The sequence below is a fragment of the Chlorocebus sabaeus genome, chromosome 26 (assembly GCF_047675955.1).
Source record: "Chlorocebus sabaeus isolate Y175 chromosome 26, mChlSab1.0.hap1, whole genome shotgun sequence".
Taxonomy (NCBI): Eukaryota; Metazoa; Chordata; class Mammalia; order Primates; family Cercopithecidae; genus Chlorocebus; species Chlorocebus sabaeus.
In genome coordinates, this window is record NC_132929.1 from 46,898,818 (window position 1) to 48,044,306 (window position 1,145,489).

The 1,145,489-nt window shown below is 41.8% G+C and overlaps 6 protein-coding genes, 1 long non-coding RNA gene and 2 pseudogenes across 31 annotated transcripts; 4 read left to right on the forward strand and 5 right to left on the reverse strand.

Moving 5' to 3' along the window:
* Positions 1-14,790: 14,790 nt before the first annotated feature.
* THSD4 (thrombospondin type 1 domain containing 4) lies at positions 14,791-678,809 on the forward strand. Of its 2 annotated transcripts, XM_038010111.2 has the most exons (18): positions 14,791-15,023; positions 40,211-40,318; positions 53,784-53,853; positions 109,499-109,860; positions 135,739-136,186; positions 149,372-149,474; positions 305,462-305,598; positions 555,392-555,596; positions 627,599-627,774; positions 630,248-630,344; positions 634,883-635,158; positions 642,434-642,563; positions 644,163-644,367; positions 645,734-645,907; positions 655,208-655,381; positions 662,281-662,460; positions 666,609-666,753; positions 672,771-678,809. In XM_038010111.2, the coding sequence occupies exons 2-18, from the start codon at positions 40,290-40,292 to the stop codon at positions 672,911-672,913; spliced, it is 3,054 nt and encodes a 1,017-aa protein (XP_037866039.2). In that variant the 5' UTR covers positions 14,791-15,023; positions 40,211-40,289; the 3' UTR covers positions 672,914-678,809. The 2 variants fall into 2 exon arrangements, with proteins under 2 accessions (XP_037866039.2, XP_008014240.1); XM_008016049.3 differs by lacking the exons at positions 14,791-15,023; positions 40,211-40,318; positions 53,784-53,853; ... (2 more) ...; positions 149,372-149,474; positions 305,462-305,598 and adding an exon at positions 443,911-444,157.
* LOC119628075 (uncharacterized) lies at positions 63,470-79,965 on the reverse strand. Of its 2 annotated transcripts, none has more exons than XR_012091364.1 (4): positions 79,723-79,965; positions 76,370-76,420; positions 76,027-76,057; positions 63,470-63,850 (listed from the first exon to the last, which is right to left on the reverse strand). It is a non-coding gene; the product is annotated as an uncharacterized lncRNA (long non-coding RNA). The 2 variants fall into 2 exon arrangements; XR_012091363.1 differs by having other exon boundaries at positions 76,007-76,057.
* Positions 678,810-702,643: 23,834 nt separating the features above from the next.
* NR2E3 (nuclear receptor subfamily 2 group E member 3) lies at positions 702,644-709,674 on the forward strand. Of its 3 annotated transcripts, XM_008016047.3 has the most exons (8): positions 702,644-703,051; positions 703,655-703,781; positions 703,938-704,041; positions 704,132-704,353; positions 704,511-704,686; positions 705,573-705,819; positions 706,196-706,301; positions 708,893-709,674. In XM_008016047.3, the coding sequence occupies exons 1-8, from the start codon at positions 702,958-702,960 to the stop codon at positions 709,023-709,025; spliced, it is 1,209 nt and encodes a 402-aa protein (XP_008014238.1). In that variant the 5' UTR covers positions 702,644-702,957; the 3' UTR covers positions 709,026-709,674. The 3 variants fall into 3 exon arrangements, with proteins under 3 accessions (XP_008014238.1, XP_008014236.3, XP_072868381.1); XM_008016045.3 differs by lacking the exon at positions 702,644-703,051 and having other exon boundaries at positions 703,287-703,781; XM_073012280.1 differs by lacking the exons at positions 702,644-703,051; positions 706,196-706,301 and having other exon boundaries at positions 703,287-703,781; positions 708,893-709,035.
* Positions 709,675-713,604: 3,930 nt separating this feature from the next.
* Positions 713,605-1,022,093, reverse strand: MYO9A (myosin IXA). Of its 15 annotated transcripts, none has more exons than XM_038010115.2 (46): positions 1,021,351-1,021,802; positions 966,441-966,485; positions 961,103-961,136; positions 949,513-950,423; positions 935,804-935,898; positions 933,642-933,704; positions 927,141-927,240; positions 925,374-925,430; positions 916,342-916,439; positions 913,540-913,666; positions 905,819-905,908; positions 900,840-900,956; positions 897,477-897,611; positions 884,891-885,012; positions 875,218-875,359; positions 866,412-866,607; positions 853,045-853,164; positions 839,918-839,993; positions 836,401-836,544; positions 834,420-834,459; positions 817,522-817,644; positions 807,584-807,664; positions 806,583-806,693; positions 805,606-805,728; positions 803,869-804,018; positions 802,357-802,676; positions 800,149-801,720; positions 796,372-796,471; positions 795,660-795,875; positions 790,694-790,806; positions 786,371-786,513; positions 783,117-783,340; positions 782,504-782,620; positions 780,856-781,047; positions 778,288-778,335; positions 766,226-766,337; positions 763,507-763,568; positions 746,279-746,471; positions 744,051-744,179; positions 743,183-743,288; positions 741,983-742,114; positions 740,799-740,922; positions 739,371-739,424; positions 721,349-721,551; positions 719,124-719,266; positions 713,605-718,290 (listed from the first exon to the last, which is right to left on the reverse strand). In XM_038010115.2, the coding sequence occupies exons 4-46, from the start codon at positions 950,350-950,352 to the stop codon at positions 717,827-717,829; spliced, it is 7,917 nt and encodes a 2,638-aa protein (XP_037866043.2). In that variant the 5' UTR covers positions 950,353-950,423; positions 961,103-961,136; positions 966,441-966,485; positions 1,021,351-1,021,802; the 3' UTR covers positions 713,605-717,826. The 15 variants fall into 15 exon arrangements, with proteins under 15 accessions (XP_037866043.2, XP_072868379.1, XP_037866041.2 ...); XM_073012278.1 differs by lacking the exon at positions 961,103-961,136 and adding an exon at positions 972,041-972,143; XM_038010113.2 differs by lacking the exons at positions 961,103-961,136; positions 1,021,351-1,021,802 and adding an exon at positions 1,021,985-1,022,086.
* On the reverse strand, positions 943,675-945,544 carry LOC140710391 (eukaryotic translation initiation factor 5A-2 pseudogene; annotated as a pseudogene).
* LOC119628243 (U2 spliceosomal RNA) lies at positions 948,961-949,138 on the forward strand (annotated as a pseudogene).
* Positions 1,022,039-1,045,142, forward strand: SENP8 (SUMO peptidase family member, NEDD8 specific). Of its 2 annotated transcripts, XM_008016043.3 has the most exons (3): positions 1,022,053-1,022,144; positions 1,041,298-1,041,371; positions 1,041,524-1,045,142. In XM_008016043.3, exon 3 carries the CDS (start codon positions 1,041,560-1,041,562, stop codon positions 1,042,196-1,042,198), a length of 639 nt encoding a protein of 212 aa, XP_008014234.1. In that variant the 5' UTR covers positions 1,022,053-1,022,144; positions 1,041,298-1,041,371; positions 1,041,524-1,041,559; the 3' UTR covers positions 1,042,199-1,045,142. The 2 variants fall into 2 exon arrangements, with proteins under 2 accessions (XP_008014233.1, XP_008014234.1); XM_008016042.3 differs by lacking the exon at positions 1,041,298-1,041,371 and having other exon boundaries at positions 1,022,039-1,022,144.
* Positions 1,045,143-1,060,962: 15,820 nt separating this feature from the next.
* Positions 1,060,963-1,102,086, reverse strand: GRAMD2A (GRAM domain containing 2A). The gene is made up of 12 exons (XM_008016022.3): positions 1,101,998-1,102,086; positions 1,072,378-1,072,470; positions 1,071,476-1,071,533; positions 1,071,029-1,071,104; positions 1,070,285-1,070,388; positions 1,069,557-1,069,655; positions 1,069,195-1,069,266; positions 1,067,947-1,068,003; positions 1,065,863-1,066,007; positions 1,065,517-1,065,727; positions 1,064,518-1,064,622; positions 1,060,963-1,064,257 (listed from the first exon to the last, which is right to left on the reverse strand). Exons 1-12 carry the CDS (start codon positions 1,102,036-1,102,038, stop codon positions 1,064,254-1,064,256), a joined length of 1,065 nt encoding a protein of 354 aa, XP_008014213.3. The 5' UTR covers positions 1,102,039-1,102,086; the 3' UTR covers positions 1,060,963-1,064,253.
* A 1,226-nt stretch (positions 1,102,087-1,103,312) lies between these two features.
* Positions 1,103,313-1,136,385, reverse strand: PKM (pyruvate kinase M1/2). Of its 6 annotated transcripts, XM_073012281.1 has the most exons (12): positions 1,136,108-1,136,239; positions 1,125,925-1,126,041; positions 1,123,773-1,123,939; positions 1,122,237-1,122,328; positions 1,115,186-1,115,317; positions 1,114,504-1,114,690; positions 1,113,186-1,113,456; positions 1,111,694-1,111,844; positions 1,111,296-1,111,448; positions 1,107,030-1,107,196; positions 1,104,756-1,104,937; positions 1,103,313-1,104,045 (listed from the first exon to the last, which is right to left on the reverse strand). In XM_073012281.1, the coding sequence occupies exons 3-12, from the start codon at positions 1,123,924-1,123,926 to the stop codon at positions 1,103,939-1,103,941; spliced, it is 1,596 nt and encodes a 531-aa protein (XP_072868382.1). In that variant the 5' UTR covers positions 1,123,927-1,123,939; positions 1,125,925-1,126,041; positions 1,136,108-1,136,239; the 3' UTR covers positions 1,103,313-1,103,938. The 6 variants fall into 6 exon arrangements, with proteins under 6 accessions (XP_072868382.1, XP_037866047.1, XP_037866049.1 ...); XM_038010119.2 differs by lacking the exon at positions 1,125,925-1,126,041 and having other exon boundaries at positions 1,136,108-1,136,385; XM_038010121.2 differs by lacking the exons at positions 1,107,030-1,107,196; positions 1,125,925-1,126,041 and adding an exon at positions 1,107,599-1,107,765 and having other exon boundaries at positions 1,136,108-1,136,385.
* Positions 1,136,386-1,145,489: the final 9,104 nt, after the last annotated feature.

The following is a 1,145,489-nucleotide window of genomic DNA, read 5'->3' on the forward strand; positions in this document are numbered from 1 at the left end:
CATGACTCTAATTCCAGCACTTTGGGAGACTAAGGCAAATGGATCACTTGAGCCCAGGACTTTGAGACCAGCCTGGGAAACATGGCAAAACCCTGTCTCTACAAAAAAATACAAAAATAACCAGGCACGGTGGCATGCACACCTGTGGTCTCAGCTACTCTGGAGGCTGAGGTTGGAGAATCGCCTGAGCCTGGGAGGTTAAGGTTGCAGTGAGCCATGATCGCACCACTGCCCTTCATCCTGGGTGACACAGTGAGACACTGTCACACACACAAAAAATAAAGAAATAAATAAAAATAAAATAAAATGAAATTGATATGTTTGTACTTAGATCACCATTTTATCATATATTTTATGTTTGTTTCTTCTGATTTTCATTTTCCCTTTCCTACTTTTCTGAAATATTTGAATATTTTTGTCTTCTATTTTAATTGTCTATTGATATTTTTACTATATCTCTGTAAAAAAATTTTAGTAGATGTTCTGGAGATTACAGCATATGGTCTACTTATATTTTACAATTTCAAGTGGAGTACGGAAACCTTCTCACCATATAGGTACTTTTGGCATCCCCTCTTTATGTAGTCATCATGGTATTATGTACATAGTACATAGTATTATGTACTATGATGACTACATACGTTGAAGATTTCATCAGTCAGTGTTACAATTTGTGCTTTCACATATTTCAAAGAACTTAAATTCTATTATATTTTTCCAGGTATCTACCATTTCAGTTGCTCTTATTTCATTACAATTGTTAAGGTTTCCCTCTGATTTAATTTCCTTGTAGTCTGAAGAATTCTCCTTAGCATTTCTTATAGAAGAAGTCTGGTATCAAGGAATTTTCTTACTTTCTGTTTATCTGAGAATGTCCTTATTTCATTGTCATTCATGAAAGATGTGTCCACTGGATATGAGATTCTGGATTGATCGTTTTCTTTTTTATTTTATTTATTTATTTTTATTTTTTGAGACAGAGTCTCACTCTGTAGCTCAGGCTGGGGTGCAGTGGCATGATCTCAGCTCACTGCAACCTCCACCTCCCGGGCTCAAGTGATTCTTGTGCCTCAGACTCCCAAGTAGCTGGGACGACAGGTACATACCACCATGCCTGGCTAATTTTTTGTGTTTTAGTAGAGACGGGGTTTCACCATGTTGCCCAGGGTGGTCTCGAACTCCTGAGCTCAGGCGATCTGCCTGCCTTGGCCTCCCAAAGTGCTGGGATTACAGGCATAAGCCACTGTGCAGGGCCGATAGTTCTTTTCTTTCTGTATGTTAAAAACATTATTCTACTTCCCTCCAGGTTCCGTGGTTTCTGATGAGAAATGCACAGTCATTTAAATCATTATTTTTCTACCTGAAATGAGTCATTTATCTTTGGTTGCTTTCAGGGTATCTTCTTTATTTTAACAGTTTTCATAAGTTTGATTATAATGTGTGGATGTCTTTGATTTTATCCTGTTTGGGATTCACTGAGTTTCTTAAATCTCCATGTTCATGTCTTTTGTGAAATGCAATAAGTTTTTCCACCATTATTTCTTAAAATTTTTTTTTCCCATTCAACACCCTTTTTATTTTCCTTCTAGGAGTGTAATGACACAAATATTAAACATTTTGGTATTTTTTTCGCACAGGCCCCTAAGGTTCTGCTGGGTTTCTTTTTCAATTTTCTTTCCTTTGTTGTTCAGATTAGATAATTTCTATTGATCTATCTTTAAGTTAATTTTCATCTAGTGAATCTGAAATTTAAGTTAGTGTCTTTCTCTTTCTCTGTTCTAATATTTCCATTTGGTTTGCTTTTATATCTTCCTTTTTTTAAAAAAATTTTGAGACAGTTTTGCTTTTGTTGCCCAGGTTGGAGTACAATGGTGTGATCTTAAGAGGTTCTTCTGCCTCAGTCTCCTGAGTAGCTGGGATTACAAGTGCCTGCCACCATGCCCAGCTAATTTTTTGTATTTTTAGTGGAGACAGGGTTTCACTATGTTGCCTAGGCTGATCTCGAACTCCTGACCTCAGGTGATCTACTCGCCTTGGCCTCCCAAAGTGCTGGGATTACAGATGTGAGCCATTCCACCAGGTCTGTTTTTATATCTTCTTTTTTTCCCCCTGAGAATTTCTGTATTTTCATTTGTTTCAGGAGCACTTTCCCTTACTTTATGGAACATGGTTATAATTGCTGCTTTAAAAAATGTTTGATAATTCTAACATCTGTATCTTCTCAGGGTTAGTGTCTGTTGATTGTCTCGTTCCTTGTCAGTTGAGACTTTCATGGTTCTTCATATGCTGAGTAATTTGGGATTATATTCTGGACATTTTGAATATTACAGGACCCCAGGTCTGATTTAAATCCTAAAAAGAGGGTTTTTTTTTTTCTTCTGAAGCAGGAAATGAAACAGATTATATTATTTTTGCAAGTTCAAACCTGCCTCTTGGGCTGTGGTTTCAATATCATTTCTGATTTCAGAGTGCCGTGCTATTCAGATCAGTCCTGTGTGTGTGCCACCCAGTGGCCAGTCATGGGCCAGGATGGGGTCTACCTTGCAGTTTCAGTTCTGCAAACATGTGGTAGGGTGTTTAGGATCAGATCCATACATTTGCAGCCTGGAGGTGAGCCCAGGAGCTAAAACATAAGTTTGTGGGATTTCTGTCTTAAGCTCCCTACTCTCCATGATCTCCCCAACACCCTCTGGCTCCTTGGGGCCTCACTTTTTAGCCCTCCAGTGAGCAAGCTTGGGCTTCAGTTTCTCTGCTCTGCCACTCTTCCCATGACTGTTTCTGTGTTTGGGGTCAAGTGGCAGGAGGAGAGAAGGTGAAAAAAAAGGAAGAAAGATTTGCCACACACTCTTGTGAACACTGCTCCTCCAGTCAAACAGAATAATTCCCCTCTCTTGGAGTCTTAGATGACTGCCAAGCTCCACTCCCACCCCCTCAGCCCCTGCCACCAATACTGCTGCCACAATATTGCCTGTGAGCTGAGGCTGGAAAGAAGGAAAAAACTAATAAAAGCCAGGGGTTCCCATGCACCCCACTCTCTCTCTGACTCTTCAGAATCTCCTTTCTTGTTTTTTAGAGAGGTCTTCTCTTACAGCTCTTTCTGTCTTCCTCTGGTGCATACTTCCAGCTTTCTGGCTGCCTTTTAGTCTAGGCTGGCTGATACTGGAAGGGAAAAAAGGGCAAACTCACTACTGATTTAGTTGGACTTTGAATTCTCGTCTCCTTCCCAAAGCCACGTGCTATGATTTATGTTTCAGAACTCTCAGATAGCACCTCCATCCATTCTGTCCAGGATTTACAGTTACATTTAGTGTGTCCTTCCTTATTCCATCTTTTCTGGAATAAGGCTCTCCTTTTGCTTTTTAAATCATCAATCATTTGCTATGTGGAAAATGATATCTTCGTTTATATGTATGGCACTTACTGTCCCCCCCACCAAAGTTTAATAAAAAACAAAACTTATTGACTAGCAATAACTCTTTATTATATGGCCGGAAAGAATTAGGCAGTCTATCTGGAAAAAACAGACTGTTTCTCTTCGCTCACACAATACTTCTGACAGCAAACGTGTGTGGCTTCCCCCCCCCCCCCACACCAAGCAGTTCTCCAATTCTGCTGCCATCAGCTGCATGCCCTACAATTTAATTCGATTTTGACACTGTCTACCTGGAATTAAGCATCAGATCCCATGGGGTTAGGTCTCAGTCTCACAAGATTGCCCTGTTAATGGAAAAACCAAATTCTGAAAATGTTTTCAAGAGGTTTATTCTGAGCCAATATGAGCAACCATGGCCTAGAGAACAGTCTCAGTAGGTCCTGAGAAAGCGTGTCTGTGGCAGTCAGATTACAGTTTGGTTGTATACATTTTAGGGAGGCAGGAGTTATAGGCAAAGACATAAATTCATACATGGAAAGTATACATTTGTTTGGCCTGAAAAGGTAGGATATCTTGAAGAGAGAGCTTATAGGTTACAGGCAGATTCAGAGATTCTTTAATTTGCAATTGATTAAAGGAGTAGAGCTTTGTGTAAAAATCTGGAGTCAAAAGAAAAGTTAAGATAAGGAAGTATGTGAACCAATATTTGAGGTCAGAGTGACCCATAGGGGTGAGTGACTTAGCCCTTGTCCGGCATGGCCTTATGTCCTCTTTATAATTTGATATCTTATTGTCACAAGGAATCTGTTTTGTTAATCTTATGATCTGTATTTTAACATTAATGGTGGTCAGTTGTGCCTAAACTCCAAAAACGCGGGGATATATCACCTCCCTTCGTGTCATGCTGGGAATTCCATTTTTAAGGATTTTCTAGGGTCCCCGTAGCCAAGAGGGGGTCTGTTCAGCCAGTGAGGGGCTTAGGATTTTATTTTTAGTTTTCAGCCTCTACTTCAGATGTCAATCACAAGCCCAGGTCTCTAGTAGTTTTGACCAACCAGCTATAAATTGGGGTTCCCCCTACCCACCTCCTCAGGTTCAATACTTTGCTGGGATAGCTCACAGAACTCAGGCCATTTACTTGTTTATTATAAAGGATACATATGAAGACTTAGGTGAGGTCTAGAAGGGTCCCAAGCATAGGAGCTTTTGTCCCTCGGAATTGGGGTACCCCACTTTCCCAAAGTTTTTTATAGAATTTAATTTCCCCCCATCCCATTCCTGGAGGTCAGTGGGTAGGGCTGAAAGTTTCAACCTTCTAATTCCTTAGTTTTTCTGGTATCCAGTCCCATCCTGAGACTATCTGTGGTCCTACCTTAAATTACCTCTTTAGTATAAACTCAGGTGTGCTTCAAAGGGGCTCCTTAAAAATAAGAAAGGACACCCCATGACTGAGGAAATTCCAAGGGTTTTAGATTCTTTGTGCCAGGACCTGGGACAAAGACCAGATAAACTTCTTATTACACCACACTATCCTATTTTCTTTTCCTCTAAATTTCATCCTATTTTCTGAATCCACAATTGGAGGCATTCCACCCAAAGACGAATTCTCAAAAGAACAAATTCACACCAAGATTGAACCACAACCTCACCTGGCCCGCACAATGCCTTCAACTGTTTTTCTGGCTTGCATTTTCCCCTTTCATATTAATAGAGAAAAAAAGAGTATTCCAAGGCCATGAGCACTCTTGAGATGTTGAGCTGGAACGATTGGGAAGATGATAACTCTTCATCCAGATATGGAGTATGGAATAAGAAAGAGGGTTTGGGGGTGGGACAGGAAGTGATATGTTCTATCCATAACACATTGTGCTTGAAGCACCTGCCAAAATATCCAGGAAGTGGGAGCCTGGAGGTGAGGGTCAGAGGTCAGACTTGGGTGGCATAAAGAATGACTTGGAATAAATTGTTGTGGAAGGGCTACAGGAGAAAATTATCATGAGAGGACAGGGTATCTATTACAGTGAGAGAAGAGGGCCAGAGACCTCATGCACGGTGTGCTTAACCTTCACATTGCAAGGACTTCCCACCGTGATACAGGCCTCAGTTCTCCACGGCTGCTCTTCAAGACCACTCCCACTACTGTGCCTCCCCACCATTCCTCAATATTCTCCACTCCCAGAGCCTGATGAATTTCCCTAAGCTCCCACTTTCAGTACTCAGATTGGCCTTTATCTCAAGGCAGAACTGGTATTTGGGTCCCATGGCTGATCTGTTGGGGAGTTTTTTCAGATTTTCCTGATTCTGGCCCCTGGTGGAGAAAAATGATCTGGGGTAAAGTTGCAGCCTGCCTGACCCATGCAGGAATATTTATCCCTTACGTTGGGCCTACTAATCAGCACAATTATCTCTGAACACGAAAACAACAAGGCTTTCCGATCACTTTACCATTGCCAAGTTGTATTTACAAATGTCATCATATTTTATTGTGTCACCCATTATATCAGTCATGATATGCTAGGTTTTGCTGCAGTAGCAAACTCAAATCTCAGTGGGAGATTTGATGCTGTACATTCAATGAATGGTGCAGGTGCTTGTGGATCACAGTCCTCTGAGACCCAGGCTATCCGAGCATTCCACAACCCTAGCACCAGTGGGAAGGGACACGATGATTTGTACATTGAGTCTTAAGGCTACTACCAACTGAAAAAAATAAATAAATAAAACGAGAAGTCACATTCCATTTGCCACAGCAAGTCACATGGCCACATTTAACTTCAAAGGGAGGGGAAGTGAAATCTCGTCCCTGAAGGCGAATTGGTGAACTTCTGTCATGACTACCACAACCATGCCCTCTAAAATCATTATAGCCACAGGAGAGTTGAAAAACTCAGACTAGTAAGTCACTTTTCCAAGTCACACAGTCAGGAAGTTAGCAGAGCAAGGCTCCAAGCGCACATTTGTTTAACTCTAAAACCAAGGTGCCTTTCACAACCTGATGTGTTGTCTTCATGAAAATGTTATCCAGAAGAAAGGTCTTATTAGCTTCAAGGGAACTTCAGATGCTCACAAGTAAAAGTTTGACATATCCAATTGACTTAATCAATCAAAAAGAAACAATGTGTTCCTGTTTTCTTTCCTTTTGCAACAACCTGTTTTTAAAAAGAAAGAAAGAAAGAAAGAAAGAAGGAAAAGAAAGAAAGAAGGAAAGGAAGAAGGAAGGAAGGAGAAAAGAAAGAAAAAGAAAAGAAAGAAAGAAGAGAAGAGAAGAAAAGGAAAAAGAAAAGAAAGGAAAGAAAAAGAAAGCAAGCCTTTTGACCCACCCTTTGACCTACACCACAATATCTGAGCGCATGTCAGGGTGATTTGGTTTCCTTCTCATTGTGTGGTATTTTCCACTCACAGGACTGGGTCAGGAGAAGTTTGTATCTTAATCTACACACTTGTTCTTGCTCATGTTTGCCTCTGCTTGATCCCATACCCTTCATTCATCCTTTGGAATGTTCCCGTGACAACAGAAGAATGGCAATATAGCTAGCCAGACAAAAGGGACAGACCAAGAACAGACCAACTTCTCTCTGACTGAGGATGTTAACGGGGAAGACACAGGACACGAGAGTGTTCTCTCCCCATCTTCCCCCTTGAGAGAAGTCAGCAGTTAGTGAGTGTCAAGCCTGCTCTGCAGATGAGGAAACAGGCTCAGCAGGTTAAGTCACTGCTCAACATCATAAGGCTAGTACCCAGATAAAAACCAGCTGCTATTATTTTTTCCCAAATCACTGCTTCATTTTCTGTCCATTCCACCCTGCAACCTTCCATCTCTCCTCGTAGGAAACCTGTGCCTGAAGCATGCAGACAATGCAGGGCTCCTCTGCCTCCTCTGATGCCTTCCACCTCCACGTGGCCTGCTTGCTGGCAGATACAAGGATAGGTGCAGCTCTTTACAATGGAGGCATAGAGATGAGATGGCCACTGTAGGGCTCAGGCTGCTGGGAACTGGAGGTGGGAGCCGTCCCAGTACTATAGAAGAAATGCTTCTCAGCCCTCGAAACTCTCCCTGAACAAACCCGAGGTTCATAGAAGAGGAGTTCTGGCAAGAGGCTGAGTTCTGGAAAACAGCACCGATAGTAGCAGAGACTGGGGTCCACGTTGCTGGGCTAAGCTTTGGGACAAGCCCATGAGGGAGAACCCACAAGGCTTCTACTTTAACTCCAAAGAAGAAAAATAATAACCTGGTTAGATTAAATATGCTTTGAGCAAGGAAGATCCTTAGCTTTAATGTGTATGATATTTGGAATTCAAGATGTCCTAAGTAGTTTCCATGGCTATTTCTGACAGCCTGAAGCCCTTGGTTTTCTCCACCCATGGACTTCCGAGGGACAGGACAATGGGGAGGGGGCTCACTGGAATAGCTCAAGGCCCATCAGATGGGTTCTTATTTCTGATCGACAATATACTCATGGTGTGAATGTCTGCAACTCATTTTTTCCCCTAGGCCTCTGTTTTTTTATCTGAATAAGAGAAAATAGGACCTGGCTCAGGCCTGTAATCCCAGCACTTTGAGAGGCTGAGGCAGGCGGATCATGTGGTCAAGCAATGGAGACCATCCTGGCCAGCATGGTGAAACTCCATCTCGACTAAATAAATACAAAAATTAGCTGGGTGTGTGGCGTGTGCCTGTAGTCCCAGCTACTCAGGAGGCTGAGGCAGGAGGATTTCTTGAATGCAAGAGGCGGAGGTTCCAGTGAGCCAAGATCGTGCCACTGCATTCCAGCCTGGGCGACCGAGTGAGACTGTCTCAAAAACAAACAAACAAACAAACAAACAAAAAACCGAAAGAGAAAATACTCTCTTCTACCTCTAGAATTCTGAGATTTTAAATAGGGAAAGATGAACTTAGGAAGAAGCTGGCCCTGAACACTGATCCTGTAGCTTCTGGATAAACACCTAATACCAGAGGACTAGAGGAGCCATTTCAGGGTCACCCATTCAGGTGTTCTCTCATCCTACCCAAGTCAACAAACACAGCAGCTCTGTCAATGTCTTCATGGCTGAAGACACGGATCATGGCGAGTTTTGTCTGGAAGCCATGATGTGGCACTAGAGCTGCATGGTAATTCTCTGCATTACAGGGAATAAAAGAAGCGATTCCAAACGCAGCTTGAAAGTTGTAAAAAAGAAGTCACATACTTCTCTGAGTATGTCATCTTTTCCCAGATGGATCCAAAACGAGTCGCATAATTTTCCTGTTGCAGAGTTTCTGAGAGACGCGTGGATTTGAGAACTGGAAGGGGCTATACGAGGTGGTGTGAGCCTGTTCAATACTCTCCCAACAGGTACAATTAGGTTCTTGCCATTCCACGGGGGAGGTGACTGCAGTTCAAAGGTTGGTGACTTCTACGATGGGATGGCCAGAGAGTAATGGCAGTGTAGTGGTTGGGGGACCGACTGCTTTCTTTTATGACACCAAACTGCTGCTCAGAAGCAACAGTTTCCGCCATCACACACAGAGCGGTGAAAGGAAACATTAAAAAACAAAAACAAACAAACAAAACGGAATGTGGGGCCCAGGAACACTCTGGCAGCACTGTCTGGCGAGCCGTTACAACTGGCACATAGTAGGTGCTCTGTGTGCTGAAGAGAGGCAGGATGAAGATGAGTGAGGCAAGGCAAAGCCATGAACTTGGAGACCGTGTGACTTTGTCATTTGTAGTGCCCTGGTTTTATGCATAAGCCATATCTGGCCAGTGTTCACTGAATATGCCCTATCTCTGAGATTTTATAAAAATTAATTCATTCAACAAGAAAACCGGTTTGCTGAAGAAGGAAAATTGCCAACAACGCCAAGGTGACAGCAATTTCAAGCACAATGTAAGCTGATTAGCCTCAAACAGAGAAAATGCTTCCTGGCTGAGCTCTCCCACCCTGCTCCAGTTGTCTTGGAGATTTGCAGTCCTGGTCACAAGAGGTACCAGGCGGCAGTGTGAGCAATGGGTGAAGGACAGGACCTCATTATGAGAGTCTCCCAGGAAGGAAAAGGCAGACACAGGGCATTCTTTCAGAATGATGGATTTGCTTAAGTTTGCATTTATTTTTTTCATTACAAGAGAATTGTGGAATGATGCTTTTGCATTACCTTTTTAAAAAAATAACAAATGGGGTTTTTTTTTCCCCTCTCTGCCTCTGGAAAAACACAGATCTGATTACATCTGCCCCAGCTTAAACCCCCTTAGAGGCTTCCTCTTGCTCATTTGAAAATGACACAACTCATAAAAACGGCCGAAAGCATCACGGGCATTGAATAGAGTTGCATAGCACTGCTTTCTTAATTGTTAATAAAATGATGTACTTCCATATCAGCTGATCAACAGCCACTACGTCAAGCTGCCCCCTCCTTCTTCCACTCTGGGAACCCTGGGTCTCCCCAAGGCCTCCAGGACAGCAGCGGGCTCCACGGCCTGCTCCAGCCAGTGTCCTGTATCTGCTTTGATGGGACAGGCCCATGCCTTTGTGGCCATCAGGGGATGATTAACCAGGCCCAGCAGACTCTGTGCAGTCAGACCCCAGGCCGCCCCACCTTGCTTTGCTTCCCCACCTTCTCTCTCTTTTGTGGATTCTGAGGCCACACAGCTCTGCTCCTTCAGAGTGCCCTGCCTTCCTCAGGGCCTTTGCAAAGGTACTTCCTTCTGTCTAGAGCAGTCTTCCACACTGTCCCCTTTGACCTTGGGTGACTTTTCTCATCCTTCCTTTAGTCATTCATAGTTGGCTTCAATAAATAAAGGATAGACAGGCGAGTGACTGATCAGCCATGCTTGAGAGGAGAAGGCCCTGGCACATAGGCATATGCCATAGATCTCCATTGTCTAGGCCTAGTTAATCATCGCCAGGAGGAGAAAGGAAGGCTGTGGACTGGAGGCTGCTAGCCCCACCTTCTCCTTCTCTCTGCAAGTCCTAAGGAGAAGCAGCCTCAGATCCGGGTGATGCCTCTTGGCTGTGAGTATTATCATTTGCAAAGAGGAAAAGGGGAAATAATCTGAATATCTGGGATTCCAAAAGTTGTCTTGTACCAGGTAACAAGAACCTTCCTATCTCCTCTGAACAGATGTGGGGCGAGAAAGAGGATGAGAGCAAGAGTGAAGCAGAAAAGGGAAAGAGAAGGAGATAACCTGAAGTGTGGCCTGAAGACTCCCTGCCACTTCATGTGAATCCTTGACATTCCATCTGGAAACCATTTTGCTCATGTCCTCAGAGCTGTGGCTGCAGAATTTTCTCTTGCCCAGTTGTGGGTTACAGGTCAAGTAGAGAGTCAGCCCCAGGCAAGGGCACGGGAACTTAGACTGTAGGTCAGTATTCCAGAGTCCCTGGAGGAGGAAGAAAAAGGACTGGGTTAAGGAGGCACGCAGGGGAGGGAATCTACCCTGAGATTCTTAGAAACAGCTCAAAACAACAGCAAGCTGACCAGCTCTCGAAGTGTTTTGTTTTGTTTACCATGCATCCCTTATTTTCTTATTATTTGCTGGGCACAGGCTTGCCTGGACTTTACAGTCCACGTAAGTTTACAACCAGGAAAATGAAAGGAACAATTTTACAAGCATCGTAATGGATCCTGGTACCTCCTTCAGAGACTGAAATTAGGGGTTTGAATGTAGGTCCATTTTCATCCCACCTCCAAATACTAGCAACGGAGGGAATTATACAGGGGTTTCCTTCCCTGCTGGGACACAATTCTCTGAAGCACAGTTAGGATGAAAACACGAGTGTTTGTAAGAACTGAGAGCAGTGTTTTTCAAAGTGCAATTTTCAGGACTCTAGGCCCAATAGATGTTTCGCTGGTAAAAGGATTCCAGGTCAAATAAATTTGGGACACTCTGCATCATCTCTCCCCTCTCAGGCAATCTCAGTGCTTGTAAGTGAGAAGACTGTGTTCCCCATAAATTTCCCCACAAAGGGTCCGGCTGTCCCGCATTGCCTTCCTGTAATCTGTTCACACGTTGCTCTTATTCCAGTTCCACATGCCCTGAACTCCCAGGAAGTTGCTCTCAGCAGTGAGCCATTCGTTCCTCAGAGATCTGGGAGGCCTCACCATGTGCAGACGCTGTGCGCAGGCTGGGAACCACAGGAGAAATGGCTGAACGTTCTGTGGGTGTGGCTGTAGGCAGAGAGCGGATCAGTGAGGTGGGGCGGTGACAGTCTTCTATAGGATGTCATATGCATAATTTATCACCTTAACTAGGACAAGAGAATGAAGGGAAACACTATTAATAATTATAATAGGACAACAGGTGTAAGCTAGAGCTGTCTTACATAGACAGAACTGACACGTGACAGTTTCTTGTCTGTCCATTTAGGAGCTGCCTCCAGGGCCAATGGATAATAATCACAGGGCAAAAGGTTTCAGGTCAAAATTACAAGGGACTTTCTAACAAAGAGCCTCTAAAAACAATGTGGGCTAGTTTATGAGGTAGTGAGCAGTTCATCACATCAGATATGCAAAGGGGTGACCCACCCTCCAAGATGCTGTGTACAGATGACACTGACATGCCAGGCAGGCCCCCAGCCTGGGTAAGCACAGGTCAGCCTCTGACTGTGATCTGAAGCACCTATTCTTGGCTCTCTCTTTCGGTGAGGGTCAGCAAGATATTTTATACGCAAGGATCAAATTCTGCTCCTCTGATTCATACATAAGAGACACGTTTGGATAAAAGTAGAAATATAACAGGACTGAAAGATTAAACCTTGCTGTTTTAGCATACTTAATATTCACTGATGCTTACACATAATGTAAATATCTCTTTGTTTAAAATGAGTGTAGGCTGGTCTCTGTGGCTCACGCCTATAATCCCAGCACTTTGGGAGGCCGAGAACGGAGGATCACTTGAGCTCAGGAGTTTGAGACCAGCCTGGGTAACACAGCGAGCTCTCCTTTCTACTGAAAATAAAAAATGAAAAAAAAAAAAAAAAAATTAGCCAAGTGTGGTGGCGCACGCCTGTAGTCTCAGCTATGTGGGAGGCTGCAGTGAGAGGACTGCTTGAGCCCAGGAGATGGAGGCTGCAGTAAGCTGCAATCGTGCCACTGCACCCCAGCCTGGGTGACACAGTGAGACCCTCTCTCAAAATAAACAAACAAATAAAACAAGTATTATCTTGACTTTAAAGAAAGAGACTTTCCTGTGACATATAAGCAAAATATGGTCAAAACAATTTGACCAAAGTTGAAATGGACTGGAATCACTTCTGAGGAGCCAGCCTAGGTCTGTCGAATCAAGTTTGCTCACTAATAATCGTACTTGGGTTATGTAGGATGTTAACATTAGAGGAAGAGGGTGGGGGATATAAGGGGGTTTTTTGTACTATTTGTGAAATTTGTCTAAAATTATTTCAAAATTAAAAAATAAAAAAGCAAAAAAACAAAACCACATCCTTTGCTCCTAAGCCCTGTTTGCCCCAGACCTTATTCGATGAACTCACTCAATTGTTTAAGATTCAGCTCAGCCCAACATCCCAGATTCCGTGTCCTGAGGCAGGCACTCCTGTATGAGCTCCTAAATACTTCTACATATACCTACCACCTACTGGTATGGTTTTCTGGCTGTATTTCATCTTCTTCACCTTACGTGGAGTTTCTTTTAGAATGGAAAGTTTTCTTCCTTTCATCTTTGAATCCTAGCACCAAGGCCACACCAAGGCACTAAATACGTGTCTCAAATGAATTAGTAAATCTTTGAACAAATCTTATTAGTTTTGCTTTCTTTTTTAAAATTATGGTAAAATGTACATAACATAAAATTTCCATTTTAACCATTTTTAAGTGTACAATTCAGTGACATTAAGTACATTCTAAAGTTGTGTAGGTTTTTTTTAAAAAATCAATTCTAAATGGTGTAAACTGGCCAGTAGTTACTAGAGCTGTTAGATCGACTTAATTTGGACCCATGAGACTCGTGACACTCAGATTTAATCTAATCCCATTTACACCAGGTGCCTCCCATCAAAATTTGTTTGATAAAGTGTGGAATTGTTTCATCCCATTGGAACCAGCTCTTGAATAAGTCAGAACTGGCTCTGCCAGCCTCTGGGCCAGTAGTCGGCACTCAAAGTGGTGTTTCTTTCTTTGGCCTAATCTCTTGGGTTGCCACTTTCACTTTTGTTAATTTTTTTTTCTGGAGGACAATCTTCCCTGGGAGCTCCCTTCTGCTCCCACGAAGCACACTGCACCCAGCCCTGGTGCGGCCTGGCTCTGGGGCAGGGAGCTTGCATTCTGCCACCTCCTTCATTGTCCTCTCGGTACACCTGCACTTTCAAAACAACCCCTGCAGGCAAGCTTTAGAGGCAGCGATAAACAAACAGGCTGACTCAAATTTAGGGAAACGCCTGTACCTGGAGAGCCTCTTCAAATATTTGTCACCCCCTCCCTGCTCTGAGGGAAAGAAGAGACAGTTCCACACAGTCACTCTATTTCCTGCCTTCCCAGCTCTGAACACCTTGGCTCGAATGTAAAGAATTTGGCTCTGAATTAGGACTCAAGAAACAGGGTCCTAGTAATTTTCCCGCCATTAACTAACCGCATCTCTTTGGTCATGCCTTTTTGGGGGCAATAATTTCCCCATTCGTAAAACGAAGGTATCAAAGTTTGATTTTTATCATTATTAATGACAATAATAATAATAATTTTTTTTTTTTTTTTGCAGCAGGCATTTTTTTCCCCCAACAAAATATTACCCTGAATAAGACAAGAAAGAATCCCGAATGGCTCTGGCTGTCAGGGTGTGTGTGTCTCCTCCCCATGCTGTCTAACCCCAGTTGGAATTTGGAGGGCTCTTGTCCTTTTCCCTTGGCCTCAGAAGGAGCCCAGCGCGTCCTACCTTGCGTGGGAGTGTGTGTGTGACCAGGGCTCCTTCCTGCCCTTAGAGTCACCGCCCCCTTCTCGCACAGGTGTACAGCACCACTTGTCTCGCCCGCTACCCGCTTTGCCTCCGCCCCATCCTGATGCTGCCGGAATGGCTGTTCCAAATGGAAGGACGCCCACGTCCGTCCCGTGCCCCAGTCCTTCAACAGGTCCCCACAGACCTCAGGATAAGACGAAGGCGGAATTCAGGGCCTGGTCTCAACCGCCCTCTCCCTTTTCCTCTCACTTAGACAGCCCTGGCCAGCTGGGCCACTCTCCTGTCCACTGTCGCCCCCTCCCGCCTTCGTGGCCTCTGTCTAGACCGTGCTCCCTCCTACTGGGTGATGTCTCTTCCCCTGGGACCCAGGGACCATCCTGTTGTTGACCTCGGGGGTCTGCGGATGGGGGGCGGATGGGGTCCGGCCCTTCCCGCAGCAGCCGCCAGGGGGCGGCAGGAGCGGCTCCAGATGACAGCGGGAGGCCGCAAAGGGGGAGGGAGGAGGGACCGACGGAGCGTGGATCCCGCTCTTGGATCGCAAACTTCGAGCCAGAGCTCTCCGCGCGCTCCTGAACCGCTGGCCGCCCGCGCAGCCCGACGCGGAATCGGGGCACAGCGGGAGCCCGTACAGGGCGGGCGCGGGACGGCGGGGCGGCGGGGCGGCGGCGGCCGTCCATGCGGCGGCGCTCCGGGCTGCCCGGCGCCGGGAACCACGCGGGGGCGAGGCGAGGCGAGGCGGCCGCCGGTCGCTCCGGGACGCGGACCGCCAGGTGAGCAGAGCCACGCGCCCCGCGCCCCCTGCGCGCGGTCCGCGCCTCCCCGACACGGCTTCCGCTGCCCCGGCTCCGGCCCCAGCACTCTGGCCGGCGGGGCGGGCTGGCGCCGGCAACCCAGTGGGTGTGTCCGGGGCGCCGCGGGCTGCGCCGCTCCGGGCTCGGGGAGCCAGCGCGCGCCTGGTCCGTGCGGACGGCTGCGCCTCCTTCTCTGGTTCTCTTCCTTGCTGGGAGTCTTGCTCTGTGCTGGCGCCAGCACTCACCCCTCCACCCTCGACTCTAGGGACAGTCTTAAACTCTAGGGACTATCCACCTCAGTTGTCCCCGTGTCGGGGCCCCGTGCTTCCCGGGTCGAGTCGGAGGGGGACCGGCGAGTGCACACCCAGCCCGTGCGCCCCCCGCCTCAGCCTCGCCTCCCTCCCGCCTGGGGCGCGAGAGCCGGGCAAGTCTCGGTCAGCGCTCCTTGAGCCCTGGCCTGGGCCCCCGCATCTGTGTGTGTGTCTGTCTCAGCTTGGTTGCTGCAAACCAGCGAGCGCCCGGAGCCCGAGTGGATGAGTTGTTTCCGCCGACTTTGGACACTTCCTCAAGTGCAGACCAAGTACCTGCGGCCCCTTGGCGCACTTACAGAAGTAGTTTTTGCACAGCGAGCTCACCTTGGAGCTCTATAGATCTGGAAGTTAAGTTTTCTTTTTCTTTGAAATAACATCAGCCCTGACTTGGGAAGGGGATTTCAGGGTGTTCTCGGGCCCACCTAAGTGTCTGGAATTTGTGGTCTAATGAGTTTTTTAAGCAGTCCACACCCAGCACCGTGCCTCCCAGCCTCCTTTGCCGTCTCATTAAAAGTGCATGCTTGCTTCTCTTCCTGTCTCCTTTGCGACCTCTACCACGCTGCGCTTCGCCCTTTTCGGGCTATGAGTCTAAAACTTGGACGTGGATAGCGATCATTGGATGCCTGTTGGAATTTGGAAATAGAGAAATAGAGACCCGAGAGAGATGTAAGCAATCACCTTGTCCAACCCTCCATTCACAGCTGGGTGCACCCAGGACCCAGAACAGTCTAAAGATTTTTCAAGGATCACACGGCTTTTAAAATCTGCTTGTCTTCTATTTAATTGATATTGTTGAAGGTGATAGGGTAACTGGGCTTACTAGGGTCTTACTGGGTCTCAATATACAAAGAAGCAAACATTTTAAAAATGTGACTTAAATACGGAACTCCTCAATTCCTATAGATTTTCGTTGGCATCATAGTTGAATTCCTTTAGAAAACAAAATCCTAGCCCTGAAATTAATGTGAGGAAGCAGATGGGCGTCCTGGGACTTTCCTAGAAATCTCTGCAGTGCTGGAGCAGGGATTTCCCAGAGGTCTGGGCCTGGGAAATGAGTTTGGGTGAGCAGGATACTGGAGTCCCTTCTGAATACGCAACTGGGTTGGTCCCTTGTGGGGAGGCTGGCCAGTTGAACTCATGTGATCTCCTCTGTGCCCAGCACTGGGCAGGGCACCAGATTGGCATTACCTTCTTTTCAGTCTCTATGCCATGAGGAAATGTTTCTTACTGGCTGTTAGGGAAAGAAAAATACAGCTCAGAGTTTGGGAGGAAGATCGGGGGTGGGGAGATTTTTGACTTGGAGTTTGTTTTTGTTTTTGCCCGGAAAAACTTGTGGAGATTGCCATCAGTTACCCTACACAGAGGCTGTGTATTGCCTTCTTCTCCATCCCCCCACCACTTTTATCCTAATTGCTGGGAGTCTCAATGTTTAAATGTCCCCAACACTCCCATTCTGTCCCCCACATTTATAACTCTTTCATCGCAAAATCTCTTCCACATTCTTTTGTGATATCTGACGAATTATTTCCCTGTCTCCATTCCCACTGCCCCCACCTTCAACCATGTCCAAATTACAGTAATAATCTCCCCTCTTGACTCCCAGCCACGGGTTGCTTTCTTCATTTTAATCCATCTTCTTTCATGCTGACAGATTAATATTTCTAAAATTCTGATTTCACCACATCATTTCTCTCAAGAAATCACAATGGCTCCCCAGTATTCGCTTCTATTTAATTTTTCTCCAACAGATATTTCTGAGCATCTGCTACGTGCCAGGGACTGTTACTATGTGCTGGGACTTACGCTCTGAACAAGACAATATCATTGCCTTCAGGGAGTCCACAGGCTAGCAGATGATAAATAACCGCCCAGAGGAGAAAGGGGAGTAAAGAAATAACCGCAATACAAGGGGGATGTGCAAAACATCAAGGTGATGCGGATGAGGGAGAAATTGATTCTGCATGAGAGGAGCTAGGGCAGTTACCACTAGGCTTTGAAGCCTAAGGAGGAGTTCAGGGAGATGGGAAAGGCTGGTGGGGAGAGAGGACAGGCCAAGCAGAGGAAAGAGCTTGAGGAAAGGCTGAGAGATAGAAAAGTACTATATGGACATGGTTGAATCAAAGTTAATTTTCATCAGGGCATTTAAAATGTTTCCTAATCCCGGTCTACTTTATTGATCCAAGAGCCATCCCAACGCCTTCCTGCTTGAAGGCCATCCCTCCACTCACCCAGTTTCTTTATCATGGTCTTATCTGCCCTCCCCACACCTCCCATCCCCAGCTCAGAAATTCAGATTTCCTCTCTTCTGATCTAAATTTTGCCAGACAGTATATCCCACCCAGCCTTTCTTGCACAGACTCCTGTGTCTCTTCCCTGCTTTCTTTGCACCTGCTCTATGTTCAGCCTGGATGAGCCTCGCCTCCCCAGCCACTCAGAGGTTTCTCCTGAGCAGCCTCCTTGGGCCTCTCCAGGTCATGGAACACACTGTCCACATGTTAATGGCCCCAACACACTTGAAAGCACATGACTACTTTCCTGGGTTTGACCCCCCATCTCACTTTTCCCTTCTGTCTCCTTTCTGATTTTCCCACTTTTTCTCTTTCTTTGCGTGTGTATGCAGAATCGTGATGTTTAATTCTGCGCAGATGTAAAGGTTTCATGTGTATTTGCTGAATATCCTTGCTGTGAAAATGGATTTAAAATGTCATGCTGGGAGCTAACATATGATGCAGGCTGACACAAGCGGAGGAGGAGATTCAGGGGAAGCTCTGACTTTAGGCTGCTTTGCTGCCTCTGGCCCCCTCTTGGGATCCTCCAATTTTACTCCTCCTCCGCAGGACTGCTGTGCTGAGTCTGGGACACCCCTTCATCATCTGGGCCTATTTTGCTCTCTTTTCCTCCTACCATCAAAACTTACTTCTGTGCCCACAGCCTCGCTGGCTTGTTAGCCTCATTGGGGCCATGCTTAGTGAGCACTGGTGTGTGCGATGCTTGGGGCTTTCAGTGGTTTCTCTTTTAATCCTCCCAGCCACCTATAAGGGAGGCATCAGCATCTGCATTGTCCAGGAAGAAAATTGAGGCTTACTTGCCTGAGGTCAGCAGCTCAGGTTTGGAGCTGAAATCTTAAACCCAGCTCTCTAAGTCTGGTGTTCTTTCCACTATATCATTATTTCCTGAAACAGTTGTCCTGGGAACATCTGAATCAAAATTCAGATCTGGCGAAAGAAAAACAGAGGCTCCAGGGTGGAAGCAGGGCTCGAGAACTGGCATTTTTCGGGTTGCCTCAGGCGATTCTTCTGCACACCCGGGTTTGGAGACCACTGCCCTGGGCTTCCTTTACAATGTGGCTCTAGCGACAGGTGGTGGGTTAATATGCCACTTTATCCCAGGCAGCATGTTCCTTTTTGACAGAGGCCCTGACCTTGACTCTAAGGAGTGAGCAATGGAGAACTGTGGCCAAGGCCAGGAGGAGGGTCCTCTCCTTTGGCCTGAGGGGTATTTAGTTCAGTCCTGAAGGCCCAGCCCCCTCAGCCTACTTGAAGGCATGTAAGCCCACTCACCATCAGACTCCCTGTGAATTTCTTTTGGGGTCTGAGCGAGTGCCAAGTGAGAAAGGCCAGGATGGGTTTGTTCAAGAGCTCCAAGTTGCTTGGGTTGGGACTCCCCAAATAGCGCTGGACAGGCAAAGCCAGCCCCTTCCTCCCTGCAGGCACAGTGAGTTGAACCTTCTTTCCCAGAATGGGATCTGGCTGTTGACAGATCTCTTTCATTCAACAGGCCTTGCTCCACTCCCCACCCACCCAGCCTCAGTTTCCCCTTGTGTAACAGGAGGATGGCCAAAGTCTGGAGGGCTGGTGGGGGACCAGTGTGTGGGTATGCAGAGCTTAAGGCAGAGCCCTGTCACATAGCAGGCGCTCAGTGTCAGTTCTCGCCCCATTTCTTTACTCCGTGCCTGATCGGTGCTTGAGACAATTGGAGCTCAATATATCGCTGTAGGAAAAATGTATATAATCTCAGGCCCCCTCAGATCCAGGAGTTTGGGTCTGAACGGCATAGGGCTGAATGTTACAACTGTGTATTCAAACCCAGCAAATGAGCACTCCCAGCTGTGCAGTGATAATAATGAGTTATCCATCCAACATCCCTGCTCACCCCACTCCCCTTCCCCATCTTCCCTTTAGATTCCCCAAAGAAGAACCCAAGGAACAAGAGGCAGCAGTTCTGTGTATTGATGAGTTGTCTTGGGAAAGTGGTCTCTTTCTGTTTACCTCTTTTCCTGTCTACCCAGTCTTTCAGCTAAGTGTACTGCCCATGTTGTCTTCTCCTACCTGCCTTTCCAAAGCTGATCACTGAGGTGGCACCCCAGGCAGAGGTGCTGCTTATCCCTGCTTCTCTAGGGCGTGGTCCAAGGGCAGTGAGCCAGGCTCACAGTGCCACTGTGTTTTGTCCCAGGAGGGTAGCACTGGGCAGCCCACAACCAGGTGGGCAGCATGTGGCCTGCTCCACCCTCCCGGCCCTTGGGTAGCTGCCTAAGACCTGGCCAGCAGTGAGGACCAAAGCATTGAGTGATTAATGGGCGCCCCATCTAATCTCCTGCCAGGGGAAATGAAGGGCCAGCCATGGGCTGGGAGCTCGTCATGACCTGCTCCAGGTGGGCTTGGAATGCACCCAGCTCAGGATGGGGATTAAGGCTTGAAAGACAAGAGGAAATGAGATGTTAACCCTTTAGGCCTTGGCCCTCTGAGCCCCAGCAGGGAAATCGCAGGGGAATTATCTGCAGGCATCTGATGAAAGGGGGCATCAGCTTTGATTTATGGTGGGGATGCAGCCACGTGACTACAGGAGTGGGAGGGTGACAGCCATGTCTTTTACTTAACCATTTTTCTTAAAGGCAGAGTCAGGAGAGAGAAGAAGATTAATTTCCTATGAAAAAGGATAAACGGACTGCTGGGAGGCTGCCCTACCTGCTTCCTTCTTGGAAACCCTCCAATCGTATCAGCAAGTTACAAATTTGTAGTTGCCAGACATACTTTTCCCCCTGAAATGTGGCGTCTCTGATCACTTGTGATGTGTAGGAAGAGGAGCCCACCTCCTTTCCCAGGTCAGGCAGCAGCACGGTGGTGCTGAGGAGGAGAGCACTCTGGAGCCAGGTCCTGAGTTTGAGCCTTGGCTCTACCAAGTTTTGGGCCTTGAACAGGTTCCTTGGCCTCTGGGGCTGTAGTTTTTCCTCCTGGAAAATGCTCAAAAGTATCTCAGGCGTGTAGGAAAATGCCACTTGAATGTTAGCTGTCACTTCCCCCCCCCCCCCCCCCCCCCACTTTGGCTGAGTCCTGAGCCTGCATATCCTTTAGGAAGGACAGAAGCAACTTCTCTTCCAGGGCTCCAAGACTTGCTTTGGGTGAATTGGCGACTGACTCTTTGATTGATCTCCTTTGTTTGACCCCTGACCCTCACATGCCTTGGATTCTGTCTGGCTTGCTCCTCCCTTTGCTCCAGTTCCATGGTTTCCGGCTGCCCCTTTGATGACATTACCCTGCCCCTTGTCTCCTGCCTTCATGCTAGGTTGTCAGACTACTTGCGGGCTGGGCACTGACATCTGTTGTGTCCTCCGTGGTGCTGGCCAATTCTGCACTGGCTCTGCTCCTTGCTAGCTTTGCTGTGACCTGACAGTCCCTAGCCAAGTGGCTGAGGGTAGAGAATGCAGCTGTCTTGAGAGCAAAATCAGGAGCCGTGGAGGCCGTCTGGCCTGGATGCAAATCCCCACTCTGCTCTCTTTTCTGGTTTCTCTGCCCTCTCATTGCCTTGTTCTTGGTGGGGGATAATAATAGTTACACTTACCTAATGATTGACAGGAGGATCCAATCCAACCGTGCACATGAAGCCCCTTGGGAACTATGTAGGAGAGTTTATTGCTGGTTGTAAGGTGAGCCCTGAGGGTAGAGCTGTGTCTTCAAGTTTTGAAGTCTCATTACAGGGCGTGTAGTGACAGTATAGCCTTTAGTTTCATTTAGAGTCTTTTCCAGAGCAGAGAAGTACCCAGGACCTGCTTGACTTTAGTGATGTTTTAGTTGAGGCCCGAGATTTCATTCTGCTTGAAGTTCAGAGATCTTCTGGTCAGCTAAGCAGGGAGGAGCTGCCATTTACAGAACTCCGTGTCAGGTACTGGGATTTACCTGGCTTCTTTTATTTAATCCTCTCAACAACCTATGCGAACTAGACACTATTATTTCTACTCTACAGCTAGAAAACTGAGGCTCAGAGAGGCTAAGGAATGTTCACAGGCTCACACAGCAAGTAGACATCAGAGTGATGTTTGAATTTCAAGTCATCTGACTCCAAAACAAATGCTGGCGGTGGAGCCCGGGGCAGGAGCTATCAGGCCAGTTAGTGAGTACCTCAGGGAGGAAAGGTCTCTCCCTGCTCTCAGCCTCTCACAGGATGCTCTGTCTTCTTGGCCTCTTTCACAGGAGCACATGTATGCATAATGCCGCGCTGATATTGCTCTGCTTTCTCCTTGATATAGGCTTATATTTTAATTTAGCACATGCAGATTTGTCTTTTCCACTAATATGATTTTGTGTCAACATTTCCCACTTTCCACCTAAGCAGGGTTCCCATTTTGTAAAGCACAATGACGCTTTCCATCATTTTGCTCCATCGCGGTTTCCTTAGCCGTTCCTCACCCTCTGTCAGGGATCTAGGTTGTTTCTAGTTTCTCCCAATCTAAAAATTGGCACTACCAACATGAATGTTCAATTTGCTGATGTTTATTTATTTCTGATCTCATGTTCTGCTTTGGAAATACACTTCCCGGCCATGTGATGACCAGGTCAAAAGCAGGAACTGTAATAAGAGTGGTCCATGCTGCTCATGGGGTCTTCAGAGAAATTGCATCTGGGAGGCCCAGATGAGGGGGACCCAGAAACAGAACAGGTGCTTGTTTTCTGCCTACCCTTCCTTTCCTCACTAGTAACTGTTCTTTCCTGGGGCTCAGATTGGAGGAACTTGATACCTCACTCTTAGCAAGGGGTGTGAGAGGTACTGTTCAAGTGGTGACTTTCTGGGTTCCAGAGAGGGAAGTTATTTCAGTGTTCACAGAGGTCCCATGGAGTGGAAGGTCTTGGCAGCTTCTGAGATTGCGCTGCTGTGTGTTAGTGGTCCTGTGTGGGCATGGCTATGCAGTCATTCGCTCAGGCATCCAGTGCTTTCTGAGCCCCTACTGTACATCAGGTGGCAGCGTCATGCACTGCAAAGTGTGTGAATTCCAGACCTGACTCTGCGTGTGTGGCCTTGGGCAGCTTAATCTCTTTAAGCTTCAGTTTCCTCGTGTGTGAAATGGGCTAACAGTCTCTGTACATGCTGTAGGAGTTAGAGGAGAGAACATAGGTACGGTGTTTGCTCAAGCCTCCAATGCAATGAAGTGCCAACTCTTGTGCAGGTGAACACTAGAACTTCTTTCTTCTTACCGATGAAGAAGGTGTGTTCTTGCTTGGGGGTGTGAGAGGTGGGGAGTAATATGATACTTACAGCCTTAGCAGGGGGCAGGTGAGAGGAAAGTCACTGTGATAAACATGCCATAGAGAGGCTGGGGGACCCACACAGGCATCAGATTCAGATTGGCGGGAATTCAGAAAGATTTGGGGTGGGATCTGCCTCCCAAGAGGAGGAAACAAGGTTGGGGGAGAGGGAAGAAGGAGAAAGGAAGTAGAAGCCTGTTATGTTTGATGGGAGGGTTACATTCTTAAAGACCTCTCAGAGTTCAGATCTCTCGCAATTCAGACTTTCTCCCCTACAGAATAAATGTAGAGTGTGCATTTACTTGATATGGTCTCAAAACACAGAGCTTTGTGCTGTCGCTTCTCATATGGTCGCACTCTCTCTCACATTGCACAGTGGGCTCGCTCATAAGTTACCCACTCGGTGTCTCGTGATGCTTTTTTGGCTTTCTCATTTGCCAAGCTGGTGGTCGTGGCTGTTGCTGTTTTCATCATCATCATCATCATCGTCTCGATATGTTTTCAGTCTGACACCAGCACCACCATTTGACAGACTGTCTACATTGGGGGTCCGCACATTTTCTTGGAAAGGGCCAAACAATATTTTGACTTTGCAGATTGTGTGGTCTTTGTTGCAACTAATCAGCTTTGCCTTTTGAGCACGAAAGAAGCCATAGACAATAGATAAATGAATGGGCAGGACTGTGTTCCAGTAAAACTGATTTATGGGCACCGCAATTTTAATTTCATGTGATTTTTATTTGCCATAAAATGTTCTTCTCTTGATTTTTATTCAATCATTTGAAAATGTGGCAAAAACAGGCAGAGGGTCAGGTTTAACCTGTGGGCCAGAGTTTGTGGACCGCTTGTCTAGATGATTATAATATTTGAAAATTGTTTTAAATTGTAGGAAGAATGAATGTTGAAATATCCTGATAGTCAACAAAATCATTCATAGACATTCCAGTGCTCATAAGAATAAAGCTTAATTCACAAGTTCTATCAAAAGATTGGGATATTTATCAGCTTGAATGGTACCAACATAGGCAGTTACTTTAATACAATTTTAAATTATTTAGGTAGCTATTCTAGTGAATTAAAATTTTTAAATCATATTATTTCAAAATTTTGGCACCCAATGACCTTATTAATATTGTTATTGTCATTCTATTTCTTGATTTAAATTGTATACCCTGGCTAGGCATGGTGGCTCATGCCTGTAATTCTGGCACTTTGGGAGGCCAGGACGGGAAGATCGCTTGAGCCCAGGAGTTCAAGACCAGCCTGGGCAGCAAAGTAAGACCCCATCTCTACAAAACATCGAACTATTAGCCAGGCATGGTGGTGTGCACCTGTGGTCCCAGCTGGTGGTGTGCACCTGTGGTCCCAATTACATATATGGGAGGCTAAAGTAGGAGGATTACTTGAGCTCAAGAATTTTGAGGCTGCAGTGAGCCATGTTCATGCCACTGCAATCCAACCTGGGGGACAGAGTGAGTCCCAGCCAGAAAGAAGAGAAGAGAAGAGAAGAGAAGAGAAGAGAAGAGAAGAGAAGAGAAGAGGAAGGGGAAAGGGAGGGAGAAAGGAAGGCAAGGGAAAGGAAAGGAAAAGAAAAGAGAAAAGAGAAGAAAAGAAAAAATTTTGTACCCTACACTGGTTTATTATTGTGTACTCTCCTGGCGTCCAGCAGCTCTGCCTGACTCCCAGCAGCCTGCTGACTGGAGTTTGGAACTTGATTCTAGCTGGAATTTTTTTATTGTGAAAGGCAGGCGAGAGCATGGACGGAGCACCAAGGCTTGTGTCTGGCACACAGTGAATATGGAATAAACTTTTGCTCCCTCTTTTCCTTTTTCTTTCCTCCTCACTCAAAAGTTCTGTATATTTGGTCAGATCCAAAACATGCTGAGCCTCTTTGAAATTGTTACTTTGGTTCTTTCCACATGCAATAAAGTCACTAACCTTTTTAAATGGAAACAAAAACAAAGACTGTTAGAAAGCAGAGTTTCCCCTCCTGGGTCACCAGCTTTCCCTTACTGGAGAATAAGCAGTGCTGTGCTGAGACCGCGGCTGGCCGGCCAGGGCCAGAGGGAGGCCCCAGGTCCGAAGAAGGCGCCTCCAGCTGGGTGCAGACCCAGCTCTCCAGTTAGGAGGGGGTTGCCCGGCCTGCTGGCTGCTCCTGGGTGTATCTTGGTTTCAGAGATTCCAGCAGTAGGAAAGCCAGAACCTCTCCAGATGGAAGACCACCAGCCCCGAAGGTGACTGTGATGCTGTGGTTCTTGGCTCGGGAACATGTTTTTGCTGTGTATGTTGGATGGGAGACCCGTCCTAAGTAGACGTGTGTGTGTTGTTTAGGGGGTGGTGGCGCACAGCCACATGTGCTTTCTGGTCTGGGGTCTGGCAGGATGTGAAGGGAGGCAGCCGCTGTCCTTTGGCTTGTGAGATCTCTCATTATTCTGTTGGGCAGGGGGCTGGCATTCTTCCTGTGTGTTTCGTTTAGAAGCAAATGGTCTTGCAGCCAAAGGCATGGGCGTTGAGCCCCAGCTTTGTCATTAATTTCTTGTTTGATGTCCAGCAATCCATTTCCATCTCTAGGACACTAATTCTTAGTTCCTACTGGGGTGGTCAGAGGAGGCCTAATGGACACTTAGGACTCTTGCCACCACCCAGCAGTAACGAAGTCATGCATCGCTCTGAGCCTTCCTGCTGTGGTACCAGCACAGGCCACAGGAGGCTCTCCTTCCCCTCCAAGCCAGGGACATGTCAGTGGGGACCTGGTGGGGAGCTGGAACTCCCACTTCTACCCAGAAGCAATGATGACTCCCCTTTCCCTCTCTGGTGTTACTGGAGGCCAAGTGGGGAACCTGGCCTTCTATTCCCACGTGGCCATAATGACAGAGGCCCCCCTTCCTTGCCGGAGCAGTGTCAGAAGAAGCCAGGGAAAAGGGAAGGTTTAAATAAGATCTAGCACCTCATACCATAATACCTAAAATGTCCAGGTGTCAATGGAAAATCACTCATCACACTAAGAACCAGGAAGATCTCACACTGAATGAAAAAGACAATCAGTTGATGCCAGCACTGAGTTGACAGAGATGTGGGAATATCTGACAAAGACTTTGAAGTGGCCATCATAAAAATGCTTCAAGGGGCAATTATGACCACGCCTGAGACAAATAAATAAAATATAAATGAGAAGTCTCAGCAAAGAAATAGAAGAAGCAAATGGAAATTTTATTTTATTTTCAAAAAATTGTAAAACATTTTATTGTAGATTGACATTTATAACTGCATTATCTTTTGGGGTACATAATGCTATGATTTATGAATACAATGTGGAATAATGAAATCAACCTAACATATTCCTTACCTCAAATACTATTTTTTGTAGCGAGAATATCTGAAATTTACTCTTAGCAAGTTTGAAATGTACAAAATACTGTTATTAACTATTTTCACTACACTGTGCAATAGATCTCAAAAAGCGCTTATTCCTCCTAAGTTTCTCTACCCTTTGACCTTAACCTCACCATTCCACCCACCCTCCAGCCTCTGTAACCACCATTCTACTCTCTGCTTCTGTGAGTTTGATGTTTTAGATTCCACATATAAGTAAAAACATGTGATATTTGTCTTCTGTACCTGGCTTATTTCATTTAGCGTAACGTCCTGCAGATTCATCCATGTTGTAGCATGTAGAATTGTCTTCCTTTTTAAGGTTGAATAATGTCTCATCATATGCATAGGTATACCATGTTCATCTGTTGATGGACACATAGATTGATTCCATAACTTGGTTATTGTGAATAGTGCTGCATTGAACATGGGAGTGCAGATCTCTCTAGATCTCTCTTGACAAACTGATTTCAAATCTTTTGGGTAAATACCCAGAAGTGGGATTGCTGGATCATATGGTAACTCTACTTTTAGTTTTTTTGAGGAAGCTCTGTACACTTTTCCGTAATGGCTGTACTAATTTACATTCCCACCAATAGTATACGAGATTTTCTTTTTCTCCACATACTCACCAACACTTGATTTATTTTGTCTTTTTGATAATAACCATTCTGACAGGTGTGTGTGAGATGATAGCTCACTGTGGTTTAATTTGCATTTCCCTAAAGCTTAGCGATCTTGAGGATCTTTTGATATACCTGTGGGCTGTTTGCATATCTTTGTTTGAGAAATGTCTATTCAGGTCCTCTGCCCATTTTTTAATTGGGTTTTTTATTTTCTTACTGTTGAGTTGTTTGAGTTCCTTATATATTTTGGATATTAACCCCTTATCGGATGTTTGGCTTTCAAATATTTTCTCCCATTCTGTGGGTTGTCTCTTTACACTATTAGTTGTTTCCTTTGCTGTGCAGAAGCTTTTTAGTTTCATGTAATCCCATTTGTCTATTTTCGCCTGCACTTTTGGGGTTAAATACAAACAATTATTCCAGGCCAGTGACTTGTAGTATTTCTCCTATGTTTTCTTCTAGTAATTTTACAGTTTCTAACATTACATTTAAGTCTTTAATCCCAAATGGAAATTTTAGAATAGAAAAATATAATAACAAAAATAAAACTTAACTAATGGATTAAACAGCAGAATGGAGATGACAGGAAAGAACCAGTGGATTGGAAGATGTAACGACAAAATTTACCCAACCTGAGCAACAGAGATAAAAATAGACTGGGAAAAAAGGGGAAAAAAAAAAAGAATAGAGTCTCAGGGACCTGTAAGACTATAACATGTAACACCAGCACTTTGGGAGGCCGAGGTGGGTGGATCACCTGAGGTCAGGAGTTTGAGACCAGCTTGACCAACATGATGAAACCTCATCTCTACTGAAAATACAAAAATCAGCCAGGCATGGTGGCACATGTCTGTAATCCCAGCTACTTCGGAGGCTAAGGCAGGAGAATCACTTGAACTCGGGAGGCAGAGGTTGCCGTGAGCCAAGATCGTGCCACTGCACTCTGGCCTGGGTGACAGAGTGAAACTCTGCCTAAAAAAAAAAAAAAAAAAAAAAAAGGCTCTAACAAAAGATCTAACATTTTTGTCTTTGAAGACAAAGGAGGAGGAAAAAGAGTGGGATGAAAAACTACTCAATGAAATACCGGTTGAAAACTTCCCAAACTGAGCATAAGACCCAAACTTAGAGATTCAAGAAATTGAGCAAACCCTAAATAGAAAGAAAGTTATACCAAGACATATCATAGTCAAACTTTTGAAAACAAATTTGAAAAAGAAGAATAAAGGAGGGGGAATGAGTGTTCCCGGTTTTAAGACATTCATAGCTATAACAATGAAGACAGTGTTGTATTGGTGAGGGAAAGGCACGTAGATTAGTGGAATGCTATAGACGACCTGGAAATACACCCATCTGACTTTTGACAAAGGTGCATAGGGAAATCAGAGAACATTAACTGCAGTTATCTGGATGATGGTTTAGATGAGGCTGGTGGAGGACGGCATGGAGAAGAAAGAGGCTATCTGAGAGATAGTACAAAGGAAGACTTGAGAGTTGGCAAGAGAGTGGGTCCCAGAGGCCCAGGAAAGCTTGGAGAGTCATTTCCTGGAAGGACGGTGATGCCACCACTGAAGAAGGAGGGCTTGGCATGAGCTGGTGACGGCTCCTTTTATTCACCTTGGGCCATCAGCAGCAGGAGGAAACTCGAAGTACAGGGAAGCAGCCTGAATGAGCGTGCAGGTCTTGAGGTGTTGTGTTTTTGAGACCTTAGCATGCCATAATAAAGAGGTTGGAGTGTAAGAGTATTTCTCCAGAGTACATAGTTTGATAGTGAGGGTTGGTTCTTGTTGACATTTTTGTAGTTCTGGTTTGAGTCACAGGGAGAGCCAACAAGGAAGACAGAAGAGACAGGAAGAGAGCAGGTGTGCGGGGCATCATAGCCATTGATGGTAACGTTCAAGAAAAAGGGGATAGTGACAGCCTTTTCTATCTAATCCTAAATGCCCTTTACAGTCCTTCTTGACCTCTGGGTGACCCTTGACCTCCAAGGATGTATCTCTCTTGGTTTCCTTGAAAACATTTTCTAATTTATGTGATGACTGACTTTTTCACATTATCATAATCTTTTAATCATAGCACCTGATTTCAGCCTTACCTCATACTGGCCCATCACAGAATTGTGTCAAGAAAATCAGACTAATTTGCTAGGTTTCTCCCTCCTTCTGTAAGGATAGACAGAATTTTTCAGCACACATTGCACAGTGGTGATTGCTACAAATCATTGACTAGATTTCTATCGCTTAAAAAAATAATGACATAACTCAAACGTTGATGCGCAAGCCTCAAGAGCAGAGCAGGATGAGCCAAATCCTTTCCCTTGATATTCAGAAGCATCAAGGGCAGCATGTGTGGTTGGCTGATTTATAGTGGCTGAGGTACACTGAGTTGGGATGCGTTCTGGATGGGCAAATGCATGGGGGCACTAAGAAAATATCCTGGACTCAAGGGCAGAGCTGTCCCAGAGTGAATGGGGCAGAGCACAACCTCACAACCTCACACCCTACATCTTGCCTGGCCGGGGCCCAGGCTGCAGCCTGCGTGCTGTGTACCAGGTAAATGTGAACCCAAGCAACTCTCCTGAAAAGGTGCATTTGATGCAGTGTGTCAGGAGACTCAAGAGACAGTTTATTTTTATTTTGTTGAGACAGAGTCTTTCTCTGTTGACCAGACTTGAGTGCAGTGGCACAGTCTCGGTTCATTGCAGCCTTGAGCTCTCGGGCTCAGTCGATCCTCCAACCTCAGCCTCCCGAGTAGCTAAGACCACAGGCATGTGCCACCACACCCAGCTATTTTTTGTATTCTTTGTAGAGATGGAGTTTCGCCATGTTGTCCAGGCTGGTCTCGAACTCCTGAGCTCAAGTGATTCTCAACCGTGGCCTCCCAAAGTGCTGGGATTACAGCCATGAGCCACTGCGCCCGGCCCTGAGAGACAGTTTAATTTAGTGCTAAGACAAGCCATGACTCCGACAGTCAGATGAGCTTGCATTCAAATCATGCTGCTGCCACTTACTACCTGTGTGACTCTGAGTAGGCTTGTTGTTTCAGTGCTTGCAGCCTCAGTTTCCTTCTCTGTAAAATGGTGATAGAAATATACTTGCTTCATAGGGTTGTCTTTAATTAATGTTTAAAAAGCATTCAGCACAGCCTGTCACATATTCTACACTTAATAAATGTTAATTTTTTTTTTTGAGACGGAGTCTTGCTCTGTTGCCCAGGCTGGAGTGCAGTGGTGCAATCACGGCTCACTGCAAGCTCCATCTCCCATGTTCACGCCATTTTCCTGCCTCAGCCTCCCGAGTAGCTGGGACTACAGGCGCGGCCACCACGCCCGGCTAATTTTTTGTCTTTTTAGTAGAGACGGGGTTTCACCGTGTTAGCCAGGATGGTCTTTATCTCCTGACTTGGTGATCCACCCGCCTCGGCCTCCCAAAGTGCTTGGATTACAGGCCTGAGCCACTGTGCCTGGCCAATAAATGTTAACTTTTAAAATCTTTAGTCCTAGCTTTGCCTCTAAGTAGCTATGATACCTTGTACCAGTCATGTGGTTTCTTTACCTATCAGTTTATTCATCTTTGAATCATGATGACAAAATAATGACATTGGGGAGTTGGATTAGAATTGCCTAGTTTTTTTTATGTGTAGGTTTGCCTTATGAAGAGATGTCCAACAGAAAATCACAATGGAAATGATTGATTTGAATACATTAAATAAAAACATATTTATTTAATAATTATAAATAAAATTAGAGGATGAAAAGCAAATGAAAACAAGGTCCTAACTTGACAAAATAAGGGCTAACAACCTTAATGAAGAAAGAGCTCTTAAAAATAATTTCAAAACATGGCTGGGCATGATGGCTCATGCCTGTAATCCCAGCACATTGGGAGGCTAAGGCGGGTGGATCACAAGGTCAGGAGATCGAGACCATCCTGGCTAACATGTGAAACCCTGTCTCTACTAAAAAAAAAAATACAAAAAATTAACCAGGCGTGGTGGCACAAGCCTGTAGTCCCAGCTAATCAGGAGGCTGACACAGGAGAATGGCACGAACTCAGGAGGTGGAGGTTGCGGTGAGCCGCAATTGCGCCACTGCACTCCAGCCTGGGGGACAGAGCAAAACTCCATCTCAAAAAAAAGAAAAAAAAGAAAAAAAAATCATTTCAAACATTGTGAGCCCTACAGAAAAATAGGCAAAGGAGATTGTAAAAAATTCACAGAAGAGACAGTGTACATGGCTAATAAAAATGAAAATCGATTCCAACTTTAGCAATAATTGAAGGAGTACATGTTAAAATGACTTTTACCAATTTTTTCCCTACTGTGACAAACGTTGGCTAGTTGTTCACCAGAAGATTTCCTCCTGGGAATAGAGGTAGACTGTGTTTCCCACAATCCTTTCCAGGTAGGTATACTGCCATATGACTAAACTGGGTAATGGAATACCAGGGACAGTGATTTAAGTTACCTTAGTGAAGCTGCTAGCTCAGTCCTCTATGCCTTCTCTTTCCCCTTGTTTGGTCACTGGCTGGAAAGAACCCAGGTGAAGACGATGAGGCCCTTAGACGATGGTGGAATCACTCGATGGAAAAAGGGTCCCTGGATGCCTGCATGACTGTGTGAAGAAGAATGTTCTTGACAACCTGCATTAGATAGTGACTCGAGCAAAAATCCTTTTGTTGTGTTAAGCCATTGACATTTTGAGGGGGTTTGTGGCAGAGTTACCCTGCCCTAACTAACTACTTATCAAATTAGGAGAGATTACAATCATAGCATTATTGGCAAATGTGTTTATTTTATACACTACATGAGAGATTCTAGGTTGATACAATTCTTTTTGAAAAGGATTCATCGTGAAGGACCATAGTCATACCTTTTGGCTTAATGATTTCATTTTTTAGGAATTTATCCTAAGGAACAAGGAAGAGTAGCAAATAAGGGATTTTATACAAAGATGTTCATCATATATTCCAACAATAAGGGAACATTATTAGGTGTGTTATCGGGCATTCATAGGGTAGATTATTTTGCAGTGATTAGAAATGATTTTGAATATTACTAATGAGATGCTTATGATGCAAGATAAAAATAGAATCCAAAACTTTATGTGTGATTTTGTTTTGTAGAAATAGTATATGTAAAATATGCAGATGATACATATAAGCATTACGCATAGAAAAAATAAACAAGATCAAAAGGTTTAATGGTGAGTAACTTGGATTATTAGGTGATACAATTACAATGAGTAATTTTGGCTTTCCTCTTTATATTTTTCTGTAGTTTCAAACTTTCCTTAATAAATAGATTTCCTTAATAAATTTTATAGACAGATTTTTTTCCAAAAAATCTGCTTCATTCAGGGTTTCACTCAGCCCTGAATCCTCACCTTGTGAATGAATTTGGTATTTACTGTGTTCATTCTTTCAGTGTTAGTGCCCTTGTTACACCTTCCTTCCCCAACACAGTGTGTGTGTGTGTGTGTATGCTCATGCACAGATGTGCACAGGCGCTCACCAGAGTGGTAAGAGGCCATTTGTAGATAGTAGAACTGAGGCCTTGTATTGGAAAGCAGGGAGGAAGGCCTGAGCCCCCAGCTGCCTTTTTCTCCCCTGGCCACCTGCTTTTGGCCAAGGCAGCTGGAGAATATTGGTTTTTGGAATGAGATGGATCATCATCTTGGAGAAAGAGCAGCAAATCAGAAGAGCTGCAGCTCCCATGCAGAGCTCAGCCATGGTAGTCTGATGTTTTTTTCTTTGGTAACTACGACCCAGGGATTATAAACTGCTCTTGGCAGCGGATGCTGGGGAGAGGTTGAGTCTGAGAGTGGGGAAGGCTGGAGTGTGTCTAGGTGTCTTTGATTCCTAGGTAGGGTGGCCTGCATCTCATCACTGCTGTTTATTTGGGTGTTGTGGTCTTTAGGAGTGGGGTGGAGAATGTCATGTTAATTTCAGAAACAGTTAGCAGAAGAATGGAGTTGCTGTTTGGATCCTGGGCTGGGCAGTGGTGCCTCAGACAGGCAGCACAATCCTGCATGGAAGAGAAAGCCCCCACCTGAGTTTGAATGGAAGGCCTTTCTGTCACTGGGAACACCTACTGCACCCCAGGTGCTATTAACTAGACACCAGAAATATAACAAGTAAGTATTTGAGGAAGAGGTCCTTCGTTGTGAGGGAGGAAAGACAAGCCCAAATCATAATGATACGCTGTGACGATCCCTAGTTCTGCATCTGAGACTTGCACAGAAGCAAAGACATTTAACCAGGTTAAACAAGTGCTGTAAATCAAGCAACGAAGTCAGTCCTATCTGGGGAAGAAGAGCGCTCTTACTCCAAAGGTTTTTCCCCACTTTGATCTGCGTATCACGTCATCTGAAATTGAAAAAGCAACTTTATACAGAAGCAGGAACAAATGGCTCATTTATTTTAAATATCCTGCCCGCCTGATATTTCTGCCCTTGAATATTTTCTTTAGTTACCTGGGAAACGTTTTTTTAGGACTGAAAACAGATATAAACCACACCAATGTTAATGACCATGAAAATGATGCAATTTGCATTGAACTCCTTAACTAATCTGTGCGGATTACCTAATTTCTCCAGGTGAGGATGGAGCAGCAAGGTGCTTTCCTTAGTGAGTAACAAAACCCGCTGTAATGTGTTTGCTTGAAGGCTGCCAGGGAGTTTTAATAGACCTTCTCAAAGTTTAGTCCTAATCCAGATTCTGTGGGTTTTCACGCCGCTCCGGGCAGGCCAGCCAGTCTGCAGTGTGGGGGTTCCATGGGAAGAAATGAGTTCTGCAGCTGAGTTTGGCTATGGCAGGAACAAAAAGGACAGCCTCTGTGAGGTGGTAGGAGAAAGGACTGTGAGCCAAGGACATGTTAGGGGAACATTCCTCTGGCTGTCCTCACAGGCAGGGAGCAGCTGGAAATGTGACCGGGCCTGGGGATCCAAGGTCAGCGTCCCTGAATACCTCTGGCCTGGGGCAGGATTTCCTGAAAGGGCTGTGACAGTTGATGACCGCCACCAGAGAGCTCGGGAGGGTGGGACCTCCACAGAGGCAGTGTGCATCTGCAGTGGGTTAGCGCCTTCAGCGCCTTCATTCTCTCCCTAGGGCAGTCTAGACATTGGCTGAACACTGGCAAAAGCAGTGAGAGAGAAATCACACGGGGGCCCTGCTTTCTAAGAGGGAAAAGTCTATAAGAAACTCATGCCGTTCATTCTTCACCCATTCACCCATTCATTCATTCATTCATCCAACTGTGGATGAATGCCCGCCCTGTGTTGGCAGCATGTCTAATGGAAGGGCATTTGTAAAGAGGACTAAAAGAGTCCTTCACCTTTAAGAAACTTCCCATCCAGTGAGGGGCAAGTGTAAACAGGTATGTCTAGTATCTGTTAAGGAAGATGATCTCCTCTCTTTGAACTTCTAGACTCTGTCCTGTGCCTGTCATTGTCAGCTAGCAAGTCTGCCCACCATATTGTTTATGAGGATGATTTAAAGCCTATGCCTCCCTCCACTTTTCCTGCTTGCTGTGGATAATCTCCATTTAATCAGGGGGTAACTTGAAGAAATAAGAGCATCCCTTTTTCTGCCTCTTGCTTTTGGGCCATTCTTCTTGGCAGCCTTCTCCAGCCAAAGCTCTTTCTCCAATGTACTGAGTTTTCTCAGGTCGAGGTGGAGGGGACACTGTGCACGTGTTGTCCTGGGCCTGCCCCCACCTCCATGCAGTGTGGGGCAGCCTCGTCCCAATGCCTTCCTTGGCTTCCACCTCCACGCTTTGCCCCTTCTCCTCCTCCCCTGTTGGCTCCAAGGGCCTTGTTGGATCCCTGGTCCTGTCCTCTGTCATACACACTGGGCTCTTTCTCCAGTATGGGGTTTGTTCATTCCCCAGACACACAAGTCCCTTGGTTTTTTGTTTTAGTTTAGCTTTTTTTTTTTTTTTTTCTTTTTAAGACTCCAGAAGCTTTCCTGTCCACTCAACCAATCATCTTTCCTCAAACCCCGTTACTTATCCAGGTGCTGGTTCCCTGTGCCTGAGCTACCCTGGACCCGCTCTGTGGCCTCGGTTTGCTGTGAGGATTGTATAGCATGACTTACGTCCCATCTCAGGTGGGATGATCCAGTAAAAGCCAATTCCCGACTCTTTTCTCATCGTGCAAGAAAAAAGTGCTTTTATCCACCATCACCTAGAATGTCAGACTGGGGACAGTAAGGGCACCGCAAACAGAAGGTCAAGTTGTGTGAGGAGCGTTTGTGTAAATGTTGGCAGGAGAGGAGTGTGTGTTGGTGATGTTGGTACAGACAGGACAAGGCTCCAGTGGTGGAGGCTCCTGTCTTGTCCTGTCGGGACCCTCAGAGGCAGCTTTCCTGGGAAACAGGCAGGTTCTGAGAACTTGTCCTCACCGCATGTGACTGGGTGTTGGATTTGGGGTCTGGAGCTACTTCCTTCTAACATCTCTGGTCCTCATTCCTTGCCAGTGAGTCACTTCCCCTCCCCAGGGATGAGTGCTTTTGTTTGGGTAGTTGCTTTACGCTGTGGGAGTTCCAGAGGACAGTGTGTGTAGGAGGGAGGGAGGGAGGAAGGTGGAACTGGCGCCTGCAGTGGGGCCTTCCTGAACCCCGACTTGAGAGACTGAGCAGATCCTTGTCTTCTGAGGCATGGGTTCCTCCAGGAGGGGGTCCTCCAGGAGTTCTGGTCAGGCCCTGAGGTGAAGGGGCAGAAAAGATACTCAGAGGTGAGCCTGTGTGTAAGGGGTGGCAGAATGGTGTCACAGTTCAGGCAGCATGGCCTCCTTTCGGGTCAGGGAACCCTTTTCCACCCTTAGTTTGATGATCCTGGCCCTCTGTCTGACCCCGCTGTCCTGAGCCTTGGGCCTGTTGTGCCTCCCCCTGGTGTGTGGGGACGGCCACTTTGGCCTGAACCAAATTGGGTGACTTATTCAACCTTCCTGTAGGATCATTGTGGAAGGGAGAGAAGGTGGGGCCTCCATGCCCCAAGGAGCATATGTTCTAACAGAAACTAGATTGTTAGATTTTTTGTTCACTGTCAAGAAAGGTTATAAATCAACAGGAGCAAACCTCAAAAGGCGGACAGAGCTCTGCAGACAGCACGTGTGCTCAGCCCTCTCGGTGCACCCTTGCCAGACAGATATTTGGGAACCCTCACTCTTTCCAGGTCCCTCCCTGCTCCACAACCTATAATGGCTCTTTCTTGCCCATCTTGTCAACATTGGCCGGGCGCCACCTTTCAGGGCCTGAGATAACGTTTGGCTTTGCCTCGGCTTCTAGGTTTAATTCCCCACAATCACAGTTCTAGTCCTCCGCTGCCCTCTGGTCTTCCAGAATGAGGACTTTTAAACTTTTCTGGCTGGGAGCCACAGTAAGAAATACTTACCCTTATTATGCGTGATGAATGCAGGTATTTTTTTCCTCTTATCTTTCATTCTTTTTTACTTATTAAGAAATGCTGTTTGTGACCCGAGAAATTAATTTCATGGCAGACTCATGAGTGGTGACCCCCAGTTTGAAAAGCAGGGCTGATTTAACACAATACTAATCACGGAAGCTCAAGTGAGAGTCAAGAAGAGTGGCAGAGCTGGAAACTGCCAGTGCAAACTCATCAGCCATATCCTGAGGGAGAAGTGACCAATCAAATCCGATAAGAAGTTGGTCCAAAAACATACTAGAGCAGTGGCCTCCAATAATTTTTTCTGATTGCACTGATTATAAAATTTTTTGCCTCAGTAAAAAAATGTTTGAGCATACACCTTCAATATTTGTCTGTTTTTTTAGTTTGTTACTATCAGCAGTTTGGTTGCAAATCTGTTTTCAAAGGTTTTAATAATTTCAGATGTTTTTCCGGATGACATCTCATCAGATCTGTTCAGGCAGTCTCCCCACTCTGGAGACAACTGCTCTCCCCAAAACCTTCTTCCTTCTATATTGCCGTTCCTTTCCTGACATAACCACTGTATCAGTCTGTTCTCATACTGCTGTAAAGATCTACCCAAGACTGGGTCATTTATAAGTAAAGGAGATTTAATTGACTCATAGTTCTGCATGGCTGGGGAGGCCTCAGGAAACTTACAATCATGGTGGAAGGGGAAGCAGGCACATATTACATGGCGGCAGGTGAGAGAGAACAAGCAGCAAGAGCAGGGAAAACTACCTTATAAAACCATCAGATCTTGTGGGCCCTCACTCCCTATCACAAGAACAGCATGGGGGAAATTGCCCCCATGATCCAGTCACCTCCCACCTGGTCCCTCCCTTGGCATTTGGGGGTTATGGGGATTACAATTCGAGATAAGATTTGGGTGGAGACACAGAACCAAACCATGTCAACCACAAAAATCTTGATGTGCTCCTTCTGTCCCCCAGAAATCTGGAGGGTGTTGTCTTTGACACCTCTCTCTCTTGTCTCCTCAACCATTCACTTACTGTGTTCTGGAGACTTGACTGCCCAGTAGACAGTCAGCTCTTCCCACCTTCTTCTGTCACATTGCTTCCTTTTTCCTCCCACTCCTCACAAGAGCCTCCCTCTCCTGGGATGCTTCTCTCCCCTCTCCACAAGGCCAACTCCTACTCACTCCTCAAGCCCCCACATAGAGGCCACTGCCTCAGAGGGATCTTCTCTGATCACTGCCCAGGGCACTTTCTGAGGCACCTTGGACTTTGATGGCTTTTACTGCAATTTTATTTTTATACTTATTTATGGTTTAGTTTGTTTAAAGAGTGTAGTTCTCCAGCATCGAGGCTGTAATTTCTTGATGTGTATGTGTGTGTGTTCAGCACCCAGGCCATACAGTCTAGATAAATATTTAATATAACAACCCTATGAGGTAGTTACAAACAGTATCCCCCCCGCCATTTTACAGATGAAGAAAGGTTAATTGCCAAAGGTCAGCGGGTTAATAAATGTGAATGCTGGCCTCATACCCATTTCTTTCCAATTACAGTGTGCACACTTACCAACAATTCTAGATAGTTCATGTATTAACTCATTAGGCTAAGGCTTGAATTTAAGTCCCATCTACCTTGCTTATGCCAGACCATCCCTCTACAGCCATTCTCCTTCTTGTGCTAGTCTGAGTTGTACTTAGGATCTGAATGAACAGTTTACCCTGTGTTGTTCTGGATAATAACACCATCATTTTCCCCGCAGTCCATCTCCTGAACCATTCTTACAGCACTGGAGAGGACCTGAGCCTACCACCTATTGAGTAAATAATTACTGATTAGTTGATGGTTATCAGGGACTTGGCAAAGACTTCATTTTACTTCCAAGTTAAATCCCTTGACTTGGTGCAGACCTGTTCTGCAGCCAAGAGCAAGAAGACCGTACCTTCGATTCAAAAGCGTTTTAACTGTTCCAATTTGCACTTGTTGGCCTTCTTCCTGGTGAATCTCAGTGTAATTTCTGGCCGAGAGCCAAGAATTTAAGGGTCTTCAATACCAGGAGTAATTTCATGAGTTGCTGATGGCTAATTAGGGATGATTACAGTTAAGAGGCTTTCCTTTCTTAATAATCCCCAGAAAGGGCCTGTGGTAACTTAAAATCTTGATTCTTTTCCCCTGAGAATGGAATTGTCTGGTTCTCATGACTATCTTTTCATAAATCCTTGTCATTTATCTTCCCACCCACCTTTTCTGGTGAAAAGAAAGTCTGAAGTCCCTGGAAGAAACAAGAACATAATGATCTTAGAGAACTCCGCCTTTATTAGAAAGGATCCCTGGCCCACCTTGGAACCTTGCTTCATTTGTCTTTCCCTTCAAGGAGATGCAGCAGGAGAGGAGACTGGACCATGCTCTGTTTTATTCTCAAGTTTTATTACATTGCAACCAATCTGCCCATCCTGGGCTTTCTGATGCTATTTATAACTTGCCTTTGAAACTATTGGCTCTCTTGACAATTTTTAGAAATTGTGTTTAGTGAGGGCTTCTGAATGAAGTAGTATTTGTGGGCAAGAGGTTTTACTGTGACAACAGTAAAACTGTTTTCACTGTGACAACATATTTTAAGTGTTGCTTGACCTCTTCTTGCGTCACTGTATTAGTTCATTTTGCGTTGCTATAAAGGAATGCTTAAGACTGGGTAATTTATAGAAAGGTTTATTTGGCTCCCAATTCTGCAGGCTGTACAAGAAGCATGGTGCTGGCTGGCATCAGCTTCTGGTGAGGACCTCCGGAAGCTTTCAATCATGGTGGAGGAGGAAGGGCAGTCAGTGTGTCACATGGCAAGAGAGGGAGCGAGAGAGAAGGGAGAAGGTGCCACACTCTTTTTAGGCTCTTTTAAACAGTCAGATCTCACCCTAATAGAGCGAGAACTCACTCATTACCACAAGGAGGGCATCAGGGCATTCATGAGGGACCCACCTGCCTGACCAAACACCTCCATTGGGCCCCACCTCTAATACTGGAAATCAGTTTTCAGCATGAGATTGGAAGAGGACGAGTATCCAAACTCTCAGTATCATCAGAGCTACTATTTACTGACAGTGACCCTGCCCCAGCCACTGTCTAAGCATGTCACATGCGTCCCTTCATTTAATCTTTACAACGACCTGCAGGAATTCTTTAGACAGTATCTTTTAAATAAGTTTTATTGAGATATAATTCATTTCCCATACGTTTCACAATTTTGTGTACAATTCAATGGTTTTTAATATATTTGCAGGGTTGTACAACCATCACCACAATCTAATTTTGGAACATATTTGTTACTCCAGGAAGAAACACTGTACCCTCCCATGAACTCCTGCAACCCCCAATCTCTGGCAACCATGAATCTACTTTCTGTCCCTATAGATTTGCCTATTCTCGGTATTACCTATAAATGGAATTATATAATGCATGCTATTTTTGTATCTGGTTCTTTTCACTTAACATAATGTTTTCAAGGTTCATCCCCATTGTAGCATGTATGAGTACTTTATTTCTTTTTGTTGTTAGGCAATAGTTTTACTCAACTTGCAAAGACAGGGAAACCAAGACACATGAATGTGACATGACATCTGTGGTCAAATAGCTTGTAATAGATGGGGCTGGATTTCCAGCACTAGTGTGCCTAGCACCAGCTCCCCTATTAGCTCAGAGTCTGAGGTGATCGCTCTGATAGTAATTTACTGAACATCTTCTGTGGGTCAGGCACTGTGCTGGTTGTCTTGTAAACTTGTTACCTCATGTTCATATCTAATCGGATTTCAGTTGGGAAATCCTGGTAACCATCACTGGGCACTTTTGTTTTAGTATCTTCCATTTGCTCATTTCTGGTTTTGCTGACCCAGTTATGCTTCTAGAATCTTCCTAAGTAAATGTTGCTAAAAATAACATTGTTCATTTCTGTAGGACTTGAACGCCACTCCCAATTGCAGAAAATTGGCAGTGTCTCTGAAGAGCTCTTGCTTTTGCCTGGACCCTCAGCATCATGGTTTCCCATTTCATGGGGTCTCTCAGGTAAGTGAAGAACCTTTTTTTAAAAAAACAGGAGAATATGAAATTTGATATTTGCATTGTACTATGTTGTTTCTTAAAGTAAGTGACCTTAACGGACTGAAGCTGACCAATATTTTTGATACAATACGTCGACATGCGTAAAAGTTTGCTATTCAGAAGGGCCTTGGGAGTTGTGTGCTATGCTGAGTGGCTTGGGGTCGAAGTCAATCTACTGCCTTCTGGGAGACTTTTTCTAGGCTTCAAGAAATTTTTTTTAGGCCGGGCATGGTGGCTCACACCTGTAATGCCAGCATTTTGGGAGACTGAGGCAGGTGGATCACATGAGGTCAGGAGTTCAAGACCAGTCTAGCCAACGTGGTGAAACCCCATCTCTATTAAAAATACAAAATTAGCTGGGCATGGCGGTGGGCACCTGTAATTCCAGCTACTTGGGAGGCTGAGGCAGGAGAATCACTTGAACCCTGGAGGCGGGGTCAGATCAATGTATATTTATCATGGTTGCATAATAGAATTGTCTAAAGAACTTTTAAAAAATTGTTCTCTGGTTGCAACACCATAGATTTTTGATTGAATCTGGTATTTTAAAATGATGCTCCCTCTTGTCCCTTATGTGCAAAACATTTTTGACTTTCACCTGCATTTTAAAATTCAATCTTCATATCAACCATGTGTGGCAAGTTGAGTAAGTACTATTATCCCTTTTGTGTAGATCAGAAAACTAATGCTCAGAGAGCTTTCATCATGGCTGTTGCCTTCCTTTATGTGCAGAGTTAGAATAAGGGCTCTGAGCATTGGAACTGTAGTCCATGTTATTGAGGTTGTTTTCAAACTTTTTAAAAAGGTTGACAGAGCCTTTTAAAAATTCCTCCATCAAAATCCTATGCAAAATCTCAATATATAAAATAGACAATGACAGTATTTTATTAATATAAATGTACTTTATAAGTTTAAATTTATAATATTTATACATTATGAGATCAATGCATTAATTTTGATAAATACCAACATTTGAAGTCAGGATTTATGGTTGGCAGCTTAAATATCTGCCCTAGCATCTAGTTTATTTCGCAGCTGTTTTAGCTGCATAGCATTAAGAAAATGCAACCCATGCAGGTAAGTACTTGCAGTTGGTAACAATTCTGTGATGTAGCTCATCTTACTATTTTAGGATACTATTTAAATGAATTGATTGAGAATCTGGAATGAGGGGAAGGAAGAACGTTTTGTTTCAAAGTTGAATCATTACGGTATCTTGCAGTCTTTTTTTCCATAACTGTACATTAATCCCAAATGCCTAGAACTTACAACAGAAAGTAAAATGCTCTGTAATATATAACATATTATATATGATGGTGCCACAGGTGGTTGGCCAACCAGGGCTAGAGCATTTGCCAAGCAGATGCCCTTGGGCTAATGCCTGGCATTTAACTGAGTACGGTGCATGTGTGTGAGCTTCAGTATGTAGTTGCTTATATAATTTTACATGAGCAGACGTGTGTAGGCCTGCAGTCCAAATACCCGCAGAGAACTACAAACCTCTTCATCAATGACATATTCATATGCATGTCACATATGGTCAGAAAAGAAAGAAAAAGCTTCATTCTGAAGGCTGTATGATATTGAGCCATGAGGAGGACAGCCCATATTAATGTTTGGTGGTCTTTTCAGGATAGAAGTTGGCATCTAGTACAAATTAGCGTGTGTCCTTTTTTAAAACTGTAATTTTTTTTTTTTTTTTGAGACAGAGTCTTGCTCTGTCGCCCAGACTGGAGTGCAGTGGCGCGATCTCCGCTCACTGCAAGCTCCGCCTCCCGGGTTCACGCCATTCTCCTGCCTCAGCCTCCCGAGTAGCTGGGACTATGGTGACTGCCACCACGCCTGGCTACTTTTTTGTATTTAAAGCTATAGTTTAAAAAAGAGTTTAAAAGATATTTTAAGACATAAAATATGCATCTAGTTTGAGGAAATTCCAAAATACTGTTGTAAAACCACAGGGTGGTGAGAACCGCAGTTGGCCCACAGGGTCACTGTAGGACCACGGCATTTTAAGCACCAGGGCCCCATGTGGGACAAAGAAGTTGAGGTCACAGTCGGTTATTGAACTGGTTTGAAAAGGGCAAGCAGATTATGAAAGGTAGGTTCACCACGTGCTAAGCTCGTGTGAGTCTGGCTGTCATCAGAAAGGCCCCTAAAAGTGCTTGAGGACCCTCAAAAATGTGGCCACCCAGGCTGCACAGGCAGGGAGTTTCTTGGGAGGAAGTCCCTTCTGCAAAGTTTTTCCTTAATGTCTTGGATTGTTTTCTTTTTTTCTTTCTTTCTTTTTTTTTTTTTTTTTTTTTTTAAAGAGACAGGATTTTGCTTGTCACCCAGGCTGGAGTACAGTGGTGCAATCATAGCTCACTGTAACCTTGAACTTCTGGGCTCCGGCGATCCTCCACCTCTGCCTCCCAAGTATGAATAGCTATGTCCTGGAATTTTAATGAATGCCCCTGCAAACAGTTAGCCTCCTGTAATGATCTGAGCAGGGTGTGTGGTATGGAGGTCATCTCCCTTTGCGGGAGGCCTGGGGAACTCACCTCTAAACTGTGCATTATTTCAAGGAAATTGCCCACAAAAGAGAAATTAGCAGGATGGGAGTAGTTGAAAGCTAGATGCTACCCTTGTGGTGGAACTCTGGAAGCCTTGACAGGCCTCCAGCACGAGAGTCCTGCTGCAGGAATTGTTTGAACAGGGCTGCTCAGCAGGACATTTTGCCAAGAATTCTGCTGTCAGTACTAGAGAAAGAAAATGTGAATTACGAGGATGGCTGATTCTTTAGGAGATCTCAGCTTGAGATTTCCGTCAAATTCCCTTCTTCATAAACCAGGTGCACATCAACCATTTTGCATCCCTGTTTTTAGGGCCACGTAAATATATTTTTAAGAGAAAAAGAAGCAAAACTAGAGTGTCTTTTGTTTAAATGCTTTTCAGAATGTTATGGGGAAAAGGGCTATGGTTACTTTAAGAGTGAGAGGTCTTTGACAAAAGTGGTAGATGGGACGCACACACACACGTACACACATGTTAAGGGATTTTTAATATTTATCAAGGCAACTAAATGCATAAAGATCAATTGGAAAAGCTGGAGAATTTCTCAACCTAAAGAGAAAACAGGTTAAAATTAGGAATTAGCTGCCAAGAAAATCCCTGAAAGAACATTTAAGGGGAGTCACAACTCTGATACACAGAGACTTCATTTAAAAATCCCTCCCCCATTTTGCCAAGCCACAGAGAAACAGAAAAGCAGCTTCCTTCTCATTGAAGGAGACAGAATCCTTGGGCATTAACATCGCAAGAGTATCTCTGCCTTGCTCAGAGTGTATAGTAATAAAAAGAATCACAGTTAAACCTAGTAGCAGAAGAGGCACTAAGATTTTAACTCTCGATGGTTCTGGTTGGGGATTATCACTGAATCTTGGACAAGTTCTGGATGCCATGTAAAATTCAGGGCAATTGAAGTCCATGTGGACCAAAGGGTAGGCTAACCCTAGTTTAGGAATGTTTGTCATCTGTTAAAAATTAGAAAGGAAATGGTACTAAATGATACAGAATTATTTATGTTTCTTAAAGACTTATTCCAAATTATGCACCTTTTTTTTTTTTTTTTTTGGATGCACAATTACGTCTTTATGTGTTTGTTCAGTGAGTGATAGGAGTGAAACACAATTTTATCCCTAGAACAGTACAATAAATGCTGATGGCTACTTGACTTGGCCAACAAAATTTCTGGAGCCAGTCTGCTTGACCAAATGCTCTTCCTTTACTTCAAGGAGTGCTTTTGTAGGGTTGACATATTTTCTATTTCGAGTGAAAGTGAAGAAAAAACCAGAACTCTCAAATGCCAAACAAGTAGTGAAATTGGCAGGAAATAAAATTGATTTTGGTGATTTTTATTTTGAACAGTAGTTTTTGAAGAATTACAGATGTAATGAGAGTGATTACAAAGTTAGAAGGTGATTTTTATAGATCTTATGAGGGAGACTTCTGGATTATTTTAAGGGTTTTACAGGTTGATGGCCCTAGGTCAAGTGTCTGGTTTTAGTCTTCTGAAACTTAAAGTTTTTCTTTTCCTTGATACATCCTTCGGTAAAGTATTATTACTTTAATGCCTGTCAGCTACTGCACTTAGAAATACAACCAAAAGAGTTGAGGAAATGAGAAAGAGAAAGGTGGCTATTCTTAGGGGTAATTGAAAAAGATCCTGAATACAGAAAGGAAGAAAGGGGTTTTAAAAACATGTTTGTATGTGTGAGAAAGAGAATGTCCCAAGTAGTGATATTTCAGGTACAACTGATCATTGAAAACTGAAATTTCTCTCAGGGGTAAAGAAATATGTGATAATTGTGTGGGGTCATGGAGTCAATCAGTGTCCCTGTGCCAGTGATCAGGAAATGGGGAGAAAGAGGATGGGGAGGAGGGAGTGGAGGAAGGAGAGGGAAGGAGAAGGAGGAGGAGGAGGAGGAGGGGAAGAGGAGCACAAGGAAGGGAGGCCAGGCCTGGATCACAAGTATTAAACTTCATGGTATTAATAAGGCAGGCCAGAATTTGTGTAACTTACATCTAAACTACTACTTGGTTGATGCTTAATAAATATTTGTTGAAGAGTAAATGAATAAATTAATTACTACTTTTTATGTACAATAGATAAGGTTGAAATTTTCTCTTTCCTGACCAGGATGGTTAGCTAGTTAATTACAAAAGTAGGGTGAAGCATGGAAATCAAACAAATGACACACACACACCTTCGACAGTTTGCTTTTAACTTAAAACACATGTACATCCATTCACCAGTTTTTTGATTTGGGGCCATGGGCCTTTCTTTGCTCATGAACCCCTGATTGTCTTTCTTGCACAAACCACACCCATAAGCGTTATCTGAGGTTTCCATTTGGGTTTCTTTAAAGTGTAGTGAGAATTTAAAGACATTTGCAAAGCAGTCTGAGTACCAGAATGATTCTGGATTTTTATTATTTTTGCCCCTAATCATTTGCAGTTGTCTCATCCACACCTAATTTGCCAGTTTTTTTTTTTGTTTTTTTTTGTTTTTTTTTTTTTTATCTTGGCTGCTTGCCTTTATTGAATCTTTCCAAAGCAATTAACTTCATTTTTGTAGAAACAACTAACAAATGCTCTTTCTTCTTATACTTGCTTTCACGGGTTTGTGTACTATTTGAATACTTATGTCATTACAAAGCAATAGCAACTGGCATAAACAGGTGTGGGAACATGGTTGACACTATGTGAACACAGCACATCTCGGGGTGCAGGAGGGTACAAGTGTCCCAGGGAAGAATCTGCCAGAGTCTTGTCTGTGGGAAGCTTGGGAGGAGCCATCTGAGTGGTAGGCATAGAGGCTAGGAGGAAATAAAATAGATTTTTGGAGGGCTGCCCTGGCAAACCCCCATCTGTAAAATGACGGCAAGCATTCAGACAGTATTGATTTTTCTTTATGCCTGGCACAGGCCTGTACCTGGATCCTGTCCTCATCACTCACTCCTTGACTGTGGGATTTGCTAGAACATTCTGTACCCAAAAAGGTTCAGTGGAGTCAAGGTGTGATCACTGGGCTGCCAATTACCCATTCCTTACATCTCTAAGTGGATTTTTATGCCTTAGGGTTAACATTGACCCCTTCTCTTCCTGCCAGGGATTAGAACCAGTAATTCCAATTTATAGAAATCTGCTTTTTACCAGTGTCTTCCTTTTCCTAGCTCTTTGATTTTTCCAACAGGGAATTCTGGGATGAACTTAGAAAATATTTTCTTGATGAAAACTGTCACAGAGCAGCACTTTTTTTTTAATTTTTATTTTTTAGAGACAGGGTCTCTCTTTGTTACCCAGGCTGGAGTGCAGGCACAGTCATAGCTCACTGCCACCTCAAATACCTGGGCTCAAATGACCCTCCCACCTCAACCTCCTGAGTAGCTTAGACTACAGGTGCATGCCACCAGGCCCGGCTAACTTTAAAAACATTTTTTTTGTAGAGATGTGATCTCACCATCTTGTCCAGGCTGATCTTAAACTCCTGGACAGCAGCACTTTCTTTAGTAACTGGTATTTCCTCCCTCCTCTCTTTCTCCTTTTCTGCCTTCACTTTATTCTATCCTTCCATTCTGTTATTCACTTGATATTTATTAGTCTTGAGGATGAGTCAAGATTATGCAGATTGTTTTGCTTGCTGCAAAGGTGTATCAGAAACCATTTCTTCAAGAACCCTGCCATTGAGGAGGGAAATTTACCAAAGGGTGTTGTGTCTTTAAAAGCTGTGCTGTGTAGGCCAGCACAGTGGCTCACTGTAGTCCCAGAACTTTGGGAGGCTGAGGCAGGCAGTTCACTTGAGCCTGGGAGTTCAAGGCCAGGCTGGCAACATGATGAAACCGTGTCTCTACAGAAACAAACAAACAATTAACAGGGTGTGGTTGCATACACCTGTGGTCCCAGCTTTTCAGGAGGCTGATGTGGGAGGAACACTTGAGCCTGGGAGATCGAGGCTGTGGTGAGCTGTGATCTTGCCACTGCACTCAGCCTTGGTGACAGAGCAAGACTCTGTCTCAAAAAAAAAAAGGAAAGAAGGCTGTGCTGTGTTAGAATACCTCACATTGCCAGAGGTACTGCTCGAGAAAATACAAATGGCTACAAGACCTAAGAACCTGGAAACAAGTGATGAAAACCAATTTGCAGTTAGAATATGTGTCCTTAAGTCCACGCTCTATAATGGAAATATTTCACTCTGCACGAGCCAGGCAGGCCTTTTCCCGGGGCCTGTTGGTCTTGGTTTGGCTGCAGCTTGGTTATCTGAATGTTTCCAAGACCAAGGCAGATCCAGAGGGAGCCCAGTTAAGAGGACACAGGGTCACTGACAGTACAGTAAACAACACCTGATAGCAGGAAGGAGACAGCTAAATGCCAGCCAGATTCCAAAAGCCCTAAGGGTCTGAGGATCTCAAGCCCCAGGCTGCTGTACGCCTAAGACCAAAGACCGGCACCTTGGGCTGCACAAATTGATATTCACCTTGGTGCCTCTGAGCCATCTAAGAAAGGTTACTTAAGCTCAGATTAATTTGTGTAAGAAAACAGAGGAAATAAATAGAATGTATTTTTTTAAGTTTGGGATTTATGTGGTTAGCTTCATTTATTTTGAAATTTAGAATGTCCTCTGGTGGGACTGGATGAATGCAGCTTTATTGCATCCACCTAGTTTCTGATGATTCTTGCAAGCAGTGGCAGAAAATAAAGGAGCCCGTGAAGCCACCAGGCTTCCCCACCTCACGCAGAGTGGGGAAGAAGGTGGATGTAATCAAATGGCAAATGCTTGTTTTGTAAAAACGTGTTGTGTCCTAATGAGGCCCCGCGGCACAGTGGCTAAGAGTCCAGGCCAAGGGTCTGACCGCCGGTGTTAGAAATCAGGCTTTACCACTTAGTAGGTATGTGTGGCTCTTTGGCAAATGACTTAGTCTCTCTTTGCCTCAAATTCCTTACCTGCAAAATGGGTATAATATAAGTGTCTGATAGGATGGTTGTGAAGTACTACTTGTGAGCCCTGAGATCAATGGTAGCCATCAGCTCTTTGTTGGCTAATGTCATTGGTAACCCATCCCCCTTCCTTGCTGCCTTTACTCTTTTTTTTTTTTTTTTGAGACAGAGTCTCGCTCTGTCACCCAGGCTGGAGTGCAGTGGTGCGATCTCAGCTCACTGCAAGCTCTGCCTCCTGGGTTCACGCCATTCTCCTGCCTCAGCCTCCCGAGTAGCTGGGACTACAGGCGCTTAGCTGTTGTCAGAAGAAGGCAGAGGGCAGAGCTGAGCACAGTGAAAATGCATGCTTAGCAAATATTTTTGTTTTTCTGAGACGAAGTCTTGCTGTGTTGCCCAGGCTGGAGGGCAGTGGTGCAATCACGGCTCATTGCAACTTCCACCTCTCGGGTTCAAGCGATTCTCCTGCCTCAGCCTCATGAGTAGCTGGGATTACAGGCACACACCACCACGCCCAGCTAAATTTTGTATTTTTAGTAGAGATGGGGTTTCACTGTGTAGGTCAGGCTGGTCTCAAACTTGTGACCTCAAATGATCTGCCAGCCTCGGCCTCCCAAAGTGCTAGGATTACAGAGGTGGGCCGCCGTGCCCGGCCAGCAAACATTTGTTATCTCCAGAGTGCACTAGGCAGGATTTCACTTCAATGCTAAGATTTTGGCTCTCTTTTGCTAAGGTCGATATAATTTTATTAGTGATCTGGTTGCTCCCAAAATATCTCTTGGGTTGTATTAACTGAGGAAGAAAGGAAGTAGTTTTTTTTTCTTGTTTTGTTACTTGATATGCCCAAGTGGTGTTGTTCATTGAGGTAATTCGAGGTACACAGGGGCTGTGACAGTATCCACCCTCAGCGCAGCTGAGATGGTAGGGGGCATGAAGAGTGGGATTGGCCAAGGCAAATACAGAAGCCCAGAGCCCCAGTTCCATGATGTAAATCTTGTACCAAATTTCAGTGAGCATTATTTTCTACACGGGGAAATGAAATGATGGAGTGTTTAAAACCTAGAACAGCACTGGGTAGATGGCAGAACTTTTTTTTTTTTGGTTGGTGTGAAGTGTTAGGTTATTTCGACTGCAAGGTGAATCGGAAAGTCTTGGTAGGAATGTAGCTTCCCCCCGCCACTTGGAAAGGAGTGTGTGATTTGTTTGCCAAAGGCCCTGGTAGCCTTCAATCTGTCAAAACGTTGCAAGCTGGGAGCGGTTTGCCAAAGCAAACTATCAAAGTGAAATAACACACGAGTTGCACACACAGAGACACATGCATGCTCTCTCATTCTCCAAACATTAATTTTGAATTGGGTCAGGAGGAACAAGGATTTGGGCTAGATTGTTGGTGTTTTGAAAAGAGGTGGGCACAGCTACAGATACCAATTAGCTAAGTATGCGCAAGCGGGGTGAGGTATCCTAAAACAGAGTGTGCTGAGCAGGGGTGGGAAACTTTCAGCCCTTGGCAGAGTTTCCTCTGGCCCCTGGGGTTATATATTGCTGTGCCTGCTGTTATTGTAGCCCAAAGAATAATTGCCCCTCTGGGGGAATTTATTCTATTCCATTCAGAGCAGAGACCATTTAATATCTCAGATTTTACTGCAGAATGAATTTTGTTGGGTACCCCTATGCATTTTAGCTTCAATAGGGCCCAGTAAATGAAGAAAAGAAGCATTTGAACATCTAAATACAATTTGTTGCACTTTTGTAACAAGAGGCACCAGCGAACATTTTGCTGCCGTATCTTGTCACCTTCTAAGGATGGTTTTTCGGAGAGGGGTAACACAGAAATTCAAAAGCAGAACTGATTTTTATAAATCCCTCATAAAAGAAAATTGTAAAAGCTCCCGAAGTGGCTTTGGACATTTTTGAATATGTTAATTCACCGTATTTTCACTTAATCTTGAGATTTCAGGGGTCACCAAGATGGTGAAGCATCATTCTTTAATTCAGTGAATTAAGCTCCTGCTATATAGCAGCCACTCTGCTAGGTGCTGGGGAATAAAGTAGTGACAAAACAAACTCCCTGGTCTCATGGGGCTTACATTCCCTTGGCTAGAGAGAGAGAAATTTAAATAAAGACATAGTATGTGAGACAGTAAGTGCTATGGAGAAAAGGACTGGGCTGGGAGAGGGACCACTGTTTTTTGTAGGCTCAAGGAAGCCCTGTGCAGACAAGATCCTTTGGGCAGAGACCTTAAGAAGTGAGGGAATGAGTAGAATTGACCAGGCAACCTGGAATGCAGTTCCTCGGAGTCAGAGGAAAACCTAGATGTGATCTCCCTCCCTCTCCTGCCCCAGGTCCCCCGAATGCTATGGAAGTGCAACCTCAGATCAGTGATTATCCAAAACTGCTCCGTACAAATATGTGGCTACTGTGTGTGCCAAGAGCTTTGAGGCACTGAGGTGTAACACGTTTATGGAGCTGCTGTTTTTTTTTTTCTTTTAACAAAACCACACCAATCTGGTTTTCTTTTTAAATGAGTAAGCAGTGCCAGAATGTGTTACAAATGATTCACATTTGTAGGCCTGGGTTCATAATGTGCTTTCTTGCTCATTAACTCATTCGAGGTAGGAAGACAGGTTATATAATTCCCATTTTACAGATGAGGAAACTGAGGCATAGCGAGAGAAGGCGATTTGCCCTAAGTCATGCAGCCATGGAGCATGGACTTGTGAGTTGTGATGCACATATTCTTGGTTTAGAGGTCAAATTGGATCCAGTAGGGATACAGCTAGAAGATGACTATCCTTTTGCCACCACTGTCTGGGAACCCACTCTCTTTAATTCTCCTGCCCTATTGCTGGAAGACGTCTTGGGCAATATTTCCAGTGCATTATGTGTGTAATGAACAGGCTCATTTTCAAGTATTTAAAAGTCCAAAGAAAGTTGTGTGTGGTGGGAGTAAGAAGGAGAATCATTTTAGAAGTTATCCAGGACGTTGGTAACATCACCATCTAGACCTGAACCATTAGCTTCCTGTGTCCTGAATAGTACAGATCTGTGCATCTGCACTGGACAGGACAGACAGAGAATGTTTCCATCATTGTAGAAAACTCTATTGGACAGTGCTGCTCTAGATCCTCAGCAAGTTATAATTCAACTCTTTTATTCTTCTCCCCACTAATTTCATATTATTGTCCCAAATACATCCCTTGTTTGGAAGAATGTTGTTATAAATACAGTATATTAAAAGGAAAGTCTAGCCTGTGCACGGTGCTCATGCCTGTAATCCTAGCACTTTGAGAGGCCAAGGCGGGCGGATCACCTGAGGTCAGGAGTTCGAGACCAGCCTGGCCAACATGGTGAAACCCCATCTCCACTAAAAATATAAAAATTAGCCAGGCGTGGTGGTGCCGCCTGTAATTCCAGCTACTGGGGAGGCTGAGGCAGGAGAATCACTTGAGCCCGGGAGGCAGAGATTGCAGTGAGCCGAGATCAAGCCACTGCACTCCAGCCTGGGAGACAGAACGAGATTCTGTTTCAAAGAAAAAATAAAAATAAAAGGAAAGTGTAGTCAGATACAAACATTTTGATCTCTCATCCAGGTAAAAACTTCTTTTCTCCTCTAAGCTGGTCCTGTTGTAGCCTCAGACCCCTGTAGTAGGGAAGAGGGGGTTTGGTTGGTTCCTTCACACTCCTAGTTTCCTGCCCTGCCCACTTACTGTCATTGTGAATTCCTTCAGGGTGAGGCGCAGGAGAGGAGAGGAGAGGTAACCAGCAAAGAGGTTCCCAGTGGGACTGGTGTTCCTTGTAATCTGGTGCTGCTGTCCTTGGTTGCCAGATGTCCAAGTTCCAGATTCTCCTCTCTCGGGGCACTTTGGAGAATTTCCCCCTCACTAGGTTCTCCTGCTGCACCATGCCCTCGTGCAGGCTATGCAAATCTGCTGACTCCTTAAGGTCCACCTCCACCCTCCAGCGCCTGTACTCCATGGGTATAAGCTGCAAGCTTACTTTCTAGGAAACGTAGAAAGTAAAATCTTTCTGGTGAAAATCTTTGGTGAAGTCCTTTCCAGATAACCTAAGTTCCGTGTCTTTCCATGGTGCTAAAACAGCATCTCCTGCCCCTCCAGGCTCTAAAAATACAGACTGTTCTCACCTAGCCCTCTCTCCATTCTTCCCTCCTGGATACTCCAGCTAGGGTTTGGCCTTTAGATGTTTTTCAGAGGAGAATCAGGCACTAATCCTTGTACCCCCAGATACCAGGGCATCTGGATCAAGCTCTGAATGTTGTCCCTCTTGCTTGGCTTGGGGAAGAGCTCCACTTTTCCTTCCCCATAGGGGAGTGGAGGGGCTGTAGGCAGCTCTCCTGCATAGTTTTCAGGGAAATCCACACCCAACAAACTCCATCCTCCAGCCTCCTTGTGCATACAGGTGGGAGGTGAGTGAGGGGATGACGGGCACCCGCTTTGTCGTTCCTGAATAGGCAGTGCAGCTGCTCTCTTTGGAATGTGTGCATACTTAGTACCCATGTTCTCAGCTCTGGATCCTCAGCTGCAACTCCATGACTACAGCAAGAAGGATGCCTGCAACAGCATATTACAGACCATCTTCCCTGCTTCTCACCACATTGCACAGTCTCTAGCCAGTCTGTCCATGTCCGTTCTGTGTGGTCTGCTGGGTCACTTACTTACAAAACAGGAGCTGGGGTGGAATTTTGGATTCTTAGAAATGGTGGATGCTTCATCGAACTCCACAAGACCTAACACCCAGCTTCAGGCAGGTTTTCCTCATCTCTACCCTGACGTGGTGGTTTTTCTTGGTCTGGGGCAGTGTTTCACATCTCTCAGTTGTGTTGCAAGTCTCAAAAAGGTTGGGAACCACTATATTATTTAACTTAGGTTAAATACGGTTTGACAAATGGTCAAAAGATATAGTGGCCTCGTTGCAGGGATGCTTAAAATAATGACACTGACGATTTGAAATCATGAGACCTTGGGCATTTAAATTTATTGACAATACTTGTCTCGCCTTTGGTCCGAGGTTACGTTTCCAATCACATTCAGGTGGGACTTGGGGCAGGAGAGGGAGTGAAAGATCTAGGTTTTCCTCTGACTCAGAGGAGCTGCATTCCGGGTTGCCTGGTCAACTCTACTCCTTCCCTCACCTTCTTACTTACTAACCATGCCAATTGTTTTACCTCTGTCATATTCAATGATCCTCACAGAAGGTGAGAATGTTTGAGGCATGAAAATGCTAACTGACCCGAGATCACCCAGATGGGAATGATGGAGCTGGGATTCTAGCCTGGCTCCATGCCTTCTCCAGCACACCCTGCTGTCTCAGCCGGCTCCTATTTCCCCACCTCCTCTTTATTCGATGACATTCCCTAATCAGGGCTGGTGACAGTGAGGCTTAGCACAGCTAATCCCACCCATGGAGAACATATGTGACATCAAAAGGCTGGAAAGAGGCAGAGGAATGGTTCCCAGGAAAGCATGAGCTGTAAGGAGAGGAACTTCCCTGGCAGGCTCAAAGCCCACACGTTTCCCTGACCCTACCACCCATGAAGGACCGCATGTGGGCTGCACTAGCACTCCCTCTGCCAGGCACGGTGCATCCTCTTACTCAGTTCTCCCCTGAACCTCTGAGCCAGTTCCTGTTATTATCCCCGTTTTTCAGGGGAGGAGACTGAGACTTAGAGAGGTTAAAGCTCCGACCTAGAACACCCCTGCGGGTAAGCAGGAAGGCTGGGATGTGATCCCACACCTGCCCCATGCCGTGCCTTGCCACAGCACCATGCTGCCTCCCTCCTATGGGGCCGACACTTTGTGTCTTCACTGGGTCGTGTCCCAGGACCTGGGTTGGGCTGTTTCCCCTCATCCACTGATGAGATGGTGATGCTGCCTTCCACTGGGTGCTGTTGCCTGGAACATACTCACCATCTTGCCTGTTGCTATTTTCCCTTTTCAGTGTCCTGGGTTCCCTCCTGCTGCTTGGATTCCAGTTCGTGTGCCCACAGTCTTCCACTCAACACAGGAAGGTAAGCCATGGCCGTCCAGAGGTTTTCTTCTCTGCCCAAGAGGCTAGGGTCACTCTGGTCACTGCCCTGAACTTTGTTCTATTTGAAAGTGAGTCACCACTGATCCTGAAAGGAAGCACAATTTACAGAATATGGAGTGTACTATTCTGTTCTCGAATTGCTATAAAGAAATACCTGAGAGTGGGAAATTTACAAAGAGGTTTTATTGGCCCACAGTTCCACAGGCTGTACAGGAAGCATGATGCTGGCCATCTGCGTGGCTTCTGTGGAGGCCTCAGGAAGCTTACAATTATGGTGGAAGACAAAGTGGGAACAGCACTTCACATGGCTGGAGAAGAAGCAAGAGAGAGAACGGGGTGGTGCCATATACTTTTAAACAACCAGATCTCACGAGAACTCATTGTTGCCATGACTGCACCAAGGGGGACAGTGCTAAACCATGAGGAACCATCCCTATGATCCAATCACCTTCCACCAGGCCCCACCTCCAACATTGGAGATTACAATTTGACATGAGATTTGGGTGGGCACACAGATCCGAACCCTATCATGGAGCTTAAAATGTGAAGCTGATGCCTGGAGTCGGTCTCTGATTTGGGAGCAATGGCAGCTTTGCAACATGTGTTCGCTGCTCACTGACAGCTGAGAGGTCAGTGAGAGCACTCTACACAGGCATGGGCAGGGCTTAAGGAACCCACTTGGAAATGGAGGAGACCAGTATGGAGCTTTTACCCTCTCTTGGGGCACCTTCAAGGTCAAGGGCAGGGATAGAGCTGCAGCTGTAGCTGTGGCTGTTGCTATGCAAGAGAACCCCCTGACAGGGAGTCATGATCTTCAGTAGAGGGACACAGTCACTGCCAACTGATGGCCAGGTAGGGATGGAACTGCGAAATAAGAACCTCACCTTCTCTTTCCTCTCACCCCTCATTTCTTGTTGGTGACTCCCTTTGGCCAAACCAAGCAGAAGGCAGAAGATAAGAAGGCTTTGATGCAGTCCCCAAAGGCCAGCCTCCTGGGCCACAGGACTGGGTGGAGAAGGGTAGACAGCATCTAAAGGAGCAAATGGACAGTAATGCATACGCTTCCCTTCAGGCTTTGTGTGTTTTGCAGTAAATGAACCATCCACCATTGCCTGAATAAGCCTAATGCTGCCCTGCAACCGAGCAGGTCCTTGATCAACGTTTCCTTAGAAACAATGCATGACAGGACTCTTAGAAAGTCCGTAGAAGCCCTTTCTGCTACCTAGGAGCTCCTCCTGTCTACCTGGAATCAAATTCAGACTCCTGAGAAGAGATCAGTTATTTGTATCCAAGTGTGACCAAGTTGGTTGACTCCTTTCCTGAGAGAGGGTTTTCTTTTCTTTTTCTTTGTTTTTGAGGTGGAGTTTCGCTCTTGTCACCCAGGCCGGAGTGCAATGGCACGATCTTGGCTCACTGCAACCTCCGCCTCCCGAGTTCAAGTGATTCTTCTGCCTCATCCTCCCGAGTAGCTGAGATTACAGGCCTGAGCCACCACACCCAGCTGCTTTTTTTTTGTTTTAACAGTAGAGACGGGGTTTCACCATGTTGGCAGGCTAGTCTCGAACTCCTGACCTCAATCAGGTGATTGATCTACCCACCTCGGCCTCCCAAAGTGCTGGGATTATAGGCGTGAGCCACTGCACTGGCCTGAGAGAGGGTTTTCATAGGGGAAATTCAGGACAGAAGGGGGCCAAGAAAAAAGAGTATGCGCACATATTTGGCTAAACATGACCCTTCTTGGGAGCAGTTCTTCGTGTTTTTATCTGATTATAGTCTAATTTATTTTCTGTTTCGATCTGTTTTTCTGGACCAGGTATAAACCCCTACTGTACTGTATCTCCTACTAGGATGTCAGCTCCATGAAAGTAGGAACTTACTGGTCTTGTTCATGGCCCTATTCCCAGCTCCTAGAATAGAGCCTGGCATGTTGTAGGTGCTCAATAAAATCCTTGTTGAATGACTGACTGAATGGAAAACCTGGCCAAGGTCTAAGCATCATTTCATTGGATTCACCTGGAAATTTGCACCCCCCCCCCAACCCTGCTTACTCTGCTACATCATCTCTATTCATAATATCAGGACTCAGAAAGGACAACTGCCTACTTTTATTATGAAGTTATATTATTTATTAATGTTTAGAATTATCAGGTTTGTTAATCCTAACAGTTGAATCAATTTACTGTGTTCCTCTTGTTGTTGTTGCTCACATAGGCTATCATAACTGAAAATACCTTATACATGATCAATTTACTTTGCTGTCTCCTGTAATTTTTCAAGTTAACCTGAATGATATGTGAGTAACCTGAACAAAAGGTCCCCAAATAGGTATCACTCTCATCTTTCTTCAAGTGTTTGCTCTGAGAAATGGGGAAAAAAAGATTTATAAGTTATTTTATTATTAAAATTTTTTAATTGATGTAGTAATTGTACAGATTTATGTATACAATTTGGTGTTTCAATACATGTGTATTATATAATGATCAAATCAGGGTATTTAGCATTCTAGTCACCTCATGCATTTATCTTTTTTTTTTTTTTGTGGTGAGAACATTGAAAAGCCTCTCTTCTAGCAATTTTGTCATATATAATACCTTACCGTTAACCATCATCAAGCTACTGTGTAATAGAATACCAGAACTTACTCCCCCTGTCTTTGGTAACTTTGTACCCATTGACCAACCTCTCCCCACTCTCCCCTCTTTTCTTTCCCCTCTTCTCCTCAGTCTCTGGTAACCTCTGTTCTCCTTTCTGCCTCTATATCAACTCTTTTTTTTTTTTTCAGATTCCACATATGAGTGAGATCTGTGATATTTGTCTTTCTGTGTCCAGCTTATTTCACTTTAAACATAATAACCTCCAGGTCCATCCATGTTGTCCCAAATGAAAAGATTTCATTCTTTTTAGTGGCCAAATAATATTTCCATTGTGTATATATACACCACATTTTCTTTGCTGTTCATTTGTTGTTGGACACTTGGACTGAATCCATACTTTGGTTAATGTGAATAGTGCTGCAGTAAACATAGGGGCACAGATGTTTCTTGAACATTCTGATTTCATTTCCTTTGGATATATATGCAATAGTGGGATTGCTGGATCCTATGGTGGTTCTATTTTTAGTTTGTTAAGGAGCCTCCTAATGTTGTCTATGGTGGCTGTACTAATTTACAGTCCCACCAACAGTACGTAAGTATTCGTTTTCTTCCATGTCCTTACCAAACACTTGTTTTATCTTTTATCTTTATTTATTTATGTATTTTTTGATGGAGTCTTGCATGGCCTTTCCGGGCTGGAGTGCAGTGGCGCGATCTCAACTCACTGCAACCTCCGCCTTCTGGGCTCAAGTGATTGTCCTGCCTCAGCCTCCTGAGTGGCTGGGATTACAGGCATGTACCACCACATCTGGCCAATTTTGTATTTTTAGTAGAGACAGGGTTTCTCCATGTTGATCAGGCTGGTCTTGAACTCCTGACCTCAGGTGATCCACCCACCTCAGCCTTCCAAAGTGTTGGGATTACAGGCAGGAGCCACCGCACCTGGCCAACACTTGTTTTCTTTTGTCGTTTTGATAATAGCTGTTCTAACTGGAGGGAGGTGGTATCTCACTGTGGTTTTGATTTGCATTTCCCTGATGATTAGTGATGTTGAGCCTTTGAAAATATATTTTTTGGTCATTTGTATGTCTTCTTTTGATAAATGTCTATTCAGATCATTTGCCTATTTAATCAGATTGTTGATTTTGTTTTGCTTTGTTTTGTTTTTGATGTTGAGTTATTTAAGTTCCTTATATATTCCGGATATTAGCCCCTTGTCAGATGTATAGTTGCAAGTATTTTCTCCCATTCTGTACGTTGTCTTTTCAGTTTATTGTGGAAATTTACACCCCCTCACTTCACTGTTTCCATTGCTGTGCAGAAGCAAAGTTTGATGTCATTCCATTTGTTTATCTTTGCTTTTGTTTCCTGTGCTTTTGAGATCTTATTTCTAAAATCCTTGCTCAGTCCAGTGTCATAAAGCATTTCCCTTATGTTTTATTCTAGTAGTTTCATAATTTTGGGTTTTGTATTGAATCTTTAATCCATTTTTAGTTGGTCTTAGTAGGTAGGGGTCTAGTCTCTTCTTCTCAGGTGGATATCTAGTTTTCCCAGCATTATTTATTGAAGAGATTGTCTTTTCCTCAATATGTGTTCCTGGCAGCTTTGTTGAAAATCAGGTGGTGTGTGAATTCATTTCTGGCCTCTCTATTCTGTTCCATTGGCCTGTGTGTCTGTTTCATGCCAGTAGCATGCTGCTTTGGTTACTGCAGATGTGTAGTATATTTTGAAGTCAGGTAGTGTGATGCTTCTTTTTGCTCAGGATTACTGTGGCTATTTCGGGTCTTTTGTGGTTCCATATGAATTTTAGGATTATTTTTTCAATTTCTGTGAATAATGTCATTATTATTTTGATAAGAACTACATTAAATCTGTAAATTGCTTTGGCTTGCATGGCCATTTTAACAATATTAATTCTTCCAATCTATGAACATGGGATATTATTCCATTGTTTTTAAAGTTTTCAATGTAGAGATCTTTTACCTCCTTACTTAAGTTTATTCCTACGTATCTTATTTTAGTTTGTGTATACTATTATAATTGGAATAATTTTCTCGATTTCTTTTTCAGATAGTTTGTAGTTAGCATACGGAAATGCTACTGATTTTTGAATTTTGATTTTTTGTGTCCTCTGACTTTACTGAATTAATTAGTTCTAAGAGTTTTTTGGTAGAGTCTTTAGAGTTTTCTGTATGTAAGATTGTGTCATTGCAAACAGGGACAATATGATTTCCTTCTTTCCAATTTGGATGCCCTTTATTTTTTTCTCTTGCCTAATTACTCTGGCTAGGATTCCCTATGTTGATTAGGGTGGTGAAGGTGGACATCCTTACCTTGTTCCTGTTCTTAGAGGAAAAGGTGAAAGCTTTGCTCAGTATAATGTTAATATAATTTATACTATTCAGTATACATTATCCAGTATAATGTTAGCTGTGGCTTTGTCATATATGACCTTTATTGTGTTATGGTACATACCTTCTATACTTAATTTGTTGACGGTTATTATCATGAAGGAATGTTGAATTTTGTCAGTTGCTTTTTCTGCATCTTTTGAAATGATCATATGGTTTTTGTCTTTCTTTTTGTTCATGTGGTGTGTCACATGTATTGATTTACATATGTTGAATCATCCTTCCATCCCTGGGATGAATCTCACTTGATATTAGTGAATAATCTTTATAATATCCTATTGAATTCAGTTTGCTAGTGTGTTTTTGAGAATTTTTGCATCTATGTTCATCAGAAATATTGGCTTACAGTTTTCTTTTTTTGTTGTATCCTTGTCTAGTTTTGGGATCAGGATAATGCTGGTCTTGTAAAATGAACTTGGAAGTATTTCCCCTTCTTCAATTTTCTGGAATAGTTTGAAGAGAATTGGTGTTGGTTCTTCTTTAAATTGTTTGTAGAATAGAGCAGTGAAGCCATCTGGTCCTGGGTTTTATTTTGATTAAAGACATTTTATTACTGATTCAACTTCCTTACATGCTATCGATCTCTTCAGATTTCCTGTCTTTTCATAATTTAATCTTGGTAGGTTGTATATGTCCAGGAATTTATCCATTTCTTCTGTGTTCTTAAATTTATTGTATAGTTGTTCATAGTAGTCTTTTTCTGTTTATCAGTTGTCATGTCTCGTTTTTCATACCTGATTTTATTTATTTGAGTCTTTTCTCTTTTTTTCCCTTAGTTAGTGTACCTAAAGTTTGTCAATTTTGTTCGCCTTTTCAGAACACAAACTCTTTATTTTTTGATCTTTAATTTTTGTGTGTGTGTCTTTCATTCATTTCTACTCTGAGCTTTATTATTTCCTGCCTTCTACCAATTTTGGGTTTAGTTTTTGTTCTTGAAATTCATGGTTAAATTATTTATTCTTGTTTTTTGAAGTAGGAGTTACAGGAGGTAATGGGGAAAAGCACCAAAAAACCTATTAACCATTCTTGCTTGTCTGAAGGAATTTTTAAATTTCCCTTTTAATTTCTTCATTGACCTACTGGTTATTTAGAAGCATGTTGTTTAATGTTCATGTATTTGTAAGGTTTTCAAAGATTTTCTTGTTGATTTCTAGTTTTACTCCATGGTGGTGTGAAAAGATACATGTTACATTATCTTTTTAAATTTGTTAAGACTTGTTTTGTGGCCTGACATGTGATCTAACTGGGGAATGTTCCATGTGCAATTGAGAAGAATGTGTATTCTGCATCTCTTGGACGGAATGTTCTGTAATTATCTGTTAGGTCCATTTGGTCTATGATGCAGTCTAAGTCCAGCTTTTCTTTGTTGATTGTCTGTCTGGGTGATCTGTCTGTTGTTGAAAGTGGGGTGTTGAAGACTCCTTCTACCATTGTATTGCAGTCTATCTCTAATATTGATATAACAATATTTGCTTTATATATTTAGATGCTCCAGTGTTGGGTGCATACATATTTATAATTATATCCTCCTATTGAAGTGACCCCTTTATCATTATATAATGACCTTCTTTTTACAGTTTTGGATTTCAAGTCTATTTCATCTGATGTAAGAATGGCTGCTCCTGCTTGCCTTTGGTTTCCGTTTGCATGGAATATGTTTTTCTACCTCTTCACTTTCAGTCTGTGTTTGTCTTTAATGGCGAGGTGAATTTCTTTTAGGCACCATATAGTTGGATCTTGTTTTTTTTTAATCCATTCAGCCACTCTATTTTTTTAAATTAGAGCATTTAATCCATTTACACTCAAGGTTGTTATTGATAGGTAAGGTTTTCTGCCATTTCGTTAATTGTTTCCTGGTTATTTTGAAGATCCTTTGTTTCTTTCTTCCTTGCTTGTTTACATGTGTGGTTTAGTGGGTTTCTGTGGTGCTAAGCTTTGTTTCTTTTCTCATGTTTATTTGTGTATCTGTTGTAATTTCTTTCTTTGTGGTTACTATGGGAGTAGCATAAACAGTTATAATAGACTATTTCAAGCTTAAAACAACTTAACTTTAGTTGCATTAAAGTACTTTACATTTTTCCTTCACCCCAATTTGTGTTTTGGTTGCCTTAATTTACATCTATATCTTTTGTATGTTCCTCAGCCACTAATTGTAGTTGTTGATGTTTTTGACTGTTTTTGGCTTTAAACCTTCATACTAGAGAACTGAAAGATTTTCATAACACCATTACAGCACTAGGGTATTCAGAGTATGACTATGGATTTACCCAGACTGGTTTTGTATTTTCACATGTTTTCATGATGGTAATTATTGTCTTTCTGTTTCCAGCTATAGCAATTCCATAAGGATTTCTCGATGAATTCTCTCAGTTTTTGCTTGTCTGGGAAGACCTTTATTTCTTCTTCATTTCTGAAAAACAGCTTTGCTGGAAATAGTAGTCTTAGTTGGTTGACAGTTTATTCTTCTTTCGACACTTTGAATAGATCATTTCATTCTCTCCTGGCCTGCAAGGTTTCTGCTAAAAAAAAAAATCTGCTGGTAGTCTAATGGAGGTACTCTTACATGTAACTTATATGTAACTTGATGTTTTTCTCTTGAAGCTTTTAGAATTCTGTCTTTGACTTTTGGCAGTTTGTTTGTAATGTGCCTCAGAGAGGATTTTTGGGGGTTGAATCTCACTAAAGACATTTGACCTTCCTGAATATGGATGTCTACATCTCTCCCAAGACTTAGAGAGTATTGTTGTTTTGGTTAAATCGATTTCCTGTGCCTTTCTCTGTTTCTTCTCTTTCTGAAGTCCTATAATGCAAATATTTGTTCCTTTAATGGTGTCCCATAAGTCCCATGTGCTTTCTTTGTTCTTGTTAATTCTTATTTCTTTTTTCCCTTCCGACTGGGTTATTTCAAAAGGCTTGCTTTCAAGTTCAGAAATTCTTTCTTCTGCTTGATCTGGTCTGTTGTTGAAGCTCTTAATTGTATTTTTTAATTCATTCATTGAATTCATTAGCTCTAAGATTTATTTGGTTCTTTTTTATGTATCTGTCTCTTTATTGAATTTCTAATTCAGCTTATGAATTGTTTTCCTAATTTCATTGACTTGTTTTTCTGTATTCTTTTGTATCTTACTGAGTTTCCTTAAAATCATTATTTTGAATTGCTTTTTGGGCATTTCATAAATATCCTTTTCTTTGGGGTCAGTTAATGAAGACTCATTATGCTCCTTTAGGGGTACAATATTTCCTTGCTTTTTCATGTTTCTTGTATCCCTATGTTGATGTCTGTGCATCTAGTAAAACAGTCATTTTTGTAATTTTATGGATTAACTTTCGTAGGAAGAGCCTTTTCCCTGCAGATGGATCCTGAGGTGTTGGTCAGGAATGGTATGTTGACTTTGGTTCTGGGTGGATTCAGTAACATGGTCTCTGTACAGATTTTTCAACTGTGATCCTCATCTGTGGTGTCTGCAATTTTCTCAATGGCCTAGGCTGTAGGAATTTGTGATGCAGTGGTGCAGGTTTGCTGGCAGTAGGGGTGCCAGGTTGCTTGTCAGGCTAAGCACGTGTGGGTGTGGTGGGCCAGCAGGCTGTTTGGTGGGCTTTCCAGGAAGGTGGAGCCACTGCTGCACTGGCTGTTGAGTTGTGGTGTGGTGTGCTGCGTGGCTGCATGGGGCTCTTTCTGGGCCACCTCCAGTCAAGCTGTGAGGCCAAGGGTGTGTGGAGGGGGGCCTGAGTGGTTACGTGGTGCTTTCTCTGCAGGGAGAGGGAGGTGAGACATCTCTAGGCTAGCTATTGGACCAGAGGTGGCTGGGCAGCTGTGCCAGGATCTCACCAGTGGGTAGAGCCACTTTCAAGCTGGCTGTTATGATGGGTGTGAGAGCACATGAACTGGGTGACTTCACAGGGTTTCCCCACTGTGAAGGTTTGCTTGTTTCCCTGGGGAATAGGGTACCTGATGAATTCAGATGTTGTGGTCTTGGTTGTTCCTTTGGGCCTAGGCTCTGAGCAGCTGGCGTATTGGTGCTGCAGGCACCCTTATGAATGTAGTGGAATGACAGTGGAACCTCAGAGATGGAGGGGATTGGTGGCTACTGACCCTCAACACAAGATGCACTCCAGCAATGGGTCAAGTTTCAAGATGGCACCATGCTGTAGCAGGTTAGGTCATGGGGGTTGGAATGCCAAAGTGGTTCCTGTTCTGGGGCAATGCAGCCACATGAACTCCCAGTAACTCTCCACGCGGGTTTCTGGTCCTGTAAGTACCGGGAGACCCTTTTATAGCAATGACTGTTCCTGTCTGTGGAGGTGACGGGGCGAAGGATTCCAGCTTACTTTTTCCCCATGAGAAGAAGTTTCCCTGGCTCTGAGCTGATCCTGGTGGGGGATAGCATATGGCAGAGGGAGGATATCTCATTTCCCTGTCTGTGGTGCTATCCTGGGCTTCCATGCTCTATAGAAATTTTGTTGCTCCCCCGGTGCTTTCCAGTGTACTTCATCAGTAACTCCAGTCAAAGCATAGTTTATTTATTGTTTTGGTACCTTTTTGTGTCATGCAACTCTAGTTGGCCATCATGCTGACATCACTCTATAAGTTACTCTAGAATGTTTAATTTAAAAACTGAGCAAAAAGTATCACATCTTGGGATATGGTACCTCCTTGTCAAAGTAGCATTAAGAACTTTGTAGTAGAAAGATAGATTAAACCTTTTCCTCAGAATCATGTGGAGATTACTTTATATAGAGAACATACATTTTAGAATAGTTTTTGAATATAATAAATATGTGTACTTGTTATCTTGGCCACAAAGATCATTGCCATTCACTCAAGACAAGAAAGGATTCACTGCTTTCCTTGGTGGTGAGTTTCTTTTTGATGTTTTATCAGAGCTTTGTGGAACTGTGGCTATCATCCTGGTTATGTGCTCAAAAACTTGGCAGCAGAAGCAGTACTAGCAGTAGTAACATCCATTTTTTCCTGCAAGATGTGAAATGAGGAGATGCTTATTAAAACAGGAGTCAACATGTTTTTAAATAAAGGGTTGTTGTGAACATTTTAGACTTTCTGTGCTATCAAGTCTGTCACAATTCTTCAATTGTGCTTTTGCAGCACAAAGGCAGCCATAGACAATGTGTAAATGAATAAGCATGGCTGTGTTCCAATAAAACTTTATTTACAAAAACAGGTGGTGAGCCAGATTTGGCCCATGGGACACAGTTTGCCAACTCTTGCTCTAAAGTCAGGATAGAAAGGCGTTAACTGCAAGTATACATGTTTTGGAATTTGAAGTTGGAAATTTTCTGCTCCTGGGACTTTAAGAAACACAGAAGATTTTGGGAAAAAGTATTTTTTTCATCAAAGCATGAGACTTACGATTGTGATCAAATTGTTTTCATTACTTAGATAATCGTAATTGAATTTTTGCTGACCCATTGTTTTGTGGCAAAATCTACTTGCAGTCTTTAGCAGACAGCTGGGGCATAAAGAATTAGACAACCATTTATGGTAAATTCTTAAGAGACAACATTATTAATTTGTATACACTGTAGTTTAGTATGTATATGAAAACTGCTACTAAAAGACATCACTTTTTTTTCTCAGCACAATGGTGTGTCCAACTTTAGCATATGGAAGCATTTCTACAGTGTAAGTTATTCTGAGGAAAAGACATAATTTGTAAATGCTGTCAAGTAAACTATGCATTTCCACATGCTGCTTGGGTGACTTGATACATCTCTGCAAAAACTGTCCCATAACAGTGCAGGAAAAGAGGACCCTGGTGCAGAGTTTAAGTAGCTCTTTCCAGATGTTTCTGCCTAGAAGTCGTCCTCATGTTCCTGCAATATGAACAGTATCACAAAGAGCTGTTCAACTTCCATTCTTGGCAATTAATTAAAGATACTTGGCAAATGACTATATTTTTAAAACTTTCTGTGGCTTCATTTATGGATAAAGTGAAACCAAGAGTAAGAAAAAACTTGAGCAAGACTTTAATAAAACAATAAGTTATTAGTAAGGGAAAATATGTCCATTGTAGAATGCTTTAAAATTAATGAACTGTTCTACTGTCTGCCCAGCAGACACTCCACGAACAAGTTGTTTTACAAGTCATAATGTGTATGGTCAACATACTGTACGCAGAAAAGATTGTAAGACATTGTATTTTTTAGTTCCATATATTAAAAATCATACATACACTTTAATCACAACTGTTCAAACTTTTTTTGTTAACTTTTTAAATTAAAAATACTTATGTTTATTATAGAGAATTTAGAAACAATGAAAACTAGAGGAACTAAAATCTCATTGTCACGGCCACCAGCCAAGGGGAACTGCTTTTTTAAACTGTTATTTATAGAAACTCTAAGAGAACAGAGATACTGCAGAATGAAATAAGGGTGAGGTAAAATATTTGTCTTGCTAACCGATAAGCAAGTCACAATGCGAACAGCGGAGGACCTCGTGATGGGTTACAGGCACAATTAATGCAGTAGGATGTGCAACCAGTGACTTTAGATTGCCCCTTGACAATGTCTTGCAGTTGGATGTTGAACAGAAAGCCTATAGAAGGGAAAAGATTTCAGGTTACATAAAACTCAAATTATTGCTTCTATATTCAATAGGAAGAAAGGAAAAAACAGTAATGCACCTAGAGGAAAACATATGAGAATAGCTTCATAATTTCAGGTAGGCAAAGGTTCTTAAACAAGATACAAAAGTCAGTAACCAAAAAAAAAAAAAAAAAAAAAAAATCAGTAACCATAAAAGAATTGTACTACATTTGAGTTGAGGATGTTTAAAAATGGAAACACATCATAAAAAGGGTGAAAAGATAAACCATGGACAGGATAAAGACATTACAACAATATATTTGGTAAAAGATTTGTATTCAGAATATATAAAGAACCCCTACAGATCATTAAGAAAAAGTTAAGCCATTCAATTTGAATGGCTTAAACAGACAGTTCATATGAGGGGATATCCAAATAGCTGCTAAGCATATGAAAAGGTAGTCAATCAAAATCATTAGTCCTTAGGTAACTACAAATTAAAATCTCAGTGTGACACTATCAGAATGGCTGAAATGAAAAACACTACCAAGTGTTGGTGAGGATAGGGAGCAATTGGAACTTTCATACACTGCTGGTGGGAGTTTAAATGGTAAACCACTTTGAAAAACTGTCAGTGTATCTTAAAGCTAAACATTGGCCATGCTATAATCTGGCTACTGTATTCCTAGGTATTTAGCCAAGATAAATTTGGACATGTATCCACCAAAACACATGGATAACAGTATTCATAGTAATTTCATTTACAATAACTGCAAACTGGAAATAACCCAAAAGTCCGTCAATAAGAGAATGGAGAAATACATTATAGTATGTTTATACAAGAGAAAACCAAACAACAGTAAAGAGATAATAACTTGTTTCTAGCCAAGATAAAGCAGCAAGGATTGGATTTACCTTCTCACTTGAAACAACCAAAAATACCCAGATAACATATATGAAATAATGTTTTTCAAAACCTGGAACTTTAGACAACAAAAGATAGTTATCACTCAGAGATAGAAAATAAAGGAATTGAGTCATAAAATGTCCCCAGCTTACTGCCTTGGGAGTTTCCTAGTCTTGCTGCAGGGAGGGGTATGCTAGGCAGAACCTGTCAGACATCTTGAGTTAAGGAGATAGACTTAAGAGTCCAGCAAGATGGCTGGGCATGGTGGCTCAAGCCTGTAATCCCAGCATTTTGGAAGGCCAAGGCAGGCGGATCACCTGAGGTCAGGAGTTCAAGACCAGACTGGCCAACATGGTGAAACCCCATCTCTACCAAAAGTACAAATGTTAGCCAGGCATAATGATGAGTGCCTGTAATCCCAGCTACTCGGGAGGCTGAAGCGGGAGAATCTCTTGAACCCTGGAGGCAGAGGTTGCAGTCAACTGAGATCTCACCGGGCAACAGAGTGAGACTTTGTCTAGGAAAAAATAAAAAAAAGAGTCCAGCAAGACCAAGTGATGATGGTCTGCAGGACAGAGTACCAGAGAGGAGAGAACTACACAGACAGAAGACTATGGAGCTCTGCGGAGATCCTCCATAAGGATGCAGCATACGAGTGATCAGCACACACATTTGAGGAAACAATCTGAGGTTGAGGAAAGAATCTTCCAAGAGAATGAAAAAGAACAGTGCCCAACATTCATTCAGGACCAAGAACAGTGACTGTTCCCACTAGGCATACTTTAAAAACTCATAATCCAGGAGGCATTGAATAGAATGCTCAGGAAGCTTTCCCCTCAGTATTGGGGGAATAGTTAACCCTAGACTGTGTCCTACTCTGGATCTAATAAATTATAACATCTATACTGAAATGATTAATCTGTTTCTAAATAACTTAACTGTATCCTAGCACAAAGTATGGGAATATAAAAATATCCAGCACCCAACAAGGTACAATTCAAGATGTCTAGCATTTAGTCAAAGATTACCAGGCTTGCACAGAAGCAGAAAAATATTAACATTATTCCCCATAATGAGGAGAATAATCACTCAAATTAAAAGCAATTCAGAACTGGCACATATTTTAGAATATGGAAACAAAGATATTAAAAATTACTAAAACCATATTCCATATATTCATAAAGTTAAGTTGAAGCATGGAAGATATTAAAAAGACACCCAAATCTAACTTCTTGAGATGAAAATGACAAGATCTGAGATGAAAAATATACTGGATAGGATTAATGACAGATTAGACATTGCAGAAGAAAAAAACAAGTGAACTTGAAGATATTACAGCAGAAACTCTCCAAAGTGAAATATAAAAAGGAAAAATAGAATTCAAAAAAGATGAACAGAGCATCAGTGAACTCTGGGACTACTTCAGGTTGGCTAATATATGGGCAATTAGAGTACCAAAAGGAGAAGAGATAGGAGTGACAGAAAAAATATTTGAAAAAATAATAGAAAAGTTTCCAAACTTGATGAAAACTGTAAATCCAAGAATGTGAATAAACTCCAAGTATTAGAAACATGAAAAAAAAATGGCATCAAGTCACATCATAATCAAATCGCTCAAGACCACCGATACAGAAAAAAATTTTAAAAGCCCTTAGGAAAAATAGACATATTACATACATGGGAACAAAGTTAAGAATGACAGTAAATTCTCTGCCTCCTGTCATTCATGCAAGTGAAGCAACATCTTTAAAGTACTAAAAGAATAAAATTGTTAACCTAACATCTCATACCCAGCAAAAATATCTTTTAAAAATGAAGGTAAAATACATTTTCAGACATACAAATGCTACACTACACCTGCCCCATAGAATTGTTGAAGGAAGTTCTTTAGGCAGAAGGAAAATATCAGATGGAAATATGGATCTTCTCAAAGGAATAACTGCACCAAAAATGATAACTACATAGGTAACTATATTTTAAAAATTTCTCCTAAATTAAGCATCTTTTAAAGATTGACTCTTTAAATACAAATAATAGTCATCTGTTGTAGAGTTTATAATATATGTATAAGTAAATTATGTATGACAGTAATAGTATAAATGCCAGAAAAGGATAAATTAGGGAGGTGAAAAACTTGTACAATGAAAACTACAAAGCATTGCTAAAAGAAATTAAAGAAGTCATAAGTAGGTATAAAGACATGCCATGTTCATGAATTGGAAGACTATCATAAAAGGAAGTATGATATTATAAGGTTCTTATTATGATGCATGTAAAATGGTATCACGTTACTTGAAGGTATACTGTGATAAGTTAAAGATGTAAGTTTATAAACCGTAAAACAGCCATCAAAGTGACAAAATAAAGCATTTTAGCTTATATGCCAGAAATGAAATAAAATGGAATCCTAAAAATATTCAAATATCGCCTGTAATCCCAGCACTTTGGGAGGCTGAAGTGGGTGGATCACCTGAGGTCAGGTGTTCGAGACCAGCCTGGCCAACATAGCAAAACCCCATCTCTACTAAAAGTACAAAAATTAGCAGGGTGTGGTGGCACACGCCTGTAATCCCAGCTACTCAGTAGGCTGAGGCAAGGGAATTGCTTGAACCTGGGAGGCAGAGGTTGCAGTAAGCCAAGATCATGCCACTGCACTCCAGCCTGGGTGACAGAGTGAAACTCAGTCTCAAAAAAAAAAAAAATCAAAAAAAATCAAATAAATGGATAAATGTACGATGTTTATGGGTCAAGAAACTCAGTATTGTTATGATAACCATTCTCTTCAAATTGACCTATACATTTAACACAATTCCAATAAAATTCTTAGCAGACTTTTAATATAAATTGACAAACTGATTAAAAAAATTCTTATGAAAATGTAGAAGCCCTAGAATAGCCAAAACAAATTTTAAAAAGAAGAAGAAAATTGCAAGACTTGTACTCCGTAATCTATATATTATTAGCTCCAGTAATCAAGATAGCATATTACTGGTGTAAAGATAAGCAAATAGATAATGGAATAGAATAGAGCATGAAAATAGTCCTACACATATATATATGTGGACAATTGATTTTTTATAAATGAGAAAAGTAGTCTTTTTAACAAAAATGTGAACTTCAATCCATATCTTGTACAATATACAAAAACTAACTCAGACTTAACAACCTAAGAATAGAAGGAAATTACTCCAACATAATAAAGACCGTATAAGAAAAACCTACGGTGAACATCATACTCAATGGTGAAAGCAAGAACAAAATAAGGATGCCCACTTTTGCCACTTCTATTTAATACAGAACTGGAAGTTCTAGGAAAAGCAATTAGGCAAGAAAAAGAAATAAAAGGCTTCCAAATTGGAAATGAAGAAGGAATACTTTTTCTCTTCACAGATGATATGATCTTCTATGTAGAACCCTAAAATATCCACAAAGAGATTGTTAGAACTAATAAATGAATTCATCAAAGTAGCAGGATACAAGGTCAACATACAAAAATCAATTGCATTTCTATACACTAAAAAGATCAATCTGAAAAGCAAATCAAGTAAACAATTCTATTTACAATAGCATCAAAAGAATAAAGAACTTGGCAATTAACTTAATCAAGGAGGTGAAAAACTTGTACAATGAAAACTACAAAGCATTGCTGAAAGAAATTAAAGAAGACATAAATAAGTATAAAGACATCCCATGTTCATGAATTGGAAAACTTAATATTGTTAAGATATCAGTACTATGCAAAACAATCTATGGATTTAATGCAATTCCTATCAAAATCCCAAAATAGATAATGGAATAGAATAGAGCATAAAAATAGACCCATACACACACATACACATATATATATGGACAATTGATTTTTATACATATATATGGACAATTTTCTATTTGAAAGAAATAGAAAAAAGCCATTCTGAAATTTATATGGAGTCTCAAAGGACCCCAAATAGTCAAAATAATCTTGAAAAAATAACAAAGTTGGAGGACTCATACTTTCTGATTTCAAAACTTACTGCAGAGCTATAGTAATCAAAACAGTGTGACACTGGCATAAAGACAGACATGGAGATCAATGGAATAGAATAGAGAGCCCGGAATTAAACCCTAGAATATATGATCAAATGATTTTTGACAATGGTGCCAAGACCATTCAGTGGGAAAAGACATCATGTATAAAAATTAATTCAAAGTGAATCAAATATCTCAATGTAAAACCTGAAACTATAAAACTCTTAGAAGAAAACATAGAGCAAAATCTTCATGATATTGGTTTTGGCAATGATTTCTTGGATATGACACCAAAGGCACCAGGAACAAAAGAAAAATAGCCAACTAGACTTCATGAATATTAAAATTTTGTACCTCAAAAAGACACTATCCACAGAGTATAAAGGCAACCCACAGAATGGTAGAAAGTATTTGCAAATCATATAGCTGATAAGGGATTGATATCCAGAGTGTATAGAGAACTTCTAAAATTCAACAACAGCAAAGCAAACAGCATAATTCATAAATGAGCAAAGTACTTGAATAGACATTTCTCCAAAGAAGATATACAAATGGTCAATAAGCAAATAAAAAGATGTTCAGTGTTTAGGAGGGATGAGAGTAAGGGAAGAAATGAGGATTACCAACAGATACAAAAACTTTTGGGTGATGGATATGTGCGTTATCTGATTGTGGTGGTGCTTTCATGGGTGACTACATATGAGAAAACTTATCAAATTGTACACTTCCAATATGTATAATTGATTATGTGTCAATTATACCTCAATGAAGCTGTTTAAAATGAACTACTGATATGAGCAACAACCAAAATAATTTCAGAGCCATTATATTGGCAATAAGAAGCCAGATGCAAAAGTATGTACAGTATCACTCCACGTATATTTAGTTCAAGAATAGACAAAGATAGTTTTTGATGAAAATAAAATCAGAATATTGGATACTAACAGGGGATGAGGGTGGCTATTGAATAGTGAGGGGCATGAGGGAACCTTCCAGGGTGTTGGAAATATTCTAAATCTTGACCAGGGTGGGGAGTACATGGGTCTTAAAAGTATAAGAATTCATACATTTACAGTGAGCATACTTTATGAACTTTATGTATGTTATACCTCAATTTAAAAAAAAAAGAAGAGGAGGAAAAGGAGGAAGAAGACAATGCAGTGAATCAAATGCCAGTACTGAAATGGCAATAAAAGTCTCTGGAACAGCATGAGATTGCCCCTTGGGAGTGACCAGAAAACAAAGATGCTTTTTAAAGAATAGCATAAGGCGTACTCTCATTTGAGAGTGTCCAGCCCAGAACCCCTACAGAATTGGAAGCTGATTCTAAAGCAGACACTGTGTCTCTTCCAGCTGGTGTTTGTCAAGCCTTCTGTTTCTAATGGCATAAATATAACTGACTGCTGCTGAAAAATTAAGAGCATTTCTACTCATGAAAAAATAAAGAAATTGGAGTAAAAAGACCTTATTAAGAAAAGAATTTCAGTGTTCACTAATTCATGCTGCTCTAAATTTCTTGGATTCAAAGTCAACAGCAGAAAAAAATCTAACTTCTATTAAAAATGGAGCAATAAGCTTAAAACTTTGTGTCTGTGTTTGGAAAGCCCTTTACCATGTTGCAGAAGGAGAACATCTTCAGGCTTTTAGTTTGGGAATAATGGTACAGTCCTGGCATCTTAGCCTCTTCTTTGTTTAGGGCCAGGATTCCCCTTCAAATTTCTGACTTGTTTCTGAGTATGCTTGTACCCATGAGTTGGAGGCATAAAGTGGAACATAGAAGGAACATCTCTACCAATGCTTATGGCCTTCTCCACTGTGGACGGAGTCCCTCTTTGCCATCCCCAACTTTGGCTGACTTGACTTTAATTGGTATTTCATTCTCCCATCCTAGTGGTATCTACCAACTGTCTCCTGTGGAGGAGTCTTGGTCCTGGCCATCCTAGTGTTAACCTGGTGACAGGAAGACCAGAAAGAAGCCATAATGATTCCTCTTCCACCAAGGCAGATCTGCCTGACTCCTATTGTTAACTCTTGCCTCCTTCACATCCCTCCATCTCTAGATTGTGAAAGGAGTTGTTCCCTGGTGGGTGAGCTCCAAATCAAGAAATGAAATATGAGACCTAAAAAAATCTTGGGTGACAGATTCTGTTTGCAGAAGATGTTGAGAGACCATCAGAGGAAGCGGACACTGGGGATGATGTAAGCTGGAGACACGAGGAAAACTGGGGCTACCGGCACCCATTTTTTATGGCAAAAACGATACACATTGACTTTTGAGTATTCCTTCTCTATAACACCCCCTCTGCCCTGATTTCTTAAATAACTCTTTTTAGTATTTAATCACTACTAAGTTCAAAGGCAAAAAAACCTTAGTTTTTCTATATATGAATGTTTCTCTTGTTCTAGAGTTTGCCTGCTTCACAGAAACCTACACAATCTGAGAGTAAAAATTCCTTCCTTTGGAAGCTTGTCATTCAATTTATAGCAATATTGAAAAATAAATACATTATAAATTTGTTATTAGTGTCTGAACAAACTCTACTCTGATACCCATATCTTAAATGTGGTCTTCTTATAAATAAACCCAAGTTATACAGAGTAGATATTTTTGTGCATTTCAACCGTAACACAGTGACTTTAGGACTATAAATAGTTCTAAGAAAAAATGAGTATTTTATGTACTTTAATTTTTTTCTCAAAATTTCCATTCCCTCCCACACTTATACACACAAAACCCAAACCATAAAAAGGTGTTTTTTAAATAACTTCTAAATTCCCCACTATGTTATGTTTCCAGGCCAGATTACAGTTAAAACAAAGTTTTGACAGACAGAATAACTTATCACTTAGGCCACAAATCTTAGTCTTTGGGGAACAAAATGAATCATAGCACAGTCTTCTGGGCACTGTCTTTGTATGTTAGTGGTCTATCTTTTCCTCCCAGTGATGATGTGATCTGATTTTTGATGACGTAGGAATTTGGCAAGTGGAGCCTTCCCATGTCAGCTGTCTTCCTTCCCTACCAGGGATGCACACTCCTTGGTTAGTTTGGAGAAACAGAGCAGAAGTCAATGTCCTTTTGTTCCTAATTGTATTCTCTTTGTTTTTTTTTATACATTTGATGCATGCTTTTGCTTATAGCCATGTCCATTTACTTTTCCCCATTAACTCATCACACATGTATCAAGTGCCTACCATGTGAACCTGGACTCTGTATTAGTCTGTTTTCATGCTAATAATGAAGACATACCTGAGACTGGGTAATTTATAAAGGAAAGACGTTTGATTGACTCACAGTTCCACATGGTTGGGGAGGTCTCCCAATCATGGTGGAAGGCAAAGCAGGAGCAAAGGAATGCCTTACATGGCGGCAGGCAAGAGAGAGCTTGTGCAGGGGAAATCCCAATTGTAAAACCATCAGATCTTGTGAGACTTAATTCACTACCACGAGAACAGTATGGGGAAACCGCCCCATGATTCAGTTACCTCCCACTCAGTCCCTCCCACGACATGTGGAAATTATGAGAGCTACAGTTTAGGATGAGATTTGGATGGGGACACAGCGAAACCAGAGCAGATTCTGAAGCCAGATTTCCTGGTTAATACCTCAGTTCTGCTGCTTAGTAATTCTAAACCTTGGGCAAGGTCCAGTGCCTCAGTTTCCTCATCTGTAAAATGAGGGTGACAATAGTACCTATCACATAGGTTGTCTTGAGGATTGCATGAGTTACAGATAAGGGGTTTAGAATATTGTTTGACTCATAGTAAATACTATGTAGGTGGTGTTTTTACTGTTGTTGCTGCAACAAATGCCAGGCCATGGAATTTACCTTGTTGGCACATCAGTTTCCCTAAGACCAACCTCTTTAAAGCTGGGTACCCAAACATGTTTCTTCTCAAGGCACTTTCCTTCTAATGTCATGGGTACTGTCTACCCAGGCCTGATTTATCCACATCAGAGTTCCCCAGCCTTGAAACTGTTGGTTTTGTGGACCAGATAATTATTTCTTGTGGGATTGTCCTGTTAGAATGTTAGCAGCATCCATGATCTCTACCCAATAGATGCCAGTAAGAAACTCTTTCAGTTGTGACAAGCAAAAAATGTCCCAGACTTTGCAATATGTCCGTCTGTGGACAAAATTGCCTGCAGTTTTGAGAACCACCTATTTAAACTGGTAAATCCTCCTGCAGAGGCAGCACTGTGGCTGCCCCCTGCATTCTAAGGTGGCTGCTGGTTACATGTTGTCATCTTCTCTTCTCCCTGGGCTTGTTTTTGAAGCCTGGAATATTTCTCTTATTCTTGAGTTTGCCTGCTTCACAGAAACCCACACAATCTGAGAGTATGAAGAGTTTGAAGAGTCGTGTTAGATCTGCCTCTTGAACCATATGTTTGGAGGCACAGGGTCATTTCTGCTGTTATACTGAGGTCTCTGTAGTAGGAGGGGCTCCTCTTTAAAGTATTCTCCCCCTTCTCAATCTTGTGCTTTTCTGGAAAGAGGAAGAAAGCACATAGCCTTCTTCAGACTTCTGATTGCGGCTGCCCTTGAAGACAAGCCTCCCAGCCCTTGTAGCTTAAGGAATTTACTGCTTATCACTACGGAGAAGAAGCAGGTGTCCCAAAATCTCACACTTGGGAAATCTTGCTGTGTGAGATGGGGCAGTATGGTCCTTGGTCCAGGTTCTCCATGCCCCTTGCCCTTGTTAAGAGTGACACAGATGGTTAATGTTGATCGAATGCCACCATATCCCAGACCCTGGGCTAAGCACTTTATAAGGATTGGCCTGTTAATTTTTCACATTTGCCATCTAAGGCAGATATTTTTGTCGCAATTTCGTAGATGAGGAGACCTCAGCATAGAGACATTAAATCCACTGCTACCAAGCAGCAGAAGCATGGATTTAAACCCAGGCATCTGGCTGCAAAGTTCTGAACCCCAGTGATGCATATCCTCCCATCTGCTCACATGGCACCATCTCCCTTGGTCTCTAGAAAGTGGCGGCTTGCTCCTTGGACTGTCCCCTGTTTCTGCTCTAGTTAGATTTAGGCTCCTACATTCCATCCTGGTCATATACAACTGACCGTCATTAGATTACCCTCACGCTGACCTGAAATGTGATGGAAGTAGTTTCGTTTTGTTGTTTTGTTTTCATGGTAGTAATGTCACTGAGACTCATCCACTCTCCAAACCCTATTTTTTGGTTTTCCCTATGCTGAACACTAAACCCATTTCTTCCCTGCCTTTAGGCTGACCTTGAGCTTCTGCTGATAAGTCTCCTGTGAGGCGTAAACTGACCTTTTAAATTGCATTAAAACCTTTGAGCTAAACCCATTGGCCACAGAGTTTACGTTGCTGGCAGCAGGTTTCTTAACGCCTACATTTCCCTAAGACTAACCTCTTTAAAACTGTTAATTCTCTAAGCAAATAGTGGTCACTTTTAATACACGTTCAGCTCCTTCCCAGATACAGGATTCCATATAAGCCAAATATAAAGATCTTAGGGTGGAAAAAGATTATACCTAATTTAAAGGGCCTTTGCTGGAATTATATTGTATTGCATATTGTTCAAAATATGTTGGCACTGGAAAATGTGGTATCTTTTTCCTCCTGTGAGGTTGGTGGTTTATGCGAACAGGTTATGATTTGGACCCATAAATCCATGCATTACCTGACGTCTCTTTGGCCTACCTTGCTTTCGTTGTGCTGAAGCCACGTGGATCTGCTTTAATTTTTTTTTTTTTTTGAGATGGGGTCTTGCTCTGTCGCCCAGGCTGGAGTGCAGTGGCCGGATCTCGGCTCACTGCAAGCTCCGCCTCCCGGGTTTACGCCATTCTCCTGCCTCAGCCTCCCGAGTATTTGGGACTACAGGCGCCCGCCACCTCGCCCGGCTAGTTTTTTTGTATTTTTTTTTTTTGGTAGAGACGGGGTTTCACTGTGTTAGCCAGGATGGTCTCGATCTCCTGACCTCGTGATCCGCCCATCTCGACCTCCCAGAGTGCTGGGATTACAGGCTTGAGCCACCGCGCCCGGCCTGCTTTAATTTTCCACTTTCTATTACAACCGTGGCTTTGAGAGCATTGTCCTTAGAGTGAAAAAAATAACAACAGCATCTATAGAAAGCACTCAGAGAAAATGAAGGCCATAAAATGTCAAAGTACGAATGAATTTTGTAGAATCTTTGTCTGAGACTATTTCTGAGTAGCATCGAGAACATTCTGTTCTCTTCCTTTATTTTCTTCCTGTGCCTTTCACAGGGAGGACAGGTCACAGAGACACACAGACCCGCAGGAGGAGGGCTTATTGTTTAGTATGGATTTATTCGTTGATTCAAATAATGCAGGAGGTTTATCGAACACCTACTGTGTGCCAGGCACTGGAGATATGCTTCCCTCCATGGAAGAGCCCGGAGCCTAATGGGGAAGACAGGAATAAACGAGTGCAGTGCAATCAGGAGGTGCATTGCAATGGTTAAAGTCTGGCTAGAGTTTGGGATCACAGAACAGAGTGACGATGATGACAGTGACAACCAATGTTTATGAAACACTTTCTATATCCTGGGCACTGTGCTTTCTACACATTATCTATTTTTAAATCCTCAGAACAACTTTGTGTAGTAGAAGCTACTATTGTCCCCTTTATACAAAGGAAGAAATTGAGACTCAAAGAGAAGATTTCTAAGTTGAATCTTAAAAGCCAAGTCAGAATTATCCAGGGACAATTTAAAAAATCAATAAGATGCAATGCAGGGAAAAGAGGCATTATCCAGAGGGAAGAAGGAAGAGGCCATGATTCTGGGATGTGAAATAGCATATACGAAGACACGGAGCAAATGGATGAGATGACCTTTGTGTGCCAGGATGGCAGTGGGAGCCGGGGCAGCTGAACCTCATTAACACAACCTGGTCCTGCCCATGGTTCCGGGATTTCAACCGTGTGACCTGTTGTCGTGGAAGAGTAACCTGTGCTTCCCAACATCCGACTTCAGTTCTCCTTGCCCCTCAAGTGGCAGAGCCACTTAATTAGGTAATGTTCCCATGTGATTGGGGTGACTAATTCAACCTTGAAGTGGTTGTTCCGGTGACTCTGAGATTAAGCTCAACAGCTGGGCCTCTCTGGGAAAGTTGGCAGGGCTGGCAGGATCCACAGGGATGTTGAGTTCTTAGTCTCCCAAGCTGGACTTCAAGGGGCCTTGAACAAGTCACTTAACTTCTGTGACATTTGCTTTGTCCTGCAGATGCTCTGAAAGCAAAGACTATGTCTGGCTCAAGTCTGTATCCCCAGAACCTACCACAGAGCCTAGTACATGATAAACTGTAAAATGGGGATACCAGTATTATTGCAAGGCATTTCAGGTGATTAATGATATTTCCAATGAAAGCCTCTAAACTGCTCAGTGAAAGGTAAGGAATAAATAAATAGTCCCCTTTCTCAAGTTTCCATAATTGACTAGTCATCATTGATCTAAGTCTTTATATTTAGAGTTGGCAGATATTCGTTGTACTAGGAAAACCGTCTTGGCCCCTGCTTCATGCAATTTTAGTTTGCAGTGGGTGGGTACAAATGAGAGCAAACCAGAGGTAGAAGTTTTTTCCATACATAGGGCATGCCTAGTGGAAAAGCAGCCTTTTCAGCAGAGGAAGGCGGGTCGAATGTGCAGCAGGACAGAAAAGCCCAGAGCCCTGATTGTGCCCATTGTCCAATGACTGCTCCTTTGCAAGGGCTGATCCCTGACATTGAATGGCGGGAGGGTGATGACTGCATTGAAATATCTACTAATAGGCAAGGCCCTCCCTTCCTCCACACCCTTTCTCCTCCGTTAAAGACTTTCTGGAAAACAGAGCAAAAACAATGCGGCAACCCCAAGGGTTGATGAGAATTGCGTTCTCCCTGCAGCTTCTATTACCCTTGTGCCTTTGTCCCCATGATGTTGGTGAAGGGTATAGCTGTCAGGTGTCTCTCCTCCCTGGTGCAGGGTAATCTGGACTGATTGACTTGTCCATTGTCCTAACGTTGGAGCTAAAACAAAACAGGAAAAGCTGCTTGGTGAGGATGAAGAGGAACTTGGTGGCCAAATGCTGTTGCTTTCCAGGCATTGGACACAAGGCTCATTCTCTCTGAGAAACTTACATCCAAAGGCAGTGACTTTGAAAGGACTGTGGCTGTGGAATTAGAGACAGATGCGTAGCTGGCCATGAGTAGATATTAAATTGTATTAAACTATGCAAACTGCATTTCTCATGCAAGGCTTGTTTCAACCTTACATCAGCCCTTGAGCTGCATTTGCATTTCTATAGAGAACGAAATAAAAGCAGCATGTCACTTACTCATTTCTATTCATAACTGTGAGCTATTGTTCTAGCTCTCATCTACCCTACACAGCACTGCCAGATTAATCTTCCTAAACCTCCATCAACAGTGAATTTAGTTCCCAGCATTTCACTGTATCAACTCATGTTTATAAGGCCCAGGTGCTGAGAGGGATATAAACAGACTTAAGACGGGACTAATTTTAAGGTAACCAGACATCCTGCTTTGTCTGGGACAATCGTTGCTTATGCTTGTTATCCTGATACAATTATTAATAGTGCCTCTTTTCACTCTCAAAAGTGATCCTGATTACACAATGAATTACTAGGTCGCCCTACTCATGTCTGTCAAGTGTTCATAAGATAAAAGGGGTGGAAAGGATGAAGGTAAATACGGTAATTACAAAACAAGGTAGAGATTGGAGGCAGAGGAGTTAGGTGTTTGCAGAAGGAAGGGAGCCACTGGGGCTGAGAGTGATAGAAGAGGCTCATTTAGTTCTAGGACTTGGCCTTGGCTTCGAAGGATGAGGATGACTCAAAAAAGAGGGAGAGAGGCTGGCAAAGGTGTGGGAGCCGTGTGAGTTAAGGGTATATTCCATGGCTCTCAAAGGGTCACCTAGGTAGAGCTTCCTCTGGGAAGAGGAGAGTGGGAGCTGTGAGATGGGAGGGACAGATCTGGAAGACTTGAAAGGCAGGTGAGGAACTCGTGCTTTACCCTGGGGGCTGAAGGAAGCCATAGAGATACTGGCATGAAATAGCCAAGGTGAACAGGAGGATTCAACTGGTCCTGGCGTAGGACTGGGCATCCCACCACCAGCTGAAGACAGAGGATCTGACCTGCAGAAGCTGCCTCCAAACCATCACACCATGCTGCCTGCCCCTCTCCCATGGCCTGCTCAATTTCCTAGGTAAATTAAAAATTTTCACCCGTGACAGGGTGAGGCAAATGGATGTTCTGGTGTCCTGGTTTCCAGAAGCCTCCAGCCAAGAGTTGACATGAGCTTGCTCTTTTAACATCAGTTAAAATAATTATTGTAGCATGATTTCTGACAGGAACAAAACAAAAGGATACACTTACAGGAGCAGGCTGTGCAGTCAGGACATGCGTGATCCTTCAGAGGGCCTTCGGGGAGTGAGTGACTCACCACAGGGTGTTTATCTGCGCTCCATATGGGGAATCATCTTCTTCATAATTTGCTCAACTGGAATCAGAGCTAAGGCTCCATGTGCACAGCGGAGAGATTCATTTTGTCTTGTGCCTGCCTCTTCCTTCTTTCTTCCTTCCTTTTTTCTTTCTTTCAACTAGAATCATTGAGTACTCAACACGTGGACACACCCTAAGCCAGGTGCTCTCACTCCATGGTCGCCACAGCAACCCAGTCTTGTGAGATCAGAGCATCTTCATTTTGCAGATGGAGAAAATAAGCTTCTGAGAGGGTAGGGGAACTGCTGGAGGTGACCAGCTGTATGCATTGTTGAGCACCTTGCCAGGGTAATTATCATCAAGCAGGTCTCTGTGAATAGTTTGATTATTTCTAGTAATGCTATTGAGGAAATGAAACCAACAGAGAGCAATACTAGGTCAGTGATACTCAAGCCTGACTGTGCATTAGCACCATTTCAGCACTAGGTGCTTAAAAAATACATGTTTCTGGGCTCTGTCCCCAGAGGTTCTGTTTTAGTGGCTCCTGATGGAGCTTAAGAATCTGTGCATTGGCCGGGCGCGGTGGCTCAAGCCTGTAATCCCAGCACTTTGGGAGGCCGAGACGGGCGGATCACGAGGTCAGGAGATCGAGACCATCCTGGCTAACACAGTGAAACCCCGTCTCTACTAAAAAATACAAAAAACTAGCCGGGCGAGGTGGCGGGCGCCTGTAGTCCCAGCTACTCGGGAGGCTGAGGCAGGAGAATGGCGTAAATCCGGGAGGCGGAGCTTGCAGTGAGCTGAGATCTGGCCACTGCACTCCAGCCTGGGCCACAGAGTGAGACTCCGCCTCAAAAAAAAAAAAAAAAAAAAAAAAAAAAAAAAAAAAAAATCTGTGCATTGTTTTTTTTTAAGTCCACTAGAGTGATAGTTCTTCAACGATAGTATGTATCCATTATTGAAACAGATTCTGGGCTCCAGGCCGTGAGTGTCTGATTCAGGAGGTCTCCGGTGGGCCTGAGCATTGCATTCCATACTGCTGCTCTACAGAGGACACTCAGAACTGCTGCCGGAGAGGTTGCTAATGCTCATCCTGCCCACAAGCTGCTGGGGTGGAGGGCTCCTGGACTCTGCATGTTCAGATGGTTTGAGTCTATTCTGTGGAGGCCATGATAGGATTAGAGGAGCTAGACCCAGGGTGGCTACATATGAGCCATCCCCTCTTCCTCGAAAGCTGGGGTAGACATCATTCACTGACCACTGTGCTCTTTTTAACTGAGTCCTGGCTCAAGGTCCCTCTCATCTCTTTGTAGCCCGCCCATACCAATCAAATGGTGTTGGCTCACAAGCCAAACCTATTATTGTTTGCTAAGCTAGACTTTCTAACCGGCACTTCCAAAATCAGTCATTGAAAACTTCTGTTTGTTTGTGGCACGTGTGCCTTAAGTGTTCATGAGAGGGAACCCCTTGGGGAGTGGTTCTTGACCTTGGCTGCACATTGGAATCACCTAGTAAATTCAAAACAAAAAGAAAACCAGACTATTGGGCTCCCTTCCATGTTTGAGGTGGGGTCCAGCTGCTAGCAGCTTTATGAGCATCACAGGTGATTCTAAGGTATGGTTAGGATTGGCAGCTGTTGGACGGAGGGGGTTGCTAGAAGCTGTGCAAACTCTAAAACTAGTTGCTAACTCCTGTCCTCTCCCTGAAGATTCCCCTTGCAGAGCATCGCCTTCTCTTCTATGCACCTCTTTATTTTTCTGCCAAACAGAATAGAAAGGAGAAGCAGCCAAAGACCTGTTGACAACATTGTTGTCTCAGAGGCTTCCTGACAGGAGGCTGAAATGGGCGGCAGCCATTGTCCTAGAATAGCTGGAAAGGAGCCATGTTTCTAGAGCAGCTCCCAAAAAACTCGTCTCTAACAGCAGAAGGTGTCACTCCCCTCGCTTTCTTTACTTTTTGTGAATTTTGGAATGCAGAGGGTCCCATCGAGAGGAAACGTTTTCACACAGAGACTCCCCAACTCTCAGCCCCACGGTTTTCCTCTCTGCTCAGTGACTGGCCTCCCAAATTTAGACTCGCGCCCCCTTCACGGCTGCCACTCGTGCTTTACTGAATTGCTGTTTGTGGAAGTCACCAACACACCCTAAACAGCACTTCTTCTCTTTGTTCTCCCTGAACCATCTGACTCTGTTGATCACTCTCTCTGTTCCTGGGGACCTAATTTTTCTGCTTCCTCTCCATTCCTTCTCTGTGTCCTTTACTAACCTCTTTGCCTTCTCCTGCTCCTTAGTGGGAGCATTTCCCCAGGGCCACCATCTTTGTCCCATAGCACTTTTCTACACACCGTCCTTCCCCTGGGATCCCTTCCCCAGATCCATGGCACAGGTCTGACTGATGTTCTGAGTCCCGGTCTCCTAACAGTGTCTGTAGAACTTCTGGTCCCACCAAATTGGCCCTGTCTCTGGATTCCCTCATTTTCCTTCTGGGCACCAGTGTCTATGCTGATCTCCTAGACATGGGCTCTTGGATGCATTAAACTCTGTTATCCGGTTCATGTCTGGTTCGCCTTTCCTTTGTGCTGCCTCTCACATTGGCCATTCCTGCCTTTGCCCATCTGTTAATTATTTGCTGCATGCCAGGCATAGTGCTACGTACATCTGTTATTCCAGTTAAACTTCACGGCAACCTTATGAATCAGTGGACAGGATTATTATTATCCCTGTTTTGTCTCTGAGGAGACAGGCTTGGAGATGGATAGGAACCTTGACTGACTAGTGGTGGAACAGAAATTCAAGCTCATCCTGAGCCTCTGAGCTCTCACTCTTCAGTGCTGTACTCGGTTGCTACCTCCTTGCCGCTGCTCTCAGTGGCTTCCCAGCGCATAGGGAATAAAGACTTAGGCCCTTGGATCAGCACACAAGGCATTTCTAGATCTACCCTAGCCCACTGTTGCAATCTCATCTCCTTTTATCCTACCACGTCAGTCCCACATGAACCGGTTTACTCCCAGGTCTCAGGGTCTCTTCATTCTTTTCCTCCTCTACATTTTTGCCCAAATCCTTGGTGATATCTGATACACCAAGGGCAGCACCACCTCCTATGCTTCACCTTCTTCTTATTTATTTATTTATTTATATTTTTTGAGACAGAATCTCACTCTGTCACCTGGGCTGGAGTGTAGTGGCAGGATCTCAGCTCACTGCAACCTCCGCCTCCCGGGTTGAAGCAATTCTCCTGTCTCAGCCTCCTGAGTACCTGGGATTACAGGTGCCCACCACTAGGCCCAGCTAATTTTTTTTTTGTATTTGTAGTAGAGACGGGGTTTCACCATGTTGGCCAGGCTGGTCTCGAACTCCTGACCTCATGATTTGCCTGCCTCAGCCTCCCAAAATGCTGGGATTACAGGCGTGAGCCACCGTGCCCGGCCTTCTTGACTTTTCCAAACTGTCCAAATTCCAAAAGCCTTTTCTTTCAGTGTGTACTCTCTTGTGTTTTAAATTCCTTTGGTGGATTTTATTTTATTATATTTATTTATTTATTTATTGAGATGGAGCTCTGTCACCCAGGCTGGTGTGCAGTGGAGCCATCTCAGCTCGCTGCAATCGCCACCTCCCAGGTTCAAGTGATTCTCTTGCCTCAGGCACCCAAGTAGCTGGGATTACAGGCGCGTGCCACCATTCCCCAATAATTTTTATATTTTTAGTAGAGGCAGGGTTTCACCATGTTGGCCAGGCCGGTCTTGAACTCCTGGCCTCAAGTCCGCTTGCCTTGGCCTCCCTCCCAAAGTGTTGGGATTACAGGTGTGAACCACTGCACCTGGCTCCCTTGGTGAATTTTGAAGTGAACCTGTTCTCAACAGTTTTTTCAGGTATTTCAGCGTTATTCTCCTAGACGGGTTATAAACTCTTTAGGATGGGAACTACACTTATTTCGGTGTCCTGCAGTTCCTAGCATGCTTCCTTGCTAGAGCTGACCTTCCTAAGCTGACTTATTTTGACTTCATGCTCTTGTCTATGACAGCTGTCTGTCAATATGAATTGACAATATGTGTGCAGGACAATATGAATAAGGATGTGAGATGCTGCCCTACCCTCGGGGAGCTGTTCTGCTAAGGTGCCCAGATCTGCCAACAGCCCTCTGCAGCTGCTGTAATCTCTTGTTAGATTAGTTTTCCATCCTTCATGGGAATCGTTTTTCTTCCTACATTTCTGTTTTTAAAGTTTGCATAAAATGGAGACTTGGCTGCACACCAGGGAGGTTTAGGAGAGAAATGAGCGGTGGGACCTCCCCAGCCAAACCTGGCTGCAAACCGCTGACTGCACAGGAATACGAATGACTTCTAGTTGGATGGGCGGGGATCCTGGGGGATGCTCTTCATTCCTGCTTTTGATCAGGAGCTGGGCCAGCTTTGGAAATCTGAGTGTTGGCACAACCCTCAAATGGTCCTCCTGCTCTGTTATCGTCTGGGGTTTCTTACTGGGTGTCCACACTCAGAAAGGACCCCCCTTTCCTGTAAGCTTGCTTCTCACTGACTGGCACAGCATGATGATTAGGTGGTAGAGGTGTGGGCCATACGGAACTACGAGCATAATTTTCACAAGCACTTAAACGTGAACAGAACAAGATTAACAATAGTAACATGCATTACACTGAGACATGACGCACAGGGAAATACCTCTAGGTACCCTTGGGACAACTGTAATGATCATGACTTAGGATTTCCAGATTCTCCTGACTGCTTGGACTTGGTTCCAGGCCCAGGTCACAGAACCTTGGTTACCTAAAGGAAGAACGGCCAGGGTTGGTGATACGGTTTGGCAGGGTTGGTGATATGGTTTGGCCCCCACCCATATCTCATCCATAATTCCTACGTGTTGTGGGAGGGACCCGGTGGAGATAATTGAATCATTGTGGTGGTTCCCCCATACTGTTCTCATGGTAGTGAGTAAGTCTCGTGAGAGTCAATGGTTTGATAAGGGGCTTTGCCTTTCGCCTGGCTCTCACTTTCTCTTGCCTGCTGCCACGTAAGACATGCCTTTATCCTTCTGCCATGATTGTGAGGCCTCCCCAGCCACGTAGTACTGTGAGTTTGTTAAACCTCTTTTTCTTTATAAATTCCCAGTCTTGTGTATATCTTTATCAGCAGCTTGAAAAAGGACTAATACAGTTGGTGAGAATACAGAAGTACAGGCTATGTATGTTCTGTTTCTTTTCTCTAACAGGTGAGAGAAACAGACACCTCCATCTATTTGCACAAACTGAGATTGCTCTTCTTTCCACTGAGTAGATGTTGCCTCCTCCAGCTTGGCCCCGGCCACCTGCTACTGAGAAGCCCAGCTCACCCAAGTCCTTGTTACTAAGGGCACTGCAGAGGGGTCTGGAAATAGTCTGCCATTTCCACAATCAGGGTGGGGGCATGGATTTGGCCCCTCTGGGCACCTGTGGGAGTGTAAGGGTATAATTTTTCTACCGACCCCATCTCGTGTGGCCTGTTGCCCTGCTGGGCCCGGTTCCTATGTGTCACTCATTCTCTTACTAAAGCCAAGGCTTGACTCCGCATGCAGGCCCCATTTGGAAAGGCCCCTACAAATGCATTTAGATCCTACCAGTCCCATCTCCAAAGCAGCTTCTGGTTCATGGTATCCTTTAAGTGCCTCAAAAACCATGCATAACTCTGGTTTCTGGACACCAGGTGTTCCCGGTCTTCAGTGCACATTCACCTCGGTGGCTCCCACCTACACTGTTGGATTATAAGACACAGCCCATGGCTCTTCTGCAGAGGAATGAAAACTACATATAGTTATACCCTGTGGGATGTTACATCTGGAATTCCAGTTGGAGAAGCTGCTCTGGGAAAGCCCGCGGCCACCAGAGAAGCAGAAACAGGAATGAAGCACAGCCTGGCGTTCCGGAGCCCAGCACGGGGCTGGGACCATGTCTGTTGTAGTCCACCATGTGGAATGGGCCCTCCGCACTCTCATTAGGGGCTGTTTTTCCAAATCAGTAAATATTTATCCACTACTTTTATGGGCAAGGCCTCGTGTTAATTCGTTGTAGAGGGTAGAAAAGCAATAATGTTTGGGAAGGTACGTAACTGTACTCAGTCTACGGGAGACACTAAGAAGTATTAAAATCTATAGAGATGTATATGCATCCCTATATGGGATGTTTTCCGTCCCAAAATATAAAAAGAGTACGAACAAAATAAGTCAATCCTAGGAAGGGCAACTCTAGCATATATAACAAGACAATGAAGAAATGTTGAGTTTAGCAAAAGACAACCTCTCTTCTGGGATGCAGAGTGGTTTGGGATGGCAGAAATGGGAAGAGTCTAGTAGATGGAGCCAGGGAGGGAGGACAATTATCTGGTCACTAGAAGGGTGTAGTGGGAAGGTGAGAATGAATGAGGTTTTCTGACAATACCAAGTAGACCCCTCTAGGGTGCACAGAAGGAATTTGTGTTTGTAGATTGGAGGTAGGGGGTGGCCAGGGGAGGGCCAGTAACAACTCCAGTTAAAAAGGCAGGTTGAGTCCATACTAGAGAGACCTTAAATACCAGGTTAGGCAAGATAGACTTTATCCTTCTGGTACTGAGGATCCACTGAAGCCCTTTGAGCTAAGAGGGAGACACTGATAAAGGTGGTATTTTAGGAGGGTTTCTCTGGAGGTGTGTGTTGGGTGGATGGGGTAGGGGGAGAGACTGGTGGCAAGGAGACCACCTGGGAGTCATAATAATACTGGTGATAGCTATCAGTTATTGACCATCCCCTATGTTCAGGACACTGTACAATGTGATATCTGTCATATTCAATACCTGCAAGCTGAGTACACTTGACCAATGAGGAAACTAAGGCTTATTCATGTTGAATAGCCACTGTGTCCACCCATTTGTGTTGCTATACAAAATGCCTGAGACAGGGTAGTTTATAAAGAACAGAAACTTATTTCTTACAGTTCTGGGGGCTGAAAAGTCCAAGTTCCAGGTGCTGGCATCAGGTGAGGGCCTTCTTGCTGCATCCTCACATAGTGGAAAGCAGAAGGGCAAAAGGGCTGACTGCTGAGTCCTCACAGGGCAGAAGAGCAAGCCAGCTGAAGGTGGCAGAGCCTCTTTTATAAGGCCCTTAATCCCATTCATGAGGGAGGGATCTTCAAGGCCTAATCACCTCCTAGAGACCCCACTTCTTAATATTACCACATTGGCAGCACCTGAATTTTGAAGGAGGCACATTGAAACCATAGCAGCCACCCAGAGTCCCAGAGCTTATAAATCACAGAACAGGCATTTGAACTCGGGACTGCTTGCTTTCAAAGCCAGGCTACAGTAGGTAAAGTTTTCTGCTAAGCACTCTATGATCCAAATTAGGGAAATTATAATCAAATTGAAAAAGAGAGATTCTTGAAAGAATCCAGAAGACTTGATAACTGACCAGGTTGGAGGAGTGAAGGAGACAGAGAGAGAAAAAGAATGACTCCACTTTGTGGCCTTGGCTTTAGGGACAGTGGCAGTATTGCCACTAGACACCAAGTATCATCAGGAGGAGGTGCTCTTGAGTGGGTCAGATGAGAAGATAGTGAGATGAGTTTCAGAAATGTGGCAATCAAGATGGTGGCAGAAATGCCAGGCAGCTGTTGTCAATCATATTCTCTGGCTTATGTTCTAGACAAGCTGTGAGCATGGGCAAACAGGAACATGGGAAAGAGAAAGCTTCTGGTGTTAGGGGGAGATTCTAAATGAGGACTAGCAGCAGAAGCAAATGTCAGCGAGGCAGGGAGAGGAGGACGATGGCCTCATGGTGTGCGTGGCAGAAACCAGTGGAGGAGTTGGTTCCAGGTGGGTTGTCAAGACTGCCATACATTTCAGGGAAGTCAAGGCTAGGACTCCTGCATGAAGGTGGAAGGACTCATTCAACCCACTATGCATTCATTAGGTAGTTTCCATCTGCCTGGCCTTGTATTTGGGGCAAGAAAAAGAGAAAGATGAGTCTCTCTGCTCTTGAAAGTCCCAGGAAATCTTCTTAAAACAGACCTGGGTTGAAATGTGCCCTTCTGCTTAGTGCAAGAGAGCTATTCTCTGAGCTTCTGTTTCCTTTACAAACCTAATGAGACCTGCCCCACAGGGTTATCCTGGAAATCAGGGCTGATGCATGGCCAGCACTCAGCATAGTCCCTAGAGTGTGATAACTCGGTTATGCTTAGAACCCATAAGGACAAATAAGAGAGGAAAGGACTGTTTCTGGGGCCTTCCTACCAGATGCAGGGAAGCCTACCTTCCTTGGAAGTGGCCCTCTCCTCAATAGTTTGGGCATTTCAGTCCAACACCCTTGATTTCTGCTGCCTCATGTGGCTTTTCAGTACTAAAAAGAATCTCCTGTTTCTAGAACTCATGCCTTAAATGTGTTTTGAAGCCCAGATGTTCCAACAGTGCTCCCTTTCATTTTCATTTCCCAAGTTCAACGATCAGACCCCCTTCCACAAATTGGTAGAGCTCTCATTTGTCATCGTGGGAAAGCACCCAGTGTGCTTCCTGGCAGATGAGAGGGTCCCCAGAGTGCTCCAAGGCTTAGGACAGCAGAGTGAGTTCCACTGGCTGAGCTCGGTGCTCCATGGGCTTTGTGGATTGGCCTTTGTTCTCCATGGGCCACCAAGAAGAAGGTTGCACCTGCTGCCCCCACTGGACTGTCAGGTTCTGTGTTTCTCTGCCTGAGAGTCTCACTGAATACCTGCCACCTGTCTGCGCCCTGAATAGCCTTACTGGGCTCTGAGAAGTGAGCAAGTGGTTATAGGGTGCTGACCTTATGTGTATTTGGCACTCCTGGGTGACTGGGGTATGGCGATGGGGTTGATGCCACAAATGGAAAGGCTCTCAGAGGAATATATATGTGTGACTTAGAAGCTGGAGAATGCAGTCAGGGATGGTGGCTCAGGCTTGTAATCCCAACACTTTGGGAGGCCAAGGTGGGAGGATCACTTGAGCTCAGGAGTGTGCGACTAGCCTGGACAATATAGTGAGATCCTGTCTCTACAAAAAATAAAAATAAATAAATTGACCAGGCATGGTGCCATGAACCTATAGACTCAGCTACCTGGGAGGCTGAGGCTGGAGGATTGCTTGAGCCCAGAAGTTTGAGGCTGCAGTGAGCTATGATCACAGTTGTGCCATTGCACTCCAGCCTGGGCAGAGAGCAAGACACTGTCTTTAGAGAGAAAAAGGGCTGGAGAATGCAGTGGGGAAAAGAAATCAAAGCAGGAATGGGAAAAGCCAACAAGGTTGTTGCCAGCTGAGGCTGGCACAGAAGACTGTTCTGCCCAAACGCCACTTCCTTCACTTGTCTCTTCCCGGCAGACAGCTGTGTCCCCTTTCTTTGTAGTAAGCCTGTCTTAGGCCTATATCCAGGACACTGAGAATTCTTGCATATCAGGCTGGGAGGACCTTCAGGGGTCACCCGTTCCTCCCCTACTGTCTCCTTTTCCTAGGAACAGTTGCCTCAGTTCACCCAAATCACTATCTTGGTGTCATTTCAAGTGTAGCTTTGGCCTAGAGGGTGTTATGGGTCGGAAGGATGCTCAAATCCATGGTAAGGAGGTTGCTAATCTTTCATGGTCTACCTCCTCCTCCTGGCCAGGTATCCCTGGCATTCGGGAACCCCAGCTGACATATGTGGGCTCTAGATAGAGTTAACTCTTGTAGCCAGGCATGTGGGGACACTCCACCATCCACTAATAGGGATGACCTCTATGTCTTTGAATAAAACTTCCCCTATAACCCAATTATTGCAAGGACTCTGCTTCTACCATTTAATGAATCAGAATGACATTCCTTTTCATCCTACTTGGCCAGCCCTAGTCTGAGTATATTCACAATTTCACTTTATTAGTATCAAGTTTAGTCAACTGGCTTAAGAAGTTCTCTTAATAGTAGATTTCCTGGGAATCCCCTACTGTATATTTTATTAGTGACCTTATTTAAAAATAGCCTATGTCAACAGCCACTAGTGATGCACCAAGAAACAAACTGGCCTCCCTGGACTCTTTGCATGGATGCCACAGCACATTAGAGGCAGATCCAGGGATACCACTCGGGGTCCCCATGTGTCCTCCCACAATCCCATTCCCTTTGGACCTTTTCTTTTTGAATCTTTGCTCCCTATGATTTTGTGCCCCACCCCCTTCCTCCTTTAAGTTGCGATGGCCATGCTCTGGGGACTAGATTCTTTTGCTTTTCTCTTCTCTGCATGAGTCAGAACTGGGGCTCTGCAGAGAAGAAGGCTGAGAGGTGTCCAGGACATGCCTGGCTTATTGTAGAGTGGGTTTTCTCACCCGAGACACTGTTGATATTTTGGGCCAGGTAACTGTGTGTGTGTGTGTGTGTGTGTGTGGTGTGGTGTGGTGTGTGTGTGGTGTGTGAGTGGTGTGTGTGTGTGTGGTGTGTGTGTATGTGTGGCATATGAGTGGTGTGTGTGTGGTATGTGGTGTGTGTGGTGCGTGGTGTGTGTGGTGTGTGTATAGTGTGTGAGTGGTGTGTGTGGTGTATGTGTGGTGCATGTATGTGATGCATGTGTGGTGTGTGAGTGGTGTGTGTGTGGTGTGTGTGTGGTGTGTGTATGGCATGTCAGTGGTGTGTGTGTGGTGTAGTGTGTGTGGTGTGTGAGTGCTGTGTGTGTGGTGTGTGTGGTGTTTGTGTAGTGTGTGTGTGTGGGTTGTGGTGTGGTGCGTGGTGTGTGTATGGTGTGTGGGTGGTGTATGTGGTGCATGTGTGGTGTGTGTGTGTGATGCATGTGTGGGGGGTGTGTGTGTGTGGTGTGTGTGGTGTGTGAGTGGTGTGTGTGTGGTGTGTGTGTGGTGTGTGTGTATGGCGTGTCAGTGGTGTGTGTGTGGTGTAGTGTGTGTGTGGTGTGTGAGTGATGTGTGTGGTGTGTGTGGTGTTTGTGTAGTGTGTGTGGTGTGTGTGTGGTATGTGGTGTGTGTGGTGTGTGGTGTGTGTATGGTGTGTGGGTGGTGTGTGTGGTGCATGTGTGGTGCGTGTGTGTGATGCATGTGTGGTGTGTGTATGTGTGTGTGGTGTGTGTGTGGTGTGTGGATGGTGTGTGGATGGTGTATGTGGTGCATGTGTGGTATGTGTGTGTGATGCATGTGTGGTGTGTGTATGTGTGTGTGGTGTGTGGTATGTGTGGTGTGTGTGTGGTGCATGGGGGGGGTGTGTGTGGTGCATGTGATGTGTGTGTGTGTGTGTGTGTGTGTGCATATGGCAGGGTGTCTGAATTGTCTCATGTCTCCTGGTGGGCAAAATTGCCTCTGGTTGAGAACTGTTGTTCTAGAAGCAGCTGTAGTCATAGGTATTTCAGAGGCCTCTGCAGCCATCCCCAGGCTTCTCCTTCAGTCGGGAGTATCGGAGTGCTAGGGGTGGTGGAGGGCATTTTCCAGCGCTCCCTCCACATTCCTGAGTCCAGCACGCTTCCCTTTCATTTTTGTGACTCTTCTTTTAGCCAGAAACCACATCGCTTCTCACATGGGTCTGTTGTTCGCCGAGTCCTTGTTGTTCCAGACAGGCTGGTCTGCAGCTTCTCTGACTTTGCACAGTGTGTTGACTCGGGGGAGGGTGGTGGATGGAGCATGGGACATCCTGAGCTGCTGTCCTGGATTGGCTTCTCACTGGCGGTGTGGCTTAGAGTGCTTTGTCTGTAATGTTGGCACTGGATCCTGGTGAACTTTTCACGTTATCGGATGGTATTATGGCCGAGGACCCTGAAATGCCTGAAGCCTGCTTGTGGGATTATCAAAGGAAAAAGAATCTGAGAATAGTAGCAAATGAGAAACAAAGTCTGATGTGTCTTGTAATAATGCACTAGTTATGTTGCTGAGAGGTCTCGTGCTGATTATCAAGTGCTCAAAGCCGTTGTTCTGAATAATAGTTCTGAAAAAGTTTAAGTGTTTGAAAGTTTTATACTTGTAGTAACCAAATAATTTTTTTTCTCTAAGAATTTAATTAATAAATGCTTTTAGTGGCCACAAAGTATATTTTAGTAAACTTTGTAGGCCATGATCATCATAATCCATTGTTATAATCAATAAAGTATACAATTGAAATAAGATGTGGGGATGCACAGAGTGAAAATGCAATGCAGCTCCATCCACAACCATCAAGGGCAACAGATGTGTGAGATGCCATATGTTGGTGGCAAGCCCACAATGGAGCTGTGTCGTGTCTCGCGAGCAGCCGCCTTTCCCATGCCCCAAGCTGGCTTCCCTTTGCGAATTTCTTTGTGCCCTGTATCTATGTGATGGTGGCTGTGCTCACTTGTAATCATTCCCATTATACTGAGTTCACAGTATAAAGACTTATGCTGTGAATCAAATGCCTGGAAACACTATCTGGGTTGGCACCTAATGACCCCCAGTGCTGACTTCCATTAAAGTCAAGTGTCATATGTAGCTTGAACTTGAGGCCTAAATAGAGCCTTCTGTCTTCTTTAGGCCCAATGACCAACATTCCCAAGTGGCTGTTAAAAAAAAAAACAAAGAGATGGAGGACTCCATCATGTAGAATAAAGGGCCAGGAGGATGAGGGCTTTCATAATGGTACTTCTGCTCACCAATAAATGTGGTCTATTTGGCCACCTGGGATGCTAAACACATTAGCAGCTCTCCTATGGATCAAATGAGGATGATATTGATCTCACAGGCTCAGGGTGTGGATTAAATGACTTTATGAATGTACTCATGTAGAATTTTTACTATTAAACACACTGGATCTCAGGCCTCAGACAGCTAGAAAATCCAAAGTTACCTCCCATCTCTCCAAACTGGTACTGCCTGTAACGTGGCAGAATCGGCTTGCCCAAACAGTGCCTCCAAGGGCACCTTTGGTCTCCCATGTAATTGACTGTGAGCATTGGAAATAGCTGTGGTTTTTAATACAGTGATATTTCCTCTTCAGGGACTCCAGCCCCTCGTCTAGTTTCAACAACTGCTAGCTCAGTCCCAAGGCGTGGTTCTTGTTTCTTCCTTGTCTAATGGAGAGAGTGTTTGCATTTGCACAGGGTTTTCAATGAGCTGTAAGCTGTTGGCTCTGAGAGGGATTCTTGGCTCCGAGCCAGGGGGACTTGAAATGTTTAGGGAAGCCTAGGAGGGCTGCTGAGAGAGGCTCCTTTCTGCTGTACATATGGTTCATGTCGACATGGGCAGAAGGCAAGAGGAGCCCGCTTTGGTAGCACAGGCACTGCTGCAGTGCTCAGTTCTTTGCCAGAGCAAGGAATCTGGCCTGGGCAACTTCTCCTGTGAATATCCGGGGCCAGAAGATTCAGATCAAGCCAAAGATCTTTTAAGAGGGGCCCCTTTTTTTCGTGGCAGAAATAGTGGTGGGAGCTCCCAATTTGGCTGTTGGTGGTGGTCTGGACCGTAGAGTTCTCGAGATGGAAGTAATTTCCAGAGATTTTCTCTTTCAGGGGAGACCACACCTAAGCCATCCCTGAAAGACAGATCTGTTCAATCTGGAATTGCTCTGGGAAGGGGACTTTGCATCCCCCTCTTTGGTAACATCGTCTGTTTGTAATGATATGTGCCTTTGTCTTGTCGCCCGAATCTCTTTAGCTGAGGCCCGTTTACCTTTCTCTCTGTAGAACTGCTCTTTGTGGACTTGAAGGTCATTGTTTAGGGTGGCCATCTCTTGGCTACTTTCCTGTCTGCTAAATCATTTCAACTCTAGCACTTTTGGGTAGTGGCCAGGACAGTGCAGTGCTTCTCAAACATCTCCACCAAAATGCCCCGCCAGCAAAAGAGTGTGAATACATGCACCCATACACACACGTACACAGATGGCCTGGGGAAGCCCAAAGTGGCCTATTGAAGGCTCGGAATTTTCTTGAAGGCTACTATTTTATTTAAACATTCATCAAAATGTGACATCTGTTCCCAAAAGATAACTGGTTGTTCTAATTTTTAAAACAACGTTTTAAATTACTTATCATCAGGAAAAAAATTCAACTGTTTTCCCCCGTTTTGTAAAAAGCCCTTGAGGAATCTGATAACCTGGGAAGATGCCACATGCTTTCTTGGGGTACTGTCTGGCGCTTCTTGACATGCTGCTAGCAACCCCAGCTAGAGAAGCCTGGTTGTGGGGCGGGGCGGCATCTCTTGGTTTCTGGAGCAGGCCGAACTGAGTTTGAATTCTCGCGGCATTGCTTCCCCACAGCGTAACCGTCAGCAGATGACATGAGCTTCTCAGCTCTTCCCATCTGGCAGGGTGCATTCATTCAGCAACCACTGAGTACCTACTATGTGCCAGGTGCTGTTATAGGAGCTGGGCTAGGAAGGAATAGGACACACAAAGTTCCTCCACAGAATGAAGCATTTCTACTTCAGATGGGAGGAATGGACAATAAACAGGAAAGCAAATAAGAACATTTCAGACTGTAATGACTATGAGGAAAATGAAACACAGCAATGTGGTTGTGTGTGTGTGTACCCATACACGCTCACTAGGGTAGATGGTGTGGCCAGGGGAGGCCTCTTTGAAGACGTGATATGTGAATTCAGGTCTGATTGATAAAGCGGAGCCAACTGAGAGGATTAAATAAAGTAAGTTCAAAGTGCTGGCAATGTGGGAGGGGCTTAGCAGGCATTGCCTCTGTTTCTTCGAGAAGCAAAGAAATATTTAAACAAGGGGAAATCGATTTGATAGGTTGTTAGATGTGACTGGAAAGATCTCAAAAGGGCACCCATGGAATTCAACTGTGTGAATATTTTGGAAATAACACAGTCAGGGAATGTGTTTACATCCCAAATTGTGGCACCTCTTTCAGGGACGGCTACTCAGTGGTACACCTTTGTGAGAGGATTTTTCTGTTGAGTTAGCACCGGGGCCCTTGATACTTAGTATCTTTTCCTTTGTTGGAGAGGCCCAGGTATTTTGGTTTTTTACTCACCTGTTGCCATGACCTGCTCCCACAGAGCATGTAAATATCTTCACTTCCTTAACTGACTTATATCAGGTTTGCACTGTAGCCAGTTAAGTATATGGGAAGACTAACATCATTATTATCTCCTTAGGGAGGTATTGTTCTTTGCAAGACAGTACATTTTCTAAAATATGCCAGCTCCTTTTCTAACGTATTGTTCTTTTATACATAAAAATAAGAATAACTAAACCCTAAACTAACAAGCGTACAGGACTTTTTGGTCTACAAAGCCCTTTCATACTTAGTATTTGGAACTCACAGCAGCCTTAAGAATTAAGTACCAAGGCGCAGTGAGAGAAGAGTCTGAGCTTCACAATCAGCCAAACCTGGGTTCCAATCCTGATTCTGAGCCTCAGCTGTAATTTTTCAAAAATTAATACAGACAATAGGGATACTAAAAAGATCAGCAGTTGCCAGGGGTTGAGGCAAGGGAGGGATGAATAGACAGAGCAGAGAGGATTTTTAGGGTGGTGAAAAGGCTCTATAAGATATTACACTGATAGGTACATGTCATTACGCATTTGTCTAGACCCATAGAACGTGCTACACCAAGAGTCAACTCCATGTAATCTGTGGACTTCGGGTGATTATGATTTAGCAATATAGGTTCATCAATTGCAACAAATGTACCACTTTGGTGGAAGATACTGATAATGTGGGGAGGCTATGTATATATGGGGGCAGGGAGAATATGGGCTATCTTTGAACCTTCCTTTCAATTTTGCCGTGAACTTAAAACTGCTCTAAAAATAAAGTCTTTTAAAATTAAAAAAAACAAAAAAACAATGATTTATGACCTGAGGACCCATACCCGCTGGAGTCTTGAATATACCCCCCGGAGCATGTTCTTGGTGGTCTGGAACTTAAATTTGACTTTTTTTAAGTTTAGGATTTTCATTTGGATGATAACTCGAAAATGTTGATATGAGTCTGTTCTGGATAATCTGAGTGACAATTGATTGAGTACCTTGGTTTCAGTGAGAAAAGATTTTTGAATTTTGAATCCACAAAAGGGTTACCGATCTCCAAAGACTCCATCCCACGGAGATCATGGCATGTGCACCTTTCAGCTGTAATGTACGGGTTCTTTTGTGGCCCAGCTCACAATAGCTCATTAGCAATAAGTGTAGTGTTAAACATTAGTGAATTTTTTTTTGCATTAAGCAGCATTTTAAATTTTAGTCTTATGGATTGGCCCTTCAAAATAATGGATTGGTAATTTAAAACAAGTTCATTTTTCAAAAGAAAAAAATAAATGATGATCTGTCATGCTCAAATTCAAAAGAATCTGTCAATAAGTGAAACTTAAAAGACTTAAATACATCCTGCAATCATGCCCAACAATGTCTATTAACTGCCCATCCCATTAACCATCCATCCCATTAAATTCGTATTGTTAATTTGAATTTTTATTAGTTTTCAATTTTGTAGTTATTTCATTCATAAGTTGTTTTTAGTTTTATAGTTGGGTAAGAGCAAAATAGGTGTAAGGAATTTATACCTGATTTTGTTTCACAACTTGGGGTATGGGACACACAAAAACAGAAATTATAGTGAAATATAGTGTACTCACGATGGATGCCTAAAGGGCAGAGCCACTATCCTTACTTGGGAGTTGGGTAATCTGCAAAGAGGGTGTAAAATAGCATTTGGCAAGTCTCAAAGGAGAAGCAGGAATTTATCAGGTAAAGTAAGGTTGGGGGAGAAGGGGGGCTTTCGAGATCGTCCAAGGTACAGAGTGATGTAGAGGCTTGGTGTGGTTGAGTAAGAAGTTAAGAACAAGGATGTGCTGGTGGGGAGGCTGCAGGTGGAGGCCAAAGAAGGAAGGGCCTTGTAAACCTGGCTGGAGGCTGGAGTGGTCCTAGAGGTGGAGAGGAGCTCAGGAATGACGATGAACATGGAAATATGGGGAGGAGGGACTGGATGGGTAGAGATCAGGTAACAGCAGATTGGGAATGAGGACCAAACCATGGACTGTGGGCTGGAGAAAGTGGGACAGAGTCTGGAAATATTTCTGAGGTAGAACTGGCAGGGTTTTGTGTCCAATTGGAGGAGGGCAGTGGGAGATGGGACCACATCTGTATGGGCCAGAAGATTGAGAATTCATGATGGAGCAGGTGTTCATGTCCTTATTAGGTGACACATGGAGTAGGAAAAGCCCCTAGGTCACCCTGGTAGATATTTCAACCAGGTTTTTTGGAATGTAGATCCAGTGCTTGGAAGAGAGTTTGGGGGCTATCCGTGAATAGGGGAGACATCAGCATAAAGATCATTGCTCGTGCTACAATGTCTTTCCTGAAAGAAGGTTTGGATTAAAAAAGTGGAAAACCAAGAGTGGAACTCCAGCATTTGAGGGGAAGGTAGAGGAGGGGAAGCCAGCAAAGAGACAGACAGAAGTTTAGAAGAACCAGGACAATATGTGTCCTGAAAGTCAAGGAGAGAGAGCATTTCAACAAGCAGAGGATAGCTGGGGGTCAAATACTGAGTGGATTGCTTTGAAGAGACAGAACTGTTCTTTAGACTGTCAGCTTCTTGACATTTAGGCACATGGAGTGAGGAAAATAGTAGAGGCATCAGGTCACCAGCCAAGTGGCTGAACATGGCATGTGCTGCTAGGGAGAGGAGTTGTTTGATGTTTCACAAAGCAGGTGGGCAGGAGACCAAGCCATTGGGAAATTTGTCATTCGTTCATCCATGGGTTTATTCACCTGTCCCTCAAATATTTCCTGAGGGCCTGCCAGGTGACAGACTCTCTGTTAGAGAGAGTGGGTAGAACACAAAGATAAATAAGACATAATTCCTGCCCTGGGGAACTCACAGTGCTGGTGGGGAGATAGCTGTATACAAAGATAATGACAGTGCCAGGTGGTAAGTGCTATGGAGAAGGGTGTGTACTGGCCCTGGAGAATGGGAGAGAGACTGCTTGACTTGGATGGGAAAGGTATGCTCATAGGAAGAGGAGAAGAGAGAGCACTAGAGCTGAGAGAACAACCAGGTGAAGGTGGGCAGGGAGAGAGGGCGTGTCTTACGTCTTGCGTGGTGTGAGCATGGGGGGACAGTGATGAGTTGAAGCTGGAAAGGAAGACTGAGGCCAGATGGTGACAGGTTTAGGATGCCATGGCAAAGAGTAATTTTGGATTTCATCTTTTGGAGAGTGAGGACCCAAGAAACATTGGTAAGCAAGAGAGTAACACAATAGGGCTAGGTTTTAAGAAAATAGTTTTGGTGGCCAGACGTGATCATGCCTGTAATCTCAGCACTTTGGGATACCAAGGTGGGCAGATCGCTTGAGGTCAGGAGTTCAAGACCAGCCTGGCCAACATGATGAAACCCCGTCTCTACCAAAAATACACACAAAAAAATTAGCTGAGCATGATGGTGTGTGCCTGTAATCCCAGCTACTCAGGAGGCTGAGGCAGGAGAATCGCTTGAACGTTGAACTCAAGAGTCGAAGGTTGTAGTGAGCCGAGATTGTGCCACAGTGCTCCAGCCTGGGCGACAGAGCGAGACTCCGTCTTATAAAAAAATACCTTTGGTGTTACAGGGAAGCCTGAGTGGGTGAGGGAAAGGCTAAGGCAGGGAATCCGGGTAGCGTCAAATCTCAATCCATTTGCAGCCTCTTTCACTCAGCAGGTGTTTGTTGAACACTTGCTGCGTGCTCTGTTCTGTGCTGGATGCTGATGCTTTCCATGAAAATGCTTTCGGCTTGCCTTTGTTAAGCGGCCTGCTGATCTCAGGGGCTTCCTGGGGAGTGCTGAATATTGACCCAGATGCAGACAGCCATCACCAGGCAGACTGTTCTGCTGGAAGATTGCTGTTCCCCAAATGAGCCTCTGGGTCCAGAAGCCAGCACTCTTTATTTCATGCATTCCTCGTTATTTTGACTGTCCTAGTTGGCTGGGGTTGCACATAGCCACTTGCCGTGGAGAGCATGAGGCTAGCACAAAAAAAGCCACACCAGGCACTGCACAGAGACATCTGCTTCTGTTTCCTGAGTAACTGTGCAGCAACACAGGGCCGAATGGGTACAAGGCACATGCTCTGTGTTATTTTCTAGTTATAACGAAGTACAATTTCCATGTGGCTGGTGATGAAAGAGTCAGGTCAATTTCAGAAAGAAGAGTGTTTCCGATTATGCAGATCACATCCAAATGTTTACCTCATTGCATCTTAGTTTTGGCTGGGCCCTGCTTTTGAAGATCATGGAAATGCATCCGGGCCTCCTTTGCACTGCATTTAGGGAAGATCTGTACTCAGAGCCTCTTTGCTGGCAGTGGGGAGCCCTGGGTACAACCTGGGATTGCCTCTCCCTGTTGTGGTACTTGAAGCGAATCAATAAGTAGCAAGAAATGTAAGCGTGCTTCCAGCAAAAATCAGAGGCTGTTAGCAGTGGAAGAGACTCAGCCCTCATTAAGTCCAACCAGCTCATTTTACTGATAAGGAAACTGAGGTCCTGAGCCACAGACCAGCTGGCCTCAGATCACAAAGAGAGGGACAGCAGACTTGGGACCAGCCTGCAGGGTCCAGTCCAGAGCTTCCCACGAGTCCACCCTTTCCTCTTCTTTCATCTTTCTACATTTCCTGTTTGCTGTTATACCTCTTTTATTAAAAGTATACGGTATTTCCAGTGGAATCTGCTTAGTTTACATACCATGTGAGGGGCAGTTCTCAGTCCATGAATGTTTCCTTGTCTCATATGATAAACTCTGAGTTGGCCCCAACTTGAATGGCAGAAATAGAAGGCGTGGTTCAACATGCAGGAAATTTGAGGGTAATAAAATCATGTGGCTAGAGCATTTGGGGGCTAAGGAAGTAGCAGCCTATGGTACAAGTCCAAAGCCTGGAGGGTGAGCTCAGTTTAGCCCTTTCATCTTTGAGTCACACATAGGGATGTCCAGTGGCCAGTGATTCTCAAACCAGAGGATGCATTCAAATCACTGGGGAGATTATTTAAAATGCATATTCAGGGACTTGCCCCAGAGGTTCTTATTCACTAGGTTTGGTGTAGGAGCCAGGAATCTGCATTTCTCAAGTTATACGTCAGGTAGATTGTGTTGCAAATTACCCTGTGGCTCTTACCTTGAGAAGCATAGCACAGCAGTAGGAGAAATAGGACAGGGGCATGTCTGTGTGTTCAGAGTATACACTCAATAACATATATTTGGAGGAGTATTGCGGAGTTTGTGTGTCTGAGATCATTTACTGTGAGAATTTTCCAACTGGGAGGACACAGGTATTGAGAGAAAACCTTTGTGTAGAGCTGGAAAGTGCAGAACACCAGACTCAGAACTGCTTAGCTGCTGGGTGGCTGCATGTCAGTGGTGCTTTGCTCTGAGTGGTTCACATTTTCTCTAAAGCGTGGCTTTCTCATTCCTCATTTATCTTGGTTTCCCTTGGCCTCTACCCAGTCCTCCTTCGTTTTGGTTTTGTGCAAATACCTCATTTAACTGTTCCTGAAATGCATTTGTAAAACTCATTTACATAATAATTACTATTGGGGCAATTCTGATCCAATCATCAAGGCTAAATGTATTGTGCTCCCGTCTTCCATATTGTGAGGTTCTCACACTGATACTGCAGCTGCTGGCATTAACATGAATGCTGAAAGGTAAGATGTGGGGCCATTTGCAGTGTGTCGTGTCAGAGTCTAGATAGTTGATCAAGATGTAACATGAAATCGTCTGTCTCAGAGAAAACCACGGTGATAATCCAGAATTTAGATCTGGCTAGAGTCTGGAGATTCTTTTTTTTTTTTTTTTTTGAGATGGAGTTTTGCTCTTGTCGCCCAGGCCAGAGTGCAATGGCACAATCTCGGCTCACTGCAACCTCTCCTCCTCCCTTGAAATGTAAGATTTCACTGGTTTCTAATTCTCTTTCTACAAAATAAACCTCCCATCTGTTCTTCATAGAAAATGGGTCACATGCAAAGTCTGAAATTCTAAAGTCTCATGTAATGTCTAAAGTCTCCTCCTTCTGGTTCAAGCGATTCTCCTGCCTCAGCCTCCCAAGTAGCTGGGGTTACAAGTGTGTACCACCACGCCTGGCTAATTTTTGTATTTTTAGTAGAGACAGGGTTTCACCACGTTGGCCAGGCTAGTCTCGAACTCCTGACCTCAAGTGATCCACCAGACTCGGCCTCTCAAAGTGCTGGGATTACAGGCATGAGCCACGGTGCCCAGCCAAGTTTGGAGATTCTCTGTGAAGTGGTCCCACCTCCCTGAGCTCCTGCACAGGCCCCAGGTTGTCCTAGCTGAGCAGCCAGCTATACGTTCCTGCTTTCATTTGCTCTCAGGTTCCCAAAACTTTGTTCTCAGGGCTCAAACTCCAAGGTGTATTTTTGAAACGTTTGCTTTAGAGTGTTGACTTGGTTATGTGGCTAAAACTAAACCTACTTTTTCCAGTCTCTCTTAGAATGAGACTTTAGAATTTCAGACTTTGCATGTGACTCGTTTTCTATGAAGAACAGATGGGAGGTTTATTTTGTAGAAAGAGAATTAGAAACCATTGAAACCTTACATGATTTCACATTAGTACAGAAACCAAATCCATTGAAAACATTGAGAGCTGTTCCTGGTTATGAATTTACTGGTGGCAATGAGAAATTTCCAGGGTTTTCTGTGACAAGACTATCACCAACTCTTAGTTCACTCTGTGCTTCCCACTCTCCACAATCTGCTCCAAATCTTTCTCCATTTAATCTATTTATTTTTATTTATTGAGCAAGCAATATTGTAACCATGACTTAAATTTTTTAAATTACAAGGAAACTTACCCTGGGTCCAGCTTCAGTAACAGATCGTATGTTTTCATTTTTCCACATCCCCTTCCAGGCTCTGTTCCTATGCTACAGAATCTCTACATTACTATAATCATGGTGTCGTTATAAGTTTGTATTTGACATTTTTCAATTAATATTGTATTACAAGACTATTTCCATATTGCTCTGTATTGTTCATGTTTATGATGCTTTTTGGAGTCATTTGACCCTCATTTATTTGACCATCCTTATATTTTGGTCATTTATGTTCATTTCCCATAAAAAGGCTATGATGAAATGAACCCCATCCACAATTGCCCTGATAATTACCTCTTCTGTTCTCAAAGCTCGCCTGCTGTCTCTCCTGTGAGCCTCTGATTCACTTGGCCCCATCATGTTTCATGGAGACCATGGTTCTCTAGTTACTCTGGCTGTGGTCAATTACTGCTGCTAAATGACTCTTTCTGCCCTGGGCTCGCTTAATCATGAGGCTTCTGCCAAGTCCAGACCACCTCTCCCAGCCTTTGCTTGTTCCAGTAGCTGCTTTCTCTCCTCCAAGTCCTGTGCCCAAAGGCAGACCTCCAGTTCATTTCACATTATCTTGATTACCACATTTTATGTGTATATTATAATATTTGCAATCATTTAGATCAGGGGTCTTCAAACCCTGGGCTGTGGACCAGTACTGGGCTGCAACCTGTTAGGAACCCAGCCGCACAGCAGGAGGCGAGCGGTGGGCCAGCAGGCATTACCATCTGAGCTCCACCTCCTGTCACATCCACAGCAGCATTAGATTCTCATAGGAGCGCGAACCGTATTGTGAACTGCACATGTGAGGGATCTAGGTTGTACACTCCTTATGAAAATCTAATGTCTGATGATTTGAGATGGAACAGTTTCATCCTGAAACCATCCCTACACCCCCCCCACCACATCTGTGGAAAAATTGTCTTTCATGGAACTGGTTCCTGGTGCCAAAAAGTTTGGGGACCACTGATTTAGATATCATTTAGGGTTCTTTACTGCAAGCAACAGAAACTAACATAAGCAATAGGGAATTTACAATAATGAGTCTAGGAAGCAGGTGGGAAGTGAAGCACATCAGATAGCAATTGCACAGGATTGGTCTCAGCATAAACAGCGAGTTCAAAGGATTTGCTGCTGGAGCCAAGGACCCAAAGACATTTGGTCTGCTGGCCAATTTGCTGGAAATTCAAATTCCAGGGAGGAAGTGTCCATTGACCCACATTGCCTACCTTGGCTTTAGCTGGTAGGACCCCTGAATACATTCCCACCACATTTAATCCAATGTGGAGAGGTGACTAAAGACACAAGGAAAGGGGAATGCTGCCCCATATATACATCTTCCTATGGATATATATTTCTGCAAAGGTCCCTGCCTAACATTAACCAACACCTCCATAGAGCTGATCTCAAAATGTGGTCAGTTAGGGCATCCAGCTCCAAATCCAAAGTCTTTGGGGGGATTTCCGTTTCCCTCTAACACTGTCACAGTCTCTTGCACAGCCCAAGTTGAGTTAAATGGGAGGGGGACTACACTGCTTCTCTAACTTCTCTAGATGCTATTTCTTTTTTTTTTTTTTTTTTTTCGAGATAGAGTATTTCTCTGTCACCCAGGCTGGAGTGCAGTGGTGAAATCTCGACTCACAGCAGCCTCTGCCCTCTGGGCTCAAGAGATTCTCCTGCCTCACCCTCCTGAGTAGCTGGGATTACAGGCATCCACTACCATGCCCAGCTAATTTTTGTATTTTCAGTAGACATGGGGTTTCACCATGTTGGCCAGGCTGGTCACGAACTCCTGACCTCAAATGATCCACCCGCCTCAGCCTCCCAAAGTACTGGGATTACAGGTATGAGCTACCTCGCCAGGCCCCAGAAGTCATTTCTGTTTCCTGCTCCCTGGCTCATGCCCCATCATGACTATTTAGAGAGGCACCATAATATCAAGCAGTAGTTTTTAAATGAGGAGGGGTATATCAGATTTGGAGGATTTCATCCAAAATACATGGCCCCCTTAACCCCAGCCTCACCCCATGCAGGGCAGGTCATAATCTCTGGGGGGAAGGGTCACAGCATGGCATGTGTGCTTTGAACAAGCTCCTCTTCTGTTATGTTACCCTGACACCCACATCGCCCCCATCCTTTAAAACCTCCAGTGAAGCGGAGAGAGCACTGATTTGATTCTAGGGTTGGATCTGTGTCTTACACATTATAAAGCTTCTGAATGGTAATGTACATTCTCCCAACGAAGGGACAAAGTGGAGATTTCCTCTGTCCCTGCTGGGGGCCTGGGGGCATATTAGATGCCTTTCCTAGCTATTTTTCAAAGCCCACATCATCCACTAAACCACACAGTCATTCTGAACCTCCGTGACTACATCTGCAAAATGGAAATATACGTCCTTAAAATGAATCTTGTGAGTATCAGAGGGTTTGTGTTAAAGCAGTTAGGGCAGATAAGGGGTATTTTTGCTCGTCCACTGGGCTTCTTCTGTCTGTAATCCTCCAGCATATCTCTTCCCTTCCCTCAGTGGCAGACCTTACCTCTTTCATAGAAGGCTGAAGCCATCCAATGTGAACTTCATCCTCCACTCCTTTCCTTACACCAGCATGTTGTTTTCCATAATGGAAGATCTCTTTTGTTTGTTTTCTTTTTCTGATCATTTAAATAACTTTACCCTAGATTTTCTTAGGACCCACCAGTCTATGGGTGATATGGTTGTGTCCCCACCCAAATCTCATCTTGAATTGTAGGTCTCACAATTCCCATGTGTTGTGGGAGGGACCTGGTGGGAGGCAATTGAATCATGGGGCCGGTCTTTCCTGTGCTATTCTCGTGATAGTGAATAAGTTTCAATTTTCTTGTACAATTTTCTTCTCTTGTCTTCTCTTGTTGTTCTCTCTTGAGATGTGCTTTTCACGTGAACTTCCACCATGATCGTGGAACTGTGAGTCCAATAAACCTCTTTCTTTTGTGAACTGCCCAGTCTTGGGTATGTCTTTATTATCAGCATGAAAATGGATTAATACATTGAGTATAAAGTCATTCAAACACAATCATTCCAATTTTTGTGACCTTCTGTTCACATGTACACAGTGCAGAATCTTAGCCACCCCTAAGGTCACTGTAAGCCTTGCTGGAAATCACAGGAGGTATCCTGGGTGCTCATGAACTGTTATGAATTTTTTGAACTCTAGAAACAAACTCTAAGCCTCAGTTTTTCATCTGTAAAGGGAGATGATGATAGTTTCTTTAGGTGGGTGTTTTGAGATTAATTAGATAATATGTATAAAGTAATTAGCCTTTGGTTAGCCTGCATTCTGTTACTAAATAAATGGTTGTTATTGGTGTCACTGTCAAACGCCTACTAATAGGCCTTGCCAGCTGCTGCAAGGTGTTGATGTGATTCCCCAGGGCAACTGGCTAGTATAGGAAGTGGTGAGGGGTGGGTGAAGAGACACACGCATTCTGCCTTATCATTCCTACTGCCTTGTTTGGTGGGAAAAGATTTTCTAGTTGGGCTCTGTTAGTTGCCAAGGTCAGAAAACTACTCATATTAGATTGAATCATATGAAAGTATTAATCATATGAAATTGCATTTTTGTAGATCAAAAATAGTCAAATATCAGTGATTTTTTAATGTTTCAACTGAGCACTTAAAGAGTGATATCAACGAATAGGTTTATTCTCTTATACTGTCCTATTTCTTGTTTTGTTTTTTTCACAAAAACAGAGAACTGTCCATTTTAACAGATATAAATCTACCTCATCCTACCAGATAAATTACATTCCATTGTTTGGATAGATTTCATTTTAGCCAAGCTCCTATTCATGAATATTTAGGTTGCTTCCTTTTATTCATTGTTGTTCTTACAAAATATGATGCAATGTAAGTCTTTATGTGTGTGTATATATATATATATATAAAAAACTTTATACAGTATTTTTGAGTATATCTGTAAGATGAACTACTAAAAGTAGAGCTGCTGGTGAAAGAGTATGTGCATTGGAAATTGTGATAAGTATTGTAAAGTTCTCTCCCAAGAAGCTGCCCAGAGTTAGATTCTAATCAGCAGTAAACATTCTTGCCATGTCAGTATTGTCAAGCTTTATAACATTTGCCAATCTAATGGGTTTTAAATGGAATTTTGGTGCTTTATTTTGCATTATTTTCACTATGTGTGATGTTAAACAATTTTCATATGTTATTTATTTTCTCATTGTATATTAGCTTGAGCTGCTGTAACAAAAAATCATAGACTGGGTGCTTAAGCAACAGGAATTTATTTCTCATAGTTCTGGAGGCTGGGAAGTCCAAGATCAAGGTGTTGGGCGATTTGGTTTCCTGGTGAGGGTTCTCTTCCTGGCTTGCAGAGGGCTGCCTTCTCCCTTATTCTCACATAGTGGGGTGGGGAGTGGGCCTAAGAGAGACAGGGAGAAAACTGGTTTATCTTCCTCACTCTGGCTTCTTTTCTGCTTATAAGGACATGAATTCTATCATGGGGACTTACCCTCATGACCTCATCTAAATCTAATTACCTCCCAAAGGACCCACCTCCAAATACAATCATACTGAGGATTTGGGCTTCAGCAGATGAATGGTGGGGAGGGACACATTCAGTCCACAACACCTATGAACCACCTGTTCATACTCTTAGTTCCTGTCTCCACTGTGTTGTCTGTTTCTTATTGATTTGTTAGAATTATTTATAAATGAAGAAAACCAGCAGTTTAGGGTGCATTTTAGAACAGGTTTTCTGCATCGGTCTTCACATGTCAGTATGTTTTGGGGACGGGGCAGCACGCTGGCACATTAAAAGTTTCAAGGTTCAATTATTTTTGTCTTTTACCATGATTTATTATTTGGTTTTGCTGCCTGTCACTAACAGAGGTTCTGTTAGTTTGTCCTAATTTTAGGAATATTATGTCTCGAAACACTTGAAAGTTATCCCATCTTGCATCTTGCCTTACAGAAAACTCCTTGACTATCAGAACAGAAGAAGGGGAGAGAATCGTTAGGAGGATCAGGAAGGAGTGGAGGGAGCCTGGGAGGTCGATGCAACTAGCAGGCTAACATCTCAAGCCCTCATCCCCTCATTTTTTTCTTTGATTGGCTTTTTCTTTCTGTTTCTCCTCCTTCCTTCCTTTCTGTTTTTCTGTGTTTTTGTTTGTTTGCTTGTTTCTGGCTACATACTATAAAAATACAATTCTGGAGCATGTGGTTAGTTTCCCACCATGGGGACTCAAATGGAATTTCAAGTCACTCACTATAATTCGACTATAAATTAGAGAATTATTATGAATAGAATAGGACAGAGTGTGGTTTCATGTTTTCTTCCCCCGGGGACCTTGCCCAGTTTGGCAATAGGAACTAAATTAAGGGTGGGATTAGTTCTAGGAAGTGGATTTTGAGTATAGCTGCATGTCTAATCCAGCTATTATGGGCAGTGTCTTAGTTATCTGTGTTAATGAGAGATCAGGAGGCGGTGGATAACTGAAATCTCCAAATGTACCAGAAACATATTTCTGCCTTTGTTCATTTATCCCAATGATCCTTCCACTAGAACAATTATCAAAGTGGTTTTATTTCTACTCATTTTAACCGTCTGTTTTCTAGCAACAACATAGGCAAGGAGGCCACATGCAGCAGGGGGAAAAATGAATACTAGACCAGGAGTCGGGAGACAATTTTAGTCCTGTCTGTGCCCTGCACTAGCCTGAGACCAAGGACAAGTCATAAAGTCTCCTAGGTTCTCAGTTTCTTCCCTCTAAAAGAGCCATATAACATCAACCTCTCTGGGTGGCTAGGGGTGGTGAGGGGCCCTGGAAAGTGGAACTGGTGGTAGTGCTGCCTGTGCCGCAGAGCCGGGCCATTTACACATGTGCAGTCTGCGCAGCATGGGACACAGAGGAGGAGTGCGGCCCATGCCGGCCCATTTTCCTTCCTTGTTCTCCAAGTATAAGCACACTCCATTATTTTCCTAGGGCTCCCAGGATGAATTACCACAAACTGGATTGCTTAAAACACCAGACATTTACTCTCTTGAAATTCTGAAGATCAGCAGTTCAAAATCGGTGTCACTAGGGCCACGCTCCTTCCAAAGTTACTAGGGAGAGAATCCTTCCTTGCCTCTTCCAGCTTCTGGTGGCTCCAGGCATTCCTTGGCTTGTGGTTGCACCACTCCAATCTCTGCTTCAGGAGTCACACTGCCTTTGTGTCTGTGTCCATGTCTTCTCTTCCATGTCTTATAAGGGCACTTGTCATTGGATTTAGGGCCCACCTGGCTTACCCAGGATGATCTCTTCTTGAGATGAGCTATGTAATCTGGCACCGAGTAGGTGCGTGAACAATTACAGTTATGACTGTGACTCCTGTTTCCTCTTCTGAGGTCTTTTCAATTCTCCCCGCCCTCACCCTGCCCAGCCAGGACAGCTAGCCATTTCCAAGAGCCTACCACAATCTTGTACTGGCTGCATAGAGCTCATCTGCTGCTGGGTCTAAGCCACTTGTGTGGGCCTGTGGTGCGTTTCCCCTTGTCTTCTGGGCCTGGCTCAGTGCTGGCATACAGCTGGTGCTCAGAGTATGTCTGCGTAATGAATAAACTACAGTGTGCTTGCTCTTGGCATGGAGCCTGGCACAGTAGGTCTCTGAAATGACCAGTTAAATGAGGGTGTAGATCAGTCTTTGGATAGAGTTTTGAACCTTCTGACATTTTTCACCTCTTCCAAGTCACCATGGCAGCAGGGACATTATTATCATTACTAACAAATATTTGTTTAGTGCCAAGCTCTTTGCTATGCACATGGATGGCCTAACTTAAATCCCCTTACAGCTTACAAGATAGGTACTGGTACTATCCATCTTTAAAGCACAGTGAGCCTCAGAGAGATTCAGAAACTTCCCAGTCACACTGCCAGTGAGAGGTGAAGCCAGCTGGACTTCCTGGGTCGAGTGGGGACTTGGGGAACTTTTCTGTCTAGCTAGAGGATTGTAAACACACCAATTAGGGCTCTGTGTCTAGCTAAAGGATTGTAAATGCACCAAACAGCACTCTGTAAAAACGCACCCATCAGTGCTCTGTGTCTAGCTAGAGGATTGTATATGCACCAATCAGCACTCTGTAAAATGGTCCAATCAGCACCCTGTAAAATGGACCAATATGCAGGATGTGGGCGGGGACAAGTAAGGGAATAAAAGCTGGCCCCCTGCCCCCTCCAGCCAGCAGCGCAACTCGCTCAGCTTCTCTTGTATGCTGTGGAAGCTTTGTTCTTTCACTCGTCACAGAAATTCTTGCTGTAGCTCACTGTTGGAGTCTGTGCCACCTTTGAGAGCTGTAACACTCACAGCAAAGGTCCGCGGCTTCATTCTTGAAGTCAGCGAGACCAGGAACTCACCCAAAAGAAGAAAGTCCATGACACCACCTTTAAGAGCTGTAACACTCACTGTGAAGGTCTGCAGCTTCATTCTTTAAGTCAGTGAGACCACGAACCCACCAGAAGGAATAAACTCGGGACACACTAGGAAGTGTGGTGGCAGGGATGTGAACCATAGGCAGCCTGGCTCTAAAGCGGTGGCCTCTCAACCACTGTGTCCGGTTCCTTGCCGTTCCGTCAGGGAGACACAAGGCAGGAAGTCCGGTCCCTCTGGCGGGAATCCGGAAGATGAGTTGGAGCTTAAGGGGGACTTCTGAAACCGCATGAGAGGTGAGAGCACCATGCGCTTGGAGCTCTCCAAGGCCGTGACACCCAAAGCCAGGGCCGCATTATGGCTTTCGCGGGCCCTAGCCATTTTTGCCTTGGCGGAGCCCTCTTTCCTCCAACAACCAACTCTAAGCCAGGCTGGATTGTATTAATACTCATCTTTGAAACAGACTGTGCCTACTTGTGCCTGATGGATAAGTCGACCCTGCTCAAAGCCTTTTACGGGTGAAGAGAGAATTGGTGTTCTGGTGCCCTAACCCGCCTCTGTCTTCGCAGGTCCCGCAGCGGATGGCGGCGGAGGGCGCCCCAGAGGATGGCGGCGGCGGCGCCCCGGGAGTGTGGGGCTCCTGGGGCCCCTGGTCCGCCTGTTCGCGTAGCTGCAGCGGCGGCGTGATGGAGCAGACGCGGCCCTGCCTGCCCCGCTCCTACCGCCTGCGCGGCGGCCAGCGGCCTGGCACCCCCACGCGCGCCTTCGCGGACCACGTGGTGTCGGCCGTGCGCACGTCGGTGCCACTACACCGGAGCGGCGACAAGACGCCAGCCCTGGACGGCACGGACGCCAGCCGCCAGGGCCCCACCGTGCTGCGGGGCAGCAGGCACCCACAGCCTCAGGGCCGCGAAGTCACCGCGGACAGAAGGTACACGCACGCCCTTGCCTGTGCCCCTCCCCCGTCCCTGTCTCAGTTTCTGCCCCTGTCCCTGCCCCTGCCTCGGACGCTGCTCTGCACCACAGACAGTGCGGCTAATGCACTGCTTTGCCAGGTGGAAAGGAACTCTGGACTCCACGAAGCTCCTTTCACCTTTTGATTTATTTTGCAGCCTTGTAAAGCATTGAGGCCACTCCCACCTCACTCTGTGGTTCTGAATAATCTTCAAAGCGAGGCTAATTCTGAGAATGCCCTTACAAAGAATTTTAGGGAGGCCTTCTAGAGGGGTGAAAGCAGGAGGGGAGTGCTGTCCTGGTGCCGGGAAGGAGAGATCCTCAGGTTGTGTGGATTAGAGCCGAGGACACAAGACAAGAAGACGTGTATCTAACCCGAGAGCTGATATGAGTTGCCAATCCTAGGATAAGTTGAATGTTTGGAGTCTTAGAATGCTCCGAAGCTGTAGGCTTCCAGATTTTGTGAACTTTTCTAGTACGTTTCCCCCAAAGTTTTTTGAGTCAACACACTGTTTTGAGGATATGTCTAAGGACCTAAACTGTTTCAGAGTCCACAAAATGTAAACTCTAGAAATGGCATAGTGCCATCAAAATAGTGGTATAGTTCTAAGAAGCATAAATATGCCAAAGTAGGCGGTGCCTTGGGAAAGGTAGGGATATAGGTGCCGAGAAGAGCTTGTCAGTGAGTGAAGCAACAGATATTAACAGATCACTGCATTCATCCCGCAGTATTTGTTGGGTGTCTTAGTGCCCAGGTTCCTGATAGATCCTGGGGGAATATTAATGCAAAAACAGTAACAAGAAACAAACATGGACAAGAACAAAAAGTGTAAGATGTGCTCTCCGTGCTTAAGAAATGCATAATTCATTTGTCAAGCCCTGTTAATGTCCAGCCCTGATGAAATAGATGTTACACCTGAGGAATCAGAGGACCTAGAGCCAGTGGACAAACTTGAGTTTTGAAGGTAGTGCTGCTCACCCCCAGATCCCTGCAGTACTCATCCTTCTGTGGGTACCAGCTGAAGGGATGGAGAGCTGGATTTGGGTGGGGCCTGAGTGGGAAAGAGGCTTCTTGACAGCCTCTGTGGTTGAGAACCTAGAAGAGCTGCCTGAGGATCAGGCTGTTGTTGGCCACAGGCCTGTGCTGCAGGCATTGTGCCTGTGTGTTTTGGCAGCAGGAAATTTTTTTCTTCAAATGTATTGACGGGGGCCAGTTAAACTGTTTACTATGAAGTTCCTGCAAGTTTTTATCATGCTCTTGTGATTTGACAGTTACTGATGAAATAATCCAAATATTAGCCCGGGAGGCCTGTGCTGCCTACAAATGTCATGCTCCTCCCGGCTGATGAAAATCACATTTGCTTATATTCATCAGTCATTAGGTACTTGCATAGTATATTTGACCCCAAGGAGAAATGTCAGCATGTTTTTAGGATGGCTGTCTGCTCCACTCTCTGTTTCGGGTTTGAGGTTTGAGGCAGAGGCTGTTAGAGTTTAGATGTTGAAGAAATTGTTAGGTTGCTCTGCTAGGCAACAGGAAACTTAATTGGAGTCAGATAACAAATGAAACTATTCAACCTTCCACCAGATATTTATTAAACATCTACTATGTTGTAAGACCCTGGGACATACACAAAGGTGAATAAAAGCCAGGTTTTGGGACCTCATGGCTCTTACTGACAGGCTAGAGCAGTTGTTTGCAAAATTACTATTTTTTTTTTTTAAGCAGAAGAATCCTTTCTGCAAAATCAATCTTAGATGGAGGCTTAGTTTATGTAACAACACTCGTAAAATCTGAGTTGCTTTGGTTGAAGCCTCAGAGGTATAGAAACCTGGGGTCAAGATCCAATGGAACAGTGGTTTTCAACCTCGACTGACCGTTAGAATTTTTTTTCCAATCTTCTAGAAACCCTGACACCCACATCACACTCCAAACCAGCATCAGAATCTCTAGGGGCCACCCTCAGATGTTGGTATGATTCCATTCCAGCCAAGTTTGGGAAGCACTGGTCTGGATGAAGCTCTTTGGAGGCTCAAGTTTCCATGGGAAAGATTTTGGGAATCAAATATTGTCTAGCAGAATTTTCCAAGTTTAGTGAGCACGTATCAGAATCACTTGCCGTGGAGTGGGTGGCTTGTTAAAAAGAGTTGCCAAGTCTACGCCATCTCCCATGCCTAACGGGGGTTCTGATTTGTAGGTCAGTTATATGTCCTATGTATCTTCATTTTAAATGCTTCTGATAAGCCTAGAGTTTGAGAGCCACTACTTTAGAGGGTTGGAAAAGATGCGCATCTAGATGCCTTCAATATAAGGCAGTCTGATGAGATAGTAGTGACAAGGGCTCCCATGTTGAAGCATGCCTTCTGTGCAGGCATTCTTTCAAATGCATGACAACATTTACAGTTACACAACCCTGTGAGGCAGAAACTATTATTCACATTTTATAAACAATGAAACTGAGGCCGGGAGGAATGAAGTGACTTGCTCAAGATTACCACTTGAGAAGCAACAGCACTAGAATTCAAAAGAGGTCTGCCAGAGTCTGGCTCTAAAGTTGTTTTCACTGAAATGGGTATTCTGAAAAAGAAGCTACTGACTTCCAGCCGGTGTGTTCAGAAAAGGTGCTTGGAGGTTGGGCTGTCTGAGCCCTGTTTTGACAAATGGATAGGATTTAATAGTGAAGGCTTAGAATGAGCTGCATCTCTTCCTTGCAATGTTCAGCTCCTTTAACCAGGGTAATCTTCTTTGCATCTAATCCTAGGCATCACGTGAGTTCAAAAAAAAATTAGAAACCACAATCTGTATTCTTGGGGGGGGCTTACGCTTTGGTGGTAGAGAAGGTCAAACCCACAGAACACTGCCCACCCTGGGAGACAGTAGAGCTATGACCAGGGTTCAGGAAGAAGGAATCCTTGTGGAATGGAACAGTCAGGGAAGACTGCACAGAGCAGGTAGGATTTGAACCTGCCCTTGATGAATAAATATAATTTACTTAGCTGGAATATATCTGGAAACTTCTTGAGTCCACTTGCTTCTATACCAGGCGTTCGTCTCATTAAAACAAGCACATGCGTAGTATAAATCCTACTCTAAAAAGCCTCAAAATAAAGTCAGTCTTCATTGGAGCTCTCCCAAGGATTCAGAGCTTAGGAAAGTTAAACTTCTCTGAGCCTCAGAGGCTTCATCTTTCAAATGAGAGTAATAGTAATACCTATCTTGTGGGGTTGAGTAATTCAATGAAGTAATACATTCATATTGCCTGGCCCATAGTCGACACTCATCAAATACATTCATATTGCCTGGCCCATAGTGGGCGCTCATAGTGGACACTGTAACTCCCATTATGGGTCTGAAGACTGTTGCTAGATAGTGTGTTAGAGAGAGTTCCAGTTAGAACTCAAGTGCAGCAGAAGGGATCAGGTGAACTGGGGCCACTCAGGAAGATAGAGCCAGGAACTGAGCTCCCGTCCAGAGGGGCGGGACTCTAGGCAGCACAGACTGGGTGCAGCCAAGGCCCTAGTGTCTGTGCTCCCCCTTCTTAGTGTGGCTTGCTCAGAAAAATCCTCCACAAAGGGTGGCATTCCCCTGTGATGTAGTTAGGGCAATGGCAGAGGAGGTTCCAGGCTAGGGGTTCATTCTTCAGGTCTTGGCCAACAGATTCCATAATGGCACTCAACCAAGTCATCTTTCACCCCAGACCCAAGGCTGTGTCCCCATGATGGCTAAAGGGCAAGGGGCGAGTAGGGAAGTAGGGTGTTAGGTGAGTCCTGCAAAGCACGCCGCAATGTGGCAAGTCACACCTGCGAAACCAAAGATACTCCTTGGTAGGAGCAACTTCCCCTCAATTGCTGGAAATGGGTACCTGTAGACTAGAGGGTGCTGGAAGGAGCGCCTGTTACTATGGGACCCCCCTTCACCTTTTCTTCCTCCAATTTTATTGTGTTAAAATACAGATAACATAAAATAGACCATCTTAACTATTTTTTTTTTTTTTGAGACGGAGTCTCGCTCTGTTGCCCAGGCTGGAGTGCAGTGGCTGGATCTCAGCTCACTGCAAGCTCTGCCTCCTGGGTTTACGCCATTCTCCTGCCTCAGCCTCCCGAGTAGCTGGGACTACAGGAGCCCACCACCTCGCCCGGCTAGTTTTTTGTATTTTTTAGTAGAGACGGGGTTTCACCGTGTTAGCCAGGCTGGTCTCGATCTCCTGACCTCGTGATCCACCTGTCTCGGCCTCCCAGAGTGCTGGGATTACAGGCTTGAGCCACCGCGCCCAGCCCATCTTAACTATTTTTAAGCATACGGTTCAGTGACATTGACTATATTCATATTGTTATGCTACCATCACCACCATCCATTCACGGAACTCTTTAAAATCTTTCAAAACTGAAACTGTACCCATGAAACAGTAACTTCACATTCCTTCCTTCCCCCACCCCAGCCCTCAGCCAACCACCATTCTACTTTCTTCCACTATGATTTTGACTACTCTTAAGTATCTCGTGTATTTGTCTTTTTTGTGACTGGCTTATTTCACTCAACATAATGTCCTCAAAGTTTATTCCATATTGTAGCATATTCCTTTTTAGGGCTGAATAGTATTCCATTGCATGTATAGACCACATTTTGCTTATCCTTTCATCCATCAGTGGACCTTTAGGTTGCTTCCACATTTTAGGAATTGTGAATAACACTGCTACGAACATGAGCATTTTCAGTTCTTTTGGGTGGAAATTGGAAAGTGGAATTGCTGGATCAGAGGGTAATCATATTTTTAGATTTTTGAAGAACTGCCATACTGTTTTCTATAGCAGCTGCACTATTTTACCTTCCCACAACAGTGCACAAGGATTCCATCCTCACCAACACTTGTTTTCCATTTTTTTGATAGTGCCCATCCTAACAGGTGTGGGGTGGTATCTCACTGTAGTTTGGTTTGCATTTCCGTAATGATTAGTGATGTTGAACTTTTTTTTATGTACTTACTGGCTGTTTGTGTATCTTCTTTGGAAAAATGTCTGTTAAGTCCTTTGAAGACCTTCCCTTTTATAACACTGAAAGCAAGGTGGATTTCTTCCCATTCCCAAAATGTCTAGAGAAAATGGCATCCAGAAAGACGCCCTGTGGCCCAGAACCCAAGTACACAACCTAACAGAAATGCGTTGCAAATGTCTGTTGGTCAATATCACTCAGCTTCCGAAAAGACAAGATATGAGAGCAGTGCCCTCTCTTATTTGAGGACTTCAAGTGATTTTTTTCACCACTCTGATGCTAAAGAGCCTGATATCTGGCAGGCTTTCCTTCCCACTGGACTTGCTTACATTCGTCTACATTAGCCAGCTTTTCTGGTCATTCATCACACTCATTAACCAGCTGGCATCTGGGGAATGGGATATTCCATGGCGTTAATTCAGATTTTCAAATATGAATTTGGACTAGGTAGTGCCAGTTGACACTTTCTTCTCCTGGAGACAGTTGTGGGTGGCTGGGATATGAAAGCCTCGACTATGAAAATCATGACCCTGTTCCCACTGAGGGGAGTGTGTCATATCCTCAGGTGTTTGGGGGTAGAAAGAGGTTGAGGAGGGTGGGCTTCCCGGAACTTCCCAGAGGAGTTTCCTACGGAAGTTTTTCTGTAGAGCTGATTTCCTTTTGGGACGGAGTCTGGTGGGGCAAGGAAAACTCTTGTCCAGGCGTGCAGACCCACACTTCAAGAGCAGTTTGTGGCCAGCTCTCAATGACTGGGGCTTTGAAATACAGTGCTTTATTAGAATCTAGAAGAACAGGAGCTACACACCCTGAAAGGCTGTAAACTACAGGATAGTTATGAGTGCAGCTTCTGGAATTGACAGGTTTGGATGCTCCATCTGACCCTGCCACTTGCTGGCTGTGTATCCTGCCGAAGTTACTTAACTTTTCCTTAGTGGGAATATTAATACACCTACCTCATTGAGTTGCTGTGAGTTGGATAACTCATACCACATGCTTAGCACGGTGTCCCCTAAGTGCTCAGTAAAGGCGTCTCAATGCCTTCCACGTGCCAGATACATTGGCAGTTGTTTGACCTGCAGCATTTTATCTTGTCTTCATTACAACCCATGTGACAGATATGTAGTGTTCTCATTTATGGATGCCAAACTCAAGGGTCAGGGAGTAAGTATCTCCTTCAAGGTCATGCAGAAGGCAAGTGAGAGAGCACAAGCCTGTGTGACATCTTGCTCCTTTCAGACCTGCTTTTTTAGAAAGCCCTTTTCAAAGTAAAAGGTAACACTCATTAATTTAGCTAAGTTTGATAAACTAACACCTCTTTGAGATGGAAAATGAAATATTTCTCTAATTATTCCCAAAGTTTTTAATGTTATATTGGAACTCTGAAACTGGCTCCACTGTGAACTCCAGAAGCCCAGAGGAAACACTACCCGCTGTCGTTAGAAGCTGGCCCTGCAAAGTCTTCATTCACATAGTTGTTTGTTGTTAAGGCTGCCTCTGGATGTCAGGTCTTAATAGACATTGCCTTGTTTAAAGTTTTGTTTTCATTTGAATTCAGCCAATATTTTTGTGTGTTTGCTTTGGGCCAGGCACTGTGCTCAACACAGGACGGGTAGATAGGTGAAAGAGGTGTGGTTTTCCACAGCCTCCGTGTCTGATGAGGAAATAGCTCAGGTATGAGCACCTAAGGGAATGTGATGAGTGTTCTACCTGGGGGATGAGCCAAGGGCTGTGGGAGCAGCGAGGTGGGACTAATTCTTGGGGAACAAGGTCACTTCATGGTGGAGGGTACTTTCTTGAATGATCGGTTTGCATTTTTTAGGTGGAAAAGATAGGAAAGAGCTGGGAAAGGCTTGGTGTGGCTGGGGGATGACGTGGTTTGCTGACACAAAGTGGAGAAGAAGTGCTCCTTACCTTTGAGTGGCTCGTGCTGGTGGGGTGGAGCAGGAAGACAAGCAGACATTTACAAGTCAAGTACCCAGGGAGGAGAGGGGAAGACAATGGAGGACTGGGGAAGCCAGGGAAGGCTTTGGAGGAATAATTGAGCTGTGCTTTGAAAAGGAAAGATTTTAGCAGAGCCCAAGAATGAGGAGGGCCTTCCTGCAAAGAGCAAATGGTCAGGGTGGAGACCTGGAGGCGTGAGTGAGCATGTCGTGTTCATAAATGGTCTGGTGGGGCTGAAGCACAGGCTGTAAATGAGGGAGTGTCCAGGCGAGACTGGAGAAGTCCACAGGCTCCTTTCCAGAGAGGAACTTTAAAGCAGTCCTAAGGGGACTGAACACGAAATTCTCAGAGTAAGACAGTCCCTATAAACACGGATGGCCAACATTTTCTTCCGTGAGATGATGTATATAGTGTAAAGCCCATCTAAATTTCTCCTTAATGCCCTGTGCTTTTCAAACTGTTTGGCTGTGCCATCCACCACCCCGTCTCTGTCAATCCAGGAAGCCAGGGTTAATTGTCTGGGGGTTAAGGCTTGATGCTATAGTTTTGTAACAGGTGTATTAGTTTCCCATTAATGTTGGAAAACTCACTACACACTTAGTTGGTTAAAAAAAATACCACTTTATTCACTTACAGTTCTGGAAGTCAGAAGGCCGAAGTCAAGGTGCTAGCAGGACTGCATTCCTTCCGGGGACTTCAAGGAGAAACTGTGCCCTTCCCTTCTCCAGCTTTGAGAGGCTGCCTACATGCATTGGCTGGTGGCGTCTCCTCCCATTACTCTGATCTCTTGCTTCTGTAATCTCATCTCCTTCTCTGACTCTTCTCCTCCTACGTCCCACTTATAAGGAGGACCCTTGTGATTACACTGGGCCCACCCAGGTAATCCAGGATAACCCCCCATCACAAAATATTAAATAATCAACACAAAGTCCCATTACCATATAAGGTGACATTTACAAGTTCTGGGGGTTAGGATGTAGACATCTTTGGAAGGGAAAGGGGACGTTATTAGTCTACCATAATACTACTTACATTTTGGGGTCTTATGATTACTCAAGCAATAGGACAACTTCTGTGCCAGCAGGACCACCTGCCACTTTCCCCCATCCACTCTGGTTGTTGTTTATGGGAAAGTTAGTGATCCTGTTTCCCAGAAAAATGAAGAGGAAAAGCCATGCATCCCCACCCTACCCTTAAGCATTCCTCTTTAGAAGTGTTTATGAAGGACAGTGACAATAATGAAGTTAAAAATAGTAAATGCCCAAAGCAGCCAGTATAGAATAAAGAATTTTGTACCCCAAGTTCAGAGTTCAGTCCTCAGCTCTTATGAATGCTTTGATCCTGGACAAGTCACCTCATTTCTCTAGGCCTGAGTTTCTACATTCATAAAATAAAGAGGTCCTTATTCTAGTCATTAAAGGGTCTTGCTTTTTATTGATGCATTATTGAGACCAACTTCTGTTTTAAATGTTCCTGTCATCTTTTCTGCCACCCAGAGTAATGGGAAGAGAAGGTGACTAGGAAACGCAGCTCTCAAACACATTTTCTTTTTCTTTTTCTTTTTTGAGATAGAGTCTCGCTCTGTTGCCCAGGCGGGAGTGCAGTGGTACAGTCTTGGTTCACTGTAACCTCTGCCTCCTGGGTTCAAACGATTCTCCTGCCTCAGCCTCCTGAGTAGCTGGGACTACCAGTGCGCACCACCACACTCGGCAAATCTTTGTTTTTAGTAGGGACAGGGTTTCACCGTGTTGGCCAGGTTGGTCTCGAACTCCTGACCTCAAGTGATGTGCTTGTCTTGGCCTCCCAGAGTACTGGGATTACAGGCATGAGCTACTGTGCTGGGCCTCAAACACCTTTCCAAACATGCTTCTGAATGTGATGGTTTTTCTCCGTAGATGCACCGACATTGTACCTCTTCAAATCCCTCCATTCAGACATGAGTTTTTCTTAAAAGTGTTGTTCACACGTCTGTCCTCCTTTTGCTAGTCTCTTTTTGGACAGCCCCCTTCCATGGACGGGATCACTATTTCGTGCCTTGTAGAAACCCCTGGGCTGGGAATCATTAGACCCCACTTCCTGTCTCAGCTCCATCATCTGCTAACTGGGTGACCTATGGGAATCACAATGTAATCTATAAAATATGAAGAATTATATGTCCTCTGCCTACCACACAAGGCTTGTTGTGAGGGTCAAATGAGGTAATAGCTGTAAAAGTACTTCGAAAAACATAAGACACCATTCAAAAACAACATGGCTTGATTGTTTTATTACCATTGACTAGGTAATTTTTGGGATTTAGAGACGTGTGTCCCTTTCTGTAATTTGTTGTCTGTGTGTCCATGTTCATGTGTGTGCAGGAGCACGTGCGTGTGTGTTTGCATGTGCACACATGGATGTATGTGTGTGTGTTTGAAAGGTTCATTCGTTTTGAAACAGCTCAGCTTGCATCAGGCCTGGATCACAAGTTTTACCCACACATTCTCACCTCCCCTGGAAACTGTCCCTGGCTGCAGGTAGGAATCATTTGTTTTTTCAGCTCCTCCTTTCCTGTGCTTTGTTGGCGGCTACTTGCACTTCATCGGTAATAACTTTGGAGCAATATGTTGTTTCTTTCCTGGGGGCTCCTAGAGCTGACTGGGCCTCTTCATGATGCTGGATAGGAAAACTTGCTGTTAATTAAACTTCACAAAGCCACATGCCAATTTCCTGACCTTAAGTCGATACCCAGGGAGTCTTGTTACCTACAGGGGGGCAGAAACCACATAGCAAGAAGGGAAATCTTTGGCCTTATCTGTGTTTCTCCTTGGAAAACCTCCCTGGCCATCCTGGGTAGTCAGCAGAGAAAGCTGATGCAAGTGTTTGAAATGCAAACTCCTTGTTTTTGGCATTTTTCGTTTTCCTACTTCAAGGGAATTTTTTTTTTTTTTTTTTTTAACCTTCCAAAGCAGGAATAGCACTTAGTCCCTGAATTGTTTGACAAGAAGTTACCTGTTGATGTTAAGCAGATAAACGGTGTTCTAATATGCTTTGATTTCTAAATCAGAAACCTTAGCCCTTTTCAATAACAGAGTTTGTGGCAGAGCTAGGCCTGATGGTATGTACATTTCTGCCTGTAGGTTAGGAAGGATTGGAGCCAGATTTTAAGCTTGAGTTACTCTGATCTCAGACAAGGCTTCAAAGAGCCCTTGTTCATTTATTGTGGTATTTCATTAAGTGTCAGAAGTATTTCATTAGTTATCAGAACAAAGATCACATTCGCCATAAGAATGCTGCATTGAACTTTCTCCAAGGCCTTCAAAACTCCGGTTCCAGAAGAAAGATGCGATGCGCTATGGAAAAAGCCTGACTACAATTTGTGTGTCCCAGAACGGGGATCTCAGTTCTGCATCTGGAATCCACTAAGGCTTTCCTCCAGTGCACACCTGGTGCCTGTCTGCGATGCCGTCATATAAGGATGGGAGGAAGGAGTTTCCCGCATGTGGGGGTTACTGTCGTTTCCTTTGCTCATCCTACCTGCAGGAGCCTGCACGTGTTGTTGATTCAGTCATAGTAATCACAGCCATTTTTGCAGGACCTACTATGTGCCACATCATTGACATGTACTAGTTGAACCTCAGCCGCCTCCAGTTTACAGAGGACACTGAACTAAGGTAAAGAAGTCCCCAGCATCCTGCTCCAGGAAGGAACGGAATGGGATTTGAGTGCAGGGTTCCCTGACCGTAACATCCTTGCTCTTCTCATTGCCACCCCGAGCCCACAGTGTGGACACAGGTAATGTACGTGAGGTTTAGGGGACAGCTGCTGTGGTTGTCCTGTAATACACATGGTCTCCCTGTTGGTTCTCAGGATAAGGTGCTCACATCCCTCAAGGACTTTTTAGGTCCTCACTTGCTTGTCAATCCATAGCCCTTTTCTGGATGTGTAGTCCTTTTGTCTCATTTCTATTAATAGTAACAAGAGCAATGAGGGCTGATGTTTACCGATGGTTTCCTCTGTAGTAGGCTGAATAATTCCCTGCCCTCTCCCACTCAGTCCTCAAAGATAGCAGGTCCTAGTCCTGGAGCCTGTAAATCCTAACTTATTTGGAAAAAGGGTCTTTGCAGATGTGATTAAGTATCTTGAGATGGGGAGAGTATTCTGGATTATTCAGGTGAGTTCTATGTGCAATTATGAATGTCCTTATAAGAGACAAGCAGAGGGAGATGTAATATGTAGGCACACAAGGAGGAGGCCGATGTGAAGACAGAATAGAGAGAGACTTGAAGATGCAGCTCTTGAAGACTCTAATGATATAGCCACAGCCAAGGCATGCTGGCAGCCACCAGAAGCTGGAAGAGGCCGGGAAACAGATCCTCCCTTACAGCCTCTGAAAGGAGCACAGCCCTGCTGCCACCTTGATTTCAGCCTAGTGATGCTGATTTCAAACTTCTGGCCTCCAGAGCTGTAAAAGAATAGATTTCTGTTGTTTTAAATCACCAAGTTTGTGGTACCCTGTTACAGCAGCTACAGAAACTAGTGCACTGTAGGAGGCTCTGAGCTAAACCTCATAGGACCCTTATGCATAAACTATCTTTAGTGTGTCTTGTGTAACATGAGAAGAATTCTGTGCTTATAGCAACAATATGATGAGCTCTGGGTCCTAGAGCTAGTAGCTAGTAGGCTGCAGAGCAGGAATTTAGACCAGAGAACCTGGCTTTAAGGCCCAGCTTGTAACACAGAGTTATTCTGCCTTCCTGTTCCCAACTCCATTCTCGCCCTTATGCCAGGTCAGGCCTTGCCCTAGAGCCTTCCTTTCCCCACTTATGGTTTAGCTTCCAAGCACACAATGTATTTTATCTTCCCTCATGAATCTTTTTTCATGCAGAAGCATTTGGTTCTCCTATGGGCCACTTGGATCCAGTAGCAATTAATTAAGATTGCCCTTTTCCTCAGTGATTGGACCACAGTTCATTGTGGGCTACTGCTGAGAACGTTTCTTTTCTTGATTTGGGGGGAAACAATAATTTTTTCCCATTTACAGTAAGTCCTCACTTGAAATAGTCCATCCCTGTAATCCTCTATGAATGGGAATTTGGTATTTAAAAGCTGTGCTGTATTGCAATTGTTAAGCTCTTTAGAGGCTTGCCTTTATTCATTCAGTCACATTTGTTAATATCTGTTCACACAGACTTACTAGCTTGGACAGGTTCTTCAATGTCTCTTAGACTCAGTTTCCTCATCTGTAAAATAAAGTAATGGCCTACTTTGCTGTTTACAGTGTTGGTTAAATGGGATTACACACATAAGGCATTTAGCAGGTGTTTGATACAGCATAGCCATCTACATACAGAATGTATTATTTAAATACATTTGTCCCTGTGTCCAGTGGGGATTGATATTGATTCCAGGACTCCCCTGCAGATACCAAAATCTGAGGATGTACAAGCCCCTTTTATAAAATGGTGTAGTATTTGTATATAACCTACACACATCCTCCTATACTTTAAATCATTCCTCAATTATATATGATACTAATACAATGTAAATACTTTGTAAATAGTTGTGCTGTATTGTTTAGGGAATAATGACAAGAAAAGAGTCTGTGCATGTTCAATATTGAGGCAACCATCCATGTTTTTTCACAATATTTTTGATCCACAGTTGGTTGAATCCACAGATGCAGCACTCATTGATATGGCTGACTACACACTGTGCTAAGTATTTTTAGGGATGGGTAAACTCGAGTACAGCTCTCTCCTGGCTTTAATTAACTGAAGGTGACAGACTTGCACCTAAATAACTTCTAATGCAAGAAAGAAAGCTATGCCTCTTCTTATTATCATTATTGATAATTATGCTTGAGATGCTTCATACCTGTAATAAAGAAAGAAATAGAAGTGATATAGAGTAAGTGGGTACATAGGCAGTGATATAGAAATTCAGACTGGGAGAAACATCCAGAATATGAGAGAAATACCATTGCTTCCTCCACGAGCCTTTCACATAAAAGATGCTCAAGAAGTGTAGTTGTGGTATAATCATTATTGCTGTTGTATTAATGTATTCAGCAGAACTTACTGCTGAAAATAGTTCTTCAGGTTCCTTCAACCTGCTGGGGGTCAGCCTCTAGGGCAGAAGGCACTGTTTGACAGTCCCTGGGAGAGAGGGGATAGGAGCTCGCATTTGCTTAGCACCTGCTCTGGCCAGGCGCTGGGCCCCACAGGTAAACTCATTTGGTCTCCTCTAACCCCCGTAGTCCTGGAGGGCCACTCGATTACAACCCATACTAACAACAGGCATGACTCCTAAGAGAGTTTCTCTTAGTTACGTTGGAGAAATGAATGCATTTACTGTTCTTTCATGCAAAGCCGCCTCCGTACTCCTCAGTCCCATGTTTGGCTACCTGCCCCTGCAACAGTTCTCACATATCACATTGGAGGCTCTGTGTTTTTTACCTTCAGGGCAATGCAGCCGTCACGGTAACTACCATTTACAGAACTTCCACTGAGGGCCAAGCCCCATGCTAGGCCTAGGCGCTTTCCCTGAATCATTGTGTTTATCTGCACAGCAGCCAGGGGAGGCAGGCATTGTTTTCTCCACTTTGCTGCTGGAGACAGGGTGTGGAATGACTTGCCCACAGTGACACGGGTAATTAGTGGCTAATTTGGCCTGTCTGATGGAATACCTGGGCTCTTTCTACCATCCCATGTTACCACCTCTGTCCCTGTTGGTCTCGTACTCTCTTCACCTTCAGAGATGTCTTGCCCAGCACAAAATAGGGTAAGAAAATCATCTTTGCTCTGAGCTATCTAATATTCTCTCAGCCTTAGCTGGAAGCATCTCTCTCTTAAACTTCCACTGACTCATTTCTTACCTTTGTGCGAATCCAAAAAGAAGCCTCTTCCTCTGGTCAGGTTCATCTCCCTGCTGGGAGGACACACTGGATTTCAACTCCCAGTTGTCATTGTACAGTGAGTAATCTGCTCAACTGTAGGTGACATCCTTGCAGCCTCTCCACCATTGATTTCTGTGGCACTAAAATTGGTTCCCTTGAACACCCACTCACTTGTCCTTATTCCGCTCCTCTGGGCCCACACTGAATAAGGCACCTGAAGGTCAGTTCTGGAAACCCAGATCACTCTGATGCACAGCAGCACCCGTGAGCACTGTGGTTGGCTTGTTCTTCTGGAAACTTGGCTGATTTTCAAACACAATCCTAGAGGAAGAGAAGCCACCTGATGGCAGTATCTAGAGGTGCGAGTCTAAATCATCTCCTAGGGTCATTTCCCCCAGAAGGCCTGAGTCCTTTATTCTTAAGGTTGCTGCTCTGTATTATTTTGGCAGCTGGTGTTGGGGGACAGCCCCATGGAACTCACATCCTGGGAGGCTGATGGGTGGGTCACTGAGGATAGGGTCTTCTAGAGGCTTGACTTCCTGGTGCAAAAAAAGCCCTTTAACATCTCCGTGGCTCTAAAACCAGCTTTCTGCTTTCTCTGCCTAGGTGGCTTGCCTCTTGACTCCTGGAAGAGCTCCTGAATCCATCTGTGAAAAGACCTCCTTCTTTTCACTTTATTGGAACACATTTGTCATTCCTCCCTGTGGCCATATCTCCCATAAGCCTGTGGGCTCCTTCTTTCCTAAAGACTCAGAGCAAACCTGTCAGCTGATTCTCATGCTGGCCTTTAAACTCAGATCTTCAGCACATTGTGGGGAGCAGCAGCAGCAGATCTGGTCAAACCTGCAGCTAACGTATGTGACACTGTGTGCTGCACAGTAGGCGACCAGGGAAGCTTTCGTTTTCATCATCTTAATTTTTATTTCCCTAAGTGGTCAGAGTTTCACCTCTTATCTTCTGTAGACACCAGGTAATTTATTACCCAGAACAGCCCTGGCAGGAATTTCAGTCTTAGAACTTCTAAGAAGACATCTGCACTCAACCTAAACCATTTGCTCGCAGCCTCTTTGAACTTAGCACATGATATCCTTTCTCCCTTTGGCAGGTGATCCAGTGGAACAGGGCGGGTTTTAGGAAAACAGGGCTCTCTTTCCAGCTCGAGGCTGCACACTCCCTTCTGCCCAGCTGGCCTTGGCTCAAGCGGCTCCTTGGTGAACACACACGTTTCTGGTCCTCAGCTGCTGCTCCCTCCCATTTTTCCTCCCTTTAGTTTCAGCTCTCAGGTCGCTCTAGGTAGCCACTGGCTACTGATCTAATTTTCCTAGCTCCAACCTTTAATTCCCACCCAGATGTGTGGGGCTGCCTTGACTTCTTGCGTATGGAAACTCCTAGCCTTTTTGTCTTTATGAATTAATCCAAAGCAGTAGCCTTTATTGACCCATTCGTTAGAGATGCTGAGCAACGAGGCTCTGGACCCACCCATGTGTCACTTCAGCATACATTCTCGGGATGCCTCTATGTCAGACTCAGAGCTAGTCTCAGGGATCAGGCACACACCACTAAGAAACAGGGAGCGTAGCCCTGGAGAATGAAACTTCCTAGTACAGTGCTATTGTGGCAAAGGGGTGTGCAGACTGCCCCTGAGAGTACTAACAGTGGGGAAAGCACATGGGCGCTGGTGTTTATGTTGGGCCTGGAAGTACAGAAGTAGGTAGGGTAGGGTTCCAGGAGGGAGTCTTGCAGCACAAGAGCCCCGTGTGTTTGGGAAATGGTGAGTCATTAGTGATGGTTGGGAAATGCAGGGTTGTGGGCAGGATACAGGGGAGGGAGATGAAGACTGGAGTTGAATCTGGGAAGATAGACTGAAACCAGATGATGAAGGATGGAATGTGCTATCAAACCAAATGTGCCCTAAAACTGTCTAGGTTTGAACTTTATATTCTCGGCAGAAATGAGCCAGGTGGGTCTTTCAAATACAGAGTAATGACCAGGGCTGTGCTTAGAAAGACAAATCCAGTGGAGAGGGAAGTCAGAAGTGTGTGAGGTTCCTTACTTGGGTACCTGACAGGTGGGGATGTTGTTGGCCACACTAGGAATATGCACTGGGGTGTTTGTCATCACTGAAAAGATGAGACTAGATATCATGGAGTCATTGTTGTTCTTCCCACAGGCTATGAGATTCAAGCATATTCAGACTCTAAGAAGCTTCTGCCTTGGCATGAGCTTGATGCTGGTCTGTGCTGATCTAAAATCTTTCTGGGAGTATGTGACTTTTCTGTTCTTGATGGAGACAGTTCAGAGGAATATTTTGTCCCTGAGCTATTTCTGTCCCTCTGGTCTTTGGGGCTTACAGTGTATTTATAAGTGGGCATTTTATGTCCAAATTGAAATGTCTGCATGTTTAGGCATTAAGATTACTGATTTGGTTTCTCTTTTTGACACTGCTTACACAGCAGCATGAAAGGGTAAGAAATGACTAATGAGTCTGCTTCAACTCTACCTCACTGGGTCTGCTGCCCAGGGGAAATCATTGCCCAGAGTTTCCTTTTGATCAATTCAGAAATATATTCTGTATATATTTTGTACATTTTTTATATACTGTGTACATTTTTTCTTTAAAAAAAAAACCACATGCAAATGAAAGCATGTTTAGTGTCCTCAGCTTAGTATATTTACTGTCTTATTCTTTTTCACTTAACTATGTTTTTGAGATCTTTCTATATCAGTATATACACAGCTGCCTCATTCTTTTAAACAGCTTCATGGTACTCCAGTATCTGAATGCGCCATAATTGAACTAGCTCCTTATTTTCCTGTTTAAGGATACTTAGATTGTCTTTCAGATTTACAGTTTACAACCACCACTCAGGTATGCAGAGCACAATTTATTTTTCTATAACTAAATGTGGTTCATGAGCCTCTGCTTCTATTGCTGAAGGAAAACTTTGCCAATTCCAGGAGACTCAGATGCTCAGACACTCCGTGTTAAGCATGATCAATTCAGGGTTTATGTTCAACTCAGTTAGGACTCTCTCCTCTCCTCTTCCCAGGAGGTGTGACCTGGATCCCCAGGTGAGGGGCTCCTGTGCACGCTTGGCAAAGGAAGCAAGCTATCGGGCATGCTTCAAGCTTCACCTTCCACCCTTGCTGTGGCTGCTGCTGAAATATCTGCATATACCCTCCTTGCCTTCTGTCACCAAGGGCCACATACTCTGTGGAACCACAAAGGGGTGGCCCACCCACTTTCAGGTGGGCCCCTCCACCTTGACGCCTCCCTCCCACATCCTAGTCAGGTGCCATGTTGGACACTGGCTTCCCCATAAAGCATGCAAGTCCCTTCTGTTCTCAGGCCCCTAAACACTTCTGGGATTTCTATTGCTCCCCAGCCCAGGCCACTGCATTCTGTCCTAGTCTCTGAATACTGCCTTTTGGTTCCTCCCTCATCTGCCTGCTAGTCAAACTCTCCACTCGCCCAGGCTGGAGTGCAATGGTGTGATCTTGGCTCACTGCAACCTCCACTTCTCGATTCAAGCAATTCTTGTGCCTCAGCCACAGGCATATACCCACCACGCCCAGCTAGTTTTTGTATTTTTAGTAGAGATGGGGTTTCACCATGTTGGCCAGGCTGGTCTTGAACTCTTGACCTCAGGAGTTGAACTTTTGGCCTCCCAAAGTCCTGGTATTACAGGTATGAGCCACCACACCCAGCCTGCTAGTCAAACTCTTAATTTCCTTGGGTTCAGAAAGGTCATTCGAAGGTGATAACACTTCTTCATAATCTGTAGTATGAGCTCTACATCTGCCTGCTGTGCTCCAGACTTTGGGTCTTGACGGATAAAGCTCGGTTTTTCCGATTTAAAGAAACCTTTTCGCTGGGCATGGTGGCTCACACCTGTAATCCTAGCAGTTTGGGAGGCTGAGGCAGGTGAATCATGAGGTCAGGAGTTCGAGACCAGCCTGGACAACATGGTGAAACCCCATCTCTACTAAAAATACAAAAATTAGCTGTGTGTGGTGGCACGTGCCTGTAATCCCAGCTAATCAGGAGGCTGGGCAGGAGAACTGCATGTCCAGGGACCCGGGAGGTGGAGGTTGCGGTGAGCTGAGATCATACCATTGCACTGCAGCCTGGGCAACATGAGTGAAACTCTGTCTCAAAAAAAAAAAAAAAAAAGAAACCCTTTCTCTCTTCATTCTGATCTTTGACTCTTCCCTTCTCTGGAGCTATAATCTTCAGCCTCATTCTAGGAGAACTGTGTGGAAAGAAGGAATGACTGAAGTGCACTGGCCAGTTCCTCAGATCACCGTCCTGCTGTGGTTTCAGGTGTCCTGCCAGCTCTCCAGGGCTGCAGTGAGGATCCCCACACTCACGTCTCTGTGTGCTCTTACAAGCACTTGAGAAGGATAATTCCTAGGTATAATTTCTACCACCTAGTATTGTTTTAATGTCTATAAAAATCTTTTTAAAAGATACATGCGGTCATACTAAAGTATTTTGGCAAAAAGCATTTCACTTGATAGTCATTGGGAATTACATCTCCCTCCTCCTCCTCCTAGCTTAAAGTGCCAATGCTTTGTCTCAATGCCAGGAGAAATAGAGGAGTGTCTGTCCACATTTCGGAGGCTGGCACTGAGGCAGCCCTCAGATGCAGTACCTCCACATTTGTAACCAGGACCCTGTGATACTTAGTCTCCAGGAAATTTGCCCCAAAACTTTGCCTTGGGAGTTTAGCCTTGCTATATAGTAACAGTTCAAATGTAAATGTGGTCTAAAGGCTCTCTTTAAGCCACATGGACATTATTCATTAGACATAGTAAAATCCAGTAGTATCTTAGATTTTCTCCGCAGAATCTAGTACGGGGACTTAGATTCCCCGCTAACTTAACAGCTTTCTCCAACAATAAATAGTCTTTCATCTCATGAGCTTCCTTCCCATCTTCTCTATGGAAGAATTTATTTCTATTTATGTAGCAGCTCAACTTAGGTACCAAGATGCAAGTAATGCCACCTCGCTCTCTTTTTTTTTTTTTTTTTGGAGACTGGGTCTTGCTCTGTTTCCCAGGCTGGTGTGCAGTGGCATGATCTCAGCTCACTGCCACCTCCGCCTCTCAGTTCAAGCAAATCTTGTGCCTCAGCCTCCTGAGTAGCTGGGACCACAGGTGTGCACCCATCATGCCTGGCTAATTTTTTGTATTTTTAGTAGAGATGGGGTTTTGCCATGTTGGCCAGGCTGGTCTGGAACTCTGGAACTCCTGGCCTTAAGTGATCTGCCCGCCTCAGCCTCTGAAAGTGCTGGGATTACAGGTGTGAGCCACCATGCTGGCTGAAATGCCACTGCTCTTAATGCTATACAACTCAGGCCTCCAAGGTTAAGCAGCGCAAGGAGACTTTCCACGTGAGCAGGGGTGGCCAGCCTCATTTCCCATTTTTCGTGGAGTTCCACTTTCCCGTGGGGTTCTTGGGCTCCACTCCTCTGGTTCCTCGAGGGCAGTCCCTGGGGCTGCTGCTCTGTAGGGTGCTGTGGTCCATGTGGGGTTCATGTTAGCACAGCTGAGAGAGGCGGGGCTCCTCAAAGGAACTTGACTGGGCTCTAAGGGAAAGCAAGATGGAAATAAACATGGAGAGCCTAAGAAACACAAACAGCCTGGCTGTGGAGGGCAGGGCTGTCACTCTGCCCACTCCCCTCCGTCCTGGAAACTGAGAGGTAGGAAGCCCCCCTCTAGCTGCAGGCTGCTGACAGCTTTGCCTGGGTGGCTTTCCAGCTCTGACAGCTCTTGAGCTCTTAATTCTTCTCTCCTTTTGAAAATGAAGGCTGAGTCTCAGCCCCTGCTGGGTCCCCCTCCATTCTAAGGACCTGTCTCTTCTCTAGGTGTTTGATACCAGAAATGCTCTCACACAATAGATGAGACTTTTATTCCTACGTAGAAGGAGGTGGCGTTGTCCTCAGGGCTGTAATAATTTAACAGTCTTTTAATAAGATGTAATATTTCATATAACAGAAATTAAACAGGCACAATAATACTGAGGGGAGATTTTTCTCGCTTTGGCAATAGTGGTTTGAGCCATTCGTTTGTTATTTCAGCTTTTCTAGGGTCAGTTAACTGAGCACCTATTATGTGCTAGTTATTGTAGTAGGTTATAGGGATATAAGAAATAGGACATAGTCCCTGCCCTGAAGGAGCCTGCAGTCTGGTAAACTGAGGCAGGTATGCAAACAATAAGCATAATAAAAGATTGTGCCGTGACAGTTACATGAAGCCCAGTGGAAGGACAAAAGAGAAGGGCATCGATTCTTTGAAGGAGAGGGTTGGAGGGCGGTTTGGACCAGGAAAAACTTCATTGACGCCAAAATGCTTCAGCCGAGTCCTGAAGGGTAACTAGGTCATTATTTTGGGAAACGGTGCTGGAGAAAGCAGTTGAGGAGGAGGAAACAGCATAGGTCAAAGCATGGAGAATAAAGTCCCTTGGCCTATTGAGGAGCTGCAAGGAGTATGGTGTAGGTGGTCCATGCAGGGCCAGGGCTGACAAGAGATACCAAAGGAGCCAGGCTGTATAGGTTGAGTGGGTAAGCCAAGGAGTTTGGATGGAATGCAGAGGTAAGGGGTGAGTGGAAGAGCCAGCCGTCTTCAGGGGATGGTGGTACTTGGGAGTAAGACAGAGCAGTGGTTCTTGCTGTGGCCCACAGACCAAGAGCATCGGCATCACCTGAGAACTTGTTCAAAATGCAGATTCTCAGGCCCTGCCCTAGACCTCTTGAATTGGAGTTTTTGCAGGTGGGACTTAACAGTCTGTTGTAACAAGTCTTCTAGCTGAGTCTGATGCTTGTTCAAGTTTAAGGACTACTGAGACAGAGAATATGGGAGGAGCTGGAGGGCATCAGTTTTGTGGAGGAAAGATGGTCAGTTCAGACTTGAGTGTGTTGACTTTGAAGTGACACGTGGAGGTAGCAAAGTGGAGTCCCAGGACCCACTGCTTCGGCTTCACCTGGGAGCTTGTTACAAATGAACCAGAGGCCTACCCCAGACCCACTGAAGCAGAAGCTGGATTTTAATGAGACCCCCGGGTGACTTATGTGCACTTTTCAGGCTCTAGTCTGGAGGTTAGCTAGGCACATGGGGTTGATGCTCAGGAGAGGGATCTCGGCAGGAAACAGAAAGGTAGGAGTTGTCAGTTCCAGATGATGATTGCAGATAATACATCTCCAGGGTGAGTATGTAGGAAGGGAGACTGGATGGAGTGACTTTGTTTGAGTCATCACACTGACTGCTTAGCATTAACTTTGTGGAGCTATGGAAGATCACGCATGAGCCCTGGATGGCAGCCAGCCTGTTGTAAGGAAAGAATGCTGTTTGCAGCATTATCTCAACAACTATTAAAGCAACAGCAATTTTCCCAGACACCCATTGGATGAACTGGGCCTGGAACCTGGTCTTAGAACCCTTACTGTGCAATGCCATGTTCTTCTCATAGAACCCTACTTTATGGTGGGGTGGGGGCAGGGGGTGAGTTCCATTTACTTATGTTGTCAGGGCTGGAAATGTGAACAAGTAGAAAAAAAAAATCACACACGATGCTCAATAGGCGCTCATAGAAGTTGCTCAATAAAGGTTTGTTAAATATTGTTGAAACAAATGATTAAAAATTGCTTTCAGATTAAAAAAATGCCTTTCTATCAGTAACTTCAATTTGACTTTACGACATCCTTGTAAGTGAACACGCTTTCATTAAAAAAGCTTTATGGAGATATAACTTACATACCATAAAATTCATCATTTAAAAATACTATATAACTCAATAGTTTTGGTATATTTACAAGGTTGTGTGACCATCGTGACTATCTAATTGCAGAACAGTTCCATCATCCTAAAAAGACACTCCATCCCTTTGGCAGTCGCTCTCTTTTCCCCTCTCTCCCCAACCCCTGGAAACCACTCTCTTGTCTCTATGGATTTGCCTATTCTGGACTTTCTATAGAAATGGAATCATATGTGTCCGGCTTCTTTCACTTAGAATGTTTTGCAGGTTTATCTATGTTACAGTATATATCAGCACTTCACCTCTCCTATGGCTGAATAATAATCCACTCTATAGATATACCAATGTTTTATTTATCTATACATTAGTTGATAGGCATTTGGGTTGTTTCTGCAGTTTGCCTATTATGAATAAGGTAACTATGAACATTCATGTATAAGTTTATATATAAATGTATGTTTTCATTTTTCTTGGGCATATAGGACTGGAATTGCTTGGTCCTGTGGTAGCACTACATTTAGTATTTTGAGGAGCTTTCAGGTAGTTTTCCAAAGTGACTATGCCATTTTACCTTCCCACTAGGAATATATGAGGTTACCAATTTATCTTTCCCAACACACTATTATCTGTCTTTTTTGAGTATAGCTATCCTAGTGAATGTGAAATGGTCATACTCTCATTTTACAGGTAAGAAAACTGAAGGTGCCTTATTTGCCAAAGTTGGTAGAGCTATTAAACAGCCAAACTAGAGGTTTTCTTACGTAAAGGCAAATACTTGTATGATGCATACTCTGTGTGAAGCATTAGGTATTTTGCTCTAAAGTCATTTAATCTTTGCAACTATCTGTAACAAAGGTACTATTATTGTGTTTATTTGTAAGTGAACACAAGGCCAGAACTGGGCTTGGAGTGCAGCTAGAGAGGTTCTTAGGGTGCAACATTTAAGAAGACATTACTCTCAGGTTCCTACCAGCACTTCCACGACCCTAACTGTTATCTCTTTAAATATTGCGTCCTAGGTGCTTCACTGGCCTCATCATAATCCTGGTCCTGTTTGAAAAAAATGAGGCATACAAAGATTGGGTAACTTACCCGAAGTTTCCAAACTAGCAAGTAGCAGAGCTGGGATTCAAACCCCAGAAAGCTGGCCTCAGGGTCCATGTGGTGAACCACTAGCCTACACTGACTCCCACGTCTCTGGTCTGCAAACTGTGCCTTTTCCATTTCTTTCTCAAGGCATAACTTTCAGAAATTAGCCAGTGCTTTGACAAGTGGAGCACCCAAAGTAAAATCCCAGAGATGGGTGCTGGGGAGACCAAGCAGAACTACTCAGCAGCTCCCCCAGGCAGCTACCACATGTTTCTCCTGGAGGAGTTTACTGGCCACACAGATCCCATCGCCACATCTGTACTTATTATCACAGCTCTGCATAAATCTGCCCAGTTCTGTGGAGGCCCCCCTGCAAGCGGCCAGATGGACTCTGTCCTGTTGGAGAAGAGGCCATTCAGACCCATCAGGATTATTAGCTCTAACCAGCTGTAAGGAAAACAAACGTTCTCCTGGCCAAGCCAGAATGAATCCGCCACTTGTCCAAATGTTCTGAGTCAAATACTCAGAAATCAGATCTCTCATAAACACACCCGATTTGGTTGCTCATTCTCTTTGGTCTTTTAGAATTAACTGGTCATTTGCATTCGTTTCATCACCTTTCCAATGATGTTGCTGTGTCAGTGGGTTTTGAATGGTTCTCCAATTTAGGCAGAGCTTCCCACAAGGCAATATGAATACAAAAATATACATTGGTGCTTGTATATGTTACTCCCCTCAGGAGTGATGGCAGCCTTTGGGAAGATGCTTACACAAGTCATCAGCCAACAGCAGGTTGTTCTTCTGCTCCCCAAGAGGAAGCTCAAGTCAGTTTTGGTTCATCAGTGCTCACTGAGTGAGTTCCAGCAGGGCAGCCTGTCCCGGGCCAGCAGATCTTTTGTATCTACTTCCAGCTCAGAGGTTTTTGGTTTGAATTTCATTGCCATTTTTCCTTCATTAAAAACGATAATTTGCAGTGTTGAATTTTCACCCTTTTGTTTGGAATTTCTATGTTATTCTATGACTGATTATCAAAGCTGTGGGTCTGTGGACCAGCAGCATTGGCATCTCCCGGGAGCTTGTTGGAAATGCAGACTCTCAGGCCGCACCCTAGATGTCCTAGATCCAGAATTTGCGGCTTAACAAGATCCCAGGTGACGCCTGTGAACACTCAAGTTTGAGAAGTGCTATTCCACATGTCCATTTCTCTGTTACCTTTAGCTAGGGTCTCCATCCAGTACTTACTTTGAAGCTAGAATTTTTTGGTAGACTTTCAGATCTTAAAAAAACACACACATATGCAGAAATTCTTTCCTTTGCCTTTGCATGATGTAATTCATTTTACCTGGCCTGCCACAAGAAAGAAAAAGGCAAATTACATCCAAGTTTTATATATATGTGTATATATATACACACATACACATATATACACATATATATGACTAACTTAATTGCATCTCTTAAAGCCCCCATCATTAACAGAGTCCCAAGTGTTGCCAAGATTAATTGAGAAAGACCTAAATGCAAAATAAACACTGTGGCGTGGTTTAATTCTGTATCAGCTAAGAATGAAGGTGCAATTAGTAATAAAGATGTTAATAATTAGTTGTGGTCTATTAAATTTTATGTTCAGTGATTATGTGGAGAGTGAAGAAAGAATTTTCTCATGAGGGTAGAAATCAATGTTTCACCTTGATTGCTATTTTAATGTGCTTATTTTAATGGGGCCATCCTGTAGAAACCCTTGGGCACATTTCCAGTTTTACGTAAATGTAGAATTAATTATTATGGAAGCGTATAATTTTAGAGTTGGAGCGACCTTGGCGGTCATTTAATCCAGCTCAGTCATCTTAAAAGTAAGTAAGAGTTAGTTGACTTACTTAAGTCCTTCCACAGAGATTTGGAACCTGCGCTCCTCCACTCTAATGCCAGTGAAGGTGAAATCTTTTCTGATCCCTTCAGACAGAAGTGCTTTTTCTTGCCCCAGAATTTCCCAAAGCAACATTTATTGCATGACCTCTAAGGCGCTTACCCCACGCTGCATTGTGATCTAGTTGCTTTCAGCTGTAAGGTTGGGGTCTTGAAAACTAGGGTCTTGAAAACTATGGATGATTAATTTTTGAATAGTTGCACAATAAGTATACATGCAGTGGTGTTCTGGAGCTGGTTTTTACCTGCTCCCCAGAGGTCAATGTGTCTTTACATTGGTAGCTTGATATCAGCCATGTTGGAAGTATTTACACCATAGGAGTGGGCAAATGCTACAAATCAGGGCTTCTACCCTGTCCTGCCCATTCCCCCCGCCCCATCCCACCACAAGGCAGTGGGTCTTTACAAAAATCTAAAGATCTAAACCAGGCTTGTCCAACCCACAGCTCATGGGCCTCATGTGGCCCAGGATGGCTTTGAATGCAGCCCGACACAAATTCGTAAACTTTCTTGAAACATCATGAGATTTTTTTTGCAATATGTATTTTTAGCTCATCAGCTGTTGTTAGTGTATTTTTTGTGTGACCCAAGACAATTCTTCTTCTAAACCGATGTGAAGATGGCCATTTACCCATTGCTTAGCATGGGCTGCTTCAAGAGTGATGGAGGAGCCAAGTGTTTAATGCCCTTGAGTATTTTCAGGATTAAAGTCAGTGCAAGTGAGGCCTTAGGACTGCACTAGACTTTGGTTGCTTATCTAAGTTCCATTACCTAGAAGAGCTCTTTGAGTATGAATGGTGAAGGAAACAGGGTCTGAAATACCACAGTTAGTTGAATGAGCAAAAAGTACATTATTAGAAGAAAAAAAAAAAGGTGAACAGGAAAGTTACTGTGACTGAAATTGCAATCATATGTTTATACTTCTCCGAAAACCTTCAATGGCTCCAGGTGACCTACAAAAATGCCCAGACTCTTTACATAAAAATTACACGCTGACCATAGTTTACTGTTCTAATCTCATTTCCAGCCACTTGCATCATCAACTGTTCATCCTCTGTTGATTCCCTCTTTCATTCTACTTTCCAGCCTTTATGGAGACTCTGTTCCAGCTTCCACGATGGTCCCTTCTAAAATGTGCTCCCCCTACTTCCCAGGTCTACCATAGACCCTTTCCCAAGCTTCTGTTCCTACCTGGTCATCTCTACCATGGACCAGAGCTTCTGAGTTAACACGAAATTCATCCGACTCTGATCATTTCCTCTTGTCTATCTCTCTTTAGGAGCAGGACCCGCGGTCCCATCGGCCCTGGCAAGTACGGCTATGGTAAGGCCCCATATATCTTACCACTGCAGACAGACACTGCACACATGCCACAGAGGCTCCGGAGACAGAAGCCCTCATCCCGGCATTCCAGGTCCCAGGGGGCATCTTCTGCTAGGCATGGCTACAACTCACCAGCCCACCAGGTCCCCCAACATGGGCCTTTGTACCAAAGTGACAGTGGCCCTCGCTCTGGACTGCAGGCTGCAGAGGCCTCCATCTACCAGCTGCCTTTGACTCACGATCAAGGCTTCCCTGCAGCTTCAAGTCTCTTTCACAGCCCAGAAACAAGCAACAGCCACGGTGTGGGGACTCATGGGGCGACGCAGAGCTTCTCCCAGCCTGCCCGATCTACAGCAATCTCATGCATCGGGGCCTATCGGCAATACAAGCTGTGCAACACCAACGTGAGTACACACAACCTATACTGGGCCTGGAAACAGCTGCACCTCGTTTTTCTGTCATTTGGCACTAAGCATGGTGAAGACAGCAAGCATATAGTGTCTGGGCCATGTTAACACACCTTTTAATCTTCCTCCTTTCTCTTTTCTTTCCATGTATTCTCCCACATAGTTTTCCTTTTTTTAAAGTTATTGCTTTGGTAACTTATACACTGCTTCTTGAATTGCTTATTGACAATTGCTTAATGGTGGTATTAATTATTAATAGCTATTGCTGCAAAACAAACAACCCCCAAATTCTCAGTGACTCATGTTAACAATATTTATTCTTTGCTCAAGTGCAATATATAAGTTTCCCGGAAGTTCTCTGCTATTCCAGGTGTAAACACTAGGTATTGTAGCATAAAGAAGTCTGAGAGTGAAATTGTAAAGAGTCTTCCCTTCGGGGAAGAACTGGGACAACTGGGGTGATGGATGGTGCACAGAGGCCTCTGGGCAGCAGTAAGTTCCTAACCGGTGTGAAAGTATGTTGTTATTTTAAGGACTTGTATAGCTGTACTCATGCATATATATATATAGGTATACCCACTTTGGATATCAGTTCAATAAATATTTATTGATTTTATCTTCATGCATTTAAATAATATCTACCATTATAAAAAACTCATAAGCCAGGCCTTGTGCTCAGCACTTTTTTTGTTTTTTGTTTTTTTTTTTGAGATGGAGTCTTGCTCTATCACCCAGGCTGGAGTGCAGTGGCGCAGTCTTGTCTCACTGCAACCTCCGCCTCCCGGGTTCAAGTGATTTTCCTGCCTCAGCCTCCCGAATAGCTGGGACTACAGGTGTGTACCACTACACTCAGCTAATTTTTCTATTTTTTTCAGTAGAGATGGGGTTTCACTATGTTGGCCAGGATGGTCTTGATCTCTTTACTTTGTGATCTGCCCACCTCTGCCTCCCAAAGTGCTGGGATTACAGGTGTGAGCCACCGCACCTGGCCTGTGCTCAGCACTTTTTCTGCTTACTCCACTTAATCTCCTTCACCATGAGTTTGCTCTTCTTTTCATTTTATAGTTGCAAAGAGAGGTCAAATAACTTGCTGAAGATGCCACAGCTAGTGAGAAGTAGAACAAACTATCAATGTTAACTATATTTGATGACCAAAGGAATTTTTAAAAATATCAGTTTAAAGACTATGTATTAAAGAGAAATGAACGAGAGAATGTTAAGAGGTTAAATTTCTGAGTCGCGATATTTTTCATTAATAATTTAATCTGCCTTAATACTCTTGCTGGGTAACAGGACAGCTGTTCTATATTAGCTTCAATTTCCTCATTAAAAATATATTTCCTGCTATAGAGTCCATAGAAATGACTTAATTTGTGATCTTAATAATTTCATTGAATGCCTGGGTTGCTTTTTAGCTTATTCTTCCACTGTTGGACTTCAGGAATCATTAATTTTAAAAAGCAGTAATTTTTCTAAGGCCATTGCTGATCAGTCAACCAGTAAGTCTTCACTGAGCATCATTGCTTGTCTTGTAACAGAGTAGGTGTCATGGAGAATAACAGAGAAAAGTCGTGGTATCTACCTCCTAGCATTGCTTTGAGGATCAAATGAGGTGATGGTAGGAAAGTACTTTGTAAATCAAAAAGTAAAGTATTGCTTGGTTTCGTGGTCAGACATGCCCTTGTTCCTGAATATCTATTGCTGTTCTTTTAAAACAAAATGAACTCATTTATAATATAGAACACTTTCTCCCATTGACTAATATATCTCTTAATTTTGAAGACCAAGCAAACCATAGGGAGAAAGTAAAAGGGGGGGCATTTGGCATCCATGTGGAGCTGATGCCCGCTTAGCATTCCTTGCATTTAACTTCCTTTTGTAAAGCCTGCCCCTTTTGCCAGACCTGTGCTGCCAACAGCAGGGTTGTTCTCCCCATGTAGAAGCTGTGCTTCCCTGGGTGCTGGGGTAATGGCATCACTGAGGAGACTGAATGGCCAGGAATCCTAGAAACTTCTTGTGAGGTCATGGTGTCTTCCGGCATTTTGGAAGAAGGCAGAATAAAGCCCCCAACCCAAGCCAAAGAAGTACATGTTGACATGGGATTGTATAGGTGTAGTTCCCTTCTCTTCCCTGTGACATGTGCATAGTGTCCTCCCCAGTGCACCCCACTGTCCCAAGTCCACATCCTGCCTACCCTTATTGAGAGATGTTATTCCTTAGAGGTTCCATTATTGTGTATATTTTTTTCATAAGCCCATGGCTTCTTGTGACTTGGGCCACACCCCCATGATCTCTTTAAAATTCCCTCTGTCAGAGGTCCCCAAGACCATTCCTGGGTTTGATGATTTCCTAGGAGGACTCATAAGACTCAGCATATAGTCACACTCACAGTTACGACTTACTACAGCCAAAGGATTGAATAAACAAAGCAAAATCACTAAAGGAAAGGCACATAGTCCGAAGAGCATAGGAAACCAGGCATAAGCTTTCCAGAATCACAATGGAACCACACAGGACTTGCTTAATTCCTCTGCAATGACTTGTTACAACATGTAAAAGTTGTCTACCAGAGAAGCCCCCACTGTGCCCAGGGTTTTTACTGAGGCCTGGTCACATAGGCACCCTTTGCCTGCCACATATCAAAATTCCAGACTCCCAAAAAGAAACCAGGTATTTAGCATAAGCTATATTTAGGCACGGTGAGCCACTCCTATCATTTAGGGAGTGCTGAGAACTGCCCTGAGATTCAAGTTGCCAGATGCCAGCCATGGACCAGCCTTGCAAACAGGCCTTTCTAAGGGGAGTAGTCTCAGTTCAGCTATATTGCTTTTTTTATATACTCCCCAGATGGACCCATATGCCCCAGCATCTCAGCATCAGTGACCTCATGTAGACATTTCTTTGTCCTCCCTGATGTCCAGCATCAAGAGAGGACATGAATGCCCCAATTATGTAAGTATTCCTACTCATAGAGGAAAAGTTACACAGATGCCAAGCTTGTACACAGAGGAGCTGAGTTTCCTTGGGCAAGTCACTTAACACCCTGAGGACCATCTGTAAAGTGGGCTAATAATCCTTACCCTGTAGGGTTGATGTCAGGTTCAGACAAGATGGCATATAGAAGAGCTGGCATGGCAGCCACACATGGAAGGCATGGTGCTGACACATTGTTAGGAAATAAACGTGACTGGCATACCCCCCTTTAGGTAGGAATGAAATAAGGTCTCCCCATATCTGAACATCTTCCAGGTTCTCAGTGGTAACTGAAGAAATGCGTGCATGAAATGATCAGACTTGCTCAGAGTTGTCCTCAGTCCCGTGTTAGCTGTGATTGAGGCTCCTTTACCTTTACACGGTGACAAAACAAGATTGCCAAGAGACCCAACAATTCAGCTGTGATTTAGTTTCAGTGTTATCAGCCTTGGGTCATGGTGACTTTAAAGTGATAAGAGTGAAATTATAGATAACCAACTTCATGATAGTGAATTATTTACATCTTCCGAGGTGCACGTTTAATATTAAGACCTATCTTATGGTGTGATCTAGGAATTTTAAGCATTCCAGCATGTCTCTGAGATTGTTCAATTCATATAAGATTTCTGAATGTAGACTTTAAAGATAAGGAAATATTATTATTATTTTTTTGCCTACAATGTGTATGAGGAAGTTCAGGTGACACATCCTAGTACAGATGGAGAATCTATGGTCTTTTCCAGCACCAATCTCAAACATCAGCTAGTGCAACACTCTCCTTCAGCAGACTGTATGTGGTGGACTGTGGTGGATGCAAGACTCAATCTGGTCCAAAGTCTTCTTTTTTTTTTTTTTTTTGAGATAGAATCTCACTCTGTCGCCCAGGCTGGAGTGCAGTGGTGCAATCTCAGCTCACTACAACCTCCGCTTCCCGGGTTCAAGCCATTCTTCCACCTCACCCTCCCAAGTAGCTGGAATTACAGGCGCACACTGCCATACCCAGTTAATTTTTGTATTTTTAGTAGAGACAGGGTTTCACCATCTTGGCCAGGCTGGTGTCCAGCTCCTGACCTCAGGTGATCTGCCCACCTCGGCCTCCCAAAGTACTGTGATAACAGGCATGAACCACTGCACCCGGCCTTATTTTGTGTGTGTGTGTGTGTGTGTGTGTGTGTGTTTTGTTTTTTGTTTTTTGTGTTTTGAGACAGAGTCTCGCTCTGTTGCACAGGTTGGAATGCAGTGGCTCAAAGTCTTTTAAGTACTCCCAAGAGAAGGCTTTTGCTTGGAGTCCATAAGCATAACGTTGACGTTGATTGCGTGGGGTGAGGTGTTAGGCTATGGTTGGAGACACTGAGATGGGAGCAGACTCTTGCCTTATGCAGCTCGAGTCCAGTAAGAGGGATAGACTCATAAAAAGGCATTAACAGTGTAGATCATATGTGCCATTGCACATGCCACATAGGTCCTTTCAAATCCCCACACAGTGGAAATTAACTTGGCTTGGGTGGAGTTTGAGTGCGGATTATCCAGGCGAGGGAGGATGCTTTAGGAAGAGCAAGTGACAGGGGTCCTGGAGGCCCTTTGCAGTCCTGTAAGTGCTGAGAAGCAAGAAGGAGGCACTCAAGGACCTCTTGGTGGAATCAGATGTGTTTCTAGTGAGTGAAGACTTCACCTGCAAGTTTGTCTTCAGCAGTGAAGGGGCAACACAGGGCGGAAGCCATGATTAATCCGCAGCCCTGCACTTTCTCAATGAGGGCTAAAAGTAATAGGAACTCAGGGAACAGAGTGAACAGTTAAGTTCCTTCTTCATGGAAGCTCATTGAATTCCAAGACTTGATAGCTAGAGTTTTTATAGGGATTGCAACAGAGGAAGGAGAAATCAAACCTCAATTCCTCTGGTGCCTGAGGGGATGCAGTTAAAAAAAAAAACAGCCCTTTTCTGGCCAGGTTCAGTTGGGCTTAATTGGCTCATGCCTGTAATCCCAGCACTGTGAGAGGCCGTGGTGGAAGGATTGCTTGAGGCCAGAGGCCAGGAGTTCAAGATCAGCCTGGGGAACATAGTGAGACCTTATCTCTACAAAAAATTTAAAGAATAGCTGAGGTTTATGGTGTGTACCTGTGGTCCCAGTTACTCAGGAGGCTTGAGGCGGGAGGATTGTTTGAGCCCAGGAGTTGGAGGATGCATTGAACTAGGATCACACCACTGTACTCCAGCCTGGGGGGCAGAACAATATCTTGTCTCTAAAACAACAACAACGAAAATCCTTTCTGCCTTTGTCCTGGAGGCTTAGGTGTCTCTCTTCCCACTTTCTCTTACGTACTCCGAATTCGACACTTTCTCCTAGGCGCTCTGATGCAACATTTTCTCCCTGGAGAGGAGACCGATTGATACTCTGACCTCTTCTGGAGAAGGGAGGCTGTAGTGCAAGGCAGGGACAAAATTATGAGTTTTTAAGGGGCTTTGCTGTCAAAGGAGGCGTGATCCTGAGTTTAGACAGAGTGCACTTAACATTATGAGGAAGAAACTCCTGGGGCTAAAAGCAACTTATAGCAAACATGGATGTGATGAGTTCTGGTATCAATGACTCTCCAGTGAATTTCCCTGGGGTACGACTGGCTTTTGACAATGGATTTATCCATATGTAGTTGTTTCTGCCCCAAAGTAAGTGCAAATAAGGGGAAGATGTTGGCCAAATCTCAAATCTAGCTGGGTGTGCTCTCTGCAGGCAGATTCTAATTCTACTCCATCTCTAGTCTGATATTGAATGAAAGAGGAGCTAACAACTTTCTGACTGCAATTTTAAGCAAAAACTTAGTAAATGGGCCAAGTAAGAATCGAGTACAGTTCTGTAAGGTGTAAAGCTTGCCAGGAACCATGAGGCCAGTTACTGGATGGACAGACTGGGGGTTTCAACGCTAGTTTCTCTTATCATGAGCTTATCACTAGCCTGCTCATCTAGGAAATATGTGCAAGAATCAGTGCTTTTTGCAGCATTTTTCTTTCTGTCTTCTCAGACCATTTGGAATTTCCATAGAAAATTCTCTTAATTTTTCATATATATATTTATATACACACACACACTCTTATATGAATCACACACACGTATATTTAAACATGTATACATGTGTATACACACACCACACACACATATGTATACATAAACCTGTGTGTATATATATACACACACACACAAATATATATACACAAGAATTGTTAACAGTTGTCATTTTTCATGATTATAAAAAGTTGTACAAACAAAAGTAAGAAATATCAGAACAGCAAAGACATGTATATCCTAGTCTCTCCCTCAAGATGTAATCACAGCCAGTGATTTTTAACTTGTCGTTCTTATGTTTATTCTCTCTATAACTCGAAATGACATATTAATACCCCTACTTCTTGATATATCAACTTAAATTTTCTGCATCAACTCCTTATTCTGGAAGATGAAGAAATGACCCCCTTTCCTTCCACTCCTGCTGATCTACACTAGCCACATTTTTTATTTTAACTTATGTTTTTGGCTATATGTAGTATAGTAACAATTTTTATTTTCTTGATTTTTCAACATTAGGAAAAATCAGTTAACTCCTTCCTTTGCAAGATTAGAAATGTTGTGTCCAAACAATTCACTACATTCCTTTCCATGCATTATACATTTTTGTTTATGCATTTTTCTCGAGTTGGCCTGTAAGTCCCTGAGGGAGGCTTTTATGGCACATTCTTCTTTGTATCCTCATTACTGTCAACACCTGACACATGGAGTGCTGCAATGAATATTTGCCTTTGAATGGAATTTTACACCCTGCCTCAGCAGATAGCAGAGGGGACGGAAGCCAGTCTTATTAGTGTGATACCGGAAATAGCCACTAGGAAATGTGTGCTCCCTGGGAGAGTAAGCTGGTTTGGTTTTTGGTTTTGGTTTTGCTTGAGACAGGGTCTCACTGTGTTGTCCAGGTTGGAGTGCAGCGGCATGATCATAGCTCACTACAGCCTCAAACTCCTGGATTCAAACAGTCCTTCTGCCTCAGCCCACAGGCATGCACTACTATGCTCAGCTTATTTTTATTTTGTGTAGAGATGGGGTCTTGCTATGTTGCCCATGGTGGTCTTGAACTTCTGCACTCAAGCATGCTCCCAATTTAGCCTCAAAAAGTGCTCCCAATTTAGCCTCCAAAAGATCACAGGCATGGGCCACACCGCACCAGACTAACTTTTTTAACAAGTTTACATTTTGCCATGTGCTTCCTGATTCGTTAGGGAAAACGGAATTCTTTTTTAGGTCTTCTTACAGACATAGAGATATGTAAATAATATAAATAGGCAGTCATAAGTAAGCACTCTTGAGATAGGCCTAGATTTGAAGGGATCTCGGATATTTAAAAATCTAAGATTGGCCTGGGTGAATGACTGGGCTTAGTGTCACATTAACATCCTTTGGGGCTTTGATGTAGGTATTGAATGAGAGGGAAACACCTCTCCCTACGAGAACAGGAGAACATTATGAACTTCCCTTGGATGGAAAAAAAAAAAAAAGCGTTTGAGAATTAAGAAAATCTCAGATTACAGCAAAACAAAACAAACAAAAAACATCCAAAGCCTTTACCCAACTCTTCGGACAAACCAGTTAATTCCCTGACTGGAAAATGTCTGTGGTGGAAGGTGGCAAAGGTTTTTGTGAGGTTGAGTTTGTTCTGTGTAATTTGAGAAAGGAGATATTAAATATATTTGAAAAATGTGCAAGATAACTGGAGCTATTTCTCTATAGCTAGAAAACAAGCCCATTTTCCAGCTGTAGATGAGAAAGGAAGGAAGGGCATGTTTGCTCAGAACACATACTTTTCAGGCACGTACGGCTTCTGAAACTACTGGATTCTCCACAGTGGACATTTGGTGTCTCCACTTCAGCAGACATTTATTGAGCATTACAGAGAGCTGGAAACATTAATGTATTACCACTTAAAAATCCCCATAAAACCCCCTGGGGATTGGGGCCTGGAAGGTGGTACAGGGTTTGTTATTCAATTGTGGTAGTTTAGACTTTGAGAAGCTAAATGTTTTTCCCAAGGTCACACAGCCACTTTCTCATGACAGTGCAGGGACATTTTCTAGATTTATTTTTTTTTAAAGGTTTCATGACTGTGGTGACGTTAAATACATCACATGTTGCTATGGTAGCTGGTCTTTTGATTGAATTCATAGCAATGAAAAGGATAAAAAAATTGCGTATCTGACGCAGGCAGACTTCAAGGTCATGTTCCTTGGCACCGCTACATTGGAGATGATGCTGTTCATCTCCTGGGGAGATGACAGTAATTAATTACCAAAAGGTAAGTTTGTGATCACTGATGGTGGCCTCTCGAGCAGTGAAGTCGGGTACAGGCAGTTGTCATTTCAGATTAACCAGGGTCACTAGAAATGTAGCTGGAGTTTCCATAATACTATTTGTGACTCATAGCAACCCCAGGCAATTGTCTAGATGGAACTTTGGATAGGGCTCATACTGCTTTATAAGGAGTCAGCTAATCATATTAAAGTACATCTTTATTTCTCTTCCATTAAAAGTCCAGTGGAAACATCCCTCCCTCTTTTGGGTGGGAGTCATTTGAAGGGAGGTTATCTCCCAGGGGCATTACTTGGCTCTAAATCTCCAGACTTTGTTAGTCTCATCCTGAATGAGCCTGACCTCTATCTCCATGGCTTTTCCCCTGTCTCAGTTTTCTGGCCTGAAGATTGCGAGAATCTCTGCCCATGGAAAGGATCTGCTAGCTATCTGCAAGAAACCTGTCCCCAGGGCCAGTTCACAGTGTAATGTACAGACGATTACTGATAAGGTGAAGGTGACTCAGTCCATGACATCAGGAAACAACTAATTTAAAACCTAACAATTTAAAACCTAAGAAGGGGTAAAAGGATCTGTAACCTGGAAGTTTTAACTTCAGAGAGTCTGTTAAAATGAGAGGAGATCACATCCCGATAATAGTATGACAAGTACAAACAGATGTAATCTATAAAAGAGACATGAAACAGGATTTCCCAGGCCCTGCTTGGTTTTCCTCCTCACTCCACAGCTCCGTGCTCCTTGTAGCAGAGGCCAGCCACTTCACCAGGCCTTGGGGACTGATTCCAGCTTTTGCCTCTACCCCTAGCCTGACAATAGACAAGACACAGTTATGGCTCTCTTGTCTGAGGACCCATCACAAATTAACTTTATTGTCTACACAGTCAAGGAGGGCACCGTGGCATAGTGGTTACTGTGATGGCTTCCAGATGCAAAGTGTCAGGGTTCAAATCTTGATTTCACCACTTACAAGCCCTGTGACCTTATGCAGCTCATTTAACTTTTTGTTGCCTTGGGTTCCTCGTCTGTAAAATGGGTATAATAGTTATTGTGAGGATTAAATGAGCTGAATATATGTAAATCACATAGTGGAATGTCTAACATTTAATAAATGCTCAATAAAAGTTAGGTATCATCATCATCATCATCATCAGTATCATCAGTCCAGGCTTCTGCCTTCCTTGCCTATACCATAATGCTGCCTCAATAACCCGCTTCCACATCCGGGCCCAAGAAGCCTTGCATTTCTCTGGCCACATCCCTCTGCCCTCCAGGCTTGCAGTTTGCCTGGCGTCATGTGAGTCCTTGCTGGAGTCACACACAGGGCCATGCCCATCCACCAGAACACCTCGTTACCTCCTGCTGGGCTCAGCTGACTCCTGGCAACTGCAGGTGGATCTGCTGATCATTGTGGCTCTGATGCCACGTTAAGCTCTTCTGCCTTAGATAGGAACCGGGCTATGCTTAGATGTGAATGACTTAATGGTGACCAAGGGACAGGGTATCCTGAATGATCCACAGTAAGTTGGGTTGGCAGATGTGTACGGATGTGAGAGCACTGGGCATTAGTGGAGTATTAAGCCATACCCTAAACTGGGCATTAGTGGAGTATTAAGCCATACCTTAAACTGCAAGGACATGCAAAGCTAGCTAAGGGCTAGTGTATTTCGAAGAGCTCAATTCTGATACATTGTCACTTTTTTTTTTTTTTTTTTTTTTTTGAGACAGAGTCTTGCTTTGTCGCCCAGGCTAGAATGCAGAGGCACGATCTCAGCTCATTGCAACCTCTTCCTCACAGGTTTAAGTGATTCTTCTGCCTCAGCCTCCCGAGTAGCTGGAATCACAGGTGCATGCCACCACACCCAGCTAATTTTTTGTACTTTTAGTAGAGACAGGGTTACACTATGTTGGCAGGCTGATCTCAAACTCCAGACCTCAAGTGATCCGCCTGCCTCCGCCTCCCAAAGTGCTAAGGGATTACAGCCGTGAGCCACTGCGCCTGCCTGGCCAATTGTCACTTTTATTACATAACTATTACATATTTAATGCAGAAAAAATAAATAACACAAATAGACTAACAATTAATTATAGATTAACAACATCTATAACGTCACCTTCCAGAGATAACACTTTTAACCTCTCTGTGTATGCACACACACACTCCACACACATAATCCTTTTAACACTTATAACTTAATGGATTGTGGACTCCTTTCTCAGTCATGAAATAGACATTTGTGTTATCAAGTACTGAGCAATTCTAGATAATTCTGAATGTGCATTGGTTTGTGGTCTAGCCTCTTAGCCATTTTATTCATCGAGAGAAAGAGGTTAAGCAGACTGTCTAAGTCTTTGTAGTCTACAGCTTCCAGTTCTAGTAACTGCCACCAGGTTAATGAAGGGTGGCTTCTAGCTGGAGCCTTGTTGTGGAGCACCTTGGCTTTACTTAGGTGTAGTTATTTGAGGAACAGGACCTTCAGCCGCTTGTGCTGGTCTGTTTCTGTTATGAAGACCTGCAGCCCAGCAGCTGATTTCTAGTTCTGATTAGGGACAGAGTGGGCCATCAGCGCTCTGGGCTCTGCTTCTGTGTCACTGTGGAGCCTTTGGCAAGGCTTGCCACATCTCCAGGTCTCAGTGCCCTCCTCTGTAAATGAAAGGGTTTGGATTTGATTTTTTCTTTTGCTCTAGCACTCTGTAATTCTGTGTTAAGTAATTTGGAGTGGAGTGAGATGGGGCTTGGGCGTGGCTCTTCATCGCTGCTGCACAGGTTAGGATGCACAGGCTGCACCAGAATCACCCAAGGAGCACTTCAAGCATATATTCCTGGGCTCTTTTCCCCGCTCTCCTGCCAGAGTGAGGCTTGAGAATCTGCATTTTTAACAAACTCCTTAAGGTTTCTTTCTCGAAGCCGTACTTGGGGACTGCTACAGGGATGGTGGCCTCTCCAAGTCACCCAGCTGTTCACATCCTACTCGAACTTTGGCTCAGGCCAAAGGGCTGTGAAAAGCATCTTAGTTAACTCAAAACCCTTCATAGAGACAGCTGGTGTTGCTGGAAGCTTACATGGGCGCAGCTTCAGGGTTGCCAGCAGGTTGGCTTCCAGAGCCCTAGGAGACAGGCTTCCGTGGCCTGTCTGCCTCTCACTGATTGTCAGAGCTCAGCCCACCCTGCTTGTTCACGCTGCCTGTTTTTTCCTACCAGTTTCCATCATGTTCTGCTTTAGAGGGCTTCTTGCTCCATATGGTTCGGCTCAGACCGCAGCAGGGTAATGGCCACACTGCACGTTTGTACCAGCAGCCTCCCCAGCTGCGACTGTCCTTAATCAAGCAGGAGATGTTTACCCTCACACCTATTTTCAGTCCTTCCTCTGGTCCCTCATCTTCCAGGAAACCTAATATTTCTGATACATACAGTAGATTTCTCTACAAATCCTTGAAGACTTTGAACTATCCTATTAGCAATTTATTCCAGAGACTTCTTCTACACAGTACTGTTTGATGTTTCAGGGGCCAGGCTTCTTTTCCTTCTGATTATTCACACACACACACACTCTTATAGTTCAGGTTCAACAAAGCTAGATCATACTTTATCCACAATATGAATTAGAGATTCTGATCTTATTATTTTCTGTCTCATACTTATTTACTCTATACCACACTTTGCTCATATTTACCATTTATAAATGAGGAAGAAAAAAGCCAGAGGGAGCAGTGTGTTTTCCTTGAGTAGTCTAGTGCATCAGAATCACCTGGATAAACTTGATAAAATACAGATCTCTGGATTTCATCCCAGATTTACTGAATAATAATCCTTCATGGAGGGATCCAGAAGTTTGCATTTCCAAAAGGATCTCTGGGTGATTGTTTTGCACGCAGAAGGTCGGAAATTCCTGCTTTAGGCGGGACAGAATTTAAGCTAGAACTTAGAGAAGATGAGGAGGACAATGAGAGACAGCCTGGTGGCCACCAGGCTGCTTGCGTTTAAATCCAGGCCCCACACCTCACTGGCTGTGTGACTCCTCCATGCCTCAGTTTGCTCTCATGAAAAATCTGTAAAACTATGGTGTTTACCTCATTGGTTGTTATGAAGATTAAATGAGTTCATATGTGGAACATGTTTAAAGTAGTGCCTGGCAAAGGTAAGGGCTCTGAACATGTCTGCTGTGACTAGTATTCCGTGCAAGGGGAATGGCATGAACAAAGTCAAACAGAAGCAGATGGCCTCTTTGAGAGAATGGAGTAGACTGACTTGTCAGGAGTAGAAGGTTTAGATCAGTGGTTTTCAAATCACAGTGTGCAAAAAAATAATCTGGGGAGCTTGTTAAAAATTTCTTGCCCCTATAACGATTGAGTTGGCATACATGAAGCCTGGGGATCTGCATTTAAACTTTTTCATGCAGATTATGAGCAAATGATCAGAAACTCAGTAGTTTAGGTAGAAGAGGGCTGGTATTTAAAGTTGGAAAGGGGCCAGGCGCGATGGCTTATGCCTGTAATCCCAGCACTTTGGGAGGCCAAGGTGGGTGAATCACCTGAGGTCAGGATTTCAAGACCAGCCTGGCCAACATGGTGAAAGCCCATCTCTACAAAAAATACAAATATTAGCCAGGTATGGTGGTGGGTGCCTGTAATCCCAGCTACTTGGGAGGCTGAGGCAGGAGAATCACTTGAACCTGGGAGGTGGAGTTTGCAGTGAGTCGAGATTGGGCCACTGCACTCCAGCCTGGGCGACAAGAGCGCCCCCCAAAATAAATAAGAATAAAAATAAAAAATAAATGAAGTTGGAAAGGTATCCAGAGTTTGGAGATGTATCCTGGAGCTATGAACAGTATGGACACTAATTGCATATTTAATATCTGCTTTATTAGGTATGTCCAGAAAGCAGTAGAAGTATCCGGGAGGTACAGTGTGCATCCTACAACAACAAGCCATTCATGGGCCGGTTTTATGAGTGGGAACCATTTGCAGAAGGTAAGAATAGACCCACCTTGTCCATAGACGTTACTTTAGTCTATTTTCCATTCTTGCTGACTTCTGATTGATGTTGGAGGTATTGGTGTGATCCTGGCTGGGGTGTCAGTAGGGGACAAAGTGTGACTCCAGGGCAAAGAGAAGCCTGCACAGGTCTTTACCAAAGGTAGCAAAGCTCAGGTGACACCTGGACCATCTTCAGCATGAGTCAGATGGATGAGGCGTTGATGGAAACGAGTAACATCCAAGGATGGCAGGGTGAGGGGGACAGAACAGGGTTCAAGGAACCAGTTGGAGAAGAGGTTCAAACATAAGGTTGTGAGCCGTGAGTGCAGATGGAGTTTCCCTTTCCTTGGTTACTGCTACAAGGGCTGGTATGGGAGCTTAAGAGAACATGTGGGGTTGTACATTTGTATGTTTCTCACCTCTAGGGGGCCTCACATACTGATTCCAAAGATAATAGTAGGCAGGCATTGCCTGTGAGTCCAAGATCCCCGTCATTTCCAAGTGACAGAAGATCCAAAGTTGGTAGAGCAAGTTGATCCCACTCTGCATGCTGGAGTCACTTTTCTTTGTTGAAATTCAGATGATAACATGGCTTGTGGACTGAGAAGTATTAACATTCTGAGATATTTCTTCCCACTCGTGGAGAAAGTGGGCTCAGAAGAGGTGTTGGGTCAAGCAGAACTTGTAGGGGTTCTATGCTTACAGCCAAGTTGGCTGGAGAGGGAGTCCAGCTGCCTTCAGGGCCCAGTGGGAGAGCCCTGCACAGCCAGCCCTTCTCAGCCTCAGCCTGAGGCAGTGGCTGGGACAGCTAAGGTTGGCCAAGACCCAGAGTATGGAGCACTGCACTATGTCCAGGATCTGGAGAAATTGCCTTGGAAGAGAGATTGATAGTGAGTTGTGATGATTTCATTGCAGAATCAATGCCTGGGGAAGCCAAACTCTGCAAGGTGGTTCTATACTTGGGGAGGAGGGAAGTGGATTAGTATCTGACTGTTCTGAAATTGGATGCTAAATTGTGTAGCATTCTCAGCGACTCCATAGCTTCTGTTAGATTCTCAGAGTGGTCCCATGACCTCGAAATTGTTAAGAACTAACTTGACTAAAAAATTGAGACTATCAAATTCAAGCAGGAATGATATACAGAGGAAACATAGAAGTAGCTGAATGCAAATACATGGGATGGGGAACAGGGTGAAGCATGAGCAAAAGAAGGATGCCAAAGTGAAGTTTTGATTTGATTCTGTAAATAGAGCTTGGTTCTGACCTTTTTCATTTTTAAAAGCATTATGTTAAATTTAAGGTGTTGTCCTGATTTGAATCCTGAAACAGAAAAAGGGCATTGTTGGAAAACCTGGTGAAATAGGCATAAAGTGTATAGTTTAGTTAATAGCATTGTACCAGAGTTAATGTCTTAGTTTTTATGAATGGTTTGTTTTTTGTTTTTGTTTTGTTTTGAGATGGAGTCTTGTACTGTTGCCCAGGCTGGAGTGAGGTGGCATGATCTCAGTTCACTGCAACCTCCGCCTCCTGGGTTCAAGCGATTCTCCTGCCTTAGCCTCCTGAGTAGCTGGGATTACAGGTGTGCACCACTACGCCTGGCTAATTTTTGTATTTTTAGTAGAGATGGGGTCTTGCCATGTTGGCCAGGCTGGCCTCGAACTCCTGACCTCAAGTGATCCACCCACCTCAGCCTCCCAAAGTACTGGGATTACAGATATGAGCCACCGTACCCAGCCTATAAATGGTTTTGTAACATGTTAACATTAGGTGAAGCTGGGTAAAGGGTATACAGGAACTTTTGTACTATCTTTGTAACTTTCCTATAAATCTAAAATGATTTCAAAATAAAATTTATTAAAGGCATTGTACTCCCAATTATTTATGTCTTACATGCATTCTGGTGAAGACAAAGTGTAAAACTCACTTAATATGGGTGAGGAAGAATGCACTGGGTTAAATACTGCCCCTGCTCACCACCCAAATTAGTATTCTTCCTGGAACCTTAGAATGTGACCTATTTGGAAATAGAGTCAGTGCAGATGTCATCAGTTATGTTGAGTTCGTATTGGAGTACGGTGGGCTCTTAATCTAGAAAGACTGGTGTTCTGATAAGAAGAGGAGAAAGTTGGGAGGCCAAGGCGGGTGATCACCTGCGGTCGGGAGTTCGAGACCAGACTGACCAACATGGAGAATCCCTGTCTCTACTAAAAAATACAAAATTAGCTGGGTGTGGTGGCGCGTGCCCGTAATCCCAGCTACTCAGGAGGCTGAGGCAGGAGAATCACTTGAACCTGGGAAGCGGAGGTTGCGGTAAGCTGAGATCATGCCATTGCACTGCAGCCTGGGCAATAAGAGTGCAACTGTGTCTCAAAAACAAAACAAAACAAAACAAAAACAAAAAACAAAAAAAAGAACAAGAGGAGAAAGGACACAGACATACAGGGAGGATGCCAAGTGATGATGAAGACAGAGATTGGAGTGATGCTTCTACAAGGTAACACCAAGGATTGCTGGCAGCCAGCAAGAGCTAGGAAGAGACAAGGAAGCATTCTTGCCTAGAGCCTTCAAAGTGGGCATGGCCCTGCCAACACCGTAATTTTCGACTCCCAGCCTCTAGAACTGTGAGAATAAATTTCTCTTGTTTCCAGTCATCAAGTTTATGGTATTTTGTCATACAGCTCTAGGAAACTAATACAAAGAGGGAGGAACAAGGTTCTGGATTGATTGAGATCTACTCACTAGAGTAGATCCAGAAGTGAATTTGCTCCGACCAATAGTAGCAGATGCCTTAGAGAAGTGAGGCACGTATCCAAAGTGAGCAGCTGCCTCAACTGCCTCACAGATGTAGGTCTGTCCAGCGCAGTGGTTCTCAGCTCTCGTTGCTCATTAGAATCACTGAGGAGCCTCCTAGAAACACTGATGCCTAGACCCCTCCCCAGAGATTGTGATTTAATTGGTCTGGGGTGCAGCCTGGACATCAGGATTTTTTAAAGATCCCAGGTGATTCTTATGGATACCTGGGGTAGAGAACCTCTATCTAATCCAAGAGGGGATGACTCTAGCCTACCTCGAAGGACAGAATCATGGGTATTTGATACATCATGAAATACATTCTTGTGTCAGAACAACAATGCTTTTCAGTGAACATTTAGATAAGAAGTGACCCCGTCTTTTGTCTGAGCTGCACCCTTGCTTTATGGCTGGCTGTGGATAATAGCTGCTTTATTGTGATTACCTGGGGGGAAAGATGAATTCCACACTACACTGAGTAGTGTGCTTTCTGTTATTTCCCCAAGAGCAGAAGCTGCCATGCCAGACCTTTTCTGCATGGTCTGAGGTGGCCATCAGCCAGCTGTTGTTGTCTAAGACCTTGAGGTCTGGTGAGCTGCAGGTCTTATATTGATAGCCGTATGCAGACCACAAAGAAAACTTTGCTAATGTTTTCATGTATTACATGTGGATGCCTGCTATTGTCTGGCTCATGTATGAGTCTACTTTTTCTGTTATTTTTTCCCCTCTGATTTGTGCTAGACTTTAAGTATGAGACCTAAAAGAACTTGTTTTTTGAACATTTGATTTAACTGATTTTTTGGAAATTTTCAAACATAGGTAAAGTAGGGAGAATAGTATAATAGTGTGATAAGCTCCTATGTAGCCACTTAATTCCGTTAGTTATCAGCACATAACCAATCTTTTTCACAAATATTTCCATCCTCTCTCTCTTCCACCCAGATTATGGGAAACTACTTGAATTCACATTACAGAGCATTATTCATTGGTGGATATATTAATTGGAACTCTTGGTTGTAAGTGACAGAAACCCAAACTAAATACATTTTGATCAGAAAGGTATTTTGTTGGTCATGTTACTGGGAATTGCAAGAGGTGTCCTGGGATTCAGATATGGCTGCATTCAATGGAATCAGTAACATTAGGACCCTGCCTTTCTCATCTTTCTCCATTTCTAGGTTCTGTTTACTTCGTCTTGGGCAGGCGAGCAGGCTTACCATGGGTTTGAGCTTGCAATCATAGTGGGAGGGACTTTCTCACCTGGTCTTGTGGGCTGAACTGCACCCCCCAAAAAGATTTATTAAAGGTACCCCTAGGCCAGGTGCGGTGGCTCATGCCTATAATCCCAGCACTTTGGGAGGCCGAGGCGGGTTGATCGCCTGAGGTTGGGAGTTCATGACCAGCCTGAACAACATGGTGAAACCCCATCTCTACTAAAAATACAAAAAATTACCCGGGTGTGGTGGCGCATGCCTGTAATGAGCAAACCTCCATCTCAAAAACAGAAAGGGTCCCCCTGGTACCTGTGATGTAACCTTCTTTTGGAAAGAGGGTCTTTGCAGATCTAATTAAGATGTAAGTTTAGAAGAGGTCACAGTGGAGTAGAATAGGCCTTAATCCATTGTGACTGGGGACCCACACAGAGAACACCATGGGAAGACGCAGACGGGGAAGACAGCCCATGTGAAGGCGGAGGCAGGCACGGGAGTGATGCACCTATGAGCCAAGGAACACGAAGGATTGCCAGCACCTTCCAGAAACCAGGAAGATGCGTGGAAGGATCCTTCCTCCAGAGACTTTGGAGGGAGAGTGACTCTACCAACACACTGGTTTTGGATTTCTAGCCTCCAGAACTGTGAGAGAATACATTTCTCTTGTTTGTGTTCAACAGGACACCAACCAGTTTGTGTGATATGTTACATCAGTCCTAGGAAACTAATATACCTAGTGACTGTTCTAATCCCAGACAAACTGTACCATGGTCTTGTTTAGATCCTATTCCCATCCCTGGAACCTAGTTTGGGGGATGGAGTACTTGGGTTAGCACAGGTCATGTGACCAACCCTGTGGTGGAGGACCCACATCACATGAAGGGGAGATAGGGAAGTGGGGATTGAGACAGACAGGAAAACATTCTTCCACCAAAATCAGTGCATACTTCTTTACTGGAAGCCAGTGAGATGTTGAATCAACTAATTACCATCCTAATGTGGATTAATCAGCTATTCTTTACAAAGTGTTACTAGAAAATAATGTAGTCTTTTAAAATAGTCACTGACATTGATATTTTTCACATGCCTAGAAGGAGAGAGGAAGCCTATGGTCACTGAAGTTGAGTTTACTTTGGCTTTGTTTAAATAATTCTTTTTGCTGCTAAGATTGTTTTCTTGATTTTATCCTTCCTCCTCTTAAATGGCTCCCAGGCTGACCGGCAGGAGGAAGACACTGCTAATGTTTCTGCAGGGTGTTCATGCTTTACGGCTGGATTTTGCATTGGGCTCTTGGTTTTGTTTGGATGTCTACTGCTATTCACATGTGCCTACTTAGGGAAACAGCTGCACTCATTCAGTGCAATGCCACATAGAATAGTAAAAGCAGAGTATACTCTCTGATAAACACATTAATTTTACCAGATGTTCTTCTTAAGCCTTTAATTGCATTTCCTGGATTTGGTGACCTATCCTTAGATAATGCCTCCAGGAATTTTTCTCATAGCCCAGGACCTATTACTGTAAAGATGGCAAAAGTGGAATTAGGGTGCCTGTGCATCCCAGTTCACCCAGGACAGTGATAATTTATGCCTGTCGTCCCAGTCCCCTTTCACTCTCTGTCTTGGACAGCAAATATATATATCCATTCCACCTAGCATGGGCAGTTTCATAGGAAGCCACTTGTTTAGGTGCTGAGATTGGAGAAAATTCTACCTGTTTTCATGCCAAGGGTAATGGGGCTGGACACCATGAGACTAGAGTTTTGCTGGATTGCTATAGGCTGTAGGGCATCAGGTATCAGTGTTAATTCTTAAAACTGTTAGGGGGCAGCTTTATGTTTGGGTAGCTTGAGTGCACTGTGTGTCCCCGAGAGCTGAACTAAAGAGAGTGGCAATTGAAAAGCCAGAGGGGAGGCTGAGTCAGAAAGTGAAGGTCACCAACTGGTGACATGAACAGAGTGATTGTATCTGTCAGCAGTGGCTGGCTTGTGTTACAGTAACAAATAACCCCCAAATCCAAATGACTTAACGTGACAAAAGCTTGCCTCCTGTTCACCTTCCATGTGCAAGAATGGGTGTATTTTGCTTACCTGGGGACCCAGGCTGGTAGAAGCTGTATCTCAACTCATGCTTTCACTGAGGCAGGGAAAGGGAACAAGTGACCCAGGCTCAAGTTCTTTGTTTGTTTGTTTTCTAACTTTTATTTTAAGTTCAGGGGTACATGTGCGGGATGTGCAGGTTTATTACATAGGCAAATGTGTCCTGGGGGGTTGTCGTACAGATTATTTCATCACCCAGTTATTGAGCCTAGTATCCATTAGTTATTTTTCCTGATCTTCTCCCTCCTCCCAGTCTGTGTCCTCTGATAGGCTCCAGTGTGTGTTGTTCCCCTCTCTGTGTCCATGTGTTCTCCTCATTTAGCTCCCACTTATAAGTGAGAATATGCAGTATTTGGTTTTCTGTTCCTGAATTAGTTTGCTAGGGATAATGGCCTCCACCTCCATCTATGTCCCTGCAAAGGACATGATCTCAATCTTTTTTATGGCTGCATAGTATTCCATGGTGTATATATACATTTTCTTTATCAAGTTTATCATTGATGGGCATTTAGGTTGATTCGATGTCTTTGCTCTTGTGAGTAACACATGCATGTGTCTTTATAATAGAATGATTTTATTCCTTTGGGTGTATACGCAGAAATGGGATGGCTGGGCCGAATGGTATTTCTGTCTCTAGATCCTTGAGGAATTGCCGCACTGTCTTCCGCAATGGGTGAACTAATTTACACTCCCACCAGCAGTGTGTAAGTGTTCCTTTTTCTCCACAACCTTACCAGCATCTTCTTATTTTTGACTTAATAATAGCCAGCCATACAGACTCAGGTTCTTAAAACTTCAATTAGAATTGATCCACATTGTTTCTGCTCACATCTCATTGACCAAAGCAAGTCACGAATCACACCTAACTTCCAAGGAGGAAGGGATGTACCCTCCCACTATGTGCTCAAAGGAGGAGAAATGGAATATCTGTGGCTGGCCCTGGTGACTAGCAGGCAGGAAGCTCCAGTGAAATTGCTTGAATACCTTCCTCCTAAGTCCAGGTGACTTTTATTAGGTTGTTTGCAAGAAAAGTAGCTGTTGCTCCAGAGAATATTAAAGGTGCCACCACACAGTCTGATATCCACAGAGCCCTGAGCCACTTCAGTCAAGATCTACCCCTCGATTAAAGCTCTGAGGGGCCAAAGATGGAATGCTGGAGGCCAAGACCCCAGGCATGCTTTTGACTCCTCCACCAGTCCAGCAGTCTGCTCTAACACAGACACCATGGTGGGGCATGATGGGGCCGGGGGCACTGTCAGATAAAAACATAGACAATATTATCAGAACTATAATATATGAGGGAGGGAGGCTTATGACTAAGTGCCAGTGGGCCTGGAATTAGAGTGTTCACATTTTAATGAAGCCACTTTATTCATAGGCACTCTCATTCCTACAGCCCACCCCTGTGTATAGATAATCCATAATCACTGTGAACGTTCAGAGTGGAAGGGACAGACCTTAGGGAAATGAGAGGCAGTTTCTATTTCGCTAAGGAGTGGATCTGGGATGCCCCCAACAAGATCCATTCTCAGAGCTCTCTTGTACGTGCCAGGGGATACCTGGCAAGACTAGGCCATGTTTGCTTTGAGGATGAGCATATCATTGGGGACAAAGCCCAGAGGGCAACCTCTTTGTGAAAACAAAATGATGATTTTGCTCTTGTATATGTTGAGTCTGAATGAATGGTGGGACCCAACAGAAGGTTGGGGATGCAAGGTTCTGAAGTTTAGGGTGATATCGTAGGGTTGTAGACCCATACTTGCAGTCATCAGCCTTGGTGAGATTAGTAGATAAGACCTTCAAGAAAAAGTAGAATAACAAAATGGGTTTTACAAGGACTAGGAAATGACCTTTGGAGTATGTTACATTAAGGAAGCAGGGCAAAGAGTCTCAATCATTAAAGGACACTGAGAAGGTGATCCAGGTATAGGAGAGGCACCAAGGCATTATCATCCCATGTATCGTTTCTTATGTTAATAAAGCTTATTGTGGTATATAAAGTTCTGCTAATACACACAGCACAATGAATGCTATGGACTAAATGTTTATGTCTGTCTAAAATTCATATGTTAAAGCCCTAACTCCCAGCATCTTTGAAGATGGGGTCTCTAAGGAACTAATTAAGATTAAATGAGGTCTTAAGGGCAGGGCCCTGATCTGATAGGATTAGTGTTCTTATAAGAGGTGGCTGGCAAGATGGTCAAGTAGGAACAGCTCCGGTCTGCAGCTCCTAGCAAGATCAACGCAGTAGGCAAGTGATTTCTGCATTTCCAACTGAGGTACCTGGCTCATCACACAGGGACTGGTTAGACAGTGGGTGCAGCCCATGGAGGCTGAGCTGAAGCAGGGTGGGGTGCTACATCCCCCAGGAAGCACGAGGGGTTGGGGAACTCCCCTCGCCAGTCAAGGGAAGCCGTGAGGGACTGTGCCATGAGGAATGGTGCACTCCGGCCCAGATACTACACTTTTTCCATGGTCTTCACAACCTGCAGACCAGGAGATTCCCTCCGGTGCCTACACCACCAGGACCCAGGGTTTCAAGCACAAAACTGGGCAATCATTTGGGCAGACACCCAGCTAGCTGCAGGAGTTTTTTTTCATACTCCAGTGGCCCCTGGAATGCCAGTGAGACAAAACTGTTCACTCCCCTGGAAAGGGGGCTGAAGCCAGGGAGCCAAGTGGTCTAGCTCAGCAGATTCCACTGCCATGGAACTCAGCAAGCTAAGGTCCACTGGCTTGAAATTCTCACTGGTAGCACAGAAGTCTGAAGTTAACCTCAGATGCTTAAGCTTGGTGGTGGGAGAGGCATGTGCCATTACTGAGGCTTGAGTAGGCAGTTTTCCCCTCACAGTGTAAACAAAGCCACCGGGAAGTTGGAGCTGGACAGAGCCCACCGCAGCTCGGCAAAGTCACTGTAACCAGACTGCCTCTGTAGATTCCCCCTCACTGGGCAGGGTATCTCTGAAGGAAAGGTAACAGCCACATTCGAGGGCTTACAGACAAAATCCCCATCTGCCTGCGGCAGAGCACCTGGGAGAAGGGGCAGATGTGGGCGTGACTTCAGCAGATTTAAACATTCTTGCCTGCTGACTCTGAAGAGAGCAGCGGATGTGCCAGCACAGCGCTTGAGTTCTGGTAAGGGACAGACTGCCTCCTCAAGTGGGTCCCTGACCCCCCGTACCTCCTGACTGGAAGAAACCTCCCAGTGGGAGTCGACAGATACCTCATACAGGAGAGCGCCAGCTGGCATCTGGTGGAGTTCCCTTTGGGATAAAGCTTCCAGAGGAAGGAACAGGCAGCAATCTTTGCTGTTCTGCAGCCTCTGCTGGTGATACCTAGGTACATAGGATCTGGAGTGGACCTCCAACAAACTCCAGCAGACCTGCAGAAGAGGGGCCTGTTAGAAGGAAAACTAACAAACAAAAAGGAATAGCATCAACATCAACAAAAAGGACGTCCACGCAAAAACCACATCTAAAGGTTACCAACATCAAAGAACAAAGGTAGATAAATCCACAAAGATGAGGAAAAACCAGTGCAAAAAGGCTGAAAATTTCAAAAACCAGAACACCTCTTCGCCTCCAAAGGATCACAGCTCCTTGCCAGAAAGGGAACAAAACTGAATGGAGAATGAGTTTGACGAATTGACAAAAGTAGGCTTCAGAAGGTGGGTAATAAACCCCTCCAAGCTAAAGGAGCATGTTCTAATCCAATGCAAGGAAGCTAAGAACCTTGAAAAAAGGTTAGAGGAATTGCTAACTAGAATAACCAGTTTAGAGAAGAATATAAGTGACCTGATTGAGCCGAAAAACACAGCATGCGAACTTCATGAAGCATATACAAATATCAATAGCCGAATCAATCAAGCAGAAGAAAGGATGTCAGAGATTGAAGATCAACTTAATGAAATATAGCGTGAAGACAAGATTAGAGAAAAGAGAATGAAAAGGAATGAACAAAGGGTCTAAGAAATATAGGACTATATGAAAAGACCAAGCATACATTTGATTGGTGTACCTGAAAGTGACGGGAAGAATGGAATCAAGTTGGAAAACACTCTTCAGGATACTATCCAGGAGAACTTCCCCAATCTAGCAAGACAGGCCAACATTCAAATTCAGGAAATACAGAGAACACCACAAGATACTGCTCAAGAAGAGCAACCCCAAGACACTTAATCACCAGATTCACAAAGGTTGAAATGAAGGAAAAATGTTAAGGGCAGCTAGAGAAAGGTTGGATTACCCCCAAAGGGAAGCCCATCAGACTAACAGTGGATCTTTCTGCAGAAACCCTACAAGCCAGGAGAGAGTGGGGGCCAATATTCAACATTCTTAAAGAAAAGAATTTTCAACCCAGAATTTCATATCCAGCCAAACTAAGCTTCATAAGTGAAGAAGAAATGAAATCCTTTACAGACAAGCAAATGCTGAGTGATTTTGTCATCACCAGGCTTGCCTTACAGGAGCTCCTGAAGGAAGCACTAAATATGGAAAGGAAAAACCAGTAACAGCCACTGCAAAAACATACCAAATTGTAAAGACCATTGACACTATGAAGAAACTGCATCAACTAACGGACAAAATAACCAGCTAGCATCATGATGACAGGATCAAATTCACACACAACAATATTAACCTTAAATGTAAATGGACTAAATGCCCCAATTAAAAGACACAGATTGGCAAATTGGATAAAGAGTCAACACCCATCAGTGTGCTGTATTCAAGAGACCCATCTCATATGCAAAGACACACATGGGCTCAAAATAAAGGGATGGAGGAATATTTACCAAGCAAATGGAAAGCAAACAACAACAACAACAACAACAACAACAAAAATAAAACAGGGATTGCAATCCTAGTCTCTGATAAAACAGACTTTAAACCAGCAAAAATCAAAAAAGACAAGGGCATTACATAATGGTAAAGGGATCAATGCAACAAGAAAAGCTAACTAACCTAAATATATATGCACCCAATACAGGAGCACCCAGATTCATAAAACAGCTTCTTAGAGACATACAAAGAGACTTAGACTCCCACACAATAACAGTGGGAGACTTTAACAACCCACTGTCAATATTAGATCAACAAGAGAGAAAATTAACAAGGATATTCAGGACTTGAACTCAGCTCTGGAACAAGTGGACCTAATAGACATCTACAGAACTCTCCACCCCAAATCAACAGAATATACATTCTTCTCAGCACCACATCGGACCTATTTTAAAATTGACCACACAATTGGAAGTAAGGCACTCCTCAGCAAATGCAAAAGAATGGAAACCGTAACAAACCATCTCTCACACCACAGTGCAATCAAAATAGAACTCAGGATTAAGAAACTCACTCAAAACTGCACAACTACGTGGAAACTGAACAACCTTCTCCTGAATGACTACTGGGTAAATAACGAAATTAAGGCAGAAATAAAGAAGTTGTTTGAAACCAATGAGAACAAAGACACAACGTACCAGAATCTCTGGGACACAGCTAAAGCAGTGTTTACAGGGAAATTTATAGCACTAAATGCCCACAGCAGAAAGCAGGCAAGATCTAAAATTGATACCCTGACATCACAATTAAAAGAACTAGAGAAGCAATAGCAAACAAATTCAAAAGCTAGCGGAAGAGAAGAAATAACTAAGATCAGAGCAGAACTGAAGGAGATAGAGACACAAAAAACCCTTCAAAAAAATCAATGAATCCAGGAACTGGTTTTTTGAAAAGATTAATGAAATAGATAGGCAGCTAGCCAGACTAATAAAAAAAGAGAAGAATCAAACAGACACAATAAAAAAATATAAAGGGCAGATCACCACTGATCCCACAGAAATACAAACTACCATCAGAGAATACTATAAATACCTCTATGCAAATAAACTAGAAAATCTAGAAGAAATGGATAAATTCCTGGACACATACACCCTCCCAAGACTGAATCAGGAAGAAGTCAAATCCCTGAATATACCGATAACAAGATCTAAAATTGAGGCAGTAATTAATAGCCTACCAACCAAAAAAAGTCCAGGACCAGATGGATTCACAGCTGCATTCTACCAGAGGTACAAACAGGAGCTGGTACCATTCCTTCTGAAACTATTCCAAACAATAGAAAAAGAGGAACTCCTCCCTAACTTATTTTATGAGGCCAGCATCATTCTGATATCAAAACCTGGCAGAGACATAACAAAAAAAGAAAATTTCAGGCCAATAACCCTGATGAACATCAATGCGAAAATTCTCAATAAAATACTGGCAAACTGAATCCAGCAGCACATCAAAAAGCTTATCCATCACAATCAAGTTAACTTCATTCCTGGGATGCAAGGCTGGTTCAACATACACAAATCAATAAACATAATCCATCACATAAACAAAACCAATGACAAAAACCACGATTATCTCAACAGATGCAGAAAAGGCTTTTGATAAAAGTAAACACCCTTCATGCTAAAAACTCTCAATAAACTAGGTATTGATGGAACGTATCTCAAAATAATAAGAGCTATTTATGACAAATCCACAGCCAATATCATATTGAATGGGCAAAAGCTGGAAGCATTCCCTTTGAAAACCAGCACAAGACAAGAATGCCCTCTCTCACCACTCGTATTCAACACAGTATTGGAAGTTCTGGCCAGGGCAATTAGGCAAGAGAAAGAAATTAATGGTATTCATATAGGAAGAGAGGATGTCAAATTGTCTGTTTGCAGATGACGTGATTGTATATTTAGAAAACTCCATCGTCTCAGCCCAAAATCTTTTTTCTTTTTTCTTTTTTTTTCTTGCTCTGTTGCCCAGGCTGGAGTGCAGTGGCGCGATCTCGGCTCACTGCAAGCTCCGCCTCCCGGGTTCACACCATTCTCCTGCCTCAGCCTCCTGAGTAGCTGGGACTACAGCTAGCCACTGCGCCCGGCCAATTTTTTGTATTTTTAGTAGAGACGGGGTTTCACTGTGGTCTCAATCTCCTGACCTTGTGATCCGCCCGCCTTGGCCTCCCAAAGTGCTGGGATTACAGGCGTGAACCACCGTGCCTGGCTAGCCCAAAATCTTAAGCTGATAAGCAACTTCAGCAAAGTCTCAGGATACAAAATCAAAATCAATGTGCAAAAATCACAAGCATTCTTATACACCAGTAACAGACAAACAGAGAGCCAAATCCTGAGTGAACTCCCATTCACAATTGCTACAATGAGAATAAAATACCTAGTAATACAACTTTTAAGGGATGTGAAGGACCTCTTCAAGGAGAACTACAAACCTCTGCTCAAGGAAATAAGAGAGAACACAAACAAATTGAAAAACATTCCATGCTTATGGATAGGAAAAATCAATATTGTAAAAATGACCATACTGCCCAAAGTGATTTATAGATTCAATGCTATCCCCAGCAAACTACCGCTGACTTTCTTCACAGATTTGGAAAAAAAACACTTTAAATTTCTTATAAAACCCAAAAAGAGCCTGTATAGCCAAGACAATCTTAAGCAAAAAGAACAAAACTGGAGGCATCACACTACCTGACTTCAAACTATACTACAAGGCTATAGTAACCAAAACAGCATGGTATTGGTACCAAAACAGATATGTAGATGAACGGAACAGAACAGAGGCCTCAGAAATAATGCTACACATCCACAACCACCTGATCTTTGACAAATCTGACAAAAAAAAACAATGGGGAAAGGATTCCCTATTTAATGAATGCTGTTGAGAAAACTGGCTAGCCACATGCAGAAAACAGAAACTGAACCCCTTCCTTACATCTTATACAAAAATTAACTCAAGATGGATTAAAGACTTAAATATAAGACCTAAAACCATAAAAACCCTAGAAAAAAACCTAGGCAATACCATTCAGGATGTAGGCATGGGCAAAGACTTAATGACTAAAACACCAAAAGCAATGGCAACAAAAGCCAAAATAGACAAATGAGATCTATTTAAAGAGTTTCTGCACAGCAAAAGAAACTGTCGTCAGAGTGAACAGGCAACCTACAGAATGAGAGAGAAGTTTTGTGATTTATCTGTCTGACAAAGGTCTAATATCCAGAATCTACACGGAACTTAAACAAATTTATAAGAAAAAAACAATCCCATCAAAAAGTGGATGAAGAATATGAACACTTTTCAAAAGAAGACATTTATGTGACCACAAACATATTTTTAAAAAGCTCATCATCACTGGTTATTAGAGAAATACAAATCAAAACCACAATGCGATACCATCTCACGACAGAATGGTGATCATTAAAAAGTCAGGAAACAACAGATGCTGGCGATAATGTGGAGAAATAGGAATGCTTTTACACTGTTGGTGGGAGTGTAAATTAGTTCAACCATTGAACCATTGTGGACAACAGTGTGCCAATTCCTTAAGGATCTAGAACTAGATATACCGTTTGACCCAGCAATCCCATTTGGGGTATATACCCCAAGGATTATAAATCATTCTACTATAAAAACACACGCACATGCATGTTTATTGCAGCACTGTTCACAATAGCAAAGACTTGGAACCAACCCAAATGCCCATCACTGACAGACTAGATAAAGAAAATGTGGCACATATACACCATGGAATGATATGCAGCCATGAAAAAGGATGAGTCCATGTCCTTTACAGGGACATGGATGAAACTGGAAACCATCATTCTCAGCAAACTAACACAGGAACAGAAAACCAAACACTACATATTCTCACTCATAAGTGGGAGTTGAGCATATGGACACAGGGAGGGGAACGTCACACACTGGGGTCTGTTGGGTGGTGGGGGGCTAGGGGAGGGATAGCATTAGGGGAAATACCTAATGTAGATGACGGGTTGATGGGTGCAGCAAACCACCATGGCACGTATGTAACAAACCTGCATGTTCTGCATATGTATCCCAGAACTTAAAGTATTAAAAAAAAAAAAAAAAAAGGAACAGACACTGAATCTCTCTCTTTCTCTCTCTCTCTCTCTCTCTCTCTCTCTCTGAGAACACACAAAGAAGAGGTCACATGAACACACAACAAGGAGTTGGCCACCTAGAACCTAAGAGAAGAGGCCTCAAATTAAGCCTATCTTATCAGCACCTTTACTTTGGAATTCCAGCCTCCAGAACTACGAAAAATAAATTTCTGTTGTTTAAGCCACCCAGCCTGTAGTATTTTATTATGACAGCTCAAGCAAACTAAAGCAATGATGATAAATGAAATGACAAAAATCACTTACATTTATTGATCACTTACTATATTATAGGCACAGTATGAAGTGTTGACTCATTTAATCCTCACAATGACCCCATCAGGTGGTAACTAGTTTTTACCTTCATTTTACAGATACAACAAAGACCTAGACTAGTTAACTAACTTGCCCAAGGTCACCTAGCTAGTAAGTGATTGAGCCAGGTTCAAACTCCAAAGTATGGCTACAGGAATCTCTACTCATATGTATATGGAAGCCAAGAAAAGGGTTTCCGGAAGGAGAGGTAGTCAACACTGCTGAACATTGCAAGAGGTCAAGGGAAATAACTGAGAAAATAAGGATGGGCTGTTTGGAACCCTGCTGAAAGGGAAATAAAGAGAGTGGTCAGGTGGTCAGTGAGTATAGCCATCTCTTTTTTTTTTTTTTTTTAATGGCCATGTAGATGGCATATTAGGAGTGTATGCTACTTTAAGGAGAAGGGAAAAGTTTGTCTAGAATGGTAAAGGAATGAGGATGTTCTGTAGATGCGAGGATGTAGCTTGTAGCGAGGGAGTACAGATTTAATAGAATGATATTTCTGAACCTGTCCTATCCTAAAAGAAAAGATGCAAAGTGGGCATTTTTTCTTCCTGTAGAATGTGTATTGTTGCTTCTCTGCAAGCTTTTATAAAAAGCGTCTTCATCATTTAATAAAAATTAATTCATGCAAGAGAAATGAAAGTAATTGTATTGCTATAAAAAAACAATTTGCCCAAGAATGTTCACAGCACCTTTTTTCATATTAGCTTCAAACTGGAAACAACCCAAATATCCATCAACAGGAGACTGAATAAACAAATTGTGGTACATTCATACAATGGAGTATTACTCCAAAGTGAAAAAAGAACACACTACTGACACATATAAATTCCTGGATTAATCTCAAAAACCTTATGTTGAACAAAATAAGCTAAATACAAGAGCACATACTGTCTGATTCCATTTACATGGTGTTCTATAATAGGAAGAATTGGACTGTGGTAATAGAAATCAGAACAGTGTTTGCCTATGCAGGTGGGAGGAGTATTATAGCTGGAAAGGGCATGATAGAACCTTCTGGAATGATGGTAATGGTTTATGTCATGATTGACATTATATACACATGGGTGTATACAGTTATCAAAATCCATTGAACTGTATGCTTATGTCATTTTTATTGTGTGTAATATAAACTATATTTTAAAAACCTTACGGTTATCTTCCCCCTTCTCTCTTTCTCTCTCATTATCTCACTCTCTGCCTTTCATTCTCACTCTGTCTCTCCAATTCCTGAAGGAAACTTTTAGAGCGAGCCAGTATAAATGTCACATTGTAGAACTATTCTAAGTCCTTCTAGTTTCTCTCTTTTATTAGACTCAAAAATACATAGTATCAACTGTACAACTACTAGGAGAAAACATAGGAGAAACACTACAAGACATTGGTCTAGGGAATGATTTCTTGCATATGATGACCTCAAAAGCACAGACAAATGCAAAATAGACAAATGAGATTATATCAAACTAGAACGCTTCTGCATAGCAAAAGAAACAACGAATAGAGTGAACAGACAACCCACGGGATTGGGAGAAAATATTTACAAATCATACATCAGATCGGGGCTCAAATCCAAAATATGCAAGAAACTCAAACCACTCACTAGCAAGAAAACAACTCTTAAAAATGGGCAAAGGGACTGGGTGCAGTGGCTCACACCTGTAATCCCAGCACTTTGGGAAGCTGAGGCAGGCAGATCACGAGGTCAGAAATTGGAGACCAGCCTGGCCAACATAGTGAAACCCCATCACTACTAAAAATACAAACATTAGCCAGGTGTGGTGGCACACACCTGTAGTCCCAGCTACTCGGGAGGCTGAGGCAAGAGAATTGCTTGAACCCAGGAGGTGGAGATTGCAGTGAGCTGAGACCATGCCATTGCACTCCAGCCTGGGTGACAAAGTGAGACTCTGAGACTCCGTCTCAAAGAAAAGCGGGGGGATGGGAGTGGCAAAGGACCTGAAAAGATACTTCTCAAAAGAAGACATAAAACAGGCCAACAGATATATGTTAAAATGCTCAATACCACTAATCAGCAGGGAAATGCAAATTAAAACCACAATAAGCTATCATCTCATGCCTGTTAGAATGGCCATTAGAGAAAAGATGAAAGATGGTTAAGTGTTGGGAGGCCGAGGCAGGCAGATCACTTAAGGTCAGGAATTCATAGTTGCCACGTAGTGAAGCCCCGTCTCTACTAAAAACACAAAAAAATTAGCCAGGTGTGGTAGTGTGTGCCTGTAATCCTAGCTACTCAGGACGCTGAGGCAAGAGAATCACTTGAACCCGGGAGGCGGAGGTTGCAGTGAGCCAAGATCATGCCATTGCACTCCAGCCTGGGTGATCGAGTGAGACTCTGTCTCAAAAAGAAAAAAAAAAAGGAAAGAAAAATTGTAAGTGTTGGCAAGGATATGGAGAAAAGGGAACTTTTGTCTACAGATGGTGGGAATGTAAGTTAGAACAGCCATTTTGGAAAACAGCATGGAAGTTTCTCAGAAAAACTAAAAATGTAATTACCGTCATTCTGCAGTCCCACTTCTGGGTATATAGCCACAGGAATGTAAAGCAGTGTGTTGATGAGATGTCTCCACTTTCAGGTTCACTGCAGCATTATTCACATGCCAAGATATGGAAACAACCTAAGTGCCCATCGACAGATGAAAGGATTTAAACATGTGGTCTGTGTACATGAGAGAATACTATTCAGCCTGAGAGAAGAATGAAATTCTGTAATTTGTGACAACATGGGTGAACCTGGAGGGCGTTATGCTATGTGAAATAAACCAGGCACAGAAAGATGAGTATTAGATATGGAATGTAAAAATTTGAACTCAGAAGTAGAGAGTAGAATGACAGTTACCAGAGGCTAAGGAGGGTGGGAGTGGGTGGTGAAAAGTAAAATATTGGTCAAAGGGCACAACGTTTCAGTGTGATGGGAGGAATAAGTTTTGGTGATCTATTGCACAGCAAGGTGACTATAATTAATAATAATGTATATTTCAAAGTTGCTAAAAGAGTAGATTCTAAATGTTCTCACCACAAAGAAATAAGTATGAGGTGATGGATATGTTAATTCACCAGATTTTCTTATTTCACAATGTATACATGTATTGAAACCCCATAAATATATACAAATGTCAATCAAAATAAAATTTAAAAATATACAGTATCAGAGACTCATTTAGAATGATAGGGCTTTGCTGGGCGCAGGAATCCTCTAATAGGTCGGAATCCGAGGAAGCCAGCCAGACATCTGTGTTAGTTAACTTTCTTATTTTGCAAGCAACAGACACCAATTTTGGCTAAGTCAAACACAAAAGGATTTTATCAGGAGGATATCCAATAGCTCAGAGACCCAACAGGAAGTGTGGAGAAGTAGGCTTGGTAAAGGATAGAAACTGGGAAGCCTTGGGCTTCCAGGTGGACAGAACTGACAGTCTCATTAGTGTGCTGCTGCTGCAATGGAAAATTCCAGCAGGTTTCTCCATTGAAGAGTCAAAGTCCTGGTAACAAGGGTTGGATTGGCTTAGCTTAGGCCACATCCCACACCTTGGCCAAGGGGAGCTGGGACACCCTGAGTGACAGTCTCAGCAAAACTACACACAGAGGGGAGAAGTAATTTTCAAAGGAAATCTAGAAAGAAGGGAAAGATGGGATGGACGAAAATGGTTGGTGTCTGTGACTGAAACTCATGTCAGGGTAGCCGCCTGGCTTGTCAACTGTCATTTTGTTATTCAGCTGGTAGGGCTTCCTGACACCTTTGGGGGATTGTTGAAATTGAATGTAACACACAAATATCATTCTTTCCTCCTCCTTGTCGCGTTTGCATTTCTGAAGATTGTACAGACAAGACCTGTGTAGATCCCCTCTGATCCCAAATGTGATGCTGGTATAATTCAGGTTGACCAGTGTGTATTTACACAGGGGCATGGGCCACTGCATCATAAGGGGGTGTGACCTTAGGATGGGAGTGAGGAATGATTCTATTCCCTCCCCACTGATTCCTGTAATCCTGGTCGCTGGTCTAGCTCTCCTTCCACCACTGCTGCCAAGTGGGAGTGTATGTGTGAAATGTCTCTGGGACAGGCCTACTTCTCACACCCACACCATGTTTCTCTCTCTAGCTAAGGAGGAAGGAGAATGCAGGATGGGACAAATGGTTATCACCTGCCTCTGTAAGTCTTTCCACTGGAAAATGTAGGATATGAGAAAGGAAAGATTGTTTGAGGGAGAAAATTGCTTCTGTTCTAGGGTATTCTAGCAGGTGTAAATGATTTTTATAAAAGCAGTTTCTTTCCTGGCACTCGAACCCATTTCATTCTGGGTAGTTAGTAAAGAAAAGCCTCAGGGTGTATTTCAACATCTAATGAGCAGATTAAACTAAATAGGAATGATTTTAAGGACTTGAAACCAAGCATAGTGCTTAAACCCATTGCAAAATATTAAATAATGAGACCAGATCCTATTGTTTCTCTCTTCCAAGAACTCAGCTTTCTACAAAGACTGCCTTGCTCAGTCCTCATCATGTGGCCGGTTGGGGTGTCAGTATTCTAGTGTTCCTATTCAACAGATGCAGGAACAGAGACTCACAGGGGTAGGATGGTCTGCCCTGGGTCACAGAACAACAGAGAAGAATCAGAGTCACTGAGAAGTTACATAAGCACAGCCCACCAAGCTGAGAGCAGCGATTTGCCTGAGGGCCTGCAGAAGAATTTCTCCCTCCATCCATCCAAGCCATGACTGATTCATTTCCTTTAAAAACAAACAAATGTGTTTTTACATCAAGACTACTAAGACTTCTCCAGGAAATCCTGGGTCTCTGTCTTAATCTCTTGTAGCAGAGTTCTCTCACTCTCCGAGCAGAGGTCACGATGTTGTAAATTGGTAGGGACATGTCCTGAAGGAGTGGTTGGGACATTTTGTTGTACCTTGCATGGACCTTGAGGTATTAGTATCTGACCCGTATCAAGAAGTTTTCAGAGTTAGATTTACAGCTACAGTGTGATCAGTGAATATGCAACTTATATTTAAATTATAAATTCAGCCCATGCTTATATTTAAATTATAAATTCAGCCCATGCTTTACATATTTATCAGACATTCTCCCCCCACTGATACAGTCTGATTTGTCTTGGCTCTGTGTTCCCACCTAAATCTCATCTTGAGTTGTAGTTCCCATAAACCCCACCTGTCATGGGAGGGATCAGGTAGGGATAATTGAATCATGGGGGCAGTTTCACCTTGCTGCTGTTCTCATGATAATGAGTTAGTTCTCACGAGATCTATTGGTTTTATAAGGGGCTTTTCCCCCTTTTGCTTGGCATTTCACTGTGCTGCCACCACGTGAGGAAGGTTGTGTTTGCTTCCCCGTCCACCATGATTGTAAGTTTCCTGAGGTCTCCCCAGTCAATTAAACTTCTTTCCTTTGTAAATTACCCAGTCTAGGGTATGTCTTTATTAGCAGCATGAGAATGTACTAATACACTGTCCTTCCCCTAAAGCTGTTAAACAGCTACCATACCTGCCAGTCTCCATTTCTTAGAAATTTCTGTGAGAACATTCCATGAATCAGTGGGACTTGTTTACAAAAGGTTAAAAGAAAACTCACTTGTATATCTGTAGTCTGAGGTGGGAAGGTGCACCCCTCTTTCCTTTTATCTGGGTAAAATCTGCCTTGATTCTTATGATGCCACCGTCATAAGAATGAGTATTTATTGCCTAGCTATCCTCTGGAGCCATGTTGAGCACAATATCCAATGTGCCTCTTCAGATATTTTAATACAATCATCTCGTCACCCTGCATCTTCTTTTTGCCAGCCTGCTGAATGATTTTATTTCCTTAAACTGATTTCTATGCTTTGGGGCTTGCTGTTTATCATCCTGGCTGTTCCCTTTAGAGTGTGGTAAATGAGTCATAACACGCAGGTCTCCTCACCTGTGTGAGCTCTGATGTGCTGGGCTTGGAAACAAGGAATGTTATTGGAATTGATTAATGATGCCTTGCTTGAGCATGGGAAGGGGGAAATGGCTACATCTGTGCTGCCTCTTTGCCGTCTCTGTGGTGTTTCAATCTTTCCAATAATGGTTACATAGGTGCCAATCCTGCTAGTTGCTTGAAAATTTGAGATGAGTCTCTATTCTTTATTAAAGAAGATGAGCTTCATAAATGTTCACAATATTGCATTAGATTTAACTACAAATGCCTGTATGCATTTTTTAATGGTAGGGAATGATGCAAATAAATATGAACAGGTTATCGTACATTGTCTAAATGTATTCACGTTTAAAATGTAAGTAAAAAACAATATGTAGCTGAATTTTTCAAGAGATGACCTTAGGATGGCTGAAATTGTTGGGGGCTAGCCTGGTTTCCCAGAATAATCCTTTAAAGTAAGGATTCTCTCATTGGGGGCAGTGTATCCAGAAGTGCAGGAACTGAATCAAGGATAGTTTTAAAAACTGGATCATCCAATGGCTCTGTATTAAATAGGTTTAATTCTTTTTATTGCATTTCCTGTTTGCATCTGAGGCCGTATCCACTGCAGAATAATAAAATTGAGGTACTGGCAATTATTTGTATTTGAATTCTTCTTCTTCTTTTTTTTTGAAACGGAATTTCACTCTTGTCACCCAGGCTGGAGTGCAATGGTGTGATTTGGGCTCACTGCAACCTCTGCCTCCCGGGTTCAAGTGATTCTCCTGTCTCAGCCTCCTGAGTAGCTGGGATTACAGGTGCCCGCCACCACGCCCGGCTAATTTTTGTATTTTTAGTAGAGACAGGGTTTCACCATGTTGGCCAGGTTGGTCTCAAACTCTCGACCTCAGGTGATCCTCCCACCTCGGCCTCCCAAAGGGCTGGGATTACAGGTGTGAGCCACCGTGTCCGGCCTGTACCTGAATTATTCTGTTTCCAAACCCAGCTGCCTTCAGCCTAAACAGCGGCAAGCACTTATCATATCCTGAAGTCAAGAGACATAATTATCACACCTCTTAGCTGCAAACCTAGGCTTCACCATCAGTTAACTGTTTGAGGTCCTTTTACTTAGTAACCCAAATACTTAGGAATTGAGTATATATAGGGATATATTTTTCTTTAAGATTACTACTTGTGATGTGTATTATCCTGGAATAGAATGCTCTCATTCACAGCCATTTCTGTTTAAAGTGGGAGACATTTCTGGATTTTTGCTTTTCTCTTTCCTATTCTGTGACTGTCACTGCTCTATTGGAATCACTTTTGTCCCGGTGGTGTCCAGTGATCTTTGGATGGTCCACTGAAGGTAGATACCTCCCAGCCCTTTCTGTGCCAGGACTAAGATGGCACATACAGTGTTCTGTAGCTCCCCCTGGCCAAAGCAATAACTATCATCACTAACCACTTTGTATGATTCCTCCTGTATAGCAGCACCCTCCACTGGGTAGTGCTTAGTTTTTAATCTATAGTTTTTATTCTTTCTTTCGGATTGCCAAATAAAAACATACCACCACTACTGCCCCCCCACCCCTGCCCCTTGTGAGGAAAGCACTGTATAACTTTGTTGACAAATGTCTGCTTAGTTATGTTTAATGATTCAGAAATAAAACAGTGAGTAGTCCCACATTCTAGTTTCAAACTGAAGACCACTAGAAGCCAACAGAGTGTTTGTTTTTGTTTTGTTTTGCTGAGACAGGGTCTCACTCTGTCACCCAGGCTGGAGTGCAGTGGTACGATCATGGCTCATTGTAGGCTTGATCTCCCTGGGGTCAGTGATCCTCCCACCTCAGCCTCCCAAGTAGCTGGGAATACAGTCATACACTATACATTTTTGTACTTTTTATAGAGACAGGGTTTCGCCATGTTGCCCAGCTGGTATTGAACTCCTAGGCTCAAGCAATCCACCTGCCTCGACCTGCCCCAATAGAGATTTTTTAAATGTAGATGATTAATAACTCGTAGCTCTGGAGCTGTCAAGTTGCAACTCAAGATCGCTATTTAGTAATTAATAAGAAAAGTTGGGGGAAACAAAGTTCTACATTGTGCTCCGCTGATCCTTTTCTTTGAAACCTTACTGCAGATGCTATTTCTTTGCGGAGGCAAGGTGAGTAGTCTCTGATGGGGCAAGGAGTTCATTCGATTGTGCCAGCCTGAGATATGGCAGGTTAGAGGGGTGGAGAGAGCCAGGTATCACAGGGGGAAGAAATGCGAGGCAGACAAACCTTGTCACGAGTTTAGTGAGCCCAGAAGTCAACAAATGAGTAGGGGCAAGAAACTGGCAGGGCAGCCATAGATTTCATATGGTTATTGGATTAATTTATTTTTGCTTTAAAATTTTATCGAGTGAGCCATAATTTATTGGGCTGAGTTGAGATTTATCCAGGGGATTGATTTGAAGTTTGGATTCATCCCAGGAAACAGCTTTCATTTAAAGTCATGCTCCAGCAAATGATGTTGATTTTAAATGGAGCAGCCTATTAAAAATAGGTCAGATTTCAACAGGACAGTGGAACGTTTGGTTTGAGGAAACTTTGAGTACATCAGTAACTGTTATGAGATGTTCTGCTATGATCATGTGGCCTGCCTGTCATCAGGAAAGGGAGAAAATGGAGGGGAGGACTCTTACATTCCAGTCAATTCATGTAGCCTCTTGATGCCAAAAATGAGAAAGGGGAAGCGTATCAGATGTGTACAGCTCAAATTCCATTTGTACTTAAGGTTACGTAACAGCTCATCATGTAATAGGTTGGCCCGTGTCCAGTGAGCATGTAGATATTGGCGGCTTTGCGTGCTTAGTAGACCCCCATCAATCAGTGGTGATGCCTGGTCCTACACCCAGTTGCCATGTTTGTTTAAGCCGGCTTTGGGGGTTGTATAAATAGTGTTAGCAACCTGCTCTCCCACCCTTGGTGATAAATGGCACCTTTAAAAATCCTTTGGCACATTCTTAGGATGCGAAGGAGTAGAACTGGATCCATTGACACCTTTGGTGGTTATCAGCCTCCTTCTGTGTATGTTCTCGTGGCATCTCCAGGAGGGGAGTGTGGAGGGCGCCTGGGGCATCCGTACTGCCCTGGCTTCTTGGGCCTCTGCAGCCTCTGCCTGTCTGAATCAGCTAGTGGAGTGTCCTGCCTTGTGGAAACTGGCAAGGGCAGCACAGGGGCTCCCAAATGAAACTGTGACTCAGGACTGGACAAGCGAATTCGAGTTCACACAGAACGGAAAGGTGCACTTTTTCCCCTTAAAAAAAAAAAAAAAGATTGCTACAACCTGTTGGCATTGATTCATGCAGCCACTTTTTGTTTCTCTGTGCAAACAGTGGCCTTGGGGTAGCAGGAAGAGCAATGGGCAAAGGATACAACCCCAGGGCAACAGCCCTGGACTCTCTTGGACACGGTTGCATATCTAGAAAATTAAGAAATAACTTCCTCTCGTTGTGAAGTTCCAGCGAGATGCCATGTGTAAAGCACTTGTATCAGTGTTGGACGTTCCACTATTGGTGACTGAGTGCCTGCTGTATGCTTATCCTCCGAGAGCGAGTGGGTCTGGGCATGTGCAGATGTAGGGGAATGGTGTTCCAGGCAGAGGGAACCACAGTAGCAAAGGTGCTTGAGCAGAAAATACAGGTGTTGGGAAGCATCGACAAGTGCTTCCACTGGAGCAAAGAACTTATAAAGGGGAGCAGTGTAGGATAAGGTTGGCCTGGAAGTTTCGGGCCAGATTATAGAGGGCCTCAAATGGAGGCTAAGGAAACTGGACTGCCTTTTATAGGCAGTGAGGAGTTATTGGGGTTTGTAAGCAGGAGAGTAATATGATCAGAGCTGAGCTTCAGGAAAATTAATCTGGCAGCAAATCCTGCAAAACCTCTTTGGAGCAAAAGGGGTAAAAATAAATAATTTGAAAATTTGGCAGTCATGTTTTCAAATATGTTCTGAAATGTGTAAGCTATAATATGTATTTTGAAATGATAACGTCTTTCTTTTTTTGTTCCTGCACAGCAGCCAAATTCCTTGTTCATTCTTTCATTATTCTCTTTTCTTTTCCGCATTCCCTCCCTCCCTCTCTCTCATTTTTCCTGTGTTTCTGTTTCTTTCATTGTTTCTCTTGGTTTCAGCGTCTCTTCCTTTCTCACTCACCCAGTCCCTCCCTCACTCTTTGCCCTGTTCTGTCTGTCTTTCATGGTTAGTGGTATTTTCCGGGTGTATCTAAACCCAGCCAGGGATTGTGAGTTCCAGGACAGTCCTTCAGAAAGGTCCATCTGCTGGTTTTTGTGCCCAGTGTACCAGCTGTGAGTGGGCTGCATTACTGAAGGCTGTGAAATCACCCAAGTTTGATCTTTCAACTCTCATCATACAAAGTATTGGCATTTTGAATTTGTAGGCAAATCGTTGTAATTCATGGGGGCAATGTTTCTACAATTGAACTTTCTGGACTCATCACCAAAAGGTTCAGTCAACTTCTGTAACTTGTAGGTTAGCAAGTGGATTCTATAGATATGCCCCACGTCCCTGCCCAGGCAAACTTAATAAATGTGTTCAGACCTTAGGTGTTCATGGATTTAACTCACAGATCTATGATTCTTTGTGGGTTCTCCTGTGGGTTTGTGGCACAGAGTTGGGTTGAGGTATGAATTCGAGAAGTCTACTTTGCAAGATACATGTTATGGAGAAGAGTCATTTATCCTTATTGTTCTGCTCACTCGTGCATTTGTAACAGTGCTTGTTAATTAAAATATTGTGTCTGTGGAAAAACGGCCATCAGGTGAGAGCAACATTTGGTGAAATCTGAAAGTAGGGTTAACTTGTAGTGTATAGTATGAGGCTATGCACAGGAAAGTGCGTATGGCTCTCCATGGAAATGTGATTCAAGGGAAAGCTGGGAGCCTCTATACACATTCTTGTATTTGTGGATCTGGGAATTCGAGAAGGTTTCGGATGTATGCCTCAGGAATGTCAAGAGTCTGCTGTATATCCAAATTTACAAAACAGATAAATTATTGAATGACTATTCAGGTTGCAAAACGATTCTTCATTTTATTAAATATTTACTGCACATCTACCCTAGAGAAGTTCTTTAGTAAATATAGTACTTGATTTACAGAAATTCAGTGCATATGACTGTTTCAGGATATATACATTGTGGTAAGTGGGATCCTTTCTCCATAGCCTGAAGAAATTTTAAGATAATCTTTTCTCCATTTGATAGATGAGTTTGTATATATGAAAGGCACTTGTTCAGTAATTATAGTTTGATTTTTTACCATGAGGAATTTTGTATCCTGGATGACTAATTTTCAAAACTGTTTGATGAAAAAGTTTCCTATTTGTTGTGTTCGGCCATCAGCATGTTCACTGTCCTTTGGCTTTGGCTCACATAGAGTAACCATTAAAACCCTGACTGATGTTCACCTGCTCTGGAACCAAAGGTCTCAGATTCCCCGTTAGGGAAAGGAGGATAATAGTAGTATCGCCCCTCAAAGGTTTGGGAGAAGATTAAATGAAATAGTCCCTACACCTGACACCTGGTATGGGCTCAATAAATGTTAGCTGTTATTACTATTTACTGTTATTTTTCTAGTCCCAAAGATGAGGTCAGCTAACTTATGCTGAGTAATATTTTATTTCCAAAGAAGTGTTTTTTATTCAACTTTTCACATTTTGATTTTGTTCTCTCTGTGGACTATTATGCATTTTCCCAAATGAGGAATGTTTGGCATCTCAAACTGTGGCATCCAGCAGTCACAGGAAATGCTCCCTTATTTGGTGCTTGGATTAAAACTGTTTTAAAGGTTCATTGATTTATATCCCTGTCCAGCTGTACCATAACGTGATATAGTTGTAAGAAATATAATTTAAAAAGGGAAGAAACAGAAAGAAAGGAAAAAAGAAGACAAGGAGATATGTTAGTTGTTTATAAATGTGAGGTTGGTCCTGTAGCTGTCCCGGTCTTGTTTCTAGGAGTAGCCACTTGCTTGTCCAGCACTGCCTTGGTTCCGACATATTCTAGCTAAGCTCTACTCCTTGACTTTGACGGTCCACATAGGCTGACACCCACAGTTAACCCACACGTACTTTCCCACCATTCCACTTTACACTCAACCAAGCGCTTCACTGTGAACTTGCTCATGTAGTGACTCCCGCTAGGATTTCTGCCAGTGCTGTTCATTTACTCAGATTCTATCAAATCTTCAGGGTCCAACTCAAAGCTTACCAGATCCACGAAGGCATCCCTAACTACCTGATTCCTCACTGATTTCTTACTTATTCAACTTGTGTATCCTTTTCAGCCTGGGCCCTATAACAGAGTACCCTATTTTAATTAATTGTAGTCACAGTAATACTTACAAACATGCACATTAAGTTCTCTAGCCCCCAGAGGATTTTCTTGTATGTTATTTCTTTGACCTGTGAGGTGGGCAGGTCAGGTTTTTTTTTTTTTTTGATGGAGTCTTGCCCTGTCACCCAGGCTGGAGTGCAGTGGTATGATCTCGGCTCACTGCAACTTCCACCTTCCAGGTTCAAATGATTCTCCTGCCTCAGCCTCCCAAGTAGCTGGGACTACAGGTGCGTGCCACCACACCCGGCTAATTTTTTGTATTTTTAGTAGAGATGGGGTTTCACTGTGTTAGCCAGGATGGTCTCCATCTCCTGACCTCGTGATCCACCAGCCTCGACCTCCCAAAGTGCTGGGATTACAGGCGTGAGCCATCGCACCTGGCCAGGTCAGATCTTTGTAACTCTATTGTATACAGTTACTTGGTCAAGCTCATATGGCCAGCGAGACTAAACTTGAACACACCAAGTCTACCAGCCCTGTTGCTCACATATGGTTTTAGATCACTTGTTGTTTCATGAATGTTAATATTAGCTCCTTAAGTAGTCTGTAGTATTTTTGATGTTGAGAGAGATGTGTTTTACTTCAGAATCTGTTAATGGCATTTGACCCTGAACCTAGCTCATTAAAGACTTGGTGCTGAATAGTAGTAATGTTTATTGAATATTTACTATGTGCAGGCAGTGTGCTGGGCTTCTTTACAAGAAGCATCTTACACAGTCCTCAGAGCACTTCTGTAAGACAAAGGACATTATTAAGTTTAGGTTTAGGGAGGTGTAGCAACTTGCTAAGATAAGATAGATCCAGTAGCTAGTAAGCAGCTTTATCTCATCACAAAGATTGGTTATCATGGGAAATGTTTCGCCCTATTTTTAAAATTCGTATTTCTACATAGCTTACAAGTGGAAGGCATTGGGCTGCATTGCGGGGTTTGGGGGCAAGGGGAAGATCTGCTATGTTGAGATCTCAATGCCCATGGATGGTAAATGGAGACTCTGGTGGGGGAGGGAAACAGCTAGTCCTTTGTCCTGTTTGGATCCTTTACTTTAGAAAAGAGCAACCTTATGTATCTCCTGCCAGAATTTCACATTTTATGTCAGTACCATCATATTCTACTTAAACAAGAGGTACAATGCCTTTTCTCTTAAGTGCCCTTAGCTCCAGACTCGAATGAATGAGAACCCTGGAAATGTGACCCCAAGTAGTACAAAGAAAGGCTAGAGATGTCTACACGTTTTTATGAATGCATGTGGGGTTTTCTTTTTTTTTTTTTTTTTTTTTTTTTTTTTGAGACGGAGTCTCGCTCTGTCACCCAGGCTGGAGTGCAGTGGCCGGATCTCGGCTCACTGCAAGCTCCGCCTCCCGGGTTCCCGCCATTCTCCTGCCTCAGCCTCCCGAGTAGCTGGGACTACAGGCACCCGCCCCCTCGCCCGGCTAGTTTTTTGTATTTTTTAGTAGAGACGGGGTTTCACCGGGTTAGCCAGGATGGTCTCGATCTCCTGACCTCGTGATCCGCCCGTCTCGGCCTCCCAAAGTGCTGGGATTACAGGCTTGAGCCACCGCGCCCGGCCCTTTTTTTTTTTTTTTTTTTTTTTTGAGGCATGTGGGGTTTTCATTGTGCACAGGAATGTATGCCTGTTTGTCTTAATAGAAAAATGCTTTTATATTCCTTGCTATTGAGGAAAAAAGATAGGTTTTTGGATATTTTTTAAATTGGGTTGATGAAAAGAGTGCTAATGCTGCATTAAAATAAGTTCTGGGTCCAGGCAGCCTCTCGCTCTTTGTTGGTGTTATATATTGAGAACAGAAACTCATACACATAAGTGTTGGGACATTCCACCTAGGGAGATGCTCAGCATGTTGCCAAAGAAGTGGTTCCATGCTACATTTCCAGGAATAGGAATTACATATAGGAATTTCAGTACTTCTTCATGCTGAGAAGCCAGGTTACTTCTGTAATATCATGGACCCAAAGTGTTTCTAATTTTAGTAACAACAAAATTGTTGTTGCTCTTTATTTTGACCCATGTAAATAATTATCTTGTCTTCACATGTAAATAACCTAACTCAAAGACTTATAGACCTCTGGATCTGAGCTTTTCATGAAAAACTCTCAAACCTTTTCAGCTATGAAAGAAAAAAATGTCCTAAATAAGTCAATTTCTGAATAACAAAATAATTCATTGTATCCAGGTCTTTACCTTTGTGTTTTGAGAACATAAGTTTAAGAACACTAGTCATGATGTACCCAGTCCTTCCCCCTCCCGATAGCTAGTATTTGAGTGGATAATAAAGCAAGCTTTCCTAGGAGGCACTTTTTGTTGCAATGTTTCTACAAACTAATATTCAACCACTGTCCGCATTGACTTGTTTCTTTTTTAGCGTGTTTTGTTCTCTACTGAAGCTGTCGGTGCCTTCACCAGCCTCTGTCCAGGCTGCTATTCTCAATTTTAACCATCAGCTCTATATCTTCAGAGATGTAAACACCATTCTTATTATGAATGGAATGGAATAATAATACTTGATTAAACATTACTGTATCAAATAATTTATAGCTAAGCATTTTGCACACTAACAAGCCTTCACAAATCATATTATAAACAGAACAAGCGAAGATCATTAAATGGACACATCACTAATATAAAACCTCCCAGCCAACTGGAAAGTCCTGTTACTATTCCTTCACTTGTGTCTGTTGAGTAGTTTAAAATGTGTTGTTTGGTGGTATTACTGATTTTTGGCTTGGCTGTCTCTTTTTGCTCCAAACCAGGATAGTTTGTGTCTACATGACAGGACTTCACCAAATCCACCTTGTGGATTGAGCTTCACCTCCTAAAGTGTTGCTGAAACTAACTCCGAATAAAATTTCAAGCAACTAAGTACTTCACTAATTGTTTTCCAATGGATTGTTCCAAACCCCAGCTTTTCTCTTTTGTTAAAAAACGGCCGGGCGCAGTGGCTCACGCCTGTAGTCCCAGCACTTTGGGAGGCCGAGGCAGGTGGATCGCTAGGTCAGGAGTTCGAGACCAATCTGGCCAATATGGTGAAACCCTGTCTCTACTAAAAGTACAAAAATTAGCTGGGCATAGTGGCATGCGCCTGTAGTCCCAGCTACTCAAGAGACTGAGGCAGAAGAATTGCTTGAACCTGGGAGGCAGAGGTTGCAGTGAGCCGAAATCGCGCCACTGTACTCCAGCCTCGGTGACAGAGCAAGATTCTGTCTCAAAGAAAAAAAAGAAAAAAAAAAATTTAGTGATTTGTCTTTAAAAATGTGCATAGTTTCTTTATTAATATCATTGCAAAAAGTTTTTTTCATGCAGCTAATACTCAGGTTTTTTTCTACCAATTTTTTCAAAGTGAGGTTTCGGCACTTTTATATATCCACAGTGATAAACACTTTATTTGACGTATTTGTTCTACGCATCTTAGATTGTGACCAGTTTACTCTACGTTGGGTTTGGGGTCATGCTGTTACTGTTGTTTTTCCTATTACTGTTATTGTTATTTGTTACCAATTTTATTTTATTTTTAACTTTTAAGTTCAGGGATACATGTGCAGGATGTGCAGGTTTGTTCCATGGGTAAATGTATGTCATGGGGTTTTTTTGTACAGATTACTATATCACCCAGGTATTTAGCCTAGTATCCATTAGTTATTTTTCCTGATTCTCTTCCTCCTCCCACCCTCTGCCCTCCCATAGGCCCCAGTGTGTGGTGTTCCCCTCTATGTATCCATGTGTTCTCATCATTTAGCTCCCACTCATAAGTGAGAACATGCAGTATTTGGTTTTCTGTTCCTGTGTTAGTTTGCTAAAAATAATGGCCCACAGCTCCATCCATGGCCCTACAGAGGACATGATCTTGTTCTTTTTTATGGCTGCATAGTACTCCATGGTGTGTATGTGCCACATTTTCTTTATTCAGTCTATCCTTGATGGGCATTTGGGTTCCGTGACTTTGTTATTGTGAATAGTGCTGCAATGAACACATGCATGCATGTGTCTTTATAACAGAACAATTTACTTTCCTTTGGGTATATACCCAGTAATGAGATTGCTGGGTCAAATGGTATTTCTGACATTAGGTCTTTGAGGAATTGCCACACTGTCTTCCACAATGGTTGAACTAATTTATACTCCCCCAACAGTGTATAAGCATTCGGTTTTCTTCACAACCTCATCAGCATCTGTTATTTTTTGACGTTTTGGTAATAGCCATTCTGACTGGTGTGATATGGTATCTTATTGTGGCTTTGATTTATATTTCTCTGATCAGTGATGCTGAGCTTTTAAAAAATGTGCTTGTTATTGTCAATTTTATAGTAGGGAAATTTCACTATAACTTTTGCTGATGGGTTATTTTGAATTTTGCCTATTATCTTTCATATTTTGGTCGTGTATACCTCAAATTTTCAGTCTTTAACAAACAACATTCCTATGAGTAAACATATTCCTGTTTAAGAATAATGGTATTTGAGTCAAAGTCATAGTCACAAAGAAATTAATACTGAACAGTGTGACTTCCTGGAAAATATACTCAACACAATGAAATACTTAGAATGTAAAAGTACAGGAGTAGCCTTTTGGGTGGCTTAATATGGCAGTGTTAGATGCTTGTCTTTATGGAAGGAAATGGGAGAACGTTCATCATTTTAATCATTTAATCATGTTGTGTTAATACTTGATATTTAGAAAATTGTACTAGTGTCCAAGAAAAACTGAAAATAATCTTATTATCCCACAGTGTTTTTATATAATAAACCTACAGATCTAGACTTTTACCCATTGCTATATCTGTAATAAGCATTATGGAATAATACTGATGTTCTTCCATTCTTTGATATGCATGAGGATATTTTTAAATTTAAATGTTTATATCCAAAACAGTTTCAGACACTACCCGCAAAAAAAAAATCAAGCTTTACATGGTGAAGAGAATGAGGGATATGTTCCTGGGAAAAGCCCTTGGCTAGAAGGCTTAAAACCAGATAGAAACTTTAAAAATAGCCTTTTGTGAGGCAAATGTAACTTGGTGAAAATCATCTTACACAGTTTTGAAACTAGGATGAACCCCCCACCACCCAGGAGTCCAGGACCACTCTGTGGTCTGATGCCAGGAGGATGTACTTGCATATTGCAGATGCTTCGTATTTTGTTTTTGATGTTCTGAGCTGGTAGAGTTGGGTGCAGCTCTCCTTGGATTGATAAACCATGTTCCCAGATGTTGAATTCAAGAAAGAATTTTAAAGTCTTCTATGTTTAAAAATGATTTCTATGGCTGAGGTCTAATATACTCCCTCAAATCAATTTGGGAAATTTTTTTGAGAAGAAATTGAGTCTTTTTCATATTTGAGTAACTTTATAGACTATGCACAACATGCCCTGTAAATACAGATAGGCCACCTACAAAGTGCACTAGGTGATATTTTATACTGCAGATGTTCTAGTTTGCACCTGATGAAACATGTAAAATGCTTATTAAAAGAAATGAATTGTACAGTCCCACACAACCATTTGCTTGGTATTTACTAAATTTGATTCTGCCTTTAGATGATAAAAAGGAATCAGTCCACAGTAAACACTTAATGTGAAAAGAGATAAAGGCAAACTGGAAGCTTTCTTATCTTGTCATTTTGATCCATTTTTGAAAGAAAGCATCCTGACAGCAATGAGGAAATATCAGCTTGGAATTCATACCTATTTGATTTGGCAAATGTGAATAACTATTCTTTCAGAGGATCCAGGAAGTGAAAACATGGGCCAGCAACTGAAAAACCACCTTAGAGATTATCTGATTAACTCTCTCATTGTACATTTGGGGAAACCGACGCTCGGAGATGTCTAATGACCTTCTAGGAACAAGTGAGGGTGGGGGCTGAAAGTCAAAATAAATACCCCGACTTCTCTTACCAATCCATCTCCTGCTGGTCAAATCCAGCTGGAGGCCAAAGGGCAAGGGCTCCTTTCTTGGACATAGAATAGGACAAATAATGGCAGAGAAAAGATCCGGGAAGGCAGAGAACAATCAGCACAGTGATTACAGAATAAAAAGATCCTTTGGGAATGCAGTCATCTGTTTGTTCAGTAAATTTCCATATCTTACTGATCACAACAGCATCCACGTACATTTAAAATAGTGCCTATATGCATGTGTGATACTTGTTTACATAACAAGTGTGCTGACGTTTGGTGCAGTGTATGGGTTCAGGCTTCTCTGACAGCAATATCAGGACCTTCCAGGGATCCGTGGTCTTCTGCATGGGGGATTTCTGCAGAATGAAATAAAACACTCAATGGACAAATCCCCAACTGGAAGAGGTGTCTGTTTATTAGTACTGCTTTTTGAAAATAAAATCAACTCTATCTTTTAGGAAGATAGCTAAAATATCTTTTAAGAAGTTGCCAGAAGTTGGAATAAGGATTTTAATTATGGGCTAGACACTGTATGAGACATCTTTCCTGTGCTGCCCCAGGTCCTCTTGACTGTAATCAATTCAGGAGTCTTGGCTCAGTCACTGCGAAAACTGTCCTCATGTGGACAGACGCCACAGCTCCTAGCCTCATGTCTGCCACCTGGGGCTCCCTGTTGACTGAGGGGCAGGACTCCCAGGGCCCCATGGATGCTCAGGCATGTGCAACCAGGAGGGTTGGGAGGTGGCACCTCTGGGGTGAACATCCCACTGGTGGGAGATGGGAATTAGTAAAGTTCTTTTGCTTACCCCTCTCTGAACGGACTGTCTTGATGCTCCTTTATGATGGTCCCTCATGATCCCAGGCTCAGTTGCACTGGATGCCAAGCAGAGGTCAGCTGGGGAACATGCCCCATCCTGTTTTCTCTCCCTCTTTCCCTGCCACACTCTCCATTGCCCTCCTCCCCTGCCACACTCTCCATTGCCCTCCTCCCTGAATAAAGTAGTGGCTCTGCTTCAGGGAACCCAGGCTGAGATAGATACCAGGGCCTGCGTTTTGGGGGTTCTCTTTTGAGGTCCAGTTTTCAAAGGAACTGATTGGGCAACTGCAAAATGAGTATGTGAAGACATTAAGTAGACCAATTTGTAATTCGATTATTATAATTATCTGGATACCTCTTTGGCTCAAAAAACAAATGCCCATCTGTTTTAAGAACAAAGAATCATAGTGCGTAGAACCCTAACCTGCCTTCCTAGCCTCACCTGATGCCTTCTCAACCCTCATGTGGGGCTCATTCCTTTCCTTTATGACCTGCCAGGAACAAGGGAGGAATAGGAAAAGTCAAAATAAAAACCCTGGCTTCTCTTGCCATTTCATCTCCTGCTTGCCGCTAGCTTCCTTCTGACAAGGGAGACGTAACTGGGATTCGCTTTTCCATTTTCCTAGCTGGATGATCCATCCCTCCCTTACAATCCAGAATGAGAGGATGGCGCCAGGGCATGGGGGAGTATCCACGTGTGCTGATAACCTCCTCACCCACCCTTCTCCAGAGCAGATACATGTCACTCCCAAAGAACATTTCACAGTTCTTTATTTCCAGCAGTAGATGGAATTGGGAGAAGTGTATTGGAAGCTTTGCTTGGGATCCAGTTGCCTTAGTCCTCCCTACTTTGTCTTGTTACTACGTAGTGCTGGTGACCGTGGGCGACAGTGTATGAGACATGTCTGTAGCCTTAGGCCTAGTGCTGGCACAGCATGTCCTCTGTTCCTGGCTAAGTAGCTTCCAAGCTGGCTCTCCTGGAGGTTCTGCTAGCTGCCTGATGTCCTTTAAATATATTTTCCCCTGAAACCAGCTAGGGTGGGTTCTATTTACAACAGACCAAGAGAGCACTTTTTAAATCCTTGAATTTTATGCTAAGTCTCAGGCTTTCATTTGTTGTCATTTAGATTTTTTTCCCTCTGCTTGTCCTATTAGTGTCTTTTTGGGATCTCCATATCTATCAATGGATTGCTTGCATTGCTTTTAAAAACTACTGTTGTTTACAACGACATTCAACACTTGTAAAAGTTATTTGTTGCCAAGAGGAAACTAAATGCATTGTAATTAAATTTATTTCAGGCTTTGATTACTAAGAAGTGCAGAGATACATCATTCACTTATGCTTAATTTAAAAAGTATTTTGGTCATAATACATAAATTAGTTACCTTTGTAGTTTGCTTATAACCCATAAGACACTCAACTGGATAAAAAGCTGCTGGCTACAAATAAGTAACTTTGTCATCACGTGCTAAAGGTGGCTAATAGGTTTGTCCCTACTGCCAACTATAATCATCAACTGATTTTTAACGTGTAATCACATTGTAGTTGATGTCTGCAAACCTGGTTTCCTTTTTTCCTTTTTTTTTAGTTAACTTTTACTTATCGACACATGCATATAATTTAAAAGTCAAATAGCCCAAAAAGGCTTATAATGAAAAACAGTATTCCCCCAAATTCCATCCCACTCCCCAGAGGCAACTATCATAAGCTTCTTAAACTGTCTTCTGGCATTTTCCTTAATTTTTCTAGACAATGTGAATTATCCAGTTTGGATATTCCTTCTTGACTTCTTGTAAGGTAACTGTATTGAGCACTCCTATATCAACCACTCCCCCAGCCTCACTTCTGTACCCTAATCACCCCCATGTAGTTACAAATGAACTTTTAAATAGTTATTGTTTATATTATTATGACTATTGTGACTATTAAAAAATAATTCACTGCAGTTCTTTTGTATGTTATCACATATATCACTTTCTAAACATTTCTATGCATCTGTATTAGTCAGGGTTCTCCAGAGAAACAAAGCCAATAGTATGCATATATAGAAATAAGTTCATTATAAGGAACAGGCTTACATAGTTACGGAGGCTGAGAAGTCCCAAGATCTACTACATTTGGCAAGTTGGGGACCCAGGAGGGTCGATGGTGTAATTCCAGTCTGAAAGCCTGAAGTCTTGAGACTCAGGAAGAGCCAATAATTCAGTTCAAGTCTGAAGGCAGGAAGAGACAGAAATTCCAACACAAGCAATCAGGCAGGAGGAGTTCCCTCTTGCTTGAGGGAGGGTCAGCTTTTTTGTTCTATTCTGGCCTTCAACTGATTGGATGATGCCCACCTACCTTGAGGAGGGCCATCTGCTTTACTCAGTTTACCGATTCCAATGTTAATCTCATCCAAAAACACCCTCAAAGTCACACGTATTATTACCAGAATAATGCTTGACCAAATATCTGGGCACCCTATGACCCAGTGAAGTTGACACATAAAATTAATCAATGCAATATCTTTCTGACATCTATCCATTTTTCCGAGTACTCAGACACATAAAGTAACCTACCATTTGCATTTTGCTTTTTCTTGGAGGCCTCCTACCCTTAGTCTTCCACCCTCCCACTCCAATCTGGACGGGTTGTGTTCTAGGCTGGGCGCATAGCTAGCATTCTCTATTGTGGTGGCCCCTGTCTACCACATCCTTCTGCTTTCTTGGTTACTGGAAACACATCCTCTAATAGCTTCCTAAGGAAGGGTGCAAGGGAAGTATTGTTTTCACTTTTGCATATCTAAAATGTGTTGATTGTACCCCAGACTTGACTTATAATTAAACCAGTTTTGGAAATCGCTGTTGGAAATCATTTGTTTCTTAGAGTTCTGAAGGTATTCCACCATTGTCTTCCAGCATTCTACTTGTGATAAGACCAATGCCATTCTGATGCTCTTTGTTTTGTGTGTGATTGAATTTTGCCTCTGGATGCTTTTCAGGTCTTCTGTTGATTTCTGGCATTCCCATACTTCATGATGAGGTACCTTGGGGAGGGCCTTTGAACATCTGTTGTCTCCTATGCATCCCTTTCGATGAACCCTTTCAAGCTAGAGGTGCTTGTGTAGTTTCTTTCAATATCACTTTGATACTTTCCTTCTTTGTATGTTCTCTGTTCTTTATTTCTGGAATGCTGTTTTGGATAGCATCTCAAATTTCCTTGTCTTTCCTATTTTCTGTTGTTTTTATTTTTGGTTCTCTTTTCTGGGGCATTTGCTTGTCTGTCTTCTAAATTCTCTGCTGAACTCTTTAATTTTTATGACCATGTAATTTCCAAGACCTTTCTAGTTTCTGATTATTTCCTTCACATAGCATTCTGTTCTTGTTTCATGGATGCACTTTTTTAACATACTTTAATTAACATTCTTTAAGAATATAACAGGTTTTTTTTTTTTTTTTTTTTTTTTGGAGACAGAGTCTCGCTCTGTTGCCCAGGCTGGAGTACAGTGGCGCTATCTCAGCTTACTGCAAGCTCCGCCTCCCAGGTTCACGCCATTTCCTGCCTCAACCTCCCGAGTAGCTGGGACTACAGGCGCCCACCACCACGCCTGGCTGATGTTTTGTATTTTTAGTAGAGACGGGGTTTCACTGTGTTAGCCAGGATGGTCTCGCTCTCTTGACCTTGTGATCCACCCGCCTTGGCCTCCCAAAGTGCTGGGATTACAGATGTGAGCCACCACGCCTGGCCAAATATAACAGGATTTTCAGAGTTCTTTTTATTTTCCCTGCCTATTCCCCCTACCTCTAGGTTCTTTTCGTGTTTGTGTTAACCCTGCCTTTCTTGTCAGGGGCTCTCCCCAGACGGCTGTCAGCTTTTAGAGCATATCCATACTGGACAGGTCGAAAGTTCTGTGTGCACGTGCTGCAGATGCCCCGTGCCATGCAGCTCAGCATGCGTAGGTGGGGTAGTTGGTTGATGAACTTTTCTTTAGGAGAACAGATTTTGAGCTATCTTTTTTTATTAGAACCCTGCACACAACTGTCATTATGTAGATGTTTTTTCTCTGAGGTGGTTGGTTTTCTCCAGAGAAGAATCTTTGAATCTCCTACCTGGAGATGTGGACGTGTGGTTGGTGTTTTGGGTGCCCCTCGCCCTGAGCTCTGTTCACCAGGGTGCCTGTTTCCTGGGTCTGCAGCCCCTTCTCAGTTTCTCCAAAGAGTAAATCTCTCCCCTGCTTGGAGAGGAGCAGGGGGGTTACATAGTAGCCTGGCTGCGTAACATGGGCTTAGTAGCTCAGTTTTCCGTCATGAACTGGAGCCTCCTCTTTCATGGTTCCTGTGTCTCTGAGGGCTGGGCTGCTGGGGCATCTGTCAGTCCAGATGACTTTGTTCTCAAGTTTCCTCCACGGTGGATATGAATGTTTGCAACTTACACTCAATTACAATGCTTTCCTCTACTTTTCTCCAAGTTTGCTGAAATCTTTATTTGTGGATATCTCCTCTCTTTTTGCTTTGTCCTCATAGGTTAAAACGTTTTAAAATCTCTAACAGTAGGCAATTTAGTAGGGTTTTGGAAGCGAGAGGAGGTGAGATGGTCACTCTTCCATGTTTAACTGGAAGTGGAAAGTCTAGGCTTTCTCTTCAGGCCTGGGAGATGCACATGAAACAGTCCCTCCCAGGGGCTGCCTGGGGGGCGGGTCCCTGGAGGGTGTGAGGCCACCATGAATCCTGGGGCAGGGCACTTGCAGTACATGTGCTATGTGTTTGCTAGTATTGTTTTCGATGTTTGATCTCCTAGCCTTTGCTTTTCTTTGTATTTTTCCTGCTTTAGTCCATTTCCCTTCTAGCTCCTTCTGTTCTTATTTATCTTCTGCTGCTGCTTGGAGTTACATTTTTAGCAAGTCTATAACACCTCTCTGAACCTGAGGCTCTCAAGTTCATCTTTCTTTCTCCCAGCCTAAGCCTGTGCTGCTATCATGAGTGGCAAGCTTCTGTTTCTTCTGTCTTCTTGTCAGTCCCAAGTGCCCTTTTACAGAGAATGCCTGTTTTTCACTGTCTAGCTCAGTTACCAGAAGTCACTGTGAATGACACCCACAGGTCCCTCAGAGAAGTGAGATTTCTCTTGCAGCTGATAAAGCCAACAAAATGTGACCTAAGCAGGCAGAGTTGGATGGGTCCCTTCTTACCTTCGCCCTCTGCCACACTGACATTCTTATCTGATGGCACAGGCTGGGAGTTCAAGATCCACTTAGATGGGGTCCATTCAGGGGATACCAGTGTTCCCGTTTTTCCTTTTAAGAAAGTGTCTTGGCCTGAATGTTCCCCATCCGGACACAGGCTGCACGTCTCTGTGAGTGTCAAAGCTGCCATGACCATCTCAGTAACTTGCTCTTACTCCACAATGTCTGTATTCACTGCAGGGCTCTATGATTAGTCCGTAATGTAAAATGCCTGGCCCAAGACGTATGGCCTGAGTTTATCCAAGGCCCAAACAATTACCAAACATTCCTCTTAGATAGAAGACAGATTTCTTTCCCTTGGCAAAGATCTTCTACTAAGATATGTTACAGGATGTTTTACATTCTCTTGGTCTTATAATAACACCACGCCCAATCCAATATTTGATGTGTCGGTGGCCACTCGAAAAGTTGTTATTTTAAAAATACTTATTGTTCTCAGTCTGCAGTTCTCATAGCTGTAAAAAAAAAAAAAAAAAAAAAAAAAAAAAAAAAAAAAAAAAAAAGTCTTGTTTCCACCTTTCCAGAATTTTATGGCACCTGGGAACTGGGATCAAGTTGGAACTGGGTCCAAAATCAGGGTGGGTGACTGGTGCCTGCGTCAGGGAATGTGAGTGCCCCACAGGCTGGAAGGGATGCCCTGGTTGTAGCCTTAAGATAAACAGATTGGGCTGGACATCTGTGGTTTCAGATTAGGCAGGAAGGAAATCATCTCCTACCTGGATTACTCAATATCTTCCTTACTGGTCCTGCAGTGATCCTGGGAGGGTGATATGATCGGGTTTGTTTACAGATGGATGAACCAGATGAGTCCCTGGGAAGTGAAGTGACTGGCCCAGGATCACGATGAACTCTCAGGGCCAAGTTTGAACCCAGGCCTTCTGACTCCAAGCCTGTAGTCCTTTCACTGCCCCACAGCTGCTTCCTGAGCCCCTTTCCTGGTTCACTCAAGCAAAACAAACCAGCTTCCTGCAAGTTAAGGGGGAAAAGGGTTTAATGGGGACTGACTCATTGAGGTTGGCAGTCCCCTTTGGTTAATTTCATCAGGTCCTCTCCCAGCATTCCATTTCCTTTTGTGGAGACACAGATCAGAGGCAATCTGGCTCTGTATGAACTCACTTTGTGGCTCTGGGTGAATCATTTCCCTCTCTGGGTTTCAGGTTCCTCATTGCACAGTAAGTATATTGGAATTCATTGGTTCTCAAATCTACTGGAATGTCAGAATCACCTGGGGACCTTTTCTTTAAAAAAAAAAAAAAGGCCAGGCGTGGTGGCTCAAACCTGTAATCCCAGCACTTTGGGAGGCCAAGACGGGTGGATCACGAGGTCAGGAGATTGAGACCATCCTGGCCAACACGGTGAAACCCCGTCTCTACTAAAAAATACAAAAAACTAGCCCGGCGAGGTGGCGGGTGCCTGCAGTCCCAGCGACTCGGGAGGCTGAGGCAGGAGAATGGCGTGAACCCGGGAGGTGGAGGTTGCAGTGAGCTGAGATCCAGCAACTGCACTCCAGCCTGGGCGACAGAGCGAGACTACGTCTCAAAAAAACAAACAAACAAACAAACAAACAAAAACAGCTCTTTTGAGTCACATTTTACATATAATAAAGTTCACCCGTTTCAAATGTACAATGATTTTTAGTAAATTTACCAAGTTATGCAACTATCAGCATAAATCAGTAATAGAACATTTTTATCATGTCAGTAATATCCCCATCCATTCCCACTCCCTGCCGCAGGCAACAAGTAAGCTATGTACTTTCTGCCGCTGTAGATTTACCTCTTCTGGACATTTCATATAAATAGAATCATGCACTGTGTAGTCTCTTGCATCTGGCTTCTGTTACTTAATATAACATCCATGAGGTTCATTAATGCTGTAGCATGTATTGATAGCCTATTCCTTTCTATTGCTCAATATCAGTTGATGGATATTTGGTCCACTTGATGAATCATGAATGATGCTGCTTAGAACATTCATGGACACATTTTTGTGAGGGCATATTTTTTCATTTCTCTTGCATATATACCTAGACATGGAATTACTGGGTCAAATGGTAACTCTTATGTTTAACTTTTCAGAAAATACCCAAACTGTTCCCCAAAGTGGCCACACCATTTTACATTCCCACCAACAATAGATAAGGGTGACCCTCTGGGGAGCTTTTTAAAAATTCTCGTTTCTGGGCCCTGCCCACCTGAGGTCTGGCACGGGGTCCAGGAATCTGCATTTTATGAGCTCCCCGGGAAATTCAGATACATCTGGTTCATGGATGTGTGTTTCAGCCCACTAAGACCAGATGACCTCTGAAGCTTCCCTAAGGCCTGTTGTCTCCATTAGTCTGTACCTCTCGGGCAAGACGCACATTCCTGCCAAGCCTTTCTGGGTGTTTGTCTTTGGATCAGAGAATCCGTACGCGGAGCAGGGCTGAGGGAGTTGGCCAAGCAGCGTGCATAACTGTGCAACACCTGTCCTGCGTTATCCTCCACACTGGCCAAGGCTTTGCGTCCCTGGCTGCATGGACATAAAATTTTATCACAGGTTTTTATGTGTTATCACATTGTAAAAGTGCCATAAAATCAAGGGTCCAGTTTTCAGTGCATCTGCAAATGTCCTATTCCTTTAAGTTATAATCTTGGTGGCAGTCATTTTGGTACCTTGTTGAGAAGCCTCTTCCCAACCCTGCCATTTATTAGCTATAACTAGATTTTTAATTGCTCTGAGCTTCTGTTTTCTCATCTGCAAAATGAGATTAATAACATCGACCTCATGAAGTCTCTTGAAAGGATTAAATGAGATAACCTGTGAAATGCCACTATAATGGACCTCAATGCTCTTTGCTTTCTTTTTGCTCTTTCTGCCCTATCCCTGCTTCCATTATTGTATATCTTTTCATGCGCTTATTGCCCATTTATATGTCTTCTATTTTTAATGAGGTGAAATTCACATAGCACAATATTAGCCCATTTTCTTCACATCCTTGTTATTTTCTTTTTTTTTTGAATTGTAGCTATCCTAGTAGTGGGTGTGAAGTGGTATTCATTGTGGTTCTGATTTGCATTTCTTGAATGGCTAATGATGAGTTTCTTTTCATGTTTTCGTGTGCTTATTGGCCATTCATATATCTTATTTGGAGAAAAATATTTATTCAAGTCCTTTGCTCTCCTCTTCTTTTTTTTTTTTTTTTTTTTTTTTGAGACGGAGTCTCGCTCTGTAACCCAGGTTGGAGTGCAGTGGTGTAATCTCAGCTCACTGCAGCCTCCACCTCCCAAGTACAAGTGATTCTCCTGTCCCAGCCTCCTGAGTAGCTAGGATTACAGGCACGCTCCACCATGCCTGGCTAATTTTTGTATTTTTAGTAGAGACGGGGTTTCACCATGTTGGTCAAGCTGGTTTTGAACTCCTGACCTCGTGATCCACCTGCCTTGGCCTCCCAAAGTGCTGGGATTACAGGAGTGAGCCATCGTGCCTGGCCTTTTCCTCCTCTCCTTTTTAAAGACTGAAGGGTGGTCTCTCTATGTTGCCCAGGCTGGATTCCAGCTCCTGGACTTGAGCAGTCCTCCTACCTCAGCCTCTGGAGTAGCTGGGACTACAGCTGCACATGACTGCGCCTGCTCTTTTGCCCATTTTTACATTGGGTTGTCTTTTTGTTGTTGGGTTTTAAGAGATTTTTGTATGTTCTGGATACTAGAGCCTTATCAGATATATAATTTGCAAATATTTTCCCATTCTGCCATTCGTCTTCTCACTTTCTTGATAGAGTCCTTTGATGCATAAAAATTTTTATTTTGATAAAGTTTGATTTATCTGTTTTTTTCTTCTCGTTGCTTGTGTTTTTGGTGTCATATCTAAGAATTCATTGCCCAAATCTAAGGATGTCAAGATTTACCCTTGTGTTTTCTTCTAAGAGTTTTATAATTTTAGCACTTAAATTTAGGTCTTTGATTCATTTCGAGTTAATTTTTGTATATGGTGTAAGGTAGAGTTCTAACTTCATTACTTCATTCTTGTGGGGGTCTGTTCAGTTGTCCCAGCACCATTTGTTGAAGAGACTATGTCCCTTTGAATAGTCTTGGTACCCTTATCCAAAATCAACTGATCTTAGATGTAAGGATTTCTTTGGACTTTCAATTCTGTTTCATTAATCTATATGTCTGGCCTTATGATAACACTCCACTGTCTTCATTACTGTAGCTTTGTAGCACATTTTTTATCAGGAAGTATGTCTTCCAACTTTGTTCTTTTTAAAAGCCCTCTTCTGTTATTAACCAGCCATCCCACTGTTATTTTGCTACTAGACCAGAGTATCAGCTATGTATACTGTAAAATTAGCTACACATATCTGGTATCTCTATTCTTTTTCCACCAGATGAGGCTTTATTTCTTCTCTTCTAGTCTCCCCCTAGATATTTCCCTCCTTCAGTGAGACTGAGACTGACCCTGGGTATGTGCTGACTTTTCTTTTTTTTTTTTTTTTGGAGACAGTCTTGCTCTGTTGCCCAGGCTGGAGTGGAGTGGTGCGATCTCGGCTAACTGCAATCTCTGCCTCCTGGGTTCAAGCAATTCTCCTGCCTCAGCCTCCTGGGTAGCTGGGACTACAGGCACATGCCGCCATACCTGGTTATTTTTTGTATTTTAGTAGACACAGGGTTTTACTGTGTTGCCCAGGCTGGTCTCGAACTCCTCAGCTCGGTAAATCTTCCCTCCTCGGCCTCCCAAAATGCCAGGATTACAGGCGTGAGCCACTACACCCGACCCAGTGCTGACCTTTTATTTCAATCTCCTCGATGGCTAGAGAAGCAGAACCTTTGTTGTTGAGTCCGTGGTACACCCTCAGCACCTGCCTGGTGCTCTCAGGTTCTGCCCTGTTATTTCATGAGTCTCTAGTCTGAGTCGTCCTTTGTCGCACTGAGTTGGACAGGAGGAACAATAACCACAGAGGAGAATGACCATTAAAAGAGGAGGGAGTGAGGTAGCGTGACTGTTGATGGTACTCATCTAAATGTTTTACTATATTTTGAAGTTTTAAAACTTAAGCCATCTCGAAGTTTTAGTTTAAAATTCTTGGTTTCTTCATAGGAGTATGTTAAGAATTGTGGATGCTTCAATATTCTTCAACTATTTACTCCACACTGGTTAGAGAAGAAGCTGTGCTAGGTGAAAAGGGAGAAAGGAAGACCACTGGGGGCAGCCACTCCTCTGTTCTGGGTATTTCACCTCTGCTCTGAAACTTGCATGCTGCATTGACCAAAATAAAAACAATGTGCTTTGTGACAGCGTGCATGAATCTAGAGGACTTTATGCTAAGTGAAATAAGCCAGGCAGAAAAACACAAATACTGCATGATTTCACTTGTATGTGGAATGCAAAGAGTTGAGTTCATAGAAGCAGAGAGTAGAGAATGGTGGCTATAATGGGGAAAAGGGAGCTGTTAGTCAAAGGGTACAAAGTTTCAGTTAGAAGGAATAGGTTCTAGTGATCTATTGCACAGCATGATGACTACAATTAATAATAATGTGTATTTCAAAATTACTAAAAGAGCAGACTTCAATTGTCCTTATCACTAAGAAATGATAAGTATCTTAGGTGATGGGCATGTTAATTTGCCTGATTTAATCATTTTGCAATGTATACATGTGCCATAACACACATTGTACCCCGTAAAATTCATACATTTCTTATATGTCTATTAAAAATAACATTGGACTGGACGTGATAGCTCACGCTTGTAATCCCAGCAGCTTGGGAGGCCCAGGCAGGAGGATTGTTTGAGGCCAGGAGTTTCAGACCAGCCTGGGCATCATAATGAGACCCTGTCTCTATTAAAAAAAAAAAAAATTAGCCATGGGTGGTGGCAGGCATCTGTGGTCCCAGTGACTCAGGAGGCTGAGCTGAGAGAATTGCTTGAGCTCGGGGCTTCGAGGCTACAGTAAGCTATGACTGTGCCACTGCACTCCAGTGTGGACAACAGAGCAAGACCTTGCCTCTAAAAAATAAAACAAAAATAAAAAAAAATTCAATTTAAATTAAATATAAAATTAAATATATAATTAAATTAAATATAAATTAAATATAAAATTTTTAAAAAATTAAATATAAAATTAATTTTTTTAAAAAAAGAGAACAGTTTAACAATCACACCCCTTCACCAAGAAACAAGAAAATAATGTGCTTGAGGGGAACCCACCTTAGAAAGCAGAAAGCATTTTGGTGACCCTCTCCTGTCACTCAGGCATACCTCTGTGGTTGTCATGGCCACAGGCCCCCTTATCAGAGGACTTATAACCATCTGCAGAGCCCTCCTTGGAAGGAGTTCTGGAAAGTAGTATTTTCTCTCTCTGGTTAGGTTTTCCTGACGTTCAGGGGCTTTCAAAGCCACATAGGGACAGCCGGGAACTTGAGATGGTTTGATTGCTGATAGTGAGGGATTGGCTTGGTTGATGTTTTTGGATCAGATGCTGCATTTATAGAAGTTTCTCATCACTTTTCTCACTAAATTCCTCAGCACATATTCTAGGCAGGGTTCAGCTTTTTAAACTCTTATGAATCCTGCCCAAAATTATCCATGAAGATGCTATTGTATAAGAGTACAAACTACAGTAAAAATCTAGAGTGTATAATGTGTTCTTTTTGATTGCATTGTCTAGTTTAAACTCTCAGTGAAATGTCTGGCAGGAGAACATTATACGAGAACTTAAGTTCCAAATTAAGAAATGACAAGCAAGATAATAAAATAAATGCATTGTGTTGGCAAGTTCCAATAGAGCATCAAAGTGCCTTTGATAAACATCTTCCCGAGGAACCAACTCCCAGCTTCTGAAATCACAGCCAGGGGAATCTTTTTGCTGAGATTTTACCATTGTCCAAAGGAATATGGGTTTAATTAGATAATTTTCTTTTAGGACACAAGAATTTGCTAAAGTAGGTGTTGTCTGGACAGGTCCTGTTTTATTTAAAATAATCTGGGCCTTTGCTGCAGGACAAGGGAAATTTCTCTGCCCTACAGTAATTATTTTCTAATTGCCTAAATTTTTCTTTCATTAAAGGTTGGAAGGTTTTTCTGTTGTTGTTTGTTGTTCAGCAGAAATAGGGACTAAAAGCAAGAGAAAAAAATCAGCTCCAATTTCACCACTCAGAAATAACTTCCATTAATATTTTGTTCTACATATTATTTAGTTTTTTAAGAAAACCTATATATATAATGTTGTTTAATTTGTCTTTCTGCATTTAACAATATATTGTAAACAGCTTTTAGGCCAATAAAGACCTAGTCCATGATTTTTCACGGCTCCAAGTATCTCATTTAATGGATGGATCATAATATATTTTATTAATAATTATTTTATTAGTATGTTGCTATTTAAAACAATGTGCTAGTGACTGTCTTTGAACATATACCTTTGTGTTTTGGGGATAATCATTCTTTCCATCTTTGCTATTCTATTGGGTAAAAAATGAGATCCTAATTTTTTTTGAGCAACTTTGCATTTTCTGACTATTTATATTTCTCTTTTTGTGAATTTTTTTTTGCAAATTACAGTTTTTCTTTAGATTTCTATAGACCTTTTATTTACTCTTCATTTATTGGGGAGAAAAGTCTTGTTCTATTTAGACTCCTTTACCTTCTCAGAATTTTAGACCAGAGGTTCCCAAACATGACGGTACATCATGGATGCTTTTCCCTGGTCCTCTCAATTTCCTGGGAATCTTTAAAAACTCCTGGAGCCTGGCACCCAATTCCAGACAGTGGTTTAATTGGTATGGGGTGGGACCATTGCTCTACACTAGGCCAATCATTATGCATGCTTCCATACATTTATATTTTCTTCCAGTTTGTCCCATTGATATTATTTTCATGACTTTACTCGGAAATTTCTATCCATCCCTTATTCTGCTTTCTTTTCACTTCACATTACATCATAAGCAGTTTTCCAAATTGCTTCTTCATTTAATCACCATTTTAGGCCTGTGAAATGCTGTTTTGAGTGTCCCGACAATAATTTATATGAAACGCATCCTGTCAATAACATCCTGTTGATTTTATAAGGGAGGCAGCTGAGTGTAGTGGATACAAGCATTGACTCTGGTTTTAGACAGCCTGGATTTGACTTAGTATTTCTATGACTTTGACCTTGAGCAAGTTGCCTAACTTCTCTAGACCTCAGTTTCCTTATCTGTAAAATGGGGATGATAAAATAGTACCTACCTCTTAGGATAAATGATTGAATGTATGTAAATAATTTAGAACAATGACTGTCAGCAAGTGATCAATAAGTGTTAAAAAACACTTGTGAGAATAGCTCTGTATTATAAGATGTATTTTAAAACTGCCTATTACATTCCATTAATATGATTCCATTATAACTCTTTTGTGATATGTGTTAATATCTGCAAATCCTAGTTCCCCTTTAGTACTCTGCCTTTTCCGAGATTCTCCTAGCTGTTCTGGGCTGTCCTTTCTCCAGGTGAGCATTAAATTGATGCTTGTGTTTTCTTTTGAGAAATAATTTATTATCTTTTAAAAATAATTTTCTCTGGGCTACCTGGAGACCCCCTCTGGTAATGTGATTCAAGCTACAGTGCAGAGTTTCGAAGTTGAGTGTGTGCTTAGTTGTACTTATATCCTGCCTGTATACCTGCAAGGGAGATATCCTGTCTTCTGGCCAGTGGAACTTGTAGGGAGGAGAGGAAGCATCACTCAACCTTTGCAGTGCATCATGTTAGAAAGATGGGATGCCTTTTGAGCCCTTTAGTGTGGTGGGTTTCTGGGGGGCTGAACTCCACTGCCTGATGCCCACACTGGTCCACCACAGCAATTTCAGGGCCTTCTGATTTCTTGGTCAGACTGGAGGGTCTGCTTGTGGGAGCAAGCTTAGGGTTGGTTTATTTTGGGATCTCTTTCCAGAGACTGAGATTTGAAGTAGCATGCTCAAACCCAGAAACGCATTCCACATGTAAGAGTTGAGCTGCCAAGTGTCATTGGAAAGGGAAAACCCTTTCCCTGGCAGGGTTTTCCATCCTTGTTTGATCAGATTCCATGGGCTTGGGGCTAGACAGAGTTTCTCATCCCAGGTTGGAGAGCACACCAGAGGTGGCAAAGGGTTGGGGTAGGCAGAGCAAGGCTGAGACTCAAATAGAGAAGACCAGGTCTGATAAGCCCACCAGGGAAGGCCAGGGGATCACCAGAACCAAAGGGGCTGACGCAGGCACTGAGCCAGAACACACAGTTAGAAATGGCTGAGTCCAGGACACGGCAGAGCAGCAGGTCCCATCCCACAGGGAGGCTCTGGGCTGCTGCTCAGAGCAGGCCCCATTTCTGCCTTAGTGCATGAGATGTGGCCACATCACCTGCAAAAGAACCTCCTCACATCCGCCTACTTGGATTTTTCCACGCGGAATGGTTTTGTGGAGTGGGGGTGAGGGTTGGGATGTGGTGCTAGGGGGGTGAGCAGGGGAAGCAGGCAATGCAGATTTTTGGTTATGTCTCCACACACACTCCTGCCCATGCTTAGCCCAGTGGGAGCTTCCCTTCCTGGGGCCAGCAGGAAGTCCTTTTGGTTGGTGGTGCAGTGGCATGTCATGATCTGTCACCCCGCTTCAGTTGATAGATTATCAGCTGAACAACTGAATGGTACACACCTTCCCCCTTCTTCCAACACCATGGCCCCCAAGATGCTGCACCTCCTGGCTCCTCATTTAACCCTACAACCCCCTGCCACTCAACATTATGAAGAGGGCCCAGGAGGGTCTTGTAGTCATCCACACACTTCCTTGCAAATTCTTGGTTTGGTCCCCAGCAATGGCAGCTTGCATGTGGAGAAGGCTGCATGCAGCCTCAGGCCTGCACACCTCTGATATGAGGTCTGCTTTTATGAGTTGTTTGCATCACATAGCTCCTTGCCATGCTGTTGAATAAGCTTCTCAAGGTGAAACACTGGAAACCGTTTACACAAACTCCCCAAGTGGTTCTGGCAGCCAGCACAGAATGACTGTGCACAGACACACAGGCATCACTAGCTCTGGGCATCGTACAGTTCCCTGCTTCAGCCAGGGCAGGGGCTAACACTTCAGGTAGGGCCCACATGCACTCAGATTAAAGAGCTGCCTGGGCAGGAAGAGAGCAGTCAGCATGGGCTAAGTTTTTTACAGATCTCTGGCAGACAGTGTTGTCTGCTTTGGCTAAAGAGGGAATGGGGAGGCAAATGACAAATGGCCTCTAAAGTTGCAAAGAATAATGTGTTATGTGGAACTCAGACAAGCCAGTTCTATGGAGAAAGCAGTACACTGAAGATGAGATTCCTGCTTGTTTCTTTTTGTTTTTGGAGGAAAAGCCAGGGCTGTGGGCCTGACAGAAGTTGATATTTGGGTCTTGAATGTGTTATCTCTTCCAGAATCTTCCTTTTCCGGTTTTCCCAGCTTACTATTGATACCATTCACAGAAGTCGTGCATTCAGTGCTCTCTCTAGGTGGTAACTCTTATAAACTGGGCCTTATGCTGACATCTTGGGTCCTTGGGAGGATAATTTCCTGGTGCGCTGGATTAGTCATAGCCTATTGTAGTGACTCTGGCATGGTTACCTTGGGAACACCACCAGGCGAATATAGACCCTTTAACACTGGCTGGCCCTTGTGTCTCCAGACCCCTCCCAGGAGTTCCTCACACTAGGAACCTTGGGCTGCTCCACTTTGGGTCACAAGGACCCCTTTGCCTAGCTCAAAGCAGGCCTCTTTGGTTGCTTTTCCCTGGTTCACTCTGGCTATGACCTTCAGGATCAGAAGGCAAGAAGTCGAGAAGGACATGTCTCCAAGATCGAGCACTAAGAGCCACTGGGCAGAACTGACTGGACTTGTTCATTCCTGGCCTTTTTATGGGTAAGATGCCTCTAGCAGTGGTGGACATCTCATCCCGGATACCACCAGGAGGTGAACTTGCTCTGGGAGGCAAATTGAAAGGGCTGCACCATGCAAAGGGCAGGAACTCTCTCTTCTGTGTGAAACATGGCACAAGCTCTGCCCCATCTGGCTGTGACCAGCTAGGCCTTTGGTCAGGACTATCTGTGCTGCTCCTCACCAGATGAGGAATGAAGGAGAAAGAAGGAGTCTTGTGCTCCTTTCAGAGGTTGGACAGTGCCGTGACACTGTCCAAACTGTCTAGTTTCTCTAAGCCCTAAAGGCTTCTGCTTGGAGTTTAAGAGAGACATAATTTATTCTGAAGTTTGCCATGGAGAGAATAGCATCTCTATTCCAATGTAGTCATAATATACGATATTATCCTGCCTATTTAAAAATACGTTTGGTAGTAAAGTTTTCAGTCTTATTAAAATTTTAGCCCAAATTCTTTTCCTCCTTTCTTCTTCTTCCCTGGTCGGAAGATTCGGTCAGTATTTCCCCCAGGGGAAACGCAAGAACATTACCTAAGAACCTCGAAATTATTTTCAGAGAATTCAGATGCTGCTGATTTTGAAGATGCCTAAAGGAGTTTCCAATGTTCTCCAACCTTATCTATGGTAAAATACATTCCACGTAAGAGATTCCCTCCAACAAAAAGTAACCAAAATGCATATTTGCCCCATCTTAGATAATTATACTCCCTATCAGACTTGCAGATTTAGGCAAAAAGAGTGGTCAAATATAAAAGCTCATTAATCATCCTGGCATCATGAGCTCATATTGTTATGAAATAAATATGCTTACTAAATGGATCCAGATGCTCTCAAATACATGTTTCCAATAAAGACTATTTTTTGTTCTTGCTCAGGCAATAAACACAGAAGGCTTGTTTATAACACCTCTTTTCCGTGAATCACACCGGTCCGACCCATATTCTTTTCACCTCTTTCCCTGGCGAAAAGTGGGTACGTTTTCTGATGAGGATTCTGGGGAAAACCCTAATGAGGTAGGAGATGTTTCCCCATGACCCAGAGCTGATGGGTGATAGGAAAATGGAAATCACTTGGCTAATCGTGTACCAACGTGGAACAGACGTTTTTCTCTATTAATCTTCTTACCCAACACATCAAAGTACCAATTTCAATCCAAGACGGTACCAGTCCCCAGAGGACAGACTTGAGTCTTAGAGGACCCCCTGCAATCTGCTCTGTAAGGATGGAATGGTAGAAAGATGAAGGCGTATTCAATTATCATCAAGCCCCAGGTTCTTGATGTGGGTGAGCTGTCTTCCCAAGATCACCCCTGGGAGTTGGCTGCAGGGCTGGAAAGCAGAGGGGGCCCATTGGAGGGAGGATGGAGTTCATGGTGAGTTGAGGGCAGTGGTTAACATGGGGTTGGAGTCAGACACATGCAAGTTCCTATCCTGACTCTGCCACTTAATAGTTATGACCTTCAAAGGTATTCTACCTCTCTGAGTCCATTTTCTTTATTCCTTAACTCCAAGTTGCTGGGAGGATGAATGAGATTGTTATCGTAAACTGCCCACCACCTAAGATGCACTAAGATGTGGTAGCTCTTGTCACCCTTCCTAGAAAGGGTAGTCGGGATGGGGACTGATGCAGTCCAGGAGAAATGGATGAGTAGAGGGAAAGCTGTTTGCTCTTAATAGTGGAATGAGGCTCACATGTGTCACTAACCAAGGGGCCTGCCCTGCTGGGACAGGCCTCCCCTTGTAGCCCACTCCAAATCTATTGTCCTCGAGTTTCCACTCGCTGGAATCTCCAGCCTTCCAGATTTTCTGGGACCATCGTATGTGGCTGACCAGAGTGCACATTTTCCCTTTGATATTGGAGGAAGTGTGAAGATAACTTTTTCCCTCAAACGATTATATAGGAGCTTGAAGGCATTAAGATGAGAGATGGGGCAGGCACAGTGGTTCATGTTTGTAATCCCAGCACTTTGGGAGGCTGAGGTGGGCAGGAGTTCGAGACCAGCCTGGTCAACATGGCGAAACCTCTTCTCTACTAAAAATGCAAAAATTAGCCAGGCGTGGTGGCAGGCGCCTGTAATCCCAGCCACTTAGGAGGCTGAGGCAGGAGAATCACTTGAACCCAGGAGGTGGAAGTTGCAGTGAGCCAAGATTGTGCCACTGCACTCCAGCCTGGGTGATAAGAGCAAGACTCTGCCTCCAAAAAAAAAAAAAGAGGAATAGAATTATATATTTTTTGATGCCTTCTCTTATGGCCAGTATCTTACTAAACTATTTTATCTCATTTTCATCCTCATAATAACAGAGGTCACACCCAGATTCATCTTTCTTCAAAGCCTGTGCTCATTCCAGTACACTTCTTGCTTCTCAGTTATCTTTACTGAGAAATTAAGGTAAACAAAGCAGCACAAATGAAAACAGGGTTCAGAAAGGAAGCCTTTGTGTTTTATGAAGTATAGATGTCTAATCCACTAGATAAGCAATTTTCTCAACCCTGGTGTCTGTTAGAGCCATACATCTCTGAAATCCTGCTTGAAGGAGAATTCTGTGGCCAAATAAAGTCAGGAGTGCTGCATTTAATCTTACCATCTTGACAATGCATAGTGCAAATTATCATTTTAAAGGTTCTGAGAAGTCCTGCAGTTAAAAACAACCCCAAAACATAAAATTGCTTAACTTACTGTTTCCCAAACATAGACCCCTGTGTGATATGTGAAACACATATTAATATCCTTGTTGCACTTCTCCTTCACAGAGCATTCTTTAGAAGTACCAGTTTGAGGCCGGGCTTTACGCCTGTAATCCCAGCACTCTGGGAGGCTGAGGCGGGTGGATCACAAGGTCAGGAGATCGAGACCATCCTGGCTAACACGACGAAACCCTGTCTCTACTAAAAATGCAAAAAAAATTAGCCGGGCATGGTGGTAGATGCCTGTAGTCCCAGCTACTCAGGAGGCTGAGGCAGGAGAATGGCGTGAACCCGGGAGAGGGAGCTTGCGGTGAGCTGAGATCGCGCCACTGCACTCCAGCCTGGGCAACAGAGCGAGACTCTGTCTCAAAAAAAAAAAAAAACCAGTTTGAAGTACAAGCATAAATTTCTCAAATTTTAAGATTGGCATTAGGTTCCAGTCTAGGAGAATATTCAGGCACTCTCCCAGAATTTTCTCCCTTATCTTCTCTCCAGGTCTTGCTCTGCAGTCCTCTCTCAAGCCATACTCTTGGGGAAAATACTTTCCTTCCAGGCATTGGGACAAATTTGCCTCCCTCGTTCTTGGGTTTTCTTTGGAGCTCCAGCCTGTGAAGGTTGCTCTTCTTGACTGACACCCCTACTTTTCTGGCCTGTTGGTTGCTGAACACCTCCTCACTAGCCACTTGTTAAGGCTGGCTGAGTAAATATGCGCAGGTCCTCCGTGATGGGAACTTAGGTTGTCATCTAGCCCTAGTTATGACGGTGGCTGTGTGGCCTCTGTGTCACCACCATCTTCCCACATGTAGCTTGGTATTTTACCCACTTTCTACATCTGTGTGATTGATGTGTATGTTAAGTTCATTGGATGTGCCAGCATACTGAATTTTTAAGACCTATGTGTGTCAAGGGCCCTCAAGATCATCCTTAGGTTTGATGATTTGCTAAAAGGAAGCACAGTATGCAAAAATGCATTCAGGCCAGGCACGGTGGCTCACGCCTGTAATCCCAGCACTTTGGGAGACTGAGGCAGGTAGATCATGAGGCCAGGAGTTCAAGACCAGCCTGGTCAACATGGTGAAACCCAGTCTCTACTAAGAATACAAAAATTAGCTGGGCATGGTGGTGGGAGCTTGTAATCCCAGCAACTTGGGAGGCTGAGGCAGAGAATTGCTTGAACCTGGGAGGCAGAGGTTGCAGTGAGCAGAGATCACGCCACTGCACTCTCCAGCTTGGGCAACAGAGCAAGACTGCGTCTCAAAAACAAACAAACAATGCTTTCATACTCACACTTATGGTTTATTACAGTGAAAGGATATAAATAAAAATTAGCAAAGGGAGAAGGCATATGGAGCCAAGTCCAGGAGAAACCAGGCACAGGATTCTAGGGATCCCCTCCCAGTGGAGTTGCACAGGGATGTGCTTAATTCTCCCAGCAACAATATATGATGATACATGTGAAATTCTGCCCTCCAAGGAAGCATGCCAGAGCCTTGGTGTCCAGGGTTTTTATTGGGGCCAGTCATAGAGTTCATGCAGCACCTGTGTGACTGACCTCTAGTTTCTCCCAACCCAATCTCCTCTACCCCCACAGCAAAAACAGTTATTCACCCTGAATAGTGGGTGGTCTGTGTTCTCAGACATACAAAAACACTCTTACCAGGACAGTATTCCAAGGACCCAGAGGTTACCTCCCAGGAGCCTCCAAGGGTCAGTCCTTGAGGCAGGCCTTTCTGTGGAATATGCAAGGTTTGAGCATCACAGGCCTGCTGAGTTAGCTTTTTCTTAACCCTTTCCTGCCTACTCAGGCCTAACGTGTCCTTTTAAGTTGCTACTTTTCTTAGAATGATTGAATTCAAGTCAAATAACAGGTTCTTAGGCCGGGCGCGGTGGCTCAAGCCTGTAATCCCAGCACTTTGGGAGGCCGAGACGGGCGGATCACGAGGTCAGGAGATCGAGACCATCCTGGCTAACATGGTGAAAGCCCGTCTCTACTGAAAAAAATACGGGCGAGGTGGCGGGCGCCTGTAGTCCCAGCTACTTGGGAGGCTGTGGCAGGAGAATGGCGTAAACCCGGGAGGCGGAGCTTGCAGTGAGCTGAGATCTGGCCACTGTACTCCAGCCTGGGCGACAGAGCGAGACTCCGTCTCCAAAAAAAAAAATAACAGGTTCTTCACATTGATTCTTTTTCCTGCCAGGGTGCTTGTTGAAATATGGAAGACAATATTTGGGCTTGGTTTGAAATATCAGGAGAGCCCTGTCTCCTTCCTTGCTTTTTCTTTTCTTTTCTTTTCTTTATTTTTTACTGAGGTAAAATTCATAGAACATAACCGAGCCATTTTACGTTGTGCAGTTCAGTGGCCTTCCATGTGTTCGTATGGATCAGTTCTTCATTGTAATTGCCAAGTAATATTCCATGATATGGATATATCATTTTGTTTGTCCATTCATCTGTTTATGGACATGGGTTGTTTCCACTTTTTAGCTATTATGAATAATGCTGCTATGAATATTCATGGGCAAGTTATTGTGTGGCCTTGGGTATAGAGGAATTGCCTGGCCGTAGGATAACTCCACAGTTACCTTTTTGAAGAACTGCTAAATTGTTTTCCACAGCAGCTGCAGCATTTTCATTTCCACCAGCAACGTATGAGGGTTCCAAGTTTTCCACATTCTTGTCAACCTTTGTTATTGTCCATCTTTTTAACTCTAGTCATCCTAGTGGGGAGTGAAGTGGTTTCTCGTGCTTTTGTTTTTTAGAGACTCACTTGGTCGCCCAGGCTGGAGTGCAGTGGCGCTATCTCGGCTCACTGCAACTTCCACCTCCCAGGCTCAAGCAATTCTCCCACCTCAGCCTCCCGAGTAGCTGGGATTACAGATGCATGCCACCACGACCAGCTAAATTTTTGTATTTTCAGTAAAGATGGGGTTCACCATGTTGGCTAAGCTGGTCTTGAACTCCTGAGCTCAGGCAGTCCGCCTGTCTCAGTCTCCCAAAGTGCTAGGATTACAGGCATAAGACACCACACCCGGCCTGTTTTATTCTCAGTGACTAATGTTGAGCATCTTACTGACCATTTATATGTCCTCTTTGGAAAAATATCTATTCAAATCCTTTACCCACCTGTAAATTAGGTTGCTTGTCTTTTTATTATTAAGTTGTAAGCATTCTTTATATACCTGAATACTTACCAGATATGTACTTTGCAGATACTGTCTTCCAATTTGAGATTGTCTCTTCACTTTCTTAATAGTGTCCTTTTAAGCACAAAAGTTTTAAATTTTGATGAAGTCTAATTTACCCTTTTTTTTTTTTTTTTTGCTGCATATACATCTGGTATCGTATTTAAGAAACCATTACCTAGACTGAGGTCATAACGATTTACACTTAGGTTTCTTTCTGAGATTTATACTTTTAGATCCCTTACCCATTTTGATTTAATATTTGTAAATAGTGTGAGAAAGTGGTCCAACTTCATTCTTTTGCATGTGAATATCCAGTTGTCCAAGCACAATTTGTTGAAGAGACAATTTTTCCACCAATTGAATGATTTGGACACTCTTGTTGACCATATATGTATGGGCTTGTTTTCTGTTTCTTTCTTAGTAAAAAGATATACTTGACAGAGGAAGGTGTGGCATGCAGGCCATGTTACACAGAGAATATGGGCTGCCTGAAACAGCCCCAGTGCTGACCTCTGCTGCTTTCCTCCCTACCTCATGTACTCCAGATGGACACCCAGAATTGATGGCTCTCCATCTATACAGCTTGTCTTCACCCTGCAAATATGTATTATTCATACAACTCCTAAAAGGTTGGGGAAGGATGTCAGCTGGCATACCATAGAAAGCTATCAGTTGGATAATGCTAGCATCGCTATCATTTAGGTGGTTTTCAAACCGTGGTCCTTGGTACCCTGCCTCCTCTAATCCAAATACTTCTGCTTTTATTATTTTACCTACCTATCAATCTTTTAGCGTGATTTCATTTTAGAAATTCAACACAGACCTTATGCTATGGGACTAGGAGAGATCCATTAGAATCCAGTTTATCACTAAGTTGAAAGGATGCCTGGAACATATGTAAATGTCTCTGTGGGGGCCAAGGAAACTTCCCCTTTGCCTTCTGAAGGTTCACTGAGAAATCAGCTCACAAAAGCCAGATTAATTGGGGAAATGTGTACGTAGGAGCCTTCAGAACGAAGACCCAAAGATACAGGGAAAAGTGTCCATATTTTTAAAGTATCCATTTTTATGCTTAGGTTCAACAAAGTATAGACAGCCATGTAGAAACATGGTTGACAAAAATGATATAATCTAATGCTAATAGACTAAGGGGAAACTCAGCAGGGCCTGGCTGTCTAGGTTCTTCTTGGCTTCTCTAAGCTTGCATTCATTCCTTCCGAGTGTGGGTAGGACCCTCTCTGGAATGGAGTGGGGTTCTTATGACTGTCAAACAAGGTAGTGTTTATGGCCAGTTTTTACACAGAAAGCCATTGGGAAAGTTAGAGATATATTTTTAGGTTTTATGGTTGGCTTTGGGGAAAAGAGGTTCTGGTTTCTGTGACCCACCTGGGAGAAGAGGGATTCAGTTTCTCTGTCTAGCCTTGGTAGAGAATAGAGAAAAACCTTTTACTTCTGAGGTCTTTGTTTTGGGGTATTGTTTACTGAGCCCCAACATCTCCCCCACCATGTGCCCATGATTCCCTAGCTTATTGTGTCCGCTCAGATTTAGCTCAGTGTTAAGTAGCAGAGACCCAAAATAAAGTGACTTAAACATGACAGAAGTGGATTAAAGGTGGCTGTGCTCCACAGAGTCCTCAGGGCCTGGAGCCTTCCAATTTCTTACTCTTCTATCCCTTGGGTTTGGTCCTAATTTTAACATTCCAAGAGACCATCAAAGTTCCAGCCGTCATATTTCAATTTCATATGGATAGAGAATAAAAAGGGAGGACAATGAGCAAAGGACATAGACCTGCTGTTTGTTAACACAGATTTCCAGGAAATTGTCATAGGCCACCTCTACTTACAATGCACTGGCCAGAAATGCACCCCGGTGGCAACACCTAGCTTCAAGGAAGGCCTGGAAATGTCATCTTAGAAGGGGATAGCCATAAGCTCAGCTAAAAAGTCTATTGTTTTGGAAGATAATGGGTTTTGGAAGACATCCGACATTCTCTGGCATGGGTGCATCATTTGAACAGCTTTTAGAATCCAGCCTCTTCCAAGACATTCTTTGAACTAATTAGAAGAGTGATGTGCTCCCTGCCCCTCTTTGTCTGATCCTGGGGTTTCATAGTACAGTTGCTGCTTCACTTTCTAACTGTGCACTGAGCCTTGCCTTCCACTTCCACATGTCCTCTTTCTAGACTTACAGATGACAAACCTAGCATTATATGTTGATATGTTTCCCTTTTATCCGTGTGTATCATATAATAACATCTGTTTTCACCTCGGTAAAGGGCACCACCATCTACCCATTGCTCAAGCCAAATGCTCGGGAGTCATCCTGAAGAACAGCCTTTCTCTTGTCCCTCTTCAGTCCATCAGCAGATCCTGTCTTTTCTTCTTCCCATGCCCTATATCTGTCCTCCTCTTTCCATCTTCATGCTGTCACCCTAGTGTGTACCCCATTGTTTCCAGCTGGGCAGCTGCAGCCACCCTCGCACCTGGCCTCTGGCTTTTGCTCCTACTAACCCCTCCCAATAGCCCGTGCTCCACACAGCACCATAGGCAGTTATCTTTTGTGACACGTTCTACTGCAGACCCTCCGTGGCCTTCCTGTTGTGCTTCAGAAAAATCCAGAGTTCTCTTTGTTTCCCGGCCCTCTGTTATAGGGACTGAATAGTGTCCCCCTCAAATTCATGTTTAGCCCTAGATCCCAGTACCTCAGATTGTAACTGTATTTGGAGATACGATCTTTAAAGAGGTAATTGAGGCTGCCTGTAATCCCAGCTACTCGGGAGGCTGAGGCAGGAGAATCACTTGAACCTGGGAGGCAGAGCTTGCAATGAGCTGAGATCACACCGCTGCACTCCAGTCTGGGTTACAGAGCAAGACTCTGTCTCGAGGGAGAAAAAAAAAAAGGGTAATTGAGTTAAAATGAGGCTGTCAGGGTGGGTCTTAACCTAATCTGACTAGTGTCCTTTTAAGAAGAGGAGATTATGACATGCAGAGACACCAGGGCTGCATATGCACAGGGGGTCGACCATCTGTGAGCCGAGGAGAGGCCTTGAAGGAAACCACTCCTGCAGGCACCTTGATCTTGGACTTCCAGCCTCCAGAACTGAGAAAATAAATTTCTGTTATTTAAGCCACCCACTCTGTGATATTTCATTATGGCAACCCTAGAAAACTCATACAACCTGCCAAGCCACGCATGATCAGTTACCTCTGGCCTCATAACTTCCTCTGCCTTTTCTCACTCCACTCTAGCATGACTCTGGCTCCCTCTCCCCATTTCCCCACCACCCCACAGGGCCCTTGCACTTGCTCTTCGTGCTTCTGGGAATGTTCTGACCCCCAGATCTTCCTAGGGCTTCCTCCTTATTATTCAGGCCCCCCTTCTGATTGTCCCCTCCTGCAAGAGACCTTCACTGTCATACCTCACCACTCAAGTATCTGAAATTTTTGGAGTTGGTTTATTTATTCCCCTCGAATGAAAGCTCTGCGAGAGCAGGGACTTCCTCTATCTTGTTCACTGCCACATCTTCACTCGCTGGAACAGTGCCTGGCGTATAACAGCACTTAACGAATATTTCATTGGAATGAATAAGTAGATGTATGATAAAAATTAGGGTTTTTCCCTATGTATTTATTTATATCAGTATCATTTATTTATTGATATCAATATGGACCCATGGATATTTATTTTATACTTTAGGCTACAGTTCACTTCTACTTTATTGCTCAAATTATTCAAGCCTTAGTCACTGAATTGAGTTGGCCTCTGGTATCCCTTTGGCACAACCCCGTCATTCTGTGTGTGTACGTGCCTGTGCTCACATATGTGTGTGTGTGCATGTGTTTAGTACTTCCTTACTCTCTGGCACTATAAGAGGCTCCAGGTTCAACTTGGGTATTCCCTGCCCCAGTTATCAAATCAGCCATTTCTTCAAGGAGCTCTGGTACTTTTTTATTTTATTTTTTGATATTTTTGTTTTTGGGGAATCACACACACTGGAGCTTGTTGAGGGAGGGTCGGGGGAGAGCATTACGACAAATAGCTAATGCATGCTGGGCTTAATACCTAGGTGATGGGTTGATAGGTGCAGCAAACCACCATGGCACATGTTTACCTATGTAAAATTAGTTTTAATATATAGACTCTTTCAAAATCTTAAAAATACTGCTTTGAGGGAAGGAGAGAGTCTGCTTTTCATAAAAGTGTTTCTTAGGAGAGGCATGTCATTTGTTACTTTTTGATTTTTTCATACTTACCCCTCCCCCAAAGCAGCTGACCTGCTGGCTGTGGCCCGCGGGTTCCCTCCATCTCTGCAGGTTTGTACCAACTGGGGGCTCTCCGTAGCTTTCATGCTATTGCTGGTATCATTACTGGCATCAATTGTTCCTATTAGAATGAGGACTTAGGTAGTTAGAAAAAAACATGGCACGAGCTCCTAAAGCAGATTAAAGCCATCTTTTCAGTTAATTAGTTCCAATGCTCTGTACAGATGATGAGGCATAGGAAGGCTTTTATTGGAGGAATTCTTCTGTCCAGAGGGGCTTTGAACGCAAATGTGCTGAAAGTCTTGCGGCTTTTCTCAGTGGTTTGAGAATGTTTATCCTAAGAAGTGTTTCTGAGTGAGTTGGAAAAGATCGTTTTAGCCATATGATTATAGCCTTTTTTAAAGGTTTAATAACAGTTGCAGTTTATTGAGAAAGAGGTTGAATTGTACTTTGATTTTTTTCGTTTGATTTAGGCTGAAAGAACTTATCTGGAAACTTAGCCTAGTAATATCAATTTTGATAAGTTACTATAAGAAAATATTATATTTTTATTCTTTTTTTTTTTTTACTGGAGATGAAGTCTCACTCTGTCACCCAGGCTGGAGTGCAGTGGCGTGATCTCGGCTCACTACAACCTCCGACTCCTGGGTCTAAGCGATTCTCCTGCCTCAGCCTCCCGGGTAGCTGGGATTACAGGTGCGCACCACCACACCCAGCTAATTTTTGTATTTTTAGTGGAGATGGGGTTTCACCATGTTGGTCAGGCTGGTCTCGAACTCCTGACCTCTGATGGTCCATCTGTCTCGGCCTCCCAAAGTGCTGGGATTACAGGCATGAGCCACCCACCACGCCTGGCCATTTTTATTCTTTTGAAAGAGAAAAGTAGTTGTGCTTTCAGCCTCAGAGAAACCATGCCTACAACATAATCTTATTATTTGTATCACAAAGTTGTGATCCAAGTATCGCCACACCATGGGTTCAGTGTGCTGTAGTGCAGGTTAGATATTTTGAGTGCTAAATACACCTCTTGCAGCAGGTTTTAAATTTCTGCAATAGACTCAAATAAAGAGAACCATTACTTTAAAAATATTTCTATTTTAAACAAACATAACTTATTATGTCTTATTTTCAAAGACAGTAGAATATAAACTTAAACTTTCAAGTATTCTCATACTTTCACTCTCTTATCTAATTTAAAACAGTTTTCTAGGGATAATTTTTCTAAAGATTCAGGCTCTTAGTTAATTCAAGCTCCAGGGCTATTTTCCACCTGGGGTTCTCTGCCTCCTGCTCCCACTCCCCAGGATGACCTCTGCAATCAGGAGTATGTTGATGGCAGTGGTAACAGGGAGGACTATTAAGTACACTCTCTGCCCTCTGGGTCCTTGTTGGCATCCTAGAGGTGCCCTTTGTCCTCCCAGCATGTCCTGGGCTGCCTGCCTTCATCTCCTCGTCTCTGGCTGATATACCTGCATTCACCTGTGCTCTGGGCTGGCTCTAATTGTGCAGCTGGTGACCATCCCTGCCTTGGTTTTCAGCTAGTCTTGCCCAAAACCTGGACTTTTAATCATCCACAGACCCCCTTCACACTTTTATTATGAAACTGAGCCATGCATGAGCTCCTGGTTCACCTCTCTCTAGGCTGTGGGAAACCAGGGAGATATTTCAAAGCCTGCATGACACTCTGTCTTCTCTACTCCACCATGGCCACCTCTTGCTGATGTAGGGCACACAGGGGGTGGTCTTCTCCCAGAATTCCAAATGGGAAGCAAAGCACCCAGGATAGGAGGTCAGCTGTGTCCTCTGGTCAGTCGTCCAGGCTCTGCCTCCTTGAAACCAACAAATATATATATTTTATTTTATTTTGAACAAAGCCTGATTATTGTTACTGGGGGTTGGAGGGGGCAGGCTTTGTTTGCAGATAAGTCTCTAGACCAAGAATTTAGAAAACACTATTTTAAACTCCCAGGATTAGGAATGACTCCCTTGTTCAAAGTTGTTATCTGTCCTTGCTGTGAAGGAGGATGTAGATGCTTCAGTTTCAGGAGGTGGAGAGATTTGGGGAAGTAGGAACACAAGGAATAAAAATATATCAGATTGTATCTCACCACCACACACTCAAAAAAATTGTCCTTCTACATTCTTAGTAGTAGAATGTACTAATTAATAACAAATGACTGTGTGTGTGTGTATATATGTATGTGTATATATGTGTGTATATATATGTCTATATGTGTGTGTATATATGTGTGTGTATATATATGTGTGTGTATATATATAACCTCATCTTCAAAAGTGAATGTAGGATGACTTTCAAATTAGGAGTCAAGGTGAATGAGAAGTAAAATAGAAATTATAGAGGAAATCTTAGTAAGACTTTTGGGTTCAGTGGGTATGAGCAGAGTAAGGAGTTGGAGATAACTTCAGAGTTATCCCTGTTAGCCTGTATGGAAATCTGCTTGCAAAACAGGCTCTTGGCTATGACTGAAGTCACATACCACTTGATTAAGCTGAAACAGGCATTTATGTCTGTTGCCATTACTGCCCTCTCTTCTGGTCTTCATTCTCACATCTCTAACTTCTGCTAAACAGCCGCCTTTAATAGCTCAACTTTACTTCCAATTACGTACATCTAAACCTAAACCCATCTTTTCAAAACAAATAAACATTGACAAACCTTAACCCCCCTACTCCAACCAAGGGGTTACGTTAAGATGATACTGATGGGACATCTTCAGTCACCTATTTTACAGTCTTGAAGTTATCCCCAAGGCATTATGGTGATTGGTCCACTTTTGTGGAATTGGTAGGCCAAGCGCAAGTCTACCTTTATTTAGGGTGAGTGATACAAAACTGTCACTCTACAGAGGTCTAGGTGGCATTTTGGCTCCTTAAATATACTACACACCAACTTAGGCCCTAGGCCCATTGCTGCTAGGGAGGGGGACCTGTCGTGCTTCCAGGCCTGGCTTAGTGGCTGAAGGCCTAGATACAACTGAACCTGGGGCAAGCTTCCTCAGTTCTAGCAGCTGACCAGAGTGGGGCTCCCTGGACCTGGGGAAGGCTGGGCCCCCAACAAGCAACAGGATCTGGCTGGAAGATTAATGGCCCAAGCATCTCAGTGAAGTTCTGAGAACACAAATGTAATGGATATTAGGGCCGAAATCTGAGGACTGAGCCCATGTTGGGAAAATACCAACGTATTATACTTTGTAGTTGTCAGTGGGACCTAATAAACCATTATCAATGCTGTCATTTATATTTTCATGTGACACAAAATGAGCCATGGGAACTGCCTTTCAAGGTTCTTTAGAAAGTGCTTGGCAGAGCCCAAAGTTTTAAAAAGATTGGGTGGGATATAAATGTTTAGACAGATTAGATTGCCTAAGTGTTTGCTTTGTATAATAATAGTCTGAATAAAATGCAGAGGGAGAATTTTCAGAGCTGGATTTTGGTGTTTAAAATAGTCAACATACAAGCGACTAAGCCTCCACTCCCTTAATCTCTGAAACATATTTGTGATGGAGAGCATTAGAAGTGAGGAGTAGCCATAAAAGGAAAAAGGATGTTTTCTCCTATGAACCCATTTCTGTGTACACAGGATAGAATGTTTTTGAAGATGGTGTATTAGTCCATTCTCACCCTGCTAATAAAGACATACCCAAGGCTGGTAATTTGTAAAGAAAAAGTGGTTTAATGGACTTAGTTCCACATGGCTCGGGAGGCTTCACAGTCATGGCAGAAGGTGAAGGAGGAGCAAAGGCATGTCTCACATGGCGGCAGGCAAGAGAGCATGTGAGGGGGAACTGCCCTTTATAAAACCATCAAATCTCACGAGACTTATTCACTATCATGAGAACAGCAGGGGAAAAACACACCCCCATGATTCAGTTACCTTTCACTAGGTCCCTCCCATGATATATGGAAGTTATTACAATTCAAGGTGAGATTTGGATGGGGACAGAGAGCTAAACCATATCAGAAGGCAAAATGTACGCTTTGAGAAGTTTGTTTTTTCATATGATTCCAAGGAAGAGGCTGCCTGTATAGGGAGACAATGGGATAGTTGAGAATGGTCTGGTTTCAAATCCTGGATCCATTACTTAGTATTTACATTTGACAAATTGCTCAACCTCTTCCAGCTTTATTTTCCACATCTGTAAACATGGAGAAATTCAAAATACCTACCTTCATAGAATTCTCATGGCATTAAATGAGATACACTACCTAATGCAGTTGATTAGCAAATGCCTGGTATTTGGTCAGGGCTGAGTAAGTGTCAGTGTCCCTTGTGATCCTCACTGCTGTTTTATTAAGGGAGGAGGTGGTGAAGCTTAGAATTTATATGCCCAGGAGGATGGTGCTTCTTGCCCAACACCCACCTACCAGTGGCTTTTGAGGGGGCAGTAGGGAAGGGAAAAAGGATTCAGGGAGCATGGACTTACATGTTCCTAATCTGCTTGGTCCGCCTTTGGGGGAAGTTCATGAAGAACAGTCCCAGTTCCTTCCCAGGAGGCATGCCATGAGCCAGAGATAAGGCAGTGAATTTGGGAAGACAGAGATTCAAGACAACTGAGCCTCCAAAGTCACCACAGACTAGGACAGAGGCAGCATGGATGACCAGCAGAATGAAGGCCGAGGATGTCAGGGGTGGAGACAGACAGAGAGCCAGGGAGTGGCAGTAGGCATAGGATGGAGCATGGTTTGAAGTGGAGTTAGTTCAGTGTTTTCTACACCTGGGACCTTTGTTCCTTTACCACGCTAAGAGATGGAATCTTAGTGGGAAGGAGCCACTATTTGTCCTTTAGTCATTAAGTTCCTAGCCCAACATAAAGGCTCCTGGAATAAGTATCCTAATGGGAAAAGCTAAAGCCTCTTGGAGGAACTCAAGGTTTGGCCACAGTCATTGATGGGTCAAGAGTTGTTAAGGTGATTCAAACCAATACAAACCAGGGGCCTGTAGCTGAGGCTGGGACTCAGCCCATCAGCAATCAGAAGGGCCAGAATCACACTGGATCATTTCATTCTGAGTTGGAAATGACTGGAATGAAGATCCTAGGGGAAGCAGGAGCAATGAATCTAAGACTTAGAATAGAAGGAGCACAGACATCCAGGTTACCTGAAGAAGAGTTAGATGATGCCAAGTGTGAACCTGAGAGGCAGGAGGGCTGGGAAGGCAGAGTACAGCAATGGAGAGGACACTGAGCTGAGAGCCAGAGCCCTGGCCCTGGGTGTAGTACGATTCTCCTAGCTTGGGGTTTAGCTTTGGATAATTTGTTGTATTTCTCAGAGTTTCAGTTTCCTTATCTTCAAAATGGAGATGATCATGCCCTAGGTCATAATGTTGATTAATGGGAGAACTTGATTTAGAACCAGATCTCCTGGAAGTAACAATTTACGCTTGTGCTGGACATTGGTGCTTGCAACATACTTCTCTTAAGTGATCACATTTGATGACATTTGTTCCAGGCCTGTTTCCAGCACACCATGATCAGGACTGATCACCTTAGGACACTTCTGCTATGTCTAATCAAGGAAATTGATTGGACAACTACAATGTTGACATCAAACAAGGATTCTAAAATCTCTTTAAAATGTCCAAAAATCCATCTTGAAATCTTCAGCAAATACTCTTTTAAGTTAATTGCAGATAAATCCACTCTTCCTTAAAGTATTTAAGAAAATAGAACTCAGTGGTTTTCTTTGTTTTGATTCTGAATTGCCCTGTTGGTGGTGCTGCCCTGTTAAAAGTCAGTTAGGATGGCCCTGAATATGAGTTTTGCTAGGTTATTGATGACTGTTTATTTGGCCAACAAGTGTTAAAAACATGTGATGAAGCAAAGGTAAGCAAATTCTTTATTACAGGAGTTCTCAGAGCTCTTACTCTACTGACATGAATTATAAATCTTCAACAGGAGGGTATAGTAACTGGACTCCAGCAAAAGGATCATAGAACCGTTTTTAAATTGTTTGTTGTTGTTGTTGTTGTTGTTGTTGTTAGATCTCTTGGCACTAACATTCTTGAGAATATGCTTAGGAAAATGCTGACTCAGATTCATGTTGACTGAGCCCAGAGTCCACCGGGTCACCCCTAGGTGAACTTCTGGTTCCTAAAGTTGGACTGGATGAGTCCTCTTCCCCTATCAGGGTGAACTGTGTGAGGATCATTCTGCAGTCACTCATGATAACCACTTCACAGTTTAATGGTACAGTTCCATAATGCCTTACATTTTGTATAAGTTGTAAACTCATAAAACATCGTTGTATATTTGGAATGCACTAAAGACCACAAGTTAACCCAGACTAAAACAACCTCAAAGTTATTTGCAGTCTTCTGAACATCTCCATATTACAGCAACTCCCCTTCCCACAGGCAGGTCCATTTTCCGTTTTCCTTGGGGACACCAGCTTCCAGCAAGCTGAATTCTCCTTTGGATCACAAATTATTTCCTTCTCCTAAAGGTCCCAGATGTTACTAAGATTTAAAATGGGTTAGCTCACATTTTTGGCCTTTTCCTACAATGTAGCCCACCTTAGATTGGTAAAGAGACAGACAACACGTGGGAAAAAAAGATCTAAGTAGCCCAAGAAAGCCTGTTCCTGGAACGTGATCAAACTTTTTGCTCCATCCATATCTTTCCTCACAAAAGCTTTTTCAAAAATGTGGGACTCATACTGCTTGTCCCTTGATTTTAGTGGAACCAAGAAACCACATCAAATAACACTGAATCCTAGAATGAGAAAGTCATTCCTTTTTCAGTTCTCTTTCAACTCCAGACATCTTTTTTTCCAGCATCAAGAAAGGTGTTATGCTAGTTATGTCTTTAACAATTCTCAAATTGAGCTAGTCTTCAATTGTGTCTAGCTAGGATTTAATAACATTGTTTCATTTTCTTTTGTATTTATTTTACTATAACTTTTTATCCATGGAAAGTGATGTAGCTTTTCCGTGTTCCATGGCAAGATAAAATTTGTTTTGAAAATAAACGTTAAAACATTTAAACAAATAAGAGTATATTGGGACGATCAGAACTGCTGTCCTAACAGCTGCCTTGTAACCTTCTAAAGTTGACCCAAAACATATGATTCCCCGTTTTACAGATGTATCAGCTTACTCTAGCAGAAATGAAATGACTGCCTCAGTGATGTGCCAGTTATTTGACTGAGATAACCAGAGCTGGACCCAAGATCTTCTGCAGCTTCACATGCTCCCTCTGTAAAACTTTTGTATCAGGCCAGGCGTGGTGGCTCACGCCTGTAATCCCGGCACTTTGGGAGGCTGAGGCAGGTGAATCACCTGAGGTCAGAAGTTCAAGAACAGCCTAGCCAACATGGTGAAACCCCATCTCTACTAAAAATGCAAAAATTAGCTGGGCATGGTGGCAGGCGCCTGTAATTTCAGCTACTCAGGAGGCTGACAGGAGAATCTCTTGAACCTGGGAGACAGAGGTTGCAGTGAGCCAAGATGATGCCATTGCACTTCAGCCTGGGCAACAGAGTGAGTTTCCGTCTCCAAAAAAACAAAACAAAACAAAACAAAAAAGCTTTAGTATCAGCCTTCTCTTTTATTTATTTATTTGATTTTATTATTATTGTTTTTGACATGGAGTCTCACTCTGTTGCCCAGGCTGGAGTGCAGTGGCATGGTCTTGGCTCACTGCAAGCTCTGCCTCCTGGGTTCACGCCATTCTCCTGCCTCAGCCTCCCGAGTAGCTGACACTACAGGCGCCCGCCACCACGCCAGGCTAATTTTTTGTATTTTTAATAGAGATGGGGTTTCACCGTGTTAGCCAGGATGGTCTCGATCTCCTGACCTCGTGATCTGCCCACCTCAGCCTCCCAAAGTGCTGGGATTACAGGCGTGAGCCACCATGCCCACAACCTTCTCTTTTAAAACATAGGGTTAACAGAATCTTTTAAAATTGTTTTCCCCTCCCTGCAGCATTTTGAAATCATATTCCAAGAATAGAATTTATTTAATAACTAAGTTATTAAAATATTAAAAGCAGTTATGAATGTGAGAGTGCTGAAATAAATGTAATTGCATTCTTAAAATGCTATAACTTCAGACAGTTTTTTTTAAGTTAAAATATTTAACTGAAAAACAGCTGAAACAACTTAAGACCTATTAAAACAACAAATGGGCTAATGTGAGCAATATTTAAAAGAATCTTAAAATATTATAGTCAATTCAATATGGGCAAAAAATTTTACTTTCTTAAGACACTGAAAAGCAGCGAAAACAAATAAAAGCCAGAGTCAACAACCGCAAATATTAACAACAATCAAAGACCATTAGAACTAAAGGGCAAATGTAGAACTGAGTAAAATGATCACATAGACTTAAAAAAAAAAAGTGGGTCAAATTAAGTTGAAAACAAGCTTGGAGTACATTAAAATGCACCTAATAATGGTTTTTAAAAATTCATTGATGTTTATACAGTGTTATGGAATTTAACCTGGAAGGGATCAGTGACTTTTTAGGAACTTTGAGGAAATGTCACCTTGGTCTCCTGATTTGTACCTGCTGACTTGCTTGCTAGGAAACAGGATTACCATGAGTTGAAGTATCTGAGAGGCTAAGACTGTAGGTGGGCAAACCAGACAACACTCAACCCTTGCTGGAGGATATTTGGTTATTAAAACCATCCAGAAAAATGTGTCGGAAAAAAGTGAGGAAATTTAGTCCAAGGAATAGATCAGAAAAACTTACTGGGCCTGTTAAGTCTTTGTGACTTCCTTCTATTTTAAATTTTGTCTATTTCACCTGGTATGGGGTAACAGAATTCTAAAAACACAAATGTATTCATTGTCTATGACTGCATAACAAATTATTCTAAAACCTAGTGGCTTAAAAACAGCAATAAATATTTATTATCTTAAAACGTTTCTGTAGGTCAGGAATTGAGAAGTGGCTTGGCTGGGTGGTCCTGGTTCAGAGTCTGTCATGGTTCAGTTGCAGTCAGGTTGGCTGGCGCTGGAGGATGGACTTCCAAAGTGGCTCACTCCCTGTTGCTGGCTGTGGGCAGGAGGCCTTAGTTCCTCTCCACATGGGCCTCTCCACAGGGCTGCTTGAGTGTCCTCCTGACATGGTGACTGGCCTTCCTCAAGGCAGCCAATCAAAGAGGCCGGGTGGTGGCCAGGTATGGTGGCTTACACCTGTAATCCCAGCACCTAAAAGGCTTAGGTTGGGGGATTGCTTGAGCCCAGGAGTTCAAGACCAACCTGGGTAACGTGGCAAAACTCAGTCTTGACTAAAACTCCAAAAATTAGTTGGATGTGGTAACACACACCTGTAGTCCCAGCTACTCAGGAGGCTGAGGTGGGAGGATGAGGCTGCAGTGAGCCATGACTGTGCCAGTGCACTCAAGCCTGGTTGTTGGAGTGAGACCCTGTCTTTAAAAAAAAAAAAAAAAAAATCCTAGTCTCCTAATCCTTAACCTCATCTTGAAAGTTATGAAGTGCTTACTTCATCATTCTCTGTTTGTTACACAGACTAGTGCAGATTCAGTATGTGAGGAGACCGCCGAAAAGCATCGATACTAGAAGGCACCAATCGCTGGGGGCCGTTTCAGAAGCTGACTGCCACAACCAAAGATTAAAGGTCTTGAAGAGAACACAGAAATCTCATGTTTGCCTGTGGCCAGCCTTGCAGGGGGAAGCCTAGGAAATAGACACATGGTGGCAGCTTAGAAAAGGAGAAAGAAGGAGCTTAAGCCAGTGAGGCCAGCTGAAAAGAAGCTGGGATTGTTCAGAGAGCCAGTGAGGAGCTGAGGAGGAGCGTAGCAGGACAGAGTGAGAAGGGGGCAGGTAGAAAAGCCTGTTCCATTCACTCAGATTCCCTGAAAACTGGTTGAAGAGCTGCAGGCGGGTTTGGGCTCCAGGTAGGTCGTCTTGAGCTTAAAGCTGTGGGTGCCAGAGCGGATGGATCCTTATTAACTTGAGTGAGTGTCCCAAGCTGGCAGGACACAAGCTTATTGATAGGAAGAAAGATAAAGAATGAAGCAGCAAAAATCAAGGGCTGCCTATATATTCTTTTGGCAGAACACCAGAGTAATGCAATGATCTGACTCTTAGAAACACACACACAGAGTTGTTTTTCTCATAAGGAATGTATTTATGGTAGCAACTTTAGAGAATGCAGATAAGCAAGAAGAAAGTAAAAATAATCTGCAACCCCACTATTCAAAGAATGCTACTACAATTATGGTTTCCATGTTTTCCCGTGATATAAATGTATCATTCTGTGTGTGTGTGTGTGTGTGTTATTGTGTTTGTGTGCATGCATTTTACCAAAGTTGTGTTGTGCCTCTCTGTAACCTGCTTTTCTCATGCAGCACTCATCTTCAGCATCTGTCTCTGTCGTGAGTGATTCTACTATAGCAGTGTTTCCCAACCCTCTCTTCATTACTGCTCCCATAGGAGCCTTTTGAATACCACCATTAAATGTTAATACCGCAGGTATACTCTGTATCTGTTTATATACTGGGGTCCTTTGGAAGGCAGCAAATAATTGTGATAGCTGTTTTTTTTTTTTTAACCTCCCAAGAACAAATGTTTGGCCCTTTGACAATGCATGCACAATAGCACCATATACAGCTTTATAGTATTTCATTATATGAGTGTGCAATAATTTTTTAAAAATATTTTTCTTATTTCAATCGCTTTTGGAGTACAAGTAGTTTTTGGTTACATAGATGAATCATAGAGTGGTGAAGTCTGGGATTTGAGCCCACCTGTCACCTGAGTAGTATACATTGTACCCAATATGTACTTTTTAAATTCTTTGCTCTCTCTCCCATCCTCCCCATTTTGAGTCTTCATAGTTGATTATATCACTCTGTATGCCTTTGTGTACACATAGCATAGCATAGTGTAGTATTTGGTTTTCCATTCCTGAGTTACTTCACTTGGAATAATGGCCTCCAGCTCCATCCAAGTTGCTGCAAAGATATTATTTTGCTCCTTTTTTATTCCATGGTGTATATATACCACATTTTCTTTATCCAAACACTGGCCTATGAACACTTAGGTTGGTTCCATAGCTTTACTATCATGAATTGTGCTGCAATAAAACATACATGTGCAGGTGTCTTTTTGATATAATGACTTCTTTTCCTTTGGGTAGATACCCCTTAGTAGGATTGCTGGATGGAAGGGTAGATCTACTTTTAGTTATTTAAGCAATTTCCAGACTGTTTCCTGTAGAGGTTGTACTAATTTACATTCCCACCAGCTGTGTATAAGTGTTTCCTTTTCACCACATCCATGCCAACACCTATTGTTTTCTGACTTTTTAATGGCCATTCTTGCAGGAGTATGTAGGTATCTCATTGTGGTTTTAATTTGCATTTCCCTGATGATTAGTGATGTAGAGCATTTTTTCATGTTTGTTGGCCATTTGCATATCTTCTTGTGAGAAATATCTGTTCGTATAATTTGCTCTCAGTATATGATAATTTATATAACCAACCCTTTTTGCTGAAGATATGGGTTATATATAGATTTGACTTGTCATGCCCAATGTTGTAAGAAACTCCTCATACGTGTACAGTAATCATTTCTCTCATCCAGAAAAATGACTCTTATCTGTAACCTCCAGTATGCTATCCTCCTTTTCCTTCCATTGCAAGACCATTAGCTTTCTCTTTATTCCTCAGTTCAACAGTCCCTGAGTACTTACCCAGTGCCAACCAGTCATGAGGCTGGCACTGGTTATAGAGAGATGGCCGAGAAACTGATTTTGTCTGCATGTAGCGCTCACAGCCCAGTGGAAGGAAGGAGGTGAGTGTGGGGATGAAAAGGATGTGAGGAACCTGGATACCAGAAATGTCCAGTGAATGTTCTAAGGGAGTTCAAAAGTGGGACATGTCATAGTCCCAGTTCTCCCTGGAACTCAAGTCAGAGTACAAGGTTATATGATTTGTGATTATTGCAAACCTCAATTTCCACATTTGTACAATGGGCTGTTAATACTGACTGCTCAGGAATTTTTTTTTCAAACCTCTTGTGATTGGGGCTCAGCTATTGAAATGCCAAGCCCAGGTCAGAGATTAGTCAGAGGAAATGCTAAATTAGAGCCTATTTGACTTTTATGTATGATGCTAATTAAACAATAACAAAAAAAAATCTCCAAGAACTCTAGATAGTTTGTCCAGGGGACACCTATAGGTTATGACAACATCAAAACCAGAACCAAAAAAGTCCAAAGATTTTTACTGGGATCTTTTTTTCCTCACCCCTGAGTAATTCTAGTAATACGCATGTAAAATACATTATGGCAAATCTTCTAACAATTTCCACCTCTGTGATAAATGTTGCATTCTAGTAGAGCAAGAACATCTACTTAATAATTCCATATAACTATTCTGCAAAGCTACCGGGAGCAGAATTTAGTCAGTTGGGTACAGCATGAAGCAGATGGCGTGAGAGAAAGAAAGAAATGGTTTGAACCCAGACTCGGCCACTATTGCGACCTGGAACAAGTGATTTAACCCTCCAAGCTTTGGTTTCCTCATCCACAATGTGGAGATACAAAATGATATATACTCTACAGGGTAGTTGTGAGAGGTCAGTGAGTAAAATACATGTCAAAGGCTTAATGTCAGTAACAGTCAGAGTGTTACTGGTCCAGAGTGAATGCTCAAAAAATGGTGGGGGTGATGATGATAGTGGGGGTGATGATGATAGTGGGGGTGATGGTAATGGTGATGGTGGTGGTGGCCGGGCAGGGTGGCTCATGCCTGTAATCTCAGCACTTTGGGAGGCCAGGGCAGGTGGATCGCCTGAGGTCAGGAGTTTGAGACCAGCCTGGCCAACATGATGAAACCCCGTCTCTATTAAAAATACAAAAATCAGCTGGGTGTCATGGCGCGCACCTATAATCCCAGCTACTGAGGCTGAGGCAGGAGAATTGCTTGAACCTGGGAAGTGGAGGTTGCAGTGAGCCGAGATCATGCCACTGCACTCCAGCCTGGGTGACAGAGCAAGACTGCATCACAAAAAAAAAAAAAATGTGGTGGCGATGATTACTATGATTATGGTAGTAGTGGTGATGGTGGTGATAATGTTGGGATGATTATGATGATTATGATGATGGTGGTGGTGTTGGTGATGGTGATCATGGTGACGGTGATTGTAGTTGGTAGTGGTGGTAAGTGTTATGATTATGGTAGTGGTGATGGTGATGATGATTGTGATGGTGATAGTGGCTGTGGTGGTGATGGTGGTGATGGTGATAATGGTGGAATGATTATGATTATTGTGACGATGGTGGTGTTGGTGATGGTGATCATGGTGACGGTGATTGTAGTTGGTAGTGGTGGTAAGTGTTATGATTATGGTAGTGATGGTGGTGATGATGATTGTGATGGTGGTAGTGGCTGTGGTGGTGGTGGTGGTGATGGTGATAATGGTGGAATGATTATGATTATTATGATAATGGTGGTATTGGTGATGGTGATCATGGTGACGGTGATTGTAGTTGGTAGTGGTGGTGATGGAAAAGTGAAAAACTATAATGTTAATACGAATCAGGAGTGGTTTTCTGGTTGCGTTGCAGCTGAAGCTGAGATGCAGTGGCAGAGAAAGAGAATAATAATTTCTTTTTGGACAACATGAAGCTCATTCAGTAATCAACTAGATTAGAAAACAGTTTTGGGAGGCTGAAAGACCTAGAGCAGCATTTTGTCTCTAATCCTCACTGGATCTGTGATGTTGAATCTCAGTGAGCCTCAGTTGTCCGCCTATGAAATGGGACCTGGACCTTCCCCACAGGTTACAGTGATGATCCAAGGGGATAATATATGTGAAAGCAGCTGGTGGTGGACAGGCCCAATAAATGTTAGCTTTGTTCATAAATGAGATATTCAGTAAATAGGTTGAACAGGCTGTGTGTGGTGGCTTGCACCTGTGATCTCAGCACTTTTGGAGGCCGAGGTGGGAGTATCACTTTAGCCCAGGAGTTCCAGACCAGCCTGGGCAACAAAGCAAGACCATCTCTATAAAAAATAAAAAATAAAAAAATAGGCTGGGCACGATGGCTCACGCCTGTAATCCCAGCACTTTGGGAGGCCGAGGCAGGCCGAGGAGACCTCAATCACAAGGTCAAGAGATTGAGACCATCCTGGCCAACATGGTGAAACCCTGTCTCTACTAAAAATACAAAACTGGGCATGGTGTCACGCGCCTGTAGTCCAGGCTACTCTGGAGGCTGAGGCAGGAGAATCACTTGAATCCAGGAGGCGGAGGTTGCAATGAGCCAAGATCATATCACTGTACTCCAGCCTGGGAAACAGAGCAAGACTCTATCTCAAAAAAAAAAAAAAAAAAAAAAGGCTGGGTATGGTGGCACATGCTTGTTATCCCAGCTACTCAAGAGGCTGAAGCAGGAGGATCACTTGAGCCCAGGATTCCGAGGCTGTAGTGAGCTATGATTACACCACTGCACTGAAGCTTGGATGACAGAGTGAGACCGTGTCTCTAAAAAAAAAAAAACAAATACGGGCCAAGTGCGGTGGCCCACGCCTGTAATCCTAGCACTTCGGGAGGCCAAGGCGGGTGGATCACCTGAGGCTGGGAGTTCAAGACCAGCCTGGCCAACGTGGTAAAACCTTGTCTCTACTAAAATACAAAAATTAGCCAGGCATGATGGTGGGTGCCTGTAATCTCAGCTACTCAGGAGGCTGAGACTGGAGAATCGCTTGAACCTGGGAGACTGTGGTTGCAGTGAGCCAAGATCGCACTACTGCACTCCAGTCAGGCGGCTGAGCGAGACTCCGTCTCAAAAAAACAAAACAAAAAACCAGCTTGAACACTCCAACAGACCACTTTATTCCACTTCCTTGTTTTAGTTGTTCATGGTGACCTTTTCTCCCTGTGAAATACGTAAATTCCCGTAGTTGTGGAGGGGCTCACACTGTCCTGCCACCCACTCACTGTTTCAAACAGCTCCTGTCAGCTAAACCTTAGCCTTCTTCCACCAGGTTCTGGAACCTCCCTTGGGAGGCTTCCCTGACTGACCTGACCCACCTAGAACTTCCTTTCTTGGGATTCCCTGAACCACACACTTTATAAAACCAATTCACTAATGCTTTATTATGTTTTAATATATATAATGTTTATTTTATCTGTGAATGTTTCATTGTGTTGGTCTTGTCTTCCTAATAAGTTAAAGCTCTAAGAAGTCAAGAATTCTGTTTTATTTACTTTTTGAATGTCATTTCCTTTCTTTTAGAAATCCCCGTCCCCTTGTCGTCATCCCCCACCCGCTGCAGGAAAAAAAAAATTCTTTAAAGCACAATGCTGAATATATATGGCATTCAATAAATAAAGCTGTATTTGGATTTCTTTTTTATAAATCCTGATTTTTTTCTTGCCCCTTTTGCTTCCCCCTACTCCCCATATCATGTGCCTTCAAATATACACAAATACAACCTTTTGTATTTATATATAGTGACCCGCTTGTGAAAATAAATGTGTTACAATATGGGGCCTAGGACACATGATACCATTTGAGCCTCAGAATGTATTCATTCAGTCGGGTCTATGCAAAAATGGTGATTTTTCAATTAAACATACTGTAGCAATGATGGCCTCTTTCTGCACAAAGATACTAAGGTGAGGAATGGGACAAAAGTAGAACCACCCTCTTTCCTCCCTTACAATAGGCTGTGTCCTCCTTTCTCAAACGCTGGCTCAGAGGCGAGGCCTCTAGTTCACTGCTGCATTCTGCCGGGTGACTCTCTGGGTCATGGTCCCGGCTGGGACACCATATTTTCATGCTTCTTGTTTTTATTGTTCTTCTATTTCTTTTTCTTTTGAGTCCAATCTTCAATCAAGCCTTCTGTGTGAATGATGGTGGCCACTTGGGAATCTCCATCTGCCTTTTATTGTATGGCCATGCAGAACATTTTATCTAATTCCTAGAAGATACCGATTTCTGCATAGCTTGATGGGTAAAGAATGGAAAAGCACAATCTCACTTTATTTTGCTGGTGGCTTTGCCCTCCCTTTCCTACAAGCAGTCGTTCAGGCCTAATGATTCTATTCCTCCTAATTATTCATTTGTTCGTTTGGTCATTCATTCAGTCTGCCATTCAATATATATTTATCAAGCATCCACTATGTTCCAGGTGTGATTCCAGGCTTCAGAGATAGAACAGTGAATCAAACTGATAATGCCCCCCTCTCCAGGGGCCAGCATTCTAGCGAGAAAGAATGACTGACTGAATTGTTTCAGTTGGAACTTTTTTTAGACTCTGAACCTTGGAAAAAGTCCACTTTCCATGGGCTTACTAAATGTGCTGAATCAGACAGTTGGTACTGTTTACTAAAGATCAGGGTTCAACCAGCTTTGGCTCCATGACCCAGAACATTTGATTTTATGATTTACAAAATAAAAAGTTATGGCCCTCTGCAAATGTCCCATCTGATTTGCTCATTGTTTTCCTTAGAGGCAATGTGGTGGTGTGATAAAAACAAGACCAAGCTTTGCGGTTCAAGTGGCCTGTGCTTGCTGGGCCTCAGTTTCCTGATCTGTAAAATGAGGAGGTTGGATAAATGTAAGTTTCTGTCCAACTCTACAGTCTGATGGTTCTAGTACTACAAGATCAAGATCCTTTTCCTAAAGAGCCGTTTGTCTTATTTTAGCTTTAAGCTGAGCCAGGGCATCTGAGAAATACCAAGCCTCCGTTGTGATGTGTCGCCATGAAAACGTTGGCTGCCCTCCGGATGCAAGTCTGCTGGTGCTGTGCTGTGGCTCAGAGTTAAATTTAGATAAAAATCAGGAGCTAAAAATATTCCCAGCTTTCCTGACAGGTTGTATCCATCATCATGGGAGGAAAAACAAGGAACTGGCTGCCTGGCGACAGGGAGCGGGCCAGGCTGAGTGTGAGGTCAGGCCTCGGCTGGAATCTCACGGACTTGAAAGGACAGAGACGTTTCCTGGGATGTCTGCGGCAGAATGGGGGAGGCTTCAGCCTGAGGAAAGTTCAAGTTGGAGAGAAAGGTTGCCAGACCTTTGAGTGACCCACATTGCCTATAACTTCTAGAAGGTTCTTTTAGGGAAACCTGCTTAGAAATGAAACCCTGAAACATCCTTTGCTGCCTCCTTAACACTTTGCATTAGAGAGTTTCTTCAGCCAAAAGGCGAATGTCTGTAGAGTGGAAAGGAGAGGATGGAGTCGATGTTGTCCCCTGTGAGGTGTCATGTCTCAGGCAGTATGCTGGACATTCCTGAGATGCCAGCTCTGCTCAGGTGACTCGTGTGCCCTGCCCTTCTAAGCCTCGAATTACTCATCGTGAAATTGAGGTCAAGTCACTCACTCACAGACAGGGCTGTGGTAACAATAAAATGAAGGGTGCTTAGCACATTGAAAATCCTCAGGCAGTGTTCCATTATTGCTATGGGCTGGGCGTGGTGGCTCACGCCTATAATCCCAGCACTTTAGGAGGCCAAGGCAGGTGAATCGCTTGAGCCCAAGAGTTTGAGACCAGCCTGGGCAACATGGTGAAACTTCATCTCTACAAAAAAAAAAAAAATTAGCCAGGCATAGTGGCACGTGCCTGTAGTCCCAGCAACTAGGGAAGATGAATTGGGAGGATCACTTGAGCCTGGGAGGTCGAGGCTGCAGTGAGCTGTGATAGCGCCATTGCACGATCCAAACTGGGCCACAGAGCAAGACCTTGTCTCCAAAGGAAAAAAAAAAAAAAGACCACCATGATTGTTCTAGTATTGTTTACTGTTGTGCCCTCCTGGGCCAAATGAGGAGAGGTGGGAGCTGCCCTGGGTGTGCCTATGAGGAGGGCCTCATGGTCTTGTGGAGTCACTCAGACGTGCTTTCAACCTGAGCTCTCCCACTTCCTAGCTATAGGACCTTTGTTAAGTTCGCCTTTGAGTCTCAGTCCCCACTCCTCAGAAATGGGTATGACGTACTTTCTAAAGCTATTCTAAGAATGGCATGCAGTTGTCATTAATTAAAACACGTAGCACACAGTAGGCATTCAACAAACGTGGGGAATTGTGTGTTGTGGTGGTCAATAGAGGAAGCTCTCAAGTTACACTAACTCTGCTAAAATCCAGGCCAGGATTCTGATTCGTTGGGAAGCCTTGGGAAAGTTGCTTTGCCATTCTGAACTTCAGTTTCTTCTTCTGTAAAATGGAAGTAATAACAATAGTATCAGCTTTCTATAGTTACTGTGAGGATTAGATGACATAAGGCACGTAAATCCATTAGCAGTGCCTGGCATGCAGTAAACCCCTCAATAACTATTAGCGCTTTCCTTCCTGCCCCTCTCAGTTCTTCCAGGACCCAGTTGAAGAGAACAGTCCTGTGCTCTGTTCCTTCTGATGTACAGTACTCTTGTATAAACCCACTCATTTTTTCTCTCTCTGCCTCTGCTGCTGCTGTCACGGGTCCATCGCTCTGTTGGTTGCCAAGAGTAAGAGAGAGACTAGGTTGGTAAGTAATTTCAAATAAAACAGACACCAGTCTACACACAGAGCAGAGGTTTGAGTGACATGGACACTAACCCGTTTACCGGGTGCCATTGGTGATCTGGGCTTGTCAAGGAGGGAGGGAGGCTGTGCTAATCCCACCTGTGTGGCTCCCGGGTGTAGACAGAGCTTTGAGCTCCTTTCTCCTGCACTCCTCTCAGTGGCCTTTGGCTGGCAAAGCTGTTTGTCTCCCCTTCTAGTTTTCTGCTACAGCCATTTGGACAGTGTTGATTAGTTTTCCTGAGGTGCTGTTTGGGCGTCTCCCCAGCCACCTAGGTACAGAGGGAGCGTGTTTGGCTTGTAATGGTGACAGAGGGGCAGCTGCCCTTCCTCTTACTTTTTCTGGCCTTGAAAAAGCAGCTCTGAAATCTCCAACTGGGGTAGGCCAAGAAAATTTGGATGTGGATACACGAATGCCTGGTTTCATCTGAAGGTAGTCGGGTCTCAGGCGGCCAAGATCACTGGGAAGAAATGTGACTTTGCATTTGAAGTTCTCATTTGGGGAGACTTGGAGTTATCAGTCTCAGCTGGTTCCAGCCCAGAGCAGATTAACTTTTATGAAATGATTGTCTCCAAACACACTCACTAAATGCAAAAACCTGCTGTGGCTCCACAGGCACCATGGGGCGGGGTGAGCTGCAGAGCTTCACTCTAGCTGGGATTGCTCTGCAGTCTGGCTCCCAGAGCATGGTGGGCTGGGAGGAGGAACCCCTGATTTAGATGCTGAAAACCTAGGCTTTGGTCTTGGCCCACCACTAGTCAGTTGTTCGGACCTGGGGAAATGGGGAAAGGCATACCGCTTCACAGAGAACACCTCAGGGCCCGTCTCCAGGACTTTTTGTGGAGGGAATGGGAGGCCTCTGTGGCATTTTGATTCACAAATAGCTAATATTGAATTACAGTGCATTCCTTGCCAGCCCCTGCAACACTGTGCCCATTTTTTCTCTCTCTGCCTACTTGTCCCTTGAACTTCAGCTTTCTCATCTGTAATACAGACATGATAAAATTCTGTTTGTCACCATCTTCCAAGAAGCAGGCATCAAGACAGGACTGTACATTCCAGGATTTTATTAAAAGAAACAGGTTAGGAGAATGGTCAGATAGCAATGCAAGTCTGATCTCTACTGAAGGAAAGAGGAAGGGGCAGTTGTAGGGAAGGGTCCTAGATTGCCAAGGAGGGTCCACAATGCCTTCAGGGAGTCCTGCAGCCAAACTCAGCTGTCAGAGGAGTCCTGTGTCGCCCAGGAATAGGTTTGTCTCAGTACCCCTGCTGGGTTCCGCTATTGCCTCTGGAATCGGCCCATGAGAAGTGCAGTCTGGTGCCAACACAGCTACAGTGATGGATTTCAGAGCACAGCAGCTGGAGCCCTTGGTCAATTTCATTGCCTGTAGTGGGAGGTCTGCGAAGGGCATTCATTCTCATGGGCACCACAAATACCTACACGGTCAGATGACTACGAGGATAAGAGAGAAATGTAGGGTATGGTAAGTCTTATTTAAAGGATGAGGTATATGTGTACATAGGTATGTGTTTATATGTATATTCTTGGCTGTAAAATGCAGGAGTAACACCAGCCATGGAATCAGGAATCCTAGAAGGAGAAAAGGACTCTGCCCCTGGTCTTCAAATTTGCCCCTTGATTTAATCCTTCCCTTAACTCAGGGGAGTCAGGTGCCCAAGGTCACAAAGTTAGACTGCAGCATGCCTGGGATTTGAACCCCAGTTGAAGTCTTGTGACGTTAACATTTTATGGCCCGATTGCTGTCACAAGCTTAAGATAGGGAAATTTCACCCTGACAGCAGATGTCTCTCTCTCTTTTGCCATACCTAGAATTATGCCTGATATGCAGAGAGTACTTGCCAAATATTTGAGTGATGAATTCATTAACTGCAAGCTGAGCCCTTTAAACAAGCTTGTCCAACCCGCGTCCTGCGGGCCACATGTGGCTCAAGACGGAATGTAAATTTGTAAACTTTCTTAAAACATTGAGTTTTTTTTTTTTTTTTTTTTTTTTTTTTTTTTTTTAGCTCATCAGCTATTGTTAATGTTAGTGTATTTTATGTGTGGCCCCAGACAATTCTTCCAGTGTGGCCCAGGGAAGATCGGACACCTCTGCCTTTAAGCTTGGTATCTGTCTAGCTCACCCAGACTCCATTTGAGTATTCCCCCTCTTTAGGCCTCCCTAATAGTGCTATTCCTATGGGGAGACTGGGATGCTTGGGTGCGAAGGATATCTTCCCTTTTTGCTGCCCACGAGGTGGGGGCATAAAAAGCCACTTGTGCATTGTGGCTGGAAAAGTAGGTGCAATGCAAGCGTTAGCAGCTCAGCCCAAGAGTGTGAACTTCCTTTCTCTGGAGTCTCTAGGCTGAAAGGGTCTTGGGAGGGGCATTCTGAGTTTTGGCTTTCAGAGCAGGCATTGACGGGGGAAGAGGGGGAGTGGCAGAGCCAACCTAAAGCCCCCTTGCTACTGTCCTTGCAGTTGTTAAGCTCATTGTGATCATAGAGAATTGCCCATGGAGATTCCGAACAGATGTCTGTTCTAGTTTCCCATTTCTGATATGTGGGCCTCTTAGACTTTAGCTTTCTCACCCTCAACATACTTTAATTAGGCTGAGCCTTTGTTTTTTTCTTGGCCAAAAGCCTTGTCATTCTGGCATCTATAATTTTGGAGATTTGAGTGGCTGGCTACTGATAGAGTGCAGAAAGGCCGTGATCTTAGGGGACATTCCCTGGCATCAGCATGGGCATTTTTAATTTTTCCAAGAATCAGCCAGACTGAGGGTACAAATGGTTGTGACTGTCGTTAAGGACTTATTAAGTCTTGCTTCTCACTTTACTCAAGGCTATTTCCCACTCAATAAAGGCAACGATTGCATCAAACAACCAGTGTTTAAGGTAGTACCAAGCAGACAACAAACCTTTTTCTCTTACGGGGCTTAGTAGATGCTTATTGAAAAAATACGAACTTTCGTTGACAAGATAATGCTACAGAAAGTTGTGGCTTCTTTCTTCCCTTTCTCTACCTCCCTCTGGTCTTTATCCTCAAATAACATTTTCGGCTGTTTCTTTTAAATGAAATATGTGGAATTCAGAGATGAGTAAGACACAACCTCTGCCCTCAGGAAACTCACTGCCTCCCAGCCTGTTGTTTTAGTTTCGAGTTGAGTTGATGAAAGTATCTAAAGAAACAGTTTTTAAGGTTTAGGATTCACATATGGAGGACACTGTGATAAGATACACCCAGCAAACCAGAAGCCAGAACAGTATATCAGCAACCGTAGCAGTCATAAACTGAGAACTTATTTCATTCTTTTCCACAGAATAGCCAAGGCATATTTTTGTGGATCATTTTTCTTCATGACACATAACATGAAAAACAAGGGTAATCCCTTCTCACAAATGGGGAAACAGAGTTAAAGGACTTCTTCAAAATCCTAGCTTTGAAACCAATACTCGACTACCACAGAACCCTTTCTCTAAGAGGTGGACGTCGGCAGCTTTCTAGATGAACTGGTCACAGAAGAATTTGGGGATTCAGCGTGAGAGTGTATGTGAAGCCTTTGGTACATTTTCTGAGTGCTCACTAAACATCCAGTACAGTCAGCTCTCATTTTTATTATTTTTATCATTGTTCATGTCATTTTCTCATTCCCCAGCTCTGGCGGCAGTTGGTGCAAGGCTGTCACCCAGGATCCATGGAGAATCCACAAGGGCCAAATAATGCTGAAATTGGCATTGACCAAGGCTGCGGCCAACTACCAGCCCATCCAGGCAAATGACTCAGCTTGCCAGTGTCTGACCCAAGCCTAGGAGAAGAAACAAAACAGTCTCCCTCTCTCTAGTTCTTTGAAAGTAAGCCCTTAGCCTGATCTGTTTGTTGCAGGATAGACCTGTGGCCCTCATAGCGCTCAGAACTGTCAGCAGAACTTCTTCACTGGAAGAAGGAAGATGCACATCTTTCATGGAAGTTGTGCCGTCTATCTGGGACAAAGGGGGAATCTGTTACAAAATCTGCTTTTTGAAGCTGCACATTCAGAAACAGATTATGGCTAAGTGACACACTGGAACAGATGGGCCAGGGCTGTGCTGGATTTGAAAAAGGCCCTCCTTCCTGAGCAGAATTAATGGAGCTCAGGTCCGGGGAGGGTGAGCACACTCTTGGCAGGCAGCTGTCTTGTGTGACTTGTGCTGCACTCGTCTGTGAATCACGTTGGATCTGAGAAATGAGTCTTGAATCCTGGGTCATGTTAGCATCAGAATCATCTTCTATTAATTACATGAGACAATACATGTGAAGTACTTAGAGCAGTGCCTGGAACACAGCTCACGTTCAGGAAATGCAAATACTTGTCAGCATCAGCAACAACTTCTGCTTTTAGTTGAGGGCTCTTTTCTTAAATCAGTATTGTGGGCTTTGAGATGGTATTTCAAGGAAACAGAATTTCCTACTCTCTTTAGGACTTGAGCCAAGTACCCCCAACCTCCCTCCAACCCCTCCCAACAAAATGCACAGATTTTAATTTTTCTTTTCAGAATCTTTATCGCTTAGAACCTAGACTTCTAGAATGACAAATATATTTAATATAGTTTTACAGAGTTTGTTTGGACCCCTTTTTGAGGAGAATTCTGAGGCTGATTTCAGGCCCGGAGGAAAAGGATATAGTGATTGATTAGTGATGTCTTTCATGGGTGCGAGAGAAGGGTGGGGGGTATGTGTGCCATGCTTTTACCATCTCTAAACCAACTTCAAGGCCCAACTTCCTCGATGAAGATGAATGCAAGGCTTATTTCCAAAGATGATGCCACTCAGGAGAGCAGCTGAGACCTCAACAGCTGTTTATCTTTCCAGTCATGTTTCTGGTTTCTGGCTGTTTCTTTTAACAAGAGGTCAGGGACTGAGGGCTCCTCCACATCTGCAGGGAGTTTCCTGCAGAATTAGGATGTGTAAAATAAACCCACAATATCAAAGCCCCAAACAGATGCTGGAGATTATTTCGCACTTAAGGTCATCTTTCTTGTAGAAGGGCATAGGGGTGGGTTGTGGGGGAATGATGTGGAAGGCCAAACCTGAGGGGCTGGACTGCAGCAGAACACAGTCAATGAAAAATAAAATCTCAATCATTGGTGAGAGATCACGTTGGTGGATGGCCTTTCACATTGCAATCCATTAAGGAGAGGAAATACAGTGATGGAGGCCATCCCCTGCTCAGCCAATACATGTGAGGCATGTTCACACACTGTCTCCCTCTCCCCACAAAATGCTCAAGCTTCTAGAATGTTTTTAATCAAGTAAGGGATTTAGGGCAGTGTTTTTCAACATCTAGAATAAAAATAAATGTTACAGCCTTGGTCTGAGTCGTGAGGGCCCAATGATACAGGGAAGGAAGTGGTAGATAACGAATACATTAATACCCTTTATTATGAGTTTATAATATTTTGTTAAATCTGAAATTCAGTTGTCATTTAAACAGAAGCGATTCAAATTCAAGCTATAGAAAAGTTAAAATTTCTAATTAGCAATATTTAAAGCAAGGAATTTTATACTTTATCATTTTAACTGTTAAGGAAAAAAGGTAATCTGGGTGTGATTGTTTTTCTTAAGGTTGAAGATCAGTATCCAGAATGTTTGGAGTTATCACTGGTCATGAATTATATTCCACGTGAAACCATATCTGAGTTTGTTTTGAAGTACCACATGTTCAAAGAAATAACTCTCACTGAATTAGACTTTTTAAGAGACATAAAGCATTACATTTCTGTAAGTGGTGGTTTCCAAACCCAAATCTAAAAATTTATCATTTCTGTTCCTTAAAGTATCATTTTAATTTATGACTTATTTCCCCTTATTTGGCAATTCAGGTACAGTGTCTGAAGCAGTAAATGGATTTAACCCCAATCTAATTTTTCTGTAAGAAGTAGGAGAGAGTCTAAGAATGACATGCAACCCTGTCAAAATGAGCTAGACTTTCACACTTTCACCAGTGGAAAATGCTGTTCATTCATGTCAACGGAAGGTAACTTTGATCACATTTTAGTACATGCCTTAGGATGGCAAAGGGCAGTATTTGCAAGGCACAGTTTACTTGAGGGCCTTCCAATCCTTGGGCTAAATCAGAGAGAGAGAGAGAGAGAGACAGGGGAGAGGGAGTGTGTGCGTTCATGCACGTGCTTTGTTTTGGAGAGAAGTGAGAGGCGAGGAGGAAAGAGGACTGTAATGATGTAGTGACCGCCCTGGTCCTGGGCTAGACTGAGGAAGCCTGTGCATGTGGATGTATCTTAGTTGGGTACAACACTAACAACATGAAGTGGTCATTTTCCAACCCAAGAACTGTAAGGGGTGGTAGTGGCTGCAGCAGTCAGGCCGAGGTAGGGTCTGGAGTGGCCCCACCTGGACACACAACATGTGGCTGCATTCCAGTCCAGGGGGACCCAGAGTAGAACCAGGCCCGGTGCCCCTGTGGGAGCTAGGAATGAAAAGTGGGCAGAGCCCGAGGCAGTGGGAGGAAACCTGCCCCTGTAGGGCTTGGTGCTTCTTACTCAGTGTTTCAGCCCAGGAGAAAAACCACAAATACTTGCCTTGTGAGCCAAACCCTAGCTTAACAAGGATCAGCTAGTTAACATGTAAAAAGTTGTCCTAAATGGAAACTGGATAAACAGGTCTGACCTGATAAATAGCTAAATGTTTCCCAGTCAGAGATGGGATGAGAGAGGCCTTGGACATCCTGGCCCGCAGGTCATTCATTATGCAAATTCTTGTTGGGCTCTGGGAGGTTCTCAGGAACTTGGGCCCTGGGAGAGATGGCCCCTCAGCCAGGCTGGAAGATGAGGCTATGCCTGCAGACTTGAGGAGGGCCTTTGCGTACCCCAGGTGAACCTAGTAGAGGCTGAGGCCACAGGAGACGTTCCCAGCAGGCTTGAGTGAAGGTTAGGAAAGAGATTTCTGCATGCAGTGTGATGTAGGCAGAATGGGCAATTTGAAGGTCAAATGGGGCTCTCATTTATGAATGACTGTGGGCAACTTTCTGGTCTTTCTAGCCTCAGCCCCTTCCCTGTGTAAACTGGTGGAGCCGGTAAGTTCCTGGAAGGATTATGAAGAGTAATTAGGAAAATGTATGTAAAATGCCTAGTTGTACCTAGAAAAGAATTGTGCTTGTATTTTTCTTCCCTGTTCTATCATTAAACTGTTCCCCCAGCAATGCCCCCAAAATCTTATCTGCTTATTTATCTCTAAGAACTAGGTTCAAAATATGGGTTCAAACACTGAAGAATCAGAAGTTTGAGCTTTGAATCATGGAGTTTCCCTGATTAGCTGTGTGACCTTGAGCCAATCCCACAGTCTTGGCATCCCATGAAATGGGAGGATTCTCCAGGTGATGGCTCAGACCCCCCCAACCCCCAGCCCCACTCTGAGCTTCTTCCCGAACACTCAGCAGTAGGACAGGAGGATCTGAAAGCAAGGGGTCTGCTTCATGTAGCATGAAAAGCTCTTTGGACCTGAGTCTGAACACTTAATAGATTATCAGGGAGGTTCACATTGCTCCAGTTCATACTCGCGCGTGGATCCTAGAATCGGGCCATGAGGTAATGCCGAGAGTATGTGAACTGTTATAAATTAATGCACTGTTCTACTCTGCAGTGAGGTTCTTTCGGCTCTGATTTCTCCTTTTATGGTGTCTTTAGAGACAGGCAGGAGGTTAGGAGGTAGTTGAGGAGTTACAAACACACGTTTTCACTGCATCGGGGCTGGAGCTTAGCTTTTGTTTTTGAGTTAGTTCTGTTGTTTGGGTTTGGTTAATCTGTGCCTGAACATTGAGATTATTAGAAGGAAAAGATACCCTTAACTGGCCTCTTGCAGTAACAGACACTTGGTGGGAGGTAAGAGAAGGGGGAAATGGGACAAGGGAGAAAAGACCTTCCAACTCAACCCAACCGAGTAGACCTATGAAAGACTGAAATCTCCAGTTTGATGTAGCCAGAACTGAGGTCAGGGTCTGGCCATTGTCTGGAAACCAGAGTTGGAGTTCTGGGGCTGTCAGTGAAGAGCTGTCTGTCCTAAAGGTCACCTCTGTTCCTATAGAAGTAGGCGCCTGAGTGACCAGTGTTTACGGGATAAAAGCAGGCTCCTTGCAGGGCATCACACTGTGTCTTGCTCCAGCCACTGGCCATCTCTGCAGCCTCACCTCTTCTCAGGCCATTTTGTCCTGACCTCACCTGCCCCCAGATCTTTTTGTTAGCTTTGTGTTCTGTGCTTAAGATATCACTGCCTCTGGGCTCTTCATAGCATTTTAGCATTCTTAGTATGTTTTATCTCCATTAAACTTTTTCAATGTTCTATGCTGGGTTTTTTGCATTTTTTGCTTCTGTCTACCCAAACTGTTGCTTCTGCCTGGGCCTCCCTTTGATTGGTGTTTTTAATCCAGAAATACTCCTACTCATCCTTCCAAACCCCTTATTAAGTTTAATGACTCTTAGGGAATCTTTGCCGACCCTCTCAGATATTTAATTATCCCCTCCCCCCACCGTCACCTCTGTACTTTGCACAAATGTCCCATGAAACTGATCACAGTGCATTACTTTATATTTTTGTAATTGCCTTGTCACTAACAATATAACCTCATTAAAAATGAGAGCCATACATTATTTATTATAGATTAGGTATGGGGTGTAGTGTTTAAGAGATGGGTTGCCTCCATTGAAATCGCAGCACTACCTAGTGTGGTAGGAACTTCTCTACCATAACCTGAGGTAAGTTCTTAACCTCCCTGTGCCTCAGTTTCCTAATCTCTAAAATTGAAATAATAAAGTAGCTACCTCATAGGGATGTTATGAGGATTAAATGGTAAATATGTGTAAAGCAGATAAGTGCTCAGTAGGTCTTAACTCTTTTTTTTTTTTTTTTTTTTTGATGAGTCTCACTCTGTCACCCAGGCTAGAGTGCAGTGGCACTATGTCCGCTCACTGCAACCTCTGCCTCCTGGGTTCAAGCAATTCTCCTGCCTCAGCCTCCCGAGTAGCTGAAGTTACAGGCGCACACCACCATGCCCAGCTAATTTTTGTATTTTTAGTAGAGACGGGCTTTTGTCATGTTGTCCAGGCTGGTTTCGAACTCCTGACCTCAGGTGATCCACCTGCCTTGCCCTCCCAAAGTGTTGGGATTACAGACATGAGCCACTGCGCCTGGCCAAGTCTTAGTTATTCTTCGTGTTGATCTGAATTTCTAGGCTTCATTTACTGCATTTGGACCTTAACACTTTGTCAGTAGATGTTTGCAGATTGGGTTTGTACTGTGTGTCTCTCTGACTGGACCCTGTGCTTGCTCAGGCAGCGTGTGGGTACACCTGCTCATTGGCATACACTCTGGCTTCACATCTCGCCAGGATGGGTCTCTCATCCCCATTTCATAGATGAAGAACTTGAGGCTCAGAGAGGTTGAAGGACTTGTTGAAAGTCACTTTAAAGACCAGAATATGGTAGAAGTCCTGGAACTGAGTGGGAGCTTAGACCAGTGCTTCCAAAATGCCATCCACCCTGTAGCTTTAAGGCTCTGGCCTGTCAAACCAAATCCTTGAGGGATGAGCTGGACAAGCCAGGCTGTGTGGCCTGTTTCCCGTTGTGCTGGGAGCTCACCCACCCTCTGGAGCTCCCTTGCCGTGACTGCCTTCCACTTCCCAGGCTGTCTTTTGTAGGTCTATGTTTGGGCCTTAACGAGCATCCAGAGACTGTTTTTTTTCTTTTTCTGTTTTTCGTTTTGTTTTTGTTTTTGTTTTGAGACAGTTTCACTGTGTCATCCAGGCTGGAGTGCAGTGGCGCAATCTGCTCGCTGCGACCTCTGCCTCCTGCGTTCAAGCAATTCTCTTGCCTCAACCTCCTGAGTGGCTGAGATTATAGGTGCCCACCACCACACCTGGCTAATTTTTTTTTTTTTTTTTTTTTTTTTTTTTGAGACGGAGTCTCGCTCTGTCGCCCAGGCTGGAGTGCAGTGGCTGGATCTCAGCTCACTGCAAGCTCCGCCTCCCGGGTTTACGCCATTCTCCTGCCTCAGCCTGCTACTAGAGACAGGATTTTGTGATGTTAACCAGGGTAGTCTCAAACTCTTGAGCTCAGGTGATCCACCCGCCTCAGCCTCCCAAAACGCTGGGATTACAGGCGTGAGCCACCGTGCCAGGGCCCCAGAGATTTCTTTACATAAGTTTTCCCTGGGAGTTCACTTGTGAAAACGGGGTGGGAGAGTCTACACTGGTCCATAGAGTTCCTGAGGTAGATGTGCAGGTAAGGGTCTCCTCATTGTTTCCCAATGTGTTGCATTTCCTCTCTCCCATTTCTTTGTTCTTTTGTTGCCTTGCCTTTTCTTTTCTATCCTCTCTTTTTTCTCTCTTCCCTCTCTCTCCCCTTTCTTTTCTTCCCTTTTTCTCCTACCTCCCTCACAACCTTCTTTTCTTCCTTCCTTCCTTCCTTTCATTTGGTTTATTTCCACCTACTAGGTTTTTATTATTTCATCTAGAATAATGACCTTAATGCTCTAACGTTTTTTTTTTTTCTAAAAGTAGCTTGTGTTCAATATATAAAGTATTCAAACAATCCAATTGAAAGTCGAAAAGACAGTAAAAAATTACTCCACATCCCACCACAGAGGATTAACTCTTGTTAACAGTAGGTGAGGATAGCTGTCTTTAACAGTAGGTGGGGAGGGGTAGGATAAGTGGATTGAGCGGTGGACATGCAGATGCAGAAACCGATACATCCTTTGATTGATTGACTGAAACACTTTTTCATAAAAAAAAAAAAAGCGGGGACAGTTAGGTGTTACTTAATAACATCTACTAAATCCCATGTATTTCCTGGAGTTTAAAAATAACATAGCTGATGAGGTTTTAAAATATGCTTTGGGAATCTGGAACAGAGAGAGTTTGTGTTCCAGAGACTGCCACGGGAAGTGCACAGTACTCGTGGTGCACATGATGCATAGAAGCAAGAAATGGGGGCCTGTGCTGGGCTTGCGCCCTTGGTCCTCTGCCTGCAGACACTTGGAGAGCCTGAAGTCAGAGGACAGCCTGAAAAGAGGAGAGAAGAAACAACAGAGGTGCAGTCTCAGCGTGGGAGTCCCTCCCTCCTCTGACCCCCGCCTTGAGCTGACTCATGCAGGTTAATAGCTTTCACTCTGGGTTTCCTTGCCTCCTCCCCGCCGCCTGCCCCGCAATGTTTCCTTCTGCCCCTGCCCTGGTGTGCTCTGGCAGGCACAGACTCTGCAGAGGCTGCACAGTGGCCCTTGGGGACATTCCGTGGCTGCAGCCACTTTGGCTACTCTGACATGTTCGTCCTTGTTCTCCAGGCAGCCGTGTTGGAGGGGATGCCACTTCCACCATGGACGGTGCCTGAAGCAGCCCTCCCCACCCCACAGCACCTGATGGGGGCCCTTGGATACCAACTAGATGTCTTCTTTCTTGTGGCGAATTCTCTTTTGAGGCCGTTTGTGCCAGGCACACCCAGATCCTCAGAGACAGTCAACAAGTGTTGAGCTTCAGAAGATCTTTGAGTTCCCTGTTTGTGCCCGAGTTTTTCTGCTCTCTTCCTCCCCACTGGTCCATCTTGTGTACAGAAGGGTCTTAAGAGACAACCTTTGCCATATGCTAAAAGGTTCCATTTTACCCATATGCCAGGGCCTTTGTGCTTACTGGGCGTATGTTATCAGAGCTGGGAGAGAAAAATCATTTCTTCTCTAGACAAACAAAGTCCACCCCTAAATGATCTGCCTTGACCAAGCCAGTGGCTCATGCCTGTAATCCCAACATTTTGGGAGGAAGAGGCGGAGGATCTCTTAAAGCCAGGAGTTCAAGACCAGCCTGGATGATATAGCGAGGCCCTATCTCTAGTAGGTAGGTAGGTCGGTAGGTAGGTCAGTAGGTAGGTAGGTAGATAGATGGATATATTATATAGAGATAGATGGATATGTTAGATGAATTAGATAGATTAGATAGACCCTGTCTCTATTGATTGATAGATAAAAAATAGCCTGCTTTGCCCACTGTATTAGTTTCCAGGGGATGCCATAACAGATGACTATAAACTTAGTGGTTTAAAACAACAGAAACTATTTTCTAACCATTTCAGAGGGAAGAAGTCCAAAGTCAAGGTGTCATCAGGGTTGGCTTCTTCTGGAGACTCTAAGGGTGAATCTTTCCTTTCCTCTTCCAGCTTCTGGTGGCACCCAGCAATCACTGTCCTTCCTTGACTTTTAGGCACGTCGCTCAAGCCTCTGCCTTTGTCTTCACGTGACCTTCTGCTCTGTGTGTTTCTGTTACTGAAATATCCCTGTGCTTTTCTCTTATAAGGACACCTATTATTGGATTTAGGGCCGGCCTAAATCTAGGATAATCTCATCTCAGGAATTTTTTTTTTTTTTTTTTTTTTTTGAGGCAGGGTGTTGCTCTGTTACCCAGGTTGGAGTGCAGTGGCAAAATGGCTCACTGCGGCCTCAGTGTCCCAGGCTCAGATGATCCTCCTACCTCAGCCTCCCGAGTAGCTAGGACTACAGGCACGCACCACCACATCCAGCTAATTTTTTATATTTTGTGTAGAGAGAGGGTCTCGCCATGTTGCCCAGGCTGGTCTTAAACTCCTGGGCTCAAGCAGTCAGCCTACCTCAACCTCCCAAAGTGATGGGGGTTGGGGGTTACAAGCGTGAGCCACTGTACCCAGCCAGGATTCTTAATAACATCTGCAAAGATTCTAATTCCAAATAAGGTGTTATGTGCAGATTCCAGGGTCAGGATTTGGGCGCATTTTTGGGAGAAGGAGAGCACCATTCAGCTTACCACTTCCATTTTATGGAGCATTGACAACCACTCCAAACATGTTTCATCTGCCTCAGGGAGCATACATGCAGGGGGCTGGCTGGATGCCTGCTCCATAGACCTCACATCCTTTATCCTTTGTGTTCTCCACAGTACTCAGCACTGAAACTGAGCATATCTTTGCTTCATGCCAAACATGCTAATTTAGGAAAAATAATAAATTGGGTAAAAATGTCTCTGGGCTCAAGGTAAGGGCATTCTTTCATAATCAGGAAAAAAAAATGTAGAAGCACCAAGTTGTATCATGAGCATTCACAAAGATTTCTTGTGCCTACTTCCATGGATGTACAAGGTCTACTCAACAAATGTAGCCTTGGCAAACTAGCATCTTTGGGGCCGTGGGAAGGATTTTGAAAATGGTGTGCTCTCCATGTCTGTGTCTCAGGTCCAGCTCGTGAGATCTGCCAAGGTGGGAGATGCCGTTTAAGTATGATGGCAGAAAAGTGAGCCAAGAATTCTGAGTATGTGAGTGGTCATGTGGGAGACGGGTAGCAAGCAGTGTGTGGGTTACATGGGGCAAAAGAGTCACAGAGAAAATCAAGAGACAAAGTCCAAAAGGAAACTGTTCTCAGGGTTCTTCGTCTTTATCCTTGGTCCTTTCTTGGTGTAGCCTGAGTCTGTGACATTGGCTGTAATTATATATGTGATTTCTTGTTTCTGTATGGTGTGTTTTTGTTCTGTTTCAATATGCAAGTGGTGGGGGGGGGGGTGGAGGGGGTAGGGGGCAAAGGGAAGGATTGATTGTGAATAAGGAGGAGTTGTATACTAGTAGCCTGCCAGATAGAAAGGGCTTTTCAAGTGCCAGCAGCTCCCATCCTGGGCCAGAGGGTGTGTAGGAGGGAGTCTGATACCAGGGCAAGGTAGGGCCAAAGGCATCCCGGGCTGCCTATGAGAGGAGAGTGCTGACCTCTGTGATTGGCCCCTTTCTTCAAACAGAGCTGGTGCTGTCTGAAAGCAGATTAAGATTTTTTTTAACTTAAACAATTTGGATTTGGTAATAAATCACACATAACAAGAAATCTGGAGGTAGCCAGTCTGAGGGCTTGCTAATTTAGCAGCTCAACAATGGCAGATCTCTGGGATGGCTTTCAGTGGCTTTTCCCTATTTGCAAAATGATTGTGACAGCTCCAGGCCTCAGCTTTGATGGGTAAATGTCTATGTCTGGTGGAAAGGAAGCACTTTTCCTTTAGGTAGTTGATACTAGAGAAGAACATCTTTCTAAGATGTCCCTAAAGACGTTCCCTTAGAGTACCTTGGCCAGAATAAGCGAACGTAGTTCTTTAGGGGTTATTTTTTAAAATTATTTTACTTTGAAACAGTCTCAAACTTTTATAGTTAAAGCCCTGCACCAAGAGTTTTTTCGTTTTCGGACTTATTTGACAGTAAGTTGCCAATGTGATACATTGCCACTCCCCCAGATTTCCTGTAAACAAAAAAATTCTCATAACCACAAAGCAACCATCAGAATCAGGACATTCATGTTGATGTATTGCTACCACCCAGTCCCCAAACATCATTCCAGTTTCACCAGTTGTCCTTAGTATCCCGATAATGTTCTTAGAGTGGAAGGATCTGATTCAGAATCACACACTGTATTTAGTTGTCACATGCCTTTGGCCTCCTTCAGCCTGGAAGTATTTCTTATTCCCTTTTTAACTTTCATGACTTGATCTTGACATGTTTGAAGAATATAAACCATTATTAGATAGCGTGGCCCTCAGTTTGGGTTTGTCCAGTGTTTCCTCATGATTAGATTCAGTCGATGAATTTTTGGCAGGAAAATCACGGAAGTGATGGGGTATTCTTATTGTTTCCTATCAGGTGATACAACTTGTCCATTTGCTCCTTTATTCAGCCATTTATTTGTATCAGCATGGACACATGGATTTCCCTTCTACTCAATGGGTTTTGAGCTGTTACCATTATTATTTACTTGGAAGCTCTAATTGCCCCATGTTTAGCTAGTGAGAGCCACTTTGGTCTGGCTTCAGTGTCTTGTTTGATACATCTCCATCACTCTTTGAGCACTTCTTCACTTCCAGGTATGACAAGATGTTCCAAGCTTGTATTGTATTTTTCCAGACCCAGTCCTGGAATCAGCCATTTTTCCAAGGAGCCCTGGTCCATTTTTTTGGAGAATAGTATTTACAAGCCAAAATCTGGGCAATAAATTACCTGTTGCTCTTGTGGTGTTGCTGCTCCTAGATCCTTTCAGTCACAGAGCTGGGCAATACATCTTATGTATATATGCACATATTTATTATGTGTGTATTAATTTATGTATTCATCTATATATTAAAAATTGTCAGTTCACACACGTCTCAAATTCCAATATAGCGATAGCGTCGTAAGTTTCGTTTTCATTTTCTTTTTTCTTTTTCTTTTTTTTTTTTTTTGAGACGGAGTCTCACTCTGTTGCCCAGGCTGGAGTACAATGGTGCAGTCTCAGCTCACTGCAACCTCTGCCTTCAAGGAGTTCAACGGGTTCAAGCAATTCTCCTGCTTCCGCTTCCCGAGTAGCTGAGATTACAGGCACCTGCCACCACGCCTGGCTAATTTTTGTATTTTTAGTAGAGACGGGGTTTCACCGTGCTGGCCAGGCTTGTCTCGAACTCCTGACCTCAGATGATTGCCTGCCTCAGTGTCCCAAAGTGCTGGGAATGCAGGTGTGAGCCACCGTGCCCGGCTCATTCTCATTTTCTCTCTTTCTGTAGTTGTAACTCTCTTCTCTGGCCATGAGAAATCTAGATTCCATTATCTTTTATATTTTTACTATGTACTCCATCACCCTGAATGTAATCAATTTCACATCACCACTGTCCCCCTGCCCTATGTAGATGCCCAGTTAGCACCATATCACCCTCCCCCATACGTGGATGCCATCTCCCTGCACTAGGGCTCTGACACCTTGCCCTGGGTCACCCCATATGGACATCTCCCTTGCTTGGCTGCTGAACACACACTTGTAAAGGCAAGGAGTTTGACTTTATCATGGTCTCCACTTTCTATCTATATACATTTATTCATTCAAGCCTTTCTGCCTTACTTGACTGATACCTTTAGTGTCCCATCGATTACCCTTCTTTTGGCAGGAATCCTCCTGGTCCTCTTTCAACTTGGGGCAGGTACAGGGGCTGCCATGGGATTTTCATATACCTGTGCTGTCCAATGTGCTAGCCAGTAGTCCCATATCAAAATTTAAAATTCAGTTTCTCACTTCTGCTAGCTGTGTTTTTAGTGCTCAATAGCCACATATGACTAGTGGCTACCATGTTGGACAGTGTAGTTATAGAACATTTCCATCATCACAGAAAGTTCTTATTCTCCTAACTTAACATTGATCCTTCCCTGACTTCAACTTAATTTTTCAGTGTTCAGATGATCAGCTGGACCATCCAAACACTCAGCAGTCCTTCATGCTAACTAGCCTGTCTCCATACCCACATAGTAACAATTTCACTAATCTCACCCCCTGCATACTCATTCCCAATACCAATGGGTCTATTGCTGTTGCCCCAGACCATCCATAATACATGATCTGCAAATGGAACAGAGTGTTTGAAACTCAGACTATTTTGTAAAATCTTGGACATGTAGTTGCGATAAAATGAGAGTAGTCAAACTCCTGCTTGTCTGAGCTTTTTAAATGCTTGTTTTTGGCCGGGCACGGTGGCTCTCGCCTGTAATCCCAGCACTTTGGGAGGCTTGAGACGGGCGGATCACAAGGTCAGGAGATTGAGACCATCCTGGCTAACACGGTGAAACCCCGTCTCTACTAAAAAAAAAACTAGCCAGGCGAGGTAGCGGGCGCCTGTAGTCCCAGCTACTCGGGAGGCTGAGGCAGGAGAATGGCGTGAACCCGGGAGGCGGAGCTTGCAGTGAGCTGAGATCCCGCCACTGCACTCCAGCCTGGGCGACAGAGCGAGACTCCATCACCAAAAAAAAAAAAAAAAAAAAAAAAGAAATGCTTGTTTTCAGGTCATCCCTGGGAATCTCAATTCCAGGTTGTCTTTTCAGCTCCTCAATACCCAACCCTTTTGTAGAGCCTCCTCCTCCAGACCATGTTTTCAAACTTTAGTGTGCAGAAGAACCACTGAAAACTGTTGTTAGAATGTGGGTTCTGATTCAGTAGGTCCATATGAACCTGTGATTCTGCATTTTAATGAACCTCAGTTGATGCTGTCATTGCTGCTCTGAGGACCATGCCAGCAGGCCCTGAATGTCTGTGATGTTGAAGCTCAGAATTGTCAACACTCCCCCAGCTTTTCCTTTGTCCTCCCTCAGAACACCTGCTCACCATGACCTGTATACATCCAGGTGAGTGTTGGCTTTCAACAGAGATACCTTGTGAGTCGGTACTCTGGCAATGCCACCACTCCAGAAAACAGCTCAGAGCTTAGCTTTTAGTTGTATTCAGAGCCAGACTGAGCTATAGAAGAGACAACTCTGTTTTATAGTCACACCTAATCTAATGGCTGTTGTAACCTTTGATTAAAACTTATGCTTCCCAATACAAATTTTTGCTCCAGATTTGGTTCCAAAGGATACAACTGTTAGCAAAACCAAAATTTACCTGCTAAAGGATGAACACCTATTACCACTGAGCTATTTAAAAGGAATGTGTCACTTGCTGTGTAACTGCATTCTAACAAGGAGTTACATAAATGTTTTGAGACAGCAGCATCTTTGGAGTAAGTGCCAAGCCTCCAGAGGAACCCTGCTAAAGGGAAGCAGTGCTGTCATTTGGATATACAGGTTCTTGCATTTTTGTTATGAAATCTACTCTCTTTTAAAGTTACTCTTGTATCGTAATCTCTAGTTATCCATTCTGTATTTCAGACATAAATTCTCTTTTTCTGGGCCATGCTTCCTATCTGTGTACACAAGTCCACCCCATCTTCCAATATTTTGCCACGTGGAGTGGTAGGAAAACCACGACATAGGAGCAAGCTGACCCAGCTTCAAATCCCATTTCAATTCTTAGCAGTGAGATCATAGACAAATTTCTTAACTTCTCTGACCTTCAGCATTCTAATTAAAAACAAGGCTACTCTGAGTTACAGGGATTAAAGTAGATATATTGTATACAAAGGAGGGTAAATCGGATACAGAAGTGGCCAGCCCAGAAAAGCACTGAAAATTGTTGTTTCCCTTTCTTATTTTTTTCTCTTTAGTATTAGTTACTTCTTTGCTTAATTCATTCCTTCTTCATTCACATGCGTACATTTGCACAATGTAGAAAACAAAGATGACAGGAGCCTGTTCACTTCTCCCCATGCTAGTCCATCTCCCTCTGCCCCTATCAACATGTCTTGAAGGTGTGGCCAGTGGGCGCTTGCATCACCTTTCTGTCTAGCTAGCACCTGTCAGTGACCCCTGACCCCTGAGCACACGCCCTTAGCCTTGAGAAGCCTGTATTTTCCCTGCTGGGCTCACCTCTGGGAGGTAGCATTCCCATCATCTCTTCACTGGATGGCCCTCTCACAGGTGAAAGTGGGCGACACCCAGCAGTAGCCAAAGACCGCTGTAGGAAGAGCAAGATTGCTGAGTTAGTTTTTGATTTTCTTTTGCTTTCATGTGTTTTGGAGAAATGGGATGAGGTTGCGTGTGCTTAGGTTTGAGTTTGGGATGGGATAGCGGTCCTCACTCTTAGAGGCAGCAGGGGTTTGTAAGGGTAGCAGAGATTCAGTGTGGTCCCAGGGAAGGGGGAGCTGAAACACAGCTGGTCTCAGGAAGGAGGTGGAGGGCGAGAGGGAAAGACGGGGATGGCCCATTTCAGCAGAAGCAAAGGTTTCCAGTCCATTAATTTTAACGTAATGCAAATCGGTTTATGGAAGTGCTGACATGCTGTTATTTAAAAAGCATGAGTAGCATGATAATTAAATCTCCATCTATATTTTATTCTAGCACATTTATAGTGTATCCTTGCTCAGCTGGGGTGATAGATTTCCAGCCTTATAATTATATAAACTGCAAATTACTAAAAAAAAAAAAAAAAAAGTGAATGTTCATGCCAAAAACAAGGTGGGATATATTAATGTAAACTTCATTAAGTTGAACTCAGCTTTGTCCTTGAGTTTGACCACATTCACTCACTAAAAATATCTCAAAGTTATACTTTTCAGCATATAACAAGAAGGGGTATTGGTGTCTGTTTAATGTTCGTTTTTGGCACCTTCACTTTGAAGCACACATTCCTGGTGGGGAGCCCTAGAATTTAGTCATTCCCTGCTGAGCAGAGAAGTGGAACAGGAATGAACCCTTCACTGGGAATCAGGACCCCTGAGTTCTGCACCTGGGGCTGCCAGTGACCGCTTAAGTGACCTCCCCTCTGGCTCTCTGGCACATAAGGAACCAAGGTGTTGCAACTCCTAAAAGTGACTATTTTTTGACTTGAACTTTTATTTTTCTTTCTTCTTCATCGCTTAAGATAAAAATCTCCCAACATAGCCCTTTATAAAACTCTGAAGTTTAATTTCCTTAATTTGAAAGAAATTCAGCTAGAAAGAATGGCCAACAAGCTTGAGCTGTCTATGGAAGTTTAGGAGGACGACGCAGAGGAGAGGAGGGGAGGTGAATTGAGGCCTTGGGGAAGGGCACATGAAAAAATAACAGAGCTGAGAACAAGGGTGTGCCATCACCAGATTAGGGACGTCTTCTGTGTGCAAGTGTATCATTCCAGGCAAACCACGTGGCCACACTTCCACACTTTTTATTGTATTAAGCTTGTTCATAACTCTTCTAAGAAACCTCACTGGCAGTGTCTGTTTTATTACCTTTAAGCTGACATGATAACATGAGACCACTCAGGTCCCTGTGTTCAAGGTGCATAGTCAGACAAGTCTGTCAACACGCTCTGGTGGGAACAGCTTTGCATCAGTTGGGGCACCGATGATCTCTGTTTGGGAATTGCTTTCCAAGGCCAGCTGTGGTCCTGGGGTATCAGGTCAGTGGCTGGGGAGCTGCCCTGGGGAGTAGCAGAAGTCCATCTGCGTTCTGTGGGAAAACAGCCTCTGCACCAGAATTAAACATTGCATGGTAAATCAATCACAGGCCGTGAGCACTGCAAGAGGTTTTGGAGATCATCTGCTGTAAGCCCGTCTTTTGTAGAGCAGAGGCCCAAACCTAGCTAGTGAGGGGCAGGACCAATCTGATACCTGGTGCTGAGCTGAGCTTTCTGCATTTCTCACCATAATATGCCATATATCATGATTACAAAAGGAAAAGAAAAATCCCTTCTTTAGGGAAACTATACATACAGAAAAGACACATGTACTACAGACCCTTAACCAACATTTCTTCTGTTGATTGATTTTACCCTGTTTTTTCCTCTCAAATTATGGATTTCATCAGGCCTTCCGCCTTGCTGCATCTCCTAGCCATCTGCTTTTGAGTTTCTTCTTGTACACAAACTAAGCAAATCTTTTATAACCTCAAAATATCAAAATGCTTCTCACATGTGCTCTTTGCTTACATTATCTGTGGCAAGACTTACGAGCTCTAGGACACAGCAATCTCCATTGTCTAATTGTGACTGTCACCAATGAATGGAGATGGTATTTGCATGGCCTCTCTGCTGGGCTGGTGATGGTTCTCTATGGCTAGATTGGACTGAAAACAATGTGGAAACAAGTTTCCTTTCTGCAACACTTCTCCCAACTTCGTCCGTGCCTTTGCTTTTTATCTCCCTACCCGCTTCCTGGGGCCATATAGATTCAGAAGTCAATTACCAAGTAATGGTAATGTGTTTACCCTTGTCTGCATTTAGGAAACCCACTACCTTCTGTCATTTGGCTTTACTAGGCACACTTTGCCTGCCCTGGTCTCTTTGACACTCCTTGATACACTTGTGTAAAAGCCCCTCTGAAGAACCATGTCAACCCCGTACTCTCACATCTGTCCTTTTTGGCTTCCAAAGTGAGCTTTGTAATTAAACAAAAGAAAAGATTGCCATGTCAGTTTATTTTTGGCAGATTCGTGATTCTATCAGAGTGGATGCTTTCCTGTCCTCTTTGTCCTCTTTGTCTTTTAACATCCTTTCCCAACCAGGAACATGCTGAATGTTCATTTGGAAAGACTGAAGCTTCCAGGACCGTCACTTCTGGTGTTACTATTACGTGCAGTCCTCAGCCAGGTTAAGGTTTGATGATGGGTCCACAAGGCAAACTTCTGGCTGAAGACACATGACCAGAGTTTATCCAAAGCCCTGATGGTTGCCAACCATTCTTCCTGAGAAGCAGACATGTTTCTTTCCCTGGCCAACAACTTTGTATGGAGATAAATTACAGGATGTTTCCCACGGTCATGGCCCTGTAACCAAGTAGCAGGCATTACTGTGTATGCTGAAAGTGTTATGAGTGGAGTTAAAAAGTATGGGTCTTTAAAAAACAGGTAAATTGGGAAATGGTAGAACTTTACTAAAGCTTCTAGACACCCTAGGACTTAGAAAGGATGGGCTGATATAGTTGAGTTCATTTCAAATTTTAATTTTATTGAGAGTCTATGTTGTCAGTTAGGGGTACAAATTTTAGACATATGGGTCCCATTCTCAAAGAGCTCAGAGATACCAGGGGAAAAGAAATGAATAATTATAACACAATGTCCTATGTGCTATGATTGAGGCTTATCCATATTACTTTTATGAGCCCTGATGAAAGAAAAATGAATTCCAACCAGAGTCTCTGGAGGGACTAGAGGAAAGCTTAACATTTAAGCTGAGTCTTAATGGAATTGTCCATAGGGACATGGGTGGAAGGGCATTCTAGGAGAAGGGAGCATCATGAGCAATGGCTCAGAAGCCCAAAAGTTCTGGGAAGTGCTGCGTCATCCTTGAGACTGGTCCAGAGGTTGGGTAGGTGTGAGGATTGGGAGAGGAGGCTATAAAGGCTTTCCAAGGACCTTGCAGGCGATAACTCACATTCGTTCAACACTATCTCATGTACCAGACACTTTTCCGAGCACTCTATACATGAGGCTTCATATAGTGATCATGCATCCCAGTCAGACTCTTCTGACATCAACAGACGTTAACATGTGAAGCAGAAGCAATGTGCCACACTTTAAGCCTACTTTATTTTCACCCAGGGATGTCACTCCGAGAACAGCAGTGTGGGATGAGGAACATATAATCTGTATGTGATACAACATCTTTAGCTGGTTTGGGCCAAATGTAATTGTTTGATAAATAAGCCATGTTGATAAAAATTGTGTCCACTCTTTCTTAGCAAACACTTAAATCTGATTGCAAAACAAACCATAATGTGATTCAGTTTTCAGTTTGCTTACTAGAGCAAGTCAGAGCAGATGAGAAAGAACACCTAAACTGTGGTTTCCTTTAAAGTACTTCAAAGGTGTTTTCTGAGTCTTTATGTGATAAATTCTTACATCTGAGGTCCCTGACCCAGAAGGAGTCATTGATGAGCTTCTAGGGATCCAGGACACCCTTTTTATTGTATACAAAATGTTTTCTCTGTGAACACATTCCCATGTGCAGCTTTTCTGGAGAAGGCCCATGCTTTTATACAATTCTCAACAGAGTCGGTTAGCCCAAAGAAAGAGGAGCCAGGATTTATAGTTTATCTATAGAATGCACTGTCCCAACTATTTCAATGCCAGGATGATAAAATCCCAGCTTGTTTGCATGGGAGGCATGGACTTAAGAATCAAACTTGGTGTTCAAATGCTGCCTCTGCCATTTGCTGTTTATGTGACCTCTCAGCTTTAGTTCCCTCTTCTTTAAATGTGGCAAGTAATATGGGAACAGATAAGATTACTACACGTATGAGTAAAGAGAGCAGATGAGATTGCCAGGTGATTGAGGAAGGAAGACACTGAAGATAGAACCCTGAGGAACATCAGAATTTCAGGGGCTGTCTGGAAAAGGGGCCACCTGGATGTGATGGCTCATGCCCGTAATCCCAGCTACCCAGGAGGCCAAGGTGGGAGGATTGCTTGAGCCTAAGAGTTCCAGACCAGCCTAGGCAACAGACCTCATCTCTAAAAAAGGTTAAAAAATTTAGCCAGGCGTAGTAGCGTATACCTGTAGTCCCCACTATTGGGAAGCTGAGGCAGGAGGATCACTTGAGTCTAGGAGGTTGAGGCTGCAGTGAGCCATAATCATGCCACTGCACTCCACCTGATTGAGACCCTGTCTTTATGTAAAGAAAAGAAAAGGGGACTGATGAAGGAGACTAAGGGGAGAGGCCAGGGAGCTCCGATAAAAACCAGAAGGGAAAAGTGTCCAGAAGAGAGAGTGGTAAGCAGCGGGGATCAGAGTGACTTTAGACTGATCTACCTAGGTAAGGAATGAGAAGCCATCTTTGTTTTTTCATTGTCAACCCAGGTGGAGACTTTTCCAAATTGTGGCTAAGGAAGTATCTCATGAACTGAAAAGACTCCTCCTTTATTAGTTCAACATAAATTTTTTAAATGCCCTGTATGTGCCAAATAAAGCCATTGAAGGAGCTTGGTTCATGAGGTCTCACCTTTAAACACTTTGGGCTCTAACATTATTTCTAGCCCTGCAGTTGCTAACAAGCATAGAATTACCCAATCAGAAAATAGATAGGCCTGCTGTGTGGCTTTGGGCAGGCCACATGACCTCTTCGGGTTTCAGCGTGAGGACTAGATTATCTTAAGTTTCCCCTAGTCCAGATAAGTCCTAAATCACTGCCCAGACAAGATGCAGGCTGAGAGTGGTGGCCAATAAATGCCTTCCATATGCAAAACTCTGGTTATGCTTCGAACATTCATTTTGTATGATGTCCCTCTGGTAAACTTCACACTCCTCTTGTTCTTCCTTGAATTTCCTGTGCCTGTACTTATGTTTAGTGAATGGACAAATCTATTGCATCTGAGGATTATCCCTCCCAACCCCAGGGAATCCTGTTGTTTTAACATGGAAGCATTACAAATGTTTTGTAAAACAAAAATAACATTTGCCGAATGCTGACCGTGAGTCAAGCCCTATGTTAGAGTCTTTCATATCCACGACGTTGTTTGGGCTGAAAGTCCTCTTTCTGGAGATTTCTATGTACTGCAGATCAAATCATGTTTCAAATAAAGGTTTTCCTGGAGCAAAACCACATGCAATAAAAGACTGATATAACATGCTTATTACATAAGGTGAGTGTTAATCCTGGCCTGCTTACACCCAGCTCACCAAGGAGCTCTTCTTTATTTGAAATTGGCTTCCAAACCTGACGCCTTTCTGAGCAAGACATGCTTTCCTCCAGCTAGTTTGAAGGCTGTGTGTCTCGTATGTGTGTGTGCATGCATGTGTATGTGTGTGAATACAGACACTTGCTCCAAAGAGAGGCTCCAAAAGAACGTCTCTCAGTTTATTGCATTTCCCTATCTACCCAGGAAGTTGCTGCTTGTTTTCAAGACAAGTGTGGGCCTGTAGCCTTGAGTATTACTGGATTGTGTGTTGTTCAGTGGTGCCTAGAGGAAGGATAATGATGAAAAGAGGACTGTCCTGGGTGCTGGTCAGTTAGGAGAGGAAAGAGGCTGCAGGTTCAGCCCCTGCTCAGCGGAGAACATGCTCTTGAGCAGTCAGGCTGGGTCTGTGGAGAGCTGAATTAATGGATGGAAGAGGCCCAAAGAGGGTGCTGCTGGCTTGACTGAGTTTGAATCAGCAGGACCCAGGGTCAGGGAGGAAGTTTTTTCTTCACAGGTAAAAAAATTGAGTCTTAGAGTAACCCTTTTCCAAGTGTTCTAATTTAGGTTTTTCGTGTTGTGTTGTGTTGTATTGTGTTGTGTTGTATTGTGTTGTGTTGTGTTGTATTGTATTGTATTGTATTTTTGAGACAGAGTCTCACTCTTGCCCAGCCTGGAGGGCAGTGGCATGATCTTGGCTCACTGCAACCTCTGCCTCCTGGGTTTCAGCGATTCTCCTGCCTCAACCTCCTGAGTAGCTGGGACTACAGGCGTGCATCACCACACCTGGCTAATTTTTGTATTTTTAGTAGAGATGGGGTTTCACCATGTTGCCCAAGCTGGTCTCAAACTCCTGACCACAAGTGATCAGCCCAACTCAGTCTCCCAAAGTGCTGAGCTTACAGGGGTGAGCCACTGTGCCTGGCCCTAATTTACTTTCTTCTAATTAGTCTAATGAGTTTCTTCTCCAGAAGATTCTAATTAGTTTATTCTCCCACTGAGTTGATGGCTACTCTCTGCACATTGTTGCTTCTGGGGCCTGAAGCCCTTCCAGGAGCACCTAGCCTGAGGTGGCCATGCAGTCACTCCCTGTCTAGTTCCCCTGTGCTCTCACACTTATTACATACTTATTACAGTCTAACATGGAAGGAGGTCATTTTTTCTTGTTAATTTATTGCCTTTCTTCAGCCTCAGTGGAATGGAAGCTCTTTGAGGACTGGGACCTATTGACCTCTTCCTCCACTGTATCCCCAGAGCCTAAAAAAAATACTTGGTACATAGTAGGTGCTAAATCAAAATTTGTTGAATGAGTGAACAGAAGAATGGAGAGAAGGAAGGAAAGGGAGAAAAGGAAGGGAGGAAAGGGAAAGAGAGAGAGTGAAGGAAGGCAGGGAGGGAGGAGGCTTTAGCAGGGGTACTAACTCTTTTATGAAGCAACTGGGGCTGAGGAGACCAGAATCCTCAGGGCTCATGCAGGGCACTGCCCTCTCTTACGGTGGTCCATCTACTCCCTGGAGCCCCACAGCCCTGCCTTAGGTCACATGGGGGTCTTTCGTAGCTGGGAGCCTGGATCTGCTCTTTTCTCCCTCCCCCAACTTTCTTCCCATTCACAGCCCCTTCTCTACAGGTAATTTTATACCTAGAGCACCAGTAGCACTGTGTACCAGGAAGACACCAGGGGACAACGCACAAGGTGGTCACTGAGTCCAGCCCAGGGGGCAGCAGAGAGAGACCATGGTTGTGCACATCAAAAGTGTGAGAGATGACATTGGCCTTGTGGATTTGGGGTAAGAAGAGCATATCTATGTCAGTGCTCCCAGCATTAGTAGGTGCACAGGGCATGGCAGCTGCTCCACTTGTGCCCTGTGACTTGTGGGCCAAGAAAACTACTTCCAGGCACGCCCTAGGTGATGGAGAGAGTGCAAAGGAATGTCCTTCTACCTCCTGCCTTCTTGCCTTGCATCCTAGCTGGCCCTGTGGCTTCTGATAGTCTTTAGATTTGGTGACCAGTGCATGAACAGGTAGCCGACTGTAGGACATCTGCACTGCAGGGACTCTAAACTTGGTTGTGAGAGGGTGTCATTTTCTGCGCTAGACCCCATCACCGGAGTGTTGCTGAGAGGGCTGGGCTGGGAGGCCTTCGTTTCCTTGGCCACCACTCCTGTCCCTGGTGGGAGCTGACAGGCTCACTCTGCAGTGTGTATTTCAGCAAGTCCACCCAGTGGGACTCCCTGCAGACTGGCTTCTCTGAGAGGGCGTGGGCTGCAGCAGTCAAGAGCTGTGGGTGCAGCTGCCAGGTTTCGAGAAAGTATTTGAGGCATTGGGGAGGCTGTGCAGAGCCCCACGCCCTTGCTCCCTTTCCCCTCCTCGATCTCCCGCCTGCAGTTTTAATAAGGGCGGGGCCTGGATTAAGTGTCTTGGGCAGAATCCAGCAACCGGAGTCCTTTCTGGCAGAGGAAGGGGAGTGCACATCAGGATCACATTCCAGATGCAGGGACGGAGATTTGGGAAGGATAAAGGAAAGAGAGTGAGAAAATTAAATGTGGCGAGAAATGGATTTTCCCCTTCTGCTGTCTGAAAATAATTGAGTTATATTATTTTGTAAAATAATCTGTTTTGAGGTTTTTCTTGTTTCCCTTCACACTACCAACTGCCTTACTTATTCAAAGAGGGGGGGAAAGCGTTCATGCTGGCCTTGTGCTGCAGCGATTCCTACCAAATACCTCAGACTTGGGTGAGGTTCTAAGAGGTGGCTTTGCTGGCTGTGAAGATTGTGGGACTCAGCTATGGACATGAGAACTGGAGGCCCAGCCTCCTTGGGAAGGGGTGACCAGATCCCATTTTCAGGTCTTAGCTAGCTTCTCCCTCTTTTCCAGACAAGTGCCCATAGCACGGTCTTCCTGACCTTCCCCTTCTCTGGGTTTTCAAGGGCTTCATCACATTTGGCTGGAGAGCCTCAAAGGTGTCTGTCTCACCCCGGGATATGGTGTCAGCCTCCCTCCCCTCCTTCCAAATTGTTCCTTAAAATTCTGTCCTGGCCTCTTGTTTTGGTGGTTTAATGGAGAGTTCCCATATCAGGGTTTCCCATATGGTAAAATCTCTGTATAATCAGTCCAGGGACTATTTAGTGACTGTTAGTGACTGTACTTTAATTGTGGAGTGTCATAAGAGAGGACTTGCGGCAGCCATCCAACAGAAATTCCATCAGATGGGTGTCCATTTAGAATCATTTGATAGGACTGACCTATCCTCACAGCGTGACAGACAGGAACAAGCGTGAGGCTTTCGAGAGCTTCAGCTCTGGGGCCAGATTTCATAAATTTGTATTCTGGCTGAGTCACTTATCAACAGCATGGCCTTGGACAAAGACTTCACTTCCCTGTGCATGGGTTTCCCCATCTGTAAAATGGAAGCAAAAATAGGATTTACCTCTGGTTGCTGTGAGAATTAACTGAAATAATACATGTAAAATGCGTAAAATAGTGCCTGCTCAATTAGTATCACTTAACATCATCAGCACCGCTCTCATCATCTTTCTTTACTATCTGGGTGGCCCAGTGCAAGTGACTTAGTGTCTCTGAACCTTGGCTTCCTTCTGTGTAAAATGGGGATGATACTAATGGGGCTTGCCAAGAAGATTAAGAGAAAGAATGTGAAGGCACTCAGCTTAGGGCCTGACACCCAGTGGAAATAGCAAAAATGAGTTCCCCTGTCCCTCCCCAGCACGCCCTGCCTAAGCATAGCCCAACCTTACAGCTATTTAGATAGAGGATTCATTTTACCATAGCGAAGCTGGCTGTGTAATGGCAAGGATAATCCTTGTTACTAATTTTAATTTGGTACAAGTTAATGTAATCCTCAGTCTAAAGAGTCAACACCTTTTCCCACCCTCCAGTCCTCCCCTTTGCACCTTCTCTTCTGCTATGAATTACTCAGACAGTCACAGGAACCTTGTACACACCCAGGACAGTGCGAGGAGGCGTAGGGGCACAGAGGATGTGTAAGGCACTCTTTTTGTGGTCAGGCTTAACGTGCTTAAAACTCTTTTCGGACCCCCATTGCATCATTCGAATCACTGTCCTCTTACTAATCTTGAGTTATCTTTGATTCTGCCTCTATTGATATATACCTTCTATTTAGTAAAAACATTACCTATGTTATCTCATTGGTTTTCACAGTAACCCTGGCAGGTAGGAGCTATATTCATACCATTTTACAGATGAACAAACTGAGGCTTAGTGAGGTTAAGAGCCTTGTGGCCAGGTGTGGTGGCTCACGCCTGTAATCCCAGCACTTTGGGAGGGCAAGGGGGTTAGATTGCTTGAGTTCAAGAGTTTGAGAACAGCCTGGGCAACATGAGGAAACCCCATCTCTACCAAAAATATGAAAAACTAGCCAGGTGTGGTGGTGTGCATCTGTAGTCTCAGCTACTCAGAAGGCTGAGGTGAGAGGATGGCTTGGGCCCGGGAGGCAGAGGTTGCAGTGAGTCAAGATCTTGCCACTGCACTCCAGCCTGAGATCGTGCCACTTTACTCAAGCCTGGGCGACAGAGCAAGACTCTGTCTCAAAAACAAACAAACAAAAAAACAATAAAACAAAAAAAAAAAAAGAAGGAAAGATGTGAGGATTCATCTTCTGTCCTTCCCACTTTGTTATCTTGTGTCTGCTGCTTCCTCTGTGTTTTGGCTGTCTATTGCTGTATAACAGACCACCCCAAAACTGAGTAGCTTAAAGAACAGTTTATTATCTCTCATGGTTCTGGGGGTTGACTGCACTCAGCTGGGAGATTCCTGCTTGGTCTTTTCTGCAGCTGTATTCAGATGGTGGCTGAGGCTGGATTCATCTGAAGGCTTCTTCGCGCACTTATCTGGCACGTGGGGAAGAGCTGGGGGCTGATGGAGAATTTCTCCCTTCCCATGTGAGGAAGCCCATGTTGTGTTGGCTTCCTTACAACATGGTGGTCTTAGAGTAGTCAAATTTCCTACATGGCAGCCAACTTTTCCCAGAACAAGCATTCTAAAAGATCCAGTTGGAAGCTGCAGTGTTTCTTATGACCTATTTAGAATCTCAGGTCTTCACTTCCAGCACATTTTATTGGTCAAGAAAGTTACTAAGGCCAGTCCAGATTCAACAGGATGGGTTATTAGGCTCTATCTCTTTATATGAGAAGCAGCATATGCATACAGTGAGGGAAGAAATTGATGGTGGCCATCCTTATATGATAAAGACCCAGAAATATTTTTGCCTAAAAACAATCCCTTTTAGCCATTCTAGTCTACTACTGCCACCTTAGTAGGGTCCAATTCTGTTGTGCATCGTTTTTGGTTCACTACGGTACTCGGACTCTCTCCCCAGCATCTAATCCAATTGTGTATTTTGCTAGCGTATGACTCCTCCTCAGATGCCTTTTTCATCCACGGTTCATGTATTCATAGATCCAAGAAGGGCTTTAGACATTATCTAATCTCACTTTCTCACTTTACACGGGAGCATTTTCAAAATCATGTGATTAATGTTTAATAGAGTTTCAGGTCAGTCAGCACATAAGCTGCCTTCCTTCAGCCAGAAGCATAAACAGAAAGAAGACCCTGAAGAGCCTATTGTTTAACAGGGGAGATGGATATCTTAGAGATAATTTTAATGGAAGTTTGCATGTGATCCCATTGAAGCATAGTAGAGAGGTATATCATACAATTTGGGTTTCAGGGAAGATTTCTTGGAGAATGTGACACTTGAGCTGAATCACCAAGTATATAGAGAAGAGTTATTTAGGCAAAGAAAAGTGGATCGAGGGAGTGTCCCGAAAGAAAAAGGTGAAGAGGTGAGCAGGCAAGGGTGGCACGTGCTGTCTGGTGTTTGTAAAGCATGGAGGGCCCTGGGTATCCTACTGAGGGACCTGGGCTTGATTCTGTAGGTAATGGGGAGCCACTGATGGAGAAGACCATCCATGTATTTTAACATTTATTGGGAAAGAGCTTAAAAGTGACTATTAGCTGACCTACTTCTCTGTGCCCAGATTCTGTCGTGACCATGTCACTTTGGATGGATTTTAAAGTGCTACCTCCCAAAAAAGGCCAATCACCCAAAAGAAAAGAGAACAAAAATACTTGACATACGGTTCTTAAAGGTGCAGATACAAATGACTTGACTGTATGAAAAGATGCTCAGCCTTATTCGTTATGAGGAAAATGGAACTTAAAGCTATTGTCACCTCAGAGTGGCGAAGATCAAAAATGCTAATATCACCTGTGATCGTTGAGGATGTGGGCTTCCTCATACATTTCCGATGGAAGTGTAATTTGGGGAACTTCTCTGTGGAAAGCAATTTGGTAATATCTATCAAAATTATAAATGCACTTTTTTTTTGACCTAGCAATTCTACCTTTTACCTACAACTATTTCACTATTTGGAGGAAGAAATAAATGCACATGATCATCCACTGTGGCCTTGTTTGTCATCACATAAGATTGGAAACAGTATCAATGCTATGGGAGAAAAAACGGGTCAAATTATATTTCATCCATACAAAGGAGTGCTACGAAATCCTGAAAACAGAAAATGAGACTTTCTGTGTGTGCTGATCTGGACGAGTCACCAAAACAAAGTGTTGAGTGAACATCAAAAATGTGTAAAAAGAGGCAGACAAATATATATATATATATATATATTTGGTCAAATATGCATTAAATATATCTGGAAGGAAACACAAGAAATTTATATTATTCAAGATAATGAGTGGAACTGGATGTAGTGGTTCATGCCTATAATCCCAGCACTTTGGGAGGCCAAGGCAGGTAGATCACTTGAGGGCAGGGAATTTGAGACCAGCCTGGCCAACATCGCAAAACCCTGTCTCTACTAAAAATACAAAATAATTAGCTGGGCATGGTGGTGCATGCCTGTAATCCCAGGTACTCGGGACGCTGAGGCAGGAGAATCACTTGAACCTGGGAGGCGGAGATTACAGTGAGCCAAGATGGTGCCACTGCACTCCAGCCTGGGCGACAGAGCGAGACTAGGTCTCAAAAAAATAATAATAATCATGAGTGGCTGGGGTACAGAAGTAGGAGGAGAATCTCATTGTTTATTCCTTTGTACCTTTTGAATTTTGAACCATATGCATCATAGTTTTCAGAAATAAGAATGAGACAAAACAAAGGCAAGATTGTAAAACAAATAAATCATTACCACTACGAGCTTCTTTTGATCTGGGGTAGAATAAATATTCTATGAATTGCCTTTCATTTTACAGTCAATTGAGAGAGAAAAGCCTAGCCTCATCTTCCTAGATTAAAGACTGTGAAAATAAAATTAGAAGCAAATATGACAAAATGACAAAATGTTAAAGTGAGTTAAGGTAAGCACATACATCGATCATACCGCTTTTTAGTATTCTTGAACTATTTTGCAATAAAAAAGAAAAATTGCAATTAATAATTAATTTCCATGCATGGCCCTGGTGCTATGCTCCGGAGTTACTGCCAACAGTGAGTTCCGTTTTCCTCCGCACACAGCATTCCCATTCTAAATTCATCCTGCCCCTCCCTCCACGCGTATAGAGATCCACTTTATTTCATTGTTTTGTATTCTTGTCTATGTATACTCACTGCTTCCCTTCACCAAGTTATCAATGCTGTAAAGCAGGGATGTCTAATCTTTTGGCTTCCCTGGGCCACATTGGAAGAAGAATTGTGAATTAGTAAAATACGCTAACACGAATATTAGCTGATGAGCTTAAAAAAAATCTCTTAATGTTTTAAGAAAGCTCGTGAATTTGTGTTGGGCCACATTCAAAGCCATCCTGGGCTGCGTGTGGCCTGCGGGCGGCAGGTGGACAAGCTTGCTCTAAAGGGTACAGAGTGTGTCTAATTCAGAAGTCGGCAAACTTCTGTAAATGGCCAGCTAGTGAATATTTTAGACTGTAGGCCAGTCTCTGTCACAACTACCCAATTCTGCTGTGGTCGCACAAAAGCAGCCATAGATAGTACATAAGTGAATGGATGTGGCTGCATTGCAATAAAAATTTAAAAAAAACAAAGTAGTAAACCAGATTGGGCCCAAGGGCCATAGTTTGCCAACCTTGGTCTAATTAGCTGTTATATTCCCTTTTTGCTTTCTCACCGTCTCACCTTTCCCTATCTTTCCCTAGAAGTCTGCTCACTGCTTCTTTTGTGTGTGTGTGTGTGTGTGTGTGTGTGTGTGTACACATGTGTGTTGGTGATCCCTGGGCAGGGGAGACCTGAAAAGGGAAGGAATGAGCATACTGCATTTCTAGAATAGAGTAACCCAGGCTGACTTGCAAGTGTCTCAGGCAGCGGTGGAAAATGTTAAAGAATATTAAGAACAAAAAGTGAAATCATGACTCCTTTTCAAAGACAAAATGAACATGTGTCAAAGATTTTATTTAACTCATTAATTAATGAGGGAACCAGTATGATGTTATAACTGGTTCAGAGGAGAGAACAGACACATATAGAGGCCATCAGGAATGCGGAAAGGAATTTGCTAAGGAAAATTGGCCTCTTGGGGACCAGGCAAGGTTTCCATTTGCATCTCTGCTGACAAAATTCATTTGCATTACTATCAGTTTTCTACAATTTATAGAGTTGTAAAGTAACTCAGTTAAAGTAATGAAAGATGCAGACCTATAAAATGAGATGGTGCAGAAAGGGTTTCTTGAACAATGCCTCATTATTCCCCAGAAAAGATATTCAGAAATCTTTTCTTTACTCCTTTCCAAATTGTTCCTAATTTCGTCTGATAGAAATAGTATTCATTAAAATCGTGTTACTCTAGGCGATAGAAGATGGTTGAACTCCAGACAGGAGGTTTTCTGATAGAGCCTGTGGAATACAAGGTGAAAAGAGATGCATTTACCAGAAGTAACCTAGATGAAGGCTGAGGTTTGGCCAGTGGATGTGGGGTGGGGTGGACAATTTCAGAAGCTGTTACAGAAAAGGCAGCATGATGACATGGAATCACATGGGATGGGAGTCAGCAATCCTGCCTGGGAGCCCCAGCCTGCTACACATCATTCATGCGACACTGGGCAAGTCTGGACAAGTTTGCTCCTCTGTAGTTGGGCAGTAAGATGAACTGCCTCAGAGGCCATTATATTAAATGAGAAGGCACATATTTAATTACTTAGCACTTTGCCTGGTAATAGCTGTTTATAATGCAGATTAATTTCCCGCCTTATCTGGGACACTTGCTAGACATTAGCTATGTGCCCTTGAGCAAGTTACTTCAGCTCTCTTTGTCACACGCCTGCCTGTGAAGAGACCACCAAACAGGCTTTGTGTGAGCAATAAAGATTTTTAATCACCTAGGAGCAGGCGGGCTGAGTCCAAAAAGAGTCAGTGAAGGAAGATAAGGGTGGGGCCGTTTTATAGGATTTGGGTAGGTAAAGGAAAATTACAGTCAAAGGGGGTTGTTCTCTGGCGGGCAGGGGTGGGGGTCACAAGGGGCTCAGTGGGGGAGCTTTATGAGCCAGGATGAGCCAGGAAAAGGAATTTCACAAGGTAATGTCATCAGTTAAGGCAGAAACAGGCCATTTGCACTTCTTTTGTGGTGGGATGTCATCAGTTAAGGCAGCAACCAGCCATCTGGATGTGTATGTGCAGGTCACAGGGGATGTGATGGCTTAGCTTTGGCTCAGAGGCCTGACACTCTTTACCTGTTCAAAGGTGGAAAATGATATCTCCCTCACAGAGTAACTAAAGAAAAAACTACCAGGTAGTGGTTCTAGCAAATACTAGTTTTCCCTTAGGGATTCAAGAAGGCTTTATAGAAGAGCTGATCTGTGTGTCAATTCCTAATGGATGAACAGATGCTTTGTACATCAACGTTTCCACATCTCATATTTCGAATCGTTAGTATGCACATAGTTTAGTTTTATTTTATTTCGTCACCTATTCCTATTCTTGAAACACTCATGTTTTCTTTTTAGCATTTGCATAGCGCTGAGCTTTAAAGCATGTCTTGGTAAGGGACACACATTGTGGTCAAAGTAAATGGGAAACAGTATGAAATTGCTGGCAGCTGATTGTGGGGTGGGTTAGAAATGGAACTTGTATGCATGTGAATTAATGGTTTTTTAAAGCTCTGTTAAATTGCAGTTTTTTGAGACAGCCCTAATCACAAATATTTTGACCCATTGCTTCCACCTAAACTATAAAATATTCTAAGAATTCTATTGTTTTGGCACCTAAACTGCATCTCCTAGAGTTTCTCTTTTCCAGAAATGATACAAAAATCATTTATCAGACTCTTGGAAATGATACTCACTTTACTTGTAGTTCATGAAAATATATCCCCCCCTTTTGTGTGTCTGTGTGTGTGTGTGTGTGTGTATGAGAGAGAGAGAGAGAGAGAGAGTGAGTGAGAGACCGAAGAGAAGAGAGAGGGCAAGCCAATAATCCATGTGATTGGGTGTGTAGTGACTAAAGGACTTTGCATGAGGATTTCCAGGTGAAGTAAAGAAAACTGTAGGTACTGACTTTCTCAGCTTGCCTTATGGTTGTCAGTCTCTACCCTTCCTGTCACTGTTGCTGATGTAACCATAACAAAGCCACCAAAATGGTGGCCCAGGCATGACTCCAGAGTAGGAGCCTAACCCCAGGGTGCCCCTCCACTCCATCCTTCTACTCTGTCTTTCTGCCTGCTTGGGATGCTCTCATGTATTTCCCTGTCTCCTGGTCAGCCTTAAACAGCACAATCTGCTGACACTTTATAAAAATATAGGGGGGTGGTGTGGGGGACAAGGAAGAGGTTTTATGAAATGAAAGGAGGTCTGTTCTGTTCTCTTGCTTGCTTGGGAGGCCTTATGGTATCACAGCATCCCGAAGTGGGTTCTGTTTGGATTGGATTTGGATTGTTAAGTGCAGCTTGCCAACTGATGGGATGTAACTACAAGCAACTTTCCTCCCTCTCTCTTTCATTGTCCCTTTAAAAGTAATTTAGTAGGAGAAGTTCTTTCACTGTTCTTGATTGAAAACTCAGGTAGTCTCATGACTTTTTTGATCACTCTCAAGTCATCAAGACTCCTAGGACCACTGGAAGTTGCCAACACGGTCATAGTCGCAATTCAGTTGCTAAAAGTATCCATCCAGCCTGTGTAATGATCAAAACTTGCTTTAAAGTTAAATTACCACTCCCCTTTCTAAACTAGAACTTGTCTCAGGTGAGAAGAGGTGGAGGTTCCTTCTTGCTGTCCTTTCCCACATCCTCCCTCATACTGGTATCCAAGATTTTTCACTCTGCTGGGTATACAGAGGGAAGAAGAGCTGCTGCTGCTTGATGAGTACCATTGTGATGGCTCCACTGCGTTGACCTGGAAGGTCTTTAGAGGTGACTTCTTCTCTCATGGGCTCTTTTGAGGGTTCTTCTGAGGCTCCTACTGGGAACATTAAACTATATTTCCCCTGACAACACATGCTGCATTTTCCTCTGGCTGTTTTTCCCAATGGCCCACTCTATCTGGGCCCTCTCAGTTAGGGTCACTTTCTCACAGAATCCTCTGAGGTGGGATTTCAAATCAATGCAGTCTGGCTCTCTCCCCAGTCTGCCTTCTCTTCAGCCTATGAAAAACACTCCCACATTATTTGCTCTGATCATCTCCAAGAGAACAGTACTCAACAGGCACCTCTCCTTTGCTCATACCACTGGACACCCAATCTTTTAGATTTCCAGGTGGGAATTAGACCCAGTACCCTGTGTCCCAACAATCATAGGGAGACCAAATCGAACCCTCTAATGGTCTCAGTGAAGCTCCTTTCTTATACTGTGAAGGAGAGGACCCTGACCCTTCTCCTTGGCAGAGGGAAATGCCAACACTTTCCAAAGAGGTCCTCTTTCAAGCTCCATTTTCTCAAAACATATTCCATCCTCAGTGTGAACAAGGGATTCAAGAGTCATTAATGAGTTTTGGCTCATCAACTTTGAAATTTTTGTATAGCAGTCCTTCAAAATGTAGCTTCCACTTTTTTCAGGACACAGGAATTATAACACCCAGTTACACAAGATTGGCCTTGATGCTGTCATCACATTTGTTGAACAATTGCTTCATGCTAGGCTCTCTTTCTTGTTATCTCTTTTCATTCTTGCAACAACCTCCTTTTAGAAGAAAATCGAGAAACTTTAAGACTTTTCTAAGAATATTCAGATAGCATTAGGGTTGGGGTTGGGAACAGTTTGTCTAAATAGTTCATAATTTCAGTCTTAACTGCCTCTTTAATCAAAAAGTTGTTTAGAAGAATATCTGTAACTTGCAAGTGGATGGATTAAAAATAATTCCTATTAATTTCTAGTTTTATTGCTTTTGGGGTCAGAAATATAGCCCTGAATAAGTTTGAACTTTTAAAATGTAGTGAATTTTGTATTATGGCCTAATACACAGGCAGTTTTAGTGGCTGTTTCATAAGTCTTTGGAAAGACTGTGTTATTTGCTTTCTTTATTGGGTGCAGAGTTCTCTGGCTTTCTCCTAACTTGAACTTTCGTGGCTCCTACTGTAGGATCTAATATATAGGTTATGCCAGTGGCTGAAACAAAGACATTTTGGCGGTGCTTATGACTCAAATAGCAAATCATCATTGAAACACATTGACATACCTCAAACCCAACTATATTTTTGGGATCTTTTGTGGATCCATAAGATCTAGTGGTGAAGCTTTCCTTCAGCTTCTGAAAGACAACTTCGAATGGTGAGTCAGGAAACTTGAGTTCTTGGCCCTACTCTGCCACTGACTTGCTCCTGGCCAAATTGCCTCTCCATGAACTACAAGGGTCCAGGCAGACGTTGTCAAAGTCCATTCTGCTTCCCAAATCTGTGACTCTTTGTGGTGGGTCTCTGGCTTTTCATCCTGAAGGTCACAGGCAGTTCACGAAAGACAGTGTTCCCGTTGAGAGTGAGTGAGTGTTTCTTGGAGAAAGCATTATATACACGTGGATGCTGCATGCTGGTCCCTGAGAATTAAAAATCATTACTTTAAAAATTCTGAAACTGCTGGTCTGCAATCAGTTGTAAAGTCACTGGGACAATCCTTCCCTCGGGATGTTATGTGAACACTGGACTGAATTCAACTACAAACTAGGTCAAGAGGGTAGACCTGGAATAATATGCAAAATACTGGCTTGTATTTTCTTGTGTGGAACAGCTGAGCATGGGCTGGGTGATGTGTGTCCTCTTCCAAAGTGATGCAAACACGTATTTCTAGTGCTCAGCACTGCGGTCCTTCAGCCCCAATGTCCTTGACTGTGGAGTGGTAGAAACTCTCAAATGGGGGATGCAGAGGGAAGTGTACCTTCCTTTGCAAAGCACTCAGTTCATTTCTTCAATTCAAATGTACCATGAAATCAATATCTTCATTATTTCATTCATTTCTCATCTGTCAAGCACTCAGTATACATCAGGCTGTGCTATCTTCTGGGGAGACAGCTGGATAAGAGAGAGATGAGCAAGTGAGTATCTGTTACTTCTTATCCCACCTAAAGTGGGGCATTCTACATATGAATAATTGGATGCAATAAGAAGGGGATGTGGTAAGAAAATATTCATCTACGTATCCAAATGAGAAAGTGGTGGTTCTAGGGGAAGGAGTGAAGTTCTACCAGTTCCACTGTCAGAAAGGCTGCCTCTACATCATCAGAGCTCTGGGCCTCCCTCTAGCTTCTTCAGAGACTACATTGAGGAATGAAACTTGAGGGTGAGCAATGGCCCTGACCTTCAGACTTTGAATTCTAGGAAAGAAGTTGCTTGCAGGAATGACCTCAGCCTAATCACTTGAAATTAAGACAGCAAGGGAAAACGCCCAATTTCTGTTTATAAACGTGCAAAACAATTTGCTAGACAAGGCTATTACTCAAGCCAGAGACTATTCACAGATGGTGGCTTGGGCTGGGAGTAGACACAGCGACTAGGACAACAGACCATTAATCACCATGCACAGATATGCTGCTTGGTAGAAGTGAGCCTCCCAGGCTAAGAAAGGGTGTACTGTAGGGGCTTAATGTGGAATCACCTGTCCTGTGGGTATTTAGAGAAATCCTTACAGCCACAGAAATCCCCAGAGGCTCACGGAGGGATTTCAGACAAATCCACATCTCCTCACACTCCTCTTTCCCCATTTCCCCAACCTTCCTAAATGTAGAACAATTCCAGGATGTTGCAAATGTATGCATTCACTTAATGAATAAAAACTGCATGTCTGCTAGGGACCGAGCACCACGAGGACTGTGTACACTACAGATGATCTTTCAATCCAAGTATGTTACAGTGTACATGGAGAGATGAGGCAGAGTATGTGCATGTGGATACATATGTGTGCAAAAGGGAAATAGCCCAAGACAGTGATGTTTCCTCTCCCTCTTCCTGACAACTTCTCTCCATCTTCATATCAACCTCAATGGTGCCTTCCTCTGAGCAGCCTTTTCTGACCTTCCAAGACTGAGCTGGATGCTGTGGTTCTGTGTTCTCACTGCTGCCTGTACTCTCCCCTCCCATCACTTTCACATAGAATTGTAATTGCCTGTTCAGTTGTTTGGATCATTCTTCCCCAACCCCCTACTGTGTCTCTTTTGGGAGCAGGGACGTTGCCTGCCTATGTTACTCCTGGCACAATACATGTTTGTTGACAGATTCCACAAGCAGTATTGATGATGTCCTCTGTGAGTGGAGATGGAAGGGGTCATTTGAAGCCCAGGAGAAAGGATTCCAGCCAGCCCTGAAAGATAAGAAGAGAGAAGATATGGTTTTATCTAGTGCAGTGGTTCTCCAAGTGCAGTCCCTGGACCAACAGCAGCAGCATCACCTAGGAACTTGTTAGAAATGCAAATTTGGGCCTTACTCCCAAATTTGCTTTCACATTCCATTGCATTCCACACCTACTAAATCAGAGGCTCTGGAGGAGGACCCTGGCAATCTGGGTTTTAATAAGCCCTCCAGGTGATTATGATGAACTTCAAAGTTTGAGAACAACTGACCTAGCACTTTTCTACTATGACTCTGTATTATTTATCACTGAGACCAATGTACTGTCACATACCGACTTGGCCCTACCTGCGACTTTGGGATTATGCATAACAAATGGAATTCGTGTCCTGCTACTTTCAGTTGATTGAAGGCAAGAGTTCTTATGCAAGAGATTCTGGGCCAGGCACAGTGGCTCACGCCTGTAATCCCAGCACTTTGGGAGGCCAAGGCGGGCGGATCACGAGGTCAGGAGATCGAGACCATCCTGATGAACACGGTGAAACCCCCTCTCTACTAAAAAAATACAAAAAATTAGCCGGGTGTGGCAGCAGTCGCCTGTAGTCCCAACTCCTCAGGAGACTGAGGCAGGAGAATGGCGTGAACCCGGGAGGGGGAGCTTGCAGTGAGTCAAGATCACGCCACTGTACTCTAGCAAGACTCCGTCTTGGAAAAAAAAAAGATTCTGAGACCGAGACCGTGACCGTGCCCAAGGTGAAAGAGTGCCACAATTGATTAGTAATGTCTGTCATGGGTGCAGGAGGAGGAGTACTCTTGTCCTTTGCTTACACCTCTTGCATGTGCTGTCTCTGACTGGAGCCAATCCTGAATGTATGCAGGACAAGATGAAGGCAGTGCTGAGGTCTGAGGGCCTGGCTGCAGGCTCTCTTCTGACCTTCATGCTCTGAATTTTTAGGACCCAGCTTCCTTCCTTATGCTTTAGGCGTCCTGTTTCTTGACACTGTTCTTACCATGATTGAGTCTCCCGCACCAGTCCCGTACTCACCTCCTTCATACCACCACTCTTCTGGTTCTTGATTGATAGTCTTCCCTGTCACTGTTTGACCAGGCCACCAACCCTTGTTCTGACTTGCAACCTTTTTCTGGCCATTCTTAAGCCCTTCTTCTGTGGCTGGGTCAGATCATTTGAATCTCCCCTGGGACACACATAATTCTGATCTGCCCTGAGAAAAACAAATCTTTTCCCCTTGTTCCCATTTGCAAACTCTTTGCCCAAACCAGGCCAACTTATGTTCACAGACTGCTAGTCTCTGCTATCTCCTCAACCTGCGCCAGTTATCCAAGAAAGGGATCCCAGGTGATAGGACCAGTATAAGCAAAGGCATGAGGTCAGAATATGAAAAATATGAGTAGGTCTGTAAGTAGATCAGTCTGGCTGGGTTAAGAACTCATGCTGAGACATACTGGATTTGAAACATTAGCAAACAATTGGTAAGATCAGATTTTGAGGGTCTTAATCCCCCAGCTCCAGAGGTTACACTTCATACCCTAGGAGGGAGCTACCAAAGGCTCTGGGTTGGGGAAGGTGGTGACACCTTAAGGAGATGCTGTTCGAATACTCAGCTAGCAGATGTGTGCAGGGTGATGTGCAGGAAGGGACCAAAAGGAGGTGGCCACAGTTATCCAGGCCTGATGTGGCACTGATTGTGGGAAGAGGAAAGAAATGGACATATGAAAGGAATTCTGGAGACACTCCCGGGAGGGAATCAGTGGGGCAGGATGGCTGATTTCATGAAGGGGGTAAGGGACAGAGAAGAGTCAAGGTGACTGGAGTTAACAACAACCCTGACACAAAGAGGGACATCCAGTGGGGAAGAACAGATGTGAGAGGAAGTTGAGGACTTGAAATGAACAATAAATGGGTTTGAAGTGAAAGCAGGGAATCCTGGTGGAATGCTTAGCAGGTGAATGGAAATTCAGGACCACAGGCAGTATGTAGGCTAGGATGAACAGGAATATGGGTGTTCCCCATCCTAGGAGACAGCAGGAAAGGGGAGAGGGGAGAAAGGAGCTGTGGACTTTGAGGCATGATCCTTGGGGCATGTCTGCATTGAGGTGGAGGAAAAAGTAGAATCAGGGAAGGAACAACCCCAGGGGAAGGGAACCAGGGGGCTGCAGTGACAGGGATGCAAAGGGACAAGAGAACATTGAGGAGAAGGTAGTCATCTGCAGTGTTCGTGCTACAGGGAGGATAAGGAGAAAGAGGGCAGATGTGATGAGGCATGCCTGTGGGTTTAGAGACAACACCCGGGGTGCAGTAGGCCATTCGGTGTCAGGGTAGGTATTTGGGACCTAAGCTAACCATGTATCTCCAGGGAAACTCTTTTGCTGACAAGGTTGCAGGCCATCCTGGGCCTGAGAACTTTGTGATACACAGAAGTCATTCTTTAAAGTCCTATTCTTTCTTACTTGTGATCACACTCTTGCCTGTCATGCGCCATGTGCGTCCGTGTAAAGAGACCACCAAACAGGCTTTGTGTGAGCAATAAAGCTTTTTAATCACCTGGGTGCAGGTGGGCTGAGTCCGAAAAGAGAGTCAGTGAAGGGAGATAAGGGTGGGGCCGTTTTATAGGATTTGGGTAGGTAAAGGAAAATTACAGTCAAAGGGGAGTTCTCTGTCGGGCAGGAGTGGGGGTCACAAGGTGCTCAGTGGGGGAGCTTTTTGAGCCAGGATGAGCCAGGAAAAGGAATTTCACAAGATAATGTCATCGCTTAAGGCAAGGACCTGCCATTTTCACTTCTTTTGTGGTGGAATGTCATCAGTTAAGGCGGGGCAGGGCATTTGCACTTCTTTTGTGATTTTTCAGTTACTTCAGGTCATCTGGGCATATACGTGCAAGTCACAGGGGATGTGATGGCTTGGCTTGGGCTCAGAGGCCTGACATTGCCCTCTTCTCTATTCTCAGACATATCCACGATACTCACACTCTCACCTGTTTTCATCAGTGACGCTTCTGAAAGCCAACCTGAAAACAGCAGAATGTAAATTGTCCTGCCATTTTCCACCTACTTATAGGCTTAGTTGTTCAAGGCTAGCTACTGAGATGTCGGGAAGAAATTATCTGCCTTGTATAGTTGTTCAGGTTGTGCACTGCACAGGGTACTTCATCTAAGGGGATAGCATTTACATTGTAGATATATTTTATTTGGGTTTTTTTCATATTTTAACTATTCTAAAGATGAGTGATGTGTATATTTATTAGAACAACTTTCTGGCAGGTAACAGTAAAGTGACTTTTTCTAATAATATCAATACATTATGACAATTTTCTGTTGGGTTGAAATAAAGATGCTGAGAAAGGGATGCCTTCACTATCCTTGTAAAGGCATGATGAAGGTGGCCTGAAGAGCTGCCACCAGATGAATGAAGAGTCAAGGCTTTGGTGAGTAGATGGTTAGCCAGCTTCTCTCCAGATGTGGACCATCAGAATGGGTGCTGGTTGATTCATTCTAATTGAACAATCAATTACAAAACACTTGTTGTGTGAGAAGACCTCTGTCTAGGCTATAAGGATGAGAAAGACATCATCCTTCATCCTCGAGGAATCCATCATCCTCGAGGAATTCAGAATTTCAATGGGAACACAGGTAGGAAAACAATGTAATGCAATAATTGCATATATGAAGTACCAGGGGATGCTTCGTCCTGCCACTGTTCCACTCCATTATGCTTTAGTTTTTTTTTAGTGGAATAAGCTTAAATATTATCCATAATTTTTAATCTTTTATGATTGTGAGTCACTGCTTAATAAACCTAATTCTTTCTTCTAGGTATGAGAAGGCAAAGTTGTTGTTGTCATTACTGTTTTTTGTTATTTTATTTTTTTGAGACAGGGTCTTACTCTGTTGCCCAGGCTGCAATACAGTGGTGTGCCCATGGCTTACTGCAGCCTCGAACTCCTGGGCTTGAAGGATCCTCCTGCCTCAGCCTCTTGAGTACCTGGGACTACAGTTGCATGCCACCATGCTGGGCTAATCTTTTTATTTTATGTAGAGACAGGGTCTCACTGTGTTGCCTAGGCTGGTCTTGAACTCCTGGGCTCAAGCAGTCCTCCTGTGTCGGCCTCCCAGAGTGCTGAGATTATAGGCAAGAGCCAGAGGGTAACTTGTTTTAAGCCAGTTGTTGAGATCAAAAGCTTTTTAAGGCTTCTGCTTCAGGATTAGGCAGCACTGGTGTGTGTGGGTGGGGAGGGTTTCTTCAGCTTTTCTCATTGTTAAAGTACATCTTAGCTGTCAGTTACAGAGAACAAGGAAAGGTCATCCTACCCATCTTTTCAGTTCTAAGGGGATTCTGGTTCTCTTGGGTTTACATGGCTACTGTTTTCTTATAGTCAGCTGTCAGCTGTTCTCATATCTAGCTTGTCCTTCACCAGCCCTCCATTCCTAAGAGAAGGACAGTTTTCCTTCCAACCTCTGACTCCATTAAGTTTGTAGTTTATGAGAAATTACTGAAGCAAATGGCTTCTTTACACATGTGTGTGTTTACTCTCTGACCTTTGTTTAAAAAAAAAAAAAAAAAAAAAACTTCAGACAAATTAAATTTAACAGAATTTAATTGAACGATTCACAAATGGAGTAGCCCTTGGAACCAGAACAGATTCAGAAAGACCAGGGCTGCTATATGGCTGAATAATATTTACAGACACAAAAAGGGAAGTGAAATACAGAAAACAGAAGTGAGGTACAGAGAAAGCTGGATTGGTTAAAGCTTGGAGTTTGCCTTACAGCCCCCTGTGATTAACTGAAGGTTGGCTGCTGTGATCGGCTGAGACTCAGCTATTTATTACAAAGGCAAATTCCAAAGTTAGGCTTTCATTTTTGTTTACGTACTAAGTTGGTTGCAGTTATGTAAGGACTAAAGTATGCAAGTACAGAGGCTTTCTCAAGCCAAATTTAGTTGAATTTAACAATTCCCTTCTTCTTTTGGTCAGCCTCTGACCAAATTTTGAGAGACTGATCAAAACTTTGGGCATTGGTGCCACTCTCTGTCATCATCATAAAAGGACTTATTTGGCCTCAGTGCAGAAGTCATAACTCTTATTTGGTCACAGTATGGAATTCACAAGTCACAGTGTCATGTCATCAGTTGAATAATTTTTTATGTTCTTGCTAATCTAGTCAAAATGCAACCATTCAATGCTCAGTGAATGGCTGCATACAAACATTTAAGACTTGAGAGGGTACAACACACCCAAAAGATGACTGTGATGGACTATCAAGAGAACAGTATCAAAAGACCAAAGTACACTCCTTAACAAGAAACCCTAACAAACCAATCTAAATCAAACAAACCAAACTTCTGGAAATTGAGGCAGTTCAATAATAGCTAGGTCTAACTGATCACAGCCCCTGTTTTGGTTTTGATGGCAATCAAGGGACCCTATCTTGTTGCAAAATAGTCTGACTCAAAGAGATATCCATCTTGGTAGTTAGCCTGGCAACACATGTCATAGCAATCTGGAGACGCAGTAGAAGAAACACAGATTGGAAACTTTGAAAAGCCAAGCTTGCCATCCACCACTTAGGATGCCTCTAAACCAACTGTTAGCTGCTTCCATAAACATATTAATATTATGCGTTCCTTTCCCTTTCTTTTATGGGAAAGGAACGCATAATATGTTTATTGTCATCCCATTGAGGGTGGCAATTTAATGTAGTCCCTCTGTAAATGTTCAAATGACCCATCAGATAGTGAAAATGCACCACCTAAAGTTTTGATTGTCTTCCTAGGATTAAGGACTTGACAAGCCAAACATTGGTTATAGACCATTTTAGCAAGCTTAGAATAGTCACCACACTAATATTTTTCATAGTTTATATCATTTTGCCTACTGCTTGATGAGTTACAGAGTGCAGAACTTGTAATAATGGAAACTTTAAGGACTCAGGAAAGACCCCAGGGCCTCCATGAGTCCACGCTTAACACTGAATTTGCATCTTTTTAAATATCAATTTTGTTTTTCCAGTTTAGGTTCTCAGTACCATTTATTAAATAGATTGTCATAGGTAATTTGATTTGGATGAATCTTATAGAGGTCATTCAAATTGCATATCTTAATAATTTTAGTATTGGCTGACTTAACATAAAAACCTGCCAAAACATTTCCTTGGTGTTAATATTTAATTAAGTTTTGCTCTGCTTGATGTTGGGCTAGCAGTTTTATAAAGACAGTCAGTTTCTTCCTAAGCATTCTGGGAATTATTACCATTCCAGTGGAATTATCTTAAGGTTATCAGAAACCTGTACTTGTCAGAGTCCTTTCCGTCCTTTCCATGAACCTCCTTGGACACAAAGCACTTTTGGATTATGAATACTTAACTGTGGATGACAAAAGACTTAACATGTCCATGTTAAAAATCTAATGAGAGTTCATTATAACCAGCAATTGAAAAGAAAACTTGGTGATTTCTGTGGCATAGAACATTTTAACATAACCAAAATTATTACTGCTGCTATATTAGATTTTTATTAATCCCATACATTTTATGGAACACTCATATTAATATCATATCCATAAAAGTAATTTAAATGTTAAACATTATTTCTTATTTGACAGTGCTTCCCATGTAGTTAACATATCAAATAAGTCTACTCAGTTTAATGTCTCTTTTTTTAAAAGGTGAGAGATACATCCTTGATTTTCCAGCGGCCCTACTGAGAAGTCACAAAGTTAATTCAAGATCAAAAAGAATTAATTTAGATTTGATTTTGGGAAGTTTGTCAAAAATGTCAAAAAGCTTAAAACACTTAAATATGACCTTGGTTACGTATTTAATCAAGATGACAGTAAGATATTTTAGGGACAAATACAGAAGGTTACATAGTTGTAGGAAACATCTTAACTTTTAATAGAGAAGACTTGGTTTTCTTTGGTAATCAAAGACCTAAGAAGGACAACATGAAGGACAGGAAACTATTTTGGTAAAACATAGAATTTTTGTTTTCTAGGCCAAATACCTAAAAGGTAAAGAAAAACTTTTCACAATTTCCTATTAAGAGCAGAAGCCAATATTCCAAGAAAACCTTGTTCTTTTAACAGAGAGGACCAAATGCTAGTTTTGCATCAGTGTACTTTTGATATTAACACTCAATTTTAGAAAAACTTATACATAATTTCCTTCTAATTTTAGCCAACTTGATCACATATAAAATTCCTTTTATAATATGCATCTTTCACAAACTTTCCACAACTTCTTATCCATTTAGTTTTATCCAGTCATTCTTTTCTTTCTTCATTCCTTCTGAAACCACTTCCAAACTAGACAAAACTACTCTTTTCAGATATAACATATCCTCATGCTTTTCTTATAACTTTTCTCACCAAAAACGCATCTTGCTTTCCCTGTTTCCCTTATTATATCTAGTTTTAATGACCACATATTAATTAGAATTTTAAACTATTAACCTTAATTTCTCATGGAATAAATAATTTTGAACTGAGATGATACAATTTTATAATTTTTAGAAATGTATTTTCTCATCGCACACAATTTTTTATGTTTCCTAATAGACCCAAATTTATTTAGCTTCTCTATACTGTATAAAAAAATGTGGAAGTATATATACTGTAAACCTATGTCTAGCAATTAATGTTCCAGTATTTTAACTTACTTAGACATTTAATAAGTATCTATTACTTAATTTAACATGATTTTAAGACATTAAGTTACTGGAAGATAATTTTGAAACAATGAATTTTGAAACAAGTTTATCCCATCCTAACAAGGGGTTGGGGTTGAGTCAAGGGACCCTTTCCCCCATCATTTTTTTTTTAATTAACCTGTTGGATTATTGCCCTAAGCAATTTTTAAGTTGCTTATTGTAATTTCTGTATTCCTACTTTTTCAATTTCTCCAAATTGCTGTAAATAGAGCAAACTGGTTTTGGACCTTGTAATTTTGGGGGACCAGCAAGGGTCCCTCTCGTCTGTCCAGCATTTGGTAGATTTGGCCTTTGTTTTAACCTCGGAAGTCTGTTTGACTTATCCTCTTTTTTCTTTTTTCTTTTTCTTTCTTTTTTTTTGAGACGGAGTCTCACTCTATTGGCAGGCTGGAGTGCAGTGGCACGATCTCGGCTCACTGCAACCTCCGCCTCCCGGACTCAAGCAATTCTGCCTCAGCCTCCCAAGTAGCTGGGACTACAGGTGAGTGCCATCACGCCTGGTTAATTTTTGTATTTTCTGTAGAGACGGGGTTTCAGCATGTTGGCCAGGAAGGTCTCGATCTCTTGACCTCGTGATCTGCCCACCTCAGCCTCCCAAAGTGCTGGGATTATAGGGGTGAACCACCGTGCCCGGCCTTATCCTCTTTTTTCATAACCGTCTAATGATTTTTTTTCCCTTAAGTTGCATTTCCAAAGTGATGGCTTAAGCAAAGCTAGGTAGAACATTTATATCTCAAAGGCATGTAGCTGAGACTTCAGGCTTAAATACCATCATTTGCCCAAATCAAGAAAGAAGGGCATACTTTAAGGCCTAGTTAAGGCAAAATGTCCACTGTGATATTGGGATATATTGTGATGAAGATTTAAACCAGTGTCTTTTCCATTTTGAGAGTTTCAAATGACTGGGTCCTTCCTCTGTTCCTGGTATAGAGGCTGACAACCTTACAAATGTAGATTTTTTTTAATAGATGTAAATTTCTTTTACAAAAGGTTTTCAAAATAGCCAGCTAAATACCAGAAAAGTGTACAGTCGGCCCTCTGTATCTGCTTCCGCATTCATGGATTCCACTAACCATGGATCGAAAACATTCAGGAAGAAAAAACAGTATAAAATATAACAATACAATCATAAAGAGTCATACAAATAAAAATACAGGATAACAATCATTTACGTAACATTCACATTGTATTAGGTATTATAAGTAATGTAGAAATGATTTAAAGTATACAAGAGGATGTGCGTGGTTTATATAATATGCCATTTTACATAGGAGACTTGATCATCTGCAGATTTTATATCTGCAGGAAGTCCTGAACTAATCCCCTGTGGATATTGAGGAATGACTGTATTTTGGAGCCCAATGTAGTTCAATAGGTGGTCTTCACGACTTAGCTTCTGTTTCTTAGCTAAAATTACTGAGTTCAGGGCAGAGCTCATTAACAAACAGGGCAAAGAAACTATTTTGTGTGCCTGGATTCAGCATGGATAGCACTGAAAAAGATGAAGGCTTCTTTTATCTGAAGGTCTACCTCTTATAAACACTTTATCCAGCTTTCTTTCTGCCTTCTGGATGAGGTAGTAGCTAAGCCAAATGGTTAGCAGATTCAGTTTTTCTTTCAATTAGTTGCTTCAGTTTTTTTTTGTTTTTTGTTTTTTGTTTTTTTGTTTTTTTTTGCCTTTTGTAAATAGTCTTTTAAAAGAGGCAATAAAATTTTTGAAACCTTCTTAGAAGCATTTGCACATCAGTAGGCTTCCCAGGTGAGCGTAGTTCTGGAGCCCACATTTTAAAATGCACTTCTTAAAGTGCAGTGCTGTTCATTTGGAACCATCCACATAATGGCACTGTAAATTTAAATTATCTTTAGTAAGACTTTGCCTTTCAGGGCCTAATACTAATACATGTAAAAGTAGACATGACAAGAAAGTGGAGTACTCAATCCTTCCAAAGTTAAGGATCCCATTTTTACGTTGAATGTTGGCCTTGGCCGTCAGATCTCCTTAACCAACTTAGCCAGTGATTTTTCTTTACCTAAATGCAAGAAAAAGAAATGATGAGGATAGGACACAAAATCCCTGCAAATTTCTGAAAGCTGGAGTTTGCATCCCCTGCAGTAATTGCCATTTACTGCCAGTTTCCGTTTGATTCTGTCAGACATCTGAGGCCTCTAGCTGGATCCAATCCAGTTAATTATTGGATCCAGTCCAATCCTGGATCCAGTCCAGTTGCTTTCGTGACTTCTGAACCCAATTCAGTTTAAAAAAAAAACTGCTCATATAAACTAGGAGTGCTATAGACACAACTCTATGGAGTTCAGAACTCGAGAGAAAAACTAACCCATGACCTCCAGTTACAAACAAGAGAGCAGTGAGCACACTGGGCTCCACGGATACCTCACCTGGTTGCCTGGTGTTCCTGGGAGTCGTTGGAGTCTGACTTTGAGTCCCACTTGTGACACTATTCTCTTAAAAGAAAAACGTTAGACAAATAAGAGTTTAATTGAGCAAATAACAGTTGGTGAATTGGGTAGCCCTCGAAAGCAGAACAGCTTCAGAAAGACTGGAGCTGCCACGTGACTGGACGTTTATGGACACAAAAAGGGAAGGGTTGTACAGAAAACAGAAGTGACGTATAGAGACAGCTGACTCACTTAGAGCTTGGAGTTTGCTTTATTTGAATCTCGTTTGAATATGTGGCCACCTGTGATTGACTGAAAGTTGGCTGCCCTGATTGGCTGAGACTCAGTTATCTGTTACAAAGCCAAATTCCTAAATTAGGTTTATGGTTTGTTTACAGAGTTAGGTTGTGGTTACATAAGGGCTTGAGTATACAAATATGGAGACTTTCTCAAGTCAAGTTTAATTTAACACCTTCATAAATAGGATGAACTTAAGAGATCATCTCAACCTCCTTCCTGTACAGATCAAGAGATGGGGGTCCAGAAAGCTGCTGATGTTCCTACTGTAAGTTTAACATGAGGAAACAACAATTTATCAGTAGAATTGTGCGCTAGTTTAAAGAAAGCAATGGCAGAATGGAGACAGAACTCTAAGGAAAAATGAGGAAAACCAGCGAAGTAACAGAAATGCCAGAGAAGAAATCATATCCTCTGTCCCATAGGCACAGTATTTCCTGGGACTGTTTACTGAGTAGGTGCTTAGTGAAGATTGAATAAATGCCAACGTACAGAAAAGCAACACCAGAAATCAGAGAGTGACAAATAGCCTTATCCCTGCTGTCCAAATGTTGACGGGTTGACTTCCATTAAAAATCAAAGACAAAACAGGCAGCTATTTAACGGTTTGCCAGCCAAATAAAGAAGCTCATATTGTGAGCCACCAAGATCATAGTTCAAAGGAATGCTACCCAAGGAGGACAGGTAAGCAATTTCCAGAGTCAGCCAAGGGTTCCAGGACTAACCTAAGGATGTACAATTGTAAAGAAAGACTGATGAAGACCTGCCCAAACCATGTGGAGGAGGCCAAGAGAGGGTTAGGGGAGGGGCTGCAAATACGGTAGCGATAAAGACCACTGGGAACCTCAGAGAAAAGGAAAAGGGGGCATATATTTTCAATAAAATACTGACACATGTAAGAGAAAATGGAAATGTGAGTTAGACATAGATTTATAGAAAAATAAAACTAACATTATCTTCCTTTAATGCAGACATTTAAATTTCCAGCAGATGGAGATGTTACCACGTGAAAGAGAAGTTTGACAGGTGGCCCCAGCTTCACTTTCTGAAACATGATGGTTTGTTTCTTAGGAGTGAGACAAAGAGAAGACCCCTAAAATATGTAGACTCCTGAGCTTTAAGTAAATAACACTTTTTAAAAGAAACTTTAAGTGTTACCTGAGTTCCTAATTCAGAGGGTTAGCTTTTTAAATGATGAAAACATTCGCCAGTTGTTTCCTTGTTTTAGAAGAATTTGGCAAAAATCATTTGTTTTCTAAGTTTTGTGTTTGGAAACAGAACAGAAAAGGATTCTGTTCGCCTTGTAATCAACATGTATTTGCATTACACTACTTGCTACTTTAGGAGTCAAGGTTTCAGGATTTTTTTGTTTTGGTTCGTGTTGTCTTTTTCTTTTCTGGTCTCTAGAGATTCCTTTGCAGCCCGTGGGCATAGGGTCAAGTTATTTTCACAGTTTGCTTGCGTTTTGTTTTAGGCTTCTGAGGACTCGGGCCGGATGCTTTTATCACGTTTGAAGAATGAATAGCTGTGCACTGGAAACTAGCTGTTAGGCCTCACTCATTAACATTTAAAAAAAAAAAAAAAAAAAAAAAACCAGGTTGAGGGACTATAAATCTTTTTGACTGACATTGTTGTCTGGGTGATCTCAGGTGTTAAGGAAACATTTACATTATCTGCTCAGGATGCTGTGGTTTGGTGCTTCTGTCCGAACCAAATGGTACCCAAGAATCGGGGATTACACGGGGATACCCTGTAGACAACGTGCCTTGAGATTTAAAGGGTATCATTTTTTGTAACTTGTTTTTCTTCCCCAGAGTCTTTTTCCTAATATGTATAAACAAAATAACTCAAAATTCATTCAAATGCATTTTCAGGAAAAAAGGAACTACGCTGTTTTAGATTTTAGCCTTAGAATAAATTCCAGGAGGGGGATGAATGGGTCGGTGGGTATGAATTATGTTGCCTGATATCTGTCTTACTTTCCCAAAAGCTGTACCAGTCATATGAAGATAAAACTTTCATCCCAAACTTGCTTTATGTGCTATCCTTAAAAAAAAGAGAAATCTTTCTTGTTGATTGTCAGTATATGCAACAAAGGCTTAGAAGTAAATATTATGGTCTGGTCAGGGAATCTCAGGCATGTAGCTCAGAATCCCGGTCAGCATAGCTTAGGAAAAGCATCTTAAAGATTTTTTTCTCAGTCCAGAACACCTCTTCCAGATTGCTCTAGGTTCACGCAAAGGTTACCCTCCCTTGGCCAGGGGACCTCTTGCTGCCTGCCAGCCAGGGATGTCTGGATCTTCTTTTGATCTTTTTTCCCCTCCTCAACCCAGAGCTATTTAATCTCTCCTAAGAGAGACAGAGGCATTTGTTCTTTGGCCATCAACAGTTAACTGCTTTTGTGGTTTACACACATACACAGAAGACAAATCAAAACTACACTCAGGATATCACACTTTCTCAGTAAAACCTGAGACTTTAACAAGAACTTACTTTACCTTCTTTCACATAAATCATTCCTTGAATTCATCCAGAAAGAGGCAATCAGTTTGCATTTTTAACACTCTTGAGGGCTTCTTAAATTACTGCTGCATAGCTGCTTGGTTTGTTCCCTTTAGCCTGTAGGTGATTCATTAATTTGCTCACCAAACCTATATGGAGTACCCACTAGGTGCCATGTACTTTATAGTAGGAGAATGTGGGTGAAGTGATGGAAATGTATCCTTGATAATGGGGAACACAGCAACTTTCACGCAGGCTTTATTGGTTTTGGGTCAGTAATGTCATCTTCATTTCCAAAGGACGGCTGATTTTTCCATCTACCAGAATGTGTTCCTTACTGAAAGGTTTTCTGTTGTTCAGCTCTTCCTGTATGCTCAGCTTTAGATGAAGCGGGGAAGAATAAAGACAAGAAAGCAAATCCTTATGGGACAGAGTGGTCTGGTAGATCATCTCAGCTACTGTAATTTGCTCACCAATTTTACCTACTTGTTTCATTCGAATATTGATTTGATTCTTTGGAGTGTGTGTGTAGGGAGGGAGCAGGCTTTGGATGTTTGTATCGACTCTGGCATATTGGTTCCTTTTTTTAAAAAATTGTGATAATATAAAAAATATATATATATGTAACATAAAACTTACCATCCAATATGGTTTGGCTGTGTTGCCACCCAAATCTCATCTTGAATTGTAGCTCCCATAATTCCCACATGTTGTAGGAGTGACCTGGTGGAGATAATTGAATCATGGGGGTGGTTTCCCCATACTGTTCTCATGGTAGTGAATAAGTCTCATGAGATCTGATGGTTTTATAAGGGGAAACCCCTTTTGCTGGGTTCTCATTCTCTCTTGCCTGCTGCCATGTAAGACATGCCTTTCACCTTCCACCATGATTGCTAGGCCTCCCCAGCCGCATGAAATTGTGAGTCCGTTAAACCCCATATCCTTTATAAATTACCCAGTCTTAATCAGCAGTGTGAAAATGGATTAATACACCATCTTAACAATTTTTAAGTGTACAGTAGTGTTAAGTACATTCACATTATTGTGCAACAAATCTCTAGCATTCTTTTCATTTTCCAAAACTAAAACTCCATACCCATTATACCGAAACTCCCCATTTCCCTCTCCCTTCAGCCCCTGGCAACTATTATTCTACTTCCTGTCTCTGAATGTGACTACTCTAGGTACCTCAGAGAAGCAGAATCATATCTTTTTTGTCATTGTGTGACTGGCTTATTTCATTTAGCATAATCACCTCAAGGTTCATCCATGTTGTAGCACATGTCAGAATTTCCTCTTTTTCTTTTAAGGCTGAATGATATTCTACTGTATGTTAATATCACATTTTGTTTACCCACTCATCCGTTGATGGACACTTGGTTGCTTCTACCTTTTGGTTACTGTGAATGATGTTGCTGTGAATAGGAACATACACATATCTCTTCGAGACTTTATTTCCAGTTCTTTGAGGTATATACCAAGTAGTGGAATTGTTGAATCATATGGTAATTCTATTTTTTAATTTTTGAGAAACTGTCACAGTGCTTTCCACATGGCTATACTATTTTACATTCCCATCAACAGTATATAAGGGTTCCAATTTTATCCACATCCTTGTCAACACTTGCTATTTTCTGGGTATTTTTTAATAGTAGTTATCTTAATGAGTGTGAGGTATTGGTTCCTTTTTTTTTTTTTTTTTTTTGAGATGCAGTCTCACTCTGTCACCCAGACTGGAGTACCGTGGCACAATCTTGGCTCACTGCAACCTCCACCTCCTGGGTTCAAGTGATTCTTCTGCCTCAGCCTCCTGAGTAGCTGGGACTACCTGGTACTACAGGCACCCGTCACCACGGCCGGCTAATTTTTGTATTTTTAGTAGAGACAGCATTTCACCATATTGGCCAGGCTGGTCTTGAACTCCTGACCTTGTGATCCGCCTGCCTTAGCCTCCCAAAATGCTGGGATTACAGGTTCCATTTTTGAGGGTGAAATAATAAATCAGAATGAGCAGCATATCTTGGGCAATCCCTGAATTTTCAGATAAATAGATACAAATCAGGAAATGCTCACATTGGTCTTTATATACCTACTATCAAAAACCAAACAGGATGAACCCAGTGAAATCTAGGCCAAGGGCTTAAGAGAGCTTATATTACACTTTCTCTCTGTTTGTGTTCTCTAATTTGAGTTTCATGGCATTATCTGTTTTTGGTGAACTGTCCATATGACTTTAGCTGGACAAGGAAACCAGGAAGGAAATAGAGAGGACTTAAAGGGTAAAAGTATTGGAAGATTCAGGATTGCATAGATAAGCTGTGGCAAGTTTGACTTTCCTTAACATAAGTCTACAGAGGCTAAATCCAATTTTGGATCATGTATCTCCCTATGTCTACTTTGTCATATAGCCCTCCTTTGACATCTAGCCCTCTGAACCCACAGTAACAGACCTCAAGTGTCCTTGATCTAAACTTGTGTCTGCATTTGTCAGAGCTCTGCCCTGAGGAGTAGTTTACCATATTGAGTTACCTGGCAATTTTCCTTGAATCCTGACCTACAAAGTACAGTTGGAAGGGGAATAGGAATAACGGATTACTGTCCGAAAAAATCACATCCTTTCATCTCAAATATATTGGGCATTCAAAGATCATTTTTCTCTTTTTCTGGGCCCCTCAATTTTTAGGTAATTATGATTGGCTAAATCTTTTTTTTTTTTTTGTACAGAGAGGGCCTTGTTCAGTCACCCAGGCTGGAGTGCAGTGACGTGATCATAGCTCACTGCACCCTTGAGCTCCTGATGCTCAGTGGATCCTCCCTTGAGTAGATGAGACTACAGGCATAAGCCACCACGCTGGCTAATTTTTAAATTATTTTCATAGAGACAGGGTCTTGCAATGTTGTCCAGGCTGGCCTTGAGCTGCAAGCCTCAAGCGATCCTCCTGCACTGGGCCTCCCAAAGGACTAAGATTGTAGGTGTAAGCCACTGCACCCAGACTGGTTGGCTAAATATATCCAAGAGAAAGTAGAGCATCAAGCTTTTGCTACATATTTAAGGTGAAGTTAGGGAACTGAGTCTAGGGAAAAAGCCAGTATCACACAGGTTTCCTGGCTATGGTTATGTTCAGTGTCAGGAGAAGGGCGGGCGACCAGGGTTCATTCCAGGTATCTGAGTCTGTAGTCACACGCTTTCCATTGAATCTGAGTATGCTTGTTAGTGGGAACTTCCACTGAGGGAAAAGAATAGTGAGTTCTTCATTAAGACCTTGTGTTTATCAGTGGTCGATGATTGAACTGCAGGAGATGATGGCCTCTCAGAACACAGGAGACTTTCACAAGAAGGAAGATTAAAACTAGGTCTCTATCCAGATCCAATAACAAAATGAAACTTGCAGGTGGATGTTTGCAAGAACCATACAGAGGAGGAAAATAGAATAATGAGACCCTCAACAGCATTTCTAAATTTGGCTACCGAGCAGCTGGAGTCCTGAAATGCAGCCAAAAAGTCGTGGAGCCCATCTCCCTACTCCTCTTCCAGGGATATTTTAACTTGGCCGTGTTTCTATGATAATTATCAGAGAAAATTAAAAGAACAGGCAGCTCAGAAGGGCTCTGACGACAGCTGAACATCAATTTACTACTTAAGAGCAAGAGAATATTCGAATGAAGCCTTGAAACCACTGGGGACTACTGCCCACCCCAACTTTTCTGCCAGTGGTTGCCACATATTGATAACTGTCGATATTTCCATGTCTGCAATTCTTATAAAGCTTCCAAATGCAGACACTTCCCTACTTCCCTAGGCATCTAGTTTCATGGGAGAAGAGAAGAAGTTAACTTTTGAGTGCCTGTGCTTTTACATGCATTCTCTTATTTGATTTACAGACAAATCTTTAAGATAAGCCTTGTCATACCAATTTTGACAGATAAGAAAAGCAAAGTTCATAGACTTACTTTGTCCAGTGACACAAGCTTATTAAGTGGAAGAACTCAGATTCAAACCCAGGTAAGGACTATGCAGAGATCATCCTCTTTTACTTGTATGCCTTTCAGTAGATTCTCCAGTGTGCCAGGTAGTTTTCCTAAAGGCCTAACCAGAATCCTTCCTGCCACATTTCTTTGAATATAATTACATTTTGAAGGTTCTAATGAACCCTAAGGGCCTTGGCTATGGAACCATAATGCTGCAGCAGCTAGTTCTGCAGAACATCTTTGGGTGTCAGAGAGCTTGAGAGGAAGGCTACACCTCATTTAACTCAATGGCCACCATCCAAATTGTCCCACATTCAAGAAGCGGGCTGCTTTTCATGTGTCTTCTGTACACATCATTTGTTTTTCCTTTTTGTCTTTTCCCATCCTTTTCCCTCAAATACCACCAAATACTGTTTCAGCCTGAGGTTTCAATTAGGTTCTGGCAGGATGAGCTCATGCCACGCTTTGTGTGGCCACGACAAGCACATCCTTCCCGGTGCTTCCTTTGAGAGGGAGCCCGGGCTACTGAATTTGCTTTTCATGCAGCCACAAGGGAACCTCCGTTTCTCATTTGTCCAAATCCTTGTTTGTCTTTGGGGAAGTGAAATGCTTGCATTTGATTGTGATTGGGATGGATTGACGTCTTTTAAAGTCCTGGGGAGGAATGAAAGCCAAGCTTACTCAGGGGGATTATGCCCCCTACATTCAGTTCCAGTTGAATGTGGAGGGCTGCATTCGTTTGGTAAATAGTGGCGGAGGGGCCCGCCCCTGCCTTTTTCTCTTGGTGGTTGTGCATATTTGGATGGAACGTGTTCTGCCTACAGAGAGGGCCTGAAATAGTCTCTCAGCAAATAACTGCGGCCTGAATGGGATGAATGAATGAGGCTGGCGAGTCCCTTCAGGGTCACAGTTTCCATCTTTTGGTAAAAATGATCACTTTCCATACTTGCCATGTAAATCCAATGAGCCTTCATGCAGGAATAAACTCACCACGCCACCAGGGAGGGAGGTGAGCCTTGGTTCCCAGGCTCTTGTAGAATCTCAGGGAAAAGGCTGGAGTCTGGTTGGTGGAATCAGCCCCTTACCCCGTGTCCTTTGTGTCTGTCCCTGTGTTTGTGCATGTGCAGATGGCTCCTACTCTGTCTGACTTGCCATTTATTTTGTTTTGAAAGCTCCTGGGTGTCTGGGATTGTATCTATTCATCCCCCTCTGTACAGAGGCATGTAAATGAGATTGTTAATTCTATTGAACAATTGATTAAGCTGTTTTATAGTGTGCTCAGCACTGTCCTAGGCACAGCAGGGAGGCATGAAAGAAGCCCCAGAGGAGTCTCTATCTGTGACCTTGAGCAGCTCCAGGGCCTTCCTGAGCCTCCTATTCGCATCTGTGAAGTGAGAAGGTCAGACTAGCGGATTTCTATAAGGAGTCTTCCTGCTCCAAGGTTCTCCGATTGAGGCAATCACTAAGATGGAATGATATCAAATCAGATAAAAATTAAGACCCATTGTATTTAAGAATATAATTGAGTTACATAGAAAAATGCGTTATTTGGTTGTATCCAGAGTATGATTGCTTGTAAATAATACAGGATGCCCAGTTAAATGTGAATATCAGATACACAATTTTTTTAAACTGTATATCATATAAGTATGTCCCATCCAGTGTGTGCTGCATATCTGAAATATTTAACTGAGCATCCTGTATTTATTTGGCAGCCCTAATCCAGAGAGATGGCGCAAACTAGACACTTAAAGGTGAACTTCCCCTCTGAGTTGTCATACACTTTGTTGTCCAGCCACATTTGTCTTTTTTTGTTTGTTTGTTTTTTGTTTTTTGTTTTTTTTTTTGAGATGGAGTTTTACTCTGTTGCTCAGGCTGGAGTGCAGTGCCGCAATCTCAGCTCACTGCCACCTCCACCTCCTGGGTTCAAGCGATTCTCCTGCCCCAGCCTCCTGAGTAGCTGGGACTACAGGCGTATGCCACCATGCCTGGCTAATTTTTGTATTTTTAGTAGAGATGGAGTTTTACCGTGTTAGCCGGAATGGTCTAGATCTCTTGACTTAGTGATCCACCCGCCTCGGCCTCCCAAAGTGCTGGGATTACAGGCGTGAGCCATGGTACCTGATTGGCCTTCTTTTCACTCCTCCTCCTGCCGCAGAGCCTGTGCATAGGCTGGTGCTACTGCTTGGGATGCCTTCCTCCCCATTCCTCCTTCACAGAGCTAACTCCTACTCATCCTTCAGATTTCAGTTCAGAAGTCGCTTCCTCAGTAAAACCTTTCTTGATACCCTGGACTAAGTAGTTTCTCTATTGTATATACCGTGGGAGACTTTGCCATCACAGCACTTGCCACAATTTGGTGTTTATACAGTTACTTGCATTTTTGTGTATTTTAATGTCAGTCCCTCTGACATCTCCATCTGCTTCTACTCAGCACTAGACAGATATTTCTGAACAGATGTCAGCATGAAAGGCTTCCCAGGAGTCATAGGTCTGGAGCTCAATGCTGAAGGTGGGATTTGTGAAGGCAGATTGGAGAACCAAGTATATTCTGGACAGGGGAATAGAAGAAACAGAGCCACTGACATGGGAATGCCTGTGCTATGTTTCTGTAACAATGGGGAGAACAATTGAGTAGTTAGTTACAGACCCAGTTGAAGAGGGCAATGGCCTTGAAATCTGCCTTAGGGGTTGGATGCGGTTATTCTGAGGATGGTGAAGGACCAGGTGGCTGTGAGGAGAGGCGTAGCATGATGAAACACGTTGAAAGTCACTTGTTAGTGGGTTTCATTAAACCCCAAATGGGAAGCTCTGTGACCAAGAGCCCTCTGGAAGGCTGTTAAGGGACATGCTGTGAAGGTGACAGAGAACATCCAGTCTAAAAGTCCCCACTGAGCTCTGCTGCCCCCCAAGTGCAAAGCCTGTGCTAAGCACAGAAGCTCACAAGGACTGGGCAGAGGCACAGACAATTCTCACTCACTGGTTCTGCAGTCAAAAGTTGAGACTGGCCGGGTGCTGTGGCTCACACCTGTTATCTCAGCACTTTGGGAAGCCAAGGTGGTCAGATTGCCTGAACTTAGGAGTTCGAGACCAGCCTGGGCAACATAGTGACACCCCATCTCTACAAAACGTACAAAATTAGCTGGGCATGATGGTGCATGCCTATAATCCGAGCTACTCAGGAGGCTGAGGCAGGAGAATCACTTGAACCCAGGAGGCAGAGGCTGCCAGTCAACTGAGATCACGCCACTGCACTTCAGCTTGGGCCACAGAGTGAGACCTGTCCCCCAACTCCCAAAAAAAAGATGATGGGAGCTGGGGTTCCTTGGAGTTTTCCCTGAATTCCTGGATGATGTCATACCAGAACATTCTTTTCCTGAAGCCATCAAAACTCTCTTCCTGCTAAAACCTTCTTTTTCCAGTGTCTCCCAAGTCTGCTTCTCAGTGTTTTGAAGAGAGAGAGAGAGAGAGAGAGAGAGAGAGAGACACACACACACACACACACACACACAGAGACAGACACAGACTTTGTTGAGCGCACGGCCTGTTGTTCAGGTGTCGGGATTCGCTGAGTGGACCCACGCGTTCAAGTGCCAAGCTTTTCCACCTGATGAACCCGCATGCTCCTATCACTGTTGAGTGCTTTGGCCTGGTACCAATAGACTCTGAATGAAATGTGTGGATGTGCACACACGTATCTACATATACATGTACACATGTATACACACATGTAGACATATGTATATATGTAAACACACATACACATATGCCCTGTAAATACACACATACTCTGATATGCCCACACATCTACACCATATATACACATGCATACATAATATACAAATATGCATGTACACACATAAAACATGTACATACATATATATGCACACACACATACCTATACATATACCTATTTCCTGAGATGGTAATAGCAGGGGATGGGAAGTATTGCCTGCAGAAGTGCTACCACTTCCTCTGCCTCTGACTTTGTCTAGTTTCTAAGACCTTTATGTGGCAGTTTGTACTGGAGTTCCCTTCCCTGACATCCTTCTCACAGCTCTCAGCAGCCTCAGTTCTTGACAGGAGAAACCCCAGCCACATCGTTTTGCTGAAGGATACATATCTATTCTGTGTTTTAACACATATATCCTCTCAGATAGTTAGACATTTTCCCAAGCCACAAAACACTGGCCATGACCTCCCGCTTCTGCTGCAGCTCTCAAGCCGCTTTCCTGACAGTTGGCCAGACTGACTTTCTACTGGCAGAACCCCTTTCCAACTTACTTTTTATTAAATATAACATTTTAAGATGTAACACAACGTGTCACACAGCGTGAAGACTTTTGAACGGCATGGTGCCTTTTCATAATGGCATTTGTTCTCAGTCACTTTTTCCAGCTTTAGATTTAATCTGACATGAGAGAAATAGGAAACATTTCAGAAAAAGGTTAGATAACTTGGACAAGGTTGGCTTAGCCAAATCCCATGAAACTATGTGTCTAGGAAGTTTCTACGAGTGAGAAGCTACTGCTGTTCCCTGTTTGGGTTTTAAGTGTGCAGGATGCAAGCTGTAGCACTTCCCAGGACTTTAGACAAGTTTGCTCATTGTTTCTAAGAGAACAATGGTCTTGCATGACCTGGGCTGCTGGTTTACCTCTGCAGCCTCACCAGGTATCAGCTTGTGCTTTCTACTGCAGCCATGAGGAATGTTTCCCAGCATCTTGTGTGCTTCGTGCTCCTGGCCTTTGGATATATCTCTGCCTGGAATGCTCCTCCTTCCTCCACTCCCCTTCACATAGTAAACTTCTACTCCTGTTTCACAGCTATAATTTCACACTTATTTGTGTGACTAGTTAATTCATACCTGTCTTCCCCATAAAATTGTAGTTACAGGAGGTCAAGGACCTGGTCTCCTTTTAAAATTATTTCTTTGGTACTTACTATAGTATCTGGAATAAGATCCTCAGTATGTATTTGCTGAGTAAACAAATCCATGAATGAATAAATGTCGATTGTCCCATGAGGGCAGGGACTCTGTCTTAGTAATTTGCTTATTTCTAGATCCTGGCACAGTGCCTGGCATACAACAGGTGCTCAATAAACATCTGGTGAATGAACGAGCATTGCTTCATACATGGCACCATGCCAGGCACTGTTCTTGACCTTGAGAGGGTGAGCATCTGCTTAGAGGGAGAATATGTACTCAGAGGAAAGAAGAGTTTAATCGGGCACTGAGGGTAGAATTCTAAGTCAAATCTGAATTTGAATCCTGCTGGCTCCACCACTTTCTAGCAGTGTGGGTTTTAGCAAGTTACTTAACCTCTCTAAGCCAAAGGTTCTTCATCTGTAAAATGGGATAGTAATAGTATCTACTTCTCTAAGAGTGACATGAACTAATACATATGCAGTGTCTCACACAGTACTTGGTACAATGCAAGCACTCTAGCCAGGTTGGGTGTCATTATAATCAGTTTAGGAAATCTCTATGCAATATTTTAAGTGTGGTGAGGTCACTGACAAACAGTATGACTCTACACAAGTATTTTCACTTTTCTGGGTGTCAGTTTTCTACTGTGTAGAATGAAAGGATTGGTTGGGGTCTTTCCAGCTGTGATGGTCCATGTAGTGCAGAGATAGCAAGATTAATAGGAGTGGCTATGATAGAGGAAGATTCCAGGAGTCACATCTGCAAGGTCAGGTAGAATTTATTTAGGGAGAGAATAGAATGTGGGACACGCCAGCCTGCGGAACAGTGTGTACAAAACCATGGTGGTGGAGAAGGAGCATGGGGCATTTGGAGAAGAGGTGATGGTGGGAGAGTGGTTCTTTAGGAGTGGTGGGAAAGGAGGAGTATAAAGCTACAACAAGTTCTTGAAGGGAGGGTGACCTGAAGAAGGAAGGTTTGGGGATAATATAGCTTGAGCCAGACAAATGGGGAAGAGGGCAGTGAGCTTGGAGTCAGGGAGACCAGCTAGGAGAATGTGTAGCCTCTAACACACGCTGATGAAGGCCTGGGCTGGGATTTGGCAGAAGAAGTGAAAGGGAGAAGGAGAACTCACAGTGAATGAATGATATAGCTTGGTGGTAGAGCCAATAACAGGGATTGAAAGAGTTTTCTAGAATGCTTGTTGCCATTGACAGAGATGCATCCTTGTCCTTGAGAAAATTGGATTGTGCTCTAGAAATGTGCATTAGTGATTGGCAACCCAGCAGAAGATTGAAAGCTGGCAGCCAGGGGGTGCAGAAAGAGGGAACAGAAGGAGAGGTTGACAGCCATCTCCCATGTCCAGCACCAGGGCAGACCCATGCAGTTCTGCACAGGTTTCTTGCAGCTGATGGGAGTAGACCAGGGGGTTGCGTAGGAGGCAGGGGCATGGTGTTAGAAATCCAGAACAGAAACAGGGGCAACTTTCTGGGCCGTAGGAGGGAGGCTTCCTTTATTTAACTGGCTACCCTAAGGGAAGCAGAAAGTCCCCAGGCCCCCATGAGATCCAAGTAGGGTGGGGGTAGGTAGGTAATTTGGCCTGCAGCAGGTGACTTTGTGGCCCCAGTGGTGCCACAGCTGTAGCCCATTGGCAGCACAGCACAGCACAGCAGTGGGAAGCTCTGTTTGGAGTATCTTTGAGTTCCAGAGTGGAGTAGTGAGGTGGGGGGTGCAGTGGTAACAATGACATTTCAGTCACATGGACCTGTTTACAGCTGAGCTCTACCACTTACCAACCATGTGGTTGTAACCAAGTCACTAAACTTGCCTGACCCTCAGGGTCCTTGTCCTCCGTAGGCAAGGATTGGCTGAATTAATTTATATAAAGGGTCTAACATATACTAGGTGCTCAATAAACCCTAGACATACAAAATTTACAAAAGCTAGGACTAAGTTAGGCAGCTACATCCAAATGCCTGCTAAATCCAAATGCAGCTAAAAAGGGAAGAGAAGTTCCTGTCCCCTCTGTTTTCTGTACAGCATAGACAGACCATACCTGAAAATTCAAAAGGAAACTTCCCCCTTGCAAGGCCTCCTGATGGCTGCAGTCTTCACTGTCTAGCTTTCAAGTATAAAACTAACCTTTTATTTAAGTAGCAAAACATCAATTTGTATTTTAGTTATGACAGTGCATTCCCAGGGTGTCAGCTAGTAGCCTGGTTACAAGCAAGGTTTCCTTTCTCTATCCTAGTTCAGAAGCTTCAGTTAGAGCAGAGGTTCTCCAGGTGTGGCTCCCGGATCAGCAGCACTGGCATCACCTGGGAACTTGTTAGAAATGAACATGCTTGGGCTCCACACTAGACCTACTGCGTCAGAAACTCCAGGGAGTGGGGTCCATGTCCATCAGCCTTGTTTTAACAAAAGACCCCCAGGTAATTCTGATGTACATTAAAATTTGAAAGCCTCTGAATCAGAGTGTTGTGGACAATTAGAACTGTGTTTAAGTATGAGCAGTGCTAAGAAGCATATTGATGGAAAATTGAGCCAATAATTTTTTTCAGGGCTTAAAAGGGATGTTTTTGTGTGTGATGACACCTCAGTAATGCTGTAGAAAGAAAAATAAAATGAAAATTTAAAAAGACATTTTTGTTCACTGTTTCTAATCCAGATATCCAAGCCTATTAAAACAGTCAGTAAAGTAAGATTCAGTAGGGCACTTCTAAAGTTTCTAAAGGACATTGCCTTTAGAAATGCCCCTTAAAGGACATTCAGTATTAACTTCTAAAGTTTAAATTCCAAGTGTGGGGGCCGGGCACGGTGGCTCAAGCCTGTAATCCAAGCACTTCGGGAGGCTGAGGTGGGCGGATCACGAGGTCAGAAGATCGAGACCATCCTGGCTAACACGGTGAAACCCTGTCTCTACTAAAAAAATACAAAAAACTAGCCGGGCGAGGTGGCGGGCGCCTATAGTCCCAGCTATTCGGGAGACTGAGGCGGGAGAATGACGTGAACCCGGGAGACGGGAGCTTGCAGTGAACTGAGATAGCGCCACTGCACTCCAGCCTGAGCAACAGAGCGAGACTCCGTCTCAAAAAAAAAAAAAACAATTCTAAGTGTGGGATGGAAGGTTTGGGGTATTAGGCAATTGATAAGCTGTGTGTTTTTGCATTTAACCTTTAATAATGGAAAGCACTCAAAACAGTTTTCTTTTTCAGAACAGGAAAAGCTAAGACTTAGTCTCACCCCTCTTCTCTTCTGACTTTTTCAGGACAGTTTTCTCATTCCAGAGAAGAGCCTGGGCTCTGAGAATCATTCTCATCTTATTTTCCATAACTTTGTCCCAGAAAATGCAGTCTGGGAGAAAGCATTTTAAATAGTAATCATCTGAGTCTAGTCCAGAGTTTGGAATCCAAGGGCAGGAGGATACTTTGCCATAAACAGGAGCAATAATACGTAGATAATGCAGTCAGTGGAGGAGAAGCCTGGCGCTGCTGTGGCTCCTGCTATTCCTGGATTAGTTACTAGACCAAATGCTGCAAACTGGTCCATTGCTTTGCTTTGAGCAAGCACCTTATTTTATTTAACCCCTGCATACACACTTAAGACATTGTATCCACATGTTTCTAATTCATTTACACTTCACTCATCAGCATGTGTTGGGTAAGCACCCTGCCACCTCCAAGTTTTATGAGCTGCGTTTACTAGGCTACAGTGCTTGAACAGGGATATCGTATATTCCACAAAAAAAAAAAAAAAAAAAAAAGAAAAGAAAAGAAAAGAACTTGAGCCTGGGAAGTGAGGGCTTCAGTGCTCAACTTGAAGTGACCTTGTGAAGTTTGAATGGATCTGCAGCTAAGCACAGATGTTACCTATTCTCCAGGAACAGCTTCACATGTTTTTTTTTTTTTTTTTTTTGAGACGGAGTCTGGCTCTGTCACCCAGGCTGGAGTGCAGTGGCCGGATCTCTGCTCACCGCAAGCTCCGCCTCCCGGGTTTACGCCATTCTCCTGCCTCAGCCTCCCAAGTAGCTGGGACTACAGGCGCCTGCCACCTCGCCCGGCTAGTTTTTTGTACTTTTTAGTAGAGACGGGGTTTCACTGTGTTAGCCAGGATGGTCTCGATCTCCTGACCTCGTGATCCGCCCGTCTCGGCCTCCCAAAGTGCTGGGATTACAGGCTTGAGCCACCGCGCCCGGCCAGCTTCACATGTTTATGCACGGAATCTCCTCTTTTTGTACCTCAGTTTTTCTCCTCACTTAAATGAGAGCGGGAGAATGTGCAATTGTGGGAAAAGCTTGAACGTTGTTTCCTTCCACTTTTTGGCCCCTCCCTTCCTTCCCAAAGTCTCCTTCTTGCTGAGAGCAAATGCAAACCTGTGCAGTAGCAAGGCTCCCTAAAATCCAAAACCTCAACACTTTAGCAACATTTTGCTTCCCTAGAAGACAGCATTCCCTTTTGCAAGTGTCTTCCACTTATGCAAAAATTCCTAAGAAGACAGCAAGGAGTTTTGTAGTTTTTTGTTGATTTTGAATAGAGATGGGAGGGACCTCCTATTAATAATAACTGCACAGAAGGATTTTGTTTCTAAGAACCTGAATTGTTAGAGTTATTTTCTAGATTTTTTAAAAATTGATTTTTCATGTTATGTGTGTATATGTTTTATAGAGTCAAATAGTTCTAAAAGTTTGCCCCTTCCCTAATCTTTCCATTTTAGCTGTTCTTCTGATTTTTACCTTATCTCTAAATAATACTTACATTGTTAATTCGTTTTTTGTTTTTGTTTTTGTTTTGGAGACAGAGTCTTGCTCTGTCGCCCAGGCTGGAGTGCGGTGGTACAATCTCTGCTCACTGCAAGCTCCACCTCCCAGGTTCACGCCATTCTCCTGCCTCAGCCTCCCGAGCAGCTGGGACTACAGGTGCCTGCCACCTTGCCCGGCTAGTTTTTTGTATTTTTAGTAGAGAGGGTTTCACCATGTTTGCCAGGATGGTCTCCATCTCCTGACCTCGTGATCTGCCCACCTCGGCCTCCCAAAGTGCTGGGATTACAGGCATGAGCCACTGCGCCCGGCTAATTCTGGGTTTTTACATTTTAAATTTGTTCTGTTGAAAATGAAGATCTTCATGAAACAACAGGTGCTGGAGAGGATGTAGAGGAATAGGAAGGCCTTTACGCTGTTGGTGGGAGTGTAAACTAGTTCAACCATTGTGGAAGACAGTGTGACAATTCCTCAAGGATCTAGAACTAGAAGTACCATTTGACCCAGTGATCCCATTACTGGGTGTGTACTCTAAGGATTGTAAATCATGCTATTATAAAGACACATGCACACATATGTTTATTGCAGTGCCATTCACAGTAGCAAAGACTTGGAACCAACCCAAATGTCCATCAATGAGAGACTGAATTAAGAAAATGTGGCACATATACACCATGGAATATTATGCAGCCATAAAAAAGGATGAGTTCATGTCCTTTGTAGGGACATGGATGAAGCTGGAAACCATCATTCTGAGCAACTGTCACAAGGGCAGAAAACCAAACACCGCATGTTCTCACCATAGGTGGGAATTGAACAATGAGAACACATGGACACGGGGTGGGGAACATCACACACCGGGGCCTGTTGTGGGGTGGGGGGATGGGGGAGGGATAGCATTAGGAGGAATACCTAATATAAATGACGAATGAATGGGTGCAGCAAACCAACACAGCATATGTATACATATGTAACAAACCTGCACGTTGTGCACATATACCCTAGAACTTAAAGTAAAATAATTTTTAAAAAACATAAAAAATGAAGATCTTGTCCTCTTTCATTATCCTCTCCCTAGACCTCACCATGCATACACACTCCCCATCCTACACCCTCTCAATATAATTGTCGTAATTTGGCTTAGATTAATAACCATTGCTTACAGTATGATGACTATGTACATGCACTTCACACTGGAGTCATGTGATATACTACCTTAGGTCAGATTTCCAGAGCACTGATCCTAAAGCAGAGATTTGTGCCCAGTGTTCCTTGGGGCACAACACCTGTGATGGATGTGGGAGGCAGGATTGGACAGAGGGAAGGTTGGGCTGTGATGCAGTCACACCAAGGCCTCAACTTGTCCTACAGGGAGCTCTGAGCAGGGAGAGCCCTGAAGAGTTTCCAGCAATTGAGACAGGGTGGGCCTTTGTACCAGAGGACCAGTCATTAGGTGGAGCTGTCCCTGGGGAGGAGCTTAACCTTGGGGGAGGCAGCTCCCTCAGGCATAGCGCAAGCTCCAGAAATTCACACCTATGAGCCAGCTCCTAACTGCTGGGGGGTGTGACTGACTGGGATTGGCAGGTAGGGGTAGGTTATCTTAGCACCATAGTGAAGCATCTACTACATATACTGGGATTATATTTCGTTTCCTGAAATCTGACTTCCTTTTGTTGATAATACCTTTGGATTTTTAGTTTGCCTTCTTTTCTATGTACTTCATGCTAATTCAACCCAAGCTCTTCTAAATTGTGTACATCATCTTTCAGTAGCTTCATGTCTCAACATCTTAAAATCTCAATATCTCAAAATGTATTGGGTATTCTACCCATTTCATCTTGAAGAATTCTCTCCTGGAACTCTCTGACCTGCTCTAGTCTTTTCCTAGTGTACAGCTGTCTTGTTGAGAACTCCTTTCTTCCTAGTCCTGAACATTCTCTTTGCTTCTTTTTTTGGCTTAGATATTCTGTCTCCTGGATCCCACACGTTCTACTTTCTTGTTTTACTCCTTTATTGTGGTAGTCTACATCCTCCTGTAAGGGTGCATGACAGGTAAATTGAGTGAGAATTGCATTTCTGAAATGCTTTATTTTCTCCTAAGGATTAATAATTTGACTAGATATGGAATGCTAATTTTGAAATGACTGTGCCTCAAAAATTATAAGGCATTACTCAATTATTGTTCAGCCATCAAAGTTATTGTTGAGAAATCCAATACTATTTTGTTTCTATTCAGGATGCTTTATTATCTTTTCTTTGTCCCAGTGTCTTGAAATTTCAAGTGATGTGACCTTCATGAGGGTTTATTTTTATCTATTTATTGGGAGACACTTCTTCATGGGTCTCTTGTACTCTTACAAGTCTTTGGAGTATACCAAGAATGCAAGGCCTTGACCACCCTAAAATCGGATTATTTCTCAGGCTTGTATTTGCAGTGAGCAACCTTGAGGGATGAGATAAGTCTCCTTTCAGGACAAATAGTAGAGTTGCTTATTGCTTTCAATAAAAGCAATAGATCTCTCAACTTCAGTGTTCTTCAGCTGCAATACAAAGCCACTGTATATGCAGTATCCATGGGCCCTGCCCTTATGCATTGCCCTTGTGGGGCTTGGGGGCAAGGGAAACTGACACATACTAATGCTCACACTGCTTGCTCTTGTTTATCTCTCACTCAGAAACCTTCTATCTTCTGTTTGTATCCATGAAACAGTAACAGGATAACTTATTTATTGTAAGTAGGGAAAGATCAAATCCCAGTCCTGACACCATTTTCCTGGGCACTTGATAGACTCCTGCAATCTGGAAACAGAAATTATCTTGAGCTATTTATTTGATGATTTCCTGTGAATCTGGGAAACCAACTGCTTCTTTTCCTTTTTGTAAAATTACTTTATTGAAATAAAATTCATATATCATAAAATTCACCAGATTAGTTGTTTTAGTATATTCACAATTATGTAACTATTACCACGACATAATTGCAAACATTTTCCTTATCCTAAGAAGAAAGCCAATACCTATTAGCAGTCACTCCACATTATCCCCTTTCTTCAGGCCCTGGCAACCACTAATTTACTTTCTTTCTCCATGGATTTGCATATTCTGGGCATTTCATGTGAATGGAATTATACAATATGTGGCCTTATATGATTGGCTTCTTTCACTTAGCGTAATGTTTTGAAGATTTATCAATGCTACAGCATGTATCCATACTTTAATCCTTCCTATTGTCAAATAATATTCCATTGTATGGATATACCACATTTTGTTTGTCCATTCACCAGTTGAGAGACATTTCAGTTGTTTCCCCTTTTTAGCTGTTATGAATAATGCTGCTGCTGTAGTTTGAATGTTAGTGTCACCCCAGAATTCGTATGCTGACACCTAATACTCAATGTGATATCATTAAGAGGTGGGACCTTTTGGAATTAAGTCATGAGGGCTCCAACCTCATCAATGGGATTAGTACCCTCATAAAAGAGACTTGAGTAAGCTCCCTTGCGTCTTCTGATATGCGAGGATAACAGCAACAAGGTGCCATCTGTGAAGCAGACAGAGCCTTCGCCAGACACTGAATCTTTTGGCACTTTGATGTTGGACTTCCCAGCCTCTGGAACTGAGAGATAACATTTCTGTTGTTTTCTTTCTCTTTCTCTCTTTCTCTCTTTCTCTCTTTCTCTCTTTCTCTCTTTCTCTCTTTCTTTCTTTCTTTCTTTCTTTCTTTCTTTCTTTCTTTCTTTCTTTCTTTCTTTCTTTCTTTCTTTCTTTCTTTCTTTCTCTTTCTTTTCTTCCTTCCTTCCTTCCTTTCCTTTCTTTCCTTTCTTTTTTTTTTTTTTTTTTTTTGAGACAGAGTCTTGCTCTGTCACCCAGGCTGGAGTGCAGTGGCACGATCTCGGCTCACTACAACCTCTGCTTCCCGAGTTCAAGCAGTTCTCCTGCCTCAGCCTCCTGAGTTGCTGGGATTACAGATGTGTGCAACCATGCCTGGCTAAGTTTTGTATTTTTATTAGAGGCAAGGTTTCATCATGTTGGCTAGGCTGGTCTCGAACTCCTGATCTCAAGCAATCTGCCCGCCTCGGCCTCCCAAAGTGCTGGGATTACAGGTGGTGAGCCACCATGCCCAGCCTTTTCTGTTGTTTATAAATGACATAATCTGAAGTGTTTTGTTATAGCAGCCCAAACAAAGACAACTGTTATGAATAGTTATGTACACATTTTTGTGTTAACGTAGGTTTTCATTTCTTCTGAGCATAAACCTAAAAGCAGAGTTGCTGGGTCATGTGGTAACTCTATGTTTAACATTTTGAGGAACTACCATATATTTTCCAAAAGGGCAATTTGATTTTAGAGTCCCACTAGCATTGTATAATGGTTCTAATTTCTCCACATCCTTGTCAACACTTGTCATTCTCTGTCTTCTTTATTTTAGCCATCATAGTGAGTGTGAAGTTGTATCTCATTGTGGTTTTGTTTGTATGCCCCAAATGACTATTGATGTTGAGCATCTTTTCATGTGCTTATTAGCCATTTGTATATCCTCATTGGAGAAATGTTTATTCAAACACTTTGTCCATTTTAAAAATAGGGTTGTCTTTATATTGCTGAGTTATAAGAGTTATTTACAGATTCTGGATACAAGTCTCTTATGTGATATACAATTTGCAAAAATTTTGTCCCATTCCATGTGTTGTTGTGTCTTTTTCTCAATGAAGTATTATGATGAAGTTCAATTTATTTATTTATTGTCACTTATTCTTTTGATATATCATCTGAGAAACCATTGCAAAATCCAGGATCACAAGGATTTATACCCATTTTCTTCTAGGAATTTTATAGTTTTAGTTTTTACATTAAGGTTGATGATCCATTTTGAGTTATCTTTTGTATATGGTATGAGGTAGGGATCCAACTTAATTCTTTTGCATGGTAGATATGCAAACTTATCCTGCTGTCATTTGCTGCAGACTGTGTTTTTTCCCTATTGAATTGTCTTGGCACCTGTGTCAAAAATCAATTGACCATAAATGTAAGGCTTTATATCTAGACTCTTAAGTTCTATTCATTATCTATGTGTTTAGCTTTATGAAAATATCACACTTACTGTTGATTTGGAGGAAGTTTTAAAATCAGGAAATATGAATCCTCCAACTGTTTTTCTTTGGTCCCTTGCATTTTTGTGTGAATTTTAGGATTATCTTCAGAAAAATAAAAGGCCATTTGGTAGTTTGTGTTTAATCTGTAGATCAATATGGGAGAGTATCTTAACAATGTTAAATCTTTAGATCCAAGAAAATGTGATATCTTTCCATTTGTTTAGATCTTCCTTAATTTATTTCAACAATATTTTGAGGTTTTCAATAAATAAATCTTCTTCAATTAAACTTATTCTTAAATATTTGTATTATTTTAATGCTATTTTAAATTGAATTTCTTTTGCAAGTTCGTTTTCAGAATACTCATTGATAGTAAATAGAAATACAATTAAGAGGTAGGGTCTCACTATTTTGCCCATGCTGGTCTCAAACTCCTGGCCTCAAGTGATTCTCTTGCCTTTGACTCCCGAAGTTACAGGTTACACGCATGAGCACTGTTCCTGGCCCTCAAAGTATTTTCTAATTTTCCTGTGTTTTTTTTTTTCTTGATTCTTTATTTAGGAGTATGTTGTTTAATTTGCATGTATTAAAAAGTTACCCAATTGTTTTCTGCTGTTTTTTATTTCATTCAGTTGTGGTCAGAGAACACACTTTTCATTATTTTGATATTTTAAAATTTATTAAAGTTTGTTTTATAACCCAACATTTATTCCTCCTGGAGAATGTTTCATGTGCACTTGAGAAGAATGTGTATTCTGCTGCTGTTGGGTGGAGTGTTCTATAGCTATCTGAGTCTAATTGCCTTATAGTGTTGTTCAAGTATTCTCTATCTTTATTGATCTTCTATAGATATCTCAGTCTAATTGGTTTATAGTGTTGTTCAAGTATTCTATTTCGTTATTGATCTGCTGTAGATATCTAAGACTAATTAGTTTATAGTGTTATTCAAGTATTTCTTTTTTTTTTTTTTTTTTTTGAGACAGAGTCTTGCTCTGTTGCCCGGGCTGGAGTGCAATGGCCGGATCTCAGCTCACTGCAACCTCTGCCTCCCGGGTTTACGCCATTCTCCTGCCTCAGCCTCGTAAGTGACTGGGACTACAGGCGCCCGCCACCACGCCCGGCTAATTTTTTATATTTTTTAGTAGAGACAGGGTTTCACCGTGTTAGCCAGGTTGGTCTCGATCTCCTGACCTCGTGATCCGCCCGTCTCGGCCTCCCAAAGTGCTGGGATTACAGGCTTGAGCCACCGCGCCCGGCCTCAAGTATTTCAATATTGATCTTCTGTCTCATTGATCTATTTATTATTGAAAGTGGGATATCAAAGTTTGAAACTACTGTTGTATTATTGTCTATTTCTTCTTTCAATTCTGTCAGGTTTGTTTGGGGGGTGTGTGTGTGTGTGTGTGTGTGTGTGTGTGTGCATGTTTGAGATGGAGTCTTGCTCTGTCACCCACAGCTGGAGTGCAGTGGCATGATCTCGGCTCACTGCAACCTCTGCCTCCCAAGTTCAAGCAATTCTCTTGCCTCAGCTTCCCAAGTAGCTGTGATTACAGGCACATGCCACCACGCCTGGCTAATTTTTGTATTTTTTGATAAAGATGGGGTTTTTCCATGTTGGCCAGGCTGGTTTCAAACTCCCGATCTCAGGTGATCAGCCCACCTTGGCCTTCTAAAGTGTTGGGATTACATGCATGAGCCACCGTACCCAGCCTGTCAGTTTTTACTTTATGTATTTAGGGGCTTGATTGTTATGTCTTCCTGATGGATTGACTCTTTTATTATTATAAAATGTTCTTATCTCTAGTAACAATCTTTGACTTAAAGTCTACTTTGTCCAAAATATTAGTAGAGCTACTCTAGCTGCCTTTTGCCTTTTGCTTTTATGGAAGAGTTGATTTTCAGAGGCACTGACAGCCATTCTGGAAAGCAGAACCTCTAACTACTTCTTACAACTCTTAGACATAGTTGTTCTAGTTTTAGGTCTGCTTTCTCCCCCATTTCCAAAGTTACCTTTTGGAGACTCTGTAATGCTGCATAGCTTTGCTGCTTTTATTGCTGCTTAGGATCAGCTTTCTTGGGTTGGCTTAGTCATTACGATGAGTCCTTCTGCTTTCAGGTTTCCTAAATTTTGTAACCGTTGAACTCCTTTTCTATTTTCTTTTTCTTTTGAGTTTATTACTTTAAAAAAAAATCTTCACTAGTATATCAATGGCTTTTCCAAGGAAACAGAATTCAATAAGTGATTTAAATCTTGTATTCAAGGGTAAACTCTTTAGCTTTTAGTTGCTTTACTCTAAGTAACTTAAATTTTCTTCTATAGTCACCAGCATTTTTTTTTTTTCATGATTAGAGCGCTTTTAAATATCAGGGCTCCAGATACCTGGTAATATCCCAAATTTAATTAGAGTGCCTATATTTGGGGTTATATTATCTTTTAAATTCAGGCATGGGATCTAAATATCTTTGATTCAAAATAAGAGTCAGCTGCTTCCAAGTTGGCTCACTGCTTGGTTTTCCTTAGAGCAATGATTCCCAAACTTGACCATGTCCTAGACCTCATCCCCAGAGTTTCGGATCCAGGATGTCTGGGGTGAGGCCCAAGAATTTGGATTTTTAGCAAGTACACAGGTGATGCTGGTGCTGCTGGTCCCAGGACCGCAGTAACAACCACTGCTTTAGTGTGTGGATGGTGAAATGTTCATTTGGAGGCAGGGAGGACATTCAGGAAGCAGATGAGAACAAAGAAGGAGAGAAACAGAGAGAAGTTGGTGCCCACTTCCTCTTATCCCATTGCTTCCAGCTTGTGGCACCCCCTTCTGTTTTCCCCCTTTCCCTGCACCAACAAAACCTGACAAAATCTGCTTAGAGAAGAGTCTCCTGGCATCAGAATTGTACTTTACTTAAAGGCAAAAAAAATAAAAAATAAAAAAATAAAGTGAATATCCATGCAAAACCTTAATTTGAAACCCTTCAAAGGTTGTTGTTGTTGTTTTTGAAATGGGATCTTGCTCTTGCTCTGTCATTCAGGCTGGAGTGCAGTGGTAGAATCACAATTCATTGCAGCCTCAAACTCCTGGGCTGAAAGGATCCTCTTGCCTCCACCTCCTGAGTGACTGGGACTACAGGCGTGCACCCTCACGCCCAGCTAATTTTTTTTTTTTTTTTTTTTTTTTTTTTTTTTTTTTGTAGAGACAGGATCTCATTATGTTGTCCAGGCTGGTCTCGAACTCCTGGGCTCAAGCAGTCCTCCTGCTTCAGCCTCCAATAGCGTTGGCATTACAGACATGAGCCACTGTGCCCAGCCCAAATGTATTTTTATGAGGAATTTTAAAGGAGTTGGGGGCTGGGGGCAAAGGCTTATGCCTGTAATCCTAGCACTTTGGGAGACCATGGCAGAAGGATCACTTGAGACCAGGAGTTCAAGACCACCCTGGGCAACATGGCAAAACCCCATCTTTACAAAAAATACAACAATTAGCTGAGTGTGGTGGCGCACACCTGTAGTCCCAGCTACTCAAGAGACTGAAATGGGAGGAGGGCTTGAGCCTGGGAGGTCAAGATTGCAGTGAGCCAAGAATGCACCCCTGCACTCCAGCCTGAGTGACAGAACGAGACCCTATCTCACACAGACACAAAGGTGGGGGCAGTGGGTAGGAAGTCTATGCAGGGTCTAGAGAAGTCATTACATAATTTTATGAGAAGAACTAGGGTGAGTATTTTCTAAGGCAACAGGATGCTAGGCAGTTTCGTTAAGAAGTCCCTTGTCCTCAGGTTTCAGTTATCTCCTAGTTGCAAGTGTGAGAAGGCGGACGCAGTGTCCCCAATGTCTACTGGTGGGAGGAGCCCAGAGTTAAGGCCATTCCTCTGGGCTCTTTTCTTATGGCCATTTGGAGATTCTACTGTAATTGTCTCATGTTTTGCTTTTTTTGTTTTTGTTTTTTCCCCTCAGAATGTTCTGCAGTATGTTTGCAAATATTGAGGAATAAAATTGTGGCCCCAAAAGATAGTATCTCAAAGGATAGAGATAGTTGGGAGGAAGCCAAGAGAAGTGAGGACCCCAAACCCTTTCTCGGATGAGGCTGCCTTTCACAGGCACTTTTATTACTTACAGTGCAAGGCACCTGGATCGTTCTAGTGCTTGAGAAAGTCAGGAGCGGGGGAGAGAGGGAATAGGGTCTTGATAGATGAAATGAGAAAGCAAGTTGTAGGAGATGAGTTTTGCCTCCAACTTGTCACTTCCTTTCTTAAGCCTGTTGTTTAATCTATCAAATGATGATTTGGTTTGAAATAAATCCCAAAGGTGCTTCCATCTTGGCATTCTTTTATTTTTTTTTCCCCCCCAAATCACCTCTTACATCTTTTGGGCAGCCAAGGGAAGAAACCAGGTCTCTTGACTTCTAAGATAGAGCTCAGAGTACCTAGATGATGTAATCATCCGGAACCATGCGGTCCCAGAGGCTCCATGTTATTTCCTGTTAGAGGTTTTCACTGGCTTTGGAATAGAAGGAAGTTTATTGCTATGACAGTCAGGCAGCCACACTGGGGAAATATGCTGTATCGTGTTGTGTAGGAAAAAGTCAGTATTATCCAATCTGGTAATCTGATTTTAGACAGCCTGCAACAGGCTATGGCTGAGCAAAGCATTAGTCTTGTCTCCAAAACAGTTTTTTGTTGTTGTTTTTTTCTTTCTTTTTTTTTTTAAATCAGTGTACTTGGCTTGTCTGTCTCTTTTAGATATATATCTTGCCTGAAATTTATTTTCATTCTTGTTTTGGAAGCAACTACATTGTTCTGAGATGTTCCTTGTAGCAGTAATTAATTTAGCATTTACTGAGCACCGTCTGTGTGCCAGGCTTGGTATGAAGTGATAGAAATGTAGAGAAAGACTCTGAGGTAGGGAAATATATCTAGCAGGAGGAGGGGAGAGAAAGACAAGGGGGAGAAAGGCTGATATTCATTTATCCATCCCTTGTTTTATTCCTCAGAGATTTGTTTAGCATTTGCTATGTGCCAAGCTCTGTGCTGGGTTCCTGGGATACAAAAGTGAAGAAGACAGAGACATCGTGTATTATCGCAAAACCACACTGCAGCATAGCATGGTTAGCCCTGAAATAGAGGAGGACACATCAACCTGAGAGGGGGTAAAAGTACAGGTGGGATCCAGATTCGTGGAGGACTTCCTGAGGAGGTGACCTGGAAATGCAAACAAAGTACAAATGCAGGACAACCGAGTGAGGGAAGGAACAGTTAAGCAACGGCTAGAGAGAGGGAGTGCTTAGTTGTGTGTAGAATGTGTATTTAGGAATGTGAATTTAAGGAAGAACAGGAGGAAATGAGGCCATAAAGGTAGGCGAGGTTCCGCTCTTGAAAGAGGCTTTATCCATCGCTTAGAACTTTGAACTTCAACCTAGAGTGATGGAGAAGCCACTTGAATATCTCATAATGGAGGAATTATTACAGGAAGCTGCAGGCATTTAAAAAGGCATACAGATGATATAACCATGTAGATATTAAGTTAAAAAAGCAGAATATGGGTGGGTGTGGTGGCTCATGTCTGTAATCCCAGCACTTTTGGAAACCGAGGTGGGTGAATCACTTGAGGTCAGGAGTTCAAGACCAGCCTGGTCAACATGGTGAAACCCTGTCTCTACTAAAAAATACAAAAAAAAAAAAAAAAAAAAAAAAATCAGCTGGCTGTGTTGGCAGGCACCTGTAATCCTAGCTACTCGGGAGGCTGAGGCAGGAGAATCACTTGAACCCGGGAGGCGGAGGTTGCTGTGAACCAAGATCGCGCCACTGTGCTCCAGCCTGGGTTACAGAGTGAGACTTGTGAACATAAAAATTGTGTGCTCACTATGATTGCTGATATATGAAATATATTTAGGTTGGTGCAAAAGTAATTGTGCAATTACTTTTGGACCAACATAATTAATTATGACAATGGCAAAGCATGGGAGGATGTCTAAAAGTAGAATCTGTTACTTGCATGGCGAGAGTCTTTAAGAATTCCTTTATAATATTCACTCAGCATTGTATCACTACTATATGCAAATAGATCAAGATACAATCCCTTCCCTCTGTCATTGAATATGGGGAGAGCTGATAACTTTCATGCACTTTTAAAGAGTGTGTGATTGTGAAATGTCTAGAATAGGCAAACCAATAGAGACAGAAAATAGATTGGTGGTTGCCAAGATCTAGGGGGAGCGAGGAATTGAAATGACAGCTCACAGGCACAGGGCTTCTTTTTGAGCGGATGGAAATGTTCTGGAATTATATAATGGTTACGGTTGGACATGCAACCTTATGAATATACAAAGACTTATTGAACTGTATAGTTGGTTAAAATGCTTAATTTTATGTTATACAAATTTTATCTCAATAAAAATTATAGGAAGAAAAAAGGTGTTGATTCCACAGAGATGATATTGCTTATACCTTACCTTTATTTTATTTTATTTTGGTAGTAAAAGGCAATCGCAAATGTGAGTTGAACTGCCAGGCAATGGGCTACCGCTTCTATGTACGGCAAGCTGAGAAGGTCATCGATGGCACCCCTTGTGACCAGAACGGCACGGCCATCTGTGTGTCTGGGCAGTGCAAGGTAAGTGCCCCAGAACTAGGGTGAATTCTTAGGGTATTTGATCTGTGACTGCTGACTCCATTGTTTTCCAGGGAGGGACTAGGCTGCTAGCTGCCCCCAAGCCCACGTTGGGGCCACTGAACCATGCACTCTGGGAGGAGTGGGCTGAGATGGGGCTGCTTGGTCAGCCCTGACTGTGCTTTTGATCTTTGGGCGTCACTAGGTCCCACTCTAGCATTTCCATTATTAAGTGACTTATGTTGACACCACGTGCTTCACAAGGGACATGGCAATCTTTGCTAGTTGGATCTGGAGCTCCTTCCTTGCCTGTGAAACAGAGGTTATGGAAAGGGCACTGCTGGTTAAATCAAGAAATGGTTGGCGTCATGAGGGTGGCATTTTAAGGGAATGGCATATTTTATCTTGCCTCTCCCCAGAAGGGGCAGGCTTCCAAAGGAAAGTTGTTTCGTGCCTTTTATAGCAGAAGTTATACTTTAAACAGGAAGTTTTCAACCTCCTTGGGCTTCTGAAGTCTGTTCCAGGAACTCCCTGCCTGGCGTTCTGCAAACATTCTGGGCTTGAGAGAATCCTTGTGGGATGTTCAGTGTTGACAGAAAGCACCATTTGGTTAAAAATCGGCATCTTAGATGAAATGGCACAAATTCTGTAGCCACATTAATTTGCGCTTGAACTTCTACCCTCCTTTCATCTACATACGTATTAGTGGAGCTAAGCTTTAGCAGGTAAATGACTCTGGAGCCCAAACGAAGAGTCTATCTTAATTAGCACTCTATAGCTAGCTGGCAGACCGAGTTTTATCACAGGAAGAGCTCTTTGGCTATAACACCTGAAAGTTCCTATTATACTTTGAATATAAATTGCTACAGTGTTTAATACTAGGGATACTGAGGTGTGATTTGTGAGCACAGCCTACCCTCCCAATAACATTTTGAATGAGGAGGTTTCAAATAGGATGCAAAATAACTTATAAAGCAGGATTGATATTCTCAGATTTTAAAAAAGTATATTTTTAATTATTATGAGTATGTAATGGATGTATATGTTTATGAGGTATATGTGATATTTTCATACAGGCATACAGTGTGTGATGATCAAATCTGGGTAATTGGGGTATCCATCACCTCAAGCTTTTATCATTTCTTTGTATTAGGAACATTCCAGTGCTACTCTTTTATTTTATTTTACTTTATTTATTTTTTGAGGTGGAGTTTCACTCTTGTTGCCCAGGCTGGAGTACAATGGCATAATCTCAGCTCACTGCAACCTCTGCCTCCTGGGTTCAAGTGATTCTCCTGCCTCAGCCTCCTAAGTAGCTGGGATTACAGGCTCACGCCACCATGCCCAACTAATTTTTTGTATATTTAATAGAGACGGGGTTTCACCATGTTGGCCAGGCTGGTCTTGAACCCCTAACCTCAGGTGATCCACCCACCTTGGCCTCCCAAAGTGTTGGGATTACAGGTGTCAGCCACCTCGCTCAGCCTCTACTCTTTTAGTTATCTTAAAATATACAATAAATTATTGTTAACTATAGTCACCCTATTGTGGTACCAAACACTTGATCTTATTCATTCTAACTGTATTTTTTTGCCCATTAACCATCCTCACTTTATAACCCTGTCCCTACTACCCTTTCCAGTCTCTGGCAACCGTCATTTCACTTTCGGTCTTCAGGAGTTCAATTTTGGTCTTTTTAGCTCCCACATATGAGTGAGAACATGTGCTATTTGTCTTTGTATGCCTGGCTTTTTTCAGTTGACAGAATGTCCTTCAGTTCTATCCATGCTATTGCAAATGACAGGATTTTGTTCTCACATTTTGCATGCAAGTTCAGAAAGGAACAAGGTGTCACTTGATATCTGATGTGTATGAAGTATCTTTGGAAGAGCAAACACTGAAAGAATTAGGATGTGGCATAGAAGAGGCAGGAAACATCATAGCCTCCAATTTTCCGCTCCTTTGGAAAAACCACTGGTTTTCACACATCATCTCGGAGCTTCAGCGTCCTCAGAAAATACCCAAGGGCATTCTCTTAGAGTTTTATGATCTCCAACTTTTATGTTCTCTGTTTCTAGATGTTACTGAACTAAAATGATGGGCCTGATAGCAATCTAGCTTTATCTTTCAGATCCCAAATCAACTGTTTAATTTCCTGAATACAGGTGCACACTGCTGAGGAATGGTGAATGTAATGGTAGAGTATAATGGTTCCAAACCTGCCCCCCGAAGTCAAATTGCCTGGGTTCAAGTCATGCCTCTTCCACTGATTTACTGTGTGATTTTGTAAAAGTTACTTAAGCTCTCTGTGCTTCTGTACATCATCTAAAAATTGAGGAGGATGGTACCTACGTCCTGTGTTGTGGTGAAGAGTCATGACCCTATAACAGGGTCTGGCATTCAGTAAGCATACTGGCATGTATTAGTATTATCACTGCGTATGCCTACATATATACCATTGTACCTGGATTTTCTATGCAAAAGTATTTGCCTTTTCTTGTTGGTTATAGATTTGTCAGATACAGATGCTCTTTTGGCCCAGCACTCTCACGCTGTAGGGTGAATCACTGGGGGATTGCAGATTCTGATTCAGTAGGGCCTGGGGAACGGCCTGGGAGTCTGCTTTTCTAACAAACTTCCATGTGATATTGATGCTGCTGGTCCCTGGATCATATTTTGAGTAGCAAGGTTTTAAGGGACACTGATGAAAATATAGTTAATAAAGAGCCAGAAATATAAATATATGGTGGTGAGATGACTTGGAAGGAATATGGAATGTGGTCTCTTCACTGGGAGAGCACGTTTTCTTAGTATTTCATTAAATGTCTATTAGCTGATGATACAAAAGAAAAGCAAACACTTATAAGGACATGGGTATAGATTCTTACTAATTGATGAAAAACATTCAAACTTTACGGCAACACAGTTTGCAGATAATAATTGCTAAAAGCCTGAAACAGACATTTTCCAGGATGTGAGTATATTAATAGGGTTCTGATGCTGCTAGGACTACGTGGATACTACTTTGCATTTGTTCTCTGCATTTGCCTGAAGTTCCCTCATTGAAGTTGTTGGAACCACTGACTATCCCGTCCTCTCTAGAACTTCAGTTTAAATAATCAGAAGTGCATTTGCTTCCCAGGCTGAACTTCTGTTTACTTTGCAACTTTCAAAGGGTGATGTGTCCTGTTCTAAATATTTGATTGGATGCCCAGAATTCAAATTGATTTCTCCACCTCTCTGACTCGTGGCTGAGAAAGCCGTCGCTCGCAGTTTTCCCTAAGATGTGTGTCTGCATCTGAAATAGTGACACAAAGCCTCTCCTGGCCACATAGAGTTGAAAGAAATAGGCAGGCTTGCAAGAAAAGTTAATGAAAGGTGACAAGCATTGCATAGTAATATGAGCCAAGTCTACAAAAGAGTCCTCATGAGAGGAGGGCACTGTCCTCACATCCAGCCAAGTAAAGGTCCCAGGCCCACCCATTGCTAGCTTGAATGCTCTGTTTCAGCTCAAGCTAGAGCCTATGTTTACCCAGTTCTGGAGCTCCCTGTGTTTCATTTATTCTTAAAAAATTCTTAATTTATCACTTTTGTGGGCACATAATAGATAGAGTACATGAGATAATTTAATACAGGCAGATAATACGTAATAATCACATCAGAGTAAATGGGGTATCTGTCCCCTCAAGCGTTTATCCTTTGTGTTATGAATGATCCAATTATACTCTGAGTTATTTTAAAATTACATTATTATTGACTATAGTCACCCTGTTGTGCTATCAAATACTAGATATTATTTATTCTTTCTATTTTTTGTACCCATTAACTATCCCCACCTCCCCCTTAACCCCCACTACCCTTCTAGCCTCTGGTAACCATCATTATCCTCTCTATCTCCATGAGTTCAATTGTTTTAATTTTTGGCTTCCACAAATAAGTGAGAACACAGCAAGTTTGTTTTTTTTCTTTTCTTTTTTTTTTTTGTTTAGATGGAGTCTTGCTCTGTTGCCTAGGCTGAAGTGCAGTGCTGCAATCTTGGTTCACCGCAGCCTTCGCCTTCGGCGGTTCAAGCCACTCTCCTGTCTCAGCCTCCCGAGTAGCTGGGATTACAGGCATGTGCCACCACACCCGGCTAATTTTTGTATTTTTAGTAGAGACAGTGTTTTGTCATGTTGACCAGGCTGGTCTCGAACTCCTGACCTCAGGTAATCCAGCCGCCTTGGCCTCCCAAAGTGCTGGGATTACAGGTGTGAGCTACCTCACCCAACCCGAAGTTTGTCTTTTTGTGCCTGGTTTATTTCACTTAGCACAATGACCTCCATTTCCATCTATGTTGTTGCAAATGACAGGATCTCATTCTTCTTTGTGGCTAAATAGTACTTTATTGTGTATATGTACCACATTTTCTTTATACATTCATCTGTTGATGGACACTTAAGTTGATGCAAATCTTGGCTTTTGTGACTAGTGTTGCAATAGACATGAGTGTGCAGATATCTCTTCGATATACTGATTTCTTTTCTTTGGGGTATATGCCTACCAGTGGGACTGCTGGATCACATGGTAGCTCTATTCTTAGTTTTTTGAGGAACCTCCAAACTGTTCTCCATAGTGGTTATACTAACTTACATTCCTACCTACAGTGTAAGAGGGTTCCCTTTACTCCACATCCTCACCAATATTTGTTATTGCCTCACTTTTAGTGAGTTATTCACTCACATTTGAACTGGAGTGAGACAATATCTCATTGTGGTTTGGATTTCTGTTTCTCTAATGATCAATGATGTTGAGTAGGTTTCCATATACCTGTTTTCCATCTGTATGTCTTCTTTTGAGAAATGTTTATTCAAATATTTTGCCCATTTTAAAATCAGATTGTTAGACATTTTTCCTATAGAGTTGTTTGAGCTATTATATATTCTGTTTATTAATCCCTTGTCAGATGGGTAGTTTGCAAATATTTTCTCACATTCTGTGGGTTGTCTCTTCACTTTGTTGATTATTTTATTTGCTGTGCAGAAAATTTTTAACTTAATGTGGTCTGATTTGTCCATTTTTGCTTTGGTTGCCTGTGTTTGTGGGGTATTACTCAAGAATTCTCTGCCTAGTTCTATGTCCCAGAGAATTCCCCCAATGTTTTCTTGTAGAAGTTTCATAGTTTGAGGTCTTAGATTTAGGTGTTTAATCCATTTTGGTTTGATTTTTATATATGGTGAGAGATAGAGTTTAGTTTCATTCTTTTGAATATGGATTTCCAGTTTTCCCAGCATCATTTTTTTTGAGGAGACTGTCCTTTTTCTAATGTATGCTCTTGACTCCTTTAATGAAAACCCTTTAATGAAAATGAGTTCACTGTAGATGTGTGAATTTATTTCTAGGTTCTCTATTCTGTTCCATTGGTCTATATGTCAGTTTTTATGCCAGTACCATGCTGTTTTGGTTACTATTGCTCTGTAGTATAATTTGAAATCAAGTAATGTAATTCCTCCAGTTTTCTTCATTTTGCTCAGGATTGCTTTGTCTATTCTTAATCTTTTGTGGTTCCATATAAATTTTAGAATTGTGTTTTTCTATTTCTGTGAAGAATTTCATTGGTATTTTGATAGGTATTACATTAAATCTGTAATTTGCTTTGGTTTTATGGACATTTTAAGAATATTAATTCTTCCAATCCAGGAACACAGGATATCTTTCCAATTCTTTTGTGCCCTCTTCAACTTCTTTCATCCAGGTTTTTTTTTTTTTGTTTTTGTTTTTTGTTTTTTTTTTTTTTTGAGACGGAGTCTTGCTCTGTCGCCCAGGCTGGAGTGCAGTGGCTGGATCTCGGCTCACTGCAAGCTCCGCCTCCCGGGTTCACGCCATTCTCCTGCCTCAGCCTCCCGAGTAGCTGGGACTACAGGCACCCGCCACCTCGCCCGGCTAGTTTTTTGTATTTTTTAGTAGAGACGGGGTTTCATCGTGTTAGCCAGGATGGTCTTGATTTCCTGACCTCGTGATCTGCCCGTCTCTGCCTCCCAAAGTGCTGGGATTACAGGCTTGAGCCACCACACCCGGCCTCATCCATGTTTTATAGTTTTCATTGTAGATCTTTTACTTCTTTGGTTAATTCCTGGGTATTTAATTTGTAGTTATTGTGAATGGGATTAGTTTTTAAATTTATTTTTCAGAATGTTTGCTGTCGGCATATAGAAATATGTATGTTTGCTGTTCCCATATAGAAACGTTACTGTTTTTTGGATGTTGATTTTGTATTTTGCAACTTTACTGAATTTGTTTATCAATTCTAATCACTTTTGGTGGAGTCTTTAGTGTTTTCCAAATATAAGATTATATCATCTGCAAACAAGGGTAATTTGACTTCATCCTTTCCAATTTGGATGGCCTTTATTTCTTTTTCATATCTGATTGTTCTGGCTAGGACTTCCAGTACTACATTGAATAACAGTAGTGAAAGTGAACATCCTTGTCTTGTTCCAGATCTTAGAGGAAAGGCTTTTGGTTTTTCAGTATGAAACTGGCCATGGGTCTGTCATATATGACTTTATTATGTTAAGGCATGTTCCTTCTATACCCAAGTTTTTCAGAGTTTTTATCTTGAAGGGATGTTGAATTTTATCAAATGCTTTTATTAGCATCAATTGAAAGGTCATATGGTTTTTGTTGTTCATTCTGTTGCTATGAGATATCACATTGATTGATTTGCCTATGTTGAACCATCCTTGCATCCCTGGGATGAATTGCACTTGGTTCTGATGAATGATATTTTTATTGTGTTGTTGAATTTAGATACTAGTTTTTTTCTGAAGGATTTTTGCATCATGCATTTGGAATTATTCCCTGCTCCTCTATTTTTTAGAATAGTTTGAATAGGAGTTGTGTATTTAATCTTATTTAAATGTTTGGTAAAATTCAGCAGTGAAGCCAATGGGTCCCAATCTTTTTTACTGGGAGACTTTTTATTACTGTTTCTATCTCATTACTTGTTATTGGTCTGTTCAAGTATTGGATTTCTTCATGGTTTAATCTTGATAGGTTGTATGTATCTAGGAATGTTATTCATTTATTCTACACTTTCCAGTTTATTGACATATAGTTGCTCATAGTAGTCACTATTGATACTTTGAATTTCTGTGGTATCAGTTGTAATGTCTCCTTTTTTAGCTCTGATTTTATTTATTTGAGTCTTCTCTCTCTTTTTCTTAGTCTGAGTAAAGGTTTGTCCATTTTATCTTTTCAAAAACTAAGTTTTCATTTTTTTGACCTTTTGCATTGTTTTCTTCATTTCAATTTCATTTATTTCTGCTCTGATCTTTATTATTTCTTTTCTTTTTCTTTTTCTTTTTTTTTTTTTTAGACAGAATCTTGCTCTGTTGCTGAGGCTAGAGTGCAGGGGCATGATCACAGCTCACTGCAACCTTGACCTCCAGGCTCAAGCAGTTCTCCCAGCTCAGCCTCCTGGGTAGCTGGAACTACAGGTGCATGCCACCACACCTGACCAATTTTTAAAATTTTTATAGAGATGGGATCTCACTATGATGCCTAGGCTGGTCTTGAACTCCTAGGCTCAAGCAGTTCTCCTGCCTCAGCCTCCCAAAGTGCTGGGATATAGGCATGAGCCCCGTGCCTGGCCTATTATTTATCTTTCACTAATTTGGGGTTTTTTTCTTGTATTTCTACTCTTTAAGATGCATCAATAGGTTGTTTATTTGAAGTTTTCTACTTTTTTGATGTAGGTGCTTATAGGTATAAACATCCCTCTTAGTACTGCTTTCAGTGTATCCCATAGATTTTGGTGTGCTGTTTCCATGATCATTTGTTTCAAGAAATTTTTCAATTTTCTTCTTAATTTCTTTATTGACCCACTAATCATTCAGGAGCAAATTGTTTAATTTCCATGAGTTTGTATAGTTTCCAAAATTCCTCTTGTTATTATTTTCTGGTTTTATTCCATTGTGGTCAGAGAAGACACTTGATATTATTTCTGTGTTTTTGAATGTTTTAGGACTTGTTTGGTGGCCTAACATATGGTCTGTCCTTAAGAATGATGCATGTGCTGAGGAAAAGGATGTGTATTCTGTAGCTGTTGGATGAAATGTTCTGTAAATATCTATTAGATCCATTTGGTCTGTAGTATAGATTAAGTTTGATGTTTCTTTGCTGATTTTCTGTCTGGATGATCTGTCCAATGCTGAGAGTGCGGTGTTGAAGTGTCCAGCTATTAATGTATTGGCATCTGTCTCTCTTTTATTAGTTTTAGTACTATTTGCTTTATATATTTGGGTACTCCAGTGTTGGGTGCGTATATATTTACAATTGTTAAATCCTTTTGCTGAATTGATTCCTTTATCATATAATGACGTTCTTTGTGTCTTTTTATAGTTTTTTGCATTGAAATCTAGTTTGTCTAAGTATAGCTACTCCTGTTCATTTTTGGTTTCTATTTGCGTAGAATATCTTTGTTCATCCCTTTATTTTCAGCCTATATGTGTCTTTATATGTGAAGTGTGTTTCTTGTAGGAAACAGATGTATGGGTCTTTCTTTTTTTTAAATCCGTTCAGCTACTCTGTCTTTTGATTTGTGAGTTTTGTCCATTTCCATTCAATGTTATTATTGATAATTAATTACTTATTTCTGCCATTTTGTTGTTTACTGATTGTTTTGTAGTCTTCTTTCTTTCCTTCCTTCCTGTCTTCCTTTTAGTGAGTGTGATTTTCTCTGGTAGTATGTTTTAATTGCTTGAGTTTTGCTTTTTGTATATCTGTTTTTGATTTTTGGTTTGGTTACCATGAGGCTTGCAAATAATGTCTTACAGTTCATTATTTTAAACTGATTATCACTTAACATTGATTGCAATTAACAAAATAACAAGCAAAGAGAAACCAATAAAAATTTTACACTTTAACTTCATCTCCTTGCTTTTTAACATTTTGTTGTTTCTATTTATGTCTTATTGTACTGTCTATGTCTTGAAGAGTTATTGTTATTATTTTTGATAGGTTCATCTTTTAGTCTTTCTACCCAAGGTAAGAGTGATGGCCAGGTGCAGTGGCTCACACCTGTAATCCCAGCACTTTGGGATCACTTGTGATTAGGAGTTCGAGACCAGCCTGGTCAACATGGTGAAACCCCATCTCTACTAAAAATACAAAAATCACTTGGGTGTGGTGACATGCACCTATAATTCTAGGTACTCAGGCATGAGAATTGCCTGAGTTCGGGAAGCAGAGGTTGCAGTGAGCCGACATGGTGCCACTGTACTCCAGCCTGGGTGATAGTGAGACTCTGTCTCAAAAAAAAAAAAAAAAGGAGTAGTTTACACACCACAATTACGGTGTATAATATTTTGTGTTTTTCTGTGTACTTACTATTACCAGAGAGTTTTGTACCTTCAATTGATTTCTTATTGCTCATTAACATCCTTTTCTTTCTAGTCTCTTTCTACTCCCTTTAGTATTTCTTGTAGGATAGGGCTTGTGTTGATAAAATCCCTTAGCTTTTGTTTGTCTGGGAGAGTCTTTATTTCTCCATCACATTTGAAGGGTATTTTCACCAGATATACTATTCTATGGTAAAAGTGTGATTCCTTTAGCATTTAAATATGTGATGCCACTCTCCCCTGGCCTGTAAGGTTTCCACTGAAATGTCCGCTGCCAGATGTAATGGCACTCCATTGTATGTTATTTATTTCTTTTCTCTTGCTGCTTTTAGGAACCTTTCTTTTTCTTTGACGTTTGAGAGTTTTATTATTGAATGTCTTGAGGTAGTGTCATTTGGGTTATATCTACTTGGTCTTTTGTAGCCTTCTTGTACTTGAATATTGATATCTTTCCCTAGGTTTGGGGAGTTCTCTGTTATTATCCCTTTGAACAAACACTCTATCCCATTTCTGTCTCTACTTCCTCTGGAAGGCCAATAACTCTTAGATTTGAACTTTGGAGGCGATTTTCTAGATCTTGTAGGCATGCTTTATTCCTTTTTACTTTTTTTCTTTTGTCTCCTCTTGTGTATTTTCAAATAACTTGTCTTCAAGCTCACTAATTCTTCTTTCTACCTGATCAATTCTGCTGTTAAGAGACTCTGATGTATTCTTCAGTATGTCAGTTGCCTTTCAGCTCCAGAAATTCTGCTTGATTCTTTGTTAAATGTATCTGATAGCATTCTGAATTCCTTCTCTGTGTTGTGAATTCAGTATGTCAGTTGCCTTTCAGCTCCAGAAATTCTGCTTGATTCTTTGTTAAATGTATCTGATAGAATTCTGAATTCCTTCTCTGTGTTGTCCTGAATTTCGTTGAGTTTCCTTAAGACAGTTATTTTGAATTTTCTGACTGAAAGGTTACATATTGCTGTTTTTTCAGGATTGGTCCCTGATGCCTTATTTAGTTCGTTTGGTGAAGTCATGTTTTCCTGGATGGTCTTGATGCTTGTGGATGTTCATTGGGGTCTCAATAGTTCAGAGTTAGGTATTTATTGTAGTCTTCACAGTCTGGGTTTGTTTGTACTCGTCCTTCTTTGGAAGGCTTTCTGGATATTTGCAGGGACTTGGGTGTTGTGATCTAAGTCTTTGGTCACTGCAGATGTATTTGCATTAGGGGACACCTTAAGCCCACTAATGCTGTGGCTCTTGCAGACTCATAGAGGTACCACCTTGGTGGTCTTGTGTAAGTTCCAGAAGGATTCCCTGGATTACCAGGCGGAGACTGTTGTCTCCCCTTACTTTCTCCTACAAGAATGTAGCTTCTCTCTGTGATAAGCTGCTCAGAACCAGGGAAGGGGTGACATAAGCACCCCTGTGGCCACCACCACTGGGACTGTGCTGGGTCAGACCTGAAGGCAGCACAGCACTGGGTCTTGCCCAAGGCCTGCCATAACCACTACCTGGCTACTGCTTATGTTCACTCAAGGCCTAGGGCCTACAATCAGTAGGTGGCAAAGCCAGCCAGGCTTGTATCCTTCCCTTTAGGGTGGCAAGTTCCTTCCAGCCCTGGGCTAGTTCAGAAATACCATTCAGGAGCCAGGGCCTGGGGTCAGAAACCTAGGAATCAATTGGTGCTCTATTCTACTGCAGCTTAGCTGGCACCCAAGACAGAAGACAAAGTTCTTCCCACTCTTCCTTCCCCTTTCTGCAAGCAGAGGAATCTCTCCCTGTGGCCACCACCTCCACAGGCCCACGGAGAGCAATGCCAGGCTCTTGCTGATGTTCACTGAAGGTCTTTAGAGCAGTTGGCTCCCCTCTGGCCCCCGGCAGGTACAGAAATCCTGCCCAAGTCCCAAAGCCTGAAATTAGGGACTCCAAGGGCCCACTTGGTGCTATACTCCACTGTGGCCAAACTGGTATTTAAGCTACAAGACAAAGTCCCCTTTACTCTTGCCTTTGCTTTTCTCAAGCAGAAGGAGTTTCTCTCCATAGCCACCACAGCTGGGAATGCCCTCAGTCACAGCTGAAGCTAGCAGATCTCGGAGTCTTACCCAAGGCCCACGATGTGTACTACCTGGTTACTGCTGCTGATAATTCAGGGCCCAAAGGCTCTTTAGTCAGCAGGTGATGAATCCTGCCAGGACTGGGTCCTTCCCTTAAAGGCAGCAGGTTCTCTTCTGGCCCAGGGTATGTCTAGAAATGTCTTCTGGGAACTATGGCCTGGAATGGGGGCCTCAGGACTTACACGCTGCCGTATCCTACGGTGGATGAGCTGGTATCTAAGTTGTAAGACAAAGACCTCTTTCCTCTTCCCTCTCCTTTCCTCAAGTAGAAGGAAGCAGTTTCTCCCATAGAGGCAAGCTGCACTGCCTGGGGTTGGAGGAGGGGTAGTGTAAACACTCCTTTGACCACCCTAGCTGGTGTCTCACTGGGTTTCATGCCCCCCAAGTCCACTAGCCCCAAGCCCAACATAGCACCAGAACATTCCCAGTGATTACATGGCTTGTGGCCTAGACTGCCTTTCAGGTGTATTTAGGACCCCAGAGTACATTAGCCCACCGTGGCAAGCCTTGCCATAACTCAAGTTCCAACCACTAGGATGAACGAGTGCCCTTTGAACTAGGCCTAGTCTCAGTGCTCCCTCCATGGCAACAGCTGGGTTCTGCCTGGTGTTGCTTTCCACTGCGATAGGGCAGCACTGAGCTCCAATGCAAAGGTGGGACAGTGATGTGGGAATCACGGTGCTCTCCCTCCCAAAAGCGGACAGACTCTCTGCGCCCTGTGGCTGCTGCTGGGGAATGGGAGAGGATTGGTGTCAGTGATTCAAGACTGTCTTTCCTACCCTCTTCAGTGTCCCTTTCAGTGATCCTAAGTTAAAACCAGGTTATGTGATCATTCACCTGATTTTGGCTCATATGAAGGTGCTTTTTTGTATAAATGGTCATTAAATTTGGTGTTCCTGTGTGGAGGATGATGATGAAGGCTGCTATTCAGCCATCTTGCTCTGCCTGCCTTTCCTCTGCACTTTAGAATCGAGAGTTGGAATAAGGGCAAGAAGAATGTGGATGTCCTAGGCCTACCTTGGTGAGGGTCAGGGAACAGAGAAAACTGGGGTTGATACCTAGTCCCTTGGTGTGGGGTGATACTCCATTTTTTGACAGGGACTGGAAGGGAGTCTAAATGTCGGCTTTGGGCTAATAACTGCATATCGAAAGGCCTCGAAGGGAAAGGGCAAGTAGAGCTCTCATTCTGTCCTTCCAAAAACAAGAGGATGTATTGGAAGCCCGCAGAAGTTCTCCCTCCCTCACCCCAATCCCTTTTGCCAGACATCAAAAACGAGTATCTGGCCAGTCTTCAGAGAGGTCTCAGAGACACTCCAGCCCTCCCCAGTCATTACTGTCATTTACACAAGCGAAATATCACTTAGGTCTCATTAACAGAGAGCACAATTATAATTTCTATTATTAAACATCACATTAACCACGCTATGATTTAGTTTTACTTGATCTCAGCTTTAAACTCTGTTTTTAAATGTTCCAAAATTTTATAGTTTGGGGGTGTAGGTATTATTTTTGCTCACAACTTAATAAAAATAGACAAAACTTTGCCTTGAAGCTATAGCAGGCATTTGAAAGAACAGGGTCATGGGGGTAAGGCACTAGATAAAAATAAACCAAAACTTTAGCTCCCTGGAGACCAACCTTTTAGAAATCTCAGGCTTCCAGACTTTAATGATCCTGAGTCAGAATGACCCCAAGGCCTACTCCCATCCCCCTAAAAAAGTGTTTGGTAGTGAAGGAACAGAACTTGAGTAGGTGCCTTGCAAAAAAATAGCTGCTTTGAAATCACAGGGGAGGAAGGTGTTGAAGCTGATGCAAGCCAGCAAGGAGCCATTTCTGAGTTTACCATGTGCTGCACCCTGGGTGGTGTCCTTTACACAAAAATGATTTTGTTCATTCATTTATCTTTACAATGACCCAATCAAAGAGGTATTATTAATCCCCATTTTGCAGAGGACTATCGTGAAGATGAAGTGAATTGTACACACTAAATGCTACATAGGGGGTTATTATTAATATTGGCTTTTTAGGCTGAATTTTTTTTTTTTTTTTTTTGAGACGGAGTCTCGCTCTGTAGCCCAGGCTGGAGTGCAGTGGCACAATCTCAGCTCACTGCAAGCTCCACCTCCCAGGTTCACGCCATTCTCCTGCCTCAGCCTCCCGAGTAGCTGGGACTACAGGTGCCCACCACCACGCCTGGCTAATTTTTTTGTATTTTTAGTAGAGACGGAGTTTCACCATGTTAGCCAGGATGGTCTCGATCTCCTGACCTCATGATCCACCCGCCTCGGCCTCTCAAAGTGCTGGGATTACAGGCGTGAGCCACCACGCCCAGCCATGAATTGTTCATCAGAATAGAAACAGCTGTTTATATGTGTTGGGAAAAAATTGTTTTTAAGTCTTTTCCCTCTTCTAAGTTTATTTTTCTCATCTCCTTTTTCCAAATGACCATCTTTTCAAAACACAAATCAGGATGAACCTCTCTTTTGACTAAATTCCACCTGTGGCTCCACAGTGCCTATGGAATAAAGTCCCAACCCTTCATCGTCTGCCTCCTGCCAGGCCTCCTGGCTGCCAGTGCCAGCCAGATGGGGACGTGTCAGTCCTTGACCCTGCAGGCCTGCTGGTTGGTGCTTTCACGGGAATGCATGTGCTGTCCCGTCAGCCTGGAGTGCCTTGCTGTGTCCAGTCTTGCTTTAGCAAAAAGCCTACCATTTGAATGGTTATTTGACATAAATGTGTAAATGAAAGAAGGCACTTGGTACTCAGTATGTTGAATTTCAGCAAATGAAGTTAACCTTGAATTCATCACAGAGTTTTCTCATTTGGGGCCTGGGATAGGCAAGTTGAGTACAGATAAAACAAGGAGATGAAGCCCCGTTGGCCAGATACCCAGAACGCAAGGCCTTGAAGGTGGGGGAGAATTCTTGGCACCCTCCCAAGCCTCTGTCAGCCTCATCTTGTTTTTTTGGTTGCTTACTCTGAATTTCTCGAGCCGTTGCAGAGCTGATGGCAGAGGAACCTAAGAAAGTGTGAGTGCATGCTCCCATGGTGCCTTCTGGTGAAGGGAAAGAAGCCGCCTTCTGGCTCCCGAACTCCTCCCTTATATCAGGCACATCCTCTGGTCAGTCATCACCTCCACTGCAGGGCGTTTCCTATGGCTCCGCCATCCACTCACACTCAGTGTGGGCTTTGACACCTCCTCCCCCAGCTGGGACACCACTTGGCTTCCATCAGGACACATCGGCAGAGAGTTTCATATTTATTCAATAAATTAAAGCAAGGTAACTGTTTCCAAATGTTGAGAGATAAGCTGTGAACCAATGTGTTGCCCTGACTGGGAAGGATGACATAATGAATGTGTGTATAAGTAAGTATATCCGTGTGTGTGTGTGTGTGTGTGTGCGCGCGCGCGCGTGCAGGTGTTGAATGTCCATTTCCCTCCTTTATATATACACTATTGTGCTCTGCTGAACCACACAAGTAGACCCTGCTCATTTTTTGACCCTTTTGCCCTACATTGCTTTTTTACTGGCTTCATTTTGTGGGCTTGCCTTAGAGTTTATATTGTTAGTCCAGTGAAACCAAGAGAATAACTGGATTGGGTAAATTGTTCTTCTCTTTTCCAAGATATTTGCATGATTCACCCTTGAAAGAGGGTGGATAGCTTCTAATTTGCCTGAATTCCAAGTTAATGTGACTCTTTGTGTACTTTCTCTCTTACACCCACCCCAAGCAAACTCTAATCTAAAAGTACTTTCTGCTTGTGACTATTAAAAAGTTTATCATATTGTATTATAGTTATTTTGACATGTGTCTTAGCTCCTAACAGAGAGAGATTGAGTATTATATGTATTTATATCCTCAGTGCTTAACAGATTAAAATTATTCAATAAATGTTTTTTAAATATATACAAGAATGGAACAAAAGAACAAGTTAGAAATTTGTTGTGAAACCTCCTTTCCTGAAAATAATCATGAATAGGATTAACTAAGAAGTAAACTTTTGGGGCACTTGATCTGTTCTTAGGACCTCTTGAAACCTTAAACTGAAACCAAATATAAAACTGATTAAATTTGCTTTGTTATATGTAGTTTAGAAAAATTATCTAGTATTTTTCTTATTTTAATCACTAGAACAACTACCCAACATAAAAACCCTGTTTAGATTTCTTAGTCGATATATATTAAATAATCAACCTAAATTATACACATAATAATTAATTAATACAACAAATAATCATAACTGCTCACTGCCATACATTGGGCAAGGCATTGGGATTAAACAGTGGAAAAGATTAACACAGTTTCTACTCAAATTGAGCTTAAAACCTAGTGGGAAAAGTAATACAAAGTCAGTTAATAAGCAAAAGAATTGATGAATGCTATGAAGCATTCAAATGCATTCAACAAATATGATGATGAATGCTGTTGACGAATGCTGTGAAGTTGAATGAATGCTGTGAAGTTAACAGGGTAGTGAAAAAATGGTGGGGGGCACACATTAAATGGAGTGTTAGGTGAAGGTCTCCAGGGAGGCCAGGAGTCCAGAAAACAGGTGAAGGCAATGTTACTGGCCTCCCAGATCTTAGAGATTGGAGAAAGCGTATGCCAATCCTCTAGCCCCGGACCCAGCACATATGAGATACTCAGGGTAGAAGTTGAGATGACCGTTTTGTGCTTGCGCCTTGCTCTCTACCCCTGAGTTAATCTGGTCTACTTCTGGTGGTGCCATTCTTAGTTCCTCCAAGGTATGCATACTTCTTTCTGAACACATGCTGGCTTTAGCAATGGGAAACCCTCCATTAAGTCATTCTCCAGGCCCAAAATACTCCCCTGGAAATTGGATAATATAATGGGTCAAGAAGAGGCTTTGGTCAACCAGGATGTTCAACATTAAAACAGATAAAAGAGAAGTTGTTCAGGTAAAACTGGGATGGGATGTCCAGAGCATCCAACCTGGTCCTCTTACCCAAGTGACAGAAGAGTGGTTAGGATCCCCTCCCCTAGCTTTATAAAGGAATGAGTAGCATTCCTCCAAAGGGAACTTGAAGTGTTGAGTCTAAATTGGCAGAGATGGTGACTGACATTTGTAACTGAGAAAAGAGGGGAAACTTCAGCAGAGAAAAGTCCTCTGGGCCAGACAGTCCACTTCCACACCAATACCTGACCCTAAGCCAAGCACAGTCTAGAAGCACTGTCTGAGTAGGATCTGTTATGGTATATATACAGAGCTATGCAATGCTCATTGTATGCAAAGTCAGTTCTACAGGTACTGTTCCACAAGGCACATAATAAAACTTTAGAAAACTGTGCTGCATGGGGAAACTCCATGCAGTCTCTGTTCAGACTAATAGGGCCAAGGAAGCAGTAGCCCCCTTTCCTTTTGGCCCCTGTGTACATCCTTAGAGAATCAGCTCATATTATTATTCACCAGTTATATTGACATAGGCTCAGACTTTTTAATTATTATTACGATTTTTTAACATAGGCTGCTTAGCCTAATGATGACTCAAGTAGGACCTGGACATCTGAGTGAAGATGTGAAGGTAACATTCATCACCTGAACACCATATTTGGACATCCCATTTAAATTCCTGGCAAAATTCAGGTCAAATCAAGTAGTGAGAAGCACCACTAATGTAATAGAAGAGCCTTAGAAAAAATAGGTTAAAACGGGTTTTTGAGGACAAAAATGTCAGATGAAAACACCTGGATTATTTGTTTCCTATTTTTAATAGCTACTACATTTATATGACTCAAACATCAAAACTACTCAGTTTCCCAGGGCTCCAACAGGAAATGGCCAGTGGTTGATAATTTCTTTTTTAATGCAGATATTTTTCTGCATCTACAAGCCAATTCGTATTATCTTCCCCCTCTTTTTGACACATACAGGAGCGTATTACGGACATTGCTCTTTCCCTTGCTTGTCTTCCTTAGCATACCTTAGAGAGCTTTCTGCTTCAATATCTAAAGAACATCCTCATTCATTTTACATTTGCATAGTATTGCACCGTAAGAACAACCATAATTAATTTAACTGTGATGCACATGTTGGTTGTTTCCAGTCTTTTACCATTACCAGTCATGCTGCCGTAGGGACCAAGCTTCCCACTTCCTCCTCTGAAGGTTCACTGACAAAAGGCAGATTAAAAGGAGAAAAGGCATACGACATTTATTGTAAAATGCATGGCACAGGATAATCAGAGGAGAATCTGACTACCCAGTAGCTAAATGGGATACAGATGTTTATATACCCTTCTCCATAGAGGAAAGAGATGGGGAATATGTGGCAATTTGAGGATAGTAAACGATTGTTAGGGGGAAATTAATGGACTTGGAAAATACCCAGTGACCTGGGACAAAGTCTGTTGGGCCCACAGAACAGACAATGGGTGGTAAATGATTCTCTCTGAAATACTGACTAGGACCAGAACAGATGACAAATGGTTTGTGACAAGTCTGTCCAGCTGTATTGACAGACTTGAATCTTTCTTCCTCAATATGAGTTAAGTTAATGAAAACTAAGGGAAGGGCCAGAGGTAATTATTTTCTTTGGTAGGTCTTGACTTCAGGCAAATAAGAGAGCTTCAGAGAACAGCTTCATCCTGTGCTTTGGGAGAGACAGAGGGTTGAGAAACAGGAGCAGGCAGAAGATCAGCGAGACGGTCAGGTTGCTTCTTTAGCACATCAAAGTGCCCCATTTTGGGATATTCGTTTCTGAGCTCAGACTTTCCTGGACATTTCACATGTTAAAAGATGAGCTAGTGACTGTGGAGAGGAAAATAGAGTTAGTAGCTGAATGGTAAAGGATCGCATTAAACCAGCCTCTCATTCCTGAGAATAGGCCAATCCAATTAAACAGTAGTTTCTCATTTTAAGAGATGGCATTGTAGATAGGCTCTCAAAGTTAGACCTCTATACATGACACAGGCAAACAGATATTTAATAAGAGACATTTTTTATGGAAACAGATGAAAAACAAATGTTAATATCTGTGGTGGTCTATAAACTAGTTTCTTTTAGAGTCATGGGGGCAATCAGCTGAGATGGCCAGTGGCAATGTGATAGATTTTCCTGGATTTTAGTTTGTGTGTAAGTTTGTTCAAATAAAGCTGTTGTGATTTTTTTCTTCAAAGCCAAGTTTACTAGCTTCAGCTTGTAGGGCCTTAGGAAAAAAGAAATTTTAATTTTAGTGATTCCAAGTCAGAAGTTTTCCTAGAAAAACTCAAAAACAATGAACAGGGCTAGAATCTGATAACATATGCACCATAGTTTTCTTCTGAAATGTAACTTTTCTTTCTTCAGCCTTTCATTTCTACTAAAGATACTCAAAATGATACTAATTTGTTTGTAAAATTTATTAACTTGGCCTGATTATTTGCATAAAGTACAATTAGAATAATGATTTATTATATAGGCTCTTTTCAAGTTGGCTTTGCTAAAAATTTTTATAAGGAATCTCAGATTAGACTTTTAAAAGCCTCTCAAGGCTACAAGCCAAATCAAAGATTTGACTTGCCCTCAGACTACGTCTGTGATAACTACACAAATTGAGTGAATTTCTCTCTTCTTGAGCCTGGCCAACATGGTGAGATGTCATCTCTACTAAAAATACTAAAATTAGCTGGACATGGTGGTGCATGCCTGTAATCCCAGCTACTCGGGAGGCTGAGGCACAAGAATCACTTGAACCCTGGAGGTTGAGGTTGCAGTGAGCCAAGATCACACTTCTGCACTCCAGCGTGGGTGGCAGAGCAGGACTCTGTCTCAAGAAAAAAAAAAACAAAAACAGAAAGTTACATTATTTACCTACCACGAGGCAGCCATAAAAATTGTGTGTGTAAGGTATTAGGCCAATTTTTCCCAGGGCTTCCACTGGCTTCATAATGTCAGCCTCAGTTCTGTAAAGCTGTCTGGTCATAGATGAAAATATGACATTCCAGTCAAGGCCTTGGTAAAATAACCAGTGTCTCCATTTGTATTCTGTTACAAGAAGAACAGATTCTTATTGAACTTATGCAAATAACTACATTGTCATAACATAAGAATATCCATGAATTTCAATATTTTGGAGGGATAAGGTAGAGAGAAAGGCAAATGTTTCAATTTTGTTCACAAAACTATTCCCAATTGCTGTAAAGTTTAAGAGGAATAAAAGGAAGCTCTTTAACTTTGGAAAACAAAACAAAAAGAATCAGTAATGTTCAAACAAAAAGCCATAAAATATAATCCTTAATCAGTTGATGCCCATGTAATTCTTTCTTATTCTGCTTGTTGAGTTCACAGTTTTATGAGTCCAACTGTTTCCACTGGAATTATTAAAATTTTTATCCAGTCCAACTGGATAATCTCAAAGTCATTAGCAGAGGTCTGACTTTCAGGGTAGCTCTCAGAGCTTTTTATTTTTTTCATGAACCTTCTTGAAGACAGAACACTTTAGGATTGTTGTTGCTTGCAAATATCTTTCAGGAGAAGCATCAGAGTACAGCAGTTTACTGTGGACAACAAGACTTAAAATGGCCATGGTTAAAAATCTTATGAGAGTTCATAATAATGATGCAGTCGACCAGGTGTTCTGGGAAAGATCCGTACGTTAAAAAGCAGTTCTCAAATGCCAAATGAGCCAAGAAACCAAAGAATGAGGCAGATAAATCCAGTTTGTTGATATATGATGATTTATTAGGGGAACTTACAGACAGAAGTGTGGTCTTGGGTGACTGCAAGACAGGTCGATATCTGCACTGTTACTCCCCAGACCCAAGGCTTATATACCATAGGGGAAAGGTATGCATGCTCCAGCAAGACAGTTAAAGGCAACCCTCCAGAACAGGCAAGAATGTTATATGTGTCATAGCCTATAATTTATGTGATAACATCAAGGTTGCTTTGATCTAAAATCGGGATTCGTAGTGAGCACATATTCTTATACTAAGGACAATAAATTAAGAAAAATCAGGAGGCATTCACAGAAATGGGGTCATTCAGAAGTCAATGGTGGATTAACATCCAAGGTGGAGTCATTTTGTCTCTGCACAAAGAAATGTGGTTATTTTTGTGGCATACGAGATTTAACATTACAATTATGACTGGTAACATAAACCAAGACATATCAGATTTCTAGGAATCGCATACTATTTTGGAACACATATTAATTACACATTTATACAAATATAACTCAAGGAAAACTAAACACCGTTTTGTATTTGACAATGCTTCCCGTGTGATTTTAACACACCAAATAAGCCTAATACGTCTCTCTGGACCTTCCAAAGGCCCTTCTGGAATGTTCAAAAGTTAGTTCGAGGTTAAAAAGACTTAATTTAGAATTTGAAATTTGATTTTGAAGTCTTTTAAAAGTAAAGGTTCAAAAGACTTGATCAAAAGTAGAATCACAGGTCATTGTGAAACAATCATTCATTTAACCAAAGTGATAATTCAGAGATTTCAAAAAGCTAAAACCTTTACTCTTTGATAGAGGAGACCCAGTTTTCCAAATAATCAAAAGACACAGTAAAAACAGCATGAAGCATATATGGTCAGACTGTTACTTTCTCTCCCTTCTTTTTGTGTTTTTTTTGCAGTTTACTCAAAAAGTGAACAAAATCTTTTTTTGTCAATATTTGTAAATCTTGTATGCAAGAGACAACCAAAATTTATTTTTGCATCAGTATCAATGCTAAAGTTAATTTTAATGAAATCTTATAAATAAACCTATCCTGTATAGTCAGCTTTGACCACACATGATACAATTTTTATAAACTTTTATAACCTCTTTAAAATTTTATTTTATTCTTTTTCAACTTTTTATATTCATTCAGTTTTTATCTATACCATCTTTTTATTTCTTTATTTAGGAACAACTTTTAAATAACCTCTAAAGTAGACAAAATTACCTTTTTAAACAAAAACCACATCCTTATGCCTTTTTAATAATCTTCCTCACCAAAAACATATCCTACCCTTCCTGTACATGTTATATACAGAATTTTTTCCTTTATCTCTAGTAGTTTTGATTACATATTGTAATTATACTTTTAACTCTTAGTAACCTTAATTTTCAGTGAAAAACCTGAGAAGCAACTTAATTGCTGTGTATATTTTATGAATATATATTTTATAATTTTTAGAAACAGCCTTTTCCATAGAACAATTTTTTAATGTGGAAGATGGCATATTTACTAATAAGTTTATTCTTTCTTTTCTGAAATAAAAAACCAAAAGTATGTAAGCTTAAACTTATGTTTAATAATTAATATTTTAGTATTTTAATTTATTTCGATGTGACAGACATTTCATGCTAATCTATTATTTATCATAATATGGGTTTAAGATTTTAAATTACTGAAAAGATTTTTTTGAACTGACACATTTGTCTATAAATATTTATCCCATTCATATTTACCTAATTTACTTGTTCTTAACAATTACATTTTAATTGCTTATGGGGAACAAAACTAGCCATTTAAGTTAACTTTTCTTTTTTCTTTTTTTTTTTTTTTTTTTTGCAAAAGCAAAACCAGTCTATCCTTATACTAGCTAGTGTCATACTGACTAAGGCCTCTGAGATACGGGACATAGATACCCTCCCCAGTGTGTCCCCTCAGTCGTCCTGGGTCCCAAGTACCCAGTGGGCACACAGGTGGCTATGAAGGGCAGGACCTGTCTGGGTTCTGGATTCACATACTAGGTACAGAGCCCAGGACAAAGGAAAGAGCTGTGAAGATGATGCCAGGAGGATCCCACCCTTCCCAACACGGCCAATAGACAGAGTTGGGCCAGGGAGGACAGGGCTGTGTTAGGCTTGGCCCTGCCATGTAGCTGATGGTGCAGGTGCTGCACATGCACATATGTCGCCAGGCCTCACCATGACCACCTTTCTAACCTCAGAATTCAGAGGCTCAAAACCAAAGGCATAAGCTCACAGCAAGATGTATACAGGGCTTTGGGGGACCCCATTAGCCAGCCCTTAGAGCTTTAGCTCACAGACAAAACAAGCATCACAAATTATTACAAAAGCAGTAGTTTTATTACACTAAAACATCGAGCAGAGATAGCATAAATTTGTCTGACAGACCTAGGCAAAATGTCCAAATTAAATTCTGAAGCCATTTTTATGTTATTTTACCAACAATTTTAAAGCTAGCTTTATTTACCGAAGGCTTATTAACGTCAACCTGAACCTGAAAAGCATTTGGGCTTATTTACTTGAATTATGAGTATTTACGTATTTCTAAATTGGTACCATGTAAACAACATACAAACACATGTATACATATATGCATATATGCAAGCATAGCATGTAACACACATTATGTACACAGAAGCCAGAGATCAAGAAGACCAGTGCAAAAGAGCAGAGCTTTAGACCTGAGAGGAACCTGCCCATGACTGTTGGAGTGTTATGAGGAAGACAGAGAATCCCAAAACAAAAAGAGGTCAGTGGTCCCTTTTTTTTTTTTTTTTTGTATTTCTCAAGGGGTGTAAGGGTTGGTAGAAGTCTACTCTAGATCTCTTCACGTAGTATTGAAGATGGCAAAAGGAAGACAGGGGCAGACGTAAATGGAGGAATGAGTTGTAGAGGAGCTAGTTTAGCAGGGAGGGATGAAGTTTTCCAAAAGGCCAGTGAAGTTTTAATTACCATGGATTTGAGAAAAGGAAATCTAGTTGACTAAAATGTTCTTGTGGGAGAAACAACATCCAAAAGAGAACAGAGAAGCTTAAAAAAAATACAGTCTGAATGTCAGCTTTTAATGAAGCTGATTTCTAACCATAGACCTCTCTCTTGGAAACAATCCTTTATAATTTCTTATTATTAGATTTCCGTGGGGACAAACAGCACATATCCTGGGTTTTTAATTTTTAAAAAACTAAAGGCATCTATCAGGTGATTCTGAATGCAAATCAATAAGCCTTTTACGACTTAACCAAGAATGTGTGTCTCATCTCTAAAGAGGTACAAAGAAGCAGTCCTCCCGAGACCCGCAGCCACCTGCGAAGACAGCAAGAAGAAAAAAGAAACTTAAAGATGGGCAGCACAACAGTAGCTGTTCATGGCAGGGAAAAGGATCAATCACAAATGTGTACTCCAAAAAGTCAAGAGTCAAACAAATATAAATTCAAAACAAATAATTAAAACTAATCCTTATAAATGTTTCTCTTTTTTTCCTCCTTAGTTAAAGGATTTATATCTCCAAGGGACTGGTTCCCTGACTGGGAATCCAACCCCAGAAAGAGGAGAGAAACTTCAGAATCCTAGTCACTAAACTACAGGCCGGAGGGTCTTTTTTTGCAAATTCTTCAAAGGCTCCAAAGCAGATGGTTGACATGTATAAAGGATTTTAACGTTGTTTTAAATCTGATTTCTGCCTTCTAAAAATCTTGCCAAGGGAGTTTTTAGGCTATCTTTCTTTTGTGTCTTTTCATAGGTACCAATAAGATAGCTGTTTAAGACTATAGCTCTCTAAAGAGTAGTCTTTTAAATTTAGAGAATTTATTTATCTCATAAGTGACTCAAGCCAAAAAGGCTTTTTTCGTGGAAAGTCCCTGAGGTAATTACTTTCCGGGTTTAGAATACAACAGGCAAAATTGGCATTTTTTAAAATGCGTGCAAAAGATGCAGGCTTCATGATCCTCCCCAAAATTTACTCCCAGAAATAAGCTAAAATAGCAGATCTCTGTTGCCACAGGTGGTTAAGGACGGTGCAGCTGGTCTCCCCATGAGCACATGGACATGTGGGCACATGGGGGTGCCTCCAGTCACAGACCTGTCAACCTGTGATGCCTGTGACACAGGACAGGCACTTCAGGGATTAGACTTTCCCAGCACTAACCAGGCACAAAGATGGAGGCAACAGAAACCCTTCATGGATAGAACTCCTTTTAAGACAGACTCTGCTGCGAGCGTGGCACATTTGGGAAAACAAAGAGAGTGCTGCTTAAAATTTTACATGGCTCAGGGTTCCCAGTGCTTTTAGACTAGCCACTGGACATGACCTGAAAATCACACCCCCAGAAGCAGAGACCAAGAGAGAATGCTCCCTCTTGGTTACAAGTCAACTCTGAAGGGCATAAAACAAGACGAAAGGAGACCCTCATCCGGTTTTCATTTCAGGGACCCACAGCACAGTTTGTCTTAAATAGATGCTGGTCTGATGAGAACCATAAAACTCACCAGTCTGTGGGGGTCAGCTCAGACAATGGGCTTATAGGGGTTTGAGGCCTATGTTCTGTCCTATTTCTACCCTGTGATACCCTTATTTATGACAAAACAACGCAGGAAGACAAAGACAAAGGAAAAATCAAAGACTATTTCTGGAAAGAGAAGGATTAGATAATATGAATATTCATAATAAAAATACACCAGAGCTGCTATCCCCAATGCTAGTCAAACAAGTGGTTTTCTCCCATTAATCTTAAATTTGGAAAGGAAAATGAGACGAACAGTTATTTTTACCATCTACTCAACCAGATTTCACAAAGAGTGACCAAGAGTGACTGATAAGAATTTCTCCCCTTTTGCTAGCGTATCCGGTCTAGGGTTCCCCTGAATCTGGCTTCCAGAAGAGCAGAGTGGTTTTGGTTATCCTGTTCACAGCACCCAATCTGTAGGGGCCAAGGGAAAGCTTCCCCCTTTACTTTCTGGAGATTTGTGAATATCAACAAAAGGTAGATGAATAGGAAAAAAATATACAAAATTTATCATAACATGCGTAGCACAGGGGAATTGCAGGAGAATGAGTGCCCAGCCACCCAGTGGAGTACAGATGTTTAGACCCCCTTTTTCATAAGACAATTGGAGATGAGGGAAATGTGGCAATTTGAGGGATAGTAACATTTTTACGGGGAAATGAATGGACTTGGAGAACACGCAGTGACCTGGGACAAAGTCTGTTGGGCCCACAGAGCAGACAATGACTGGTAAATGATTCTTTTTGAAATACTGAATGGGACTGTGTTCATTTATTTTTGCACTGCTATAAAGGAGACACCTGAGGCTGAGTAATTTATAAAGAAAAGAGGTTTATTTGGCTTATGGTTCTGCAGGCTGTACAGGAAGCATGGTGTTGGCATCTGCTCAGCTTCTGGTCAGGCCTCAAGAAGCTTACAATCATGGTGGAAGGTGAAGTGGGAGCAGGCACATCACATGGCAAGAGCAGCAGCAAGAGAGAAAAGGGGGAGACTCGTAAGCAATCAGATCTCACATGAACTGAGAACTCATCACCAGGGGAATGGTGCTAAACCATTCATGAGGGATCCACTCCCGTGATCCACTTTCCACTAGGCTCCACCTCCAACACTGGGGATCACGTTTCCAAATGCGATTTGGAGGGGACGCACATCCAAACCATATCAGGCACCAAAATGGAAGATGATGGTTTGTGACAGAAGTCTGCACCAAAATAGAAGACGATGGTTTGTGACAGCTTGGGTCTTTCTTCCTGTGATATGAGTTAATGAAACTCAAGGAAAGGACCAGATGTAATTGTTTTCTTCTTTGGCAGGTGTGGACTTTAGAAAGATAAGGGAACTACAGAGAACAGCTTTGGGAGAGACAGAACATTGAGAGGCTAAAGGGAGGTGGAGGTAGGGTAAGGTCAGAGAGACCTTGAGGTGCTTACTTCAGTCCAGCATGTTAAAGTGCTATATTTTGGGGTATTGGTTTCTGAGCCCCAGCACTGCAATTAATATGCTGGTACCTCGGTACCTTTACATGTTTGCAATAACTGTTGGATATATTCTTAAAAGGGAGTCAAGAATTCATATGTATTTGTGATTTTGATAGCTAGTAGGTGGCAAATTGCCCTCCAAAGTGGTTGAAACAACTAACACATCCACCAGCAATGTATGAGAGTGGTTCGCTCTCCACTTTTTGGCGATTTGCCAGTCTGATAAGGGGAAAGTGGTATCTCCTATAGTATCATCAGTTTTCATTTGCATTTATCTAATTCTGAGTGAGCTCAAGCATCTTTTCACATGCTTAAGAACTGAACCTTCAGGGACTAGGCTACGATGAAGTGAGTGCAGTGCCTTGGGTGCAGAATTTAAGGAGGCATTTACTAAGCTCTCTGGATCTGCTTCACTTTCGTACCCGAAGCACCTCCCCTACCCACCCTGGTCCCAGCCCTGCGCAGTGCCCTCCTTGCCCAGGAACCACTTACATTCCTTTTGTGTGATCTGTCTTTTAATAATCTTTGTGCATTTTTCTGTTGGGTTGCTGATCTTTTTCTTAACTTGTAGAAGCTTTTTATGCATTAAAGTGATTATGGTGTAAATTGCAGGGTTTTTTTTTTTCTTATGCCTTTGCTTATGGGGTTTTGTTTATTTTTGCCATGCAGAAGTTTCAAATTTTTTAAATGGCAAACTTAGTAATTTTCTCTTTTGTGATTCTGGATTTTATGTCATAGAAAGACCTACAGTTTGAAGTTATTAAGAAATCATCCTATTTTCTTTTAGCAATTTATGGTTCTGTGTTTTTACATTTTTACATTAATTCATTTGGAATTTATCCTAGTGTATCGTGTGAGGTATGGATTCAATTTTACTTTTTTTCAGATGGCTAGCTAATTATGGATAATTACCCAATTACCTTTACCATAATTGAATAGTTCACCTTGTCCCCACTATTTTGAGGCTCCCTCTTTATTCCTTGTGTATATTTTTGGCTTTGTATTCAATTCTATTAATCTCTGTCTTTTCATATACAAATATTAGAACATACATTTCAAAAGAGAAGCAGAACACACAGGTGTTTGAAGTGATGAAAGGTAAGTTTGCTTTGCTCGGGGCTAGTGCATTCATGGACTTCAAATGGAAACCTTTCTTTGTTCATCACTTGGAAAAGACACCTGTATTTAGGTACCTTAACAAGACTTCCTGTTTACAATATATTTTTACGTGATTGAAAAATGAATATTCTATGAGTTTTTGGACCAGAATGGCAGGAGCTACAATCATGAAAATCATTCCAAATGACAAAACCACAGTAGGCCATGTCAAGATCTCATGGATGGTTGAGAGACAGCATTAAAAAATAGAGAATTGGAAAATTATTGAAAAATGCGTAATAAACATTTTGGCAGCTGTTTGCTTTTAGAACAAACTAGATTTGCCATGGAAAAACGAATCAGTGCTCCCATAGGCAGCTCTTGAGGAACCATCTTCTGCCATTCCGTAAATAGGCAGTATCTTTCACAAGTTTTGTTTTGTTGCATATGGATCATAGCAATTTTTTAAAGTTTATCAATCCATCTTCTAATGGCTTGAAATTTGCTATTTTTTTCTACTTACTCTTCTTGTGTTCTCTTTTCACACTTCCCAGCAAAATGCTAGTAATTGTAGTGCTTAAGAATATGCTAGAGAGGATGTGGAGAAATAGGAATGCTTTTACACTGTTGGTGGGAGTGTAGATTAGTTCAACCATTGTGGAAGATAGTGTGACAAGTCCTCAAGGATCTAGAACTAGAAATACCATTTGACCCAGCAATCCCTTTACTTGAGTATATACCCCAAGAATTATAAATCATTTTGCTATAAAGACACATGCACATGTATGTTTATTGCAGCACTATTCACAATAGCAAAGACTTAGAACCAACCCAAATGTCCATCAGTGATAGACTGGATAAAGAAAATATGGCACATATACACTGGGGAATACTATACAGCCATAAAAAAGGATGAGTTCATATCCTTTGCAGGGACATGGATGAAGCAGGAGACCATCATTCTCGGCAAACTGACATAGGAACAGAAAACCAAACACTGCATGTTCTCACTGATAAGTGGGAGTTGAACAATGAGAACACATGGACACAGGGAGGGGAACATCACATACCAGGGCCTGTTGGTGGGGGTGGGGGGCTAGGAGAGGGATAGCATTAGGAGAAATACCTAATGTAAGTGACAGGTTGATGGGTGCAGCAAACTACCGTGGCATGTGTATACCTATGTAACAAAACTGCACGTTCTGCACATGTACCCCAGAACTTAAAGTATAATAATAATTTAAAAAGAATATTCTGGACCTAGTTTCCTAACCAAATCTTGAGTGCTGCCAGCCAAAAAGATTTTTTTTTTTTTCATCCCACCTCCACATTCACCCAAATGGACTAAGGAAGGGAGATCAGTAACAGCCATGATTGTCATTTAAACCGACTGAATATGATCATGCATGAACAAAGATTTTGGATTCAAACATTTGCTTTCCAAATACTAGCCTCGTTTCCTCAAAACTGCTTAACAAAACCTCAATATAAGCTTTTTCTCCCTTGTAAGAGCTATGATGAACTTCTTGTGGATGAAGGATTTTTGTATCCTTTGAGTTTCAAGTCAGTTTCTAAAAGCCTAATTTAAATACTTCACACATACAATGTGAGATTTCAAATATATGATATAAATAAAATACAATGCATGGTGTTTCAATAATGTTTGGTGTACTCATGCTATTATTTCTTGTTTAGGGAAAAATAAACTCTTTCTTTTTTGGATAGATATCTAATCCCCCTCAGAATGAGGCTAGAGACCATCCAATATTTTTTAAATGAAAGTCTATGCCTTATTGTCGTGTTCCTGCTTTTATATAGATCATACAGCACAAGTAAACGTGAGACTTTTAATACTGCTTGGTGATGACTTTTTCTTGAACTGGGTGATCGTGACATCTAGTGTTCAGTACTAAAATTACATGTCTTTCTCAAAAGCAGCTCATAAGGAAACTAGCATAAATTAGTGTTTAATTCAGGGCTGGCAATGCACCAAAAAGGCCAAAATACAAAAATGGAAGTGGAGTCATTGGGGCAATAACTGGGGACAGTTTGAATTAGAATGGTAATTGCTCCTTGATGATAACACCAAGAATTATAAATTACACTTGGGAGCAATTGTGTATGGACATGCAAAGTGAACTGCTGTTCAGACTTAGTTCTGAACCTGTTTTGTTGTTGTTGTTTAATTCAGTCCTTCTTTAGCTCTTCTCAGACTAGGAGTGGGTATAAATTCACTAGTCAAATTACCTTAAGCAAGTCATATAATTTCTCAGAGACACAGTCCTCTTATCTGTAAATTTGAGATGCTGGGTCCACATCATAAAATTCTGGGGGAATTAAACGAGATGTTTCATGTATAATGATCTGGGCTCAGTGCAGGGTGCATTGTGAACAATAAATAGCAGTGCTGGTGATGGGTCATGGTGGTGATGGTGTGGGAATGTGTCTGGGAGGTCATTTGCATGAATCTTGGTGTCTCGGGGTAGCAAAGACAGACAGTGACCAGGTGCAGAAATGGTCCAGGATATTGTAACTGGATATTGGGATCAATGGGCAACAGGAGGCAGGTCATGAGATGAGCAGCAAATGTGGATGGTGTGAGGGAGGCTTAGATGAAGGGAACCACACAGTGCCTAAGAAGGCAGCGAGGTTGGGAAGCCTGCTGCCCCACTCATTTAGGTCACAGGGTGTGGGAGAGAGGGATGGAAAAAAGCCTCAGTGTCCTTGGAGAGAGTGTTTCACCTGTAGAACTTTTTTTTCTTCTTTTCGAGATGGTGTCTTGCTCTGTTGCCCAGGCTGGGGTGCAGTGGTGCAAACTCTGCCCCCGGTTTTTTTTTTTTTTTTTTTTTTTTTTTAAGCAATTCTCCTGCCTCAGCCTCCAGAGTAGCTGGAACTACAGGTGTGTGCCATCATACCCAACTAATTTTTGTATTTTTAGTAGAGATGGGGTTTCACCATGTTGGCCAGGCTGGTCTCAAACTGCTGACGTTGTGATCCACCTGCCTTGGCCTCCCAAAGTGCTAGGATTACAGGTGTGAGCCACCGCGCCCGGCCTCACCTGCAGAACTTTAAGAAGATACAGTAACATGCAATAGGACTTGCTCTCCTGCCTCTCAGGAGCTGGGTCTCCTTTATTAAGTTCCTAACTTTTCTGAGCCTCATTTTCCACTTTGGTAAGTGGGGATGACAGCAGTACTGACCCCGCAGGTTTGTGAGGATTCAATGAGATGGTGCATAAAAGAGCCGTAGGCAATGCCTGGCATAGCTTAGTAAGCATGCAATAGCTAAATGGTAGCCCTTGTTGCTCTCTTTTTTTTTTTTTTTTTTTTTTTTTTTTAGACAAAGTCTTCCTCTGTCGCCAGGCTGGAGTGAAGTGGTGCAATCTTGGCACACAGTAATCTCCATCTCCTGGGTTCAAGAGATCCCCCTGCCTCAGCCTCCCGAGTAGCTGGGACTACAGGCATGTACCACCATACCCAGCTAATTTTTTGTATTTTAGCAGAGTTGGGGTTTCACCACGTTGGCCAGGATGGTCTCGATCTCCTGACCTCATGATTCGCCCGCCTCAGCCTCCCAAAGTGCTGAGATTACAGATGTAAGCCACCACACCCAGCCCCTTGTTGCTATCCAAAGGGAGGAGATGAGGCCAAGCACGGTGACTCCCACCTGTACTCCCAGCACTTTGGGAGGCCAAGCCGGGCAGATCACCTGAGGTCAGGAGTTCGAGACCAGCCTGGCCAACATAGTGAAACCCTGTCTCTACTGAAAATACAAAAATTAGCCGGGCATGGTGGTGCATACCTGTAATCCCAGCTACTTGGGAGGCTGAGGAAGAAGAATTGCTTGAACTCAGGAGGCGGAGGTTGCAGAGAGCTGAGATCACGCCCCTGCACTCCAGCCTGGGCAACAGAGCAAAACTCTATCTCAAAAAATATATGTACATAAAAATAAAGGGAGGAGATGAAAGCAGAAGTTTCAAAACAGGACAAGCAAAACTCAGACACACGACTCTGCTTTCTCCTTGCTTTGGTATAGGCTGTTCCCTCTGCCTGGAAATCTTTTTCTTCCCTTATTACCCACATAAGTCACCTTTGGTAGAGCACTCTTTGATTCTGGCTGGCATCATTGCTCCTTTTACTGTGTTTCCAGTCCCCATAGTCCCTTGTGCTTGACACCCTCTTGTTCTTATTAGACTGTTTATGCATCAAACCCTCCTGCTAAACCATGAGCCCCTTGAGGGTAGACCCAGGAAGATTAGGTACTTAAGAAATGTTGAGAGAATTATGAATACACTAAAACTACAAGAGAAAGGGGGAGAAGGAGAGGAGCAGAGAGACAGTGAAACAAGTGTGGCAAAATGTTCACTGAATCTAGGTAAAGGGTACATGAATGTTGGTTGAACTATTTTTGCAACCGTTTCTTTAGGTTTGAAATCTTTCCAAATACAAAGTTGGAGGAGGAAAAATGTTAAAGATTTTTCTTTTTACATTCAAAGCATTCCTTTTTAGGGAGATTAGTCTGGGCTCTCCCCTTCCTTCTCTGGCCTCCCTGGGTTGCTCTGGTTGCTCATAAATGCTGTTTGTGACTGAAAGGTGAAGCTATCCTTTCTCTCTGCAGGTCTTTTTACCCAACTTGGCTTCTATCGATTGATGTCCAACCTGTAATTAAAAGAAAAACAGATCCTCCCCCCGCCATGTATATATGAGCACTTCACCTGATGTTGTTTGGAAGCTACAGTGTATTTCTGAATTTAGAGTAAGGAGGGAGAACGTCGAAATTTGCAAAGAGGAAGCATTGAAATAGCCCTTTGAAAATGCATGTTCAGAGGCAAAACGAAACAAAAAACGCAACAAACTTGTATGTTGTCCCTTCCAGGTCCCCCTGCTGGGCATTTGCAGAACCGCAGCATCCCAGATCACTCGTTAAAAAATTTCCACGTGCTGCGCTTTTTGAAAAGCACAAAAGGTGCATGTTCAAAGCTGTATCCTGACCATTCCCTCTACAACATGCTTTGCTTCAGCTGTTAAACTCTGTATTGAATGAAAGCACAATGAGAAAATAGAATTTCGAAACTAAAGCAAAGGTGCATAACAAACACTCTTCAAATGCTCCTGTTTTATGTTCTTTCATTTCATTTCATTTCCTTTTAAGAAAGGCCATGAGGCAAATCCTAGAAGTAAAACCTGCCACACCACTAAAGCACAGGTGCTGCTTCTCAGTGGAAAGTCTGTCTGTCTCATGGTTATCCAAGGCTGAGGTGGTCCTTTCTGATCTAATAGACCTTTTGTCAACATTTTTTTTTTTCTTTAAAAAAAGGTCCTAAGAACTAGAACTTCCCCACAATGAATGGCCTATTCCTTGTCATAACACTTTCCCTGTTAAAATGGGGCAAGTGCTTAATAAATTCATGATGAACGGTGGGTTGCTGGGTGGACAGGCACAGAGAGAGGTATTCGGCCTGAGTGTAGACAAACCGGTAAGCTGAAGAAACTGGTGCCAAAAAGGGATGTTTACACTGAGTGCAGATTTGGACAGGATCACTGCTAGATCCCTTCCATCTAAGATATTGCAAATCACAAATTCTGAAGAACTCAGTGGAGAATTCTAAAGCACGGGGTCCACCTGAAGAGTCCCAGACTAATGCCGTCTCTTCTGAAGCCACTGGTGTCATTGTTAATCTTGTCCAGTCACGTATCAGTGTAACTCTTAGTCAGAAGACAGAAATATACCAAGAGAATCCATGTGTCCTCTGTAGCCCACACCTCTCTCCTGAGCACCAGACTCATCTGCTAATTCACTGCTTTCCATTTCCACCCGCACATCTCACGGCACCTCACGCTGCACATGACTAAACCTGAGCTCATATTTTCTTCTCCCTTGTGCATGCTCTTGGGTTTCTGATTTTGGTGAGTGACAACTCCATTCAGTGAGTCCCCGTGACAGACCAGCTGGATGCCTTCTGCATTCCCACCTCCCCACGACCCTTGGTGACCCAGTTCTGTTTATTCTTGAAGTCTCAAAACAGCTTCATTTCACATCTTCTTTGGACCATTATAGTGGTCTACTAACTAGTCTTCCTGCCTTTTCTTACTCTTTTTCAGGTGAACTTTCATTTTACTGTCAGAGGGATTCTAAAATATAAATTAGAGTAAATTATTCCCCTGCCTCCGTGCCCACTCTGCCTCTCCCCATTGTCCACAGATAAAAGTCCAAATAAGTCCAAATTCCTTAGCATGGCATTCAGTATGCTCCATGATCTAGCCCCTGCCTACCTCTCAATTCTTAAAGCAAACATTTCAGCCATACCAAACCGTGTACAGCTATCTGAATAGGCCATGCCTCTGGGCTCTGTCCCTACTTATTTTTCTACCCAGAATACCTTTTCCTCCCTGTACACATGGCAAATAGCTGTTTCCCTGGCAAGCCACAGCTTAGGTGTCATTTCCTCTATAATGCTGTTACTCTTGGTCCCCAGAGAGAGTGACTTCCTCTCCCTGTTGTGCCCCAAAGAGACCTTTTTTAAGATACCCATAATTCTTTATTGCCTTTTTTGACTTATGTATCTACCTCCCCACAGATGCACAGAAAAATCCTAAACTAGGAACCAACCTTGTCTTACTCATCTTTGATCCTCCACTATCTAGCACAGTGAGTCAGCGCATAATACTTATTCAAAAGATGTTTGTTCAAATGAACAAATCCACCTCTTATTTAGCCAGTCATGAGATCACCATGGGAGCAACACTGTTCATCTGGAGCTGCTATCGTACCATCTGTTCATTCTTCACCAGGTGTTACCTGGATATCCCCTGCTCTCACAAACTCAGAGTACAGATGTGTCACATTTACAGAAGCACAAACAAAGTCAATGTACTGATCCCCATCAACTTGATTGACAGGAGGTTCTCTGTTTTCTCAGATGATCCTTCCCATCATTTCCAAATTGTGATATAAAGTAGACAGCTGGGTACCCAAGTCTGAAATTCAAAGCATTGGTCAGCGCCACTGTTTTGGCTAACTGGAAAGAGGTGATGATTTATCTTCATGGCTAATGGCTCAGAAAGTTCTTTTCAAGGTTGTAGAATTCAAATGTTATCCATGATGGGATATGAAATCTTTATGATGTGCTTTGCTTTTTTTGTACATTGAAGCATTAAGCATGGGACAAATTTTGCTGAGCTTAATTGTGGAGATGAGTCCATGTTTTACACCCATTAGCAAAATGCATTTGCAAGATAGCTCGTCCTAGTTGTCTAACAGGGACTTCAAACTTTGAGATAATTAAGACTGAATTTATTCTTATTTCCTTCAACTCTCCCAAAAGAAAATAACTTTGGATACTTTCTCCTCTATCTCCACGAACAACATCCAACTAATTACCCAGGCCAGAAATATAAATGTCAATATCAATTCCACTTTCCATCCCCTGGCTCTATCTCTTGGTGATACTGTCCCAAGGAAACTACCTCCTTAGTAGTTCTCTCTAGTTTGCTGTTTGTTCTTCTTCCCGCCATCACTTCCTTTCTTTAAACCTTCATCATTACTTGTACAGCAACCACTTTAATGGTCTTCCTTTCTTTAGTGTTGCCCTTTGTTATACAGAATTGCCAGTGTCGTCTTGTAAAATAGAAATCAAAATGTGTCACTCCCCTTCTGTAAAATTTCCAGTAATTCCTCCATGGTCTTTAGGTGTCTGTTTAGTTCTACAGTGTTGTTTTATCACACTACTATTTTACCTTATACATTGGTCTTGAATACCTCTAGTCTTCCAAACAAGTCATTTTTGTCATTTTTCACAGTGCTTTAGTATATTCTGCTGCTTCTTCCTAGAATGCCTTACATAGCAGGATATCTTTGGCTGCAGGTAACAGAAAATCCAATGCAAAGGCTTAAACACTAAGAGTTTAAGCACATAGAGATAGGTGTCTGGTGGTTCTAGGGCTGATTAATGGCGGCAATTTGGTAGTGTCATCAAGGCCAAGTTTCTCTTCATTTTTTCATTCTGCCAAACTCTGTGTGGCCTCCTCAGGGTCACTTCCCTCTAGTTTTCAGGATGTCTGCCACAGATCTGAGCATCTTGGGAAGACATGAAGTACAGCAGAAGAAAGAAAAACCTGTTCTTTCTTGTACATGCTCTTTAAGAGTCAGGGACATTTCTAGAAGCCCTCAAAGAAGAATTTGCCTTTTGTCTTATTAGTGAGAACTGAGTCTCGTGGTCATCTGTAGCCTGTCACTGGCACAGGGATTTAAAGAAGTCAGGGGAGGGGGCCGAGGGAGAAAAGGACACAGGAATGAAATCGAAGGTACTGTTAGCATGGAGGAAGGGGAAGTGTCCAGTGGGTTTGCAAACAACAGTGTCCTCTGTTGCCCTCTTACCTCCTCTTTCTTTCTTTCCTTCCTTCCTTCCTTCCTTCCTTCCTTCCTTCCTTCCTTCCTTCCTTCCTTCCTTCCTTCCTTCCTTCCTTCCTTCTTTCCTTCTTTTCTTTCTTTTCTCCTTCCTTCCTTCCTTCCTTCCTTCCTTCCTTCCTTCCTTCCTTCCTTCCTTCCTTCCTTTCTTCCTTCCTTTCTTTTCTTTCTCTCTTTCTTTCTCTTTCTTTCTTGACAGAATCTCACTCTGTCGCCAGTCTGGAGTGCAGTGATGCGATCTCAACTCACTACAATCTCTGCCTCTCAGGTTCAAGCAATTCTCCTGCCTCAGCCTCCCTAGTAGCTGGGACTACAGGCACGCGCCACCTTGCCCAGCTAATTTTTGTATTTTTAGTAGAGAGAGGGTGTCACCATGTTGGCCAGGATCTGCCCGCCTTGGCTTCCCAAAGTGCTAGGATTACAGGCATGAGCCACCACGCCCAGCCCTTTCCTCCTCTTTGCCAGGCTAATTGTTGAATACTCAGCTGATGAGTCACCCTGGGAGAGACTTCTCTGACCACCTCTCTTCCTTTTGATGCCTTCTGACAAGTTAATACAGCTATAGAATTTATTCTACCAGACCACAAGTGCCGCGAGATAGGACTGTCTTTTAGTATCTGTCATAGTTACTGGCACATAACTACAGGCATATGTGCTAATATTTGTTGAATATAAAAATAAAAGACAAAACCTGAGTTGTGTCAGTTAGGAATGACTTTTTGCTTGCCACAGACACCCTAGAGTGGTATAACCAAAAGAGATACTGTTTTTCTCATGGAACAACTCCATAGGAAGAGGTCCCGGGCTAATAAACCTGCGCTTACAATTCATCACAGGCTCGGGATCCTTCTAGAGTCTTGTTCTGCTCTCCTTGGCATGTCACTACATGTTCTCATGAACACATCCTGGCTCTTCCACCTCCGGAGTCCATGTTCCAGGCAAGAAGAAGGGCTAAAGGTGCAAGGTACTTGTCAATTGAATCTGTACCTTTTCCTCTGATAAACAATAGCTTTCTTGGCAGCTCTACTTAGTTGACTTCTGGTTATATCCCGTTAGCCAGGCATAGATCTGGTTTTATGGGACAATGCCAAAACAAACATTGTCAGGGTTCTGTTAGGGTCACAGGAGATTTACTCTATTTCTTGTTCCATCTGCCTGCTGAAACACAATAGCAGCCATTAAGAGTTGTTATGTGGAAGTCTTGTATTATATGCTAGAAATGGGCCTGGTAAGAATGACTTCTATCATATTGTCCACATCCTCATTGAGAATATTGAGAAGACAATGTTGAGAAGACTGACGCCCAGAGAAATGTCATTTGCCCAAGACCAAATCAAATATTTTATTGGCAGAGACTGCTTAGGAAACAACCAGTCCTTATCTCAAGTCTAACTCCCTTAACATTTGGGGGCATTTCATAAGTTGATCTTGAGGTAATAGATATTAGATGTATTAACTTCTTTTTCCAGTCTTACATAACAAAGTCTTCAAAAACAGAAACCATATTTGCATGGTTTGCTATGAGTAATACCTAGTATGGAGTCATGTAATGATTCTTTTTAATTTAATTTAAATTTTTAATTTTTGTGGCTACATAGTAGGTATATTATGGGGTACATGAGATGTTTTGTTACAGGCATGCAATGTGAAACAAGCACATGATGGACAATGGGGTATCTATCCCTGAGTCCTGTAATGATCTTAATGCAGTCCTTCCTGCTTTCTCTGCAGGGACTTTTAGGAAGACGTAGGAATGATTTGCACACTGTGGCTGCAGTTACCTCCATTCACTCTAGATGGCACTCGTGCATTGATTGGGAAACCAGTCACTGATAATATTAACCGCCTGGTAGAAACTGACAAATTCTTGAGTCAAGGTGGTGAAAAGTTAAATATAGGTGGCTCCCAGGCATGACTGGGTGAATAGATTGGTCAAAGGAGAGGTGGTGAAAACTGAGGACTGGCTGTAAACACATTTCATGATTATATAGAAATCCCCTTGCCTTCTGTTCATTCTCCCTCACAGCAACCAAAGTGGGCAAACCAGAAAATGGACTGGCCGGCCTTACCGGTGTGCCTGCCTGACCAACGGGTGGCCTGGTCACTGCCCCAGAGGGTCAAGGGAAACCTATTCTCCTTGACCACGTTCCCTGAGATGGTGATCACAGAGGAGACTCAGTTTGCCACATCAGGACTTTCATATTCAGATGGAGAAGGCTTATATGTTGATTTGAGTTAGTAATTAGGGCTTTTAAATTGCTCTTGTTGACATAAACACATACACTATTATTCAGTACTTCTGATTTCATACTCTTGTTCCACTGAACAAATTATTTGGGGATATATTGACACTGTTTCTTTTTTTTTTTTTTTTTTTTTTTTGAGACGGAGTCTCGCTCTGTCACCCAGGCTGGAGTGCAGTGGCCAGATCTTAGCTCACTGCAAGCTCCGCCTCCTGGGTTTACGCCATTCTCCTGCCTCAGCCTCCCCAGTAGCTGGGACTACAGGTGCCCACCACCTCGCCTGGCTAGTTTTTTGTATTTTTTAGTAGAGACGGGGTTCACCATATTAGCCAGGATGGTCTCGATCTCCTAACCTCGTGATCCGCCCTTCTCGGCCTCCCAAAGTGCTGGGATTACAGGCTTGAACCACCGCGCCCGGCCCGACACTGTTTCTTTGTGACATTTCAGAGGTTGGTGAAGAACTTGAGCTTTGGAGTCAGACTTGGGTTGCAGTCTGGGTTCCATCACCTACTAACTATTGTGTGGCCTTGGGCAGGTTAATTAACCTCTCTGTGCCTCAGAAAATATGAGGGTCATAATAGAACCTACCTCACAGAGTCATTGTGAAGGTCGAGTGAGATCACTCTGTGTCGTACTTACAGTGCCTGCCACTCTGTAAGTACTAAAAATACAATCAGCTGTTATTTTTGTCACCATCTAAAGACATGAAAATCACAGAGGACGATGACGATAATCAGTTGTCCCACCCTGTGTAGACATTTTATAGTCACTTTAGCTTGGGTTGTAAAAAGTGTTGGGAGCAAAATGAGAAGTAAAATTTAACAGTTCAAGTTAAAAACAGCATTTGAGAAGTAAGTAGACTTGGTTGGGAGAAAATTGATTTATACCCAATATGCAGGCCCAACTACTGGAAAATGAAAAGCAGTCATCATAATACCAATTGTTATCCGCCTAGTTCCTTGGGTAACTTTAACCACAAATTCATGATAGAAATGTAGACAGAAACAAAAAACTACTTAGGATTAGAAGTACGAAAAGAAACTACTCCCCGTATTAAGGTCCTGTGACAATGCAAAGAGGTGGATTGGGACTCCAGCCTAGGGCAGCTGTCTAGGGTGGACATGGATGGCCATAGGAGTTGTGATGTGCAAATCCAGGATGCATCAAAAGAAGGAACAAGGGAAGGAGGGATTGGGTGTGGGACAAATACATAAATCCAGCAGTGTGTGTTTGAAAACTCAAGGATGGAGACCTGTTGCTTCTCTCACTAACCTGCTGTGACTTGAGTCATTGTAGTTAGTGAATTGGGTGACTGCGTGTCCATATGCCTCATATGACTGGCATGGCTGCCTGGAGGAAGCTTAGGCCTGGAAAAAAGTGGAGACTCATGCTCTGGGTGCCTGGTGATTGTAGGCCCAGATGAGAATAATGCAGGCAATTGAAGTTTTTTTTTTCTTGCTCTAATTTTCACCTGAGAGCTGTGCCCACTCAGAGAGGGTTGGGGGGGAGTAGAACAGGAAACAAGCAGAAAGCACTTTGGGTTTGGGCTCGGAAGATTCAGCTCACATCCAGCTTCTATGACTTACAGGTTGTGTGCTCATTCACAAGCTGCTGCTGCTCTCTAGGTTTCAGTTTTCTCATCTGCAGAATGGAAATAATTCTTATAGCATCCAAGGTAATGTAACAAGTATAAATTAGTGACAAATTGGAGTCTGTGGAGGTGTAACTTTGCTCATAACTGAGCTCAAATTGTTCACAAGCCCCCGTTTCACTTGGTAGTGTAGGGGAGGGAAATGTGGCTTGCCCCTCACCCTTCTAGGTTCCTTGGCTGGGCTATGAATTAAATTAACATAAGACAGATTAACAGGAGGAAAGCCACATTTAATTGCATAAGTACACACAGGAGCCTCACAAAATATGAGACTCAGAGAAGGGCCAGATGACTGAAGCCTATATTGCATCCTAAGCGACAGAAAGGAATAGTAGGGCTAGGAGCCGGTCATAGCGGCATACTCCTGTAATCTTAGCGCTTTGGGAGGCCAAAGCAGACGGATTGCTTGAGGTCAGGAGTTTGAGACCAGCCTGGTCAACATGGTGAAACACTGTCTCCACTAAAAATGCAGAGATTGGCCAGACGTGGTGGCGCACACCTAAAATCCCAGCTACTCAGGAGGCTGAGGCAGGAGAATCACTTAAACCCAGGAGGCAGAGGTTGCAGTGAGCCAAGATCACACCACTGCACTCCAGCCTGGGCAATAGAGCAAGACTCCCTCTCAAAGCAAGAAAATGGGGGCTTCTGGGGGTGGTAGCACACAAGTTATGGGAGGGTGAGTTGGAGAATTGTATGGTGAATAAAGTAGCCTTGTTAGGCAGATAAAAAGTCTGTTGAGTAATACAGGTTGCCTCTGAGCAGCCCTTGGGAGCAGAGATGATTGTCTGGACTGGGATCACCCTCCAAGCTCCCCTCCTGTGATCCCAGTTAATCTTCCTATGTTAATCTTCCAGGGAGCAGATTCATGACAATTGAGTTTGTTTTGCAGGATCTGTCTTTAGGCAGATAAGGAGGGCTTTCCCTGCCTGCATCTGCTGCTCCCCAAGTGCCTTCAGTTCGAAGTAATCAGCACACCAAAGTGGCATATTTTGGGGGTGGCATTTCCTGAACTCCTTCAGTAGACGTGATTTGCATTAACACTTGGTAGACGGAGGCATGGGGGCTGGGAGAGGGGTGATATTTTTTCTAGTCAGTTAAAGTTAGTCCTTTCTGATTTAGATGTCTCTTTCGGACTAACTTGGCCTGTTTTGGAAAACTCCCCCCTCTCCCAGAGTTCCTTCCTCCTTCTCCAGGTCCCTTCTCTTCCCCTTTCTCAGTCTGTTCTCCTAGGGAGGTCAGGGTGGAGGAGGACGCATACATAGCATTGTGCTCCTGGGGAAAGAGGGTGTGCTCCCCATTGTTTTTCTATGCTGGTTCTTGCTGACCAGTGGAGCTGCACTTCGCATTGCCTGGTCTCTGGGCCCTATGTCCTCGCTGCATCAGCTCCAGTTACAGGGATGCGACTCTTGGTTTGTGTGGCAGCACACCACTGAGGGTTGGTGGACTCCAGCCCTCCTGCGGGACCCTATTCCCTAGCTCAAGCTAAAGCTCCGCCATGGTCTTCATGAGTGCAGCTGATGCTCACAGGCTCCCCCTAAATCCCTGTCAGTCTCCCAGCTCTGGCCATCCACCTCATGACTAACCACCTCCTGCAGCCACATACTGGCTTTGTGGCCGCTGTGCCAGCTCCTTTCTCTGCTGGACTCGCCACAGTGCTGTGTCTCCTCTCCTGCAGCTGTCCTGTATTGCTGGGGTCACTCTGCAAGGTGATCTCCCAGCTCCCATTTTCCCATGTAGGAAGAAGGACACAAGTCCCTGTGGCTTTGGGTTCCCAAAACTCTTTGGAGTTTTCTGTTCCCACCCCCAGGTGATTCTACCCTGGTCTGGGTATGGGGGGCTGCATAAGATGAAGGAAAAAGTTCCACACTTGAAACTTTAGTCCCTCCATGCCAGTCCACCCTCCTCCCTCAGCTCTCAAAGGGATTTACCCTTGCCATGGCTGAAATTTTGGCTCCCCTCCACCAAAACAAAAATTCGTATGTTAAAGCCCTAACCCCAAGGTGATGGTATTTGGAGGTCTGGCCTTTAGGAGGTAAATTTATTATTTATCCTTTTTATTTTTTTGAGACGGAGTTTTGCTCTTGTCGCTCAGGCTGGAGTACAGTAGTATGATCTCCACTCACTGCAACCTCCACCTCCTGGGTTGAAGTGATCCTGCCTCAGCCTCCCAAGTAGCTGGGATTACAGGTGCCCGCCACCACACCCAGCTGATTTTTGTATTTTTAGTAGAGACGGGATTTCACCTTGTTGGCCAGGCCGATCTTGAACTCCTGACCTCAGGTGATCTGCCTGCCTTGGCCTCCCAAAGTGCTGGGATTACAGGCATGAGCCACCACGCCTGACCAGGAGGTAAATTTAGACGAGGTCATGAGGATGGGGCCACTGTGATGAAATTGGTGCACTTATAAGAAAAGACACCAGAAAGTTTATCTCTGTCTCTACTCACAACCACTGAGGAAAGGCCATGTGAGGACACAGCGAGAAGGTGGCTATCTGCAAGCCAGAAAGAGAGCCTCACGAGAGCCCAACCCTTTTGGACCTTGATCTGGGACTTCCGGCCTCTAGGACTGTGAGAAAATCAGCTTCCGTGATTTAACCACCCAATCTATGGTATTCTGTTATGGCAACCTGAGCAGACTAAGACCACCCTTTTCCCTGCGGCAAGACATTGCCTCATGCCATAGCTTTCCACTTCTCTACACTGTAGCTTCCAGTCACACATGCCAACTTTGGGTGATCTTACAGTCCAAGCCTTTTCAGAATTCAAAACTTAAACTCTTTGATCTGAAGTACCCAGTTCTTACAAGTCCAAAGTGTTTTGCTGTCAGACGCTTCTGTCTGAAACGGGCTTCAGGAACTGATCTGTCATCTCCTTTGTCCTTGGATGTCTCAATGTGAGGGCCATGGAGCAACATGGTGTCACCTGCCACAAGCGAATAATACACTGGATAATAATTGGAAATCATATTTGGTGACAGGAGCAGATGTGAAATTATTTAGTACTATGCCTGTAAACAATTGGTGCTTGGCGACCTAGATTTTGACATTGAGTAACTGCTGTGAATTTCAGTGTCCAAACAACAAAGCTGAATTACACTAGAACAACGGTTGTCTGCTTGTTGGTGGCTTTGTCCCCTGGAGGTATTGTATCCAGGCACTGAGGGATGCGGGTATGTGCAGCTGTAAAAATTTTCTGATGAGAATTGAATGGATAGGTATATATAAAAAATGGATTGTGATGTCCATTGCCTTCTTGTGTTGTGACCATCATAACCGGCTGCTGGCAGCTTCCACAGATGGACACTCCAGGCGTCTCTTCCAGGCATGGGAGCTTTGCAAATGAACCTGGTTTCCATGGCGGGCGTATGCTTTTTAGAGTGTAAGAATTGCATGGAAAATAACTCAAATGTACCTTTAAAACTACTCTTTTCACTGGGTGCAGTGTCTCATACCTGTAATCCCTGCACTTTGGGAGGCCGAGGCAGATGGATCACTTGAGGTCAGGAGTTCGAAACCAGCCTGGTCAACATGGCAAAACCCAATCTCTACTAAAAATACAAAAATTAGCCAGGTGTGGTGGTACATGCCTGTAATTCCAGATACTTGGGAGGCCGAGGCATGAGAATCGCTTGAACCCAGGAGGTAGAGATTGCAGTGAGCAGAGATAGCACCACTTCACTCCAGCCTGGGTGATACAGTGAGACTCTATCTCAAAAATAAATAAATAAATAAATAAATAAATAAATAAGAAAAAGAAAAAAAAATCCCCACTCTTTCCTCTCTTGCACCTCTAGGAAATTTTTTTTTTTTTAAGTGAATAAACCTTAATGCTTAAGTCAAACAAGGCAGTTTCTGTATGTTGATGTAACTGGATAGCTTTGAAAAGAAGGGTGGGATCATCCCTGGCCTGGGTCTTGGAGTCTGGCCACCAAAGAAAGAGGTGGCCTGGCCCCTCTCCCAGCTGTGGGGCTCCAGGGCCGAGGAGCCTGAGGCCCCGTGTGTGACACCTCGCTCTTAAGATACTCTAATTTATAGTTAACGCCTTTTAAGCAAACAAGAGGGAGAAAAAGAATCTGGTTCATATTATGGCAACTTGCAGTGAAGGGAAGTCTGGGAGTTCAAAGAAAAAATGTCCCAGGAAAAGCACAGCCCGTTAAAATTCATTCTAAGTAGTCAGAAAGGTAATTGAAAAGAAGGCTTTTTCAGTGCAGTGCTGGCAGACTACTTTCCCTCCCTTTGCAATCTCTCACTCTCCAAACATCTCTCCCTGACACTAAGGTCATTCCAAAGAGGAACAAAATTAACAAGAATTTGTTACTAAGACATGCTAAATTGACTGAATCAATACAATCCCCAAAGCCCAGATGAAGAGATCAAGATGGGAGGAAGAAACACACTCTCCTTCCAAAGCCAGAAGCCTATGGGACCCCCACTACAGCTTTGATTTTCAACATGAATCTTCTCTGGTTTGACTAGAGGCTCCCTCTCCCTTCCCATGCCCACCTTTGTCACCCACAAATGGTTGCATCACCTGCTGATCATGTGGGGCTAGATTTTCTACCAGGAGAAAATTCCTACCTGGTTTCTCTGGACCAAGGCATCTTTTGTGGCTGTGTGTATTTGCTGGAGGTCTACAGAGCAGGAGAGATGAGGGCCAGAAAAAAGCAGAACTTTGCTTTCCCTCTTTCTGCCTGATAGAAAAGTCTTGAGCCCCTTGAGGCTAGAAGGCTTTCATACTTGATGCAGCAGCGGCACCACAATGATGAAGTGAGAAGGACTTAGGGTAGCAGGTTGCATGGAAGGTGATATTACAGGGCTTGTCATGTAGCTGTGTTTACTGAGAAGCCTATAATTTTCGCTTTGACTGTGTATTGATTTGGAGGCTTTGGTAGGGTGTGTGTTTGAAGGAGAGCATTCTTTATCTCCATCAGTCACCCCCTTGACCTTGCTGCTTCATGGATAGGAGAGGCCACTCCCTTAATGAGTAGCCATCATTCCACGTTCCAGGGCAGCTTGTCTCTTTAGGTGGCTCCATTTGCCGTCCCCAGCATTAGGGATTCCTTCCTTCCAGCTAAGGAATTGGGCTGTAATAAAATGCTGTTCTCTGTGGCATGACACTAGGCCTAGTGTGAAAGTGAGTTTGTGGATGTAATCCGTTCCAGATGAACCCCAATTTGGCTGAAAGGTAGCAGGCAGAAATTAGGAGCACTGAGGAGGGGGGTAGAAATTTGACACAAGTAGATGCTGAAAGGGAAGTAGGAGGTGTCAAAGACAAAATTGCTCTCTTCACCTCTGGTGGCCCTGGATTAAAGCAAGGAGTGCAATTTTTTGTGCTTTTCCCATCAATTCTGATAAGTTCTTTTGTTTCCCTTGAGCAACAGAGGCCGTTGATCCTGCCCTGTTGCGGTCAGTTTCCTCTCTTTCTGAGCCTGCCCGAAAGTCAGGGGTCAAGCTCAGTCTTGTTTGACCCACTGACCTTTCAGAGGGGGGCCACCTTTTGTAAGCAGTCAGGCTTTGACTACCTTAACTGGGATCCCCTCTTATTAATGGCAAAGTTATTTTGCGGTGTTTGCTTTGGGTATAAGGAAAGAACTTTTCTCTTCCCCTCTTTTCCTCTTGTGGTTTACTTTTGGATTACTTAAATAAATAGCTTGAAAATGTCCCCTGTTAAGCGTCCAAAGAGTGCTAAGGCAGCATACCATGTTTATTCATATGCTTTCCACCCTGTGTACTCCCTTCACCTCATAGTTTCAACAAAGTTATGCATTTCTTTTTCCTAATTTCTTTCACTTCTGGAAAGAATTTTTGCCAGGAGCAAAAGGAGCTGCCTTCAAATTTTGGTCTGATGGTGAAGATGCTAAAATGATCGTCTTTGTTGAAAAAGGAAAAAAAGCATTGTTTCATGCTTTGTGATGATGATGAAGGCACTGTGCTAAGCATATTACCTGTTCATCTCAAGCAGTCATCTCAAAACATACTTGTTAGGTAGGTTTTATTACCATCTCCATTTCACAGATGGGAAAGCTGAGGTACATAGCAGTTTGCCTGAGGTCTTATACTTGGTGAGTGGCTGAGTCAGGAATCAGACCTCAGCAGTGGAACTTCTGAGTCTGGGAGCCCCACCTTGAGGCTGCACTGCTTCCTTCTCAACAAGCCCCTATTCTAGAAATTGAAAAAGAGTTAGGGTGAAATGGGGAGGCAAGACTTCTGCTGTGGATTAAAGCATGTAAATTCCCTCCATTTTTCACCTCTTTTCATAGCAGCAGCCAAGAAATTTTCCCTTCAAAAGACCATGTTGAGGCATTCCCTTCTTTAACAAACCAGTGTTATTACAGCTCAAGATGATAAAATGAGGGTTCTGGGGAATTCCAAGAGTCCCTTCAAGGAAACATCTTAGGGCCATGGATGGCCTTCCCTCCAGAAACTACAGTTTCTAGGCTGACTTGTGAACTTTGTCTCATGAACATCCATTAAACAAGGATAAAATCCCCAGAGTATGCAGAATTCTGTCCAATAGAGAAGCCAAGATGGGTGAGGCACAGTGGCTCACACCTGCAATCCCAGCAATTTGGGTGGCTGAGGCAGGCAGATTGCTCTGAGCTCAGGAGTTCAAGACCAGCCTGGGCAACATGGTGAAACCCCGTCTCTATAAAAAACAAAAATTAGCTAGGCATTGGTGGCGTGCTCCTGTAATCCCAGCTTTGGGAGGTTGAGGCTGGAAAATTGCTTGAGCCCAGGAAGCAGAAGTTACAGTGAGCCGAGATCACGCCACTACACTCCAGCCTGGGTGGCAGAGTGAGATCTTGCCTCAAAAAAAAAAAAGCCAAGAAGATGGTAATGCAAGTGTTTCCAACCTTGGCCCATCTTGGCTGGGGCTAGGAAATGGATTCATCACCTGAAATGCCGTCCAGACTCCTTGCTGTGTCTGCCTCAGGGGCTTGATACTTGCTGGAACACTTGACCCTGGGGTCTTTGCCAGGCTCACTCATTCACTTCTTTGATGCTTCTATTCAGAGGGTCGTCCTCTGACCAGCCTGTCTCCAACACCTCTCCCTCCACCACCACCATACTCTACCCCTCACATTGCCTGATTTTTCCCAGATCTGTTATTCTTACCTGAGGTCTTAGTATGTCTTTGGTTATATGTTTATGGCCTGTCTTCTTCTCCAGAATGGGGACCCCAGGAGTGAAGAGTCTTAGTCTATCTTCCTCACCATTGGATTTCCAGTTCCATGACAATGCCTGGCACATATGTGTGGAATGATGAAATGAAGTCAGGGGATCTGTGGTATTAGCAGTTACCAGAATCCTTTCCCAGAGGATTCCTGGGTTTTTCTAGACCTGGGATAAATTATTAAAAGTGAAACAATCCTGTGAAAATATAATTTTACTTTAATCTATTTATATGCATTGCATATTTACATTTATATGCATATGCATTTGTTTAATTATTTAATGACCATGGATTAATTGTTATAATTGTTGTTAGTATTTCTCTTTCAGAGATAATAAAACTGAAGTTCAGAGAAATTCGGTGACTTGCCAAAAATCAGATGAGCTTAGAACAAGGATTTTGTGATATAAATACACATGGAAATATGATTCATACATCTGTTGTTATACTGTGGAAAGAGCCTGGGATTTGGAGCCAAAGGCTCTATTTTTTCTTAGTTTGTATTTTATTATATTTATCAAAGGCAACCTACTTCCCTTTCTAAACTTTAGTGTTCTTATCTCTAGAATTAGGATAATAAATGTAAAAAAACAACAGGACTGCAGTAGGACTGTGATAATGTATATAAAGTACTTGGTAGAGTCCAGCATACCAGGTAAGAAGTCAATAAATGTTCACTGGCTTCCAAACACCTATTTCCTCACAGGTAAAAATACTAGGCCTACCTCTGGGGATTGTTATTAAGCTCAAAACAAGTAAGGTACCAAAAGTACTTCGTGAACTATAAAGCATAATATAAATGTTAACTGATCATGTAATTGTCATGCATCAAGACTCTAGACAGCGTAGGACTTTCTAAAAGGGAAATAAAGGGGAGGAAAATACTGTATTCATCCTTAGACGTTATTGGAGAAACCATGCAAGACATTTACGTTACTGAAAGAGGGTCATTCTTGTTCTGTGAGGTCTCTGCAACTTTAGGTTGTAGTCTTTCACACAGAATTTTTTTTTAACGTACTTACCTTTTAAAAACCTTGACTCTGTGATTCATTTACAATGGCGCCCACTGTGGATGGCCAGTCGCAAGTTCTTTACTTTGCTGGATGCTCAGATGGAACTTTCTCTGCTTAACTATGTTTTATTTATCATTAAATAAAGCTTGGATTGAAGATAGTTAAAGATCATTAAAGCTTGGATTGAAGATAGTTGGGAATTATATTTTAGGGACCTGAAAGGTATACTTTACACAGTTTTCTCATGAATTCCTAACTTGACCCTTTGAATCTTGAGTGGTATCAGCCTTTTCTTTTTCATTTTCTTTTTTCCTTTTTTTTTTTTTTTTTTTTTGAGACAGAGTCTCCCTCTGTTGCCCAGGCTGGAGTGCAGTGGCGCAATCTCGACTCACTGTAACCTCTACCTCTCAGGTTCAAGCGATTCTCTTGCCTCAGCCTCCTGAGTAGCTGGGACTACAGGCATGTGCCACCCCGCCCAGCTATCTTTTTCTCTTCTCTTCTCTTCTATTTGTTTTTTCTTGTTTTTCATCTGGTCAACATGCCTCTGAGCTGGTCACCCAGCAAAGAGGCCCAGAACTGTCTCTGGCATGGGTTTTACTCACCTTGCTTAGTTTAAAGTAGAATGAAATATTTCTTTGGCAGGTTTTCTTCAAATAGTTGTATCTCTTGCATAAAGTAGAATATTTGAAGCAGGTCTTGGTATTTTTTCAGGTTGCTTTTTAATTTGAAAAATACAAAAAGAAACACATACATTCCCAAAGTAAAAATGACCCAGAACCCTCATATTAAAATCTATAGAAACTTAGGAGTGAAGATATAAAAACTAAAAAGTTACATATAATAACTAACCTTACTTAAGAATAACATTTTGGTTTTGTAAAGTATTAGCTCATTGTGTGCTGCTTTGAACTAGAGAGTAGAGAGTGGGTTAATACATTCTAGGGAGATGAGGTATTAGGCAGATAAGCTTTATACATTTAATTTTTTGGATTGTGTTCTCTCTTGAAGACTACGTATTCAGTCTTACACAGCCTGGATCTACTTCTCTGCTACACTCAACCATACCTTTTGCAGCCCCAAAGTTACCAGCAGTCTCTACCTCTGGGACTGTCTCTGACTTTCTACTTCTGGCCACACTAATGTCTCTCCTATGATAAGTGCCAAGTCCCCTTTTTCATGTTTCTCTGGAGCTGTCCCCTTTTTATCCCCTTGATTTCTGTGGCCCGCAATACTAGTGGTAATTCTTTTGCTTGAGCACATTCTGAAAAGATTCCCTAAGGGAATGGCTGAGAGGTTGAAAGCTAGACCAATGTTCTGAGCCGAGTCACTAATAGAAGAAATAAATCACTTAACAGCATTCGTAAAAATGTAGGTAGATAAGCAAGATGGAGAAAAAATACAAGTTGCCTGTTTTTTTTTTTTTTTTTTTTTTTTTTTTTTTAAAGCATGCTATTGGTCCCAGATAACCCCAGGAGTAGATTGAATGGTATATTAAAAGGCACTTAACTACCATGCCTGTCCTCCCCAAATTAATGGATCAGTGTACATTCCACCTTGAATTTATTATGCCTCTGCCTGTCAGTAGGGCTGGATGGCATGTGGACATATTTGCACATTCTAGCATGGTTTATGATACCGTGAGTCCCGAACTCACATCAGAAGCTGACGGTAATGCCCATGACTCTGTGGGAACTGATTTATCCTGGACCATTTAAGGTCAACAGACACTTTTAGAATCTGGGGTTTGACCTTTCTCTCAATGAACTGGCAGCTGTCTCTTCAGTGAAAATAGGAAAAGACTGCCTTGTGACAATTATGAACGTTACCTGTTTGCATACAAGATAGTTACATTTTGTATTTAATGCCAAGGTCACTTTACCTTGCTGGTATCTGGTCATTGCCTAATCATTCATTGCAGTCCTGGAAAGACAAAATTTGTATCTTCTGTATGGCTTCCTATGTCACCAGTTTATACGTATTGGTTCTTCTGGTTGTCCCCCTCCTATTTAAGCACTACAGAGAAAAACTGAGTTTTACTCATGGTAGCTCTATATTAACCCCCCATATTCATTACCTATTGCTGCATAACAAATTATTCCCAAAGGTAGCAATAATATTTATCATATTTATTATCAAACAATAAACATTTATTATCCTACAAAGTTTCTGTGAGTCTAGAATTCAGGAGCAGCTTAACTGGGTGGTTCTGGCTTAGGGCCTCCCATGAGGTTGTCGTCAAGATGTTAGCTAAGTCTGCCGTCATCTGAAGGCTTGACTGGGGCTGGAAGATTTGTTTGCAAGATGTCTCTCTCATATGCTTAGTTAATTGGTACTGGCTGTTGGTAGGAGGCCTCAGATCCCTGCCACATCCACCTCTATAGAGCTGTTTGAGTGTCTTCACAATATGGCACTGACTTCCCCAGGTGGTCTAAGAAAGTACAAGGTAGAAGCCCCAATATATTTTATAACCTAGTCCCAGAAGTCATACCCTGTCATTTCTGCAATCTTATTGGTTACAAAGTCAGCATTATTCGGTGTGTGAGGAACTTATAGAACGGCATGAACACCAGTCGCTGTCTAGAGCTGAGCCAGCACACCCTCGATGGCCCTTCAGCACTTTCAGTCTCCTCTAGTAGAAGATTTCCATAGTGTTCTTTCAAATAAAGAAGCAAATAGATCCTGTTGGGATTTATAGGGTCCATTAGTATTAAATATGGCTACCAAACAGTGTCAAAATATATGTAGTCCTTTAAAAGCATTATTCCTTTCCAAACATATTTAATATGATGTTTGTTAAGAAACAAAAATACAGTCCAGAAAAGTCAAGGTTAAAGTCCACTTTTGATCATAATTTCCAAGCAGGATTTTCTTCCACTATGATGAAGCCATATGGGCACTGTCAGGGTTCTCTTTTTTTTTTTTTTTTTTTTTTTTCTTCCCTAGTGTCTGCATTGAGAAAAGTTAAACAAATAGATCAAAAGTGAACCTCCTTTCACAAAGTTACCATTCATGGGTTGCCATCCTGGAATACAGGCGGCCAGGTTCTTTTGATAGCTGCTGCTTTGAAACACATGGCCAAGATTGCCTGGCATGAAGCTTTGTATGTTGGCAAGCCAGCTCCCGTGAGTTGGAAGCTTCTTCAGAGCTGAAGGAACAAGACCAGAAGCATCGTAGAATCATCTTTCTTATAACCTTACAGTTGGAAGAAATCTAACAGATCCTCTAGGTCTAACTTTCTTTTTTCTTTTTCATATTATCTTTAAAAATATATAACTCTTCTCTAAACTTAGTTCTGATCATTTTCTTTTTGAGACAGGGCCTCACTCTGTCACCCAGGCTGGAGTGCAGTGAGTGGTCATGGCTCTCTGCAGCCTTGAACTCCCAGGCTCAAGTGATCCTCACCTCAGCCTCTCAAGTAGCTAGGATTACAAGCAAGCACCACCACATCTGGCTAATTTTTTTTTTCTTGTAGAAATGAGGTCTTCCTGTGTTTCCCAGGCTGGTCTCAAACTCCTGAGCTCAAGTGATCCTCCTGCACCTCCCAAAGTGTTGGGATTATAGGCATGAGCCACCGTGCCCAGCCCAGGCCTAACTCTCAATGTATGCAGATATATATTCTGAAACACTAAAGACATGAAAGATGATCATCCCACTTCTACTTTAATATATTCATGATAAAACACATGCCACCACTACCTTTGATTTTCAAACAGTTCTCATGTTCTACTGGAGCCAAGTTGTATCTCTGCATATCTTCTGACCATTGACCTTTAATTTTTATTCTCTCTGGAGTAAAAACAAATGGGAAATTTCTTCAAATATTTGAAAACCCATCTCATGTGGGTCTCCTTAGTTTCTTCCAGGCTAAACATTCCATGTTTGTTCAGCCTTCTCTCTAAAGAACAGTCTCCAAACTAACTATCTTAGTTTCAAGGTCCATCTGAAAATGTGGTATCCATTCATTTGTGTGACAAGTATTTGTTGAATGTTGTCTGTTGGCAAGGTACCATGCCAGTTCAGATGTCTTAACAGGACAGAGTTGAGTGGGATTGTTTCTTCCAGTTGATTTGGATGTTATGTTTCTATTGATATAACCAAAGATTACATTAGCTTTTTTTGCAGACATGTGAAACTATTGGATTATTTTTAGCTGTGATCAACTAAAATCATCAGTTTTTGTTGAAGGGAATTATCAGTTCATGACTTCCCAATCCTATGTTCATGTAGTTGGTTTTTTGAACCTAAATGAAAGACTTCACGTTCACCTCCATCCAATTCCTTCTCGTTGGTCCAGCTCATTGTTCCAGCCTGTTGAAGTCATTCTGATATTTGCTAACTCTTAATCTTGACTTCATCATATTAGTTATTTCTCCCAGCGTTGTGTCATCTGCAGTTTTGATTAGCGTTCTGTCTATCTTTGTATCCAAGTCACACACGGTAATGAGGAGTAGAATAGGACCCGTGACACAGCCATTTGGCAGACCCAGGTCACCTCCCTGCCCCCTTCCCGCAGCTATCTTTGAGAACATGTTTCAGCCAACTATGAGTGGCCCAAATTATACCGTCATCTGGTCTGCATTTCTCCTTCTTGTCCACAAGAATTTCCTGAAAGACTTTGCCAAATGCCTGATTAATCAATACATTCTGGGTCTCTGACATTTACTGTTGTCAGTTCTGCTAACCTGCTTCTTGCTCAGAGGAAGAAAGGAAATGGGGCAAGCTGGGAACTGTTTTGTCCTCTGCTCAAGTTCCCTAACCACATAACTCCTGGGTCAGCCTAGGGAACTTCTAGGTTCACAAAGATCTGTCTATTGACTGACCTCTTGTCCTCACCCTTTAGGACCAGGGAGTACCTGATTTCTTACGAGTGTTAGTACCCTCATTGACTCCAAGTCTCTTAACTCCCCATCAGCTGTCTTTCTACTATGCTGAGTTCATTCACCTTCATCTTTTAGCCTCATTTGTCTGCTCTTTACCATCCTTCTACCATCAGGATCATGTCTTTACATAATTCAAATCACAAACTATTCAATTATCTGTCATATGTTCCTGTGCAAGATATGTTTATTCCATGCCAGTGCTTTTTGATGTACTCTGCACAAACCCCTAAACTCCCCAAATATGAGTCTATAACAAGCCATCCTGGTCAGTTCTGCTTTATCTTGGGAAGTCCTTCAAGCTCATGCCTCTCCCCACCATCCTAGTTGTCCAGCCTTCTGCATTAGGACCTCTGACTTTGCCATTTGTTTTGGCTCCACTCCATGCTTGTATATCCCATTGTGGTCTAGGCAGTCCACTCTGGCTTAGATCTTGTTTCCCATCAGGGTGTGACTTCCATCAGACCAATCACCATAGGTAGGATATACATTGTTTCCCTCTCCAGAACCTTCATGGCAGAGTGTACCCTTTGCCTGTCAGATTAGAAAGGCAGTGGGTGGCCAAATAGATGAGAAGACTGAGTTCCAGTTCCCAAGTTGCTGGTAATCCAGTATTGTGTATTGCCTGTTAGTTTAGAGAAGGTATACTCTTTTTTCCCCCTGATTGGTAACAATGAGTTTCAACTATCATTCTTGGTGATGCCAGTGAAAAGATGCTCACCATCAAGGCTCACAGTTCAAGGTAGCCGTGCTACCCACAGTCTGTGTCTTGGTTTGCAGGTCCTTTAAGCTATATGATGCATACCCAATTTTCTTGCCCTGAGTTTTTCATGGGAAAGATAGGGCTTTAGTGCTTTTACCTGCAACACACTCGTTGTCCCTCAGTATCATCTCTCTCAACTCATCATCTCACCTAGACACTTTCCCTTCTAAAGTTTAAGCATAAACCCCCTAATCAGAAATTCCTCTGCCATGATTTTCCCAGTTTTGGGAGATGGATGCTGTTTTCAGAGAAGTCACAGAACCCTGATGTATCAGCCCTCCTTGGGTAACCAGCTACCAACTTCCCATTTGTTCCATAGTCTTCCAAAACTATGACCTTCCATTAGAGTAAGACATGAAAACACTACCCCCTCCCACTTAAGTCTTCAATTCCCTACTTAGGAAAATGAATATGTGCACATTTAATATAAGTTTACATTCCCTGGTGAGTAAGAAATGCACATTTTAAACCTTCCAAATTGAGTAAAATTTGTCTTGTGTATGACCTTTACCTGAGTTATTTTTTTCTTGGTGAGTGAGTGACTCAAGGTGGAACTCAACCTCCCCATGCTTGCCCTTAACACTAGGAAATCCCAGCTTTTAGCCACTGAAATTCTTTAGTAAATGAACCTGTTTCTACTCATTTTTCAATGTATTAATCTGTACTTGCATTTCACTTTGAAGAAAACAAGGATTTTATTAATGGAAACAAGGTCTCCCACAGGATGTTCAGTGTGATTGACTCAGTCATTACATAATAGTCATAAACAAATGAGCTCCCTTTGAACTCAGCAGTTCAGGCTCCTACTGCATCTTGGCTGTGATTCCATAGTTTGACACTTATGCTGCAGTTAATTAGGGGGGCTGTGAGAGGTAGACAGGGGCAGAGAAAAGGCAGGATTTAAAAGCTGTTCCTGCTACCTTTTGGGGGTTTCAACTCCTTTCTACATTATAAAGCTAATTGATAGATTTATGCTTTATTTTCTCCCTGGCCTCCCTCCTTGGCTTCAGATTTAATGAGCCCAAAGGAAAGAGGATCATTATTTAAAATCTGGGTAATGTGCATTTAAATTTAAGATTTATATTTGCCCAGACTTTTTATCCCTGCAACCCAAGTTATGTACCTATCAATCAAACCTCGTCTGTTGCATTGTCGGTATTCATCTCCCCTGTTGGGAAAAGTTTAATCTCACGGGTTATTTCCCAAAACCTGCTTTGTTGCTTTCTTATTTGTAAAGCATACAGTATCAGCTGGAGAGAGGAGGGAACTGGAAAGAATGCTTTGGTCACTTTACATCAGTTTTAAAGTAGTGGCAAATAAGAGAATGCATATTCAGGGCATTTATTGGCACTTCCATGGGGGGTAGGTCCTGAAGTTTCCTGTGGCAGGTGAGTGAAAGGCTGGGAAAGAAGGCCAATGATGAAATTGATGTGGAGAAGAGGATCCGGCTGGCTTTTCCTTGAGAATTCTAAGGGATATTTCTTCTTCCTCATCCTTTTTTTCCCTTTTTTCACTTAGACATGGGGAATAGAAAGGGAAATAGAGGCCCCAGGAGAAGCTGTAACAGAGAAAAGGGTCTGACATGGATATGCTAAAGACCACCCACCTGAACCCCAGCATTCCCCCAGCTCCAGGCCCGATCCAGAGAGGATGTGCTCCAAGATGTCATGTCCTGTATCTGCTGGTGCCAGGGCAGAACCTTCAGGAGCCTTCCTTCAGTCTTCATTCTTCCTCATCCCTCTAGGGTTTGCTACACCTTCTGGATCTCCCTCAAATGCTCCTCTTCTTCTCATCCCTTGGTAGAAGCCACCATCACCTCTTGCCCAGATTGTGGCAGGGGCTTGGTAATGACCCTCCCTGCTTCCGGCTGGCTTTTCTCTCATCCGATTTCTGTACTGGAGCCAGGGTTGTCTTTCTAGGAGGCAATGCTATTCTTAGAGTCTTCTGATGAAACCTGGAGGAACTCTATTCACATCACCCCTTAGTCACACAGTCCTCCCCTCATGCCCCGTCCAGCCCGTTTCCAGCTACACTGGACTGGACCTGAGCCCTGTGGGGTCTGGGCGAATGCCTCAAGGGCCTCTGGCCTCAGCTAAACGATAGCTTCTTCGAGGGAGCCTCCCTGTCCAGACCTCTAATCCGGTGTCCCCTGTGAGGCATTGCCCTCACATTTGTAACTCAAATCCCCAGAAGTCTTGTTCAATTCAAATGGAAAGGCCTAGGAGTTCCAAACCATTTTCCATGGCTTCCAGCGCCTTCCAGGGCTTGCTTTTTCTGCCTCTCCACTTCTACAACCTCACGTGCTGCCTTTGTGTCTCTCCTCAAATCCACTTTCCACAAAAATCCACATGGCATGAGTTAACTTGTCATGAATTGACTAACTTTCCCAAAGATGAGGATGATCGTGAGTGGTGTGGAAGGGGGAATATCTCATCCATCCTCGGTTCACAGCTGAGGACTCCTTAACAAAAGACAGAGTGAGAAGAGAAGTGCACATTTATTTAATGTAAGTTTTATGTGACACTGGAGCCTTCATAAGGAAATGAATACCTAAAGAAATGATTAAACCTGTGTATTTTTATGCCAGGTTTGATGAAGAGTGGACAGTCATGGAGAAATATGATAGAGCAAAAGAATGCAATCTAATGGTGATAAACTGGGGGAATCTTAGCAAGCAAGGCTTGTTTGTTCAGATTCTTTTCTTGTCCATGTGTCTTCAGAGATAAGGATGCTCCTCTTCTCTGAGTATAGGGAGGTCACCTCCATATGAGGGTCATGTGACCTGCTTCAGGGAAGGGTCAGAAAATCCTTGCTGGGTGTGATGACTTACTTCAGGGAAGAAGAGCAGGAGAAAGGTGATATGGCTTGGCTGTGTCCCCACCCAAATCTCATCTGAAGTGTAGCTTCCGTAATTCCCATGTGTGGTGGGAGGTAATTGAATCATGGGGGCGGGTCTTTCCCATGCTGTTCCCACGATAGTGAATAAGTCTCAACAGATAGGATGTTTTTTTTTTTCTTTTTTGGGACGGAGTTTTGCTCTTGTCACCCAGCTGCAGTATAGTGGCACCATCTCGGCTCACTGCAACCTCCACCTTCCAGGTTCAAGCAATTCTCCTGCCTCAGCCTCCCAAGTAGCTGGGATTACAGGCACACGTCACCATGCCTGGCTAATTTTTGTATTTTTAGTGGAGATGGGGTTTTATCATGTTGGCCAGGCTGGTCTCGAACTGCTGACCTCAGGTGATCCACCCACCTTGGCCTCCCAAAGTGCTGGGATTATAGGCGTGAGTCACCACGCCCAGCCAATCTGATGGTTTTATAAAGGGAAGTTCCCCTGCACACGCTGTCTCTTGCCTGCTGCCATGTAAGATGTGTCTTGCTTCCCCTTCACCTTCCATCATGGGTTGTGAGGCCTCCCCAGCCATGTGTAACTGTGAGTCAGTTAAGCCTCTTTCCTTTATAAATTACCCAGTCTCGGGTATGTCTTTATTAGCAGCATGAGAACAGAACCATACAGGTGGGGAGACATTCCTGCACGTGCTCTCTCAGATCCCTTTTGCTGAAAATATTTAATATGCTCATATGCTAAAAGTCCCATATTTTTGGGTAGCATGTCCAAAACACCACCAGAGGTGGCTTTAACAAGCGATTGGCAATAGGTCCCTTCACTGGCTCAGCCCTCACTTCACTCCCTTGTTCCTATTTCCTATTAACATTAGTTTTAGCTATAAGAGAAAAATAATAAATATGTAAATATAATAAAACATTGGTTTTAGCTATAATAGAAAAAAATAATAGCAGTGATCTAAAGGAGTTTATTTCTGCCTCACATTAGGTAAGTCTGAGAATAAACAGTCCAGGGCAGCTGTGGTCTCCACAGTACTAGACCCTCTTCTGTCTTACTCTTTCAGGCTTAGCTTCTACTTTTAAGATCATCTCATCATCTAAAGTGATTGCTGCAGCTCCAGCCATTACATACACATTCCAGTCAGCAAAAAGAGCATGTACCCTCCCTTTAAGAATATCCCAAAAGTTTTACACTACTTCTGCTTCCATCCTATTTGCCAGAACTTAGTTACATGACTACACCTAGTTATAAAGTAGACTGGGAAATGTAGTCTTTATTCTGGGCAGGTATCTGCGTGTCTGAAACCTGGTGGCTCTCTTACTGTGGAAGAAAGGGAGAATAAATATTGGAAGGCAACTAGCAGACTCTGTCACACCTGTGACAATAAACATCTATTCCTTTTCTTGCCTTGCTTAATTTGACATATGATTAGGCTCCCTCCAGGCCCCACATTTGACCTAAGAAATTGTTTGGGTGTTTTTCTCAAACACCTACAGCTCACTTCCAAAGAGAATTCTGCTTGATAAACTTTTCTCCATTTTATAAACCATGCTAACTTCTCCGTGTGTTGCACTGCCCAGGCCCTATGGGGTTGTCGTGGGTTCGTCCCCATTGGGCATCCTCAGATTGCACACAGGACTGGTTTCCGCACACACATCCCAAGTTGTAGTTGACTTAACATTGCATTTTCAGATTTTCCAGCGCTCAGAATGCAGCTGCAGGTTCGCAAGTCAGCAGCTCATGGAGAACAGTGAGACAGCAATGCGAGAATGTCCATGGCCTGGCTCCCCTGCCTCACAGTCCCACAGACACATGCTGACGGCTGGCTTCAAGGCTGAGAAGCTGCCAACCAACTTCTTCTGAGAGCCCCCTTCCAGAGAAGTGAGGCACAGGTGGTATTTATCTACTAAGCAGCACCCACATGAATACATTTAGCCGGATATGTGTCCAACTTATGCTCAGCACATCTGCATCGAATATATCTTTGGAAGACTGCCCTATTTCGGCAAGAAGGCAGGAAATTCAGAGTCTGGTGATCTCCCTCCCCATGATCTCCACCATGCTGGTCTCACTGTTGTATCCTTTCTTAGTGTCTCCTGTGGCACCTGACATATAGCAGGCCTTCTATCAGTATTCGTTTAATGAATAGAATGAACACCATATGCTAAATGATATACAAAGACAATTGAGCCAATCTAGTGGGAGAACAACATGTAGTTATAATAGAGAGGAATGCATACAATATAAATATGTACAGTGTCAAACGAGCAGAGGAGATGTCCAAGCTGGATTTTAACATATAAATAGGAGTTCACTAGGCATATGGAGGTAGAGATGAAGGCAGAGGAGCCGATTTATGCCAAGGTGTAAAGGCATGAAACAATCTCAACTGTTCAGGCAATAAGTATAAGAGGTTCCTTACCTTTAAGGACCTTGTAGTTCACAAAGTAGTTTGTTTTTTGTTTTTGTTTTTTAAACCTTTTCGTTTTTTTCTAGAAGTGATTCCTAATTACTGCTAATTTATAAGGAGCCAGAGCTTTGTTTTGGAATAATTATTTGCATTCAAGGGTTATGGAAAATACCTGGTAGTTTGTTGGAGTTCTACCTATTCCCTACCCGAGGGAACCAGTAAAATTGAGAATTTTTATTTCCTAGAGGTTGACTACGTGGAGCCATGTGAATGCTGCACAGTCTCAATATAAAGGTCTTTTAAAACCCAAGTGATAACCACTGCTAAAAAATAATAACAACAGCAATTGCCAGCAGTGCTATGGCAGAGAGTACTGTTGTAAGCATTTTACATATATTAATTCATTTTATTTTCCTAATGACCTCATGAGGAGATACTAGTATTATCACCGTTTCATAGGTGAGGAAACTGACAGAGATATAGTGATTTGATCAAGATCACAAAGCTAGTAAGTGTCTAAGTGAGGATTTTAAACTCATGGAGTTCAAAAGTTTTACAGTATATTTAAAGTTGTTGGGCTATTTCTTTTTGTTGTTGTTTGTTTGTTTGTTTGAGCTTGTCTGCTAAGCAGAGACAAAAACAGAAAGAACTTGCTGGTTTTGGGATAACCCCTCGGACTTGACGCCTGTCAGTTCCTAAACTCCTGTGCTGTGGGCCTCAGAACTTTGCTGCCCTCCTCCCATCCAGTCCCAGGCTACCCCTTCTATGACCCATCCCCATTCATGACACTCAACTAGCTCCCCTCAGATGTGAGCACATGGGCCCTTTGCATACTAAGGTTCAGAATTAATCTCTACAGCAAGGAGGTGTCCAAAATCAGACCCATGGAGGGGAGGGACAGGTGACAGAGTTTCCAGAATGTTTGTGCCTTTACAGGAGGCCCTGAGTCTCTGGGATGGTAAATGTGCTTAATACTTTCTTTTTCATCCCTCCCACACCCTTCTTACTCACCTAAGCCAGCCCCGAGGTGTCATGCTGGATCTCAAGGATGCAGTGTGCCCCTCTGAGGCCCTCCAGCCACCACTTCCTGCTGTCCTCTTTTGCCTTGCCCTTAGCCTTTTATGTCACTCAGTCAGATGTTTGTCTTTTGCAATGTGAAAGGCGAAGTATGATCAAGTGATCAGGAGCGAGGATGCACTGCTCAGACGTGCCTGGCTCCACATCCTGGCCCAGCCTTATACCAGGTATGTAGCCTTAGGCAAGTCCCTGACACTTTTCATTCCTGTTTCCTTATCTATCAAGTGGGGGTCATAAAACCTTCCTTACTGGGTGGCCAGGAGGATTCAGGTAGGATCATCCATAGTGCTCAGTCAACACTGGCTATGAGAGACAGGCTGTGTAGGGGTTCAGAGCTTGGGATCTGGAGTCAGAACATGGGTTTGAATCCCAACTTGGCCACATCCAACCATGTGAGCTTGAGTACATTGCTCTTTTTGTTTTTGTTTTTGTTCTGAGAGAGGGTCTTGCTCTGTCACCCAGGCTACAGTGCAGTGACGCAATCATGGCTCACTACAGCCTCAACCTCCTGGGCTCAAACAATGCCCCACCTCAGCCTCCCGAGTAGCTAGAACTACAGGCATGCACCACCACACCTGGCTAATCTTTTAAAGCTTTTTGTAGAGATGGGGCCTCCTTATGTTTCCCAGTCTGGTCTCATACTTCTGGGTTCAAGTGACCCTCCTGCCTCAGCCTCCCAAAGTGCTGGAATTACAGGCATGAGCCACTGCATCTGGCCTAGTAAGTTTTTTATCTTCCTCTGTAAAATGGAGTTAGTAACAGTATCTACATGATGGGATTGTTGTCAAGATTTTGTGCTTGTAAACTTAACAGAGTGAAATATTTAAATGCTAACTAGGATATATTAGGCCTTCAATGCATATTAACCAGTACTGTTTATCATTATTATCATCAACAGTTAATTCATTCTTGAGTAACTATACTGCATGTCTGTGAAAGGCCCATCTGAGCAGGCATCCTTTCCAACAAGACTTGGACTGTGCCTGCAAGCCTTTAATTCTGCTCTCACTCATATTGCCCATGAGAGGTCCCCCCAGTCGAAGATTTCTTTGCTCTTTTTAGAGAACAGAGGCTTGGCTTCTCTCACAGGCAGAGTTCTCTAACAGCAGACAAAGTAGAAAAAGTCTCCCTGAGGAATTTTTCTCCCAAGATGAATGTTCCAGAAACAACCTGATGTGTCTTGGAAGTCCTGCTTGCTGACTTGCATGGAAATGGGATCTTGATTTTAAGAGAGGTTGATTTCGCAGGAGGCTGACTGTGTGTTATTCTCATAAAGCACATGTCATCTTAATTGAAACTGTGTGAGTGGTAAACTTTGCATTCTAAATTTAGAAAAACTCCCATGGGAAGGAAATGTAGCCTTTGAAACACTGGAGGAGGCAGTGTGTGTTGTTTTATGTAACTCTGGCAGGGAGAATACCTGATTTGTGCATGCAGACTTGTTGCAGATGCTGTTAATGGTGAGATCTGTTTTGAATACTGCATTTTTAGGTGCTTTTAAAAAAATTCTTAATGTTACCAAGTCTTTTTTATAATTATTGACTGTATTACTGTAGTTGGCTTTTTTCTTTCTTTTTTTGAGACAAAGTCTCACTCTGTTGCCCAGGCTGGAGTACAATGGTGTGATCTTGGCTCACTGCAACCTCCGCCTCCCAGGCACAAGCAAATCCTCCTGCCTCAGCCTCCCAAGTAGCTGGGACTACAGGCACACACTACCACACCCGGCTAATTTTTGTATTTTTTGTAGAGACAGGGTTTTGCCGTGTTGCCCAGCCTGGTGTCCGACTCCTGGGCTCAAACAATCCACCCCCTCAGCCTCCCAAAGTGCTGGGATTACAGGTGTGAGCCCCTGTGCCTGGCCCCGCTTTGAGAATCATAAACTGTTTTTAGGTCATTCAATATTATTTTAAAAGCTATAGCCTTTTCTCCAGGCCATACCCCAGCTGGAACTCTGAGCACTGAATTACTTGGAGTTGTCACTGTTTCTGAGTCTTCAAACCCACCACGCAACCTGTTGGTAAATGATTGTTCACCCTAATAATAGTAACAGCCTGAACACTAATGCCTAACATGCTCATATCATTGTAAGGAATGTAGTCTACCACTGGTGCCCCCAATCTTATACAGAGAAAAGAGTCAGAGAACATTCCCTTTCCATTGCCACTGCTCCTATGGGATGGGGCTGGGGTATCAAGGCCCCTGCCCCCTGTTTTGGGGTGCTGTTGAAAAAAGGGACATTACAGCCTGGAGTAGTTTGAATGGACCTAGCAAAGTCCGCGTGCGTGCTGTGCAATGCGTACAGATGTGCAGGCCACCGTCAGTGGAAGGTTCTCACCAGTGGAAGTGACCAGCATGGTGCAGTATCACCTGGGCACATTCTTACTTACCAGCCTGGGTCCTACCTTAGGCCAGTTAAATTGGAATTTAGGGCTATGGTGGTTTTCAAAGCATCCTAGGATCTCACTGTGCTAGACGCTGCTGGGCAGTCTCTTGATGCTGACTCTTTATGTGGATCACAGGTCAGGTATACCCAGAACCCCATGACCTCATCCATGGTCAGGCCTTATCCATTCAGGGAATCCCAATGTCCTAGTCTGCTCCCCAGACGCAGAGGCAGTCACTGTTCATAGCCTCTTGTGCCTTTACAGGGACATTCTGCATTATTTGCACACAAATGGGAACATTACAGCACATATTGTTTGGCATCTTGCTACTTTATTTTTTATTTTTTTTGAGACGGAGTCTCACTCTGTCGCCCAGGCTGGAGTGCAGTGGCATGATCTCAGCTTACTGCTGCCCAGGTTCAAGTGATTCTCCTGCCTCAGCCTCCCTAGTAGCTGGGATTACAGGTGCCTACCACCGTGCCTGGCTAATTTTTGTAGTTTTTTTTAGTAGAGACAGGGTTTCAACATCCTGGCCAGGCTGGTCTTGAACTCCTGACCTCATGATCCACCCATCTTGGCCTCCCAAAGTGCTGGGATTACAGGCATGAACCACCGTGCCCAGCTTGCTACTTTATTTTTGCTTGCAAGTGCAGAGTTCTCCATGGTTTCATGCAACCGGTCCACCGTTGTACCAGATATTTTCTTCTCACTTCTCCAGATCTATCAGCCATCCTTTCATCCCCTGCTCTCTGTCTGCAGAAGGCTGCTCTATGTGAATTGCATCATCAAACCTTTCCTCCTAGAGTCCCTCTGGGTTTAGCCCCACATGAGATAGGAGGAGGGAGGAGAGTGAGATTGGGGTATTTATTCCCTTGGCTCTCTCCTTGCAAGGACATCTTAGATGCTTTCTCTACATGACCATCTCCTTCTGGATTCTAGCAATCTCTCTCTTCCCTTGACCCATTGGACCTGGAGTATCTCTTCCACTCTTTGTAGTTCTGGCTTATTTCACTATGCAAATGATTTTCAAAGTGCGGATGCAGGATCAGCAAAATCAGTATCACCAGGGAACTTGTTAGGAATGCACATTTCCAGGCCCATCCCAGACCAACTACTGATTCAGACATCCTGAGGGTAGAGTCCAGCAGTCTGTGTTTTACCAAGTCCTCCAGATGATTCTGATGCAAGCTCACGTTTGAGACCCCCTGCATTATGCCTTCCTGTTATGCCCTAACCCATAACTGTACTAATAATCCTTTTATGAAGCCGGCCTCAGATTGTCATAAATTGAATGTGCCATCTGTCTCCTCTTGAAAGCCTGCCTCATGAACCTGTGGATAGGTGTTTAGGTTGCTCATTTGCGATTCCAAACAAATTTGATCTTTGTTTATAGATCTCTGCACGTATGTGTGAGTTTATAAGCAGAATAAATCCTTTAAATAGCATTTTTGTGGAAGAGGAACATGCATTTCAAATTTTCATAGATACTGCCAAATTGTTCCCCATTTTGCTGTCCCAATTTTCTATTTAATAAAGTGGCTTCTGGTCTTTTAACATATGTTACCTTGTCAATGACTATTGATTAACCAAACAGTGGGTGTATTAGGGTCATCCTTCTCAGATTTGGTTGCATAAATCATCTGGGGATCTTGTTAAAATGCAGATTCTGATTTAGGAGGTCTGGGATAGAGCCTGAGATTCTGCATTTTTAACAGGTTCTCAGGTGATTCTGCTACTGCTAGTCCAAGGACCACACTCTAAATAGCAGGTGTTAGGGAGTAAGCATAAAGAAGTGGGGGCCAGGCATGGTGGCTCATGCCTTTAGTCTTAGTGCTTTGGGAGCTTGAGGTGGGAAGTTTGCTTGAGGCCAGGAGTTCGAGACCAGCCTGGGCAACATAACGAAACCCTCTCTCTACAAAATCATTTTTAAAAAATTAGATGGGCATAGTGGTTTACACCTCTAGTCCTAGCCACTTGGAAAGCTGAGGCAAGAGGATTGCTTGAGTACAGGAGTTCAAAGGTTATAGTAAGCTAGGATTATGCCACTGTAACTCTAGCCTGGGTGACAAAGTGAGACCCTGTCTATACAAAAAAACAATTCTTAACTTTTTAAAAGAAATGGCTAAGAGATGGGCCTTGGGCTCAAATCCCCACTCAGCCATTCACTAACTGTGTCTTTGGGCAAGTTTATTAATCTTCTTGAGCCTCACCTTCTTCATCTGTAAAATGGGGATTAAATCATAGCGTTTTATAATGACCAAATAAGGTAACATATGTATGTAAAGTATTTAGCAAAGGGCCTGACTCATGATGGTCATTCCAAGAAGTAAAGCTGGGATGATTGTTTGCCCCATCTCCTATCTATTCCAATGATTATTTTCTTCACGGGCTGTATATTCCTTTTTTTTTTTTTTTTTTTGAGATGGAGTCTCACACTATCACCCAGGCTGAGGTGCAGGGGCACAATCTTGGCACACTGCAGCTTCCGCCTCCTGGGTTCAAGCGATTCTCCTGCCTCAGCCTCCATAGTAGTTGGGATTACAGGCACCTGCCACCACGCTTGACTAATTTTTGTATTTTTAGTAAAGACAGGGTTTCACCATATTGGCCAGGCTGGTCCCAAACTCATGACCTCAAGTGATCCACCCACCTTGGCCTCCCAAAGTGCTGGGATTACAGGTGTGAGCCACTGCGCTTGGCCAACCCATTGTGTATTCCTGATACTCAGCTGCCCTTAGCTCCCTTCAGATAATTTCCAGTGTTCCAGATTGGCAGCTGCTCTAGAATGTGCTATTCATCTTCAAGGCAACACAGCAACCTCTAGGTCCAAATCTATAGCTAAGGCCAATACTATTTTCTTTTAGCACCTCGAGGAGAGAGCTCGCAGCAGAATCATTACCAGACTCTCTGCTGAGCAGTTGTTCAAGAAAGAGTGCAGCCCAGGTCTCCCTCCCCATCTCACCCAGCATCAGCATCCCTCAAACTCTTTCACAAACTTTTGGAATGTTTACTTTTGGAAAAGTGAGCCTTTGGGAGCCCCAGCTGCCTTATCAGTTCTCTGGGCAGACATAGGTTTCTAATCCTTTTCTATAGGGTGAGCATGAGTGAATGCCTACTGGCATCCTCCCACCTGGGGTAGGGAGAACTTCTCATTTCCTCCCAGCAATGTGCAAACTCAGGTTTCATGATTAGGCACATTAAGTCCCCCAAATAGCACTGTTCACCAAGGTAAACATACAGATAATTTGCAGTACAGTTCCTGGTTTACAAAACAACATTTCAGAAACCAGAGCTACAACATCAAGGCATTGAGACGAGGCGAAAGCTCCACACGCCCTCCTTCAGATGTGCACGGAGCCAGCCAGGGCCAAATGCGTGAGGGTGTGACGCCACTGGTTCCTATCAGACGGGGTCTCCTTCTTCTGTTTAATGTGAAGTTGAATGAGAACATAAACAGACTGCTAGTAAAGCTGCTAGCATATGTGTGCAAAACTGTGTTTAGAATGGTTCGAAGTTGCCCAGAGGAGTCCAGAGGTAGAGGAAGTGGATGTGCTGCCCCGCAGGCCCTGGGTATGGAATTCATTTTCCCCACCCTGAAGACAGCTCTTATGCCTGGAAGATGAAAGGATGGGCAGACAGCAAGAGACACTTGAAAGTTACTGGAGTGGGATTAGGAGTATGGAGGCCACACTGGGAGCATTATGCTACATGTTATGGAAAAAGAAATAAAAGCTGCTGCTTCCTTTTCTTCTTGAGCAACTCTTCTATCTGTGGGTCCTCAGCCCCTCCTGTTCTCACCATCTTAGCCGGGTCAGCTCTTCTCCCATTGTTTCAGCCTCCACCTTCATGCTGGCCATTCTCCAGTTTTCACCCCCAGTGCAGCCCAGGTCTCCCTCCCGTCTCCCGCCCTGCATCAGCATCCCTCACACCGTCACTTTATTCACCCTCTTCACCACGATGAACCTGCTTCTCCTTCTGTATTTCCCACTCCCAAGTAGATCTTCACTTGAATACAGGGTTCTGTAGCTTAAAAAATCATTACAAACTATCTCACTGCTTGCTTTCAAATCTGGTGCGACGCAGCAGAGCTGTGTGCCCACATCCAACGGTTCTGGTCCCCATGGATGGGACGTGGTGCGCTCAAGCCCCAAGGCTTGGAGGCTACTGCAAGAAGCAGGCCTGTGCAACTGCTTGCTGCCTTGGTGCAAAGTTTTCCTTAAAGATGTTGCTCATTACATTCCATAATAGCCTCTTAATGAGGACCCATAGGAGAAATTTCCCCTGGGGTCGGCTGCATAGGATTAGATATTTTCATCCTGAACAAGCGAGACTCTTTTGGTGGTATGAATGCCACGTCATATTATAGCTTACACCAGAAAGCCCAGACCTGCCTCTAGGAAGCACATAAGCAGGTATAAAAACAGATGTTGTATGCTAACTCCATTCCTGACTGTCTTGTGTCTTGGTCTACTTATTTTAATTTACATTATTTGGTATTATTACATATATTTATGTAAGTCTTCTTTAAAGTGGGATATAACATATGCAGAATTATGTCCTCTATTCTCATATTTTAGTAAATAAGCACATGCATACAGTATCGTGGGGATATATTTATTCAGCAGAAAAATGCAACTTTTTATAGACAACCCGATTTGGTGGACACCACCCAAAAGATGAACAAAATCAAAGTAACAGCACTTGTAGTAACCTGTTATAAAATAGTGCAGCACTGTGAAAAGAGATTTAGATCTTGAATGTCAGTAGGAGGCAAGTAGAAAGAATTTCAATGGTAGGCAGCAACCAAAATTCACATCACTTCTGTGTGGCCTAAAACACAGTTATGCCAAGTGTAATTATGGGATGTGCAACAATAAAATATTGGGGACTGTATTTCTGATAAAGGGAAGACTCTGGCAACCAAATGAGGGGACTGCAAAGGACAAGAATCATATGGGCCTTTTCCAGACACTGGGCAAAGTGTTCTGAGAAGTTGTTCCTCTTGGGCTTCCCTAATGGGCCATTAGAAAAGGGACTGTTTGCTGCTTAACAGAGATGAAAGTTTCTGTCATTTTTCTGCAAGCGAACAGGTCTTTAATATTTCCTGAAACCACAGGTCTGCTTTGTGTCCTTTAACTGAAACAACTATAATCCTTAAACCAGAGAGCAGTGGGCCCCCAGCAGTGCAGTGGCAGTTGAGGGGAACAGAAACACCTGCAGGAAAATGAGGCAAGTGTTTTTTTTTTTTTTTTTTTTTTTTTTTTGGCAAGCCATGTCTGGGATCTGTAAATGCTGATCACTTGTTCACCAATGGCTTTCTTTACTTTCTGTCTTCTGTTTTTTGTTTTTGTTTTTGTTTTTGTTTTTTTTGGTCAGATGTTTTCGATGACTCCCCTGTACCTGAGTGAGGTACTAGATGGATATGTTTTGCACAGATTCCCATTAGGCTTAAATAACATTCTCCATCTCCATTTGTTCATGTCATTTGCCATGTTCACAACTTCTGTTTCTGATGCAAAGCCTTAGTTCTTTTAATTGGGTAACCTTTCTCTTTCTCTGACACTAATGAAATTACTTTTACTAGAGTCTGCAGTTTCCTAATCATTGCTTCTGGATTTGGGGTTTTATGGGAAGATCAAGGACAAATCAAGAGTGAGAGGCAGGAAAGAAGGTTAACTTTACTTTTGGGAAACTGAGCACTAATTCACAGATACGCAACTCAGAGTCTGAAACAGAGACTTTTCATTAGTTGGTGTAATAAACAGACAAATTTGGGAAAGAAACAGGCTGGGCTGTTTTTTTGTATGTTGATGGGTATTTGGTTTAAATTTTGAAGCATTCTTCAGCTTTTAGTTGCCAGATTTTAAAAATACATACCCTTCACTCTTTAGGAGAAGGTTTGAAGAAAAAAAAAAAAAAAAAAAAAAAACCAAAAAAACTGTGTTTCCTGTTGAAGGCCAGTGATACCTGGCAGGTTAAGAGTCAGAAAACTCTTAAGTTTTCACTGTTTTTTCCAAATGGAATAACTTTATTATTTTCATTTGCACTTAAAATTGCTATGAGTTTTTTTAATGCAAAAAAATAGTGATTGAGAAAGAAAAAAGTGAACATATTTATATTCTTCCCCCTCAGAGAGAAACATTGTTAACATTTTGTGTATTTTGGTCCAGGTTCTTTTCTGTGTGTGTAAGCACACATATGTATTTATATTGTATAAAATAAGAAATTCATGCTGGACATACATTGTTTGTAACTTCCTTCCTTCCTTCCTTTCCTTCCTGAGCTAGGGTCTCGCTCTGTCACCCAGGCTAGAGTGCAGTGGTGGGATCTCAGCTCACTGCAACCGCAGCCGCCTGGGCTGAAGCGATACTCCCACCCAAGCCTCCCAAGTAGCTGGGACCACAGGCCCATGTCAGGATGCCTGGCTAATTTTCGTTATTTTTTGTAGAGACAAGGTCTTACTATGTTACGCACGCTGGTCTCGAACTCCTGAACTCAAGCGATGCCCTCGCCTTGGCCTCCCGAAGTGCTGGGATTACAGGCATGTGCCACCATGCTCAGGCACTTTTTTGGTTAATGTTTTAGACATATCCCATGTATATATAAATATAGATCATTGTCATAATGATAATGACTGTTTAATACTCTGTGATGTGTGTTGCAATTTATTAAATTCCCTTATTTTTGAAATTTAAGTTGTATATCAGTTAACTCTTGCCATAATATTGCTGCATAACAACCACAAAAATATGGCAGATAGAAATAAGCACTCCTTTCTTGCTCATGAGTTTTCAGGGTGGCTGAGGTGGTATGGGTGCATAATGAGGTGGAGGGGGCTCTGCTCCCTGAGCCTCTTACACCCTTCCTGGGATCTTCTCATCGCGTTGCCAGCTAGAGTTGACAGAAGTGCAAGAGTGCAAAGCCCAATCACGGAAATGTTTTTCAAGCCTTGCATTGCATCTTAGTCACAAATATTCCATTGGCCAAAGTAAGTCACATGGCCCAGCCTAAAGTCAGGGGGCAGGGAGTGCACTGGACCTGTGAAGAGGAGCACAGTGGATAGTAAAATATTTTCAAACACTCATCTAATCTGCCATAGACTATCTTCATTTTTCATTGTAAACATATCCATGAACACCCCATGTATGCAGTTGACATACCTGATTGACTTTTTAAAATAGATTCATAGAACTGAAATTTGGTCCAATGTCAAAGAGTATATAAAGTTTTAATTTTTATGTATGTGACCAGACCACCCTTGTTAGACTTGTTTAAAAACAAAAGTTTGTTAGATTGTTTTGGGGCGGAGACAAAAGAGGATGTTCACTAAGCCAAAAATAAACAAAAACCTGCAGTCGATTGAAAGAAAAAAAGCTCTAAAAAGTGACAAATTCTCGCATTAAATGTAACATTTAGACTTTGTAATAAAAGAAGCCTTTGTTCGTTCTCAAAGATCCAGGATAAGGCAATCTGATGCTTTTGGAATACTGTATTATTAGGCTTCTATGGAAAGTACTAATAGCTACTTCTTTGCTTCTAGGTATACTTATAAAATCAGAGTCATTCCTTCACATATATTTATGTATATAAAACTTTGAGAATTTCTGGGATGATGAAGTTTTTAAAAATAGACATAAAAGTTTGAAAATACAACTAGGTTGATTCTTTCACTGAACCACAAGGATTTTTCTAAGTAGCTAAGTCCTTCACTGAATTCCAGCAGGCAGTGGCAGTGGAGAAACAACTTTCTTAGATACACGCAGCCCAGATGGAGAAGACAAGACCTTCTTTTTCAACTCTCATTTTTCTCCTCCTTCTAGCCAGTCCTTCCTTTTTGCCCCTCTTCATGCTGTAGCCTCTTTCCCCTTTTCATTTGTTCATTGAGCCTTTAATTACCTAAAAAGAAATAAGGTAAGGAAAAAAAGGAAGGACAAGAAAAGATATGTACGTCTATGCTCATCGTCGAATAGGACAATCATTTCATCATGTCTATTGACTAGAGTATTATTCTCTCACCTTGTTAAGTTGATCAGTCCTTCTGTAGACATTTATGAGAACACCATGGTTTCTGATAAATACATGTTTTGAGTGAATTCCCCCTAAGTAAACACTGAAAAGGCAGAGATTCTTTATGTGTTTCCAGCCATTGCTTGAAAACTCAACCTTTTGGCTTTAAACACCAGAATAATTGCCCAGAGCCATGAGTGTCCTTCTCAAAGTCCAGCAACAGCATGTGGAGCCAGCTTAGAAAACATGGGGTAAAAAATGAATCCTGCTCCTTCTGACCATAGTCTGCTTTGGTTTCAAGTAACAGTAACAATTTATAGCAGCTTAAACCAAGAGGGATTTATTTTCCTATCATAACAGGAAGTCTGGAGGTAGACAGTGACTACAGTTGATACAGTGGCTTAACAATGGTATCATCTCTACTGATTCTCACATGGTCCCAAGAGGGCTTCTGTGGCTCCAGCCATCATATTTGAGTTCAAGGCAGACAGAAAAATGGAAAGGACTGTACTGTAACTTTTTTTTTTTTTTTTTTTTTTTTTGAGAGAGAGTTTCGCTTTTGTTGCCTAGGCTGGAGTACAGTGACACGATCTTGGCTCACTGCAACCTCTGCCTCCCAAGTTCAAGCGATTCTCCTGCCTCAGCCTCATGAGTAGCTGAGACTACTGGCAGCTACCACCACACATGGCTAATTTGTAGTTTTAGTAGAGATGGGGGTTTCACCATGTTGGCCAGGCTGGTCTCGAACTCCTGTCCTCAGGTGATCCACCTGCCTTGGCCTCCTAGAGTGCTGGGATTACAGGCATGAGCCACCACGCCCGGCCTTACTGTAACTTTTAATGGGAAAGCAAACCTTCCTCATAACTGCCACCCTCCCCAACAACAGAGTTCAACTTATATCTCATTGGCCAGAACCATTGCCATGCACATCCCAGCTATGAGGGAGACTAGGAAAGTGAGTATTTTTTAAAAAACAAAAAAAAAAGAAGGAGGTTGAGAATAGGTATTGAGATTGCTAATAAACAGTATCTTTTACAGTAAGGAATACAAAATATTAAAGAGCTATCTTTAATATTTAATAAAAGCACCATCAAGGGACATAGAGAAACACGAAAGAGAGAGATGCACGGGCCAAGTTGGGCCGACGACAGGCTTGAGTCCCTCAGACTGACTATGTAGTCACAGTCTCCAATACCTCAATACTTCTTGAGTACCTTCATAAACTCCGCTCAGTCTTCATATGTGTGAATATATGTAAATGTGTGGCTTGCATTTTATATGAATTTTAATCATAAACTCCCCTCAGTCTTCATATGTGTGAATATATGTAAATGTGTGGCTTGCATTTTATAGGAATTTTAATCTATGTTCGTTTCATAATAGGTCAAAGATTATTAGTTTCTCCTATCGAGGCTTGTTTGGTTTTTGTTTGGACATTTTATTTCAGGGAGAATGATGTTCTAAAACTTGATCAAATGGAGTAAGAGGTGGTGCTGTCTCATGAGAAGAGCGTTTGACTGGTTGGCAATTTACTTAGGAAAGTAACTTGAACTTCCACGGCCTTGGTTCTTTTTTTAATTTATTATTTATTACTTATTTTGTTTTTAAATTTTAAGTTCTGGGATACATGTGCAGGATGTGCAGGCTTGTTACGTAGGTAAATGTGTACCATGGTGGTGGTTTGCTGCACCTGTCAACCCATCACCTAGATATTAAGCCCCGGATGCATTAGCAATTTATCCTGATGGTTTCCCCAACCCCACCCTCCCCCGACAGACCTCGGTGTGTGTTGTTCCCCTCCCTCTGTCCATGTGTTCTCATTGTTCAGCTCCCACTTATAAGTGAGAATATGCGGTGTTTGGTTTTCTGTTCCTGCATTAGTTTGCTGAAGATAATGGCCTCCAGCTCCATCTATGTCCCTGTAAAGAACAAACTCTCATTCCTTTTTATATAGCCTTGATTCTTCCTCTAGAGAAGGGAGACACCATTCACTTTGCTTATCTCACAAGGTGTGAACAAGTGAGAAAATACTATGTAAAGAGGAAAGGGTCTTTCAAATATATCTCAGAATGGTATATATTTCACATTGGACCCATTAACCAGCTTCTCTGTGAACCTAGACTTTCTCACGATTTGAAACTCAGATGGAGATACTATAGTCTGGAAAGGAAACTCTTGGAACATTTTTCTATGAAATTCCTGATGCTCTGACCATCAGGAAACTTCCCTCTGCTGATTTTACTGACTCCACCGCCATAGTTGATTCATGAGGAACCTCCAGAGAGAATGGTTCTACTTTTCGAAATTATTAGAAGGGCCCACATGCTGTTGTTTTCATGAGTAAGATCTGAAGAATAAACTTAACGTGGGTCTCTTCTTACATTGTTTTTCCAATTAAATAGGTGCTATTATTATTCCAAACTTAAATTTGAAGAAACCAAGTTTCAGAAAGATTTTGTGTTTTGCACAGAAGCCTGGCTTTTAAACCAGATCTGTCCTGTCCTGGGGCGGAGCTCTAATCAGCAATCAAAGGTACCATTATCAACCTAAGCTCCTCTTCTTCCTCCTCTTCTTCCTCATCATCGTTTCAGCATACCTTTTATCTCATACAACCCTCTTTAAAAGGAGTTTGAACTTGGGAAGGTTCAAAGTGGGGGGTTAAACTCTGAAAAGTCGAAATTCTTTGAGGTTGTTAGAACTGTGAGTTTATTAACTCCCACTTGCAGGTGTGGAAACAGAGGAAACTCAGAGACGTGAAGTGGCCTGTCCGTGGCTATCTGGAGTTCGTGATGAAATGAACCCTTGTGATTGAGTATGACCTGGGGCCAGAGTTTCCCCTCCAAATCATTTAGAGGCATAGGAACTTAAAAGAGGTCAAGGACTTCTGACCTAATAAAAAATGCATTCTGGTTAAGTTTGCTTAAGACAGCCCATCATCTCAGAAGCAGACATCTGATCCAGTCCTCTCTTCTGCCCCTGACTATTGCTGACCAGCTAGGTGATCTAAAAACATTTAAACCATTTTGTGTCTTCAAATACATTGTTTCTCCACCCTTTCCCCCAGCTCCTCCAGAGGCTAGTGTTTCCAGATTTGGAAGAAAGAGGGCTGGGCTGATTAAGGGTGTTTAATGAGTAACCGCTACCACCACTCCTGCTATCCTCATTAATGCTAATGGCTTTTTCTAGGCCCCATTGGCTCAGCATCTGTATATGTATTTCTGTTCTGCCATTTTTCATCTGACCTGGTCATCTGCATGGTATGGAGCCTTAGATGAGGGACCATAAGAAATGAGTTCTAGGCCAAGCTGTGCCCCTAGTGGCCATCTCCCTCTCCACCTCTGGGCCCCAGATCCTCATCCCTAAGCTGAGAAGGTTGAACTAGAAACCCCCTAAAGAGTTTTTCTGTGATTTATTTTCCTTCCTGGGTAGAATTACAGTTCACCATCATTGACTATTTTTGGCTCAGAATTATTGTGGTTCATTGGTAGAAGAGGAACTTATTACAAATTCAACTTTGAAATGATTTGAGATCATTAAGAGAAAACTGAGCTGACCATTGCCTCCAGAGCATTTGATGTTACCAGCCTTGCTGGGCAGAAGGAGACCTAAGGAAAATGGAAATTGGAGACAGAAGTGCCTGGAGATTCTAGACTCTTTCTCTTGCCCTCTACATACCACTTGTCCAGGGCCCCCAGCTCTTAAGAAAAAAAAAGGAGAGAGAGAGAATAGGACTGTTTCCTACATTATTTTACAGTACCTCTCATCGAATGACAAATATTTATTAGTACATATTTTAGTGTTATACCTATAAAATTAGTGGCCGTGTATATCAACAGTGCGTAGCGTTCTTTTTATGGTCATACTTAGTTACTACTACAGCCCAGTGACAAGTTTGTTTTTCAAGCTGTAGAAATAATTAGAATGTCAAATACCACTTCATGATTAAAAACTTTCTAACCAGGAATAGCTCCCCCTTCACAGTAATTACTTGTGGCAAATGTCCTTTTTTAGAAAATAAATGCTGAACAAATTGAAGTCAGATCATTTTTTCCTCTCCTGCTAAAATAATTGCATGAGTAAGAGGTGATTTCAGTTTAGGGACATGTGGAGTTTTATATATTGCATGATATAACATTCAGTCTTGAGCACCCTTACACATCCTCCCCTCTATCTCAAAATATTTCTTTCTCGGAGTCAGAGTTGAAGTGGTATCCATCTTCCTTTAAAATCAAACCTTCTCCAATTCTCTTCTGCCTCATTGGAGATAATAAGACCTGAATTTTTTCCTTAACACCTGTAGTTTCTCCCCCTTTGCTACTTTGGGATTCCACTTCTAGTTCCACTTGTGGGACCTTGGGAAAGTGAAATTTTCTGAGGCCCAGCTAAAAAGTGGGAATGATGATTTTACCCTACAGGGTATTTGTTATGTGAATTAAATGAGAAAGTTACGTTTTAGGATACTCCCCAGTACATAATCAGCTCTCCGTAAATGTCCATTCTCTCACTTGTGTATGGCGTTAAGTGGCATACATGGCTTACCATTTTGGTTATGCATGCAGCTATCGCTCACATCTTACTGAAACTTTCATTGGAACTAGTTGTCTTCTTCCCTGATGCCAAGTTTCTTTTCTGTTTTTTTTGTTTTTATTATTTCCCACTCCTTTGTCCACCTCTATATACATTTTAGAAATAGTTTTAAAAGCCTCCTTCAGATTGGCCCCTTATCTGCCGCTCCCGGGTGTGAATTTCTTTGTTGTGAATGCTGGCTCATGGTGATATAATTCTCCCATGCTTTGCAATTTTGGAGTGTCAGCTAGTGCAGCAGAGGTCCTTTTCCTGGAGATAACCCCCTGGTTCAAGAGAAGTACCTATGAGAATATTTTGAATTTGCCTGTTTGGGATCCTGCAAAACCAGGATTTATGTTAACTAAGCTTTTGAAGACACCACCTATTGAGTGTCTGCCCACCAGTTCAGAAAGCTTTTAGCTTTATTCTGAGAAAATCTCTCAGATGTAGCTCCCTTTCAGCCAGGGAAGTAGTTGACCACAGTCTCAATTGTGAACTGTATTAAAACTGTATTAAAATCCTAGCCTTGCAGGACTTATTGGGGTCTCGTACCACTGTAAGACATTCAGCTATATGCCAGTCCAACATGCTTCTGACCTTGCATTTCCTCGTCATTTCTGACACCTTGGGATTTCCCTTTCTTATTCTGAATTTAGTGATGTGGGATTTGTGTACACATGTGTTTTATCCAACTTTTCTCTCTGTTTGGAGGTGAAAGATGGGCTTTTTGCATCAGTTCATACTGTTGTAAGCAGGCAAGAAATTATATTTTCTTTGTTGTGGATGCTGTTGTGAATGTGAATGTTTTCCTTAAGCACTGGAATGAATGGCTTTTGCTAACAGCTGCAGACTAGTTTTCAACTCCATTACTCTGTGGAAACTGTTTTCTGGAAAGTCAACAGTAACCTCTTCATTGCTAAATCCAATTGCCTTTTCTAAGTCTTGGGATATATAAAAGATTTTATGAGCATCTTGATAGCTGTAACCTGCAAGAAAGTGTCAACCAGTGTATAAGGGCCAAAGCAACAGGGTATAGAAAAATTTTTCTTTGACTTATGTTTGCAGTTCCCTTTATGGCCAGCTTAGAATCTTGCATGTAGGTATTTGTCTGGCTCCAAAGTAAGATCATGTTAAATGGTATGTAATTCAAGAATGTTGTTCAAGTGTTTGTTGAGGACCTTCAGAAATAGTTTAAAATTTGCCTAAGTGACTTTTACATTTTAAAAATTGACTTATGTTTTATCTTTTTAAAATGCTATTATAAATAGAATATTTTCTTCCAATATATCTTGAATCTGGTTATTGCTTATAAATATGAAAGTTATTGGATTTTCTATAATTTTATATACTTCATCTTCATAAATTCTTTTTTATTTCTGTGGTTTTAATTTTTTTCCCTTGGGTGTTCAATATATGTAACCATATCACCTGCAAGTATGATAATTTTATTCCTCCTGATCAAATTTTTTACCCATACTTTCTTTTTTCTTATTCAGTTATGTAGGGTGCTGCTTCTAGCACAATGTTAAATAAGAGTGAAATCCTTGTCCTGCTCCTGAGTTTACTGAAGATGCTTATTGTATTTCTCTCTTCAGCAGGATGCAAGCTCTTGGGCAGTGGTAGATTTATTGTTATATGAAGGGAACGTTCTAATATCTTTGAATATTTCTAACAAGAATAAATGTTGAATTATGCTTTTTCTTCTTAAACTTATTTATATGGTGAATTATATTAATATATCTCCTAATATTGAACTGTATTTCTGGCATAAATGCCACCTAATTAGGATGCATGGTTCTTCTAATGTCCTGAATTCTGTTTGTTAGTAAGTTATTTAGAATTTTTGCATAAGAATTCATAAGATGGTTTCATTTTTGAAATCTTTGTTGCATGATGTTATTGCTCACATCAGAAAACTTAGAAGTTTCCATTCTATCCTGTACTCTAGAATAGTTTAAATAAGTTTGAGATTTCCTGTTCTGTGAAGTTTGGTGGAAATCTTAAATGAAACCAGCCGAATCTCATACTTTTTAGAAGATGCGGCTCTTTAGCAACTTTCTTCTCTTTTTTTCCTTCCGTGGAGATTAGCCTGTTTAGATTTTCTCTTTCTTCTGGAGTCAGTTTAAGTAAATTGTATTTTTTTTTTCCAAAAATTGTCCATTCTTTTAGGTTTTTAAATGTATTTGTCTTGAGTTTAGCCAAATAGTCTTTTATGATTATTTTCATTTACTTAGGTTTTGTAGTTATTTCCTCATAACGTTTCTTACTTTGTGTATTTACCATTCCCCTGCCCCTTTCCCCATTAAGTTAGCTAGCAGATTATGTATTTTGCTCCTGGAAAAGCTTTTAGTTCTGTTTATTCTGCTATTAGCGAGTTATTCCAACTCACCAATATCTGATGTTATTTTTATTAATTCCTTTTGCTTCTCTTCAGTTTATTTCTTTTCTCTTTTCTAACTTCAAATACCCAAATTTGCTGTCATATTAGATTTGTATTTAAGTGTGTTCAGAGGGCCCTGCCAGTCCCTTTGCCATAGCTTCCCCCGTCACTTTTCTGTTGGCTGAGGTACGTCTTCTAGAAATTTCCCCAGAAAAGCTCATGGGAACAATATTCTCTGAGTTCCTGAATATTAGAAATTATTGTCCTATGAAGAAGTATGACTATGCAGCCAAAAAATAGGGAAAGAAAATATGACAGAGGTGGAGTGTTGTAGAAGTGGCTAAATAAGTTAGTTGTAACTAGTTATTAGAATCATATTCTTTTTCTGGATTTTGGTGGTGGGTGTAAAATATATCAGTTTAAAAAAGTATATGTATTACCATTTCTTTGCTTATTTTAAGTAAGTGCTCTCATTGTAGCTAATTTTATATTTAAAATGTTGTCTTATTCATCTTTAAAAGGTTCTTACCCCCAAATTGCATAATTCTCAGGCCCACAACCCCCAGGAGCTACCCCCAGCTGCTGCCCAGCTCACCGTCTTCTGTGGGGACTCCTCTGCAGGCAGTGGATATGCCTTAGTCCCTCAGGGGTGCCCCTCACGCTCCAGAAGTGCATTTTTTTAGGGCTTTATGAAATCTGCTGCCTCTAGACTCTCCCCGACTCCACTTCTCCACACTTCCTCCTCTATACCTCTGGAGAAAATTTGTTTTCATTTTGTAACCCTTAAAAAACTTTGATGTTTGTCTCCTGGTTTTGCCAGAAATGGAAGATGGTGGGATTTTTCTTTTGTTCTCATTTTTGGGTTATTTCCACATGAAGGAGGGGAGAATGCTGATTTAGGCAATAATTTTCACATCAGAAGTCCACTTTTGTCATTTTAAACATTTTTTTTCTATTTTGAAAATAAAACACATACCCATTATAGAAAATTTGGATCCTGAGAAGTATAAAAAAAGAAAATTAAAACCACCATCCCTGTTAAAATCTTTGTGTATTTCTTTCTAATCTTTTTTCCATGCTTACATATTTTCTTTCCTTTGAAAGATTGAGATCACTCTAAACCTACAGTTTTGTGTCCTGATTTTTTTTTCCACATGAGCATTTTCCCATTTCACTAAAAAGTTGTAATGTTTACATAAAATATTTTACCATTTCCATATTGCTAGGCATTTAGGTGATTCTACTTTTAAAAATTATAGGCCAGGTGCGATGGCTCACGCCTCTAATCCCAGCACTTTGGAGGCTGAGGGAGGTGGATCGCCTGAGGTCAGGAGTTCAAGACCAGTCTGGCCAACATGGTGAAATCTCATCTCTACTACAAATACAAAAAATTAGGCCAGGAGTGGTGGTTCACGCCTGTAATCCCAACACTTTGGGATGCCAAGGCAGGCGGATCATGAGGTCAGGAGATGGAGACCATCCTGGCTAACACGGTGAAACCCCAGTTCTACTAAAAATACAAAAAATTAGCCGGGCGTGGTGGTGGGTGCCTGTAGTCCCAGCTACTCGGGAGGCTGAGGCAGGAGAATGGCGTGAACCCGGGAGGCGGAGCTTGCAGTGAGCCGAGATCGCACCACTGCACTCCAGCCTGGGCAACAGAGCAAGACTCCATCTCAAAAAAAAATTAGCCAGGCATGGTGGTGCATGCCTGTGATCCCAGCTACTTGGGAGGCTGAGACAGGAGAATTTCTTGAACCTGGGAGGCGGATGTTGCAGTGAGCCAAGATCGTGCCACTGCATTCCAGCCTGGATAAAATTATATATATATATATATATATATATATATATATATATTTTTTTTTTTTTTTTCTGAGACAGAGTCCTGCTCTGTTACCCAGGCTGGAATACAGTCTATATATATATGGAGTGCTATATATATATAAATAAATTGTACTATACAGGTTGGCAAACTACAGTCCATGGGCCAAATCCAGTCTACTGCTACCTGTTTTGGAAATAAAGTTGTATTAGAATATAACCATGCCCATTTGTTTCTGTATTATCTTTGACTGGTTTCTTGTTACAATGGCAGAATTGAATAATGGCAATAGATACCAGGTGGCTGCCAAGCCTAAAATATATATTACCTGGCCCTTAATAGAAAGAGTTTCCAAACTCTGTTGTACTAACACGACATAAAAGTGAACATGTTCACATGTTCATTTTTGTGTGCATGTATGGTATTTTCTCAATATAAACCCCAAGAAATGGAATTACTTTGGTCAAAGGGATATAAACATCTTTATGGCATTTGTCAAGTTGTCCACCAGCAAAGTTGATTGACTGTTCCACTACTAAAATGTGAAAATATGCCCTTTTCCTTCACACCCTTGACAACACTGGGTATAATCGTATTTTTAATGTTATAAATTTGGGAAGTTAAAGAAGGATATCTGCTATGGTTTCATTGTTGATCCCCTTTGAATCGCATGTTGAAATGTTTTGCCCGTTGTTATAGTATTTAGAGGGTGGGATATCTAACTATGGTATTGGAGAGGTGGTACCTCTGGAAGATAATGAGGATTAGCTGAGGTCGTGAAGGTGGGGCATTAATGGTTTCATAAGAGAAAGACCTAAGCTAGCACACTCAGCCCCCTCACCACATGATACCTTGCACTGCCTTGGAACTTGGCAGAGAGTCTGCATCAGCAAGAAGTCCCTTGCCAGATGTAGCTCCTCGACATTGGACTTCCCAGCCTCTAGAACTGTAAGAAATAAATTTCTGGCCCAGCATGGTGGCTCATGCCTGTAATTCCAACACTTTAGGGGGCCAACGTGGGAGAATTAATTGAACCCAGGAGTTTCAGGTCAGCCTGGGCAACATAGGGAGACCTCGTCTCTACAAAAAAAATTGTTTTTTAATTAGCCAGGTATTGTACACCTGTGGTTCCAGCTACTTGGGAGGCTGTGGTGGGAGGATTGCTTGGGCCTGGGAGGTTGAGACTTCAGTGAGCTATGATTGTGCCACTGCACTCCAGCCTGGGTGACAGAGTGAGGCCCTGTCACAAAAAAAAAAAGAAATAAATTTATTTTATTTATAAACTACCCAGCCTCAGGTGTTCTGACATAGCAGTACAAATGGACTAAGACAGTATCTTATTTTTGCTTGCCTGCATTTGATGACAAGTGAGGTGGAATATTTCTTCATTATCACTTCCATTTCCCTTTTGAAATGCCTGTTCATGTCATTTGCATGTTTTTCTGTGGGCATGTTAGCTATTTCCTCATGGTCTGTGAGATTTATTTATATACGATGAATGTTGTACACTTGATGTTTTGACACTTTCTTTTCTCAAAACAACAGCATCTATGTAGTCCACAGTGGATGGGATACCATTAGTCTAAGGTAGTATGGCTGTTCTTAGTCTTAGGTTTTGTTTATTTTATTTATTTTATTTTTTATTTTTGAGATGGAGTCTTGCTCTGTCGCCCAGGCTGGAGTGCAGTAGCACAGTCTCGGCTCACTATACAAATATGTATATATTTGTATTTTGTTTTGTATTTTTAGTAGAGAGGGGGGAGTTTCACCAAGTTGGCCAGCCTGGTCTCAAACTCATGACCTCAAGTGATCCACCCATCTCGGCCTCCCAAAGTGCTGGGATTATTTAGGTTTTGTTTTGAAGGGAAGCCCCATGAAGCATATTTGTAAGAGAAAGCAAAACCGCTGAGGACCTGGCTTCACCAACTCCATGAGCCTGAAAGAAGGAAGCTTCCAGAAAAGAAACAGAAAGTAAGGAAAGGAGGCTTCCAGAAAGGAAGCCTCTTTCCCTTTGTGTCCCAGGTCCAGAGTTCTCCCAGGGTCTTTTTCAAAGTGCAGAAGCTCCTCATTGTTTCTAAAGAAGCCCCTAAATCAATTCCATACTCATGGAACCTAGTAGCAGGAATCGATTTGTTTGTGGTGAGAATTATTGCTGAAGCACGCCACATTTAAACCCTTTGTCGTCCATGAAATGTCTTTTTTTTTTTTTTCCAGAACCATATAATGAACTGTTGAAAAAGGTTAATCACTGTAATGAGGAAATTAGCCCCTCAAAAAACCACTCTACCCATCAAACTTTCCAAATAAAATGTTGTGAATTCAAGTAGGTTTCTTGACTGAGAGGAGTCGACAAGAAGATATTTCAGAGCCATATGGTTGTTCCCTAAAATAAATAAACCTGCTTGGGATACCCAGAGTAAAAATGGTTTGGGAAGACTTTAGTAGGATTGGTATAAAAGCATGAATGCTAAGCCAACTTGCCCCTTGTCAGATTTCACGGGCTCTGGGATAATGTGAGGATGGCGGATTTTTTTGTGACAGAGCTGGAGAAGTTGACATTGAACTGTGAGACCACCTGCAGTGTCTTCTGAGCTTTGCCTGCCAAGCCAGTGTTCTGTGTGTGTAACTCTCACTCTTACATTTCTTTGATTTTTAAAAATAATTTTTATCCTTTCCTCTGAGTTTGGACAGGAGCCATCTCAAACTTAATAATAATCTATATTTATGTAGCACCCCACAGGTACAAAGAGCTCCTTTCATGTGATCTTTGTCATCTGTGTGGAAAATGTAGCTATTATCCCCATCTGATAACTGAATAAACTGAGGCTCCAGGAAGCTTAATGTGTTGCTGTGGGCCATATGACTTGTCTATATCAACATTAGCGTTTGAATGTAGGCTTTAGATTTACTCTGAGACCTCCGTACACTTCAGTGTGAATGCTTCACACTCACTGTGAAAAGTGTGATTAGATTGCCCCGGAATTGCTGGCATGAACTTTCTTTGTCTTAAGGACAGCTCTTTCATCCAGAGGACAAAGGTTTATTGGGCTCACACTATTTCTCACCACTCTGCAAGGCACTTCATACCCAGTCTGTCACATCAGCCACAGCTGCCTTCCTTGTGAGGGAAGGGCTATTGCCATCACCACAGCCAGGGCAAGAAGGGCTCAGGGTGGTCACCTTGCCCAAAAGCAAGCACAGCTAATCAGAGGTTGCGCTGCATGTGAACCTTGTCCTGGGTGGCCCTGGGACTGGCCTTGAGAGCACTAATGAGCGCATGGTTGTCCCTCGCAGCCTCGGCTCTGACCTTCCTAGTTTACAGTGTCGCTTTCAGGTGGCACCTATGGATGGGACACCCAGGTATAATCTAACTTTAATTTGACTGAAGATTGTGAGGGTCAATTTTTAAAGGAAATTATGCATACCAACAAGGGGAGTCTTTTCAATTTACACCTGAGCCTTTGTAAGTGAAAAAAAAATTTTTTTTTTTTTTGAGATGGAGTCTCGCTCTGTCACCCAGGCTGGAGTGCAGTGGCTGGATCTCAGTTCACTGCAAGCTCCACCTCCCAGGTTTACGCCATTCTCCTGCCTCAGCCTCCCAAGTAGCTGGGACTACAGGCGCCCGCCAACTCTCCTGGCTAGTTTTTTGTATTTTTTAGTAGAAACGGGGTTTCACCGTGTTAGCCAGGATGGTCTCGATCTCCTGACCTCGTGATCCGCCCGTCTCGGCCTCCCAAAGTGCTGGGATTACAGGCTTGAGCCACCGCGCCCGGCCTGTGAAAAAATTTAAGAAGAACTATTTTTCCATTTGCACTTACTGTTTGTATTTGCAAACGGAGCTTCTGCAGGGAAGAACATTATTTGTTTAAATATTTGTTATGTTAGGTGAACACTTAACATTTTTTTAAAAAGGGCGGAGCTCATCTCTATCCCCATCTTTTCTTTTCTAACCCCCACTTCCAAGTTGGGAAACCTTGTGCTCTGAATGTCTCAGTGATCCCAAGTCATTGTCAGCCTCTGTGTCTTATTGCAAAAGCTAGCACAAAGTGTAAATAGCTCCCCAATAGGACACTGACTTTTAATTAAATATTTTTAAAAGCTTTCAAGCAACTGAAGCCTGTATTATACAATGTTTCCTCTTTACTTTTCCATATTCTGACCCCCACCACCACCACATGATGGACCCCAAGAGAAATACCTTCTGGATTCTTGCCCATTAGTGAATTTGATATTTTTCTTTTAAGTTCTGTTTCAGATCAGGAAGAAGAGTGGCTTTATAAACCATTACCAAATCAAAACCCCATCAGAGGAGGACAGAAGCTTCCATACATTGGGATGAATTATTTTCAGCTCTTGATTTTATGCCAGTGCTAGTGAAATTTCACAGCTGGTTATTAAAAAATCCCAGGGTCAGGGTTATGTGCTATTTATGTCACAAGAAGCAGGAGAAATAAAATACCCTAAAGATATGAAAACATTTTGTAAATCGACATATTTTTGGCATCTGTTTCTCTTTCAGGGCCTAAGAAGAGATTTATGTGCTCTGATGAGGTGCTGGTAGGAAAGGTCTCCACTGACTCTCAGCTTAATGGTCCACGCACCTCCCCAAGTATTGATACAGCTGACCTGGCTCAGGCCCAGTGACGGGTGAGAGGAGGGAGGCTGAGGAAATGTGGGCAATTTATTGCTTTTCAGAAAGTGGGGAGAAGAGATGGTGCCAGTGACCTAAGTCACAGTTTCCTCGAAAGGTAGAAATTGCTAACAATTCAAGTTGACAACTGCCAATAGCAACCCAACCCTTTTTTTCTCACCATAAATTTGAATTGTTGGGTTACTTTTGAGAATGCTGAAATGGAGCCCTCCTCTCCTACTGCTTGGAGCAGTTCCAACCCTGCCCTCAAATGTAAAGACCCAGACACCAAAGTCCCTTTAACCAGAGAACAAAACCCACAAGTAGACAGTGGCCCCTCTCAGAGCACAGTCTGCCCCAGGAAAGGAATGGACTTTGAGCATCTTATTGTGATTAACTGATTGTCCCCAATATTCGTTCCCTCCCTCCCATCCCTTCACCCTGGCGATACCACTCTAAACTGAAATAGGATACTAAAAGTATAGTTTCTCTTTGTTAGAAACATGACATAGGAAAGAATGAAACATTCTTCCCTGTGCTCGGGGCATCTGATACCAGACAAGTGAAATAGGACCTGCTCAAATTCTGCTGGGTCATGACAACTGCAGACTGCAGACACTGTAAAGGATTAAAATGAGGGTCAATATTATTATCTTTGTAACATAAAAGAATTTGGATTTAGAAACCTCCTATGTGGGCTGTAGAGGAGAAAGTCTAAAACCTCTTAATCCCAGGTAAAAACTGTTTTACAAACACATGCCACTGTCCCCAGAAACTCTCCCAAGCACCATGTCCTTTTGGTTTTAGTAACTCCGTGAGGCTTCACCTCAGGAAAAGACCATGCATCTCATTTAAGCCCATGGTAGAATCACTAGAGGGACTGGTTAGAACTTCAGGCTTTGGCAGTGTTCAGGACAGGGCCTCCCCCTGCTTACATTCTGGAGGGGCAGCCACAGTTCATGCCAGTCTCTTCCCTACACAGTAAACCACCAGCACAGGCACTGGTCTGCCTGCTAGCAGAAGCTTCTCCCTTAGAGGAAGGGATGGATTTAGCTAAATACCGTCCTTTGATTTCTTAAGTTACAGATCAGTTTGGAATATCACTTGTTCTAGGTGAATCTGAGATGTTCTTCGAGCTGAGCTGAGATAATTTAAGGATGTGTAATTGTACCTATCACTTACCTGAACTACAGCTTTTGCATGCTAATGTTTCTTCATGGTACAACAAAATTCATGTTTCATATTAAAAGTTGATTTAGTGTACAATAGAAAGCAGTTGGGATGAATTATTATGTTACTGAGATTTAGAATCGGCTTCATAAACAGAAGATTCCAAGACAATCATGGCCTATAGTCCCAAAGGTGGTTTTCTTTTTTCTTTCACTTGAAAGAAGTCTGTGTATGGGCAGTGAGGATCCTAAGTTCCTCAGTCTTTTTGTTCTGTCACTGCCAGCATGCAGCTTCCATCCAGGTTGCCTCCAGGCCCAAGGTGGCTGCTGGAGCTCCTGTCAACAGAACCACATTCTAGGCAGCAAGGTGGAGAAAGAGGAGAAAAGCAAAAAGTACGTTACTGCCTGTTCCCCTCTTAAGCACCTTTCCCAGAAACTTACCCTATAGCTTCTACTGACATCTCATTGGACACCTCTAGATACAAGAAAGGGTGGAAACTATAGTCATCTAACCAGGCACAATGATGCTTGGAATAAAGCTAGGGTTCTATCCTTAGGAAGAAGGGGAGAATGAGTCTGAGGAAGTGACTCAGTCTCTACCATAAGCAATATTAAAGAAAGGAAAACACTGTGACATGGCTCCTACCTTCTTTCCAGCTAAAAATGGAAAGAAGGTAGCAGCCATGCCACAGGGTTGGTAGCAGCTAAAAATGAAATAAACAACTCCTGGAGCATTTGCTGGAAACTTTGGGCTCTGAGCAGGGTGATGAGTTAATTACCAGCCAGAGAGAAGGAAATACATCACAGTGGGCATGCTGCAGACTTCACCATCCAAGAAGTAAGAACACCAGCACTGCCACTGCATTCCAACCACCAAAGAGTATTTCGCCAAAGGAAGGATGTTGTGCAGTTTCTGAAATTGTTGCACCCAAAATGAAACCTTTCTGCCAGGTTAATACAGTTATACAAATTTGAATGTTTTCCAAAATGCTGTGTTAATAAGAGAAGGGGAATATGGCTATGTGTCTGAAAGGTATATATGTGGCCGGGTGCGGTGGCTCATGCCTGTAATCCCAACACTCTGGGAGGCTGACACAGGCAGATCACTTGAGGTCAGGAGTTCGAGACCAGCCTGGCCAAGGTGGCAATACCCTGTCTCTACTAAAAAATACAAAAGTTAGCTGGGTGTGATGGTGCGTGCCTGAAGTCCCAGCTACTCAGGAAGCTGAGGTAGGAGGATCACTTGAGGCCGGGAGGCGGAGGTTACAGTGAGCAGAGATCGTGCCACTGCACTCTAGCCTGGGTGACAGAGCAAGACTCCATCACAAAAAAAAAAAAAAAAAAAGGTATATATGTGTGTGAAATAATATATATACACACATATGAATAATATATAAATATATATTTTTAATAAATTTATTTTGTAGTGCCTACTTCTTTGTTCAAGGAGTCCTGTCTACAGAGATGAAGTTTAATCTTTTCAGATCGACTTGCCCTGTGGAAAAACATTACTTGCCAAGCTAGCGTCACTGTATTGTATAGGTCCCCAGACCACTGTAGTCTCTCTTTGAATTTTTTTTTCCTGTTTATCAACATAAAGTTTTCAGTCATTGAATATAACCACTGGGCTCTAAAGATTTCCCATAATGTATTTTAAATGTCATTGTTTAGAAAAATATATGGGTTTGATGCCCTGAATTAAAATATTGCTTTGGGATCATTAACTTCATATCATTTACAGATAGAACGTCTGGTGTTTGCTAATAGGATTTTTGAAGTGGGGAATTAAATATGTTTGAGTTAAAATGACAAGGGAAGGGTGGGTTATAGGTGATTCTCATAATGATTTAGGCACTTATCCTAACTGGGGTGGCATGAAGCCAACATGGGTTGGTGATAGAAATCTAATACTCACTCAAATTTAATGATTAAGTAATTTTTAACCAACAGAAACACTGCTGTTGGATTATGTTCCTCAAAACAATATTAAATTTTGTAACACTTTCTAATCAGAAAGAATCCATGGGAATAATCCATATAGTATTGTAATTTATCATGCTTTAAGAGGGGAACAACTCATGCTTCTTGAGAAAGCTGATTATTTCTAGCCTAATTAAATGTTAACATCTTAGGGTCCATTGCAAGTTGAAACCCACAAAACCTTCCTGCTGTGTAAAGTGCCTGAAATGTGTTTTAAAATATTTTGCATTTTTTCACCCCAGTTGTGCTTGGGTGTTGATGTCTTGCTGATAGTAGTTGGGAAACAGTGCTTTATTGTTTTTCTGTTTTTTAAGTACAAATCCCATGACTGCCTCTCCTAATACTCTTCCTCCTTACAGAATCATAGCTTCTGTCGGTCTGGAATCATACCTTCCTCCACTCCCATGCCCACCCTCCATCCAGGCTTTACCACTGGCTCCTAGACATTGCAGTATTCATCCTTGCTGCCCTCTCTGCCTCTGGTTTCTGCCTTTTGCATGGATCCTGCACACCGCAACCAGGTTAATTTTTTTTTGTTTTGTTTTTCCTGAAACAGGGTCTCACTTTGTCACCCAGGCTGGATAGCAGTGGCATGATTATGGCTCACTGCAGTCTCACTCTGCTGGGCTAAAACAATCCTCCTACCTCAGCCTCCCAAGTAGCTGGGACCACAGGCACACACCACCACACTGTATTTTTATTTTTTTATTTTTTGTATTTTTTGTAGAGATGGGGTTTTGCCATGTTGCCCAGGCTGGTCTTGAACTCCTGAACTCAAGCAATCCACCTGCCTTGACCTCCCAAAGTGCTGGGATTATAGGTGTGAGCCACCACACCCGGCACAGGTCAGTCTTACAAGGTGACCTCGGGTGGGTCATCTAATCCCCAAGCTCAAGAACCCTCATTAGTATTGAATTGATGACAAATCAATTCTAAGTGCTGTGGCTTGGCATTGATCAGATGGGTCCTACCTTTCCCACCTTTTCTTTCATTATTTCCAAAGGCAAACCCTTCACTCTGGGCTAATTGATGCAACTCCTGGTCCCCAGTTGCTACCCTGTCATTGCAGTTTTGCTTCATGCTCTCCTCTCTGCCAGCAGCACCTCCTTCCTCCAAGGCCCAGGAGGAAGGCTCTCTCTTCTTGCCCTGACTACCCAAGGAGCAGCAGTCTCTCAAACACTTGAGTTTTTGAAGCACGTATTTTCCCCAGCACATTTTTGCCATGCCATATAGGATACCATGTACTATATTTTTCATACACTTATCTTCTAAGCAACTTGAGTACCATGTTTAGATATCTTAGGTGCTTGGCACAATTGTTTTTTTATTATGGTAAAAAAAAAAAAACTAACAAAAAATTGACCATCTTAACAATTTTTAAGTGTATAGTACAATAGTGTTAATTACTGTATGTGCACATTGATGTGCAAAAGATCTCTAGAACTTTTTCATCTTCCAAAACTGAAACTCTGTTCCCATTGAACAACTCCTTGTTTCTTCCTTCTCTCAGCCCCAGGAAGTACCATACTACTCTCCGTTTCTAACAGTTTGGCTACTTTAAATGCCTCATATAACTGGAACCATACAGTATTTGTCTTTTGGTGCTGGCGTATTTTACTTAGCAGAATACCCTTGAGCTTTATCCATTTGTAGCATATGTTGGGATTTCCTCCCTTTTTTAAGGATGAATAATATTCCATTGTACGAATATGCCACTTTATCCATTCATCTACAGTTGGGTTCACATTTTAGCTTTTGTGAGTCATGTAGCAGTGAACATGGGTGTGCAAATTTCTCTTCAAGGTCTTGTTTTCAGTTCTTTTGGATAGATACCCAGAAGTGGAATTGGCATATCCTGTGATAATTCAATTTTTTATTTTTGAGGAACCACCGTACTGTTTTCCATTGCAGCTGCACGATTTTACATTCCCACTAACAGTGTACAAGGGTTCCAATTTCTCCGCATTCTCACCAACACTTGTTATTATCTGTTGTTTTTTTTTGTGGTAGCTGCCATACCAAATGTGAGGTCATATTTCATTGTGGTTTTGATTTGTATGTCCCTGATAATTAATTTTGAACACCTTTGCATGCACCTATTGGCCATCTGTATATGGTCTTTGAAGAAATGTCTGTTCACGTCCTGTGCCCATTTTTAAATTAGGTTTGTTGTTGTTGTTGAGTTGTAGGAGTTTTTCATATATTCAGATGCTAATCCCTCAGATATTTCATTTGCAAATATTTTCCCCCATTTTATAGGTTGTCTTTGTCCTTTGTTTATTGTTGCCATTGCTGAGCAGAAGTTTTTAAGTTCAGTATAATACCATTTGTCTATTTTTGTTTCTATTGCCTGTGCTGTTGGTGTCGTATTCCAAGAGATCATTGCTGAATCTAATGTCATGAAGGTTTTCCAGTAAAGTTTCTTCTAAGAGTTTTCTAGTTTCAGATAATATGTTCAGGTCTTTAATCCATTTTCAGTTAATTTTTGTATATAGTGTAAGGTAAGAGTCTAACTTCATTCTTTTGCATATGGAAGTCCAGTTTTCCCAATACCATTTGTTGAAGAAACTGTTCTTTCCCCATTGTGTAACCTTGGCACCCTTGTGGAGGACCATTTGACCACATATGTGAGAATTTATTCTTGGACTCTCTCTTCTGTTCCATTGGTCTACATGTCTGTTTTATGCCAGTACCACATTGTTCTGATTACTTAGCTTTGTAATATGTTTTGAATCCAGAAAGTGTGAGGCCTCCAGCTTTGTTTTTCTTTTTTAAGATCGTTTGGCTATTCAGGGTTCTTTGTGGTTCCATATGAATTTTAGAATTGTTTTTGCTATTTCTGCAAAGCAATACCATTGGGATTTTGATAAACATTACATTGACTTTGTAGATTGCTTTGGGTAGCATGGATATTCTAACAATATTAAGTCTTCTAATCCATGAACATGATATGTCTTTCCATCTAGTGCAATTCTTTATATATAAAAATAAGATCGTTGTTGGCGATGAGTGTGAAAAAAAAATCCACCAAAGCTGTGTTTTTCTTTTAGAGAAGGCAGAAAGAGACAAAACAATTCACATATATTCAGCACTTTCAGTGTATCACAGATCCATATATGATTATTTTCAGTATAAACTTGATGTAAGTATTGGTATTCTTATTTTGCAAAGAAAGAAATTGAGACTCACATTTAATAACTTCAATTATCAAAGGTCATACAACTAGTACATGGCAGAAGCTGGGTATACCTCAAATGGGCTTATCTGATTACCAAGGCTGTGTTCTATTCATTCTCATCCTCATTTCTCAATCTTCCCTCCCTTTCTGTTCTCATTTATGCTGGTATTTTCCAATTCTGCCAATGTGAGCTGTTTACTGCCTACATGCCGGGGCTAGGTAATGCCAAGGTCATTTGGAGAAGGCATTTCAACATAGCAAGGCTGAGCTGATGGAATAATCCAGTGTCCTCTGACTTAATTCACTAAACCTTGTATCTTTTGAACAGCTAATGTTTGAAGGCAGATTTGAATTTAAAAATGCAAATAACTCTTCCCACTTCTGGATAAAATATTGTGTTCCTTTTCATCTGTGATCCATCATGACCTCTAAATTGTTTTCTACCATAAAAGATCACAAAGCAGCACACCCATTGTTTTCATTCATTCCCCCACCCTAATTTTGATTTTGGTGTCATCTAGGAGTCATCTTTTGACTTCTCTTTCCCATCTCTCCCTCCTCTACTTAATGCGTGTTACATAATTTCTGCTGCCAAAGAGGGAACAAATCATGCAGAGAACACACCTATTTAACTATGTTTAAGATCTGCCCAGGAATGTGGAACATGTTTAAATATAAAACTGAGAATGAGGCCTTTGACATTGATTGATTTTAGAAATAAAGTAGAACTAATCCACAGTACTGATCTCATAGAGAAATATTTTCATAAAATTCCAGAACATTTGTGGGAACTGGACCTTAATTAGAGCCCCATTGTACAGGGATAAATGGCATGGTCGTTAGAGTTGATATAGTTACTGAAAGGAATGGAGTGTAATCAGGGCAAGTCCAAGCATCTAGGTATTGCATCTGGTTAGAGATGCTTGTGTATAATATAAGTTCAGCCCAGAAAGCACTTAAAAACACCTCTCAACACTTATCATGTGTTATGAAAATGAACTAACAGTACTAAAGTTAAACAAAATTAGGGTGGGGAAGTGAATGAAAATAATGGGTGTGCTTCTTTGCGAACTTTTATGGTAGAAAACAATTTAGAGGTTATCATGGATCACCAATAAAAAGGAATACAGTATTTTATCCAAAAGCAAATACTAAGGATGTTTTAATAATTAAAAAATCTGCTGAAAATCTTCTAATTTTAAATGAACTGTGTGCAATAGTAACATATCAAGTCTTATGCTTCACAAGTTAGAGAAATGAAGGAACTTTGAGAGGTGGCTGGGAACAAAGATGATTAAAGCATTGCAACATAAAAGAGGCAAAACAGCTGACTTGAAAAATAACATATCAGATCATAATATATTCTATGTATAGAATACATACTGAATAGAAGCAGAATATCTTCTACAGAAGATCATTTCAGGCTCCTGTACATCTTTAGGGACAATAAAGGTAGGAAATGTCTTAAGTGAGAGTTGAAGAGAGAAATCATTTTATAAATGAGGTCTTTCTGACAAATGGCCAAAATAATAGAGTCCTAAGAACTAACACTAAATGTGCTGTTACCTCAACCCTTATATGTGCCAGGTGCCACATCAGAGTCCGTCATCTTACTCGGGCAATTTGCAGTGGACTGAACTTGGATACAGTTGAATTGTATAGTGTAAGTTGAATGAACTTAAATACAGTTCAGCACAGCACAACGTACCAATTATGTGGGTGCCATCAACCAGGAAAGTTTGAGGACCACTCAGATAGGTTCCTGTGATAGTGACTGAAGGACAATTTTAGATTGGTTGCTGAGAAGCCCTCTCTGAGGACACATTTGAGCTGTGATTGACGTGAAGCCTTGTGAAGAGCTATGGGAAAGACAATTCCAGGCAGTGGGAACAGCATGTGCAAAAACATTTGGAATGATCCTGGCATATTTGAGGACTAGAAAGAGGACCAGCATTGATGAAGCACGGAAAAATGTTGAGAGGGTGGTTGGGAAGAAGGTCAGAGGGGTAGATAGGCATCAGATCACAGCTCTGTAGGCCACAGCAAGGATGAAAGGGTTTTATTCCTCAGGGAGCATTTTCACCCTGACTCAAGTCCACACCACACTTTCCCATTGTCCCCAGCACCCCATGACCAAGCTCTCATGACCTCACCTTAGCATGGAGCTGTTCCACCTTGGGATTCCCAGCCCACCCTTTAGGAGTCTGTCTGGTCCACAAGTGAAAAAACAAAACAAAACAAGTGTCCCATCACAGCAGCATGCTGAGAAAGCCTTGACCAGCAGAATTGTATCAGTCTGGCTGGGACCCAGTTTGAGGCCACTCGGCCTTTCACATACTCAGGGAGCCACCACAGCCCCCAGGCTGTGGTACATCTTCAGCAAAGGGGGCCTGGGCTATCCTCTCTATAGACCTCCCAACCCCTCTCCTCAGGAATGTCACTCTCCAGGATTGTTGGCCTAATGTATTGGCTCTAGGGACAATATGCATTGAGACAGTCATAGTAAAGTCAAAAGAGTCACTGAATCCACTCCTGGAGCCAACCCTCCTAACTTTTTCAAAAGATGAAAGTCATACACAAAACAAGAAAATGGAACCTTTGTCTGTGCTGTAATTTCCTCACTCAATTGACCATGAAGAATCACTCCATACTGGCACTCTCCATGCAGATAGTCTGTGGGACTCAGTGACTCAGTACATTATGATTTTAGGGGAGCGTAGCATGGTCCTAGCTTGGGGAGGGAAGGGAGAGGTGGAAAAAAATGGAAAGTGAAGGCTTTTCAAATAGCACAGCAAATCATACTTTGAGATTTAGCAAGGCTTCTGAGACCGGCCCTTGTTTTGTGATGATCAAGTCATGGAGAATTTCACCTTTCTTTATCTTGATGACTTGAGGGCTAGGACTCCAAATCACCAGCAGATCGTGAAGGGTTGCTCAGGGTCTGGCCTATGATAGGGCTTTGAATATATGTTGAACAAATGCATGAGGGATGAATGAATGTATGCATGTGGGGTTAAGGAAGCTGAGACAATTAAAGGTGAAAATAGTCACCACTGTTGATTTTATGGAGAAGAATTGATGAACAATTACAGGACCTCTTTATGAAGTCAGGTGACCTTAGAATAAACCATTTCAGAGCATAAAAGACTAAAGTCACACATTCATCTTAGAAACAAAGTATTACAAATAATTGTACAAGGTGGAGAAAAAGAAGAAAATGGAGCCAGTGGTTAAAGCCACAAATACAAGGAGTTTGAGAATACTTCATTATTTGGGTTAATTTTATGAACTAACCTTTTTATTTTGGAGTAACTTAAGATTTACAGAAAAGTTGCAAAGATAGTAGAGAGAGTTCCTGTACTCCTTAGCCAGTTTCAGTGTCCCCTAGTGTTAACATCTTGTATTACTAGGGTACATTTGTTAAAATTAAGAAACCAACCTTGGTACATTACTATTAACTAAATTCTAGACTTTCTTTGGACTTTAGCAGTTTTTCCATTGCCCTCCTTTTTCTATTCCAGGAGCCAATCCAGGACCCAACATTACATTTAGTCATCATGTCTCCTTAGTCTCTTCTGGCATGTCATAGTTTCTTAGTCTTCCCTGTACTTCATGCCCTTGACAGTTTTGAAGAGTATGGTCAGGTGTGTTGTAGAGTGTCCCTCAAAATGGGATTTGCAGATGTTTTTCTTTGTTAGACTGGGGTGATGGATTTGAGGGAAGAATACTATGCAGGTGAAGTGTCCTTATCACATCATTTCAGGGGCACATGATAGCTACATGACAGTACTGGCATATTCACCTTGATGAATTTTCTTGAGCACAGTCCTTGCCTCTACCTCAACAGATTCCCATCCTTATGCTTACTTCCCCATCCTTGCAGGATTACACTAGATGGTACAGAGATTCTTCTCTAAAATGCCCAGAACACCACACCTTCACATCTTCACTGAGACCTTGTCCCCACAATTATTCTCTTTTGCTTTAGTACCAACAATCTTTTTCTGTACAGATATTCATTGTCCAAGAGAGTGAATGAAACAGACATATACTTTAAAAAGACTTTCTTAGAGTTTGGGGAAGAAAATTGAAGAGCTGAAATGCAAAATTAGATATAGAAAAATAACAAGATGGGATTTAAAAAAAAAAATGGCAGGCAGAAGTAGACAGCCAAATCAAACAGGGGCAAAATTTGTGATTAAAATAGCAAATGTAAAAGTGGAAAAGCAGCGGTCAAAAGCAAAAGTTAAAAAATCAAGTTTCCAACTTTAAAATAAAATCTTGCAAAAGTAGAGGAAATTTAGGTGGTTCAAGTTTGTGTGGGAACAGAAACATAGATGGAAAAATAAGCTTCAAATAGGTAAGGCAAATGGTAATGAAATGCCAAACAATACAGTTATCTGATCTTGCAACAGGGAAGTCCTATAATTTGGAAAGTGTCAGAAGCTCTTGGCGATACCCAAGTGATTCATAGCTATCAGCTCAGGCTTAGTGAAGTCTAAGAATACTAGAAAGTGGGCCGGTTCTCTTTGTATAAGCAGAAGATCCAGTTCTTTGTTTTGTTTCAAGAAGCAAACAATGAAGGAATTTGAAAAACTACAAGAAATCCTTTAAAACTTGTGAGTAATTTTTAAAGTGGTAAAATGGTGTTTTGTTTATTTTGAGGGGAAAAAAAGGCATGAACATGTTTTCTAAATGTGGCTCATGCCCATAATGTCATACTGAATGTTTTCTTTCAAAAAGAATTGATCGGTGCACCTTCTGTATTCAGGCATGGTGTCAGGAGTTGTCCTTGCCCATAAAGAGTTTATAGTCTGCTGAGTTTATGGCCATGTTGTTCCTTAACTCCCATCTGTGGTTTTGCTGATCTAGATCTTGGGAGTCAAATATCTTTTGCCTCCAGGTTTGTGTTTTTTGGTTTTTTTCCTTCTGTAATTTAGGTTGTACACCATGATGTTTAGAACAATGCATTACCCATCAGGATGAGGGATCTGTTTCAGCCTCTCCCTCCAACCTCTCCCCAGTGTTAAGTATTGGATTGTACTGACTCTGTCACTCTCCCTTCCCCATGTACTGTCAAGAGGAGCTTGCCATCCGCATGGTACGGAGACAGTACATTTGTCTCCAGAGACTGGCTCTACCCTGTAAGGCCCATGCCAACCAAGGCCAGGTTGTTTGCAGGTGGCCTGCCTTGTCAAACCCCATCAGATACAAGAATGTCAACACAAGGTTATAGAAATCCATGTAATTCACACAAAACAACACATTAAACTTTCAAGTTTCTTAAAGGATCAGATGATCCCATTGTATCCCACAATTCCATTTCCACCACTTATGGCAGCCTGAAAAGCAGGTTGTCTTTCCTGGTCTGAACTGGCCCAAGGCTACTGCCGTGGCAGGACCCTTCTGTCAGCTCCGTGGGGTCTGTGTTTCAGGCTCAGCTGTCCTGTGAGTTGCAGCCTGTTCTGTTACAACTTGTATTACGACATTGCTTAGTTCGCAAATAACTGGTAAAAGGTAGAATGTTATCAGTGTACTGTGGAAATTAGTTTGGTTCATCCGTAAGTTTTCCTAGGCAGGGGGAAGTGGAATAGTGGGAGCAGAATTTAAAACTTCAGCAGGACAAACACATACACACACACACACACACACACACACACACACACACACACACACACTCTACCCAAAAGTCTCAGTAGGGTGCTGCATAGGCAGGAGCCTTTTTAAATCTGTATTAGGCAAATTTAAAATGAGCGCATGCCTGGGGCTCCCCTCAGGGGAGGTTGCTGAAGCTCCAGGACTGCAGTTGGTTGTGCTTCCTCCTGCACGCCTGTAATGGCTGCCCCACTGGCTCAGAGCTCTGTCTCACCACCTTGCCCCAGCACCTGCAAGTCAGTGTGCCACTTTTTCGATGCTGTATGTTTTAAATATTCCCTGAGGCAGACTCCAGAGTTCTGAGTTTCTTACTTGGGATGTCAAATTATATTCCAGGAACCAATTTGGGTTTTCCTGGCTTCTAGTTAAAAAGCTGCATAGATTTTGAGTTGTTGGCTCTTAGTTCTCCCATAAACTGCACTATTTTTAGGGCACTATTTTGTAGAACACAAGATTTTTCAGGAAGTATATTGAAAGGCCTGTACTTAGTTGTGTGTTTGTCTTTCAGCCACACTCAGATCTCCCCCTTCTTGTATGTTCTCAGCTGGGGACACTGTTCCCTACATTGTCCCAAAGTTTGAAAAGTGGGGGCTGAAGAGAGGAGGGGAGTAGTCAGGAATTTTCTAGCAGTTACCTCCCCACATTGCCACCTTGAACCTCATCTGCCTCCCTCTACACCCCAAGCTCCAGGAAGGCAAAGACCATATCTTTGGACTCCATATCCTTTGTGCCTGGAGAAAAGCTTGGGCTTGGTGTTGAAATGTTACTTCGAGTTGTCTTTGACAGGTGTCAGAAAGCCACATGCCCTCCCCATGGAAGCAGGACCAGAATTAGACTGCAGGACTTTAGAAACAAACCCCATGGAGCTCCAAGGGGTTCATTGTAACTCAACTGAGCAAATTAACCGCTTCTCCAATGAGATCTTCTAATGACTTTTGTTGGGTTCTTCTACTGCAGTTAAGGAGTAGCAAAGTCTTCACTACCAAAAAATAAAATAAAAAGTACAATGATGCAGTAATGTCATTTGAAAATAATAGTGAAGGAAAAAGAGAGAAGTGTGTGATTGAGAAAGATGCTTATGTGAGTTATGAACATTGCTAAGAGGGCAGGAGGACCACTTAATGATCCAGTGAAATGGGAACTGTCTAGACAAGTAATTCAGATAGCTCATGTTGAAGCCAGCCCTTCAGGAGTTTGCGCCAGAGCCCAGCCTCAGCTCTGCCTACTGGAGTCTCAGGGCTTTGTTTTGCCCTGGGTTAAGCCACATCTCAATTGGCCGCCAACTTTGAACAGGGAGTGGCTTACCATAAAAAGCCCAGGCTTAAGGGAATTCATCTTCTCCCTTATGCCAGTTATAGTAATGGGCAGGGAAACCTGAGTCCAGCTGCCAACAGTCATTGAATGCAAAGGACTTCTTCCCCAAGTTCAGACAGTCATGGTTACCTTGGCCAGATCCTCCCTACCCAGCTTTGCCCTGCTGCCCCTCCCAAATCCCCAGAGGTGAGGGCCAAAGTCACAGCACTGAAAATTAGAGGCTGTGCCTTTCATTACCAGCTCTGCAAAGGGCCTGCGGCAGCGGGTGGGGAGCCGGTGTTGGGGGAGGTCATTTAACCTGTATGCTTCTCAGTTGCTCATCTGTAAAGTAAAGGGGGTGAGCTAGAGCATTTCCTTTTTCTTTTGAGTAGAGAAGTGAGATACATTTTCAATGTAGAATTTGTAAAACACAGAAAACTATCATGTATATGTAGTGTATTTTTCGATATTATAAATGTTGGATCCTACTTCTTCTCTTAACATTATATGAAGCATTTCTCCATGCATTACAAAAATTCTGTGTAAGTTTTAATAGCTACCTAAAATTTTACAACTACTTGGTTTGAAAAATGCCTTCCAGCTCAAACATTTTAGAATTCTTTGAGTGTGATGCAAAAAGAAAAATAAAAGGATGGATTTTTGTTTTTTTCAAAAAAGGAAGCCTTTCTGAGAGAAAGAGGGAGGAGGCAGGTGGAATCTTCAGATACCGAGTTGTAGGAACTTGGGGGGGATAATTTCATCATGTTATTATTGGAAACAGTCCTCCATGGGTTTACTCACACTCCTACATGCCTTGTTGGGTATGACCGGAATATGAGGCCATGATCCCCTTTACCTGACCCATTTTTCAGGACTGTGTTTTCAGTGAGCAACATTTAGAAATGAGGGAAGGCCTACCTCCAGAATGAAGAACAGCCTTGTTTATTGCTTGCTGTGAAAGCAATGCATTCCCAAGCTCAGTATTCCTCTGCTGCATTGCAAACACACTGCATGTGCAACATCTGTCTGGACCTCTCTGTATTGCCCCTGTGGACTTGGAGACAGTGGGAACCAATTGCAAACACTAATATCCATGCTACTTGCTGTGCCATGAGTAATAAAGTCCTTTGTCTCCTTATCCAAGATTCTCTGCTAGTATCCATGAAACTGTGATAGGTTAACTCATTAGTTTGTAAGTGGAGTAAAATCAACCCCCAGACCAAATAACGGTTACATGTTAGTTACACAATGGTAGATGAGCAGCAAGGACATTTCCACTTCAAGAAGCAAAGCATCTAACTTAATTTTACACAGCTAGTGGCAGAGCTAGAAATCAAACCTGGGTCTGTTGGACTCCAAATCCCACATATTTTATTGGCTGCTTTCACCATACTGTATCTTCCAGGCAGTAGAAACCATTTGATACAAAATTAATAGAGAACCTTAAATTGACTCTTCATTTTAAAAAGTGGTGGATCCTAGGTAGGTGTTAAGTCTGAAGCTACTTTCTGCAGGAAAGTTTACCATCTGTTACCTATTTGGAGAATTTCTCTACCAAGCTGCCCAACTGGTTGATGATGAAAACATTTAAATCTGGTTATTGTAGTGAAAGATTTTTTTTTCTCCAGCAGGCTCCAGTGCATAAATATTGTGGATGTTCTTAAAAATGAAATGAATACAGTAGGAATCATTCTAATATCCATATTGGCAGAAGTTAGAAGCTTTTCATGCTGGAATGAAGAGGGGGTAATGAATAACCCTCGAACTGTGTGTCACTGCTCTACTGGGGCAAGATACATTTTATTAAAAACAGAACTTTGCCCATTGGTAGAAAGTTGTTGCATTGATAGAACACCCAACGTGCTTGCCACTGGCACTCAGCACAGTGTCTAGTAAACACTCAGTAATTGGTAGATTTTATTATGACTTGTTACTCGGTAAATGTTTTCCCCCAGTGAATGACAGCTGTTTGTTCATCCTTCAGTTGTTCTGTATTTATTGAGTGCCTACTGAATGGACAAATCTATACTAGGCACTGAGGATACAGCTGCAAACAAGGCAAAAGTACCTGCCCTCATGGAGCTTATGTTCCAGAGGGGAGATTGATAATAAATGCACGGACATAGAATATCAGTGACCATAGCTGCTCTGAAGAAAAGTTGAATAGGAGAAACAGGCTAGAGAGAAAGATGGTGTGGGTGGGCTCTTCTAGATTCTGTGATCAGGGAGGTCTTTGCTTGGTTACGATGTCTACAGAGTGACCTGAATACAGTAGGGAAGCAAGCAGCAGGGTACGATGTCTACAGAGTGACCTGAATACAGTAGGGAAGCAAGCAGCAGGGAGATATGGCAATGCTGCTGCCTGGATTAGGACTAAGCATGAAACAGACCTGAAGACAAACCAGGTTTTCTTCATAACCCAGCCTTTCATTCTGTTACAGACCATGGTCTCTCTACAGACCTTAACTCACTTGTAGTCTGGGGATAAACCTCGTGCTTAAAAACAGCAAGTAGAGTCTTTGGCGTTGTGAAGGATAATTAAAAGTTTCATTATTTACCTCAGATTACCATCAAAGAAGTAGAGTAATTCTTTTCATTTGAATGTGACAGTGTTACTACATGCCAGGCTCTTGTATAAGAGGAGGGGTAAGCTCACGTTTGGCGGTGTGGTCGAGTCATGTTTTGAGAGGATGGGTGAGCTCGCATTTGGCGGTGTGGTCGGGTGATGTTTTGTGTGAGAGGATGGGTGAGCTCACGTTTGGTGGTGTGATCGAGTGATGTTTTGTGTGAGAGGATGGGTGAACTCGCGTTTGGCGGTGTGGTCGAGTGATGTTTTGTGTGAGAGGATGGGTGAGCTCGCGTTTGGCGGTGTGGTCGAGTGATGTTTTGTGTGAGAGGATGGGTGAGCTCGCCTTTGGCGGTGTGGTCGAGTGATGTTTTGTGTGAGAGGATGGGTGAGCTCGCGTTTGGCGGTGTGATCGAGTGATATTTTGTGTGAGAGGATGGGTGAGCTCGCGTTTGGCGGTGTGATCTAGTGATGTTTTGTGTGAGAGGATGGGTGAGTTCGTGTTTGGCAGTGTGGTAGAGTGATGTTTTGTACTAGAGGATGGCTGAGCTTATGTTTGGTGGTATGATAAAGAGATGTTTTGCTGTAGGGGTCAAGGGGAGAAGTCTGAGTGCGGAGAAAGATAAAGAAAATGTGGCTTCTGTTTTCGGCTGAGCCAATCAAATGGAAAGGGAACCAAATAATGGGAAACAAGGAGAACAAAAAGGAAGGGGGAAGAGAGTTGGACTGTTTGGCCTGTGTGGAACTGGTAACCAGGTTGGTCTTGAGGGGCGTTTTAACAGACATTTGGTATTGGACTGAGGCAGAGTTTGGGGATGTCTCCACCAGCTTCTTTTTCTCAGATTTGGTTTGGGGCATGAAGGAGGAATAATAGATTCTCTCCCTTGCTACTGCTAAAGTGGAGAATAATGGTGGGAGGATTCAGAGACTTTTCAAAGGCCAAGGTGTTCACTCTGAATTGAACACCACAGATTTTTGTTGTTGTTTTTCCTTCCTCCCAGGAAAAAGGAAAAAGATTTACTTTCACTGCAAATATTTAAGCATTTGTTGAGTTCATTTTCACAAAAGAATTAAAACGTGGGAAAACCAAATTTCCCCCCTCCCACTGCTTTTGTTTTGGCCTTTGCTTAATTTTGTAACATTAATTCTTTGATCCTTCCAACCATAAATCATTTAAGTGACTTTGATTAAATAACCACTTAACTTCCCAAATTCTTTGTATCATGATTGTATTTCTTGTCATATTTTATACAATTATAATGAGGTTTTACAAAGCAGGTTCAGATGCCAGCGCACCTGGGCTTCTCCTGGCACACTGTGATTTAAAGCAAGTTATTTCACTTCTCAGGGCTTAGCTTTAGCATCGATAAGAAAAGCTTGGTATTTAATACACATCCCCCACAGAGACGGTGTTGGGAATTTTATTCAGTTAGTGTTTATAAAGGATCTTTATTGGCAACCCCAGGGAGGGTGATATACGTGAATATTTTAATATGCAATGAACAATCTGCTGTTTGGGCCGTCTAGGCAATGTTATATAATGACCTATTTTTTTGGCTTCATATCCCCTACAGAGACCTTTCTCTGGCTTCTCTGGCTTCTCTGTTGTTATCCCAGCAGCTAAGAAATCAGGGGGTAACCTCCCAGGCTGAACACATGGCAAATTCTATGCCTAATGTGTTCTTCTTTAGTGTGAAGGTTCCAATGATGTCTGCACAGGCCTGGGCAGCAACTTCCAATGTTTTGAGGGTTAATGCAAATCTGTGAAATACAAAACCTCCAGTGTAGCTCACAGGTTTTCTCAAAAATGCTAGCAAATTACCCTTAATTTTGCTCACTGTACAGCTTTATTAGTAGTACTGGTTGACTCCCACTGAGATTTATGCGTTGCTGCATTCAAAGGTTGAACCATTTCAGCCAGGCAGGGTTTTCCTGTGACCCCTGCGTTTACAGTAACTATTAAAGACGACAGTAAAACATATATAATGGACATGGTTCAAATATTTCCCACTGCTTCTGAAATGATTATGTCTCCACAAGGGCAAAAGACCAGTGAAATCTGGGCTTAAGGCGAGGCAGCAACAAAAACCACGGGTTTTTAAGTTTAAGCTAATATTTAACATAGGATAAGGACTACTGGTAAATATTGATTTATCTTCTCTCCTATTCCCCTAGGGGCTTAATCTCCCTGCTCAGAACATTAAACAATTGTTTATTATTCCACCAGTATTATAAAAACAATACTAGAATTCTTTTCTTTTCTTTTCTTTTCTTTTTAACAAATAAAAAGTATCCAGTATCCCAGCAGGACAGAGCAAACGCGTAAGTGTTGAGTGACACACCCACATGAGAGCAGACCTTGTTGTAGCTCTGTTTTTTTACAGGGACCTGCTTCTTTGCCTGGTCATGACACAGATTTTTAGCTGCAACAATACTTGAAAGAGTTCTTTTAACTCTAACATTAGGAGGTAGCAAAAAGGATTAGTAGGAAATGATTGAGCCCACAGTGGCCACATGAGCCGTGCTGTCTGATAAGCACTCTCTGAGATGATGGCAGTGTTCTATATCTGCATGGTATGGTTGTATACATGAACCACATGTGGCTGTTGAGCATTTGAAATGTGGCTGGTGCAAATGGGAAACTGAATGTTTAGTTTTATTTCATTTTTAATCATTTAAATTTAAATAGCCACACGTGGCTAGTGATTATTAGCACAGACTGATAGTTTCCTAAGAGTTAACCTACTTATACACTCACATATGTGCAATAAAGGACAGCTAAAATACAAGAGTGGTTCTGATGTTACCGTGAGCCCCAGCCCCACTCACCTGGGGAGTGGCAAGTCCCAGGACTATTTGGATCTCCCTTTGTGGTTGAACTTCGTCCCTGCTTCTCTTCTGTAATCCACCTTGGCTGCTATTTTTTAAATAACAATTTTATTGCAATATAATTCATATACCATACAATTCATTTATTGAAAGTGTACAATTCAATGGTTTTTGCTATATTCCCAAGGTTAGGCAACCTTCACCATTATTAATTTTATAACATTTTCATTACCCCACACAGAAAGCCTGTACCTATTACCAATCACTCCCAGACCCTAGCACTAGGTAACTGCTAATCTACTTTCTGTCTCTACAGATTTGCCTACTGTGGATATTTTATATAAATGGATATTGCCTACTCTGGATATTTTCTATAGATGGTCTTTTCTGGCTGGCTTCTTTCACTTAGCACAGGATTTTCAAGGCTTACCTATGTTATAGCACGTAACAGTACCTTATTCCTTTTTATGAAAAAATAAGATTCCATTGTGTGGATATACATTTGTTTATCCACTCACCAGCTGATGGTCATTTGTGTTGTTCCCACTTTTGGCTTTTGTCTTAGTCTGTTCAGGCTGCTATAACAAAAGTCCCATAGACTGTGTAATTGATAAACAACAGCGATTTATTGCTCACAGTTCTGGGGGCTGGGAAGTCCAAGATCAAGGAGTGAGCACATTCAGCGACTGGTGAGGGATCACTCTGTGCTTCATAGATGATATTTTCTTGCTACATCTTCACATAGTGAAGGGGGCAAACAAACTCCCCCTGGCCTCTTTTATAAAGGCATTCATCCCATTCATGAGGACTCTTATGACTTAATCACCTCCCAAAGGCCCTACCTCTTAATACTATCACACTGGGGATTAGGTTTCAACATATAAATTTGTGGGTGACACAAACATTCAGATCATAACAGGTATTATGAGTAATGCTGCCTTGAGTGTTTATGTGCGAGTTGACGTGTGTATATATATATAAGGTAACTCTATAACTTTTTGTAACTGCCAGGCTGTTACCTAAAGCAGATGCACCGTTTAACATTCTCATCAGCAGTGTCTGAGGGTTCCGATTTCTCCACATCCTCATCAGCATTTGTTATTATCTATTTGATTATAGTTTTCCTAGTAGGTGTGAGGTAGTATTGCATTGTAGGTTTGATTTGCAATTCCCTGATGTCACATTGCTCTTTGCCTTCTGTCCATTCACATTCTGATCAGGCCCATTCTGCTGGCACATTTGCTCTGGGGATGCAGTTTTGCAAGAAAACAGCAGGTTCCCTTTTAGTTGTTTCTTCAGAAATTATAGAAGTCACTTACTCTATCATTGCTGTTGTAGCACAGTTTCAAACTGACAGCTGGGGTGATTGTATCTAGCCATTTTCATGCTCTGTTAGATGTCAAATACGTTTACACTGTTCAGGGTCAGATTTCTACATAGGGATCCCTTCCCCTAAGAGCAGCCTCTGTAAGGAAAAGTAGTATGAGTCAGTCCTAGGAACATGCTATTTTAAATTTCCTGTTACAAAAGAATTTCCCCCGAAGTCTTTTCTCAAACAGGCACAAAATATTCTAAGATCACCTTCAAATTTTAGTGGTTTAAATGATTCTGAATATGCAGAGAAAGAAGCAAAACACTAACACAGGATAGCAATGGAAAGCTAGAAATCAACGTTTAGAATGCCCTGTCAGCCAGGGCAAGTGATTTGCCTGCAGAGACAGGGCCATTCTCCCCCATCTGGTGTTCACGGCATCATGCACCCAACTCTTTAACAAATACCAAGTACCTACAGTCACAGGCTTTAGGATTATAACAGACCGCAAAACAGACCTGGGCTTTGTTTTCAGAGCTTAGTGGACAAGGCACAAAGTTTAGTCAATCAAACTGGCTACTGTTAAGAAGGAACAGTATGGGATGCCCTGGGACTGAGATGATCCATGTCTTGCTTATTTACCAATATTCTCCTCCATGTACTCACCTCAAATAGTAGTACAGTGGGAGATACTCCATCCCAGCATGACTTAGGTATGATTTCTATAGCCAAGTATTTCTAGCATCTTGGGAGGTGAAGGATTTGGAGGAACATGTTTTTGTTTCTACTGTTCCCTGTCTTCCTCATCTTTCTGTCATATTCCTACCTATCCTTTAACACATCCACTGTTCAAATAATACTTTTCCAGAGAAATATCAGCATCACTGTCAATATCCTGATGGCTTCCAGGAATAAACATTCCGCTTCTCCCCTGAACTTCTGTGGCACCTTGTACCTGCACTGTAGCACTTATATTGTGGATGGAAATTTCTTTATCTGTTGGCTTTCCTCACCAGTCAGTGAACACCTCAGAATAAGGTTTTGCAGCTGAGTTGTTTATATTTTCAGTTCCAAACTCAACACTTTGCAAGTGACCAGTAAATGCTAAATGAATGAATGAATGAATGTATGAGTCAGAAATCACATGGGCCCAGATTCATTCTTCTAGCTCAGAATAACTTGTCATTGAAATAGCAATATATTGTCAACTCTTTTGGTCCTTGGTTACAATTTTCTATTGATGCCCATTTAATGGGGAAAGATATAACTATGTTTTCCTGTTGGGACATTTATTTATGAATCAACTACAAGTAGATAGGGAAAGAAGACAAGAAGTCAGTTGGTAAAGACCTTAAATGCCAAAGCTAATATTTTATCCTGGGAAACAGAATCCACCTCATCCTTCATAATATTATCTCTAGGCTAAGGAATGAGGAACCAGGTCTTGTAGGTCATGAGCAAGCCAGAACATGCAGGAAATAAAAGTAAGTGGGCCAGACCCAAGACAGTACCAAGGGCCTAAAGCTGTGCAGACTGCCCAGAGCAGAAGCACATCTTGACCTTGGAGATAAAAGCAAGACATGAGTCAGAGCCAAGTGGCGGGAAGGAAGTTGGAACTAAGACAGGACTCAGAGTAAGCAGCAAGTCACACAAGAAAACGAAAACATACATCGTGGTGCAGGAAGCTCAAAACCCAGTGTTTTAGGAATCAGGAAATCCATAGAGATCAGAGCAAAGAAATTGATCCAAAACTTAAGCAAGGGCTCAGGAATGATAATCATGACACAAGCTGATGAGTAGTGTTGAGGAAGATGCAGAATCAGAGGAATCTCATGGGAGACCAGACATCCATCCACACATCACTGCTAGAGACTTTCCAAGATGGCATGAACCGAGGCTTCCTGTCATCTCTGTACTTAGGAAATGTGCCATCCTTGCATTGCTCTTAGCCTCAGTTTTACTGTTCCTTGTACATAGCGGGATTGTTATTTCTGTCAAGAAAGGCTGTCCTTAAGTTTCATAGGCTGTTACAGCATTATCGAATTGGCTCCTCCCCCTGTTTCAGATAGGTTAGGAAAGTATCTTTAAAACTACTTTATATGTCAAAGGACTTGTATTTAGAATATAGAAAGAACTCATCTTAATAAGACTAACAACTTAATAAAATGGGCAAAAGGCTTAAATTGACATTTAGCAAAAGATATATGAGTGGCCAATAATTACATGAAGGTGGTTAACATCATAAATCATCAGGAAAATGCAAATGAAAACCTCCTTGCAAAACCACTAATACTACTTTATTCTCAATACCAAGGTGAGGATGAGAGACTGAAACACTCACACATTGCTGATGGGCATGTAAAATGGCACGACCACTTTGTACAACTGACCCAGTAATAAAATTGCTGGGTATTTACTGAGGAGAAATCAAAATATAGACACAGAGGACTTGAACATGAATATTATTAGCAGCTCTATTCGTAATAGCTCAATACTGGAAACAACACAAACATCTATCAGTAGGTAAATAGATAAGTTGTGGCTTATGCATGCAATAGATATACTCAGCAATAAAAAACAAACTATTGGTTCAACACCATGGATGAATCTCAGAAACATTATGTTGATCAAAAGAAGCCAAACACACAAGAATTGATCTGTAACATTCCATTTATATGCAGCTCTAGGAGACATGGAACTGTAATGATAAAAATCAGAAAGTAGTTGCCTCTATTTAGGGAAATTGACTTACTTGCTTACTTGCTTTATTTAGGGAAATTGACTTACTTGCTTAAGTCAATGGGTGAGCCAGCGCTTGAACTCAGGCCAGCAGATCTCAGAGCTAGGGCCCCACTGGCTATATCACACTCTCTCAGCATAGAAGGAAGGTGAGGAAGAACAAGGCACAGCAGCCGGGGAGCAGAAGGAAGGCAGGTATCAGGAGAGAGGAAGGGCAGTAGTCACTGAGGTCACATTTCTGTCCTGGGCATAAGGCTTATAATGGCACCTGTGATGGAAAGAGGCCCTTCCATCGTGGCCACCTGCAGGAGTAATTAGGAGGGCTTGACAGATGTGGGAGAGAGAAGCATCATCATCCAACTGGTGGAGTCTGCCAGTAGAGAAGGTATTAAAGTTATTTTCTTGTTGGTATCCACCTTGGGATTTTTATCATCATAGTCCCACCTCTCCTAGAGCTGCATATCAATGGAATGTTACAAATCAATTCTTGTGTGTTTGGCCTCTTTTGATCAAAATAATGTTTCTGAGATCCATCCATGGTATTGAATCAGTTTGTTTTGTTTGTTTTTTGTTGCTGAGTAAACAATAAACTTGTTTTATTCTTAAGATCTTTTAAAAATTCTTCATGATGTAATTAATACATATCCACTGCAGAAAGAAAATATACATAAAAGAAGAAAAAATTAAAACCTCCTATGGTCTTATTATCCCGTGATAATCTCTGATCTTTGTTTTTGTTTTTCAGGAAATAAAAATATTTTAAAACAAAAATGGGATCGTACTATATGTGCTGTTTTATAATATGCCTTTTAAACAACATATCAATGAACATTTCTGTCAGAGGATATAATTTCATTTTTCTTTTTCTTTTTTTTTTTTTTTTTTTTGGAGACAGAGTCTTCCTCTGTCACCAGGCTGGAGTGCAGTGGCATGATCTTGGCTCACTGTAACCTCCACCTCCTGGGTTCAAGCCATTCTCCTGGCTCAGCCTCCAGAGTAGCTGGGATTACAGGCACCTACCACCACGCCCAGCTAATTTTTGTATTTTTAGTAAAGACGGGGTTTCACCATGTTGGCCAGGATGATCTCGGTCTCCTGACCTCATGATCCGCCTGCCTCGGCCTCCCAAAGTGCTGGGATTACAGGCGTGAGCCACCACGCCCAGCAGAGGATATAATTTCTCTTGAATACATAACATCCTATGGATGCATATATCCAAATTTGTTTAACCAAACCTCTCCTGGTACATATTTAAATTGTTTCCAGTTTTTAGTTTCTACCTACTACCCTCCTACAAGAGAACATCTTGAACATAACACGTTTGCTCATTTTTTTTCAGTATTTCCTCAAGGAAAAGTCTAGAAGTGGAAATTCTAGGTCAAAAGGTTCGGACATCCTTAAGGAATTTAATACAGATTGTCAATTATTGTTTTTAAAATGGTTTTAGCAATTTACATTCTCACCAGCAGTGAATGAATGTGTTATTCTGTGTCACCTTAACGCGTGGACTATAACTTTAGTCCCTGTGCTAAATACTACCTCTTTTCATTGAAACATAATCTGTCAGGATTAGAAATTAACCTTTGATGTTGTCTAGCTCCATCTCCCAAGCAATGCCTGAATTCCCTTTTGGATTCTGCTAGTTTGAAATGAAAACCATTTCTTTAAAAATGTTAATTTGAAAACATGATTGATGTTTGAACGTAGTAGAAAAATTGGAGGAGCCAGAAACAGAAGTGATCCTGGGGTCAGAATACCTGGGTGTCAGGGCTGACTGTGTCCTTGTCTAACTGTGTAATCACCAGCAAGTTGCTGATGTACCCTGTCTGGGTCTCTGTGTCCGCATATCTAAGACAAGGGGATTGAGGAGGGCCCAATCTCTATGTTGTCTTTAGTTATGACATTCTATAAATCTTCGGCTATTTAAAGCATTCCTTTCAAGGGCTGGGCTTGTAAATTAGGAGTGGCAGGCTTTTGAAATGCAGCTTGTGTGGGAAAGGAAACAAACCCAGCAGCTAGTTTGCTGCTGGATCAGAATTCTATGTTCTTTGTGAAGTAATAAATTGTGTCTTGGCTCCCAGATTATTCCAGGTTGCCTCGGGTTTTACGGAAGTGGCTTATTTCAGGAATGGTTCCCATTGCCGGAAAGTGGGTGTTAATTTGTACCTTGGCTATTTTTCAGGGCACACTCTGGCAAAATCCTGGCATCTTTTTCAGAGGATCAGCAGATGTAATGACCCGCGGGTTGCTCCCCTTGCAAGAGGACACATGCTCTATGTTAATACCCCAAATCAAGCCTACAGTCAGAGGCCTACGTTTTATAATAGAGCACTTAGCCTGGGCATGCCAAGGGTTTTTGACCAAGTGGAAACACTTTGGAACACGTACCACAGGAAACAGGACAGCGGAATGCTTAGTAATGGCTAGCATTTCTGAATAAAGTATCTGCTCTCCACTGAAATGGGGTACAGGTGGTGTCCTGGAAGAGGAGATGAAGCTAATGGAAGTGAAGAAAGAATAAAATAGAATAACATTTGTATTTGGTGCTCCACAGCTTGCAGCCTACATTAACTTACTTTATTTACTCTACACAATGTCCCTGGGATATCATCATTGCCGTTTTGTCCCAGTTCACCCACCGAGCAAATGCAAATGGGTTGGAGTGTTGGTCGTGAGTGGCCCAATGACCTCTGCAACAACCTCACGGCTCGACTTAAAATACCGTAAATCCCTGCTTCCTTGGCAGATGTTCATAGTCTCACACCTCCTTTCTGTTCTATGACAATTGAAAAATTACTCTTTTTTCTTACTCTTTGAGTCCATAGTCATAAAGTCAAGCCATTTGCCAATCTTCAGTATAATGCAATTGGAAAACATTGTCTAGTCTAGCATTTCCCAAACTTTAATTTTTAAAATTAATTTCAACTTTTAGTTATTTGCACACTGTCTTCACAATTTATGCCACATCTGTGTACCAGTGGTACCATTATTTACATTATTTGTTTTCAAACAAATTATAATTTCATTTTTTTCTTGCTCTAAGAACTCTAGTAACTGAAATCATTAGTTTGATGTACTAGTTATAGTTTTCTAATATATGATCTCACATAGCTGTTAACATTTTGTGTTCATTTTTTGTACTATATCTCACTTCTCCCTTTGGTATACAAACTATACTCTAAGAAATTAATTTAAATTAAATAAAATTTCAAAATTCAGTTTCTTAGTTGAGTTACCTGCATTTTAAGTGTCCAGTTGACACATGTAGCTTAATGGCTGCCATATTGGGCAGGGCAGACTGAGAACATTCCAGCATCACAGGAGGTTCTATCAGACAAACTCTGCCTAAGGTTCGTCCAGGGCACTGAAAGCAGCAGACATTTCACTGCGTTCATTAGCCTAAGCTAGACTGACATATAAGATTATCAAAAGAAAGGTGAATTAATGTAAGAACTGCTAACAAAAATGTCATTTAATAGTTTCTTTCATTGACCACTGTCCGAGTAAGCAGCAAGACAAGTCAAAGCATCTGATTTGATAATGGATCACTTCAGTCTGCTCTAAACCAGCTCTCTCTCAGGGCTCTCTCTTCCTCCATCCCCGCCACTACCATTCTCCTCTTCCCTCCTTCCGAGTCCATGTCTCTCTTCAGTGTGTGTCTATGTTTTCTCTTTCATGCTTCTTCTTCCTCTTGCTTCACCTGTGTGTCTTAACCTCACTTGCATTCTAGCACTCAGTCCTTTCTCTCCCTTTCTGCTTGTTTTACCTTCCCAACCTTCTGACACTCCCTCATTCAAAATCTAAGAATATTTGGATTTTGTTTTGTAAATTCTTCTTCAAGTACAATAATTTCAGGCCAAAGGACATTCTCATTTGTAACGTGAATAAGGGATGCCTCCTAGCAGAATTCCACAAGATGTGCTAAGTCTCATTGGCATCTCAGCCCTGTGTTAATGCATGTAAAACACCTGTTTCCGGCTCAAACCCCTGCCTGTTGCTCACTGATGTAACCATAACAAACTAATTGTTTTACTCTACTCTTCATCCAAAGTCTCCTTTAAAGAACAAGAGAATTTGGACCATGCTTCCCTTCGAGCCTGTGGAAGAAGGCCCAAACCTTGCTCTGTGGCATTTGTTACCTTTCTTGAGCAGACTAAAAGCTAGGCATTGCCTTGAAGGCTTGATGCCACTTCTATTTAATCAGAACTCCTTCCAGAGCCATAAGGATACTGGAGGTTCCCACAGGGAGGGAAGTGCTGTGTACACGTGTTTATGCTTCATCTGTTGTCCCTGAATGTCAAGGAGGAGAACTGACTAGACTGCCTTCTCTTTGTTTTAATTATCCAGAGATTCCAGAAAGGAAAGGAAAGGCCAAGTGGACCCAAGAGCCCTCAGAAATCCAAGATGCTCTGGGGAACATATAGGCATTGCTCAATTCCATAAAACAGACCCTTCCTTAAGAGTACAAAGTTGTACTCTTATACCCTTACTTCTTGCAGGGAGACCTGTTCGCTTCCCCCCACCTCCCCACCCCTTCTAAATGTACTCAAGTAGGCTGTGGAAAATTTAATTCCTCTTGCTAATTTATATAAGAAGTTATGATACCTAGGAAATTTTTATCTGTCAGCTTTAAACTGTTATATATGTGATCCACTATTCTCAGGAAAATGATGTGATGATCTGCTCTCTTTCTCAGACAAAAGGAGGCATTTTTCTAAGAGTGGAAGTCCCCACCTGGGTGGGAATGATAGAGACATCCTCTGGCTGGGTTTTGTACTGCTCTAGACTCTGAAAAAGGGAAAGAGGTCCAAGTTTAAGTGACTTTAATCTTAGTAAAGTTTTAAGGTTTATGTTATCTCTGGAAAATAATAACTATAATGATTTTTTGAGTGCTTGGAATTTGTAGAGCAGTGTGTTAGGTGCTGCTGTAAACACAATCTCATTAATCCTCATTACAACCCTGATGGGGTGACTCTCCCCCACCACCATATTCTAATTGGAGGAATTTGAGTCTCAGAGAGGCAAATAATTTCTCAAAGGCAACACAGCCAATAAATTGTCAGAGCTTGGATTCAAACCCAGGACAGAGTTTTGTGGTCTTTAGATCCATTGTTCTGTGTTGGTTCATTCAGCAAATGTTTACTGATGGTTACTGTGGCCAGGCACTGTTGCTCAGGGATTCCACAATGAACAATAAAGGCAACACTCCTGATCTTATGGAGCATATGCCCTGGAGAGGAAAGACAGAAAAACAGGAAGTTAAAAAATAATATAACATTTTTTAACAATTAATAATATAGCATGATAATTTCAGATGTTGCTAACGCTGTAAGAACAATAGATGGAGTAAAGTAATAGTGAATGTGGGGCTGCTTTATGTTGGGGGCTCTCAGAAGGATTTTGTGGGATGACTTTTGAACTCAGACCTGAGTGATATGAAGGATCCAGAATCCAGTGTTGGGAGCAGAGGAAACAGCAAGTACAAAGGCCCTGGGGTAATTGAGTGCCATGTCTTTCAGGAGCAGCAAGAAGGCCAGTTTTGCTGTGTAGCCGGTGGGGGTGAGTGACAGTATAAGGTTAGAGATGTAGACAGGCTTTGGATTTTGCTCCAAGTGTAATGGAACACCACAGGGTTCTAAGCAGAAGGAGTATATGATCTGAATTGTTTTTTTCTTTTTCTTTTTTGAAACAGAGTCTCTCACTCTGTCACCCAGGCTGGAGTGCAGTGGTGTGATCTCGGCTCACTGCAGCCTCCACCTCCTGAGTTCAAACAATTCTCCAGCCTCAGCCTCCCAAGTAGCTGGGATTAAAGGTGCACACCACCATGCCCAGCTAATTTTTCTATTTTTAGTAGATACAGGGTTTCACCGTGTTGGTCAGGTTGGTCTCAAACCCCTGACCTTAAGTGATCCAACTGCCTTGGCCTCCCAAAGTGCTGGAATTACAGGAAGAACCACTGTGCCTGGCCTGAATTAGTGTTAAAAGATAACTCTGGTTTCCGTGTATGGAATAGAGTGTACAGTAGCAAGACAGGAAGTGGGGAAAATAGAAGAACATGAACTTCAGAAGGGCTGGAGGTTTTTGAAGGAGGAGGATAGTGCTTTGGAAACAGCAAAGAGGGAGAGTGGGCGAGAAAAGACTATTTATCCTACCTCCAGGCCCTGGGTGTGAGGAGTGATCCTCAGGGGCCAGCCAGGTCCAGGGAGTGGGCAAAAAGCAAGGGAGCATTCAGAGAAGAAGATGTAGCTCTGGGGGAGTTTGCTGCAGCGGCAGTGGTGGCAAATCACAGGATAGCTAGTTTTTATTGAACATGTACTGTCTGTCCAGTGGGGTTCTAAGTGCTTGTTCTGCAATAGCTTATTTAGTCCTCTTGGTAATCCTAAACTGTAGATACTATTATTAGCCCCATATCACACAGGAAGCTGACAGAGTGAAGAAACTTGTAGCAAGTAAGCAATACGGCTGGGATGGCATTACTAATTTCAGAAGTCAGAGTGGAAGGTTGGAGGGGTTGTCAGAGAGGGTTGGAGCGTGCTCTCACGAATGACGGGGTCGACTGGTCTAGAGATGAGACCCAGATGGCACACGTGACCTGGGAGGTTTTGATGGAGGTAAAGCTTGCTCCATGATGCCATTTGCCCTGAATGATACTAGAGGAGGTTTCCCCGTCGGTTCAGACGGGAAGCATGGAGCCTAGGAGTGACTGCTCTTTCTTGAAGCTTCCCATGGGGTGGGGCCTCCTCCCTGGGATTGCTTTCTTAGGCAACTTGTGGGGCAAGAAGAATTTCATCTAAACAAGGCAGTGTCTTGACTGCTTTTATCCCATTGCCCTTGAGTTGGGAGAATGTTCATATTTACACATTTCTGGGATATTTTACTGCAATTCTCATTTGGAGATAATAATAATAGATAACATTCATTAAGCACTGGCAATGTGTCAGGTTCTATGCTGAGCACTTGACATATAGTATTCCTTCAATAAACACAATAAAAAGTCTTATGATATAGCTAGTATTCTTGCTCCCCTGTTTCTGATGGACTAACTGAGCTCTAGACAGGTTACATCATTTGCCAAAGTGCTATATAGTGAGTGGTGGACCTGAGATTTAAACCTTACAATGTGACACCAGAAGTTATGGCCTCACTCTGCTGCAAGTGAAGAAGACATGTTTGCTAGGTTTGGGCAATGCTGCCCAGGAAGTCTTTGTAAATCCCAAAAGAATGAGTGATTGTGGCAACACAAAGTTTGAAGACAAACCTTGAGAGTGAGTGGCTAGCATCTTCTTTCTGTGACCATACTGATTTTGAAATGTTGGTAGATCGATTACCAGCATCAGAGATGAAACCTGAAGGTAATGGACTCAGAGGGGAAGACCAGGTTGAGAAAGGGGAAATTGTTGTGAATAGAGAAAAGGAAATTATTGGTTTACTCAACTTGTCTTCCGCTACTGGATCTAAAAGTAACAGTACTCAAATAATACTTTCTCTCCCTTTCAATTCCACTAAAAGAACACCTAAAAAAACTGCCTACTTCCCCTCTCTCCCCACAAACAAGAAAAATGGTGGGATTATGGATACTTTTTTGGTAAGATATTTTAGTTTTCTATTATTTTAAAAGAAAACAAATATGCGGAGTATTTTTTAAAGAAATTGTTTAAGTGAAAGAAATAAGATTCTTTAGGCATCATATTTAATTGAATTCATTTCATCCCCTTAAAAAATGTATTTTCTTTGACATTCATCTATTCCTATCCAAAAACATGGGCAGATGATCGGATCTCAGTTTTCTTAGGCTCTGTGATCCTGGCAGAGTTACTTTTTAATCACTTGTCTGTGTTTCTCCAACATGAAAATACCTAGACTTCCAAGGCAACTGAACCGTTGTGAAAGAGCCATGAACTTCTCTGCCAAATGGCCGTGAGTAAGAAGATGGCCTCTTGGGTTGCTCTCAGTCCCTCATTTGTGTTCTAAAAGAATTAATTAGCCTGTAGATCAATTTGGGTTTTTTTTGTTTTTGTTTTTGTTTTACTTACCTAGTGGATCAGATTTTGCTGTCACTAAATGTGACATCAGACTCCAGATGCCAAAATGAGTAAGATGGGATCCTTCTTCCTAAGGGTTCGTTGTTTGAAGAAATTATTACAAAAATTGGTGAGGGGCAAATACAGCCACCTGTGTAGTGAGCCAGTCTGTGTCCCTTTGTGTCAAAAATTCCTTGAAAGTTAGAGCCCTAATGTCTTGCATGTACTCATATAAAATATTCATCATCAGCTCACTGTTACAATTTTTCATCCTTTTACACCTGATGTGAACTTGGGCTTTGCACCTCATGGAGGCATATACCTACGCTTTAAGTTGGGAGTGATGTTACCCAGAGGGACCACCTAGCTGGGAAATGGAAAGCCTGGCCTTGAACTTCTAATTCCTACTTCAGGGCACTTTCTTCTGTCTAAAATAAAACGCTACATGTTATCTGTATACTTTATTTACCGTTCCAAATGTTACTATTAATATTATTATAACCAAGTTATTTAGATTAGCTAACATGTTTTACTGAGGTGACATGGTAGAAGCAAACTCAAAACTGTCCTTTGGGCTGCCTCCCCAGTCCACGGCATGCACAGTTGTGGACAGATAATAGAAGACAGCTTCTCTCTGAAGGTGTGGGCTTAGGAGTGAGGATGAGGGAGGTCCAGGACAATAAAAGGAACATGAAACTGCTGATTGAGTGTTTGGAAAAATGAAAAGTATTGCTCATTGATTGAAAGAGATGTAGTTAGAATTTCATGCTTAAGTGTGACCAATTTTGGATGTCATGGTTGTCACCTAATATGTGTCCAATAAACACATGTTGACTGAATGAATAAATGTGGGGTGGAGAAATACAAAGCAAGGAGAGCAAGCCAACCCAGAATCTTCCTTGACTTTCTGTGTGCCTCCTGGAATGAATGACTTAACACCTCTGTGTCTCTAGGTAGAACTGAAAGGTGTCAGTGGCAGAGTTTATGGATATCTACCTTTAGATGCTATTTAGAGAAGGAGTAGGTTTTGTATACCTAGAAGGTGAAAAGGAAGATCTAGTAGGTTCAAAATAGGGAGACTTTGGAGCCAGCAACTTAATGAGACTCCAGTCTGAACCACGGAAAAGAGGTAGCCAAGCCTGTCTAGATGCCTCCCTTGCACCACATCAACACACATGTGCCCACCACAGCGAGGGTCCTCCTTGATTATCTGGCATGTTATGGGAACAGAGGAGTCAACACTTTGGAGTAAGTCAGCGTTAGCTCCTGTTGCTTCATTTTTAGAGATGAGTAAAAAGATGTGATGACTGCAGTAGCTTCCTATAACTGCTATAACCAATTACCACAAACTCCATGGCTTGAAACAACAGAAATCAATTCTCTCATAGTGCTGGAAACCTGACATCAAGAATCAAGGCCAACAGGGCTGTGCTGCCTCCTGAGGCTCCAAGGGAGACTCAATCCTGGCCTCTTCCAGCTTCTGTGGACTCCAGGCATTCCTTGCCCCTTGGCTGCTTCCCTCCAATCTCTGGCTCCATCACCACACGGCCTTCTTTTCTCTCTGTTTTTCTTCTGGGTGTCTCATAAGGAAACATGCCATTGGATTTAGGGCCCACCTGGACAATCCAGGATTACCTCATCATGAGATCCTTAGTCACATCTGCAAATCCCCTTTTTCCAAATAAGGCCAGGTTCTGGGGATTGGGACATGAATATATCTTTTGGGAGACCACCCTTCAACCTACTACAATGGCACTGGTGTATTAGGAAGATGGTTTGACAGGGGGAATAAGATAGCAAGGGTAGGGTGCAGACACTGGGCTCACTGGCTGCTCTGGCCTTAGTCCAGGACTGGGGAAATAAGGAACTGGACCACAGCAGGAGCCATGGGAATAAAGAGGAGGAAATGGAAGCAGGAAGTATTTCATGGAAGAATTTGCCAGAAGTTGGTGATAAATTTTGGTATGGTCAGTAAGAGAAAGAGAAAATCCTAATTTGACACCAAGGCATATTTCCCCAAAGTATGTGCTACAGAATGTTGGATCTTGGGATATCAGTAGCTATTGTGTGAGGGGAAAATGGTTCTATACGTAAAGACATTTGGGGGACGCTGGAGTAAACAGCATTGAACAGGTGTCTATCCTGCAGGATTTCTGTAAGCCTTTAACATCCCCATGTACATCATAAATGTCTAAAGAAGGTTTCTAGAGGACAGTCTTTCCCATACCTACTTGACCATGGGCCTGCTTTATCTAGATTATCTTGAAGAACAAGTGGTCCACACGCCTCTGAAAAATACGGCTTGATGGCATCCACCCTCTGAGAAAAGATAATATAAGTAACGGTCAGAAAGATGGAATGAAGAAAACTGGAATCGGACAGTCTGTTGAGGGCCAGGCTTGTTTCCAAGACCCCTGCCAGCCTTAAAGATAGCCATGGGGACTGACACGAGTAACTGGCAACTGGCAGAAGCCATTTGCAGGTTTGCACAGTGATGCTGTGACTTTAATAGTCCGTGCAACTGTCCTGTGGTTTGGTTTCTTATTTCTCTGGTATCTTCTTGACAGTAGAAGCCGTTGCTTTAGAGCAGTTGTAGCAATGTACATTTCACCCCGTGTGCCAACTCGGCTGCATTGGATGGCTGACTCTCATGCTGCCTTGAGCAGGATGCTAAGCTGCAGGAGGCTGTGCAGGAAAGAGTGCTGTAAATGACTTGCAGTGTCTGCCATGAGCACAGGAGGAGGATGAGGATGAGCTAAGAGCCCTTCTTGCTTTATACTTCAAAGAACTTCCTTGCCCATGCTCCCTCCCTCCCTTCTCCATGCCTCAAAAGAGGCCAACCAAGATCAGCAGTTATACACCTTGGATACAGTCATCCTGGACTCTTCAATCTTGAGCTCTCCTTACCTCACCTAGAGGGAAAATGGTGGTATCAGTGACAGAAATATAGATATCAATTTTACAATGAATAATAAAAATAGCCAATATTTACTGAGCACTTATTATCCATCAGGCCCCCTGCTAAGTGTTTTACATGTAATGTCTCATTTAATTCTCATGACAGCCTCAAGGGATAGATACCCTCAATCATCTAATTGTATAGATGAGGAACATGAGGCACATAGAGATTAAATTACTAGCCCAGGAACACACAGCTAGTATGTGGTACAACCAGGATTTAACTTTAAGCATCCTGATGTTAAAACTGCCACTCATAACCACCAAACTGCGGATTTAATTGTAGATGTGTTGGATTTGAAACATTGGTAAGACTTGCAAGTGGAAATATGCAGGAGGCAGTGGAAGATACAGAACTGGACAAGGTCAGGCCTGGGCACAGAGCCAGGGAGTCGGGGTGGTTGAAAGGAGCCCACAGATACGTTTATTCAAACCATGAGTTGAGAGTCAGTTATACAGATGTACAATGTATAGAGAAATCTGTGCAAATGTTTTATGTATTAGGGAGATGTTTTCCCAAGTAATGAGTTAGAAATAACTGACTTTTGTTATCATAGTCCATGGACAGAACATTCCAACTGTGAGGAAGCAGGACACAGATGAAGAAGTCTGTGTCCTAAATCATGCTGAAAAGTCAGAATCTTTTGGGATTTTTGGAGATACATTTTTTGCATCTCATCTCATCTCAGTGGTCTCACAAGTGTAATAGAAAATCATGGTCCTTGGTGAGAGCTAGTGAGAGCTTTGCCTTAGCATGCCTAGCTGCAGACTCACCACCTTTCCCATTCCCTGTAGAACCTGAACCCCTCAAGGACACGGAATGGGTCTCATTCATCCAGGAGCTTCTAACACCCAACACACGCAGACACTCATTAAACAGTAAGTGAATTAGTAGAACCAAGGAAATAAGAACCAACCCTATTCAGTTACATTCTACTCCTGGATATATTATCAAATTTAGAGTGTTTTCACTGACTCATCATTATTTCATTGTAAATGGCTGAAATTTTCCCCCTGTAGGCTGGGGACAACGCCACAATAAATTACTGCCTACTTGAACCGAGTTTCATTTTGTTCTGATTCATTGCCTGTTTCAAGGACCTTCTAAAATCTCAGTTTATGGACTTTACTTCCTGGTGGTTCCCAGAGAGAAATGAGCCTGGATTCCAGAGAATGCAAATTTCTTCAAACTTGCAGCCAGCTTCCAGACTCCCTGCAAAGGTCTCTTAAGCCTCTAAGTATTTCCTCTCTTAAATCACACATCACTGGCACAGGCAGAATATTTTCAAGTTACTTCTTTCTTGTTAGGAGACAGTCACTTAGAGGTCTACTAATTAGGAATGCAGTCATTTTGGCAGTTTTATTGTGCTGTCTTTAGGTTTCATTTAGTGATTCTTTTTTTTTTAAGTTGTGTTTAGCTTTTTGTTCCTGAAAGAAACTATTTCAGGAATAGTTGCACTGGAATATTCATTCCAGGAATAGTTGCTGCATCGGAAACACAATGTTGACCCTCTCGGCATGTTTATGGGTGGGATGAACCGTATACGTCAAATAAAGCTTAATCTCTCACTTGTGCAAATGTCGAGTTGAGACTTTGATTTGACACTTTTCCGATTAGGTGATGTGAATCCCTAGAGCTAGTGTGGTAGCTTCTTGCGTAGCAATGGCACACAGGTATTCTGCCAAATTTTGATCTGTATCTAAAATTTGCATTTGTTTCAAGCTAGAATAGATTCTCTTATAGTGTCTGTTGGATCGTATGCTGAACTGAGCAAGTTATGGAGTGTGGCACAGAATGAGGCATGATTTGTGGTGCCATAGGTAAGAGGCACAGTGTCATGTCAAGTTAGTATGTGTGAAAAATGACCGTTGCTGTTGTCTGAATGTTCCCCAAAATCCGTGTTGAAACTTAATCCCCAATGCAGTCGTATTAAGACATGGGTCCTTTAGGAGGTGATTAGGTCATGAAGGCTCATCCCTCATAAATGGGATTAATGCTGTTAAGGCTATTATAAAACAGCCTTCACCCAGGGTTCGGCCTTTTTTGCCCTTCTGCCTTTCACCATGTAAGGACACAGCAACAAGGCGCCACCTTGGAAGTAGAGACGGGGCCCTCACCAGACACCAAAGCTGCTGTGCCTTGTTCTTGAACTTCCAGCCTCCAGAACTGTGAGAAATAAATTTCCATTATTTATAGATTACCCATTCTCAAGTATTTTGATGTAACAGAAAGAAATTGACTAAGACAGCCATTTATTGAAACACGCAGACTCTTCCTCTGATGCATACAAAAAGGCATGTGGTCAGGGCAATAAACAATTCTCAAATGGAGGGCAACAAAAGCGAAAAATGTGACAACAGCAGGAAATTTTTGTAACTTCCCAACACTTTCTTTTTCATGATGTATTCACCATTAATGCCCTTCAAATGTATAGTCAAAAATTTGAGTGTTTGAAAGTGCAAAAAGGTTGCAAACCACTGATCCATTCCCAACATCATCAGTTAGGTTCTGACACACACACACACACACACACATGCACACACACACACCACTTTAATGTTTCTTCTTTTGGATTTTCTTTAAATTTTGCTGCTTTTCTTCATTGATGTTACTCAGATTTTGTTGATTTTTTTCCCTATGTTTATCCTCTTTTTTTTTTTTTTTTTTTTTTTTTTTTGAGACAGGGTCTCACTTTGTTGCCCCAGGCTGGAGTGCAGTGGCACAATCATGGCTCACTGCAGCTTTAACCTCCCAGGTTCAAGTGATCTTCCCACCTCAGCCTCCTGAGTAGCTAGGACTAACGGTGCACACCACCACACTCAGCTAATTTTTGTATTTTTTGTAGAGACAGGGTCTTGCCATGTTGCCCAGGCTGGTGGTCTCAAACTCCTGGGCTCAAGCAGTCCTCCTGTCTCAGCCTTCCAAGATGCTGGGATTACAGTTGTGAGCCACCGCACCCAATTGATTTAAACTCTTCGTATCTTGCCTGATATATCCTAGGTATAACCCTAAGAAAATTGCCTTAAGTGAGACTGAACAGTGCCTTGGACTCTCTTGCTCTCAGGCAAATACCTAACTCTCCAGAGTGTTTATTATTGAAAACCACAAAAGTTGAAAATGGGAGACAGCTAACTTAGAAACTCTCCCTCATCCCTCCATCTCTGCCCTTGTCAGAGTCAGTGATAAGAATGAGAGGTAAGTGCTCTTGCCTGTGTATCGTGCTTTTACAATGGATGGGGTCCTTGACTCTCTGAGGGTCATGGCCCTTAAGAACATGTGGAGCAGCCACTGAGGACTTTGTCAGCAACTTCTCATTCCAGGCAACAACCCACAGTGGCAGCCAGCAGCCCTCAGCTCCATGGGAAGCAGTATGGGGGAAGTACGTGGACTTGGATAGCACTCAAACCAAAGTCTAACTCATTCTGCTGCAACCTTTAGTAGAGTAGTCCACTTCTGAGAGCTTAGTCTTCTCATCTGGAAAATGGAAATAAAATTTCTCCCCCCATGGTTATTAAAATTAAATTAGATATCTGTCAGGCATCCCTATAGAGGAGGCCCTCTATAAATGTTCTTTTTCTTGCCTCCCTGCAGCCCATAATGTAAACACAAACTCCCTCACTGGGCTGCCTTTTGTTACTGACACTGGAATATCTGAAAATCAACTGATAGAGATGAGGAGACATGCTTCTTTCACAGATTCCTCAGATTTCCTGACTGGCCTTAGATGAAGCGGTAGCAGAGGGGGAAATCTTCATATATGGCAGGTGTTTAGGCTTCATGGATGGTAAGGAGTAAGTCTGGACTATCCATGATCAGTTTATTATTAATACACATCACACTTCCATTTAATTTGGGTAACAGCGATGAACTCACTTCTTTGGAAGATCCTGACTGCTATGGCAAAGACTCTTTAGTTGTTTGCCAAACCTGAGTCTCTTTTCTCCTGAGTCCATAGCTAGGCCGTATTTCCCAGCTTTCTTGCAGTTGGATATAGCCAATGGAAGATGGGCCAGTCCTGGTGATCCTCCACTTTTTCCCCTCTCCATCTGCCAGGTGGGTATCAGTGTCCAGTGAAACCTTGGAAACCATGTATTGAGGGGCATAGAGCCTCTGGTAGCCTGGGTCCTTCAGTGGTTGTGTGGAGCTGTGCCCTCCCTGCCCACCATCTGAGTTTTACCCTAGCAAGAAATAAGCTCTTCGTGTTAAGCCATGGAGGAGTTGTCAAGGTTCATCTGTTATAGCAGCTATCTTTGCCTTAACAAATAAACTTGATGAAACAGGAGGTGAGTTTTTTAAACTTTCCCCTTTTATGATAGCACTTGACCACCTTCTGAACATTTTCTGTTTTGTTACTGTGGGAAAACAAATTTCATAATTACTTATCTATTCAAAATATGCTGTGTATATTGATCATAAGAAAGATGGAATGAGGTTCTCAGTCAGCAGGAAGTCTATTTGATTTTTTACCTAACAGTCTCAGTTGAGAGCTGGGGTTAGTGATTAACTACACTTATTGTGTTTTCAATCAGATTAAACACTCCTGGTGCCAGGTGCTAGGTTGAGAAGGGGAAGCTTAGTAAAGACAGAAGAAATAAAAGTAATTTTTTTCTAAATAGTCAGAAATCCAGAAATTAGACAATCACCAAAGATTTGTCTAAAGTATCCTATATAATTTTATGTTTTCTTGGACAAAGTGTGCTGAAAATAGTTTTACCTTTTCTAGCCTTCAGCTTCATCAACTGTAAAATGAAGGATACTTTATCTATAGGATTTGAGAATTAAATGGGGATCATAGCTACCTCCCAGCCTAATGCCTGACATAATAAATATTAAAACCCTACCCTTTCTTAATGACCTGGTTTGTTGGGATTTGCTCGGGAGTCATGCTTATGAACATGAATTATCACCCGCGGAGACTTGTAAATTATCTGTGGCTGCTTATCCCAACATGGAATGGTGCTAGGTGGCAGTGCTTCTGTTAAGGTAACTACTTCTACAATTTTTATTGATTTCTTCTTGCCACTTTTTTTGCTGGTAGTTGCAGCCTTCAAAGCTATCTTCTTCTAATCCTTTTTATTAGGGGAAGAAAATGAAACACCCCTGGTAGAAATTATTATTGGAAAATGAACGAGTTCTGTGTGCAAGCTAGAACACACTCCAGCCGAGAAGACTACCAGCCGAATGGCAGTTACAGCAGCTCAGGGGCCAGTACACTCAATGCCAAGATTGGGGCTGGTTCCAGCAAGTTGAGGTTAGCAGCAGTCAGAACTCCCCAGTTCAGTACAGTGCTGCTACACTTCTTGCCAGCTCAGCTCCTGTGGCTGGGAGAAAGCGGGGAGGAAGGAGGTCGAGATCAGAGATTGAAGCAGGACAGGATAGCCAGGGTCAGATGTAACTTTAGCGATTCTTCATTGAGGAGGCCAAGCAGTGGTTTTCGGGTGTGAGTTTTTATGACACACTACTTATTTGGAGCTAAATATGACATGCCCACGTATTTAAAAGGCCCAATCATTCATTACCCAGCACAAAGATGGTAATATACACATCTATTTGAAATGGTATCAGCTGACATGTCAGTGATTTGAGGAATTTTAGAAAGGATCTCTCCCCAAAATATCTCCTCATCCAGTTTGCCTTGATTAAGGAATCTCACCCTGAAGAGATGTATCCCTTTGGATTAATGGAGCATTTGCTGTCTTTCACTCATGTGGTCACCAGATAGACATGCGTTGACACCTACTGTGCTCCAAGCCCCCGAAAAAAAACAAAAAAATCTTTACCTCTGCCTTCAGGAACCTTATTGTCCACTTGAAGAGATTATTACATGAGACATCTGTGTTGTGGATGAGGAAACGAGTCTAGAAGGTGAAGTGCAGGGGCTTAGAGAGAAATTAAATGGGGGCGGGGGCATCAAAGGGGATAGGGGCAGAGGTGCTAACTTAGATTTTGAGTCAGAATGCCTCTCTGGAAGAATGTGTTTCTATCTGAGACCTGAAGAATAGTCCTTGGCCAGGCAAAAGAAGGGATGAGTTTAGAGCCATAAGAAAAAAGGAGTGAACCTTTGGGGCAGGAAGGAGCTAGGAGCTAGAGGGAGACCAGAGGGTCATAAGGAAGGGGGCGGGGAGTGTGGGATGGGGCTAGATCCTGCTGGGCTTCTGGGCCTGGCTAATGACTTCTTAAATTCAGACCTAAGGACTTCTTCATTCATCCTGCAGGCAATAGGAAACCCATGAAGTAATAAAGGAATGACCTGTTTTCGCTCTTGTTTTAAAATATCACTCTACTCAAGATGTAGAAATTGTGTTGGAAATAGACAAGGTAGAAGCCCAGAAATCAGTTAGGAGGCGACTGGAAAAATCCCAGGAGGTGCGATGCCTTGAATTTGTGGACACATGAAAATGGAAAGAAGTGGATGAATTAAAGACATATTTCAAAAATACAGTCAGCAAGACTCTTCTACTGCATTGTGGTTGAGCGCCTCAGCTGTAGAGACAGATCCCCTGGGTTTGAATCCCTGCTTTGCTGCAGACTTGTCATGTGATAATGAACAAGTCACTTAACCTTTCCAAGCCTTGATCTGACCTGTCCACTTGGCATGTTATTTAAATGAGAGAATACATTCATGATATCTTAACACAGCGCCTAGTGGCAAAAATCAAGCACTCATTAAATGTTATTCTTTTGTTGAAATGCAGGAGGAGGTAACTCTTCAATCCAGTTATCACTTAATTTGCTCTTTGTTCTGAGTTAGTTTCCCCGATAATTTCCAGCTGCCAAATAAGAGATGCAGAAACTGGGCAGAAGATGCCTGAATTCTGGGTGGAGGAAGACCAGGGCTGCATTAGAATCCCTTGTGAACGTGAAAACCACCAACCCCCTCTTCATGTTCCTCTTTTGCAGCTCACCCATAACCCCAGTCTTAAGCTTTTACTGCAAGATCAGTTTTTCCAGTTTTTTCCAGTATTTTCTCCAAGTTCTCAGCAATTTCTGTAAGTCCTGCAGCCTAAAATACAGGTCCAAGCCATGCTGAGGAGTAGGTAAGGTTACACTGTTGGGTTGATCTGCCATGAGTAGACATGCACCGGTGTTCACTGGGGCCTTTGGTGCTTATTCTATAGCCTTGGCCTAGAGGGAGCAAGGCAGGAAGAGAGACATGACCCAGAAGGGTAACAGCCATCAGCAGTGCCGACGCTAAACTCTTAGCACTGCCTGAAACAAGGAAGGGCGGAATTGTGTGTGTGTGTGTGTGTGACGGAGTCTCACTCTGTCACCAGGCTGGAGTACAGTGGTGCCATCTCGGCTCACTGCAACGTCTGCCTTGTGGGTTCTCCCGATTCTCCTGCCCCAGCCTCCCGAGTAGCTGGGATTACAGGCACATGCTGCCATGCCCAGCAATTTTTTTTTGTATTTTTAGTAGAGACAAGGTTTCACCGTGTTGGCCAGGATGGTCTCGATCTCTTGACCTCGTGATCTGGCTGCCTTGGCCTCCTAAACTGCTGGGATTACAGATGTGAGCCACCACGTCCAGCCAGGGTAGAATTACTTAATGAAGCATTTATCTTGCCACATATTTATTAAACTCTTTCACTAGAGTGTTTGGTGCTGGCTGTTTATAATACAGATGTTTGACAAATCTCTTAACACATGCAAAGCCATTTTCTTTCTTTTTTCAGAAAGTAATAGTCATCTCTGTTCTATTTGAAGCAGAAAATTATATTTAATTAAGTAAAATTAAGATTAGAGAATGAGTGTATTGAAGACCCTTGGAAGAAAACCAACGAGTTGGTTGACTCTGTCATTTTCCCACTGGTAATATATTCTCAGCTCCACTGGTGGGAGTTATAAAGTTTTCCATTTAGACACAGAATGAATACCTTTGGTCATGGAAAGAAAGCCAGTCCTTTTGAGATATTCACTTACCATGTGTGTGCCTTCTGAGATATGAGTTGTATTTGCTGAGCAGTTGAGTCTTCCCTGGGTTTCTGGGATCTGGTGCCTGCAGTTTGATAAAAATAACCTCTAGATGGAGCTTTTGCATCTTTTGGCTGAGCTGGGTTGCCAGTGAGGCAAATCCCCAGTAATCTGAGCAGGATCAAAATAAACTTCGTTACTCCTTCTTGTTACATAAGTATTGTGTGTTTGTGGTGGGAACACTAGAAAATATAGATTCACAAATGGGAGAAAATAAAAATCACCATGCAGAGATAACCAGCATTACCATGCTGGTTAATAGCCTTCTGATCACTTTTTCTGTGTGTAATGAAAATGGTTTCATCCTCGAAATCCCCTTTTGTAACTTTTTTTTCACTTAGTAATTGTCACATCAATACAGCAAACACCAATCAGTGTCACTAAATATTACAACACCACAGTTTTATAATTAAATAATATCCCAAAACATGCAGTAAGACGTATTTAATTCAGACCTTGTGATTAAACGTTTACATTATTTAAGATTTTTCACCATTGTGAACAATACCAAGATGAAAACTTGGTATTGTAATGGGCATTTATCCTTCATAAAAATTATTTTTCAGGTGAACGTAGCAACATGTTATTTGATTTTGTGTATCTTTGGTTACTATTAATGTTAAATTGTTTTTCGTATTAGAGTCTTATACTGCATTTGTGTATCTTCATTTGTGAACTGCCTATTCATAGTTATTCCTGTTTTTATCATTTCACTATTTTTCCAAATGAGAATAATTTTTGTTTTCTTACTATATTTTTCTGCTCACTGTAAAAACAATTAGAAAATAACAAAATTAAAAGAATGTGATACTCACCTTTTATGTTTGCTCAAAATAAAATTATATTAAGGATCGTATTTTATGGCCTACTTTTTAAAAACAGCATATTAAGATATAATTTATGGCCAGGCTTGGTGGCTCATGCTTGTAATCCCAGCACTTTGGTAGGCCAAGGCAGGCAGATCACCTGAGGTCAGGAGTTCAAGACCAGCCTGGCCAACATGGTGAAACCCTGTCTCTACTAAAGATACAAAAATTAGCCAGGTCTGGTGGTGAGTATGTGTTTGAGGTACGAGAATCATTTGAACCCGGGAGGCAAGGGTTGCAGTGAGCCAAGATTGTTCTCTACACTCCAGCCTGGGTGACAGAGCAAGACTCCATCTCAAAAAAACAAAACAAAACAAAACAAAAAACCGTGTATAATTTATACATCATCCAATTCACTGATTTCATTTTTTTTAGTATATTTATCTTCATAGGGTTGTGCAACTCTCACCATAATATAACTTTAGAACATTTTCATCACTCCCAAAAGTAATCCTATACCCGTTAGCAGTCACTCCCCATTTCTGCTCACCCTCCTCAGGCCTGTGAAACAACTAATCTACTCTCTGTCTCTATACATTTGCCTATTCTGGACATTTCATATAAATGGAATAATTCGACAAATGGTCTTTTGTGACTGACTGACTTCATTTAAGATGTCTTTTCACGGATCATCCATTTTGTAGCATGTATCAATACTTCATTTCTTTGTATTGCCAAACTATATTCTGTAGTGCCGATGTACCATATTTTATACATATCTATTCATTAGGTGATGGACATTTGAGTTATGTCCACTTTGGAGCTTGGGCTATTATGAATAATGCTGCTGTGAACATGTGAACATATATTGTCATTTCTCTTAGGTACATATCTAAAATTGGAATTACTGGGTCATATGGTAATTCTACATTTAACTTTTTGATACAGCTGCAGACTTTTCCAAGGCAGCCACACCATTTTACGTGACCACCAGTAGTATATAACAGTTCCAGCTTATCCACACCCTTGCCAATATTTGTTATCACCTATGTATTTGATTAATGGTTTTGATTTGCATTTCCCTAATGACTCTTGATTTTGAGCATCTTTTTCTTTGCTTATTGACCATTTGTATGTTTTTTCCTGGAGAAATGTCTATTCAAACCTTTTGCCCATTTTTAATTGAGTTTTCATTTATTATTAAAGTATAAGAATACTTTATAGGTTCTGATACAAGTCTCTTATCAGACATGATTTGTACATTTTTTTCTCTCCCATTCTGTAGATTGCCTTTTCACCAACTTGATGGTATCATTAGCAGCACCAGGGTCTTCGATTTTGATAAAGTCCCATTTATTTGGTTTCTCCTTTCTCACTTGTGCTTTTGGTGTTACACCTATAAAACCGTCACCTAACTCAAGCTCATGAAGTTACTCCTGTGTTTTCTTCTAGGAGTTTTAAAATCTTAGCTCTTATACTCAGGTCTATATATTAGTGTCCTACGGCTTTTATAACAAATTAACAAATTGGTGGCATCAGATCACAAATTTATTATCTTCCAGTTCCAGAGATCAGAAGTCCAAAATGGGTCTCAGTAGACTGCAATCAAGGTGTTGGCAAAGCCGCAGTCCCTATGGAGGCTCTAGGAAAGGATTCCTACTTCTGGCTCTTTCCAGCTTCTGGAGACTGCCATGTTCCTTGGTTCCCAGCTCCCCTTCATCTTCAAAGCCTGAAATGGCAGGTTGAGTTCTTCTCACAACCCTCCCTCCTCTGCCTGGCCTTTCCACATTTAAGGACCCTTGTGATTAATTGTGCCTACCTTGATAATCTAAAATAATCTCTGTATTTTAAAGTCATCAGATTAACCATGTTAATTCCATCTGCCACCTTGTTTTTCCTTTGCTAGGTAATGTAACATATTCACAAATTTCAGGGATTAGGATGTGGACATCTTGGTGAAGACATTATTCTGCCTACCATGATCTATGATTTATTTTTTTAATGGACAAGTAAAAAGTGTATGTATTTATGGTGTACCACATGATGTTTTGGGTTTATGTACACATTGTGACTCGGTAAATCAAGCTAATTCACGTATGTATTATAAGAACGCTTAAAATCTACTCTCTTAGCAATTTCCAAGTGTATAATATATTATTAATAATTATAGTGACCATGATGTAGAATCTTTGATGTGTTTTGAGTTAATTTTTGTGTGTGTGGGGGATGAGGTAGGGGTCTATATTCATTCTTTTGCATGTAGATATCCACTTATCCTGACATCATTTGTGGAAAAGACTGTTCTTCCCTTATTGATGTAGCCTACTTCTGTCTTAAAATGTAACATCAAAATGTTGTCAGTATCAGCAGTCAATGGCATGGTCACTCTAAAGGACTGGATAGGAGTTCACTTTTTGGGTATACCATAGTGTATCTAGGACCTCCCCTATGGTTAGACATTGAGTCCAACCTTTCACTGTTAACATTGTCTTTCTTTAAGGGTTTTGTGTTTTTAAAAATATATTGTAGACCTGAGCCCTTTCGCCCTATAAACATTGTCAGTTATCTTTGAAATCATTCACTTCTTTCCATCATCCCGGTTTAAGCTCTTAGCCCTTTTCATCTAGACTACAGCCATAACCTTCTTATTGGTCTTCCAGCTTCCATTCTTGCCTGCCTCTAATCCCTTTGCCATATAACAGAAGTAGCCCTTGCAAACTGCAAACCTGGTCCTATTACTGCTGCCCTTGCCCTTAAAGTAGATTCTCATTAAGAGAAAGACAAAGTCTCTGCATCATGGCCCCTCCCTTTGTCCTCAGCCCATCTGAGGCTGGGCTGACTCCCCCTTGGTTGCTTCTGTTCAGCCACACCTCCTTCCTCTCAGGTCATCAGGAAGGCCATTATTGCTCCTCTCACAAGCCAATCTCTCTAATGAGGACAATCTTCCTATACTACCATATATTCTTCTTTTGTAATTCTTTTCACATTGCAATTCTAATTGTATTTGTTGGGTTTCATTAATGTTGGCATCCTGCACCAGACCAAAAGCTCCATAATTATAAGAATTGAGTCTCTTTTTTCCTGGTTCAAGCAGATGATAAGTACTGATATTTTCAGTGAATGGACAAGTGAAATATATTCTCTACTGTGTATTTGGCTTTTTTTTCTTTGTTTGTTTGTTTTTTTTTTCCTGGGACAGAATCTCACTCTGGCCTAGGCTGGAGTGCAATCACGATCATGTGTTCTTGGCTCACTGCAACTGCCTCCTAGGTTGAAGTGATTTTCATGCCTCACCCTCCCAAGTAGCTGGGTTTATGGGCACTTGCCACCATGCCCGGCTAATTTTTGTATTTTTAGTAGAGATGAGGTTTCATCATGTTCAGGCTGGTCTTGAACTCCTGACCTCAACTGATCCACCTACCTTGGCCTTCCAAAGTGCTGGGATTACAGACGTGAGCCACCGTGCCCCGCCTATTTGTCTTTTAATTCTGTTTATAGTATTTTCAACTTACAGAATTTTAAAATATATATACAAATATATAAATATTTTCTTTTGTGATTTTTGTCTTCATTATAGCCCTGCTTAAAAATCCCTCCCCACACTAAGAATATAGAAATATAGACCCGTTTCCTTTTACTGTTTTCATACTTCTGTTGTTTACATAAAACCTATAATCCACTCGCAGTTTGTCACTGATATAAATTGGAGAAATAACTTTACTACTCAAGTGGTTGGCCACATTCCTAACCCTTTGCCTTCCTTTCCTTGATGATTTGAAGTGACTCATTGATTGCACACGAAATCCCTCTACATGTTTAGTCAGGTGAATGACCTGTCTCTTCCGTCACTGGTTGTTTTTGCCACTGTTTTCATTATTACGGCTTCGTGCTGTGTTTTAGTATCTGACAGTTACCTTTTGTAAGAAAATAAGATTTCATAAAATAATACTTTACGTTTATGCAGTTTGAATTAAGGTTTACTAGACAGATAAGTATTGCTTAAAGCAGTGGTTCCCAATCCAGCAGGCATCCACAGGGCTTGTTATAACACAAATCGATGGCCTTAACCCCCTGAGTTCCTAATTGATAAGTCTGGGATGAGGCCTGATAGTTTTATTTTAAAACAAGTTCCCTGTTGCTGCTGATCCAGGGACCACCGTTGAGAACCTCTGCCTTAGAGCAAATACTTGGAAACAAAGAATATGGTCAACATGAGAATGGTTCTGATGCATTGTCTGAACTAGCTCCCCTGTGTACTGTAAGAGTTAGGATGGGCCTGTATGGTTTTTTTTTTTTTGAGCATCTCCCTGATTGTGTCTCTGGCCCTTCTCCCGGCCCGACTTTAAATCCCTGAACCCAGTTGAGCCAAGTAACATCATTCTTTCAGTGAACCTGCAAAGTGCTCAACTTAACTGCATGGCTGCCCTGATAGTTACAAGTGCTGATCCAGCCAGGCTTTGGCCCCTTTCAGACAGAAATCAGAGAAGGGTAAAGATGCAGCGACTTCCTTTGTTGTAGATTCTCATGATTGTCCTTATCTTTAAAGAGAAGGGAGAGCAATCACCGGAAATGCAGCAGAGATCTCTTCTTCGCTTTCCTCATTTCCCACCTCTGTGGCTCTTTAATGGCTTCTTGGTTCATACAAAGGGAGAGTTAATTACTAACACCTGCTTCTGCTTCTCCTTTCCTGCATGACCAGCTCCCTGACTGATAGCCAGCTGCTTTCTTGACAGGAGACTTTTTCCACCTATTCCACACAATCCCAGCATATGTAAAGAAATAAACATAGTTTGAACACTTAAGCCGTATGATATGGACCTCTGTGGAGAAACCTGCATCTTCCTTCATCCTTCATAAAGGAATACACATTCTTTGCAGAAAGTAAAATAGCCTTAGAGGCAGTATCTGCTATGGTTTACACTTCTTTATTAGTTAGAGGTAGTGCACAATTATATTTTACGTGAAATGTGTGGTTTTAGGTATCATATGTTCATTTTCCCTATTTTTTGATACTCTCATTTCTACCACTAACATTTTCTCTTTTTAGGTCACCCAAAACTTAGGTTGAAATTATTTGAATTTCCTTGAGGAATATACCTTCTGGGAATTTAGCCTCTGTGTTTTCCGTTTTCTGGTATCTAAGGCGAACCATGAGAAGACCTCCCATCATAAGCAGATAAGAGTTTGCTGTAAAGTCCACCTTTGCATCCATTCTCTTGTTTGGCATTAACTGAATCAGGCTATCTGTGTGCTGACTCTTGGGGCCACAGAGAAAAAGACACATCTCTTGTATGGAGGACTCATTCTGTATTGATGAAGACAATGCATTTATTAACAATTATAACACATCATGATAAATATTACACTGGAGATAATCAGAGGATGGCTGGGGACAGAAGCCAGGGCACTGCCCTGAGCTTGACAGGGAGACTGATGAGATATAACTCCTAGAAAAAGTGACATTTAAGTGAATCATTGGGAGCAAGGAGAACTTGTGCATGTGTTCATTTCTATTCTTAACTATTATTACGACCATTATTTCATTTTCTTTACTTTTTTTCTTTTTTGGAGGGGGGGGATGAAGTCTAACTTTCTCACCCAGGCTGGAGTACAGTGGTGGGATCTTGGCTCACTGGAACCTCCACCTCCTGGGTTCAAGTGATTCTCCTGCCTCAGCCTCCCGAGTAGCTGGGATTATAGGCGTGCACCACCATGCCCAGCTAATTTTTGTATTTTTAGTAGAGATGGGATTTCACCATGTTTGTCAGGCTGGTCTTGAACACCTGACCTCATGATCTGCCTGCGTTGGCCTCCCAAAGTGCTGGGATTACAGATGTGAGCCACCGTGCCCTGCCTACTTTTTTTTTTTTTTTTTTTTTTTTTTTTTTTTTTGAGACAAGTCTCTATCACCTAGGCTGGAGTGCAGTGGCGGGATCTTGGCTCACTGCAACCTCTACCTCCTGAGTTCAAGTGATTCTCCTGCCTCAGCCTCCCAAGTAGCTGGGATTACAGGCGCATGCCACCACACTTAGCTAATTTTTGTATTTTTAGTAGAGATGGGGTTTCACCATGTTGGCCAGGCTGGTCTAGAACTCCTGACCTCAAGTGATCCACCCACCTCAGCCTCCCAAAGTGCTGGGATTACCAGCATGAGCCACTGCGCCCGGTCTCATTTTATTTACTTTTTGAATAGCAATACATTCACATGTTTGACAGTTCAGTAAGTATGAAAGGGAATATAGAAAAGCTGTCCACCAGTGTGGCTATTTTTCTAATAGCCACATTTTTAAAAGTAAAATGAAACAAATGAAATTAATTTTAATACTATATTTTATTTAACCCAACATATTCAAAATATTATTTCAACATCAAATCAACATAAAAATATATGAATGAGATATTTTACATTCTTTTGTTTATACCAAGTTTTCAAATTGTATGAAGTGCATTTTACATTTACAGGATATTACAGTTTGGAATAGCCACATTTCTAGTACTCAGTATTTGTGTGTGGGTAAGTGGCTGCAGTATGAGACAGCACAGATGCGTAATAATAAATTTTCCTCTCATTTCTAGCCTGAAGCTACTCAGTTTCCCTCCCTAGAGGTAACCATTATTAGTAGTCTCAAGTGTGTTTTTCCACAGTGCATAGACAGGCAATTATAAGCATGCATATGCAAATAATAGGACGGTAATCACACCTCTGTGCATCTTACTTTTTTCACTTAATCTTGGATATATTTCATATCATTACATAGGGAGAAAACTCAATTTTTTTGTTGTTGCTTCAGGGTACCTCATTTTATGGAGGTCACAAATTATTCAATTAGTCCCTATTGATGGGCATTTAGTGGTGTCCAATATTTGATGCTTATGAACAATTTGGGCTACATTTTTAGAGACAAAGAGCAACAGGAGCTAGCTCAGTGAGGATGGGGGAGTGACTTTCTAGAGAATGGGAGTACCAGGAAAGAAGGTATGGAGCACAAGGACACATGGTATTTGAGATAATTTCTTGCGGCTTAAGATGGCTGGAGAATGAAGTGTGTGTGAACACAAGACAGGAGGAGGAGGCTGGAAGGGCAGGAAGAGAACGTATTGCAAACAGTCATGTAATTGTCATATGAAGGGATTTGGACTTCATCCCAAAGGACACGCGTCAAAAGATTTTAAGGAGCAGAGGAGTATAAATAAATGTTTGAATTAATAAATATATGGAAGAGGAGGGACAAATCATACTGCTGAATTCTGATTAAATGTAGAAGGCATGAGAGAAACAGAAAATCACTGTTAGAACACTGCAGTAATAATTGCTGCAGGCAAAATCTACAGATGAGTATTAAAATTAGCGGAGAAAACAGGATATTTGCATAGCCTCAAATTATCTCCTCTAAAATATTTATGAATTTGTGATGGTTTTAACACATGTTCAAATATTCTTTGATACTCCCCCTCCAGGAAGGAGAGCTTAATTCTATGGGATTTACTGATTCATTTCTAATGAACAGGATACGGAAAAGGAAAAATACTACCTTTACAGTGGAGAAACCTGGCAGATACCACCTGAACCACATGGTCAAGGTGAACATCATCAGTGATAAGTCATATTGGAATAGAATACCCCTGACGAATGTGATAAGAAGGGCATTTTGCTTCTATAGTATTCTTCATAAAAACCCATAAACCCCTGTCTAATCATGAAAAAACATTAGAAAAAAAACAAATTGGGCCAGGCATGGTGGCTCACGCCTGTAATCCCAGCACTTTGGGAGGCTGGGGATGCTGAGGCGGGTGGATCACGAGGTCAGGAGATCTAGACCATCCTGGCTAACACAGTGAAACCCCATCTCTACTAAAAAATACAAAAAATTAGGTGGGCATGGTGGCAAGCACCTGTAGTCCCAGCTACCCGGGAGGCTGAGGCAAGAGAATGGCATGAACCTGGGAGGTGGAGCTTGCAGTGAGCCAAGATCCTGCCACTGTACTCCAGCCTGGGCAACAGAGCGAGACTCCATCTCAAAAAAGAAAAGAAAAGAAAAGAAAAAAACAAATTGAAGGATAATCTAAAAAATACCTGACGAGTAGTCTTCAAGAGCATCAAGGTCATGAAAAACAAACAAAGGCTGGGAAACGGTCACTGACCAGGAGAGACCACAGAAATGTGATGACTAAATGTAATTGTGGTCTCCTGATTGGGTCCTGGAATAGAAAAAGTACATTTTGGAGAAAAACTGGGGAAATATGAGTCTGTACTTTAGTTAATATTGTTGTGCCAATGTTAACATCTTAGTTTTCATAAATGTATCATAGTCATGTGAGATGTTAACAATGTGAAGAGATGCCATGATATTCTGTGCTGTCTTTGCAACTATTCTGTAAATCTAAAGTTATTTCAAAACAAAAAGTTAGAAAAAAATCAGGAGAGTGACATGGTTGGAATCACATTTTAGAAGATCCCACTGACTGCACTGGAAAGAGGGCTGGAAGGAGAAAAGAACAGAACAAGAAGGTTGCTACATAAAGTCAAGAGGAGATGATGGAGGGCTAGATGGGAACAGGGCAGCAGGAATATGGGGCCATAGACCTGCTGGGGAGCCCTCTAGAAGGAAACTCAATCAGACCCAGTGATGGTTTGGATGAAAAAGTGAGGGAGTGGGCTGTTGTCAGCCCCTGGGAATTATATAGATAATGATGTTATTTATTGAGATGGAGGAAACAGGAGTAAGAACAGGTTTCAGGGAAACACTAGCTCAGTTTTAGACCTGTTGAGTTTGGAGTACATTTGAGGAATGCAAGTATCCATTAGGCAACTGGGTACATCGACCTACAGGTCAGGAGGGAGACCTGGGTACAGATGATTATAGAGAGTCATGGATGTGGGCCAGGGGCGGTGGCTCACACCTGTAATCCCAGCACTTTGGGAGGCTGAGGCAGGTGGATCACCTGAGGTCAGGAGTTTGAGAACAGCCTGATCAACATGGAGAAACCCCATCTCTACTAAAATATACAAAATTAGCCAGGCGTGGTGGTGCAAGCCTGTAATCCCAGCTACTTGGGAGGCTGAGGCAGGAGAATCGTTTGATCCCGGGAGGCGGAGGTTGCTGTGAGCTGAGACTGCACCATTTCACTCCAGCTGGGCAACAAGAGCAAAACTCCATCTCAAAAAATAAAAATAAAAAAAGAGTCATGAATGTGCAAAGGGTTGGGGCCATTGGAATGATAAGACGGCCCAACAAGGGCAGATAGAGAGGAGACAGGGCCTAGAATATAGGAGTTTAGGAGCTAGGCCCAGGGTGTGTCCAAGGAGTCCAGAGAAATGGTGACAAGGCAATGCTGTCATTAAGAGTCAGGCTCTGGCCAAAGGCTTTTAGGGTCAGAATGCCAACTGCCACCTACTGTTGTGTGACATGGAGCAAATTATTTAATAAGCCTATTATCGTGGTTACATGAATCTATTTTAAAAGTTTTTAAAATAATTTTAATAATACTGGGCTCATACTGCTCAACGAATGTTGGCTAATTAGAGGCAAAGGAAATCTAGAGCCATAGCCCTGGAAGCTACGGGAAGAGAGTGGTTCGAACAGGAGGACATACGTTTCATACCCATTCAGATGGTTATTGTCAAAAAAAGTGGAAAATAATAAGTGTTGTCAGGAGGTAGAGAAATTGAACTTTCGTGCATTGCTGGTGAGAATGTAAAATGGTGCTGCCACTATGGAGAACAGTTTGGTAGCTTCTCAAAAAGTTAAACATAGAATTACCGTATGATTCAGTGATTCTACTCCTAGATATATATCCAAAATAATTAAAAGCAGGGATTCAAATAGATACTTGTACACCCATGTTCATAGCAGCATTATGCATAACAGCCAAATGGTAGAAACAATCCAAGTGTCCATTAACAGATGGATGAATAAACAAAATGTGGTATATCCATACAATGGAATATTGTTTAACCTTATACAAGAATGAAATTTTGATACCTGTTACAGAGTGGATGAACCTTCGGAACATGCTATGTGAAATAAGTCAGACACAAACGGACAAATACTGTAGTGTATGATTCCAATTATATGAAGTACCTAGACCAGGAAAATTCATGGAGACAGAGAGTAGCATAGAGGTTGCCAGGGGCTTGGAGGAGGGGAAATGGAGAGGTAGTGTTCAATGAATACAGAGTTTCTGTTTGGGATAATGGAAAAGTTCTAGAAATGAATAGTGGTGATGGCTGCACAACATTGTGAATATACTTAATGCCACTCAATTGTATACTTAGTAATGGTCAACATGATAAATTTGTGTTGTCTATTTGTCACCACAATATTAAAAGAAAAGGAGGACATGGTTACAGAGAAGTAAATAAGTGCTAAATGATTATCTTTTGAATTTTTTGACACAGGGGCCATTGGTGACCTTTCCAGAGCCCTTGCAGTAGAGCAGAGAGGTCAAAAGATTGCAGTGGATTGAAGGATGATTGAGAAGTCTCTAGACCAGGGGCTGGCAAACTGCTGTCAAATCTGGCCGCCTGCCTGTTTTTACAAATAAAGTTTTATTGGAACACAGCCATACCCGTTCATGTGTGTGTTGTCTGTGGTTGCTTTTGTGCTATAATGGCAGGGTTGAGTAGTTACTACTGAGACCACATGGTCTGTAAAACCTAAAACCATCTGGCCTTTTACAGAAGGTTTCCCAACCCCTGGCTAGACAATACTCCTGGTCTTTCAAGAACTTTGGCTTTCTTAAATAATTCCTGCATTTCTCGTGAGGTTACTCAGTAGATAACTTTCCCCTTCAGTTAGGTAGCAGAACAGACCCAAAGCTGAACTGTAACAATGACTAAGAAGGGGGAAGAGGAAAAATTCATTCCTTTCTTTCCTTAACTGGAGATTTTATCCTCACTATACCTGTTTTTCTCTTATAGCCCTGGAAGAAGGAATGAAAGTTCTTCCCTCCCAGTCACCCGCCAAAAAACTCCCCACTGGTAAATGGTCATGTGACTGGTGATAATAAAGTTTCTGAGATGGCTGCAAACTGCAGTTAGGTTTAAAGTTTCCTCATTAATGCAGGAAAATGCTCATAACCTGAGGCTTTTCAAGTGTTTATTAATTTACTTTCTGGGGCTGGCTGCTGATACTTATTTCAGATCAAAGAGAAAGCCTGTGTCTTTAGTACTTATTGTGTGCCAGGAACTATGCCACATTTTGTGCCTAGGTGAGCTCATTGATAGTCATCATAACCATTGGATGGCATTTCCCTGTTTCACAGGAGGGGAGACTAGGGCTCACCAGGGTTCAATACTCACCCAGAGACACACACGAGAGTTTGAAGTACAACTGGAGTTTAACCCACACCTGCCTAATTCCAGGACCTCAGGGTGTTTCCATTGCACCATGCAGTCATCCTATCCTCTGTGGCCACCAAGAGCCTCAGAATAGCACCTTGAGCCCATTCCGGGCAGAATACATACTTGATGGGTTCTAATCCATTTTAAGCCATGACCCCTGCTATTTCAGGATAACAGGTGACCTTGTAAGGTGTATCTCAAGTGCACTGTAGGCTTGAGGATGACCCTTTTCCCAGCCTGCTCCCCACGCTCCCAAGCCCCACTTTGATGGTTGATGTGAGTCTACTCAGAGGTAGCTCTTATTTCTTTAAAACCATCCTGCATTTCAATGTACTCTGACAGCACTGGGGATTCACTTGTTCCCATCTTACCACCTATTTTTACATTTTCTGCAATAATTCCTCAAGCTCTTGGTTAGGCATAGTGCCCCAGGGATGCAGCAAGAGGGGGATACAATGGCTTCCACAGTCTGTGTCTATACAATTGGTGCACAAACACACATCACCCTTGTAACTTCTTTCCCCGTTGAGGCTGCCCTTGACAATGCAGCTTTTAACTGCCTAGATTTCTGCAACCACCAAATCAGATCTAAAAGGGCACTCAGACATCATTTACCCAACCTTTGTACAAGTGAGAAAAATAAACTGCAGCCAGAGAGGGCTGGCGACTTGTCCAGGCAAACACAGCTTGTCAGCTCCAGATCCTGGACTAGGAAGGCCCTGGCTCTCCCTGTTCCCAGCCTGGAGCTCATCCTGCTGCAATTCACTGCCCCCTCCCTGCCTCAGTTGACGAGGTAGGGGCTGTCCCCCTGCATGTGGAGTACTTACCTTGGAACCCTTTTCATGAATGAGACCAGATGCAGAACTCCACATTGATCATTTCTGTCCCTCCCCTTTCTGCTTTCTGTTAAAGGCAGCCCCCCAGCTCCCAGCTGGCTCCTGTCCCCTCCCCCAGCCGGGAGAAGTTATTACATGAAGAGATCAGCTTACCAGTTTTCTTCAGAACAGAGGCTGAGCTCGAAGCGCCGGGTAGTACAGTGAGGGAGAGCCGAGGGAACCAGCGCGGTGCCTAGCGGAACTCCAGGGCTGGAATCCCGAGACACAAGTGCATCTGCTAGCTGTTAGCACTTGGCAGACGGAGTTCTCCTCTAGGGTAGTTCTAACTTTGGGTAATAATGTTTGTCAGCTACCTGATATTAACATTGCTCCACGTTCAAACAGCAGTGTTAGCAAGACCTGGGGGAGAGGTAAGCCAAATAAAATATCTTGTCAGAAGTTGTATTTTTTTTCAGCATTATATTTCCTCTTCTATCTACCAAGAGGGATCAGGGAATGGAATTTTATGGGGTGCAAAGAGTAATGCTTTATATTACTTTTGTAGGCTTCTCTTGCCTTTTCTTATGTGAAGACTTCTTTTCTTCTTGAAGAATTTTGTAATTTCTAAAATATCATTCTGAAGCTGTCTGTACAGTTGCCACACCGGGAAGCTGCTCTGGCCTTGGTGACAGATGCCTGTAGCACGCACGTTTCTCCTGCTGTAGCAGAAAAAAAAAAAAAAAATGTGCCATGTCAGATTTCGTTAGGGACTGTTACCTTTTGAGAATTTTTCTCTAGTGCTGCAGAGAGAATGTACATGCTAGGGGAATTGCTTTTCTTCCCTGCTTTTGCAACACTTCTCTCTTTTTTTTATTATTTATTTTTATTTTTATTTTTTGCTTTGATGTGCTTGGAAAAATCTGTGCTTAACTTTCTACCATAGGTTTGAAAAGGGATGATGATATATAACAGGGCTAGGAGTATGCCCAGATGTACTTTAGCAGGGAGACATGTTCTAAGCTCATGAGGATGATTTATTATTATTCGTTTAGTTCATATGGTTGTTGGGTACATTTTTTTGTTTTGTTTTTTGGTTTTTTAAACAGCGGTGATACCTCTCGGAGTCAGTTTTTGATGCAGGCAAAGAGATTGGAGTAGATGATCATTGAGCCTGGAGAGGGAAGCACCTTGGTGTATCCACCCTCACCTGCGAACAAGCCTGCAACGTATTTCCCTCATCCACTCGTTTCCTTCCTTACCCTGATGCCTGAGTAACGAAAGGACAGCCTTTCTCCTGCATCCGTCTCCCTCTTTGAAAAGCCAAGTGAAAAGTGTATCTCCTAAAAAGGCCATGAGGCCACTTCACAGCTTTGCTTTTTGTTAGCCTTGTCAGGGACCAAGCAGGCTCTGAAAGCCTAATGTAATTACTTTCCCTTGTCTAAGAAGAGTGGAAGTGGGAGTGCTCCCAAGCCCAGGGCTACAAGGCTAGCTGTGGTTTCAGCAGGCTTGTTGCTCTGTTCAGAACAGACATGCAGCTCAGAGACATGCAGCAACGGGTCATTTGTTGCAGGCTTTTCACCTATTAGTTACTCATGTCCTCTGCTCTGTAGATATTTTCTGGGCCTGTGGAGTGATTGAGCCCTTGAATGGGAGCAGGAGAAACTGAATGGGTGAGTGATGCTGGAAGCTGAAAGCAGACCATTGCCCTCTAGTTGTAGTTGAAGTTCACAATTTCCTTGTTGATTTTTTTAGTGTGTAGAGTAAATGACAAATGGGCTGGCCTCACTCAGCCTGGAGCACTCAAGCAGGCGAGAGGAGAGCTCATATGGAAAATATTTCTATCACCGCTGCATGCACATATGGTCTGGGGAGACCCCCGAACTGAGCAAATCACAGAGCTCCAGCAGCCCCTCAGTGGCGTGCCAATTATTCTTATTAACAGCAAGCAAAGGGCAGGCTTTAGTTACCTGCACACAGCTGGCTCGTGGGGAAGGCCACGCTGGAATGTGTGTGCCCCTAGCCTTGTGTCACGTGCAGAGTGGCAAACGGCTCTGCTTCACCTGCCAATCAGCAAAGCAGATGAAAATTGAAAGGGATTATACAGGCTCACCCAAATCTTGGTGCTTTTCAGACAGTGTTCAGCGTTTGCGAGAAGGCAGGTTTTGTCTTATGAGTTAGAAGTATGTGTGCTTAACATGAATAGCCAGAAAACCCGATCAAAGGTAGTGAGATGCCTGCCCTCCTGCCCCTTTGTTCCACTCTGCTTTGCTAAATAAAGATCCTCTTGGGCCTCTTCCTCTTTTCGTTCTTGCTTTCCCTCTTTCCCCTAGTGTGTGCATGTGAGTGTGCGTGCATGTGTGAGTGCGTGTGTGTTTCTGTGCTGTTGGCTCCAGAATGCCTGAGCTCCTAGGAAATTGTACGATTAGGATTCCTTTTTCCTTCTTGGAAATGAAGTGATGAGGAAGGAGCATGAGTATGAGTAGCCCCCATCTCTTCCTTAAAAAGAATGTAGTTTAGATAGAGCTTTGAAGAATGTGGCATTTATTTATAAGAGCCTCTTTTTTATTGTCGTGTTACTTACAAAACTTACCCATAAACATGTGGCGTCGTCCCTAAGTCACCAAGATTTTCCTTTTCTCTGCCAGCTGGTTTTCTTGCAGGTTTTAATTATCTTCCCTTTGGACGTGCCTAAAAACACATGAGGAAAGGAAGAACGGGTAAGAAAGCGTCATACACCTGGGGGTGCTTGGAGGGCTGTGTTCTCAATGTGGAGCTGGAAGCCAAGCGGCACACTCTGGGAAGCAGTTTACAGTCAGTTTTCTAGGGTGTGAGGTCCTTTCAGATAAGCAGAGCCTGGCAGGTGGTGAGAGGAGGGGTGTGATGCAAAGCAAGCCTTGTTTGGCATCCTGTGGCTGGCACTCTCAGCGCTGGTGACTGTGGTCCAAGGATAGAACAACCTGGTATGGTATCAGTGCATGGGTTGGAGAACAGACACAGAGAAGAACTGTGCCTTCTTTAATTGTCCCAATGCCAGAGCGTTCAACTCAGAACAGTGAGATCATGAGAACCCCTTTGTCCTAGTCAAGGTTAGGGTAGCCACCATATACACTTGTACAGATGGGATGTATCCCCAAAAAGACTGTAAAGGACTTTTAAAGTCAAGCTGGACTTTTGATGCATTTATCAGCGTGGGGAGTGTGCCAATGTTCAGCTTCTTTGCAGGATGCAGCAGAATGGCGGGGAAGGGGAGGTGGGAATGGGAGGGTTGCATTTTCTTTCTTGAACTTGCACTTACCTTCTCAGATAAGACCAACGAGACATTGTTATATGTAGGGACAGGGAGGGAGATGCAACTAGAAATCTACTGCATTCCATATTTGGAATAACGTGATAAATTCTGCAAAGTGTGGTCAAAAAGATGTTCTTTTATTTATTTATTTATTTATTTATTTATTTATTTTATTTATTTTTTTTTTTGAGACGGAGTCTCGCTCTGTCGCCCAGACTGGAGTGCAGTGGCACGATCTCGGCTCACTGCAAGCTCTGCCTCCCAGTTTCATGCCATTCTCCTGCCTCAGCCTCCCAAGTATCTGGGACTATAGGCACCCACCACCACGCCCAACTGATTTTTTTGTATTTTTTAGTCAAGACGGGGTTTCACCATGTTAGCCGGGATGGTCTCGATCCCCTGACCTCATGATCCACCCATCTCGGCCTCCCAAAGTGCGGGGATTACAGGCATAGATGTTCTTTAATTTTGATGGTACAATATGGCCAAACCTATCAAAATAAAAAATAAATATCTTAGCTGCTAATGGGTACAGACAAGGTTTCTTTTCATGGTGATGAAAGCATCTTGGAATTAGGTAGTGGTGATGGTTGCACAATTTTGTGACTATCCTAAAAACTACTGAACCATATCCTTTAAAAGAGCAAATTTTTTGGTATGTAAATTATATCACAATTTTTACGTTAAAAATAAATAAATGTCTTTTGGACCCAGATTTTCCATTTCTAAGACTTTTTATCATATAGGTCTACTCTGAGTGTGTAAAATGTTCTATGAGCCCCCTGTCATAATTAGGCCCTTTCCATCCTACTGTCCTGGTGATCAGGCATGCTGTGCAGGTGTTCAGAAAGAATGAGGTAGCTGTAGATGTGCAATGAAATGACCACCAGGATATGCTTTTAGGTAAGAAAAACAAATTGAATGTGCGTAAAATGCTCCCATTGTGTAAAACGTACTATCGACTACAATCACCATTGCAAATGCGAGCAAGTATATTAACCCTGTGCTGAAAAAAGAAAGGTGAGAAGACCAGATCTTTGTCTTTGGTGAGCTTATACTCTAAAAGGGGCACAGAATAGAGACAGTTAATGATCATGCAATAAGGATCTCTCATTAATTGCAAGAACAATGGGAAGCTACCTAAGAAAGCAAAGAAAGATTCCACAAATGATGACATATTTGAACTGAGGCTTGAAGGGTTGTGTGTTGGGGGTCTTCAAGACAACCCCTATGATTCAATTATCTGCGGTGATTCAGTGACTCAGCATACATTGGCACTCAGCTATGATTTATTACAGTGAAAGTATACGAAGAAAATCAACAAAGGGAAAAGGTTCATGGGGTAAAGTCTGGGGCAAACGAGATGGAAGCTCCCAAGGTTTTTTTTTTTTTTTTTTTTCCCCAGGGAAGGCACACAGGACCCACTTACTTCCCCTAGCAATGGGTTATGACAACACATGGGAAATGTTGCCAGCTAGGAAGCTTGTTAGAGGCCCAGAGCCCAGCATCTTTCCTGGAGCTGACCACATACACAGCCTCTGCCTGCCAGCTAACAAAATTCCAGACTCCCACAGGGAAGGCAGGTGTTCACCATATACCATATTGTCTATACAGTAGAGGCACAGCAAGCACGCCACCCTTATCAGTTCTGGGAATGACGGCAACCCTCCCCAAATCCAAGTTACCAGACGCCAGCCTAGGGCCAGCCTTGTAAGCAGATCTTTTCAAGGAGAGCAGTCAGGTCTGCAATCTTAACTCTCTTCTGATGGATAGGTAAGCATTGTAAGGGGAAAAGAGGGACAGCATTCCAGACAGAGGGAAAACATCTATAGAGCCCCAGAAATAAAAAAGGACATGGCATGTTCTGGAAACAATGCATAGTTCAGATCACAGAAGCATCCATTGTGAGGGGAAGTGGCAGGAAATTTGTCAGTCAGCTCGATCCTGAGAACTAGAGTTTTTCTCTGGGCCTTTGAAAGTTCTCAAAATTCTAGATCTACAGTCTTAAGAGTATCTTTTTTTGACATGTCATTTAGGTCATCATTGCAGGACATTTTCTTCTTCATAAATTATTGAAATTATTTCCTAAGGAGTAAATCAAATTAAATAATTCATGTAGGACTGCTTTGTAAGCAGTGACACCGTTTATTTAAAATACTAGTTGTCACTCTTCGTTCCTAGAGTGTTATTTGTGGCAAATAGAAATGAAGGGTCGGTGTAATGACCTTAATGACTATTTCGTGGTACACAGTTCTCCCTGGCTTTGCCTTTCTTTCTTTTTCTGGTATCTAAAATAGCAAACCAGCTATGTGGAACTCACTTGCTAATGCAAGACTCAAGTTTGAGCCTTGGGTCAATCACTTGGGTGAAAAGTCACCATATGACTTTTCTCATTTAAATGTTTTTGTTGTTGTTGTTGTTGTTGTTGAGACAAAGTCTCACCCTGTCACGCAGGTTGGAGTGTAGTGGTGCGATCTCAGCTCACTGAAACCTCTGCCTCCCAGGTTCAAGGATTCTTCTGCTTCAGCCTCCTGAGTAGCTGGGATTATAGGTGCCTGCCACCATGCTGGCTAATTTTTGTATTTTTAATAGAGACGGGGTTTCACTTTGGTCTCCAACTCCTGACCTCAAGTGATCCGCCTGCCTCGGCCTCCCAAAGTGCTGGTATTATAGGCATGGGCCACTGCACCAGCCTAACAATTTTTTTATATTATAAAAACTGTTGTAAGAACAAATTCATGCAAACAAATACAGAGAGTAAAAGTTAAAGGTTCCTCTTTACCCTCTTTCTCTCCCCTATCCTCCTTCCCTGCCCAGATGAAACCATTGTTAACTATTTAGCGTCTGTCCTTCTAGAACCATTCCTGTACATTTATAAACATAAGGGTATGTGCCTATGTGTGTGTCTGTGGGTTTATGTGCATATGTGTATGTGTGTGCCTATGACTTGCAATGGCAAAGCTTTTCCTTCTTTTCTGATACCTGTGCTTGTTTCTACCTCATGTCTAACTGCATTTGCCAGAGCTTCCAGAATACAGTACTGAATAAGATAAATGAAAGTGAACAATCCTGTCTTCTACTAGACTTTTTTTTTTTTTTTGAGATGGAGTTTTGCTCTTGTTGCCCAGGCTGGAGTGCAATGGCATTATCTCAGCTCACTGCAACCTCCGCCTCCCAGGTTCAAGTAATTCTCCTGCGTCAGCCTCCCGAGTAGCTAGGATTACAGGTTTTGCACCACCACACCCAGTTAATTTTTGTATTTCCAGTAGAGACTGGGCTTCATCATGTTGGCCAGGCTGGTCTCGATCTCCTGACCTCGGGTCATCCACCCGCCTCGACCTCCCAAAGTGCTGAGATGAGCCACCACGCCCCGCTCTTCCAGACTTAAATGGGAATGTTTCTAATATGTCATCACTAAGTATGATACCTATCAGAGGTTCAGGTAGATACATTTTATCCAGTTACAAGTTTATTTCTAAGTTTTTATCAGGAGTGATTGCTGAATTTTATCAAATATTGTTTGCCTTTGTCAAAATGCTCATATGAGTTGTTTCCATTAATCTACTTACATAGTGAATATATTATGAATTTCTTAATGTTGGACTGTCTTTGCATTCTTGGAATTAACTATCTTAATGGTTTCTTCATTAAATTTACTACTGTATTTGATTTATAAATATTTTAAATTTTTTCTTCTTTTTAAATAAATGGTATTGGCTCTTGGCTATATTTTATTGTGCTAGACCAGGGTTTTAATAGTTTTGTAAAATCAATTCAGAAATCTTTTGTCTTTTTGTATGCTTTGAAGCAGTTTTGTTTTGTTTTGTTTTTTTTGTTTTGTTTTGTTTTTGAGACAGAGTCTCGCTCTGTCGCCCTCACGCCATTCTCCTGCCTCAGCCTCCCAAGTAGCTGGGACTACAGGCACCTGCCACCATGCCCAGCTAATTTTTTTTTTTTTTTTTTTTTTTTTTTTTTGTATTTTTTAGTAGACACGTGTTTCACTGTGTTAACCAGGATGGTCTCCACCTCCTGACCTCGTGATCCGCCCACCTCGGTCTCCCAAAGTGCTGAGATTACAGGCGTGAGCCACCGCGCGTGGCCTGGTTTTTTTGTTTTGTTTTGTTTTATTTGAGACAGGATCTCACTCTGTCACCCAGGCTGGAAGTGCAGTGCCCCAATCACATCTCACTGCAGCCTCAACCTCCCAGGCCCAAGTAATCCTCCTGCCTCAGCCTTCCAAGATGCTGGGACTACAGGCATGCGCCACCATGCCCGGCTAATTTTTTACTTTGTGTAGAGACAGGGTCTCACTGTGTTACTGTGTTGCCCAGACTGGTCTTGAACTCCTGGACCCAAGTGATCCTCCCACCTCAGACTCCTTGAGTACTAAGATTACAGGTGTGAGCCACCACACCTAGCCTCTGAAACAGTTTAAACAACCAAGGAGTTACCCCTTTTTTTTTTTTTTTTTTTTTTTGAAGGTTTGCTGAACTCAATCGTAATACTGTCTAGCTCTTTAGTGGAGTGATGGTATTTGAGTATTTTTTTAACCATTTATTTTATTTCTTAAAAAGGTATAATACTGAATATGTGTAGGAGAACATATGTAATATATAAGCAATTATGAAGTAGAATAATAAAGCAAACACCTATGAACTCACCACACAACTAAAGAAATCAAAATTCCCAGTACTGTACGCTACTCCCCACTCATGTCCTCCTTGCTTCTCTCCACGAGAGACAACCATCCTGAATTTTATGGTTTGCACTTCATTGCTTTTATCTATAATATAATCACAGGTGTATGTGTGTCTAAAGGATATACTGTTTGGGCCAGGTGCAGTGGCTCATGCCTCTGATCCCAGCACTTTGAAAGGCTGCTTGCTAGAACTTCCAGAATACAATACTGAATAAGAGAAATAGAAGTGAACATTTACTTTTTTGTTTGAAGGGTTGACCACTTGAGGTCAGGAGTTCGAGACCAACCTGGCCAACATGGTAAAACCCCATCTCTACTAAAAGAATACAAAAATTGGTTGGGCAAGATGCTGCATGCCTGTAGTCCCAGCTACTCAGTAGGCTGAATCAGGAGAATCACTTGAATCCAGGAGTTGGAGGTTGCAGTGAGCTGAGATGGTGCCATTTTGTACTCCAGCCTGGGTGACAGTGAGACTCCATCTCAAAAAAAAAAAAAAAAAACCAAGCCCAAAAAGAACATACTGTTTGATCTTGTTTGGTTTTGAGTTGTGTAAACATGGTATCTTGATTTTTTTTTTATTCAACTTGATGTTTGTATTTGACATGGTAATATTTGTAGCAGTGGTTCATTCATTTTCAGTGCTAGATAGTATTCTACAATATGAATATATAATCTTTTTACCTGTTGATAGATATTTGGGTTCCTTCTAGGGTGTTTTTCCTATTACAAACAATGCTGCTATGAACACTTTGTAACATGTCTCCTCATATATCTTTGCAAGGATTCCTTTAGGACGCATGCCTAGGAGTTGAATTAGTGGGTCATGGAGAATATGTTTGTTTAACTCTACAATTAATATCAGATTGCTTTCCACAGCAGTTTTATTAGTTTTCATTTCCACTTGTAGAGTGTAAAAGTTCTCAATGATTTATCTCCTTTCCAGTATTAGGTATTATCAGACAGGTTAATTTTTACTTATATATAAGATATAAAATGGTGTCAGTGTATGCTAATGGACATTTCTCTGATCATTAACTATTGATAAAGTATAATGTTTACGTGTATACATATCATTCACGTTTCTTCTTCTGTGAAATGCCTGTTTGTATTTATTTTCTGGTTTTAAATTTAGTTATTTGCTTTTTCACTACTGATTTAAGAGTCTTTTGTGTATTTTGAATATGAACCCTCTGCTTTTTATTCCATGTAATATTTTCTCCACCTTATGACTTGTAAAGTGTCTTTAGCTAAACAGAAGTCCTTGATTTTAGTGTATTTGAATGTATCCGTTTTATTTCTTTGTGTTAACACTCTCTTTTTCTGTTTAGGAAATTATTGATCCCAAGGTTATAGACATATTCTCCTATATTGCTTTCTAAAATTATTGAAGTTTTGCACTTCACAGTTAAGTTTTTATACGCTTGGAATTAAATTTTCTGTATAGGGTAAATAAGGGATCTAATTTCATTTTTCATTAAGGGATCTAATTTTCTTTTTTCCCCATTTTGGCAATGAGTTACTACAGGAACATTTATTGAATAGTCTTTCCCTTTCAACAAATTTCCAGGGCCATTTCTTTTCAGTACCAAGTTTCCATATACATGTTTATCTTTTTCTGGCCTCTGTATTTGCTCCATTGGACATTTCTATGTCTGTACAAGTAACCTGCTGTCTTAATTACTACAGCCTTATAATAAATCTCCATCTGTGTAGGGCAAATCAGTTCATATTATTTGGGAGTGTCTTAGTTATTCTTAGACATTTGTTCTTCCTTATGAAATCTGAAATTATCACATCAGTTTTCCTTGAAAAATCCTTTAAGAATTTTTATCAGTATTGTATTGAGTCTATCGATTAACATGAGAACACTAAAATCATTCTAATATTGAGCCATTCTATCTATGAACATAGCATATAAGCTTTACATTTATTTAAGTCTTCTTTGACATTTTCTAATAAAGTTTTACAATTTCCTATGCAAAAATCTTATACATCTTTATTTTATATTTAATCCTAAGTACCTTGTTATTTTTTATTATAAATTATGTGTATGTTTTCCTAATTAATTTTTTCTTTTGGTTGCTAATGCTTAGAAGTCCAAATGATCATCTGGCCATGGTGGCTCATGCTTGTAATGCTAGTAGCACTTTGGGATACCGAGGCAGGCAGATCATTTGAGCCCAGGAGTTTGAGACCAGCCCTGGGTGAAACCCATCTCTACAAAAAAAAAAAAATTGAAAAACAGAAAAAAGGCTAGCTAGGCATGGTGGTGTGTGCCTATATTCCCAGCTACTGAAGAGGCTAGGGTGGGAGGATTACCTAAACACAGGGAGGCTGAGGCTGCAGTGAGCCATGATCATACCACTTCACTCCAGCCTGGGTGGCAGAGTAAGACCCTGTCTTTAAAAAAAAAAAAGTACAACTGATCTTACATCAAAAAAGCTTTCTAAACTCTTATTAATTTAAATCAATTTTATGTAGGAACTTTTGTAATTTCTAGTACATAATTATGTAATCTGTGAATAATGGCCATTTTTCCTTTTCCAAACTCTTACATATCTAATTTCTTTTTTAATGGCCATTTTGAGTTTACTTTCCAATTTTTATAATTTTTATTTCTTAACCTTTGCACTGGCTAGAACCTCCAGCAAAATGTTGAATTGAGGCAGTGCTATTTTGCTCCCGATTTGCTCAAGAGAACACTTCTGACATTTTGCCATTAAAAATCAAGTTTGCTGTAAGTTTATGCTTGTATTAGCTTGATAAACCCTCTTCTATTCCCAGTGTACTAAGAGATTTATTTTTTAATCATGAACATGTGTTGAATTTTATCTAACACATTTTCTCTATTAAGATGATCATTTGGTTTTACTTTTTTAATCTGTCAGTGTGATAAATTACAGAAACAGATTTTATAATGTTAAACTATCCTTGCATTCCAGAGATAAATCCAACTTGGTTATGATATATTTCTATTTTTATTAAATTAATTTTATAGCATGACTATTTTTAAGAGGGTTCTATATTTCCAAATCTATATTTGAGAGTGCCTGTAAATTTTTCTTTCTTATGCTGTACTTTCCTGTTTTGTTATAAGGCTATACCTGTCTTATAAATTCATTTCAGAAGTACCGCTGTGTTTTCTAATGTCTGGAGGATTTTCTATAATATAAAATTATTATAATTTATTCTTAGAAAGTCACCTAAAAAAACTGGCTAAGCCTGATGTGTTTTTCCCCCCTGTAAGGACATTTTAAACCACTGATTATTTTTATTTAATCATTATAGGAGTATTAAGGCTTTCTATTTATTCTTGGAAAATGTTTAAAAGTTAAATATGTCTAGGAATTTGTCCATTTCATCTACGTTTTCCAGTTTATTAACATAAATATGTTCATTATATCTTCTAATTATCTGCAGCATCTGCAGATCTCCAGATACTAATATTTCCTAATATTGTTCAATTGTGCCTTTTATTTTATTAACCATTCTTTCCAGAATACTGTAAATTTTACTAATCTTCATTAAAAAATCAACTTTTGGCATTGTTGTTCCTCTGCATTGGAGCTTTGTTTTCTTCCATTCAATTCTGCTTTTATTTTTCTTTCTACTTTCCTCAGGTTTATTCATGTCGTCGTTTTTTCTTTAACTGTAGTAACTTTTAAAATATATGTGGGCCGCATGCATGGCTCACGCATGTAATCCCAGCACTTGGAAAGGTCGAGGCAGGCAGATCACTTGAAGTCAGGAGTTCAAGACCAGACTGGCCAACATGGCAAAACACCATCTCTACTAAAAATATAAAAATTAACCAGGCATGGTGGCTGGCACCTATAGTCCCAGCTTCTTGGGAGGCTGAAGCAGGGGAATTGCTTGAACCCAGGAGGTGGAGGTTGCAGCGAGCTGCAACTGAACCATTGCACTCCAGCCTGGCTGACAGAATGAGACTCTGTCTCAGAAAAAAAAAAAAAAAATACATATATATATTTGTGTGTGTGTGTGTGTGTGTTCAGCTCATTTATTTTTAGCCTTTAATCTGTTCTAATGTAAGTGTTAAAGATGACAATTTTTTCTTGTAGTATTACTTATGTTGCATCTCTTAAGTTTTGATATACAGTATTTTTACTATTATTCAGTTTTAGGGTTTTTTGTTTTGTTTTGAGACAGAGTCTTAATCTGTTGCCCAGGCTGGATGGCAGTGGCAGGATCACACAGCTCATGCAGCCTCAACCTCCTGGGCGGAAGTGATCCTTCCACCTCAGCTTCCCCAGTAGCTGGGACCACAGATACATGCCACCATGTCTGACTAATTTTTAAAAATTTTTTGTAAAGGTGGGGTCTTTCTGTGTTGACCAAGCTGATCTTGAACTCCTGGGCTCGAGCAGTCCTCCACCTTGGCCTCCCAAAGTGCTGGGATTACAGGCATGAGCCACTGCCTCTGGCCTCAGTTTTAAATATTTTTTTAAATTGTCATTATGATATTTTCTCTGACCCAAGCATTATTTAATTATATTTTTAAGTATGGAGGGTTTTGGTGTTTTTTAAAATTCGAAACTAATTTCTAACTTGATTGTGTTGTGGTCAGAGAATGTGATATGTGCGATGCTGATTCTCAGATTTGTTGAGACTTGCTTTATGGCTTAGCATGTGAACAGCCTCTGTAAACAGGCCAAGTGTGCTTGAGAAAAATGTTTGTTTTGATGAACATTCTTGATAATTGGTTCAGAGACTTTTATATTTCTATTAAATCAAGGTTGTAGATTAGGTTGTTCAAGTCTTCTGTGTCTTTTCTAATGTATGTCTGCCTCATCTGTCAGTATTCAAAGAGTTGAAACCTCCCACCAGCATCTTTGTTGACCGGTGGAGGGGTGGGGCATGGCTGACCTCAGCATTCTTCAGGCAGTCTTTTCCTTGATGTTAGTGGCTACTCTAGCTTTTGCTCATTGTACCTGTGGTTTCTGAGTTTAGAATTTTTTCATCTCTGCAATAGTCTGTTTTGGTGGTTTCTTCTGCTGTGGTTTCTTGCCAACATAAACTTTCTAATATCCAGAAATTCTTCAGAATGTTTTATCTGCTAATCATATCCTTTCTTGTTTTATAGTTGTTGTTACAACTTGTGTGTGTTTTCTGTGATTTTAATGGAATTTTGCAAAGGAAAGAGGAAAACGAATACCTTTGCTCAGTCTGCCATCTTGACCCTACATAAGGCACATTTTTATCCTTCTTTTCCTCCTTTTTTTTGCAACAAGTGTTTATTGGGCAAGTAATTTTTCTAGACCTCTGCTTCTCTACCTATAAAATGGGAAGAAGAAGAATATTGCAATGATATATAAGGAACATTAATAAGATAATGTTCATGAAAGTGCTTTGCAAACTGTAAAGATCTATTCAAATGCAAAGGATGGCCTTTAGTTCCTTACTTTAACTCACTCTCACAATTTTGTGTAGCCAGTGTTATAAAGCAGCTCAGCTACATTAGAGAAAAGTGATTGTGATTGGCATATCGTGAGAGGCTCAGACAAAATTTTATTGTTACTTCTTGAGAAAATTTATTGCCAAGAAACTATTGAATACCTTAAGAGAAAGTCACATATTTAATAAATGGAAATATTATTTAGTCTAAAAACTAATGCTACAATGAGTATCTTTTTTCCTCCCTGTTTTCTTATACCATACTTTTGACATGCATACTCAATTAGGCATTTCTCCTTTAAAAATAAATTTTTTTTACTTAAAAAACCTTATTTGCTGATTCAGCATATTCAATAAATTTATTTACTTTAGCTTAGAAAGTTAATATGAACCAAAAGAAAGAATGCTGGAATTTCAACCGAGGCATATTTAAGGGACAAAATGAGTAATTGATGTAAAAGACAGAGTGGTTTATATTAGAATGTATTGAATTCTGCCTGACTACAATATTTTTCATGTTCCTACATTGCACCAAGGCAAAATAAACAATTCTGAATTAAATTCAGCAACCATGCATTGAGTGCTACTTTTTGTGTCAAGTTTTGTGCTGAGAGCTATGGAATTAATAAAGAGGTGAGACCCGATCTGCCCTCTAAAGACAGGAAACAACAAATAGGTTAGTGAAGGCTAAAATATAAATTACTCTGATAAACATATCACACCCTTTTGTGAGATCAGGAACAGCTTATGGAGAGAGCAGCATTTGAAATGGGATTGAAGAATGCTTAGGGGTTTTGTAGGCAGATATTAGAGGAAGGCATTCCAAGTCATTTTTGTAAATGTTCTGTGGAAGCTTGTAAAGATGTACTTTCCATTTGTATTATAAATATAGTTGTATATAATACGTGTGCAATTTTCCATGTAACTATATCATTTCTTTTCTCCATGTGGGTATGTTCTTATATTTCTTAGGTTCTACTAGAAGTCACTAAAATTAAGTGACTTCCTAAGTATGTTCCAGCCTTAACCTTATCTGAATCTAGGAGTAACCACTAAACTACAAACGCATATCATAAACCCTTGAATAGTGTTGATGTCTTATGTATAGTGGGAGAAAATCCATGAGCTTTGAAACACACAGGCCTGAGCTTGAATCTCTGGTTCTTGCTTAGGCAAGCTACAAGTAAGTTCCCTAAGCATCATTCTCTTTATCTTTAAAGTGAGAGGGTCTTGTCAATATCATAGAGTTGTAGTGAAGATTAAGGAGATGATTTCCATAAAGTGTTTGGTACAAGAATATGCTCAATGAATGGCAGCTATCATTATTATTAAAAAATTGATCTCTCAAGCCTAATGGAGAAAGATTGTTTAGATAGACTAGGGGAATTGTGTAAATCTGTGAGCTGGTATTTGTCCAATTGACGTAGAACGCAAAGTGAGAAGAATGAGAGGGAATTAATACGGAGTTGGGGTGAGGGCATCACCCATAAGCATATAAAAGACAAATCTGGGATCCTAGAGAGGGGAGGTATACAGTCAAGAATCCGGAGTGTAGCTCCAAATTCCTTAACCAAATCTGATGACCCACAGGCCCCGATTGGAGAGAAACAAGAAAATATCTAGGATGCTTTAAAATGGGATGATAGGGTGAGCAATTGAGAAAGAAGAAAGAGCAAAAACCAGGATTTCCAAAGCTGCAAGTGTCCATACCCTCCCAGGTGGAGAAGGAGGGGCTGGGAAGTCACTGGGATTTTCTCAGCAAAGGGTGAACCAAGGACTCATTTTAAAATACACACACACACACACACACACTCTCACACACACTCTTTCTCTCTCTTTCTCTCTCTCTCTCTCCCCCCTCTAGAGCCAGAAAGTGATGTTAAGCACCAAATTCTAGTGTCTTGAATCATTTAATAAGGAACCTTAGAGATAATCTAGTCTAACCTACTAATTTTACATATGAGGATAATGAACTTTTTGGAAATTATGTGGTTTGCCCAGGACCACACAGTTACTTAACCCAGAGCTGGAGGGTGAATGGTCTAGAAACAAAATAATCTTGACACACCCAGTTGTGGCTTCTGAGATCTTTAGGCAAGGGAAAGCTTGGGGGTACTTGGAAGAGAGTATTTGTGGTTTTAAATCAGATACAGTTTAAATCAGATGCATTAAATGTGTTCAAAGCTATATTTGTAAGATACCTCAGCTGCATAGTTTGTTCTGCAAGTATGTTTGCGCTGTAGAGATGGTTAGATTTGTGCACCAACCATCTGAGTGTGTTGGAAGGTGGTAGGGAAGGAAGGGAAGGGGTGAAACCATGCCTCCTCATTAATCAACTTATCATATTATGATTAATCAACGTATTATTTGCAGAGAGCCTACCATGCGCCAGGCATATTCTAAGTGGTTTGCATATATGCCGATAAGCCAGACAGACAAATATCGTGACCTCACATTCTGACGCTCTTGCTCCTGGAAGAATAGCAGAAAAGCAGGAACCTGAGAACTGCCAGTGCCTAGATGTGATGTTATGTCCATTTCACAGTTCCTGCTTCCTGCCTGTTCCAAGTCCTACCTCTTCCAGAACACCTAAGCACACCATCTCTGGTCCTTTTTTTTTTTTTTTCCTGAAATGGAGTTTCACTCTTGTTGCCCAAGCTGGAGTACAATGGTGCAATCTCGGCTCACTGCAACCTCCGCCTCCTGCGTCTAAGCAATTCTCCTGCCTCAGCCTCCCGAGTAGCTGGGATTATAGGCGCGTGCCACCATACTCAGCTAATCTTTTGTATTTTTAGTAGAAACAGGGTTTCGCCATGTTAGCCAGGCTGGTCTCCCAACTCCTAACCTCAGGTGATCCACCCGCCTCAGCCTCCCAAAGTACATCTCTGGTCTTTAAATGCCCTTTGCTGTATATTCTATAACATCAAGTCTCAGATCTGGTTTGACCTCAGTTGCTTTCTTAGTAGTTTTCCCCTATGAACATTCTGGTCTCCCAGTAAGCCTGTAAGCAGCTGAGGCTGGGAAACCATCTCTTATATCCCACATCATCCTATGGTGCACAGCGCTGGACACATGATGCATGAGTGTAGCGCATGTTTAGTGAACCTTTACATCACCACACTGGAGCAGAAAAGCTGTATCATGACTGATGAGGACCCCCATCAGAGGCAAGAGGCATGGTAGACTCTTGCCAGGGGACGCACTAGCAAAACCACTCTGGAAATCCCGGGTAGTAAAGACTCTTTTGGTACCTTGGAGGCAACTCACTTGGAACCGTATCTTCTAAATGCTCTGGAAACCTATCCAAAGGCAATTAAAATCACAAATGCCACTGAAAACATCTAAGAACTATGTGTAAGCACATTGGGATAGTCAGGTAAAGGCGGCCCTCTAATTATGAAGCATTTTGATAATTAATAGAATTCTAAGCCAAAGCTTAAATCCGGATACACAGGATAATGGTTAAGCCAAATAACACTTAATCATTTTAGCTCTTATTCTTGATAAAGACAACACACTAAAGTAGACAGTAAAGAAAAAGTCCACATCTTTTTATTGGGTCCAAATAACCTGATTGTAAATACTTAGCCTCTGATTTTCATGTTTCAGAATATGTATATTAATGACCTTAGTAGATATGGCTTTGTCCAGCCTCAAAAAGGGTTGCTGTCCAGCCAGGGCCCCTTTCTTTCCAGTTACTGCTCCCATCTCCTTTAAGTATATTCAACTGGTGAGTGAACTTTTTTTCCCATGTGACAGATGTGTGCTGAGGCCCTAACATGCACCAGACCTCAGATGTGCTGACTCATACATTCGAGGCAGCCCTGACTTGTTGTGGGGGTGTGGGGTGGGCTTTTCCATCAGTTCATGCATTCGCGGCAGCCCTGACTTGTTGTGGGGGTGTGGGGTGGGCTTTTCCATCAGTTCATACATTTGAGGCAGCCCTGACTTGTTGTGGGGGTGTGGGGTGGGCTTTTCCATCAGTTGTGTTGGTTGATGTGCCAGTCAGCCAATTTCAAATTGCACTCAGTTTTCTTCATTTTGCTTTTCTATATTAAAAACTAAATAGTTTTTTGCAGCATCGTAGAATAGATTAGAAACTAAGACTTCTGTTTCCCAATTTATAAAACTGGACAAGTGTATTTTCAGTGATTCTACAATGTTTCTGCCCATTTTTCCCTCCTCGGGAAGTTGTAGAGGTAAGATGCCCTATTGCCGCTATGCCAATGTTGGGCATTATACCAGAAACGGAAGATTCAAAGATGGGCCCCCCCTCCTAGAAGGCCCTCCAGCGGAGCAGAGGCTCCCAGAGAGGACCGTAATCCAGTGTGAAAACTATTGTACTGTGTGTCAATCAAGTGTCATGAGAACACACATGACAGCATGGCTGATTCTGCTGAGGAAAGTCAGGGAATGTTTCACAGCAGAGAGGGCATTTAGGTTAGGGCGTGTTGAATAAGTAGGAGTTTGTCAGTTGAAGAAGATTGGAGGCGGAAGGGGAGGAAAGTAAACTTTTCGGGCAGAGGGAAAAGCAGGTGCAAAGGCCGGAAGTCGGTACAAGTTCAGATTCCATTACCCCAAATCCTTGAGACTCAGATGTGTTTCAGAATTTGGATTCTTTTGGATATTCCACATATTGTATGTTGTATGTAATATAATACATATTGTATATTATAATATATTGCATAATATATAACATCCCCAGCAAGTTCTAGTCAAACACATGAATATATCCAAGATGAAAAGGTTGAATAGTCACACTAAATGGGATTAATGAAGACTGTCATTGATAATGTCACATCAGTTAAGTCATGTTTTGTGGCCAAATGAGTTTGAACACCAAACTTACAAAAAGAACAAAAAACAACAACCAAAAGAACACCTTAGGTTTTTAAGCTTTTTGAATCTTGAAATCTTGAATACAAGGACTGTGGCTGCAGGTCCAGCAGATTTCTAGAGCTAACTCTCATTAAGGGGACTTAGGTCACATGCTCATCCCTGACCCAGTGGAGATAAATGTGCCATTTGCCAGGCTGAAGTCCTGGGCACACCCTAGAATGGCAGGATGCTTAGCCTGCCAGGATCACAAAGTGACCTCAGAGGGCTGTTTGCAGGAAAATGGACACTTAGTAGGTAAAAAATCATAAATGATAATTATATACGTATCACAGATGTGCCCACATAATATTGACTGTGTAATGCAGTCCAGAGCAGAACCAGGATTCAGACCATCATCTCTCCTATTCCAGAGCCCACATCAGACTAGGCTGCTCACACGTCAGTGGAAAACAGTCTGCCTCATGTAACCCACTGCTCAATTATGTGATACAGACAATTAGAACTTAGCAAAGTACATAATAAGGTGCTAATTGCATGGAGTACAGCACACCCATTCATTGAAATGATTTAGAGAAGTAAAAGACTTTAGCAGGCTGGAAGTTCACAGAGGAGGTGGGGCTTGAGCTGAGCCCGAATGGAAGGATGTGTTGGAAGTGATGGTAGAGACCTTATCCCTCTGATTTCTGCTCCAGGGACTCTCTTTTAAGTTTATTTGCAAACAAACACTGAACATGAGGAGGGAAGGATTAACAGGCAGATTTTCCTGGGCCCTGAATAAACCTCTGAAACCACAGGACATAAATTACAGAGGAATGGAAACAAGGGGGAAAACATCCTCTAATTTATTGACAAGGGAAGAAAAGCAAGGGAATCATTAAGGGTTAGAGGCTCAAAGCCAGCTTCTGAGGTGCTTAGAACAAAGTATGATGATGGCAGACAGAAGTAAGTCTCTGTGACCTCATGAAGTACTTGTTTCTCTGCTTTCCCAGGGGCCCCTAGAATTGAAACCAATCAAAGACCTGAAAGGGCACTCCAAGTGCATCTGGCCCAATGCTCCCTGATTTTAGTTACGGGAAGTCTGAGGCCCAAGGAGGGGAAAAATTTGATAAGGTTACAGCTTAAAGAAAAGTAATGACTCAACCATATCTTTTTCTTTCTTTCCTTTTTTCTTTTTTTGCTGAAATTCAGTAGTGAATTCAAGTACTCTTAAGGCACAGTTATTCTATAACAGTGCGTGGTTTGGAGGTTGTGTGTTATCTCTTTTCAGGGATTTAATAAAATAAAAATACAAACTACTTTTGAAATAACTATTAAGTAAAAATACCCAGAAGTCTATGGTCAGAGGCAATGTCCATGTATTTCCTTAATTCGGGATCAGCCAACAGATTTCAACACCAGTACTTACTGAGCATCTACTTTGTGGTCAGGTGTTAGATACTCTCCTTTAATCTCCACCAGACCCCTCTGGGATAGGGGTTGTGGGGTAGACAGATAACTAGCTTGCTGAATACAACTTGTTAAAGGATGGGGCTTGGAGTCCTCAGCCATGCTGAGTGATGCCGAGCTGCCCGGAGAGTTTCTATGCTGTAGATCCTGGTCTCTTGGACTGTTTTCCCCATAATTCCCCATCCCTGCCTTTCCTACCCTGCAAGATTGTGTTCGTTATAACTTGCTCACTGTGCCTTCAAAGGCCGGGTCATTTTCTCTCCTGGTTTATAAATCGGCCTCTTATTCTGTGGCCCCGCTTTCCCCCTGCTCTCCGCTCCCCCTGCCGTTCCCACTTGGTCGTCACCTGAGAGATCTCCAGACATTGTCATTTCTTTCCACGGGACACTTCCCTGTCTTTTCACCCTGAGGACTTAACTGGGATTCTTTGGAAAACACATCAGCAGAGAATACTGTCATTTTTTTTTCTCCCTAAACACTTAAACTCGCATAGGTGTGGAATCGTTTATGCCAAGGAATCTGGGAACCAGAAGGGAGCATGGGACCAACCCTCTCTCGTTAGATATTTGGAAACTGCAGGACAGATAGAGTAATTGGCCCAACTTCACATAGCAATGCTAAAAGTTAATTTATGAAGTGGACCTTCACTCAGAGCAGTGCCCGGATAGCTGTGGCACTGATAATGTGGAACTACCCTCGACTGTACTGAAGGACCCTATTAGAGGCAGCGCATTGCAGTCATGATGTTTCCTGGAAGCATGTTAAGACCCCTGTTCACTACATCCCAGAGAGATCTTTGCTTTAGTTTGGGTTCCCCCAGACACAAATGCTGAGCCAAGGACCTGGGTGCCAGTGGTTCCTTTGGCAGGTGGTTCTACTGGTGAAAACACCAGCAGAGGATAGGAGAAGTGAGACAGGAAGGGAAGCGGCCTGATACAGGGGTGTTATCAAGCCAGTAGCCACTGTGGGCACCGGACCTGAATCCTGCTGAAGACATCTAGGAGTCAGTAAAGCACACACCTCAGAATTACCCAGCAATGAAGCAAGGCAGCAGGCATATTTGTCCACCAGCTCCTTTTTTATTGTTACTTGAGTGCTACTGCAGGAGCATTAGCTCTTTAGCACTTCCAACTTGCTCCTGGACAAGAACAAATACACCCCCGCCCCCACCTCCGCCGCTTTCCCCCAGCCCAACCCTCCCCCCCCACACACACACAGGAGAGTCACAGGTGTTTCTAGCACACTGCCTTCAGGAGCTGAGAAAGGAGGGAATGTAGCAGTGCATGGGCAGAGGATCCACAAGAGGAAGTACCATCAGTGGTCAAAACCAGGGAAGCCAGAACAGCTGGAGAGAGAGATGGAGAGAGAGAGAGAAAGTGAGTGAGTGTGTGTGGGGTGGAGGGGGTGGGGTGTGTGTCTGTCTTCCCCATGAATCCTGATTTTGATGACCCATCATGCTTGCTTCTTGATTTTGTCCATTTGGAAGCTCAGAACCAATTTACACTCCACCTCTAGCTGTTGGATAAGACCTTAAGAGAATGTCATCTCTGCACCCACCTTACCCTTTATTTCTCTTATTTATTTCCCTTCTGCCTCTATTTCTTCGAATATTTATTCTTACCCTATTTGTGCCTTTGAAAGTCCCCTTAAGTTCCTTTCTTGGTGTAGGATGAGTATAAATAAATACAAAAGCCAATTACACACCAAAAAGAAACAAATTTGGGACTAGTCACAAGCATCTGCCACACTGCTGGCTCTTCTCTAGTTTTACCTCAGAAAGATTTTTTTTTTAATGAGGACTCCCTGGTCTTCACATGAAGGCCCTGATTGCATGGGAAAACCACAGAATTCTTGCCCATACATCAAGCTTGTAGTGAGAACTACAAATAAAGCAGAATGCGTGTTTTCTTCAAAGTGGCCACAGAAACAGATGCCCATCATCCCCACAATGCTATAAAATAGGATGCAGCACATGGGTGATGTGAGGAGAGGTGCCTGAAGGCCAGGCAGGATCCCAGGATTCTATTTTGCTGAATCAGGATTCAGGATCCCAGGTTTCTCTTTTGCTGAATCAGGGTTTAGGACCTTTTTCATAACAAGAAAAACAGAAAAATAAAGTGCAAGTACCAACAGAAGCAGCCTGCAGAACTTTTAATCATTGTACTCTTACGTCTTTCTCTCTTTTTTAAGGATAATCTTTAAAATATTTCCCCCTGTGCATGATTTTTATTAACTTTTTTACTGCTTGTCTATAGAGTATATGACAAATTTTCTTTAATCAGCATGTATTACTTTAAAATGGGGAGAAAATGAAAAAGTGTTTTCTCATCTGAATATGTTTTTACCATAACGTCCCCCCAAATACCTTATTTTCTAAAAATAGATGTTTTGCTAGAGGCATCCAGGATAAAATGTGGCCTGCCACTCGGAAATCTAAGGTTTTAGTTGTTTTCTTTGCTGGTCAGAAGCCCTGAAGCAGCGGAGATTCTGCCTTCTGATATTCATGGATGTGAGTGCAGACCCACACTGAGGCTTTCTTTGCGATTTGGTTTCGTGTTTCAAGGGAAATGTTAAGTCAGATGTCACAGTTAAAGGGAAGAAGGGAGGAAAAGAAGAAAGGAGGAGAGAGAGAGGGAGGGAGGAAAGGAGAAAGAAACCATATAAATCTAGAGTCCAGTCTTGTGTGTTTGTTTATTTGGCCCAGTAATCAATAAGGTATTGACTAAGCATCTTTCAAAAGTTGTTTATTTATAATGCCTTTATTCTAAAAAGAATTTAAAATAATGTTTAAAAATGTAGTGAATAAAATGTACAAGAAAACAAATAAGGGAGGAAAATGGAGCAAAGAGGAAACTAGGTAGAAAAAATGGGACATGAGTAGACTGGTGTCTAAACTCCATGCCTTTATGTCTAACTAGGGTGTGTCAAAAATTTTACTGTGAGCTCCCCAGCAGCCAAAGCAAAGAAGAAAACAATTGAATGTGTAACTCATAGGTAAAAATAAGTGAAGGGCCAGGCACGGTGGCTCAGGCCTGTAATCCCTGCACTTTGGGAGGCCAAGGCAGGCAGATCACTTGAGGTCAGGAGTTCAAGACTAGCCTGAACAACATGGTGAAACCCTGTCTCTACTAAAAATACAAAAATTAGCCAGGCATGGTGGTGTGTGACTGTAATCTCAGCTACTCAGGAGGCTGAGGCAGGAGAATCACTTGAACCCAGGAGGCAGAGGTTGCAGTGAGCTGTGATCACGCCACTGCACTCCAGCCTGGGTGACAAAGTTAGGCTCCATCTCAAAAAAAATAAAATAAAATAAGCTAATTTATTTGGAGAGGGTATTGAGTTAAGTAAGTTGGGGGAATAAAATAAAGAGGATATAATATATCAGCCCTTTGACTGAAGAACTCAGTACCACTGAGAACAAATAATAACACCTAACATCAGTGAACACTTCTTATACGCCAAGCACGAACCTAACCAATGTAATTATGGCATAAGAACACCATGCATCAGGTAAAGCCAGTTATATTTTAAAAGTAGAATTTAGGGTTTACAAATGGCTTTCTCATTTGTGTTGTTACTTAATTGCTCACAAGAACCCTATGAGATATTGGTCAGGAAAATATTTTTATGTGAGGAAAGTAAGATCACATTGCTAATCATTGTTGCACTTGGAATATAAATCCAGATTACTCAGATATACCCTTTTTCTTTTTTTTAAGACAGAGTCTTGCTCTCTCACCCAGGCTGGAGTGCAGTGGCGCCATCTCGGCTCACTGCAACCTCCACCTCCTGGGTTCAAGCGATTCTCCTGCCTCAGCCTCCTGAGTAGCTGGAACTCCAGGTGCACGCCACCATGCCCAGCTAACCTTTTGTATTTTTAGTAGAGATGGGGTTTCACCATCAGATATACCTTTTACATTACTTCATAATCTGGGAGCAAAACCCTGGTGATGGAAATACGGACATCTGGCTTTAGGATCTTAAGCTGAGTTCGTTCAGGTGAGGTGTCTACTCCTGGGCCTGCCATTAAGTGGCTGTATGGTGTTGGGCAAGTCCTTTTTCTCCCTAGAGTGGCAGTGTCTTCAACTGGAAAATAAGAAGGTTGATGACTTGTCTGGGAAGATTCATTCCAGCTGTGATAGCCTGTTGGTCTCTGGGTTTCTGTGGCTCCAGGCGGTTTCCCAGACTACACTCCAGGGTGTTCCCAGTCATTTTCACATTAGCAGTTGCTCTGTCGTGGCTGCGCCTCTGTGGATCATTGAACCTTCACCATTGCCCCAGCCTGCTTGGGTCTGGGATGTGTGGGCTGGGAATTAAAGGCTGGGAGACGTCGGGACTCCCTTTGAGCCTGAGATGTCCTATGGGGTGTTTCCACTGCGTCGGCAGAACATGTTTCGTTGTTCCTTCCTTGATACTTTGTCTTCCATGGATTTTTTGAGGGGATTCAAAGTGGAAAGCGCCAGAAGTTGGAACTAGACTTGCTGAATAACTCACTTTTTTCTTTCCTTTTAAAACTTCTCCTGAGCCCAAAAATCGCATGGATACATCTTGAATTCTTACGAGTTAGCCGGGTCTCAGTGAAGGGGCTTCCCTCAGCGTAGAATGCTGCATGTTCGTTTCCTGTGCCCAGATAAATAAACCCTGGCCTACGCTTTAGGCTCCAGGTTTGTTTCTGGCATCACTTTGCCTCAAAGTTTCTGTGTTGAATAAAACAGAAATGTTTAGCAAATCCCAAGAAATTCCTTATTTAATGGAAAAAAGAGATCCCGGGGCTTATATTTCAAAATGCGATTTCCATGTTCCCATTGCATTAAGGCAAGGTCGCCTCACCAAATCCCCAGATGTCTGGTATGCTTTTCGAAGAATGCCTGTATTTAGCCCCTAGAACACATTCTGAGTACCTACTGTGGACAGGATTCTCCTCTGAGCCCTGCAGGAGACAGAGCAGCCAAATGAGATGGAAACCCTGCCTTCAAATTTAGTTGTAATGTTTGCATTAGAATCTATAGGAAGTCTCAGCTTTTACCTACAGACAAGCTTTATTCCCCCACGCTGATCTTTTAAACTGTACAATATTGCACCTCTGTGTGGCCATCTGTTCTCCTTCATGACAATGGGAGATTTGGCTGCTGGGGTTGGCCACAAACAGCTTATCTTATTAGCTAACCTGCCATGTATGAGCTGCCTTGGCAATATCCCTATTAATTATATTTTCTTTCTTCAGCATCTTAGAAGAGTGGGTTTTTTCCTTTGCTTCCTGTCTCTGCCAACCCTAACCTCTCTCTCCTAAAATGTTTATTTGTCTTTTATTATAAAAGTAGTTGATGTTTATTGTTGACAGAAAGAGAGAGAGAGAAATAGAGATGGATTTTGCAGAGAAAAAATTTCAAAAGCTATTTATAATAAAATAAAATCCTACCACAACAAGCTTTTTGTTGTTTATATTTTGAATTTACAAAAGTATGTTTGTCTTTAGCTATTTGTCCTCAACCCTTGCCAATTATGTAAATTTTCAGTTGGGTGAGAATAGCTATATTAAATAATGAGCAGTTTTCCAATATCATTAAATAGTCTTCAAAACCTTGATTGTTCATAACTGTATAACAATTAATACTCTGGGGGAAGCAGTTATTTAAATTGTTTCCTTTGTGCTGGGATTATAGATTGTTTCTACCTTTTTACTTCAAACTCACCTTTAGGTGGTGGCTGTTGCATGGTAGCCACTTACAGAGTATACCACGTTCTTCCCCGCATACTGGGAACTGCACTGCATGCTGGGAAGTGCAACCTTGGCACTGTGCTGGCTCTGGGGTAAAGAAAGAAAAGACACTGGCTTGCCCTCAGGGAGAGGGGTGGGGAGCTCTGGCACTGGGCGTGTATCATGTCTACTAATGTGATACTTAATATTAGGAGCCACCCCCTTGAAGACAGCAGTGTCTGAAAGGGCTTGCTGAGTCATCAAATACTAAGTTGGTTCAGTATAATATTAGGATTCTGTGTGTTTTATTTTCCAAGTCGGAAAGGTAGGGTTAGGGGTGGGGAGAACACTCTCTAAGAGAAGCTGACTCAAGCTGCTTCTCAAAGAACAAAGTGACACAGAGGAAGGAGGTTGGTTGGGAGGGTAAAGGAGAGATCATTCCAGGAAAGGCAAACAATGTCAAGAAAGGGAGCCTGGCAGGGTTAGGTGTGTGCCAGGTCTTTGTTCTGGCCTGAGTTTAAGATGCCTGGGAGGGCATGCCAGGAGCTGTTCCTGGAGAAGTCTGTAGAGGACATACCCTGAGAGGCCTTTGATGCCCCACCAAGGAAGGCAACTTCATCCCAAAGACTTGGTAAGGCTGCTAGGGGTTACACATAGAGGCCTGAGCTCAGCAGACATGCACTTTGGGAAATAACACTGTGGCATCTGCAGGAAGAACAACAGACTTAGGGTTTCTGGGGAGAGTTGGTGGGTGAGGAATCTGAGCCTCATAGGTACAGGAAACATAACTTTTGTTTACTGCTCACCCAGGGCCTTGCACAGTGCCTGACACGCCCCGTGTTTATTAAATCCGGGAAAGGTTGTTAAACGAATCCAGGTGGGGAATGCCAAGGGTGGTGGCAGTGAGAATAGAAGATTCAGATCCTCTTAGAAAGACATTTAGGAGGGACGTGGGTGAAAATTTTTGATTTGAAATCCAAGGACCCAACAAACTTTATTTTTTAGTGATGAGTACAAACTAGAAGGTAGCTTTGAAAAGGCGTTTGACTTCAGGAACCAGTTGGCCAAAGGAATGTTTCTAGACCTTTCAAAACTTTCATCTGTGCTTTGTGAATTCCACAGTTGGGTTCTATTCAATAGGCCCGTTTTTTCCCTCAAATGCCACCTGTGAAATAAGTTAAACACCATACTGTTTTAATGTAAAAATATTTCCTCAAATCCACTGTATCAATTCATTACTCTTTGGGGAATAGGATAATCTAATTTCCCTTCTACAATGTGCTCCATTCATATGCTCTCCATTGCTGTAGAGGTAGGTTATGAATCAACTGTTTCTGAAGGATTATGAGCTATAATAAATGTCAATATGAGCTCTGATTGATTTCGTGCAGCCTCACTAGTTGTGACTTCATTTAGTAACTTAATACTAATTGTGTCGCTTTGATTACTTCTGATTTTCGCTGTTTCCCCAGCACCTACTGGAGTGCCTAGGACAAGCAAGGATTCTAATGAATGTCTGTTGAATGAAGGACTTTTAATCTTTTAAAAATGTTCCACAGAGGAATTTTAGAGAAGTCAGAGTGAATGCCTGCAGTTCAGATGGGTATTAACTGAAGAGGCGAAACCATAATTTCAGTTCTTGAGAAAGTAGCGCAGAACTTCTCTAGCTCACTACTGTATCCCGGTACCTCGGTGCACAGCAGGCAGTCAGTGAATATTTGCTGACTGACCCTGTATTGTAGTGTCTGATGGTGAGCCACAGCCCTTAGTTCAAGTATACACCTTAGAGAGTAATGCATCCCTTCATGTATGCATTCAACATTTATTAAGCCCCTATTGTGTATCAATGCAATGGCAAACATTTTCAGTGGTCTCAAGTTTTGAACCTTGCAACAACCTTGGTAGATATTATTGTCATCCCCTTTTGCCGACAAGCAAAATGAGGCTTGGAAACACGAAACTATTTTTCATATAATTAAAAGGTATGCTGACTCCCTCACCTGGATCCTCATGATACCTAACGCTAAACTAAGTTTTGGAAACACTAAACTAAGATCATATAATTTAAAAGGTATACTGACTCCCTCACCTGGATCCTCATGGCACCCATAACTGGTTCCTGAATCTCCTTTCACCAACTAAGTAAGTAGCGATGGCTATGAAGATGGACATTAGGATGTCAAAGGGACTGTCACACATAGGTTTGCATCTCTGGCATCATGCTGTGTGACCCTGAGCAGGCCATTTGTCTGTCTGAGCCTCAGTTTGGAGTGCCCAGGTTAGAGGTGATACAAGACCTCTAAACATGAGTTCTTAGATCTCATACATGACGATGATCATCTCTTCACAGGAGGAGCTTCAAAGTCACATTTCCACAGGAATTGATATGGAAAGGCATGAACAAATATAGCCATTTTTGTAATCTACCATAGCGATTGCCTGAAACTGTTACAATCTAGTCCATTTCTCTAGATATCCTGGAATATGTTCTTACCAAGCAGGACTGGCAGAACTGCATACCTGGACCGCAGCATTATAGTCCACTGTGGAATTGCCTTTACGCTTGGGGCTTTAGCAATGCATGAGCCATATATAGAGGAAGTTATAGGAAACTGAACTCATGCATCGCACTGTCGTATTTACTACCAGCTTGTTATTGAGGGCATTGTTCATTTTATTGCACCATGGGAAAGATTACTGTCTTGTTTCAGCGCTAGGAGAACCTAGACTTCTCTAAAGCTGGGCTTGTTTTTTTTTTTAATTTTATAGATTTGTGACTTAGGAAGCCAATGGATTTTTCTCTGCCAGTTTTTTGCTGGAAAGCTTAAGGCCGAATATATGATCTACCACCAGCAAATACAAAGACCTCGTGACATGTATTTTGGCACTGATTTCACTTTTAGCTTCATATTATTATTCCTTTTTAATATATCTCATCTGTACATACTTTAAATTTTATTTTGTTTTAGTGATGAGCAAAAACTAGAAGGTAGCTTTGAATTGCATCTTTTGTAAGTTGCCTAAAATCCTGTTTGAATACAGTAGATGATAAAGAAAATCACTAAAATGAATGAACGAGAAGAGTACCTTCATATACCCAGAAATACACTGGAAATCAGGACATTTTGTTTCTTTGTCTTTAATAAGTTGTGTTTGAAGTCCTGCATTGAGCTGAAATTCATACCTGGAAACTGAATTCTAGAAAGATTATTTTGGAAAGCCTGCAGTTACGTGTACTACCACTAGATGACCCTCCCTCGTTATTGTCTCTAAAGTGGAGCTACTAGTTATATGGACTTTCCAGAGGACTGTAGGAAATTTATGAATAACCCCTCTAAAGCAACAACGATGACAACAACAACAACAAAGTCTAATTTACATGGGATTGAATGTACAAATATTTGGCAAAGGAATGAAAAAAGTTAGGAGGTTGTGTGTCTGTGGGCTAGCCGCTGCCTGCAAGATGCTTACAGTCTAGGTCAGAGGTTTCTAAATCCTTCTCAATGCAGTTTGCACTGGCCCTGAGCAAAGTGTGAAAATGAAGACTATCGTAGAGTCTTACATGAAGCTCAATGTGTTCATTTGTATCACTTCTCTTTTATTCTGAGATTATGTCCTCTTCAGTTTTATGAAAAGATAGTAAGAGTTAGATGGTAGTCTTTTTTGTTTTTTTTAAAAAAAAAAAAGTTCTCACTTGACAATAAAAAGTGGACAAATCCATAGAGCCCTCAAAATTCTTTTTGGAAATTTTGTTCTATAAAATCTAATATTCTGAAAACCTGTGTTTGAATAAAAGAAAACTATTTAGTATAATCTTTCTCAATACATTTGTATGTATCAGGACCTTAACAGAAAACATGACCTCTTAGCATTTGCAATTGTGCTCCTGTTAAAAACCTTGTTTGTTTGTTTGTTTGTTTGTTTGTTTGTTTGTTTTTAAAGATGTTTAGGAAAACAGTTTAAGGAACATTCTCCTTCCTCCCCTCTCACTGGAAATTCTGAGTCTACTCTTTGAGCAAGTCAAAATACTTGGACCTCAACTCAGGCCCCTCCACACATCACCTCCAGAAAGCTACATTCTGCTACTATGTTCTTAGCTTTTATGAAAGATGAAACAGCCAATTAAAAAAATCTACTTCTGCCTTTAATTTTTTTTGTTAGGACAGTCATGTACATAGTACATACTATGAAATTATGTCTCTTTGATTTACAACCATTTGATTTTACTAAAACTCTGCCTCCTGAGTTCAAATGATTCTCCTGCCTCAATGTTAAGGATACTTTCTCTTATATCACACGGTAGACATTAAGAAATGTTAGTATCCTTTTTAATTTCCTTTGAATTTATCTTTTCTCCCCTTTCAGATAAAAAGATAACATGTTACATTTTTTGTCTTGGCTACCAGTGGTCTCAAAGTCAGGTGTTATACTCAGCCAGAACAGCTTCGTTATGCCCTTAAGCTTGATATATTTTCTGTTTCCTGGTTTCTTCTATTTTTATCAACCTTATAATGTCTTTTATTCGAAGCTCCCCAAAGCCTATATTGGAGTGATATACAAATACTTTTTAAATAAATATGATGTTTTATATAATAAATAGTATTTTTGGAAAGTACTGGATTATGCAATATGAACTATAAATGTCTCCAGAGTGTATTACATGATTATCCTAACAACAAAAAAAAATGTTTAGTACTTTACTAAAAATTTCTCTTGTTCAAAATTATCTCACCTGTGCCCTGAACTAGAATGTAATCCCTTTTGTGGAAGGAAATTTTGTTTGTATGTTGTTTTAAATCTCTTGCAGTTTCTCGATCAGTGCCAGGACATCAGACATGCTCAATGAATACTTGCTGATTGATTAATCCACTGATCTGTGTGTTCTGGGGGAGTTAGAAAAGCTTTCCTAGAGGAGGTGCAAGGAGGTGGCCAGAAGACAGGTTGTTCGCCACTCTAATCCTTGGCTTCTCACATGTTAAACATGATGGCTAAGGTCTCTAACTTTCTGGGACTTGACAGTTGTAAAATAGGAGGAGGACAGGAGACTGTGAGGGGGTGAAAAAGAGTTTTTAGATTCCCAGAGGTTGGAAATAAATTTGGTGTTATGGGGAAGCTTTGGAGATGGAGAAGTGCTTTACAGACTGTAAAGTACATACTATGAAATTATGTCTCTTTGGTTTACAACCATTTGGCTTTACTAAAACTTTCATTTGATGCCGTAAATCAGTTCTAAGGGGGCTGTCTTGGCATTTATGAAAGTCATTCTGGACTGGTCCATCTTTTTTTTTTTTTTGAGATAGTGTCTTGCCCTGTTGCCCAGGCTGGAGTGCAGTGGCATGATCTCAGCTCACTGCAACCTCCGCCTCCCGAGTTCACGTGATTCTACCTCAGCCTCCCGAGTAGCTGGGATTATAGGCTCCCAGCACACACGACTAACTTTTTGTGTGTGTTTTTAGTAGAGACGGGATTTCACCATGTTGGCCAGGCTGGGCTCAAACTCCTGTCCTCAGATGATCCAGTGGAGGGAGGCTGCTACTCTCTACCATTTCCTTTGTGCCTCTACTGTGGCCTTAACCCTGGCAGTTAAAGCCACTGCTCCCTTCCCCTACCTGGGCATATACTCCTGAGCACAGGCAATCCACCTGTCTCGGCCTCCTAAAGTGCTAGGATTATAGTCGTGAGCCACTGCTCCTGGCCTATAATATATATATATATATTTTTTTGAGACAGAGTCTTGCTCTGTCGCCCAGGCTGGAGTGCAGTGGCCGGATCTCAGCTCACTGCAAGCTCTGCCTCACGGGTTCATGCCATTCTCCTGCCTCAGCCTCCCATGTAGCTGGGACTACAAGCACCTGCCACTGTGCCTGGCTAATTTTTTGTATTTTTTAGTAGAGACGGGGTTTCACAGTGTTAGCCAGGATGGTCTCGATCTCCTGACCTCGTGATCCGCCCGTCTCGGCCTCCCAAAGTGCTGGGATTACAGGCGTGAGCCACCGCGCCCGGCCTAATATACTCTTAAGTGTACTCTTCTTAAGTGGCCTAAGAAGAGCAGGTAAACAGCCATTCGATAGATTAAATAATAGATAGAAAATAATTGTTTAGGTTATAGTGTGATAATATATGGTAGTAAATAAAGAAAACCATTTTAATGATATTTGGTGTTGTCTTTGCATACATTAATTTGACTTGGGGACTCTGGATTGCATTAACCTTTTAATGAAACTAGCAGTAATTATGTTTTCAGTTTAAGATAAGTTGCCTTTATAAATTGGGGATAAATTGAATTTGGGTAAGGCAGTGTTATTACTTTACTTCTTTTGTATTCTCCATAACCGCTGGCCCTTCATGGTTGTACAGTAGCTATTGTTAACTTGCTTGAGGCCAGCTGTGAGTGAGCATGACCGAGAGCCAGAATGTTCTCCTGAGAAGGGACTCCTCATGCCTGTTCTCATGATGACCTGCCTAGCAGAAGCCTATGGAGTTCTGATGAGAAAGGGAACTAGAAATCCCTTTGAGTAAACAAGTCCCCAGAAGAGGGAGAGCATAGGTGTAAAAAATAATAACTCTACAATCTAGATTCCCTTTCTCAGCCATAGTTAACACAGGTCAGAAGATCTGTCATTTGATTAAAGTCACTGTCCTGGGACTGAGAAAAGATCACTACTATACTCTTGAAGGACGATTCTACTCCACTCTGCAGTAAATGCCTCCACGTGGTACATCCCCTCAAAGTAGGTCATGTATCTCTCTCTACCCTCAACCCTTGGGTTTTATTTCTCGTTTATAGCTTTCAAAATATTTGAGACACTGTGGTTTGGAATGTAAAACAATAGCCATGAGAGACACCTGTTTATAAATAGAGCAGTTGAAAACCTAGCTAGTGACCAAACCTGTCCAGCTCTATGTATTTAGTTTTCTTTTGCTGTATAACAAATTACCACAAAGTTAGTGGCTTAAAACACATAAATGGTGGGTTTTTTTTAAGAGGGTGATGCTAAGCATCAAATGACAAATTTGTCATTCACCTAGCATTTATTAAGCAACCACAGGATGCAAATTACACTGTGACTTATTGAGGATATTTAAAAAATTACATCATAATATCCTGCTCTTAAGAAATGTGTGCTTTCCCAAGAGTTTTCACAAAAGAATACATGTAATTTGTACACAGCAGGTAGTAAGAAGTATAGATGCCATGCTAGGGTAGTTCCAAGGAGAGGAAAATTATTTCAGGGAAATGGGCATGGTTACCTGCAAGCTGGACTTGAAACACTAGTGAGACATGGAGAGATGTAGGCTTTGTCTAGACTACAGAGTAAGAAATGACATTGGAAAAGAAGTTAAGTCCTTAAATGGCAGACTGTAAGGCAGTTGGGCTTCAGAGTCTAAGCTTGTCTTTTTCCAGATTTATTGACATAATTGATAAATAATAATTATATATATTTAAGGTATAAAATGTGATGTTTTGATATATGTATACATTGTAAAATGATTACCACAATTAAGCTAATTAACATATCTATCACCTCACATCTTTGTGTGGGTGTGTGTGGTGAGAAAATGTAAGATCTACTCAATTTCAAGTAGATAATACGGTATAACTAGCTATAGTCACCATGTTGTACATTAGATCTGCAGAAATTATTTATCTTGCATAACTGAAACTTTGTACCTTTTGACCAACACCTCCCCAACCCTCCTACATGAAGTTCCACCACCAACATCCTGGTAACCACCATTCTACTCTCTGCTTTCATGAATTCAACTTTTTTTACATTCCACATGTAAGTGAGATCATGCAGTATTTGTCTTTGTGTATCTGACTCATTTCACTTAGCATAATGTGCTCCAGGTTCATTCATGTTATTGCAAATGGCAGGATTTTCTTCTTTTTTAAAGCCAAATAATATTCCATTATATAAATATATATGCGTGTGTATATATATACGTGTGTGTGTGTGTTTAGATATATATATACACATACACACCATATTATCTTTATCCATTCATCCATCAATGGACACCTAAGTTATTTCCATATCTTGGCTATTGTGAATAATGCTGAAATGAACATGGGAGTGCAGATGACTCTTCAAGGTAATGATTTCATTTCCTTTGGATATATACTCAGAAGAGAGAGAGCTGGATTATAAGGTCATTCTATTTTTAATGCTATGAAGAGCCTGTATACTGTTTTCCTTAGTGACTGTACCAATTTGCATTTCCATCAACAATGTACAAAGGTTTTCTTTTCTCCACATTCTCACCAACACTTAATCTTCTGTCTTTTGGCAGTAGTTATTCTAACAAGTGCGAGGGTGATATTGGATTCTTGTTTTGATTTACATTTCCCTGGTGATTAGTGATATTGAACATCTTTTAATGTACCTGTTGATCATTTGTATGCCTTGTTTTGAGAAATGTCTATTCTATTATTTGATTTTTTGCTACTGAGTCAAGCCCCTTATATATTTTGGATATTAATTCCTTATCAGTATATATATTTTGCAAATATTAGCTTCTATTCCATAGATTGCGTTTCCATTTTGTTGATTGTTTCATTTGCTGTGCAGAAGATTTTTAGTCTGATACAATCTCACTTGTATGTTTTTGCTTTTGTTGCCTGTGCTTTTAAAGGTCTTATTCAAAAAAATTATTGCCTGGACCAATGTCAAAAAACTTCTTTCCTCTTTTCTCTTGGTAGTTTTACAGTTTCGGGTCTTACACAATTCAGTCTTTAATCCATTTGCATCAATTTTTCTGTAGAGATAAGGGTTTGATTCAACTCTTCTGCATGTGGACATCCAGTTTTCCCAGCACCATTTATTGAGAGACTATTCTTTCTCCATTGTGTGTTCGTGGCACCCTTGTTGAAGATCAGTTGACTGTAACTGTGTGGGTTTATTTCTGGGCTGTCTATTCTGTTCCATTGGTCTGTAAGTCTGTTTCTTACGTTCATACCATACTGTTTTGATTACTGTAGCATTATAATATTTTGAAACCAGAAAGTGTGATACTTTCCATTTTGTTCTTGCTCAGGATTGCTTTGGCTCTACAGGAGTTTTTGTGGTTTTACTTGAATTTTAGGATTTTTTTTCTATTTCTGTGAAAAATGCCTTTGTAATTTTGATAAGGATTGCGTTGACTCTGTAGATTACTTTTGGTAGTATGGGTATCTTAACAATATTAATTCTTCCAATCCATGAATGTAGATCTTTCTATTTATTTGTCTTTTTCAATTTCTTTCTTCAATGTTTTGTAGTTTTCTGTATACAGATCTTTTACCTCCTTAGTTAAGTTTATTCCTAAGTATTTCATTTTCATAAATGAGATTATTTTCTTCATTCTTTTTGGATAGTTCATTGTTAATGTATAAAAGTGCAACTGGTTTTTTTATGTTGATGTTGTATCCTGCAACTTTATTGAATTTGTTTATTAGTTTTAACAGATTTTTTTGTTAGGGTCTAGGATTTTCTATATATAAGATCATGTCATCTGCAAACAGAGACAGTTTGATTATTTTCCTTTCGAATTTGGATGCCTTTTATTTCTTTTTCTTGCTTACTTGCTCCGGCTAGTAGTTCAGCATTATGTTGAGTAGAAGTGGCAAGAGTGGACATCCTTGTCTTGTTCCTGATCTTAGAGAAAAAGCTTTCAATTTGTCACTATTGAGTATGACTTTGGCTGTGGACTTGCCATATATAGCCCCATTATGTTGCGGTATATTTCTTCTATACTTGATTTGTTAGTTTTTATCATGAAGGGATGTTGAATTTTGTCAAATGCTTTTTTCTACATCAGTTGAGAGGATTATATAAGTAACTTTAGTCCTTCATTCTGTTAATATGGTATATCACGTCTTGATTTGCACATGTTGAACCTTCCTTGCATCCCAAGGATAAGTCCCACTAGACTGTAGTACATGATCCTTTCGATGTGCTGTTGGATTTAGTTTGCTAGTGTTTTGTTGAGGGTTTTTGCATCTGTAGCTATCAAGAATATTGATGCTGACCTTATAAAAAGAGTTTGGAAATGCTCTCTCCCTTTCAGTTTTTTTTAAAGGGCCTGGGAAACATTGGCATTAATCCTTCTTTAAAGGTTTGGTAGAATTCACCAGTGAAGCCATCCAATCCTGACCTCTCGTTGAGAGGATTTTAATTACTGATTCTATCTCTTTATTTATCATTGGCCTGTTCAGATTTTCTATTTCTTTATGATTTAGTGTTAGTAGGTGGTATATGTCTCAGAATTTATCCTTCTAAGTTATTCACCTTGTTGGCATATAATTATTTATAGTAGTCTCTTAGGATCCTTTTTGTTTCTGTCATATCAGTTGTAATCTCTCTGCTTTCATTTCCGATTGTTTGAGCCTTTGATTCTTTTCTCATAGTCTAGCTAAATGATTTTCAATTTTATTTATCTTTTCAGAAACCCATCTCTTAGTTTCATTGATCTTTCTGTTGTTTTTCTAGTTTTATTTCATTTATTTTTGCTATAATCTTTATTACTGTTTTCCTTCTGCTAATTTTGGACTTCGTTTTTTTTTTCCAGTTCTTTGAGGAGCTAAAGTTTCTAAAGTTACGTTGTTTATTTGAGATCTTTGTTTTTTCACGGTCACTGTAAACTTTCCTCTTAGAACTGCTTTTGCTGCATCCTATAAGTTTTCATATGTTGTTTCCATTTTTGTTTGTAATAATATGTATTTTTATTTTCCCTTTCAATTTCTTCCTCGATGGTTGTTCAAGAGTGAGTTTAGAGGTGCATTGTTTAATTTCCACATATTTGTGAATTTTTCAATTTTCTTCTGCAATTTCTAGTTTCATACTATTTTGATCAGAAAGATACATGATATAATTTCACCCTTCTTAAATTTGTTAAGACTTGTTTTGTGGCAGAATATATGTTCTATCCTGGAGAAGATTCTATGTGCTCTTGAGAAGAATGTGCATTCTCCTGCTGTTGGTAGAATGTTCCATACATGTCTGTTGGGTCCATTTGGTCTATGTGTTGTTCAAGTCTGCTATTCCTTACGGATTTTCTGTCTGGATGATCTATCTACTGTTAGTTAGATTGGGGTACTGAAGGCCCCTACTATTATTGTAATGCTATCTATTTTTACCTTCAGTTCTGTCAATGCTTGCTTTATATATTTAGGTGCTCCAATTTTGGGTGCATATGTATTTATAATTATTATATTCTCTGACGAATTGATTCCTTTATCATCATATAATAATTTTCTTTGTCTCTTATGACAGTTTCTGACTTAAAGTCTATTTTAAGTATAGTCACCTCTACTCTTTTTCGGTTACCATTTACATGGATTTTTTTTTCACCTTTTTTTTTTTTTTTTTTGAGATGATGTCTCACTTTGTCACCCAGGCTGAAGTGCCGTGGCATGATCTCGGCTCACTGCAGCCTCTGCCTCCTGGGTTCAAGTGTTTCTCCTGCCTCAGCATCCCAAGTAGCTGGGATTACAGGCACCCACCACCATGCCCAGTTAATTTTTGTATTTTTAGTAGAGACAGGGTTTCATCATATTGGCCAGGCTGGTCTCAAACTCCTGACCTCAGGTGATCCGCCCACCTTGGCCTCCCAAAGTGCTAGGATTACAGGCAAGAGCCACCATGCCCAGCCTTGGCTTTTTTCTCTTTCAACCTGTGTTTATCCTTAAAGCTAAAATGAGTCTCTGATAGGCAATGTATAGTTGATCTTGTTTTTAAATCCATTCAACCATTCAATGTCTTTTGATTAGAGAATTTAATCTATTTACTTTTAAAATGATTATTGATAGTTAAGCAGTTACTGTTAGTTGTTTCTGTTTTTTAGTCCTTTTTTCCTTTCTTCCTCTCTAGATGTCCTCATTTGTGATTTGACAATTTTTTGAGGTGGTAGGCTTTGATTCCTTTCTCTTTGTACTTTGTGTGTCTACTACAGTTTTTATCTTTGTGATTTCCATGAGGCTTACATAAAACATATTATAGCTATAATAGTCTATTTTAAGCCGATAACAAGCTTTGATTGAATTAAAAAATCTACATTTTTTACTTCTGTTTTCTATATTTTATGTTATTGATATTACAATTTATAACTTTTATGTTGTATCTCTATTATTGTAGCCATAATTATTTTTACTATTTTGTCATTTCACTTTATACCAGAATTAAAAGTAATTTATATGCCACCATTACAATATTGGGTTATTCTGATTTTGACTATATTCTTACCATTATTAGTGAGTTTTATAATTTATAAGTTTTCATATTGCTAATTCATATCCTTTTGTTTCAACTTGGAGAACTCTGGTATTTCTTGTAAGGAAGATCTAATTATAACGAACTTTCGTTTGGGAAAATCTTTGTGTCATCGTAATTTCTGAAGGACAATTTTAGCAGATATAGTAATCTTGGTTGGCAGAGTTGTTTGTTTGTTTGTTTGTTTTTTCCTTTCAGCACTCTGAATATAGCCTCACTGTCTCCTCATCTGCAAGGTTTCTGCCAAGAAATCCACTTATAATCTCATGGAGTTTCCTTTGTCTATGAAGAGTCACTTTTCTTTTGTTGCATTGAAAGTTCTCTCTTTGTATTTGACTTTTGACAATTTGATTTTAATGTGTCTCAGTGAAGATATCTTAAGGTTCAGTCTATTCGGGGATACTTGGGCATCATGGACCTGGATGTTGAATTTCCTTCTCAAAATTTTAAAGTTTTTTGTCATTATTTCTCTAAACAAGTGTTCTGCCTCTTTCTCTTTCTCTACTCCTTCTTTGACTCTCATAATGCATATATTGGTTCACTTGATGGTGTCCCATAAGTCTTGTAGGCTTTCTTTACACTTGTTTATTCTTTTGTGTGTGTATGTGTGTGCCTCTAACTAGATAATTTCAAATGACTTGTATCTGAGCTTACTAATTCTTTCTTCTGCATGATTGAGTCTGTTGTTGAAGCTCTCTGTTGATTTTTTTCAGTTCAGTTCATTGTATTCTTCAGTGCCAGGATTTTTTTTTATAGTTTCTATATATCTATCAAACTTCTAATTTTATGCATTTATTATTTTTCTGCTTTCATTTAGTTATCTATTTCTTTTGTAGCTCATTAACTTTAAGATGATTATTTCGAATTCTTTGTCAAGCAGTCCACGGATCTCCGTTTCTTTAGGGTTGGTTACTGGTGTTAGTTTATTTTGGCAGTGTCATTTTTGCCTGATTCTTCATAATTCATGTAGTTCCTTGTATTAAAGGAGCAGACACCTCTCTAGTCTTTTCCATCTGGTTCTGGCAGATAAAGACTTTCTCCTGGCTGATGAGACTATCTCTGGGATCATATTCTACTATCTTGCTGGTGTCACACCCCTCAATATAAATGTTTTATATCATAGTTTCTATAGGTCAGAAGTCTGGGCACAGCATGACTAGGTTTTCTGTTCAGGGTCTCACTGGGCTGAAATCAAGGCATTTACCAGGGCACCATCCTCATCTAGAGCTTGGAATCTTTTTCTAAGCTCACTGGTTGTTGCCAGAATTCATTTCCTTGCATCTGGAAGACTGAAGTAGCCATTTCCTTGTTGGCCCTCAGCTGAGGGATGCTCTGAGAGTCCTAAAGGCCACCCACATTCCTTGTCACATAGCTCCCTTTGCCTTCAATCAGAAACAGCATGCTACATCCTTCTCATACTTCAAACCTGTGACCAAAAAGAGAAAACTATCTGCTTTTAAAGGGATCATGTGATTAGGTCAGGCCACTCTGATAATTTTTCTGAAGGTCAACTGTGCCATTTAACATAACCTAATCGTGGGAGTAAAATCCAACACATTCATAGTTGTGGGATTATCCAGGGTATGCAGTACAGCAGAAGCAGGAAATCTGGGGATCATCTTAGAATTCTGCCTACCACATTATTCTGTGTTTCCCTTATGAAGTTGTTCACATTCATTAAAGGAAGCTGCTTATCAGAACCAACAAACATATATCTACTCAGTGCTAGGCCCTATGGAAGATATAAAATGTACATAGGAATAAACCTATCTCTGACCCTTTACAGTTTTCAAAGCACTTTTATAGCTGTGATCTCATTTTCTCTTTTAAAAACCAAAAAACAGTTTTACCACGTTTTCATTTTGTAGGTAAAGAAAATGGCAGATAGAGAGGTTAAAAGATTAACTTGAGGCAACAAACCCAGTGGCTTGGAAGCTGGGACTTTTGACTCAAGAATGAGATCCTCTAGCTCTAAAACCAGGGCTCTCCCTGTGGCATAGTTTCATTGTCAAGAATCTCGTCACTGGGAAAAGTGAGACACAGCTGAAGATTAGGAGGAAATATCATAGTGGTGCTTTTATTATTATTATTATTATTATTATTATTATTATTATTATTATTATTTTGAAACAGGGTCTCACTCCTGTCACCCAGGATGGAGTACAGTGATGCAGTCTCTGCTTACCACAGCCTCTACCTCCTAGGCTCAGGTGATCCTCCCACCTTAACCTCCCTAGTAGCTGGGACTACAGGCATGTGCCACCACACCTGGCTAATTTTTTTGTATTTTTAATAGATATGGGTTTCACCACATTACCCAGGCTGGTCTCAAATTCCTGGGCTCAAGCAATCCACCCACCTCACCCTTCCAAAGTGCTAGGATTACAGGCGTGAGCCACCACACCCGGCCAGTGATGCTTTTAAATGAAGCTTAAGTTCAAGGGCAGTATGGGGCTAGGATAGCTTGGAATACATGTTGGGGAGATAGGTATCCGTTATGCAGAGTGGGAGAAAAAGAGTGTTGCAGTCAGCGGGGCACAGTTTGAGCAAAGACAGGAACAAGCAAAGTGTGTTGTGGGAGCATGGGGAAACCTGTCAAAGGGTTAATCAATGAGTGTTGACAGTTTGGTCAGGGAGGTGGCTGAGTAATGGGAAATCTTGTGAGAGAGACCCAGGAATTTGCTGTGTGATGTCAGAAATTAGGGACCTTTTGTGCATAGCAGTTTTACAATGGAGAGTTGGAGATTCACATAGTCATGCATGCACTCAGCAATGTCAGGTCTGAATGTACATCCGAGGTTCATTAATGCCTTATATAGTGAATTTAGTGGGTTTTGACCAGCATGTAAAATATAGACTTAAATGGACTTGAATATATTAAAGGACATAGGACATAAGAGTAACAAGTCCTATTTCATAAAATAGTTCCAATTTGTGTGTGTTTGTGTGTGTGCATACATATTTTGTGTTTTGTGTAGTATGATTATATAAAATAAATTATTTATGCATGTGTTTTTTGGAAACAGAGTCTCGCTCTGTCACTCAGACTGGAGTGCAGGGGCACAATAATGGCTCACTGCATCCTTGCCCTCCTGGGTTTACGGTATCCTCCCACTTCAGCCTTCCAAGTAGCTGGAACCACAATCATGCACCAGCATGCCCAGCTAACTTTTTAATCTTTTTTCTTTTTTTTTTGGTAGAGATGGGGCCCCACTGTGTCACCCAGTTGGGTCATGATCTCCTGGCCTCAAGCAGTTCTCCTGCCTCAGCATCCCAAAGTGCTGAGATTACAGGCATGAGCCACTACACTTGGCCTAAAATGTATTTCTTAGTGTGGGTTGCAGTAAAAAGTTTGAAAAATACTACCCAGAAAAACTCTTGTACATGTGTGCACAGAGACGAATACAATAATGTTGCTAGCAGCACTGTTTATTATCACCAATAATTGGAAACATTCTCAATCTCCATCCCCAGGAGAATAGAGAAATAAGTTGTGGCTATGCACGTAATGAAGTACAGAGTAACACTTTAAAAACAGCAAAACTAGAGTCACATGTGTCATCAGGGACACAAAGAAGAAATCAAATGTGAAAGAAAGATGGTTTCTGATTTATAAATGTATTATATCATTTATAGAAACTTTTTAAAAATGTAAAACAATACCATCAATCATTTCCTGATCTATGTATATCAGTAGGAATATAAATATGCCTGAAAATTATGAATGCCAAATTGAAGATAGCAGTTATGGCTGATGAAGGAGAGAGGGGAATGGAGTCGAGGGAAGAACGTTCAGTCATATCTGTTGGGTTAAGACAAATCTGGGTGATGGAAACCTAAGTGTTTGTGGTGTCATTCCCTATCTTTGCCTGAAGACTTGAAATATTCCGTAGTATATTTGTTCACAGCAGAATTTCAGAACAGCATGAGCCAGTGCTGGACCAAGACTGATTTGGCAACTTGTAATAATGTAGTTTTGATGCCATGTGGACCTGGACTAGGTTGATAATAGGAATAGGCCGTTTTCATTATGCAGCCATAAAAAGGAACATGATCATGTCCTTTGCAGGGACATGGAGGGAACTGGAGGCCATTATCCTCAGCAAACTAACCCAGGAACAGAAAACCAAATACTGCATGTTCTCGCTTATAAGTGGTACCTGAATGATGAGAACACATGGACACATGGTGGGGAACAACTGGGGACTGTCAGGGGGGTGGGTGGGGGGACAGAGAGTATCAGGAAGAATAGCTAATGGATGCTGGGCTTAATACCGGGGTGATGGGATGATCACCATGGAACATGTTTACCTGTGTAACAAACCTGCACATCCTGCACATGTACCCTGAACTGAAAAGTTGAAGAAGGGCCAGGCACGATGGCTCACGCTTGTAATCCCAGCACTTTGGGAGGCCGAGGCAGGTGAATCATGAGGTCAGGAGATCGAGACCATCCTGGCTAACACAGTGAAACCCGTTCTCTACTAAAAATACAAAAAAAATTAGCCAGGCGAGGTGGCGGGCGCTTGTAGTCCCAGCTACTCGGGAGGCTGAGGCAGGAGAATGGCGTGAACCCAGGAGGCGGAGCTTGCAGTCGGCCGAGATCGTGCCACTGCACTCCAGCCTGGGCGACAGAGCGAGACTCCATCTCAAAAAAAAAAAAGTTGAAGAAAAAAAAAGAATAGGCCGTTCTCATATGACAATGTGTATGATAACAGTAATGACAGTATCTTGTGTTATGAAAGGGCTTTTCAAAATAGAAAAGCACTTCTATAGACTTCCTCTTACCTATTGTCACAAAATAGGCAAGGCAATTGTTTATTATTATGAACCTCAGAAAGCTGGAATTTGGAGAAAGTCGTTGACTGAAGGTAAGACAGTAGTGTGTGGTGGAGTTGGGAATTGAACCTGGCTGTCCCTGGCTTTTCTAACCTTTCAAGGCTGCCCTGTTGTACCTACCTTTGGTCTAAGCTCAAGTGTCATTCTTTTCATCTCTTTCTGTTTTCGGTTTATGTGTGTCACAAACACATAACTATGTGATAAGATTTTGATCGCTCAGACAGCTTCAGTTCGCACATGGCAAGAGCATTGCTCTACCCAACCTCTTGGCTGATTCTCTTCTGCAAGGTAGAGGAGCAGGTCATCCCCTGGGCTTCCCAATCACACATGTGGCATGCTCCATGTGTGACAGATGGCACTGAAAGGGAGAGTTCAAGGACAAACACCTGGTGAATTCATGCTGGTGGACCTCCAGGGGATGTCAGAGGGCAGCTCTTGGGAGTATGAGGCCCAGTGTAACCTTCTGCAAGAATGTTTGCAACCAGCCTATTTGTGGGAGAGATGTTTAGACTGGGCCCAGATTTTTTTTTTAGCAATAAATAGATAAATAAATAAATAAATCCAGATATTTTCCATATGCCAAAAACTGAGAAACAAAAAAGTGGGTGTATATCAAAAAGGCGGCAGGTAAATCGGTAAATGGGAATGGTATTGTTCAGAAGTGGTTTCATTGTAGAAATAAAGAAAAGAAGAAGACAAATGTTTGTGGGCCTGATGGGTGACAGGCACCATGTCGTGTTTTCATGAACATTATCTCATGTAATTTTCCCAACCCTATGAGGCAGGTGTTAATGCCCCTCATTTTAAAGATGAGGAAAAGAGAGCTGGGGGATTAGCTTCCTGGCCCAAGGTCACTGGCTAGCATGTGATGCAGCCAGGATTTGAGCAAGAGTTTTACTCCATAGTTTGCAGTGTTTCCTCCATATCACACAGCCGTAACATTGAAAAAGAAAAGAACATACATTTCTAAACCAGCATGTGGTCACCATGGGAAGAAGCAGAGAGGGAATTTGGATCTTTTGGCAGGGAAACCATTTGAGGTTCTCGACAGTTGTTGAGGTGGATGCCCTGTTCCCCCATGTTCCAGCCAGCAGTAAAGCAAGTGATGGACAGGAGCTGCAGGATGCAGTGGCGGGGAGGAGGAGGCTGTTGGCAGCCCCCAGAGTCATCTGAGCGTGTGCACAGCCACATGGCCCTGCTGCCCCAGGAATTGAGCTGTTACTTGTCTGTAGAGGTGCCGGGAGAAGCTGTTTGCCTGGCATGACAAGTTGGAATTCAGAACACATTTTCCCACGGAAACCATGCCCTCCTGGGTAGTTGGGTTCTGGTCTACAGAACGACGACAGAATCATGTCACTGTTCTATACATGGTGATTGGGTTCCCAGACCTGTCTATAAAAGTGAATCCACTGTGGGCTGGATTCACTTTTATAGATAGGTCTGGGAACCCAATCACCATTTACAGAATGCATTTTGTGGGAAAACATGTTCATAGTTCAGCTTTCAAATGTTTGGAACATAGCCTGCCTCTAGGTTGAGGACAGCATACATTAGAATATTGAGCATTGAGGTATTACAAGTCCTCAGTTTCAGTGCTGACTGAAAAGAGGGGTGAGGAGTAACATTTAGCAAGCAGCCACATGGGCCCCGTGCTGAGCCGACTGTCCTGCCTGCCCTCTCTTATCGCGTTCCAGCTTAGTTCCGTGAGATCAGCAGGAGCATCCTCATTTTAATGCAGAGCAACTGGAATCTTGGAGAGATTCATTAACTTTTCCAAGGATATGCACCTAGCGAAAGTAGAGGTTTGAACCTCAAGTTCTTTCCAGAGAAGGTCAGAGCCAAATCTAAATCAAGTGGAGAAGTGAGCAGAGGTTTCTATCCTGTCCCCAGCCTTATCTCTTTGTCCATTGTCATAAAAAGCCTGTAAGACACCCTCATGGGTGACCTTTTAAGAGCACCCTAAGTCACTGGAGACAGTGTGACAAGGCAGGATGACAGTGCCCTTGTACCGGTTCCTGCCCTTCCCCTGCCTCTCTGCTCATCTCTCTTCTGTCCTCGGTGTTTGGATGCAAATTCTTACTATCAGCTGGGGAATGGTGGCTCACGCCTGTAATCCTAGCACTTTGGGAGGTGAGGCGGGTGGATTACAAGAGCCCAGGAGTTCAAGACCAACCTGGGCAACATGGCAAAACCCTGTCTCTACAGAAAAAAAAAATGCAAAAATTAGCCAGGCATAGCGGCCTGTGCCTGTAGTCCCAGCTTCTTGGGAGGCTGAGGTGGGAAGATTGCTTGAGCCCGGGAGGTTGAGGCTGCAGTGAGCCGTGATCACGCCACTGCACTCCAGCCTGGAGAACAGCACAAGACCCTGACCCCCCGCCCACTCAAAAAAAATCTTACTACCCAAATCAGTGGCTGTTTGAAATCACTAAGAATGGGGGCTGATGAGAAAGAGGGAAGAGGGGAAAGGTGCCCAGGAACAGGAGGGACATGAGACGGTGGTGAGGCGGGGCAGCTGGACATGAGCTGCACAATGGTGCTGAATGCAGCTCAGCATGAGGGTTGCCTTTTCCAGCCTGGTCCCTCTCTCTTCTCTGCCCCTTCTGCCCCACAGCCCAGGGATCCACTGGACTCTTATTTCCTTTCACTCCGGTCTATTCCCAACCCTGGATGGATCTTTTTTTTTTTTTTTTTTTTTTTTGAGACGGAGTCTCGCTCTGTCGCCCAGGCTGGAGTGCAGTGGCCGGATCTCGGCTCACTGCAAGCTCCGCCTCCCGGGTTCACGCCATTCTCCTGCCTCAGCCTCCCGAGTAGCTGGGACTACAGGCGCCCGCCACCTCGCCCGGCTAGTTTTTTGTATTTTTTAGTAGAGACGGGGTTTCACTGTGTTAGCCAGGATGGTCTCGATCTCCTGACGTCGTGATCCTCCCATCTTGGCCTCCCAAAGTGCTGGGATTACAGGCTTGAGCCACCGCGCCTGGCCCTTTTTTTTTTTTTTTTTTTTTTTTTTTCTGAGATGAAGTATCACTGTTGCCCAAGCTGGAGTGCAATGGCATGATCTCAGCTCACTGCAACCTCCAACTCCTGGGTTCAAGTGATTCTCCTGCCTCAGCCTCCCCAGTAGCTAAGATTACAGGTGTGTGCCACCACACCCGGCCAATTTTTGTATTTTTAGTAGAGACGGGGTTTCACCATGTTGGCCAGGCTGGTCTTGAACTCCTGACCTCGTGATCCACCCACCTCGGCCTCCCCTCTTAGTAGCTGGGATTTCTGCCCTCTGTGAGCCAGCCTCTGCCCGAGCTCCAGAGTATCCAGCCCAACCCAGGGGTGCCCAAGTGATCCAGGCTTCCAAATCAAAGAGGCTCCCCACATTGCCTTAGGTAGAGACCTTAGGCCTCCTCCCTGCGGTCTCAACTGCTTCCCAGGCTTCCGCAGCAGACAGGGGAAAGCTGTGCTCCAGATTGCTGGTGCTCAGACCTCCATTTATCTAACAAGCATTAACTCATTTCCTACCCCATGTCAGTATTGTGTGACGTGCATGAGGGAAAATAAGATACAGTCTTGGTCTGGAGCACTTCCTAGTCGAGAAAGAGAGACAGAAGTTAACAAAGTATATTTTATGCATGAGGGATATACAAGAAGCTCCGAAGCGGAAATAAGTGAGCAGCTGAGTCTCCCTTGGGAGGGAGGGATTGGGGAAGGCTTCTCTGAAGAGGTGGCATCTGAGCTAGGTGTCAAAGAAGGAGGAAGCATTTGCCAGCTATCTGGCGGGTAGATCAATCCCAGTGGTGGGAACTGAGTGGTGATAATAGTGTAAACAGGAAAAGTCTGGCATAGAGGACAAAGATGAGCTGAGTTTGAAAAGTTAGCCAGTTTCTTACTAAACTAAATGTATGAGCTTCTCTCTCTAATCAGATTGGGATTGGAAGCTGCCTTCTACACAGGTAATGGGTGATGGCTAGAAAGGTACTGTGGGTGGACAGGCCTGGAAGTCAGACACTGTGAATCCTAAAGATTTGTTTTAACAAGCTGATATGGTTTGGCTGTGTCCCCATCCAAATCTCAACTCGAATTGTATCTCCCACAATTCCCATGTGTTGTGGAGGGACCCGGGGGGGGTAATTGAATCATGGGGGCTGGCCTTTCCCGTACTAGTCTCATGATAGTTAACAAGTCTCACGAGATCTGATGGGTTTATTAGAGGTTTCCGCTTTTGCTTCTTCATTTTTCTCTTGCCACCACCATGTAAGAAGTTCCTTTCACCTCCTGCTATGATTCTGAGGCCTCCCCAGCCATGTAGAACTGTAAGTCCGATTAAACCTCTTTTTGTTCCCAGTTTCTAATATGTCTTTATCAGCAACTTGAAAACAAAGTAATACACAAGCCATATGTTCAGAACTTTGGAAGCTCAAAGGGCCTAAAATTGTATGTGTGTATGCAAGTCTAGGGGATGCAGATTGTATTTCCAAAGAGTCCTGTTAAGTGGAGAACATTCTCCCTTGAATTATTGAGCAGAAGACTCCCCCAATTCCATCACCCCAAGATCTGCTAATTCAATGCCCTCCATTTAAAGATGGTAGCTACTGTTATACCCGTTCTACAGATGAGGAAACCAAGACCCAAAGAGGCTAAGAAACTTGCCCAAGGTCTGCATAAGTGACAGAGGGATTTGCGCCTGTGTTTTTGTTAACTGTGCACATCGATTTGACTGAGAGAGATGGCACAGCTTTTCACTGGTGACCGTTTCACCAAGACTAACCATTAAAGTCAGGATATGCATCTTCCATCCTACCTCACTGTTGCTTCTTTTCCAGCAAACGTTCAGTTTTGTTTTGTATTTTTAAAATCACAACCAGTATGTCCTTGAGGTATTCCTTGTTTATGTGTTTTTATCTTGTGAGTATTTGTTTCATCCTTTATTAAAAACATGTCTTTAGAGGAATCACTGTGTCTGTGGTGGTTGAGTGAAATGTTGGGGTGACTTCTATTTTGCTGACTGATTTGAGGGGAGAGTGGCCTTCCACAAATGATACAGTGTGTGTCACCCTTCTGTGGGTAGGAATGCAGTCAGATCGTGACATTGTTGTGGTTTTCTCTCTCTCTTCCTCTTCTCCAAGTACAAACACAAGATAATTATCCAAAGGCCTTTTTTTTATGAAAGTCTTCCACCACATTCCAGAAGTGGCCATCTGTTTTTCTGATGCACTAAATGCATCATGCGTCATCTTCCAGAAGATGCTCTGAAAGCTTATTGCTAAGAGTTTTGTATTTTATAAACTTTGTTACCATTCAAATTGTCCATAGTATCAACCTAAGACTGACACCATGGGGACAGAATAAGGTATTAGTTCTATCTAGTTACTCCAGATTGAGTCATTTGTGGGAACTCTTTGAATTCTAAGGTTTCCTGGTGTGGACGGGGCCTAGGTTGATCCTAAAGACAAAAATCTTTAGGCTTAATTCGGCCAAACTCTTAATGATAGAACAACCTTCTGTTTGTTTCTCCTTCTACATGGTAGGGTTAGAATCCTGCAAGCCTCCTGGCTGGGGAGCACAACTCTGTTTTGAAGAGAGCAGAAGCATGTAGCAGCAGAGGGAGGTGGAAGAGTGGCAGTGGTTTGTCGGGCCCCTAGGTGACCCTGGTTCTCCTGGCTTGGAATGCTGTTGTTTAAGAGCGGCAGCCAAAGAGAGGGTGTGGGGAAGAAGGAAAGCAGCCAAGGAACATTGAAGCCACAAGCTTTAGGGAACAGGGCTGGGTGAGGCAAAGAGGAACTCTTGCTAAACCAAAATATTTAACTAGATTTCACTTTTTTCTGTCAGTCCAAATTATTTGTTTGAAAGTTTCACTTTGAAGTTGTTTCTTTTCTTATTGTTCCAAAAAATATTGTTCTTTTAATCTTGTTTTTGGGTGGGGCCATTGACCATTTTGATTATTTCTAAATTATAGCGTTAAATTTCTCAAATTCTTGGAGATGTTTTCTGTCACAGGCCTTCCTTGGTGCTACCCAGAATCGCCTGTCTCCAGTAGGCAAGAATATGTGTAACAACAGCCTGGCTGAACCTGACAATTTGACTCTTTAGCAATTGATATGTATTATACCTTGCAAATTTTCAGAGATTCAGAAAGTTGCTAAATAGGTATAGGAACACACATGCGCACACACACACACACAGATATATGTGTGTATATGTATCAAAATACACATGTGGTAACATATATATTATAAATGCAGCTCTTCTAGTCTTCTTTACATAGTGTTTATGCCAGCTATTTCTATAGACAACATACATTATGAAAGGCATAATAACAGAGGTCATTTTAAGGATCATTAGACTTTTAAAGAAAAAGCTTTTTACCAAAAAGCATGTATACAAAGAAAGCACTCCTAATATTTCATTTGAAAGAACAGGAGGAGAAGACTCCTGGTCAAACCACCTAGTTCTGATGACTTAGTTTCTCTTGCATATGTCCCACCCTCAAGTATTGGATGACGCTGACGAATTTTTAACAAGCTCGACGCCCTATGTGAGAAGTGTCTCTTCCCTCTGTGACCTCCTAGGGTGGGAAAACAGATCCCTTCTCGTCCCCAGGCGTGGCTTCCAAGCTGCCAGGACCCTGCGATGCGTGTCTCCTCAGGGAACACCTCTGTGTCAGCCCCAAAGAAAGTGAGTTCAGGCACTCCCTTGACTTGCTTTTCATTTCTCCCTCAGACGTTTAGTGAGCACCAGACATTTAGTGAGCACTTTCTATGGGCCCAGTCCTGTGCTGGGGCCTAGGATCACCCAGATGAATAAGTCATGGTTCAGGCCTTCAAGGTGCTCCCAGGCTATCAGGGGAACAAAAAGTGTTCCTAGTGCAGGCTAAGCTGAGCAAAGAGGACAGGTGGAGAGATGGAAGCCGGGCTGTCTTGGTGGGCAGAGTCCTGGCGGTTAGGAAAGTCTTCGCTGAGCCAGTTGTTTTAAAGTTAGACCTTGAAAGACTGCTAAGAATTGGTCAGGAAGATGAGCAAGAAGAACCTTCCAGGCCAAGGTAGCAAGAGCGAGTACCAAGGGCAGAAGGTATCCAACCCATGATACATTTGAAGAATGCTAGTTTGACTAGAGTGGCGACATCATGACATTTTAAAAGTCAAACAAAAGACATCCCTAAGACCATGAGTTTGATCTTTCGACTATAGGCATTGATGGGTACTGAGACGAGGAAGGCCAGGAGGTATACGTGATATCAAGTATAAATACACTAGAGGATTCATTGTAAAGGCCAGGAGTTGACTGAAGGTTGGGGAGAAGGTCCCTCATTTTGCAGAGTTCATTTCTCCATTTTCTGCTACACTGTCTTTTTGCCCCACCCTGTGGTTTGGGCTGGAATTTTCCACAGTTCTTACTGTTTCTCTTAGGTGTTTTTTGTTTTGTTTTTGTTTTTGTTTTGAGACAGGGTCTCACTCTGTAGCCCAATCTGTAGTGCGAGATCATAGCTCAGTGCCGCCCCAATCTCCTGGGCTCAGGTGATCCTCCTGCTGCAGCCTCCCTATTAGCTGGGACTACAGGCACATACCACCCCACCCAGCTAATTTTTGTGTTTTTTGTAGAGACAGGATTTCACCCTGTTGCCCAGGCTGGTCTCAAACTCCTGGGCTCAAGCAGCCCTCCCACCTCCACCTCCCAAAGTGCTGGGATTACAAGTGTGAGCCACCGCATCTGGCCAGAACTTATTTTTTAAAGGTTGACAAAGGCATGTGTCACTTATGTTAGGAACACCCCAGCTTAAGTCCTGCCCACTTCATGACAACTTTTTCAACTACTCCAATTTGCTCTGACCCTTTTTTCCTCCTCTGAACTCCACTTGCACTACTGTCGGTATTTAAAGTTAGGACCACTTGAAAAACCTTAGTAAAACGGTAAATGTTATTGGGTACAAGAATTTCATGTGACTTAGTTCTGTCTCCCAAGCTAAATTGTGAATCTTTGAGACTATGTTTTATATTTCTTTTGAATCCAATCTATTATCTCTAGCACAGTGTAATGCTGGTTGCACAGTATGTACAAGATAAATATTTGATTGATTTGCCCTATTTTTTTTCCATCCAAGTAGAAATACGGATGCTTGTCCCCTGCAGAGAGTCCAAGTCCTCTGAGCTGACATCATACATGGAGCCTACTTCCCATCAACCTGTTTCTTCACATTGTCACATACTCATGAGTCCCTGATATGCCTGGCCCTGTTCATCCACATCATAATGCTTTCTCTTTGCTCCTAGATTTAAGGTTCAAAACGAGGCAAACTGTTGTTCTAACCAGACCTTAGCCACCCGTGAGGTCATAGAAATGCTATGGAGTATCTCAAGGGTAAAAAGGCCCTTAAACCAGGAACCCTGCCCAAATAGTAATGCAGGATAATTACATGCCATCAAGCCCGTGGTATGTGCTCCCCTGGCAAGGCCCCGCTCCATTTTCTTCATAAAACCTGATGAGGAGCATTTTAGAAAGTAAGAGCTGTTCCATTCTGCTGCTCAGCTGCTCCAGTGGACTCTGGCAGTGGGCCAGGAGGAATGTGTGTGCATTCAAGGGCAAATGTCATCTCTCTGCATCGTGTGGAGAGGCCCACTTTGAGCCCATACACTGGGAGCCCCAGAAAGCCCCAGTGTCTTCTCCACGATGCCCCCCGGTATGGGAAGCTCCTTTCCAGCTGCAGAGCCACAGATCTTTTCACCGAGAGGCACTTTGGCTCTCTGTTTGACCGTAAGCTCTCACATCTCAAATTCTAAAACATCCAGGCGTGGTTAGTGTCATCTTTCTGTTATGACTCCATCTGGTGAAAGCCTATTTCACTTTCCTTCCAAAGTGACTGATTTTGAGCAGCCAAAGCATTTCTTTTTTAAGACTAAAACAGCAATTAAGATTTTATAGCAGCGTGCCTTGGGGAAATGCTACTAATTAGCTACAGTCAATACTGTGGATTAGTGTTCTGTGCAAGACTGTTACTCACACAGAAAGCTCTGTCTGTTTTTCGAAGTCTTGTTCTCTTCCTGGAGTACCTGCCTTCTAGTCTTTGAATGGTCAAATCTTACCATCTTTACTAGCTCAGGTACCATCTCCTCCAGGAAGCCTTCTCTGATTTCTGCTATACTCCCCTTCTGAATTCCCATAGGTTTTGTTTGCTCTTCTCTTGGAATTCTTTTCATTGTCTTCTTTGTCTTAATACATGACTTTTACTCTTCTGTGAGATCCTTGAGGGAAGAATCTGTGTCTGAATCATCATAAGCCCCACAGTACCTGGTATAGTATCTTACATATATAAGGCACTTTCTAAATATCTGGAGTGGAAAAAGAATGATTGGGAATTATTAATTACACCCAACCATTTTCAGTGACCCCCAAAACTGGTTCATATTATGCAATGATGATGATGACAATGACAATTAAAGTAGTAGCAACAGCCGTCATTAACTGAACACTTGCTATATTCTAGACACTACATTCTGCATTTCACCTACATTATCTCAGTTAATCCTCTATTATCATGCTTTTTTTTTTTTTTTTTTTTTTTTTTTTTTTTTTTTTTGAGACAGAGTCTTGCTCTGTCACCCAGGCTGGACTGGAGTGCTGTGGCGCAATCTCAGCTCACTGCAACCTCCACCTCTCGGGTTCAAACAATTCTCCTGCCTCAGCCTCCTGAGTAGCTGGAGGCACACACCACCATGCCTGGATAATTTTTGTATTTTTAGTAGATATGAGATTTCACCATGTTGGTCAGGCTGGTCTCAAACTCCTGACCTCAGTGATCCACCTGTCTCAGCCTCCCAAAGTGTTGGGATTACAGGTGTGAGCCACCACAACCAGCCTATCATGCCTACCTTAAAGATGAGGAAACTTGGTTTTGGTGAGAATAAATAACTTTCCCAACAACCCATGAGATAATTAAATGATAAAATGAGTGCATGTTGAAAGCAAGATGTGAGTCCAGGCTCATGTGATGACAGAGCAAGAGCCATTACCATTCTGTTCTACTAAAGACTATCATTTAACAATTCTTGCTGTGTGTGAGAGCAGATCCTCTCCCTTTATTGCCTCAAGGATTGGCTGGGGGTAGTGGGGAGAATTGATACATTTGTGAAGTCAACCTAGAATGAAAGCCTTTAGCAGCTAGAGAAAGCACTCCAAACAGCTACTCTCATACCCACTCCAGGGGTTGCCCTCTGTGGCCTCCATGGCACTTCCAAGACAAGGGAGTGGAAAACCGGGTGAGCATGTCCAGGCTGCCGGACGTTGCAAGGCATTGTCATGGGCCTGCCAAGACTCTACTCATGTTGGCTACTTTGTAAATGACTTTAATTACCCCAGGATTTGGTGAAAGACTTTGAACTTAATAAAAATGTCAAACTCATTAAGAGTGTTTTCAAGACCAAATAAACTCTGAAGAGGCTGTAATTTTTGATGACTCTAGATTTGTGAATCACAAGGATGTGGAAAAATCTAGCTGCCTGGTACAGAGCTACTGAAATGTCACTATTTATTGCTTCAGTGTCATCTGGTAATGGAAGTTTGGTTGCAAGATCAGAAATCTCTCCTGAAAAATATCAAAGCGCTCTTTTTCTTTACTGTGACAAAGCAGCTGTGTGTGTGAGCAGCCCTGTATGTGCCACAAAGCAAAATCTAGAATAAACACAAGTTTGATTAGCCTGGAGTCATGTCCAGAATCTCATTATGTTGGACATGTTAAAAGTTAGACTAAAAGGGCTTTTTTTCTCTTCAGGGTAGCTTAGGAGAACCATGTGAAAAGCTGGCATTATTCTGGAGAAGACTTCATATGATATAGGAAGTGGGATTTCAGCTGGATCTTAAGTGTTGGGTTTGGAGAGGCAGAGGTCTAGGAGACAGAAACTGAGTTGAGGGTAAGAGTAGACAGGAGGGGTGAGGACAGTAATAAAGAACAGGGGTGGTCTGGAGCTAAGGGCCTTTGTACCTGAGACACTGAAGGAGCCAAAAATAATTAATATACTATTAACAACTTATTATAGTCTCCTTAGATGCTAAATTATGATGTAGACGTTTTGAAAAATGGTCTTGGCCAGGCGCAGTGGTTGATGCCTGTAATCCCAGCACTTTGGGAGGTTGAGGTGGGCAGATCACCTGAGGTCGGGAGTTCGAGACCAGCCTGACCAACATGGATAAACCCCATCTCTACTAAAAATACAAAATTAGCCAGGCATGGTGGCGCATGCCTATAATCCCAGCTACTTGGGAGGCTGAGGTAGGAGAATCACTCGAACCTGGGAGGTGGAGGTTGTGGTAAGCCAAGATCGCACCATTGGACTCCAGCCTAGACAACAAGAACAAAACTCTGGAAGGGAGGGAGGGAGGGAGGAAGATGGTCTGTATCCCCACAGCAATCCTATAAGGTAAATGTTATGGTCAGTTTAGAGACCACTAAAACCGAGGCTCCTGCAAGCCTATACAGGCCAAAAGCAGATTGGTGGCTACCAGGGGCTGGGAGTAGAGGGGAATGGGCAGTGACTGCTAATGGTTATGGTTATGAGTTTCTTGCTGGGGTGATGAGATGTTCCAGAATTGGATGGTTCTGACTGTTGTACTACTTTGTGATTATACTACTGAGTTGTACATTTTAAAAGGATAACTTGTCTGGTATATGAATTACATCTCAAATAAGCAGGGGGAAAAACCTAAGGCTTTGTCAAAGAGATCAAGTGATATTCCCAGGGTTATGTAGCCAGTGGTAAGAAGGCAAACTGGGGTTTGAACCCAGGACTTTCTGACTCCAAAGCTTGTGCTCTTTCCCCGCTATGTTGCTTCTGTCCTTTCAGGACCTGTGATAGCTTAGCAGTGAGGTTGGCTACAAACTTTTGGTCAAAGAGCAAAATGCATTTTTGCTACAAATGCAGTGATGCTGTCTGACAGGTACAATGTAGAACTGATGTAGAGCTTTGCTCCTTGGTTCAGCTAAAACCAGGTTTTTGTCACACCACCAGGAAGGATTAGAAACACAGACACATTGAAGGGTGAGGGGAATGGAATTTGTTGGGCAAAAAGGAGAAAAGAAGAAAACTCTCTGCAAAGCAAGAGGGGATCCTGCTAATGGCCCCCACCGCACAGATTGAATACCAGGCCACCACACAGGAACTAAAGGAGCCAGGCTCCTTCCCCTGCACAGCGCGAACTTCCCGTGGCTCCATCCCATTCTCCCAGTGCAGAGGTGGGTCAGAGATTCTCTAGGGACCCTCCCCCTTATCTGCCTCCTGCATCTATTGGAACCAAGTGGTTCATGAGATGCATAGTAAAGTTTTGAGTGGAAGCTTACACCCAAGATACTGGCTTTGAAGAGAGCAAGACCAAATCTGCACCCGGCCATGGTCAGGAGGGTAATCCTAATATGGAGGCTCCCACAGGTTCAGGGACTGGCTGAGCAAGCTGATGGGATTTTTGGTGCCTAGAGCTAGTGGGCTGTGACAGGTAGGATTTTGGACAGGGACCAGACTATGAATGGTTTGAAATGCCTTTCCCTCTGGTGGGAGAATTTGAATTTGACACAGTGGGCATGGGCCATGGTGCATTAGAGAGAAAATTGCTGTTATTGGAAGGTTCTTCTGGCAGTATATAAAGGGTGGGTTAGGCTGCAGAAAGAGTGGTCAGAGAGGCCAGCTGTGGTCGTCCAGGCATGAGTTAAGGAGAATTTAGTCCAAGGTTTTAATAGTGGAAATGGAGAGAAGAACTGAATACGGGTAAGAATTAGAAGAAAGAAAAAATAGTCTTGGCTACAGATGAAGGAGAGAAAAGAGGTATAGAACACTCTTAAGTTGCTCTCCTTTTTAACTTTGGGTTTTCTAAGACTAGAAACATGAAGGTGCTGAGGATCGGCATGAAATATAATGGAGAGGAAAACCATGGGGAAAATGAAGATAATGAAATAAGTTTCGGACATGATGAGTTTGGGGTGGTGACATGAAGATGTATTAAAAGTTTTGCTAGTGTTCTGCCCAGACCCTTAGCCCAGACAGGTGCAGCCTTTTTCTTCCTTCTGCTTTAGGAAGGCAAGGTCTGATTGATGTGCCAATGAGAAATATGAAAAGGCAATAACACTGGAAATTCAATGCCTTTTTATAACACTTTATAACTTACAGATTGTTTTGCCATATTTTATTCTATTTATTGTCACACAGTTTTATCATAATCCTTCCACAATGGTTACTTTGCCCTACATGGAACCGTATAGTTGGACTTACTATGGCATTTTATTCAGCAGTTTCAGAATTTCAGACCAAATATATTTAAATCCAAGAGATGACCTCAGATGAGTGATGTAGGGAATTCAAGAGGAAGAATTAGAAAGGTCTGGGATATTCTAATGCAAGGTAAGACACCCACACAAGTACCTGGTGAAATGTGTGTTATCCACATCAAATCAGCAAATGCCTCATTTAAACTTAGAGGAGCCCAAGGAAAGTTCTAGCAAGCAAGGGCTAGGAAATGTATATGTATCACTCAGTGTCAATTATTTACTGTTTTAAGTTATACAAAATGTCACTTGTAGTATGCAAGCCAGAAGACTGGAGTGTCACCTTTGAAGTGCCGAAAGTGAAAAAATAAAAATAAAAAGCAAACTGTCAACTTAGAATTCTATATCCAGTGAAAATACTCTTTATCAACAGTGGCAGAAGAAATGCTATGGAGAAAAATAAAGCAATAAAGGTCAGTAGGAAATGAATGGGGAGTGGGTTCTCAGTTTTAAGTAGAATGGTAGAGGAAGACCTTTTTGGGAAGGCAGTAATTGCTCAGAGACCCAAAGGAGGTAAGATGATTGCCATGTGAACAAAGGGGAGAACATTCTAGGTAGAGGAAATAACAAGCAGAAAGACCTAAGAAGGGTGCATCTCTTACATGTTTAAGAAACAACAAGGTGACCAGTGTCGCTGGAACAGAAGGATCAAGGAAGAGAAGAGAAGGAGATAATGTCCTGAAGTTGACAGGCACCAGACTGTGCAGGGCATTATAGGAAGAATAAGTATATATTTTGTTTGCCTGGGACCATCCACATGAATACCTACTGTCCTAATATTATTATGTTCTCAAAATGTCCTGGTTTGGATGAGAAACTTTGGAGTCATTCTAAGTATAGGTCATGTAAAGACTTTGGCCTCTAGGTGGATTGAGATGGGAGCCCCTGAGGGGTTTCACCCAGAGCTCTGGCTCTAACATGATCGTTCTGACTACCATGTGGGGAACAGACGATGAGTGGACAGAACAGAAGATGTGCCCATTACTAACTACTGAACAAACCCAAGTGAGGGGGAAGATGGCTTGGACCACATGGCAGCAGTGGCCGTGGTGGGATAACATAAAACTTTCAGCCTGAACAATGGGAAGGATGAAGTAGCCAGCAGCGGTGATGAGGAAGACTGGGAAGAACGGCTTTGGGAGGAAAGATCGATAACTAGATTTTGGACTGTAAAGTTTGTGGGGCTTTTTGGAAACCTAAGTAAAGATGTCAGAGAGCCAGTGGGTATAAAAGTCTGAGGTTTGGGAGAGCTTCAGGTTGGAGATGTACATGTAGTATTCAATGCCGGGAGGCAAGATGAGATTACCAAGTGTAGAACAGTGGAGAGTTGGAGGTCAAAGAACTGAACCCTGGGATGCTCCAATGCTTGAAGTCTGAGAAATAGGGAGGAAGGCACAGGAGACTGAGAAGTAGCAACCAGAGAGACAGAGAGAGAAAACTAACATAGTAAGCTGTGCCTGAGACTACTTGAAGAAAGTATCTGAAGCAGGGAGGAGTCATCACCTGGGCCAAGTGTTCTGTTAGGTCAGGGAAAACAAGGACTCATCATTGGCCATCAGATTTAGTAATCTGGCATCACTGATAACCTTGACAAAGGAAATGTCTTCATGTAGTGAGGGCAGAAGCTTGACTGTGGGTAGTTTAAGAGAAAATACTGTCTCTGTTTTTATTTTGTTTTTGTTTTTTGGTTACTTTGTTGTTTTCTGCTCTCCCTCTTGGTTCTTGGGAAGAGCAAAAGACAAAGGTGATTTCTCCAAGAACCCTCTTCCAAACTACTTTGTGCAGTGGCAGAGCAGAGAGACCACATAAGTTGTATTATTTTCTGTTGTTGGTGTCTGACTCCTTTTGGGGATAGGGGTATTTTGCAGCAGTGTGATAATTCATTTTATATTCCTTGTCACTTAAGCTTCTGTGGCAAAGTGAGTGCAGTCTGGAGGCGCAAACTCCAGCAAGGAGGCAGGATAAACTGCTCAAAGGAATAAGACCTCCCAGAAATAACATATTTCAAATGGCAATTGTTTGTTTGTTTGTTTGTTTGTTTGTTTGTTGAGACAGAGTTTCGCTCTTATTGCCCAGGCTAGAGTGCAATGGCGCGATATCGGCTCACCACAACCTCTGCCTCCCAGGTTCAAACGATTCTCCTGCCTCAGCCTCCCAAGTAGCTGGGGTCACAGGCATGCACCACCACGCCTGGCTAATTTTGTGTTTTTAGTAGAGATGGGGTTTCTCCATGTTGGTTAGGCTGGTCTCGAACTCCCAACCTCAGGTGATTCACCTGCCTCGGCCTCCCAAAGTGCTGGAATTACAGGCGTGAGCCACCATGCCCAGCCTCAAATGGCAATTGTATCGTAGCTGTCCTTAAAATTGGGAGATCAAATCTGAAAACATTTTGGAGGTGAGGAAGAAGCAGGACTGGACGACAGCTTGGCTTTAGGGATACATGAGTGGAATGCTCTGAAGATTTTGGAGAAACAAAAAGCTCAGCAATGCTCCAACAGAAATGTATTGGTAGGAAAAGACAGGCCAGCTGGGGGCCACATGGTAAATTCCATTTGGGCCTTTGAAGGAGATACAAATGGAGATACCCTGACATTGGCTGGGAACTGACACCAAAGAGCCATTATGCCTAAATATGGATCCAGGAGTCTCTGACTGGAAGTGGTGGAGGAACTCGTGTTTCACAGAAGTGGAATTTTAAGAGCTTTTCTAGAGGTTGGGGAAAGACAGCTTGTCTGTCTTGAGAATAAGTGGTAATGAGGAAGATCACAGGTAGATGGTCCAGCTTGCAAAATTGCTCAAAGGCAAGAGTGGATGGTGGCATTTGTAAGTGACAAGGAGCCTGAGAGGGGACCATGGTAAGTTAAGATGTTAACATAGGAGAGTCTCACTCCTGTACTCATTTGACTAACTGCCAAGGTCCAAGTATCATGCCCAAAACTTGAGGATTCAATGGTGAGAAAGGTGTGTTGTCCACACTTGAAGTAGCTCCCTGTCACTCCGGTGAAACAGAAGTGTTTGGCCATCACAGCACAAAGCATGATAAGGATTATAACTGGGGAATGAGGAGGATGATCAGGGAAGCACAGGGGTGGCAGAGCCTTACCCAACCCCCAGTCACAATGGAGGTGTGGCCTTAGAGCCGTACTGAATAGGGCTTAACGAGGCGTGGGTACGGGGCACCTATGATGTTTTCCAGATGGACAAACACAAGAACATGTGGAAGGGCATGAGAGGTCCTGGGAGGTAGGAGTTCAGAATTAAGGAAGTGCCTAGAATCTGGAGGAGAGCAAGAAGTGAGTAGAGCGTGCTCAGGGAGAGGAGAACAGGACTCATGTGTTATGTGCCTGCTGTAACAGTCTCTTTGCCAAGGTTTTCATATTGTTTCAGTGTAGTTGTGATCTTTCCATTTTTAAAAATATACACTTAGGCTGGGCTCGGTGGCTCACGCCTGTAATCCCAGCACTTTGGGAGGCCAAGGCGGGTAGATCACAAGGTCAAGAGTTCAAGACCAGTCTGGCCAACATGGTGAGACCCTGTCTCTACTGAAAATACAAAAAATTAGCCAGGCATGGTGGCAGGCTCCTGTAATGCTAGCTACTCAGGAGGCTGAGACAGGAGAATTGTTTGAACCCAGGAGGTGGAGGTTGCAGTGAGCCGAGATTGCGCCACTGCCCTCCAGCCTGGGCGACAGAGCAAGACTCCATCTCAAAAAAAAAAATACACACACACAGACACTTATTGTGGAAAAATGATAAAACTCAAAAAGTAGAAAGAAGAAAATCCTCCACTGTTAGCATCCTGATGTACTTCTTTCTGTATTATATAAATTCTCTACCATCCTTTCATTACTTAACATTATGAAAGGGATTTCCCACATTATTACAAATTCTTTGGCAACATCATTTTAAGCAATCTCTTACACACATGATATGAACATGCAATAATTTATTTAATCATTTCCCTGATGCTGTGCATTTGAGTTGTTTCCAGTTTTCTGTAAATATAAACTAAGCTATTATAAACATACTTGTCTTTAAATCTTTGGCCTTGTTTTGGATTATGCCTTTAGGATTGGTTTCCATTATTGGAATGACTGGGTCAGAGGCCATGAGCATTTTAAGTCTCATGATCCCTATCAAAGGTAAATGGCTTTCCAAAAAGTCCTTCTAATCTCTGTTTCTACTGACAGCATCTTACCTCGTGCTCTCCAAAAATGAATATTATAATTTAAAATTTGATATCAATTAATTCTCATGATACAATCATGCCATGAGTATTCTAGTGCAGTGGCTATTATCCCCAATATGCAGATGAGGAAAGTGGCGCCGGTGGATGATTTCACAAGCCGCGTTTTACAGAGTTAGTAAGGCAGTCAGAACCAAGGCCCGGTTTGGCTAACTCAAGAGGACATCAGTCTCTCCCTGGGCAGGTGATGAACCCCACAGAAGGATTTTAAATCTGGAAAGTGACATAAAGTCCAGGATCCCCTTGGCTTACTCTCCTTAGTGCTGGCTTATCTATTGGTAATGATGTAAAGAACATTAACTACCACCTGACACCAGAGAACTCTTTCTTAACACACTGTTGTTCTTCAGAGCATATATGAACTGAAGGTTGGTAATGTGAAGACAGAGGGAAGAAAAGAATGGAAAATGTAGTGTAGGTTATTAATGCAATAAGTAACACATATACGAATTCATACAAATTAGTTAACAAATACAAGCCACTGCAGTACTTTCTAAACAGCACTGTATAGTTCATCACTGTGGAAGGGGTCATTTCACTAGGAATAAAGGCAAATTTCTCTTAGCTCAGCCCTGTCTCTGATTCCTCAACATCTCTTCAGGTTTTATTCAGACCTGAAGGTCAGAGGTAACACACTTCTGGGGCCAGGGTCACCTCTGGATTTAACTTGTACTGTGGCCAGATTAGCCACATTGATCTTCTCTCTTGGAAGACTGAAGAAGCTGGTAATCTCACTTGGTCACGCATGGAGGGAGAGAGTATAAGAAAAAAAACAACCACCAGAACTACCATGTATTGAGGTCTTCCTATATGCCAGGCACTGAGAGAAAGTGAACTCGCTCAGGCATGCTTGGGGCCCAGTAAGCAAGCCAAATTAAATACAGGCAGCCTGGCATGGAATCCAAGAGTGTCATCGACAATAAAGAGGTGAAAACTGTTTGCAGAGAGATTCAGATAAACTGTTTCAAAGCACATCCAGTCACGCACATTCCTTCGCTAACTTCAAGAAGAACACTTTGGTGTTAAGTAAGGGAAAAGCATCAGATTGATCAGTAACTGATAATGACCAGCACTGATGTCTCAGAGGAAGTACGTGTTGCAGAGAGGCAGAAAACCATGGTGGCATCTTGCCCAGTGAGATGTGTCATGCCCACTGCAGGCCCCTCCTTTAGAGAGGGCACCTTCTGCCATCTTCATCTCTCCCCTTGGTTTTTATTCATTGCTCCTTCCAGTGCAAGAGGATGTCACATTTCATAAATGTATGTGAACCACAGAAACCCGCCATCATCCAGGGAACTGCAGTTCTTAGGAAGGCACTGGGGCATACTCAAGGCAATGAGAATTTTTTCACAACAGAACTCCTGTGGCAACAGGACAGAACTTAGCAAAGGGGACTGCCCTTTGAGAAACAGTCTGTCCTGCAACAGCGTGGAGATTACACCGGGGGCTGGTTCTACTTAGTGGTGACAAGGATGCAGACATCCTGGCTCCAGAAATTTATAACACTCTGTGTGCTCGTGTGCAAACGTGGGTGACTTATGTACCTGTATATACTTGTATACACATGTACATACTTACTGCAATAGACACATACATTTAATAGACTCTCCTTCCCCATGCTATATAAAGTGCCCATCTTTATAGCTCTTTCCTTACATAATGAAAGGTAATGCTCTGATAGTCATTCTCCAGATATAAATTGGAGGGGAGCAGACAGCAGTAGGGGCAGTTATGTCATGGGATGGGGTGTCTAGAGAGGTGCCCCTACGTGAGTTGAGATGTATGTAGATATCCACATGTATGCCTACATGTGTATTTATATGTGTGTAGATGTGTGCGTGTGTGTATGGAAAGAAGGAGTGAGAAAGACTGGGGTATGGAAAAGATTGCATGAATAAACAGCGTGTTAGCCTAGATTCTCAGCATACAACTATTTACAGAGGCCTTAGCAATTTTTAAAGTGCTTTTAGACATGTTAAAATAAAAATCACTGGACTTACAGCCAATACACTTGGCCTGAGCTGTGGTTATGCCATTTTACCAGTTGTGCAGTTGTGCAATCAGTAAATACGCCACAAATAGCAGAGACAGCCAGTTCCAGCACATGAATTCCATTTCCCTTCTGTATCCTCTGCCCTTTGGATTTCCTAGTGTTGCTATGCTGATCTTCTGTTTTCTGCATCAGGCATTTGGATTGTCTTGAGTGTTTCATTGGACGTAAAAACAATGCCATTTTCCTTCTAGAAAGAGATGAAGGGTGGGACCAGGCCAGCCTTTTCCATTTGCTGCTGCCTACTTCCTGCTGCCAACCGCTCCCCCTGCAACAACCCCTATGGTAATTCTCACTCAGCAACCCCTGTGCCCATTCACAGTGAAAACACTACAGTACTCCTCTCTTTTCAGTGAACAGCCTATGAACACCTGTTTTGTGCTAAGCACTGGGGACCCCCAAAGAGCTCCCAGTCTAGACATAGGAGACACAGATCAATAACAAGCAACCATTGTGTAATATGACAGGTGGGCCATTAATGTTATATGCAGAGAAGAGAGAAGGATTAACCCGGCCTGGGGTAGCCAGGAAAGGTTTCAGAGAACATGACATTTCAGTTGGAAATTACAGGATGCTTTTTGTTTGCCAAGCGAATGAGGACAAATAAGGCAGAGCCTATAGCATGGGTGAAAGCCCTGAGTCAGGAATATGCAAGACAGGCTTAAGGAACAGGGAATATTCTGAAATGCCTGGATCCCCGGGGTTGCTGGATGCGAATGTAAATGGTGGGGAGGGGAGGATGAGAAATGGCTGTAAATTGGGTTGGAAAATTGGGCAGGGATGAGGTCTTGGAGGCTTTGAGCTGAGCAGTTGAGTGAGTACTCTTTGCCAAGAACTGCATTTAAATCAGTTGAGTATTGTGTACCAGCTGCAGCTAAGACTTGTGGAGTCCTAGGAAAACTGGGTCATTTGGAAGATATCCCCTCTTAGCCATTTCTCTGGAAATAGACAACTCTCAAAGACTTGGGAGACACTAGCTGTGTGGTCAGGGAGGGGCCAGGAGGCCTGGGAGACCTTTGGAAAGGGGTCATGAATGACCGACATCTCTGTGCTTTTGTCAGTGTAATCACTAAAGGGGAATTAAAGCCTTTTGTAAAAGAGGTAATGGGGCTCTCTAAGGTCAGTCGGATGAGCTCACAATTTCAACAATCACCCCCCAGTGGGATTGATGCCAGATTTCTTCTGCAAACCTCTTGTGTAAGAAGGTTCCTTGAAGGATTTCTGAAAATAAATATTTCATAGAAAAAGCGGTTGCACAGAGAGGGAGGATCTGGAATTCAAAGGGCAAGTCCCAGGAAGCCCAACTGCTGTCCTAGGCTCAGTGAGGTTGCTCAGGTTGTTAATGTGTGAACCTAACACTGTTAGGCCATTTTCTGGGCTGACACCCATGAAAGGAATGGGTTCCATGCTGCGGCTGTTGATGGAGACAAGAGGGATATGCAGCTGCTTAAACTTTTGACACATTGCTAGGGGACTGGAATGGGAGGCCATTCAGCTTCCTCTCATGTCTGCTATGCCTTCTGAATTTGAGAACTCAAAGGGTCACACTCAGAAAGAGACCCCAGCTGTGAAATTATTTCCCAACAGAGAGTCAATGCATTGATATTGTTCAAAGGCCCAAGCCAGGGTCCTCCAAAACGCTTAGAACAAAAAGGATGGGTGTTGCTTTGCTGAAGTTTCTGGTGATTGCTAACTATAGCTAAAGAATTCTATTGCCATCAGTAGGAAGAAGTAAACTCATAGATTAGTTTTTTGGCAGTAATTCTATCTTGAGTGTTATTGTTTGTTTAATAAGGGCCGTTGTCACATGGTCACATGTAAATGGTCACAGGTAAAGGATTTGTGGAGTCTGCTTCCTTAATTGAAAAGCATTGTGAAATTCGCCTTGACTTATGGAAAAGCAAATGCATTTTCATTTGTTAATGGCCCTAGTCAAGGGTGCAGTATTTGTATAAGCAGAGCTGAAGAAAAGCAGCCTCTCCCAGAGCATATTTCAGAACCTCAAACCCTGTGAGTCTTGCATGGGAAGAGTTTTATATGCAAGTAAATTCAAGAAATGCCGTGTATTATGTGCCCTGCTTGGAGATTCACAAGGCTCACTGGCGTAGTAAAGCCTCTAGGATATCTTGCACTAAGGAAACTTGGTTAATTTGGTATCATTTAGCATTCCCCAAACTTGTCCCTGGATCCATTGTTTGTTTTTTCAATTTTTAACGTTTTTTTAAGTCCTGCAGATTCAGAACCACTTTAGGAAACCCTGATATGAAGAATTAGGACATAAATAGGAGGAGGATGTATGGGTTTCTCAATTGTCTATTACAACTTCTGACAATGTTGAGCCAGTTAATCTTTAGCCAGAATATACATGTGGAGCCACATATATAAAATAAGTCACAATCTATTAAATCTCTCTTCCTTATCTACACACTCTCATTTCACAGCTTTCTACATCTACCCAAGCAAAACTAAACTGACTACATTCTTCATTTTTTTCATCTGCAACTTGTTATGAACCCATACCTTCACCAGCTGTTGTATTCTGAAGGGTTTCTTCTGTGTACACACAGGATCACATCTCATCTAAACCATAGGTTCCGTGCAGAACTCTGTACTCCAGTAAACCAGTCCTGATTAGGTGGAAAATAGTATCATATTTTGGCCAAATTCCCTGCTGAGCAATATGCCTCCTCCTTTTATGTGGGGTATAACGATAGCTCATCTGGGTTTTCTGTATCTGTAACTGATATCGTCTATGGTCTGAATGGGGGTTTGCTGCATGTAGACTACACCATAAACTCAATAAATAGACCCTTTTCTCTATCCTCGTAATATAAGGAATATTCATTAATGCAACTTTTAAGCATGGAAGCCACCTGCAGACAGCAAAGTTCTGTGGTTGAGGCAGGAACAGAATATAAATGCTTGTTCTCTAAAGAACCCTATTCTTATCTTTCTATAAAATGCAGCAACTCTGTTTTGGCCAAACATTTTCCTGTCTGTCCCAGATTAAACACTTCTTCCCAAAAGTAGAAGTAGGTACAGAGAAGAATACCTCTGTTTGGGAAGAATTCGACCCACTTCTTGCATTTCCTCACCACCATTTACTTCATTCTGTATCCATTCCAGCCTGGATTCGGCCACCATTACTCTTGAGGACACCAGAAGTTGCCTAATTACCAAATCCAGTTGCCATTTTCACCTGCTTTTTCCACCTCAGAGCCTTCTGGAGAATTCTGGTCTCCTGACTGAGAGGATGCTAAGTTTTCCTGGTTCTCGCACCTACTCCTAAAGTCCTCCCAACCAGTCTCCATCTTCCGTGTGCAATGTTTCCATTCATTTATCTCACCTATCACTTTTGGTTCCCACCTTGTAGTGTGTCATCTCACTGAAAAGAACATCCCTAAGTGTTAAATTTTAAAATAATAGTTTCTGAAAATAGTTAGTTAAATCCAGAAATGTTTGGTTATAAGACATAGTTCAAGTATAGGAAGAGAATGAGAGTTCAATATTGGTTATGATCATGGTAGAGGATTCCAAAGAAAAAATGAGATTTTGAGTGGCAATGAAGAATATGTAATGTTCAAAGAGAGCAGCAACCAGATACAAGGAAACTAGGGGATGATTTCTTCCTTCTTTTGAAGGAGAGAGGCAGTCAGCTGGACCTCAAAGGGAAAGAAGCTTCCACTACCGTAAGCAAACACTCCAGAGGTTCAAGTTAACTGAGGCCGACTCCTGGCTAGGACCTCTGCGGAGCACATTTCCCTCCGCGAGTTCTTAGAAGCCTGTGCATGAGGTGTCGCAGCGAAATAGGAAGATGCCACCCTCTCTATCAAACTACTGCCCAATTTTAAAAACAGGACCTGAGAAAGAGCTTGCATTCAGAATGGCTCTCAGATTACACTACTTTCTATGTAAATTGATTTGTGGAGATTTGGTTTTGTAAGGGAAAACAATTGGCCGATTTTTTTATAGCTCTCCACTTCTGCCCACAGACTGGTTCACTTTTCCCTTTTAAATGTAAATGGAGAAATGGAAATGAGATTTCTTTGATGCATGGAATCTCTATTTTTGGAAAAGATAAACAGGGTCCCCTGGTCAGAGACTCCAAAGGAAAATATGGTTCCCAAAGGATGGAAGATTAAAAATAAAATGTATATAGGTAGGTAAGTAAATTAATAAGACAACCAAGCAAAAACCTATACATCCAATCCACTTTACCATGCTGAGGAATGTCACTGAAAGAAAATGAGAACCAGGGTAAGGAGGGAAACTTTCAAAGAAACCCATGAGGCCACAAGCTCAGGCTTGCCAAATGGTGGTCACAGTGGGCACGAAAGGGGCTCATGCACCCAGGATGGACACAGTGGTTGAACTTAGGGAAACAAAGCCAGGAAGGCCAAGGCCGGAAGCAATTGGGACTTTTGGAAAAGGAACTTCTAGGTGATGTGGATGTCTTATTGGGCTACAGGTAAGTAAGGCGGCAGAACTAACTGTCAGGGTCATATGTGCATTAGAAGTGTGGGAGTCCTGGATCTGGGGTCCAGCTATCTCACTTCCTAATCATGTGACACTGGAAAAGTTACTGAGACTTGTTTTCCCAGCTGTAAACAAGGATAACAATATCTACCTCATTGAGTTGCTTTAAGGATTGAAAAGGATTAAAGGAATATATACAGTCATCTCTTGGTATACACAGGTTTCACATCCCATGGATATTGTATTTTTTAATCAATGTTTGGGTGAAAAAAATCCACATATAAGTGGACCCACCCAATTCAAACATGAGTTGTTTTATAATTTATTTTATAATTCATAAATATATTCATAATTTTTATAATTTTATAAAGTTTTATCTTTTAATTTATAGATATATAATTTTAAATATATAACATGCATTTATAAATTTATATAAATATAATTATATAAATATATAAAAATTATGTATTTTATACTATATATATATAATGTACCTTAACAGAATGAATATTTTTTAAATGGAAGCTACTTCTCTTTGCATTATCTTCATCATCATCATCCTTTAGAATAAGTAGGTACAGAGCAGAAGGCCAGACTTCTTCCTTAGGCCCCAAGAATAATGTTAACAATGTCAAAAGGAAACAAGAGCTGTTTCCTCTTGGATTCTGTATTTTCCTGGATAGAAATTGCTCTTCACATGAGAAAGGGTATAAACAACAGTGCAAAGAGCCTCTGCAGCGCTGGCTAGGTGAGAAGATGAAGGACCCAGGCATTTGAGGTGAAGTTGGGCTTCCCATCAATACTCATTGGGTGCAGGTTGAGCCCAGCACCCCAGGTAACGATGCCTCTTCAGTGTGGATGAATATGTTCTCAGAGGCATCTTGCTTCTGAGCTCCTGTAACTTTCTGTGCATTCATGTGACTCTCCTCACTGAATAGAGGCTCCTTGAGAGCAGAAATTTTGTCTTGTTCACTGACCCACCTCACAGCACAACATCTGACCCAGGATAGACACACAGTACAAATGTGACAGTTGATTGAAAAACTGTAAGACTAAAGATGGACAAATGTCCATATTTTCAAAATGGAAGGTGGGTATAATTTGGAAACCACAGATATCTAAGCTTGATGGCAGTTCCTTAAAAAAAAATTCTGTAGAACAGACAGACTTAAATAGCTGGTCTTAAAACTCTGAAATTCAGCTAGAAATGGTCAGAAAATATGAGCAGACCTTCAATAAAAGCCACTAGTATGGAAAAAGGTTTAAAAAGTGAATCTAATTGTGGAATGTCTTAGTAGAAAGGTAGGGTTCTGAGCATAGTCCTCTTATGTTTTGCTGGTCAGACTACATCATGTTCCATTCTTAGGTTCTTATTTTAAGAACCTCATAAACTAGAACATACCCAAGGGAGGGTAACCAGGACCAGTAATATAGGGTTCCAATCCAAAGGGGACAATTGAGAAAGAGATGGCATGGTTTAACCTGAAGAAGAACAGGTAGAGGCAGACAAGTGGTGGCAACAGTGCCATCTTCAAAACTTGGAAAATAGAGTTAGAACTTTTCTATACTACTCACAATGCAGAACTGAGACCAGTGGGTAGAAGTAGTAAGGGGCCTGAATTCAATCCACTGTGAGGAAGCATTTCTTAGAAAATAGAATTGCACCCAGATGCCAAGAGCTCTTTTCACTGGAAATGTTCTAGCAATAGCTGGATGGAAAGCTGTAGTTGAGATTCCTGCATTGGGCAAGAGGCTTGGATTGGAGTGGGTGGTCTTCAACTCCAAGTATCTGTGACTGTTCCACTTCATTCATCATGAATAGGATTAACTCTCTACAAGAAAGCTTTCTAGATTAAGGCCACTGTGCGGCAAATCTCCTTGAAAGCTTCATTTACACTGTTTTCTAGGTCAACTGCTCACAGTAACCCATGCCTGTAATAGGGACTCAAAAGGGTTTAGCCATTAGTTTAAAGGGACTTCCAACCTGTTACCAGGGAGTGGCCAATCTAGAATTACTTCTAATTATTAGAAGATAATTTATAAATTAGACAATTGATTCATATTATATCATGTGATATCATGGCAAATGTCAGCAGAAGTTTATAGTGATAAACTGACTAACATAAACTCCAATCTGAGATTTCTTACACTCCTCAAATTTCCTATTCTCCAGTTGATGTTAGAACATTTAATAGTAATTTTCTACTTTTGCAGTAAAATCAGATACAAGCCAGAAACGAATTAATGGAAGTACGTGAAATTAAAGTAAAATAATTTTTTAAATATTTTGATTTTTAAATGATTTTAGTTTAAAATTTTTTTATTAATACCATCATTTGATTTAAGTTCTGTTTTTGTCAGTCATTTCTCATTGCCTGCTCTTTTTCTTCTTCTCCCTTTCTTTCCCTTCATCTCCTTTTCCTCTAAGGATTTAAATTTTTTAAACTTTCCCAGGACTCAATTAATATCACTTAAACAATTTTTTGGTGGGACCAGTGAAGTCTTGGAGCTGCTGCCTTTAATACTCAGCCGAACCCTGCAAACCAAATCCACAGCCAAACATTTGGCTTTGGTTTAAAAGCAGAAGTCAGAAAGGGGAATTGATACGCAGGTGTGGTGCAAAGCTGGTCTTAAAAATACAGATGTTATTACCTCTGGGCCCTAGGGGCCTGGAACCAAATGCAGTGAGCCACCCCCAGAGGTGAAACGATGGTCATAAAATGGTTTCTCCATTCGTGAATTTTGCTGAGCTGTCTCTGCAACATTTAGTGACTATTTAATAACACTAACAGCTCTTTCAGCTAAATTGCTAACATTTGGGGGAGCAAGGTTATGTAAAACAAAATTGAATTATGAAAACAGTTTTCCAGTTAGCTCCAGCGTTTCTTGATTTCTGTTTATCTTTTTCCTCAAAGGGGCCATTTACCAATTCCCCGGTGGCTGGCATGAGCTGATGTCCAAAGACCTCAAACAATCAGCACACACCTCTGAACAACAAAGGTCCTTATTTTTCCATCTTTGTTCCTAGCCCAAAGCTTGGAAACACTTTCAGTCATGGAAAGATCTAAAACCAAGAAGTATCCAAGTGGTCTTCTGAAGAAAATTACGATGCTCATTGAACCCCTGTTAAGTTTTCATAAAAATTCTCTGTTAACCTAATGCTGTTGGATTATTTAGATATAGAAACAGCATGAATTGACAAGCAAAAGTTAAAGACAGAGGCACTTTCTAGTAAAATTGAAAATGCACACACCATAAAAGTAAGCAATCTCACTTCCAGGTATACACTTTAGGGCACCTCTCCCACATGTGCACACTTTAACAGCAGTTAAAACGACTAAACTGTGTGCATATGTGTCGACATGGATAGATCTCAAAAACAACAGAGTGCAGAAAGCAAGCTACTAAAGATATGTTACCAATACGCAAATTGCTAAAGAAAACACAAAGTATAAAATATGAAAGCAGGGATATACCCCAGCATCACAGGCTGCCTCTGGGGAGGGGATGGAAATGGGGATGGTGCAACAAAAGGTTCTTCAACATTATTTTATTATTAAGAGACAGGGTCTCACTCTGTCTCCCAGGCTGGAGTACAGTGGCACAATCACGGCTTATTGCAACCTCAACCTCCTGGGCTCAGGTGATCCTCCAACCGTAGCCTCTTGGGTAGCTGGGGCCACAGGTGCACGCCACCACACCCGGCTGACTTTTTAAAAAATTATTTGTAGAGACAGGGTCTCGCCATGTTGCCCGGGCTGGTCTTGAACTCCTGAACCTAAGCGATCCGCCTGCCTCAGCCTCTCAAAGTGCTGGGATTACAGACATGAGCCACCATGCACAGCCTCTTTAACATTATTGATAATGTTTTGTTTTCTCAAAAAGGAAAATACTTTAAACAAAAGTAACAAAAACTTAATTTGGTAGACACTTGGATTTATTTTATTTTATTATTATTATTATTATTATTATTATTATTTTTGAGTTTCACTCTTATTGCCCAGGCTGGAGTGCAGTGGTGCAATCTTGGCTCACTGCAACCTCCGCCTCCTGGTTTCAAGCAATTCTTCTGCCTCAACCTCCTGAGTAGCTGGGATTACAGGTGCCCACCACCATGCCCAGCTAATTTTTGTATTTTTTTTAGTAGAGATGGGGTTTCACCATGTTGGCCAGGCTGGTCTTGAACTCCTGACCTCAGATGATCCACTTGCCTCGGCCTCCCAAAGTGCTGGGATTACAGGGGTGAGCCATTGTGCCCGGCCTTGGAGATTATTTTCTATACCTTTCAGCATCTTTACATATCTTACAGATTTTTAAAAAGCCAAACCAGGATTTAAATTAAAAAGATGAAATCACTGTCAAACACCCAGAAAAGTTTCTCTGCGGACCCAGGAGAGCTGGGATAGTTAGCATCTGGAAAGCAAGGCATGGCCCCAGTCTTCGGAAGGGACAGAGGCACCGAGAGAGTTACGTTTGAGTGAATTGATTATTTTCTCATTCAGCAGCCTGCTCCTAAGATTCTATAAATCCTTGCTGGATGACTTATGTCCTGGTCCCATTCTACTTGCCTGAAACAAAGTTTTATTTACCCCCACTTGCTGATAATATACATTGAAATTTCTGTTGCTCCTATCTATTCTGTTTCTTTGTGGCTCAAGTTTTCTCTTCTCTCTGTGCATTATATTCAAACATGTAACCCCAAACAGAACACACAAGCGTAGGGCACAGCCTGCTGTCTGTTTCAGATAGAATCTTATTTGGTAGGTGGAAATAAATGCATACACATAGAGAGAGGTCTGTCTGACAGTAACAGTTCATTTTTCCAACTAATTCAACTGATACCTGATTGGTGATCCTGACCAAGGCTTTAAGTTAACTATTTCTTAATATTTCTTCTGTTAGCTAGTATCTATTTGACATCTTCTCCATCAAGTGTCAGCAGCCTAGAAGACTAGAATTACATATAGCTCTTTAGAAATTTAGGTGCAGTCCTAGAAGTCAGTGAGAAGAAAAACATAGGAAGTTCTGCAAGTTGTAATGATGTGTAGTTTAAAGGCCTTTAACAGTCCTAAGAAGGAGGCATAGAAGAAACAGCCCAGTGTTTGAAGCAGACAAACTGGGCTTCAGAGCCTGTCTCTGCCACTTTACTACCTGTGAGGCTTTGGGAAAGTTACCTAACATTTCTGATATCCTGTTTTCTCATCCAAAAAATTGAGTTGTTAAGAATGAAGTGAGCTAACTAATGAAAAATGCTTAATACAGTGTCTAACATATTATTGGTATTTAAAAGCATAGTTGTCTGGCTGGGTGTTGGGGGTTCATGCCCGTAATCCCAGAGTTTTGCGGGAACAAGGTAGGAGGATTGCTTGAGACTAGGAGTTAGATATCAGCTTGGACAACATAGCAAAACTCTGTTTTTACAAAACAACAACAACAACAACAACAACAACAAAATTCACTGGGCATGATGGTGCATGCCAGGAGTCCCAGCTACTCGGGAGACTGAGACAGGAGGATCACTTGAGCCCAGAAATTCAAGGCCATCTTCTTGCCTGATGATATGTCATTAGCAGGGCACCAAAAGTAGCTCATTATTCTTGATGATTAACTCAGCTGAAGCCACCTTATTAATGATAGTGGTGACAAGTAACATAATTAGATCTATGTACTCTGTGTATAACCTTGTGCATGGCTTGAGGAATGAAGCCTCAGGGTGGATAGATTCAACCTGCACATATCTGATGCCATCGTTCCAACTTTGCCCACCCCTCCAACATAGACTCATTGCCCCAGTGACCACTGTTAGTAGTGGAGACTTGTCTTAACTCTCAGGTGGGGTAGAGGGTTAAAAAGGTTAATAAGCAACAGGGTCAATTTCTGACTGGGAGTCAAACCTGTATTATGGTCTCCTTTTTGGCTGCTTCCTATTGTGTTATCTTGGGCAGATAATTTCTTTGGCTCTACATTTCTTGATCTTTAAAATAGGATGGCAGGACGTTGGACAAGATGATTTCTGCCCCATATTCTGTGCTCATGATTTCTTTTCCTTTGCAAGTATAATTGTACACCCAAAGTACCATGGATTATGAATTCTAAAATGCACAGTTGTTTCACATCTTGACATCTAAGAAGCCAGGATGTAACTTACAATCTCCCAAATTGATGACAATTTAGATTGCTGTGAAATACAATATATAATTCAATGTGTGAGAGATACTAATAAAAAATACTACTTAATTACGAGTTTCTACAGGAAAAAATTGAAAATTGCTATCAAGATATTGACTGAAAACAAGAGTGTGCATTTTTTGTAAGTTCAATGGAGATCATTAACATGGAAAAGAAGCCAAGAGTTGCTAGGACAATTGTGCCGAATAAGGGATTGATTTGGGTGTTCCTAAAGGCCCCTTTTGGCCCTGAGACGCTGTGAAACACTAACTTTATTCCAGTTATTTGTTGTTTTGTGCACTCATTCAGTAACTGAAGAGCATTTTGGAGAAAAAAAAGAAGGTAGTTTATGGGGATGACATAGTAATATTGTACCTGTGAAATAATTATGTGTACATTTCCATTGGAGTGTTATGTTATTCATATTCTGATTAACTGAATGTTACTATAGCTATCATTCAGTAATATTTTCAAATATTAATAGCTATATTTGGACACTAAAACTGTGGTGAAAATAATTTCATATTCATTGATGGCTGAAAAGGCCTTTTAGATTCTTGTAGAAGTTCGAGTCGTTTGCTATGAACACAGTGCCATATAGCAAAAATATTCACTTGTGCTCTAGATAAATGGAACTTCCATGCTAAGTCTCAGTAATAGAGGAAATATTATTTTATTACAATTGCCAATGATTTGTTGTTGTTGAGTTTATATGTAGAAAAAGAAGTCATTAGTTACTTATGGGTAACTTGTTGCTTGATTTATCAAGCCTTCTTTGTAATCATGATACATTATCTATCATTAATCTTACTTGACTGTTAGCATGACTGAGAATCAAAGTGATTTTGAACCTATCTCAGGAATGAGACCCAGAAGTGTGGTGCAGGTGATCTTGGAGGAGCTGTTTAGAAAGTAATTCCCCATGCCAAAAGTTGGGATCAGTTACCCGAAGGGCTGTATTTGAAGACTGGGTTTGATTTCTGGGTTTCCCTAATTGACAATAGAAATCTCGATTTATCACATGTGCCATGAATTTGTTACTCTGAAGAAATTAATCAAAATATTGTTCCTATAAACATTTTTATTGATTCATCATTTCTGAAATCATGCAATTTATGAGTTGGTCCTATTTTGGGTAATAGCAATTACTTATGAAAGGTGCTAGGTAGTTTCTGTCAAGGTTAATTAAACCTTTTATGCTGGAGACTTTTTCAAGAGTTTGTGAACTGTTGACTGTTGATACCATGTCCCAAATATTACTCATAAACTGGAATTTCTACCAGCAAAAATAACTCAGAGGCATCAATCTCCCAAATCTGGAAGCCAGTTGACTCCTTTTTGACAAATTCCATATGTCTCTTTACTTCATTGTAACTTAGCATTTGGTCTTGTGTATTATTTACACGTGTGATCCACTTTTTTTTCTAACATGTTCTAAACACTTTTTTCAAGATGTTCAATCTACTTTTTATTATCATCTTTTTGTAAATTTTAATGATGTGAAAAGCACCTAAGGACCAATGGAGAAGCTCAGAATAGCAACTTTTGTAGGAAGTCCTGATGAAGAGTTTATCAGGGGAGATTTTTAAGTCAGTTATGAAGCCTGAGGGAAAGCTAGAAGTTTAGGGAGACCTTTGATCATACCGTATTGGAAATGCGGGATACTGTTAGGGGAAGTGAAGGCTCAGGATAAGCGGAGGTAGCTATGGACCTAGATTGAGGGGAGATTTGACCAATGGGATCTACATTGAGCTAGGCAGGATTTGGATTGACAAAGAAAATAAGGAAGAGCAAGCCAGAGTGAGCCTTGGTCCAAGGACAGTGAAGAGGAGTGTTTTCTGTTGCAGTGCTGGTTGGATGGCTCCAGCAGTGCCAGTTTATGGAGGTCTTGGTAATCAGGAGTCCCTGAAAAATTTTGAGCAGAGGAAAATGTAATAAAAGCCATATTTTAAGAAAATTACTTTGGTGCCGCTGGAAAGAATTGGAGAGAAGGAGTAATGAAGAGGAAAACTGAGTGTTAGGAACACCAGTTTCTATTATAATAATCAAGCAGCAAAGTGATGATTGAGTAAGACAATAACTAAGGTTACCAGAGTAGTGCCAGTGTTATGCCATTAATAACAACAGCTACCATTTATCAAATGTTTATGTGCCAGGCATTGTGCTAAATGCTTTACATAGATTATACTCTTTAATCATCACAATAACCTTATGAGAGAAGTACTTTAATCCCATCTTACAGAAGAGAAAACTGAGATTTAGCAACATAAAAGTATTTCCCCTAAGTAAACGGTAGCGCCAAGATCTTGACCTAAGCCATCTAATACCTGAGCCCATGCTATAAAAGAGGAACATTAGAAATATTTGAAATATAGAAATGAGAACTAGTCAATATTTATTTTGCTTAGCACTGTACTCAGAATTGTGGCATATTAAAGTAGTTAAGACTGAGTATTTTATCAAAAGAGTTTAAAATCTAATCAGAGAATCAGCCAGGCGCAGTGGCTCACACCTGTAATCCCAGCACTTTGGGAGGCGTAAGCGGGCAGATCACCTGAGGTCAGGAGCTCAAGACCGGCCTGGCCAACGTGGTAAAACCCCATCTCTACTAAAAATACAAAAATTAGCCGGCCATGGTGGCGGGCGCCTGTAATCCCAGCTACCCAGGAGGCTGAGGCAGGACAATCGCTTGAACCTGGGAGGTGGTTGCAGTGAGCCGAGATTGCGCCATTGCCCTTCAGCCCGGATGCCAAGAGCAAAACTCCGTCTCAAAAAAAAAAAAAATCTAATCAGATAATCAAGTCTTACAACAGTGAAGTAATTCATGAACCAGACAAATGTCATGGATTGGCTTCCCTGGGAAACAGACTTTGAGATTTGTCTGCAGGAGGTTTACTAGGGAGAGTGATCAAGAACAATACATGAAGGGTGAGGGCTGCAAGAATGAGCAGGTCCAATAGATAACGTAACATATCCTACAGGGAGTTCTGGAGCCAAAATGACCTTTCAGAGTTGTCCCAGTAGAAGCAAGGGGACAGGGCCTTTATGCCCTCCATCACTCAGTCAGTGGGTACCAGCTGCCCCCAGGGAGAGGAACCCTTGAGCAAAGCAGTCCGGAGGGGGGGATTCAGCTCTGAGTCTCCAGCCTCAGTCCTGAAAGGAATCCAGACTATATATCACAGCATCCACAACAACAAAATATATGAACATATTCTATATTTGAATTATTTACTCTTCAATTTGTAAACACCCTAAGTCACATTTTTGGGGAACACTTTCCTTTAAAAGTAGTTTTTGGTGGGGAGGAAACGTCCAATAAATCTGCCAGTATATTTCTTTTCCGTGGAGTGATAGCCTTAGTTCTTGATGAAAATAATCAATATGGAAGGCATTTTGTGTGTGCCTTAATTGAAACCCTGTGTTTTGGACTCATTTGGTGTTAATGTGTAAATCCAATCCTGTTTTCACACCTGCCCTCTTTTTTTTTATGATGCTTGTTCAAGTGGAAGCCTAGTCTGGCTTTTTGCTTCAGTCTAAAGAAGGCCACGGACTCTTATCATTGGCCAGAAATCCAACTCATATGGTGGCATGAAGTCATCCTTCAAGCCCATCAAAAAGACCCTGTCAGCCTTGCCTGCAGAAAAAGCCACGTGAAAGATGTCCTGTGCTAGGATCAAGTGGTGAACAATCCATTATATTGCCGCTGATCTTGACAAATATTGGGCATACACCTGGACTTAACCTCCTAAAGAATCTGATTCCTGGTGGCTGGGATGATTTTCCGGCATACTTATTTTTATTTTTATTTTTTTTAGTGGGCCAGTGAAGAGCTTGTTTTTTGTTTGTTTTTTGTTTTTGTTTTTGTTTTTTTGAGACGGAGTCTTCCTCTGTTGCCTAGGCTGGAGTACAGTGGCACCATCTTAGCTCACTGTACCCTTCGCCTCCCAGGTTCAAGTGATTCTCCTGCCTCAGCCTCCCGAGTAGCCGGGACTACAGACGTGCACTACCACCCCTGGCTAATTTTTGTATTTTTAGTAGAGATGGGGTTTCACCATGTTGGCCTGGCTGGTCTTGAATTCCTGACCTCAGGTGATCCACCCACCTTGGCCTCCCAAAGTGCTGGGATTACAGGTGTCTACCAGCCACAGCCTGGGCCAGTGAAGACCTTTGATAAATCCATCTATTCTACAGGGTTCTTGGAGATGAGATTGCCTGTTGAGTATATTGGGGACTCTTCAAGAGACTAAATCTCAAATAAAGAGCTTCTTAAGGAAGTGAGGAGTGCCATGTAGAAATGCGAAAGAAGGTGAAGAGAAGTTTGAAAAAGTCTGCATGCAAATAAAAGAGAAAAACAAGAGGACAAAGGACAGAGTTGGGTACTAGAGACTATGATAAATCTCTAAGAGTCCTAGGTCTTCTTAGTTACTGTCATTCCCATATCCATTTCTCTCAGATGAAAGTGATCCTTGTGTTTATCTTGACAAATAGGAAGTAAGTGGGAGCATGCAAACAAGCATTGATCTCTTTTATTCATTCATGCAATAAGTATTAATTAGCAGTAACTACATTGCAAGCACTGTACTCAATGGTAGGAGTACAAGATGAGGAAAATTTAGTCTGCTCAGGGAGCTCACAATTCCAGGGTGAAGAGGGTGGAGACTGAGAGGTGTTAGATTGCTAAGGTAGAGAGGGACACAGCAGCTGGGATAGCACAGACTGGCAGTCCATAATCCCTGGTTAGAGAGTCATGGAAGACTTCCTGGAGGACTCTGCAGGATTAGAAATGGGTAAATCAAATATGGTTTTGTTATTCAAAATTGTGGCACATCTCTCCAGTTATTTAGGTCTTCTTTTACATCCTTTTAGAGGATTTTTAGACATTTTTCTATAAAGATCTTATACAGTGTTTGTGAGCTTAATTTCTAAGTAATTCATAGTGTTTGATGCTATTGTGAAGAGTATGTTATTTTATATTCTTTTTGTGGTTGGTGGTTGTTGGTTATAGAGAAGTACAATTTATGGTATCTTGTAACTTGCAATCTTTTGGTACTCTCTAATTCTCAGAGTTGTTGGATTTTACTGGGTTTTCTAAGTAAGAAAAACGTAACATCTGCAAACAATGGCAACCTTTTCTCATGTTTTCCAGTACTAATACTTCTTATTTCCTTCCTGTGTGTTATCACACTTATATCTTATTGAACAACATGATGATTGTGGGCATCTTTGTCTTCTTCCAGACCCTCAATGGAATGTGTATTAAATTTTCTCTTTTGAGAGTGGTGTTTTCTGTGGAGGTAGGTTCTGGTAGATAGCCATTTTCAGATTCAGAATGTGCCCTTCTATATCTAAGTTTTTCTAAGAATTTTTACACTAAATATGCATTGAACTTTAACAGATTTTTAAAGCATCAAAAGACGCTTTATTTAAATTGCATCTTTTGAGATTCCCATATGATTTTTCTTCTGTAGTACCAATGATGGAATGAATTACATTTAGAGATTTTATCCGATTTTATACTATCCTTGCCTTCTGTGATAAAAATCATCTGATTATAATGCATTACCACATTAACACACCACTGGATTTCATTATCTAGTGTTTTACTCAAGATTGTGACATTTCCAAATAGGGAGCACTGACATATTATTTTCTCTGCTTTCACTGTTCTTATCTAGCTCTGCAATCAAGGACATACTGTGTCATTAAATGAGATGGGCAGCTTTCCTTCTTTTTCTGTACTCAGAAACAATTTGTAAAGTGGGGATTATCTCCTCCTTGAATGTTTGATAGAACTTACCCATAAAACTGTCTATGTCTAGTATCTTTAGGAAGGGAGGTAGGACATAGGGGGATTCTCTGTTATATGAATTTAGTTCATGGATATTGGTCTGTATACGTTTTCTGTTTCTTTTGTGTTGGTTTTGACACTCATTTTTTTAGGTGTTCACGGAAGAAAAGGAACGTGTCCTGAGGTTACAGGAAGGGAAAGGAGAGCCATCCCATCGCTGGGCAGAGGACTGTCAGAATAGGTGTCTGTGTGAAGCGGAGTTAAATGCTCCTTCTCTGATCAGTGTGTTCTATTCATCCATCCTAAGGAGGGAACCCCATGAGGAAGATATTCAGCCCCTGTGGGTTTGTGTAGTATGTCACCTCTCTGACATCCTCATCTGTGACAGGGCCAGTAGAGCTGAATTGTGGCATTGGCTCTTCTTGATCAGTGACTTGAGCCCCAGGCATCAAAGGACCAGTGCTACTGAAATGACTTTCCTCAGAGAATCTGAGTTTGCACAAACTCAGGCCATACCACAACACCACTGGCTGTAAATGGCAGCCCCTTCACTAGACGAGAACTAGGTTTAGCTTTTAGAAGGACACATAGGTATCAAGTAGCCAGTTACTTGCCTTCAGAGGAATTTGATCAGGGTTCTAGGGGTCCAGAAATCTCATATGAGGACCGCCTGTTGGATCTGAGCTGGAAATGGCAGTTGGGGAAAAATATTTGTCTTCTTATAAATTAAGAATCCCCATGGAATGAGAATTACAGATTATTTTCAGGGTATTGTACAATAGGGCAGGGGAGAGCAAGATTTTGGTTCAAAGTAAGGAGAGATTTTTTCCAGTTGAGCTGTGAGTCATTCGTCACTGAAGAATTTAATTATATGGTGGTTTCGAGCAGAGCATCTCCTGGGTCAAGGCAGAAATTTGGTTTTGAAAAAGAACAGGAACCTCATGTGGGGGTTACCAGCAGACTGTATTCAGGAAGACAGAGCTCTAGAAAGGTTCACATGTGGACAAACAGATAAACATTCACTGGGCCCTTCCATATTCCAGGTAAGCATCCTCTTACCCCTAGATAAGTGGCAGAGTCTGGGTGCTGCAGAGTCGTGGGCACACAGTAGGATCACCTGAGAAATGTTCAACAAGTTATCATGGCCAGGCCTGTGCCAGCCCAAGTCAGTCAGAGTCTTGTGGGTAAGGGCTGGGCATCAGTAGCTTTTCAAAGCCCTCCAAGTGATTCTAGTCTACACTCAGGGTTGAGAAGGAGAGAGCTTTGAAAGGAAGGAGGATTTCATTGACGGAGGAGCAGAGGCCTTGATCATCTTAATTTCATTAACATGGGGGTAAAAAAGAAAAGGCTGAGAATGACACACAGCCTTACTTGAAACCTTCTTAACTGGATAGTTTTATGCGCACACTTCCTCATGTTTCATAGCAACCCTATGCATTAGTTATTCTCATATTAAATATGAAGACACCAGGGATCAGAGAAATTAACTTATCCAAGGTAGCACAGCAATCAAGGAGCAGAACTGGAATTTGAACCAAGGTGCACCAAGTCTCAGCCCATTTGGCAGAGACCAGGGCTGCTCACCCTTTGGGGTGCATGCACAAGTGCCCTTGGGATCTGGTTAAAATGCAGATTCCTCTTCAGGAGGTCTAGGGTGAGGCCTGAGGTTCTGCATTTGTAACAACTCCCAGGCGATGTTGATGCTGTTAGTTTTCAGGTGACACTTTGAGTATCAAGGGTGTCAATACACTGAGAATCGAATCTTGATCTTGATGGAGACGTTCAAGAGTCTTTGATTGCAGATGAATTTGATGACTCTTCCCCAGGTGAGAAAACAGAAAATCCATGCAAGTTTGGGAAGCCCCCACCTTGACTCACAACTGTTGCTTGTCCTGCTGAGGCACCAGCCAGGCCTCCCCAGGAAATGGGCAGAATGAGGCTGGCAGTGACAGAAATACAGTTGGTCATCCAGCCGTCTAACTTAATATTTATTGAGTGCCTATGGTGAGCTGGAGACTGTTCTAGACACTTGAGATGCGAAGATAAACAAAGCAGTTTTATAATCTAGTGGTGTGCGTCTAAAGCAAAACAGTTATCACAGGGTTTGGTTATGTGTGTAACTTACCAGACCCTTGAAACACCCTGACTTTTCTCACTCTGTCAGCCTCTCCATCCAGTCTGTCACCGGTTTGGCTCAATCTGAATAAACAACATAGTGGAACAGCCAGAAAACTCACGGGGGCTCCCACTGCATGAACAGCAGCGTACTGAACTGGCAGTAGAGACCCGTGCTCTCTGCCCAGTCAGGCTGAAGCTGGACAATTGACAGCCTTCAGATCTCCCGGCCTTACCTCAATGGGGATTGCAACAAACTGGGCCTCATCCGGGGGGTGAGGCGGCCAGACAGTAGAGGAGACCCAAACCCTTTTGCACCAAGCACTGTTGAGAGAACTAGCGATGTTGACCCTGCTTTAAGACAGAAGAGCCAGTGGGACCCTGAGGAACTTTCCCCAGCTGCTGGGCCTCCGTGTTCCCTGTGTCTTTCAGGCCACACTTAAATGTCACCCACCCTAGCTATCCCAGCCAACGTGTCCTCCTCAGGCACTCTCCATCACATTTTCCATTTGTAGTTTCTTATCAGCTGCATCTCTCGTTGGTTGTATCTCCAGTCCTTGTCTGTGAGTGCGAACAGTTTGAGAACTCAGCTCTAGAGGACGTGACACATAAAGAGATGCTCAGGTTCCCCAGTTGTTCTTTTGTGATGTTGGGTAGACTTGCCTCTTCCACCTCCAGCCCCTACCCCACTCCACATCCCATACCTACATTGGTGCCCTCAGCCTCCCTGTAAGCTTCTCTGTGTTTATTTACCTTCCTTGCCCCCATCCCAAATCAAATCCAACCTATATTTAGCTGATAGCCCTGTTTTTCTGTACTTTTTTCTCATTTGGGATGTGTGGATTGCAACCTCAGCTCTCAGGAGCCTGTTTCCTCTGGTTACTCTGGCTGTAAGGTAGTGATGGCTTGGCTCTGGAACCCTTGGAGACTCCTTTGTACCCGCAAGCCACGTGGCCAGGCCCTTGTGTGCTCAGAGAGGGACCTCTGTCTCCCTTGCCAGCTTTGCTCCTCCTGTCTCTAGTTGGAATCTCTTGATATTTTCCACTTTCCAAGCATCAAACGTATGTCTTTGTAAGCTGGCTCTCAATCATGTTCTTTCTTTTTTAAAATTTGTTGCTATCTAACCACACTCTAAAGTTCCCCAATAAAAAAGAAAACAAACAGACAAAAAAGAAAATTCTCCTTTAATCAATGCTTGCTGCTGTCTTAACTGGTGCTTCAGACAAGCACTTCTTAGGCAAATGGATGACCACATGGCTATTCCTGGGAGGGGAAGCGGGGATGCTAAATTGGCACAGAGCTCTGCTCTGTCTCTTCACGGCACTGCCTTTGATCTTTAATTTGAGCCATTCTAGGCAGGACTCAGTACACTCTAAAAACACACTTTGTGATTAAAAAATGTGCAGTACATCAGCCAAAACATTTGTTTATATTTTACCCCCAATTTGGGGGTTTCTTGTCATGCTTTCCTCAAAAACTTTTTTTATATAATTAAAGAGGTGTGAGTGCTCTGAACATGACTGTGCAATAGAATACAAAGCACAGTTCCCTTCTCTGAAGACAGAGAAAGGTTTTTCCCCATCTTTTCAAGCATGAAGTCCATCAGGATATGGCACAGCGACCTTCACTGCATTGTTTCTAGAATGGTAATGACAGTCCGGGCTGTCCAGGAAAGAAAGAGCTTCACAAAGACTAAGACCCTCCCAGGAGGGTCTCTTGCAGCTCTGGGGATCCCCTCAGAGACACAGGGGTGTTTGAATGCACCAGTGTGTGTCTCTGGTTCTGTGAGAGCAGGGTTTTTCAGCAGCAGCACTATTCACATTTCAGACCAATAATTCTACAGTGCACAGGATGGCTCCTCATGGCAAAGGTTTCTCCACTCCAGCTCTATCCACATTTGGCCCTGAAGGTTCTTTGCGGTGGGGGCTGTCCTGTGTGTTGTAGGATGTTTAGCAATACCTGTCAGATGCCATCACGCTCTCCTCCCCAACCACCAACTGGACAATCAAAAACATTTCCCAATGTCACCTGGGGAGAACAAGATCTCCCCACAATTGAGAACTCTGCATTGGGTGACTTGGAAAAGAATCCCCCTAGGTAAGTGGCAGAGTCTGGGTGCTGCAGAGTCGTGGGCACACAGTAGGATCACCTGAGAAATGTTCAACAAGTTATCATGGCCAAGCCTGTGCCAGCCCAAGTCAGTCAGAGTCCTGTGGGTAAGGCCTGGGCATCAGTAGCTTTGCAAAGCCTTCAGAGTGATTCTAGTCTACATTCAGGGTTGAAAAGGAGAGAGCTTTGAAAGGAGGGAGGATTTCATGACCTCCACTGCAGAGGAGCAGAGACCTTGAATCATCTTAATTTCCTTAACAAGAGGGTGAAAAAGGAAAGGTTGAGAATGACAGACACCCTCACTAAGTCTCTGTGTTTGCTCTTTTTGTCTTCGTTAGTGATTAGTAGAACTCTTAAAATGAAAAAGACCTGTGCTCTTTTCTCCAGGGCTAGCTGGAAGGGAAGAGCTGGGGAGACCAGGTAGCACCTCACAGCCAGGCTTGAAAGAGGAATCCTGAAGGAGTGGGATGTATCTTAGAGATTTTAAAAAGGAAAAGTAAGCTGAGTATTTGAGACCTCAGAGAAAGAGGCCGAAATAGCCCAGGAGGGCTTAGCCATCAGTCCTTCTTGGCCACGTGGTTCCAGTCAACTGAGGGTAAGAAATTTGCTTCTGCAGTGTTGGCTGGGGTCTTCTGATGTCCCACCATTTTCCTCTAGGATACATAAGTCCCAGGCCAAAAGGAGAAGAAAAACAATGGGTGCTGTAGTGTCAGGTGTCTCTGGGTTTCGGTTCAGGGAACTGTCATTCTGTCCCATATCCCAAGCTATAAAACCTCCTATAGCACGGGAATTATGAGCATGGGCTTTGGAGTCACTACAGTTGGGTTCAGTTCTCAGCTGTGTGTCTTACTAGCCAAGATATCTTAGAGAACTAAGCTACTTGGCCTGCCTGAGCCTCAGTTTTCCCATCTGTAAAATGGAGATAATAATCATACCTATCTTATAGAGCTGGCAGAAAAACTGAGTGAGATAATCCATGAAAAGCATTGAGTCCAGTGCTCACTAAATATTACCTACTATCATTAGTTCTTGTTATTTGGCCCCAACATTCAGTGGGTCAAGAAGTCCTGTTTTCTCCTCTTCCTTGGAAATGTATTTTGAAAATCTGACCCCTCCTTCCCATCTCTGTTGGCATTGCCTGAGTTCGGTACCACCAGTCACCCTTGGGGTTGAAAAGGAGAGACCTTTAAAGGAGGGATGATTCGGCGTCTCCCTCCTGAGGACTGTATGACCCCCTCCTTGATCTGCCACCCAGTTGATCTCTCTCCAGGTGTTACTGGGTCATGTGACTCTTGATTCAAATTTCCAAGGATTGTTTGCAACGAACAGGCTGAAAGCCAAAAGCTCAATGGCCAGAACCTACTTCTTTGGCCACTCTGTGGTCCTCCAGCATGTTGGAATTGTTAGTTTGGGTTCCCATGACCAGAGAGTGTTGACTGACTTTTCTTGCTTATGTTTTAAATGTCTGTATGTTTTCAAGTCACTCTAAGTGTTGGTTGAGTGAACTCCCCTAACCCACAGTTTATATGTCTTGGACTGAAGTGTTGCACATTTTTGTGTGTGATGTTTTAAATATAAAATTTTGTTTTCCCAGCAACTGCTGTAAGTGATTTGGAAACATTGCCTGGTCCTGATTAATTTCTTTTCTGCATCTCATGTAGGGTCTTGTTTATTTACATTAATAAGAAGACTACACAAACAGCTTACATGTGAAATTTTCTCTTGAGGACACAGAGGCTGATGATAAAGACTAATTCGTGAGTGAGAGGAAGTTGAAATCTAAGTTCTTTCAGCTCTTGTCTGAGCCTATTGCTGTAACAAGTCTCCTAATCAACAGACCTTGTTAAAGGCAGTTATTTTATGACAGGCCTCCCCAGTTTGGCAGCTTACCTGACAGCTTGCCTTTTTTCAGGGGGCAGGGCATCAAGGTGAGACAAGAAAGAAATGAGGACAAAAAGGCAGGCATTTAGGCAATACAAAGTTGGTCTCTTCAGGTTCTTGTTGTAAGTCAGCCCCCATCTATTGTGTGTGTAAATGATCAGCCCCACCTGTGAGAAAGAAACCACTGAGGCTGAAGACAGAGCTCACTGGGGGAATACAGTACCTTGAATCAAAAGCAGTATTTCTTTTTTTTTTTCTGAGACAGGGTCTCACTCTGTCACCCAGGCTGAAGTGCAGTGGTGCGATCATAGCTCACTGCAGCCTTGACCTACCAGGTTCAAGCCATCCTCCCACCTCAGCCTCCCAATTAGCTGAGACCACAGGCACAAGTCGCCGTGTCGGCTTATTTTTGTATTTTTCGTAGAGATGGGGTTTTGCCATGTTGCTTGGGCTGGTCTCGAACTCCTGGACTCAAACAATCCACCTGCCTTGGCCTTCTAAAGTGTTGGGACTACAGGCGTAAGCCACTGTGCCCTGCTGAAAGCAGTATTTCTTTTGAAGGGACAAATTTGGATTCCTTGAAACATACAGCTCAAATGGATATTTGTCTAAATTACTATTTGTCTTTCAGTTCATTTAGTTTCCTGCTGAGTTAATGATTATCAAAAATTGTAAACCTGTCTATTTCCCTCCACTAGACTGGCAGTTAAATAACAGGAAAGTCAGGGTAGCAGAATGGATATGGGCATGGGATTTAACAACAGATAAGCCTGGTCTAGTCCTACGTCCACTGCTTACCGACTCCTGGCTTGGTTTATGCCCTTCCACAAAAAACTAGCTCCATCATCTGTGAAATCAAAGAATCTGGCTGGGCACGGTGGCTCATGCCTGTAATCCCAGCACTTTGGGAGGCCAAGGCAGGTGGATCACCTGAGGTCAGGAGTTCTAGATCAGCCTGGCCAACATGGTAAAAACCCATCTCTACTAAAAATACAAAAATTAGCAGGGCGTGGCAGTGGACACCTGTGATTCCAGCTACTTGGGACGCCGAGGCGGAAGAATGGCTTGAACCTGCGAGGCGGAGGTTTCAGTGAGCCGAGATCGCACCATTGTACGCCAGTCTGAGAGACAAGAGTGAAACTCCGTCTCAAAAAAAAACGAAAGAAAGAAAGAATCCTAATAGCCACCTCACGGGGTTGCTGTGAGGATTAGGTAGGATTGTATAAGTAAAGCAATTAGCAGAGTACTTGGCATAGTCAACCCATGGCAGCCACTGCAATGACAGGGAGGATGGTTTTTTAAGTTCCTTGGGAAAACCAGTCTTGTATCTGCATCACCAGCTTCTAGCTCAATATCTGGGAATGAGTGTCAGAAATGAATACACAAAAGTCCCAGTCTTTGTCATCTTTAGTATGAGTATTTAGGTAAGCACAAGCACATCTGCATCCCAATGGCATGTCCACTTTGGCTGCAGCTGGACAAGTGACATTCTTAAATCCCCATAAGATTTAGGAGAAGGGATCTTCCCCAGGGAATCAGTCACACAGGGAATGTGAATAGAGAGCAGTGGCTAGGGGACTGTCTCATTGAGGGGACGGATGGGAGGAAGAAGGTGAAGAAAGGTCGGTGAGAAATGAGACAGTAAAATCTCCTCAGAGGTCAAGGGAGGAGGTTCTGAAGGGAGATACGCTGCCCCAGGGTGGCAGCAAGTTCAAGGAGAAGGCCATTCCATGTATGCCTTACGCATACCTATGTGGGGTCACTCATTTGGACACCCAGTCTTATTAGCATTGCATCATGCCATACATTCATTTTTCTCTATTTTGATTAGCAGCTATTGAAGAGTCTTTACCCACCATGACAAATGAATACTCCATGTTAATGGCTCTCAGCTGGGCTGTGGTTTGCTGCCATTGTTTGCCATTGTTTGCACACAAAAGCCTGATCCCATTAAGACTGTCAGATATTTCCTGCCATCGCATGGCCTCCTGCTCACAAACATTTGATGCTATTTAAAGCCTCTTCTCAGCAAATACGCATTGGTCACATTTATGCACTGCCTATTAATTAAGGCCAGATTTGAAGCTCTCACAGCTGTCACTTCTATTAACTGATTGCAGGGAATGTGGGACTTCATTTTTCTGGGAGATAATGTGGACATCGGAGAAAAGCCAAGAGATCTTCGAATCCCTGTGGCACTTACCTTGACTTCCAGGCTTCTAATGAAAAAGCTTCTTAGACAAAAAGGGACAAAAAGACCTTTTCACAGAACCATCAACAATCTCTGCCAAGCAGGAGATTTATTGGGTGGGAACACACACACACACACACACACACACACACACACAGACACACTTTATTTGAGGCATCCTGGAAAATGAAAAGCTGTCTGGGGAAAGTAATCATGTGAGAAGATGGCCTTGAAGATAGCAGCTTGATTTTCTTTGAAAGAAAAAAATGGACCAATTTACAACAGTGACTTTGCTAAAAGGCTTAAAAGAGTTGAGTGTATTTTCTCTTCAGTCTCTCTTTTTCTAAAGGAAACACATCACGGATTGATTGGAAAACATGATCTTCTAGTTATCAAATGCTTTAATTAATGGCAAATCAAAAACATACCAGTCAAAGGTTGCCAGTTATCAAAAAATCAAATACTAATTATCTCCCAGCTACATGATTGGGAGCAAGCGTGTGGAGCTGGAGGTGAGACTGGAAATAATCGCAATCATGATATTAATGGAATTAACATTTATTGGGGGCCCACAACATGGCACTTTATGCATTTTCATGAATTATCTTATTTGACTTTTGAAAACTTAGGTGCTATCATATGCCCATTTTATAGATGAGGAAACTGAGGCTTAGCAAGCTTAAGCAATGTTCCCAAGGTCACCCAGCTGGTAGATGGCAGGGTCAGGACTCAGATCTCAGTGAGGTCTGTCTGCCATGAAGTTCCCGTTCATAACCCTTTGTTATCCTGGTACAGTGGAAAACAAGTGGGATTTGGAGACAGACTAGAGTTTCATCCAGATTCTGTCATGGGACCTTCAACAAATTGTTTACCTTCTCCTCAACTGAAGTAAAATGAGGAAAATAGACCAGGTGCAGTGGGTCACACCTATAATCCCAGCACTTTGGGAGGCTGGAGGCGGGTGGATCACTTGAGGTTAGGAGTTCGAGACCAGCCTGACCAACATGGTGAAACCCAATCTCTACTAAAAACACAAAAAAGTAACTGGGCATGGTGGCAGGCACCTGTAATCCCAGCAACTCGGCAGGCTGAGGCATGAGAATTGCTTGAACCTGGGAGGTGGAGGTTGCAGTGAGCAGAGATCGTGCCACTGCACTCCAGCCTGGGCAACAGGGCCAGACTCCGTCTCAAAAAAAAAAACAAGAAAGATAAATAATAGCTGTCTCATGGGCTACTATACAGATTCAATGAAATAAGGATAAACAAAAATCAGAGATACTCAGAAGTGTTAGTTTAGGGGTATTCTGTACCCCACCCCCCATTTCATTTCATTCCAGTTATTTCTTTCTCCTGTCACTGGACTAAAGCTCCCGTCACCTTCCGCTACATTGTTCCTGCATTCTCCACTTCTTCTTGGCTCTTTGTCTTGGGAACCAACACAGAGAAATCTTTTATTGCTCAGTTCTTCCCAGCAGTGCCTGCAGCTGTGCCTTTGACAATCCTGACCCTAACTGGTCCCCCAGGACCTCCCAGCCTCCCACCTCTCTCCTCAGACTCCCATGCCATGACTGAAAAACAGGAGGACCTGTAAGGCATGTGAGAAATCTGCAGGCTTGACGTCTGTGGGCCAAGCGCACTCTCTGTTTTTTTTTTTTTTCCCCCGAGACAAAGTCTCACTCTGTCGCCCAGGCTGGAGTGCAGTGGTGTGATCTTGGCTCACTACAGCCTCCACCTCCTGAGTTCAAGTGATTTCCCCACCTCAGCCTCCCAAGTAGCTGGGATTACAGGCGCCTGCCACCACACCTGGCTAATTTTTTTGTATTTTTAGTAGAGACAGGGTTTCACCGTGTTGGCCAGGCTGGTCTTGAACTCCTGACCTCAAGTGATCCTCCCGCTTCAGTCTCCCAAAGTGCTGGGAATACAGGCATGAGCCACAGTGCCTGGCCTCAAGTCCGATTAACTATTTTTCACCATTGTTTACAGAGCTTTAACTTCTCATTTGCTTTCAGAGCACCTGCATTTAAAATTTTAGATGATAACTAAGATGGTTTGCATTACAAATTCGTAAAACGTTTGGCTTTCAGAAACCATCTTGGGCTGTATACATGGAGAAAATGCAGTCAAGTCCTGGAGCCCAGGGCTAGGAGACAGCAAAGGAAAGAAAAAAGGGGGAAAAAGGGAGCCATGATCTCAGTATCGTAGAAGGCAGTGGCAGAGAATAGCTCAAGAGGTGAGGGATGAGAATTGAGAAGACTCCACTTGCAGGGAAAGTGAAGCCATTGGCTTCTTCAAGGAAGAAATGCCAGTAACCTGGTGAGGGTGGCAGTGCATGGCAGAAGGTTAAAGGAACAATGATTATGTGGAAGTGGGACCAGCACTGTGGTTGCACTGTGGTCACCAGGGGCTGGGAGAGGCGGCAATGTGGAGTTATTATTTCATGGGTACACAGTGGAGGTGGATGGTAGTGTGATGGTTGCACAACACCGGGAATTTTTTTTTTTTTGAGACGGAGTTTAGCTCTTATTGCCCAGGCTGGAGTCCAGTGGTGTGACCTCAGCCCAGTGCAACCTCTGCCTCCTGGGTTGAAGCAATTCTCCTGCCTCAGCCTCTCGAGTAGCTGGGATTACAGGCACCTGCCACCACGCCTGGCTAAGTTTTTGTATTTTTAGTAGAGATGGAGTTTCACCATGTTGGCCAGGCTGGTCTCCAACTCCTGACCTCAGGTGATCCACCTGTCTCAGCCTCACAAAGTGCTGGGATTACAGGTGTGAGCCACTGCGCCTGGCCAAGCGTATGTTTTAATACCACTGAACTATACCTTAAAAGGGGCTAAGATGGTAAATTTTATATTATGTTTATTTTACCACGTTTTTGTTTTAAAAAGTGCAGGAAGCATCAAGCATGGAGCTTAGTGAAAGTCAAGAATGTCAAAGATTCCACATGTAATATCTACATTTTTGCAGGGCACAGTTACTCTTTTGTAGTATAACATTGAGCTGATAGTACAAAGTGTAGACAAGTGAATACAGGATTCTCTGGGTTGTATTTCCAGAAGTCTGAAGGTCATTTGGATACTTGTGGGCCCTCGGCTTCACTCTGACTTGTGTGATACATAAAAATTGTGATGAAATGTCCTATAGATGTCCTGCAGGTCTTAAAAGAAGCTTTCCAAACTATGAAACATAGCCCAGCGGCACTGAGTTAGAGGGAAATTCTGAACCCTTGAACACTGAAACTATTCCAACTGCACATAGAATTGGCAAGTAGCTTTCTATGTCTATGAACAGTTTGTCTTTTCTATATAACACAGAAAAAAAATCTTTTTAAACAAACTACTCAGTTTAAAACTTAATTGTTCTCATAGTCTCAGTACTTTTAAATGAAGACATATCAGTGCAACAGTACACTCTTATTCAGGCATTTGAAATAAAGAATTCGAGACATAGTTTGTATCAGATACTATAAATTAGTATGGTCTAGCCTTTGTCATGAAATTCTACATAATTTTTGGACTAGAGGTTTAAGAATGTAAGCAGAAGTTCTGTCCCGATCAGAATAAGCTACATTATGCTTAAGTGACAACTACTGTAATTACAAAATATCAGTGGCTTAATACAAAGGTTTTTCTCTCATATTGTTCATAAAGAGTCAGCAAGGACCCTGTTCATTATGGTCCCTCAGGGACCCAGGTTGTTGGAAGCTCCACCATTTTAGAAGCTCCCTTCAAGGTCAGCCATCTTTGCAGTCATGTCCACCAACAGCTGCAAAATTTGCTCTGACACTCAAGAATTGAGCATCAGCAGTTAAATGCTTCAACATGGAAGTGACACCTGCCACTCCCACTCACATCCCATTGGCCAGAACTAGTCACATGGCCAAACCTAACTTCAGAAGAGTGGATAATTGTAATCCTCCATGTACCCGGAAAGTAGAGAAGCCAGATACTGAGAAACATCAGTAATGTCTAACAGAAATCCATTCTACCATTCCCTTTGCCTAAAGTGAAAAGATTAGTACTTTCATCAATCTGTAAACTGTACTTTTGAAGTAAATCCTGGTAGCTTGCAAGGGGGCTGGAAGGAGTTCCAGAAAGCCATATGTAATTTGGGAATGACATTCACTTAAGCTCATAGAATATCATTATTTGATGTAAAATGCCCCATTTGCAATACAGGACCAAAATGCACTAACCACAAAATTCCACTCCACAAGGGTCAGGGCTCTAATTTCTTCACTCTTTAAATGAGACATTCTGTGATTTCGAATGGAAGCCCAGCTGTAGTCGTAAGAATTTTACTTAATTCAAGAATTATTCTCACTGAATGTGTGCCAGTTCTGAAAGGAACGCAAAGTCAGATTTTGCATCTTCTTTGCTCAAGGGCCTTTAGATGTAACAACACAGACATGATACAAGACTGACAATGACATTATGATTTAAATATTTTAAACAACTTATTATTAAGTTGTGAATCAACAAAAAGTTATGTTCTTTATTTTATGGTTTTGCATAGTCCTGACTCACTGCCAATATATCCCTGGATGTTCTTGTTCCTCAGTTCTTATCCCTGAATTCTTACAGGATGGTCTAAGACAGCTATAGATTTTTTTGTTTAGCAAAAAAAAAAAAAAAAGAAAGAAAGAAAAGAAAAGTCAAGCCAGAAAAATGTTACTCATGTTAATGTTTTTTTCTTGTTCAAAATAAAACTTACTTTAGCTTCATGAGAAATAATACATCTTACGATATATATTACTGACATTTTTCAGTAAAGATAGGTCAAGAAAGAAATTGTATTGTTCATTAGCCACCAAAATACTAGTATTGGGGACTTATTGGAAAAGTAGTAACAAAGGCAACCTTTTTTTTGCAACTTTCTTTTTCTTTTATTGGGCAGTCTCACTCTGTCACCTAGGCTGGAGTGGAGTGGCATGATCATAGCTCACTGTAGCCTCAACCTCTTGGGTTCAAGCAATCCTCCTACCTCAGCCTCCCTAGTAGCTAGGACTACAAGTACACACCTCTATGCCCAGCTAATTTTTGTATTTTTTTGTAGAAATAGGGTTTCACCATGTTGCCCAGGGAGGTTCCAAACTCCTAGGCTCAAGCAATCCACCCACCTCAGCCTCCCGAAGTGCTGGGACTATAGGTGTGAGCCACTGCACCTGGCCTAGGCAACTTTCTAATCCTATATAGTGAAATTAGAGGGCCAGCTGCGGCAAATCTGGGAGGTAATTTACGGCAAGAGAGCCAGGGGGTTGCCCAGGACTGGTCTCAAATTCTCTCTTATTGTAGTAATTTCAGTGATGTGAGTTGAGGCCCCTGACCCACATGACTCCTTCAGAACCGAGAGCAGGAAGGACAGCATGACATAGATAAAGTGCCAAGCCATGCTGATTATGTTTAAAAACTTCAGGCTTTGCCAAAATTGCATGATATCTTAATCTTTGATTTCTTCTTCTTTTATTTAAGTGTAAAAATCCATCCCTTTATTTTATAAACCCTGATTTTGCTATGAAGCCGTCTTTGAACTCCTCAGCTATTACTGCCCAGTCTATCCCTTAATTCCTCTTCCACCTACCATGTAGTTTATCTCTTGTTTATCTCCCCAGCTAGACATTAAGCCCATTGAGAGCAGGGATGTAACATATGCCACTTTTGATTTCTCTAAACGACCAGGTCAGTGCTAGGCACATGGTAGATATTTAATTAATCCTTCATTAATCTAACAAGTCACCTGATGATTTAGATCTTTCCTTCAAAACCCACCTACAGACACACACACACACACACACACACACACACACACTTACACATTCTGATCATTTAGTCTTTCCCTGAATGACTCCAGTAGTGAAGAACTCACTTCCTCCCAAAATAGCCCTTCCATCTTCAGTCAACTGCTAATGCAATAAGCTAAGATTTACTGAGTGCCTACTATGTTCCAGGCATGGTGCTAAACCCTTTACAGAGATTGTAACAGTTAATCCTTACAGCAAGCTTTTGAGGGAGGCATTCCCTAAGGCTTTGTTTCCCAATCACTACATGGGATCAGTCCTTCTATACCATTCCTCTGTAAGCCCCAGTCCAATTTCTTGGGACCACAGATAGGAAATCTAATCTTTCTTCCATGTGACAAAGCTTCCAATGTGGGGCCCATCTAGCAATGCCCGTCTTCTTTTCTTCTTGTTAAACCCCCCAGGTCTTTACACCATTGTTAACAACAATCACAGAGTTTCATTGAACACTCACTGTAGTCCAGGCACTGTGAGGAAGGCTTTCTTTTTGTGCTTTAAATTATTATTTTTCCCATTTACGATTGACAGAAAGGTTATACATCTTGCCTGAGGTCACACAGCTAGTGTATGGCCATCAGAACTGCAATCCTGGAAGAGTGTGATTCCAAAGACAGAGTTTCTCATTACTGTTTGGCATCATTGCTACTTAATGGTGATTTTCACTTTTCTAACAGTTTAGAATCCCTTATGTCACTTTCATTATAAAAGGGAGAAAAGGGCAAACACTTTGTCACAAAAAGAAGATTCATTAAAGGGTATTTTTAAGCCACTGTTTTCACAGGAAAACCAAATGCTAGAAAAGGTACAATGCTAAAAAGAAACTGTAAAAAAAAAAAAATTGACACCTATACCACAGTAAAGTATTCCAGGTAATTTAACTTTCAAGCTATAAACCAAGGGTTCTCCTTGCATCAGGGTGCTCTCACCCTGTAGTCCTGAGAAGACGACCTGTTTTAGGCAAATACATAAAACCAAATGGAATATATTAGAAAGGAAGTGGCACAGATCAGTGTCCAGAGGTTTTCAGAGGACAGAACATGGAACACTGTGGACGGTACGCAGAGAGAGGAGGATTTATTACAAGCCAGGGCCGTTCAGGGCTGAACTGGCTTCCTTAACAGGTGGAAGGCTGCCTGTCACTGGAGAAAGTCAAACAAAATCAGATAGGGCTCTTGCAAGGACAGAAATGGCTTAGAAAGTTAGGGTTACCAGGCACCAGGAGGTCATCTGAAGGTGTATTAAAAGTTGACATTAAAAGTCTAGGTTCTGGGACTGGAATGCGTGGGTCACATTCCTGTTCAACATTTTACTCATCTTGGACAATTTACTCAGCTGCCTCAGTTTTCTCATCTCTAAAATGGAAATAATAGTATGACTTTCCTCTTGGGGTATTGGGAGGAGTCAGGGAGTTAATTTAAATAGTAAAGCATTTTTAAAGTGCCATGCGTGTGCTAAGTCATCTGGGCCTGTGGTCCTAACATTTTTTCATGAAAATGATTGTGTGTCCAAAGAAAGAGGTATAGGTAATCCCAACACATAAAACAAATTTTTTAAAACCACTAATGTGTTTTGTTAGCATTAATTAATTTCTTTTTTAAAACAATTTTTTGGTTCAAGAGTACATATGCAGGTTTGTTATACAGGTAAACTCATGCCATAGGGGCTTGTTGTACAGATTATTTCATCACCCCACTGTTAACCTAGTACTCAATAGTTATTTTTTTCTGTTCCTCTCCCTTCTCCCACCCTCCACCCTCAAGTAGGCCCCAGTGTCTGTTGTTCCCCTCTGTGTGTCCATCTGTTCTCATCATTTAGCTCCCACTTGTGAGAACATGTGGTATTTGGTTTTCTGTTCCTGCTCTAGTTTGCTAAGGATGATGGCCTCCAGCATCATCCGTGTTCCTGCAAAGGACATGATCTTGTTCTTTAGCATAAATTAATTTCTAATTAAAACATTAACATCTAACTCTTATACAGGCATTTAGTGAGCATGTGGCTATTTTGTCCATTAGAAAATTTAGCACAAGTAATATGGAAAATGATTTGGATGCCTTAGTATTCACTTTATTTCTGAACTGTGTTTCACTTTACAACCTTTGAAGAGTTCTTAATTAACATAGGCAAGAAATTATAGACAGATAGTCTCTTTGGTTAAATAAAAATGGGAGCAGTTTGTTCCAAAGGCTGCATAAAAATGGGTTAATGTGGAGATGTCTGGTGTGTTATACGTAGGCATATACCATGGTTGAGTATATATGATGTTTATCAGAGTTCTTCACATTTTGAAAATATATCTTAAAGATTATGAAAATATTGAAGTAGAGCCTTGAAAGCCACTGACCTATCTCATTTAGCAGACATGATTTATCGGTGAAATTAGCCCCAGTGCCTGTCCAAGGTCTCAACAGAAAACAGTGGGACCCAGGCTAACACCAGGGTCTAACTGATTGTGGTTAAACCAGATGATCTCTCTGTTTTCTTCTGTTCCGAGAGTCTATGATTCTAGCACTCTACGTTTAGTGGGAATACTTGCCAATAAGCCTGATTTTACTGTGATAAGCCTCTTCTTCCTTCAATTGGTTAGGCCATTTTTTTCTTCTCTATACTACAAATCTGTTATGAAATGAAATTTCAGAGCTATATTTTCTGAAAAGGATAAATGTCCTTTGCTCCAAATTCATTTATTTATTTATTTATTTATTTTATTTATTTATTTTTGAGACAGAGTCTCACTCTGTCGCCCAGGCTGGAGTGCAGTGACGCGATCTCGGCTCACTGCAAGCTCCGCCTCCAGGGTTCACGCCATTCTCCTGCCTCAGCCTCCCGAGTAGCTGGGACTATAGGTGCCTGCCAGTACACTTGGCTAATTTTTTTGTATTTTTTTAGTAGAGGCGGGGTTTCACCGTGTTAGCCAGGATGGTCTCGGTCTCCTGACCTTGTGATCAGCCTGCCTCAGCCTCCCAAAGTGCTGGGATTACAGGCATGAGCCACTGTGCCCGGCCCAAATTCATTTTATTTTTATTCATATCCATTTCAGTTTGTATAAAATACAGAATTCTAATCTTCAGCAGCAAGAATTTGTGATTTTTCCTAATACAAACTGGTAACTGTAAGCTCCAGATTTACAAAAAAAAAATTCAAATTTGACTTTCACGGCCAGCTAGGTCAATGCTCTATGCCACCTTTGTATTCTGTTCCTCTGACATTTTAGCTTTCATTTTTTAAAAACTGCTTCAATTTGTTGATGACTTTGAGCCACAGCAAGGAGGAAGATGGATATCTTCGTCTATGCTGCTGACATGGTTTTCTAGCCATCCTAAGAAGTGGATCAATCATTTTACTGGTTACTAATCTGAATGGCTTTGTATCAATCATGTCACCATTACCAACTTATTTGAGGCAGAGATTTTTCTAGTATTCAAGTAGATACTTCCAATAACTTCCTCTAGCTGTCCATTTCACCCCTCAACTCAGGGGTAATGCCTTAGTTAGTTCATGGAATCCTTAGGAGGCAATAACAGTTCAAAATGAATACTCTACAGCAACTCCTAATAAGTTATGGATTTATAGCCTTCCCCTGCTCAAGAGCTTCAGAAGTTCCTTCAGCTTAAAGGGAATAGGCTGAATCATTATTTAAAAACACAAGTTGAACAGTGATTTCCTTGCAGCCCTCAATCATATACAGAATACAGTCTCAAAGCTGGTACCTTAGGGCTCAAAATGGGGTCCCCAGGGTCGCTAGGGTGATTCAAACCCAGAGGAAAGATGGTCTTGGGGTGTATTAGCCTGTTTTCATGCTGCTATGAAGGACTGCCCAAGATTCTGTAGTTTATAAAGGAAAGAGGCTTAATTGACTCACAATTCCACAAGGCTGAGGAAGCCTCAGGAAACTTACAATCATGGTAGAAGGGGAAGCAAACACATCCTTCTTCGCATAATGGCAGGAAGGAGAAGAATGAGAGCCATGCGAAGTGGGGAAGCCTCATATAAAGCCATAAGATCTCATGAGAACTTACTATCATGAGAATAGCATGGGGGAAACTGCCCCCATGATTTAATTACCTCCCACCAGGTTCCTCCCACCACACATGAGATTTGGGTGGGGACATAGCCAAAGCATATCATGGGGAAATCCTGGCCTATCATGGAAATCATGATACCATGGTTTTAGATTCCCTTTCTGATCATTGAAGAACATTCTGGAGGCCTGAAGCAGAGTGAGCCACCAGAAGAAACAGAAGCTGTCCAAAATAATTTAAACTCCCAGGCCTTTGGGTTTGCTTTGGGGAGAAAAGCTTTTATCACACCCTTTTGGTGCAATAGAAAATAAAATATTTGGGAGAGGTTTTAGTGCCAGCACTTCAGGCAGTGCATGTAGGCAATGGATAAGAGAGAACTCAAAGCTTCTGGGAAATTGGAGATGTCCCATGCTTATAAAGGGGAAATTCAAGATGTGATTAAGATGACTCCTTTCCAAGAAATATCAGGACAAAGCAAGTACTCAAAAGCTACCCAGTGCCACTTTCCCTCATCCTTCCACCTGTCCAACACATGCACCTTTCAGTGGGTGTTCTGCACTTGCTGGCATCTGCTATTCACTACCATATTCCCTGTTTCAATCACTCCATGAATCTCCTTGCCTCTGTGGCTTCCACCTTAAAACTCTGCTTTTGAGTTTTTGAACTAGATAGGTATGAGCATAGATCCTAGCACTTGGCTGTGTGACCTCAGGCAAGTTACTTAATCTCCTTCTTTCCTCCATTATAAAAATGGTAGTAAATATATTCACCGTATCAGATAACCAACAAATACCAGTTTCATTTCTTTATATTGCGTTTCTTGATGCCCAGGAGCACCTCTGCAGACCTCTCTGAATAGTGGGAGCACACTTTTCTTATGGAACCTAAAGTCACCAGAGTCCATAAGTTGTCAAAATGGAATCCTCGACTCTTTTTGACTTTGGCTCTTTCTCTCTTTTAACCAGAGTATGTTCTCCTCTGCTGGAGAAATGCTTTTCTTTTTACTTCCATATTTGCTGCTGTTTCACATTTTTTAAGTATATTCAAGTCATTCTCTAGCTGAATAACATTCCAAGCAGCTACTGTTTAAGCTGGGAATTGATATCATTTAGTTGTGTTTCTTTGAATTTGCTCTCTACGTTATCTTTAACTTGACTTGAAATAAAACATCATATGCACTGAGTTTCTTCCATGTGTCAGATGCTTTTTACAAACATAAACTGGCTTTATCATCATAAAACCAACCAGTAAATTAGGAGATATAATTAATAAATAGTGTCACTAATTATTATGTATTTTCACTTTATGACAGCAAAGTATTTTTGCTGTCAAAGCATAAGGACACTGGATCATTGTTAAAATCCCTACCTTCACTCAGTTGTCCACTCCTGGAGTAAGGCTTATTCTTGAGCGACTGCAGCCCTAGGCACTCCCTTCCATCCGGAATCAGAGAATCACATATAGGCATAATGCCTCGGAGGAAATAATCAGCTCGTTTAAGTGACAGCTGACATCAGGAGGCCTTTTGAGTCAGAGGAATGACATGATGACAGTAGTGTCTTTGGAAGATAAATTTCACAACCACATGCAGTATAGATTACCTGAAACCACAACATTCAGCCTTGATGCTTACGCATCTGCGGGGCATGATTTAAAAGCTCATAAATACAATCTGGATTTTAAAGAAGGGACTGGTGAAAGTTAAGAATTTCAAGGTTCTACTAAAGAAGGTGAAGGATCAGTGTTTTTCCAACTGGTTTATGTGTCCTAAATATTTATGTATACAAGTGCATATTGTTAGTGCAGTCACTTGGAAGCCACGTGTGGGCAGCAGATCTGCCACTGCCCTACCTTTTGGTTTAAAGTTGCAAGAGAAGGGGAATTCTCGGCCAGCATGAGAATCATTCATCTGGCTGCCACCTGAATTACTGTTAAGTAACACATTGAGTTTGACAGATAACCCTATTCTTAGCCATCCTTCAAGAAAAGCATGAAGGAGCCTTCATGTTTAAACATTTCAGCCAAATTTCTTCCTTCTGACAGTGCATGGAACACAATGTCTTTATTTCCTTATGAAATATTCATATTGGATGTATCTATGGTTAGAAGACAGAATAATAAGAAATTATCTTTATTTAATTTCTTAGTCATTCTGGTCTCAGAGAGCAAGCTCTCAGGTTGGGTAATGACATCGCTCAAGGAACCTGATGTTTTTCCTTGAGTTATAAATACCTCTCAACTTGACAAACCAATAGTTCCCATTCCCAGAATGACAAATGAGAAAAATCATTCCTATTTCAGTGGAGAGTTTCGGATCTAGGAATTTGTTATGGGAGGAAGGGTGGTATTATAGATGTCCCTTCATGGGGGGTAAATCAGCACAATATGGGACTTCAGGGGACTTCAATATGGGAGTGCAATGGAATCAAGCTATAGGAGATGCTGAAGCAATGTGGCCAGGCCTCGTGGGAGGGGAGGCCTTGGATTGGAAGTAAAGCCTATGTGTAAGCCTGTTGGGGAAAGCCCGAGAGCCACCTGAGAGATATAAGTGTATATGTGGCCCTTGGTCAGTCATCTACCAGGCCCGGTTCTTACAAGAAGGGTTTCTGTTGTCCTAAGAGACAATACAACCAGCAGAGGAAAAAGATCCTAGCCTTTGGGGCCAGAAGACACTTATTTCAAACCCACCACCATCACTTCTGTGTGAGCTTTGACCTATTACTTACCTTCTCGGAGCTTTGGCAAAATAGGTATAGTAATTCTTACCACCTGGGGTTGTTGAGAGAATTAGGCAGGATAACATATTAGGTAAGGTGCTGAGCACGTGGTGAGCAGTTCAGTCGTAATAGCTGTCACATATATACATGGGACCTCCTACTGCCTAAATCCCTGGGAGATGCTTGAATGCCCTGACTGCATCTGTTTTCTACCTAAAACTCATCTAAGACCGTGACCCAACATGCCCAACCCATAGGCTCCACCCAGCAGTCTCCCTTGCTCTGTTTCTAAAATGAAAATTATCCCTTTCCAGTTTTTGAGCCTTTCCATAGCTGGTCTCCAAGACAAACCAGGAAAGACTACCAAAAAAAAAAAAAAAATTTAAGTATTTTTTTTATGAGAAAAGTAACAAAGATAAAAGAAATATCTGGAAGCCTTGATCACCATTGTCCCAGACCATTTTTGAAATGCAAATAGATTGTGGCAGTTTACCTATTACAGCTCTGTCTTCAAATACCACTTGAGAATCATGTGTAAAGAAAGTGGGGTTTCCGTGGACAGTGCAAATAGACCAGCCTCCCTTGTTGGTAGAGAAGTATATGTAGCTTGTGTGAAAAAGGGAATCCCATGGCCAGACTGCCAAGGGACGGGTCTCAAGGAGAAAGAAAGGCACATCATTTTACCAGCCCCTACTTTATGCCAGTTCTGAATTAGGTACCTTCATTTACACATTTCATTTAAGCCTCACAAGAGATTTGTAAATTATACTTTGATCCCCTCATTTTACAGGTACAAAACTAGGGCTCAGAAAATGATATCACCTGCAGGTGTAATGTGCATTATTAGGCTCTTAGGTGAACATTCATGTGTCTAGAAGAAAAGATGTTTTGAACATACGGTACATAGAAAAGAAATTTTTGTTAAATTCTTTAAATCCCAGGAAGTGAACTTCAGATTCAAGGTCCTTAGGAGTCCCATCACTCAGAGCTTCTCTTTGGCTCTCCACCATCTCCTCGTTTCTCCTCTCCCTTTCCTCTCTCTCCAGCACTGGAAGCAAAACTAGGCTTTTCTATTTAGCCAGATCTCAGGGGTTTTTTGTTCATTTTTTGTTTTTTTTTGAGATAGAGGTTCGTTCTTATTGCCCAGGCTGGAGTGCAATGGTGTGATCTCAACTCACTGCAATCTCTGCCTCCTGGGGTCAAGTGATTCTCCTGCCTCAGTCTCCCAAGTAGCTGGGATTATAGGTGCCCACCAACATGCCTGGCTAATTTAGTAGAGGTGGGGGTTTCACCATGTTGACTAGGCTGGTCTTGAACTCCTGACCTCAGGTGATCTGCCCACCTCAGCCTCCCAAAGTGCTGGGATTACAGGCATGAGCCACCACACCAGCCTGATAGTTTCTTTTGCTATGCAGAAGCTCTTAAGTTTAAGTAGATCCCATTTGCCAATTTTTGCTTGTGTTGTGATTGCTTTTTGCATCTTTGTCATGAAATCTTTGCCAGTTCCTACGTCCAGAATGCTGTTACATAGGTTGTCTTCCAGGGTTTTTGCAGTTTGGGGTTTTACATTTAAGTCTTTAATCCATCTTGAGTTGATTTTTTTCTATGGTATGAGGAAAGGGTCCAGTTTCAATCTTCTGCATATGGCTAGCCAGTTACGGCAGCAACATTTATTGACCAGGGAGTTCTTTCAGTTCTGTGACAGTTCATTTGCTCTTCAACAATTTCCTGGTGAAAACAGCCAATAAGGAAGTCAGGAAAGGACTGCCAGCTGCAAGAAGTGACTTCTGACATCCAGAGGAGGGACGGCAGAGACCTTCTAGTAGTTGGACCCACTTAATATAGAGGGTGGCAATCTCTCATACCTCAGAATGTTTCTGAGTCATCTAGAGCAAGAGTCAGCAAGTTATAGCCCATGGGCCAAATCTAGCAAGTAAACCAAATCTAGCATGTGAGCCTAATCCACCAGCCACCTGTTTGTGTAAATAAAGTTTTATTGGAACATAGCCATAAGTTGTCCATGGCTGTTCTCACACTGCAACAATCCAGCAGAGTGGCTGCGACAGAGAACCATATGACTGCAATGCCTAAGGTATTTACTCTCTGGCTCTTTACAAAAGAAGCTTCCTGACCCCCAGTGTAGAGCAGTACCTTTCAAACCTGAATGTGCATAGGAATCACCTGAGAATGCTGTTAAACTGCAGGTTCTGATTCAGTAGCCCTGGGAACTGGTGCAAGACTTCTAAAATGCCCCAGATGATGCCTGCGCTGCTGGTCCATGGACCACACTGAGTAACAAGGGGCCAGAGAAAATAAACCAATGCTTATTGTAAGATTCTCCCCCAGGGCCTGAAAGCTTAAGGAGATGAATAACTCCTCCCTTCTCAGGCCCAGTCCCAAGGCGCAAGGCTACTTGTGCCAGCAGCGTCCGCCACCAAAATAGCAGAAGCAGGAAGAGAGCTGGCCAGAAGACACGTACCCCTGAAAATCGAAAAAGAGGCCATCCAGGTACAACGTAGCAGTAATGTCAGACTAGGACACTTCCTGTTTACAGGAGACTGTAAAACGTTTGCCCTGTCCTCACTTGGGCTGACGCCATTTTAGGCCTCAGCCCGCCTGCATCCAGGCGCTCATTAAAACAGCATGTTGCTTCACATTGCCTGGTGTTGTCTGTCGGCACACTCTCAGGGTTCGAACCAATACAAGAACCTTACACTTATTAGTCTTGATTTTTTAAAAAACTGAGAATTATAAAATAGACTTTAGAAGGAGTCCTAGCCAAAAAGCTAAAATAAAAATGCATAGGGTTTTAGAGGAACGTTCCGATGAAAGCATGGGAGAGAATTATTATAACTAAATTTGATGAATTAATTAATGAGTATCAAGATCCATGCTCAGACCCTTGCTGTAAGATGGCGCCTGCCCCCAGTGGAGTTTCTGCCTCAAGAACACTAGTATTCTTCCAGGTTCTCAGGCCAGGAACCGCGATCTTCCTTACTTCACCTTGGATAGAACATCCATCTTCAGTCCAGTTGGCCATTCCTTCAGCGTGATGTTGGTGGGCTCTTGCCCTCCATTCTAATTTCATCTCTGTGGTCCAGGCCTGCATCACTTTGTGCCCATCTTAATGCAGTTGTCTTTGTGTGTCCCAGTCTCCAGTCTCTTCCATCTCCAGTCCATTGCCTGTGTTTGACAGACATCTTCTGAAAAGAGCTTTTCAGCCTGCCGTTTCTCACTCAAGAGTCTTCGGATTTAAGATCCCACACTTTGGTCGCCAGCCTTTTCTCTCATCATCTCTTCCCACTCACCCAGTCCGTCCTCTCAGCCATTCCTGGAGATGGCCCAATGATACCTAAGAAACCCATCCATTCCCCAATGTTGTAACTCATTTACACAGATTTTAAAGCATTTTTCTTGACCATTTTGGAAATTACAAGATCTGAATATTTCACCCACCTTTTTTTTGATGTTCCAAAAAAAACTTTTAAGAAATGAAATCATGCCTTAACAACATGGCAGAAACTTGTACATAAGAGCACAGTAAATATGCAGTCATCCTGGATCTCTGGGTCCACCCTTCTTGTGTTTCTCAACAGTCATTTTTTTTTTTTAATGTTGGATCACTGGTTCTTTTACTTAAACTAGTTGTTTAGGTAAGTACCCTCATGCAAAGGCTTAGAGGTGCCATCTTGTGGAGAAAAATGCTAACAGGCACATTTGGCTGTGCGTTAAGGAAATGACGAGGATGCCAGCGTGAATCTCCATTATTGCCTTCTGGCCATGGGACGGTCCTCTGAGAGCGTTCTGTCTGTGACCTGCAGTGGTAGACTCAGGCCGTCTGCGCTCAGGAGACCCTGTAAATCAGGCCAGTGTGCAAGCAACCTCCATTCTGGATCAGAGTTCATCAACCCAACTTGCTCTTGCCTTTTTGCTGATAACCTGGCTTCCAGAACTCTGCCCTATGGGGTGTAGGCAGTGTCTCTCTGCTCTGTTCTGCAAGGAACTTCCTAGTCTTGACCCCTTATCAGCCCCAAACCGCAGCTTCTAACAGACCCATCCCACGTGGTTTTTTCCTGCTGCCAGCCCCTCCTGGGACACTAAAAAATTACAATAAAATCTGGTCAGACATATTATGATCTCTTTAAACACAATTCACCATACAGCTCTATACATTAAAAGTAAAGTGAAAATTTAGAGGTTTCTAGTATTCTGTACAAAAATATGGTTACCTTACTTTTATAATAGAGCAATTATCACTGTCAAAAGCTATTTCAGGCCTATCTCCTCCTTCCCCCATTTCAATCCATGGAGGAGGAAAATTATGAAAGTAAAGCATTAGGATTTTAGAGTTTGGGATATCGCCACCCTCCAGAGAACAATGACCCTAGTGGGAATTGCGGGAGGTGGCAATTATCTTACAGCATATGATATGTTTACCTCTCGGGACTCCTTTCTTCAGATTTGTAAACATAGCTGCAGTTGATTCTTACCCAGTTTTATCCTACAAGAGCGCCAATATTTTCTTCCATCTGAGTCCTTCGATAAGATGCTATCCTATTATAAACTAGGATGAGGTACTGAAAAGTGACAACCATAAGCTTGATTAAAACCAGATCACTCGTTTTACAATTGCTTTCGTTTAGGAAGCCAACATACCTTTTATCCCATGGACCATTTCTTCTCTTCAAATGAATGGTATTGTCAATTTGATCTCCATTGATTCCTGTTTCCAATTTAATTTTGTGTATATAAAGCAAATTTCCCTCCCTTTAAACATGGCAGGATGCTTCATATCAGAGCTGTACCTCCTTTAAAAAAAAAATTGGGGGCACCAGAAGGGACCTTAGAGATGAGCCAGTTTGAAGAGCAAGTTGGTCCCGTGACTTTGATCTTTTGATTCCTCAACCAGCTGCTCTTTCATTCGACACTTACTAAACACCTACTCTGTCCTAGGTACTGTGCTCTTTGCAATACATAATCATACTCATGCTGAAGTTAAGCCAAGAGGCATTCTTAAAGAACGCGAGAAGGTTTGATAGCAGTAAGGAACTGTTTTTGGAAATTGGATAATTAAGTGTTCTTTGCTTATTAGCTTCTCTGACATTTACAAAGGCTGTTCATGTGCTTCTATGGAATTGCCATCATTTTAAAGCTTTCTGGGGAATCTGTCATGTGTTCCTAGGTGTCCCATGAGCTTTGGAATAAAGAGCAGTGATTCTCAACTGAGGGTGATTTTGTTTCCATGGGGAACATTTGGCAATGTTTGGAGACATTTTTGTTTGTCACACTGAGAGGGATGCTCCTGGCATCTGGTGGATGGAAGCCAGGGATGCTGCTAAACATCCTACAATGCATAAGGCAGCCCCCATAAGAAAGACCTTTCAGGACCAAAACATCAGTAGAGCTGGAGTTGAGAAGCCCTCACCTTGAAGAAGAAGAGCAGGCAGGAGGGTGAAAAGCTAGGCTTCTAAACCCTGACAGTCCTTCAACCAAAGCAGTTCTGCTTTTCTCATTTTACGTGGTGGAGCTTTGGATTTCCACATGAGATTTTATTTTTGAGGTACATTTTTTCTACTTAAAAAAGTTGAAGACTACTGTGGAAGATAGCTCTCTGTCTTCTGTTTTACAATTGAGTCACTTTGGAACAAATCAAGTGGATGTATATGATACAGGATGAGGGCAATCGGGTAGATTTGGAAGTGTCTACCTGAGCTTGGTTTTGGCTGCACAGGACTCTGCCCATCTCCCTCTCGACATTTACAAACAATATTGAAGTGATTTGATTGTGTCTGACTCTCATTTTAGACCAGGGATTGGCAATTTTTTTTCTGTAAAGGGCCAAATCTAAATACTTTAGGCTTTGTAGACTTTACTGTTTGTGTTGCAACTACTCAACCTGCTGTTGCAGCACAAAAGCAGCCGTAGACAATAACTAAACGAAGGGGAGTGTTTGTGTTCTAATAAATCTTTATTTATAAAAACAGGTTGTGGGCCAGATTTGGCCTACTAGCTACAGTTTGCTGACCCCCGATTTAGACTGTAAATAGGAACCTTGTTTGTTTTACCTTCATGTCTCTGCTGCCTACCACTGCATTGGCACATAGTTGAGGTTGGCTCGGGAAACATTTACTGAACTATGTTGAAGGTCAGTTTTACAGGCGTAAGTGTTAGAAGATTTTAATGAGAATAACAACTGGAAAAAGATCCACCCAGAATAGATTAACTGTTTCCTTATGTTGAACATTTAGGATGTTTCCAATTTTTTATTAATAATACTGTGATGAGCCCTTCATGCAGAAACTGTTGGCCTGATTTCTTATTTCCTAGCATAAATTCCTAGAAGAAGAATTTACTGGATCAAACGGTCTATACTGCTAAATTGCTTTCCAGGAAGGTGGTATTGATCTACATTCCTAACAGTAATAACAGGAAGATATTTATCATATGCAAAGGATTTCTTTCAACAGAATGTCATGAGTAAACATTCTGGCATCCATATGCATTTCCACGAATTAGCTCACTGTAAATATAAGTAAATTGGTGTCAGCTACTAATCATTTTAATATTCTCCCATACTGTTCTACCAGCATGATTATTAAGGCACGTTGTTTTACCTGTGGGGGTCATCTAGCCAAACAGTTGAGGTTACCCTGTCTCATATGTTTATTGAGCACACACAGACACATCTGCTTCCCATTAGGGAATCAGGACCTCCACTATCTGAATGCCTGGCACCAGCCTACCCTGCCGTGACGGACAGAGGCCTCCTCCCTGTGAAATTCACCTCCAAATATGTCATCCAGATTGCTCATTTCCCTCAGGAAATTTCATTCAGGTTAATTTTGGCACACAATTGGGGGTAATTCTTGAGCAATTTCTCCTGTGATGGCTTGCAGTGTGTAAAATTTTCCTACAACGTGTTACAAAAATCACTGGAAAAAATACAAAGGACATCTGATGGTTATCCACTGGTCTTTGTAACAGCAAGAAATATCTATTTTGAACTGCAGTACATGATGAGCAAGAAACATAAAATAAAGGTAGATCAGAGAGTAGATGTTCTTTCTGGCCTTTTTCAATGGGTGCTGTTTGAGCAGTGAGAATATAGAAGCTGTGCAAGGTGTCTTGACTTTATGGTGAACCTTGGTAATTTTTGTTTTGTTCTTTGCTGTTCAAAGTTTTCTGAATTTCACCAAATGAAGAAGAGAATATTTCTGACTCAGAAGTAGTAGAAAGTGTTACAGAAGTAGGGGTGGGTCCAGGTGGTTATATGATGATGGGATTTACTTAAAAGTGAATAGACTTCAGACAAAATCAAATACATGAAGACAATGATGACAAAACCCAGCATTTTCTGCGAAGCCACCATATTGCAGCATTCTGCTAAGTACCTTCTGTGTTTCCCTCATTTGATTTTCCCAACAGTCCTAAGGGGTAGCTGCTCCATCCCTATCCAGGCAGAAAAAAAATCCCAGGGTTCAGAACAACTCATCAAAATGTCCAAAGATACAGCACTCATCAGCGGCAGACAGCACAAGAACGCAGATTCTCTTGCCCACCCTAAGCACCCCCGATGACACTGCAGTGGTGCCTCTGAAAGAGACTAAGCATAGGTCAGCACGAAGTCTTCCCTGTCAGTGACCAATTGATCAGCCTCCTGATACACAAACCAGAATTCAGGCCAGATTGGTTTCTGAACACTGTGCTTGGGAAGAAGATCTGGATGATGATGGAAATGTTTTCAGCACCTACCTCAAAGACAAGTGACCAATCCAGCATCACACAGCAAGCCAGGGACTGGGCCAGGACTGCACCCCAGGTTTTCTGGTTCCCAGCCCAACATTCTTTCCATTATTACAAACTGTTTTTCCTGATAAATGACATCAGCTAATGATTATACCTAATGATTATACGGCTGTGTCTTGGAGGAGAATATCAGCTGCTTTAAAGAAAGTCATAGCACGTAATCTATACATGTGATAATAATTCGTGAAACATCAAAAAAAGTGCATCTAAAAGATGACAGATACAAACAAGGCCTATCCTTAAGTTAATAGTATTATACTTCTGTCAATGGCATACAAAGTTTTGACAAAGTGCTTTGTTTATGCAAGATATTATCATTAGGGAAAGCTGGGTAAAAGACCACTGAAACTCTCTGCACTCATTTTAAACTTCTTCTGAGTCTTACACTATTTCAAAATAAAACATTATAACAATAAGAAAGTAACGCAATAGGAAGATGGGCTGGAATATGTGTTCCCACACTGTGTGTAAAGTATAATGTTAAAAGAGCCAGTGTAAGAGAGATACATAATGGGGTTGGTCCCTCATAATCCTGCAAGAGGAGAAAGTCAGAGTCACTTCTAGGCCAGGCTCTCTCCAGTCTTCATGGTAACCATGCTTTGAACTTGTTCCTCTGCACCTAGGTCACTGCCACTACTCCTTCAACAAAGCTAGAACCCTCAACACGACCTCTGATCCTTTGACCTCCAAACTTTTACCTAATGGTTAAAAACATGGCCTTTGGTTTGGGGCCTGGGTTTAAATCCCAGCTCTACCTATTATTTGCATTTTAGCCTTGGGCAAGTTACCTAACCTCTCTTCTAAGTCTTAGTTTCCTATAAATTTCAGCAATCTCACAGATGGCTTTTTAGGATTAAATGGAAAAACATGTATGTTTCAGAGGACCTAGAAGATATTAAAGACTATAAATGTTAGACATGATAATGTTGAGGAAGATGGCAAGGAGGAGGATGAGGACAGTCACAAAGTCCTGTTCATTTTGCATTGTAAGCATCTCTCAAATCCCTTCACACCATCCCCATTCCCCTCATTCAGGCTGGGATATTGCAACATCCTCCAGACTCTATGTACCCAATTGTTAATTATCGACTTTCTAAAGGAGATTTGATCCTGTCCAGCATGACATAGAGCATGCAGGGGTTCCTCGTTGCCTGATAGCTTGTGATTCTCTGTGTGTATGTCTGATTGCTCCTGTTAGACTCAGATTCCCAAAGTCAGGACCTGTATCTGATTCACCTTGGGATTTTCTGGGCAACCTTTTCAGTGTAGTCACTCAACAGTATCAGTGATGAAATACATCTTTACGTGTTTCAATCTTGTCATGGCAGGTCCTTCATATCATTCAGATCCTAGTCCAGAGGTCATTCCCCAGCCATGCCCTCCTAGACATCCAGTCCAAATCGTCCCTCATTACATCATCTGATCTTCACAACAGCCCTGTGCAGGAGAAGGGACAGTTGTCATGTGTGTAATTTGCCCTTGGCCTCAGCTATATATTAAGGTATTGAATATATGTTGTCTGCCTAGTTCTCATTCTGGAGTTGTCCCTCTTGCTTTGTGAAGTAAAGGAGAGATATTTGGTAACTCCATGGGAACTCAGTCACTTAGAGGCCTGGGTAGCCACTAGACCACTGAAGAGTGCTCCTAGTGTGTTCTAAGGAAGCTATTGATCATGGCTCCGGGGAAACAGGCTGTCATCTTTAGTTCTTGGAGCCACATCCTTTTGCAGCCACATGCTTCACTGAAACCAATCTCCAGGCTACTTGGACATCTACCAGGAAAAACTCTTGCAGCTTTTCCTTCCCATGTCTGGATTGATCTAGAGCAACCATGCTGTGCAGGAAATCTGGTGGGGGTGGGTCCATCAAATTGTGCAGAGCATTTTCATATAACGTCTGATTGACAAGATGAAATGACATTTTGTCTGTGTCTGTGGTTATCTGAAGCTGTCCATGCATGTGTAATTTCCTTGTGATACTTCCATTCTAACTGGGCTGGGGCTGAGGAGTCATGTGACGTCTGTCCCATCTTTGGCGACTCTCATTCATTCTTGAAATATCTCCTACACCCTAGTTATAGGAGAGAGACTCACTGGATGGTTCGTTGTCCTCACCCTAGGTGAGGCCCGCTCCACACAGCCATTGCTATCACCGAAAAGCAGGTCTGAGCATGGCTCTCCCCTTGTCCAGACATCTGCGGGTTGCTAATGCCATAGGATGAAAAGCTAATTCTTCAATCTGGCAAACAAGATTCTTGACAAATTCCGCTGAACTCTCCAGCCTCGTATTGTCCCTCCCAGCAGGCTTGCACTTCAGCCGTGTCATTCTGTGTTCTTTCCTACCTGTGTACACATTGCTCCCTTTAACAGAAGGACCCCTATGAGAATGAGCTCAGTCTGGACAAGTCGAGTCCAGGGGTAGCAGCAACAGACTGGAGGCTGGGAAGAGAGGGAGTGTGATATGTCATTAGACAAGGCAGGCAATGGGTGTTGACCACCTCTCCTGTCCACCTGCCCTCTTGATGAAGTCAGAGGCATCTCCTTGATTCAGTTGGAATCTTGCCTTGATAACATGGGTTCTACTATTCAAAACCCCTGTTGCTGGTGACATTTTTTTTTTGTTTCAAAGCAAGGGAGAATTCAAGGGGGGTGGAGCTATGGATATCATGCATGGAAAACATACTCCTTATTTTTTCTGCTAAAATGTGCATGGGGCAGGGTGAGAAGGATTTGAGGGAGGAGAAATACATAGCAAACATGGCATTTGGAAAGGCTAATTGGATGTGGATGAACATATTGAGATGATGTCCTATTACTGTCAGAGGTAATGTTTTCCAGAGACGCTATTTGTGAAGAGAGACCAGTCATTATTGACGGGTCAATGTGCGCTTGGGAATATGGAAGCAATAATGCAGAAGGGCAGTGCCTGCAGAAAGGTTTCAATCAGGCATGCAGCTAGAGGGGAAGGAATGAGCACCTTTGGACTGGACTCTGCCCACAGGATTTGACCTATAGGACCTACATGAAGAGACCCAGGGTTGCATAACAAAATCTAAAGTGGACTTTGACTGGTTGCTGATCACTTTGCCTTTGAGGTGTGTTCTAATTATTGCAGTTAGAATGCAAGAAAGAGACAAGCCTGTGATTTGGAGAACATGTGTCTCAAGAATTAGAATACCATTCTGATTTCAAGTATCTTTCCATATCCTCATGACCCAGTGAATAATCCTGTACTCACAACATTTCATTGTCCAAACCATAATCTACTCAATTCCATCTGCTCATGGAAAAGTGACAGAATTCTTTGTTCAGAACATGAGTCCCAATGTTAGATTCGGGAAACATGATCCTGAGCCCTATGAGGTCAGGAGTGGAAAGCTGCAGAAGTGGAAAAAGAGTTTGTGAAGATCATTCCATTTTGTTCCAAAGTTTAATTTTTGGTTTTTAAAAATAAGGCCTGCTCTGTTGCCCAGGCTGGAGTACAATGATGCAGTCATAGCTCACTGTAACCTCATACTCCTGGCCTCAAGTGATCCTCCCACCTCAGCCTCCTGAGTAGCTGGGACTACAGGTGTGTGCCCTCATACCTGGTTAATTTTTCATTTTTTGTAGAGACTAGATCTCACTGTGTTGCCCAGGCTAGTCTCAAAGTCCTGAGCTCAAGCAGTCCTCTTGCCTCAGCCTCCTAAAGTGCTGAGATTATAGACATGAGCCACCATGTCTGGCCCAAAGTTTAATTTTTGTATGCAACATAAAATGGTCCCAACAGAAACATGAATGAGGAGGGAGAGATAAAGCAAAAAGATCCTAGAATGCGTAATGGGAAGATTCCTTTTGTGGGGGGAGGGAATTCAGGAAAGTCAGAATTCCTTTATACAGTGATGAGACCGGCTCCACAAACAGCACTCTGTGATTTAGCAGGTTATGATCCCATTTGTTGATGTTTCTGGCTCTTGCTTGCCTTCGTCCTTCTGCTCTGGGAAAAGTGCTCTGGGGTAACAAGAAAAAGTCCTGTTTCTCAGGCCTCTAGAGCCACAGTTACCAGTAGAGTTTCAGCTCCCAAACAATTCAATTTCCTAAGAAACTGGTCTGGGGAACACTACTTTTGGTGATACTTTGCTAAGTGTAGCATATATGAGAAGACTTGGGGGCAAACCCCAGTTTCAGGTGCGGTGCTTGTCATGATTCCAGAGAGATTCTTTGTATAAAAATTCCAGCACAGACCATCTTCTCCCCTCCCAGAGTCCAACGGAGATTTGTAAAACAACTTCACTGTACAACATGTTTAAGTAAATTTCTAGCACCCTACATCTTCCCTAGTCTTTTCCCCAGTGTTATTTTTCTCCTGATCATTTACCACCACCAGATAAACTCTGTTCTTTATTTACTTATCTGGTTTACTGTCTGTGGCTCCCACCCCACTCCTAGAATGGACATTTCATAAATAGCTGGAAAAGAAGTTTCTTGCCTAGAGATCTTTTCCCCTCCTTCCTCCTGCCTGCTCCTGATACATACTGTAAGAGTCTTTTGTTTTCTGCCTATTTGCAGAGCATTGGCTGTGATGACTACCTAGGCTCCGACAAAGTCGTGGACAAATGTGGGGTGTGTGGAGGAGACAACACGGGCTGTCAGGTTGTGTCGGGCGTGTTTAAGCACGCCCTCACCAGCCTGGGCTACCACCGCGTCGTGGAGATTCCCCAGGGAGCCACAAAAATCAACATCACGGAGATGTACAAGAGCAACAACTATTTGGGTAAGCTCGATCTTTTTCCAGAGAAAGCCATCTGTCCCTGCCAGATGATGTATTCCTTCAGAACTGTGAGATAGACACAGCAGTGTCCGAGAGTCCTGGGGCATGCAGACAGTGTCCCTGGGGAATGCCAAAGTACCGCCTGGCCTGCGCCTTGAAATGAGAAGCTTGGGTGGAGAACGTTAAAAAAAAAAAAAAAAAACAGTCCTTCTTGCAGATAAATATTTAATATCTATACATTTAAACCAGCCTTTGCTTCTCCCAAGAGAAACATGGTTATAAAGTGGATAACAGCCCAAACCATTGCTCTAAGATGGGAGAAGCTCTTTGCAAAGTGCGGAGACCAGCCAGTGTTTGTTCTGTTGGGATTTGAGGTGGCCAGGGACAATTGATCCTGTCTATGCCTTCACTCCCTGGAGGTCTAAAGCAAAAGCCATTTTTCTCCTCTTTCTGCCTCATCTGCCTGGGACAGCAGACCTATACATAGTAGTGTGCATGTCTTCTGAAAAGCTGTGGAATCTTCCAGCAATCATTTTGGGCAATATCAATATTGAGAGGCCATTTTTAACCCATTTTTGTAAAAAGATCTTTATTGATACTTCCTTCTGGACTTTTGAGCTATTTGCATTCTATCTGATAAAAACCACAAACCGGTAGACCAAATTACTCTTTTTTTTTTTGAGACAGACTCTCGCCCTGTCACCCAGGCTCGAGTGCAGTGGTGCGATCTCAGCTCACTGCAGCCTCCGCCTCCCAGGTTCAAGTGATTCTCCTGCCTCAGCCTCCTGAATAGCTGGGACCACAGGCATGCACCACCACGCCCAGCTAATTTTTGTATTTTTAGTAGAAATGGGGTTTCACCATGTTGGCCAAGCTGGTCTTGAACCCCTGGCCTCAAGTGGTCTGCCCGCCTCGACCTCCCAAAGTGCTGGGATTACAGGCATGAGCCACCACGCCTGGTCTTGAACAAATTACTTTTTACGAATTTCTAATACATATAAGCATGTACAAATCAGTTAACAAAATAATATAAGGGAGCCATTTGTTTAAGCTACTTAATGAATGGCAATATTCATTTTTATCTTTTAATTATTTATTGAACAGGAACTTACCTACCTAACACAAACTATGCGTCAGGCACTATTCTTAATGCTTTACATGCATTCAATCTTTGAATTATCTCAACAGGGAAAAGAAGCTATTCCCATCCCCATTTTACATATAAGAAAGCAGGCACAGAGAGATTATGTACTTTGCCAAGGTCACCGTGCCATAACGAGGTGGAGGTGAGGTTGAGACCCAGGCAGTCTAGCTCCAGGTGTGGTAGCCTGTCAAGAGATGATATCCATGGGCAGCCTCGGAACCTGAGTTCCTCTGGTGTGCCACTGGCCATGCAGCAGTCAATGGCTGCAGCAGTTTAAAGACTATTATGTCTGCAACTTTCAAATATCACGATCACCCAGAAGTTAACTCCAGACCCAGGAGCTCCATATTCTGCAGCTCTTCCTTCCCCAGCTAGTCAAATGCAGCCAAAACGAACTTGGTTTTATTGGGGGGAGGAGAAAGGGATGGCAGATGGGACTCTGAGACAAACCCAATCAAAGAAAAACTGCTCAATTTGTTCCGGCAAACCCAGGAGCCACTAGAGTGGCAGAAAACCTAGTTTCCCAGTGAGTGCTTTGTATATTCTTTTTAATAGTGAAAAATAGTGTTTGTGTGTTTCCTCCTTTCTTTTGTACTGCTATGAGATCACATCTCCATAAACATCATGCCTCCTAGAACGGGAAATGTTCTTCTGGGGATTATTTGAAGAGTGATTGTGTTCAAATGTACTGGCAAACAATGCCACTTTTGTTAGTTTTGTGTTGCTTTTAGTACGTTTTCCTTGGCTATAGTTAGTTCTGTTCTGTAAGCAGTTTTCAAGCTGTGCCCCCTGAAGAAAAAATAGACAGCTGGGTGAATATCCACTGGATGTCTGAATGGAGGAAGCTCTCAAAGCCTTGTTGTTTTCATCTGGAGTATGGGAATAAGAATCTTCACCTTATAAGTAGTCATGCGATTCAATAGGATAGCAGATATTTAAGACTCAGCAGAGCCCCTGACACCTATTAGGCAGTTGAAAAATGTTCATTCCCTTTCTTTTGTCTCAGAGAGATTGTCAGTTTTGATTCCATCAAAATTGTGGAATAAACATTTCCTCTTTCCCTAAAATAGATGAAGGGAAGGCAGAGGGAAAATGGAAGTACCAAGAGTCAGTGAGGGGCAGGCAGGGTGGTTCATGTCTGTAATCCCAGCACTATGGGAGGCCAAGGCGGGAGGACTGCTTGAAGTCAAGAGTTCGCAACCAGCCTGCGTAACATCAAGTGAGACCACATCTCTACAAAAAAAATTAAAAATCAACCAGATGCGGTGACACATGCCTATAGTCCTAGCTACTTGGGAGGCTTAGGCATGAGGATCACTTGGGCCCAAGAGGTCAAGGCTGCAGTGAGTTGTAATCGTGCCCCTGCACTCCAGCCTGGGCAATAGAGCAAGACACTATCTCAAAAAAAAAAAAAAAAAGAAAGAAAAGAAAAAAGTCAATGGAGAGGTGATTCGAAAAGTCAAGTTCAACTTCCTGTGCCCAGAGATCAGTGGGGTGCACATGAAATTGGTAGCATCCATGGCAGTATTACATGAGGAGGTCCTGTGTGCAAAGGAGAGAGAGCAGAAACAAAAGAGCAGGCTCTAGTGAAAGCAGATTCCAGAGGTGACGAACAGAGATTCCTTCTATAGCACTTACATCACCTGGGGTGCTTTGTATATTCTCCTCTTTTTAAAAAATTGATCTATAATTCACATGCCATAAAATTCACCCTTTTAAAGTGTACATTGGTTATGGCCCTTTTCTCTTCACAGGTGTTCTCTTTACCAAACCCACTATTCCTGCTCTGTGAAGTCTGTATATTTTAAAAGTAAATATACATGAGATTGCTTGAGATCATATAGAAACCATTACCAGGTATATCTAGCTATTCTGAACTCTTTGACAGCTATTTTTTACACTGTACGTTGTCAAACACTGAAACCTTTTCCAAAGAGATATGTGGTAGGTTTCTCCACAATTTTCTAGGTAACAATGAAGGTTCTGGTTTTCTTACCTTGTGAATTCTGGCTATGAAAACAGTATTTTCTATAAAACTTGATTCGATACACAAAATTTACTCAGCTATTTGCATAAGTTTGGTCTGCAAAATAAGCAATATAAAGGAAATGAACACTTCATGTTTGTATCATTGCTTTCAAGATTTCAGAACTTTTTTTGTTTTTGAGACGGAGTCTTGCTCTGTCGCCCAGCCTGGAGTACAGTGGTGCGATCTCAGCTTACTGCAAGCTCCACCTCCCAGGTTCGTGCCACTTTCCTGCCTCAGCCTCCTGAGTAGCTGGGACTACAGGTGCCCGCCACCACGCCTGGCTAATTTTTTGTATTTTTAGTAGAGACGGGGTTTCACCATGTTAGCCAGGATGGTCTTGATCTCTTGATCTCGTGATCCACCCGCCTCAGCCTCCCAAAGTGCTAGGATTACAATATTTTTTTTTAGTTTCCTGTTGTTTCCAGAATTACCTTTAGTTATTTGTAATGCAAATAAAACTTTCCCTGTGAAATATTTGGTATTTTTTTTAAATGACAGATTCCCCAGTAACAATAGAAAATAGATTTCTATGAAAAAGGCAGACCTGTATTATTAATGCTGAAGATGATGATTCAATCACCTCATTTAATCTTATTTTTTACTTTTATTTTAGCTTCAGGGGTACATGTACAGATTTTTATATAGGTAAACTCATGTCACAGAGGTTTTTTGTACAGATTGTATCTCCAGGTACTAAGCCTAGTACCCAATAGTTATTTTTTCTGATCCTCTTCCTCCTCCCACCCTCAAGTAGACCCTAGTGTCTGTTGTTTCTCTCTGTGTGTCCATGTCTTCTCATCATTTAGCTCCCACTTGTAAGTGATAACATGTGGTATTTGGTTTTCTGTTCCTGTGTGGTTTTCTAAGTATAATGATCTCCAGCTTCACCCATGTTCCTGCAAAGGACATTGTCTTATTCTTTTCTATGACTGCATAGGGTTCCATGGTATATAGATACCACATTTTCTTTCTCTGATCTGTCATTGTTGGGCATTTAGGTTGATTCCATGTCTTTGCTATCACGAATAGTGCTGCAGTGAACATATGCATGCTTGTGTCTTTATGGTAGGATGATTTACATCCTTTGGGTATATACCCAGTGAGGGATTGCTGGGTTGAATGGTAGTTCTGTTTTTAGCTCTTTGAGGAATCACCACACTACTTTCCACCATGATTGGAAAGTATTTACACTTCCAGCAACAGTGTATAAGTGTTCCCTTTTCTCCATGACCTCGCCAGCATCTGTTCTTTTTTGACTTTTTATTAATAGCCATTATTCTGACTGGTGTAAGATGGTATCTCATTGTGGTTTTGATTTGCATTTCTCTAATGATCAGTGATATTGAGCTTTTTTGCATATGCTTGTTGGCCATACATATGTCATCTTTTGAAAAGTATGTCTTCTGTTCATGTCTTTTGCCCACTTTTTAATGGTTTTTTTTTTTCTTGTAAATTTGTGAAAGTTCCCTATAGATGCTGGATATGAGACCTTTGTCTGATGTATAGTTTGCAAATATTTTCTCTCATTCTGTAGGGTATCTGTTTACTCTGTAGATAGTTTCTTTTGCTGTGCAGATGCTCTTAAGTTTAATTAGATCCCATTTGTCAATTTTAGCTTTTGTTTCAATTGCTTTTAGCATCTTCAGCATGAAATCTTTGCTAGTTCCTGTGTCCAGAATGGTGTTACCTAGGTTGTCCTCTAGGGTTTTATAGTTTTGGGTTTTACATTTAAGTCTTTAATCCATCTTGAGTTGATTTTTATATATGGTGTAAGCAAGGGGTCCAGTTTCAATCTTCTCCATATGGCTAGCCAGTTCTCCCAGCATCATTTATTGAAGAGGTAGTCCTTTCCCCATTGCTTGTTTTTGTCAGCTTTGTTGAAGACCAGATAGTGGTAGGTGTGTGGCCTTATTTCTGGGCCTTATTTCTCTATTCTGTTCCACTGGTCTATGTGTCTGTTTTTGTACCAGTACCACTCTGTTTTGATTACTGTAGCCCTGTAATATAGTTTAAAGTCAGGTAACATGATGCTTCCAGCCTTGTTCTTTTTGCTTAGGATTGCCTTGGCCTTTGGGGCTCTTTTTTTGTTCCATATGAATTTTAAAATAGTTTTTTCTAGTTCTGTGAAGAATTTCATTGGGAGTTTGGTAGGAATAACATTGAATCTGTAAATTGCTTTAGGCAGTATGGCCATTTTAATGATATTGATTCTTCCTATCCATGAGCATGGAATGTTTTTCCATTTGTTTATGTCATCTCTGATTTCTTTGAGTGGTGTTTTGAATTAAAGTTTCAGATATCTTTCACCTCCCTGGTTAGCTGTATTCCTCAGTATTTTATTCTTTTTGAATCAACTCATTTTAAATGATTTTTAAAGCCCTCAATATTTAAATGAGCATCCCTAGGATTCTCTTTTTTTTTTAACTTTTAAGTTAAGGGTACAAATGTAGGTTTGTTACATAGTTAAACTTGTGTTATGGGGGTTTGTTGTACAGATTATTTCATCACCCAGGTATTAAACCCAGTACCCCTATTTTTCCTGATCCTCTCCCTCCTCCCACCCTAGACTTCTCACTTAGTTCATAATAGTAGTCATACCACACATATGTAATACTTTAATCTCCAAAGCATTTTCACATACGTGTCGTTCTGATCTTTAACACTGGACATTATTTATTAATACTTTGCTTATTTCAAAAAGCTTTAGACTTACTAAAACTTGCTAAAGGTATAATTATAGAGTTAAGATATGAAAATTGAAATTTAAAACTTAAAAACTAAATAGAAAAAGGAGGTATGTATTCCAGAAACATTGGCTGATACGTTTATAGTGATGGTACATTAAACTTAACTCTGAGTTTCTGGCTTAATTTAGTTTGACCATCAAGGTCTAGCCTACTAGACTCAGATTCTGAAGGCCTTGGGTCTGGCCCCTTCCCAGCCATAACTCATAGGAGGAGTGGCCTATGTAGAGCTGGGGGAAGAGGCCAACTCACTACAATGCTTACTCTTTTTTCCAAGCAAAGCTAGAGAAATCATAACATTTAATGGTGCACATATTTCAGGAGATAAGATGTTTATTCATCTTATTTGTGGTTGTAAACCAATGAAACTCTGCAGACTTGAGCTCCAAATTTCTGTTTATTTGAATTTGTTTACATGCTCCAAAATATAGACTGTTTCATGAGTTCTAGAGTCCTAAATTTTTTTTTAATGGGAAAGACTTTAGAACTCCTATATCTAGTGTAAGCTATGAATTCTCCTTTTGTATGTGAATTATTCTGAACTCTGCCATTTGGGGGAAAAAATGTTTATTTAAATGATTGACATTTTGTATTACTTGCCTTTTTCTTAATAAAAGATATTGCAAAATTATTTTAGCTGAAATATCAAAGTTTGGCATAGTTCAGTCAGTTCAGTTTACTAATGTCATTATGCAACAGTTAAGAAATCAGACATAAAAGCATACCCAAGCACAAATTGATTATACAAGACATGTACTACCTGCCAACATGTTAGACTGTCATAGAGTTTTAGACTTGGAAGGAATTTTTAAAGATCTGTAAGCTTTCAAAAATAAACTGGCAGTATGCTTACTTTTAAGCATGTTCTCCTAAAAGTTTTAAACAACAATAATGGCCAGCATTGAAAAAAGTCAAGTATTATGGATCACCTATAATTTGCAAGCTTTAATTTATTCATTGAACAGCTTTCTTTACGGGAAACATTGGACTTTTAAATACTATGATGTCTTACATTTGTATGACAATTAATTTCTAATATTTTTTGCATGTTCACTGTAAAAATTTCAAGCAAGACAAATGAAATAGAGCAAAAAGGTAAAATTCCCTCTTTATACAAACTTCACACTTGAGCTACTGCCTTCAAGTGTAAAGACTACTTGACAGTAAATAACCACTGTTCACAGTTCATTGTGTATTCTCCAGCCCTTTCTGTAAGTACCAATAAATAGATATTTTCTAAAATTGATATTACTACACATACTTTTTGCAATTCGTGTCCTTATTTTAATGTCATATCATGGGTATCTTTTTATATTAATACATATAAGGCTAAGTTATTAATTTTTTTTAGTGCAGAGTATTCCGTACAATGGATGTAGCATTATTAATTTAGGTACTTCCCTACTGAGGGATGTTTAGATTGCCTCTAGTTTTCTAACATTACAAATAATACTTTAGAATTTTGGTTCAAGATGGCAAACTGAGCACATGAGCTTTTCTTCCCTTTCTCCAAAGATTCCTTCAAAATGATACTAAAGGGATTTAATTTTTAGAAAAATGTGACCTAAAACCAAGAAGACTGGAGTGGGGGCATCAGTGAGCAAATGATTTTAACAGGTTTTTGGAAGACAGAAAGCAGATGGGAGAATGTTCACTAACAGAGCAGAGGAAATCACAGCCCAGGTGTGCAGAGGGAGTCTGGGATGAGGAGGGGCTGGCCTGTGAGATGAAGCCCCAAGAGGCTCTGAGCCTGGAAGACAGCAGGTAAAAGGGAGGGGAGAAGGGGAGAATGTGACTGAAAATGGGGAAAGAAGTGAAAAAACCTGTCTGTGGAACAGGCACCCCCACTCCCAGCAGACACGTTCAGAATGCTGGCGTTGCCTCCTCATCCAAATACGGAAAGGAACTAGGACATGGATGAGAGGTGGGTGCTGCAAGACTTCTGTCTTCATTGTGGAATTGGAGAAAGGGCAGCTTGCTGACTGGTACCCCACTCTCTGACTCTGTAGAACTTAGCCTGTTAACAAACTCTCACAAGGTGCAGAAGGTTCTCAGGAAACCTTCACATTGCTTTTGTCTTAAATGCCAATGGATAACTGAAATAACATGAATGGGTAACCAAGGATCACTAGACGTTTTCTTAAGCCTATAGCATGAAAGATAATGCCCAAGATAAATAACTGGAAAAGTTATTTCTGGAAGAAACTGAGCTAATTCTTGGAGAAGAAAACTTAAAGATTCTCTAACAAGTACTGCTTCCATGAATATCCTAATATGTATATCTTTTCATACTTATATAAATAGTTCTGTAGGATAGACTCCTGGCAGGAGAATTTGTAGGGCAAATGGAATGCACACTGAAAATTCTGGAAAATAAAGCAAAATTCCTCTCCAAAGTCGTTGTACCAATTTACACTCCCGCCAGAAGCACATGAAAGAACTCTTTCTTCACACCCTTAAAAAACTAAAATTACAAATGTACTTAATTCTTACTAGATCTTTTTTATTTGCATTTTCCTGACCACTAATTTTTATTGTTCTTTATACTGTATGACTTTGACATTTTTAAATTGCACTTGTAATTTTCTTATTGATTTTAAGAACTCATATACATAATTAGTAATAACCATTTTTTGGCGATATCTATCCAAAATATTAGCCTTTATCTTACATTTCAACTCTGCTTAAATTATCTGTTACTCTGTAGTGAAAAATTTTAATCTTTTTTTTGTTATACTTTAAGTTCTGGGGTACATGTGCAGAACGTGCAGGTTTGTTACATAGGTATACACAATTTTGTCCATTTTTTTATGGCTGTTGGTTTTCTGACAGATACCTTTCACTAAAATAAGGATTTTTCTTTCTATAACTAACTTTTAAGAATTTTTATTAAAACTTGCCCTTGTTTTGTTTAGTTTCCTTCTAAATGTCTGATGATCAATCCTTAGTTGTCAGTTTATATTTATAAAGATAATGGATAGTTGCTTATTCTAGGTGCATTCAGTGGCTTTCCTCCACAATTACTTTCATCTGTTTTTGCAACACTCCTTTTCTCCAAATGGAGCAGAGCCTGCTGCCAGGCTGTGGTCAGGCAGGCTTCCTCTGAGTGTGCGTGGGCACGGGACAGACAGGCAGACAGATACAAAAGCATTCTCTCTTAGAGGCATATGAGGGTTCAGTAGGATAAACACAAATTGCCTAGCATGATATTTAATACATATTTTAATACATATTTTCCCTGCTTTATCTCAAGGCTCTAATATGTATCAGTGACTGCTTAACAAAACTCTTTAGTTTTCCTTGCAATTTCCTTGCAATGACAAGAAACAGCCTTCTCTTCAGCTCCACTGCCAAGGAAGCCTCCAGGATTACGCCACTTCAGGTGTACATTTTTTTTATTATTATACTTTAAGTTCTAGGGTACATGTGCACAACATGCAGGTTTGTTCCATATGTATACACGTGCCATGTTGGTTTGCTGTACCCATTAACTCCTCATTTACATTAGGTATTTGTCCTAATGCTATCCCTCCCCTATCTCACTACCCCACAACAGGCCCTGGTGTCTGATGTTCCCTGCCCAGTGTCCAAGTGTTCTCATTGTTCAATTCCCACCTATGAGTGAGAACATGCAGTGTTTGGTTTTCTATCCTGGCAATAGTTTGCTCAGAATGATGGTTTCCAGCTTCATCCATGTCCCTACAAAGGACATGAATTCATCCTTTTTTATGGCTGCATAGTATTCCATGGTGTATATATGCCACATTTTCTTAATCCAGTCTATCACTGATGGAAATTTGGGTTGGTTCCAATTGCTATTTTTAATAGTGCTGCAATAAACATATGGGTACATGTGTCTTTATAGTAGCATGAGTTATAATCCTTCGGGTATATACCGAGTAATGGGATCACTAGGTCAAATGGTATTTCTAGTTCTAGATCCTTGAGGAATCACCTCACTGTCTTCCACAATGGTTGAACTAGTTTACAGTCCCACCAACAGTGTAAAAGTGTTCCTGTTTCTCCACATCCTCTCCAGCACCTGTTGTTTCCTGACTTTTTAATGATTGGCATTCCAACGGGTGTGAGATGGTGTCTCTTTGTGGTTTTGATTTGCATTTCTCTGATGACCAGTGATGATGAGCATTTTTTCATGTGTGTGTTGCCTGCATAAATGGCTTCTTTTGAAAAATGTCTTTTCATATCCTTTGCCCACTTTTTGATGGGGTTGATTTTTTCTTGTAAATTTGTTTAAGTTCTTTGTAGATTCTGGATATTAGCCCTTTGTCAGATGGGTAGATTGCAAAAATTTTCTCCCATTCTGTAGGTTGCTCTTCACTCTAATGGTAGTTTCTTTTGCTGTGCAGAAGCTCTTTTGTTTAATTAGACCTCATTTGTCTATTTTGGATTTTGTTGCCATTGCTTTAGGTGTTTTAGTCATGAAGTCCTTGCCCATGCCTATGTCCTGTATGGTATTGCCTAGATTTTCTTCTAGGGTTTTTATGGTTTTAGGTCTAACATGTAAGTCTTGAGTACATCTTGAATTAATTTTTGTATAAGATGTAAGGAAGGGATCCAGTTTCAGCTTTCTACATATGGCTAGCCAATTTTCCCAGCACCATTTATTAAATAGGGAATCCTTTCCCCATTTCTTATTTTTGTTAGGTTTGTCAAAGATCAGATAGTTGTAGATGTGTGGTGTTATTTCTGAGACCTCTGTTCTGTTCCATTGGTCTGTATATCTGTTTTGGTACCAGTACCATGCTGTTTTGGTTACTGCAGCCTTGTAGTATAGTTTGAAGTCAGGTAGCATGATGCCTCCAGCTTTGTTCTTTTTGCTTAGGATTGTCTTGGCAATGTGGGCTCTTTTTTGGTTCCATATGAACTTTAAAGTAGTTTTTTCCAATTCTGTGAAACGTCATTGGTAGCTTGATGGGGATGGCATTGAATCTATAAATTACCTAGGGCAGTATGGCCATTTTTACAATATTGATTCTATCCATGAGCAAGGAATGTTTTTCCATTTGTTTGTGGCCTCTTTTATTTTGTTGAGCAGTGGTTTGTAGTTCTCCTTGAAGAGGTCCTTCATATCCTTTGTAAGTTGGATTCCTAGATATTTTATTCTCTTTGTAGCAATTGTGAATGGGAGTTCACTCATGATTTAGCTCTCTGTTTGTCTGTTATTGGTGTATAGTAATGCTTGTGATTTTCGCACCTTGATATTGTATCCTGAGACTTTGCTGAAGTTGTTTATCAGCTTAAGGAGATTTGGGGCTGAGACAATGGGGTTTTCTAAATATACAATCATGTCATCTGCAAACAGGGACAGTTTGACTTCTTCTTTTCCTGATTGAGAATGCCCTTTATTTATTTCTCTTGCCTGATTGCCCTGGCTAGAATTTCCAGCACTATGTTGAATAGGAGTGGTGAGAGAGGGCACCTCTGTCTTGTGTCAGTTTTCAAAGGAAATGCTTCCAGTTTTTGCCCATTCAGTATGATATTGGCTGTGGGTTTGTCATAAATAGCTCTTATTATTTTGAGATACATTCCATCAATACCTAGTTTATTGAGAGTTTTTAGCATGAAGGGCAGTTGAATTTCGTCAAAGGCCTTTTCTGCATCTATTGGGATAATCATGTGGTTTTGTCATTGGTTCTGTTTATGCGATGGATTAAGTTTATTGATTTGCGTATGATGAACCAGCCTTGCATCCCAGGGATGAAGCCAACTTGATCTTGGCGGATAAACTTTTTGATGTGCTGCTGGATTCGGTTTGTGAGTATTTTTTTGAGGATTTTTGCATCGATATTCATCAGGGATATTGATCTAAAATTCTCTTTTTTTGTTGTCTCTCTGCCAGGCTTTGGTATCCAGATGATGCTGGCCTCATAAAATGAGTTAGGGAGGATTCTCTCTTTTTCTATTGATTGGAATAATATCAGAAGGAATGGTACCAGCCCCTCTTTGTACCTCTGGTAGAATTCGGCTGTGAATCCATCTGGTCCTGGACTTTTTTTGGTTGGTAGGCTATTAATTATTGCCTCAATTTTGAGCCGGTTATTGGTCTATTCAGGGATTTAACTTCCTCCTGGTTTAATCTTGGGAGGGTGTATATGTCCAGGAATTTATCCATTTCTTCTAGATTTTCTAATTTATTTGCATAGAGGTATTTATAGTATTCTCTGATGGTAGTTTGTATTTCTGTGGGATCGGTGGTGATATCCCCTTTATCATTTTTTTATTGTGTCTATTTGATTCTTCTCTCTCTTCTTTATTAGTCTTGCTAGTGGTCTATCAATTTTGTCAGTCTTTTCAAAAAACCAGCTCCTGGATTCATTGATTTTTTGAAGGGTTTTTTTTGTGTCTTGTCTCCTTCAGTTCTGCTTTGATCTTAGTTATTTCTTGCCTTCTACTAGCTTTTGAATATGTTTGCTCTTGCTTCTCTAGTTCTTTTAATTGTGATGTTAGGGTGTTGATTTTAGATCTTTCCTGCTTTCTCTTGTGGGCATTTAGTACTATAAGTTTCCCTCTACACACTGCTTTAAATGTGTCCCAGAAATTCTGGTACATTGTGTCTTTGTTCTCATTGGCTTCAGAGAACATCTTTGTTTCTGCCTTCATTTCGTTGTTTACCTAGTAGTCATTCAGGAGCAAGTTGTTCACGGAGTCTTGCTCTGTCACCCAGGCTGGAGTGCAGTGGCGAGATCTCAGCTCTGTCTCCCAGGTTCACACCATTCTCCTGCCTCAGCCTCTCGAGTGGCTAGGACTGTAAGAGCCCACTACCATGCCCAGCTGTATACCTTTCTTCTTAGACATCAAAAGCCTACCTGATTTAACTGCTACAGTTGTGTGTTCTTACGGCTTTTGCATCCAACTGACTGTTGGAGTAGTTGCCTCTTCCCAGAAGAACAAAAAGAGAAAGAAAAGTAGACATGCGTCTTCTGCACGTCTCCTGTGCCGACCTCATTCTAATCAGAGAATGATTTCTCTAGGAGTATAAATGTGTGATGATCTGTTTATGCCTCCTTACCTTACTTACCCAGCCCCAGGCCGCATCCAGTGATCTAAGTGGCATTTCTCTGCTCTTGCTCTTATCTAGTCTCCAGTTCTTGGCCTTGTCTTCCATTTACAGTCCAGCTCTGCCCATTGAAATTGGTCTTTGCAGAGCTGTTGTTTCCAGCTGGGATGCTCTTGGACAAGTTCCTTAACCTTTCTGAGATTTGGTTTCCCCATAGGGAAAATAGGAAAACAATTACACTTTCATAGAACTATTAACTTTAAATGAGAAAATGTAGGTAAAATACCCAGCATGTCAACACTATCAGTTCCCATATCTCCCTGGATCAGTGCTTCTCACCCTGGCTGCACATTGCAGTCATGGGAGGCATGCTGTGGGAGGCATGTTTGAACTATTATGATGCCTAAGTCCCACCTGCATGTTTAATTGGTCAGGGGCACAACCTGACAGCCTGGACTTCAGGATTTATTTTTAAACCTTAAAGGTGATTCCAATGTCCTTTCTAGATAGAAGGCCTTTTCCCTACGTCAGTAGGTGTCAACTGGGGGCTATGTTGCACCCACTCGCCATACATTTGGCAATGGCTGGAGGTATTTTGATTGTTACAGTGAAGGCAGAGAAGGGGGGAGGTGGGTGCTGCTGGCATCTGTGGATAGAGGCCAGGGATGCTGCTAACCCTTCCGCAGTGCACAGGACAGCTCCCACAATGAAGAATAATTCAGCTCCAAACCTCAATAGTGCTGAAGTAAGAAACCCTGGCCTATTTGATCACTAAGATCCCTTTCAGTGCTGAAGTTTTGTAGGTCACTTTTTTCAGAATGATGTTTTTAAAATAACAATAAATATCTAAGGTTTTCTTGGAATGACCGTTTTATGTACCATTAGGTTCACATTCGTCAGCTCACTCTGAATCCTTAGCTTCCAGTCCAATCCCCCTCCTTTGGTTTACTTTCCAGATTTCACTCAATTCTTAGTAGTGGGCCCCTAGATTGCTTATCTCTGAACGGCTGTGAGGCAGCCCCAGTAACAGAAGTACCATCTTAAAATGCCTTTTTATAGCCGGCCCTGTGGCATTTGGAGTCATTTCTTGCTTTCTTAATACATGGCAGAAGAATAAAAGACAGAAAAAAAAAGAAAAGCAAAGTTTCTTTAGATTCTCATAGAACTCTGATCATCTCTCCAGCTTGGCACTTAAGTATATTTTACTGTAGTTTATCTGTTTACATGTCTATGCTCTTCCCGGTGAGACCATGCACTCCTTGAAGACAAACAGGCCAGCCTTAGACATTCTTCTCTGGAGTACACACCATGAGCCAGGAACTGTGCTGAGTGGTGTGGATGCAGAAATAAAGGCCGTGCTGGCTCTCCTGAGGCCCATGCATGGTGTGCAGCCAGTGTTGGGGCTCTGTGCTCAGACATCTTAGCCCCTCTTGATCATGAGACCTCACTCATGGTACTGGAGTCATATTGCTACTCACTAGACAGTTGGAATCCTGGGTCCACCACCTCCTTCTTCTAGTCCTCACAACACTCACACAAGGTGGGAACTAATGTCATCGTCTCCATTTTATAGTTGAGGGACCTGCCTGTGGTAAACAATTTGTGAGTGGTGGAGTCAGGACTTGAACCCGGGCACAGGCCTCACTTATGACCTTCACTGCATGTTTATGACTATGGCCATTTGCAAGAAAAATATGGCGGGTTGGGGTGATATTTGTGTCTTCTCCCTCCCCAACCATTGGAAGAAAGACATGTTCCACTAAATTCCTTGCAGCCATCTTGCACCCTCCTCACTGTTCCATCCCTGTCCCCACTGCTACCTCAAACTTGATTACAATCATGCGTCCCATGCTCCCTTTGGGAATCCTTGGGCTAAATCTCCGTAGTTACTAATCACTAGACTTGCACCATCTTGCCTCAGCAGACTTCTTCTGGAACTAGCTTTTAAAAGAGTATCCAGCTCTTAAAAAGAGTAGAACATTTTAGAGAAATAAAACATCAAGTGTGTGTTTTTTTCTTTTTTTATTGTGGTAAAATATATATAAACATAACATTTACCATTTTAATGATGTTATATAATTCAGTGGCCCTAAGTACATTCACTGCTATCACCACGATCCATTTTCAGAATTTTTTTTTGAGACGGAGTCTCACTCTGCCACCCAGGCTGGAGTGTGGTGGCATGATCTCAGCTCACTGCAACCTCTGCCTCCTGGGTTCAAGCAATTCTCCTTTCTCAGCCTCCCGAGTAGATGGGACTACAGGCATGTGCCACCATGCCCAGCTAATTTTTTTTTGTATTTTTAGTAGAGATGGGGTTTTACCATGTTGGCCAGGATGGTCTCGATCCCTTGACCTCGTGATCTGCCCGCCTCGGCCTTCCAAAGTGCTGGGATTACAGGCGTGAGCCACCGCACCCAGCCTCAGAATATTTTCTTATCCCAAAAGCTGTACTCAATAAACAATAGCCCCCCTCTTATCCCTCCTCCAAGCCCCTGGTAACTTCAACTCTCTGCCTCGTGCACTGACCTATTCAGGAACCTCATGCAAGTGGAATCACGCAGTATTTGTCCTTTTGTGTCTGGCTTATGTCACTTAGCATAATGTTTTCAAGATTCATCCCTGCAGTAGTATGTACCAGAATTTCATTTCATTTTTGTGTATATGCCACATTTTGTTTATCCATTCATCTGTTGATGGGCACCTCGGCTGTTTCCCTCTTTTGGTTATTGTGAATAATGCTGCTATGAACATTGGCATACAACTACCTGTTTGAGTCATTGCTTCCAGTTCTTTTGGGTACATACCTAGGAGTGGAATTGCTGGGTCATATGGTAACTCTATATTTAACTTTTTGAGAAACTGCCAAACTGCTTTCTACAGCAGCTGCCTCATTTTGCCTTCCCACCAGGGTTTCAGTGTCTCCACATTCTCGCCAACACTTCAAATGTGTTTTTGAAAAAGTGTTTAAGCAGGTGATATGATAGGCACCAGTGGTCTGCTGTCAGGCATCAGGACAAGATGCTGAGCTGGGCTTTGTTACCTGCTGCAGGTCATGGCAGCCCCAGGAGATGGTTAAGTCACAAACAACTCAAAGTGATATCCTGACTCTTGGCTGAATGTTCCTCGTCAGTGCTGGTAGATGAGGAAAGTGATCATTGAGTATTTGTTTTTTATTTGGACTTAGTTCTTGCCTTTTCTTCACCACAAGCTTTTATGACTCTTGTCCAAAACCAAATATTCACAAAACAAAGATTCCATGCCAAAGAGACTATGCCCTCTTGCTGTGATTTGGAAAGATGCTGTTGTTTGTTTTAGCACTCCTGGACTTACTTTTGGATTACATACTTTCCACTTTGTGTCTGACAGCGCACCTCCCTTTGATTTAGGACAGCTCTGATGTCCTTACGTCTGTTTACAGGGGCTTTCTTTTCACTTTCAGAGTCACTTTGCCTTGAAAAGCTTTCAGATATACTGGAACAAAAGGAAATCAACTCTGCCCCACCCCATTCTGTTCATTGTTTCACATTTTCTGCTTTATATTGATAGTTAGCACCTAGCTACCCTGGAAATGTAAGATTGAGTTTGCCTGTTTGTACATGGATTTGCCTTTCATTTTGTGGGAGAATAGTTAAGCTGTGGTTTGTTTTTGCTTTTAATTGTATGGTCTGTCTCAGAAATATGCAAAATGCCCACACCTGTTTTCCTACACTTAATGGGATACTTTGCTTAAATGCAGGAAACAGCTGTTGAGCTGGCTGAGTCTTGAATTTTTATGGAAGTGATCTGACACTTCTATCCTTGCATGAAGAGTAACACTGTCTCCTATCCCACTCTAGGCAGCAGCGCCTAAGGACAGCATCTTCAGCAGGGCTGTTAATCGCTCCCAGGTCTCCTACCTGGATTAGGATAATAGCTGAGAATCCATTATCTGCAAGTCCAGTGGGGATAACACTGTCCCTAGATCCGTCTATTCCCTAACCCACTTGGAAGTGCATTTAAGCTTTCCCTCTTTGAATCAAAGTCTTGCTTTTTTGTGATATGTTAGATCACTCAGCTGCCACATTAGGGAATTAATAAAAGTTAAGCCCCAAGAAGAGATAGCTAAGGTTTAAACAACATTTAGTAAATATAGTTGACTTAATGAAAGAGAAGTGACTCCTGAGAAAAACAGTAATCTTGAAGATTTCTTAACCAACAGCTGGGGATGACCCACCCTTTGCTTCTCCATGGTTACTGTTCTCACTGGGAGCCTCTCTTCCTTCCTCATGAGCATCAGAGCTTCGGAAATGTGAAACCTGCCTTCTAAGATTGCCCTCGTCTCTCTTCAGGCCTTACCTTCCCATGGGAGAAGTTGAGCACCCTTTCCCCTTCTTTTATTAAGCAGAACTCTAGGCGCATTCTGCTCTTCTTCTAAATCTTTAATTCTTGCAGATAAGTCACTGAAGGGGTGGGCTTTGAAGATAAGCCTCCTTTCTCCCTCTCATCATGAACCGCCTGTATTAGCTTTACTCTGGCTGTTTTAGCATCAACAGCTTTAAGAATAACTTTTGGCATCTCCTAACTCTACCCTACTGTGTCCCCAAGCCAGACACTATTCTCTGAATTAGAAACCATATAAATGTCAGCATGGGAAATACTCGCCCCTTCTGTCTGCATTCTGAGTCAATATTCATGTTCTTCCTTGGAAAATATACTTTCACATAGCCCCACCCTGTAACTTTCTTTGTGGCCTTATAGTCACGCCTATATTTGTTATGCTTTGGGGGCAGAATTTGTCTCATTGATCAATGTTTATTTTTCCCTTTATTATCTAGTGTTTAGTGTGAATCAGGACTGATTTGCTTTCTTTGATTAAACATTGCCCTTTGTCTGAATTGATATTCCTGCAAGATAATTAAACATTTCAATGGATATCTGTAAGCACCTACTGTGTACAATATATTATGAAGGGAAAGAGTTGAATGATACATGGCCCCTTCCCTGAAAGGCATTTACTATCCATTTGAGAATCCTTTGATGACTTTGAAAAGAGACCGAGTGCTATGGAAGTGCAAAGGATGGAGAAATTAACTCTAATAGGATAATCAGAGGAGACATCTGGGGAGGTGGTATTTAAACTGGGCTTGTAGAGCAGGGGTTGGCAACCTTTTTTTGGAAAAACCATATAGTAAATATATTGGGCTTTGCAGGCCATTTGGTCTCTGTTACAGCTACTCAGCTGCATAGTGAGAAAGCAGCATAGACAATATGTGAATGAATGGGTAGGCCTATGCTCCAATAAAACATAATATACCGAAAAAGCCAGCTGCTGAAGTTAGCCCTCATGTGGTAGTTTGCCCACCCTTGTTTTGGTGGATGGGTAGGCTTTTCTCAGAAGAAATAGGGGAAAGAGCATTTCAATCTGAAGAAGCAGCACGAGCTAAGGTGCAGAGAAAGAAGAATGTGAGGCATGTTCTGGACTTAGTGCCTTATGAAATAAGTGAGGGTCACCTGGACATTTGAGACTGCAAATACAGGATATGGCTAGACCTGTTTCATCCTGAACCACATCCTTTGTATTCAATCTGAAGGTGCTTGGCTGGAGGAGAGTTGTGACAGGGTCCTGTCTCTGCTCTACAGACAGTTTGGGGCAGTCAGAGGAGGAGGGGGACAGGCTGCTGTAAAAAGGCCTGGCCTGTAGGAAGAGTCTGAGGGAGGGGAAGTGACTAGTAACAAGGATACTGTTATGTCAGTGGGCTCTGTGATTCCAAACAGTAAATTTGACCATCTTAGAAAACTAGAGTTTTTGTGTATGTTTTTAATCGGTGACTGTAGGTTGAGTACCTTGTGATAGAAGAACATAATACACACCACAGTACTGCTACATCATGGAATGATAAACTGTGCTTGGAAACTTGAGATGATCTGGAGCAAATGAGAGTAGAAAACACGGATAAGTAATTTTGGGAGTTGGAAATTTAGGTAATCAGTCCTCTATAAAAAGAGGGGAGTGGTTGCATTTGAGAGAAGCTAAACCCCTTCCCTTGTCTCTAAAGCAGTACTTTTGAAACCTAGTCCAGCCTTTTCGTGTCTTGTTGGTAAGTTCTGGGAACACCAAAGCTAAACGGTTATCTAAGGCTTCTTCCATGCAAAGGTCCCAATCCAAACAGCAGGTTCTCAGCAGGCAGCATAGATCCTGTCCTACATGAATCCTTTAAGTTGAATTCCTTGATTTTTTAATTATCCCTAACAAATCACATATTTGCCGAGTTTTTAGAATTGCTGCCAGAAGACCAACATTAACCTGTAAGATCATTTCTATTGGTAGGGTAAAAATGTGTTGATCAGAGAGAAAGGATTTCATCAGCTGCATTAAGATTTCTTCTAAATAAATACACCACATCATTGCTAGCCTCTCAACTTACAAAATTGTGCATGGCTGGGACTCACTTGGAATTTTAAGAAAAATTTGAGTTATCAGTTTTACTGGCCGAAGGACTCAAAGTACTGTCTCAAACTTTTCAATATGAGCAGAATTGTGCAAGTCAAGAGTTCTACTCTCAGCAACACAACTTCCTGGCTGTGTGGCCTTCAGTCACTTACTTGACCTCTCCATATGTCATTTTCTTTACCTGTAAGATGAATTGGTAATAATATTTATCTCATAGGGTTGTTGGGAAGGTTAAATAAGATAAAACTGGTAAAGCATCTGGCACAATGACTGGCACAAAATACTCAATAAACATCAGATGTCATTACTAGTGTGTGTTTTTTTTGGTTTTTTTTTTTTTGAGATGGAATCTCACTCTGTTGCTCAGGCTGGAGTGCAGTGCTGCAATCTTGGCTCACTGCAACCTCTTCCTCCCAGGTTCAAGCAATCTCCTGCCGCAGCCTCCCAGGTAGCTGGGATTACAGTCATGTGCCATCAATCCCAGTTAATTTTTGTATTTTAGTAGAAACAGTTTCACCATGTGGGCTATGGTGGTCTTGAACCCCTGACCTCAAGTGATCGCCTGCCTCGGCCTCCCAAAGTGCTGGGATTACAGGCGTGAGCCACTGCTCCCGACCCTACTATGGCATTTTAATTGTTGTTACTATTATACAAATTAGTCCAGGATTATATGGTTAGAGATCCACATAATTGTGCTTTGAGACTTTGTCTAGACAATAAATAACTTTCCAAAGCAAAAGACAGTTTTTTTCTAGACTTATCAAGCCAACAATCAGTATCAAAATTTTATATGGCACACTGGGCATGGTGGCTCATGCCTGTAATCCCAGCACTTTGGGAGGCCAAGGCAGGTGGGTCACCCGAGGTCAGGCGTTCCAGACCAGCCTGGCCAACATGGGGAAATCCTGTCTCCACTAAAAATACAAACATTAGCCAAGTGTGGTGACGAGCTTATAATCCCAGCTACTCGGGGGGCTGAGGCAGGAAAATCGATTGAACCCAGGGGGTGGAGGTTGCAGTGAGCTGAGATGGTGCCACTTCACTCCAGCCTGGGCAAAAGAGCGAAACTTCGTCTTAAAAAAAAAAAAAAAAAAAAAGTTTTACATGACACATGCCTTTGTAACTAACTGATAGTGAACTAAGATCAAGCACTGTTTAAATTGTGTCCAGTAAATATGCTGTCCCCTAACTCAGCTCATTGACTTGAGGTGGTACCAAGATGTTCATGGGGGCAAACAGAAGTTGATCGACGCTTGTATTTCAGACCTAGGCAAGTCTGAGGATTGGGCTATTAGACATTCTACTTTTAATATGAATACTGACTTCCTATTCTCTGATGTGTTGGTCTTTAAAGTGTTCAGCTTGCCTCAGAGAACAATGAAATTTCTGCTGTCAGCACGTGAGGGTCATGGGCATGGGCTCTCAGTACCATTCAGCATGGGGACCCTTGGAGCCCCTGTGATATTAGACCTCTCCTGGAAAGGATGAAGACATGGTTCAACCCAAGGTCCTTATGGACCTGCTGAATCATTACAATTAAATAAGTTAAAACTTTCATCACATAACTTTATCTCCTCTTCTCAAAGCACAAGTGAAAAAGAGACACCTGTCTGACCAGAGCCATTGGCTGGCTTAGCACTTACTTATCTGTTGGATAAGCTTTTTATTGAAATACTTAGTATAAATACACAGGAAAAGTTCTCTATTCAAAATTGTAAATACAGCTTGATGAATTTTCACAAAGTGAACACAGTCACATCACTAGTACTGAGATGAAGAAATAGAACTTGATCAGCTTCCAGAAGCCCCTTCCAGTGTCCCCTCTCACTCATTAACCTTCCCACTGCAGAAAGAACCACTACCGTGACTGTTCACACCATACATTAGTTTTTGTCTGTTTTTAGAAAAACCTTATATAAATGGAATAATACAGCATATACTGTTTTGTATCTGGCTTTTTTTTTCCTCAACATTTTTAACATTTACCTTGGGGTATAGTATAAAATGAGAAGGTAGATTTCTTCCTAATGTTTAGCCAATTTTCTAAACCAATTTGTTGAGTGGTTCATTTATTTAACATTGGAATGTGTAGAATATGCTAAGTCGCATACTTACTATTTATTATATTCCACTTGTCTGTCAAATAATTTCTGTACCACATAGAGTATTTTGATTATCATAGCTTTAAAATGTGTTTTAGTATCTGGCATGGCAATTCTTCCCTCTTTTGCTACTTTCTTTCTTTCTTTCTTTCTTTCTTTTTCTTGAGACAGAGTCTCACACTTTGCCCAGGCTGGAGTGCAGTGGCGCAATCATGGCTCACTGCAGCCTCAACCCCCATGGGCTCAAGAGATCCTCCCACCTCAGCCTCCCAAGTAGCTGGGACTACAGGCTCACACCACCATGCCTGGCTAATTTTTGTATTTTTTGTAGAGACAGGGTTTCACCATATTGGCCAGGCTGGCCTCGAACTCCTGGACTACAGTAATCTGCCTGCCTTGACCTCTCAAAGTGCTGGGATTACTGGTGTGAGCCCTCGCATCCAGCCTTGCTGCTTTTCAATGACAATTTTTAGACAATCTAGCATTATTCCAGGTGAATTTTTGAAACCATTTTGTCACATGTAAGGAAAAAAATCCTATAGGTGTTTTCATGTGATTGTGTTAAATTCATACAATAAACATGTACTAAGTCCTTACTGTGTGCCAGGTGAAGTTCTGGGTACTGGGAATACTTAGAGAAAAGGGCACACCAGCCCTGATGGCATTTACAAAATTCTAGTTGGGGAGATTGGAGACAAAAGAACAAAAAGGTAATTTCAGATGATGAGACATGCTATAAAAAATAAAACAGGGGAAGAGGAGAACAAGTGCTCGCTGGAAGAACAGGCTGCTATTTGAGTTAGGTGGTCAATGTCTTAAGGAACGTGATCCTTGAATTTGAACCTGAATCATGCCCAGAGTGTATTAGATCTATAAATTGGTTTGGGAGGAGTAGACATGGTTAAAATGTTCAGTCTGGCCAGGCTCAGTGGCTTACGCCTGTAATCCCAGCACTTTGGGAGGCCAAGCCGAGTGACCTACTTGAGGTCAGGAGTTCGAGACCAGCCTGGCCAACAGGTGAAACCCCGTCTGTACTAAAAATACAAAAAATTAGCCGGGCATGGTGGGAGGTACCCATAGTGCCAGCTACTCAGGAGGTTGAAGCATGAGAATCACTTGAACCCAGGAGGCAAGGTTGCAGTGAGCCAAGATCATACCACTGCACTCTAGCCTGGACAACAGAGCAAGACTCCATCTCAAAACAACAACAAGACCATTCAGTCTAAGAACATAGCATTTATTACCATTTATTCAAATAGCTTATATCTGCCAGTGAAATTTTATTTTCCATATAGATTCTCTGCATTTCTTGTAAAGATTCATCATAGGTATTTAATCGTATTTTGCCGTGGTATGATGATGATGATGATGATGATGACAACGAGAATGGAATCTGTTCCTTTTTGTCTCCAAAATTCTTCTCAATATACAGAAAAGTTATGGATTTTTTTATATTTACCTCTGTCTGGTAACTTTGTTGAGCTTTTATAAATTCTGAGTATTTTGAGTTGATTCTCATCATTTTCTAATGATATAATCATACCATATAGAAATAATTATAATATTGCCTCCTTCTTTCCAAGAGAAATCTCTCTGAATAGCAGACATCCTTAACCTATCTCTGATTGTAATGTTAATGCCCCTAATTTTTACTAGCAAGGAAAATGGATGTATGCTCTATAAATATTTTAATTGAATATATGATTACATACTCATCATTGGGGTAAGAATGTCTATTTCCAATTTTGTAATTTTTTTTTTTTTTTTACCAGGATGAGTTTTAAATAACATTTTGGCACCTACCTACATTATGTTTTTCTTTAGGGTTTTCTTTTCTTTTCTTTTCTTTTTTTTGAGACAGAGTCTCGCTCTGTTGCTCAGGCTGGAGTGCAGTGGCGCGAACTTGGCTCACTGCAAGCTCCGCCTCCCAGGTTTATGCCATTCTCCTGCCTCAGCCTCCCGAGTAGCTGGGACTACAGGTGCCCGCCACCATGCCCGGCTAATTGTTTTGTATTTTTAGTAGAGAAGGGGTTTCACCGTGTTCGGCAGGATGGTCTCGAACTCCTGACCTGTGATCTGCCTGCTTCGGCCTCCCAAAGTGCTGGGATTACAGGTGTGAGCCACCACGCCCGGCCCTAGAGTTTTCTATATTATCCTTCCATTCCTGGATTATACCCTGTTTCATCTTGCTCAATGGTTTTTTTAATGTTCTGTTGAATTCAGTTTGCTAGGACCTTATTTGGTATTTCTAAAATCTGTATTCCAAAGTGAGATTGGCCTATTGTTTTCATTTTATGCTACCTCTCTGAGGTGGAGGTTAGGTTAGTGTTCCAATTTTTATGTGCTCTGGAAAAGCTTATATAATGATCTATTCCTTCATATTTCTATAAAAACTCACCAATAAAGAACATCTGGCACTAGAATATTTTTGGAAGAAATTACTGCTAACTTTTAACAATTCTTCTATGGCTGTGAGTCTATCATGTTTTCTTGTTCATCTTAAATTAATTTGGTAATTTTTAATATATCTTTTTCATGGAGAATTTCAAATGTAGTAGTATAGAATTACATATCAAATTCACATATAATTTCAGCATCATCTGATATATTCTCTTATTTGGGCTTTATTGGTTTTTTATTAAATTTGCTTATTTTCAAAAATATCTTGGAGACCAGATCTTAGGTTCTTATGTGTGTTTTTCTTTCTTGAATTCACATACTTCTGTTTTATGATTTCTAGCTTGGTTTCCTTTTTTTTTAAAGAAATAAGAGTATTTAAATTGCATAAATTCAATATGTGACACTTTTGTTTTTGCTGTTTTCTCAGTGGTTCTCAAATGTTTTCATCTCAGGACCCTTTTCTCCTCTTAAAAACTGAAGACCCGAGAGAGCTTTTGTTCATATGAATTTATTCATTAATATTTACATTTTAAACTGAAATTTGAGAATTATGTATTAATTTGCTTTCAGATAACAATAATAAACTCACTATGTAATACAGTAACAGTTTTTTGAAAGTAACTATTTCCCAGAGCAAAAACATTTTGAGAAGAGCGGCATCATTTTACAATGTGCAAATACTGTATCTTTTAATGTCTGGCCTAATAGAAGACAGCTGGATCCTCATATCTACCTCTCCAATCTATTGTGATAGGTCATTTGGCTAAAGTATATGAAGAAAATCTGGTTTCACATAAATATGTAGTTGGAAAATGGAGATGTAGTTTAGTGGCCTTTTCAGATCGTTGTGAATCTTCTCCTTTGATATGATACCAAACTAGAAAACTAGTAGTTTCTTAAAGGTTAGCTGCAATGGGAAATCTGAAACCATGTCAATAAACTTATCATGCTCTTTATACTCAGGAGTGAGAGAAAAAAAGGCAAATAACATCTTAGAGTTATATGGAAATAGGTTTAATCTCAAAGATCCCCTGAAAGGATCTTAAAGACCATACTTTCAGATACACTTTTTCAAGTAAATGGAAATATGTACATTTTTTAAAACTTTTTATTTTCAAGTAATGTTAAATTTACAGAAGAGTTGCAGAGAGAATGCAGTTCCCGTATACTCTTCACCCAGCTTCCCCTAAGAAGAACGTTTTTAAACTTTATGGTAAAATATATATAATGTAAAATTTACCATTTTAACCAATTAAATGTACAGTTCAGTGGCATTAAGCACATTCACATTATTGTACAACCATCACCAGCACCCATCCATAGAACTTTCTTCATCTTCCAAAACTGAAACACTATACCCATGATGTATAAGTTGGATTCACTTCTTAACTCAAACTACTTGAGGCATCTATTGATATTTACATGCTTAACTGGTTGCATTTGTGCTGTTAATACCTGATTGTATTGCTTTGGAGAGTGTGGTCTGCGTGATTTTGAGGACTGAGGTGAGAAGGAAACTGTTTCTCTCTCTGTCTACTGAATCAGGGATATACAGTTTATACCAGACCAAAAAAAAGAGGACAGCTGTTCCCTCCACATAGGAGCACCTTTGTTTTGAGATGGCCAGAGCACTGCCTCTTCATCACTTCATCAGTCTCTGTCTGTTGATATAAACCATGAAATCAGAACACATGGGATAGTGAGAGTAATGACATGACGTTTTACCCACAAACACCATATTGCTAAGCTTGGGTTATAAGGACAAAGCAAGAGGGGGAATCCCCCACCATTCTGGGGGGAAGGGGAAGTCAGTAGTGGTGGAGGACATGGTGCACTCTGTTGTTCCAATCTCTGTGGGGGAAAGCAGTAGCAGGAAAACTGAAGATTTACAGCCAGATAGGAAATATTTTAGGCTTTGCAGGTCCCATGGACAGTGTCACAACTACTCAACTCTCCTGTTAATGCAAAAGCAGTGACTGATTCCAATAAAACTTTATTTACAAAAGCAGGTGGCAGGCCATATTTGGCTCAGAGACTGTGTTTTGCTGACCCCCACACTAAATGAATGCCTGGTAGGGGTCCAAAAACTGGTTAAGAGTTAGGAATATCTCAGTCAACACCAGTTGACCATCTTAAAGGAGAGTTCGACCAGCACACAGATGAACAGTAACCAGGGCAATGAACAGTCACATATCCTACCTTTTAGCAGGTACCAAAGCTGGATATCACTCTTCTTCCAACATTTAGTTGATAAAAGTTTCATAGTCAACTCTGAGCATGAGGCAAGTGGCATCTATTAACCCCTGAAGAATCAAAATTAAACTACATACTTCTCACTAGATGTCCACCTTCTTTAATCGTTTGTTATTTAAGGACTACTGAGTCCACCTCTTAATGTTGTTAGGTTTTGCTGTTTTAAATTTTATTCTATATGAAAATTTATGCTTTAATTTTTAGAAGTTATGAGATATTTGCTGTTAGGACCAGGAAGCTGTAACCAGAGCAGTATTGCTTCCTCTTGACAGCACTTTCTGTTTTTAGAAAACAGGCATAAGAGACCATGAAAAACCGCTAAAAGGGCTGACTCACAAACTAACCTTAAAAACCAGTATCGGCCGGGCGCGGTGGCTCAAGCCTGTAATCCCAGCACTTTGGGAGGCCGAGACGGGCGGATCACGAGGTCAGGCGATCCAGACCATCCTGGCTAACACGGTGAAACCCCGTCTCTACTAAAAATACAAAAAAACTAGCCGGGCGTAGTGGCGGGCGCCTGTAGTCCCAGCTACTCGGGAGGCTGAGGCAGGAGAACGGCGTAAACCTGGGAGGCGGAGCTTGCAGTGAGCTGAGATCTGGCCACTGCACTCCACCCTGGGCGACAGAGCAAGACTCCGTCTCAAAAAAAAAAAAAAAAAAAAAAAACCAGTATCTTGGCCAGGCGCCATTGTTCACGCCTGTAATCCCAGCACTTTGTGGGGCCAAGGCAGGTGGATCACCTGAGCCAGGAGTTTGAGACCCGCCTGACCAACATGGTAAAACCCTGTCTCTACTAAAAATACAAAAATTAGCTGGGCGTAGTGGTGGGTGCCTGTAATCCCAGTTACTCAGGAGGCTGAGGCAGGAGAGTTGCTTGAACCCGGGAGACAGATGCTGCAGTGAGCCGAGATCGTGCCATTACATTCCAGCCTGGGCAACAAGAGGAAAACTCCGCCTCAAAAAAAAAAAAAAAAATTTTGGATACAAATATTTGGAAATTACTAATGGGAATTATGCCAATATGTAAATTAACCTATTCATTTTTTTTCACTTATTCATTCACCTGACATTTATTGAGAGTCTTTTGTTTTAGGCTGCAGTTGTGGCTTCAGTTATAATCTCTTGTAGATGTTTGTTTTGCTCGAATGTGTTGAGATGTATTCTGTGTAACAATTGCCTCTACCTTCCCTTTTAATTCAAAAGCTCCTTGAGCACAAATCTGTATTTTCCTGTTCTTCATAATTCTACACAGTTCCCAACTGCATGCTCTGCATGCAATAAAGCATTTAGCATATGATTTTGATTTATTGACTGGTGGGAAGACTTTACAAGCCAGTCTTCTGTCTTGAGCCCCATCCAGAATTCTTCTGTTAATTCTTCTATAGTTCCCAAAGGTTGCAAAGAACATTTTCCTTTCAGCCTTTAAGAGCTTGTGTAGAATTAGTCATCACTGGGACCCAGACTTCACCCTAAAGATGAGTACATTTACATGCTCCACTGAATTAATCCTGATGTCATATTCTGAATTGTGTCCTAATTTTTTAAGAGACTCAGTATTCCATTTGATTTATAAAAATGAAAAGTAAAATGCTAATGTGTAAAACTATTGTTACTCCAGTTAATAAAATATTTTCCCAACTTTTCATAATCAGTTCCAGCCTAGATGAGAAGCTTATTTGCAAAAATAATAGATGAAAAAGGAAAATTAAAACCTCTGTAATTAAAAATAATAACATTCTTCTATTAGGTTCCCTGTTTAATAATCTTTATTGTTTTGGTTTTTTTTTTTTTTCTTTTTTGTTGTTGGGTTTTTTGGTTTTGTTTGTGTGTGTGTGTGTGTGTGTGTGTGTGTGTGTGTGTGTCTGTGTGTGTATGTGTCTGTGAGAGAGAAGAAAGAGAGGTGCCTGTAATTTTTTAAAACCTGTGTTTGAGGGCAAAATGTTAACATCTTGGAATAATCACCCCCTGCCAGTGTTTTTTTCTCTTTCAATTATTTGCTTACTTTGACATTTTCATTCCCCATTGTGACAGATGTTCCAGAACCACGTGCATATGGTTCTTCTTGAGCAAGGCCATTTCCCTGCATCCTCTCCATCTTGGCCCATGAGATAAAGGTCAGGAACAACGCCTTTTGTCCATCTTTGACTGGCAGGCAAGAGCCAGGGATCCCACACACTGCAACTCCATCCATAAGGCCCTGTAGAACTCTTCAGTTTACTTCCTCCTCAATGAGATTCTGAAAGATGGTTTATCTAAAATGTGACCAAAATATACTAATAATGCTACTGGAAATGTCTACAAAGTGTTTTTAACCCTCAAAAACTCAGACTAGGCCAGGCGTGGTGGCTCACGCCTGTAATCCCAGCACTTTGGGAGGCCGAGGTGGGCGGATCACATGGTCAGGAGATCGAGACCATCCTGGCTAACATGGTGAAACCCCGTCTCTACTAAAAAAATACAACAAATTAGCCTGGCATGGTGACGGGCGCCTGTAGTCCCAACTACTCGGGAGGTTGAGGCAGGAGAATGGCGTGAACCCGCAAGGCGGAGCTTGCAGTAAGCGGAGATAGCGCCACTGCACTCCAATCTGGGCAACAGAGCGAAACTCTGTCTCAAAAGAAAAAAAAAAAAAAAGTCAGACTAAGGATGGATTTTGAACCTGGTATGGCCTCTCTGCTCTGGGAGCCACCATCTGGTTCCTCGGGATGCTCAGTAGCTCTGGGCTTCCAGAAGCAGCATCCGTGAAGGGGCAGCAGAGAGAGCCCCAGACATGGAGCCTCAAGTCAGGCTCTGAATTCTGCATCTGCCACTGAGCAGCTCTGTGATCTTCAGCATTGTTATTTGAACTCTGTGACTCTCCTTCTCCTCACATATAAAGTGAGGATAAGAGGAAGGTAGAGAGGACGAAAGGAGATCATGTTGTATAAAGCTGCCTCCATATACAAAATAAGCCTTCCCCTTCAGTGCTGTCATAAAATCGGTAACCCACAAAGGAGAGCCAACTTCCTCCAGGCTTCACTCCTAACCAGAGAGGTGTGTGGGATAGAAAAAGACCCACGCTGTGCTCCTAGCTCTATGCTGGATGAAATGTGTCACTTGGGGCAAGACTGTAGGCGTCACCTCAGTTTCCTCGTCCATAAAATGGCACTGATACCATCACCCTTATTGAGGTCATGGGGATTGAGAAGAAGTACACATGAAAGTGCCAGCACCTCTTCTGGACGATGGAGGAGATTCCTCGGGTGTTATTTCCCTCCAGTTTGGGTTCTGAGTCCAGAATCCTTTCTAGAGCTCCCTGTTTGGACCACGTTCTTCCCCGTCCCTGAACGTGAGTGGAGGCTTAGAGCTGACTTCTTCATGAGGCAGCCCCTTCAACCCAGAACAGCTCTTGCTCTTCAAAAGTCCTTGATATGTAACGCAAATCTGCCTCTTCAAACTTCCCACTGGTGATACATAAAATAGAGTAAATGCCCTCAAACTCCTCTCCAGTTAAGATTTTTTATCCCAGTGGAATCAGATTCAATTAAGCATCAAAGTCAATCTTTGGTGGAAAAATAAGGCAAATTTCAGCCAGAGTGATCTTTGCAGAAGGACCATCCTTGCCCTTGGCTCTGGCCCTGGAGTTGTATTAAGGCTTTTTGATTAATGGGTAATTGCCTGAGCCTCACATTTTTTAAGATCTTTTGGTGGAACTGTCCTGTTTGGTGTTGCTGGCTCTTTCTTCGGAATCACGAAAGCCCAGAATCCTTGCTGAGAATCTGGGATCCTTGTGGCATGCGGCTGCAGCTGCCACTCCCCACCTCCTGGGATGGTGCCAGAGTCTGTACTTCTAGACAGTCACAAGGTTGTCTAGCAGGGTGAGAGCCAAGAGTCTGTACATATGCTTAACTGGGGAGTGGGGACCTGAGATGGCAAGGAGAACCAAGTCTTATTGATACTCGCTGTGGTAGACAGAATAATGGCCCCCCAAAGATGTCCACAGCCTATTCCCCAGAACCTGTGAACCTGTTAAGTTGCATGGTTTATTAGTCCATTTCACACTGCTGAGAAAGACATACCCAAGACTGGGCAATTTACAAAAGAAAGAGGTTTAATGACTTACAGTTTCACATGGTTGGGGAGGCCTCAGAATCATGGCGGAAGGCAAGGAGGAGCAAGTCATATTTTATATGGATGGTGGCAGGCAAAGAGAGCTTGTGCAGGGAAACTCCCCCTTATAATAACCATCAGATCTCGTGAGACTTCTTCACTATCATGAGAACAGCATGGGAAAGACCCACCCCCATGATTCAATTACCTCCCACCGGGTCCCTCCCACAACACGTGGGAATTCAAAATGAGATTTGGATGGGAACACAGCCAAGCCATATCACTAGCAAAGGGGAATTAATGTTGCAGATGGAATTAAAGTCCTAATGAAGACCCTTGTGATGGAAAGATTATGCTGGATTATCCAGGTGAGTCCAGTGTAACCACAAGGCTCCTTCTAGGTAGAAGGGGCAGGCAGAAGAGTTGAGTCAGAAAGAGATTTGATGAGGCTGAACTGCTGGCTTTGCAGATGAAGGAAGGGGCCACAAACTAAGAAGTGCAAGAAATACAGCTCTAGCAGCTGGAAAGGCAAGGAAACAATTTTTCCCCTAAAGCTTCTGTAAAGGAACACAGCCCTGCCAACTCCTTGATTTTAGCCCAGCGAAATCCATTTCAGGCTTCTGACCTTCAGAACTGAAAGATAATACATTTGTGTTGCTTTAAGCCACTAAGTCGTATGGTAGTTTGTTACAACAGCAAATAGGAAAAGAATACACTTGCCTTGCTTTATCATCAACCCATCTTGCTACTCACAGCAGGGCCTTCACCTGGCTGGAGACCATGCCTGTTCAGGTGTTAGCTGATTGTTAAGGGACAGCTTGTCTGGACGGGAAGCACAGATGTTAGATCCAGGCATTGGTGAGTGAGGGCAGTGCCATCACTTTCTGGCTGCACAGCGTTGCTCAAATTGCTTCATTTCTCTGACCTTTATGATCCCTATCTCTAAAGTGGGAATGATTACAGGATTAAACTCCTGGTAGATGACCTGGCTTGCAGTCAGCTCTCAACACATGGTCTCTTTTAGTAATGATGAGTTGAACTGTGCCTTTTCTTCCCTCCCCTGGAAAGTTTTTCTCTTTTTTTTTAGGGTGTGAAAGAGATTGACATTCTCTCCCTTGTCTAGCACAGGACTGCCTTGCCCTGGGGATCCCTAGTGAACCACTGCTGGGAGGCTCAGATGAACTCCGGGCAGCTGGACACGGTAAATACATGAGAGATTGGCATAGCATATCCCCAGGGGAGTGAGAACGAAACCAGGATCAAGATTCCCGAAGATCAGGTCGTCCAGGTGGAAACCTCAAGTAGCCAAACACAGCAGTGTGGTTGGGCTGGAATGTTTAACCTCTCTGGGAGGGATAACAACATTCCAGCTGGGACGTTCACCAAAAGTAACAAGTAATCACAGGGGTATGTTCTCTATCCAAATGACCAGAGCCTCCATCTGGCCAGTTTCCCTTATAATTAGTTTAAGAGTAACAAAATACCAGAACATTAATATATACAAATGAGTGTTCCAGAACATCTAGGCACAAACTGATAAAGGAGACAGGGGTGTATGTGCACATGTAAGTTGAAGATGAGTTAGTTTCAGTGTTTCTATTATTCTAAACTGAACTGCTGCTATGGCTTTCAAGAATTACATAGATTATGAGGTCATCTTGCTGGAATTATGATTCCAGACCATCCCTCAAAACACGACAGGACTTTTTTCCCCACTTCTACATTGTTGGATGCCAAGGTGATTTAGCCAGAGTAAAAGCTGTACTTTATGGCAAGACATATATTCTTCCACTGTAGATTTTTTGTTTTTGTTTTGATTTGTTTTTTGTTTCGTTTCATTCACCGAGTTGGAAGATTTAGCTCTGCAGTATGCAGGGAGCTACCAGTAAGCTGTAGGTCAGGAGCTGGCCAGGGTGACCTCAGCTCAGCCACTAGAGCCCAGCTCTCAAGTTGGTCAACTCTGTGTCTCCTCCTCTGTGCTTGACGGAGTGAACTACGAGATCTCTGAGTGGGAGTGTAGCTCTGACCTCTGAGGGTACTTAAAGGGAAGCAGCAGGAGAAAGTGGGGAGGCAGAGAGTGGCACCAAGGTGCTGCAGATGACGTCTGCTGGCTGTGTTCCTGGTAATAAGAAGCATCGTTCTCTGAAGGAACTCATGTTCCAAGGAAGACAATTTGGGGAAATGCTGACCTAGGTAATATTTTAATGTTTAAAGCTAGCTTTTAAGTATTTAAAGAAACTATTTACAAATCAGTTTCCTAAAATTACAATTCCATAAAACTTCCAAGTGGACAAAGAAAAATAACTTAAGGAAGAGCAGTTTCCTAAACAGATAATAAGAGTGAAGTCCAAATTGCTTTTAAAGGGAGTTAAAAAGGTCTCAAAGTTCTTGCTGTGGTTCTGGATGTTTAGTGATAGGTTCCTTTGAAGATGAAATCAACCCTGATGTTAGCTCAATAATTTCAGGATGTGGGGAGGGTGGGGGAAGACCTAGCGTATGGGAGAGGAAAATCAGGAAAACCTTTTAGTAGATAGACATTTCTCATTGCTATCAAAGGATGTGAAAGGCCAGGATGCTTAGTAGGAAGGATCCTCTTAGTAGGAAGCATCCTGGGGTGGTCCATACATTCTTTCTGGTGGGGCAGAAGGAAAAGGAGGTCCAAGTCTCATGATCTGTCTCTTTAGATCCAGTAGCAGCAAGGATCCTAAATTGGTGGATAAAGAAACAAAGCCAGCTGGGCGCAGTGGCTCACACCTGTAATCCCAGCACTTTGGGAGGCCAAGGCGGGTAGAGCGCTTGAGCCTAGGAGTTCAAAACCAGCCTGGTCAACATGGTGAAACCTGGTCCGTACAAAAAAACAAAAATTAGCCGGGTGTTATAGTGCACACCGGTAGTCCCAGCTACTTGGAAGATGAAGTGAGAGGATCGCTTTGTGCCCAGGAGGTTGCAGTGAGCCATGATCTCACCACTTGATATGGTTTGGCTGTGTCTCCACCCAAATCTCACCGTGAATTGTAGCTCCCGTAATTCCCATGTGTTGTGGGAGAGACCCAGTGGAAGATAATTGAATCATGGGGGCGGTTTCCCCCATACTGTTCTCATGGTAGTGAACAAGTCTCCCGAGATCTGATGATTTTATAAGGGGTTTCTCTTTTCACTTGGCTCCCACTCTCTCATGCCTGCCGCCATGTGAGACATCCCTTTGCTCTTCCTTCGTCTTCTGCCATGATTGTGAGGCTTCCCCAGCCATGTGGAACTGTGAGTCCATTAAGCCTCTTTCCTTTATAAATTACCCAGTCTCAGGTATGTCTTTATTAGCAGCATGAGAACAGAATCATACAGCACTGCACTCAGGCCTGGATGACAGAGTGAGACCCTATTTCAAAAAAAAAAGAAAAGAGAAGCCAGTGTCAAGGTTGGACATTGAGTAGAAGCGAACATAAAGATCTCCTTTCAGATGAAGGTGGACCCTTTGGTGGAAAGCATGTGAGAAATGCTCTTGGTCAGATCTTCTATTTGGAAAAACCATGAGAGACAGAATGGATTTTCATCTATGTTCTGGTGGCTTTATCCTTCTCGTCATGTCATGGTTAGTTCATCTCATTCAGAATACTTGGATTTCTCTTCTTTCAGTTTCTTTTTCTTTATAATCTATTTTATCCCAAAATATAGATTTGGATCTGTTTAGCTTTTCGTCAGTTGACTGTAAGATCTGCTGTCTCTGATGACTTTTAATAAAGGTCTGGCATCTTTTAAGTATGACTGTGGGTCAAGGAACGTATTTTCTTTAACATGGTTAAGCTTTTGCAAGGATTAAACGTTTTCCTTCCAGTTTTTCAGCAAGTTGCCTGGCAATTTAACTTTTCATTTCTCTGTATAGTTTAATTGAAATTTTTATTGAAATAATTGGGAATTCATATGCAGTTGTAAGAAATAATGTGTTATTTCAGATTTTAACTGAGTGAAAAATGTCTGCTTCCAAACAAAAGAACTGTTAAAAACAAGAAATCCAGCAATTGCTGCCCATATTATGGTATCCCAAGAAAAAGTGCAGCTACCAAGAACTGAACTGAAATTTTCAGGACATGCTGTTATAACTCTGTGTAGCTTTGTCAGGAGAAGCCTGAAGTACCACTCTGAGACAGTCCATAGCCCCTTGATAGCACCGAAGACCACCACACTAGACCCCACAGGACCACAGCAAACCACCCAGAACGCTCCCCTGCATCCACCTGGAGCCGTGTGCACCTGGCTGCCGGGATGGCCCTAAGTGCAGCAGCCCACAGGAGATGGAGAGGTGCGCTAAGGAACCAGCAGTGCATGTGACGGCCCTGGCTCTCTCTTAATTTGAAGTTTGCCTTCTGTGCCTCTTGAATTCATATCTCATTCTGTCTCCTCACAGCCCTCTTTCCAAAACCTTCCATGGAACACGTGTGTAGCTTAATGAGCTATTATAAGGGAAAGAACTAGAACTCTGCTAGTCCCAGAAGCCCCTCCACAGGCTGTGTCCCAATCTTTGCTCCCCCCCTTCCTCTCCTGACTTTTAGAGAAATCATTTCCTTGCATTTCTTTATAATTTTATTACCCAAGTGTGCATCCCTAGGCATTATGGCTTAGCCTGGCCCATTTTTAATTAAGTCCTTTAAGCCACTCTAATCTACAGATTCTCTCTTCTATCCTTTTATTGTGTGTGGGTGTGTGGGTGTGGATGTATGAGTGTGTGGGTATGTATGTGTGTGTGCAAGTCATTCCTGATACCTGTAATGTTCTTGAGACGCTGTAATATGGGCAGCAGGCATTAGATTTTTTGTTTTTAATAATGTGCGTGTATATATATATATAACATATTTATTTGTGTGGGTGTGTATGCGTGTGTGTGTGTGTGTGTATGTATGTGTGTGTTAGAGCCCAGGGTATTTGATTGTAACATTTCCCATAATGGTGAGTTTTGCTGATTGCAGAGCCATTCTCCCCTAGTGAAGGTACAGATGATGGTGACCACCACAGAGGCAGGTAAGAAAGTGGCCTGAGTCCCAGCCAACCCAGGAAACCACAGCCCCTACACACTCAGGAGACAGAACAGACGTTGCTTTCTTCTTCCTTCACCAGGGAAAAGAATACCTTCAGAACTAGATTCAAATCTTGACTCTTCCTCATTGTTAGCTCTGTGACCTTGGGCAAGTTACCCAGCCTGTCAGAGCTTCTGCTTCTTTTCTATACAATGAAGCTAATAATGCCTACCCAGAGACTTTGTGAAGATTATAGAAGAGAATAAGTGTATGTTGGGCAAGTTACTTAATTTATCTGTAAAATGTAAATAGCAGAGGTAAAATGATTGTGATAACTAAATGAGTTAATACAGATAAAGCATGCAGGACATGCCTGGCGCACACAGAGGCCTCAATAAATGTTAGCTAGTTTTACTAGTATTATATAAAGTATCTAATTTGTTGAAAATTCCTGTTTATGGTACCTTTTCTTAGGCCATTTTGTGTTGCTGTTTTAAAAATACCTGAGACTGGGTAATTTATAAAGAAAAGAGGTTTATTTAGCTCATAGTTCTGCAGGCGGAGAAGTTCAAGAGCATGGCTGTGGTCTCTGGTGAGGGCTTTCATGCTATGTCACAACACAGTGGAGAAGGTCAGAGGAGAAGCAGACCCATGTGAAGAGAGGGACCAAACAGGAGGAGGAACCTCACTTTATAACAACCCACTCTTTTGGGAACTAATCCCTTCTCATGAGAACTAATACCATCTCATCAGAAGAGAATTCACTCACTATAGCTAAAAGGACACAAAGCCATTCCTGAGGGATCCACCCGCAATGACCCAAACACCTCCCACCCACTAGGCACCACCTCCCAACACATTCAGGATCACATTTCAATATGAAATGCATATTGAAACTATGGCATAGCTATTATCAGTTAAAAGGAGAAAATGGGGGCTTCCAAGTAGCTGAAGATAATGGTGGCAGCCAGATGCCCACATCCCAATATTTCCTTCCCAGATGATACAGATCAAAAAAGGGAGAAAGGAAAAGACACAAAAATCACACCCTGGGCATACCTTGAGGGCAGTGAGTTAAAAATAACTTTAACTAAAAAGAGAAAGAATACCAAATCCAAGTACAGGAAAACTCATGCTTCCTTCCAGCCCACTCCACTCAGGGCTTTGAGGCAAGCAGAGAGAAAGGGAGATGATCTATAGGGAAGAATGAAGGAGAGAACTAGTACAGAGGCCTATAGGTGATATAAAACCACTCCCAGCCACAAGTCCACCCAAAGCCTGAAAATACAACACAGTGTCCAGGTCTATCACAGTGCAGTGTGCAGGGCAGTCACAAGCCCATGCAACTGGGAGAGGCAGCCTTCAGAATGCACAGCTTCTAGGGTGGGAAGAATGAGAGAAAGGAAGGAGCACTCACTTTGGCAACTGAGTGATAAGAGTTGGGGAAGGAGCAAAAGGGGATGATTTGAGTGGCCACTGTTAAGAGCCCACAGATATAAGTTATAGTATAGAATGGAGGAGCATGAGGGAAAATGTGCCAGAGAGAATACCGGAAGGAATATTAAATCAGAGAGCTTAGAAAGAAGCAAATCAGAAAACGAGGTGGAGGAGCTGTGCAGGAGAGTGAGATGATGGAATAGAAAAGGGGATGGAGGACAGCAGCATGAAGAAGATCTGTGAGAGGTGCATGAAATTAGGGCGTAAAGGAGCCGGTTGGGGGTGGGACTTGCTGGGACACAGCAGCTTCAGTGGTCAAACTTGGTCTCCATTTCAGGACAACTCCTGCTCAGGGGAAGTGGGTGCATAGGCACATTGACATAGAGACACACCTGTCTCCCAGAAGCCTCTTCCAGAGGATCCCAGGGCCAGCAGGCAGGGGAAGAAGTAGGGCACATCCAAGGGGCTCCACTGTAAAGAAAGAGTATGCACTGGGATCCAGATGACAGGACAGGAGGGAACACGTGGTGATTATGGACACCATAGAAAAGGAATGCTGCAGAATTCAGATCAGTCCAAAGTGTACTCGGTAAATGAAAGAAGAGAGGGCAACTTTGGTAACACTGATTAACATTTAGGATTTTGAAAATTATGGTGTTTGCAAAATCTGCATTTGAGTTAAGTATTTTGCAGGGGAGATTTTATTGGTGATTTATAGAACATCATATCTTTCCAGTTACAAAATATAAGTTCATTTTGCAGCACAAGATATGATGTGTCATCTTTGAAGTGTTTTCTTCTCTATGTATGCTTGGAAAGGGAATATGGTAGAAATAATCCTTTTTATTGTTTTTATGGGGGTAGATATTTTATAGATGAAATATGGCACAGAACCCCCACTTTAGCACATGAATGAAACACAGAAGGCTGTTCTCTCACTGAAGAGGGGGCCAAGGGCCTCTACCTCCTCAGTTCAGCCCCTTCTCACACTGCAGAGTCCCTCAGGACTGCCCCAGGACCTGGGGGCTATGTGGCACACTCCTTGAAAATCATTTGGTGCTTGTCACTTCCTGATGCCTATTGCAGTAGATGTTGGAGCCATACAGATAAATAAGTACCACTCCCTGCCCTTGGATAACTCAGTCTAGAGGAGAGACAGAAGGTTAAACAACCATCTGGAATGCAGTCAGCTGGGTGCTAAGGTAGAATCTGAGGGAGGAGAATAAACTCTGTTAGAGTGGCCAGTATCAAACAAAAGATAAGTGTTGACAAGGATGCGGAGAAAAGTGCCCCCTTACACGCTGGTAGTGGGAATATAAATGGGTGCAGCCACTATGAAAAACAGTATGGAGGTTCCTCAAAAAATGAAAAATAAAACTACCATATGATCCAGCAATCCCTGGGTTGCTGGGTATATATATGAGGATCAGGAGATCCTGATTTCAGTTGAGATCAGCGACCTCCCATGCTTCTTGCAGCATTATTTACAATAGCCAAAACACAGAAGCAACCTAATGTGTATCAATAGATGAATGGATAAAGAACTTGCGAAATACACACACACACACACACCCCCAATGAAATATTATTAAGCCTTAAAAAGGGAGAGAAATTCTGACGTTTGTGACAATATGGGTGAACCTGAAGGACATTATGCCAAGTGAAATAAGCCAGGCACAGAAAGATGAATATTACCTGATACCACTTACATGAGGAATCTAAAATAGCCAAACTCATAAAAGCAAAGAGTAGAGTGATGGTTGCTAGAGCCTGGCAGGAAGGGGGAAATGGGAGGTGTTATCCAAAGGGTACAAAGTTTCAGTTATAAAAGATTAGTAAGTCCTAGAGCTCTACAATACAGCATAGGGCTTACAGTTAACAAGACTGTATTGCATACTTAAAAATTTGTTAAAAGGGTAGATCTTATTTTAAGTATTCTTGTCACAAAATAGCAATAATAAAGAGGATGGGAGGAAACTTTTGGAGGTGATTAATGTATTTATGGCATAGATTGTGGTGACATCACAGTCTCTAAAGCTTATCATATACATTAAATAGGTACAGCTCTTTAAATGTCAATTATACCTCAGTAAAGTGGTTTTTTAAAAGTCAGTTATTCCATTTGTTTCTCTGCATTAGACATTTCACATTTTACTTGACAGGGACAGCCCAGAGTTTGCCAAAGTCACATCCAAACCTGAGTCCATGTTGAGGTCTTACAGTTTTCTGTGCCATACTTTCATCAAGAGCTTCCATGCCTGAAAGTGCCAAGCAACAGGAATTGGTTGAGAGATGGCAGGTCCAGAATTCTGTTCTTGATGGAATGAGTTTTCTATACTAATATGATGAAACAATATATTGTTTCATGGCCAATCTCATCAGAAGAACTTTGTGGGGGGAAAATTGTAGTCAATTTTAAAAATCCAAATAATTCCAGGAATAAAAAGATTGGTTAATTTTAGAATATCTATTACTGCACCAAGATTTTAAGAGAAAAATATCATCTTAATTGATACTGAAAAATTACTTGATATTTACCACCCAATCTGTATAAATTAATAAAAAGCTGCAAATAGAAGTAAAATTCCTTGATTTGATAAGGAAAGTCTACTGGAATTCAGTAGTAGTCATCATACCTAAAAGTGAAACAAGACAGCCAATCCTATTTCAAGGAAAAGATAAGGATACTCAATATCATTATGAAGGTTCCAGCCAATGAAATCAGACAAGAAAAATAAATGAGGTATAAAGATTGTAGAAAAAGGATAAAACCCACTTTATGTATGACATGATTTCTTACCAACAAAATTATTGACAATTTATGAAAAACTCTTAGACCTAATCATATATTCATGACAGTGTCCAGATCAAGTAAACATTTAAAACTCAATAGCTTTCCTATATATAAGCAATAACCATATAGATCATGTAGTTTTAACAAGATGCCATTCACTATAGCAACAAAAATATTAAAATATTTGAAATAAATGAAACAATAAATGTACAAGAACCATAGGGAAAAAAAAGTTTACTAAAGGATATAAAATTCAAACAACAAAACAACATATTTCAGTCTAAGACAACTCCTTACTAAAAAGCCATCCGTTTCCCCCAAATTAATCCATAAATTCAATTTTTAAAGCTCCTCAATAGTCCAATGGAATTTTCATGAAAATCACCTGGTTTTAAAGTTCATCTGGAAGAGCAAATGTTCAAGAGTAGCCAAAAGTTTTTGAATAAAGATGAAGTGAAAATATGTCCTACAAGATAGGAAAATTTTATAAACCCACAGCAATTAAAACACTGTGGGGAAGGCGCAGGGATACCAAAGAGATTGTAATGAAATGAAATGATCTAGAAATAGACCTGGTTTGTAGTATATGATAAAAGCACATTTAAATAATTGAGGAAACAACTCAATAATCAGCATTAGGATAATTAGTTATGATTATTAAAAAATAATGTTAGATCTCTGTGTCACAATATATACCGAGATAAAAACTATAAATATACCAAAAGAAAATATAGAAAAATAAAATCTATAAAAATATCCCAGGAAAATATTTTTAACTTATGTGGTGAGAAGAGACTTTCTGACAAGAACTGAACTCTTTTGGCCTCTATAGCATTAAAAAGGTTTACAAATTTGATTTAATAAGAATTGGAGGCTTCTGTATATCAAAAGACACTATTAAAGACAAATGACAGGGGCCAGGCATGGTGGCTCATGCCTGTAATCCCAACACTTTGGGAGGCCGAGGCAGGCAGATCACGATGTCAGGAGTTCGAAACCATCCTGGTTAACATGATGAAACCCCGTCGCTACTAAAAGTACAAATAAATTAGCTGGGTGTGGTGGCAGGCGTCTGTGGTCCCAGCTATTTGGGAGGCTGAGGCAGGAGAATGGTATGAACCTGGGAGGTGGAGCTTGCAGTGAGCTGAGTTTGTGCCACTGCGCTCCAGCCTGGGCAACAAAGCGAGACTCCGTCTCAAAAAAAAAAAAAAAAAGTGACAGAATCAGAAATAATATTTCTCAACAAAGGGCTAATAGCTAATATCCTTAATACTTTTTAAAGCTCCTGAGGTTCACTAAGAAAAGATAAAACAACCCAATGTAAAAGAGGCAAAGGATGTATGCAAGTAATTCCCAGGGGAAAAAGTACCAGTGATTTTTAAATATATTAAAATATACTTATACCCACTAGTAATCAGGACAATTTAGATTGTTACAATGGGGTACAATTTTACCTGGCAGATTACAGAAATGTAAAATGATGGTAAAATACAATATGGGGTGGGGGACTGAGGGAGAAGTTCACAACTCTCACCAAGTGTTGAGGGTATAATGTGCCACAGTATGCAAAGCCTTGATTTAGCAAAATAATCATTAAGAGCACAAAGACCTTTACAAGAATGTCCATTGCAACCAGTTTTATAAGCTGAAAAAATTAAATGCAACCTAACTATCCAACAATAGAAAAATGATTAAATGTGGTATTATTTCCATCCTATGAAACACTCTTTAACCATTAAAAATAATGGACTAGCTCTATATTTAACAACAAGAAATGAAGATCCTTAAAATGATGGTGGGCTAAAAAAATTATAGTAGGGTCCCATTTTGTGTTAAAAAATACATATGAACTTATATAATTTTGTTTATGCCTGTCTGCACATGCACAGAAAGATCTGGAAGAATTTTCACTAATTGTTAAAAGTGGTTATCCTTGTGGAGTGAAGTGAGATTGGGGCTAAGCAGAAGAAGAAGTGAGACCTTCCACTTCTTTTAGGAGGCTTAAATTTTTTTTAATGATCATGAATTGCTTCTGTGATTAAAAAAAAATTAAAATTGTGCTGACGAAAAACATATGGAAAATAAAACTGCCAGAGTAACACTGCTGCACAGCCTATAAATCAAATCTGAAAAGCGTCTTCGGACCAGATGCCCCCTGCCTGGCCTCCTCTCCATCTGAGGTATTCTGAACTGACAGTCTTCAGAAATCTGACTGTCTGCAAATCCATCCATGACTTCCTCCTTAAGGGTCAGGTGCTCCCATCTGCTTGCTGCTCCTGCTCCTCAGAATTCTTCCTTGAGGGCAGGCCTCATCCAGGGGCCCCCCAAAACCACTGGACCCTGCAGCCTGGAATGTTGTCACAGGACCAGGGAAAGGCAGGAGGAAGTTGCCATCAAGCCTCTGGAGCTCATAGTCATATTTAAACTCTTAGTTAATTGATTCATTTCATCATTCTGAACTCATTATTTTAATTAAATTGACTCTTTTAAAAGAATGTTTCACTTAAAGAGTCCTTGGAGATCTTTCATTCAATCCTAACATTTTATATATAAGGAAGGGGAGGCCCAGGGAAGGATGGTTAATAATTTGTATTAGATTTAAGACCCTGAATTTGGGGGCTCAGCCTCGTTAAATTTCTTGATTCTCATGTGAGCCAACTTCTGCCCCTCCTATGCACAATGTTACTTGAGAATGCTATTGCCACCCTGTAACCCATCTACCTCCAGAAGAACCAACATGATTATGTCTCTTCATGAGGACAAAAGTCATCAACTGGGCTTTCTGTCATTTCTTCACATCAAGTTCTTCTGACCACAGGGCCTTCGCACAGACTGTTCTTTCTTTCTGCAATGCACTTCCCAGCTCTTCACAAGGCTGGCTCCTTCCCCACACTCAGGCACCTCCTAGGAGAGGTCTTCCCTGACCAGTGCACTCCCTTCCCACCATTCTCCCTTTCAGCAACCTGGTTTCCCTCAAACTGTCCACTATTGTATGCACCCAGCACATGGCACATTAATGGGTGCTTAAAAAACAGTTTGAGTAAATGAGCAAATCTGACACCTAGTTTTGAAAGGTTTCTGGCCCCTGCTCTTTTTTTTTTTTTTTTTTTTTTTTTTTGAAATGGAGGCTCACTCTATTGCCCAGGCTGTAGTGCAGTGGTGCAATCTCAGCTCACTGCAACCTTCACATTGCCAAGACAAGGCTAAGCCAAAAGAACAAAGCTGCAGGCATCATGCTACCTGACTTCAAACTATACTATAAGGCTACAGTAACCAAAACAGCATGGTACTGGTACCAAAACAGAATTATAGACCAATGAAACAGAACAGAGCCCTCTGAAATAATACCACACATCTGTAGCCACCTAATCTTTGACAAACCTGACAAAAACAAGAAATGGGGAAAGGATTCCCTATTTAATAATTGGTGCTGGGAAAATTGGCTAGTCATAAGTAGAAAGCTGAAACTGGATCCTTTCCTTACTCCTTATACGAAAATTAGTTCAAGATGGATTAGAGACTTAAATGTTAGACCTAAAACTGTAAAAACCCTAGAAGAAAACCTAAGTAATACCATTCAGGATATAGGCATGGGCAGGGACTTCATGTCTAAAACACCAAAAGCAACGGCAACAAAAGCCAAAATTGACAAATGGCATCTAATTAAACTAAAGAGCTTCTGCACAGCAAAAGAAACTACCATCAGAGTGAACAGGCAACCTATAGAATGGGAGAAAATTTTTGCAATCTACTCATCTGACAAAGAGCTAATATCCAGAACCCATAAAGAACTCAATCAAATTTACAAGAAAAAAAACAACCCCATCAAAAAGTGGGCAAAGGATATGAACAGACATTTCTCAAAAGAAGACATTCATACAGCCAACAGACACATGAAAAAATGCTCATGATCACTCGCCATCAGAGAAATGCAAATCAAAACCACAATGAGATACCATCTCACACCAGCTAGAATGGCGATCATTAAAAAATCAGGAAACAACAGGTGCTGGAGAGGATGTGGAAAAATAGGAACACTTTTACACTGTTGGTGGGACTGTAAACTAGTTCAACCATTGTGGAAAACAGTGTGGCGATTCCTCAAGGATCTAGAACTAGAAATACCATTTGACCCAGCCATCCCATTACTGAGGATATACCCAAAGGATTATAAGTCATGCTGCTATAAAGACACATGCACATGTATGTTTATTGCAGCACTATTCACAATAGCAAAGACTTGGAATCAAGCCAAATGTCCATCAGTGACAGACAGGATTAAGAAAATGTGGCACATATACACCATGGAATACTATGCAGCCATAAAGAAGGATGAGTTCATGTCCTTTGTAGGGACATGGATACAGCTGGAAACCATCATTCTCAGCAAACTATCGCAAGAACAGAAAACCAAATACCACATGTTCTCACTCGTAGGTGGGAATTGAACAATGAGATCACTTGGACTTGGAAAGGGGAACATCACACACTGGGTCCTATTGTAGGGAGGGGGTGGGGGGAGGGATAGCATTAGGAGATGTACCTAATGTAAATGACAAGTTAATGGGTGCAGCACACCAACATGGCACATGTATACATATGTAACAAACCTGCACGTTGTGCACATGTACCCTAGAACTTAAAGTATAATAATAATAAAAAAAAAAGAAATGGAGGCTCACTCTGTTGCCCAGGCTGTAGTGCGATCTCAGATCACTGCAACCTCTGCCTCCTGGGTTCAAAGGATTCTCCTGCCTCCTGAGTAGCTGGGATTATAGGCATGCACCATGCCCAGCTAATTTTTGTATTTTTAGTAGAGACAAGGATTTGCCATGTTGGCCAGGCTGGTCTCAAACCCCTGACCTCAGGTGATCTGGCTGCCTGGGCTTCTCAAAGTGCTAGGGTTACAGGCGTGAGCCACCATGCCCAGCTAGGCTTCTGTTCTTATGTGATTGTCTCATCATGTAGACCCAGAAATCTCTATTATCATTTAATTTTTCTGTTGTTGTTATATGGCAGGTGAAAATGATACAGTTTTATTATTGTAATTTGTGTTAGATTACAAGGGAGATTGAACATACTTCCATTAGCTTATGTCATTTGCTCAGCTATCCATTGGCATCTTAATGTTTCACTCAATCATTCCTGGTTAGTGGCCTGAGTCAGCAAGGGAGGAACCTGTGAGTGGTTATAACCTGAGATACAGCAAAGAGACGGGACCGAGTCTTACATAGTACTGGGAACAGGGCCTCAGAGGTTTGGTACTCTGATATGTAGGCACTGAGTCCAGCTGCGTGGCTCAGCTGCAGGCCTAAGGTTCTACCACAGCCTGGGGTAGATGGAGATGGGTCTAATTCCTGGGGAGCCTCCTTAATTTCTTTCTTGTCAGCGCTGTTTTCAGCCCCTGTCTCTGGTGAGGGGGCAAGGATCTTGGCAAATTTTAGCCAATATTTAATGAAAAACTCTACAAAGTTTTTAACAGAACTTAAAGTGATTTCTCCCCAAGAAACCAGTTTTCTTAGAGTTAGCACCCTAACATGAAAATTGCTGAGTGACAAGATAGCACATTATATTCATCTTTGATATGGTTTGCCTGTGTCTCCACCCAAATCTCAGATCGCAGCTCCCGTAATTCCCACGTGTTGTGGGAGGGCCTGGGTGGGAGGTAATGGAATCATGGGGATGGGTCTTCCCTTGCTGTTGTGACAGTGAATAAGTTTCATGAGATCGGATGGTTTTATAAGGAGGAGTTGCCCTGCACATGCTCGCTTGCCTGCCACCATGTAAGACATGACTTTGCTCCTCCTTCACCTTCCACCATGATGGTGACGTCTCCCCAGCCATGTGGAACTGTGAGTCAATTAAACCTCTTTTCCCTTATGAATTACCCAGTCTCAGGCATGTCTTTATTAGCAGCGTGAGAACAGACTAATACAACCCTGTATTATATAATTCAGAGCTAAGTATTTATTCAGTTATTATGCATGTGTCCAGCAACCACCATGAACCAGGCACTTGGTCCTGGACATACATGGGCCAGTTGGCTACAACCCCTAGCTACAATGATTTGTATGACAGACCAGGGAGAAGCATGATGGCAGTGAAAATATCAAGTGTGTTGTAGCCTAAACCCAAGTTTGAATCCAGACTGCGACGTGCAGACATGGCAAGCCTTAGCCACTCTGAACGGGAAGTACATAGTGATACCATCTTCACCGACTCTGATGTAAACTGTTTGGCCTAGGGAAGGATAAAAAGTCCACTTTGGGCCTTCAAATCAGAGAGAAACCAGTGCTATATGAAGTGATCAAGGGTGGAGGAAGTGTAGAGGAGGTGGAATGTGGGCCCAGCCCTAAAGAATGGGTAGAATTTGGAAGGGAAAATGCAGAAGCCAAAGAATGAAGATAATCCTAAGCCACTGAAGGGCAGTCAAGGAACTGGCAGAATGGAAGGGTCTTGCAGGGAAAGGAGCAGGGCCAGAGGGATGGACACCCGGAGCCAGCCCACAGCCGGTGTCCCTCAAACTGAGTCTTCAAATACTTCGTCAACTTTCTTATTTTTTTTTTTTTTCGAGACAAAGTCTCGCTCTGTCACCCAGGCTGGAGTGTAGTGGTTCGATCTCGGCTCACTGCAAGCTCCGCCTCCCAGGTTCACATCATTCTCCTGCCTCAGCCTCCTGAGTAGCTGGGACTTCAGGCACCTGCCACCACGCCTGGCTAATTTTTTGTATTTTTTAGTCAAGACAGGGTTTTACCGTGTTAGCCAGGAAGGTCTCGATCTCCTGACCTCATGATCCACGCGCCTGGGCCTCCCAAAGTCCTGGGATTACAGGCATGAGCCACCACGCCCAGCCTGAACTTTCATTTTGAGGACAGGCTGAGCCCTGTGTGTGGAGAGGAAGAGCAAGGCGGGCAGCACCCAATTTGCACACTGCAACTAACAAAACTAAAACCCCACAGATAACCAGAGTCGCATTCCTCAGATGGAATTGGACTGACTTCTATTGTTAATGAAGTGTTGCCTTGTTGGGGAGGGAAGTGTCTCGTCTAACCCCGAGCAGCTTATCCAGGACATTCTTCTTGCCATGTACAGGAGTTCCATCATCTTCTTGCGTATCTGGTGAGATGTTGCTGTCCTGGAGGTGTTTTAGAGCCCCTTATAGACCAACACTCTCAGCAGCTGCCAGGCTGGCCCACCCCTTATTCCAGTTCTCAGAATAGGCAAGCTATTCCAGCCCTGTGTCAAGACAGCAGCCAGGAGGAAATGAGAAGCTCCGGCAGCTTCTTCATCAGTGGGGAAGATTTTGCAGTCATTCATTCATTCAATGACTACATCATGGTCATCTACTACATACAAGGAGAATCTAAAGAAGAAGAAAAAGTGCAAGACATGAACCCTTCCCTCCAAGAGTTAGTGGCAGTTCATCTAATGAGGGAGATTCGTAATCAGTGATTAAACCCCCTGTAAGAAATATAGAAACTGTGACAGTCATCCAGAGTGGGGAGACATTACCTCTAGTTGGGGTGGCAGGGAGAGAGGCAGAGAATGCTTTGAGAGGAGAAGGATCTTGAAGGATACACAAGCTTTGGGACATGCAGACATGGTGAGGAATTGCATCCAGAGAATCACAAAGCCTCAGAGATTGTCTAGCCCCTTATTTTGCATGTGAGGATACTGAGGTCCAAGCTGGTAAGTGGCAGGTTTTGAAACAGAGTTTTTTTCTATTCAGCACTCTCCTCATCTGGGGCTGGCCTTCCAGACAAGACAGTGTGGGCATCGACCTGGGGTGTGGAAGTTTTGACTGCATATGGTGGAATGAGGATGCAGCTTGCTTGGAAAATGGGGTTTTGTAGTTAATTCACTGCTAGGGGTAAAAGAAGAGCCAGGGGAACCCAGAGGTCTCCAGCCTGATGACTGGGAGGACACGTGAGCTAGTGAACAAGATGAGGCAGGGATGGGAGAGAAAATGGTGTGTTTGGTTTGGGATATGTTGAACTGGAGGTGTTTATAAAACATACAGGGGAAATCTCTAACAGGCTGGGGAGACCTGGTGCTGGAACTCAGGACAAAAGATATAAATTGTGGATGGTTGAGATTGTCCAAGGGATAGAATGGAGAGAAAAACAGAAATTGACCAGAGAAGGTAACTGTTGGTGGACAGTGGTGAGCATAGCCACCTTCTAAAGACTGTAGCACCAGCTGCCTTTGGAGAAGAGAACCAGGAACTGGCTCCGAGGTAGACAGAGGTTGGAGGATGCAATGCCCTGGAGTCGAAGATGAGAGATTTGGGGAGAAGCAGTCTACATTCTAGCAAAAAGGGTTAACATGCCATCAACGTGAGATCTAAGAAAAGAGACAGCTGGATCTAGCAGCTACAACATCTCGCATGACCTTTGCAGGTGCGAGGCAGCCACAGTGAATGTTATCTAGGAAGTTTGATGGTGAAGAGGAGGAGGAGGATTAAGGGGTGCCAGAACTGAGGCAAGATGTGGTTTGTCTTTTCCTTTTTTAAGGCTAGGATAATTGGAATATGTTTCCTGGAGGATGGAGAGGAGTTGGCAGAGTGGGAGATAAGAGATGGGAGGGAGAAGGGATGCTTGATGGAGGATAATCCGAAAGGAGGCAGGAGGGGTTAAGGTCAAGGGCATGGCCTATTGATAGTTGGAGTTAGGGTCTCTGAGCTGAGATGGGAGGGCAGTTCGGTGAAACAGGGGAGCCTAGAAGTCCCAGCAATCAGGTCAGTCTCACGCAGCACGAAAACCACAAGCTGAGACTCCAACCTTGGGAGAAACCCAAAGTTAAGGGTCAAATAGGCATCAAGGATAGGACAACTGAAAAACAGCTGTGATGTCCAGTGGCCCACATGAGTTAGTCAGTAGTACCCAGCCCAGAAGACAGGGCTGACTGAAGATGACCAACAAGGATAAAGTTTGCTTTTGAAGACAGATTAGAATAAGCTATAGTCCATTAAAGTCACATACCAAATGCATGATTTCCCTGCTTGCACTGCACTTTAGGGTCCAAATATTTTAATTAAACCAACATGTGAATATCGGAGATATCAAAAGAACAAGGACATTATTAATTTGGGAACCAAGGCAGCTAACCACTTTATTCTTTTAAGTCATTTCCTCATTTAGCTCCAATCTCAGTAACAAACATTCTGATATCTCTACGATAATGTTCCTGGATTTAAAACCACAATTTTGTTTTTTACCCCTTCGGGGATTTATTTCTTATCTCTTGGGCCCTTTTGAACAAGGCACTTATCAGATTAACTTTTAGCTCACTGGCCTGGGGTTGAATAGGTCATTTCCCTCCTGAATCATAGGTTCCTAAGAATTCAAGCCAAAATTCCAGGCTTGCTTTAAGTAATGAATACTGTAATTAACTTCTAACCAAGCAAGCTAACATTTTGCTTGGAGAAGGCATCCTCTTCCCAAACAAATGCCTTTCAAATAAAAACAATTTCATGCCCTCTTTTTCCAGCCTGATACTTTCCAGGGCTCGGGAATAACCACTGTGTTGTGCAAGAGTATATTCTTGGAGCCTCTTAAAATCCAGTTTGCTCTGGTTTTTGGTTCTGCCATAGAAGCTGCATCATTTTTTAGGACTATATTGTTTTTAACAGCGTTAACTGAGTTCCCTTCCGTCTGTACTGTCTGGGAAGTTTTGGGGAAGTCCTGCTGAGCCTGGTTAGATGTGACTTCTGTCCTGCCAAACTCACGGGACACAGGGCAGAAACAGATCCCAGGCCGTAGCAGATTGGGACTGAAGTCTGTGATTGAACGTCTTCGGTGACCTGCCAAGGCTGGGGAGGAGGGAGAGTGGTAGTGCTCTGACCCAGCAGGGGAGTATTTTACACGATGATAATACAAAGCACGACTTCTAGACAGTTTTATGACTGTTTTTCAATCCTCTATAGACAACACCCCTCCTTATTGCCTGCACCTGGGACCTTCCACGCCCAGTGCCGGGCCAAGGGCTATCGGCCTTGTCTTTAGTCCAATCCAAGAAATAAGTGAAATGAAGACCTGTAGCAGGGTCAGTAATGGGAGTTTGAATGAGAGAGCCCTGAGAATATACCAAACGTGCAACCAGAAAACCAAACTATATAGAAACTAACTGAAAGGGTATATCGTTTAAGTGTTGGCTGTTAGATATTTTTCGGTCCTGGGGCAAAGCCACGTCAGGAACCAAAAGGAGAATAAGGCATCACATGTATATGCAGCAAGGAATTCATCTTGAGCTGGGTTAGGAATTTTTGCCAAACGGATTGCCATTCTGACCTGGAGTGTTTTTTGGTGTTTTGTTTGGTTTTGTTTTATTGTTTTTGGCTGAGCCATGTATGTGGCAGTCTTTCTCCAAGGAAGTTTTTGAGTCACCACCTAATTTCTGTCAGGACTTAAAGTGAGGGGCAAATAGCGTTGTCCTGAAACCTGGCCTATTTTCTCAGCACTGTGGCAAAGACCCCTGTCTTGCGGTTATGGTGTTGCACACAACTGTGCACAGAGCGTGGGTGGCCCTGGAACACTGCCACACGAAGCGGCAGCACTAAGCCGAGGTTTCCCTGCTGTGAGGTCCCGTCCCTGGCCTACCATGGACTGTGCAGTTGTGTGGGAGGTAGGGTCGCGTGGTGTACGGATCACAAAATGGATTACATCCCCTACTCTGCTACTTACTCACCATGTGGTTTGGGGGCATGCCTATTCTTTGCTCTAAAACTAGCTTTCTCACCTGGAAAACGGGATTGGCATAAGGACAGCTAGGGGGAGGATAATTAAAATAAGGTGTGTGAATTTACTCTGCGAAATGTAAAATGCTACAGGATGTAAGGGTGAATTGCCTGCAGGTTCTGCTGATTTGGTTTTCTGGTTGTCGTTAGGCCTTAGCCAGGAATCAGTGACCAAATTCAAGATGGGGGAAAAAAAAGTTTAGCAGCAGCACCTGTGTGAAAAAAAAAATCAAAGCGTTTCTATCAGGTAGGTGGGGTTCCATGGAAAGCTGAGCTGCAGCAATCGAAGTGGACTGTGGAGAAGAAGGGGCATCACGGTTCTGCTCTTCCGTGCCATGATCAGACCCATCCTAGTTATTACCTTCTGGGGGGCTCCTCACTGGTCTATAGACAGCATAGATCAGCCAGATAACATGTGGCAGGAGGAGGTGTCTAGGCAGCACCGGGACTTTAATTGGAAACGCTGGGAAGAAAGTGAAGCTGTCTTCAGATTTTCTTAAGGTTCTTATGTGGGAGATAGTTTGACTTGTTATCCCTGCTTTCCAGGGAAGAGTAAGAGCACTGAGTAGACACGTGTAGGGTGTAGATCTTAGCTTATCTAAGGCAACAGTTCCCAAACTTTGCTACAAATCAGAACCACCAGGAAACTTTCAAATCTCCCATTGCTCAGGCTGTACCTGAACCCATTAAATCAGAGTTTCTGGGAGTGAGTCCCAGGCATCAGTTTAAAAAAAAAAAAAACTTTTCAGGTGCTTGCCATGGGCTGCCAAGTTTGAGAAGCAGTGATACACGGAGGAGTAAAAGCATCAGGACTAGTCAAGACGGGATGAGCTGCTAGGGATGTGGGGAATCCCCTGCCTCTGAAGCTGCTCAGATCCAGGCTGGATGTCACTTGATGATGATGAATTCAAGCCTTCCACACAGAGGTAGACTAAGATAGATAAACTTCAAGCTCTTTCCCATCCTAGGGGGCTGAGTCAATGCTCCAAAGTGGAAGTTTTCCAATTTATTTAATTCCAAGGAACTGTTTGTTCAAATAACATAAAATATTTAAAACAAAGCAACAGGGAGGTGCCCCCCTCCACTCCATTCCACCCTCTGTTCCAGGATGACCTCTGAGAACACTTTGTAGAAATCTGGAAACTTAATGAAAATCTCGTGGACTCTAAGGAACACAGTTTTTAAAACCACCAATTTAAGGGAAGGGAAATAGGATTTCCACAGAAATGATTATTTTACTCAGCCATCTGTAGTTGGAATCTTGATTATTTTGATGAATAGAAGTAGCAAATCCCAAATGGAGGAGAGCCAAGATAAATGACCATGGACCTAATCTGTTTATTAGTTGGGAACGTGAACAGCATCAGCCAGAATGTGGTTGACCCAGTGCCTCAGAAACTAGACCCAGGTCAATTTTGGTTTATTATCTTGGTGCCACATAGAGGATGTAAGACCCACCTCATCTGGCTCATATGGTATCTTCAAGGGGAAAAATACTTTATTATTATTTGTGAAAGTTCCCAAGCTCTGCATTCACAAGTTGAGTGTTAAGCCTGGATTCAGCTCTTTCCTTATGACCTGCAGTGAGCAGAGCAGGTCTGAAACCTAGTTCTCTTGCCAATATATCTTTACAATTTCATGATACATTCTGTGCCATACAGACTCTAGTTCTGTATCAAAGCTGTAACTTACAAATGAGGAACAAAATGCAGCCTGGTACAGGGGAAAGAAGTAGGATATAGGTTTGAGTCCTGGTTCAACTCTTTGCCAGCTGTGTCAGAGCAGACAAGTATCTAACTTAGTTTCCTTGCCTCTAAAATGGACTTCATTGTATCTGCTTACCTATTTACCAAGATTATTGTGAGGTTAAAAGAAAAAGCCAAAGTCATATCCTCTTAAGTTCTATAAAATAGGCATGATTATTGTAAGCAAAAAAATATATGTAACATTGGGAGAATTTCAATATATGTAGATGAAATACACATGGCAAATATAACATAAATAGGGGAGAGTAAAAGGACCTTTGTTTTGTGTTTGTTTGGTTTCAGATTTTTTTTGAAAATAGGCTTTATTTTTTACATCAGTTTTAGGTTCACAGAAAAATTGAAGGTACAGAAAATTCCCCTATATTCCTAGCCTCCACACATGCAGAGCTTTCCCCATTGTTGCTTTTAAAAATTCTACATTTTGTTTGAAATGGTAAATATTAACTCAAAGTAGACTATGACAAATTAGGTTTGCATATTTCAACACCTAGACAACAACTAAAAAATAGTACAAACATGACCAACATGCAAATAGATAAATTATATAGAATACTAAAAATTATGCAAGTACAAAAAAGAAAGGAAAAATAACAGAGGAACAGAAAAGGTGACAAAAAGAAGAATAATAAAATAGAGCAAAATCTAATCACTACTCATTGTAAATGTAGATGGTCAGATTAAATTGAAAAAGAAAGACCCGATGATATACTATCTATAAGAAATCCACTCTAAATGTAATGATACATATAAATAGATTTAAAGGAAACAAAATTTTTTAAAGATATATCGGGGAAATACTAATCAATTAAAAGCTGGAGTGGCTATATTAATATTACACAAAGTAGACTTCAAAACAAGGAAAAATTACCAAAAATGAAGAGGGAAATTACATGATAATAAAGGGGAAATTAACCAAGAAAACATAACAGCCATAAGTGAAAGGAAAAATAGACAAATCCCCAATAATGCTTGGAGACTTTAGTCTTCTTCTTAAAATAATTGATAGAACAAGTAGAGAACTTGACCTAACTGACATTTATACAACACTCCAACCAACAGCAGCAGAACACATATTTGTTTCAAGTGTACATGGAACAGTCACTAAAATAAACTATATTCTGGGCCATAAAACAGACTTGAAAATTTTTAATATAGTTATAATATGAACATCGCTTTTCCCATCATAATGGAATTTAACTGGAAATCAGTAACAGAAAGAGATCTAGAAATTCCCCAAATATTTAAAAAGAAACATGAGAATGAAACAATACACTTCTAAACAATCACTGAATTAAAGAGGAATTCTCACATCAACTTAGAAAATATTTTCAGCTGAATGAAAGTGAAAATACGACATGTCAAAATGTGTGGGATGCAGCTAAAGCAGTGCTTAGCAGAAATTTATGGCATTAAATGCTTATACTGGAAAAGAAGAAAGAGCTCAAATCAATAATGTAATGTTCAACCCTGAGAAACTAGGAAAAGAAGAGCAAGTTAATCCCAAATCATATTTCTTTGGAATTTGCTTTGCAGAAGGGAGAATTGCAGAAGGGAGGAAATAATAAAACTAAGAGCAGAAATCAGTGAAATTTAAGACAGAAAAACAATAGAGAAAATTAAGAAACAAAATACTTGTTCTTTGAAAATGTCAATAAAATTGATAAGCCTCTATTCACAACCCTTTAACCTAGTACAACCGAATTATTCCTCAACTAGGGAATGGCTGACCTAGGGTACATCCATGAAATGGAATACTACTCCAGCAATAAAAAGAATAAACCACTGATGCACACAATATGGATTATTCTCAAATGCATTATGCTAAGTGGAGGAAACCAGTCTCAAAAGACCACATACTCTATACTTCCATTTGTTATGACATTCTGGAAAAGGCAAACCCATAGGTGTGGAGAACAGATCAGTGGTTATCAGGGACGAAAGGCTAGGGAAAGGGAATTTTTCAAGGATGTGAAACTAATAAATTTTAAAACATCAAGTTTACATCTGTAAAAGGTGAATTAACTGTTGAATCTACATAATGCTATGATAATTGTTAATATTATGATCAATAACGAGGCAGCCCAGGCTTTTCAAACCAAGGTAACCTGGGAAGTTTAGTTTAAAAGGCTTTTGGGTAATGGTAGAAAACAGTGACTGGAGTCATCTTAATCTAAGATGCCGTCATTGTAATCTTAGAACCCCATATGCTCTGGTCCCTCCCATTGGGCAGGACAGCTGCCACAGTGTCCTTGACAAGCATTAAATTCCCCCTGTTCCAGGGCCATGTGGCTACCCTCTGGCCTTTGGAAACTGCCCTCAGGAACTGCCTTGGTCCTTCCTGCTGTCTTCCTAATGAGCTCCTAGTATCCTCTGCAGGGCCCCAGAGGCCCTGGAGGTCACTGTGCCCACATGGCCCTCTGCCTACACCTATGTTGCTGATTCTTTCAGCAGCTGTTGCCCCTTGGGCTTCTGAAAAAGAGACATAGTCTGGCTACACAATCTTACAGCATCTTACGTTTTATTGATGTCATCCTCGAATGTCTCCCATCTAGCCTGGAAATAGATTTATATAAGGCTTCATTGTGATATTTCACAATCCCCTCCCATCACCATGACAACCACAGTATCATTAGGGAGGAATCAGACGACTACTGTGAGCTTTGCCACCAATTTGGACATCAAAGTAGAATTTAGATATTAAGTCTTTCATCCTGCCTCTACCCCAGATAAATTCATTTCCAACTTCTGCCAAGCTACAGGGGTAATTTGAGCCATCTTAAATAATAGATTAGAAATGACTAAAGATAGTACACTAAAGGGAAAGCACTGACTTTTTAACAGGCCTAACTAGTTAAAAGGATTTGTAGATAGATGTGAAACCTAAAAACAATTGTACTGGACAATATTTCAGAACCTGTGAGAAGCTGACTGTCCAGTTGCCCCCACACCTACTATCTTATTTCCTTGTTCCAATGTGGAGTAGAGGGCGGGCCATAGAACAAGACAAGCAGATATGGGGTCAAGTCATAGCTCCGATAGTTACTTATTCTGTGACTTTGGACAAAGTATCAGGTTGGTGCAACAGTTATTGTGGTTTTTGACATTACTTTTAATGGCAAAAACTGCGATTAGTTTTGTACCAACCTTAATACTTAACCTTCCTGAACTTATTCTTCTCATCCACAAAACCCTGTCCCAGAGGATTATGAGATGAACATAGTTTATCTAAGCACTGAAATGTAAGCTTCATGAAGGCAAGGATGTATGGTGGTTGTTGTGGGGGGTGGCGAGTCTGTTTTGCTCACTGCTACTATCCCCAGCACCTAAAACAGTGCCTGGCACATAGTAGGTGCTAAACTACTCTTTGTTGAATGACTAAAAATGCCTGGCAGGGTGGTGCAGGTATTGGGTGGACCTTTAGGATAGGTTAGGATAGGTTAATGGGTAAGCTTTAGGAGTGTCTATTGTACATGACTTATAAAATTTAAAAGCAGAATTAACAAAATTAAATAGAGCTAAAAGGATGCTGAAAGTTTTGCCTTGGCATTTTCTTTTCTTAAGATAATGCTGGCCAGGCACAGTGGCTCACTCCTGTAATCCCAACACTTTGGGAGGCCAAGCTGGGTGGATCACTTGAGATCAAGAGTTTGAGACCAGCCTGACCAACATGGTGAAACCCTGTCTATCCTGAAAATACAAAATTAGCCAAGCGTGGTGACATATGCCTGTAATCCTAGCTGCTCAGGAGGCTGAGGCAGGAGAATCGCTTGTGGAGGTTGCAGTGAGCTGAGATCATGCCATTGCACTCTAGCCTGGGCGACAAGAGCAAAAATCTGTCTCTAAAAAAAAAAAAAAAAAAAAAAAAAAAAAAAAAAAAAAATGCCTATATCCCATTTTTCATGTAGAAATAAGTTTTTGACTATTTTAAATAAGAATATCCCTATGTGAGCATGTGTATGTGTGTGTGTGCCAGCATGCACATGGATATTCAGAGAACATAGATTAGGTATCATACCCCTGATTCTTGCAGTTGCTCGTGTCTCATGTTCTCCATGTCTCTGGAACAGTGGTTACCAACTTGAGTATGCAACAGAATCACCAGGAAGGCTTGTTAAAACACATATTTCAGGCCTCACTTCCAGAGACTGGTTCAGGAGGTCTAGGGTGGAACTTGGGAATTTCCATTTCTAACAAGTTCTCAGATTTCCCAGATGATGCTGATGCTGCTGGTCCAGGGATCATGCTTTGAGGATCATGGCTCTAGAACTATGCCCTGTGACCCTACTATCCTGCTAGGGTCCCTCCTATCTCCTGGAGCTTACTATCCCCTGGTGCTGAATACCACAAGTTGCAGCAACATTCTGCAAGGGGGGTTAATTCCATTCTGAGCTCCACCTTGCATTCCTTAACCCAGTTTAGAAATGGAATTAAAGCAGACAAGTAAAAAAAAAAATCTATATTCTTGAGGTCTTCTTTGAGAGAGTACTTCCTGGGAAAAGAACAAAACTATTGCCCCTGAGAGATGTGTTGAGAGTGAAAAAATCATGAAGCAATTACACAGGTGTAGATTATAGATGAAACAAGAATGGCTGAATGCCGATGATTCCTGAAGCTTGGTGATGGGTACCTGAGAATTTATTATACTGTTTTGATTACTTTTAGTATATTTGACATTTTACATTTTTAAAAACAGTTTTTAAGTAAAACAAAATTATAAAGGAACATAGCAGAAGATAGATGGAAGTACTATTTTCAGATTCTCGGGATGGATAGAGATAAACCCACTCCACCAGTGCCTCTTAGGCTTTCCCATGAAGCCCTAGTAAAGGTAATACCTGGGAGTAAGGAGTTAGCCCAGGGTTCCTCTACCACAAGACCACAATTTCTTGAAATCTTGTGATTTATCGTCCAAATTTGATTTTGCATTCCAGCTGGTATCTATTTGATTTCACCTAAAAATAGACAAGTGGGACCTAATTAAACAAGAGCTTCTGCACAGCGAAAGAAACAGAGTAAACAGACAGCCTACAGACTGGGAGAAAATATTTGCCAACTATGCATCTGACAAAGGTCTAATATCACAATCTATAAGGAATTTAAACAAATCACCAAGCAAAAAACAAACAACCCCATTTAAAAGTGGGCAAAGGACATGAACACTTCTCAAAAGAAGATATGCACACAGCCAATAAACTGCTCAATATCACTAATCATTAAAGAAATGCAAATCAAAACCACAATGAGACACCATCTCACACTAGTCAGAATGGCTATTACAAAAAGTCAAAAAATAATAGATGTTGGCAAGGTTGCAAAGAAGAAGGAACAATTATACACTGCTGGTGGGAATGTAAATTAGTTCAGCCACTATGGAAAGCAGTTTGGAGATTTCCCAAAGAACTTAAAACAGAACTGCCTTCAACCCAGCAATCCTATTACTGGATATATACACAAAGGAATATAAATCATCCTACCAAAAAGACACATGCACTCGTATGTTCATTGCAGCACTGTTTACAGTAGCAAAGACATGGAATCAACCTAGAAGCCCATCAGCGGTGGATTGGATAAAGAAAATGTGGTACATACACACCATGGAATACTACACAACCATAAAAAAGAGTGAGTTCATGCCCTGTGCGGCAACATGGATGCAGCTGGAAGCCATTATCCTAAGCATATCAATGCAGGAGCAGAAAATCAAATACCACATGTTCTCTCTTATAAGTGGGAGCTAAACATGGAGTACACATGGACACAAAGAGGGGAACAGTAGACACAGGGGCCCAATTGGAAATGAAGAGTGAGAGGAGAGTGAGGATCGAAAAACTACTTACCAGTTGCTGTGATCACTATTTTGGTCATGAAATATTTGTACTCCAAACCCCCACAACACGCAATTTACCCACATAACAAACCTGCACATGTACCCCCAATCCTAAAATAAAAAGATGAAAAATAAATAAATACAAATAAAAATAATGTCTTGAATTGTTACTGTTAGAGAAATGTCTCCTGCCTGTTCAACTAGTGAGTGGTTGGACAAGCTGCCATTATTAGATACATAACCCTTATAACTCCAGAGACAGAAGTGGTTCAGTCTTGCAGGCGTATGGCGTGCGAGAATCACAACGCAACACTCAAAATAATTAAACAGGAATTTTTTTATGTACATTGGTTCCCAAAGGACATTAAAATTGATATTCAGTTATTGCTTGGAGTTCTAATACTCAAAAACACCAAAGTTTGGGTTCATTTGTGTCTCTACAAAACCCTTATATTAAATTAGCATCTATGTACATCCTGTGTTTTTTAGGTTAACCACTTCTGCCATTAGCAGTATGTTTGGTAGCCAGGAATGAATTCGTGCCGTCATGTTGGAACCCATGGCGACAAGGCCTTGTTGGTTATAACTCTGAATGGCTCATTTGAAATTCCCCTCACAATCTTGCATCTTTTCATTGGATTCAAGCTTATACTTCAAATTTCCTATTTTTAGTCACTAACTTTCAGATTTTTTTTTTTTTAATTACCCAAATTCCCAGCATTGAATGGGCTTTGGATTCTACAGTGCCTAGAACAGGAATGGAATTTAGATGTGTGTTTATATTTTTTTAATGAGAGCAGGTAATTAGAACAGAATATGGAAGCCATTGTGTGTGTATGTGTTTGTGTGTGTGTTGTAAAATCAAAGAAAGAACTGTCCTATGTTGGTTCATAGTATAATAAAATTTAAAACATCAGCTGTCCCATGACATTGAGATCAACCCTTCCACTTACTCCCTAATATCGCAATTTAGCCACAGATTTGGAGCTTAAGATTTGGAATTAGGCCCTGGTTTTTTGTTTGTTTGTTTGTTTTTTCCTCTATTTGGGTAGGTCTATTTAACACTGGCTTCAAATATTGGTGTTTCAGTCTGTTACAAGCCAATCAAAACACCCACCACTCCACAACCGCCAAAACATTCCAACCCTGAAGCAAGCACACACATGAATTAGATAACAGGGATGTGTATTAGTTACCTGTGGCTGCCATAACAAGATACCACAAACTGGGTGGATTAAAATATCAGAAATTCATTCTCTCATAGTTCTGGAGACCAGAATTCTGAAATCAAGGTGTCAGCAGGATTGGTTCCTTCCTGGGGGCTTAGAGCAAGAATCTGTTCCGTGACCCTCCATCAGCTTCCAGTGCTTGCTGGCAATCCTTGGCCTCCCTTGGCTTGTGGCTGCCTAACTCCAGTCCCAGCCTTCATTGTCATGTGGCATTCTCACTGTGTGTCTCTGTGTCTGCCTGTCCAAATTGCCTTCTTTTCCAAGGACACCAGTCATACTGGATTTAGGACCCACCCTAATGCAGCATGAGCTCATCTAAATAACATCTTCAAAGATCCTATTTCTAAATAAGGTCACATTCACAGGTTCTGGGTGGATGTGAATTTTGGGAGGACACCATTCAACCCAGTATAGGATATGTTTGGCCATGCAGTTACCACATAAAGAAGTAAATCCACACTACAGTGCAGTCGTGCTGTAGGATTGCACTGCAGTACTGTGCTATAATCGCACAGAAGTATTGATTGAATTCTTTTTGTTCACTAGTGAGTGGGTGGACAAGCTGCCATTATTAGATACATAACCCTTATAAGTCCAGAGACATAAGTGGTTCAGTCTTGCAGGAATATCACATGCGAGAATCACAACGCAACACTCAAAATAATTCAACGGGAATTTTTTTGAATATTAGGATTCTACATGAGGAAAGGTCAGGATTCTATGTGGGTGATCAGAACATACGAGGAAAGAAGCATCCTGTATATACTGTAAGGGGGGAAGCCCCAAGAAGTGACACCTGTTTGGTGTCAAAATAGGCCTTCTTGCCAGGCACGATGGCTCACGCCTGTAATCCCAGCACTTTGGGAGGCCGAGGCGGGCAGATCAGGAATGAGGTCAGGAGATCGAGATCATCCTGGCTAACACGGTGAAACCCCGTCTCTACTAAAAATAAATAAATTAATTAATTTTAAAAAGCACTTTCCTGTTTTATAGAGTGTGGGGTGTGTGTGTGTGTGTGTGTGTGTGTGTGTGTGTTGGTTTTGCTTTTTTGTAGTCTGATGACCAGTGCTTTAGATCATAGCTGACTGGACGTGTGGGCTGATGCCAGGCCAGCGAGTGGGCTGTTATCCTACCCAGCCATGGTGCACATCTGACCGCACATTATCACCCTTCCACCCAACTTCCAAGGCCTTCCTCCCTCAAACCAAGCAGGTGTCACTTCTTGGGGCTTTCCGCCTTACAGTATATACAGGATGCTTCTTTCCTCGTGTGGTCTGATCACTCACATAGAATCCTGGACTTTCCTCATGTGGAATCCTAATACTCAACTCCATGAGATCACCACAGATGTTCCTCCATGGGGACTTCTGGGGCTGACCTGACCAGGTGACCAGGAGGCATAAAGGCTGAATTCTGACCCCACTTCTGATATCTTATTTTTTAGGCACCTCCAGTTTTCCCTCTCTGTGCCGAGAGGAAGATGCATTCTGGGGCACATGTTGCTGCCTTTTGCATATATATGTGAGCCCTGATAAGATACTTTTCCTCTTCCTATTGATGGGTTTTTGTTTTTGAAAATAGGCCTTCTTGCCGGGCACGATGGCTCACGTCTGTAATCCCAGCACTTTGCGAGGACGAGGCGGGCAGATCACGAGATCAGGAGATCGAGACCATCCTGGCTAACACAATGAAACCCCGTCTCTACTAAAAATACAAAAAAAATTAGCCAGACGTGGTGGTGGGCTCCTGTAGTCCCAGCTACATGGGCAGCTAAGGCAGGAGAATGGCATGAACCTGGGAGGTGGAGCTTGCAGTAAGCGGAGATCGCGCCACTGCACTCCAGCCTGGGCGACAGAGCAAGACTCCGTCTCAAAAAAAAAAGAAAAAAAAGAAAATGGGCCTTCTTGGCTTCTGATGTTTTATAAAAAATACCCAGTGAGTCATCACTAAATATCAGCTCTTTACTGACACTGTGGACTGTAACAAGGAAATTTAAAACCAGGCTCCAGAGGCCTAGGGGACTGGATAAGTAAACTGAGGTAGGTGAAATGTCATGGAATTCTATATGGCAGTTAGAAAGCAATTATCTAGATGGACATTATAGCAACAAAGACAGTATAAAAAGCAAAGGGAAAAGCCAGTAACATTTATGTAAATTACATATCTGTATCACATTAGTGTAGGTGCTTGTTGGGACAGGCAGGGACTGATGGTGGTGGAATCTGGCATAAAGGGAAAAATAAAATAAGACAAGACAGGAGAGGCGGATCTTGTACAACAAAATTGCCGCAGGCTAAAGAGTCTGATTAATTCACCTTTCTGCTCCTGAGGTAAAAAAAAAAAAAAAAAAAAAAAAAAATCTTGAGAAACTTAAACACAGCATTTAGGATAGCAAAAAAAAAAAAAAAATTCACAAAAGCAATTGATTAAGTGTCAAAGAACAGGGCATAGACACTAAGATTAGGGATGAGAGTTAGAAGCAGGAGCTGGCAGCATAGGAAACAGAGGAGCAGAGATGGGGCCATTAAGTGACTAGCTCTTGAACAAGACCCACCCCCCCCCAACGATAAGAGGGGGCTGCCAGCATTACTTGGCAATATCTGTTGAGTGTCTGTTGGTCAGGTACTAACTGAGACAGGGCTCCTGCCCCTTGAAAATTACAGCAGGCCAGGCACAGTGGCTTATACCTGTAATCCCAGCATTTTGGGAGGCCAAGGTGGGAGGATCACTTGAGCCCAGGAGTTTGAGACCAGCCTGGGCAATAAAGTGAGTCCCTGTCTCTACAAAAAATAAAAAATTAACTGGGCATGATGGTGCACACCTATAAGCTACTCAGGAGGCTAAGGTGGGAGAATTGCTTGAGCCTGGGAGGTTGAGGCTGCAGTGAGCCGTGATCATGCCACTGCAAGCCAGCCTGGGCGACAGAGCGAGACCCTGTCTCAAAAAAAAAAGACTGCGAAGACTGGAATCTGAGTAATGGGAGAACAATTTCTTTTTTTAGAGGAGGGGATTGGGAAGCAACTACTTTGGGGTGAGAAAGATATCAGGTTTCTCTTCTAGATAAATTGGGCTATAATGAGACCCACTGGCAAAATTAGCCTCCTGGAATTCCTTCTAAAGGGCAGACATAGTCCTTCCCTGCTCGTGGCAAGTGGACAGCTCAGCCTAAAGAGGGGAGCGTGGCCCAAGATGGCCACAGTTGCAGGGCTGGTTCTGTCCATGGGCTGGGAGGGGTATGGTAGGTACGTGAGAACTGTTTGTGGCATGAACTTTGGGTATCACACGCTACCCATCTTCCTATTCAGCTGCCAGTGTAGGCTCCTAAAACCAGATCTCAGTTGTCATATCCTGATCAAAAATCTTTTAGGCATCCCAGTGCCCACAATCAGCCCTCACAGTCTGCCCGATGTCTTCCGTCCAAATTCATCTCCAAGGGCTCCCATCTATCCACACTCCCAGCACCCCACAACTTCCCTTCTCCATCCTTCTAAGGTCACGCCCCCTCCTGCCTCTGCCTTTGTCCATGCCATTCTTCAAGGCCCCCAATGCCCTTTCCTCATCCTCTGTCTGATGACCCACTCCTCTCCTTGCAAATCTCTGCTCACATGCCACCCACTCTCTGAAAGCCTCTGCATCTTGTGGACATTTTACCAGCCTCTCTGGTCACGTTGTATTAGCATGTGTCTGACTGCTCCATGGACTCAGCTCCCGAAGTCACGGGCTGCACCTTTACAGCCCCCAGTACTTTTTTGACCAGTTTATTTTCTTATTATACCATAGGTGGGATCAATTTCATACAACATTATTTGAGGCTTAACCACACATAAACTTTCTTTAAAGTTAAACCACACAAACGTTCTTTAAAGTCAGTAAGTATTCAAAGGAAATTTGGAGTCCGAATAAATCAAGCCTAATATTTTAAAGAATGAGAATTAGATATACTTTGCTATAATTTAGCAATGAAATAAGAACAAAGCCTTGGCATTTCCCTTCATTCAAACCCCTTACAGCCTGTGATTAGAGTGCCAAAGAGAAAGCCAGCCTTCTTTCTCTGATCCTCTCTGATTTTCAGTCCAAATGTATTACCTCATATTTTAGAAACTCACACAGGTTTGAGTCCATCCAAACTCAAAATACCAAAGTGAATCTGACTGAGGAAAAATTACTGTGTGATATCTGCGTATATTTGTTTAACAGAAACCATAATTTGAACATTACATCAAACTAAACTTGGTCTACCTAAGAAGAAATGTTTGCTTTTCTTTTAACAGAATTTTAATACATTCCCGCATGTGTTTGCCATTTTGGTCAAAAGGAAAGGAGGACATTTTGGAGATTAGAATTTTTAAACAGGAATATCCAGATGGAAGCAGGACTCCTTGGTAGTCTATGGGTACCTTCTCAGAACAGTGTTTTAAACTCATAAAATAAAATACGGAAGAGTACAAAGGAAACCAATTCTCTTGAAATACAACTATCAAAATATATATTTTTTGAGACCAGGTCTCACTCCGTCTCCCAGGCTGGAGTATGGTGGCATGATCTCAGCTCACTGCAGCCTCAACCCCCTGGGCTCAAGCAATCCTCCCACCTCAGCCTCCTGAGTAGATGGGACTACAGGTGTGTACCACTACACTTGGCTATTTTGTTAATTCTTTGTAGAGATGGGGTTTCTCCATGTTGCCCAGGCTGGTCTCAAACTTCTGCTCTCAAATCATCTGCCTGCCTCGGCCTCCCAAAGTGCTGGTATTACAAGCATGAGCCACTGCATTCGGCCATCAAAATACTCTTTAAAAAACAAATTTGCTATATAATAACGTGGCTTTTTTTTCTTTTTTTCTTTTTCTTTTTTTTTTTTTTTTTTTTTTTTTTGAAACAGGGTCCCACTCTCAGGCTGGAGTGCAGTGGTGCAATTACAGCTCACTGCAGCTTCAACCTCCCGTGCTCAAGGGACCCTCTCGCCTCAGCCTCCCAAGTAGCTGGGACCACAGGTGTGGACCACCACACCTGGCTAATTGTTCTACTTTAGATAGAGACAAGGTCTCCCTATGTTGCCCAGGCTGGTCTTAAACTCCTGGGCTTAAAGGATCCACCCACCTAGGCCTCCCAAAGTGCTGGAATTACAGGCATGAGCCACTGTGCCCAGCCATGTGCTTCTTTAACATTAAAATTGGAGACCTCCTAGAGGATCTAATAATTATCATAATTTCAAAATAGTTATGAGTTCTTAAATAATATTTCAAAATATCAGTAACTTCTGTAATGTCCCATGAACATCTATGTGATTTCTGTCGGTGATAGATCACAGCCCTGCATACTATTATGGTTGTTACCTACATTCATAATAAAACTAAACGCTAAATTTCAGTTGGAGGTTAGTGAAAAGAAAGATGAAATTCACAGAACCTTCCAAGGCAGTATAAGAAGAGTTGTATTTCATTTTCAGGGTATCCACATTAGCTCACACATTCTGAGACCCATTTGGGTTCATGCCCATGTGTGGAATCCCATGGAAGCTCCTGTTTTAGACCAGAAATGGCAAAGAAGCCAGGCTTCCGACCTCCAGCTGGCATTGTACTGGTGGCCAGTGATGTCTGACCACTCCAATATTGTTTGTTCGGCTACTTAGCGTGATTTCCAAGAACTGCTGAAACATTATAAAATTTGGGATTTGTTGCTAGGAGAAACTTTTTTTTATTTTATTATTATTATTTTTTTTTAGCTAACCTATCTCCCAGCCAGAAACTAGGAAGAACTTCACCTTCATTTCTCAAAGGAGGAAAGAGACATCTAGATCATAGTCATGTGTCTGCTGTAAGGAAACCAGCTTCTTTATTTTGGTTGTAGGAACAAGTGGTTGGGTCATCATCACAATGGGCATTAAGATTATAGGATTATGACCAGGCATAGTGGCTCACACCTGTAATCCCAGCACTTTGGGATGCCAAGGCAGGCAGATCAATAGAGGTCAGGAGTTTGAGACTAGCCTGGCCAACATGGTGAAACCCCATCTCTACTAAAAAATACAAAAACAAAGACTGGGTGCAGTGGCTCACCCCTGTGCCTGTAATCCCAGCACTCTGGGAGGCCGAGGTAGGCAGATCACAAGGTCAAGAGATCGAGATCATCCTGGCCAACATGGTAAAACCCTATTTCTACTAAAACTACAAAAATTAGCTGGGCATGGTGGCGCCTATAGTCCAGCTACTCGGGAGGCTGAGACAGGAGAATCGCTTGAACCCGGGAGGTGGAGGTTGCAGTGAGCCAAGATTGTGCCACTGCACTCCAGCCTGGCAACAGAGCGAGATTCTGTCTTAAAAAAAAAAAAAAAAAAAATTAGCTGAGTGTGGTGGCACACGCCTGTAATCCCAGCTACTCAAGGGGCTGAGGCAGGAGAATCGTTTAAACCCAGGAGACAGAGGCTGCAGTGAGCTGAAATCGTGCCACTGCACTCCAACCTGAGTAACAGAGTGAGACCCTGTCTCAAAAAAAAAAACCTAAATACATAAAAGATTATGGGATTAAAGTATATGATAATCAGGGCTTGCATATATAAGCTCTTGTTACCTGAATCTTGGAGAATGGCATTGTTGGTGCCCACAGTTTAAGCTAAAAATATTTGCCCAGCACCAAAACTGGAATAAGGGGCCAGGCATGATGGCTCACACCTGTCATCCCAGCACTTGGGGAGGCCAAGGCAGGAGGATTCCTTGAGCCCAGGAGTTCGAGGTTACAGTGAGCTATAATGGTGCCACTGCACTCCAGCCTGGGTGACAGACTGAGACCCTGTCTCAAAAAAAAAAAAAAAAAAAAAAAAAAAAAAAGGAATAAAACCCAAGTGTCAAATGAAAGTGAAGGTATCTTTATATTGACATAGCTATGAGCTTGCCCTTCAAAAAGGCTTTGTTAAAGCTTGACCTTCAGTGAACACAGCCTCTAGCAAAAGCCTGGAGCCACCTGCACCCTTTTGTGAGGTAGTTCTGGATGCCATTCCTAGCCCTGGAACTGCTTGCAGGCATATAAATTGTAGCCACAGCTGTTTTTGATATGCAAGGCCAGATGGGGGCTAGTTTTTGAGCTGTTTCAGAAGCCAATTCATGGACCTATGGAATCAGGACCACATTTGCTAATAATCTGTTGTGGCATTTTAAAAAGTATTTGCTATTGTGTGATTCAAGATTAACCCAAACCTTTAGAGGGAATGGGTGAGTAAAAGTAATAGATGGTAAAAAAAGATTCAAGGTCCCAATTTTTAATCTCATAGGGAGGTCCTTGCAGATTCCTCCTGTGCAGTCTTTCAAATGGTTCTTTAATGGACTTTTTAGTTACCAGATGATAACCTCTTCTACGATATTCCCATTAAAAGCAATAAAATCGTAGCCAGAACCTACCTCAATTCTGCATTTTTGATACTGTGAATAGGATTGTAAGAAGAAGCTATAAAAAAGAGAAAATACCTTTCACAGGTATTTCTGCTTCTACCATGTCGGTCATATTGATTCAAAATGTTTCAACTTTAAAGAAGGTAATACATGCATATGGTAAAACAAATTGTAAATGGCAGAAAAAAGATGTCAAATGAGAAATAAATGTCTCGCTTCTCATCTCCCATCCCAACATAAAGCCCAGTTCCTGTCCTAAATGTTAATAGTTTTATGACTATCCTTCTCTAAACATTTGATGTATATATCTTACGTCTATTCTTTTATTTAAAAGTGTGCACCAACAGGATTGTACCTAACACACTGTTCTGAATTTTTGTTTCTTTCACAAATGTATCATGGAATTCTTTCCATACCCACACACACCGACCTAGCTCATTCTTTTTCAAGTCACTTGGTGTTCCATTGTGTGGATAGCCAGTGTTACAGCCATCTTAAGCAATGTTCTATGGATGGACATTTAGGTGAGTTTTTTTTTTCTCTATTTTAAAAAAATCAGCAGGTAATATCCTCATTACAAACATTTTTGTATACTTACACAAGTCTATCTCTCAAGTAGTTTCCTAGAAGTAGAGATTTGGGGTCAGGGTGTATGGGCATTTAAAGTGTTAGCCGTGTCATCAAATTGCCCTCCAACATGGTTGAGTCTGTTTACATTCCCACCAGCAATGCCATGGGTATTTGCTTGCTTACCCTCCTGGCAATACTTGCAATATTAAACGTTTGCTAATTTGGATGGTCAGGATAATCCCACTGTGGCTTTGATTTTCATTTCTTGAATTATAAGTAAGGCAGAGCATCTTTTCATTTGCTTATGGAGTACTTGTACTTGGTTTTCTGTGAATTGCCTATTTATTATTCTTTGTTTTTTTGTTGTGCTCTTTGCCCTTGTCTGCTGTGTAAACATTCAGTTCCTACTACGTGGCAACCACTATGCTAGACTCTCAAACTGTAATGGTGATGAAATCTTTTGGAGCTGGCAGTGTACTAGGAGACAAACATTGATCAAATAATTCTCTCAGTAAGTGTATGGACAAACTGAATTAAATTGAATTAAATGCCTTGAAGGAAAGGTTCTTGCAGCTCTTAGACCATGGCAGGGAAGAGAAGGGCCTGGACTGGGAGAAGACTGCCCTGGAGAAATGGACATCTAAAGAATGAATAGGGCCAGGCGCAGTAGCTTACACCTGTAATCCCAGCACTTTGGGAGGCCAAGGCAGGAGGATCGCTTGAGCTTAGGAATTCAAGACCCAGCCTGGGCAACATGGTGAAACCCCCATCTCTATAAAACATACAAAACTTAACCGACTGTGGTGGTGTGCACCTGTGGGAAGCTGAGGCGGGAGCATTGCTTGAGCCTGGGAGGAGGAGGTTGCAGTGAATAGTAAGCCATGATCGTGCCACTGCACTCTAGCCTGGGAGACAGGAGTGAAACCTTGTCTTAAAAAAAAGAAAAAAAGAAGAAGAAGAAGAATGAATGAATGAATAGGACTTGGAGTTGAGGGAGGAGCATTTCTGGAAGAAGGGACAGCACTGTGGAGGGAAGATGATGTTGTAGGTGGGCTAAAAGAAGGCCCAGGAGCAGAGCAGAGAGAAGAACAGTGATGCAAGATGAGGCTGGGCTGCAGTGTCTGGGGGAGGAGGCCTCTATGGTGGGAGATATATATATATATATATATATATTTTTTTTTTTTTTTTTTTTGAGACGGATTCTTGCTCTGTCGGCCAGGTTGGAGTGCAGTGACTTGATCTCGGCTCACTGCAAGCTCCGCCTCCCAGGTTCGTTCTCCTGCCTCAGCCTCCCAGGTAGCTGGGACTACAGGCACCCGCTACCATGCCCAGCTAATTTTTTGTATTTTTTGTAGAGACAGAGTTTCACCGTGTTAGCCAGGATGGTCTCGATCTCCTGACGTTGTGATCCGCCCGCCTCGGCCTCCCAAAGTGCTGGGATTTTGAGCCATCGTTGGTGATCTAATCTACATTCTGAAAATATTGTTCTAGCTGAACAGAAGAGAAACAGGAAATCAATTAGAAGATATTTTATTAGTCCAGATGAGATCTCATGGTGGCCTGACCCTGGATCATGGCAGTGGACATGAAGAGAGGCGGAGGTGGTTAAATAAGATTTGATAATGGGTTAGATTTCGGGGGATAGGAAGAGAGGAGGTATCCAGGATGATTCCTGGGTTTGTGATTACATGGATGGTGGTACCATTTACTGAGATAAGAAACACTGAGGCTGGGGTTGGCTGGGTTCAGCCTTAGACAAGACATCTGACTGAAGCTCGCAAGGAGGTAATTACATATGAAATTCTAAGGGCAGAGGCAAAGTTTGGCCTGTCGACATAAATTTGTGAGTCATTCACATACGGTAGTTGAAATCATGGTCCTAGGAAACTGCTCATTAAAGGAATACAGTGCCTGAAGCAGGTCTACTCGTTCCTTAAGAAATTCTGATATTTAATAGCCAGGTAGAGAAAGATGAGACAAAAAAGAAAACAGAAATGAGCAGCCTGAGAGCAGGAGGAAAGCAAGGGGAGTATGGTGTCCCAGAAGCCAGGGGGAGAGTTTCAGATAGGATGGAATAGTGCCAAGTGCTGCCAAGACATCTGAAAAGAAGAGGCCTGAGAAACACCCATTGGATTTAGCAACGTGGGGGTCTTGGTGACACTAATTTTAAATTTCCTCAATGGAATGATAGGGGCAGGAGCCAGATTGGAGATGGTTAAGGAATTAGTGGGAAGTGAGAAAATGGTAGACATTGTATGGACCACTGGTTGTTTTTTTTTTTTTTTTTGAGACGGAGTTTTGCTCTGTCACCCAGGCTGGAGTGCAGTGGCGCAATCTTGGCTCACCACTACCTCCATCTCCCAGGTTCAAGCAGTTCTCCTGCCTCAGCTTCCCGAGTAGCTGGGATTGCAGGCATGTGCCACCATGCCCGGCTAATTTTGTACTTTTAGTAGAGATGGGATTTCTCCATTTTGGTTAGGCTGGTCTCAAACCCCTGACCTCAGGTGATCTGCCCGCCTCAGCCTCCCGAACTGCTGGGATTGCAAGCATGAGCCACTGTGCCCAGCCGGACCACTTTTGAAGAAGTGTGGTTCTTCATAAAGACTAGCCCCAAATCTATTCTTCCTCATTTTCTACCCTTGGCCCTTTTTTGCCACTCAATAAGCTGAATTGATCTTGTAACTCAGTAGTGAAAGGTCTGCAGCTTTGCGCTCCCTGCATCCATGGCACCAGCCAGCCCAGCGTGGAGTCTGCAGGGGGAGCCCAGCTGGAGTTTGGACTGCTCCAGCCCTTCTGTGCAGTTTCTGATTCTGCAGGCCAGAGCTCTGGGAAGGCCCATTGTAGGAACACTGCTGAAAAAATGAGTTTAAGAAAAAGTTCTTACATTTTAGTGGTACTTATTAAAAAGTTGAAGGATACATATTTGCAATGTGAAAAAAGGGAAGCCATGAGCTGCTCCTTGTTGAAGCTGAGCAATGGGTACATGGGGGCTTATTATATTGTTCACACTACTTTTGCATATGTATACAATTTTCCATAACAAATCATAAAAAGTTAAATTTAGCAATTCTATAAACCAAAGGTGCAAAGAGCCAGTGACCATCACAGGTCCACTATGTACGTAGCACTTAAAACAGGACCTTCGGCTGGGCACGGTGGCTCACACCTGTAATCCCAGCACTTTGGGAGGCTGAGGCGGGCGGATCATCTGAGGTCAGGAGTTCAAGACCAGCCTGACCAACATGGTGAAATCCTGTCTCTACTAAAATATAAAAATTAGCAGAGCATGGTGGTGGGTGCCTGTAATCTTAGCAACTCGGGAGGCTGAGGCAGGAGAATCGCTTGAACCCGGGAGGCAGAGGTTGCAGTGAGCCGAGATCGCACCATTGCACTCCAGCCTGGGCAACAAGAGCGAAACTCCATCTCAAAAAACAAAGGACCTTCTCTAAACCAGTCCTCCATTGACTTGTGGGTTTCCGGGTGCCAAGGGTAGCTGAAGAAGTTCTATTTCCAGATACCACCCTTTCTTCTCCTGTTAACTCCAACACCTTGTTCCTTGCCCCCTTCTCCTTTCATACCCCCTTCGTGAGTACAGACTCAAAATCACAGGTCTGACCCCGATGGGCCTCATGAACTTGAACCAGTTCCCTCCCATCTCTGAGCCACTCTGAAAAATGGGGATTATAACATCTCTGCAATGTTGTGATGGTTAGATGTGGCAGTGCATGTGGGGGACCTAACACTGCCCACGGCCTCAGATGCTCAGGAAGGCAGGAAGGTCACAGAAATGAATGAAGCTGACCAGGTAAGGAGAAAATCATGTGACCCTCTTGGCTTTAGCTTTGCCACTTGTACTAGAGAGAATTATAAGAAAAATTCTGGGCCAGGTACAGTGACTAACACCTGTAATCCCAGCACTCTGGGAGGCTGAGGCAAGCGGATCGCTTGAGCTCAGGAGTTTGAGACCAGCCTGGGCAACATGGCAAAACCCCATCTCTTAAAAAAAAAAAATTATATATCTATATATGTATCTATATATCTATATCTATCTATATATATATATATCACATCTCTTAAAATATATATATATATGTATATATAAAAACACACACACACACATACACACAGATTAGCCAGGTGTGGTATGTGCCTGTAGTCCCAGCTACTCAGAAGGCTGAAGCAGGAAGATTCCTTGAGCCCAGGAGGTTGAGGCTGCACTGAGCCAGGATGACACCACTGTACTCCAGCCTGAGCGATAGAGCAAGACCTTGTCTCAAAAAAAAGGTGGGGTCGGGGGGAGAAAAAATTGGATAAGAAAAAGAACAATGCAAGTATGATAAATGATATAAATCACCCATATTCACAAATAAAGGGGTAATAAACTGAGACTTAGCCTCAGTGTTGGGGGGCAACAGGGAGGGGTGGGGACTGGGGCAAATCAGAGCATATAGGGCCCATCAGAGAGGAGCAGCCATCCTGGGCTCCAGCCGATTACTGCGACAGGGGAGTGTGAAGCCAATGTTAACATGTCTTCCTGGTTTATAAGAGAAGCCAGAACTCTAAATTTTTTATGTGAAATATTTCAATTCTTAAATTTGGGCTCAGTTATTTTTTTTAATAACACCAGAGAAGCCAAACTAAACCCATCTATGGGCCAAAATCAGCTCATGGGCTGCCAATGTGCAACCTCTCACCTAGATAATGGTATATAATATAAATCCGTTTCCCTTCCCCCCTTTTTCTCTTCCTCCTCTTTCTCCTTTCCCTCCCAGGTTCCACATCCTTTTCACCTAACCAGCCCCCACCCTGCATTTCTATACTAAGTCCAAGTGATAGAAGGGATTAGAGTGGGTTGAAGAAGTGATGAAGCCCAAGGCGATGTCATCTAGATGCCTAATGGTGCCCCAGGGCCTGGATCACTGCCTGGCACATAGTGGATCCTAACAAAGACCTTGATGAATGAAGACAGAAACTGGGGGAGTCAGTTCTGTTTCTTGTGCACACCCTGGGCTTACCCGAAGAACTGTCTCATTTTTCTCAACAGCCTTGCGAAGTCGTTCTGGACGCTCCATCATCAATGGGAACTGGGCAATTGATCGACCAGGAAAATATGAGGGCGGAGGGACCATGTTCACCTACAAGCGTCCAAATGAGATTTCGAGCACTGCTGGAGAGTCCTTTTTGGCCGAAGGTCCCACCAATGAGATCTTGGATGTCTACGTGAGTTTGGATGTTTCTGGACTGTTCTTTGGATTTTGAATCTTGTCACTTAAAAGGAACATACTCTGAACAAATAAGCAACAAATCATTGCCCATACTCTGTAAAAACCCTTTGAGCAGAGCCTGTTGGAGGCACCCCTTGAATGCTTGGCATTTATCTTTGCCTTTACTTCTGAATGGGCCTAGCTCATAGAAACCTCCAACTCCACCAGATGCTTATTACCTTCGGAGTTTATTGACCCAGTAAAACCAACTTTACTTGTTGAACCAAATCAGAGGCAAAACATGCCCTTTATTTCATGAGCATTGGCTCTCCTCCAGGCACTTTCCTTATAATGCTAATTTGGCATGTTTTCTTTTTATGGCAAAAGAAAGCAAGAGCCTAAAGGAAGGCAGGACTGCTCCCAGCTCCCAGCCCTGTTCAAACTCTGAGAGCACATGAAGAAAGGAGAGCTCCAGAGCCCTCCAGATGAAACAATAAAGCTCAGAGTCACAGTGGAGAGGTTTACTAGAAGCTCCCTGTTTCATAGAAGACAAAACCTTAATTTATTTTATGTGAAACTGAAATATTAAATCGCTCAAGAGTTTTAAATGGTCTTTACGTTTAAGGAAACCACTAGAATCCAGTCTTCTTAAAAGATCAGGAAATAAAGGGTGATAAGAAATAAAAGCTTGAAATAACATTTGGATAAAAAGAATGAGATCACCCATGAGTATACACATTCTTTCTGTCCCCAAAGCTAAGCTGATTAACATATTTGCTGTGTCAGAATTTTAGAAATATTATTAATTGCATTGTCATTACTTCTCCACCTACACAGGGTTCTATGTCCTTTCCTCTTGGGCCTAGTGGATTCAAAATTACAAAGGAAGTCGTGTTGTAGATTTTGGATTTTTTTTTTTTAGACTGTCCAGTTGGTTGGTTGACTCTGAATCCATTTCAAATGGCATCAGAGGTAAAAATTCAGGTTGTTAAAAGCCTGCCGTGGGTGGTCTAGGAATGGAAGCCAACAGCAATTTCATAAACGGGACAAGGTTTTGCACTGGCAGAATGCTCAGGCAGAAGAGGCACCAGAGAGGGAGGGAGGATTTCCAGCTGCAGACCGAGAGGAAGATTGTGTGAAAAGGGAGTAAGGGGGTGAGGGATACACAGCAGGAACCTGAGGTCACACAACTGTGTCCCTCGGGGATTCAGTGCCCACCGCCATGTTTCTGCAACGCCGATGGTTTGATATTGGTTCCTGGGTAGGAGAATCCCAGGGGTTCTCAGGTCTGCCTTCCTGTGAGTGATTTATAAAATGAAGACCCATTTCGTCAGTAGGGAGTGGGTAAGAGGAAGTGGGTAAGGGAGTGGTAAACGGGAAGAACAGACACAGGACCCACTATGCAGGAGAGACTCAGAGATGCTTCTAGCTGGAAAGGATCTTTGAGAGCGAGGAGATTCTAACCTCTTCCTTTCCCAAGGAGGAAATCAAAAACTGCGGGGCAAAGGGGCTTGCTCTAGGTTACACAGCTGGTCAGCAGGAGAGCTGCTTTATGAAGCAGCGGAGACAGAAACATCAGACCTGACTGTGTCTCCTTGCACAGCTCATATTTACACTGTGCGTTCTCATTCTGCTGCTCGGTTTAGCCCACCACCCTGCTTCCCATCAGGAAAGCCATGGGCAGCAAGGACTGTGTGCTCAAAATCCGATAAGGAGGGACGTTTTCTGTTGGGCCATGCTCATTTAATACGTTTTCAGCCCAGTTAATGTTCAGCTGCTGACTTCCACAGCCCTATGTAGATTCCTGCTTGCTGTCCTATTTTTGTCATCATTCCTGAGAGGATATGACCCAGCAAGATTTGGGTCCCTTCTACCTGCTTTCCTGACCCCATTTCTTTGTGTTTCTGGGGCTTTCTGTGAATGAGAGGTGCTTTCCTGACCCCATTTCTTTGTGTTTCTGGGGCTTTCCGTGAATGAGAGGGAGAGACCTGGGGGCCAGCCTCACCAACCAGGTCGAGAACTTTGAAGGAACCTGAAGGATCCCGGGATGCCTCTGTCCAGAAGGTCTGCGGCTTGTTTGCATGACTTTATCGCGCCACCTAGTGTTAAAACAGGTCTCCTGCAATGTACACGTATTTATCTGTGTTGGACGTTTTGAGAGCTCTGAGCAAAATCTAAGGACAGAAAGGTTCTGCTACCATTGCTCCGTCTTCTCCTTTGAAGTTTAGAAAATCTTGACTCTTTGCTTGCTTTTCTTCTGATTTGCTTAGCCTAAGTTCTTCATTCTTCAAAAGTAAATGACAAAAAGCCATCTGGAAATAACTTCGTTTAATCTGCCACAGGTTCAGTGATGTTACTAGATGCGTTACTAGAGTGAACCAATCCAGTCATTTATCAGTAGTTCTGCAAATGCCATTGAAACCCAAGCCAGCAGGAGAAGGGGTGTGAGTACGTGCCAAGTGCAGTAACACTGATTTTTGTGTCAGCAGATGATACACCAGCAGCCAAACCCAGGCGTGCACTACGAGTATGTGATCATGGGGACCAACGCCATCAGCCCCCAGGTGCCACCCCACAGGAGACCAGGTAGAATCCCTTGTCTTGTGGCCAGGGACTCTGGTCATTTCCTTGTAAAGCCTTCTCTCTCTCTCTCTCAATTCTTGTGCATCCAACACAGAGAAAATCCAGGGACGCATATTTCAAAGCCAAGGGGCCTTGACAGTCAAGCAGGCTTCACCATTTGTCTGAGCCTTGAAACTGTTTCATTTACTCGATTCAAAAATGGCATGAGCATCCTGGGTCTGCCCTGCCAGTTCAACATTTGAAATGCTTTATACTAGTTTCCAGGCCGGGCAAGGGGGCTCATGCCTGTAATCCTAGCACTTTGGGATCCAGCAGATGGACCGCTTGGACCCGGGGGTTCGAAACCAGCCTGGTTTTGTAGAAACCCCTGTCTCTACAAAAAAAAAAAAAAAATACAGAAATGAGCCAGACGTGGTGGTGTGTGCCTACAATCCCAGCTACTCAGGAGGCTGAGGTGGGAGAATCATCTGAGCCCAAGGAGGTTGGGGCTGCAGTGAGCTGTGATCGCACCACTGCACTCCAGCCTGGACAACAGAGTGAGACCCTATCTCAAAATTAAGAAAAAACAATTCACATTTACTCTCTGAAAGTTCTGGAGGTTAGAAGTCTGAAGTGGGTTTCACTTGGACAAAATGAAGCTGTCCTCAGGGCCACTCTGTCTCCGGAGGCTCTTAGGAGAGAACCCACCTCCTTGCCTTTTCCAACTTCTAGGAGCTACCTCCCTTCCTTGGTTCCTGGCCCCTTCCTCCACCTTCAAAGCCATCAGGGCGGCACTTTCAGATCTCTCTCTGACCCTGGCCTCATCACATCTCCTCTCTGACTCTCATCTTCCTCTCTCTTTCCTTTATAAGGACCCTTGAGATTATACTGGGCCCACCCAAGTAATCCAGGATAATCTCTCCTTCTCAAAATCTATAATTTAGTCTCACCTGCAAAGTCCCTTTTTGCTATGTAAGGTAGTATGTTCACAGATTGCAGGGATTAGGATGTGGACATCTTTAGGGAGCCATTATCTGTCTACTGTATGCCTTTTCTCTTGGTTCCCCTTTTGTTTCTGTTAATAATACTTTGACCTGTAAGACAAGAATAATGAGTTCACACCTAACAATCCATGTTGAGTCTTCCTGGTGGGCTCTGCTTATGGGCAGAGTGGGCAGCTTTCTCTCGGCTGGCACTGGGCATGGGACTGCTGTCTGAGTCTGCAGACATTTCTCTACCAGAGGATGATGGAGCCCACCACCCAAATGCAGACAGTCTTTTCCTTCCTTAAAATAGGAGGGTCTGCGGAAGTATTCATGGTAATTATACACACTGAGTCCTTGCTGTGTGCAAGGGCTTAGAAACTGCCGTTCTGAACACTTTGCATAGATTAGTTCTTTGAATTCTCATGACAGAGGGAGGTACTTGGAGGGAAGTACTATTATTAGCCTTATTTTAAGAGTAAGGAAATGGAAGCTTGGGAAGAATAAGTTAATAACCGTCCTGGTCCCACACCTGGGCAGTGACCTGAGGAGAGCCCGTGTGACCATACTTTGTGCTTGTTATATGGCTGAGAGGTTACTTAGTCCAATCCCTATCCTAGAAGAAAATAAAGGTACAGATGCCACATCCCTTCTCTGAACTTTGGATGGGATAACCAGGTTATCTGATTGCTACAGACGGGAGGACAACAGCCGGTGCGTCCCCAGCACGTGGGGTGGGTGTGTTGTCCAGACTCCAAGTCAGCAAACTGCGCAACAGAGAATTTTTATGTCATGTCCAGAAGCAATCCACAGTTTGAGAAACCAAATTTGGATAAGATTTCTGGGGTCTGGTTTGCTGGTTGACAGGGCTAATCAGACAGACTATTTGAGATCTATCAGGATGATGATGATTTCTGTCAGGCCTGGTGGGTCTCAGCTCATGAATAGCATGGGGGTTCTGGGATCAGCTCCCTGGGACAGGGCAGGTCTGCAGGGGTCGCCTGTAAAAAGTTGGTAAGCAGGGGCATTGTGACCAGGCTTCCTCTTCCATGTCACTGGAGTCCGGAGGCAGAGTTGGAATCTAGCTCTGTACCTTCTTGCTGTGTACCCTCAGGTGAGTCAGCAACCTCTCTGAACACACACCCAGTCTGCAAAATAGAAGAAAAACCCTACAAGGTGGTTTTTGGCACGGGAGAGGACATGGTAAGAGATTGAATAAATTTGTTGTCCATCCTAGCGTAGAGCCCAGAGCAAGGCACTGCAAAGACTTTTTAAATTTTTTTGTCCAACAACATCTTGGACAGTTCTCATTTATATCAACATACCCGGTCCTGATTTTGTTGGTCATATTTGCACATCATATTTTAAACCATGAAGCATAATAGCCAACTAAGTAAGAAAGCCCTGACAAAAAGCTGAGAGGCCTGGTGCGGTGGATCACACCTGTGATCCCAGCACTTTGGGAAGCCGAGGTGGGCAGATTGCTTGAGCCCAGGAGTTCGAGACCAGCCTGGACAATATGGCGAAACCCCATCTCTGCTAAAAGTACAAAAAGTAGCTGGATATAGTGGCACTCGTCTATAATCCCAGGTACTCCGGAGACTGAGACACGAGAATCACTTGAACCTGGGAGACACAGGGTGCAGTGAGCCTTCTGCACTCCAGCCTGAGTGACAGAGTGAGACTCTGTCTCAAAAACAAAACAAAACAAAAAAAATGCTGAGAAAGCCCTAATTATTTTCGTCGTTGTCGTCGTCGTCGTCGTCGTCGTTGTTGTTGTTATTGCTGAAATGGGGTCTTGCGATATTACCCAGGCTGGTCTTGAATTCCTGGGCTCAAGCAATCCTCCCACCTCAGCCTCTCAAAATGTTGGGATTACAGGCATGAGCCACCTCACCCATCTGCCCTGTAGTTGTTGTTTTTTGTTTTTTGGGGTTTTTTTGAGATGGAGTCTCACTCTGTCGCCCAGGCTGGAGTGCAGTGGCTCAATCTCAGCTCACTACAAGCTCTGCCTCCTGGGTTCACGCCATTCTCCTGCCTCAGCCTCCCAAGTACCTGGGACTACAGGCGCCCGCCACCACGCCTGGCTATTTTGTATTTTTAGTAGAGGTGGGATTTCACTGTGTTATCCAGGACGGTCTTGATCTCCTGACCTCATGATCCACCCACCTCGGCCTCCCAAAGTGCTGTGATTACAGGTGTGAGCCACTGCACCCAGCCACCCCCTTGTAGTTTTAACTGTGTTCTACAGTAACCCTAGAATTTGCCTCCTTATTTTGTATTAAAATGATACATACTTGAACAATATTCAGTCAAAATCAAAATATATACAGTCAAAAGCAACTGCCACATAATTGCCAAAACTTGGAAGCCACCAAGAAGTCCTTCAATAGGTGGATAGATAAAAACTAATGGAATATTATTTAGGGCTAAAAATAAATGAGCCATCATCACGTCACAAAGAGACTTGGAGAAACCTTCCATGCAGATTACTAAATGAAAGAGGCCAATCTGAAAAGACTACCTATTGTTTGATTCCAACTATATGACATTCTAGAAAAGTTAAAACTATGGAGACAGCAAAAAGATCAGTGGTTGCCAGGGGCTGGGAGGACAGAGGGATGGACAGGTAGAACACAGAAGATTTCAGGGCACAAAAACAAAGCAATAACATCTAAGGACTTGGCTACTCTTTCAAACTGGAGGAGGAGGTGGAGGAATAAAGATAGAAAATCAAATACAAATTAGTATCTCAAAAAAGTGACCTGCCACACCTTTGTGTATGTGTGTGTGTTATGCTTTTTTCTTTCACCAAACAATATTCAGTCATTTCTTCATGTCAGAATGTGTATTTGCTGCATTCTTTTCAAAAATCACACAGTATTCCATTTTGTACTTGTAGCATAATGTAGTTTAACCAGTGCCACTGGTGAACATTTGTGTCTGTTCTACTGTTGTGCTATTTGAAATAATACCTCAGTAACCATACTTGTATATTCAGATTTATGTAAAAGAAAATATTTGTGGAACAGATGTGCTAGAAACTGAATTGTTAGGTCAAAGGGTATGTGCATTTAAAATTTGGATAGATAATGCCAGATTTCCCTCCAAAACCATGCATCTATTTGCAGGCTCATCCATAGTGACTGGAAGTGTATTTTCCTGCACCTTCAACGGGAGTTAAGGGATTTAAGGGTTTCCAAACTTTCCAGTCTTTGGTGTTGGATAAATAGAGGTGGTGGTGGTGTTCTTTTCATATGTATTTATGGAGTTATGAGTAAAGTTGAGGATTTTTGCATGGGTTTTAGCTGTTTGTATTCCTTTTTATGTGAACTCTCTGTGGCTCACCACTACTATTCCTACTGCAACGTTCGTCTTTGTCTTATTGATTTTCAAAAGTGCTTTGCATGTGAGGGAAAGCACTAGTGGGTATCCGCTTATTTTAAACAGATGTGCTTATGTGCTGTGACTTAGAAATGATCTCATGCTACACAGCGTCTAATGTCGAAGCAGTTTCCTCTTTACAACCCAGGGTCTAAACTGATCCTGATTCTGTGTGTGCACGCTCACCTCTCCTAGGGGACCCCTTCAATGGCCAGTTGGTGACAGAAGGCAGGAGCCAGGAGGAGGGAGAAGAGAAAGGGAGGAACGAGGAGAAGGAAGACTTGCGTGGGGAGCCCCCTGAGATGTTCACCTCAGAATCGGCACAGACCTTCCCAGTCAGGCATCCGGACAGATTTTCTCCCCGTCGACCAGACAACTTGGTGCCACCAGCACCGCAGCTGCCACGGCGCAGCCGGGATCACAACTGGAAGCAGCTTGGGACGACAGAATGCTCCACGACCTGTGGGAAAGGTGAGCCTGCGTGGGGGACGTGTGGATCCCTGCAGAACCCTAAGCAAGGAGTGTGTGGGTGGCCCAAGGCAGTGGTCCCTGGCTTTTTTGGCACCAGGGACTGGTTTTGTGGAAGACGATTTTCCATGGATGGTGGCAGGGTAGGGGGGATGGTTTCAGGATGAAACTGCCCTATCACAGATCATCAGGCATTGCAGTCTCATAAGGAGCACACAACCTAGATCCCTTGCCTGCACAGTTCCCAATAGGGTTCACACTCCTATGAGAAGGTAACGCCACCACTGATCTCGCCCACCCACCAGTCACCTCCTGCTGTGTGACCTGGTTCCTAACAGGCCATGGACTGGTACCGACTGGGGACCCTGGCCCAAGGGACATGGCAAACCGTCACCTCTGTGAGCCTGTCTGTGAGATGGCTCATGGGTGTGACGGATTGTGTTGGGCCCCCAAGACCACCCTCAGGCTTACTGATTGGCTCAAAGGACTTACAAGACCCAGAAGAGCTGTTACAATTCATCACAGTCAAAGGGCAGGGATTCAAGTTAATAAAGGAAAAGGCACATTGAAAAAGTCCAGGAGATGCCAGGCGCCAGCTTCCAGGTGTCCCCTCCAGCAGAGTCACACAGGGATGCACTTAATTCTCTCAGAAATGATGTAACTCAGAGACTGAGAACACATGCCAAGTACTGCCAACCAGAGATGCTCATCCGAGCTTTGGTGTCCCGGGTTTTTACTGGGGTCTCTCGTCTAGGTACACAGCTCCCACATGAGTGACACTAGCTACTCTCCCTTTACCACCCCAGAAGCCAAACCAATACCACGGGGCCCAAGACCTCAGACATAAAAAAACACTCTTATCAGGTGGCATATTCCAAGGGCTTAGAGTTTCTCTCTCAGGAGCTGGTCAAGGGCCTGTCTTTGGCATGTGCGGGGTTTGAGCATCTCAGGCCTGCTGCGCACATATATTCATGAATAAACAGAATACACTCACATACTTCAAGATCTAAAATTTAATCTCCAAGTCAGGGTTGTGGAAGACTTACACAAATCCCAGCTGAAACTCATTCTCAAATCTCAGGATTTCAGGAAAAAAAAAAAAAAAAAACTTTGGGTGCTTGGCATGTTAGTTAGCTGGCTTTTACACTGACCAGCACTCACAACTCCCATACTATCCCAGTAAAATCCCAACCCTGTATTCATCCATTATTCCAACCTGATCAGCTAGGACCACCAAGGACAAACCTGAAGCCCAACAAAGTCAGCTTTATTGACCCCTCACAACAAGGGAGTCCACACACCAGAGGAAGCATGGGGTGTCCCTCCAAACAAAAGAAAACATAGAGTTGTAGGATGTGGGAGAAGGATACAGTTTAGGTGAAATTTAAATAAAGCAGGGTTGTGATAGGCTGAAAGCAAAACATGGCAGTGTTACAGGGGTCACATCAGGATGATGAAGTGGGCCCAGGGTCCCGTTTCCTTGAAAACGCTGAAGTTAAGATAGATGTGGAATGTGGTGTCCAGAAACCCTTTAGCTGACATTCCATACCAGGTTGGTTTCCGGGTTGGAAATCAGTGCTGCGTCTGTTTCAAGCTGACTTGTTGTACAGATACACCTATGAACTGTGTAGTTATAATTTCCTTCGTATATATGATAATAGCCTCCTGTTTGTAGTAAAGTCCTGTTTGATCCCCTGAAGCAGCTGTTCTTTGAGGGGAGGTTGCTAAAGAAACAGGGAGGCTGTATCCCCCAGGAATCTCCGCAAACTGGGGAACTGTGTGATATCCCAGAGCATTGGTTTGGGGTGGGTTTTTTTCTTTTCTTTTCTTTTCTTTTTTTTTTCCTTTCTTTTCTTTTCTTTTCTTTTCTTTTCCTTTCTTTTCTTTTTTCTTTTCTTTTCTTTTCCTTTCTTTTCTTTTCTCTTGGTACTTGTATCTAAGAGTATAAAGTCTGGAACATCTTACAAAATTAGCACACTGAAAAATCTCTCATGACAACTTCTAAAGTTTTTATCTTTTTCATAAGAGCATTGACTTAGTGGCTTTTGAGACTAGAATTTAGGTCTTCGTTTCTTCTTGGGGGCTGGAGCTTTTCCTGCCTGGAACCTCTGCGATTCCATAATGATTTGGTAACTGGAGTGTTGATTTATAGAGGTTTTATTGTGCAAATTTTATTATGCTCATACTTAATAAATGTGCAAAGAATTTGGACTGTAGATTCATTGGACCAACTTCTTTTATATACTTTGTGAGGAAAAATTAAATGCCTATAAAATATGTCTTGACAGAGGCAGAAAGCTAGAAATATTTCTGCATTAAGGCCAAAACCATTTTGGTGAGACTCTATGATATTATAGAGGTAAGCAGTATGTAACGTAAATGATATAGGAACCCAAGATAAAAATGTATTATTATTGAAATATTCTACCTTTAGGTAATGGTGTGATGCCCATCAAAGGACCCAGATACACTTAGAACTAGGTGAAAACAGGGAAAGTCATAAAAAGGATAAAAATTGTCATTGTGTGGTTTTCCACCAAGGGTGTCATGTGGAGAAGATTCTCTGTCACCCTGTCCAGAGCCCATAAGGCCTTGCGTTGTAAGCAGCATGAGATGAGGGCAAACGCATGTGCTGGTTCAGATGCTCCCACGATCTCTCTAATGGAGCAAACTCATAACCAAACATTCCAGTTTTTGTCCCCACAATCCATCCCCAGCTGTGTGATCCACACTGAGGTATGGAGTTGAAATTTAAATAAAGTGAGGTTTTGATAGGCTGAAAGCAAAACATAACTGTTATTACCTCACTATATGCTAGTATCCCTCCCTTACGGCAGTCTGGTGTCTGGCCAGCAAAGTCCTGCTCATACTCCAAGCTCTGAGACCGCCGCCTCTGCAAACCTTCCTGATTCTGCAAAGAACAGGTAGGCACTTCATCCTTGGGACCTCACAGCAATTCAGGACACATTTCTGTCCCAGCCCTGCTTGGCTGTCTCCATGAATATACACTTTGCAGCCTCTGCACCTGCCATCATACCGAGCACACAGTAGGCACTCCTGTGTTTTGTGAAAAAACGAATATATCATCACCACATTTCAAATGTGGAATATATGAGCTACTAGAAAAGACATAAGGGTCGATTTTATATCTTTATTGTATCCTAGATATACAAGTCTATTATTGCCTTTGCCCCATGTTCTGTCAACATAGCATAAAGAATGTGGATTTACCTGTTAGAAACTGAATAAGCAGCTGGGCATGGTGACTCCCACCTGTAATCAAAGCATTTTGGGAGGCCAAGGCAGGTGTATCACTTGAGGTCTGCAGTTCAAGACCAGCCAGCCAACATGGCAAAACCCTGTCTTCACCAAAAATACAAAAATTAGCTGGGCATGGTGATGCATATATGTAATCCCAGCTACTCAGGAGGCTGAAGCAGAACAATTGCTTGAACCCAGGAGGTGGAGGTTGCAGTGAGCCAAGATCATGCCACTGCACTCCAGCCTGGGTGACAGAGCAAGACTCCGTCCCAAAAAAAAAAAAAAAAATCTTTTTCTCTAGATTTCCATATGATTTTGTTTAATCTTCTGTCCTTTGCGTTGCAGAAACACACACACACACACAGATTCACAAGAGTGTGAGGTGTTGGACTGAGCATGCACAAGACCCATTTTCGATATTTAGCCCATATACACCCATGTGTGCATGTACACACACACACACACACACACACACACTCACTCAGCATCTGCCACTCAGGTCTGAGGCAACATATCTATCTTTTCTTTACCCAGTAAATGGCACCAGTTCTCAGGCCCAAGAGATACTGAAGCGGTGCCTTGGAAATAAAGCAAACCTAGGGATGTGTTGTTTCCCATCTCTCCCTTCTCTGGCAATCCTAGTTCCTTTTTCTTTCATGTGACAAGTGGCATTGCCCCATGGAGGCCTCTCCTTTGCTCTCTCCCAGACGGTGATGGCACCAGACATGCAGGGTAGGTGAGGCAATGCAGAGGCACAGATATGGAGCTCATCTAATGGTCATCAGCAGTCATGGCAAGTGACCAGGAAATCCCAAGCCTCCCAGCAATGTCCAAGTCACTTATGCACAGAATAAGTCCTTTCCCCTTGTGATCCCATTGTGTATTTTCACACATACCCTCGTTCAAACCCTTCTCCAGTCCTTCCTGGTGGAGCTATCCACACCACACATTTCTGTGCTTTTCATGGTCGAATTTCCCTTTGTCTAAGTGCTTGCAGCATCATACCACCATCTCAGGGAAGGGCCCCGTTGCTGGCATCCAGGAGTGGTCCATATTCACACAGCCATTGATCAGGCCTCTGTCAAACTCTTTGCTTGTTTCATTTGATTCCTAGAGTTCCAAGTCTAGAGTCATTTAATTTTTTCTTATTCTTTATTTTGTCTCTCTTCCATAATGTCCCCCTGACCTCTACACTAGCCCCTGAATTCACTGACCTCATTTATTATCTGCTAATTACCCATGTACAGTTCCCCCCTTCAACATGACATATTTCTATTTTGATCAACATGTCCGCATGTAAGGCAACCGAACTGATCCCGGATATTTTTCCTGCTGCCTGAAGCCCAGCCAACTCCTGACCTCACCACCTTGTTCCTGCTTGCTAGCAAGTAGAGGAATAACTGAATTGCAATCTTGAACAATGGGAGGTGGCCAGGTGCTGTCTCCCTTTCTAAAGATGTTAAAACTGACCCAAAGAAAGAAACCACTGCAGTCACTAGACTCAAGAATTGTAGATGTGGGCCAGGCGCAGTGGCTTACGCCTGTAATCCCAGCACTTTGGGAGGCCGAGGTGGGCAAATTACCTGAGGTCAGGAGTTTAAGACAAGCCTGGACAACATGGCTAAACCGCGTCTCTACTAAAAATACAAAAATTAGCAGGGCGCAGTGGCAGACACCTGTAATCCCAGCTACTTCCGAGACTGAAGCAGAAGAATCGCTTGAACCCGGGAGGTGGAGGTTGTGGTGAGCAGAGATTGTGCCACTGCACTCCAGCCTGGGTGACAGAGCGAAACTCCATCTCAAAAAAGTAAAAAAAGGTGTGTAGATCTGGCATTTTCCCACCTTCAGAGAGCCAGAGGGCCTCTGAGTTCATTTCCATGGAACTGGACCATGGACGATGTCCATAAACGCCATAAAATGTCAAGGGAAGACAAGCAGCGGCCAGATGCTAGACAATCCCAGCAGGACCTATCTTCCCAAGACACAGAACATTCCTATCGTAGCCTGTATCCTTTTGATTAAAAAAATTTGATTTCTCCCTTATTTGAGTGCCAAGTGGTTGAGATAGTTCCTTTTGCTTTCCTATCCACAAACAGCTAAGTGGAAAAGCTAAACCCACATGGTCTGAAGGAAAAGGAATAGGCTAAATAAGATCTTTACTTAATCCCTTAATAGCTGAGCCCCACTGCAAGCTGTGAACCTTGTATTCACCTTTATAACTGCACAGTGTACTTAATGTTTGTTGAATTTAATTAAAAATCTGTTCTATTTAATGGAAGGAGATCTGTAGCTGGACAAACTTTAATTCTACAAAAAGTTTTTGCGTCCCATTAACTTTACAGTCAGTACTGCCTTTTACTCAGCCAATAATTGTGCTTAATTGGAACGTTATTTTAAATAATGGTCTCAAGTTATAGCCACGCTGTAAATTTTTACCGCCAGGTAATTTAAACAAATGATTGTTTCAGATTCAACACTGTCTTGCAAACTGTCAAGTTTCTTACTATGCTTTTCAAGATAAGCTTGAAAAACCACTGAAACAGTTTCATGACTGATGAAATATTGAGACGTTTATGTTAAAAGATAGCCCCTATGTTGCAGTTAAAATTGTAAGGAGTTGGAGCTTCAGAAAGTATGAATGCCTGGCCAATTAGCAACAGAGATAAGACAGAGTTGTAGAATAAAGTACAACATTCTTCCCGGCAGGAGTTGTATACTGGCCTGGACTGTGGGGAAGACAGTTATTTGTGAAGAAGGATCTTCCCGTGGTTTGTTCAGACGTCAGGTTCAAGGGTTACATGTCTCACGTTATAAACGTCCATTAGCTCAGTGTTGCCACCAGGTGGCAGCAGAGACAGGAAGGCAGAATTGAATCAGCTTTTTTTTTTTTTATTGAGAGTTAGACATTCCGTTTAACAAATTCTGACTTTTTATCAAAAGTAGATGTATCCTTATTAATCCAATGAAAGTAAAACAAAAAAAAACTATAACTATTATAAACATTCATTCAACACCATTCAAACATTCATTCAACAGTCATTTATTGATCACCTGCTACTCTCCTAGGTACTGGGGCTACAGAGATTAGGAAGTAGCCCTGGCCAGACATGGTGGCTCACGCCTATAATCCCAGCACTGTGGGAGGCCGAGGCGGGCGGATCACAAGGTCAGGAGATCGAGACCACAGTGAAACCCCATCTCTACTAAAAATACAAAACATTAGCTGGGGGCAGTGGCAGGTGCCTGTAGTCCCAGCTTACTCAGGAAGCTGAGGCAGGAGAATGGCGTGAACCCGGGAGGCAGAGCTTGCAGTGAGCTGAGATTGCACCACTGCACTCCAGCCTGGGTGACAAAGCAAGACTCTGTCTGAAAAAAAAAAAAAAGAGGTAGCCCTGTCCCTCAGAAGCTCACTGTCTCATGGGAAGTAGACATATGTTCAGATCACTGAAATACCATTGGATGGGCACTTTATTAGAAGAATGTGTAAGATGCTTGCCAAAGGGGGAAGCAGCTGCTCTTCTGCCCTTTCTTGAATCTTCTACTTCTGCACTTCAACCTGTCCCTTAAATGTACCTGGTCTAGCAGGCTATTTTGTCATGCAGGTACTTTCATTCCAGTTTAATGAGCTAGACAGCCCCCTCCCTCCAAAATACACAGACACACGTCTACCCAAGCCCAATTCTTTCTCTAGAATGAAGCTTGACCCTTTCAGGACACTTTCTCTTTGACACTTCCAGAGAACCTTAGAAAAGTTACTTTTTGTGTTCATTCTATAATCATTTCCCTTTTAGGGCAGGTTCTTCTTTGTACCCCCACAGTGCCTAGCAAAGACCCTGTGAGGTAGGTGTGTGTAAACCCTCAAATGAAGGGGGAGTGTAAGTGTGCATGTGTGTGTGAATCGTCCTCACTGTTTCTGTGCCCTCTCTTCATCAGCACCCGAATCTCTGTGCATCTCCACCCATAGCCCAGCTTTCCAGTGCGTGGGACTGTCCTTCAGATATTCTCCTGTTGTTGCAGGATCGCAGTACCCTATTTTCCGCTGTGTGCACAGAAGCACTCATGAAGAGGCTCCTGAGAGCTACTGTGACTCCAGCATGAAGCCGACCCCCGAGGAGGAGCCCTGCAACATCTTCCCTTGCCCAGCCTTGTAAGATGGCCCCTCCATTTAGGTCACCTATTACCAGGTCACTTCAGGTCGCTTGAGCACAGGACCCTAGGAGCAGATATAAGTCAGTCTAAATCTGATTTAGAAATCCAAGACTTGGTCCACGCATAAAATGCAGTCTGTTTAGCAGGCACACCTATCTTTCAGGATGAACTCAGGAGCTGATAGTCTTTAGCAAGTCAACCCACTTCTGGGAAGCCCACCCTTGGCAAAGCTGGAGCAATTAGGTTTGAGCCTGGTAAGGAAAACAACGGAAGAAGCAAAGAATGAGAAGCCAGTGTAGTTAGTGTCGTAGGTGAGCTGTTTACAGAAAGAGGATAATGCAAGTCACAAAAACATCAGCCTGGAGAGGCCAAGAAAAGTGTCTCGGGAGAGGTCTTGAGCTGTTTTGGTTTTTTGTTTTTGTTTTTGTTTTTTGGCGGAGTCTAGCTCTGTTGCCCAGGCCAGAGTGCAGTAGCACGATCTCAGCAACCTCTGCCTCCTGGGTTCAAGCAATTCTCCCGCTTCAGCCTCCTGAGTAGCTGGGACTACAAGTGCACATTACCACGCCTGGCTAAATTTTGTATTTTTTGTAGGGACGGGGTTTTGCCATGTCGGCCAGGCTGGTCTTGAACTCCTGAGCACTAATGGTCTGCCCACCTCAGGCTCCCAAAGTGCCGGGATTATGGGTGTGAGCCACCACGCCTGGCCTTGAACTGGTTATTGAATGATAAATAGGACACTTGAAGAAGAACAAGGGGAAAGGGCCCTAAAAGGGTCAAAACCCAATTTTCAGACTAATAAAAATATAATTCCCATCCAAGTGTATGACAAGCATGGGTTGATGTTTAACCTAATAACAGAGCAGATGACAGAGGAGGGTTTGTGAAACTGATGTGGGAATTGTTAATGAAAAATAAAGAGTGCTAGAATAAGATTTCTAAGTTAGTAGCAAAAGTGAGTTAATGATCTACAGGGTAATAACACTAACCTTTGGAGGATTTTTTTTTTTATTAGATAAAAATCATTTGTAGTTTTTCAGTTTTCTATAACTTTTTATAGAATCTGGGCCGTAATCACTGGTAAATAGTATGTCAAGTGCCAAGCAAATTTATCTTCCTTTAGAGTCAGATGACCCTTAGGCAGACTTTTTCTTTTTCTTTTTCTTTTCTTTTTTTGAGACAGGGTCTTGCTCTGTTGCCCAGGCTGGAGTGCAGTGGCATAATCATGGCTCACTGCAGCCTCAATCTACCAGGCTCAAGCCATACCCTGACCTCAGCCTCCCGAGTATCTGGGACTACAGGCACACACCACCACACCCAGCTAACTTTGTTATTTTTTGTAGAGACGAGTTTTGCCATGTTGCCCAGGCTGGTCTCGAACTCCTGGGCTCAAGCCATCCTCCCACCTCAGCTTCCCAAAGTCCTGAGAGTACAGGCATGCGCCACCGTGCCTGGCCTAGGCTGGCTTTTAAGCAATGCTCTAGTAAGAAACTTCACCCATGGTGATTCTGATGATTCTGTGTACGCTGGTGCGGGCTCACGCTCACTTCTTGTTGACTGAAGGTTGTCTCTTACTCTCGCTCTCTCATTCCTGAACCAGCTGGGACATCGGGGAGTGGTCTGAGTGCAGCAAGACCTGTGGCCTGGGCATGCAGCACCGCCAGGTTCTGTGCCGCCAGGTGTACGCCAACCGCAGCCTGACAGTGCAGCCCTACCGCTGCCAGCACCTGGAGAAGCCCGAGACCACCAGCACTTGCCAACTCAAGATCTGCAGCGAGTGGCAGATCCGGACTGACTGGACTTCGGTACGCAGGCAGGGCAGCCCGCTCCATAGCTCCCTCTCCAGCTCCCACCACACTCTCCAGCCCATCAAGACCTGAGATGGGTAACCTTGAGTTCCACAGGAGGGAACCCATCCCTCCTGTGGGGGTCTGGATGGCTGTTTTTGCAAACCACAGGATGTACCAATAGTTGAATAGAGTTTAGGATAGTGTGTGCCGCCCACAGCCAACTTTATGGGTGAGCCCAGGGGAGCCCTGTGATACTGGCCTCATCTGTTTTATGAGTCATGGTGAAGTGAAGGTTGGCAACTGCTGGTAGAGCCAACTCCTTCCAATTTTCCCCACCCATTTTATAGATGAAAAGACTGAGGCCTGGAAGAATACAGTAGTGTCTGTCAAAATTAAGACTATTAAGGCAGAAATAATTTGATAAAAGATTTATTGGAAGCCAATGTAAGGATCAACCCAAGAAGACACACGAACAACGTTGGACATGTTCCAAAGTCTGTTACAAGTTGAAAGGCTTTTAGAAGAAAGTTTAGGAGAGGAGGGGGAACCCCTCAAATCGGAGTTTTCTTTTTCATTGGAGGGTACAGCACAGAGGTTGCAATCACTGGCTACAGATGACGACATACAGTCTAAAATGTTTTAAGTGCAGGACAGTCAATAAAACTTCATGAGTGAGAAATAAATCAGCAAAACTTTATGACTCGGAAACAAACAAACAAACCAGTGTCCTCTTCAATGTCCACAGGTTACATATTAATCAGTGTGTCAACAGTTTGAAGAATTCACAATAAAATGGGAGAGACTGACAATAATATTCTTTACTCAAAACAGGATGTAAGCCATGAATCCTAAGATCTTCCTCCTAGGCAACTTAGAACATAGTGTATTCTTTAAGGGCAGAGGTGCATGACTTAACCCTTGCCTGCCATGGCATTGGGTCCTGTTTATAATTAGGTATCTTGTTGCCACAGAGAGTCCATTCTGTCAGTCTTATGATCTCTCTCTTAACATTAATGCTGGTCAGTTGTGTCTCGACTGCAAAAGGGAGGCAGTATGACAGGGTGTGTCCAGCCTCCCATCCTGTCATGGCCAGGAAATCAGTTTTAAAGGTTTCTCTGGGGTCTCCTTGGCCAAGAGGAGGCCCACTCAGTCAGCTGGGAGGCTTAGGATTTTATTTTTAGTTTACAGTAGGCGAGGCATCTAAGAAGGTCTTGTAGGAAAGGATTGTTTCTAGGGCTCAGATCCCTGCCCCAGATGGTGACATGCATGAAAGAGCCTCAGTCTCATGGGGCTGGTCACAAAGGCTGCTGGCTCCATTCTGGTGATTCTCTCCCAGAGCTGAAGCTTCTGGTTCCCCTGATGTCAGTGTGCTGTATTTCAGTGCTCAGTGCCCTGTGGCGTGGGACAGAGGACCCGTGATGTGAAGTGTGTGAGCAATATCGGGGATGTGGTTGACGATGAGGAATGCAACATGAAGCTCCGGCCAAATGACATTGAGAACTGCGACATGGGACCCTGCGCCAAGAGCTGGTTCCTCACTGAGTGGAGTGAAAGGGTGAGTGTGACGGGCAGAGCGCCGGGGACCAAGGTCTGCCAGGTGCCTCCAAAACCACACGAAGGTGAGTCACTGGCTCAGAATCCCAAGACTGATTTCTGCCTCTGGGGGGAATAAAAGGCCCAGAGAGGAATTATCGTAGGCTTTCTATCCTCACATGAGGACTGAGGGGGTCCAAAGGTGAGGAGTGGGTGTGAAAAACTTGACTGAATTCTCCTTAGCACTCCATGTGGTTACTCCATAACACTAGGTGAAGTGAATAATTACATCCCATCGTTCATATGTCTTATACGTGCCTGGTGTCTCATAGACACTCAGCAATGGCAGGCCCCTCTACTGCTTTCTGCCAACTCAAAACATCCCACACCCCGTCCCCTCCCCAGTAGCCTGGCCTCCCATGGGGGGTCTCGGGTGTCAAAGAATAACTCAAAGGCATACATAGTTAATGAGTGGCCCACCAGTTACCTGGATATAAAAGAAAACAGTCATAGATTAAATTCATCTATCAAAGGCAAAAGGAAGATTTATATGAAAAGGGGATTTTGGAGCTGGAGTGGTGTTGGTTACACAACAGCATGAATGCACCTAATGCCCTGGAGGTGTGGGCTTAAAAGTGGTTACGATGGTCAATTTTATGCTATGTGTATTCTACCACCATCAAAAATAAAGTTTGAGAAAAGACACTAAACAAATTATAGAACATACCTTGGGACAGGGAGGAGAAAGGAGGAAGGAGGTAAGGAATTATGTTTCCTTTCCTGGTGGAAGCAGCGGATTTGCGGGCATGGGGGCGGGGGTACAGTCAGAGGGTTTGCCCAGGTCAGCTGCATAGCTGTCAGAGGCACCAAGTCCAGGTTCTGGGTTCTCCAGGAGATCTAGGGAGTTTACCTGGGTTGAGGACATGATTGGCTATCTCTGACCTTGGTTAGCAGCCTGCCTCTCGGATACACTAGTTCTGCCCCACTTCCCTTGCTAGAATCCCGTGCGTACACGTTACCTGTGAACCACATTGTAGTGCAGGTCTGAGGCAGCAGGTGTGGGGTGGAGCCAGGGAATCTACATTTATTTTCTTTATTTCTTTTTTTTTTTTTTCCAGACAGGGTCTCATTCTGTTGCCTGGGCTGGGGTGCAGTGGTGCAATCTTGGCTCACTGCAGCCTCGACTTCCTGGGCTCAAGCGATCCTCCCACCTCAGCACCCCCTCCCCACCTCCCCACAACATAGGTAGGACTATAGGTGCACGCCACCACCCCGGCTAATGTTTTATATTTGTTTGTGGTTTCACCATGTTGCCCAAGCTGGTCTCAAACTCCTGGGCTCAAGTGATCTGCCACCTCAGCCTCCCGAAGCCCTGGAATTCTAGGCATGAGCCACCACGCCTGGCCACAGTGTACATTTCTAATAGGTTCCCAGGGTCTTTGAGGTCACTGGTCCAGGGACCACACTCTGAGTAACAAGGCCATAAAAAAGACAGAGGAGCCCAGCCATATTCTTGGATCTTAGGAGACATGATGCAGCCCATGAGCCCCCACCCATGCCAACTCCCAGCATCATGAGAACAACAACCGTAGTATCTCAGACTCAAAGAAGGACCCTTTCACAGTTTGGGGGTATCAACAGACATGCCCCATACTGCCACATTGGCTGGCTCCAACTGGTCAGTGTCCATTCTGACCAGTCAATGGCCACCATGCACCTGTTATTGAGTATTTTGAACATCACCCCTAAAGGCGTTCACATAGGTTTTCTCTCCATCCACGGTGTAAGATGCCCCTTCTTCATTTTGTCCCTCTCATCACCGTAACAATCCACTTCCATAGGGAGTGTTAGCCAGCAAAAGAGAAAGAACAAGCCTGCAAATGCAGCCTTCACTCCACCTCCAGAGATGGTCCTGGAGATTCTTCCCTAGTGACTCATCTTCTTGTGGGTTCCCCACACCTCCTGGCATGCAGCCCCTGCTCCTTAGCCCCAGGATGGCCCCAGATGGAGAGCCCTTGGTGCAAATACTGAGCTCCCAAGATGAGCATCTGACTGTGCCCCTAGTCCCAGGAGCAGACACTAATTTGGCCATCTGGGAAGCTCTAACCAAAGAGAAACAGATGGAGAGTAAGTGCTGCTGGCCACTGACTCAAGCTTCTGCCCTAAAGCTGAGTCCAGGAAAGCTCATCCTAGTTCTTCTGTGTATCCCCATTTTCCAAGCCTCACATCCCAAACATTAGCTCATGGCACTGCGGACACAGTGGGGGAAAGTGTTTGTGAGCTCAGCCTCCTTGCCAGCGTGAGGAATCCTCTGCAGTGTCCCTGACATAGGCTACAGCTCTTGCCCAAACCCTTGATCAGAAATTCACTCTGTGTCCAGACAATTACATCTATTTCTTGTACAGCTCAAGGTGTCAAGAGGTCTCCTTTTACAGTGAACCAAAGTGTTTCTTACTAAGTCCCAGTGTCCTTTAGAAAAGGACAGCCCTACAGCCATCAGGGCACTCATTCCACTTTCTCCAGGCTAAAAATTCCTAGTTTCTTCAACTAGTCCTTTTGTACTTTAGTTTCTGAACTCATTTGTGTTCTCAGGAAACATGATGGATTTCCTATATCAGCAAATAGATGAAAAGAATGATGCTGGGCTTTCGTTTTTATATTGGAACGATTCTTTTTCTAAATAATGTTTATTTTTTTCTGGTTATAAAGTAACACAGTATTGTTTTAAAAATTTGAGAAATTTGGAAAAGTATGCTCCAAACCTCTTCACTAAAAGAAAATTTGAGATTATTTTAAGCTGTACTTCAAGCTTTTTTCTTCTCATACATACTTACCTACATAGCTTTTTCTCCTCATACATATTTTAAACATATAAATGTATCTTTATGTCATAATGTATGTATAATTTGGTCACCTGCTCTTTTCACTTAATTTATTATAAGCATAAAATCTTTAAAACATGATTTTTATTATAATAAGCTATAGAACTACATGATTGAAACAATCTCCTATGTCTAAATGTTTGGGGTTTTTTAGTTTTTATTTTTATTTTTTAGAGACCAGGTCTTGCTCTGTTGTCCAGGCTGGAGTGCAGTGGCACAATCATGGCTCACTGAAGCCTTGAACTCCTGGGCTCTAGTGATCCTCCCACCTTAGCCTCCTGAGTAGCTGGGATTACAGATATAAGCCTCCATACACAGGTGATGTTTTACTGTTTAAAAGAGAATATTTTAAAAGACTTCAGTAAGTGTTCTTGTGCATTAATCTTTATGTGCACCGTTTCTTATCTCTGTAAAATAGTGCGGACATGGAATCATGTTAAAATATGGGAAAATATTATGAATGCTTTTAGAACTCTTAATATATTTTAGCTAATTGTTCTCCAGAAAGATTATTTCAGTGTAGTCTTCCAAGCAGCAACTGAGAGCGCTTTTACAGTCATTTTGTTGCCGTGATTCTTTAGTCTGTAAATTCCATGTCTCTACATTTGCCGCTCTCTGAAAAGGCAGTGGGTTCAGAGCACAATACGTACAGAGACAAAACAACTCTGGGGAAAATAACTGCAGTGGTTCATTCCTCTGTGTGTCTCCCATGTTTATTTAGAACAGTAAAAAGCTACATATCAATTTTCCAAAGATTTCCACACTACTTATTTCCCCTCCAATAATGACTTGCAGATTTCCCCTTAAAGTAATTTTGCTTTGTATCTCAACATAAGTTCTTGCTGAATCTAACTTGGCTTAAAATTATAAATAGAGCAAAGAATGAGCACTTTATTCTATTCAGGGAACTCTTTTGTTCGTTTTGGAAAAGATGTTCTAAATCATGCAAGTTGGGTGCTATGATGTAAGTAAATAATTTTTGCCTTATCTACCCTCAGAATAGATGATGAATTCTAAATGTTCATGCTTATTTTAGAGTAGATGAGTGGGACATCAGTACACTGGCTTTGGTGTCATCTCCATGACCACCACTTATTTCATATTTGACCCTGAGCCAGCTAGTGACTCAATGAGCTTCAGTTTTTTCAACTGTAACATTGCTGAGTAACCGCTGCAGTAACATATTTGAAGCTATGACCTAGATGAGGTTGGCACCGTGGGAAGGGTTTCCTTTGGGCTGCTTCATTCTTCTTCAGCTCCATGTCACCAGGGGCCTTTGGGCCACCAGTTGGTCTTAGAAAATGTTCAGCCTCTGGAATGACCAGCGGATGGCGCTCTTCCACTTTTGAATAGTTGCTTTGTGTAAAAAAAAAGGCCTTGTTAAGCTTCAGTCTGAACTATGAAATTTTTTATTACTGGGAATGAACATGTGTTGAGCACCTGTTCCATGCCAGTCATGAACGAGACACAGCCTCTGATTCAATAAGCTCAAGAGGGAGAAACCAAAGAAAATTAAAGTTCGCAAACACTTGAAGTACAGAATGTGTCTTATTGCCCAATTTAAAATTAATTAATCTTTACCTAAATGAATTGAGGTTGTAACCCCAGTCTGAATCTTCTCTTAAACTTCTAGGGACACAAAGTTCTTCTGGCTTAATGACTCACCTTAAAAACATCTTTTCAGCTGCTTTTAATTGAGAGTGGGCCGTATCAGAAGTAAGCATCGTGACTTTTCAGTTCTACAATCAATGATAGGTCTAAGCACATGTGCAGTTTTCAATCACAACAGGAAAAAACACTTTTAGAAAGTCCACCAATGTTAGTTTGGTAACACCTAATTTCTAAGAAAGTTTTCCAGGAAGAAAATACTGAATCATTTAAATTACAAGAAATGATGCATAAAGCTGAAGTTCAAGAATAGTCATTAGAGCCTTATAGTCCCTTAGGGGCCAATTGGGCCAAGTTTAGGATTTAACTGTTGCTGGAGTGAGAAGGCAGTCCCCACCAGAGGGTTGCTTAGGAATTCCATGTGCTTCTGTGTTTTATCAGCCCAGAAGTTCAATTACAAGTCATGTCCTCTCCTGACTAGCAAAGCAGATTGGGTCCTTCTTTTAGGAACATCCTTTAAGGACAGTGGGTGGGTGTGGTTTGGAGCCTCACCTGGAAGGTTAGTCCCTACTCCCTGGTAGGGATTTCTTCCCCTTGCTTCTGCTGAAAAGCTTCCTGGGCCAGGTTCTGTGTGGGGAGCTCCTTTCATATTTACATTTGTTGGGCTTTTCACTGCAGGTGTTGTAATAAAATGAAACTCCTCTACAGGCCTCATCCATGTGATGTCCTCCCTTTGGGCACTGGCATGGCCCTTCACATTCTTCTTTTAAGTTAAGTACATGGGGATGTGGAGACACTTTCCCAGATGCATGTGCATTACTTGGTTTTGAAAGCAGAAAATTAAGTTAGCTAATCAGATGGAAATTACCTGGAAAGAAGTAGTCTAAGGGTTGGAAACATGAAGATAACTGAAATCCTATTTACCTTTTATTCTTCTTCTTTTTTTTTTTTTTTTTTTTTCTGAGAGAGTCTCACTCTGTCACCCAGGCTGGAGTGCAGTGGCGCCATCTTGGCTCACTGTATCACTGCAATCTCCGCCTCCCAGGTTCAAGCGATTCTTCTGCTTCAGCCTCCCAAGTAGCTGGAATCACAAGTGTGCACCACCATGTCCAGTTAATTTTTGTATTTTTAGTAGCGATGGGATTTCAACATGTTGGCCAGGCTGGTCTCAAACTCCCGACCTCAGGTGATCTGCCCACTGCAGCCTCCCAAAGTGCTGGGATTACAGGTGTGAGCCACCACACCTGGCCTACCTTGTATTCTTTACAAGAATATTTAAATATCTTGAGTTTTAAAGTTAGGAAGAAAACCAGATCATACATGGCTGAAACAAACAAACAGACAAATCCTTTAGCCTAGAATATTTCAATTATTGTAACAAATTTTAAGCTAAGGGACTGAGTCATTGTCCCAGATTTCTAATAATAATCTAAATAGAGCAAAGGACATGAAAAATGTCTGCACACCTGTAGGGGAGGAAAAATGTTTCCTCTACATTCTTAGGTTCTCTGGCTGCAGTCTGTGAATTAAGCTGACAAAAGATTAGCAGATAAAAAGCATACCAATTTTATTTGATGTTAATATTTTTATAGTGGCATGGGGGGCTTCATAGGAAAGAAGTGACAATCCCAAAGAAGCAATTAGACTTGAGGGATTATATACCATTTTAACAAAGGGTGATAAACTATGGAGAAGTGATTAGAAAAAGTAAAGGGGCTAGGGCTTCTAGGGACAGTAAATTGTGAGAAATTGACTAAGAAAAATATGGGGGAAACTGACAAAAGACAAGGGTTATTTTATTAAAGTTTATTTTTGCAGACTCATCTTGGAGTCAACTCCCCTCTCCAATGACGAGAATGTTCTCTTCTTCCTAGTGCTGGGAGGGCACCATTCTCGTGGGAATTTTATGCACTGGTTTTTAGGCAGAAAGGGGGAAGGCAGAGAGCTCTTCCTGCATCTGCTATTTCTCAATAGCCTTCAGCTCAAAATAATCAATATGCCAAAGCAACACATTTTGGGGTGGCATGTTCTGATCCCCTTCAAGCCCTTTGCTCCAGAGGGAGTTTCTTCCCTGAGGGGTCAGGCCCAGCTTAGCAGTGGAAAGGTAAATGTTTGATCACTCATACTGACATGTGATTTTACAAGACTAGATGGCAGCATACAAAAATGAAAGTGGAAATTTTGATAAGGAAATGAGGTCGTAAGGATTATTTTTCCCTTTTCTCCATTTTTATTTAAAATTCTATTGCTTTATTTTCTAAGATAATATGGGTAGAACTCAAACATTGACTCTATTTTTAAGAAAAGACCCAGAAACCCTTAGAAAGGGCTTTGGTCATGTGCTAAAGGGCCACGTCTAGGATTGGAAAGTGCTAATGGATGAACAAGGCAGGGCCCAAGTCTATATGCAACTGATATTCATGGATTTACTCATGAGTAAGACACTGACCTGAGAAAGAATTAGAGATGATTCATTAGTTCCTGCTCTCACCAAGCCTACTTCAGCAAAGACAAAAAAAAAAAAAAAAAAAAGACAGGACACAAATAACCATAATACAAAGGCAGGAAGCAGCACATAGAGTGCCATGAGAATTCCAAGACTGGAAAGAACATCTTAAATTGGGCAGTCAAGATAGTTTTCACGGAGGAGATGGTATTTGAGCTGAACCTTAAAGGCTTCTGATCTGTCCAGTGAAGGGAAAGAGCATGCTGGGTGGAGGGAATGGCAGGGGCAAGGACTCTGTTAGCCTTTTATGTGATCAGGGAATAGCAGCCACTCTGAGTCTGTCCAGCAGGAGGTATGTGGGATAGGATAATGGGAAATTAGTCTAGAAGAATTGGGTCAATTAGGGCCATAGTATAGAAAACCCTTAATGCTAGTTGGGAAGTCCATATGTGACTTCTGTTAGGAATGGGATGACTTCAGAGGGAATTTTTAGCATGGAGTTCTCAACACCTGGCAACCCAATGCATTGGAAAAGCTGGTGAGGTTGAGCACCAAGCTACAGCCACAGTTCAGGGTAAGAAAGTAAACTGTGCTGGGAACCATGGGTGGAAAGGGACAAGACGGATTAGAGAAATGTGGCAGAACTAGAGTCTGTGAGACCTAATGATTGTCTAGATGTTGGAAGCAAGAGGTTAGGAGAACAGTCGACTTTCAAATCCAGGTAGAAACTTGAAAGCAAATCAGAAAAATAAGAGGAGGAATGGTAACAGTGGTGAAGGTGTACATGCTGGATTCAAGGTACCCGTAGGACACCCAGCTGAGGATGCCCAAAAAATGTTTGAAAAGATAAGATGAAGTTTAGGTGTGGTGGCACATGCCTGCAATCCCAGCACTTTGGGAGGCCGAGGCAGGCGGATCTCACACTCAGAAGTTCGAGACCAGCCTGGGCAATGTGACAAAATCCCATCTCTACAAAAAAACACAAAAATTAGCTGGACGTGGTGGTGAGCACCTGGAGCTACTCAGGAGGCTGAGGTGGGAGGATCGCTTGACCCCAAGAGGTCGAGACTGCAGTGAGCTGATATCACGCCACCTGGGTGATGCAATCCTATCTGGGTGACAAAGCGAGACTGTGTCTTGAAAAAAAGAAAAGACAAGATAAGATGAGAACCAAAATAAGGGCACATTCCAAAGTATGTCAAGACAGATGGAAAATGCTCTAAGAGCTTTGGGCTATGACTCAGGAATGTTTTCACTGTCTCCTAGGAGAGGACTGTGTGATTGTAGTAGAAAAATCACTAATAGTTATTTGGCTGTAAGTGAAGATTTTATCCCTATGAGGCTTTGTTTCTCTATCTTGGAGTGGGAATGTAGGAGTTGAAGCCCCTTATACCATTTATTGAGCACCCCTTGCCTGCAAAGCATATTATACAGTCTCCATAGCCCTGCCAGAAATGTGTTTCTATGCCAGTTGTCTAGATGAGCATGCCAAAGGTAGGAGGGGCTGGGTCACTTGCTCCAGGCCGCATAGCTAGTGAGGATATCAACACTGATGCGCCTAGTTCCAAAGCCAAGCTCTCCCTCTATACCAAGCTGTTTCCCAATCCTCTCATAGCTGTGGCCTTCAGGGACTAGAACAATTTGCCTTAATATCAGGCAGCAATATTGAGGTGACAGACTCAAGTCCCCCTCTTTTCCCAGCCTACACTTGGCTAGTAGCAGGTAGAAATATGCCCAGGTTTTCATGTACCCATTCTTCTTCAGCTGAATATATATATATTTTTATTTTTATTTTTAGAGACAGGGTCTTCTCACTCTCTCTACTGCCCAGGCTGGAGTGCAGTGGTGCAGTCATAGCTCAGTGTAGCCTCAAACTCCTGGGCTCAAGCGATCCTCCTGCCTCAGACTCCTGAGTAGTTGGGACTACAGGTGCACACCTACTGCTGCTGGCCAATTTTTTGAATTTTTGTAGAGACAGTCTTACTGTGCTATCCAGGCTGGTCTCAAATTCCTGAGCTCAGGTAATCCTCCCACTTCAGCCTCCCAAAGCTCTGGTACTACAGGCGTGAGCCACCATACCCAGCCATGCTGAATATATTTTTGAAAGCAAAAGCTGGGAAGGATAGTCTAACAAGTATAAGTGTATTAATTGCAGTGGCGAGATTGGATATTTGGAATTTGGAATGAAGCCCAACCCAGAAAATCTAAGACAGGGAGTTGTCATACTGATATAATGGAGTAGGCTGTGCACAAGAAGCTGTCAGATATTTCTAGGGGAAACAGATGGCAGGAAAATGAAACATTCCATCCTCCTTTCCATCATTTGAAAGTGGCTTCAGCAGCTGCCAAGGCCTCCCCACTAATGTGCCCTTCCCCTGTCTCACAGTGCTCAGCGGAGTGTGGGGCCGGAGTGCGGACACGCTCGGTGGTGTGCATGACCAACCATGTCAGCAGCCTGCCCCTGGAGGGCTGTGGGAACAACCGGCCGGCAGAGGCCACCCCATGTGACAACGGACCCTGCACAGGCAAGGTGGAGTGGTTTGCCGGGAGCTGGAGTCAGGTGAGTGGCCAGAACTGGGTACGTCTGCCTGTGCCAGGCAAAAGGCAGGATACCAGAGGGATTAGGAACCAGGACTTTGTGTCAGGTGTCCCAACTTTGAATCCCAGCTGTGCCACTGTCTACCTGTGACCCTGGAGAAGCTATTTATATTTCTGGAGCCTCAGTCGGTCAACAGTATTCATTGAGCACCTACTGTGTGCTCATCTAAGTACTTGGGCTACATCAGTGAGCAACACAAATATCCCTGCCCTCAGGGAGCTTATGGCCTAGCATGCTTTCCTCATCTATAAAATGCTGGCAATGATGGTACCTTATGAGGTTATTTTTAGAAGAAATGAAATTGTGTACAAAAAGTATGTTGCACAGTGCCTGACACACAAGAAATGCTGGCTGCTTCTATTATTATTCCTGTTAATAAAGCCAGCTTTTTCCGTTTCTGACAGTGTCAGAAGCAGAAATTTTAAAAGTTGGAATTGTTCATTATGAAGAATAAATAATACTGAATACTTTAATAATTGAAGAATTACATTTTCCCTCACTCTTCCAAAATTGAACGTGAACCCCACGAAGGAAATGTGGAAATGACTGCCTTGTCTTGATTACCATCAGTATTGGAGTTCTTGGGCCACTTAGCATTTGGCTCCCAGGGCTGGCTAGTTCTCCAAGGACTGTTTGGCTTATGATCATGATTTACACATTATCAAGACCTCTGGCTCCATATAGAATTTTATTTCTTTTAAGTAGCTTTAAAAACCGACCTTGGAAAAAAATGCGCTGCCTTGTCCTTGTAAACTGATATGAGCCCTTTGGAAAGCAATTTGGCAATAAAAGTCAAGAACCATAAAAATGTTCATTTGCCTTAACCCAGTCACCCGACTCCTGGGGATTCATTTTAAGGAAATAATTAACAACAGAAAAAAAAAAGTTTTTCAGCAGAGATGTTCATGACAGCAGGAAGGTTACAGATATTATGGTATATCATAACTCAGTAAAATATAAGGTGACAATGACAGTGATCGTTAGGAAGATGTGAAAATGCATATGGCGTAATGGCAAGTGAGAAATAGAATGTGAAGATATCCAAACGCTATCATCTCCACCACTTCAATGTAGGGTTTTTATGCAAAAAGCATAGGGAAATGTTTTTCTTTTCAAATTCCCTTTAATGTTTCTTAAAATATAGAGAATTCAGAAAGAATTCAAGTACTTCCAGTGCTACTCTGGTGAATATCAAAGTTAGACACATGTGCTAACTGATCCCAGCTTGACTTCTCATTAGTTTCCTGGCTCTAGGTGAGTGATTGAACCTATCTGAGCCTGTTTCCTCATCTGAATATGAAGATAATAATACCAACCTCCTAAGGTTGTTGTGAGGTTTTCGTAAGATGCTATACATAAGGAGAGTTACCTATTGCTTGGGATATGAGAAATACCTAATAAATATTAGTTCCCATTGCTCTATGTTTATTTTTTCTGCCAGCAATTGCTATCTCATTACTGGTAGTAAAATACATAGGACCTAAACCCCAAAGATAATTCAGCAGTGACTACATATGGGACACCAATTATACCAAATATCCATAGATGTGTGAAATCATATCAGATCATTATAGTCACACATGTGAAATAAGCAGTACAATTGAACTCATATGTCTACCATTCTTAGAAGAGAAGGGAGCAGGATTCAGGGCCTTTTTTCTTGTGGCCTCCTATTGACTTATACATAAGCTCAAAGAACTAAGAGTGGTATGAACCCTGGCAAAGACAACCTTTATTTCTGCTAAGATTAGAAACAAAGGATTGGCTGCCCTGTTGTCCAAAAGGGTCAAGATACAATTTAATGTGGCCAAGGTTTTGGTTCTGGATTTATAAGGATATCAAGGCCTGATAGAGACTCCCTGCCCTAGGAATTTGACTCCCCAAAGAAAATTAAATAAGAGCACGCTTATTTCTTGAAAGGTAAGTTTTAAACATTAACTGACTTCAGAATATAAAAATAAATGTTCCTTCCAACCATATGGGTTGAATTAAAGTTGGCATTTCGAATACCCCACCAACCTGGTCACAGTGATTAGTCCAGGGGTAGACATGTGACCCAACAGGTGGACATGTGACCCAAGCTGAGCCAAACAGAATCCTTCCCGGGGACTTTTCATTTGTGTTTTAGGGAAGAGACTCACTAGGAGGTTGTGAGCTCATGCTGGCAGTGGCCCTACTGAGGCTTGTGCAAAAAGCCAGTCTGAGAGAATGAGACGTAAGTCCATGGAGAGGCAGAGACCAAGGAGTTTCTGGCTTTAGAGTCTTTCTGACTCCACCAAGAAAGGCATATATTCCATTTCTGCTGCTTCCCAGATCCCTGGAAACTAGGAGTATATCAAGCTTAGGGAGTCTTTTTCTACTCTGGTGGCACAGTAGCCCAACTCTTACTCATAAGAGTCTACCAAGTCTATTATTTATGCCCAGAATTATTTCCTTTCTTCTCTATCAATTCTGAGTTTACTGCAACTTTAGACTGTCTTAGTTCTGAGATCTGTCACAGTTTCTAGTCTTCAGGAGCAGCCATTTTGTCTGCCTCTGGGTCTGGATTGCATTTATTGATTGCATTTATTGCAATAGATATTTTTATTCTCATCTTTTCACAAATCAATGATCCACCAAAGTGCAACTGCAGGAATTCTTTAGGTACAGAAACATGCATAATTGCCATCACTTCTCACTGAAAGCATTTATCCTTATTAAATATTACTTTGTGTCATGTATGCTTTTCTCTGTGGATTATATTTTGTGTACTATTTGAATTACTCCATCTTGTTTCTCATTTTTTATTTTCACCTGATATATCTTCATCAATTTCTTAATTTTCAAACTTTTTATGTATTTTTAAGCTATGTCTTTCATATGGAGGACTATTTTTGTCTTTATTTTTACCCAATCTATAGACCTCTGTGTTTTAAGAGTTAAATTTTAACCATTTATATTTATTGTAATCACTTACATGTTTGGACTTTTCCCTACCATCTTATTTTGTGTTTTCTGTTGTCATGCTTTCTTGCTTCTTTCCTCTTTCCTTTCAACATGTTTGTTACTAGTCAGGTTTTCTTAATTCCATTTTTTCCCCTCCAACATTTTGGAAGTCATAAATCTTCTAGTGGTATATCTTCTGTGATAACATTCGAATTTTTAGCACAGAATTTTAACTTTTATGTATCCATTAGTGTCAAGTTATCAGAAACCACATCTCTCCTAAAAGAAAATAGAAGCTTTCCCCTTTTATTTACCTCCACTCTCTCAATCTACAATATCTCCAAAAAGATGTTGATATTATCTGGATCTAGCTTCAGATTAATGTTAATTTTATAGAAAATATAGATTTAAATTTTAAAATAGCTTTCTCCTTTCCCCTCAAAGATTCTTTTTTATTGAAATATAATTCACATACCATAACCTTTAAAAATATACAATTCATTGGTTTTTAGTAAATTCACAAAGTTGTACAACCAATTCCAACACATTGTTATCGTCCCTAAAAGACACCTGGCATCCATTAGTAATAACAGCTTTTATTGGTGTCTTTGCCAGCATCTCCTTTTATATCCTATGTCTTCTTCCTGGTTCTTTTTATTTTGCTAAAGACTATAACCCAGGAAGTCTTTCAAATAGGATTTGTAAGTGGTAAGGTTTTTGAGCCCTTGAATACCTGAAAATGACTTCATTTTGCACTTTGACACGAATGCTTCTGGCAGGTGACTCACTGCTTCCTCTTCTTTGGCACAGTCAGGCCACCCTGGCTGCTCTTGGCCAGTAACTCAGCTAATCACTCATTGTCCTGAGACCTCCATCCTGATCTCCATCTACCACCAATACAGAATGAAGCACATGATCTTTGCTAGATCCTCTGTGTGCATTTGGACTATAGTTTCCTTCTTCAATTTGATCTCATCTATCTTTCAGTATTCAAAGATTCCCCATAATTTCTGGTCCACCAAGGCTGATTGCCCTTTCTTGTCTTCAAATGCTGTCTCATGCACGAGTACACACACATACACAGATACAGATACACATAAATACATTCATTCAGTTTCCAGACACACATATTCTGCCATTTCTGAGCATTTACAGTAAGAGAAGACTGAGACGTGCTCATTCTCCCTTAAGTGCACAATCTCTTCAAGGACTTGCCAAAAATAGCAGAAGATAACGACAGGTTTTGATCAAAGTGTGCAGTCTTCTGTTCTGCCACACACTTAGTACAGATGTAGGATCTCATAGCATTGAGGGGTCTTTCAGATCATGTTTCCAAACCCCTCACTTTCGCTTTTCAGATAAGACCACAGCGACCTGGGAAAGGGCAATGTCTTGGCTAGAGACACAGAACTATTTAGCGACGCTGTCTAGACTCTAGTTTCCATGTCTCCTGACTTCGGCCTAGTGTTCCACCCCTGCCGCCCATCCCTGCCCCATCCTCATTCCTCCTGCGGGAGAGGCCAGACCTTTGCCTGCTGCAGTTTGTGGCTCTTCTCCTGCCTTCAGTTCTTCCAATGCCTGCAGCACTTGAGAAAAGGACAAGACACGAATAGAAAAGGAAAAGGACATGTATAGAAAAAGAAAAGGCCAAGACACAAATACACTCCAAATCATAAACTAACATGGAGGAAAATAGGAAAGTAGGAAGAGTAGGAAATCTTACAGTTTTTGGTTTTTTTTTTGGCTGGTTACGGCGGCTCATGCCCGTAATCCCAGCCCTTTGGGAGGCCAAGGCAGGCAGATCACTGGAGGTCAGGAGTTCAAGACCACCCTGGCCAATATGACGAAACCCTGTCTCTACTAAAAATACAAAAATTAGCCAGGCATGGGGGCTCGCACCTGTAGCCCCAACTACTTAGGAGGCTGAGGCTTGAACCTGGGAGGCAGAGGTTGCAGTGAGCCGAGATCGCACCACTGCACTCTAGCCTGGGCAACAGAGCAAGATTCCATCCCAAAAAATATATATTTTTTTAAATAAAAAAACTTATAGTTTTTTGAATGCTACAAAGATGGCAAAAAAGAAGGCATAGACAAAGCAGAAACTGATGGCCTCTGCTAATTCATGCCCTGTGTGACTAATTCATCATTTGTTTGGTTTGGGGGTTTTGTAATTTTTTTTCCATAGATAGGGGTTTTTCTTTCTCCCTATTTTTATTTGATTGTGTAGCAAAGCTAATATTTAGAGTTTGAACTGCAGACATTGTTGCAGGCTTCTTATAAAGGTAGTAGATTCTTTAAAGTCGATAAAAGCACACAGACCACAGCTTTACAACTTTAAATCAAAAAGTATTAAGAGGCTGGATACAGTGGCTCACGCCTGTAATCCCAGAACGATGGGAGGCCAAGGCAGGAGGATTGGTTCAGGCCAGGAGTTCAAGAACCAGCCTGGGCAACATAATGAGACCCCATCTCTAAAAACATTTTTTTTTTTTTTTTTGAGACGGAGTCTTGCTCTGTCACCCATGCTAGAGTGCAGTGGCACAACCTTGGCTCACTGCAACCTCTGCCTCCCAGGTTCCAGCGATTATCTTGCCTCTGCCTCCTGATTCCAGGTGATTCAACCACCTTGGCATCCCAAAGTGCTAGGATTATAGGAGTGAGCTACCGTGCCCAGCCCCCGTCTCTAAAAAAAAATTTTTTTAGTTAGTCAGGCAAGGCCTGGTGTGGTGGATCATGCCTGTAATCCCAGCACTTTGAGAGGCCAAGGCAGGCAGATCGTTTGGGTTCAGGAGTTCAAGACCAGCCTGGGCAACATGGAAAAACCCCATCTCTACAAAAAATACAAAAATTAGCCAGGCATGGTGACATGTGCCTGTATTCCCAGCTACTCTGGAGGCTGAGGTGGGACGATCACTTGAGTCTGGGGAGTGGAGGTTGCAGTGAGCCAAGATCACTCCACTGCACTCCAGCCTTGGTGATAGAGTGAGATCCTGTCTCAAAAAAAAAAAAAGAACTAGGCAAGATGGTGCACACCTGTGGTCCCAGCGACTCTGGAGGTTGAGGTGAGAGGACCATTTGAGCTCAGGAGGTTGAGGCTGCAGTGAGCCATGATCACACCACTGCACTCCAGCCTGGGTGACAGAGTGAGACCTTGTCTCAAAAAACAAAAGTATTAAGTAAACCAAACATGAGCAAAAAAAAAAAAGAACCTTTTGCAAAGTAATACATACTAAATGGGATAATTTATGAGCAAACAGTTATATGCATTTTATTTCCATAAACGAATGAAATGCACCAACATATGGAATTGCCTGGTTTCTTTGTGGGGTCACTACTCCATGTTGCAGATTTCAGCACCACATTAGGAAACAAGAAGATTGGGCTCTGTTACAGTTCCCGCTGGCTGCCCTGTTGGAACAGGAGGGTTGACCATAGGGTACATTTTCCCAAGCCTTAGGTCTTCTTCTCAGCTTCAGGTGTTCACAGGTGTGCAGAGTCTAGGAGTTCGTTCAGTCACAGTATCCACCTCCTAAGAAAATAACAGATAAGAATGTCAGTTCATTGTCTTACCTCCTATGAGAAGTGTCAGAGTCTACGAGACAGAAACAACCAAATGACCTGGCTGGTGTGTTCCTGCAGGAGAGTTTATGGTAAACTATTTCCCTCTCAGCACAGAAGACAACAAGATCTTAGTGACCAGCGTCCTCCAGGTATGACAATCAGGGCACCTAGTCTGCATTTGGAGACAGAACTGTTAGGAAATTGCAATCCATATGCCACTTCTCCTCCAGAAACATTTCCAAGATCTCATGGGTTCTTCCTCCCAGAGTTGGTGGTAGAATTGACGGTGCCCATCATAAGCATCCCTTGATGGACAGTAGCTGCCGCCCCCTTTCCATCACGTGACACTCATCTTTCTCTGCTTCTTTCTGCAGTGTTCCATCGAGTGTGGGAGTGGGACACAACAGAGGGAGGTGATTTGTGTTAGAAAGAATGCAGACACCTTTGAAGTGTTGGACCCCTCTGAATGTTCTTTCCTGGAAAAACCCCCCAGCCAGCAATCCTGCCACCTCAAGCCTTGCGGAGCCAAGTGGTTTAGCACCGAATGGAGCATGGTAAGTCATGGTGCCCTTGATGGAGGTTGCATTGGCACACTGTCCCCCATCTGAATTCCTATAGACCCCTCTGGGCCAGGCACTGGGTTCAGCCCTGAGATTCCCTACAGCAATCTACCTTAGGTGATGGCTGCTGGGGTACCCCGTGAGCCACCCTTGGTGGAGGTACTCCCCTTGGTGGGTGAGGCCTGAGACCTAGATGATCTTGGTTTCTAAATTGTAGAAACAGTGACTCTTACACTTCGGTGTGAGATCTGGGGATCTTGTTTGACAAGACCAACTCTGGGCCAACCCTGGCTGAGGATTGGCATTTTTAGCAAGTTCCTAAGGTGTATTGGATGGAGTTGTCTTTGGACTGCATTTTGAGCAATGCTGCCATAGAGGATTGAGGATTCAAGGGTGCTGTTAAAAGTACTACATCTGATGCCAGGCGTGCTGGTTCACGCCTATAATCCCAACACTTTGGGAGGCCAAGGTGGGAAGATCATTTGAGGCTAGGAGTTTGAAACCAGCCAGGGCAACTAGCAAGAACCCGTCTCTAAAAAAAAATTTTTTTTAATTACTACATTACACACACACACTCTGTGTGTGTGTGTGTGTGTGTGTGTGTGTGTATACAGTTTTTAAAAATCCTATAGACATTTTGGATTATGGATTGTGGGACTGATTCTGTTTTCTGTTTGAACTGGCTACAAGGAACCTCAAAGCCAAAATTATGCCTCACCTCAAAGAGAGAGTATACCAGATCCTGCAAAGTGGATTTTATGTGCTAATATTCCCATGGCTTCCCTTTCTTTTTCCTACTTTTATCTTCCTTTAGTCCTAGTTTTCTCGCTTTTTAAAAATCCTGTGACCCTCTAAGTCTTTCTCAAGTCATTTGAAATCCTTTTTGTAAGGAGGGAAATAGTGTGTAAGTGAAGAAAGAGAGAGATTGATAAATACAGAAATAAGTCATTAAGAAATGAAAGGGGAAAGGATGGATATAGTAATAAGATTCGTATTTTTCAAGTTGAAGAGCACATTTTCAAGAAACTTCCTAAAACAGAAAACCTCCTCACCATCATTCCAGGTGACCAGAAAACCTCCTGGCGGCCCCATCCCAGGTGACCATTGGCATAGTTCAGTGGGTCAGGGTAGGAAGTGGGCAAAGGGTCATTCTGCTTCTCATCACTGAAGATCTTCAAGCAGAGGCTGTAGTGAGCTCAGAGTAGGGGGGCCAGAGCCTTTCTCACAATGATCCAAGGGTGATAAAAGGGAATTTTGCTTAGAAAATGTATGAATAAAAGTTGAGAATTCCATTTTCAAAAATGTCTGTCTGCTCCAGTGATAACAGCCATTTGGCTGTGTAGCAAACCACATCTCAGAGGCAGATGGGAACAAAGAAGGTGGGTTGAAAAGGTGTTCTGTCAACTTCTGGGAAGTGAAATTTAGTTATTTTGATGTTGACCAAAGCTTGGGGATGCAATAATAGATCGCAGTTTTCTTTTGTCATCTGATTTGGAGAGTCTACAAAGAGCCAAGTCGAAGGAGACAAATTCCAAAAACACCTGCTGGAAACAACCCAAATGTCCGTCAACAGGTGAACGGACAAACCATGGTGCATCCACACAGTGGCACAAAAAACTCAGGAACAAAAATATAGATGAACTTCCAGTGCATTTTGCTAAGTAAAAAAAAAGCCCGGTTCCAAAAACTACATGTTGTGTGAGTCCATCTATGTAATATTCTGTAAAAGGAGAAGCTACAGAGACTGAGGCCAAATCAGTGCCTGCTAGAGGATGGAGTGACCACATCTGTGCAATCTGGGCAGCACGGGAATTTTTTGTCTGCAATAAAATGATTTCATGTCTTGTTTGCAATAGAGATACACAACGGTATGAATTTGTCAAAACTGATAGGTCTGTATGCCACAAAAAGGGAAATTTTTAGATGCAAATTTAGAAAATATGAAGTCAATGGTTACTATAATAGCAAAGACTGACTAAAGCTAGACTTCTTTGAATGTAACTTGTTTTACAAATTTGAGTTTGGAACTAAGTAAATATTTCAGATAATTATAAAGGAAAATTAAATTTTTAAAAAGCAATCCCCCAGAACTGAAAATACAATGAAACAAATTAATCTAAATATGTTTCCAGTTGGTGGCATCAGCACTATTGCAAGTAACTTTAATACACAGTAGTTTGACATTCTATCCCTAAAAAAATTACTGCAGAAAAATGTTCACACTGTTTGCCATTATCCTATTTTTGGTGATAGTATTGTACTGGATATGATGATAGGGCATATAATGTGTGAGAAGGTAAATGAGTAATTAGATGATAGTATAATTCCTTTAGCCCCAATATCCTTGAGAAGTAGGATGTTCAACTTAGGAGAAAGTAGATACAGAAACAAGATAGATATTGTACGACTTAAGGCCTCAATAAAAAACCTGTTGTCCTTAATTTGAATTGGAAGTGTCAGTATAAACTTAGAAATTAAGTTATCTTTCTAAAACTCTTTTCTAATTTCACCCACTGAAAGAGTCTAGAATCAGTGACCAACCTAGAGATTCAGAGGGGTGGCTGCTTCCAGACCTGCGGCAGCATATATGTAAGTTAGGTTGGGATATCCTTTCCTAGCAGACAGCGAGGAAGTTCTTAAACACAACGGAGCTCATGTCCAAAGCATCCCAGAGCCAACTTGTAGAGGCTCCTGTGAGCCCGTGAGCATCAGTAAGAAGAAGAATACCATAGATTGGATGAAACACATTGTATGTGTTTAAATCCATCCATTTACAATAAGTTTATAATATTTTCAAAAACTAATAGGTCATTATTATAGCATGTTAGGGAACCAACTTATTATTATGAAAACCAGTAAATGAAGGGAAAGATTCAAGTGTTTATACTCTATTTCTTAAACAACATACCACTGGGTAACCAAAGAGTAAAGGTGCTGAGAGAAGGATTCCTTATGAAAGATTTCCAGCTAATAAAAAGGAAAAATGATAGAATTAGAATTAGAATTCCAGACCCCCAATAAACTAATGGATCTGAGCATTGCACATCAGTGGCCACTAACATCTCCAAAAGACAGGCAACCCCTGGGAAGTACTCTCACACACACACACTCACACACACACACACACACAAATACCCTGCACCTATTAAGGCCTCTTTTAGGTCCAGCTTCCAATGTTCAGGAAATATAGAGCATAGAGAAACACGAACTACATCATGGGAGCACAGCCAGCAAAATCCAGACTATGGGAAACCGCAGAACAAATGAGTCAGTTCCACCCCACCCCACTGCAACCAAAAGCTTTTTAAGTACAAGGAGGAAAAAGACACTGGAAGAGAAACCTATGGATTGAAAGAGTCCAAGACATATTGACCAATTGCAACTTGCAGACCTGATGCAGATCCTGATTTTTAAAGGAAAAAAAGTCTGTATTAAAAAATCTTGGCTGGTCGCGTTGGCTCACGCCTGTAATCCCAGCACTTTGGGAGGCCGAGGCGGGCGGATCACCTGAAGTCAGGAGTTTGAGACCAGCCTGGGCAACATGGCGAAACTCCATCTCTACTAAAAATACAAAAATTAGCCAGGCATGGTGGCACATGCCTGTAATCCCAGCTACTGGGGGTGCTGAGGCAGGAAAATCGCTTGAACCTGGGAGGCGGAGGTTGCAGTGAGCTGAGATCGTGCCACCGCACTCCAGCCTGGGCGACAGAGCAAGACTCCATCTCAAAAAATAAAAATAAAAATAAATTCTGTAGGATTCACAAGATAAGTGGAAGTAGGAACAGTGAGTCTATATTAAAGAGAATAAGAAAGTATTGTAATTTCTAGGTAGAATAATGATATTGTGGTAATTGTTAAGAGTTCTTATCTTTTAGAGCTGCAGCCTGAATTATATGGAAGAGTGATCAGATGTCTAGATTTGCTTCAAAATAGTGGGAGGAGCAGGAGGGCTGGGGATATAGATGGGACACACCTGGCATGAGTTGTTGATTGTTGAAGCTGATTGATAAGTACATGGGAGTTTGTTTTCATATTCTATCTCCTTTTGGAAATGTTTGAGATTTTCCAGTGTTGTCTTTCTGCAGTGTACTGAGCTATTAGTCTGCCCAAAAATCTGACCTTTTCCCTTTGTTCCCATGCAGTGTTCCAAGAGCTGCCAGGGTGGCTTTCGGGTCCGGGAAGTGCGGTGTCTGTCAGATGACATGACTCTAAGTAACCTCTGTGACCCTCAGTTGAAACCAGAGGAGAGAGAATCTTGTAACCCTCAGGACTGTGTCCCTGAAGTTGGTAAGTAGAGATTTCAATTGTGGGGGAAAGGTTTGTGTTTTTTAAGCTTGTCAAATTCTCTGTGTGACAATAACAAACCTCTTCTAGGCTTTCTGTGACTTTGCACACAATCGTGGCGTTCAGAAGGTCAAGGTGCTTTTGGTATAAGTTTCATAGTTTAATATGATCATTCATGGCGTGGATGGCTGTCTAAGCCACCCACCAAGAGACACACTTCAGTGTGGATTGATTAAAATGGTAATGCCTTCAAAGATTTGGCTCTATCATCCTTAAGGTCAAAGTAGTAAAATGTCAACTTTTAATTGTAGGTGCAAACCAGTGTAGGCTGGACCATGTGGGGAGATTCTGGGAACTTAGCAGAGAGTTGGCAGAAAAAGGAGGAAGGGGAGGAGACCAAGAATTGGTAGAGACAGTGATGGAGGGTCTGACCATCTCTCAGAGGGGCGTAGGGCAAGCTGAGTCCAGAGGGATGCAGTGACCAGACTCAAGGAGGGGGAGTGACAGCAGGAAGATCTAGGCCACACAATGGTCAGAGTCCTGCAAAGAACAGCAGTCTTGCAATTCAGAAGACCCCAACCTGCACCCTTGAAATAGGGATCAGTTCCCTGGAGGAAAGCATTGGAGAGCGTTAGGGAGGTGAGACCCTCTCACGGGCTGCGGTTCACGAGGAAGGTGCCCATCCCAGCAGGGGAGTGCAAGTACACCCAGAAAACCAAAGAAGGCACCTCACACTTAGATTGGGCAGACAGGAAGTGTGAGGTGGGTGAAGGTGCATCTCCAGAGGCATATTGGATGCCCTAAAGCCCCATCTGAAATCTACTCAGAATGCACCCCCAGGTGTAGTCAGCGCTGGTTCCAGGATGGAGGTGCACCGAGCCCCTTCAGTAGGCTTCTTCACAGTCTCCTAAGAACGTATTTACTTTTCTGTCTTCACAATAACATCAAAGGAAATGTATTAATATATCAATAAGCTTTCATGGGGTAGATTCTTCCTGCTGTGGACCAAATTGAAGGTTTTAGTATACTGACCTAACATCCTTCCTATCCCAGGGAGGATGTGTCAATGACGGCATAGATGCTTTATAATCAAAAGCTTCCTATGTCCTATCAATGACCCATGACTAAAGTTATAGGGATGACCATTCCCAGTAGCTACCAAAAAGCCATAAATTCCATAAGAAGAAAATTAACAAGTTTATAAGATCTATATAGAAAAAATAAATAATTAAGAAAGCCTTGCTATCGAATATAAAGGGAAATGTGAATAGATAGAAACATTAACATGTTCCTGAATGGGAACACTCAATACTATAAAGATGATAAAAGAAGGTTCCCAAGGGGAGCTGCATGTGCCATATATTGGAACATATTATAAAGCTACAGAAATGAAAACTATTAGGTTGGTGCAAAAGTAATTGTGGTTTTTGCCATTATTTTCAAAGCTGCACAAACCTAATATATGATATAGGCATACCATATACCAATGTTATGACGCAGAATTCTGAAACAGACTCCTTTAAAAAGGGAAGTTAAGTTTGATGAAGGGGGAATGATAAGTAAGTGGGGAGAGGAGAGACTTCCATTGTATTGAGACCACACTGAAGACCCCTTTAAAAATATAAGATATATAAATGTCTAATGGATTAAAGACTGTAACAGAGAGAACAGTCTGTAAAAATGCTAGAAGAAAGTATCTTGGACTGGATGCAATGGCTCACAATCCCAGCATTTTGGGAGGCCAAGATAGGAGGATTGCTTAAGCCCAGGAGTTCAAGACCAGCCTGAGAAACGTAGTGGGACTGCATCTCAAGAAAAAATGCTTAAAAGTTAGCTGGGCATGGTAGTGCACGCCCGTGGTCCCAGCTAATTGGGAAGCTGAGGTAGGAGGATCACTTGAGCCCAGGAAGTCAAGGCTGCAGTGAGGTGCAATCATACCACTGCACTCCAGCCTAGGAGACAGAGTGAGACCATGTCTCAAAAAAAAAAAAAAAAAAAGAAAAGAAAGAAAGAAAAAAAGTTATACACATGAAGTTTCCTGTTTGTCTCAGGCCAGATAATATAACTAAAGACCATCAAAATCACCAGGTCCTTGGAACTGATTTTGTAATTCTCAAAGCCAGGAATGATTGGCATAAGCAAATCATATACTCTGAAGGGCTGTCACTCAGCTGCCTCACTTTGTCAAAGGCTTCTAACTAATACAATGTGCTACAAAATGTGTTGCCATTGTTTTTGTCTTCTATGTTTGTCTATGGTGTCTTTTCAAGCGGGGGGAATTGTCTAGCTTCTAATTATATAAAATCCAACTAGAGAAAAAAGGGAAACTATGAGACTGACAAAACAGAAGATGTACACAAAGCCTTGGTATTCTTTGGTGTGCCTCAAAATTATACCTGTCAACGCCAAAGTTACTGAAGATGTCCAGGCCACAAGCCAGAGTGATGACGCACACTCCGGCATATCCCGGAGGGCTGCTGAGAGCAAGAATCTGTGTAGACTCTGAAGCTAAAGAAGGCTCAGGTGCACATTTTGATGACGATGCTGAAGAAGAAAATAGTACCTGAGTACACGGGTACATGTGTGCTGTTGTCAGCTTTTTGAAATCTGCGTATAATCTTTCATCTTATCCTAGAGTGACGTTAATAAATCATCCTACAATTGATAGCATCTTAAAATCAAATAAATGTCACTCAAGTAGACAGAAAATTAAATCCCCAATATAGACAGAACTCACTCAATTTTTAAAAAAGACAAATGGTCCAGTTTTGTAAAGGATAAAGGAAATGAACAAACCCACCACAAGGTCGGGTGCAGTGGCTTATACCTGTAGTCCCAGCACTTTGGGAAGCTGAAACCGGTGGATCACTTGGGCCAGGAGTTTGAGACCAGCCTGAGCAACGTGGTGAAATCCTTCTCTACAAAAATTATAAAAATTAGCCAGGTGTGGTGGTGCATGCCTATAGTCCCAGCTACTTGGGAGGCTGAGGTGGGAGAATCACCTGAGCCCAGTAAGTCGAGGCTGCAGTGAGCCATGATCGCACCCACTGCACTCCAGCCTGGGTGACAGAGTGAGACCCTGTCTCAAAAAAAAAAAAAAAACTACCACAAGAGGCTGAAGAAATTCTCAAGCTACCAGTAATCAGAAATGCAAATTTTAAAAATAATGGGAGTCCATGTTTTTTCATAAAATTGGCAAACTTTTAAAACATTAGACATTGTTCAGTGTTGGTAAACTTGTGGGGAACAAGTCAAGTGCCAACTTGTAACTTGGTGTAATCTTTTTGGAGAGAATTTTGTCAATATCTATGAGGATAGAAAGCGCTCATTACCTTTGACTTAATAATTTCACTCCTAGGAATATATACTAAAAATATGCTGTCAAAAATTTACAGATACACACACACACAAAGAATAGGGCTCACCAGGTGCGCCATCTACTCAAGGTGCAGAGGCAGGAGGATCACTTGAGCCCAGGAACCCGAACTGTGGTTGCCCCTAGGAACAGTCACAGCACCCCAACCTGGGCAACACAGAAAGACCCCATCTCTGAAAAAAAAAAAAAAAGGGCTTAATGAATTGTGTAGAATTAACGAATGAACTGTACAATTTCTTGTAACTTATAAAAGTTGGAAGCACGCCGGGCATGGTGGTTCACGCCTGTAATCCTAGCACTTTGGGAGGCCAAGGTGGGCAGATCACGAGGTCAGGAGCTTGAGACCAGCCTGGCTAACACAGTGAAACCCCGTCTCTACTAAAAATACATGAAATTAGCTGGGTGTGGTGGCACACACCTGTAGTCCCAGCTACTCAGGAGGCTGAGGCAGGAAAATCACTTGAACCTGGCAGGCAGAGATTGCCTCATGAGCAACGAGCTGAGATGGCACCACTGTGCTCCAGCCTGGGCAACAAGAGCAAAACTCCTTCTCAAAGAAAACAAAATTGGAAGCAATTACATTTCTATAAATAGAAGGAAATGACTTATTTAAATATGTTCCAGCACATGGGACAAAATACACCCCAAAAAAGAAGATGGTAGATATTATGATATAAAAAATTATCTAAATATATTTATTAGTAATATTTTAAAAAGCAAGCAGCTGAGAAGTATATTGTCAGTTCTTTCCCAAAGTAATCTATAAATTCAAGCAACAGTAATCAAAATCCAAGCAAGGTTTTTCACAGAAAAATCTGACAACCTGTGTCTAAAGTTTATACGGTGGCTCACACCTGTAATCCCAGCACTTTGGGAGGCTGAGGCGGGTGGATGACTTGAACTGGAGTTGGAGACCAGCCTGGCCAACATGGTGAAACCCTGTCTCTACTAAAAATACAAAAAAAAAAAAAAATTAACCAAGTGTGGCAGCGTGTACCTGTAATTCCAGCTACTCGGGAGGCTGAGCCAGAAGAAAGGCTTGGACCCAGAGGCAGAGGTTGCAGTGAGCCGAGATAGAGCCACTGCACTCCAGCCTGGGTGATAGAGTGAGACTCCGTCTCAAAATAAAATAAAATGAAATAATAAAATAAATTTTTATATGGAAGAGCAAGAGCAAGGAACCAAGAAGAGCCAAGGCTGTTTTGATGAACCATGTTGAGGGACTTTTCCTACCACATATCAAGGCATATTGGCACCAGGATGGATAAAAAAAAGCCAGGAGAGCAGAATAGAGAGCCCAGAAATGAACATATAAAGGATGCATGATATATGATGGAGGTCACATTATGAATCTGTGAGGAAAAGATGAAAAATTCAATAAATGGTCATGAGACAATTGTTTATCCATATACAAAGAAAAAAACAAGAAAACTGAACTCCCTCCTCTCATCCTACACATATCATACACACCACAAACCCTAATTCCTGGCGGATTAGTCAAATGAATGTGAAAAGAACATTTAAAACTTTTAGAAGAGAATGGGGAAATTTATTTTATTTCAGAATACAAAAGGGTTTTTTAAATGAAACCAACAATTCCAAACCACAAAGGAAAACATAATATCAGTTACATTAAAATTAAAAATCTGTGTTTATCAAACAACACCAGAAGCAAAGTGATCAGAAAAGTCACAGGCTGAAGAAGATATTTGCAGCACATATAACCTAACTCACAAAGGATCAGATCCATTAGATATAAAGAATTTTCGTGAATCATTTTTTAAAGTTAACTAAATCAGAAAATGAGCAAAAGATCAGAAAAGCAATTCACAGAAAAGGAAGCTTGAATGGCAAATATACATGATATGTTCAGCCTCACATGGGAATCATTTCACATTCACTAGCTCAGCAAAAACTAAAACATATGGCAAAAAGAGAATTCTTCTGTTCAGCTGACAGGAACACAGGAACTTAAACAGTTACACTGACTTTGGAGAGCAAACTGACCGTATCTAGCAAAGTTGGATATACCTTGTGACGCAGCAAGGCCCAGGCAGAGAATGTAACAAAACTACTTAAAAGTATTGTTTGCACTAGGAAAAAAAAGTTGGATTAATGTCCAACTTAAATGTCCATCCATAGAAAATGATTAAATTGTGGATTATATATAAAAGAAAATTCAATAATGAAAATATTTATAGCATTCATTAAATATGAATGAATTGCACAAATTCATCGTTGAGCAAGTTGCCAAGGAGTTTATATAATATGTATCTTTTTTATGTTTAAATGTCACAGAGTGGTGAGGGATTCCATCATATAGAGTTTAAGTGTAAAGAAATGTTTGGGGATAAGAAACGCCAAATGTGGGACTTCTGATTACCTCTGGAGTGATGAGGATGAAGGAGGAAGTGATCAGAGAGAAGTGAGGACACAGAGGAGTAACTTATTCTCTATACCTATTTCCTTTATAATGTTTAAAAGAAAGAGAAAAACCTGTGAGCCCTTGGCACACGTTCACACCCCACATAGGTAATAAACAGCAGCGAGGGGTTAAAGCCACAGCCACCGCCCTTTCTCTTCCCACTGGTCCAGGCTGCCTCCTGTGCTCAGGGAGTCTTCTGTTTGTTCTCTTCTGCTACAGATGAAAACTGCAAGGACAAGTACTACAACTGCAACGTGGTGGTCCAGGCAAGACTCTGTGTTTACAACTACTACAAGACCGCCTGCTGTGCCTCCTGCACCCGTGTGGCCAACAGGCAGACGGGCTTCCTGGGGAGCAGATAACACCCCTGCACCCCCATCAGCAGGGCAGCATCACCGCCTTCCTGGGGGCTTCAGCAGTGCGCCTGGCTGGCTGCTGCTCCACCACGGGCCGCCTGGCCCAGGCACCACCAACCAACTTAGTCACCGCCCCTGCCTCCGGTGAATGCACCCTGTGGTACCCAGGGGCTTTGTACACAGAATGTTTGAAAGCCACAGTTGGTCCTCTAAGCATCACCATGTACTGATATTCCCCTCCTTGGACCTGGCACCTACTAATGGTGCCCTTTGAAAGCCAAGCAGTGGGAAGTACATGGAGCTCTCAGCCTGCTCCCATCTGGTACCTTCAAGTCAGCAGATGGGCCGCTGACTGAGCGCTGCCCGGTCCCTGGTGCTACTGGCCTTTCTAAACTTAGCGCCCTGGAGAGTCCAAGGAGGCAGTGCCCCCAACCCAGCGCCCCACGAAGCCTTGCTGACACGCGTGCGTCCCTCTGTGACCTCAGCCCAGCTGTGCCTGTTTTCATTCTCAAAGACATTAGACTGTTTTCCTGCCGTATGACACAAATATCTCACATGAATATTGTGCTTTATTTAACAGGTGTATTCACAGATACTAGCTCCTTAGCAGCTCACAACATCCCAGAATGAGAGGCAGGGGGTGACTCATTATCCCCATTTTACTAACAGGGAAACTGAGGCTCAACTTAGGTAACTGACCTGCCAGGTATATTCACCCATCCAGTGGAAGAGCTGAGTTCCTGCCCCAGTCATCTACCAAGAACCAGCCTGGGGCCTGTCCTTACATGTGAAGGGTGCGGCTTCATTTCTGACCAAGAGGCTGAGAAGTTTCCCGGAATGCACACAAAGCCCAGGCCCCTGAAATCTTTCTGGCCAAGCCTTTATCCCAGCACTCAGTTGTTTTGGATGTCTGTTCCTACTTGCCCTTCCCCCCAGAGTTACAGATCCTAGTTACAGGACTCTGCAGGCTTTTTAAACTGTCCGTGAAACAGGAAAGCCATTGGGGGAAGCAGGTGATTGCCTGAAATTCTGACTCCATGCCAAGTGCTGTTCCTCCCAAGGAATCAAAGGCCAGGGTCCTTCTGGCGGTGGAGCCTTCCCCACCGCAGAGCCAACTTCTGAAGCACACAGCTCTGCGGCCTGGGCTCTGCTCTGCCTCGGCTGCCTCCCCCACGCTCTTCACCATGCCCCCGGAGAGTCCGGCCAACCTGTCCCAGCCAAAACACTGCCATGTTAGAAAAAGTCTCCTTCTGGTCTTGTTTATGAATTTCTCTCTGTGGCCACAAATTCCTCCCCTCCCCCATGACTCACAGTCCATACCCCCAACCCCCAGACTTGAGCACCAAGATCTGCATTAATGCGGCTGGCCTGGGACCAGGAGCTGTGGGCCCCTCCCCATCTCTTCCAATTCCCTTCCCCCAACTATCCAGTCCCAGAGGCTGCAGGCCTGGAAGGAGGATGCAGTGCATGTTGAAAGGTGGACCCTCTGAAAACCAGTTAAGAGGAATATATGTAGGTTTTACCCATTAAGAAAAATGGCAAAGCTAAACAGATTGTAAACTTACAGAAAATTTGTCTTACGGTCCTGGGCATATTTCCCTTTTAAAGCAAGCCTGGATTCTTAGCAAACTGTTTCCCCCATTTGCTCTTTTAGCTGCAAATCTGCTACTGTGATGATGGTTTGCAGCTTTTGGAAGCAGTATGGCAACCTGGCCTGACACGCTCATTAGGCTTCCACTAACCCGGGGCTTTCAGAAATTCTGTTTGGCCTTCCTGTGGGTAGCTTCCCAGCTTCTCTTCTGGGGAACCCCAGGCATCATTTCCCAAAAGCATCGCCATCTCTCCTGATTCTCTTGGAACTCCTACAGATAAGCAGCCTAGCAGAGGCCCAGGCTCCCACACTGACAAAGTGAAAAGAGACCAGAGAGACCGGTGCTGTTCAGGGCCTGCTGTTTTCCACTCGCCACTTGTTTTGCTTCTTGTCACGAGGGGAGTTGTTCCTGTATGCAGCTGCTCTCAGATCTTGCCTAGCAAGCCAATCATTTGAAGAGGTTTTCTTTTCCTGCTGGAGGGCAGGGTCAGATCAATGAGTGGAAGAGAGAAAGGCTGTTTTAGCTCAAGTTCAAGGAACACCTTTTAGCCATCAAAGCCGCCCAACAGAGGCAAGGGCCACGACACGTGAGGGAGCTCTCTGTCCTTCAAGGGAATTCTCTGTTGAGTGGGAGGCGAACACCCTGGTTCTTCTAATTCAGGAATTCTCGTGGCTGGGCTGGGTCAGTGATGGCTTTCTCTTTATGTCAAAAGTGGCCTATGGCTGCTGAAGGTTACCTAACCATTCTTTAAAAGGAGAATGACCCTCCATGAGAATGGCCAGCCTGCCTACTGTGCGATTGAAGAGAAGTCAATATATCAACCCCATGTCTCCCTGGGGGAGAAAGTGCAGAAACCAGGGGTCTCTCTTTTTTTTTTCTTTTCAACAAACCATTGAGCTATTCTTGGAGTTCATCTCTGGAGAGATTATAGATTATTAGAAGTTTATTATGATGATAGTTTGATCAATTTATTTGTCTTAGAGATCCCATTTTTACTACTTCCCTAGTTTTTTATTTCAGCGTCTGAATGTCTTTCTCCCTAGCACGGTGCACACAATCAGGGCCTTGGGTCTTTCCAGTGATGACTTTCTTTGGAGAGGATCTAAGAGAAGCCCAGATTTCGGTGGCCATCTCCCTCCAAATAGATCTCTTTCTGCTTTCTTGGTGCTCATTATTTCCCCTTCTCCTTTCTTCTGTCATTGCCATCTCCTTCTTGATCTTCCCATGTTCCTTTAACTGGCCATAATGCGGAATTGAAATTTACATTTCGATACTGTTTTTTTTTTTTTGGCCTGTGTACTGGATTGCCTCCTTTCCTGCTCTGAATTTTAAAATTAGATAAATTAAAGCTGTTATACGGTTTCCTCACAAAAGTCAACAAAGTCCAAACAAAAATAGTTTGCTATTTTACTTTCACCCATTGAAAAAGGAAATTGTGCCTCTTGCAGCCTAGGCAAAGGACATTTAGTACAATAGATTCTTTCCACTCTCACAATGACTTGCGGTTCTCTCCGTAGAAAAGGGATGGCCTAAGAAATGCTACAATAAAACAACAAACAAAAAAACACCAAAAAAAAAAAAAAAAAAGCCATGTAAAGCCAGCCCCTAGAGGGAGTCAGTCCAGTTCTGTGGGGCATGCTCTGTGCCCGCTGCCTGCGAGCTGTTGGGGACTCCAGGGAGAGCAAGGCAGCCTGTCCCCACCTCCAGGGAGCTAGAACATGACAAGGGGTCTCAGCACTGTGCCCACCTGTCCGTTTACCTTACCTCTCCGGCCCAGAGTTCTTGGAGGGTTTTTCCTTTATTTTCTTGAGTATGTGTCATCTACTTATTCTCAAAGTATTTAGCATTCACACTCTTTTTGCTTTAAAAAGAATGGCCTTACAAAGGGACAGAAAAGAGAAGACACAAGCTTGATGTATTTTCATCAAGTTTTGTGGCAGACAGAGAAATCCAGATATTACCAGGACCTTTCTAAACCAACGTTGTGGGTTTTTTTTCATTCGCATAGCCACTTCAGGTTGGAATATCAATTTTCTAATGAGGAGGAAGACATAAATATAAGTGGTAAAAAGAAACATGACTTCCCTTAAAACAGGCTGGATAATCTATATCAGCCTTGTGGGTGGAGACTAGTATTTGATCCTTGCCATATTATAAAACATTTTAATATGGTTTAGATGGGAAAATATTGATGCCTTCCTCACAAAATGTATGGATGACATGAAGATGAAGAGCTCATGGCTTGGGTGACACGTGCTGGATCCAAAAAGATCAGGGAGACTAGAATAAAACTTGGATGTTAAAAATTCACCAGGAATCCACATAAAATCCTGTATTTTGACTAAAACGAAAAACTATAAATACAAGGTGGGAGAGAGGCAAGAATTTCTGTTGACTAAACTCAATGTGAGTCAAGAAAGTGGGATGGAACCATGCAGAAACAAACCCCACAGACATGCAGGCTGCGTGAGGAGAAAACTGGTCAGGGTCACATCACATTTTGTTTGCATTTGCTGGAACCATACTTTAAGAAGAAAACTGATCATCTATAACATCAGTTTATCAATGCCCCATCCTGATGAAGGGTGCAGACTCTCAGAAACAGCAGGAAGGACTTCATGAGAACCTTCAGGCTGGAGAAGGGACTAGGGCACAAGGAGAGCTCTCCTAGGACCAGGACCGAGTAGCTACAGGGAGGCACAGTTTAGCTCCTGCAGAGACCCAGCTTCTTACAAGTTGGAGCCTTCCAGAGATGGAGGGACTCTGGTAGGTGGTGACCCACCCATCATTGAAGGTGGCAGCAGAGGCCGTTTGCCAGGGATGCTGGAGAGGGGATTCAAGCATCTGGCTGGGCAACGATGCCCAGGGCCATCCCCACACGGGGCTTAGGGGAGTCTGTAAGTAGAAGAGCTTTAGGTTATTTGTTTGGTGGGGGAAGGCAAGTACACAGCTATGCACTTTCCATTTCTGACTTCTGCCACCCTGTCAGCCATGGGAAGCCCACTGTGGGACTGAAATCCTGAGCTGAATGTGGCCTCATGTCTCAGAGAAACACTGGCAAGTTGGTCAGAGCCGCCGTCTGCATCGAGGAGTAGCCAAGCAATGGGATTGGGGGCTGCCTGCCCAGGGTCACTCACCGTGGTGGAAGCAGAGCCAAGGCTTGTCTAGGACCCTGTAGATACCATCACTCTTTCTCAGCTCGCCTTGGGTTCCTGCACCTTCGCAGGGGCAAAGTAACTCCCTCCACCCTGAACTACCCCCCATTCCTGCTTGTTTCAGCACATAATGATGGGGGTGTCCATCGTGCTGAGGATAAGTGACCACAAGAGGGTGAAAACTTCCAGTCAACCTTCTCGGTCCTTTCTCTTGCAAGAGGGAAGCCACCTGCTACACAAATTAACACGCCTGCCTTGACCCCTTCCCCACGACTCAGTTGACAGAAGGATATACTTTGTTATAACTTATTATTTTGTTCTCTGTAAATACAAGATGTTTATAGGAAATATGTATTCTGAACTCTATCTGCAGAATGAGTCACTACACCAAAATAGTTCTATTATTTAGAATGTGTTCATTTTAAAGGCACCTGGTAGGTATTTATTTACATATGCAATCCACATTTGTGTGAAAGCATTTGATCATACTAACCCAGCCTCCTGGAACGTCGCTGTACGATGATGTCTTTTTCTCAGTCCATAGTTACAATTGTTTAGTATGCTCATCAGTCCAGTTCCCTGAGGCTGAAGGCCAAATATAAATTACTCTGCTTTTCGACTCATTCAGGTAGCATTGTACCTGAACCTGATTGCTACTTTTTCATCTTGAATATTATATTTCCTCATCTAATCTGCCTTCCCCTCATCCACAGACATTTGGAGAAGGAAATGGGAGGGTGTCTGTTATCCCTTTCTCTTTGCTTTGCCCCCATTGTGAGACTGGCAGCGTCAATTGCTCGGCAGGCTTGGTTAGAGCTGTGGATGAGGCAGGTGGCTGGTGGGGACAGGGAGAGGCTGAGAGGGAAGTGGTGGCATTTACTGCCCTGACACCTCCACTGTCCCGGCTGGGGACGCTGGGACCAAGGCCTGTGGTTGGCCTGTGAACTGCACAGCCAGGAGCAAGGAACCCACTAAATATTCCATCGCCTCCATGTCCCCTCTGGAGTGTTAAATTATTACGTAAGCAGGTAAAGGGCAGAAGGCAAATTATGTGAGCAAATGTGGTCTGTTTTTTCTTCAGCAAAAATGACTATTTTTGTGTGTGACTAATTTATTTTTATTATTGTAAAGATACAATAAACCGGTTGAAATATCTGCCTTTTTGACAAGTTTGTGCTTTCTCTGGCCTTATTCACATTCTGTTCTCCTGCAAATAGCCCCCTCTAAAAAGAAAACTTGGCCCCTTGAGAGGTCAGTGGCTTGTAGACGTTGGCTTTGGGGGCTTGAGGTGGAGCTGGGCCAGTTAGAGAACAAGACACGCCTTAGAAAGAACACTACCCCACCCGCTCACATGGGTCCTGTGTTAGGCTGCGTTAGACTCACCTGAGAAGCTTAACAGGAAGTCCTCAGGGTGTGCACCGCACCCAGGGTGCAATCTCACATGAGTTTCTTTAAGTCTCCTCCAGGTAATTACATTGTGCAGAATAGGTTGGCACCCACTCTGCTGGTTTGGTGGGGCTCCATCTCTAACTTGAATTAATCTTCTTCCATCTCCCTCTAGCTGACTTCACTTGGGTCTTGATTTTAGCAAAGTGTTGAACAAAAATCTTTCAGGTGATCTTGGTGTGAAATAAAGTGAAACGTGACTGAGATGGTGATGCCAGTTGAAGACCACCCTGGCCTAGAGAGCAGTCTCTAGCAAAGCCTACAAGCTCTGCTACAGACTCTGTCCTGGACGACATTTCATCAATAACTCAGAAACCAGTTCTATGCCTAAAATGCTATTGCCAACCCTTCCCATCCACCTTTTTGCCTGGAAAAACCTCCATTTATTCTTTATTTATTATTATGGTAAAATCCACTATACATAAATTCACTATTTTAACTTTTTTTTTTTTGAGACAGAGTCTCACTCTATAGCCCAAGCTAGAGTGCAGTGGCGTGATCTTGGCTCACTGCGACCTCCGCCCCCAGGGCTCAAGTGATTCTGGTGCCTCAGCCTCCCAAGTAGCGGGGACTACAGGTGCGCCCCACCACACCCAGCTAATTTTTTGTATTTTAGTAGAGGCAGGGTTTCACCATGTTACCCAGGGTGGTCCCAAATTCCTGAGCTTAAGCAATCTGCTCCCCTCGGCCTCCCAAAATGCTAGGATGACAGGCGTGAGCCACTGCGCCTGGCCTCCATTTTAACCATTTCCAAACGTACAACTCACTAGTATTTAAAGCAGCCACAGTGTTGGGCAACCATCACCCCAAATTCCATTTATTCTTCAACAGTTTGATACAGGAGTCCACCAGGTGCCGGCCACTCTGCTGAGCACACTTACACAAGCTCGTTTCATCTTCACAGCAAACCTATGAAGTTCAAATATTGTTTCCTTCTACAGATGAGAATATTGAGACTCAGAGAGGTTTGGTACCCCAGCTAATACTCGGTGGTGCTAGGACTCCACAGTCCACTCACCCTAGAGGCTGAGGCTTGTCTCTTTGCCGCCTCCATCTCCCCAGGGCCTGGCATGTTATGTGGTTCCAGCCTATACTAGTTCCGTCCTCTTTCTCTACGTCAGTTTCAGTCACTGGGCAACAATCGCACAAGGACTGGTTGAAAAAGCCCGGTGCTGTCAATCCTACCCGGGCTCAGTGTGACCAATGTGATCTGAGGTGGCTTCTGGAGGAGTGCACCCAGGGGGAGGCAGTGAGCCTGCTCCACACGAGGGTCAGACCCAGGCTGGGAGCCTCCGCCTCCAGTTTCAGGCACCACATGTCATAAGGTTTATTGACCATCTGGAAAAAACCCAGAGGATGGTAGGATGGTGACCAGGATGGAGGGGTTCTGGAAGGAGGACTGTCTTCAACCTTCAGACAATTTCAAGGAATGTCAGGGACAGATGACAAGAACCTGGACTCCTCCAGCTGACCAGGGCAGGGATGTGACCAGGAGTCAGACTTCGTTCAAAATGAGATGTTTCCAGTAATCAAAGAGGCTGAACAGTGGGAAAAGACACTTCAAGAGACAGGGCCAGGGGCGGTGGCTCATGTCTGTAATCCCAGCACTTTGAGAGGCCAAGGTGGGTGGATCACTCAGGAGTTCGAAACTAGCCTCAGCAACATGGCAAAACTCTGTCTCTACAAAAATGCAAAAAATTAGCTGGGTGTGGTGATGCACACTTGTAATCCCAGCTACTCAACAAGGCAGAGGTGGGAGAATCACTTGAGCCTGGGTGGCAGAGGTTACAGTGAGCCGAGATCGAGCCACTCCTCTCCAGCCTGGGTGACAGTGTGAGATCCCGTCTCAAAAAAAAAAAGTGAGTGAGACCCCCAAAAAAGTGATCAGGAACATTTTAGGAGAGGGAAAATTTGAATATGGGCTGTATTTAAGATGACATCATTGGCCAGGCACAGTGGCTCACGCCTGTAATCCCAGCACTTTGGGAGGCCAAGGTGGGTGGATTGCTTGAGCCTAGGAGTTCAAGACCAGCCTGGGCAACATGGCAAAACCCCGTCTCTACTAAAAACACAAAAATTAGCCGGACCTGGTGGCGGACACCTGTAATCCCAGCTAGTCTGGAGGCTGAGGCACGAGAATCGCTTGAACTTGGGAGGCGGAGATTGCAGTGAGCTGAGATCGTGCCACTACACTCCAGCCTGGGCAACAGAGCAAGACTCGGTCTCAAAAAAAAAAAAAAAAAAGACATTGTTGAATCCATGTAAAGCTTCTTGGACGTGAGGATGGTGTTTGGCCAAACAGGAGTACATGATCCTCCAGTACTTAGCCAGGAAGGTCATGATCTGCTGTTTACCTTCAAATGGGTCACTAAAAGTGTGTGTGTGTGTGTGTGTGTGTGCACGCACATGCACATGTGTGTATGGAGAAAGAGCATGCACACAGATAAGGTAAGATGTATTTTGGTGAATATTAGTGAAAGTATGTGGTGTACATTATACTACTACTCTGAGGTTTGAAATTTCCTAAAATAGAAAGTTGTGGGTGGCAGAAATAAAGTACAAAAAGGGGATTGGGAGAAAGAGAACTAACTTTTTTTGCTGTGTTTTCCAAATTTACCTAATAAGAATTACCCAGAGTGCTCATTCAACCTTGCAGGTAAGCAACGTAAATTATGTGCACGAACAAATGCTTTTAATTTGTTGAATTTTTTTCAATGAATCATTTACCAATTATGGTTTGAGAAGAATGGCTAGCTGGGCATGGTGGCTCATACCTGTAAAGAATTCCAGCACTTTAGGAGGCTGAAGTGGGAGGATCACTTGAGCCCAGGAGCTTGAGACCAGCCTGGGCAACATAGTGAGACCCCATATCTAAATAAAATAAAAATTAGCCAGGCAAAGTGGGGGCATTCCTGAAGCCCCAGCTACTCAGGAGGCTGGGACAGGAGGATCACTAGAGCCTAGTAGTTCAAGGCTGCAGTGAGCTCTGATTACACCACTGCACTCCAAAGCAAGACCCTGTGGAAGAAGACGAGGAAAGAAGAAGAAAGGAAGAAGGAGAAGGAGAAGGAGGAGGGGAGGAGGAGGAGGGAGGAGGGAGAGGAGGGGAAGGCAGACGGGGGGAGGAGGAGGAGGGGAAGAGGAGGAGGGAAGAGGGAGAGGAGGGGAAGGCAGGGGGGAGGAGGAGGAGGGGAGGAGGAAGAGGAGGAGGAGGAAAGGAAGAGGGGAGGAGGAAGAGGGGAGGAGGAGGAGGAAAGGAAGAGGGGAGGAGGAAGAGGAGGAGAAGAAGAGGAGGGATGGTCAATACTTAGTAGACTCAAGTGTGATCTAATAAGGCGCCTTACTTCACTTGATCGGGAACAGTTTCCTTGGTATCTCTGACCAAGAAAAGAGAGAGAAGCGGGTTTACAAACAGCTAGAAAAGAAGACACAGTATTGGAAAGGGTTAACGAAGCAAAGAACAAGCCTTCCCAAAGTGGACAATGGAGCCAGTGGAGGGGAGGGGAGGTCCCAGGAGAGGGGACAGGAACCTGTGTGGTGATCCTTGCCCTCATCAAGGCTGGGGAACCCCGACTGGTTGAGCACCACTCGATGCCAGGTATCGTCCGAGTCCTCTACAGCACTCAGTTCTCATCTTCACACATGAAGTAAGCACTCTTGTGGGGCCATTTTATGGACAAATAAATTGAGGCCCAAAGAGAAGAAGTAATGTGACCAAGCTGTTAAGTGGGACAGTCTGGCTTAGGTCTTCCTTAAGCCTCACTGTCTAATGAAATCAACTGGAACTTCTTTTAAAAGTGATATGGGGGCCGGGCGCGGTGGCTCATGTCTGTAATTCCAGCACTTTGGGAGGCCGAGACGGGCGGAACACGAGGTCAGGAGATCGAGACCATCCTAGGTAACACGGTGAAACCCCGTCTCTACTAAAAAATACAAAAAACTAGCCGGGCGAGGTGGCAGGTGCCTGTAGTCCCAGCTACTTGGGAGGCTGAGGCAGGAGAATGGCGTGAACCCGGGAGGCGGAGCTTGCAGTGAGCTGAGATCCGGCCACTGCACTCCAGCCTGGGGGGACCCTACTCCCAGATATGTTATCTTCTGCTGATTGAGGGTGGGGACCAGGCATGGGTATTTTGAAACCTCTCCAGGGAATTCTAGCTAAGGCTGAAAACACTGAGAAGAGTATGTCCCGCTCTGACGTGCGCATGAATTGCCTGGGGATGTTGTTGAATTTCGGATTCTGATTCAGTTAGTCTGGGATGGGGCCCCAGTTCTAACATGCTCCCAGGTGATGCTGATGCTGCTGGTCCAAGGACCGTGCTGAAAAGTGAGGCACTTCACCCTTCAGAATGCTGCGGGGTTTCCTGTATTTACCGGGAAGGTGAGCAGGTGACCTCTGAGTCATTTGCTTTCTTTATAAAACAGTCTTCTATGAAGTCTAGGTGCTAGGTCTGAATCTACTAGTTCACCATTTGACCGATGATGCTTAGGGACTCTGAAGTGGTTTTAAGCCTCTGTGCTCGTGCACAGGTGATTTTTTTTTTACCAGATAATCGATGTATTATTTAGGCTCTCAACTATCCACACAAGAGAGAAACCTTGACTGCACTGACTTGGGGACTTGTTTTTGTTGGTGGGTTTTTTGTTTGTTTGTTTTCTGAGACGGAGTTTCACTCTGTCACCCAGGCTGGAGTGCAGTGGTGTGATCTTGGCTCATTGCAACCTCTGCCTCCCAGGTTCAAGTGATTCTCATGCCTCAGCCTCCCGAGTAGCTGGGATTACAGGTGCATGCCACCATGCCCAGTTAATTTTTCTATTTTTAGTAGAAACGGAGTTTCACTGTGTTGGCCAGGCTAGTCTCGAACTCCTGGCTTCAGGTGATCTGCCTGCCTTGGCCTCCCAAAGTGCTGGGATTATAGGCATAAGCCACTGCACCTGGCCAGGAAGTCCTTCTATTAAAAATGCAAAAATTACCCAGGCATGGTGGCATGGCCCTGTAATCCCAGCTACTCTGGAGGCTGAGGTGGGAGAATTGCTTGAACCCAGGAGGCGGAGACTGCAGTGAGCCGATATTGCGCTACTGCACTCCAGCCTGGGTGACAGAGTGAGACCTCATCTCAAAAAATAAAAAAAGAAGTTCAAAGGGAGGCAGTTGTCCGATTAGGTCTGCAACTCACCAGCTTCAAAGGGAGGCAGTTGTTGGATTAGGTCTGCAACTCAACAGCTTGAGGACCAGCTTCTCTGCAGCTCTCTTGGCCTCTTCCTCGTGGTTGCAAGCCAGCTTCTCCTGCTCCACCTATCACATCCGTCTTCAGGGAAGAAAGCAGGAAGGGCCATTGCAGTTGTGTATCTCCGTTTACCAAGAAAGCAAATGCATTCCCAGAACCCTATCCTATGTCCCACAAACTTCTATTTAGATCTTATTGGCCAAAGTGGACTCCATGGCCATTTGTGGCTGCAGAGGAAGCTAGGAGGACAGAAGGGATTGTTACGCTTCGCTGTGACCAATGGGGGTTCCATTAGCAGAGAAGAAAGACAGGATGGATGTGGGTGAGACAGCCTGGGATGTCTGATTATTACACCCTTACCAAGCACAAGCTTCTAGAAAGGGACAGCAGAAGTTCAAACGTTACAGTGTCTGTTCATCTTTGGCCCACTGAGGAGCTACTCCTTAAAATGGGTTTAGGTCGTACCCCCTCCCTTTATTCAGCAAATATTTATTGAGCACACACTGTGTGCCAAGCAGTGTTTGGGGCATTGGAAATACATAAATCTCATGGAACTTACAAAACACTGTGCAACCTAAAACACTTGCAGATAGACAGACCTATTGCATCAGACTTCTGCAGCGAACAGCCTATGAATGGACACCGTATTTGGCTCTCCATTTGCTGAGACCTGGAATGGATAATGCTACAGATTGTATTTCTAACCAGACTGTTAGGGAACTTACACTTACCGCACCTCCTCTGTGCAACATGGTTGACCTCGCCTTGCACACTCACAGCCACCTCAACAGCTGGGTGCTGCAGGTCTCTCTGCTTTACGGCTGGGAAAACCAAGCCTCAGCCAGGTAAGGGAACTTGCTGGTGATCACGCAGGTTGCAAGTGGCTGGGGAATTTGAGCCCAAGTCTGCCTGGTTTCAAAGCTTATGCTGGTTCCTCTGCATGCTGCGGCCTTTCTGAAACAATCACATGAATCCACCACGTAGAAGACTAAACTCTCTTTAAAAGTCAACTTCAGCCAGGACTGACACCCTGAGCATGTGGTGTTGATCACAGCAGATACTGCTGATGATCACTGTGGCTTCGTGAATAAGAGCCTGGGGACACCAGGAGGGCTTCTCCTATGACATGCACACACAAACACACATGCACACATGCACACATGTGCATATGCACACAAATGCACATGTACACACACATTCATACACATGCACACACACTCATACATATACAAGCATGTACACACGCACGCACATGCACACACATGCACTCATATACATACAAACACATGCACACACACATGCACTCCTACACATATACACGCACATGCAACTCGCACACATACACACACACACATACTCATATACATACACACCAAACACAAACACTTTTGCCTCCAGGGAAAATGCTTCGGGAGCCACCTCTATTTCTATGTCCCACTTGTATGTGTGGATTCCAAAAATCTCTTCTAAGCCCAGGGTCAATCTTGTTTAGACGCTGGCCAAGGAGGTGGGGGACAAAACCAGTGGGACCCAAAGAATCCAATGTGCTGGAACTTGATGCCAATGTCAGCCTCAACGCTTTCACCCTGACAGCAGAAGTGGCGGCTCCTCCCTCCACCTGTGCCCTGACACTGCCGCCAGTCTAACTTCCGCCACCCTCCCTGCCTGCGACTCACCTGAGCCCAGAACCGCGCCCCCTGCACCCACCTGACACACTCGGGTAATGCCCCCGTTTGCGTTATCTCTTGCTGTGTAACAAACAACCATTTTATTATTTCTTATGATTCACTGGGTCAGGGACGTGGTCGGGACACTGGTAACAGTTCATTCCTCCTCCACATGAAGTCCGCCGGGGCTGGGCCATCCAGGCTGGCTGGTTCACTCGCAGGTCTGATGATTGGGCTGAGATGACTGGAATAGTTTGCCAAGGGGGCCTCAGTTCTTGCTGCCTCCCTGTCCCCTGCTTCTCCCTCTCCATTTGGCCTCTTCACAAGGGTCTCTCTGGATGAAGAATAGGCAAGAGGAAGGAAGTGAGAGCTGCCAGATCTCTTAGGCCTGGGCTTAAGCATCCCTCCTGTGTCTGGAACCCCTGGCACACTAACCTAGGGAAAGGCTCACTCTTCTCACTCACTCCACTACCTGGCCCACCTCAGTGACCTCAGAGGGGTCTGCTGAGCCTGGAGATAGGCAGTCGTCCCTGTCCCCTGCCTGTCCTGGAGGTACACTGGAAAGCCACAAATAGGCCTTTGTAGCGGCAAGAGGCAGCTGAGAAGCATCACTGCAACGTAGCCATCACTCTTGGTGACTCCAGCTCTTCCCATTTTTGGCCCCTCCATCCAGATTTGGGTCCTGCAAGCTGATTCTCAAGTTTGGCCCCATTGATAAGAGCCAGAGGCATTGCTGTTTTCTTTTTCTTTCTTTTTTCTTTTTTTTTTTTTTTTTTTTTTTTGAGACAGTCTTGCTCTGTTGCCCAGGCTGGAGTACAGTGTCATGATCTTGGCTCACTGCAACCTCTACCCCCCAGGTTCAAGCAATTCTCCTGCCTCAGCCTCCCAAAGTGCTAGGATTACAGGCATGAGCCACCACACCCAGCCAGCATGCTGTTTTCCTTGTGGCAATTTCAAGTCAAGTCACGACTGATTCAGGGTCTTCCTGTTGATATAAGGGTGTGAGGAAGATGGTGTGGCAGGTGCTGCGAGAGGCTGACCTCATAAGAGTGGTATGAATCATTCAGACAACACTTCTGCCTTGTTATATTGGTCAAAGCCAACCGTAGGCCTGCCCACATTCCAGGGAAGGAATATGAGTCTACCTCAGCCTGCTCCTGACTCAGTTCTGTTTGCCTCAGAACTCAGCTACTCTCCCTTGGGATTCGCTGCATCTCAACTGCCTGTATCCTCCCCAGTCATGGTAATCATTCACTCGCCCATTCATTCATTCAACAAATATTAACTGAGCATCTACCCTGAGCCTGATACTATGCTAGGCACTGAATACACAGCAGTAAACCAGGTGGCATAAGACTTCCCCAGGGAGCTTCCATCTTAAAGAAGGAGAAAGAAAATAAAGACATAAATGAGGACACTCTACGTGGTGCGTCAGGCATGATATATGGGCTCATACCTGCAATTCCAGCACTTTGGGAGGCCAAGGTGGGAGGATCGCTTGAGCCCAGGAGTTTGAGACTAGCCAGGACAACGTAACAAGACCTTGTCTCTATGAGAAAAAAAAAATAGCCAGGCATGGTGGCATGTGCCTGTGGTCCCAGCTACTCGGGAAGCTGAGGTGGGAGACCAGGAGGTGGAGGCTGCAGTGAGCTATGACCTTGCTACTGCACGCCAGCCACTCCAGCCTGGATGAGAGAGTGAGACACTGTCTCAAAAACAAAAACAAAGCAAAGTAGAAAACATGGATAAGGAGTGGTAGAGACTGGGTTGGACCTGCAATTTGAAATAGATGGTTAGGGGACGGGGAACAAGCCAGCCACATGGCTATCTGGATAAGGGTGTCCCCTGTAGGGCAGGGAAATGTGCGAAAGCCCTGAGCAGCAGGGCCTGTGCAGAGGGTTCAGGATCCAGGAGGACAAGGCAGAGCAGGGGAAGAGGTGTAGTCAGATGACGTGGGGCCCGGGGGAAAGACTTGGGGTTCACTCTGAGTGAGATTACCGGCCAATAAGGGATTTGGGCAGAGGAGCAACAGGATTTGACTAAGGCCAGCAGTCGTATGTAAGCTGTGGATTCGTGCATCTGCTTTGTGCGCAAATCACCAATTTCCTGGGTCAAACCATTAGCATTAGAGGCTAGAGCCGTGAAGCTGTACGTATGCTTTCACTGAATAATTCCATGCCTGGGAATTCAACCTGGGGAGAGAATTTAATAAAACAGTATTCTTCAGGAGTCTCAAGTTTTCAATGAGAATTTCTTAAATTTTGTGTTTTTAACAATAACCTTTTAAAATAATGGTGAACATATATACCACTGTTTAGTCAATTACTTTATATCTCAATACCACATTTAATTCCAGCAGCAGAGTCAGGTAGTATTGCTTTAATTGCAACGAGCTGAGCTAATATGGGAAGAATGCAGTAGGGTGGCAGAGAAGAGTGGCGAGTTCATTGTTATTACCCGCCTAACCCGCGAGAACGCCCGCCATCCGATGAGTTCCTCTGTCTACGCCATGAGGAGCAGCTGGATTTCAGCCCAGCATTCTCTATCTTAGCAAAGTTGTTGGTTTTAACCCTGTGTTTTGAAGTTGTGCTTTGATTTAATTAGCAATTTCATTTTGATGGTACAATTATATCAGTTATACCCCTTCTACTTAGTTTTATGTCTATAATATTATAATTAAACATTATTTAATTCAACATTGAAGAGCAGTGAAATAATTATTTCCTTTTTAAAGACATCTGAGTGTTACTCGAGTGTGCACACACTGGAATAACGAATAGCGTGGAGCATGGGATAATTCAAAACAGCCTTTCTGGTGCTCCATCCCCAGTCACCCACTCAGGAAGGGCTGAACATTCCTTGGCTGCCACAAGGGTCAGGGAGGCCATCAAGGTAGCAAACAGCTAGTCAGGACCTGTCCAGGCCATTCATGGTGGTCACCAGGGCTCCTCCATGCACAGGCCCTGACAGGATGGTCCAGCCAGGATTCAGAGTTCAGTTCATTTATGCTGGTGGTGAGCACACTGTGGGGGAAGAGCAGGCAGGGCTGCGTCCAAAACAGTTTTCTGGCTCTTAGGCTCTGGGCATACACTCACTCACTCTTCCTTCCTTCCTTCCTTCCTTCTTCCTTCCCCCTCTCCCCCGCCATTCCTTCCTTCCTTTCTTCCTTGCTTCCTTCCTTCCTTGTTTCCTTCCTTCCCTCCCTCCCTCCCTCCCTTCCTTCCTTTTTTTGTTAGAGACAGAGTCTCACTTTGTTGCCCAGGGTGGTCTCAAACTCCTGAGCTCAAGCAATCGCCTGCCTCAGCCTCCAAAAGTGCTGGGATTACAGGCATGAACCACCTTTTTTTTCCTTTTTTTTTTTTTCTAGACCGAGTTTTGCTCTTGTCACCCAGGCTGGAGTGCAGTGGTGTGATCTTGGCTAACTGCAACCTCCACCTCCCGGGTTCAAGCAATTCTCCCACTTCAGCCTTCCATGTAGCTGCAATTACAGGCACCCGCCACCCACGCTCAGCTAATTTTTGTATTTTTAGTACAGACGGGGTTTTGCCGTGTTGGCCAGGGTGGTCTCGAACTCCTGACCTCAGGTGATCTGCCTGCCTTGGCCTCCCAAAGCTGGGATTACAGGCATAAGCCACTGTGCCCGGCCATGCACTCTTGATCATCACTCACACTGTCTGCCAGGTGACCCCAGTCATCACCTCTGTACCACCTCCTCCAAGTACCTTTCCAGCTCCCCTGACTGGCAGGGCCATGAGAAGTCAACACCCCTCGCTCCTCCATGTCACCCTGCCTCCATTCCTAGTGTCTGCTGCTAAGGCATATCCTTCCTGCAGGAGCCAAGTTTGCCTAATCCTGTTGCTTTCATACTTTCTTTACCTACCAGCAAAGTGTAACATGACAGAGGTTCCTGACCAAGCGTGTGCACAGAATCTCATCTTTCTGTGGTGAGACCCTCATCCATAGTAGGTTTGCCAGGATTCACCTGACACTTGCTCCCAGGCCTGATTCAGTAAATGTCCTTCCTGCTCACTGATCCCCAAATCCTGGGAATCTGGGCCTTGAGGCAATCACTTCTAGAATACAGGAAACTAAATTCTAGACAAAGCATCTGTCTCCAGCCATTTTCCAGTCATCTCATCAGTTCCTGGCTGGGTACAGTGGCTCACACCTGTAATCCCAGCACTTTGGGAGGCCGAGGTGGGCAGATCATGAGGTTAGGAGATAGAGACCATCCTGGCTAACACAGTGAAACCCTGTCTCTACTAAACATACAAAAAATTAGCCAGGTGTGGTGGCAGGCACCTGTAGTCCCAGCTACTCGGGAGACTGAGGCAGGATAATCGCTTGAACCCGGGAGGCAGAGGTGGCAGTGAGCCGAGACCACGCCACTGCACTCCAGCCTGGGCGACAGAGCGAGACTCTGTCTAAAAAAAAAATAAAAATCATCTCAACAGTTCCTGTGGGAACATGAAAACCGTCTGTAGAGGGCACTGTATATTTTAATGCCAAGTACATGATTCAGTTAAATAAATCCAACATCCACTCCACTCCACAGCTGTTTTCTGGGTGTTTGCGATATGTCAGGAGCTTTGACACACATGAGCCAGTGTATCAGGACACAATGGGGCGATACTCCCGGGGGGCGTGGATGCCACCTCCGCCTCAGACAGTCTCCTGACTGTCGCTCAACCCCTCTTTGGTGCTTTGATAGAAAAAAACAAAGTTGAGCATGAAATGCTACAGGGAACCGCTGGGGTTCTTTAGTAAGCGCTTAAATCCTCTGCCTGAAGATGCAAGTGCGTATTGGTGAAGTGTTTACTTTGCTACAATTCCAAAGAAGAAATTCTCAAGTCTCTTATGCTGCAAATTGGGGAATGAAACAGTGCAGAGCAGGTCAAACTTTTCTCATGGAGTAACACTTCCATCTTGTGGCCTTTCAGGGTATTCCAAGTGAATCCAACACCTGCTATTTTGTGACTCTGGGTACAATAAATCAGATCTGAGACAGAACTTGAGAGGTCCTCTGATTCGGTCCTCTGCCTTCACCCAGACTTGAAGCTCCACTATTAGCTCCATGATTTCCTCATAGTAACAGTCCAGAGACGTGAAGAGACTTGGCCGAGGCCACCCAGCTAATGTGCACAGTCTCATACCTGAGGCTCACTGCAACCCACTTGTCACTCTTTAGGAAGAGAAAAAAACTTCTTCAAACAAAATCCGACTATAAAACAGATGAAAGCAGAGGGAGTCCCGGTAGAGAATGCAGAAGGACCCACCCTTCCCAGTAGCTTCACTGAGCACGCCGTGGAAACCACAGTCTTATGCCAGGGTTTGCTGCTTCTTTGGGGAATGGAACATCATTGTGGCAGTCTGGAAAGCCCTGTAGGACAATAGCATTCCCTTCCCAGTAGCTTATTGCTTCGATCAGTTTAGGTTCTGGCCAGGTAAATACCTTTTATTAAAACACATTTTACACCTCTCATAGCCGAATAAACGGCCGCATAGGCCAAGGGTGCGGCCCCGTGAGTGCTGATGACAGAAGCCAGCTGGACTTCTGGGTCAGGTGGGGACTTGGAGAACTTTTTCTGTCTTACAAGAGGATTGTAAAATGCGCCAATCAGCACACTATAAAATGGACCAATCAGTGCTCTGTAAATGGACCAATCAGCACTGTAAAGTGGACCAATCAGTGCTCTGTAAAATGGACCAATCAGCACTCTGTAAAATGGACCAATCAGCAGGACATGGGCGGGGACAAATTAGGGAATAAAAGGTGGCCACCACCCAGCCACCAGCGGCAACTTGCTGGGGCCCACTTTGAAGGTGTGTAGTTTTTGTGCATTTGCTCTTCACGGTAAATCTTGCTACTGCTCAGTCTTTGGGTCTGTGCCCAAAGTGAGTGTTACAGCTTTAAGAGAAAGCTGCAACTTTCTCACTGGGAAGGTCCGTGGCTTCATTCTTGAAGCCAGCGAGGCCAAGAACCCACCGGAAAGAACCAACTCCGGCCACACTAGAACCCTCAATTGCTGGGACCCAGTCCCAGGAGGATGCCCGAGAGAGCCTGCAGCGCCCCGGGCAGGGCAGAGAGCTGAAGCGCCGCAGGCTGCCGGGACTAGGGCAAGCTTACGTCCACTTAGGCGCTCAACAAATAATTATCAGGCTCCTTCTACGTGTCACACCGTTAAACAAGATCGACAAGACCCTGGTCTCACAAAGCTTCCGTGTAGATTGGAGGAGCCGGGCGATCACAAAGAAATAAAGGAATAAGATCGTTTCTGATAGGGCCTGGGATGTGGGGAGCGATGATAGAGTGTCTCAGGAGAGGCCTTGGAGCTGATCTTGAAGTGCGAGGAGGAGTCGGTTGGAGAAAGAGAGAAAGAACAGGCCGAGCCGAGCCAGCACCAGGAGTAGCCAGAGGCGCGACAGAGAGAGCTAGCACTTGAGGTCAGAGGAAGCGCAACGTGGCACCGCCCACGTCGCTGCGCTTTTTCTCCTTCCAGGAGGCGGCGCTGGTACACCAACTGACCCGGCAGTTCCCCAGCAGCGCCGGGGGTTTCCTGCCTGCCGCATCACCCGGTTCAGTTCAGAGTCTCCAAAGCTGCAAGGCAAAGTGAAGATGGGCAGTGGAGACAGAGTAGGATGGGAAGGGTGGCAGCTGAGGAGCCTCTAGAGCGTCCAGAGTCATCAGTGGCACCTCTTGTTTCATTGTTCATGTAGTCGGCTTGTATGTGTGTGTACATATTTTAAACTTTTTATTACGTAAAATTTCAATCGCAAATTGCAATTAGAGATAAAAGGTCCATGATACCCATGTACCCATCACCCACATCAATAACTATCAACTTCAGTCCTCAGTTCATCTACTCCCTCTTCATTCATTTATTTAATAAAAAAAAAAAAAAACTTTCACCAACGTCTTTAAAAGCAAATCCAAGACATTGACTCTTTTCTCCTGTAAATACCCCAGAGTATATCTCTAGCAGAATTATTTTTAAATTTAACATATCCACAATACCATTGTCATAACAAACTAATAACAACCCCTTAATGTATTCTAATTGTATATATTTGTTTTTAAATATTTTATCTTCAAAATAATTCCAGACTTCCACAGAAGTTTTTGTTTTGTTTTTTGTTTGTTTTTGAGACTGTCGCCCAGGCTAGAGTGCAATGGCATGATTTTGGCTCACTGCAACCTCTGCCTCCTGGGTTCAAGCAATTCTCCTGCCTTAGCCTCCCGGGTAGCTGGGACTGCAAGCACACGCCACCATGCCCGGCTAATTTTTGTGTTTTTAGTAGGGAGTTTCACCATGTTGGCCAGGCTGATCTTGAACTCCTGACCTCGGGAGAGTTGCCACGCCTGGCCCAGAAGTTATTTGAAGTTTCCATGTCTTATTTGGGAGCCTCACCTTAAGATCGTGTTCCAGGAATAAAATGTTAGATCACAGATTTAGTAAGTTAGCCTTTGAAAGTAGACCAGCAGGCCAGGCATGGTGCACGCCTGTAATCCTAGCACTGTAGGAGGCTAAGGCAGCAGGATCCTTGAGCCCCCGGAGTCTGAGACCAGCCTGGGCAACATGGTGAGATCCCGTCTCTACAATAAAAAATACAAAAATTAGCCAGTGTGCTGGTGTACACCTGTGGTCCCAGCTACTGGGGAGGCTGGGTAGGGGGATCGCTTGAGTCCAGGAGGTTGAGGCTGCAGTGAGATATAATGGCGCCACCGCACTTCAGCCTGGGTGACAGAGTCTCAAAAAAAATTTAAAAAAAAAAGGCTATCAAATAAACCATTCCTTATGCTAAATAAACATAAAAGGTCGGTAAAATAAGCTGGGGGCGGTGGCTCACGCCTGTAATCCCAGCACTTTGGGAGACCAAGGTGGGCAGATCACCTGAGGTCAGGAGTTTGAAACCAGCTTGGCCAACATAGTGAAACCCTGTCTCTAATAAAAATACAAAAATTAGCCAGGCGTAGTGGCTCGCACCTGTAATTCCAGCTACTCGGGAGGCTGAGGTAGGAGAATCACTTGAACCCAGGAGGCAGAGGTTGCAGTGAGCCGAGATTGGTACATTTAATGTATTTTATATTTAATATATATTAAATGTAATTCAATACTGATTTTAATATATTGAACTTAATATTATTCACAATGCCTCTGACTTAGAGCTATTTTTGTTTTTGCATACAAATACTATCATGTTTGTAATAATTTGTACTTTACTATTTCATCATAACATTTTTTCATACAGTCCCTTTCAATGGCAGAAAAAAAGCCATCCTGAAAATGTGCCATAATTTATTGATTAAAAATCTATTTAGCTATCAATGCCTGGTGACTGAAAGCAACATCTTGGCATATCATGATGCAGGGTTTATATAAGAAATTCAATTCCGGGCAGGCCTTCCAAAGCCCTTTGGAGGCCACTAGGAAGGGGTGTGCTGCATTCATGGGGCAGGGGTCAGGATGCAGCCCAGGCTGGAAGGAGGAGCAGCGGCTGGTCCACCTGGGACCCTGTGCCACGTCTTAGGGAGAATTGCTTTGAGCATATGCATTTGCTAAAAGTCCTCCTAAAGAACATATCCTTCGTCTCTGTGGAGGGACACTGGATATGTGGTACCTCAATTTAGCATGACTTAATTCATATAGGTAAGAATGCCAGAAAATATAGCTTACTTCAGTATCAAAAGTCACAAAGGAAAATACAACAAATGTTACAGTGGAACACTGCTCATCTAAACAGTTGGATTGGGGAAATTTCTATAAATCCTTGCAGCTGTCATGATGTTGTCTGAGACCTCAAGAATAAAGCACAAGAGACACAACACAGGCCGAGCACATCTCTGTGCCAAGCCAGTCATCTCAGGTCTCCCTCCATGGTTATGTGACAGGTTCTTACCCCGACATATGCATTTGTGTGTACACACATGCACACACCTGCCACAGGAACTCCCCATCACACCCGTGCAGTCCCAGAGCTGTGCCTTTAAAAGCGAACATAGACAACAAGAAAGGCTCCTACAGAGAGACCCTTTGGCTTTTCTCTGTAAATTTTATTATAGTTTGAGTTTAAGAATCTGCATCTGGGACTAGGCGCGGTGGCTCATGCCTGTAATCCCAGCACTTTGGGAGGCCAGGTGGGCGGGTCCCGAGGTCAGGAGATCGAGACCATCCTGGCTAACACAGTGAAACCCCGTCTCTACTCAAATTACCAAAAATTAGCTAGGCGTGGTGGCAGGTGCCTGTAGTCCCAGCTACTTGGGAGGCTGAGGGAGGAGAATGGCGTGAACCCGGAAGGCAGAACTTGCAGTGAGCCGAGATCGCACCACTGCACTCCAGCCTGGGCGACAGAGCGAGACTCCATCTCAAGAGAAAAAAAAAAAAAAAAAAAAGAATGTGCATCTGGTAGAAAAGCTGGAAATAGAAATACCCGTTCAAAAGTGACTTTCCACAATCCAAAATATGTACTTTCTCCTTAAGCCCACCTAGAGAGGCAAGATATGTATGGAGAAGATTTTCTTTATTAAATGCTTGAAAGTTTTGGTGTTTTTAAAATGATATCCCATTTTTTTCTCCCTTTCACTTGAGCAGATAAATTCTCATAACATAACCAGCTCATTGGCCTGGGTTGGAATCCTAGCTGTGTCACTTACTAGCTGTGTGATGTTGGACAAATTACTACACTTCTCTATAATGTCAGTTTCATCTGTAAGACAAGGATAATAATGATAATGCCTATCTGATTGTGGTGTCGTGAGAATTAAATGAGTTTACACATATAAACCCTTAGAACTGTGTCTGGCACATAAAATTTCTTAAATAAATATTTTCCATTATTATTACAGCTCATATTTTTGTCAAACTAACCAGTCTCTTTTAAAAAGACAAAAAAGCTTTATTTTATCTTGATTATAATTATAGGCCAAGCACAGTGACTTACACCTTGTAATCCAAGCACTTTGGAGGCCAAGGCAGGAGAATCACTGGAGCCCAGGAGTTTGAGACCAACCTGAGCAACACAGGGTAGACCCCATCTCTACAAAAAAATTAAAAATTAGCCAGGTGTGGTGGCGCACGCCTGTGGTCCCAGCTACTCAGGAGGCTGAGGCAGGAGGATTGCTTGGGCCCGGAAGGTCGAGGCTGCAGTGAGCCATGATCATGCCACACTGCACTCCAGCCTGGGTGACAGACTGAAACCCTGTCTCAAAAAAAAAAAAAAAAAGAAAAAAAGAAAAAAAGAGTGCATACTCTGAGCCTGAGAGCCCGATAACTTTTTGGACACAGTCCTGCCTGCTGTTCCTCCACGGTGTCCTCACCACCAGCATAAATTAACTGGTCAGTCAGCTCATGTACCCTGGTGTGGTTGTACCTGTTGTTAAACTTTTAAAAATAGTTCTGTACTGGTTTTCAAATAGCTGCCCGCCCCAGCCTGCCCCCAGTGTTCTGGCCCTTCCCGGGGTCTCCAGATCTGCCCATGGCCCAGCAACTAAAGGGTTTACACCTGGTGCAGCAGGTGGACAGGCGGCCTCTGCAATGGGGGCTGCAGCTGTTCCGAGCAGCCAAGGCTCAGGCCAGAGCAGCCGCTAGAGATTTAGGTCCTCTTCTTGCGTGAAGAGGGAGAGAAAATGAAAGCATAGGGAGCTTTTCATTTTCACACATGAAGACTGAATTTCTTTATAAATGTTTCCTATCATTATTATTATAGGTAATATTGATTTCAAATTAGCCATTCTCCTTTTTTAAAATACAAAGAACTTTATTTTATCCAGGTTAGAGCTGTAATACATGTGTATTATTAAACATTCAAATGAAATAGAAATATTTGCCCGTGGGGAGAATGTCTGTGGTGGCTCTGCTACAGAACTGAGACGCCCACCTCGCACAGTGCCTGGGAGCCAGGCCAAGCTAACCTGGAGGTCGTCCCTGTCAGTCATCTCAGGTACAGAGGAGGAAGAGGTGACCCAGGGTGAAGCAACAGATGGTGCATGTTCCAGACAGGCTGCTTTTTGTCTGCCTGTCCCAGGACAGGGCAGGGCCCCCGCCAGCTTTGCTTAGGCCTTTAGAAGACTTCAAGTGGAAAAAGACTTTACTGGCCCAATGGCTGGGAAAACTGTGCAGGGGAATATCGGATCATTTCTAAATGTTATCTTGACAAGAAAAGAAAGAGGCTTTATTAAGAAACATTCCCGCTGGTGTCTGCCTCCCGGAGCCCTGCACCTTCCACTCCCTGCTCTAGAAAGAGAAACCACTGATGCATTTAGTTCCTGCCAAGGAGAAAAGCATCCCATGATCTTCAGCCAGAAATTCCCCTGGGCCACACGAAATCAGACTATCCACGTCTGTTTTGTAAGTGGCTTTGAAGTTGAGACATAGTGGGCGTATTTCCACGTAAATGAATATAGGAACACCACCAGCGGCAACGGCTACATGGGATTCCACTGTACGGAGGGAGCATAACTTATTGAGCCAGTTGTCTACAAAATTGCTGCAGGGCACATCCATATAATTAAATCTTTGTGAAATTTTCCAAGGGATAGTTTCCTGGAGTGGATGGCTGAGACCTCAGCTCCAGGGCCTGTGCGCTCACCACTAGCTATGCTTCAAAGAAGGTGAAGACACTTGGGGGTGGGGGACAGGAATTCGGGAGGTGGGCAGGAATTTGTGGGAGTGGGTGACTATTTAAGAAACAAATCCTGGGCCAGGCATGGTGACAGCACTTTGGGAAGCTGAGGCGGGAGGATCACTTGAGCCCAGGAGTTCGAGACCAGCCTGGGCAAGATACGGAGACGCCATCCCTAAGAAAAACTAAAAAGTCAGGCATGGTGGTGTTCACCTGTAGTCCCGGCTACGCGGAAGGCTGAGGTGAGAGGATCGCTTGAGGCCAGGAGATTGAGGCTGCAGTGAGCTGTGATCTCGCCACAGAACTCCAGTTTATGTGACAGAGGAAGTCTCTGTCTCAAAAAGAGAGAGAGAGAAAGAACAAGAGAGAAAGAAAGAAGGGAGGGAGGCAGGCAGGCAGGCAGCAAGGAAGGAAGGAAGGAAAGATGGAAGGAAGGAAGGAAGGAAGGAAGGAAGGAAGGAAGGAAGGAAGGAAGGAAGGAAGGAAGATAAATCCTGGGGCTGGGTACAGTGGCTCATGCCTATAATCCCAGCACTTTGGGAGGCGGAGGTGGGTGGATCACCTGAGGTCAGAAGTTCGAGACCAGCCTGACCAACATGGTGAAACCCCGTCTCTACTAAAAACACAAAAATTAGCCGGGCACAATGGCGGGTGCCTGTAGTCCCAGCTACTCAGGATGCAGAGGCAGGAGAATTGCTTGAACCCAGGAGGCAGAGGTTGCGGTGAGCCAAGATCACACCGCTGCACTCCAGCCTGGGCGACAAAGAAAGACTCCGTCTCAAAAATAAAATAAAATAAAAAAGAAATCCTGGAGGATTTGTTCCTGGGACCCAGTATTGTGGCTGCTTGCCCCAGACAAGAAGCCAGAAGAGCCGCTCCCCCTAGAGAGGCTAGGACAGAAGATTCCTTGCCAGGGCCCTGAGGGTGCAGAGAGAGGTCTGTCCTGCTGCCTCTGTCACGCCTTCTCACTCCACCCCCACCCGGCCCAGGCATCCTGGGAGTCAGAGGAAGTTGCTGACCTGTCCCCTGGGGGAATAATTGTATTAGTGATAAGGTGGCCTCTGGCAGCTTAGTCAGCAGATTCAGGGCTTTGGGCTGAGTAATCCTTTGGCGTCTGCCCCAGCAGCTGGTGATCACAGATCGGGGAGACACCCCCAGCCCCCAGGCCCTGCTGGGCTTTGGTTTCCTCTCCCCCAGCACAGTGCACAGGGCACGGCTCTGGCTGGCCTGACCTGCCAAAGAACCCAGGGCCCGCCTCAGAGAAGATTTCGGCTGGCATCCACGTGATGGAGTGACAGAATACGGTCAAAATAAACAGCGTAAAAATGGGCACGTCAAACACTGCAGGGGGCTTTCATTTGGATGGGATTAGGTTTCTTGTGTGGCTTTGCTTGTTTTGTTTTTGCCTTTTTAGGTAATACATAGCCACTATAGAATATAGGGAAATACAGACAAGTTTGAAAACGGATTCTCTGTCCATTAAGTGCCTTGGGATCCTCATCCCCAGCTAACCTGAAACTCTAAGCCTGTTCCCTGGAATCTTCCATCTGGATGGAGGAGAGAAAGTTGACCTGGAGTGAGGTTCAACATAAGGACAAGATCTGCACCCGAACAAGCTCTCCCTCAGAGAGCACAGGCGGCCTGAGGAGTCAGGGCAGGCAGCCTGGAGGAGGTGAGCCCTGGACTGGCCTTCAGGGATGGGAAGGGTCTGGGCAGATGGAGCAGGAGGGGCAAAGCCATCCCAGCTCAGCGGCCACCCCTGTACATGCTGCCCCTGAGAGAAGGAAGCACTCTCCTCCAACAGCCCTGCCCCCGCCTCCTCCCTTCTGTCTACCCTTTCCCCTTCAGTTCACCTCCTTCAATCCCACCGCAACCACCCAACGGGACACCATCCTACCCATTCCAGAGCACATGAAACTGAGAGGCAGAATAACTTCCCCAAGCCCCACAGCCAGGCTCTGAGAGGAGGGGTGCTGGCCCCAGCCTGCCCTTAAGCCCTGGCTCTCTGCAGGCTGGAGCAGCCCCTCCTCTCCTGCCGGCTGCTGCCCCCTCAAGCCTGCAGGTGTCTCTCCAGAGAAGCTGGGGATGGGGCAGGGTTCGAGGTACACCCACCTCCACCTCTCTTCCTGGCTCTTTCTCCTCCGTAGCTCTCATTTTAAAAGGAACCACATTCCTGAAATATTTTTCTTTAAATATCTCAATTCGTGAGAGAAAAGAAATCTTTCCTTAATGTTACCCTCCCTGCCACCCCTCAGCCCCGTCTCCTTCCCTCATAGCCACGCTGCCTCCCCACCACCAGGTCTCCTGAATCATGTTCCCTCCCAGGGCACCAGCTCCTCCTGCTGCTGAAACTCAAGGAGGCGGCTGCCCCTCCTGGGAGGGTGTCCTGGGGCAAAGCCGAGTGCGGTGCCAGGCCCAGTTCGAAATCCTCATGTGCATCCCCAGCCTCCTCCACCACTCACTAGCTGTGTGGCCTGAAGCAAATTACTTAACCTCTCTGACTCCGTTTTTCCTCACCCATGAGTTGAGGCTAGTAAGGACAGCTCCTTTACAGGGCTGCTGTGAGGTTTAAAGGATCTGTGTAAGAATTCAGCATGCTTGCTTTCTGCATGACACGGGACACTTGCATGGTGACGCCACCATTGCTGATTCCTCCCCGTCCCTGGCTCCCGAGACAGCGCAGCACTGTCCTGAGTTTCCATCTCTGATGCGCCTTTGTCATCAGCTTGTCCTTGGCTGCAGCCACCAGAGTCTTAGGCCCTTGAGCTCAGCCTTAGGCATTTTCAAACCTGCACACATTTGCTCCAGGCGGCTCCCCAATCCTGGGGTTACTACCTCTGTGCAGATAAATTGGGGGTGGGTTGGTCTGGGGCATGTGGAGCTGCACTCCACAGTGGAAGTGATGTGAAGTGGCCGTGGAAGCTGTGAGTATGTGTGAGACTGCCCGAGGAGAGAGCGGGAAGGGCTGCTGGGACCAGCCTCTGGGTACATGGAGGCGATGACAAGTTCAAGACAAAGACCCGTGTTGCAGAAGAGATGGGAAAGAGCGGCTTCGGGAAGAAGGCAGTGGCCAGTCAAGTTCATGGAGGATGCCCTCAGCTTCGGTCTTAGGTGGAGCTGGAGACCTTGTCCTGAGAGGCTTTTTGGCAGAGGAGGCAGGGAGGGGTGAGGATGGAGGAGAGGAGGACAGGTGAGAGCACCCGGCCCGGTGGCCTCGATCTTCTGAGGCTCCAGAAAGCGGATTACCCTGCAAAGCCCCTGGAGCTGACTTCCCAAATCCCCAATTGTGCTTCTCTGTCACAGGGAGGGTTAACCCCACTTACATAAGGGCTAGGCCCCGCCCCCTGTCGCCTTAACTCTGTGATCCTTCTAGAAGCTTCACGCTCTGCCCGCTTCCCCTTGGGGTCTAAGGCTGGACCAACCCCACCCCAGCTCACCCAGAGGTGAGCTCTGGTCTGCTGGGAACAAGTGGTCCCTTCCAGGACAACATGGGCTTTCAGCCCTGTCCCGGGCAGAGAGGGGGCTGGCAAGTGGGGCTGGGGGCGGAGGAGCAGGCAAGAAAAAGCTTCTGAGTGTGATCTTCTCAATAACCCCAAGAATAATAACAATATCAACTGCACGCACCATTTATTAGGTTCTCACTGAGTACCAGGCGCTGAAACATGTTTCCTGAACCACTGTCTTTAGTTCCCCAACTATACCCATAGGACAGGTGCTTTCCTCATCCTGTTTTACAGGTGAGGAACTGAAGTTTGGACAGGTTGAGTCACTTTCTCAGGGACACAAGGCTGGCTGGTGATGGAGAAGGGACTTGAACCTGGGTCTGCCTCTGCTCTCTCCACACTCCCTGCGGGGGTCCGGGGCTTGCTATAAGACAAGGATGTCACATAGTTTCCTCCTTCCCTCTCCTTCCCACAGGAGCAGAGGCATCGCTGGGCCTGAGCTGGGAAGGCTGGGCCTGGCGGTAGTGCAGGGGCTGGCGTGGCGAGGGGCCGGCAGAACTGTGAGGCTGAGTTTGGGGGTAAGGGGAGGCCTCCTGAGAGCCCGTGGCCAGGCTTAAGGTGGCTATGTCCTCACCGGCTCTTGTCCTGCAGCCTGACTCTCCAGGTGGTGAGGAAAGAGCCTGTCAGCTCCTCTTCTGCTCCCTTACAGGCCTGAAGGAGACCCCCCAGATGGAGCTCCGAGCCTCTTTCCTCCAGGCCAGCCTCAGACCCTACGGGGGACAGTTCTGGGAGCATCCTCTGTGCCAGGCGTCTGGGGACTGCTAGCCTTCTGGTGGGGGCTGGATCCTCAAATTGTGAGCCTGAAGCAGTCTCTTTCCAAGGGATTGGAGTGAGAAACTTGGGGGGCAGAGCCAGAGCTACCTAGGACCCAAGGGGAGTGTCTCAGGCAGGGCCCGCACAGGCACAGGCACACACACTGGCCACACACTTGCCTTCGGACGTGTGCCAAGCAGCTCAAAAGAATTTAAAGTCCAGCCAGGCATGGTAGCTCACGTCTGTAATCCCAGCACTTTGGGAGGCTGAGGCAGGCAGATCACTTGAGGTCATGAGTTCAAGACCAGCCTGACCAACATGGCAAAACCCCATCTCTACTAAAAATACAAAAAACTTAGCCAAACGTGGTGGCAGGCACCTGTAATCCCACCTACTCGGGAGGCTGAGGCAGGAGAATCGCTTGAACCCGGGAGGCAGAGTTTGCAGTGAGCTGAGACCACGCTACTGCACTCCAGCCTGGGTGGCACAGCGAGACTCTGTATTAAAAAAAAAAAAAAAAAAAAAAAAAAAAGATTTAAAGTCCTTGGGAGAAGTGGAGTCCATACATCTCTTCAAGATGTGGCATGGAATGGTGAACATCTGAGCACATAGGGCAGGAGGGCCCCGGGGGACCTTGGGCAGCCCAGGAACCAGCATGGGGTAGCAGGACTGACCAGCTCCCAGGGCACCTTGGTAATGCTGCAGGTGTGGCCGACTGATCCCCTATGGAGACAGTAAAGATTAAGAGGATCATAAATTGCATCCAGTGGCTGCCCCGGGAGAAATCTCCTCAAGCCAGAGCCTCAGCTGTGAGGGGCTTCGGAACCTTGGGGCAGCTCCTGAGTTCAGACAGAGTTCAGGCAGGAAGACCGAGAGGCGGAGACCCATAGAGAGACACAGAGACAGGGAGAGAGACAAAGGCAGAGGGGGCTGCCACGGAGAGGTAGGAGCAGAGAGAGAAGAGAGACAGGGGCAGAGAGACAGAGGTTCATGGACTGAGGTAGAGGCTGGGCCCGGCTCAGCAACCCAGGCCTCCCACAGGCAGGCAGAGGCTGCCCTGGAACCCACCAAGACCAGACCAACAGCTCTGATGAGCTCCACGGTGGCTGCAGCTGCGCCTGCAGCTGGGGCTGCCTCCAGAAAGGAGTCTCCAGGCAGGTGGGGCCTGGGGGAGGATCCAACAGGTATGGCTTCTCCTGGAGGTAGAGTCAGGTCTGGGCCCTTGGGGCGCAGGGTAAGGGCCAGAGGTTCCCAGAAACCATGGAAGGAGCCAGAGCAACTCAGACCCAGCCCCACCGGCTGTGGGCAAGGGTGGGGTAGCCTGCCGGCAAACCCAGACTCCTAGAAACACAGTGGGGTGGGGAGGGGGGTTGGGGGCGGGCGGGCTGCAGAGCCAGGACAGGACAGCCCAGCCGATGGGGAAGGAAAGAACAGAGAAGTGCCCTTAGGGCTTAACAGCCCAGAGGTCCCTAGTGGTGTTGACAAGAATGTTTCTGTGGGAGGAGGGAACCTGAAGCCACCCACAGAGAAGGGATGGGAGCTGGGGAAGTGGAGCCAGGGCTTGGACTCTTGCTGAAAATTCCACTCAGGGAGGAGAGAGGGCAGGGAATGGGGCTGGGGGCTGGGGTGTGGATGCACAATGAGGGAGACACTTCTCCGGATGGAAGAGTCACGCGTGGGTTCGTTCAAATGCGGGTGGACGGGGCCTGAGGACTGGGAAAAGGACCTGAGGGACGGAGGGGAGCGTGCGGCCCTGACCCTGCCCAGCCCTGCCCCCTGCCCCTCAGGCGTGAGCCCCTCGCTCCAGTGCCGCGTGTGCGGAGACAGCAGCAGCGGGAAGCACTACGGCATCTATGCCTGCAACGGCTGCAGTGGCTTCTTCAAGAGGAGCGTGCGGCGGAGGCTCATCTACAGGTGAGGGCGGTGGGCCCTGCTGGGCTCCTGCCCCTGAGGGGTTCTGGAGGGGTGAGGGGGCGTTCAGGGGAGGAGGGGCTTGGGCAAAAATGTCCAAACCCATGGTTCGGGACCTGGGAGGGACACTGACCCCCGGGGTCTCGTCTTCGCCTGCAGGTGCCAGGTAGGGGCAGGGATGTGCCCTGTGGACAAGGCGCATCGCAACCAGTGCCAGGCCTGCCGGCTGAAGAAGTGCCTGCAGGCGGGCATGAACCAGGACGGTGAGGCAGGGCGCTGGCCCGGGGGGACGTGACAAGAGATGGGCAGCGGGACTGGCTGGCGTGTCGTTCTGACCCTTCCTGCCTCCCCAGCTGTGCAGAACGAGCGCCAGCCCCGAAGCACAGCCCAGGTCCGCCTGGACAGCGTGGAGTCCAACACGGAGCCCCGGCCGGAGCCCCTGGTGGCTCCCCCGACCCCGGCAGGGCCCAGCCCACGGGGCCCCACGCCCATGTCTGCAGCCAGAGTCCTGGGCCACCACTTCATGGCCAGCCTTATAACAGCTGAAACCTGTGCTAAGCTGGAGCCAGAGGATGGTAGGTGGGAGAGCGGCTGAGAGCACAGCAGGCTTGGCTACCCGGGTCACAGTGGGGCTGCAGCGCCTCGCCTTGATCCTCACTTCCCCGGGCCCCAAGCACTCCCTGCCACCTCCTGAGAAGCAGATGCTAAGATCACAACCTCCTCCTCCAACAGCTGATGAGAATATTGATGTCACCAGCAATGACCCCGAGTTCCCCTGCTCTCCATACTCTTCTTCTTCCCCCTGCGGCCTGGACAGCATCCATGAAACCTCAGCTCGCCTGCTCTTCATGGCCATCAAGTGGGCCAAGAACCTGCCTGTGTTCTCCAGCCTGCCCTTCCGGGATCAGGTACCGACCGGCCTGCCTGCTGGGGAGCTAGGCTGGGCTAGGGTCAGGCGGCCCACTCGAGTCACAGAGACAGGGCACACACATCCCCATGCCAGTATGAATGGAGGTACACACAGCTTGGATGGTGATGGCTGGGGACACACACACCTCTGAGCCAGCAGTGGCCGGGGTGCATCTCAGGGATGGTGACAGTGGGGGTGCATGCATCTCCGGTGCAGGGATGATGGTCGGGGTGCACCCCTAGGAGATGATGGTGGCCAGGGACCCACAGGGCCCAGGGTCTTCTTAAGTTCTGGAAGACCCTCAGGCCCTGCAGACATTCTGTGGGTGACAAGTGACCTACACACCCTGAACAGCCTGAGTGGCTGACTCTAGGCCTCTTGGAGCACAAGTGCCTGCGACTTCAGGGCTTGCATTTTAGTCCAGTCTCTCTGGCTCTGGGCCATCCTTCTCAGCTTCTAAAGGGCAAGCAGATCTTTCGGGAAAGCCAGGAGGAGAGGCACAAGGAGGGTCTGAGGCCCTCAGCCAGTCTGTGTGCTAGGGTGGAGTAGCTCAGAAGAGTCAGGCCACGCCTCTTGAATACACTCAACTTAGGACACTCATGAGGCAAGTCTCTGAGGCTGCCCAACTTCAAATGGCTCTGGGCGTTCCTAAATGTCCCAGCTGCAGCACTGGATGGAACCCAGACAGTGTCTCAGATGGTAGGCAGCTGAGCCAGATGGTGCCAAATCCCAGAGCTGTGGGCCCCTGGCTGATGTCAGGAGAGCATTCTCGAGTCCCAGGACAGCACTTCTATTCCTTGGGTGCCTGAGATGGTGGCAGAGCCTCCAGACTGAGCCAGAGAAGCTGTGTGTCTGCCATAACAGGCATCCCTTTCTGAGCACAGGTGATCCTGCTGGAAGAGGCATGGAGTGAACTTTTCCTCCTCGGGGCCATCCAGTGGTCTCTGCCTCTGGACAGCTGTCCTCTGCTGGCACCGCCTGAGGCCTCTGCTGCTGGTGGTGCCCAGGGCCGACTCACACTGGCCAGCATGGAGACGCGTGTCCTGCGGGAAACTATCTCTCGGTTCCGGGCGTTGGCGGTGGACCCCACGGAGTTCGCCTGCATGAAGGCCCTGGTCCTCTTCAAGCCAGGTAGCTGAGTCTCTGTCTAAGCCTTGAATGGGAATTCTGGTGACTTCCCTGTGCCTCTCACTCTCCCTGCACCACCCACATGTGTGCAGATGTGTGTAGGCCTCTATCCTGGGGGGCGAGAGGAAAGGGGTGAGGCTGGACTCCCTTCTCCTTGGGGCCACTCCTGGTTGACTGTGAGGGGACAGGGCAGGCTAGGAGCCCCTGGGAGACCCTGAGCCCCCACCAGAGCCCCTCGTGGCTCCCCTGGCCCTGGCAAAGCCCACCCCACAGGATCCCACGCCCATGTCTGCAGCCAGAGCCCTGGGCCACCACTTCATGGCCAGCCTTATAACAGCTGTAAACCTGTGCTAAGCTCACTGGTGCTGCTTCTCCCCAGAGACGCGGGGCCTGAAGGATCCTGAGCACGTAGAGGCCTTGCAGGACCAGTCCCAAGTGATGCTGAGCCAGCACAGCAAGGCCCACCACCCCAGCCAGCCCGTGAGGTGACCTGAGCATGCGCCCACCCACTCATCTGTCCCTGCCCTCTCTACCCTTTCCCCGCCTCTCCCACGCCCTCCCAGGGCTCACTGATTAGACAGCACAAGGGTCTCAGTTCAGTGGCACACAGCAAACATCTACTGTGTCCCAGGCACAGTACCAGGTCCCGGGGTGGGGACCAAGATGTACATAAGACAAAGCTACTGCCTTCCAGAGACAACCAGCAGTGACTCCACTGAAGATGCAAACTGCCCTAGCCAGGTACTGAGGGTTGCATGAATCTGCAGGAGACAGAGACCCTTTGGCATGGGCAGTGTAAAGCAGAATTGGGAGGGACTTTGGGGAGACAGGGCTGGACTTGAAAGGAAGAAGTCTAAAAGAAAACATTTGCAAAGGGAGAGAGGGGCAAGCATGATATGTTGTTAGGACAGGAGCCCACTTTGAAGGTATAACAGGTTCCTGCCAGTGAGAAATGGGGAGAATAAGCCAGAAAAGTATGCCAGGACCAGTCCGTTCAGGACTTTGAATGCCAGCCAAAGGCCACGTCTGATCTGGGAGGCAGAGAGCAGCTACTGCAGGTTTCCAAGCAGGAGTGTGTCATACACAGGGCTGGACCTCACGGAGACGGGCATGGCCATGGGTACAGAGGATACAACTGGGAAGGGGGTGGCAGCTACTGCCACCTTCCAGGTGGTTCCATGGAGTTCTGATCTTTGGGCATGGCCGGGGGAGCGGAAGGGAGACTCTAGGAGTTGGAATAGGTCAGACCCAGTGTTTGGGTGAAGGTAAGGAATGAGGGAAGAGGAGCTCTTTGGGAGAAGACGTTATTAAAACAATAAAAAGGAAAGCCAGGAGGAAAGACGGTTTTGAGGGAAGATGATAAGGTGTTTTGGAGGTGCACTGAGCATCCTGTAGAGATGCCAAGCACATGGATGGCCCTGGCTAGGTTTGGAGGAGAGATGCTGCAGGCTGAGTGTGGCTGGGTGAGGGTAGGGCAGGAGCCAGTGCTCTGGGACTATGCTGTCTGGCCCAGCATGGGCAGTTGTCATGGAGCCTCAGCAAGGTTGGAACACTTGGCCTTCAGGCATCTACTGGCTATTTTAGACCATGTTATCTGCATTCTTTGGGGCTCCCAGCAGTTTCTTTCTGAAGAAGTGAGCTAATATGGGCATCCTTGCATCATCTCTAATCCGAGAAATGATTACAAGGAGAAGAGGTAATTTCCTTTTAAGAAAAGTCACAGTATACAAAGTCTATGCCACACAGCACAGGAAGATTTGTGCTGCTTATGAACATAGGGAGAACGCTGCTACTACTAAGACTTGACTTAGCATCTGAAGAGTGGGCATCGGAGACATTCAGAAACCAGCAGCCTTTCTCTGCCAAGTTTCTGTTGGAACCAGCCCCCAGAGATGTCCTGGCATATTGGTTATGCGTCAAATTTCATAATGCTGATTAAGATTTCCTATGCCCCTTCTATAGTGGTTCATTGCCTACTACAAGCAGAATTGAGTGTGAAGATAGTGGTTTGGGGTTCTCTAATCTAGCATATTATTTCAGTTTTTAAAAACTGCAACGCCCAGGAAGAAACACAATTACCATCGCCCCCTGATACGCACACAGACACCGAAGTGAAGTTCCATGAAGTAATTCCTACCCTTACCTTGTACAATTTACCTGATATTTCTCTTTTATTTGTTTAGAAAAGGCTGATTGTGACCCACTGAATTTAATTTCAGACCCACTAAGTGGAGGAATACCTACAGTTTGGAAAAAACATTCTCTAACTGACTTTATAGTTATGTCTTCTTCCTCCCACTCTTTAGATCAGAAAAACAGAAGCAGGGAAGGCAGATGGGAGGGGTATATGACTTGCTCAGTGCTGCTCACTTGGCACTAGCAAGAGAAAGGAAGGCCTTAGGCTGGCAGAGCAAGTCCAGCAGATCACTGAGTAGTGGGGAAGGTTTCCCAGAAACTCCCGGTGAGGGGAGCTTGGGGCTGCCCAGTGTGGAGTAGCCTCCTCGAGGCTGGGCATTGACCCTGGCCATCAGACCTACCCAGGGAAGGTTTGGTTCCCCCATCTGTCTCTTGGGGCTTCACCATCTGTCTTTTGTGTTGTGGACTCCTGTCTTAGCAAATAGCTCTTTTTTTTTTTTCTTTTGAGACGGAGTCTTGCTCAGTCACCCAGGCTGGAGTGCAGTGGTGCGATCTTGGCTCACTGCAAGCTCCGCCTCCCGGGTTCACGCCATTCTCCTGCCTCAGCCTCCCAAGTAGCTGGGACTACAGGCGCCCACCACCACGCCTGGCTAACTTTTTTGTATTTTTAGTAGAGACAGGGTTTCACTGTGTTAGCCAGGATGGTCTCGATCTCCTGACCTTATGATCCGCTGGCCTTGGCCTCCCAAAGTGCTGGGATTACAGGCGTGAGCCACCGCGCCCGGCCTGAATGTGGCTTTTCGTCGAAATTCCTCCTGACCTGCTCTGGGGACCTCATCTCTCCTCTGCTTCCTCCTTGCCTTTCCTGGGAGGGCACTGCTCCAAGGACTAGTGCTCAGAAGCTGGTCGTAAAACTGATGGCATCCTCTCTCCTGTTCAGGTTTGGGAAATTGCTCCTGCTCCTCCCGTCTTTGAGGTTTATCACTGCGGAACGCATCGAGCTCCTCTTTTTCCGCAAGACCATAGGGAACACTCCAATGGAGAAGCTCCTTTGTGATATGTTCAAAAACTAGTGGGGGTGGAGGTGAAATGTTTCCAAGCACTCTGGAAAACAATCTACTGAAACGAAACATTTGCCTACTCTTTGCCCCAGAAATTCCTCGTAGGTGTGTGTACCCAGCAGAGATGCCCACTGAAAGATATTGTAAGAATATTCATAGCAGCTTTATTCATAATAGCCCGAAACTGTACGTTGATGGTAGGATGAATTAACAAATTGTGGTATATTCATATAATGAAAAATAACTTAAAAAGAATGAATTATGGATACATGTGGCAACACGGGTAAACTTCAGAGACATAAAAGTTGAATGAAAGAAACCAGGCAGAAGTTCCATTTAGGCAGAGTTCAGGAACAGGCAAGACTAATTGACAGTAATAGGAGTTGGAATAGTGGTTACTTCTGGGTGGCAGGGGATTGATTCAGAGAGAGCCCATGGGAGCCCTCTGGTGTACTAGAAATGTTGATTTTGATCTGGGCAGTGGTTTCACAAATGTATTCATAGGTAAAAATTCATGGAGCTGTGCACTTTACTGTATTTTGTTAGACCTCAATAAAAAAGTTAAAAAATAAAATAAAACAGAAAAATGAGTGTTGTCAAGGCTCTCCCTTTGAGGACACCGAAGGAATGAGTGCAAGGTCTTTGAGTTCCATCTGGGTTCCACTCCAAGTCAGAGACCAGGTGCAATGAATTCAAGCCCAGTGGATCTCCCATAGAATTCAACCACCCAGCTTCTCTCCAGATGGCATCCCATCACCCGCAGCATGTCTCAACCTTTATCTCCCATCTCCCTCACCTCCTTCCTAAGTAAAGGTGAACACCCTGAAACTTAACATAAGGCAGCTACAGGTACTTTTTGTGAAAGGGACTCTTCATCACTTCTTAGGTCATTATGGAAAGATACAGCTCAGACAACCCTCATCATTTTCTTTTTCTCTCTTTTTTTTTTTTTTGAGATGGAGTTTCGCTCTTGTTGCACAGGCTGGAGTGCAATGGCACAATTTTGACTCACCACAACCTCCGCCTCCCAGGTATAAGTGATTCTCCTGCCTCAGCCTCCTGAGTAGCTGGGATTGCAGGTATGCACCACCACACCCAGCTAATTTTGTATTTTCAGTAGAGACGGGGTTTCTCCATGTTGGCCAGGCTGGTCTAGAGCTCCCGACCTCAGGTGATCCACCCACCTTGGCCTCCCAAAGTGCTGGGATTAGAGGTTTGAGCCACTGCACCCTGGCCAATTTTGAACATAGACCCAGATGACCGTGAAAATAATATTTTAACACATTAACATAGATCAGGCAATGTATATATTAATAGCAGGCAGTGAGCTGGGGACTTTTAAAATTGCCATTTAATCCTCAGATTAACTCTGAGGGAAAGGCTAATTTTCTCCATTTATAAATGAAAAAACTGTTTAGAGAGGACTCAAACCTTGGTGTGACTCTACCTAATGCTGCTTAAGTCTGGCACTGCCCCTTTCCCACTCCCCCTTCACTTTTGGAATGAAAGACTGAACAATTCTGTTGCATTTTCTGCCTTCAAAGGATAAGCGCTTGAAATCAAGACAGAAAGGGTCATGTGAGAAGTCTGAGCAATCCTAGGGGTTCCCTGTCCTTTGGCTTGTGTTTGAACTCCCTTAGCTGACAGAAATGCCCTGTCTATTCAGGAACTGAGAACAGCCAGGGCTGTTGCCAGAAAGAGTATGGGAAATGCTGCCCAGCTGAAGCCCTTCTTTCTTCAGCCCCCAGGCTACTTCAGATTCTCTCCAACTTTTGAAAGTATCAGAGTGGCCTCAGTTAATCCGGTCATCTAATGTCTATAATGCCATTATACAGTCCAGTTCCCTATCAAAGGTTTTATCCATATGAGCTAAGGCCTAAGCAAAGCCACCTTAGTAAGACACATGGTTGAAATATGACATGACCAGTCCTGCATATTTATCTTACAGTTTGGCTTTGGGGGACATGGTAAGACTGCAAAGGTAGCCTGCTGAAGTTCACAGGCTAGCATCTGGGATGTGTGAGCACAGTACATCTACATTGGGAAGGAGATTTGAGGGCTCTCCAAGAAGTCTTGGAGAATTAGAGGAAGTACATAAGCTGGATTGTCTGCTGTCAATCTGGCATCAATACCATCCCCTTCCCCACTTCTAAGGGCTTTTCTTCATTGCACAGATGCCAGGAAAGAACTACATTTCCCAGAAACCCTTTCTCCTAGGACTTGCTAATAAAAGGCACTCACAGGACATTTTTTTCCCCCTAATGCCAAACTGATTAAATTTGGCATTAGGAAAAAGAGAAGCCATTTTTCTTTGGAGACACTGCAGCCACGTCGTGGGAAAATAGATTTCACAGCAGCCTCCTGGCTAGAATTGCACTAGCTTCCAGGCAAGCTCTTGAGAACTCTGGGACTTTTAGCTGAGATTTGTATTGGCTTTCTTGACCTGTGGGAGTATGTCTGACCTTTGTCAGATCCTAATTTCTGTACTAAGTCCATCTCACCTGGAATACAAAGTGGCATCTGTTCTCCTAATCTGGTGCAGCTCTCAGCATGTCTTACAGACAGGAATACAAATTCCTGTCTGTAAACCACCTAGGATGACAGCTATTATTCAACTTTTTGTTGCAGATTGGCTCTACTGAAATTCTGATGAGTAATGGCTTTTTCATTGCATTTAGGGTCCTTATCAGGAGAAGAGATAATTCAAAAGCTTTTTTTTTTTTTTTTCTTCCCTCAATGCCAGAAATGTCTTTGGCTATGAAGCACCACAGAGGTAGTCCCTGTGGGACTATCTGGGCCTTTTCAAATGAAGCTAGTTTTTAGATTCACAAGACACTTCTCTACCCACAAGGGGATATTTCAAGGTAGGAAGGGCAGGGAAAGACTTAAAGATGCCAAGAAGTGCAACCCGATAGTCAACCCAGGTATTGCGGATGACTAGTCTCCATCTGGTGGACATCACTGGTGTTCCCCACTAGAATGCAGGCTCCACAGGGCAGAGATCTTTGTTCACTAATGTACCCTAAGCACCTAGGACAATGCCTGTGGGTGATACACTCCTTGACTGTGAGTCTGACATACCTACAAGATTCAACATTCAGATATTACATGTACCTTATCTACTTTCACGGTTCTATCTCTGGCTCTAAGACACCGTACTGCCACTGATTCTAGGGGCAAAAGCAATTTTAAAAAACAAATCAAAGCTCTGGTCACTGTATAACTTGCCTCTTCTTATGTATCTTTCTGTTCTCAGGTCTTCATCATCACAATACTTGTTGACTCAGTAATCTCAGGGGCAAGTTTTAAGAATGGTATTTAGGCTGGGCGTGGTGGCTCACACCTGCAATCCCAGCACTTTGGGAGGCCAAGGCGGGCAGATCACCTGAGGTCGGGAGTCCGAGACTAGCCTGGCCAACATGATGAAACCTAGTCTCTACTAAAAATACAAAAATTAGCCAGGCATGGTGGCAGGCACCTGTAGTCACAGCTACTTGGGAGGCTGAGGCAGGAGAATCACTTGAACCTGGGAGGTGGGAGTTGCGGTGAGCCGAGATTGTGCCACTGCATTCCAGCCTGGGTGACAGAGTGAGACTCTGTCTCAAAAAAATAAAAATAAATAAAAATGGTATTTGTAGGTTTTATATGGGCAACTAAGGGAATTTTAAACAATTAACACTCACTATTCATATTTCAATGTAAATTTAATGCAAAAATGTAAATGTAAATTTAACGTAAAAACAAGTGAGAAGGATGACCCCAGAATTTTAAAAATTGAATACATTTGGCATTAGGGAAAAAAAAATCACTGCATGTTTTTTTCCCCATGTAACCTTAGACCTGATTTGGCATTTTGGAACCACTGATCCTAATCAATCCTCTCATCCAATATCTGCCCAGCACCTTTTGTTAGGTGCTGGGATCTAAGAGTCAGCAAGACAGGCAAGTGTTTGACACCATGAATACTGACAGCTGTTGAGAACACAGACCTCTAACCCAATTCATGGGGTCAGAGCAAACTTCCCAGGACAACTGCCTTTTACATTAAAACCTGTGGGTCAGTAGGAGTTCTCCAAATATGGGAGACTGGGAAAGAGAACTGACTTCCAGATAAGAAAACTAACATTTAGAGAGAGCAAATGCCTTTCCCAGTCATGCAGTAAAGTTGGTGGCAGAACAAAAATGACAAACTGAGTTAAAATTTCTGTTTCTATTGCAATGTGTTGCTTTGCTTTTCAGTGAGAATCCTTGAGCCCTGTATTAGCAACCTTGCTACTTCTTCAAGTGGCCAATTTAGGGGAGGATCCTAAATGCAGATTTACTGCTTTTCCTGCCCTTCTAGCCTTAAACCGATTAAACGAAGTCTTGACAGCCAGCAGCCTGCATCTACTACAGAAAAAACACCTTGAATCACACCTTTACTTGAATTCAGTTGAGTTCCAGTGACTACCACCTCTGTGTTTTGTCAACTGTGGGTTGAGTCCTTTCCTGAAAACACATCAGTGTAACTAAGAAGTCACTGCTGTTTCTTGGAGTTGGGTTGGAATAGTTGGAGTGGGAGCCAGGATGGTTGGAAAACAAACCACACATATTGCTGCTTCTGGAAGCTTTGTTCTTTAATGAGCCATAGGGTGATTTGTTCATCAAGCTGCTTTTGTGTAGCCATACAGTGCATATTTTGAGTGACACAAACTGCACTTTATACAGATGATGTCTTGTTACCCCTCAACCCCCCGCAAAGAAAAAAAACAAAAAGGAAATTACAAAGTGCCTGTTGATTGCATCCGGAATGTAATCAGTTCCGTGGGTGAGACAAATCATTCTTCTTATAGAATTATTCTATTAAATAGTAAAATGTTATATTTCACAGGATATGTCCTTTTATAATACAGTTCTTTAAAAATTTACACTCAGCATACTTATAAATTACTTAAAATCCATTAAATATAATACTAATCTGTAGTCCACACCTTTCCTATAGTAAATACAAATACTTGTGGTTCAAAAGGTGTAACTTTTATATGACTTCAGAGGGCTGAGAAATAGGCATTAAGAATGGATGACTAGCAAGGTGACAGGCCCATTGTGGGGGCTTTTTTGAAAAAAGTTTCAACCAGGGGACCAATATGAGACCTAACAGATCCATCTCCACAATCATCATTTTGCTGTTACCCTTTCAATACTCAATCAAATGTGGGAGTCATTTCAGAGAAAAGTGGTTAAAAGTAGTCTAGGGCACAGAAAAAGAGGACTCCCACAGATACCATGGAGTTTTACTACCAAGTCCAGCATGGTATTGGGGGACAGTGCTGGGGAGCTGTCACAAGAGTATGGGTGGACCTAACATATTTGTCCATACAGAATCATGCATGTCCCGCATCCAGCTTCCCACCAAGAAGAAAAAAGAGAGGAGGATGAGGAAAGCCACAGAGTATGTTTCTTTTTACAATGAAAACTCTTAGCTTTGAACACATCCTGAGAATCCTGTCTTCTTTCTAGTTTACCAAAGTGCTTGTTACAGTTAAAAACACAGCCCCCAGGCACTGAGGTGGGACTATAGAACCCTGCTGGACCACATCTTTTCAGCACACTTCTGACCCTCTGGTTTTGATGGTGAAAACAACTCTACCGTTATGAAACACAGAACGGAGTCTGCATTCATCTTCCAGCAGGATAAGCGCTCTGGCAGGTTTCCAAAGCATGAGAAGATGGGGGCTCTAGTATTCCATCCCAGGACCTCTGGCCCTCTTGTCTCTCTCTGCAAGGCTCATAGTTGGAGGGCTGTATCTCCCTTTGTGTTTTCAGAGGCCCAGAGTGGCAAAATAATTTAAAGGCAGGAGGTACAAAATACGTTGTAAACTAAGCCTCCCTGATTCCTGCTGGATTTGCTGTTAATTTGCTTCAATTTGTGATACAGAATGAAATCACACTTCTCTGCTTTTGTTACATTTTCCATAATAAGTACATACTAAATGACAGGGATACATTCACTTTAATGGGCAGAGTTGAAAATTCAGGTTTTGTTTGGGACTGGGAATGTGTGCTAGAAGTAGAGTGCTCTGCATTTTGGAGTATGGGCTCCAAATGTGGAGCTGCCCCACTGCTGCCATGCAGATCAAAGCAAACAAGCAAAGGAGAAGCACTACAGAACCACAAGTGTGATGCATACGAAGGGCTAACAGTTTCATAAGTGATTGTAACGTGGCATCACTTTGTGGTGACATAACTTTACCATGCAGAGGGCCAGTGAGAACAGATGGATGCAGACACAGCATTTGGTTCTGAAGGTTTTTAAGAGTTATGGCTTCATCTCTTGATCAGGCCAACAAGGCCTATTACCCTATGTAAACAATGGCTTTCCCTCAAAGGGAGTGCCCCACACTGCTTTCCACTCTTACAATTTTGTGGATCTCTCCTCCTCACCTACCCACCCCAATCCTGGCAGATTAAATGACTAGAAATCCACATAAATCTAGCAACTGAAAAAAACAAGCTTTTTCTTTTTTTTTTTTTTTTTTTTAATTGAATTTTACCCAAATTGGAGTTTCAGGTCCCTGAGAAAAATTATAAAGTCTCTTAACATCCATCACCTAGTTCCTATAAAGTGACCTACATCAGTCATTTTTTAACTGCCAAAAAACTTATTTTACCAAAAAAATCCCACAAAGATTTAGAAGGAAGAACATGTGACAACATGTGTTCTCCTGGCCATTCCTCTGGGCCACAGGAAATTATTTGATAAGGGCAATCTCTTTTTTTTTTATACAGGATTTAACCAACATTCTGGAGCAAGTGCAGAGTAACAATTAATGCCCAGCAGCACACTACTCCCCCAAGAACACTGAAACACAGACTGTGCAACCTGGCATGAGGCTAAGGAACCAGCAATCCCACTATGACACACCATGCTGAGGGGTTTTCCTCTGTCCTCTAGGAGATTCTCTGAAATTCAGATTTTTAAAAGTTTAACATTTATTACTCCTCAGGACAAGACGAACAAGGTGGCAGATGTCTGTGGGATATAAAGCATAACATTTGCTCATTAACCATCATTATTCTGGAGATTTTAAAAGCTTCCTTTCTCTGGCTCAATTCTGAACCCAAAGCAGGGAGAAGTAAAACTCCTGCTATCTTTAGCTGCCACTCAGAATTATGCTCCAAGTCTAACCTCTGGGGCTGGCCAATAACCACTGAGGCAGTGGCATGAGGTTCAGTGTTGTGTAACAGGAGAGACTCTGCCTTAACAAAAGACTTAATATTTCCACAACTTCAAAGAAGTATGAAAAGGAAGAATAACCAAAATACAGGTTATAGATGGTAAAGGCTCTTTTTCAGAGCAGTGCATGTAGTAGCAAGACAAGATGCATTTAGTAACTTTAAAAATAAACATTTCACATACTTATCTCGAGAAAGGCTATCATGTTTCATTTTTCATATATTATAAATAGCAAAAACAGATTTCTATTCCCACAAATGCTAAGATACTTAAAATGTTATTATAACTCATGTATATGAAGACCACCCAGTGGTGAAAATGATGTCTTACTATTCCCTCAACCCAGGGATGAATGGCTCTCATCCCCTTGTCCAGTGGCCCCTAATCTGTGGGAAGAAATTCCATGGGAAGGAGGGAAGCACAAGGTTAAAAAGAAATATGTCTACTATACATACATATTTACAATAAACTTCAGTAACCAGAATATTAACAAAAATAGCTTCAAGTAGTCCTTGATTTTTTTCCATCTATTTAATACTGATGGTCTGAGAAAAGGAAGATAAAAGTTAGATAGGTCATATTAAAAACCTTTTTATTTTTTGGCAGCTTTCTGTAACACTTATTCATGCAATATTGTATGTGAATGTTTTTGGAGAACTAACTAAACGGTCACATTATTTGAGTCTGTGGTGGGAATCCACCAGCAGATGAACAGGCTCATATGTGGTTTTCGGTTTAATCTATACAAAGAGAAAAGCCTGAATGGCTTAGGATGGAACCTTCATAAGTTTAGGGATCACCATGTCTCTGGGAAACTAAAAATTAAAGTATAAGAATCTGATCCTAGGACCAGGAAATATGAGAACAGTATGGCTACTGACACTTCAGCCCATGCAATGTATTTGGCAGGAACTAAACAGGAGTCAAACCAGCACTGATTATTATGACATCAAACATCATCAAAAAACAAAATAGGTATTCTCTTCTTCACCATATAACAAGATATCTGAGACACGCTCTGATGGCTTAACGGAAACAATCACTTTTTTTTCTTTCCCCAGAATATAACATGGAGTGTTTTTTCAGAAATCTTAAAATAGAGGGATTAGGCTTTTTGTTTATAAGTTTTTGGAAAAAAATTATATTCTACCCCAGCTCCTAACTATCCCAAAATAAACCCAAAGGCTTTTGCTTTCATAGTTAAGAAAGATTTATAAGTTTTCTTCAAATGTCAGAAATGAGAGGGTCCCTCAGGCCAGCAATATCCCCCCTAGTTCAACACCCACCTTTGAGAAGGGAAAAGAGGGTGGGGGAGAGGCAACTATAACTGACCCAAATCCCCAGGCCCTAGGTGGCTTTGTTTAGTAAAATCTCAATTCAAATACAGCAGCCAAGGCACAGCTGGCACCATCCCCAGCAGGCTTTCTGCTTCTGCAGGAGGCCCAGGAATTCAGCACATACAGTCTTAGCCATATGCTTAGAAAAGAGGAAGGACCACAATTAGGATGGACTATTGTGGACGAGGTGATGAAACGCAGCCCCAAAGGTGAGATGTGTTTACCACTCTGTAGCCACGGAGGGACACACATCTGCCGGTTCAGACCATAAATTCATTATTTCCAAAGAGTGCTAGCTGTTGGCTGGAAGTGCAGTATGGGTCCACAGTTTTTCTGCGGCCAGACATGACTGTCCCCTCTGGGGTCTCTTTGGTTTTCTGAGGTGAGTTTTTCACATTCTTTAATTTTTGTTTGCCCTTTTCTGGGTTGAAGGTTCCTCTGCTGATGAACTGAGGCCTGTCTTCCAGGGATTTGGTCTGGCCCAATGGTCCTTCCATTCCCAGGGCCTCATTAGCTGAGGCAGCTCGGTAGAATGGAGATTTGGAATAAATCTGAAATAGTTTTCTGGTCCCATGAGACGATGCCGTGTTAGACAGACATAAAGAGGAGACTGAAGAGTCCACTACATCTAAAGAGTCTTGCTGCTTTTTAAGCTGCTTTCGCAACTTGCTGGAAGGTTCAGACTTGCCAGCTGTTTTCAGGGAGCTAAGGGCTAAGCTTCTCTCTGATGCAAAAAAGAGAACAAAGATGTAAATGACAGTGCCCTCTAAAGCAAATCATCATGTAATGAATAGGTGTCATTGTTCACACATGAAATTGGGTGGGATAAGATTTGGAGGGTCCAGGCTGACTTACTATGGGCACAGTCATAGTCAAAGAGAGCTCACCATCCATTTCTCTATATAGCAGTTCAGAATAATCCCTAAGGAAATCTGGTGTTTGACTATGCCACCAGTGGAGGCCTAGAACAGTCACTATCATATTAAAAACTGCCAGGATATGTAGGTAAGTTCTACATCTCCCTGAGACATGCCACCCAGTTAAACACCTCCTTTGTATATGTATATAGTCCCACCTCACAGTGGGGCACAATTCCTGCCACCCTCAGAAAATGGGTCATGGGTCAGTAAGACAACATATATTGTGATTATTGGCTTTTCTCTGTGGTAAGTACAGGATAAAACATTAAATTACCAAAAAAACAAAACAAAACAAACAAACAAAAAAAAAACTCAATCACATTGAAGAGTTGGTTTGATAAACAATGTATATGGAAGCTTTACAAAGACAACAGGAAAAAAAAGACCTTCCATGGAAGTCAGGAATCTAAGTAGCAAAGACAATTACATTGCTTATCCCCATCCAGATAGTGATAAGGACCTGTATGCCAAACGATGAAGGCTAAAACTATATGGATAAAAGGACAAAATTCCTCAGGACTTTGTTACTGCTGATGTATGGTCAGTGCATTCTTGAAAGACTTTGTCTTAGTTTCGGAATCTGTATTCCTCCTTTGCAAAACAAATCTGGCGTCTTTGGTCTACCATGTTCACTTACCTGATTTCTCAGAGATAGCACATTCAGACTCCATATTCAAATTTTCTGAGCTATCAGCAGTCCCAATGGAGGCCTCAGACTCAAGAGTTTCATCATCAGAGGCACGGGGTTCCAGTACAAGCATCTCAAATGTCAGCTCCTCCCTGTAAGATACAATCAAGAAACCATGAGCATATTTGATAGGAAGTGGAAGGAAGATAACAGAAAAAAAGATCCTCCATGAAAGTCAGGAATCTAAGAAGCAAAGAGAGTCCATTTTTACTGTCCCCATCCAGGCGGTGATGCCAAATATGGTGAACGCTAAAACTATATGGACTAAAGGACAAAATGACAGTCAATCTAGGACCAATAATAGGGGTAAGAGTAGGGTGAAGATGCTGTCGTGGTGAGATCTTTCAGTAAAATAAACTCTGGACTGATAATCAGGAGATCAGGGCTCTAACCTTGTTCATAATATCCATAATGCATCAGGAAAGTACCTTTCTCTCTCTGGACCTCAGCTTCCTACCACAAAACAAAGAGATTAAACTAGATAACCTCTAAGATTCCTTCCAGCTCCTAAACTATTTTCCATGAAGCTTACTAACTGGCTGTGGACTATATCCTCTACCTTCACCACAGAGACCTCTAGATGAAGAAAAACACTGATTGATCTTTTCTGTCCTTTGAAGTTTATGCCATCTTTAGTTATCGCATTCTCTAGTCTTCCTTCTTCATCACAGTCACCCAGCTACCTCTCAGTAATGCCCCACATTCCGTGATGTCTTTGGTACTCAGCTCCTAACCTTGCTTTCTCACTAATGCTTGACATCACCTGATCTATTCAATTAATATCTTTGTAAAAATTCATCTCAATATCCTAACACTGAACTTCTTTTATGTCTGCAACTTCTAACAATATTTTCCTCCACTTTTGCTAAGCTACTTTCTCCAATGGGCAGATGCTGGAGCTTGTCATTACCTGAATACACCAACTGTGAATCCAATATTCTGCCCTGTTCACAACCTCCTTATCCTTCCAATTCTTACTCACCTTCTAATCAAGTCTCTTCCCTAACAGAGCCCCTTACCTTTACTTCCACTTTACCGAGCTTGAGATCCATGAACAATCATTTCAAGAATAGTATCACCAGCATTACAATTGTCTGAGGTCATGTGCATTCTGAGACTGTGTTCGTTCTTCTTTCTTTTTCTAGGGACTCTCCCCTTACTTGAAAATTCCTATGAATCCTTCAAGACCACTAACATCATCTGCATCAAAGCCGAATTGGGTCTTCTTTTCAGATCACTCTTCTAGCAAATAGCCCCTGGTCAATGTACATCATCTTTGCCTTATCATGTTTTTTACAGCTGAGCCCCAGCTGCTTTTTTAGCTGGCCTATATTCCAGAATCAATCATGAGAGACCAAAAAAGTACTTTAACAGTCTCATATCCCCTTATAAGTCAAACTCAAGACCTGTGATCCTGGAACTCAGGAATAAAGATCCCATTAAGACTTCCTAAGAGTCATCAATGTCGACCAGAACTATTACACAGCATCTTTAGGGAGAACCATGGCATGTTCATATTATCCCCAAGGCATAATGTCACCCAATCCCTGCAACAGTGATGAATGGAGGTAAAAGAGCTTCTTTTTTGTCTCTCTCCTAAATTGCAACCAATTTCCCTATCCAGTATCCTAGCACTCTCTAGGGCTATAGCATTACTATGACCATCTAGTTGCTGCTCCCATGGCCATATGGATCTTTGGCTAATAACCTTCCTTCATGGATTTGTGAATGATGCCCATTCTTGAAAGGGACTTTGGCTTAGCCTAAGAATTTTTACTCTTCTTTGCAAAATAAATCTGTTCGTGAAGGCTGGTCTCTGACCTGTTAGGACTCCAGTACCTCATTTTGGCTCCCCACTGTTACTGCTAGATGAATCGTGACTAAGACTGACATGCCCCGTGGATACTGTGTCCTCCTCCCAGTCAGCCTCTCCAGACCATCACTGTAGCAGCCTCAGGTTTTCCAGCTCATGGAACTGGCTTCCCAGAGGGAACAACTTTCACACTGTTACCTGAGTATAGGCAACATGTCTTTGTCATTTCAACATCTCCTGTATCATCTGACACAGTGTTTAACACACAGGAGATAATAAATAAGAAAAAATAAAGAAACGATAGAAGGAAGGAAATGAAAACAGACAATGACTGTCTCTCCCCTTCCTCCTGGATACTCACTTCTCCTTCTGTAGGTTCTCAATCTGCTCAGTCAGTACTCTCTCCTCCTGCTGCATAGCTGCTTGCTGCTGTTCTGTGACGTCAGTCTCCATGGTTGCCTCACTAGTCAAGGTCTCCTCTGAGACATCAGACACAGAAGGCAACCGAACTACAACAGGAGACGATGGACCTGGATAGTTTCCTCGACGAATACGCCCCTTTCCCTGCAGAGAAAAATTCACATTAGAAAGTAAATTGAGTGACTGCATCAGTTTTATGCAGATCTTTTAGGATAACAAGTGTACTTCCATCACACCAGGTGAATGGTAAGAACAAATGGAAACATTCTGCAAGGCCTAGGATATTTGTTTTGTTTTGTTTTGTTTTTGTTTTTTTTTTGTTTTTGAGACGGAGTCTCGCTCTGTCTCCCGGGCTGGAGTGCAGTGGCCAGATCTCAGCTCACTGCAAGCTCCGCCTTCCGGGTTCACGCCATTCTCCTGCCTCAGCCTCCCGAGTAGCTGGGACTACAGGCGCCCACCACCTCGCCCGGCTAGTTTTTTGTATTTTTTTAGTAGAGACGGAGTTTCACCGTGTTAGCCAGGATGGTCTCAATCTCCTGACTTCGTGATCCGCCCGTCTCGGCCTCCCAAAGTGCTGAGATTACAGGCTTGAGCCACCGCGCCCGGCCAGGCCTAGGATATTTAGTGAGACATCATTCATCGAACACATTCAAGTTAAAATATTTCTTGCAAGAGTGCTGGAAAATGGATACTTCGGTAGGAGGGAGTGTAAGAAACCATTGTGTACTGAGATGAGATTCTTCTTTTAATGTAAGTTGCATCCATTCCAAACAAAATAGCCACATCTGGATATTTATTTTTAAATTAATTAAAATTGAAGTAACATTTCAGTTCTGCAGTCACACTAGCCACATTTCAAGTGCTCAATAGCCACAAGTAGCTGGTGACCCCTACACTGACTGGTACACATATACATTTCCTATCATCATAGTAAGTTCTGATGGATAACACTGCTCTATAACTTTAGCCTTGGAATGTACAATCTCTCTAGGAAGACCATAGAAGTATGTTCTAAAACTCAGTTTTGAAAAACAAAAACAAAATGTAGTCATTTATGTAACACAGGGTGCTAGTGAGATATATTTTCTTAGAAACTTCTATTCTTGAGATTAGAGTGTGAAAATCTCATTGCTGCTTCTCCCGTTGTTTTTTTTTTTTTCCCCCAAACATTGGTTACTTTATATATGACTTTAGCTTCTGGTAGTGGCAAACTAAACTTTCCAAGTTAATCTCCTGCTAAGAAACATAAAAACTCAACATATGCTTGAAGGCATTGAAGAGCTAACCAGATAGATTTAAGGAGAGGCTAGTCCAGCATTTAGTGCTAATCTAAATGACAGAGGTGGCTGTGACTCTAAACAGAGCTTTTGACATGCTACAGCAGAGGATGGCAAACTATGGCCTGTGTGGCAAATCTAGCCTTGCACATATTTTGTAAATACAGCTTCATTGGAACACGTTCATCCTCATTAATTTACTTATTGTTTATTGCTGCTTTTTCAGAACAATGGCAGAGTTGATTGCTGAGACGGAGACTGGCCTACAAAGCCTAAAATATATTCTCTAGTCCTTTATAGAAAAAGTTTGCCATCATCTTGGGGTAGAGAATAAAAGTTGGAGCCAGACCCACTCAACGGTGTGAGTTGCTGCCTGGAAAACCTCCGTGCCTGACACTGGGATCCCTAAGGTTTGCTTCTTAGACATAAGAGTAAACTGAAATTACAAAAGTCCTCACAGATACTGTAGTCTAGCTTCAAGTCATCTGAATGGTCCAGAAAATTCTAATCTCTAAAATTGAATTAATCTCAGATTGCTAATATTTTAGGACCAGGCAGAAAAAAATGAAAATATTCTATGGAGGAAAGTAACATTATCCTAGGCCTCAAAATATTTTAAAAATAATGTTTCAAATACTCTGACAAATAATCAAAGGTAACAGGCACAAAAGGAGACAACGTAAATGAAAACTAGTAAAAATGACAGAAAACAGAAACCCTAAAAGACTCCAGATATTGTGGCTATGGGATTTAAAATAACCATGCTGAAGGAGATAGGAAGACATAGTTGAAGTAGTGGACTGGAAATTAGGTCAAAAGAAAAATCCTGAACCAAGCAGGAAGAAACGAAAGAATGGAAAAATTCACAAAAGAAAGTAAAAGAATGGCTGGGTGCAGTGGCTCACACCTGTAATCCCAGCACTTTGGGAGGCTGAGGCGGGCGGATCACCTGAGGTCAGGAGTTCAAGACCAGCCTAGCCAATGTGAAGAAACCCCATTTCCACTGAAAATACAAAAATTAGCTCCGCGTGATGGCATGCGCCTGTAGTCCCAGTACTCAGGATGCTGAGTTAAGGGAATTGCTTAAACTCGAGAGGCAGAGGTTGCAGTGAGCCAAGTTTACGTCACTGCACTCCAGCCTGGGCAAATATCAGGACAAGAGAGATCCTACAGAAGAAATATTGAAGAGATCATGGCAGAGCATTTTTTAAAAGCAGTTAAAGATATTAACCTAGGAATTTAAGAAAGCCTACAACCCCTAAGAAAGAGAAATAAAAAGAAGTCTATACCTAGACAAACTACTGTTAAAAACTAAAGGCCTAAGGTAAAAGAAAGACTTAAAAGCAGTTACAAAAAGCAAATTACTTGCAAAAAAGGAACAACTATTAGATTCAAAGTCTGTTTCTCAACAGAAATAATGGAATGCAGAAAACAATGGAATATTTTCATGGTATGAAAGGAAAAAGGAACTGCCACGCTCAATTGTTATATATAGAAAATAATTTTCAGGAATGAAGGTAAAATAAAGACATTTCAGACAGACTAAGGGGAGAATCTGACACCAGCAGACCTGCACTAGAGGAAATATTGAAGGGAAGATTGAAAATGTCTCAAGAAGAAAAGTTAGAGGTGTGAGAAATAATGAAAGGCAATGAAAAGTGAGTATGTCTAAACAGTGACTACATAAAACACAATAACGATGTGTTGGATTTAAAACATACAGATAATTAAGATACACAACAGTAAGAGCAACAAAATCATATCATAGTAAGGCATACTAAAGCACCTGTATTATCTAGGAAAAAGATAAAACTACTAGTTAACAGACATTGATAGATCACAGATCTGTTTTCACCATTTGGTTAATACTAAAATAATAGTAAAAGTGTAAAACTTCCAAACAACAACAAAAAATGGAATAAGAAAGTAGTCAAAAAATGCATGAAAGAGCAAAAAAGGCAAGGAAGAAAAGAAAAAGGAACATATGTCAGGTAGGACAAATAAAAAGCACATAAAAAGCAGATTTTAAACCCAAATATATTGGTGATTATATTAAATGTAAATAGATGAAATGTTCCTATTAAAATTTGAAGATTGTCAGGCCATATAAAAAAAGAGAAAACCTAACTATGTGATGTTTATAAAAGACATGTGAATTCAGAAAGGCTGAGAGTAAAGAAATGGGAAAAAAAAAAGACATACCATGCAAATACTAACCAAAATAAAGCTAGTACAGCTATGTTAACCACAAACAAAGTAAACTTTACGAAGTGTTACCTGTGATAAAGAGGGATACCTCACAATGACAAAGGTTCATATTATGAAGATAAAACATTTCCAAATATGTACTTAAGAAATTGCTTCAAAAAAATTTAAAGTAAAATATTGACAGAAACATTTAAAGAAAAATAGACTAAAATCAGTACTGAGAGAACAAGTGTGCACATGCAATCAGAAATGATGTAAAATTGAAGTTGATGTAAGCAATCTAACAGACATATATAGACTTCAGCATCTAACTACAGAATACTCACTTTAAAGCACACATAGCAAAACAACAAAATTCCAAGGGTTGAAATAATTTATCTGACCATTAAAGTAATTTAAAACAAGTTTTCTAATAATGCAGTTACAAAGAGAAAATTAAAAATTCTTGTACACTCAGAAATTAAGAAATAGACTTTAAAACAAACCATGGTCAAAGAGGAAATCACAATGGAAATTAGAAAATATTTTGAATGAAACAATATAAAAACCCATGTAAGCTCTGTCTACTTTAAAGTTATAGCCTTAAATACATACATTAGAAAAGAAGGAAAGATTCATAATTAAGGATGTAAGAATCTATTTCAGGAAACTAGATAAAAAACAACATAATAAATTCCCCCTGCAACAAAAGCAATAAAGAAAAGTGCAAACAAACATTAGAATGAAGACAATCAAAGTCAAATGTAGCTCTTTGAAGAGGTGAATAAAAATTTTAAAACTCTAGCAAGACTGAAAGAGAGAAGTCACAAATAAGCAAAGGTGGGAATGAAAAACGGGACGTCACTACAAATCTTGTAGACCCAGAGGGTAAGAGACTACTAAAAACAACTTCATGTCAATAAGTATAAAATGTTAGACAAAGTGGAGAAATTTCTACAAAAATCTAATTAATACCATCAATGAAGAAATTAGAAATGTGAATAATATTAAAGAAATTGAATCCAGAATCAAAATCTTTCCAAAAACAAAAACTCTAGGCCTAGATTTCAGTGGCAGACAAGAAGAAATAACAAATTCTTCCACAGAATTAAAAAAGAAATTATTCCCTAACTTGTCTTTAGAGGCAGGCGTAACTTTGATAACAAAACAAAACAAATACATTAAAAAGAAGGATTACTGCCAGGTGCAGTAGCACATGCTCACAATCCCAGAACTTTGGGAGGCTGAGGCAGGTGGATCGCTTGAGCTCAGGAGTTCAAGACCAACCTTGGCAACATGGCAAAACCCCTTCTCTACAAAAAAATACAAAAATTAGCCAGGTGTGGTGGCACGTGCCTGTAGTCCCAGCTACATGGAAGACTGAGGCGGGAGCCCAGGAGGTTGAGGCTGCAGTGAGCCAAGATCATGCCAGTGCACTGTAGCCTAGGTGATAACAGTGACAGCCTGTCTCAAAACAAACAAACAAAAACAAAAACAAAAAAGGATTATTATGGCTTAACTTTACTCATAAACACATGCAAAAATCCTAAACAATATCCTAACTATAACAGATTCAAGTAATATAGAAAATGTAATACAAAAATATTAAATATATGAAAAGTTGTATTTATTGTAGTAGTATAATGATGGTTTAACATTAGAAATGGACTGTGTAATGTGTCATATCAATGCAATAAAAATGTCTGATAAAACCTCAATACATACAGTAAAGGCATTTCATAAAATTCAACATTCTATCACAATAACAACTCTTAGAAAACCTGAATAGAAGGGCACATACTTAATCTCATAAAGTACCTACAAAAATTCTATAGCAAACATCACACTTGGTGGTAATAGGTTGAAAGCTTTTCCGTTAGGGCTGGGAGCATGCCAGTAATGATCACTATTACCACTTCCATTCAACACTATACTGCAGGTTCTAACACAAGAAAAAGAAAGAAAAGGTATAAGGATTATAAAAGAGCAAATGAAACTATCATTATTCACGAATGGTATGACTGTACAGGTAGAAAATCCAAAGGAATCCACAGAAAACTTATTAGAATAAGTGAATTCAGCAAAGTCACTGAATACAAGATGAAAAATACCAAAATCAATTGTATTTTTATACAACAGAAAATAAAAATTTTAAAATAATACCTATGATTGCATTTAAATATTAAATACCTAGCAGTAATTCAAACTAAAGATGTGTAAAATCTCAACACAGAAAACTATAAAACACTTTTGAGAGTAGCTAATGCGCTACATGAATGAAGAGATATATCATGTTCACAGAAGGGAAAAATCAGTATCGTAAAAATGTCAATTCTCCAGAAGGCAATCTATAGATCCAATACAATCCTAATAAAAATCCCAAGATAATTTTTTGAAGCTGATTCCATAATTTATATGGCAATATAAACAGCCAAGAATAGTCAAAACACCACTGAAGAAGGTAGGATGACTTATTCTATCAGATATTTTTAGAAAGCTATGGTAAATAAAATAGTGGTGGTGTTGGTACAAAGGTAGTCAAAACAAAGCCCCTAGAAACAGACCCACACATAAAAAGGCTCCCAATTTACAACAAAAGGGGAACTGCAGGGCATTGTGGAAAGGAAAAATTTTCTTAAATATGACCCTAAAAGGTATTCATCCCAAAGGGAAAGACTGATTAACAACATTAAAATCCAGAACCTCTGTTCATCAAAAAAGAAAGGAAAAAAGCAACCATAAAATGGAAGAAAATTTGCAACAAAAGTAACAAAGGATTTGTATCTGGAATTCATAAAGAATCCCTACAGAACATCAGAAAAAGACAGACAACCCAATTAGAAAAACAGGCAAGAGCTCTGAACAGGCTCCTCACAAAAGAGGATATAGAAATGGCCAACATGTATATACACATACACATTGTACATGTTAGAGTCACAATAAAAAATTTAATTTTTAAAAATAACACACCCATCAGAATAGCTAAAATTGGCCGGGCGCGGTGGCTCACGCCTGTAATCCCAGCACTTTGGGAGGCCGAGGCGGGCGGATCACAAGGTCAGGAGATCGAGACCATGGTGAAACCCCGTCTCTACTAAAAATAGAAAAAAAAAAAAAAAAAAAAAAGAATAGCTAAAATTAAGGAATCTGGTAATAAAAGTGCTGGGGGCAGGTGGAGCATTTGGGAAGTCCTACACACTGCTAACATATTAACAACCATTTTGGAAGAAAGTTTGGCATTATCTACTAAAGTTGAAGATAAATATATCCTGTGACCCTGCAATCCACTCCTGTATATTTCGCCAACAAAAAATACATGTATGAGTCCCTTAAAATCATAATTCCCCAAAACACAACCCAAATGTCCATCAACAGTAGACTAAATTGTGGTATATGCATACACTGATGAACTATACAGTTATGAAAATGAGCTACAACTAAACAAAATATGAATAAGTCTTACACACATAAGGTTGACTGAAATGAATCAGAGACAAAATAATACATCTTTTTTTTTTTTTTTTTTTTGAGACAGAGTCTCACTCTGTCGCCCAGGCTGGAGTGCAGTGGCCCTATCGCAGCTTACTGCAAGCTCCGCCTCCCAGGTTTACGCCATTCTCCTGCCTCAGCCTCCCGAGTAGCTGGGACTACAGGTGTCCGCCACCTCGCCCAGCTAGTTTTTTGTATTTTTTAGTAGAGACGGGGATTCACCGTGTTAGCCAGGATGATCTCGATCTCCTAATCTCGTGATCCGCCCATCTCGGCCTCCCAAAGTGCTGGGATTACAGGCTTGAGCCACCGCGCCCGGCCAATAATACATCTTATACGATGCCATTTATATAAAGCTCAAAATTAGGTAAAGCGAAACTATGGTGCTCAGGGACACATATTTTAGTAGCAAACAAAAAATAAAACAAAAGAAGTCATTAGTGTAAAAATCAGGTTACTGCTTACCTCTGGAGGAGAAAGAGGATTATGACTAGAAAGGGAAAGAGGAGAGTTTCTGGGGATGCTGGCAACGTCCTATTTCTTGAGCTGGGGTGGTATGTGGATGTTCATTTATAATAATTCATTAAACTGAATATTTATGTTTCTGTGTTTTTCAGTATGTTTTGTATTTTGCAATAAAAAAGATATTTAAGAGTTCCTTTTCAAAGTTAGCTATTTATGGAAATACACAAATATCCATTGAAAATTATGTCACTTTGACAAATTTCTGAGTTGGTTTTGGCAAGAAAGAAAGGAAAAGTGCTGTTTTAAAAACAGAAACCCATGATCTAGTGCAGGTGATAAGGTAAAGGCTGGAGGGTAGTTCTAAGGGCATTCAGGCTAACTCCTCCAAAACTAAAACACATAATGGGATAAAATCAGGAGAATTACAATATTGCTATTCCACTTTTCGTTCTAAAATCAACAAGGAAAAAACATGTTAAGAAAAACAAGCTCAAAACAGAAGATCAGTCTGCAAGTTAAACAAAAAATGACGAAGTATTCTTTATGCTATAAATTCCAGGACATCATCCAGTTCCATTTGACGTTGACTATTTATAGCCAAATGAATAAATAATATGATTTAAAAGCCTCAAGAAGCTTGAAAATCTGAGTTTATTCTTAGTGTCCACATTCCAGTATTCAATAAAAGAGCTGCCTTTTTTCAATGTTCATACCATTAGCTGGCCACCGGAGTATTTCACCATGAGTTAGCTGCAAATCACTTAATATAGCTGAAGAAAATCAAACAAGCTCAACAGATCTGATCTATTTTAAGAAGCATTAAACAAAACAAAGAAAAATGGAAAAACTCCTACAGCCTAGAATTATCTTACAAAGATTAAAGTAATTTTTAAAAAGTTGATTACATGGAGCTTTTAGAAACATGGGAAAATACTAATACTGTGTTAAAAACAGTACATAAGGTTGTATACCATTGGCTTTAAAAATGTAATACAAAATTTACAAATACACTAAATTATTAACAGTAGTTTCCTGACTGGAATAATATCCTTCACTTCCCCACTTTCCTATAATAAGCATGAATTTACTTTTTTCAAACTGGAATTTTTTCTTTTGGATCTCTGCTCACTGTATATTCTCTTGTAGTGTTTTTTTCCATAATTGTTTTTCTCCCATCAGTGTAAGTGTCACAGAGTGAAAAAGGCAAATATTTTCTTGACAGTATCATAAAAATAATTGTAGACCTCCCTGAAAAGTATCTGTGGGTAACACTGAGAAGTGGTTTATAGTATCCTTTGTTCATTTTTCACTGGGTAGCTAATCTTTCTATTTACTTATAAGGAGCTTCTCTTTATAAAGGAAAATTAGACTTTGAAATGGGAATTGAAAATATTTTCTTATGGTACATCACTTCCCTTTTACTTTCTTTATGGTCATTTTGTCACACAATAATACTTGGTTTTTGTTGCTGAACCTTTCAACTTTTTTCTTTAATAGTCTTACATAACAGCAAAGCCCTGTCCAAGATTATATTTTTCCACCATAATATGGATTGTATTGGTTTTGACTGATCACAGACTACATGAATAATTTGTACCCAACTCTTAATGCAAGTACTGGAAAAAATATAAAGCCACATTGTCATCCTTTTTCTCAGTAACTATTCCAGTGACTTCCTGGCTTAAACTTTGCAGGCAATCTGTTCCTAAAATGAGAATATCAAAATACAATTATCTTCAACTGTTAATAAGTAGGAGGTCTCAAGTCGTACTAAATACAATTTAATATTATACACAATACCCAGATTTCCAATCCTTTACAGCACATTAACAGGATTATCAGAAAAATCTGGACTGGACTACCACTACCGAAGACATCACAGATACTATACTTTTGACAGACAGCCAAGATCAGGAAGCAGTTTAAGACATTATTAGGCTTATAGAGAGTTAATTATTCTCAGTTTGTACAGAAAAATAAACTAGCACTTAATTCATCCCTTTCAAATGGGAGGAAGTGGAGTTCTCTTCTTAAAAGCTGTGTTTTCAGAGCTCTAAAAAGGTACACTTATAAAATAATTTTAAAATTCTTCTGAATTGTACAATGAGATACTGGGACCCCTGACTTGATAAGAGATCTTTAATCACACTTAGCTTCTTTCTTGCTTGTTTTCAGTTTCTGTTCTATGAAGATAAATGTTTTCTGGTTAATCTCTTTCCATTTGCTCCCGTTTTCCCTTTCTATTTGTACTTTTTTCACCCTAAAGATGTATCCTCTTCAGCCACCTTTTATGGCTTAGTTTCAACTTTTGCATGAAAAGGTTTAGGTGATAACTTTTCTGATTTCCCCTTGGGCTCTTTCCCAATTGCCCTTTGAGCTGAGTTAAACTACTTGGGTATTTTGGCATTATTAAGGTAGAAAGGTAGGGTACTTGAGTGTCTACAGGATGCAGGGCAGTGAGGACCTCTGCCAGGATAGTGCCAGAGCTACTTTTATGTTTTAGTCTTTGATGTGATTTTTTTTTTTTTTTTAAATATACAGGGTCTCACTCTTGCTCAGGTTAGAGTGCAGTGGCACAATCACAGCTCACTGCAGCCTTGAACTCCTGGGCTCAAGGGATCCTTCTACCTCAGTATCCCCAATATGTGGGACTACAGGCATGTGCCACCATGCCCGGCTAACTTTTTAAATTTTTTGTAGAGATGAGATCTCGCATTATTGTCAAGGCTGACCTGAAATTCCTGGCTTCAAGCAATCCTCCTGCCTTGGCCTTCCAAAGTGCTGGGATTATAGGCATGAACTACAGTGCCTGGCCTGACTCAGCTTGTTTGTTTGTTTCTTTTCCTCCCTACATGGATATTCATTTTCCCCACATCATTTAGTGAATACCAGACCTCTGAAATGCCACTCACATTATAATCCTTTATTTTTCTCTTTTAGAATTTTCCCAGTTATTCTGCTTCTTTATTTTCCTATGAATTTTAGCATCAACTTGTAAAGGTCCCCAAAGTATTCTTTTGCTATTTTTGTTGAGACCACATTTGTAAGTAAAGAGTTATAAAACTCTTTCCTTGTCTGTGTAAGAACTGATCTTTGGTCAATGTTCTAGGTCAGGACCCCTGGAAACTTGATAAAGGCAGGTTGCAAATTAATCTGATTGATAAACTGCATCTGGAGAAGAAGTAAAGATAAATTGTAAATATCCCATAGGAAGCCATATATTTGGAATTCCCGGAAAGTGGAGTCAGTTGTAACTGGACATACCCCTTGTGGGGACGCTGGAAACAATGTCTATGGAATTTTACAAGAGGCTAATTCCTGTATAGGCATAAAACTTCCAAGGCAGAATAGTTCTGCATCCATTGGATGTGGAGTCCTTTTTCTTTGCACCTGAGTTGTGACTTAGAGGCCAAAGATAACTCATTGATGGCTGTAAGGGCTCCCACACGAGGATGATGCTGCAAGGGCTCCCACACGAGGATGATCTTATGCTCTCTGCAAGCATGCTGTACTTCCAGTCCCGTATCCTAAGTGATTCTGATGCCAAGTGAAGCCCATGGTAGTCATATGAGTCTGAAAGTTGAGCCTAAGAAAATATCCTCTTTCCCTCCTAGTGGGTATTGAAACAATGTATGAATAGACTAATTTAGAAGAACTGACACCATTACAAAATTTAGCCTTTCTTTCCAAATGTATTTGTTTAAGTCTTCTTTTGTAATATTTGAGGTTTTAAGGTTTTTTTTTTTTGGAGACAGAGTCTTGCTCCATCGCCCAGGCTGGAGTGCAGTGGTGCAATCTTGGCTCACTGCAGGCTCCGCCTCCCAGGTTCACACTATTCTCCTGCCTCAGCCTCCAGAGTAGCTGGGACTACAGGCGCCCGCCACCACGCCCGACTGATTGTTTTTGTATTTTTTAGTAGAGATGGGGTTTCACCATGTTAGCCAGGATGGTCTCAATCTCCTGACCTTGTGATCCGCCCACCTCAGCCTCCCAAAGTGCTGGAATTACAGGCGTGAGCCACCGCGCCTGGCCTTAAGGCTTTCTTTGTATAAATCTTCTATATTTCTTGTTAAGTGTATTCTTTGATATTTGATGTTGATGTTTAAAGTGTGTGTGTGTGTGTGTACAATATACAAACGGGCATTTTTCTTCCATCATATCATCCAAGTGGTTGTTTGTATAAGTAAAATTTATTAGTTGTACTCAGACATCAGAATTCTCTTATCATCTTTAAGTTCTTTAGTTGATTTTCCTGAGTTTCACATGTATATAATCATAATGGAAAAAGTAATAATTTTACTTCTTTAAAATTTTATATCTCCAATTCTTTTTTCTTAATTGCTTTAGCTAGTACCTTCAGATCAATGTCAAATGACAGTGGGGATAATGGATATCCTTGCCTTTTCTGATTTTAATCAGAATGCTTCCAGTGTTCTTCCATTTAGCAAGATGTTGGATTTTGGGTTCAGATATATTTTTATCATGCTAAGAATATAAGATATCACTGTTTTAATAAGAGTGTTTTTAAAAAGAATGCTGATATATCAAATGCCTTTCAAATATCTATAAGGATAATACAATTTTTCTCCACAGATCAACAAACATGGTGAATGACATTAATAGCTATCCTAATATAGAGTCATCCTTGTATTCCTAGGTTAAATCCTCCTTGGTCAAGGTTTATATTTTTATATTTATAGGCTACTGAATTCTGCTTGCTGATTCATTTTTATTTTATTTTTTAATTCTTTTTTTTTTTTTTTTTTTTTGAGATAGGGTCTCTCTCTGTCACCCAGGCTGGAGTGCAGTGGTGTTATCATGGCTCACTGCAGCCTTGACTTCCTAGGCTCAGGCGATTCTCTCATCTCAGCCTCCCTAGTAGCTGGGACTACAGGTGCTTGCCACCAGGCCTAATTTTTTTTTTTTTTGTAGAGATGGGGTTTCACCATGTTGCCCAGGCTGGTCTCAAACTCTTGGGCTCAAAGATCCACACGCCTTGGTCTCCCAAAGTGCCGGTGATATTTCAACCTAGGATTTTTGAATTAATATTCATAGATGAGGCAGTCCTACATGTATATATCAGGTGCTATCTCTGTGTGTATGGGGGTGTGTGTATAAGAATTCTCTTTCTCTCTATGGAGAGAGTTCCATAACAAGCATAGTTCTTAATGGTTTTAAAATATTAATTTAGACTGGGTATGGTGGTTCACACCTGTAATCCCACCACTTTGGGAGGCCAAGGAGGGCAGATCACCTGAGGTCAGGAGTTCGAGGCCAGCCAGGCCAACATGGCGAAACCCCAACTCTACTAAAAATAAATACAAAATACAAAAATTAGCCAGGGGTGGTAGTGCATACCTGTAGTCCCCAGCTACTCGGGAGGCTGAGGCATGAGAATCGCTTGAACCCAGGAGGCAGAGGTTGCAGTGAGCCAAGATTGTGCCACTGCCCTCCAGCGTGGGTGACAGAGTGAGACTCTGTCTCAATTAAAACGCAAACAAAAAATCAACTCATTTAATCCTAAGCTTGGTACTATTAACCAATTTATAGATAAGAACACTGAGGCATGGAGATTAATTTGCCATGTCACAACTACTAGTAAACTAGAGCTAGGATTTACACCCAAAAGTCTAGTCCAGAGTCCATGCTGTGCTCTGCTGCTTTTAATATTTCTATATGCAATTTTTATTAGTTTTTTCTTCGTGTGTGTGTGTGTGTGTGTGTGTTTGGGGCGGGGGTGGTGAGGATCAGTGTTAGATTCTTTTAGTTAAAAAAGACCTTTTCCCTTCTCCACTCTGAAACAGCTTAAATTATATTGTAATCATGTATTTAAAGAGTTGGTACCTTTTCTTTGTGAAACTATTTTGTTTCTGGTGTTTTTATGAGAGGAAGTTCTTAAGACAACTCTGCTATCTCTTTTTTTTTTTTTTTTTTTTTTTGAGACGGAGTCTTTGCTCTGTCGCCCAGGCTGGAGTGCAGTGGCACGAACTCGGCTCACTACAAGCTCCGCCTCCCGGGTTTACGCCATTCTCCTGCCTCAGCCTCCCGAGTAGCTGGGACTACAGGCGCCCGCCACCTCGCCCGGCTAGTTTTTTGTATTTTTTAGTAGAGACGGGGTTTCACCGGGTTAGCCAGGATGGTCTCAATCTCCTGACCTTGTGATCCGCCCGTCTCGGCCTCCCAAAGTGCTGGGATTACAGGCGTGAGCCACCGCGCCTGGCCTCTTCTTCTTTTTAAATTAGTATGTTTGGCCGGGTGTGGTGGCTCATGCCTGTAATCCCAGCACTTTGGGAGGCCGAGGTGGGTGATCACCTGAAGTCAGGAGTTTGAGACCAGCCTGGTCAACATGGTGAAACCCCGTCTCTACTAAAAATACAAAAATTAGGTGGGCGTGGTGGGGGGCGCCTATAATCTCAGCTATTTGCGAAGCTGAGGCAGGACAACTGCTAGAACTGGGGAGGCAGAGGTTGCAGTGAGCCGAGATCGTGCCATTGCACTCCAGCCCAGGCTGACAACAGCAACACTCTGAAATAAAATAAAAAATAAAATAAAAATTAAAAATTAAAAAAAATAAAAATAAAAAAATAAAATAGTCTTAGGATTCTTTTCAGCTATTTCGTCTGTTTTTGTTTTTTAAGACAGGGTCTCGCTCTGTCACTCAGGCTGGCGTGCAGTGGTGCTATGTTGGCTCACTGCAATCTCTGCTTCTTGCGCTCAAGCGATCCTCCCACCTCCGCCTTCCAAGTATCTGGGACCATAGGCATGCACCATTACATCTGGCTAATTTTTTTGTATTTTTGGTAGAGATGGGGTTTCACCATGTTGCCCAGGCTGGTCTTGAACTCAAGTGATCCACTCGCCTCAGTCTCCCAAAGTTCTGGGAGCTACCACTCCCGGCCCCTTTTCAGCTGTTCTTACTGAGAACTTTGAAGATGACCCAGGAGGAAATTGTTTTTATGGCTAAAAAATAGTAGCTAACATTAGTTCCCATTCCCTATCATAAATATAAGATATAAAGCACCAAAATTTACATTAAGTACTAAACTCTGAGACCTTGTGAGTCCTGGCTCACTCTTCAAGGCCCTATAGTACTGATGTTTTAGAGTTTGCTTCAAAACAAAGCCTATTTTGGTTTTAACTTAAGGTTTTCCTTCTGCACAATTACATATATAAGTTTATATGCAAGCTACATAGCCTTTTACAGAATTAAACCTTATTGACTTATACTAACTGGTAGGTCTTTCTCCATCTGATTAATTCAAACTCATCCCTTAAGAGCTAGCTCACATGTCCCTTCTACAGCCTTATCCTGTGCCACCAGGCAGAATTAAGTACTTCTTCCTTGGTATTCTCACCATATTTGGCACACAGTACCGTCTGATCCATCTCTCCCTCCTTCCTTTTGGGACATGCTTTCTAATACCCACAAATTCAACCACCTAATCATATAGATTTGCCATGCTCTGTCTAAGGAAGGCTGTATATAATTCTATTGTCTATTTTTTCTAAGAATGATATTCTGAAACAGACAGTCTTAATTATTTAATTTGGGTTAGAATTCTGTGAGACCAGTTCATTACGGGCTTCTTAGACTGTAACAAAAATATTGAGAGTCAAATGCTCTAATGTGGGGGATCTCAGTGATACCTATTTGAGGGAAACAGGATCCCTATTTGAGGGAATCAGTTGAAACTCACTTTTTCATTTTCTCCTAAGACTTAAGAAGATAACCATGGAGACAAATAGAAGATATGCCATAGTGTTAGGATGAATAAGTCTTATGAGGAGAGTTTTGATTTCTTCTGAAAATTCTGTAAGGCTCATGATAGCAAAAGAATGCAAGAAGGAATGGCAAGGCATGATTGATGGGCACAAAGAAATTAAATACTATAAATCGAAGTAAGCCTAAACAGTAAAAGAGACTCATGGTGATAATGAAAGAATGAATTGCATTGCCTTTAATAAACCTGATGACTGTTTAGAAAAAGACATATATTACCCTCATGCAGAAAGTCACAACACTTTAAGACCCAAAGAAAATACATGTTACTAGGGTTTGTCTATGGGTTAAATGTGTGAGGAGGAGGAACTGTGCATCATCTAGACAGAACAATATATAGCTAGCTAAAACACAAATCTCAGAATCCTAATGAAATTTTACTTAAAAATAGCACTTCAGGGCAAGATGGACGATCCCTGTTGAGTGTCTTGTTAAGTCACAAAAATAGGAAGGAAATGAATTATCAGACTACTTCCTGAGGAATTTGCTTTCGTGGTAAGGAGAGATCCTTTATCCAAGGCTTTTTTGGAAAAGACTGGTTGTTTTGTGTGGTGTTATAATTAGGTATCCAAGCTTGTTCAAAAATCATATCCCAGTGCCTGTAGTTATGGTTCACCAGATAATCAGGGTTAGTAAGCACTTTAAACATAGCTAGTATCTGTTTGTATGTGTTTATATCTTGCATATGAAAAGGAATTATTCTCAACAAATATTTCTGTGAAGTGCAGTGAGCCGGTAGTATTATATGTAATACAGTGCAGTGGTTCTCAGAGTGTAGCCCACAGAACCCCAGCAAAGATGCTGGGGTGTAATGATGTCCTCAAAACCATTTCAAAGGGTCTACAATGTTAAAATTATTTTCATAATTATACTAAGAGGCTATATGCCATTTTAACTTGTTGACATCTGTGCTAATTACATAACAGCAATTGTGGGTTCAACTGCTGTCACCTTTACATGAATCAAGGTAATGATACCAAATGGTTCTAGCAGTCTTCATGTTCTTTTGCTACCACACATTTAGTTTTTAAAAAATCAGTTTCATTTCATGTCATTGACCAAGGCGTATAAATTAATTTTATTACTTCTTAACTGCTAAATTACCTATTTTCAATTTTCTGTATGATTAACTGGAAATTATACATACAGCAACTCTGTCACATACTGATGGCTACCTCAACAAAGAGTATTTGTGCAATTCTTTGAATTGCAAGCAAAATTAGCTGCTTTATTAATGAAACAGTATTTATAATAATTGACAAAGTTTGATTATTCTTCTTAAGTGGTACACATTTTCTTTGAAATTGTATGAAGGGAATCTGTTACTGCAAGTGAAACAAATGGCGATATTTGTTGTCAGTGAGTAAATTTCGAGCTTTCAAATAAATATTAGAATTTTGGAAAACTTGTAACTGCCCTGTGAGTTTGACAGCTTCCCATATGGTGTGAATGCCAACACCCAGGGTTTAGCCAGAAGATGTAACCAAATCTTGCAAAGGACTATCAGTGCCTACAGAAATGGGATAGAACTGAGTTCATCTTGACTCAACAGGGGTAAACTGGAGCTACTACTTATCTTTACTTAGCCTACTGACAATGAGCCAGAACAGCAGTGTTGAACAACAAAGTAAGTGGACTGCCAACTCAACACCGGGATATCATACAGAATTCTGCCTCCCCTATCACTCCTCCTAGTCTCAACATCAGGGGAGAAAGGGTCAAGAAAGACGAAGGGCAGAAGTGTCTGACAAACAGAAATTACCCACCTACCCCCAAAGTTTTAAGTTCCAGGTAAAGGTCTAGTCTGCCCTGGGAGGAAGTGAGACGAGCACTGGATTTAAAATGGACTGAAGTTTTAATATGAAGAGAACTGACTCTTAAATACTAGAATGAAACGAATTTTTGAAAATTATAGAATTGGTTTCAAGATGCTGTTAAGGTAATTGACATCCAGTGGGAAAGGGAAGTTGGACAGGCTGGAGTTGAGAGGCAGTTATAGACAAAAAGAAAAACTGATTTGTATTAGTATCTCAACAAGTTAAGCCTCCTCAATAAAATGGTTACACACAGGTGGACAGTTTTCCACACAGATTGGTGTTCTCAGCCTTCTATCCCATTCCTTTTTTGTATAATCAATGGAACTGAAGAGGGATACCAGTAATGAGATCCTGGTATGAGTTCTAGCATACCATAATATTTAAGTCTATAACTAGTCCACCAATTTGGATTAGTTCACTCCTATTTGTAGCTCTGTTTGATAAATGTTAAGTGGATAAGAACCATATTTCTACATCTGGGAGGACACCATCAGAGTTAGACAGATATGAATGGACAAATAAGCATTACTAATGATAGGAGATGCTGAAAGTAACAATAAGTATTTCAAATAGTAAAGTAGAGAAGATTGCTGGGAACACAGCTCAAAGAGCAGAAATTAATTTGATATCTCAATGCTTTTAACTTTCACCTTTTAATGATTCAACCAAAGAAGAAACCCAAAAGGAGGCTCATCTGACAAAGAGGAGAAACCAATATATTTTAAATGGATGCTGTTCAACTACACAATACAGAGGAAGGAAAATGAAGGATCTAATAAAAGAGATTAAGAGAAAAGTAAGTGAAAGCTCATCAAAAAGTAGAACCTGACTTGGGGCCAAACATGGAGGGTGGACAGGCATGAATGATAGACAGAGCGGAACAATTCCTGGATGAATGAAAGACAATAATGTAGAGTGGCTGTGACACATTGCATTATTAATACATACCGAGACTGAATTGCGGGTAATGTTCATGAATCTAACTGCAATTAGTACAGGTTTCTGGATTAGGAAGGACATGAAAAGGAAAGCAGAAGGTTAGAATGTACATGTCATTGCCCCATTAAAAGAGAAGGTTTAATCTTGCAATGGACTGAATATCCATCTTCTGCAACACAGGAAAAAAGCACAGCTTATCTATCTGCTTTGAAAAGTAGGTTTATAGCAAAAGGCTCTTGCCTTCCTGCCTGGATAGCCACCACTAAATTGGGCCTCTCAGAACTGAGCTCCTGAAAATTCATACTACAGAAATGTTTCACTTTTAAGTGGGATTTCTGTTTTTAATTTCTGGGGAAAAGATTTAGATAGTATCCTATGATGAGTTTTATTTAATATCTTTACTGCCTGCAAAAAGCCCATGCTTATGTTTGTTTTTACAGAAGACCCTTTGCTACCTTAATCAACAGACCTTTGTTAAGCACTTATTCAGTGCCAGGCAGATTAAATAGTAAAGGAAGAAAAAAGAATTATTTTAGTGCTAATCTAAATGCAAACTGTGAAGATATGGGAGGAAGTACTGCTGGACCCCTGAAAGAATGAGGGCATGATGAAGCCTCCTTCTCTTTAGAGATTTACTGGGAATCTGAAATGCGTGCTCATTGTCACAATTTTATTTTACAACTGAGAGGAAGGGTAGCAAATGGGCAATAACTAAACCTTAATGCAGCAGTTTTCCAGTTATCCTGAAAACTGACTTCAGAGTAACATATATGGATAACTCCAGTTCTCAATAAGCACTAATCAATAGGGCTGATGCTATTGATTAGTGATCATTGCGAACTGGAGTTATATGTTAGTGGTTGCAAAGGAAGATATTAAAAAGTGGGCAAACCAAGGAAATAAATTATCAGTTTTTCAAGGACTGTCTCAAAACCTAACCCTAAACTCAAAGAAATACTTTTTCATTACAGTAGACTCACAGATGGAATTCCATTTACTTAAGAATCAAATGATTCCATTTAAATTCAGTTACAAATGATTAAATTCTCTACATCCCAGGAATCTTGGCAGGACTACCAAAAGTGACACGATTAAAGCTGGGAACAGACAGTGGAAGGAAGTAGGGAAAAAAGTTAGAAAAGGACTACGTTTTCATAGAAAGGACATGAAAAGAAAGCAGGGCAGATTATTAAGACACCAGCATTTTATCTAAATACTTGATTTGAAAAACGCTACACACTTAATCACATAGATTCTATAATGTAACTAAAGAGCAGATTAAACATGAGGAAGCCATAGCACCCCGAGATTTGGTGACTTTCTACTTGTTTTTTTATAAAAAAGATTCTGATAATAATCCTTGTATACACCACAAATGCACAATTAAATTCCCAAGACAACTCCCATTTTTCCATTATGTCATGTCTTGCATCTTACCATTGATCTACGAATCAGTGACAACCTGGTCTTTGCCTTATTCTCAGCAAATTCCAAGCTACTGATATCTTTGAGACGAGCCTTGTATTTATTCATTTGTTCCACAACGATTAGCTCCACACAACTGAAACAGGAGGAAAGAGAAAAAACTGTTAAGAATGTAAGTAAATAAAGTATAGCACTCACAGACTGTTTTTGTTGTAGACAGTTGAAAGATGAAGGAAAAAATTAACATCCCTTGCTTGATAAACTCAGAGACAAGGTTTAGAATGGTGGTTCACAACTTTGGCTGCACTTTAGAAGCCATCTGAAGAGCAGTTACGGCCGGGCACAGTGGTTCATGCCTGTAATCCCAGCGCTTTGCGGGGCAGAGGCAGGTGGATCACCTGAGGTCAGGAGTTTGAGACCAACCTGGCCAACACGGTGAAATCCTGTCTCTACTAAAAATACTAAATTAGCCAGGCGTGGTGGTGCATGCCTATAATCCCAGCTACTTGGGAGGCTGAGGCAGGAGAATCACTTGAACCTGGGAGGTGGAGGTTGCAGTGAGCTAAGATCATGCCATTGCACTCCAGCTTAGGCGACAAGAGCAAAACTCCATCTCAAAAAAAATAAAAAAATAAAAAATAATAAAAAATAAAGAGCAGTTACAAATCCCAATGCCCAGGCTATACCCTAGACCAATTAAATCAGACTCTATGGGGAGGGGATCCAAACAGTGACATATTTTTTTAAAGTTCCTTTTGCAGTCAAGATTAAGGAGAGCAAAAGAAAACCACATTAGAAGGAAAACAGAGCCCCAAGAAAAAAGACCAAGGTGAAATACAAGAATACTGAAGTATTAAGACCAAAGGATTCAGAGCCATAAGACCACAGTTAGGCTAGATTACAGGAAGATACTAAGTGTTCATAATTTGGTAAAATGGAAATTTAAAACCTATTTAGAAACTATAAGCAGTCCTAAAGAAAAGCCAGATTTAAAAAATAAGATGCTTTAAGACAAATGATGCTCAGTTGAATCCAGGAGTTTGCATCCTCAGCATAAGAAAACCCAGCAGTGTCCAACAATCTTCTTAAAAACACCTGAATTTATGAACCCATTCACTATGTCTGATATCTGGATACAGTGACTACGTAGTCAGAAGTCCCTGAGGTCCTGTAGAGGTTATGGTAACTGGCCTTACGTGGTAGTCTTACTGATGTCCTGTACGCTTTGTAGTGGGTCAGTGGTGTCAGGGCAGCGGAGAATGCAGGGCGCAAACACAATGGCCAAAGCATTAGCAGACATTCGATTAGTGTCTTCCTGTAGAGCAATCCTAAGAAATAAAACAAAACAAAAAACAAGTGACTAAGGGATAAAAAGGGAGCACCATAGGGAAACAGGCAGAAGAGATGAGCAAAAGAAGACAGTATGACATGAACTGCATAGTACTAGAAGGATATAAGTACTTCTAGTAAGTTTAAGTGTCTGCAGACTTTTCCCAAGTTGTTCCTTTGTTCCTTTGTCTCTGGAAAATGTATTTTCACTTGTTCTTTCCTTGAAGCAGTCTAGGTCAGCCGATAGCTTCCCAAGGGAAATCTGGGACCTACCTGCTCCAGGCCAAGATCACTAGATGAACAAGTCCAAAGAATGCAGAATCAGCCAGGCACGGTGGTCCACACTTGTAATCCAGCACTTTGGGAGGCCGATGTGGGCAGATTACTTGAGGTCAGGAGTTTGAGACAAGCTTGGCCAACATGGCAAAACCTTGTCTCCATTAACAATACAAAAATTAGCCAGGTGTGGTGGCGCATGCCTGTAATCCCAGCTATGTAGGGGGCTGAGGCAGGAGAATCACTTGAACTGGGGAGGCGGAGGTTGCAGTGAGCTGAGACTGCACTCCAGCCCGGGTGACAGAGTGAAACTGTGTCTCAACAACAACAAAAAAGAACGCAGAGTAGAAGATTTAACCACAAATAAAGATGGCTTTCTTCTCAACTACTGCTGATATTTACATACAGGGGAAGAGACACTACTCCTGACGCCTCTTTGGTCAGTTAATTTCTGAGAACGATCTGAACCCCTCATATGAATTAGGTCATTTCAGTAGATTATATATCCTTTCTAGTTCAGCTGTTAGAAAACAGGCTAAACTACACAGTGCCACCATGAGGCTGAAGCTGCTACATGGTTCAAACAAGGGCAGAAAAGCAACTGCCATGCATTCCAGCTCAGCTGAAGATTTCTGCTCCAAGGTATCCTAACCACCTGTTTGAGACACTGACTTTATAAATAGAAGAAAAAATATAAATACCTGTCAGTTTTCCAAAGGAGAAATTCCTTATCTATGTAAAATAATCCAAGAGAAACTATTAAAAATCACTTCCTTGCTTTTTAAAGTTACCTGACTAGATGAAAGATGAGGCGTTCCAGTGTATTGAGATGAGTTCGGGAGAGTTGATCAATCACAGAGTATACACCACGGATTGTCTCCTTCCTCTCCTGAAGGCCTAAAAACATTAAGAGCAGAAACTAAGACTAAATATCCCCTCTTATACAGTGTATCTTCCTCCCAGACATTATGAAGCAAAGGAGGCTGGCTATAGAGTTTCAGGAGTAGTTGTACCTGTAAGGCTGGAGAAGAGCAACTCAAAGTAACTATTTAACTCCTTTAGTTTGAGTTCTGTATTCATAAACAGTCTCCTTAGTTTGAACCTGTATCACAGTAATCCTTAATAACAGCAAGGGGATAGAGATGTTCTAGTTTTTCAGTCATTGTGTAGCAGATTGATTTCCCATTAAATTCAACATAATTTATGAATCCTCAGGGCCTAAATACCTCTAGAAAGGCCTTTATCAATATCCTATGCACCTATAGCACTGAGAAACTACACTCTGAAACCTGTTAGGCTTGGCATAAAACAGCCAGCTTTACACATAGTTCTTGCCTAGATTTCCAATTTAAATGAACATAAGCCTAATCTTAAAACTCTTATTTTTAATATTTTAATCTGTTTTATAACCCCACTCTTTCAATTTCTTTGTAAGAAGGAACCAAGTGGCTCACTCAGAACATTTTTAGGACACTAACATTTTGATGAGTCTCTAAAAAGTCAACATTTGAATAGGTGACAGTATACTGGCAGTTTTGTATTCACTGTCAAAAGTTTACCTTTAGATCTATAATAATTAAACCACTAGAGGACGGCTTGAAGGTGGCATTTCTTTCCCAACTACAGGCCTTCTCTCTAACCCAGGAAGCCTATGCTTACCCATAGCTCGAAGAAATTCCTCATAGAGTTCAAAAGTCATGAGAGGATTGGGCAAATCTCGAAGCCATTGTTTGAATACACTTGCAATGACATGTATGTTATAGTCATCTAGATTTACATTCTCAGCATCTATTTAGAGACAAGAGTTAGATTAACAAAGCCAAAACATGCAAAGAGATTCAAATAATTCACTTTACAAACTATCATCATTAAAGGAAGGCTTCATGTTTCTTTTTTTTTTGAGATGGAGTTTCGCTCTTGTTGTCCAGGCTGGAGTGCAATGTTGTGATCTTGGCTCACCACCTCTGCCTCCCAAGTTCAAGTGATTCTCCTGCCTCAGCCTCCCGAGTAGTTGGGATTACAGGCATGTGCCGCCACGCCTGGCTAATTTTGTATTTTTAGTAGAGATGGGGTTTCTCCATGTTGGTCAGGCTGGTCTCAAACTCCCAACCTCAGGTGATCCACCTACCTCGGCCTCCCAAAGTGGAGGGATTACAGGCGTGAACCACCATGCCCGGCCGGCTTCATGTTTCTTCATCAAACTGACTAACCTATTTTCCACAATGTAATTCCATGCTTTGGAACTGTGCTTCTAACTGTGGTGAAAGAATACGTCTTGTTGATTTGTTTTCTAAATCTGTTGTGAAGTGTGTAAAATAAAAGATCATGGCCAGGCACAGTGGCTCATGCCTGTAATCCCAGCACTTTGGGAGGCTGAGATGGGCAGATCACTTGAGGTCAGGAGACAGAAAGCAGCCTGGCCAACATGGTGAGAGCTGTCTCTACTAAAAATATAAAAATTAGCTGGGTGTGGTGGCACACGCCTGTAATCCCAGCTACTTGGGAGGCTGAGGCAGAATTGCCTGAACCCGGGAGACAGAGGTTGCAGTGAGCCAAGGTTGCACCATTGTACTACAGCCTGGGCAACAGAGCAACTGTCTCTAAATAAATAAATAAATAAAATATTTTGATGCTGAAGTATTGTTAAACTGCTATAAACGTCTCTACATGCTTGCTCTCAATTTCTGTATTTCTCTTGCTATGGCTTTGTCCTCAGACCACACTTTGAGTAGCAATGTTTTACATGACAAATGAAAAAACGCATACAGGACATTTTCTGAAAGTAAGGCTGATTTTAAGTAATTCTTAGAGATAAAAGGACAGTGATAATTGAGCTTAGAAAATGTAAAGAAAACACGTTTACCCATTTCACTTATAAACTCCCTAAGGTTATACAGATTAGATGACTGCGAAGATTCGGGATGATTGATTTTCACTTGTGCTATTTCAAGGTATCAGAGACAAAGTCAGTAACTGCCTGTAAACTAAAGTAGACCAAGTCTCTTGTAGATGGAACCTTCTTGCAGACGGAACTGGTAAGACGGAGTCTTACCAGTCATTGTTATTATTTTCATACTCAATTCATTTCTCATTGATTTGTTCATAAGAAACAGCACAGTACACAGGTTCTTGGCACAAGGACACACTTTGTACTCTGTTTGGTTCAAAAAGATCTATTCCTTCCCAACAGTGATAAAGTGTAGAAGTTGAGAATGAAACCAAAGTCAATCCCCAGCATGAATTCCAGTACTAAAACTACAGCTCTACAAAGATACATGCTCAACTCACTATCAGTTTGAGTAACTATCATCAATGTAGGCAGGCAAGATGATACACAGGAAAGAGTACCCCTTGGAGTCAAAATCATAAAGAGAAAGGGGAAATAGATTATGAATTCAGAAGATCTGGGGTTAACTCCAATTTGGTCACTTATTGGTGATGAGTCTTTGGGCAAGATCCTCTGTAAGCCTCAGTTCCTTTTTCTGTAAATGGGTATAATAATATCCCTAATTCATAGGATTGTTGTGAATATTATAAAAACATTAGTACAGCACCTTGCATCAGCAGCAGCAGCTCATTATTTAATTTCCCTGTACCTTAGTTTTCTTCTTTGTCAATCAGAGGTATCACAATCTTACTGAATTATTACAAAAATTAAATGAGATCTGTCCCAAGTGCAAATTATATGCTCAATATATGTCTGCTGAATTGACCAAATGAAACCAAAGACTCTTTAGAAAACCAAAAAATGATAACAAAGTGCCACAGAAAAGAACGCATTCTTCCGGCTGCTAAGGAAAGGATCGACATGTAATGAAAACTTGAAGAGCATGAAATGACCTATTTAAATAAAGTATTTCATTATGATTTAGAGGGCACTATCTTACCTGTATCTAGACCCTGTCGAAGCTCCTTGATTTTATTAGTCGAACCAGACTTTCGATAAATACCTTCTGTATACAGTCCATGCATTTCAATGTAGTTTATGAGCTTTTCCACCACTAAAGGAACAGTTCGGTCTTCGCTGGTCAAACGGGACAGTTCAACCCCAAATTGTCGAGATGATAGCTCTGGATCATACTAAATAAAAGATAATTTTTAGTTTCCAAATGCATTCAAACATCTTGAAACGTGTTTAACCAATTCTTTACCAGGAGCTACTTTTTATTTCTCTGAAGTTTTATAAGCATAGTTAGAAGAGTTGGGAGAAAGGGAATTATGTTTAACTAAGTATAAATAAGTGAGATTAGTTTCAATCCTTTTCCACCAGAATCTCCAAAAGAAAATAATGGAGTGAAGATTGAAGGCAGTGGCAAAGGGCTACAGCTTCTCCTGTCAAAAAATTGCTTCAAAAGCAAAGCTGGGATTTGGGCGTGGGGGAAAAGGGTTGGATTTTATATGCAAACAGCTTGACCACCTACCAGATACCACTAGAAAATCTACTGATTTGATAAGAATTAGAGTTGTCAGCAAGTTCTTAGGCATAAGAAAGATTTGATGTTTATATAAACTTTATGGAAGTTTAACTGAAAAATGATTTCATAATTAAAGGTAGAGGAACACACAGATTAGCCCATGACTACTGTTACAGCTCTTCTGTATTGACTTGAAGAGTGTATCTAATATCATACTTTATTTATTTATTTGAGACTGAGTCTCACTCTGTCACCCAGGCTGGAGTGCAATGACGCGATCTCAACTCAATGCAACCTCCGCTTCCCAGGTTCCAGCGATTCTCGTGCATCAGTCTCCCGAGTAGCTGGGACTACAGGTGCGTGCCACCACGCCCAGCTGGTATTTGTAGTTTTAGTACAGACGGGGTTTCATCATGTTGGCCAGGCTGGTCTCAAACTCCTGTCCTCAAGTGATCTGCCCGCGTTGGCCTCCCAAAGTGCTGGGATTACAGGTGTGAGCCACTGCGTCCAGCCAATATCATACTTTATTAACCTATAGGTTACTTTATATCCTATGTGACTGCAACAGAACAGCTTACCAAAGATTATTTGAAGTAATTCACTGAAAACAAAAATAGCAGGTATTATCTCTGAGACTGAAAATTGTTTTGCAAATCTGTCTTTCCTTCTCCTGCACCATTGTCCTTCCCTAACTGTATATTCCATTTTCTTCTTTAACCTGCACCCAACCAGTTGCCAAGTCAATCAGTTCATCGTCTCTATTTTTTCCTTTGTAAGTGTCATCACCTCAGCTCAAAACTGTATCACTAACCAATTAGACTATTTCAACAGTTTCTTGGCCAGTTTTCCCCATATTCCTATTTCCCCTTTTAAAATATTCTATAGTATATATAATGTTTTATTATCCTCAAAAACCTTTAGTGGCTAATTAGTATATAGCAAACTAAAGTGCAAACATTCTTGAGTCTCATACTCAAGAACTTACTTGAACTGATTCTAATTTCTACTTTCCAGCCTTACATTCATCAATTTGTCATTTACTTATTAGGTACCAAGAAAATAAAATAAAGGCCTTCTGCTTAAGACTAGTAGTGTTAGGCCCAGAGCAGTGGCTCACACCTGTAATCCCAGCATTTTGGGAGGCCGACGCAGGTGGATCACCTAAGGTCAGGAGTTCAAGACCAGCCTGGCCCATATGGTGAAACCCCATCTCTACTAAAAATATAAAAATTAGCCAGGCATGGTGGCGGGTGCCTGTAATCCCAGCTACTCAGGAGGCTGAAGCAGGAGAATCACTTGAACACAGGAAGCAGAGATTGCAGTGAGCCAAGATCGCACCACTGTATTCCAGCTTGGGTGACAAGAGCAAAACTGTCTCAAAAGAAAAAGAGTTAGTGTGTGAAGATAAGTAAAATTATAAATAGATTTATTAAGTATTATGGAACCACAGAAGAGAGATAGCTAGATCAGGAAAGACTGGGCTGGATAACAAACAACTAATGATCTTGAAAAGACCTGATGTTAAACCTTAGTGTTGGAAAGCAAGTAATAGATAAGTAAAGAAAGCAGGATCTTTTAGGCACAGGAAATACAAAACTACAAAGTTGGGCAGAGCAAAGTAGCTACGGAAAGGAAGCCACCAGATAATTTTAAATAAGGGATGGCATAATCAGTTTATTAGTTTGTATCAGTATTATCAGGATTATTTTGCATCATTAATGTATCTACATACTCTACATTCCAGCACTCAATTCTTAGAGCATTAATTTCATGTCTATTTTGACATATGTTAAATTTCAGAGACAACATCTCTGAAAAGCATTTCCAAGTCTGAGGCAGAATGGACACAATCTTGGAATATTTAGAGGATGCATATTAAAAGTTTTGCCTTGTCACTATGTGAACTTGGCTAGGTTATTTCACATTTGCAACAGAAATACCTCCTTTCTACTTCAGAGGTTGTTGTAAACATTAAGTTGAACATACACAGCATGACAACCTGGTATATGTCAAATACTGAAAAAATTATTATAGAAATAGAATAGAAAAAGGCTTGCTGTAATGATTAAATTTTAGCCAAATGTTTTCCTAATGCTGGGACACAGATGTGCAAACACATATTCTGTTTATTTAAATCCCCATGGTATTAGAAATGTTATAACTTGTGAAAGCAAAATAACAAAATATTTTTAGGTATTAAACAAAAACTTTTAAAATATTTGATTTGAAACGAAGTAATCTAAAGCAAACATGCTAGAATAATCTAAAGCAAACATGCTAGAATATTCTACTTCTTGAAATGAAGAGACAAATTAATTTTACTATTTTAAATGGAAAAAAATTTAATTCTAAGTACTTTTCTAAAAATATATTTTAATAGTTTTTGTTTCATAGTTATTTTTCATTTAAACTAACTTCATGAGTATTTTAAATAAAATCTTTAAGGAGCTATGACATACACACATTGTAAGTTACAGCTTAAAGCATTTTCACAAAGACCCAAATTAAGAAACAAAATATTACCAACAGTTTAAAATTCCCCTAGGTCTCTTCCAGCCACAATGCCCTTTACCCTTCACAAATAACTAGTATCTGTACTTCTGTCACTGAAAATTAGTTTTACCTGCTTTTGGATGTTATGTAAATGGAAAAGCATAGTATGTGCACCTAGAGTTAATCTATTTTTGAACTTTGTTTAAATGTACTCTTTTGTCTCTAGCTTTCAGTCAACATTATGTTTGCATCAATAAATTTTTTCTTTTGCACTTTTTACATTGATGAATATTATTGATATGTAAAAGTACATGAAAGTACATGGAAAAATAACAGTATGAAAATGATGCAAAGCAAGTTAGAATACAATACCTAGGTAATTAATAATACAAAGATACTAATTTTGTACCTGTTCTAATTTGCTTTATGACATACAACTGATAATTTTTAATTGATTTAACTTCTGACTTTCTTTTGAATACCTAGGGTCAAGATTTGATTTTAAGGCTTTAATGAAAATTGTTTAATAGATGTTTCTTTTTTTATTATAAGTTCTAGGGTACATATGCAGAATGTGCAGGTTTATTACATAGGTATACATGTGCCATGTTGGTTTGCTGCACCCATCAACTCATCATTTACATTAGGTATTTCTTCTAATGCTATCCCTCCCCCAGACCCTCACCCTCCAACAGGCCCTGGTGTGTGATTTTCCCAACCCTGTGTCCAAGTGTTCTCATTGTTCAATTCCCACCTGTGAGTGAGAACATGCAGTGTTTGGTTTTCTGTCCTTGTGATAGTTTGCTGAGAATGATGGTTTCCAGCTTCATCCACATCCCTGCAAAGGACATGAATTCATCCTTTCTTTCTGGCTGCATAGTATTCTATGATGTATAGGTGCCACATTTTCTTAATCCAGTCTATCACTGATGGATATTTGGGTTGGTTCCAAGTCTTTGCTATTACGAGTAGTGCCACAACAAACATATGCATGCATGTGTCTTTATAGTAGCATAATTTATAATCCTCTGGGTATATACCCAGTAAAGGGGTCGCTGGGTCAAACGGAATGTCTAGTTCTAGATCCTTGAGGAACTGCCACACTGTTTTCCACAATGGTTGAACTAATTTACATGCTCATCAACAGTGTAAAAGCATTCCTATTTCTCCACATCCTCTCCAGCCAGCATCTTTTGTTTCCTGACTTTTTAATGATCGCCATTCTAACTGGTGTGAGATAGTATCTCATTGTGGTTTTGATTTGCATTTCTCTGATGACCAGTGATGATGAGCATTTTTTCATGTGTCTGTTGGCTGCATAAATGGCTTCTTTTGAGAACTGTCTGTGCATATCCTTTGCCTACTTTTGATGGGGTTTTTTTTCTTGTAAATTTGTTTAAGTTCTTTGTAGATTCTGGGTATGAGCCCTTTGTCAGATGGGTAGATTGTAAAAATTTTCTCCCATTCTGTAGGCTGCCTGTTCACTCTGATGGTAATTTCTTTTGCTCTGCAGAAGCTCTTTAGTTTAATTAGACCCCATTTGTCTATTTTGGCTTTTGTTGCCATTGCTTTTGGTGTTTTAGTCATGAAGTTGTTGCCCATGCCTACGTCCTGAATGGTATTGCCTAGGTTTTCTTCTAGGGTTTTTACGGTTTTAGGTCTAACATTTAAATCTTTAATCCATCTTGAATTAATTTTTGTTTAAGGTGTAAGGAAGGGATCCACTTTCAGCTTTCTACATGTGGCTAGCCAGTTTTCCCAGCACCATTTATTAAATAGGGAATCCTTTCCTCATTTCTTGTTTTTGTCAGGTTTGTCAAAGATCAGATGGTTGTAGATATGTGGTATTACTTCTGTGGCCTCTGTTCTGTTCCATTGGTCTATATATGTGTTTTGATACCAGTACCATGCTGTTTTGGTTACTGTAGCCTTGTAGTATAGTTTGAAGTCAGGTAGTGTGATGCCTCCAGCTTTGTTCTTTTTGCTTAGGATTGTCTTGGCTATGTGGGCTCCTTTTTGGTTCCATATGAACTTTAAAGTAGTTTTTTCCAATTCTGTGAAGAAAGTCATTGGTAGCCTGATGGGGATAGCACTGAATCTATAAATTATCTTGGGCAGTATGGCCATTTTCACAATATTGATTCTTCCTATCCATGAGCATGGAATGTTCTTTCATTTGTTTGTGTCCTCTTTTATTTCCTTGAGCAGTGGTTTGTAGTTCTCCTTGAAGAGGTCCTTCACATCCCTTGTAAGCTGGTTTCCTAGGTATTTTATTCTCTTTGTAGCAATTGTGAATGGGAGTTCACTCATGATTTGGCTCTCTGTTTGTCTGTTATTGGTGTATAGGAAAGCTTGTGATTTTTGCACATTGATTCTTGTATCCTGAGACATTGCTGAAGTTGCTTATCAGCTTAAGATTTGGGGCTGAGATGATGGAGTTTTCTAAATATACAATCATGTCATCTGTAAACAGGACAATTTGACTTCCTCTTTTCCTAATTGAATACCCTTTATTTCTTTCTCTTGCCTGATTGCCCTGGCCAAAACTTCCAACACTATGTCGAAAAGGAGTGGTGAGAGAGGGCATCCCTGTCTTATGCCGGTTTTCAAAGGGAATGCTTCCAGCTTTTGCCCATTCAGTATGATACTGGCTTTGTCATAAATAGCTCTTATTATTTTGAGATATGTTCCATCAATACCTAGTTTATTGAGAGTTTTTAGCATGAAGGGCTGTTGAATTTTGTCAAAGGCCTTTTCTACATTTATTGAGATAATCAAGTGGTTTTTGTCTTTGATTCTGTTTATGTGATGAATTACGTTTATTGATTTGCATATAATGAACCAGCCTTGCATCCCAGGGATGAAGCCAACTTGATCATGGTGAGTAAGCTTTTTGATGTGCTGCTGGATTCAGCTTGCCAGTATTTTATTGAGGATTTTTGCATTGATGTTCATCAGGAATACTGGTCTAAAATTCTCTTTTTCTTCTTGTGTCTCTGCCAGGCTTTGGTATCAGGATGACGCTGGTCTCATAAAATGAGTTAGGGAGGATTCCCTCTTTTTCTGTTGATTGGAACAGTTTCAGAAGGAATGGTACCAGCCATTCCTTTGTACCTCTGGTACAATTTGGCTGTGAATCCGTCTGGTCTGGGACTTTTTTTGGTTGGTAGGCTATTAATGATTGCCTCAATTTCAGAGCCTGTTATTGGTCTATTCAGAGATTCAACTTTCTCCTGGTTTAGTCTTGGGAGGGTGCATGTATCCAGGAATTTGCCCATTTCTTCTAGATTTTCTAGTTTGTTTGCATAGAGGTGTTTATAGTATTCTCTGATGGTAGTCTGCACTTCTGTGGGGTCGGTGGTGATACCCCTTTATCATTTTTTATTGCATCTATTTGATTCTTCTCTCTTTTCTTATTAGTCTTGCTAGCGATCTATCAATTTTGTTGATCTTTTCAAAAAATCAGCTCCTGGATTCACTGATTTTTTCAAGGGTTTTTGTGTCTCTATCTCCTTCAGTTCTGCTCTGATATTAGTTATTTTTTGCCTTCTGCTAGCTTTTGAATTTGTTTGCTCTTGCTTCTTTAGTTCTTTTAATTGTGATGTTAGGGTGTCAATTTTAGAATATTCCTGCTTTCTCTTGTGGGCATTTAGTGCTATAAATTTCCCTCTACATACTGCTTTAAATGTGTCTCAGAGATTCTGGTACAACGTGTCTTTGTTCTCATTGGTTTCAAAGAACACTTTTATTTCTTCCTTCATTTCGTTATTTACCCAGTAGTCATTCAGGAGTAGGTTGTTCCGTTTCCATGTAGTTGTGTAGTTTTGAGTGAGTTTCTTAATCCTGAGTTCTAATTTGATTGACAGTTTGTTGTGATTTCTGTTCTTTTACATTTGCTGAGGAGTGCTTTACTTCCAACTATGTGGTAAATTTTAGAATAAGTGCAATGTCATGCTGAGAAGAATGTATATTCTGTTGATTTGGGGTGGAGAGTTCTGTAGATGTCTATTAGGTCCACTTGGTGCAGAGCTGAGTTCAAGTCCTGGATATTCTTTGTTAACCTTCTGTCTCGTTGATCTAATATTGACAGTGCGGTGTGAAAGTCTCCAATTATTATTGTGTGGGAGTCTAAGTCTCTTTGTAGTTCTCTTAGGACTTGCTTTATGAATCTGGGTGCTCTTGTATTGGGTGCATATATATTTAGGATAGTTAGCTCTCCTTGTTGAATTGATCCCTTTACCATTATGTAATGGCCTTCTTTGTCTCTTTTGATCTTTGTTGGCTTAAAGTCTGTTTTATCAGAGACTAGGATTGCAACCTCTGCTTTTTTTTTTTTTTTTTTTTTTTGCTTTCCATTTGCTTGGCAGATCTTCCTCCATCCCTTTATTTTGAGCCTATATATGTGTCTCTGCATATGAGATGGGTCTCCTGAATACAGCACACTGATGGGTCTTGACTCTATCCAATTTGCCAGTCTGTGTCTTTTAATTGGGGCATTTAGCCCGTTTACATTTAAGGTTAATATTGTTATGTGTGAATTTGATCCTGTCATTATGATGTTAGTTGGTTATTTTGTCTGTTAATTGATGCAGTTTCTTCATAGCATTGATGGTCTTTACGGTTTGGCATGTTTTTGCAGTGGCTGGTATCACTTATTCCTTTCCATGTTCAGTGCTTCCTTTAGGAGCTCTTGTAAGGCAGGCCTGGTGGTGACAAAATCCCTCAGCATTTGCTTGTCTGTAAAGGATTCTATTTCTCCTTCACTTTTGAAGCTTAGTTTGGCTGGATATGAAATTCTGGGTTGAAAATTCTTTTCTTTAAGAATGTTGAATATTGGCCCCTACTCTCTTCTTTCTGGCTTGTAGGGTTTATGCAGAGAGATCTGCTGTTAATCTGATGGGCTTCCCTTTGTGGGTAACCCAACCTTTCTCTCTGGCTGCCCTTAATACTCTTTCCTTCATTTCAATCTTGATGAATCTGACAATTATGTGTCTTGGGGTTGCTCTTCTTGAGGAGTATCTTTGTGGTGTTCTCCGTATTTCCTGAATTTGAATGTTGGCCTGCCTTGCTAGGATGGGGAAGTTCTCCTGGAAAACATTTTGAAGAGTGTTTTCCAACTTGGTTCCATTCTCCCCGTTGCTTTCAGTACACCAAATGTAGATTTGGTCTTTTCACATAGTCCCATATTTTTTGGAGGCTTTGTTCCTTTCTTTTCATTGTTTTCTCTAATCTTGTCTTCTCGCTTTATTTCATTAATTTGATCTGCAACCACTGATATCCTTTCTTCTACTTGATCGAATCAGTTATTGAAGCTTGTGCATGTGTCACAAAGTTCTTGTGTCATGGTTTTCAGCTCCATCAGGTCATTTAAGGTCTTCTCTACACTGTTTATTCTAGTTAGCCATTCGTCTAACCTTTTTTCAAGGTTTTTAGCTTCCTTGTGATGGGTCAGAACACGCTCCTTTAGCTCGGAGAATTTTGTTATTACTGACCTTCTGAAGTCTACTTCTGTCAACTTGTGAAAGTCATTCTCCATCTAGCTTTGTTCTGTTGCTGGCAAGGAGCTGCAATCCTTTGGAAGAGAAGAGGCACTCTGGTTTTTAGAATTTTCAACTTCTCTGTTCTGGTTTCTCCTCATCTTTATGGTTTTATCTGCCTTTGGTCTTTGATGTTGGTCATCTACTGATGGGGTTTTGGTGTGGATTTCGTTTTTGTTAATGTTGATGATATTCCTTTCCATTTGTTAGTTTTCCTTCTGAGAGTCAGGTCCCTCAGCTACAGGTCTATTGGAGTTTGCTGGAGGTCCACTCCAGACCCTGTTTGCCTGGGTATCACCAGCAGAGGCTGCAGAACAGCAAATATTGCTGCCTAATCCTTCCTCTGGGAGCTTCGTCCCAGAGAGGCACCCACCTGTATGAAGTGTCTGTCGGCCCCTACTGGGAGGTGTGTCCCAGTTAGGCTACACAGTTGTCAGGGACGCACTTGAGGAGGCAGTCTGTCCGTTCTCAGAGCTCAAACACCATCTCTTCAGAGCAGTCAGACAGGAATGTTTAAGTCTGCAGAAGTTTCTGCTGCCATCTGTTTAGCTATGCCCTGCCCACAGAGGTGGAGTCTAGAGGCAGTAGGCCTTGCTGAGCCGTGGAGGGTTCCACCCAGTTCGAGCTTCCCGGCCACTTTGTTTACCTACTCAAGCCTCAGCAATGGCAGACGCCCCTCCCCCTGCTAGGCTGCAGCCTCGCAGGTCTATCTCGGACTGCTGTGCTAGCAGTGAACAAGGCTCTGTGGGCGTGGGACCCGCCAAGCCAGGCACGGGAGAGAATCTCCTGGTCTGCCGGTTGCTAAGACTGTGAAAAACACAGTATTTGGGTGGAAGTGTCCTGTTTTTCCAGGTACAGTCTGTCACGGCTTCCCTTGGCTAGGAAAGGGAAATCCCCTGACCCCTTGTGCTTCCTGGGTGAGGCGATGCCCTGCCCTGCTTTGGCTCGCCCTCTGTGGGCTGCACCCACTGTCCAGCCAGTCCCAATGAGAGGAACCAGGTACGTCAGTTGGAAATGCAGAAATCACCCGTCTTCTGCATGAGTATCAATAGTTTAATCTCATTACTAGACTTTATTCCATTATATAAAGACAGTATATTTTATTTATTCATTCTACTGCTAATAGACACGTTTCTTTTAAGTTTCGGTATGTTTCACATAATGTTCATATTGTGCTTTGGCACAAAAACATATGTATATCTGTTGGGTGTATGTCTTGCATGGGTATTGCTGAGTCATGAGAAATGCTTATGCTTAAAAGGTTTGATAGATACTACGAAATAATTTAAAGAGTGTATTGGCCAACCTACACTCCTACTAGCAATGTATTAAAAGTTTTGTTTTCCATTTTAGTCATTCAAATGAGTATATGATATATCTCACTGTATTTTAATTTGCATGTTCTTGATGATTAGTGACGCTGGAGACCTTTTTGTATGTTTTTGGTTATGTAGAAATCCAGTTTTGGCCAGGCATAGTGGCTCATGACTGTAGTAATCCCAACACTTTGGGAGGCCTAGGGAGACAGATTGCTTGAGCCCAGAAGTTCAAGTCTAGCCTGAGCAACATGGTAAAACTCTGTTTCTACTAAGAATACAAAAAAATTAGCCAGGCATGGTGGTGCACACATGTAGTCCCAGCAACTGAGGAGGTTGAGGTGGGAGGATCACTTGAGCTCAGGTAGTCAAGGCTGCAGTGAGCCACGATTATTATTATTATTTTTTTTTGAGATGGAGTCTCGCTCTGTTGCCCAGGCCGGAATGCAGTGGCCGGATCTCAGTTCACTGCAAGCTCTGCCTCCTGGGTTTACGCCATTCTCCTGCCTCAGCCTCCCGAGTAGCTGGGACTACAGGTGCCTGCCATGTCGCCTGGCTAGTTTTTTGTATTTTTTAGTAGAGACGGGGTTTCACTGGGTTAGCCAGGATGGTTTCGATCTCCTGACCTCGTGATCCGCCCGTCTTGGCCTCCCAAAGTGCTGAGATTACAGGCTTGAGCCACCGTGCCCGGCTTGGGCCAAGATTATACCACTACACTCCAGCCTGGACAACTTGTCTCAAAAAAAAAAAAAAAAAAAAGGAAAAGAAAAGAGAAATCCACTTTTGTGAAGTACATTTGCTCAGTTTTTTACAGAGATGAAAATTGTCTTTGCTACTGATCTGTGGATGCTGTTTATGTATTTTAGATCCAAGCTCTCTCTATATATACATATCCATCCATCCATATATATATATATCTTCTGTGATTTTTTGAATAATGAATGAGTTTTGAATTTTACCCAATACTTTTCCTGTATTTATTGAGATGATTATTCTTTTATTTGTACAGTGTAGTAAATCATTCATTCATTAATTTTTGAATGGTAAATCAACCTTGCATTTATGGAATGAGGTATTATCATTTTTATAGATCACTTGATTCAATGTACTAATATTTTGTTTAAGACTTTTACATCTATGCTTATGAGATATGACTTGTAATTTTCTGTTATTACAGTATCCTTTATATTTTTTTTTTTTTTTTTTTGAGACGGAGTCTTGCTCTGTCGCCCGGGCTGGAGTGCAGTGGCCAGATCTCAGCTCACTGCAAGCTCCGCCTCCCGGGTTTACGCCATTCTCCTGCCTCAGCCTCCCGAGTAGCGGGGACTACAGGCGCCTGCCACCTCGCCCGGCTAGTTTTTTTGTGTTTTTAGTAGAGACGGGGTTTCACCGTGTTAGCCAGGATGGTCTCGATCTCCTGACCTCGTGATCCGCCCATCTCGGCCTCCCAAAGTGCTGGGATTACAGACTTGAGCCACCGCGCCCGGCCAAGTATCCTTTATATTTGACTTGAAGGTTTCTCTGTTCTCATAAGCCAAGTTGGGAAAAAAAGTTATGATACATTCTTTTTTTTTTCTTTTTTTTTTTTTGAGACGGAGTCTCACTCTGTCTCCCAGGCTGGAGTGCAGTGGCCGGATCTCAGCTCACTGCAAGCTCCGCCTCCCAGGTTTACACCATTCTCCTGCCTCAGCCTCCCGAGTAGCTGGGACTACAGGCGCCCACCACCTTGCCCGGCTAGTTTTTTGTATTTTTTTTAGTAGAGACGGGGTTTCACCGTGTTAGCCAGGATGGTCTCGATCTCCTGACCTTGTGATCCGCCCGTCTCGGCCTCCCAAAGTGCTGGGATTACAGGCTTGAGCCACCGCACCCGGCCTATGACACATTCTTTTACCATTTCTCTGAAAGAGTTTATAAAAAGATTTGTGTTATTTCTTCCTTAAATATGTGGAAGTATTCAAAGGTGAAATCTGGGCCTGGAGATATCTTTGTGAGATTTTAAACTACAAATTCTATTTTAATAGATTTTAATCAGATTTCCTACTTCTTGAGTTAGTTTAACTGAGTTGTATTTTCAAAGGAGTTTGTCCAATTGATCTTAAATATCAAATTTATTGGTATCAATTTATCCATAACAGCCTTTTTTTTTTTTTTTTTTAAAAGAAGGAGTCTTGCTCTTTCGCCCAGGCTGGAGTGCAATGACGCAATCTCGGCTCACTGCAACCTCTGCCTCCCAGGTTCAAGCGATTCTCCTGCCTCAGCCTCCCGAGTAGCTGGGAGTACAGGCGCATGCCACCATGTCTGGCTAATTTTTTGTGTTTCAGTAGAGATGGGGTTTCACTGTGGTTAGCCAGGATGGTCTCGGTCTCCTGACCCTGTGATCCACCCGCCTCAGGGTATCCTTTTAATCTGTGCAGTATCTGCAGTGATACCCACATTTTTATTCTTGATATTGACAATTTCTGCTTTTGAAAAAAATTTTTTTTCTTGATTATTCTTTCTTGTTTACTTATTTTTTTAATTCTTTTCCAGGAGCCAAAATTTGGCATTGTAGATTTTCCTCTACTGTACAAATGATCTCGATTTCATTTATTTCTTTATTATTGTCTTCCTTCCATTGTCTTGAGGTTTAATTAGATGGGTTTTTGGAGGTTTTTCCTACCTTCTTGAGATGAAAGTTAAGATCATTTCCAAACCTGCTCACTTTCTAATGTATGCACTTAAAAGCTGTAAGTTTTTCTCTTAGGATAATTTTAATTGTACTCCATGTATTTTGTTATATCATACTCATTACCATTTAGTTCAAAATGTTTTTACACTTTTATTGTAATTTAGAAATATGCTGCTTAATTTCTAAACATTTGAGAATTGTCCACTTATCTTTTTGTTCATTTACAGCTCAATTCCACTGTGGTCAAAAAACATACTACCGATATTTTCAATCCATTGAAATTTACAGGGACTAGCTCCATGGTTCAGCACATGATTAATTTTATCAAATGTTTCACATGCACTGGAAAAGAATGTGCATTTAGCAGCTGTAGGACATAGAGTTTAATATATGCCAATTACATCAAATTTTTCTTATCACTTGTATCCTTCCAAATTTGTCTTCCAGATACTGAAACTAAATATTAGAGGCTTCTAATGTTAGAAGTTTTATATTTCCCTGATGGTTTGACCCTTCATTATGATATACCTTTATTTGAAGTGATGCTTCTTGCCTTAAAGTACACTTTATAACATCTTTCTATTGGTTATTCTTTGCATGCCATCTATTTCTATCCTCTTGCTTTCAATCTTTCTACAGTTTTATATTTAAGTATGTCTCTTATGAATATCATATCACTGAGATTTTTCAGTTGATTTTAACTTGGTCTCCTATTTGGAGCATTTACCCTTTTAACATTTAACATGATCACCAATATATTTCAATCTATATCTGTCAATCTGCTATTTATTTTTTCTTTGTCAACCTGTTTTGTGTTTTTCTCTAATTTCTTACCTTCTTTTATAATACATTAATAAACTACTTTTGTTTTTCCACTTTATTGTCTTTATTAGTTTTAAGTTATATATTCTTTTTCTTGGTGGTTACTTTAGCAAATATTCACAAAACATTTAAGTCTAATATATTTCTAGCATGCTTACCAGTTTCCACATGACACAGAGACCTTAGAATATTTTGACTTCACTTAACCAACTGTTTTTGTGTTGTTGTCATGCATTTTAATTCTGTATACACTTTAAGCCCCACAAGACATTATGACTGTTTTCAGCCACTATACATTTATATTTATGCATATTATTTACTCTTTCTACTGCTCTTCATTCCTTCCTGTATTTCTGTTTCCATCTGAGACCATTTTCCTTCTTTCTGGAGAACCTCCTTTAGTATTTCTTCTAGTGCAGGTCTGCTGGTGACAAATTCTGGTGCAGGTCTGCTGCTGAGTTTTTGTTTGAAAATGTCTTCACAACACTTTCACTGTTGAAGGGTATTTTCACTGGGTACAGAAATCTGGGTTGTCTTTATTTTTACACTAAAAGATAACAAGTCACTGTTTTCTTGGCTTCCATCACTTCTGTCCAGAATTCAGTTGTCAATTGTCAAGCAATTTCATTGCCCCTTTGGGTAATGCTTATTTCCTTCTGAATGCTTTTAAGAAATTTTTTTGTTTGTTTGGAGCACTGTGCACATCTAGGTGTAGTTTTCTCTATATTTGTCCCACTTTAGGTTAAAAGGTTTTTATGAACCTGTGACTTGCTGTGTTGGCCATTATCTCTTAAAATGTTGCTTCTGCCTTGTTCTCTCTACTTTTTTCCTGGACTCCAATTATATACATTTTAAGAACCTTCATTCTTTCCCCTATGTCTCTCACATCTATTTCTGTATTTCTCCATTCTCTTTGCTCTCCATGCCTGGATATATCTACCAACCTATCTTTCGGTTCACCAAATTTCTCCTCTTTTTTTCTTGAGACAGGATTTCACTCTGTTACCAGGATGAAGTATAGCGGCATGCTCACAGCTCACTGAAGCCTCAACCTCCCAGGTTCAAGTGTTCCTCCTGCCGTGGTCTCCCTAGTAGCTGAGACTACAGGAATGTGCCAACATGCCCAACTGATTTTTGTATTTTTAGTAGAGACAGGGTTTTGTCGTGTTGCCCAAGCTGGTCTTAAACTCCTGGGCTCAGGTGATCCACCCAACTTGGCCTCCCAAAGGGCTGAGATTACAAGCATAAGCCACCACGCCTGGCCCAAACTTCTCTTCTGCTATGATGATTAAACCTATATTTTCAGTTTATAATTTTAACTCCATTTTGCATTTCCGGAACTTCCATTTGATTTAAATATATATATTTTTTTTAAAATATATATATATTATATTTTAATATATATACTATATATAAATAATATATATACTTTAAATAATATATTATTTATATTATATATATTATATATATAATATATATATATTATATATATAATATATATATAATATATATATATATAATATATAAAAATATATATATATATATATATATATAAAAATATATATAAATATATTATATATATTTATAAATATATATAAATAATATATATACTTTAAAATATATATATTTAAATATATACAGTTATCCCTTGGAGAATGGTTCCAGGACACCCTCCCCGCCCCCTACGGATACCAAAATCCATGGATACTCAAGTCCTTCATATAAAATGGTGCTGTATCTACATATAACAGATATACTTCCTCCTGTATACTTCAAGTCAGCCCTAGATTACTTATAATACCTAATATAATGCCTCGCATTATTTTATTCTGTGGATTCAACGTAGTATTTAATACACAGAAAATTGAAGTTTTACTTTTTGGAACTGTGTGCAATGTTTTTTCCCAATTACTGTTTTTTTTTTTGAGATAGAGTCTTGCTCTGTCACCCAGGCTCGAGTGCAGTGGCAGGATCTCAGCTCACTGCAACCACCTCCTAGGTTCAAGCGATTCTCCTGCCTCAGCCTCCTGAGTAGCTGGGATTATAGGTGTCCACAACTACACTCGGCTAATTTTTGTATTTTTTGTAGAGAGGGGGTTTCTCTGTTGGCCAGGCTGGTCTTGAACTCCTACTCTCAGGTGATCCGTCCACCTCAACCTTCCAAAGTGCTGGGATTACAGGCATGAGCCACCATGTCCGGCCCCCAATTACTTTTGACTTGTAGTTGGTTAAATTCACAGATATGGAACCCATGGATACAGAGGGCCAACTGTATTTCAGTTCTTTGGCTAACTTCTCCATCTTTGTATCTATTATTTAAACATATTAATTAAAAATCCCTTAACATATGCATTTGGTAATTCACTAACTGGGTTACCTGTAAGTCTATTGATATTGCCCACTAGTTTTTCTCTTAGTCTTATTTATGTCTGAGATTATATGGAAAAAAGTTACAAAGGCTCTGGATGATGCTATCTTTCTAGAGAGGCTTCACCCTATTCTTTCTGATGGGTGGCTTATTAGAAAAAGGAGCAGATCACCTTAATACACTCAAGGAGTGGCTCAAAGTTAGTTTGTAGTTTTTGTTAAGCTCAGTTTATCAGTAGTTTACTCCCATTCCTAGAGTGTACTTCTTCAGAAGTCTCATTGAGAGTCTACAGTATTGCCTAGGGCCCCTCTCTTAAAAAGGGGATACTATAATTTTTCTCTCCTTAGCATTGAGAGACTGCAGAAAACTTCAGTCTTCTTTTCTGATTAACGTCTTAGACTTTAAGTTTAAGAATTCAAAAAACAAAATGCCTTGAGTGGAAAACCTCTGAGCTTCATGTTGCCTTCTGCAGATGACTGGATCATGGTCCCTCAAGTCCTGTCAGTCCCAGATTTCAACTTTTGTCTCTAAAGTCCTATGAGATTGCTAAATGCTCTGCTGGCTTCTCTGAATCTTAAATGTGGCCTTCTGCCCAGAATATTGGTTTCTTGTCCTACAGCAAAAATTGAAAAATTTCCACTAGAAGAAAAAGATCTCACAGATCTAGATTCACTACTCTGCATTCTCTTCTCTCTAAAATCTAGTCTCCTAAGGTACAATTTCCCTGGCAGTTCCCTGATGCTTGCCAACAAACATTTTTAGTACTGGTCTGACACAAGCTACTTCATCTTAGCTGGAAGCAAATGTCTCACTCATATTCTTTGCATTTTAATTCCTGAATTAAATTTCTCTCTGTACTTTACCATGACTGGTCTACTGCAAACAACATGGACACACATTTATATTTCAGATATACATGCTATTGTAACAACTGTCAGTATGTGATTAATGAACAAGAAAATGTTGTGATCATACATCAATAAAAGCCTGAATTTTTTAAAAAAGATTACTTCCTTGAAACATAAGGTATCAAACAGTATGTGTACAATATATTTTAGATCTCTGTGTACCCAAGAGATATATGTAAAAACAACAACCATCCATGCTGGTGAATTTTGCTATTCATGTTTAAATTTGTTGATCTTTAATTGTAGCTTACTGCATTAAGGATAATTCCTAGGAAGATTTATGAGTGTTTAAGGAAGTATGAAACCTCAATGCAGTGTTCTTCAAATTGTGGCTTATGAAATTAATTTAGTAACTCACATATAGTAATAGTAAAGTAATTCTATGAAAATCAATTCAGTTTTGTACATATATCACCAAACATGTGAACTGGATCATGGCATAAAACATATTTCTTACTGTGATTTGTGGTCAAAAAGTTTAAAAACCACTTTTCTGTAAAACTACCAAAAAGGCCTTAATTTATTTCCATAAGGCACAAAAGACCAACAGGTCTGTTATCTATTACTGATAAGAAGATAATTTCTTACCTTTTTAGAGCACTTGGCTGTGGTTTTCAGACAGCATTTCTTATGGCAAGCATACTTGCATACTGAAAAATAGGTGAGGAATGCAACATTTTTAGAAATTGGCACATCAATGATAAGCACTTATCAAGTATACTTTATTTTAGACTTACTTGCTGTACTATGACATACATACTTTGTACAATGGTATAATTAAAAAGAATTTTAGCCCATTCTATTTGGTATAATGACATTGAAAACATGATCAAAATTGCTAGCCACAGTCAATGAAAAAGCTTTTTGTTCTTTCAAAATTGCTCATCCTGCCCCTATGCCACACAGTACCACTCCCCAATAAATTCCAGCAGGATACTTATATTTGTGGTTTGATTCACAAATTAGTGTTCATGTTCCACCACATATATGCTCTACAACATACTAAAATCTCAGAAATGCCTAGTAAGAATCATTCCTATAGATAAGGAAGGCATTAATGTCAAAGACCCTTCCTGAAATGAAAACAAATTGGGTAGCACAATAAGATATAAGAAAGGTCTTATTTATCATCTCTAAAGGTTCAGAACAGAGCTCTGAAGAACCAGAACATGAAGAATATTCAGTTGTGACTGGGAAGATGGCATAAAGAAAAGGTTCAGAGCTAAAATAATTTAGAGAAGTGGTGATAACCCAGGGTGGCTGGGCAGCTGGTGAACAGGCACATTAAGAGGAGGGTACTGAGAACACAGCTGCTTATTCATTTTGCTATACCAGCTCTGGCTTCTGTCTACCAATACCTGAATATCCTTTCTTGAGCTTGTAAAATATAACTTGTAGGCTTTTGAAGGCCAAGATCAAGTAAAGGAGGCCATGTCACTGTACTGGTGAAATCATCAGGATAACAACAAAGAAAGTTAGCTAAATCTATTAAAATATCAAATCATGCCAGGCACAGTGGCTCATGCCCATAATCCCAGCACTTTGGGAGGTCGAGGCAGGTGGATCACTTGAGGTCAGGAGTTCAAGACCAGCCTGACCAACATGGTAAAATCCTGTCTCTACTAAAAATACAAAAATTAGCTGGGTGTGGTGGTGGGTGCCTGTAATCCCAGCTACTCGGGAGGCTGAGGCGGGACAAGCACTTAAACCTGGGAGGCGAAGGCTGCAGTGAGCTGAGATTGTACCACTGCACTGCACTCTAGCCTGGGCAACAAAGTTAGACTCCATCTCAAAAAAAAAAAAAAAAAAAAAAAATCAAACCAACCCAACAGTCATAAAAAAGAAAATCATTTAAATTTTTAGCTTTAAGTTACAGAAGAAACTAAACCTACAAGAATCATAGTTACACTAAAGAGTCAAATACATTTCAAACTACTTCCTATTTTCAGACTCATGATTTTTTAGACTACTGATAATAAAACCAAAGCAAAACTGCTGCTGAACCATGGAATAAGTAAATATATAGTAATAGTGGCAATTTTTCTGTGGCAAACTGCTGTCATACCGGATCTGGTCCTTTCCTGGTATTTGCTTCATTCAATTTTAGCCCACTAGTAAAAGCGAAGCTTCACAGAACTAATAATAGCACCAGAGCAGATGTATAAAATGAGTGGAGGCTAAAGGTCCACTGTGAGCCAGAACCAAGTTGATCTACAAAGAATCTCTACTCACATTTTAGGATTTATATATTTTTATATATATTTATATATATATTTATACGTGAAATAATACATATTATATATTTATATATTTTATATATTTATATTTTTCTACTGTAATCTGCTAAAAGGATTACAGTAGGAAAAGTACCTTTCTCACTATAATCTAAGAATTTATTCATTTATCCATCCATCCATCCATCTATAAGTCTATCTAACCAACAAATATTTATTAAAACTTACTATGTGCCATCATTGTTTTAGGTACTGATGATATATATTTTAAAAAAAAGACAAATAAGTTTCCTGACCTATAGAGCATATATTTTAGAGGCATAGACTGAAAAACAAGAAAACAAATACTTAATGTAATTTTGGGTGGTAATGAGTTCTATGAAGACTATTAAGTCTGAGTAAAAGAATAGAGAATTTTGGGGGGTGGGGAGCGGACACAGTGGCTCACACCTGTAATCCCAGCACTTTAGGAGGACAAGGCGGGTGGATCACCTGAGGTCAGGAGTTTGAGACCAGCCTGGCCAACATGGCAAAACCCTGTCTCTACTAAAAACACAAAAATTAGCTAGGCATGGTGGTATGTGCCTGTAATCCCAGCTACTTGGGAGGCTGAGGCAGGGAGAATCGCTTGAACCTGGGAAGCAGAGGTTGCAGTGAGCTGAGATCATGCCACTGCACTCCAGCCTGGGCGATGGAGCAAGACACCATCTCAAAAAAAAAGAATAGAGAATTTGGGGACAGGGTAGCATTTAAACTGGGGGTAGAAAAGAGAGCTCTCTGAGAAGGTGAAATTTGAGTGTAGGCATGAAGTAATTGAAATATGAAGTCATACTAAAATCTGGGAGAAGACCATTTTAGACAGAGTGAATTACATGTACAAGGCTCTCAGTGACCAAATAACATCAAAATGTCTGGTTTAGATACAAAGAATAGGTGAAGAGAGTATAGCAAGAGATGAGGCTAAAAATTTAGGTAGTGTAAATAACTCCTTTATACGAAAGGAGAATAAGACAACTCAAGGAAATAGAAATGTCAGTGGTTAAAAATATTCCTCAAAGATCTCTCATACTTACATTTGCAAACAGAGGCTCGGTCCATTATCCATATCAAAGAAGAACAGTATTCACAGTATGTGGGGATGCTATATTGGGTGGCTTTAAAGATGTGACCATTGTGTTCTTCCACCTGAATGAGAAAATTTAGCTACTTATATTAAAGCCAAAACAGTAAATGCTGCCCTAACATGGTGGGAAATTCTTCAATCTCTTGTTAAGTCTTCACTAGGCACTAATTCTAGAGGGACAAGTATGATCTTCTGAGAAATAATATAAAAATAAAATATATTTTTCCTGCTTTCCAAAAGCTAACAATCTAGATAAACATGACCAAATTATATGAAAAACAGAAAGCAACACAACAGACATATAACAGCTATCTTGTATGACTCTAATGTTACATTAAAAGCAGCAGTTCTCAAAGTATGTTTTCTTTTTTTGACTTTTTTGTTTTTTTCATTTTTTTTTTTTAAGACTTAGTCTTGCTATGTTGCCCAGGCTGGAGTGCAGTGGCGCTATCAGCTCACTGCAGCCTCCGCCTCCCGGGTTCAGGCAATTCTCCTGCTTTTGCCTCCCAAATAGCTGGGATTATAGGCACCTGCCACTGTGTCTGGATAGTTTATATAAACACTGGATTTTTTAAATTAGTGACAGCGTTTCACCATGTTGGCCAGGCTGGTCTTGAACTCCTGATCTCAAGTTATCCGACTGCCTCAGACTCCCAAAGTGCTGGGATTATCGGCGTGAACCACTGCTCCCAGCTAAAATATATATATTTTTTGTAATCTCAGGAAATTTTTACAGTTGAAAATTACTGATGACCTCAGAGAGCTTTTGTTTACATGAGTTACACCTGTTATTTACTATGCTAGCAATTAAAGCTGAAAAAATTTAAAGTATATATTCATTAATTTATTTTAAATTAACAATAAAGGTATTACACATGAACATAGCATTTTAATTAAAAACAACTATATCTTTAAAGCAAAAAAAAAATTAGTGGCAAAAGCGGTATTGTTTTACATTTCTGTAAATTTCTTTAATGTCTGAATTAATAAAAGACACCTGGATTCTCACATCTACTTCTGCACTCAATCTGTTGCAATATGCAGTTCAGTTTGAAATATACGAAGAAAATCTAGCTTAATACAGATATGAAAGTGGAAAATGAAGGAATATATTTTTAATTAAAATTTTTTTATTTGTATAAATGTATGTGGTACAAATGTAATTTTGTTACATGCATAGGTTGCACAGTGGTGAAGTCAGGGCTTTTAGGGTATCAACCACTCAAATAACGTGTATTGTACCCATTAAGTAATCTCTCATCAGCCATCCCTTTCCCAACCCCCCTCAGTCTTCTGAGTCAGTGGAGTAATATTTTAACAGTCCTTTCAGATAGTAATACGGCACCAAAACTTTACAAATGGTAACTTACAAGTAAAAAACCATAACCAATGAACCCTTCATGTCCTATGACAGCAAAATCTATTGTTTTGGACTTAATTAAAATTTAAAACTTCAACCTTCAAAGACATCATTAAGAAAAAAAAATAAACCACAGACTCGGAGAAAACATTTGCAAATCATATATCTGATAAATGACTTCTACTCAGAATATATAAAGAAATGTTACAACCCAATAATAAGGCAATCTAACTCAAAAATGGGCAAAATACTGAATAGATGATTCATCAAAGAAGCAGTTCAAATGGCCAATGGGCACATGAAAAGATGTTCAACATCATTAGTTGTCAAAGAAATGCAAACTAAAACCACAATGAGATGCTACTTCATACCTACCAGAATGGCTATAACAAAAAAGGTAGACAATAGCAAATGTTGGTAAGAATGTAGACAGACTACAACCCTCAGGTACTACAGGTGGGATTGTAAAGTGGTTCAGTCACTTGGAAAACAGCATGGAAGTTTCTGAAAACTGGAAGCATAGAGTTGCCATTTGACCCAGAAATTCCACTCTCAGGTTTATACACAAGATAACTGAAAATGTACGTCCACGAAAAAACCTGTACGCAACTGTTCATAGTGGCATTACTCATGGTAGCCAAAAATACAAATACAAAGCAACTCAAATGTCTACCAACTGATAAAAAGGATAAATAAAACGTGACATATCCATGCAATGGAATTCTATTTAGCATTAAAGAAGACTTAACTACTGATAAACACAATGATACAGATGAACTTCAAAAACATTATGCTAAAAAGCCACATGCAAAAACCACAGTGTATGATTCTATTTACATGAAATATCCAGAAAAGGCAAGACTATAGAAACAGAGAGTAGTAGTGCCTGAGGCTAGTAAAGAGCAGTGATTGTGAACTGGCATGAAAATCCTTTTGGGATTTTTCTAAAATTGGATTGAGATGACGGGAAAACTGAATTTACTGAAATCACTGAATTGTACACATAAAAAGGGATAAATCTGTGTTAAGTAAATTTACCTCAAGAAAGCTGGTTTACAATACCAACTGGTCTATTTTGTATTTGGACATTTTACCTATACATGATTTTATAGTGGTACATGTTGATCATTTGGAATATACTGATTCACTAAATTAAACTTCCAAATGTTGACACATTTCATTATACACTAGTAGAAAGTCGTAGTCCTTAACTTTATCACTGACCTCATTAGAAAACTTGGCAGACACAAGTTTTCCAAAATTTGAATTTTTGCTTGAATTCACAAGTTTCATCACTGGTAATAAGTATCGTCAGTTGTTTTCCTTGAAGTGACAGGATAACTGCTCATGCCAAAATCTTAATGAATAGTTCAAGTAAAAATAATGTTCTATGAAAAAAGTGGCTAGAAACATGTTGCCACAAAAACTTGTTCATGAATTCTCATGGAAGCATTATTCAAACAAAAAGCAGAAACAATTGAAATATCCTTCAATTAATAAACAGATAAATAAAATGTTATATATGCATACAACAGAATATTTGGCCTTACAAAGGAATGATGTACTGACACATGTTACAACACGGATGAACCTTGAAAACATTATGCTAAGTGGGAGAAGGCAAACAAAAAAGGCCATATACATGATTTTTTAAGTCAATATGAAATGTTCAGAATAGGCAAATCCATAGGGACAGAAAGTAGCTGGTGGTTGTGAGGGGCTAGGAGGAAGAGAGAAGAGGGATTGAGTGAGTGTTCAGAAAGTACAGTTTCTTTTTGGGATAATGATCTCAAACTATATAGTGGTAATGATTGCTTAACATAGTGAATATACTAAAACCCACTAAATTGTACACTTTACATAGTCAAAATGGCTAAATGGTTAAATTTTCTTATATGAATTTATCTCAATTTTTAAAAATGCTACTAGATCAGCCTGCAATCTAATTGTACAAGTAATTTCTTGAGACAACCATCATATCATGGTTTTGCATCTTTCCCATTTCATTACACAGAATATTAAAGAGACGTGAATTCAAGAATCAAAATTTGATGCAATTAACATTTTTATTATTTCACCTTCTTAAGTAAAGCTTCTTTATTTTTCTTAAACTATGAGTGTGTGACTGTAAAAAATTATAACGCCCATTAACAAAGTTTGCAGGCACTGCCTTGATTCATGTTGACGGCAGTTTTACCCATGTTTGCTTTTGTGTCAACTCAATGAAAAAGGAAAATGATGTTTTATTATTATGAAAACAGTTGTGATACCATAAAATCCCTAAAAGTCTACCAGAAACTACTGTAGACCACACTTTGAAACACTGGATCATATATAAACCAGACATAGTCTCGAGTTTATATAGATGATATATGTTTATTAATGATCTAGTACAAAAGGATATACATGATACTGTTAACTATAGTGATTATCCGAGCTGAGATAAAACATTCAATAGTAAGTGTAACATGACTGGGCATGGTGGTGTGTGCCTGTAGTCTGAGCTACTAGGGAGGGTAAGGTGGGAGGATCACTTGAGCTCAGGAGTTTCAGGCTGGTCTGGGCAACATAGTGAGACCCCATCTCTTAAATAAATAAATGTATGTATGTAACATGAAGATTTTTTTTTAACCTATATATGAAACACTTTAAAACCCTCTTGAAGGACACAAAAATAGACTTAATCAGAGGAAAATATACAAAATAATGAAGATGCCAGTTCTCTCTACATTAATTTATAAATATAAGGTAATAGAAATAGAAGTACTAATAGATCTTTTTTCTGCTCAAACTAGACAATCAAATAGTTGGAATGGCTCACGACTATTTGGATCAACTAATGAAACAGGATAAAAAAATCCAAGCAGGCCGGGCGCAGTGGCTCACTTGGGAGGTCGAGGTGGGTGGATCACAAGGTCAGGAGTTTGAGACCAGCCTGACCAACGCGGTGAAACTCCGTCTCTACTAAAAATACAAAAATTAGCCGGGCGTGGTGGCACACACCTGTGGTCCCAGCTACTCAGGAGGCTGAGGCAGGAGAATCGCTTGAACCCGGGAGGTGGAAGTCGTGGTGAGCTGAGATCGCACCACTGCACTCCAGCCTTGGTGACAGAGCGAGATTCTGTATCCAAAAAAAAAAAAAAAAAAAAAAAAACCCAAGCATAATGGGAAATTTAGAATATAAAAAAGGTGACATCTCAAAGTTGATGAGTAAAGATGAACTTTAAAATAAATGATGTTGGCCGGGCGCGGTGGCTCACGCCTGTAATCCCAGCACTTTGGGAGGCCAAGGCGGGCGGATCACAAGGTCAGGAGATCCAGACCATGGTGAAACCCCGTCTCTACTAAAAAATAGAAAAAAAATTAGCCGGGCGCAGTGGCGGGCGCCTGTAGTCCCAGCTACTCGGGAGGCTGAGGTAGGAGAATGGCGTGAACCCGGGAGGCGGAGCTTGCAGTGAGCCGAGATTGCGCCACTGCACTCCAGCCTGGGCGACAGAGCGAGACTCCGTCTCAAAAAAAAAAAAAAAAAATTAAAATAAATGATGTTGCCGGGCGCGGTGGCTCAAGCACTTTGGGAGGCTGAGATGGGCGGATCACGAGGTCAGGAGATCGAGACCATCCTAGCTAACACGGTGAAACCCCGTCTCTACAAAAAAATACAAAAAAACTAGCCAGCGAGGTGGCGGGCACCTGTAGTCCCAGCTACTCGGGAGGCTGAGGCAGGAGAATGGCGTAAACCCAGGAGGTGGAGCTCACAGTGAGCTGAGATCTGGCCACTGCACTCCAGCCTGGGCGACAGCGAGACTCCATCTCAAAAAAATAAATAATAAAAAATAAAAAATAAAATAAAATAAATGATGTTGGTAGCCATTGATAAGAGGCAAAATTAGATTCATATCTTATACTGTACCCCAGGACAATTCCATAAAGATTGGAATTTAAAAGTAAAAAATGTGACCACTAAAAGAAAACACTGAGAATTCCTTTATAACCCTGTAGTGAGGAAAGTCTTAACTATGACTCAAAATTCAGAAGCTATGAAAAAAAAAAGATTCATAAGTTTAATTTCTTAAAAATCTTCCACATGGCAAAAAACATAATAAGCCAAGTGAAAAGAATGACAAACCAGGAAAACATACTTTCAACTTATATCACGAAGGGGAATCTCTCTAATGCACAGAGCTGCTACAAATTGAGATGGAAAAGACCAAAACCAAAAGAAAAATGGGTAATGAACAAAAACATACAGACTGCAGTTAAAAAAAAAAAAAAAGTAAATGGTACTTAAGCATAAGAAAAGATACTCAATCTCACTGATAGTATGAGAAAAGCAAAGAAAAACTGTGTAGAGATACAAACTACAAAATGAGACTACCTCTATTACAGAGAAATGAAGCAGTATTTATTTATTTATTTATTTATTTATTTATTTATTTATTTTTTGAGACAGAGTCTCGCTCTGTCACCCGGGCTGGAGTGCAGTGGCCGGATCTCAGCTCACTGCAAGCTCCACCTCCCGGGTTTACGCCATTCTCCTGCCTCAGCCTCCCGAGTAGCTGGGACTACAGGCGCCCACCACCTCGCCCGGCTAGTTTTTTGTATTTTTTTAGTAGAGACGGGGTTTCACCGTGTTAGCCAGGATGGTCTCGATCTCCTGACCTCGTGATCCGCCCGTCTCGGCCTCCCAAAGTGCTGGGATTACAGCCTTGAGCCACCGCGCCCGGCCTGAAGCAATATTTATGAAAATAACAAATGCATTCACCCTATGACCCAGTAATTTCAATTCTAGGAGTCCATAACAAACACATACACACATGGTTATTCATTGTGTCACTCTTTGTAATGGCAGAAGACTAGAAGCAGCCTAATAGTACAGTAAGGAATGGTAGCCAGTTGTGAAATAGATTTCTGTGTATAGCTATTGTATTAGTTTTCTATTGCTGCTGCCACAAATTACCATAAATTCAGTGGCTTAAAATAACACCTGTCATTTGTTATCTCACAGTTCAGTAAGCTAGAAGTCTGACACTTCTCAGAGTCAGAGACTTTTAGTCTCACCAAGCTAAAATCAGATATTGACAAGGGTGTGTGCCCTTCTGGATGCTCTGCAGAACAATCTGCTTTCAATCTCATTCAGGTTGTTGGTAGAATTCAGTTCCATGTGGTTGTTGGACTGAGGTCCTATTTCCTTGCTATTAGCTGGTAGTTTTTCTCAGCGTCTAGAGGCCACTCACATTCCCTTGCTCAACACCCTCCTTTCTCCATCTTCATAGACAGCAAAAGAGGACTGAGTCCTTCTCATGCTCGTATTTCTCTGACTTCTTCTATCTATGTCTCCCACATCGTCTTCTACCTCATCTCTCTGACTGACTCTTCTCCCTTCTTCTTCAGCTTTTAAGGGCCTATGTGGTTACACTGGGCTCATCTGCATAATCCAAAATAAACTGTTATGTTCAAGTGAGTTAATTAGCAATCTTAATTCTATTTGCGAAGTCCCTTCACAGCAGTACCCAGATTATGTGTGAATGAATAACCAGGTGACAAGAACCTTAGAGGGAACATCTTTAGAATTCTGTCTACCATAGATAGAGAAGGGTTTTCTGAATACATTGTTCAATGATAAAAGCAAGGCACAAAAGAATACTATGCTGTTATTATACAACATGCTATGTTTTATGTGAGAAAGTTTATACTGGAGAAAGAAACGCTAGAAAGTTAAATAACAAACAAAAATTTACCACTAGAAGACAAAGGTTGTGGGTTGGAGTTAGACTTCTCAGTATATATAATTTTAAAAAAGTTTGAATGGTAAAAATATATCTATTAGAAAAAACACTGTAAAAATAAAATATATCAGTGCAGGCTAAGGAATTCTTCTTTTATTCAATAGTTTTACTCTTATTTAGTTTGATGCTCTATCACAAATTTGTCCAGTGGGACTTCCTTTGAGCTAAATAAATAAAAAGAGAATGTTTGTCTTTAGAGCAAAAATTCAACTAATAAATGTAGAAAGAATGATGGAATTTTAAAAAATCACTATTGAGCAACCATCACAGCAATTGATTCGGTCAAGAATCATCAAGGAATAACAACACTAGTAAGAGTTTGAGGAATAAAAGGATATTTATTTACATGGTCTGAAGTATATCCCCAGAAGGTAATAATTACAAGGGAAAATAGTAACTTTGCTGAGTTTTGTGAAATATCCTTGCAGATATTAACCACAATAGGACAAACAGACATCATATATCTCCTGATATCACACAATGAAAAATCATGGCATTTCTTCTGTGGTGTTTCATGCCAAAAATGTGTAACCTGAATCTAATCATGAGGAAATATAAGACAAACTCAAATGGAAAAACATGTTATAAAATAACTGACCTATGTTCTTCAACAATGCCAATGTCATGGAAACTAAAAAGGCTAAGGAACTGTTCTTGATTAAAAGATTAAAAAGGCATAACAAGTGTAACAAACTTCTTGTTATAAAGGAATGATACTGGGGCAAATGGTGGAATCTAAATAAATCTGGGTTAAGGGATACAGTTATTTGTACTTCTCTTGCAACTTTTCTGTAACGCTGCAATTATATTTGTCAAACAAAAAGAAGGGGAGAGGAGGGAAGGGAAGGAAGGTAAAACCAAAATGAAACAAAAAGAACTGATCCAGGACAGTGAGACGATTATGGCTGCTAGAACAAGTTGGTAGAGAGCAGTGAAAAATAAGGCTGGACAGCAGTGTAGCGGGGACCATGAAAGCCTTTCAAGTCATTCAACATTTACTCATTCAACTAAACATTTATAAATGCTTACTATGTGTCAGGAACTGGCATGAACCAGTTGTTGTGGAAAAGAATGCTAACTGCCTACTAATATCCATTCTTTCTTTCTTCCTTAAATACGAATTTCCCAAGCCCTATCTGGGCACGTGATAATCTATCTAAACTTTACTTCTCAGCTTCTTTTGCATCTATAAATGGCTGCATAAGTAGCTCTGAATAATGAAATGTGAACATAGGTGATGAGTGACACTTTCAAGCGATGCCTAACATTATGGGCTCTCTTGTTATTTTTACTGTCCTGCAAGCTAAGATGGTAATCAAGAAATTGAGACCTGGAGCAGTGATTTTGAAAGTATGTGTTACTTTCACGGTAAAAGTGGTTAAAAAAAAAAAAAAAAAAAAAGGTGGTAAAAGTTCCAAAGCACAGTGGAAGCACAAAGAAAGGAGCAATTAAATGGTTCCACAGGAAAAAAGGTTTCATAGAGGAGGGAATGCTTGAGATGAATACAAAGAACTGAGCAAAGACATTAAAAAAAAAAAGATATATTTAGGGAATAGTAATTGTTTCTATTTAAGCTGGAATATGCAAAATATTTAAGCTGGAAAATATGCAAAAATAGCTTTTAAGACTTTTTAGAGTCATGTGTATATAGGGGCATACATGTACATATATATTTGATAAAATAAAAGTAATTTAAGAGATTTGGTACCGATATAAGAATAAACACATTAATGAATAAAAAGAGAGACTAAAAAATTAAATCCAAATACATTAAGATGTGAGTATACAGTTGTCTCTCAGAAGCTGTGGGGAATTAGTTCCAGCAACCCCCTGCAGATACCAAACTGCAGATGCTGAAGTCCCTTATATAAAATGGCACAGTATTTGCATATTATTTAGACATATCTGTACATCCTTCCATATACTTTATATCTAGATTACTTACAATGCCTAATACAATGCCTATATATAATTTCATTTCTGTGGATTCACTCAATGGACAGCAAATTCAAGTTTGCTTTTTGGAACTTTGTGGAATTTCTTTTTCTAAGTATTTTGGATTCATTGTTGGTTGAACCCATGGATGTGCTGGACCAACTGTACTATAAAAATGGTATTTCAAGCCAGTGAAAAAGAAATATATCATTAAACAGTGGGCAGACAACTGATACACTATTATACTATTAAAGAAAAAAAGCATGATCCCTTGGTGCCTTGGTCCATAACTCGATCTTGAGACTAAAATAAATTCAAGAATGATTAAATATTTTTGTAGGAAAAAAATGAAATAATAAACATACTAGGCCAGGTGTGGTGGCTCATGCCTATAATCCCAGCACTATGGGAGGCTGAGGAACGAGAATTACGTGAGCCCAGGAGTTTGAGACCAGACTGGGCAACATGGTGAGACCCCATCTCTACAAAAAAAGAAAAAACATTTAGCTAGCCATGATAGATGTGTGTGTGGTCCCAGCCACCCAGGAGGCTAAGATGGGAGGACTGCTTGAGCCCAAGAGGTTGAGGCTGCAGTGAGATGTCATCACGCTGCTGCACTTCAGGCTGAGCAACAGAGCGAGACCTAGTCTTAAAAAAAGAAAAAAAGAAAGAAAGAAAATGTACTGGAAAAAAGGTATCAATTGACAGGTACGGTGGCTCACACCACCCAGTACTTTGGGAGGTTGAGGTAGGTGGACTGCTTGAGCCCAGGAGTTTGAGACCAGCCTGGGCATCATGGTGAAACCCCATCTCTACAAAAAAATACGGCCGGGCGCGGTGGCTCACGCCTGTAATCCCAGCACTTTGGGAGGCCGAGGCCGGCGGATCACAAGGTCAGGAGATCGAGACCATGGTGAAACCCCGTCTCTACTAAAAAATAGAAAAAAATTAGCCGGGCGCAGTGGCGGGCGCCTGTAGTCCCAGCTACTGGGGAGGCTGAGGTAGGAGAATGGCGTGAACCCGGGAGGCGGAGCTTGCAGTGAGCCGAGATTGCGCCACTGCACTCCAGCCTGGGCGACAGAGCGAGACTCCGTCTCAAAAAAAATAAAAAAATAAAAAAAAATACAATAAAGTTAGCTAGGCAAGGTGGTGCACTACTCGGGACGCTGAGATGGGAGGGTTACTTGAGCCTGGCTAGGTTGTGAGGCTGCAGTGAGCCGTCATCGTACCACTGCACTCCGGCTTAGGTAACAAGAGTGAGATCCTGTCTCAAAAAGAAAAAAAAAAAAAGAAGAAAGAAACAAGAAAGGTATGGAAAAAAGTAAAAAAAAAAGTAAATAATTTATCTAACGACAAAAAACCCCAGTAACATAAAGAATTTAAAGATATTAAAATTAGTAATAAATAAATCTACTACAAAGTAACAACATAATTCCACTCAGAATATCCTGAAAACAGAGGAGGAATACATGTGTAGTATGTATGTGTATAAAATATATATAATCATTTATATATAAATGATTTTATAGGGACACTGTATTTCTGGAATACCACCAAAAAACTGGTAACAGTATCTCTGGGAAGAAGGGCTAGGGAAGAGGTCTACTTTATAATGTATATAATTTTAAATTATGTTTATGTGACTTTCTCAATTGAAAAAACTTTAGTTCAAAATTTTAAAAAATTATGCTGATAAAACAGAACTAGACCAAGAATGTCATTAATCCTGATTGACACCATTGCCTGTATCAAACCATACTGGCACAAGAAGATTGGCAGTCATATTTTTTCTTAAGAAATTAAGTAAATAATCAACTAACTTAAAAAAAACCAAGGGGGGAAGGAAAAAAAAAACCTCAACTCACAGTTCGTCCATCCTAGTTTCATAATATGGCCTTATTCTATGTTATCTCAAATATTCCCAGATAATAACATCTTCTCTCACAGATACTCTTCTAATTATAAATCACATAAACATTATTTTCCTCTACTAAACTCTAACATTAAAGTTGTTTTCATTAAAATTTTCATTAAAAATTATTCTGCAGGCAGAAGAGAGGACGTGAAATGTTCCCAACACACAGAAATGATGCTCAAGGTGATATGTTCCCCAAATACCCTGACTTGATCATTATACATTTTATTCATGTAATACTCACATGTACCCCCAAAATATGTAAAATATGTCAATTTAAAAATTACTTCATTCTGAATGGATATAATATAAACCCCTGACCAAAAGGAACACAAAGCAAAATAAGTGTTTTTCCTATCTCTGTATCCAACCTGTCTAGTTCCTCTTCATAGAAATAATCACTGCTATCAGTATACTCCCAGATATTTTATATGTGTGTATATGTCTGTGTGTGACTGCAGATACTAAAAATTTTAAAAACATATGCAAATAGTAGATTTCTATAGTGTTTAGCTCTTGTACTTTTTTTTCTCTTTCTTTTTTTGAGACAGAGTCTCACTCTGTCACCCAGGCTGGAGTGCAGTGGCACAATCTTGGCTCACTGCAACCTCTGCCTCCCGGGTTCAAGTGATTCTCCTGTCTCAGCCTCCCGAGTAGCTGGGATTACAGGCGCCCACTACCACACCTGGCTAATTTTTTTTTTGTATTTTCAGTAGAGATGGGGTTTCACCATGTTGGCCAGGCTGGTCTCGAACTCCTGACCTCAGGTGATTCACCTGCCTCAGCCTCCCAAAGTGCTGGGATTACAAGCTTGAGCTACCGCGCCTGGCCAGCTATCATTGATAACAAGTCCAGTCACATCTAATCATTCTAAATTTTTGTAAAGGTATAAATATGATTATTGCCTAGGTATCTGATAAACTTATTTCATAAATATATCCACATATTGTATGATATACCTCAGACAACTGATCTGAAAATTACTTTTTTAATTTAAAAAACAGATTATAACTTACCAAATCCGTTTCTTTTTTCCTTCTTTTCTTTCTTTCTGTTTTTGGCACCTGACAGGGGGACAAGAGAAATACAGAAATTGTGATAACAAAGACTAATATACTTTCTTACTTCATTGCAAATGTTGAGGTACTTGCTCAACAGGTAACACAATAGTTATTTCTTTATTCTCCAAGAGGTACTGTGCAGTGCTAATAAGCAAATGTGAGAAAAAATTTAAAATCTGATAAAACATAATTGCCAATAACAGCAACAGAATGGAAGGACACTTTAGAGATTTTTCTTTTTTAAACCTCAGTTCTGCCCAGAAGCCACCACCATATTAATTTAAATGATTATTTTATTTTATAAATAATTTTATTATTTAATTATTAATTAATTGATCATTAATTGATTTTTTTTTTTTTTGAGACAGAGTCTTGCTCTGTTGCCCAGGTTGGAGTGCAATGGTGCAGTCTAGGCTCTCTGCTTCCCAGATTCAGGTGATTCTCCTGCCTCAGCCTCCTGAGTAGCTGGGATTACAGGCACACACTACCACACCTGGCTATTTTTATATTTTTTGTAGAGATGGGGTTTCATCATGTTGGCCCGGCTGGTCTCAAACCCCTGACCTTGTGATCCACCTGTTCAGCCTCCCAAAGTGCTGGGATTACAAGCTTGAGCCACCACGCCCAGCTGATTTTTTTCTTTTCGTTTTTTTTTTTTTTTTTGAGACGGAGTCTCGCTCTGTTGCCCAGGTTGAAGGGCAATGGTGCAATCTTGGCTCACCACAACCTCTGCCTCCCGAGTTCAAGCAATTCTCCTGCCTCAGTCTCCCGAGTAGCTGGGACTACACGTGCGCACCACCACACCTGGCTAATTTTTGTATTTTTAGTAGAGACAGGGTTTCACTATGTTGGCCAGTCTGATCTTGAACTCTTGACCTTGTGATCCCCCGGCCTCAGCCTCCCAAAATGCTGGGATTACAGGCGTGAGCTACTGTGCTCAGTCAATTGTTTTAAAGATTTTACTTCCCATATTTTAGCTCTAGAAAACTACCATGGAGCTATATATATATACAAAAAGGTAACATTTGGGACATGGAAAAACTCTTTTACATATGACATTTCCTGATAACCAGAACAATCTTTTTTTTTTTTTCCTGAGACAGAGTCTCGCCTTGTCACCCAGGCTGAAGTCCAGTGACACGATCGTGGCTCACTGCAACCTCCACCTCCCGGGTTCAAGCAATTCTTCTGCCTCAGCCGCCCGAGTAGCCAGAACCACAGGTGTCTGCCACCATGCTTGGCTAATTTTTGTAGTTTTCAGTAGAGACGGGGTTTTACCATGTTGGCCAGGCTGATCTTGAACTCCCGACCTCGTGATCCACCCGTCTAGGCCTCCCAAAGTGCTGGGATTACAGGTGTGAGCCACTGCGCCCGGCCAGTACAGAACAATCTAAACCCAACCTTTTAACTTAAAAACAAAGGCAGTACAGGCCTAGTAAGAATCTTCTTCAGTATAAAATAAATACCTTAACCTAGATCTGGAACTGAAGAACTTTCCAGAACTTTTTTATATCTGACAACTTCAAAAATGGGATTGAAGAGGTTTTGGAAATCTAAATACATATAAGGTAGATAACTAAAAATAAAACTGAATATAATACAAAATATTGATGGTATTCTTGATGTGAACAGATATCTAATTATTTCATCTGGGGTACTGAAAAGAAACACATTGATAACTTTGTCTAAGCCTGATGTCTCTTCTGTAATATGGATTTTATAAAAATTATTTAATAAGGCTGAAGCAAGAATTAAATAAAATATACAACACCGAGTACAATTCTCAGGCTATAAAAAGCACTCAAAATAAAAAGGTTATTATTATTATATAGACTTCCCAAAACACATATTTTCCTAAAACCTAATTCAAGAATAAATATAATTTGTAGGTTTTTATAAAGAGGCCACTGGGTAATACAATGAATCACATCTTTAACTATAATTTTTCAAAAGCAAATTCAGATACTGATCTTTTTTTTTTTTTTTTGAGACAGTCTCGCTTTGCCACCCAGGGTGGAGTGCAGTGGCGTGACCTTGGCTAACTACAACCTCTGCCTCCTGGGTTCAAGTGATTCTCCTGCTTCAGCCTCCTGAGTAGCTGAAATTACAGGCGCCTGCCATCATGCCCAGCTAATTTTTGTGTATTTACTAGAGACGGGTTTTTGCCATGTTAGCCAGGCTGGTCTCGAACTCCTAACTTCAAGTTATGTGCCCACCTAGGCCTCCCGAAGTGCTAGGATTACAGGCACGAGCCAGCGCCCCACCCCGATCCCTATTAAAGCTAAGAGTATAATCTTGAGAGCAGAACACTATATTTTAACTCAGTGAACAATGTATTGATTGCAGATGGTTTAGAAAATATGGTCTGATAAATTATAAGACAGAATTAAGTTTGGAGGATCTAAAGTGGTGCTAAGTTGACATGTTCCCTGTAATGTTTTTCTCAAATACAAGATGTCCCAAATGCTCTTAAAAAGAATTCATAATTAAATCCTTTTAGTGATCAAAATATATCACATTTACCTTTGTAGCTGTATAATCTGAAGTCTTGAATTCATTCATATATTCATCTAAAAACACTTTAAAAGTGTTGACCCAAACTCTCACTGGAGATTCACCCAGTGAATCCCGCTGCTCAAGCCTCATTGTCTTTTCCAGAATCTGTTCAAATAGTGCATAGAGGTCTTTATACCGTATGCTTTTCCCATCATCCATCTATAAGCAATAAGAAAAGAAACGTATGGTTTTATAAAGAAACTCTTTAAATACAGAGGAACGGTTACACTTGTAATGGGGTAGTATTTAGAATAAAGATGAGGATCCTGATACAATTTCTAATGAGCATGCCCATGAGATCCTGTGGCATTTGTAAACTCCCATTCTAGTATGGGATGAATGCAGAATAAAACATCTTAAATTTTAGTAAAAAACCAAACTGTAATAATTTGAGGAAGTCTCGAGAATTTCTCTTCTAAATGTGACTTTTTAATTTTATGTAGCTATAAAGGTTATTTGCATCCCTCTTAATTACTTACCTCCCCAGAAATGAACCTTGTTTAGATGGTTCTACTCTAAAATTGAAAGAATGAATACTTGAATTGTTGCCTAAGGATATATTAAGTAACCAATTTATTTTTCCAAAGAAGAGTGACATGCCCAGAGTAACATCATATTATTTGCAAGAAACTGAAATAGAATTTCTTTTATTTAAATAAGATCTGACATTCTTTTTTTTTTTTTTTTTTTTTTTGAGACAGAGTCTTGCTCTGTCACCCAAGTTGGAGTCCAGTGGCATGATCTTGGCCCACTGTAACCTCCACCTCAAGCCATTGAATAGATTCAATCCATTCTCCTGCCTCAGCCTCCCCAGTAGCTGGGATTACAGGTGTACACCACCATACCCAGCTAATTTTTGTATTTTCAGTAGAGACGGGGTTTCACCATGTTGCCCAGGCTGGTCTCGAACTCCTGACCTCATGATCCACCTGCCTCAGCCACCCAAAGTGCTGGGATTACAGGCTTGAGCCATTGTGCCCAGCCAAGTAGAGTATAAATTTAGAAGTTTTCCTGATTTTTCTCTTCACAGTGAATTAATATGTTGAACAATGAAAAGCCAATAAAATATGAATTATTTTACAGAATATGATAATTCATAAACATGAATGCTTCTATAGACCAAAGCATTAATTGCACACACCAAAAATAAATGTTCTAAAACATGACCAATATCATGTGAAAGTATAAGGTAAATCTCAAAGTGATATAAACTGATAAGTAGAAATCAGTGACCATAAACTAACTGCCCTAATTCCATTAAAAGAAAACATATAATGCATTCCACAGGAAAATTAGATATTATAGCCCAGCAATACAGCTAAAAGGATTATGAAAAGTCACAGGGAAAAACAGAATCACACCCAGGACATCTGAAGTCAGTACCTTAAAAGACGAAAAAAAACCAGCTGTAAGGTGGGAAAAAGCTACTCAAGGAAATTCAAGTAAGCTTTTAATCTGAAACCATTCAGTACGTTTTTCCTTGTCTATCCCTAAAACAAAAACAAGGAACTGGAAAAATCTCTTGTGAATCATGGCTTTTGTATTATCTTCTACAGCACTGTCAAATTTTTCATATGCTGAACTACTAAATATCTCCTAACATAGTCCGACTCACCGCCAATGCAGATGAATAAAAGCTGAAGATATTCTGCCGAAATTCCTTCAGGGCTTTTTTAAATACAACATCCACTAGTGTATCCTTCTTGCTGTCTTCATTATCTAGGTCATTCATCTGGGAACCACAAAACCAATTTTGGTACACAATCAACTAATTGAAAAGAAGTAAATACAACAGTAGCCATGTATTGTCTCTTCCACAATGACTGTCCTCAAAGTGCAAGTCACAGGCTATTATAGGACTCAGGTAAAAGTATGACTAGATAGTCAAACTATAATTACTACTCCATGATTTCTAAGGTCCCTTCTAACATTGTATGATTCTATAGTTCTGTTACAAGAAAACTCACACGTGCAACAAGTTGCACCTTCCCATATGAAATGGGACAATTTTAGTAAAATTAAAGTCACTACTAAAGCCTACAACCTTAAATCCTGTCTACCCAGTCTGACTAATGCATATCCTATTATTTGCACCTTTCTGGTAAAGAACAGACCATCTAAAGCATGGAAGCCTATGCAATTTTGATATCTAGAGGATATATCCTGATATACACAAGTATTCTATAGACAGAGCTGCTAAGGGGCCTAACTTGGCAAATAAAGTGTACCTTTTTCAGAAGAAATTCATCCATGCTTTTTAAATCACTGACACTTGCTATGATCTGGACAGAGTCATTTTGCCAATGCATAGAATCCAAAGCCACGTTGCTAATCTTCACACTTCGCTTGCGCTTAGCCTTTGGAGAAGGTTCTTTGTTCTCTTTGAACTCCTTCCGGCAACTGCCAGGCAGTTCTGGGCTCAAAGGAGGTGTTGGGTGATATTGAGCTAATTCTACAATTCAAGATGGAAGACCCGAAAGGACACATTTAGTAAATATACTGATAATCTTCACATCCTTCTTTTTAAGGTTCCTTTAGTAAGTCACTGAAGGAAACATGCAAATACATGAAAAGCAAAGTAACATTAATGTTTGAAGTCAGGCAGCTACGCAATAAATCCAGATGGCACATTTGTACAGAAAATGTATTTAAAAATTACCATTTTTCGAAGGGAAATGATATCCTATCTCCCAAGAAGCTGAGGTCTAATATTAAAAACCTGGATAGAAATGCTTTGCAGGACACCAAGTTAGATCCCAAAGACCTCAGTCCCAAAGAAAAGAAGAGAATATACAACCATACTAGCATATTAAATACTCACTGTTAACAAAGTCATAGCTTTGCTACACGTTTGAAACAACATGTGTAGCTATGTACAAGTCCAACAAACTAGTGGAGTTTGATAATTATTATTCTTTACTACAGTCTAAAGTCCTGAATACTTCTGTGATAACATTTGGTGATTGCTGGCAACCTGTTAGGGAGTCAAGTAACTCAACTGGCTTACTTCTGCTTGGGTCTCTTCAGCATTTAGGATTTTCTTAAACATCCCCCACATAACTGTCCATTTATTTTCTCTACAATTTTTCTCTGCAAATGTTTACAACGGAGAAATTAGATTCCATGTAGTCCATTACAATTTAGAACTAGACTAGATTTTCCAAAGTCCTATCTGGAGCTTGATGAGAATATTGGCCTCCTCTCATTTCACAAGCTTGTCTTCCCAACGTGTATGCTCTTTACCTTCTGTCCAATGGTATATCCTGATTCTATCTAAACTAACTTTGACAATAAAGGAAAAAAGTAGCCTTCTACATGCTAAATACCACCTCAGGTAGGAATTGAGACAAACTCAATCTCAACTATGACATGAGAGTAAAGAATATAAAGATATAGGATACAACTATATTCAAACATATATCAACTGATTTTAATTCTGTTATACAGCTTAGATATATTAAGTATCTAATTATTTTATTTAGCAAAGTCAGTATCTTTCTTATTAATAAAATAAACATTTATTAAAGAAATTATCCATAATCCCATATTAGCATTAAAACAAGGGCTACCTTAATACATTTTTTCCAAATACAAATAAAAAGCTATAATCCTAACTTTTACACATGTGTCATTATGAAGCAAACATACAACAAAGTTTGTTTATGATATGAATTTTCAATTAGAGTTTATACTTCTTTCTTGAGAATGAGCAGCAAAGAATATATAATTGTAGGAAATAAAAAACTTCGAATGATGACTGTCAACCAGATGAAACTGATCACCTTAGTCACTCAATAGCAGGGAATTCCCAGTTTCCCAAACCTGTAGTATTCATTTAACTTGTTACTGGTTTTATCCACATCCATTTGTCAACTGGTAGAAGCAAAGCCGTAAGACACAAAAACAGGGGTCTAACTACCTTTCCACCATTTTTTCCTCTGGCATAGAGAGCTCAAGCCCATCCATCCCTCTGGGAAGCCTGATGATCTTTCCTCCTTGTTTCTCTATTTTATCCTAGATATGGGAAGATTTTGGTTTCTTATTTTAACTGGGTCTGTTCTATCCTGCCTTAAACTTTCTTCCGAGGACTTCTTTCTATTTTAGTCAATGCTGGTATTTCACCCACATTACCATATACCCACCTTGGATGTATATCCCTGTTGAAGATAGTTGGTATCTTTACGTAGTAGCTAACAACTCTCAGGCATACCTGAGAAAAGGGCTTGAGAAGAAGGGGTAGTCTTCTAACATTAGGATAACATGGAGAATAAGTAATTTTCCCATTTAGAGAGGTCAGTTTTCTGAAAGATGAACTAACTGTTCAGTACTTCTCAAATGTGTTATGCTGCATGCCCAGAAAGTTAAAATAAGAGCTATGGGACTGGGCATGGTGGCTGATGGCTGTAATCCCAGCACTCTGAGAGGCTGAAGTGGGAGGACAGATTGAGCCCAGAAGTTAGAGATTACAGTGAGCTACGATCACACCACTCCAGCCTAAGCAACACAGTGAGACCTTGTCTCTAAAATTGAAAAATAAGAGCTATTATAAAGTGCCAGGTATCTGCTAGATACTGAAATATAGCAAGTACTTAATATACAACACAGTGGTTAAGACTGTGGACTCTGGAGCAGGACTGCCTGGATTCAACTCTTAGCTCTTCCAGTTACCATATGTACATACATAAATAACTTTTCTTTTTTATTTATTTATTTGAGACAGGGTCTCACTCTGTCTCCCAGGCTGAAGTGCAGTGGTGTGGTCACAGCTCACTGTAGCCTCAACTTCCCAGACTCAAGTGATCCTCCTACCTCAGCCTCCCAAGTAGCTGGGACTACAGGCACACACCTCCATGCCTGGCTAAATTTTATATTTTTTGTAGAGATGGGGTTTCGCTATGTGCCCAGGCTGGTGTTGAATTCCTGGACTCATGTGATCTGCCCACCTCAGTCTCCCAAAGTGCTGGGATTACAGGTGTGAACCATTGTGCCTGGCCTAATAAAAAAACTTCTCTGTGCCTGAGTTTTCTCATCCATAAATTGGGAATAATAAGCATACCAACTCTCAAAAAACTGTTGTGAGGAGCAACTGACTTAATAACCATAACATGCATACTACAGTGTCTTGCATGCAGTAAGCACTCAAATATTAGCTGCTATTAGCTATAACCAGTAATACATAGGTTAAATGAATGAATAATGGCTACATTTTTACAGTTTAGAAAACTAAGACCAACCTATGATACACAGTCATTTTTGAGGTGGTTGCTGCTTCATTGTTTTGTGACACATTTTTTGGGAACTTCTATTGTAGGAAAAATGTAACTTTATTTTTTAGTTAAGGAAGGATTTAACAATGCTGGTCCTATCTCATTAGAACATCCAGCCAACAGAATTGACATTATGAATACTACAGGAATAGCAAACTTTCGGAAAGAGTGAACAGAAATTATGAACATAAGCTCCACTCTTTCGTCACTTTTACCATCTGGAAACTGATGAGCTGGAATCACATCTGCGCCTGTGAAGAGTGGCGAAACCTCTGACTGGGTAGTAGGTTTCACTCTAGTTGTCTTCTTCTCCCCTTGTTTCCCTTTGGCCCAGAATCTCATCTTAGCTCTCTGAGGTCTGTTTCAAGAAATAAAGGTAAAAATGGAAATTAGAGTATCTCAGTGGTAATATTTGTATATATCACTTTAAGCTTTACAAACCTTCTATGTATATTAGCTCATTTAAGCTTCACATTTAAATTAAGTATATTTATCTTTACTTTTGCATTTAAACTTCACCGGGAAGATGTTTCCTCATCTGAATATAGAAATAACAAAACCCAGAGAAGTTAAATAATTTTTCTAAAATAAAACAGCCACAAAGCAGTGGAGCTAGAATTCTAACTCAAGTTTTCTAATTCCCAAACTGGTTTCTTTTCATTCTTGTCCCCCATCCAGCTTGGATTTAGTATATACACAATTTAACAACAAAGAAAATACTTTTTAAAGAAATCACTAATAATCCTACCACTCTAAAAAACATTAGTTTACCTTTTTTTGTCATTTCCTTCCAGTCTTCATCCATAAGTATGGCAAGTTTTACATCACTGTTATCATGATGCACACAGAATTTTAAATCTTTCCACTCACCAGTACATAATAAAAGCTTTAATGTCACTATTTTACATTCATGAGTTATTAGTATTATTAATAACAGTCACTTATTTGAACTTGTATCATGCTCCAGGCACAGTGCTTACAAAATTTAATTATAATATCAATTTTTCTTTTTTCTTTTTTCTTAAAGACCAGGTGATAGTAACAACTTTGCTTTTAACAAACTAGTATAAATATGATACAGATGAAAAACTGGAGACTTAAATATTAGGTAACTTTCCGAAAGTTTCACATTGAGTGAAAAATTCAGAACCACATCTATTATATTGTATTGCCTCTTCTTAGTGCTTATATACGCTTTCCTAATATACATCAAAGAAGTACCTTGTGATAACAATGGCATGTAGTTACTGACCGTATATTATGTATTCTAACCTCATAGTTGGAGGTTTATTTGTATAGTAATTTATCTGTTTGTCTGTTCGTTCAATTAAAAATTTTTGAGTGTGTACTAGGTGACAAGCACTATGCCTTACATATGATATTTCTAATTTTCACAACTACTGTGATAAACAGGTATTATTATCCTTACTTTACACATGAGCAAACTAAGGCTTAGAGGCCTGATGGAGATGGAAGTTAAAATCAAGTCTATCTGGTTTTGAAGCCCATGCTCTTTCTTTCTTCCTTCTTCTTTTCCTTTTTAAATTTTTTTTAAAAAAGCTTATTACTAAACTCATACATTTATACATTAAAAAGAGAAACTGTTCTGCATGACTTACTAAAAACAACAGTATCTCTCCGCCATGCTCACCCCATTTTCTGCTCCCTAGAGGCAACACTTTTGAATTGCTTTAACTAATTCTTTTGATATTTAATGTGCTTCTGTAACTATCATACTCATGGCCACAGATAATGATTAGGCATGTTCCACCATTCCAGTCCTAAACCCACCACAAACATGTGCTCCTGAAAGAATTATACTGTAATTTTAGTTAGATCAATATTCAGTATTTACTTTTAATAATATTCAGTATTTATTTTTATTATGTAAATAATATTCACAGTTGAGGGATGTAATTCCCTAAACGATCTACTTTATTCTAGAGGATTTTTAAAATTTGCTCATGAAAACTGTTTGATTTTTCATTTGCTCATTTTCTATACACAATTCACCTCCACTTGTTTCCCCATTTCTATCAACTCTCAATACATTCAACTATATTAGGTACTTTCTCAGTTTCATCTTACTGAAAAAAATCTCTCCCAGAGCCTTCTAACTTGCTCCAATTTGGAGTGGTTTCCCTCATTGCTTGCTGTGCAGTTGTTATTTGAAAAGCTATTTTCATCATAACAGAGATTCCTTTTGTCTCTTTCGTTTCATAACATGTCTTTTGGTATGCGTCTGTTTTCATTCATTACATTCGGCACTAAGTGGTATCTTCGAATCTGGAAAATCATGTCCTTCAGTTCCGTAAAATTTGGCTGAATTATTTTATTAATAATTTATCCTCCATTTTCTTGGTTCTATCTTTCCAAAGTTCCTACCATTGGGTCACTGGATCTCCTGAATGGAGCTTCTAATATTCCCATCTCTTCTATTTCTTCATTTTTTGCTCAACGTTCTGAGATATGTCCTCAACTTTCCTTCTGATTCTTGAGTTGCTCCTTTATGTTATCATATTTTTAATTTTCAAAAGCTCTTTTTATTACGAATGTTTCTCTTTCATGCACCATTTAGTTTCATGAATACAACTGTATTTGTTATGCAGAAGGTCTGTTGATAGTTATAGTTGTCTATCTTGAAGTGTTCTATTCCCTGCATAGTTGATTTCTTCCAAGTTGTATTTTATCTGTTAGTTGTGGTTTCAATATAAGGTATTTCCTCAAATGTATGGTGATCAGTGGTATGTGATTATTATTTAAAGTAGGGTTAAAAAAAGAAAAAAAAAAGGTTGCTTGGAAGCTCTAACGTGCCTTGGTGGGGCTGCTAAAGTATGGTCTTTCTTATAGGGTTATCTGGTTGGTTGACTTTGCAGGGAGAGCTCCTGATAGTAAACTCTTTGAACCATTTGCTCAGAGGGTATGGGAAATGAAGAAGGCTGGGAAATCTTAACATTCTGTATGTAAACAGTCATTAAATCCCTATGTTCCAAATATGTGCCCCAGGCCTCAATTTTACCTAGTAAACTCCAGATCCAGAGATACTCTGTTTTATACTTTCCAGATAATAAATTTCTTGTTCTGCTATAATTAGGGAAGGTCAACCAGTTAGATATATCTTTCTCAGCTTTACTCAGCTGGATTAGGATTTGGCTTTCTCGTATGTATTAACACATTTAAAATTTAAAGTCCATTTATTTTTTGGATTCCATAGTTTTATTGCAGTTGTCTTCACTTCTGAGTTTTTTTGAAGGGGAGAACAGTCCTTTGTAGATTTTGTCATTTTAGTAATTGTGGGGGAGGATGTGGAAATTAAATATACATAATCTATTATTTCCAGATGTATGTTCTTCTACTGTGTTATATCTTATTTCTCAATATTTGATTTCTAGTATTATCTGCTGTGGATTTGGGTCACCTTAAATTATACCTCTACAGTCAGTGAAAAAGTGGTCTTTAATATGGTTATGAACCAGAAAAATTTCAACATAATCTTGTAAGTTTTCAGTGAGGCCCAAATGCTTATACAACATAATGAGGGACAAAGATATTTATTTGAAAAATAAAAATTCCATAAGCTCTCGTAAAGAGAAAAGAATTACCTCCTGAAAGTCCTTTTCAGTTCCATTTCTAAAATACTTACCTCAGAACAAAATCCAAGTCCAAAGCTTGCACCTATTTAGTCTCATCTAAGTAACACTAAATCTTATTTAGTCTCAGCCTCTTTTACAACAAAATACCATAAGTCATATAACGATTTGGAGACTTTCCCCAAATCATACTGCTAAGTATAGAGGGAGATAAAGCTCATTATATTGAAAGGAATCAGTATGTGCCACCCTAAAGTATTCCTCTCTGAGATAAATATTTTTAAGCTAAAGGCAATTAAGAAGTAGATGCAGAAAAGCTCTCTACCCTACTGTTCCCCTAAAAGCAGGATATAAATTTGTAAAGGTGTTCTTTCTTCCCTCTCTACCAATAAGGACAGAAGTTAATCACTGGAGACAGTGTAGACCTTTATCAGCTAGAAATGACATCAGAGGAATCTACTAACTTTACTCCATTAGTTTCCCCATAAATTTACCTTCCCACAGTTTTGTCACCTTTGGAAGCCTGAAACTGCTTATCTTTGTCTTGTCACTTCTCTAAAATTTATTGTTCATTGTTGAAGACAATATATAAGTCAGATTCCTAAATCACTGTTTTGAGTTACTTTTCCTCTGTATGATGTGCATGTACTATATGCACTAACTTGCGTATTTTTCTCTTGTTAATCTGTCTTTTGTTACAGGATTCTGTCCCAACCATGAACTTATGAGGGTTGAGGGAAATTTTTCTTCTCTTCTCTTCAACAGATATCTGAACTACTATGTGCCTATGAACAGTAGGTACTTACCATTTCTTGAAAAACTGGTAAATAAGCTTAATTTCAAAAGTGGCCTATCAATTCCGGTTTTTTAAAAAAGCTCAGTACTTAACTATAGTCAATTATCAAATAAAATTATATTACCCCTATTAACTCTATGTATACTTTATACCTTATATCTGAATCTGAAGCCTTCTGTCTCACTGCCAACTTGGTAATCTCTCCTTGAGACATAGTCTTATGAAGCTTTGCTTGTTCATCAACTGATGAAAATCGCTGTGATGTCTGTAATAATTACATATGTGAAAGATTTAATGCCAAGTAAATATATGATAGCACTGTAATTAAAATTCAGGTTATAGAATTACTTGAGCTATTTAAAAACACACAAAAACATTCATATTATTCAGAGATTCATTGAAATAATAGAGCCTACTGAAAACTCTATATAATCTGAAATAAAGAGGACTTGGTCAATGAAATAAACAGGATCTACCAGTTCATATTTTCTGACAATTTAAAAAGGAATCTCAAGTAGAAAGGCAAGAAAGTGAAAACCATTTAAAGATATAGACAAAAGATGCAGGATCTAATAAATCTAGAGTGCTAACTATTGTTTTTCAAATCTCCTTTTATTTATCCCAAAAGGTGGCTATTACTTTTATGGCTTAATTTGCTATTATAAATTCTTCATGTATCTAATCAATAATTTAAAAGAGATGAAATATACAATGATTTTTAAAGAGCCAAAAGACAAAAGAATAAAGGCTCATTACCATCATTAATGGTCTAAATTATAAACAACTTATAAGGCTATCAAACTGTGACCTGATTTTTAATTGGTAGTTCTTGTTCCATTTGTTTAAAATGTGTCCCTCTAAAGACAATCCTGTCCTGAGGAGAGAATTTCTTGTTATCTATTCAAGTCATTTCCTAATATTTCATTTTTCTGTAGTTATAATATTCTTTCTTTAGTCTTTTGGACTGCGTGACTATGGCTTTATTAACAGAAAGAGGAAATACCCTAAGTTGGCAAAGATGAAGTAATAGGGATCTGGTCTACCCTCTTACATGAAATCAACAAAAAACCCAGACAAAATAATATGAAACCGCAATGTTTAAAACAATGGACAGATATCCCTGAGAGATGGGGAAAAAAGGAAGTACGTCCTACACTTGTCCCAACTTACTGCCTTGAGAGTTTCTAGGCTGTGATGCAGAGAGAGGGAAACCAGGTAAAACCTGACAGACTCTGAGTGGAACACATGAAGCTGAAAGTCCAAAGTGAACATGATGACTAGAGACCAAAAGACAGAGTACTGGAGAGGAATGAGAAGCACAAAGACAGAACTCTAGAGATCTACAGAAAGTCCACATTGATTCAGCTTGAGTACTAATCAACACTTTGTATGAGAAAACAACCCAAGACCAGGAAAAAGATCACTTCAAAGGATTAAAGGTAATTGAGCCCATCACTCACAAAAGGTCAGTAATAGTGTCTATGCCCAAGAGCCAGAGGACATAACTTTATGATTCCCAGGGCACTGGGCAAAGTGTACAGAGGATCTCACCTCAATAGTCAAGAATAATTAGCCTTAGACTGAGTACTGTTTGGGTCTAACAAATCTTTTTTTTTTTTTTTAAGAGACAGAGTCTTGCTCTGTTGCCCAGGCTGGAATGCAGTGATACGATCACAGTTCACTGCATCCTTGCACTCCTGGGCTCCAGTTATCCTCCCGTCTCGGCCTTCTGAGTAGCTGGGACTACAGGCACATGCCTCTGTGCTTTATTTTCCAGACCTCTATGCAAATAAATTGGAAAGTTAGATGAAATTGATAATTTTATAAGAAAAAAGTGTTTACCAAAATTGACCCTATTAGATAAAAGGTTTAAAAAAGACAAATTTCACTAGAAGAAAAAAATTAAAACTTATCAAGGAACTACACCACAAAAAAGTACCACTCCCAGGTGGTTTCATAGAAAAATTCTGCCAAATCTTCAAAGAAGAGCTCAATGCTATAAACTGGTCGTTTTTTTAGAGGAATAAAATACACATATGAATACTAAGTGTATAGTCAACAGTGTGGCTGCTGTCTTAAGGCTGACAATCCAAAACTCTTATGTAATAAACTTTGTTCAATAACAACCAGTTTTCTACCATGCAAGACCAACCTCAAAATCACCTAGCCCAGGTCCTAAAACTTTATGAATATCCTCTCCTGACTTCTCCCTTGTGAGATATTACTAAGACACAGTCAAAGTGGGTTTTCTCTTACTGTAATAAGCTAATAAACAGCTTTGTTTGATCAACAGGTTTTTCTGGCAGTCCAGGGAATAGACATCAGAGAGAAAGAAAATTCAACACAGATAAGGATTAGAGAGTATCTCAGAGAACAGCAGAAACAGGAATATAAGAAGTGACAGCAGTTCGGGGGGAATAATGAGAAATTTAATTTTACTATGCTGGAAGTAATAAAGATTGAAATTCTGGAGAGCTATTCAGGAGTCATATCCATAGAGATGATTGCTTTAAATTTAGGGGATGATAAAAGAAAACTGTATAGAGAAAAGTATAATGTTTCTAATACTAATCCTATAAATAAGGAATAGAAATGATTTTACTAACCCGCTTACCATCCAGAAAACGGAGAAACTAAAAAAATATATAAAAGTTACCTTAAAAAAAATGTTTAGCAGAACATGCCATTCTTCTTGAATAAATGCCAACATGGTGTGTATAAAAATGGAGTGAGAGCAGCATACAGAAACTAAACGGTTATTCAAACGGCAGAGTTTGAAGTAAGAGGTTAAAAAACACCAAAGTCACTAAGGAGGGAAACTACTACACTTGTTTCCCCTCCCAGAGCAGGTAACAACTGATTAATAATTTAAAAACTCAACAGGTAATGCTTATGAAATCTCCTTCAATTCATTTGTGAAAGTCTTTATCCCATTAGATTGAGTTACTTCACAATTAGAAAGGTCATACAGCAATTTCTTCCAAGATTTAATGACACACTTCAGAGTAATAAAATGAGTTTGTTCAGAAAAAAAAAATCCAGTTTTTAAAACTCCATGTACCTAGAAAATAAAATCCATTTAAAATCCAGAAAATATCTGGATTGTGAGATAGCAGTAGATTTTATTTAGACATAATACATCTTCATCTTCACAATATCAGATAATGTTAGAACATGGAATATTCTCAAGATAAATAAAGAGAAACACATTTAAAAACTGTTCCTACCCACCCCATCCCCAACCCCAATAAGCATCTATCCGCATATTCTACAAAGCAAAGCTTCTTCATGCAGTGTCCACAAGAAACAAGCACCATCACCTGTTCCTAAAATAGCTCGTGATGAAAGAGAAGGAAAGGAGAAAGCTGGAGACATGACTAACACAGTGTGCAGGGAAGTGCTCTACAACTACTGGCATGCAGTGACCGTCAAGCAGGTGAACAGAGGCTAGAACACTGAAAGGAGCTGAATGCTCCAAGCAGAAAGCCCAACTTCCTGGTTCATCTCAGTAAAAGTTCCCAGTGTAAAAAAAGTCTATCACCAAAAGGACTAAGGGTTGTTACAAAGGAAACTCTCAGGAACAAAACAGCAGTCATAAATGCCAAGGTTTTTCTGCAAACAATAAATCTATGTATACTAGACAAAGCAGGACTTCTCATTAAAATTAGTTTATTCCATTACATAATTTCATATTTAACTGTTAATCAGATAACACAGTATATTTCCTTATTTATAACTCAAATACAGGGCACCTCCAAAATGCTGTTATTTTATTCTACACTGAAGATTTTGGCTCTAATTATATATATTAACAGATACACAGAATGTTTCCAAATTTCTATAATCCTACAGTTCGGCTCAGGTTAATGACTCATTTATCTAATCAGGGGACTTGTCCTGCATTCCTCTCTTTTTGTTGTTTTTGCCTTCATAAAACATCAGTTTTGTCACTTAAAAACTGGGAATACCTCCAACAAAAGAAAAAGGCAACGAGATTATTCTGGACAATAGGAGAAATTTCAATTAACTAAATCTTTGACAATTCAAACAGCTTAAAACAGTTCAAAGATAGAATATTTAATGAGTCAAATAAAGATCATTCTAAAATTTTTCTCCAATAATTGACAGACACTAAAGAATATTAGAGAGCTCAGTTACAGATATGCATGGAAATAAAACGTTATTTCACTCCACTTCATCAGTGATGTTTTGGTTCATATTAGACATATGGTCCTTACATTATATATTTCTAGGACAATTCCAAAATGAAACTCTTTGCCTTAATATACTCATCAATACACTAATACTTGTCAAACCACATATACACCTGATTTGGGCTGAGAAGGTGATATAGTTATATTCTTAGCTTAAAATAGTGCAGCTTTATTCAAACGCAACACCAATGTTATATTGTGTGATTAATGCAAATTCACATTATATATGGCCTTCTATTTGGCTGGGTTGGTCCAGGAAGACACTTTTTGCTCACTATATGTTTAAAAATTCATGTTTATTTCTTATCAGTGAAAAGTGAAGTGGAGGAAGCAAGTTTACAGGCAAAAAATGTAAAAGTGCATTGTAGCTAAAAGCTACTGGATTATTTCAGACCAAGGATCAGTAAACTAAACCAAGGATCAGTAAATGATGGACAACAGGTCAAATACAATCTACTGTCTGTTTTTGCAGTTTTATTACAAGACAGTCATGCCCATTTGTTTACTGAGTGTCTACGGCTGCTTTCACACTATAGTGGCTAAGTTGTTAAGTTAGGTAGTTGCAATAGAGACTACATGCCCCACAAAGTCTAAAATATTTATTATCTGACCTTTTACAGAAAAAATGTAAGGACCACTGCTCTAGATCTTTTAAGATACAACATGGAAAATTTCTACATTAGAGCTAAGTCAAATAATCTTAATTTTGCCTAATTTATACCTTTTTAAAGTGCCATTTATTTGAGTTCTATTAAATTAAGGTTTAGCTTAGTTGCTGTGTTCACTGAGGTTTCCCATGTACAAACCATTACATGGGAAGAAGCTGTGAAGGTTAGCTTTAGATTAGCAAAGACTATTTCCATCAGATTTGCTTGCTATTTTTCTTATATTGCTGTAAAATTACCATTTCGGAGTCACTGTGAGAGGCCTGATCCAGGCTGGGTGTAGGCCCTAGCTCACAGTGAGAAGCTTGGTCAAGGGAGAGAAGGGGCTCAATAATGTCATCGTAATCATCTTCCTCTGTATCCCCCTCCCCATCGGCAAAAGTACCTCTAGTCAAGAAATCGGAGCGCGTCCGCGCCATTCGAGCTTTCTTTTTATGGGCCGGTCTGGCAACCTGCTTGACCAAATGATAAAACAAATAACACAACAATGTTTGGGGTATTTTTTCTTTGTGAGATGATGCCAATGAAAGACATCAGAGGGCTCATGAATTTCTTGAAATATCCCTCCACCCCACCATGCCCTTTCCACTAGGAGAAGTGACAGGCATGACCAAAAGGAATTTGATACATTACTCTGGACGAAGGATGAGAATGAAAGCTAAATCTACACTGTTCTACATAGCCAAAGAAGTCATCTTTCACTGCCATAATAAGTCAACAAAGTCACTTGCACAAACTGCCTTTGTTTTCTTAGCAACTGGGTTCTTAGGCACCATTCCCTGCCTGGAGTACACCTCCATAATTATAACAATCTCAGCTCATGGCTTCTTTCTCTAAAAACACTTGGGAGTAAATGGGTAGATGAGGTGCTCTACCTACAAGAATAACAATTTCCAAAATAATGTACATCTCTTTTGCATAGAAGATAGATAAACAAAACCCAATACTTACCTCTCTTTGGCCTGGCCCAGCTAACTTCACAGGTTTCCATGCTGGTTCATCTTCTTTACGGAGTTGAGGATTTTTACTGTTTAAGGCTTCTTTGCTGACACTTTAAATAAAACAATGAAATTACGTTTCAGTTCTTAGCAGATATCCCATGGCAGCCAGGTTAAAGACTTCCAGCAAATTCCATAAATATTTTCAGGTCTTAGTCAATTCCCAAGACAGTAAGTCATATTTTTTCTGCTTAGCTAATTAGTAATAATAATCCTGAACCTACACATATGACTGAATTACTAGAGGCCTTGTCCTGATGATCAGTGGGTATATTCCACTACGAATATGACATGTTTAAGAATACTGGCTGCAAAATAAAACTCAAGAAATAAAATAGATCTGATGACGAGGAAAGGAAAATACCAAATCCCTGAATCTTTAGAATACTAGTCTTACAAGGGGCCTTTCCATCTAATCATTATAAAATATCTGAAAAATAGCCATCCAGTGATGAGGATCTCATTATATTTTATACTGAGATAGTTCCTATTGGTTAGAAAACTCCTTCTGAAATCTCTCTTTGTAGCTTTCGTCCATTGTCTGAGTTTTAAAACTTGACATTGAGGCTGGGCGCAGTGGCTCATGCCTGTAATCCTAGCAGTTTGGGAGGCCGAGGCAGGCGGATTACCTGAGGTCAGGAGTTTGAGACCAGCCTGGTCAACATGGCAAAACTCCGTCTCTACTAAAAATACCAAAATTAGCTGGGTGTGGTGGCAGGCGCCTGCAATCCAGGTACTTGGGAGGCTGAGGCAGGAGAATCACTTGAACCCAGGAGGCAGAGGTTGCAGTGAGCCAAGATCGTGCCAGTGCATACTCTAGCCTGGGTGACAAGAGTGAAACTCTGTCTGAAAAAACCCAAAAAACAAACAAAAAGCTTCATGTTGAATAGAATAAAATCAACACTGGCAGGATAAGAAGTTGTTATCAAACTTAAAGTATGCTCCAGACCATACAGGTATTACAGTGTTAGCTTATGAAAACTTAATTTTGATTGAATAACTGTATGATGAGACTATTTTATCATTAAATTCTGGGCAGAAATAGATGTCAGAATCTGATGAAAAAGTGTATATAACCTGCACCTTCATGGCCCCAATTACCTATATTAACTCAGTACCATAAGTCTCAACAACAACATATTGATAATCTCTCCTGAGTAGAACTGTAAGCTCCTTGAGAATCATATCTTACTTCCAAGCATAGTGCTGGCTAAAATTAGACACTAACTTATGATACTAGTTGGTAGATTAATTGTTCTTCCATTCAAAATCTTTCATTTAATTTTTATAAAAGAAAGTCTAGGAGACATAAGAAATTATCTTGCCCTTTGCCTCTATGCAATAAGCCTGAAACAAATACAAATAGATGCAATCTTTGCTAGCTAAAGTCTTCATAGAGATCTCCCTTTTTGTATGTAATGTATGTAAGCCTAGCAATCCTAGCTTGTCCTAAAGGATTCTCTTCTGGCTATCAAAATGTCTCTTGCCACAGTTGAGCCTATTGGACCTTCATTTATCCTCCAAAGAGAAATAACCATTAATAGAATCTTGATAGTACTTGACCACTGCAATTAACCTTTTAACTCACAGCAATTTTTAGACTTCACCATGATTTTTTTTGTCCTCTCTCATTAAACAGTTAAAAACTACTGTGTACTCATCATGATCCACTACAGTACAAAAGGGACACTAACCTAGTATTACTTTCTAATCATAAAACCCAATGCTGATCCTTAATGGATAAAATGCAAGTTCTAGTCCCAGCCATTTCTCTAAATATATGATCTTGAATAAGTCATTTCACCTCTATGGGCCCCAGTGGCCTTATCTATAACATGTGGGAACTAGACTACATAATTCAGAAGCACCAACATTTATGATTCTACAAAATGTTCATGTTTCTAGTATTACTTACACAATAGGATGAGATTTAAAGTATGAATTTTATCTGTAGAGTTTAATATAATCTAATATACAATAATTTTAAAGATAAGTAGACCATTAATAAAGCAACAAAGGAAATCAGCTCAAATAGACCTACAACTATTTATCTTGGAAAAATAAGATAAATAATTCACAAGGATGATTAATATTTTTTGGAATCTACAATTAAGTCTTCTACAAAACAAATTCATGGATCCCAACAGCTACTTTATAAGTGTATATATCTATATTACATACACATAAATGTCATAATTAACAGACATTAAAGAAGAATATTAAAGAGCTCACTTACAGATAGGCATGGAATAGCATGTATCACTAAACTTAGAATGACAGGGAATATGTTTTTCACACTCTCTTATGGGTGCAGATGCTACACAGAGCCTTTGAACTTCTGGGAAATCTGTAGGTTAATGGGTGGGAATAATACTTAAAGCTGTCACTAAGCTCAACTGCACTTTATAATACTATAGAAACTCTTGGTGGAAAAATAAATTATTGATCATCTCTTGCCCACATTTACAAAAGATTTCTCTAAAATCCATATGAAATTTTAAAGGGTGGAACATTTAAATGTTCGGGTTATATATAAAAGGAGAGAAAAGGTTATTTTCATTGTTAATGTAAAATTTATTTTCTTAGCCCAAAGATACAGCCCTCCTTTCATTTCAATGATGACATTCTCCCACAAGAACCAAAAGAATCTACCAAATACAAAGACAAGTATCTTCAATTTTGTTAAATTTGTTTTTATGTACCACTTAAAAATGCTTTTCTCATGACTACCACTAGTTTAAAAAAGTATAAAGGAATTCTACTTAGGGCTGGGCATGGTGGTTCACACCTGTAATCCCAGCAATTTGGGGGGCAGAGGCGGGTGGATAACCTGAGGTCAGGAGTTTGAAACCAGCCTGACCAATATGGTGAAACCCTGTCTCTACTAAAAATACAAAAATTAGCCAGGCATGGTGGCGTGCACCTGTAGTCTCAGCTACTCAGGAGGCTGAGACAGAAGAACTGCTTGAACCCAGGAGGCAGAGGTTGCAGTTAGCTGAGATCACACCACTGCACTCCAGCCTGGGTGACAGAGTGAGACTCCATCTATTTAAAAAAAAAAAAAAAAGAAAAAAGAAATTCTATTTATATGAGGTATAAAAAGTCAACTCTTGGAAACAGAAAGTAGAATGGGGCTCGCAGGGGCTAGAAGGAAAAGCAGAGTTGTTCAATGGATACAGAGTTTTATTTTACAAGAAGAAAAAGTTTGAGAGATCTTCTGCAAAACAGTTAACACTACTGTACTGTATTATTTAAAAATGGTTAAGATGGGAAACTTTATGTTATGTGTTTATCAACACAAAGAAGTAAAATGAACGTAATGATGATCATAAATAGGCCAACAGCTGTAACAAAACAAATTAACTTCTTTAAAGCCTGAAATAAACAACCTTGGACTACTAAACCTCACAGCTGTAAAGCAACCAGTATTCGGTGAATGCCTACTATGTTTACAAGCACTGTACTGCCCTTCACAAATGCTTCTCACTTAATGCAGAGGAACCCAGTATTTACTCTGCTATTCATGATTAGTCAAGGATTCCTAGGGTATAACTACAACCAACTTCAGGTGATGGTAGAGTCAACAATTAGGGAATATTTTTACAAAGAGAAAATGGCCAAGTTGAGCAGCCACTTTACACAAACAGTTGGAGCAGAACAAGGCACCTTAACAAAAATACTCCAAGAAGTTTCCCATTTATACATAAACATAAATAAACATTTCACTTACAGGGGAATATTCATATTGTCCTTTGGAGTGAAGAAAATGGGCCTAGTATTTCCCTCTCTGGAAAGGTCATCAGAATTGTGGCTATAAGACTGAGTTGGCCTAAAGTGTTCTCTTTTTGAAATGCGATTATTAGAGAGTTTACAGGCTACATTCAGCTGGGCCCCCATTCTGTCTGTCTTGGATAATTCCTTAACAGTACTAGATTGGCATGGACTTCCTTTTCTTTCAAAGAACACGGTGACAGGTCTATCCTTTGGGGGTAAGCGAGCAGAGGAGCTGTCTTTCTGGGCAAGAGCTGCATCTTTTACTGATAGGGACCCCAGTACGTTAAGTTCTCCCTTATTTGAGGTATTTAAGCTGAGGAGAGAGGATGGCCTCTCTACTCTCTGCTTTGACTGATAGGAAGATGGTGCCACCAAACACTCTCCAATTCTTGGCTTTTCAATTGTCTTGAACGCTTTGCGTTCCTTCTCTAAAATATCTGTTTGCTGGCGAATCTGTTCCATCATCTCTTTTTCATTCTGTTGCTGCAACTGCTTTTGCCTTTCTTCCTTCTCAGTGTTTAGCTTTTCTAACTTCTTAAGCATAGGATTAGAAGACTCTGTATTCAAAGAAGGAACAATTTGATCTTCTCCTGAGCAGTGATACCTTCTAGTTTCCCTGTTGATATCCAAAGTAAGAGCTTCCCCTGGTGTGTCTTCATTTTCCAATAGTTTGTTTCTTTGGATACTTGTGTCTAGTTGGGAATTTGTTTTCAGTGGGTCTTGTTGGGGGATATAAAAAAAAGTAGGCAGACTATTTGAAATGAAGGAGTCTTTCAGCTGTGGTTTACAGGAAATAGACTCAGAACTGCAGACCACCTTTTCCTTCATAGTTCCATCCTTCAAATGCTCTGCATAGCTAGTCTCATTTGAGGCACTGAGGGCATTGTCCCGTGAATCAAATTTTGGACTGCTGGATATCTTAGGTGATGGAAACAGCAAGTCTCCTTCATCTGAAATTACAGATTCTAGTTTGCTCTTTTGGCTTTCCTCAGAGCTCAGAAGTTCCAAGCTTCCTTGAGAGCTCTCACTATCAGGTGTACCCCGTGGAGATTGAAGGCCTTCAGGCACCAATTCCGTAGACCATCTGCGATCCTCTGAAGGAGAAACACCACCAAGAGAACGAACTTTCAGCAATTCTAAGCTAAATATAGCTTGCTCTAGTTCTCTCATTCTCCTACTTTCTCTTTTAGCCCGGCCTACTTTTTTCTGATGGAGATCCTCCAAGGATCTGGGTCTTTCTCTTACAAGCACATCTTCCTGCAAGTCCACACCACTCTGGCTTTGGGCTCTCTCCTGCTGCTTGTTTGGTGACTCCTTCAAGCAGTCCACTGAACTTTCATAGCTAATTCGATTACTCTCTATTACAGATTTACATTCCTCTATGGCTTTTATTCTGTTGTCAAAAGAACAATCCTCCCATTCTGAAGGGTCTGAACCCTGAATTTCCAGAGATCCATATCCTTTAATATTCACCAATCCAAGTTCTGGTTTTGTTTCTCTTAGCCTTTGTTCTTTTAAAGCTTTAAATCTATATAAAAACAGACAAAATGGGTTACAGAAATATCTTAGTTACCACTGAAGAGAACATACTTTCTGAGAATTTAAGAAAAAATGCAGTTATAAAATCTTTTTACAATACCTAAGTACTTCTTAAATTAACTTGAATGCACATTTTACAATTTTCCTATTTCCATGAGTCAGATGATATTTCATTAAGTGTATTACTTCTACCTGGGCATTTCAGTCAAAATGTAAACTAATTCAGAAGTAAAGCTCTCATTTTAATATTAGCTTTATTTTAAAGTAAACCTCAAACTAAAGTGAAATTTTAATTTAAGTGTGAAATTACAGTTTCTGAAAGTAAAAACAGTTGAATATTGCCAATTTTGTAAGATTTGGCCTAATGTAAAAGTTAATTCTTAGCAGTTATGATCACAGACCATGTAGATTTTCGATCCAATTTAATTCAATAAAACCTTATTTAACTTCCATTATAGACAATACAACGTGGGTTAAAATCAGTAAAAGTATCACAGTATAGTGGAAAAGAAATTGTATACAACCAATTCTAATACAAATTAGACAAGTGTTAATGCAGAGGTATAAACAAAGCACTTGGGAAGAAAGAAAAAAAGCAAGTATTATAGTATAGTATAGAGATTACCTTTGTCTTGCTCTGAATCCTCTACATGTTGATTGCAAAAGGATAATTTTTTTCCTTTGTTCTTGGTACCTTTTACTTTCTCTGTAGGCTTTCCATCTTGCTTGTATGCAAATAGCAGCCATGTGCCTGCGCCTATAGTGATCTCTCCATTTCTGCTGGATAACGACGGCTGCAGCCCGTAGCTCCAAGTACCGCTGCCTTTCTAAGTAAGCACGCCAGGAAGCTTGGAGAAGAGCAGCTGCACTAGCCATAACAAAAGCATCCTTCTGCACAGCTGCATCTCTGACTTGCTTCTGATTTAGGTAATTCCTCCAGAATCTCTGTGGGGAAGACAAAATAACAGAAACTGGTTGTCATATCTTACATTGCATTTTCATGGGAAAAAAAGAGAATAAATTTCTTATGTCATAATTACAGGTTAAGTGCCTATGCAGCTAAATTCTTGGTGATTAAAAATAAGTTTTCTGGCCAGGCGCAGTGGCTCACATCTGTAATCCCAGCACTTTTGGAGGCCAAGGCAGGCAGATCATGAGGTCAGGAGATCAAAACCATCCTGGCTAACAGTGAAACTAAAATACATCTCTCCTAAAAATACAAAAAAAAAAAAAATTAGCTGGGCATGGTGGTGGGTGCCTGTAGTCCCAGCTACTCTGGAGGCTGAGGCAGGAGAATGGCATGAACCTGGGAGGTGGAGCTTGCAGTGAGCCGAGTTCACGCCACTCCACTCCAGCCTGGGCGACAGAGAGAGTCTCTGTCTCAAAAAAAAAAATAAATAAAAATATTAGTTTTCTACAAAAGCAGAAAGTGCAACTGAAAAAGATAAATAGAAAAAAGTTTTCTCTTCCAGATATGTTTGGCTAAAACAGCTATTTTAAATACTATAACCTTGATGGAGTTAATTACAGAACTTAATTTAAAGTTTTTGGATGATTCATGTCCTTCAAATTATTAATAATTTTAACATATTATATTGTTTTGTTACAATTTGCCCAAATAACACTAATGGGTTTAAGGTAATCCTGACACACATTCCAAAGATGAAGATACTAAAGATTTTCTTGCACAAATGGAAAAGATATTATGGAAATGATATAAATCAATGAGGGCATTAATAAAACAAATAAATGTAAAACAAGGTATCTATCATCCAAAATGAGCGTCTAAAACCAACAGTATATATAAACTCTCAAACATCACTCCAAAAACTATTAAATAAAAACAACTATGTCAACAAATATTAGGTAACTCCTTAGCCCCTACTCAGACCTCACAAGACATTATAACTACAAATTCAATTTAATTTAAATTCAATGGAATCAATATTTATTAATAGTCTATTATATGCCAGATAATCTGTTGGGTGTTATGAGCACTTCAAAAGTGGATATGACATATTCTCATTTCTAAAGTTTACATTATTATTGAAAATGTTTTACAGTAAAAAGGTTCTGGTTACTAAACAAAGGCCAAATAAATTAGTCAATCTCATGCAAAGGATCCTTTGCTTCTCACCTGGATAATAACAGATGCTTGTCTCAGATGGAGGAAATGCTGCCTACACAGCAAGACCCTGAACCATCGCTGCAACAATATGATTCTGCGGAGCACCTCTTGGTGAAGCAGATCTTGTAAGTGCTGTCGTTCCTGCTCCTTTAGAAAGACCTACCAAAAGGAAGATGAGGAATGCAGCGTAAGAAGAAATGAGAAATTTATTTCATGAATCATCCTTTCTGTGATAAGCTTTTAGAGAAGAACAAACACAGTGGCAGGCATGTAAATGAAGTACTGATAAATATTCCTACAGATTTATCCAAAGTAGTCATTCTCAAATTGAAATGGAGATAATAGAATAAGGAAGGTGAGCTGGGTGTGGTGCTACATGCCTATACTCCTAGCTACTCAGAAGGCTGAAACAGGAATGTTGCTTAAGCCCAGGAGTTCAAGTTCTGTGGCAAAATAGAGAGATCCGGTCTCAAAAAAAAAAAAAAAAGACAGAAAAAAAGGAAGGTAAGCAAGGGAGGAAGGGAGAGAGAAATGACAAGGTCAGCAAGAGTATCAAAATTCCAGCACCAGAGATTATGCTACATTACTCCATTGGGGAAACCACTGCTATAAGTAAAAGTATTACTGGTAATAAATCATATTTTTCAAGGGTGTTGGGGTGGGGAAAAAAGTTGAAAACCACAGATCTTGAAGCTTGAATCATATCATGAATAAACCAATGATAACAGTCTTTTTGAAATCCAGAGTGCATTAAGCTTCTCACTGTCCAAAGTTATCAATAAGTTTATTTTATTTACTCCTTCATTCCACTAATGTTTAGGGTTTGGGAGGCTGCAAAGGTGAAGGAGACATAACCCTTTAGAAACAGGAATTAAACCTCTCATTTGAGAGCAGGTAGATATTATATACCCAAAGAAGAAGATGGTAAACTAATAAGGGCCAGAGACAAAAGATCCCACCTGAGTAACACAAAGAGTTGAAAATAATAATAAAGGCAGGCACAGGAGACAATGGGACAATTAATCTCCATAAAAAAAGATATTAAGTAATGTGAAGCCACAATATGAAGGTTCTCAAAAAAGAGAAAGATGTTTGTATTTAATGAGGAGGTTATGAGGGGGTTATTATCAAGCAGGAGGCAGACATAAAGAACTAAGTATATTAAGATAATAATTTTAAAATTATGAGTAGAATAAATTAAATGGAATGACAAATACACTAGAATCAGATAAATAAGCTGTTCACTGTATAAGCAATGTAGATGAGAAGAGATAAGGAATAAAAATAAAATGGAAGCAGTAGTAATGGAGAAACAGAAAGTGATGTGAGAATCTCTTTGTAAAAGGAAAAAAAATCCCTAAAACTTTGTGAAAGGATTAAAGTGAATGGTATGCTAAAGACAATTATGGTTTCTAGACTGAGAAACGGGAAGAGGGATGACAGAGAAAGGAAGTATTTGATAAATTTAAGACCAGATGAATCTTAAATTCATCTTGGGCAAGCTGACTTGGAGATTACATCTATGGAGAGATGATTTTTAGGCAGTTAAAATTAGTCAGAACTACAGCACTGGCCAGAGCTCTGTGATTAATACTGACTATATAATTAAATAAAAACCTGGGTCTAACCAATTGTCTTTTGATATCTGATTCACTATCTTTTTAATAAACAATCTCATAGGCAAAAATTATTATTTTTTAAATAAATGCACTCAATTTTGACAAGAGCTATACAGATTATATTTACCATGGTTTTTCCAACTTGATAATTATCTGGATTAAGATTTATTTTCCTGAAGAAATCCTGAATGTTAAATTTGGATGGAATAATATTTCGGGGAAGAAGTACATGGAAGTGGCTCACAAAATCCTGAAAAATAATTAAAAAAATTGTAAAATCAGAAAGTAGTGTACGTAAACAAGACCTTAAACTAATTATCATTTTATTAATCTTTTCCTCTTTCTTTTAAACAGGGTAAAACCAAGAAGTGCATGTGAATTTAAGATATAATAAAAGGTTAATTCGAAAAACATAGGAGGCACAGAAAGAAAGATATTAGGTTCTACATATCATATCATCAAAAGGGAATGAGAGGAAAAAAAAAAGGGCAGAGGCTAATTATCCCTTTTGAGGAAGCTTTATAAAAGACCAAAGAAAAAGTTATTTAACAAGCACCTAAAATTTCTATCAGGAAAAAAAAAGCAAACGTGGCAGGATAACTGAGAATGAGGCTTTCCGTCCCGGTAACAGCAAAGACTTGCTCAGCTGCTGAACAGCTTCAATACAATTTCCATACCCACAGCAGCAACTGCAGATAAGAGTAGCTGTGAGCCTTCTTGGCAGCTTACTATGAAAGAAAATCCTGCTGAGAAAACTTCAGGGAAAACCAAATGGAATCTTTTCACTAGATAGTTCTCACTGAAATATTTCAGTTACTGGAGAGGTCAGTGCAAAGAATTGTTATATCAGGAGTAAACTTAGGAAACATTCTGATCAAATGAGAATAACCAAGTAATGGATTCTATTACAATAATCTTAATGAGACTGCTGCCATTCAATCAAAGTAAATACTGTCTATCCCTTTTCAATTCTGTATACAAAACATGAAATGGAAAGGAAGAATTAAGAGAAATAAGCAAGCCCTAAAGAAATAATAAGCAAGATATGTGGGAATCATTTACTTGATGTGTCTAAATATGTAAATATCACTATAAAAACAGAACCTGGAAAGAATATTTGGAGCTGTATCCTGATTGGCGAATTCGAACTGTTTCCAGCATTCCAGTGTATCGAAGCTGTCTAAGTACCAAGGCATCATTGAACCTTAAGGGCAGCTAAAGCAAATGGAAAAAAGATTAACCCAGAACAGTGGATCTCCAAATTATGTTTATAAGCATGGCTAACTGTTGAGTATCTAGAGATTGATTGGAGGTTGTCTGGTTAAGATATATAATAACTAAGCTGATAGGTAAGGCAAGCTCACCTCTCAGCTGGTAGCTTCAGAGAAGTTCTGACTGCCCAACCCTAGGGAAAAGAGAGAAACCAAGCTTCCAGGCTTCTCTGGTTGTGAAGAGAGAGGGCCTTAAAAGCTCAGAAAGAATGTAATCACCCCCAGAGGCCACATAGTCCAATCACTACAAAATCTGTAACAAGATAACCTACAACTGGGTGTGGTGGCTCACACCTGTAATCCCAGCACTTTGGGAGGCCAAGGTCACTTGAGGTCAGGAGTTCAAGACCAGCCTGGCCAACGTGGCAAATCCCCGTCTCTACTAAAAATACAAAAATTAGCTGGGTGTGGTGGTGTACACCGGTAGTCCCAGTTACCTGGGAGGCTGAGACAGGAGAATTGCTTGAAACCAGGAGGTGGAGATTGCAGTGAGGTGAGATCATGCCACTGCACTCCGGCCTGGGCGATAGAATGAGACTCTCTCTCAAAACAAAACAAAAAAAAAAAAAAAAAAGAAAAGAAAAGAAAACTCTTTTCTGACAGGACTTCAAGAGGTATTTGCTTCTCAAATTCTGGGTGATGCTAAATCAAATCCATATAAACACCTTACAAGCAGGTAAATACGGAAAAATCCATTGAAAGTATTTATAAAACACTATTTTCCTTATAAATATTATAGTTAGTGCTTCCCCTCCACTTATTCTGCTTAAAAGTATTTAAAGCTCAGTTTGAAGTAAGCTGAGATATGTGCTCTCATTTATAGGACATTTTTACCTTTTCAGCATTAGAGCGGATGCATTTTACAAAATACGGTTCTGCTTGACCAAGTGTTTCCATTAGCTTGCTTAATGATGTCTGCAACAGAAAGCAATATAATTATCATGCTCTCCCATTCCAAACTATTAACAAGTAACGTATAAATGTAATCAATATGCTGGCAAAACATTCAAAAAGTAGAGGCACATATAGCAAGAGGTTTGTTTTTGAAAAGCACATTGTGTATATTCTTATACTGGTTAAATTATGGATAATTAAGGATAAGGATGGTAGTTTAGTATTAAAGCAGATAGCCTGGAAATAGTAAATATCGCAGATGTATTTCAGAATAATCAAATGTAGAACTTTTTTCACTTTTCTTCACATTTCATGAAACAATTTTATTCAAACTCATGTATCCTACAACTTTTAAAATGATTCAGGAGGGTATCCAGTAAGGTAGTACTCCCTTGCTTTACTTTAAATGTCTACAGAGTATGTAATGATATCCCTTTTTTTATTCCTGATAATGGTACTTTGTATGTTCTCTCTTTCTTCCTGATTAGTGGCTAGAAGTTTATCAACTTTTTGATTTGCTCAGCCCAGGCTTGGTGGCTCACGCCTATAATCCCAGCACTTTGGAAGGCCGAGGTGGGCGGACCACCTGAGGTCAGGAGTTTGAGACTAGCCTGGCCAACATGGTGAAACCCCGCTTCTACTAAAAAAAATACAAAAATTAGCCAGGCATGGTGGTGCCTGGCTGAGGCACGAGAATTACTTAAACCTGGGAGGTGTGGGTAAGTAAGGGCAGTAAGCCAAGATGGTGCCACTGCACTCCAGCCTGGGCAACAAAGTAAGACTCTCTCAAAAAAAAAAAATTTTTTTTTGATCTGCTTAAAGAACCAGCTTTTGGTGTCAGTGTTTTTTGTTTTTTTTTTTTTGTCTATTTTTCTGTTTTTCATTTCATTGAATTCTGCTGTTATCTTTATTATTTACTTCTCTCTGCTTGCACTGGGTTTCATATATTCTTTTTATAGCCTATAAGGTAGAAATTTAGGTTATTGAATTGAGACACTTCTCCTTTTTCAACAAAAGTATTTAGTGCTATAAATTAACCTTGGAGCACTGCTTTAGCTGCATTGCACAAATTTTGATATTTCATTTTATTTAAAATATTTAAAAATTTTCCTTCCTCTAAAAAATGTATTATTTAGAAGTCTGTTTTATATATTCTAAGTATTTGGGGATTGATATTTTTCTTTGATTTCTGGTTTAATTCTATTACAAATACAACATTTTGTATGATTTTAACTCAAATTTATTAAGATTTTATGGCCTAGTTTATGATCTACCTTGGCAAGTATTTCATGGGCACTTAAAATGAATGTATATTCTGCAATTCTTGGCTAGGCTGTTCTATAAATTTCAGTTAGGTCAAGTAGGTTAATCATTCTATTCAAGTCTTCCATGTCCTTCCTAATTGTCTACTTACCCTATCAATTACCAAGAGGTATGCTGAAGTTTCCAAGCATAATTGCAGATCTGTCCATTTTTCTTTTAATTCTATCAGTTTTTGGTTCAGATATTTGGGAGCTCTGTTATTAGATGAATACACATGTAAGACTTTGTAAATTGCACCTTTTATCATTATGAAATTATCTCCCTTTATCCCTGGTAGTTTTCTCTGTTCTGAAGTCTACTTTGTCTGACTCTACTATAGTCACTATAGCTTTCTTTTGGTTTTTGTTTGCATGGTTTATTTTTTCATTTTTTAACCCTTTAGTATCATTGTATTTAAAGAGGTTTCTTATAGATAACATACAGTTAGGTCTTATTTTATACAATCAGATAATATCCATTTCTTAATTGGACTGTTTAAAGCATTTACATTGTTAATAATTAGTAGGGCTGGATTTAGGGCTACTAGTTTTATTACTGGCCTTCTGTTTGTCCTCTCTCATTTGTTCCTCCCTTCCTCCTCTTACTCCTTGCCTGTTTAAAATAGACTTTTGGAGCAGTTTTAGGTTCACAGCAAAAATGAGCAGTACAGAGAATTCCCACATGCCCCTTTACCCTCACATGCACAATTTCCCCTATAATTAACATCTTGCATTACTGTGTTATATGTGATGAACCAATTCTGACACATGATTATTAACTATAGTCCATAATATGCATTAGGGTTCACTCTTTATGTTGCACATTCTATGGGTTTAAACAAATATACAGACATTTATTCACCATTGCAGTATCATATAGATTAATCTGACTAAAGTCCTCTATGCTCTGCCTACTCATCCTCCCCCAACTAGATCCTGGCAACTACTGATCTTTTTTACTGTCTCCATAGTTTCGCTTTTTCCAGAATGTCATATATTTGGAATCTTACGGTATGTAACCTTTCCATATTGGCTTCCTTCACTCAGTAATATGTATTTAAGGTTCCTCTAAGCCTTTTCATGGCTTGAAAGCTCATTTCTTTTTAGTGTTGAATAATACTCCATTGTCTGAATGTACCATAGTTTGTTAATCCATTCACCTACTGAAGGACGTCTTGACTGTTTCCAAGTTTTACCAATTATGAATAAGGCTGCTATGAATATCCATGTACAGGTTATTATGTGGACATAAGTTTTCAGCTCATTTAGGTAAATACCAAGAAGTTGTTACTGCTGGATCATATGGTAAAAATATAGTTTCATAAGAAACTGTCAAAAACTGTTTTCCAAAGTGGCTGCACCATTTGGCATTCCAACCAGCAATGAATGAGTGTTCCTGTTGCTCCACATTCTCACCAGCATTTGGTGTTCTCATTGCTTTGGACTTTTGCCATTCCAATAGCTGTGCTGTGGTATCTCATTTTTGTTTTAATTTGCAATTCCCTAGTAACATATAATGTGGAACATCTTTTCATATGCTTATTTGCCATCTGTGTACTTTCTTTGGTGAGGTGCCCCTCCCCTCTGTTCAATATACTTACTATTCCATATTAATTTATCTACTTTTCAGCTATCTTTGTACTGCATTTTAGTAGCTGCTCTAGGGATTACAATATACAAACCTAACTTGTCACAGTCTACTTAGGAGTTGACATTTCACAAGTTCAAGTAAAACAAAGAAGTCTTAGAACTATATATAGACCTCTGTTACTGTTGTGAAATTTATTACATCAACATACAAATTTTTAAACTTTTCAGTGTTCTTTATTCTTGCAAATGCTATTGTAGTATAATATACATAGGGCTGGGCACAGTGTCACATGCCTGTAGCCACAGCTACTTGTGAAGCTGAGGAGGGAGGATAGCTTAAGTCCAGAAGTTGGAGTACAGCCTGGGCAACATTTTATGAGACGCTGTCTCAAAATAATGACAATAATAATACACATAAAATATTAAAATCATAAGTGTAGATTACGACTTTTTACAAAAGGAAGATGTTCTTGTAACTAGAGCCCAAATTAAACATATGTGTGTGTGTGTGTGTGTGTGTGTGTGTATATATATGTATAAAATCAGAATCTCAGAAGCCCCTTTGTGCCCCATCCCATTTAATTTAGCAAGGTCACTGTACATAAGCTATGTACTCATATTTCCACACCCCAACCAAGGGTAATTATTATTCTTACTTTTAAGATGATAAGTTAGTTTAACCTACTATTAAAGTTCATATGAATGGAAAAATAAACCATGTACTATTTTGTATTTGTTGCATACAATTATATTCTGTAAATTTTCAGGGCTGTATATTAGTGATCCATTATTTGGCATTACTACCATTAAACTATCCATTAAGAGATGAGTATTTTGTTGTTTCCAGTTTATTATGAAAAATTTTGCTATGAACATACTTGTCTTTTGTTTTTGTTTTTTGTTTTTTTTTTGAGATGGAGTCTCGCTCAGTAGCCCAGGCTGTAGTGCAGGGGCACGATCTCGGCTCACTGCAAGCTCCGCCTCCTGGGTTCACGCCATTCTCCTGCCTCAGTCTCCCGAGTAGCTGGGACTACAGGCGCCTGCTGCCACGTCCAGCTAATTTTTTGCATTTTTAGTAGAGACGGCGTTTCACCGTGTAAGCCAGGATGGTCTCGATCTCCTGACCTCGTGATCCGCCCGCCTCGGCCTCCCAAAGTGCTAGGATTACAGGTGTGAGCCACCGCGCCCGGTCATTAACTGTTTTCCAATATGCTTGTATCAATCTACATTTCAACAGTACCATATAGGAGTTCTGAACGCTCCCCAATCTTGTCAACATGTTGTATAATCAGTTTATTTCAGCCATGTTGGTGAGTATGTAATAGCATTGCTTTGTGGTATTAATTGGCATTTCCCTCATGAATCATAATATTGAACAGGTTTTACATAGGTGTATTGGCCTTCTGGATATCATCTTTTATAAATTTCCTATTTGATACTTTTGTCCATTTGTCTATTAGGTTTTCTTCCTTTTAATAGTTCTTCATATACTACATATATGAGTCCTTTTTTAGTCTTGCTCTTTTTCTTCTTTTAATGGTGACTTTTTTGGTTTAAACAGTTTTATTGAAATAAAATCTACATACTATTAAAATATATACATTGTAGTTCACAAATCAATGAGTTTTAGTGAATTTACACAGTTACGCCACTATCACTACAGTCCAGTTTCAGAACTCCTCTATCACCCCCAAAAAGCTCCTTTCTGCCCATCTGCAGTCAATAACCACTTGAGTCACAGCGCCAGGGATGACTACCAATCTGCTTCCTGCTGCTATAAACTATCTTTTAAAAAAAAAAATCTTTTTTACATGGCTTTTCCTCTTATTATAAAAGTAATATGTAGCTATTCTAGAAAACTTAATATACACATATATGTCCAGAGAATATCAGCTTGGGTTTAATTTGACTAATGACTAAATTCTTAGAGCTATAAATTAAAAGCTGGTTAATTTCTTCAAACCAATCAGCCTTTTCAAAGGGAATTCACACTTTTACAAAAAAACAAGCTTAATGTATCCTACATCTTCCTTATACCCACAGTTAGAAAGACTCCAAGGGAAGAGAAAAATTTAGTTTCCTCTACTTGAAGCAAAGAGTATGTTGACTGTTGATACAATGGCAGACATATTTCCTAGCAACCTGTGGAGCCCTAGGCAGCTGAGTATGGAGAGGAGCAGCAGCTTTATCAGTAAGTTTTAGTAGCTATAACAAGCAACAACATGTATGACCGATTATATTAGGAGAAAGCCACACAACTTCTTTTAAAAAACTACTAAGTAGAGACATAGTGCTATGAAGTGACCAGACTTTGACATACAGGTCCATGTATAAACACTGCACAGTTCTTTGCTTTATGATCAAGTTATATCATCCCAGTCATAACTTAAGGCTTTACCTACTTTGAAAGTTTGGTGGTCAAAGGGACTGACTCATTAAAATCTAACATTAGCCTGCAGAAGACAAACTCTCAAGAGTGAATGTTTTAGAGTATAGTGAAGGTGGTAATTTACCAAAAGGCTGAAATAATACAGAAAATATACATTACAGTCTACCATATTGTTACTTATTTCTATTTATCAGTCTGAATTTTCTTTTTCCTTTTTTTATTGAGTATATTTTATGGTTCCATTTTAGTTCTGCTACTACCTTAATAACTGTTAACTCTTTTTTAAAGGATTATTCTAGGATTTGCACCTTTATCACAGTCTACCTTCAAATAACACTATACTATGTTCTGTATAGTGTAAAAGCTTAACAACAGTATATTTCCACTTAGTACCACTTTACGTGTTTTGGGATGCTTTTATTATACATTTTATTTCTACCCCACAATATACTATTATTTTTGTTTTCTATAGCCAATTATTTTAAAAAGAGAAAAGGATTTTTTTTTTCTTTCTTTCTTTCTTTCTTGAGACAGAGTCTTGCTCTGTCGCCTAGACTGGAGTGCAGTGGTGCAATCTCAGCTCACTGCAACCTCCACGTCCCGAGTTCAAGCGATTTTCATGTCCCAGTCTCCTGAGTAGCTGGGCTTACAGGCACACACCACCAAGCCCAGCTAATTTTTGTATTTTTAGTATAGACGGGGTTTCGCCATGTTGGCCAGGCTGGTCTTGAACTCCTGACCCTGGGTGATCCACCCACCTCAGCCTCCTAAAGTGCTGGGATTACAGGTTTGAGCCACCACGTCTGTCCAAGAAAATGTGCTTTTAAAATATTAGCCTACATTTCTATCATTCTGGCACTATTCATGTTTTGTGTAAACTCAAATTTCCATGTGATTTTCCCATCATTTTTCTTTCATATTTAACATTTCTGATATTATAGATCTGCTGGTAATAAATTATCTCAGCTTGTTCGGTCTGAAAATGTCTCTACTTAACCTTTCACCACGCATAGAATTCTACGGTGACTTTTCTTCTCTTTTTGGTCTTTTAAAGATATCACTCTCTTGTCTCATGGCGTTGATAGTTTCTGATGATCTTCACTTTGTTACACAAAATGTCTCTTTTCTCCCTCTGCCTAAGTTAAAGATGCTCTCTTTTTAACTGGTTTTAGCAATTTGATATAATGTGCCTCGGTGTGTTTTTGTTTGCTCTGATTGTGGTTTACTGAGATTCTTTGATCTCTGCAGTTTTTTTTTCCCCCCCATCAAATCAGAAAATATTTTGGTCATTATTTCTTCAAATATGTTTTTCTGTGCCCTCCTCCCTTTCCTCTCCTGAGATTCCAATTACACCTATGTTAGACTGCATCATATTGCTTCATAAGTTATTGCTATTTTCGTTTTTTACATCTTCGTTGCTTTCTCTGGGCTTTAATAAACTATGACTTCAAATTTACTACTTCTGAACTAACAGATGTTAATCCAATGTAGTTTATTTTTTATTGTCAAATATTACATATTTAATCTCTAAAAGTTTCATTTTAGTCTTTTTCATATCTTCATTTTTTTCTTTTTCATAATACAAATGGCCCTTATTGGTTCCAACAGGCAGTGAAAGAAAGGAGAGGACAGAACAACTCTATCTCCTGAGGAAGTGTCCAGGGACTCTGTCATCACCTTCTAAAATAAAGAATCTATTTTGTTCTCATCATATTCATATTTTTTGTTATATCTTTGGGCATATTTAAAAGATATAGCTAATTTGACATTCTTACCTACTATTTACATCGTCTTCATCATTTTAAAGTCTGTCTCTAAATACTGACTTCCCCCCCCTTGTTATGGGTTATTTTTTTCCTGACTCTTTCTCTGCCTTGTAATTTCTCATTGGATGTTAGACACTGTGTTTTACATTGTTGGATTTTGTTGTATTCCATTAAAGAGTGACAAACATTCTTCTTAACATGTAGTTAAGTTACTTAGGATCAGTCTGATTCTTTTAAAACTTGATTTTTAGTTTTGTGAGAGCAGGGCCAGAGCAGCCTTTATATTAGGACTATGTTGGTCCCAATGCTAAAACAATGTCTTTCTGAGGATTCTACCTAATGCCTCATGTAATAAAGGTCGTTTCACTCTGGCTGATGAGAACAGAACTACTCCTTTAATCCTGTATAAATACCAGAAATTGTTAGGTCTACAGGATTCAGGTGATTAGAATAATCATTCTTTCCCCAATCTCATGGAATTTTAACCCACACATGCAGAGATCAGTAGTCAGTCACAGAGACTCAAGGAGACCCCTCAGCAGTCTAGCTCTTTCTCTTCATACGATGTCCTTCTCCTCTTTACTCTGCCTCACAAATTCTAGTTGCCTCAACCTTTCTATCTCCATCTCTTCAGTTAGCAAGACCACTGGCATTTGTTTGGGTTTCTTCTTCCTGAGCTGTAGCAAATTATCTTTAGGTGTTAATCTGGGGCTTTCCTCATTTATTTCCCCTATTCTCACAGATTGGAACCCCATAATGCTTACTGTCTAATATCTGAAAATATCTGACTCATAATATCTTTCGTCCAATTTCTGGTTGTTTATAGCAGAAGGGCAATTTCTGTATCAGTTAATCCTTTGTGAGTTCTATGATATCATTTTCATGAAAACAAGCATTCAAGGAAGGGCACAGAGTCAAAGACGGCTGGGTGCCATCCATTTTGATCACCTGCAATTTCCTCATCTGCTACTTGGTTTCCTCACCTTTATAATAAATATAATAGCAATTATCCTAGAACAATTGGAGAAAAACTTAGACAACACCTATTAGAAAATGCATATGTGTAAATTTTTGGCAAAGGGCCTGGAAAACATACTATACATTGGTCATTATCTATGGATGGTAGATGACTTTCACTTGTTTTTGCTCATCTATATTTTCCAAATAATCAAAAATTAACTCATTACTTTTGTAATAACTTAATGGTCTATTAGAAATATTAAAGAGAACTCTTTTTCTAAAAATTAAATATAATTCATGAATATAAATTAAGAATATGTAAATTTGGAAGGATTTTAAAAGACACAATAGGATTGTGATTATAACTAAGTTTTTATTGTACTAGCTATATGGTATTCTTCAAATTAAAGAATGATTTCAGTATACATGGCATCTGTAAAAGATCCAAGGTAACAAAACAAAGGACACTTAACAGCTTAATAATTCTACCTTTCATAATCATGAGATTAATAATGTTCCCTTTTCAGACATTGAGCTCACCAAATTACCTTTTGATCAGAATTTGGCTTCCCACGTGGATTTGCTAATCAGGGAGAAATATGCTAATAAACTAACCATTGTATTAAGTCTGCTTATGACTCATATTTATGTTGTATATTAATAAACATATCACTCAACATGATTTTTTTTCTATAACCCATTAATCTTTGCATTTCTAATCTACAAAGTCTGGATTGTGAGGACAGCAGCAGGGTAAAGACAGACGTCCCTAAGCACTATCTTCTCATTCTTCCCAACCAAATGCCATTAACCCATATGATTATTAAGAAGGATTTTTAAAATTCATGGCAGTGATTTCATTATACTCAATTCCCTTTCCTTTAAGCTTATTTGCACATATGAGTTATACGGCTCCTTGATCTTGCTTTTTTTCTTTTTTTTTTTTTTTAAAGAGAAAGCATGTGACCAAACAGCCTTCACAGATTCAAATTTTCCTTTAGGCCTATGGTGAGAATCACCTAAAATAAAATGACATTTCTAGCCCACAATTTGAAGAACTGTGCCTATAAATCACACAATGATACATTAGTAGATAATTTATGTTCAAACATCCTAGCTGTAAAAGAAGCATTTTAAAAAGTGTTAACATATACAGATACATCTATCATGAATAAGGACATTTTTATTCAACAGTGAGCATTGCTTCTGTGATATAAACATGAAATAGAGTAAAATTACGCAAAGCATTGTTATCTACCAGATATTTTTCTTATTTTCATAAATATCTACCAAATGAAAAGATCTTAGGAGATAGATGATTTGAGAAGAATGGAAGAGGCAATTTAAAAAGGAATCTGAAAACAATTATTCTGGAAGAAATTTGGTTAACTATTATCATATTTATTCCTAAAAGCCCCCCAAAAAAGAACTGGATTTCTACATAGACAAAAGTAAAATAAATACACAGAAAAAAGCCCTTCAGCCTCATTTAGTTAACTATCAATGGTAGCAGCATGAGGTTTAAGCAGGGAAAAAAAAACATACATCATCATTATACAACAGTGACATTATCTAAGCAGCAGGGTTTAAAGGCAGATTTGTTTATAACATCAATTTTCTGCTTTCTCCTCACACTGAAAATAACAAATATTGAGATAGCCATTATCCAGGCATATGTGGATGAAAAACAAAGGCATCTGACTTTTTTTTTTTTTCATCTTTGGTTCTTCTTTCCAAAATGATCAGTAATATATGACTTTTTAGTCACATAAATTAAAATCCCATTCGAGTACCCTGCTGATCACTTTAACCTTTCAACGACAATCTGAAAGATACAGATTCTTATTTGTTTTAAGCAAAACAGGAAATAACCTGAAACTGGGCACTGATGCTGGGAGGTTTTTTCTTCTTGTGTAAATGAAGAAGAGACTTGGTAATGCGATCTTGTAGTGTCAGTCTTGTCAGGTGCTTTAAAGAATTTACTTCTAGCAAGTGCTGAAAGAAGAGAAAAAATAAATTGCTCACATAGATTAATCTAACAATAAGTCAAAATTCTCAGCCAGTTTTCATCAGTTCCTATCTATATGATCATTTCCCATCTTAAATGACTATGATGAATATGAAAGACTGATATCTAACATTCATTTTTTTCTCTAAAAAGAAAAGCACACTTCACAAACTCTCTTGCATCTAGAGTTCTGGATATGGTTTAAGTTTACTAGTAAAAGGCCCACATGTGAAACTGGGAAGGTGTAACTGAGGAAGAGGCTCTGGCTACTAGTTCTGCTTCTGCTAGCAAAAATGCACATACTTTATGTACCTTTTTTCTGTAGTTCCAGCATCCAGGCACTAGTTTTGTGAATGCTCAGAGGCAGAGTGCAGAACATTTGTGTTGTCATCACAACTATACTAAATGCAGCTTAGCTCTGGAGCAAATAGTTGTAGCAGTTTCTGCCAGATGGCTAAATTACACCACAGGCAGTATATACCTGCAAGTAGCAGCTGCACTGACAGCTTCCTGATTTCCTAGCTTTCTAATTACATCTAGGGGACATTCCTGCAAATGTTATTTTAACATGTGACTTCTAATGATTTTGTAAGTGCCTACTTAATTCCCTTTCTACTTAAAAATATCTACTGTAATTATTGTCATCTCAAACTGAATCCTGACTCACAGAGACAACAACTAAATACCAGGGTGACAGTCGGTGTGCCAGGGACATACACAAAAACAAAGCATAGGCTGGGCACGGTGGCTCATGCCTGCAAACCCAGCACTTTGGGAGACTGAGGTGGGCGGATCACGAGGTCAGGAGTTCGAGACCAGCCTGGCTAACATAGTGAAACCCCATCTGTACTAAAAATAGAAAAATTAGGCAGGCATGGTGGCATGTGTCTGTAGTCCCAGTTACTCAGGAGGCTGAGGCAGGAGAACTGCTTGAACCCGGGAGGCAGAGGTGGCAGCGAACCAAGATCGTACTACTGCACAACAGCCAGAGCGACAATGAGAGACTCCGTCAAAAAAACAAAAAAACAAGACAAAAAAACAAAGCATAGTCCCTATTAAGCCTCATCATGATGTACTACACTATAAATTAGGAAAATAGGAGTTAGACATGAAGCAACTAAAGTATACAAAGAAAAGATAGTTAAACCATACAATATTTATGGTAGTAAGTTTGTAAATGGAAAGAATGTATCTATACAGATGTAAACTATATGTTATTTAAAAAGTAGTGAAAAGTTAATGTATGAGAAACACAAGATTGTGTTAAAAACATGACAAATTTTCAAGTCTAAAGGTATTTATTTTGACAATACAAACATTAAAAAAACAAAACCATGCAAATTGAAAGAAGTACAACACACATGTAAACAACCTGAATTAAGGAAATGTTATTTCCTACAAATGAAAAGGTTTATTATCTGTACGTAAAAAAAACTTGTAAAAATTCTTAAATAGATATCACAATAAAAAAAAGGGCCGATGATCTGACGAGGCAATTCTCAAAGTACAAATGGCAAGTAACAAAATCACAATCCATTCAATCTCACCTGTATTGAAGGAAAATGTCATTTCTTTTAAAAAAGGTTTTCTGCATCAGTTTGGCAAATACAATAAAGACTGACAAGAGTCAGTATTCATGAGGTGGTGGGGAAACAGACATACACTATATACTCACTGTTCTTAGGAATGTAAATTATTATAACTTTCCTGATGAGAAATTTCAAAACTAGATATTTACAGTTATTCTAAGGAGTTATCAAACAAGATCTATGTTTTTTATAATAATATACTTCAAAAATAGTGAAAAATTATAGAGATACACAATTATATGGAATTATTTATATTAAGTATGTTTCATTTACACAACTGAATACTCCGCAGCTCATAAAGTTACTGTAAACCTATATTTCCTGACATGGGAAAATACTTGCAAACACTATTGATCAAAAAAAAAAAAGCCATGTAAAACAACATACATGTAAAAAGGGTATTTGTGCTAAATATCAGACAGTTTTGTTTTACTTTTATTAGTACTTTTGAATTATCACAGCTTCACTGTATGTATACTCATGAAAAATAATTTTTCATACTAGTCAAGAATCAATTAGAAGAATTCATAGGTTACCCTTATGCAAAAACAAATTAGCATTGAAGCCTAAAATAATTCCCCCACTTCCACTTTTAAGATACTATTGAGAAAAAGACCTTGGAAATAAAGTTTGAGTTTAAATTGTTTTTCACTATGAAAAAAACACCAGAGGGACTATGTAAAATAAAATAACTACTAAAAAATCTTTGCTGTCAGGTACATTGTAAAAGTTTGTAAAACCAAACATGACATTCATTTCTGCCTCAGAGTCATTCCAATTTTTTTCATTTGCTTGGAATACTCTATTGCCGGGCCTTTGCAAGACTTGGTTCTACTTGGCACTGAATTTGTACTTTAAACGTAACTTTCTCAGAAAGTTCTTGCTTAAATACTGAAAAAAATAGCCCACTACTATGTCAATTACATGTCACTTAATTTTCAACACCGCATATAATATCATCTAAATTATTTTTTCATTTATTTGTTAATTTGTATATTGTCTTCTTCTTCTCTAAAAAATAACCTCCTGGAGTGCCAGGCACTGTGGTTGAGGCCTGTAATCCTAGCACAGTCAAGGCAGGCAGATCACCTGAGCTCAGGAGTTGCAGACCAGCCTGGGCAACATGGAAAGGTCTCTTCCCTACTTAAAGTACAAAAATTAGCCAGGTGTGGTGGCGAGTGCCTGCGGTCCTAGCTATTCGGGAGGTGGAGATATGGGAGGATTGCTTGAGCTCAGGGCCAGAGGCTGCAGTGAACCGGGATTGCGCCACTGCACTCCAGCCTGGGTGACAGAGCGAAATACTGTCTCACAAAATAAAAAATAAGTAAAAGATAACCTCCCAGAGAATTCTGACTGTACCGTTCATCCCTGTACCCTCAATTTCTAAAATAGTATCTGGTTCAGAGTAGGATTCAATAAATATTAGTTTGAATGAATTAAATACCTAGTAACTGGCCAGGTGTGGTGGCTCACGCCTATAATCCCAGGCGTGAGGAGGCCGAGGACAGTGGATTACCTGAGGTCAGGAGTTTGGGACCAGCGTGGCCAACATGGCGAAACACCACCTCTACTAAAAATACAAAAATTAGCCAGGTGTGGTGACAGGCACCTGTAATCCCAGCTACTCGGGAGGCTGAGACAGGAGAATCGCTTGAACCTGGGAGGCAGAGGTTGAAGGGAGCTGAGATCGCACCACTGCACTCCAGCCAGGGCGACAGAATGAAAATCCATCTCAAAAAAAAAAAAAAAAAAAGCTAGCAACTAACGAACTTTGAGCAAACCTTTCCCTATCAAGTGGAGATAAGACTTCTTCCCATATACCTGACAATAATCTGGTCAATCAACAAATGTTTAGAGTCATTACTAAAGGTCAGGCTCTGTTGTAAGTGCTAAGGATACATTGCATTCAAGTTCAGGCTATTGGGACATTAAAAAATAATTCGATCGCACATAAGGTTTATGAAAAAAGATAAAATATGACCATAAATCTAGAGGTAAAGGGATACAGAGTTATTTCCTTTCTTACGGCTTCAGTTCCTTGCCTACTTCTTTCCTTTCTTAATTCCATCATTATGGTTGAGTTTATTAAGCTCAGTTAACCAGTTTATTATTTTTTTCAACAATTATCTACACTTGCTGTGCAAGGTGCTGTAGACAAAAAGATTAATAAGATATTGCTTGATTATAGTCTAAATGCTTGAGTCTCCCAAAATTCATATATTGAAACCTAATCCTGGTGCGACAGTACTAGGAGGCAAGGGAGAGGGGCCCTTGGGAAGTAGCTGGGTAGTGGTATTAGTACCTTGATAGAAGAGGCCCAAAAGAGCTGCCATGTTAAAACACATGGAAGGTATAATTCCACGAGGAATGGACCATCACTAAACATCAACTCTGAAAACTTGATTTTGAACTTCCCTGCCTCTTGCGCTGTAATATATTTCTTTCGTTTATAAATTAACCAATCTAAAACATTTTATCATAGCAGCCCAAACAAACTAAGGTATTTCTCATGTTATTAAAAAGGACTAAAATGGGTAATAAAATTAACTTCAAGGCTGGGCACAGTGGCTCGCACCTGTAATCCCAGCACTTTGGAAGGCCGAGGCAAGCAGATCACTTGAGGCCAGGAGTTGGAGACCAGTGAGGTCAATATGGCAAAACTCTGTTTCTAGTTAAAAAAAAAAAAAATAGCCGGGCATGGTGGTGCATGCCCGTAATCCCAGCTACTTGGGCGGCTGGGGCACAAGAACTGCTTGAACCCAAGAGGCAGAGGTGGCAGTCAGCCAAGATTGTGCCACTCCAGCCTAGGTGACAGAGTGAGACTTTGTCTCAAAAAAACAATAAATTCAAGACTTGAGCCTAAGTGACTATAAAAATGTACTAGGGGAGCGACACAGTAAAATTACTTTGAGCATGAATTTTGAGATAAGGAAGATATCAAAGTACAAATGTACAACTGGGCTATGCAGCTGTCACTAAAAGAATGTAACTAAAAAATAGGTGATGTTAGAAAAGTAGATCTAATACAAGTGACAGTTTCAAGTTATGAGGGAATAAATTCTAACAAGAAAAATGGGAAAGTACTACCAAAACAGAGCTATCATCTTGTGGAAGGATGAACTTGAGCTCATGAAAACAGCCTCTGCATTTCAACTGGATGCTTGTCTGATTCAAATTAGGCTAACTTGTTATCCAAAAGTGAACAGCTGTGTGTCATCTCAGAGACAAAGTTGTACAAACTAAGTGCTGACTGTGGCTCCTGTCAACAGGTTTGATGGAAAGGCTCCCTGTAACAACAAGGATCTCAGATTGTTTTGACTTATCCTGAAAAACCCAACCTAGATGTCATCCCTTCCACCCACTACTTCCACCCATCCACACTCCATCCCTACCTAACTCATCCCTACTTCTTAAATAGAGAACTTAGTCTGGGATGAAATTAGTGAGTTGAGGATATTTGGTCTCCTACCACATACTCAAAAAATTCCTCAGGATAGGGATATATCTTACCTAGCATAGACTGTGTAAACAGAAGGTATTTTAAATAAAAAGTTAAAATGAATTAAAAGTAGTAAGAAGTTTAAAACATATGTATTCAATAAGTAAAAAGATCAAAAAGTTAGTATGAGTCTAAATTCTTTTCCCTCAATGATCTTTTTTCCAATAGCTTTACTGAAACAAAATAGGCTGCACGTATTTAATGTATACAAATTATGACATATTTATACAGCTATGAAGCCATCACCACAATCAAGATAATGAGCTTATCTATAGCCCCTAATGCTTTCTTTGTTCCTTCTCCCACTTTGCAACTCCTCTCTTTTCCCTAAACACTGCATGCTGCTTCCTGGAAATCTTTTTTTTTTTTTTTGAGAGTGGAGTCTCACTCTGTCGCCCAGGCTGTAGTGCAGTGGCACAAACTTGGTCACTGCAACCTCCGTTTCCTGGGTTCAAGCAACTCAGCCTCCTGAGTAATTGGGACTACAGGCACTCGCCACCATGCCCAGCTAATTTTCTGTATTTTTAGTAGAGACGGGGTGTCACCGTGTTGCCCAGGCTGGTCTTGAACTCCTGAGCTCAGGCAAATCCACCCACCTTGGTCTCCCAAAGTGCTGGGATTACAGACGTCAGCCACCGCACCTGGCGTCTGGCAATCTTTAATCTACTTTAGGTCACTGTATATTTTTGGTTTTTCATCTTTTTTAAAATGACAAATAATAATTTTATATATTTATGGGGCACAATGTGATACTATGATACATGCATACATTGAGTAGTGATTAAATCAGGCTAAATAAAATATCTCACATACTTATTTATTTGTGGTGAGATCACCTGAAATTTATTTGTACAGCAACTTTGAAATATATAATACATTATTATGAACCATATTCAACCTGCTACGCAAAAGATCAATAGAACCTGTCTACCTGAAACATTATCCTTTGACCAGTGTTGTCTCTTTCCCATCCCACTCCTACACCCCAAACCTTTGGGAACTATAATTCTACTATATACTGCTATGAGTTTGTCTTTTTGTTCTTGTTATGGTTAAAAGAAACTTTTTATTTAAAAACAATATGACATTTTAATTTTAATTAGCTTTCATTAAGTAGCCAGTTTTTAATTCCTGGGGAACAAATATGTATAAATATCAAGCACTATATAATTGATCTAATGTACTTAACATTAGATAATTAAGTTAGTGTCTTCCTCCTTTCCAATTTGTATGCCCTTTATTTCTTTCTCTTGTTTACTTGCTCTGGCTAGGACTTTCAGTATTATGTTGAATAGAGAAAGTGGTGAAAGTGGGCATCCTTGTCTTATTCTGGATCACAGAAGAAAAACTTTCCATTTTTCCTTGTTTAGTATGTTCTCTGTGAGTCTGTTGTTTGGTCTTTACTGTGTTGAGGTACATTCGTTCTGTGTGTATCATGAGAGTTTTTATCATGAATGAGTGTTGAATTGTCAGATGCTTTATCTGTTTCTATTGAAATAACTGTATAATTTTTCCCTTAATTCTGTTAATGTAATGTATCACATTAATTGATTTGCATATGTTAAACAATTCTTGCATCCCTGGGATGAATCCCATTTAGTCATGATAAATTATCTTTTTAATGTGCTTTTGAATTTGGTTTCTTAATTCCATGAGGATTTATGCATCCATGTTCAATCAGAGACATTGTCCTATAATTTCCTTTTTTGTTGTGTTCTTGTCTGGTTTTCTTATCAAGTGCTTGAAAATAAGTTTGGAAGAATTCTCTCCTCTCCATTTTTCTGAAATAATTTTAAAAGGACTGAGATTCGCTCTTCTTCAAATGTTTGGTAGAACTGAGCAGTGAAGCTGTCAGGTACTAGACTTTTCGTTGATGGGAAACTTTATTACTGATTTGAACTCATAGTCGTTACCGGTTTCGTCAGATTTTCTTCATGATTCAATTTTGGTAGGTTGTATGTGACTAGGAATTTACCCATTTCTTCTAGGTTTTCCAAATAGTTGCCTTATAGTTGTTAGTAACAGGCTCTTATGATCCCTTATATTTCTGTAATACCAGTCATAATGTCACCTTTTCACATCTCTCAATTTGAATCTTCCCCTTTTAAAATTTTGTCTAGCTAGAAATTTGTCGATTTTTATCTTTTCAAAACACTAACTCTTAATTAATGTTTTGTATTTTTTAAGTCACTATTTCACTTATTTCTGCTATGAGCTTTATCATTTATTTTCTTCTATTAACTTAAGGTTTATCTTGTTCTCATTTTTCCTAGTTCCTTGAGGAATAATGTTATTGGTGGTTTACTGGAGATCTTTCTCATTTACTGACGTAGACAATTATTGCTATAAACTTCCCCATTAGAACTGCTTTTGTTGTAGACCACAGGTTTTGGTACATTGCATTTGGATTCTCCTTTGTTTAAATTTTTCAAAATTTCCTTTTTAGTATCTCCTTTGACTCATTTGTAGTTCAGAAGCATGTTGTTCAAAAACTGTTTGTATACAGTGTCTAAAAAACCTTCTATTACTGATTTCTAGTTTAATCCCTTATGGTCACAAAAGATACTCCCCAATTTGAAATTTCGTTTATTATTATTATTATTATTGTTATTATTTTGAGACAGAGTCTCACTCTGTCACCCAGGCTGGATCCCAGTGGTGTGATCACGGCTCACTGCAAGCTCTGCCTCCCGGGTCATGCCATTCTCCTGCCTCAGCCTCCTGAGTAGCTGAGAATACAGGCGCCTGCCACCACACCTGGCTAATTTTTTTGTATTTTTAGTAGAGACGGGGTTTCACCGTGTTAGCCAGGATGGTCTCGATCTCCTGACCTCGTGATCTGCCCGCCTCGGCCTCCCAAAATGCTGGGATTACAGGTGTGAGCCACTGCGCCCGGCTCCCAATTTGAAATTTTTTAACTTACTAAAATTACTTAAAAATTCAATTTAAAAATTTGAATTTTTTTGAGACTTGTTTTGTGGCCCAACACATGATATATCTTGAAGACAGTTTCATGTGCTAATGAAAAAAATGTTGGCCAGGCATGGTGACTCATGCCTATAATCCCAGCACTTTGGGAGGCCAAGGTGGGTGGATCACCTGAGGTCAGGAATTCGTGACCAGCCTGACCAACATGGTGAAACCCCGTCTCTACTAAATACAAAAAATTAGCCAGGCATGGTGACACATGCCTGTAATCCCAGCTACTTGGGAGGCTGAGGCAGGAGAATTGCTTGAACTTGGGAGGTGGAGATTGCAGGGAGCCAAGATCATGTCATTGCACTCCAGTCTGGGTGACAAGAGCGAAACTCAAGTCTCCAAAAAAAGAAAAAGAAAAAGAAGAAAAAAATGTGTATTCTACAACTGCTGGGCAGAATGTTTTATAAATGTCTGTTAGGTTCATTTATCTAGAGTGCAGTTTAACTATCATTCTTCACCGATTTTCTGTCTGGCTATTCTATCCATTGCTGAAAGTGGAGTGTTGATGTCCCCTATAATGACAGTATTGCTATCTCTCTCTCCCTTTAGGGTTAATAATATTTCCTTCACATATTTGTGGGTGCTTGGGTGTTGGCTGCATATATATTTACAATTGTTATAGCCTCTTGTTGAATCGACCCCTTTATCATTATATAACGGCCTGCTTGTCTCATTTTACAGTTTTTGATTTGAAGTCTATTTTATCTGACATAACTACAGCTACTCACGCTCTCTTTTGGTTTCTTTTGTGTATAATATCATTTCCCATTCCTTCACTTTCATTCTATGAGTCTTTATAGGTAAAGTGATTTTCTTGAATGCATCATATAGTTGGGTCTTGTTTATTTATTCATTCCACTAGTCTGTATCTTTTAATTGGAGAATTTAATGCATTTACATTCAAGGTCATTATTGATAGGTGAGGACTTACTCCTGCCATTTTGTTAATTGTATTCTAGTTGTTTTGTATATATATTTTTTTACCTTTCTTCCTCTCTTACTATTTATCTGTCTGCTTTGGTGGTTTTCTGCAGTGTTAAGCTTTAATTCTTTTCTCTTTCTTATGTATGTATCTGCTGTCATTTTATTCTTTCAGGTTACTATGGGGCTTACATTTTAAAATCTTATATTTATAATGGACTATTTTAAACATAATAACTTTGCATACAAATACGCTAGACTTTTATCCCTATCCCTCCACAATTTATAACTTGCTGCCTTAATTTACATCTTTTTAAAATCATGTGTTACTCAACATCTAATTGTAGCTATAGACATCACTGACCATTTTGCGTTATAACCTTCATACTAGAGATTTAAAAGACTATATGCCACCATTACATTAATAATATATTCTGAGTTTGAAAGTGAACTTGCATCTACTAGTTCTAAATTTGATTCTGCATTTACTTCTACCAGTGAGTTTTATTCTTTTGCACATTTTTATCCGGTAGTTATCATATTTCTTGGGTCCCTGTATTGACCTGTGCCACTTGGGGAAACAGTTGCCTCTTCCAATTTTATGGGGTAACTTTCATAGAAGACATTTTCCTGTAGATGGATCCTAGGGTGGTAATTGGGTAGGGTGCTTTGGCTTTGGTTCTAGGTAGGTGCAGCAGTGTAGTCTCTGTGTAATTTCTTTAGCTGTAGTCAACATCCGATGTTACTGTCTCAGTGACTTAGGCTATGGGTGTTTACAAAGTTGGTGTGCTATTCCAGTACTATGTTGGTGCCACCAAGCAAGCCAGTCCTCTGGTCCTGGGGGGCATGAACAAGGCATGAGTGACAGTTCCAAGCCATGCACGTGGTATATGCCTATAATCCCAGCAATTTGGGAGGCTGAGGCTAGAGGATCACTTGAACCGAGGAGTTCAAGTCCAGTCTGGGCAACATAATGAGACCCTGCATATTTTTGTTTGTTTGTTTTAAAGTGCAGTGGGCCAGACACAGTGGTTCATGCCTGTAACCCCAGCACTTTGGGAGGCCAAGGCAGAAAAACTGCTTGAGGTCAGAAGTTTGAGACAAGCCTAGGCAACATAGTGAGATCCTGTCTACCAAAAATAGAAAAATTAGCTGGGCATGGTGGTGCATGCCTGTATTTCCAGCTACTTGTGAGGCTAAGGCAGGAGAATTGATTGAGCTTGGGAGGTAGAGGCTGCAGTGAGCTAAGATCGCACCACTGTACTCCAGCCTGGGTGACAGTGTGGCTGTGGGTAAAGCCACCACGCAAGCGATCTTGATGCCAAGGGTGTATGTCCAAAGCATGGTTGTTCAAGCAAATGAAAAGGCAGTGTCACGAGGAGCAGAGCAGAACTACCAGACAGCCTGGCGCTCAGACCCTGCAGGGTACACATATAAAGCATGGTGGTTCTGTAGGTTGCATCATTGGATACACACCAGTCCATTGGCTCTGGAAGGCGCACACAAAAAGCACCAGTCCAGCCAGTTGCAGGGACAGTGTCATCAGGAGTGGGATGCTGGGTGGGCTGGTCCTCAGGACCTATGGTAAGAGTACAAATCCATTCGTCATGGGGGTGGTGCTGGCAAGAGTCGGGCAACCAAGTGGGCCCATCCTCAGGCCCTCAGGGAAGGCACAAATCTGATGATCACAGGAGCTGCACTGTCAGGGGTGGGGCTGCTGAGCAGGCTGATCCTCAGGCCCTAAGATATTTCTTTGGCAAAATGTCTATTTAAGTCTTTTGCCCATTTTTAAATCAAATTATTTGCTTTTTTGCTATTAAGTTGTTTGGACTCCTTATATATTCTGGACATGAACCCACTGACAGATGCATAGTCTGCAAATATTTTCTCCCATTTACAGTTTGTCTCATCATTCTGTTGATTAGTTCCTTTGCTGTGCAGAAGCTTTCGAGTTTGATGCATTTGTCTATTACTGCTTTCGTTATCTGTGTTTCGGGGGTCAGAGAAATCAATGTCCAAAACAGTGTCATAGAGTTTTCCCCCTACGTTTTATTCTACAGTTGTCCCTCAGTATCCATGGGGATTGGTTCCAGAACCACGCTGAGAAAACAAAATCTGTACATACTCAAGTCCAATGGCCAGCCCTGCAGAACCCATAGGTACAAAAAGTTGGTCCTCCATAAGGGTGGATCTTGTATCTCACAAATACCGTATTTTTGATCCACATTTGGTTGCAGAGGTAGATCCCACTGATATGTATGACTGTATTTATGTTTTAAAACCCATGTGTAAGTGGACCTGCACAGTTCAAATCTGCATTCAAGTTTAACAGTTTCAGGTCTTATATTTAAGTCTTTAACCCACTTGAGTTGGATTTTTTACATGGGGTGAGATATGGTTCCAATTCCATTCTTCTACATGTGAATATCCAGTTTTCCCAACATCATTTATTGAAGAGACTGCACTTTACTCATTGTGTATACTTGGCACCTTTGTTTAAAGTCAACGGACCATAAATGTACGGGTTTACTTCTGAGCTTTTAATACTTTCCCATTGGTTAATGTATATTTTCTTCTGCCAGCTCCATGCTGTTTTGATTATAATATCTAATATATTTTTAAATCGGGTTGTGTGAGCTTCCAGCTTTGTTCTTTTTGTTCAAGATTGCTTTGGCTATTTGGGTCTTTTGTATATTCATATGAATTTCAGGATTTTTTTTTATTTCTGTGAAAAATGAAAATGGAATGTGATAGAGATTGCACTGAATCAGTGAATCACTTTGGGCAATATGGAGATTTTAACAATATTAATTTTCCAATCCACTAACACAGGACATCATTTATTTGCATTGTCTTTGATTTCATCAATGTTTTATGATTTTTTGTATACAAATTTTTAACATCTTTGGTTAAGTTTACTATAAAATAGTTTATACTTTTTGATGCTATTGTAAATGGGATGGTTTCCTTAATTTCTTTTTCAGATAGTTCATTTTTAGTTTATAAAATGCTACTGATTTTTAGGCTGGGTGCAGTGGCACATGACTATAACTCTAGTACTTTAGGAGGCCAAAGCAGTAAAATCATTTGAGGCTAAGACTTCAAGACCAGCCTGGGCAACACAGAGAAAGAAGACTCTACCAAAGAAGACTCTACCAAAAAAAAAAAAAAAAAATTTAATAGCCAGAGGTGGTAGTGTGCACCTGCAGTCCTAGCTACTGAGGAGGCCGAGGTGGAAGGACTGCTTGAACCCATGAGTTCAAGGTACAGTGAGCTACGACCATGCCCCTGCACTTCAGCCTGAGTGGCAGAGTGATACCCTGTCTCTATTTAAAAAAAAAAAAAAAAAAGCAAGAAACACTGCTGATTTTTGTATGTTGACTTTGTATCCTGAAACATTACTGAAGCACATTACAGAATTTATGTATCAGTTCTAACAGCTTTTTAGTGGGGTCTTGAGGATTTTCTATACAACGTTATGCTGTTGACAACCACAATACCACTTCTTCCTTTTAAATCTGTATGTTTTTTATTTCTTTTTATTATCTAATTTCTGTGGCTAACAATTCCAGTAATACACTGAATTGAAGTGTAACAAAAGCGGTGACAGTGGGCATCCTTTTCTTGTTCCAGATCCTAACAGAAAAGCTTTCAACTTTCCACCAATAAGTATAATGGCAGCTGTGGGCTTGTCACATAATGCCTAACTATATTGAGGAACAGTCCTTCTACATCTAATTTGTTGAGCTTTTATCATGAAAGGCTGAATTTTGTCAAATTCTTTATCTGCATGTGTTGAGATGATAGTATGGTTTTTGCTATTCATTGTGTTAATATGGTAAATCACATTTCTTGATTTGCATATGTTGAACCATTCTTGTATCCCAAGAATAAATCCCAACTGATCATGGTAAATGATCCTTTCAAATGTTGTATTGAATATGGTGTAATAGCATTTTGATGAGGATATCTGCACTATTCACAGTAGTCTTTGCTACTGTGAATCAATGTACAGGTGCATGTGTCTTTTTGGTAGAACAATTTATTTTCCTTTGGGCATGCACCCAGTCATGGGACTGCTGGGTTGAATGGGAGTTCAACTCTTAGTTCTTTGCGAAATCTCCGAACTTCTCCATAGTAGCTGAACTAATTTTCTTGTAGTATTTTCATATCGCTTTGCTATCAGGGTAATGCTGGCCTTGTAAAATGAGTTTCAGGTATTCTCTCCAGTTCAGTTTTTTGAAAGAGTTTGAGAAAGACCAGTACTCATTTTTCTTTAAATATTTGGTAGTGTTGCATCATGAAACTATCTGGTCCTATTCTTTTATGAAAGAATTTTTATTACTGGCCAGGCATGGTGTGGCTCACGCCTGTAATCTCCTGAAGAATGTCCTATGTGCGCTTCAGATGAATGTGTATTCTGCTGCTGTTGATTGAAAAGTTCTGTATATGTCTATTAAACGCATTTGGTCCAATGTTTTCTTCAAATCCACTGTTTCCTTATTGATTTTTGGTGTGGATGGTCTGTTCATTGTTGAAAGTGGGGTACTGAAATCCCCTAGGATTACTGTATTGTAGTTTCTCTCTCTCTTCAGATGTCTCAATATTTGCTTTATACATTTAGATGCTACAATGTTGGGTGCATATATATTTAAAATTGTTACAACCTTTTGATGACCAGACCCCTTTTTATCATTACATATTGACCTTCTTTATCTCATCTACAGTTTTTGACTTTATTTTGTCTGTTATAAGGATAGTGCTGCTGTCTCTTCTTTATTTGCATGGGCTATTTTTTTCATCCCTTAATGTTCATTCTCTGTACACTGTTAAAGCTAAAATGAGTCTCTTGCAGGTAGCATATAGATGAGTTTCTCTTCTTTTAACGCATTCAGGCACTCTGTGTCTTTTATTGGAGAATTTAATCCATTTACATTCAAACCAGCTATTGATAGGTAAAGATTTACTAGTGCCACTTTGTTTGTTATTTTATCGCTTTGTAGAGCCTTTCTTCCACTACTGCTGTCTTCCCTTGTGGTCTGGTGGTTTTCTATAGTGGTACGACTTCCATCCTTTTATCTTTTGTGTATCCATTAAAAGTGGTCACCTTGAGGCTTACATAAAAGCCAGTCATATACTTACAACTGGCTATTTTATGCTTATAAAAACTAAACTTTCATTGCACGCATAAACCCTACACTTTTACTCACCCTTCATGTTTTATCTCTTTGATGTTACATTTTATATCTTTTTATAATTTGTGTCCCTTCACAAACTTTTGTAGCTGCCATTGTTTCAATAGTTTTGTATTTCAACCTTTACACTAGAGATATCATTGATTTACACACTGGCATTACATAATTAGAATGTTTATATTAGATAGTGTACTTACTTTTATCAGTGAGTTTTCTGCTTTCATATTCTCATGGTACCATTGTCCTTTAGCTTGAAGAACTTTGTTTAGAGAACTCTCAAGAAAGAAGTTCAAGAAAACAGAGTTCTACTTTCCTGTAAGTCAGATCTAGCAGTGCTGAATTCCCTTAGCCATTGTTTGTCTGAGAAAGTTGTTATCTCTCCTTTTCATTTTTGAAAGACAAAATTGCTGGGCATAGTACTATGGTTGGCAGGTCTTTTTTCTCAGAGGATTTTGAATCCCACTACCTCTGGCATGCAAGGTTTCTCATGAAAAATCTGATGATAGTCTTGTGGGGGACCCTTGTATTTAACATGTTGCTTTTTCATTGTTGCTCTTTAAAAAATACTCTGTCTTTAACTTTTGACAAATTGATTATAACATACCTTAACATGGATCTCTTTGGATTGATAGTATTTGGTGTCCTTTGAATTTTCTAGATCTGGAGTTCTATTTCCCCAGACTTGAGTAGCTTTCTGCCTTTACATCTTTGAAACTGTTTTATCTCACTTTTTCTTTCTTCTTCTGGTACTTTTTGAATTTATCTTTTTTCTCTATTTGGAACACACTTCCCCATTTCTTCATTTGCCTTTACCCTCTGTGTTTCCTGCACATTAGATAACCTAATAGCTTCTCCCAGTCCCGTTTCATGTAGAAGGACCTAACCAGTCAGTCTGGCCAGAAATTCTAAGGTAACTCTCAAACCTTTGTGTTTGTCCAAACTGCTGCCTTTGTTTTTGGTTGCCTCCAGGAAATTAGGATGTGCCAAGTTCTGTCAGTACCTCAAAACGTTTAAGAGAGAAGTCATTCCCTCTAGACACAGCTAAAAAGGTTGAAGTGTTAAAAGTGTGTTCCAGTTCCTTCTATCCTCAGGGTGAAGCTGAAAGTAGGATTCTCTCTGCACTATGCTGGAAAGAGGAATTCTAGCAAACGCCTACATTTTAGATCAGACTGCATTATCTCATCTTGGGGGAAGAAAGTGGGCCCATTTATTTGTTTTCACTGGTCTAGAGACTCAGAAATTCAGTGTCCCATCAATTCCCAGAACTATTCCCAGAACTATATGGTTAAGGAGGCCATCCCTTGGGAGGGAGCTGTGGCAGCTGTGATCAATCCATGAATAAACTCCTTCCAGGGATAATCTATACAGACAATCTGCTCTAGCTTTATTGCTGGAGCAAGTCAGATGAAAAAACTCAGGAAACGCTGGAACTCACAGTCAGTATCCCAGGGGTCTACTGTTTGTTTGCCTGTGGCTACCAGATACAGACTAGAGAGGAGCCCAATCCTCAAACAACAGTTACAGAAGTACACAGACAAACCCCTTCCAGAAATTAACTGGGGAGTGTACTTTTTAACTACTTACCTGCATTGATCCAGGGGGCTGTAGTCCCTGGAAATGTCTGTGTGTTTAAAACCACCTCTTTGTTCTCTGTCACTGCAATTCATATTTTCTGAGATTTATATACAGTATCTACTATTGCGTGTAATTATTCTGAGATTCATTCATGTTGTTACACGCATCAATAGCTTATTAATTTTTATTGGTGAGTTAAATATTCAATTATATGGATATACCACAGTGTGTTTATCCATTTTTCTGTTGATGAAAGTTTGAGTTGCTTCCAGTTTTTTGCTATTACAAATAAAGTTGCTACAAACATTAATAAAACAAACAAAGCAAAATGAAACAACAGTCCCTGCAAAAAAATAAAAAACCAGAGCTATATTAACAGAGGGGCAAGTACTGCTCACCAAAACCTTCCCATTATTTATATATGGTTTATATGGGTTAAAATAATAATATTTTATGGCATGTGAAAAATTATATAAAATTCAATTTTCAGTGTCCATTAATAAAGTTTTATTGGAATGCAAATTATAGCCGCATTTCTGCTACAACAGCAGAGCCAACTAGTTATATCAGAAACCATAAGCCTGAAAAGAGAATGTCCCTTTATAGAAAAACCTGGCAAACATTTATTATAGATAATTGGATTATGTAAGCACTAATCAGAAATTATTTTAAAATCAGGTACAATTCAGAATTTGACCTTAACTTGGCTCAAGGAGAAATGAAAAGACCTTAAATAAAGAGGCAATAACTGAACAACATTTATATTCAGGAGCTATTAAAATACTAGAAAATGGTATATACCACAAATAAATATTTACCTGAACCATTAGGCTTAGTCATTTCATAACAGTGTTATTTCTAAAATGGATTCAACTAAGTGCACAATCACTATCTTGGATACAAATAAGGTTATTTCTTGTTTTTGATGTATGAAGATTGTATGTGTAATAAAAAACAATTGTGTAGCAGAATACCAATACAAAAAGAGTTTTCATAGTACTCACCTTTGGAAGGGCAGGCTTGGGTTTGAAATTTTTGTTTCTCCTATAGAGATAAATCATTCATTAAAAAAAGCTACTGCATAAAAACAAAAACAAAAACAAAAACAAAAGCTACTGTAGAGAAGTAAGATTTCAAGGTCTCTCCTCAAACAACAGATTATATACCCACTACCAAGACTGTAGATCTTCTATATGAAAACACTACCTGATTCAGCCAAGCAGACACCTTGGGAAGGAAGAATAAACAAGGAAAATACACCTGCCTTGTTATATAAGTATAAACAGATTTACACCTGATGATTAGTAACACTGTGTTGTACATTCTAAGCTACAGGTTCATTTTCTTCAGTTGTTAGTAGCTTCTTGTACCTACAGAAGATTTACTTCTATCATTTCAAGACTAAGTGAGATGTTTGTTTCATAAATTTTTTAAAAACGTACTTATCACCAAAATGTAGTCTTCCATTTTTGGTAATTAAAAATTCTTCTGGCCGGGCGCGGTGGCTCAAGCCTGTAATCCCAGCACTTTGGGAGGCCGAGACGGGCGGATCACGAGGTCAGGAGATCGAGACCATCCTGGCTAACACGGTGAAACCCCGTCTCTACTAAAAATACAAAAAAAACTAGCCGGGCGAGGTGGCGGGCGCCTGTAGTCCCAGCTACTCCGGAGGCTGAGGCAGGAGAATGGCGTAAACCCGGGAGGCGGAGCTTGCAGTGAGCTGAGATCCGGCCACTGCAGTCCAGCCCGGGCTACAGAGCAAGACTCCGTCTCAAAAAAAAAAAAAAAAAAAAAAAAAAAAAAAAAAAAATTCTTCTATTCCACTCATTTTTTTTTTTCCTTATTCAAACCTCAATACCATACTTAAATCAAGTCTTTTTAATTTTATTTTTAGCTTTTTTTATGGCCACAGAAAGAAGGAATAAAGTCCAATGCTTATGATTATGGGCTGGGAAGTTAGAAAGACCTGGACAACAATCTATGGTCTACCATCTATTAAGGTATGATTTTAACATCTTTAACTTTTCATTATGTAATAATGTAAAATGGGGATGACAATACTACCTATAACTTAAAAGTTATTGTGAGGATTAAATGAGTTAATGTATATCTCTGGGCTAGAGCAAGACCTACATAAATAGAACCTATTAACATTATTAAGTAGTGATTCAGACAAGGATTATGGAATCCAATTCAGTCACACCTCTAGCTAGTGGTCAAATGATATGCTTGGGAAATGTCTAAAATATGTTAATGTTAATAATTAATAACTTTTTTTTCCTTTTTTTTTTCTCTGAGAGACAGGATCTTAATCGGTCACCCAGGCTGAAGTGCAATGGCAAGATCAAGACTCACTGCAGCCTCAACTTCCTTGGCTCAAATGACCCTCCTACCTCAGACTCCTGAATAGCTGGAACTACATGCATGCACTACCACACCTGGCTAATTTTTTTTCTTTTCCTTATTTTTTTGGAGAGATGGGGTCTCTATGAAGCATAGTAGAGCATGGTTATGGCTATGTCTTCAACTCTATAATCAGTTTATGAGAAATGGAAAGCTTGGATAAGTGTCATATATCACTCAACCATTCACCATTTATAGATTTTCTTGCCTAATTTGTTAAGACTGCTAGAACTAAAGGAGACTTGTAGTAAAAATTGGGAATCCTAAAAGGAGCTAATAGCTTTTTCTTTCTCTGAAGGTAGGGCCTGTCTAAACAATAAGACCTTTATTATCATCTCCATAATAAACATATTCAGTCACGATTCTCCTGGTAATATGGGGGAGAAAAATCAACAAAAACACAAGCTTTACAACACATGAGATTCATGGCTGTAAATGCTACCTAAACACCTTTGAGTCTTGTTTCAGTCAAAATTCTTCCCATGAAAATAACACTTCACCACCTCCTTCCTTCATTTTTTCCTGCCAGAAATTTTAAACCAGACAAAAAAAAAAAAAATCACATTACTGATCAGTACTGACGTGAGAAGTCCACGGGCTCTCTCCAGGAGTTTGCTGCTAGTTGAATTAGCAAATATTCCATCTTTATCAAGCAAGGAGGTGCTACTTGATAGTCTGCTCTGGCGAATCCCAGTTCTGCCATTCCAGGCAATATCAAATGTATCACTGTAAAAAACAGAATTTGCTTTAGTTAATCAAGACGTCTCTAATTAACACTGTATTGCTTAAATAAAATAAAACTTTAAATACTAAAGTTAAAATTTAGAAAAAAAAATGCTAAACCAATAAAAAAATGATTTCATGCAAATGATTGCCAATTAGTTGTGACTAACCTTTGTCTCATTCAGAACAAATTCCTATGAATTCCGTCATATTCACATACAAATGTGCATGTAGATGAACACATCATGTAGCTGACATCTTTAAATATATTATCATTCAACAACTAGTAACTAATATAATGGATTATAGTATCTTCCCTCTTTGTTAGATTTTAGAATTTTCAAATGCTACTGTAGGAATCTGTAATCCTAATAGACTATCCCATCCTATGGAATATCTAATTTCCTCCTGAAAGGTTTTATTCACACACACACACACTCACTACTCACACACGCATTAAACTTACTAAGTCCTATGAGACTCTAGACACTGCAGATATAGCAATGAACAAAACATAAAATTATCAGTGATTATAATGTAATAATTGATGGAGGGCTCTCCAGGTGAAGTACGTAATAATTAATGGAGGGCTCTCCAGGTTAAGTAGTAGTATCCAACAACAAATGAATGGATAAAGAAAATGTGGTATATACACACAATGGAATGCTATTCAGTCATTAAAAAAAGAATAAAGTCCTATCATTTGGACAACATGGACAAACATAGAGTATATTATGTTAACTGAAATAAGCCAGACACAGAAACACAAACACTGCATGACCCCACTCATATGTGGAATCTAAATAAGTTGCTCTCACAGAAGTACTGAATAGAACAGTGATTACAAGAGACTGGAAAAGGTAACGAGGTGGAGCAGTGTAGTAAGGGGAGAGGTTGGTCAATGGGTATGAAGTTACAGTAAGACAAGAGGAAAAAATTCTGGTCTTCTATTAAACAATGGAGTGATTATAGTTAACAATAAGGTATTATATACCTGAAAATAGCTAGAAAAGAAAATTTTGAAAGAGAAATCCTCCCACCACAAAAAAATGATAAATATTTGAGTTGATGAATATGGTAATTACCTTAATTTGATCATTATACAATGTATACAGGTATCAAAACATCACACTGTACCCTATAATATGTATAATTATTATGAGTGAACTAAAATTTTTTTTAAATAAATATCAGGAGATAGCTACTTACAACAATTTCACATTTGTCCATATTTATAAATCTCAGCTTCCATTTGCTTAGAGCATTTATTCAAGATATATAAATGGCATGTAATCAATAAACCCTTTAGAAATGCCTGTATTTTCACTATTTTGTGCTAAACCATTAAAAAAAGTCAGTGAATCATTATCCCTAAGATAATGTGTCTTCCCAAACGGGAGAATCATATTGCACTTAAGATGGTTTGTGTGTGTACTTATATTTTTCTCATTTAAAAAAATGAGTGCTACTCTGGCTTTAGAGGAAAAAAAAAGAAAACAAAAGGAGAAAGAGAGAAGAGACTGAGAGGTAGGAAGGAAGCAAGTGAGGGAAGAAGGAAAGCAGGAAGGAAGGAAAGAATGAAGGGAGGGAGGGAGACAGAGGAAAAAATGCAGCAGAAAAATACATTCCTGGTGAAGATGCTGTGAAAATTGTTGAAATGACAACGTATTCTGTGGTTAAGGACTGTTGAGGAAAAAATTCTTTTAAAAACAGGCAACAGAGGATTCAAAGCATTACGTAAGTTGAGTTGATAAAGCAGTGGCAGGGCTTGAGAGGATTGACTCCAATTCTGGAGTTCTACTGTGGTTAAAATGCTATCAAACAGCACTGGATGCTACAGAGAAATTTTTCCTATAAGGAAGAGGCAATCGATGTAATAAATTTCATTGTGTTATTTTAAGAAATTGCCATAGCCCCTCCAATTTTCAGCATCCACCACCTTAATCAGTCAGCAGCCATCAACATCAAGGAAAGACCCTCTACCAGCAAAAAGATTATGACTCACTGAAGGCTCAGATGATTGTTAGTTTTATTAGCAACATTTTTTAATTAAGGTATATATTTTTTAAACATAATACTATTGCACAATTGATAGACTACAGTATAGTGTAAATGTAACTTTTATATGCACTGGGAAACCAAAAAATCTGTGTGATTTGTTTTACTGAGAATTCGTTTTATTGTGGTGGTCTGGAACTGAACCAGAAACCCACATAGACCACTTCAGGTATCTAAAATGGAAAGTACAAAGAAAGAAACACGAACTAGAAATTAGGAAACTTAAAACCACTAATTGCTTTGTGAAATGAGACATATCGCGGTTTCTTTTTTACATAATCAAGAAAATACGGTTCTCATCTGATGACCAGGGTGAGAATACTGCCAACAGATGAAACTGAAGGTACACAGGTCAAGGTTAACTATCTGATTTGTTTTGGGGTAAAATTTAACATGAAAATATGGTGGTAGATATCATAATTAGTCAAATACTACTGTTAAGAAAACAAAAGACATACAATATAAAGATAGCAAATAGTTTAATTTGTGGCATTCGAAGTGAATATATTTGTGGCTAGATACTTGGGCTGTGACAGATCTTGCATATGAAGTTATTGAACCTAGACTTTTAATAGACAATAAAGAGTCATGAAAAAGTTATTGAGCAGACAAGTGACAATTATGTATTAGAAAGACATAGTAACTCAATTGGAAAAAATGATCAGTGAAGTTATACCTTCATTTTAATGACAGACCATCCTTATTACCAGAGTATTAGGAAGCTCAATTTTTTGATGATGTTTAAAACACAGAGAATGCATTCTAGAAACAATGTTCTTCTCCTCATATAAATTACAGTCTTTATCAAATAGTATACATAAAAAACAAAGAGACTTTATGAACTCATAAAATTATTTATATTTGTTACTGTCAAATTGTTCTCAGGAATTCGTCATTGAAAATAGTAAAAGGTAAGCTTTGGTAATCGCACTCACCCAAAAAAGGTATCAGATGGTTTGATGTAAATCAAACTATTCAATTATTACTTCCCAATAAGATTTCTCCACAGAAAGCAGCAGAATACCCCTTAAATTTTGTAAAAGACATAAAATGCACGAAGGGTCTCAGCAATTAAAATATATGAGCTCATTTTAAATTATTCTGAAGAAACTTTTTCAAAATTGTAAAGCCATTTTACCAGAAGCAACTGTAACAAATTTTGTTAACTTTAACCTATTAATGTGTTATTACATCACTTATAAAGGATTTAAGAAATAACACCTGAATTACTTCGTACTTTTAAAGTCACAAAAATATCAACAAGAATGCTAATTATTTCTTCTATATGTCTTTGAAAACATAAACCAAACACACTTACTGTTGGTTTTTTTCATTTAGAGCATTCATGCCCTGGAGATCAGAAAGAGGTGTTCTGGGATTTTTCCGGGTTATACCTAGCAAAATTTAAAAAACAGAACATTTCAGTGTGAAGAAAAATGAAACGTGAAACAATTTTTCTAAAGACAGATGAAATTTAATAACGAGTATTTGCTAAATATTTCAGAAATATCTAAATAATTATATGACCCAAGTCTCATAACTGTCACAGATCTTAGTTAACAATGAACCCAATTAGAAAATTTAATAATGAAATCTTTTATTTCTTCTTTCATTGAATCATTAACTTCAGGAAATACAAGGGTGACCGGACTGAAGGCCCAGAAGTGTAAAAGTTCATTTTTATTTTTAGGTTCGGGGGGTACACATGAAGGTTTGTTACAAAGGTAAGCTCATGTAATGGGGGTTTGTTGTACAAATTATTTCACCCAGGTATTAAGTCCAGTACTCAATAGTTATTTTTTCTGCTCCTCTCCCTCTTCCCAATCTCCACCTTCAACTAGACCTCACTGTCTGTTGTTTCCTTCTTTGTGTTCACAAGTTTTTATCATTTAGCTCCCACTTATAAGTGAGAATATGCAGTATTTGGTTTTCTGTTCCTGCATTAGTTTGCTAAGGACAATAGCCTCCAGCTCCATCCATGTTCCCACAAAAGACATGATCTTGTTCTTTTTACGACTGCACAAGTTCATTTCTTATTTTGATGCATCATTTTTTAGCAATATGTTTCTGACACGTTCAGATAAATACAATGAGTATCAATGTATTGAGAATTAACATTACAGATAAATACAATGAATATAAAAGACAAATTGCTTAAGAATTACCAATATTTTTTAAATGTAATGTTCTTCAAATCATATGATAAACATGTAAGTTCTGTAAACATAAGGCTATCAATTTTTATAACACACACACGAATATAGATAAGATACACTGGCAAAAAAGAAGTAAAAGTATCTCTATTCAAGATGACAATCTTGTAGGCAGATAAAAAAAAAAAAAAAGCTCATTTGAACTAATAAACGAGTTCTACAAAACTACCGGAAACAAATAAATATACAGTGGTGGCCAGGCGTGGTCGCATACGCCTGTAATCCCAGCACTTTGGGAGGCCGAGGCAGGCAGATGACTTGAGCTCTGTATTTCAAGACCAGCTGGCCAACTTAGACTTCATCTATACTAAAAATAACATGTATATAAAAGTGCTTAGAAGAGTGCTTGGCACATAGTCAACACTATATCCACATGAAGTGATTGTTATCTTTCTGTATGAATGAGGGAAACTGAAAATCCACAGAAGACTCTTTGTTCTGTTTAAATCATGCAAATGGGCCAGGCACAGTGGCCCATGCCGGTAATCCCAACAGTTTGGGAGGCCAAGGCAGGCAGATTACTTGAGCCAAAGAGTTCAGGACAAGCCTGGGCAACATGGTGAAACCCCATCTCTACAAAAAATACAAAAATTAGCCGGGTGTGGTGGCTCACACCTATAGCCGCAGCTTGAGAGGCTGATGTGGGAGAATTGCTTGGGACCCAGAGGTCGAGGCTGCAGTGAGCTGAGGTAGTGCCACTGCACTCTAGCCTGGGCGACAGACTGAGACCCTGCCTTGGAGTGGGGAGTGGGGACGGGGTTGGGGGAGGAGGGGCAGAAATAGCAATAAATATTCTGAAATGACATTTTTAAAAGTACAAAATGTCTACACTGAAAACTATAAAACATCATTAAATGAAAATAAAGACCCAACTACATGGAATCTTACTTATGTGCATGAATTGGAAAACATAATATTGTTAAGTTGTCAATGTTCCCCAAACTGACCTACAGATCAATGCATTTTCTATTAAAATTCCAGATAATTATTTTTGTAGAAATGAATGAGCTAATCCTAAAATTAACACGGAAATACAAGGGATCCAGAAGAGCTGAAACAATCTTGCAAACAATCTTCAAGGAGAATGGCTTGAGTCCAAGAATTTGAGGCTACAGTGAGTTATGATTGCAACATCTTACCCCCAGCCTGGATGGCTGAGGAAGTCTCCATCTCAAAGAAGGAGGAAAAAGAAAGAAGGAGGAGACAGAAGAAAGAGGAGTAAATTTCTAGACAATACATTAGGCAACGGTTACCATTTTTTCATCAATTATTAAGTATTTTAAACACAAAAGTGGCCTAAATAATAATATACTAAACACTTACAATGGATCACTCAGATTAAAAAATGAAGCCCTGTGTAGCCCACTCCCTGATCCCATTTAAAAATCAACACATCCGGCCAGGTGCAGTGGCTCCCACCTGTAATCCCAGCACTTTGGGAGGCAGAGGTGGGCGCATCACCTGAGGTCAGGAGTTCAAGACCAGCCTGGCTATCATGGGAAAAGCCTGTCTCCACAAAAATACAAAAATTAGCCCAGCATGGTGGCATGCACTTGTAATCTCAACTACTTAGGAAGCTGAGGCAGGAGAATCACTCAAACCCAGAAGGCAGAGGTTGCAGTGAGCCAAGATTGCGCCATTACACTCCAACCTGGAGGACAGAGCGAGACTCCATCTCAAAAACAACAACAACAACAACAAACCCATCAGATCCCAAGATCTCCTATTTGTTCGAATTAGAAAAAAAGAATTTGAAAATAGCTATATTGAGATGGTATCAAATATTGTAACAACATGTAATTGGAGTTTCAGAAGGAAAAAAGAAATTGCAGCAGAAAAAATTTTTGAAAAATATTGGTCAAACATTGTCTAAATTTGATGAAAAACAATGAAAGTCCAAAAGATACAGCAAATCCCAAAGAAAATTAATATAAATTATATTTAGAGACATGAGAATCAAATTGCTGAATGCCAAATATAAAGTCAAAGGAAAAAAAGGTACACGACATATGAAGGAATAACAATGGGATGACATCTGAGTAATCATCACAAATCAAGCCCTAAGAACATGGCACATCTTAAAAATGCCAAAAATTTGATAGTTCGTAGTGATGTTAAACATATGCCTATTTCATGAAGTAACTCCACTCATAAGTATTTACTGAGGAATAAAAATATATGTCTGCAAAATGACTCAAAAAAGAATGTTTATAGCACTGTTGTTCACAATAGCTCTAACAATATATATAACTCTTAACTACACCAATAAATCAATAAGCACAATTATATACATATATCACATAAATTAAATACAATGTGTGTATATACATATATAATGGAACACACCTGAGCAACAAATGACTGATACATGGAAAAATATGCATGAATACATGCATAACTATGTTGCATAACACAATCAGAACACAAAATACATACTGTGTAATCCCACTTGAGTAAAATTTTTAGAAAATGTAAAGCTGACTTATAGTAATCAATCTGTGGTTACCTAAAGGAGGTGGGAAAATGTACAAGAGAATAAGGATAAGTTTTCTGATGTAAGTCTTTCCTAATATTCTTAATTTTTTTGTGTTCATATGCTTTAGGTTTGTCTCTTGTAAGCATTCTACAGCTAAATTTTGCTCATCTTCCTTAATTCATAATGTTTTTTAAACTGTTCTGTTCAGTCCATTTTAACTCCATTTTAACTTACTGCTATAATGGATACATCTGGAATTTTTTTCTGACATCTTAGTTTATATGTTTTTATTTACCTTAACTATTATATGCTTTTATTCAGGCTTCTATTGTTTTCCTTGTATTTTGACTTCTTTTGTTCCACAAATTGTATACACTCTCTGCTTTATTTACCCTTAAATGTTTAACATACTCATGAATTCTAAACTAATAATCTCTTCTCTTTCCCTGAAGAGTACAAGAACATTCAAATGTTTTAAAGTCATCCCCTTCTCCTTAGGGATGTTATTGCTACCCAATACACTTTCACCTTGTTTCCTTTCCTTCATCAAGAACATTAGGTATAAGTTTTATAAAACTGTTGCTTATTTAGATTTATATATACATTTATCAAGTTCTTTATTAAATATCAAAACTTTCTAGTGGGTTCAGCTTCTGTCTTTCTCAACTAAATTTCAGAAATATATACAGGTGAACATCTGTTCAGATTACTATCTAGCTTTATTAATTGCTATCATTCATATTTGCCTGGTACATCACTGTCCATCCTTTTATTTTCACCACTTTAATTAAAAATCATGTAGCTATCACTTAAACTATTGAAAAATTCATTGAGAGTTTAACTGGTGAGTGTAAACCATTTACATTAATTTTAAATAATACTTGTTTCTGGCATTTTGTTTCATGTTTTTCATTTATTTCACTCTTTCATTTTTTCCCTTCTTGGTTTTCACTTTATAAGGTTTCTTATGCTACCTTAAAAGATAAAAATTGTTATTACTGTGGTTGTCCTTAAGGCACATGTTCAATTTATTTACCTATACTGATTTCCTAAACTTGAAAAGATTATGTTAATTCAAGAGCAGTAGAGCTCCCCACTTTCCCTTCAGTTTTCACCAAAACGCATGCCAGTATCTTCTATATTTGTCTCTGCAAACCATCTGCAACCAGTAGTTCTGATCATATACATTTTTTTATTTTGGATATTCTTAGTTTCACGAAAAATAATCTAGGTATTTACTTGTAACTTGTATCAGGCTTAATGACATGTAATTAAACATTTTTTATTGGACTAAAAATTTCAAACAGTTAAACATATATATGTTAAGTACATAGTTAAATAAGTTTTGCTAAATGCATTCACCACACTAATAACCACCAAAGAAAGATACAAAACATTTCCATCATCACCAAAGTTGCCTCATGCCCCTTCTTGGACAATCTCCCACACGTACTTATGGGTCAAGACAATCACTAACTTGCTCTCCATACAGATTGGCTTGTATTGTCTAGAACTTTATATAAATGGAATAAAACAGTATGCTTTGAGGATAGGCCTTCCCTTAGCATAACACTTTAGACATTCATCTGTAAAAGTCTTTTGTGAATATATACTTTGACTTCTCAGGTAAATAACTGAGATTTGAATTCATGAAACATATGGGAAAAATATGCTTATCTTTATAAAACTGACAAACTGTTTTCGGAAATAATGGTACCATTTGACACTGCCAAGAGACAGTATGAGAGCTCCAGTTGCTCCACATGCTTATCAGTTAGTATTTCAACTTCTTACATTTTAGCCCCTATAGAGGGTATTAGTGACCTTACTCAGATTACAATTTGTCTTTCCATAATGAATAACAAAGTTGAACATCTTGCATGACAACACAGACAAATCTTCTTTTGTGGAAGTGTATGTTCAAATCTTTTGCCCATTTAAAAACTGGCCTGTTTATCTTATTATTGTAGTTTTTATATTTTGTTTTCAAGTCCATTATCAGGTATGAATATTACAAATTGTAACAAATACTGTTTCCCAGGCCGTGGTATGTTTTTTGTTTTCTTAACAGCAGTTAAGAAAAGTAGTTTTCAAATTGGCTAACTCCAATTTGTCAATTTTTTCCTTTTATAGTCATAGTCTTATGTCTTATCTAAGAAACTTTTGCCTGTCGCAAGATTACAAAAATTTGTTTCTCAGGTTTTCTATTTTAATAAAAAATTAATAATGTTGGTCCTTACAAAGAGCTGTATGATACATTTCAAAGTTAACTTACATGTATAAGGGTCAAAGTTCTCTTATACCTTATGGATATCCAGTTGTTCTAGTGCTATTTGTTTAAAAGACTACCCCTTACCCCCACTAAATTATCTTGGTGCCTTAATAGAAAATCAACTGACTGTTTATGTGTAGATCTACTTCTGTATTTTGTATTTGGTTCATTAATCTATTGATCCTTAACAACAATAGAACAATGTCATGAATATTTTAGTCTCAAAATCACATGATGTAAATTATCCAGCTTTGTTCTGTTTAAAAATTATTTTGGACAGTTTGGGTATTCTACATTTCTCTATAAAGGTTAGATTCAGCTTGTTAATTTCTACCAAAAATCTGCTATTATACTTACTGGGTTGCATTCAATCTATAGATCCATCTGAGAGAGAGCTGCATCTCAAAAATACAAACATAAATATGTATCTCTCTTCACTGTATTCTTCAATTTCTCCTAGTAACGTACAACTCTTACACATATTTGTTAACTTTATCCCCAAGTATTTCATGTTTCTGTTAATTATCCACTGCATATTAAATTACTCCAAAATCCAGTACTTTAAAACAAGTTATCATCTCAAATAGTTTTTAGAGGAACAAGAATTCAGGAGTGGCTTAGCTGGGTGGTTCTGACTCAAGGTGTCTCAAGAGGTTGTATTCAAGCTATCAGCCAAGGCTGCAGTCATCTCAACATTGAAATGAAGGATCCACTTCTTTTCTTTTTCTTTTTTTTTTTTTTGAGACGGAGTCTCACTCTGTCGCCCAGGCTGGAGTGCAGTGGCACGATCTCAGCTCACTGCAAGCTCTGCCTCCTGGGTTTACGCCATTCTCCTGCCTCAGACTCCCGAGTAGCTGGGACTACAGGCGCCCGCCACCTCGCCCGGCTAGTTTTAATTTTTTAGTAGAGACAGGGTTTCACCGTGTTAGCCAGGGTGGTCTCGATCTTCTGACCTCGTGATCCACCCGTCTCGGCCTCCCAAAGTGCTGGGATTACAGGCTTGAGCCACCGCGCCCAGCCAGGATCCACTTCTAAGGTCACACACATAGTTGGTGACAAGCCTCAGTTCATACTGAGTTTTGGCTACTCACAAATAGCATCTTGTTTCTCCAAGAGACAGCGATTTCAGAGAGGGCTAGCAAGTGAAGCAGTACTCCAGAAGGAAATTGCAGTCTTTTACAGCTATCTTAAAAGTGACATACCATCATTTTTGCCATGTGCTTTCTGTCACACAGACCAACTCTTGTAAAATACAGCAGAAGACTATAAAAGCTTGTGACATCTAGGAGGCTGGCCGCCATAGATGTATAGTAAATGGAATTTGTAAATCATTTTCTAAGTGCTCATGGCTAGGGTATTACAATTTTCTATAATTACTTGGTATCCTGTAAAAATGTTAAACTCACTTTTTAGTTTTAAGAGCACTTTTCCAATGAATTTGTTGACTATTTGTTTTCAATCTATGTACAATTTCTTTCTGTTGCCTATTGCACCACCTGTGACTTTTAGTAAATGTCAAATCTGAGTGGCAAAAAATGTCTTTGCTTTGTTCTTAATGTTAGGGAAAAAGTATTCAATCTTTCACTATTAAGTATGAAGGTTGCTGTAGGATTTTCATGCATGTTCTTCATAAAGTAGAGGAAGTTGGTCTCTACTCCTAGGCGACTAAAGTTTTAAAATAGAATGAGTGTGGTGTTAAGACAAACTTTTCCTCCATCTACTGAGACGATCATATGTGGCTTTCTTTTTATATGGTTAACATGGTCAAACCAACCTTTCTCATCCCTGGAATAAATTCCATGTGGTCTTCATGTATTATCTTTAATATATTGCTGAATTCAGCCAGCTATTACTATTTTTATATCCACCATCATGAAGTTATATTCGTCTGTAGTTTTTTAAGACTGCTGTTTTGGTAACAGAATAATAACACTGGCCTCATGAAATGATTTGGATAGTGTTCCCTTCTCCTCTGTTTTTTGAAAGAGTTGAAGAGAACGGGTAGAATAGTCATTTCTTAAATAAAATTACTAATGAGCCTATCTGGGCCTGAACTTTGTGTGGGGGGAAAATTTTAGTTAAGAATTCAATATTGTAAAAAGATATCGCACTATTCATATTTTCTGTATTTTCTTGGGTTGATTTTAATAACCGTTGACATTCAAGGAATTTTTCCATTTCATGTCAGTTGAACTGATTGCCATAAATGTTCATAATCTCTTTGTCAAACTTCTGATTTCTGTAGAAATTACAATTGTGGCCACTCTTTCATTCTAGGTAATAGCTTTGTGTCTTCTCTTACTTTTCTAGATCAAAATAGCTATAACTGCACTGTCCAATACAGTAGCCACTAGGTATATGTGGCTATATAATCTCATTAAACAAAACGAGAACTTCAGTTTCAGCTGCACCAGACACAGTTCGGTGCTTAACAGCCACATGTGGCTAGTAGCTACAGTACTGACAGTGTAGCTGGAGAACATTTCCACATCGCAGAAAGTTCTACTGCACCACGCTGGGCTAGAAATTTATCAGCTTCATTGTTCTTTTCAAAAAACCAGCTTTAGGCCAGATGTAGTGGCTCACATCTGTAATCCTAGTACTTTGGGAGGCCAAGGCAGGAGGATTGCTTGTAGCCAGGAGTTTGAGACCAACCTGGACAACACAGTGAGACTCCATTTCCACAAATAAAAATTTAAAAATTAGCAGGGCATGGTGGCATGCACCTGTAGACCCAGCTACTTGAGAGACTGGGGTGGGAAGATCACTTGAGCCAAGGAGGTCAAGGCTACAACAAGCCATGATTGTGCCATTGCACTCCAGCCTGCATGACAAAACGAGCTCCTATCTCTAAAATACGAAACAAAACAAAGCAAAACAGTGGCATGCACCTGTAGCCCAAGGTGCTTGGGAGGTTGAGGCATGAGAATCACTTGAACCTGGGACGCAGAGGTTGTAGTGAGTCAAGGTGGTGCCACTGCACTCCAGCCTGAGCAACAAAGCCAGACTCTGTCTCAGAAAAAAAAAAGGTTTTATTTACTTCCTTCTATTTATTTGGAGTCTAATATGCTCTTTTCTTCCTGGCTTAAAGTGAAAGCCTAAATCACTGATTATTTTACCTTACTTTTCTAATTTAAGAATTTAAAGCTGTAAGTTTTCTCCTAAGTACTTTTTTATTTGTAGTCCATAAGTTGTAATATGTTGTGCTTCCATCATCTTTCAGATCAAAAAACTTCCAAGTTACCCTTACGAAATTTTTTCAACTCACCCTTATGAAATTTTTTCAACTCATTAGTTACATATACATTTTATTTTTCAAATATTTGAAGGTTTCTCAGATATATCTGTTATTGATTTGCATTTAATTCCATTTTGATCAGACAATCCACTAAATTTTCAATCATCTGAATGACCACACTGATACCTGAGGTTAGGGACATTAAAATAGGCACTGTCAGCAAGGTGAGGGTAATGAGGTGGAGTAAGCCCTCAGCCCTTCCCTGGCAATTGCTGATCCTTCATCTTGCTGATGCACATTATATCCTCAATCATCCCAAACGGGACTGAAGGCCAAAAGAATGCGTTCAAATTAAAGTCAGATTCTTCTTTTCTACCCGTTCTCCTTCTGCCATCTGATTCCTTCTTTCTAGGGCTCCTGTGATTTCTGGAAGTGGGGTGTAGCTCATGCTCCCCAAAACTTCAATTTCTCCTTACTCCTCTAATTTCCTCCCTGAGAAATTTCAGAGAAGAGCCACTTTGGAGAGAAGGCGGGAGCACCAGAAACAAAGAGAAGGAGGAAAGGCCACAATATCTTTATGTCTTAATATTGAAGGTCACACACTGTCACTTCTGCCACATTCCATTTCTTGGATGCAAGTCACTAAGTACAGCACATGCCTTATGAAGGGGGGAGTATCAATTTGTGGACATATTTTAAACCACCAAAATAATGTCAGAGTTTTTACTTTAAACAGTCTTTTTTTAATTAAGAGAAGGCAAGAAAATATGTGTAGTCATTTATATTTTTATACATATTTATTAGTTGTGCCTTCTTTATTCCTGCCAGTAATTCATGCATGTATCAGCAAACTAGAGTCCATGGCCTAAACCAAACCCACTGCCTGTTTTTGTATGACCTATGAATGGCTTATATAGTTTTTAACTGAGGAGAAAAAGAACATTTTTGTACCATGTGAAAATTGTTTGAAATTTAAGTATCAATGTCCGTAATAAAGCTTTATTGGAACACAGCTATACTCATTTATTTATGTATTGTCTATGGCTCCCTTCACAGAAGAGTTAAGTAGCTGCAACAGAAACCATACTGGCCTACAAAGCCTAAAATATTCACTGTCTGCTCTTCGCAGAAAAATTTGGCCAACCCCTACTATAGACCCAAGTTACGATCCTGGGATGATTTCCCTTGAGCATGAAGAATTTCTATTGTCATTTCCCATATAATGCATATGGTGACAAATTCTCAGACTCCATTAATCTGAAAATGTATTTCACCTTCATTTTTGAAGGATACTTTTGCTACATGATAACAGGACATTGTGCATAACACATCACAGCAACAGTGGATACTGTTAGGTTCTTCTGAAGATTGTTAATTTTTCTTCTATCAGTTAACTTGTCTGGACCCAAACTGCAAATATAGAAATTCTGGCTCAGATTTTTTTGGGGGAGGTGGGGGACATGACACATTAAACATGATTTTTTGACACCTTTTGGCCTCCATTATTTTTACTGAGAAGTCAGGTGTTAATCACCTCATTATTCCCCTGTATTTAATATGTACATATTTTCCAGGCTGCTTTCAAGATTTTCTCTTTACCTTTAACATTTTAATCTATAATGTGCCTAGGTGTAGTTTTCCTTCATATTTACCCGGCTTTGTGGTCACTGATCTTCCTGGATCTGTAAGCTAGTATTTGTTTGTTTTGAGACAGAGTCTCGCTCTGTTGCCTAGGCTGGAGTGCAGGGGTGTGATCTCAGCTCACTGCAACCTCTGCCTCCCAGGTTCAAGCAATTCTTGTGCCTCAGCCACACGAGGAGGCTGGAATTACAGGCATGCACCACCACGCCTGGCTAAATTTTGTATTTTCAGTAGAGACAGGGTTTCACTATGTTGTTTTTTTTTTTTTTTTTAACCAAATAAGGGATGTTTTCTGCCACTGTCTTCGAATAATTTTTGACTCCTTTATCTCTCATTTCCTATGGGACTCCAATTAAGACAGAAAGACTTGTTTTTCCCACACAAGCTAAGCACAGGCAGAAAATTTCCTCAGTTTTTCTAAAAAGCAGCAAAGTTGCAAATCTCAGCTATTATAGTTATGTCTTTCAAGGATTATCTTTTATTTGGTTTCCACTTTTTTTTTTTTGTTTAATATGGTTCCTGCGGTCTTCCCTGCATACTCACAGCAGTCAGCCAGGGATTTGTGCAGAGTTCATACTTTAATTTGGGTTTTAGCCCTTTAGCAGCTCTCTCAGTTCCAGGATTTTCCTCCTAAACTCCAAGCTGCTCTGAAAGTCTTCTAACATAATAAGCCAGTATGGTGGTGGTGGTGGTTTTCTATCTCTGAAACCATGCAAGTTAGGAAAACCCCTTGTATAAAAAGCTACAAATTCACAATTCTTACCCACTGCTTTACTACCTTTAAAGAATAAACTTTTCCCTACTTTCTGCCTACTTTTGGTCTTTTTCCAGTACTTTCAAATACTCGGTTATTTTAAAATTTTTTGTCCAGGTTTTATCACTGTTACTTGTGGGAGGATTCATTCACCTCACCAATTCACCACTACCTAAAGCTGGTAGTCCCGTTTTCTTAAGAACAATTTCCAAAACTTGAATTTACAATTTTACATATAATAAAATTTATAATGTGATACCTTTTTATAATTAGTATATTGCTAATACTATAGTGGAAAATGGAATAAATTACATAAAATAATGGAAGAGCTCCAACGTTCACAAAAGTAGAAATTTGCAAGTAAACACACATAGACGCACAATTTCTTCATGTAGCCTATGCTGAAACTGGTGCCTTCCTAGTCAAGATCCATATGTAGCTGGCATACAATCAGGTCTGGGGTTGTTAGGCTGAGTCATGAAAGAACAAAGCAAATAAACCATTTGCAACTATTTAAAGAATTAAGAGAAATTAATTTAAGCTCCCCAAAATGATTTATAGACTATTTTAAATAATGTCCCATGGATTAAAAGACAGAATAGGAAGATGAATAACTGGAATGAGGATTTGTTACATTCCTCTCAGAAACAACAGCAACAATTAAGAATAATATTAAGGATGTCTTTAAAATGAAACACTTACCTTTGTTCTTCTTAAAATGAGAAAATACTTTAAATACTGTTTTTCAAAATACATTACACACCCTTTTTTTTTAAACCAAGACAGTAATAGGAACTGAAAAAGAATCCACAACATTTGCTCTTAAGAATTCCACTTATATTCTCCTCTCACTGACAACTGGATAGTAAAATTTCATGGAATTTCAACTAGAAAACTGTGAAATTAGCAAACTAAATCAGTGGTAACTTATTAAAAGCTCAGAACAGATTATGTAGGTCCATTATATGCAAATTGCTGAGTTGTCTTTGAGTATTTTGAAGGATCCACTTATTCTCACAATAGCAGTGCCTCAATAATAGTAACTAATCTTACAACTGGCAAAAGAATCAATTTTCATGCAGAATGAGTACAACAAGTAAAGAGCAAGAAAGGAAATGGAGACCAAGGGCATCTTTTTACACCAATTTTATAAAAAAGCAAACAAAAGAACATGCACCATGATTCTGTTATTCTTCCTCAAGTGAAAACATTAATGCTGTGGCTTTGCTCTAAACCAGACATAGGAAAGGCTGGTTGAAGCACTGCAATCAAACCTAAGTGGATTTACCAATGATACACAAAAATAACATTTGCTAATGTTGAAATTCAAGCATAAGCAAACACAAAAATCAGCCAGATTTAGAAAGGGGTATGAGAAAACTTTTTGGGAATGCTGAACATATTCATTATCTTGATTCTGGAGATAATTTCATGGGTGCCTACATACATCAAAACTTACCAAATTGTTCTCTTTGCATTCAGTTTTTTACTTCAATTAGACCTCAATTTTTTTTTTTTTTTTTTTATTAGCAGGAAAAAAAACATTGTTGATTCCTATCTATCACTTGGCTACTTGAAAGACAAATAGAAACCAATCCAGTGACTGTAACCAAGTATAATTAACAATCCAATGATCACAGGCCAACAGAAAAGTCACCACAGTTAAAAAAAGTTTATCAGTATTTTCAAAAGAAAGTACTAAAGACTCAACAGAAATATTCAAAGACTGCTCAGAGGTTTCTGGAGGCCATGTTGCCCGTGGAATCTATATCCCACCCTGGTGTAGGATGCTCCTGGTTTCCATTTCCAAATGGATATGTGATAACAGTTTATCAGGATTTGTAGCCTTACTGTACTTCTCTTCCTTGCATCTCTGCAGAATCTCTAAGCTCCTCTGGTGGACTGGGTGTTGGAGAAAGCTAAAACTATCCATACTTTTCAAAATTGCACATGGCGCTGTATCATCATGTCCTTAGGAAGCAAAAAAAAAAAAAAAAAAAAAAAAATGGAGAAAAGAAAAAGACATTATATAAACCCAAACCAACAGAGAATCAAGGACAATGCTGCCAACTATTTAAGGGTGTATAAAAATGTATCAAATAATAGAGGTTATATGTGAATGTCCAATTATTTTGAAGAAAATGCTTAAAAATAATAGGAAAAAATAAAGGCCTTTTCAGATATTCAAAGTGTCTTTCTCAGTACTCAAAAAATTGTTAGTTAACACCATATTAAAAATTTCTCAATACAAGCAAAAATTCAAAAGCAATTTGTAAGATTTATTTTTTAAAAATAGACTGATTTTTATCAGGTCTCAAACATAATTAACATATAGTTGGCAACACTGATGGAACCCCAAAGAGAAATATACCCAAAATAATTTACTGAAAGTTAAACAATTCTTTCACAAATCCTGCAATTAACCACACTTGTAGGAATTCCAACAAGTGTGTCAATAATGAAAATATGAAGAAAAGCACCATAGAGCAGGAAAGCCCAGCAGCACTTCTGTAATTACAAATTTGAAAACAAAGCTGAAGAATCTGTACCTCATTATCACTTCTTAGGAAAGTAGGATAAAAATCAGCTACCAGTGAAAAAAAGAAGAGAGCACATTCAAGTAAAGACCAAAGCCCCAGATAAATGTTATTTAAAGTGAGTACTTAAGCAATAAACTGAATGGGAGATGAGTGCCATAAATATTAGCAATAAAGAGTTTCCAGGCTTTAGAGTGGTGGTTGTGTATCATTTATTCAGAGATCACCTCTGGAGTTAGGGTATAATGTTCAAATTTAAGTAAGTTTGCTTTTAGAAGACAAAGTGCATAATAACATAGAGGCAAATTAAGTAACACATTAAAATGAACTGAAGTTCTATTACTGCATTTTACTGTATAATTAGGAATGAGATACAAGAGAACAATCTTTGGAAAAACCTCATAGTAGAATAAGTTTAAAAGTTAAACAGTCTCATACTGATTCAAAGAGGTTTGTAGGGCATATTTTAGTCTCGTTCTAATTCCCTAAATTGTATTTATATATGCAGAGAATAGGCAGCCATATATAGCAATGCAGAGGGAATCTAATACCATAAATCATGTAATACTATACACAGAAACAGGCTTTTAAAAAATAAAGTGAATTTGAAATATTTTTCATAATAAAAAGTAACTAAACTAGTAAAATACTATCTTATTTGTACAATACAAAAAGTCAATAGGTACAAAGGTTGAATGTTTTAAAAAGAGAAGTATAACCGAGCTTAACTTCATTTTTTACTCAAAAGATACCTCGATAAAAATACTCTATTCTCATTATTACCAGTAATCCCCCTTGATGGATGGCTTGGAGAAAGAAAGCTTAGGCCTCAGACTCCACTGCACTTGGTTTGGCAGTCAGCTGAAGGGGACCAGTTGAGGAAAAAACACTCAGTGAGTTCTAGTCAGACTCCATTCATATTGTAAAGTGAAGAAGTTATCACTAAACAATCACGCCTTTCAACAGCTAATCTGATAATCTGCTAGTCAAAAATAATTCAAGAATATTATGTGTTAAAGTATTCTGTATAAGAGCTCAAGATATTAAAATACACTAAATTATTATGTAGAGTTTTAAGAAATCAGTCAACATTACTACAACCACCAAACTCTATTTTCTATTTCATCTAATAAATGGTGGCAGTGCCATTTAAATATGGGTATTTTTGTATCTGTGACTGCTTTGTCTCACCACCATGCCTAGATTAGTTTCTTTAACCTCTCTCCTGTTCTTTCATTCTGCTTTCTATACCTTTTTACAATTTTGAACATTATTTTCCAGACTGTGATATAATTTCTAAATCTTAAAGTGATATTCCTTGTTTGTTTTATGATATAATTTCTAAATCTTAAAGTGATATTCCTTGTTTGTTTTATGTACCAAACCCCTGCCAAGGTAGTTTGGTTTCCTAGGATGGTTTATATTTTCAGTGGGGATTATTTTCTAAGGAGTCTCATCAACTTTTTTTTTTTTTTTTTTTGAGATGGAGTCTCACTGTCACCAAGCTGGAGTGCAGTGGCGCACTCTCGGCTCACTGCAACCTCCATGTCCCAGGTTCAAGCGATTCTCCTGACCCAGCTTCTGGAGTAGCTGGGACTACAGGGGTGTGCCATCATGCCCAGCTAATTTTTGTATTTTTAATGGAGACAGGGTTTTATCATGTTGACCAGGATGGTCTCAATCTCCTGGCCTCGTGACCTGCCTGCCTCAACCTCCCAAAGTGCTGGGATGAGCCACCGCTCCCGGCCTACTCATCATCAACTCTTAAAAGAGATTTATTTAGTATTTGCTTATGCTAGTTGCTGGACTGGTTTTGATGATTTCTTAGTTTGACATTATGCACCAAACACAAAGTATAAATTCAGAACCCACACTCACATACGGTGCAGATGTAGGGCATTGATTTTTTTTAAAGCTAATTTCTTTATAACCTTATCTAAGGCCTAACACAGATTGCTAAGGTTCCTCGTTTTTTCTTACGCAGGACCAGCATTTTTCAACAATTTTTTTAGTGACAGAAAAGTTCCATAACTTTGAAGGTTTGAAGGACTTGGACTATGTAACAGAGGCTCAATCCCAGCTCCAAAGTATCATTCAGACCTTACAATATCTTTGGCCCTATAAAAGTTTCTATAATGTCAACTCAAAGCCTTAAGGCCATTTTTTTTAAAGCTCTATTTCACAAACATAAAATACACTTTTCTTAAGTACTCAGTTTGATGAATTTAAACAAACATTTACGTCCACAAAATCCTGAATCAAGATAGAGAACATTTCTAGCACAATCCCCAAGTTATTTTATCTCCGTTCCTATCAGTACTACCCTTGCCCCTGATTCCACCAGAAGTAATCAAGTTCTGATTTATCACAATTTATTACTTTTTTTTTTTTTTTTTTTTTTTGAGACGGAGTTTCGCTCTTGTTGCCCAGGCTGGAGTGCAACGGTGTGATCTCGGCTCACCACAATCTCCACCTGCTGGGTTCAAGTGATTCTCCTGCCTCAGCCTCCCAAGTAGCTGGGATTACAGGCATGTGCCACCAAGCCCGGCTAATTTTTTGTATTTTTAGTAGAGTCAGGGTTTCTCCATGTTGGTCAGGCTGGTCTTGAACTCCTGACCTCAGGTGATCCACCCACCTCGGCCTCCCAAAGTGCTGGGATTACAGGCAGGAGCCAGTGGGCCCAGCCATTTTGTCTGTTCTTAAACCAAAGAAATAACACAGCATATATTCTTTCATATGTAGCTTTTTGCTCAGGATTTTTTGTGACTCATTCATTCTATCAGTGGTTTGTTTCTTTTCATTGCTGAGTAATGTTACATGGTAGGAGTATATCACAATTTGGTCATCCATTCTTCCACTGATGAACACTTGGAAGCTATTATGAATAAAAGCACTGTAGAATATTCTTTTTTGTATGTTTGTAACAGTTTTATTGAAATACAATTCACCTACTAAACAATTCATTGATTTAAAGTATACAATTAAATGCTTTTAGTATAATGCATGAAGCTACATAAACATTACCACAATCAATTTTAGAACATTTTGATCATACAAAAAGCCACCCATACTCTCTATCACTCTCCCTGTCTCTTAGCTCCATACCTGACCCTCTAGCCCTAGGCAAACACTAATGTAAGTTCTGTTTCTACAGATTTGCTTATTCTGGACAATTCACATAAATGGAATCATACAATACTCCATTTTGTAATATAGAGTATTATATGACTCCATATTACAAATATGGAAACTGTACTTCTTTGATATATTATAATGAGAACCAGGCATGGCGGCACGCACCTATAATCCCAGACACTCGGGAGGCTGAGCAGGGAGGATCACTGAAGGCCAGGAGTTCAAGACCACCTTGGGTAATACAGCAAGATCCCAAGTCTAAAAACAAACTTAAAAAAAGAAAAGGCCAGGCATGGTGGCATGTGCTGTAGTTCCAGAGTCTTGAGACGTTGAAGCAGGAAGGTACCTGAGCCCAGGAGTTTGAGGCTACAGTGAACTGTGATAGCACCACTGCATTCCAACACACGCAACACAGCGAAAACCGGCTCTTAAAAAAAAAAAAAAAAACTGGCCAACACAGTGAAACCTCATCTCTACTAAAAATATAAAAACAGCCAGGCATGGTGGCGAGTGACTGTACTCCCAGCTACTAGGGAGGTTGAGGCAAGAGGATCGCTTGAACCTGGAAGGTGAAGGTTGCAGTGAGCCAAGATGGCACCACTGCACTCCTGCCTGGGCGACAGAGTGAGACTCCATCTCAAAAAATATATATATGTGTGTGTGTGTGCGCGTGTGTGTGTATATATGTATCATATACATGTAGCATATGTGTGTAGCATATGTATTAGTATATACATACATATATGCAGCACATATGTATATATACATATACACGTGTATATCTATATATATATATACACATACACGTGTATATCTATATATATATATACACACACACACACATATATATATCTTAATGCTTTCAAGGTTCATTCATATTGTGGCATGTACCAGTATTTCATTTCTTTTATGGACAAATAACATTCCAAGTATAGATATACCACATTTTGTTCATCCATTTATCAGTTGATGGAACATTTGGGTTGTCTCTACTTGTTGGCTATTAGAAAGATGTTGTGAAGAGTATCTGTCTACACATTTTGTTTAGTTTGTTCTTCTAAGTATATACCTAGGAGCAGAATTGGTGGGTCAAATATAATTCTATATTTAACTTTCTGAGGAACTGTCAAAACATTTTACAGAGTGGCTACATCATTTTACATTTCCATCAGTACTATACAAGACTTCTAATTTTTCCATATCCTCACTAAAATTTGATATTACCTATCTTTTATTATAGCCATCCGAGTAGTTGTGATGGCTATCTCATTATTGATTTCATTTGCACTTTCCTGATGACAAATGATACTGAGCATCTTTTAGTGTGTTTACTGGCCATTTGCATGTGTCTTTTCAGATCCATTGCCCATATTAGATTGGTTTCTTTTTTGTTATTGGGTAATAAGAGCTCTCTATATATTCTAGATGCCAGTTCTTCATCAAATATATGATTTACAAATATTTTCTACTATTCTGCAGACTGTAATTTCACTTTCTTGATAATGTTCTTTGAAGCACAAAAGTTTACAATTTGATGAAGTACAATTTATCCATTTTTGTCCTTTGTCTTTTTGTTGTTATATGGAAGAATCCATTGCCTAATACATATTGGGAAGTTCAAGTCCTCCAAATTTGTTCTTGCATTTCCAGATCCCTTTCCGTATCAATTTTACAATCAGGTTGTTAATTTCTACAAAAAGGCAGCGGAGGTTTTGACAGGGACTGCATCAAACTGCATCAAATCAGTAGATTTGTTGGGCCATGGTGCCATCCTAACCATATTGTCTTCAAATGCATGAACACAGGATATCCCTCCATTTATTCAGGTATTCTTCAGGTTTGTTCAAAGGTGTTTTGTGGTCTTCAGTGTACAAGTCTTGCAACTTTTTGTTAAATTTAATCATAACTATTTTATTATTATTGGTGTTCCTGTAAATGAGCACCAATTTAATTTTGTTTTCAGGTTGTTCATTTCTACACTATAGAAATACAACTTATTTTTGCATATTGATCTCGTGCCTTACAACCTTGCTGACCTCACTTATTGGCTTTATGTTTTTTATAGATTCCTTAGATATTCTATACACATTATCACATCACCTGTAACCTAAATAATTTCTTCCTTTCAAATTATTTCATTTTCTGGCCTAACTGCCCTGGTCAGAACCTCCAGGACAATGTTAACCAGAAGAGGTGAAAACAGGTATGTTGTCTTATTCTTGATCTTAGGGGAAAAGGAAAATATTCAGTCTTTCACCGTTAAGTATGATGTAAGTTTTGGGTGTCTTATAGATTCCCTTATCAGGTTGAGAAACTTCCCTTATATTTCCAATTTGTTCAGTGTCTTTGTAGGAATGTGTTGGCTTGTGTCAAATGTTTTTTTCTGTGTCTCTGAGGGTGATGATGTGATTTTTACCTTTTATTCTATTAATGTGGTTTTTATTACATTGATTCATTTTCGTAAGTTGAACAACCTTGCATTCCTGGGTAAACTCCAATAAGTCATGGTATATAATACTTTTTATCTGTTGCTAGATTCCATTTGTTAGAATTTTGTTAAGGATTTTTGCGTGTGTATATATATATACGGGATATCTGTTTGTGGTATTCTTTTCTTGTGATGTCTGCTATCCAGGTAATACTGCCTCACAAAATGGTATGAAAAATATTCCCTCATATTCTGTTTTTTGGAAGAGCTTATGAAGGATTAGTGTTAATTCTTCTTTAAATAAAATGAAGAATTCATCAGTGAATTCCCTTGTCCTTGGCTTTTCTTTGTAGGATGTTACTACAAATTCTCTCTCTCTCTTTGTTACAGGCCTATTCAAATTTTCTGTTTCTTCTGGAGTAAGTATTGGTTGTTTGTATCCAAGAATTTGTCCATTTCAGCTAGGTTCTAACTTGTTGCCATATAACCATTCATACCGTTAGAATCCTTTTTCACTTCCATAAATTCAATAAAATTACCCCCCCGCTTTCATTACTGAAATTAGTAAATTGAGGTCTTCTCTATTTCTTGGTCAAGTCTAGCTCAAGGTCTGTCAATTTCATTTATCTTTTTTAGAAAACCAACACGGTTTTGTTTTCTGTACTGTTTTCTCTACTTCGTTTATTTCAGATCTACTCTTTGTTACATCCCTCCTTCCATGTGCTTTATTTTTTTTTTTCCAGATTCTTAAGGTAGAGTATTAGCTTATAGATTTGAGTTCTTTCTTCTTTTTTAAATGTAGGTATTTAAAGATATAAACTTCCCTCCTAGATCTGCTTTAGCTGAATCCCGTCAGTTTTGGTGTATTGTTTTTGCCTCCGCTCATCTCAAAAGTATTTTCTAATCTTGTGATTTCTTCTTCAACCCACTGGTTATCTGGAAGTATGCTGTTTAATTTTCACATATTAAGACATTTTTGTTTCTCTATTACTCATTACTGCTTTCCTTTTTATTAAATAGATGTTTTCAGTCAGGCATCGTGTCTCATACCTGTAATCCCAGCACTTCGGGAGGCCAAGGTGGGCAGATCACTTGAGGTCAGGTGTTCAAGTCCAGCCTGGCCAACATGGTGAAACCCCATCACTACTAAAAATACGAAAATTAGCTGGGTGTGGTGGTGTGTGCCTGTAGTCCCAGCTACTTGGGAGGCTAAGGCAAAAGAATTGCTTGAACCTGGGAGGTGGAGGTTGTAGTGAGCCAAGATTGCACCACTGCACTCCAGCCTGGGCGACAGAGCGAGACTCCATCTCTAAATAAACAAATAAATAAATAAATAAGATGTTTCCTAGTACACTATTTTAATTTTCTTGTTATTTCTGTTACTATAGCACTTTTTAGTTCTTTTCTTAATGGTTGCCAAGGGAATTACAATTAACATCTGAACTTACAGAATCTAGTCTGGATTGAAAACAAGTTAATTTCAATAGTATATAAAAAAAACTTTCCTCCCACAGAGCTCCATTCCCTTCCTACCCCTTTATACTGTTATTGTCCTAAAAATTATGTCTTTAAAATTGTATGTCCATCAAGAAACAATTATAATTATTGCTTTATGCAAGTTATCTTTCAAAATTAGAAGAAAAAAGAGCATAAAAAATGTATTTATATACTGTCTTCCTGTAGTTGGCAATAATGACAGGCTTTATTTCTTCATATGCATTAGTTACTGTCTAGTGTACTTTCATTTCAACCACAAGAACTCCCGTTAGTACTTCTGGTGGGGCGGGTTTGCTAGTAATAAATTGCTCAGGATTGATTTAACTGGGAATATCTTAATTTCATCATCATTTTGAAAGATAGTTTTGCTGGATACAGAATTCCTGATTGGCAGTCTTTTTCTCTTTCAGAGCTTCAAACGCCATCCTGCTACCATCTAGCCCCAGTGGTTTCTGTTTTTTAAAAAATTTACATATCAAGTTTGTAATAGGAAACCCAATGGCTTCTGATAATAAATCAGCTGTTAATCTTATTGAAGATAGTTTGTATAAGATGAGTTGCTTTTCTTTTGCTGCTTTCAAATATTCTCTCTTTGTCTTTGGACACGGACACTTTTATTATGATGTATCTGAATTTGGATCTCTTTGAATCGATTCTCCTTGTAATTCACTGGGCTTTTTGGAGTTACAGGCAATATTCTTTCATCAAATTTGAACAGTTTATGGCCATTATCTCTTCAAATATTGTTTCTACTCCTTTCTCTTCTTACCTTCTGGATTCTCAGAAATTGGTATGCCTGATGATATCTAACAGGTCTCTGAGGCTCTGATCATTTTTCCTCATTCTTTTTTCTTTCTGTTCTTTTAGCTGGATAATCTCAATTATCTGTCTTCAAATTCACTGATTCTTCTTCTGTCCAAATCTGCTGTTGAACTCCTCTAGCCAATATTTCATTTCAATGATTATATTTTTTTACAAATCATATTGGAGGGAAAATAAGAGTTATGAAATGTAAAAAAATACATTTATACTGTCTTTCATATTTTACTATTTACTGACATAAATATTTACACATATGTAACTTTTATCTTTTTAGTAATATTCCCTATTTTCCTCTAACTCCTCAGACATTGTTGCGAGCTTTAGCTCTTTGAACATATTTGAAATAGCTTAAAGTCTTCATTAAGTTCAATGTCTGGCTTTCCATGAGGATGGTTTCTATTGATTCTTTCCTTCCTGTGTATAGTTCAAACTTTCTATGTTTCATAATTTTGTGTTATTTAAATAATATAATGTGGTAAGTCTGGAAATTAGATTTTCCCTCATCCCTAGGGTTTGCTGTTGTTGCTGTCTCTTGTAGTTGTTTTTTGTTTTGTTTTTTGTTTTTTTTTTTGTTTTTTGATATGAAGTCTGGCTCTGTCACCTAGGCTGGAGTACAGTGGTGCAATCTCGGCTCACTGCAACCTCCGCCTCCCGGGTTCAAGCAATTCTCCTGCCTCAGCCTCCCGAGTAGCTGGGATTACAGATACTTGCCACCGCACCCAGCTAATTTTTGTATTTTTAGTACAGAAGGGGTTTCACTATGGTGGCCAGGCTGGTCTCGAACTCCTGACCTTGTGATCCACCTGCCTCGGCCTCCCAAAGTGCTGGGATTACAGGTGTGAGCCACTGCTACAACAACCTTGTAGTTGTTTTTAAAAACAATTTTCCTGAACTAATTCTGTAAGGTTTGTACTCTTTGTCACATGTGACCATTCAAGTCTCTGCTCAGTTAGCTTAGTGGTCAGGCAATGACTGAAGAGAGACATACCACCTGCCTAAAAACAAGTAAGTCTCCCAGGCTTTTTCAATGGTCAATGTCTGTGAGTTGAGGCACACCTTCGACACTTGGCTAGGGAGCTTGTAAACTGCCTTGGCCTTCACTTCCTGCTTGCTCAGAGCCTCAAAGTTATTCAGCAAGCAATCAGGACATTGTTGGTCTTTCTTGAGAATGCACATAGTCCTGAGCATGTACACAACCCCATATATACGCACAGCCATCTAGATGCCCAGGAATATGTTGGAATTTTTCAAGGTCATATGGAGATCTCATTCCCCAGCTCATCCCTTTAAGCATTTTGGTTAAGATATTGGTTGTCTCAACTGTTGCCTACTGCCACAGGCAGCTGTGATGTTCAACAACCGATTCTGTTTGCTGTGCACAATGCCCCTGGGGGGTTAAAGGCTGTTCGCAGTGGGCAAACTCCAAGTGAGGTTAAACAAAGACAGTGTGGTAAGTAGGGTATTCAGGAAATCACCCAGTAGGTGGAATAATGAAAATTCTCTGGGAATGGGGCATTGAAGGAGCTCAAATTGCTTCTATTCCCTCCAAGTGGTTGCCACACTGCTGATTTCCACCATGATCCAGGCTGTTGGTTTTCTAGGCTACCATGGATCTGAAGAGGAAGGGATGTGAACATTACATGTTAAAATGCCACAAAGTACACTGTCTTTATGATATTCAGCCTTTTTTCTTATATAAACACTTCTCAGGTTACTGTGAGCCTTTGATTAATTTCCAGGGTTCTGATAAAGTTGTTTTGACAATTTTTGCCCATTTTCTCATTGCTATTATGAGAAAATTTTTAGAGGTCCTTACCCCACCATTTCACTGATGTCTATCCAAAATCCTTATTCTTAATTGCCCTACTATACTGACCAATACAGAAGTGATTTATAAAAAATAGTCTTTTTTTTTAACAAAAGTTTATTTAAATCTATTAAGTACTAGGAAGAACTGTGTACAAAGTACAGCATAGAGATTCTAGACTTATGGTGATACCCAAATCAATTTTAGTATCTGGTCAATTTTGAAAATAGATGGTCACTAGAATGCTTCTCCCACTTACAGAAACAAACAGGAGTACATCAGAGTCACATAGTCTATTCGGTGGGATGAAGAAGAGAAACAGGTTCTGTGGAAACCCTTAAAGCTCTCTTATCTGCAGACACTATATAAAGGGTTTCAGCTTCTCTCCTTGTAGATGAAGAAACTGAAAAATACTTTGGACCCTCTTGTTCATGTCTCATCCTGATGGCACAGCTGAATTACCCATCTTTGCCTAGCCTTTTTAGACTAGTTTAAATTCCCATTTGGCTATACTTTTATTTATTAATAACTCCAAAAGAATCAAATAAAGCATCATTGTACTCAGTTCTACATACTGTATAATTCCCAGTCAGGTTATGATTTCTGCTATTTCCTCTTCATGATCCTTAAATAGTATTCTCTACTCTGGGCTCTTCCTTATTTATGAGGAGGAAATCATAGGCAAGGTTGATGATACAACTGGATCATCTGTTCTCTACTATCTCACTGCTGACCAGACAAATCATTGCCATTTCTCATTCTACCTCTCAGCAGGGCCAACATGCAGCTTCACTGAGACTGCCTATTGATGTGACTCCACTAAGAACATTTTATGGTTTCCAACAGCCTGATAACCATAATACACATTCTGCAATTATAGTAACATTTCCTCAAAAATAGTTGAATTACTTTTGATTTAAAGGCCTTAAATGGTATTGTGTCTTTTAATATGAAAGTCTGTAAAAAAAAAAAAAAAAAAGAACACAATAATAAGAGTAAAAAGTAGATTTTAATTTGATATCATAATTTGTGCTCAGTTGGCTTGATGAAAAGAATGTCAGGGAATTCCTTGAAGAAATCCAGGGTATTGTTGGTGAACACACCTGCTTACCATCAGGGTGTTTCTTGACAATTAACTAAGAGTCCACTGAAGTTTTTAATTAAGATATCATCAAAGGAAATAAAAATACACTGTAATTCTGCAGGTTAACATCTTCTTTCTTCTTTAGAAAGTATTACCTTTGCCCTCTTATTCTCATCCAATATCTAGAATTGGTCACCTCACCTTTTCTGCCTTTCATATTTTCTACTTCATCTTAATCTGTAATTCCCATTTCATTTTAATATGACTGCATAATATTTATGGTCATTATAAAAATTCTGGATCTACCGTTTAAACTATTTGCACAAACTGTTAGTTTTTACAGTGATACAGTGTTCCAAGTTTATAATATGTTTTTATCCTAAACCTACCAAAAGAGAGAAGGTAGGAAGCGGTGTGGAGAAAATAAAATGTTAGGGTGAATGCTGGCATTGACACTGATATATTGTAATATAAACAATTACTTTCAGAAACGAATCTGCTCAGGCCTCAAAATGCAAACAAACCAGAGTTTTCCTTTTCCTTTATAAAAAGTAAAAATTTTAAAGTTTTTTCCAAGAGGAAATTTTGGGTGGCTGGGATGTTGTGTTTCTTAACCTAGATGGTAGTTCCAGGGTTGTGTTTACTTTGTGATACTTCACTGAACTACACATTTTTGCTTTGTGTACTTTTCTATACGCATGTTATGTTGAATATAAATTTTCAAAAAGAGATTATATGGAAGCTCTGTACTAGCCAGAAGAGAAAACAAGATTAGAAAACAAGGAATCTAGACTTTATCAAGGTAGAGAAAATACAGGTTGTTTATCATTAATAACACTGCATGTCATTGCCCACATTGATAATAACAGATATGTAACAACTAGCTTTCACAAATAATAGATTTTAAATGCCAAAGGAATATACAGATAATGTGAATAAGGTAAATAGGCTTTGATAGTGAATACAAGAAAAGTTTCTTCTCTTAATTATGTCTTAGCAGGATACTAATCAATTTTGAGTGGTTTTCTTGATTAAAAGTTTGTGATAATAAACAAGAAAGCATCTTAAAGAAAAAAAAATTTCCTTAAAATTTTTTATAATCTCTTAGAAATCACTTTGTAAAAGGCAAAGCAGGTTTGAAATAGTCCTTTTATTTCTCAAACTATAATTCTCCCTATATATCTACAAAGACCAGTTCAAATACTTTACAATCTGAAAAAATAGAAACTAGGTTCAATTATTTTACGTATATTTTTAGAAATACACTCTTTCAAATATATCTATTTGTCTCAAACATTTAAAAGCTAAACTTAAAAGTTTTACTACTAGTGTACATCCCAAAAAGCCACATAAGTCGCTTTGGGAGTCCTGAAAGCACAGGTGAGCCCTATAACATTTCTACTGAAAGGCATAAATCTCAACTGCATATGTATCACAAAATCTTCACTATGCAGCAATGGCCCTACCTAAGACTAGAGCTACAGCAAACAACAGTTTGGTTTCCAGTAGGCCAAAAGTGCTTATGAAGTTGTCCTCCCACAGAACGTGAGATGAGAGATTTTATGATTGAAGCGGGAGGCATACAGAAAAAGTATCCTGCTTTATCTATTTCTAAATTTCAAAGTTTTTAAAAATCCATGAACTAAGAGTAAAGGAAAAGAAAATGAACACTTCATGAACAGATGCTCTGACTTTATCCTCATAATTTTAAAGGCAGTATAACTCTCTTCTACAGAAAAGAAAAACTGTTCCTAGTCACAAATCAGTTAAGAGATGACACTAGATTGACTACAGAACCAGGATTTTTGTCCTTGAGAATCTCGTAGCAAGAATTCTACTCCTTTTTGTGGAGAAGTAGAAAGGTAAAAAAAGATGAAGTATGGTAAAATACTAATAACTGCCACTTACCAGCTTTTCTGTGAATGTGTCTTTTCCCAGCTTCCCTGAAAGCAACCATGGCTCTGAAAAAAGCTCGGAGAATTGCCCATCGGAAAACAGCTACAGGATCAATTCCAATCATCCCAGAGATAAATGCATTCTTGCTGCTTCTCAGAAGAGCTACAATGTCTGGGCGCATATGATCTGTATTTTTTTCCCGGAAATCCTACATGAAAAAAGTACCAGTGTTACTTATAGGAAAAAAAATTTATTAAAAACAAGATAATGAGTGATAACATACTTTGGATGCTTGTCCCTCCAAACCTCATGTTGAAATGTGATTCCCCCATGGTGGAGGTGGAGCCTGGTGGGAGGTGTTTGGGTCATGGAGGTAGATCCCTCATGAATGGACTGGGGCTCTCCTCAAAGTAATGAGTGAGTTTTTACTCTAAATTCACCAAAATCTGGTTATTTAAAAGTGTGGCACTCCTACTTCTCCATCTCTTTTTCCCTCTCTCTTGTTCTCTCCCTCTCTTGCTATATGACATACATGCTTCCACTTCGCCTTCCACCACAAGTAAAACCTCTCTGAGGCTTCACCAGAAGCCGGGTAGATATCAGTGCTCTGCTTCCTGTACAGCCTGAAGAATCGTGAGCCAATTAAACCTCTTTTCTTTATAAGTTGCCCAGCCTTAGGTGTTTCTTTACAGCAACATGAGAATGGACTAACCCAAGTGACATGTTTGCAGTGGTTGAACAATGAGATAGAAGAAATGTCTGCTCCAGGTAGCTAACTGGACTGGGTATCTTCTATAAGGTCTCACTGAATCCTAAAACTATTGATTTCTATAATACATGTAAATTAGAATAAATATTCTACAATTTTATAGCAGCTTGTTAAACTCTGGTCAGGGACAGCCTCTCCAAAGAGGTATCACATACAGCAATAGGAGAGCTGAATAACAAGAAGGAGCCAGAGATCAGAAGACTGGGAAGAGCAAGCAACGGTAACACCTACAACCTATAGATGATGATAAGCTGGACAAGTTAGGAGAAAAGCAATAAAAACCACAGGCTGGAGCACTGGGAACAAGGAGAAAGTAGTGGAAGATTAGATAAATAAATAGGCTATTTAGACTCTGAACTTCAGTTGTTTGTTCAAATTGTATTCAAGTATAAAGGAAAGCCCTGGAAAGGTAACGACATGAGTTAACTGGTGTTTTATACATGGTTGCTGCATAGGAAATGAATTATTCAAAGAAAGAATGGAAAAAAGAAGGCTCCATATTAGAGTAAACGAGATAAAAACTGCTAGTGACTTGGATTTGGTCAGCTGTAACAGCAGAAATGAAAAATAGTTATATTTAGGACACGTAAAGGCAAAAAACCTGCTGATTAATTAGGGTGTGATGAGAAAATGAGGAAATCAGGTTAAAACTTATATTCTGGGGTTGGGTATTCAGTGGATGGAGATGCCATATACTGATAAGGAGAAGACTAGAGAAAGAAAAGATATGAGGATAAGAAATGAAGATCGGCCGGGCGCGGTGGCTCAAGCCTGTAATCCCAGCACTTTGGGAGGCCGAGATGGGCGGATCACGAGGTCAGGAGATCGAGACCATCCTGGCTAACACGGTGAAACCCCGTCTCTACTAAAAAAAAACACAAAAAACTAGCCGGGCGAAGTGGCGGGTGCCTGTAGTCCCAGCTACTCGGGAGGCTGAGGCAGGAGAATGGCGTAAACCCGGGAGGCGGAGCTTGCAGTGAGCTGAGATCCGGCCACTGCACTCCAGCCCGGGCGACAGAGCAAGACTCCGTCTCAAAAAAAAAAAAAAAAAAAAAAAAGAAATGAAGATCAAGAGATCAGTTTTGTCCAAGAGAAGTTTGTGCCAGTGAGGATAATAATAGTAGGTAACACTTAGAGGTTAGTATGTATCTGGCACTCTTCTAAGCATTTTACATGTATTGTCTCATGTAATATCATTTAATACTCCTAATAATCCTTTCAGATAGATATTACTACTCCTATTTTATAGATGAGAAAACTGAATCAGAGAGAGGTGAAATATCTTGGCTCCTATTACACAATAAGTGGAAGAACAAGGGCTCAAAAACATACACTCGTAACCAAATGGATTTGTGAGTCTGGAGTGCTAGGGAGATTTCAGAAAATATATTTGGTTATTATCAGCATATAGTTTTTTTTTTGTTTTTTTTTTGTTTTTAACAAGGTCTCACTCTTCAGGTCAGGCTAGAGTGCAGTTGGCACCATCATAGCTCCCTGCAGCTTGTAACTCCTGGACTCAGGCAATCCTTCGCCTTAGCCTTCCGTGTACCTGTGAGTACACATGTACACCACCATGTCTGGCTAATTTTTTTATTTTGGTAGAGAAAGAGTCTTGCTATGTTGCCCAGGCTGGTCTTGAACTCCTGGCCTCAAGTAATTCCCCCACCTCAGCCTCCCAAAATGCTGGGATTACAGGTGTTAAGCCATTGTGCTCAGCCAGCATATAGATTTTTAAAGCTGAATAAGAAGGATTGTAAATAGGCAGGAACAACCATCTACCAAAGAACAGAGGCTGGAGGAGCTAGAACATAAGAAAATGGGTTAAAATGCACCATAATTAAATGGGGAGAGTAAACTTTCACTCTGGGAACAAGGGCCCAGACTGATATTACAGCATAGGCACTGACTATAATCTTACCAAATGCAAGGAGTAAAAATTTGGTAAGTAAATCACTCCAAGTTGGTACAACTTCATAGAATATCTCTAACTCAGAGTTCTATGAGAAATACACCTAGTATTATGTCATCTATCCTCATGTACAGAAGTCAGCTTGCACTCATCCTATTACTTTCAGGGCTTTCCTTTCCTAATTCTTCTTTATTCTCCTGAGAACAAGGAAAAACAGGAAACAAGCCAGGAATTTTGGTCCTTGGCTTGTCCCTACATACCCTTAGAGCAAACATATGTATTATAAAAGAAAATTAGAAAAACTGAATAAGAGTACCCAAATCCAAATAACCTCTGACACCATAATCAGCAGCTAATAACTACTGATAGCAGACAAGCTGTGAGGCGTGAACTTCATGTGTTTTACATAACTTATTGCTATTCAAAATTCCAATAAATACTCAATGAAGCAGACGTAGTCATAAGCCATAATTTACTGATAAGTAAACAGAAAGGTAAAGCAGCTTTCCAAAAGGCAAAGAGACAATAAGTACCAGTGGCAGGAACTGAAACACCAGTCTGCCCTACTCCTATTAATAACTACACTATACAACCTAAAAATCTAGGATTCTTTTCAATGCTGACTGTCAAGTGTTGAGAGTGACCACTGACCTTCATTTTCAAAATGAAATAGTCTGTCTTCACATTTCTAGATTTCTAAGTACATTATCAACTGACCATATCATTCTTCAAAATCTCTCTTCTATTTCCACAAGAACATACTTTGTGGTTTACTATTTGCTTCCTATGCTGCCCTTCTAAGTCCTCATTGCTAGTTCATATTGGAAATTCAAGGGTTGGCTTAATAGTGTGCACTCATTTCTCTTTTTTAGGTTTGTTTGTTTTTGGAGATAGGGTCTTGTTCTGTTGCCCAGGCTGGAGTGCAGTGGTACCATCTAAGTTCACTGCAACCTCCGCCTCCCGGGCTCAGGTGAATTCTACCCCTATGCCTCCCAAGTAGCTGGGACTACAGGCACACACCACCATGCCCAGCTAACCTTTGGTATTCTGTGTAGACACTAGGTCTTGACATGTTCCCCAGGCTGGTCTTGAACTCAGGGACTTAAGAGATCCACCCACCTCAGCCTCCCAAAGTGCTGGGATTACAGGAGTGAGCCGCCACACCTGGCTGTGCACTCATTTCTTCACTCAACCCTCTTATATCAAGTGATCAGAACCACAGTTATGACTTCATTTTATCTTATTTATTTTATTTATTTATTTAGAGACAGAGTTTCGCTCTTGTTTTTCAGGCTGGAGTGCAATTGCTTGATCTTGGCTCACTGTAACCTCTGCCTCCCAGGCCTCCCAGGTTCAAGCAATTCTGCCTCAGCCTCCCGAATAGCTGGGATTACAGGCATACATGCCACTACGCCTGGCTAATTCTGTATTTTTGTAGTAGAGATGGAGTTTCTCCATGTTGATCAGGCTGGTCTCGAACTCCCGACCTCAGGTCATCTGCCTGCCCTGGCCTCCCAAAGTGCTGGGATTACAGGCGTGAAGTTATGATGCTAAATTAACACTATCTTTATGATGAAGCCCAAATGTGTATCTCCAGATCAGATCTTTTGTATTATTTCTTGAGATCCATTAACACATCTTTAAAGGGTATGTCTAATTTGAAAGAAAATGTATAAGACCAGTAGTATATTTAAATGTTTGGGAGCATTCACTAGTAAAATCATGTGGGCCTGGGATTTCCTTTGTAGAAAAGTTCTGAACTACTGATTCAAATTATTTAGCCAACAGAATGTTCAGGTTTTTCTATTTATTCTGGTGTTAGTTTTGGTAAAATGTTTTTTAATGGAATTTATCCATTTTTTGTTTTCAAATTTCCTGACAAAATATGTTCATATCCTTCTAATATCTGTAGGTATGTAGTAAAGTTCTCTTTTTTCATTCCTGGTATCTGTAATCTATAAATTTTTTTATATTATCAGTTATTTTCCTATTACATTTAATTTATATTATTTTGTGTTATCTTTTCAAGGAACTAACTTTTGGCTTAGTTGATTTCTTTGTTCAATGTCTGCTTTATATTGCACTGATTTCTGGTCTTATTTTTACACCCTTTCTCTAATTCCTTTGAGTCTGATTTGCTCTTCTTTTCCTAGTTTCTCACATAGAAGCTTAGATAACCACTTTTCGATCAAGCATGGTGGCTCACACCTGTAATCCCAGCACTCTGGGAGACTGAGGTGAGCAGACCACTTGGGGCCAGGAGTCTGTGACCAGCCTAGCCAACATGGCAAAAACCCATCTCTACTAAAAATACAAAAATTGGCTGCGTGCGATGGCTCATGTCTGTAATCCCAGCACTTTGGGTGGCCAAGGTGGGCGGATCACGAGGTGAAGAGATTGAGACCATCCTGGCCAACAAGGTGAGACCCCATCTCTACTAGAAAAAAAAAAAATTAGCTGGGCGTGGTGGCAAGTGCCTGTAATCCCAGCTACTCAGGAGGCTGAGGCAGGAGAATCATTTGAACCCAGGAGGCGGAGGTTGCAGTGAGCCGAGATCACGCCACTGCATGCCAGCCTGGCGACAGAGTGAGACTCTATCTCAAAAAAACTAAAATACAAAAATTAGCCAGGTGGCCGGGCGCGGTGGCTCACGCCTGTAATCCCAGCACTTTGGGAGGCCGAGGCGGGCGGATCACAAGGTCAGGAGATCGAGACCATGGTGAAACCCCGTCTCTACTAAAAAATAGAAAAAAATTAGCCGGGCGCAGTGGCGGGCGCCTGTAGTCCCAGCTACTCGGGAGGCTGAGGCAGGAGAATGGCGTGAACCCGGGAGGCGGAGCTTGCAGTGAGCTGAGTTCCCACCACTGCACTCCAGCCTGGGCGACAGAGCGAGACTCCGTCTCAAAAAAAAAAAAAAAAAAAAAAAAAAAAATTAGCCAGGCATGGTGGCACAAGCCTGTAGTCCCAGCTACTCGGGAGGCTGAGGAACAAGAATTGCTTGAACCTGGGTGGCAGTGGTTGCAGTAAACCAAGATCGCACCACTGCACTCCAGCCTGGGTGATTAGAACAAGATTCTTGTCTCAAAAAAAAAAAAAATTTAGATAATCACTTTTCAACTTTTCCAACATATGCATTTAAATTTATAAATTTTCCTACATTCATTGCTTTAACTGTATCCTACAAGTTTCTGATATGCTGCATTTCATTAATGTTCAGTATAAAATATTATAATTTTAATAATTTATTAAAAGTAATTTATATTGTCATTTCTTTTTGAATCACGGGTTATTCAGAAGAGTTTTGCTTAATTTCTAAATATCTAATGATTTTCTAAGTTATCTTTATGATATGCTAATTAGGCCAGCTGTTTTACAGTGTTGTTTGATTTCGTGTTGCTTATTCTGTAAGTTACTAAGAGAGATGTGTGAAAATCCACAATTTTTTCTTCTTTTTTACGTGTTTTTCTTTTTCCTCAGAAAAATATTGAGAAAAAAAAATCTACAATGATGATGGTGGACTTATCTAGGTCTACTTTTGCTTTCCTTTTCCTTTACATATTTTGAATCAGTCATTAACTACATATAACATCAAGTGATTGGCCAGGCGTAGTGGCTCATGACTGTAATCCTAACACTTTGGGAGGCCAAGGAGGGTGGATCAACTGAGGTCAGAAGTTCAAGACCAACCTGGCCAACATAGTGAAACCCCGCCTCTACTAAAAATACAAAAATTAGCTGGGAGTGGTGGAGTGCACCTCTAATCCCAGCTACTCAGGAGGTGGAGAATTGCTTGAACCTGGAGGGCGGAGGTTGCAGTGAGCCGAGATCACACCACTTCACTTCAGCCTGGCGAAAGAGCGAAATGAGACTCCATCTCAAAAAAAACAAAAAACAAAAAACATTTAGTGATTATGTCTTCCTGTTGAACTAACCCCTTTTATCATTATAATATATCCCGTTGTATCTCTAGTAGTATTTCTGGTCTTAAAGTCTATTTTGTCCTACGATTTCTTTTTTTTTTTTTTTTTTTGAGACAAGTCTCACTCTCTTTCCCAGGCTGGAGTGCAGTGGCAACTATCTCGGCTCAATGCAACTTCCTCCTCCCAGGCTCAAGCACTTCTCCTATCTCAGCCTCCTCAGCAGCTAGGATTACAGGCATGCACCACCATGCCTGGCTAATTTTTGTATTTTTAGTAGAGATGCGGTTTCACTACGTTGGCCAGGCTAGTCTCAGACTTCTGACCTCAAATGATCCACCCACCTCAGCCTCCCAAAGTGCTGGGATTACAGGTGTGAGCCACCATGCCCGGCCTGTCCTGAAATAATATACACCAGCTTTTATCCTTTCTCCATCTTTTTACTTTCAACCTATCTGATAATGTGGATGAATATCCCAGGCGTGTGTGTGTGTGTGTGTGTGTGTGTGTGTGTGTGTGTGTATGATTCTATTTATCTGAAATTTAATTAAAAATAAAATTAAGAATGATAAAAATTACGGTAGTGGTAATCTCTGAGGGGAGTTGATTGGGAAGGGGTATGAAAGAAATTTAAACACTTTATTTGTGCACTTTATGCACAATATCCTCAAGTTTTTCTATAGGTCAAGCTTTTCTTTTGTTTTACTTTTTAAGCTATAGTCTTAATTTCTCTTCTAAAATCCATTCCTCCCAGTATCTTCCATCTTAGGAAATGGTACCTGCAAAGTACCCATCAGCTCTAGCCAGAGGTCACTTACTCATTGGGAGTCCATCAATAAAATTCGTGGATAGTTTACCCCCAGAAATATATCTCGTAATCATCTGGATCCCCCACAACCTCTACTGCCACTCCAGTGCTTCAGTTTACCTCAACATTTCACTTCAATTTTAAAAAAAAGCGACTTAACTGATCTCCCAGATTCCACTCGTACCCTCTGCTATCCCTTTCTCCTTAAGGTAATCGATGCAATCTTTTAAAAACATAAGTCATATCCTCTGCTTAAAATAATATCACAGTGCCACTAATTTTTATAAAAGCCAAACTCAACTTGGCTTACAAGCCCTGAACAATAACCCCGTCTATTCTCTAAGTTCATTTCATGTTACTCTCCTCAGTTCATTATAATCCAATAGCACTTACCTGTTTTCAATTATTTCACCCTATCAAACTCTTTCCTATCTCATGGCCTATAATATTCATCATCCAAACTCCTCATCAAGGTAACATTTATTTCAGGTCATCTCTCAAAATTTAAGTTTCTTAGAGAGGTGTCCATGAATTCACAAATTCAAAATCCAATACTACTTTCTCTCATAGGACCCATTCACTTATTTATAACACATAGCCCATTTATCTATGTCATATAAATAGATATACATATACATGCACACACAATATGTATGTATGCACGTATGTATGAATACGTATATAGAGAATCAGGAATACATCTGTCTAGTTTATCATTAGATCCATTCCAAACACCAAGCACAGAGTCTGACACATGTTCTGTGTTCAACAAATACTTCTTAAATAAATCAGTAAATGGATGAATAAATGATCTTAAGACACTCAACTCAAGACCCAGGAGAAAACATTTCATTCCACTATTCTCCATATCATCAGCTGCCTTACCTGGGAAATTAAATGCCTTAAATAGCAGGCTTAAACATCAAGTAGTTGAAGAATCACAGACTCACAAATTACACAAGAAATGGACAAAATTATGAAGATTCCACTCCACAAAAGTTAAGGGTTTCAATATATTCATGAAAAGTACAAACTCACAAATCCCTAATGGTGAATAGAGACATGAAGACCTTATGAGTGCAGAGAAGGGAAAAATTCAACAAGTTATGTGGATAAACCAGTGAGCTTAGACACAAAGATACAATCTATTCTTTCAGATCTAAAAAGTTTATCAGGATCAACTGACAACATCAGGTTTATCTCCAGGCAGAAACCAACAGAAATATTACCTTACCTAAGACAGTAATGTGCTGAAAAGCAGAATCTAAGTTTTAGTAGTATCCTTATAAAGTATCTCCAGTTATTACTGATCAAAAGCCTCCACAAACTACAAAGAGGGCAGTGTGCTGGGGACAGTCTCATAGTTAAGAACATATCTCTGCCCTGTAAGCATATTCAGTGAGAAATTTACTGACCTTTACCCCATATTTTACTTTTCCAGCATAATGTTTTATAATGAAAGCAGGCTCCATCACAGCTGGAAATTCGATGTAAGAATTATCTTCATGTTGATGCTTAAACTTGTCTAGCAATGTTTGATTTGTAGCCTGTGGAAAGCTGAATTTAAAAAAAGAAAAAAGAAAAATATCACTACAGAAAGATGAGAAAGATACAGTAATTAGTACAGTCCTTTACAAAGTACATTATAATCACATTGTCATCTTACGCATAAAGCAGTTTACAAAAGTTTTCACCTATATTATCTAATCTGATTCTCATAACAAACTAAAAAGTAATAATAAATATTGGTATTACTATTTTACAGATGAGGGATAAAAAATTATGATTTGCCTATACTCATACTTTGCAAGTAGCAGTACCAAGAAACTAACTCATCACATATTTAGCTTAGATTGCATTGTTCCGAACTACTGTAAAACCCAAAGGAAAATAAAATCCAAATCATATACTCTTTGGGGCCAACAACTTCCAAATAAGAGAATAATACCTCGATTCTTATAGGTCCTAAAAGTCCATAAAAATTATTTGACTTCCTATTCCTTCATGCATAAATAAGCAGCCATTTTTTTACTATACCAATTATTATTTGTACTCATTGATTGTATTGATCAATTGAGCACTTAATATCCAGGAATCACACATAAAATATCTATTATTTAATTGTATAATAGGAAATATGGAAATACAAAAGTTCAAAAGAGGAAAAAATTATCAATGGTGTAAATAATGAAAAGGTTCACACAGGACATAGGAGGTGTTAAGATTGTGATGTTAAAGGCTGGGAAGAGTTTCAAATAGAGAAAATATCATTGACAAAAAAGGAGAAAGAAAGTTTCAGAAAATAGCTTCATTTAATGGTAGCTGAAATATGAAAAATAATGTGACATGATGTTCTAAAGTTGCTTAATACAAGTCTAACATGCAAAAATCATTCCAAAATTACAACAAACATAGTTAATTACACAGTATGCACTGCAAACCATACAGAGAATGGCCTGTGGCATCAGATAATCATAGTTTAGATTATTCATTCTATCAGTGACCTGGGGCAAACTAGGTAACCTTCTTTGAGAAGGGGTCTTCTAACCCACAAAATGAGATAACAGTTATCACAGTGCCAGTAGAATTAAATAAAACTAGTAAAAACATCTAGCAACAGCAGGCATCCTCTAGGGATTAAACAAACATTATCGACTTTATGTTGCCAACACTGATATTTTCCTGGTCACCTTGGCCTGCTTTTGTATTCAAATAATACCTCTTCCTCAAAACAGCTCCACCATCTAGCTCACTCCAAAACTTTAAAGCCATTTTACAATGGAATATAAGTTACTATTTCAAACAGAGACAACAGCACAGCTCCTATTAACAGTCTCACTAATCTTCTTTCAAGTCACCAAAGCATATTATCAAAATAAATTTTCCTATAATATTGCTTTAATCATGTTCCCCTTCTGCTCCGAAATGCATAGATCACCAAAGCAAAAAGACTTGACTCCAAGCTCCTAAGCATAGGCCAACTCAACCTCTGCAAACCTATGTCTCACTACTTCACAGCAGTGTGCCTCTCTTAAGGCAGGATTCTCACTTCATCATCTCTAGGTCAAGGTTTATTTGCCTTCTAATCATGTGAGTAATTGAAAAGCTTATGATATATTTTCTCTTACTGTTAAATGGATAATAGAAATTTTCAAAGGAAGGAAGATAGACAAGAAAACAGTCTTTACTGAAACTAAAAACGATGGAAAGTTCCTGCATTCAACAGACATTTATGGATACCCATTACACTACCAGGCAAAAAAAAAAAAAAAAAGGGAACAAAAGAAAATCATTCGTTATTGCTCATATCAAAGCTCTTAACCTAGTGTTCCCCAAAGACTATCTGGTAGGGTAGTGTCAGGAGAACTTCTAGAGATTTGAAAACTACCAATGTCTGGACCCCAACTACTGCAATTCTGACTTGATTAGGTGGATGACCTAGCATTAGTGGTATTTACAAAGTCCCAAGGTAATTCTTTTAAGCAGACAAGATTCACAAAATGCTGCCCTAAATGAATGCTCTAATCCTAACTTCAGTCACTGTTAAAATGTAGACTGATTCAACAGATCTGGAATGAAAGCTTGAGATTCTACATTTCTAACAAGAATCAAAGTGGTCCACTGCTGCTGATAGAAGATGACACTTTCAATACTATGGGAAGATTGATAATATTCCTAACATCCTATTCATATGTAAAACTGACACAATATTCCTCCTTCCTCAATGCCACCCTACATCCTACAGAATCTCGCTTAAGTAACCAGCCCCATATCATACAGCCATTATGTTGGAGAGAAAGGCTAAACCAAGACCTCTGATTCTAAACCCATACACCTAGAGCACTACAAACACATTGCATGAAGAACACAGTTAAGGATATATTTGACATTATATATTCCCTATAAAAAATATTTTTAGAGAAAAAATACTCAATGTAAGTCCCAAAATAGTTCTTCCTACATGTGACTAACTTATTTTCAATCTAGTTTTTTTACAGGTAAATGGCAGAGAAAAAATATTTCATGCCTTTGCATCTTCTGGAATGTTAAAGCACAGAGATTCTTTACCAGGACAGGTAATAACTACAGGACTGACTCATAAAAAGGTTATTCAGTCTAGTATCCTACCTACAACAATATGCTGACAGATGATGCAAAGTAATTATAATAATAGGAAATTATATTAATTGTTAAAGCAGCTGCCAATCAGCTCTAATAATTATAAAGTTTTTCATTTTATTGAGCCAGAATTTATCTCCCTGAAATTTATGGCCACATGGCTCAACCCCAGTAGCTTTCAGGTCACAGCAAAGAAGTGACATTCTCGGCCAGGCTTGGCGGCTCATGCCTGTAATCCCCAGCACTTTGGGACGCCGAGGCAGGTGGATCACAAGGTCAGGAGATCAAGACCATTCTGGCTAACACAGTGAAACCCCATCTCTACTAAAAAAATACAAAAAAAATTAGCCAGGCTTGGGGGTGGGCGCCTGTACCAGCTGCTTGGGAGGCTGAGGCAGGAGAATGGCGTGAACCGGGGAAGCGGAGCTTGCAGTGAACCGAGATTGCGCCACTGCACTCCAGCCTGCATGACAGAGCGAGACTCTGTCTCAAAAAAAAAAAAAAAAAAAGAAGTGACATTCTCATTATTGGGTTAAAATCTATGTGAAGTAGCAACTGGTCAGGAAATTATAGTCTTTGTATAATAAGATGTGCATTCAATGAAATTTTGTTTAAAGAATGACAGGACAGGCACAGGGATTCTCATATGTAATCCCAGCACTTTGGGAGGCTAAGGTGGGAGGACAGCTTGAGTCCAGGAGTTTGAGACCAGCCTGGGCAACAAAATTGAGTCCTTGTATCTAAAAAAACATTTTAAAATTAGCCAGATGTGGTAGTATGTGCCTGTAGTCCCAGCTACTCAGGAGGCTGAGGCGAGAAGATCACTCAAGCCCATAAATTCAAGGCTTCAGTGAGCCATAACCGCACCACGGCATTCCAGCCTGAGCTACAGAGCAAGACCCTGTCTCAAAAAAAAAAAAAAAAAAAAAAAAAAGGAAAGTAATTCTACTACCTCAGTTGCTGTTTACAAACACCTTAAGATATATAGGACAGAACATCAACATTTATCACTGTCATTTGCCTTTTGCATGTAAGAAAACTGAGGACTAAGGATATTATGAGATCTGCCAAGGGTAGTTTTGATATATACAGTTGTGATACTACAATTATATACATATATGTTTTCATCCATGGTTCCTGGCTCATAACTCCCATAGCCCTTGATGGAGTCTTTTGTTATAATGTTGGGGTGCATTAGGCCTCAGGAGCAGGCCTCAGGAAACAGAATCTCTCTCTCTAACCTTCTTCTGTCCCCCTTTTACCTGCCCAAGGGAGGCCTCAAATATGATTGCAGATTAAAAGACCCTCATTCCAGAAAGGGTCCCTCTCCATATTCTGAAGGAAAAAATGCTGCACAAGAAGCCAAGAAGAATCTGGACAGACAGGCCTTGCTGGGTTTCCCACTCAGTCTATCAGTATAAGATCATGTTCTTTTGTCCAATCACATTTCTACACCATTGTCAATAATGCCTATGTAATGAAACCTCCATAAAAACCCAAAAGGACAGCACTTGGAGAGCTTCCAGATAGCTGAACATATGGGTGTTCCTCGAAGGTAGAGTACCCAGGAAGGACATGGAGACTCTCTACTCCTTCCCCCATACCTTGCCCTACACATCTTTTCATTGTATCCTTTGCAATATCCTTTATAATACACTGGGGTAAATCTAAGTAAGTGTTTCCCTGAGTTCTGCAAGCCACTCCAGCAAATTAATTGAACTCAAGGAGAAGCTGGTTGGTCAGAAGTTCTAGAAGAGTAGACTATTCACTGGTGTCTGAAGGTGGGGTGCGGTGCAGTTTTGGGGACTGAGTCCTCGATCTGTGGGATCTGATGCTAGCTCCAGGTAGACAGTATCAAATCTGAATTAGAGGATACCCAGTTGGTGTCCACTGCTTGCTGGTGGGGAAAACCCCACACACATTTGGTCACAGATGTCTTCATGTTGACTGTTATGGTGTGCAAGCAGAGGAAAACATGGTTTTAATGTTTTTCCCAAATAACTGGTGTCAGAGAAGTGAGATTTGCTAAAAAGGCCCTGGCTCACTGAAACATGTGGTTTGGGAAGAAAAAGGATAAAAGGGTAGAAGATGAGAAACCTTTGTTCTGGTGTGGCCACATGGTCACCCAAGGTATGAAGCCATAGTTGCTATGCTCAGTTATTAAAGGTAAAAGTAATCAGTGGAATTTAGAGATGGTTCCAACTCCTGGGGAACTGGTTCTCTGGCTGCATAAGGAAATGCAAACTAATAAGAAAAAATGAACTGGCTGTTATAAACAAACAGCCATAAAACTAACTATTATAAATAAATAATCCCTTAATTATTGTTATTTATAATAGCTAAAATGAAATTTAAAGAAAGTACTGTGTTGGTCCTTGAAGCTGGATCAAGCTCAGATCTTAGTCTGTTTGAGCTCAGGCTGCTAGCCTCAAAGACACCCTCCAAGGACAGAATTGTGCAGGGACAACAAAGTACCTCTGAGACATGTGGTTACCAAGAAGGCAGTCAATGTGGAAGAAGGGCAAAACAAAGTCACTACAGAAACTGAAGAGCATAGTGTGAAGGAATAGTTCCATTTTGTAGACTGATATCATTAGCTTCCTAAAGAACCTTTACTAAAATGGATTATGAGAGTAACTACATTAGGAGAAGTAGCTTTGGTTGTAAATGCTACAGTGGAAAACATGTTTGGGTTGATGTAGGACACACAGCTCACTACTAAAGCAATCTCAGACATCTATACATGATTGAGACACAAAGGAGGTTATTCCCAAGGGAACAGCCAGCATAGTGGACTGGATAAAAGCCACTGTATGATCTTTTTACTCTAGGAAGGAGGATTGCCCAACTCTCCCGAGAAATGCCAAGCAGAACAACCCAGATGAAGCAGCTGATATGCTTCATATGCAAGCTATGTAAGACTAGCTTTATGATGATAAGGATATTCGCCCAATGAATGTGTCTGTTATCTATTTATGGGGTTACAGTAAATGCTATAGTTAAGGGGGTCCCTTCTACATAGGTCCATTAAATGAGCAGATATGGGGGTACTACAGCAGTGCTGAGAAGTGCTAAATCTAGACATTCCTCTTGTACCTTCTCTCAAGCACAAAATGCCAGTAAGAACTGTTCTGTTTGTCAGCAAGGGAGTCTGAGACTTCCAACGGCTATGTGGCAGTTTCCCTGGTGGGAAGACCCTGAATGTAGATGGTAAGTGAGACCGATGCTGGTAACCGTGGGGGACTACAAATGGGTCTTGACAGGAATAGTCATTGACTCTGAAGTGAGCTTTCCTTACCCAGTGGAAGATGCAAATGCTCAAAGTGCCATTTAAAAAACAAAAAACAAACAAACAAAAAACAGAAAATATTGCATGGATTTGGACAACCATTATCTTTTCAGAATGAGACACACATTGTATAGCCTACAATGTCCAACAAAGGGAAAAAAAATCCTCCTCAGAGTAACAGTTTGATGAAGTAGTAGAATGGGCAATTATAACACTGGTTGTCTAAAACAGGGGAAGATAAAAGAATGAAGGGCTGGCTTGCACACTTTCATGAGTGTGTGCTCACACTCAACATTAGTGGGACTAAAGGAGCATCCCCTTAGATTTTTCTTATTTTCCTGGTTCATCTGGGAAAGAGGGGTTGGGGAGGATGCTGGTATGACTATCCAATTCTTGCCAAGGGAGGAGGACACCAGTATAACAACTATAATTTTTTTCTTCCCCAGATGACTTCAAAAAGAAAAAACTTTTTTTCTCTCCCCTACCAGATGCAGTGGTCCTAGGACCAGGGCTGCAACTGCAAGCGCTGGAAGCAGGGATGATTTCTAAGCAAGAAACTGTAACTACATTTTTAAACCGTAAGCCAAAATTCCTAAGGGCATGATGGCGATGGGTTTTGTACCTCCACTCTATCTAGCAAAATTGGGGCTAAGAGTGAAAGCAACTATTTTTCCTGGCCATGAAAACAGCTCACTAGTTCTGCATCCATGTAATTTACCCTATCCAAAGGGGAGTGGTACTGAGGAGGAGGTACTTGCTAGACGAGAATTGTTTGCAATCTAACCACCAGCACAGTTGCAGTTCTTAATGTGCCTTCCAAAGGAGGTAAAGTTTGGGAACTAATGGAGAGGAGGAATAGTAGCTGAGGGTAAAGATATGAATAAATGGGTTATACATTGAGGGAAATCTAACATTACATTAACACATTTAAAGAAGCTCAGAGCAAGAGATGACATTGTCTTTTAGCTCAGTTATAAGAGATGTTCGAAAGGTAAAAGTTGTATGTTTGCGGAGACCGCACCTGCTTCTAGAATCTGACAAGATTGAAAGGAAGTCTGCAAACTTGAGTGGTCTCTCCCTGGGACACATATTCATACAATACGATAATGAACTGGACTAATTACTAATGACTGAATGGGATTCTAGTAATGCAGCAGTATGTTTGAGTTGTATATTCTTTTGATGATGTAAAGGATCCATGTTTGAAAGCCAGGGCATGGCCTATGACATGATTTTATCTTTTATTTGTGTGTGTGTGTGTGTGTGTGTGTGCGCGCGCGCGTGTGCGTGTGTAGGTTTTCGTCCATGGTTCCTGGCTTATTAACTACCATAGCCCTTGGTGTACTCTTTTGTTATAATGTTGGGGTGCTTTAGGTCTCAGGAACAGGTCACAAGAGCAAGCTGCAGGAAACAGAATCTTTCTCTCTAACCGTCTCCTGTCTTCCTTTTACCTGCCCAAGGAAGGTCTCGAATCTGATTGTGCAGCAAAAGATCCTCATTCCAGAAAGGGTCCCGCCCCATACTCTAAAGGAAAGAGGCCAAGAAGAATCTAGACAAACAGGCCTCACTGGGTTTCCCACTCAGTCTATTAGTATGAGATCATACTTTTTGTCCAATCACATTTCTACACAGTTGTCAATAATGCCTATGTAATGAAGCCTCCATAAAAACCCAAAAAAACAGCATTCGGAGAGCTTCTGAATAGCTGAACATGTGGGAGTTCCTAGAGGGTGGTACACCCAGGGAGGACATGGAGGCTCTGTGCTCCTTCCCTCGTCCTATGCATCTCCTCACTGTTTCGTTTTCCCTGAGTTTTGCAAGCTGCTCGGGCAAATTAAATGAACTCAAGGAGAAGCTGGTTGGTCAGAAGTTCTGGAAGCATGGGTTATTGGCTGGTGTCTGAAGGCGGGGTGGGGTGCAGTTTTGGGGACTGAGCCCTTGATCTGTGGGATCTGATGCTACCTCCAGGTAGACAGTGTCAAATGTGAATAGAGGATACCCAGCTGGTGTCCACTGCTTGTTAGTGGGGAAAAAACCCTACACATTTGGTCATAGAAGTCTTCTGTGTTTATTACTGTGGTGTGAGAGTAGAGGAAAAACATGGTTTGAGAGTTTTTCTGTAACAGTAGTTAATAGAAATGGGATACAAATCCTGGACTTCTGACTCTAACACCTAAATATTACAGGGAAGCAATGTAATACTTCAAAGCACAAGTTTATTAGTCAGAAATACTTGACAAGTTTGAATCTCAGGTCCCCCATTTCCTACCTATATAATCTTTTCTCTTGGATTGTTTCTTAAATGTTTTTTTTGTTACTATAAAATTCCCCAAACAAAAAAAAGTGCTTATCATTGCATTATCAACCACAATGGTTCTCAACACTGAATATCAAAATCACCTATAAAGCCTTCCCAAATAAACATATACCAGAGGTAAGGTATACAAACAGTGAATTACAAACCTTACAATTTTATGAGAGATAATAATTATGTTGGGGCACACAGAGTAATGCAAGAAACTTTTACAAAACTCTGGACAGAAAATTAAGGTACTTTTTACTTGTGTTAACATTTTAATTTCTTTACATGAATGGAAGTTGACTAGTGATAGAGTACGTCAGAGTGACACTAAACTGTTAGCAGTCTTCTTTCTGTTAGTTTTTTATTCTACCACCTTACACAATCATCTTACCTCTAATAGTAAATCTTCAATACTTTCTATCCTGTTATAATGAGTATCAAATTAAACTAGAAATCAGGTAAACAAATTCAATTTCTAAATTTTTTACTAAAAAGTCATAAAAACTTCACAACCTCCTCATCTCAGTTTCTCCAAATCTAGATTTGCCATCTCTTAGGATAATCAACTATATTTTATAGATTGTTGAGAATACTCTGAAGAATGCTACATAAAACATTATTTCTGAAGCATATATTTAACTCAGTTACATTGAACAGTGCTGACAAGGAATAGTAAATAACTGGCAGATGTTGCCACTTACACTACACGATCATGGTGACCATTACTAATTTACCATAATATTCTTTTTTCTGTTTTTTCGGAGACAAAGTCTTGCTCTGTTGCCCAGGCTGGACTATACTGCAGTGGCACCATCTTGGCTCACTGCAACCTCTGTCTCCTGGGTTCAAGCGATTCTCATGCCTCAGACTCCTGAGTAGCTGGGATTACAGACCTGCACTACCATGCCCAGCTAATTTTTGTATTTTCAGCACAGACGGGATTTCACGATGTTGGCCAGGCTGGTCTCAAACTTCTGTCCTCAAGTGATCCTCCCGCCTTGGCATCCCAAAGTCAGGAGTTTTACAGACATAAGCCACCACGTTCAGCCTATCACGATATTCTTTTCTGCTGAACATGAAAACTGCAAACACATCTCACACGTGAAGCTCAATTTACAAAGAAACATGTAACCAAAAAAACAAATTCAACAAGTCTGACATCAATGTGTATAGAACAAATATAGAAGAAATTAAGAAAAAAATGAATTCAAGTAATGAAGTCCATCCTAATTACCTAGAAACACACAGATATAAAAAAAATTGTACACACACAAAAAAAATTGGCTCTTTATTTGGTAATGTAAGAAAAAAGTTTAAACTTAAAAAGACATAAAAAGCCAAAACAGCCAATAACAAAATTGAAAAGAGTCACACTCACTTGCTTTCTTCATCCAAAAGATGAAGCAGTCCTGTTGGTTTTTTGCTAATAAGATTTATACAGCAGGTATTATCAATGTAATCTATGTTGTGCCAGCTGATACCTTCAGTTCTATATTCCTCCTAGAAAAACCAAAAAACAAAATAACAATTTATTCATCTTGCAGAAAACAGGTATATAATACATATTGAAAAGCTTTTACCCTGTTTAAAATTCTAAGCTTTTTAAAAATCACCAATCCACACAATGAAAGAATGTATAATTTCAGTTGTACAAATCTTAATACAATGTATTTGTTTTCTCTTAAAAGGACACACCACAAAATCTGTTAGAATCCTAGTTCTGAGTTCATTCTAACCAAAATGTAGGGCTAGATTTGTTTTAGTCTTACTATCTGATGACTCCACTAAGTAAAAACATACAATGAAGAAAGAAGGCTAATATCTCCCACATGACTTTAAGCCATCAAAAAGGACTATATTTCCTAGATTATCAACAATGAATTTAATGAAACAATTTCTGGGAAAAGTGGGACCCCACACCCTCCAGTAATTATATGGAATTCATACACACTTAACTTTGGCAAAATAAAATCCTTAGGACATTTTTTTTTTTAAGAAAAGGTTTTGAATTCTAGGGTTAAAAAACTTGAGGTTCAGGTCTTGAGTAACTACTTAAAATCATCTTACAAAGCACTCCATTTTTTCTTATTCTTTCCTGTACTGAGATATATTCTTTTATTCATCCCTGTGATACTTTTACTTTTTAGATGGTTTTTTTCAGGAAAAATGCACCTGACAATGTAAAAAAGATATGTTTCTGCACTGTAGTGATATTTAGGCATCAAGCAAAATATCCCATGTACCTAATTGTTTTAGCATTCACTTACAGTACTTGCACAAGTCAACTACCAATCTGCAAATAGTGACTTTGAACTTCCTTTTTGTTGCTCTTTTTTATTTTGAAATTTCATTATTCTTTCTGTATTCATTATTATCGAGTAAAGAAGAATGAATCCTAACATAAACTATAGTTACTCTAACTAGGAAAGGTAAATACTTAATTCTTTTATTTTAATTAACAATTTCACATGTAAGAAATTGTCATATAAAGGTCACTCTCAAATTTAGTAAGAAAGGGATTTCCCCCAATTTTTTGCAGCATGAAAAATATACACACTAGATAGTATGAGCATAATGATTTTTATAGGCATTACTAGAAGTCCAAAAGTCCTCCTCATCATCTCTTCCCAAGGACTATCCAAACCCTCCTACCTAAAGTTAGCTTCTAATACAATTAATAAGATTCCCCTATTTATAAATAGTATCTAAATGGAATCACATAACACATATTCATTTTGTCTCTCTCTTTTCTTTTTTCACTCAACTAATGTTTCAGAGACACATCCATTTTGTTGGATGTACCTAAAGTTCATTCATTTTAATTGCATTGTGAAACAACACAATCACTCAGCTACATATTGTCTACGGCTACCTTCTCAATGTAACAGCTGAGTTGAGACATATGGCCCAAAAAGCCTTAAAAGATCTGGCCCTTATAGAAAAAGTGTGCCAAACTCTGCTACAAAGCATTAGTTCCAAAACTTTAATGTACAACGGAATCACATGAAGGGCTTGTTAAAACACAGAGTATTGGGACTCCATCCCTAGAATTTCTGCATAAGTAGGTATAGAGTACTTAGAATTTTCGTTTCTAAAAAGGTTCCAGGTGATGCTGAAGCTACTACTGAGGAGAGAGAAGGAATAAACTTTGAGAATCACTGCTGCAGAGTATTCCATTGTATCTGCATACAATAACTTGTTCACCCATTCTACTTTTTTCTTTTTTTTTTTTAAAAAAGAGACAGGATCTCTCTTTGTTGCCCAGGCTGCTCTTGAACTCCTGGCCTCAAGCAATTTCAAGCAATCCTCCCACAACACCGGGATTATAGGCACAAGTCAAGTCCCACTCTACTACTGATAGACACTGCTCTTAATTCTAATATCTGGTCATTAAAAATAATGTCTTACAACCATTTCTGCACACAATTTTTGATGTACATTTATACCTACTTTTTCAGTGAAAACACAGGACTATAAACTACATGTTTAACCACAGCAGATACTGCCAAACAGCATTCTGAAGTGGTTGTGGCAATTTACATACCCACCCCAGTGTATGTCCCTATAGACATCTCTCTCCAATACTCGTATTGTCTTGTCTTTTTCATTTTAGTCATTTTGGTGAATGCCTACTGGTACCTCATTGTGATTTTAGTTTTGATTTCCCTGATGAATAAATAACAAAGAAAAAACATTTCCCTATATTTACTGCCCATTTGGATTTCCCCTTGTATGACGTGCTTGTGTTCATGATGAAAACTCTTGGCTGGGCACAGTGTCTCACACCTGTAATCCCAATGCTTTGGGAGGCCTAGTTGGGAGGACCACTTGAGGCCATGAGTTTGAGACTAACCGGGACAACATATTGAGACCCTGACTCTACAAAAATAAAGAAAAAAATTAGCTGAGCATGGTGGTATACACCTGTAGTCCCAGCTACTTGGGAGGCTGAGGCAAGACGATCTCTTGAGCCTGGGAGATTAAGTCTGCAGTGAGCTATGATCGTGCCACTGTACTCCACCCTGGGCTGCAGAGCGAGACTCTGTCTTAAAAACAAACAAGCAAAACTCTCATAAAACATTATTGCCTTGTTCTTAGTCTCAGAGGAAAAGCACTCAGTCTTTTTCATTCAATAAGATATTAGTTGTATGTATTTTGTAGATGTCCCTTATCAGAAAATTATTTTCTACTCCTACTTTAAAAGAAACAAAGGAATAGCTATGCAATTTTATCAACTGCTTTTTATGTATCTCTAGAGATAACTGTGTTTTCTCCTTATTAACAGATGATTAAATTGCTTGTTTCAGTTAAATGTAAAGCACATGTTGAAAAAAAAAATCTCCCTTTGGTTACAATGTATTATCCTTTTGTACATATTGATGGATTTTGTTAATATTTGTTTAGAATTTTTGTATCTGTGTTTATGAGTGAAATTGACTTATAATTTCCACTTCTAATGTCCTTAACAGATGTGTGTATCATTGTTATCCTGGCCCCCTAAAATGTATTGAGAATTGTTTTGTTTCCATTCCACCTAACAGTTTATGTCAGACTGATACTATTTCTTCTTTCCATGTTGAATTCCATGTAGAATTCACCAGTGGAGCCACCCTGGCTTGCAATGTTCTTCAGGGAAAGATTTTAAATTACATATTCAATTTCATTAACAGTTATAGAAACAGATTTTCTATTTCTTCTATGTCAGTTTTGAAAAGTTCTTTTGCTCGTATCATTTGGTAAGTCTATTGACATAAAGTTATTCAATGTGTCCGACTATCTTTTTAATATGTGTAGGAGCCAGAGTAATACCCTCTATCATCGGGATTTTGGTTATTTATATCCCTCTGTCTGTCTGTCTCTCTCTCTCTCTCAGATGAATTCCTTGAGGGGTTCATCAATATTATTAGCCCTTTCAAAGTATTACTTTTGGTTTGGTTGATCCTCTCCCATGGTATATTTGTTTTCACACTTTTATTAATTTCCTCTTTTATTTGTATTATTTCATTTTATCTACTTTCCTCTGGTTTAGTTTGCTGATCTTCTTCCCAATTGTTGACAGGGATCACTGATTTTAAACAAAAATCTAAGAGCTATGAAATGTTCCTCTAAGTATAGCTTTAGGCATTTCCCACAGTTGTAACATGTAACATGTCATTAAGTACAATGTATTTTCTAATTGTTCAACTTCTAGGCTATTTAGAATATTTCTTAATTTTTAATCACATAGGTATTTTTCAGTTATTTTTTAACTATTGATTTCAGGTATAATTTTATTATGGCATTAAAATCTGTGTCATTTCAATCTTTGGAAATCTGACTTTCGTTTTATGGTTCAGGATATAAACAAATTTTATAAATATTCCATGCAAACTTGGAAAAAAAAGTGCATTCTGCAGCTGTTGATGCAGTGTTCTATGCATATCAGTTATATATTTGATTTTTAAATCTTCTATATCCTTAATTGATTAGGTTTCAGGCCTAAGGGCAGGAAACTGACATTCCGCTCTGAAGGACAGTCAGTGATGGATGCCCACAAAGGCACTAATTTCATCTTCTAGATATTTTAAATCTTCTGTATCCTTACCAACTTTTTCAACACTTATTCTATCAACAAGTCAGCATGGTATGTTAAAACATTCCCCTATGATGGCAAATATATTTTTCTTCTTTGAGTTTTATTCATTATTGCTTTATATATTTTGAGGTTATGCTATCAGATACTTATAAATTTTGGACTGTATACTACTTCCCAAGGAAGTGAATAATGCTAAAGGGTAGCATTATTAAATATTCCTTTTTATCTCTAGTAATGCTTTAAATATGATATTAATATAACTACAACTGCTTTTTTTCTTAAGGTTTGCTAAATCTTCGCTCATACTTTTAATCTTTCTATATACTTATATTTAAAATGTCTCTCATAAGCAACAATCAATTTAGTTTAGTTTTGTATTATATCCAGTCTGACAATCCTTAGCTTCTAGTTGGGGCAATTAATCAATTATATTTAATGTAATCACCAATATTTGTGAGATTAAATCAAACATCTTACTACTTGTTCTTTGACTTTTGTGGCATTCCTTTTATTTATTTCTTGCTTTCTTCTGGATTAAGTATTTTTACTTTACTTATCCTCTATTTTTTTTAAGTTTTATATTCTTTTACTATTTTTGGCAATTCTAGAAAACATGTATCCTTAACTTATCACTAACAGAAATAATATCTCTGTAACTTAGCATTTAATATAAAGATCTTAGAGTATCTTAAATTCTCTTTACTCCTAACTTATATGCTCTTATTGTCATGTATTTTAGTTATATTTAAACATTAAATAGTTCTGCTTTTTATTTTTCTTATTTCTTATTTCTTCTTTTTTTTCACTCTGTCACCCAGGATGGAGAGTGCAATATTACGATCTCGGCTCACTGGAACCGCCCCAAACCCCTCCCAGGTGCAAGCGATTCTCCCACCTCTGCCTCCTGAGTAGCTGAGATTGCAGGCACCTGCCACCAGGCCCTGCTAATTTTTGTGTTTTTAGTAGAGTCGGGGTTTCACTATGTTGGCCAGGCTGGTCTGACACTACTGACCTCAGGTGATCCACCTGCCTCAGCCTCCCAAAGCGCTGGGATTACAGGTGTGAGCCACCACACCCAGCCTAAATAGTTCATTTAAACCATAAAAGTTATTTTTAACTTTGTCTAATTAATATTCATTTAGATTCAACAACTTTTTTATAATTTTCACTGCTCTTCATTCCTTCCTGCACCTGAGCTATAATCGGAAATAATTTACTGCCTAAACAATATACTTCGGTTTCAAGGAAAATATGCCATTGTCTTCTAGCTTCCACTATTTCCACTGAAAGGCTGACCGCTAAGTCTTATTGTTGCATCTTTAAAGATAGAGAATGTCCCTGACTTATGATGATTCAACCTCACAATGGGGTGAAACTGTCATAATTTCTACAAACTTTATCTTTGTCTATGCTGGTGATATGTGGTACATAAGATATTCAACATTTTTACTATAAAATAGGTGTTGTGTTAGATGATTTTGCCCAACTGTAGGCTAAGTGTTCTGAGCACATTTAAGGTAGGCTATGTCAAGTTATGATGCTTGGTAGGTAAGAGGTATTAAACGCATTTTTGACTTAAAATATTTTCAACTTGGCAAGGAGCATCTGCAGTCTCTGGTTTCCTCTAGCTGCTTTTTAGACTTTTTCATTGTCTTTGGCTTACTATAATTTTCTAGGTATAAATATCTTTGTATTTAACATGCCTTGGGTTCTTAGAGCTTTTCAAATGTATGCTTGTTGGGTTTGTGTTGTTTTTGTTTTTGTTTTGACAGTTTTGGAACATTCTCAACCATTATGTCTTCAAATATGGCTTCTAACTTATTCTATGTCTCTCACACACATCTTTCCAAAATTCCTATGGCACAAGTTAGACCTTTTCACTGTGGTCTTAAGAATATAAGTCTCTTTCTTATCTTCATTCATTAGGCTCAGTATTTTCTTCTGGTCTATCTTCCAATTTACTAATTTTACTAACCTGTATGTTACTATTAAAAACCATCTGTGTCTTTTTAACTTCACAGTACTTTTTAGTTCTAGGTTTTCCCCAATTTGGGATTTTAAAAAGCAATCTGTAGTTCTCTAATAAAAATATTGAACCTTATTTTTAAAACTTTCTTGAAAGCATGGTTACCTTCAAGTCCATGTCTAGTGCTAATATCATTGGCTGGATGCACTGTGGTACTATTATTTCATTTCTCTTGGGATTCTGTTGTTGTTGTTGAGATGCAGTCTCACTCTGTCACTCAGGTTGGAGAGAAGTGGCACGAACTTGGCTCACTGCAACCTCCACCTGCTGGGTTCAAGCAATTTTCCTCCCTCAGCCTCCCGTATAGCTGGGATTACAGGCAAATGCCACCACGCCCAAGTAATTTTTTTATTTTTAGTAAAGATGGGGTTTCATCATATTGAACAGGCTGGTCTTGAACTCCTGACCTCAAGTAACTCCACCTGCCTCAGTCTCCCAAAGTGGTGGGATTACAGATGTGAGCCACCATGTCCAGCCATGTTTCTTGTGGTTTTTATTCATGCTAGTTTGCCTCCATGTATGTCTTTATGTCTCTGTCGCTGTCTCTCTCTCTCTCTCTCTGTTTTGGACTGTGTGTTAGATCCTGTATATGAAAAATTATAAAGATAATTTTGCAGTTGGATGATGTCTTCTTCTAGTGGAGATTGTATTTGCTCTTGGCAGGTAGCTAAGAATACCACAAATTTTATATTATTTTAACCTAATTGGGAACTGAGATGATTTTAAACTGGGCTTCAGTCCATATGATGCCAGGTTTACTTCTGGTTTACTTTTGTCTGACATATAACCCTTTGGGGATCTCAATCTAAAGCCTATAGGAATTACCAAGGGCCTCTTCCTTACTTTTGTGTCAGGAGAAAACTCTGCTCAATTCCTCATACTCTCAAGCCTGACCCTTTTAGAATCAGAAACACTACAAAAATAACAAAATGGCTCTAGGAACAAGGCAGCACCCAAATGCTGAGCTCATTTCCCTGGATTTTTTTTCTTATAGTCTAGGCCCTGTAAAACTTATTTGAAGGTACTCCAATGCCTTCAAATACATGTTGTTGAGGTTTTTTGGTTGTTCTCCAAGGTAAGGTTCATCAGAAGTTTCTAGTCTGACAAAAGAGAAGTAAAATGGATGAAACAAAAACTTGCTAGATTATGAGCTCCTCAAATAAGATCCCTGCACTGTAAATTTTCTATCTTTTATGCTTAGCGCATTGCCTGGCACACAACTGTTGTTCAATTTACTCATGAATCAATAAAATGAAGAATAATTCTCAGCAAGTAAAGAAAAAAGAGGGCAGTAATACAAATAACAGAAAACATACAATTGGCCCTCCATATCTGCAAAAGATTCCACATTTGTAGATCCAACCAACCACATATCAAAAATATTTAGAAAATACAATAAAAAATATAAACTTAGAAATGAAACAGTATAGCAACTATTTACATAACATTTACAATGTATTAAGGATAAGAAACTGAGAGATGATCTAAAGTATACTGGAGAATGTGTATAGATTATGTGCAAATACTGTGCTATTTTACATAAGGGACCTGAGCATCTGTGGATTTTGGTATTCTTCAGCAGGGGGTCCCTAAACCAATCCCCTGTGGATATGCAGGGATAGCTGTACTTTCAAATATCAGAAACCTCTTTGGGTCTGTCTCTTAGTCTACATTATAGGCTCTACCACTACCTTGATTCAGTTCAGAATCACTCACCCATTATACAGTCGTGTGCCACACAAAAACATTTCAGTCAAGGACCAACTGCATATACAACAGTGATCCCTAATCTCATTAAAAATTCGTATTATCTACTGACATCTTGATCCTGACCCTGTGTAGGCCTATACTAATATGCCATGGTAATATGTATGTATACATGCTAATATGGTAATATGTATGTACACATGCTAATATGTATGTACGTGTCTTTGCTTTTAACAAAAAAGTTTTTAAAGTTTTTTTTTTTTTTTTTGAGACGGAGTCTCGCTCTGTTGCCCAGGCTGGAGTGCAGTGGCCGGATCTCAGCTCACTGCAAGCTCTGACTCCCGGGTTTACGCCATTCTCCTGCCTCAGCCTCCCGAGTGGCTGGGACTACAGGCGCCCGCCACCTCGCCCGGCTAGTTTTTTTGTATTTTTTAGTAGAGATGGGGTTTCACCATATTAGCCAGGATGGTCTCGATCTCCTGACCTCGTGATCCACCCGTCTCGGCCTCCCAAAGTGCTGGGATTACAGGCTTGAGCCACCGCGCCCAGCCTAAAGTTAAAAAAATTTAATAAAGGGCTTATAATTATATAAAGAGAAAACTTTTGCACAGTTGTACAATGTGTTTGTGTTTTAAATTGCTACTACAAAAGTCAAAAAGTCAAAGTTTATAAAGTAAAAACATTACAGTGGGCTCAGGTTAATTTATTATTACAAAAAGAAAAAAATAAATATAGTGTAACTTAAGTGTACAGTGTTTATAAAGTCTAACTAGTGTGTGTACAGTAATGTCTTAGGCCTTTATCACCACTCACCCAACATCTCACCCAGAGTAACTTCCAGTCCTGCAAGCTGTAATCATGGTAGGTACCCTATGTAACTGTACCACTTTTTATCTTTTATATTGTATTTCTACTGTATCTTTTCTATGTTTAGATACATTTAGATACACAAATACTTACCACTGTGTTACAATTGCCTACAATATTCAGTGTAGTATGCTGTACAGGTTTGTGGCCTAGGAGCAATAGGCAATATCATATAGCCTAGGTGTGTAGTAGGCTATACCACCTAGGTTTGTGTAAATACAAGATGATGTTCATGCAACAGCAAAATCACCCAGTGATGCATTCCTCAGAACACATCCTCATCATTAAGTGACACATGACAGTACTTCAACTAGTTCATAGATTTTTCTCCTTCTTTCCAGTTCACTGCTCTTCAGTTCAATTCAAGTCCTCTGCTAAATATACTTCAAATAGCTTCTCATTGTCTGAAAAATTCTAATCTTCTCTGCATGACATGTAAGTCCACAGTTTTAAGTACAATGTGTATGTTACCTTTGCCTAAAATATCTTTTCCCATTGACAATCTAGTGAGCTCCAGCTCACTACTTGAAGCTATATACCAGAATCAACCCTGGAAAATTTCTGCAGCTTTCAGGTAGTTCCAATCAACCTCATCCTTTGTGTAACTACTTTACCTTATATCTGATTTCAGCATTTATATCCTGCATGGCAATTATTACATCTCTTTCCCATCCTACATGCCTATGTACTCCTTTTGGACAAAATTTAGAACCAAACCACAGTCATCATATTGAAGATTTTTCCTACAAATGTACCTGTGATATTGTATCTTCTTTTTAAATATTTTAACCTTAACTGATTTTATACTCAACTGAACTTAACAAGTAATCACTGAGTCACTGAGTACCCATTTCATACCAGTTACCAATGAGGTACATATAAATAAGACACTTGACAAGATTCTGATCCATAATTGCACCACATTGCCCAAAACACTGATATTCAGGGTAGCAAGTAAATGAGAATCACCCATCTTCCAAGTAGTTTTGAACACATTTTCCATAAACTCTAAGGTTTTTTATTTTTATATAATACATTTATGGCCAAGGCATTTCTTCTGGTTGGCTGTCTAATCTAGACTTCTAGAAAAGAATAATTTCAATTTACAATAAAGAATACTTGTCTTTTTTCAGAAACAACTTAACCAATGTTCTGTTTAATGATCCACAGAGCAACTGATGTTCTGCTCTGTAAAATATAGAACCCAGACAACAAAACGCATTCCCTCACCCTTTTAACACATATATTTATCTGCAAGAGATAAAGAATATTAATTTAGTATGATTTAAGTAAGAGTCTTGGACTGAATCAAGAGACATGGATGGCAATCCCAGCTTAGCTTTTGGTTAAAAGAAAATATTATACAGCCAGAGTGTTAAGGTTTGAATACTGGCTTTAGACATCATCTGAAAAACTAGAATAAAAATAGTACTGACTGATAAATAACACTACATAACTCATAAGTGTTAGCTAATATTATAACAAATAATATTATCTTTCCAAAGCTCTAGTTTAGTATCTAGCTAAAAGGTTGTATGTTTAAAACTTTAAGCATTCATCAAGTTGGCCAGGACTAATATTGTCATGTTATTGTTAACCAGCCATTATGTCCTTTAAGCAAAATAGAGGCACTTTTATAAAAGTTAAGACAGAGAGCAACAAGATCCAATGATGGGAGACTTGATGATGTAAATCTCTTTTCTCCCCCTTTTCTGTAGACCTGCTAGCTGTTGTAGTCTTTCTGTTCATTCTCTATTCTTAACCATTTCCCTTGAGTTCAGTTTGATGAAACCTATGTCTGCCTATGTCCTCACACACAAATTCTGGGGTACAATGTAAACCTGTTACTGATTTCAACCTCAGTTTGGAGAAAAAGTCCACATTTTGTTTGACCCTCCCTTTACCCCAGTAATTCTCATGGAAACTGAAAGCCCACTCTTTTCTTTGAGATGGAGTCTCACTCTGTCGCCCAGGCTAGAGTACAGTGGTGTGATCTCAGCTCACTGCAACCTCCGCCTCCCGGGTTCAGGCGTTTCTCCTGCCTCAGCCTCCTTAGTAGCTGGGACTACAGGCTCCTACCACCACATCCGGCTAATTTTTGTATTTTTAGTAGAGATGGGGTTTCACCATGCTGGTCAGCCTGGTCTCAAACTCCTGACCTCGTCCATCCACCTCGGCCTCCCAAAGTGCTGGGATTACAGGTGTGAGCCACCGCTCCCAGCCGAAAGCACACTCTTTTTATACTAACTTAATCAATCTTGAGGTTCTCATAAGAAATATCTAGTTACCCATCTTGGTCTCTCCATACCTAGTTTCTTTGTATCTACACTCTGTATTGACTTGAGATTCTGTTAATAAGCTCCTCTATCCCATCCTAGAACTAAGAGACCAAAGCAATCAAACAAACATACAGTTGGCCCTCCATATCCTCGAGGGATTGGCTCCAGGACCCCCTGTGGATACCAAATCCACAGATGCTCAAATCTCTAATATAAAATGGCTTAGTACAGTCAGCCCTCAGCCATGGGTTGAATGCTTGGATGTCAAACCCAAAGATAAGGAGGACCGACTGACTGTACTTAGCATTACACACAGTGACCAAGCCCATGGTAGCAATTAAAAACACCATTGTTTCTAAACTCCTGTGTGAAAGAAAAAAAAGAAAAGAAAAAAACAATCAACACCAGCAATAAAAGCAAAACAAAACAAACACACACATCTTTTTATTCAAAGGTTCATTCAAGGCCAGGCGTGGTAGCTTGTGCCTGAAATCCCATCACTTTAGGAGGTCAAGGGAGGAGGATCACTTGAGCCTAAGAGTTTGAGACCAGTCTGAGCAACATAGTGACACCTTGTCTCTATAAAAAATAAAAACAAAAATTAGCTGGGTGTGGTGACGCGCACCTGTGGTCCCAGCTCTTGAGTGGCTGAAGTTGGGGGACTGTTTGAGCCCCAGAGGTCGACAGAGTGAGCCAAGATCAAGCCACTGTACTTCAGCTTGGGTGACAGAGCAAGAAGACCCATTTCTAAAAAACATACACCCCTGCAAAAACAACAAAGGTGCAATCAAATAAGCATATATAAACAATTTTTTTCTTTTTTGAGACAGTCTCATTCTGTTGCCCAGTCTGGCGTGCAGTGGCTCAAACACAGCTCACTGCAACCTACATCTCCCAGGCTCAGGTGATCTCCCTACCTGAGTCTCCTGAGTAGCTGGGACTACTGGCATGCAATACCCCATGTGGTTAATTTTTATATTTTTTGTAGAAACAGGGTTTCACCATGCTGCCCAGGCTGGTCTCTAACTCCTGGGCTCAAGAGATCCACCCACCTTGACCTCCCAAAGTGCTGGGATTATCGCTGTGAGCCACCGCGCCCAGCCAGCAAATCTATTTCGGGGACTATAAAACCTCTGTCATCTGCTTACAATGTTATGTGGACCACAATATTTGTATTGAAAGACAAGATTTAACATGCTTATTATGTGCTTTCCATTCTTTTAATATAATAACTGATATTATGATAAACAATTGAAGCTACCAGACTACTCTGTTGTATCTCACACATTTCTAACCCCATCAGTTGAGTTTACATATACAAAGAGGCAACGGTATTTCTTCCCAAGTCAATTTACATCTGTTATTCTTGTTTGTAAAGGCACGTTTCAATATTTAATAGAAATACTATGTAAATCAACAAAATGTCTGAAAAAATAAAGTGAATTATTATGAATATGACTGAAAGATATGTGTGATGGGGGGACAAGTGTATACATATTTAGGTACTCACTTGTTCCAATTTAAAGATATGCTGATTAAAGTAGTGCTGTAAACGTTCATTAGCAAAATTAATACAGAACTGTTCAAAGCTGTTATTTTCATAATCTTCAAACCCAAAAATATCAAGAACACCAATGGACAACGTCTGTAAAACAAGAGAAAGTTTTGACTAAAAGTAATGTTTAAATTTACTTAATGAAAAATATCCACAACGTAAGTAACAAAATGCTCAATTCCTCTAAAGCAGTGCACAGGGGATTGTGTTTAGTCGGTATTCAAAATATATCATGAATTAAAAGTATTCCAGTTCTCTTTATCTTACTTTTGTCCTAATTAAAAAATACATCCAAACCGTTAATACATATAATCTATAGATTACAGAAATGTGTGAAGCAAGGTTCATGGCCTGTTATCTTAAGAAATCTCAGAAATCCCTAAGATCTAAAAGGGAATGGAAAAAAACAGAGTATGGGGAAATCAAAAGGTTATTTAAATGAAGGATCAAGAGAGGCAGGTTACTCCTGGCTATATCAAGAAGACGATGCAATTTTTCCTATTTTGACTTCTACATTCCAATAAATAGAATTCTTCATTAAGAACCAAACTAGTATATTTTATAAGCCTCATGAAGACTGAGTGAAACTAGATGTCAGAACGTATGGTTTCTTTTTTTTTTTTTTTTTTTTTTTTGAGACGGAGTCTCGATTTGTTGCCCAGGCTGGAGTACCGTGACGTGATCTCAGCTCACCGTAACCTCTGCCACCAGGGTTCATGCGATTCTCCTGCCTCAGCCTCACCAGCAGGTGGGTTTACCAAGGCATGCACCACCACTCCTGGCTAATTTTTTGTATTTTTGGTAGAGACGAGTTTCACCATGTTGGCCAGTCTGGTATCAAACTCCTGAGTACAGGTGATCCACCGGCCTCGGCCTCCCAAAGTGCTAGGATTACAGGCATGAGCCACCACACTCAGCCAGAACATATGGTTTCATAAAGTTAAAAATGTTTATTTAAAAAAAAAAAGTATGAGGTTTAAAATGTTGAATAGTGCTAAAAGGATTATAATGAAAGACAGCAATCCCTGCCTCATCAAGGTCTGCTCCCTAAAGTCAACCACATTCAAATCTTTCAGCTGTTTGGTAGAATACAGAACACAAATGCTTATTCTTCTAGTTCACTTCTAGGAATAAGCTAACTTCTTACTGTGAATTTGGCTCGAATACCTGCATATAAACACTTTTCTCATGACCCCAACCCATTCTAGAAATACAGTTGTATGATAATTTTGGTTAAATGAAAATAATTTTTCTCCACTGGTGCTAGGAGATACAATGGGCAAACTGATATACTGAATGACAAATAGTAAGATTTTTTTTTAAAGCCTGTACTATTTTGTTGAATTCTGCCAAGTTTAGGCCCTTAAAAAAGTTAAAATAATGCCCTTCGAAAATAAATCAATTTGATAAATTAGATTACAATTTAAATTAATTTTTGTGACTGTGAGTTTACCTGAAGCATGAAAAATTAACATAAGAGCAATTTCACATTTAAGGCAATATGATTTAATTAAAAAGATGACATTTTTAATCAGTCTGACAAGGTGGACTAGTCCATGAAGGCTGCCCAGAAAATACAACTAGATGTGAAATTATTAAATACCAATAATCTGCCATATTAAAAATAAATTCTAGTTAGAAAAAGTCTAAACATAAAAAATTATAATTATAAAAATATAAGAATAAATATTTTACAATCTTGGGCTAGAAGAGGCCTTCCTCCATAAGTAAAATACACATACAAAATGCAAAACTAAAAACAAGAAAAATGACAGAATTAACTGCAAAAAAATTACAACATAAAATCACAAAAACAGATAATATAAATAAATCTAAAAAGTAAATAACTAAGAAAATAATTGCAATATATAACAAACTATAGGCCTCCACAAATATCCACAATAAATGCCTTCTAAAAAGGAGTAGGCCAGGCATGGTGGCTCACGCCTATAATCCCAGCACTTTGGGAGGCCAAGGAGGACAGGTCACTTGAGGTCAGGTGTTTGAGACCGCCTGGCCAACATGGTGAAATCCCATCTTGACTAAAAATACAAAAACTAGTGGCGAGCACCTGTAATCCCACGTACTTGAGAGGTTGAGGCAGGAGAATCACTTGAACCCAGGAGACGGAGGTTGCAACGAGCCAAGACCATACCATTGTACTCCAGCTTGGGCAAAAAGAGTGAGACACTGTCTCAAAAATAAAATTAAATTAAAAATAAAAGGAGTATCAAAAAGACAAAATAAAAAACAAAAATAACACAAAGATATTTTAAAAATATAGAGAATAAATAAAATAGAGAAAACATAAGGTGATGCTGAACTTTTATCTATCATTAAAAATAATGCAATAAAATGACCATTCCCTTATCAGATTAGGAGAATTTAAATACTGATAACATCCAATGTAGGTAAAGGTGTAGGGGATCAGGTGCTTTCACACACTGTTGCTGGAAATGTATAGTCTTTTTTGGAAAGTGTCCAATTTTTAAAATGTATCTATCCTTAAACTCAGCAATCAGCAGGGCATGGTGGCTCACGCCTATAATCCCAGCACTTTGGGAAACCGAAGCAGGCGAATTGCCTGAGGTCAAGAGTTCAAGACCAGCCTGGCCAACAAGGTGAGACCCTGTGTCTACTGAAAATACACAAATGAGCTGGATGTGATAGTGGGCACCCATAATCCCAGCTACTCAGGGGGCTGAGGCAGGAGAATCGCCTGAACCTGGAAGTCAGAGGTTGTAGCGAGACCATGCCACTGCACTCCAGCCTAGGTGAGAGCGAGATACCATCTCAAACAAACAAACAAAGACAGCAATCCCACTTTGATAATTTTATCCTAGAGAAATGAATATACAGGTAAGTAAAAGAATATTTGTTACAGCATTATCTATAACAATAAAACAAAAATAATCTATTTTTAATGAATGGATTTATGGTACACATCTTAATATGTATTTATATTAAAACATTTTTTTAAATAGCCAGGTCCAGATATATAATGAGACAGAAAATATTTCAAGAGATTCTAGGTAAAAATATATATATATATATGTTTGAAAGAATACAGAGAGCATGATTCTATTTACATTTTTTAAAGCAACTCTGAAAATACACGTTTGGGAGGTAAAAACACATAATAAAAAAGGTCTGGAAAGATACACAGAACAATTCTTCTGAACAGGGTAATAAATAATGAATAAAAGTGATTTCTTACTTATTACTCTATATAATTCTGTGTTTTTAAATTTCATGTATTAACCAGTTTACTAAAATAGCTTTTAGAGAAAAACATATTATAATCTAATATATCATTACCTTGGTATTATGCTCTAAATCTTTACTATTCAGAAGTGCATGATTAATTCGAAAAACTATCCAGTCAAACAGGGCACTATATAGAGACTTAGCCATGGAGTTCCTCACTGTCACAGCCTGAAAAACAAAAAGATTACAAGTGCATGTAGAACTGACAATGATATGATTAAGATACCATGACAAAGTTTTTTGCTCCCATTCAAGAAAGAAACTTACTATTCTGAATTAGAAACTAATATTTCTCTCAAAATAAAAACTCTATAACTTAAGTTTTTTGTTTGATTGCTTTTGAGAGAGTTTGGCTCTTACTGCCCAGGCTAGAGTGCAATGGCGCAATCTCAGCTCACCGTAGCCTCCGCCTCCTGGGTTCAACTGATTCTCTTGCCTTAGCTTCCCAAGTAGCTGGGATTACAAGCACACGCCACCATGCCCGGCTAATTTTGTATTTTTAGTAGAAATAGGGTTTCTCCATGTTGGTCAGGCTGGTCTCGAACTCCTGACCTCAGGTGATTCACCCATCTCGGCCTCCCAAAGTGCTGAGATTACAGGCGTGAGCCACCGCACCCAGTCAATTGAAGTTTTCCATATGTACTCATTCAATTAGTCCCACTCAGAGAATCTAGGCCAAAACTGCCATTAAAGATAAGAGAAACAAAATGTAGGTCACTCAGTTCAAAACATGTTTACTAAAAACTGGGATATATATTCCCCCTAGGAAAGAAGGTATAATTGGAAGTTTACAAACAAATGACTTTGCCAGTTAAAGTGGGTAAGAGTATTCTAGGCAGAGGAACAAATCTGTTAGCCAACAGCCATTAATTTCTGCGGGATCCAAAGCACCCTGTTAAAACACACACTAATACAACCACAATTACATTGGTAGTTGTCTTCAGCTTGTCATCCATAGAAACTCTGAGAATTACTCCATCCTTGAGGACAGAAACAATTCCTTCATTATGTAGTTACAAAACTTATTTTTTCCTCACTCTAAGCTTTCCAAGTTTACGACAATTCTCTATACTATCTGCTCTATTTTCCTGTAAGTCTGAAATTGTTCTTAAAAAAACAAGAATTTCACCATTTAGAAAGCATAAATTTACAAAAAAAAAGGGGTGGGGGGAGTAGAGTAGGGCACATGTCTTACAGAATTGAGTCTTGGCACTTAGAAGAATATAAATCCTAGCAATTTACATATTTATTATCTAGGGGTTTATTTGGAAGCTTGTATATTCAGGTATATATTTATAACTCTGTTTTGAAGTATAAAGAAAATAGAGAGTAATGATTAAGAACTAGACTATCTTCCAATTCTAGTTTTTCTACTTATTCTAGCTGCATAATCGTGACTAAGTTACTTAACCTCTTAGGCTACTGCTTATACATCTGTAAAAAGAAGGTAATATTACAACCTACCACACAGGTGATGAATTAATTTCTGAATACTGAAGGAAAAAGAAGCTTCCAGTTCCTAGACCAAAAAATAACTGCCTACATAGCAGAGAGAAGATTGGAATCAAATTCTCTATCTTCAACACCAGAAACCTGTATTATTTTTTATTGTTGTGGAGTTTTAGAATATTTTTAATCTGCAAATGGTTGAATCCTTGGATATGGAATCTGAGCGTAAGGTGAACCAACTATCAAGAAAACCAATGGTAGAATGAAAATATAATAGAATACCACTGTATTTTTCCCCCAGAAAGAAAAGAAAAATGAAGATAATCTGATAAAATTCAGGAAAAGTGCAATATTTGAAAACTAAATCAACAAATATAAGACATAGAATAAGCATATAAACATTATCACAATAAATTTTATAAATGAGTTGAATTTAAAAGACAGACCTTCAGACAAAGATAAAAACTAAAGTCTAACTACACTATGGTTTACATAATGTACCCTTTTTATAAAATACCATAGTTATAGAATCCAGATATGCCAATACAATACCTATTTATTTACTTTGTACTCCAAATTTTATACTTTCAGCCCTTTTCTCTGAAACGCATGTCTGTCTTTCATAGCTTAACCTCAGCAAACCCAAATACCAAGTAATATTTTCCCACCCAAACAAGACCTCATTTAGTGTTTACTATCTCATTGAAGGGTACCAATATTCTTACAGCTGTATAAACCAGAAATGTAGGACTCATCCTTGACACCTCCTTTGTTTGCCTTGCTTCCCATTATTCAAGACATTACCAGGTCCTGTTGATTTAGTCATCAATTTTTTTTCTTTTAAATCCATACATTTCTCCCTATCAATATGTCACCATTCTACAAAGCAAATATCATTCTCACTATTGCAGCCTCTGAACTAATCTCTCTACATCCACTCCTGACTTCTGTGTTTGACCAAAACCCAAGATAGCCCACAAGATTCCCATCCCCTGGGGAGTACAAGTTATGTATAATTCCCTCCTCGTTAAGTGTAGGCAGAACTGTAAATACAATGGATTCCACTCCCATATGAACCTGATGTTACATGATAAAAATGAAGGGATTTTAAAGATATAAAAACCCAAACCAATTGATTTTTTAATCAAAGGGAGATCATCCTGGATAGGACTGACATAATCAGAAAAAGCTCTTCAAAAGGGATTTGAGTTCTGCTGTAAATAGAGCTTCTCCTGCTGATCCTGAAGAAGCAAACTGCCATGTTGCAGGCAGGGTCACATGGCAAAAAATCACATCAGCCTCTAATTGCTGAGAATGGCCCCTGACTGACATCCAACAACAACAGAAAACTAGGTGCCTCAGTCCTAGAATCACAAGGAACTGAATCCTGTCAACCACCTGTGAACTTGGAAGAGAACCTCAAGCCTCAGATGACACATTATACCCCGATGGACATCTTAATTTCAGTGCCTGAGATTAAGGGGCTGAAATTTTTATTGAAGAAATAACGGCCAGGCGCGGTGGCTCACAACTGTAATTCCAGCACTTTGGGAGGCCGAGGCAGGTGATCACACGGTCAGGAGTTCAAGACCAGTCTGACCAAAACAGTGAAACCCCGTCTCTACTAAAAATACAAAAAATTAGCTGGGCATGGTGGCGGACGCCTGTAATCCCAGCTACTCGGGAGGCTGAAGCAGGAAAATCACTTGAACCTGGGAGGCAGAGATTGCAATGAGCCGAGATCACATCACTGCACTCCAGCCCAGGTGACAGTGTGAGACTCTATCTCAAAAAAAAGAAATAAATACACCAAACAAATATAAACAAAAACAAAGCTGGGAATACAAAACAATCTCAGAAGGTTACATTTAAAGTTAAAAATAAAAATAAATACTAAAACAAATTTTGTAATGAAAAAGGTGGTGTGGTCATTAGAGAAATGCAAATCAAAACCACAATGAAACGAGTCACAATGGCTATTGTTAAAAAGTGGAAAAACAACAGATGTTAGTGGGGATGCGGATAAAAAGGAACATTTATACATTGTTGGAGGGAGTGTAAATTAGTTCAACCATCAGGGAAGACAGTGTGGCAATACCTTAAGGACCTAAAAGCAAAACTACTATTCGACCCAGCAATCCAATTACTGGGCATATATCCAAAGGAATAGAAATCATTTTATCATAAAGACACATGTAAGCATATGCTCACTGCAGCACTATTCACAAGAGCAAAGACATGGAATCAACCTAAATGCTCATCAATGACACACTGGATAAAGAAATGTGGTACTTACACACCATGGAATATAATGCAGCCATAAATAAGAAGAAAACCATGTCCTTTGCAGGAATATAGATGAAGCTGGAAGCCATAATCCCTTGCAAACTAATGCAGGAACAGAAAACCAAACACAGCATGTTCTCACTTCTAAGTGGAAGCTAAATGATGAGAACACACGGAGACATACAAGGAGTGATAAAGAGTGGGAGAACGGAGAGGATCAGGAAAAATAACTAATGGGTACTAGGCCTAACACCTGGGTGACAAAATAATCTCTGCAACAAACCCCCATGACACAAGTTTACCTATGTAACAAACCTGCACATATACCCCGGAACTTAAAGTTAAATTTTAAAAAAAGAAAAAGATAGTGAAATAAAATGTAAAAAGCAATGAATCTTTATTTTACATAAAAGAAATATAAAACTCTTAAAGATTTGGCTTTCTTATTGTTCAGAAAGAATCTCTCAAAGTGGAAGACTATAATATGACATAAGAAGAAATGTGGACTTGGAGACACAGAAGATGAGACAAATGGATCAATGTCAAGCTTAAAAAACATTCTCTAGAATTCAATCACAATTTCCTCACCTCTGTCTTCTAATATTCTAATTTCATATTCCTGTCCAATTTTTATAATTATCATAATTTGATTTGTCATCACTTTCATAAAATTACTCCATAAAGTAGTGACTTTTCAGTAATTTTCCTACCCCTAGAGATCTGAGTGGTATAATAGTAGTAACATATATCACCTAGAAGCCTCAGTATACAGATGATATTTAAAGTGATGGGACTGGGTAAGATAACCTCAATGAAGAATATAGAGAAGAAGAAACAAAGACTGTGTCCTAGGGTACTCCACCTTTTAGAGATAAAGAAAAAAGAAAAGACAAGCAGAAAGAACTGCAAACAAGTAGCCAACAATGAAAAAGTTAACCAAAAAAGTATGACGTGCTAGAAGAAACTGTCTCAAGAATAATAATTAATTGGGTCAAATACTGCTCATTTATAATTCTAATCTACCATCTATCTACCCCAGATTAGTAATATGAAAGTTAGAAATGATGAAGAGGTTAAGATCCTTGGAGAAAAATGCAAGCCTATTTCTCACAATCACATTCAAATTTAAGTTTCCAAATCAATGGAAAATTCACAATCAAATTTAAAGGCCTAGAAAATATTTCAATCAAAACTTTTTGCCCTTGTCATTTTCCTGCTAAGAGAAAACCCAAACTTCAAACCTAAACTTCTAACAATGTCCAGAATGCTTTCATTTCATAGAAAATTCATCATACCTCTGCCAACTTGTATGGCAAAATAAGCTTTTCTCCCACTGTCACCGTCTTCCTTGTAACTAATGCTTCAAATAGCATCTCTTCTTTAACCTATAAAACAGAAAAGTAAACTCAATATGTAAGATTTATGACAATGTGTTGAATTATCTTTTGAAAAAGCCAAATAGAGGAGGAAAAGCTTAATGAGATTAGCAATTATATAGCAGAGAAAAAAGTCAATACACTGGGCAATTTTAATACTGGCCAAAATGGAATTCAAGTGTCCCACTCAAAAGACAACTGGGTTTTTTCAAGTTAAAGCTTGCTTTCTGATCATAACAGAGAAACATGTTTCACTATGCAGAATACAGAAAATATAGAACAGTACAAAAAACATTTTAAGATGATCAACCATAATCTCACAAGCTGGAGGCAAGGACTAAAAAGTGACAGCACTTCTTGAATTCCAGAAATATTCCAAAGGATATTAATTTATGTTTCAGATATTTCTTCTTCATGAATCTTGAATTCTAGGAATATTCCAAAAAATACTTACATTTCAGATGTTTCTTCTTATTCATGAATGATAAACTTTTAAGATAAAGTTGACACTTCCTTTGTTCTCACTCTCTCCCCAGAGACAAATACTATCATGAATTTCACGTTATCATTTCAGTTCATGTTTCTACACTTTTATATGTATTAAATATATTCATAAACACTATGCTATACTGTCAAATGAATTTAATGTTTACCTATAAAGTATCATATTGCCCATGTTTTTCAGATCTAACTATGTGGATAATTTTTTATTATTATTATTTTTTGAGACAGTTTCATTCTGCCATTCAGGCTGCAGTGCAGTGGTGTGATCTCGATTCACTGCAGCCTCGACCTCCCAGACTCAAGCAATCCTCCCACTTCAGCCTCCCGAGCAGGTGGGACTACAGGCACATACCATGTTGATAATTTAGATCAACTTTATTCATCTTAACTGTTATACAGCATTGCAGCATATAAATATACCACAGTGCGTAATCCATTCTCCTCTTTGTAGGCATTTACACTATTTACAATTGTGTGATTACAAAATAAACCACAATGAATATTGTTGCACATGAGTTCAAAAGTTTCTGTGAAGAACAAACCTAAAAGTAGAAGAAGGTTAGAGCATACATATTTTCAGCTTTACAGAATACTACCAAATTCCTATATATAATTTTTACCAATAAGCTCTTTCAGTAGTAGCACTGAGAGTTTCTACTTCTTCCAAACCTTGACTATACTTAATGTTACCAGACCTTAGAATTTTGTCATGATGATGGGCATGAAGTGGTAAAACAAGGACATTTTATAAAAGTCTCCATACATAATAAAAACGTAACATTCATAAATGTAGGCGATATAAAAATTTATTTGTAAAAAGTATTAGATTATAATAGCTGTGAATGGTAGCTCATGACCGTAATCCTAGCACATTAGGAGGCCAAGGTAGGCAGATCACTTGAGGTCAGGAGTTTGAGAACAGCCTGGCCAACATAGGAAACCCTGTCTTGACCAAAAATACAAAAATTAGCTGGACGTGGTAGTGCACACCTGTAATCATAGCTACTTGGGTGGCTGAGGCAGGAGAATCGCTTGAAACCAGGAGGCGGAGTTTGCAGTGAGCCAAGACCACACCACTGCACTCCAGCCTAGGTAACAGAGTCAGACTCCATCTCAAAAAAAAAAAAAAAGATTATAAGGAGAAGATTGAGTTATAAAATGACAGAAAGAGGCATTACCCTGCCACCAACAACATATGATAGATCAATAATCTTTTAAAGAACAACTTTGAACCATATTGAATGGATAAATATTACCTAGCAAATACAGCAGCTTTCAGAGCATTCACTGATCAACTCTCAAATTCCAAAAACTGGAAATAATTTGAGGCATGTAACAAAATGCAGTAAAGCCAAAAATCAACAACCAAATTTACATAAAAGGCCTCAACCTTTTAGATTTATTCAAAATACATTAAGGAACAAAAATAATACCAGATTACACAAAAATAACAAAACAAAGCTAAGAAAAAAACGTAATAAAATCCAAAGCTATATTGTGAGGTATATTTCTGCAATTATTAAAAGTAAATATTGGCTGGGTACAGTGGCTCACACCTATAATCCCAACACACCTATAATCCCAAGGCAGTAGGACTACTTGAGCTCAGGAGTTAAAGACCAGGTTGAACAACACAGCAAGACCTCCTCTCTATTAAAAATAAAATTTAAAATCAGCCAGGCATGGGGGCATGTGCCTGAACTCCCAAGTACTCAGGAGGCTGAGGTGGGAAGATTGTTTGAGCCCAGGAGATCAAAGCTACAGTGAGCCATGATCGTGCCACTGCATTCCAGCCCAGGACTACAGGCACATGCCACCACGCCCAGCTAATTTTTTTTTTTTTTGGAGACAGAGTTTTGCTTTTGTTACCCAGGCTGGAGTGCAATAGCACGATCTCGGAAAACTGCAACCTCCGCCTCCCAGGTTCAAGCAATTCTCCTGCCTCAGCCTCCCAAGTAGCTGGGATTAGAGACGGGGTTTCATCATGTTGCCCAGGCAGGTCTTGAACTCCTAAGCTCAAGTAATCGCCTGCCTCGGCCTTCCAAAGTGCTGAGATTACAGATGTGGGCCACCGTGCCCAGCCTCATACCATGGACTCTTATACAACAACAAAAAAGAAGAATCTAGAACATAGAAATCAGAATTGAAAGATCTCAAAAACATACTATGGAATGAAAAAAAGCCAAGTTTCAGAATAATACATACAGTATAACATTTATATAAAGACTGAAAACAGGCAAAACTATATATTCTTTATAAAAACATCTATCTATACTGAAAATATAGAAACAAGAATAGGAATGACGAACACCAAATTCATAATAGTGGTTACCTCTGGTGGAGACAGAGGTACACAGTGGGCTTCAATTATATGCAATATTTTATTACTTGAGTGGGGCTGTGAGTACGGGTTGATTACATTGTTTTCTATATAATATTGTGTGCTGGCAACATTTCATAACAGGGAAAAAAGGAAGAAAACATCCTAAAACAAATTAATATGTAACAAGTAAAATGTTAGAACTGATCAATCTAAAGGCCAACTCTTTGAAAACATGAAAGATGGCTAGGTGCGGTGGCTCACGCCTGTAATCCCAGCACGTTGGGAGGCCAAGGCAGGCGCATTACCTGAAGTAAGGAGTTCGAGACCAGCCTGACCAATATGGAGAAACTCCATCTCTACTAAAAATACAAAATTAGCTGGGCATGGCGGCGCATGCCTGTAATCCCAGCTACTTGGTAGGCTGAGGCAGGAGAATCACCTGTACCTGGGAGGCGCAGGTTGCGGTGACCTGAGATCGCACCATTGCACTCCAGTCTGGGCAACAAGAATGAAACTCCATCTCAAAAAAAAAAAAAAAAAGAAAAGAAAAAGAAAAGAAAACATAAAAGACAAATCTCACACAAAGCAAAAGAAAAAAACTAAGAAACACAAATAGCTAATACCATAGAGAAAAAATTTTAAAGACTGAAATTAACAGACTATTTACAAAGAACTCAAAAGCAACAAATTCTAAACATTCAAAACATCATTTTTAGAAAATCACAGATCATCCAATACATCATTTTTAGAAAACTACAGATCATCCAAATAACTCAAGCCAGATTTGAAAATCCTAAAAAATTAGTTAACATGGAACAAATAAAAAGACATCAAATACAGTTGCTCATAAGGTTGACCTCTCTCAAACCCTTGAAGAACATATTATTCTCTGCTAATGATCCTTCTAAATGCAGAAAAAGGAGCAAGGGTACAAAAACTCTCAACTCATTTCCTGAGTTCTCTTTAACTAGCACAAAAACCTAACAAAGATTGTACATAGATCTACGCATAACCACACAACCCCAAAACATACTAATCTTGCATAACATTTGGTAAGGCTCCTAAAGAAAATATTATCCAATTCATGATTTTTTAATCAGCTCCTCTATAATTTTCTAAAACTTCTTAAATATAATACTTTTAGAATATTCAAAAACTATTAATACAGAACAAGTAGCAATGGGTTTAATATCCATTCTACAAAGTTTCTCATATTTACCTAATTAAAAATCTGATATTTAATTAGAAACCTATTCTTGGCCAGGCACAGTGGCTCACGCCTGTAATCCCAGCACTTTGGGAGGCCAAGGTGGGTGGATCACCTGAGGTCAGGAGTTGGAGACCAGCCTGACCAACATGGTGAAAACCCATCTCTACTAAAAATACAAAATTAGCCGGGCATGGTGGCACATGCCTGTAATCTCGGCTACTTGGGAGGCTGAGGCAGAAGAATGGCTTGAACCCGGGGGGCAGAGGTTGCAGTGAGCTGAGATTGCGCCACTGCACTCCAGCCTGGGCAACAACAGTGAAACTCCGTCTCAAAAAAAAAAAAACAACAAAAAAAACCCTATTCTTTATATTGTTTCAACAGATGTTAAAATACACTCAAAATACATAAACCTGCTAAAAACTGAACAGTTTTTGGTAATGATGACAGTTCTAATATCTCACAACAAAAACATCTTCCACAATTACCTACAATTTATCAATTGGAGCTTGTTCACCTTTCAATAATTTTCACAAGTATCCATGCCAAATAGGCATTAGTAAAGACTCAAAACATTCATTATCACCTCAGGTAATTACAAAAAAAAACTGAAAAGTAAATAAATAAAATTAAACCACTACTTTAAAAACATTTGTTCTTCTATATTTACCATTGAATTAAATCACCATGGGAAGAAGAGAAATTAAATCACAACTAAAGAGTTTGAATGTTTAAATAAACCAGTCAATGTGCTTATCTTTGTACTCTATCTCAACCAAAGCCTTAAGATTGCAATTATTATTATCAGTCTTAACCAACTAGAGGCAATCATTTTCTAAAATAATTTCTAAGTACTAACTAAAGATGAGATAGGTGTCTTCTTTAGCTTCTGAATTTTGAAGCTATTTTCTTTCTACTTAATACTAAACCTCAGCCCTAGAACCAATCCAAATTATACACAAGAAGAAATTTAAGAAGCTGGGGTTCAAAAGTGAGATTTTCTGTCAAATCACATTTGCCATTTGCCATTATCTTTGATACTGGTTAGCCCCATTCTCAGAATTAGATTTCTCTCTTTTTTTTAAACCCATACCTGAGTTCCTCTTTGAGTTGCCTGAATTGTTCTTACCAGTCTCTTACCAAAGAAGAAAGGATACACTAGAAACAGAAGCCCTGGTTTCTGCTGAACTGCCTAGACTTACAAGTAAGACCATTAGCCACAATGCCCTGTCACAATACCAAACCCTTGACTAAAGTATCACCTGAAATACCTGACTAAAACGCCATCTGTTCTCTGGCCTTTATGATCTTCAAAATTACAAACTTCAGATACCACACTCCATCTCCTGGTAGAATTTCTTTCCAGTAAGTCTAGTTCCAATTCACAGTACTCCCTTCTCCTGCCTCTTCCTCTGCTAGGTTATCATTCCACTGAAGTTAATAAGCAATGCCCAATGTACAGAAAAAATAAACACTGAGTGGTTAGACAAATAAGAAAGAGGTATCCATTGCTCTCAAAGAGCACTGCAACCTTATAACAGACATAAACTAAAAAACAATTAACTTTATGCTATACAACTAAATTATGCTAAGTAGAAACAAATGCTCTGTATTTAGGGAGTCAGTTTAGACCACTTAAGGTTAAACCACATGAAGCGGCCAAGGAACCAAGATTTGGAAGATGAATACTTTTTTTTTAAAAAAAACAAGCTATTCGTAACTGCCAAAAACTGGAAACAACCAAAATGTCCTTCAACAGATAAATGAATAAACTATGGTACACCTATACAATGGAATATTACCCCATGATAAAAAGAAATGAGCTATCAAGCCACAGAAAGACATGAACGAATCTTTTTTTGTTTGTTTCTTGAGATGGGGTCTCGCTCTGTTACCCAGGCTGGAGTATAGTGGCGCAATCTAAGCTCACTGCAACCTCCGCCTCAGGGGTTCAAGCCTCCCACCTCAGCCTACCAAGCAGCTGGGTATACAGGTACATGTCACCAAGCCCAGCTAATTTTTGTGCTTTTTTTGTTTTCTTGTCGTTGTTTTTAGTAGAGATGGGGTCTCCCTATGCTGCCCAGGCTGGTCTTGAACTCCTAGGGTTCAAGCAACTCACTTGCCTCAGCCTCTCAATGTGCTGGGATTGCAGGCATGAGCCACCACACCCAGCCAGACATAAATAAATCTTAAGTGCATATTACTAAGTAAAACAAAGCAGTCTGAAAAATCTACATATTGTATGATTCAATTATATTACATCCTGGAAAGGGCAAAAATATATATATGTAGTAAAAAAGGTCAGTGGCTGCCAGCAGTTTAGGGGGAGGGATTGAACAGGTAAAGCACAGGGGATTTTTATGGCAGTGAAACTATTCTGTATGATACTATAATAGTGGACACATGACTTCCTGCATCTGTCAAGAACCAAATAGCATGAAGAGTGGAACTTAACGTATGCAAATATCAAAAATCATTTACGAGACTGGGGGATTCCACGAAGGAATGTAGACTATGACAAGAAAACAGCATGCATGACAAGTATATGAAACCTCAACAAATGTGGTGGAAGGAAAAGGTGCTGTTCTAAGTAATTACGGAAATGAGTGAAATCTGTAGGATTTAAAAGGAATTGGGCATAAGCACTGTATTCTAGTCGAAAAAGTCATTTCCCAGGGGGGTACAGGTTAACAATTTTGATACCACTACACATGTATACTGGAATTAAACAAGTAAATGGATGGCAGAGGATAGAAGACAGCTTTCTCATTGTTGAAGCAGGAGTTCACAGACAAGCAAGGGAAGAGGGCCAGAATGATCCATGTGGAGATGGATTACAGTTGGAGACATCATCATGAACTCATGTTTACCTTTATATAGATACAGATGATTACATATTAAAATATGTATAGATATGTGTATATACACAGGTTAGTATATACATACATATATTTCCTTGCTATGCCAGACAATAGGGCCTGTAAGAAATGACACCCCATCTGATGGGACAAATCTGGCAAGATGAGAAGGAGGTAGGCAAGAGAGAAGTTAGCTAAGAAAATATGATAAATCATCACTCCAGAAAGAAAGAATCAGGTAATAAAGGCCCTTGATGTAAGAAGCAGCATGGCAGGAGATGAGAACCTTTAGGTCCTATTCAACCTATAAGGAAAAAAAAAAAGTAGTATCCTTTTTTCTCCACCCACCCAGATGCCCCCATCTTGAAACAAAATAATCTAACCAAAATCTTAGTATGAGAAGAAATCGCAAATATGAAAAGAGAAAAATTAGCATAGCCCCAGAACATTATACCATCTAGCGTGGAAATATTCATCCTATCCAGCAAATTTAGGGACTATGGATGTCTGGAGCAAGTGGAGGCAAAGGAGAAAACACGAATTTTCTAAAGATTCTGCCTCACTCAATAGCAAACTGAGGCAGGTATCAGGAAAAATTCCATCTTTTGGAAATGCTATTTAAAAATAGTGCCTAATAAAAACATTATTGATAGAAAGCATTAACCCATTTACACCTACAAAATACACAAAATAAAAAATAAAAAGTTACAAAGTATTTGAAATGACAACTGAGAATGTAATCACTCACTTCTAATAATTCTGAGACAATAGGCAGAATTTCAGGATTACAGATATCAATGGAGTCATCCCGGTATGTCTTCTTTTTGTAACAGATATTACCCAAATGTAGTATGGCTGAGAGAAGAGAGAAAATCCTGGGAAAACAAAACACAAATTATAGCTTAATTGTATCCATTCCCAAAGATGGTTTCATTCTATAATTCTAGTTAAGCAAACTAACCAGTATAAATATGAAGTATCTAGTCTTTGGAAAATAAGCAATATGGGAATAATTACTAAAATTTACTGAGGGTTTACTATGTATCACATACTGTTTAAAATGCTTTTCATGGCTTTAAGTATTACACCACTTCTTATACAGTTATTTCAAAGAGACTTCTGCTATTGCCTGAATTTGTCACAGTGTTTTAAAAGGCCATGCCTTTCTAAATGCTATTTATCCTACCTGGAATGCTTTTTTCCTATACTGTTTCAGATACACTGAATCAGAATTGCCAAAGGAAAGGCCTTGAATCTGTATTTTTTTTTTTAATCAAGTATCCTAGCTGATTTTTTATTATTAGTTATGTTGTTAAAATGCTTTCCTATACCACATTACGGTGTTTGGGGTAAACGGTTTTTTGTGGGGGGGGTGTGTGTGTGTGTGTGTGTGTGTGTTAAGTATGAAGCAATGTGTGGTATATTAACCTCTACTGTGAAACAACTTCACATGGACCCTCCGTTCTAAAGTTCCGTCCTGAGTCAGAAGAGCATGTGCCCTCCAATCAACAACTAATCTCTCCACTTATGCTATATATCCCATCAACTCCTGTTAATTCAGGAACCTTAGGTTACCAAGCATCTCCATGTAGTTAAGAACAGTATATTACGTTCTTAACTTATCTGACATCTCAGAGGCATTTAACACAGCTAAACACTCCACTGAAAAACTCCTCAGTCTCCTTATACATACAGCTTTGTGTCACATGCAGTTATTTTCTTAGAATAAATATGGCTTACAAAATTTGGCTTACGAAAATTTAACACTATGTTTTCCTAAAATTATGAACTATTCCAACTAAAACAAAGATATTGCTTTAGGAACCTGAGATATCACCTTAGCAACATTTGAGAGGTACTGAATCACCATCTAACTTATAAATCTAATTTTTCAAATAATTTAAAGTTTTAAAATCTTTGAATCATTCACATGACTTACAGGAAATACAAATCTATTTAAAAAATAATGCATAATATTATTCTGGATTAAAGAATAAACTATCAACCGAAACATAACTAATGGAAGTCAAAAGATAAAAACAAATTCATGAGCCTCTTTTAAAAATTATTTTTATTTTTATTTTTATTTTTATTTATTTATTTATTTTTTGAGACGGAGTCTCGCTGTGTTGCCCAGGCTGGAGTGCAGTGGCCAGATCTCAGCTCACTGCAAGCTCCGCCTCCTGGGTTCACCCCATTCTCCTACCTCAGCCTCCCGAGTAGCTGGGACTACAGGCGCCCACCAACTCGCCCGGCTAGTTTTTTGTATTTTTCAGTAGAGACGGGGTTTCACTGTGTTAGCCAGGATGGTCTCGATCTCCTGACCTTGTGATCCGCCCGTCTCGGCCTCCCAAAGTGCTGGGATTACAGGCTTGAGCCACCGCGCCCGGCCTTAAAAATTATTTTTAATAGAAATTCACTAATTTTCAGTGAACTGTAGTTTATGTCACCAATTGAGTTGGTATGCCAACTTACATATTGTATTATTTGATTTTAATTGACTTCTCATAAGATTCTAGCAAATAGCCTGCTAATTAAAGAGTCATACCAATGATGTAAGTGCAAGCAAACAGAAAACAGCAGAGGTGATTTTCTCCTACTCTCAGTATAGGGTCATCAATCATGAGGTTAAAAATTAATAACAGAGGTTGGGTGCAGTGGCTCCTGCTGGTAATCCTAGCACTTTGAGAGGTTGAGAAAGGCAGATCACTTGAGCCCAGGAATGCAAGATCAGCATAGGCAACATGGCACAAAAAATACAAAATTAGCTAAGTGTGATGGTATAAGTCTGCAGTCCCAACTTCTTGGGAAGTTGAGGTGGGAGAATCATCTGAGCCTGGGGAGGTTGAGGCTGCAGTGAGCACTCCAGCCTAGGTGACAGAGTGCGACCCTGTCTCAAAAAAAAAAAAAAAAAAAAATTTTAACAATATAATCAGATCTGATATACTCATCAACACGACTCTCCCCCTCAAAAAAGTTATAAGTAACTATTTTTTTCTGGTGAGAGCCAAGGTTGAGTCTTTAATTTTAAATAATTTGTTTCAAATATAATTTATCTTATCTTTATCTCAACCTTTTTATATTTTTAATTTGTTTAGATTTACAATTTTAAAACTTATTAGAATGGTACAGATATAAACTATACAGAGGAAATATACTGAAAATTAAATACTATGCCTCTGATAAGTATGTATAATTTAATAAGATTAGAGATCACTGATACACAAAAAATGAAGAGCTATAAAAATAGTGTTACAAAGCAAAAGTTTTGAGTAACATCTATGGATAGGCTTCAGGGGCACCATAAATTCCTGCATTTATATGCAAATTGTTAAAGATGTACATTTTACAACAACAGTGCCAGCTTTCATCAGATTCTCAAAAGAATTTATGACCAAAAAAAGAATTAGAAATAATGCTCAAGATGGATGAGGTACTAGATGAGGAATACCACTTAGAAAACTATTTAAAAAGACCAACAGGAGAAATCTTTCGAAGACATATCATGTGTTCTCTATTGGAGGTATAAAAATACAACAAGTAAACTCACTGTCTTCGTGTCTTGGGAAGAAATCCTACCATTTCCATGGCAAGTTGTAGGCGCTCAAAGTCATGTCTCAAATCTTCTCCTTCCACCATGAAGCAATCCTGCTTATTCAAAATAAAAGTTTAAAAATCAAGATTATATATTTTAAAATAACGTGGGCCATTCAGAAATATGGTAATTTAGGATAAGTACCTGTATGTATAAATGCAAATTAGAGCTGGCAGAATAGTTAGGCCTAGTCAAATTCATTAGACCTCTTATCTTACTATAGGTATGCAAACTAAACACATACCTACTAAAATGCCAATAAGTTTACTTTTGTTCTCCCTTTCACAATCACCAAGATTAGGATCTCAAAAGTTAACTTAAGATAAAGAGCTAGCTGTACTTAGCAAGTATGCTGATACCAAGTTTAATTTTGAGAGGTTCTAAACAGTTTCAGAAATTCAAAGTATTTAAGAGTGCTCAATTCCACCAGCAAATATTATTTATTCAACAAACATTTAACAAGTGCCTACTCTAGGTAAGGCACTGAACTAGATATTAGTGACACAAAAATAAATTTTAGAAGAGGTAATAATTTAGTTGAAGAGTGAAGCCTAGATATATATAATATAAAGAAGTTTGCTACATCTATCTAATCTATATTTATATAGATCTACACAGATCTATATAGATTTTTTTTTTTTTCTTTTGAGACAGGGTCTTATTCCTGTTGCTCAGGTTGGAGTACAGTGGCATGATCTTGGCTCACTGCAGCTTCGACCTCCCGGGCTCAGATGATTCTCCCACCTCAGCCTCCCAAGCAACTGGAATTACCCAGCTAGTCCTACCATGACCAGCTAGTTTTTTGTATTTTTAATAGAGACAGGATTTCACCACGTTGCCCAGGATAGTCTTGAACTCCTGGACTCAAGCAATCCACCCACCTAGGCCTCCAAAAGTGCTGGAATTACAGGCGTGAGCCACTGCACCCAGCCTGTTACATCTACACTAGATATATACATATATAATTATTTATATATTTCATATATATAATTATTTCCTAATGAAATAACAGACAACACGGTAATCAAACAAGGAAAGAAGTATATGTGAAAGTATAAAAACCCTCAGAAAACACGTCATATGAGTCAGTAAAAATAGTTGTGAATAGTCACACACGCCTGTAATCCCAGCTACTTGGAAGCTTGAGGTAGGAGGATTTCTTGCGCTAAAGAGTTTGAGACCAGCCTGGGCAACACAGCATAACACCATCACAAGAAAAAAAAAAAATGCTGTGGAATACCAGATTAAAAAACACTACTTTTTAAGCATAACCCTTGCATTTCAGTTCCTAAAATAGTCAAACAGTAGTACACATACTCTAAATCTTCAAAACAATAAGTGAGTCATAAATCCCTTTAGTGTATGTTGTCACAGTCCCTTGCACTTTCAAAAACCTCCTCACATCTGCATTTACATTTTTAATGCCTATCTTCCTAGGGAATATTCTCTCAAGTACTCAGTGAAGTATATGAACAGTTAATCATCTTATTAACTGGAGATCCCCAGTGCGAAGTCAGTGCCAAAAACAAGTCATTATTTAGGTAAATACATAGTCATTGAATTACTGAATAACATATATTGAATTGAATGAAACATTCCTTTTTCAGAAATAAAGTGCTCATTTATTTTATAAAAAGTATTTATTATTTACCATGTACAAAAAAAATCTGTTTTAGGCACCGTAAGCATTAGTCAACGAATATCTGAAGTTTAAAATTAAGTTTTGAAATGCTATTAACAATATTTTTATTCTCTACATGGAAAGCTGCACATGCACAGTTTAAAATTTTAAATTCGCAAGTTCTTTCAGAGAACCCATGCATTTAATTTTATGACTATAAAGTTTTTGATAAGCAGTTTTAAGACATTCTACTGACATACCAACGTCCTACTCATTAAAATAACTTTTTTTTTTTTTTTGAGATGGAGTCTCACACTTGTCGCCCAGCTGGAGTGCAATGACGCGATGTCTGCACAGTGCAACCTCTGCCTCACGGGTTCAAGCAATTCCCCTGCCTCAGCTTCTCAAGTAACTGGGATTACAGGTGCATGCCACCGTGCCAGGCTAATTTTCTTATATTTTTTAGTAGAGACAGGGTTTTACCACATTGGCCAGGCTGGTCTCAAACTCCTGACCTCAGGTGATCCACCCACCTCAGCCTCCCAAAGTGCTGGGATTATAGGAGTGAGCCACCGTACCTGGCCCTAAGATAAATTTTTAAATGCATTCTTCTTTTACCTATAGTAAGTAAGCTCTCTTACTACTCTTCCCCCTACTTTCAAAACACAAACAGTTCATTCGCTTGATGATTTAACAAATATTTTCCTTTCACAAGTAGCAAGGCAGGGGGAATCTATGCTTCCACATGTGTCAATAATGATTCTTCTAACTAACAGTGTTCTAATCTGCCCTGAAAGTGAATGGAACAATTAACGTATATAAAATAGTGGAAAGTACACTGAAATATATTTGTATTTGCTCTTATCCTTAATCAAATGTTCTTAGAAACCCGAAGTGGTCTCAGTGAATATCAAAATCATAGTTTTAAAAAAATGTATATTAATTCCCTTCTCTGTTTCTCTGATGACAACTATAGAAGAAAAACTAAGGATAAATTAAATCTCCCAGAACAGAAATGACTTTTATCTTAATCTGGGCTCCCTGGGAGGTAGATCTTGAGACAGACCAAGAGTCAAATACAAGTCACAGAGAAAGTGAGAAAGTAAAAGAACAGACAGACTAAACAGTCTGTGGTAACTACTATGAAAGTAGTTAAATGGAGTTTAATCCCAAGATTATCTCTGGGAAACAATCTAAAACCTACAGAGGTGAAGGAGCTACTGTATTTATATAGCATCTCATCTCTCATCAGTCATTCATGGTTTGAGGACTTCTGGAGAGGGGGCAGGCAGCTGTTAATTCCCAAGTCATTTGTGAGTGCGTAATGGAGTTTAATCCCAAGGTTATCTCTGGGAAACAATATAAAACCTAGAAAGGTGAGGGAGTGACTGTATTTATATACCATCTCATCTCTCATCAGTCACTGTTTGAGGACTTTTGGAGAGGGAGCAGGCAGCTGTTAATTCCCAAGTCACTTCTAGAGGGCCCTACAAATGTCAAGGCCTTCCAGGGTTCTGGACAAAGCCTTCAGGCCCTAGCATCCAAATACTGGTCAGCCAGAGTTCAAGGAAATGGTAAGGTTTGTTCCAAGGATAAGGCCAGGGAACTAACAAACAACTGTTACAACCCCTTCCACTGAAAGAACATAGGCAATCCTTCTGTCAGCTCCGTATAAGTTCTTGTTTGTACTTGATAACATGCCACTACATTCCCCCAACAAACATACCCAAATACTCTTTCATGCTATCAGATCTTGCTCTTTCTATAAGGTGACATACTATCTCATTTACAAATGCCTAGGATAAACCTAGCATGCAGTAGGCAATTAGTGTGGGTGTGAGGGAGAGAAAGAGAAGAGTCAAATTAGATATTTTCTTCTACTGTGTCTCTATTTCTTAAAATGGTACTTAAGAAATCATACTATCTTGTCTTTTTTTCTTTTTTCTTTGAGATGGAGGCTCACTCTGTTGCTGAGGTTGGAGTGCAGTGGCACAATCCCAGCTCACTGCAACCTCCGCCTCCTGGGCTCAAGTGGTTCACCTCACCCTCCTGAGGAGTAGCTGGGACTACAGGTGTACACCACAGCATCCATCTGATTTTTATATTTTTTTGAAGGGACAGTGTTTTGCCATGTTGCCCAGGCTGGTCTTAAACTCTTGGGCTCAAGCAACCTGCCTAGCTCAGCCTTGCAAAGTGCTGGGATTACAGGCATGAGACACTGTCCAGTTCCATATTATATTTGATCCTTATAAAACCTCTGGTGGTAGTTATGATTGCCTTTCACACAAGCAGCAGCATTGGCTCAGAATTTAAGCCAACTGCTCCTATGGTGGTGAAGCTTGTTAATAGTGTAGCTGGGATTCCAACCAAGCCTGTTATTTATCTCCTTTTTTCTTAAGTGATCTCCAGCGTCTTTACTAACCTTCAAAGTCAATTGTTCCAGTTTATGTCCTGCACTCTACACTGGTAGTTATAAAAATGTATGATTTCTTAAGTACCATTTTAAGAAATAGAGACAAGTGGCTAGGCACAGTGGCTCATGCCTATAATCCCAGAACTTTGGGAGGCTGAGGCGAGCAGATCACCTGAGGTCAGGAGTTCAAGATCAGCCTGGCCAACACAGTAAAAACCTATCTCTACTAAAAATACAAAAATTAGCTGGGTGTGGTGCCGGGCACCTGTAATCCCAGCTACTCAGGAGGGTGAGGCAGGAGAATCGCTTGAACCTGGGAGGTGGAGGTTGCAGTGAGCTGATACCGTGCCACTGTGCTCCAGCCTGAATGACAAGGTGAGACTCCATCTCGAAAAACAAATTTAAAAAAAAAAAAAAATAGGAAGGAAGGAAGGAGGGAAGAAAAAAAAGAAAAGAAAAGAAAAGAAAAGAAAAGAAAAGAAAAGAAAAGAAAAAAAGATGCTAAGTGCTTTTTTAAAATTTTTTTGAGACAGGGTCTCACTCTGTCACCCAGGCTGGAGTGTAATGGTACAATCTTGGCTCACTGCAACCTATGTCTCCTGGGATCAAGTGATTCTCTCACCTCAGCCTCCTGAGTAGCTGGGACTACAGACACGTATCACTATGCCCTGCTAATTTTTTTTTGTTGTTTTTTGGTAGAGACAAGGTTTCACCATGTTGGCCAGGCTGGTCTCAAACTCCTGACCTCAAGTGATCCACTCGCCTAGGCTTCCCAAAGTGCTGGGATTATAAGCGTGACCAACCGCATCTGGCCAGATGTGAAGTGCTTTTTAAATCAAAAAATATACGCAGAGAAAGTTGTGCAATATGCGGAGACCTTATACCAGACTGGCAGAGGAGGGTGAGGAATAAAGCCAGAAAGACAATGTTTAAGTGTGTGACCACAAACTTACAAACTGACAGATGGGTTTTGGCAGTAGGAATCTTTACACTGCAAAAATACTTAAAACAGAGTAGATGAAAACATGGTTTCAGAGTATCCTGCCCAAGTTGCATCATGATCCCTGAAAGCATTATAGGAGGTCTACCACATAGGAAATGAGCTTCCAGGTATTTATAGATGTTTGGATTCCTGTAAAGGTAGTAGTGACCAAGGTTGGAGCTTTGTCTCCACAGAATAATACAGGTCAAATCCCTCTGCAGCATGATGGACACAGGTGTCCTGAGACTATCACTTATGGCAATTACCATTAAAACCCTACCTAATAGTTGGACCCTAAAATTCAAGGCTCAGATAAATAAAAGAATTTGGTGAGGCTGGCTGACCCTTTACATTGAAGTTATTCAGATCAGCTTTTTTTTTTTTTCTTTTTCTCGAGACGGAGTCTTGCTCTGTTGCCCAGGCTGGAGTGCAGTGGCATGATCTCAGCCCACTGCAAGCTCCGCCTCCAGGGTTCACGCCATTCTCCTGCCTCAGCCTCCCAAGTAGCTGGGACCACAGGCACCCACCACCACACTCAGCTAATTTTTTATACTTTTAAGTACAGACAGGGTTTCATCGTGTTAGCCAGGATTGTCTCAATCTCCTGACCTCATGATCCGCCCACCTCGGCCTCCCAAAATGCTGGGATCACAGGCGTGAGCCACAACGCCCAGCCTCAGATCAGCTTTAAGGTACAGTGGCAGACATCAGCCAACATATTACCAGTATTTAATTCATTCTTCATATTTTATAATTGAAGAAACAAAGGTTGAGATGTTATCAATAATAAAAATAAAAAGACAGGTAATAGATTATTACCACCTGAAGAGGGGAAATTAGCACTTATTAAATATTCTTCTACATGTCAGTCACCATGAGAGTTACTGAAACCTCAAAACACAAGGAGATAATTATATATACATTTACAGACAAGAGAAGAGAGTCACAGGTTAAATAACTTTCCAAAGGTTAAAAAAAAAATTTTTATAAATAACAGGGCTGGCCAAACCAAAATCTATGTAGTTCCAAATCCCCTGCTCTCCCCCATGCAACACTGCTGTTTGTGCTTATTTAATAGGATAACCCTTAAATGGAACTAAATCACCATAAAAGGGCAACAGCAGGTCCCTTGTAAAAAGCAATTTTCTAACTATAGGTCTCCTTGGGACCATTTATACAATTCCACGAAATACGTAAGTAATGTAGTACAACAGAACAGTCCTCAATCCTCTCTACCTATGATGCTGGTCACGTAAGTTCTAATAACTCACAGGGAAACAAAGTTTAGTTTGTCCCCAAATATATTATGAGGAAGAGCTAACAGGAAAGAATAAAAGATCCTCTGACTGTTTGCTTTTATTAATTAACATAAGAAAAACAATCAGAAATTAAATTTCAAACTATAATAGATATTCAAACACCATAAATGGATAATGGTGATGAAAGTATTATTAAGGGAAGAGCAGATTATGGCTACAAAGTTCTTCTAAAGGGAAAGATGGGTAATGATGACTTAAATGGCGGCAACAGCATTCGCTATGCACTTACTAAGGATTATGTACTCTATCAAGTTCTTTACATGCACAACTTTAAGACTCACAAAACTTAAAGACCATTATTAACCCCTAAATAAATGATACTGGAAAATAAACCAGCCAATATTCATGTTAGGTCATTCTGCTTCAGAGTGCAAATCCTTTTTTTTTTTTTTTTTTTTTTTTTTGAAATAGAGTCTTCCTGTATCACCCAGGCTGCAGTGTAACGGTGTGATCTTGTCTCGCTGTAGCGGCTGCCTGGGCTCAAGCAATCTGCCTGCCTCAGCCTCCTGAGTAGCTGGAACTACAGGCATGTATCACTATACCTGGCTTAAATTTTTGGAGAGATACAGTATCGCCTTGTTGCTCAGGCTAGTCTCAAACTCCTAGTCTCAAGCAATTCTCCCACCTCAGCTTCTAAAAGTGTTGAATTATAGGCATGAGCCAGTACTCTCGGCCCCCAAATTCTTAAGTATTACTTAGACTACCTCTGAAAAGTAGCAGATCAGTTCACGGCTTCACTGTAAGCTCAGAACCGATGATCTCTTCTATTTGCAGTATGTGTTTGCAGTCCCCTACCTGCTTTCCAAGGAGGCATGGTCACTTGGTGTAGTACGTGAAAAAGGAAAAAGGGGAGCATCTTAAGAATGGCAAAACAACTTGGGAGGCCGAGACGGGCGGATCACTAGGTCAGGAGATCGAGACCATCCTGGCTAACATGGTGAAACCCCGTCTCTACTAAAAAATACAAAAAACTAGCCGGGCGAGGTGGTGGGCGCCTGTAGTCCCAGCTACTCCGGAGGCTGAGGCAGGAGAATGGCGTGAACCCGGGAGGCGGAGCTTGCGGTGAGCAGAGATCCAGCCACTGCACTCCAGCCTGGGTGACAGAGCCAGACTCCGTCTCAAAAAAAAAAAAAAAAAAAAACCAAAAAAAAAACAACTTAAATTTTTTCTGTTAAAATATATCAGAATCTATAAATTTAAATGTCAAGTGTTTTTTTTCCCCCAAAATGTTAAATCTAAACTCCAAAATTACTTGGTTACATAATAGTAATACAATTAAAATTTATCAAAAAAAAATTATTATCCATGTATACTAATCCTTCTCACCTGTGAAATAGGCTAGTTCTGCAATTAGCAAAGTTTACAAACATGCAGCATGAATCAAAGTTGTGGTTCTTTAAAGCAAGGACTAAGAAATGTTTTCAGAAAGAATATTTAATAAATTAATTCATTAGTTAATTAATAGATATAGGAAGATTAGTGTGTGTTTTCAGCCTTTTTAGAACTTAATTGAAAATTTTAAAAAACATTTTGTGTTCTTTTTATAGTTACAAACTTGTCATAAAATATAACAAATAAAGCTAAATTTAGCTGGGCATGGTGGCTCATGCCTATAATCCCAGCACTTTGACAGGCCAAGGCAAGAGAATCACTTGAGGCCAGAGGTTCAAGACCAGCCTGGACAACAGAGTGAGACTCTATCTCTAATTTAAATATATACTTATTAAAATATAATACTACCATTTTTAAAAAATTAAAGCAAAATTTACCTATTCACTCTATATTACATCATGTATCCCCTTAAATCACTCAATTTAAAACAGAAAATAGGCTAGGCATAGTGGCTCATACCTGTAATCCCAGCACTTTTGGGCAGATCACTTGAGGCCACGAGCTCAAGACCAGCCTGGCCAATATGGCGAAACCCCATCTCTACTAAAAATAGAAAAATTAACCGGGCCTGGTGGCGCACGCCTGTAATCCCAGCTACTTGGGAGGCTGAGGCATGAGAATTGCTAGAACCCAGGAGATGGAGGTTGCAGGGAGCCAAGATCATGTCACTGTACTCCAGTAATAGTACGAGACTCTGTCTCAAAAAATAAAAATTAAAAAAAAAACCTTACTTATAGGAATTTCAATACTTATTTTTGGATAATTTTATTAAGGCTACAGACTCTTGCTACTGGGAAAAAAAATCAAAAAAAAATTTATGCATTCATTATGTGTAAAGATTGTTGACATATAAAACATAAAGGATGCAATTTTTTGAAATAAACAATAATTATTACTTGTAGTATGTGAGTAATGAAACTACTAAAAAATAAAAGGGGAAAAAAACTATAGTTCATACAAATCGACAGCAATGCTGAAGAATCAGGAATATAATCAATTTAATGTTTGTCAAAATATTGAAAGTGGACTAAGTCTTAATGACCAGAAAATATCCAAAAAAAAGTAAATTAACTGGTTTTAAATCAACAAACTATACAGATATAAATCAATCATTCAAAAGAAATGAAACACTGATTTATCTTCCTTCCTAGGATTATTTGTATTTCAGCTGATTTGCATTCTAAATCTTCAGATGGATGCAAATGAGCAATGTGAGGACCCTTTGACAGGAACACAGAATATTTAGGTACTTGTACTGACCGGCTCAGAGTCATAGCAATAATCATCCCAGCTCTGTCTGAGGGGTTTCTTTGTTATCTGAAAGTAAGGCAGATTAGTTAGGTAGAATTAATGGTTATTACAATTTTCTAATGATCTCTTAGATGTGGTGTGCAGGTAGTACTGCTGCTATCCATTGAAAAGTTATTTTACATAGCAGCATAAAACAAGAAATAATGAAGTAAATTTTCACATTCTGGGAGACTGTATACTATACTACCCAACTCATATATACCATAGGCTCCAGTGACTGTTATTTATATAAACTGAGTCCCATATCCTATGAATACTGACATTATGACAGAAATATATTATAGTCATTAATTACAAAAAGATCTGAAAGAAGAGCAAAATTCCAGAGTTCTCTAATATTAACTATCAGCTCATTTATGAGATCATTACTTTATAAAAAAGAAAATCTTTAATCACTCAAATATAATACAAATAGTTTAAACTGGGGAGGAAAAAACTCACAAGCTGAATTAGCAAATATTTTTGAAAAGCTACTTATATTAATACAAAGTCATTAGTTTATATTAATATATGCAGTTTCAAAATTAAGAAATAACAGTTAATGCAACACACTGTATATCTTGGGGAAAGCCAAAGGTATAACCTTTTTTTTTTTTTTTTTGTGAGACAGAGTCTCACTCTGTCACCCAGGCTGGAGTGCAGTGGCATGATCTTGGTTCACTGCAACCTCTGCCTCCCGAGTTGAAGCGATCTCATGCCTTAGCCTCCCAAGTAGCTGAGATTACAGGCATGCGCCACCACACCGAGCTAATTTTTTTGTATGTTTTAGCAGAGACAAGGTTTCATGATGTTGGCCAGGCTGGTCTTGAACTCCTGATCTCAGGTGATTCAACCGCCTCAGCCTCCCAAAGTACTGGGATTACAGGTGTGAGTCACTGCACTCAGCCAAAGATATAACTTTCACAACCCTAAATATATACTGCTATCTTTGAACCATCACTAGTGTCAATTTGCTTACAAAACCTTCATAAGGATTTTTTAACTGTCATAAAATAATTTCTTTCCATAGACATTACATCTTGCCTCCAACAATGGAAAAATAAGGGGAGACAATCTATTATTTAAATGATCTATTGTTTGTTTTACTAATTCCATTAATGTTGGTTGTAAAATTTTTGTTATTATGAGAAATAATAAAAGTGGTAAAGTCAATGTAATGAAAAGTGAGAATTACTCCTTAATGTGGAAGTTTAGGGACGAATTTTGAGTTTTGAGGAAAGATCCAAATTCTCTAAGTCATTTGCCTCTGAACAGTCATACTCTAAGTCAATGTCACAGTAACATGCAAAGACGTACATGTATGAGACTTCAAAACATGCAAATTAGGTTTCAAGTAATCCTTACCAAAGGACAAGAATTAATCATTAGTAACATTTAATATCCTGGGGTTGTAAAAGGCAAATCACTTTAGTAAAAGTAAAGCATTTTTCTAATAGAGTAGAAGTATCAATAAACAGCTTAGTTTTTTTTTTCCCAAAGAATTTCACAGAAAATGAAAAAGCACATACATTATCTGAGCTTTTAACATTTATATGAGGATGGTAATTACCCTCAAATTTGAGAACTGCATCACGTAAATTTGTAGAGTACATGTATGAAAATGCTAGCTAATATCCATTTGTAGATTTGCGAAAGTAAGTACTAGAAAAAAGACACTTTTCAAGCATTAAATTTAATACTGCCCTATACTTCAAAATGCTTTTTATGAACTCTCACCTGATTGAGATAATGATATTCCTCTGGTTGCTTAAGATGGAATGCTGATCTCTCGTCTTCACTTGCTCCTGCCAGGAGGTAATAGAATACATGATAGTTCCTGTGGGAAACAAAGTAGTACAGTTTTATAATGTGTGATTTATGGTTATCATTTAACAGGGGGAGGGGGGAAGCAAACAGTAATTAGTAAAATGTATCAGCTTTGCTTCATTTTTTAACATAAATGTGATAAATTCAGCATTTAAGAACTCCTAAAAATTGAATGATGTTCAATTTTTGTTCAAAAAATACAAGAGAGAGGGATGAAGGCAGCAAAATTAACAAAGTTAGGACCTCTGAAAATTTTCTTCTCCATAAAACCAATGAGAAATCTGGCAAATCTGTCATAATTAACCTTTTCAGAACTGTGGAAACTAATCAAAACCTTGCAACAACCCAGAGAGTGTTTACTCAATAAAAAGAGCCAAATCTCAATTAAAAAATGGCTTTGTAGTGTTTTTAACTTGCCCTATTGCATCCCCTTGAAAACCAACAGCCTGCAAACTTGGAGATCAGAAGCCTGGCAGCTACCAGAAGGGTCAGAACAGGTTCTGGGCTTGTTCAAAGCCTCATTCCCTAAGAAATACCATTATTTGAACTGTATGGTGGGTCCCTGTAAGCAGCCATATTCACGACTGACTCTAGGAGATTCATTCAGACTTCACATGGTGCAAAGATCTTTTCCCCAGAAGCATCCATAGAAACTGAGGCTGAACAGCCTACTTCCTAAAGCAGTGGATCAAAGTTGGGACAAACAATAGGCTAATTAAGAAACTTAAAAGGAAAAGCTGGTGAATGTGATCTTCATACTGGCTTTGAAAACCTCCAATAAATTTTCTAGGAATCTAGAAGGCCATATGTGTGCAGAACCCTGTGGGCATGCCCAGGGTTGTATGTGCTCTCAGAAAAAAAACAGATTAAATATAAACTCTCACCTCCGGTTAACTCTGAACCTCTGCACAAGCAGAAAATAAAGGCTAAGGTAGATTTGTAAAATACCTAGCTGAGTGTTGGAGGCATGGAACAATATACATAGAGAGTCCTGTGGCAAAGAGTGAGAGACTTGCTTATTGTTTCCAAGCATTTAAATAAATCTCTGTCAAGTTATTACCTGACAACTAAGTTAAATAAGCAGATACTTCAATAGCCACACTCAAAAAAGAATATCGACTTTATAAAATTAATTCAGAAAAGTCACAAAACAAACAGTAGGAACAAAAACAACCATCAAACCCTGGTAAGGAGAGGACTCATTTCTAGAGTTGCCACATTATATTATTTTAAAAATCCAATTTTTCAGCCGAGCATGGTGGCCACACCTATAATCCCAGCACTTTGGGAGACTGAGGTGGGTGGATCACGAGGTTAAGAGATGGAGACCATCCTGGCCAACATGGCGAAACCCCGTCTCTACTAAAAATACAAAAATTAGCTGGGCATGGTGACATGCACCTGTAGTCCCAGCAACTCAGGAGGCTGAGGCAGGAGAATCACTTGAACCCAGGAGACGGAGGTTGCAGTGAGCCGAGATCGTACCACTGCACTCCAGCCTGGTGATAGAGCGAGACTGTCTCAAAAAAAAAAAAAAAAAATTTTTGTTTTGAGACAGGTATCTGTCACCCAGGTTGGAGTGTAGTGGCATGCTCACGACTCACTGCAGCCTCAACCTGCTAGGCCCAAGTGATTCTCCCACTTCAGTCTCCCTACTAGCTGGAACCACAGGTGTGCACCACCCAACCTGGCTAATTTTTGTATTTTTTGTAGAGACAAGAGTTTCACCATGTTGCCCAGGCTGGTCTCGGAAGTCATGGGGGCTCAGGTGATCTACCCATCTTGGCCTCCCAAAGTGCTGGGATTACAGGCATGAGTCACCACACTCAGCCAAAAAAATCCAGTTTTCAACAACAACAACAAAAATTATAAGGCATGCAAAGAAAAAAGACAGTATAGCCGATACAAAGTAGAAAAAGTATTAATAACTGTCCCTGAAAAAACCCAGACATTAGACTTACAAGATTTTAATCAGCTATTTTAAACGTGTTCAATGAACTAAAGAAAGTTACATTTAATGAACTAAAGAAAAATATAAGAACACTATCTCACCAAATAGAGACTAATATACAGGACTCATAAGAAATTAATCAAAAAAGAATTCTTGAGTTGAAAAATATAACTGAAATGAAAAAGTATCTAGAGGAGCTTAACAGCTAATATGAGTAGGTAGAAGAAAGAACCAGTGAACTTGAAGAAAGAATCAACAAACATGAAGACAGGTTAACAGACTCTCGTCTAAAGAACACAAGAAAAAAAACGGAGAATAAGAAACAAGGTTTCAGAGACCTGTGGGACACCATTAAAAAGACTCCCACGGGGGGCACAGTTGCTCATGTCTATAATCCTAGCACTCTGGGAGGCAGAGGTGGGTGGATCACCTGAGGTCAAGAGTTCAAGGCTGCTCACGCCTATAATCTCAGCACTTTGGGAGGCAGAGGTGGGTGAATCACATGAGGTGAGGAGTTCGAGGCTGGCCTGGCCAACATGGTGAAACCCCATATCTACTAAAATTACAAAAAAAAAAAAAGCTGGGCATGGTGACAGGCACTTGTAATCCCAGCTACTCAGGAGGCTGAAGCAGGAGAACCACTTGAACCCGGGAGGCAAAGGCTGCAGTAAACTGAGATCTCACCATTGCACTCCAGCCTGGACAACAAGAATGAAACTCTGTCTCAAAAAAAAAAAAAACAAAAACAAAAACAAAAAACAAAAGAAAAGAAAGAAAAAAAGACTCCTATACATACTAGGAGTTCTAAAAGGAGAAATAAGAAAGGGACATAAAGAGTACTTGAAAAAACAATTGCCAAAATCTCTCTCCAAATTTGATGGAAAACATTAATCTGCACATCCAAGAAACTCAATGAACTCTAGAAAGTATAAACTCAAAGAAATCCACATTTTGACAAACCAAAATTCTTCAAAGGCAAAGACAAAGAATTTTGAAAGCACCAAGAGAGAAACTCCTCATCAAGGAATCCTAATGTAAGATTAACAGCTGATTTCGCATCAGGAACCATGGCAGATGGATAACGTATTCAAAATGTTTAAAGGAAAAAAAAATGTCAATCAAGAAGTATATATCCAGGAAAAATAAAGGAGAAATTAGAACACTGCCAGATAAACAAACTTGGACTTCACAGCTACAGATGGGCCTTACAAGAAATACTAAAGGTAATTCATTTTTCTGACTGAAATAAAAGGATACTAGACAAGATTCAATTAAACATGAAGAAATAAAGAACAATGGCAAATACAAAAGACAGTATAAATTAATTAACTCATTGATTGATTGACTGACAGGATCTCACTCTGTTGTCCAGGCTGGAGGGCAGTGGCACAATCTCAGCTCACTGCAACCTCTATCTCGTTTCAAGTGATCCTCTTACCTCGGCTTCCCAAGTAGCTGGGACTCCAGCGTGCACCACCACACCTGGCTAATTTTTGTAGAGATAAGGTTTTGCCATGTTGTCTAGGCTGGTCTTGAATTCCTGGCCTCAAGTGATCTGCCCACCTTGGCTTCCCCAAAGTGCTGGGATTACAGGCAGGAGCCACTGCACCTGGCCTATTTTTTATTTATAACACTTTTTTCCTATTAAACTTGAAAAATTACATAAAGCAGTAATTATAAATGTGTTGATGGATGTACCACCATAAAGAAGTAATTTGCATAACAGTTACAGGACAAAGGAGCAAGAAAGGAAGAGAGCAACATACAAGCAAAGTTTGTTGTATACTATCAAAATTAAGTTGTCAGTATTCCAAACAACATTGTTATAAGTTAAGATTTTAACTACAATACCCGGGGTAACCAATAAGAATATAAAAAATAATAAAAAGAAATGCCAATGAAATTAAAATGGTACACTAGAAAACATTTATTTAATGCAAAAGAAGGCAGGCATAGAATAACAGAACAACAAAAAAAAATCGTTAACACATATGGAGAACAAACAGCAAAATGGTATTAATAATCCTACCTTATCAATAATTACATTAAGTATACATACATTAAACGCTCTATTCTAAAGGTAGATAAACGGCAGAATGGATAAAAACAAAATGTATGGTCCAACTACATACTGTTTACAAGAGATAAGCTTTAGATTCAAAGACACAAATAGGTTAAAAATAAAAAGATGAGGAAAAAAGATATCATGCAAGCGATATCCAAAAGCAAGCTAGAGAATACCAGATAAAACAATAATTACTAATTATTACTAATACCAGGTAAAATAAAGTTAAAGACCAAACTTGTTCCTAGGGACAAAGAAGGCCATCTTATAATGACAAAAGGGCCAATCCATCAAGAAGATATAACAATTTAAAAAACATATATGTGTGTCTAAGAACAGAGCCCAAAAAAACATTGAGCAAAAAGAACATTTTTTTTTTTTGAGACGGAGTGTCGCACTGCCACCCAGACTGGAGTGCAGTGGTGAGACCTCGGCTCACTGCAACCGCCACCTTCCAAGTTCAGGTGATTCTCCTGACTCAGCCTCCCGAGTAGCTGGAAATACAGGCGCATGCAACCACACCTGGCTAGTATTTGTACTTTTAGTTTCACCATGTTAGCCAGGCTGGTCTAAAACTCCTCATCTCAAATGATCCACCTGCCTTGGTTTCCCAAAGTGCTGGAATTACAGGAGTGAGACAGTGTACCCGGCCACAAAAAGAACTTGATATAACTAAGAGAAGAAGTACACAATTCAACAATAATACTGAGAGACTGCAATACTCCACTTTCAATATTGAAGAAAGTAATCAGACAGAAGATGGACAAGAAAAACAGGACTTCAAAATTACTATATACCAATTAGACCTAACACATGTTTATAGAACACTCCAGCCAACATAAGGAGGATATGTTTTTTCAAGTCCACATGGAGTATCCTCCAGGGTAGACCATGTGTAGTCTACCACAAAACAAGCCTCAATAATTTAAGGAGATTGAAATCATACAACTACTCCAAACACTTTGCAGTGAAATAACAAATCACATTTCCAAAATACAAATACATGGAAATTTGACAACACATTCCTAAGTAACCAGTGGGTTAAAGAAGTCACAAGCAAAATTATAAAACACTCCAAGATGCACAAAAACGAAACACTACCCAATACTTGGAAAACAGTTGAAGCAGTCCTTAGAGGGGCTTTATAACTGTAAACCCAATAAAAAAAAGATCTCAAATCTATAACCTAACCATCCACCTTAAGAAACTAGGAAAAAAAGGCAAACTAAACCCAAAGCAAGCAGAATAAAGGAAATAATAAGCATCAGAGCAGAAATAAATGAAACAGGAAAAGGAAAGAGAGAACATCAATGAAACTAAAGACTGGTTATTTGAAAACATCTTCAAAATTAAACTTTTTTCTAAACTGATGAGACAGACACAGAAAGAAACAGAGAATCAAATTCAGGAATGAATGAAAGAGGAACATTACTACCAATCTTACATAAACAAAAAAGACTGTAAGGGATACTATAAAACAACTTTTTGGCATTAAATTAGACCACCTAGATGAAATGTACAAATTCCTGCAAAGATAAAAACTACCAAATCTGACTACAGATGAAACAAAAAGTCTGAACAGATCTATAATAACTGAAGTGTTTGAATTAATAATCAAAACTTCACACAAATAAAAGTCAGAACCAGATGGCTTTGCTGGTGAATTCTACCAAACGTTTAAAGAATTAACCCAATCCTTAGCAAACTCTTCTGGAGAATTGGTTTGTAAAAACTGGATCTTCACCTCTCATTCATTCTCCAAAACCAAGGAAATAAGAGTTATATCCCCTTATTTCATTATCATTAAAATGTGTTAGAAAAAGTTACTAATAGTTTTCCATCTGTAAAATGGGAATAAATCAACAAGAAGCAGAGAAGTTAAGTGAGATGCCCAAGGCATATCCAATATTTGAATGTAGGTCAAACCCTCTCTTAACCAAATCTCACTGCAGGATGAAACAAATCATTAATTTACTTCTCTATCTTATTTCTCCATCTGAAGGATACCACATATATCATCTCTAAAGACCTGTATACCTCAAGTAATACAATCAAGTTAAGAGCTTTATTGAAAATTTTTTTCTCAAGTTAGAAAAAGAACACTAAGGAAATGGGAGAAAAGTCCCGAGGTACATTGCTCACCAAGAGGAATGAGGAACAACTGAGAAACTACTTACTTGTTCTGACAGTTTGCAATAGTTCTATATACCAAATAAAGATCTCCTAGCAGCCTCTGAAAAACTGCAAAGTTCTGCCCACGACAGAAATAGCAATTACGCATAAAGCTATGCATGACGTAAACAGAATTAAGGATCATAATACACAAAGACCTTAAAAGTCAATCTGCATGATACAAATGTTAACTTCATCTAATTACACAAATAAAAATACGTACCGTTCATTATGCTCTTGATAAACGAGTCTGGACTTCTCCAGTAGGTATTTTTCAACATAGGCACTACAAGAAAAATAAAATTGGTTGATATAAATAATAAAGTCTAATATAAGGTATACAAACATTTGGAGACAGTGTAGAAGTAAAAAGAATACTATTGGCCAGGAGCAGTGGCTCAAGCCTGTAATCCCAGCACTTTCGGAGGCCGAGACAGGCGGATCACGAGGTCAGGAGATCGAGACCATCCTGGCTAACACGGTGAAACCCCGTCTCTACTAAAAAAAAAAAAAAAAAAAAAAAAAAGTAGCTGGGCGTGGTGGCGGGCGCCTGTAGTCCCAGCTACTCGGGAGGCTGAGGCAGGAGAATCACTTGAAACTGGGAAGCAGAGGTTGCAGGGAGCCAAGATTGGCCAGGTGAGTCTCTAACTCCTGACCTCAAATAATTTTTGACCTCAGCCTCCCAAAGTGCTGAAATTATAGGGGTGCCTGGCCTGAGTTTTTTTTTCCTATACATACATGCCTATGACAAAGTTTAATTTATAAATTAGGCACAGAAGACAGGGGTCACCAAGCCCCAGGGCATGGACTCATAGTGGTTGGCCTGTTAGGAACCGGGCTACACAGCAGGAGGCAAGCGGCCAGCAACTGAGCAAAGCTGAGCTCCACCTCCTGTCAGCTCAGCGGCGGCATTAGATTCTCATAGGAATGTCAACCCTATTGTGAACTGCACATGCGAGGGATCTAGGCTGCACACTCCTTATGAGAATTTAATGATACATGTAACACGCTTGAATCATTCCGAAACCATTCCTCCATCCCCCAGTCTGTGGAAAAACTGTCTTCGACGAAACCAGTCCCTGGCACCAAAAAGGCTGAGGACCACTGCAGTAAGAGATTAATAATAACTAATAGTAAAATAAAACAAGTGGGCTGGGCACAGTGGCTCATGCCTGAAGTCCAAGATTAGCCCAGCCAACACAGTGAAACACCGTCTCTCCAAAAAATACAAAAATTAACCAGGTATGGTGGTACACGCCTGTAGTCCCAGCTACTCTAGAGGCTGAGGCAGAAGAATCACTTGAACCCGGGAGGAAGAGGTTGTAGTGAGCCAAGATTGCACCACTGCACTCCAGTCTGGGCGATTGAGACCCTTTTCAAAATAAATAAATAATAGAACAATTATAACAATACACTGTAATAAAATGTATGTGCATGTGGTCTCCGTCTGAAAACATCTTACTGTACTATACTCAATTATCTTTGGGTAACTGAAACTGCATAAAGTGAAACTACAGGTAAGGGTGGTGGTAGGGGGAGTTTAAAGGGATACGTAAGAATTTGCTGTACTTTTCCTCTTATTTTTGCTGTGAAGCTACCACTGCTCTAAAAAATAAAGTCTATTTTAAAAAAAAAACCTGTAAAGAATATTGCTCACACAACCAGAGGACCCTGAACATAGACTATATAATAAGAAACAATATTGTAACAAAATTATATTTCTTGAATATAATAATATGGTTATATAGAAAAATGTAGATTAGAAAATACCAACTTGAAAACAATATTTTATTTTTTTATTTTTTTTTTGAGAGACAGAGTCTCGCTCTGTCACCCAGAATGGAGGAGCAGAATGGCATAATCTCAGCTCACTGCAACCTCCCCCTCCTAGGTTCAAGAGATTCTCCTGTCTCAGTTTCCTAAGTAGCTGGGACTACAGGCTTGCACTACCATGCCCAGCTAATTTTTGTATTTTTTAGTGGAGATGGGGTTTCACTGTATGTTGGTCAGGCTGGTCTTGAACTCCTGACCTCAGGTGATCCACCCACCTCAGCCTCCCAAAGTGCTAGGATTACAGGCATGAGCCACCGTGCCCGGCCTTGAAAACAATTTCTTAAAAGAGCAAATGTATGCATAATATACAGAAAGCAAATGCAACACATTAACTACAATTAACAAATCTACGTTAAGGGTATGAGTGACTGTTGTACATTAGTCTTAAAATTTTTCTGAGGTTTGAACTTTTCCAAAAGAAAAAGGTTGACAGGGAAGAATTTTAATGTTGATACCAATGTCTGGGAATGAACAATACATAGTTTATAAAAAGGTAAAGACAAAAATTAAAACATGCTCCGAAGCCTACGCCTGCTAAGTAGCAGTACTTACCCAAGTACAGTGCCTGTTTCCTGGTAATTTACTTGAATAAACTTCCCAAAACGACTTGAATTGTTATTATGAGCTGTCTTTGCATTTCCAAAGGCCTGTCAAAATAAATAATTCTCATTAGTTTCACTTAAAAAAACTTTTTTTTTTTTTTGGAGAGGGGATTAGGTCAGCTGCTTAGGTCAGCTCATAGACAAAATGCTGAAGAGATAGTAAAAGGGCAATTTGCTTTTATGTTCAGACTCATTTACGGTTCAGGTAAAATATTTTAAAAAAGCAATTAACAACTGAAAGAAGACCAAGTAGGTTTTATTTTCTACTATTCAGTAAGATAAACCATAATTGTATTTTATGTTATTTATTTACTTTGGAGACACAGTCTCGCTGTCACCTAGCTGGAGTGCAGTGGTGTGATCTCAGCTCACTGCAACCTCTGCCTTCTGCGTTCAAGCAATTCTCCTGCCTCAGCCTCCCGAGTAGCTGGGACTACAGGCCCACGCTCCCACACCTGGCTAATTTTTTGTATTTTAGTAGAGATGGGGTTTCAATGTGTTGCCCTGGCTGGTATGGAACCCCTGAGCTCAGGCAATCTGCCCACCTCAGCCTCCCAAAGTGCTAGGATTATAGGTGTGAGCCACTGTGCCCAGCCAAAATAAATCATAATTTTAAAAAACTTAATGTTCTTTACAGTTTGGATTTCTCTTTCACATTCCAAAGCCCCCCTAAAAAAGTCTTAATATATTTATACTTTTACTTTTTTAAAAATTTGCTAAACTGAAGTAACAAGGAGTTAGGAAAATAATAATTACATCAAAATAATTACAATTTTAGAATAGAATAAATGAAATGAAATTCCAGTACATAATGTACTATACTTTATTATGCCTATTTAAAACAAAGCTAGAGTACTCATTACAAAAGAATAAGAACTATAAACTTCCTAAATTGTCACCCAAAGTATGTACCTAGGAATGGAATACTGGCCAGAAATAAAAGTAAACTAATGATATCAACAAACACTATGCTAAGCACAAGAAACCAGGCAAAAAGTACATATCATATAATCTATTTATATGAAATTCTAGAATAGGCAAAACAAGAGTAACAGGAAGCACATCAGTGGTTATCTGGGAATCCGGGTGGAATTGAGAAATATCTACAAAGGGGCACAATGGGTGATAAAGATAATCTACAGTTCAATTCTATGATGGTGGTTACATGGATATATACATGTATCAAGATTCACTGAGCTGTACACTTTAAATATGTACATTATATTGTAAGTTATAGCTCAATATGGCTCAATGAAATTTAACATTTAAATGTTTTTAAAAAATGAAGCCACTGCCCTAGCCTGAGCATTCACATTATACTTGAAGAAACAAAACTAGAAAAGACAGAGATGATTCATTACAGAGCTTTTTTCTTCTCCTCTAATAATCTCATGGGAACGGCATGCCCTCTAACTCCAAAATCCTAAAGTAGCCATTTACTGAACACCTCCCTAAATGCAAAGCTGTTTGTGCTAAACTGTAACTGTGCAGAGCACATATACATAGACACACGCACACATACAAGACATGGCGAGGAGGTCAACGAAGCTCGTGCCCCATCAACTACATCTGTACTCAAGTAGTCATCAAATCATGGTCCTGAGACCAGAAACATCAGCATCTCCTGAAAATTTATTAGAAATTCAAATTCTTGGGTCCCTCACAAAACTATTAAATGAGAAACTCTGAGGATAAGGTCCAGCAATCTGTGCTTATTATAAACCCCCTTCGAGTGGTTCAGACGTAAACCAAAGTCTGACAACCACCGCTCTACTTATTATGCATGCATTTAAATTTCTGTGAAATTACATTTTACTATGTCTTAAGAAATTATTCTATAATGATAACAGCAAATGCAAAGAGTCATAAAAATTGCCAGATTTTTATGTTTAGATAAAAATTATGTTTAGATTATACTGTACCTTAGTAAGTCATGGAAAAGACCCCAGGCTCTCAACCATCACCAAACCATTTGCAAACTATATACACAAAAAAGCTTGACATTGCTGAGTTCTGAATGCCTAGAATAGTTTGTTCATTCTGCTTTTTCCTTTTCCACCATAGAATGTTTTTTACAAGGAATTTAGAAAAACCACATAGCACAGATTAATAAAATGTAGAAACAGAAACATAAATTTCATCAAAGAAATATTCATTTAAATGTCAAATGCATTACATTTTGATAAACTAAGTTTTATCAAAATGTAATGCATTTGACATTTAAATGAATGGAGATACGAAATATGGACTTGGAGATACAAAATATGAATGTGTGATGTACTACTCCTATTTTCATATATGCCACTTCTGATTCTGCCCAAGGCTACAATGTCAACAGCCAATCAGAAGCTTTACCTGTTACTTAACCTGTGATTGCAACACAACTTTTATTACTACATAAAGTCATTTAGGGCCATTTTGAGAGGTAGGCTTGCAATAGACACTTCACCAAATAAGTTATATGGATGGCAAATAAGCATGAGAAAGCATGTTCAACATTACCGGCTATTACAGAAATTCAGTCAAGACCGCAATGAGATACTACTACACACATATTAGAATGGCTAAAATAATCAACAAAAATTGACAATGCCAAGTTGCTGCTGAGGATGCAGAGGAACTAGAACACTCATACAGTGCTGGTGGAAATGCAAAATGGTAGAGCAACTCTGGAAGACAATCTAACAAAAAGTAAAACATTCACAGAAAGTTAAACACACTCTTAACAATATGACCCAGCAATACCACTCCTGGCTGTTTACTATAGAGAAATACAAATTTATATACAGATAGACATCAAGGCACAAACATTAACATCAGCTGACAGTCAAAGCTTGAAAACAACCAAATGTCCATCAACAAATGAAGGATTTAACAAACTGTGATTCATCTACATAACGGAGTATTATTCAGAAGTAAAATAAACTGCCATATTTTAACAACTTGGATGAATTTCAAAGATACAACACTGAATGAGAGAAATCAGTCTCAAAACTTTACATGTGGTGGTTCACATGTGCAATCCCAGCAATTTGGGAGGCCAAGGAGGGAGAACTGCTTGAAGTCAGGAGTTTGAGACCATCCTGGGCAACATAGGGAGAACTCATCTCTACAAAAAGTTTTTAAAAATTAGACCTGCATGGTGGCACATGCCGGTAATCTCAGCTAATCTGGAGGCTGAGGTGGGAAGATTACTTATTGAGCCTGGAAGGTTGAGGCAGCAGTGAGCTGTGACTGTACCACTGCACTCCAGCCAGGGTGACAGCCTGAAACCCGGGTCTCAAAAAAATAAAAAACTTTACATACTATAGGACTCTATTTATATGACATTCTCAAAAACAAAAACAGCAGCAATGGAGAGCAGACAAGTGATTCCCATGAGTCAGGAAAGTATGGCAGGGCAGAGGGTATGAAGATAAGGAGTATCAGAAGAGTTTTACGGAGTAATGAAACTATTCTGTATCAAAATTGTACACAGATGGTTATAAAATTTAATGTTTTAAAATTCATAGAATTTTAATATAAGATTACTTATTTCAAAAAACTTAACTCCTCAAAACAGTCATTCAAAATAGAAGGCATAAAAAACACAATTTCAGATATACAAAGTTGAAAATATTCATCACAAGCTAACCTGCACTAAAAGAAACATTAAAGAAGTCCTTTGAGCAGAAGGAAAATGGTATCATATTAAAACATGGATCTATATAAGGAAAGAAGAACAGTAGAAATGGTTGCCCCATGAGTAAATACAAAAAATATTTTTTAGTACTTAAATCTTTTGAAAAGATCATTGAGAGTGAGATTAGCAAAAATGGCAGAGTAAGGACCTCTAAACATCCTCTCCTTCATAAAAGGCACAAGAATGCTGACAAAAATTGTCAAACTCAAATTTTTAAGAACTCTGGAAATTGACCAAAGGATTGCAAGAACCCTTGGCAGTGGCATTTAATCAAGAAAAAACAGCTGAGTCTTGGTTAGGAAAATCAGGCATTTTAACTTGTGCTATTACTACTCCTTTCTCTCTAGCTGCACACTGAAGAGAAAAACCAACATCCTACAATGATGAGGGTTTTTTTTAAAGACACCCAAGAAGCCACTTCAACAGGGATGGAACTCATCCAAACTCCAGTTCCCCAAGAAAATCATCACAATTTGACTTATCTGACATTTCCCTGGAAAAACTCACAGAGTTCTCTCTTTGTGTGTATCTCTTAGTGTGTATGTTTTGTTTTGTTTCGTTTTTTGTTTTTTTTGAGACAAGATCTCACTCTGTCGCCTGGAGTGCAGTGGTGCTATAATGGCTCACTACAGCCTCCACCTCCAGGACTTAAGCAATCCTCCCACCTCAGCTTCCTGAGTAGCTGGGACTACACACAGCCATGCACCACCACACCCAGCTAATTTTTGTATTCTTCTGTAGAGATGGCGGGCGGAGGGGAGTCTCCCCATGTTGTCCAGGCTGGTCTTGAATTCCTGGGCTCAAGCCATCCACTTACCTCCGCCTCCCAAAGTGCTGGGATTATAGGCATGAGCCATGGTGCCTGCCCCCACCCTACTATTTTTTGCAACAGGGTCTCACTCTGTCAACCCAGACTGGAGCGCAGTGGTGCCATAAGGACTTTCTTGACCTTACTTGGAAATCACTTGCTGAAAACAGCCTCTTCACACTCCCCGCTGCACCCATCCACCATCACTATGTGTGTTTGTCAAAAACAATCAGAAGCAATTGTTTAAACACTGTAACTGCTTAAGGTGGCAATAACAGAATGGGGCAAAAAAAAACAAAAACAAAAACAAAAAAACACCAAACAACTTAAAAGGAAAAGCTGGTGAATAATATGTACAAAGGGGACTTTGAAAACATCTGAAATATTCATGGGCATATGGAAGGCCATGAGCACGCACAGCACTGCACATGCCCAGGATATGTCCATGCGCACAAAACACAGGAGACCTGTGTTTTGAACTTGAGGTTCTCTGTAAGCAGGAAGCAAAAGGTAACGCAGAGTTGATAACCGCTTGGCTGAGTACTGAAGGGGTGAACCAACAAGCACATAGAACCTCACAGTAAAGACTGGAAGCCTTAACTTCAAGGCATTTAAGGAAATCCAAGTCTAATCATAACTAACCACCATAACTGAGTACAGTTTTTGATGATCTCATGCACAAAAATATAACAGACTTTACAAAATTAGTTCAGAGAAGTCATAAAACAAGCAAACAACAGTAAAATAAAAACAGCCACAAACCTTGGGAAAATCTCATTTTGCGATGCAACATTATTATTATTTAAAAATGTCTAGTTTTCACCAAAAAATTAAGAGATATGCAAAAAAATACAAAAGTATGGGCATGGGAAAATGAAAAACAGCAATAAGCAGCAACCGTTCCTGATAAAGCCCAAACGTTGGACTTACTAGGCAAAGGCTATCAGCTTTTTTTTTTTTTTTTTTTTCTTTTTTTCTGAGACAGGGTCTCACTCTATCACTCAGGCTGGAGTGCAGAGGCACCATCACAGCTTGGTGGAGCCTCAACCTCCTGAGCTCAAGCAATTCTCTGATCTCAGCCTCCCAACTCAGCTTCCTCAGTAGCTGGGACTATAGGTGCACACCAACGTATCCAGCTAATTTTTTTTCCATTTTTTTGTAGAGACAGGGTCTACACCCACATTGCCTAGACTGGTCCTGAACTCCTGGGCTCAAGTGATCCACTCTCCTTGGCCTCCCAAAGTGCTGGGATTACAGGCATGAGCCACCACACCTGGCCAAAATACAGAATTCTTAAATGCAGAAAAAATATCCACCAAGAAAGACCATGTTCTGGGCCATAAGTCTCAATAAACTTAAAAGAGTTCAAGCTATACAACAGTGTTATTTAACCTGGCCAAAATACAGAATTCTTAAATGCACAAAAAATATCCATCACGAAAGACCATGTTCTAGGCCACACGTCTCAATAACTTTAAAAGAGTTCAAGTTATACAACACAGTGTTATCTAACCACAAAAGAATTAAATTATAAATCAAGAACAGGGGACAGAATCTCAGAGGGCAGGATTGGGGTACAGCAAGATGTGGAACAGATCCACAGATCCACTGACTGCTCCCCCACACACAAAAGTACACCAATTTAACAACTACACACACAAAAAAAGCACCTTCATGAGAACCAAAAATCAGTGGGGTAAAAGGAAACAGCCATCTTAGACTAAAATGGAAGCCATGTACTGAGAATGGCAGAGTCACAAAGAAGGGGCCCATGCCCATCACTGCACAATCAACCAGATCGGCCCAAGATTGATACCATGTGTATTATGATGTGAGGGAAACAAGAGTCTCTCCTCTTTAATCCCTTATTGTTTTGACCTTTGTTACAGCAACCTAATGTTTGTACAAAAGGGCTTTCACTTCTTACTTCATTTCTGCATTGAACGTTTTATAGCATATATAATTAGTTTAATAACTTAAAATATATACATAATCTATATATGTTTACTTACCTATAAGTAAAAATACAGATAGAAGTAGAGATATGTATTTATATATAGGGAGAGTGAAATCCAAATTTATCTATATAGTCTATACAGAGGTTAGATAGATATAACGTGCAGTGGGCCAAAGATAAAGACTTCAGATTTTGGTTTTCTGATACATCAAAATATTTCAAATTATTTATACCTTCCTGAAAATTAAATTCACAAATCTTTATTGAGAATTGGTTATGTGAAAGAAACTAAAGTGACACATATGTCATTGTTTTAGAAAGTATTATATTCACTCATGAGCAGCAAATTAATTTCAACAAAACAATACCATCCATACTTTTCAAGTAATACTATTAATCTAAGGTTCACTGATTTGAAGTTTCGTTTGTACTTAATTTGGTAAAATCTGTTTTGCTTTATAGCTGTAAACAAACTTTAAGGAAAAAAATTTAAATACAGTTGTATATTTGTACATTTTTCAGTGTCTTTAAAATTTTTGTTTATATATATTTATAATAAAATAATTAGGTTTCAAAAAAAAAAAAAACAGATAGGATTTAAATATTTACGAACTAAACACAAATCTAAGCAACCCATGGTTCAAAGAAGAAATCAGACCAGGCACAGTGGCTCATGCTTGTAATCCTGGCACTTTGGAAGGCCGAGGTGGGTGGATTATCTGAGGTCAGGAGTTCAAGACCAGCCTGGCCAACATGGAGAAACCCCATCTCTACTAAAGACACAAAAATTAGCTGGGCCTGGTAGCACACACCTATAGTCCCAGCTACTCAAGAGGCTGAGACAGGAGAATCGCTTGATCCCGGCAAGTGGAGGTTGCAGTGAGCTGAGATCGTGCCACTGCACTCCAGCCCAGGCAACAGAGCAAGATTCTGTCTCAAAAAACAAAGGGGGGCGGGTAGGGGGGATCTGTCTCTGCTGTTCTGCGTCCTCCACCTTGGGAGTCCCTGGTGACTTTGTCACAGCCTCCGTTGCCCTGTGATCTCCAGATCCTGGGAGATGCACAGCTAAGATACCAGGACATCCTGGAAGCTGGGAAATGACCCTGAACCTGCAGCAGCAACCTGGTCTCTCCATCACCCTAGGCTTGTGGACTACCAATCATAACCTCATCCACCTGCATGGACACATTAGTATGTCAGAACATAGCCCTGACTGGGCCATCTAGCTCCAAACGGTCATCCAACTAGGAGCCTTGGACAATGGCCACTAGGAACTAGCTGGGAACCTGTAGATAGGCCTCCAGGAAGATCTGACTGCTGTTTTTTCCAAAACAGTGGGCCCTGTCAGCAGGAGGCAGTTAAAATCGGTCTTCATCCTTATCCTTATCCTTATTCTAATGGCACTTAGATGCACGTTTTTAGAGGGGAGAATAAGACAGCCAAGTTAACAAAAGGTTCCAGAAGAATCTCTAACCAACCCGCACACTAGGAAGACAGGGTGAAGACTTGTGAAGTCTACGCCATTTGCAGGGGGGAGGAGCCTGGCCTCTCCTGTTTCTGTGTGAAGACCTGGGATCAAATCAGTGAGGTGGACAGGCTATTAGCAGGACTTCATCTCACTTTGCTGAGTTGTTTTTCTTTTTCATTCAATAATTTTACTCCTCACCCTTCTATGTGTCTTCGAGCCTAATCTTTCCTGGTCATGTGACAAGAAACCAGTATTTTCCGTTTTTTTGAGATGGAGTCTTACTCTGTATGGAGTCTTACTCTGTTGCCCAGGCTGGAGTGCAATGGCATGATATTGGCTCACTGCAATCTCTGCCTCTCGAAGAACCCAGTATTTTCTACAACAATATTTTATACATTTCTTTCTATACTGATTATATAATTATGGCTTTACAGCAGGAAACAAAAAAATAAAGAATAAGTCACAAAAAAAGAAATCAAAAGGGAAATTATCAAATGTTTTAAACTAAATAAAAATGAAAACACAATATATCAGAATTTGTGGGATAGCAGTACAAGCAGTACCTAGGAAAGAATATACAGCACTAAATAAATATATTAGAAAAGAAAAATGATCTAAAATTAATGACCTCAGAGATCATACTAAAAACTTTAAAAGCCTGTAATTCTAGCACTTTGGGATGCCAAAGCAGGTGGATCACTTGAGCCTGCGAGCTCAAGACCAGCCTAGGCAACATGGTAAAACTCTGTCTCTACAAAAAATACAAAAATAAGGCAGGCGTGGTGGTATATGCCTGTAATACCACCTACTTGGGAAGGTGAGGTGGGAGAATTGCTTAAGCTAGGGAGGTCAAGGCTCCCATTTATTTGCAGGGTTTTACGGCTACAGCATATTCTTCACTCACTGCACACATGACAGACACATCTTCACCTGCATTGTATTTTCCTTGTATTTATTTGCCTACTTCACCTTCTGGCAGTTTAAGATCCTCAGGAACTTCATCGGTTTCTGTCGGCAGGGGAAGGCAACTATCTTGAATGCGTATCAGTTGATAATCATGTGTCTGAATATTTGGAACACCCATGTTGTGAACAGAAGGACAAATATCTTTTTTTTTTTTTTTTTTTTTGCCCATGAAAATAGCAATTCCAACAAGGTGAACCTTGGCTCGACCATGTTTTCCAGTTTTGGAAGTTGACATCTTCACTATTTTGCATGGTTGTCCTTTGAACACCATGAAGTCACTTTTGCGCAAGGTCGAGCACTGCATAGGGTAAGTGATGGAAGCCCCAGCATCTCCGGTAGTTAAATCAGTTTCGTACACCATGGTGAGCTGGGGAGATGGTAGTTTTTCCGTGGGAACTTTCAGCAGGCAAAGAGTGCCTTTCACCTGCATACCAGCACGGGTCCCCTACAGCTGCAGAGCCAGCGGCAGCGGTGGTAGCTGCAGCAGTTCCCAATAAGGGAATATTATATAAAACTTTATGACAATAAATACGGTAACTTAGATTAAGCAAATTTCTTGAAAGATACAAACTACCAAAGCTTACAAAAAAAAAAAAAAAGGTAATATGAATAACTCTATATCTACTTTAAAAATTGAAGCCTTGTTTAAAATTCTCCCACAAAAAATACCAGGTCCAGATGGCTTCATTAATGAATTCCAACACTGACAGTAAAAAAAAAAAAAAAAATCAGTTCTACACAACTCTTCCAAAAATATGAGGAGAAAAGACTTCCCAGTTCATCCTATGAGACTTGATAGTTCTATCAATGCAAAAGATAGAATGCAAAAAAAAAAAAAAAAAAAGACATTAAAGAAAACAGTGTTAAGGCATGATGGTGCATGCCTGTAATCTCAACTACTTGGAAGGCTGAAGCAGGAGAATCACTGAAGTCCAGGAGATTGAGACCAGCCTGGGCAACACAGTGGGATCCACTCTCAAAAAAAATTTTTTTAATGAGAAAGAAAACAATGTCCCTCATGATGTAATTCACATTAACAAAGTTAAAAAGAAAAATCACCTCAGTAAGACACAGAAATAACACGTGACAGAATGAATTTTTACATCCATTCCTGAAAAAAGATCTAAACAAGCTTTACATCCATTCCTGAAAAAAGATCTAAACAAGCTAGGAATAGAAGGGATCAAGCTCAATTTGATACAGAATTTACACAAAACCAACAGCTATCATTATAACTTAATGGCTAAAGACTAAATGCTTTCCCCTAAGATTAGAAAAGAGACAAGGACGTTGCTTTCAACCACCTCTATTCAACATTATACTGGAGTAGCCAGTGAAATCAAGCAAGAAAAAAAAAAAAAAAAGACATGCAAACTGGAAAGGAAGAAAAACTTTTTATTTACAGACATGACTGACTATATGAAAAACCCAATGGAATCTATAAAAAAGTTGGTGTGGGGGTGGGCAGGTGCAGTGGCTCATTCCTGTTATCCCAGCACTTTAGGAGGCCAAGACAGGAGGATCACTTGAGCTCAGGAGCTCAGGAGTTCAGGACCAGTCAGCCTAGGCAACATAGTGAGACCTCGTCGCTACTAAAAATAAAAAAAAAAAGTAGCCCAGCATAGCGACACAGGCCAATAAGGCAAGCTACTCAGGAGGCTAAGGAGGGAGGATCACTCGAGCCTGGAGATTGCAGCTGCAGTGAGCTATGATGACATCGCTACACTCCAGCCTAGGCAATAGAGGGTGACCTTGTCTCAAAAAAAAAAAAAAAAAAAGGTTAATGGCACTAATATTTAAGTCTAGCCAGGTTGCAGAACATAAGATCAACATGTAACTATCAACTGTATATCTATATACTAGCAACAAACAATTGAAAATTGTAGAACATCATTTATAATAACATCCTCAAAAATACTGAGAGATAAATCTTACCAAAGATGTAAAAGATCTATACACTAATAACTATAAAATACTGCCAAGAGAAATTAAAGAACTTAATACAAAGTTAAACACATACTTATCATCTGATCTAGTCATTCCATTCCTAGACAATTACTGAAGAGAAAAAAATGTATGTCTATATAAACTTGAATGTAATAGCCAAAAATTAAAAACAACCCATATATCCATCAATAAGTGAATAGATTTTAAAAATTGCGATATCCAATGGAATACTATTACCTTAGCAACAAAAAGGAATGTATTATTGACACATGCTACAACATGGATAAATCTCAAAATAATTATACCAAGTGGGAGAAGCCAAATATAAAAGGGTACATACTATGTGGTTCCATGTACATAAAATGGTAGAAAAAGCAAACTAATCTACAGTAACAGAAAGAACTTAACTGGTTTCCCATATACGGGTGGGCTGAGAGGAGTGTGAATGAGGGATTACAAAGAGGTATGAAGAAACTTTGGGGATAATGGATAAACATATCCATTATCTTTGGGGATAACTGATAAACATATTCAGTATCTTGACTGTGGTGGTTTCATGGGTATATACACGTCAAAGTTTATCACGTTGTACACTTTAAATATACACAGTTTACTGTATTTCAATTATACCTACAAAATACCTTTTAAAAAGACAACTAAGTAATATTAACGTTTCCTTTCAGGTCTAAAACCAACACTATATTCCCTTTCCTTTTTTTTTATAAATTGGCAAGCAAAAATTGCATATATTTATGGTGTATAACATGATGTTTTCATATGTCTGCAATGTAGAATGGCAAAATCAAGCTACTTAATTTATGCATTACCTCACAATACTTATCATTTTTTGTAATGAGACTAGTTAAAATCTATTCTTAGAAATTCTCAAGTATAGGCTGGGGGCAGTGGCTCATGCCTATAATCCCAGCACTTTGTGAGGCCAAGGCAGGTGGATCACCTGAGGCTGGGAGTTCAAGACCAGCCTGACCAACATGGAGAAATCCTGTCTCTACCAAAAATACAAAATTAGCCAGGTGTGGTGGCACATGCCTGTAATCCCAGCTACTTGGGAGGCTGAGGCAGAAGAATCCCTTGAACCCAGGAGGCTGAGGTTGCGGTGAGCCGAGATCGCACCATCACGCGCCAGCCTGGCAACAAGAGCGAAATTCTGTCTCAAAAGAAAAAAAAGAAATAAATAAATAAATTTTCTTTTTTTTTTTTTTTTTGAGATGGAGTCTCACTCTGTCACCCAGGCTGGAGTGCAGTGGCCGGATCTCGGCTCACTGTAAGCTCCGTCTCTCGGGTTTACGCCATTCTCCTGCCTCCGCCTCCCGAGTAGCTGGGACTACAGGCGCCCACCACCTAGCCTGGCTAGTTTTTTGTATTTTATTTTTTAGTGGAGACGGGGTTTCGCTGTGTTAAGCAGGATGGTCTCGATCTGCTGACCTCGTGATCCACCCGTCTCGGCCTCCCAGAGTGCTGGGATTACAGGTGTGAGCCACCGCGCCCGGCCTGAAATTTTCAAGTATATAATGTATTGTTACTTACTACAGTCATCATGATGTACAACAGATCTCTTGACCTTATTCCTCCTATATAACTAAAAAATTTGTGTCCTTTGACCAATATCTCTCCAATCCTCCCAGCCTTTAGTAACTACCACTTTGCTCTTTGTTTCTATGCATTCAGCTTTTCAGATTCCACAAATAAGTGAGATTGTGGAGTACTTGTCCTTCTGTATTATCTTTCCTTTGGACATTGGATGGTATTACTTGTAAAACATTCCACAGCTAAACATTTTTTTCCATATTCTCTACATTATTACAAGTTTCGATGCTAGGCACAGCTGTTAAGCTTGCAGAAATACAAATACATCAGCAAAAATATTCTCACCAACCATCACAATGCAGTTACAGACAGGACCTGCCTCTGCTTTCTCCCCTTACAGGGGGATATACAATGACTACAGTCATCTCTTTCTTTGCATCATTAATGACCCAAAGACACTCACTTAAAAAAAAAATTACCACTGTCACACTCCTCAATCTTCCACACCACCTTTTTTGTTTTCCCATCCTCCAGTTCCTCTTGGTTACTAAAAATAATGTCTACACTTCTATTTAGTTTTACTCCATCTTCTCACATCTATCAAATATTTTTTAAAGATATGTTTAAGAATAAGAACAGTATTTTTCTTTCTTTTTTTTTAAATTGCTGCTCCTTGTGGAGCAGGGCTACCCTGCAGGCAGTGTGCCCAGAGTAGCAAGAACAGTATTTCTATAGCTTCTCAGCCTTCTGGCTAAGATCAAGTGTAGTTTTATTTTTATCAGTTTAATATCTGGAATGTCTTCTATCCAAAGACAATTTTGTTTGTTTTGTTTTGTTTTTGAGACGGAGTTTCGCTCTTGTTGCTCAGACTACAGTGCAATGGCATGATCTCGACTCACCACAACCTCTGCCTCCCGGGTTCAAACAATTCTCCTGCCTCAGCCTCCCGAATAGCTAAGATTACAGGCATGCACCACTATGCCTGGCTAATTTTTTTTGTATTTTCAGTAGAGACAGGTTTCTGCATGTTGGTCAGGCTGGTCTGGAACTCCTGACCTCAGGCGATCCACCTACCTCGGCCTCCCAAAGTGCTGGGATTACAGGCACGAGCCACTGCGCCCAGCTCTAAATGAGTTTTTGAAGCAGGGAGATGGAATAGGATCTTGCTTGATCTACTCCACACATTGATCTGGTATTGCAATACCTCCAGGAATGGTGCACCCCCCCACCTCAAAGGAAAAAAATTAAAATTAAAATCAAAAACAAGATTTCTATATATTTACCTCAAGTACTGGTCCAGCTCCAAGAATAATCTGTTCTACTCCACTGACAAATCCTTTCTGACTGAGAGCAGTAAGGTGGTGAATAAGAAAGTTTGTGCTTTGAGTCTTCCCAGAACCACTCTCTCCCGAAATCACGATGCACTGATTCTTTTTGCGCTGAAGCATGGCATGATAAGCTACATCAGCCACAGCATAAATGTGGGGCTCAAGTTTTCCCAGTTGGTGGTTATCATACATTTTGACATATTTGGGGTTATAAATAGGAAGAAACTTGAATGGGTTAATAACTATTAGAATACTGCCAACATAGGTATAAATTTTTTCATGCTTAAAGCGATTTCGTAGGTTTTCTAAGAGAGTTTTCTCATTCAAATCAGGTAAACTACATAAATCATCAAAGTCTTTCTGTTGAGGCTGTGGAAGAAAACCCCGTTCCATCATCCTGCGACGTTCTTCTGTTACCCGTAGCCATGACTGCAGGCTACCATAATGGATTGATCCATCAAGGTTTTTCTCTCTCAGAAGAAAGCGGTAGTCCTCTCCGCTTAAGCGATTTTCCAGAGCCATTCGGGGCCACAACATCATTCGCTGAACTGGACAGTCTGTTGGATTGAGAATCCATTCTTCTCCACCAAATTCCTTTACCTCCGCTAGAACATAACATTTTGTTTTGTCAAGATGAAGTTTGTTTATAAGAGACTCAATCACCTCAGCAGCTGTGGAGTTTTTTCTGGCAGGAATAGGACAGTAGATTGTCCCTTCTGAAATAGTCCCAGGATAGATCCGTAATGTATGTTCATTATCTTCAAAGCGTCGTCTTCCTCCATCATTTATATTCATATTGGATCCTGTCCCATCAGCATGGATAGTATATGTTCAAAGTCGTGCAAACCATTTTCTTGGTAAAATAACTGTAACATAAAAGATGCAAAATATTTAGAAGTAAATATGCATTGCTTTCTGATGTTCAAGAAAGAAAAGCTTAACAAGCATGTTGATTACATCTTCTAAAACACAAAATACTAACTTGTATCTTAGCACAGCAACAGTTTCATTGAGACCACATAATATTAAGTTTCACTGTCCAAATTTAGGCACTTTCTAAAAATACATATATTTCAAAAAAACATATATTTCAATGTTTTATTACACAAAAATCCAAAGAGTACAAAGAAAAATGTTTCCCCTGCTGTCTCAAATGTTTGTAAGGAAATTGTGATTAGAACCAAGTTCTTTCCTTATACTTAACAAAGACTGGATTAAGACAGAATAATCATGCAAATCTAATTGCCCTGTACCCAAAATTTCTTAAGGACAAAGCAAAAACAAGAAAGAATTCCAACAATGGAGCAAACATTTTGTAAAATTTATTAAAAACAGTAAGAAGATGGATAAACAGAGAAATTACATAAAACCAAGAAAATGATGAGAGAAACCAACTAAAGAGATAGACATATATTTTCAAGGAATTCTAGGCTCTGACTCTCTCCCTCCCACAAGGTGGGAAGGAGAAGGGAGTTTGGCAAGAGCAATAAAAGAATCCTTCCCCCGACTTGCTGAGTAAATTTAACAAAATTATACAACTAGGCACCACTACAAATTTTATTCAGCTTCCCTTTGTCCTTCAATGCTACCACTATATCTTTTTACCTAACCTTATTTATTGCATTCCTTACAAGTATTCTGCATTTTCTTCCCATCTTCTCAAACCTCATATACAGTATATCACACTTCTAGAAGAATGATTTCAACTTTTATACCTCACTGAGAAAATAGTGATTTCCTTCAAATGGCTTCTCCAACTCAAAATTTATTCCTATCTTTACCTCATCTATCTTATTCCATTCCTGTCTTCTACTGAGAAAATATGCCCCACACACTTTCCAGGGCTGATAAAACCTATTTCTTATCATCTTCATTAGTTAGTCATATGCCCCCCAAAAAAACCACTCTCATGTGTCATCAATATTTCCCTTATTTATTTCATCCTTTAACATATAAGGATGATGTGCTATTAAAAAAATAAGAAGAAGAAATACTTTCAGTTACTTCCCTTTTTTTGTTTTTTGTTTTGTTTTGTTTTTTTGAGACAGGGTCTTGTTCTGTCGCCTAGGCTAGAGTACAGCGACGTGATCTTGACTCACTGCACCCTCCATCTCCCTGGCTCAGGTGATCCTCTCACCTCAACCTGGCTGGGACTACAGGTGTGCACCACCTTGCCTGGCTAAATTTTTGTATTTTTAGTAGAGACGGGGTTTCAACATGTTGCCCAGGGTACTCTCTATCCTCTCATACTACTATGTATTTGTCAGTCTTCTAATCAAGAAACTATTTTTTCCCTTTTGCCAAGATGGTCTTTCAAACACAGAGATTAATACAGAACATACAAAAAAACCCCAGCCATATAGGCCAGGTGGTGGCTCATACCTGTAATCTCAGCACTTTGGGAGGCCAAGGCGGGCGGATCACCTGAGGTCAGCAGCTCGAGATCAGCCTGGCCAACATGGTGAAACCCTGTCTCTACTAAAAATACAAAATTAGCCAGGCAAGGTGGCACATCCCTGTAATCCCTGTTACCCAGAGGCCTGAGGCAGGAGAATCACTTGATCCTGGGAGGCAGAGGTTACAGTGAGCTAAGGTCGCACCCCTGCACTCCAGCTTGGGTGACAGAGTGAGACTCTGTCTCAAAAAAAAGAAATTAAAAAATAAACTAGTTAGGAAAGGATAAACATTTCACTGTGGTACTGGTTCAATTGCTAATCTGAGTTGAAGTGAAGAAAATTAACAGTCCTATCTCATAGCATACTAAAAATAGATTCCATCTATGGATTTGTACCTATCAATCTGTTCTGGGCTCTATATTCTATTCCATAGGTCTATTTTTCCACCCCGAACCTCTGTTAATTACTACAGCCCTATAATAAATTTTGGTATCTGAAGGGCACATTACCTTAATGTGTTGTTCTTTACAAATTTTACATTGGCTATTTACTCTACCATAAAAATGTTTAAGTTCACATGTTTACTATCATGAATAAAAACCTTTTCAGATTTTAATACTGCACTGATTTTACAGATTAATATTGGACAGAACTGACATCTTATTGACTCTTCTCATTCGTGAACACCACGCTGTTGGCTTTTAAAAATTACAACTATATTTTTCACTTCTAAAGTTTTTGTCATTTTCAAATCCACCTGATCTTTTTTCTGCCAATTTACATTCCGAAATTATTTATACTTAAGGGCTATTACTCCTTTTCTTTTTGAAAATCCTGAGTATGTAATTTAATATTTTTCAGACTAATATTGAAACGTCATCCAGACTGAACTGCTCTTCTGGTTGTTTATTTCCTATCTTCCTTAGCATGAGATGACTTTGTATGTTTGAGAATTTAGCTTTACAAATGAACTTTTGATGGAACTTCTTTTGTTTTTCATACAAATACTTACTGAGAACCTGTTTACTACTTTTTTAAGAGAACCACAGTATCATGAATATATTTTTTAACTAAAAATTTTTGGTATTAAATGATCAATTGATATTCAAATTTCCTCAGTTATCTCATAAATATTTTTCTTACAGATAGTCTAGATGAAGATTCTGCTCTACAATAACAGTGAGGATATACTCTGAGTTACCAGGTTCCTAGTTGTATAGCTATGTTTAGTTTCCTGAATCCCTAAGTATTTGCTTCATATAAGCTATGGCATCTGGCAGCAGTCAGCAGCAAATCTTCTTACAGCCAGAGAGGCTGTGACCTGTACCACTCCAGAAGATGTGCTAAGTCAAGGGGTCCCCAACCACTGGGCCATGGACCAGCGCCAGTCCATGGCCTGTCAGGAATTGGGCCGCACAGCAGAAGATGAGCAGCAAGCGAGTGAGCATTACTGCCTGGGCTCTGCCTCCTGTCAGATAGTCAGCAGCATTAGATTGTCATAGAAGCATAAGCACTATTGTGAACTGCACATGCAAGGGATCTAGATTGCATGCTCCTTATGAGAATCTAACTAATGCCTGATGACCTAATACCTGATGATCTGAGGCAGACTAGTTTCATCCCGAAACCATCCCCTACTACCCCATCTGTGGAAAAACTGTCATCTATGAAACCAGTCCCTGGTGCCAAAAAGGTTAAAGACCACTGTACTAAGTAACTACAATCTAATCCCTAAAGTTGTATAATATGGCAGACCTGGAAGTAAACTCAGAAACATCTTTTTTAACAGAGGAGTCCTATCTTGGTCCACTGTTTCCAACAATAAGCCCAACTCTAATTACACTTCCCTATTACTTCAAAGCAGCCAAAACCTCACCTGCTCCTTCCTGAAACACAGAAATGTTTACGTTTTTTGAGCCCTAGTTTTGTCAATTTGGTTTTATCTTTGTTATTTTATCAATTACTGCTTTGTTTTTTTGGTTTTCGTTTTACAAAAAGGAGGGTTTGTCTCAAAATACCACTCAGAAATCCATCTTGATCACGAGCCAGTCCTTGCTAAAATACTTCAAAAATCTGTATTTGCAAATGGGAGACATGAGCTTTCATTAAAATCATCCGGGGAACTTTTTCAAAACATGTATCACCGGCCAGGCATGGTGGCTCATGTCTGTAATCCCAGCACTTTGGGAGGCCCAGGCGGGTGGATCACGAGGTCAGGAGATCAGGACCATCCTGGTTAACATGGTGAAACCCCATCTCTACGGACAATACAAAAATTAGCCGGGCGTGGTGGCAGGCACTTGTAGTCCCAGCTACTCGGGAGGTTGAGGCAGGAGAATGGCATGAACCCGGGAGGCGGAGCTTGCAGTGAGCCAAGATCACGCCACTGCGCTCCAGCCTGGGCGACAAGAGTGACACTCTATCTCTAAATAAATAAATAAATAAATATTTTTTTAAAATGTACATTACCAGGCTCAACAATAGTTATGAGTTGAGGAAATGTCGGTAATTCTGTTATTGCTGATCCAGAAAATAGTATTTGAAAATCACTGTATTCCCAAGTGTTTGGGAACTCACACTTTCTACTCCCTTACCACTCTTCCCACATAGCAAGCTACCTGACAATGCTCTGGAAAAGTCACAAAATTCCAGAGTTGGTAAACCAAAGGTCTTTCCTCATTCTTCATTTTAACACACCACACTATGGCATGACTAAAACAGCCGATTTCTAGTTCCTGAAAGTGTCCTCACATAGTTATTTTTCTTGTAGTCTTCCTGATAGTCTTGCTCTTTTTCTTATTCACTCCTACAGCTCCTTTTCCATTAACTCATTTTATTTTGTTGTTGTTTTGTTTTTGTATTTGTTTTTGTTTTATAGAGCCAGGGTCTATCTCTGTCATGCAGGTTGGAGTACAGTGGCACAATCATGGCTCACTGCAGCCTCAACCTTCTGGGCTCAAGTGATCCTCCTGCCTCAGTCTCCTGAGTAGTTGTGACTATAAGTGCATGCCACCAAAGGCAGCAGCCGCCCATCAACAGCAGCCACTGCCATGACACCAGCTGCAGTGCGGGAGGTGCAGCCAGAACTGCATGCTCCACGGAGGCAGCAGAAGCCAGGAAGAGGTGTGAGCCCCGCCACCTTCTGAGTTGACAGGGCAGGAGTTTCGCGCTCCCTGGGTGCAGCTGTGGCCACCCATCCAGGTGCGCTGCAGACCTGGGCATCACTGTGCTCTTGCGGGATGGGAGTAGGCAGGAGCCCCACCCTCCCACGCACAGCTGCAGCCGCCCAACCTGCAGCTGCAGACCCAGGCACCTCTGCACTCTCAGAGGCCTGGGAAGGCCCCCCGCCCAGCCCCTGCAGGTTCAGAAGTGTTTGCTCCCACTGCCTGGCCTCTCCTCACTCCCAGCACCCACTCCAATCTCAGAGCAAGGTTGGGTCCGAGCCTGGGCACTGTCACAGTGTGGTCAAGTGTGCGCACGCTCCAGATAGCACTGATACATCAGTCCCCTACCACCTCGGCCCCCTCTAAACTTTGGGCACCTACAAACGCTAGAGGGAGGCCAAGGGGGTACTGAGGGCAGTTCAGTGCTGGCCTGTAGGCGCCCCCTGTCACAAACAGCCTGGGCACCATGAACAGCTGCAGGAGGTAGACAGGCTCCTGGACAAAAGGAGGCAGGTCCCTGGTGAAACCCCACCTTCAAGCCAGGGAAGGCCTGAAGCCTGGGGACAAGGCTTTCCATTGGCACCTGATGACCAGAGTGGGAACTTGTGGTGCTTTCTCCAGGCCCACCCATGGTTGTCCATGAACCAATGAGTACACACTTCCTCCCTGCTGAGACCTATAAAAACCCAAACTCAGCCAGACTTGAGGAGACAACCACCTGCCATTTGCAGAGAAAAGGTGCCCACCCCAGGGTCTCCTCTCTGCCGAGAGCTGAGATGACGGGACAACCAGCTACAGGGAGAAGCTACCCACCCCGGGGTCTCCTCTGCTGAGAGCGGAAGAGTTATGCAACAACCAACTGCAGAGAGGAGCTACCCACTCCATGGTCTCTACTCTGCTGAGAGCTGAACACTCATCAGGATACCCTGGTTGCAGAGAGGAGCTACCCACTGCAAGTCTCCTCTGAGCTGCTCTAGCACTCAATAAAGCTCCTCTTCGCCTTGCTCACCTTCCACTTCTCCGCATACCTCATTCTTCCTGGGTGCAGAACAAGAACTCAGGACCTGCCGAATGGCAGGGCTAAAAGAACCATAACACGAACAGGGCTGAAATACGCCCCTTGTTCATCGCATTGTAGACAACAGGAGAGAAGAGAGAAGGAGAAAAGAGCTGAGGACCTTCATGGAGCCCAGATCTGGGGGCTCCCTGAGCCAAGGCTGTGACATCTTCCTTGAGGCTCTGCGGTTCCTGGCATCTCCAAGCTTCCGAAGACCACTGCATTCCCCAGTGCCAGCAATGGAAGCTGCTTATGGTACGTCTAGTCCAGCCACAGCCTTGCAGGGAAGCCAGCGCCTGTGCCTGCACCCGGAGCTGCCTGCCCCACTGCAGCCAGCATGCTCGGTTGTGTACAGTGGCCAAACTCCTCGCTCACTCACACAACCCTCACCACTCCATGCCTGGCTCACCTTTGGTAGGTGTGGGATCCAGGCTGGTAGTGCAAGCCAAAGACAGCCTGCCATTCAGAGTGAGCAGAACAAGCCCAGCAGACCCAAGAAAAACTCAGGCAAAGGTGCCACTGGCCACAGATGTTTCCAGCCAGAAAAGTATCATCCCAAGAAGTATCACCCTATAGCAAGATGGAATGCTGCCCAGGCTGGTCCACAAAGCCAAAAATTTTTGTATAAAAATTTTTACTATATGCTCCTTTACAGGAAAATTTTGCTGATGGTTGTTCTAGGGTAGCCACTAAAAAATATTTTTTTTAGGCTGGGCCTGGTGGCTCACGCCTGTAATCTCAGCACTTTGGGAGGCTAAGGCAGGCGGATCACTTAAGGTCAGGAGTTTGAGACCAGCCTGGTCAACATGGTGAAACCCTGTCCCCACTAAAAAGTACAAAAAAAATTAGCCAGGCAGGGTGGTGCGTGTCTGTAATCCCAACTATTCGGGAGGCTGAGGCAGGACAATCGCTTGAACTCAGGAGGCACAGGTTGCAGTGAGCCAAGATCACACCACTGCATTCTAGCCTGGGCAACTGAGCGCAAGTCCATCTCAAAAAAAAAAAAAAAAAAAAAAAAAAAAAAAAAAAAATTTTAAGTATAACTTTCCATGTGGCACAGATACACCTAGGAATACTATGCAGTCATAAAAAAGAATGAGATAACATTCCTTTATAGCGACATGGATGGACCTGGAGGCCACTATCCTAACTAATGCAAGAACAGAAAACCTAACTCTGCACTTCTAAATGGGAGCTAAAAACTGAGTACACATGAACACAAAGAAGGGACCAATAGACACCAGAGCCTACTTGAGGGTGAAGGGTGGGAGGAAGGCGAGGATCAAAAAACTACCAATCGGGTACTATGCTTATTATCTGGGTAACAAAATAATCTGTACACCAAACCCCTGCAACTCACAATTTATCTAAAGAACCAACCTGTACATGTACTCTTGAAACTAAAAGTTATAAATAAATAAGTGTAACTTTCCAGAATAATGAGTTCAAAAGAAAGCAAGAAAGGAGAAGGGAAAAAAAGTCAGAATAGGTGGATCAAATAGAAAACAAATAGTAAAGTTTTAAGCTAAATACAACAGTAATTATATTATATTTACATGTAAATGCTCCAGTTAAAAAACAAAGATGGTCAGATCAAATTTTTAAAATTCAACTATCTGCTATTTTCAGTAGACACACATCTATAACATGAGGATGCAGAATCAGAAAGTTTTGTTTTTTTTTTTAAGGAGAAGAAATACCATACAAACACTAGCCAAAAGAAAGCTGGTATAATTAAAAAAAAAAAAAAAAAAAAAGTTGGTATAATACATCAAAATAACATCAAGCAAAACAAGAAAAGAAAATTGAATTAAATATTTCTTAAGGGATTTTTTTAGCCCTTCCATACTATTATTTTAGGCTTAGGCCTGAGACAAAGGTCTCTGGATATCGCTGGTGTTCTTGAAAAGAAGTACAAAACAGAAAAAGATTACGGAAGTTAAGGAGGAAGCCACAGAGTGGCAAGTAAGTAGTTAGCAGATGTTGATCAAATCTGCTACAAAGAAAGCAGGAGTAGGGCCGGGCGCAGTGGCTCACGCCTGTAATCTCAGCACTTTGGGGGGCCGAGGCGGGAGAATACAAGGTCAGGAGTTCAAGACCAGCCTGGCCAAGATGGTGAAACCCCGTCTCTACTAAAAATACAAAAATTAGCCGGGCGTGGTAGCACGTGCCTGTAGCCCCAGCTGCTCAGGAGGCTGAGGCAGGAGAATAGCTTGAATCCGGGAGGCGGAGGTTGCAGTGAGTGGAGATCATGCCACTGCACTCCAGCCTGGAGACAGAGCGAGACTCTGTCTCAAAAAAAAAAAAAAAAAAAGAAAGCAGGAGTATTGCGAGTGAAATGTTTATTAGTTAAGGGGCTTGGGAACACAACTCTATGACTATAAATAGGATCAAGCAAGGAAGCCGAAACTAAAAACTGAAGAAAAAGAGAAAGAAGGTCTAACTGGTAAGCCAAAGTTCCTTGGTAAGCAAGACTAAATGAGATTAAGGTCAAAGGTGGACAGATGTCTCTCAGAAAGGAAAAAAAAAAAAAAAAAGACACTATTTTACTGAAAGAATTAAAAAAAAATTGCAGAGAAACAGAATTTGAGATAAGATGTGACAAGAGTGCATATCAGTTAATCATTACTACATAGAATACAGAAGCCCAAGTCTTACCTATAGCGGATCAATGTCAAGTAAAAACAAAAGTGGGTGCTGACAGAAAACACATTTTGTACTATTTCAGTTGAAGAAAATGTAATGGAAGAAATAAATTATCAAGCTGGGCACAGTAGTACATGCCTATAGTCATAGCTATTCAAAAAGTTGAGATGGGAGGATTGCTTGAGCACAGGAGTTCACCACCAGCCCGGGCAATATTTAAGACACCATCTCTAAATAAACAAAATGTTAATAGTTGGCAGGCCACATGTAGAATAAAAACCTCTCACCTTACACAAAAATCAACTCAAAACGGATCAAGGACTTAAATCTAAGACCTGAATAAAAATTCTACAAGATAATGTCAGAAAAACGTTTCCAGGCTTTGGCTTAGGCAAAGACTTTATGATCAAGAACCCAAAAGCAAATGCAACAAAAACAAAGACGAACAGATGGGACTTAATTAAACTAAAAAGCCTCTGCACAGAAAAAGAAACAATCAGCAAACAGACAACCCACAGAGTGGAAGAAAATCTTCACAATGTATATATCCAATAAAGGACTAATATCCAGAAACTACAAGGAACTCAAACAAATTAGCAAGAAAAACAAACAATCTCATCAAAAAGTAGGCTAAGGACATGAATAGACAATTCTCAAAAGAAGATATACAAAAGGTCAATAAATATGAAAAAATGCTCAACATCATTAATGATGAGGGAAATGCAAAACAAAATAACAACGTGATACCACCCTACTCCTGCAAGAATGGCCAAAAAATAATAATAATAATAATCAAAAAAATAATAGATGTTGGCAGCGATGTGGTGAAAAGAGAATACACTTTTACACTGCTGGTGGGAATGTAAAATAGTACAACCACTATAAAAAAACAGCATGGAGATTCCTTAAAGAATTAAAAGTAGGCCAGGTGCAGTGGCTCACGCCTATAATCCCAGCACTTTGGGAAGCCAAGGCGGGTGGATCACTTGAGGTCAGGAGTTCGAGACCAGCCTGACCAACATGGCGAAACCCCATCCCTACTAAAAGTATGAAAAATTAGCTGCGCATGGTGGCACGTGCCTGTAGCCCCAACTACTCAGGAGACTGAGGCACGAGAATCACTTGAATCCAGGAGGCAAAGTTTACAGTGAGCCCAAATCATGCCACTGCACTCCAGCCTAGGCAACAGAGTATCACCCAGTTGCCACTACTGAGTATCTACCCGGAGAAAAAGAAGTCATTTATGCAAAAAAAAGATACTCCCACAGGCATGTTTATGGCAGCACAATTCACAACTGCAAAAATATAGAACCAGCCCAACTGCCCATCAATCAATGAGTGGATAAAAAAATTGTGGTCAATATACACCATGGAATACTACTCAGCCATAAAAAGAAACAAAATAATGGCATTCACAGTGACCTGGATGGAAATGGAGATCATCATTCTAAGTGAAGTAACTCAGGAACGGAAAACCAAACATCGTATGTTCTCACTCATAAGCAGGAGCTAAGCTATCAGGATTCAAAGACCTAAGAATGACACGATGAACTTTGGGGACTTGGGGGAAAGGGTGGGAGGTGGGTGAGGGATAACAAATGGGGTATAGTGTATACTCCTCAGGCGATAGCTGCACCAAAATCTCAGAAATCACCACTAAAGAACTTAGCCAGGCGCAGTGGCTCACGCCTGTTAATCCCAGTACTTTGGGAGGCCAAGGCAAGCCAATCACTTGAGGTCAGGAGTTCAAGACCAGCCTGGTCAACACGGCAAAACCCCGTCTCTACTAAAAATACAAAAATGGCTGGGCACAGTGGCTCACACCTGTAATCCCAGCACTTTGGGAGGCTGAGGCGGACAGATCACCTGAGGTCAGGAGTTCAGGACCAGCCTGGCCAACATGGCGAAACCCTGTCTTTACTAAAAGTACAAAAATTAGCCGGGCATGGTGGGTGCTTGTAATCCCAGCTACTCAGGAGGCTGAGGCAGGAGAATCGCTTGAACCTGAGAGGCGGAGGTTGCAGTGAGCCAAGATTGTACCTCTGTACTCCAGCCTGGGCGACAAGAGCAAGACTCTGTTTCAGGGGAAAAAAAAAAAAAAAAATTAGCTGGGTGTGGTGGCACATGCCTGTAATCTCAGCTATTTAGGAGGCTGAGGCAGAATTACTTGAACCTGGGAGGTGGAGGTTGCAGTGAGCAGAGATCACACCACTGAACTCCAGTCTTGATGACAGAGTGAGATTCCATCTCAAAAATAAAAATTAAAAATAAAAAAAACTTACTTATGCAACCAAGCATCACTTGTTCCCCAAAAACCTATGAAAACAAAAAATAAAACAAAACGTGAATTATTGTATGACACACTAGTATATGTGTATCAGCTTAGCCTGACCAGAAAGTACTCTGACAACTTTTATACATATAACATTTATACATATAAATGACAGCTGACTGTAAGAATAAAACAATACACGTAAAGAACTAAGCACATTATTGGCATTTATATAGCAATCAGACAATGCTGTACCTTTTATATAGAAAATTATTTAATATTCTTTTTATTCTCTATCTCAATGAAGACACTTCAAAAGTATATGCTAACAGTATACACTAACGTGGTAAGAAAGTTGCTGTGGTTCAGCAGGGTGTGGTTCAGAATAGGCCAGCTTATGATGTTATTCATTGGACTGAGTTAGAAGGGACTAATTATAGAGGAAAACTGTGGTGAAGAAAGAAAACAGGGAATAAAGACTTTCCTTTAAACTAGAAGTTCAGTTAAAGAAATAAAAAAGTACCTAAAGATTTTTAATGCAGTGTTCTGTGCAGTATTCTGCAGTGTTAATAAAATTTAGTTTTCAAAAAACATAATGTTGTTTTTGCTTTTTTATCAAATCCCCAAGACTATTTTATTTTATTTTTTTTTAAAAGTGTCCTTTCTCTTTATGCGTGCTTTATCATAGGTCTCTACTGATAAATGTTAGTAAGAAAGATCATACATTGTTGGCCAGGCGTGATGGCTCATGCCTGTAATCCCAGCACTTTGGTAAGTCAAGGCAGATGGATCGCTTGAGGTCAGGAGTTTAAGACCAGCCTGGCCAACATGGTGAAACCCCATCTCTACTAAAAAAAAAAAAAAAAAAAAAAATACAGGCCGGGCGTGGTGGCTCATGCCTGCAATCTCAACACTTTGGGAGGCCGAGGCAGGCATCTCACAAGGTCAGGAGTTTGAGACCAGGCTGGACAACATGGTGAAACTCAGTCTCTACTAAAAATACAAAACAAAAAATTAGCCGGGCATGGTGGCATGCGCCTGTAATCCCAGCTACTCAGGAGGCCGAGGCAGGAGAATCGCTTGAACCTGGAAGTCAGAGGTTGCAGTGAGCCAAGACTGAGCCACTGTACTCCACCCTGGGTGACAGAGTGAGATTCTGTCCAAAAAAAAAAAAGAAAAGAGCATATATTGTCATCCAGTAGCAAGAAAAGTAGAACTGGGCTGGGCATGGTGGATCACGCACTTTGGGAGGCCAAGGCAGGCGGATCACAAGGTCAGGGGATCAAGACCATCCTGGCAAACACGGTGAAACCCCGTCTCTACTAAAAATACAAAAAAAAAAAAAATTAGCCGGGCATGGTGGCGGGCGCCTGTAGTCCCAGCTTCTCGGGAGGCTGAGGAAGGAGAATGACATGAACCCGGGAGGCGGCAGAGCTTGCAGTGAGCGGAGATCGCGCCACTGCACTCCAGCCTGGGCGACAGAGCGAGACTCTCCCTCAAAAAAAAAAAAAAAAGAAAAGTAGAACTGAATCAAGCAAATGTATTACGCATTTAAAAAGTAAAAAAGAAAAAAAAATTGAATTTTAATGTTGAAAAAATAACTCAAACCAAAGGTCTCATAGTACATACAGAAAACACTATAATATCAAAGGCAAGATCTATTTGAGAAAACATTACTGATTTGCGTATGGCTATAAGTATTACTGGGGAGAGTTATTAAACATTTTGAATTTTAGATAAATAACTATGGGAACTTGTGTTCATGACCTAATATTTCTTCATTCTTTAGTGCTTACAATTAGAGTGTTCCACAAATAAATATAGTCACTACCATACAAATGTTTAATCACATATATAAACATATATGCAACTTATTTCGATACATAAACATTTAGATATGTAAACTTTGCAAACTATGTATTTAGAAGTAAATTTGCTTTTTAAAAGCCCCCAAATACTCTTTTTACAAACCCATTTCCTCCTCTTCCTAGGCACACAACTAGACTTTATTTCCCAATCTTCCCTGGGGTTACATGTGGACATATGATCAAGTCCTAGGTAAATGGTATGTGGGGCAGAGATTACGTACATTCTCTCCAGGCTGAGCCAAAAACAACCTCTAAAAGCATCTGCCTTTCCTAGTCTGCTATAAGAATGGAGACAACCTGGGGAAAAGCTCAAAGGCCCTAAGGGACACAGAGCCACTAGGGCGAAGGAGTCTTGGTCCCAAAGGACCACACACAGAAGAGCGTCTACCATCACCCCACCTGCTCCATCCACCTAAATTGGACTGTGATGTAAATGAGAAATAAACTTTACCTGTATAGAGCTGCTGATATTTGGAGGGTGTTTAGGTATAGTAGTTGGGCTACCCTGACTAATGCACTATTATAAAAATTTTCCAAACCCTCTCCTATAAGGAATCCTGTCAGGAAATTCCTCTTATATTCAATCCATCAATAAGCACTATAGTTCTGCCTTTAAAATACATCCTGAACCTATTTTCTTATCATTCCCATCTCTATCATCTGCTTCAAGCCCTATCATTCTCTCACCTGAATTAGTGAAAAAGCATGGTATCCTCCCTTCTATCATTGCTCTACTATAGTCTATTTTTCCACACAGCAGGCAGAGTCACCCTTTTTAAAGGAAAATCAAACCATGCCACTCTACTTCAACGGCTCTCAACACAAATAAAACTAAAAGCTCTTACTGTGGTCTAAAATGGCCCACATTATTTCACCCCCTCAAATTTCATCTTTCTCTCACTCCACTGAAGCCTCAGTGGTCTTTTTTTTTCTGTTTTTAAGTTTATTCCTAATTCAGAATCTTTCCACTTCCTTCCTGGTCCCTCTACTTGAACCTTCTTTCATATCACTGAGGTCTCTGTTCAAACTTCAAATCCTCAGCAAAGGTTTTCCTTAGGATACTATCTAAAATAATCCTCTATTCCCCATCTTCCATCATTCTATTCCCTTATCCTGATTTATTTTTATGAAAGAATTTGATGTATTACCTAAAATTATATTTTATTTTTTGTTTGTTTGTTTACTGTCTTATTTCTCCATTAAAAGGTAAGTGACTTCGTCCTTCCCATCATGGGTATCCACAGCTCAAAAATTTATTCCTTGAAGAAATAAATTCACATACACATTAATCTATTTTAGCAATCATTTTTCTTGCTTAGTCATTTTATTAAAATTCACTACATAGCTTTTACCCCTTTTTCCTTTCTCATCTATTTTCATGCATAATATATACACACTGCTTTATTTGACTTCCTTTAAGAGCTCTTTTCAACATTAATTTGACAATGACTAACTTTAAAAAATGAGCAAGTAATCAAAGTCCTTTCCTAAGGAAGTAATCAATCAATGATGCTGATTCAATAAGCATGCCTACCAATATGGATGGAAGAAGAGTGGTCATTTCATGCAGCTATCTTTAACCTCAAGAATACTGCTAAATGATAGTTTCCATAACCCTAGTAATGGAGCAAGAAATAAGAAAATAAGGCTGGGTACGGTGGCTCACATCTGTAATCCCAGCACTTATGGAGGCCGAGGCAGGTGGATCAACTGAGTTCAGGAGTTCAAGACCAGCCTGGCCAAATATGTCGAAACTCTGTCTCTACTAAAAATACAAAAATTTGTGGGTGTGGTGACAGGCGCCTGTAACCCCAGCTACTCTGGAGGCTGAGGCAGAAGAATCGCTTGAACCTGGGAGGCAGAGGTTGCAGTGAGCTGAGGTCACACCACTGCACTCCAGCCTAGACGACAGAGCGAAACCTCTCTCAAACAAACAAAAAAAGAAAATGAAAAAAAAATTAAACCATGAAGAATGGATATACAGTTATATTCACGTATTAATACCCACATAATAAAATATTACTCAACAACAAAAAAGAATAAACTACTGATATCACAACAGCTAAAACACTATGTTAAGCGAAAGAAGTCAGAAACAAAAAGCACGCAGGTATGATTACCCCACAAACAGACAAAACTAACCCACAATGACAGAAATTAAAATGCATAGGTGGAGGGAAGAGGGAAGAGGCAAGATGGCCAAATAGAACCCTCCAGCAATCACCCCCAACTCCCAACAGAACACCAAACTGCACAACTATTGACACAAGAAAGCACCTTCGTAAGAACCAAAAATCAGGTAAGTGATCACAGAATCTGGTTTTAACATCTTATCAAGGAAAGAGCCACTGGTGAGGGTAGGAAAGACAGTCTTGAACTGCCAACACCATCCCTGTCCTATCCTCTGGTGGCAGCCATGTTGTCCAGAGAGAATCTGTGAACTTGTGGGAGAGAGAGCACAGCGATTGTGGGACTTTGCACTGAAACTCAGTGCTGTCCCATCACAGTGGAAAGCAACAGAGGGCAGAATTCAGTCGGTATCTATGGAGGGAGCATTTAGACCAGCGCTAATCAGAGGGGAACTGTCCATCCCAGTGGTTGGAACCTGAGTTCTGGCTAGTCCTACCATGGCAAGCTAAAGTACTCTGGAGTCATAAATAAACTTAGAAGGCAGTCTACGCCACTAGGACTTCAATTCCTGGGCAAGTCTTGGTGTTGCGTGCACTTGGAATCAGTGGACTTAAGATGCACATGACCCGGTGAGACACCAGGTAGGGCGGCCCAAACAGTGCTTGCATTACCCCTCTCCCAGCACCAGGCAGCATAGCTTGCAGCTCCAGGAGAACCTCCTTCTGCTTAAGGAGAGGAAAGAGTCATATTGTCTTACAACTTGGATATCAGCTCAGCCACAATAAAGAACCAAGCAGAGTCCTGATGCCCCCATTCCAGGCTCTACATCCCAGATGACATTCCTAGACACACCCTGAACCAGAAAAGAACCAGCTGCCATGAAAGGAAAGATCCAGTCCTGGCAGGATTTATCAACTGCTGCCTAAAAGGTCCTTGGACCTTGAATAAACTTCAGTAGCCAGCAGTGGCCAGGCAGTACTTGCCATGGGCCTTGGGCGAGACCTAGTACCATACTAGCTTCAGATGTAACCCAGTGCATTCCCAGCTGTGGTGGCCACCTTGAGAGACTCCTTATGCCTGAGAAAAGGAGACAGAAGAGCAAAAAGGATTTTGTCTTGCAACTTGGGTATCAACTCAGCTACAGTAAAATAAAGCACTAAGCAGACTCCGAAAGTCCCTGATTTCTGGCCTTAGCTCATGGACAGCATTTCCAGACCCACCCTGGGCCAGAAGGGAACCCACTGCTCTGAAGAGAGACCCAAGTCTGGCAGGATTCACCACAAGCTGGCTAAAGAGCCTTCAGGCCTTTAGCCTGACACAAAACGTCGGTGGTAACCAGGCAGTACTCACCACGGGCCTGCGGAGGTGGTAGCCACAGGAAGAGACTCCTTCTGCCTAAGGAAAGAAGAGGAAAGAGTAAAATGGACTCTGTCCTACAACTTAGGCAGCAGCTCAGCCACAGAAAAATAAAGCACCAAGGAGATTCCTAAAGTTCCCAACTCCAGGCCCTAGCTCCCAGCCAGCATTTCCAGACTCACCCTGGGCCAGAAGGGAACCTTCCTCCCTGAAGAGAAGCACAGGAGCCTGTCTGGATTCACCACCCACTGACTAAAGCACCCTAGGGCACTCAGTAAACATCAATAGTAGCCAGGCAATAGTCACCATAGGCCTTGGGCAAGACCCCATATTGTGCAGACTTCAGGTCTGACCCAGTGCAGTCCAAGAGGTGGAGGTCATGGCAGTGCTTGGGTCATCCCTCCCCCAATTCCAGGCAGCTCAGCAAGGAGATACAGACTCCACCAGTTTGAGGAAAAGTAAGGGAAGAGAACAAGAGATTCTGCCTGGTAATCCAGAGAATTCTACCAGAACTAACCCAGACCACAAAGGTGGTACCTCTATGAGTCTGTAAAAGCCACAGCATTACCGGGGCTTGGGGTGTACCCTAATGAAGAGACAGCTACAATAACCAAAGACAGATCATAATACTCAATTCACTTTGAATACTTGGAAAACCTTCTAAAGAAGGACAGGTACAAAAAAAGCCCAGACTGCAAAGATTACAACAAATACCTAACTCTTCAATGCCCAGACACCAACGAACATCCACAAGCATCAACACCACCCAGGAAAACATGAACTCACCAAACATACTAAATAAGGCAGCAGTGAGCAAACCTAGACAGAGATAGGTGACCTTTTAGAGAATTCCAGATAGTTGTTTTCAGGAAACTCAACAAAACTCAAGATAACACAGAAGAAATTCAGAATCCTATCAGATAAACTTAACAAAGACTAAAATGATTTTTAGAAATCAAGCAGAAATTTGGGAGCTAAAAAATTCAACTGACAATCTGAAGAACGTATCAGAGTCTCTCAACAGCTGAATTAGTCAAGCAGGAGAAACAATTAATGAGCTTGAAGATAGGCTACTTGAAAATACACAGAGAAGACAAAAGAAAAAAGAATAACATAAGAATAAAGCATGCCTACAAGATCTAGAAAACAGCCTCAAAAGGGCAAATCTAAGAGTTATTGAGGCTGGGTGCTCAATCACACCTGCAATCCCAGCGCTTTGAGAGGCCAAGGTGGAAGGATCACTTGGGCCCAGGAGTTCAAGACAGCCAGGCAACATAGAGAGATTCCATCTCTACAAGATAAATATTTTTTAATTAACTGGATGTGGTGGCACAAGCTTGTGGTCCCAGCTAAGGAGGCTGAGATGGGAGGATCACTTGAACCCAAGAGGTCAAGGCTGCAATGAGCCATGATCATGTCACTGCACTCCAGCCTGGATGACAGAGCGAGATCCCATCTATTGAGCTATAGTAACCAAAACAGCATAAAAACAGACGAATGAAACAGAATGGAGAACCCAGAAATGAATTCATACATCTATAGTGAATTCATTTTTGACAAAGGTGCTGAGAACACACACTGGGGAAAAGATAGTCTTTTCAATAAATGGTGCTTGGAAAACTGGATATCCATATGCAGGAGGGAGAAACTAGATCCCTATCTCTCACCATATACAAAAATCAAAATTAAAATGGATTAAAGATCTAAATCTAGGACCTGAAACTATCAAACCACTAAAAGAAAACATTGGAGATCTCTCTAGGACATTAGTCTGGGCAAAGATCTGTTGAGTAATAGCCCAAAACTCAGGAAACCAAAGAAAAAATGGACAAATAAGATTACATCAAGTCAAAAAGCTTCCACATAGCAAAGGCAACAATCAGTAAAGTGAACAAACAACCCACAGAATGGGAGAAAATATTTGCAAACTGTCTATTTGACAAGCGATTAATAACAAGAATATATAAGGAGTTCAAACAACTCAACAGGAAAATCTAAAAATCTGATTTTAAAATGGGCAAAAGACTGGAACAGACATTTCTCAAAAGACGTACAAAATGGCAAGCAGGTATATGAAAAGGTGCTCAACATCACTGTACATTAGAGAAATGCAAATCAAAACTACAATGAGATATTATCTTACCACAGTTAAAATAGCTTTTATCCAAAAGGCAGACAACAAATGCTGGCAAGGATGTAGAGAAAAGGGAACACCTGTACACTGTTGGTGAGAATGTAAATTAATACAGCCACTATAAAGAACAGTCTGAAGGTTCCTCAAAAAACTAAAAACAGAACTACTATATGATCAAGCAAATTAACTGGTATGTATATACTCAAAAGAATGGAAATCAGTATATCAAAGCGGAATCTGTACTCCCGTGTTTATTGCAGCACTATTCACAATCACCAAGATTTGGAATCAACCTAACTGTCCATCAACAGACAAATGGATAAAGAAAATGTGATGCATATAACACAATGAAGTTGGTATTCAGCCATAAAAAAAGAATGAGATCCCATCATTTGCAACAAGATGGATGGAACTGCAGGATATTACGTTAAGCAAAATAAGCCAGGCACAAAAAGATAAACTTTGTATTATCTCATTCATTTGTGGGAGCTAAAAATTAAAATAATGTTAACTCATGAAAATAAACAGTACAGTGATGGTTATCAGAGGCTGGGAAGAATATTAAAGGGGCGGAGGAGAGTGGGGATGGTTAATGGGTACAAAAATATAGTTAGAATGAATAAAACGTAGTATTTGACAGCACAACAAGGTGACTACAGCCAACAATAATTTATTTTACATTTAAAAATAACTAAAAGAAGTATAATTGAAATGTTTATAACAAAGAAATGATAAAAGCTTGGGGTAGATACCCCATTTGCCCTAATGTGATTATTATACACTGTATGCTTGTATCAAAATATCTCTAGGCCGGGCGCGGTGGCTCAAGCCTGTAATCCTAGCACTTTGGGAGGCCGAGACGGGCGGATCACGAGGTCAGGAGATCGAGACTATCCTGGCTAACACGGTGAAACCCCGTCTCTACTAAAAAATACAAAAAACTAGCCGGGCGCGGTGGCGGGCGCCTGTAGTCCCAGCTACTCGGGAGGCTGAGGCAGGAGAATGGCGTAAACCCGGGAGGCGGAGCTTGCAGTGAGCTGAGATCGGCCACTGCACTCCAGCCTGGGCGACAGAGCGAGACTCCGTCTCAAAAAAAAAAAAAAAAAAAAAAATATCTCAAGTACCCCATAAATATATACAACTACTACGTACCCATAAAAACTAAAAAGTTTTAAAAAGCATAGATGGGGCAGAGAAGAAGGGACTGACTGAAATAAGAGGGAACTCTTGGGAGTTAATGGAAATGTTATGCTTATTTCTGGTGGTGATTATACCAGTGTATACCATTTTCAAAACTCATACTGAGCACTTATGATCTGTGCACTTTATTGTATGTTAATTGTTTCTCAGTTAAAATGAATTTTAAAAAGATACCGCCACACATCTAAGAAAGCAAAATATACGTAAGGTCGCAAGAAGACCTAAATACACGGAAAAATACACTATATCCAATAAATTGACTTCAGTATCATTAAGAAGCCAACTCTCCTTCAAAATGATATACAATTCCAACAAATTCAGTACAATTCCAAACAAAATTCTAGTAGGTTCTGAACAAATTAACAAGCTGATTCTCAATGTGTATTTGAAATCTAATGGACCTAGAATAGCCAAGACAATCTTAAAGAATAACAAAGTTGGAGGACTTAAACTACCAAATAGCAAGACTTAGTACAAGACCACAAAAAGTATAGTACTTGGTACAAGGAGAGACATAAGAGAATCCAGAAATGGGCTCCTATACAATGATGTTCTAACTTAAAACAAAGATGCCACTGCAATTCAGTATGGGGAAAGGAAAGCCTTCTATGTCAATGGTGCTGAACCAACTGGATTGTCTAGAAAAATTAATTCATGGACAAAAATTACTTTATGATGGATCATAGACCATGAAAGGTAATAAAATTAATATTCCCAGAATAGACCCAATAAGAAGATTTACATGAGCCAGGCACGGCGGCTCACACCTGTAATCTCAGCACTTTGGGAGGCCAAGGCAGGTGGAACACCTGAGGTCGGGCATTCACCAGCCTGAGCAACATGGAGAAACCCTGCCTCTACTAAAACTACAAAATAAGCCGGGCATGGTGGTGCATGCCTGTAATCCCAGCTACTCAGGAGGCTGAGGCAGGAGAATCGCTTGAACCCAGGAGGCGGAGGTTGCAGTGAGCTGAGATCATGCCACTGCACTCCACCCTAGGCAACAAGAGTGAAACTTCGTCTCAAAAAAAAATAATAATATTTACATGAACCTAGAGTGGGATCTCAAACAGAAAACACACACACACACACACACAACGTACTAACCATAAAAAATAATAAATTTGACTTTATTAAAATTAAGAACTTCTATTCAATAAAAACCACTGACAGTAAAAAGGCACAAAAGATACCTGCAATACACATATTAAACCAAAGACTTATATCCAGATTTTTGTAAAAACAGCTAAAAATAAGAAAACAACTGCCCAATCTCTTTAATGAGCAAAAGACTTAAATAGATTACTATGAGGATATATAAAAGGCCAAAATGGATATGAAAAATAAACTCAACATCTGTGGCAGATCATTGTTCAAAAATATTCACTTCTTATCCTTATGTGCATTGAAGACATATACTTCTGCAACCATGAATTTGGGCTACATCACAACTTAGTTTAAGGAGTAGGTCAGCAGACATGACATAAACTGGTCTTGAAATATGCCTGAACAACCGAATATGCCTTCTTGCACTTGTGTTACCACCATGAAAAGAATATGCCTCATCTGGCCTACTGGTGCACATAAGAAGATGAGATACACAAAGCAGAGCTGTCCCAGCTGACCCACAAATCCGTAACCAAGAAACAAATACTTGTGTACCACTGGAGATTTTCAGGTTAAGCAGTAATAGTTGACCAATACAGGCCGAGTGTGGTGGCTCACACCTGTAATCCCAGCACTCTGGGAAGCCGAAGCAGGGGAATCACGAGGTCAAGAGATCGAGATCATCCTGGCCAACATGGTGAAACCCTGTCTCTACTTAAATTACAAAAATTAGTTGGACATGGTGCTGCGTGCCTCTAGTCCCAGTCACTCAGGACGCTGAGGCAGGAAAATCGCTTGAACCCACGAGGCAGAGGCTGCAGTGAGCTGAGACCACACCACTGCACTCCGGCCTGGCGACAGAGTGAGACTTGGTCTCAAAAAAAAAAAAGAAGAAAGAAAGAAAAAAGCCAGACAAAAAAGTATATACTAAATTATCCCATTTATATGAAGTTCACAGACAACATAAATCTATGTATATAGACACCAGAAGCATGGTTTCCTTAGAGGAGAGGAAGTTATATAGGCAGGGCACAAAAGGAAGGCCTTACAAAGTTTTATAAACATTCTGTATCTTAATCTGGACGGTGGATAACCGGTTTTTACATATGTAAGAAATTTTTAACTGTAAATACTGAAGATTTATGCACTTTACTTTATGTTACATGAGAATTGCTTGAACCCGGGAGGCAGAGGTTGCAGTGAGCTGGGATTGCGCCGTTGCTCTCCAGCCTGGGCAACAAACAGCGAAACTCCGTCTCAAAAAAAAGAAAAAGAAATTAGTTATTCGTGGTAAAAAGGAATTTGAGGGGAAAAATAGAAATAAAAGAGATTGGTTATTTGAAGTTAAACTGGTATTCCATATAATAAATGTATTATTATACTGCAATCATTACTATACATTATATATTACAGTATATAATCATATATTAATATATCATATATAGGTAATTATTAGTAATAATAATTATATATTATATAATTACATAATATAATCTTATGATATAATCTATTAACTATATTCATTAAATAAATTTATATTTAATTTAATATACTTATTAAATATACTGATATTAATACTATATAAATTAAGATTGTCTCAAAATTACATTTTACCATAATCACTAAATACCTGGGAAAAGTACAAATATTAGCATCTGGCTTAAAAATTTTTCCCAATATTAATTAATTTATTTTATTTTATTTTATTTTTGAGACAGAGTCTCATTCTGCTGCCCAGGCTGGAGTGCAGAGGCACAGTATCAGCTCACTGTAACCTCCACCTCCCGGGTTCAAGTGATTCTCCCGCCTCAGCCTCCCGAGCAGCTGGGATTACAGGCGCCTGCCAACACCTGGCTAATTTTCTGTATTTTTAGTAGAAACGGGGTTTCACCATGTTGACCAGGCTGGTCTCAAATTCCTGACCTCACGATCCGCCCGCCTTGGCCTCCCAAAGCTCTGCAATTACAGGTGTGAGCCACCGCACCCAGCCCCCAATATTTATTTTTAAAATATTACACCATTTTAACAGTTTCAAAACAAACTAACCTTTTGCCCTTCTACTGGGACGCCACATGGAGACTAGACTATAACCAAAACATGAACCTTAAATAACTTAAAATCCCTCCCTCCACAAGACATATTTCTATTGTTTGCAAAATGAGATTTTATTTTCTTGATAAAACAGTCTAATATAAAGAACTTAGAAAGCTTCTGTGCTTTTATGCATTTAAATAATACAATTCCAGAAGCTTCAAATGTTTATTCATTCTATTAAAAATCTCTTAAGGCTATAAAAAAACCTTCATATTGTTTTACTCTGCAAATTTTCTACTCTGTAGAAACCCCCTCAAGTTTACTCACAAGTACAACACAAAGCACAGTTTAACAGAATAACTAAAAACCTTAGAATTCTTAGTGAAAAGACATTAAAACTACAATTATACATGATTTTCTTTTCTAAGTCATTTATTCTGAAATTTCCTTTTACTAGTTTAACATATTTGCCTATAGGACTATCAAATCACCCTTCGACGGTCCTTATAGAAAAAAAGAATACTTCCAACAGCTTTCTCACTAGGCTTCCATTCTCTACATAAAGATATTAAGTAAGCAAGTATCTAGTGAATCCTATGAGATAAAGAATGTCCTACACCTCAGTAGTATTTCTCTGAAATTCTGTAATATTTATTTTACTGATTTTTTTTTAAAAAGCTCCTCTTTATTAAGAATATATAGTTGGACACTGTGCTGTGTGCTTAATATGTATTACTTCATTTAACAAGAAATATGTGATACTATATCCATTTCTAGATTTAAAAAACTAAAGCTATAGATGTGATGTTCCCAAGATACTACAACTACTACGTTGATGATTACAAACTAGATCCCAATTTCTCTTTTTTTTTTTTTCCTTTTTGGGACAGGATCTCATTCTGTTGCCCACGGCTCACTGCAGCCTCGATCTTCCTGGCTCAAGCCATCCCCCCACCTCAGCCCCCCAGGTAGCTGGGACTACAAGTGAGAGCCACCACGCCCGGTTAATTTTTTTTTAATTTTTATTACTTTTTGTTTTTTTGCAGAGACAGGGTCTCCCTATGTTGCCCAGACTAGTCTTGAAGCCCTGGGATCAAGTGATCCTCCCACCGTGGCCCCACAAAGTGCTGGGATTACAGGTGTGAGCCACCATACCCAGTCATATCCCAATTTCTTTACCAATATGCTACTCTTAGCACAAATAAGAGCCATGACAATTAATGATAATGAATAATAACTGCATCAAACACTCTCAGAGCATTTACTGTATGTTTTAATCATTCCATCCTCATAACAACCCTAAGGAAAGGCACACTATTATGTCTTGTTTTACACAGCAAGAAACTGAAGTACATAGACTTTGCCACTTGTCTAAGGTTGCGGGCCAGTACATGGTAGAGCCAGGATGTGGACATCAGCAGTCCAGCCCTAGAATCTGGGCTTTAAACCACTATGCCACTTTGCCTTTCACAAACTGCCTTATACTGCCTCATAGCTGACATCTCCTTTATGAACTCACAAGTTCTTAAGTAGCAAAGACCAAGACTTCTAACCTAATCAGCATTAGACTTTCGCCACCACAGGGGCTGGTAAATAATAAAAAGAAACTAGAAGGTGCACGAGGTCCTGGAAAGCTTCTTTTTAGTAGTGACTCTTGAGGGGTTAACCTTGCCACTGAACTCTACAATTGTATATGTAATTGTTTAGTACATATTTGATAGTCTCCCCCACTAGTATACAGGCTTGTTAAGGGTAGAATATTTCTTTGTCTTTCCATCTGCTATACAACATTCAAAAATTAATAAAAATCCAAAAAAATGTTTGTTGAATAAACATGTGAAACTCTATTACAGAGGGTTATACTTCACAATCCCTACTATCAACAGAATCAATACAAGATCTCTAGATAAAAGAGATTCACAGCAATTAAGTAATTTGTGGTAAACCACTTATCAGGTTATGGAAGCAGACAGGAGAATAGAGAAAGATAGTGATAGAAGGTAGAAACATGTATTACCTAAGCCCAACAGTAAATATGGGAGCAAAGTAAAGTTAAACAGTGACTCTTTCTTCTTCTTTAATTTGCATACTCACGAATTTTTATCCCTTCATTTTCTTTCAGAATACCCTTCAGTTGAGTACCTCTTTTGACTTTCAATTAGAATCTAGGAAGGGCGAGGGGGCCAGGTGTGGTGGCTCACGCCTGCAATCCCAGCACTTTGGGAGGCCGAGGCAGGTGGAATGCCTGAGCTCAGGAGTTCGCGACCAGCCTAGGCAACACGGTGAAACCCTGTCTCTACTAAAAATACAAAAAAAAAAAAAAAAAATTAGCTGGGCATGGCGGCATGTGCCCGTAGTCCCAGATACTCAGGAGGCTGAGGCAGGAGAACTGCTTGAACCCGGGAGGTGAAGGTTACAGTGAGCCGAGATATCGCCACTGCACTCCAGCCTGGGCAACAGAGCAAGACAACGTCTCAAAATAAAAAGAATGGAGGTAGACCTGAAGAGGTGGCTCATGCCTGTAATCCCGGCACTTCGGGAGGCTGACGCAGGTGGATCACCTAAGGCCAGGAGTTCGAGACCAGCCTGGCCAACATGGTGAAACCCCATCCTTACTAAAACTACAAAAAAAAAAAAATTAGCCAGACGTGGTGGCACATGCCTGTAGTCCCAGCTACTCAGGAGGCTGAGGCAGGAGAATCACTTGAACCAGAAGGCAGAGGTTGCAGTGAGCACAGACTGTGCCATTGTACTCCAGTCTGGGCAACAGATTGAGACTCTGTCTTAAAAAAAAAAAAAAAAAAAAAATAGAATGAGGGGCAGGCCTCAATCTCTGGGTTAGTCCACTTATAAGCTCTACAAATATCTGCACATTTTGGAGGCCTTGTTGACAAGACAGATATACTCAATGACACAACAAAATACTGAGACTTAGGCAGGAGAATTGCTTGAACCTGGGAGGGGGAAACTGCAGTGAACCAAAACCGTGCCACTGTACTCCAGCTGGTGACAAAGTAAGATTCCATCTCAAAAATGAAAAAAAGACACAGTGATCAATGGAACAGAATAAAGAACCCAGAAACAAAGCCACATACCTACAATTAACTGACCTTCAATAAAGTTGACAGTAATAAACACTGGAGAGATGATACCCTATTCAATAAATGCTGCTGGAAATACTGGCAAGCCATATGCAAAATTAAAACTGGACCCCTACCTCTCACCATACACAAAAATTAACTCAAGATGGATTAAACACTTAAATGTAAGACCTCAAACTATAGAAGTCCTAGGAGGAAACTAGAAAAAAACTCATCTGAACATTGGCCTAGGCAAAGAATTTATGACTAAGACTTCAAAAACAGCGGCAATAAAACCAAAAATTGACAATCCGGGCTTAAACTAAAGAACTTCTACATAGCAAAATAAAAATATCCACAGAGTAAACAGACAACCTACAAAATGGTAGAAAATATATGCAAACTATGCATCTGACAAAAGACTAACATCTGGAATCTATAAGGAGCTTAAATCAACAAGAAAAAACAAAACCATCTAATTAAAAGGTAGGCAAAGGACATGAACAGGTACTTCTCAAAAGGTGACATACAAGCGGCCAACAAACATATGAAAAAAAGGCTCAGCATCACTAATCATCAGGGAAATGCAAATGAAAACCACAGAGATACCATCTCAAACCAGTCAGAATGGCTATTATTAAAAAGTCAAAAAATAACAGATGTTGGCGAGGATGCGGAAAAAAGGGAACACTTACACATTTGGTAGAAATATAAATTAGGGCCGGGAGCAGTGGCTCAAGCCTGTAATCCCAGCATTTTGGGAGGCCAAGGTAGGTGGATCACTTGAGATCAGGAGTTCAAGATCAGCTTGGCCAACATGGTGAAACCCCGTCTCTACCAAAAATACAAAAATTAGCCAGGCATAGTAGCACACGGCTATAATCCCAGGTTACAGAGGCAGGTTACAGAGGAGGCTGAGGCAGGAAAATCGCTTAAGCCCAGGAGGCAGAGGCTGCAGTGAGCCATGATCCCACCACTACACTCCAGCCTGGGTGACAGAGCAAGACTCCATTTCAAAAAAAACAAAAATAATAAAGAAATGTCAGTTAGTTCAACCCTTATGGTAAACAGTATGGATATTTCCCAAAGAACTAAAAATTAAACTACCATTTGACCCAGCAATCCCACTACTATCTACCCAAAGGAAAATAAAGTTTTCTATCAAAAAGATACCTGCTTAGCCAGGTGTGGTGGTATATGCCTGTAGTCCCAGCTATTCGGGAGGCTGGGGTGGGAGGATCACTTGAGTTCAGGAGGTAGAGAGGCTGCAGGGAGCCAAAATCATGCCACTGCACTCCAGCCTGGGGTGACAGAGTGAAACCCCATGACAAAAAAACAAAAAGTATATATAACATACATAAAAGAGAAAAAAAAATACCTACACTTTTTTTTTTTTTTTTTTTTTTGAAACAGAGTCTCGCTCTGTTGCCCAGGCTGGAGTGCAGTAGTATAATCTCGGCTCACTGCAAGCTCCACCTCCCAGGTTCATGCCATTCTCCTGCTCCAGCCTCCCGGGTAGCTGGGACTACAGATGCCCGCCACCACACGTGGCTAATTTTTTGTATTTTTAGTAGAGATGGGGTTTCATCATGTTAGCCAAGATGGTCTCCATCTCCTGACCTCGTGATCTGCCCACCTCAGCCTCCCAAAGTGCTGGGATTACAGGCGTGAGCCACAGCGCCCAGCCAAAAGATACCTACACTCTTATGTTTATCACAGCACTATTCACAATAGCAAAATTATGGAACCAATCATCTCTTAAGTGCCCATCAATGGCAGATTGAGTAAAGAAAATGTGATACATATACACCATAGAATATTACACTACCATAAAAAATAATGAAATCATGTCCTTTGCAGCAATATGAATGCAGCTAGAGGCCATTATCCTAAGTGAATCAATGCAGAAACAAAATGAAATACCAAATATTCTGACTTTTAAGTGCGAGCTAAACAGTGAGTATAGATGGACATAAGGATGAAACACTGGGGACTCCAAGGAGTGCGGGAAGGGAAGGGGAGGAGGGAAAGGCTGAAAAACTACCTGTTGGGTATTATGTTCATTATTCGGGTGATGGGTTCAATAGAAACCCAAACTCCAGCACTACACAATATACCCTTATAAGGAACCCGCACATATACACCCTGAATCTAAAATTTAAAAAAAAAGACAAGACACCTCACTCATATGTTTATTACAGCACTAGTCACAAATAGCACTGTTTACAAGTCATGGTCTCAACTTAAGTGTCCATCATGGACATTATTATTCTCTTATCTCCCTATAAGTAGACATATTTCCCTTTAAGACCAGTCACGGTTAGTAATCAATTCTTACTGAATCATCCTCTAGTAATATGAACATAATTTAGGACAGTCTGGAGATGTTAACAAACAATTTGTTCCCACAGCAGAAACTTAGCCATTACTTAATCACTTTTCAAGTGTGACCATCCATTACTACATTAATACATTCACCTCTAAATATCATTAAGACTCAGATCAGCAATTTGTGTAACATTTGCCCCAAATACTTAAAAATCATTCACTTGGTTCCTGTAATAAAAATGGATCAGAAGAGGTCATTATTTCAACCAACTACCACCACAATTGTCAGGGTCCATGGAACATCAAAAAATTACAACAAAATAATACCATCTTGCAACAGTCATTATATCTTAGGCATACCCCTGCTCTTTGTTCCACAGAGTCAACATATAACTCTTATTCACATCTCAAGGAATCTAACTTAAAATATATTCCATGGATGACCTCCTAAAAACTGAAAGAAATTTAGATTAAAAAAAAGCCACACTTTTATTGAACAAACAAATACATACCTATAGCCGAGGTTAGCTGTTTAACAATGGTTCACGTGGCAATGATTTTATAGCAAAAGTCCCTGGGGAGTTATAAAAACAGAAACCTAGCACTGATATACAGTAATCTTCTGATACAAAGTAATTTGATATACACTAATTTGGACAACTCCTACAGACAGAATTGAGGTATCTACTAACAGAAAGGAAACAAAAGGAAAGGCCACCAATGATAAGTATTATGTAAATATGGTAGGTATCACAGCCTAATAAAATTAAAAAATGCTCCACAAATTTCTGAAAAAACAGAAGTAGCTGTGTGACCTGGGACAAGTTATTCAACTTCAAATATTATTCACTGGGATTTAATCATGGTCTACTTCTGGGGTCCACAAACTTATTCTCTACAAAGAGCCAGACTAAGTATTTTAGATTTTACAGGTCATATGGTCTCTGTCCCAACTACTCTACTCTTCTTTTGCAGAATTAAAGAAGCTATAAACAAAAATTTACCCTCACATCGCCTGCCTTTTACACAAAAAAACTGAAGTCTAGAAAAAAATTAACTGATGGAAATTTAGATTTGACTAGGCATTACTATGTGATAATAATAATAATAAATTAACCATGCTTTCAGTGGAAATGAGAAAAGCAAGGCTTAAGTCATCTCAGATTCCATCAAATTTGTTCATGCTATTAAAAACTTAGTAGAATACCACCTCTTCAACCTGTACTAAACAAGAAACTAATAACATGAAATACTGAAAGTTCTTCCAGTTAGAATGTAAAAGGTCACAAGGGAGAATCACTCCACTATATTAAAAAGAAAAAGCTAAACTATAAAATCCAAATTTTAAAACTCATCGGAGAGCCGAGAATACAAAGAAGTCTGGGAAAAAAAAAAAAAAACAACAACAACAACCACCATTCCAGAAAGGGAAAAGCCCTTTCTAGGCTAACAGACAAGTGACTACTTTCATCTCTGAGATCACGGTGAACACAGGAATGAATAATCCTACAGACTGATACAGGAATGAATAATCCTATAGACTGACCAAATTCCAAAGAAATCCCACAAGTAAAGTTAATCAAAACAAACTAAAAATTCTTCCCCATGGAGCTTTAATAGAATATACATCAATGTGCACTAATCTAGGGGTAGACTAGGAGGGCAAAGTGAGATGATTTGAAGGGTAGAAAGTCAAGTGCAGTGCTAAAGCAGAGAGATCCCTGGAAATTAGCTATACTTAAATCTCAAGATCTATTGTAGAGTGAAGACCGAATCCTCCCTTAAAATACTTAAAACCAAAATTAACTACGGTTGTAGCTCAGCCCATACGTAACTCAATTCTATGTCAGAATTAATATTTTAGTCCCTAACCTTTTTGATCTGTCTGAGGAATTAGCATGTCTTTTCTCAGGAAGAAGCAGTTAGGAATTTCATTTTCACTGCTTTTTTTTCTTTTTCTTGAGACAGAGTTTTGCTCTTGTTGCCCACGCTAGAGTGCAATGACACGATCTCGGCTCACTGCAACCTCCGCCTCCCAGGTTCAAGCAATTCTCCTCCCTCAGCCTACCAAGTAGCTGGGATTACAGGCGTGTGCCACCACACCCAGCTAATTTTGTATTTTTTTAGTACAGACAGGGTTTCACCATGTTGGTCAGGTTGGTCTCAGACTCCTGACCTCAAGTGATCCACCCGCCTCGGCTTCCTGAAGTGCTGAGATTACAGGCTTGAGCTACCACACCCAGCCTTCACTGCTCTTTTTACATTTAATATTCATATATAATAAAAATTACAGGATAGTCAAAGAGTCGTGAAAATGTGACTTACAGGAAAGAGAAAAAAGTCAAAACTAATCCACAGATGATGCAGATTGGAATGAGCAAAGACTTTAAAATGAATCTTATAAAAACATAAGATATTATTATGTATAACCTTACAGAGAGAAAAATATTGATTAAATATATTTTGTCAGAGAAGAAGAAATTTGGGGGAAAAAAGAGCCAAATGGAAATTCTCAAATTAAAAAATATTTGAAAAGTTCACTAAATAGATTTAATAACAGATGAGACATCGAAAAGATCCATGAATTCAGAGAGATCAACACAAACTATCCAAATTAAAACAAAGAAGGCCAGGCACAGTGATTCATGCCTGTAATCCCAGCACTTCAGGAGGCCGAGACAGGACAACTGCTTGAGTCCAGGAGTTCAAGACCAGCCTGGGCAATATAGTAAGACCCTGTCCCTACAAAAAAAAATTTATAATGAAAATAATAATAAAGTAAGAAATACTAAAGTAATTTCTTCAGACTAAAGAAAAATAATCTCAGATAGAAGTCTAGATCTGCAAGAAGGAATGAAGAGTACTAGAAAATATTGTGAACAAGACAGCTATGTCTACTGTTACCACTTCTATTCAACACTGTACCAGAGGTAACAGCAAGTGCCATAAAGCAATAAAAAGAACTGAAGGCATGAAGATTGGAGGAAGAATTAAAACTATCTTTATGGGCCAGGAGTGGTGGCTCATGTCTGTAATCCCAGCACTTTGGGAGGCTAAGGTGGGCGGATCACTTGAGGTCAGGAGTTTGAGACCAGCCTGGCCGACACAGCAAAATCCTATCTCTACTAAAAATGCCATAAATTAGCCAGGCATGGCGCCATGTGTCTGTAATACCAGCTACTAGGGAGGCTGAGGCAGGAGAATCGCTTAAACCTGGGAAGCAGAGGTTGCAGTGAGCTGAGATCATGCCACTGCACTCCAGCATGGGGGCCAGAGTGAGACTCTGTCACCAAAAAAAAAAAAAAAAATTTTTATTCTCAGATAATGAGACTTTATATACAGAGGATCCAAAGGAATAGACAAACTAGTAAAACTAATCATTGAATTTGGCAAGTTCAAAAGACGTAAGTTCAATCTACACAAATCACGTATATTTCTAAATACTCCATGAAAGAATGGAAAATGACATTTTAAAAATAATACCATTTATAATTTAATCAAAAAACAAACACTCAGCAATAAAATTAACCAGAATACGTGAAAAATCTCTAATGTGAAAACTATGAAACTTTGCTAAAAGAAATTAAAATCTCAATGAATGTAGATATACCATGTTCAAGAAGAGGAAGACTCAGTATTACTAAGATGTAAATTTCCCAAAACTCATCTATAGATTCAACACAATCCCAATCAAAATCCCAGCAAAGTTACTTTGTGAATACTGACAAACTTATATTGTTTATATGGAAAAGTAAAAGACCAAGAATAGCCAACACAATATTGAAGGAGAAAAACAAGGTCAGACACTACAAGATTTCAAGCTTACCATAAAACTACAGTATATCAAGACTGGCAAAACAATGCACAAATAGATCAGTGAAACAGAAAAGAGAGTCCAGAAATAGACCCACACAAATACAGTCAATTGATCTTTGACAATGAAACAAAAGCAAGTCAATGGAAAAAGGGTAGTCTTTTCAACAGATGGTGCTGGAAAAACTAGACAGCTACATGAAAAAAAAAAAAAAAAACTAAATACAGATCTTACACCTTTCACCAAAAATTAACTCAAAATAGATCACATATCTGAGTGTACAACATAAAACTATTAAGCTCCTATAAGACAGCACGGGGGAAAATCTTGGTAAACTTAGGCTTGGTGATGACAGTACAGGAGAAAATCTTGGTAATCTTAGACTTGGCAATGACGTTTTAGATACAACACCAAAAGCACAAACCATAAGAGAAATAATTGATAAGCTGGACTTCATTAAAAATAAAAACTTCTGCTCTGCAAAAGGCACTGTTAAGAGAATGAAAAGCCACAGACTCACAGAAAATCTTTGCAAAACACATATGTGATAAAGGACTAGTATTCAAAATATACCTTAAAGACGCCGGGCGCCATGGCTCACATCTGTAATCCCAGCACTTTGGGAGGCAGAATTGGGTGGATCATTTGAGGTCAGGAGTTCAAGACCAGCCTGGCCAACATGCTGAAACTCCATCTCTACTAAAAATACAAAAATTAGCCAGGTGTGGTCGTGCATGCCTGTAATTCTAGCTATTCGGGAGGCTGAGGCAGGAGAATCACTTGAACTGGGGTGGCGGGGGCAGGGGCAGACAGAGGTTGCAGTGAGCCAAGATCATGCCATTGCACTCCAGCCTGGGCAACAAAGTGAGACTCTGTCTCAAAGAAAAAAAAAAAAACAATTTTATACACACACACACACACACACACCCCTTCAATAACTCCTAAAACACAATAATAAGGAAATGAATAACCCAATTAAAATGGGCAAAGTGGGAAATATAAACAGACATCCCACCAAAGAAGATTACAGACAACAAATAACTAAATGAAGATACTCAAAATCATGTCATTAGCGAATTGAAAATCAAAACCACGATGAGATAGTACTACACATCTATTAGAACGGCACAATTCTGAAACAATCACAAAACCAAATGCTGGTTAGAATGTGGAATTACAGGAACTCTCATTCATTGCTGGTGGGGATGCAAAACAGTACACTCATGTTTCAAGACAGTTTGGCAGTTCTTACAAAACTAAACATACTTTTGCCATATAATCTACCAACCATGCTCCCTGGTATTTACCCAAATGAGCTGAAAATTCACGTCAATACAGGGTTTAGCAAGGTGGCTCATGCCTGCAATCCTAGCACTTTGGAAGGCTGAGATGGGAGGAACGCTTGAGCCCAGGAGTTCGAGACCAGCCTGGGCAATGTGGTGAGACCTCCTTCTCTACAAAAAATAAAATTATCTAGGCATGGTCGTACATGCCTGTGGTCCTAACTACTCAGGAGGCTGTAGTGAAAGGATCCCTTGAGCCAGAAAGATAGAGGCTATAGTGAGCCCAGATCATACCACTGCACCCAGCCTGTGGGATACTGTCTCAAAAGGCAAAACAAACAAAAATTACATCCACCCAAAAACCTGCAGACAGAAGTCAGACACAGTGGCACATGGCAATAGTCCTCACTGTTCAGGAGGCTGAGGTGGGAGAATTGCTTGAGCCCAGGAGTTTGGGGCCAGCCTGGGCAACATGGTGAGAAACTGTTGCTAAAAATTAAAAAAATAATAACTTTAAAAACCTGCACATGGATGCTTACGGTAGCTTTATTTCTGATTGTCAGAAACTGAAAGCCACCAAGACATCCTTCAAAAGGTGAATAAACAAACTCTAGTATCCATACAACAGAATATATTTCAGCAATAAAGACAAAAGAGCTACCAAACCACGAAAACATAGAGGAATCTTAAATATACATTGCTAAGTACATCCAAAAAGCCTATGTACTGTATGATTCCAACTGCGTGACATTCTGGGAAAGGCAAAACTATGGCAAGAGCAAAAAGACACTGGTTGAAAAGGGTGGTGGGAGGTGAAGGGATGAAAAGGTCAAGCATGAGAGATTTTTTTTTTTTTTTTTTTTCTTTTTTTTTTGAGACGGAGTCTCGCTCTGTCGCCCAGGCTGGAGTGCAGTGGCCGGATCTCAGCTCACTGCAAGCTCCGCCTCCCAGGTTTAAGCCATTCTCCTACCTCAGCCTCCAGAGTAGCTGGGACTACAGACGCCCGCCACCTCTCCCGGCTAGTTTTTTGTATTTTTTTTAGTAGAGGCGGGGTTTCACCGGGTTAGCCAGGATGGTCTCAATCTCCTGACCTCGTGATCCGCCCGTCTCGGCCTCCCAAAGTACTGGGATTACAGGCTTGAGCCACCACACCCGGCCATGAGAGATTTTTAAGGCAGTGAATATTTTCTATGATACTGTAATGGGTCAGACATGTCATACACATCTGTCAAAACCCACAGGATGTATGACACAAAGAATGAACCCTAATGTAAACTACAGACTTCAAATAATAATGATGGATTAATATGGCTTATCAGCTGCAACAAATGGATCTCACTTAACCAAGATGCTAAACAACAGGGGAAACTGGGGGGGCAGGGGGAGGAGAAAGGTGATATCTGCAAACTGCTATTTTCTGCTGCATTTCACTGTAAACCTAAAACTACTTTAAAAATAAGCCCTATTAAAAATAAAATAAAAATTTTAAATTTTTAAAAAAGTCTATCGATTAAAACAAATTTTTAGTTGCTTACAAAGTCATCAACCTGTATACTATAAAATTTTGACATTTTATTGTAAATTAAAACTTAATTTTTTTAAATGTAATACTCAACAGTCTATCTTAGGCCTTCTATCTGAAGATGAATACACTAGGAAACGAACACTATGGAAAACCAACACTATTGTGAAGGGAACAAAAGGAAAAGATGGGCGATGTGGAATGTGTCCTAATCCATATGTCTTGATCTCTCTTAAGAGGATCTACGTTAATGTTTCTAGTTGGCTATTATTAGGTTTTATACAACATTTAAAATGTAGGCTTCAGAATCTGAAGAGGAATTTCAAAATGTTTTATAAACCTTTAAGAGTAAACAGCCTCAGCATAAATTAACACTGGAGATAGACTTTTACCTGTAAGTATTTCTGCACCTGTAAGGAATTTTAAATCACTCAATAGTGATTGATCAGGCAAGGAACAAGTATTATCTGCTGATTCTTAGTTTGTCTGTAATGCCATCCCTACAAAGACTGTATTTCCATTGCACCCTCCTTTTATTACTCAGCTGATTACACTCCAAAACACATACACACTCCCTGGTGTAGATGCTGACACCTTAATTCACATTATATAATTCATATAATAGTGAAGTTGTAATACAGAATCCAACAGCATCCATTATATCAGAATATAGAATAAAACTGGTCTGAGATGTGCTATTATGATATAAATCAACTAACAACATATCAATCAAACTAACCATGCTTCTCCTTTTTTTTTTTTTTTTGGTAAGTGTGGGTATTTTAATTTTCCTTGATAAGGACAAATATGGCCATGAGAAGTTTCTCTGGGGGTTTCATAATCTGCCATTTACAGAGTTGGAAGTTATGCAGCACTTAGCCTAGGAGAGAAGTGTCCACCAACCTATGAAGACTGTCTCCACAGCTCAAGGAGACAATAAGGGCCAGAAAGCGTTAATACCAGTCACCCCAAAAATGTGACGATCCCCCCAGTAAGCTACTTTAAAAATGTAAAAAGTGAGGTCTAAATTGTGAAATTATACTTTGGGGGGCTTTTGGTTTTATTTTTTTAAGTTCAAAGGTACATGTGCAGGTTTCTTACACAGGTTAACTCACATCACAGGGGTCTGTCGTACAGATTATTTCATCACCCAGGTATTAAGCCTAGTACCCATTAGTTATTTTTCTTGATTCTCTCCCTGCTCCCACCCTCCACCTCATCAATTAGCTTGCACTTGTAAGAACATGCAGTATTTGGTTTTCTGTTCCCACATTAGTTTACTATGAATAATGGCCTCCAGCTTCATCTATGTTCCTGCAAAGAAAATGATCTTGTTCTTTTTGATGGCTGCACAGTATTCCATGGTGTATATATACACCACATTTTCTTTACCAGGCTACCACTGATGGGCATTTAGGTTGATTCCACATCCTCGTTATCATGAATAGTGCTGCATTGAACACACTCGCATGTGCACATGTCTTATTAGGACAGAATGATTTATATTCCTTTGGGTATACACCCAGTAATAATTGCTGGGTTGAATGGTAGTTCTTTTTAGGTCATTGAGGAATGACCACACTGCTCTCCACAATGGTTGAACTAATTTATACTTCCACCAATTCTGTATATGTGTTCCTTTTTGTCTGCAACCCCGTCAGCATCTGTCATTTTTGACTTTTTAATAGTAGTCATTCTGACTGGTGCGAGATGGTGTCTCATTGTGGTCTGATTTGCATTTCTCTAATTATCAGCGATGTTGAGTGTTTTTCCATATGCTTGTTGGCCACAGGTATGTCTTCATTTGAAAAGTATGTGTTCGTGTCCCTTACCTACTTTTTAGTGAGTCTTCCTCTTGTAAATTTAAATTCTTTATAGGTACTAGACATTTGATCTTTGCCAGATGCACAGCTTGTAAAACTTTTCTTCCATTCTGTAGACTGTTTACTTTAATAGTTTCTTTTGCTGTGCAGAAGCTTTTTAGTCAATTTGTCTAAGCTCTCTGATTTGTCCATTTTTGCTTCTGTTGCAATTGCTTTTGGTGTCTTCGTCATAAAATTTTTGCCCATTCCTGAGTCCAAAATGGTAGTGCCTAGGTTGTCTTCCATGGTTTTTATAGTTTCAGGTTTTAAATTAGAGACTTTAATCCATCTTGAGTTAATTTTTGTACATGGTGAAAGGAAGGTATCCAGTTTCAATCTTCTTTATACAGCTAGCCAGTTATCCCAGCACCATTTATTGAGTAGGGAATCCTTTGCCCATTGCTTGTTTTTGTCAGCTTTGTTGAAGGTCAGATGGTTATGAGTGTGCCTTATTTCTGAGCCCTCTGTTCCATTGGTCTCTCTGTCTGTTTTTGTCCCAGTACCATGCTGTTTTGTTTCCCGTAGCCCCTTGTAGTATAGTTTGAAGTCTGGTAGATGCCTCCAACTTTGTTGTTTTTGCTTGGGATTGCCTTGACTATTTGGGCTCTTTTTCGGTTCCATATCAATTTTTAAATATTTTTTTTTCTAGACCTATGAAGAATGTCATTGGTAGTTCGATAGGAATAGCACTGAATCTATAAACTGCTTTGTGTAGTATGGCCATTTTAACAAAACTGATTCTTCCTATGAATGTGGAATGTTTCTATTAGTTCGTGTCATCACTGATTTCTTTGAGCAGTGTTTTCTAGTTCTCCTTGTAGGTATCTTTCCCCTCCCTGGTTAGCTGTATTCCTAGGTATTTTGTCCCTTTTGTGATGATTGTGAAGGGCATTTGTGTTCCTAATTTGGTTCTTGGCTTCTTCACTGTTGGTGTATTGGAATGCTAGTGATTTCTGTACGTTGGTTTTATGTCCTGAGACTTTGCTGATGTTATCAGCTTAAGGAGCTTTTGGGCCAAGATTATGAGGTTTTCTAAATATAGTCATGTCATCTGCCAAGGACACGGACAGGCACATGGACAGGGATATTTTGACTTCCTCTCTTCCTCTTTAATTGCCCTTTATTTCTTTCCCTTGCCTGATTCCTCTGGCCAGGACTTCCAATACTATGTTGAATCAGGTGGCGATGGAGGGCATCCTTGTCTTGTGTCAGATTAAGACAAATGCTTCCAGTTCTGGCCCATTCAGTATGATGTTGGCTATGGGTTTGTCTTATTATTTTGAGGTATATTCCTTCAATACCTCGTTTATTGAGAGTTTTTAACATGAAAGGCTGTTGAATTTTATCAAAAGCCTTTTCTGCATCTATTGATATAATCACGTGGTTTTTTAGTTGTTTATGTGATGAATCACATTTACTGATTTGCATATGTTGAACCAACCTTGTATCCCAGGGATAAAAGCCTACTTGATCATGGTGGATAAGTTTTTTGACATGCTGCTGGATTTGGTTTGCCAGTATTCTGTTAAGGATTTTTGCACTGATATTCATCAAGCATGCTGGCCTGAAATTTTTTTTGTTGTTTCTCTGCTAGGTTTTGATAACAGGATGATGCTGGCCTCACAGAATGAGTTAGGGAGCAGTCCCTCCTCCTCAATTTTCGGGAATAGTTTCAGTAGGAATAGTACCAGCTCTTCTTTGTATATCTGGTAGAATTCGGCTTTGAATCCATCTGGTCTTGGGCTTTTTTGCTCGAAGGACTATTTATTACTGATTCAATTTCAGAACTCATTATTGATCTGTTCAGAGATCCAATTTCTTCCTGGTTCAGTCTTAGGAGGGTGTATCTAGGAATTTATACATTTCTTCTAGATTTTCTAGTTTCTGTATGCAGAGGTGTTCATAACAGTCTGACGATTATTCCTATTTCTGTGAGGTCAGTGGTAATAGCCCCTCTGTTGTTTCTAATTGTGTTTATTTGGATCTTCTCTCTTTTCTTATTAGTCTAGCAAGCAATCTATTTTATTACTTTTTTCAAAAAACCAAATCCTAAATTCATTGATGTTTTGAATGGTTTTTCATGTCTCAATCTCCTTCTGTTCAGCTTTGATTTTGGTTATTTCTTGTATTCTGCAAGTTTGGGGGTTGGTTTGCTCTTGGTTTTCTAGTTCTTTAGTTGTGATATTAGGTTGTTAAATTGAGATCTTTTTAACTTTTTGATGTGGACACTTAGTGCTATAAATTTTCCTCTTTACACTGCATTAGCTATGTTGCAGAGATTCTGGTATATTCTACCTTCGGTCTCATTAGTTTCAAAGAACTTGGTTTCTGCCTTAATTTCATGATTTACACAAAAGTCAGAAGAAAGTTGTTTAATTTCCATGTAATTGTATGGTTTTGAGCAATTTTCTTAGATGTGATTTCTAATTTTATTGAGCTGTGGCCCAAAAGAGTGGTTGCTACGATTTCAGTTCTTTTGCATTTGCAGAGAAACATGTCAAATTGTGTGGTCAATTTTTAGAGTATGTGCCATGTGGTGATGAGAAAAATGTATATTCTGTTGTTTTGGGGTGGAGAGTTCTGTAGATGTCTATCAGGTCCATCTGATCCAGTGCTGAGTTCAGGTCCTGAATATCTGTTAATTTTCTGCCTTGATGATCTTTCTAATACTGTCAGTGGGGTGTTAAACTCTCCCACTATTATGGTGTAGGAGTCTACGTCTCTTTGAAGGTCTCTAAGAACTTGCTTTATGAATCTGGGTGCTCCTGTGTTGAGTGCATATATATTTAGGATAGTTAATTCTCTTGTTGAAATGAACCCTTTACTACCATGTAATGCCCTTCTTTGTCTTTCTTCAACTTTGTTGGTTTAAATTGTTTTGTTTGAAATTTGGATTGCAACCCTTGGTTTTTTGTTTTCCATTTATTTGCTTGGTAATTTTTCTCCATCCCTCTATTTTGAGCCCATGGGTGTCACTGCATAGGAGATGCACTACACACCTCTGTGCCTATTAATTGGAGCATTTAGCCTGTTTATGTTTAAGGTTAGTACTGTTAAGTGTGGATTTGATACTGACATCATGATGTTACCTGGTTGTTATGCAGACTCGTGTGGCTGCTTTATAGTGTCACTGGTCTGAGTACTTAAGTGTGTTTTTGTAGTGGTTGATAACAGTCTTTCCATATTTAGTGCTTCCTTCAGGAGCTCTTGTAAGACAGGTCTGAGGGTATCAAATTCCCTCAGCAACTGCATGTTTGAAAAGGATTTTATTTCCCCTATGCTATGAAGTTTAGTTTGGCTGGATAAGAAATTCTTGGTTGGAATTTTTCTTTAAGAATCTTGAATATTTACTCCCAGTCTCTTCCGGATTGCAAGGTTTCTGCTGAGAGGTCCACTGTTAGTCTGATGGGCTTCCCTTTGTAGTTTTCATGAATGAGATCCTGAAATATGTTTTCCAAGTTGCTTCCATTCTCCCCAACTCTTTCAAGGACACCAACGAGTCAGGTATCACGGATTTGGTCTCTACATAATCCCGTATTTCTTGGAGATTTTGTTTGTTCATTTTTATTCTTTTTTCCATATTCCTGTCTGACTGTCTTATTTCAGAAAGCCAGTCTTCAAGCTCTGAGATTCTTTCCTCAGCTTGACCTATTCTGCTATTAATACCTACAGCTGGCCGGGCACGGTGGCTCACGCCTGTAATCCCAGCACTTTGGGAGGCCGAGGCAGGTGAATCATAAGGTCAAGAGATCGAGACCAGCCTGGCCAACATGGTAAAACTCTGTCTCTACTAAAAAATACCAAATAGCTGGGCGTGGTGGCACAGGCCTGTAGCCCCAGCTTCTCAGGAGGCTGAGGCAGGAGAATCGTTTCAACCCAGTAGGTGGAAGTTGCAGTGAGCCAAGATTGAGCCACTGCACTCCAGCCTGGCGACAGAGTGAGATTCTGTCTTAAAAAAAATTAAAAAATAGGCTGGGAGCGGTGACTCAAGCCTGTAATCCCAGCACCTTGCGAGACTGAGACGGGTGGATCATGAGGTCAGGAGATCGAGACTACCCTGGCTAACCCGGTGAAACCCCGTCTCTACTAAAAAACACAAAAAACGAGGTGGGCGAGGTGGCGGGCGCCTGTAGTCTCAGCTACTGGGGAGGCGGAGGCAGGAGAATGGCAGAAACCCGGGAGGCGGAGCTTGCAGTGAGCTGAGATCCGGCCACTGTGCTTCAGCCTGGGTGACAGAGCGAGACTCCGTCTCAAAAAAATAAATAAATAAAATAAAATAAAATTAAAAATTTAAAAATTAAAAATAAAAATCTGCAGCTGCATTATGAAATTCTTGTAGCGTGTTTTTCAGCTCAATCGGGTTGGTTATATGCTTTTCTATACCGGCTATTTCATCTGTCAGCTCCTGTATTATTTTGCTGTGATTCTTAGCTTCCTTGGATTGGGTTTCAACGCACTCCTGCATCTCTATGATCTTCGTTCCTATCCATTGTCTGAATTCTATTTCTGTCACTTCACCCATCTCAGCCTAGTTCAGAACCCTTGCTGGAAAGCTAGTGTGGTTGTCTGGAGAAAAGAAGGGACTCTGGCTTTTTAAGTTATCAGGGTTCTTACGCTGGTTCTTTCTCATCTTTGCGGGCAGATGTTCCTTCAGTCTTTGAAGATGCTGTCCTTTTAATGGGGTTTTTTTTTTTTCTTTCATCCTATTTGATGATCTTGAGGGTTTGACTGTGGTATATAAGGTGGGTTCAGTCAACTGGCTTCATTTCTGGAAGATTTTAGGTGGCCAAGGTTCAGCTCCTAACACCTGGATTACATGCTCTAAATCTGGGGGACTGGTATTGGGATCCTATTTTGTTCTCTGGCTTCTCAATGTTAGGAACCCACTGTACTGGGGGTAGGAGGGTGCCAAGGTGCCCCTGGACTACTGGTCACTATACTCCGGTGGGTGGTGCCAAAGAGTTCTGCAGGGCAGTGGCAGTGGGATCTGCCCTCGTTTCCATGTGCCAGTGGCAGCACAGTGGGGTGCACACTTGTCAGCTGTGGCAGTGTGCTAGCAGATGCCAGGGTGTCAGCCTCAGTGCGGGCGTTTGTAGCAGTGGTAGAGGCAGCATGGCTTAAGCAGGCCCCACTGGCAACTATGCATGTGGTCACAGTGGTGGTGGTGTTAGCACGGGTAGTGCTGGTAGGGGCAAGTCTGTGTGCACACTCTGTGCACATTTACAAAGGCAGGGGTGGCCACTCACGGGGGAAGGGTTCATTGTTCTCTGTGCCTAGTTTCACTCTAGGAGCAAGGGGGTGGGTCACTGGCAGCGCAGGGCTGAAAGGACCTGTGCCCACCAAGACACTGACTGCAATTACAGTACAACCAGGGGAAGGGAGGCAGAGTGCACTCACACTGGCAGCAGTGGCAGAGGGTAGTGTGCACATGCACATGTGCTGGCGAGGCAAGAAAAAGCAAGATCCGCCTGTGCACACACACCAGCAAAGTGATATGTGTGGTGGGGGGGCCTGTGGTCAGGGAGGGGTGGAGGGGGGTAAGCTGCAATAGGGGAAGGGGGCAGGCAGGCAGGCTGGTGCATATTCACAGGGGCTATTCTTTTTTTATTTTTTTATTTTTTGAGATGGAGTTTCGCACTTGTTGCCCAGGCTGAAGTGCAATGGCGCAATCTCAGCTCACCACAACCTCCGCCTCCCAGGTTCAAGCGATACTCCTGCCTCAGCCTCCCAAGTAGCTGGGGTTACAGGCATACATCACATGCCCGGCTAATTTTGTATTTTTAGTAGAGACAGGGTTTCTTCATGTTTGTCAGGTTGGTCTCAAACTCCCGACCTCAGGTGATCCGCCCACCTTGGCCTCCAAAGTGTTGGGATTACAGGCATGAGCCACCGCCCCGGCCCACAGGGGCTATTCTACTGGAGCTCTCTGCCATTAAAGTGTAGTCAGGTCAGCCAGCCCAGGAGCTATGATGCAGGTCCTCAGGGTACCCAAGGCTTCACAGCAAGCAGGCGCAACCAGGCTGGGTCCCCAGGAGAGGCCAGCGGACCAAAGCATGCTCAGGTTGATGGACAAGACTGCCCTGCAGAGTTCAGGTCTGACTTCCTCTAGGGCTAAAGTCTCCTATGGGAGCAAGTCGAGCCTAGGGTGATGGGCATCCCTGGCCATGCTCCACTACAGACACTCCTGCACCAAACCCTCTGCGCTCTGCACTGACTGGAGTGCTGCCTCTATCACTTCTCAAGTGTGCTTGAGAATCAAGCAGCTCTCCCTGCCAACTCAAGTGTCCCTGATGGTTGAGGGATCTCCTCCTGCCAGGATTCCAGAGGTTTGTGGTAAGAGCAGATTGTTCCTTGCCAGTTCAACTCACCTGTTTCCCGGGAGTCACAAGGCCTGGTGCATAGTAGCCCTGTGCAGGGTTCCCAGATTCCTCCCACTTCAACCCAACATCTGTGTCTTCCCTCTGTCTACTCTCAGTGCCTTCCCTCCGAAGATCTGTTAGGAGTGTGCCAGCTGTCCCAGTCCCTCAGTGGCAGCCATTCCACCTGGCTGTGTCTAGTCAGCCATCTTGCCCACCTTCCTCCTTTCTTTCTTATATTTTTTTCCATTATGCCTTTCTCTAGAGAAAATTTACCTTCTTTTCTGTTGTTTAGGTTTATACTACTGTTGTTATGCACTGAACTGTGCTGTTCTCCCAAAATTTGTATGTTAAAGCCCTAATCTGCAATGTGAGTGTATTTGGAGATAGGATCTTTAAAGAAGTAATGAAATTAAATGAGGTCATAAGGAAAAGTCCTACTTCAATAGGACGGGTGTCCTTATAACAAGAGATGCCAGGGATGTGTGCACTACAAAAAAAGGTCACGGAAGGATACAGCAAACAGCAGCTACCTGCAAGCCAAAAAAAAGAGGTTCCAGGAGAAACCAAACCTGACAACACCTTCATGTTGGACTTCTAGTCACCAGAAGTGTAGGAAAATAAATTTCTGTTTTTTAAGCCACTCAATCTATGGTATTTTGTTATGGCAGCCCCAGCAAATTAATACAACTGTACAGCAATCTTTGGCACACGATTACTAATATGTTCAACTTGACACTGTTTTATAATAAACTCTATAGAATACTAACTAGTTTTCTGTCATTGCCCAAAAAGTGCAATGCCCTCTGGGCCTACTGTCATAGGTCAGTGCCCTCTGTACCTATTTTGCCTTTCTTTTTCCAATAGTGCTTCAAATATTCTACTAGAGTTCCTTTCTCTTCCATCTCCTCCTCTGTGATCATCTCTTATCTCTGCTCTTAGTACTTACCATTGTCAGAGGTCTACTTTCCAACACATTATCAAATTTATAATCTAACACATTTGCCACTTGCCACTGTGACATATGCACCCTTACCTCCCTCGACTCACTCCTTTACCAGCTGCTTCATGTATACTTCTCAGCCTTGCTAATATTGACATTAGGCATTCAGAACCAACAACCAAAAACAGCGTTACTAGTCAGTAAAAAAGAAAAAAAAAAATTGCTAGTTTCTGCTGATTATCTTATTGCTCTCACCAGTAATATTTTGTTCTAACTAATGGAGACGTTCCCTGAGTTTGGAAAACTCAAATGTTACTCCACTGAAAAACATTGCTCTTCAAATACTATCTAAATACAGTCCAGCTAACCCACCATCAACAAAATATATGCCAGGGTTGATTTTTCTACTTACATGTATGTAGAAAACTTACATGTATTTTTCTACTTACATGTTCATTTATCCACAGTCATCCAGTCTCCCTTCTCTGGTCAATGATGTACACTTTTGCAACAATATAACATTCCAAAGGCAAGAGTATGATCAGAAAACAGAGTATCCCTTATGAACTCAATCAAGAATAAATCCTGAAATCTTGTTCTCACTAGAATGGGACACTCGACAACTAAGTTAACACTTCAAAATACTCATCAAATGTTGTCTTATTACCTCAAGACTCAAAAAAATGTAGAAAAATAATGGTTTTGGTTTTTGTTTTGACATAGAGTCTCACTCTGTTACCCAGACTAGAGTGCAATGTCTTGATCACAGCTCACCACAGCCTCAACCTCCTGGGCTCAAGCAATCCTTCCACCTCAGCCAACCTAGTAGCTAGGACTACAGGCACAGAGCACCACACCTGGCTAATTTTTAAAATTTTTTGTAGAGACAGAGTTTCACTATGTTGCCCAGGCTGGTCTTGAACTCCTGAGCTCAAGTGATCCTCCCACCTCAGCCTCCCAAAGTGCTAGGATTACAGGCATGAGCCACTGTGCCTGGCATGATGGGTCATTTTTATTCCTTCAAGAACCTTATGAGCTGGGCCACAGTGGCTCACACTTGTAATCCCAGCACTCTGGGAAAGGAAGGGAGGAGGATCACTTGAGGCCAGGAGTACGAGGTCAGTCTGGGCAATATAGTAAGACTTCGTCTCTACAAAAAATTTTAAAAATTAGCTGGGTGTGGTGACATAACTGCTATGGTCCCAGCTACTCAGGAGGCTGAAGTGAGAGGAAAGCTTGGGCCCCAAAAGCAAAGGCTATAGTGAGCCATGATCTCACTACTGCACTCTAGCTTGGACAACAGTGTGAGACCCCTCTCAAACACAAAAGCAAAAAAACACCAACTTATCAACAGCAATGTTGTCATACTACTTACTAAAAAGTTCAAACTTAAGTTTTCCTGGGTTTTGGTCCTTTTTAAGAGGTATCATATTCACTCTGTATCAAAAACTGTATTGTGTCAATGGCTTTAAGTGAGATATTAAACAGTTTCACCTCTATTTTGTTAAGCTGTGAGATAACAATGCTATATTTATAACTTATTAAGACTAAGTGTACATGAATTGAAATTACTTTTATGTAAAATAAAAGTACAAGTTAATAATTATGTACTGCATGGTCATTAGAATTAGATAGGTAGCAAGTCACAAATTACTAATTAGCCCACTGGTAAAAATTTCAGCTATCCTGAAGTTTTAGAGAAATCCTAAAAATTCAAGTTTTCCTATGAACTAAAATTTCAGCTCTTTAAGTTTCTCTACTAAGCTTTAGAAGTTCTTTTTTTTAATACTCTGGATTATTTCTATAACATACTAACTTTATATCTTTTTAAACAGAGTATATTAAACATACCATGCATTTCTTAAAAATTTAGATTGCACAACAAATGTTAATTTTGATATGATACAGTAATATTTATTAGAAACTACTGATATAAACAAGGTTGTCTGTCCTATCAATATTCCCAGATTGCTTTACTTTTACAGACAAGTGTTTCGTTCTATCAGCCTAACAACCTATAAATGTCCCTGTTCTCATTTACTGCTTCTATACTATGTAACCTTAGAAACTAAATTCTTACTTGAATTATCTGAAATAAAGCTAGCCCCTAAATAAAAGCCTGAGGGACTCTCATATAAGTATAGAAATGTTAAACATATTTTCATAATCTCCATTAACCATTTAAAGAATCTGGGGTTTTTTGCAATGTAATCTGAAAATAAACATGGGCTTTGTAGTCACACAGTGAGGGGTTCAGATCCTACCATTATACTTAGTAGCTATGTAATCTTGCAAAGATAATACACTACCTTCCCTAAATGTTTACATTCTTTTTCAAAAAAATCTCCATCACCTAGTTCATTGTTGCTGTGAGATTAAGTGTGATACTGTATATAAATAAACAATGATTGGGTGCTGGGCACAGTGGTTCACCCCTATAATCCCAGCACTTTGGGAGGCTGAGGTGGGAAAATCACTTGAGCCCATGAGTTCAAGAACAGTTTCAGCAAAAAAAAAAAAAAAAAGCAACACTTCAACTCCACAAAAAAAATCTAAACATCTACCCACGTGTGGTGGCTCGTACCGATAGTCCTAGCTACTTGGGAGGCTGAGGCAGGAGGATCACTGGACCCTAGGAGTTCAAGGCTGCAGTAAGCTATGACTTCACCACTGCACCACAGCCTGCATAACACAGTAAGATCTGTCTCAAAAAAAAAAAAAAAAAAAGGCACCTTTCATACCTATTTTAATCATTGATACATATAGTTAATAAGACAAATTTACTGAATTTTGCAAACAAAATTCACCATTTCTTTTTCATTTTTATTTTTTGAGTATATGGGGTGCTAGCTTTCTATACCAAACAGCTTTTAAACACTTCATTCTTTTCTTGTTTTTCTTTTCTTTCTTTTCTTGTCCTCCATAACTGAGACATTTCCACATGGCTGAAACAGTAGAAATCCTTAAGACTACAGTCATATATGGGAAAGAATATGCAAGCCTCACACTCCTAGATCATAAATAAGCTTCCGAAAGTCAAACTCTTGTCTACTTACTAGTAACACAACTTTACCCGAACTGCTCTCTCTTTTTGAACCTTAATTTCTTCACATTCAAAAAAGGCCAATTACGTAGAACACAACTACCACTAAGAGTTTTAAAACTAAATACATCAGAAAATATATATATATATATATATATTTTTTTTTTTTTTTTTTTTTTTTTGAGATGGAGTTTCGCTCTGTCGCCCAGGATGGAGTGCAGTGGCACGATCTCAGCTCACTGCAAGCTCCACCTCCCAGGTTCACACCATTCTCCCTGCCTCAGCCTCCGGAGTAGCTGGGACTACAGGTGCCCGCCACCACGCCTGGCTAATTTTTTGCATTTTTTAAGTAGAGACAGGGTTTCACTGTGTTAGCCAGGATGGTCTCGATCTCCTGACCTCATGATCCACCCACTTCGGCCTCCCAAAGTGATGGGATTACAGGCGTTTAGCCACCATGCCCGGCCAAAAATATATACTCTTAAAAGCCTTTGCAAAGAGCTAATGTCAAAGAATTATAAGCCCAAAACATAAGATAGGGCAGGAATTCAGAGAGATAAGCAGAGCACTGAAGCCAGGTTAGCTAGTGACAGAAGCCAAACTCAGGCTTTGGTTTTCATAGTCTCATAACGATAGAAGCCAAGCCCATGACCCAGCCTTAGTGGTGAGTCTGTTAAGAGACGCCTATACCATATGGCTGGAACCAGTAAAATGAACAAAAGTAAACCTGTTCCATTCTAACCTAATCCCCTAAGAACTTCAAAGAAAGCTGCTTTGGCACTGAGCAGAAAAGAAGGATGGGAGAAAGGAGAGTTCCTGACAAGTTATTAACAGGAAACAGCAAACTTTTTCTGTAAAGGGCCAGAGGTATAAATATTTTAGGCCTTAGCGGAGTGTGGTGCCTGCCTGTAGTCCCAGTTACTCCGGAGACTGAGGAAGGAGGATCCTTTGAGCCCAGGGGTTTAAGACTGCAGTAAACTATGATTTCACCACTGCATGACCACTGCCCACCATCCTGGGCAACAGAGGGAGACTGTCTCCAAAAAATAAAAAATAAAAAAAATATATATATATATATGTGTGTGTATGTGTGTGTATATATATATGTGTATGTGTGTGTGTATATATATGTGTGTGTGTGTATATATATATATAAGGCTTTGAAGGCAATATGATCTCTGTTGCAACCAATCAGCTCTGCTGTTGTAGCATGAAAACAGTCACAAACAATACATAAACCAATAAACATGGATCTATTCAATAAAGATTCATAGGCACTTAAGTTTGAATTTCATATGATTTTCACATCACAATTTTTTTTTTTCCAACCATTTAAAAATGTAAAAAAAAAAACACTACTAGCTTGCAGCCCAAACAAACTAGGTGGCACAAGCCACAGTTTCCAGTTACTTATAACAACACATAACACCACTTCAGCCACCACCTTACTTACACACACACATGCACGCTCACAGATTTGAGGCTCTAATTCCTATCTCCTAGGTGAAGCAAAAAACATCAGGCCATAAACATTTAGAAGATACATGTGCAAAATCCACAAATAATGTCCCAAGAAAAATTAACAAGCAAGAAAAAAACCACCACAAATGAAAGCAAGCAAGCATACAAACACACACGCAAAAATTTCAGATATTAGAAAAGATCATATAGAGAATATAAAATAACTACTTTCTAAAGTTTAAAGCAACAAACAAGCTTGAAAGGGTCGTATACATGAGGGGGAAAGAATCATTAAAAAATGACTTAGCAAGCTAGGTGTGGTGGCTCACGCCTGTAATTACAGCACTTTGGGAGGCCAAGGTGGGCTGATACTTGAGCCCAGGAGTTCAAGACCAGCCTGGGCAACACAGTGAGACCCTGTCTCTACAAAAAATAAAATAAAATAAAAAATAGCTGGGTGTGGTGGCCTGCACCCATAGTCCCAGCAACTCAAGAGGCTGAGGCAAGAGGATCACCTAAGCCCAAGGGAAAGAGCCTGCAGTGAGCCGAGATCACACCACTGCACTCCAGCCTGGGCAACAGAGAAAAAAATGACTTAGCAAATGTAAAGAACTAAAAATAATTTCTAAAACTGTAAAACACAAAGAATTGAAATTAAAAATCAAATCAGGCCAGGCGCAGTGGCTCACGCCTGTAATCCCAACACTTTGGGAGGCTGAGGTGGGTGGATCACTTGAGGTCAGGAGTTCGAGACCAGCCTGGCCAACTTGGTGAAACCCCGTCTCTATTAAAAATAAAAAATTAGCCGGGAATGATGGCAGGCGCCTCTAATCCCAGCTACGTGGGACGCTAAGGCACAAGAACCACTTGAACCCAGGGAGGCGGAGGTTGCAGTGAGCTGAGACCGTGCCACTGCACTCCAGCCTGGATGACAAAGTGAGACTCCATCTCAAAAGAATGGATTAAGAAAATGTGGCACATATACACCATGGAATACTATGCAGCCATAAAAAAGGATGAGTTTGTGTCCTTTGTAGGAACATGGATGCAGCTGGAAACCATCATTCGCAGCAAACTATCGCAAGAACAGAAAACCAAACACCGCATGTTCTCACTCATAGGTGGGAACTGAACAATGAGATCACTTGGACTCGGGAAGGGGAACATCATACACCGGGGCCTATCATGGGGAGGGGGGAGGGGGGAGGGATTGCATTGGGAGTTATACCTGATGTAAATGACGAGTTGATGGGTGCAGCACGCCTACATGGCACAAGAATACATATGTAACAAACCTGCACGTTATGGACATGTACCCTAGAACTTAAAGTATAATAAAAATTAAAAAAAATTAAAACAGCCGAGCGCGGCGGCTCATGCCTGTAATCCCAGCACTTTGGGAGGCAGAGGTGGGCAGATCACGAGGTCAGGAGATCGAGACCATCCTGGCTAACATGGTGAAACCCCGTCTCTACTAAAAATACAAAAAATTAACTGGGCGTGGTGGTGCACGCCTGTAGTCCCAGCTACTCGGGAGGCTGAGGCAGGAGAATGGCGTGAACCTAGGAGGCGGAGCTTGTAGTGAGCTGAGATCCGGCCACTGCACTCCAGCCTGGGCGACAGAGCGAGACTCCATCTCAAAAAAAGAAAAAAAAATTAAAACAAAAATAAAATAAAATCATTCAAAAGTAGTGAACTTAAAACATACATCTGAAGAAATCATCCACAGTGAAAGAAGAAAAATACACATACAAAAATACAAACAAAGGTTAAGAAAACATATAAGAAAGCCAGGCACAGTGGCTCGTAGCTATAGTCCCAGGAACTTGGGAAGCTGAGGTGGGAGGATCACTTCAGTCCAGGAATTCAAGGCTGCAGTGAGCTATGATCACACCACTGCACTCCAGCTGGGAAACAGAGCAAGAGCCTGTCAGAAGAAAGAGGAAGGAGGAAGAAGGAAGAAGAGGAAGAGGAGGAGGAGCAATAAAAGAAAAAATATGTAAGAGTAAGAAAATCTAATATATATAGACATAGCTCATTTTACTGCACTTTGCTTTATTTGCACTGCACAGATACAGCAATTTTTTTTAACAAATTAAAGGTTTGTGGCAACACTGTGTCAAGCAAGTCAACAGGTGCCATCTCCTAACAGCATGTGCTCACTTCCTGTCTCTGTGTCAATTTTTGGTAATTCTTACAATATTCAAGCTTTTTTTAATGTATTTATTCTTAGAGACAGGATCTCGCTCTGTCACCCAGGTTAGAGTGCAGTAGCATGACCATCATAGCTCACTGCAGCCTCACACTCCTGGGCTCAAGCAATCCTCCTGTCTCAGCCTCCCGAGTAGCTAGAACTACAAATGTGTGCCACCCTGCCCAGCTTATTTTTTAAGTTTTTGTACAGAGGAGGTCTCGTTATGTAGCTGAGTCTAGTCTCAAACTCCTGGCCTTAAAGCAAACCTCTCGCCTCAGCCTTCTAAAGCACCTGCATTACAGGTTTAAGCCGCCACACCTAGCTTCAAACTTTTTTATTATTATATCTGTTATGGTGATCTGTGATTAGTGATCTTTGATGTTACTTCAATTGTTCTGAGGCACCAAAAATTATGCCCATATAAGACACTGAACTTAATCAATCAATGTTATGTGTGTTCTGACTGTTCCATCGACCAGCTGTTCCTGACTCTTTCTTCTCATGGGGCATCTCTCTATTGCCTGAAACACACAATATTGAAATTAGGCCAATTAATAACTCTACAATGGTCTCTAAGTATTCAAATGAAAGGAAGACTCAAATGTCTCTCACTTTAAATCAAAACCGAGAATGATCAGGCTTAGTGAGAAAGGCATGCTGAAAACCAAGACAGGCCAAAAGTTAGACCTCTTGTGCAAAAAGTTTGCCAAGTTGTAAATGCAAAGGAAAACTTCTTGAAGGAAATTAAAAGTGCTACTCCAGCAAACACACAAATAAGAAAGCAAAACCACCTTATTGCTGATATGGAGAAAGTTTTAGCGGTCTGGAAAGATCAAATTAGCCACAGCACTCCCTTAAGCCAAAGCTAATATGGAGCAATCCTACCTCTCTTCACTTCTATGAAAGCTGAGAGAGGTGAGAAAGTTATAGAAGAAAAGTTGGACACTAGCAGTGTTGATCCATGAGGTTTAAGGAAAGAAGCCACCTCCATAACATAAAAGTGCAAGGTAAAGCAGCAAGTGGTGACACAGAAGCTGGAGCAAGTTATGCAGAAGATCCAACTAAGATAATTGATGAAGGCGGCTACACTAAACAACAGATTTTTAAAGTAGACAAAACGGCCTTGTGTTGGAAAAATATGCCATCTAGGACTTTCATAATTAGAAGAAGTGAATGCCTGGCTTCAAAGCCTCAAAGAACAGGCTGCCTCTCCTGTTAGGCACTAAGGCAGCTAACGACTAAGCTGAAACCAAAGCTCATTGACCATTCTGAAAATCCTAGGGCTCTTGAGAATTAACGCTAAATCGAGCCCAGACATGGTAGTTCATGCCTGTAATCCCAGCACTGTGGAAGGCTGAGGTCTCCCACAAGCTGATCATCTGAGGTCAGGAGTACAAGACCAGCCTGGCCAACATGGTGAAATCCTGTCTTTATAAAATATACAAAAATTAAGGTGGGTAGAATACCAGAGGTCAAGCGTTTGAGACCAACCTGGCCAACTTGGAGAAATCCTATCTCTGCTAAAAATACAAAAATTAGCTGGGCATGGTGGTGGGCACCTGTAATCCCAGCTACTTGAGAGGCTGAGGCAGGAGAATCATTTGAACCCAGGAGGCGGAGGTTGCAGTGAGCCGAGATTGCACCACTGTACTCTCCAGCCTGAGTGACAGAGCAAGACTCTGTCTCAAAAAAAAAAAAAAAGAAAAAATTAGCTGGGCATGGTGGTGCAGGCCTGTAGTCCCAGATACTCAGGAGGCTGAGGTGGGAGAATCATCTGAACCTGGGAGGCGGAGGTTGCAGTGAGTTGAGATCACACCACCGCACTCCACACTATGCAACCATGAGACCCTGTATCAGGGAACAACAAAAAAATTACACTAAATCTACTTTGCCTGTGCTCTCTGAATGGAAAAACAAAGACCAAATGACAATACATCTGTTGACAGGAAGGTTTACTGAATGTTTTAAGCCCACCGTTGAGACCTACTGCTCAGAAAAATAAGATTCCTTCAAACTACTACTGTTTATTGACAATGCACCTAGTTACCCAAGGGCTCTGATAAAGATGTACAAGGCGATTAATGTTTTCCCACCTGCTAACACAACATCCACACTGCAGTCCATGGATCAAGGAGTAATTTCAACTTTCAAGTCTTATTATTTGAAACATTTCATGAGGCTTTAGCTGCCATAGATAGTGATTCCCCTGATGGATCTGCGCAAGGTAAATGTAAAACCTTCTGTAAAGAATTCACCTTTCTGGATGCCATTAAGAACATTCATGACTCATGGGAAGAGATCAACATAACATTAACAGGAGTTTGGAAGAGGCTGATCCCAACCCTCATGGATGACTTTGAGGGGTTCAAGACTTCAGTGGAAGAAGGAATTGCAGGTGTGGTGGAAACAAAAATAACTAGAATTTAAAATGGAGCCTAAAGATATGACTGAACTGCAGCAATCTCATGATAAAACATGAACAGATGATGAGTTGCTTCTTACTGATGACCAAAGAAAGCGGTTTCTTGAGATAGAATCTACTCCTTGAGAAGATGCTGAGAAAACTGTTGAAATGACAACGAAGAATGTATAATATTACATAAACTTAGTTGATAAAGCAACTGTAGGGTTTGAGAGGACTGACTCCAATTTTGAAAAAAGTTCTATTGTGCGTAAAATGCTATCAAACAACACTGCATGCTACAGAGAAATCTTTCATTAAAGGAATAGTCCACTGATGCAGCAAACTTCATTGTCTTATTTCAAGAAATTGCCACAGCCACTCCAACTTTCAGCATCCACTATCCTGATTAGTCAGCAGCCACCACCATGAAGTAAAGAACCTCCACCAGCAAAAAGATTACAATTCAATGAAGGCTCAGGTGACCATTAGCATTTTTTAATAAAGTATTTTTTAATCACGGTGCGTATATTTTTGTAGACATGGTGCTATTACACACTTTAAATAGACTATAGTACAGTATAAACATAAGTCTTATATGCAATGGGAAAACAGAAGTTTCATATAACTTGCTCTATTGCAATATTCACTTTATTACAATACTTGCTTTACTGCAGTGGTCTGAAACTGAACCTAAATGTATCAGAAGTATGCCTGTATATAAACTGGAGATCCAGAAAAAGAAAGACTAAGATGGTGAAACAAAAATATTTAAAAACTGGGAGGCCTAGGTAGGCGGATCATCAGGTCAAGAGATCGAGACCATCCTGGCCAACATGGTGTAACCCCGTGTCTCTGCTAAAAATACAAAAATGAGTTGGGTGTGGTGGCGCATGCCTGTAATCCCAGCTACTCAGGAGGCTGAGGCAGGAGAATCGCTTGAACCAGGGAGACGGAGGTTGCCGTGAGCCGAGATCATGCCACTGCACTCCAGCCTGGTGACAGAGCAAAACTCCATCTCAAAAATAAATAAATAAAATAAAAATATTTTTTAAAAAAAGAAGAAACAGAAAAAGACCACTGAAACCATAAGATCATTTCCTCTGAAAACAATTAAATAGAAATCAGTATAAAAAAGATGAGTGGGCATAACAAATGTATTTTTCAAAGATGGCCACACCAGTGTATATCCCATCCCATATATAATTTTACAATGTAACTTGACACTTTTCCCTATGCTTCCTCCTCCTCAAACATGAATGGAGCTCTGTAACTCTGGATCACCAGAATGCAGAAGTAAGGCTAGGTCATAAATGACAACATGGCTTCTATCTGGTATGCTCTCTCTCTCAGGAATTCCACCGACCATGCCCTGACAACAGTTTAAAAGTTTCATGGAAAAACCCACATGGAAAGGAACTAAGGCAGAAATGTCAAGTGTAACCACTCCTGACCCACAAAAACTGTAAAGGATAATAAGCCACTAAGTTTTCGGCTTAACTGGTTATGCAACAATAGATAACTAACATATTAAAAATTGTCACGTATTTGGAAATTTTAAAATATACTCCTAAATAATATATGTGACCAGTAAATGAAAAATATTTTGAAATAAATAACAAAACTACATTTCAAAACTTGTGAGATGCAATTAAAGCAATACTTCATGGGAAAATGCATAACCCTAAATAAGTATAATAGGAAAAAAACCCAAAACTTAGAGAGCTATCTATTCAAGAAGATAAAAAAGAATAGCAAAATAAACCTGAAGAAAGTAGAAGGAAATAACAGAAGTGATCAGGTGTGTGTGGTGTCACACACCTATAGGCCCAGCTAGCCAGGAGGCTGAGGCAGGAGGATTACTTGAGTCCAGGAGTTTGAGACCAGCCTGGGCGATATAATGAGACCCCTATCTCAAAAACAAAACAAAACAAACTGTTGCAATCATATATTAGTTAGAAAAGAAATGACAAAAACGAGAAAGTGATAAGTAGAGAGAAAACAAAATAGTAAGGGCCATCAAAGCCAGAAGTTGTATTTAAAAAAAAAAAAAAACTACAAATTGGCAAACCTCCGGCAAAATCAAGAAATTAAAAAGAAAAAGAGGCCAGACACAGTAGCTCACAGCTGTAATTGCAATACCGGGAGGCCGAGGCAGAAAGATCACTTGAGCCCTGAAGTTCGAGATCAACCCTGGCAACACAGCCAAGACCTCATCTCTACAAAAAACTTTCAAAAAGTAGCCACGTCCGGGCCAGGATCTCATACCTGTAATCCAGCACTTTGGGAGGCTAAGGCAGACAGCTCAATTGAGGCCAGAAGTTCCAGACCAGTCTGGCCAACATGGTGAAACCTCAACTCTACTGAAAAATATAAAAGTCAGCTGGGTGTGGTGGTGCACACCTGTGGTCTCAGCTACTCAGGAGGCTGAGTCACGAGAATTGCTTGAACCTGGGAGGCAGAGGTTGGCAATAAGCTGAGACGCTGGGCGACAGAGCAAGACCCTATCTCAAAAAAAAAAAAGAAAAAAAAATTAGCCAGGTCTAGTGACACAAACCCGTAGTCCCAGCTACTCAGGATCCTGATGTGGCAGAATCACTCAAACCTGGGAGATCAAGACTGCAGCCAGCCGCGGTCACACCACTGCACTCCAGCCTAGGCAAGAGCGAGACCTTGTCTCAAAAAAAGAAAAAAAACAAGGCTGGGCACAGTGGCTCATGCCTGTAATCCCAGAATTCTGGGAGGCCGAGGCGGGTGGATCACCTGAGGCCAGGAGTTTGAGACCAGCCTGACCAACATGGTAGAACCCTGTCTCTACTAAAAATACAAAAATTGGCCGGGTGTGGTGGCAGGCACCTGTAGTCCCAGTTACTCAGGAGGCTGAGACAGGAGAATTGCTTGAACCCAGGAGGCTGAGGCTGCAGTGAGCTGAGACTGAGCCACTGCACTCCAGCTTGGGAGACAGAGCAAGACTCCGTCTCAAAAAAAAAAAAAAAAAAAAAAAAGCAAAGGATCAGGATTGGAAAAAGGGATAAAAACTAACAACAGAAATAACAGATTAGATGGTTCCATGGTGTAATGGTGAGCACTCTGGACTCTGAATCCAGAAATAACAGATATATCAGAAAGCCAATCAATATAATCAACCACATCTCAAAAAAATCCAAGACAATTCAGTAGTTATACATGTCTCTAATGGAGTCTTGGCAAATGAAAAACAGAAGCTTCCCTGATTTGATAAAAGGTGTCTACAAAGCCTACACCATGCTTAATGAGGAAAGGTTGAATATTTTCCCCTTGAGATGAGGAAGAACGAAACAAAGATGGCCCTATAAAGTTCTATCAACATTATGCTGGAGATCTCAGGCAGCAAAGGAAAGCAGGAAAAAAATAAAAGGTATAAGGATTAGAAACAAGAGACAAAGTTGTCATTATTTGCATATGACATAATTGTATATATAGAAAATCAAGAACCTACAGAGAAATTCAAATTATTTTTTGTTTGTTTGTTGCTTTTTTGGGGATGGAATCTCACTCTGTCACCCAGGCTGGAGTGCAGTGGTGCGATCTCAGTTCACTGCAACCTCCACCTCCCAGGTTCAAGTGATTCTTCTCAGCTGAGGAAGGACAATCACTTGAGCCTGGCAGGTGAAGGTTGCAGTGAGCCAAGATAGCGCCACTGCACTGCAAGGAAAAAAAAAAAGCAGCAGCAGCAGAAGCAGCAGCAGCAGGAGCAGAAGCAGCAGCAGCAGCAGCAGAAACAGGAGAAGCAACAATAAGCAGAAGCAGCAGCAAACAGCAAGCAGAAGCAGCAGCAAACAGCAAGCAGAAGCAGCAGCAAACAGCAAGCAGAAGCAGCAGCAGCAGCAGAAGCAGCAGCAGAAGCAGAAGCAGAAGCAGTGGAAGCAGTGGAAGCAGAAGAAGAAACAGAAGAAGCAGAAGAAACAGAAGAAGCAGAAGAAGAAACAGAAGCAGCAGCAGCAGAAGCAGAAGGAGAAGCAGCAGCAAGCAGAAGCAGCAGCAAACAGCAAGCAGAAGCAGCAGCAGCAGCAGCAGCAGAAGCAGCAGAAGTAGCAGCAGAAGCAGAAGCAGAAGCAGTGGAAGCAGTGGAAGCAGTGGAAGCAGAAGAAGAAACAGAAGAAGCAGAAGAAACAGAAGAAGCAGAAGAAGAAACAGAAGCAGCAGCAGCAGAAGCAGCAGCAACAGCGGCAGCGGCGGAAGCAGCGGCAGCGGCGGAAGCAGAAGAATTTCATAAATACTGAACTAATTTTTTAGATTACATAATATACACATAGTATTATTATATTCACATGAAGTTCAAAAACAAGGAAAACTATATTGTTTAAGGATGTATAGCTAGGACTTAAAATTATGAAGCAAAGCAAAAAACAGTCACAAAGGTCAGGATAATAGCTACCTCCACTGAGGGGGATATGTTGACAAGGATGGTGAGGCTGGAGGGAAGCACTTCTGGTTTGTTGACCTGGGCAATGACAACACTAATACTCATTTTATTATTTCCCTTAAACTGCACATTTTATGCCTTCTCTTGTATACAGATGGTCCACAACTTATGATGGTTTAACTTATAATTTTTCAACTTTAGCACAGTGCGAAATCAATATGCATTCAGTAGAAATCATACTTCAAATTTTGAATTTTTATCTTTTCCCAGGCTAGCAATATGCAGTATGATACTTTCTCATAATGCTGGGCAGCAGCAGAAAGCAGTAGCTCTCACAAGGGTAAACAACTGATCCTCAATAGTATATACTGTGTTGCCAGATGATTCTGTCCAACTGTAGGCTAATGTGTTCTGAGCACATTTAAGGAAGGCTAAGCTAAGCTATTATATTCGGTAGGTTAGGTGTAATAAATGCATTTTCGACATACAGTATTTTCAACTTATAATGGGTTTATCAGGATGTAACCCCATTGTAAGTCAGGGAGCATCAGTATATGAATGAAAAGGAAAAATAACAACTGCCTATAACTACTATGGTAATTTAATATATGGTAATGTAAGTCTGGTACCTAGCGTGCATTTTTTAAAAGCTACCATAATGACAAAATGTTTTGTATCCTCCACAGTGCCTACACATCAGGAAGTTGGTCATGGTAGATGCTCAAATATTTTGATCAATAAATGAAACAACTTCCATTCTAATTAAATGGAGTAAAAGACAATTTAGATCTGTATGATTCCCTGAACCAATTCTCATTCTACAAGCCCACAGATTGAATTCTTTATATCCCAACAGACTCTTCCCTCTGCCTTAAGCATTTTCCTGATCTCTTTCTCTTTTCATTCATAGGATACATCTGTTCTGCCCTACTATACTGTAAGAAGTTGTACATTAAATGCTTAGAATCCTATATATAATCTGAGACTTAAGACAAAAAAAGAGACAGAAGAAAGGTTAAAGTTAAGGGGAAATGGTAGGTAAGATGTACATAAGAGGGGAATTTTGGGGAAAAACCAGTGAAGACAGAATGTATCCTTACATGAAAACATCCAAGATATGGACTTTTTTTTAGTTCTAAGGAGTCAGGAAACAGTGAAACAAAGGAGGCAAACCATCTACTGTCCCTTCAGACCTAAGCACCAAACCAAAATATATCTACCATTTTTTTCCGAAAATTATCTCAGCAACAACAAAACAGAACAAAGATACCTCTGCAAGCTTCAAGACTCTTCTGGAAAAAATCAGCTCCTTCTCAGTTACTTGGGAAAGAAACTTTTTCCTTTTTCCTTTTTTCTCTTTTAAGAGACAGGGTCTTGCTCTATTGCCCAGGCTGCTGGACTACGACCATGGCATGATCATCATGGCTCACCTTAACTTCGATCTCCTGGGCTCAAGTGATCCTCCCATGTCAGCCTTCCCAGTAGATAGGACCACAGGCACACACCACAATGCTTGGCTAGTTTTTTTGTTTGTTTTTGTAAAGACAGGGTCTCATTATGTTGCCCAGGCTGGTTTCAAACTGCTAGCCTCAAGCAATCTTACTGCCTCAGCCTCCCGAAATGCTGGGAAAGCTTTAATTTTTAATCAATTTATTCAATATGTATTACTTATACATAGTTCAAAAGATTAAACATAAATATCCTTCAGAACCAAACTCACTTAGTAAAACTATGGTACATCCGTATAATAGAAAATTGTGTCTCCATAAAAAAGAATGAGAAACATCTTATGTACCAATACGAAGTCCTCTCCAGCATACAGTAAGTGGAAAAAAAGAAGAGGTACAGAACAGAATACATGGTATACTACCTTTGGTATATGAAAAGAGAATACATACATTTTATTTTTGAAAGAAAAATATTAGAATGATTAATCAAAGACTTAAAAAAATGGTTACGTACAGAGGAGTGAGAAAACAGGATGAAAAAGATGGGGATGAAAATGAGATTCCTGGCCAGGCACAATGGCTCATGCCTGTAATCTCAGCACTTTGGGAGGCTGAGGCAGGAGGACTGTTTGAGGCCTGGAGTTCAAAACCAGCCTGGGCAACAAAGCAAGACCCCATCCCTACTAAAATAAAATGTAATTTAAAAAAATAATTAGCAAGGCACAGTGGCACGCACCTATAGTATTAGCTACTCAGAAGACTAAGGCAAGAGGATGGCTTGAACCCAAGAGTTCAAGGCTGCAGTGATATAATGATTGTGCCACTGCACTTGCTCTATCACTCCAACCTGGGTGATAGAGCAAGATCTCATCTCTAAAAACAAAGACAATGAGATTCCTAAGTATAACTTTTAAATGGTTTCTCTTTCTGAACTATGTAAGTGCTTTACATATTCAAAGAATAAAATCAAGGGTGTTTTTTAAAATTATTTTTTTGAAATACTGTTTCACTCTGTCACCCAGGTTGGAGTGCAGCAGCACAATCACATGTCACTGCAGCCTCAACCTCCTAGGCTCAAGTGAACTTCCCACCTTAGGCTCCCAAAGTGTTGGGATTACAGGCGTGCGCCATAGCACCCAGCCAAATTAAGTCTAAAAACAGGAAAAGCAAATCCTAAAATGAAATAAGTAGATCTAACTGCGTATCAAACTGGTAACAATCAAACTGAGAAAATAATTATTTCAAGTGACTTTTAAACATAGTCCTACTTACAATAGGTACATCCTTAGCAGGATACAGTCTAAGGACAAAAAGAAATGCAAAGAAATTTTGAGTCCCGCTGAGCACTTTTGTTTATTTTTGAAACTATTTTATAAACACTTAGAAAAAACAAATAAGTCAATGTTAATAAAAACTACGATTTTCAACGAAAAGGAGATTAAAACAAAAATAATTTAACAAACCAAAAGGAGGAGGAGGAAGAGTAGTAGGGAGAAGAGAAGGAAGAAACCTATAATGTTAAATTGGAATCGGAATTATCAAGATGATATCATGCTTTTTACTCCCTCCTGTCAGAGTCTCAATGACAGCCCAATAACAAGGAGCATACTTAGCATCTAAATAGTGGTTTCTAAATACAATCTCGGCAGGGTGTAGTGACTCATGCCTGTAATCCTAGCACTTTGGGAGGCTGAGGCAGGCAGATCACCTGAGGTCAGGAGTCCCAGACCAGCCTGGTCAACACGGTGAAACCCTGTCTCTACCAAAAATACAAAAATTAGTGAAGTATGGTAGCGCGTGCCTGTAATCCCAGCTACTCTGGAGGCTGAGGCAGGAAAATTGCTTGAACCCTGGAGACAGAGGTTGCCGTGAGCCAAGATCATGCCACTGCACTCCACCCTGGGTGACAGAGCAAGACTTTGCCCCTCCCCCGCAAAAAAATTTTTAATTAAATAAATATAAAACTAAATACAATCCTCCACTGTAAGAAGACCAAGCTTCTTGGGGAAATTGCTGATTCCAAGTCTAAAGCAGGAAAAGTCCATGGTGAGCCAAGATATCATGTACCCAAAAGTAAGGAATCATCCAAAGACTAATGGGTTCAGGAAAAAATAATTCAGGAACCTGTTTGAAGAAGCTCCCATTGTCCTTATTTGAGACAATTTGAGCATCAAAAAAAAAAAGTCTCCAAATGACTACAATACAACAAAAGTCATGAGACCATTAAAAACCTCATTTGCTACGATCATAGATGACTATTGCACAAATCCTCCCTCTAAAAAGTAAGGAAAAAATTAAGCGTTTACTGTTCTCTTTTAATAGGAACTGTTGTTCACTCCCAGTTGATAACGGTTACAAAGCTCTTATTAACTGAATAACTATTAAATGAAAAAGAATTACAGAATTAGAAAAATCACCATTTTGCAATCCTTAATTAAAGACCTAAGGATCAAAAAAGATGCTAAAATTATTAGAGAAAGAATATTGAGAAATGGAATATTTGTATGGTACCGAAGTATCAGTCCCACAGATTACAGTACATAACAGGAGGAAAAATTTACTTTTAAAATGGAGACATAAGCAAACACCACCTTAAACCTTTCAAACTTACGTCACTGAGAGTAGAACAGCTGACATTATATGCCTCCCATAATACATGACATGATATGCAACATCACCTACAAAGTGTTCTTGCCAAAACTTTTTAACATGAATCTATTCAATCCTTTACAATATAACTTTCAGTTTACAGGATATACAAGCACCAGAAGAACAAGTTAAACAATCCAAGAAACAATCAGAAAACTCTAGAAAACAGGCCATTCTACAAGATGACTGGTCTCTTCAAAGACATTTCAATGTCATAGGGAAGAGAAATGTGGGAAGGAACTTCCTAGATTGAGAGACTAAAAAGAGATAATCAAATGAAATGCAAAAATTTAACTGAGCTCTCTTTTGAAAAGAACATTTTTCAGGACAGTTGGGACAATTCAAAATATAAATTCAGTATTAAATTAGAGTATTATTTTTCTTAGGTGTGGGTAATAGTACACTGGTGACATGAAAAATATGTATTTCTTAGGAAATATATACTAAGTATTTTGCAGTAAACTTGTCACGATATGCATAACTTTTTTTTGAGACAGAGTTTCGCTCTTGTCACCCAGGCTGGAGTGCAAAGGCACCATGTCGGCTCACTGTAACCCCCACCTCCCAGGCTGAAGTGATTCTCCTGCCGCAGCCTCCCCGAGTAGCTGGGATTACAGGTGCCCACCAGCACGCCCAGCCATTTTTTGTACTTTTAGTACACACGGGGTTTCACCATGTTGGCCAGGCTGGTCTCAAACTCCTGACCTCAGGTGATCCACCTGCCTCAGCTTCCCAAAGTGCTGGGGTTACAGATGTGAGTCACGGCACGCAGGCACAACTTACTTTCATAAGGTTCTGCAAAAATATATACAATCACAACCAGGCATGGTGGCTGCTCACGCCTGTAATCCCAGCATTTTGGAAAGCTGAAGCGGGCAGATCACGAGGTCAGGAGATTGAGACCATCCTTGCTAACACAGTGAAAACCCCGTCTCTACTAAAAATACAAAAAATTTGCCAGGCGTGGTGGCGGGCGCCTGTAATCCCAGCTACTCGGGAGGCTGAGGCAGGAGAATGGCATGAACCCAAGAGGTGGAGCTTGTAGTGAGCCGAGATCATGCCATTGCACTCCAGCCTGGGCGACAGAGGGAGGCTCCGTCTAAAAAAAAAATATATATATATATATACACACACACACACATATATATACACACACACACACACACATAATCACATAGGGTACAATAAAGCAGATAGGGATGGCATAACGTTATCTTTTGAATCTAGTTAGACATATTAGTGTTAAAGTGATAGACATATTAGTGTTCCCTTCCAACTTTTCTATTTCTTTAAGATCTTATTTATAAAACAGTAGCAGAGGAAAGAAAGAGAACTAAAAGAAAATAGAGTTGCAAAAGCAAAATAAGACAAAAATATTGGTCGGGTGAAGTGGCTCACGCCTGTAATCCCAGCATTTTGGGAGGCCAAGGCAGGCAGATCGCTTGAGGTCAGGAGTTCGAGACCAGTCTGGCCAACATGGTGAAACCCTGTCTCTACTAAAAATACAAAAATTAACTGAGTGTGGTGGCACACACCTGTAATCCCAGCTACTTGGGAGGCTGAGGCACAAGAATTAAGAATCACTTGAACCCAGAAAGCAGAGGTTGCAGTGAGCCAAAATCGCGCCACTGTACTCTAGCCTGGGCGACAGAGAGAGACTCTGTTTCACAAAAATAATAATAATAATAATAAGGCAAAAAAATACAATCTAAAAATCATTTATAAACATGTCCACACAGTCACCTAAGAACTTTCTCCCTTACATCAAAAAAAAAAATCTAGCCAGGCAGCATAGTGGCACACAGCTGTAGTACCAGCTACTCAGGAGGTTGAAGTGGGAGGACTGCTTGAGCCCAGGAGTTTGAGTCCAGCCTGGGCAATACAGTGAGACACTGTCTCACGAAAAAAAAACAAAAAGGAAATTCCAGACCGAGTGTGGTGGCTCACACCTGTAATCCCAGCACTTTGGGAGGCCAAGGCAGGTAGATTACCTGAGGTCAGCAGTTCAAGACCTGCCTGGCCAAAATGGCAAAACCCCGTCTCCACTAAAAACACAAAAATTAGCTGGGCATGGTGGCGGGCACCTGTAATCCCAGCTACCTGGGAGGCTGAGGCAGGAGAATCGCTTGAACCCAGGAGCCGGAGGTTGCAGTGAGCCGAAACTGCACCACTGCCCTCCAGCCTGGGAGACAGAGCAAGACTCTGTCTCAAAAAAAAAAAAAAAGAAAGAAAATTCCAGAGATTACTCAGTCCACTATCATCTGATCAATAAAAGCAAACAGATTTCAAACAAATACTTACACACTACAAACAGCAATAGTACTAAAATCTGTCAATTATTTAAGGAATGTTTGTCATTAACAAACAGAACACATTTTGTTATGATAACTCACACTGAATCAAATACATTCTAAAATCCATTAATCCTATATGCTAAGACATCAAGAGCAGCATTTCTTTGCAATATTTTTTCAAAAAATTTTTTTAAATGCCCTAATGCCACAATAAATATTTTAATTGAAAAATATCACACTTGAAAGACAACTAGCAGACAGACTGTCCTAATATCTACTTCTTTTAGCAACAAACTTTAGCCATTTTTTCTAAAAATCACACAATGAAATTCTTAAAATTCTTGATTTCGGCTGGGCACGGTGGCTCACGCCTGTAATCCCAGCACTCTGGGAGGCTGAGGCGGGCGGATCACAAGGTCAGGAGATTGAGACCATCCTGGCTAACACGGTGAAACCCTGTCTCTACAAAAAATCAGCCGGGCATGGTGGCAGGCAGCCATACTCCCAGCTACTCGGGAGGTGCGAACCTGGGAGGCGGAGCTTGCAGTGAGCCGAGATCGCGCCCCTGCACTCCAGCCTGGGCAACGGAGAAAGACTCTGTCTCAAAAAAAAAAAAATTACTGATTTCATACTTAAACATAACAAGAAATAGGCTGGGCACAGTGGCTCACACCTATAATCTCAGCACTTTGGGAGGCCAAGGCAGGAGGATCGCTTGAAGTCAGGAGTTCAAGACCAGCTTGGTCAATATGGTGAAACCCTGTCTCTACTAAAAATACAAAAATTAGCCGGGCATGGTGGCACGCACCTATAGTCCCACCTATTTGGGAGGCTGAGGCACGAGAATCACTTGAACCCAGGATGCAGAGGTTGCAGTGAGCCAAGATTGCACCACTGCACTCCAGGCTGGGTGACAGAGTGAGACTGCCTTATTTTTATTTATTTATTTTTTTTTTTGGAGACGGAGTCTCGCTCTATTGCCCAGGCTGGAGTGCAGTGGCGCAATCTCTGCTCACTGCAAGCTTCGCCTCCTGGGTTCACGCCATTCTCCTGCCTCAGCCTCCCGAGTAGTTGGGACTACGGGCACCCGCCATCACGCCTCGCTAATTTTTTTGTATTTTTAGTAGAGACAGGGTTTCACTGTGTTAGCCAGGATGGTCTCCATCTCCTGACCTCATGATCCACCCACCTTAGCCTCCCAAAGTGCTAGGATTACAGGCGCGAGCCACCACGCCAGGCCAAGACTGTCTTTATTTAAAAAAAAAAAAAAAGAAGAAGAAAAATTATTAATAAATAAATAAAACGAGAAATAGATGTATTCAAGAGGGAAAAGGAAGACTTATTGAGTACTTACTATATGCTCGGTGCTTCACATAAAATTTTTTTAACTCCAATGATAGTCTTATGAGGCAAATATTACCCCCATTTTCTTTTTTTTTGAGGCAGGGTCTCACTCTGTTGCCCAGCCTGGAGGACAATGGCATGATTACAGATCACTGCAGCCTCGACCTCCCAGGCTCAAGCAGTCCTCCCACCTCAGCCTCCCAAGTAGCTGGGACCACAGGTGAATGCCACCACACTCAGCTATTTAATAATAATTTTGTCATTTTTGTAGAGACAGGGTCTCCTATGTTGCCCAGGCTGGTCTCAAACTCCTAGGCTCAAGTGATCCTCCTGCCTCCACCTCCATCTCCCAATCATCCCCATTTGAGAGATGAAAATTCTGACAAGCTCACAAATGTTAAATGGCTTGCCCATAAATGACAGTTCAAAAGTTATGAGGCTAGAACTTGAATCCAGGTCTCTTAGAAATCTAGGTTTAAGAATCCATATTCTCTCCACTTAATGGATTTAAGATTCACAGATAAAAAGCCTATCTAAGGAAAAAGAATATTTAAAAGAATATAGTTATATATTCAAAGAGCTACACAATCTTAGAGTTTACTATGCTCTAAAATTATTGCTAATTGTTTAAAAAAAACAAAAAACCCCCACAATTTTTAGCAAGCCAGCTGTCTATAACAGGACAGCTAGTCCGTTCCTCACTGTACATGTAAAATTACACTTCAGTTGCCCGCTGGATGACCCCACTGCCAAAATATGCCAGCAACATAATTCACATTAAAACCCAGAGGCCTAACACTACTTGGAAAGCGCTTTACGTGTTTACTATACCTATCCCAAGCATATTTACCACTCATAATTCATAGGCCATTTTCAGCAAATATACTTTGTTCTATCATATTATTTTCTGCCACTCCAAAATCATATTAAATGTATGAACAAAAACACCTACCTAAATATAACATCTCACAAATAAACCTTAGTAGTATTATGTTATTTTGAACTTGTCTATTGTATGAAACTATGACATAATTGTTTCTATAACATAAATTATGTATGTTCTTTCTACAGGATCAAAATTCCAATACCTATATTCCTTGTATATGTAAAGATACACACAAAATAGGTACAGAAATCTATATGTTAAAGGATTTCCCATGTAAATTAAATCCTCTATGAGCTGGATTAGTGACTAGAAGAAGGCATGAGGCAGCTTGTAGAGTTCTAGTGATATTCTGTATCTTGATGTAGGTGCTGGTTACACTGGTATGTTCTTAGTGAAAATTCACTGAGCTATGTATTTACCAGCTATGTACTTTTTGTATATTTTATAATCTATAAAGTCTTATATTTTTAGGCTGGGCACAGTGGCTCACGCCTGTAATCCTATCACTTTCAAAGGCTGAGGCAGAAGGATGGCTCTAGTCCAGGAGTTTAAGACCAGTCTGGGCAACACAGTGAGACCTATTTTTTTGTTTTTTTAACTTATATTTTTTAAAATGCTCAATCTAAAAACTTGTCTTACTAAAAAGCACTGATATCATCCCTCTTACCAAAGTAGTCAAACCCTAGTGAAGAAAACAGACAAGTAATGAAGCAATTTCATTAGAGAGCTATGATAGAAGTAATTACTATGTGCTACAGGAGCACATAAAAATGGTACCTAACTTAATCTGAAAGGGGTAAAGGAAAGCTTCCTGAAGAATATACATCTGAACTGAATCCTAAAGGTCAGACAGAAATTAGCCAAGCAAAGAAAGGGGAAAGCAGAAATCAGGGAAATAGAACATCAAATGTAAAAGATAAAAGAGAAAGCACATTACCTGAGAGGAAGCCTAAAGTCAGTAAGAGTGGATTAAAGAATTTAAGGAAGACAGCAAGTGAAGAAAGGCTAGAGAATTGAGTTAGATTATAAATGATCTCATATACATGCCATGCTACAGTTTAAACTCTATCCTGAAAGCAATGAGACAGCTTTTTTGAAGATTTTTCAATAGGAAAGGACATGATTTGATTTTTATCTCTACTATGTATGTCAAAATTATGGTGTGGGACACGCTCACAACCCCATTTTGCGGTAAATGAGCCTGCACACTGCCCCATACTTTCTACCACTAAGATCTTTCCCCATACCCATATATACATACAAGCACACAGCCAACAATAAATGGCCAGGAATGGTGACATAACCTAAGTACACACACTTGTTAGCAATCAATGAGAAAAAGAGCTGAGCCAAAGAAATTGTTTCTTGGGAATTCAAATCAGAAAATCCTAGGGAAAAGGAAATGGTTAGCAACAGGAGCTGAAGTTAAAATGACTGCAGCCAAGAGATGAGATGCTGGCATGGGGTCACATAGTAGTTATAAGGAGCAGAAATTAGGAATAAATGGAAGCTATGACATGGTGGAAAAAACTGGAGAAGAAAGAAAGGGTATCTAGGACAAGTTAACAATGCAGCACTGGAGTGAAGTCTCCAGCTTTATTAGGTTCTTATTCTTCTTGAGAGTAAGTTTTATTAGGTTCTTGTTCTTGAGAGCAAGTTGTTTAACTTTTCCTGGGTTCCCTTGTGTATGGTTCCTTTCAATAAGCACTTCACTACTTAAGGTAACTTGAGTCTCTTCCCCACAATTGGAAGAGCTTGGCTAAAAGAGCATTTTAGAACACTTAATCCAACAGCAGTCAAGAGAATGAACTGGAGGGCATGACAAGAGGCAGAAGACAGAAGGTAAGAAGACCACTCAGCATTACAGAAGCCCAATAAACAGATATTTTTAGTTAAAATAAGGTAGAGGCAACAAAAAGTAACAAGGAATGACCTGAAATACCACGAGGGAAAATGTACAAGACAGTAACAAACTGGATGTTGACAGTGAACTACAGAGTGAAGCCGAGGGCAATTCCCAGGTTCCTGAAGGTTTCACGAGGAATCTCTCCCCATCGTTTTTGGGGGGAAAGAGGCAGGAAGAGTTTTGTTTCCTAAATGTTTGGATTGAAGTGTTTGTGAAACGTGAATCAAAGTGGTGATGTCCTCTGGCAGTGCTTTTACAGGGGTCTAGAGCAAAGGCAAGCACTGTAGACAGCAGTTCTAGACTTAGGAATCAATACATTAAGTCAATACTGTGGTTTTTAAAATGTCTGAAAAGTCTTTGACTAATATTTATTTCAAACTGAGTTAATATAAACAAAAATCACTCCAACTAAAAACCTTAATATTCTTGGCAAATCATATTTTCAAACCTCCTACACTTCTCTGCAATTATTAAAGATTGAACAAACTTCCACATAGTATAATCCAAATGATTAGGAAAGATGGAGTTTATATTGCTAACTTCTATTGAGGTACTTTCTTAAAAAAAAAACTCTAAGTTTACCCAATTTCCCTCAGGAACTATATAGTACTAAAATAACTAAGAGAAAATAACTGTTAAAAATTCATATATTAGATAGTGAATCTCACTGTTAATGCTTAAACTAGAAAAAGATTTTTTTTTAAGGAACTTAATCATGTAATTTACTAATTTAAATATTCAACTCTACCTGTAATTTAAATGTTGGGTTTCCATCCTAAAACCTTTTCTCCTCCATTCTGTAAGATTTTGCCTCTAAAATCTACTACTATCAACCCAGAACCTGATACTGCGCTTCAGTCACAAATCCAGCTGCCTAATGGTCATCTACATCTGACAGAACTATAGTCACCTAAACTGAACATGTCACAAATTAACCCCTCCATCCCTCCTCCTTGACAAAATAAAAATAAAATCCCACTCCTTATGGGAATCTCCAACTCAGTGAAAGGCACAAGCTAGAATCCTAGATTTTATCCTCTATGCAACTTCTCCACAACCCCAAATACAATAAAATCACCAACTCAACTCCCAATATCCAAGTTCAGATCCAGTCTCACCATTTGCCTGGATAACCCTAATATTCCTGCCTTTAGCCTTATTCTACTCTTCAATTCACTACAGACAGAATGACTTTTTTTTAATGCAAATCTGATCATTCCAGTCCCCTACTTTAAAATCCTTCAATAATTTAATAAATATTATAATTATCACAGCTAGTCACACTGTGGAAGCTCAGAGGTTCAATGAGACATTTAGTTACATCCTTTCCGTAGGTTCAACATAAAAGAATCATGAGGAATTTTTTTCAAATCACAAAATTATTTAAACATACATATAACAGCAGATACATTTAAAAGAAAAGCATGCAGCATTGTTGGTAAAAGCAAAATACCAAAAATAACCTCCAGTCCACAAAAATGGAATACTATCCAGCCAGTAAATTAGGCACTTCCATATGTACTGTTAATAAATGATCTCTAGGATGTAGCATTAAGGGAAAAAAACAGGCTATGTATAGAAGGTAAAGTAGGCAACCATTTGTGTATAGTGTCTTAAAAATATAAATGTATATAGGTTTATATATTGAAAATATCTCAGAAAGGATACACATGAAGCTGGAAATAGCGGTTGCCTCTAAAGAGGAAAAATGGGTGGCTGGAGAATGAAGGCGTAACAGAAACTTTTTACTACATTACTCTTCCGAAACGTTTGGCTTTTACGTCTTGTTATTATCTATAATTTTAATGTGATTTTCTCCTTCTGTTACTTTAACGTTTTTTACTGTGCGTGTGTGTATGACTACTAAGACCTCTTTGTATTTCATCTTTATACCAATATTAAAATTACATACTGATCATGTGATGGAACATTACGTTTCTTTCTTGACAACTCGGGAGCTCAACTTCTACAAACATTTTATTCAACATTTTACTGCTATCGAGAAGGCTGTTGTAGGTAATGACCTCAGTGAACACTGCATGATTTCTATACTTGCTTCTTGGAGAAGCAAGACAGCAGCACCGGGCAGCAGAAGTTTATTATTAAACCGACATCGAAGTATTCAGGGATTAAGGAAAGCTACAAATCTTATTTTTCTAGCAAATCCAAAAACAGTGAATCCAAAAGTCCCCAGGCATCCTTTAAAAATAAAAATAAAAAAGTTATAGTATCTGCAGCAATCGATAAGGAGGTGAAGTAATACTACAAGACGACATAGTTATATTCACTAGTGCAACATGATTTAATCCTTACAGAGGTCCCTAAAACGTCAGAGCTGAACAACCTCACACGTTCTACACAGAACAGACAAGATGAGGCGCAGGCTCTGTGACCTTATAATGGTACACACACAACTGGCCCCATGCTTCCATAACTTCACTCTGCCTCCCGCTTTTTTCAGCCCAACCCCTCCAAACATGGGTCTCGGTCGGTCCCCTTAAGTCACAATGGAGGGAATACACTAAGCTAAGCAAATATTCCCTCAGCATTTCATGGCAAAGCCCTTTCAACCAAAGAAAGGATCACGACTGAGGAGAAAGATAACAAGGTTTGCTTGAGGAGAGGTCTGAGAGAGAGGCTACAGTCGGTGGTGGGAGAGAAGCCAAAGTCTGTGACGGCTGTCACCACATCTACCGGGAGTAAGAGCACCATGACAGCGGCTATCTGAAAGCCGTGATGGCTAGGGTTAGCGCTAGTCGGCTTGGTGATGAGCGAGCTGGGAGGGGGCCTATTAAGGGTAGGGCGAGGGGCAGCTGGGGGACGCAATGGGTTAGGGGGCGGTCGAGACTTTGTCTCAGCAACTGTAATGAGGTCAGCCCAAGGGAGGATGTAACGGAGTCTGGAAGCTCCATTAGGAGTCCTGAGAGACTCTGAGGGGTTCTAATGGAGTTTGCTGGACTGGGGGGACCGTGACAGAATCTCCGGGGAGGCTGGAGGACCGGAATGGTGTCCGGCCAATGGAAGATACGGGGGGTGGGGTCTACTGGGGATCCGGGGCCGTGATCTGGTGTTTGGGAGGCTCGGCGCAGACCCGCTCGCGGGGCGTCTCCGCTGGGACGGGGCGGGGCGGCCCGACCGGAGCCAAATAGCAAGGCTGAGACGTGGGCCAGGACGGGCTGCAGGGCCGCTGAGCGCTTGGGCGGGTCTTACCTCGGGCTCCGCCGCGGTGGCCACCGCAGCCCCCTCCTCTTCGGCGGAAGCTGCCTCCCACCCTCCGCCCCAGGGTCGGGCGGGAGATGGCAGAGGAGGCCGAGGCCACCGAGGGTCGGACGATTCCGGGAGGGTGGACCCAGCAGCCTCACGGTCCGGGCGAGCGGCCGCTGCGCATCCCCCGCCCTGTCAGAGAGACTCCGCCCGGCCTGGGCAGGCACATCCCCCGCTGCACCCCGCCCAGAGAGCACGCGTTGGACCGCCGCCTCAACTGCTGCCAGCGGCCGCCTCTGCCGGTGCAGCTACTGCCTCCGTCGCCGCCTCTCGCGGTCCTGACTGTCCTGTACTCTCTCTACAGCCACAGTCAACCGTCGCCGCGTCCCTTGTCCGCTTCGGCCGCGCGCCCCCGACCCTGCGCACGCAACCCCGCCCCGCGCGACTCCACGGCTGCAGGCGAGCAGGCGCGCGCGCACTTACCTCCCACGCCCCCTACTGCCAGCCAGGGTCGGCCCCGCCCGGTCCCGCCCGGTCCCGCCCCCGCACGTGACGCCACCGGAGCGTACAGCGTGCGCTTGCGCGGACACGCCCCATTTCCTAGGCCTCAGGCCGCCCCGCCCAAATTTTTCTTCCTCACCTTACGGCAGAGCGGGGAACTCTGCCTTAGATTCTCCCTGTACTGGAGAGGGATGTCGCAAGGTTGGGGAAGAAACCTCTGGGTTTGCGACTGTAGCTGTCGATTTCCGGCCAATACAGAGGTGTCTGAAGGCTGGTTGGGGTGGTGAGGCCCGAGGCAGGTAAGAAGCCTCCTCCCCACTTTGGTTTGTCTCAGTTTGTCCCGGCAGTGGATCGCTTCCCCGCTCACTCAGATTCTGGCGTATCCGTGCTCCCTCCCGATTCTGGACCTGGATTCTCAGCGCCGCCGGTCACAGCCCCCGCCCCTTTTCAAACACGCACGCTCTCTCCTCCCACCCACCCTCATTGTCCCCGCCCCGACCTCCGTTTCCAAGTCTTCGTTTCCATTCATTCCTCAGACTTTTTCACTGAGTGGTTTCCATGTCTTGGGTTCCAGAATGTCAGAGGCGAATGAAATAGTCTCAGCTTTTTGAAGTGCTTTTATATAGGAGACCGTGAGAGAATCCGCAGTAGTAGTACAATAAAGTGATAATTGAGAAAAATGCACGGGATGCTGTCTGCGCACAGAAGAGGGGTCCCAGGTTGTGTAGGAGGAGAACGTGAGGAAGCCCTTTCCAAGGTGACTTTTGGGTCACTTTTAGAGGACTGTGTTAAAAGACTAGTAATCCAGTACCTGGTCAAAGAAATAAGAGAGGAGGTAAAAGAGAATAACGGGTGCAAAAGCATGTGACAGCGGTGGTTTGAAAGAGTCAAAAGAAAAGTAAAATCTGATGGAAACCGTACTGTAGACTTCCCTTTAAAGAAGCATCATTATAAAGTGAGAGAAATGAGGAACAAGAATATGGCCCTCAGGAATGTTTTCTGTTTAGGTAGAAGACTCAAAAGTGTACACGAAACCGAGAAGTGGACTCTTCAAGGGTGAGGGAGGCTAATTTACAAGATCGAGAGCACTACTGGAAAACAACCTTGTATGTGCATTTGAATCACCTGGGAAACTGTTAAAACCAATACTATTGCCCCACTCTAGACCAATTCTGTGTTTTGCCAGGTATCAGTACTGTTTTAAAGCTCCACAGGTGACTCTAATGCTAAAGACTGAGACCCACTAAACTAGAGAGAAGTTGAGGGAGTTGGCCCTGTAACATTAAGATGGAGGTCATTTAACTATGGAGAGGCTTGGAGATGGAATGAGAAACTTGAGTGGCGTTATGTTTTGAATAACTGGTCTGGGAAATGGGAGAAGGAGCCACTCTTGCCTTTCCCTTCAGCACTGTTCATTCCTCAGTGTTTATAAGGTCCAACTTAGTTACTCGTCTCTTTGCTCTCCCTTTCCCTTCCATCCAGAATTAGTCAGCTGTTGTCTCCAGCCTTACAGCTCAAAGGACATCCCCAAATCGGTCCCCAAAAATGATCAGAGCTAAGCCAATTTATGAGATGCAGAGACCAACATCCAGAGCTAAACCAATTTATGAGATGCAAAGACCAACATCCACTCCCGTGAGATTACTACATACAGTGCCTTGCCAATTTAGAATCTTTTTCTGTTCTTTATCATTTAAATTAGTAATGAGATATAAAGATATTTAAAATACAGCTCTATTAGGATCGAAAATTACCGTATTAGGGAAAACTAGGCCTTTAAACAAAGAATTAGCAGGCAGAGAAGCTGTATGAGGTAAAGACCAAGACAGTGTATGGCTGCTATCTATTAACTAGGGTTAATCCAAAAACCTGTCTATCTGACCCAGATAAGAACGAGTTATTGTTGTCTAGTATGGCTAGAGCATAGTATGGAGAGTAGAGGTGGGACAGAGATGAAGATGATAAAGTGGGTGTGAACAGATTATGAGGAGCCTTGAATTCCATGGTGAAGAGTTTAGATTATATATAATACTAGAAACAATTGATTAGTACAAAAAAGGTTCTTAACCTCTTTTACCCAGTGGACCTCGTTGGCAGTCCAGCTTATAGACTCAGTCTCAGAAAAATGTTCTTAAATGTATAAAATAGAATACATAGTAATATAAAGGAAACTAATTTTTTTAAGTTTTTAAAATATTAAATGTGTGATATGTATGCACTTTATGCATCAAATAAAATCCGGCAGCAGGTCTAATTATATAAGTTCTAAGTAATGATGACTATAAATTATATTTTGAAATGCCTGCAGCAACTTTAATGTGATGTGAAAATATCAGATTTCTCTTGGTAAAAAAAGAGAATGCTAATACTGCAGTTTATGGTCCACACTTATTGAAGAAATGCTAAATTTCAGCTACTGATTATTGAAAACAAATTGTTTTCCCAGTCTAAGTTCACAGAACCCTGATACTCTAGCCACATCCTGGTCTATGGATCCTAAGTTTAAAAATATCTCAGTGTAATGGTTTTAATCTAGAGCATGACATCAAATCTGTGTTTCAGAAAAATGATGAAGCAGTGTTCACTTCCCAGCCTCTCTGCTGGGATGAGAAGCTGGCTGTTTTCTTCTGTGTCTTCTTTACCTCTGGGGCAGCAACTAGTACTATCCCACTGTTTCCTAATAACTGGGGCCTGCAGAGGAACTAAGCTTGTGGATGTATATATCTGTGAGAGCAGTACCAGAAAATAAATCAGGAAAGGTAGATTGGGGCTATTTTTGTGGAAATCATTGAATGCCAGGCTGTAATTTGTAGTTAATTTGGTAGACAATGGAAGGTTGTTAAAATTTTTGGAGTAGAATAATGTGATTAGAGTTCTGTTTGAAAATCTAGAATAATGTGCAGGTTAGATCATCTAAAGAGAAGATAGGAATGAAGAGACTAGACCAATAAGTTAATTAATTTTTAAAAAATGGAATCTTGGGCCAGGTGCAGTGGCTCAGGCCTGTAATCCCGACACTTGGGGAGGCTGAGGCAGGAGGATCCCTTGGGCCCAGGAGTTCAAGAACAGCCGGGGCAGCAAAGTGAGACCCTGTCTCTCCAAAAAAATTTAAAAAAGAAGAAGAAAATTAGCCAGACATAGTGGTGCCTGCCTGTGGTCCCATCTACATGGGAGACTGAAGCAGGAGGATTACATGAGCCCAGGAGGTCGAGGCTGAAGTGTTCATGCCACTGCACTCCAGCCTGAGTGACAGAGAAAGAGCCTGTCTCAAAAAAAAAACCTTGAGGTGATCTCTAGAGAGTCTGCTAAATTCCTTTATTTCCACAATGTGCTGACCAGGCTAGAGTAACATACATTGGAATAAATTGCATACATTTCAACAGGAATATATACCCCAGTGTGGAAGTCAGTTAACATTTTATGTGGTCAAGAGGCTAGCCCAGTCTTTTGAATTATAAATGATATTGTTAGTACTTCTAATAAAGCAATGGCCTTACCATAAGTTCACGGATCTTGCCAAGGCCTTCCTCAGTCAAATTCCATCTATACCTGTGAGTCCTACATTTCTGACTTTTAAAAGTCAGAACTCCTCTCTCTCTGCCAATTCCTTAAACTTCTTGGATGGGAAAGAAGTTTAGTTTAAACACATTAGCAAAGAACGGAAAGTCCTCAAGGCCCAGGCAGCCCATCTCCTTCGAAACTGATCAATACCAGACTATAAAAACTTACTGCTCAAATCCAGCTAGTACCCAAATTATGTACTTTTTAAACGTATTCTAAAAAATTGAATTTGGGGTTCAGGTATTACTGATCCAAATGAGTCCTATAAAATTAATTTCCAGAACTAGGTTCTCAGAGAGGCCACCATTACCACCTTCTTCAGCGTGACTAGCCTATAGTGACTTTCTGTCCATCAAATAATTGGAGGCCATCTGGGTGGTGATACGAAAAATCAAGTTTATGCAGAACTTGAGGTTCAGCTATCTGATACGTTTTGCAGGAGGAGGAGGAGTGGGTCTATCTGAAATCAGAAATAATACTTTTATGAGGCTTTTTAATAATTTTTATTACTTACAGAAAATTTCTGAGAGTTCCTTTCTCTGGCTCCCAGTTAAATGGCTTACTCCACAGTCAACTTATATAAGCACTGGATCATTGTCTTGATCCCAAAAAATTTGTCCCAACTGTAGTTACCATTTTGAGCATCTGTATTATTGTTTGAAAACCTTAGGCTTGCTTTCCCTGATGGCCAGTGAATAAAACTCTCAAAGAGGTGTGATTCATTACTCATTCATTCATTAGATATTTATTGAACCTCTACTATGTGCCAGGCACATTTTTGAAACCCACTAATGAGCAATTTGTAATGACAATTTACCTTTTAACTATGAGAAAAGTAACTTGCCAGGATTTGAAATCCTCAGAACAAATGAGATTAAAAGATCATATTTTTTTATGTTCTTTCAAATAGTGTGTTTGCATAGAGCTGCCATGTGCTGACCACAGTGATTATCTGTGAAATGAGGTAAATCGTGGCTTTAGCTTAACCACTCCTTATCAGACTTTGTTACCACATGTACTAAAATAAAGTTCTATCTACACCTTTATAAAATATTATCTTACACAGATGTCTTACTAATTCTAATGGCCTCTCCACACCTGGCCCTCACTCCTAGTCATTTCAAAGTTTGCAATTGTGTAAAGTCATTTCTCAGAAAATTGAAGCAAAACTAAGTCACCACAAGAAAAACTTGGTATCCACCAGGTTTATATTGAGGACAAAAAGTGTGACACAATTACAAATGGAACTTTTTTTTTTTTTTTTTTTGAAATAGAGTTTTGCTCTTCTTCCCCAGGCTGGAGTGCAATGGCGTGCTCTCAGCTCACCACAGCCGCCACCTCCCGGGTTCAAGCGATTCTCCTGCCTCAGCCTCCCGAGTAGCTAGGCTTACAGTTGTGCACTACCACACTTGGCTAATTTTGTATTTTTAGTAGAGACAGGGTTTCTCCATGTTGGTCAAGCTGATCTAGAACTCCCGACCTCAGGTGATCCAGCCACCTTGGCCTCCCGAAGTGCAGGGATTATAGGCATGAGCCACCACACCCGTCCTACAAATGGAACTCTTGAGGTAGAAATGGTAGACCAGGAATAAAATTATTTTCATGGTCAATGACATCTTAGCCACTGATAGCTGTGCCTAGTTCCAGAGCAATAAAAGGAGAGCCTTGGTGTTAGATGAAATCCTAAAAAGTCACCTGTTTTATCTCCTTGACCCCAGACGGAATAAAGTGGAATTTATAGCAATAGAGTTACCAAGCATCATCGTCACACCAAATGGATTTTGTACTTTGAGAGCTGAATTCCTCTGTGAAATATTGATGTTATAGGAATGTTGTTTAAATTCATAATTCATTTATACAATTGAGAATATTTCTTACATTTATAACAGTGTTGTGTTTTCCTGAGTTTTTCAAGATATGTTTCACTTCTGTATTTTGCTCACTCAGGAAAAATATTTATTTACTAGTTTGTCAGGCACTGAAGGTAGAAGGATGAGTAAAATCTAATCTGTGTACTCAAGAGGGTAATATAATAAATCTTGATGGTCATTCTTACATGCCACGTTATACAGATCTCCAGATGGCTTAGGCTTAGTTTTAAAAGGAAATGTTTAATTGGGGGGAAATTGAAACCCCAAAAAAAAGCCATGAACTTCCTTCCTGAAAATATTTTTGCTATAAAAAGCATATTTGGTCTTGGATGTGATTCCTTTTGTGAAAGTGCAAGTTGAATCAGACATTAGAAGTTGGACAAAATCTTCTAATTTTAGTAAACATCAAATTATTTTTAAATATTTGTGTTTGAACATTTATGGAAAAGAGATTAGATTTACCTGTTTTATCCAGAGGACAGAAGTAAGACTCAGAAGTTGAAAAAATGGAAATACTTTATGTCATTGTAAGAGTGGGAACTGGTACATCTTTTCTTCCTCTTCAATGAAATCACTGTATTTACTAATTATGGGTTCATTATTAAGAGAAGGGGAAAAATTAAAGCACAGTATCAAAAGGTAGAAGGAAAAAGGCAAAAAAGTATTAATCCTATTTCTTAAAATGATATTTACACTTGATGGATATCGTTCTTGATTATTTTTGTGTGTATTTTTATCATATAGGGATGTTTATATCAAAGCACATTATGAACATTTTTCTGTTAATAAATTTGTATTGATAATATTATATGTAATGGCTGAAAACTATTCCATCATGTGGAAACTCTGTTATTTAATTTACCAGTCCTTTTTTGAACTCCAGGTTGTTTCCAGTTTTTCTGTTATAAATACTGCCATGGACTTGTTGAATTTTTGCACACATTGTTAATGTTTCCCTTAAGATAAATGTATGAAAGTATAATACCTACATATATAAATTTCTTAAGAATTCCAATATAATGGCAAATTACCCTTGAAAAAGCTTGCATGTATGACACTCCTATCAAAATGAGGCATCATTTACTCATTTCCCATAATCTCTCAGCAATGCTAGTTTTTATTAGTTTTCTTCATCTTTGCTAACTCGACAGGTAAAAAAATGAAATTTTAACTTGCATTTATTTGATTACTACTCTGATGTCCAGTGTCTCTTCATGTGTTTATTGACCAGCCATGTAAGTGTATTAACTAATCTTTTCTAACAATTTTTTTAACTTTTTAATATTTAAATTTGTATTCTATCTAAAATGTAATTTGATATAAGGTATGAGGTAAAACTCTTTACTTTTTTAATCAAATAGTTAACAAGTTGTGCCAATGCTACTTATTAAAAAATCCAGCAAGCATATCCCATACTTCAATACACAGATAATTAAAGTACTGTTAGATATTCCTCCAAAAAAAGAAAGAGGATTTCATGGTCAAATAAGTTTGGGAAAAGATCATACCAAAAAAAGTGAAAATTTTTTATCGCCAAAGTCTCGTTAGCTTCTAGTGTGTGTGTGTGTGCGCGCATTAAGAATTAGCATTCCCTAATTTAATTAACCATGTAATCTTTTTTCTTTTTTATTTCTTTATTTTGAGATGGAGTCTCACTCTGTTACCCAAGCTGTAGTGCAGTGGGGTGATCTCGGCTCACTGCAACCTCTGCCTCCCAGGTTCAAGCAATTCTCCTGCCTCAACCTCCCAAGTAACGGAAATTATAAGCACGCACCATCATGCCCAATTTGTTTTTGTATTTTCAGTAGAGACAGGGTCTTGCCATATTGGCCAGACTGGTCTCGAGCTCCTGACCTCAGGTGATCTGCCTGCCTCGGCCTCCCAAAGTGCTGGGATTACAGGTGTGAGCTATTTTTTTAAACCATGTAATCTCACTTCATAGGTATTTCAGGAAATACTTATGAAAGCCTATGGAACTGAGCTGTCCAGTATACTAGCACTAGCCACGTGTGGCTATTTAAATTTTAGTTAATTAAAATTGGTCAATTCTTCAGTCACACTGACCATATTTCAAGAACTCAATAGCCACAAGGAGCTAGTGGCTACTGTATTGAACATTTTGCAGATCAAAGAAAATTTCTGGGCCAGGCACCGTGGCTCATGCCTATAATCCCAGCATATTGAGAGGCCGAGGCGGGTGGATCACGAGGTCAGGAATTCAAGACCAGCCTGCTCAAGCTGGTGAAACCCTGTCTCTACTAAAAAACTATAAAAATTAGCCGGGCGCAGTGGCAGGCGCCTGTAATCTCAGCTACTCGGGAGGCTGAAGCAGGAGAATCACTTGAACCCGGGCGGCAGAGGTTACAGTGAGCCAAGGTCACGCCACTACACTCCAGCCTGAGCGACGGAGTGAGACTCCATCTCAAAAAATAAAAAAAGAAAATTTCTGTCACAAGAAGTCCTATTGGACAGCACTGCTATAGGAACATAATGTTCAGGGGAAAACACAAACACGCTGAAAACACTAGAATAATCCATAATTTCTCTGTTGATTTGTCAGGCAAACATGATTTCTACTACACTACGAGAACAGACTCTCTCATTGATTTGTAAAGACTCCATCATCATAGTTAAAATTTCTTATCTACATATGAATTTTTTTATTCTATTGATTTATCTATTTCTGCTCCAATACCACACCCCTAGTTTTAAGTCAAGGTTCTGTACCTTTCTCCCTGAGAGCAGAAATGAATTCTTGCATGGAGTTGGAAATTAAATTAGAAGTGATAGTAAAGGCCCTTTCACTTCCCAGACTCTGTAAATGTAAACATTTCTCTGCCGAACTTGATTTATATTATGTTGAGCTGTATACTCATTTATTCATTTACTCCACATTTATTTATTGAGTACCTGCCTGGCAAGCACTGTTTTAGGCCCTGGGGTTAAAATGGCAAACAAGGCAGACAGGGCCCCTTGTCGTCTTATTTTCATAGAGCTTACATTCTTGTTTTGGAAAGGGAAAGAGAAGAGGCAGGGGGAGGAAAAAAGAATATGAACCGATAAACAAATAAATTAAAAACTATCACATAGTCATCAGTGCTATTCAAGGAATTGAAATTAGAGTGATAGTAACTGGCAGCCTCTTTATTTTGGCTGCCCTGAGACCTCTGTGACTTAGTGGCATTTAAACTAAGATCTGTCCAACAGAAGGAGCTAACTCCTAGAAGGTCCAGGCACAACTTGTACCACCCTCAGGAGGGAAAAAGCTTGGTGTATTTGAGGAATAAAAAGAAAGTCTTTGTGGCTGGGGCTTAGTGGACAAGCAGGGAGATAGGAGGAGATAAGGTTGGAGAAATAGCTGAAGCCACATTTTCATGTAGGGTTTTGTAAACTAGGGTACGGAATTTTCATTTTTTTCCAAGTATGATAGTGAGCTACTAGAGAGTCCTAAGTAGGAAACAGACCTGACCTAATTTAAATGTTTAAACAATTATTTTGATGGAAAATTTATTGGCAGGGTCAGTAGTGTAAATAGGAGACCTCTTAGGCTAGGTCAGGAAAGAAATGGTGATAGATTTGACTAAGGTAATAATAGTGAAGATGGAAAGCACTGGACAGATTTAGAACATTTAGGCTATAGAATCAACAGGACTTGTCAATTGGATTTGAGGTGTGAAGACAGTAGAAAACTCTGGGATGAGCCTGGACAACACAGTGAGACCCTGCCTCTATTTTTAAAAAATTTATACTTAGCCAGACATGGTGGTATGCACCTATAGTGCATATAGCTACTTGGAAGGTCAAGACGGGAGGATCACTTGAGCCCATCAGTTAAAGGCTGCAATGAGCTATGACTGTGCCACTGCACTCCATCCTGGGCAACAGAGTGAGACGTTTTCAAAGAAAGAAAGAAAGAGGGAGAGGGGGAGGGGGAGGGGAAGGGAGGAAGAAAAAACAGAGGAGAGAGAGAAAGGAAAAAACTAACTCTTGAATGATGTCTGTAATCCATTATATAGTAACCAGATTCAATTTTCAGTCTGATTATGGCAGGCAAAATTGGGACACATAAGACATCAATAAATATATTTTAACCAAATGAATAAATTTGCTTTAATAAATGTTTCTCTCCTGTACACATTTAAGCTGCTAAAGCATAAGCTTGTGCTCATTCCTTTATTATTAGGGAATCTGGTTCCTAAGAATTTGAGGTTTATGTCACAAACACATCAGCTATGAGTAGTTATTAGACTGTTCCCCTGAAGTATCCAAGCCAACAGAGGAGACTGAATGAAACAGAAAAAATTGCCTGCCACAGTTGCAAAAGTTCTATGAGACTCTCATATTTTATTTTTAAATTTCATGCTGATTTTGTATTTTATGCCCGTTTATGTTAATAATTTTTTTTTTTTTTTTTTGAGATGGAGTCTCGCTCTGTCGTCCAGGCTGGAGGGCAGTGGCTGGATCTCAGCTCACTGCAAGCTCCGCCTCCCGGGTTCACGCCATTCTCCTGCCTCAGCCTCCCGAGTAGCTGGGACTACAGGCGCCGCCACCTCGCCCGGCTAGTTTTTTGTATTTTTTAGTAGAGACGGGGTTTCACTGTGTTAGCCAGGATGGTCTCGATCTCCTGACCTCGTGATCCGCCCGTCTCGGCCTCCCAAAGTGCTGGGATTGCAGGCTTGAGCCACCGCGCCCGGCCATATGTTAATAATTAAAATATTTTTAGTTGCTGATTTAAATGTTTTAAGTCAATGATTAAGTTGTTTAGCTCTTTCCCCTAAAGTTGGTCAAATTAAAGCTCTAGGAAGATGCTCTGTGATTAACTTGTGTTTGTTTCTTGGACTTTGTTGCTATCTGCTGGCATGTCGGCATGTATCCATTTAGAGAAGCATAGATGCCTCTGAGCATTTGTAGTTTGGTACAACTTAAAATCGTAGCCAAAGGGAGTGAGGAAGGCAATTGCATTTAGAAACAACTGACTTTTATAATCTGTACTTACTTTGTAATGTTTTTAAAAAACATACTTGAATGAGGCTGTTTCTCTCTTTTTTTTTTTTTAAGGAACACTTACTGAATAATTAGAAAAAAATGAGTAAAGGTCACAATTCTGGAGAAGTATGTTTTCAGTAAAACAAATTTATCTGGAGCACTACTTAATTCAATAGCCAACAGGCTTATTTTCCCTGAAGTTTTGAGAATTGCTGTATACCATATAAAATGCTTGTTAATTTAAGACTCTCATATATATTTTAATCCCATAAAATAAATACTTATACAAAATAGACAATTATCATTAATAGCCATTGTAAATTAGTATTTTTAAGCATTTCCATTCATTAAAAATCCAGATTGAGTCCAGGTGAGGTAGCTCACGCCTGTCATCCCAGCACTTTGGGAGGGCTAGACAGGAGGATCACTGGAGCCCAGGAATTCAAGACCAGCCTGGGCAGCATAGTGAGACCTCATCTCTACAAATTTTTTTTTTTTTTTTTTTTTTCAGTCAGTTTCGCTATTGATGCCCAGGCTGGAGTGCAGTGGTGCGATCTCGGCTCACCATAGCCTCTACCTCCCGGGTTCAAGCAATTCTCCTGCCTCAGCCTTCCAGGTTCAAGCAATTCTCCTGCCTCAGCCTCCCGTGTAGCTGGGATTACAGGCATGCGCCACCATGCCCAGCTAATTTTGCATTTATTTTTTTTTTTAGTAGAGACCGGCTTTCTCCATGTTGGTCAGGCTGGTGTCGACCTCCTGACCTCAGGTGATCCGCCCACCTCGGCCTCCCAAAGTGCTGGGATTACAGGCGTGAGCCTCTGCGTCCGGCCACATATTTTCCTTTTTTTAATTAGCCAGGCGTGGTGACAGGCACCTGTGGTTCCCGCTACTCAGGAGGCTAAGGCAGGAGGATCACTTGAGCCCAGGAGGTCGAGGCTGCAGTGGCCATGATTGCACCACTGCACTCCAGCCTGGGTGACAGAGACTGAGACCCTGTCTCAAAAAAAGAAAAAAAAAAAATCCAGACTGAAACAGCAGTAACACCTCCAGTTAAAAGTTAATCTGGCCAGGTGCCGTAGCTCACACCTATAACCCCAGCATTTTGGGAGGCCAAGGTGGTGGATCACCTGAGGTCAGGAGTTCAAGACCAGCCTGGCCAACATGGTGAAACCCCACCTCTACTAAAAAAAAAATACAAAAAATTAGCCAAGCATGGTGGTGGGCGCCTATAATCCCAGCTACTCGGGAGGCTCAGGCAGGAGAATTGCTTGAACCTGGGAGGCAGAGGTTACAGTGACCTGAGATCATGCCACTGCACTCCAGGCTAGGCAAAAAGAGCAAAACTCCATCTCAAAAGAAAAAAAAGTTAATGAATTCAATATTAGCTTCATTTAGTTACAGAAGTCGGAAGATACAATAAACTGACCCCTGTAATCACAGGATTTGTGTATACTGACAATACATTAACATCATTGCTTCACTCAGATTGAGAGAACAATTTTCCCTGGATTTCACATTTGCTCTCCTTATGCCAAAGATAAAGCGCAAGAGCAGAGTCATGCCATGGCTAGTTTCATCTTTGATAACTTTGTGGCTTTATGTAAAGAGACAAGTGCTTTATTTTCAAGAAATCTTTGGGGTCCATTATTGCCACCTCAAATATAGGGAACAGGGAAGGAAACTAACTTTTTTTGAGAGTCTAGTATAGACCAGCAACGTGCTGAGTGTTTTCACTCATGTTTTTAATTCGTGTAACAACCTGTGATGATATTATTACTACCTAATCTTACAGATGAGGAAAATGAGGCCCAGAAAGAGGATGAATAACTTGCCCACGATCACTTAAATAGTAAGTGGCAAAGTCAGAGCCTAGACCCAAGACTTCCTAGCCCCAAAACATAGAGCTATAATATATTTGGTAAGATTTTACAAATAGAACTATGAGGAGGTCATTGGCTCCCCAGTTCACTCACCTTTCTTGCCCTTCCCCTAGTCTTGCTTACCATCCACCAAGACCAAGTACACAGATCTTTTAACTCTGAACGAATTTACTAGTAACAACAGAATAATAAAGGATAACAGGCAAAACACAAAACCAGAGAATAAGGATATTACAAAGAATACAGAAATCTTAAGTGGCCTTATTTCTTTTTTTCCCCATAATCTAGATTTTCTGACTTCCCTTTAAAAATATTTCATTCATCTGGCAAACATTTATTGCACTTCTGATATGCCAGGCACAGTACTCACTACATAGAAAAGAAATATTCATAAATGATTCTAGATGGCTCCTGGTTTTTTGCTAAGGTCCCCTTCCATCTCCTTTTCTCCCACCTCATTGATAATATTATTATCATCCTCTCACTCACCCCAACTGAGACCTTCAGAACATTTCGTAATTCTTTTTTTTTGTTTTTGTTTTTGTTTTTGTTTTTTTTTTGGAAACAGAGTCTCACTCTATCCCCCAGGCTGGAAGGAAGTGGCACAGTCTCGGCTCATTGCAACCTCTGCCTCCCAGCCTCATAATTCTTTTTTATCTACCCTCCCCTGATCACTTATTGAGTCTTATTGATGCTCTGTCTAAAATATCTATTCCTCCACATTCCTACTATCATTTCTCCTGCTTTAGGTCATTACCTCCTACCTTTAGTTGCAATAAAAATCTAATTGGGCCGGGCACAGTGGCTCATGCCTGTAATCCCAGCACTTGGGGAAGCTGAGGCGGGTGGATCATCTGAGGTCAGGAATTCGAGACCAGCCTGGCCAACAAGGTGAAACCCCATCTCTACTAAAAATACAAAAATTAGCCAGGCATGGTGCCAGGCACCTGTAATCCCAGCTACTCGGGAGGTTGAGATAGGAGAATCGCTTGAACCCAGGAGGCAGAGGTTGCAGTGAGCCAAGATCGTGCCACTGCACTCCAGCCTGGGCGACAGAGTGAGACTCCACCTCAAAAAAAAAAGAAAAAATCTAATTGAGCTCTGCTTTCCATTTTTCCCCCTACCAATTAGTTCTATATATTATGGCTGAATTATTATCTTCCCAAAGCATTCACCCAGCCATTAATGGCTTCCATTTCCTCCAGTATAAATTTCAAACTCCTTCACCGGAATTCAGTCTGTCACCACTTAGCTTCTAAGAATCCTCTAATATTTGCCTGTACCCCTACTACTCCCACTTCATTCTAGCCATGCTAGACTATTCAGGATTCTCTCCACATTTGAAAGCACTTTCTTTGCCTCTCTGTCTTCCCCATGCATCCAACTCCACTTGCCCTTCAAGAGCCCACTTTTATGCCCCTTTCCTCAAAGCCATTTCTGATCCGAGCACTCATTCCTTTTCATCCTGTTAGCCAGATTATTCTTTTTGTGAATTCCCGTACATTCTGTGTGTGCCTCTTATGGATTTCTTATCTCATTGACTACAAACCACCTTATACATCTTTGTATCTCCCATAGGACCTAATATTAGGTGCTCAGTAGGTATTTATTGACTAAAAGAATTGCATATGCAGTATATGTTCATTATAACAAAATAGGTTTAAGCTCAGTAAGGGTAGAAACTATTTCTTTCTCATTCTGTATTGCCACCCCCTGGCACAAAGGAGAACACTCAGTAAACATTTGTTAAGTGAAGTACATTACAGTTATCAATCATTAGGTTATAAATTACTGATGCCATAATTTATACCTAGGAACACTTTTTGTCTTTTTTTTTATTTGTTCTTGGGGGTTTTTTTTCTGTTTTTTGTTGTTGTTGTTGTTTTTGGATGGAGTCTCACTCGGTCACCCAGGCTGGAGTGCAGTGGCGCTGTCTAGGCTCACTACAACCTCTGCCTCCTAGGTTCAAGCTGTTCTTGTGCCTTAGTCTCCCTAGTAGCTAGGACTACAGGCACCACCACCATGCTGGCTTATTTTTTGTATTTTAGTAGAGACGGGGTTTCACCATGTTGCCCTGGCTGGTCTGGAACTCCTAATCTCAGGCAATTTGCCTGCCTTGGCCTTATGTTGTATTTTAAAATCCTATTTATGTATGTTTCTTTATTTTGTATTGACAAATACCACATGATAAAGGTCATGTATTCTTATTCTCACTTTAAGCTGGGCACAGTGGCTCACACCTGTATTCCCAACATTTTGTGGGGCACAGGCAGGAGGATCACTTGAGCTCGGGAGTTTGAAACTAGTCTGGGCAACAAAGTGAGACTCTGTATCTACAAAAATTTAAAAATTAGCCAGGCATGGTGGTACGCACCTGCAGTCCTAGCTACTCTGGAGGCAGAAGCAGGAAACTCGCTTGAACCTAGGAGTTTGAGCCTGCTCCGAGCTATGATTGCATCACTGTGCTCCAGCCTGAGCAACAGAGTGAAACCCTGTCTTTAATATAAAAATAAAAAATACTGCCTTTTGGCCCAAAACACCATCTTCCAGTAATTCGCCAAAATGACTAACACAAAGGGAAAGAGGAGAGGCATCCAATATATCTTCTCTAGGCCTTGGAAAAAACATGGAGTTGTTCCTTTGGCCACATATATGTGAATCTATAAGAAATATGATATTGTAGACATCAAGGGAATGGATACTATTCAAAAAGGAATGCCCCACAAGTGTTACCATGGCAAAACATGGAAGAGCTTACAGTGATACCCAGCATGCTGTTGGCATTGTTGTAAACAAACAAGGGCAAGATTCTTGCCAGGAGAATTAACGTGCATATTGAGCGCATTAAGCACTCTGAGAACAGAGATAGTTTCCTGAAATCGTGAAGGAAAATGATCAGAAAAAGAAGGAAGCCAAAGAGAAAGGTGCCTGGGTTCACCTGAAGCACTAGCCTGCTCCACCCAGAGAAGCACACTTTTTTGTTTTTTGTTTGTTTTTGAGTAAGTGTCTTGCTCTGTTGCCCAGGCTGGAGTGCAATGGCGCGATCTCAACTCACTGCAAGCTCCCCCTCCTGCGTTCAAGCAATTCTGCTGCCTCAGCCTCCCGAGTAGTTGGGATTACAGGCACCCACCACCACGCCTGGCTAATTTTTGTATTTTCAGTAGAGACGAGGTTTCACCATGTTGGTCAGGCTGGTTTCGAACTCCTGGCCTCAAGTGCTCTGCCCATCTCGACCTCCCAAAGTACTGGGATTACAGGCGTGAGCCACCGTGCCCAGCCTCAGAGAAGCACACTTTGTGAGAAATAATAGAAAGAAGCCTGGGCTGCTGAATTCATGACATAGTAGGTGTTTAAAAAAACAAAAAAACAAAACTATGGACTATAACAAATAAAAATAGAAAATATTTTCATTTTACAGAAAAGGAAAGTGAGAGTTAAGGAAATTTAATTTATTTATGATCACACAGCCAATGAGTAACAGAATTGAATCTAAAATTCAAGTCTTCAAATATGAAGTTTAGAGTTATTTTTCTTGGCCAAGGATGGGTTTGGCTAAAGGCTAGTTGAGTTATATTTGCATTAGAATTTTTGGAATTAAACTGTTGCTGTCATGCTGTATGGAACAGAATTAGGGCCTTGAGTAACATTTTGTCTACGTGCTGGGTATTTTAAAAATCAAACAGACAAAACACAAAAACTATTTCTGAAGAAAATCTCAGCCCAGCCTGTGGACATTCCCTTCAAGGTGAGAGATGACTGACTGTTGAGGCAGTCTTCTTGTAGGTTCCTTTCCCTAGTTGGGTTGGTGTTGAAGAGTGGGTGTGATTTCAGCAGGCAGTGCAGAGAGTAAATCTCCGGGTTTTTGCCAAGCTATATGACCTGGCACTCACAACTATGCAGTGTTTATTAAAGACATGGGAGACAGATGCTGTAGCCAGGGAGCAGTCATTCCGCCTTTATATTCATAAACTCTTACATCAAGTTGCATCGACAAGCTGATTACCTAACCTCTGTCAAATTGCTTTCATTTGATTGATCTGTGCCCATTTGCCATAAGGCTAGATAGTAAAGATTATTATAGGAAACAATCCTGTCTAACTGTTTCATCTGTTGTAAGGGTATTGTGAGGCACTATTTGTTATGATGCACCATGTCTTTTATGAAAATCTCTTGAGAAAAAACTATCGGACCATAATACAAAGAATTATTTTACCTCTCCTGAGCAATTGCTTTGTTTTTTATCTTATGGACATTGTGAATGTTTAACTTTGTCTGGTTAGATGCCAAAAAGCTTAGAGCCAAATTTGTGGCCCACTCATAACAAATGTGCTCTGTGGCTCATTAACTTCATTCTTGGCTCCAGTTTATGTCTCTCCATTAGTCTTTTTTTCTTAAGAAGATCCTAATTCATGCCATCTTATTATATATTTTTTCTTTTTTCTCATAAGCAGCCTTATGTTGTTTCTCAAGTAGTCAGATTATGATGTACTGCGTCTACATTAAACCATGTTGGATGTCCCTTCATTTACTTTGGCTTTTTTTCTTGAGGGGTATATTGATTTTTCATACAGGTTTTTCCAGCATTTTGTTACACGAAAATGGTTATATCACGAAATTATTGCTCAATAGTGTACTCAAGTGGTAAAATAACTGGTCTAATGGTCAGAATTGATTAAATTGATGTCATAATTCTAGTCTTGTCTTTTACAGCATTATTACTATTTTCTTATAATAGGCTTTGTTTTACACTCTCATTCTGCATGTGACAGTTTATTGCTGTATGATTTTCAGAAATATTGTCGTGCTGCCAGGTCAGTGCATAACAGCTAACTCTCTGTTAGCTCTGTTGAGTCTGTTAGGCTTAAATATCCCACCACCCATCAGACTTGTCTCACTTTGGGTGGTCACAGGCATATTAATTTCATCACACAACTTGTCTTGCTTCTGCTCTAAGTTAGTCATTCTTTTATTTAGACAAGGTAATGTTAACGGATATTTGTTTTCAAACCTCATTTGCTTTGATTGGTTTGGAGCTCTATCTAGATTTTCTGATTATCTTACTAATGTCATCTAATTGATAAATACTACTGTACAACTTTTTAAACTCTTTTAGTACTTTCAAGTAAAATTATTTGGTCTTCTCTACAGCTTTCTAGGGTATGTAAGGTGGATATATGCCTTTTTTACAGATGGCATACAAAATGATTAAATGAGTTTATATGCCATCTGTAAAAAAGGCATATACCTTTTTAGAAAAACAAGGACAAAGTCATTTAAATGACTGCTCAAGATGATACCAGCAAATCAGTGGTAAAACTAGGATTAGACCCAGGTTTCCAGAATCTTATCCCATACTACCTTTTAAAAGAAGTCAAAAGAAGTTCTAACTTATATTGTAAACATTACATCATCTTTATCATACCCCTTGAGGCTAAAGCTATGAAACAGGCAAACACATGTTATATCACTCATACTCATAGCAGGGCAGAATCGGGAATGAATTTCATTTATATTAGTCTTATGATTTTCTGTTTTTAAAGTTACAATTCCTCTTAACTACAGTCCTAATCACTGTCACGTTCCATTATGGAAGGAAGAAGCAATATTTTTATCTTATCTTTTGAAAATTAATGTTGAGGCCAGGTACAGTGGCTCACGCCTGTAATCCCAACACTCTGGGAGGCCGAAGTGGGTGGATCACGAGGTCAGGAGATCGAGACCATCCTGGCTAACATGGTGAAACCCTGTCTCTACTAAAAATACAAAAAATTAGCTGGGCATTGTGGTGGGCCCCTGTAGTGCCAGCTGCTTGGGAGGTACTGAGGCAGGAGAATGGCGTGAACCCGGGAGGCGGAGCTTGCAGTGAGCCAGGATCGTGCCACTGCACTCCTGCCTGGGTGACAGTGCGAGACTCCTTCTCAAAAAAAAAAAAAAAAAAAAGAGAAGAAAATTAATGTTGAAATAGAAACTATTTCCCTTGATAATTAGTAACTTTTTTCTTTAGATTCTTTAAATTCATCTTTAATATAAAAATAATTTGTTATCATTATGCATATTCATTAAGGAGCCAAATAATACAGTTAATGGTATGTTGTTTGGTAAAACATTAGCTATAATTTTAACCAATCTCTGTGCTTCAAGAGGATATTTAAAATTCATGCTTACTGTGTACATGGCAGTTTTCCAGTTTTCATTCTGTTTATATGCAGCACATAAGCTAGAATTTCTTATAGTTACAGTTGACCCTTGAGCAACACAGGGGCTAGGAGTGCGAACCCCCTATGCAGTCAAAATTCTGGGTATAACTTTTTTTTTTTTGAGATGTAGTCTTGCTCTGTTGCCCAGGCTGGAGCGCAGTGGCATGATCTCAGCTCACTACAACCTCCGCCTTCCAGGTTCAAGCAATTCTCCCACCTCAGCCTCTCGAGTAACTGGGATTACAGGCATGTCCCACCATACCTGGTTAATTTTTGTATTTTTAGTAGAGACGGGGTTTCACCATGCTGGCCAGGCTGGTCTCAAACTCCTGACCTCAAGTGATCTGCCCACCTTGGCCTCCCAAAGTGCTGGGATTTCAGGCATGAGCCACTGCACCCGGCCTAGGTATAGGATTTGACTCCCTAAAAACTTAAATACACTGGGCGTGGTGGCTCACACCTGTAATCCCAGCACTTTGGGAGGCTGAGGCGGGCGGATCACAAGGTCAGGAGTTCGAAACCAGCCTGGCCGATATGATGAAACCTTGTCTCTACTAAAAATAGAAAAAAATTAGCCGGGCGTGGTGGCACATGCCTGTAATCCCAGCTATTCCGGAGGCTGAGTCAGAAGAATTGCTTGAACCCAGGAGGCAGAGGTTGCAGGGAGCTGAGATCATGCCACTGCACTCCAACCTGGGCAACAGAGTGAGACTCTGTCTCAAAAAAAAAAAAAAAAAAAAAACCTAACTACTAGTAGCCTACTGTTGACCAGAAGCCTTACCAATAACATAGCTAATTAACACACGTTTTGTAAATGTATTACATACTGCATTCTTACAATAAAGTAAGCTAGGGGAAAATATTAAGAAAATCATAAAAGAAAATATATTTACTATTCATTAAGTGGAAATGGATCATCATAAAGGTCTTCATCCTCCTCATCTTCATGTTGAGTAGGCTGAAGAGGAGGAGGAAGAGGAGCAATTTGTCTTGCTGTCTCAGGGGTGGAAGAGGCGGAAGAAAATCCATGTGTAAGTAGATCTGCACAGATCAAACCCACCTTGTCCAAGGGTCAACTGTGTATTTATTTACCACAATCCTATAAAAGCAACTACTATTTTCCAGCCCCATTTTACAGTCAGGTATTTATTGACAGTAATATTGTCTTCTGGCTCTTGTTCAGCTTCTGGAATTTCTGAGCAGCCCTTGTCAGTACAAGATGGACCCCGTAGTCTTGAGTTACATGGACAGTCTGCTGCGGCAATCAGATGTCTCACTATTGGATCCGCCAAGCTGGCTCAATGACCATATTATTGGGTTTGCCTTTGAGTACTTTGCCAACAGTCAGTTTCATGACTGCTCTGATGATGTCAGTTTCATCAGCCCTGAAGTCACCCAGTTCATCAAGTGCACTAGCAACCCAGCAGAGATCGCCATGTTCCTTGAACCACTGGACCTCCCCCACAAGAGAGTTGTATTTTTAGCCATCAATGATAACTCCAACCAGGCAGCCGGAGGAACCCACTGGAGTTTATTGGTCTACCTCCAAGAGAAAAATAGCTTTTTTCATTATGATTCCCATAGCAGGAGCAACTCAGTCCACGCAAAGCAGGTAGCAGAGAAACTGGAAGCTTTCTTAGGCAGAAAAGGAGACAAACTGGCCTTTGTGGAAGAGAAAGCCCCTGCCCAACAAAACAGCTATGACTGTGGGATGTACGTGATATGTAACACTGAGGCCTTGTGTCAGAACTTCTTTAGGCAACAGACAGAATCACTGCTACAGCTACTCACCCCTACATACATCACAAAGAAGAGGGGAGAATGGAAAGATCTCATTGCCACACTTGCTAAAAAGTAACTATTGAAGTATATTTGCGACTTTTGAAGGCTCCTCTTTCTGCCCTTCCCCATTTGTTGGATGGCTGCAATCTCAGTGCCTGAGGGAAGATGCCTGGTAGAGGAAAGCTTAATACTCTTTTTCCTGAAAGAATATCATCCTCTGTGTTATCCCCATGGAACATTTCACTTTAACCCTGACTTGAGAGCAATATGTTCTATGAAAATATCTTGAAATTGTACACCAAAACCTTATAACCAACTTATTTGAACATTTATTACACACAAGGTTCAAGTAAGACTTTTCTTATTGGTATATAATTAATTTCCTTTGGTCTCCCTTATCCACATTGGCTTTTTCTGGAGGAAAAGCAGTGATCTGTAAAACAAATCAAGAATATATTAAATCTAGAGGAATGCAGGGAAGAAAACTATAAAACAGAACCAAAAACTTGTTGCACAGCCTACATAATTAAGAGATCAACTGGCTGGAAGCAGATCAAGGCCTAACTTCATTCAAGACCTAAATATTATGAGACAGTTATTCGGTTTTATGTGATATCTCTTCCATTCACCATGCACAGGCTTTTCCAGCTATCTGCATAACGTTTGCAAATATTTGATAAAGATGATGTTACCCTATCTTCCTCCATCTGATTCCTGGAATGCTTGAAGAAAGGGGAAATCTCGAGTAACCTCATTAAAATTAATGTCTGGTGGACCTCTCAGTTTGCTCACTGATTGGGTAGACTTGCTACTCTCGATTAATAACTGCTTTTCTCTGCCTTTTCTATTAGCCATGCACACACTTCCTCCTTATATCCAAAGTTATTTGCTTCTAAAATTCATAGTTGATACCTTCCCAAGGCTCCCTGTTGTTTCAGATAAATAGTTGTGCTTCCTGATAGTTACAGGTTTTCCTCTCTATCCTTAATTCTGGCAGAATTGTTTTTAGTTATGTCATGGTAATTTCAGGACGATTTTGTATCTGAAACTTCACAGACTTAGAGTTGGTTTGTTTTTTAAACATAAAGGAAGAAAAGTGACCTTTCTCAGCCCTTTTACTTAATTAAAAATGCAGGGAATGTAATTTTTAAAATGTAGAACCAAGAGTAAAACAAAATGCTATCCCTCCAGAAGCACTGATGTGTTTCAGTTGTTTCAAATAGTAAACAACCATATGACATGTTGGGTACACACATTAATTCTATTCCTAATGAGAATTAGATTGCAAGGCATATAAGACTTGAAAACCAAAGACTAGCTTCAGCCATGAAACTTATTTCAGCTACCTCTCCAGCCTAACCCTGCCCCCAGCCCTCATGGCCCAAAATAACCTCACCACTCAGTGACCACAGAGAAAGTAACTTGGTTCCTTTTAGCCAAGAAGGGAAAACACAGTAAGGGTAAGTAAGTACAGGTTACATAGCAGGCCTGAGTGAGCAGGAGTTGAAACTAAAAGTCAAAGAGAAAGCTATCAAAAAAAGTTTCCATTTCAAGTCAGTACATTTTGGATAAAAACCAGTCCTAATGGAAGATGGGGCTAGGAAAAAGATTAGGAACTGGCAGTCATCCATAGAGGTCAAATACAGAGGGAGGGACAGCAAGAGAAGTGACAAAGGTCGCTGATAGGCCACAAGTGTAGATAAAGATAAGAAAACAATGTTATTACAGTGACTGTTGACTTAGGCAGCTAATCTAGACTATTGAAGTCAAATCTTCTCTGGGAAAAGTTATCTTTCTGACAATGCAAAGTATGTTTATTTAAATATCAGAGTATCTTCAGTCTGAGAGTTAAAGCATATGAGAACAATCTTTCCTAACTCCCTAAGATTCATCTTATAAGTAATTTTTTTAAACTAAGGTTGTCTTTTAAATATATATAGAAAAATATATATACACACATGTATAGACATGCATATATATATATATAGATGTATAATCTAAGGTTACCTTTTCCAAATGCATTAGCCTGATTGGACTGTGCCACAGATTAGTGTCTTCTCATGAAATTTTGAGTATGTCATTTGTAAATGTTAGCATTATAAATGACAGGAGTATTTAAGAATTGACTTGTATTTCACTGGATACTGTAGTACCCGGTAAGTTACACACCTGCTTGACCACATACCATTCATGTTACATGACACAAAATAGGAAAAAATCTTTTGCTGGTATTGCATTCCCTTCTCTCTTAGAGTCAAAAGGATCTATTCTGCAAAATTAATCAAAATATTCAAAAGGAAAGCAGGTTTTTCAAAACTGGGCTAAGCAATTATCAAACTGAACTAACCTGTTTTCAGATATCCTGTTGTATTGCCCGGTAAGTCTACTCACACTTGCCCAACCCATGAATCAATATGGAATTAAGAAAGGTTACCATATGTAAACCCAGCTAGAAATGGTTGTATAAAATGTAAGTATCAGTGGGTTTCCTATGTAATAGTATTTAAAACACAAATATTTCAATCATTTGGCCAGGTGTATGTTGAAGTTCACAAGTACTGGTCCTAACTAGATCACATAAAGTAGATTATGTTTCTGATATGTACCTTATTATTTTGACTATATTATAATTTTACTATATCCATATCGACCATCTGTTTTAATAACACATTCCATTGAAATGACAAAGTAGAATTTCTCAGTTACATGGGGCAGGCCGGGCGCAATGGTTCACGCCTGTATTCCCAGGACTTTGGGAGGCCAAGGTGGGCAGATCACCTGAGGTCAGGAGTTCAAGACCAGCCTGGCTAACATGGCGAAACCCCGTCTCTACTAAAAATAAAAAAATTAGCCGGGCATGGTGGCGGGTACCTCTAATCCGAGCTACTTGGCAGACTGAGGCAGGAGAATCGCTTGAATGTGGGAGGCAGAGGTTGCAGTGAGTGGAGATTGCGCCACTGCACTCTAGCCTAGGCAACACAGCGAGACTCTATCTCAAAAAAAAAAAAAAAAAAAAATTATTTACAAAAATGTACATGCTATGGTGTTAGAGCATGAATGTCAAATCCAGGCTCTGTCAGTGAGATTCAGTACTCTCATCTGCAAAATAAACCTTATCTTCCTTCTGTCCTGCTCAGTTCCATTTTAAGACTAACAACAAATTTGAAAACTTAGTTCTATATTGCTATGCAGCTAAACAGCTATGTAAAAAATGGCTGATAATTACTGTTATATACAAAAGAGAAACTTATTCCAGGACAGTGAATAGCAACAACTAACCTTTTTATCACTCTATACTGTTCAGGGTACTTTATGCACACATACTATGCAAGTACCTTGCATATTATATATGCATCATTATATATATCACCATATATATAAAGTACCTTGTGCATTTTTGAGGTTCTATAGAAATATATAATCTCATTAATTATTATGTTCTTATGTTTCAACAGGTACTGTTATTCTCATTTTATAAATAAACTCAGAAGCTCAGTCACATGGCCTCCATCTCGTCTCACACTTTTTCCACCTATTCGTTTCTCCCTGTCCTAGAAAATGGCAAGAACTCCACATTTGAACATGTTAAATGTAGTCTAGCCTCAGTTTCTAAACTTCATATATTCAGCTGGTATGTTACAGAAACTAATAGTGAGAAATTGTCATCTGAATTAACTGCTAGGCAGCAGAACCTATATAATAACTGGCGTGGTTTTATATATTGTCATATTTGGATCAGCTCCTTATACTGCTCTGCTGGTGTAGGGCACCTTAAAAGCCCTACATTGGCCGGGCGCGGTGGCTCACGCCTGTAATCCCAGCACTTTGGGAGGCGAGGCAGGCAGATCACGAGGTCAGGAGATTGAGACCATCCTGGCTAACACAGGGAAACCCTGTCTCTACTAAAAATACAAAAGGAAATTAGCCGGGCGTGGTGGTGGGCGCCTTCTAGTCCCAGCTACTCAGGAGGCCGAGGCAGGAAAATGGCGTGAACCCAGGAGGCAGAGCTTGCAGTGAGCTGAGATCCTGCCACTGCACTCCAGCCTGGGCGACGCAGCGAGACTCCATCTCAAAAAAAACAAAAAAAAACCTACATTGTATGTCCTGTGTTAAATCACCTTTCATATTCCACGTATATGAAAGATAGGAAGTTGAACAGGAGCAGCACCCTGGGGAATCTCCAAAAAGGAAGGCTTAAAGAAATTGCATCAAATAAATGGGACTAAGCAAAGATGCTCTGCACAATAGTGGGAAAATTGGTCACTAAGTTCCACTATGAGGCTGAAATTCCACTTTGAGATAGAGTCTCACTCTGTCACCCAGGCTGGAGTGTAGTGGTGTGATCTCAGCTCACTGCAACATCCGCCTCCAGGGCTCAACCAATTCTCCTGCCTCAGCCTCCCAAGTAGCTGGGACTACAGGTGCCTGCCACCACGCCCAGCTAATTTTTGTATTTTCAGTAGAGATGGGGTTTCTCCATGTTGGCCAGGCTGGTCTTGAACTCCAGGCCTCAAGTGATCTGCCGCCTCGGCCTCCCAAAGTGCTGGGATTAGAGGCGTGAACCACTGCGCCCAACGGAAAAATCAAGTTCTGAATACACTTAAATTTTCTTATGTAGGGAAAAACTAACATCTCAGAGTGTCAAACGAAGTGATAGTCATCTTCAGTGTCAGTAATAGGGAAGAGTTATCATTACTCTGGAAAAAATCTTAGAACCTGCAGTTTGCATTAAAAGACAAAGGCTGTTTCCTGGATCTTTGTCGTCCATGTACCAAAACCAAGCAACTTGTATTTAGAAGAAAACCCTTTCTCCATGATGCAGGCTCAGGCAAGGTTTTCTATACTAGGCTTTGCTTCCCTAGCCAGCTCCTGCTTCAGCTCCCCACAGCTGCTATCTCAGTCTTCATTCCTAAAACCTGGACAATGCTCACCTCCACCCTCACTCCTACTTTAGAGAGAAAATAGAAGCTGTCAGACATGAACTCCTTCAACTTCCCTGACGCCAGGTCTACAAGCCTACCTGTGTCTGTGCCCATCTTGGTGCCGCCTTCTGTTACAGAGGGACCTCAGAGCTAAGGCTAATCCCTCCATCTGTGCACAGGGATATCCTGCAAACAATTTCTTTACACACATCATCACCATCAGCTTCTCTCTACTGCCTCCTTTCCATCAGTATTTAAGTGTGTAAAATCTCCCCCACCTTTACTATTTTTTTTCTTATTTTTTTATTTTTTTTATTTTTTTTATTTTTTGAGATGGAGTCTCGTTCTGTCTCCCAGGTGGGAGTGCAATGGCACTATCTCGGCTCACTGTAACCTCCACCTCCCGGGTTCAAGTGATTCTTCTACCTCAGCCTCCCAAGTAGCTGGTATTACAGGCAGGCGCCACCACACCCAGCTAATTTTTGTATTTTTAGTAGAGGCGGAGTTTTGCCATGTTGACCAGGCTGGTCTCAAACTCGTGACCTCAGGTGATCTGCCCGACTCAGCCTCCCAAAGTTCTGGGATTACAGACATGAGCCACCATGCCCAGCCTTTTTTTTTTTTTTTTTTTTTTTTTTTTTTTTTGGTGGAAGGGAATGGAGTCTCAATGTGTCACCCAGGCTGGAGTGCAGTGGCACAATCTCGGCTCACTGCAGTTTCCACTCACTGCAATCTCCACCTCCCAAGTTCAAGCAATTCTCCTGCGTCAGCCTCCCAAGTACCAGGGACTACAGGCGCATGCCGCCATGCCCAGCTAATTTTTTGTGTTTAGTAGAGGCAAGGTTTCACCATGCTGCCCAGGCTGATCTCAAACTCCTGCGCTCGGGCAATCCACCTGCTTCGGCCACCCAAAGTGCTAGGATCACAGACGTGAGCCATGGCACCCGGCCTCCCCCATCTTTAAAAATAAATAGAAACATGACCCCATGTCTTCCTCTAGATATTGGCCTTTTGCTTCACAGCCAGCTCTGAAGTATCTGTGGTTAATCACAGTTCCTCACTTCCCTCCCACTTTTCTACCCAATTTAATCTAGATTCTGCCCCAACTACTTCACAAAACATTCTCATTAAGATCACTAGTAGTTTCTATTTTATTACGCCTCTTAGCAACATGAAACCCTCCTTCTAAAACCACTCTTCCTAGTTTTCTCTGAAATCACTTTTTTTTTTTTTTTTGACAGGGTCTGTCACCCAGGCTGACACCATCATAGCTCACTGCAGCCTTGAATTCCTAGGCGTAAACAATCCTCCCACCTCAGCCTCCTGAGAAGCTGAGACTATAGGTACATGCCACCACACCCAGCTTGATCTCTCTCTTATTTGCCAGTTTCTCCTTTATTTGCTGTAGCTTCTCAGGGTTTTGTCTCATAAGCCCTCTTCTCTTCAGCCTGTACATACTTGCTAGGCTCTCCCATTCACTACCAAGGTCAATGACTGACACACTTCACATGTACACTTCTCTCCTGAACTTCAACTTGTAATCCATTTACCTGCCTGCTAGACATCTTCACTTAGATACTTCTTAGGCTCCTCAAACCCAACAAACCCCCAAACTGCTCTTGCCTTATCAAACTTGCTCCATCAGTGTTCCCCACCTCGGAAAATGGCCCCACCGTGCAACCCAGCTCCAGCCAGAAATCTAGGAGTCATCCTTGACTTTCCTCTCACTTCACATTTATCAGCCTCCTAGTCCTATTGCTCTACATCTTAAGTATCCTTTAAATCCATGTATTTCTATTGCCAATGCTACCACTCTAGTTGAGACAATCATGCCTTCTCATCTGGGTTGCTAGACTAGCTTCTAAAGGACTCTTCAGTGTTCACTTATACTCTTCACCCCCACTCCATTTTATATTCTGCCAGTGTCTTTAGGAAAGCTCTGTATAACCTGGTCCCTTCCCACTTTCCCTGCCTCTTTGCACTCTATACCACTCTTGCCTTAGCTTTCTGTGTTCCAGCCCTGCAGGCCTTCTTTTAGTTCCTCAAACACACACATTCTTTTCTCCCTTTCCAGCCTTCCCATTTGCTGTTCCCTCCTGTGCTCTTTCCCACAGTCCTCAACAGAGAATCTTCTATGTCATCTCTTCCTCAAAGAGGAAGTTCACCTGACTAGTTTGCTTTCCTTGTTAATTCCTCAGAATCATGAATCTTTTCAGTGTGCCCAAATCACATATGATTTTTGGTGTTGTGTCCTTCCTTCTCACTGAATCACAAGAGCCATGGAGGCCAGGGACCATGTCTGACTCATTCACTATTGAATCCATGCAGTTTCATATAGTGCCTGGCACATAAACATTGTTATTTGTTGAATGGATAAATGAGAACATAGAAGCTGTTTATCAAAGAAAAAACAGCCCATCATCCTCCCAGGCTTAGCAGCAGCAGTCAAAATGCAACATTAATCAGTAGAACTGTTCATGCTTGCTTAAGACCAAGCTCAGAGGTTGATGAACTTAAGCAACCTGACAGAAAATAGGGAACTCCCTAAACTTGTACATCTAACTGTGGACATCTCTTCAGTTTATCTGCTGACTTCTTAGAGGTTTTCACATTTTCCATAGTTGTAAGCCATGTCTAAGCACGATCTTAATTCTGCTTTTTACAAATTCCCACCCTAATCACTGTTTACGTGTGCTTAAAGGTAACATTGGGTTACGTTACATTTATAGATGGTGATTTTCTTAGCCATTTCCCCACTGCCTGGCTTTTTGGTTAGTTCTGATTTGAGATTGTTATGAATAGCAGTGCTACAAACATTCTTCGTAAGTAACTTATTTCACATCTTCCCCTTGAATACCAAGTGGGATTAAGATTTCAAAGCATATGAACACTTTATATCCTATCATATACATAGCCAGAGATTTGTCTAAAAAGAAAGAATCAATATATAGTACCATTAAAATTCTGTAATACAAACCTATCTCTAGTTCTGTATAGCCCTATCAACACTGAGGGTGGGTTGTTTAGTTTTTTTAGAGACAGGGTCTTGCTCTGTCACCCAGGCTGGAGTATAGTAGTACAATCATAGCTCACTGCAGCCTCGAACTCCTGGGCTCAAGCAGTCCTCCTGCCTCAGCCCCCCAAGTAGCTTGGACTACAGGGACACACCACCATACCCGGCTAATTTTTTTTTTTTTTTTTTTTTAGAGACAGGGTCTTGTCGTGTTGCTCAGGCTGGTCTTGAGCTCCTGGCTCAAGTGATCCTCCTGCTTCCCAGAGTGCTGGGATTGCAGGCATGAGCCACCACACCTGGCCAACATTCGATTTTGCATTTGCTACATTTATTTCTTGAAACTTAACAGAAAACTAGTATCTATTGAGCTATTTCTGTGTGTCAGAAACTTTAAGGATTTGACATGAAGTTTCCCATTTAATAAATCACCATAAACCTGTAAGTACTATTAGCATGCCTCTTTTAGAGATGAGGAAACTAAAGCTTAGAGTTGTCCAAGTAAATTGGAGGAGTTTAAATGTACATGTACTGATTCCAGAACCTGTATTCTTAGCTACTGTGCCGTACTGTCTCTCCTGGTTGTTAGTGGCAGTGTTTTTTCTGTTTTACTTAACAGACAGGAAAAATTATTAATAAAATCTGTAACCTTTCTGATTTCCAGGAATGTGGTATAATTTATTGCTCGAGAGCTTGTTTCATTGAGGTAAACATCCAGATGGAGCTTTCTGATTAAGAAAGGTCAACTCCCAGGGTTTAACATGTGTAGGCCAGGACAATACAAGAGAGATCAGTTACTCCAAATAATAAAATCAAATAAATTTGGATTTTCATTGGATGCCGTAGAGAAAGAGAATGAGGCCTGGGAAAGAAAGAAGTAGGGAAAGGTTAATGAAGAGAACTGAGACGAGGAGCATTCCAGAAACATGGCAGGAGACAGGGGCCTACTAGAAGACATGGCCATGGAGAAGCTCCCTACCGTAGTAGAGAATGGCTGCTAAATTTATTTAAGCAATCATCTGTGTACTGAATTTGAAGTTTTCTGCTTTGTGATATAGCCTTCCATTAACTAAACCTTTCATGCAACTTGGATACACTCAACCATGTTGGTGGTGGATCATTTGGAGGAAAGAAGGATGAGGAGTGGCACATGATAAGGCAAAAAGGAAACAGCCAAAGGAACAGGGGACAGGGGACAAGCAGGCTGCATCACAACTGCAGGAGACCCAGAAGCAAACTTAAAAACGCTTGGAGAAACTGAGGTCTCAGGACTTCTCACAGTGGTTAGAAATGGGTCTCAGGCCATTTCGTATTGAAAGAATGACCCCTAAACACTAAATTATTTGGGGTTGTCCAAGTTGGAAATGTCTGGGTTACCCGGAAGTGAGAAAGAGCTTTTCTTGAACCACAGTAAAATAAATGTTATGTATTAGCAGCATTTGTCACAGCCTTTGCCTTGATGTAGGGAATGAAATAATTAGCTTTGGCTGGGTGCAGTGGCTTACACCTGTAATCCTAGCACTTTGGGAGGCCGAGAGGCAGGCGGATCATGAGGTCAGGAGATCAAGACCATCGTGGCTAACACGGTGAAACCCCATCTCTACTAAAAATACAAAAAAAAAATTAGCCGGGCGTGGTGGCAGGCTCCTGTAGTCCCAGCTTCTGGGGAGGCTAAGGCAGGAGAATTACGTGAACCTGGGAGGCGGAGCTTACAGTGAGCCAAGATCATGCCATTGCACTCCAGTCTAGGCGACAGAGTGAGACTCTGTCTCAAAAAAAAAGAAAGAAAAGAAAAGAAAAGAAAAGAAATAATTAGCTTCCAGGACACCAAACTCTTCTGGTTTTCCTCCTTCCTCATCAGGCATCCTTAGTTTCCTTTTCCTAGTTCTTCCTTTTCTTCCTGATCTTCTATTAACAGTGTGTGACAGGCTTCACTCATCCACTCTTTCTTCTACAGACTCAGTCCCTTGAAGATCTTTGATGCTTTTAAATACCATCCATATGTTGACAGCTCCCAGATTTATTTTTTTTAATTCTTTTTATTTTTATTTATTTATTTATTTATTTATTTATTTATTTTTGAGACAGAGTCTTGCTGTGTCACCAGGCTGGAGTGCAGTGGCACAATCTCAGCTCACTGCAACCACTGCCTCCTGGGTTTGAGTGATTCTCCTGCCTCAGCCTCCTGAATAGCTGGGACTACAGGTGCATGTCACCACACCCAGCTAATTTTTGTATTTTTCGTAGAGACGGGGTTTCACCGTGTTGGCCAGGATGGCCTCAATCTCTTGACCTCGTGAACTGCCTGCCTCAGCCTCCCAAAGTGCTGGGATTACAGATGTGAGCCACCATGCCCAGCCACCAGCTCCCAAATTTTTTTTTTTTTTTTAAACGGATTCTTGCTCTGTTGCCCAGGCTGGAGTGCAGTAGCGCGATCTCGGCTCACTGCAATCTCCGCCTCTCGGGTTCAAACAATTCTCCTGCCTCAGCCTCCTGAGTAGCTGGGACTACAGGCACGTGCCACCATGCCCGGCTAATTTTTTGTATTTTTAGTAGAAACGGGGTTTCACTGTGTTAGCCAGGATTGTCTCGATCTCCTGACCTTGTGATCCACCTGCCTCGGCCTCCCAAAGTGCTAGGATTACAGGCGTGAGTCACCACATCTGGCCAACAGCTCCCAAATTTATATCTCCCAGACTTCAGACTTGTCTACTGAACCCCAGACTCATATAGCCTATTACCCACTTGACATCCCCACCACTTGGATGTCCAAAATTCATCTCAGACTGAATATGTCCAGTACTACATTTCTGAGTCTCCTTCCAAAAGCTTTACTCATGGTTTTCTCTACCTCCATTCTTTCAAGCCAAAAAACATGAAGTCATCCTTATGACTCCTTTTCTGTTATACCCCATATCCAGTTTAACAGAAGTCCTGTCATTTGTACATTCAGAATAGATCCAGAATCTGCATGTTTCCACCATCTCTACTACCGCCCTAGTCAGAGTCATCGTTCTCCCTAACTTGCAAGGGAGGCTGTCTCCTAACTGATCTCCCTGCTTCCACCTTTCCCTCCCTAGCAGTCAAGTTTGATCCTTTTGAAATCTGAATAACAAAAGATTATTATTCACTCATCTGCTCCTCACTTCATTGGGAGTCAAAGCCAAAGTTCTTATAATGGTCTTAGATGATCTCCCAGCCCTTCCCCTTTGACTTCATCTAGTTCTGCCTTCTTGTTCTCTCTTTTCCAGCTACATCTGCATCTTTGCTGTTGCTGAACAAGCCAGCCAGGCACCCTCCCTTCCACTTTAGACTTGTTGCATGTTCCACAAAGCTTATTCTCCCATTTCTCTTTTTTTCTTTTTCTTTTTCTTTTTTTTTTCTTTTTTTTTTTTTTTTTGAGACAGGATCTCACTCTGTCACCCAGACTGGAGTGCAGTGGTGCAGTCTCCACTCACCGCAACCTCCACCTCCCAGGCTCAAGCAATTCTCCTGCCTCAGCCTCCTGAGTAGCTGGGATTATGGGAGTGTGCCACTACCGCCCAGCTAACTTTTTTATTTTTAGTGGAGACGAGGTTTCACCATGTTGGCCAGGCTGGTCTGGAACTCCTGACTTCAAACGATCCACCCGCCTTGACCTCCCAAAGTGCTGGGATTATAGACATGTGCCACCGTGCCCAGCCCTACTGTCTCATTTCTTATACGTCTACTTAAATATCAACTTCTCTATTGGACCTTCCCTGATAATCATCTAATTGTGATGCCCTATAAGCATTTCCAATCTCCCTTTTCTTGTTCTACATTTGTTCTTTTTTCTTTATCATTTATCACCTTCTAACATACTATATCATTTTATTTATGTCATTTATTTATTTTGAGACAGAGTCTTGCTCTGTCACCTAGGCTCTAGTGCAGTGGCACCATCTCAGCTCACTGCAACCTCCACCACCCGGGTTCAAGTGATTCTTCTGCTTCAGCCTCCTGAGTAGCTGGGATTACAGGTGCCCTCCACCACGCCCAGCTAATTTTTGTATTTTTAATAGAGACAGGGTTTCACCACGTTGGTCAGGTTGGTCTCGAACTCCTGACCTCAGGTGATCCACCCGCCTCGGCCTCTCAAAGTGCTGGGATTATAGGTATGAACCACCACTCCCAGCCTATATTTTATTATCTTAGTTGCTTATTGTCTCTCTCCCCTCATCACTAGAATATATGGACTTCACAAAGGCAAAGACCTGTATTTGCTTTGTTCACTAATATATCCCAAGCTCTTACCACAGTGACTAGCCCATTGTAGGCACTCAATGACAATTATTTTGATGAAAAAAAAATTAAAATCTGGGCCAGACATAGTAGCTCACACCTGTAATCCCCGCACTTTGGGAGGCCAAGATGGTCGGATCACTTGAGGTCAGGAGTCTGAAACCAGTCTGGCCAACATGGTAAAACCCCATCTCTACTAAAAATACAAAAATTAGCTAGGCATGGTGTGAGCATCTGGAATCCCAGCTACTCGGGAGGCTAACACAGGAGAATCACTTGAACCCAGGAGGCAGAGGTTGCAGTGAGCCGAAATCACACCACTGCACTCCACCCTGGGTGACAGAGCAAGTCTCCATCCAAAAAAAAAAAAAAAAGGGCCAGGTGCGGTGGCTCACACCTGTAATCCCAGCACTTTGGGAGGCCAAGGTGGGAGGATCACTTGAGGTCAGGAGTTCGAGACTAGCCTGGCCAACATGGTGAAACCCCATCTCTACTAAAAAAAATACAAAAATTAGACCGAGTGTGGTAGCTCACGCCTGTAATCCCATCTCTTTGGGAGGCCAAGGCGGGAGTCAAGACTAGTCTGGCCAAGATGGTGAAACCCCATCTCTACTAAAAATATAAAAATTAGCTGGGCACGGTGGCAGGTGCCTGTAATCCCAGCTACTCGGGAAGCTGAGGCAGGAGAATTGCTTGAACCCAGGGGCCAGAGGTTGCAGTGAGCCGAGATCACGCCACTGCACTCCAGCCTGGGCGACAGAGTGAGACTCCATCTCAAAAAAAAGAAAGAAAGAAATACAAAAATTAGCTGGGTGTGGTGGTGGGCGCCTGTAATCCCAGCTACTTGGAGGCTGAGGCAAGAGAATCACTTGAACCCGGGAGACAGAGGTTGCAGTAAGCTGAGATCACGCCACTGCACTCTAGCCTAGGTGATAGAGCAAGACTCCATTTAAAAAAAAAAAGCCATCACCGCTAGGAGTCTAAAAGCATTTTCCTTTAGGCCAGGAATCAGCAAACTTTTCCTTAAAGGGCCAGATATGGTCAGATGATATTTGTCATAACTACTCACCCCTGCCATTGGAGCTCTAGAGCAGCCAGAGACAATACACAAACAAAGGGGCATGGCTGAGTTCCAGTAAAACTGTGTATTTACAAAAAGCCGGCCAGGCTGTACAGCAGTCTGTACTTAGCTGATTCCTGCTTTAGACAAAGACACATCTTGGTAAATCAGCTCTCTTCATTGATAGGCCAGTCTCTATTCATCCCCTCTCCCAATTGCCAAAAACAAAATTCTAGAAGAGTGAATGCAAACCTAGCAAAATTATAGATCATTAGCTTCTCTGCCTGCATGTACATTGGGGGCATTCCTTACTCAATGTGGCCCTTGAGTAAGTTGTGATTTGCGCGGGTGAGGTAGAGAGAGAAATCCTGCTATCTGGCACTGTCTTGCTAATGAGTCTTGAGCACATTATCTGTAGCTTTGGAGTATCCTCTAGAGGTTTCTAATAGGCAGAATGATCTACTTCTGAAGCCTCTTTTCTCTATGCCATTAAGTTCTTTGGCACTGACGATGAATTTCCTGTGGCATATTTTACTTTTATCTGCTATTCTGAAAGTCAACAGACTGACGCAGTTATTAAAATAACTGCCAATATTATAAGGTCCAGGCCCTAATTTCCTGCCATCTAAAGCAGTAATACTCAATTAGGGGTAGTTTGCTTGCTCTGGAGACACTCGGTTGTCATAACCAGGAGTAGGGGGGTGCTACTGGCATCAGGTAAGCAGAGGCCAAAGATGTGATCCAGAATCTTTCAATACACAAGATAACCCCCTGTAACAAAGAATTAGCCAGTCCAAAATATCAGTAGTGCTGAGGTTGAGAAACCATGATTTAGACTCTTCTACTGAACTTTTAATCCACCTTGTACTCTACTGAGAAACCAGTATCGCTAAACCATCACTTTTCTCCTTCACTCCTAAACTCCAGTAGCTCCTCATCCCCCGGAGAGACTAAGTCTGTCCTTGTCATCCTGGCATTTAGATCTGGGGATTTTGCCCACATACATATTCAGACTCTGCTTCTTTCAAGTTTTTATCTGCACCGCCCTCGGCACTACCATACTTTTAACTCATGTTACCCCGCAAACACACATTTTGGGAAGATCACCCCACCTCTCTCCTCAGATCCAAATCTTACTCATTCTTTGAGGCCCACGCATGCTGCATGCCCCTGTACCATTGAGTCTGCCCGTACCACTGCCTTTTGTAGTTACACGGGCTCACCCGTCTTACACTGTTACATTGCTATTCTGTCTACCTCGCCTCCTCAGTTACTCCCTGAAGGGGTCCGTATTGTATTTCTGGCCTATTGATCTCAGTTTACACAGCGTAAAGTGTGAAAAGTGTATTGGTGTATTGAGATTCTCTTCAATGAGATAATGAGTATAAAAAGCACCCTATATAGTGCCTGGTACACAATTAAGTGCTCAGAAAATTGTAGTGTCATAGTATCTATAGAAGCATGAATTCGGGACCCCATAGAAGGTGCTTAATAAATTGTTTAAATGTAGTTATATATTGGAGAGAGCATGCCACACAGACTAGTCTGGCATTTGGAACTAACAGCAAAGAAAAACTGCCATAGAAATCCTACACCAATTAACACGCCTTCATGCTAGACTGAATCCAGGAGCAGGGGTGTCATGTTTTCCCAGAGTGGTGCCCAACCCAACCTTTCTGCATTTAGCAAGTTAATGAACAGCTTGTGAATAACTCTTTGCCCACTCTGGCTCAATTTAGAAGGCCACCAACAGGATATAAATATGCCACACTGTCTGCTTTCCTGGAGACCCTGCTGTCCTCTCCCTAAGTGCTTCTGCTTTCAGTCGGTGGAGAGTCTGATGTGCCTAGAAAAGTTGCACAGTGGGATGAGGCTGCAGCGAGGGCCTGGCCTTTCCCCAGGCGGAAGAGAGCCTTGTCTCAGATCCTGAGAGAAAAGTGAGTGGGGGCATGGCATTCCGAGCAGCCCAGGTTTGGCTTTGGGCCAAGCACTGAGTGGCAAACAAGAAGGAACACATTCCGGGAAGGCAAGGAGCCCTGCCAGCACGAAGGCAGCAGCAAAAGCAGGGCCCTGCTGGGTGCCAGGTGTTCCTTGGCTCTGTGGAGGTCAGGCATGCAGGGGGATGAACTCAGGTTTCTCTAGAATATCATTTGAGAGGCTTAAGTGCCTCCCGCCCTCTCCCTGTCAGCAGACAGAGCATGTGGAACTGTTAAACATTAAAACGCTCTGCTCTGGGGTCCAGCCCATGCTCTCTAAATAAAGGTAGGAGCGGAAAGAGTGTTGTTGCCATCATGAAATCACGCTTCACAGGAGCCAGTTTTCGGTAATTCTGTGTCTAAGAGAAAATGCTACTCCAAACAAGGGCAGGTTGGAGAAGAGCCTGGGATTTCTATGCCCTAGAAGCTGCGCTCTCCACCGTTGCAGCCCAGAAACACAAACACACACACTTGTTCTCCACGCCTGCCTTCCTAGTGGCCAGAGCTGGGGGAAGGCTGGAGAGCCCTCGAAACGTCCTTTCACAATCGGCGCTGGCCCTTCCCCAGGTGATGAGAGAAGAGGGAGAGGAGGACCAAAGCGGAAGCGGATAGAGCCATTCTTTTCGGGGGAAATGGCCACACAAGCCTTCCTGAAGATTCCCTTCTTCTGTTGGATAGGTAGGTGACCTGGACAGGAAGGGCTCTGGGCCCGTTTTCCGCAACAAGGGGACAGGGGTAGCTTTCTCTGAGCGGGGAGAATGAAGTCTTACCCCAATACCTCTGGGTCTCTTTGCTGGACTTTGCTGCCGCCTAGTGGCTCAGTTGTCATCACTTCTCAGAGAGACAGCCAGCCTTGGATTGAGTTTGAGGATCTGGCCTCTCAGTCTAGTCCTGAGGTAACCTGGAGATCCTTCTCTGAGAAGTTTCTCTGCTCTAGGACTCCCTGGTTCTGTGGCCTAGCAGCTAGGATAGAGGAGCACCATGGGCTTCCAGGCCTCATTCAGTCTGGCAGTCAGGTAGAGGGGCCATGGCTGGCTGGCTGGGCACCTGAGAGAGGGGCTGGGGGTAGTTTCTTATTCCCAGGACATCTCAGTGGGATGAAGTTGTCCCTGAGTCCCCCTCATTCCTGAATGCCTTTTTCGCTAATAATCCTGCCCCTCCCATGACCCTTCCTTTCTGTTAAGGCCCATGTTGCAAAACTGAGGCTCTGGCACAATGTATATTTCCCTTCTGTTTCCCCAAATTTAAGGCAGTTATTTCTCCCTGATACAGTTAGCTCCTTGCCATGATAAATATATGATTATATGCCTTCTCTGTGATGCTGCTGCTATGAATCAGTCCCTGGGAATAGTGAGGAGTGGGCATACTTTAAAGAATTTTATTGGATTGGTTTCTCTAAGTCCCTGAAAAGCCTATAGATTATTAGCCATATTTTTCTGTGTATTATATCTAGGTGTTGGCCGGGCGCGGTGGCTCAAGCCTGTAATCCCAGCACTTAGGGAGGCCGAGACGGGTGGATCACGAGGTCAGGAGATCGAGACCATCCTGGCTAACACGGTGAAACCCCGTCTCTACTAAAAATACAAAAAAAAAAAAACTAGCCGGGCGAGGTGGCGGGCGCCTGTAGTCCCAGCTACTCCGGAGGCTGAGGCAGGAGAATGGCGTGAACCCGGGAGGCGGAACTTGCAGTGAGCTGAGATCCGGCCACTGCACTCCAGTCCGGGCTACAGAGCAAGACTCCGTCTCAAAAAAAAAATAAAATAAAATAAAATAAAATAAAAATAAAAAAAAAAAAAATATCTAGGTGTTTATTTCCTCTAGCAAAGGAAAGCACTTGGTTTCAACAACCACTGATCTGCCCTGCCAAACTTTCCGATCTGAGCTAATACCCAGGGAATATATAAAATCCAAACTCTTCTGCCTACCCCACCAAACTCTTTTAACTTTTAAAAAATTGTGGTAAAGTGACATAAAATTTACCATCTTAACCATATTTAGCATATAGTTCAGTAGTGTTAAGAACATTACCCTATTGTGCACCCGATCTCCAGAACTCTTCATCTTGCAAAACTGCAACTCTGTACCCATTAAACAACAGTTCTCCATTTCCCCCTTCCCTCAGCCCCTGGCAGCCACCATTCTACTTTCTGTCTCTATGAATTTGACTACTCCACATACCACCTATAAGCCAAACCATACAGTATTTGTCTTTGTTTTTTAAGAGATGGGGTCTCGCTGTGTTGCTAAGGCTGGTGTCAAACTCCTGGCCTCAGGTGATCCTCCCTCCTGTGTAGCTGGAATTACAAGCATGAGCCACTGTACCCTGCCCAGTATTTGTGAGGGGTTTTGTTTTTATTTTTTTCTTTTTACAAGCCTGGATTCTAGAATCTTTTTTTTTTTTTTTTTGGACTGACTTATTTCACTTAGCTTAATGTCCACAAGGTTCATCAATGTTAGAGCATGTGTCTGACTTTTTTTCCTTCTCAAGGCTGAATATTTTTGTATATTTACATATCCATGGATAGATGAATATCCATATATGTTTCATTGTGTGTATATATAGATAATATATATATATATGTGTGTTTATTCATCCATGGATGGACACTTGAGTTGCTTCTAATTTTCGATTATTGTATATAATGCTGCTATGAACATGTGTGTTCAAGTATTTATTCAAGTTGGGCCCTGGAGGTCAAGGCTGCAGTAAGCTGTGATCACACCACTGTACTTCAGTCTGGGTGACAAAGTGAGACCCTGTCTTTAAAGAAAAAAAAAAGAAAAATTTCTTCAGGATTATTCTCCCAGTTCTTTTGGCTATATACTCAGAAGTAGAATTGCTGGATCGTATGGTAATTCTATTTTTAATTTTTTGAGTAGCCACTGTCCTGTTTCACACAGTAGATAAGCCACTTTACATTCTCACCAACAGTACAGTTCTCCATATCTTCACCAACCTAGCCCAAGTCATTCCCAGAGTTACTAATTCTCCACATGTTCACCAACAGTTGTTATTTTCTGTTTCTTTTCTGTTCTTTGAGAGTAGCCATTCTAATGAGTGTGAAGTGGTACTTCATTGTGGTTTTGACTGGCATTTCCCTAACGATTAGTGATGTTGAACATCTTTTCATTGGTTATTGGCCATCTGTGTATCTTCTTTAGAGAAATATCTATTCAAATCCTTTGCCTTTTTTTTTTTTTTTTTTAAAGACGGTCTTGCTCTGTTACCCAGGTTGGAGTGCAGTGGCGTGATCTCTGCTCACTGCAGCCTCCACCTCCTGGGTTCAAGCTATCCTCCTACCTCAACCCCTGAGTAGCTGGAACTATAGGTGCATACCACCATGCCTGGCTAACTTTTTTTTTTTTTTGAGACGGAGTCTTGCTCTGTCACCCAGGCTGGAGTGCAGTGGCGTGATCTCGGCTCACTGCAACCTCTGCCTCCCATGTTCAAGCAATTCTCCTGCCTCAGCCTCCTGAGTAGCTGGGATTACAGGCGCCCGCCACCACACCCGGCTAATTTTTATATTTTTATTAGAGATGGGGTTTCACCATGTTGGTCAGGCTGGTCTTGAACTCCTGACCTCGTGATCAACCCACCTCGGCCTCCCAAACTGCTGGGATTACAGGCATGACCACCATGCCTGGCCTGATTTTTGTATTTTTAGTAGACATGGGGTTTCCCCATGTTGGCCAGTTTGGTCTCGAACTTCTGGGTTCAAAGCGATCCACCTGCCTCAGCCTCCCAAAGTATTGGGATTAGGCATGAGCCACTGGGTCTAGCCTTTTGCTCATTTTTCGATTGGGTTTTTTCTTGCGTCGACCTCTGTAACCTCTTTTCATGTCACTCTCCCACTTAGTATCCTAGGATTCTAACATGCAGATAGTCTCTCTGCTCCTCAGAGACAAACATGTCCTTTCCTAACTTTTGCAGTTGCTGATCCCTCTTCCAGGAATGTGGTGTTCCCAGCTCCTCTCATGACTGACTGCTGATGCTTTAAGCACCAGCTTGTCACTTTGGAGAACTTTCTTAACCATGTCATCTAAAGCCATCTCCCTCTGTACCACTGTTCATCACACTTCATCATGTCGCTGTTTCTTTTGAAAATCACTATCTGCAATTATCTTGTTTGTTTACATATTTACTTGGAATTACCTGTCCATGGAATGTAAGTTAAGTTCCATGGGACACAGACATGCCTGCCATGTTCATGGCTCCAGTGCCCAGCTTAGTACCTGGTATGTAGCCTTGGCTCAATAATATTTATTGAATGAATGAATCACTACTAGAGGGGGCATCACAGGGAGAAAGAAGACAGGTGATATGGCCCAAATTGGAATTTTACCTCCTTACCTAGACTCTGGGTCATAGAAAAGGCCGCACGAGCCTTCTGGCTCTGAACTCCATACGTTAATTCCTGGATCAGAAGCATAGTCCTGTTTGAGCCAGGGACATTGCTTTGGAGTTGCTCAGAGAAAATGGGTAAGTATTCCCAGTGTCCACCCGACAGAGGCAGAGGGCTGTGGGGGTTTGCTGTGGCCACCCTCACTCTTCGCCATACGCCTGAGGTATAAGTCAGCTCAGCTAAAGTCCTTTGAGATTTGCAGAGTACTTGGGACTATAGGAATGACTTGGGCTCCATCAGTCTCCTGAGGGCTGAGTATGTCAGTAAGAGTACCTGTAGTGAGTGGTGAGAGGATAAAAATGAACTTTCTATACCATCGTACACTAGAAAAATCAAGTTTTTTATTTTAAAATATTTTCAAAGGCAAAGGCCATAGCAAAACAACCCAAGGGTGGTTGAACCAAGTTCAGGGAATTAGAGGAGCATTAGCCATCGCAAGCAGGTCTATATAAAATACACATCGTTTATAAATGCACACAGCAGAAGGCACGGTGGCCCCAGAGGACCAGGTAGGGGGACAACAGGGAGAAACACAGCACCATCTGGAAGGACATGCACACCCACACCACTCAAAGCCCTGGGCCCCAAGTGCACCTCCAAAGTCACCTGCCCTGCAGCATGGCTCTTGCCCTTTCTGAGCCTGAGTATACCTGAAGACCAAGTTCACCAGCATCTTGGCACATCCACCTATAACTGGCACCTCTCATGGCCTCTAACAACCTAGCAAGGCTCAGAGAATGGATTTTTATCTGTCTTTCAGCAAGGACCAGGGAGAAGTGCTGAAGCAAGAAGGGTTATTTTCCTAAAAAAGACTAATGAAAGGGTGAAAGGGGCTGTTTCCAAAAAAAAAAAAAAGGATGGCCATTCATGGAAGAGTGAGTTTCACCTGAGACATACAGATTTGGTGCAAGCAACACAAAAGGCCAGGCTGTTTTATCCTAAAAACTGGGATGGGGAGAGCATGAAGAGACCACTTACTGGTAGTCCCTCCGGTCCTCATTTGGGTTTGTCATAAACAGGACAAACAGTCGTCTGCTCCACAATAAATAATTTCCACCTGGATTTCATTCCCTGATTAATCTTTCAGTGTCTGAAGAAGGGGAAACAGTGGCTGTTTCTGACACTGCCCACCCCATCTTCAGCAACTTTCCCTGATACTTCTGGCCTCCTCACTAAGGCCCTTCCAGAACCTCCAAAGCCACTATCTTAGCAGATGGGAGTCCCAGGGTGATGAGGCCAGAGTTGTGGGGCACAGAGGAGAAGGCCTTGATAGAGGAAGAGGAATATCCAAGGCAAAACCGCCACTATGTCCAAGCTCCTCATCCTCTACCTTTCCTGTCCCCAGAGGTATGAGATAGACCCCCTGGCCTGGTTCCTGCACTGCTCCAGGCCCACAGTGGATACTTCCACCTTAATGGAGAATAGGCCCCATGGACTGGAGGTCCCTCCTCCATGGCCTGCAACCCAGTGACTACAGGGGTGACACAGTGACCTCTGCCCTGTGATGGCTCAACACCATCACACGCAGCTGCCCAGACAAGCCCCCCAAACGGGCTGCTGTTGGCCATGCCTGAGATCTGGGCAGGCAGGCAGGGAGTAGACAGCAAGACCTCAGATGCAAGCCTCCACCCTCCTCTTCCCTATTTCCAGGGCTTGGTACACCTTAGACATGTTTGAACACACAAGGGCAAAACCCAGTACCAGGTTTGTGACCACAGTGATCAAAGGCCCTGCTCCACCTGTCTCACCAGAAAGTGACAGCTGAGGACACAGCATTTGGGTACCTCTGTTCTTCACAGCCCCTGCCACCATCCCCGCCATAGGCAACATCTCCCCGTAATGCAGCCAGCCACCTCATGAGGAGCCGACACAAAGCCCCGGCCCAGAGCATGGAAATTCATCTCTGGCTGGAATCCTGGCCATGAGCCCTCCCCTCTGCATTCACGGCTTCTCAGCAGGCCCCTGCCCAAGCCTGACAGGTGCCTGGCTGCCCGCAGAGAAGCCCTGTGGGAACACAGAGTGTTGGGAGAGAGCAGAGCCCACATGGGTGATTTGTGTTCTGACCTCTGACCTCACCATGGGGGTGAGCTGTGTGGCAGAGCCACATTCCAAATATGAAAGCATGGCCTCTGTCCCTTGAGGTGGCCTCCAGTGTGCTGCCTGTGTGCCAGAACTGTTTCCAAGGACCCAGTTTGTTGTGTTTTTTTTTTTCTCATTTAAGTGGTTGCTGAAGCTTTGTGTACAGAATTCCTCAGTTGGTTCCAAAAACTCTGGCTTTTTGTTTGAGTCCAAAAATCGTAGAAGCCAGTTACTTTGTAAATAGGTACTTCAGGTCTCTCATAGAGGGAGGAGAAGAGCTGCGGGGAGGAGGAGGGATCTGGAATGTTTTCCTTCATAGGCAGTCTTAGCGCAGCAGCACTGTAAACCACATTGGTGGAGACTTAGCACCCAGAACATTCTTCTTGAAGAAGGAATGGGGACAAAGGCCAAGTGGCTGTTACCTGCACACAGGAAAGATGTCCACATCAAGGAAAGGGCCCAGAAGGCAGACGGACATGGGCAGAAGGGCCAGTGATAACTTTATTTCCCCCAAGAGTGGGCCTGGGTGGGACCGATGTACCCTGCATGCTGCCCAACCTTGCTTAGGGTCAGAAGCCAGCTCAAAACAGGACCAAGTCCAGCCAGGCAGCCTGGCCTGAGGTTCTTGGCCCCTGTCCTCAACCCTCAATATCAAAAGTATTAGGAAGAGAAAAGGCCTCACCTGTGCCCAGGGACTGGGCCATTCCAACTCAAGGTGCATAACTGCTGCTCTAGCCGAGAAATACGGAACGCCAGATAGGATGAGGACATGACCAGGAAGCAGATCCTGGAGAAGGGGACAATACGGAATTGAATATTTCTTCCACAGAAAGAGCATTTCTGGAAGTTCACCACAAACAGTGGGAACCAAGCTACCCTGCAGTTGGAAGAATTAAAGAGCCCTTTGTCCTGCAGCCAGTTCAGGCCTCAGCATCTTTCTTCCCAGAGGCCATGTAAGGGTCTTGAGACTTCCCCATGGAAGTGTCCTCACAGCCCAGCTAGAGCTCTGGGCCCTTAGGCTGAGCCCTGGAGGGAGCTCTGGCCAGACAGCCAGAACAGTCATCCTACCCTCCATCTCACTAGCCACCGTGGTCCTTCCTGTGCCTCCTCTGGGAGGCCATGATGATGACCCCCTAGGCGTTGGGCCCATTCCCCCCAGCAGGTGCTGATGTTGATGGTCAAAACCCGGCTAGCAGAGCCAGAGAAGGCTGATGAGCTAAGGTGAGGGAAAGCAGGGGCTGGCTGTTCATGTCACTTCCCACGATGCTCACTGCTCTACTGGTCCTTAGACAGAGGTAGAGACAAGTCAGGGGTTCCAGAAGCTACCCTAGTGGTGGGCAGTGGAGAGGCCATGCTTTTCCTCTCTCTCTCCAATTTTCCTGGCCCTCCTTCTCCCAAATCCTATGCAGCTTTTCCTCTTTTCAACATGTCCATATCCTGCCCCTCTCCACCAAATAGTCTTAACCCTAAATTACAAGGTTTCAAGAATAAAAACTTGAGATCCTTTCTCTTGCTACAGAAGGGCATGCCACGTGGCCTTCAAATACCACCCAAGAACTTGAATTTGACTCAGAACCTTCCTCCCGGTTCTGAAGAGTGAACTCCCCACACTCCAAGGCCTTTGTTCCAAACACCTAGACATGCAGGTGGGTCTGTCCCCCTCCCCAGTATAGTCACCTACAGCACAAAGAAGACCTTGAGGAGCCGGTAATCCCACAGCGTCAGCTCCCCAGTGCTCCTGGGCTCCTCCTCCAGCTCATCCTCCTCATAGACAGCATTCTTTGCAGTGGGAGAGCAGTTTGGCATCTTCTTAGGGCAGGCAGGACCCCAGCCCGGCATGGGCCATGCCCACTTCCCACCGTTTTCTGAAGCTACTTGGGTTCTTGATTTTTCTATATGGATTTGGAGGAAAAAAAAATCAGCTCTCAGAAGCCCTGCTGGCTGTGGTGAGCCCCTTATATGGAACTGGGAAGACAGAAAGTCTGGCCTTTGCAAGTAGTTGCCATGGACAAGCCCCCCGAACTTACCAGACCTTGAAGGCTTCCTGGAGGGGAAGAAACTGTCTGTGGAGTCCACGGATGCTGGAGGGATACAAGGGATGTTGTCTGGTAGAGACAGGGACCTGGAGGAAGGGCATACCTTTCTCCACTTCATCTCAGGGATGAGGACTTCCTGCAGTAAGACAGGAGAAGCTATCTTACCATGGCCCTTGGGAACTCACTTGCCCTAAGGAGCCCATACCAGGTTTATCACAGTTTTCTCCAGATATTACCAAATATAGATGCCTAGCCAGGGATGGAAGCAGGTACAAGTGGGGAGGGCAGTTGCTACAGCAACCATATGCCTCTCCTCTCTGCTCCCTTGCTGTGACTAGCTATTCTGCCAGGAAATGATGTCCTTGAACACTGCTAGTGTAGAACCACAGTGGGATCTTAGATGTGAGGTAACCCAGATACATGCTCAGATCTGAGGCCAAGAAAGCTCAGCACAACATGTCTTAGGTAGGATAAGTTCTGGCTCCTTCTATCCCAAGCCCTAACCTCAGCAGGAAGAACTTAGGGTCCCCATCCACAAAAATGGGAACTTCACCTTCTATCCGGCACATGGTATTATGCATATCACATGCTTGGTTAACCACTAATAGTTACTGAAGGAGTCTTCAAACACCCTAGGGTCATTTCTACCCCATCCCTGCCCTAGAAACTCAGCTCTGCCTACCCAGGGCCCCAGCTGCCAAAGGAAACTTCTGGATCTTTGGCAAATCTAAAATAAGTCTGTCTGGGTTCTACAAGGACAGTCTTTGGAGTTCTGCCCTAGGGACATCTTTTATTTTTTTTGACAGGGTCTCTCTCTGTTGCCCAGGCTGGAATACAGTGTTGTGATCTTGGCTTACTGCAGCCTCAACCTCCCAGGCTCAAGTGATCCTCCTATCTCAGCCTCCTGGGAAGCTGGGACTACAGGTGTGTGTCACCATGCTCTGCTATTTGTTGTATTTTTATTGAGACAGGGTCTTACTATGCTGCCCAGTCTGGTCTCGAACTTCTGGGCTCAAGTCATCCTCCTGCTTTGGCCTCCCAAATTGCTAGGATTACAGGCATGAGCCACTGCACCCAGCTCCCAGGGACATCTTTATCCCCTTGAAGGCCATCTTGACTCAGCTGAAGAAGAGGATGGGCCACTGGCCCTGCATCTGTACAGGTGTGCAACCCAACCTGGCCAGTGTTTTGGGGCTTGAACTTCTGTTCTACTCAGAAAATCAGCCTATCGGCCAGGCACGGTGGCTCACGCCTATAATCCCAGCACTTTGGGAGGTGGAGGCCAGTGTATCACTTGAGGCCAGGAGTTCAAGATCAGCCTGGCCAACATGGTGAAACCCTATCTCTACTAAAAATATAAAATTAGGCCGGGCGCGGTGGCTCAAGCCTGTAATCCCAGCACTTTGGGAGGTCGAGACGGGCGGATCACGAGGTCAGAAGATCGAGACCAGCCTGGCTAACATGGTGAAACCCCGTCTCTACTAAAAAATACAAAAAAAACTAGCCAGGCGAGGTGGCAGGCGCCTGTAGTCCCAGCTACTCGGGAGGCTGAGGCAGGAGAATGGCGTAAACCCGGGAGGCGGAGCTTGCAGTGAGCTGAGATCCGGCCACTGCACTCCAGCCTGGGCCACAGAGCCAGACTCAGACTCCCTCTCAAAAAAAAAAAAAAAATATATATATATATATATATATATAAATTAGCTGGGTGTGATGGCAAGTGCCTGTAATCCCAGCTACTTGGGAGGGTGAGGCAGGAGAATCACTTGAACCCAGGAGGTGAAGGTTGCAGTGAGCTGAGATGTTGCCACTGCACTGTAGCATGGGTGACATAGCAAGACTCTGTCGCAAAAAAAAAAAAGGGGAGAAAAAAGAAAGCCTATCTGCTCAGGCCCTGGTGGGTCTGCATTATGGTGCAGCAAGTTTAGGAGATGCCCTGGCATAATATAGCCACTGGCTCTTGAGCCTGGTGCCCCAGTTCTGCATTTGCATTGTGGGCCCCCCCTGGGAGGCCCAGAAGCCTCAGAGCTCCAGGCACTGTCAGTCCAGCAGTCTTTGCTCCCAGCTTCAGCTCTCACCAGAGACTCAGGTTTCCCTGGAAATTCTCTTACACTCAGACTCTTCTTGCTGGAAGGCTGAGGAGGAAAGGGAAAGCAGTCACTTGTCCATCTGGAACAGGCAAGGTCAGGCATGAGGAAGCATCAGCTCTCTCCAAGAGAGCTTTACCTCCAGATAAGCCACTTTGTGTCAGGTGAAGCCCAGCTCCCAGGGTCTATAGGGGGCCCCCTATTTAATGCTGGAGCAGAGAGGCAAACCCCAGGCAACTTACTCTCCCACCTGCTGCCCCACCCCTCCCCTCTTCCTCACCATAGGCCAGAGAGAGTCACAGGGCATGTTGGGAAGCAGCTACATGTTCCTATCTGTGCATTAAGGAAGCACAAGTGAGGGCCTGGACATACAGATGGTCCCTGACTTACGATGGTTCCACTTAGGATTTTTCAACTTCATGATGGTACAAAAGTGATACCCTTTCTGTAGAAACCGTACTTCAAGTACCTATATAGCCATTCTGGTTGGTTTTTTTTTTTTTTTTTTTTTTTTTTTGAGATGGAGTCTTGCTCTTGTCACCCAGACTGGAGTGCAATGGCGTAATCTCGGCTCACTGCAACCTCCTCCTCCCGGGTTCAAGTGATTCTCCTGCCTCAGCCTCCCAAGTAGCTGGGATTACAGGTGCCTGCCACCACACCCGGCTAATTTTTGTATTTTCAGTAAAGACAGTGTTTCACTATGTTGGCCAGGCTGGTCTCGAACTCTTGACCTCAGGTAATCCACCTGCCTCGGCCTCCCAAAGTGCTGGGACCATACAGCCATTCTGTTTTTCACATTCAGTACAGGATTCAATAAGTTATATTACAAAACAGGCTTTGTCGGAGATGATTTTGCCCAGCTCTAGGCTAATGAAAGCATTCTGAGATGTTTGAGGTGAGGCTAAGCTATGATGTTCCATAGGTAATGTGTACCTCTATTAAGTGCATTTTTGACTTATGATATTTTCAACTTTTAATGGGTTTATGGGACATAAGCCCATGTACAAGGAGCATCTGGATATGGGGACACATGGGGGCCCACTGGCCTCAAAGACATGCTTGCAAGCATAGACACACAATCCAAGTACTGTCTCTTGTACATTGAGCCTGAGCCTTTAACTCCCCTCTCCCTGCCCTGTTCCCTATGCTGGAGAGATGGGCAACCTCCCCCAACACCCTTGTCCACCTGCATCCAGGCCTGAGAGACCTCCCTGGCCTTCCTGCTCCCAAGCTCCATACCTGTAGGTGGGTGCAGACTCTCCTCAGCAGGTCATATACACTGTCCCGGGAGAGCAGTGACACAAAGATATACTGGGATATGGAAAGAAAACAGACAGCGATAGGGTGAGATGAGACCCCTTGCTGTGCCAGCCAGCCCCCTCCTGGATTGGGCACAGGCCCACAGGAGTATCAGGCCGTGAGAGCCAATAGGAGCTCTGCCTAGGAACTTCTCTTCCAACTTGTTGTATGGCCTGAAATACGTACTGGAGAGCTGCAGGGTGGGGTGAAATAAAGACCTGGGAATGTGCCCAAGTCAGACTATGGGCTGCTGGGGCTGGGAGCAGAAGACTGACAAGGAAGCGCCGGCCCAGTGCACTGACCTTCTGGCTGGTGTTGGTGGTGATGGCCAGTCCATTGGGAAGGAGCCGTGCCATCTTGTGTTTTTTGATCATTTGCACAGACACCACAGGAATGACCACCTGAGAGGGAAAGGGATGCTTCTCTCAGGACTAACCCCCAAGGACATGGTCCCTTTGCTCCCTGTATAGGGACCCAGCTATGAGCCCAGCATGGCCACATGGAGAAGCCTGGCCCCATGTGGGGAAGTGTCTGAGCCTTCTACCTTCTCATCCAGGCTCCCCTTCCGGTTGTGCCTGCCACCCTGCCCCAGCCTTGGCAGGACGTGTCACTCTTGGCTGTCACATAGGTATGATCCCTGTTATCCAGGAGGCCAAGGATGGTGGCTCTGGCAAATGTCACACCCTAGTAACGGAGCTCCATAGGCTACTTCTTGGCCACAACTATGGCTCCCACTAAATGTGACATCCCGCTCTGATTCTCAAAGCATTTCTGAAATACCCAGAGGCAGAATGATTTGGCTATGAACTGTTCAGGCCAGCTCAGGCCAGATGTGGGGTCCACATTGGGGCCCCTGTTTCAGAAGGGGCAGGACTTTACTGGACACTGGATGGGATGCCTCGAAGCTGCTCATCCAACCAGCAAGGGGCTCCACCCGGGGCCCAGCATGCAGAGAGATAGGCATGACTTTGAGGCATGAGGCTGGCTCTCCCCTCACAGGATCATGGCAGCCCTTACCACTCATTACTACCTTGATATCCCTGCCAAAGAGGCTGGCATGGAAGCAGAGCCAGTTGGGGGAGATGTAGAGCCGGCCCTGGAGAAGGAGGTCCCTCTGGAGGGCACAGGAGCACACTAGGATGTCACAGGAGAGAAAATGGCCATAAGCAAGGTCAGCCCAGGAAGCCCCAGGACGTGGGTCCTCACACTCTGGAGTCCAGAGTCCAGCCTCAGGACCTATCTTCCTCAGACTCCCCCTTCCCCACCACAGACCCCAAACCCCAAACAGTCCATTCCCCAGCATTGAAGAGTCCCTCTCCTGACTGCCCCTCCACTCCACCAGCCTGCTGGATGTTTCTTCCTTCTCCACCCATGCTCCAGAGGGTCCAGGCAAGTTCCTGCCCTGATCTCCGAGCCTGCAATCTCACAGCCTCAGGCAGAATCCCTGACCTTTCCCTGCTCTGCTCTGCCCTGAGGGCCTTGATTGTGCAAATGCCCCCACATGCTCAGTGAGAGGCCAGAGCAGGGAAGAAGTCACTGGTAAGAGCAGAACAGACACAAGATTCCGAAGCCCTGACGTTTCCCCAAGAAAACCTTCAAAAATGCAATGCTATGTCCCAAACCAGCCCTGTCTTCTCACATTCTGGGGGAGTGGTCCACATCTAAAGGACAGCCAGTTCCCATTTCTAAGTCATGCTTTGGAGGCTCCAGAGCAGAGGCCCCTGGCCCCAGGCACACTGGGTGCCTAACCAGCTATACCAGGGAGACAGCTCACCTTTGAGAACCACTTCCTCCAAGGGAACATCCTTAAACAGCTTGTGGTATTGCTGGTTGTATTTATTCAGTGTTATCTGCAAACACACAGGCTGCGTCTGAGAAGCCCTGGGAGGTGCGACCGCCAAAGGGGCCCTGCTCCAGCCAACAGGAAATGCCACAGCCCCCCGGCCCATGCTGGGGACTTAGCATGAGGCAGCTAGTAAGCAGCCAGTGAGTATGGAGGGCTGTGTGCCAAGCACAGCTTGTCTCCTGGTGCTGCTGGTCCTGACAGGCAGCTTGTATTAGCAGAAGGGGACACCCTACTCCCACCCAGGAAGGGACACCCACTCAGGCTTCCTGATTTCCTGATGACCAGCCTGGTGGCCAAGGCGCCAAAAGTCACTAAATTCTGGCAGCCCAGGACCCCTTCCTGGGTGAATAGTGAGAAGTCAGCCTCCAGACTTACCCCTTCTCGGCCACACTTCTTTATCTCTTCACCCTTCAAGCCTTCTGGCCAGTGCGGACTGCAAAGGAGACATTCCATTTTGGGGACAAGGAACCCCAGTCCTGCCCATGCGTACTCAGTGCCAATTCTGCCCTGGCCTTGAGCCAGAAGCTTGGGGCAGAGATCGGAGACTAGGGCCCTTCTCTAGGGGACACAGCAAAATGACAAGTACAGAAAGAACACAGCTATACAGCTCATCCCTGGGGGAGGGCACTGCGGGAGGCATGGAGGGGTCGCCAAGGGCCCACCTTCCCCGGTGCGAGCGAGCAGCATCTCCAGGAGGTGCGCACAGTCTCCCAGAGATGCTGAGGAGCTGCCCACCTGGGTGACAAAGACCCTGTCCCATTTCTCTGGCCAAGGGGTAAGCAGGGGAGCAGGCAGTGCCGGAATAGGGACCAGTTTGGGGTGTGGGTGAGGTGAAGGTGTCAGACTCACAGCTCCGGGGCCTGGCCGCAGGCCATGATGCCAGCAGGACTGCCCTCCCTGCCGCCTCCTCCCTGTGGCCTGAGCTCTGCTGCGGGAAGTTTGGCACAGACTCACCTGACCTGACTGAAGCTACCACACTGGGAGAGGGGGATGGCGCTGAGAAAAAAGGTAAACCTTTGCCTTGTCTGGGTTGGCCCAGGGCACAGGTGAGCAGGGAGGAGGCTGGAAACCCGAGAAGCATGGACTCTGCTAGGTCCCAGTGCACTGGGACAGGCCTGAGGGGCGGGAGGAAGAAGCCTGGGGCAGCCTGTGCCTGACCTCACAGACCTACAAAGGGGCCCGGCTCAGCCTTGAGATCTTCTTACAAACAGGTCACCTCCTGAGGGCTTCCCACCCCCAAGTCTGTGTGTATCTCCGACTGGGAAAGGGGTCCTCACCTGTAGTCCGGGGGCTCCTCAACTCTGTCTGGTTTCTCTTTGCAGGGCACAGCACTGTTCAGAGAAGCTGTCTTTCCGTGCATTTGTTGGTTGCTAGGGAAAAACAGGCCCACATCAGGAAGGGGGCTTCATGAGGACACCTTTCCCCACCAGCCCCACCATGCCCAGGGCCGCTGCCTCTGTCCCCCACCCAAGACTGGCCCTCGTATTGAGGGTGACACTGAAGATGTCACAGTTCAGAGGCAGCGGCGCAGGCAGAGGTTCTGGGATGGCTGATGGGATTGGGGGTCTCACACAGCATGTTTCCCAAAAGCCCGAAGTTCTGCTTATGCCTGGTCTGGGAGGAAAATCAACCTGTCTACCTCATCTCCAGTGCCAGGCAGCTCGTAGGCCAGGCCGAGTGAGGCCTCTAGCCCCACCCTTGAGGAGGCACACTGAGAGGGAGGACCCTGAGACTTGCTTATGCCGAGAACAAAAGTGTCCAAAGTACCCGCGCGGCATGACTGTAAACCATCAGGTTCCAGGAAAGGAGGTTGAGCACAGGAGGCCTTATCAAATGAAGCTCAGGAGCGAATGCGAATGCGCTAAAGGTGTGGGAGGTGGACGCCCGTCTGCCTGCAGGTGAGTGTGGCCAGGAGGAGAGGAGCCATCTTATACCAGGAAGTGGCCTCAGTCACCTCCAACAGTCAGGACAGCTTGGTGATGAGAGCCAAAACATCTCAAAAATGTCCCTGAGGGACAGCATGGGAGGGAACAGATCCTTTCTCCCTGGGCAGGTAGGGCTCTCCAATGGCCTTTGAGTTCCTGCCTCCACTAAACGCTCCAAAGGATCGTTACCCTGGCTTCCTCCAAAGAAACACTCCTCCAGGCTTCACATCAATAAAGCCTGAGCCATCAAACCAGCTCCAACCGAGTGGGCGCAGGGGCTGACCGAGAGAGAGGATGGCCAAGAAACACGGCCACACTGGGGCAGTATGGTGGTCAGGAACAGGTAACAAGGTCATGTGCAGTGGTCCCACAGCAGATTAGGAGCTGGAGCCTGGAACCTACAAATCTCAGTGCTCAGTCACACTCCGCTCTGTGACTGAGGCCAGCCAAAGTTCTCTTCTTCAAGAACAGAGTTATTGCATCAGCCTAAGATCTGCCAGGACCCTCAGAGACTGATTTAGCCTCACCCCCTCCCACCATACCATTGTACAGATTACGAAACTGAGTCCTGCCAAGGGACAGGCTGTGTCCGGTATTACAGTGAACAGCCAGTGACCTCACCCACAAAATCAGTCCAGCCATGGCCATGTGGCCTGGTTACCTCTGTCCTCCACCTTAGAGAGGATTTTATCACACATATCAACATATACCTACAACAGTCTTGTGAAGTGACAGATTTTGTTAGAGACTTGACTCTCAAAGTTGATTTCTGGATTTATTTGGTTCCATCACGTCACATTTCACAGAGGTTTTTTTCCCCTTGATTTTTAAAGCTCATTATAGAAAATATGAAAAATATAAGATCAAAATCACCTATAAGAAAGATTCCCCAAAAATCACCCAAAGAAAAAATGTATGATAAATATATAACCTATATAAATGGTTATATAATCTATAATTTGTGTACCCTACTTCTGTGGCTTAACCTGATTTCATGAGAAATTTCCCATGTCACTCACTGTCCATTCCTAGGATAGATTCTCAGAAGTGAAATTAGTGGATTGAGAATGAACAGATGCAGGCCAGGCACGGTGGCTCACGCCTGTAATCCCAGCACTTTGGGAAGCTGAGGCAGGCGGATCACAAGGTCAGGAGTTCAAGACCAGCCTGGCCAAGATAGTGAAACCCTGTCTCTAGTAAAAATACAAAAAAAGTAGCCAGTTGTGGTGGCGGGCGTCTGTGGTCCCAGCTACTCAGGAGGCTGAGACAGAGAACTGCTTGAACCCAAGAGGCAGAGGTTGCGGTGAGCCAAGATGGCGCTATAGAGCGAGATTCCATCTCAGGAAAAAAAAAAAAAAAAAGAATGAACAGATACTATTCCAGTTAACCCAGGCATCAGCACGATATGAGCGTGCCTGTTTCCCGATATTCAGGCCCTTCTCTGGATATTGTCTCTCACTCACCTTTGCAAATCTGATAGGTGAAAATACGTTGTCTTCATTTGTATTTCTGCTTACTGGTAGGGTGAACACTTTTTTCCAAATAATTATTAACCACTAGAATTTCATTGTCTTATAGACAATTCACAGGTGAAATACTTTCTTCATTTGTATTGAAGTTCTTTCTTCATTTGTATAAATTTTTACTGGCCTTTTTTTTTTTTTTTTTTTTGAGATGGTGTCTTGCTATTGCCTAGGCTGGAGTCCAGTGTCGGGATCTCGGCTCACTGCAACCTCGCCTCCTGGGTTCCAGTGATTCTCCTGCCTAGCCTCCCAAGTAGCTGGGACTACAGGCGTGTGTCACTGCACCCGACTAATTTTGTATTTTTTAGTAGAGACAGGGTTTCACCATACTGACCAGGCTAGTCTCGAACTCCTGACCTTGTAATCCCCCTGCCTTGGCCTCCCAAAGTGCTGGGATTACAGGCATGAGCCACCGTGTCCAGCCCTTTTTTTTTTTTTGAGACAGGGTTTCACTCTGTCGCCCAGGCTAGAGTACAGTGGTGCAATCTTGGCTCACTGCAGCCTCAACCTCCAGACCTCAAGTGATCCTCCCACCTCAGCGTCCCAAGTAGCTGGGACTATAGGCCTCTGCCACCACGCCAGGCTGTTTTTCATTTTTTTGTAGGGGGGGGTCTCACTGTGTTGTCCAGGCTGGTCCTAAACTCCTAAGCTCAGTCATCCCACCTCAGCTTCCCAAAGTGCTGGGATTACAGGTGTGAGCCACCATGTCTAGCTTTCTTTTTTTTTTTTTGAGACAGAGTCTCACTCTGACACCCAAGCTGGAGTGCAATGGCGTGATCTCAGCTCACTGCAACCTCCACCTCCCAGGTTCAAGCGATTCTCATGCCTCAGTCTCCTGAGTAGCTGGGATTACAGAAGCCTGCCACCACATCTGGCTAATTTATATGTGCGTGTGTATATACATGTGTATATATATGTATATATATGTATGTGTGTGTGTGCGTGTGTGTGTGTGTATATATATATATAGTTTTTGTTTTTGTTTTTTTAGTAGAGATGGGGTTTCACCATGTTGGGCAGTCTGGTCTTGAACTCCTGATCTCAGGTGATTCACCTGCCTTGGCCTCCCAAAGTACTGGGATTACAGGTATGAACCACCATGTCCGACCTGTAAATTCTTTATTGAGAATGTTAATCCTTAGTTTATCATTTTTGTGATATTTTCCCCAATTTGTCATTTCTCTTTTGTCTGTGGTATTTCTGCTGTGTCTGTGTGTAATTACTGTGTGGTAGATTCCATCTATTTCTTCCATGTATGTTTCTCGCTTGGTCTAAGTCCTCTCACAGGACAGTCCTTGGAGGAGCAGCATACACAAGTCAGACCACTGAGCCGTTACAGCGTGAGCCTGGCAGTCAACCCATGGGGCCGCCAGGGAAAAATCCTGTAGGCTCAGCTCTAAAGAACCTGCACTCTAGCCTGAAGGATGGACGAGGGATAGAATGGGATGACAATGGGGAGGAGCTTAGACAGTGCTTTCAGAGGCAGGGAGCCTGTTGCTTGAGAGTGTGACTCAAGTTCTCAGGACAGCAGGAGCTCAGAGGACGCACAGATCTGAAATACTCACAGTGGGGTTCCTAGAGAAAAGGAAGCTGAGCCTTAGAAACTGGTATAATTATAATCTTGTATGGATTATCTAATCTTGCATAGATAATCATGTCTTTGCATGGATTCTAAACCAAACACATCCTTAGGTTCAAATGTGACTTTCTCAGGGAGAGAAGCTTTCCCTCAGCCCTCCCCCAGCCTAGGTGAGGAGTCTCTGCTTCAGACACTCACAGCACCCTGATGGGAAGTCTCCTCTCGGCATCTGTCACACTGTTTCAGAGTCTGTGAGCCCCTGGAGATGCACAGACTCCGCCTAGTCCTTCACTGAATCCCCTGAGTCCAGTGCTGAGCATGCAGCAGGCGCTCAAGACAACTCTGGGGAGGGGCTTTCCTGCCTTCAGACCAGGCTCAGCCACCAAGCCCGGCCAACTCTCGAGTCTCTTTAAATTAAAAGCCAACTCGGGCCGGGTGCGGTGGCTCAAGCCTGTAATCCCAGCACTTTGGGAGGCCGAGACGGGCGGATCACGAGGTCAGGAGATCGAGACCATCCTGGCTAACACGGTGAAACCCCGTCTCTACTTAAAAAAAAATACAAAAACTTAGCCGGGCGAGGTGGCAGGCGCCTGTAGTCCCAGCTACTCAGGAGGCTGAGGCAGGAGAATGGGGTGAACCTGGAAGGCGGAGCTTGCAGTGAGCTGAGATCCGGCCGCTGCACTCCAGCCTGGGCGACAGAGCGAGACTCCGTCTCAAAAAAAAAAGAAAAAAAAAAAATTAAAAGCCAACTCCTGGCTGGGCATGGTGGCTGAGCCTGATCTGAAGGCAGGCTCCCAGCACTTTGAGAGGCTGAGGCAGGCGGATCACCCGAGGTCAGGAGTTCAAGACCAGTCTGGCCAACATGTTGAAAACCCATCTCTACTAAAAATACAAAGATTAGCTGGGCATGGTGGCGGGCACCTGTAATCTCAGCTACTCAAGGGGCTGAGGCAGGAAAATCACTTGAACCCAGGAGGCGGAGCTTGCAGTGAGCCGAGATCGCACCATTGCACTCCAGTCCAGCCTAGGCAACCAGAGTGAAATTCTGTCTTTAAAAAAAAAAAAGCCAACTCCTTTACACATGATCAAGGGGATGGTTACAAGCCACTCCTTTATGTTTATCCACTGAAGCCAGTTCCTCCTGTCTCTCTGCTGATAATGCTCTTGGCTCAGAGACCCTTTCTATGGCTAAAATGAGGAAACCTGCAATGCTCGCAAAACAATCTTCATTCACTTTCCACTAAATAGTCGTATCTTCTCCCCTGTAGTGTTTATTTTGACAAATGAAAATAAAGAGGCCGGGCGCAGTGGCTCACGCCTGTAATCCCAGCACTTTGGGAGGCCGAGGCGGGTGGATCACCTGAGGTTGGGAGTTCGAGACCAGCCTGACCAACATGGAGAAACCCCGTCTCTACTAAAAATACAAAATTAGCTGGGCCTGGTGGCACATGCCTATAATCCCAGCTACTAGGGAGGCTGAGGCAGGACAATTGCTTGAACCTGGGAGGCGGAGGTTGCGGTGAGCTGAGATCGTGCCATTGCACTCCAGCCTGGACAACAAGAGTGAAACTCCGCCTCAAAGAAAAAAAAAAAAAAAAGAAATGGGAGCAGTGCCACTTGAAGAAGTACAGGGCAGAGTGGTCACTGAGCACGCACCAGCAGAACCAGTCAGGCAGGGGACAGCCAGTGACCAGCTAGGCCCCAACCCAGAGGGCAAAGGAGGCTTTAAGAGCACAGGGCTCAGCCTGGTCGCCCACCCTGCGGGCAGCCACTGTAGACTCTACTCACAGACTTTTTCTCACGCTAGGTGTTCATGCCCTATGGGTCGTGAACCACATCTCCTCCCGCTCTGTCCCATCCCGTCCCGTCCTGTCCCGTCCCGTCCCGTCCCCACGCCCCAGCTGTGGAGTTCATGTCAGGAGTCCTAGAAGCCACAAAAAACTCTAATTTCTGTCAGGAGAGGTGTGGAGCAGGGGAGTGGCAGTATTTTGACATTAAAGGGGGTAGAAAAGATTGGAAATCCTCTGATGAGGCCCCTTCCCCCAGCTGAGCCTGGTCTGAAGGCAGGAAGGCCCCTCCCTAGGGGGCACAGCAGGTGTCTGCCTGCTCTCCAGCCCCAGGCAGCAAAAATACTCCCTTTTCGCATCATAAGGCAGGTAGGGAGCTCCTCAGCCTGAGAAGCTGCCAGAGGGCAAGAATGGCACCAGCACAGGGAGATGTCAAGAATGGGGAGACAGGGCAGGAGAGGAGAGGGCAATGAGTGGGAGCCCAGATACACAGGAGTCTAGGGGCCTCGTGGTGCACCTGATACAGGCACTCTGCTCTGCACACCTCCCCCGGGCTCCAAATACCCACACCAGGCAGTCACTCCCAAGTCTAACTCTGTAACCTTGACACCCACACCCTCCCAAGCTTCACACCCTGCCATCTAGATGCATCCATGCATGTAAGCTCAGCAGCAGCCCCCCAAGCCTGCTTCCTCTTTGGCGTCCAATGTCTGTGAAAGGCTCTATCCTCCCTACAGTGACCCAGGCCAGAATACTCCACTCATTCTTCTCCCCACCTCCACAGCCAATCAAGCCCTCAGGTCCTCCCCGCCGACCCCCGAGATAACCCATGAAACCATCTCTTTTCTCATTCCTGCTACACCACGCAAGCCCAGTCCACGATCCTTTTCCCAGATGCTGGCAACAGCTCCCTGACCGAACCTGCCTCCAGCTGTGTGGGTACACACTGCCTGCCTCTCTCCCACATGCACACTGCCCAGAGGGCCAGCTAGGGCCCGGGTCTGATCCTGCCACTCTCCTGCTGATGCTCCTTCTTCACTTCCCGTCACTTCTTCAGCTGGCCTCCCAGACCTTCCTGCTTTCCAACCTCACCCCGGTCATCCCCTCACCTGCAGTGCAGCCCAGCACCTTCACTTCCATGCCACAGCAGCCCTTCACACCTACGTGCTTTGCCTGCTTACCTGCTTACCCTTCTCATGCTTATATACCTGGGGAGTTCCCGGTCATCTTTCAAGCCCCAGGTGAAATGTCACCACCTCTGTGAAGCCTTCCCTGGTTTGCCCCAGTAGAGGGGCTCACTCCCTCTTCTGTGGTCCACTGTCGCTTCTTGCAGGCTGCTGCCCCAGCACTTACCACACCAGAGTGTGCCTGTCTGTTTACACATCTGTGTCCCCCAGTTGACTCTGAGCTCCAGCAAGGGCATGTCCCGTACATCTCTGTATCCCCAGCATACAGCCAGCACCCAGTGTTTGCTGAATGAAGGAGAGACAGGGAAAGAGAGAGAACACCCCAAAAGGGAGAAGGAGAGGAAAAAGCAAGGCAGTAAGACTGAGGGAGCACAGAGAATGACACACCCAGCAGGAAAGGAGGGGAGAGGCTGGACAGGAGCTGACGGGGTCCCCCACAGCAGGGCCCTTCCCTCCAGGAGCTCTGGTCCGGTACCTCAAGGCACTCAGCCCTGGGTGGTTGACTGATCAAAGAGGAACTCAGGTGGGAGGTATGAGGCGCAAGGAAAGAATAAAGGGCCTGGGCAGGATGGGGTATTTGGGTGAAAGCACAGGCTGGGTCCCTCCTGTCTCCAGTGGGCTGCACGCCCTTGGGCGGGCCATGCCCTGGCAACACTCCCCCAGACTTCCCAGCCCTTCCTAACCACAGGGCAAACCTCCTTCCAGTACTCATCCAAGCCTCTGGCAGTGGCCAAGCCTGTGGCTGATGCTGAAGCACAAACCTCAGCCGGGCCTGCGTGGTCACAGGCAGGGCCTTCCCCACAGCTGGGGTGGGGTGGTCCCCTTGGGCATCTACTCCTCCAAGGAGGTAACCGCACTCTCCCAAGCTGACTTCTTGTGGACCCTGTGGGTCCTGCCAACTCTTCTCAAGGCCAGGCCAAAGACAGCTCCACCCTCTTGTGCAGCCAGCCAGGACGCTCGACCCCAGTGAGCTCCAAGCAGAGACCTGAAAACAACACTGTTCTCTTCCAAACAAAAACACATCATGGCAACAGGCCCTGACAGTACAAACCCAGAAACCAGGGAAATAGCCATCCAAGGACAGGAAGCTTCGTGGACATCTGTCCTGGATAGAACTTTGCGAACTGGAGCTCAGTAGGCTGGACCTGGGACTCTTCCCCCGACTGGCTGCTCCAGATCTCCCTGACAAGGTCTCCTCACGCCACCCTCACCTCTTACTCAGCTCACCTCCTACTTCAGGGCGAAAGGACACTCTCCTTTTAGCTCTAAAGTGTAGCCGGCTGGGTGCATATTAGAATCACCTGCAGTGCTTTTGTTTTGTTTTTTTTTAAAGAAAAAGAGATGGAGTCTTGCTCTGTTGCCCAGGCTGGAACACAGTGGTGCAATCACAGCTCACCACAGCCTCAACTTCCTGGGGCTCAAGTGATCCTCCTGCCTAAGCCTCCCAAAGTAGCTGAAAATACAGGTGTATGCCACCATGCCCAGCTATTTTTTTTTTATTTTTATTTTTATAGAGATAAGGTGTTGCTATGTTGACCAGGCTGGTCTGGAACTCCTGGCCTCAAGCAATTCTCCCACCTCAGCCTTCCAAAGTGCTGAGATTACAGGCATGAGCCACTGTGCTCAGCCTGCAGTCCTTTAAAAAAAAAAAAAAAAAATGATGCCTGAGCTCTGTCTCAAACCAGTTAAATCAGAGTATCTGGGAATAGCATTTAAATAATTATAGATTTATTAAATTGTTGTTGAAGTATTATTTACATACAGAAAAGCACATGTTAAGTAAATGTACAATTCAATGCATTTCACAAATGAGTACACACCTGGGAACAAGGCCCCCAGAACCACCCGCTGCTTCTTCTACTTTCATTGGCCACACCCTCCTGGCCATGGATAACCGTCATCCTGACTTCCAGCACCAGAGTGCTTTTGCTTATTTTGGGACTTTACATGAATGGAATCATACCATACATACTTGTCTGCTTTTACTCAGCAATGCATTTGAAATATGGATATACCACAATTTATTTATTCATTTTACTATTGATGGACATTTGGGCAGTTTCCAGTTTTTGCCTCTTATGAAAGTGCTATGAAAATTCTATTACCAGTCTTGTGCACGCAAATATTCACTTCTGTAGGTAAACACTTAGGATTAGAAGTGCTAGGTCATAAGGCAGGTGTATGTTCAGCTTCTTTTTTTTCTTTTTGAGACAGAGTCTCATTCTGTCACCCAGGTTGGAGGGCAGTGGCATAATCTTGGGTCACTGCAGTCTCAACCTCCCAGGTTCAAGAGATTCTCATGTCTCAACCCTGTGAGTAGCTGGGATTACAGGCGTGTGCCAGCATGCCCAGCTAATTATTGTATTTTTAGCAAAGACGAGGTTTCACCATGTTGGCCAGGCTGGTCTCGAACTCCTGACCTCAGGTGATCCACCTGCCTCAGCCTCCCAAAGTGCTGGGATTATAGGCATGAGTCACCGCACCTGGCCAGCTTTAGCTTTTAAGGGTTCCCAAGTGATTGTAAACCCCCAGCCAACTAAGAAAGCACAGGAAGAACGCTGCCCCCACCCCTCCTTTCTTTGTGGCTTCTCTCCGAGGCCAATCTGCCTGCCTGGGCTCTGAAACTGGGGTCCTGACCCTCCTGAGCCTTCTTCACCCTGGCCCTCTTGAGTTTTAGGAACTTCCTTGGCAAGGCAGGGGACCCCACTGTCAATAAGATTCCCTTCATCTGTTTAAGGCCTGAGGGCCCATTTCCTAGGTTATACCATGGAAGTCACAAGACCAGCTTTTCCAGGTGGCAGAGGCCAGCTCTGAACCACACTGTGTCCTTCCCAAGAGACTCCCTATGTGCTCTCAGGGCCACAGTCCCTACACACAGTCAGAAACTGGGTGACAAGACCTTTCCTGATAGCAAACTAGGATTCTGTGGAGAGAGGTAGGCTCATCGTCAACGTGCTGAAACTTGAAGATAAAAGGTAATTTCCCTCTTTTGCAAAAATAATGTTATTATTGCTGTCTTGCACTTTCATAGAAGCTGCACCTCCCTTTTTATTTTCTCAGGTGACATTCCATATCTAGGACGACTGCTTTGTCCTTTCCACTGACTGGAGGAGGGGAGAAAAATCCCATAATTGAGTCTCATACTGACTGTAAGGGGGTGAGGCTTAGTGAGTTGGGGTTCCACTCAGCTCTCCTGGCAGCGCGCTCCAGAGGGGCAGGAACTCAACCTCGTCACGATCCCTTCTTCCAGGAAGGGTTCTGAGAACACCCAGGACAGGAACAGGCTTGCTCTCCCATCACTGCCTGTAGCAGCTTTGAGACGAAGCGGGGATGTGGAGGGCCAAAGGCCTATCTTCCCAAGACCTACCAAGTGACTCTGGCCACAGGCAGTGGAACCATGATGTGCTCCAGGCCCAGGAAAAGCCATCGCAAGCTGAGCAGCAGCCTCTTTAGAGTGAAAAGATGAGCCAGCCTGTCAGATTCCCTTCCTAAGGAATCCTAACTGGGAAATCCATGATGTGGGGGTGTGCAGCCAGGAGGAAACAGGTGAGAGAGAGCAGGCAGGTGCACGCAGCAGCTACACTAGAGCAGAACCTCTGGGTGGCCACGGAGACTGGCTCTAGAGCGAGGGAAGAGGGGGCAGGAGGCAGAGAAAGAGAAGCAGGGGGCCATGGGCCAGGCCTCCAGTCTAGGAAAGCACGAAGAGGATCTGCTCCCCTAGGATGCCCATTAACTCCTTCTATGTTTGTGTCTCTACAAAATGGCACGCAGAGAAAAAAATAATCCCCTCTGTGACCTGCAGATCATCAGGGCTACTGTAAGGATCTGCAAGAGGTCTTGACTCAGTCTGGGGTGGGGCTGGGGACACTCACAGCCCTGCCCACTGAGCAGCACATTCCCCACTAGCGCCACTGAGCGCTGTGTTAGCCTCTGTCCCATCACATCCTTGGAGGATACCTAGAGGGGCCTCTACCCACGCAAGTGAAGATGGGGGCACCACTGGGCCTCAGAGGCACCCAGAAAGCTCCATACGTGTCCTCCATGCCTGAATCTTTCCACTGGGACTACAGTCCAAGGCACCAGCTGCGGCAAGGCCCTCTCTACACCTGGGCCACACCCAGTGACTGCCTCCCACCGCCATGGGCTCGGGGGCACGACCCGATCGCAGCTCTGGCCCAGCCACGCTCAGGGTCCCTCCTTTTCCTCTCCTCCCTCCACCAGAGGTTAGAGGCCAGCAATCGCTGCCCGCTCCTGCCCAGAGCTCAAAGGCCTGTGCAGTGAGAACAGTCGCCACAGAGACAGACAGGGACAAACAGCTGAAACCGGGAAGCTTTCCTCTTGGGGATATCCAGGATTTCCTACAAAGCACAAGCCAGATCACAGAGCCAGCCCTGCAAAGAGTGCCCTGCTGGCTGCTGGCTCCGTCCCATCATGCCCGCTGCTGCAGCGGCATCTATTTGAGCTGGCACCCCCGGGTCTGTTCACAGACCACTTTTTCTTGGCAGGCCACTTGGGGCTTGGCCATTTCCAGACAAAAAGCTGGTCATTCAGGTCTAAAAACAGACTTGCATTCATTAAGGAACAGAGTGCCCCTGTGCTCTTGCTGGCCACCCTCCGGCCAGGCCTGCTGAGTGGGGGGGCCACAGACAGGCTGAGCCGCTCAGACGCCCCCACTCAGGGCTGCCAGGGGCTGTGGCTACTCTGGGGACAAGTCAGTTCTGTCCAACGTGGATACTGTACAGATAGCCCACCCCAACCACCCTGGGACACCCACCTCAGAATCACTGTGGCTTTGTGGATCCATCAGGCTCTTCTCAGGACCATAGGCAAGTGTGAAGGGTCTTGGGGTCCTGAAAGAGCCTGGGGCTGGGGACAGGAAGACAGGGATGCAGGCCTGAAACTGCTTCTCATTGCTGAGGGGCCTTGAGTAAGCCACTCTTCCTTTCTGGGCCTCAGTGACTCCTCTGCAAAGGGGTGAGAAAGTCACAGCCCAGGAGGGACAACAAATGTTGTCTGAGGGAAAAAAGCGGAGGCCAGGAACTGTATAAACTGCAGATGGCCACTGGCCCTCTGTGGTCAGATGAACCCCCATCCCAGGAGGGACCTCTATCAGGGCGTCCTGACTCAACCATGGAGGGCAAGGAAGACTTTTCTGAAGATGCACAGCATTGGAGCTCCAAGGGATGCTAGCAAAATGGAGAAGGGGGATGCTGGGTGGAGAGGGTCACTGTAGAGGGGTTGCCATATACAAAGGCCCCAAGGCCAGAAGTGCACAGCATGTGTGAGGAAGCTACATAGAGCCTTGGGTCTGGAGGGCAGAGGTGAGCAGTGAAGTAGTAAGCAACAAGGCTGGAGGGGTTGGCAGGGCCAGATTATGCAGGGCCCATGGGCCTCTATAATGGTTTTGGTCATTATCTTAAAAGCAATGGGAAACCAATGTGGAGATTTAAACAGGAAAGTATATTATCAACTTTGTGTGTTAATTGCTTCAAAGTAATCCCAAGGAAGTGGGGCAAGGGAGTGGAGGGTGAATATTGATGAAACAGGAATGACTCGTGTTGCTGGTTATTGTAGCTGGGCGATGGATACATGGGGATCCACTGGACAACTCTCTCGTCCTTTGTTGTGTTTACAGTTTTCCATGGAGAGAGATCAGGTGAAAGGCTATAACTCAGCAGACAGATGATGTCTTGGACTGGGTGGCAGTAGTGATGGAGGGGCAGGGATGGATTCGGAATATGTATTTCCAAGTAGAATCGATCTGACGTGGTGATGAATTGGATGAGAGGTAAAAAGAAGAAGGTGTCAAGTATGACTCTAGATTTCTGGCTTAAGTGAGTAGGATAGTGGGCTGTTATGCTGAGACTAAATGAGGTAAAAACGGACTGGAAGAAAAGCCTAGTTGGAAGAAACAGTCACGAGTTCAGCCTTGAACGTGTGTGAGAGACATTGAAGTGGAGATGTCGAACTATATATGACTAAGAAGCTCAGAAGAAAGGGTTAGGCAGGAGGGATAAATTTCTGAGTTACTGGCCTATAAGTGAGAAGACGAGCTAGTAAGACTGCACCAGAGAAAGTGGGTACACAAAGAACAGAAGCTATCAACAAGAATGCCAAGACTTAGGGGGAAATAAAAGTCTTTTCAACAAATCATGCTGGGACAACTGAATATCCACATGGAAAAGAATAATATGACCTTTAGCTCACACTGTATACAAAAATTAGTCAAAATTCAGCTGGGCACAGTGGCTCATGCCTGTAATCCCAGCACTTTGGGAGGCCGAGGAGGGTGGATCACTTGAGGTCAGGAGTTTGAGACCAGCCTGGCCAACACGGTGAAACCCTGTCTCTACTAAAAATACAAAAATCCGCCAGGCGTGGGGAAGCACGTCTGTAATCCCAGCTACTCAGGAGGCTGAGGCAAGAGAATTGTTTGAGCCCGGGAGGCGGAGGTTGCAGTGAGCTGAGATCACGCCACTGCACTCCAGTCTGGGTGACAGAGTGAGACAGTCTCAAAAAAAAAAAAAAAAAAAAAAGTCAAAATCTGCTAAAACTAGGAAACTCTTAAAAAAAACATAGGTGTAAATCTTTATCTTTATGACCTATCAGGCAATGATCTCTTAGATATGACACCGCAAGCACAAGAAACAGAAGGAAAAAACAGATAAATTAGATCGCATCAAAAATAGAAATGTTTATGCTGTTAATATCGTCAAGAAAGTGAAAAGACAATCCACAGAATGGGAGAGAATATTTGCAAATCATCTGTCTGATAAGGGATTAGTATCCCAAATATATAGAGAACCCTTATAACCTTGAGGACATTATGTTAAGTGAAATAAGACAGTCACAAAAAAACATATGAATCCATTTAAATTAGGTATCTAGAGTAGTTGAATTCATAGAAACAAAGTAGAATGGTGGTTGCCAGGGCCTGGGGGCAGAGGGGATAATGAGTTGTTGTTCTTTGGGTATAGAGTTTCAGTTTTGCAAGAAGAAAAGTTCTGAAGATTGCACAATAATGTGAATATAATTAACACTACTGAAATGTGCACTCTGTTGCTCAGGCTGGAGTACAGTGGCGCAAGCATGGCTCACTGCAGCCTCAACCTCCCTGGGCTTAGGTGATCCTCCCACCTCAGCCTCCTGAGTAGCTGGGACTACAAGTACATGCCACCACGCCCAGCTATTTTTTGTATTTTTTGTAGAGACAGGGTCACTCTATGTTGCCCAGGCTGGTCTCAAACTTCTGGCCTCAAGGGATCCTTCTGCCTCAGCCTCCCAAAGTGTTGGTATTACAGGTGTAAGCCACTATGCCCAGATGGTAGGTTGGTTTTTTTTCCTTTTTCTTAACTACAATTTAAAATTGTTCTAAAAGAACTCTTGACCAGGCGCGGTGGCTCACGCCTGTAATCCCAGCACTTTAGGAGGCCGAGGCAGGAAGATCACAAGGTCAGGAGATTGAGACAAGCCTGGCCAATAGGGTGAAATCCCATCTCTACAAAAAATGCAAAAATTAGCCAGGCATGGTGGTATGCGCCTGTAGTCCCAGCTACTAGGGAGGCTGAGGCAGGAGAATGGCATGAACCCAGGAGGCGGAGCTTGTAATGAGCTGAGATCCGGCCACTGCACTCCAGCCTGGGTGACACAGTAAGACACCATCCCCCCACCAAAAAAAAAAAAAAAGCTAAGTGAAAGAAGCCAGCCACAAAAGACCACATATTGTACAATTCCATGTATAGGAAATGTCTAAAATAGGAAATCCATACAGACGGAAAGTAGATTAGTAGTTGCCTAGGGTTAGAGGAAGGAGGAAATGAGGGGTGACTTCTAATGGTATAGGCAGAGTGTCTTTTGGGGATGATGGTTGCACAACTTTGTGAATATACTAAACACTACTAATTTGTACATGTAAAAAAGTGAATTTTATGGTGTGTGAATGATATTTCAATGAGGACAAAGAGGTGGAGAGGGAAAAGGAGAGAAGAAAGGGAGAAGTCTGGGATCTGTGGAACTGCAATCTTAAAGATTGTGTGGAGAAGGAAGAGGGGAAGTCCTCCAAAGAGATTCTGAGAGAGTGGCCCAAGAAAGAGAGGCTGGGCGCAATGGTTCATGCCTGTAACCCCAGCACTTCGAGAGGCCTAGGCTGGTGGATCTCTTGAGCCCAGGAGTTTGAGACCAGCCTGAGCAACAGGGGAAGACCTTGTCTCTACAAAAAAATACAAATAAATAAATAGCTGGCTGTGGTGGCGAACACCTGTAGTCCCAGCTACTCAGGAGACTGAGATGGGAGGATCACCTGAGCCAGGGGAGTTCAAGGCTGCAGTGAGCTATGATTGTGCCCTGCACTCCAGCCCAGGTGACAGAGCGAGACCATGCCTCCATTTAAAAACAAACAAACAAAAAAAAACCCGGGTGTGTTGGCTCACGCCTGTAATCCCAGCAGTTTGGGGATCACCTGAGATCGACAGTTTGAGACCTGCCTGGCCAACATGGTGAAATCCTGTCTCTATTAAAATAAACAAACAAATAAATAAATAAATAACAACAGAAAGTAGAAAACCAGGTGTAAGGCTGTTATGGAAGCCAAAGGAGTGTTTCAAAAGATGGAGGGGAACGCAGAGCTGAAGTCTGCTGAGAGGCCAAGTAAGAGTAGGACGCAAAGGCAGGCCCTGAATTTACCACTGCAGATGAGTAACTTTGGTCAGGACAACTTTGGTGCAGTAGTGGGGTCTGCTCCTCCTCCTTTTCTCCTAGGCCGGTGACTGCATCCCAGGGATGGACCGGTGAGCACAGGTCTCTGTCCACCGGCAAGGATGCTGCTGAGCACAGCTGGAAACCTGGTCCCAGCCCAGTTCAGTCCACATCCCCTGGGAAACTGCCCTCCGCCCTCCCTTGCAGGAAAAGACCACGGAGATACTGGGAACAGGTAGATAGGATTGCATCTTTCTCTCCTGGTTCCCTGAGGGGGTTGTTTGCCGTCAGGGAGGGAGAGGGACAGCCCTCGCCACGGCCTCACTGCCCGGTTCCCCAGTTCCCCAAGCCACCTTCACCCGCAGCACCTCCACCCCTCGGCTAGCACAGGCACGAACCACAAGTCTATTTTCTGCGCCTGCCTTGGAAAGGGCTGGGAAGCTGGTAAGGCAGCCGCACCCAGCATTCCAGCGCCACACTTAGTGGCTCCAAAGCGGCGCCCGCGGCGGCACTGATCCCGCCCGGCTGGCCCCAGCTGACCATTTGCAGGAGGCTGGTGGTCACAGCCAAAGCTCGCGCACGCCGGGGAGCTGTCGGGAGTGCCGCAGCCGTGCCCCCACCTGCTGGGCCCCCGGGAAAAGGAGCGCGCGCCCCCTCCGAGCGCCTTCCTGGTGCGGTGCCTGCACCACACATGGTAACTGGCCCGACTGAGGATGCCCGCACGGGGACTGGCCGCGAGCCCTGCCCAGGCTCCTGCCAACTCGGCTCCCCCAGGCTGGGCTCTGGCCAAGGGTCCAGATTCCTGATCAATGACCCCGTCTTGAGGAGCTTGCTGGGTCCTGGGACCTCCTCCTCCAGGGAGAACCCCAGATTGTCTAACTGCGGGAGCGCTCCTAGGAATGCCCGCTCTCGCCACTGTTATTCAGCCTTGTCCTGGAGCTTCCAGCCACCGCACGCAGGCGAGAAAAATAAATAAAAGGTTCACTTACATGTTAAAAAGGGACAATTATTGTTTGAAGATGGTCAGATAAACTACCTGAACAATACGTAATCAACCGACAAATCATAAAAAAGTGGAGCAGATATTTTTATATTTGGGCATTGAAGTAGGCAGAACTGTGATGGGGTAGACACATAATTAACTCATGGAATTAATTACTGCTTTAACGGTTACAAGATCAATAGATCTTGTCCAGTAAATGGTATTGGGGCAATTGGCTACCTCCCAAATGACTGATTCTTTAACTTGTCAAAATCAATCGTTTTCCTGTAGACCTACAATACAGTTATAAAGTATATGTGGGAAAATAATATATATTCATATGACAACAAAAAGTATATTTTGTTCCGGGTTTTGTTTTTGTTTTTGTTTTTTTTGAGACGGAGTCTTGCTCTGTCACCCAGGCTAGAGTGCAATAGCACGATCTTGGCTTACTGCAACCTCCACCTCCCAGGTTCAAGCAATTCTCCTGCTTCAGCCTCCTGAGTAGCTAGGACTACAGGCACATGCCACTACACCTGGCTAATTTTTGTATTTTTAGTAGAGACGGGGTTTCACCATGTTGGCCAGGCAGGTCTTCAACTCCCAACCTCAGGTGATCCACCTGCCTCAGCTTCCCAAAGTGCTGGGATTATGGGCGTGAGCCACTACTCCTGGCCTGAGTCAAAGTTTTAAAGGAGCAAATTTACCCCAAATTAATTTGTAAATGTTCCAACAGGGTGCACGTGCATGTGCACACATGTGAAAGAGAGTAAGAAAATTTTGAAAAAGAAAATGATGCAAAGGCTTTGCCTTACCAGATGTAGAACAAATTACAAAGGTAGATTAATCAAGTAGTGAGGTAGTAACTGGCCTAGGAAAGACTACTAGATCAATGGAACATAAGACAGTTCAGAAAATGACCTATGAGCATATGAGAATTTAGTACATCACGAAGAACGTGTTTCATACAAGTAAGGAAAGAATGAGTTGTCCAATAAATGGTATTGGGGCTACCTCCCACCATTCACAAAAAGATAATCCAGGGAGATAAAGCACCTAAATGTTTTCTAAATCTGTAAATAGCTAGAATAAAAGAGAATATTTTTAAATATCAGGAAAAGTTTTTCTAAGTAAGATATAAAACCCAGAACACATAAAAGATTTAATTGCATAAACATTTAAAATTTCTGTATATCAAAATTTAAGTGGACAAAGGATGGGCATTCTTCATATGTAGGGAGCTCATCCAAGTCAATAAAAAAAGGTAAACAAACTAATAGAAAAGTGAGCAAAGAATATGAACAAGCAATTTACAAAACTATCTTACCTATCTTATCGGTAAACCCTAAAATTATAGTGCTCAGTATTACCAAGGATGTGAAAATAGTCATTTATTATTCCCCATTATAAGACTAAAGACTGAGTTAACCTTTCTAATATACATCAAATGCCTTAAGAAATACAAAATCTTTTTTTTTTTTTTTTTTTTTTGGAGACAGAGTCTCGCTCTATCACCCAGGCTGGAGTGCAGTGGCACAATCTCTGCTCACTGCAACCTCCGCCTCCTGGGTTCAAGCGATTCTCCTGCCTCAGCCTTCCGAGTGGCTGGGACTACAGAAGCCTGCCACCACACCCGGCTAATTATTGTATTTTTAGTAGAGACGGGGTTTCACTGTGTTAGCCAGGATGGTCTCAATCTCCTGACCTCATGATCTGCCCACCTCAGCCTCCCAAAGTGCTGGGATTACAGGCGTGAGCTACCGTGCCCAGCCAAGAAATACAAATTCTTTAACCCAACAATTCCTTTTAAGACACTTGATGTAAGGAAATAAATGGGCAAAAATGTATATTCGTATGATTAACAATTATGGGGAAAAATGTAGAAATACCAAAATGGTATTTTATCAATATAATGAATTCCTAAGCAATTGATAAAAAAGAGTAAGTTAGGTCGGGCGCTAACTGCACTCCAGCCTGGGCGACAGAGCAAGACTCCGTCTCAAAAAAAAAAAAAAAAAGAATAAGTTAGAGCTCCTATATGTGCTAATATGGAAAAAAAAGGTCCAACATGTATTGTAAGTGATAAGTAGGTACAGACTTAATGCAGTGGCTCATGCCTATAATCCCAGAACTTTTGAGAAGCCAAGGCAGATGGATCACGTGAGCTCAGGAGTTCGAGACCAGCCTGGCCAACATAGTGAAACCCCTCTCTACTAAAAACACACACACACACACACACAAACAACTAGCTGGCTGTGGTGGTAGGTTCCTGTAATCCCAGCTACTCGGAAGGCTGAGGCAGGAAAATTGCTTGAACCCCAGGGGTAGAGGTAGAGTGAGCTGAGGTCGCGCCACTACACTCCAGTCTGGGCAACAAGAGCAAAACTCCATCTCAAAAAAAAAAAAAGAAAAGAAAAGAAAAGTAGATACAGATCAGTATGATATAATCTATAACATAAAAAAACTATACTGAAGGGTGTACATCAAACAATCATGACTACATCCAGGAGAATAAAGAAATGATGTTCACTCTTTATATACTTTGTTTTGTTTGAACTTATACTAACAGGTTTGTAATACTTTTAAAATCAAAACCAGTAAAGCTCTTAAAGTAAATTAAAGGCTGGGCATGGTGGCTCATGCCTGTAATCCCAACACTGGGAGGCTGAGGCAGGAGGATCGCTTGAGCCCAGGAGTTTGAGACCAACCTGGGCAACACGGTGAGACCCCATCTCTACAAAAAAAATGAAAATCAGCCAGGTGTGGTGGCATGTGTCTGTAGTCCCATCTGCTACTTGGGAGGCTGAGGTGGGAGGATCACTTGAGCCTGGAATGTTGAGGCTGCAGTGAGCTGCAATCATGTCACTGCACTCCAGCCTGGGCAACAGAGCAAGACCCTGTCTCAAAAAAGAAAAAAAAGGAGAGAAAAACTAAAAAAAAAAAAAAAAGTAAAGTAAATTAAAGATATAAGTGATATATACATTTTGAGACAGGGTCTCACTCTGTTACCCAGGCTTGAGTGCAGTGGTGCAATATAAACTCACTGCAACCTCTGCTTGCTGGGCTCAAGCAATTCTCCCACCTCAGCCTCCAAAGTCGCTGGGACTACAGGCACGTGCCATCAAGCCTGGCTAATTTTTGTATTTTTTATAGAAACAGGGTCTCGCCATGTTGGCCAGGCTAGTCTCAAACTCCTGGGTTCAAGTGATCTGCCAGCCTCAGCTAGCCTCTGAAAGTGCTGGGATTACAGGGTGTGAGTGAGGCACTGTGCCTTTTTTTTTTTTTTTTAACTTTTTAGATTTTAAAGCTTTAAAGAATACTATCTAATGTTGATCAACATATTGGTGAATGAATAGTCTCACATATCTGTATGGTAGGACAGTATGAAAAAGGTACATAAATTTTATATGTAGACACCTGTCACACCCATAAATTCCATTTCTAACAATTTATTGCTAGGAAATAATTGAGCATAAATTACAATGTATAGTAAGAATGTTCACTGGCCAGGCATGGTGGCTCACGCCTGTAATCCCAGCACTTCGGGAGGCCGAGGCAGGCAGATCATGAGATCAGGAGTTCCAGACCAGCCTGACCAATGTGGTGAAACCCTGTCTTTACTAAAAATACAAAAATTAGCTGGGTATGGTGGTGTGTGCCTGTAGTCCCAGCTACTCAGGAGGCTAAGGCAGGAGAATCACTTGAACCCAGGAGGCGGAGGCTGCAGTGAGCTGAGATCCTCCCACTGCACCTCAGCCTGGGCAACAGAGCTAGACTCCATCTCAAAAAAAAAAAAAAAAAAAAAAAAAAAAAGCTCATTAAAGTGTAGTTAGAGGAGAAAAAAGGAGGTACTATAAATGTCCATCAATAAGGCACATATTGTGTTTTATTTGTAGACTAGAAGGCTATGTAACCATTAAAAATATTTATCAATATTTATTAAAACGTATTAAAAAGTTTATATGAACATGAAAGATAGGATTATATAACATTGGAAAAGCGTTCTGTAGAACAGTTTGCCTAATAAAATACATGTAGAAAGATGCTCACTAAAATTCCAACATTTTCCTCCACGAATTGGGATTTTACATGTTTTTGGTTTTCGTCTTTATACTTTTCTGTATTTTTGGTATTTTTTTTGAGACGGAGTCTTGCTCTGTCGCCCAGGGTGGAGTGCAGTGGCATGATCTTGGCTCACTGCAACCTCCGATGCCCAGGTTCAAGCGATTCTCCTGCCTCAGCCTCCCCAGTAGCTGGGATTACAGGTGCCTGCTACCTCAGCTAGCTAAATTTTTGTATTTTTAGTAGAGACAGGGTTTCGCCATGTTGGCTAGGCTGGTCTCGAACTCCTGACCTCAGGTGATCTGCCCACCTTGGCCTCCTGAAGTGCTAGGATTACAGGTGTGAGCCACCATGCCCAGCCTTTAAGTGCTTTATTGGTTTTGATGTTAAAAGTATTACACACCTGTTAGAATAAGTTCAAACAAAACAAAGTATTCAGGCCACTTTGCCTGATTTTTATAATTAGAATAAACAAACTATTTTCATTTAGTAAAAGAATTTTTAAAAAGGAGGAGAAGGAGAAGGCAGGAAAAAGAATTGTTCCAAAGGCACTGCGATATTATTAATGAATAGACACCTCTGAAATTCAAAATTCCTAAAATCTCATTCTTCACTACATGGAAACTTTCAGAACCAACAGAAAAATAAAGCTTGGTTTTAAAAATGAACTTTGGGCCGGGCGCGGTGGCTCACGTCTGTAATCCCAGCACTTTGGGAGGCCGAGACGGGCGGATCACGAGGTCAGGAGATCGAGACTATCCTGGCTAACACGGTGAAACCCCGTCTCTACTAAAAAATACAAAAAACTAGCTGGGCGAGGTGGCGGGCGCCTGTAGTCCCAGCTACTCGGGAGGCTGAGGCAGGAGAATGGCGTAAACCCGGGAGGCGGAGCTTGCAGTGAGCTGAGATCCGGCCACTGCACTCCAGCCTGGGCAACAGAGCGACACTCCGTCTCAAAAAAAAAAATAAATAAATAAATAAAAATAAAAATGAACTTTGCCAAATCGACATGTGATAAAAATTACACAAGACTAAATATAGTTCCACACACATGCACAGGCACAAACGAGTGCATGTAAAACTAGTGAACTCTGACTAAGGTAGATGGATTATATCAGTGTCAATTTTCTGGTTGTGATACTGTTCTATCGCTATTCAGGATGTTACCATTGGGGGAAACTGGGTGAAGAATACATGAGATCTCTCTGTAGTACTTTATAATATTGAATGTGAATTTACAATTCTCTCGAAACAAAAAGTTTATTTTAAAAAGTGAACTTTGTGCCTGGAAAAGTAAAACAGAGGTAGCTTTTCTTAGAGTTGTAGCTGAATTATCACTAAGAAGCCCCATTTCAGGTTCTCAAAGTTAGAGGCACTGAAAGGAAAGTATGTTTTAGTGAGCACCTACTGGGTACTAGGCCATTACACAGCCAGAGTACCTCTGAAGCAGGTTAGCTGTGAGTCTGTTTTATAGACGGATAATGGGAGGCTCAGAGCCAGTAGTAACTCAGCAGTAACTTGTGGAGCAAGAGTGTGAACCCAGGTCTGTCTGAAAGCTTAGGCTGCCCTATCACATCACACTGACTACAGGGCTGGGAATGGCTTAAAAGACAAAAACCAAACCAAACCCTTATTCAGTGTTCTCCATATCAAGAAACTCCATGTAAAGAAATAAATATTCGAGTGGGTGGGGGGAAAAGGCACATTATAACTAGGCAACAGGAATTTCAAAATGTGTGCCTATACATAAATATCATCTATTAGATCTGTCACTGCAGCCCTGACTATTAGAAAGTTCTTCCTGGCTCGGCGCTATGGCTCATGCCTGTAATCCCAGCACTTTGGGAGGCCAAGGCGGGTGGATCACGAAGTCAGGAGATCGAGATCATCCTGGCTAACACAGTGAAACCCCGTCTCTACTAAAAAAATACAAAAAATTAGCCGGGCGTGGTGGCGGGTGCCTGTAGTCCCAGCTACTCGGGAGGCTGAGGCAGGAGAATGGCGTGAACCCGGGAGGTGGAGCTTGCAGTGAGCCGAGATCGCGCCACTGCACTCCAGCCTGGGCAACACAGTGAGACTCTGTCTCAAAAAAAATTTTTTAAAAAGTTCTTCCCAGTACCTGAATGGACCTCCTTCTAGCTAATAATCCTTCACCAAGGAACAAACCTTTGTCCTCATGTTCCTTCCTTGATAGAACTGGATCTCCACTGCTGGTGTGACCAGGGCAAAGTCTGCACCACAACTCTCTCTTCTCTTGCATCGTCTTGTATTGCAAGATTCATTAACTTTTCCTGTTTCTGTTTTCACATGGGGACAATTGGTTATTTCCCATTCTCCCAAGTCTTCCATCATTATGGATGCAGATTGACAATCTAATGTAAATTACATGCCTCTGAGGTCCAGGCAAGAGTTGGAGAGCGGATCTGTGAACTCCTAGAACTTTGGGCAAAATTGCTGGGTCTGAACAAAGGGGTATGTTTCTGGGAAGAGAGCATTTCGCTTTTATTAGATTCCCAGTGTAGCCTATGACCCCCAAATGATAGCAGATACTCCTCTAATTAGGCAGCTCCTTGGGGAAATGGCTGATTCCAGATCTGAGGAAATGCAAAAAGGAGCCTAAAACGTCTAATCATACCAGAAACTAAGGAAGTCATCGAAGCCTGGAGTCATGGTTCAAGAACTCAGGAACCAACTTAAAGATGGGACCATTTGAGCATCAATAAGAATGGATTAAAACACATCAAATATGTTCAAATCCATGAGATTATAATAACACTGAAATGACTCACTGGCCACCTTGGTGGATACTAGAGCCCATACCACAATTTTGAAAACTAAGAAATAAGAGTCAAGTATTTGTTCTGCCTTTCTAGTACTGGCTATAACTCAGGATAAGCAAATAGTTGAAAAGGGAACACACCTTTTTTTTTTTTTTCTCCAGATGGAGTCTCGCTCTGTCACCCAGACTGGAGTGCAGTGGCGTGATCTCGTCTCACTGCAAGCTCCGCCCCCCGGGTTCACGCCATTCTCCTGCCTCAGCCTCCCTAGCAGCTGGGATTACAGGTGCCCGCCACCACGCCCAGCTAATTTTTGTACCTTTTTTAGTAGAGATGGAGTTTCACCATGTTGGCCAGGCTGGTCTTGAACTTCTAACCTCAGGTGACCCGCCCACCTCGGCCTCCCAATGTGCTGGGATTACAGCAGGAGCCACTACACCTGGCCGGGAACACATCTTTTTATAGGAAGAGTCTCCTAATAAATGATGAAAAACTGGTAGGATTAGACTAATAACCATTTTCCAGTCCCTAATGAAATAATGGGTCAGAATGAAATAATCATCAATGGCTGCTAACATTCTTCAAAGAGAAATAACTGATACTATACGCTTCTTGAAGCACACAATACCATCAGAATCTGACCAAGACTCTAGGTTCAACTCCCAATGTACAGGAAATACATAAATCAAAGGAATGGTTTAAACAACATCAACAAATCAGAGGAAGTTATAGAAAACATAGCCTGGTTTTTTCAACAAATAATTTGCAAGGGAAAAAGAAAGGGAAGAAAAGAGGAAACCACAGATGTAAAGAGATTACAGAGATAAAGATATATAGATTCAAAATGTCAACTCTTTGACTTTAAAGTATAAACTTCATCTGAATCCTTATTAAACTAAATGGTACAAAGACATTTATGAGACAATGGAGGGAATGTAAATGCTGACCAGCTATCAGATTAAGGAGTTACTGTCATTTTTTAGATGTAATAATGATATTGTAGAAATATTTTTTAAAGGCTCTTTTATAGATATATACCGAAGTAGTTTTGGATAAAATAATAGCTACAATTTGTTTCAGAATAATTCAGGAGAGAGGGAGATATATATGAAACAAACTTTACCCATGACTTAATTATTGCTAAAACCGTGAGATGGGCACCTGCCACTTATTACACTATTCTCTCTCCTTTTGAATATGTTTGAAATTTTCCACAATAAAAAGTTAGCAATTCAGAATATAAACATGTTTCAACTTGTTTAATAATGAAGGAAGCGCAGTAGGAATGCCAATTCTAAGTATTGTCACTGGGTTATTTTAAAATAAAATTTCTAAGTAATCCTTCAAAAATTCAAAATTTATTTTAAAATAGCATTTTGTGTGGCCCGAGTGATTACTGGCAGGTTTTGAGTAATCCGGTTAATTCCAACACAAATTAGAAATATCTAAACTTTTTTTCTACAGAAGAGAGAAAAAAAAAAGTTCTAATAATCAGTCACAGTTGTTTGGTCAGGCATACCGCCCAGGCTGCTGTGCGCTCGGTGAGCCAATGAAATGAAATATCAATAGGATCTCTACAATTAACTACTATACCATTGATGTGCCATGTATAGATGTTAGGAGGAAAAGCGATTCATGTTTGATTTAAACTAATTCTTCATGTGATCTTTACTTCAGGTTAAAAAGAAATACAGCCAGCCAAAAACTGCTTAAAAAATTAACAATGTAATTTCAAACATCACTGAAGAAACACTAATTTAGGACAAGGCTTTAAAGATTGGTTCAGTCGCCACAGGTTATTAAAACACGCCTCCAGTACTAAACGATGAAGGAGCATTTCTTTTTCTTTTTTTTTTTTTTTTTCACTCTTGTTGCCCAGGCTGGAGTGCAATGGCATGATCTTGGCTCACTGCAACCTCTGCCTCCCGGGTTCAAGTGATTCTCCTGCCTCAGCCTCCCTAGTAGCTGGAATTACAGGTACCCGCCACCACGCCCAGCTAATTTTTTGTATTTTTAGTAGAGATGGGGTTTCACTATGTTGGCCAGGCTGGTCTCAAACTCCAGACCTCAGGTGATCCACTCGCCTCAGCCCCCCAAAGTACTGAGATTACAAGCGTGAGCCACCACGCCCGGCTTGTGCATTTCTAAACTAATAAAAATGTATAGTCATGGGAAGGAGGGGTGAGGAATCACTTTCTCCTACAGTGGCTTATTTCCCTGAGGACAATGCCTGCCTTTCGGAATCTGTCCCGGAGCAGGCAGGTGCACCTTGGGGAGCTTGTTACTTCTTAATTACACAGGAAGCTCCATTCCCAGGGGTTTCTGCCCTCCCCCTTCTCCTTCCTTTCCTACATCAGCAAATAGCTGGGGAATTAAAGCTTCAAAGGTTGGTGATGACAGGTGGTGACAGACTGATATCCTGAAGTCCAGGTGAATAGCAGCACAGTGGCCAAGGTCAACCTCATTTGAAACTCATACTTGCATCAGAGATGGCTGCAGAATTGCGGGAAATGATTTTCACTTTCCTAGAAGGGAGAAAAATTATTTTCTGGTGTTCAGGCTCACACCAGATATCAGAGTGGAATGCTACACTGTTCTTGACTTCAAGGGCTTTCCATGGGTAGCCACAGCAAAGGAGAAATTATGAAAGGAAATGAAACATCTTCCGAAACTGGGAAGGAAATTGGAGGGAAATTTTTGTTTTGGGAAAATAACAGTTTTATTTTATTCTTTCTCCTAAGCTTGTGATTTTAGTATTCCAAGTCCTTATGCTTGAATTACTTAGCAACAGGGCATGCTTATGCAGAAGACAGGGAAATGGAGAGAAAAGCGCGGGAATACACAAAACTGAAGGTTCCTTAACAGAGTTCATGGTGGAGATCATAGACACTGGTGGAGTTTTTATCCAGAACTTAAAACTTAGGAAATACCTATGATGCCACTTTAGCTGGAAGTAATGGGGACTTCTGATTCCAAATTCATATTTTATTTTTCTTTATTATTTATATATATATATTTATTTTTTATTTTTTTTTTTTTTTTATTTTTTTTTTTTTGAGACAGAGTCTTACTCTGTCGCCCAGGCTGGAATGCAGTGGTGTGATCTCAGCTTACTACAGCCTCTGCCTCCCAGGTTCCAGAGATTCTCCAGCATCAACCTCCCAGGTAGCTGGGATTACAGGCATGCACCACCACACCTGGCTAATCTTTGTATTTTTAGTAGAGATGAGGTTTCACCATGTTGGCCAGGCTGGTCTTGAACTCCTAACCTCAGATGATCCACCCGCCTCGGCCTCCCAAAGCGTTGGGATTAGAGGTGTGAGCCAATGTGCCTGGCTCAAATTCATATTTTAAATGCCTATTTGCAATCAGCAAAGAGCCAGGTATGCTGCATGCTGCTTGCTATAAGGATTTGGCTTCACTGGCTCAAATTTTTTCACTCCACCAAAAGACAAGGCACAGGCCCACTTGTCCAATGACGTTTGCTGAAAATACTGTAGCCTGAGTGTAGACAAACTTCCCCAGAAGTTGCTAGAAGTCTCTAGTTAGCATAATCACTGGATGACTGCATGCAGAAGGCCTTTAGGGAACGTACAGTCCAATCTCCTTACCTTATGGTATAAAGCAGGCCCAGAAAGCGGAAATGATTTGTCCCAAGTCGCAGCAAAACAGGAACAGCGGCCGGGCGCGGTGGCTCACGCCTGTAATCCCAGCACTTTGGGAGGCCGAGGCGGGCGGATCACAAGGTCAGGAGATCGAGACCACGGTGAAACCCCATCTCTACTAAAAATACAAAAAATTAGCCGGGCGCGGTGGCGGGCGCCTGTAGTCCCAGCTACTCAGGAGGCTGAGGCAGGAGAATGGCGTGAACCCGGGAGGCGGAGCTTGCAGTGAGCCGAGATCACGCCACTGCACTCCAGCCTGGGCGACAGAGCAAGACTCTGTCTCAAAAAAAAAAAAAAAAAAAAAAAAAAACAGGAACAGCCTGAGGCTTAGAACTCACTTCTGATTCTGAGTAAGGCTCTTCCCTCCAGCTGATAAACATGGTCCGTGGCAGGCAAGGACCAGAGCGACCCTAAGCAGGTTAGGGGCAGGGTAGAGCCCCCCAGGAGGCACTAACAGCTCAGCAGCTCATGGGAGAGCTTCCAAGAGGCCAGTTGGCAGCAACCTACCTTGGGTACTGCTGACCTCAACCTCAGGGGATTACAGGAGCACCCTAGGTGGATGAATTAGCATGCAAGTCTCTCTGGTCTGTGCCGAAGCTTTGGGGACTTGCTAAATTTAGAAATTTGAGGCCAGGTGCGGTGGCTCACACCTGTAATCCCAGCACTTTGAGAGGCCAAGGCAGGCAGATCACCTGAGGTCTAGAATTGGAGACCAGCCTGAGCAACATGGAAAAACCCTGTCTCTACTAAAAAATACAAAATTAGCCAGGTGTGGTGGTGCATGCCTGTAATCCCAGCTACTCGGGAGGCTGACGCAGGAGAATCACTTGAACCCAGGAGGCAGAGTTTGTAGTGAGCCGAGATCACGCCATTGCACTCCAGCCTGGGTAACAAGAGCAAAACTCCATCTCAAAACAAAAGAAAGAAATTTGAAAGCAGCCAGCAACATCAAGGCACAGATGGAGTTTGAGCTACCCTCTCCAGGCTATTCAGAAAATTCTCCCAAGGGGAAGTTGGGAAGGAGAACTTCTATTTGGTCCCAGCCTAAACTCTCCTGGAAGCTCGGTGGGGCCTCTGTCAGCTTTCCCCTCTGGACCTGCCCATTTGCCCCAGAGGTGCCCACTCAATGCCTGTCAAACTAAAACTTAAACCTAAGTGTCTGCAGCATGGTCTCCAGCCAGCCTGATCAGAAGACTATAGAGGGGGCCAGGCACGGTGGCTCACACCGTATTCCCTATAATCCTAGCACTTTGGGAGGCTGAGGTGGGTGGATCACATGAGGTCAGGAGTTCAAGACCAGCCTGGCCAACATGGTGAAACCCCATCTCTACTAAAAATACAAAAATTAGCTGGGCATGGTGGTGGATGCCTGTAATCCCAGCTACTCGGGAGGCTGAGGCAGGAGGATCACTTGAACCTGGGAGGCAGAGGTTGCAGTGAGCCAAGATTGCACCACAGCACTCCAGCCTGGGTGACAGAGTGAGACTCTGTCTCAAAAAAAAAAAAAAAGAAAAAGAAAAAGAAAAAAGAAGGAGGGGCACACTGACTCCTCACTGAAGAATGGGATGGACACCCTTTATTCTACCTCTCCTAGCAAGGCCATAAGTCTTTGCTCTGAAAGGAGCCAGACTTTAGAGCCGGCTACAGGTGGACATGGGGTGAAGACATCAGGTTGCCAGGGCACCCTCTCTCGTTCCCTAGGAGCCTGGCCCCCTGCAAGGAGGGGCACCTTGAAACAATCAAGCCTAGTGAGTGGGGCGGCAAGCAGAGCAGAGACACAAATGACAGCGCGGTGGAGCCCCACCAGTCCCTTTGAGGATACGGCAGAGGGACCCCCCACTGGGGTCCACACCCCTGTGTGTCTCGGGCTGATTTGGACACAAGGCTCACACATTCACCCTACCTGCTCCAGTGCTAGCTGGCTGAGGATGCCAGGCTGTACCCGACCTCAGGCTGTGCGGCTTGGAACCTGGACCGGGGCAGGAACTGACAGGTTCCCCCAAATAGTGTCACCCCTAGAATCCCAAGACCTCAAGGGGCAGAAACCACAATTCTGGATGTTATGTGTGCAGCGCCATCTCCTGTCTGCCCTGCCTCTTTATCCCTTCCTCCCAAGGCGACTTTGGACCAGGTCTCGAGGCCAGGAGACCGGCCCCAGCCCGCCCGACCGGGATGGGCCTGGCGCCCGGGGGAGGCTGCGTCGTGCTGAGACAGCTCCGAGCTGCCTCCCCGCAGCCGCGGGCCGCTACAAGTGCGGATTCGGCGGCGAAAGGAAAGAGTCTGGCCCTCCAGGGGCCGCAGGGAAAGTCAACCTTTGGGTCGGGGACAATCAGGACTGGAAGTCGATATCGCGGGGAACGAATGATGAATGAATAAATGAAAGGATGAAGAGTGGCGAGGCGGAGATAGGCCATGCGGGGCGTCGCGAGGAGGGTGCCTTTCCCTGCCCGGATGCCGCCGGGACCGTCCCTTATCCCCCAGGTCGCAGCAGGACACCCGGTCCTGGCGCGAACACCCCGCGGGCCCCAGGAGGTGCCTGGGCGCGCGGCGCAGCTCTGGCCCGGAGCCCGCATTCCGGCGGCCGGGAAGTGCCTGCCCCGTGGGCAGAACGCGCCGAGTTGCCGCAGCCCCAGGAGCCGTCCTGCCCCGCGCGGCAGCAGCCCCTCGCGGCGGCCTCCGGAACCCCGAGACCGGCCCCCGGGCCGCAACCCCTTACCTGCCCGCCTCGGCGGCCTCGCTCCGGCTCAGAGCGGTCATCGTGACGCCTGCACCCAGCGGCCCTGACCGCGCGCCCTGACCCAGCGCCCGCCGGACCCCGCCCGCCCCGTCGAGAGCCCGCCCCGCCCGCCCATTGGCGGGTCGCGCGGGCCGGACCCAGCCCATTGGTCGTTCGTCCGTCTCCTTTCACAGCTTCCCCGGCTTCCCTCCTTCCCCACCTTCCCCAGGTGGGGCCCCAAGCTCTGAGCAGATCCTAGCGCTCGGTCCCCCGGACTGGAAGGTCCCGGAGGCCAGGGCCTGGCGCGGTACCTCCTGTCCCTCACGTCAAGGGTATTGTGTCCCCTCTGGACGCTTCTGTCCTCCTAGTCTTGGAGTTTGGGTCCCTCTGCAGGAACTGATTCCGGCCCCTCTCCAACCTAAGTTTCAATTTTACCATGAGTGGGGAACACCAAAGGGGATATTGAACACCACGGTCTGACAGCCAAGTCACCACCACGAGCCCGGGAGTCAGGATGCTCCCACGCACTCTTGCTGGAGTTAACATTGCAGTCTCTAAGGAAATGCACTTTTGGAGGAGTCTGCGAAGGGGATGAAGGTGGACACAAATCAAAGGCAGGGAAGCAGAGGCACAGCTCAGTGTGTGACAATGAGCTGGGCTAAATTGAGCAGTGATAATGGGCCCACAGGTCCTATTCCCCAACTTGCCTGGCCTACAGGCCCTTTCCTCTTCCATCCCCACCAGGTCACTTGGTCCTTGGGAGTGTGATCAGGAGAGGGAAAAGGCACAGGCCAGATTTGGTCCCATTTCCAACTCTCTCCCCCAACCCCTTGGCACTACCGCATCATGGTGGGAGAGCACCAGCAAACAGGAGGGGTCACAAGGGGAGCCTAGGTCCACAACTAAGGACCTGGGAGCAGAACCCAGTCTCAGGCGCCCAGAGCTGACTTCTCCTACAGCCCCATAAGGGATATGCTATTGCAGGGAGACCAAAGTGGAAGAACCACAGCCAGGGCCACTTTGCTATTTAAATTTACCTACCAGAGTGGGAGGGAGGAGGCCTTGTCCCTGCTCTTTCCCATCTCTGGTTCACATAAGCCATGAAGGTCTCCCCGCAGCACTGAAGGGGGCAACCTGTAACCCTAAGATAATCAGCTACTGCTTTCCCAGCGCCTCTGCACCAGGAGGTGGGCAGGATGGCAGGTGACACCACCATAGCTCCACAACGGGGCATGAGGCTGCAGCCATTCCCAGCCTGCTCAGAGGCCAGGGTTCAACCACCTCCCCCTCCCCAGCAGAAAAAAGAAGAAACAGGTGCTTCAGCTGTTGTTTATTGACATACAGGTAGGCTCTATAGCAACAGGCCTGAAGGCGCTGCAGTAGTCGCTGCAGAAGTGGGGGAAAATGGAAGGTGGAGGGTGGAGTGTTTGCTGCAGGCCAGCTGAGTGGAGGGCGGGGACAGGTGTGAACTGGGGAGGCCCAGGGGGCTGGGGAAGCAAGTAAGGGCCAGGGCCAGAGTCAGCTTCAAGGGAACAACAGGCCCGTGCCCTAAGGCCCCTAACTCTCTAGCTGTTTACCCCAGGCCAGGGTTGGGAGTCCTCTGGGCATCCATTTTTTTCTCAAGGAACTGGACGGAGTATACACAGGAAAGGAAGCTGTCACCCTCTTGCCATCTGGCTCCAGGGACCTCCAGTCCAGCATTCCTCCTTCTTCCCTTGATTGGGTGGGGCCACATGATGGGCAGCCAGGCTCTGGGCTGTCCCACTAGAGCAGGCTGCAAACACAGCCATGTTTCAGCGAGGCACTAATCTTCTTCCCTGGTGTCCCAGCCCACCAGTGCCACATTACAGCCCAGAGTGAGTTCTACAAGCGTTGCTGGCCTAATGGATGGGTTGGGGGAAGGGGGTGGGACAGGGGCTGGAGGAAGGGCTCTCAGGTTCATCACGGCACAGGAACAACACGCATGGTGTTGGTGAAGCCGGAGCCAGGGCGCCATCCGGTCAGCACAATGACCACATCTCCCTTCTTGAAGAAGCCTCGGGCCTTGCCTGGAGGAAGAGAAGGGAGATTGGTAAGTAAAAGCCAAGCCAGGCAGGTGTGCACCTGGGCAGCTGCCCCATAGCCCGAGCACTGAACTAGGCTGACTGACCACTACTTCCTCACACCACAAGGTGGCACCAGACTTACAGCCCAGGCAAACAGGAGGGAGGCCCTGAAATGTCCTTATCACTCAGATGGCAGGGTTGGCAGGGACTTTTGGACATCTTTTGCTTCATCCTCCAGAGGGTGCAAAGCCTTGCCCAGGGTCAAGAGCTAGCTGCTTCCTGTCATCCGGTGATACCCTACCTTATACAGGGACAATGGCCACATCAGTACATAATCTGTGTATGCCACCCCACAGCACAGGAGCTGTAGCCAATTTTATTTAAAAAACAAAAACAAAAACAAAACCCTCAGTAATGAGCAGATGCCAAAGAATGGACAATTTTGCTTTGAGTCCCAGACTAGAAGAGAAGAGGAAAGGAACTGCTCAGCCCTACAACTCAAAGGACCCTTTTCCCTCCTGGGCTCAGCTTAGGACTTCCGGGAATGACAGATTCAGAAAGAACATTCCCAATGAGGGAGAGGAACACTCAGCTGGGCCTTTTGCCCCTCTATGTTTCCCTTTCTATTCCCCAAACTTTCAGGGTCCCACAGAAGCCAATGCTCAAGCATCCCCAAACCCCTCTAGGCTCTAGCCCCTGCTCCAGACACGTACCAACATTCATGGCAAAGTTCACCCGGAGGTCCACGTCCTCAGCCCAGGCCTCCTGGACTGGGTCCTTGCACAGCACAGGGAAGATGCCACGGTACAGGTGGGCCTGACGAGCTGTCTGGGGATTCCGGGTCACAGCAATGATGGGGGCACGTGGGCGGTATCTGGCCACCTGATGAGCAGACCTGAGATGGGATGGGGGACATACAGAAGAGACCATTACACAAGGCCCCAGGAAGTACCTCAGGGCATTCAAACAGCTCATCCTCTCACCCAGCTCACTGATGGCCCTGGCCTCTTCAACATCTGCTCCCTAGGACCTCTCCCAAGGCTAGGGCAGCCCCTCATCCTATATCCTCCATAGCAGGCTAGGCTACCATCTGCCCTCTACCCCCACTCCACAGGCCAAGAGCCCAGGATTATCTTGACCCAGGATTATCTTGACCCAAGGTCAGCCTCACCCACTTATCCCACACAGCCCATGGTTGGCAGAATCCCTCCTACACTCTGACACAGACAGGCAGCCCTGGCCCAATGTCACCAGCACCCATTCCTCTCGCTGCCGGTGACACCTACAAGCCAAGTAGCATGTAGAGCTGACCGGCCCCATGGGAATCAACATCAGGCTTCTCTACTTTTGTGCCCTCTCCCTGTCCCACATGGCCCCTGGCTCCTGAAACAGTCCAGCAACTGGGCTATAAAGGCCCAGAGTCAAATCTGAGTATCTAGGTGAGGCTTAGAAATCTAAGTGCTACTCAGCAGGCAAGAACAGGAAATGGGAGTGTTGGTGCAGGAGCAGCTCTGCCTGCCAAAGCTCCTTTGGAAGGCAGGGGACCCTTCTGAAGCCCCTCTGCCAGGTGCTTTCTTGAACACTGACACTGCACACTTGTAGCTGCAGCTGTGTCTCAGGAGCTGGGGAGGGGCACCAGAAGGCAAGTTATGAGGACACTCAATAGGTGTCAGGGAAACTTAAGCCATATCATAGCAGAGAAGTCCCTGCACTTCACGCTTGGCCTATATGCAAGGCCATCAGAGGGAAGCAACTGCTGAAGCTAGGACCAGCTGAGTGAAACCCCAGAAGACTAGAGCTTAAAATAGCCAAACAGCAAGAACTGGACCTTTTAAGAAAGGTCAACTCTACTGGTTGAAGCTGTTCAGCCAAGAGTGGGAGGCTGGAGCCCTCTGCTGAGGGCATCTGCACAGAGCTTGTGTCCTGGTTCTCTGGGCTGCCCACGCCCACCTGCTGCTCCTCAGTGCGTGGGCACTGCCTGTTTGCTCTTCTCCTCCAGGAAACCCTCGCTGCCCTGTGGGCAGGGACAAGGAGCATAATCCCTAACTAGGAGAGTGAAGGACATTAACTCAATGTCCTGGGCTAAGGAAGGGATCCCAAGTTGGAGGCTCAGCATAGGCCACACAGTCCTCAGCCTGGCTGCCTGGCCCCACAGAATGTCAGCCAAGATAGCACAGCAACCTCTCCTGAGCTGGAAACCAATTTGTCTTTAGGGCTCGAAAACAGCAGGGACTAGTGCGCCAAATGGAGGCACAGTAAACAGCATTTAAATAAATTTATTTTCCCAACTGAAATTTTTAAAGAGCACATAGTAACTGGAATAAGCAAAAGTGGTTATCTTTTACTATTTTAAATAAGAGGACTAAATTTTTTTTTTTTTTGAGAATCTCACTCTGTCGCCCAGGCTAGAGTGCAGTGGTGCGATCTCGGCTCACTGCAAGCTCCACCTCCTGGGTTCACGCCATTCTCCTGCCTCAGCTTCCAGAGTAGCTGGGACTACAGGCGCCCGCCACCTCGCCCGGCTAACTTTTTGTATTGTTAGTACAGATGGAGTTTCACCGTGTTAGCCAGGATGGTCTCAATCTCCTGACCTCGTGATCCGCCCACCTCGGCCTCCCAAAATGCTGGGATTACAGGCGCGAGTCACCGCGCCCGGCCTACAGGAGTGAGCCACAGCGCCTGGCTACTAAATTTTCAATATCAAATAACCATTTGTAGTCAGCCTGTGCACTATTATGTAATAAATCTCCAGCATAAACTTGCTTTTGATCCAAATGTTCTAACATTCCTTATGTGTGCTGCCTAGAGTCCTCTGGGCCCAAGGAAGGGGCTCTGCTCAATCCTTCCCTGCAGGCCCAAGGTGGCAGGCAGAGGGGTCTTACCTTGGCTCAGTGCCACCTGAGCATTGTTCAATGCACTGCTCCCAGGACCCCCAAGGAGAGGTGCCACTGAGCGGGGCATGCCAGGGAGCCGCTGCCACCTCCTACCTGCCAGACTTGGTGAGGACGATTATGGCCCCACTGCAGCACTTGAAGGAGGCCTCCACGGCACCCACGGCGGTGGCTTCTGTGGGGTCGCTGGTAATGGGCGCCAGGCGGCGGAGTTCCTCAAATAATTGCAAGTGGTAGATGGCGGCCTCTGCCTCACGGGCAATCTAGGGGAGCAACATCCGTCCAGAGGGACGAGAGGAGGACAGAGCCTTGTCAGAGCTTTGTCACAGAAGGAGAGGGAGGGGAAGAGTCACCCAGACAGCTGGTGAGGAACATGTTCCTAGGGACAAAGGCCAAGAGTAGCCCAGTCACTGGAGATGCTGAGCTGAGCCAATTTCAAGACTCCACAGAAACCAGTCCTTCACCAAGTGCCTGTGACATCTGCTGTGCCTACTGAGCCACAGGACCCTTTGGTCCTGCCCTGCCATGACCTCCCTGGCGGTGTTCCTATAGACAAGAGGAGGCTCTGTGCCCAGGTGCCAGGTTGGGCCTGGCTGTCTTCTCCTAGAACAGCTGAAGCAAGAGGCTGGTTATCCTAGCAGTGTTACCTGCCCTTAGGGCCCTACCTGCCAGACTCCGTCAGAACTATCAAAGCTGCTGCTAAACACTTATAAGAAGCCTCCACGCTGCCCATGGCCATGGCTTCCATGAGGTCTGTGGAGTGACTTGAGGCTCGCACAAGTTCTTCAAACAGCTTGCGGTGGAACATGGCTGCCTCAGCCTCACGAGCTATCTGTAAGGTTTAGGGGAAGAGGGGACAAGGAAGAGGGAAGGAGGAGGAAAAAAACAAGACACAACACATGGGAAGACAGAATGGGGAATTAATCAGAGAGGAAGGTAACCTTAGGTTAATTGGCTAAATCTGTCCTTCAGGCAGATGCGGAGGTAGGGTGATGAAAGTCCAACTGCTTCAGGAGGTGCTGCCACTTCCCCTCCAATACAGGGCAAATTGGCTCTTCCGTTCTGGAAGGATTTGATTGGGGATGGAGGGAGACAATCTGGCAGTAGGCTCTAGCACTCTGGCATGAAAACATGCCCAGGCTGGGCCCACACCACTCCCTGGCAGAGGACTTGATCACGCTGCCTCACGACATAGCTTACAGAAAGGAACAGGCCCTCCCTCCTCACATGGCTGTCTGGTTAGGCAGACTCCTGCCCAGCCTCCATGCATGCACGGAGTGAGCGCTCACTTGGCTTCAGGCACAGGGATGCACTGAGCCTTTCCAATGGCCTGCCATGGAAACAGATTGAGCAGCGCTAGAAAGCTGGGATCCAAGCCAAAGCAAGGCAGCTCAACTGAGTTTGAAGCAGGAGAACAGAAAACTTGGGCTAACTTGTGAGAGACACACTGAACAGCCATGTGAAGAGACAGATGTCTGTGGAAGCATGCAGATATGTTTAATAAGACACTTGATTAAAATCTAATGATTAAAACAGTCATGAGAAAGCCACTGAGTTATTTACAGATCACTTGCTCAGATAAGACCAAGAATCAGAAAGACAATGTAAGCTTTAGAGGATTATAATGCAATCACCAGCATCTAAGTAAATGATGGGTGAGGGAGGAATCGGTAATAGCCCCTCATGAATTTCACAGTAGAAGCAGATGTGTGGCAGGATGTACTAAGTTAAAGGTATTCTTTTTATCAGAATGGAATGCATGCAACCCAGAGGACAGGGAACAGGAACAGGAAACAGAGCCATACCTGCTACTGCTCTTAGTTATGCGTCATTAACTGCATCAGTTAGACACAGGAGAAAGCAATCAACAGTGAAGGGAAGGAACTGTTGGCCAGTGTTAACTGGTGACACAGAAAGGAAAGGTCTAGCCACCTGGAGGGGCAGCTACAGCCTGGCCCAGACCTGTAACTTATCTTCTGAGCACTGCCATGCAATCCAAGCCTTGCAGCTCTAAGGTATCTGTCTGTTCATAGGAAACACTAGGGTATGGAGGAAAGGACATGAAATTTAGAAGTTGAGCCTGATTCTTAGTCTCTGACCCCACTGACAGACTCCAAATGGAGACCTGTTCTCATCTCCTGCTAGACCTAAGAGCATGATGTTGCAGGAGAGAAGACTGGCTTTGGAGTCAGCAGACCTAGATTCAAACCCAGGCTTTATTGGCCATATAACCCTTATCTATAAATGGAGGTAATGGGAGTTAGGAAGATTACATCCATATACACAGAGACTTATCAGACACTTAATAATAAGAGCAATGAATATTTAATGCTAAGGCTATAAACATATCTAATCCATTTTACAGATAAGGTCTTGAGAAGTTAAATGACTTGCCAAAAGACACATTCAAGTCTCCATATTCTATGCAGTGATTTCATGGTTCAGTAAATCTAAGTCAAGATCAGCCTCTGTCCCACCTTTGAGGCCATGAAGTTACACAATTAAGTAAGGGAATTAGAGAGAGGGGACGTGTGGAGAGACCCAGAAAGGCAGTCACTTTAGTGGTGACTGGTTGAAATTGCACTGTCTCCTGGGACACCTTCCTACCATGGGGGCAATTGTGAGACTGCGCCAAGAGGATCTCAGCATCAGAACAGCAATCACGTCGCACAAACGGTGAGGTGTCAGCCAGGCCCAGGCTACGTTAAGTGGGCCTGGGAGAGAAATCACTCTCTACTGATTTTTTTGTGTTTCCTTTTTTTATGATTGTGTGGTTTCTTTTTTGAGAGAGGGTGTCACTTTGTCACCTAGGCTGGTACCATCTTGGCTCACTGCAACCTCAACCTCCTGGGTTCAGTGATCCTCCTGCCCCAGCACCACCCCCTCTCCAAGTAGCTGGGACTAGAGAAGTGTATCACCACGCCCAGCTAGCTAACTTTTGAATTTTTAGTAGAGATAGGGTTTCGCCATGTTGCCTAGGCTGGTCTTCTGAGCTCAAGCAATCTGCCTACCTTGGCCTCCCAAAGTACTGAGATTACAGGTGTAAGGCACCGTCCCTGGCCTCTACCAATTCCAATATAGGGAAACCCACTAAGGATGCTGATGACAGCCCAGAAAATATCCTTAGTCAAATTATGAACTCAGTTCGCTACTGAAAGAGCATTTAATAGAAATGACATCTCTTCTCTGAAAGCTGTTTAAGCCCAGTAACAGGACACATAGTGAAAAAGGAAAGGAAGATGCCCAGACGAGGTGGGTGTTTTAGTTGTTTGTTGTTTTTTTTTTGGTGGCGGGGGGTGGCGTTTTAAACTTGGGGGCTTGGAGGGGCTGAGGTCAAAGGGCAGCGGGTCTTTCACTGGCTAGAAAGGGAATAGAATGGCTGAAGAAAAACCATATCTGGATAAAGTTGAAGTTCACTGAGCCTGACCTAAGACTACTGGGAGAAAGTTAATTTCCAGCACTCATTTTACCAAACCTATGTAACCCTGATCAGGGATCCCCAAGTTAGCTCCAGAGCTGGAACAGACAGGGCAAAGGGACTGAGTCTCCAACCCTGAGCAGTGGCCAGGCACTCAACATGACAAGCTGGAAGAGCCTGAAGAATGAGCTCTCAGAGGAGAAAGAAGGGAAAGGGCCTCCACGACTCCTCCAGACGCTCAGTCCAGGGCCACCAGGGTCAGCCACCCTCCCTGCTGTCTCTATCTGTGGCCCTGCCACCAGTCACTCAACCTGACTTTTTGGTCTGTTGTAAGAGCAGCAGCTGTACCCCAATGGCACAGCAAAGCAAATCCTCCTATAGGCACCATGCAAGGCCAGCACAGGCAGCTCAGTACAGGCAACAGACTCCAGTGCAGGTCCACAGGGGCTCCCTGGGGGAGCGCCTGTCTGCGGGATGGGGGGGTCGGGGGACTGAATTGGAAGCCAAAGGAAGAGGGCAGTTGGGAGCAGGAGCCCCGAGCCCTTTTCAGAATAGGGCAAAGGTACTCAAAACTTCTGACTCTGAGGAAGAGGTACGAGACCTCCCTTCACTGCGGAAGTATCCCAGGACTTAAGCCATGGGAAGGATTTACCACCTTGAAGTCAGAAGTGAAATGAACTGTATGATTCCAGTGAAGGAGGATGCCTCCAGAGCAGAAGGAAATGGAGGGGTGGGGGTGTCGGCAGGAATGAAAAACAGGAGAATTAAAAAAAAAAAAAAGCCACCTCCACCTCCACCCCCACCCTCTTGCTGCTGTAACTTGGAGGATAATGAATGGCTGTGCCTAAGAGGATATGGAAACTTAAAAAGCTCTGCACCAGAGCTTGCATCCATCCCAGGCCCAGTCCAAAGCCCAGGGGATGGGGGCAGGCCCCAGAACTCACCAGGTGCTGCATGCGCACAGCCTCCAGAGGATAGTCCCCTTTGGCTGTTTCTCCAGACAGCATGATGCAGTCGGCTCCATCCAGAACTGCATTGGCCACATCACTGCCTTCAGCCCGGGTGGGGCGGGGCTTCTTGATCATGCTCTCCAGCATCTGGGAGGAACAGAGCATTAGTGAGATGTGGCTTGGGCTGTTTTCAGAGACAAATGACAGCACGCTGATCCTCTGGATAGTGAGTAGGTGCACAGAGGATGGCTTTGTGTAGGTGCATGGTGGAAGGGGATTATCTGTGTGTTACATGGGACAATTCCATGGGAAGAGATCAGACAGCCTCCAGAGCTTTCCCATACACACATGTGAGTGTGCCCAGGAGAATGTGGGGAAGGGTGGTCACATGCCTGAGTAGCACAAATGACAGGCTTCCCAGCTCGGTTGCACCGCCCAATCATCATCTTCTGGGCAAGGAAGACCTTCTCCGCAGGAATCTCAATGCCTAGATCACCACGAGCCACCATGATCCCATCACTGGCCTCCAGGATTTCATCAAACCTGATGGACAAAGTTGGGGGGAGAGAGGTTATACAGACAGGGGCCACAAGTATGCCGGAAGACAAGAAGTTTCCCTGGGATTCCCTAACTTAGATGTCCTCGTACCAGGACAGACATCCATGATATCATCATGGATGCACACAGATGGCAAGGCAGTCCAGCTAGCTTAGTCCCCCAGAGCGGGCCAACAATTCTGCCTGCTGGGCTTCAACACCAATATGGATGCTTCATTGACAGAAGAAAGGGGAGAGGGCAAATCCAAATGGGCTCATTCTCAAGGTCTCCTCTCCAAATCCCATGCATGTTAGGTGTCTCTCTAGGGCCTCCATTCTCCAATCAGCACTTCAAGACAGGGAACCCGAGGCCTGCTGACTGCTTCCACCACAAAGACCCATGGCCTTATCTAGTCAAGGACACTTGAAGACTGCCCTGTGAGGTGGCCCACTCCAACCTGCTGAAGGCAAGAGGGAATGTGGCTTTGCCTGGCCTAGCGCCAAGTTCAGCTTATCAGGATGGCAAAGGGGAGGGCCCCAAATTGCCTGGTACAGAGGATATCTACACAAAGCTAAGACAGTAAGGCCACTACAGTGGGTGCAGAGGGTTGTTCCCCCACCCTCCCCAAACACAGTCCTAATCCACAAGCGTAGGTCTAGCATCTTAGTAGTGCTAAGTTGTATTCCTAGCAGGATGCCAAAAATGGTGGCCATGCCCACTGGGCTCTACCTCGTGAGCACTGCGCAGGGGGTAAGCTAAGTTGAGGCAATCTGAACCTGGAGAAGAACCACACATCTTACTCTGAGAGTGGAATGGACCATACCAGAGTTAGCATGATCACTGAGCCAGCTGCGTTCTAAGTGAAGACCAGGAGGCCATAAGTTTTAGCATGGACACCAGCCCCTGAAATTCCACATGGCTCCCCAGGAAGGGCCAAAACGAGCCCCTTCTTAAGTGTCTGCTGTCATCTTTCCCCCTGGTCCCCACATTCCAGCAAACACTGGTAGTGTTTCTGATCAGGAACAGAGCATCATGGCCCCTGGTACTATGAGCAGTGACCCTGTTCCTCAAATGTTGGTCCCCAGGCCCAGGGAACAATGTCAAGCTGCCAGCATCTCAATTACCTAGGAAGCTTTTTAAAAACAAAACAAAACAAAACAAAAAAACAAAACCCACACACACACAATGCCTTCTACTCTACTAAGATATTGTGATTCAGCAGGTTTGGAACAGGTTTGGGAGTCTACATTCTGATGGGCTAGGGGGCTGGGAATCAGATATTCACAGGATGCACCATGCCCTTTAGAGAGTTGTGCTGGGACTGGAGCAGGGACAATGGGGACTTGCCTCCGAACCCCCTCATGATTCTCAATTTTGCTGATTATCTTGATGTTCTTTCCCTTCTCTCCCAGGACCTTCCTAACTTCATGGACATCAGCTGCCTTGCGGATGAACGACGCAAACACCATATCAACATCCTGCTCGACCCCAAACTTCAGATCCTGGATGTCCTTTTCCGACACAGCAGGCAAGTCCACAGCAGCCCCAGGAAGGTTCACACCCTTCTTGCTGCCCAAGGAGCCACCATTTTCCACCTCCGTCACCAGGAAGTCAGCACCTGTGTTTTGAAAAGGGGTAAGCAGGGGAGGCAGAGCACCGAGGGCACAGCTCAACAGGAAGCAGGCACCTTTCCCCCAAGTACAGTGAGCTGGGAAGTGGTGCATTATGGGTGCTGGAGCTGTTTTACCAGAGTTGAAACCCTACTACAAGTAACTGTGTAATCCTAGGCAAGCCATTTAACCTCTCTGTACCTCACTTTCCACACCCATAAAAAAGGAGAATTAAGATTGTTTTGACTTTGGGAGGCCGAGGCAGGCAGATCACTTGAGGTCAGGAGTTTGAGACCAGCCTGGCCAACATGGTGAAACCCCGTCTCTACTAAAAATACAAAAAAACTAGCCAGGCATGGTGGCGGGTGCCTGTAAACCCAGCTACTCAGGAGGCTGAGGTAGGAGAATCGCTAGAACCCTGGGGGCAGAGGTTGCAGTGAGCCAAGATCGTGCCACTGCACTCCAGCCTGGGCAACAGAGCGAGACTCTCACTCAAAAAAGAAATATATGTGTGTATATATATATATGTTCCTATGTTCTCCGGAACCAGAAGAATGTAAATATGCTGGATTAAAGCCTGTCTTTGAGGATAAATGAGTTATAAAAGGGATTCCTGGCCGGGCGCGGTGGCTCAAGCCTGTAATCCCAGCACTTTGGGAGGCCAAGACAGGCGGATCACGAGGTCAGGAGATCGAGACTATTCTGGCTAACACGGTGAAACCCCGTCTCTACTAAAAAATACAAAAAACTAGCCAGGCGAGGTGGCGGGCACCTGTAGTCCCAGCTACTCGGGAGGCTGAGGCAGGAGAATGGCGTAAACCCGGGAGGCGGAGCTTGCAGTGAGCTGAGATCCGGCCACTGCACTCCAGTCTGGGCCACAGAGCGAGACTCCGTCTCAAAAAAAAAAAAAAAAAAAAAAAAATATTAAGGGATTCTTGAGAACACACAGACTCAATCTCACTGCCAGGCAACCAACCTTCCCATCTTCCTTGTGTCAAGGAACTTTAGAGACAAAAGATGGTTTTAGACAATTGGATTCCAGCACCCATACGTACCTTTCTGCTTCACCTGGAGAGAAATAAGCCCATCATCCACGTAGATCTTGCTGCCCACTTCCACCACCTTGCAGATGTTCTTGTAGTCCAGCCATAGGATGTTCTCATCACACTTTTCCATGTAGGCGTTATCCAGCGTGATTTTGAGAGTGGCTCCCTTCTTCAGCTCCACCTCTGCAGTGCCGCTCTAGGGAGTAAGCAAGAGAGTAAGCCAGAGTCCAAACTGAAGACACCAGTAGCAGCATCACCTCAGAAGCAATGGAAAAGCCCTTTCCTCCAGGGAACAATGCTCAAGTCACCGCTAAAAATAATACAGTTTTTTGCTCTTATTCTCTAACTCAGTACACTTCACAGAAATAATCTAAGAAAATAGAATATAATGTTTCAGTTAGGCTACTTAATGATGGGGAAAAAGATACAAAGAGATGGTTCCCCAAGTTAGAAAGCCTAAAGTTTAGGTTTTTAGGGTAAAAAAAGGGTTCCTCTGTGGTACCATTTCCTAGCAAAGTAAATCAAATCAACATTGTTTACAGTGATGAATAAATCCTCATTTGTAGACCTCAACTCCTCTGCAGTCCTTCATAGTGCTGGGATGAAACATGGCATCTCAACGCTTTGGAGGACATGTCTCTGGGGCATAATGCCTACTGAGTCTTTCCCTCGCTCTCCACAGAATACTCACGCCCTTGATGAGCCCAGTTCGGATCTCAGGTCCTTTAGTGTCCAGAGCCACAGCAACGGGCCGGTAGAGGATGGGGTCAGAAGCAAAGCTTTCCGTGGCTGTGCGCACATTCTTGATGGTCTCCGCGTGGTACTGGGGAAAAAGAAGGAAGATGACAAGCGTGCTCCCACACTAGGATCCAGCTCAATTTCCCTGCCCAGGAGCCAAAGCTGATCACTCAGGAAAGGCCTGTGGATGTCTTAGAGCTCTATCTCCATCCTCAGAACGATCCATGCACTGAGAACTCCTCTACCTGCTTAATCCAATCTCCTCAGCCTCCACCCACTTCTACTACAGCAGTAATTCACCCTAAGGGCAAATCTTTGAAACGTTGGTGGCAAATTTCAGAATATTGCCACCAAAACCCATTAAGGTATGGGTGCAAACATGTCTCATCATAAAAGCAGCTGTGTCCCCAGGGCTGTTCTTTTTTCCCTAAGACTCATCAAATACCCTCAGCAAATAAAGCTGATAAACAGGGCAAAAAGCCTAGAACTTGTGTTTGGATAAGGCTGATCTGGCAATCAATGTCACATTCTGATATATGTGGTAATGCTGAGAGCTTTTCCTCTATTGATTCCAACTACAACGCAAACTTGAAGTTATTGACTTAAGCTAACAGTGGCCCAAGCTAAACAACTCATTGCTAAGGTCACACAGACCTGATTTTCTCAATCACTTTTTTTTTTTGAGATAGTCTCACTGGCCGCCCAGGCTGGAGTGCAATGGCACTATCCCAGCTCACTGCAAGCTCCGCCTCCCAGGTTCACACCATTCTCCTGCCTCAGTCGGGGACTGCAGGCGCCCACCAGCAGGCCTGGCTAATTTTTTGGATTTTTAGTGGGGACTGGGTTTCACCATGTTATCCAGGATGGTCTCGATCTCCTGACCTGGTGATCCGCCCACCTTGGCCTCCCAAAAAGTGCTGGGATTACAGGGGTGAGCCACTGCGCCCAGCCTCAATCACTTTCTAGATTCTGACTGGAGAGGGGGAAAGGTGGTCATATGCCTTTCTCTAAATGAACTGCCCTTTATTATTCCTTGCTTGCAACAAATCTGTGCTTCAATCTTTTTTCTTAAGCCTTTCCTCCTTTTCATTTACTATTTTGTTTGTTTAAAAGAGGGACTCAGGCTAAGCACAATGGCTCATGCCTGTAAACCAAACACTTTGGGAGGCTAAGGTGGGAGGATAGCTTGGGCCCAGGAGTTTGAGATGAGCCTGGGCAACATGGCGAAACCCCATCTCTACAAAAAACACAAAAATTAACTGTGCATGATGGTGTGTGCATGGGGTCCCAGCTACTTGTGAGGCTGAGGTGGGAGGATCACTTTTGTCTAGGAGGTCAAGGCTACAGTGAGCCATGATCATACCACTGCACTCTGGCCTAGATACCCTACTATCCAAAGCAACACCCTATCTCAAGAAAAAAGATTTAAAAAAAAAAAAAAAAAAAAAAAAAAAAAAAGATGCAGAGCCAAGATGTCAAAAGAGCTCTAAGACAGCATGATCAATATGACATTGCTGATAACAAGGGCACCTAATTCAGCACTTTCTGGGCCTTGTCCTTTAACCACCACTGTCCAGGAAAGCGGCACCTGCAAGTAAGTCTGCCGGTTATTCACAGGATGCTGGAGGGAGCTGGAGACAGAGCTTAGCCTCTAAAGACAATGTTGCCTGAAGCCTGTATCTGAAAATCTTCAGCTTCTTATTCAGACATACTCCCTAATGAGGGACCGTTGGCTTGTTTGTTTTTTATAGGGTTCCTTATAAATTATGATATTTTCTTGCTTACTGGCTTGTAATAGAAATAGAACAAAATAGAATTGAATAGAGGCTGGGCGCGGTGGCTCACGCCTGTAATCCCAACACTTCGGGAGGCTGAGGCGGGCGGATCACGACATCAAGAGATCGAGACCATCCAGGCCAATATGGTGAAACCCCATCTTGACTTAAAATACAAAAATTAGCTGGGAATGGTGGCGTGCACCTGTAGACCCAGCTACTCGGGAGGCTGAGGCAAGAGAACCACTTGAACCTAGGAGGCAGAAGTTGCAGTGAGCCGAGATCGTGCCACTGCACTCCAGCCTGGAAGACAGAGTGAGATTCTGTCTCTAAAAAAAAATAAAAGAATAGAATAGAAATAGTTGTTTTCTTTTAAGGGGATGTGGTACCTTTCCTTCAGAGTTGATGTGAGCAGTAAAAGAATATATTAAGTATTAGGACAAAGTACATGGTAATTATTTAATAAATGTTACCTATTATTATCTTATAACGGTAAGACTCAGGTGGACTGAGTTCCACCATAGCTGTGGCTTTGTTGGGATGTTATCATGTGGTAAAGAGTTCCACCCATCAATGCTGTCCTGCAGAAGGCTCTATATTTAGCTACATTTAGGTTGTTTAAAAGTCATCCTTAACTCAGGCCAGGCGCAGTGGCTCACGCCTATAATCCCAGCACTTTGGGAGGCCGAGGTAGGGGGGATCACAAGGTCAGGAGATCGAGACCATCCTGGCTAACATGGTGAAACCCAATCTCTACTAAAAATACAAAAACAAAATTAGCTAGGCGTTGGTGGCAGGCGCCTGTAGTCCCAGCTACTCGGGAGCCTGAGGCAGAGAATGGTGTGAACCCGGGAGGCACAGCTTGCAGTGAGCCGAGATCGTGCCACTGCATTCCAGCCTGGTTGACAGAGTGACACTCCGTCTTTAAAAAAAAAAAAAAAAAGTCAACCTTAACTCTACTTAATCTTAATGTAGAATTTTGTGCTCCTAGAATAAACTCTACTTGGTCATGGATCAAGACATTCCTTTCAATCACTACTGGATTTGGATTATTAAATTTTATTTGTTTTCTGCATCTAAGTGAGACTGGTCTAACATGCTGTTAGTACCTGCCTGGTTTTGGTACTGTCCTTGTCTGATCTCAGTATCAGAGTATGTTGGTTTCAAAGAACACAGTGGGAAGATTTCTGTATTTCTCTAGGCTCTGGAACAGTTTAACAATGTAACTGAATTTTGAAGGGGAGACAATTCGGCCACTAAAATCATTTGGACTTAAATGTTCTGAGGTGAACCAGATCTTAGCCACTTTTTCAACTTTTTGGCTGGAGTGCAGTGGTACAATCTCAGTTCACTGCAGCCTCCACCTCTCCAGGTTCTAGCGATTCTCCTGCCTCAGGCTCCTGAGTAGCTGGGACTGCAGGCATGTGCCACCATGCCCCGCCAGTTTTGTATTTTTAGTAGAGACAGGGTTTCACCATGTTGGCTGGTCTCGAACTCCTGACCTCAAGTGATCCCTCCGCCTTGGCCTCCCAAAGTGCTGAGATTGCAGGTGTGAGCCCAGCCCACTTTTTCAACTTCTTATGGCCACTGGTCTATTCATATTTTCTATCTTTTTGGCTATTTAATCTTTTCTTGGAAAATAGCCAGTGTCATCTCTCTCTATAGGAATTAAGTTATAAGTCTTTCTTGACTTTTAAAATCTCCAATGTGTAGAAAATATTCCCTTTTCTATTCATACTCTTATTTGTACATCCTTGCATTCTTCACCTGGCTTCCCAGAACTTTCTATTTTACTATTTTTTACCCACAAATAATCAGCTCTTAGCTTAATTTGTCAAATTTATTTTCATTTCATTGAGCTATAATCTTACAAAATTATTTTTCTTCACCCTTTTTAGGGTTTTCCTCCCCTAGTGTTCTGAGTTAAATATTTATTCCATCTACCTTGAGATCTTTGCTTTCTAAAGTAAGCACACTTCAGTTTTCTTGACTTTGTTCTTAATTTGCATTAAAAAATTTTTTATCAGAGAATGTGTCTGTATAATTTCTACTTTATGAAACTTGGGGTTTTTTTTGGTGGCCTAATATATATTTGTAACCATGAGTGTTTCACACAAACATACATTTTTGGTCTTGGGGATGTAAAACTATATATTATAAACATACCAATTATTAGGTGTATTATTCAAATCTATGTTATATATTATAATCTCTTAGAGCATTTCTGGGAGGTGTACTGAGTCTTCTACTACAGCTGTGGCTTTGTTGGGATGTTACATGGTAAAGAGTTTCATCCATCAATGCTGTCCTGTGGAAGGCTCTACATTTAGGTTGTTTGAAAGTCATTTTTTCTAGGCCAGGCACAGTGGCTCACACCTGTAATCCTAGCACTTTGGGAGGCCAAGGTAGACATATCACTTGAGGTCAGGAATTCGAGATCAGCCTGGCCAACAAGGTGAAACCCCATCTCTACTAAAATACAAAAATTAGCCGGGCATGGTAGCAGATGCCTGTAATCTCAGCTGCTTAGGAGGCTGAGACAGAAGAATCTCTTGAACCCAGGAGGTGGAGGTTGCAGTGAGCCAAGATCGTGCCACTGCACTCCAGCCTGGGTGACACAGCAAGACTGCCTCTCTAAATAAATAAATAAATCTGGAAAACACGGCATATGGAACCACATGTTCAGCAAGAATGCATCTTGCCCATGTGAACTGCCAAAAGTAAGGGCTGAAGACTAGTTGCCAAAGCTGTCAAAAGAGAGCTGGGCGTGTGGCTCACGCCTGTAATCCCAGTACTTTGGGGGGCCAAGGCAGTTGGATCACCCGATGTCACGAGTTCAAGACCAGCCTGGCCAACATGGCGAAACCCTGTCTCTACTAAAAATATTTAAAAATTAGCTGGGCATGGTGGCACAGGTCTGTAATCCCAGCTATTCAGGAGGCTGAAGCATGAGAATTGCTTGAACCTGGGAGGCAGAGGTTGTGGTGAGCCGAGATCGTGCCAGTGCACTCCAGCCTAGGCAACAGAGCAAGACTCTGTCTCAAAAAAAGAAAGCTGTTAAAAGATCAGATGCAGACATTTGATGTTCCTCTGTCAGAGTAAGAGGGAAGACAGTAATCTCAACGTTCTGCTCAGAAGAGCATTTAAAATAGTCAGAAACTAGAAAAGTACATCCCAGCCCCTAGTCAAAGGTGCATATGAAACAACAGCCCTGACAAACGGTAAGGTTGAAACTGTTTACCTTACATTATACAAATTAGAATAACTTCAAATCAGTTTCCAAATTGAGCCCAGAGACAACCTCATCTTGGTCTAAAACTTCAAAATAAACCCACAAGAGGGACATCTTTAAAAAATAAATAAAAAAATTTTTAAAAAATCTTAATTATAAGCTGGGAGTAGGAGTGAAAGCAGAGATAATCTCCAAAAAGCCTCTTAAAGTTTAAAAAACCAAAATCGGAGCCAGCTCTCATGCAGCAGGTGCAGCAGATATCACTCCCCCTTGCCATGTAAGAGCTATGTGGTGTTATTTTACTGGATGAAGGAACCACAAAGCCTACTGAAAGGTCAACTTCTTAAAAATCTATTTCTGCTCCTTTCCCTGAACGCAGGAGCCCACGGCAGACTACAGCAGCAGGGATCAACAGTGAACAGACCTCCACCATTGTCTTCAGCTCTCTCTCTTTAAGCTAAGCTAACACTTGTAGTAATTCTCGGTGACTCCTACTAAGGACCCCTTGCTTTTGGAAAACTACAGAATTTTCCAAAAGGTACAGGGACATGTCTTAACCTGCGTGGTATGTCTGCTGGACTTGGTCAGGTCCCCATGACATTTAGGGGCCAGCCACTAGCCAGGCCATAGGCTGTTTATGAACACAGGTTAGGGAATCTATGATGAAGAGTCTCAAGTTTCCCAAAAGGAGGAATTCACTCTTGGACTGCATTTCCTGAGGCTTTATTTTTAGTCCAAACTTAATACCAACTTCCAAATGCCAGAGGGCAACCACTATAAGGCACTTGGCCTTACAGGGTAGCATTTTCTTTACTCTCAACAGGAAATACAGAAGCCAAGACAGGGACAAAGTCTGCCTCTTCTGTGATTCCTCTTATCAATGCCATTACGAAATCCCATGATCTATGGGAAATCTATGGTTAAGTCTGAAGGTTTTAAAAAGGCACAATCCCAGGCTGGGGGTAGTAGCTCATTCCTCTAATTCCAACATTTGAGAGAATCACTTGAGCCCAGGAGTTTGAGACCAGCCTAGGCAATATAGTAAGACCTCATTTACACAAAAAAATTTTTTTTAATTAGCCAGGTACGGTGGTGGATGCCTGTATTACCAGTTACTTGGGAGGCTGAGGCAAGAGGATCACATGAACCTGGGAGGTCAAGGATCCAGTGAGCCATGATCATACCACTGTAGTCCAGCCTGGATGACAGAGCAAAATTTTGTCTTATAAAATAAAAAAATAAATAAGTCATGGAACCTCAGGGAACCCCAAACTCCTCAGAATGGGTTTATTCTAAATCTGGCAACAGAGGCAGGAATGGAGCCATCCTGACAGCTGCTACCCGGCTCCTGGGCAAGGCCTCTGTCCATAGGTAAAGCCAGGTAATAAAGAGCCCATCACAAATACAGTCCTACTAGGCTCCTGAGGAAGAGTGCTAACTGGTGTTATTTTAATGTACAGAACTCCTGGGAAGGCACAGGCTGGGAATATAGTGCTGAGGAAGAGGGGTATTATACGCCAGCGAGTGCTTGTGCATTAGGCTCAGTCATTCAAAACTTAGAATAATGGAAACTCTTCTCATGGACCTGCCCAGTTATTTTGGTTCTAAGATAGGCCAGAATCGATCTGCTAGATGGTTTTACCATGGCAATACAGGCTGTAGCAGAAACCCGGGGACAGGAGAGTCAAGCGCTGTGGCCAGGACATCTAAGGCTTAGAGGGTTTTCCAGGAGAACCTTTCCACATCTTCCTTTGTGAAAGCTAATGGTAGGAGAGGTGTATGAGAGAAACATGGCCAGCGACAAAAGGGGTCTTCTTTGCTAAAAGAGACTTAGCCAGTTTCTTCGCCATGACAAGAGGGAAGGAGAGTAGGGATGGGCTAGTAAAGACAAACTTCACATTGGCTGTGAAACTCAGACTCATCCTTGCCTAATCCGTTGTGGCTAAATGAACACTGCACCCACTCCCTGTTTCCTAAAGGGTCCAGCTACAGCTCACCTCATGAGTTCCATGAGAGAAGTTCAGACGAGCCACATTCATTCCAGACTTAATCATCTCCTTCAACGTCTCCACTGATCGGGAAGCTGGGCCTATTAGGAAAAGTTTTAAAGCCACAAGTATTAATTATTCAAAGAAGGAAAAACATTTAAGTTTGCTTAAGTTTAAATAATTTTTTTCCCTGAAAACTTTTCCTCTCCCAAATAGCTCAAAAGTCTTTAAAAAGTGTATGGAAGGCTACCACTGTGCCAGCTTACTTTTTTGATTTACTGGGACACTTCGACCATTTCCTTCAAATTCTGCAGGCTCCCACTGTATCAGAAAAGCCTAGGTTAAGACTTGGCCAGCCTTCTCCGCCCTCACTGAAACCCAGCCAGATATCCAACCACAGAATCTTGGTTGCACAGAACATATTAAAAAGATCTTTCCTAGGTCTGTAAGTTGCTCCTACAAAGACCTGCTAAGGAAAACACCCTCTAGATTTTGCCTATAGCATAAAACCTAAAGCATATGGATTCTTTTTGCAACAAATTGTTTTTTATTATAAACTGGTAATTTATAATTTGGGTTACAAAGTTATGTAATCCAATACATACAGTTTGGATACAATGTGGAATAATTAAATCAGGTTAGTTAACATATCCATGACTTCAAGTACTTAACATTTTTGTGGTGAGAACATTTGAAATTTACTCTTAGCAATGTTTTTTTCTTTTATCTTTCTTTCTTTTTTTTTGAGACAGAGTTTCGTTCTTGTTGCCAAGGCTGGAGTGCAATGGTCAGGTCTCGGTTCACTGTAACCTCCACCTCCCAGGTTCAAGCAATTCTCCTGCCTCAGCCTCCCAAGTAGCTGGGATAACAGACACCCGCCACCACGCCCGGCTATTTTTTTTTTATTTTTAGTAGAGACGGGATTTCACTATGTTGGTCAGGCTGGTTCTCCTGACCTCAGGTGATCCGCCCACCTCAGCCTCCCAAAGTGCTGGGATTACAGGCATGTGCCACCACACCCAATTTTTTTTTTCCTAAGACAGGATCTCGCTCTGTTTCCCAGACTGGAGTGCAGTGGTGTGATCATGGCTCACTGCAACTTCAATCTCCTGGACTCAGGTGATCTTTTTCTCAGCCTCCCATGTAGTCAGAACTACAGGTGCATGCCACCATGCCCAACTAATTCTTTTTTTTCTTTTGTTTTTACTTTTTGGAGAGAGAGGGTCTAAGTTGCTCAGGCTGGTCTCAAATTTCTAGCCTCAGACAATCCTCCCACCTTGGCCTCACAAAGTGCTAGGAGCCACCATACCTGGCCATCTTAGCAATTGTGAAATGTCTAATACTCTCTTATTAACTGTATTTGCCATCCTGTGCACATACTAATTCTTTACTGCAACTTCCTATGACCTGAGTCCTTTTATAAGAATCTGTGTAGCATCCCATGTAGCACCTAGGTTTGTTAGGACATTTAGTTAAGTCTTTTCAGGAGAGAAAGGGTCACTTTCTATGAAGCCCTTTTTTTGGGGAAGGGGCACACTCACTCACCAATGGTACAGATGATGCCAGTGTTCCGGGCTGTGATGGGTGGTGAGTCAATGTCCAGGCGGCACATGTGCTCCAGGAATGTGTCAGCCATGGCTGCATGCAGCTGCTGGGTCTGAATGAAGGCAGTCCCGGCTTCACTATGGGGCTTCGACATGGCTGCTGAGGTCCTGGGTCCAGAAAAATTGAAAGAGAGTGGTAAGACTGATAAGTGGTTAATATACCATTTATCACAGGAGGGTGTCTCCTGCTTATACATTAACTCAATAAGTATGCTTTGTACACAAGCCACAGGGAAGCCAGACATGCTGTGGTTATGTGGTTGCTCCTCATGTTAGACAAAGGGTTCACAAGATGGTGAACAATGGAAATGGACCTTACTGAACAAGTTAAAACCTCCCACCTACTGCTGATAGTCCCAAGCACCCACAGTAAGCAGGTCTCTCTTACACTGGGCTGACATCTACTTAGACAGCTTTCCCACCACCCTATCTATAAATAACATCATTTAACATGCAATGAAGGAGCTTCCAACGAAGGAAGTTATAACCAATCTTCCAGTGATACAAACAACTGACTCCTAGCTTAGTGCCTAGATAAACCTAGATCTCTGTATGTCAAGTTGTCACAAAGCTACAAATAGCTGCTTTGTCGTGGGGCACCCACATTGCCTCTTTACAATCCTCACCCAACCCAAAGTCATTCCCCTGAATGCGAAAGCTTCCATCCCAGGAGTCTAAACCTAAAACCACATCTACCGTTGGCCAGAAGGACGTTAGGACATGTAAAGCAATTTGCAATTTGCAAAGCAAGGATAACATAAGGGCACTGGTATAATTCTAAAATTATCACAACTACATTAACAGCATAGCTGCAACATAGAGAAATTAAAGTTGCTGGTCAAATCTTTTCCCCAAAAGATTTTTGATACACATCCTGTTTTCTTTTCTAAGCCTGACAAGTATACCACCACTCTGTAACACAGACCATCAGTTCCAGGTAATTAACTAGCCCAGGTCACAATCCTGACAATGGCCCCGACCTTTGCTTTCTTCATTAATGACTTACAACTAAACTCGCTCAGCCTCTTAGTTAGCTGATTAGAGACAAAGACTCAGGGGAAGCTTCCAGGCAGTGTTTGAAGAACTATCAGGTAAGGATGTGAACCAGAAGCTTGCTACATTTCTCATCAGAAAGTTGTTTCCTTGAGTTCTCAGACCAAGGGCTACTCTTTCTAAAACGCTTTAGCCTAAATGCTTCAGCCAAGCAAGGCTCAGAAACAAGTCCCTCTTTAGCCCTTCCCCATCTCTTCCTAAATCTCAAAGTTCCAAATCAAGGCATCTCACACATATGACCCTTACTCCTTTACCCTGTTCCATCCCTGACTTTGTGGGCTCTCTGGGTGACTCCAGCAGAGTATGCATCTAAACCCATCTCTGCCATCTCCAAAGAAGGCCTGTTAAGGTCCAAAGAGCTCTGAAGGCAATAGTGAACAGTCTGTCGGCTACAGAAAACTGATGGCCACAAGTCCTCAACCACAGATTCTAAAACTTTTAAAATGGGGAAATAAGATACCAACTAACTATTCAACGTGGCAAATCCATTCTTCAATTGTATTTCCTAAGCCTCTAATATCTACTATGTATCCTCTCTTCCAGGACCTATATGGTTTTGTATTTCCTAGCACCTAGTAAGTGGAAGCATTCTAGTGTTTGTTAAATGACCTTTCAGTCTCTCTGAATGCCTCTTTGTCAGAATCAAAGTTATGCCTCTGCTCCCCCGTCCCTCAATCTGAGAAACTTCTGCATTACTGACAGGAAAGCCTGGGGCGCCCTGGTCCCTCTCCCTACACTCATGGTTTAGGGAGGGCTCGCATACCTTCAGAGCTCCCAGCTGGGCTTAGGGAAGTCTGGCTGTTAAGGGAACATTACTGAGAGATGGCACAGCAGGCCAATTGGAACACAAAGGCCTTGCTGTGGCCTCCAATGGGCCTACAATCTGGGGACTACATTGTGAACAAAATAAGATCTGAATAAGTGGGTCAGAGTAACTAATTCCACTCTTTTTAAAAACCATCAGCTGGCTCTTCTTAGACCTGAGATATCAGGGTCTTCTTGTAAAGACCTGGCTGGGGCCACTGAATATCAGGTCATACCTTTGGTTCTCTGGGCTTGGGCTTCCGGTGACATAATGCTCTCCTTTTGGCTCAGGTTGGCTCCTTGGCCTCACTTGCAAAGACCGCTCAGAGCTGAATAAAGTGTGCCCTGGAGAGCTGTACAAGGATTAAGGTAAAAGCTGAGTGTAACTAAAGCTCTTTGGGGTAATGGAAAAATTACCTTAATTACCAGGTATCCAGGTGGCAGATGCTCTACAGATTCAGCTGTTATGTCTCTTTAAACACATGATTTACTAACATTCCACTATTCTATACAAGAACCTGGTCCCTCCCCTTTTGGGAGTGGGGAAGGGACACCAAATTAAACATACCTAAAAGACCTGGGAGGATATATACTAAAATTTTAATAGGATGTCATTGGGGTGGTAGGATTACAACAACAACAACAAAAATTCCTCTTTATTAACAAATTTACTGATATAAAATAAAAATACTTTTATAGTAAGAAATTATGTATACCTTTTTTGGAAATATTTATATGCATCCTATAAAATTGTTGGAAGTAAATGAAATGTGAAGATACCAATTCCATTAATCAGTTGCTGCTCTATGCACTTCAAGAATAATCTGCTTTTAAAAGGTAGCAAAGATACACGTGTCAAAAAAAAAAAAAACCAAACAAACATGTCTTAAGCCCTACATCACAAATGTATTATAGGAGAGTTTCAATGGCTTAAGGTGGTCAACCTTAATATATTCAGAACCTCAAAGCAAAAAAACAAAAAAGTCCATAGGATAATTCCATGCCTCAAATCTGTTAGTTACATGCCCAAATCCAGCAAACTAGTCTGTTCTCAAGCTTTACAGTAAAAGCTTTGTGACAATGTTCTGGTACAGAAGGGCTGCCTCCAAGTCCAGAAGATGCCATTAGCAGATAAAATTATATTGGCCTCAAACACAAACCCTATTTCAACTATCTCAAATTAAATCTGATGCCTATAAGCTCTAATTTTTTGCCAATAAGTACAAGAATGACAAATGAAAATTTCTATAGTGGATTTACACACTAGCAGTCAAAAAAAAAAGCTTGCCTGTCAGCAAGTTCATCCAGACTTCAGATCTCATGCATCCTTAATGCTCTCTTTGAGCCAGAGACCCCATACCTCAAGCTCAGGTCTTTCCTCAGGCTCTGACCTGAAGCCTCCCTTGCAGGGAGGGCCAGAGCTCTCCTGCTCTCTCCAAAATCCTCTTCCCAGCACAAGCTGCCAATCCCACCAACCACCTACCTAGAGTTGTATGTAAAACACTCACTGGACTCTCCCTTGGATCCAGGAAAGCAGCCCAGTCTTGGTTTCTCAGGGCGGGCTTCTGGGAAAGACTCCTCTCCCTCATGCCAGTTGCCCGGACAGTGCCTGCCAGGACATGTGGCCCCACCCATGCCAGTCTGACTCACTATTGCATCCTCCTCCTAGGAAGGCACAGACATGCAGAGCCAACCTCCAGCCAGCAGTGGAAGCCTGGCGTATCCACTGATAGCAGCACACACCGTGCCCAGGTCCAGGAGCCTTATTCTTGAGCCCGAGCCCCTGCAGTAAGATCTTCCTCAGAGCCATGTCTCCTCTGTGAGAAAGGAGACACCATCTCTAAGAGGCCTTAGTCTGGAGTTACAGGTTGGAACAGGCACAATCACAGCTCAGCTCCAGGTGCCCTATTCTCCCTTTCCTTTCTCATCTCAGACAGCTCCTGGCTCTTTGTATTAGTTTCCTTTGTATCAGACACAATTTTTCGGCCATTCTTCAGAAACTAGGAGACAAAAATCATAAAAAATACCCAACACTCCCCACTCCAACCTTTTTTTTTTTTGAGACAGGCTTTCACTCTGTCACCCAGGCTGGAGTGCAGTGGTATGATTATAGTATAGTATAGTATAGTATAGTATAGTATAGTATAGTATATTTTATAGCTCACTGCACCCTCAAATGATCCTCCAGCCTCAGCATCCCAAGTAGCTGGGACTACAGGCATGAACCACACCCAGCTCCCATGCTCCACTTCTTAGGGCCAGGACTGTTGTTGGGTTGCGCTGGGAAAGATTCACGCTTCACTCCACCAATTCTTTCACAAAGGACCAAATCATTCTGCCCTAATAAACCAGCCTGGCCCGTGAGTCTGCATCTGCCTAAGTCATTTTTACTTTGTACCAATTATGCTCCGGTACCAACCTCACACAGATCAACTGTAAAATAGTGGCACCTGATGCTCACTTTCTCTCTCCAACGTTGCCAGTAAGTACACAAGATTGCGTTCCTTGCTGTGACATCAGTTTGCTACCTACATCTTCAAGCCATCATGAAGGCCTTTCAATCCTCAACTCTTTAGAACACCAGCATCCATTAGAAAGTTTGCATCATGATATTCTGGCATTCGGGTCAGCCTGCTCTCTAGCTGTCTTCCTCAACAACGGAAATGGAATTTCTAAGATTTGCCCTAATCAAACTAGGCCAGCAACATGATCAAAATGGGTGATGGGCCAGCAGAACCTAGTAAGGTCTGGGGTAGGCACTGTCTGTCTTCATATACAGTTAAGGGTAATGACAATAGCATATTTGCATATGGGTGCAGGATACAGAGGATGAGATATCTTCTAGCTAAGAGACCTGGGTCTGAAGCCCACACTTTAACCCCAGCAGGCCCCAAAGCAGAAAGCAGTATGGTGTTACCAAGCTACACAGAACAAAATGAGCCCACTTACAGGTTCTAGTAAAATTCCCTTGCTTTAAAAAACAAACAAACAAACAAACAAAAACACTTGGCTCTTTTATTTCTTCAGGGCTAAAAGTAAATGACTTGTCAACAGGAACCTAAGGTCCTATTTCCAGCTACAGTGTGGAATAGGGAAGAGCAGCTGATGCTAAATGGGCCTACTTCCCCAAAAGACCACTCAACTTCAGGTGAAGAAGTCCTAAGTCAGAGAACCCTCAGTATCCTCAGATGCCGAGTATTTCCTGGCTCTATCCCAGCTGCTCAGTGCAGACAACTGGTTTCAGCCTGAAGGAGGTGGTTTGGGGGAAGCGTTAGTTGCCTTGGGACATGGTGCCTCCTTACTAGGATTAAAAGTAGGGTGGTGTTTCTGGGTATGATATCCACACTCTAGAACCAGGAATCCTGATTTAGGGTCCCCTTAAGTGCAACTAAGGTGGGTTATGGCCTCAGCAAAGTGAGGCACTGGCTCAGCATTTAATGGAAGGGCTGTCCTGCATTCTAGTTGGGGCAATAAAGGAGGAAAGGCAGTGCCAACTCTCCAAGAGCACTGAACTAGTTAGTATGACTGGTCTTCCTACAATAGCCTTTATAGGTTTCCTTCTATTTTGTTATGAATTAAAGAAAAAAAAAAGTTTTAACATCTGCATCTCTACCACCCAGAACTGACCATTAACACTAAGCCATGGCCGGCTGTGGTGGCTCACGCCTGTAATCCCAACAGTTTGAAAGGCTGAGGTGGGCAGATCACTTGGGACTAGGAGTTCGAGACCAGCCTGGCTAATATGGCAAAACACTGTCACTACTAAACATAAAAAAATTAGCCTGGCGCGCACCTGTAATCCCAGCTACTTGGGTGGCTGAGGCACAGAGTTGCTTGAATCCAAGAAGTGCAGATTGCAGTGAACAGAGATCGCACCACCGCACTCCAGCCTGTGCAACAGAGTGAAAAACTCTGTCTCAGAAAAAAAAAGGAAAAAAAAAAAACCCACAAATAATAAAGGCTGAGCTGTATTTTCTTTACTTTCTTCTGCTCCTTTTTGTTGTTGTTGTTGAGATGGAGTCTCACTCTGTTGCCCAGGCTGGAGTGCAGTGGCATGACCTCAGCTCGCTGCAAGCTCCACCTCCCAGGTTCATGCCATTCTCCTGCCTCAGCCTCTCAAGTAGCTGGAACTACAGGTGCCTGCCACCATGCCTGGCTAATTTTTGTGTGTATGTGTGTATTTTTAGTAAAGACGGAGTTTCACCGTGTTAGCCAGGATGGTCTCAATCTCCTGACCTCGTGATCTGCCCGCCTCAGCCTCCCAAAGTGCTGGGATTACAGGCGTCAGCCACTGCGCCTGGCCCTCTTTACTTTCTAAAAATAAAAAAAATTATATTTTTATACAGTTCATTTTTTCTCCATCCCCAAGCTCCTCCAACCCTTTCCACCTCCATCATGAACTTTTTTTTCTATTTTATTTATTTAAATAGAGATGGGAATCTTGTGATGTTGCCCAGGCTGGTCTCGATCTCCTGGCCTCAAGTGATCCTCCTGCATCAGCCTCCCAAAGTGCTGGGATTACAGGCGTGAGCCACTGCACCCAGCCACATCATGCATTTTGACACCCAATCACTGTCATGAACTCCGTATCCTTCCAGTTCACTTAAGTCTATGTACAGTGTATCTATATCTATACTGAAACCCTATAAATATTGTGGTTTTCTTAATGCCCTAAGTGGTACACTGTATATATCACTGAGTAACTTGTTTTTCACTCAGCAGCACATTCAAGATCCATCCAGTGGGTATATGGATCTAGCTAATTCATTTGAACTGTTACACTAGTCCACTGTACAACAGACAATTTTATTTATGGACTCCCTTACTGGTAGCCACTCCCCCTCCCCATTAAACTAGTTTTCCTCATTAATCAACACTCTACTCTTGTAGTACATGTCTCCCTGTACTGTATGAGTTTCTATATATCCAGAAATTGAAGTCTTAGGTCATGGGGTATGTTTATTTCTATTTTTACTAAATATGGCTGAATTGCTCTCCAAAGTGGCTGTATCAGTCAACGTTGAGTTGCTGCATTCCACACCTTTTTCCACACTTGGTACTGCCAGACTTTTTAAATGTTTGCCCATCTGATGGGTGACATTTGTTTTTCTGCTCATCTAATGTTAATAACCAAAGAGGGATACCGAGATAGTTTCAACGTTTACGACATCTCTATTTCCCTGCTTAACTCAATCGAATCTCCCCTGAAATGGCATGGTGGACACAGTGGGTCTTATGTGCCCTGACTGATTCCACCGATGAGTAGTTCTTTTTCATTCATTGCCAAGGGAGATATCAGTTGTTTAAAACTGAAGAAACAAGGCCGGATACGGTGGCTCAAGCCTGTAATCCCAGCACTTTGGGAGGCCAAGACAGGCGGATCACAAGGTCAGCAGACCGAGACCATCCTGGCTAACATGGTGAAACCCTGTCTCTACTAAAAAATACAAAAAAATTAGCCTGGCATGGTGGTGGGCGCCTATAGTCCCAGCTACTCAGGAGGCTGAGGCAGGAGAATGGCGTGAACCCGGGAGGCAGAGCTTGCAGTGAGCTGAGATCGTGCCACTGCACTCTACCCTGGGTTACAGTGCAAGACTCTATCTCAAAAAAATAAAATAAAATATGAAGAAACATTATCTGTAAGTAAACTGAAGATGTTTGGAAGGGATAGGACTCCCTTCAGAGAATCTTGACTGCAGTGTTCAGCCGGCAGCTGTGCTGGTCCACAGTCTGAAATGCTAGGACTGGCAACCTCACTGCCCTTGAATAACTGGTCTTGGCATCTCTCCCACCGCAGCCCCAGCCTGCTTCCAAGACTGCTTGCTGGCATGAGGAAAGAGGCTTAGAGCTCCCCAGGAGCTTTGTCTATGGACAGAAGTGGGGGAGGTGAGTCTCAGAGGCCACCGAAGGTACTGCAGCGGGCTTGCTCCCTTCTACGTGCAGACAAGCACAAACCACTGCAGGGGCGGGGCTTCGCCACACTGGGTGGTGGGGGCCCTAAAGCCCCCAACTCCTGAGCTGAGCAGTCATACCAAGAGGCCGGAAAGCCCAGCAGATGCTGCACGCCACCCTCCACCACTCACCCAGGCTCACCTTCCCCCAACAGCTTCTTTAACAATGCCCCAAGTATTCAAATTACTCAATTATTCAGTCTGCCCCTTGGTAAAAAAAATGCAAGCTCCCCAAAAGTAAGGTGGTATCACAAATGGTCTTCATATATCTGGTTGTCTAGTTCTATTCCCATCTGTATCAGAACTGATGCTTAAAGGGACAACTTAAAATCCTTAAGACCTCATACCAAATAAACCAATCTCACAAAGACCCTCGAAGTTGCAATAAAACTCTGCTCACAGGGGCAACGCATTCTTGTGGTATACCAGTTAAATTGGGATTTGACTGTGGGCTTTTGGAGTGATTCAGAAAGAAGGGTAATGTCAAATGAGTCATTTTCCTGTACTCTGGTCTCAGTCTTAGCTCTTGGCCAAGATAACACATCCGGATTTGCCTTCATAAAAGCTGAAGCAGGCCAGGCGTGGTGGCTCATGCCGGTAATCCCAGCACTTTGGGAGGCTCAGGCCAGTGGATCACCTAAGTCAGGAGTTCAAGACCAGCCTGGCCAACATGGTGAAACCCCATCTCTACTAAAAATACAAAAATATTAGCTGGGCGTGGTGGCAGGTGCCTGTAATTCCAGCTACTTCAGGAGGTTGAGGCAGGAGAATCGCTTGAACCCAGGAGGCGGAGGTTGCAGTGAGCCAAGATCGTACCATTGCACTCCAGACTGAGTAACAACAGCAAAACTGTCTCAAAAAAAAAAAAAAAAAAAAAAAAAAAAAACCCTGAAGCTTTAAAATAAACTAAAACCCAAGTAAAGTGAGTTTGTAATGTAAGTGCTGCATTTTTTTCTATCTTCCTGCCCATGGCCATTTCCTCATTTCTTCCATTGCTTCAATATTAAGAAACAGCTTTAAGAAATAAAATGGTTTTTCCTGTGACCCCACATCAGTGTCACAACATTCAAGGCACAGAAGCAACTACCATAAAGTGCTAGCTGTTTAGAGTCACAGCAACCAAATTTGCTAAGTCACTGGGGGTACAGTTCTTAAAGAGCTAATGATGCTCTTTGCTAAAATATGAATACATTATTTCTAACGCAATGCTTACAATGAAAGCAGCTGTGCTAGACAGGAGACCAACATCCATACATTTTGGCTCAAGTCAGTAACTGAGAAATGAGTTCAAGAACTTTCTTTAAGGCCGGGCGCGGTGGCTCAAGCCTGTAATCCCAGCACTTTGGGAGGCCGAGACGGGCGGATCACGAGGTCAGGAGATCAAGACCATCCTGGCTAACACGGTGAAACCCCGTCTCTACTAAAAAATACAAAAAAATAGCCGGGCGAAGTGGCGGGCGCCTGTAGTCCCAGCTACACGGGAGGCTGAGGCAGGAGAATGGCGTGAATCCGGGAGGCGGAGCTTGCAGTGAGCCGAGATCTGGCCACTGCACTCCCGCCCGGGTGACAGAGCGAGACTCCATCTCAAAAAAAAAAAAAAAAAAAAGAACTTTCTTTAAGTCATCATTAATCATGTCCCAGGAGAGGCTGCTGTGCCCGCTACAAAAGGGCCAGGAATGAAGCTGCACAGACTGCATTAGCTGGGCACCGGGCTCTGCCACTCTGCACCTAAGTTCTTAAGGCAGTACAGAGAACCAGGTGACCCGAACCAATCATTTTTCACTTAGTTGAGGCACTTTTTTTTTTTTTTTTGAGACGGAACCTAGCTCTGTCGCCCAGGCTGGAGTGCAGTGGCGCGATCTCGGCTCACCGCAAGCTCCGAAGCTGAGGCATTTTTAATTAGGGGAAATGCATGCTTCATTATTTGACTCACTGAAAGGGGAGAAGGGACTTTTTAAGCCTGCAAGAACCACTACGTAGTTTCCCCACTCACCCAGCGAAGATAATTCTCTCAAAAGCAGAATAATTGACAGGTTGAGTCATCTTCCCCACAGAGCCCCACTCCCCCACAGATTTGGTGATGCGTTACATTTCCCTTCCCCACAAGACAGCCCACTCCTGCCCCCACAGCACCTCAGGCCACCAAAGGGCAAATTATTTGCTAACAATGCTGCAGCCAGGGAGTCCTGACCTTTATCTCCTCTGTGGCCTCGGGAGTAGCCACGCCCTCAAGATGGCCAACTGGGGGTTACTGATCCAGGCTCCAATCCTAATCTCACCAGCAGGCAGAGCAAATCAAGGGCTGGAATGTTCCCCTGTTAAGAGGTATTCCACTTACAGGGGAACACCGAAGGCTTAACTCAGCCCCTCTAGAGGTCCCAATCTCAGATGATCAAAGAGCATCTGCTCCAAGCAGAGAGTTGGAAAGTTACATCATCAGTGACTTTGTCAATATTAAACCAGATCCCTGGGGGGACTGGTTTCCAGGAGACACGTGGTTAGAGAGCCTGATTCCCCACGATTAGCTGCAGGCGTTTGCAGACAGCAGTAAGATAATGAATCAAGGCCCTTATGCTCAATTCTGGACTAAGTAATTGTGCTCGAAAATAATATATTCATTCACAGGCTTTTCTTCTGGGTATTTCGCCAGAGATTAGACACTTAACTGAGTGTGCAACATCCACGTAGGCATGAACCCTTTCAACCATCATGAGGAAAATGTTACTCCCAGTTTTCCCAGGGGAAACTGAGGTGTAGCAGCTGAACTCCTTCAATCAGTCTCAGGAAATTAATGAGTCAAACCTGATTCTAAAAGCCTTTCTGACAACTTCCCGATGTCTCTCTCCACGTGGACCTTCACTGTAGGCCTCACTTTAACCCGTACCAGCAAAGGTCCAAGCCCTGGGTCTGGAGTATGCAGATTAAGAAGCCCAGGGATGCCTTTCCTTGACTAGTCTTTAAATGACCTTCAGACTGGAAGGTGCTTTCCTGCATCTTCTAATCCAGTGTGCTTGCCACCTGGTGAGACCTTACGAGGCTTCCTGTCCCCCTCCCTCCCACAGCAGGAAGCTCGTGCCCCACTCCCAGCATTACGGGGTATACATTTTAAGATTGTGAGCTCGGTGGGCTATGACTCGTCCAGTCATTCTGGTCTCTAACTCCGACCCCCAAACAGCCCTTGACCCACACCGTTTGCGTTGAGTGAACGCCACAGATTTCCTGCCCCCTCCGTAACCAGAGCCCACCCCCACCCCACCCCGCGGCCTCCGCGTTCCACAATCAGGGCGCATTTGTTAAAAAAACGTGCTGGATAATAAAAAAAAAAAAAGAAAAAACGAAAAGAAAAAAAAAAAAACGTGCCGGAGAGGCGCGGAGCGGGCGAGGGCCGGCAGGCCCCAGCGAAGCCTGCAGACGTTTCCACGGCCCGTTACGCGGCCCAAGGCCACCGCCCGGTGAAGCGGGGTGGACCCTGGGCGCGGCCGCTACGTGCAGCCCGGCCGCGGCGAGATGGAGCGTGGTCCCTGGTGGCCACCCGGCAAGGGCCGGGTGAGCTCGCGGGTCCCGAGCCATTCCCAGGCCCTCGCGGGCCACCCATCTAATCCCGGTCGCATGGGACAGCACCGCGCCGCAGGGGCAGCCGCCCTGCCTCCCGGCAGCGGGGCAGGCCAACGTTACGTAAGCCTCCAGCTGCTCCCGGGCCGCCGCAGCCCGCCCGCCGCGCGGGGCACCCAGCCCAGCCCTCCGCCCGCCTGCCCCGGACACGGGGCCCCAGCACCGCCCGAGCCTGCTGGGAGCTGGGAGGCGGTGATGGAAAAGGGGCGCGGGACCGCGCTCGGAGACCGGAGCAAGTGGGCGGGCGCGACCAGAGCAGAGAGGGAGGGAGGCGACATGCCAGGCGAGGAGGGGGATGCGGGAGAGCGGACGTGACCAGCAAGCAGGGGGAGGGGCGACAAGAGGGGACTGGGGCGCGGGAAGGGCGGTCGCGCATGAATGGAGGATGGACCTGGGAGGGGAACAAGAACGGAGTTTCAGTAAGTTACACGGAAGCCATTAGAATGAAGGGGCACGCACAGGTTTAAGAGGAGTGGGTGGAAGGACAGGACTTAAGGAGGAAGTGGAACAAACGAGCACGGAGCAGAGGGCGCGGAGAAAGGGGAGGCAAGGGTGGAATCAATCACGAGGGACCGAGAGAAGGCAGGCAAGGATGGAGGCGCATTGAGGATTGGGGCAGGAGGATGGGACCAGAATGAGGGGGTAGGGCTGGGACGGGAAAGGAGCCGGCGGACCCGCCTGATCTGGAAGGAACGGCGCTGGGGACTTCTGAGGAGCCATTCTCCCGTCTCTGAGCTCCACCGCGTCCCAGACGCCCCGGATCCTGCGCGGGCCCGCCGGCACGCCGGGATTCCGCACTAGCCGGGTGCACGGGCCCTTGGTGAGGACAGATGGCGCAGCCTCTTGCACCGCTCACCTCCGGCGCTGACCGACTCGGGCTACGCTGCAAACTGGAACAGATGTGGATCCCAGGGACGTGCAGCTGCAGTGCGAGTAGCAGGGTCCTCAGCCTCAAGGTTATCCCGCTGCGGGCCGCCGCAATCCCTCCGCCGCCCCGCCCTCTGTCCAATCCCGGCTCCCGGCTACCCGGACCCCGCCCCCTGCGTCTTCGCGGGCGCAGTCACCTTCAGGAGGAAGCGCGGTGGCGGCGGCGGAACGCGCGGGCAGGTTGCCCTTTCGGGGGAACTAAATTCTGCGGCGGAAGGACACAGATTCAGGGTCACAGTTTAAGAAACCTGACGGCCAATGGGAACGCGGCGGGGCAGCGGAGCCCGCCCCTAGAGCGACTTCCCTCCTAGACCCCCGGGCGCCGGGCCACCTGTTGCCGCCAAGTTGGGCTGCCGGATGGGGTCTCTTTTCTTGGCTCTCGGCCCAGGCCACCCCAACTGTCCCGGCCTACCTGGGCAGGGCCCAGATTTATGGGTTCCGGGGCAGCATTCTCCCGGCCCCGCCCTGCCACTCTCCACTCCTCTGGGTGTCTGCCCTGGCGCACCCTCGGAGACTGAGCTGAACGGGAAGTTGAGGAGAGCTGCAGACTTGTGCGTGGTTGGAGGTCCCGACCGCCTTCGGAGGGGCTCTGGCACTGGAGCGGCAGTAGGGAGAACTAGGGACTGCGACGTGAACCTGGAGCGGGAGCGCGAGGCCCTTTTCCTCTTAGGACCATTTGTTGTCTTAGAACCGCGGAACAAGGAAGGACAGGTTGGGGCCATGTGAATAATTTAGTAGGGTCTGGAATCCTGCAGAGCGAATGCCTGAGAGTAAAAAGCAAATAGACGGTGTTGATATTAGCGCAGAGCTGGGCATCTGGAAATATCAAGTCAGAACATTAGAGCCGATAACCTATGCAGGAGTCAGCATTTCTGTTTTCACCCTTGTTATGAATTTAAATCAATATTGTTGGAACTTTTCTTACATTTTTCTACAAGACATTTTCCGATTTCCCAATTGTTAGCCAGCAACCAATGATGTGAGCAGTTATCAATTAAACAGCTGTTAACTCTTGCCTTCATTCACAGATACAATGTTGCGCATTCAAAATGCGAAGACCGTTCTCTTAGGTTCTTTTTTCTTTTCCTGGCAAAAGAGACCAAATGAGTGTGACCTGCTCAGGCTTACCCGCTGCCTGCAGCTGAATCACAGGCCTTCATTCGCTTCCTGTTAGCTCAGATAAGCTGGGATGAGACAGTGACAGCCTAAAAGTAAATTTCTGTTTGAAGTGAGATAAAAATTTTTCGGCCGGGCGCGGTGGCTCAAGCCTGTAATCTCAGCACTTTGGGAGGCCGAGACGGGCGGATCATGAGGTCAGGAGATCGAGACCATCCTGGCTAACACGGTGAAACCCGTCTCTACTAAAAAATACAGAAAAAACTAGCCGGGCGAGGTGGCGGACGCCTGTAGTCCCAGCTACTCGGGAGGCTGAGGCAGGAGAATGGCGTGAACCCGGGAGGCGGAGCTTGCAGTGAGCTGAGATCCGGCCACTGTACTCCAGCCTGGGCTGCAGAGCGAGACTCCGTCTCAAAAAAAAAAAAAAAAAAAAAAAAAAAAAAATTTCACTTTCTTCTGTAAGCCTTTCCTGGTCCCTTTAGCTGTTGTTGAGAAGGAAATGCTTGATTATTAAGGTGGTGAAAGAACATGAAGTTGTTGAGAAGAAAAAAAGACATACCCCCCTAGGGAGAGTTAGATTGCTCCCTGTCAGAGAAAGAGGGATGGCATAAAAGGCCCTCTTTGGCCCCTGAGCTGAGGACTAAGAACAGTGATGGACAGCACTGGGATGGCAAGGATCTGGCCGATGCTGGACCATGTTGTATTTTAAAGTTCTAAATTGGGTGCGGTGGCTCATGCCTGTAATCCCAACACCTTGGGAAGCTGAGGCGGGCAAATCACATGAGGCCAGGAGTTGAGACCATCCTGGCCAACGTGGCGAAATCCCATCTTTACTAAAAATACAAAAACTAGCTGGGCGTGGTGGTGCACGTCTGTAATCCCAGCTACTCGGGAAACTGAGGCAGAATGGCTTGAATCCGAGAGGTGGAGGTTGCAGTGAGCAGAGATCGCTCCACTGCACTCCAGCCTCGGTGACAGACAGACCCTGTCTCAAAAACAACAAAAAAGTTCCAAATCTAGATATGTTCCCAAGACTGAAATGCACATGTAGAATTGATGGCAAACTGTTACTCCTCAGTTGCAGATTTTGATCTGACAGTTCTAGAAATGCTGTCCATAAGCCTCTGGCAGAGACAAATCCAGCGAATCGTTGCTCACATTAGATGCATAGTAGGCCATGTGCGGTGGCTCACGCCTGTAATCCCAGCACTTGGAGGCCGAGGCGGGCAGATCACAAGGTCAGGAGATTGAGACCATCCTGGCCAACATGGTGAAACCCCGTCTCTACTAAAAATACAAAAATTAGCCTGGCGTGGTGGCAGGTGCCTGTAGTCCCAGCTACTCAAGAGGCTGAGGCAGGAGAATCGCTTGAACCCAGGAGGCAGAGGTTGCAGTGAGCTGAGATGGCGCCACTGCACTCCAGCCTTGGCAACAGAGCGAGACTCCATCTCAAAAAATAAATAAGTGCATAGTAAAAATTTGTCACACTGAATTTAAGGCAATTTTCCTTTTGCTGATAAGTATAGAAGATCAAACTTGGAGGCCAGGTGCCATGGCTCACGCCTGTAATCCTAGCACTTTGGGAGGCCGAGGTGGGCGGATCACAAGGTCAGGAGATCGAGACCATCCTGGCTAACACAGTGAAACCCCATCTCTACTAAAAATACAAAAAATTAGCCAGGCGTGGTGGCATGCACCTATAGTCCCAGCTACTCGGGAGGCTGAGGCAAGAGAATCGCTTGAACCCAAGAGGCGGAGGTTGCAGTGAGCCAAGATTGCGCCACTGCACTCCAGCCTGGCTAACAGCAAGACTCTGTCTCAAAAAAAAAAAAAATCAAGCTTCGGTTCCATCATACCTTAGTTCCAGTTCCACCCACTAGCCCTATGACCAAATATTGTAATTTTTAATGTGTAGAAGTCCAGTTCCTCAAAAGTAAATTGAGGACAATTTACTTTTATGATGGGGTTTGATGATGTATGTGAATGAGTCCAACACTGCCCAATAGGCATCCTCTTTCTTTGGGAATTGACTAGTCCTGGGGGGCTGTCCTTGTGTGATACACACACACATACACACGTTTACATCCAAAGTTCCTTGCTTAAACTCCCACAGCTCTTGTTAGTCTTTTGTTTATAATGTTGGGGGCACTTTAGGCTCAGAAGCAGGCCTCAGAGAACAGAATTCTCTCTCTCCCTCTCTGACCTTCTTCTGCCTTCCTTTGACCTGTTCCTTTTCCCCCAAGGCAGAAATCTTCCCCCAAGTTGGTGTCTTGGATCTGGCTATAAATAAGTTATTTGTCATACCTTTTCTGATTGTAGGTTGTAAGACCCCCATTTCAGAAGGGGTCCTGCCCTTGTACCTTGGAGGAAGGAATGCTGCACAGAGGCCAAGACAAATCTCGACAGGCCTTGCTGGGTTCCCTCACTCAGTCTAGACTATCAGTATGAGATCATATCTTTTGGTCCAAGCACATTTCTACATGATTATCAATCATGCCTATCCAAGGAAGTCTCCATAAAAGGGGAAGTCTCCATAAAAGGCCTAGGAGGACAGGATTTGGAGGGCTTTCAGATAGGAGGTTCCTGGAGGGTATCACTCCCAGGGAGGGCATGGAGCTTCCATGCCCCTTCCCCCATACCTGGCCCTGTGCATCTCTTCATCTGTATTCATTATAATATCCCTTGTAATAAACCAGTAAATGTGTTTCCCTGAGTTCTGTGAGCCTCTGTAGCAAATTAATTGAACCCAAAAAGGGGATCATGGGAATCCCAAATTGAAGTTGGTCAGACAGAAGTTCTGGAGACCCATACTAACTACTGATGTCCAAACCAGGGGCAGTCTTGGGGACTGGGACCTCAACCTGTGGGATCTGACATTATCGCTAGGTACAGTGCCAGAATTGAATTGGAGGACACCCAGATGATGCCCACAGCAGAACTGATTGCCTGCTTGGTGTGAGGGAAAACCCCCCACATACTTGGTCACAGAAGTCTGTGTTGACTGTTGTAGTGGTGGTGTGAGAACAGAGGAAAACTACAGTCTGAGTTGTTTTTTTCCACAAACACCTTCTGACCAGAGCGAGAATGTCTTCCTGAATTTAAGCTTGCCCTTCTCTGGGCCATCACTCCTTTGACCCAGTAGCAGGTCAGGACTACAGGAAACTGGGATTGCTCAAGGAGGACACAGGGTTCTCCCCCTAGAGCCAGCTCTTCCACTGTGTTCCTGGACTTGACCAGGATGGGAGGGGAAACTGCTAGGTTCACTGGATTTTGGTGTGAGTAAAGGTGGAAATTGGTATGTTTTCTGTTTGGATTCTTGACCACAGAATCTACAGTTTAATGGTTTAACTCTCTAAAATCATTTGGAGTCCCTGGAGAAGGGGTGGTAGGTGTGTCAACAAACCATAATGAACCTAATCCTGGAGCCTAAAGACAAGCTTTGGCCCTGATGAAGAGGGTGAGATTACAAGCCTTACATCAATTATGTGACATCTTAGCCTCTCTCTGAAATGGCAGTGTTCTCTCAGGACAATTCAATTTCCAGGGCAGCCTACCACGCCCAGCCTCTACATGAAATTTAAAAATTAGCCAGGGCCAGGCTTGGTGGCTCACGCCTGTAAACCCAGCACTTTGGGAGGCCGAGGAGGGCAGATCAACTGAGGTCAGGAGTTCGAGACCAACCTGGACAACATGGCGAAACCCCGTCTCTACTAGAAATAGAAAAAATTAGCCAGGCGTGGTGGCGGCCACCTGTAATCCCAGCTACTCAGGAGGCTAAGGCAGAAGAATCGCTTAAACCCAGAAGGCGGAGGTTGCAGTGGGCTGAGATTGTGCCATTGCACTCCAGGCAGGGCGACAAGAGGGAGACTCCGTCTCTAAATAAATAAAATGTAGAGGCCGGGCGCGGTGGCTCAAGCCTGTAATCCCAGCACTTTGGGAGGCCGAGACAGGCGGATCACGAGGTCAAGAGATTGAGACCATCCTGGCAAACACGGTGAAACCCCGTCTCTACTAAAAAATACAAAAATCTAGCCGGGCGAGGTGGCGGGCGCCTGTAGTCCCAGCTACTCGGGAGGCTGAGGCAGGAGAATGGCGGGAACCCGGGAGGCGGAGCTTGCAGTGAGCTGAGATCTGGCCACCGCACTCCAGCCCGGGCGACAGAGTGAGACTCCGTCTCAAAAAAAAAAAAAAATAAATAAATAAATAAATAAATAAAATGTAGAGATGGGGTCTCACTGTTGCCCAGACTGATCTCAAACTCCTAGGCTCAAGTGATCTGCTTGCCTCAGCCTCCCAAAGTGCTGGGATTACAGGTGTGGGTCACTGCACCGAGCCCAGGTGAACTTTTTTTTTTTTTTTTTTTTTTGAGACAGAGTCTTGCTCTGTTGCCCAAGCTGGAGTGCAATGGTGTGATCTCAGCTCACTGCAACTTCCACCCCCCAGGTTCAAGTGATTCTCCTGCCTCAGCCTCCTGAGTAGCTGGGATTACATGCACCCGCCACCATGCCCAGCTAATTTTTCTATTTTTGGTACAGACGGGGTTTCGCCATGTTGGTCAGGCTGGTCTTGAACTTCTGTTCTCAGGTGATCCATCTGTCTCGGCCTCCCAAAGTGCTGGGATTACAAGCATGAACCGCTGCGCCTGGCCTCAACTTTTATTCTACCTCTTCCTTCAAACTCCTCCAATTTCTCCAGGCCTATGAGGGTGGCATATCAGTTTCCCCAGACAAATCCTGGAAGATAAAGTTAGCCTTCGGAGTTAGAGATAAAGAGAGAACAGGCTGTGTGGAAAGGGCATGCTTCATGGAGGAGACATTCAAGCTAAGCATGGAAAATTGATTAGAGATGGGTATGGGAAGGCCATGTTGTGGGGGGAGGCTGTGGGAGGGACAGTAAACAAATACTGAATGTTTTCTGAATGCAACTGTGTATCTAGGTTTCCCCAGGCTCCTGCAACCTCATCAGTGCTTAGAATGGAAGGGTTGAAGCTTAAGGAGTCTTTGGTCACTCTGATGGAAGTATAATCTTAGCCAAGGTTACCCTGGAGGCCAATGTGACCTCCAGCAATCTTTCTCCAGCCCAGAAATGCTGGGTTCACTGGACAAAGCCTCCTTAGAGTGATCTAATCCTATTCACCAAGCAACTCCCTTGGAGGCCCTGTGCTTTTTTTTTTCCCTGTAAATGTAGCCAGAGCTCAGGCCCCCAAAGATGCAAGTGGCACTATAAACAGACCCTATCCCCCAAAAGTAATCTGCCTAGGTATACTTTGGCACTTAGAATAAGAAGGCATCAGTGAAGCCCTGAACAAGTGGCTCCCTCCCCAGGGGTCCTCTGGCTTTAGTTCTACCAGTCTGCTTTTTCCCTAACACACTTCCACTCTTCACCTGTGTCTGCCCTTGCTCATTGGCTGCCAGCTAATCTGACCCATTTATCCCAGGAAGGACAGCTAGGACTGAGAAGACTTTGGGTGTTCTCCTAAACAAAATAATTTTTTTTTTTTTTTTTGAGACGGAGTCTTGCTCTGTTGCCAAGGCTGGAGTGCAGTGGCGCCATCTTGGCTCACTGCAAGCTCTGTCTCCCGGGTTCACGCCATTCTCCTACCTCAGCTTCCTGAGTAGCTGGGACTACAGGCGCCCACCACCACACCCGGCTAAATTTTTTTTGTATTTTTAGTAGAGACAGGGTTTCACTGTGTTAGCCAGGATGGTCTCGATCTCCTGACCTCGTGATCCACCCACCTTGGCCTCTCAAAGTGCTGGGATTACAGGCATGAGCCACCATGCCCAGCCAGCAAAATAATTTTTAACTTATAGTGGCATCTCTGGCTCACTGTGAGAGGAGGAGAGGTCTGATGCATTTGTGGCAAGTCCTGTGCTCAAAGGAGCCAATGAATCTTCAAATGAACTGCAGCCTACCTTATTCCCACTTCTCCTGGGGGAGGAGGGCTCTAAGAGGAATTACATGACCCACAGAGCTTCCTCTACACCACTCCTGAATTGGTCCCAGAAGTTGTGGCATCCCTCAAACCTCCATCTCAGAATCCATTCTGTGAGAAGCCCGTTAAGAAACCCAGTAATGACTCAGCACCAGACTCTTCTCCCCTCTGCCCACCAGCCAGAATGAAACGCAGAATCAAGCAGGCTCCTCCCCAATGGATGGCCACATCCTCACCACAAACTGAGTCATGGTCACACCCTGCCTGATGGAAAATTACCAGGAGGAGGGAAACAGAAGGTTAAACTCCAGGGGTTTGTAATTTCTCAACCTAAGAATCAGATAAATGTTTGAGGTGATGGATATCCCACTTACCCTGATGTGATTTGTGCATTCCATACCTGTATCAAAATAACTCAAGTAACCCATAAATATATATACCTATTTATGTACCCACAAAAATAAAAAATAAAAATAGCCATCTACTCTGTACCTGGAACTAATGAAGAAAATAGTTCTTTTCCTGACCCTAGTCCTAACCAAGCATGTCCAGGTCTATGAAGTGAGACTGCTTGAGCTGAGGACTATGTGAAAGGTAGACCCCTGTCAACCTGTATTTATGGTATTTGCAATAGGCTTGGCCCTGTGAAGGATAATGCCTTGTTGCTCACACCTGGGTTTCACAGGCTCCAGCTTCCCCACTTCCAGAAGAACCAGACCTGGGCAGAGAAAAGGGGCAACTTTACCTCAATTCCCCCTCCAGGCTGTGGGAGGATTCCTCTCCAGAAACTCAGGGTCCCACCCAAGTTTCCCTACAATGAAGGCATTCTTGTATTTGTGGGGTTTTAATTATATTTGTTTTACCTCATATACGTTAAGATATCATCTGTAGCTTCTAAACTTCTTAGATCCAAAAAGTCCTATTGCTTTTCTGTGGTACCATGAAATGATGTATTTAATTTTATTACAATTTTATTGGCATAAAAAGATTATTATACAGATGCTTTTTTTTTGTTAAGTGACACCCATAGGTTAGCTCAGCTATTTGAGTTTTTCTGGTAATATACACCATCTGTTCCTTCTCATTCCATCATTTGCTAGTACTGCTATATTGGATGTCAGTGATACAGAGAAACTGTAAGAAATGTTTACAACTGAGAAAAATCTATTAACAATCTTTGAAATTGAACAGAAATGTTGTTACACCATTTGAGTAGCCACACACCAAAGTTCAGTTGCTGGAACATCAGTGAGAACACCTGGAGAAGGTCTAGGATAACAGAGTGGTTAAAAGAACTCAGGTTCTGGAGTTGGGCAGATCTAGTTAAAAACAGCACTGGTTGCGCACGGTAGCTCATGCCTGTAATCCCAGCACTTTGAGAGGACTGCTTGAGGCTAGCGGTTCAAGACCAGTCTGGGCAACATAGCAAGATCCCATTTCTACAAAAATTTTTTTGAAATTAGCCAGGCACGGTGCCACATGCCTGTAGTAATAGTTACTTGAGAGGCTGAGGCAGGAGGATCACTTGAACTCAGGAGTTCAAAGTTACATGAGCTATGATCACACCACTGCACTCCAGCCTAGGTGAGACTGAGACCAAGTCTCATAAAAAACCAAAAAGCAAAACTTAACATTGCCACTAACCAGCTGTGGGGCCTTAGATACATTATTTAAGATCTCTAAAGAAAACTTACCTTCCAGCTTTGTGGTCAGGATTAAATGAAAAAATATTTGTAAAGTTTGAACACTTTACAGCATAGAACCAGAACAGCAGTCTGGAGTCAGGCAGCCTGTCACTAGCTGTGGAACATAAGTTACTTATGCTCTGTGTCTCTGCTTTCTCATCTACAAAATAGGAATAATCACACCTACTTCACAGGCTTGTTCTGAGAATTATGACTCAATATATGTAGAAAACTTACAATATTGGCTGGGCGCGGTGGCTCACCCCTGTAATCCCAGCACTTTGGGAGGCCAAGGCAGGTGGATCACCTGAGGTCAGGAGTTCGAGACCAGCCTGACCAACATGGTGAAACCCCGTCTCTACCAAAAATACAAAAAATTAGCTGGACGTGGTGGTGCATGCCTGTAATTCCAGTTACTCAGGAGGCTAAGGAAGGAGAATCACTTGAACTGGGGAGGCGGAGGTTGTAGTGAGCTGAGATGGCACCACTGCACTCCAGCCTGGACAAAAAGAGTGAAGCTCCATCTCAAAAAAAAAAAAAAAAAAGAAAAGAAAACTTTTAATACCGAGCACACA

Coding starts and splice junctions, on each gene's coding strand:
- SENP8 (XM_008016042.3), top strand. CDS start 1,041,560: ATGGACCCCGTAGTCTTGAGTTACATGGACAGTCTGCTGCGGCAATCA.
- MYO9A (XM_008016030.3), bottom strand. CDS start 950,352: ATGAATATAAATGATGGAGGAAGACGACGCTTTGAAGATAATGAACAT. Junction 786,514..790,693: donor GCTTCAGATTCAGATATAAG/GTATAAAGTATA, acceptor TTCTTGAAACAG/ACCTCAGAGAGCTAAGATGA. Junction 766,338..778,287: donor GGAAAAAAGAAACGGATTTG/GTAAGTTATAAT, acceptor TTTCTCATTCAG/GTGGAAGAACACAATGGTCA.
- THSD4 (XM_038010111.2), top strand. CDS start 40,290: ATGGTTTCCCATTTCATGGGGTCTCTCAG. Junction 555,597..627,598: donor CAAGAGCAACAACTATTTGG/GTAAGCTCGATC, acceptor TTTTCTCAACAG/CCTTGCGAAGTCGTTCTGGA. Junction 642,564..644,162: donor ATCTTCCCTTGCCCAGCCTT/GTAAGATGGCCC, acceptor TTCCTGAACCAG/CTGGGACATCGGGGAGTGGT.
- PKM (XM_038010119.2), bottom strand. CDS start 1,123,926: ATGTCGAAGCCCCATAGTGAAGCCGGGACTGCCTTCATTCAGACCCAG. Junction 1,113,457..1,114,503: donor TCTCCAGGTGAAGCAGAAAG/GTACGTATGGGT, acceptor TTCAAAACACAG/GTGCTGACTTCCTGGTGACG. Junction 1,104,046..1,104,755: donor GAACTTTGCCATGAATGTTG/GTACGTGTCTGG, acceptor CTCTTCCTCCAG/GCAAGGCCCGAGGCTTCTTC.
- NR2E3 (XM_008016045.3), top strand. CDS start 703,507: ATGAGGGAGACACTTCTCCGGATGGAAGAGTCACGCGTGGGTTCGTTC. Junction 704,042..704,131: donor GGCGGGCATGAACCAGGACG/GTGAGGCAGGGC, acceptor CTGCCTCCCCAG/CTGTGCAGAACGAGCGCCAG. Junction 704,687..705,572: donor GCCTGCCCTTCCGGGATCAG/GTACCGACCGGC, acceptor TTCTGAGCACAG/GTGATCCTGCTGGAAGAGGC.
- GRAMD2A (XM_008016022.3), bottom strand. CDS start 1,102,038: ATGACCGCTCTGAGCCGGAGCGAGGCCGCCGAGGCGGGCAG. Junction 1,066,008..1,067,946: donor CAGGGAAACCTGAGTCTCTG/GTGAGAGCTGAA, acceptor GTCTTACTGCAG/GAAGTCCTCATCCCTGAGAT. Junction 1,065,728..1,065,862: donor CAGGAAGCCTTCAAGGTCTG/GTAAGTTCGGGG, acceptor AAATCCATATAG/AAAAATCAAGAACCCAAGTA.